Here is a 1,153,433-nt window from a genome sequence, read left to right as displayed (position 1 = left end):
CCTGTTTCGGGCTGATGAGAGTACTTCGCAAGATTTTCCCCCTCCTCCCGTTCCACTCAAGACGGATTATGGTCCAGGGACTAATCCTCTCTCGCCTGGACTGCGGAAACGCCCTATATCTTGGGGCCCCACAGTCCACACTTAACAAACTCCAGGTAATTCAAAATTGTGCGGCAAGAATTCTTCTGGACATTCCTCGACGAATTTCAGTCAAAGCCAGATTGAGGGACCTTCACTGGCTCCCAGTGAGATCCAGAATTGAATTCAAGAGCATGTGCATTGCACATCGCTGCTACTGGGGAACTGGCCCACCCATCAACTTCCCTTTGGTGAAAGCTTACCAACCTTCTCGCTCCCTCAGATCCGCGACCTACCATCTCATCTTAGTACCACGTATCAGAAGAACTAGATGTGGAGGCCGCTCGCTTTCTTACAATTTAGCCAAGATTTGGAATTCCCTCCCCCTCTTAATTAGAGCAGAATCCAATCTATCTACCTTCCGAAAACTTCTCAAAACCTGGCTCTTCAGTAAAACTTCGGTCTAATCTCCACTTACCCCCACTCACTTCAACCTCTCCGAGCCAACCCAATCTTCTCTACAGCGCTGGGACGCCCCTGGGTGGCCATCGCGCTTTATAAATCCTCTTTCCATTCCATTCCACTCAGGTGCTACCCATGCGCTTATCCATTCTCCAAGGCACTACCCATGCACTCATCCAATGACCCACGCACTAGAGTTGGAGTAATTCATTCAGTCACACACTACCCATGGACTCATCCATTCACTAAAGCACTACCTATACACTCATGCAAAGGTACTACTCTTGAACTCAACCATTCACTCAGACACTACCCATATACTCATCCATTCTTCCAGGCACTACCTATGCAATCATCCAATGACCGAGGCATTATCCTTGCACTCATCCTTTCACTCAGGCACTTCCCATGCACTGATCCAATCACACAGGCAGCCCACCTGTTGTCAGGCAATCACTCATGAACTACTCTTGCACTCCATTCACTTAGACACTACCCATGCACTCATTCAGTGCCCCTGCACTCATTCAGTCTCTCAGGCACTAAATTTACACTGAACCATTCACTCAGACACCACCCATGCACTCATCCATTTTTCCAGGCACTACCAATGCACTCATCCAATGACCCAGGCATTACCCTTGCACTCATCCTTTCACTCAGGCACTACCCATTCACTCATCCATTCACCAAGGCACTTCCCATGCACACATCAAAAATACCCAGTCACTACCTTTGCACTCATCCATTCAGTCAAACCCAATGCATATGGTCATCTATTCACTCAGGCAGTACCCATGCACTCATCCAAATACTCAGGTGCTACTCTTACACTCATTCAGTCACACAGGCAGTACCCATGCACTTATCCAATCACTCAGTCACTACTCATGTACTCATACATTCACTCAGGCACTACCCATGTACCCTTGAAATCACCCAGGCAGTACCTTGGCACTCATGCAATTATCCAGGCACTACCCATGGACGCATCCATTCTGCAAGGCACTACCCATTAACCCATCCAATGACCCAGGCACTAGAGTTGGACTAATCCATTCACTCACACACTACCCATGGACTCATCCATTCACTAAAGCACTACATATACACTCATGCAATGATACTACTCTTGAACTCAACCATTCACTCAGCCGCTACCCATTTACTCATCCATTCTCCAAGGCACTACCCATGCACTCATCCAATGACCCATGCACTAGTTGGACTTATTCATTCACTCACACACTACCCATATACTCATCTATTCACTAAGGCACTACCCATACACTCATGCAAAGGTATTACTCTTGAACTCAACCATTCACTCAGACACTACCCATACACTCATCCAGTCTTCCAGGCACTGCCTATGGAATCATCCAATGACCGAGGCATTATGCTTGCACTCATCATCCTTTCACCCAGGCATTACCCATGCACTGATCCAATCACCCAGGCAGTGCCCCTGTAGTCAGGCAATCACTCATGCACTACTCTTGCACTTCATTAACTCAGGCACTACCCATGCACTCATTCACTGCCCCTGCACTCATGCAGTCACTCAGGCACTACATTTACACTGAACCATTCACTCAGACATTACCCACACACTCATCCATTCTTCCAGGCACTGCCAATGCACTCATCCAATGACCCAGGCATTACCCTAGCACTCATCCTTTCACTCGGGCACTACCCATTTACTCATCCATTCACTGAGGCACTACCCAGCCACACATCCAAATACCCAGTCACTATCTTTGCACTCATCCATTCAGTCAAACCCAATGCATATGGTCATCTATTCACTCAGGCAGTACCCATGCACTCATCCAATCACTCAGGCCCTACTCATGCACTTATCCATGTACTCATAAAATCACCCAGGCAGTACCTTTGCACTCATGCAATTATTCAGGCACTACCCGTGCACTTATGCACTCACTCATGCACTACCCTTGCACTCAAACATTTAATTAGGCGCTACTCATGCACTCATCCAATCACTCAGGCACTACCCATGTACTCATCCATTCACTCAGGCACTACCCATATACTCATTAAATCACCCAGGCTGTACCTTTGCACTCATGCAATTATTCAGGCACTAGCCATGCACTTATGCACTCACTCATGCACTACCCTTGCACTCAACCATTCACTCAGGTGCTACCCATGCGCTTATCCATTCTCCAAGGCACTACCCATGCACTCATCCAATGACCCACACACTAGAGTTGGAGTAATTCATTCCCTCACACACTACCCATGGACTCATCCATTCACTAAAGCACTACCTATACACTCATGCAAAGGTACTACTCTTGAACTCAACCATTCACTCAGACACTACCCATATACTCATCCATTCTTCCAGGCACTACCTATGCAATCATCCAATGACCGAGGCATTATCCTTGCACTCATCCTTTCACTCAGGCACTTTCATGCACTGATCCAATCACACAGTAAGCCCCCCTGTTGTCAGGCAATCACTCATGCACTACTCTTGCACTCCATTCACTCAGGCACTACCCATGCACTCATTCAGTGCCCCTGCACTCATTCAGTCTCTCAGGCACTACATTTACACTGAACCATTCACTCAGACACCACCCATGCACTCATCCATTTTTCCAGGCACTACCAATGCACTCATCCAATGACCCAGGCATTACCCTTGCACTCATCCTTTCACTCAGGCACTACCCATTCACTCATCCATTCACCGAGGCACTTCCCATGCACACATCCAAATACCCAGTCACTACCTTTGCACTCATCCATTCAGTCAAACCCAATGCATATGGTCATCTATTCACTCAGGCAGTACCCATGCACTCATCCAAATACTCAGGTGCTACTCTTACACTCATTCAGTCACACAGGCAGTACCCATTCACTCATCCAATCACTCAGTTACTACCCATGTACTCATCCATTCACTCAGGCACTACCCATGTACCCATGAAATCACCCAGGCAGTACCTTGGCACTCATGCAATTATCTAGGCACTACCCATGGACGCATCCATTCTGCAAGGCACTACCCAGTAACCCATCCAATGACCCAGGCACTAGAGTTGGACTAATCCATTCACTCACACACTACCCATGGACTCATCCATTCACTAAAGCACTACACATACACTCATGCAATCGTACTACTCTTGAACTCAACCATTCACTCAGACACTACCCATATACTCATCCATTCATCCAGGCACTACCTATGCAATCATCCGATGACCGAGGCATTATTCTTGCACTCATCCTTTCACTCAGGCACTTCCCATGCACTGATCCAATCACACAGGCAGCCCACCTGTTGTCAGGCAATCACTCATGAACTACTCTTGCACTCCATTCACTTAGACACTACCCATGCACTCATTCAGTGCCCCTGCACTCATTCAGTCTCTCAGGCACTAAATTTACACTGAACCATTCACTCAGACACCACCCATGCACTCATCCATTTTTCCAGGCACTACCAATGCACTCATCCAATGACCCAGGCATTACCCTTGCACTCATCCTTTCACTCAGGCACTACCCATTCACTCATCCATTCACCAAGGCACTTCCCATGCACACATCAAAAATACCCAGTCACTACCTTTGCACTCATCCATTCAGTCAAACCCAATGCATATGGTCATCTATTCACTCAGGCAGTACCCATGCACTCATCCAAATACTCAGGTGCTACTCTTACACTCATTCAGTCACACAGGCAGTACCCATGCACTTATCCAATCACTCAGTCACTACTCATGTACTCATACATTCACTCAGGCACTACCCATGTACCCTTGAAATCACCCAGGCAGTACCTTGGCACTCATGCAATTATCCAGGCACTACCCATGGACGCATCCATTCTGCAAGGCACTACCCATTAACCCATCCAATGACCCAGGCACTAGAGTTGGACTAATCCATTCACTCACACACTACCCATGGACTCATCCATTCACTAAAGCACTACATATACACTCATGCAATGATACTACTCTTGAACTCAACCATTCACTCAGCCGCTACCCATTTACTCATCCATTCTCCAAGGCACTACCCATGCACTCATCCAATGACCCATGCACTAGTTGGACTTATTCATTCACTCACACACTACCCATATACTCATCTATTCACTAAGGCACTACCCATACACTCATGCAAAGGTATTACTCTTGAACTCAACCATTCACTCAGACACTACCCATACACTCATCCAGTCTTCCAGGCACTGCCTATGGAATCATCCAATGACCGAGGCATTATGCTTGCACTCATCATCCTTTCACCCAGGCATTACCCATGCACTGATCCAATCACCCAGGCAGTGCCCCTGTAGTCAGGCAATCACTCATGCACTACTCTTGCACTTCATTAACTCAGGCACTACCCATGCACTCATTCACTGCCCCTGCACTCATGCAGTCACTCAGGCACTACATTTACACTGAACCATTCACTCAGACATTACCCACACACTCATCCATTCTTCCAGGCACTGCCAATGCACTCATCCAATGACCCAGGCATTACCCTAGCACTCATCCTTTCACTCGGGCACTACCCATTTACTCATCCATTCACTGAGGCACTACCCAGCCACACATCCAAATACCCAGTCACTATCTTTGCACTCATCCATTCAGTCAAACCCAATGCATATGGTCATCTATTCACTCAGGCAGTACCCATGCACTCATCCAATCACTCAGGCCCTACTCATGCACTTATCCATGTACTCATAAAATCACCCAGGCAGTACCTTTGCACTCATGCAATTATTCAGGCACTACCCGTGCACTTATGCACTCACTCATGCACTACCCTTGCACTCAAACATTTAATTAGGCGCTACTCATGCACTCATCCAATCACTCAGGCACTACCCATGTACTCATCCATTCACTCAGGCACTACCCATATACTCATTAAATCACCCAGGCTGTACCTTTGCACTCATGCAATTATTCAGGCACTAGCCATGCACTTATGCACTCACTCATGCACTACCCTTGCACTCAACCATTCACTCAGGTGCTACCCATGCGCTTATCCATTCTCCAAGGCACTACCCATGCACTCATCCAATGACCCACACACTAGAGTTGGAGTAATTCATTCCCTCACACACTACCCATGGACTCATCCATTCACTAAAGCACTACCTATACACTCATGCAAAGGTACTACTCTTGAACTCAACCATTCACTCAGACACTACCCATATACTCATCCATTCTTCCAGGCACTACCTATGCAATCATCCAATGACCGAGGCATTATCCTTGCACTCATCCTTTCACTCAGGCACTTTCATGCACTGATCCAATCACACAGTAAGCCCCCCTGTTGTCAGGCAATCACTCATGCACTACTCTTGCACTCCATTCACTCAGGCACTACCCATGCACTCATTCAGTGCCCCTGCACTCATTCAGTCTCTCAGGCACTACATTTACACTGAACCATTCACTCAGACACCACCCATGCACTCATCCATTTTTCCAGGCACTACCAATGCACTCATCCAATGACCCAGGCATTACCCTTGCACTCATCCTTTCACTCAGGCACTACCCATTCACTCATCCATTCACCGAGGCACTTCCCATGCACACATCCAAATACCCAGTCACTACCTTTGCACTCATCCATTCAGTCAAACCCAATGCATATGGTCATCTATTCACTCAGGCAGTACCCATGCACTCATCCAAATACTCAGGTGCTACTCTTACACTCATTCAGTCACACAGGCAGTACCCATTCACTCATCCAATCACTCAGTTACTACCCATGTACTCATCCATTCACTCAGGCACTACCCATGTACCCATGAAATCACCCAGGCAGTACCTTGGCACTCATGCAATTATCTAGGCACTACCCATGGACGCATCCATTCTGCAAGGCACTACCCAGTAACCCATCCAATGACCCAGGCACTAGAGTTGGACTAATCCATTCACTCACACACTACCCATGGACTCATCCATTCACTAAAGCACTACACATACACTCATGCAATCGTACTACTCTTGAACTCAACCATTCACTCAGACACTACCCATATACTCATCCATTCATCCAGGCACTACCTATGCAATCATCCGATGACCGAGGCATTATTCTTGCACTCATCCTTTCACTCAGGCACTTCCCATGCACTGATCCAATCACACAGGCAGCCCACCTGTTGTCAGGCAATCACTCATGAACTACTCTTGCACTCCATTCACTTAGACACTACCCATGAACTCATTCAGTGCCCCTGCACTCATTCAGTCTCTCAGGCTCTACATTTACACTGAACCATTCACTCAGACACCACCCATGCACTCATCCATTTTTCCAGGCACTACCAATGCACTCATCCAATGACCCAGGCATTACCCTTGCACTCATCCTTTCACTCAGGCACTACCCATTCACTCATCCATTCACCGAGGCACTTCCCATGCACACATCCAAATACCCAGTCACTACCTTTGCACTCATCCATTCAGTCAAACCCAATGCATATGGTCATCTATTCACTCAGGCAGTACCCATGCACTCATCCAAATACTCAGGTGCTACTCTTACACTCATTCAGTCACACAGGCAGTACCCATGCACTTATCCAATCACTCAGTCACTACCCATGTACTCATCCGTTCACTCAGGCACTACCCATGTACCCATGAAATCACCCAGGCAGTACCTTGACACTCATGCAATTATTCAGGCACTAGCCATGGACTTATGCTCTCACTCATGTACTACCCTTGCACTCAACCATTCACTCAGGCGCTACCCATGCACTCATCCATTCTCCAAGGTACTGCCCATACACTCATGCAAAGGTACTACTCTTGAACTCAACCATTCACTCAGACACTACCCATATACTCATCCATTCTTCCAGGCACTACCTATGCAATCATCCAATGACAGAGGCATTATCCTTGCACTCATCCTTTCACTCAGGCACTACCCATGCACTGATCCAATCACCCAGGCAAACCCCCTGTTGTCAGGCAATTACTCATGCACTACTCGTGCACTCCATTCACTCAGGTACTACCCATGCACTCATTCAGTGCCCCTGCACTCATTCAGTCTCCCAGGCACTACATTTACACTGAACCATTCACTCAGACACTACCCATGCACTCATCCATTCTTCCAGGCACTACCAATGCACTCATCCAATGACCCAGGCATTACCCTTGCACTCATCCTTTCACTTGGGCACTACCCATTCACTCATCCATTCACTGAGGCACTACCCATCCACACATCCAAATACCCAGTCACTATCTTTGCACTCATCCATTCAGTCAAACCCAATGCATATGGTCATCTATTCACTCAGGCAGTACCCATGCACTCATCCAATCACTCAGGCCCTACTCATGCACTTATCCATTCACTCAGGCACTACCCATGTACTCAAGAAGTCACCCAGGCAGTACCTTTGCACTCAACCATTCAATCAGGCGCTACCCATGCACTCATCCAATGACTCAGGCAAAACCCATGCACTCATACATTCACTCACACACTACCCATGGACTCATCCATTCACTAAAGCACTACACATACACTCATGCAATCGTACTACTCTTGAACTCAACCATTCACTCAGACACTACCCATATACTCATCCATTCTTCCAGGCACTACCTATGCAATCATCCGATGACCGAGGCATTATCCTTGCACTCATCCTTTCACTCAGGCACTTCCCATGCACTGATCCAATCACACAGGCAGCCCACCTGTTGTCAGGCCATCACTCATGAACTACTCTTGCACTCCATTCACTTAGACACTACCCATGAACTCATTCAGTGCCCCTGCACTCATTCAGTCTCTCAGGCACTACATTTACACTGAACCATTCACTCAGACACCACCCATGCACTCATCCATTTTTCCAGGCACTACCAATGCACTCATCCAATGACCCAGGCATTACCCTTGCACTCATCCTTTCACTCAGGCACTACCCATTCACTCATCCATTCACCGAGGCACTTCCCATGCACACATCCAAATACCCAGTCACTACCTTTGCACTCATCCATTCAGTCAAACCCAATGCATATGGTCATCTATTCACTCAGGCAGTACCCATGCACTCATCCAAATACTCAGGTGCTACTCTTACACTCATTCAGTCACACAGGCAGTACCCATGCACTTATCCAATCACTCAGTCACTACCCATGTACTCATCCATTCACTCAGGCACTACCCATGTACCCATGAAATCACCCAGGCAGTACCTTGACACTCATGCAATTATTCAGGCACTAGCCATGGACTTATGCTCTCACTCATGCACTACCCTTGCACTCAACCATTCACTCAGGCGCTACCCATGCACTCATCCATTCTCCAAGGTACTGCCCATACACTCATGCAAAGGTACTACTCTTGAACTCAACCATTCACTCAGACACTACCCATATACTCATCCATTGTTCCAGGCACTACCTATGCAATCATCCAATGACAGAGGCATTATCCTTGCACTCATCCTTTCACTCAGGCACTACCCATGCACTGATCCAATCACCCAGGCACTTCCCATGCACACATCAAAAATACCCAGTCACTACCTTTGCACTCATCCATTCAGTCAAACCCAATGCATATGGTCATCTATTCACTCAGGCAGTACCCATGCACTCATCCAAATACTCAGGTGCTACTCTTACACTCATTCAGTCACACAGGCAGTACCCATGCACTTATCCAATCACTCAGTCACTACTCATGTACTCATACATTCACTCAGGCACTACCCATGTACCCTTGAAATCACCCAGGCAGTAACTTGGCACTCATGCAATTATCCAGGCACTACCCATGGACGCATCCATTCTGCAAGGCACTACCCATTAACCCATCCAATGACCCAGGCACTAGAGTTGGACTAATCCATTCACTCACACACTACCCATGGACTCATCCATTCACTAAAGCACTACACATACACTCATGCAATGGTACTACTCTTGAACTCAACCATTCACTCAGCCGCTACCCATTTACTCATCCATTCTCCAAGGCACTACCCATGCACTCATCCAATGACCCATGCACTAGTTGGACCTATTCATTCACTCACACACTACCCATGGACTCATCCATTCACTAAAGCACTACACATACACTCATGCAATGGTACTACTCTTGAACTCAACCATTCACTCAGCCGCTACCCATTTACTCATCCATTCTCCAAGGCACTACCCATGCACTCATCCAATGACCCATGCACTAGTTGGACTTATTCATTCACTCACACACTACCCATGGACTCATCCATTCACTAAGGCACTACCCATACACTCATGCAAAGGTATTACTCTTGAACTCAACCATTCACTCAGACACTACCCATACACTCATCCAGTCTTCCAGGCACTGCCTATGGAATCATCCAATGACCGAGGCATTATGCTTGCACTCATCATCCTTTCACCCAGGCATTACCCATGCACTGATCCAATCACCCAGGCAGTGCCCCTGTAGTCAGGCAATCACTCATGCACTACTCTTGCACTTCATTAACTCAGGCACTACCCATGCACTCATTCAGTTCCCTTGCACTCATGCAGTCACTCAGGCACTACATTTACACTGAACCATTCATTCAGACATTACCCACACACTCATCCATTCTTCCAGGCACTGCCAATGCACTCATCCAATGACCCAGGCATTACCCTAGCACTCATCCTTTCACTCGGGCACTACCCATTTACTCATCCATTCACTGAGGCACTACCCAGCCACACATCCAAATACCCAGTCACTATCTTTGCACTCATCCATTCAGTCAAACCCAATGCATATGGTCATCTATTCACTCAGGCAGTACCCATGCACTCATCCAATCACTCAGGCCCTACTCATGCACTTATCCATGTACTCATAAAATCACCCAGGCAGTACCTTTGCACTCATGCAATTATTCAGGCACTACCCGTGCACTTATGCACTCACTCATGCACTACCCTTGCACTCAAACATTTAATTAGGCGCTACTCATGCACTCATCCAATCACTCAGGCACTACCCATATACTCATGAAATCACCCAGGCTGTACCTTTGCACTCATGCAATTATTCAGGCACTACCCGTGCACTTATGCACTCACTCATGCACTACCCTTGCACTCAACCATTCACTCAGGTACTACCCATGCGCTTATCCATTCTCCAAGGCACTACCCATGCACTCATCCAATGACCCACGCACTAGAGTTGGAGTAATTCATTCCCTCACACACTACCCATGGACTCATCCATTCACTAAAGCACTACCTATACACTCATGCAAAGGTACTACTCTTGAACTCAACCATTCACTCAGACACTACCCATATACTCATCCATTCTTCCAGGCACTACCTATGCAATCATCCAATGACCGAGGCTTTATCCTTGCACTCATCCTTTCACTCAGGCACTTCCATGCACTGATCCAATCACACAGGCAGCCCCCCTGTTGTCAGGCAATCACTCATGCACTACTCTTGCACTCCATTCACTCAGGCACTACCCATGCACTCATTCAGTGCCCCTGCACTCATTCAGTCTCTCAGGCACTAAATTTACACTGAACCATTCACTCAGACACCACCCATGCACTCATCCATTTTTCCAGGCACTACCAATGCACTCATCCAATGACCCAGGCATTACCCTTGCACTCATCCTTTCACTCAGGCACTACCCATTCACTCATCCATTCACCGAGGCACTTCCCATGCACACATCCAAATACCCAGTCACTACCTTTGCACTCATCCATTCAGTCAAACCCAATGCATATGGTCATCTATTCACTCAGGCAGTACCCATGCACTCATCCAAATACTCAGGTGCTACTCTTACACTCATTCAGTCACACAGGCAGTACCCATTCACTCATCCAATCACTCAGTCACTACCCATGTACTCATCCATTCATTCAGGCACTACCCATGTACCCATGAAATCACCCAGGCAGTACCTTGGCACTCATGCAATTATCTAGGTACTACCCATGGACACATCCATTCTGCAAGGCACTACCCAGTAACCCATCCAATGACCCAGGCACTAGAGTTGGACTAATCCATTCACTCACACACTACCCATGGACTCATCCATTCACTAAATCACAACACATACACTCATGCAATCGTACTACTCTTGAACTCAACCATTCACTCAGACACTACCCATATACTCATCCATTCTTCCAGGCACTACCTATGCAATCATCCGATGACCGAGGCATTATCCTTGCACTCATCCTTTCACTCAGGCACTTCCCATGCACTGATCCAATCACACAGGCAGCCCACCTGTTGTCAGGCAATCACTCATGAACTACTCTTGCACTCCATTCACTTAGACACTACCCATGAACTCATTCAGTGCCCCTGCACTCATTCAGTCTCTCAGGCACTACATTTACACTGAACCATTCACTCAGACACCACCCATGCACTCATCCATTTTTCCAGGCACTACCAATGCACTCATCCAATGACCCAGGCATTACACTTGCACTCATCCTTTCACTCAGGCACTACCCATTCACTCATCCATTCACCGAGGCACTTCCCATGCACACATCCAAATACCCAGTCACTACCTTTGCACTCATCCATTCAGTCAAACCCAATGCATATGGTCATCTATTCACTCAGGCAGTACCCATGCACTCATCCAAATACTCAGGTGCTACTCTTACACTCATTCAGTCACACAGGCAGTACCCATGCACTTATCCAATCACTCAGTCACTACCCATGTACTCATACATTCACTCAGGCACTACCCATGTACCCATGAAATCACCCAGGCAGTACCTTGACACTCATGCAATTATTCAGGCACTAGCCATGGACTTATGCTCTCACTCATGCACTACCCTTGCACTCAACCATTCACTCAGGCGCTACCCATGCACTCATCCATTCTCCAAGGTACTGCCCATACACTCATGCAAAGGTACTACTCTTGAACTCAACCATTCACTCAGACACTACCCATATACTCATCCATTCTTCCAGGCACTACCTATGCAATCATCCAATGACAGAGGCATTATCCTTACACTCATCCTTTCACTCAGGCACTACCCATGCACTGATCCAATCACCCAGGCAAACCCCCTGTAGTCAGGCAATTACTCATGCACTACTCGTGCACTCCATTCACTCAGGTACTACCCATGCACTCATTCAGTGCCCCTGCACTCATTCAGTCTCCCAGGCACTACATTTACACTGAACCATTCACTCAGACACTACCCATGCACTCATCCATTCTTCCAGGCACTACCAATGCACTCATCCAATGACCCAGGCATTACCCTTGCACTCATCCTTTCACTTGGGCACTACCCATTCACTCATCCATTCACTGAGGCACTACCCATCCACACATCCAAATACCCAGTCACTATCTTTGCACTCATCCATTCAGTCAAACCCAATGCATATGGTCATCTATTCACTCAGGCAGTACCCATGCACTCATCCAATCACTCAGGCCCTACTCATGCACTTATCCATTCACTCAGGCACTACCCATGTACTCAAGAAGTCACCCAGGCAGTACCTTTGCACTCAACCATTCAATCAGGCGCTACCCATGCACTCATCCAATGACTCAGGCAAAACCCATGCACTCATACATTCACTGAGGCACTACCCATGTACTCATGAAATCACCCAGGTAGTACCTTTGCACTCAGCCAAATATTCAGGCACTCCCCATGCACTTATGCACTCACTCATGCACTACCCTTGCACTCAACCATTCACTCAGGTGCAACCCATGCACTTATCCATTCTCCAAGGCACTACCCATGCAATCATCCAATGACCCACGCACTAGAGTTGGACTAATTCATTCACTCACACACTACCCATGGACTTATCGATTCACTAAAGCACTACCCATACAATCATGCAAAGGTACTACTCTTGAACTCAACCACTCACTCAGACACTACCCATATACTCATCCATTCTTCCAGGCACTACCCATGCAATCATCCAATGACCAAGACATTATTCTTGCACTCATCCTTTCACTCAGGCACTACTCATTCACTCATCCATTCACTGAGGCACTTCCCATGCACACATCCAAATACCCAGTCACTACCTTTGCACTCATCCATTCTGTCAAACCCAATGCATATGGTCATCTATTCACTCAGGCAGTACCCATGCACTCATCCATATACTCAGGTGCTACTCTTGTACTCATTCAGTCACACAGGCAGTACCCATGCACTCATCCAATCGCTCAGGCACTACGCATGCACTCATCCATTCACTCAGGCACTACCCATGTACTAATGAAATCACCCAGGCAGTACCTTTGCACTCATGCAGTTATTCAGGCACTACCCATGCACTTATGCTCTCACTCATGCACTAGCCTTGCACTCAACCATTCAGTCAGGCGCTACCTATGCACTCATCTATTCTCCAAGGCACTACCCATACACTCATCCAATGACCCAGGCACTAGAGTTGGACTAATTTATTCACTCACACACTACCCATGGACTCATCCATTCACTAACGCACTACCTATATACTCTTTCAAAGGTACTACTCTTGAACTCAATCATTCACTCAGACACTACCCATACACTCAACCATTCTTCCAGGCACTACCTATGCAATTATCCAATGATTGAGGCATTATCCTTGCGCTCATCCTTTCACTCAGGCACTACCCATGCACTGATCCAATCACCCAGGCAGCCCCCTGTAGTCTGGCAATCACTCATGCACTACTCTTGCACTCCATTCACTCAGGCACTACCCATGCACTCATTCAATGCCCCTGCACTCATTCAATCTCTCAGGCACTACATTTACACTGAACCATTCACTCAGACACTACCCGTGCACTCATTCATCCTTCCAGGCTCTAGCAGTGTACTCATCCAATGACCCAGGCATTATCCTTACACTCATCCTTTCACTCAGGCACTACCCATTCACTCATCCATTCACTGAGGCACTTCCCATGCACACATTCAAATACCCAGTCACTAGCTTTGCACTCATCCATTCAGTCAAACCCAATGCATATGGTCATCTATTCACTCAGGCAGTACCCATGCACTCATCCAAATACTCAGGTGCTACTCTTGCACTCATTCAGTCACACAGGCAGTACCCATGCACTCATCCAATCAATCAGGCACTACCCATGCACTTATCCATTCACTCAGGCACTACCCATGCACTGATCCAATCACCCAGGTAGCCCCCCAGTAGTCAGGCAATCACTCATGCACTACTCTTGCACTCCATTCACTCAGGTACTACCCATGCACTCATTCAGTGCCCCTGCACTCATTCAGTCACTCAGGCACTACATTTACACTGAACCATTCACTCAGACACTACCCATGCACTCATCCATTCTTCCAGGCACTTCCCATGCACTCATCCAATGACCCAGGCATTACCATTGCACTCATCCTTTCACCCAGGCACTACCCATTCACTCATCCATTCACTGAGGCACTTCCCATGCACACATCCAAATACCCAGTCACTACCTTTGCACTCATCCATTCAGTCAAACCCAATGCATATGGTCATCTATTCACTCAGGCAGTACCCATGCACTCACCCATATACTCAGGTGCTACTCTTGCACTCATTCAGTCACACAGGCAGTACCCATACACTCATCCAATCGCTCAGGCACTACCCTTGCACTCATCTATTCACTCAGGCACTACCCATGTACTAATGAAATCACCCAGGCAGTACCTCTGCACTCATGCAGTTATTCAGGCACTACCCATGTGTTGGACCCGGCCTCGTAGGATGGCCCTCCGTGCCCCCGCACCACCGAAACCTGGTGCCTGCAGCCCTAGCCCGCGGCCCAGCCGACCTTTCCCACCAGGACACCTGCGCCAACTCCGGACATCCCCGTCCATGCCTCTCTCCTTTCGGCCACCCCGGGCCCGCGTGCCCACTCCCTGCAACAAGATGGCCGCCCGGCCCCAGCGCGACCCGGGCCTAGAGGCGCCACTCCGGCTGGAGGACATCACGCTTCCAGGGGATGAGAGAGGGAGGAGCAGTTTCTATCGCACCTCTGAACTCCCCTGGGACGATGGGTTTCGATCGGCCCTCCGGCCTCCCTGCGGGCTGGCTCCATGTCTGCTGGGTGTCTGGGACTCCTCCCGACCTGGCCCTGAAAGGATCAAAAGACAATAGCAGGAAACCCCGACAAGCGGCCCCCAGGTGACAAGACCCCTGCCTGCGCAGACTCCGGACATCAAATCAGGGTCGACCTATAACAAGGGGTGCTCTGAGACTGTCCGGCAGATTCGACGCTGGAACAACGAGAGCCTGCTGACGTGGTCGCGGCTCCTGGAACTGGAACTCACCTGAGCCCTGCTGAGTGACTCGCGGCTCCCTGAAGATCGTAAGACCTCCGAACTTGTACCTGAGCCCTGCTGAGTGACTCGCGGCTCCCTGAAGATCGTAAGACCTCCGAACTTGTACCTGAGCCCTGCTGAGTGACTCGCGGCTCCCTAAAGATCGTAAGACCTCCGAACTTGTACCTGAGCCCTGCTGAGTGACTCGCGGCTCCCTGAAGATCGTAAGACCTCCGAACTTGTACCTGAGCCCGCTGAGTGACTCGCGGCTCCGACAGACTCTCACGGTCCCGCCGGACCCCGACTACAACAACGTATCCCCCAGCTCGAGGATTGTGAGCTGTGCGCTGGATACGTCCCTGCTTTGAACCGTTACCAGAGACAGTCCCGCTACCCCCTACCTTTCCGAGACTCTTGAGCCCGTGCTCACCTTGTACATATTTGCAGTGATACCTATTTGATAAAGCTTGTTCTGAGAATACCCAGTGTGGTCTCTCTGTGTCGTGTGGTGCCAGAAGTACGATCCTAGTTGCGAGATTCCTCCCCCTGGGGGATCTCCCGCCAGTGCCCGGCTACAATACTACACAGGTGGGACTCAGGGAAGTCAGGACCCCTTTCCGGGCTCCTCTGAGGTCGCCGTCTAACATTGGTGGCAAGCGACGGGATTCGGGCCCATCACCTAGAGATCGTACAGTGAACAACGGACGCACGACCAACAAAGATGGCAGAAGGAAGCGCCACGAGCTCCGCAGAAACCAACGCCAACAGAGTGTTCCAGGTGGAGCATCTGGAAGAATACACACACAAAGAGCTAAAACAATTTTGCAAAGAACTTAAAATCGCTACCACTGGCCTCAACACTAAGGAAGACTTGCAGAAAGCACTGAAAACTTGGGTGGAGACCGGGGCCTCCCACCCGGAAGGCACGGGGGAGCGCCCCGACGAAGCCGAACCCCCCCAAAGTGAAAACAGTAGCAATCAGGTGCGAGGCATCGTACCAGACGGGGGCCTATCCCCGGAAGAGCTCGCGGACAGAGAGAGAAGCCGCAGTCATGAACTCGAGTTAGCCAAACTCAAAATCGAGGGCGAATTGAAGTTAGCGGAGAAAAAGCTAGCAGTAGAGCAAATGCGTGTACAAGGCGAACTGGAAGAAAAGAAGCTCCAACGGGAGCACGAAGGAAGAAAGCTCCAACTGGAGCACGAACGGAGCTTAAAGGAACTCGAGCTCAAGGCCCGAAATGAGGACGGGAGGCCCTCGGGGAACCGAGAGACGGCCCCCCCAGCGGAACAGAAGGTCCACATCCCCAAGGATGTGGTCAAAGAATATTATAAAAACGATGACATTCAGCAATGGTTTCGGGCCTACGAGGTCGCCATGACCTCCCATCGGATTCCACAGAAGGACTGGGGGGCGGGGTTGTGGGGACGGTTTCTGAGCGAAGGAAGGGACACCCTGCTCGACCTACCCCTCTCCCTGCAGACCTCCTACAGCCACATGAAAGAGGCTCTCCTCACAAGATACGGCCTCACCCCAGAAATGTACCGCCAACGGTTCCGGGACTGCAGGAAGATCCCGGGCACCACCTGGGTGGAGTATGTAAACTTTTTTAGTCGGGCCTTCGATGGGTGGGTCAAGGGCAGCAAGGTCACCACCCTTGCCGAACTCACTGACCTCATGTTATGGGAACATCTGGCTGCGAACTGCTTCGTAGAGCTACGTCAACATCTGCTGGATAGCAAGCTCACAGATCCCCGGAAGCTGGCCGTAGAGGCCGACCGCTGGACCAACACCCGGGTCTCCCGGGGCATGGTAGGAGAGTACCCCCGAACCAGTCAGGGACCACCCCGCCAGAGAGGGGGAGGGAACCAGGGAGGGCCAAGAGAGTCCCAGCCTAGCCCCCCGAAGACACCACCTCCACCTTTCCCGGCGCCCCCCCCACCAGTAACAGGGCCCCCTGGGAGACGAGGACACCGGGTGACCGTCGCATGTTTTCGTTGCCAGAAACCCGGGCACTACGCCAATGACCCAGAGTGCCCCATGGCCACCCAAGTCACCCCTGCGAGACAGATAGCCAACGTAGCCCTGGGGGAGGAGGTTGAGGAAGCTGAGGAGTGGGAACCCGCCGCTATGGCCCTAGTATCCCTGGGAGATAGGGAAATGATCCCTGGTAGCCTCCTACCGTCCAACACACAGAAATATGGGCAGCTCGTCAAGATCAATGGCCACCAGGTAGAGGCCCTGCGGGACACCGGGGCCAGTATCACCGGTGTCCTCAGGCACCTAGTTCCCGAGGAGCAGATCCTCCCCAATGTCTTTTGCCCCGTAATATCTGCAGACAATAGGGAAAGTATGTGTCAGGTAGCCCTGGTGCCATTTGAGTGGGGAGGGGTGATAGGTAAACTCAAGGTGGCCGTAAGAACCTCCCAGCCGGTCGACTGCCTCTTAGGGAACGACCTGGAGAGTTCTCCCTGGAAGCACGTAGAGCGCAAGGCCCACCTAGGAATGATGGGACTCCCCGAGTGGGTGTGTGCCACCACCCGATCTATGACAGCCCGACTCACTCCCCGGAGAGAAGTCGAGAGCACCCCGGCCGAAGTAGCCAGCACCGTCCCCGCCGAGGGTCCTCCCGTTCCCCCAGCGGAAGGGTCCGTCGCCAGCGACGAACCCGCACCATCTGACCCCGCCCCGGTCCCCGAGTTGGGGGATCTACCCGAGTTGGCCCATTGGCGCCACGAGGGCGGGCCCACCCGAGAAGAATTTTGCCGGGAGCAAGCCACCTGTCCTTCCCTGGTCGGGCTGCGGCGCCAGGCCGAGGGCCAAGCCGCAGGTGACCAGACCGGAACGCACCGAATCTATTGGGAGAATAACGTCCTGTATAGTGAGCAGAAATCAGTGGAGCTGGGATCCGGACGGGTACTGGTGGTACCCCTCCGCTTCCGGGATTTCCTCCTGGGATTTGCCCACGATGTCCCCCTCGCCGGTCACCTGGGTCAGGACAAGACCTACAGCCGTCTCGTGACCCATTTTTATTGGCCTAAGATGAAAGCAGCGGTAGAGGCACACTGCAAGTCCTGCCCCACGTGCCAAGCCAGTGGGAAGAGTGGGGGGAAGCGCAAGGCTCCCCTCCAACCCTTCCCGGTCGTCAGTACCCCCTTCGAACGAGTCGGGATCGGCATCGTGGGGCCACTGGACCCCCCCACCTCCCAAGGTCACCGTTTCATCTTGGTCCTAGTGGACCACGCCACCCGCTACTCAGAGGCTATTCCCCTGCGCACCATTACGGCCCCCGTGGTGGGCCGAGCCCTGATGGGGATCTTCTCCAGGGTGGGTTTCCCCCGCGAGGTCGTGAGCGATCGCGGCACTAATTTCATATCCAGGTATATGACGTCCCTGTGGCAACAATGTGGGGTGTCCTATAAGTTCACCACCCCGTACCATCCCCAAGGGAACGGCCTAGTAGAGAGGTTTAATAGGACTTTGAAAGGGATGATCGCTGGCCTAGAAGAGCCCCTCCGGCGTAAGTGGGACGTCCTGCTCCCCTGCCTCTTGTTCGCTTACCGGGAGGTCCCCCAGAAGTCCTTAGCGTTCAGCCCGTTTGAATTACTCTATGGGCACCCCGTCCGAGGTCCCCTCAGTTTGGTTAAGGAAGGGTGGGAGGCAGCACCCCAGACCACCCCCCGAGATGTGTTCCAATATGTCCTGGCCCTCCGGAACCAGACCAGGAGGTTCCGAGAACTGGCCGAGGCCAACCTGGAGGCGAGTCAAGAAGAAATGAAGCGCTGGTACGACCAGAATGCTACTCTGGTCGAGTTCCAGCCGGGCCAGCAGGTGTGGGTCATGGCCCCCGTGAAGCCTGGTGCTCTCCAGGACCGATGGACTGGGCCCTACAAAGTGGTCGAGAGGAAGAGCCCAGTCACCTACTTGGTGGACGTCCAGTCGCCTCGGGATCCCCTCCGGGTCCTGCACGTAAACCGCCTCAAGCCTCACTTCGTGCGGACAGAACTGAGCCTCCTGCTGGCCACCGATGACGGGGCCGAAGATGAGTCGGATCCCCTCCCGGACCTCCTGTGTGTCAAGGAGCAGGATGGCTCCGTGGAGGGGGTGAACCTCTCCCCAACCCTCACTGCCCAGCAACAAGCGGACTGCCGCCAGCTCCTCAGACAATTTTCTGACCTCTTCTCCCTGACCCCCCGGGTCACCAACTGGTGTGTTCACGATGTGGACACCGGGGACAGCCCGCCGGTGAGACACCGAGCCTACCGGGTTCCTGACCGGGTCCGGTCCTGTATTCAAGCCGAAGTCTCGAAGATGTTGACCCTGGGGGTGATCGAGCCCTCTGACAGTCCCTGGGCCAGCCCCGTGGTCCTGGTTCCGAAGGCAGCAGCCCCCGGTGTCGCCCCCGAGCTCCGGTTCTGCGTGGATTACCGGGGGCTCAATGACGTTACCCGAGCCGATGCCCACCCCATTCCACGAGCCGACGAGCTCATTGACCGACTAGGGGCCGCCCGGTTCCTCAGCACTTTCGACCTCACCTGCGGCTACTGGCAGATTGCGCTCACCGAAGGGGCCAAGGAGAGGTCTGCTTTCTCCACCCCCGATGGGCACTACCGCTTCCGCGTGATGCCCTTCGGGATGAAAAATGCCCCGGCCACTTTCCAGAGACTGGTAAATAGGGTCCTGGCCGGACTAGAACAGTTCAGCGCGGCCTACCTGGACGACATCGCTGTCTTCAGTTCAGAGTGGAGTGAGCACCTCCAACACCTCCGGAGAGTGCTAACCGCCCTGCGCCAGGCAGGCCTCACCGTAAAAAAGCCAGCAAGTGCCAGATCGGGCAAGGATCCGTAGTCTACCTGGGGCACCAAGTCGGGAGTGGCCAGGTCGCTCCTCTACAGCCAAAGATCGACGCCATCCTGGCCTGGGACCCACCCATCACCCAAACGGAAGTCCGAGCCTTTCTGGGACTCACGGGCTACTACCGCCGATTCATTCGGGGATATGGCAGCCTGGTCGGCCCTCTCACTGAACTCACGTCTAAAAAACAGCCAAAGAAGGTGCAATGGACAGCTGCCTGCCAGGAAGCTTTCGATGCTCTAAAAAAGGCCATGTGCACGGCCCCCGTCCTCCAGGCTCCCGACTACACCAAGGAGTTCGTAGTCCAGACCGATGCCTCCGAGCATGGCATTGGGGCCGTCCTGTCCCAAGTGAATGATCAAGGCCTAGACCAGCCCGTCGCCTTCCTCAGTCGGCGGCTGCTACCCCGAGAACAGAAATGGAGCACCATAGAGCGCAAAGCCTTTGCCGTGGTCTGGGCACTCAAAAAACTACGACCCTACCTGTTCGGCACTCATTTCAGGGTCCAAACTGACCATCGGCCCTTGCGATGGCTCATGCAGATGCGAGGAGAAAACCCCAAGCTACTGCGGTGGTCAATCTCCCTCCAGGGAATGGACTTCACCGTAGAACACCGCCCTGGTACGGACCACGCCAACGCGGACGGCCTCTCCCGGTTCTTCCGCCTCAGCGAAGAGAACCCCCCAAGGTGATGGGCAGTTCTCTCCGGCTTTCAGCTGGGGGGGACGCGTGTTGGACCCGGCCTCGTAGGATGGCCCTCCGTGCCCCCGCACCACCGAAACCTGGTGCCTGCAGCCCTAGCCCGCGGCCCAGCCGACCTTTACCACCAGGACACCTGCGCCAACTCCGGACATCCCCGTCCATGGCCTCTCTCCTTTCGGCCACCCCGGGCCCGCGTGCCCACTCCCTGCAACAAGATGGCCGCCCGGCCCCAGCGCGACCCGGGCCTAGAGGCGCCACTCCGGCTGGAGGACATCACGCTTCCAGGGGATGAGAGAGGGAGGAGCAGTTTCTATCGCACCTCTGATCTCCCCTGGGACGATGGGTTTCGATCGGCCCTCCGGCCTCCCTGCGGGCTGGCTCCGTGCCTGCTGGGTGTCTGGGACTCCTCCCGACCCGGCCCTGAAAGGATCAAAAGACAATAGCAGGAAACCCCGACAAGCGGCCCCCAGGTGACAAGACCCCTGCCTGCGCAGACTCCGGACATCAAAGCAGGGTCGACCTATAACAAGGGGTGCTCTGAGACTGTCCGGCAGATTCGACGCTGGAACAACGAGAGCCTGCTGACGTGGTCGCGGCTCCTGGAACTGGAACTCACCTGAGCCCTGCTGAGTGACTCGCGGCTCCCTGAAGATCGTAAGACCTCCGAACTTGTACCTGAGCCCTGCTGAGTGACTCGCGGCTCCCTGAAGATCGTAAGACCTCCGAACTTGTACCTGAGCCCTGCTGAGTGACTCGCGGCTCCCTGAAGATCGTAAGACCTCCGAACTTGTACCTGAGCCCTGCTGAGTGACTCGCGGCTCCCTGAAGATCGTAAGACCTCCGAACTTGTACCTGAGCCCGCTGAGTGACTCGCGGCTCCGACAGACTCTCACGGTCCCGCCGGACCCCGACTACAACAACGTATCCCCCAGCTCGAGGATTGTGAGCTGTGCGCTGGATACGTCCCTGCTTTGAACCGTTACCAGAGACAGTCCCGCTACCCCCTACCTTTCCGAGACTCTTGAGCCCGTGCTCACCTTGTACATATTTGCAGTGATACCTATTTGATAAAGCTTGTTCTGAGAATACCCAGTGTGGTCTCTCTGTGTCGTGTGGTGCCAGAAGTACGATCCTAGTTGCGAGATTCCTCCCCCTGGGGGATCTCCCGCCAGTGCCCGGCTACAATACTACACAGGTGGGACTCAGGGAAGTCAGGACCCCTTTCCGGGCTCCTCTGAGGTCGCCGTCTAACATTGGTGGCAAGCGACGGGATTCGGGCCCATCACCTAGAGATCGTACAGTGAACAACGGACGCACGACCAACAAAGATGGCAGAAGGAAGCGCCACGAGCTCCGCAGAAACCAACGCCAACAGAGTGTTCCAGGTGGAGCATCTGGAAGAATACACACACAAAGAGCTAAAACAATTTTGCAAAGAACTTAAAATCACTACCACTGGCCTCAACACTAAGGAAGACTTGCAGAAAGCACTGAAAACTTGGGTGGAGACCGGGGCCTCCCACCCGGAAGGCACGGGGGAGCGCCCCGACGAAGCCGAACCCCCCCAAAGTGAAAACAGTAGCAATCAGGTGCGAGGCATCGTACCAGACGGGGGCCTATCCCCGGAAGAGCTCGCGGACAGAGAGAGAAGCCGCAGTCATGAACTCGAGTTAGCCAAACTCAAAATCGAGGGCGAATTGAAGTTAGCGGAGAAAAAGCTAGCAGTAGAGCAAATGCGTGTACAAGGCGAACTGGAAGAAAAGAAGCTCCAACGGGAGCACGAAGGAAGAAAGCTCCAACTGGATCACGAACGGAGCTTAAAGGAACTCGAGCTCAAGGCCCGAAATGAGGACGGGAGGCCCTCGGGGAACCGAGAGACGGCCCCCCCAGCGGAACAGAAGGTCCACATCCCCAAGGATGTGGTCAAAGAATATTATAAAAACGATGACATTCAGCAATGGTTTCGGGCCTACGAGGTCGCCATGACCTCCCATCGGATTCCACAGAAGGACTGGGGGGCGGGGTTGTGGGGACGGTTTCTGAGCGAAGGAAGGGACACCCTGCTCGACCTACCCCTCTCCCTGCAGACCTCCTACAGCCACATGAAAGAGGCTCTCCTCACAAGATACGGCCTCACCCCAGAAATGTACCGCCAACGGTTCCGGGACTGCAGGAAGATCCCGGGCACCACCTGGGTGGAGTATGTAAACTTTTTTAGTCGGGCCTTCGATGGGTGGGTCAAGGGCAGCAAGGTCACCACCCTTGCCGAACTCACTGACCTCATGTTATGGGAACATCTGGCTGCGAACTGCTTCGTAGAGCTACGTCAACATCTGCTGGATAGCAAGCTCACAGATCCCCGGAAGCTGGCCGTAGAGGCCGACCGCTGGACCAACACCCGGGTCTCCCGGGGCATGGTAGGAGAGTACCCCCGAACCAGTCAGGGACCACCCCGCCAGAGAGGGGGAGGGAACCAGGGAGGGCCGAGAGAGTCCCAGCCTAGCCCCCCGAAGACACCACCTCCACCTTTCCCGGCGCCCCCCCCACCAGTAACAGGGCCCCCTGGGAGACGAGGACACCGGGTGACCGTCGCATGTTTTCGTTGCCAGAAACCCGGGCACTACGCCAATGACCCAGAGTGCCCCATGGCCACCCAAGTCACCCCTGCGAGACAGATAGCCAACGTAGCCCTGGGGGAGGAGGTTGAGGAAGCTGAGGAGTGGGAACCCGCCGCTATGGCCCTAGTATCCCTGGGAGATAGGGAAATGATCCCTGGTAGCCTCCTACCGTCCAACACACAGAAATATGGGCAGCTCGTCAAGATCAATGGCCACCAGGTAGAGGCCCTGCGGGACACCGGGGCCAGTATCACCGGTGTCCTCAGGCACCTAGTTCCCGAGGAGCAGATCCTCCCCAATGTCTTTTGCCCCGTAATATCTGCAGACAATAGGGAAAGTATGTGTCAGGTAGCCCTGGTGCCATTTGAGTGGGGAGGGGTGATAGGTAAACTCAAGGTGGCCGTAAGAACCTCCCAGCCGGTCGACTGCCTCTTAGGGAACGACCTGGAGAGTTCTCCCTGGAAGCACGTAGAGCGCAAGGCCCACCTAGGAATGATGGGACTCCCCGAGTGGGTGTGTGCCACCACCCGATCTATGACAGCCCGACTCACTCCCCGGAGAGAAGTCGAGAGCACCCCGGCCGAAGTAGCCAGCACCGTCCCCGCCGAGGGTCCTCCCGTTCCCCCAGCGGAAGGGTCCGTCGCCAGCGACGAACCCGCACCATCTGACCCCGCCCCGGTCCCCGAGTTGGGGGATCTACCCGAGTTGGCCCATTGGCGCCACGAGGGCGGGCCCACCCAAGAAGAATTTTGCCGGGAGCAAGCCACCTGTCCTTCCCTGGTCGGGCTGCGGCGCCAGGCCGAGGGCCAAGCCGCAGGTGACCAGACCGGAACGCACCGAATCTATTGGGAGAATAACGTCCTGTATAGTGAGCAGAAATCAGTGGAGCTGGGATCCGGACGGGTACTGGTGGTACCCCTCCGCTTCCGGGATTTCCTCCTGGGATTAGCCCACGATGTCCCCCTCGCCGGTCACCTGGGTCAGGACAAGACCTACAGCCGTCTCGTGACCCATTTTTATTGGCCTAAGATGAAAGCAGCGGTAGAGGCACACTGCAAGTCCTGCCCCACGTGCCAAGCCAGTGGGAAGAGTGGGGGGAAGCGCAAGGCTCCCCTCCAACCCTTCCCGGTCGTCAGTACCCCCTTCGAACGAGTCGGGATCGGCATCGTGGGGCCACTGGACCCCCCCACCTCCCAAGGTCACCGTTTCATCTTGGTCCTAGTGGACCACGCCACCCGCTACTCAGAGGCTATTCCCCTGCGCACCATTACGGCCCCCGTGGTGGGCCGAGCCCTGATGGGGATCTTCTCCAGGGTGGGTTTCCCCCGCGAGGTCGTGAGCGATCGCGGCACTAATTTCATATCCAGGTATATGACGTCCCTGTGGCAACAATGTGGGGTGTCCTATAAGTTCACCACCCCGTACCATCCCCAAGGGAACGGCCTAGTAGAGAGGTTTAATAGGACTTTGAAAGGGATGATCGCTGGCCTAGAAGAGCCCCTCCGGCGTAAGTGGGACGTCCTGCTCCCCTGCCTCTTGTTCGCTTACCGGGAGGTCCCCCAGAAGTCCTTAGCGTTCAGCCCGTTTGAATTACTCTATGGGCACCCCGTCCGAGGTCCCCTCAGTTTGGTTAAGGAAGGGTGGGAGGCAGCACCCCAGACCACCCCCCGAGATGTGTTCCAATATGTCCTGGCCCTCCGGAACCAGACCAGGAGGTTCCGAGAACTGGCCGAGGCCAACCTGGAGGCGAGTCAAGAAGAAATGAAGCGCTGGTACGACCAGAATGCTACTCTGGTCGAGTTCCAGCCGGGCCAGCAGGTGTGGGTCATGGCCCCCGTGAAGCCTGGCGCTCTCCAGGACCGATGGACTGGGCCCTACAAAGTGGTCGAGAGGAAGAGCCCAGTCACCTACTTGGTGGACGTCCAGTCGCCTCGGGATCCCCTCCGGGTCCTGCACGTAAACCGCCTCAAGCCTCACTTCGTGCGGACAGAACTGAGCCTCCTGCTGGCCACCGATGACGGGGCCGAAGATGAGTCGGATCCCCTCCCGGACCTCCTGTGTGTCAAGGAGCAGGATGGCTCCGTGGAGGGGGTGAACCTCTCCCCAACCCTCACTGCCCAGCAACAAGCGGACTGCCGCCAGCTCCTCAGACAATTTTCTGACCTCTTCTCCCTGACCCCCCGGGTCACCAACTGGTTTGTTCACGATGTGGACACCGGGGACAGCCCGCCGGTGAGACACCGAGCCTACCGGGTTCCTGACCGGGTCCGGTCCTGTATTCAAGCCGAAGTCTCGAAGATGTTGACCCTGGGGGTGATCGAGCCCTCTGACAGTCCCTGGGCCAGCCCCGTGGTCCTGGTTCCGAAGGCAGCAGCCCCCGGTGTCGCCCCCGAGCTCTGGTTCTGCGTGGATTACCGGGGGCTCAATGACGTTACCCGAGCCGATGCCCACCCCATTCCACGAGCCGACGAGCTCATTGACCGACTAGGGGCCGCCCGGTTCCTCAGCACTTTCGACCTCACCTGCGGCTACTGGCAGATTGCGCTCACCGAAGGGGCCAAGGAGAGGTCTGCTTTCTCCACCCCCGATGGGCACTACCGCTTCCGCGTGATGCCCTTCGGGATGAAAAATGCCCCGGCCACTTTCCAGAGACTGGTAAATAGGGTCCTGGCCGGACTAGAACAGTTCAGCGCGGCCTACCTGGACGACATCGCTGTCTTCAGTTCAGAGTGGAGTGAGCACCTCCAACACCTCCGGAGAGTGCTAACCGCCCTGCGCCAGGCAGGCCTCACCGTAAAAAAGCCAGCAAGTGCCAGATCGGGCAAGGATCCGTAGTCTACCTGGGGCACCAAGTCGGGAGTGGCCAGGTCGCTCCTCTACAGCCAAAGATCGACGCCATCCTGGCCTGGGACCCACCCATCACCCAAACGGAAGTCCGGGCCTTTCTGGGACTCACGGGCTACTACCGCCGATTCATTCGGGGATATGGCAGCCTGGTCGGCCCTCTCACTGAACTCACGTCTAAAAAACAGCCAAAGAAGGTGCAATGGACAGCTGCCTGCCAGGAAGCTTTCGATGCTCTAAAAAAGGCCATGTGCACGGCCCCCGTCCTCCAGGCTCCCGACTACACCAAGGAGTTCGTAGTCCAGACCGATGCCTCCGAGCATGGCATTGGGGCCGTCCTGTCCCAAGTGAATGATCAAGGCCTAGACCAGCCAGTCGCCTTCCTCAGTCGGCGGCTGCTACCCCGAGAACAGAAATGGAGCACCATAGAGCGCAAAGCCTTTGCCGTGGTCTGGGCACTCAAAAAACTACGACCCTACCTGTTCGGCACTCATTTCAGGATCCAAACTGACCATCGGCCCTTGCGATGGCTCATGCAGATGCGAGGAGAAAACCCCAAGCTACTGCGGTGGTCAATCTCCCTCCAGGGAATGGACTTCACCGTAGAACACCGCCCTGGTACGGACCACGCCAACGCGGACGGCCTCTCCCGGTTCTTCCGCCTCAGCGAAGAGAACCCCCCAAGGTGATGGGCAGTTCTCTCCGGCTTTCAGCTGGGGGGGACACGTGTTGGACCCGGCCTCGTAGGATGGCCCTCCGTGCCCCCGCACCACCGAAACCTGGTGCCTGCAGCCCTAGCCCGCGGCCCAGCCGACCTTTCCCACCAGGACACCTGCGCCAACTCCGGACATCCCCGTCCATGGCCTCTCTCCTTTCGGCCACCCCGGGCCCGCGTGCCCACTCCCTGCAACAAGATGGCCGCCCGGCCCCAGCGCGACCCGGGCCTAGAGGCGCCACTCCGGCTGGAGGACATCACGCTTCCAGGGGATGAGAGAGGGAGGAGCAGTTTCTATCGCACCTCTGATCTCCCCTGGGACGATGGGTTTCGATCGGCCCTCCGGCCTCCCTGCGGGCTGGCTCCGTGCCTGCTGGGTGTCTGGGACTCCTCCCGACCCGGCCCTGAAAGGATCAAAAGACAATAGCAGGAAACCCCGACAAGCGGCCCCCAGGTGACAAGACCCCTGCCTGCGCAGACTCCGGACATCAAAGCAGGGTCGACCTATAACAAGGGGTGCTCTGAGACTGTCCGGCAGATTCGACGCTGGAACAACGAGAGCCTGCTGACGTGGTCGCGGCTCCTGGAACTGGAACTCACCTGAGCCCTGCTGAGTGACTCGCGGCTCCCTGAAGATCGTAAGACCTCCGAACTTGTACCTGAGCCCTGCTGAGTGACTCGCGGCTCCCTGAAGATCGTAAGACCTCCGAACTTGTACCTGAGCCCTGCTGAGTGACTCGCGGCTCCCTGAAGATCGTAAGACCTCCGAACTTGTACCTGAGCCCTGCTGAGTGACTCGCGGCTCCCTGAAGATCGTAAGACCTCCGAACTTGTACCTGAGCCCGCTGAGTGACTCGCGGCTCCGACAGACTCTCACGGTCCCGCCGGACCCCGACTACAACAACGTATCCCCCAGCTCGAGGATTGTGAGCTGTGCGCTGGATACGTCCCTGCTTTGAACCGTTACCAGAGACAGTCCCGCTACCCCCTACCTTTCCGAGACTCTTGAGCCCGTGCTCACCTTGTACATATTTGCAGTGATACCTATTTGATAAAGCTTGTTCTGAGAATACCCAGTGTGGTCTCTCTGTGTCGTGTGGTGCCAGAAGTACGATCCTAGTTGCGAGATTCCTCCCCCTGGGGGATCTCCCGCCAGTGCCCGGCTACAATACTACACAGGTGGGACTCAGGGAAGTCAGGACCCCTTTCCGGGCTCCTCTGAGGTCGCCGTCTAACATTGGTGGCAAGCGACGGGATTCGGGCCCATCACCTAGAGATCGTACAGTGAACAACGGACGCACGACCAACAAAGATGGCAGAAGGAAGCGCCACGAGCTCCGCAGAAACCAACGCCAACAGAGTGTTCCAGGTGGAGCATCTGGAAGAATACACACACAAAGAGCTAAAACAATTTTGCAAAGAACTTAAAATCGCTACCACTGGCCTCAACACTAAGGAAGACTTGCAGAAAGCACTGAAAACTTGGGTGGAGACCGGGGCCTCCCACCCGGAAGGCACGGGGGAGCGCCCTGACGAAGCCGAACCCCCCCAAAGTGAAAACAGTAGCAATCAGGTGCGAGGCATCGTACCAGACGGGGGCCTATCCCCGGAAGAGCTCGCGGACAGAGAGAGAAGCCGCAGTCATGAACTCGAGTTAGCCAAACTCAAAATCGAGGGCGAATTGAAGTTAGCGGAGAAAAAGCTAGCAGTAGAGCAAATGCGTGTACAAGGCGAACTGGAAGAAAAGAAGCTCCAACGGGAGCACGAAGGAAGAAAGCTCCAACTGGAGCACGAACGGAGCTTAAAGGAACTCGAGCTCAAGGCCCGAAATGAGGACGGGAGGCCCTCGGGGAACCGAGAGACGGCCCCCCCAGCGGAACAGAAGGTCCACATCCCCAAGGATGTGGTCAAAGAATATTATAAAAACGATGACATTCAGCAATGGTTTCGGGCCTACGAGGTCGCCATGACCTCCCATCGGATTCCACAGAAGGACTGGGGGGCGGGGTTGTGGGGACGGTTTCTGAGCGAAGGAAGGGACACCCTGCTCGACCTACCCCTCTCCCTGCAGACCTCCTACAGCCACATGAAAGAGGCTCTCCTCACAAGATACGGCCTCACCCCAGAAATGTACCGCCAACGGTTCCGGGACTGCAGGAAGATCCCGGGCACCACCTGGGTGGAGTATGTAAACTTTTTTAGTCGGGCCTTCGATGGGTGGGTCAAGGGCAGCAAGGTCACCACCCTTGCCGAACTCACTGACCTCATGTTATGGGAACATCTGGCTGCGAACTGCTTCGTAGAGCTACGTCAACATCTGCTGGATAGCAAGCTCACAGATCCCCGGAAGCTGGCCGTAGAGGCCGACCGCTGGACCAACACCCGGGTCTCCCGGGGCATGGTAGGAGAGTACCCCCGAACCAGTCAGGGACCACCCCGCCAGAGAGGGGGAGGGAACCAGGGAGGGCCGAGAGAGTCCCAGCCTAGCCCCCCGAAGACACCACCTCCACCTTCCCCGGCGCCCCCCCCACCAGTAACAGGGCCCCCTGGGAGACGAGGACACCGGGTGACCATCGCATGTTTTCGTTGCCAGAAACCCGGGCACTACGCCAATGACCCAGAGTGCCCCATGGCCACCCAAGTCACCCCTGCGAGACAGATAGCCAACGTAGCCCTGGGGGAGGAGGTTGAGGAAGCTGAGGAGTGGGAACCCGCCGCTATGGCCCTAGTATCCCTGGGAGATAGGGAAATGATCCCTGGTAGCCTCCTACCGTCCAACACACAGAAATATGGGCAGCTCGTCAAGATCAATGGCCACCAGGTAGAGGCCCTGCGGGACACCGGGGCCAGTATCACCGGTGTCCTCAGGCACCTAGTTCCCGAGGAGCAGATCCTCCCCAATGTCTTTTGCCCCGTAATATCTGCAGACAATAGGGAAAGTATGTGTCAGGTAGCCCTGGTGCCATTTGAGTGGGGAGGGGTGATAGGTAAACTCAAGGTGGCCGTAAGAACCTCCCAGCCGGTCGACTGCCTCTTAGGGAACGACCTGGAGAGTTCTCCCTGGAAGCACGTAGAGCGCAAGGCCCACCTAGGAATGATGGGACTCCCCGAGTGGGTGTGTGCCACCACCCGATCTATGACAGCCCGACTCACTCCCCGGAGAGAAGTCGAGAGCACCCCGGCCGAAGTAGCCAGCACCGTCCCCGCCGAGGGTCCTCCCGTTCCCCCAGCGGAAGGGTCCGTCGCCAGCGACGAACCCGCACCATCTGACCCCGCCCCGGTCCCCGAGTTGGGGGATCTACCCGAGTTGGCCCATTGGCGCCACGAGGGCGGGCCCACCCGAGAAGAATTTTGCCGGGAGCAAGCCACCTGTCCTTCCCTGGTCGGGCTGCGGCGCCAGGCCGAGGGCCAAGCCGCAGGTGACCAGACCGGAACGCACCGAATCTATTGGGAGAATAACGTCCTGTATAGTGAGCAGAAATCAGTGGAGCTGGGATCCGGACGGGTACTGGTGGTACCCCTCCGCTTCCGGGATTTCCTCCTGGGATTAGCCCACGATGTCCCCCTCGCCGGTCACCTGGGTCAGGACAAGACCTACAGCCGTCTCGTGACCCATTTTTATTGGCCTAAGATGAAAGCAGCGGTAGAGGCACACTGCAAGTCCTGCCCCACGTGCCAAGCCAGTGGGAAGAGTGGGGGGAAGCGCAAGGCTCCCCTCCAACCCTTCCCGGTCATCAGTACCCCCTTCGAACGAGTCGGGATCGGCATCGTGGGGCCACTGGACCCCCCCACCTCCCAAGGTCACCGTTTCATCTTGGTCCTAGTGGACCACGCCACCCGCTACTCAGAGGCTATTCCCCTGCGCACCATTACGGCCCCCGTGGTGGGCCGAGCCCTGATGGGGATCTTCTCCAGGGTGGGTTTCCCCCGCGAGGTCGTGAGCGATCGCGGAACTAATTTCATATCCAGGTATATGACGTCCCTGTGGCAACAATGTGGGGTGTCCTATAAGTTCACCACCCCGTACCATCCCCAAGGGAACGGCCTAGTAGAGAGGTTTAATAGGACTTTGAAAGGGATGATCGCTGGCCTAGAAGAGCCCCTCCGGCGTAAGTGGGACGTCCTGCTCCCCTGCCTCTTGTTCGCTTACCGGGAGGTCCCCCAGAAGTCCTTAGCGTTCAGCCCGTTTGAATTACTCTATGGGCACCCCGTCCGAGGTCCCCTCAGTTTGGTTAAGGAAGGGTGGGAGGCAGCACCCCAGACCACCCCCCGAGATGTGTTCCAATATGTCCTGGCCCTCCGGAACCAGACCAGGAGGTTCCGAGAACTGGCCGAGGCCAACCTGGAGGCGAGTCAAGAAGAAATGAAGCGCTGGTACGACCAGAATGCTACTCTGGTCGAGTTCCAGCCGGGCCAGCAGGTGTGGGTCATGGCCCCCGTGAAGCCTGGCGCTCTCCAGGACCGATGGACTGGGCCCTACAAAGTGGTCGAGAGGAAGAGCCCAGTCACCTACTTGGTGGACGTCCAGTCGCCTCGGGATCCCCTCCGGGTCCTGCACGTAAACCGCCTCAAGCCTCACTTCGTGCGGACAGAACTGAGCCTCCTGCTGGCCACCGATGACGGGGCCGAAGATGAGTCGGATCCCCTCCCGGACCTCCTGTGTGTCAAGGAGCAGGATGGCTCCGTGGAGGGGGTGAACCTCTCCCCAACCCTCACTGCCCAGCAACAAGCGGACTGCCGCCAGCTCCTCAGACAATTTTCTGACCTCTTCTCCCTGACCCCCCGGGTCACCAACTGGTGTGTTCACGATGTGGACACCGGGGACAGCCCGCCGGTGAGACACCGAGCCTACCGGGTTCCTGACCGGGTCCGGTCCTGTATTCAAGCCGAAGTCTCGAAGATGTTGACCCTGGGGGTGATCGAGCCCTCTGACAGTCCCTGGGCCAGCCCCGTGGTCCTGGTTCCGAAGGCAGCAGCCCCCGGTGTCGCCCCCGAGCTCCGGTTCTGCGTGGATTACCGGGGGCTCAATGACGTTACCCGAGCCGATGCCCACCCCATTCCACGAGCCGACGAGCTCATTGACCGACTAGGGGCCGCCCGGTTCCTCAGCACTTTCGACCTCACCTGCGGCTACTGGCAGATTGCGCTCACCGAAGGGGCCAAGGAGAGGTCTGCTTTCTCCACCCCCGATGGGCACTACCGCTTCCGCGTGATGCCCTTCGGGATGAAAAATGCCCCGGCCACTTTCCAGAGACTGGTAAATAGGGTCCTGGCCGGACTAGAACAGTTCAGCGCGGCCTACCTGGACGACATCGCTGTCTTCAGTTCAGAGTGGAGTGAGCACCTCCAACACCTCCGGAGAGTGCTAACCGCCCTGCGCCAGGCAGGCCTCACCGTAAAAAAGCCAGCAAGTGCCAGATCGGGCAAGGATCCGTAGTCTACCTGGGGCACCAAGTCGGGAGTGGCCAGGTCGCTCCTCTACAGCCAAAGATCGACGCCATCCTGGCCTGGGACCCACCCATCACCCAAACGGAAGTCCGGGCCTTTCTGGGACTCACGGGCTACTACCGCCGATTCATTCGGGGATATGGCAGCCTGGTCGGCCCTCTCACTGAACTCACGTCTAAAAAACAGCCAAAGAAGGTGCAATGGACAGCTGCCTGCCAGGAAGCTTTCGATGCTCTAAAAAAGGCCATGTGCACGGCCCCCGTCCTCCAGGCTCCCGACTACACCAAGGAGTTCGTAGTCCAGACCGATGCCTCCGAGCATGGCATTGGGGCCGTCCTGTCCCAAGTGAATGATCAAGGCCTAGACCAGCCCGTCGCCTTCCTCAGTCGGCGGCTGCTACCCCGAGAACAGAAATGGAGCACCATAGAGCGCAAAGCCTTTGCCGTGGTCTGGGCACTCAAAAAACTACGACCCTACCTGTTCGGCACTCATTTCAGGGTCCAAACTGACCATCGGCCCTTGCGATGGCTCATGCAGATGCGAGGAGAAAACCCCAAGCTACTGCGGTGGTCAATCTCCCTCCAGGGAATGGACTTCACCGTAGAACACCGCCCTGGTACGGACCACGCCAACGCGGACGGCCTCTCCCGGTTCTTCCGCCTCAGCGAAGAGAACCCCCCAAGGTGATGGGCAGTTCTCTCCGGCTTTCAGCTGGGGGGGACGCGTGTTGGACCCGGCCTCGTAGGATGGCCCTCCGTGCCCCCGCACCACCGAAACCTGGTGCCTGCAGCCCTAGCCCGCGGCCCAGCCGACCTTTCCCACCAGGACACCTGCGCCAACTCCGGACATCCCCGTCCATGGCCTCTCTCCTTTCGGCCACCCCGGGCCCGCGTGCCCACTCCCTGCAACAAGATGGCCGCCCGGCCCCAGCGCGACCCGGGCCTAGAGGCGCCACTCCGGCTGGAGGACATCACGCTTCCAGGGGATGAGAGAGGGAGGAGCAGTTTCTATCGCACCTCTGATCTCCCCTGGGACGATGGGTTTCGATCGGCCCTCCGGCCTCCCTGCGGGCTGGCTCCGTGCCTGCTGGGTGTCTGGGACTCCTCCCGACCCGGCCCTGAAAGGATCAAAAGACAATAGCAGGAAACCCCGACAAGCGGCCCCCAGGTGACAAGACCCCTGCCTGCGCAGACTCCGGACATCAAAGCAGGGTCGACCTATAACAAGGGGTGCTCTGAGACTGTCCGGCAGATTCGACGCTGGAACAACGAGAGCCTGCTGACGTGGTCGCGGCTCCTGGAACTGGAACTCACCTGAGCCCTGCTGAGTGACTCGCGGCTCCCTGAAGATCGTAAGACCTCCGAACTTGTACCTGAGCCCTGCTGAGTGACTCGCGGCTCCCTGAAGATCGTAAGACCTCCGAACTTGTACCTGAGCCCTGCTGAGTGACTCGCGGCTCCCTGAAGATCGTAAGACCTCCGAACTTGTACCTGAGCCCTGCTGAGTGACTCGCGGCTCCCTGAAGATCGTAAGACCTCCGAACTTGTACCTGAGCCCGCTGAGTGACTCGCGGCTCCGACAGACTCTCACGGTCCCGCCGGACCCCGACTACAACAACGTATCCCCCAGCTCGAGGATTGTGAGCTGTGCGCTGGATACGTCCCTGCTTTGAACCGTTACCAGAGACAGTCCCGCTACCCCCTACCTTTCCGAGACTCTTGAGCCCGTGCTCACCTTGTACATATTTGCAGTGATACCTATTTGATAAAGCTTGTTCTGAGAATACCCAGTGTGGTCTCTCTGTGTCGTGTGGTGCCAGAAGTACGATCCTAGTTGCGAGATTCCTCCCCCTGGGGGATCTCCCGCCAGTGCCCGGCTACAATACTACACAGGTGGGACTCAGGGAAGTCAGGACCCCTTTCCGGGCTCCTCTGAGGTCGCCGTCTAACATTGGTGGCAAGCGACGGGATTCGGGCCCATCACCTAGAGATCGTACAGTGAACAACGGACGCACGACCAACAAAGATGGCAGAAGGAAGCGCCACGAGCTCCGCAGAAACCAACGCCAACAGAGTGTTCCAGGTGGAGCATCTGGAAGAATACACACACAAAGAGCTAAAACAATTTTGCAAAGAACTTAAAATCGCTACCACTGGCCTCAACACTAAGGAAGACTTGCAGAAAGCACTGAAAACTTGGGTGGAGACCGGGGCCTCCCACCCGGAAGGCACGGGGGAGCGCCCCGACGAAGCCGAACCCCCCCAAAGTGAAAACAGTAGCAATCAGGTGCGAGGCATCGTACCAGACGGGGGCCTATCCCCGGAAGAGCTCGCGGACAGAGAGAGAAGCCGCAGTCATGAACTCGAGTTAGCCAAACTCAAAATCGAGGGCGAATTGAAGTTAGCGGAGAAAAAGCTAGCAGTAGAGCAAATGCGTGTACAAGGCGAACTGGAAGAAAAGAAGCTCCAACGGGAGCACGAAGGAAGAAAGCTCCAACTGGAGCACGAACGGAGCTTAAAGGAACTCGAGCTCAAGGCCCGATATGAGGACGGGAGGCCCTCGGGGAACCGAGAGACGGCCCCCCCAGCGGAACAGAAGGTCCACATCCCCAAGGATGTGGTCAAAGAATATTATAAAAACGATGACATTCAGCAATGGTTTCGGGCCTACGAGGTCGCCATGACCTCCCATCGGATTCCACAGAAGGACTGGGGGGCGGGGTTGTGGGGACGGTTTCTGAGCGAAGGAAGGGACACCCTGCTCGACCTACCCCTCTCCCTGCAGACCTCCTACAGCCACATGAAAGAGGCTCTCCTCACAAGATACGGCCTCACCCCAGAAATGTACCGCCAACGGTTCCGGGACTGCAGGAAGATCCCGGGCACCACCTGGGTGGAGTATGTAAACTTTTTTAGTCGGGCCTTCGATGGGTGGGTCAAGGGCAGCAAGGTCACCACCCTTGCCGAACTCACTGACCTCATGTTATGGGAACATCTGGCTGCGAACTGCTTCGTAGAGCTACGTCAACATCTGCTGGATAGCAAGCTCACAGATCCCCGGAAGCTGGCCGTAGAGGCCGACCGCTGGACCAACACCCGGGTCTCCCGGGGCATGGTAGGAGAGTACCCCCGAACCAGTCAGGGACCACCCCGCCAGAGAGGGGGAGGGAACCAGGGAGGGCCGAGAGAGTCCCAGCCTAGCCCCCCGAAGACACCACCTCCACCTTTCCCGGCGCCCCCCCCACCAGTAACAGGGCCCCCTGGGAGACGAGGACACCGGGTGACCGTCGCATGTTTTCGTTGCCAGAAAGCCGGGCACTACGCCAATGACCCAGAGTGCCCCATGGCCACCCAAGTCACCCCTGCGAGACAGATAGCCAACGTAGCCCTGGGGGAGGAGGTTGAGGAAGCTGAGGAGTGGGAACCCGCCGCTATGGCCCTAGTATCCCTGGGAGATAGGGAAATGATCCCTGGTAGCCTCCTACCGTCCAACACACAGAAATATGGGCAGCTCGTCAAGATCAATGGCCACCAGGTAGAGGCCCTGCGGGACACCGGGGCCAGTATCACCGGTGTCCTCAGGCACCTAGTTCCCGAGGAGCAGATCCTCCCCAATGTCTTTTGCCCCGTAATATCTGCAGACAATAGGGAAAGTATGTGTCAGGTAGCCCTGGTGCCATTTGAGCGGGGAGGGGTGATAGGTAAACTCAAGGTGGCCGTAAGAACCTCCCAGCCGGTCGACTGCCTCTTAGGGAACGACCTGGAGAGTTCTCCCTGGAAGCACGTAGAGCGCAAGGCCCACCTAGGAATGATGGGACTCCCCGAGTGGGTGTGTGCCACCACCCGATCTATGACAGCCCGACTCACTCCCCGGAGAGAAGTCGAGAGCACCCCGGCCGAAGTAGCCAGCACCGTCCCCGCCGAGGGTCCTCCCGTTCCCCCAGCGGAAGGGTCCGTCGCCAGCGACGAACCCGCACCATCTGACCCCGCCCCGGTCCCCGAGTTGGGGGATCTACCCGAGTTGGCCCATTGGCGCCACGAGGGCGGGCCCACCCGAGAAGAATTTTGCCGGGAGCAAGCCACCTGTCCTTCCCTGGTCGGGCTGAGGCGCCAGGCCGAGGGCCAAGCCGCAGGTGACCAGACCGGAACGCACCGAATCTATTGGGAGAATAACGTCCTGTATAGTGAGCAGAAATCAGTGGAGCTGGGATCCGGACGGGTACTGGTGGTACCCCTCCGCTTCCGGGATTTCCTCCTGGGATTAGCCCACGATGTCCCCCTCGCCGGTCACCTGGGTCAGGACAAGACCTACAGCCGTCTCGTGACCCATTTTTATTGGCCTAAGATGAAAGCAGCGGTAGAGGCACACTGCAAGTCCTGCCCCACGTGCCAAGCCAGTGGGAAGAGTGGGGGGAAGCGCAAGGCTCCCCTCCAACCCTTCCCGGTCGTCAGTACCCCCTTCGAACGAGTCGGGATCGGCATCGTGGGGCCACTGGACCCCCCCACCTCCCAAGGTCACCGTTTCATCTTGGTCCTAGTGGACCACGCCACCCGCTACTCAGAGGCTATTCCCCTGCGCACCATTACGGCCCCCGTGGTGGGCCGAGCCCTGATGGGGATCTTCTCCAGGGTGGGTTTCCCCCGCGAGGTCGTGAGCGATCGCGGCACTAATTTCATATCCAGGTATATGACGTCCCTGTGGCAACAATGTGGGGTGTCCTATAAGTTCACCACCCCGTACCATCCCCAAGGGAACGGCCTAGTAGAGAGGTTTAATAGGACTTTGAAAGGGATGATCGCTGGCCTAGAAGAGCCCCTCCGGCGTAAGTGGGACGTCCTGCTCCCCTGCCTCTTGTTCGCTTACCGGGAGGTCCCCCAGAAGTCCTTAGCGTTCAGCCCGTTTGAATTACTCTATGGGCACCCCGTCCGAGGTCCCCTCAGTTTGGTTAAGGAAGGGTGGGAGGCAGCACCCCAGACCACCCCCCGAGATGTGTTCCAATATGTCCTGGCCCTCCGGAACCAGACCAGGAGGTTCCGAGAACTGGCCGAGGCCAACCTGGAGGCGAGTCAAGAAGAAATGAAGCGCTGGTACGACCAGAATGCTACTCTGGTCGAGTTCCAGCCGGGCCAGCAGGTGTGGGTCATGGCCCCCGTGAAGCCTGGCGCTCTCCAGGACCGATGGACTGGGCCCTACAAAGTGGTCGAGAGGAAGAGCCCAGTCACCTACTTGGTGGACGTCCAGTCGCCTCGGGATCCCCTCCGGGTCCTGCACGTAAACCGCCTCAAGCCTCACTTCGTGCGGACAGAACTGAGCCTCCTGCTGGCCACCGATGACGGGGCCGAAGATGAGTCGGATCCCCTCCCGGACCTCCTGTGTGTCAAGGAGCAGGATGGCTCCGTGGAGGGGGTGAACCTCTCCCCAACCCTCACTGCCCAGCAACAAGCGGACTGCCGCCAGCTCCTCAGACAATTTTCTGACCTCTTCTCCCTGACCCCCCGGGTCACCAACTGGTGTGTTCACGATGTGGACACCGGGGACAGCCCACTGGTGAGACACCGAGCCTACCGGGTTCCTGACCGGGTCCGGTCCTGTATTCAAGCCGAAGTCTCGAAGATGTTGACCCTGGGGGTGATCGAGCCCTCTGACAGTCCCTGGGCCAGCCCCGTGGTCCTGGTTCCGAAGGCAGCAGCCCCCGGTGTCGCCCCCGAGCTCCGGTTCTGCGTGGATTACCGGGGGCTCAATGACGTTACCCGAGCCGATGCCCACCCCATTCCACGAGCCGACGAGCTCATTGACCGACTAGGGGCCGCCCGGTTCCTCAGCACTTTCGACCTCACCTGCGGCTACTGGCAGATTGCGCTCACCGAAGGGGCCAAGGAGAGGTCTGCTTTCTCCACCCCCGATGGGCACTACCGCTTCCGCGTGATGCCCTTCGGGATGAAAAATGCCCCGGCCACTTTCCAGAGACTGGTAAATAGGGTCCTGGCCGGACTAGAACAGTTCAGCGCGGCCTACCTGGACGACATCGCTGTCTTCAGTTCAGAGTGGAGTGAGCACCTCCAACACCTCCGGAGAGTGCTAACCGCCCTGCGCCAGGCAGGCCTCACCGTAAAAAAGCCAGCAAGTGCCAGATCGGGCAAGGATCCGTAGTCTACCTGGGGCACCAAGTCGGGAGTGGCCAGGTCGCTCCTCTACAGCCAAAGATCGACGCCATCCTGGCCTGGGACCCACCCATCACCCAAACGGAAGTCCGGGCCTTTCTGGGACTCACGGGCTACTACCGCCGATTCATTCGGGGATATGGCAGCCTGGTCGGCCCTCTCACTGAACTCACGTCTAAAAAACAGCCAAAGAAGGTGCAATGGACAGCTGCCTGCCAGGAAGCTTTCGATGCTCTAAAAAAGGCCATGTGCACGGCCCCCGTCCTCCAGGCTCCCGACTACACCAAGGAGTTCGTAGTCCAGACCGATGCCTCCGAGCATGGCATTGGGGCCGTCCTGTCCCAAGTGAATGATCAAGGCCTAGACCAGCCCGTCGCCTTCCTCAGTCGGCGGCTGCTACCCCGAGAACAGAAATGGAGCACCATAGAGCGCGAAGCCTTTGCCGTGGTCTGGGCACTCAAAAAACTACGACCCTACCTGTTCGGCACTCATTTCAGGGTCCAAACTGACCATCGGCCCTTGCGATGGCTCATGCAGATGCGAGGAGAAAACCCCAAGCTACTGCGGTGGTCAATCTCCCTCCAGGGAATGGACTTCACCGTAGAACACCGCCCTGGTACGGACCACGCCAACGCGGACGGCCTCTCCCGGTTCTTCCGCCTCAGCGAAGAGAACCCCCCAAGGTGATGGGCAGTTCTCTCCGGCTTTCAGCTGGGGGGGACGCGTGTTGGACCCGGCCTCGTAGGATGGCCCTCCGTGCCCCCGCACCACCGAAACCTGGTGCCTGCAGCCCTAGCCCGCGGCCCAGCCGACCTTTCCCACCAGGACACCTGCGCTAACTCCGGACATCCCCGTCCATGGCCTCTCTCCTTTCGGCCACCCCGGGCCCGCGTGCCCACTCCCTGCAACAAGATGGCCGCCCGGCCCCAGCGCGACCCGGGCCTAGAGGCGCCACTCCGGCTGGAGGACATCACGCTTCCAGGGGATGAGAGAGGGAGGAGCAGTTTCTATCGCACCTCTGATCTCCCCTGGGACGATGGGTTTCGATCGGCCCTCCGGCCTCCCTGCGGGCTGGCTCCGTGCCTGCTGGGTGTCTGGGACTCCTCCCGACCCGGCCCTGAAAATATCAAAAGACAATAGCAGGAAACCCCGACAAGCGGCCCCCAGGTGACAAGACCCCTGCCTGCGCAGACTCCGGACATCAAAGCAGGGTCGACCTATAACAAGGGGTGCTCTGAGACTGTCCGGCAGATTCGACGCTGGAACAACGAGAGCCTGCTGACGTGGTCGCGGCTCCTGGAACTGGAACTCACCTGAGCCCTGCTGAGTGACTCGCGGCTCCCTGAAGATCGTAAGACCTCCGAACTTGTACCTGAGCCCTGCTGAGTGACTCGCGGCTCCCTGAAGATCGTAAGACCTCCGAACTTGTACCTGAGCCCTGCTGAGTGACTCGCGGCTCCCTGAAGATCGTAAGACCTCCGAACTTGTACCTGAGCCCTGCTGAGTGACTCGCGGCTCCCTGAAGATCGTAAGACCTCCGAACTTGTACCTGAGCCCGCTGAGTGACTCGCGGCTCCGACAGACTCTCACGGTCCCGCCGGACCCCGACTACAACAACGTATCCCCCAGCTCGAGGATTGTGAGCTGTGCGCTGGATACGTCCCTGCTTTGAACCGTTACCAGAGACAGTCCCGCTACCCCCTACCTTTCCGAGACTCTTGAGCCCGTGCTCACCTTGTACATATTTGCAGTGATACCTATTTGATAAAGCTTGTTCTGAGAATACCCAGTGTGGTCTCTCTGTGTCGTGTGGTGCCAGAAGTACGATCCTAGTTGCGAGATTCCTCCCCCTGGGGGATCTCCCGCCAGTGCCCGGCTACAATACTACACAGGTGGGACTCAGGGAAGTCAGGACCCCTTTCCGGGCTCCTCTGAGGTCGCCGTCTAACACCATGCACTTATGCTTTCACTAATGCACTACCCTTGCACTCAACCATTCAGTCAGGCGCTACCTATGCACTCATCTATTCTCCAAGGCACTACCCATACACTCATCCAATGACCCAGGCACTAGAGTAGGACTAATTTATTCATTCACACACTACCCATGGACTCATCCATTCACTAACGCACTACCTATACAATCTTTCAAAGGTACTACTCTTGAACTCAACCATTCACTCAGACACTACCCATACACTCATCCATTCTTCCAGCCACTACCTATGCAATTATCCAATGATTGAGGCATTATCCTTGCACTCATCCTTTCACTCAGGCACTACCCATGCACTGATCCAATCACCCAGGCAGTACCCCTGCAGCCAGGCAATCACTCATGCACTACTCTTGCATTCCATTCATTCAGGCACTAACCATGCACTCATTCATTCTCTCAGGCACTACTGATGTGCTCATCCAATGACACAGGCACTAACCATGCACTCATCCTTTCACTCAGGCACTACTCATGTACCCATCCATTCACTGAGGCACTACCCATGTACTCATGCAATCACCCAGGCAGTATTTCTGCATGCATGCAAGTACCCAGGCACTACCCATTCAGTCATGCAATCACTCAGGCACTACTCTTTCACTAAACCATTTACTCAGGCACTACTCATGCACTCATCCATTCTCAACGGCACTACCCATGCAGTCTTCCAATGTCCCAGGCATTATATTTGCACTACCCATGCACTCATCCATTTACTGAGGCACTACCCATGCACACATCCAATTACCCAGTCACTACCTTTGCACTCATCCATTCAGTCAGACCCTTTGCATATGGTTATCCATTCACTCAGGCAGTACCCACTGGCTCATCCAACTACCCAGGTGCTACTCTTGTACTCATTCAGTCACCCAGGAAGTACCCATGCACTCATTCAGTCACTTAGGCACTACTCATGCACTCATTCAATCACCCGGGTGCTACCCTTGCACTCAACCATTCACTAAGGCACTACCCATGCATTCATCCATTGTCCAGGGCACTGCCCATGCTTTCATCCAATGACTCAGGCACTAGTGTTGGACTAATCCATTCACTCACACACTACCCATGGACTCATTCATTCACTAAAACACTACCCATACACTCATACAAAGGTACTACTCTTACACTCAACCATTCACTCAGACACTACCTATACACTCATGTACTCTTCCAGGCACTACCTATGCAATCATCCAATGACCGAGGCATTATCCTTGCACTCATCCTTTCACTCAGGCACTACCCATACACTCATCCAATCACCCAACCACTACACGTACACTCATGCAATCACTCAAACACTACTCTTGTACACATCCAATCTCCCAGGCACTGCCCCTGCACTCATGCAATCACTCAGGCACTACCTATGCTCTCATCCAATTGCCCAGGCATTACCCTTGCATCCATTCTTCCACTCAGGCAGTAACCATACACTCATCAAATCACCCAGGCACTACCCCTGCTCTCAAGCAATCACTCAGGCACTATCCATGCTCTCATGCAATCACTCAGGCATTACTGTTGCACCAATCCATTCCTTCAAATACTACCTATGCACTCATCCATTCACTCAGGCACTACACATGAACTCTTTCACTTATCCAGGCAGTGCCCCTGCATTTATGTAATCACTTAGGCACTCCCCATGCACTCATGTAATCACTCAGGGACTACTCTTGCACCACTCATCCTTTCACTCAGGCATTATCCATGCACTCATGCATTCACTCAGGCACTACCTATACACTCATTCAATGAACCAGGCATTTCCGTTGCACCCATCATTTAACTCAGGCGCTACTCATATACTCATCGAATCACCCAGGCACTACTTCTCCAGTTATGCAATCACCTAGGCAGTACCAATGCACTTATCCATTCTCTGAGGCACAAGTTTTGCACTAATAGGAAGACACAGTCATTACCCTTGCATTCTTTATTTCACACAGGCAATAGCCATGCACTCATCCAATAACCCAGGCAGTACCCCTGCACTTATGCAATTTCTCAGGCACTACCCACGCAGTCATGCAATCACTTAGGCACTACCCATACAGTTATGCAATCACTCAGCAACTACTCTTGCACTCAACCATTCACTCAGGCAGTACCCATGCACCCATCCATTCCCCCAGGCACTACTCATGCACTTTTCAAATGACCCAGGCATTACTTTTAGTCATCCTTTTACACATGCAGTACCCATGCACTCATGAAGTCACCCAGGTACTGCCTATGTATTCATGCAATCACTCAGACACTACGCTTGTACTCTACGATTCACTCAGGCACGTCCCATCCACTCATCTATTCACTCAGGCACTACCTATGCACTCATTCAATTACCCAGGCATTATCATTGCATCCATCCTTTCACTGAGGCAGTACCAATACATTCACCCATTCCCTCAAACACTACCCATGCACTCATACCCTCACTAAGGCACTACCCAAGCACTCTTCCAATCACCCAGACATTACCCCCACACTTGTGCAATCAACCAGGCACTATCCATGCACTCATGCAATTACTCAGGCACTCCTGTTGCACTCATCCATTCCCTCAAACACTACCCATGCAGCCATCCATGCACTCAGGTACTACCTATGCACTCCTCAAATCACCCAGGCAGTACCCCTGCACTCATGCAATTCCCCAAGCACTATCCATGCATTCATGCAATCACTCAGGCACTACTGTTGCACTCATCCATTCTCTGAAACACTACCCATGCACTCATCCATTCACTCAGGCACTACTCATGCACTCCTCCACTCACTTAGGCATCACCCCTGCATTCATGCAATCACCCAGGCACTATCCATGCACTCATGCAATCACTCAGGCACTACTGTTGAACTCAGCCATTCCCTCAAACACTACCCATGCACTCATCCACTCACTGAGACACTACTCATATACAATTATAACATTAATCATGCACACATTCATGCATGCAATCACTTTTATTACATACAAACTTTTCTATTTTTTACCAGTTTAGATGGTTCCATTAGAACCTTTTTTTTGGAACAATTTTATATTTTTTTGTATTTTCAGAATTTTTTATTTTTTTGGGGTGTTTTATATTTTTTAAAGAAAAAAGAAAAGACATAAAAAGAAAAAACAGTCCAACTCTGTTGATTCTGTTCAACGTAGAAACATAAGCAACAAAACAAAAAAAACAAAGTAACAATCAATTACACTGCCATTTACTATTACTATTACTATGCAGTTATACACACACCACCTCACTTATTCATACAGATATTATCACATACTTACTGTCTTATACAATCACTGACACAAGCACACACTCATCCATATGGCCACTCTCACAATCACTCACTGTAACATATAGTCACTTATATACTGCAACACTTGCATATACTGCCTTTCACATATGAAGTCACTAACACTTATACCACTGAGATATAGATTCAGTCACCAACACAGCCATACATACACTCACTCACCCATACACCCCCTTGCAGATGCACTCATGAACCCATACACCCAGTGAATCACCCACTCACACATCCATGCAGAGAGTCACACACCCTCCCATCCACCCACACAGACAGTCAGGCACCCATACAGGTACTCAGACAACCAATCATTAACCCATATAGATACTCATCTAGCTACTCACCAACCCATGAAGCCACTTACACACCAACTGACAGACTGATAAAGACATACTCATTGGAGACCTGAACTTCCACCTTGACAACCCCAGCAACCCCAACTCCGCTATCCTATGTGACAACCTCACCAGCATCAGACTTAAACAACTCGTCAACACACCGACCCACAGAGCAGGACACACCCTCAACCCCATCTTCGTGGCAGGAAACAGTGTCCAATTCAGCCACACATTGCAGCCACCATGGACCGACCACCACTGTGTACAGTTTGCCATCAGCAAACCCAAGGCACGCAAACCAGCCCCACGCCCACCCCGAGCGAACTGAAGCAAGGTTACCGACGAGCAACTTAACTCCACCCTCTCCCGAGACAACCACACCTGGGCACCCGACGCAAACGATGCAGCCAAAGAACTCCACACCTGGATCTCCAACTGCGCAGGCGAGCTCGCCCTACTATGCAAACCCCACAGACAACACCCCGGGAAAGTCGCCTGGTTCACCACCGCTCTCCAAGAAGCTAGACACAGCTGCAGACACCTGTTGAAGAACTGGAGAAACACCACGACAACCGAAAACCACACCACCTACAAGGACGCCATGACGAACTGCCACAACCAGATCAGAGCCAACAAGAGGAACTTCATCCACAACAAATTCCTGGCCAACTCCACCAACTCCAAGGAACTTTTCAGTGTCATTCAAGGATTCACCAACCCACGCAGCGAAGCCACAGACATCACCCCATCCCAAGACCTCTGCAACAAGCTTGGAACCTATTTCCACCTCAAGATCAAAAACCTCTATGAAAACTTCATCGACCATCCACCAGGCGCCACAGATGGCCCCCGCCCCCCAGAAACACCAGCCAGCTCACCATCTCCAACTGGACACCGATCACGGCCAAAGACACCACCTCGACCATAAAGAGCATCCACTCGGGGTCTCCCACCAACCCCTGCCCCCCTCACATCTACCACAGAGCCACAACCGCCATCGCAACCTAACTACAACGCACCATCAACACCACTTTCAAAACAGACACCTTCACAGATGACTGGAAGCGCGCAGAAGTCAGACCCCCTGCTCAAGAAGCCCACAGCTGAACCCACCGACCTAAAGAACTATTGGCCCATCTCACTCCTCCCCTTCGCAGCCAAAGTTGCAGAGAAAACAGTCAACAGGGAACTGAATTGAAGAGAACGCTGTCCTCGATCCGTCCCAATCCAGATTCGATGCAACCACAGCACAGAGACCGCCCTACTTGCCGCCACAGACGACATCTGCACCGTCCTGGACCAAGGCCACTCTGCAGCCCTCATCCTACTCGTCCTATCAGCGGCCTTCAACACCGTCTCCCAACGCACACTAGTCACCAGACTACACGACAGAGGCATACAAGGAACAGCCCTGGACTGGATCCTATCATTTCTCTCTGGAAGAAGCCAAAGGATCAGACTCACACCCTTCCTCTCTGACCCACAAAAATCACCTGCGGAGTCCCACAGGGTTCATCCCTGAGCCCCACCCTCTTCAACATCTACATGGCCCCCCTCGCAACCATCGTCCGACAACATGGTCTCAACATCGTATCCTACACAGATGACACCCAGCTCATCCTCTCCCTCACCAAAGACCCCACCACTGCCAAACTCAACTTCCAGAAAGGAATGCAAGACGTTGCAGTCTGGATACCCAACAGCTGCCTGAAGGTCAACGCTGAGAAGACAGAAGTCCTCGTCCTCGGTACCACCCCTTCTGCATGGGACAGCACCTGGTGGCCGACCGCCCTCGGAAGTCCACCTACCCCCTCAGACCACACCAAAAACCTCGGCATCGTACTCGACTCATCACTCACCATGAAACGACAGGTCAATGCCGTCACCTCCAGCTGCTTCAACACCCTCCACATCTACCGCAAGGCCTTCAAGTGGATCCCCCCTGAGTCATGGAAGACAGTCACCCACGCACTCATCACTAGCAGACTGGACTATGGAAACGCACTCTACGCCGACATCAACAAGTCCCTACCCCGCAAACTCCAGACAATACAGAACACCGCCGCCAGACTCGTCCTCTGCATTTCCTGACACGAACACATCAGCCAACACCTACGAAGTATCCACTGGCTCCCTGTGGAGAAAAGAGTCACTTTCAAAATCCTCACTCACGCCTACAAATGCCTACACAACAACGGACCCAAATACCTCAACGACAGAATCAGCTTCCACATACCCGATCTTCCAACCTCGCACTGGCTGAAACCCCACGCATCCACAGAGCCAGAGCAGGTGGAAGATCCTTCTATCAGATTGCAGCCAAGACCTGGAACGAGCTACCGGCAGACATCAGACGCGCCCCCTCCCTGAACACCTTCAGGAAGACCCTCAACACCTGGCTCTTTGGCTAAACAAAACTGGGTACCCCCCTCAGCGCCTTGAGGCCCTCACGGGTGAGTAGCGTGCTTACAATTCCCTGATTGATATGCACAGATTAGTCATGCACCCATTCATTTACTAAGACATGTTAATCAATCACTTATACAGTCAGTCACACACCCACTAAATCATCCATTCCGACACTCATACACCCCTTCATTCTTCAATACACCTTGGTGTATATATATATGACATTCTTAAACTTTAAAAAAAACTCAGAAACTGGATGCTGTCATCAGTGATGTCACTGACCATGTCATTAGTGATGTAATATGTGACGACACCAGCAGTGCATTGCGGGGTGAGAGTTATAGTTAGCTCAGCTAATTATAACGGCTGAATTTCTCTGGTTTTGTACGAGTGAAATGTCAGCCTAACTATAACGTCCCTGAAGCCTGTCGTTTTTAAACTTTAAATTTCCAACCGCGACATTGCCCATAGAAGATAACGGAACCCGTGGCTGTGTTCACACAATGCACACGGCCCCCGTGGGTCCCCTGTGTTACTACCTTGGGTGGTTCCTTGGGGTCCCAGCGATTCTACAGGCTCTAGGCCTTGTGTCTAGTTCAGTCGTGGTTCTTATAGTACTTTATTGGTATATGGTTTGGTACACCCCTAGGGCCCAAACGTGTATTTGTGCTATTACTGTTGATTGTTAACTTGTAACTTAAGTACTTCGAACTCCAGTCTCATAAAGAGACTAGAGGGGTGTTTTTTATCTTAAATACATATATTTTAAATATATACCTGGTGTGGTTGTCCTTTCATTTGGTCATTCAAGAGATTATAGACTGGTAAAACAAGCTGCTTTACATTCCTTCAAGACCTAGGTGCCGATCACGATCCGGCAAAAAATTCCCCCGTGCGACTCGTATCGGGTCTTTTTACCGTACGAATCGTACAAGTGCCGTACGAACTGGCAATCACGATTCGCATGGTAAAAAGTCCATACGAACCGCACTGGGAATCATTCCCCACACGTCCTCGGGTCGGAAAATGTGTCCGACACGTCCTCGGACGATTTACCTTACAAACGTGAAAATCCAAGTCCGACCGAGGAATCACGATCCATCCCGTGCGTCCGAGCGAACAACCGTATGGAAAAAACACCGTCCGCACCGAACACCTATAGCAACCATGGAGACATGTGCCCGCATACGCGCCCAACACTCCCCCCAGCCCCCGTACGTCCGACACGTACCCCCCGTATATGTATACCCCCACCCGTCTAGGTACACCCCAGTACGTTCCAGTCGTACCCCCACCCCAGTACGTGTCGTACCACCGTCAATGTACACCCCCCCACCCCTGTACGTGTCGTACCACCGTCTATGTACACCCCAGTACATTCCAGTCGTACCCCCACCCCAGTACGTGTCATACCCCCGTGTACCTACACCCCAGTACGTTCCAGTCGTACCCCCACCCCAGTACGTGTCGTACCCCCCGTGTACCTACACCCCAGTACGTTCGAGCCACACCCCCACCCCAGTACGTGTCATAGCCCCGTCTACCTACACCCCAGTACGTTCCAGTCGTACCCCCACCCCAGTACGTGTCATACCCCCCGTGTACCTACACCCCAGTACGTTCCAGTCGTACCCCCACCCCTGGACGTGTCATACCCCCCGTGTACCTACACCCCAGTACGTTCGAGTCCTACCCCCACCCCAGTACGTGTCGTACCACCGTCAATGTACACCCCCCACGCCTGTACGTGTCGTACCACCATCTATGTACACCCCAGTACGTTTGAGCCCCACCCCCACCCCAGTATGTGTCATACCCCCCGTCTACCTACACCCCAGTACGTTCCAGTCGTACCCCCACCCCAGTACGTGTCGTACCACCGTGAACCTACACCCCAGTACGTTCGAGCCCCACCCCCACCCCAGTACGTGTCATACCCCCCGTGTACCTACACCCCAGTACGTTCCAGTCGTACCCCCACCCCAGTACGTGTCGTACCACCGTGAACCTACACCCCAGTACGTTCGAGCCCCACCCCCACCCCAGTACGTGTCATACCCCCCGTGTACCTACACCCCAGTACGTTCCAGTCGTACCCCCACCCCAGTACGTGTCGTACCACCGTGAACCTACACCCCAGTACGTTCGAGCCCCACCCCCACCCCAGTACGTGTCATACCCCCCGTGTACCTACACCCCAGTACGTTCCAGTCGTACCCCCACCCCAGTACGTGTCGTACCACCGTGAACCTACACCCCAGTACGTTCGAGCCCCACCCCCACCCCAGTACGTGTCATACCCCCCGTGTACCTACACCCCAGTACGTTCCAGTCGTACCCCCACCCCAGTACGTGTCGTACCACCGAGAACCTACACCCCAGTACGTTCGAGCCCCACCCCCACCCCAGTACGTGTCATACCCCCGTGTACCTACACCCCAGTACGTTCCAGTCGTACCCCCACCCCAGTACGTGTCGTACCACCGTGAACCTACACCCCAGTACGTTCGAGCCCCACCCCCACCCCAGTACGTGTCATACCCCCGTGTACCTACACCCCAGTACGTTCCAGTCGTACCCCCACCCCAGTACGTGTCGTACCACCGTGAACCTACACCCCAGTACGTTCGAGCCCCACCCCCACCCCAGTACGTGTCATACCCCCCGTGTACCTACACCCCAGTACGTTCCAGTCGTACCCCCACCCCAGTACGTGTCGTACCACCGTCAATGTACACCCCCCCACCCCTGTACGTGTCGTACCACCGTCAATGTACACCCCCCCACCCCTGTACGTGTCGTACCACCGTCTATGTACACCCCAGTACGTTCCAGTCGTACCCCCACCCCAGTACGTGTCGTACCACCGTGAACCTACACCCCAGTACGTTCGAGCCCCACCCCCACCCCAGTACGTGTCATACCCCCCGTGTACCTACACCCCAGTACGTTCCAGTCGTACCCCCACCCCAGTACGTGTCGTACCACCGTGAACCTACACCCCAGTACGTTCGAGCCCCACCCCCACCCCAGTACGTGTCATAGCCCCCGTGTACCTACACCCCAGTACGTTCCAGTCGTACCCCCACCCCAGTACGTGTCGTACCACCGTCTATGTACACCCCAGTACGTTCGAGTCCTACCCCCACCCCTGTACGTGTCATACCCCCGTGTACCTACACCCCAGTACGTTCCAGTCATACCCCCACCCCAGTACGTGTCGTACCACCGTCTATGTACACCCCCCCACCCCTGTACGTGTAGTACCACCGTCCATGTACACCCCAGTAGTTCCTGGCACACCCCCAACACAACCTCCTAAGTACGGAGCGCACCCCATGCCCCAACATCACAACCGCATGTACGAGTCGTACAAAGCCACACACAAGGACATAATCGTACAACCAAATGGCCCATGTACACACCGTACACACGCTCAAAACGCACGTACACAACCAGGACAAAACAAAACAACACAAGAATACACCATTCGAAAGGCACAAAGCCACTAAACATGGCCAACAACCACTAAAATAACACAATCACTGACCTGCAACTGCCAAAAACAAACAGAGGCCCAATACACCACCACTCCTTATAACACACCCACCCAAACTTCAAACACTGCCACACCCACCCATGGACCAATAAAAAGGGCCCACACACACAAACCATGAGCCTTTGCAACAGACTCACTGCTGCCAGACACCACAGAACCAGACTACAAGCTACACCACACCTTACACTTGCACACCTTCACACGACCACCCTCACAAACACCCTCTCATCACATTCACACACACACAACCATCCACACCCCCCCCAACATCCACACACCCCCCACACCCACACCATCCCCACCCACACCCCTCACCATGCCCACTACCAAGAATCCAAAGTTCAGTCACCGAGAGTTGGAGGTCCTTGTTGATCAAATCCTCAGTCGAGCCACAGATCTTTGGAACATTGGTCAGAAGCACCAGCCAGGCAGCCAAAACAGCCATGTGGCAGACCATCGTCGATGCTGTGAATGCTGTTGCGGACACCAGGAGGACCAAGCAGGATTGCCAGAACAGGTGGTACGATCTGCGGAGGAGGGTCAGAGCCAAGAGGCAGGAGGAACACGACCAGGCCAACGCCACCGGAGGAGGACCCTCCCGCAGAGCCGTACAGTACCATCCCTGGGAGGAGAGGGTGATGGCCATACTGCCGGTGGAGGCAGTTGAAGGAGTAGAAGGACTCCGAGACCCGGGTGAGTACACAAACAACGCACCTCACATGGGGGGAACTGCAACCACAACCAAAATTACTAACAGGCACGCAACCACCACAAGCCATCGCATGACTCAACCACACTCCATGAGCAGGCACATGCCACTGCTGCCACCATGCCCCATGCACCCAGCTGGACAATGTCAAGTCACAGGCCACAGAAGACAACAACACATGACACGGTAACCCGGATGGCGGGAGGCTGGGCACCAAAAATCACATAGTGCGACTCCAAAGCAGACAACAATGCCCTCTGCCCATATGGCCTAGGTCACAGCCAGACAAACAGTGTGTCCCAACACAGGAATGACTTGCCAGCAAATGGCGGACGCCTTGCATCAACACATGGGGGTGAAGGCACTGTTTTGCACATGACAGCAGCTAATGAACAGCCAACATTGTGAAAGAGTGGCAGCACACACCACCACAGCAGCAGCGCACAGACACACAGCAGACAAAATGGGTGCCTGGAGATCAGAAACAAACTCACATCAACAGGCCAAGGGCCACTCAAAGATCTGCTAACAGTGTGTGCCCAGGAAGCTGGGCCAAGGTGACAGAGGGTGACACACGGAGGGAGGGAGAGGGGGACACAGAGGGAGGGAGAGGGGGACTGAGAGGGAGGGAGACGGACAGAGGGAGGAGGCTGACACACGGAGGGAGGGAGGAGGCTGACACACAGAGGGAGGGAGAGGGGGACAGAGAGGGAGGGAGAGGGGGACAGAGAGGGAGGGAGACACAGGAAGACGGACAGAGGGAGGAGGCTGACACACAGAGGGAGGGAGAGGGGGACAGAGAGGGAGGGAGAGGGGGACAGAGAGGGAGGGAGACACAGGAAGACGGACAGAGGGAGGAGGCTGACACACAGAGGGAGGGAGAGGGGGACAGAGAGGGAGGGAGAGGGGGACTGAGAGGGAGGGAGACACAGGAAGACGGACAGAGGGAGGAGGCTGACACACAGAGGGAGGGAGAGGGGGACAGAGAGGGAGGGAGAGGGGGACAGAGAGGGAGGGAGAGGGGGACAGAGAGGGAGGGAGAGGGGGACAGAGAGGGAGGGAGAGGGGGACAGAGAAGGAGGGAGACACAGGGAGAGCAAATCAGTCCTTTGGTGTGTGGGAATGTCTGCTCGTCAGCAGGTGGACTGCGTGCATGTAGACAAGGGTGGCCAGTGCCAGAACCCCCCCTCTTCATCATGGCAAAACGCAGGGCCATGTCACAACCTGTACACGAGCACAAGGACAGCTACCTGCATCATATAAGTGTGTGGATCCACTCCATGTGCACATGTACAGTGCTACAAGGAAGGCGCAAATGCATGGCTCGCCACACCTGCACACTCCACTGCTGACTGCAGTCACACTTGACGCAGCAAGTAAGACTGTGCCACACATAGTTAAAGGGGCCAAATTGGTGCCCAAGGGACACACCCATGCACAAGTGCACTGTGAGTGGAATGCAAGACAGATCCTAATTCCAAGAGGAAATGTGCCAACTTTGAAACGGATGAAACATGGATGTTGCATGGACCAAAATTAACATTGTCTCTCTCACACACAGGTCAACGTCGTGCTGCACCCCCCAACACTGGGGGGGAACACTCACAGGACCCGGATCTGCAGGAGACCGGTCCCACCGGCAGCGACCACTCTCACCACTCAGTGGACGACCCCGACCGACCTGGCCCCTCTGGTGTCCAACCACCTGCAGCACCTGCGCCAGGTACAACCGTGCCAACCACCACCCCCACTCCTGCCACATCCCAGGAGACACCCAGGATCCCTGCCCCAACACCACAATGCAGCCAGGCTCGCCAGGAGGGACACGGTGTCCCGGGCACCCAGGAGGAGGCAGGCGACAACGCCAATGCCACCCCTCAGGGGTCCCGGAGACCCGATGTGCCCACAAGTGCAGGCCAGACGCAAGTGGGCAGGGGTGGTGGGAGTGGAGGACGGCGGAGGCGCGAGCCTGACCAGTTGGCTGGGGATCCGGTATTTTCCCATGTCCGTAACATCCTGGACTCATACCGGCAGGACACCACGGGCATGGCCCAGGTTGTGTCCGTCCTCGAGGGGATCAAGGTCCAGCAGGCCCAGCAACATGCGGAGCTAATAGCCTGTCTACTGGTACACCAACGGAGGATGGAGGACAGACAGGCTGAGCAAGTGACGGCGTTCCAGGGGATTCACGCTACACTCCGTCGGATGGCCGACACCATGGCCGACCCTCCCTGTGCCAGAAGGCGGAGAACATCACCACCCACAGGGAGGGATCAGGAGGAGGAGGAGGAAACATCCGACGGAGCATCCCAGACGTCGTCACGGCCTGCTGCTGAGGTTCCCCGCAGGAAGCCGGGTCGTCCACGGAAAGGACCGTGAGGGTGGCTGCTACATCACCATCTCCCAGGACACCTGGCCTGGCACCTGGCCCACTGGAGCAACAGCATCACAGCATCAAGAGACATTCTCTGCCACATGGCCCTGCTGGTCACTGGCTGACCAATGTTGACAAAGACTGTGGCATGGACTCTGAGGATTTCCAATGGCAAGGACACCAACTCCCCTACTGAACTTTGGATTCCCTAATCCCGGAAAGCCCCTCACTTTGTCCCCCACCCCCCCCCAATAATAAATCACACTATTAAGAGTAGATGCCTGCTGGTAGCATTATTACCTAACATGTGTCTTGTACAGTCTAAACATGCCTGAGTCATCTGTTCACTTCAACCATCCACACCCTGGGGCCTGAGTCTGGCACAGGACACATGGGTCACAGTTTATTAGGCAAGACAGACATGGAGCACCATACACACCCGTGATGGGCAGAACCAGCTGAGGGGGTGGCCGAACAACCGTGCTGACAGACACATTGAGTACAGCAACAGTCATGCGCAGAGGTCAGGGATCCTGGCCAGTGTCCTGGGGGGCACCCAGGTATGTGTAGACAGGTGGCAGAACCATGTCCTGCAAGCTTGAGTCCGGTGGATGCAGAGAATGGGGTCATGGACAACATTGGATGCATGGGGATGGCACATGTCACAATACCCACACAGTCATGGACATCATGCCCAATACACAGTCTCAGCACACACACACAGCTTGCATCTTGCCACTCGACACATTGACACATAGCCACAATCAGGGAATACCATGCCAGACATGCAGGATGCACCGTGCCAACACACCAGCATTGACTGAGAAGAGGCACCTTGGAGGCATAGGGACACCTTTATTAGTCATGTTTTTGGGATTGCAGAGGCAACTTGAAGTACACATGAACACATCATGTGGAGTAACATGTGGGTCCAACACTGGCACCCCCCTTCTGCAGCACAAATGCGTGATAGCCATGGAACTGGCACACAAGTGTCGGCTAACAGCTAAATACCCACAGCTGCACACGGAGAGCCTGACATACACCATAGATCCGCTGATGTGGAAGTCCCACGCCATGTCAAGACAATGTTAACCGTATGTGTCCGAGGGCAGTGTCACACACATTGATGCCATCATCACAATCCACTATCCCATCACTGATGACTGACAACCAGGCAGCCCATCTATTCAGGTGTACCCAGCTGCATGTCGTGTCCCATGGGGATGCCACATGTCTGCAGAGGAACCAAACCCCGACCGGGGCAGTGTGCACACATCGTGAACAACTGCCACACCCAATACACCCCAGATGCATCCCTTACCCCATGGAGACTTCCAAACGTGTCCGTGCCTGTAACGCTGAGTCAGCCCACGATGTCATGTCCATGAGGAATAGCAGTGCCACAACAATGCAACCAGCAAACGGCATGCGCAGGTACCTGGGGAAGAGAGACACATAAGAAGTCAGCCACAAAAAGCACAGCCACTTGCATGTGCATTTACTCGACACATGTATGGATGACAACATGCTAGGTCACAATTATGACTGGGGAAATACTACCATCACTGCCACCATCACTCCAGTGACACACCCACACACACCTCTGACCCACGTGCCATACATGCAGGTGGAGACACACATCACAACGCATGCCACACGGGGACCAATGCGTGCACACTCAGACACTGGTACTCACCACTAAGCAAAGAAGTCGCGTATGAGCCGAGTCCGGATGTCCTCTTGCGGCTCCACATCCTCCACATCACTAGCCCCATTGCCAAGCCCTTCGTCCTCCACGGGTGGATGGTCCTCGTCATGTTGATTCAGGATGAGTGGCACAGCTCTTTCAACTGCCATGTTGTGCAGCATGCAGCAGACCATGAAGATCTTGCAGACCTTCGCCGGGGCATAAGGGAGTGCACCGCCGGTCTTGTGGAGGCACCGGAATCGGCTCTTCAGCATGCCAAACGTCCTCTCTATCACTCGCCTTGTCCGGCCATGGGCGGTGTTATAGCGGAGCTGGGCCGGCGTGATGGGGTTGCGGAGAGGTGTCAGCAGCCAAGGCATGTTGGGATAGCCAGCGTCCCCTACATGGGAAGCACATGGACATCGTTAGAACTGGTGAAGCGGTCGTGCTGGTCGGCTATACAGAATACAGGACAGACAGACTGTACCCACCAACAACACATGCCCGTTCGTTGCGCAGCTGCATCATCATATCAGGCATCCCGCTACGCCTCATGATGTAGGCATCGTGTGCTGATCCTGGGAAACGAGCACAGACATGTGAAATCACCATATTGGACAGACACACCACAAGGGCATTGATGGAGTGGTAGTGCTTCCGATTGCGGTACGCCACCTCCCGTGCGTGTGGTGGTACCAAACCTACATGTGTCCCATCTATGGACCCAATGACATGGGGCATCCCTCCCAGGGCATAGAATCCACGCTTGACCTCAGTCATCTGTTCAGGGGTTGGGAACTTGATGAAGTCATCCAGGTGAATCAACATGGCCTCCAAGAAATCATGCAGCACACCGCTGAACATGCTCTGGGACATGCCACCAACATGAGCTATGGTATTTTGGAAGGTACCCGTGGCAAGAAAATGTAGGGCAGCCATTACCTTCAGCTGAGGTGTCAGTGCCGTAGGATACCTGTGCTGCGGTTGCAGGTGTGGTGCCATCTCGCCGTCAGCTCCAGAATCAACGGTTGGGTGAAGCGGTAGAGCCGGATCCTGTCATTCTCCTGCATGGCAGCCAAGTCTGGAATTCTTCGGGCAAGAGGCGGCGCTCTGCAGTAATTTGGAAGTGACAAGGAAGAGTGAGTGCACTACGAGAACAACTCATGTCTACTGAGCACATGTAAATCTGGCAATACACACATGCTACATAGGGAGTCAGGTATGTGCTACATGCCCAGGACACGTATGGATGCAAGGTGACACTCCTTCCAAGACCCAGCTACACACGGTGATTGAGAACCTCCCCATGCCACGCCATGGAAATAGCTGTGTCCCAGTGCAAGTGAACAGCCCGACGCAAGACAGGAGTGACATACACCCACACATCAGCAGAAGTGGGATGCCGATTGCAGAGACTGGTAGCGGAACACTGGAGCCACAGGTCACATGACATTACACTAGTCCAGCCCACACACCTTGCCATGAAGGTGCACATGTCATGACTCACCACACATTCCTTGTGAGGATGCTGACATGGCCTTGTCACGCTACTCCGTGTCCCATGCATACATGTGCACCTCACATCCGATAACACATGTGGCATGGTGTGCGGAACAGTGTGCAATGACAATCTACACACAGCCACATGTTGGTTGCTGCAACGGCTGCAGCTTTTGAGGGTGCTACAACATCAACCTGATGTAAATCCCGGACACATATATGACATAGTCACATTGTGCACTGTGGGTAGTGACAAGTCATGTGTCATGACCCCTGTACCGGGCATCATGGGACACTTCCGTGTGTTGGTGTCCGTGCCATGCCAGTGACGCTCACCCCAAGTGCGCAGTCCCACATGCACACATGTCACAGGAGTCAAGTGCATGCCTGGCACACATTGCACCCTCACACAGTACACCTGTACACATCTCATCATACATCTGGTGCCTTCTCCACTCAGGAGGCATGTTCCACATCACAGCCTGTGACACCTGTGCCCCACACATGTAGTAATGCACAGACGATGCCTTGATGTCCATTCCTGGACAAGTATGTCCATCCATGGACAAGTATGTCCGCCCTATTCCTACCTGTGTGTCGCCTATCACCACAGTGATGTGTAAAAACCGCCGTACTGCTGCTGAGAGGGCCTGTGTATGTTCCCAAATCACTGTGGGAGTGCTGCCGTATGTGTACCCATCGTGATGGTGAGCGTACAGGCATTTGTACGGTCCGTAGCACTACGAGTACGCATACGCGTGCAGACCCATAGTGATAGGGCCGTACACACGCATGTACGCTCACTATCACTATGGGTCTGCACGCGTATGCGTACCCGTAGTGGTACGGACCGTACACACGCATGTACGCTCACTATCACTATGGGTCTGCACGCGTATGCGTACCCGTAGTGGTACGGACCGTACACTCGCATGTACGCTCACTATCACTACGAGTACGCATACGCGTGCAGACCCATAGTGATAGTGAGCGTACATGCGTGTGTACGGTCCGTACCACTACGAGTACGCATACGCGTGCAGACCCATAGTGATAGTGAGCGTACATGCGTGTGTACGGTCCGTACCACTACGGGTACGCATACGCGTGCAGACCCATAGTGATAGTGAGCGTACATGCGTGTGTACGGCCCTATCACTATGGGTCTGCACGCGTATGCGTACCCGTAGTGGTACGGACCGTGCACACACATCTACGCTCACTATCACTATGGGTCTGCACGCGTATGCGTACTCGTAGTGATAGTGAGCGTACATGCGAGTGTACGGCCCGTACCACTACGAGTACGCATACGCGTGCAGACCCATAGTGATAGTCAACGTAGGCATGCATGTACGGGCCGTTGCCATGCATTTGGGGTGCCCTAGGGCCCCGAAACGCACCGTACCTGTGTGTGATGCTCCAAATTACATAGGGGACAAGTATAAAGGCCTACATGCATGCTGGTTGTCATGGAGACCAAGTTCAAATTTCGAAATTGTTCTGGAAGGTGCACAGCAGAAGTCAGTTGGAATTCTTCTACTTTGTTGCAATGTGTTTGTGGGGCTGACATCATGCAGGAGAATGAAACCGATAGAGAACCCACAGACTGCTAGGTTTGAAGGGATTGGTGGAAACATAGGATGCAAATGTGAGTGACCAATCACTCTGTACTCCTGTGCATGAGACTGGGCAGAAGGGCACATATAAGGCAGCCAGGTCCCATGAGGGAGCACTTGCCTGCACATCTTTGCATTCGTCGACCCAGCTGCTGCTACTGATTCCCTGGAACCATGTCAAGGGCTGTGGAGAGGACACAGCCATTCACCCTGGAGGAGAACATGGCTCTGCTGGATGTGATCCTCCCACAGTACTCCATGCTGTATGGGCGACCAGGGTATCAGGTGAGTGCATAGGCCACTGCCACAGACTGTCCCTATGTTGTGACTGTGACTTCTGCCATTGTGTCCAGGTGTAACACACATGCCATGTACTGTCGGGGGGGTCCCAGGGGGGGGGTGCCTGATGTCTCCCAGCAGTGCCCTGAGACAGGAGGGGTGGGGGCCTATCACTCACAGCAGTGCCCTGAGACAGGAGGGGTGGGTGTGATGCACAGTGTGAGCCTTGATCATTGATTGTGACATTGCCATCATTCCACCTGTGTACCCACTGTGGCACGTACTGCTTTTTCCCTCACCAGGGGATGATGTCCCTATGACAAAGGTGCAATGCGTTGGCTGCATGACATGCCTTGTTGTAACCAGCTAATTTGTACCCATATGTCTCTCTGTGACATGTGGCTGGTGTATTGATGTGGTGTCACTTGTTCCTCCTCACAGGTAGGCGCCACTGCCAAGGAGCAGATCTGGCTGACCGCCGTCAGTGCCGTGAGGGGTGTGGATGGTCGGAGGCGGAGCCTGCCCCAGGTGAGGAAACGCTGGCAGGATATCCGGTGCTGGACGCGGAGGATTGCACGGCTCCTGCTGGGGGACTCACCTGAGAGCCACAAGAACCGCGGCGGCCGCCGTCTGAGCCACCTCCACAGGCGTGTGCTGCCGGTGGTCTTTCCAGACCTGGAGAGGCGCTTACAGGCGATGCAGCAGCCGGAAGGGGGTAGGTACATGTGTGTTTGTTGTGTGTCACCGGCATTTGTAAGGGCACAGTAGCATGAATTCACTGGCAGGGTTTAAAGGTGCTGTGCAGATCCTGTTTGCCCCAGTATAGCGCTGTGCCCCTGCCACCCTTCCCCTCCTTGCAATGTGTTCCCTGGTCTGTGTGTAGTCACTCCTTCACAAGGTAATGTAGGCTGGCGCTTTGTCCACGAGAACAATGACTGTAGCATCATGTGTGGGGGTGGTGTGTAACAGGTTGTGGGACCTTGCCTGTGCACTGTCAAGTTCACTGCATGTGGGTTCCATGTCAGTTGGCACTGATGCTGACTCCAGACATGGGAGTTGGTCTCTCATGTGTCATGCCTTACAGCGCGCATGTCCTATGTAGTGGCCTGTGACATGATGTGCATGAGTGTGCGATACACATAGTGCAGGGATGGTGACGTGTGTTGGACAGGCCACACGAAGGGCTTGCTCCCTCCCCGCACGACAGGGCCCGAGCTCCGGCCCACCAGGCATAACCCACGAAAAGCACCTGTACCCCGTCTCCCGACGGATCTTCTGCCCTCGGACCTCTACTCATCACGGGGCCCAGCCCCACCGGCTCCCCCGGCCGGTTCAAGCCGCCATCTTGGGCCCTGCACCACGAGGCCGCGTGGCCTCGCCCCGACCCTAACCCCGGGCCTGGCCGGCCCTGACATCCCGGCACCACCATCCACCCAGGAGGTGAGCGGACCACTTGGCAGGTCAATGGGAGAACGAAGTGTCAAGAGCTCTTCCCCCGCCAGGTGCCGATCGCCTCCAGCTCCCCCAGGCGCTGGCTCCACCCCCTGCTGGGTGTCTGGACACCTTCATCCCGGGCCCTCCGACCTCCAAGTGCGAGGGTCCGGACATCAAAGGGCGCCTGCCCTATAACTGGGGCAACTCCGGAGCAGGAAGGCAGTTGTATCCTGGAGTCGAGAGACACCGAGAGAACTCAGCCTTGACGGACTACTGGCGCTGCCGTAGCCCGCTCTTGTGAACCATCGTCCTGCCTGCTGGCGCTGCCGCGGCCTTCTGCAATATCCATCCTCGTCGGGACCTGCTGGCGCTGCCGCGGCCCGTTGTAACGACCATCCTCACCGGGACCTGCTGGCGCTGCCGCGGACCGTACATCGACCATCTTTCCGGGACCTGCTGGCGCTGCCGCGGACCGTGTACCGACCATCTCGACCGGGACCTGCTGGCGCTGCCGCGGCCCGTACCAACTAAACCACCAAGCTCGAGGATTGTGAGCTAGTCATCATCTCAATAAACAATAAAGCCAGTGTACAATAAGGGGGCACTCTAATCAATGTGGTACATCAATCAATCGAGCCACAAGCCTCAGATTCCCTGTGAACCGTTATGTTCATAGGAAGTAAGCTTGGCAAAATCAGAACAATACCCAGTTGGTATGAAAAGCCCTCACTCACCAACCTGGTTGGTGACATGCTTCATCATTGGGCTTCCACTGGGACGACCGAATGTCATCCCAGTGTGCTGCGACGCCAGGTTACTGCGGAGCTGGGTTGGTTGTGTGGGGAAAGTGAATTTAAAATAACCAATCAAGTCAAAAAAGAAACTTTATTAATTTTGCTTAAAAGGCAAGAAAATAAAAAGGAGTGAGGGTCAAAAAAATAAAAGACCTGGTTCACTCCGTGGCGGTCAACATGTTTCTGCCTCAGAGATTGTTAATCGGGCATTCGTCAGGACCAGAGGGGGATGTGCGTAGACCCGGTGGTGTGCACGCTCTAAGGTACACCCAGCCGTGGGCTAATGTGTGAAAAAATAAAAAAAAACACACTGAATAGTGTGACCTCCGCCAGAAAAGTTAATATGGGGAGAGGAACGAGTTTACTTAGCGAGGCCTGTCCGTTGGAAGCCTCATGGGTCCCGGTAGGGGAGGTAGGAGCAAAATGGCACACCGCCCTTGCTGCTCTCAACCCGCGTTATGCCTAAACAGCCTCTTGCTGCCGGGCCCGTTCCTCTCCCCATATTAACTTTTCTGGCGGAGGGCACACCACCGGGTCTACGCACATCCCCCTCTGGTCCTGACGAATGCCCGATTAACAATCTCTGAGGCAGAAACATGTTGACCGCCACGGAGTGAACCAGGTCTTTTATTTGTTTGACCCTCACTCCTTTTTATTTTCTTGCCTTTTAAGCAAAATTAATAAAGTTTCTTTTTTGACTTGATTGGTTATTTTAAATTCACTTTCCCCACACAACCAACCCAGCTCCGCAGTAACCTGGCGTCGCAGCACACTGGGATGACATTCGGTCGTCCCAGTGGAAGCCCAATGATGAAGCATGTCACCAACCAGGTTGGTGAGTGAGGGCTTTTCATACCAACTGGGTATTGTTCTGATTTTGCCAAGCTTACTTCCTATGAACATAACGGTTCACAGGGAATCTGAGGCTTGTGGCTCGATTGATTGATGTACCACATTGATTAGAGTGCCCCCTTATTGTACACTGGCTTTATTGTTTATTGATATTCAACCGAGGGGACTAGCCGTGTTGATCCCTTCCTCTCCTGTTGTTTTTGCTAGTCATCATCTCATCCGAACTACCTGACTGGTAAACAGACTGTCCCGCTACCCCTTACCCTGCTTTGAGAGACTTGAATCGAGGGGACCCCTGAGTCCAGACCTCCTTGTACCGTTCAACCGTACCTTAAGAAGTGCTTATAAAGAACACTGAACCTTATCCGTGTGTGGTATCTGTCTGTGGGGGGGGGGAAGTTACTTGTCTGTACGATCGCTGGAGACGGCTCTCCCCGGAGACCTCTCCTCCTGACCCCGGCCGACCCTCCCGGTCCGTCTACCCTTTCTAACATTGGTGGCCAGCGGCGCGATCCGAATCAACGCGTAATCGTACAGAGAGTAGCTCACCCCACGACAAAAACACAATGTCAGCCAAAGATAGCAGCTCCACCGAGAAATTCCAAATGGATAAGTTAGAAGAATACAACCACCGCGAACTGAGACAATTCTGCATAGAACTTGGCATTGCTACCACCGGCCTGAGTACCAAGGATGATCTAAAGCACGCCCTAGAGTCGTGGACAGAAACTGGGGTCGCCGGACCCTCCGACCAAAGCAGCATCACACCAGAGGGGAACGCCACGGCTCCCGAGGAGCGGGGAACGGGCCTCTCGCAGGAGGAGATCCGAGAAAGAGAAAGAACCAGATTGCACGAGTTGGAAATGGCACGACTCAAGATGGATGGGGAACTCAAGTTAGCTGAACAGAAACTCAACCTCGAGCATATGCGGCTCCGAGAAGAACGAGAAGAGAAGCAGAGACAGAGAGAGCTGGAGGAGAAAAAAATAACGCTCGAGCACGAGCGCCAACTAGCGGAAATAGAACTTCGGAAACAGAATAAAGAACTGGGGGTGCCTGAGCGACCACACACCCCGGGGCCAATCGAGAAAAAAGTCCACATCCCCAAGGATGTTGTCCGCGAGTATGTCCGAGAAGACGACATACAACAGTGGTTTAAAGCCTACGAGATCGCCATGACCTCCCACCGGATCGACCGGAGTGATTGGGGAGCCGGACTTTGGGGGAGGTTTATCAACGAGGGTCGCGATGCCCTACTGCAGCTCCCAGATCACCAAATGTCGTCCTACGACCACATGAAGGCTGCCCTCCTCACCCGCTACGGCCTCACACCCGAGATGTACCGCCAGAGGTTCAGAGATTGCACCCGGATCCCAGGTACAACTTGGGTAGAATACGTGAACTATTTCAGCCGTGCCTTCGAGGGTTGGATCAAGGGGAGCCATGTCACCACCTACGAACAACTCTTTAACCTTATGGTATGGGAGCACCTGTCGAACAACTGTTTCGTCGAGCTCAGGCAGCACCTCCTCGACAGTAAGCTGACTGACCCCCGGCAGCTCGCCGCCGAAGCTGACCGATGGAAAAGCACCCGAGTGGGCCGGAGGGGGCCACACGAACAGAACAGAAGCAACCAAGGCCAGCACCGTCCTCGGGGAGGAGGAGGGGGCCAGGGGCGAGGGAGAGACGCCTTGCCAGCAACACCCGTGGCCAGCACCCCGCCTCCGGGCGGCCGGGGTAACCCCCCGTGGCGTCCTGGGTTCCGAGCCAACGTCACGTGCCACCGATGCCAGCGAGTCGGCCACTACGCCAATGACCCGAGCTGCCCGCAGAACCAAACACCCAAGCCCCGCCAGGTAGCTGCCGCCGCCCTGGGGGAAGAGCGATTATCGGAGGAACCAGAAGAGTATGATCCGGCCCAGCAAGAGTGGGAACCGGCCGCCATGGTCCTGGCGTGCTTAGGGGGAAGAGACATGGTCCCGCGGGCTCCCCTACCCGCTAACACCAGGAAATACGGTCAGTGGGTGACCATTAATGGACAGCGAGCCGAGGCCTTGCGTGACACAGGCGCCAGTGTGACGGCCGTCCGCTGTCACCTGGTGAAGCCCGAGCAGATCCTGCCGAACATTCTCTGCCCCGTCCGCTCGGCAGACAACTCTGAGAGTATGTGTCAAATGGCCTGCGTCCCATTCGAATGGGGAGGGGTCTCCGGCCTGTTGAAGGTGACGGTCCGGGACGATGCCCCCATGGACTGCCTCCTGGGGAATGACCTCGAGAGTTCCCCGTGGGCCACCGTTGAGAGAAGAGAGCACCTGGGGATGCTGGGCCTCCCGGACTGGGCCTGCATAACCACCCGGTCCATGGCCGCCCGTGCCGTCCCCCGATCAGAAGAACCGGAATGGCCAGCACCTCCGCCCCCGGTCGCCCCAGTAGAAGACAACGACGAGGCCAGCCTCCCAGACCCGACGACCGAAGGGGACGCGCAACCCCAGGACCTTCCTGACCTGGCTCAGTGGCGTCAAGAAGGGGGGCCCACCCAAGAACAGTTCCGCCAGGAACAAAAGACCTGTCCCTCCCTCGAGGGACTCCGCCAACAAGCCAGCGCCCAGAACGCAGGGGACTCCACCGGAACTCACTGGGTCTACTGGGATAACGACCTGCTATACAGCGAGCAAAGAATCGCCGAGCTGGGGGCCGGTCGAGTACTGGTGGTACCTCTCCGCTTCAGAGACTTTCTGCTCAACCTGGCCCACGATGTCCCACTGGCTGGACACCTGGGCCAGGACAAAACGTACAGCCGCCTAGTGACCCACTTTTTCTGGCCGAAAATGAGGAACGACGTCCTGAACCACTGCCGATCTTGCCCCACATGCCAAGCCAGCGGGAAGAGTGGTCGGAAGCTGAAAGCCCCTCTGCAACCCTTCCCTGTGGTCACCACCCCGTTCGAGAGGGTGGGGATAGACATTGTGGGGCCTCTGGACCCCCACACGGCACAAGGACACAGGTTCATCTTAGTACTGGTGGACCATGCCACCCGCTACCCCGAGGCGGTGCCCCTACGGACCGTGACAGCTCCGGTGGTTGGCCGGGCCCTAATGGGGATCTTCTCCCGGGTAGGCTTCCCCCGAGAAGTCGTCAGCGACCGAGGCACGAACTTTATATCCAAATACATGAAGTCCCTCTGGCAACAATGCGGGGTCATCTACAGATTCACGACCCCCTATCACCCCCAAGGGAACGGACTAGTGGAGCGTTTTAACCGCACTCTCAAGGGGATGATTGGGGGATTGGAAGAGCCCCTCCGTCGCCAGTGGGATGTACTACTCCCGTGCCTCCTCTTCGCCTACCGAGAAGTTCCCCAGAAGTCCCTCGGTTTTAGCCCTTTCGAACTCCTGTACGGGCACCCTGTGCGAGGGCCCCTCAGCCTAGTAAAAGAAGGTTGGGAGATGGCCCCCCTAAAGACCCCTCCAGACGTCTTCAAATACATCCTGGCCCTACGCAATCAGACCCGGCGCTTCAGAGAAATGGCCAAGGCGAACCTCGAGGCCAGCCAGGAGGACATGAAGAGGTGGTATGATCACAATGCCTCCTCCGTTGAGTTCGAGCCTGGACAACAAGTATGGGTGATGTCCCCCACCGAACCATGTGCCTTGCAAGATAAGTGGACGGGGCCCTTCAAAGTGGTCGAGCGCAAAAGCCCCGTCACTTACCTCATCGACCTGGGGACCTCCCGGAACCCCCTTCGGGTCCTCCACACCAACCGACTCAAACCACACTTTGTGCGCTCAGAACTCAGCCTCCTGATGGCTACGGACAGTGGGGCAGAGGAAGACTCCGAACCCCTCCCGGATCTTCCGAAGACTCAGGAGAATGACGGCTCCGTGGACGGGGTCCGGCTCTCTGACGCCCTCACTTCGGAGCAACGCCAGGGCTGCCGGAACCTCCTGCTGCAGTTCGCTACCCTGTTCTCCCTCACCCCCGGGGTCACCCCTTGGTGTTTGCACGACGTGGACACCGGGGACAGTCCCCCTGTCCGACACCGGGCCTACCGCGTACCAGATCGGGTACGGGCCTGCATACAGGAGGAAGTGGCCAAGATGCTCACAATCGGGGTCATCGAGCCCTCGGACAGTCCCGGGGCCAGTCCGGTTGTATTGGTTCCCAAAGCCGCTGCCCCCGGCACCGCACCTGAACTGAGATTCTGCGTCGACTACCGGGGCTTGAACGCTGTCACCCGGACCGACGCTCATCCGATCCCCCGAGCAGACGAGCTGATCGACCGGCTGGGGGCCGCCCGCTACCTTAGTATCTTCGACCTAACAGCGGGCTACTGGCAGATCGGCCTCACACCCAGGGCTCAGGAACGGTCAGCCTTCTCTACCCCCGATGGCCACTACCAATTCAAGGTCATGCCCTTCGGCATGAAGAATGCCCCCGCCACGTTTCAACGCCTCGTGAACCAGGTCTTGGCGGGGCTCGAAGAGTTCAGCGCTGCCTACCTGGACGATATCGCTGTATACAGCCGCCACTGGCCCGACCACCTCCGTCACCTCCAAGAGGTCCTACAGGCCCTCCAGCGGGCCGGCCTCACAATTAAGGCCGGCAAGTGCCAAATTGGCCAAGGGTCTGTGACCTACCTTGGGCACCAAGTGGGAAGCGGGCTGGTGGCCCCGCTACAACTTAAGATTGCTGCCATCCAGTCCTGGCAGCCCCCCGTCACCCAGACCGAGGTCCGAGCCTTCTTGGGGCTCACCGGCTACTACCGGCGGTTCGTGAAGGACTACGGCAGCATCGTGGGGCCCCTCACGGGTCTCACGTCCAAGAACCAACCGAAGCGGATTAACTGGACCCCCGATTGTCAAGCGGCCTTCGAGAAGCTGAAGGCCGCCCTGTGCACCGCCCCTGTGCTCCAGGCCCCCGATTACAGTCGGGAATTCGTGGTACAGACCGACGCCTCCGACCACGGCATTGGAGCCGTCCTTTCTCAGTTAAACCCCGAAGGTCATGACCAGCCGGTGGCCTTCATCAGTCGACGTCTCCTGGCCCGAGAACAGCGCTGGAGCACCATCGAGAGGGAGGCCTTCGCAGTGGTGTGGGCCCTCAAAAAGCTCCGGCCCTATCTCTTCGGTACCCACTTCCGGGTACAAACCGACCATCGACCCCTGCAGTGGCTGATGCAGATGCGGGGGGAGAACCCAAAACTCTTGCGCTGGTCCATTTCCCTGCAGGGAATGGACTTCACTGTGGAGCACCGACCAGGCCAAGAACACGCCAACGCGGATGGCCTGTCCCGCTTTTTCCGCCTCGACGAAGAGAGTCCCCAAGGAGATGGGTGACTCTCCCCGCCTTCAGCTGGGGGGGACGCATGTTGGACAGGCCACACGAAGGGCTTGCTCCCTCCCCGCACGACAGGGCCCGAGCTCCGGCCCACCAGGCATAACCCCCGAAAAGCACCTGTACCCCGTCTCCCGACGGATCTTCTGCCCTCGGACCTCTACTCATCACGGGGCCCAGCCCCACCGGCTCCCCCGGCCGGTTCAAGCCGCCATCTTGGGCCCTGCACCACGAGGCCGCGTGGCCTCGCCCCGACCCTAACCCCGGGCCTGGCCGGCCCCGACATCCCGGCACCACCATCCACCCAGGAGGTGAGCGGACCACTTGGCAGGTCAATGGGAGAACGAAGTGTCAAGAGCTCTTCCCCCGCCAGGTGCCGATCGCCTCCAGCTCCCCCAGGCGCTGGCTCCACCCCCTGCTGGGTGTCTGGACACCTTCATCCCGGGCCCTCCGACCTCCAAGTGCGAGGGTCCGGACATCAAAGGGCGCCTGCCCTATAACTGGGGCAACTCCGGAGCAGGAAGGCAGTTGTATCCTGGAGTCGAGAGACACCGAGAGAACTCAGCCTTGACGGACTACTGGCGCTGCCGTAGCCCGCTCTTGTGAACCATCGTCCTGCCTGCTGGCGCTGCCGCGGCCTTCTGCAATATCCATCCTCGTCGGGACCTGCTGGCGCTGCCGCGGCCCGTTGTAACGACCATCCTCACCGGGACCTGCTGGCGCTGCCGCGGACCGTACATCGACCATCTTTCCGGGACCTGCTGGCGCTGCCGCGGACCGTGTACCGACCATCTCGACCGGGACCTGCTGGCGCTGCCGCGGCCCGTACCAACTAAACCACCAAGCTCGAGGATTGTGAGCTAGTCATCATCTCATCCGAACTACCTGACTGGTAAACAGACTGTCCCGCTACCCCTTACCCTGCTTTGAGAGACTTGAATCGAGGGGACCCCTGAGTCCAGACCTCCTTGTACCGTTCAACCGTACCTTAAGAAGTGCTTATAAAGAACACTGAACCTTATCCGTGTGTGGTATCTGTCTGTGGGGGGGGGGGGAAGTTACTTGTCTGTACGATCGCTGGAGACGGCTCTCCCCGGAGACCTCTCCTCCTGACCCCGGCCGACCCTCCCGGTCCGTCTACCCTTTCTAACAACGTGTGTTGCAGTCATTACCATTCAGTAGCATGTAGTTGCGTGCCCACTACTGTCCCCTGGGGCACCTTTTCCTCAGTGGTGTATGTGTCATCATAAACGTGGCCAATCTCAGTGTCTACAGCGTAGGTTGTGCTCTGTGCCATTGTCCCCTGTCACCATGTATATAGACGTGCTATTTTGTACAGGTGTCCACTGTGCAGCCTGACCTGATTGTCCTTCTTCATACTCACAGTTGCCAGTGCCTGTGTGTCTTGTTATACTCATCTGAGGATGGGCACTGGTACCTCATTATTTGTACAGGCGCACCTTGGCTGTTTGGCGTCCACTCTTGCTTTTTGCCTGCCCCTGTGTGTATCACCCAGACTATGAGATGTTGGTGCCACCTGTGTCTCAACAATTTGCCTCGTGTAGGGTCTTGTTGGGGCGGGCAATGCCTATGTGTCAAATCCTGATTTCTACTTGCTGGGTCTGGGCAGTGTGTGATGTGTCTGGACACACACGCAATGTGCAGTGACCGAGTCATGTTGGGCATGTTTTCAGCATTACCTATGCAGCATGTGTCTCAAGTTCATGGATATGGTCCCTGGTCATCGGTATTTTCGCCAACGCTGTGTGGTGCAGATGCAGTGCTGGATTGTCCCCAGGGCCTGGGTGCTATGTCAGACTCCGTTTCCTGTGTTTAGCTATTGTCTCATGCTCTCCATGGTATTTCAGTGGCATGGTGGCTCAACCAACTGTGTGTTTCATGCCCTACATCGGTACCTTGTTCAGTAGATGTTAGGGATCTTCCTTTTCAGGCTATGCAATGTTACCTATGTAGATTGGACTCATGTGACAGATGTGTACAGGTGTCTGATTAATTTCTGTCTCTCCACCCTGCCCACAGCATCGTCGGGGGACACAGAGGGAGACATGGACACAGACCAGGCGGAGGGACCGAGCACCAGTGCCAGCCGTGACATCGGGTCTGGCACATCGAGTGGGACAGAGGCGGAGGAGAGTGTGGCCGAGGACCTGTCGACTGGCACATCAGACTACGAAGCTGACAGGTCCGAGGAGGATGTCTCCGAGTGGGCGGAGGCTGCACCAGCAGCTGACAGCGGAACAACACCTCGCACCGCCCCCTCAGTTTCCATCAGCCGCCTCCCACTTGCTCGTGTCCCTTCCCAACGTGCCCGGTCACAGCATGTCTCCTTCCTGCCAGGCACCGCACCCCCTGCCCCTGTCTCCACTGCTGCCGCCAATGCAGAGTCTGTGGACATCCAGCGGCAACTGCAGGTTGGTCAGGCTGCGATCCTTAATGTCCTCCATGCCCACGGCAAAACCCTCACCAACATCGAGGCTTTCTTGGAGGGCATTCATTCATCGCAGGCTGACCAACGCAACTTGCTGAGGTCCATAGACTCCACACTGACTGCAGCAGTGGGTCTCCTGCAGCGCGACCTCCCCCCACCTACCCCTGCCCCATCCACACTTCCCACTCCCATGCCTGTCCCACGTACACCCAGACGTCGGCATGCACCCACATCAACGGACACTGGCACCACACCAGCAGGGAAGGTCCACCGCACTCCTCCTGAAAAGCACACACAGGGTGAGGTAGGCACACCCACTGGGTCGGGGGGCAAACGTGTGACACGCAGCCATAGTGGGAGTCCGCATTCCACCCAGTTCACTCCCTCCAAATCCCCTCCCCTCAGCTCTCCTGGCCACATCTCCCCCAAGGACTCCTTCATGGCCGCTCTGTCCCTGAGCCCCACAGTTACACCACCACGCAAGCGGTCAAGGAGGTCCCCGGTCAGGGTGGTTGAGTCTCCCCCCTGTCTCCACCCTCCCCCGGTGGCGCTGCGACCCATCCCTCTGACCCCCCCCCTCCTTGGGGCCTGAGGTCCCTTCGGGTGCAGGGGACTCCCTGGAGGACCTTGCAAAGGTGTGTAGTGCCATCCTGGCCTCCGCCTTTGGCACTGACCCACCCCCTGTGGTGGATTCCTCCATCCCTGCACCCACAATGCCGCCCCTTTGCCCTGATGTCCCTGCGGTGCCTGTTGCTTCTCCCCCCCTGATGCCCTCACCAGTGTGGAAGACAATGCCATTTGACTGTGCAGGCAAGGTAGGGGACACGCATCCCACTGTGTCCCCCATCCAGCTGAGAATCATTGACTGCCCTATGGGCTTTGTGAATATTGAACTGCCTGCGATCCACGGACATTGTGCTCATGCTGAATAAAGCTTAATTTTGTTTTCATTATCACACTACTGCTATGCTGGTATTGGTGTTGGTGGGGCTGCTACATTGTTTTGGGTGGTGTGTAAGGGTTTGGGTGTGTGGGATATGTAGTAGTGTACTGCTCATTGGTGGGACCCTGGGATCTGTGTGCCATCACAAGGTGTTGGCTAACTTTCTTTGTTCATGTAAGCAGTTACTGCATGGTGCACTTGTCCCAGGGTGTATTCCTTCCTCTGTGTACCCAGCTTTCTTCCCTGCAGGGTGTTCCCAATGTTTAGCGCAGAGCTGTGTCTACATGAGCTGTGTGTGTGACGGAGCCCTTCTACTTTGGCCATGCATGCAGGGCCATGTCTCCACCTGCAACAATCGTGGCATCCTTGGTGATCACTGTACTTGTGTGTGGAGTCTGTTGACATGAGTTCATGGGGACATGTTCCCTTGTAGCCAGTATGCATGTGGATAATTCTGGCCTCACACACATGTGTTACACCCCTCCTGTCTCAGGGCACTGCTGTTAGTGATAGGCACCCACCCCTCCTGTCTCAGGGCACTGCTGGGAGGACTCTGCACACACCCCTCCTGTCTCAGGGCACTGCTGGGAGGACTCCACACCCACCCCTCCTGTCTCTGGGCACTGCTGGGAGGACTCTGCACCCACCCCTCCTGTCTCAGGGCACTGCTGGGAGGACTCCACACCCACCCCTCCTGTCTCAGGACACTGCTGGGAGGACTCCACACCCACCCCTCCTGTCTCAGGGCACTGCTGGGAGTGATAGGCACCCACCCCTCCTGTCTCAGGGCACTGCTGGGAGGACTCTGCACACACCCCTCCTGTCTCAGGGCACTGCTGGGAGGACTCCACACCCACCCCTCCTGTCTCAGGGCACTGCTGGGAGGACTCTGCACACACCCCTCCTGTCTCAGGGCACTGCTGGGAGTGATAGGCACCCACCCCTCCTGTCTCAGGGCACTGCTGGGAGGACTCTGCACACACCCCTCCTGTCTCAGGGCACTGCTGGGAGTGATAGGCACCCACCCCTCCTGTCTCAGGGCACTGCTGGGAGGACTCTGCACACACCCCTCCTGTCTCAGGGAACTGCTGGGAGGACTCCACACCCACCCCTCCTGTCTCAGGGCACTGCTGGGAGGACTCTGCACACACCCCTCCTGTCTCAGGGCACTGCTGGGAGGACTCCACACCCACCCCTCCTGTCTCAGGGCACTGCTGGGAGGACTCCACACCCACCCCTCCTGTCTCAGGGCACTGCTGGGTGGACTCTGCACACACACCTCCGATTTCAGGATATGTACGCTTGGAACATACACGGTGGGGTACGCTCAATGCATTCGAGGTGAGGGTACGAGTCTACTTACACTGGTGTGGTGGGGGTACGCTCCATGCATATGCGGGTGAGGGTACGGGTCGTACTTACACTGTTGGGCTGGGGGGTACGCTCCTTGCATACGCGGGTGGGGGTACGGGTCGTACTTACACTGTTGGGCTGGGGGGTACGCTCCATGCATACGCGGGTGGGGGTACGGGTCGTACTTACACTGTTGGGGTGGGGGTACGGTCCGTGAGTCCGCGGGTGGGGGTAGGAGTCGTACTTACACTGTTGGCATGGGGGGTACGCTCCATGCATACGCGGGTGGGGGTACGGGTCGTACTTACACTGTTGGGCTGGGGGGTACGCTCCATGCATACGCGGGTGAGGGTACGGGTCGTACTTACACTGTTGGGCTGGGGGGTACGCTCCTTGCATACGCGGGTGGGGGTACGGGTCGTACTTACACTGTTGGGCTGGGGGGTACGCTCCATGCATACGCGGGTGGGGGTACGGGTCGTACTTACACTGTTGGGGTGGGGGTACGGTCCGTGAGTCCGCGGGTGGGGGTAGGAGTCGTACTTACACTGGTGGGGGTGGGGGTACGCTCCGTACGTCCGCGGGTGAGGGTTCGAGTCGTACTTACACTGTTGGCATGGAGGGTACGCTCCATGCATACGCGGGTGAGGGTTCGAGTCGTACTTACACTGTTGGCATGGGGGGTACGCTCCATGCATACGCGGGTGGGGGTACGGGTCGTAATTACACTGTTGGGCTGGGGGGTACGCTCCATGCATACGCGGGTGGGGGTACGGGTCGTACTTACACTGTTGGGCTGGGGGGTACGCTCCTTGCATACGCGGGTGAGGGTTCGAGTCGTACTTACACTGTTGGCATGGGGGGTACGCTCCATGCATACGCGGGTAAGGGTACGGGTCGTACTTACACTGTTGGGCTGGGGGGTACGCTCCATGCATACGCGGGTGGGGGTACGGGTCGTACTTACACTGTTGGGCTGGGGGGTACGCTCCATGCATACGCGGGTGAGGGTACGGGTCGTACTTACACTGTTGGGCTGGGGGGTACACTCCTTGCATATGCGGGTGAGGGTACGGGTCGTACTTACACTGTTGGGGTGGGGGGTACGCTCCATGCATACGCGGGTGAGGGTACGGGTCGTACTTACACTGTTGGGGTGGGGGTACGCTCCATGCATACGCGGGTGGGGGTACGGGTCGTACTTTCACTGTTGGGGTGGGGGGTGCGCTCCTTGCATACGGGGTGGGGGTAGGGTCCGTACATATCCGTCCCCACGCTATGTGATGTTTGTGCGGCCCGTACCCAGGCCTTTGCCACGTGGGTGCGATCCGTCCCGCCATTGTTGGGGTGACGTGTGTGGGCGTGGTCCGACTCGTACCCACGCTCTTCAGGCGGGGGTACGGGACGTACCTGTCTGGTTGTGTTGCCGGTTCGCGTGGTGACGGACTTCCGTTGTGGCGGTCGCTGGCTTATCAGGACACGCCCCCACCCCCTCGTGGTGACCAGGGCATGGGAGTCAGGTATGTCCAGGCCATGTGTGGTGTGTGACTTATGTGGTTGTTTTGTGGCCTGCCCTGGTCCTGCCACCCCCACCCCACCCCACTTTCCCCCCTCCCTTAGTTATTCTGACCTTCTGCGGCGTCTGCGTCGTAACCTGTAGAGGAGGTGGACTGCTATGAGGGCAGGGATGACTCGTAGGTTCGGGTCCATGTCTGTCCGTCGCGTACTGGTACTCCTTGATCGCGTCGTCCTGTCGCGTACGGGTCCTCCTTGATCGCGTCGTCCTGTCGCGTACGGGTCCTCCTTGGTGGCGTCGTCCTGTGTGTCCGTCACGTACTGGTCCTCCTTGTTCGCGTCGTCGTCTGTCCGTCGCGTACTGGTGGTCCTTGTTCGCGTCGTCCTGATTTCCCGGCAGTTTTTGGCTGCCGCAAAATATTCACCGTGCGGGGTGACGTCGGTGCGAATCGTGATTCCTGGGTCGTGAATGGCTGGCTGCGAGCGTCCCGACGTCAGGTCGGCGCTTTCCCGGATCGCATTGGTAGGTGTTTTTTTGTTCGGTCGGGCTTTTTTACGATTCGTACGGTAATGGTGTACCCGTGCGAATCGTAATTCCTTGTTTGTAAAAATTGACGACCGGGTACGCGTCGGGCGGAGATTGTGCTCCGTCCGACGGTTCGTACCCGGTTTTTGCCGGATCGTGATCGGCACCTTAGCCTGAAGGCTGCTCTCCATAGCTACCACTAGGATAGCTTTCAATAAAGGTTGTCTTTAACCTATCACCATAAGGGGTTGTTTGGACTGATACGGGGTGCCCACTATAACTAGTGGACAGCATATATCAGGCCAACTTCTCACACCATTCACGAGCTGTCCCACATTGGATGTTGAGAGCCAAGGGGTCAGTGTCCGGCAGGGGCACCAACAAGCCTTGGCAGCGGCAAAAAACAAAGTTGTTGAAAAAGGTACAGTGTTGGGACCAGCAAGTGACTCAGCACGAGTAGGCAAGTCACAGCAGGTATCAAGCAAGCAGAGGATACCACTGGAGTTGAAGAAGACTCTCAAGAGGACCCACAGCTGAAGGTATAGGAGTCACAAGAGGACTTCAAGAAATCACCAAAGGATGAAGGTCCACGGTGCAAAGGATGTGGTGCAGGTGAAAATCTTGGCTGTAGGAGATGATTGAGGCTGGAGCTTCTTGGAGCCCAAAGATCTCTGGAGGAGAGAGTCAACAAGGCTTGGCAACGGCAAGTTAAAGCGGTGCACAGGGGTACTGCTCCAGCGGTTCAGACGAGGGATACTGACTTCATCCTTGCTGGGAAGACAGTAAATGCCTCGAGGGAGTTGTAGAACCTCAATCTGTGTTGCTGAACCTTACGGAGTCCGGAGAAGCTCAGGAACAGCAGACTGATCAGCTTCATTGTGTTGCCTGCAGATACAGGAAAGTGACTCCTTCATCCCAAAGGAGATTCCTTCGGGGGACTTGGATGTCCACAGGCCTTGTGAAGAACCTGCATGGAGCACAGGCACAGACGTTGTAGCAGACTTGCAGGATAACGAGACCAGGAGCAGCAGGAGTCTTCCCAGTTGCAGTCTTGGTTCCCAAAATGAAGTCCCGTGAAGTCCAGAGTGCCCAGATGGTTGAAGTTGAAGTGGTGTTGGATCTGAATCTTGTCCCACGATGAATCAAGGAACCCACCCGCAGGTAAGCTCTTAAGTACCCCAAGGAAAGGGTTGGGACAATTCATGGGTCCTTTCCACAGGAGTGGCTGGACAGTGGGGAGGAGCCTCCCATGTCATTTGTCCAGTTTTGTGCATGAACAGGAGCAAATGGCTCCCTGAACTGGTTTCAATGGAGTATGCAAGGAGGGCACAAAATGTGCTCTTCAGTGGCGCTGGCAAGGGCCCCCACCCTGTCCCAATACACTAAGTGCTGTCTGTGACAGAATACCTATTGTCCTGTATTCCCCTGATTGAGCTTGACTCAGCCGCAGGAGGGCAGAATTGTGTCTCTGGTCGGCCACAGCCATAGTTTGGTGTTCGAGTCTAGAAGACTAGTAATGGAAGCACTAAGGGCCTCCCAGAGGCACTTCACAGTGCATGAAATCATACCTCCCATGGTGTGGGAGTATGATTCCAACATATTGATACCAAACACAACACGGTTTATTACAGCCAGTTTACAGATGTTCATCATGCAACAATGCATGGCCACTCTATATATAGTAACGGCTGATGCATTTACAACTTGTGAAAATGTACTCCGTGGATTGTAGGTGCGTCCTGCTCATGCAGGGGCTCCCTCACACTTATAACTAAGCACCCAGTCTTCAGGATTGACAGGCCTGACTTAGGGGTGACTTATAGGTTTTAAGTGGAGTGACCTCAGATATAAGTACACTTGTATCTTTTGTAAATGGTGCTAGCACCAGCTTACACAGGCTGCAATAGCAGGCCTCTAATCACAATTTAAGTGGTCTCCCATGGGTGGCATAATTCATGCTTCAGCCCATGGGTGACCCCTGGTGTACCTATGCCCTGGTACACCAGGGGTCACCCATGGGCTGAAGCATGTACTAAGCCCATGGGTGACACCATGGGTACACCAGGGGTCACCCATGGGCTTAGTACCGTATTCTAGGGACTTACAAGGGTACACCCGTACCCAATCCGGAGTGTACCTAAGTACACACCATATCCAATTTAGGAGAGAAGCACAGAGACTGGGTCCTGATTAGCAGGATCCCTGTCAGACTAGTCAGTAAAAGATATTGACACCAGCAAAAATTGGGGGTGACCATGAAAGCAGATCTTACTTTCCTACAATTGGTCTGCTCTGGGTAGTAACTTCTGAAAAAGTTGCATGTTAACATGGTGTGAAAAGCTAGGTGACACTGACCAAACCATAGAAATTATTTTACCTGGTTCAGTCTTAAAGTAAGAAATAATCTTCTGATAAGAGGACAACAGATGTGCAACGGGTATATTTCCATGAGTGCCAGCCCCATTTATTATTATGTTATCTAATTCGTAAAGCATAGCTATTCACTCGTTAGAGTATCCAGTCGCTGAAATATATTGGTTTATTGGTTGTGTGAAGATAGAGCACATAGAGATTTAGCTGATTAGCGTACTTCAATTTGCCTCCTGTCTAATAATTGCTGTAAGGTGCAATTTCCATTTGGAAGAATCAATTTCTTGCCAAGATACTCAGACTTAATTATCATCACATGGGGTTAGATGGCAACTGATAATTTAGGACAGAGAAGTTGGCTACAAGTTTCCTTTCAGGAAAATATTTAGACCACAATCTATTTTGGGCACTGAATGTCTACTGTTTAGTGTTCAGTCCATATGGAGAAAGTGGGCTTTAATACTTATAGGAAGTAATTCCAGTTGGATCATAATTTCATGGGGTGGGGTTCCAGGCCCTCCAGTAAGGGCAGCTTGAGCATGAAGTTAATAGGAAGTAACTAAATATAATAAATATTTAGAAAGCATCTTTCAAAATTTGTCATAATGTGATTTGGTATAAATCCATTCAGTAGTTTTTGAGAAATTAGGGGTATCAAATATTTGTATATCTGTAGTACTGGGTTCGCGAGAGACTCTTGCGAGAACACCAATTCAAAAATGGACCATTGTGATTGGCTCAGGGAGCTTTATTTCCCTTGGGCCCTCTCACTTCACGGAAGTTCGACTCACACGGGAGCGGGCACTTTGGCTGGCTGCCAGCAACCCCAGAAAAATGTTGCTGGCAACCATTACAAGACTTGGGGACTTAGACCCTGTCCTGAACATGTAACAAACAACTGATATAAAGTGCAGGGTAGATATACCCTGCTCCCCTAGGCCCCATGGTAATGATCCAGAGGGACCTGCCCAGTGCCAAAAACCCCAAAAAAACAACAACAAAAAAAGACATAAATTGCCATGATTCCCTTAGAATTTTTTTTTAGAAATGGAGGATGGGGCCACGTTGTTTAATTAAGAGCCCCTGGGCGCACACCCCTTGGGCAGTATTTTTTTTTTTGCTAAGCAAATTTTTATTTTTTTGAGAAAGCAAAATCAAGGATGACACACAACAGTTCGATTAACTTGCCATCAATAAAACCTATCATGGAAGCATTGACAAGCAATTGCAAGACCCACCCCTCCTCCCCAGCCCTCCGCCCCCACCCCCGCACTCCCCACCCCTTAAAACAGGCCCCCAAGCCATTTCCCCCATATTTTACGGAATTATTTGGGGCAGCCCCGGGCTGCGTACAGCGACCGCTCCTGGGCGGCACACCAGTCCACACCTCTTCTCCAGGTAGCACCTCTGGGTGGGTCCGGTTGCTTCCACGCGGCCGCAATATCTATTTTGGCCACCATTAGGGCAGTAGTTAGAAAGTACTTTTCATTACGGGACCCGTCTAGCCCATCCGTTATGCCCAGCAGAGCCATTCTAGGGTCATGGGGGACCTCCCATCCCAGGACTTCAGTTAACTCAGTTTCAATCGCGGCCCAATAACTCTCCAGGCGGGAACAAGACCATACCATGTGGAAGAAGTCTGCCGGATCTACCCCACAGCGAGCACATGAAGCGTCCAGGCGGAGGCCTGCACGATATAAGCGGTCCGGGGTCAGATAAGCGGTGTGGAGGTAGTAAAGTTGGATGAGCCGCAGCCTAGCGGAAGTGGTAAGCGATCTGGGTGCCATAAGGGCGTCCCTCCAGTCAGCATCATCCAAGGGGCCCACCCAGGTCTCCCATCTCTGTTTTATTCCGCTCCAATCTACCGGGGTATTGTTGATCAGGGATTTATAGATGCGGGATATTCCCCCCCTCCCCAGACACCCCAACATCACCTGGGCCTCGGGCGGGCTTTGGGCAGGCAATCTGGAATCTAGAGGGACATGGGCCTGGACCGCATGGCGCAGCTGAAGATACTTGTAAAATTGCGAAGACTGTAACGAGAAGCGGGTCTGAAGCTCCTGGAAGGAACACATGTGGCTCCCCCGCCAGACATCACCCAAGCTGGAGATCCCTAGAAGATCCCACTGTCGAAATCCCTCAAGTCACGCCACCTCCCGCAGCCAAGTCCCGTGCCAAAGTGATGTGATCAAGGTCTTCGTTCCCAACCAGCGGGTATGCCGCAAGGTGGCGCGCCACGCCAGAAAGGGGGCCCGCACAACACCTGGAAGCGACCGGGAAACCGTCGCCCCATAGAGCATACTCTGGATAGATGAGAACCCGGTAAGTTGCACCTCGAGTCTATAGGCCGGATCGTCCCACCCGTTCGAGAACCAGTCATGAATCACCAGCAGCTGGGTGGCCAAATAATACAAGTAAAGATTAGTCATGCTCAGGCCTCCGTTGTATGAGGGGACCCGGCAGCGATCCAAAGCCAAACGGGGTCTGCCGCCGCCCCAAAGAAATTTAGTCGCCATCTTATCCAGTTCCCGGAACCACGGGCGTGGGAAGGGGCACGGAGTATTTTGTAACATGTACAGGAACTTGGGAAGGATCATCATCTTATAGAGGGCGACCCTCCCCAACGGGTTCAACGGGAGCGACTGCCATCGAATCATATCTGATCTGGTCTTGTTGACCACAGGGGCCACGTTGTGGGCCCAACAGAGTTCTGGAAGGAGGGTGACCCAGATCCCCAGGTATTTAAATGAGAGCCTCCGGAGGGGAATGTCAGATTGCCAGTCGAAACACTCCCTTGACGGGTGCGGCAGGACCAGCACGGATTTCTTAGGGTTCAGATGAAGACCCGACGCCTGGCCAAACCGGCAGAGAATCCGGCGGACCCGGGGCCCCGAGATCGCCGGATCAGAAAGATATAGAAGGACGTCGTCCGCGTATAGGGCAATTTTGTCAGGGATCATACCTGGCCAATCCCACCCGCGGAGAGTGGGATCCGACCGGATCAGCACGACCAGGGGCTCCATGGCCAGAGCGAACAGGAGGGGCGAGAGCGGACAACCCTGTCGCGTCCCCCGTCCTATGGGAAACGGGTGGGATAGAGCCCCATTGACCAACACACGGGCACGTGGGCTCGCATACAGGACACCGACCATAGCGCGGAACCGGGGACCAAAGCCCATTCGCTCCAAGATATCACCCAGGTAGGCCCACCCCACTGAATCAAAGGCCTTTTCGAAGGCGACCAGCAGAAGGGCCAGATAGGGGGAAAGGCGCTCTCGGTGTGCCAGGGCGAGGTGCAAGCGCCGCAGGCAGTGTCTGGTCCCCCGGTTTGGCATAGATCCACATTGGTCCGGGTGGACCAGGGAGATAAGAGACGGGCGTAGCTGCTGCGCGAGGACCGTGGCATATATCTTGAGCTCGGTATTAATAAGGGATATCGGCCGGTAGTCGGAGCAGGACTGTGATGGGGGATGCGTCTTGGGAAGGACAACTATGGTGGCTGTGTCTGTTTCCGACAGGAACGAGCCCTTCTCCACCACTTCTGCAAACAGGTCCCGAAGCCTCGGGGCCAGGGTCTCACGGTAGTGAGCGTAGTATTCCTGTGGGAACCCATCTGGTCCCGGGGTCTTCCCAGGCGCCAGGCGGCTAATCGCCTCCTCAATTTCTTGCAGCATGAGGGGCAAGTCGAGGGTCTCACACACCTCCTGTCCCAGCCGCCCGAGCACCGCCCCATTCGCCCCCAGCAGCTCCGCAAGGGAGATCTCTGACACCCGGGTTCGGTATAACTGGGAATAATAATCAGCAACGGTTTGGGCCATTGCCACCGAGACCATGTGGGTCCCGCCTGCGGAATCTTTGATGGCAGGAATGAGCCTGCCTGCCCAGGGGTAAGTGGCCAGCCGGTGGAGGAGTGTACCATTCTTATCTCCCCATCCGTAGATCCGGGCCACTGAGGAGCGCCATAGAGTCTTCGCCGCCTCCAGAGAGTGTAGACGGATCTCCTCCCGCAGAAAGGCCTGGCGGCGTGCCCGCGTGGCGTCTCCCAACGTCCCCTGGTTCCGCTCTAGCTCCAAAGCTTGAGCTTCGCAAGCCGCGAGTTGCTGGGTTTGTCTACGTCTCTGCTGTTGCACATGCCCCTTTGCAGCCCCCCTAATAGTCGCCTTGCTGGCCTCCCAAAGGATGGCAGAGGAGGAGATGGAGCCCGCATTGTGAGAGTAATAGTCAGCTATCTCGCCGCCGACCACTTTTCGAAAAGGTTTGTCGTGAAGGAACCAAGCGTTAAGACGCCATATCGGGCGGGCAGAAAGGGGAGGTGAGCCAAGAGCGAGGAGCACCGGCGAGTGGTCCAATAGGCCCCTCGGAAGGATGTGTGCATCCTGCACCCCCGCGCATTCGGTAGACGGAACGAAGATGAGATCGATCCGGGCGTGGGAGTGGTGCGCCGCCGACGTGTGGGTGTACTGGCGAGCCTGTGGGTGCCAAATCCTCCAGACATCACACAGGCCTTGAGATTCAGCCCAGTTCGACAGCTGCTTCGCGCAAGCGGCTCGGGCAAGGGAGATCAGTCCTGTCGAGTCCAGATGGGGCACGTAAACAGCATTAAAGTCTCCTCCTAGAACGAGTGAGCCCGCCGGAAGCGTCGAGAGGAGGCCCGCAGTGTATGAAAGGGCCGTCGGTAAGAGGGATGGTGCCGCATAAAGGGACAGCAAGGTGAGGGGTCACCCCTCAAGAGTACCACAGACCGCCGCCACCATGCCCTGGGGGTCCAAATGCACCTGGGCCAAGACAAAGGGAAAGGACCTGCGAAGCAAGATAGCCACCCCCCGGGATCCCCTCGCAAAACCTGAGTGCCACACCCTGTCATAGCCGTAACGGGTGAGAAAGGGACATTTATTGCCAAGAAGATGGGTCTCCTGAAGGAGGAGCACATCAATCTCCGCACGCTGTGCATATTTAAGGAATGCCATGCGTTTAAAGCGATCTAGAAGACCATTAACATTCCAGGACAACACGCGCATGGCGGCCTTAGGAACGGGCGCATCAGCCATGGTTGTGGACAGAAGAAGGGGTCAATGGAGGCGCGGCTGCGCGAGTTCCCAGAGAGGAGGGACAGCGGGACATCGAGCAGGAGAGCAGGTCAAAGGTTACATGATGCCTTGGAACAACAACAGAGAAGGAGTCACCCTCTACCAACAAAACCCTCCCTAGGAGGAAGAAACAACCCCAAACCAACCCCAATCCCCCACCCCCCACCCTATACTTCGAAAACAGAAGCATCTGTCGCCCTAACGAAATGGAACAACCACCAAGCTAAAACGCTCGGGCTTGAGCACTAGTGGACCCCTGATACAGCAGAAAACAAGCCTGATTTACCTGCCCTGGCCGAGAGCAACAAGCACAGCGGAGCACTCCAGCCCAGCCCAGAGTGCCAGCAACATGGTGGGGAGACCCCCCCCTCCCCGCGACAAAAACACAGACAGCAGAAGAAAGTCAAATGGTAGGGCTGCGAGAAAGGTCCGAGGTGTCCATAGGCACGGCATGCCGGTCTGCGGAGTCCGCCAGCCGGGGTGACACAGCCCGCCGCCTGACAGCCGCGGGACTGGCGGGTGCAGCCGAGGAGGCAGAAGAGGCCCCCGACCCCCGGCGCGTCCGTCCCCTGGAGCGTGTGATGACCGCCTCTCCCGCTGTGCGCTCCCAGGGCAGCGTGCGGCGCCGCCGATGGGGTCTCGATGACCGGGGCATCCCCCGCCCGCCCACAGGTGATCCGTGTCCAGAGCGGTGCAGGGAGTGCTCCTCCGTTAACCAGGACCAGGCCGCTCATGGCGTGTCAAAAAATATTGTCTTGTGCTGGAAGATGACCCGAAGGCGGGCTGGTAACTGAAGCTGGTATTGAAGGCCCAGGGATTGCATCTTCTGTTACACCTCAGTATAGGATCGTCGCAGTTCCTGGACTTCTCGAGTGTAGTCCGGGAAGATCATGATCGTGTGGTTTTGGTACTTGAGGGTGTCCGTGCGCGGGGCTTCGCGAAGAATGGCATCCCTGTCCCGGAAATTAAGGATCTTGAGGATGAAGGGCCGGGGGGGCGGCCGGGGGGCCTAGGGGCCAGGGAGCAATGGGCCCTCTCCACCACGAACGAGGCAGACAGGCTGTCCGCCGGCATCCAGGATCTGAACCAGCGCTCCATAAAGTCATCCGCACGGCCCGATTCGACCCCCTCCGGGAATCCCACCAGGTGGAGGTTACTGCTCCGGGCGCGGTTTTCTGCATCTTCGACCCGGCGGTGTAATTCCTTGGAATGGGTGGTCAGTTCTCGAACTTGGTCCTGCAGGTGACGGATATCATCCTCAGCGGTGGATATTCTGGATTCGGCTTCCGAGATGCGGGCGGTAGCGTTCCGCAGGTCCTGCCGGAGAAGAGCGACGTCTACCTCAACCTCTCCCACCTTGCCCTCCAGGGAGGCGCGAGACGAATTTATGGCCTGCAGGATGGCAGCAAGGTCCGTGGCGGGGGCCGGAACCAGCTCGCCGGTAGGGCCTGACCCCCTCTCGGAGGTTGTGAATTGGTCCATCCTGGTTTGGGTGGCCACGGGCGTCTGCCTGGCTGTCTTGTCTTTACCCATGGTGAGGGCACCCTGGGCGCGGAGGTCGGCGAGTCCGGACAACGGGCGGAGAGTGCACCTCGAGTACGTCCACGGAAGCCGACGAGGTGAAATGTAGGCGGAAGGAGGCACGGTCGGGGCACCCCGCGTAGGGAGAAGGCCAAGCACCACCAGAACCACAGTTCGTTCCCCAGCGAGCCTCCCAGCAGGACAGCCGGTCACCTCCCGGAGCTCGTCACCACAGCAGCGCCCACAACCATCCACAGGCAAGGCGAGGCTTCGCAACTCAATTCAGGGCCCCGGGCCAAAACAGCTCCCACCGACTCTCTCGCAGGCGACAGGCATCCAAGGCACAGACAAATGCACTTCCTCACGCAAATGACCCCTCTCAGTGAGCCCCTCACCAGCACGGTTGTCGTCCAGCTCCAAAGGGGGCGTCGACACAGTTCAGACTTCTCCCCCCAGGGATCCCGAGCACTGTGCCCCTAGCAAGGCCAACCTCGGAGCAGTGAATGGGGGGGGGGGGGGGAAGGCCACACACCCTCTGACCGCCGGTCCACGGCCCGAACACAGAAGGGGACCCCGCGGTGTCCGGATCACCCCAGGTAGCCTCGGCAAAACGGGTCCAGCGCCAGCGCCGCAGGCGGGAGGAGGAGGGGGGGCCGGCCCCCGGCCCGATTGGGGGGGTGTCCTGACCTCACCCGGCCCCCAAAGCAGCTCAGGCAGGCTCCGTCGATGTCTCCCCTGCAGCCGCACTCACCGCCTGCCCCACCGCACCTTCCTGCCTCCAGGGGCCAGCCTCACGTCTCCTGGGCACCCACGGGCTGCCACCAGACCGGAGCCTTGCTTCTCTTTCCATGGCGGGGCCTGCGGCGGCCGCGCGTCAGTCTCCTCCCCTCCGCCGGCAGGATCGGGCCTACACCACTCGTGGGCGCCGCGGGCTCAGGTAGTAGCCCGCTCGCGCCGCAGCTCCAGGGCCGCCCCCGTCCACCGCCGGTCAGATTCCGAGGCTGCCAGACAAGCCCCGCGGGAACAACGGCACTCCAGATCCGGGCCCGGGACAGCGGGACAACTCCGCACTTCGCAGCGCCCGGAGCGGGCCGGCCAGGGCAGTCCAGAACGGAGCCAGAAGGACTCGAGGGGTCCGGCGCCGGGAGCCTCACTGGAAGGCAGCCATGCCGGTCAGGCGCCACCTAGCGCTCCCCCTTGGGCAGCATTTAATAAGGGAAGGTGAAGCCCACCACCATAGCCCTTATAAGCCTGACCCTGGGGTCAAAATTTGCATAAAATGGTTGGGAGCTTCTCGCAGCACCCCCAGAGGTCACAGAGACCCCACCCATTTTCATTAAAGCAGGGGATGGAGGGCTGCTGGGACCTCCTCCCCAAGCCTTTAAAGGGCCCCGGGAGCCTACCCCTAGGGCCAAACTGTTTAGATAAGGGGAGGAGGACTGCAAGGCCCCCCACCCCAGCATTTAAAGGTGCCGGGGAGCCTACCCCCGGGGTTGATTACTTTAATTAAAGTAAGGGGGTCCCCCTCCAGGAGCCTTCTATAGCCTCGGGCACCCTCCTGGACTCGGCTTAGATGCTTTGTCCCGGGGAGTTCACCCCCGGGACACAGAAGTTTCTCTGCCTGTACCAGCATGGGCAGAGAAAGCTGTATTTGTTCCTGCTTAGAGGGAGCATCCCACGTCATGCAGGACCAAACACAAAGTCTGCTTCCAGTGGGTGGGAGCTTTGAAAATGCTCCTGCCAGCTATGAGCAAACTTTTGATCTATTTATCTGCCGCAGGAATGTGGGCAGGGAAACAGATCAAAATATTGCTCCATCCTGAAAGGAACAGCATGAGTAGCTGCTCCCTATGGACAGGGGCAATGTCAGCTCATGATGCATGCGGGGAGCCAGCTGGGGCGGCGGGGAAGGGGGTTACGTGACGCCACTCTTCTTTATTTTAAGTAGTGGCCCTGTAGAAAGGGTCCCCAGGGCCTAATAAGGCTCGGGGAAGGGTTCAGGCGGCCCCCTCTACCTTTTAATTAAATAAAAACCCTGAGGGTGGGGTCCCCAGGGCCTAAAGAGACTCAGGGAGGGGGGCTGTGCGTCTCATCTTGTCTGTGGCCTCGGTGACAGAGGCCACACGGCACCCCTCCCCTCTAAAAGAAATATGGCTCTGGAGGATGGGGCCATCAATTATGTCATTTGAGATGTCAGCAGTGATGTCATAAATGATGTCATAGAGCATGTCATCAGTGATGTAATATGTGAGGTCATAAGCAGTGCATGGCGGGGCGAAAGGTATAGTTAGCTCTCGAACTATACCTGGTGAATTTCTGTGTTTTTTTAGTTCAAAATGTTAATTTTGTCCCTGACCTATTCACCTAACTATAACATTAGTTTAATGTTGGAAGGCGGACCCCGAGGAGTCGGTGAGACCACCAAGGGGGGCCCTCTCACTGCACGAAGTAGCCGAGCACTGCCGAGAAGTCTCCTGAGAGATCCTTCTCCTATCACGTACTAGCACAGTAACACCACCACACCGGACTCAGGGAGGTTGTCTCAAGACAAGCAATTCTTTATCATCAATAAAAGGTTACGAGTTCAATATTTACAAGGAGGGATCGAGGGATCCACCAAAAGTCTCAATGTCTCTTTGGAAGGGTAGGGGTAGCGGGACAGTCTTTGGCAGGAGTGCGGTACGAGGGTACCTGGGGCCCAGTTCTTATCCTCAAGCTGGAGGACCTCCGATCTCGGAGGGGTCGAGCCGCGACGGCGTCAGCAGGGCTCTGGCGTACAGTTCGTGGAGAGCCGCGATTCAATCAGCAGGGCTCTCAAGATGGTTTCTGCTCAGCTCGAGCCGCGACGTCGTCAGCAGGGCTCCGAGGAAGGTTTCAGCGAGGTTGGGCCGCGACAGCGTCAGCAGGGCTCCGATGTTCCAGGTGGCTTTAAAGTGTTCACAAGAAGGAGCCGCGACGCAGTCCGCAGGGCTCGTGATGGTTCCGGCAAGAGTTCTTCTCCGTAGGGTCGGCCGCGATTCAATCAGCAGGGCTCTCGACTCCGGGATACAACTGCCGAGCTGTGGTGGGGCCGCCCCAGATATAGGTCTGGAGCCCTTTGATGTCCGGACCTATGCGCCCGAGGGGGCGGAGTGGCCGGGTGGAGGTGGCCAGACGCCCAGCAGGAGAGGCGCCAGGCCCATGGGAGTTGCAGGGCGATCACACCTCGAGAGGGGAGGACAGTTGGGGGTCCCATCGATACTGTCCTCCGCCGGGGCGATGAATGGTTCCTGCGGCACCCCCTGGCTAGTTCGTGGTGCCTCGATGTCGGGGCCGGGTTGAGCGGGGTCGCGCCGGCTGGTGCACGGTGTGACGTGGAGGCCAACAAGATGGCGGAGCCACGAGGAGTATGCGGCCACGTGCAGCTCCGGGTGAAGGGCCTTGGTGCAGTTCAGACGGGTGGCCCGTGAAGGCCGGGGCGGGGAACGGCCACAATCCAGGAGGTTAAGGACCACGCCACGAGGCCGGGTCCAACAGGCGTCCCCCCCAGCCGAAGGCATGGAGAGTCACCCATCTCCTTGGGGATTCTCCTCGTCAAGGCGGAAGAAGCGGGACAGGCCGTCGGCGTTGGCGTGGTCATTGCCGGGCCGGTGTTCGACGTCAAAGTCCATCCCTTGTAGCGAGATGGACCATCGCAGCAGCTTGGGGTTCTCGCCCCGCATTCGCATTAACCATTGCAAGGGCCGGTGGTCGGTCTGGACCCGGAAGTGGGCGCCAAAGAGGTAGGGCCGGAGCTTCTTGAGGGCCCACACCACAGCGAAGGCCTCGCGCTCAATAGTGCTCCAGCGTTGCTCTCGGGGCAGTAGTCGTCGGCTGATGAAGGCCACTGGTCGGTCGAGCCCCTTTTCGTCGGCTTGGGATAGGACGGCCCCGATCCCATACTCGGAGGCGTCCGTCTGTACCACGAACTCCTTCTGGTAGTCCGGGGCCTGCAGCACCGGAGCAGTACACATGGCTGTTTTTAGGGTGTCGAAGGCGGTTTGGCAGCGGGGTGTCCAGTGTACCTTCTTGGGCTGCTTTTTGGACGTTAACTCCGTGAGGGGGCCAACAATGCTCCCATAGTCCCGGATAAACCGCCGGTAGTATCCGGTGAGGCCCAGGAAGGCCCGGACAGCGGTCTGGGTAGTGGGGGGTTCCCAGGTCTTGATGGCCTCTATCTTCGCTTGGAGGGGGGCCACCTGCCCGCTCCCCACTTGATGGCCCAGGTAGGTCACGGATCCGTGGCCGATTTGACATTTGCTGGCCTTGATTGTGAGCCCGGCCCGCTGGAGGGCGGCCAGGACGGCCTTCAGGTGACGGAGGTGCTCGGCCCAGTGGTTGCTGTACACGGCAATGTCATCTAAGTAGGCCGCGCTGAAGGCCTCAAGCCCGGCCAAAACCTTGTTCACCAGTCTCTGGAAGGTGGCCGGGGCGTTCTTCATTCCGAAGGGCATCACCCGAAAGTGGTAATGCCCATCCGGGGTCGAAAAGGCGGATCTTTCTTGTGCGCCGGGGGTGAGCTGGATTTGCCAGTACCCGGCGGTGAGGTCCAGCGTGCTCAAGTAGCGAGCGGCCCCTAGGCGGTCGATGAGTTCGTCGGCCCGGGGTATCGGGTGTGCGTCCGTCTTGGTTACTGCATTCAGGGCTCGGAAGTCCACGCAGAATCGCAACTCCGGGGGGTGCCCGGGAGCTGCGGCCTTGGGCACCAGGACGACAGGGCTGGCCCACGGGCTGTCGGAAGGCTCGATGACCCCCAGGGCCAGCATCTTCGCTACTTCGGCCTGGATGCAGGCCCGCACTCGGTCAGGCACCCGGTAGGCTCTGTGTCGTATGGGGGAGCTCTCCCCGGTGTCGACGTCGTGGACGCACCAGTGGGTCACCCCCGGGGTGAGAGAGAAGAGGGCTGTGTAGTCCCGCAGTAATTGCTGGCAGTCGTCGCGCTGTTCCGGGGTCAGGGACGAGGCGAGTTGGACCCCTTCGATCGATCCATCGTGAAGGTCGGATTGCAAGAGGTCGGGCAAGGGCTCGGAGTCGTCCTCGCCCCCCTCGTCGGTCGCCAGCAGCAGGCTCAGTTCGGTCCGGGCGAAGTGGGGTTTCAGCCTGTTAGCATGTAGGACCCGGAGGGGGTTCCGGGGGGACTCCAGATCGACCAGATAGGTGACGGGACTTTTCTTCTCCACCACCTTGAAGGGCCCGGTCCACTTGTCCTGGAGAGCGCCGGGTTCGACCGGAGCCATGACCCATACTTTCTGACCTGGCTCGAATTCTACAGTAGAGGTGTTGCGATCGTACCACCGCTTCATGTCCTCCTGGCTGGCCTCGAGGTTGGCTTCGGCCATGGCTCGGAACTTGCGGGTCTGGTTTCGGAGGGTCAGGAGGTATCGGTAGACGTCAGGAGGGGCGCCTCGGGGTTCCATCTCCCAGCCCTCCTTGACCAGGCTGAGCGGTCCGCGGACAGGGTGTCCATACAATAGTTCAAACGGGCTGAACCCCAAGGACTTCTGCGGGACCTCCCGATAGGCAAACAGGAGGCAGGGCAGCAGGACATCCCATTTCCGCCTGAGGGGTTCTTCCAGGCCCTGGATCATCCCTTTTAATGTTCGGTTGAACCGCTCAACCAGTCCGTTCCCCTGAGGGTGATAGGGGGTCGTGAATTTGTAGGTGACCCCGCACTGTTGCCACAGGGACCGCATGTACCTGGAGATAAAGTTCGTGCCGCGGTCGCTCACCACTTCGCTGGGGAATCCCACTCGGGAGAAGATCCCCATCAAGGCCCGGCCTACCACAGGGGCCGTTATAGTTCTTAGCGGGACCGCCTCCGGGTACCTGGTGGCGTGGTCCACGAGGACCAGGATGAAGCGGTGGCCCAGGGCGGTTGGGGGGTCCAGGGGTCCCACAATATCGATTCCGACCCGTTCGAACAGGGTGCTGACGGCGGGAAAGGGCTGGAGGGGGGCCTTGACCCGACCCCCCGTCTTTCCGCTGGCTTGGCAGGTCTGGCAGGACCGGCAGTGGTGGTCCACATCTCTCCGCATCCGGGGCCAGTAGAAGTGGGTCACCAGACGACTGTACGTTTTGTCTTGCCCCAAGTGTCCGGCGAGGGGCACATCATGGGCCAGGTTGAGAAGGAACTCCCGGAAGCGGAGGGGGACCACCAACACGCGGCTGGCCCCGAGTTCTGCTACTTTCTGTTCACTGTACAACAGGCCCTCGGCCCAGTAGATCCAGTGGGTGCCGGTCTGGTCACCGTTGGCTTGCGCGGTCGCCTGTTGTCGGACCCCTTCGAGAGAGGGACAGGACTGTTGCTCTTGCTGGAACTGCTCTCGGGTGGGGCCCCCTTCGTGTTGCCATTGCGTCAGCTCTGGTAGGACGCTCAGAGAAGCCATCTCTTCGGGGGAGGATTCGCTGGGCCCAGGGTCGGTGTCCGCCTCCTCCTCGCTGCTGGTGGGAGGGGGTGTGAGCCCCTCGGGTTGGGCGGTCCCGGAGGTCGAGGATGAGCGGGGGGCCTGGGCGGCCATGGACCGGGTGATGGCGCAGGCCCAATCAGCCAGCCCCAACATTCGGAGGTGCTCTCGTCGCTCTACTTGAGCCCAGGGGGAACTTTCCAAGTCGTTCCCCAGGAGACAGTCGACCGGGGCGTCGTCGCGCACTGTCACCTTCAGCAGGCCCGTCACCCCACCCCACTCGAAGGGGACCAGGGCCATCTGGCATAGGCTTTCACTGTTGTCGGCCGTCCGTACGGGGCACAGCACATTCGGTAGAATCTGTTCAGGGGTCACCAGGTGGCAGCGGACAGCGGTGATACTGGCGCCCGTGTCGCGAAGGGCTTCGGCCCGTTGTCCGTTGACCGTGACCTGCTGCCGGTACTTCTGGGTGTTGGTTGGGATGGGGGCACAGGGTACCATCTCTCGGCTACCCAGGCAGACCAGGGACATGGCTGCCGGCTCCCACTCAGTGTTCTCTCGGTCGAGGGCCTCCTCTTCCTCTTCTCCTCCCCCCAAGGCGGCGGCTGTCAGCTGCCGGGGCGGGGGCCCGCCGGCCCCGTTTCTTCGGTTCAGAGGGCAGGCCGGATCGCTGGCAAAGTGTCCGGTTTGTTGGCAGCCATAGCAGGTCACTGGTGGTCGTGGTCCGGGTCGAGCCGGGCCCACCCTTCGGGCTAGGCTCGGGGAGAGATGTGGCTGCGGTGGCCCTCGAGGGGGGCTCCTGGGGGCCCCGGCGGGAGGGTCTCGGTTCCTGTTCGGCCCTCCCCCCCCACCGCGCTGGCGTGGGGGTCCGTTGGGGTTCCTCTGGTACTCTCCCATTGAGCTCCGGGGGACCCGGGAGTTGACCCATCGATCGGCCTCGACAGCAAGTTTTCTCGGGTCGGTCATTTTGCTGTCGAGGAGGTGTTGTCTCAGTTCCACGAAGCAATTGTTGGAAAGATGTTCCCACACGATGAGGTCGACCAGCTGCCCGTAGGTGGTTACTTTGCTTCCTTTGATCCACCCTTCTAGGGCCCGACTGAAAAAGTCCACATATTCCACCCATGTGGTACCCGGGATTTTCTTGCAGTCTCTGAACCGCTGGCGGTACATTTCCGCTGTTAGCCCGTAGCGGGTGAGCAGGGCCTCCTTCATGTGATCGTAGGAGGTCATCACCTCCTCCGGTAGCTGGAGCAGCGTGTCCCGTCCTTCACTCAGGAATCGCCCCCACAGGCCTGCGCCCCAGTCTTTTCGGGGCACCCGATGGGAGGTCATGGCCACCTCGTAGGCCTTAAACCATTGTTGGATGTCGTCATTCTTGTAATACTCCTTGACGACCTCTTTTGGGATATGTACCTTGGCCTCGGAAGGCGGTAGAGTGTCTCTAGTACTGGGGGCGTTGGTCCCTCCGTTCTTGGCCTTGATTTCGAGCTCCTTGAGACTGCGCTCGTGTTCAAGAGTTAGTTTCTTTTCCTCCAACTCCCGGTGTCGTCTCTTCTCTTCTATCTCTTCTTGAAGGCGTAGCTGCTCGAGGGCCAGTTTCTTTTCTGCCAGCTGGAGTTCGCCGTCCAGCCGCAGTCGGGCGAGCTCTAGCTCGTGGCTCCGGACCTTTTCCCGCTCTCGTATTTCTTCTTCGGAGAGGCCGGTTTCTAGGCTTTTTCTTCCTCCGGTTGCCGGAGTCAGTGCGGTTGCTGCGGTCTCCGTCAGGGGCAAGGGCCCTTCTTCCTGGGAGGGGCCTGCCCCGGCCTCCAACCATGCCCTCAGAGCTTTCTGCATCTCTTCTTTGGTACCTAGGCTGGTGGTTGCAATGCCTTTGTCTTTGCAGAACTGTTTTAGTTCTTTGTGCGTATATTCTTCCAGCCGTTCGGGCTGGAACTCCATTGTCGCGTTGTTTTCCTGGCTGCTCATGATGCTATTCGTTTGGATGGGTAGCTAGTGGGTACTGGCTGGTACGTACTGCGTTCGGCTCGGATCCCGTCGCTGGCCACCAAATGTTGGAAGGCGGACCCCGAGGAGTCGGTGAGACCACCAAGGGGGGCCCTCTCACTGCACGAAGTAGCCGAGCACTGCCGAGAAGTCTCCTGAGAGATCCTTCTCCTATCACGTACTAGCACAGTAACACCACCACACCGGACTCAGGGAGGTTGTCTCAAGACAAGCAATTCTTTATCATCAATAAAAGGTTACGAGTTCAATATTTACAAGGAGGGATCGAGGGATCCACCAAAAGTCTCAATGTCTCTTTGGAAGGGTAGGGGTAGCGGGACAGTCTTTGGCAGGAGTGCGGTACGAGGGTACCTGGGGCCCAGTTCTTATCCTCAAGCTGGAGGACCTCCGATCTCGGAGGGGTCGAGCCGCGACGGCGTCAGCAGGGCTCTGGCGTACAGTTCGTGGAGAGCCGCGATTCAATCAGCAGGGCTCTCAAGATGGTTTCTGCTCAGCTCGAGCCGCGACGTCGTCAGCAGGGCTCCGAGGAAGGTTTCAGCGAGGTTGGGCCGCGACAGCGTCAGCAGGGCTCCGATGTTCCAGGTGGCTTTAAAGTGTTCACAAGAAGGAGCCGCGACGCAGTCCGCAGGGCTCGTGATGGTTCCGGCAAGAGTTCTTCTCCGTAGGGTCGGCCGCGATTCAATCAGCAGGGCTCTAGACTCCGGGATACAACTGCCGAGCTGTGGTGGGGCCGCCCCAGATATAGGTCTGGAGCCCTTTGATGTCCGGACCTATGCGCCCGAGGGGGCGGAGTGGCCGGGTGGAGGTGGCCAGACGCCCAGCAGGAGAGGCGCCAGGCCCATGGGAGTTGCAGGGCAATCACACCTCGAGAGGGGAGGACAGTTGGGGGTCCCATCGATGCTGTCCTCCGCCGGGGCGATGAATGGTTCCTGTGGCACCCCCTGGCTAGTTCGTGGTGCCTCGATGTCGGGGCCGGGTTGAGCGGGGTCGCGCCGGCTGGTGCACGGTGTGACGTGGAGGCCAACAAGATGGCGGAGCCACGAGGAGTATGCGGCCACGTGCAGCCCCGGGTGAAGGGCCTTGGTGCAGTTCAGACGGGTGGCCCGTGAAGGCCGGGGCGGGGAACGGCCACAATCCAGGGGGTTAAGGACCACGCCACGAGGCCGGGTCCAACATTTAACTTTTGTTTTTTCAGCAAATTATAAGTTTTTTTAAAAGACAAAAACAGATTTTTAGAACACCTAACTATAAATTTACCCTAACCTTTGTTTTTTTATTTTATAAATATATATATATATATTTATACACATATATACACACATACATACTTACTTACCTTAAATATACTTACCTTGCATTGTAAAGGCATGTGTGGTAAAGGTAAATGCGTGGTGAAGGAATACATGGTAAAGGCATTACGTTGTAAAGGCAATACGTGGTAAAGGCACTGTGTGGTAATACCTGCGTTGTAAAGACTGTTTCCCTTCCTAATTTGGTTCTCAAAGTCCTACCTTGCTGGCCAGACACCTAAAACCGACATATGCTCTCCACTCTTGGCTTTTAAAACTCTTTGCCACTCTTGTTTCATATTCTATGATGTGTGTCTAGAGCACAATGCATCTTCAGCAGATGTGCTATGGTTCCCCATCACTAGGTTGTGCAAAGCAGTATCCTGCCACCTTCTAATCATTATATGCGCCCAAACCACCAAACGTTCTGAGACCACCAGTGTGTGGTTAGCTGCACTCTAGAAAAGATAAATTACAAATAAATATTCAAAGAGCAAAAGGCAGTCACAACATCACCAGTCAGAAACACTGAGAACCAACAAGTAAAAAAACACATGGAAACAGGCATTCACTTACAGCACAACCTCCACATCCAAGACGGCATTTATCACACTTTCAGTTCAGAAATAAACTAAAAACATTCCTGTTCAGTTTCTACCCCATCACAACCTACAAGTGCTTGCAGCTTTAACACACTTGTAACTTTCATACATGAAATGTGTACCTTTAGCTCACTCTCTAATAATTTTTTTTTATTATGGGCTTAGGGATGAGTACATGCAACTGGAATGTGCCCTGTGTGTTTTATGTAATGCTTATTACTTAAGGTAATATACAGATCATTAGACCTCTTCGAACTTCATTACTAAGCGAGTTTAAAGTAACCCAGAATGGCCACCTCACAATACTTACTTTATACGAGGTAGACTGCGAGTGACGAGGACGAGCAACTGAAAGTAATGAGGTTCTATACATGATTAGGATTCAGGTTTTTAAGGACAATTTTCAATGGAAATCGTTTAAAAAACACATGCCCGTTTCTCTTTTCGATGCGAACTCGTGCTAATGGTCTCTTTTTATAATCAGGATAAGCTCTTAAACTTTAAATTGGGTTACATGCAAACACCACTTGTAGACTTTATGACTAATCCTCAGGAAATATTATTTTAAAGGCCCCTGTAGTGGAACGACGAGGTGTTGGATACATGATAACTCACACGCAGCTTTCTTACTGAAATATAGCACCCCAGGGGCAGCTGGAAGTTTCATGTTCAGAGTACAGAATTTACGAAACCTTTTAAAAGGAGATTTAAGCTTTCCTTGTCAGGGGGTTCTGTATTTTACCAAGAGTGTAATCCCCCAAACCCTGGAGATCAAAAACACTAGTCACCCATAGCTTTAGGGCTGCGATTATTTAACTACTTCACTGATGATACCCATTGAGGCTTTTTTTAACTCAATTTTTTTCATTTTAACTTCCTTTGGTAACTTTGCTCTACACTACAGCAAAACACGCTGAATAGAATTACACAACACATGGCATTGAATTAGAACTTTACCACAAGGTGTGCCAATGCTTGGTTTAGTGTAAATTCCTTCAGTATTGTTTGGGAAATTAGCATTACAGATCATTTGAGGATCAGGATTCTCAATTCTTCACTGGATAGTAAATTTAAAAGCTAAACAAATACAATTGTAAGAGGGAGCAATTTTACCTTTCGTACAATGCCCGTTTACCGGATCTTTTAAGGAATTCAAGATTTTGATCAGTTTGATTGGCTGACTGCCACTACATGCTGTGGCCGGCATTACAGGACGCCAGACACTGAAGCCTCCGCTTTGAAGAAGTGATAGATAGAATAAAAGGGCACCACAGGAAGACTGAGAGGAGGGACTTTAAGAGAGCTACTCACAGGATTTGGATATCCAAATTTGCACTGCAGAACTGAAAATGTATGGGTAGACTTTTTTCAGAAATTTGATTCTCTTTTTTTGGCAAACCCCGAAAATAGTTAAAACAACAAACAAATCATCACAATGCAAATATGTATGCAAAAGGTCATGTACAATGTGCACTGTGAACCCTAGTGCTTGTCCAGGGCCTGACTACAGGCTGAGTTGGCTGACTGTGAAGGGTTTGGCACAGGACCTGACAATTGGCCAGGCCCAGAGCGCAATTTCCCTTGTGCATGGCTGGCAGTCTTGTTCATACTGATTTGGCTACCCCCTGAGTGTGAGAAGTTGGCCTGGTATATGCTGCCCACTAGTTATATTGGGCACCTTGCACCGGTCCAAACGACCCTTATTGATGATCAGGTTAAAGACAACCTTTATTGAAAGCTATCCTAGTGGCAGCTATGGAGAGCAGCCTTCAGGCTAAGTCTCGAAGGAATGTAAAGCAGCTTGGTTTACCAGATTATAACCTCCTGAATGACCAAATAAAAGGAGAACCACACAAGGTATATATAAAATATATGTATTTATTTCTAAACACTCTCTACTAACCACTTTATGAAATTAGAGAACAAGATCAACAATATTAAAGCACTAGAACGACAGTAAATAGCACAATACACAGTGGGCCCCAGGGGGAGACCAAACCATATATTAAGAAAGTGGTATAACAACCACGACTTGACTAGACACAGTGTCTAGAGCACGTGGAATTGCTGGGACCCCAAGGAACCACCCAAGGTAGTGACACAGGGGACCCACGGGGGACACGTACAGTGTGAGAACACAGCTGCGAGCTCCATACAATCCTATGGGAGAGTCGCAGTTGGAATTTTAAAGATTAAGAACACTTAGGAGAGGACTTTGAGCAAACCCTTTCAAACTTAGAAGGTTCTAAGGCCAGCACCCATGTGAGTACTAGAGTACTCGTGTTACCTAACCCAGGGAAGCCGGGTGCATAGGTGTCAAATGGTGTTGGGAATCTTTGTCGTTATCAATGACGTGATGCTGAAAAGTGCTGCTGCCGGGAAGATGAGAAGTGCCTGGTGTGATCCAAGGCTGGATGGGAGCTGAGAAGAACCTGAAAGCAGAGGGGACAGAGTCTGGGTCACTTCACAGTGACCAGGGGCTCAGTAGACGAATTCCCACCCATGTCGGGTGTCTCAGGTGCGAAGAGGTGAAGCTTGACTCTGCAGCCACGGCGACCAGGAGACGTCAATGACAACCAAAGTCAGCAGGCGAGCTGTCCCACGAAGGATGTCAAGTGCTGGGGGGTCAGTGTCCGGATTGGAGATCAACAAGCCTTGGCAACTGCAACCCATGCGGTCAGAGAAAAGATGCTTTGGTGAGGACCAGCAAGGCCCTGGGGACTCCCCAAGTAATGGAGAGTCAGGGCACGTCTGGAGCAATCAGGAAATCCCACTGAAAGTTAAAGTTCCCTTCTCAGGGACCCACAGGTCGATGGACCAGGGATCATGAAGGGACCTCAAGAGGAATCACAAAATACCAGCCCACGGAACACTCGTGGCGTGTAGGCTGGTAATCTTTGTTGAAATCACTACTCGGGTCTGGACTACAAGTAGCCCAAAGCACAGCCTCAGGGATTGCCGAAAATCATATGCTGCTGCAAATGTGCGCGGTGTCCAGGGGTACGGGTTGCACGGTCCCCACCAGGGCTACAGGTCTCAGGTTTGCTGAGAGCACTAGTCAACCTCGGGGAAGTTTGGGAACCCACCTCCTGTGTTGCAAAATCTTCGAAGTCCTTCAGGAGCTGCATAGATTCAAACAGGTCAGATGCCTTTCAGATGCCTGCCTTGCAGGAGAGTAACTCCTTTACTCCAGGGGAGATTCTTCGGTCATCCAACGTAGTGTAGATAGTTGAAGTACTTGGTTTCTGTAGCAGAGTTTCATCCAGGTAAATCCAAAGTCCTGTAGCCAGGGGTTCCTACTTCATACCCAAGGAAGGGGTGGGACAAGCTCTGGGGACCCCACCTATGGGAGGGTCAGGACAGAGGGGTGGCTACACTCATGTCCTTTGTCCAGTTTCATACCAGAGCAGGGGCTGATAGCCCCTGCAACCGGTTTGAGCTGGACTATGCACAGGGACACCAAATGTGCCTCCAGTGCAGACATCAACGCACTCCCAGAGTGCACCCACCCAGCCCCAATACACTAAAGCCTGTCTGGGAGGTGGTCACACCTCCCTGTGACAGGAAACCAATTGTCCAGCCATCCCCTGCCAGAGTTTCGTCCAGCAGCAGGAGGGCAGACTCGTGTCTGTGGCTGGCAGCATCCATTTTGTGATGACAGGGTCTGTGAAGTTGGTACCGGGTGTACTGGTGATGTCATATTTTTCCCTCTAGTAGGGTGGAATCATACCTCCCACACCAGTTACTGGTGTGGAGGTATGATTCCAAGGTGTTTGACACCAAACACCACAGGTTTCCATGCAGCCGTTTTAAAGTTAGCATTTACCGCACGGTTATAATGCACTTAAGTATATATGGTTGGCTGCATCACAAACAACCCCGTAATATAGGTTCCAAAGGCTGCAGAGGGGCTCTGCTCATGCATGGGCACCCTTTCACATAAAACCCAGCACCCTGCCTTCAGGATTGATAAGGCCTGCCATAGGGGTGACTGATAAGTTTATATGTGCAGTGATAAGTATAGATATAGTGAACCTATATCTAAGTAAGGGGTGCATGCACCACCTTACACAGGCTGCTGTAGCAGACCTGTTGTGTCATTTGGAATGGCCTCCCAGGGGTGGCATAATACATGCTGCAGCCCCTGAGAGGCTTCTGGGGTACCTATGCCCTATACCAGATACTAGGGACTGATAAGGGTACCCCAGAATCCAATGTGGAGTGTACCTAAAGTACATGAACAACCAATTTAGGCAGAAAGCAGATAGACTGGGGTCCTGATTAGCAGGATCCCAGTCAAACTAAGTCGAAAACCATCAAAACACCAGACAAAAAGTGAGGGTAACCATGCAATCAGATTCCACCTTCCTACACTGGCTGTCAAAAGGCTGTGCTCATCGGTGTTGGCCACCTTTGGAGGTTTGGACATAATGTCTGGTCACAGGCAATGTCCTGTGGCCAACTCCAGTGTGCACAGCCAAGCACTGCACAACAGGAAGAAACGCCCGTGGGGAGTAGGCTTGAGTGGTTCTCAAGGCCCTTCCTCAGTAATGGAAATAAATAGCACATTAAACTCAACTGATCTGCCTATAGGGTTTATACAAAGCTTGTTTTAAATGTTCAGTACTTATAAACAAAAGTACTTACCTCTAACCAGAACACAAACAATTACATTTGTGCTCTGAGTTAGAATTACAATAGCTAGAAATCCCAGTTTTTTTATTTGTAAAGTGATTCTAGAGTGGAATTTATGAGGCATTATATATTGTTTTATCAACTGACTTATTCTATCCTTCCAGATTTATAGAGCACATGGCTACCCAGGAGGGCTTCCCAGCACTAACTATCCACAGGACAACTATCATGCAGTACCTACTCGAACAGTCTAGTCTTTAGTAGTTACTTACACTTTACTGTTGTAATAACATGGAATTAGACCTTTACACTATCGTAATAAAAGTGTGAATAGTAGTAAATACTTTATTGCGGTCCTGAGACCATAAAAGTGCAATTGCAATAAAGACATCATAATGATAAAAATACACATAATAAAGACACTCCTGAGCTGAGCGGGGGCATTGAACTACAGCCCCCAGCGGCGAACGCACGCCACATCACCTCTCCCGCGCCCAGAGGCCCTTAAAGGTCGCAGCGAGGTCCCGTTGCTGGGGACACTCCTGAGCTGAGCCAGCGGAGCCAGGGCATCAAACTACAGCCTCCAGGCCCCAACGCATGCTGCATCACCTTTCCCACGGCCGGAGGCGCACAAATAGTGCAGCGAGGTCCCGCTGTGGGGGACACTCTTGAGCTGAGCCAGACTAGTAATCTACTATTAATCTACAGTCCCCAGGCTCCAATGCACGCAGCATCACCTCTCCTGTGCCCGAAGAAGCTTAAAGGTCACAGTAAGGTCCCATGCCAAGGGTGTGCCCGTCCAGCCATTGGGAGGCTGCCACCCCCCCCCCCAGCATCTTCGCTCCAAATCTCCTGATCCATCTTGGAAAAGAAAAATTCGCCAGTGACAGAGAAGGTAACTGCAACTTCTTTAGATACTTTTCTGGCCAAGGCAATATTGGCCCTAGAGAAGGAAGTCGCCTTCATGGAAAAGAGACTCTAATTGGGGGCGGCGGCAGGACAGCCACTTAACTCTCCTGTCTCTCCACCTCAGGGGGGGCAATGGTGCAATATGGGGATCCTCTCCCCGAACTTTGCTGCTTCCCGAAAACTCACCCGCTGCTTCTAGATCCAGTGGGATACCAAGAGACACAACAGACCCAATTACCTCTAACTGAAAAAAAGGAAAAGAGGCCCTGTGATACCGCCTCCTAATTGCCCTACCATGAAGCCCAGAAAGGCCGCCGCGCCAGCAACACCCACATGTAGATCTAGCCAATTTCATCCTGAAATTATATCTCCTCCAAATTGGTGCAATCTCCTTGATAACTTTAAACTAATCCTACAACCGACCTATGCTTGTTTAGAATCCATAGATCGCACTCTACAAGGTTTGTTATCAACCAATCTAGCTCAACATATGGCAGGAGACTCCAATAGCAGCTTTGCTAATCCTAGTCCCCGAGCCCAAACTATGGACAACCCCACTGTTGCCTGTAAAACAATTGTAATTCTAGTTATCCTAATTTGTGTTTGAGTTGTAAAAATAGGTCCCTTGGCTGTGACCTAGACAAATAGGTGCCTATTACGATCCTGTAAAAACCGGGTACGAACCGTCGGACGGAGCAAATTCTCCGTCCGACGCGTACCCGGTCGTCAAAATCTACCAACATGGAATTACGATTCGCACGGAAACACCATTTCCGTACGAATCGTACAAAACCCCGACCGACGAAAATAAACATACAAATGCGATCCGGGAAAGCGCCGAGCTGACGTCGGGACGCTCGCAGCCTGCCATTCACGAACCAGGAATTACGATTCGCACCGACGTCATCCCGCACGGTGAATATTTTCCGGCAGCCAAAAACTGCCGGGAAATCAGGACGACGCGAACAAGGAGTACCAGTACGCGACGGACAGACAGGACGACGCGAACAAGGAGTACCCGTACGCGACGGACAGACATGGACCCGAACCTACGTGTCATCCCGGCCCTCATAGCAGTCCACCTCCTCTACAGGTTACGACGCAGACGCCGCAGAAGGTCAGAACAACAAAGGGAGGGGGGAAAGGGGGGGGCAGGACCAGGGGCAGGCCACAAAACCCCCACCATAGTCACACAGCACACATGCCCTATACATACCTGACCCTCAGGCCCTGGTCACTACGAGGGGGTGGGGGCGTGTCCAGCTAAGCCAGCGACCGCCACAACGGAAGTTCATGACGACGCGAACCGGCAACACAACCAGACAGGTACGTCCCGTACCCACGCCTTAAGAGCGTGGGTACGAGTTGTACCACGCCCACACCTACGTCACCCCAAGAATGGCGGGACGGCTCGTACCCACGTGGCAAAGGCCTGGGTACGCATGGAGCGTACCCCCAACCCCAACAGTGTAAGTACGACACGTACCCCCACCCGCGTATGCAAGGAGCGCACCCCCATGCCAACAGTGTAAGTACGACACGTACCTCCACCCGCGTATGCATGGAGCGTACCCCCCATGCCAACAGTGTAACTACGACCCGTACCCCACCCGCGTACGTATGGAGCCGACTCCCACCCCAACAGTGTAAGTACGACACGTACCTCCACCCGCGTATGCATGGAGCGTACCCCCATGCCAACAGTGTAAGTATGACACGTACCTCCACCCGCGTATGCAAGGAGCGTACCCCCCATGCCAACAGTGTAAGTACGACCCGTACCCTCACCCGCGGACGTATGGAGCGAACCCCCACCCCAACAGTGTAAGTACGACCCGTACCCTCACACGCGGACGCATGGAGCGTACCCCCACCCCAACCGTGTATGTACGACACGTACCCCCACCTCGTATGCATGGAGCGTACCCCCCATGCCAACAGTGTTAGTACGACCCGTACCCTCACCCGCGTACATATAAGTCCCACCCCAACAGTGTAAGTACGACCCGTACCCCCACCTCGTATGCATGGAGGGTACCCCAACCCCAACAGTGCATGTATGTACCGTACCACCATCCCAACAGTGTAAGTACGACCCATACCCCACCCGCGTACGTATGGAGCGTACTCCCACCCCAACAGTGTAAGTACGACCCGTACCCCACCTGCGTACGTATGGAGCGTACTCCCACCCCAACAGTGTAAGTACGACCCGTACCCCACCCGCGTACGTATGGAGCGTACTCCCACCCCAACAGTGTAAGTACGACCCGTACCCCACCCGCGTATGCATGGAGCGTACCCCCACCCCAACAGTGTAAGTACGAACCGTACCCCCATGGAGCGAACCCACACACGTGTATGTACTAAGCGTACAGATTGTTAAATAGGAGGGGTGTGTGCCTATCACTCCCAGCAGTGCCCAGACACAGGAGGGGTGGGTGCAGAGTCCTCCCAGCAGTGCCCAGACACAGGAGGGGTGGGTGTAGAGTCCCCCCAGCAGTGCCCAGACATAGGAGGGGTGGGTGCCTATCACTTCCAGCAGTGCCCAGAGGCAGGAGGGGTGTGTGCAGAGTCCTCCCAGCAGAGCCCAGACACAGGAGGGGTGTGTGCAGTGTCCTCCCAGCAGAGCCCAGAGTCAGGAGGGGTGTGTGCCTATCACTCCCGGCAGTGCCCAGAGACAGGAGGGGTGTGTGCAGAGTCCTCCCAGCAGTGCCCAGAGACAGGAGGGGTGTGTGCAGAGTCCTCCCAGCAGAGCCCAGAGACAGGAGGGGTGGGTGCCTATCACTCCCAGCAGTGCCCAGAGACAGGAGGGGTGGGTGCCTATCACTCCCAGCAGTGCCCAGAGTCAGGAGGGGTGTGTGCAGAGTCCTCCCAGCAGTGCCCAGACACAGGAGGGGTGTGTGCAGAGTCCTCCCAGCAGAGCCCAGACACAGGAGGGGTGTGTGCAGAGTCCTCCCAGCAGAGCCCAGAGTCAGGAGGGGTGTGTGCCTATCACTCCCGGCAGTGCCCAGAGACAGGAGGGGTGTGTGCAGAGTCCTCCCAGCAGTGCCCAGAGACAGGAGGGGTGGGTGCCTATCACTCCCAGCAGAGCCCAGAGACAGGAGGGGTGTGTGCAGAGTCCTCCCAGCAGTGCCCAGACATAGGAGGGGTGGGTGCCTATCACTCCCAGCAGTGCCCAGAGTCAGGAGGGGTGTGTGCAGAGTCCTCCCAGCAGTGCCCAGACATAGGAGGGGTGGGTGCCTAACACTCACAGCAGTGCCCATGAAACGCAAAGGGTGGAGTAGCCACAGATACCATGGCCACAAATGTCAGTCAGGTGTACAAAGACCCTGCAGTACATGTACCACATGTGTGCGAGGCTGGGAGTATACGCATGCATAGCGCAGAAAAGAAAACATGTCCACATGAAGTCATGTCAATAGTCCACACACACAAGTACTATGACTACCAAGGATGCCACGAATGATGCAGGTGGAGACATCGCTCAGCATGCATGTGCAAAGTAGAAGGAGTCCGTCACACACCCAGCTGATGTAGACACAGCTCAGCACCACATATTGGGAACACACTGCAGGGAAGATGTCAGGGTACACAGAGGAAGGAATACACCGTGGTACAATTCCACCATGCAGCAACTGCGTACATGGACAGAGAAACCTAGCTAACACCGTGTGATGGCACACAGATACCAGGGTCCCCCCTATGACCAGCACACTACTACATTTCCCACACACCCAACACATGATCACCACCCATATTCATGTAGCAGCCCCACCAACAGCAATATCAGTAAAGCAGTAGTGTTCAAAGGAAACAAAAATGGCTTTAATCAGCATTATCTTAAATTGTTTGTTCTTAGAAAGTTCAATAGTAACAAAGCCCATAGGGCAGTCCAGAAGTCACAGCTGGATGGGGGACACAGTGGGATGCGTGTCCCCTAGCTTGCCTGCACAGTTACAAGTCGTCGTCTTCCACAGGGGTGAGGGCATCATGTGGGGGGGAAGGAACAGGCACCGCAGGGACAGGAGGGCAAAGGGTAGGCAAATTGGGTGCAGGGATGGAGGACTCCACCACAGGGGGTGGGGCAGGGCCAAAGGTGGATTCTAGGAGCGCGCTGCACACCTTGGCAAGGTCCTCCAGGGACTCCCCTGCACCCGAAGGAACCACAGGCCCCAAGGAGGGGGGGGGGTCAGAGGGATGGGTCGCAGCGCCACTGGGGGTGGGTGTGGACAGGGGGGGACTCAAGCACCCTGACCGTGGACTTCCTTGACCGCTTGCGGGGTGGTGTCAATGTGGGGCTCAGGGACAGAGCGGCCATGAACGAGTCTTTGGGGGAGATGTGGCCAGGAGAGCTGAGGGGAGGGGATTTGGAGGGAGTGGATTGGGTGGAATGCGGACTCCCACTCTGGCTGCGTGTCACACGTTTGCCCCCCGACCCAGTGGGTGTGCCTACTACACCCTGTGTGTGCGTGTCAGGAGGTGTGCGGCGGACCTTCCCTGCTGGTGTGGTGCCTGTGTCTGTTGTGGTGGGTGCATGCTGACGTCTGGGTGTATGTGGGACAGGTATTGGAGTGGGAAGTGTGGAAGGGGCAGGGTAGGGGGTGGGATGTAGCGCTGCAGGAGACCCACTGCTGCAGTCAGTGTCGAGTCTATCGACCTCAGCAAGTTGCGTTGGTCAGCCTGCGATTAATGAATGCCCTCCAAGTATGCCTCCATGTTGTTGAGGACCTGGCTGTGGGCATGGAGGACATTAAGGATCGCAGTCTGACCAACCTGCAACTGCCGCTGGATGTCCACAGACTCGGCATTGGCGGCAGCAGTGGAGACAGGGGCAGGGGTGCGGTGCCTGGCAGGAAGGAGACATGCGGTGACTGGGGACGCTGGGAAGGGACACGAGCATGTGGGAGGCGGCTGATGCCAATGGAGGGGGCGGTGCGAGATGTAGGGCTGCTGTCAGATGGTGGTGCAGCCACCGCCCACTCGGAGAGATCATCCTCGGACCCGTCAGCTTCATACTCTGTTGTGCCAGTCGACAGGTCCCCGGGTTCACTCTCCTCCGCCTCAGGCCCACTCGATGTGCCAGCCGCGATTTCACCGCTGGCACTGGTGCTCGGTCCCTCTGCGCCGTCTGTGTCCATGTCTCCCTCCGTGTCCCCCGACGATGCTGTGGGCAGGGTGAAGAGACAGAAATTAATCATACACCTGTATACATATGTCACATGAGTCCAATCTACTTAGGTTACAGTGCATAGCCTGAAACAAAAGAAGAGTTACAACTACTAAACAAGGTACATATGTAGGCCCTGCAAGACACAGTTGTTTGACCCACCATGCCACCGAAAAACTATGGAGAGCATGACACAATAGCAAATGAGATGACATGGAATTTTGACTGAGGAGCAAGGCCCTGGGGACAATCCAGCACTGCATCTGCACCACACAGCGTGGCAGGAAATAGGGATGAGCAGGGACCATAGGCAGGTACTAGAGGCACATGCAGCATAGGTAATACTGAGAACATGCCCACCCTGACTGGCACACTGCACCTTGAGTGTATGTCCAGGCAAACATCACACACTGGCCAGTCCTAGCAAGGAGATTTCAGGTCTTGACATGTCGGCCATGCCCGCACCACCCACCCCCTACATGAGACAAATCTATGGAGACACAGGAAGCACGTACATCTCTTAGTCTGGGTGAAATACACATGGGATGCGAAAATTCTATATTGCACACAAAATACCCAAGGTGCGCCTGTCCAAATAAGCATGTACAAATGGGCATCATGAGATGATTGTAACAAGACACACAGGCAATGGCCACCGTGAGTATGTACTGGGAAAATCAGGTCAGGCTGGACAGTGGACACTTGTACTACATTTCACGTCAATATACATGGTGCCAGGGGACACTGGCACAGAGCACAACCTATGCTGTAGACACAGAGATTGTCGACATTTTCGGATTACACACATGAGACCTAGGAAAATATGCCCCTGGGACAGTAGTGGCCACACAACTCCATGCTCCAGAACGGGAATGACTGCAACACACGCTAACATCCCTGCACTATGCGTACCGCACACTCATGTACATCATGTCACAGGCCACCACATAGGACATGCGTGCTGGAAGGCCTCGCACTTGAGAGATTAACTCCCATGTCTGGACTCAGCATTAGTGCCAACTGACATGGAACCCACAAGTCCAGAACGGGACAGGGCACAGGCAAGGTCCCAATACCTGTTACACACCACCCCCACACATGATGCTGCAGGCATAGTACACTTTGAGAAGGTGCCAGGCTACATAACCTTGTGACCGAGTGACTACACACAGACCAGGGAACACATTGCAAGGAGGGGAAGGGAGGCAGGAGAGCACTGCAACACTGTGGGTAACAGGATCCGCACAGCACCATAAAACCCTGGCAGTGTACCCATGGAACAGTGCACGTACAAATGCTGGTGAAACACAACAAACACACATGTACCTACCCCCTTGCTGCTGCTGCATCTCCTGTAGGCGCCTGTCCAAGTCGGGAAAGACCACCGCAGCACACGCTTGTGGATGTGGGAGAGACGGCGGCGCCCGCGGTTCTTGCGGCTCTCAGGTGAGTCCCCCAGCAGGACCCGTGCGATCCTCCGCGTCCAGCACCGGATATCCTGCCAGCGTTTCCTCACCTGGGACAGGCTCCGCCTCCGACCATCCGCACCCCTCACGGCACTGACGGCGGTCAGCCAGATCTGCTCCTTGGCAGTGGCGCCTACCTGTGAGGATGAAAAAGTGACACTACATCAATACACCTGCAACATGTCACAGAGACACATATGGGAACAAATTAGCTGGTTACAACAAGGCATGTCATGCAGCCAACGCATTACACCTTTGCCATAGGGACATACTCCTCTGGGGAAGGGCAAAAGCAGTACGTGCCAGTGAAAGTACACAGGTGGAATGAGGGCAAAGACACAATCAATTATCAAGGCTCACACTGTGCATCACACCCACCCCTCCTGTCTCTGGGCACTGCTGGGAGTGATAGGCACCCACCCCTCCTGTCTCTGGGCACTGCTGGGAGGACTCTGCACCCACCCCTCCTGTCTCTGGGCACTGCTGGGAGGACTCTGCACACACCCTTCCTGTCTCTGGGCACTGCTGGGAGTGATAGGCACCCACCCCTCCTGTCTCTGGGCACTGCTGGGAGGACTCTGCACACACCCCTCCTGTCTCTGGGCACTGCTGGGAGGACTCTGCACACACCCCTCCTGTCTCTGGGCTCTGCTGGGAGTGATAGGCACCCACCCCTCCTGTCTCTGGGCACTGCTTGGAGGACTCTGCACCCACCCCTCCTGTCTCTGGGCACTGCTGGGAGGACTCTGCACACACCCCTCCTGTCTCTGGGCACTGCTGGGAGGACTCTGCACACACCCCTCCTGTCTCTGGGCACTGCTGGGAGGACTCTGCACACACACCAGCACTCTGCTCACACCCCTCCTGTCTCTGGGCTCTGCTGGGAGTGATAGGCACCCACCCCTCCTGTCTCTGGGCACTGCTGAGAGGACTCTGCACCCACCCCTCCTGTCTCTGGGCACTGCTGGGAGGACTCTGCACACACCCCTCCTGTCTCTGGGCACTGCTGGGATGACTCTGCACCCACCCCTCCTGTCTCTGGGCACTGCTGGGAGACATCAGGCATTCCCACCCCTGGGACCCCCCCTACAGTACATAGCATGTGGGTCACACCTGGACACAATGCCAGGTGTCACAGTCACGAAAAAGGGGCACAGTCTGTGCCAGTGGACACTCCACTCACCTGATAACCTGGTCGCCCATACAGCATGGGGTACTGTGGGAGGATCACATCCACCAAAGCCATGTTCTCCTCCAGGGTGAATGGCTGTGACCTCTCCACAGCCCTTGACATGGTTCCAGGGAATCAGTAGCAGCAGCTGGGTCGTGGAATACAGAGATGTGCAGGCAAGTGCTCCCTCATGGGACCTGGCTGCCTTATATCTGCCTTGCTGGCCCATTTCATTCACAGGAGTGCAGAGTGATTGGTCACTCACATTTGCATCCTATGTTTCCTCCAATCCCTTCAAACCTAGCAGTCAGTGGGTTCTTATTCTGTTTTTTTCGTCAGCATGATGTCAACCCCACAAACACATTGCAACAATGTAGATTCATTCCAACTGACTTCTGCTGTGCACCTTCCAGAACAAATTCAAACTTAAAACTTGGTCTCCATGACAACCAGCATGCACGTAGGCCTTAATACTTGTCCCCCATGTGTCCCCTATGTAATTTGGAGCTTCACACACAGGTACGGTGTGTTCCGGGGCCCTACGGCACCCCAAATGCATAGTAACGGCCCGTACACACGCCTGTACGCTCCCTATCACTATGGGTGTCCTCGCGTATGCGTACTCGTAGTGGTACGGCTCGTACACACGCCTGTACGCTCCCTATCACTATGGTTGTTCTCGCGTATGCGTACTCGTAGTGGTACGGCCCGTACACACGCCTGTACGCTCACTATCACTATGGGTGTTCTAGCGTATGCGTACCCATAGTGATAGTGAGCGTACAGGCGTGTGTACGGGCCGTACCACTACGAGTACGCATACGCGAGAACAACCATAGTGATAGTGAACGTACGCACGCGTGTACGGTCCGTACCACTATGGGTGTTCTTGCGTATGTGTACTCATAGTGGTACGGCCCGTACACACGCCTGTACGCTCACTATCACTATGGGTGTTCTCGCGTATGCGTACTCGTAGTGATACTGAGTGTACAGGCGTGTGTACGAGCCGTACCACTACGAGTACGCATACGCGAGGACACCCATAGTGATAGGGAGCGTACAGGCGTGTGTACGGTCCGTACCACTACGAGTACGCATACGCGAGGACACCCATAGTGATGGGGACCGTACAGGCATGTGTACGAGTGGTACCACTATGGGTGTCCTCGCGTATGCGTACTCGTAGTGGTACGGACCGTACACACGCCTGTACGCTCCCTATCACTATGGGTGTCCTCGCGTATGCGTACTCGTAGTGGTACGGACCATACACACGCCTGTACGCTCACCATCACGATGGGTTCACATATGGCAGCACTCCCATAGTGATACGGGAAGGTACACAGGCCCTCTTAGCAGTAGTACGGTGTTTTTCACACATCACAGTGGTGACAGGCAGCACACAGGAAGGGATAGGGCTGACATACTTGTCCATGGATGGACATCAAGGCATTGTCTGGGCAGTACTACATGTGTGGGGCACAGGTGTGAAAGGGTGTGATGTGGCACAATACTCCTGAGTGGAGAAGGCACCAGATGTATGATGAGATGTGTACATATGTAATGTGTGACGGTGCAATGTGTGCCAGGCATGCCCTTGACTCCTTTGACATGTGTGCATGTCGTACTGCACACTTGGCATGAGCGTCACTGGCATGGCACGGACACCAACTCACGGAAGTGTCCCCTGAGGCCCGGTACAGGGGTTACCACACCTGACATGTCACTACCCACGGTGCACGATGTGACTATGTCATGTATGTGTGGGGGGTTCACATTAGGTAGATGTTTGAGCTCCCTCAAAAGCTGCAGCCGTTGCAGCAACCAACATGTGTCTGTGTGTAGATGGCCATGGCACACTGTTACGCACACCAGGCCACATGTGGTCTCGGATGTGAGGTGCGTATGTATGCATGGGACACGGATTAGCGTAACAAGGACATGTCTGCATCCTCTCTATGAATGTGTGGTGAGTCATCACATGTGCACCTTCATGGCAAGGTGTGTGGCCTGTCCTAGTGTAATGTCATGTGACCTGTGGCTCTAGTGTTCTGCTACCAGTCTCTGCAATCGACATCCTACTTCTGCTGATGTGTGGGTGTATGTCACTCCTTAATACAAGAAAAACCCTACACAAAGAGGGAAAGTGTGGGTAGGGAGGGTCCAAGGGATATGTTTAGAGACCAGCTACAGTATGAATCCCCAGTCAACAAACATCATACCAAAAAATACTGTGGGTCTAAAAGTTCTGTGTGAAGACCTGATATATTCAATAGAGTGAAAACCATCTGGGGTATACCCAAAAAGGTTGAATTCCCATCACCCACAAAGGTGGCTATTCATCATCTGGGAACTCTGAACTAAACCATAACAACCAACCACTTAGGTAATTATGGCGGTTATATGGTAGTCCCAGTCGTGGGTGACCAAGGGTAGGGTGATGGTTTGCAGTGCCAAGAATATAAAAGGAAAAAGTGCTATTAAAAATGGCTATCAAAACACAAACAATTTTATTCTGGTGCTGTCTTGATGCCACTTTAAAAACAGTGCGTGGACAGCGTAACAAATAACTGTCAGGGTGTCGGTCTACATGTTTCGGCTATTGGACTAAGGAGTCCAAGCTCTCATCAGGACCAAATGCGCTACTGCAAAAACGTGTAAAAAGGAAACTTATGTAAACTAATAATTGGGATGAATTCCCAATACGACCTGTTTGTTCTAGTCCGTTTCCCTGGAGTTTTGGGGGAAAGGAACCTAGTTACAATGGAGAAAAGAAAATCTATTCATTTCTGAACAATATCAGTATCAAACACAGAACACGGCTAGATGTGATGTACTAGCGGTCATTTGCACAATACTAGTAGATGTATTGTTTAAACAAAGTGATAGTCATATCAAAAAAAGCTGCTTATGTACTTACCCGTCAGTTTTCGGGTATGTACCTCGCCTCGCCTGGCATCCGCTCAGGACTGGAGGCACCGCTCTATGAAGAAGAGAGTATCAAGGAGTAAAGTAAGTAGCCCCTGGGTAGTTTATCCTGTTTTGTTACAGTGGGGGGAGGGAGAAAAAACTTCCACAAAGTGTCGTTTGAAATTGCAATTATGAGGAAATGGCAGAATCAAGCAGTCTAGTCAAATCTAATCAGACAATAAAAACACAAATGTGTGTGTATGCTGACATATTTAAAAGTGCACTTTGATGATTGCACACGATTGGAAGCGGGTCTAAAATGCAAAAAGGGTCTTGCAAGTCCGCATTAAGTCCCTTGTTAGTGCAGCCATAGTGCTCGGTCACTTAAGTGGTGGAGACTCGGGCTTAATCTAGAAAAACGTAAAGCTGCGTGCAGTATCGCGTTTAAAAACTCACGCCTAACCTACGGCTCGTGTATATAGAGTTAGTAAAGTTTCAAAGTCAAAAATGGGATTACAGAAAAAGAGAGGATAGGACTCACCTCTCCGTCGGTACCCCGCGCTAGCAACTGAGCTGGAAGGGGAGGTGGCGGACCGGCCGGGGGAGTATCCTAATAATCACCAATGAGCGTCCAGCCTCGTCAGTTTCTACGGAGCGCTCAAAGGGACGAAAAAGCTTGTATGGTGTTTCCGCATTGGGAAACTTGGGTAATGTAGTTGTTAGTGTAGTTCCTCTATAGGACGTATTTAGGCGACATGTTGAAGTGTCTGCCGAAGAGGTGCAGTCAAGGTACTTTGTTCAGCGAACTGGTGCGCAACAAAGCGCCAGTCATGTGAAGGGCCCCTTAACATAAATTATTATTGTATATGCTATCATTGTGTCACACTCTGAATGTAAACAGTGCGATGTCACCTGATAAACGATGGTATAGATTAGTAATGCCATAGGTGGTGTCAGTCTGAAACGGGTGCCATAGAGTGAATACTCATGTGTTATCACCTATTCGTCAGAACTAGAGGTTTGAAAAATTAACGTATTTGAAGAATTGAGATGCCATATGTAGTACTCAGAGATCCCTTTGGAGGGGTTACTGACAAATTAATCATAGTAGACACTCCAATTAGAGTGAGTAGTGTCCTGTGTGCAAGAATGATGAAGGTCAAAGCGTTTGGGGGTGCATCAAATGTTGATGTCTCACAGAATTACAGGGATGACCATGGGATATCGTCGTTCAGACCCATTAGATCGCTCTTGAGTTTGAACACCCATTTTTGTTCTTTTATGAACAGGAATCTGCTGATGTCTGTGACATGTGTGGGGATGAAAGGTTGTTCTAAGATCACCCATCTCAGATCCTCCGGTTTATGTCCCAAAGACAGAAAATGGTTGGTAAGTTTGGTGGCTTGTTTATTCCGTCTAATGGTGCTCTTATGTTCGTTGATGCGAGTTTTGATCTTTCGTGTGGTCATGCCCACATATCGCAATGAACAAGGGCAGGTTATGAGATAGATCACCCTTTCTGTATTGCAATTTGTATGCTTTTTCAGGATCCATGGTGTGTTGGTACCAATATCAATGGTTTTGGTGGACTGAGTTTGAGGACAAACAGAGCACTGGCCACATGGGAAATGTCCCTGTACTGGTGGCAAGCTCCACAGGGTATTGGTAGTTGTAGGGGGTTTCACCCGTGGTCTTGTGTGAACTAGATTATCTCTAAGGTTGGTACCTCTTTTGAAAGAGAAGAGGGGAGGTGGTAAAGCCTCATTCCCTATGTTTAATATCCGCCAGTGTCTCCTGATCGTTTTTTGTACATGGTTGGACCACGTGCTGAATGTATTGACACAGGTCATTCTCGACAACGGTGGTTTTGGTACTGGAGGTTCTAGAAGTGCCCCACGATGATTGTTGGTGGCTCTTTTCCAAGCACGTCTGACCAAATTCTTTGGGTATTGTCTATCTTGTAGCTGACTAGATAGATCTTCTGCATGACGGTTGAAAGAGGTTAGATCAGAACAGTTCCTGCGGATGCGCAGGAACTGTCCTATGGGTAGATTTTCCCGGAGAGATCTTGGATGGTAGCTTTGAAAACTCAAAAGAGAGTTCTTTGAGGAAGGTTTTCTGTATAGCTCACTCCCCAGTCTGCCCTGGTCAGGGCATATCATAATGTCTAGAAAAGGCAGTCGAGTTTTGTCATAGGCTACCGTGAAACGTAAAAAATCGTTCTGCTCATTTAGCCATGCATGGAAATCTAACAGAGAGGCAACAGACCCATGCCACACTACCAGAATATCATCAATGTACCTTCTCCATATCTTTATCTGCTCTCTAAATGGATTGGACTGTGTAAGTACATTGTGCTGTTCGAAGAGATGGACATACAGGTTGGCTAAGCTCGGCTACGTTTCACGGTAGCCTATGACAAAACTCGACTGCCTTTTCTAGACATTATGATATGCCCTGACCAGGGCAGACTGGGGAGTGAGCTATACAGAAAACCTTCCTCAAAGAACTCTCTTTTGAGTTTTCAAAGCTACCATCCAAGATCTCTCCGGGAAAATCTACCCATAGGACAGTTCCTGCGCATCCGCAGGAACTGTTCTGATCTAACCTCTTTCAACCGTCATGCAGAAGATCTATCTAGTCAGCTACAAGATAGACAATACCCAAAGAATTTGGTCAGACGTGCTTGGAAAAGAGCCACCAACAATCATCGTGGGGCACTTCTAGAACCTCCAGTACCAAAACCACCGTTGTCGAGAATGACCTGTGTCAATACATTCAGCACGTGGTCCAACCATGTACAAAAAACGATCAGGAGACACTGGCGGATATTAAACATAGGGAATGAGGCTTTACCACCTCCCCTCTTCTCTTTCAAAAGAGGTACCAACCTTAGAGATAATCTAGTTCACACAAGACCACGGGTGAAACCCCCTACAACTACCAATACCCTGTGGAGCTTGCCACCAGTACAGGGACATTTCCCATGTGGCCAGTGCTCTGTTTGTCCTCAAACTCAGTCCACCAAAACCATTGATATTGGTACCAACACACCATGGATCCTGAAAAAGTATACAAATTGCAATACAGAAAGGGTGATCTATCTCATAACCTGCCCTTGTTCATTGCGATATGTGGGCATGACCACACGAAAGATCAAAACTCGCATCAACGAACATAAGAGCACCATTAGACGGAATAAACAAGCCACCAAACTTACCAACCATTTTCTGTCTTTGGGACATAAACCGGAGGATCTGAGATGGGTGATCTTAGAACAACCTTTCATCCCCACACATGTCACAGACATCAGCAGATTCCTGTTCATAAAAGAACAAAAATGGGTGTTCAAACTCAAGAGCGATCTAATGGGTCTGAACGACGATATCCCATGGTCATCCCTGTAATTCTGTGAGACATCAACATTTGATGCACCCCCAAACGCTTTGACCTTCATCATTCTTGCACACAGGACACTACTCACTCTAATTGGAGTGTCTACTATGATTAATTTGTCAGTAACCCCTCCAAAGGGATCTCTGAGTACTACATATGGCATCTCAATTCTTCAAATACGTTAATTTTTCAAACCTCTAGTTCTGACGAATAGGTGATAACACATGAGTATTCACTCTATGGCACCCGTTTCAGACTGACACCACCTATGGCATTACTAATCTATACCATCGTTTATCAGGTGACATCGCACTGTTTACATTCAGAGTGTGACACAATGATAGCATATACAATAATAATTTATGTTAAGGGGCCCTTCACATGACTGGCGCTTTGTTGCGCACCAGTTCGCTGAACAAAGTACCTTGACTGCACCTCTTCGGCAGACACTTCAACATGTCGCCTAAATACGTCCTATAGAGGAACTACACTAACAACTACATTACCCAAGTTTCCCAATGCGGAAACACCATACAAGCTTTTTCGTCCCTTTGAGCGCTCCGTAGAAACTGACGAGGCTGGACGCTCATTGGTGTTTATTAGGATACTCCCCCGGCCGGTCCGCCACCTCCCCTTCCAGCTCAGTTGCTAGCGCGGGGTACCGACGGAGAGGTGAGTCCTATCCTCTCTTTTTCTGTAATCCCATTTTTGACTTTGAAACTTTACTAACTCTATATACACGAGCCGTAGGTTAGGCGTGAGTTTTTAAACGCGATACTGCACGCAGCTTTACGTTTTTCTAGATTAAGCCCGAGTCTCCACCACTTAAGTGACCGAGCACTATGGCTGCACTAACAAGGGACTTAATGCGGACTTGCAAGACCCTTTTTGCATTTTAGACCCGCTTCCAATCATGTGCAATCATCAAAGTGCACTTTTAAATATGTCAGCATACACACACATTTGTGTTTTTATTGTCTGATTAGATTTGACTAGACTGCTTGATTCTGCCATTTCCTCATAATTGCAATTTCAAACGACACTTTGTGGAAGTTTTTTCTCCCTCCCCCCACTGTAACAAAACAGGATAAACTACCCAGGGGCTACTTACTTTACTCCTTGATACTCTCTTCTTCATAGAGCGGTGCCTCCAGTCCTGAGCGGATGCCAGGCGAGGCGAGGTACATACCCGAAAACTGACGGGTAAGTACATAAGCAGCTTTTTTTGATATGACTATCACTTTGTTTAAACAATACATCTACTAGTATTGTGCAAATGACCGCTAGTACATCACATCTAGCCGTGTTCTGTGTTTGATACTGATATTGTTCAGAAATGAATAGATTTTCTTTTCTCCATTGTAACTAGGTTCCTTTCCCCCAAAACTCCAGGGAAACGGACTAGAACAAACAGGTCGTATTGGGAATTCATCCCAATTATTAGTTTACATAAGTTTCCTTTTTACACGTTTTTGCAGTAGCGCATTTGGTCCTGATGAGAGCTTGGACTCCTTAGTCCAATAGCCGAAACATGTAGACCGACACCCTGACAGTTATTTGTTACGCTGTCCACGCACTGTTTTTAAAGTGGCATCAAGACAGCACCAGAATAAAATTGTTTGTGTTTTGATAGCCATTTTTAATAGCACTTTTTCCTTTTATATTCTTGGCACTGCAAACCATCACCCTACCCTTGGTCACCCACGACTGGGACTACCATATAACCGCCATAATTACCTAAGTGGTTGGTTGTTATGGTTTAGTTCAGAGTTCCCAGATGATGAATAGCCACCTTTGTGGGTGATGGGAATTCAACCTTTTTGGGTATACCCCAGATGGTTTTCACTCTATTGAATATATCAGGTCTTCACACAGAACTTTTAGACCCACAGTATTTTTTGGTATGATGTATGTCACTCCTGTCTTGCGTCTGGCTGTTCACTTGCACTGGGACACAGCTAATCCCATGCCATGGCATGTGGAGGTTCTCAATCTGCGTGTGTCGCTGGGTCTTGGGAGGAGTGTCACCTGCCAGCCATACGTGTCCAGGGCATGTGGCACATACCTCACTCCGTATGTAGCATATGTGTATAGACAGATTAACATGTGCTCAGGGCAAATTATTAGTTGTTGTGGTGCACTCACTCCTCCTTGTCATTTCCAATTTCCTGCAGAGCGCCGCCTCTTCCCCGAGCAATTCCGGACTTGGCTGCCATGCGGGAGAATGATTATATCCGGTGCTACCGCTTCCCCCAACGGTTGATTCTGGATTTGACAGCGAGACTGGCACCACACCTGCAACCGCTGCACAGGTATCCTACGGCACTGACACCCAAGCTGAAGGTAATGGCAGCCCTACATTTTCTAGCCACGGGTACCTTTCAAAATACCATAGCTCATGTTGGTGGCATGTCCCAGAGCATGTTCTGCCGTGTGCTGCATGATTTCTTAGAGGCCATGTTGATTCACCTGGATGAGTTTATCCATTTCCCAACCCCTGAAATGTTGACTGTGGTCAAGCGTGGATTCTATGCCCTGGGAGGGATGCCCCATGTCATTGGGTCCATAGATGGGACACATGTAGCTTTGGTACCACCACACGCACAGGAGGTAGCGTTCCGCAATCGCAAGCACTACCACTCCATCAATGCCCTAGTGGTGTGTCTGTCCAACATGGTGATTTCACATGTCTGTGCTCGTTTCCCAGGATCAGCACACGATGCCTATATCATGAGGCGTAGCAGGATGCCTGAAATGATGACGCAGCTGCACAACGAACAAGCATGTGTTGTTGGTGGGTACACTCTGTCTGTCCTGTATTTAGCGTTGACTTCCAGCACGACCGCTTCTCCTGTTCTAACGATGTCCATGTGCTTCCCATGTAGGGGACGCTGGCTATCCCAACATGCCATGGCTGATCACACCTCTCCGCAACCCCATCACGCCGGCCCAGCTCCGCTACAACACCGCCCATGGCCGGACAAGGCGAGTGATAGAGAGGATGTTTGGCCTGCTGAAGAGCCGATTCAGGTGCCTACACAAGACCGGCGGCGCACTCCCATATGCCCCGGCGAAGGTCTGCAAAATCTTCATGGTCTGCTGCATGCTGCACAACATGACAGTTGAGAAAGCTGTGCCACTCATCCTGGATCAAGATGACGAGGACCATCCACCCGTGGAGGACGAAGGGCTTGGCAATGGGGCTAGTGATGTGGAGGATGTGGAGCCGCAAGAGGACATCCGGACTCGGCTCATACGCGACTTCTTTGCTTAGTGGTGAGTACCAGTGTCTGAGTGTGCACGCATTGGTCCCCGTGTGGCATGTGTTGTGATGTGTGTCTCCACCTGCATGTATGGCACGTGAGTCAGAGGTGTGTGTGGGTGTGTCACTGGAGTGATGGTGCCAGTGATGGTTGTATTTCCCCAGTCATAATTGTGACCTAGCATGTTGTCATCCATACATGTGTCGAGTAAATGCACATGCAAGTGGCTGTGCTTCTTGTGTCTGACTGCTTGTGTGTCTCTCTTCCCCAGGTACTTGCGCATGCCGTCTGCTGGTTGCATTGTTGTGGCACTGCTATTCCTCATGGACACGTCATTGTGTGCTGACTCAGCGTTACAGGCACGGACAAGTTTGGAAGTCTCCTTAGGGTAAGGGATGCATCAGGGGTGTATTGGGTGTGGCAGTTGTTCACGATGTATGCACACTGCCCCTGTCCATGTTTGGTTCCTCTGCAGACATGTCGCATCACCATGGTGCACATGACATGCAGCTGGGTACACCTGAATAGATGGTCAGACTTGTTGACAGTCGTCAGTGATGGGATGGTGGATTGTGATGATGGTATCAATGTGTGTAACACTGCCCTCGGACACATACGGTTTGCATTGGGTTGACATGCTGTGGGACTTCCACATCAGCTGATCAATGGTGTATGGCAGGCTCTCCGTAAGCAGCTGTGGGTGTTTAGCTGTTAGCCGACGCTTGTGTGCCAGTTCCATGGCTATCACGCATTTGTGCTGCAGAAGGGGGGTGCCAGTGTTGGACCCACATGTTACTCCATATGAAGTGTTCATGTGTACTTCAAGTTGCCTCTGCAATCCCGAAAACATGACTAATAAAGGTGTCCCTAGGCCTCCAAGGTGCCTCTTCTCAGTCAATGCTGGTGTGTTGCCACGGTGCATCCAGCATGTCTGGCATGGTTTTCCCTGATAGTGGCTATGTGTCTATGTGTCGAGTAGCAAGATGCAAGCTGTGTGTGTGGGAAGTGACTGTGTATCGTGCATGATGTCCATGACTGTGTGGGTATTGTGACATGTGCCATCCCCATGCATCCAACGTTGGCCAGGCCCCCATTAGGTGCATCCACCGGACTCAAGCTTGCAGGACATGGTTCTGCCACCTGTCTACACATACCTGGGTGCTCCCCAGGACACTGGACATGATCCCTGACCTCTGCGCATGACTGTTGCTGTACTCAATATGTCTGTCAGCACGGTTGTGCGGCCACCCCCTCAGCTGGTTGGGCCCATCACGGGTGTGTATGGTGCTCCATGTCTGTTTTGCCTAATACACTGTGACCCGTGTGTCCTGTGCCAGACTCATGCCGCAGGGTGTGGATGGTTGAAGTCAATAGAGAACTCAGGCATGGTTAGACTTTATAAGACACATGTAAGGTAATAATGCAACCAGCAGGCATCTTCTCATCATGGTGTGACTTTTTATTTTAGTGGGGGGGTGGGGGTATGACATGAGGGGCTTTCCGGGTGTTTGGAATCCAAAGTTCAGTAGGGGAGTTGGTGTCCTTGCCATTGGAAATCCTCAGAGTCCATGCCACAGTCTTTGTCAACATTGGTCAGACAGTGACCAGCAAGGCCATGTGGCAGAGAATGTCTTTTGATGCTTTGATGCTATTGCTCCAGTGGGCCAGGTGCCAGGCCAGGTGTCCTGGGAGATGGTGATGTAGCGCCGACCCTCGCGGTCTTTTCCGTGGACGACCCGCCCTCCTGCGGGGACCCTCAGAAGCAGGCCGTGACGACGTCTGGGATGCTCCATCGGATGTTTCCTCCTCCTCCTGATCCCTCCCTGTGGGTGGTGATGTTCTCCGCCTTCTGGCACAGGGAGGGTTGCCCATGTTGTCGGCCATCCGACGGAGTGTATTGTGAATTCCCGTGTACGCCATCACGAGCTCAGCCTGTCCGTCCTCCATCCTCCGTTGGTGTTGCAGTAGACAGGCATGTAGCTCCGCATGTTGCTGGGCCTGCTGGGTCTTGATCCCCTCGAGGACGGACACAACCTGGGCCAGGCCCGTGGTGTCCTACCGGTATGTGTCCAGGATGTTTCGGACATGGGAAAATACCGGGTCCCCAGCCAACTGGTCAGGCTGGCGCCTCCGCCGTCCTCCACTCCCACCACCCCTGCCCACTTGCACCTGGCCTGCCCTTGTGGGCACATCGGGTCTCCGGGACCCCTGAGGGGTGGCATTGGCGTTGTCGCCTGCCTCCTCCTGGGTGCCCGGGACACCGTGTCCCTCCTGGCCAGCCTGGCTGCTTTGTGGTGGTGGGGCAGGGATCCTGGGTGTCTCCTGAGATGTGGCAGGAGTGGGGGTGGTGGTTGGCCCCGTTGTACCTGACGCAGGTGCTGCAGGTCGTTGGACACCAGAGGGGCCAGGTTGGTCGGGCTCGTCCACAGAGTGGTGAGAGTCGTCGCTGCCGGTGGGATCGGCCTCCCGCAGAGCCGGGTCCTGTGTTGGGGGTGAACCACGAGGTTGACCTGTGTGTGAGAGAGACAATGTTAATTTAGGTCCATGCAACATCCATGTTTCATCAGTTTCAAACTTGGAACATTTCCTCTGGGAATTTGGATCTGTCTGGCATTCCACTCACAGTGCACTTGTGCATGGGTGTGTCCCTTGGGCACAGGTTTGGCGCCTTTAACTATGTGTGGCACAGTCTTACTTGCTGCGTCAAGTGTGACTGCAGTCAGCAGTGGAGTGGGCAGGTGTGGCGAGCCGTGCATTGGCGCCTTCCATGTTGCACTGTACGTGGGCACATGAAGTAGTTACACACACTTCAATGATGCAGGTAGCTGTCGTTGTGCTCGTGCACAGGTTGTGACATGGCCCTGTGTTTAGCCATGGAGGAGAGGGGAGGTGCTGGCACTGGCCACCCTTGTCTACATGCACGCAGTCCACCTGCTGACGAGCAGACATTCCCACACACCAAAGGACTGATTTGCTCTCCCTGTGTCTCCCTCCCTCTCTGTCCCCCTCTCCCTCCCTCTCTGTCCCCCTCTCCCTCCCTCTGTGTGTCAGCCTCCTCCCTCTGTCCATCTTCCTGTGTCTCCCTCCCTCTCTGTCCCCCTCTCCCTCCCTCTCTGTCCCCCTCTCCCTCCTTCTCTGTCCCCCTTTCCCTTCCTCTGTGTGTCAGCCTCCTCCCTCTGTCCGTCTCCCTGTGTCTCCCTCCCTCTCTGTCCCCCTCTCCCTCCCTCTCTGTCCCCCTCTCCCTCCCTCTGTGTCCCCCTCTCCCTCCCTCTCTGTCCCCCTCTCCCTCCTTCTCTGTTCCCCTTTCCCTCCCTCTGTGTGTCAGCCTCTGTCACCTCAGCCCAGCTTCCTGGGCACACACTGTTAGCAGATCTTTGAATGGCCCTTGGCTTGTTGATGTGAGTTTGTTTCTGATCTCCAGGCACCCATTGGGTGTAGTGTGTGTCTCTGCGCTGCTGCTGTGGTGGTGTGTGCTGCCACTCTTTCACAGTGTTGGCTGTTCATTAGCTGCTGTCATGTGCAAAAACGTGCCTTCACCCCCATGTGTTAATGCAAGGCGTCCGCCATTTGCTGGCAAGTCTTTCCTGTGTGGGCACACACTGTTTGTCTGGCTGTGACCTAGGCCATATGGGCAGAGGGCATTGATGTCTGCTTCTGAGTTGCACTATGTGAATTTTGGGGCCCACCCTCCCGCCATCCGGGTTACCGTGTTATGTGTTGGTGTCTTCTGTGGCCTGTGACTTGACATTGTCCAGCTGGGTGCATGGGGCATGGTGGCGGCAGTGGCATGTGCGTGTTCATGGAGTGTGGTTGAGTCATGCGATAGCTTGGGGTGGTTGCGTGCCTGTTTGTGATTTTGGTTGTGGATGAAGTTCCCCCCATGTGAGGTGCGTTGTTTGTGTACTCACCCGGGTCTCGGAGTCCTCCTAATCCTTTGACTGCCTCCACCGGCAGTATGGCCATCACCCTCTCCTCCCAGGGATGGTAGTGTACGGGTCTGCGGGACGGCCCTCCTCCAGTGGCGTTGGCCTGGTTGTGTTCATCCAGCATCTTGGCTCGGACCCTCATCCGCAGATCGTACCACCTGGCTTGGCATTCCTGCTTGTTCCTTCTGGTGTCCGCAACAGCATTCACAGCATCGATGATGGTCTGCCACATGGCTGTTTTTTCTGACATGCTGGTCTGTCTGACCAAGGTTCCAAAGAGCTGTGGCTCGACTCTGAGGATTTCATCGACAAGGACCTCCAACTCTCGGTTACTGAACTTTGGATTCTTGTTAGTGGGCATGGTGAGGGGTGTGGGTGTGGATGGTGGGGGGGGTGTGTGGATGGTTGTGGGTGTGTGTGTGTGGTTGTGCAGGTGTGTGTGTGAATGTGATGAGGGTGTGTTTGAGAAGGTGTTTGTGTAAAGTTGTGCAAGTGTAATGTGTGGTGAAGCTTCTAGTTTGGTGCTGTAGGTTGTCTGTGGGGTCTGGCAGCAGTGAGTCTGTTGCAAAGGCTCATGGTTTGTGTGTGTGGGCCCTTTTTATTGGTCCATTGGTGGGTGTGGCTGTGTTTGAACTTTGGGTGGGTGTGTTATCAGGAGTGGGGGGGTTTTGGGCCTCTGTTTGTTTTTGGCTATTGCAGGTCCGTGAGTGTGTTGTTTTGGTAGTTGTTGGACATGTTTTGTGGCTTTGTGCCATTCGAATGGTGTATTATTGTGTCGTTTTGGTTTGTCCTGGTTGTTTACGTGCGTTTTTTGGCGTGTATACGGTGTGTACATGGGCCTTTTTGTTGTACAGTGCTGTGCTTGTGTGTGGCTTGGTACGAGTCGTACTATCGGTTGTGATGTTGGGGCCTGGGGTGCGCTCCGTCCTTAGGATGTTGTGGTGTGGGTACGCTCCATGCATACGCGGGTGGGGGTAGGACTCGAACGTACTGGGGTGTACATACACGGTGGTACGACACGTACAGGGGTGGGGGTACGACTCGAACGTACAGGGGTGTACATACACGGTGGTACGACACGTACAGGGGTGGGGGTACGACTCGAACGTACAGGGGTGTACATACACGGTGGTACGACATGTACACGGGTGGGGGTAGGACTCAAACGTACTGGGGTGTACATACACGGTGGTACGACACGTACAGGGGTGGGGGTACGACTCGAACGTACAGGGGTGTACATACACGGTGGTACGACACGTACAGGGGTGGGGGTATGACTCGAACGTACAGGGGTGTACATACACGGTGGTACGACATGTACACGGGTGGGGGTAGGACTCGAACGTACTGGGGTATACATACACGGTGGTACGACACATACAGGGGTGGGGGTACGACTCGAACGTACAGGGGTGTACATACACGGTGGTACGACACGTACAGGGGTGGGGGTACGACTCGAACATACAGGGGTGTACATACACGGTGGTACGACATGTACACGGGTGGGGGTAGGACTCGAACGTACTGGGGTGTACATACACGGTGGTACGACACGTACAGGGGTGGGGGTACGACTCGAACATACAGGGGTGTACATACACAGTGGTACGACACGTACAGGGGTGGGGGTACGACTCGAACGTACAGGGGTGTACATACACGGTGGTACGACATGTACACGGGTGGGGGTAGGACTCGAACATACTGGGGTGTACATACACGGTGGTACGACACGTACAGGGGTGGGGGTACGACTCGAACATACAGGGGTGTACATACACGGTGGTATGACACGTACAGGGGTGGGGGTACGACTCGAACATACAGGGGTGTACATACACTGTGGTACGACATGTACACGGGTGGGGGTAGGACTCGAACGTACTGGGGTGTACATACACGGTGGTACGACACGTACAGGGGTGGGGGTACGACTCGAACGTACAGGGGTGTACATACACGGTGGTATGACACGTACAGGGGTGGGGGTACGACTCGAACGTACAGGGGTGTACATACACGGTGGTACGACATGTACATGGGTGGGGGTAGGACTCGAAGTACTGGGGTGTACATACACGGTGGTACGACATGTACAGGGGTGGGGGTATGACTCGAACGTACAGGGGTGTACATACACGGTGGTACGACACGTACAGGGGTGGGGGTACGACTCGAACGTACAGGGGTGTACATACACGGTGGTACGACATGTACAGAGGTGGGGGTAGGACTCGAACGTACTGGGGTGTACATACACGGTGGTACGACACGTACAGGGGTGGGGGTATGACTCGAACGTACAGGGGTGTACATACATGGTGGTACGACACATATAGGGGTGGGGGTACGACTCGAACATACAGGGGTGTACATACACGGTGGTACGACATGTACACGGGTGGGGGTAGGACTCGAATGTACTGGGGTGTACATACACGATGGTACGACACGTACAGGGGTGGGGGTACGACTCGAACGTACAGGAGTGTACATACACGGTGGTACGACACGTACAGGGGTGGGGGTACGACTCGAACGTACAGGGGTGTACATACACGGGTGGGGGTTCGACACGTACACGGGTGTACATACAGGGGGGGGTGTACATTCACGGGGAGTTCGACTCGAACGTATGGGTGCTAGGGGGAGTGTTGGGCGCATATGCGGGCACATGTCTCCATGGTTGCAATGGGAGTTCGGTGTGGACGGTGTTTTTACCATACGGTTGTGAGATCGGACGCACGGGTTGGATCGTGATTCCTCGGTCGGACTTCACTTTTCACATTTGTACGGTAAATCGTCCGAGGACGTGTCGGACACATTTTCCGACCCGAGGACGTGTGGGGAATGGCTAAAGGAGCAAGTTTTACGTTTCCAAAGTCATCGGTGTGGAAAATACTGTCGACGGAAATACAAGAGCAAAGATAAATACTACACTAAATGTCGATTTGGATTTCCTAGACCTGTTCTTTCAAATGGAAGAGTAAACAGTTTTATGTCATCTGTGAGACATACTATCACAAGAAAATCACCTAAGAATACCTACAACCTTAAAAGAAAAGAAGAATCAAAAAATATAAATGACTACAACCCAGTCATTTTATCCATGTGGAATGCTAACATGGATATACAGTATGTAGCTGACAATTCCATTGCTGTTGCTCGATATGTAACGTCTTACATTACTAAATCTGAAAAAACTGAATTGAAAGAAATGTGGGAAGAGATTTCTCACGAGAAGACTGTCAGTAAGAAGCTGTACAGTTTCAGTTTAAAGATGTTATCGCATCGAGAAATTGGATCCTACGAATGTTCAGATAGGTTATCTTCTGCAAGTCTCTACTCGAAATCAAGAAGAATAATTTGGGCAAGTTTAGGCCTTGCAGCAATGAGAAATCGGGTACTGAAATCTGTTGGAGAAATTGAATATTTGGCCGAGAATGACCCAGAAAGTACAGATATTTTGAAATCAAACATGTTGGACACATATTATCCCAAGAGAAGTCATCATCTGGAGAACATGTGTCTCTATGAAGTGCTGCAGAACTACATTTATTCACGGAAAGCTGCAGAAGACATCAACAATGGAAAATATAAAGTCATTGGTGAGGAAGGATGTTTGGTGAAGCAAACAAAAGGAAGTTTGATAAATCACAGGAAGCTGAGTTGTGACACTACTGACAAAAAGGAATTTTACTACTTGGCTCTTTTACAGCTATTTAAACCATGGCGTACAGAGGATGAACTACTGGGAGAATTTCAAAGCTATGAAGATTCATTTAATGCTTGCAAAGACAGCATACAATGCAGTACATTCACAACTTATGTGCAAATGTTAAATGAAGAAATTGAACAGGAAACTACAATTGCAGCTGAAGTAGCTAGAGACAGTTCTCAAGACAGCCAAAGTTCAGGAACACTCAGTCAAGATCCCCTAGGACAACCAATCGTTGAAAATGAAGCTGCAATAGCCATGAATGAAGTGGAAACGGCTATGAATCAAGCTCAAGAAGAATTTATAGACTTACCAAATTTGGAAAGACAACTGAATGAAGAGCAGCAACAAATTTATGAAGAAATCAGAAACAAAATTGATCACGGATTACTACATGAAAAAAAAGAGTGCTCATGCACATCATTTCATCCAATCAGGATGTATGTAAGCGGACAAGCTGGAACTGGAAAAAGTTTCCTAATAAAAGTCATCAGAAGCTACCTACAGCAAAAAACGGATTCTACTTTGTCTTGTGTGGTTACTGCTCCAACTGGGTTAGCAGCATATAACATAAAAGGAATCACCTTACATCGTTTGCTAATGTTACCAGTGGAGCATGAGAACAAAATACAATACCACAAGCTAACTGGAGAAGCATGCTTGGAAGTTTCAAGAGTATTGAAGAAGATACAAGTTCTCATTATTGATGAGGTGAGCATGGTATCAAACTTAATGCTTGCCTTTGCACATTTAAGAATGCAGCAAACTCTAAGGACAGACTATGACGTGTTATTTGGTGGAAAACATGTCATAGTTTTTGGGGATCTTCTACAGCTTACTCCAGTTAAAGGACAACCAGTGTTTAATACTGTGACACATGAAGACACAAAGAAGTCATTGGGAAGCATCGGTAATGCAAATATTTGGTCCTTCTTTGAGTACAAGGAACTTACTACTAATATGAGACAAGCAAACGATGAAGAATATGGAAGTATTCTGAAAGATATCAGAATTGGACTACTCACTGAAGCTGGCACAAAAGCATTACAGAGTCGGTTGCTACATAATTTATTTCCAAAGGAAGAAATAGTTGCAGAGAAGATATACAAGAACATTGCAGAAAAGAAAAGTGTCATCTGCTTAATGCAAACTCTACGTGAATGCTCAATATTCAATGAGGAGCTTTTGAAATTGGAAAAGGAAGATATCAGGAAATTGGAAGCAGTGGACAAAATTCAGGATGGAAGAATTACTATCACATTAACAGGCAAACTGAAAAATAAATTGGATTCACTAGAGAAGAACATTTCCAAAACTGCTGGATTAGAAAAAAATCTATATGTTTGCATGAACTGTAGAGTATTTTTAAGGAGAAATTTGGATGTTGAAAAAGGTTTAGTTAATGGAGCAATGGGAAGAGTTGTGGGTTTTATTAATTATCAGAAAAAAGATGGAATTGAATGTTTAAAAATAAAATTTGATCAGATAGAAGAAGTTATAGACATTTGTCGTTGTACAGTTCGTTTTATGCTTGTGAAAGACTTATATGTACAAAGGAAACAGTTTCCGTTTTCTCTAGCATATGCTGTAACTATTCACAAGTCTCAAGGATTGACTGTAGATTGTGCATTTGTAAACATTGGTTCAACTGTGTTCAAAGAAGGTATGGCTTATGTAGCTTTGTCACGAGTGAAAACATTATCTGGTTTATTCATGATAGACTTTGATGATTCAAAAGTTAGTGCTGATGCAAATTGTGTAAAGGAGTACAATAGATTAAGAAGAACCTATGCTCCTCATTTAGGTCAGTATCCTGTGTTAGAGAAACGTGTAGTTTCTCGTAAAAGGAGAAATGAGAATATCTGTAATGAGGATGTAGAGAGGAGGAAAAAAAAGAGGAGTGATGTAATTGCAAGCAAAAAGAAAAAGGAAAATGAAGAAGAGGTTGTAGGATGTCATTTTGAAAATAGCTCTGGTGTCAACTGCTACGCTAATGTAGTGCTGAATGTTGCATTTTAACTGGAAAGTTTGCAAGAGCAGATAATAGTAAATCAGATAAAAAGATTCTGTTCTGAGTTGAGTCTCCTTTTTCAAAAGCTGAGTAATGATAAAACTCAAATAGAAAGTGCTACTGAAATTAGAAAACTTTTAGATGTATGTTCAGGATGTACACAGTTTTCTCAAAATGTACAGCAAGACGCATAGGAATTCTTGTTGTATTTTCTTCAGGTACTGGAAGAAGAAGGTGTACACATTGAAAATTTGTTTGGTTTGTCATATAAATGGGAACATAGTTGTGAAAACTGTTTCAATACATGTGGCTCTAATGTTGATTCTGAAAGGTTTATTTATTTAACATTGCCAGAGAGTAAAACAGTCACTTTTGCTAAATTAGTTAAAGATGCTAATCATAGCATGCAATGCGGTGAGTGTAAATCTGACATGTTTTCAACGTTAATTTTAAAGGAATACGGACAGTATGTAATTTTAATGATGCAACGATGTAGAGCTGATGGTTCAAAATTGGATACTTTAATAAAGAAGTTTACAGGACAGCAATTATCAATTTCAGGAAAAACTTTTGTAACAGTTGCAATAATTTTCCATGAAGGACCTACTGTTACTTCTGGACATTACACAGTTTATCTTAAATGTGAAAAAGGCTGGACACTGTGTAATGATTCAAAATTGATTTTCAAGCAACGTTTGCCTTTTGATTTAGCAAATTCCTATCTAATCTTTCTGAAACCTAAATTTTAGAGAGACTTGGCAAGATCTGTACAAAACAATTTTACCATTTTTTTGGATTACCATTGGAATTTTCAAATTTAAAGATTTTTAAAATTATCATTTGGCCTAAAGGAAAGGTATCCAATTGTATTGTGGACTTAATTAAATCCTAATTAATCTTTCGGAAACCAAAATTTAAGAGAGAATCGGTAACATCTGTACAATTTAAATTTTGAAATTTTATTGGATTATCGTTGGAAATTTAGTCAAAAAATAATTTCAAAAATTAACATTTGGCCTAAAAGAAAGGAAACTAGATGTATTGTGGATTTATTTGAGATATATTTTTTTTGAGATTATGCTTCTGTAAGAAAATTGTCAGACGGTATTTTTTAGAAATAGTTTTTGTTATTAGATGATATTTTTAATGAATAATATTTTGCATTTCGATAATGTTATGTTTAACTGAGAAGAGATTCTGGGCTTTTTTTAAACAATCTTTGAGATTGTCATTTTTTTTTTGCCCGCTGTTAAGTGATGAATGCAATTGCTTTCACGATTTATAGTGAAATGCAATATATTCTGAAAACAGCAAAAAAAAGGCAAAAAATTGTTTTTGGAAAATATGTAAATATGTGTACTGTATTATAAAATGTTTTATTAAATATTAATACTTTTTTCGTTTTTTTCAGATTCAGAATGAAAATTTTCGAAAACTTGAACCATTTTTATAGCAATTTAAATTAAATTTTAATTAATAAATAATTTTTTGAGTGGGTATGGTAAGTCAGAAATTTCATGGTCCCTTTTTTCCACTTCTCCACAATCACATTTTCAGTTTTTCATTGTAATCTCTCAAGGACCTTGTAATGTGATAATTGATTTTTAGTGTTTTTTAAAGAAAAAAAAAAAATTACGCGTACCGTACGCGTACGGTAAAAAAAAAATCAAAAAAAAGTTAAAAAAATATATAAAAAAAAGTTGAAAGGTAAGGTTGGCTCTTAAAAGAGCCGTTGTGTTCGTTCAGGGACAGAGGAAAGAAAGAATGGGAATATTAGTCGGTAGGACAAATGTGCTGGTCTATTTTATTGTTAACTAGGGCAACACTGGTCTCCCTATGACAAATTAGACCATAACAAGTGGCGCACCGCATTGTAACCCTCGCAAACCGATGGTTAGTTTCCAGAGGACCAGAAAAAGGAGATGCTCCCCCCACAGATGAAGGGCTCAGCTGACCTGCCGAAGATGGACTCGGCCCTGCAGATGATGGACCAGGCTGAGCTGCTGTGGATGTGCTTGGTTGACTTACTGAAGGGTTTCCTCCAGTATGTCGAGCATATGTCCTACCGTGTATATCATGAAGGTGTCTCAACATAGTGTGATTCCCGAAGGAATACTTCTTGTTAGGATTCCCTCTTGAAAGTACACGGTCACAAAGCTTACAAGTCACTAAAGGTGCATTTACCTTTTTCTTGCCCTCTGGAAAAGAAAAATACTCCCATATGAAAGAGCTCTTTGGTTTCCTCCTTCTCTGCCTCAAGGTAGTGCTGCTAGCCTCACTCTCTGAAGAGGTCTGCTGTTCTGCCATCGTATCACAAAGACAACTCAGCTCCTTCTCCAAAGGGATCACAAGCAGAAATGAGGGGAATGGGTGTGGTGTAGGAGAGTTCTAGAACTGAAAGTAGTAAAAACCAATCAAAAGTGTTGTTTCTTGATCACATGACCCAACGTGCGCGTACGTTACGCTTACGGTGCGCTTACGGAGCGCTTACGGTAAAAGTACGCATGCGCGTAAAAAAGACACGCGCACGCGCGCATGCGCAAAACAGGCACGCCCCTTCACTTCCGCGTAACATGCGCGTGCAGGGTACGCGTTACGCGCCGCGTGCGCGTGACGCACGTCTACGCAAATTGCGTAACTGTACGCAAACAGCGTAGAAATCTAACGTACTAAAAGCAAGACGTGCGCGTACGGTAAGCGCACGTTCAAAAAATACTAAATAAAAAAAAAGAAAAGGGAAAAAAAGATTCACTATGTTATACTACTAAATCTTACCTGTTTAGTTTAAAAAAAAGGTAAAAATAAAAAATATATTGTAGAATTTTTAAAATTTAACCATAGTCTTTAAAGAGGATATAAATTTAAAATAAAAATATGTAAAAAACATTGCAAAAAAAAAACAAAAAAAAAAAAGAAAAATATAAGAATTAGCATTTAAAAAACCTTTCAAATTAACTGAAAAAACCATGGGTTTCACACACGTTATAGTTAGGAATTAGCATTTAAAAAACCTTAGAAATTCAATGAAAAAACCAAAGGTTTCACACATGTTATAGTTAGCTGGACATTTCACTCGTAAAAAACCAATGAAATTCCCCCGTTATAGTTAGTTCAGCTAACTATAACTCGCGCGCCCGCAATGCACTGCTGATGACGTCACATATTACATCACTCATGACATGGTCAGTGACATCACTCATGACATCACTGATGACATCTCAAATGACATCACTGATGACATCACTGATGACATTATCCAGTGAATGTGTGTTTTTCTGACAATTAAGTATGTTTTATATATGTATATCTCAAGGTCGATGGAAGAATAAATGGGTATATAAGTGTCTAAATGGATGATTTGTTTTTGAAAAATTGATTGTGTAACTGACTGATTAAGTGTATCATAGTGAATACATGGCTTAGTGAGTAATGTTTTAATATGTAAATATCTGTATCAGTCTCTCACTTTGTGTATAAGTGGCTGCATGGGTTGGTGAGTAGCTACATGGGTGTCTATATAGGTTATTAGTTGGTTTTATGAGTATCAGTCTGAGTGTCTGCATGGTTCGGTGGGGGGTATTACGTAGTGCATAGGTGCATGAATGAGTGACTCACTCTTTGTATGTGTTGAAGACAGCATGTGTGCAGGACTCTATGGGTGGATGAGTGAGTGTATGGGTGTGTTAGTGAGTGAATGACTGTCTCAATAGTGTCTTTATGAGTAACTACATATGTTTTATACTAGTATATGTGACTATTGGTGTATATAAGTGAGTATATGTGAGAGTGAGAGATTGAAAGAGTTCCTGTATGAATAAGTATGTGTTTCTATAAGTGATTGTTTAAAAGACTAAGTATGTGTAAGTTTCCGTAGAAGTAAGTGTGGTGGTGTGTGTATAACTGTATATGCAAGTAAATGTATGTTCATGATATACACGGTAGGACATATGATATACACGGTAGGACATATGCTCGACATACTGGAGGAAACCCTTCAGTAAGTCAACCAAGCACATCCACAGCAGCTCAGCCTGGTCCATCATCTGCAGGGCCGAGTCCATCTTCGGCAGGTCAGCTGAGCCCTTCATCTGTGGGGGGAGCATCTCCTTTTTCTGGTCCTCTGGAAACTAACCATCGGTTTGCGAGGGTTACAATGCGGTGCGCCACTTGTTATGGTCTAATTTGTCATAGGGAGACCAGTGTTGCCCTAGTTAACAATAAAATAGACCAGCACATTTGTCCTACCGACTAATATTCCCATTCTTTCTTTCCTCTGTCCCTGAACGAACACAACGGCTCTTTTAAGAGCCAACCTTACCTTTCAACTTTTTTTTATATATTTTTTTTAACTTTTTTTTGATTTTTTTTTTACCGTACGCGTACGGTACGCGTAATTTTTTTTTTTTTCTTTAAAAAACACTAAAAATCAATTATCACATTACAAGGTCCTTGAGAGATTACAATGAAAAACTGAAAATGTGATTGTGGAGAAGTGGAAAAAAGGGACCATGAAATTTCTGACTTACCATACCCACTCAAAAAATTATTTAATAATTAAAATTTAATTTAAATTGCTATAAAAATGGTTCAAGTTTTCGAAAATTTTCATTCTGAATCTGAAAAAAACGAAAAAAGTATTAATATTTAATAAAACATTTTATAATACAGTACACATATTTACATATTTTCCAAAAACAATTTTTTGCCTTTTTTTTGCTGTTTTCAGAATATATTGCATTTCACTATAAATCGTGAAAGCAATTGCATTCATCACTTAACAGCGGGCAAAAAAAAAATGACAATCTCAAAGATTGTTTAAAAAAAGCCCAGAATCTCTTCTCAGTTAAACACTGATGTGCTGTACTTAAATATGTAGATTGTGTGCAGTACCGTTAACTCTTCCAGACTAGTGAATGAGTTTTGGTAAACTCCTAGGAAAGTGTTGCTTGTCTAAAATCACACTGTGAGTCTGTTTGCATTTGGGTAAGGATTGTGAGAGAAGCATTTGGTAACATCGTGTATTTGCTGACAGATAACTGTTTTAAAACCTGTCATGTTGTCAAGTTTTAGTAGCATTAGAAGACAGTTATGGCTCATGCTTTCATTATATGAGTCAGGCATTGACAGTAAATTGCAGTCGTGAAATATGTAGATTGTGTGCAGTTCCCTTATCACTTCCAGTGTAGTGAATGAGTTTTGGTAAACTCCTAGGGATACTGGTGCTTGTCTAAAATCACACTGTGAGTCTTTGTGCATTTGGGAACCACTGTGAAAGAAGCGTTTGGTAACATCGTGTATTTGCTGACAGAAAACTGTTTTAAAATTTGTCATGTTGTCAAGCTTTAGTAGCATTAAAAGCCAGTCTTTGCACATGTGTTGATTAAATGAGTCAGGCATTGACACTAAAGTGCAGTCGTGAAATATGTAGATTGTGTGCAGTTCCCTTATCACTTCCAGTGTAGTGAATGAGTTTTGGTAAACTCCTAGGAATACTGGTGCTTGTCTAGAATCACACTGTGAGTCTGTGTGCATTTGGGAACCACTGTCAGAGAAGCGTTTGGTAACATTGTGTATTTGCTGAGAGAAAACTGTTTTAAAACCTGTCATGTTGTCAAGTTTTAGTGGCATTAGAAGCCAGTCTTTGCTTATGTGTTGATTAAATGAGTCAGGCATTGACACTAAAGAGCAGTCGTGAAATATGTAGATTGGGTGCAGTTCCCTTATCACTTCCAGTGTAGTGAATGAGTTTTGGTAAACTCCTAGGGATACTGGTGCTTGTCTAGAATCACACTGTGAGTCTTTGTGCATTTGGGAACCACTGTGAAAGAAGCGTTTGGTAACATTGTGTATTTGCTGACAGAAAACTGTTTTAAAACTTGTCATGTTGTCAAGTTTTAGTAGCATTAGAAGCCAGTCATTGCTGATGCGTTGATTAAATCAGTCAGGCATTGACACTAAAGTGCAGTCGTGAACTATGTAGATTGTGTGCAGTTCCCTTACCACTTCCACTGTAGTGAATGAGTTTTGGTAAGCTGCTCAGGATAGTGCTGTTTGTCTAGAATCAGACTGTGAGTCTGTGTGTATTTGGGAACCACTGTGAGAGAAGTGTTTGGTAACATCGTGTATTTGCTGACAGAAAAGTGTTGTAAAACATGTCATGTTGTCAAGTTTTAGTGGCATTAGAAGACAGTTATGGCTTATGCTTTCATTATATGAGTCAGGCATCGACAGTAAATTGCAGTCGTGAAATATGTAGATTGTGTGCAGTTCCCTTACCACTTGCACTGTGGTGAATGAGTTTTGGTAAACTCATAGGGATAGTGGTGCTTGTCTAGAATCACACTGTGAGTTAGTGTGTATTTGGGATCACTGTGAGAGAAGCATTTGGTAACATCATGTATTTGCTGACAGATAACTGTTTTAAAACCTGTCATGTTGTCAAGTTTTAGTAGGATTAGAATCCAGTCTTTGCTTATGCGTTGATTAAATGAGTCATGCTTTGACACTGATGTGCTGTACTTAAATATGTAGATTGTGTGCAGTACCGTTAACTCTTCCAGACTAGTGAATGAGTTTTGGTAAACTCCTAGGAAAGTGTTGCTTGTCTAAAATCACACTGTGAGTCTGTTTGCATTTGGGTAAGGATTGTGAGAGAAGCATTTGGTAACATCGTGTATTTGCTGACAGATAACTATTTTAAAACCTGTCATGTTGTCAAGTTTTAGTAGCATTAGAAGACAGTTATGGCTCATGCTTTCATTATATGAGTCAGGCATTGACAGTAAATTGCAGTCGTGAAATATGTAGATTGTGTGCAGTTCCCTTATCACTTCCAGTGTAGTGAATGAGTTTTGGTAAACTCCTAGGGATACTGGTGCTTGTCTAAAATCACACTGTGAGTCTTTGTGCATTTGGGAACCACTGTGAAAGAAGCGTTTGGTAACATCGTGTATTTGCTGACAGAAAACTGTTTTAAAATTTGTCATGTTGTCAAGCTTTAGTAGCATTAAAAGCCAGTCTTTGCACATGTGTTGATTAAATGAGTCAGGCATTGACACTAAAGTGCAGTCGTGAAATATGTAGATTGTGTGCAGTTCCCTTATCACTTCCAGTGTAGTGAATGAGTTTTGGTAAACTCCTAGGAATACTGGTGCTTGTCTAGAATCACACTGTGAGTCTGTGTGCATTTGGGAACCACTGTCAGAGAAGCGTTTGGTAACATTGTGTATTTGCTGAGAGAAAACTGTTTTAAAACCTGTCATGTTGTCAAGTTTTAGTGGCATTAGAAGCCAGTCTTTGCTTATGTGTTGATTAAATGAGTCAGGCATTGACACTAAAGAGCAGTCGTGAAATATGTAGATTGGGTGCAGTTCCCTTATCACTTCCAGTGTAGTGAATGAGTTTTGGTAAACTCCTAGGGATACTGGTGCTTGTCTAGAATCACACTGTGAGTCTTTGTGCATTTGGGAACCACTGTGAAAGAAGCGTTTGGTAACATTGTGTATTTGCTGACAGAAAACTGTTTTAAAACTTGTCATGTTGTCAAGTTTTAGTAGCATTAGAAGCCAGTCATTGCTGATGCGTTGATTAAATCAGTCAGGCATTGACACTAAAGTGCAGTCGTGAACTATGTAGATTGTGTGCAGTTCCCTTACCACTTCCACTGTAGTGAATGAGTTTTGGTAAGCTGCTCAGGATAGTGCTGTTTGTCTAGAATCAGACTGTGAGTCTGTGTGTATTTGGGAACCACTGTGAGAGAAGTGTTTGGTAACATCGTGTATTTGCTGACAGAAAAGTGTTGTAAAACATGTCATGTTGTCAAGTTTTAGTGGCATTAGAAGACAGTTATGGCTTATGCTTTCATTATATGAGTCAGGCATCGACAGTAAATTGCAGTCGTGAAATATGTAGATTGTGTGCAGTTCCCTTACCACTTGCACTGTGGTGAATGAGTTTTGGTAAACTCATAGGGATAGTGGTGCTTGTCTAGAATCACACTGTGAGTTAGTGTGCGTTTGGGATCACTGTGAGAGAAGCATTTGGTAACATCATGTATTTGCTGACAGATAACTGTTTTAAAACCTGTCATGTTGTGAAGTTTTAGTAGGATTAGAATCCAGTCTTTGCTTATGCGTTGATTAAATGAGTCATGCTTTGACACTGATGTGGTGTACTTAAATATGTAGATTGTGTGCAGTACCATTAACTCTTCCAGAGTAGTGAATGAGTTTTGGTAAACTCCTAGGATAGTGTTGCTTGTCTAAAATCACACTGTGAGTCTGTGTGCATTTGGGTAAGGATTGTGAGAGAAGCATTTGGTAACATTGTGTATTTGCTGACATATACCTGTTTTAAAACCGGTCATGTTGTGAAGTTTTAGTAGCATTAGAAGCCAGTCTTTGCTTATGCTTTGATTAAATGAGTCAGGCTTTGACACAAAAGTGCAGTCCTGAAATATGAAGATTGTGTGCAGTTCGCTTACCACTTCCACAGTAGTGAATGATTTTTGGTAAACTCCTAGGTATAGTGGTTGTTGTCTAGAATTACACTGTGAGTCTGTGTGCATTTGAGAACCACTGTGAGAGAAGCATTTGGTAACATCGTGTATTTGCTGACAGATAACTAATTTAAAACCTCTCATGTTGTCAAGTTTTAGTAGAACTAGTCTTTGCTTATGCATTGATAACATGAGTCAGGGGTTGACACTAAGGTGCAGTACCATGTACTATTCTGTTCACTGTGGCAGAACTGAAAATTTAAAAGTTTTACCTAAGCACTGTCCTAGAAGTAGTCTGATTATTTAGTCAGTTTCTAAGTACCAAATAGATTGCTTCAAATAAAAGTGTTCTGACATACTATACACTTGTCATCATCACTTGTCTTTTACACCTTCAACTCCCTAGTCAGTATCCATACACTTCCAGGAAACATCCTTTCACTTCCTTTGCAGTCCTCTAGAGACCCATTCAACAGCATGTACTAATCCATTGACTGTGCCAAAACTCAAACACTTATAAATTCACCTAGACACTCTCTTTCCAGTACTCTAATGATTCAGTCACTGCCTAAGTATTCATGCACTGAGCCAGGTCTTAGCACATGGACTACGTCAAACCCATATCCACTATGCATGCAGTCCTCTAACCACCTACACACTGTCTTTCACACCTTCAATTCCCCAGTCAGTATCCGTTCACTTACAGCAAACACCCTGTCACTGCCGTTGCACTCCTCTAGTGACCCATTCAGCATCATGTACTAATCCATTCACAGCGCCAAACCCTAATAAATTCACCCAGGCACTCTCCTTGCAGTACTCTAATCATTCAGTCAGTACCCAAGTACTCATCCAGTGACCCAGGTCTTAGTATATGGACTGCTTCAAACCCTTATCCTCTATGTATGCAGTCCTCTAACCACCTACACAATTGCCTTTCACACCTTCAATTCCCTAGTCAGTATCCATACACTTCCAGGAAATACCCTGTCCCTCTCTTTGCAGTCCTCTAGTGACCCATTCAGCACCATGTACTAATACATTCACTGTGCTAAAACCCAAGCACTTATAAATTCACCAAGATACTATCTTTGCAGTACTCTAATCATTCAGTCATACACTGAGCCAGGCCTTAGCACATGGACTGCTGCAAACCCCTATGCACTATGCATGCAGTCGTCTAACCACCTAGACACTTGTCTTTCACACTTTCAATTTCCTAGTCAGTATCCATACAGTCCAGCACTTGTCACTGCCTTTGCACTCCTCTAGTGACCCATTCAGTACCAAGTACTAATCTATTCCCTGTGTGAAAAGCCTAGCACTTTTAAATTCACCTAGGCACTCTCCTTGCTGTACGATAATCATTCAGTCAGTACCCAAGTAGTCATTCAGTGAGCCAGGCCTTAGCACATGGACTGCTTTAAATGCCTATGCAGTATGGATGCAGTCCTCTAATCACCTACACAGTTGTGTTTCACACCTTCTATTCCCTAGTTAGTATTCATACTCTTCTAGCAAACACCCTGTGAGTCACCCAGTGTATCTCCTTATAGTACTGTAATCATTTAGTCAGTTAGCATGTAGTCTTTTAGTGAGGTAGGCTTTAGGGCATGAACTGCTTCAAAGTAGTATACACCATGCATGTAGTGTTTTAATCATCGTCACATTTGTGGTTCAGGGCTATAGTTTCATAGTCAGTTTTTATATAAAATGTGTTTGTACAGTAATGGAATAGTATACATTTGAAAGTTATTAATATACATTTATTTGTGATTCTTTTTTACAGATACAGAACAGGAGTGTTTCTCATCTGTTTGCACTCTTCTCGTGCAAGATTGCTTGGATGAAGGGTCCTTAGGTGTTTCATCATACTTGCTGTGTCGCACAAGTATTTTTTGTTAGGATCTCCTCGTAACAGAACTCTTTGGCAAATCTTGCGAGTGACGAAGGTGGCATTGGTATTTGTTTGCTCCTTGGAAAAAGTAAAAAATTTCCTCACCACTGAAGAAAAACTTTGTTGGTGTGGTGCCTTCTGCAAAACATTTTCTTCAGATTCGGTAAATATTTTAAAGCGGCAACATTTACAGTTTTTGTAAGTTAAACTTATAAAATTTTGTTAGCCGTATGCATTTTATATATCTGTGATTTGTTTCTTGTGGTATTTTGTTGAGAATACCATGTTGTTGTTTTTTTAACAATCTTTCTTATTTTCCAGGTCTGTCGTCGACATCCATTGTCCCCACAGTAGTGTTCCGCCTTGTTGTTTTTTATTATTGTTGTTACATTTTGTTTATTAGTTTATTGTTCATATATATGTTAATAAAAAATAAAGTTTGAAAATAGTTTTTCGTTTATATATTTATTATTATAAAAAATAAAGTTTGAAAAAAATAATAATAATGTTTTGGGTTGTTCTCTTAACTGCTGTGTGACTCTTTCTTGTTCTTATTACTGTTATTTGATGGAGTCCACCATGGTGTTAAATTTTGGGGCACTTATCGCTGGAATACTGGTGATATCTGCAGTTTGCACCAACTTCTGAATAGTGTGTTAGATTTATCTCAACTTTACTTCCGTTAAAGTGCTGATAATGAAATGGAGAGTAGCTGTTCCCGTGCAAAAAGAACTAGGTGCACCTTTCCGATTTATTCTAAATACTAAAATCCTGTATTGAATTGCACTGAGGTATTGGCTGCACTTACAGTGTACACACAAAATCTAGTAAGAAATCTCATTGTATTTATATTGATTGGGAATAGTGCGTCAGGTGCTGGATCTTGATGAGATACACTGCTCAGTTCGTATATTGTTCTGCACACGAAAAAAATCACATCACAACTTTCACACCAATTGCAATGCGAAACAAATTCCGGCGATAAGACACGTTAGCACCAGGGATTTTACACCTGCTTTCTGCTGGTGTTAAGCTGGACAACTACCTGCACCATGAAAGGGAACACAGCCAAGAGCCACACCAGAACACCCACAGGTACCATAGAGTCAATGAGCATGATACAGGGATACCCATGAGGGCCAGAAGACTCATCTCAACAACTCCAGGACCGCCAATGCCCCCCAAACCCACATCTTAGTGAGTGTGTCCCTGTGGTCATTGTCTTAGCATGATAGGCACGAGCCCTGCAACATCACGGTGTGCTGTCACCTCAGCGTTGGCAGTGAGCCTGGATGTGTAGCTACGCACGCATCCTCCTGCATGCACAACTGGCGTGTGCTGGTCTGGGGTTCACAGGTCAGTGCAGGGGTGTGCCTATCCGGCAAGGGGAACGGGGTGTCTCGGACATGTCCGTGGACAGGAAGTGCTGTAAGTGTGTCTCTGTGTTCTGGTGTGGCCTGCTACAAGAGCCGCAGCAGTTGATGTTGTAAACTGGCATGCACCACCTCCAAACTGCACTGTGATGTTGTAGTTGGAATGTAGCAGGACATGCGCAAATAGGCATTACAATGGTGTGCCGTTCAAGTGCACGAGATACAACAGCGCACCGTACAAAAGTGTGGGGGCTCGTGGGAGGGAGGTGCATCCGTTTGGCAACATAACACACAGTGAACTCGACCATGTGCCACATGCTGGGCATCTCATCCATGATGACCACGGTCGCAGACATCCCACAACACCAACGACTGGCCTTTGTACACATCCTGTATGAATGCAGCGTGTTTTTCACTTCTATGCTCGTTCAGTGGTGTGATGTTGGCGGGTTGTGTGACTTGTGCTGCTTGTTGGTGTGCTTCATTTTGGCCATTGTTAGTCTATATGTGTGTTGTACTTAATTGTGCATGTGTGGCATTCTGCCCATCTCCCCCCTCCCCCCACTCCCTGCTTCTTCCTCTTCCTAGTGCTATTGTGTCTATAATTTTGTTGCTGCACACATAAATACATGTAAAGAATAAATTAGAATAGTTCCTTGATTCTTTTAGGTTTCAAAACTTCTCTATTGGTTTCTTTTTAATTTTCCATATGAACCATTTTTTTAATATTCAACAACACATAGAAGTCAGAAGTGCAACGTATTCTATCAACACACTTTCTAGAACATTCTACAACACGTGCAGGTTAAAAGTTAATAAATTTTTTAAAACTTAACGATATTTTTTTGTAACATTTTCTTGAATATTTAACGACACGTGCAGGTTAAAAGTTGACGATTGTTTTAAGTTCGAACAGTGCCTTCCAAATGCAAGTAGCAGGTGTGGTTGATCTGAGCAAATTTTATCCTTTGATATGTACTCCACGTTGAAACTGCTTTTTCTTAACCAATCACAAAGATGCTTTTCCACAAAACTAATGTGCACCCTACTTTTAAAAAAGAATGCTTTTCATGATATCTTCTGAGATAAGTTATAGATAGGAATTAGCATTTAAAAAACCTTTGAAATTCACTGAAAAACCAAAGGTTTCAGGGGTGTTATAGTTAGGAATTGGCATTTAAAAAACCTTAGAAATTCACTGAAAAAACCATAGGTTTCAGGGGCGTTATAGTTAGCTGGACATTTCCCTCGTACAAAACCCTAGAAATTCCCCTGTTATAGTTAGTTCAGCTAACTATAACTCGCGTCCCCGCAATGCACTGCTGATGACGTCACATATTACATCACTCATGACATGGTCAGTGACATCACTGATGACATCACTGATGACATCTCAAATAACATCACTGATGACATCACCGATGACGTCATCTATGTGATAAATTAGTACACCTTCTCACACCCTAATATAACTTTTGATACACCAACTCAAAATTTCAGACGGCCATTTTGAAGACCATAGATACTCCAATACCAATAACTACATACCCACTCATTGACTCTTAGGTCTACATGCACCTCCACTCACTCACCTGTACAGTCACTCATACTTACAGTCACTCCGTACAAGACTATCATATGCATTTATACAGATATAGAGACATTCACACACTGCCAATCATCCATTGAGGTACTGACACACCTAGTCAGTTGTGCAAATAATTAAACAGTCCAATTGACTCACCTATACAGTTAAACACACTCAAGTTCACTTACTCATAAAAATACTAAAATATTTTGACACTCTTATTCAATTACTAGTACAAACACACACTCATCCATACAGCCAGTCCCGCAATCACACACTGTAGGAGAGTGGAATCTGGCTAATGGTTGCCCCCAACTTTTTGCCTGGTATTTGAGTGGTTTTTTACTAGTCTGGCTGGGATCCTGCTATCCTGGATCCCAGCCTATCTGCTTTCTCCCTAAAACTGATGTGAGTACTCTAGGTAGAAACCTAATTGGATGCTGGGCATGCCCTACCAGTCCATTGCAGAGGGTACCCTAGGTACCCAGGGCATGGGTCCCCCAGTAGGCCTACCAGGGCTGCAGCACTTATTGTGCCACCCTGGGACAGCCATACAAACTGACACCACCAGACCACTACTGTAGTCTGGGTAAGGTGGTGCTAGCACCCCTTACAGGGATATAGGTACCCTATATCCCACCCCATTACAACACATATACTCTCATGGGTCACCCCTATAGCAGGCCCTGGTAATCCTACAGGGCAGGGTGCTGAGGTATGTGTGAGGGGGGACCCCTACATGAGTAGGGCCTCTCTGCAACCTTCGTAAAATCGTTACTGGGTTGTTTGTAGTGTAGCCATACCATATACTCTTAACCGCATTATAAGTCTATTGCGATATCGCGATAACTTGAGAATGGCTACACAGAACCATATCGTGTTTGGTGTCAAACATGTAGGAATCATACCCCCAGTCCAGCCATGGGCATGAGGGTACAATTCCCCCTTGCTAGAAGGGCGATATGGGAAAAGCGGTAGAATTTAGACACCAATTTAAAAGTGCACAAGTTACACAAAATGGCTACTGCCCGCCACCTACACGACCCTGGCTGGCTGTTGCTGGGGAAAACCCCAGCCTCGCCAGCTGGACAAAAGGGCTCCTGTGACAGGGAGGTGCTAGCATCTCCCCAGACAGGATAATGTGGATTGGAACAGGGTGGGTGCACCAAATGTCCTTTCAGAGTTGCACAAAGGCAGCTGCAGAGACCTAATTCTGCATACACCGCTTGGAACTGGTTCAGGGGCATTCTGCCCCTCGCCCAGGCGGGAAACACACAAAGGGGAGAGGGTGTAGCCACCCTTTCCCGCCTCACCAGCCATTGGTGGACACTACTCTGGACACTCCTCTAATCTTGGGGATAAAGGTGAATAACGTGGCCCCAGAGCCTCAGATTAATTTGGAACTTTACAGAACCGACCTTCGACAAGCTGCTGCCCAGCTGACGGAATAAATCTCCCTTGGGATAAAGGAGTTATCCCCCTGCTTGGCAGGCACCTGAAACACTGCAAGTGACCCAGTTGGAACTTCGCTGCTCTCATGAACTTCGGCGACTTCCAGAACCCTTGAGGTGGGTTTTCAGCACATCCCAGAGGCCAGTCAGTGTGCTCAACGAGTTTGGGCACCGTGGACCACGTGGGTGCCGAGATCCCCAATACCCCGAGACCCCAGCCTCTCCTTGCATAGCACATGACCCTGACCAGTGGGGAAGTTGTGCTTTGGCCCGTCCACGAGCCAACCACTCTACAGCAATTGTGCTTAAGACCAGCACCCTAGCCCCCTCCGGTGGCCCGTGGGTGCCTTTTTACGCACTCCAAATTGCCGCCTCCCGCGGTCCCTTGTCTCTCAACTTGTGGGCCCTAGCGGAGGTCTATCTTTGAAAACAAGAGTTCCCCTGGTTGCTCCAGGCCTTCTCTACAGTCTCCTTGAAGGAGACCTCTCCCAGACTTTGTGGGTCTGCACTGTAGCTGATTTGTTTATTCTTCGTGGGTTGCGGTTGCCAAGGCTTAGTGGATCCAATCCGGACACTGACACTGCAGCAACCCTCATCCGATGTGGGACAGTCGCCGTCCGGAAGCTGGCGTTCCTTGAAGCCTCCCGAAGCCCGTGGCTACAGATCCAAGCAACAGCACCTCTCACCTGAAGCACCCGACATCGAAGGGCTCCTTGCTTTGAGCCTCCTGGTCACTTTGCCATGACCCAGACTCTGTCCCCTCTGCTTTCAGGTTCTTCTCTACATTCCTCACATCTTTGATCTTCACGGCATCATCGACGCTTTTCGCTAGCAGAACTTTTGACTATTTTCCCATTGAAAATCAGCCCGCGACCCGACAGCAGAAACGACCTATGCACCCGGCTTCCCTGGGGCAGGTAACAATGGTACCTCGGTACTCTCGGGGTTGTGGGCATCTCAAAAGCTTAAGTCTAAAGTTTTAACTTTGTACTCCTGCTAGAAGTATTTTTAATCTGTTTATTTCAAACCGCGACATTCTCCATAGGCTAACATTGCGATCCCGATAGCAGCTCTTTGCACTGCACGCGTCTCCCGTGGGTCCCCTTCCTCATAACTGTGGGTGGATTCTGAAGGGGCAAGCGATCCTGAATGCCCTAGGCATTGCCTGTAGAATTGTCGTGGTTCTTATACCACTATTTTAGTATATGGTTTGGTCCCCCCCTGGGGCCCATTGATTTATGTGCTATTTATTGTGTTTATAAATGCTTGTTTGAAGTTTAACTTTGCCACTAGCCACATAAAGTGACTGTGTAGAATAAATACATATATTTTATATATATACCTGTGTGGGCTACTCTTTCATTTGGTTATTGAAGAGGTTATTATGGTAAAACAATAAGCTTAACACTCCTTCAAGACTTAGCCTGAAGGCTGCTCTCCACAGCTACCACTAGGATAGCTTTCTTTAAAGGTTGTCTTAAACCTATCATCAATAAGAGTCGAATTGGACTGGTGCAAGGTGTCCCTATAACTAGGAACAGCATATGCCAGGCCAACTTCTCACACACACTCTCACATATAGATAGTTATTTACTCTTATACACATATACACTGTGTTTCACATATGTAGTTACTGTCACATGTACAACTGAGATATACATTCAATCACTAACACACCCTTACATACACTCACCCAACCATACAGTCCATCACAGTTGCAATCTTAAAACCATGCACCCATAGAATCACCCACTCACACATCTATGCACAGAGTCACACACACCCCACCCACACATACACTCAGGCACCCATACAGATACTCAGACAACCAATCAATAACCCATAGAGACACTCATATTGCTATTCACAAAACCATGCAGCCGTATATACACCAACAGATAGACAGATACAGACATTCACACACTTGTACACCCACTCATTCTTCCACAGGCCTTTCTCTATATATATTAAACATATTAAAACTGTTCAGAAACACATACTCAATGGATGACGTCATCAGTGATGTAATCAGTGATGTCATTTGAGATGTCATCAGTGAGCAAAATCGAGCTGGAAGCTATCTACCAACTATCTAACAACAAAGACCTAACTATCAAACCAGCCGACAAAGGCGGAGCTATTGTTTTACAGAACACGACTGACTACCAACGAGAATGCCTACGACTACTAGGTGACGAACGTAACTACCTAGTAATACAACAGGATCCCACTGAACGCCTGCGGAGAGAGATCGCGAGCTTAGTGGAAGAATCTCTGACCAATGACTGGATCAGCAAAAAAGAAGCGGATTTCCTAGAAAATAAGAAACCAATAACCCCTTATTTCTACACGATTCCCAAAATACATAAATCTATGGAAACACCCCCAGGAAGACCCATAGTATCAGGAATCGGTTCGATTTTGGAACCCTTGTCTAAGTTTGCTGACGCTTTTTTAAGACCCTTGGTTCAGGCTACTGAAACCTATCTACAAGACACCAAAGCAGTCCTTTGCTTAATCCAGGACCTTGAATTCAACCCCATAACTAACATTCTGATTAGTTTAGATGTAGAGAGTTTGTACACCAGTCTCCCACATAAGGATACCTTAGACATCCTAGAGGAGGTACTCTATCTAAACGATTGGGGCTACCACACACCTAGACATGTGGTCCTGGAATGTTGCCGTCTGGCTTTGACCGAGAATTTTTTCCAATTCAATGATGTCCTGTACAAACAAACCCACGGTACCAGCATGGGAAGCACATTTGCGCCGAGTGTGGCGGGGTTGTATGTGCACCATTTGGAGAAGCAGAATATTCTCCACCAACACAATCCTCACATCAAACATATTAAACTATGGAAAAGGTACATAGACGATGTGCTGTTGATTTGGGAAGGTAATGAACAAGAAGCGGAAAATTTCCTAGTCTGGCTGAACCAACAAGACCCCTTCCTGAAATTCACCTTTTCGATGAGCCGATCCAGTATGGTCTTTTTAGACCTTAACATATCAGCACAAGACGGATGTCTCATCAGTACTACACATTTTAAACCCACAGCAAGGAATTGCCTACTTGTATACGATAGTTTCCATCCTCGCAGCCTTAAAGACAACCTTCCGTTTGGCCAATTTTTGCGCCTTAGAAGGAATTGTACGACGAGACAAGACTACAGCATTCAAGCCAAAGAACTATCAGAAAAACTGATACAACGCAAATACCCACAACATCTTGTGTCCAGATCCAGAAAAAGAGCCTTAAATAACAACAGGGAGGCCCTTTTAGAGACAAAAACCGTAGCCACACAGGATGAGCCACGAAGACAAATTTGTATCACTACATACAATATTGCATCTAACTTGGTTAGTAAAATAATCAAGAAACACTGGCGCATCCTGAACAGTGGGGGATTAGACCTACAGAAACCTATGTTCAGCCATCGCAAAGCCCGCAATCTGAGGGATCATCTTGTCCATACACGTCCTACCACGACGAAAACGTAAAAAAGTCTTTGTATTGTATGCCATTTCAGCCCTGAAGAAGCCCGTGTTTGGGCGAAACGCGTTGGCTGACTGTTTTGTGCGAAGTGCAACAAGAACAATAAAAGACGGAAGAAATAACACATCTCTCTTTCATGATTTGTTCTGTGTTGTATTGAAACTGTTTGTATCATTATATTGCCTCTCATCCAGTTTATTTTTCAAGTATTTATTTACGCTCTACAGGCAGCAGAGCGTTTGAGGTGGGCAATATCTTAAGTTACTGGTGACTGATTCTGGTGGTGCAGTCTTCTGTGACCCGGCTGCTTCTCCTTTCCATGTATATACCCTGGAGCCAGTTCACTTGACCAACCCTCTCAGGTGTATCAGCATAATAAGCCATTAACATCTATCCTGTTGGGTCTTGTGAAAACTTTCACATTAGACTTGTTTAGTGATTTTCAATATTGAAGTAACAACATCGCTTCATCAGCCAATATCTCGCCTTCATTTTTCACTTCTGCATTTTTGGTCATTCAAAGCTGAGAGTGATTGTTATCTCTCCACTGCCCCATCGCTACTTAAAATATTTTTATTTTAAACCAGCATTACATTCCTTAACAGTATTTACTTCCTCCCCATCCCACTCTAAGATGGCGGCTCCCATTACAGCAGGTCTAACTAATCTATCGCCGAGCTGCACCTGCCGGCCATCTCAATAAAGTTTTAGATTTTCCTTACACGAAAATCATTGTAACAACATCGCTCCATATCTCGCCCTCATTACTCATTCAAAGCTGAGAGTGATTGCACATCTCTACTGGAGTAATGCTACGTAAAATTACTTTATTAAATACCAACATTACAATACTTTACAGTATTTACTTCCTGTTTCATCCCATTCTAAGATGGCGGCTCCACTCGCGTACCAGCACCGGAGCCTTCTTCTCTCTCTCTCCCCTTGACAGGCTCGCCAGTACATAAAAACAGTGCAGCAACGAGGACACGCCAGAATGCGGTCCGCGAGGTTTGGCTTCGAGTAGGTGTCATAGTATGCGGGGTTCAACGTACAAGTAAGTGCTACCAATCTCCATACCTGTACGGTACGAGGAGCCCTTCCTTCGTCTCCCTCTCACCCCGTAGGGCGATCCTTCATTACGGAACACGCCTTTATCCTAATGATCTCGATTCCTATCCTCCATTAGATGTACGAGATCGCCGCATCCCCTCCAGTGACCATGAAGCACAGTGTTGCTTTTTCTTAAGTATGTTACATGTTCTGTGTTGTACGTTTATGTGTGTGTTAAGTCAGACTTAATAATTTTATGAATTTCAGCACACTTTTTTCAGCACCTCGCCGGCATGGAGTGAATAATTGCATCTCTTCTCTTCTTCACATAGCGGCACATCAGATAAGAAAGTGTGCATACACTTGGGTGTAGTGTGCTCACAATTTTTAGTGACAGTAATACGTATTATTATATATATATATTTTTCTCCCTAATTAACTGTTGTTTTGTACCTTACAGACCATTGTGCTGACGTACATTACGTATGTATTTTAAAACGCATGCCTTACTACTGTGGCATCACACTTATTGCACCTAATTCAGGTTAACTAGGAGTGGCAAGTTTATCGACACTGGGCTGGTCCCAGTGTAGTCCTGACGAAGAGCTGGGGAAGCTCGAAACTAGTTGACCAGAACATATGCTAGGCACACCTTTCCATTACAGTTAGGTTTCCTTGTCATATTACCCCGTTTTAATTTTTTCAGCTTAGAGCACTAATAAAGTTTATTTTTAGCCCACTAGCTGATTATTTTAATTATTCCACTCCACCACTACTTCACTTTCACTACACATAGTCCACAATTTTCTAGTGCTCCTACGTAACACCGCAAGTCGTAGCACGCCTCAGTCCGTAGAGGACTGGGAGGACCCCTATGATGAAGCATGTCACCGTGGGGAAACCCTGGTGAGTGAGGGGACTATAGAAAGAGATAATCCTTCCCTTTCTTTCTAAATCGGTGTCCTTTAGGATCAAATTGTTTCCGACACCATTTGTTCTTCCTGGTTAGGTTCCTGTCTACTTGACTTGTTCAGGTAGTTTTTTGGTAAATGTCATCAGTGATGTCACTGACCATGTCATGGGTGATGTAATATGTGACGTCATCAGCAGTGCATTGCGGGGGCGCGAGTTATAGTTAGCTGAACTAACTATAACAGGGGAATTTCTAGGGTTTTGTATGAGGGAAATGTCCAACTAACTATAACGCCCCTGAAACCTTTGGTTTTTTCAGTATATATATATATATATATATATATATATATATATATATATATATATATATATATATATATATATATATATATATATATATATATTATATATAATGCTCACACAGGGCTCAAGCTTACCAAAAACAAAAGATTATTGAGCAAAATAGTTTAGTGTATTGCACACTAAACTCTTGTTTTGGTAAACTGGAGCCCCATATGAGTATGATCTACTTGGTAGTGGTATCGGATGCAGCTGTCCGCACACTCCGCCAACTAGACGCTCTGCCCCTCATGGTCTGGGAGCCTCCGTGGAGAGGGATATATCTCCACCACCACGTCCCTGAGGCTTATTTGTTTTTAAATGGGGGGGCCTCTCAGCCCCTCCCAGCCCCGTGGACAGCCACCACCTTGGGGCTCTATTTTAAAACAATGCTGGGGGAATATAGAGCATCCTGCAGCCCGAGGGCCACCACCTTCCCAGGCCTTTAATGTGAATGAATGGGGGGTCTGTGGGGACCCCCTACAGTCCCAGAAGCTCCACCTCCCTGGGTTTGTTTTCAAATTGAATGTGGGGGTGTGTGGACTCCCCTTACAGCCCCAGTGTCCGGCAAATTCTAAGAAAGGGGGGGGCGCCCTTCTGGAGCCATACATGGCCCTGGGGACCGCCACCCCCTAGGGCTAGCTCCTGCTATGTACCGGGGTACCCACCCTTGGGACATAATTGTTAGCTATAGCTTGGCGGGAACTTTACCACTCCCGCCAAGCAATAGCAAACTGTGCTCCACTTCTAGCCAGTGAGTGCATGGAAAATGCTTTTAAAACAGAGGGAGCCCCATGTTCCGCAGCTCCTTCTGTGTGCTCAGCCCTTAGCAAGCAAGAGCATAAAAAATGCTCTTGCTTGCTAGAAAAAGAGCAAAATAACTTTTACACAGAGGGAGCTGCATGTGCAGCAGCTCCCTATGTGTAAAAATAATGCCGGGGGAGGCGGCAGGGACCGCGGGGGCCTTAAGGCTCCCCTGCGGTCCCCAACAGATTTGGGTGGGTGCTCTGGGGGCACCCACAATAGAGGCCGAACCCTGGGGGATTGGGACCCTGGGGCCGAAATCGGCGCAGCCCCCCTCCACAATTTCAGAGAGGCCGGGCCTTGGGGATGGAGTTCCCAGAGCAGAAATTTACCTGAGGAGGGGGGCCACGTTGCTCCCTCCCTTAAACGGATAAAAAAAAATTTAAAAAAATCCAGGCCCTAGGGGATGGGATCACTGGGGCCAAAATCAGCCCAGGGAGGGTAGTCATATGGCCCCCAATTTAAAAAAGACCTGGCCTCTGGGGATGGGGTCCCCGGAGCCTAAATTGGCCCAAGGGAGTAGGGCCATGCGGCTGCTCTCCATTAATAAAAGGAAAAATTAAAAATTAAAAAAACTATTTGAATGTTGCTGGGGGCCTGCCCTCTTTCACCACTACTCTTTAAACTGCCTTCTGGTGCACTACTAGTTGGGGAATGAAGTCCTTTTGATTCCAGGGGGTCCTGGGGGGGGCCTACTACTCCCCCTGTTACCTCCAGTACATCCCACACAGCTGGATGCCCCGATACTCCACCACTCTGCAAATGCACCTCCTGGTGCACAACTGGTGGGGGGATGAAGTCCCCTTTGGCAGCTGAGGGTCCTTGGGGGCCACCTACCCCGCCTATTACCTCCAAAAAGTCCCATACAGTGGCATACCTGAGAGCTGGTCAGAGCCCCCCCATTTCTCCACCACTCTGCAAACACGACTGCTAGTTAAAAAACCATAGAAATTTAAAAACCCAAGCATTAGTGGAACATTATAGTTAGGAAATGGAATTAAATAAACCTTAGGAATTCAATGAAAAAAACAAAGGTTACAGGGACGTTATAGTTAGGCTCGGGTTTCACTCATATAAAACCAGTGAAATTCAGCAGTTATAGAGCTAACTATAATCACATATTACATCACTGATGATATGGTCAGTGACATAACTGATGACATCATTGATGATATCACTGATGGCATCATCCACAGAACCACTCACTCACCCACTCACACCCCCTTTGAGCAGCAATTATGTTGGCTGCTCCTGTCCCCCTTCAGGGGCAGATTAGCGTTTCTTTTTAACATTTGTATTACCCACTAGGCCAACAGGGATTGCCATATTGTTTTGGATGTTGGGGATGTTGGGGTAATAATATATATTTTTTAAAACCGATCTTCCCCCGAGGGGTGCTGAAACAGCCAAAATACTTAGTGCCCAAAGGGGGTCAACCCTTCCCCAAGGAGCCACTCCCAAACATTAAACAAATATGCCAATCCCTGGTGCATATTGGGGAATAATATATATATTTTTTAAAACTGATCTGCCCCCAAGAAACCACTAGACACCAGGAATGTGTTTATGATTCATTTTAGCAATGTGGGGAAGTGGCTCTTGGTTAAGGGTCGCTCCCTTATAGGAGATGATTATTTTTAGCTGTTTCTGCTCCCCTTGGGGGCAGATCAGCCATATGCTTTTAGGCCCACCTGCCCCCTAGCTTGGCTGGTGGATTGTGTGTGGGCTGATGCATTATTTGCATACGTTATTGTAATGTTTTATTTCTCCTTTTTATTCTAGTGCAAAGCTTTTGATTCCTGTTTGTGGTTTCGGCAGTGGTTGATCTGCAGTTTGCGTAGTTACAGGTGTTTAGTAAGAAAAACATTTTTGTTGTATTTACTCTAATTGATAATTATTGTTATGCATGAATGAATTTTTTGTAAGTGGTGTGATAATATCAGCATATTTAGTTTGTATTTTGAGTGTGAAATTCTTTTTGGATATGTGCACAATGGGTATTGCATTGTCTCGTGTAATTTTCTTTCCTTTTTTTTTCTTTTTAGTGGGATATTGTTTGTCCTTGCTGTGTCTGTGCAGAGTGGGTGGTGGTGTGTCTAGATGTTTCTGGCAAGTGAATGGTATAGTTCTGGAGTAAATAGGTCTTTGTGATGAAGCCACATTTTGTTTATTACCTATTTTACAAAGTGTTTGTTGTTGTTGACTTGTTTGCCAAGTTACCTTTATTAGTAAGGATTATGGCTAGCCACATGATTACTGCTCAGCAGGTGGTTGGTATGATTTTTTAATCTTTCTCTGACCGTGATTGTGAGACTGGCAGTGCATCTGTGACAGAGGAAGAAGTGCAAGATTCTGGCAGTGAGTTTTCTTTCCACAAGGACTTATCTGCTGATGAACCTATTCTCAGTGTGGATGAAGCTACTCTCAGTGCCGATGAAGTACCTGTTTTAGAGGAGGACACTGATGTGTCAATGGTGCAGCAAGAGGTATCTGGATTGCAGCCTGGGACTTTAAGGCTTCCCATTGGAAGTGCTAGACTCTGGGTTGATCCAAACATAATGCAGCCGGTGTTGCCTGCCTTTAGTGGTGATACAGGGTGTAGAGTGAACTATGAAAGAATTTTGCCCATACCGTTTTTTCAGTTGTTTATGTATGATATATTTTTGGCTGAGATTGTTGAGCAGACTATATGCTGAACAGTATTTGAGGGGCAACAGTGTCAGACTTAGGCTCCGCTCTAGAGCTACCCGGTGGACTCCCACAAATCTGGATGAAACGAAGAAGTTTTTGGGTTTGACTTTTTTGATGGTATTGATAAGGAAGCATTCCCTGGCTTCATATTGGTCTACCAGTCTCTTGATGGCAACGGCCATATTTCTTGCAATTATGAGTTGAGATCAGTATTTACTTTTGCTTCGGATGGTGCATTTTGTTTATAATGCTTTTGCGTTGCCACAAGATCACCATGACTGTGACCGTCTTTTTAATATTCGACTTGTTCTTGATCACTTTGTAGATTGATTTTCAGAGATCCATACTACAGGGAAAGAAATAGCTGTTGATGAGTTGCCATATTTCCTGCAATTATGAGTTATAATAGATATTTACTTTTGATTTGTATGCTACATTTTGTTGATAATGCTTTGCCATTGCCACAAGATCACCCTGATTGTGACGGTCTTTTTAAGATTCAGCCTGTCCTTGATCACTTTGTAGATGGATTTTCAGAGATGTACTATACTCCAGGGAAATAAATAGCTGTTGATGAGTCTTTGGTCATGTTCAAGGGCTATTTGTTTTTTAGGCAGTACATTCCTAGCAAGAGGACACATTATGGAATTAAGATGTATATGTTGTCTGAGAGTAGGACATGATATGTCTATATTTTCCGGGTGTACACTGATAGGCATTTCACTACTGTCCCCCCTGGTTGTCGGCCCCCTTTAGGAGTTTCAGAGAAAATTGTGTGGGAACTTGGTAGAGGATCTTTTAACAAAGGTCACCATTTGTACCTAGATAACTGCTACACTGCTGTGCAATTGTTTAAGGAATTGTTCAAAGTGGACACTCTTGCTTGTGGCACAATCCGCTCTAACCATAAAGGTTACCCAAAAGAGCTTGTCTCTCAAAGCTTCAGAGGGGACAGTGCAGTGCCTTGCGTAGTGAGGAACTGGAGGCTGTGAATTTTGTGGACAGGAGGGATGTCTACATTCTGACTCCCATCCATGATAAAAGTACTTCACCTTTGACTGTTTGGGGTCAGGTTGCTGAAGTGGCAAACCCATGTGCATTGTAGACTACAATACACACATGGGTGGTGTAGATAGAGTAGATCAGAGGTTGGAACCTTACACTGCTGTTTGTAAGGCTTACATTTGGTATAAGAAGTTGGCCATCCATCTCTTCAACTTAGCAACTTTTAATGCTTTTGTTGTGTTCAAGGAGTGTTCTCCAGCATCAACGATGACTTTTATTCCGTTTCAGGAGTCTGTGCTGGGCTCCCTTTCTGTAGTGGAAAAGCCAAGCATTCCTAGAGTTGGAGTGGTGGAGGATGTGACTAGATTAAAAGATTGCCACTTTCCCGAATGAATTCTCCCTACACCCCCATAAAAAACAATCCCTGTATCCTGAAATTTCTAAACATCAAAGAAGCAAGAAACATCCCTTAAGGAACGAAGTTGATTATAAATTCCTTGAAAAAATTAAAGGCCTCACTAAATATAACCTTCTACAAAAATAGCACAGTACTCATCCAAGCAGCCAAGAGGGATCTTGAGTTATTTGACAATTACTTTACCAAACTAAAAGACCAGGTCCATAACATCCCTATTTCAGAGCTCCAACAAGACAACAGCCTAGACACCTCCATACATACTCCCCTGAGGGTAAGTGAAAAGAGAGATCACAGTTCAGACCTGGAGAATCGACACTCTAGATCCTCTACTACTAGACAATATACAAAGGCACACTTTACAGCAAACAACCCAAGAGTAGACATACTCAATACGATCAGCAAAAATCCCAAAGAAGCAACCCAAGTAAAATCAAACAAGCCGCCCCACAGGCACATATCAGATGCAACTGCCTCCACAACCTAACAAATCACTGATCTATAGGACACAGCAACCAACAATCAGTACCCGGAGACGACAAATCACACGGCTAATTTAAATGCAGGACATGCCCTTCAGAGCAAAAAATAATTACTGAAAGTGCGAAAGAGATAAACAAAATGCCAGAAGATGAACCTTCCAACCCAACAAGCCACATGTCAGAAGTCCAGCTACAAAAACACCAACTTTCACCATCAGGAAAGGAATTAGAAACGCTCATTGCCCAGACAGATAGGATAGCTACAGTCATGTGAAACGCTATTAGGAACATGAAGAATAGGCTACTGTTCTCAGAAAGTTATCTATCAAAAATTATCCAGAGTCAAAAATCGGCACACAATCTCCACAATAAGCTCAATACAACCACACTACCTCTTTCCAATAGGATTTACCGTCCACCTAGCTTCCTTAGATATTTGTTGGACATAGAAACCCAAAACCTACTACTTTCTTATGATACGACTTCCAAACGACCTGAAAAAATAAGCGACCAGAAGATCCAGGTGGTCCAAATTAATGTCAACAGAATATCACATACAAATCAAAGAAAACCAAACTCTAATAACCTGAAAGAAATAACACTAAGCCCAGAGGGGCCCGACTCCAATTCTGACCTAGAGAACCTCACAAAAAAGATCTCATGCAAAATTATCAACTGTCGCTCAACGATGAAACATGCCGCTGACATTGCCGACCTAATCATGAATCAAGAAAGTGACGTGGCTATTTTATCAGAATCATCCTCCCCATGCCTAGATGTGCTGGTGCCACCAAATTATAACATTATAAGACTAGATAGGCTAAACAAAATGGGAGGAGGAGTGGCCTGCATCCACAAATCAAACATCACCATCACCAACGTTCTCTCAGACCCTATTGACTCATGTGAATACCTGGGGCTCCCAGCACGATTCACAGATAACCAAGTGTACAAACTACACGCATTCTATCCCTCCAGGCAAAAACCTTACTTTCATTGACCATCTAATGAAAATTATTACTACCAACTCAGAACCCCACTCCAATGATATTTTCCTGGGAGACTTCAATCTTCACTGGAACGACATCCAAGATAATCAGGTCAACATTCTGAAAGAATTCCTAGCAGACCACGCACTTGTACAAGCATGTGCCCTTCCAACACACTCCAAAGGAGCCACACTAGACTGGATCATCTCCACAGAAAATACGATCCAAGTAATCTCAATCGTATCTTGTGACTGGTCCGATCACCATCTCATAACCTTCCAAATACCAGCCCAAAAAAAGAAAACAATATCGCAACCTATCAAACCCAAACAGTGGGTAAGAGACACTAGAGACCTGAACGAGGAGACTCTAACATTGCAAGGCGAGAAAGAATTGTAACCCCCTCCTGACCTAACGGACGTTAGAGAGCTTACAGAGCACTACAATCGTATGATATCTAAAATAATCGACAACATTGCACCCCTAAAACTGAAAAGAATTCAGATCAAAGATAAAAAACCCTTGTTAAACGGATCACTTAATGCAGAAAGTCATAAACTCAGAACAACTGAACAAATATGGAGACAAACTCCGTCATCCCCCAACTTAAAACAACTAAGAATGACCAGAAAAACCTACAACAAAAGCGTACTTAAATCAAAAAAAGAATTCTTCAGAAAGGAACTTGAAAATGCAAAGAACAGACCGAGGAAACTCTTTGATCTGCTAAAAGGACAATGCAACAAATTAGCCAAATCCTCCCTAATAACATTGATAAAGCCAGCTCATTGGAGAGAGACTCAAAAATAACGCTGAAAAAGCATCAATCCTAAGGAAAGAACAAGGGAGGATCCATGCCCCACCGACACAAATAATGCCCAAAAATAAAGCCCATTGGTCCTGATCAGTAGGACATTGCCAAAATATTACTATCTTTGAAACCAAATAATCACTACAATGACCCTCTACTGGCAAAATGCTGGCCCTCATGCAACCTCATGGTCATCACCTTCTGGAAAGGATAATTAATTAATCGCTTGCCAAAGAAGCAATTACAGACTGCCTAAAAACAGGACAGGTCATCCCTCTTATAAAGAAACCTATGGAGAACCCATTGGACCCAAACAACTTTCGACCAGTAACAACCATCCCCCTACTAGCCAAAGCACTAGAAAAATTTGCTCACAATCAATTAAGTCAACACATTACTGAATTTGAACTACTAAGTGACTGCCAATCAGGGTTCAGACCAAACCACAGTACGGAGACAGCAATCCTACACATAGTAGATGACGCTCTGCTAGCCCTCGACCGTAATGAAACCTGTCTCCTAATCTTTCTAGACCTATCATCTGCATTTGATACAGTAAACCATCCCAAGTTACTAGAACGACTGGAAAATAGGATGGGCTTATCGGGTACTGTGCTGAAATGGTTCTACTCCTTCCTGGAGAACAGATCACAAAGGTTCATGGTGGATAACAAGCTATCCCCACCATCTCCGATCCAAATTGGGGTGCCACAAGGATCAACACTATCCTCTTCACTATTTAACCTATACATCGAACCACTTACTGAAGTACTGTATCAAGCTAACATTTCCTTTCACATGTATGCTGACGACACCCAGCTCTATATGAAGATATCATCTCTGGAAGAGATCAACACTATGAACCAAGCTCTCAAGAAAACTGTTGAATGGTTAGCTGACAATCATCTTAAGCTAAACTCACAGAAAACCGAATTCCTTGTGATCTCCCCTCCTAAAAGTTCAGCCAAGATTAAAAAATGGACACAGATGATCACAGCGCTGAACGGTACCCCAACGATATTTGACTCAACAAAATCACTGGGTATCACACTGGATAAAGAACTAAACATGCAAGCAGACATCAACACAATGGCAAAAAACGCTCGCTTTCATCTGAATTACCTCAGAAAAATGAAGCCACTTATTGATTCCATGGACCTGAAAATGGCAGCGCAACACTATCTGGACAATATCAACAGCTCCCCTAAAAGCCTGCCTCAATGCAGCAACTAGACTTATAACGGGAACCAAAAAATACGACCACATCCCTCCACATCTGAAAGCACTCAACTGGCTACCATGCGAAGCAAGAATAGAGCTAAAAATTGCATGTATTACACACAAGGCAATACATCACAAAACTCCTCACTACCTAGCCCATAACGTTATGCTGTCAAGAGGCACTAGACCCTCAATGGGATTGGAGGATATTTTACTGAAACCAGCATTCTTCCCTAAGAAAAAGACTTACGATAGAGCATTCACGGGAGCTGCACCAAGGATCTGGAATTCGCTCTCACCGAACATAAGATGAATCACCTATAATCCACGGTTCAAAAAGGAGACCAAGGCCTTTCTGATGGGTACATTTTTACCATAACGAACAATGTGGTGAGCATAACAATTCTATAACCAGCTTGGATATAGAAGAATTCAGGAATGGCCTTATCTTAAATCTAAGGTATGACACGACAATCTGGACTGTAATCTTGATTTTGTTTTTTTAATCCTCATCACGTTTGTTTTAGGCATGGATAAATATATGCCAATGTTAATGTAATACATAGTCATGCTCTTGATGTGAAATAATTGATATCTACTGACATCTAAGGTAGTTGAAATGTAAAGCTCTCTGACACCCAAACCCTGGGTCTGGTTTGCGCTATAGAAAACACAAAATAAATAAAATGAATAAAAATAGATATAGAGTCTATTTGGAAAGAGTTGAGCAGTGTGCTGATTGTTGTTCTAATCCTGGGCTGTGTGTACCCACATGTTTCAGATTGTATCACACTCAAGAGAGTTTTTGGGAACAACCCTCAGTCTAATAGTGAACTGCCTGGTCTGTATTGTTTTATAATTGTAGTTCTGTTTCATGGTTGACATTAGAATGATGTATTTAGTTACAGCTGTTGTGTTTGTAGTTATAGTTTTGTATCTAGCTCCAATTGGTTTATGTTTTCTTTCTTGTTAAGAAAAACAAAATTTGATGACTATGTGTGTGGACTGGCATTTGGCTGGCGGTGTGCAAGGGCTGGTGCTTGGCTGGCAGTGTGCGTGGAGGGGTCTTTGGCTGATGGTGTGCGTATACTAGCACTTGTCTGGCGGTGTGTGTGGACTGGCACTTGATTGACAGTGTGCGTGGGCTGGTGCTTGGCTGGTGGTGTGCGTGGACTGGAGTTTGGCTGGTGGGTGCAGTGACTTGCTGCTGGTCATTACATACACTGATAGCCAAACGCAACTGCACACACTACGTCAACCACCAGCTGGTGTGATTGTAAGTGAGGTATCATTTCACTCGGGAGACTGAGGGGAACGCTTAATGGTAGGACATTTGTGGCGGCATGGTGAGCCGATTCAGAAATGTGAGGAAAATTTGATTTTTTTCAGCTAAATTTGAGGTTTGCAGGGAGTTCTGGGTTGGAAAACGTTGGGGATCCATGCAAGCCACAAATCCCTAGACTTCCCCAGGCGTCTTGCTTTCGGAAATGTGTGGGTTTGGTAGGATTCCCTAGATGGCCGCCAAAAACGCAGTTACTCCCCTTACAAAACGAGTTCATTTTGTGATAGATATTTTTGATGTCTCCACAATACATTTGGGACCTTCCCTGCCGCGGCTACTTGGCCCTCCCACACTAGTGAGGTGCCATTTTATTGGGAGACCTGGGGGAAAGTTGGGTAGTGGGAAATTTGTGTCAGCTCGGTAATCCCACAACTTTCCCACACAGAAACGTGAGACAAATTGGATATTTTCAGCTAAATTTGAGGTTTGCAGTGGATTCTGGGTAGAAAAACGTTGGGGGAGCCATGCAAGCCACAAATCCCTGACTCCCGTGGTGTCTAGTTCTCTGAAATGTCTGGGTTTGGTAAATTTCCCTAGATGGCCGCTGGGGCCAAACACTCATGTGACCCCTCCTTGCAAAACCAGGCTGTTTTATGAAAGTCAATTTTGATGTATCCACAATACATTTTGGGCCCTTCCCTGCTGCGGGCACTTGGCCCACCCACACAAGTGAGGTACCATTTTATCAGCATACTTTGGGGAACGCTGGGTGTGTGAAAGTTTGTGGATCCACATAGATTCCAGGACTTTCCATTACAGAAATGGGAGGTTATTTTTTTTTTACAAAGTTTGAGGTTTGCAAGGGATTCTGGAAACCAGAACCTGGTAAGAGCCACCACACAAGTCACCCCATCTTGGATTCCCCTGGGTGTCTAGTTTTCAAAAATGTATAGGCTTGCTAGGTTTCCCCAGGTGCAGGCTGAGCTAGGGTTCAAAATCCACAGCTTGGCACATTTAAAAAAAAGGGTCAGTTTTCATTGGAAAAATGTAACGTGTCCATGTTGCATTTTGGACCGCTTTCTGTCACAGGCACTAGGCCTTCCAACACAACTGAGGTACTATTTTTTTTTGGGAGACTTTGTGGAATGCTGTGTTGTGTGTAGATTTAGATTCCGTATACAGGTTTTCCGATTTATGCCCTTATATAGGTACTATTCATATTGCCCTTATTTAGGCATCGAAAATCCAGCCCTTATTTAGGCATTGTCCATGCTAACCAAATACAGGCATGGTCTCCTACATCCGTCAATACAGATCACAACGAGTTCTTGGAAAACCAGACTCTTAAGCCTTTAGGAATTTCCCTTGCTTGGATATTGATTTCTCCAAGAACTCATTTATTATGCATGAACATCTATTCCTTAAGGGTTCATTCATGACGTTCCGATGCCCGACTTTTACATCAATACAGGCATTCCTAAACACCTTCAAGGTATAAATATACCTGCACTTGCCCTGGCAAACCACGGTTCAGGTACGGTCCAGTCCGACTGCCTACTTACGGTAGAACTATTTAGAATCAATCATTTTTATTACGTGATACTCATTCAAATTACACAGCTCAACTGCCTACAACCATCGGCCGGCAGAGTGTAACGGGAAGGTCAGTACACAGCGCACAGGTCTACAGCCCGGAGGGTGACCCCGCAAGAGAACGGTTTAGTGTAGAACAGACCTGCAGGGCAACTGCTCATGTTCCACTTTTATAAAAATTGAAAAACAAGACAAATAGACAAACCCCCAACCCTCAACCCCCCCAAAATCCCCACCCCACTCTGCATCAGTCTCGAACCTCCAAGCCTAGTCCCCCCGAGGTCAGTGGTCGTAGCCCAGAATGATTCAAACTGCCCCAGCGGCCCCAGCCGGTTCCAAAGGGATGAGCTGAAGAATTTGTAAGTATTTTGGGCACGTGATTTCCCTCAATTCCTTAGACAGGAGCTGCGAGAAAGGACCCCAGAGCTTTGCATATTCTGACCCCTTACCGTCCACGCTGAGCGACAGGCGCTCCATCGCGAGAAGGTGCCAGAGTCTCCGTATCCATTCCTTCGGGTCCGGTGCAATCGGAGAGCCCCACTGCGCCAGAAGAACCTGCAGTGCTGCAAGCAACTCTAATGCGAGTTGTCTGCCCCGCAGCGAGCGAGACTCAACAGCGTGTACGCAGGATCCCAGGGGAACGTGATCTGGAACGCCCCATCAAGGTCATCAAGAATCGCCGCACAATACTGCACCAGCTTCGGGCAGTGCCACAGCAAATGGACTAGGGTGCCAGGATGACCACACCCCTGCCAGCAGAGGCCTGTCTTAGTGTTGTCCCAAGACTGAATACTCGCTGGAGTATAGTACCAATACGCCACCACCTTGTAAGCAGATTCCACGCCCGCTGTGTCAGAAGCTGTATGATGGGCTCGGTAGAAAATATTCTCCCATTCCTTGCGCGTCAGAGGGTGCCCCAACTCAGTCTCCCACCTAACCTGCGCCTTCGACCGCTGCTGCTTAGGACGCGCCAATATCATTGCGTACAATTCCGATATGAGTTTCCGGTCATCTTTTTTACAAACCAACCAGCGCTCAAAAGTGGTCAGGGGACACGACATCAAAGCGAAATTAGAAGGTTGGGTTATTCAGTGCGCCAATTGCAAGTAATGAAAAGCGTCAGACTTTGGTAAGTCAAAATAGTCTTTGCGCAGTTGGGCGAAGGGGATCATGCCATCTAAGTCAAAGATGGAGCCCACCCTCTTACACCCCTCCTCCCTCCATCGCTGAAACACAGGAGACGCGCAGCCCGGCGGAAAGTCAGGGTTGTCCACTATAGGTGTCATAGGGGATGGAAACGTGGTCCAACCCCTATGGCCAGCTAACTGATCCCACGCTCTGAGAGTCGGTGAAGTCACTGGCGACGAATAGAGGCCCCATGCACTCTGCTTCCGAGGAATCCAGAGTTCGCGCCATATATTACACCCAGCGCCCGTCTGATCCATAAAGTTCCAGTGTTTGCTGGATAGCGGTCTATTCCACTCCGTGACATAGCGCAGACAAGATGCTTGGTAATAGGCACCCAAGAGCGGAAAACCCAGCCCCCCCACGGCCTTCGGCGAGGTAACAAGGGATAATGCGAGCCACGGTCTCTTATTATTCCACAGAAACTTATTAAGAAGCCCCTGCAATTTCCAGAGAGAACCTGGTGGAGGCCGCGCAGGGAGCATCTGAGACAAATAAAGGACATGTGGGAGCACAGTCATTTTTATCGCCGCAAATCTCCCATACCAGGCCAGATTAAGGCAAGACCAGTCGGATAGCGACTTGGAAGTGTGATCCACCAATAGGTTATAGTTGAGGGTAACAGTTTTAGCAATGGAAGAGGTCAAACGGATACCCAGATAAGGAATGTCGGAATGCACCCACTGGAAGTCAAAGTCACGCTGCAGGTCGCGAACCTCTTCTTCAGGGATAGAGAGATTAAGAATCTGTGATTTCGAGAAGTTCACCTTAAACCCTGCCACTGTTCCAAAATCATGAAGCTCCCTCGCCAAATACCGCAGGGTGGTGCAGGGATGGATAAGTGAAAGAATAACATCGTCCGCATACAGACTAATTTTGTGTATGTCGGCGCCAAACTTGATTCCCTCTATATCTGGGTTCGAGCGTATGCGCTGGGCACAAGGCTCCATATAGAGCGCAAAAAGTAGCGGGGACAAGGGACACCCCTGCCTCGTCCCCCTGGAGATAGGGAAGAGGGAAGACTTACACCCATTCACTCTCACCGACACCTTAGGGGCTGCGTAAAGGAACTGCACCCAGCAGACAAAATTTGCACCAAGCCCATAGGCCTGCAAAACAGCAAACAGGTAGCCCCAATCCACTCGATCAAAGGCCTTCTCGGTGTTGATGGAAAGAGGACAAGCCTGAGCTCAAGATCGATGAACCAGGTCTATGAGATGCAGAATGCACTTGGTGTTATCCCCACCCTGCCGTGTAGGAATAAAGCCTGATTGGTCTGGGTCTATGATACCATCCATCAGGGAGATAAGACGCGCCACAAGGATATTCGCAAACAACTTTGCATCTATATTTAAGAGGGAAATTGGCCGATACGAGCCACGATCCCTCGGATCCTTCACGGGCTTAAGGATGACCGTAATAGCGACCTCCGACATGGAGGGTGTTACTTCCCCAGTATCCAGGAAAGAGTTGAAAAGACGCGTTAAAAGCAGAGCCAACTCAATGCAAAAGGTTTTAAAAAACAACGCGGAAAAGCCATCCGGCCCAGGCGATTTGGCTATCTTGAGGCGGGCTATTGCAGAGATGACTTCCTGAATGCGAATAGCGGACTCCAACGCGTCGGTCAAGGATGCAAACAACGGCGTAATGCGGCAGGATGCAAGATAGACCTACCTGCTATACAAGCGCTGATAGTAATGGCGGAAAGAATCCACAATAAGGGCGTCAGTGGTATGCTCGACCGCTGGGGAGTCCCTAATGGACTGGAACGCTGTCCGCTGTGCGCGCGCTCGCAACCTATGGGCTAACAGTTTCCCCGCTTTATCCCCACTCAGGTAAAATTTATGACGCAGGCGCCGGAGTGCATGCTCGGCCCTATCGAGGTCTAAGTGCTTCAGCATGCTCTGCTTCGTTTCAAGCTCCCTCCACACCCTAGGAGCACCTGTTCTTTTGTGGACGAACTCTAAAGCTCCTACCTCATTCTCCAGCTCTGCTCGTTTAGCCTTATGCAAACGCGTGAACGCGGCAGTCAGCAGCGATGAATTCTCCCCGCACTACCAACTTTAGGCCCTCCCAGACAGCTGCTAGAGTTGTACTCCCTTGGTCATTATCTGCCAGGGAAGTGATGATCGTGTCCCGTATACGAGTAACTACCGATTCTGAGTGTAGCAAAGAATCGTGCCGACGCCAACCGGGAGGCGGGGGCCCCGTACCATGAGAGGTGAGCTGCATCGAAATGAGGGCATGGTCGGAGAGTGAGCGGGGGGGTGATAATCGCATCAGATAAGCAGGGCAGGAGTGAGGTTGAGGCGAAGAAGTGGTCGAGGTGAGCATAGGTTTTATGCGCTGCTGAATAGTAAGTGTAATCTCACTCAGTGGGGTGTTGTACACGCCAGACATCATGCAGACCGCCATCACTCAGCCACTGCCTCCCCCCCTGCGACATCACGCCCGTACGATGGGTCCGCTACTCAGACCTATCCATACACGGATCCATCACCACGTTCAGGTCCCCACCCACCAAAATCAGGGCATCTGGGGAAGCCAGAATCTCAGAGAAGGCTGTCCGCAGGAAGGGTTCCTGATGCTCGTTCGGGGCATACAATGACCCTACAGTGAAGTGCATATCCCCCCACTGCACATGGACCGCAAGGAATCTCCCCTTAAAATCGCCGACCTGGGAGAGAACTTTACACTGAGCGCACGCTAAAAAGAATTGCAACCCCATGCTTTTTAGCTGAGCCTGAAGACCACAACTGTAAAAGGAAGCGCTTGTCCCTCAACCGCTTCGTGTCATTAGAGAGGAGGTGAGTCTCCTGCAGCAGACACACATCACTCCCCGCGCTTTCCAGGAGGGACAGGATAGCAGTGCGTTTAACAGGACTATTCAAGTCCCTAACATTCAGACTCACCGCCTTTAGGCTCCTACCCATAATAGTCGGGGAAGGAAGAGCCGTGACCTAGCCGCAGAACACCAGAGTGATAAGGCGGGCAAAATGACAGTGACCCCAGGCCATACATCTCCCAAACCCAAAGGAGAACTGATGTGGAGCCCCAAAACATCCCCAAAGCAACCCCGTCCCCCAAACAAACCCCCCCAACCCATAGGACACAAAAAACACAGAAAATACAGATACAGAAAAAAAGGGACACAGGAGCCCCGTAAAGGGACAACAGTCTGTCACAAAGATCAAACGATGAGGGGAACATGGCACCATGGAAAATTGCACCGCTCACTGGAGGCAATATACATCCAACACCCAAGGGGCAGTTGATGGTAAGAACACTCAACCAAGGTCCTCTCTCCTCTGGCGCCGAGAAAGAGCCCACCTGATGCCAGCCATGCGTAGCTCATGGAACGCCGGTGTTGTCCATCACCTGTGCCACCGATGTGACAGCCGCCTCCCTCTCCATGAGACTAGTGGACCTGTTGGGTCTCGAAGACTGAGGGGATTTCCCAACCCGCTGCCAGCCATCTGAGTGCCTGCGCCGCCGCGGGAGAGTGCTAGCCATCCCAGACGGAGAAGAGGGCCGATCCAACCCTAGGACTTCGTAAGCAGCGTCCAAAGAACGCATCTGTAGGAGTTTGACCTGGTATTTGAAGATAAGACGAAATGGGTGGCCCCACGAATAGGGGGTGCCTTTCTCACGAAGGTGACCAGTGATGGGCTTGAACTCCCTATGTTTAACCAGGGTGGAAGCAGCTAAGTCTTGAAAGAGTGCTGGCTGATGACCCCGAAATTGCACAGGGTTGAGATCGCGGGCCTTCCGAAGGATTTGCTCCTTAAGTTGGAAATCGTGCACACACACACCAGAATGTCCGGCGGGGGGGCTTTAGCACCCCTCGGCAAGCCAACACGGTGTACGTGATCCATCTGTATTTCCCGCTCTGCACCCTCCCCCAAGATCTGTCGAAAAAGCTGGGGAACATATTCGTGGAGGTCATCCCCTTCCCCTTTCCATGGCACAGCCCGGATTCTAATATTATTCCGTCGAGAATGGTTTTCCAGGTCCTCGACGTGGGCTTGCAGATCAAGATTTTGCTCTGTGAGGCGAATGACATCATGCTGGAGCTGATGCAAATCGTCCTCCCGCCCCAAGTCGTGCTCCTCCACAGTAGCGACGCGCTCTCCAAGGGCGTCCACGTCGCGCCGGACCTCACGGAGATCGGAGGAGAGCTGGGAGCAAAGCTCCAGAATATCTTCCTTAATGGCTGAGTCAAGCATAAAAGCCTTAGTGGCCGGCTGATCACTATCCTCAGACTGCGGCGAGTGTGGGCCCGATTGGGATGGGGACAGGCCCGCTGATTTCTGCAAGGCGTCCTTTAGGGTCTTATCTCGCCTTTGCTTGGCGGACGACATGACAGTCAAGTGAAGCGCCCAAGGAGTCACAATTCCAGGAGAGCCTGTAACCCAGGAGGGAGGGAAGGGAGGGGGACAGCGCTATGCCACCTCCAAAACCCGCTCCACAGCTCACAGCGGGGCCCGCACCACAACACCGACCGTCGACATACGGCCCGAGCACCACCTCCACGAGAACAGCTACGCCTCTGCCGTCGCAGGCCAGAGCGCATGGACCTCGTGCTGAGAACGGGACACCCTCGCCCCACAGGCCCCAGGAGACTTTGCCGATGGTCCCCCAGACCTCTCTGCCAGCAGACAGGCACCGGCCGCCGACTCATGGCCGAGTGAAGGCCCCAGGAAGCCAACAACACAGGACTCCCAGGCCCGAAGCCACCACCAGGCCCAGCGAATGCCCATGCAGGGGGGGAGCCCACAATCACAGCCCGCGCCCCTATGCGACCACATAAAGGGGGGGCACGGACCGTCCCTCACAGCAACACTCTGTGAGGGCCTGAAGAGAGGCCCCGCGTGCGCTCTGCAGTCACGTAACCCTCCGTCCGCCGAAGCGCGGACCGAGAATCTCCACCTTGCAGCGAGCACCCTCTCTCTCAGCAGCACCGCTGTACCGGGCCGCACTCACCGCCAAGTCACTGCCATGACTCCGCTGTCCGCTGGGGTATCAAGCTGCGCGGGCCCATGCCCAGAGACCTCAATGCCGGATGTCGCAGGACCAGGCCCTCCAGAGATGGAAATGGCGGCCTCAGAGCGGGCCCCACCGCCGTCACCGCCCCAACTCCGGGTTAACCAGGAGGCGAGCCCCAATCCACGCTGCCACCGCAACGCCACTAGATGCCCCGCTGTCGCCAACGCCTCTCCAGGCCACCGATCGCGGCAAAGCTGGGGCCAGATTGCCCCGCGGAATCCACAGATCGCCATCCCTTGCCAAAATAAGGACAGCCGCAGATGCAGGGCGAGCCACACACACAGCGGGGCACCACGGCCAGCTCAGATGGGCACCAGGGGCCAGATAATCAAGGCGAAAGTCGGGCGGTGCCGGAGAGACAGGAAAACGCGCCTCACTCTACCGTCATCTTAGCCACGCCCCAGGGCAGAAGTATTTGGAAGCATCAGATGAGTATTGACATTTTAGCCTTTGTTATTTGTGTATGTATTTTATGAATATATGTCATAGCTACAAACCATGCTATTGCAGTATTATTTTATCTTACTGCTATCTCTGTACGTATTGTACTTCGCATCCTGTCTTACGATTGTAGCAGTTTATATTTCTTGCATGAGAAATAAGACTGTTCAATAAACCCCTTTTTATTGAAGAGTCCGTCTCTCTATTACTATGCAACTCTCAAGAAACGAAGCATGCACGATTGACTGAGTGAAACTGTTATCTATTGTTTCCACGGTTCTGTGATTGTTCCCGCTCTAAGGGAAACAAAGTTGTCATGTTTATGCGGCTGTCAGAAACGTATCCCTTCTTGTATGTTCGAGAAGTTTCTAGTGACCTCTGAGTTAGCTGGCACACACAAGTAATTAAGTTTAATGTACTCGATAGAGACATACTGACCTCAGTCCTATTTCAAAACTATAGTGTATATTATTCCAATGCGCAGAGCCTATCAGGGATATAGGAACTACACTACAGCTGGGTGTGTGGAAGTTTATGGAAACACGCAGATTCCAGAACTTTCCATCACAGAAATGTGAGGAAAACGCATTTTTTTCTGCAAAGTTTAAGGTTTGAAAGGGATTCTGTGTAACAGAACCTCATGAAGGCCACACAAGTCACCCCATCTGGTCTCCCCTGGGTATCTAATTTTTGAAAATGTTTGGGTTTGCTAGGTTTCCCGAGGTGCTGGCTGAGCTAGGGTTCAAAATTCACAGCTTTGCACATTGCAAAAAAGGGTCAGTTTTCACTGGAAAACTTTGATGTATCCACGTTGCCTTTTTGGCAGTTTCCTGTCGAGGGCACTAGGCCTACCCACACAAGTGAGGTACCATTTTTATCGGGAGACATTGGGAATGCTAGAAGGGTCAAAATTTGTGGATCCAGAACTTTTTATCACAGAAATGTGAGCGAAATGAGGATTTTGTGATGAAATTTGAGGTTTGCAAAGGATTTGGGGTAATAGAACTTGGTGAGATGTAATCAGTGATGTCATTAATGATGTCATTTAAGATGGCATGAGTGATGTCACTGATCATGTCATGATTGATGTAATATGTGACATCATCAGCAGTGCATTGCGGGGGCGCGAAGTATAGTTAACTCAGCTAACTATAACTGCAGAATTTCTGTGGTTTTGTATGAGTGAAATGTCAGCCTAACTATAACATCTCTGTAACCTTTGTTTTTTTTCTGTGAATTTGTAAGGTTTTTAAATGTGTATATATATATATATATATATATATATATATATATATATATATATATATATATATATATATACACAACAATTTACAAAAGGAGCACTTGCACTTTGGCACTGAACAGCAGTGGCAAAGTGCCCAAAGCATCTAGGCCAGCAAAATGGAGACCAACATGCAGCAAATAACAGGAGGCAAAAGCAAAAAATGCAGGGAACACCCACGCCAATGGTGCCAGGTCTAACACTCCTTTTCTCACAAGTCAGTATTGAGAACAGGTTAACTGCCAAACATCCCAGACTTTAAAAATTCAATGAGCGGTGTAGCGAAAGTTCTTGTAAAAAGGTGTGTTGGCACAATGTGCGTGAGACATGAAAGCATAACACAAGATATCCACATAATAAAGCAAGATAACAACACCAATACATAGCTCTAAATGTACCATTGTCATGTGTGACACAATCAGCTGACCCTAGCTTTTTAGCCTACTATGCTTCATAGCTGAGATATCTAGCCCATAATTACAATGGTAACATTAAACTGTAAGACCCAGAATACTATGTGATGTTGGTTGAATAGTCAGAAATGACAAAGCATGACACTTAGCATGGAAACCCTGAGAATCCTTGAATCTCCACTTCGATCCAGATCAAGAAAGAGAAAATCAAAAAAGGGAGAAAGAAGAAGGAAGTGAAAGAGAGGGAAACAGTGTAAGAGAGCGAGAAGTATATATGTATGTGTATATATATTATCTACTGGCGGTCGCCAGTAGATAGTTATAGTTAGGACCGTGTTTCCATAGGAAATCTGCAACATTCTATTTGGAATATCTTTGGCGCCGATTGACGAATCCTCGCGAAATTTTGAAAATAGGTGGGGCGCTCCGCCCCGCTCCTTCCCTGAAAGTGTCGGGGAGATTCGTCAAGCGGGGTCTGAGAAAAAGGGGGGTCCCAAAACGCGTTTTCCCCATGCATTTTTCCATAGGACCTTTAGTCCAAGCTACAGCCCGAACGGCTGAACAGAATTACTTGAAATTTGGCAGAGAGGTAGTCCTCAGGTCAGGGATGTGCCTTTTGCAGGTCTGGTGTAAATCTGTTCAGTATTTCCTGAGAAAATAGCATTTAAAAGCATATATATATCTATAGGCGCGCTCCGTGCGCGTATGGTAAAACTTACCGTACGCGCACGCTGCCGTGCGCGAGCGCGATTCTGATAGGTTGTTAGATCTTAGTAAACATTCGAATCGGTCGAAACCAGGAAGTGTCGGCCGCCATTTTGTCTCTCGCAGTCTGAGGGGTTGAAAAACAAAGGTGTAGAACGTTTAAAGGGGGGCATGGTGGACAGTTCCTGACCCCCTAGCCTTTGTCAGGGGGTCCCAGAAGGACCCCCAAGGGCCAAAATTTCCTTTAATTTTTTTGCGAAAAATCGCGGAGTACGCGTAGCGTGCGCGTACGGTAGAAACAGAAAAATTCCGCGAACTGCGTAACGTGGGCGCGCGGTGCACGAAGCGCACCGCTCGCCCACAGCGCGCGCACGGGGCGCTAAGCGCACCGTGCGCGTACGGTACGCACATGGTGAAAAACCTTAAAAAAAAAAAAAAAAAATACATAACTTAGCATTTAAAAAACCGTACAAATTCACTGAAAAAATCTTAGGTTTCACACACGTTATCGTTAGGAATTAGAATTTAAAAAACCTTGCAAATTCACTTAAAAAACCATAGGTTTCACACATGTTATAGTTAGCTGGACATTTCACTCGTGAAAAACCATTGAAATTCCCCCAGCTATAACTCACGCGACCGCAATCCTCTGCTGATGACATCAGATATTACATCACTGATGACATATGTGTCTTTCTGAAAAAAAAATATTTGTAATATATGTATAGCAAAAAATTAATGGAAGAAGACATGGGTAAATAAGTGTCTAAATACAGTGATGTAATATCTGACGTCATCAGCAGAGGATTGCGGTCGCGTGAGTTATAGTTGCCTGCACTAACTATAACGGGGGAATTTCAATGGTTTTTCACGAGTGAAATGTCCAGCTAACTATAACATGTGTGAAACCTATGGTTTTTGAAGTGAATATATATATATATATATATATATATATATATATATATATATATTACCTACTGGCAGTCGCCGCCAGTAGATAGTTATAGTGAGGACCTATTTTCCATACAACATTCTATTCCCAATAACTTTGGCGCCGGTTGACGAATCTTCGCGAAATGTTCAAAACTTTTGGCCAGCTCCGGTCTGCTCATATCCTGAAAGTCTTGGCAAGCGGGGGCCGAGAAAAAGGGGGGTTCCAAAACGTGTTTTCCCCATTCAATTTTTCATAGGAACCTTTAGTCGCAGCTACAGCCCGAACTGCTGAACGGAATTACACCAAATTTGGCAAAAAGTCGTGCCTTTTGGTTAAATGGTGTAAATCCGTTCAGTAGTTCGTGAGAAAATCAAAAGTAAAATCACATATATATCTGGGCGGAGCCTAACCACACATCTCATCGTGAGATCTGATTGGCTATCAGCACTTCATCCAAGAAGTATTGGCAGCCATCTTGGGACCAATATACATGATAGCACCTCATTAAAAAGCATTGCAGTTAATAGAAGGTTTTAAGACTTTAGTTATATTATAAATCATTTGTTGATGGTACCATACTCGTTTTAGGAATTGTTGTGTGTTCTAAGGTGATTTTACCATGTGAAAAAGCCTTCTGCTGGGATATCATGATTCATGTTTGAGAGAAAACTATTTTCTCATGCTTTTCCCACAGAGGTTTGGATGGTGATCTATAAGCTAAACTGAGAGCATATTTTCTGTAAATTCACATTATCTTTCTCAGTCTTGTGAGAATGAAGTCTGACATTCTCAGTAAAACATGTACGTCCAACAAGGGCAGAGACTGTCAGTTGATTCCTTTGTGTTCTACTGCAGCTTCCCAGAGTGTTCTTAAGAACAACTAGAGCGCTTACTGTCTTACTTATGACAAAAGTATGGCACCTCTGAAGCCATCTTGATTGGAATAAACTGGTAACACTTAAAACATTTTAATTTAAAAAGGAATACAATGAGGGGGTTCATTTTGCCATGGAAATTATGATTAGTGCTGAAGAAAGAAAAATTAGGGCACATTTTGAGTGACTTCTCAAATCCTCTTCTATTTCATTAAAAAATTCTAACATGCAGACTGAAACATGCACTTTTAATACCAGCAGCAGACTTCCGTGGTGAGCAGTAGCTTTACTACAGTGATCTAATGAGCAACTAGAGTGCTAACATTCAAAATTTATGGCAAATGTGTGACATATCTGAATACCTTCTTGATGGAATCAAAGTAAAAATCTGAAAGCATTTCCTACTGAGGAGACTGCAGTAAATGAGGAAATTAGGAAACTTCATAACAAATACATCTCCCAAGATGGCCACCAGAGACAAAAGAGCCCAAATCACCCAGATGTAGCCCACATGTAGCCCAATGACAGAAGTGTGCAAAACACTTTTTATTTTTTGTGTTTTTGCAATTGTATATAGTTCAGACTTGTCAGGTATTGGAGTGCTTTACATGAGCATTGGTTACATCACACAAGAACAAATTCATTTTGGTTGTAAACATGGGGAGATTAAGTGATTTGACCAGAATCACAGAATGTCGAGCTGAAGCAGAAACTCCAACTTGATTCCCCAGTTGCAAAGTCTGCAGCTCTGGAAGTAACACCACATCCTCTCCCCTAAGTACAACATTTAATCAAGTGGTCAACTGGATACAAAAACATAAAGATAACAAATAATTTAAAAGTGCTTTGTCGCTATTTGAAAACTCATAAAATATGTCCTCATTTTAGTTTTTTAGCGCACTAACCATAATTTTGATGCAAATAAGACCCTCTCATATATGTAACTTCAAAAGGAAATGGTCTAGGTATTACAGTTTTGATTACATCAAGATGACGTCAGGCGTTCCACACTTTTGTAATAAATATAGAATGTTAGCAATCTAGTTGTTCATTAGGATACTGTTGAGAGGCAGAGGCCGGGGGCACGGACTCTGAAAATTGAAGGCAGGTAGGAGGGTGCAGAGGCAACAATTTGACCACACTGGGCAGGCAGGAAGGGCAGTGGCAGCACAACAGACTATGGAGGGCAGTGGAAAGGGGGGCAGGGGCAACAAACCAACAATACAGGACTGGCAAGAGAGGCTGTGGCAATATAATAGACCATTGTGGGCAGAAGGAAGAGGCAGTGGTAGTACAAACATACATGCCAACAGACCCGATTCAGCCAGGAAACGTCCAATGTTTTTAAGCTCAAATGGGCGTTATTTGATCTGTCTCCTGTCTACAATCTCCTCTTTTTCAATGTAACTCAAAGGGTAAAATCAATACCACAGTTTTCTTCAAAATCTCCCTCTTACCAAGTTCAAAATATTCGCAAGTATGGTACATGGAAGGCAGGAGGAATTGGGGTAGGGACATGGACTCGGATAACAGAGGACAGGAGGGACATGGAGATGTGCACCAAACTGACCCTACAGGGCAGGCATCAGGGTTTGCAGCAGCACAATACACCACACAGGCCATGCGGGACGGGAGTGCAGCACGACAATCCATTGAAAGCAATAGGGAGGGGACAGAACCATGCACATGGACAACAGAGAACAGAGGGGAAAGAGGCAATGGTAGCTAGTTGACCATAATGGACAGACAGGAGAGAAAGTTACAGCATAACAGACCATAAAGGGCAGGAGGGACGGATCAGGGGCATTACAATGGAACAGACATGCCAGGAGGGAGGGAATAGAGGTCTGCACATGGAAACAGAGGGCTGGGGGCAAGGGGGCAGGGCAGGAGCTGCAAGATGACCATGGAGGTCAGGCAGGTTGGGCACTAGAAGCAAGACACACCATGGAGAGCAACAGTGAGACTATGATGGCATACACACAGACCATGGAAGAAAGGTGGTAGGGGGTCAGGGGCAGCTAGCTAAAAAGTTATAAGAAGGGGCATGGCCTCTGAACACTTCTCTGCAACGCAGCTCTCTGGCACATACTGGAGGTACCTGGTGGGCTAGTTGGCCCCCAGGGACCCTCAGGATTGAGGAGCAATTCATTCTCCGACTTAAAACACACCACAGGGCGTGTTTGCAGACATGTCACCTCAGGCCACGCCCCCTTCCTTCACCATTGTGCATTAGTGATGCCATGAGTGATGTCACTGACCATGTCATGAGTGATGTAATATGTGATGTCATCAGCAGTGCATTGCGGGCGCGCGCGTGATAGTTAGCTGAACTAACTATAAAGGGGGAATTTCAATGGTTTTGTATGAGAGAAATGTCCAGCTAACTATTACGCCCCTAAAAACCTATGGTTTTTTCAGTGAAAAAAAAATATATATATATATACACACATACATATATATGTGTGTATATATATATATATATATATATATATATATATATATATATATATATATATATATATATATATATTACCTACTGGCGGTCGCCAGTAGGTAGTTATAGTTACAACCTAGTTTCCATAGGAAAAGCATTTTTTGATTTGCTAATAATCAAATCAAATCAAATCAAATCATCTTTATTCTGTGTGAAAAAATCACATCATAAAAGAGTACACTCACAGCATATTTATACATCATTAATTCATGTGAATATATTAAATTATTTTTTTTTAAAATACATAAAAAAGATACAGTAGGGGACTCATAATGTCCCATGTAGACTCAGGGTGCAGTATGGCGTGTAAGATTAGTCCAAGGAGCAATACATTTATCTTTTGGGGGGCAAAGTGCTAGTGCTTGAATGTGCAGAGTTGAATCAAAGTAGTGCAAAACATTACATCTCTACATTTGCTAATAACTTTGGCTTCATTTAAGGAATCTTTGCGAAATTCTCCAAAACAAAAGTCTATCCAGGTCAGCTCCTATCCTGAAAAGTTTGGGGGTGTTAATTTTTCTAGGAAAGTTTGCGACGAGCTACAGCCCGAACTGCTGAACAGAATTACCCCAAATTTGTCAGAGAGGTAGAGCTTGGTTCAGTAAGCGACCTTTTTTTTAAATTTTGTAAATCCGTTCAGTAGTTGCTGAGAAATTAGAAAAATAAAAGTTTCGATATCTGGGCAGAGCCTAAGTCCCGAGCACAAGCGTCACTGTGATTGGCTGCCAACACTCCAAGCCAGGAAGTGTTGGCAGCCATCTTGTGACTCTGTAGAAGCGAGTCACCAGAAAACAGAGAATCAAAGGTATAAAACAAGAAAGGGGGCAGGGTAGAAACACCCTGATCCCCTGGGCCTGCTAAAAATCTCCGCAATTCGCGCTGGGGTTGCGGGTTACCGCGTTTTATTTAAATGAGACCCCAGGGTGGGATAGGTCTCGGGGCATTTCTTAAAAAATAATAGCGGGGGCTCGCTGGGGCTGCGTCTAGATTTTTCCATGGCAGAGGACATACTAGTGCACCTATCATCATTGCAGGTTGCACACACTCTCAGTCCTTGCGGTGCCACTAACTCAGTGACCAGTAAGGCCACGCACGTGGCAGTAGACCCCCCTGTTCGATGGCTCAGGCCTACATGAGGTGTCCGGACCAACGAGACTGGCCATCACAGTGCATGCGGTGGGAGAAACTCTAAAATGGCGTAAAGCATGTGCGCCCGGTCTTTTTTATTGGTAGGTTCACGTGTCCTGTGATGCCTGTGCTGGATGGGTGTGGTGTGGGTGTATACCAGCCATGAGGGAGTGGCTGTGGCATACTGACAACTAGACCTGTGACCAGCAGATCACTACAATGAAAATCTGTGCCATATAGCGTTGTTGTTCTTCCCTGTAAGCGTAAGCAGAGTGGGCTGGCCTGGCATATGCCAGTCCTGCGTGAGGCTGTGAATAATGACTTCGGAGCTATGGGCATGACTCCATTGTGAGCTGTATGAGGAATCAACTGCCCCAGCCCCGCCCGCCGCCGCCCCGGCCTGCGGGTGTTCTTGTTGTAGTGCTGCCGAAACCCGGGTTGCATGCGTCAATGTGTCACTCTGTGAGCCAAGTCCCACAACATGGCCAACATGGAAGGTACGGGGAATCACTGACCCTACGTTGATCCATAGTTCCACACAAGAAAGATGATGGACATGACACATCTGTGTGGATGTGAATGTTTATTGCAAATTCAGCGGAGTATTGCAGCTGTAGCAATACAGGGCCATGCAAAGTCCAAATTTCAGTTTTTGGGACATGGAGGGCAAGCAATTAGAGACAAGCTCATTGTCGGAGCTAGGCTGCGCCAACATATGTACCTATACGATCACTCCGCAAATCCCCACACACTTATAAATTCACTATACACTCTCCTTGCAGTACTCTAATCATCCAGTATCTACGTACGTACTTGTACAATGACTGAGACAAAGTTACATAACCAAAGTTTTCTTCCACTGTCAAAGGTAAGTTGGTTGCATACGCTGTCCAGAGCACAATGTAATGTGGTAGGGCCCAGGGGCAGCATGTTTCATACATAATGAACACAAGGACACAGATAGATAGTGGAACTGGGTACGGGCATGTGCGCTCGATTCCTTTTTATTACCAGGGTCACATGTCCAGTGACGTCTGTGCTGGATGCATGTGGGGTGAGTGCAAGCCAGCCCTCTGGGAATGGTTGGTGCTGGCAACAAGTACAACAGTAATCATTGGATCAGACACAGAGATTCAATCATAAAGGGTCAATGATTTGTGCTGCTCTAAGGTAGGGGCACCAGATGTGAAATAATACACAAAAGATTCTATCGTAAAGGGTCCATGACTTGTGGTACACTGAGGTAAGGGCACCAGATGTGAAATTATACACAAAATATTGTATCATAAAGGGTCCATGAGTTGTGCTGCATTGAGATGGGGCATTAGAAGCATTCAGCGTGTGCGCAGCCAGTGATGATGCGTGGTCCGGACGGGCCGTACTGGGAGCAATGCGTCATCAGCAATTGCGACTCGATCTGAATCGTGAGCCCTGCAGTCCGCAATGTAGATGGAAGGCAGTAGTCAGCACAGACATCGAGGAATGCTTTTTGTCACTTCCTCTTGACAAAATCCGAGGACATAGAGTACAATTCTGTCTGCAATTAATGAATCATGTCTCAATGTAAATTGTGAGCTCTTCTGACCGCAGTGTAGGTAACAAAAGATGAAATATGTATGGAATACATTGTCGAAATGTGTAGGTTTCGGGAGCGTTATAGTTAGGTGTCTACTGGACTCTGAAATTAATTAATCAAGACTGAATTCGAACTGTGAGCTCTGTTGGCCGCAGTGTAGACTGCCATTCAGTGTTCCTTTGGACTTGCAAGATGAATTTGGTCATTGTACTTAAGCTATAATGATATCAAAAAAGTTCTTGAAGCAAGGATGCTAAAAGGATATTGTGTAGGTTTCAGGGACGTTGTAGTTAATTGCCTACTGGACCCTGTAATTAATGAATCAAGACTCAATTTTAATTGTGAGCCATGCTGACCGCAGTGTAGGCCAGAGGCAGCGGTTAGCAAGGGCCCACAGCCAAGTGGCGTTGAGTTAAGCTGCACAGTTAGTGGCATCAGAAGCATTCAGCGTGTGCTGAGCCTGTGATGATGCGTGGTGCGGGCAGGCCACACTGGTAGCAATGTCTTTTGTCTAATGAATTCTGCCCTAATAAGGCTACGTGGCAATGACTTGTGGTGCAGTGAGCTAGGGGCACCTGAAGCAACCAGCGTGTGCGCACCCTGCGATGATGCGTGGTCTGCACTGGTAGCAATGTCTTTTGTCTAATGAATTCTGCCTCAGTGAGGCCACTTGGTGGTGACTTGTGGTGCACTGAGTTAGTGGCACCTGAAGCAACCAGCGTGTGCGCACCCTGCGATGATGCGAGGTCCGAGCAGGCCGCACTGGTAGCAATGTCTTGTGTCTAATGATTTCTACCTTAATAAGGCCATGTGGTGTTGACTTGTGGTGCACTGAGTTAGTGGTACCTCTGGCGCTCAGCGTGTACGCAACGTGCGATGATGCGTGGTCCGTATGGGCCACACTGGGAGCAATGTGTTTTGCCTACTAGAATGCATCATCTGGAATCGTAACTCCATCTAAATTGTGAGCCTTGCTGTCCGCAGTGTAGATCAAAGCCAGTAGTGTGTACAGATGTAACTCTGAGGTGCTGTGCCGCTGTGTTCACAGGGGACCTGTTTCGAGGAAGTCAGCGGTCATGGAGGCAGCTACATGACAGGGTAAGGGCCGCCGCTCTGGCAGACGCATTGACCTTCAAACAAGTGAACCACGCTCTGAGCCCCGGCCTATTTATTCACACTTCTATGCTGGATTGGCGTACGTTGGACCAGCCCACTGCGCTTCCTCTTACAGGGGACGACGACACAGGTACATGACGGAGATCTTCCCCACTGCCTGAGGTAACATGGTTGCATCCACTGTGCAAAACACTACAAGCACCAGCAGTATATGTACACATGGAGAGGTTTGGCTCTGCATAGTGAGGTCTGTCCAGCACATCACCGCTACACTTGGTATTGTGTGCATTAATATTGGTGGGTGACGTGCGTCCCTCACACATGTTTGGTTGCCACATCTCGCAACATTCAGCTTTTGTGTGGCTGAGGGCCATGCCCTTTTTGGAAGGTTTGCTGTCCTGCTGTGTGCTTCCTCAGTGGTAGTAGGGGGGGTGGTCCAGGGGAGAGGTCCTGAGGGTGGTGGCAGTGGATTATGTGGCCTTCTTGGGTGTGGGAGGTGCATGATCAGTAGCTCTATGACATGAGTTGGTCTTCAGATGTGATTCTGGGCTGGGCTCCCTTTCACACTGTAGGTAGTCGTCCTACTTTACACCCGTAAAAGGCAGATATTACATTCTAACTGCTAACACAGCTTATCTCCTGTTTTATTATTATTATTAGCGTTAGTTGTTGCTCTCATTCGTGGCGATTTGTTTTTGCGGAAGTTATTGCTGGAAAACTGGCGATATCGGCTGTTTTCACCAGGTTGAGAATGGAATGATAATTTAAAATCACAGAAAAAAACAGAGGTTTAATGAACATTATAATTAGAAATTAGCATTTAAAAAACCTTTGAAATTCACACAAAAAACATCGGTTTCAAGGATGTTGTAGTTACAAATTATCATTTTAAAAACATTTGAAATTCACTGAAAAAACCATAGGTTTCAAGGATGTTATAGTTACAAATTAGCATTTAAAAAACCGTTGAAATTCACTGAAAAAACCATAGGTTTCAGGGACATTATAGTTAGTTGCACAATTCACTCGTACAAAACCATAGAAATTCGGCCGTTATAGTTAGTTGAGCAAACTATAACTCACTCCCCCGCAATGCACTCCTGATGACGTCACATATTACATCATACATGACATGGTCAGTGACATTACTGAGTGTATGAGTGAAATGTGCAACAAACTATAACGTCCCTGAAACCTATGGTTTTTTCAGTGAAAAAAAAATAATATATAGATATATATATATATTCACAGAAAAAATCATAGGTTTCAGGGGTGTTATAGTTAGCTGGCCATTTCACTCGTACAAAACCATAGAAATTCCTCCGTTAGAGTTAGTTCTGCTAACTTTAACTCGCGTGCCCGCAATGCACTGCTGATGATGTCACATATTGCGTCATTCATGTCATGGTCAGTGACATCACTGATGACATCACTGATGACATCTCAAATGACATCACTGATGACATCATCCAGTGACTGTAGTTTAGTTTGAAATTTAAATATGTAATATATATATATATATATATACACACCAATCTGTATTGAAGATTGAGTTGATATATAACTGTCTGGATGGAGGATTTAGTAGCTGTCTGACTGACTGTTTAAGTGAGTAATTAAAAGTGTCTCACTTAATACATGGATTAGTAACTAAACTATGTCAATGTGTGCATCACTGTCTCTGTTGTTGTATAACATGCTGCATCAGTTGGTCACTAACTACATGAGTATGTATATTAGTTATTGATTATTTGGGTGAGTATTTGTATGGGACACTGAGTTTGTGTGTGGTTGGATGGGGTGTGTGTAACTCAATGCATAGATGTGTGAATGGTTGATTGACTAGGTGTATAGGTTTAAGAGTGCATGTAGAAACAGTTGTTTGGGTGACTGAGTGTATTCATTTGTGTGTTGGTGAGCGAATATATGTTTTAGTTGTACATCTTCAACAAAGTAAAAAAATAAAAGGCATTGTATGTGATAGTTGGTGTATATAAATAAGTATGTGTAAGAGTCAGGGATTGTGAGACTAACTATATGAATGAGTGTATAATTGTAATGGTGATTTTTTAACATATTAATTATGAGTTACTATGTGTTTGAATAAATGAGGTGTTGTTGGATTAATGTGTAAGTGAGTAAATGTAAGTGTGATTAATTTTTTTCATGAGTAAGTAGGATGACTGCATAACCGACTAAGATGACTGCTGATGTGTCAATGTCTATATATGTGTATAAGTATATTTGATAGTGTTCTATTAATTAGTGACTGCATGTATAAATGATTCTGTTGTTGAATGGGTAGTTGTGTATGTAGACTTAGGAATCAGTGAGTGGGTATGTAGTAACTGGTATTGGTGTGTCAATGGTTTCAAATATAGTACTCTGTATTTTACAGTGAGTGATGAAAGGTTATACTAGTGTATGATGAGGTGTATCAGATTGTCACGTGGATGATGTCATCAGTGATGTCATTTGAGATGTCATCAGTGATGTCACTGACCATGTCATGAATGATGCAATATGTGACATCATCAGCAGTGCATTGCGGGCGCGCGATTTATAGTTAGCAGAACTAACAATAACGGAGGAATTTCTATGGTTTTGTATGAGTGAAATGGCCAGCTAACTATAACACCCCTGAAACCTATGGTTTTTTCTGTGAATTTCTAAGGTTTTTTTAAATGCTAATTTCTAACTCTAACGTCTCTGAAACCTATGGTTTTTTTCTGTGAATTTCAAAGCTTTTTTAAATGCTAATTTCTATCTATAACGTCTCTGAAACCTATGGTTTTTTTTAGTGAATTTCAAAGGTTTTTTAAATGCTAATTTTTAAGTGTGATAGTAGTTATACCTATTTTTTTGTACTGATTTTCTACTGTTCATTTATAAATATTTTATTCATTATATAACATTATATATTTTTCTGAAAATTGCAAAAAAAAACTTACGAAAATTCACACTGAAATATTGATAATTTTTTTTGTTTTCATTTTTTATTTTAATATATTTATATTATTTCCTTTAAAAAAGTCGCGCACTCAAAGCGTACACATCACGGTGGGTGCGCGGATTCTAGCCGCTATTTTAGAAAAGTCGTGAAGGATCTGAATACGGAGTGCGACGGCTGCGTGCTTTTCAGTGACATCATATACATTTAATATTGCGCGATTGGTATGCGACCAGTACGCGACTCCTGTTCCCGCGCATTTGCGATACATGTGCATTACGGTACGAGATGCTTGCGCGATGGCGGGTCCCGCATGATGTCATATACGTGCTGGGGCAAAATGATATGTATGTGTCTTTAATACACATATTAGGGCACAAGATTATCTAAGATAGTCATAAAAATAACATATAAACAAAAAACCGTACGGCTGACCAATGTTAAGCACACCAAATCCAAAATCAGTATACAATTTTTCCTATGGAAAGCTCTTGTTACTCGCGCTTTTCTTTTTGATTTCAATCTTCCATGCCCACAAGAGGCTATAACAATTTTTTTTTAAATTCCTTCTTACTAGGTTACATACCATTTTGTATGAACAAGTATACCATTTGGAAGCCGACCACTTTTGAAATTCGTGGAGGTCGTTTCTTAAAAACAATCTATGGTAAGAATTGGCATATGAACAAAAGAATTTTCCTTTATTAGGGTGGTAGTCATATAAATCACTGCTATTTGGTACCTATAAAGACCCATTTCTTTATCATAAACCTATTAGCTCACTTACAGATGAGGTTCCTAGACATATAAACATTAAATGGAACCTTCTGTCTAGAACATTGGACTACATACATACTTAGGTAGGATATATATGTGTTTTTTGTGAAAGTTTTAACTCTGGTTTTGTATGTATATCTGACTAATATGTCATAATTTTTAAAAAAATTGTGTGTAATGTATTTATATGTGGAATTTATTTTGTATGTTCTCTGTTGCTTCTCCATTATTTGTATGGAAACATATAGTAATGTCACTTTTTTATGTATTAGTAGTAATGTAGTTTGTTGTGTTTCATGTTGTATATGATGTGTTTTATGCATATGTATGTTTTTATTTGTATTTTTTCACAGCCCTGACGAAGTTCGCAAAGAACGAAACGCGTTGGCTGAGTCTGATTTTTCTAAGAGTTGAATAAGAATAAAAGAACAACAATTGGAATATTTGAAAAGACTTTTCTTTGGTGCACCGTTCCTTTGTAAAAAAGTTTGTATATCTGGTTTTCCAGTAGAGCATAAGTACGGCTCGCTCTGGACGTGTCTTTGCACCTACTAAAAAATTGTATACTGATTTTGGATTTGGTGTGCTTAACATTGGTCAGCCGTACGTTTTTTTGTTTATATTCTATTTAATTGACCGCTCTGCACTCTTTTCCATTTGTTATCTTATAAATATCAATCAAAGTTGAGGGCTTTATACCCTCAGATACCATGCCTAGATTTCAGGATGGACGCGAGGAATTGGCTATGGATCTTTTTGGGACTAGTGTCTCTAAAAACACAACAACTGTAACTAATACAGCCACTGTGAGCCTTAAAACATTGTTTGTTAAACTAGAAAAATTGCGTAAACAAGAGTTAAGCAGATGGTGGGACGGAGTCACCTTGGAACAGTACATGAAGCATGGCAAAATTCCAAGGGGACTCCGTATCCTAATCTTCCCAACTTTTGAAGATCTAAGCGGGGATCTACTTAAGGAATGGGAATGTAATCTGGAGGGTGCATCTACAACGATGATGAAAATATTGGTGAGACACGCTGCAGAGAAAGGGGAGAAGCTACAGGCAGAGATTGAGACTCTGGAAAAGGAAATCAATAGTATAACTGAGAAAGATCTGATTGAGAAAAATTATTTGATACTAAAACAGGTGATGGATGATCATCAATTATATTTGAAGAACAAAAAACTGAGCAAAATAAGAAGGGATGATAGGGACTACCAAAATGGCAGAATATACACCTTTGCCAAGAAATTTGATGGGTTACAGGGAACTGAGGATGTGACCAAGAAAAGAACAAGGGATGATAGAGACATAAGTGAAGAAACAGGTTCTAACAGCAACTTATCTCTTTCTTCACTGGGTAGTTCCACATCAAGCCATGTATTACCTGACGTCCCTTTAGAAGAGGGGGCCTCGTCCTTCCAAAAAGAATTAGCCAACCTCAGGATAAGCAACCGCCTCCAACAAAAAAGAGATCAAACAAAAAGAGGCGGGGAGGGAGGCGATCAAAGAATAGTCAAAAGGGGAGGCTTGACAAACAAATCAGGTGCAGTGCCCAAATTGAAGAAGTAGCTATGGGTGGACTTGGAACGACAGGGGACCCCATGACCAGTCAAAATGTGAATACTGATTTGAAAATCATAAATCTTTCAAATAAAATTTTGGATAATGATGAAAAAAACTTATTGAGTAAGGGTCTTAATTTCTGCCCCACACAAGGTGGTGACTTTGCAAACCTACACATTGATCTTTTTAAATTCACTAGGACATTAAAACTTAAGGATTTCTTTGCGACCAGACCTCATGAGCCAGGGGGTGATAAGGGTATTCAAAGTAGTGGTACACATACCATACGGGAAGTTCGTGACATACACTGTCTCCTTTCCCTGAACCCAGACGACGAGGTAAATATCACCACGGTCCTTGAAGATCTTGACATCAATCACAGTGCGAGCATTGATAGTGGATTACGCCCCAAATCGAAATTCATACCTACACACTCCTATCATCACAACATCGATGATTTTCATGATAAGGTCACAGAGGAGCTCTACAACATGGAAACCCCCCAAAGATTTACTCCCAAGTCAGCTAACAATATCACAGTGGCAGAGAGATCAGCCCTGATGAGGTTGAACAAGGATACGAGTATTGTTATAAGGGAAGCCGATAAAGGCGGGAACATTGTTCTAATGAATCATGAAGATTACATGCAGGAGATATCCAGACAACTTAGCAATGAGGCACACTATCGAAAGATCAATGAAAACCCCATTCCCCATAGTACAATGAAGATCAATGCTAAACTATTGGAATGGAGGGAATCTGGTCTTCTCAGTGAAGATGAATGCCGATTCATGTGGGTGAATTGCCCAAATTTTCCATGCATTTATGTATTGCCAAAGGTGCATAAGGGTGGGAAATTTCCTCCAGGTAGACCAATCATCTCCGGGGTGGGTTCACCCACGGAGAAAATGTCAGAATTTGTTGACCTGAAGCTCCAGAAATATGTCCCTAATCTACCTTCATATGTAAGGGACAGCAAAGATATTTTAATGAAATTCAAAGATTTTGACTGGTCTGAGGACCTGATGTTTGTAACTCTAGATGTAGAGAGTCTTTATACCTGCATTAACAAGACCTTTGGTATTAAAGCAATTCAATCCTTCCTGGATAGAGAAGATGCAAGTTTCTATGACTACAATGAGATGATTGTCTCAATGATTAACATCATCCTGGATAATAACTTTTTTCTTTTTGACGGTGAATGGTTTCAGCAGATACACGGTACTGCAATGGGTTCCAGGTTTGCTCCCTCTTACGCTTGCCTATTTATGGGTTGGTTCGAGAGGGAGCATGCCTGGAACAGAGATGCCTCCCCCTGGACCAACTACATCGTGTACTGGGGGAGGTATATTGATGACGTGATCTGCCTCTGGTCTGGGTCTATTGACCAACTTGATCAATATGTATCTTTTCTGAATACCAACATGTACAATGTCAAATTTACTATGATGTATCACAAAGAACACATCAATTTCCTAGATATTCAATTCTATATTAAACAAGGACAAATACACAGTACATTATACAGGAAGGAGACTGCGTGTAACGCTGTGCTACACGCGACTAGTGCACACCCCCATTCTGTAAAGAAAAATATCCCCTTTGGCGAAATGGTAAGGGTTAGACGGAATTGCAGCGAGGAAGACATGTTCCATACACATATCAGTGACACTAAGAATAGATTCTCTAAAAGGGGATACGATCAGACTACTTTGGACAAAGCTGAACTTAGGGTCAATAAGATGAATAGGAACATGACACTACAGGATAAACAAAAAAGGCCTGTTATCAACACCAAAGCCAGGTTTATAACTCAGTACACCTCCCATAGTAATACTATTTTTAACATCTTTAGAAAACATTGGCACCTTTTGATGGGAGTTCCTGGCTTAAGGGATGTGATTAATAACAAACCATCTATTACATATAGAAAGGGTACCTCTTTAAAAAGAACACTATGTCCTAGCTATATAACCACTCCCCAAAAAACGCAAACTTGGTTACCAAACAAACCTAAAGGATTTTTCACCTGCGGAATGTGTAATGTCTGCCCGTTGGGCAAGAACAAAACTCTTGTTTTTTGCTACAACAGTTCGAGACAGTTTGTGATTGAGAATTTCATAAACTGTAATACGACCTATGTGGTGTATGTTCTGGGATGTAGATGCGGCATAATCTATGTCGGGAGTACTATCCGTAGCTTAAAACTTAGGATTCAGGAACACAGAAGGGCAATAAAGACCAATGACATCAGATACCCGATTACCAACCATTATGCCAGGGAACATCCTGAGGATATGAACTTTTGGTTTCACGCCATAGAACATGTTCCGAAACCTAAGAGAGGCGGCAACAGGGACCTGTTGCTAAGACAAAAAGAATCCAAATGGATCTGCCGTTTGAGAGCAACCAGCCTGGGGCATAACACGGATGGGGAAATGCATTATTTCCTATAGGTGAAGATACCTGGGGGTTACAACATTCAATACACTAGGTCCTCTCAAAAGTTATCTGGATTTCCTGCTTACCCTTGGAATTTTTAACACCTTTGCCGGCAATGCCCTATATATTTAGGGCAATGCGATCCATATGATTTACGTGTTTCTGATACCACATTGCAATATACGTTGGCCAATATGAGTTCTTTCACACCCACTGGTACCATTAGACTAGTCTGCTCTCTTTGGCTGCATTTTCCTTATTTCAAATCTGAGCAAATCCTAAACACTCACTAGCGGTCATCATATTACAAGTCCTTTTGGGTATAGCAACTCGCCTATTCTGTTCATAAGGCCTGTCCAAAGGAGACTTTGAATGAATGACCATGTGCCCTTACATTTCTCACGGTCTTTTATATCTTTTGGCTGATATTTGGCTTCATTCTGTCTGTCTCGTCTTTCCCCTTCCTTTTAAGTGGTGTTCTTCCACTGTTTGAAAATATATCGAAATATAAAGTACTATATACCGAGCCCGGTTGGGAATGGTAGTAATGTTTTTAGATGTTACATGTCCAATTGGACAAGCGACACACTCCATCCCTCTTGAATTCGAATCCATAATGAACAATTATCATATTGAATATACAATTACTATTTATGAAATTGATTATGTAATTTAAAACCGAGTTGAACCAGGTATTCAATCATATAGACATCATTGACTGTTACATGGTGTTCTCGTTTGCAAACATCGTGTATTTATTATGAGAGGCTTTAACGTTATTCCTCTCAAATTAATTCTAGCTCATACACTGTTTGTACAAAATAAAAAATGGCCTTCGTATTTAGCCTAGATTCTAACGCCATGCTCACTTGGTTATTACCAATGTACTATTATTCCTAATGGCTTTACAAACCGTTATGTCATTTCAATATGTCGCGTATATGTTTGGGAACTTTTTCTTGATATCTTAATGTCATTTTAAATGCTACCGAGACGTTTGCATTATTCCTGCCAATATAATCTTACTTCATACATCTCTATAAACAATATAAACAAACGGACTTCGCGTATAGTTTAGATCAGACGTTGTGCTCATTTGGTTCTCCCAAATTCCTTTCGGCTCATTACACTCGCACACTATTCCAAAATGGCGCCCATAGGTTGGAAATTTTGCTCGAGTATCGCAATAGCTATTCAGATACTTCCGGGTTCCGTCACGCGACATGAGGGTTGGGCCTATTTAAGACGCTCGACCAATGAGGCATAGTTTCGCCGGTAACCTGAGGAAGCGCCCGTTTCAAAGGTAAGACGGGAATCGTGTAGTGTATTTAGAAAATAACAAACTGATGTGATACCTTTGGGGCTTTGGATAGAAAATTAACGTGATGTTTCCACGTCAAATGGTTGATATTGGTGTTGTTTGTAATATTATCGGGGGCATCACCTCAACACAATATTCCTATTCCAAACGATTGAGATAGGTATTCTTTGTAGTTTTGGGGTAATGTGTTTTTAGGCGACAAGAACCGCTGAATATCGATTTACAAAGACAGTTTGTTTGTTTTTTGTTTTTTATGGCGGAAATTAGGTGACGGCTTTGTCACTTTAAGTATAATTACGGAGGAATTGTATAAAGATGGTCAATGTGAAATAGGAATACTTACGGTTTATAATTTGTTGTATACTACCGATGTGTCAAAAGTATTAGAAACCTGGTTTAGGTTTTTGTTGTTTCTAATAGACATATATGTTATACGATAGTATCGGGTTTTTAGGCTATGGATAAATATATAATGGGAGATATAGGCTGTCGCATCCATTAATACTGGGTCAGAATATCAATATTAGGAGATGTGATTAAGAATGGGTGTTTGTGATATAATATGAGATTAAGAATGGGTATCTATGATATTTTCCGTTTCGTTTTTTTAGAAAAATGGAGCCTACACATTGGGCCTAAATATACAACAACAGGGTTGATCTAATTTTACTTATGCTACCTATGGACTGAACTAAGAGTCCGACCGCTATTTGAACTATCCGGTGACGCACATAGGATCTTATTTGTACATACACCTTTCAGCTACTTGGAGAGGTAAGGTGTCTTTCGCTTTCCTATGGAAAGCTCTTGTTACTCGCGCTTTTCTTTTTGATTTCAATCTTCCATGCCCACAAGAGGCTATAACTATTTTTTTTTAAATTCCTTCTTACTAGGTTACATACCATTTTGTATGAACAAGTATACCAGTTGGAAGCCGACCACTTTTGAAATTCGTGGAGGTTGTTTCTTAAAAACAATCTATGGTAAGAATTGGCATATGAACAAAAGAATTTTACTTTATTAGGGTGGTAGTCATATAAATCACTGCTATTTGGTACCTATAAAGACCCATTTCTTTATCATAAACCTATTAGCTCACTTACAGATGAGGTTCCTAGACATATAAACATTAAATGGAACCTTCTGTCTAGAACATTGGACTACATACATACTTAGGTAGGATATATATGTGTTTTTTGTGAAAGTTTTAACTCTGGTTTTGTATGTATATCTGACTAATATGTCATAATTTTTTTAAAAATTGTGTGTAATGTATTTATATGTGGAATTTATTTTGTATGTTCTCTGTTGCTTCTCCATTATTTGTATGGAAACATATAGTAATGTCACTTTTTTATGTATTAGTAGTAATGTAGTTTGTTGTGTTTCATGTTGTATATGATGTGTTTTATACATATGTATGTTTTTATTTGTATTTTTTCACAGCCCTGACGAAGTTCGTAAAGAAAGAAACGCGTTGGCTGAGTCTGATTTTTCTAAGAGTTGAATAAGAATAAAAGAACAACAATTGGAATATTTGAAAAGACTTTTCTTTGGTGCACCGTCCCTTTGTAAAAAAGTTTGTATATCTGGTTTTCCAGTAGAGCATAAGTACGGCTCGCTCTGGACGTGTCTTTGCACCTACTAAAAAATTGTATACTGATTTTGGATTTGGTGTGCTTAACATTGGTCAGCCGTACGGTTTTTTGTTTATATTCTATTTAATTGACCGTTCTGCACTCTTTTCCATTTGTTATCTTATAAATATCAATCAAAGTTGAGGGCTTTATACCCTCAGATATCATGCCTAGATTTCAGGATGGACGCGAGGAATTGGCTATGGATCTTTTTGGGACTAGTGTCTCTAAAAACACAACAACTGTAACTAATACAGCCACTGTGAGCCTTAAAACATTGTTTGTTAAACTAGAAAAATTGCGTAAACAAGAGTTAAGCAGATGGTGGGACGGAGTCACCTTGGAACAGTACATGAAGAATGGCAAAATTCCAAGGGGACTCCGTATCCTAATCTTCCCAACTTTTGAAGATCTAAGCGGGGATCTACTTAAGGAATGGGAATGTAATCTGGAGGGTGCATCTACAACAATGATGAAAATATTGGTGAGACACGCTGCAGAGAAAGGGGAGAAGCTACAGGCAGAGATTGAGACTCTGGAAAAGGAAATCAATAGTATAACTGAGAAATATCTGATTGAGAAAAATTATTTGATACTAAAACAGGTGATGGATGATCATCAATTATATTTGAAGAACAAAAAACTGAGCAAAATAAGAAGGGATGATAGGGACTACCAAAATGGCAGAATATACACCTTTGCCAAGAAATTTGATGGGTTACAGGGAACTGAGGATGTGACCAAGAAAAGAACTAGGGATGATAGAGACATAAGTGAAGAAACAGGTTCTAACAGCAACTTATCTCTTTCTTCACTGGGTAGTTCCACATCAAGCCATGTATTACCTGACGTCCCTTTAGAAGAGGGGGCCTCGTCCTTCCAAAAAGAATTAGCCAACCTCAGGATAAGCAACCGCCTCCAACAAAAAAGAGATCAAACAAAAAGAGGCGGGGAGGGAGGCGATCAAAGAATAGTCAAAAGGGGAGGCTTGACAAACAAATCAGGTGCAGTGCCCAAATTGAAGAAGTAGCTATGGGTGGACTTGGAACGACAGGGGACCCCATGACCAGTCCAAATGTGAATACTGATTTGAAAATCATAAATCTTTCAAATAAAATTTTGGATAATGATGAAAAAAACTTATTGAGTAAGGGTCTTAATTTCTGCCCCACACAAGGTGGTGACTTTGCAAACCTACACATTGATCTTTTTAAATTCACTAGGACATTAAAACTTAAGGATTTCTTTGCGACCAGACCTCATGAGCCAGGGGGTGATAAGGGTATTCAAAGTAGTGGTACACATACCATACGGGAAGTTCGTGACATACACTGTCTCCTTTCCCTGAACCCAGACGACGAGGTAAATATCACCACGGTCCTTGAAGAGCTTGACATCAGTCACAGTGCGAGCATTGATAGTGGATTACGCCCCAATTCGAAATTCATACCTACACACTCCTATCATCACAACATCGATGATTTTCATGATAAGGTCACAGAGGAGCTCTACAACATGGAAACCCCCCAAAGATTTACTCCCAAGTCAGCTAACAATATCACAGTGGCAGAGAGATCAGCCCTGATGAGGTTGAACAAGGATACGAGTATTGTTATAAGGGAAGCCGATAAAGGCGGGAACATTGTTCTAATGAATCATGAAGATTACATGCAGGAGATATCCAGACAACTTAGCAATGAGGCACACTATCGAAAGATCAATGAAAACCCCATTCCCCATAGTACAATGAAGATCAATGCTAAACTATTGGAATGGAGGGAATCTGGTCTTCTCAGTGAAGATGAATGCCGATTCATGTGGGTGAATTGCCCAAATTTTCCATGCATTTATGTATTGCCAAAGGTGAATAAGGGTGGGAAATTTCCTCTAGGTAGACCAATCATCTCCGGGGTGGGTTCACCCACGGAGAAAATGTCAGAATTTGTTGACCTGAAGCTCCAGAAATATGTCCCTAATCTACCTTCATATGTAAGGGACAGCAAAGATATTTTAATGAAATTCAAAGATTTTGACTGGTCTGAGGACCTGATGTTTGTAACTCTAGATGTAGAGAGTCTTTATACCTGCATTAACAAGACCTTTGGTATTAAAGAAATTAAATCCTTCCTGGATAGAGAAGATGCAAGTTTCTATGACTACAATGAGATGATTGTCTCAATGATTAACATCATCCTGGATAATAACTTTTTTCTTTTTGACGGTGAATGGTTTCAGCAGATACACGGTACTGCAATGGGTTCCAGGTTTGCTCCCTCTTACGCTTGCCTATTTATGGGTTGGTTCGAGAGGGAGCATGCCTGGAACAGAGATGCCTCCCCCTGGACCAACTACATCGTGTACTGGGGGAGGTATATTGATGACGTGATCTGCCTCTGGTCTGGGTCTATTGACCAACTTGATCAATATGTATCTTTTCTGAATACCAACATGTACAATGTCAAATTTACTATGATGTATCACAAAGAACACATCAATTTCCTAGATATTCAATTCTATATTAAACAAGGACAAATACACAGTACATTATACAGGAAGGAGACTGCGTGTAACGCTGTGCTACACGCGACTAGTGCACACCCCCATTCTGTAAAGAAAAATATCCCCTTTGGCGAAATGGTAAGGGTTAGACGGAATTGCAGCGAGGAAGACATGTTCCATACACATATCAGTGACACTAAGAATAGATTCTCTAAAAGGGGATACGATCAGACTACTTTGGACAAAGCTGAACTTAGGGTCAATAAGATGAATAGGAACATGACACTACAGGATAAACAAAAAAGGCCTGTTATCAACACCAAAGCCAGGTTTATAACTCAGTACACCTCCCATAGTAATACTATTTTTAACATCTTTAGAAAACATTGGCACCTTTTGATGGGAGTTCCTGGCTTAAGGGATGTGATTAATAACAAACCATCTATTACATATAGAAAGGGTACCTCTTTAAAAAGAACACTTTGTCCTAGCTATGTAACCACTCCCCAAAAAACGCAAACTTGGTTACCAAACAAACCTAAAGGATTTTTCACCTGCGGAATGTGTAATGTCTGCCCGTTGGGCAAGAACAAAACTCTTGTTTTTTGCTACAACAGTTCGAGACAGTTTGTGATTGAGAATTTCATAAACTGTAATACGACCTATGTGGTGTATGTTCTGGGATGTAGATGCGGCATAATCTATGTCGGGAGTACTATCCGTAGCTTAAAACTTAGGATTCAGGAACACAGAAGGGCAATAAAGACCAATGACATCAGATACCCGATTACCAACCATTATGCCAGGGAACATCCTGAGGATATGAACTTTTGGTTTCACGCCATAGAACATGTTCCGAAACCTAAGAGAGGCGGCAACAGGGACCTGTTGCTAAGACAAAAAGAATCCAAATGGATCTGCCGTTTGAGAGCAACCAGCCTGGGGCATAACACGGATGGGGAAATGCATTATTTCCTATAGGTGAAGATACCTGGGGGTTACAACATTCAATACACTAGGTCCTCTCAAAAGTTATCTGGATTTCCTGCTTACCCTTGGAATGTTTAACACCTTTGCCGGCAATGCCCTATATATTTAGGGCAATGCGATCCATATGATTTACGTGTTTCTGATACCACATTGTTATGTTATGTTATGTTATGTTATGTTATGTTAATGATTTTTATACCGCGCACAGCTGCCCCAGCAAAGGGGCGTCCTGGCGCCAAGAAAGGTAAACACAACATCACAAAATGCAGCAGAGTCAGTTGATTTTATTAAAAAGAAACGTTTTGATGACACGTCTGAACCTGGTTAAGTCTTCCAAAGCACGGATGTCAATAGGGAGAGCGTTCCAGAGCTTAGCGGCTACTACTCGGAAGGAGCGGCCTCCAATCCTGCTCAGCAAAAAGCGAGGAACAACAGCTAAATTCTGGCCCATCGATCTCAAAGAGCGAGATGGGACGTATGGAGTCAGAAGGTTCATGAGAATAGGTGGAGCCAAGCCTTTCAAAATTTTAAAGGCCAGGCAAAGCACCTTAAACTCAATCCGCCGAGCCACAGGCAACCAATGGAGTGTTTGCAATGCTCCGGACACTGAGCAACGTTTGCAATATACGTTGGCCAATATGAGTTCTTTCACACCCACTGGTACCATTAGACAAGTCTGCTCTCTTTGGCTGCATTTTCCTTATTTCAAATCTGAGCAAATCCTAAACACTTACTAGCGGTCATCATATTACAAGTCCTTTTGGGTATACCAACTCGCCTATTCTGTTCATAAGGCCTGTCCAAAGGAGACTTTGAATGAATGACCATGTGCCCTTACATTTCTCACGGTCTTTTATATCTTTTGGCTGATATTTGGCTTCATTCTGTCTGTCGCGTCTTTCCCCTTCCTTTTAAGTGGTGTTCTTCCACTGTTTGAAAATATATCGAAATATAAAGTACTATATACCGAGACCGGTTGGGCATGGTAGTAATGTTTTTAGATGTTACATGTCCAATTGGACAAGCGACACACTCCATCCCTCTTGAATTCGAATCCATAGTGAACAATTATCATATTGAATATACAATTACTATTTATGAAATTGATTATGTAATTTAAAACCGAGTTGAACCAGGTATTCAATCATATAGACATCATTGACTGTTACATGGTGTTCTCGTTTGCAAACATCGTGTATTTATTATGAGAGGCTTTAACGTTATTCCTCTCAAATTAATTCTAGCTCATACACTGTTTGTACAAAATAAAAAATGGCCTTCGTATTTAGCCTAGATTCGAACGCCATGCTCACTTGGTTATTACCAATGTACTATTATTCCTAATGGCTTTACAAACCGTTATGTCATTTCAATATGTCGCGTATATGTTCGGGAACTTTTTCTTGATATCTTAATGTCATTTTAAATGCTACCGAGACGTTTGCATTATTCCTGCCAATATAATCTTACTTCATACATCTCTATAAACAATATAAACAAACGGACTTCGCGTATAGTTTAGATCAGACGTTGTGCTCATTTGGTTCTCCCAAATTCCTTTCGGCTCATTACACTCGCACACTATTCCAAAATGGCGCCCATAGGTTGGAAATTTTGCTCGAGTATCGCAATAGCTATTCAGATACTTCCGGGTTCCGTCACGCGACATGAGGGTTGGGCCTATTTAAGACGCTCGACCAATGAGGCATGGTTTCGCCGGTAACCTGAGGAAGCGCCCGTTTCAAAGGTAAGACGGGAATCGTGTAGTGTATTTAGAAAATAACAAACTGATGTGATACCTTTGGGGCTTTGGATAGAAAATTAACGTGATGTTTCCACGTCAAATGGTTGATATTGGTGTTGTTTGTAATATTATCGGGGGCATCACCTCAACACAATATTCCTATTCCAAACGATTGAGATAGGTATTCTTTGTAGTTTTGGGGTAATGTGTTTTTAGGCGACAAGAACCGCTGAATATCGATTTACAAAGACAGTTTGTTTGTTTTTTGTTTTTTATGGCGGAAATTAGGTGACGGCTTTGTCACTTTAAGTATAATTACGGAGGAATTGTATAAAGATGGTCAATGTGAAATAGGAATACTTACGGTTTATAATTTGTTGTATACTACCGATGTGTCAAAAGTATTAGAAACCTGGTTTTGGTTTTTGTTGTTTCTAATAGACATATATGTTATACGATAGTATCGGGTTTTTAGGCTATGGATAAATATATAATGGGAGATTTAGGCTGTCGCATCCATTAATACTGGGTCAGAATATCAATATTAGGAGATGTGATTAAGAATGGGTGTTTGTGATATAATATGAGATTAAGAATGGGTATCTATGATATTTTCCGTTTCGTTTTTTTAGAAAAATGGAGCCTACACATTGGGCCTAAATATACAACAACAGGGTTGATCTAATTTTACTTATGCTACCTATGGACTGAACTAAGAGTCCGACCGCTATTTGAACTATCCGGTGACGCACATAGGATCTTATTTGTACATACACCTTTCAGCTACTTGGAGAGGTAAGGTGTCTTTCGCTTTCCTATGGAAAGCTCTTGTTACTCGCGCTTTTCTTTTTGATTTCAATCTTCCATGCCCACAAGAGGCTATAACAATTTTTTTTTAAATTCCTTTTTACTAGGTTACATACCATTTTGTATGAACAAGTATACCATTTGGAAGCCGACCACTTTTGAAATTCGTGGAGGTCGTTTCTTAAAAACAATCTATGGTAAGAATTGGCATATGAACAAAAGAATTTTCCTTTATTAGGGTGGTAGTCATATAAATCACTGCTATTTGGTACCTATAAAGACCCATTTCTTTATCATAAACCTATTAGCTCACTTACAGATGAGGTTCCTAGACATATAAACATTAAATGGAACCTTCTGTCTAGAACATTGGACTACATACATAGTTAGGTAGGATATATATGTGTTTTTTGTGAAAGTTTTAACTCTGGTTTTGTATGTATATCTGACTAATATGTCATAATTTTTTTAAAAATTGTGTGTAATGTATTTATATGTGGAATTTATTTTGTATGTTCTCTGTTGCTTCTCCATTATTTGTATGGAAACATATAGTAATGTCACTTTTTATGTATTAGTAGTAATGTAGTTTGTTGTGTTTCATGTTGTATATGATGTGTTTTATACATATGTATGTTTTTATTTGTATTTTTTCACAGCCCTGACGAAGTTCGTAAAGAACGAAACGCGTTGGCTGAGTCTGATTTTTCTAAGAGTTGAATAAGAATAAAAGAACAACAATTGGAATATTTGAAAAGACTTTTCTTTGGTGCACCGTCCCTTTGGAAAAAAGTTTGTATATCTGGTTTTCCAGTAGAGCATAAGTACGGCTCGCTCTGGACGTGTCTTTGCACCTATTAAAAAATTGTATACTGATTTTGGATTTGGTGTGCTTAACATTGGTCAGCTGTACGGTTTTTTGTTTATATTCTATTTAATTGACCGTTCTGCACTCTTTTCCATTTGTTATCTTATAAATATCAATCAAAGTTGAGGGCTTTATACCCTCAGATACCATGCCTAGATTTCAGGATGGACGCGAGGAATTGGCTATGGATCTTTTTGGGACTAGTGTCTCTAAAAACACAACAACTGTAACTAATATAGCCACTGTGAGCCTTAAAACATTGTTTGTTAAACTAGAAAAATTGCGTAAACAAGAGTTAAGCAGATGGTGGGACGGAGTCACCTTGGAACAGTACATGAAGAATGGCAAAATTCCAAGGGGACTCCGTATCCTAATCTTCCCAACTTTTGAAGATCTAAGCGGGGATCTACTTAAGGAATGGGAATGTAATCTGGAGGGTGCATCTACAATGATGATGAAAATATTGGTGAGACACGCTGCAGAGAAAGGGGAGAAGCTACAGGCAGAGATTGAGACTCTGGAAAAGGAAATCAATAGTATAACTGAGAAAGATCTGATTGAGAAAAATTATTTGATACTAAAACAGGTGATGGATGATCATCAATTATATTTGAAGAACAAAAAACTGAGCAAAATAAGAAGGGATGATAGGGACTACCAAAATGGCAGAATATACACCTTTGCCAAGAAATTTGATGGGTTACAGGGAACTGAGGATGTGACCAAGAAAAGAACAAGGGATGATAGAGACATAAGTGAAGAAACAGGTTCTAACAGCAACTTATCTCTTTCTTCACTGGGTAGTTCCACATCAAGCCATGTATTACCTGACGTCCCTTTAGAAGAGGGGGCCTCGTCCTTCCAAAAAGAATTAGCCAACCTCAGGATAAGCAACCGCCTCCAACAAAAAAGAGATCAAACAAAAAGAGGCGGGGAGGGAGGCGATCAAAGAATAGTCAAAAGGGGTGGCTTGACAAACAAATCAGGTGCAGTGCCCAAATTGAAGAAGTAGCTATGGGTGGACTTGGAACGACAGGGGACCCCATGACCAGTCAAAATGTGAATACTGATTTGAAAATCATAAATCTTTCAAATAAAATTTTGGATAATGATGAAAAAAACTTATTGAGTAAGGGTCTTAATTTCTGCCCCACACAAGGTGGTGACTTTGCAAACCTACACATTGATCTTTTTAAATTCACTAGGACATTAAAACTTAAGGATTTCTTTGCGACTAGACCTCATGAGCCAGGGGGTGATAAGGGTATTCAAAGTAGTGGTACACATACCATACGGGAAGTTCGTGACATACACTGTCTCCTTTCCCTGAACCCAGATGACGAGGTAAATATCACCACGGTCCTTGAAGATCTTGACATCAATCACAGTGCGAGCATTGATAGTGGATTACGCCCCAATTCGAAATTCATACCTACACACTCCTATCATCACAACATCGATGATTTTCATGATAAGGTCACAGAGGAGCTCTACAACATGGAAACCCCCCAAAGATTTACTCCCAAGTCAGCTAACAATATCACAGTGGCAGAGAGATCAGCCCTGATGAGGTTGAACAAGGATACGAGTATTGTTATAAGGGAAGCCAATAAAGGCGGGAACATTGTTCTAATGAATCATGAAGATTACATGCAGGAGATATCCAGACAACTTAGCAATGAGGCACACTATCGAAAGATCAATGAAAACCCCATTCCCCATAGTACAATGAGGATCAATGCTAAACTATTGGAATGGAGGGAATCTGGTCTTCTCAGTGAAGATGAATGCCGATTCATGTGGGTGAATTGCCCAAATTTTCCATGCATTTATGTATTGCCAAAGGTGCATAAGGGTGGGAAATTTCCTCCAGGTAGACCAATCATCTCCGGGGTGGGTTCACCCACGGAGAAAATGTCAGAATTTGTTGACCTGAAGCTCCAGAAATATGTCCCTAATCTACCTTCATATGTAAGGGACAGCAAAGATATTTTAATGAAATTCAAAGATTTTGACTGGTCTGAGGACCTGATGTTTGTAACTCTAGATGTAGAGAGTCTTTATACCTGCATTAACAAGACCTTTGGTATTAAAGCAATTCAATCCTTCCTGGATAGAGAAGATGCAAGTTTCTATGACTACAATGAGATGATTGTCTCAATGATTAACATCATCCTGGATAATAACTTTTTTCTTTTTGACGGTGAATGGTTTCAGCAGATACACGGTACTGCAATGGGTTCCAGGTTTGCTCCCTCTTACGCTTGCCTATTTATGGGTTGGTTCGAGAGGGAGCATGCCTGGAACAGAGATGCCTCCCCCTGGACCAACTACATCGTGTACTGGGGGAGGTATATTGATGACGTGATCTGCCTCTGGTCTGGGTCTATTGACCAACTTGATCAATATGTATCTTTTCTGAATACCAACATGTACAATGTCAAATTTACTATGATGTATCACAAAGAACACATCAATTTCCTAGATATTCAATTCTATATTAAACAAGGACAAATACACAGTACATTATACAGGAAGGAGACTGCGTGTAACGCTGTGCTACACGCGACTAGTGCACACCCCCATTCTGTAAAGAAAAATATCCCCTTTGGCGAAATGGTAAGGGTTAGACGGAATTGCAGCGAGGAAGACATGTTCCATACACATATCAGTGACACTAAGAATAGATTCTCTAAAAGGGGATACGATCAGACTACTTTGGACAAAGCTGAACTTAGGGTCAATAAGATGAATAGGAACATGACACTACAGGATAAACAAAAAAGGCCTGTTATCAACACCAAAGCCAGGTTTATAACTCAGTACACCTCCCATAGTAATACTATTTTTAACATCTTTAGAAAACATTGGCACCTTTTGATGGGAGTTCCTGGCTTAAGGGATGTGATTAATAACAAACCATCTATTACATATAGAAAGGGTACCTCTTTAAAAAGAACACTATGTCCTAGCTATATAACCACTCCCCAAAAAACGCAAACTTGGTTACCAAACAAACCTAAAGGATTTATCACCTGCGGAATGTGTAATGTCTGCCCGTTGGGCAAGAACAAAACTCTTGTTTTTTGCTACAACAGTTCGAGACAGTTTGTGATTGAGAATTTCATAAACTGTAATACGACCTATGTGGTGTATGTTCTGGGATGTAGATGCGGCATAATCTATGTCGGGAGTACTATCCGTAGCTTAAAACTTAGGATTCAGGAACACAGAAGGGCAATAAAGACCAATGACATCAGATACCCGATTACCAACCATTATGCCAGGGAACATCCTGAGGATATGAACTTTTGGTTTCACGCCATAGAACATGTTCCGAAACCTAAGAGAGGCGGCAACAGGGACCTGTTGCTAAGACAAAAAGAATCCAAATGGATCTGCCGTTTGAGAGCAACCAGCCTGGGGCATAACACGGATGGGGAAATGCATTATTTCCTATAGGTGAAGATACCTGGGGGTTACAACATTCAATACACTAGGTCCTCTCAAAAGTTATCTGGATTTCCTGCTTACCCTTGGAATGTTTAACACCTTTGCCGGCAATGCCCTATATATTTAGGGCAATGCGATCCATATGATTTACGTGTTTCTGATACCACATTGCAATATACGTTGGCCAATATGAGTTCTTTCACACCCACTGGTACCATTAGACTAGTCTGCTCTCTTTGGCTGCATTTTCCTTATTTCAAATCTGAGCAAATCCTAAACACTCACTAGCGGTCATCATATTACAAGTCCTTTTGGGTATACCAACTCGCCTATTCTGTTCATAAGGCCTGTCCAAAGGAGACTTTGAATGAATGACCATGTGCCCTTACATTTCTCACGGTCTTTTATATCTTTTGGCTGATATTTGGCTTCATTCTGTCTGTCTCGTCTTTCCCCTTCCTTTTAAGTGGTGTTCTTCCACTGTTTGAAAATATATCGAAATATAAAGTACTATATACCGAGCCCGGTTGGGCATGGTAGTAATGTTTTTAGATGTTACATGTCCAATTGGAGAAGCGACACACTCCATCCCTCTTGAATTCGAATCCATAATGAACAATTATCATATTGAATATACAATTACTATTTATGAAATTGATTATGTAATTTAAAACCGAGTTGAACCAGGTATTCAATCATATAGACATCATTGACTGTTACATGGTGTTCTCGTTTGCAAACATCGTGTATTTATTATGAGAGGCTTTAACGTTATTCCTCTCAAATTAAATTCTAGCTCATACACTGTTTGTACAAAATAAAAAATGGCCTTCGTATTTAGCCTAGATTCTAACGCCATGCTCACTTGGTTATTACCAATGTACTATTATTCCTAATGGCTTTACAAACCGTTATGTCATTTCAATATGTCGCGTATATGTTCGGGAACTTTTTCTTGATATCTTAATGTCATTTTAAATGCTACCGAGACGTTTGCATTATTCCTGCCAATATAATCTTACTTCATACATCTCTATAAACAATATAAACAAACGGACTTCGCGTATAGTTTAGATCAGACGTTGTGCTCATTTGGTTCTCCCAAATTCCTTTCGGCTCATTACACTCGCACACTATTCCAAAATGGCGCCCATAGGTTGGAAATTTTGCTCGAGTATCGCAATAGCTATTCAGATACTTCCGGGTTCCGTCACGCGACATGAGGGTTGGGCCTATTTAAGACGCTCGACCAATGAGGCATGGTTTCGCCGGTAACCTGAGGAAGCGCCCGTTTCAAAGGTAAGACGGGAATCGTGTAGTGTATTTAGAAAATAACAAACTAATTTGATACCTTTGGGGCTTTGGATAAAAAATTAACGTGATGTTTCCACGTCAAATGGTTGATATTGGTGTTGTTTGTAATATTATCGGGGGCATCACCTCAACACAATATTCCTATTCCAAACGATTGAGATAGGTATTCTTTGTAGTTTTGGGGTAATGTGTTTTTAGGCGACAAGAACCGCTGAATATCGATTTACAAAGACAGTTTGTTTGTTTTTTGTTTTTTATGGCGGAAATTAGGTGACGGCTTTGTCACTTTAAGTATAATTACGGAGGAATTGTATAAAGATGGTCAATGTGAAATAGGAATACTTACGGTTTATAATTTGTTGTATACTACCGATATGTCAAAAGTATTAGAAACCTGGTTTTGGTTTTTGTTGTTTCTAATAGACATATATGTTATACGATAGTATCGGGTTTTTAGGCTATGGATAAATATATAATGGGAGATATAGGCTGTCGCATCCATTAATACTGGGTCAGAATATCAATATTAGGAGATGTGATTAAGAATGGGTGTTTGTGATATAATATGAGAATAAGAATGGGTATCTATGATATTTTCCGTTTCGTTTTTTTAGAAAAATGGAGCCTACACATTGGGCCTAAATATGCAACAACAGGGTTGATCTAATTTTACTTATGCTACCTATGGACTGAACTAAGAGTCCGACCGCTATTTGAACTGTCCGGTGACGCACATAGGATCTTATTTATACATACACCTTTCAGCTACTTGGAGAGGTAAGGTGTCTTTCGCTTTCCTATGGAAAGCTCTTGTTACTCGCGCTTTTCTTTTTGATTTCAATCTTTCATGCCCACAAGAGGCTATAACAATTTTTAAAAAAATTCCTTCTTACTAGGTTACATACCATTTTGTATGAACAAGTATACCATTTGGAAGCCGACCACTTTTGAAATTCGTGGAGGTCGTTTCTTAAAAACAATCTATGGTAAGAATTGGCATATGAACAAAAGAATTTTCCTTTATTAGGGTGGTAGTCATATAAATCACTGCTATTTGGTACCTATAAAGACCCATTTCTTTATCATAAACCTATTAGCTCACTTACAGATGAGGTTCCTAGACATATAAACATTAAATGGAACCTTCTGTCTAGAACATTGGACTACATACATAGTTAGGTAGGATATATATGTGTTTTTTGTGAAAGTTTTAACTCTGGTTTTGTATGTATATCTGACTAATATGTCATAATTTTTTTAAAAATTGTGTGTAATGTATTTATATGTGGAATTTATTTTGTATGTTCTCTGTTGCTTCTCCATTATTTGTATGGAAACATATAGTAATGTCACTTTTTAATGTATTAGTAGTAATGTAGTTTGTTGTGTTTCATGTTGTATATGATGTGTTTTATACATATGTATGTTTTTATTTGTATTTTTTCACAGCCCTGACGAAGTTCGTAAAGAACGAAACGCGTTGGCTGAGTCTGATTTTTCTAAGAGTTGAATAAGAATAAAAGAACAACAATTGGAATATTTGAAAAGACTTTTCTTTGGTGCACCGTCCCTTTGTAAAAAAAGTTCATAAAAATAACATATTTGTACTTATAATAAACTTATATTATTTTTAAATATATACAGGTCAGCAGAGCCGTTGTAGAGCCAGAGAACCAGTTCAGCAGAGTTGCTCTAGAGCCTAAGAAGCAGGTCAGCAGAGCTGCTGTAGAACCAGAGACCCAGGTCAGCAAAGCTGCTCTAGAGCCAGAGACCCAGGTCAACAGAGCTGCTCCAGAGGCCGAGAACCAGGTCAGCAGAGATGCTGTAGAGCCAGAGAAACCAGGTCAGCAGAGCTGCTTTAGAGGGAGAGAACCAGGTCAGAAGAACTGCTTTAGAGCCAGAGAACCAGGCCAGCAGAGCTGCTCTAGAGCCAGAGAACCAGGAAGCAGAGCTGCCTTAGAGCCATAGAACCAAGTCAGCAGAGCTGCTCTAGAGGCAGAGAGCCAGGTCAGCAGAGCTGCTCTAGAGCCAGAGAACCAGGCCAGCAGAGCTGCTCTAGAGCCAGAGAACCAGGTCAGCAGAGCTGATTTAGAGCCATAGAACCAGGTCAGCAGAGCTGCTTTAGAGCCAGAGAACCAGGTCAGCAGAGCTGCTCTAGAGCCAGAGAACCAGGTCAGCAGAGCTGCTTTAGAGCCATAGAACCAGGTCAGCAGAGCTGCTCTAGAGGCAGAGAACCAGGTCAGCAGAGCTCTTTAGAGGGAGAGAACCAGGTTAGAAGAGCTGCTTTAGAGCCAGAGAACCAGGTCAGCAGAGCTGCTCTAGAGCCAGAGAACCAGGAAGCAGAGCTGCCTTAGAGCCATAGAACCAAGTCAGCAGAGCTGCTCTAGAGGCAGAGAGCCAGGTCAGCAGAGCTGCTCTAGAGCCAGAGAACCAGGCCAGCAGAGCTGCTCTAGAGCCAGAGAACCAGGTCAGCAGAGCTGATTTAGAGCCATAGAACCAGGTCAGCAGAGCTGCTTTAGAGCCAGAGAACCAGGTCAGCAGAGCTGCTCTAGAGCCAGAGAACCAGGTCAGCAGAGCTGCTGTAGAGCCAGAGACCCAGGTCAGCAGGGCTGCTCTAGAGGCCGAGAACCAGGTCAGCAGAGCTGCTGTAGAGCCAGAGAAACCAGGTCAGCAGCGCTGCTCTAGAACCAGAGAACCAGGTAAGCAGAGCTGCTGTAGAGCCAGAGAAACCAGGTCAGTAGAGCTGCTTTAGAGTGAGAGAACCAGGTCAGCAGAGCTGCTTTAGAGCCAAGGGACCAGGTCAGCAGAGCTGCTCTAGAGCCAGAGAACCAGGTCAGCAGAAATGCTTTAGAGCAATAGAACCGGGTCAGCAGAGCTGCTTTAGAGCCAGAGAACCAGGTCAGCAGAGCTGTTGTAGAGCCAGAGAACCAGGTCAGTAGAGCTGCTCTAGAGCCTAAGAACTAGGTCAGCAGAGCTGCTCTAGAGCCAGAGAACCGGGTCAGCAGAGCTGCTGTAGAGCCAGAGAAACCAGGTCAGCAGAGCTGCTTTAGGGGGAGAGAACCAGGTCAGCAGAGCTTCTTTAGAGCCAGAGAACTAGACTGACACTGATTGACTGACACTGACTGACTAACACTGACTGACTGACTGACACTGACCAACACTGATTGACTGACACTGACACTGATTGACTGACACTGACTGAATGACACTGACTGACTGACTGACTGACACTGACTGACACTGACTGACACTGACTGACTACTCTCCACTACTCTACTACTCACTCTCCACTGCTCACTCTCTACTACTCACTCTTTATTACTCACTCTCTACTACTCTCTACTACTCACTCTACTACTTTCTACTACTCACTCTCTACTACTCACTCTCTACTACTCTCTCTCTACTACTCTCTCTCTACTACTCACTCTCTACTACTCACTCGCTACTACTCTCTAGTATTCACTCGCTACTACTCACTCTCTACTACTCTCTACTACTCACTACTACTCTCTACTATTACTCTCTACTACTCACTCTCTACTACTCACTCTCTAATACTCTCTACTGCTCACTCTACTACTCTCTACTACTTTCTGCCATTCACTCTCTACTACTCTACCTCTCACTCTCTACTACTCACTCACTACTACTCACTCTCTACTACTCTCTATCTACTACTCACTCTCTACTACTCACTCTACTACTCTCTACTACTCACTCTCTACTACTCACTCTCTACTATTCACTCTCTACTACTCACTCTCTACTACTCGCTCTCTACTACTCTCTACTACTCACTCTCTACTACTCGCTCTCTGTTACTCTCTACTACTCACTCACTACTACTCACTCTCTACTACTTACTCTCTACTACTCACTCTCTACTACTCTACTACTCTCTACTACTCTCTCTACTACTCACTCTCTACTACTCTCTACTACTCACTCTACTACTCTCTATTACTCTTTACCACTCACTCTCTACTACTCTACTACTCACTCTCTACTACTCTCTACTACTCACTCTACTACTCACTATTACTCTTTACCACTTACTCTCTACTTCTCTACTACTCACTCTCTACTACTCTCTACGACTCACTCTCTACTATTCACTCTCTACTACTCACTCTCTACTACTCGCTCTCTACTACTCTCTACTACTCACTCTCTACTACTCGCTCTCTGTTACTCTCTACTAGTCACTCTCTACTACTCACTCTCTACTACTTACTCTCTACTACTCACTCTCTACTACTCTACTACTCTCTACTACTCTCTTTACTACTCACTCTCTACTACTCTCTACTACTCACTCTACTACTCTCTATTACTCTTTACCACTCACTCTCTACTACTCTACTACTCACTCTCTACTACTCGCTCTCAATTACTCTCTACTACTCACTCTATTACTCATTCTCTACTAATCTACTACTCTCTACTACTCTCTCTACTTCTCACTCTCTACTACTCTCTCTACTACTCACTATGTACTACTCTCTACTACTCACTATCTACTACACACTCTCTACTACTTGCTCTCTACTACTCGCTCTCTTCTACTCTCTACTACTCACTCTACTACTCTCTAATACTCACTCTACTACTCACTCCCAACTACTCTCTACTACTCACTCTCTCTACTCTAATACTCTCTACTACTCACTCACTACTACTCACTCTCTACTACTCTACTACTCTCTCTCTACTACTCACTCTCTACTACTCTCTACTACTCACTCTCTACTACTCTCTACTACTCACTCTCTACTACTCTCTCTCTACTACTCACTCTCTACTACTCACTCTCTACTACTCACTCTCTACTACTCTACTACTCTCTACTACTCTCTCTACTACTCACTCTCTACTACTCACTCTCTACTACTTACTCTCTACTACTCACTCTCTACTACTCCACTACTCTCTACTACTCTCTCTACTACTCACTCTCTACTACTCTCTACTACTCACTCTACTACTCTCTATTACTCTTTACCACTCACTCTCTACTACTCTACTACTCACTCTCTACTACTCTCTCTCTACTACTCACTCTCTACTACTCACTCTCTACTACTCTACTACTCTCTACTACTCCCTCTACTACTCACTCTCTACTACTCTCTACTACTCACTCTACTACTCACTATTACTCTTTACCACTTACTCTCTACTACTCTACTACTCACTCTCTACTACTCTCTACGACTCACTCTCTACTATTCACTCTCTACTACTCACTCTCTACTACTCGCTCTCTACTACTCTCTACTACTCACTCTCTACTACTCGCTCTCTGTTACTCTCTACTAGTCACTCTCTACTACTCACTCTCTACTACTTACTCTCTACTACTCACTCTCTACTACTCTACTACTCTCTACTACTCTCTCTACTACTCACTCTCTACTACTCTCTACTACTCACTCTACTACTCTCTATTACTCTTTACCACTCACTCTCTACTATTCTACTACTCACTCTCTACTACTCGCTCTCAATTACTCTCTACTACTCACTCTATTACTCATTCTCTACTAATCTACTACTCTCTACTACTCTCTCTACTTCTCACTCTCTACTACTCACTCTACTACTCACTATGTACTACTGTCTACTACTCACTATCTACTACACACTCTCTACTACTTGCTCTCTACTACTCGCTCTCTACTACTCACTCTCTACTACTCGCTCTCTACTACTCACTCTCTACTACTCGCTCTCTGTTACTCTCTACTACTCAATCTCTACTACTCACTCTCTACTACTTACTCTCTACTACTCACTCTCTACTACTCTACTACTCTCTACTACTCTCTCTACTACTCACTCTCTACTACTCTCTACTACTCACTCTACTACTCTCTATTACTCTTTACCACTCACTCTCTACTATTCTACTACTCACTCTCTACTACTCGCTCTCAATTACTCTCTACTACTCACTCTATTACTCATTCTCTACTAATCTACTACTCTCTACTACTCTCTCTACTTCTCACTCTCTACTACTCACTCTACTACTCACTATGTACTACTGTCTACTACTCACTATCTACTACACACTCTCTACTACTTGCTCTCTACTACTCGCTCTCTTCTACTCTCTACTACTCACTCTACTACTCTCTAATACTCACTCTACTACTCACTCCCAACTACTCTCTACTACTCACTCTCTCTACTCTAATACTCTCTACTACTCACTCACTACTACTCACTCTCTACTACTCTACTACTCTCTCTCTACTACTCACTCTCTACTACTCTCTACTACTCACTCTACTACTCTCTATTACTCTTTACCACTCACTCTCTACTACTCTACTACTCACTCTCTACTACTCGCTCTCAATTACTCTCTACTACTCACTCTATTACTCATTCTCTACTAATCTACTACTCTCTACTACTCTCTCTACTTCTCACTCTCTACTACTCTCTCTACTACTCACTATGTACTACTCTCTACTACTCACTATCTACTACACACTCTCTACTACTTGCTCTCTACTACTCGCTCTCTTCTACTCTCTACTACTCACTCTACTACTCTCTAATACTCACTCTACTACTCACTCCCAACTACTCTCTACTACTCACTCTCTCTACTCTAATACTCTCTACTACTCACTCACTACTACTCACTCTCTACTACTCTACTACTCTCTCTCTACTCTACTACTCACTCTCTACTACTCTCTACTACTCACTCTCTACTACTCTCTCTCTACTACTCACTCTCTACTACTCACTCTCTACTACTCACTTTCTACTACTCTACTACTCTCTACTACTCTCTCCACTACTCACTCTCTACAACTCTCTACTACTCACTCTACTACTCTCTATTACTCTTTACCACTCACTCTCTACTACTGTACTACTCACTCTCTACCACTCTCTCTCTACTACTCACTCTCTACTACTCACTCTATTACTCTCTACTACTCACTCTACTACTCTCTAATACTCACTCTACTACTCACTCCCAACTACTCTCTACTACTCACTCTCTCTACTCTAATACTCTCTACTACTCACTCACTACTACTCACTCTCTACTACTCTCTCTCTACTACTCACTCTCTACTACTCTCTACTACTCACTCTCTACTACTCTCTACTACTCACTCTCTACTACTCTCTCTCTACTACTCACTCTCTACTACTCACTCTCTACTACTCACTCTCTACTACTCTACTACTCTCTACTACTCTCTCTACTACTCACTCTCTACTACTTACTCTCTACTACTCACTCTCTACTACTCCACTACTCTCTACTACTCTCTCTACTACTCACTCTCTGCTACTCTCTACTACTCACTCCATTACTCTCTATTACTCTTTACCACTCACTCTCTACTACTCTACTACTCACTCTCTACTACTCTCTCTCTACTACTCACTCTCTACTACTCACTCTCTACTACTCTACTACTCTCTACTACTCCCTCTACTACTCACTCTCTACTACTCTCTACTACTCACTCTACTACTCACTATTACTCTTTACCACTTACTCTCTACTACTCTACTACTCACTCTCTACTACTCTCTACGACTCACTCTCTACTATTCACTCTCTACTACTCACTCTCTACTACTCGCTCTCTACTACTCTCTACTACTCACTCTCTACTACTCGCTCTCTGTTACTCTCTACTAGTCACTCTCTACTACTCACTCTCTACTACTTACTCTCTACTACTCACTCTCTACTACTCTACTACTCTCTACTACTCTCTCTACTACTCACTCTCTACTACTCTCTACTACTCACTCTACTACTCTCTATTACTCTTTACCACTCACTCTCTACTACTCTACTACTCACTCTCTACTACTCGCTCTCAATTACTCTCTACTACTCACTCTATTACTCATTCTCTACTAATCTACTACTCTCTACTACTCTCTCTACTTCTCACTCTCTACTACTCTCTCTACTACTCACTATGTACTACTTTCTACTACTCACTATCTACTACACACTCTCTACTACTTGCTCTCTACTACTCGCTCTCTTCTACTCTCTACTACTCACTCTACTACTTTCTAATACTCACTCTACTACTCACTCCCAACTACTCTCTACTACTCACTCTCTCTACTCTAATACTCTCTACTACTCACTCACTACTACTCACTCTCTACTACTCTACTACTCTCTCTCTACTACTCACTCTCTACTACTCTCTACTACTCACTCTACTACTCTATATTACTCTTTACCACTCACTCTCTACTACTCTACTACTCACTCTCTACTACTCGCTCTCAATTACTCTCTACTACTCACTCTATTACTCATTCTCTACTAATCTACTACTCTCTACTACTCTCTCTACTTCTCACTCTCTACTACTCTCTCTACTACTCACTATGTACTACTCTCTACTACTCACTATCTACTACACACTCTCTACTACTTGCTCTCTACTACTCGCTTTCTTCTACTCTCTACTACTCACTCTACTACTCTCTAATACTCACTCTACTACTCACTCCCAACTACTCTCTACTACTCACTCTCTCTACTCTAATACTCTCTACTACTCACTCACTACTACTCACTCTCTACTACTTTACTACTCTCTCTCTACTACTCACTCTCTACTACTCTCTACTACTCACTCTCTACTACTCTCTACTACTCACTCTCTACTACTCTCTCTCTACTACTCACTCTCTACTACTCACTCTCTACTACTCACTCTCTACTACTCTACTACTCTCTACTACTCTCTCCACTACTCACTCTCTACAACTCTCTACTACTCACTCTACTACTCTCTATTACTCTTTACCACTCTCTCTCCACTACTGTACTACTCACTCTCTACCACTCTCTCTCTACTACTCACTCTCTACTACTCACTCTATTACTCTCTACTACTCACTCTACTACTCTCTATTACTCTTTACCACTCACTCTCTACTACTCTACTACTCACTCTCTACTACTCACTCTCTACTATTCACTCTCTACTACTCACTCTCTACTACTCGCTCTCTACTACTCACTCTCTACTACTCGCTCTCTGTTACTCTCTACTACTCAATCTCTACTACTCACTCTCTACTACTCACTCTCTACTACTCTACTACTCTCTACTACTCTCTCCACTACTCACTCTCTACAACTCTCTACTACTCACTCTACTACTCTCTATTACTCTTTACCACTCACTCTCTACTACTCTACTACTCACTCTCTACCACTCTCTCTCTACTACTCACTCTCTACTACTCACTCTATTCCTCTCTACTACTCACTCTCTACTACTCTCTCTCTACAACTCACTCCCTACTACTCGCTCTCTACTACTCTCTACTTCTCACTCTCCACTACTCACTCTCTACTACTCGCTCTCAATTACTCTCTACTACTCACTCTATTACTCATTCTCTACTAATCTACTATTCTCTACTACTCTCTCTACTTCTCACTCTCTACTACTCTCTCTACTACTCACTATGTACTACTCTCTACTACTCACTATCTACTACACACTCTCTACTACTTGCTCTCTACTACTCGCTCTCTTCTACTCTCTACTACTCACTCTACTACTCTCTAATACTCACTCTACTACTCACTCTCAACTACTCTCTCTCTCTACTACTCTCTCTCTACTACTCTCTACTACTCTCTCTCTACTACTCTCTCTCTACTACTCACTCTCTACTACTCACTCTCTACTACTCTCTACTACTCACTCTCTACTCTCTCTGCTACTACTCTCTACTACTCCCTCTCTACTACTCACTCTACTACTCACTCTCTACTACTCCCTCTCTACTACTCTCAACTACTCACTCTCTACTACTCTCTCTCTCTACTACGCTCTACTACTCACTCTACTACTCACTCTCTTCTACTCTCTACTACTCTCTTTCTCTGCTACTCACTCTCTACTACTCTCTACTACTCACTCTACTACTCACTCTCTACTACTCTCTACTACTCACTGTGTACTACTCACTCTACTACTCTCTACTACTCACTCTCTGCTACTCTCTCTACTACTCTCTACTACTCTCTACTACTCACTCTCTACTCTCTATTACTCACTCTCCACTCTCTACCTCTCTACCTCACTCTACCTCTCTCTCTACTACTCTCTACCTCTCTACCTCTCTACCTCTCCCTCTCTACCTCTACCTCTCTACCTCTCTACCTCTACACCTCTACCTCTACACCTCTACCTCTCTACCTCTCTCTACCTCTCTCCACACGCACACATATGCACATATATATGCATATATATGCATATGCATTTATATATCTATGACCAAGGGCGGACGCCCGAAACGCGTCAGATTTGGTGAACTTGCCTTTTTAAATAAACTTGCCGAAAGAAGACTGGGACTTGCGTGGTTTTTCCTCGTTGCTGCCTGCCTGGTGGTTCTGTGGTGAAAGACTTCTGTTTGCGCATGCATTTATATATATATAAACATATATATAATCGGTATATCTATACAAATACAAATATAAATGCATGCATACATATACATATACATATATGCATACATATGCATGTTATGTACATCAAAGTTTGAAAAACACTAATAAAAGCAAAGCTAAAAAGCCACCTAACTACAAACAGAATTGCTTTAACTTAAACATGGGCGAGACCTATTGCATTTTCAATGCTTGTTTACTTTGGTGCCATCAAGAAGGCAGATGTGTCACACATTTGCCATGAATTCTGAATGTTAGCACTCTAGTTGCTCATTAGATCACTGTAGTAAAGCTACTGCTCACCAGGGAAGTCTGCTGCTGGTATTCAAAGTGCATGTTTCAGTCTGCACGTCAGCATTTTTTCATGAAATAGAAGAGGATTTGAGAAGTCAAAATGTTCCCTAATTTTTCTTTCTGCAGCCCTAATCATAATTTCTATTGGCAAAATGAACCCCCTCATTTTGTTCCTTTGCAAATTAAATGTTTTAAGTGTTACCACTTTATTCCAATCAAGGTGGCTTCAGGTGTGCCATACTTTTGTCATAAGTAAAACTGTTAGTGCTCTAGTTGTTATTTAGAACACTCTGGGACATTTTGTCATTGGGCTATACTTGGGCTACATTTGGGTGATATTTGTGCTACATTTGGGCTCTTTTGTCTCTGATGGCCATCTTGGGAGACTTATTTGTTATGAAGTTTCCTAATTTCTTCATTTACTACAGTCTCCTCAGTAGGAAATACTTTCAGTGTTTTACTTTGATTCCATCAAGAAGACATTCAGTTGTGTCACACATTTGCCATAAATGTGGAATGTTTGCACTCTAGTTGCTTATTATACCACTGTAGTAAAGCTACTGCTCACCAGGGAAATCTGCTGCTGGTATTGAAAGTGCATGTTTCAGTCTGCATGTCAGAGGATTTGAGAAGTCAATCAAAATGTGCCCTAATTTATCTTTCTTCAGCACTAATCATAATTTCTATGGCAAAATGAACCCCCTCATTGTAAATCTACTGACTCTCTACTACTCACGCGCTACTACTCTCTACTACTCACTCTCTACTACTCACTCTCTACTACTCTCTGCTACTACTCTCTGCTACTCACTCTCTACTACTCACTCTCTACTACTCTCTACTACTCCCTCTCTACAACTCACTCTACTACTCTCTACTAATCACTCTCTACTACTCCCTCTCTACTACTCACTCTCTACTATTGACTCTCTACTACTTACTCTCTACTTCTCACTCTCTACTACTCACTCTCTACTACTCTCTACTACTCACTCTACTACTCTCCACTACTCTCTACTGCTCTACTACTCACTCTCTACTATTGACTCTCTACTACTTACTCTCTACTACTCACTCTCTACTACTCTCTACTGCTCACTCTCCACCACTCACTCTCTACTACTTGCTCTCTACTACTCTCTACTACTCACTCTCTACTACTCACTCTATACTACTCTACTACTCTCTACTACTCTCTCTACTACTCACTCTCTACTGCTCACTCTCTACTACTCACTCTCTACTACTCTACTACTCTCTACTACTCTCTCTACCACTCACTCTCTACTACTCTCTACTACTCACTCTACTACTCTCTACTACTCTCTACCACTCACTCTCTACTACTCTATTACTCACTCTCTACTACTCTCTACTACTCACTCTCTACTACTCACTCTACTACCTCTAGTACTCACTCTACTATTCTCTCTCTACTACTCACTCTCTATTACTCTCTACTACTCGCTCTCTACTACTCTACTACTCATTGTCCACTACTCAGTCTCTACTACTCGCTCTGTACTACTCTCTACTACTCACTCTACTACTCACTGTCTACTACTCTAGTACTCTCTACTCTCTCTACTACTCACTCTCTACTACTCTCTCTACTACTCACTATCTGCTACTCTCTACTACTCACTCTACTACTCACTCTGTACTACTCTCTACTACTCAGTCTCCACTACTCCACTAGCCTCTACTACTCACTCTCTACTACTCACTCTCTACTACTCTACTACTCCCTACTACTACTCACTCTCTACTACTCACTCTCTACTACTCCCTACTACTCACTCTCTACTACTCTCTACTACTCACTCTCTACTACTCTACTACTCCCTACTACTCTCTCTCTACTACTCACTCTCTACTACTCACTCTCTACTACTCTACTACTCCCTACTACTCTCTCTCTACTACTCACTCTCTACTACTTCCTACTACTCACTCTACTACTGACTCTCTACTACTCACTCTCCACTACTCCACTACCCTCTACTACTCACTCTCCACTACTCCCTACTACTCTCTCTCTACTACTCACTCTCTACTGCTCACTCTCTACTACTCACTCTTGACTACTGTCTTACTACTACTCACTCTCTACTACTCTCTACTACTCTCTCTCTGCTACTCACTGTCTACTACTCTCTCTCTACTACTCTACTACTCTCTACTACTCTCTCTACTACTCACTCTCTACTGCTCACTCTCTACTACTCACTCTCTACTACTCTACTACTCTCTACTACTCTCTCTACCACTCACTCTCTACTACTCTCTACTACTCACTCTACTACTCTCTACTACTCTCTACCACTCACTCTCTACTACTCTATTACTCACTCTCTACTACTCTCTACTACTCACTCTCTACTACTCACTCTACTACCTCTAGTACTCACTCTACTATTCTCTCTCTACTACTCACTCTCTACTACTCTACTACTCATTGTCCACTACTCAGTCTCTACTACTCGCTCTGTACTACTCTCTACTACTCACTCTACTACTCACTGTCTACTACTCTACTACTCTCTACTCTCTCTACTACTCACTCTCTACTACTCTCTCTACTACTCACTATCTTCTACTCTCTACTACTCACTCTACTACTCACTCTGTACTACTCTCTACTACTCAGTCTCCACTACTCCACTAGCCTCTACTACTCACTCTCTACTACTCACTCTCTACTACTCTACTACTCCCTACTACTACTCACTCTCTACTACTCTCTACTACTCACTCTCTACTACTCCCTACTACTCACTCTCTACTACTCCCTACTACTCACTCTCTACTACTCTACTACTCCCTACTACTCTCTCTCTACTACTCACTCTCTACTACTCACTCTCTACTACTCTACTACTCCCTACTACTCTCTCTCTACTACGCACTCTCTACTACTCCCTACTACTCACTCTACTACTGACTCTCTACTACTCACTCTCCACTACTCCACTACCCTCTACTACTCACTCTCCACTACTCCCTACTACTCTCTCTCTACTACTCACTCTCTACTGCTCACTCTCTACTACTCACTCTCGACTACTGTCTTACTACTACTCACTCTCTACTACTCTCTACTACTCTCTCTCTGCTACTCACTGTCTACTACTCTCTCTCTACTACTTTCTACTACTCTCCACTACTTACTCTACTATTCACTCTCTATTACTCACTCTCTACTACTCTCTACTACTCACTCCACTACTCATTCTCTACTACTCTCTACTACTCTCTCTCTGCTACTCACTCTCTACTAGTCACTCTCTGCTACTCTCTACTACTCACTCTACTACTCACTCTCTACTACTCTCAACTACTCACTCTACTACTCACTCTCTACTACTCTCTACTCCTCTCTACTACTCACTCTCTTCTACCTACTCTCTACTACTCTACTACTCACTCTCTACTACTCTCTCTCTACTACTCAGTCTCTACTACTCACTCTACTACTCTCTACTACTCACTCTCTACTACTCACTCTCTACTACTCACTCTACTACTCTCTACTACTCACTCTCTACTACTCACTCTACTACTCTCTACTACTCACTCTCTGCTACTCTCTCTACTACTCACTCTCTACTCTCTATTACTCATCCTCTACTCTCTACCTCTCTACCTCTCTCTACCTCTCTCTCTACTACTCTCTACCTCTCTACCTCTACCTCTCTACCTCTACACCTCTACCTCGCTACCTCTCTCTACACGCACACATATGCACATATATATATGCATATATATATGCATATGCATTTATATATATATGTATATATATATTATCTACTGGCGGTCGCCAGTAGATAGTTATAGTTAGGACCGTGTTTCCATAGGAAATCCGCAACATTCTATTTGGAATAACTTTGGCGCCGGTTGACGAATCCTCGCAAAATTTTCAAAATAGGCGGGGCGCTCCGCTCCTACCCTGAAAGTCTCGGGGGGATTCGTCAAGCGGGGGCTGAGAAAAAAGGAGGGTCCCAAAACACGTTTTCCCCATGCAATTTTCCATAGGGACCTTTAGTCCAAGGTACAGCCCGAACGGCTGAACAGAATTACTTGAAATTTGGCAGAGAGGTAGTCCGCAGCTCAGGGAAGTGCCTGTTGCAGGTCTGGTGTCAATCTGTTCAGTAGTTCCTGAGAAAATCAAAAGTAAAATCATATATATATGTGGGCGGAGCCTAACCACACATCTCATCCTGAGATCTGATTGGCTGTCAGCACTTCATCCAAGAAGTGTTGGCAGCCATCTTGGGACCAATATACATGATAGCACCTCATTAAAAAGCATTGCAGTTAATAGAAGGTTTTAAGACTTTAGTTACATTATAAATCATTTGTTGATGGTACCATACTCATTTTAGGAATTGTGGTATGTTCTAAGGTGATTTCACCATGTGAAAAAGCCTTCTGCTGGGATATCATGATTGAGAGAAAAATATTTTCTCATGCTTTTCCCACAGAGGTTTGGAAGGTGATCTATAAGCTAAACTGAGAGCTTATTTTCTGTAAATTCACATTATCTTTCTCAGTCATGTGAGAATGAAGTCTGACATTCTCAGTAAAACATGTACATCCAACAAGGGCAGAGACTGTCAGTTGATTCCTTTGTGTTCTACTGCAGCTTCCCAGAGTGTTCCAAAGAACAACTAGAGCACTAACAGTCCTACTTATGATAAACGTATGGCACACCTGAAGCCATCTTGCTTGGATTAAAGTGGTAACTCTTAAAACATTTAATTTAAAAAGGAACAAAATGAGGGGGTTCATTTTTCCATAACAAGTATGATTAGTGCTGCAGAAAGAAAAACTAGGGCACATTTTGACTTCTGAAATCCTCTTTTATTTCATTAAAAAATTCTGACATGCAGACTGAAACATGCACTTTCAATACCAGCAGCAGTTTTCCCTGGTGAGCAGTAGCTTTACTACAGTGATCTAATGAGCAAAACGAGTGCTAACATTCTGAATTTATGGCAAATGTGTGACACATCTGAATGCCTTCTTGATGGAATCAAAGTAAAAAACTGAAAGTATTTCCTACTGAGGAGACTGCAATAAATGAGGAAATTAGGAAACTTCATAACAAATAAGTCTCCCAAGATGGCCACCAGAGACAAAAGAGCCCAAATGTAGCCCAAATATCACCCAGATGTAGCCCAAGTATAGCCCAATGACAGAATGTCCCAGAGTGTTCTTAAAAACAACTAGAGCGCTTACTGTCTTCATTATGACAAAAGTATGGCACACCTGAAGCCATCTTGATTGGAATAAACTGGTAACACTTAAAACATTTAATTTAAAAAGGAACACAATGAGGGGGTTCATTTTGCCATAGAAATTATGATTAATGCTGAAGAAAAAAATTGAGGGCACATTTTGAGTGACTTCTCAAATCCTCTTCTATTTCATTAAAGAATTCTGACATGCAGACTGAAACATGCACTTTTAATACCAGGAGCAGACTTCCATGGTGAACAGTAGTTTTACTACAGTGATCTAATGAGCAACTAGAGTGCTAACTTTCAGAATTTATGGCAAATGTGTGACATATCTGAATACCAAGTCAAGTCAAAAAGCTTTATTTCGATAAGAATTATCATAAAAGCATATACAAGAAAAGCATGATAAAAATAGGAGTTCTTTAGGGAACACATTTTACAGCAGATTCCTGATGGTAGCTTAATGACTGGTTTAAAAGGACATATTAAAAATACAAATTTAAAACTGTGATTTAAAAAGACATATAAAAAGAACAATTTATTATATCAACTAGTGCAGTTATTAAGTTTGTTTCTGATAATCCAGGACCAGCCCAGGAATTTTGCCACAGCACAAACTAACACCAAACTTGTGTCAGAACGAAGAATACGTAAGGCAACTCGATAGTTCGAAATGCCCAGGAGACGACAGGCAGGGGCTAACCATCGTTTTCTTGGATTACTATACACTGGGCATTCAAACATAATGTGCGCTGTACTTTCTACTTTTTCGGGGCATATCGGGCAAGTGGCAGGGGTCTGATAGGGAGGCTTCCATTTGCTAGTAAATTCGCGAGTAGGGAGGGTCTCAAGTCTGAATTGAAAATACAATGCTCTGTCCCTAGGTTTTGATATAAACTCAAGGAAGGGCTCAAAGTTAACTGTCTGCTTGAAGGTATAATAAGCTTCAGTTAGTCTTCCAGGATTTGAGCTACTAAGATCCCGATTGTCAATCCAGGCCCAATAAGCTTTTTTGAGATCGACCTTGCTCACAGGGGCTCCGTGTTCCCAAAGGTCGTTGAGACCAAGCTGGGTAAGAGATTTTTTAATATTACGTAGCCAGCTTATTTTTTGGGAGCCAGATGTATTCTTTATTTCTCGCAGGCCCTCAGTATATTTTTTCAACTCCGGGGTACGCCATAAGCGAGCCCAAAATAACAGGGGGCATAGCCTAGCAATGTCTTTAAATGAACGCCTACCCAAGTCACTAAAAAAAGGTTTCAAAGGAGTACCCCTAGGCATTGATACTAGTTCTCTTAGGAATTTATTCTCGGACAAAGTAAGTTCATCTGTGTTTTCGAACCCCCACAGTTCGGCTCCATACATAGCCGAACCTAATGCTTTCGCCTGATAGATCATTAATGCGGGAGTAATTGGCTTGCTCCTCGAGGAGCGATGTTCTTTGGCAATTACCCCCGCAGCCCGCTTATGATTAAGCAGCATTTTATGGATGTGGGGCTTCCAGCTCATATTGTCCGAGATCCTAATACCTAGATAGTCGAATAATTTGACATATTCTAGGGGGACTCCATCAGAAAAAATAGATACACTAGATGATTTACGAGATTTAAAAGAGAGGAGCTTAGTTTTTGATGTATTAATGACCAAACCTCTCATTGAGCAAAACAAGTAAAATCTGTCTAAAAGCTTCTGTAACCCTGCTGGTGTCTTAGACAATAGCAGGGTATTGTCGGCAAATAAAAGAGTGGGGACTTTTTCCCCCGCCAAAACAGGTGCGTCCGCCGGGACTTCTAGCAGAAATTTCACCACTCCATTCACAAAAAGGGAAAAAAGAGTGGGCGCTAGTACACAGCCCTGGCGGACTCCTCTACTGACTGGGATCTTATCAGTACGCTGTGCTTGACTACCCCATCTCACCCTGGCAAAATTCCCCTCATGAAGGCGTACCAGGAGGTCGAGGATATAAGGCGGAAGACCCAAATCATAAAGGACAGACCATAGACGGTCACGGGGGACCAGGTCGAAGGCCGACTTCAGATCGATAAAGGCTAGGTGGAGATTGCCCTTACCAATCTGAACAGTTTTCCAGTATAACAATAGGAGCCTAAAGACCTGGTCAATCGTGCCCGTGAACGGCCTGAACCCAGCCTGATAGTGTGATAAGATGTCATTGTCAGTGACCCATGATAGAATTCGCTCCAGCAGGACCCTGCCAACCACCTTCTGACCAACGTCAATAAGGCTTATTGGCCGGTAGTTAGCAGGGTCCTCCCTGGAGCCCTTCTTAAATATGGGTATAACCTCCGCCCCCCTCCAAGACTCGGGGATAGGTAGTCCCTTAAGAAGGGCATTAAGTAGGATGGTAAAATAGACAGCCCAAGATTTGGGGTCAGAGCGGAACAAGTCTCCAGGTAGGCCATCTGGGCCTGCAGCTTTAGCTGGGACCAATCTATTAATAGCAGACATGACTTCTGTTTCAGTAAAAGGATCATTGTCAGGCGGGGTTAGGTCTGTGGAAACAATAGCAGAAAAAGCACCGGTACTTTGTGCACTGTCATCCGAGTAAAGTGTCGAAAAATGGATAAACCACTCGTGGTTGGTAATATGGTTAGGAATTGTATCAGGTTCTTGACCTTGGGAGAATCTACAAAGGTTCCAAAATGTGGTCCCATCCCTTGCTAGGCTGGCATCTTTTAAGGCCAGCCAGTGAGATTCTTCCCATGTACGCTTTGCGTTGTCTACAGCCTTCCTATATGTAGACCTAGCATTCTTGATTAGGATGCAATCCTTAGTTTTAATAGCAGATACAAGCGTTTTTCTGCTGGATCTGCACTCAGAATTGAACCAAGAACCGGGTGTTTTGTGTTTGTGGGAGTTGTTAGAGGAAAGAGATATAAAAAGAGACCCAATTGACTCAATGGTGTCTGCATGGATAGACACGGCCCTTGATTTCTCGTTAGCATCTTCACAAGCTTGCCTAAGTTCAGCCGTTTTTAATAGCAGTATTTCTTTAATAGTGGACAGTTTTTGGGTGTCAACTGCAACTTTGGGCCATTTGAGATATCTTTTACAATTAGATGGAATAACATCTCTTGTAAGCAATGTCGGACGATGATCAGAGGTTGATTGATCAGGGGTCCATGGGCTCTTTAGAGTCAGGCAAAGGGGGTTATGGTCACTGTCGATGGTAGGGACAATCACCATATCCACTGCATAATGCCAGAATCTTCGGTCAATTAGGATGTAGTCGATTCTTGATGGGCTAGAGATTCTATTAAATGTAGAAGCTGCATGAAGGTCGGAAGGAAGTCGACCATTAGCAGCTCTCAGCCCATATTCCATAACCAGAGCATTCAATTGAATTACCACTGGTGACCATCTCGTAACTGGGGGGACAGAAAGGGAGGGTATACCCCACCTAGTGTCTTCCTCTGCAACATCCATGATGTCTTCGGTGGCAAGGGGTTCAAAAGTACAATTCAGGTCTCCGGCAGCCAGAATAAATGAATTCGGAGGGCAAGAGGAAAATTCCTCTTCTAAGATAGTAACAGTAGGGGACTTGGATCCTCCTTGGGTACCCCTAATGTAGATGTTAAAAAGCTCAATAGTTGGCCCCCCTTTCAACCCATTCAGGGTTAAGTGCAGCACGTCTGGAGACGGACATTGTACATGTCTAACTCTACAGGAAAGGGCTATATTAATCCATATTATGAGTCCCCCCGAGGGGCGTCCACGGCCAATAGTGACCGCAGGGACGCAATAGCATGAAAAACCTGATTTAAATAAGGGTATGACACTCCAGGTCTCTTGAAATATACAGACATCGAACGTGGCTATAAACCTATTCCATTCGGGGAGTGAAAGTTTAGCTTTCAGACCCGCAATGTTCCACGAAATAATTTTAAGAGTCGTATTTGGTGCTAAAGAGGGGGAAATGGCGGGGTCCAATGAGATCAAAGTTGGAACAACCCTTGTTAGTGCGCCTTCCCCCCTGTCCCCATTGAGAATGGTGGAGGATGATGTTAAGGGGGTCAATCTATGGTTGGGGATAAGAGCAACTTGAGTTGCTTCAGTAGCAGGTGGGGACGTGTGGGACACAGTTGTTAGTCAGTCAATTTGTCCAAGTAAGGATGTTCCCTCAAGCCTTTGATAGGGCAACCCGCTTCTCCGCCCCACAGGGGCATGGCTCAATGTAGAAGGATGTTTAAACTGAATGGAAGAAGAGTCAGAGGAGGAATATCTATACTCTAGTGCAATAAGGCCCTCAGCTAAATAGTGGTTAGCTAAAGTCAATTCAATCGTGTCCGTTGGGGAATTATTGGATCTTAGTCTGCGAGCCCTCAGGAGGTCATCTCTGATAACAGATCGACAACCTCTAGTGTGGCGGATCCAATGCGTAACTTTGTTCTTTAAGGATTCTTCACACTCATACCTATTACTCTTGGGGACTCCCACCATATGGACAATGGGCTGGGAATTGGCCCTATGATTTTGCACTACGGAGGGTTTACAGAGTGAGTTGGGGGCTGCAGATTTTGAAGAAAGATGACACTGATTAATTGTAACATTGTCATGCAACGTTGAGTGCATTCTTTTGTTAGAGGTGGATAAGCCAGTCCCAGCTCTGGTAGATGGTATAGAGTTTAATCTGGCTTGGTAAGGTGGGACTGGCGGTTGAATGGGCGTGGTTATACTAGAGTCAGTAATGGTAAGGGAAGAAGTGCATGGTGAATGGGGGTAATGAGCAATGCTTGTTGGTACAATTGATGGTTGCGAAGGCTGTATAAGGGGTCTTTTCACTTCTAATAATAATTCCTTAACTAGCACTTTTAGGTCACTAATTTCGAGTTTCAGTGCATTAATGGTTTCCATAAGTAGGCCCGGCGCTGGGTCTGCAACTGTCACCCATTGGTGGCTGTCCATATGCGGAGGCGGTCCAGGAGCAAGAACTCCATCGCCGGGAAGGTCTAAAACGGCAGGTATTGGTAAACTAGAAGCAATGTCACAACAGTCTGCAGAGTCATTGCCCAAGTCAGATAAGACCTCAAAGCGGTTTTTGCACAGAATGACAGTGGGTTCAAGAGGTACCCTGTTATCCACAGAGACACAAGGGCTTAAAACTTCGATAGTTGATCCAAGGATAGTAGAATGGTTTTGGGTATTATCCAGAGCTGTTGCTGTTTGTAAAATAGAGGAAGGTGGGGCAGTTTTCTTTGTAAACATTTGGGGGATAGTAACAAGGCCTGGGCAGGGATTGCTTGCAGGTAAAGGAGACGGAGGCAAAGACATAATAGTTAAATCAGGATCCAGGAGCGTAGTACAATCATCGACTAAGGATTCAATACGTTGGAAGGTAGAAGATGGAATAGTTTTCTTAGTGGATTTACGGGCCTTGTTTCTTTTGGCCACGCTGCCATTAGCATCCATCATTTTCCTTTTACCCATTATGGCTCTGGATCTGTCCCGCTGGATGGTATATCAGCAGAGTACACTACAAGCGTGGCAAAAATCCCCACAAACACAGCACAAAATTGTACCTTCAGATGATGTAGCACCCGATGTTATTGATGGAACACGCTGGCCTCGAAGCTCGGATGATAGGGACGTGGCCCTGCCCTGCCTCCTCCTGCCCCGGACGGCCACAGACGGCCCGCCCTCTGCCCGGGCTCAGCCCGGCGCCGTCCGCGCGCGTCCCGCGACGCGGAGGGAGCCTCTGATTAAATAGCGCCTCCGGGCGCGCTGGTGTCCGGCAGGAAGTCCGGTCCGGAACAGAGAATGCCGGGAGCTGTAGTTCCCCCCCAGCTGCGGCCAACGGTGGAGAGTGGCGGCAAGGGGAACAAACAGCGTCGGTGTCCCGGGTTCGGTGCTGCCTGGAGGTAGGTCCGCTGTCCTTGGGCCAAGTGAAGTGCCCCCCCGCTCCACCGAGGGAGCCTCTGATTAAATAGCACCTCCGGGCACGCTGGTGTCCGGCAGGAAGTCCGGTCCGGAACAGAGAATGCCGGGAGCTGTAGTTCCCCCCCAGCTGCGGCCAACGGTGGACAGTGGCGGCAAGGGGAACAAACAGCGTCGGTGTCCCGGGTTCGGTGCTACCTGGAGGTAGGTCCGCTGTCCTTGGGCCAAGTGAAGTGCCCCCCCGCTCCACCGAGGGAGCCTCTGATTAAATAGCGCCTCCGGGCGCGCTGGTGTCCGGCAGGAAGTCCGGTCCGGAACAGAGAATGCCGGGAGCTGTAGTTCCCCCCCAGCTGCGGCCAACGGTGGAGAGTGGCGGCAAGGGGAACAAACAGCGTCGGTGTCCCGGGTTCGGTGCTGCCTGGAGGTAGGTCCGCTGTCCTTGGGCCAAGTGAAGTGCCCCCCCGCTCCACCGAGGGAGCCTATGATTAAATAGCACCTCCGGGCGCGCTGGTGTCCGGCAGGAAGTCCGGTCCGGAACAGAGAATGCCGGGAGCTGTAGTTCCCCCCCAGCTGCGGCCAACGGTGGAGAGTGGCGGCAAGGGGAACAAACAGCGTCGGTGTCCCGGGTTCGGTGCTGCCTGGAGGTAGGTCCGCTGTCCTTGGGCCAAGTGAAGTGCCCCCCCGCTCCACCGAGGGAGCCTCTGATTAAATAGCGCCTCCGGGCGCGCTGGTGTCCGGCAGGAAGTCCGGTCCGGAACAGAGAATGCCGGGAGCTGTAGTTCCCCCCCAGCTGCGGCCAACGGTGGAGAGTGGCGGCAAGGGGAACAAACAGCGTCGGTGTCCCGGGTTCGGTGCTGCCTGGAGGTAGGTCCGCTGTCCTTGGGCCAAGTGAAGTGCCCCCCCGCTCCACCGAGGGAGCCTCTGATTAAATAGCGCCTCCGGGCGCGCTGGTGTCCGGCAGGAAGTCCGGTCCGGAACAGAGAATGCCGGGAGCTGTAGTTCCCCCCCAGCTGCGGCCAACGGTGGAGAGTGGCGACAAGGGGAACAAACAGCGTCGGTTTCCCGGGTTCGGTGCTGCCTGGAGGTAGGTCCGCTGTCCTTGGGCCAAGTGAAGTGCCCCCCCGCTCCACCGAGGGAGCCTCTGATTAAATAGCGCCTCCGGGCGCGCTGGTGTCCGGCAGGAAGTCCGGTCCGGAACAGAGAATGCCGGGAGCTGTAGTTCCCCCCCAGCTGCGGCCAACGGTGGAGAGTGGCGGCAAGGGGAACAAACAGCGTCGGTGTCCCGGGTTCGGTGCTGCCTGGAGGTAGGTCCGCTGTCCTTGGGCCAAGTGAAGTGCCCCACCGCTCCACCGAGGGAGCCTCTGATTAAATAGCACCTCCGGGCACGCTGGTGTCCGGCAGGAAGTCCGGTCCGGAACAGAGAATGCCGGGAGCTGTAGTTCCCCCCCAGCTGCGGCCAACGGTGGAGAGTGGCGGCAAGGGGAACAAACAGCGTCGGTGTCCCGGGTTCGGTGCTGCCTGGAGGTAGGTCCGCTGTCCTTGGGCCAAGTGAAGTGCCCCCCCGCTCCACCGAGGGAGCCTATGATTAAATAGCGCCTCCGGGCGCGCTGGTGTCCGGCAGGAAGTCCGGTCCGGAACAGAGAATGCCGGGAGCTGTAGTTCCCCCCCAGCTGCGGCCAACGGTGGAGAGTGGCGGCAAGGGGAACAAACAGCGTCGGTGTCCCGGGTTCGGTGCTGCCTGGAGGTAGGTCCGCTGTCCTTGGGCCAAGTGAAGTGCCCCCCCGCTCCACCGAGGGAGCCTCTGATTAAATAGCGCCACCGGGCGCGCTGGTGTCCGGCAGGAAGTCCGGTCCGGAACAGAGAATGCCGGGAGCTGTAGTTCCCCCCCAGCTGCGGCCAACGGTGGAGAGTGGCGGCAAGGGGAACAAACAGCGTCGGTGTCCCGGGTTCGGTGCTGCCTTGAGGTAGGTCCGCTGTCCTTGGGCCAAGTGAAGTGCCCCCCCGCTCCACCGAGGGAGCCTATGATTAAATAGCGCCTCCGGGCGCGCTGGTGTCCGGCAGGAAGTCCGGTCCGGAACAGAGAATGCCGGGAGCTGTAGTTCCCCCCCAGCTGCGGCCAACGGTGGAGAGTGGCGGCAAGGGGAACAAACAGCGTCGGTGTCCCGGGTTCGGTGCTGCCTGGAGGTAGGTCCGCTGTCCTTGGGCCAAGTGAAGTGCCCCCCCGCTCCACCGAGGGAGCCTCTGATTAAATAGCGCCTCCGGGCGCGCTGGTGTCCGGCAGGAAGTCCGGTCCGGAACAGAGAATGCCGGGAGCTGTAGTTCCCCCCCAGCTGCGGCCAACGGTGGAGAGTGGCGGCAAGGGGAACAAACAGCGTCGGTGTCCCGGGTTCGGTGCTGCCTGGAGGTAGGTCCGCTGTCCTTGGGCCAAGTGAAGTGCCCCCCCGCTCCACCGAGGGAGCCTCTGATTAAATAGCGCCTCCGGGCGCGCTGGTGTCCGGCAGGAAGTCCGGTCCGGAACAGAGAATGCCGGGAGCTGTAGTTCCCCCCCAGCTGCGGCCAACGGTGGAGAGTGGCGGCGAGGGGAACAAACAGCGTCGGTGTCCCGGGTTCGGTGCTGCCTGGAGGTAGGTCCGCTGTCCTTGGGCCAAGTGAAGTGCCCCCCCGCTCCACCGAGGGAGCCTCTGATTAAATAGCGCCTCCGGGCGCGCTGGTGTCCGTCAGGAAGTCCGGTCCGGAACAGAGAATGCCGGGAGCTGTAGTTCCCCCCCAGCTGCGGCCAACGGTGGAGAGTGGCGGCAAGGGGAACAAACAGCGTCGGTGTCCCGGGTTCGGTGCTGCCAGGAGGTAGGTCCGCTGTCCTTGGGTCAAGTGAAGTGCCCCCCCGCTCCACCGAGGGAGCCTCTGATTAAATAGCGCCTCCGGGCGTGCTGGTGTCCGGCAGGAAGTCTGGTCCGGAACAGAGAATGCCGGGAGCTGTAGTTCCCCCCCAGCTGCGGCCAACGGTGGAGAGTGGCGGCGAGGGGAACAAACAGCGTCGGTGTCCCGGGTTCGGTGCTGCCTGGAGGTAGGTCCGCTGTCCTTGGGCCAAGTGAAGTGCCCCCCCGCTCCACCGAGGGAGCCTCTGATTAAATAGCGCCTCCGGGCGCGCTGGTGTCCGGCAGGAAGTCCGGTCCGGAACAGAGAATGCCGGGAGCTGTAGTTCCCCCCCAGCTGCGGCCAACGGTGGAGAGTGGCGGCGAGGGGAACAAACAGCGTCGGTGTCCCGGGTTCGGTGCTGCCTGGAGGTAGGTCCGCTGTCCTTGGGCCAAGTGAAGTGCCTTCATGATGGAATCAAAGTAAAAAACTGAAAGCATTTCCTACTGAGGAGACTGCAGTACATGAGGAAATTAGGAAACTTCATAACAAATAAATCTCCCAAGATGGCCACCGGAGACAAAAGAGCCCAAATGTAGCCCAAAATCACCCAGATGTAGCCCAAATATAGCCCAATGACAGAAGTGTGCAAAACACTTATTATTTTGTGTTTTTGCAGTGTTATATAGTGCAGACTTGTCAGGTATTGGAGTGCTTTACATGAGCATTGGTTACATCACACAAGAACAAATTCATTTTAATTGTAGACATGGGGAGACTAAGTGATTTGACCAGAATCACAGAATGTCGAGCTGAAGCAGAAACTCCAACCTGGTTTCCCAGTTGCAAAGTCTGCAGTTCTGGAAGTAACACCACATCCTCTCCCCTAAGTGCAACATTTAATCAAGTGGTCAACTGGATAAAAAAACATATAAGTAACAAATAATTTAAAAGTGCTTTGTCGCTATTTGAAAATATGTCCTTATTTTAGTCTTTTAGAGCACTAACCATAATTTTGATGCCAATAAGACCCTCTCATATATGTAATTTTTAAAGGAAATGCTCTAGGTATTATAGTTTTGATTACATCAAGATGACGTCAGGCGTTCCACACTTTTGTAATAAATATAGAATGTTAGCAATCTAGTTGTTCATTAGGATACTGTTGAGAGGCAGAGGCCAGGGGCACGGACTCTGAAAATTGAAGGCAGGTAGGAGGGTGCAAAGGCAACAATTTAACCACACTGAGCAGGCAGGAAGGGCCGTGGCAGCACAACAGACTATGGAGGGCAGTAGAAAGGGGGGCAGGGGCAACAAACCAACAATACAGGACTTGCAAGAGAGGCTGTGGCAATGTAATAGACCATTGTGGGCATAAGGAAGAGGCAATGGTAGTACAACCATACATGCCAACAGACCCGATTCAGCCAGGAAATGTCCAATGTTTTTAAGCTCAAATGGGCTTTATTTGATCTGTCTCCTGTCTACAATCTCCTCTTTTTCAATGTAACTCAAAGGGGAAAATCAATACCCCAGTTTTTTTTTCAAAATCTCCCTCTTACCAAGTTCAAAATGTTCGCAAGTATGGTACATTGGATCATGGAAGGAAATGGGGTAGGGACATGGACTTGGATAACAGAGGGACATGGAGAGGTGCACCAAACTGACCCTGCAGGGCAGGCATCAGGGTTTGCAGCAGCACAATACACCACACAGGGAATGCGGGACGGGAGTGCAGCACAACAAGCCATAGAAAGCAAGAGGGAGGGGACAGGACCATGCACATGGACAACAGAGAACAGAGGGGCAAGAGGCAATGGTAGCTAGCTGACCATAATGGACAGACAGGAGAGAAAGCTGCAGCATAACAGACCATAAAGGGCAGGAGGGACGGATCAGGGGCATTACAATGGAACAGACAAGCCAGGAGGGAGGGAGTAGGGGTCTGCACATGTAAACAGAGGGCTGGGGGCAAGGGGGCAGGGCAGGAGCAGCAAGATAGCCATGGAGGTCAGACAGAATGGGCACTAGAAGCAAGACACACCATGAAGAGCAACAGTGAAACTGTGATGGCATACACACAGACCATGGAGGGAAGGTGGGAGAGGGTCATGGGCAGCTAACTGACCACACAGGGAAGGTGGGAGGGGCCATGGCAGCACAGAAGACCATGCATGGCAAGTGGGAGGGTTAGTGGCAGCCACAATTGCTATGATGGGCAAGAAGGAGGGTGCAGGGGCATGCACAAAGGACGATGGAGAATAGAAGGGAGGGTCAGGACCTGTGCACAGATAAGAAAGTTCAGGGGAAGGAGCCTCACAACAGACCGCATGGGGTAGGCAGGAGGAGCAGTTGCAGCACAACAGACCAGGGAGGGCAGAAGGGTGTGGCAGTACAATGGACCATGTAGGACAGGAGGAAGAGGATAGGGGCATGGCATGTGTACAGGCAGGGTGGAGGTGGCAGGGACAGGTTACAGTCATCTGACAATGCTAGGCAGGTGGGAGGGGAGTGGCAGCTCAACAGAACACTCAGAGTAGATAGGAGTGGCAGGTCCATGGAACATGGTGGGCAAAAAGGATGGAGCAGGGGCATGCACAAAGACATCGGAGGGCAGGGGGAAGGAGAATAGGGGCAGTAAGCTAAGCACAGAGTTTAAGCAGGAGGTCAATGATGGGGCATAGAATTGGGCAATGGAGGGCAGGAGGAGGGGACTGGTACATCATACTAAATTGAGGGCAGTGGCAGCACATCAGACCATGCATGGCAGGAGGGAGGCTAGTCCATTGATTCACACAACAGAGGATAGGGAGGAGGGGGATGGGGCAGCAAGCTAACTGTTCAGAGAAGGCGGGTATTAGGAACTTTATTGTTTTTAAAACGTGTGTCTGTGCGAACTACTTAAAATATGAACAAGTATGCAGCATAATCCCACTTTTATTCAGGAAGAAGAGGACGTTTGTGACTGTGACTCCGGGCTCACTTGGCAGAAACACCCCCTGACCCTCCACCCCCTATCGCAAAATGTAATGCCCGTGAAAAGGGTAGGTGAACACAGTGTTATATAGAACATAGTCCTGAGAGCACGATTGAAAATGAAAACTAGATATAGTGTATGGTATAAACTATGCACCAAAAAGTGTGATATAAGATGAACCGGCGTGAAATATAATATGCAATACATTGTGCGCAATGACAGATTCATTGGAGAGCGCGAGATAGCACAGGCACTAGCGCGTGCTATGAGATGTGCGCCTTGGAGTGTAATATGCACAGGGCAGTGTTGTGTAACCTAACTATTCTCTAAAGTTGTAATATAAAATATGTGCTGGGGAGTGCAACGTTGCATATGCACTGTGACAAAGATATGGATCCCAGATTGTAATATGTATGGCATAGCACTGTGCGTTATAACATAGGCATCGAGGAAGGCACGTTAGATGGGGCAATATAACCCGTGCGAAGATAAGTGTGGCATGACATATTCATGGGGTGGTGTTACAGTGCACATGGGCTAGAGAGTGTCATAGCATATGCACTAGCTGGTGGAATACAACACAGAGGTGTGTGGCACTCGGCAGGCAATGGTGGGTGTAACACAGCATTGGGCTCTGCCAGGAGCGCGCTGTGACTCTCAAGTGATGTTCGTCCCCTTTCCAGAGAGTAAAATAAAAAGTATTACACATTCGGCAGTGGATGTGTGTTTTATTAATCGTGTGAGGGGTTTCTTACATAGTTTTGGTCGAATGTTTGTCGAATCCCCTTTGAATGGCTTGGTGTGCATGTGTATTAAATGTGCCCGTCAATAGCTACCCATGTTTGTATAAATAAACGACAAGGGTGTCTACCGGGATTAGGCACGGTAGGGCATCAGACATGTCAGAGCTTCACTAGTGGTGTAAATACATTCCACGTGGATTCATTGTATGCATTGTCGCCTTTTAATGAATATCACTCAAATCGTCATGGTGATAGGTACATACGGTTTGTCCAGCATGTCCTAGGTGTGTCTATAAATATATATATTTTTTAAATAATAAAAAACAGTGGCCGGCCCTGGGGATTGGGGTCAAAAAAATATAATTAGGAGACAGGCCCTGGGGGATGGGGTCATCAGGGCCAATAAATTAGAATAAGAAGGGGAACCACACAGCTCCCCTTCTTAAAAAATTTAAATAAATAAAAGACTGGCATCATGCCGGAGGCCACGCCCCCTCCTTGCAGCACTCTGCAAACGCGCCCCCTGGCGAGTTGTAAGTTGGGGAATTAATTCCTATTCAATACTGAGGGTCCCTGAGGGCCAACTAGCCCAACAGGCATCTCCAGTATGCGCCAGGGAGCTGCGCTGCAGACAGGTGTTCTGAGGCCAAGCCCATTTTTACACCTCTCTGCAACGCAGCTCTGTGGTGCTTACTGGAGGTACCTAGTGGTCTAGTTTTACCCTAGGGACCCTTAGGATTCAAGGGGACTTAATCTCTCAACTTAGAACATTCACAGGGCGCGTTTACACAGTGGTGAAGGGAGGGGACGGGGCCTGAGGTGACGTGTCCAAACACGCACTAGGGCACGTTTTAAATTGGGGATATAATTTCCCTTCAATACTGAGGGCCCCTGGGGGCTAACTAGCCCACCAAGTGCTTCCAGTAAGCGCCACTGAGCTGCATTGCAGAGAGGTGGTCCAGGCTGTGCCACTTTTTATACCTCTCTGCAATGCAGCTCTGTGGCACTTACTGGAGGTACCTAGTGGGCTAGTTGGAACCTAGGGACCCTCAGGATTCAAATGAACTTAATCTCCCAACTAAAAACGGACACAGGGCGTGTTTACACAGTGGTGAAGGGAAGGGACGGGGCCTGAGTTAACGTGTGCAAAAACTCCCTGTGGCCTGTTTTAAGAGGTAGTTTTAATCCCCCTGCTCTATTATATACTAGGGGCTTACAGAGGAGGTCATGCTAATCACAGGGGGACCCCAACGCATAATGTTCCCTAGTGTATGTAGGTGTTTTCACTGTATTCTAAGTGTCTTTTAACATAGCACTGGCTCTAGGACTGGTTAGTCAGACTCAGTTACCACCAGTATCCGTCTGAAAAAGTTGAGGGTACAGGATGATTTTGCGACAAGGATTCTTTCTGCTCTTCTTTTTGTTCTTTCTGCACGTTATCCTTCTTCCTGCACTTTTCTTCGTCTTTGAGGACTTCTGTTGCTTCTTTCTGCACTTCTTTTTTTTCTTTCTGTGCATATTTTCTTCTTTCTTCACATGTCCTATCTCTGTAGGCATAGTTAGAAATTAGCATTTAAAAAACCTTTGAAATTCACAGAAAAAACCATAGGTTTCAGGCACGTTATAGTTAGGAATTAGCATTTAAAAAACCTCAGAAATTCACTGAAAAAACCATAGGTTTCAGGGGTGTTATAGTTAGCTGGACTTTTCACTTGTACAAAACCATTGAAATTCCCCCGTTATAGTTAGTTCAGCTAACTATAACTCGCGCGCCCGCAATGCACTGCTGATGACGTCACATATTACATCACTCATGACATGGTCAGTGACTTCACTCATGACATCACTGATGACATCTCAAATGACATCACTGATGACATCACTGATGACATCATCCTTGTGATAGAGTGGCAGACCTCCTCTCACCCTAATATAACCTTTGATACACACATTCAAAAATAGAGACTAAAATTTTCAAAACAATGGACATACCAATACCAGTTACAACAACCTCTTCAGTAATTCTAAGATCCACATACACATCCACTCATTCACCAACAGTCCTATACAGTCACTCATACATGTACTCACTCATCATATGTACTCATACACCTATACATCCTGTTACACAATGCCACTCATCCATAGAGTTACTCACACACATAGTCACTCATGCTAATAAAGAATCAAACATACATTTACTTGCATATACAGTTATACACACACCACCACACTTACTTCTACGGAAACTTACACATACTTAGTCTTTTAAACAATCACTTATAGAAACACATACTTATTCATACAGGAACTCTTTCAATCTCTCACTCTCACATATACTCACTTATATACACCAATAGTCACATATACAAGTTTAAAACATATGTAGTTACTCATAAAGACACTATTGAGACAGTCATTCACTCACTAACACACCCATACACACACTCATCCACCCATACAATCCTGCACACATGCTGTCTTTAACACATACAAACAGTGAGTCACTCATTCATGCACCTATGCACTACGTAATACCCCCACCGAACCATGCAGACACTCAGACTGATAATCAAAAAACCAATTAATAACCTATATAGACACCCATTTAGCTACTCACCAACCCATGCAGCCACTTATACACAAAGTGAGAGACTGATACAGATATTTACATATTTAAACATTACTCACTAAGCCATGTATTCACTATGATACACTTAATCAGTCAGTTACACAATCAATTTTTCAAAAACAAATCATCCATTTAGACACTTATATACCCATTTATTCTTCCATCGACCTTGAGATATACATATATTAAACATATTTAATTTTCAGAAAAATAGACATTCACTGGATGATGTCATCAGTGATGTCATCAGTGATGCCATTTGAGATGTCATCAGTGATGTCATGAGTGATGTCACTGACCATGTCATGAGTGATGTAATATGTGACGTCATCAGCAGTGCATTGCGGGCGCGCGAGTTATAGTTAGCTGAACTAACTATAACGGGGGAATTTCAATGGTTTTGTACAAGTGAAAAGTCCAGCTAACTATAACACCCCTGAAACCTATGGTTTTTTCAGTGAATATATATATACATACATATATAAACATATATATAATCTGCATATCATAGTAAAGCTACTGCTCACCGGGGAAGTCTGCTGCTGGTATTCAAAGTGCATGTTTGTCTGCATGTCAGAATTTTTTAATGAAATAGAAGAGGATTTGAGAAGTCAAAACGTGCCCTAATTTTTCTTTCTGCAGCACTAATCATAATTTCTATGGCAAAATGAACCCCCTCATTCTGTTCCTTTGCAAATTAAATGTTTTAAGTGTTACCACTTTATTCCAATCAAGATGGCTTCAGGTGTGCCAAACTTTTGTAATAAGTAAGACTGTTAGCGCTCTAGTTGTTCTTTAGAACACTCTGGGACATTCTGTCATTGGGCTATACTTGGGCAACATCTGGGTGATATTTATGCTACATTTGGGCTCTTTTGTCTCTGGTGGCCATCTTGGGAGACTTATTTGTCATGAAGTTTCCTAATTTCCTCATTTACTACAGTCTCCTCAGTAGCAATTCTTTCAGTTTTTTACTTTAATTCCATCAAGAAGGCATTCAGATGTGTCACACATCTGCCATAAATTCAGAATGTTAGCACTCTAGTTGCTCATTAGATCATTGTAGTAAAGCTACTGCTCACCAGGGAAGTCTGCTGTTGGTATTGAAAGTGCATGTTTCAGTCTGCATGTCAGAATTTTTTAATGAAATAGAAGAGGATTTGAGAAGTCACTCAAAGTGTGCCCTAATTTTTCTTTCTGCAGCACTAATCATACTTTCTATGGCAAAATGAACCCCCTCATTTTGTTCCTTTTTAAACTAAATGTTTTAAGAGTTACCACTTTATTCCAATCAAGATGGCTTCAGGTGTGCCATACGTTTGTTATAAGTAGGACTGTTAGCGCTCTAGTTGTTCTTTAGAACACTCTGGAAAGCTGCAGTAGCACACAAAGAAATCAACTGACAGTCTCTGCCTTTGTTGGAAGTACATGTTTTATTGAGATTGTCAGACTTCATTCTCACATGACTGAGAAAGATAATGTAAATTTACAGAAAATATGCTCTCAGGTTAGCTTATAGATCACCTTCCAAACCTCTGTGGGAAAAGCATGAGAAAATATTTTTCTCTCAAACATGATTCATGATATCCCAGCAGAAGGCTTTTTCACATGGTAAAATCACCTTAGAACACACCAGAAATACTAAAATGAGTATGATACCATCAGCAAATTATTTATAATGTAACTAAAGTCTTAAAACCTTCTATTAACTGCAATGCTTTTTAATGAGGTGCTATCATGTATATTGGTCCCAAGATGGCTGCCAACACTTCTTGGATGAAGTGCTGACAGCCAATCAGATCTCACGATAAGATGTGTGGTTAGGCTCTGCCCAGATATATATGTGAATTTGATTTAGATTTTCTCAGGAACTACTGAACAGATTGACACCATTTAAGCAAAAGTCATGAGTCTGAACTGAGGACTACCTCTTTGCCAAATTTGGTGTAATTCCGTTCAGCAGTTCGGGCTGTAGCTGCGGCTAAAGGTCCTATGGGAAATTGCATGGGGAAACCACGTTTTGGGACCCCCCTTTTTTCTCGGCCCCCGCTACACGAATCATCCCGAGACTCTCAGGATAGGAGCAGACTGAAGCTAGCGAAAAGTTTTGAAAATTTCGCGAAGATTCGTCAATCGGCGCCAAAGTTATTGGGAATAGAATGTTGCGGATTTCCAATGGAAAATAGATCCTAACTATAACTACCTACTGGCGACCGCCAGTAGGTAATATATATATATACATACATATTCACTGAAAAAACTATAGGTTTCAAGGACGTTATAGTTACAAATAAGCATTTAAAAAACCTTTGAAATTCACTGAAAAATCCATAGGTTTCAGTGACGTTATAGTTAGTTGCACAATTCACTCGCACAAAACCATAGAAATTCTGCCGTTATAGTTAGTTGAGTAAACTACAACTCACGGCCCCGCAATGCACTGCTGATGACATCACATATTACATTATTCATGACATGGTCAGTGACATCCGTGATGACATCACTGATGACATCTCAAATTACATCACTGATGACATCACTGATAACGTCACATATTACATCACTCATGGCACGGTCAGTGACATCACTCATGTGATCACTGATGACATCTCAAATGACATCACTGATGACATCATCCAGTGAATGTGTGATTTTCTGAAAATAAAATATGTTTTATATGTGTTATATATGTATATCTCAAGGTTGATGGAAGAATAAATGTGTATATAAGCACCCTGCGCTGATTTTGCCGATTTTGTTTTTTAAAAAAACATTTTTTTTGGGCCCTAGGGGGTCAGGGTGTTTCTACCCTGCCCCCTTTTTGCATTTTGCGCACTTTTTTTACTGATTTCAGTGATGACATCATCCAGTGACTGTGTGTTTCTGTAAAGTTTAAATTTGTTTTATATCTATGCCATGCTGTATTGAGGAATGAGTGGGTGCATAAGTGTCTGTATGGAGGATTTAGTAGGTACGTGACTGACTGTATAAGCGAGTGATTAAATGTGTCTTACTAAATGCATGGGTTAGTGACTAAACTGTGTGAATGTTTGTAGCAGTCTGTCTATTGCTGTGTAAGGTGCTGCATTGGTTGGTGAGTAGCTGCATGAGAGTCTGTATGGGTTATTGAATGCTTGCCTGAGTATTTGTATGGCTGCCTGAGTGTGTGTGTGGGTAGGTGGGAGGTGTGTGACTCTGTGCATAGATGTGTGAGTGGTTGATTCACTGGGTGTATGGGTTCAAGAGTACATGTGGAAACAGCTGTATGGGTGGATGAGTGTGTGTATGGGTGTGTTGGTGAGTGAATGAATGTCTCAGTGGTACATGTGCAAGTAACTACATATTTAAAAGGCAGTATATGTGAGTGATGGTGTATACAAATAACTATATGGGAGAGTCAGTAATTGTGAGTGTGGCTGCATGGATGAGCGTGTATTTGCATTAGTGATTCTATAAGAGAGTAATTATGTGTTAGTATCCGTATGAAAAAGTGAGGTGGTGTCTGTATAACTGTATAGGTGAATGAATGGAAGTATGATTGATTCTTTGCATGTCTGACTAAGTGTGTGAGTAACTCTGGATATGTGGCAGTGTGTGAGTGTCTGTCTAGGTGTATGAGTGCTTATGTTGTATTGATGAGTGACTGCATGTATGAGTGACTGTAAGGGTGAATGAGTGGATATGTGTGTAGACCTAGGAATCAGTCAGTGCGTATTTAGTAACTGGTATTGATGTGTCTATTTTTTTGAAAATGGTAGTCTGTATTTTAGAGTGGGTGTATCAAAGGTTATATTCAGGTGTGAGGAGGTGCATCAGATTTTCACGTGGATGATGTCATCAGTGATGTCATCGGTGATGTCATTTGAGATGTCATCAGTGATGTTACTGACCATGTCATGAATGATGTAATATGTGACGTCATCAGCAGTGCATTGCGGGGTCGCGAGTTATAGTTAGTTGAACTAACTATAACGCCGGAATTTCCATGGTTTTGTACGAGTGAAATGTCCAACTAACTATAACGTTACTGAAACCTATGGTTTTTTCAGTTAATTTCTATGGTTTTTTAAATGCTAATTTCTAACTATAACATGTCTGAAACCTATGTTTTTTTCAGTGAATTTCTATGGTTTTTGAAATGCTAATTTCTAACTATAACGTGCCTGAAACCTATGGTTTTTCCAGTCAATTTCAAAGGATTTTTAAATGAAAATTTGTAAGTCTAATGTACCTCATATATATATATATTCGCTGAAAAAACCATAGGTTTCAGGGGTGTTATAGTTAGCTGGACATTTCCATCGTACAAAACCCTAGAAATTCCCCTGTTATAGTTAGTTCAGCTAACTATAACTCACGCCCCCGCAATGCACTGCTGATGACGTCACATATTACATCACTCATGACATGGTCAGTGACATCACTGATGACATCACTGATGACATCTCAAATGACATCACTGATGACATCACTGATGACATTATCCATTGAGTATGTGTTTCTGAACAGTTTTAATATGTTTAATATATATAGGGAAAGGCCTGTTGAAGAATAAGTGGGTGTACAAGTGTGTGAATGGATGATTTTCTAGGTGCGTAACTGACTCTATAAGTGAGTCATTAAATGTATCTTACTGCAGACTAGTGACTAAACTGTGTGAATGTCTGTATGTGTCTGTGTGTTGGTGTATAAGTGGCTGCATGGTTTTGTGAATAGCTATATGAGTGTCTATATGGGTTATTCATTGGTTGTCTGAGTATCTGTATGGGTGCCTGAGTGTTTGTGTGGGTAGGGTGTGTGTGACTCTGTGACTAGATGTGTGAGTGGGTGATTCACTGGGTGCATGGTTTTAAAAGTGCATCTGTGATGGACTGTATGGTTGGGTGAGTGTATCTATGGGTGTGTTAGTGATTGAATGTATATCTCAGTTATACATGTGTCACTAACTACATATGTGAAACGCAGTGTATATATGTGTAAGAGTATATAACTATCTATATGTGAGAGTGTGTGATTTTGGGAGTGGCTGTATGCGCCATAGTGCAAGGATATCTGTATCATGTGCTGTTTGTTTTTTCTGCAGGAAGACACAGAATTTGTTAGTATTTTTATGAGTAAGTGAACTTGAGTGTGTTTAACTGTATAGGTGAGTAAATTGGACTGTGATTAATTATTTGCATGACTGACTAGATGTGTCAGTACCTCAATGGATGATTGGCGGTGTGTGAGTGGCTATATACGTGTATAAATGTACAGAGTGACTGTAAGTATGAGTGACTGTAGAGGTGAGTGAGTGGACTTGTATGTAGACCTAAAAGTCAATGAGTGGTTGAGTAGTTATTGGTATTGGATTATCTATGGGTGTCAAAATGGCCATCTGAAATTTTGAGTCGGTGTATCATAGGTTATATTAGGGTGTGAGAAGATGCACTAATTTATCACATGGATGACGTCATCAGTGATGTCATCAGTGATGTCATTTGAGATGTCATCAGTGATGTCATCAGTGATGTCACTGACCATGTCATGAGTGATGTAATATGTGACATCATCAGCAGTGCATTGCGGGGGCGCGAGTTATAGTTAGCTGAACTAACTATAACAGGGGAATTTCTAGGGTTTTGTACGAGGGAAATGTCCAGCTAACTATAACACCCCTGAAACCTATGGTTTTTTCAGTGAATTTCTAAGGTTTTTTAAATGCCAATTCCTAACTATAACGTGCCTGAAACCTATGGTTTTTTCAGTGAATTTCAAAGGTTTTTTAAATGCCAATTCCTAACTATAACGTGCATGAAACCTATGGTTTTTTCAGTGAATTTCAAAGGTTTTTTAAATGCTAATTCCTATCTATAACTTATCTCTGAAGATGTCATGTTTAATGATTTTGATTGGATTTCTATATTTTTCAAATTCAGTGTGTCATTTCATTAATTAAATTTTTTTTAAATACATTTTTATCACCATTTTTAAATGTATTTTTTCAATTAATTCTTTTAAAAATTAAAAAATGTTATTTGAACTTAATGGGTTTTTCAAACATATTCGTTTATATTTTTCAAGCGCACCCTAAGCGCACCGTTCTCAATCCCTACGCGATAGCATCCGCACATGGTTTGCGTCGGGTACGTGGTTAGTGCGCGATTTCAATGCGACCGGTACGCGACTCTCAGCCTATACGCGACACGTTCGATGTACGTAACGCGACGTTTACGCGCTTCCGCGATGCGTCATTTGCATCTATGACGCGGTGGGTGCGCGGATCCCGCGAAGTATTTAACATTTAAAAAAACATATTTATGTATTTCATGTGAATATTAATTGAAGACAAACTCTAAACTAGTCTTAAAAGTAATATATTTTGACATCTAATCCTATATTTCTTTTTAATTCAATTTCGTGGATGCGCGCTGGGTGCGTGCTGTGTACGCGCAGGGTGCGTGGATCCCATGTGACCTGCAAAAAAAGAGATTTGATTGGTTCATTACACTTCCTGTTCTAACTACTGAAAGACCCCACCCATTTCAATCATTCTTCTTTGAGCTTCTTTGGAGAACCACCTCTTTGGAGAGAAGAAGATTTTTTAGACTAAGTTTACACTTAGCTCTAACTTTTTTCAACCAAAAATGGCTTCAGGGCAGCAGGCATCACCTCATACTTCTGAGGATGAATTTTTGCCGGAGTTACCACGCAAAGAACGTTTCTCTTCAGTGGTGTGGACATTTTTTACTTTTCCCGAGGGGCAGAATAAAACCAATGCCACCTTGGTCACATGCAAGATTTGCAAAAGAGTCCTATCGAGAGGGGATCCTAACAAGAAATACTCTTGCGGCATGGCAAGTATGATGAAGCACACGAGGACCCTTCATCCAAACAATCTTGCAAAAGAAGAGTGCCGACGGATGAGAAACACTCCTGCTCCTGCGACATCCACCTCATCGCAGCCGAGCACATCAAGAGTGCATCCATCACACCAAACCTTGGACATCCGTCCTCAATTTCAATTTTTAAAAAAGTGCTCTGCACTTAGTGCAATAAGACTTTGTGCTATGGCGAGCAGACGATCGATCTGATCTGCCACCGCCAAGAAAGTCATATTTGCTAGTTTTTTTTTTTTTATTGTTCCCTGAAGTTCATTCTTTGGTTTCTCCTGTTTGTTTTTTTTTTTTTCAGAAAAACCAAATAAATCACAAAATTGTTAGAACCCCCCCAAAAAAATATAAAAGAAGAAAGAAAAAAAAAAAAGTTCTTGTAAGAACTAACTTTCCTGGTTTAAAAAAAGAGCTGCATTTCTTTGTTAGTGTGTGAAAGTTTAGATGAATGTATGTGTAGTACATAATTGACTGAATTAATGCATTGGTAGCGTATGGTGAATGTATAAGTGCAAAACTATAAGGAAGTGCTGCAGCATCATACAGGAACCTCTTTAAATGCAGTGTGCTGTAGTACTTCCGAAGCACAGGGATGCAACATATGTACATAAATATGTTGCAAATCTATGCTTCTGTCTGCACGGCTGCTTAAACTGCAGCCATGTGGTGACACAGGCACCCTTGCACCATAGTGCAAGGATATCTGTGTCATGTGCTGTTTGTTTTTCTACAGGAAGACACACCTTCCTGCACAAAAACAATGAGAAAATGCATTTTTCTCCATCAATGTATGCTGAACATTTCAGCATGCATTGAAGATATAAAAATGTGGAGAAATTAAAACAATTCTCTTTGTTGTGGTTTCCTACACCAATTGTAGAATGATGCACCATTCACACACATATCGAGATTTATGATTTCTGATAAATCTAGACATATGTCTTGTTCTATGAGTATTAAGTGCAATCATGCACAACAACACTTATAGAACACGCTTTCAACACAAAGTGGTCTAAATGATGAGGTTGTATTTACATGGAGTATAAAAAGTGCACAGAGTGCCTTTTTCTCTCTTTGTAAATATAAAAGAGTATCTTGCACAATAACTATGTTACAAAAAGTGACATATTTCCCTTTTTAAATTTCCTTGCGAATGATAGAAGGTAAGCATAGAGTTTTGTCTGCAAAGATGTTCAAAGAAGAATGATTGAAATGATTGCGGTCCTTCAACAGCTAAAAAGGTGAAATATTATGAACCCCTCAAATCTCTTTTTTTGCAGGTCACATGATATCTGATTATGGTCAGTTTTCAAAACTACATAAACAGAGTGTTCTTAGAAACGTGTTTAAACTTTGTAGCTTCTTGCAGGCCTCTTCATTCTGCATATTGAGACTTAGTTAAACTTACCTTCACAGTAATAGGAATAAAAAATGGTATTCATTTTTTTCTGTTTTTCATTCAAATATAAATTCTTAAAAATTGCTTATTTTAAAATTTGGATCCGTGAAACAAAAGAAAAAAAATTATAACATAAAATAATACATTTTTTACAACACAACATAATTTCCACAAAGTAATTTGTTTGCCTTTTTTGCTGTTCTCAGAATATATTGAATTTCACTCGAAATAGTGATTTCAATGGTACTCATCACTTAACAGCGGGCAATAAAAAAACAATCAGAAAGATTGTTAAAAAAAACCAACATACTATTCTCAGTAAAATACCAGAAAATACAAATCATACATATATGAAATGCTTACAGATTACAAAATGTTATAACTTTAACTTATAAAAACTGTAAATGTTGCCGCATTAAAATAATCACCGAATAAATGACCACCAAAAAGTCCATAATTCAAAAATATACCTTTCCTTGAGGCCAAATGGTATTTTTGCACTTCTTCTTTATGTAAATTGTCCAATGGTAGTCCTATTAAATTATAATAATAAATTCCTCAGAGAGTGAATTATCTTCCTAAAACTTTGGCTTTAAAAATATTAGGTAGGAATTTTGTAATTCCCTAGGCAAACGTTGTTTGAAAACCAACTGGGCATCATTACAAAGTGTCCAGCCTTTGTCACATTTTAGATAGGCAGTGTAATGTCCAGATGTGGTGGAAGGACCATCATGGAAAATTATTGCAATTGCTACAAAAGTCCTTCCTGATATTGATAGTTGAACTGCTACAAATTGTTTTATTAAAGTATCCAATTTTCTTCCGTCAGCTGTACAACGTTGCATCATGCAAATTATGTATTTTCCATATTTTGTTAAGAATAATGTGGATAACATTTCTGATTTACATTGGCTACACTCCATGTTTTGAATTGCACCTTTCACTAATTTATTGAAAGACGCTGATTTACAGTCTGGTAATGTTAAATACAGAAATCTCTCAGTGTCTACATTGGTGCTACATGTATACATGCTATTTTCACAATAATGTTCCCATTTGTAAGAAAGGCCAAAAATATTTTCTATTTCTACACCTTCATTTTCAAAAATTGTAAGCATATACATTAAAAATTCCTGAGCATCTTGTTGGATATTTTGTGTAAATTGTGTAGAACCAGAACACACATCCAAAAGATTACGAACCTCTGAAACAGATTGTATTTTACTTGTATCTGTTGTCAATTTTTCATAACCAGAATGCACCAGAGAACAAAATCTTTTTTCCCGATTCTGCATAATTTGTGCTTGCAAACCTTCCAGATAAAAAACAACATTGACCACTACATTAGCATAGCAGTTGACACCAGAACTATTTTCAAACTGATAACCAACAATCTCTTCAACAGTGTCCAATTTCTTTTTACCTGCAATCACAACATTATCTTGTTCTTTTCCCTTCTTGACATCTTCAGTACAGATATTCTCTAACCTTCTTTTTCGACCAACCACACGCTTTTCAAATACAGGATATTGACCTAAATTTGGAGCATACACCCTTCTTAACCTCTTTTACACAGTTTGCATCTGCAGTAACCTTTGTCTCATCAAAATCAATCAAAAACAAACCAGATAATGTTCTGACTCGCGACAAAGCAACATATGCCATACCCTCTTTAAATACAGTAGATCCAATGTTCACCAATGCACTGTCTACACTTAATCCTTGAGATTTATGAATAGTCACTGCATATGCCAGAGAAAATGGAAATTGTATCCTACGGACATATAAATCTTTAACAAGCAAAGAATAAACTGAAGAACGACCAATTTCTTTAACTTCATCAATCTGATCAAATTTAATTTTTAAAAATGCAATTCCTTCTTTTTTCTGATAATTCACAAAATCCATCACTTTACCCATTGCACCATTAACTAAACCTTTCTCTACATCCAAATTACGCCTTAAAATTACCCGACAGTTTACACACATATACAGTGTCTTTTCCAAACCAGCAGTTTTAGATATTTTTTTTTCTAAACAATCTAGTTTTGATCTCAACTTACCCGTCAAAATAATAGTGATTCCTTCATGTAGTATTTTATCGATGGCTTCCATTTTTACAATTTCTTCATTTTCCAATTTTAATAATTCTTCGTTGAATATTGAACACTCACGCACTGTCAGCATTAAGCAAATCACTGACTTATTTTTAGCAATTTCCACGTACACTTTTGCAGCAACTGCATTTTCATTTGGAAAGACATTGCAAAGTAATCGACTCTCCAAAGCTTCTTTCCCTTTTTTTGAAAGAATTCCAATTCTTATATCTTGAAGAATACTTCCATATTCAGCATCATTTGCCTGTCACATATTTGTTGTCAGTTCTTTGTATTCAAAATTACTCCAAATGTTCACATTACCAACACTGCCAAGAAACTTTCTGGTATCTTCATGGGCAAGTGTTTTAAATATCGGTTGTCCTTTTACCGGTGTCAGTTGCAGTAGATCTCCAAAAACTTTGACGTGTTTTCCTCCAAATAACACGTCATACTCTGTTTTAAGAATTTGCTGCATTCTTAAATACACAAAGGCAAGCATCAAGTTTGAAACCATGCTCACCTCATCAATAATGAGAAGTTTCATTTTCTTCAGCACTCTTGAAACCTCACAACAGGCTTCTCCAGATAGCTTGTGGTATTCCAATTTGTTCTCATGCTCTACTGGCAGCATTAGTAAACAATGTAAAGTAATTCCTTTAATGTTATGTGCTGCCAACCCAGTTGGAGCAGTGACAACACAAGACAAATGCGACTCAGTTGTTTTTTGCAGATAACTTGTAATTACTTTAATTAAGAAACTCTTTCCTGTTCCAGCTTGACCACTCACATACATTTGGATAGGTTGAAATGATGTACATGAGCACACTCTCTTTTCATGAAGTAATCCATGGCCAATCTGCTCTTTCACTTGCTGATATATTTTTTTCTGTTCAACATTTAGTTGCTCTTCCAAGTTTCCTAACTGTATTGCATCTTCTTGTGCTTGATACATTGCTGTTTCCACCTCATTCATTGCAATCGCTGCTTCATTTTCAACAATTGGTTGTCCTAGTGGATCTTGACTCAGTGCAGCAGAACTTTGACTGTCTTGAGAACTGTCTCTAGCAATCTCAGCTGCAATTGTAGCTTCTTGATCAATTTCATCATTCAACATTTTCACATAATTTGTGAAAGCACTGCATTGTATGCTATCTTTACAAGCATTAAATGAATCTTCATAGCTGGGAAAATCTCCAAATAATTCCAGTTCAGAACGCCATGGTTTGAACATTTGCAAAAGGGCTAAATAGTAAAATTCCCTTTTGTCAGCAGTGTCGCAACTCAGTTTTCTGTGATTAATTAAATTTCCTTTCCTTTGTTTCACCAGACATCCTTCAGAACCACACGAAAACAACGGGAGAGGAAGGGAACACAACACGACTACTCCCCTCAAGGGAAAATCTCAGAAAACAACAGAGTACGTGTGCTTTGGGCACAACCTCTTAGGGTCATAGGAGCACGAGTCTGCTGACTCAAAACAACACTTTATGTTATTTAAGGAAAACTAAGCCATAGAAGGTTTAGTAGAAAGCCCTCACTCACCAACCTGGCTGGTGACATGCTTCATCATCGGGCTCCACTGGGTATGGCCGAATGCTATCCCAGTGTGCTACAACGCCAGGTTACTGCGGAGCGGGGTTCGTGTGAGGTGACAGTGAATTTAAAAAAAAAATTCCCAATTGAGTCAAAAAAGTAGTTTATTTGTTTTGCTAATTGGAAAGGTTAAAACAAAGAGTGAGGGTCAAAAATTAGAAGACCGGGTTCACTCTGTGGCGGTCAACATGTTTCTGCCTCGGTGTATGGTATACAGGCTTTCGTCAGGACCAGAGTGGGGGTGCAAAGTCCCGGCGGTATGAGCGCGCTAAGGCTCACCCTGCCGAGGACTGTGAGTGTAAAAAATGTAAATTGGTGAGTATCCGCCAGCAATTATGGTGGTGGAGAGGAACGAGTTTATTCTTATAATTGACAGACAAACAACAGAAGACAAAACAAAACAAAGATTGTAAGTATTGATGTCCAAGCTTAAAATAAGTCGCTGCTGGGTCAGTCAAGCAGCAAATCAGGTGCTCATTCGATGAAGTGCCATTAGATTGTACCACTGGTGCACTAATTGTGAGATCGGTGCACCTAAAAAGTACCAGGACTCAGGTGTCAGGCAAGTAAAGTGAAACTTGTCCTGAATAGCGTGTCTAGTTGGATAGATCGAGACACACGTGACAGCTGTACAACGTGCTAAACAATATCTAGCATATGGGCGAGGGGGGCGAAGAAACGTACCCCTGTGAGGGTCATGGAAAGAGACCTTACTTAGAAATAAAATCAATTACAACAACCCGGTCTTACTCGGAGGCATATCGATATGAAGCCTCACGGATCCCGGGAGAAGGGTGGGAGCTTATGGCACACCCTGGAATAGAAAGGAGATGAAAGAAAGTTGAAGTACCAAGTGTGCGATGTCTCACTGGGGAGCGCTTACCGTGAAACTGGTAGGAAAGGGGACGGGGTTCTACTCACGCCCTCGTGGCTCGGCACCCGTTTGGTACTTAGGGAACGCCTCTGTAGCCCCGGTCCAGGATATCCGGGATCCGGAAGAGAATCGAATAAGTAGCGGAGGGGGAACCTGAGTCTCGTTGCTCGTTAGCTCAAAGGAAAGAAACGGCCATCCTGATTGGGCAAGCTACGCGCCTACTGCTACCTGATAGGGTAACCTGAGGACTAGGGAGCCAATCAGATCTCGGTTGAAGGAGGATGCCATAAGGGTCAAGTGCCAGATCGCGAAGGGGAAGGGTTATCGGTGTTACAAAGAAACGGGGTATTTAAGTTGATGCTGATTGGGGGCGTCAGTGTAGTACTGTAGTCCAAGGTATATTGTCATTGAGCCCACAATGATTGGTCCCCAGACGGTGGACCCATCTCTGTTCCTTTTCAAAAAGGGTTTTTTGAATGTTCCGCCGTGCAGTGATCTCCTCAATGACGGTCCATGTTAAGTCATTGGTGGTATGATTGAGAGTCAGGAAATGTTCACTCAGTTTGGTTGTGATGCGTTTACACCTGATGTTACTCCGGTGCTCACAAATTCTGAGTTTCACTTTTCTGGAAGTCATTCCCACGTAGCGTAGACCACAGGGGCATGCGATTAAATAGATCACATTAGAAGTATTACAGTTCGTGTGTCCTCTTTGCGTCCAGGTCTTGCTTGGTTCCAGATTTAAGGTTGTTGTATGCGAGGTCAAATGGCAGATGCTGCAGTCAGAGCAGGGATGATGTCCTGTAATTTTAGGCAGACCCCAGACCTCTGTGATAGTCCTTTGAGTGATGTTTGGTTGCACCAACAGGCTTGTTTGTACCAGACTGTTACGTAAGCTGTGAGCCCGTTTGAAAGAGAAAAGTGTTTTTTCCCATTTACGGTTGTTAATGTTAATAATACTCCAGTGTTTGTTGATGACTTTTTTCATTTTGTTTGATAGAGTACTATAAGTGGTTACGCAAGTTAGTGGTGTAGGCCTAGTTTCGTTGATGTGATCTTCCAACAGTGCTTCCCTAGGTTGGTTCCTAGCGCGTTTGTAGCTCTTAGAGAGTATGGGTTGAGGGTACCCTCTTGCTAACAGTTTGGAAGTAAGATCGTCAGATTGGTTTTTAAAATCGCCCAGTGCGGTGCAATTACTCCGAAGGCGGAGGTATTGGCCGTACGGTAAATTCTCCCTCAAGGTGCGGGGGTGGAAACTGGTGAATTCAAGTAGATTGTTTCTGGAGGTTGGTTTGTAATATGTCTTGGTATGTAGTGCTCCCTGTTTTTTTGTAATTATGACATCGAGGAAGACTACTTCTGAGTGGTCATAGGTATAAGTAAATCTCAGATTGGGATCCAGAGTATTGACCCATTCAAAAAAAGCAAGCAGGGCATTCTTGCTACCCTGCCAGATTAGCAGCACATCATCTATATATCTTCTCCATAAGCCTATGGAGGATATATATGGGTTAGTACTAGGTAGGATGAATTTGCGTTCAAAGTCATACACATAAAGACCTGCCACACTTGGAGCGAAGGTATTCCCATGGAAGTACCTGTAGTTTGTAAATACAGGTGTCCCTGGTATTCAAAGAAGTTTTCTTTGAGAGCCAAAGTAGCACATTGGATGATAAAGTCCTTGGAAGTTCTATATTCCCATGGGTGGGAATTCAAGGACTCCTCCAGGACTCTGATTGTTTCGACCTGGGGGATGCTAGTATATAGGCTTTCGATGTCCATTGTCACCAGGATGGTATCATCAGAGCATATCATGTTGTTCAACAGCTTCAATAAATCCTTAGTGTCCTTAAGGTACGTGGATGATTGTTGTACCAAGGGTTTGAGAAAGTGATCACAAAAGCGTGATAATGGTTCCAAAAGTGAGTCGATCCCCGAGACTATGGGGCGGCCCGGGGGAGGGAGTCTGTCCTTATGAATTTTGGGGAGGGTATAGAAGTACGGAATAATTCCTTGACTTCCTGTAAGGAAACGCGCTTCTGAGGTAGTGATAACCCCTTTGGTCAAGGCTCCTTCGACTAATCTCTTGATCTGATCTCTTAGGTCGTTGGAGGGATCAGAGGGGAGTGGCGTGTAATTCTTGCGTTCACCAAGAAGCCGCAGGCATTCTTGGTCATAATCAATGGTGTTTAGCAGGACTACTGCGCCACCCTTGTCCACTGGTTTTATTGTGACATTTGTGTCCTGGCGCAGAGAGTCAATGGCTTTGAACTCCTCTGCACTAAGATTTTTAAAAGTGGAGGGTATATCCAAATTCTCAATCTCTGCAAAGATAGCACGTTCAAAGGTAGCAATCTCCACCGGGATGGTATGTGGGGGAGGGATAAATGTGGATTTTGGTCGGAGGGGTGTATCACCCTTGTCGGATTCTGCAAGCTCAGGGGTCACTCCATATTTGCAAGAACCAATCACTCCATATTTTCCATCGTTGATGTTCTCTGTAATATTCCGTTTAAAAGTGTAGTTTTGCAGCACTTCATAGAGACACATGTTCTCAAGATGATGACTTCTCTTTGGATAGTATGGGGCCGATTCCGATCCTGGAAAAACCGGGTACGAATCGTCAGACGGAGCGTTTTCTCCGTCCGACTCGTACCCGGGAAAAATACCTTACAAACATGCAAGTACGATTCGTATGGAAACACCATTTCCGTACGAATCGTAAAAAACACTGACCAGCTAAAACATACCCACAATTCCGATCCGGGACACCGCGTACGCGACATTCGCACGGAGTCAGGCAGCGTTTTACGGATCAGCAAGTACGATTCGTACCCACAGCACTTCGGACGGCAATATTTTTACGGGACCCAAAAAGTGCCAGAAAAGCTAAGTGCGCCACGATGCATGACGAAAAGGGGGCTCGGTACGCACCGTACCCCCATCACTACACGTCCGCACCGTACCCCCAGCCCCCCCATGTACACACCGTACCCCAGCACACATACATGTACGCACCGTACCCCCACCCCCGTAGGTACGGAGCGTACCCCCACCCCACCCCGTGTAGGTACGGTGCGTAACCCCACCCTGTAGGTACGGTGCGTACCCCCACCCCGTAGGTACGGTGCGCTGGGGGTACGCACCGTACCTACGGGGGTGGGGGTACGCACCGTACCTACACGGGGTAGGGTGGGGGTACGCTCCGTACCTACGGGGGTGAGGGTACGCACCGTGCCTACACAGGGTGGGGTAGGGGTACGCTCCGCACCCATGGGGGTGGGGTGGGGGTATGCTCCGTACCTACACGGGGTGGGGTGGGGGTATGCACCGTACCTATGGGGGTGGGGGTACGCACCGTACCTACACGGGGTGGGGTGGGGGTACGTTCCGTACCTACGGGGGTGGGGTGGGGGTACACTCCGTACCTACACGGGGTGGGGTGGGGGTACGGCACGTACTTGGAGGGGTGGGCTGGGGGGGTGCCGGTGCGTATGCAGGCACATGTTTGGACGTCTCCATGCTTGCTATGGGAGTTTGCTCCGTACGGTGTTTTTCCATACGGTTGTGCATTCGGGCTGACGAGACGGATCGTACTTGCGCACTCGGACTTCAGTTTCCCGATTTGTACGTAAAACTGTCCGGGGACGTGTCGGACACTTTTTCCGACCGAGGACGTGTCGGGGAATTTTCCCAATGCGATTCGTATGGATTTTTTAACATACGAATCGTACTTGCCAGTTTGTACGGGACTTGTACGATTCGTACGTAAAAAAATACGGATACGATTCGTACGGGGAATATTTTTAACAGATCGGAATCGGCACTTATGTGTCCAACATATTGGTTTTCAAAATATCTGTACTTTCAGGGTCATTTTCTGCTAAATATTCAATTTCTTGAACAGATTTCAGTACCCGATTTCGCATTCCTGCAAGACCTCGACTCACCCAAATGATTCTTCTACTTTTGGAATATAGACTTGCAGATGATAACCGATCTGAACATTCATATGCTCCAATTTCACGATGCGATAACATCTTCAAACTGAAACTGTATAATTTCTTACTTAGAGTCTTCTCGTGAGAAATCTCTTCCCACATTTCTTTCAATTCAGTCTTTTCTGATTTAGTAATGTAAGAAGTTACATATCGAGCAACAGCAATGGAATTGTCCACAACATACTGAATATCCATGTTAGCGTTCTACATGGATAAAATAACTGGATTGTTGTCATTTATGTATTTTGATTCTTTGCTTCTTCTTAAGTTGTAGGTGTTTTTCGGAGACTTTCTTGTGATGGTATGTCGTACAGCTGACATAAAACTGTTCACTCTTCCTTTGGCTAATACAGGACGTGGAAATCCAAAACGACATTTGGTATAGAACTTATCCTTTGACTTGTACTTTCGTCAACAGTATTTTCCACACCTATGGCTTTGAAATCGTAAGACTTGTTGTTTTACGTTTTTCTCTTCTCTGCTATTTGGAAGAGCACATGTAGCATAATCTTCAATGAAAGACTAAACAGTTTCATCTGAATCTGTTCCAAATTTGGGGGCGTCCTTGACCCATAACAACATATGTATGTGAGGAGCACCTCTTGCTTGATACTCCTTTCTCCAAAAGAAATCCACAACTTCTCCAAGAGGAGGATTCTTTTTATTGCAGATGAAAGACATCATAGCTTCAAATCTATGATTGAAATATCTGCATACATTGACAGGATCCAAAGAGCACAATTCTCCAGGTGTCTTGTATTCAATACTTTTTATATTGGAATTTGCCTCTCGAAGAAATTCAAGTAAATCATCCCAAACATACTCAGCACAGGAGTTCCCAAGTTCCGTAGCATACATTTCAGTTCTCCATGTCGACGGTACCAATATTCATTAGTCCCACGCTGACATGCCATCAAATTAATCAACTGAGATTCTAAATGATCATCTCTCTGATGCACTTTATCCATAAAATCCTTTGCAGTTACATTTTGAAGATGTATTCCAGTTTTTAAAATGTGATTTACTGAATATGAAATTCCAGACAAGTCACTTTCAAACAGAAGATGAAACATATAAGGGATACATTGTCGAAATCTTGGATCTTCTGCATATAATCTTGTTGTCCGATATTCAGATGCAGGAATCTGCACAGGACGTTCATCATATCATCCACCTTTTCCTGTTGGAAACAACTGCGGGAAACAACGAGCTTCCAAGCTCTCTTCCCATACACTCATGGGACTTCCTGTTGCTTTTTTCATTTGAAACAACTCAATTGTATTCCCCATCACCTCTTTGGAATGAAGTGGATGTACACTGTAATGTTCATAGATCTCTTCACATCTGGGCATGTCCACTTAATGTTTCACTATCTTCTGCTAAATCTATTTCTTCTTTTCCAACAACCACATTTCTATAGTACTCATTATTTTTTAACAGATACAATGATGCCTTTTGCACTTTTCTAACATCCACTAACTCTTGCCAGATTTTCTTATTCTTAGTAGGAACACCATTAACTAGAATGACTAGTGGCTCATTTTCTGCATGATCTACACCAAGAGTTTCAACATTTTTCCTTAAATCTAATGGTAAATACACAACTCTTCCTTTCAATCCTCTTTGCAACTCTGATGGAGGTAATTTACTTGTTTTGGGCTCCATACGAACAATAGCCTGAAACGGGTGAACACATTGTATCAGAATAGACTCATACGTATTTAAATCTATCAGCTCTGTAGGAATAGCAACCAACTCTAGATTATTATGAACAGCTCTAGCAGGCATTTTATTCTCATCTAATTTATTATAACAATATTTGCAAATACGCTGCTCACATCCCAAATCAAAACAATCCTCTACCAACAAATAAGTTGCAAATTCCATCCACTTATCATTATCTTCTATTTCACTTTTTAAATACAGATTGACACCCCTAGTCTGATTTTTATAGTGACTTCGCCGACAACAAATACAAGAAGCATTTGGTCTTTCACCTGAAATTACCTTAAACTTTGTGATTTCATCCTCAAATTTTTCTGTAATTACAGGTTCTACATTGTCTTCAACATTTTGTTCTACTAATGTGTCAGTTTCTTCACTCTCTTGCTGAGGCCCAAAGTAACAAAACTCAATATCCTCACAGATCTGCTTCACATCTGAAACTGACCCACATAAAAGAGCACTGTTCAACTCACTTAACTTTAGTGCTGGACTTTTTGCATAATACAACCTTCTAACTAACTTCCGCATTTGAGTATGATGTACTGCCAGCATTCTGAAATGGTGAAAAACACTTTCACAAACTTTCCTAGAAAGACAAGCCAGAGAATGACCTTGCACACCAGTATGTTTTCTCCCTCTGCAAGGGTCTAGTCCTTGCAACAGCTTAATCTTTTGTTTTACACTTTTTTTAGTATAGAATCGTAAAAAACTACATAATTTTTCAATAGATTCCTGTCGTACACTACAAACACTACTGCAATCCCAAGTGTACACAGGGTTTTTAGCACGTCTCCCTAAAACTTCCTCAGCTATCACTTCTGCATTTCTTTCAACCATTTTCTCTTTCTCCATTGGACAACCATCACTAACCTCATAACCTCTACCACTGGTGTCAACTGCATACAAATATTTTTCACTTAGTGAATAACTCTCTTCATTAAAAAAAAGGCTCTGAACTAGAACTGTGTTTCCATTCTCCCAAAAAACATCACAACATTTTTTTTAATTAATAACTCTTTTCCTCCTACTTTTGGCCTTCATTACATATATTGGTTTATCTAGTGATCGAATTCTGTTTAACAGTAAAATAAACAGTTTCCTTTTTACTTCAAAAGCCTTCTCCACAATGCTTTCAATATGCTTCTTCTTTTTATAAAATAAAGCTCTCTTTTTATATTTCTTCACATCTTTCAGCAAATTATGCACTACTCTCTTGTAAAATATTTTTTTGCGTAATTCCTCCTACTGATTTTGTCTTCTTTTACCATACTTTATCTCCTTTGACTGAACATTTGCTTTTTTACTTTTCCTCTTATTTTGATTTTTTTTCTTACTTAAAAAATGTTCTGAAGTTGCAGCATTCTCTACATTCTGTTTGCTCCTACAAACATTTTTAATAAATTGCTTTGTGATCTTACCAGAAATATTTTCTTTTTAGCCACATTATCTTGTTCATTCAATACTTGTGGTTGATGTTTCTTCAAATAATCCTCCTGTCTCTCTTTTTTTCTTTTTCTGGCATAATTTCTCGATTTTAACGTTGAAAAACAGTATCTGCAAAAAAGAATCACAAATAAATGTATATTAATAACTTTCAAATGTATAGTATCCCATTAGTGTACAAACACATTTGATATAAAAACAGACTAAGAATCTATAGCCCTGAACCACAAGTGTGACGATGATTAAAACACTACATACATAGTGCATACTACTTTGAAGCAGTTCATGCCCTAAAGCCTACCTCACTAAAAGACTACATGCTAAGTGACTGAATGATTACAGTACTAAAAGGAGACACACTGGGTGAGTAACAGGGTGTTTGCTAGGAGTATATGAATACTAACTGGGGAATTGAAGGTGCAAAAGACAACTGTGTAGCTGATTCGAGAACTGAATGCATACTGGATAGGCATTTAAAGCAGTCCATGTGCTAAGGCCCGGCTCACTGCATGAGTACTTGGGTACTGACTGAATGATTAGACTACAGCAAGGAGACTACCTGGATGAATTTATAAGTGGTAGGCTTTTCGCACAGGGAATGGATTAGTACTTGGTACTGAATGGGTCACTAGAAGAGTGCAAAGGTAGTGACAGGATGTTTGCTGGACTATATGGATACTGACTAGGGAATTGAAAGTGTAAAAGACAAGTCTGTAGGTGGTTAGAAGACTGCATGCATAGTGCATAGGAGTTTGAAGCAGTCCATGTGCTAAGGCCTGGCTCAGTGCATGAATACTTAGACAGTGACTGAATCATTCGAGTACTGTAAAGAGAGTGTCTTAGTGAATTTATTGGTGTTTGGGTTTTGGCACAGTGAAGGGATTACTACATGGTGCTGAATGGGTCACTAGAAGACTGCAAAGGGACTGACAGGGTGTTTCCTAGAAGTGTATGGATACTGACTAGGGAATTGAAGGTGTGAAAACAACTGTGTAGGTGGTTAGAGAACTACATGCATACTGCATAGACATTTGAAGCAGTCTATTTGGTAATGAATGGTTCACACCATAAGTACTTAGAAACTGACTAAATCATCAGACTACTTCTAGGACAGCGCCTGGGTAAAAATTTTAAATTTTCAGTTCTGGTGCAGTGAAGATAATACTACATGGTACTGCACTTTCGTGTCAAAGCATGACTCATTTTATCAATGCATAAGCAAACACTGGCTTCTAATGCTACTAAAACTTGACAACATGACATGTTTTAAAACAGTTATCTGTCAGCAAATACACGATGTTACCAAACGCTTCTCTCACAGTGGTTCCCAAATGTACACAGACTCACAGTGTGATTCTAGACAAGCATCACTATCCCTAGGAGTTTACCAAAACTCAGTCACTACAGTGGAAGAGGTAAGGGAACTGAACACAATCTACATATTTCACGACTGCACTTTAGTACCAATGCTTGACTCATTTAATCAACACATAAGCAAAGACTGGCTTCTAATGCTACTAAACGTTGACAACATGACAGGTTTTAAAACAGTTATCTGTCAGCAAATACACAATGTTACCAAACGCTTCTCTCACAGTGGTTCCCAAATGCACATAGGCTCACAGTGTGATTCTACACAAGCACCACTATCCCTAGGAGTTTACCAAAACTCATTCACTACAGTGCAAGTGGTAAGGGAACTGCACACAATCTACATATTTCACGACTGCACTTTAGTGTCAATGCCTGACTCATTTAATCAACGCATAAGCAATGACTGGCTTCTAATGCTACTAAAACTTGACAACATGACATGTTTTAAAACAGTTATCTGTCAGCAAATACTCAATGTTACCAAACGCTTCTATCACAGTGGTTCCCAAATGTACACAGACTCACAGTGTGATTCTAGACAAGCACCACTATCCCTAGGAGTTTACCAAAACTCATTCACTACAGTGGAAGAGGTAAGGGAACTGCACACAATCTACATATTTCACGACTGCACTTTAGTGTCAATGCCTGACTCATTTAATCAACGCATAATTAATGACTGGCTTCTAATGCTACTAAAACTTGACAACATGACAGGATTTAAAATAGTTATCGGTCAGCAAATAAACAATGTTACCATATGCTTCTCTCACATTGGTTCCCAAAAGCACACAGACTCACAGTGTGATTCTAGACAACAACCACTATCCCTACGAGTTTACCAAACCTTATTTACTACTATGGAAGTGGTAAGAGAACTGCACGCAATGTGCATATTTCACGACTACACTTTACTGTCAATACCTAACTCATTTAATGGAAGCATAAGCCATAACTGTCTTCTAATGCTACTAAAACTTGACAACATGACAGGTTTTATAACAGTTATCTGTCAGCAAATACACAATGTTACCAAACGCTTCTCTCACAGTGGTTCCCAAATGCACACAGACTCGCAGTGTGATTCTAGACAAGCACCACTATCCCTAGGAATTTACCAAAACTCATTCACTACACTGGAAGTGGTAAGGGAACTGCACACAATCTACATATTTCACGACTACACTTTACTGTCAATACCTAACTCATTTAATCAACACATAAGCAATGACTGGCTTCTAATGCTACTAAAACTTCACAACATGGCATGTTTTAAAACAGTTATCTGTCAGCAAATACACGATGTTACCAAACGCTTCTCTCACAGTGGTTCCCAAATGTACACAGACTCACAGTATGATTCTAGACAAGAACCACTATCCCTAGGAGTTTACCAAAACTCATTCACTACAGTGGAAGAGGTAAGGGAACTGAACACAATCTACATATTTCACGACTGCACTTTAGTGTCAATGCCTGACTCATTTAATCAACGCATAAGCAATGACTGGCTTCTAATGCTACTAAAACTTGACAACATGACATGTTTTAAAACAGTTATCTGTCAGCAAATACTCAATGTTACCAAACGCTTCTCTCACAGTGGTTCCCAAATGTACACAGACTCACAGTGTGATTCTAGACAAGCACCACTATCCCTAGGAGTTTACCAAAACTCATTCCCTACAGTGCAAGTGGTAAAGGAACTGCACTCAATCTACATATTTCACGACTGCACTTTAGTGTCAATGCCTAACTCATTTAATCAACACATAAGCAAAGACTGGCTTCTAATGCTACTAAAACTTCACAACATGACATGTTTTAAAACAGTTATCTATCAGCAAATACACAATGTTACCAAACACTTCTCTCAAAGTGGTTCCCAAATGTACACAGACTCACAGTGTGATTCTAGACAAGCACCACTATCCCTAGGAATTTACCAAAACTCATTCACTACAGTGGAAGAGGTAAGGGAACTGCACACAATCTACATATTTACACTTTAGTGTCAATGCCTGACTCATTTAATCAACGCATAAGCAATGACTGGCTTCTAATGCTACTAAAACTTGACAACATGACAGGATTTAAAATAGTTATCTGTCAGCAAATAAACAATATTACCATATGCTTTCTCTCACATTGGTTCCCAAATGCACACAGACTCACAGTGTGATTCTAGACAACAACCACTATCCCTACGAGTTTACCAAACGGTATTTACTACTATGGAAGTGGTAAGAGAACTACACACAATGTGCATATTTCACGACTACACTTTACTGTCAATACCTAACTCATTTAATGGAAGCATAAGCCATAACTGTCTTCTAATGCTACTAAAACTTCACTACATGACATGTTTTAAAACAGTTATCTGTCAGCAAATACACGATGTTACCAAACGCTTCTCTCACAGTGGTTCCCAAATGTACACAGACTCACAGTGTGATTCTAGACAAGCACCACTATCCCTAGGAGTTTACCAAAACTCATTCACTACAGTGGAGAGGTAAGGGAACTGCACACAATCTACACATTTCACGACTGCACTTTAGTGTCAATGCCTGACTCTTTTAATCAAGGCATAAGCAAAGACTGGCTTCTAATGCTACTAAAACTTGACAACATGACAGGATTTAAAATAGTTATCTGTCAGCAAATAAACAATGTTACCATATGCTTCTCTCACATTGGTTCCCAAATGCACACAGACTCACAGTGTGATTCTAGACAACAACCACTATCCCTATGAGTTTACCAAAACTCATTCACTACAGTGCAAGTGGTAAGGGAACTGCACACAATCTACATATTTCACGACTGCACTTTAGTGTCAATGCCTGACTCTTTTAATCAACGCATAAGCAAAGACTGGCTTCTAATGCTACTAAAACTTGACAACATGACAGGTTTTAAAACAGTTATCTGTCAGCAAATACACAATGTTACCAAACGCTTCTCTCACAGTGGTTCCCAAATGCACACAGGCTCACAGTGTGATTCTACACAAGCACCACTATCCCTAGGAGTTTACCAAAACTCATTCACTACAGTGCAAGTGGTAAGGTCACCCCCCGAGCACACTCCCCGTGAGTGAGCCCGTCCCCTGGTGCCACCTCTGCCCTGAGCTGTGCCCTGTGCATCTCTGCTGTGCCCCGCCCGCCAGATCCGCTTGGTCCGCGGATCTCCTGCGCCTCCTGCCACCAGCTGTGCCCTCTGCTGTGCTCCGACCGCCGGATCCGCTTGGTCTGCGGATCTCCTGTGCCCCCTCCCACCAGCTTGCTTCGCCGCCTTTTCGTCTTTCCCGCTGTTTTGCCCTAGCCCCCTGTGCTCCCCCCCTCCCGCGCCCAGCCCCGGCCACGTTTCCCGCCACCTCCCCGCCGCTGCCCCCCTGCGGCCCCGCCCCCTTCCCTCACTCGCCCTCCCCATTCGCCACCCCGCTCCCCCTCCCAGCTGCCCCTCCCTCCCACGAGACTATTTAGAGTCCGTTGCTGCCAGTGAGGTGCAGTGACCTCTGTCCCTCCGGACAGGTCACCCCCCGAGCACACTCCCCGTGAGTGAGCCCGTCCCCTGGTGCCACATTTGCCCTGAGCTGTGCCCTGTGCATCTCTGCTGTGCCCCGCCCGCCGGATCCGCTTGGTCCACGGATCTCCTGCGCCTCCTGCCACCAGCTGTGCCCTCTGCTGTTCCCCGACCGCCGGATCCGCTTGGTCTGCGGATCTCCTGTGCCCCCTGCCACCAGCTTGCTTCGCCGCCTTTTCGTTTTTCCCGCCGTTTTGCCCTAGCCCCTTGTGCTCCCCCCTCCCTCGCCCAGCCCCAGCCGCGTTTCCCACCACCTCCTTGCCGCTGCCCCCCTGCGGCCCCGCCCTCTTCCCTCGCTCGCCCTCCCCATTCGCCACCCCGCTCCTCTCCCAGCTGCCCCTCCCTCCCACGAGACTATTTAGAGTCCGTTGCTGCCAGTGAGGTGCAGTGACCTCTGTCCCTCCGGACAGGTCACCCCCCGAGCACACTCCCCGTGAGTGAGCCCGTCCCCTGGTGCCACCTCTGCCCTGAGCTGTGCCCTGTGCATCTCTGCTGTGCCCCGCCCGCCGGATCCGCTTGGTCTGCGGATCTCCTGCGCCTCCTGCCTCCAGCTGTGCCCCGACCGCCAGATCCGCTTGGTCTGCAGATCTCCTGTGCCCCCTGCCACCAGCTTGCTTCGCTGCCTTTTCGTCTTTCCCGCCGTTTTGCCCTAGCCCCCTGTGCTCCCCCCCTCCCTCGCCCAGCCCCGGCCGCGTTTCCCGCCACCTCCCCGCTGCTGCCCCCCTGCGGCCCCGCCCCCTTCCCTCGCTCGCCCTCCCCATTCGCCACCCCGCTCCCCCTCCTAGCTGCCCCTCCCTCGCTCCGCCCCCCCCACTCTCCTCGTATGGCAGAGTGGCCAACGCGCAGCGTGCTCGCGCAGCGGGCGCGCCGATTGAGCGCCGAAGGTGCGCCAAAGGTAAGCCCGTCTGCGCCCGTCCGTGCCTGGCCCGCGCCCAGCGCCCGAACCCCTGGCCCCCGAGGATCCCAGCCCACCCGCCAGACGTACGACGCCGCCACCCTCAACGCACTCAACACCGGCCGAATCCCGGGATGCTACCAAGCCACCCCGAGACGCACCCACGGACCCTTCAGCTGCCACGCCTGCAAGTTCACCTGCACCCGGACCTGCACCGCACCAGCACCCGCCAAGCCGAACACCAGCAGCAACCACCTCAAGTGCATCCTGCTCAACACCCGCTCCGTCCACAGACACGCCATCGAACTCTGGAACCTCCTCGACACCACATCTCCAGACGTTGCCTTCCTCACGGAAACCTGGATGAACGACTCCTCAGCGCCAGACATCGCCATCGCCATCCCAGAGGGATACAAGATCACCCAGAGAGATCGCGACAACCAGACTGGAGGAGGCATCGCCATCATCCACAGGGACACCATCCGCATCACGACCAACACCGACGACACCCTGACTACCGCCGAACACCTACACTTCCAGATCCACACCGACCCTAAAACCACCCTCAGAGGCACCCTGATCTACCGACCCCCGGGACCACGCACACCATTCAGCGAAGACATCGCCGACTTCATCAGCCCGCACGCCCTCCCCTCCGCTGACTACATCCTCCTGGGGGACATCAACTTCCACCTGGAGAACAACAACGACCGCAACACCACCACCCTGCTTGACAACCTCGCCAACCTCGGACTCAAGCAGCTGGTGTCCACCCCCACCCACCTCACCGGACACACGCTCGACGCCGTCTTCTCATCCAGCAAAAACATCGCCTTCAGCCACGCCACTGGACTCCACTGGACGGACCACAGCTGCATCCACTTCACCTTCAGAAGAACCACGATCCACCACCACCAGCAACAGGATGCTCGAAGAAGCTGGAACAAGATCACAGCCGACCAGCTCGCCGCTTCCCTGAGCCAGCACCCTCCAGCCAGCTCAGCGAACCCTAGCCAGGCCTCCGACAACCTCACGAAGTGGATCAGCACCTGCGCGGACGAACTCGCCCCACTGAGGACCCCGCCCAGCAGACCCGGCAGCAAGAAGGCCCCATGGTTCACCGACGAACTCAAGAGCTCCAAGAAGAACTGCCGAGCCCTCGAGAAAGCCTGGAGAAGGGAGCCAACACCGGACAACATGACCACCCTCAAGCTCGCCACCCGGAAGCACCATCAACTAATCCACGCCACCAAGAAAACAGCATTCAAGGACCGGCTGGACAACAACGCACACAACTGCAAGGAACTCTTCAACATCGTGAAAGAACTCTCCAACCCCAACGCCGGAAACAACGACATCACCCCTTCGCAAGACCTCTGCAACTCCCTCGCCTCCTACTTCCACAACAAGATCACGGACATACACAACAGCTTCATCCCACAAACAACGCCCCCCATGACCGCACCAACGCCCCCCACCACCACCCTCAGCGCCTGGACCCCGATCAACACAGAAGACACCATCCGCACGATGAACTCTATTCACTCCGGATCTCCGACCGACCCCTGCCCTCACCACGTATTCAACAAGGCCAACGCCGTCATCGCACCCCACCTGCGGGACATCATCAACGCCTCCTTCGACACCGCCACCTTCCCTGAGAGCTGGAAGCACACCGAACTCAGCGCTCTACTAAAGAAACCAACAGCGGACCCCACCGAACTCAAGAATTACCGCCCCATCTCGCTCCTCCCGTTTCCAGCCAAAGTCATCGAGAAGACTGTCAACAAGCAGCTGACCGCCTTCCTCGAGACGAATGGATCCCTCGACCCCCCACAGTCTGGCTTCCGAGCCAACCACAGCACCGAGACCGCCCTCATCGCTGCCATGGATGACATCCGAGCCCTGCTGGACAATGGAGAAACAGCGGCCCTCATCCTCCTAGACCTCTCCGCAGCATTCGACACTGTCTGCCACCGCACCCTAGTGCAGCGCCTCAGCAACGTCGGAATCCAGGAGAAGGCACTGGAATGGATCATCTCCTTCCTCGACGGAAGGACACTGAGAGTCCGCCTACCACCGTACAAGTCAGAGGCCACCGAAGTCATCTGCGGCGTCCCTCAAGGATCCTCGCTCAGCCCCACCCTCTTCAACGTCTACATGAGCCCCCTTGCGGCCATCGCACGCCAACACAACCTCAACATCATCTCCTACGCCCACGACACCCAGCTGATCCTCTCCCTGACCAACGACCCCGCCGCCGCCAGAGCCAACCTCCACGAAGGGATGAAAGACGTAGCTGAGTGGATGACGACCAGCCGCCTGAAACTGAACTCAGACAAGACGGAAGTCCTCATCCTGGGCTCCTCGCCCTCCGCCTGGGATGACTCCTGGTGGCCCCCCGCCCTGGGCACCGCACCCAAACTGACAGACCACGCACGAAACCTGGGCTTCATCCTGGAATCCTCCCTCTCCATGACCAGACAAGTCAACGCCGTCTCCTCGTCCTGTTTCAACACCCTGCGCATGCTACGGAAGATCTTCCGGTGGATCCCCACTGAGACCAGGAAGACGGTCACCCAGGCCCTCGTCACCAGCCGACTGGACTACGGCAACGCCCTCTACGCCGGAACCACCGCCAAGCTCCAGAAGAGACTCCAGCGGATACAGAACGCCTCAGCCAGACTCATCCTCGACATCCCCGAAGCAGCCACATCTCCGGACATCTGAGAGACCTGCACTGGCTCCCCGTCAACAAGAGAATCACCTTCCGTCTCCTCACCCACGCACACAAAGCCCTACACGACCAAGGCCCGAGCTACCTCAACAACCGTCTCAACTTCTACGCTCCCAAACGCCATCTCCGATCAACCAGCCACGCCCTCGCCACCGTCCCCCGCATCCGAAGAGCGACAACAGGAGGAAGGTCCTTCTCCTACCTGGCCGCCAAGACCTGGAACTCCCTCCCGACCGACCTGCGCCTGACCAAAGACCACCTCTCCTTCAGGAAGAAGCTCAAGACCTGGCTGTTCGAGCAGTAGCGGCACCCCCCCCCCCCCCCCCCCCCAAGCGCCTTGAGACCCTCCGGGTGAGTAGTGCGCTTTATAAATGTCTTTGATTGATTGATTGAAGGGAACTGCACACAATCTACATATTTCACGACTGCACTTTAGTGTCAATGCCTGACTCATTTAATCAACGCATAAGCAATAACTGGCTTCTAATGCTACTAAAACTTGACAACATGACAGGATTTAAAATAGTTATCTGTCAGCAAATAAACAATGTTACCATATGCTTCTCTCACATTGGTTCCCAAATGCACACAGACTCACAGTGTGATTCTAGACAACAACCACTATCCCTACGAGTTTACCAAACCTTATTTACTACTATGGAAGTGGTAAGAGAACTGCACACAATGTGCATATTTCAAAAGTGCACTTTTGTATCATTGCCTGACTCATTTAATCAACGCATAAGCAAAGACTGACTTCTAATGCTACTAAAACTTGACAACATGACAGGTTTTAAAAGAATTATATGTCAGCAAATACAAGATATTACTAAATGCTTCTCTCACAGTGATTCCCAAATGCACACAGGCTCTCTGTGTGATTCTAGACAAATAACACTATCCCTTGCACTATACCAAAACACATTTCTTCATCTACAAGGAGTACTACATTTTACTGCACAAACATAACTCATTTCACAAATTCATAAACAATGACTGGTTTCTAATTCTGCCAAAATATAAAAACTGCACAGTTATCTGTCTACAAACACATGAAAAAAACAAATCCTTATCACAAAATGGTTTCTACATGCACACACACTGTCAATAAGATTGTGGAGAAAAAAAGTACTCCCTACACTTTAGCAGAAGAAATACATTAGTCTGATTAAAATAACAATAGTCTACATACATCCCCATACAATTAAATAACTCACCTTTCAAGATGTTTTGTAGATTAAGAAGTATATCAGTCACACACCAGATATCAGTCATACACCAGATTTTCTTATACAGAATCTCTGCACTGTGCACCTGTCAGCAGAACCAAAGAATGGCAAAGTTTTCCTCTCATTTTCCACACATATACATGTAAACATCAAATCACATTCCTTCCCACATAAATTCAAAAGCAAACACACATTTCTATTGGTTAAACATTTCAACCCTTTCCAAATGACATAAACTTCAACCCTTCCCCCAATCTGCCTTCTGCCCGTTATCATAGAAACAGATCATGGAACACCGGACTGAGCACACAGGTCACAAGTTCAGCACACACAATGTTGCTAATCAAAACAGCAAGTGTGCTTGACTTCTCAACATATCAGCTGATCATATATAATGTTCCTTACAATCAGTTTTTGTTAACCAATAAGAATCATGCGTTTAAAAAACAAAACAGAAATATGCACCCTACCTTTCAGTGTAGAAGGTTGTTAAACAACCAATGATTTCTTGTCTTTTTTCAAAATTGCATCTTAGCCACCATTTTAGAAACATCTTACTTTCCAAACTGCCATTTCATTTACAGAGACCATCTGAGTGCATCCAGACCTCCTTACAAGATGCTTACAGTGTGGATTGTGGGACACAGCTACATTTTCTGGAGCCAAAGGTATGCAGAAAACAAAGGCATTCACAAAGACCTAGGTTTGCCAAATGTAGACATTAAATGGATTGGCCAGAGAGGGTTAAAGTGGCACCAATTGATGCCATTGGTGAAATCCTTCATGCAAATTCAACACCCTGACCTCATAATAGTGCACTGTGGTGGCAATGTCCTAGGCACTTTTACTGGGGTAGGTCTGGAAATGCTTATGAAGGACACCTTTGCAGAACTGATTTCACTTTTCCCTAAAACTGCCTTTGTGTACTCTAACATATGCCAAAGGCAGAAATGGGACTGGTCCGATCATTTTTGTCCACAGATTGAGAAAGCTAGGAAACATGTGAATAAATCTGTTTCTGCTTTTCTCCGAGACTACAGAATGGGGTCCATTTACAATAACAATCTGCGCTTTCATATGCAAGAGATGTATAGGAGAGATGGAGTACACTTTACTGATGAAGGAAACAGAGTCTTCCTCAACAACTGTATAGGTACTTACTTATAAGTACCAAAAACTCTCGATGAACACAACAGCTCTTTTTAGAGCCACTCAAGAACAAAACACTTAAGCTTAATCTTTATCTCCCAACAATTTCATTTTTTTTCCCTTGGATCCGCGAACCCACCACGAGAGGATCCGTGCATCCAACGCGATAGGATGCGCGCACCATGCGCGCATTTCACCATTTTTTTTTTTTTAAAAGGGGGGCCCCAGGGTGTCCTTTTGGGACCCCCTAAGAACCTCTAGAGGGTCAGGGTATTTCCACTCTGCCCCCTTTATATGTTTTACACACTTATTCCCCTTGCTTCTTCAGCCTCGCTTCTACCGAGGCAGAAAATGGCCGCCAACAGTTCCTGGTTTCGAATGTAGAGAGACACTCGACGGCCAATTAGCATTCAGTGCGCAATCGGGAGGGTGCGCGCTCGGTTCGAGGAGTGTGCGCGTATGGTGGGTGTACGGTCCGCGGATCCTCCGCGGCCATAGATATCACTAACTTTTTTACCCTAATTTTCTCAGGAACTACTGAATGGATTCACACCATATATGCAAAAGGCACGAGTCCGAACTGAGGACTACCTCTTTGCCAAATTTGGTGTCATTCCGTTCAGCGGTTCGGGCTGTAGCTGCGACAACAGATCCTATGGGAAATTGCATGGGGAAAACGTGTTTTGGGACCCCCCTTTTTTCTCGGCCCCCGCTTGACGGATCACCGCAAAACTTTCAGGGTAGGAGCGGAGCAGAGCTGGCCAAAAGTTTGGAAAATTTTGCGAGGATTCATCAACCAGCGCCAACGTTATTCCAAATAGAATGTTGCGGATTTCCTATGGAAAATAGGTCCTAACTATAACTATCTACTGGCGACCGCCAGTAGATAATATATTTAAAAAATTGTGAATACTTTTTAGTTAGAAAGACTATATTCATTCTTTTTTTTTTATATTATACAGAAGTCGTGCACCCTTTGCGCACCCTACACGATGGCTGCGCGCATTTCGGTAGCCATTTTGAAAAGTCGCGTTGGGGTCACGACTTCGGTGTAATTTGTAAAGTATGAAATATCTTTAAATTAATTATAAATATAAGTTTTCCTTTAAGTGTTTGTCTACATGTATTAATAAAAGTATTTTTAAAGTATTATTTTCAATATAAGTTCGACAAAAAATTAATTGATTATTATTGGATTCGGAGGTTAGGAGGGATGGCCAATTTGCTTGATCTTTTTTGCAAGATTTTTTGGTCTAGTCAGGTGGACACCCTCCTGCGGGTGAGGTACGGCTTGAGGATTCTATTCAAAAGGTGAGGAATCCACAGGCAGAAGTATCCGTCAGAAGAGCAAGTTACTTACCTTCAGTAACGCTTTTTCTGGTGGATACAGTATCTGCCTGTGGATTCCTCACTGTCCCACTCGCCTCCCCTTTGTCCACCTGTTTCTACCAAAAAGATGCTTTTACTGTTTGGCATGAATGTTTTTAATATGTCCTAATCATGCTTATTTTTTAATAGTGAGAAATGGTTGATCTGTTGCTATTTCTTTATGCCTTTATTGGTTATGCATTTGTATATATGTAAATATATTTAGTATTTGTTCGCCATAAGTTGGCAGGGTATGCTCAGACGTGAGTCCTTTGCTCACTTTGCCACTGGATTCAAGCAAGCCTGGCTGAAGACGGCTGAAATGCCAGAAACCGGTCTTAGGAAGCTTGTTTCCGGTCCAGGGAAGGCATGGCTTGGCAGTTCGGGCTGGGCTGTTCCCATGAGGCACAGGGTCAGACTGATTTGCATATGGCCATGTCTGAACTGGGGTGGCAGAGTGGGCTTAAAGAACAGTGATGGCTCAAACCCAGATCTGTTGACTGGGTGTGAGTGTTTGATTGGTTCTGATGCTCCGTCCATCACCACCCCCTTTTGTACCACTTTGTTCGCCATAAGTTGGCAGGGTATGCTCAGACGTGAGTCCCTTGCTCACTTTGCCACTGGATTCAAGCAAGCCTGGCTGAAGACGGCTGAAATGCCAGAAACCGGTCTTAGGAAGCTTGTTTCCGGTCCAGGGAAGGCATGGCTTGGCAGTTCGGGCTGGACTGTTCCCATGAGGCACAGAGTCAGACTGATTTGCATATGGCCATGTCTGAACTGGGGTGGCAGAGTGGGCTAAAGAACGGTGATGGATCAAACCCAGATCTTTTGACTGGGTGTGAGTGTTTGATTGGTTCTGATGCTCCGTCCATCACCACCCCCTTTTGTACCGCTTTGTTCGCCATAAGTTGGCAGGGTATGCTCAGATGTGAGTCCCTTGCTCACTTTGCCACTGGATTCAAGCAAGCCTGGCTGAAGACTGCTGACATGCCAGAAACCGGTCTTAGGAAGCTTGTTTCCGGTCCATTGAAGGCATGGCTTGGCAGTTCGGGCTGGGCTGTTCCCATGAGGCACAGGGTCAGACTGATTTGCATATGGCCATGTCTGAACTGGGGTGGCAGAGTGGGCTTAAAGAACAGTGATGGCTCAAACCCAGATCTGTTGACTGGGTGTGAGTGTTTGATTGGTTCTGATGCTCCGTCCATCACCACCCCCTTTTGTACCACTTTGTTCGCCATAAGTTGGCAGGGTATGCTCAGACGTGAGTCCCTTGCTCACTTTGCCACTGGATTCAAGCAAGCCTGGCTGAAGACGGCTGAAATGCCAGAAACCGGTCTTAGGAAGCTTGTTTCCGGTCCAGGGAAGGCATGGCTTGGCAGTTCGGGCTGGACTGTTCCCATGAGGCACAGAGTCAGACTGATTTGCATATGGCCATGTCTGAACTGGGGTGGCAGAGTGGGCTAAAGAACGGTGATGGATCAAACCCAGATCTTTTGACTGGGTGTGAGTGTTTGATTGGTTCTGATGCTCCGTCCATCACCACCCCCTTTTGTACCGCTTTGTTCGCCATAAGTTGGCAGGGTATGCTCAGATGTGAGTCCCTTGCTCACTTTGCCACTGGATTCAAGCAAGCCTGGCTGAAGACTGCTGTCATGCCAGAAACCGGTCTTAGGAAGCTTGTTTCCGGTCCATTGAAGGCATGGCTTGGCAGTTCGGGCTGGACTGTTCCCATCAGGCACAGGGTCAGACTGATTTGCATATGGCCATGTCTGAACTGGGGTGGCAGAGTGGGCTAAAGAACGGTGATGGATCAAACCCAGATCTGTTGACTGGGTGTGAGTGTTTGATTGGTTCTGATGCTCCGTCCATCACCACCCCCTTTTATACCGCTTTGTTCGCCATAAGTTGGAAGGGTATGCTCAGACGTGAGTCCCTTGCTCACTTTGCCACTGGATTCAAGCAAGCCTGGCTGAAGGCGGCTGAAATGCCAGAAACCGGTCTTAGGAAGCTTGTTTCTGGTCCAGGGAAGGCATGGCTTGGCAGTTCAGGCTGGACTGTTCCCATGAGGCACAGGGTCAGACTGACTTGCCTATGGCCATGTCTGAACTGGGGTGGCAGTGTGGGCTAATGAACGGTGATGGATCAAACCCAGATCTGTTGACTGGGTGTGAGTGTTTGATTGGTTTTGTTGATGCTCCGTCCATCACCACCCCCTTTTGTACCGCTTTGTTCACCATAAGTTTGCAGGGTATGCTCAGACGTGAGTCCCTTGCTCACTTTGCCACTGGATTCAAGCAAGCCTGGCTGAAGACAGCTGAAATGCCAGAAACCGGTCTTAGGAAGCTTGTTTCCGGTCCAGGGAAGGCATGGCTTGGCAGTTCGGGCTGGACTGTTTCCATGAGGCACAGGGTCAGACTGATTTGCATATGGCCATGTCTGAACTGGGGTGGCAGAGTGGGCTTAAAAACGGTGATGGATCAAAACCAGATCTGTTGACTGGGTGTGAGTGTTTGATTGGTTCTGATGCTCCGTTCATCACCACCCTCTTTTGTACCGCTTTCTTCGCCATAAGTTGGCAGGGTATGCTCAGACGTGAGTCCCTTGCTCACTTTGCCACTGGATTCAAGCAAGCCTGGCTGAAGACAGCTGAAATGCCAGAAACCGGTCTTAGGAAGCTTGTTTCCGGTCCAGGGAAGGTATGGCTTGGCAGTTCGGGCTGGACTGTTCCCATGAGGCACAGGGTCAGACTGATTTGCATATGGTCATGTCTGAACTGGGGTGGCAGAGTGGGCTAAAGAACGGTGATGGATCAAACCCAGATCTGTTGACTGGGTGTGAGTGTTTGATTGGTTCTGATGTTCCGTCCATCATCACCCCCTTTTGTACCGCTTTGTTCGCCATAAGTTGGCAGGGTATGCTCAGACGTGAGTCCCTTGCTCACTTTGCCACTGGATTCAAGCAAGCCTGGCTGAAGACAGCTGAAATGCCAGAAACCGGTCTTAGGAATCTTGTTTCCGGTCCAGGGAAGGCATGGCTTGGCAGTTCGGGCTGGACTGTTCCCATGAGGCACAGGGTCAGACTGATTTGCATATGGCCATGTCTGAACTGGGGTGGCAGAGTGGGCTAAAGAACGGTGATGGATCAAACCCAGATCTGTTGACTGGGTGTGAGTGTTTGATTGGTTCTGATGCTCCGTCCATCACCACCCCCTTTTGTACCGCTTTGTTTGCCATAAGTTGGCAGGGTATGCTCAGACGTGAGTCCCTTGCTCACTTTGCCACTGGATTCAAGCAAGCCTGGCTGAAGACGGCTGAAATGCCAGAAACCGGTCTTAGGAAGCTTGTTTACGGTCCAGGGAAGGCATGGCTTGGCAGTTCGGGCTGGACTGTTCCCATGAGGCACAGGGTCAGACTGATTTGCATATGGCCATGTCTGAACTGGGGTGGCAGAGTGGGCTAAAGAACGGTGATGGATCAAACCCAGATCTGTTGACTGGGTGTGAGTGTTTGATTGGTTCTGATGATCCGTCCATCACCACCCCCTTTTGTACCGCTTTGTTCGCCATAAGTTGGCAGGGTATGCTCAGACGCGAGTCCCTTGCTCACTTTGCCACTGGATTCAAGCAAGCCTGGCTGAAGACGGCTGAAATGCCAGAAACCGGTCTTAGGAAGCTTGTTTCCGGTCCAGGGAAGGCATGGCTTGGCAGTTCGGGCTGGACTTTTCCCATGAGGCACAGAGTCAGACTGATTTGCATATGGCCATGTCTGAACTGGGGTGGCAGAGTGGGCTAAAGAACGGTGATGGATCAAACCCAGATCTGTTGACTGGGTGTGAGTGTTTGATTGGTTCTGATGCTCCGTCCATCACCACCCCCTTTTGTACCGCTTTGTTTGCCATAAGTTGGCAGGGTATGCTCAGACGTGAGTCCCTTGCTCACTTTGCCACTGGATTCAAGCAAGCCTGGCTGAAGACGGCTGAAATGCCAGAAACCGGTCTTAGGAAGCTTGTTTACGGTCCAGGGAAGGCATGGCTTGGCAGTTCGGGCTGGACTGTTCCCATGAGGCACAGGGTCAGACTGATTTGAATATGGCCATGTCTGAACTGGGGTGGCAGAGTGGGCTAAAGAACGGTGATGGATCAAACCCAGATCTGTTGACTGGGTGTGAGTGTTTGATTGGTTCTGATGATCCGTCCATCACCACCCCTTTTTGTACCGCTTTGTTCGCCATAAGTTGGCAGGGTCTGCTCAGACGCGAGTCCCTTGCTCACTTTGCCACTGGATTCAAGCAAGCCTGGCTGAAGACGGCTGAAATGCCAGAAACCGGTCTTAGGAAGCTTGTTTCCGGTCCAGCGAAGTCATGGCTTGGCAGTTCGGGCTGGACTGTTCCCATGAGGCACAGGGTCAGACTGATTTGCATATGGCCATATCTGAACTGGGGTGGCAGAGTGGCCTAAAGAACGGTGATGGATCAAACCCAGATCTGTTGACTGGGTGTGAGTGTTTGATTGGTTCTGATGCTCCGTCCATCACCACCCCCTTTTGTACCGCTTTGTTTGACATAAGTTGGCAGGGTATGCTCAGACGTGAGTCCCTTGCTCACTTTGCCACTGGATTCAAGCAAGCCTGGCTGAAGACGGCTGAAATGCCAGAAACCGGTCTTAGGAAGCTTGTTTCCAGTCCAGGGAAGGCATGGCTTGGCAGTTCGGGCTGGACTGTTCCCATGAGGCACAGGGTCAGACTGATTTGCATATGGCCATGTCTGAACTGGGGTGGCAGAGTGGGCTAAAGAACGGTGATGGATCAAACCCAGATCTGTTGACTGGGTGTGAGTGTTTGATTGGTTCTGATGCTCCGTCCATCACCACCCCCTGTTGTACCGCTTTGTTTGCCATAAGTTGGCAGGGTATGCTCAGACGTGAGTCCCTTGCTCACTTTGCCACTGGATTCAAGCAAGCCTGGCTGAAGACAGCTGAAATGCCAGAAACCGGTCTTAGGAAGCTTGTTTACGGTCCAGGGAAGGCATGGCTTGGCAGTTCGGGCTGGACTGTTCCCATGAGGCACAGGGTCAGACTGATTTGCATATGGCCATGTCTGAACTGGGGTGGCAGAGTGGGCTAAAGAACGGTGATGGATCAAACCCAGATCTGTTGACTGGGTGTGAGTGTTTGATTGGTTCTGATGATCCGTCCATCACCACCCCCTTTTGTACCGCTTTGTTCGCCATAAGTTGGCAGGGTATGCTCAGACGCGAGTCCCTTGCTCACTTTGCCACTGGATTCAAGCAAGCCTGGCTGAAGACGGCTGAAATGCCAGAAACCGGTCTTAGGAAGCTTGTTTCCGGTCCAGGGAAGGCATGGCTTGGCAGTTCGGGCTGGACTTTTCCCATGAGGCACAGAGTCAGACTGATTTGCATATGGCCATGTCTGAACTGGGGTGGCAGAGTGGGCTAAAGAACGGTGATGGATCAAACCCAGATCTGTTGACTGGGTGTGAGTGTTTGATTGGTTCTGATGCTCCGTCCATCACCACCCCCTTTTGTACCGCTTCGTTTGCCATAAGTTGGCAGGGTATGCTCAGACGTGAGTCCCTTGCTCACTTTGCCACTGGATTCAAGCAAGCCTGGCTGAAGACGGCTGAAATGCCAGAAACCGGTCTTAGGAAGCTTGTTTACGGTCCAGGGAAGGCATGGCTTGGCAGTTCGGGCTGGACTGTTCCCATGAGGCACAGGGTCAGACTGATTTGAATATGGCCATGTCTGAACTGGGGTGGCAGAGTGGGCTAAAGAACGGTGATGGATCAAACCCAGATCTGTTGACTGGGTGTGAGTGTTTGATTGGTTCTGATGATCCGTCCATCACCACCCCTTTTTGTACCGCTTTGTTCGCCATAAGTTGGCAGGGTATGCTCAGACGCGAGTCCCTTGCTCACTTTGCCACTGGATTCAAGCAAGCCTGGCTGAAGACGGCTGAAATGCCAGAAACCGGTCTTAGGAAGCTTGTTTCCGGTCCAGCGAAGTCATGGCTTGGCAGTTCGGGCTGGACTGTTCCCATGAGGCACAGGGTCAGACTGATTTGCATATGGCCATATCTGAACTGGGGTGGCAGAGTGGCCTAAAGAACGGTGATGGATCAAACCCAGATCTGTTGACTGGGTGTGAGTGTTTGATTGGTTCTGATGCTCCGTCCATCACCACCCCCTTTTGTACCGCTTTGCTTGCCATAAGTTGGCAGGGTATGCTCAGACGTGAGTCCCTTGCTCACTTTGCCACTGGATTCAAGCAAGCCTGGCTGAAGACGGCTGAAATGCCAGAAACCGGTCTTAGGAAGCTTGTTTCCAGTCCAGGGAAGGCATGGCTTGGCAATTCAGGCTGGACTGTTCCCATGAGGCACAGGGTCAGACTGATTTGCATATGGCCATGTCTGAACTGGGGTGGCAGAGTGGGCTAAAGAGCGGTGATGGATCAAACCCAGATCTGTTGACTGGGTGTGAGTGTTTGATTGGTGCTGATGCTGTGGAGAAGTGTGGCTCAATGATTAGAGCGGCAGACCCTGATGCAGAGGTCTAGCCCGGGACCAGGGTTCAATTCCCCGCCTCGGCGCGTCTTGGACTCAAAAATTCCACGGACCTGATAATTCTCGCCTCGGTGCCATTCCAATCATGGAGTGCAACTCTGGGCAATAGCTTGCTTAATCTCCACAACGGCCCCCCACAACGCTAAGGATGCCTGGCCTCCACCTTGGGGGTGCCCAGGAGTGGACGCCTCACAGGGAAAGCCAGGATGGGTTCCACAGCGGGATTCGTACAAGCGCCTTGAGACCCTTGCGGGTGAGTAGTGCGCTATACAAGTATCAATTTCAATTCAAATTCATTCATGCTCCGTCCATCACCACCCCCTTTTGTACCGCTATATATTTAGTATACTATGTATACATGTGAAAATGTGTCAGTCCACCTGTTTACCTCGGTAGCACGGAAAAAAATGTGTGGAACTGATGTCAGCACGCCGACGACGTCCTCTTATGGCTCCTATGTTATCATACAGTGTCGCGAGCGGAGCCGTGCTATTATGACATCGTCATCGACGTGGGAGAGCTCGGAAAGAATGTGCGCGGAATGTTGGCGCAGGGGATATTCACCTAAGTGTTCAGGCTAGTCATTTGGGAGCAACTGTTTATGTTACCACTCCAGAAACCGAAACCAGTGATCCGAGGGCAGATGGCACACGAGGTGGGGAGCCCAGTCGTGTGCACCGGCGGGGCAGCGAAGTGACAAGCACCAATATCCACAAAAAAGGTACTGAATAACACATGATCTTCTCTTTGTATCTGGCAGGAACAACAAGGTTAAAATGCCCTAGTTCCAAAATGTAGAATTAGTGCTACAACAGTCTTCAAGAGGACCTGCGATGAATGCCGCTTCTGCCTTCCGTACCCTGGAGGCGGCACATGGGTCACGCGGTATGGTCATACTGCGGTGGGACACACACTCGTTGACCTCTCATGGCACTGCTCCACACTTCGGGGACAATGCTTTCCATTAGCTGTGTTTTCTGATGACGTGTCGCACAGGTCCCGTCCAACAGCAGAACCCCTTTAGATCCAAACAGACTCTTCCACTCTCTCATCGGAAGTGAAACCAGGCCACGTGGATACTTTCACAATACAACAGCCGGGAATGTACTTTTCGATTAAAAAAACACATTCCTTACTCCTAATTTATCAAATAAACAACTCACTGAAGAACAGGTGCCAGCTTCGATCGATAAACAGCCGATACAATGACTTTTTTACTTCACGATACCATTACAACGCATGCATTACCACGCATGCGTTTTACATCACAAAGTCATTACTATGCATTTTTTTAGAACACATGGTCATTTACCACGCATGCCTCTACAATAAATTTTTTTGTAAAGGTATGTATGGTAAATGACCATGAGTTCTAAAAAAATGTAGGTGATCCACGCCGTTGTAAGGAAACAATGGCTGTTCCGTTTCCTCACAATGATGTGCACCGCCCCTCAGAGACGATATGAAGCAGGAACCACGAGGAGAGAGGAACCACGAGGAGTGAGATGTAAGGGGGATTGGGCATGGGGTGGTGGTTACTTTTCTAGGGTTTAGGGTAGTGCAGTGGTGTTTGGGTAGTGTAGGGGGTCATGCTGGGGATAGTATTTTAGGGTTTAGGGTAGTGCAGTGGTGTTTGGGTAGTATAGGGGGTTGTGCTGGGGTAGTGGTTTAGGAGTTTAGGGTAGTGCTGTGGTGTTTGGGTAGTGTAGGAGGTACTGCTGGGGGTAGTGTTTTAGGGTTTAGGATAGTGCAGTAGTGTTTGGGTAGTGTAGGGGGTACTGCTGGGGGTAGTGTTTTAGGGTTTAGGGTAGTGCAGTGGTGTTTGTGTAGTGTCGGGGGTCGTGCTTTGGGTAGTGTTTTAGGGTTTAGGGTAGTGCAGTGATGTTTGTGTAGTGTAGGGGTTCATGCTGTGGTAGTGTTTTAGGGTTTAGGGTAGTGCAGTGGTCTTTGTGTAGTATGTGTAGTCGTGCTGTGGTAGTGTTTTAGGGTTTAGGGTAGTGAAGTGGTGTTTGTGTAGTGTAGGGGTCGTGCTGGGGTTAGTGTTTTAGGGTTTAGGGTAGTACAGCGGTGTTTGTGTAGTATAGGGGTCGTGTTTTAGGGTTTAGGGTAGTGCAGTGGTCTTTGGGTAGTGTAGGGGGCCATGTGGGGGGTCGTGTTTTAGGGTTTAGGGTAGTGCAGTGGTCTTTGGGTAGTGTAGGGGGTCGTGCTGGGGGTCGTGTTTTAGGGTTTAGGGTAGTGCAGTGGTGTTTGGGTAGTGTAGGGGTCGTGCTGGTGGTAGTGTTTTAGGGTTTAGGGTAGTGCAGTGGTGTTTGGGTAGTGTAGGGGGTCGTGCTGTGGTAGTGTTTTAGGGTTTAGGGTAGTGCAGTGGTGTTTGGGTAGTGTAGGGGGACATGCTGGGGTAGTGTTTTAGGGTTTAGGGTAGTGCAGTGGTGTTTGGGTAGTGTAGGGGGTCATGCTGGGGGTAGTGTTTTAGGGTTTAGGGTAGTGCAATGGTGTTTGTATAGAGAAGGGCATCATGCTGGGCTTAGTGTTTTAGGGTGCAGGGTAGTGCAGTGGTGTTTGGGTAGTGTAGCGGGTCGTGCTGGGGTAGTGCTCTAGGATTTAGGGTAGTGCAGTGGTGTTTGGGTAGTGTAGGGGGTTGTGCTGGGGTAGTGTTTTGGGGGTTTAGGGCAGTGCAGTGGTGTTTATGTAGTGTAGGGGGACCTACTGGGGGTAGTGTTTTAGGGTTTAGGGCAGTGCAGTGGTGTTTGTGTAGTGTAGGGGGTCATGCTGGGGGTAGTTCAATAGTAGAGACATCCAGATTGAAGGACTCCCAGTTATTTGGGCACTTACTTGCAAAAGTGGTAAAATAGCCAGTCAGTGAAACTTACAACCTCAAGTCTGGGAAGAGTATTTCCAAAACTTATACTCAGGAAAGGTTCCCGATGGTGAGTAAAGTAGTACTGTCAGGCAGTGACCGCAATATAGAGCATCCAGTAGAGGCTGAAATTAATTTCTCTTTAGAGGAAACTGTGAATGTGACTAATTCATTGCAGTTTGGAAAGGCACCGGGGCTAGATGGATTACCAGATGACCTGTATCAATCTGAGCTCAATATATGGGGTCCTTTGCTTCATACGGTTTTCACAGCTATCACACAAGGTGGGAACAACCGCCATCATGGAAGGGTACTGAAATAATACCCAAATGTAAAAAAGGAGATAAGGGAGACCCATCAAACTACAGGCCAATCAGTCTTATAGATGTATCACAGAAAATATTCAGCAAAATGATTTTAATATCAATCAATCAATCAATCGCATTTATAAAGCGCGCTACTCACCCATCAAGGGTCTCAAGGCGCTGGGAGGGGGGGAGGTCAGTGCTCGAAGAGCCAGGTCTTGAGCTGCCTTCTGAAGGATAGGTGGTCAGGTATGGCGCGAAGGTGGCTGGGCAGAGAGTTCCAGGTCTTCGCTGCTAGAAAAGAGAAGGATCTTCCTCCGGCGGTGGCTTTGCGGATGCGGGGTACGGCTGCCAGGGCCTGTCCGGTGGAGCACAGAGTGCGCGGGGGAGTGTAGAAGGAGACGCGGTTGTTGATGAGTTTGGGTCCGAGGTTGTGAAGGGCTTTGTGTGCGTGGGTGAGTAGTCGGAAGGTGATCCGCTTGTTGACGGGTAGCCAATGGAGTTTTTTCAGGTGTCCGGAGATGTGGTGGTGGCGAGGGATGTCCAGGATGAGTCTTACGGCAGCGTTCTGGATCCGTTGGAGTTTCCTCTGCAGCTTGGTGGTGATGCCGGCGTACAGGGTGTTCCCATAGTCCAAGCGGCTGGTGACGAGGGCGTGGGTGACGGTCTTCCTGGTGTCGGTGGGGATCCAGCGGAAGATCTTGCGGAGCATGCGGAGGGTGTTGAAACATGCCGAGGTCACCGAGTTCACCTGTCTGGTCATGGTGAGGGAAGAGTCCAGGATGAAGCCGAGGTTGCACGCGTGGTCGGTGGGTTGGGGAGTGCTGCCTAGGGCGGGGGGCCACCAGGAGTCATCCCATGCGGTGGGAGTGGGGCCGAGGATGAGGACCTCCGTTTTGTCTGTGTTCAGTTTCAGACGGCTGTCTGTCATCCAGTTCGCCACTTCCTTCATTCCTTCATGTAGTCTGGTCCTAGCTGATGTGGGGTTGTTAGTGAGGGATAAGATGAGCTGGGTGTCGTCGGCGTATGATATAAGGTCGAGTCCGTGTTTGCGTGCGATGTTCGCCAGGGGTGTCATGTAGACGTTGAAGAGAGTGGGGCTGAGGGAGGATCCTTGAGGTACGCCGCAGATGATCTCCGTGGCTGTGGATCTGAAGGGGGGAAGGCGGACTCTCTGAGTCCTTCCGGAGAGGAAGGAGACGATCCATTCCAGGGCCTTGCTTCTGATGCCGGCGTTGCTGAGGCGGCGTATCAGGGTGCGGTGGCAGACCATGTCGAAGGCTGCAGAGAGGTCCAGGAGTATGAGGGCCACGGTCTCTCCCTTGTCGGTCAGGGCTCTGATGTCGTCTGTTGCTGCGATCAGGGCAGTTTCGGTGCTGTGGTTGGCCCTGAAACCGAACTGTGTGGGGTCGAGGGAGTCGTTGGTTTCCAGGGCGTTGGTGAGTTGAGCGTTGACGATTTTCTCAATCACTTTGGCGGGGAACGGCAGGAGAGAGATGGGCCGGAAGTTTTTGAGTTCGGTGGGGTCTGCTGTAGGTTTCTTTAAGAGGGCGTTGAGCTCTGCGTGTTTCCAGCTCTCCGGGAAGGTGGCGGCGGTGAGGGAGGCGTTGATGACGTCTCGGAGGTGCGGTGCGATGATGTCGTCGGCCTTGTTGTAGATGTGTTGCGGGCAGGGGTCCGATGGGGATCCGGAGTGGATCGAGTTCATTATGCGGGTGGTCTCCTCGGTGGTGGTAGGGTTCCAGGTGAGGATGGTGGTGGTGTCGGTGGCGGGTTCCGGAGGGGGGCTCGTGTCGGCGGTCGGGAAGCTGTTGTATATGTCGGTGATCTTGTGGTGGAAGAAGGTTGCGAGGGAGTCGCAGAGGTCCTGTGAGGGAGGGATGGAGTTGTTTTCTGCTTCCGGGTTGGAGAGCTCTTTGACGATGCCAAATAGTTCCTTGCTGTTGTGGGCGTTGTTGTCAAGTCTGTTCCGGTAGGCTGTTTTTCGTGCGGCGCGGAGGTGTTGGTGGTGTTGGCGGGTGGCGTCCTTGGGAGCTGACATGTTCTCTTCGGTCTGGTTAAGGCGCCACGTCTTCTCGCGGGCGCCGCATTCTTTCTTGGAGTTCTTGAGGTCGGGGGTGAACCAGGAGTTTTTCTTGTGGTTGTTGGTGCTGGCTTGAGTCTTCAGGGGGGCCAGGAGGTTGGCGCAGTCGGAGATCCAGTTTGTGAGGTTGTTGGCGGCTACGTTGGGGTCGGTGGTGCTGGTGGGTTGGTTCTGGGAGAGGGTTGATGCGAGCTGTTCCGTGGTGATACGATTCCAGTGTCTTCTTGGTGGTTGCTGGATGTGGTGGGGCATGGTGGTCTTCTTGAAGATGAAGTGGACGCAGCTGTGGTTCGACCAGGTGAGTTCGGTGGTGTGGCTGAAGGTGATGCGTTTGCTGGAGGAGAAGATGGGGTCGAGCGTGTGTCCGGCGTCGTGGGTGGGGGATGTTGACTAGCTGATTCAGTCCCAGGTTGGCGAGGTTGTCCAGTAAGGCGGTGGTGTTGTTGTCGGTGAGGTTCTCCAGGTGAAAGTTGAGGTCTCCTAGGAGGATGTAGTCGGTGGATGAGAGTGCGTGAGGGTTGACGAAGTCTGCGATGTCTTCGCTGAACTTGGTGCGAGGTCCTGGTGGTCTGTACAACAGGGTGCCTCTGAGGGTGGTTTTGGGGTCGCTGTGGATCATGAAGTGGAGGTGTTCGGCGTCGGGGAGTGAGTTGTCGGTCGAGATGCGGATGGAGTTTTTGTGTGCGATGGCGATGCCTCCTCCGATGCGGTTGGTGCGGTCTTTCCGGATGATTTTGTAGCCGTCGGGGATGGCTATGGTGATGTCGGGTGCCGTGGAGGGGTTCATCCAGGTCTCGGTGAGGAAGGCGATGTCCGGGTTCGTAGAGTTGATGAGGTTCCACAGTTCAATGGCGTGCCTGTGGATGGATCGGCTGTTGACCAGGATGCAGTGGAGGTTGTTTCCGGGGGAGTAGTTCTTGGCGGGAGCGGAGTGGGTTCAGAGGCAGGTGAAGCGGCAGTTGCTGCAGGTGAAGGGTCCGTGGGTACGTTTCGGGGTGGCGCAGTAGCAGCCCGGCGTGCGGCCGGGGTTGAGGTTGGCGAGGAAGGCGGAGTCGTAGGTCAGGCGGGGGGCGCGGGGGCCAGAGGTTCGAGTGCTGGGCGCGGTCCAGGCGCGGATGGGCGCAGACGGGCTTGCCTTAGGCGCGCCTTTGGCGCGCCAGCGGCGTGCCCGCTGCGCGGCCTCGCAGCGGCCGCCATATAAGGGGTAGCCGGGGAGGCGGGGACAGCTGGGAGGCGGGAGGAGGGTGGGTAGGGGGGAAAAAGAGCGGGAAAAGCGGCGAAGGGCCTCGGGGAGGCGAGGAGGCCCGAAAAAGCGGAAAAGTACCTAGAAGGGGTACAAAAGCCGGAAAAGCGAGAAAAAAACCGACAAAAAGCGGCGAAAGGACGGAGGGGGACGGCGGGGGCACGAGGGGCAGCAGGCACTCAGGGATACAAAAAGCAAGGGGAGCGCGATCACAACGGGGAAAGCAGGCACTCAGGGATACAGAAGGCAAGGGGAGCGCGATCACACGGGGAAAGCAGGCACTCTGGGATACAAAAAAGCAAAAGGGGACGCTGTTGGACCCGGCCTCGTGGCGTGGTCCTTAACCCCCTGGATTGTGCCCGTTCCCCGCCCCGGCCGTCACGGGCCACCCGTCTGAACTGCACCAAGGCCCTTCACCCGGAGCTGCACGTGGTCGCATACTCCTCGTGGCTCCGCCATCTTGTTGGCATCCACGTCACACCGTGCACCAGCCGGCGCGACCCCGCTCAACCCGGCCTCGACCCCAGCGAAGCCCCGACATCGAGGCACCACGAACTGGCCAGGGGGTGCCGCAGGAACCATTCATCGCCCCCGGCGGAGGACAGTATTGATGGGACCCCCAACTGTCCTCCCCTCTCGAGGTGTGATCGCCCTGCAACTCCCATGGGCCTGGCGCCTCTCCTGCTGGGCGTCTGGCCACCTCCACCCGGCCACTCCGCCCCCTCGGGCGCATAGGTCCGGACATCAGAGGGCTCCAGACCTATATCTGGGGCGACCCCACCACAGCTCGGCAGTTGTATCCCGGAGTCGAGAGCCCTGCTGATTGAATCGCGGCTGACCCTACGGAGAAGAACTCTTGTCGGAACCATCACGAGCCCTGCTGACTGCGTCGCGGCTCCTTCTTGTGAACCCTTTCTGAACCACCTGGAACATCGGAGCCCTGCTGACGCTGTCGCGGCCCAACCTCGCTGAAACCTTCCTCGGAGCCCTGCTGACGACGTCGCGGCTCGAGCTGAGCAGAAACCATCTTGAGAGCCCTGCTGATTGAATCGCGGCTCTCCACGAACTGTACGCCAGAGCCCCGCTGACGCCGTCGCGGCTCGACCCCTCCGAGATCGGAGGTCCTCCAGCTTGAGGATAAGAACTGGGCCCCAGGTACCCTCGTACCGCATTCCTGCCAAAGACTGTCCCGCTACCCCTACCCTTCCAAAGAGACATTGAGACTTTTGGTGGATCCCTCGATCCCTTCGTGTAAATATTGAACTCGTAACCTTTTATTGCTGATAAAGAATTGCTTGTCGTAAAGACAACCCCCTTGAGTCCTGTGTGGTGGTGTTACTGTGCTAGTACGTGATAGGAGAAGGATCTCTCAGGAGACTTCTCGGCAGCGCTCGGCTACTTCGTGCAGTGAGAGGGCCCCCCCCTTGGTGGTCTCACCGACTCCTCGGGGTCCGCCTTCCAACATTTGGTGGCCAGCGACGGGATCCGAGCCGAACGCAGTACGTACCAGCCAGTACCCACTAGCTACCCATCCAAACGAATAGCATCATGAGCAGCCAGGAAAACAACGCGACAATGGAGTTCCAGCCCGAACGGCTGGAAGAATATACGCACAAAGAATTAAAATAGTTCTGCAAAGACAAAGGCATTGCAACCACCAGCCTAGGTACCAAAGAAGAGATGCAGAAAGCTCTGAGGGCATGGTTGGAGGCCGGGGCAGGCCCCTCCCAGGAAGAAGGGCCCTTGCCCCTGACGGAGACCACAGCAACCGCACTGACCCCGGCAACCGGAGGCAGGAAGAGCCTAGAAACCGGCCTCTCCGAAGAAGAAATACGAGAGCGGGAAAAGGTCCGGAGCCACGAGCTAGAGCTCGCCCGACTGCGGCTGGACGGCGAACTCCAGCTGGCAGAAAAGAAACTGGCCCTCGAGCAGCTATGCCTTCAAGAAGAGATAGAAGAGAAGAGACGACACCGGGAGTTGGAGGAAAAGAAACTAACCCTTGAGCCCGAGCGTAGTCTCAAGGAGCTCGAGATCAAGGCCAAGAACGGAGGGACCGATACCCCCAGTACTAGAGACACTCTACCGCCTCCCGAGGCCAAGGTACATATCCCGAAGGAGGTCGTCAAGGAGTATTACAAGAATGACGACATCCAACAATGGTTCAAGGCCTACGAGGTGGCCATGACCTCCCATCGGGTGCCCCGAAAAGACTGGGGCGCAGGCCTGTGGGGGCGATTCCTGAGTGAAGGGCGGGACACGCTGCTCCAGCTACCGGAGGAGGTGATGACCTCCTACGATCACATGAAGGAGGCCCTGCTCACCCGCTACGGGCTAACAGCGGAAATGTACCGCCAGCGGTTCAGAGACTGCAAGAAAATCCCGGGTACCACATGGGTGGAATATGTGGACTTTTTCAGTCGGGCCCTAGAAGGGTGGATCAAAGGAAGCAAAGTAACCACCTACGGGCAGCTGGTCGACCTCATCGTGTGGGAACATCTTTCCAACAATTGCTTCGTGGAACTGAGACAGCACCTCCTCGACAGCAAAATGACCGACCCGCGAAAACTTGCCGTCGAGGCCGATCGATGGGTCAACTCCCGGGTCCCCCGGAGCTCAATGGGGGAGTACCAGAGGAACCCCAACGGACCCCCACGCCAGCACGGTGGGGGGGGAGGGCCGAACAGGAACCGAGACCCTCCCGCTGGGGCCCCCAGGAGCCCCCCTCGAGGGCCACCTCAGCCACATCTCTCCCCGAGCCTAGCTCGAAGGGTGGGCCCGGCCCGACCCGGACCACGGCCACCAGTGACCTGCTATGGCTGCCAACAAACCGGACACTTTGCCAGCGACCCGGCCTGCCCTCTGAACCGAAGAAACGGGGCTGGCGGGCCCCCGCCCCGGCAGCTGACAGCCGCCGCCTTGGGGGGAGGAGAAGAGGAAGAGGAGGCCCTCGACCGAGAGAACACTGAGTGGGAGCCGGCAGCCATGTCCCTGGTCTGCCTGGGTAGCCGAGAGATGGTACCCTGCACCCCCATCCCAACCAACACCCAGAAGTACCGGCAGCAGGTCACGGTCAACGGACAACGGGCCGAAGCCCTTCGCGACACAGGCGCCAGTATCACCGCTGTCCGCTGCCACCTGGTGACCCCTGAACAGATTCTACCGAATGTGCTGTGCCCCGTACGGACGGCCGACAACAGTGAAAGCCTATGCCAGATGGCCCTGGTCCCCTTCGAGTGGGGAGGGGTGACGGGCCTGCTGAAGGTGACAGTGCGCGACGACGCCCCGGTCGACTGTCTCCTGGGGAACGACTTGGAAAGTTCCCCCTGGGCTCAAGTAGAGCGACGAGAGCACCTCCGAATGTTGGGGCTGGCTGATTGGGCCTGCGCCATCACCCGGTCCATGGCCGCCCAGGCCCCCCGCTCATCCTCGACCTCCGGGACCGCCCAACCCGAGGGGCTCACACCCCCTCCCACCAGCAGCGAGGAGGAGGCGGACACCGACCCTGGGCCCAGCGAATCCTCCCCCGAAGAGATGGCTTCTCCGAGCGTCCTACCAGAGCTGACGCAATGGCAACACGAAGGGGGCCCCACCCGAGAGCAGTTCCAGCAAGAGCAACAGTCCTGTCCCTCTCTCGAAGGGGTCCGACAACAGGCGACCGCGCAAGCCAACGGTGACCAGACCGGCACCCACTGGATCTACTGGGCCGAGGGCCTGTTGTACAGTGAACAGAAAGTAGCAGAACTCGGGGCCAGCCGCGTGTTGGTGGTCCCCCTCCGCTTCCGGGAGTTCCTTCTCAACCTGGCCCATGATGTGCCCCTCGCCGGACACTTGGGGCAAGACAAATCGTACAGTCGTCTGGTGACCCACTTCTACTGGCCCCGGATGCGGAGAGATGTGGACAACCACTGCCGGTCCTGCCAGACCTGCCAAGCCAGCGGAAAGACGGGGGGTCGGGTCAAGGCCCCCCTCCAGCCCTTTCCCGCCGTCAGCACCCCGTTCGAACGGGTCGGAATCGACATTGTGGGACCCCTGGACCCCCAAACCGCCCTGGGCCACCGCTTCATCCTGGTCCTCGTGGACCACGCCACCAGGTACCCGGAGGCGGTCCCGCTAAGAACTATAACGGCCCCTGTGGTAGGCCGGGCCTTGATGGGGATCTTCTCCCGAGTGGGATTCCCCAGCGAAGTGGTGAGCGACCGCGGCACGAACTTTATCTCCAGGTACATGCGGTCCCTGTGGCAACAGTGCGGGGTCACATACAAGTTCACGACCCCCTATCACCCTCAGGGGAACGGACTGGTTGAGCGGTTCAACCGAACATTAAAAGGGATGATCCAGGGCCTGGAAGAACCCCTCAGGCGGAAATGGGATGTCCTGCTGCCCTGCCTCCTGTTTGCCTATCGGGAGGTCCCGCAGAAGTCCCTGGGGTTCAGCCCGTTTGAACTATTGTATGGACACCCGGTCCGCGGACCGCTCAGCCTGGTCAAGGAGGGCTGGGAGATGAAGCCCCAAGGCGCCCCTCCTGACGTCTACCGATACCTCCTGACCCTCCGAAACCAGACCCGCAAGTTCCGAGCCATGGCCGAAGCCAACCTCGAGGCCAGCCAGGAGGGCATGAAGCGGTGGTACGATCGCAACACCTCTACTGTAGAATTCGAGCCAGGTCAGAAAGTATGGGTCATGGCCCCGGTCGAACCCGGCGCCCTCCAAGACAAGTGGACCGGGCCCTTCAAGGTGGTGGAGAAGAAAAGTCCCGTCACCTACCTGGTCGATCTGGAGTCCCCCCGGAACCCCCTCCGGGTCCTACATGCTAACAGGCTAAAGCCCCACTTCGCCCGGACCGAACTGAGCCTGCTGCTGGTGACCGACGAGGGGGGCGAGGACGACTCCGAGCCCTTGCCCGACCTCTTGCACTCCGACATTCACGATGGATCGATCGAAGGGGTCCAACTCGCCTCGTCCCTGACCCCGGAACAGCGCAACGACTACCAGCAATTACTGCGGGACTACGCAGCCCTCTTCTCTCTCACCCCGGGGGTGACCCACTGGTGCGTCCACGACGTCGACACCGGGGAGAGCCCCCCCATAAGACACAGAGCCTACCGGGTGCCTGACCGAGTGCGGGCCTGCATCCAGGCCGAAGTAGCGAAGATGCTGGCCCTGGGGGTCATCGAGCCTTCCGACAGCCCGTGGGCCAGCCCTGTCGTCCTGGTGCCCAAGGCCGCAGCTCCCGGTCACCCCCCGGAGTTGCGATTCTGCGTGGACTACCGAGCCCTGAATGCGGTAACCAAGACAGACGCACACCCGATACCCCGGGCCGACGAACTCATCGACCGCCTAGGGGCCGCTCGCTACTTGAGCACGCTGGACCTCACCGCCGGGTACTGGCAAATCCAGCTCACCCCCGGCGCCCAAGAAATATCAGCCTTTTCGACTCCGGATGGGCATTACCACTTTCGGGTGATGCCCTTCGGAATGAAGAACGCCCCGGCCACCTTCCAAAGACTGGTGAACAAGGTTTTGGCCGGGCTTGAGGCCTTCAGCGCGGCCTACTTAGATGACATTGCCGTGTACAGCAACCACTGGGCCGAGCACCTCCTCCACCTGAAGGCCGTCCTGGCCGCCCTCCAGCGGGCCGGGCTCACAATCAAGGCCAGCAAATGTCAAATCGGCCACGGATCCGTGACCTACCTGGGCCATCAAGTGGGGAGCGGGCAGGTGGCCCCCCTCCAAGCGAAGATAGATGCCATCCAGACCTGGGAACCCCCCACTACCCAGACCGCTGTCCGGGCCTTCCTGGGCCTCACCGGATACTACCGGCGGTTTATCCGGGACTATGGGAGCATTGTTGGCCCCCTCACAGAGTTAACGTCCAAAAAGCAGCCCAAGAAGGTACACTGGACACCCCGCTGCCAAACAGCCTTCGACACCCTAAAAACAGCCATGTGTACTGCTCCGGTGCTGCAGGCCCCGGACTACCAGAAGGAGTTCGTGGTACAGACGGACGCCTCCGAGTATGGGATCGGGGCCGTCCTCTCCCAAGCCGACGAAAAGGGGCTCGACCGACCAGTGGCCTTCATCAGCCGACGACTACTGCCCCGAGAGCAACGCTGGAGCACGATTGAGCGCGAGGCCTTCGCTGTGGTGTGGGCCCTCAAGAAGCTCCGGCCCTACCTCTTTGGCGCCCACTTCCGGGTCCAGACCGACCACCGGCCCTTGCAATGGTTAATGCGAATGCGGGGCGAGAACCCCAAGCTGCTGCGATGGTCCATCTCGCTACAAGGGATGGACTTTGACGTCGAACACCGGCCCGGCAATGACCACGCCAACGCCGACGGCCTGTCCCGCTTCTTCCGCCTTGACGAGGAGAATCCCCAAGGAGATGGGTGACTCTTCATGCCTTCGGCTGGGGGGGACGCCTGTTGGACCCGGCCTCGTGGCGTGGTCCTTAACCCCCTGGATTGTGCCCGTTCCCCGCCCCGGCCGTCACGGGCCACCCGTCTGAACTGCACCAAGGCCCTTCACCCGGAGCTGCACGTGGTCGCATACTCCTCGTGGCTCCGCCATCTTGTTGGCATCCACGTCACACCGTGCACCAGCCGGCGCGACCCCGCTCAACCCGGCCTCGACCCCAGCGAAGCCCCGACATCGAGGCACCACGAACTGGCCAGGGGGTGCCGCAGGAACCATTCATCGCCCCCGGCGGAGGACAGTATCGATGGGACCCCCAACTGTCCTCCCCTCTCGAGGTGTGATCGCCCTGCAACTCCCATGGGCCTGGCGCCTCTCCTGCTGGGCGTCTGGCCACTTCCACCCGGCCACTCCGCCCCCTCGGGCGCATAGGTCCGGACATCAGAGGGCTCCAGACCTATATCTGGGGCGACCCCACCACAGCTCGGCAGTTGTATCCCGGAGTCGAGAGCCCTGCTGATTGAATCGCGGCTGACCCTACGGAGAAGAACTCTTGTCGGAACCATCACGAGCCCTGCTGACTGCGTCGCGGCTCCTTCTTGTGAACCCTTTCTGAACCACCTGGAACATCGGAGCCCTGCTGACGCTGTCGCGGCCCAACCTCGCTGAAACCTTCCTCGGAGCCCTGCTGACGACGTCGCGGCTCGAGCTGAGCAGAAACCATCTTGAGAGCCCTGCTGATTGAATCGCGGCTCTCCACGAACTGTACGCCAGAGCCCCGCTGACGCCGTCGCGGCTCGACCCCTCCGAGATCGGAGGTCCTCCAGCTTGAGGATAAGAACTGGGCCCCAGGTACCCTCGTACCGCATTCCTGCCAAAGACTGTCCCGCTACCCCTACCCTTCCAAAGAGACATTGAGACTTTTGGTGGATCCCTCGATCCCTTCGTGTAAATATTGAACTCGTAACCTTTTATTGCTGATAAAGAATTGCTTGTCGTAAAGACAACCCCCTTGAGTCCTGTGTGGTGGTGTTACTGTGCTAGTACGTGATAGGAGAAGGATCTCTCAGGAGACTTCTCGGCAGCGCTCGGCTACTTCGTGCAGTGAGAGGGCCCCCCCCTTGGTGGTCTCACCGACTCCTCGGGGTCCGCCTTCCAACAGACGCGATCATACACAGGGGAAAAAGGCAGACACTCTGGGGGACAGTCGGCACAACAACAGAGCAGAAGGCAGGCACAGAGGATCTGGTGGCGCCGCGAGGGCAGGGGAGCGACCTACCCTGGGGTCAAAGGTCGCTACCACTGCCTCGCAGCGGCCGCCATATAAGGGGTAGCCGGGGAGGCGGGGACAGCTGAGAGGCGGGAGGAGGGCGGGTAGGGGGGAAAAAGAGCGGGAAAAGCGGCGAAGGGCCTCGGGGAGGCGAGGAGGCCCGAAAAAGCGGAAAAGTACCTAGAAGGGGTACAAAAGCCGGAAAAGCGAGAAAAAAAACGGCAAAAAGCGGCAGAAGGACGGAGGGGGACGGCGGGGGCACGAGGGGCAGCAGGCACTCAGGGATACAAAAAGCAAGGGGAGCGCGATCACAACGGGGAAAGCAGGCACTCAGGGATACAGAAGGCAAGGGGAGCGCGATCACACGGGGAAAGCAGGCACTCTGGGATACAAAAAAGCAAAAGGGGACGCGATCATACACAGGGGAAAAAGGCAGACACTCTGGGGGACAGTCGGCACAACAACAGAGCAGAAGGCAGGCACAGAGGATCTGGTGGCGCCGCGAGGGCAGGGGAGCGACCTACCCTGGGGTCAAACTACAGAGCTGGACAGAAGAATTTGATATACTCTCCCATCTGCAGGCTTGTTTCAGAGTCTCTACGAGTACCTTAGACCAGGTGTTTTGGTTCCTATTGCTCATCTGGAAGAAAGTTACCATCAAGAAGGGCCACCTGTATGTCGTGTTTGTCGATCTCAAAACAGCATTCGATTCTATAGATCGTACTAGGCTTTGGGCTGCCCTCGGGAAACTAGGTCTTCCAGGTGGGCTACGCAATCTCCTGGTCTGTTTACATCATGGCAACTATGCCAAAGTCAGGTGGAATTCTGATGGCAGCCTAACTAAGAATATTCCTGTTTCTAAGGGGGTACAGCAGGGATGCGTATTATAGACAACTTTATATACCCTGTATATGAATGAGCTCATCAATGACCTTTATGATTTTGGAGGTAACCTCCCAAAATTAGCTGGTAAACAAAACCATTCCGACCGCCATGGTAGCGGAAAGTAACCGTCCGCATGTACCGCGGGAAAACTGGTGGTCAGATTAGGATGAACCCTCAGAAAATCCAACCGTGGCGGATGGGCCCCACGAAACTCCGCCGGGCCATCCTGAGCAGGTGAAAATCTGTCCATGGCGGTCGGATTTGCTGCCGAAAGACCCAAACCGCCACACGACCAGCGGACTGACTGCACTTGAAATTAGGATACGATTGCAGTGACAGTGGACCGATCAGTTGGTCCCGACCACTGCAATCGCAACAATTGATGAATGAGAGAGCCGGCAGAAGGGCTGTTGTACCACAGTAACTCCAGAAGAGTAATGGCGGTTGAAAGCAACCCCACAACAAAGCTACCAAGTGTGGCCATTAATCTGGCTCAGCCCCAAAAAACATCTAACACACCCCAATGACACATCCCCATGGCAAGTAAAAAATACAAATCCCAGGTCAACCCACACAACACACCTGACATGAATACTCCATGTTGACCCACCCATATAGCTGAGTATAAAACCAGCCCCTTCCCTGACCAGAAACCTTTCACAACTCCACAGCTGAAGGGCCCAACCCCACAGCACAAAGGAGACGCAAATCAGCACACATCACACCCTCACAACCACACACACACCAAACATATCACCACCACCTTCACAACCTCACTTTTACCACATTTGCATATCACACACCATGTCACAGAAGAAGATACCCAAATTCACTAACAATGAGTTGTCAGTGATGGTAGAGGTGATCAGAGTAGAACCACATTTGCTTGGAAGCATGGTCCAACAGACACCAGTAGCTACAAAAAATCAAATGTGGGCAAGGATAGTCAACAAAGGCAATGCCGTAGGGATCACTCCACACACCCTGAGTGACACCAGGAAGAGGTGACCTGATCTCAAAACCAGGGTAAAAAAGCGTGCCAAGAACCATGAGCTGGCTCAGGGGACTGGTGGTGGCCCTCCCATTCCACCACTAACATTCACCGAATGGGAGGAGAAGGTGCTTGCCACACTGCATCCATAGAGTCTCCCAGGAAAAGCCAGAGGAGTGGAGGCTGGTAAGTTACAAAAAAATGTCTCCTATTACACTGCTATGTACTGTCCTGCACAACTACAAAGCTACACTTCCTAGCCCCAAATGCACTTATGTGCAACACACACTTCTCAACACATGTCTCACAGATCTAACATTTACTCCCCCTGAATCACCCCGAAGGTAGATAGGAACATTCCAAGGGGGGCATGTGTACAGGCAGACAGCACTACAATTCCTACCAGGCTCCTTGTCCCACAGCTCAGCAGGATGGAGCACTCCCTACACCCACAACCATGTGGCAGCTATTGCATTGCTCTCTTCAAACTCACAGGTAGGTAATCATCTTAACAGGGAGGGGTGTTTGTGGGTGGGAAGCTAGCACTACAACTCCCACCAGGCCCCCTTGTCCCACATCTTAGCAGGATGTAGCACTCCCCACACCAACAACCATGTGGCGGCTATTGCATTGCTCTCTTCAAACTTACAGGTAGGTAGCCATCTTAACAGGGAAGGGTGTTTGTGGGTGGGAATCCAGCACTACAAGTTCCACCAGGCTCCCTTGTCCCACAGCTCAGCAGGATGGAGCACTCCCAACACCCACAACTATGTGACAGCCTTTGCATTGCACACCTTCACCTAACAGGTAGGTAGCCATCTTAACAGGGAGGGGTGTTTGTGGGTGGGAAGCCAGCACTACAACTCCCACCAGGCCCCTTGTCCCACAGCTCAGCAGGATGGAGCACTCCCCACACCCACAACCATGTGGCGGCCATTGCATTGCTCACCTTCACCTAACAGGTAGGTAGCCATCTTAACAGAGAGGGGTATTTGTGGGTGGAAAGCCAGCACTACAACTCCCATCAGGCCCCCTTGTCCCACAGCTCAGCAGGATGGAGCCCTCCCCACACCCACAACCACGTGGAAGCTATTGCATTGCTTTCTTTAAACTCACAGATAGGTAGCCATCTTAACAGGGAGGGGTGTTTGTGGGTGGGAAGCCAGCAATACAACTCCCATAAGGCCCCCTTGTCCCATAGCTCAGCAGGATGGAGCACTCCCCACACCCACAAACATGTGGCAGCTATTGCATTATTCTCTTCAAAATTACAGGTAGGTTGCCATCTTAATAGGGAGGGGTGTTTGTGGGTGGGAACCCAGCACTACAAGTCCCACCAGGCTCCCTTGTCCCACAGCTCAGCAGGATGGAGCACTCCCCACACCCACAACCATGTGGCAGCCATTGTATTGCTCACCTTCACCTAACAGGTAGGTAGCCTTCGTAACAGAGAGGGGTGTTTGTGGGTAGAAATCCAGCACTACAACTCCCACCAGGCAACCGTATCCCACATCCCAGCAGGAAGGTACACCCCTCCTACTCATAACCATGTGGCAGCAATTTCTCTACACGGTGTCACAGAACGGGTAGGTAGACAGTGCAGGCACCCTGCCATCCTTCTAAAAAAGCTTGGAGCCATATGACCACACCAGCCCACACATGTCATCCACTTAGCATAGATCCAAAAGCCACATCCAGTGTGCAGACAGCTAAGTGAATGTAGCTAACACTGAAATTAAACTTTGACTCACCAAGTCACATGTTGAAGAAATTCAGATCCCAATCATGCACAGTACTGAATGCTATGTGTAAGTGCCATGTTGTCAGAGCATGAAGGCCCATATGAATACAAAACATGCATGGTCAATTGGAAAAACAAAGTAAAGTACATGATATGAAAAAGGTATGCATAATATTACAATGGCTAGTTCTTGCTCAGATGAAACGTCTTCCATGCAGAGCAAACCAAAAAGACGCATCACATAAAGTTGATGTGCCGCAAGTCGTTAGATGACGACATGTCCTTGTAATCACACAATCTGTATGTGACACATGGTTTCTTTTCACATGTTACACCATGGATAAGTAATATATGTACCTCCACATCATGTCATGATGCTCAGTACCTTGCAGCCATATAAAGTGATTTCAATGCAAACTGTGTGGTGTATCACATGTAACATCCAAACGTCTAACACCAAGCTTGTGGAGTGCACTTCAATGACCATTTCACCTCTGTTCAACAGGAGATCCACAAGCAACTGCTGCAGCACACAACACCAACCTGCAGAGCCAGTCTGCCCCCAGAACATAAACTCTCGGATGCAGACACCCTACGTTTCTCGGATGAGGAGCAACAACCTGGCCCATCCGGACTGCCAGGGCACACCACGTCCCAGGCCCCCATTGTTCCCATCAGTGCTACCACCACAGCAACAACAACAGCGCTGACCTCTGTTGCAACTACCTGTGTGGCCTCAACCACCACCACCACCACTGCTGCCTGCAACACTCTCCCTGCCTCAGTGGTTAACAACACCACCACACAATCAGAGAAGGGCAGGGAGAGTCTGCTGGTGCGTCGAGTGCCAACGCCAAAGGTCTGGGACAGCATGGCAGGTGGGAGGGCAACTGGGGGACAAATTCCATAGAACACTGTGACCGAAGCCCTGACCAAGATCGCCAGAGTGCTTGGGGCATATGAGCAGACCCAGGGACACATGGGCCAGGTTGTGGAAGAAGCGCAGGAGCTCCTCCTGCTGCTGAGGTCTATAGACACTCGTATAGGCAAAATTGTGGACCCCATGGGCCAGCTAGTGGGTGTTCTGAGGGACAGACATGCGGCCCAAAGGACAGCTCAACCCCCCTCTAGTGGCCCGCAGGATGATACTCCCACCACCTCAGCTGCGGCAACAGGGAGGGGTGAGCTGTGACAAAATTACTCCTCAGACAGCACTGAGCCCGCAGAAGTGGCCCCCCCCGCCAAATGCGCAAGGAGCCATTCGAGAAACATCAGGGGAGGATCACGTGGCAATGCACCATCCAAACACTAGTGGCTGAGCCAGCCATGATGGCACCTCTGTTCCCCTCGACATTAACTTTGTTGACTATCCTTAACCACACTGCCATGTTGATGGCAGGTGTCTGTTGGACTGTGTGACTACATCAATGGGGTGACTAGTTTATTGTCTCATTTACCATCACTGACAACTCATAAATTCACTTAGCACCATTTTGTAAATAATCAATTTTCTGTCACAAATACTCATTGTAAATAAACACTCTTTACATGTCTTTGTGTCAGCTCCATGTTTATCACAGTATGTACAATGTCTACGCAGATTCCAATGTACCACAAGCTCTAATTGTGACAAGGCATTGAGAGGGTAAAGGGACCTAGAAAGACACAAGAGAATGACATTTACTGGTCAGGTGATGGCATCACAGCTAGAACACACCACTAGTCATCAAGGTACACAAACCAGCACACATTACAATGAGCAACAATATCAACATAGACATTATGTAGCTGGTCATAACTACCCTGTGCCACACACATCAGCCATTAGCACATAGACAACAACAGCCAGCAGTCAAAAAGATCTTCTAAGTCTTGTCACTACCATCAAAGACAACAGACAATGTCACTGTTGTACAATGTCACTCACACTCAAGGGAAGCAGTTGTTGATGAGCTGTTGACGCAGGTCGACACCTTCGTCCTCTCCACTATCGTCGTCACTGGACATGTGTGGGTTTGCAGGGGGGTATCTCCTGCTCATCATCGTCCAGGAGCAGAGGATCTCTTTGTGCAAGGCCAGGTTGTGGAGCATGCAGCATTCAACTACGATCTGACACACCTTTTGGGGAGAGTAGAGTAGTGCACCTCCGCTCTGACTTCACCTGAATCTAGACTTCAGAAGCCCAAAAGTACACTCCACCACACAACTTGTCCTCCTATGTGCATCATTGTAGTGGACTTTCCCCGGGGTCCTGGGATTCCTCAGTGGACTCCGCAACCAAGGCCGGTTGACATACGCAGAGTCACCTAGATGTGAGATACATAGACCAATTTTGTAATAAAACCAGTAGCTGATGACAGCATGTCACACATACAGCACTCTACTTGATGTACTCACCAACAAGCCACACATGCTCTGGATGCAGATTTGCCATCAGCTGTGGTATGATGCTGTTACGCAGTATGTAGGGGTCATGTGCTGATCCTGGAAATCTGGCACAGACATGGGAGATAATCATATCCGCTTGGCATACCACTTGCACATTAATGGACTGGAAATGCTTCCTGTTCCTGTATATGTGCTTATGTGCCTGTGGTAGAACCAGGCCAACATGTGTGCAGTCAATGGCACCAACAACATTTGGTATGTTGCCAAGGTCATAAAAATCACCCTTCACAGCTGCCAATTTATGTCTCCTGGGAAAATGGATGTAGCGGTCCTTGTATGTCATCATTGCAGACAGGACATCACGTAGCACCATGCTGAACATTGGTTGAGACATCCCACCTGTGCTGGCCACTGTGTACTGGAACAAACCAGTTGCAAAGGAATGCAGGGCCGCCATCACCTTAACTGTGGGTGTCAAAGCAGTCGGATAGGTTCTGTGAGGCCTCAGATGGGGATCCAACTGACCACATAGGTCTTGAAGGGTAAGTCAATCCAAACAGAATTTCCTCATGATGTCCTCATCCTCGATGTCTGCCAGCAATGTGAACGGACGATGCACATTTGGTCGTCTCCTATATAAAATGAAAGTGGACAGATGTCAATTCAATTCCCTTATGAGATGTGTCCATCATCTTACGTCTTGACTGACAGCGCCAACAATGACTGGACTGAAACAACAGTTTAAAGCACAAGTCACATGCAAAGACACCTTGATCTGAAGTAGTTGTACATGTTTTCAGAATGTACATACTGAGTACCCCCAAAACAGATTCTGACTATGTGAATGGAAAATGGTACATTCTGACATCTTGTGTCACCAGCCCTGAGAGTAATTGACACAGCACATGTTTGAAACAGCAACACTGCTGGCTTCTACGTAGCTGCTGTACCTGCCACAACTTCTTGTGTAAGTCGGACAGAGCACACATTTTCAACACAATGAGCACAGTGTGTGTAAGCAGATCCACTATCAAAATGATTTCAGCAATCTACACAGTAAAATAGGCACATTATGTAGTCAGTCCATCATTACTGTGGGTTGATTAGCCATTTCAAACAAGGAAGGGGGACTGGTAGGGCTAGTTAATGGTGTCCAGCATACGTGCCCAGTCAGTTCAGAACATGAAGAGTATGCCGTTCCCTAAGGTGGACCAAGTGTTACAGAGGCAAAAGGAGGGGGGTCCTCCTTGTCGGAAAGTGGAGTGCTCACACACCCAGCAAGCTAGGTGCCATGCTTCATCCTCGTCGGGTCGGTGCTGCAATACCCAATGGACAACCATAAAGGGGCTCTTTAGCTGAGATCTTTTGTTTTTTGCCGTATGGTGCTGTGGGTGTGAGGGCCCTAGGAAAATAGTGTAGTTGTGAGGTTTGACCGGCTTTGAGGCTCGGCGCGCTGTAGGTGTACTGGCGCTCGTCCTTGGTGGACAGGACACCAGGATACTGGTGTCTGGAGCCCAATAGACCGAATGGAGTGAGCTTTGCCCTCCGGTTAGGTTATCACTAAGATTGGCGGGACCTTAAGCTCGCTTCAATGAAATGTGGTAGGTAGGAGTTCCTTCACCCACCACAACGTGTAGATAGTGCATACACTAGGTCCTGATGAAATGCAAAAGATCAGAATTGACCACAATGCATTAAACATGTCGGCCACACTATGAGAGAAGAGCTAAGCTCCACTGGACCATAGAGTCAGATAGCGGCCACTGTGTTTGTTTTTCAGAAGGTGGATAACCATCCTACAAATAAAGAATCTATTTTGGATTATTCAACCTTTTTTAACGTCACTCACTCACCTCACATCTACACTATTTTCCTAGGGCCCTCACACTCACAGCACTATACGGCAAGGAACAAAAAATATCCTTTATGGGTGCCCGTCGGGTATTGCAGCGCTGACCCAACGAAGAGCAAGTCCATATGATGAAGCATGACACCTTGGTTAGCCATCTCACACATTGACATGTTCACAAATATGAGAGTCCATTACACAACAGATTTGTATACATGCACACAAATATCATATGTGACATGTGAAGAAGTACATACCAATGCATGTAATCCTGTGCACTGACATGGCATTTGTAGTCATCAGTGAGTTCAATGTAACACTAGCATTGAATTTACCAATCAGGTGGCATTATTCATTGTAAGTGTCTAGTGTTCAATTATGAGAAGTGACCATTGCCATTGCTACAGCATGATGTGTCCATAGGTGCCGTATGCATGTACCACCACTACAAGCAAGGTCATTGGCCCCAATTGAAAAATGCCAATGCCCATGCCCTACCAGCCAATGGTAACCGCGATCGTGATAGTGGATTACACATTTGAAAACCCGCGGTAGGCGTGCACCGCCACCGTGTGCCTGGTAATTGGGTACTATCAAAAGATGCACGATTGCGGTAGCGACCGCCTGGGCCCCGCGGTGTGAAATCGCCAATGCCCATGCCCTACCAGCCAATGGGAACCGCGATCATGGTAGTGAATTACATGTTTGAAAATTGAAGTACGCGTGCACCCCCACCGTGGTCCCGGTCATTGGTTAAATTTGAAAAAAGCTGACCAGGAACACCAATTGCAGCAGCTGAGTACCACTGAAACAATCCCAGGGGGCTATATATGTCTGTGAGAGAGACACCCATTTCCATTGCATCCAGACACTGCTGCTTGTCATTCTTCATCCCCAACTGCTGCTGTTCTTGTCTCTTGGACTCAGTGATGGTGAGAACTGAGAACATCAGGGCCCGTCCCTACACCTCAGAGGAGCTGGAGGTCCTGGTGGACGAGGTGCTTTCACAGTATGGGAGGCTATTTGGTGCTCCAGATGTACTGGTAAGTGTTTCAGAGTGACAGTTTGAGAGTGCTCACAGTGCTCACATGATCTTACTCTGCAGTAGTATGTGCCTGTGTGTGCAAGTTAATGGGCATGCATCCTCATTTTTGATGTACCATTCTCCATACCTGGCCTAGTAAATATTGCACTTGACTATTTGTGGAGGATGGCAACATGGATATTTCTACAACCCTTCTCCAGCAAGTAAAATACAAATGTAGGTCCGAGACTGGATAATGTAAATGAGTGATACGCTGCCTGGCATGCTGACTTCATGTTAATGGGGTGCGTAGCCTTATTTCCACAGATCCATGGCTGCATTGAAGGATGGGAGGGACATGCAGTGATTTTGCAGCCTTACTGTCACACTGCTGGTTTGCATAGTTGAAGTCTGAAAAAACATTGCCTGGGCTATGTGATGACATAGTCCACGAGGTTTTCACATGCTCATTTGTGACATTGCAAAGGTATGTCTTCCAGAGGGTAATGAAGAATGGGCGTACAGTTTTCATATTGCCCCCATGGAAAATGCCTGAGTGCAACACTTTTGGTGGTAATTAACCTATGACACATCAGATAAATGTAATTTGGAGATATCAGCCTTCCATTGTTTTCATTATGTGTACTGACTCGCATGTGTAGGCACTGTTTGCCCTCTCATACTGTACATGCAAGTGAATGTTCTGATGGCCCACGTTTATCCTCAGTGTGAGTTCCCGTGGCCTGCACCGAAAATGCCCAATTTGACAAGGACCCATCAGTAAATGGACAGAGTGAGACATATGTGTTGTCTGCCACCCTATTTCTCAATGAGCTATCTTAGGCCTGAGGATTGCACAAGACAGGCCTACACCTTGTGAGAAGAGCGTGAGAATGTAAGATCATGGCCCTGAATGTGACCTCCATGACACATGTAGCCATTCACTGGCCAAGGACATTGTGGTATGTGTAGTGTTGGAAACAGTGAGTGTGCCCCAACACATCATTTCAAAATGTATTGTATGTCTTGCTCACTCACATACTGCATCACAGATGAGGATCTTCTTCACATTGGTTTCTGTGCTGACACTGTATGAGATGGCCATATACTATGTCCATCCTCATACATGTATACATTTATTGTGAAATTATTTGATGCAAGTATACTACTTGTCATGCTGTATGGCCTCTGCTCAACATTTATGTCTTGGTGTGCTCCTGTACTGACACACAGTGGTACATAAAACAGGGTCACTGAAATGTCCTCTTCATGTCTCCCATGCCTGCAGCTTAAGGTCCACCAGCGTAAGGCCATATGGAGGGCAAATGCACGCAAGGAGCGGGCTATGGGTGTCTCCAACGAACAGCAACACACACTGTCACAAGAGGTGGATGACATCTGATGGCTGAGCAAAAACGTGGCAGAGATGACGCTGGGGGTGCTCCCTCGGAGTGGCAGGTTGGTGCGCATGAGTATGACACCACTGATGGTCCACATCTTGGCAGTGACACAGCCAGAGCTGGATGGATGTTTGAGGGCTGATCAGCAGCAAGTTCGGGGAGAGTATTCTGCGAAGTGTGACTTTGGTTGTGAGTGACTGCATGAATCCCAACCCTGAGCCAGTACGGAACTCTGTGAGGTTTCTAGTGTGATGCAATGGCTTCTAAGTGGACTCTGTGTTGAGTGCAGCCGTCATGCATTTTCACAACATGTAGTTTCTCATGTGTTTAATATAATGACCCTTGACATTGCAAGATGAGATGTGGCCTTGTGACATATGCTGCATTATGGGTGTCATAGACATCACCTGGCAGTGAACAGCAGTGAGCATCATCTTAGTGTGCTTTGTGAGAACTACACATCTGACACCAATGTGCAACTGTAGACGTGCTTCAAAGCACAACATGGTGGATATCAAGAGCGTATGGCCATTGCAGAAGGACATTTGGGAGTCTGTATCTGTGGTGTTCCCTTAAAGTGACTTCATACGTGATAGAGACAACATGTTGAGATGTATATCATCTCACCTATAGGCACGTAGGTATGCTTACAGAGATTAGTATGTTAGGTTACAAGGAGGCACGGGCCAGCTATTTGGCTGTGTCAATGTCACATGGGTCATTAATTATAACTATGCATGTTTCCATGCATCTTCTGATGATTGCATAAAGGTTGCACATGGTGGTGGGCAACATTGGGGGATCATTTTCTGTTTTTGTGCTTTGCTTGCATATGATGTTTGTGAGTATGGCACTATACTGAACCTATGTCTCTGTCTCTTGCAGCATCTACAGAGGGCATGGAAGGACAGGGGACGGACGCCAGTGGTGAAGCTTCTGGCACGAGTGCTACACATGAGCTTACTGACACTGATGTGACCAGCGCCTCGGAGGGGAACAGGGGTGCCCTGGATGAATCACGCCTGGAAACACCAACCTCAATATCATCAGACTCCAGCGGTGACTCCTCGATGTTGGCGGGCACAGGGAGATCAAAATCTGCCTCTTCTTCCACCACACATCGTCCAAGGCCCATCCTCCTGGATGCTCCCACAAGTGCTGTCAGTGCCCACAGCCCTAGCAAGGGTAGAGTCTCCTTCTCCCAGGCCTCGCTGCCCCTGCCCCTGTTTCCCCTACTGTGTGTGGGTCAGGCTTCTCTCCTGAATGCCTTCCAGGATCATGACAAAAGGTTGGCACAGGTAATTGCCTTTATGGAGGGCATTCATTCTGACGTGGGTGGGCTACATCGAACTGTCCACTCTTTGTCCTCCACAGCGACAGCAGCCATTCAGCTGTCACAGACTCACAGTCCAGCTCCTGTCACTTCAGCAACCACCATGCCAGTGGCACCACATGACAAGAGTGCCCACACACCACAGCCCTTGGGCACCAAGTCCTTCACACGCAGCACACAACAGCAGCACTCCAAGTGCCCCAGAGCACAGACACCATCCCCAAAACTCAAAACAGGTACACAGGAGCGCAAACGCCAAAGCCCATCATGTGACACTCAGGGGCATCAGGCCAAGAAGCAGGCCTCAACCTCACATTCATTAAAATTACCTCCATCCAAGGGCAATCCCATCCCCACACCTGCTCCCACAGTCAAACAAACAGTTGCCCTGTCTGCTGTGAACCTGGTGCCTGCAACGACTCAGCACAAACACGTCTCTAAGGCACATTCACCCACAACCTCAACTCCCACCCACACCCCTGTGAAGCTGGGACAGAAGAACAAAGTGGGTGGTTCACCTGGACAACAGGGAATGGAGGGGAAAAGGCAAGGCCACCCCAAGTGTACACCCAGATCCAGCAAATACCCTCTGTGAGAGCCACCTGCACCTTATATACCTTTGGTGGAGAGTCAGGCTGTTATGCCCACCTCACTTCCCACTCCAGCCAAGACAATTGTGGGCTATCGAATCCCCAAGAAGTTGAGACCCAGCCCTCAACATTCATCCTCACATACTGTGTCTCATGGCAGCATGTCTCTGCCTCCCCGTGCCACCACACCACCCAGTCCAAGCAGCCCTCAGGCTCCCACAGCCACTGATGCTTCTTCCTCAGCTGGTCTTCTTTCTCCCAGGTCCAGTCCTTCAACTGGCCCCGACAATCAGCCACCTACCAGTTGAACTGACAGCCAAATCTGAGGCAAAGACCCCCTCCCAACACCATCTCCCCTACAGCGGTGCCCGGACTGCCCATTTGTATCCTTGGAACTGTGGTGATTCTCATGGCAGTGGACACTGTTACCCATTCCCTGTGCATTTTCTCATGCATACATGTGCACACCAGAACTATGGACTGGCCAATGGCCTTGCTGTTTTTCACTTTGGATGTCCATTCCCTGTGCAGTTTCTCATGCACACATGTACATACTTTGAATTTGTAAAGGCCAATGGCCTTGCTGTTGTGTACCTTTAATGTCTATCTGGGTATTATGTAATAAAGACAGTTACTTCTGTTGTCTGCTTTGTCAATCTCCTTGCTAAATAAAAGGTTTTATGTATGGGTATCGGTTCATGTGACACATGTTCTGTATGCCACTTTAACATTGTAAATTGCTTGTTTTACTATTTTCAGAGGTTTCCAGAGGTAACAGGCACTTTTGTTCTTCTTGACTCTGAGGCTTGAGGGTGCAATGATGGTTGTTTGTGATGGTCTACTCTTCTCCTAATCATTCTGTGCTCAGGTTTTCTAAATCGTACACATGTCATGTCAGGATGCAATTCCAGTACAGAGGTGAATGCTATCCACAGGATTACTTGCGGGGTGGACAGGGTCCGGCATTTCTGTGGGCTCATTCTTGATGTGTGTAGTCATCTTGTGTGTGCCTGTGTTCATAGTTACATGGGTACATTTGAATGACCAATGGGTGGGTGGGAGGGTGGGGAAGGGGGAGTTTTCGGGGTGTTGTATTAATATATTGACGGACAGCTGGGGACTGCGGCGGATGGGAGAAAAGCAGATGTTGCCGTGGGAGATTTATCTGCTCTATTGTGCCAGAATGGTTATGATACTTAGGGGCCGGTAATGTTGTGCCGCCCAGCCTCCGGGATGTGGGCTGAATGGCTGTGTAAAGAGTTACAATGATGCGAGCCTATGAGACACATTGTGGGCATGGGACGCTATTGTGGAGTTCTCATACATAATTCGGCAATAAAAATACGTTTAATAAAAAAAAATGGGTACATTTGAATGAGTGCACTTGAGTAGTCATACAGTGTGCATGGTCTGTCATTGTCAGTAGTGTTGATGGGTATGTGCCCCTGCAATGCCAACTACATGCATGTATGATCCAGGTAATGAGTGCCTGTTTGTTTAAATTGTCAGCCATATGCTTCAGATTGTGGGCACATGCAGGAGATGTAGGTTGAGCACTGTGCAGTGTGTCGGTGTTTCCCTGCAGTACTAGGGGACACCTACTTGTTGTTGCTGCCAGTTGTGAGTATGCAGAGTGTGTGACTGCAAAGTCTGTGTTTTGTTTTGCTGATCAGCCATGTGTCTTGTTTATGTTTGTACTTACTGTGCTGACCTGCTCAGCCACACTGACATTTGTGATTTTTCTCATGCATTGATGTCACTTGACCCATTTTTGGCTCCAGTATGGTATGTGGTATGAGGAGACATACCATCCCCTATAGGTGCTTCTAATGCCTACACATTGTGAGTTACTTAGTCCTGTTTGTGGACTGTACACTCCTCACCTGTCCAATACTGATGTACACACCACTTCCGTTTCATGTCTTCCACCTCATGCCTTGCCAGTGAGTGAGCCTCCCCACCACTTCATAGTGTGACACTATACTGTGTGAGGATGATCTGTATACAGGACCAATGTGCCACTCAGGACAGTTTCACAATTAGTTTCATGTTATTTTCTTCTACTAGTTTGAAATCATGGTTGCTCATGTGCAGTGCATGTGTTTGCGCAGCACAGTCCTCTAGTCATGTTGTTTGCATCTGGGTTTCCTGAGTTGTGCATCTGTGGGTGAAGGCTAAGCTGTCTGTGTGTTTGCTGAGGTACTGCTAGCCTTCCTGAGTGTGATGTTATCTGTGTGCTGTGATGATTTGTGTTGTGGAAGTTCATGGTGTGGCACTCAGATATGTGTGCTACTGGTTTTGTAGTTGTGCACACACTGCTTGGTGTGCATGCAATGCTGTCAGTGTATGTTGCCTTGTACTTGCTTGGTGTGCATCCCCCTGATGTCCAGCTGAGTTTGATATATGTGATGGATTGGTATGTGCCTCTATTGTGTTGTTCTTGTGGATGTATGCAGTGTTTGGCCTGTGTTGGCTCTTTCCACTGACAGGTGCAATGTGTGTGTGATGTTCTATTTGAATTCCATTGTGTGTGAGTAGTTTGTGCATTGTGATACATTCAGATGTGTGTTGCATGTGTAGTGTGCATTTCTTGTGTGTATGTCACATGCAGCAATGTGGATTCATGTTCATGAACTTGTTTTGAGTGCACAATAATGGGTTGTCCTCCTATTTTTGGCCTGTCACTTGTCAGGTTTGTGCATGTGCATGCTTGTGGTACACTATGACACACTGTTCACTTGATGACTGGTGTGGTGTGTATGTGTGTGTTAGCTGATTTGTCCCCTTGATCCCAGTTATTGTTCATGATTGTTTTTTGATGATGCAATTCTTGTTTGTTTTGGGGTATGGTGTCTTTGCATTTGTCCAGATTGACAATATTGTGTATTCTTGTTATGTCTAGGGTCACATTGCGTTTCCACTGTTTGGCCGAACAAGGCTGGGCTTGTTGGACTAATATTGATGTTGTTTGTGAGATGTGTGTTTGGCTATTGGTTTTGTGTCAGCATTGGTTCAGGCATCCCTGAGTGTGAGTCTGATATTTGTGAATGCATCACAGGGTGTGTGATTGGTTGTCATTGAACTCACAGGACACCATTTGAACCATTATCTGTGTTTCTCACAGGTGTTGAATGTTTCAGGTGTGAGGTGGGTAGATGAGGGGCATGTGTGAAGGTCCTACTTGGGTTTGACAGTCAGGGAGTGTGACAATGAGCCATGTGTGTTGTGCTGACACAGATGTGTGGCTGGTCATCTGTATGACTTCTGATACTTCCTATCATTCCTGTGCCTATGCATGACTTGCATTGATGTATCCCTGAGTTGTTGCACAAAGGTCCCTGTGGTTTAATTTCACTCACTGTGCCACCCATGTCTGATTTGAGGTCCTAAGGGTGGTGTGATATGTTCCTCCTCTTGCATGTGATGTACACATGCTATGTGGCTTGCTACATGGCTTTCCAGCACTGTCCACTTCACTTTGGGCTAGCTCATTTATTGTCCTCCATTGCTGCTGGCCTATGGTATGTGTATGTGGCAGAGTGTCAGTGAGGGATCTTTCTGAGATACTTGACAAGCAGTGTGAACAGTTCAGTGGATGTTCATATGCAGTGTGAGTCTTCATTTTTTAATTATAGTCTGTTTGATTCACATGATTGGAAGGTAGGTGCGAGGAGGAGGGTTGTCCAGCCCCTGACCTTCTGTGCAGGGTGTTCATCTTCAACCCCACCTTCCCAGTCAATCTATCTTGTCCTTTGATGTGTGAGGTGCGAGGTCTGGCTACACCTGGCTGATAAATTGTACAGGGGGCACAGGAGGGGCACAAAGCATGTGCCCAAATGGGTGTGAGAAGCATACCGTAGGTATTTCATATTTTTCAACTTGAGGAAAAAATTGATTATTCCAGCCTGTCCGGTGTTGTCCTTTTTACGCCCCAAAGATGCATTACGTGTTTTTATATCAGATTCGACAAGATGGCTTGTTTTTACATAATCAAGTTATTTGCTCTATGCGTGATGGCATAGGTCCAAATCTGAAACAGGACCATGATATAAGAGTCTGATACAAATGGAGCAGCAAGATTTAAAATCTTCTTAATTAATTTTGACTATACTCTGAAATTTAAAGTGTTTGTTTTAAGTAACTTAATCATATTTCAACCTAGAATGATGTGAAGGAGTAAGAATTGATGGTTATTTACTTTTTATCCATGGAAATAGGAAATATGTATGTCCAGTGATATTTTTATATGTATATGATCATGTTTTTGATCGAATAAACAACTACTATTTAAGTTGTACATATAAATAAAATTATTAGGGTAAGAAAACATTTTGAAAAAGAAAAATATTTTTTAACTGACACATTTTTTCATATTTTTAGAAAGCATAATGTTTTTAAATCACATTGGTAAGTTTACATATTATATTTAACCCCTTGTATGCCCATGACGAGCTGGACTCGTCATGGAGCACAGTCGCGCTGTGCCCATGACGAGTCCAGCTCGTCATGAGGCAAACCCTGGGGAATCCCTCTGGTGCGGGCACCAGAGGGATTCCCTTTCATGCAAAATAGCCTCGGGAGCTGGGGAAGAGCTTCCCCAGCTCCCGAGGCCCCCCCCCCTTTCACTATAATGACGATCGGTGCGCACGTCGCGCCGACGTCATTACAGTGAAAGTGAAACTGAAATGAGCCAAGAGCACGTAGAAAGACGGGAGAGGTATCGTTGGAAAGGGGAGAATCTCCCCTTTCCAATGGTACCCTCCCCAGTGGATCCTTGCTTGGGGATCGCCACAGGAGGGCGATCCCCAAGCAAGGATCCACCCACCAGACATCAGGGAGGGGGGAGCGGCCCCTTGGGCAAGGGCCTTTGCTCCCCCCAAATATTTTGGGCATTATTTAGTCTTTTTGCCCCCCCTGGGGGGCAGATGGGGGCAGTAGCCCCCAATCTGCCCCCGGGGGGCAAAAAGCCCACTAGCCACCAGGGAATTTTATAAAAAATACCAATAGGGGTGGGGGCTGCCCAAAACGGGCAGGCCCATGCCCCCACCCCACCCCCCAATAATCACAGTCTTTCTGTCCCCCCCGGGGGCAGATGGGACATTGGTCCCTAATCTGCCCCTTCGGGGTGGGGCAGAAAGCCCACTATACACCAGGAAATTTTTTTTCATTTTTTTTTAGGGTGGGGGCTGCCCGCAACGGGCACGCCAATGCCCCCACCCACCCACCACCATTACAGCCTTTCTGCCCCCCCTGGGGGGCAGATGGGGCATTGGCCCCCAATCTGCCCCCCCCCGGGGGGGGCAAAAAGACCACAGGACACCAGGGAATTTACAAAAAAAATGAAAATAGGGGTGGGGGCTGCCCAAAACGGGCAGGCCCATGCCCCCACCCACCCCCCAATTATTACAGTCTTTCTGCCCCCCCGGGGGGCAGATGGGGCATTGGCCCCTAATCTGCCCCTTCGGGGGGGCAGAAAGCCCACTAAACACCAGGGATTTTTTTTAGCGCAATTGTTTTTAGGGTGTGGGCTGCCCGAAACGGGCAAGCCAATGCTCCCACCCTCCCCCCCACAAAAATGACAGTCTTCCTGCCCCCCAGGAGGCAGATGGGAGGTGTAGACCCCTGGGGGCGCAGAATGCCCACTAGAAACCATGGATTTTTTTGTTTTATTAGTGTAGGGGTAGGGGCTCCCCAAAATGGGCATGACAATACCCCACCCCGCCCCCAGAGAAATTCCAGTCTTTCTTCCCCCCCGGGAGGGCAGATGGTGGCAGTGGCCCCTGATCTGCCCCCTGGGGGGGCAGAAAGCCCACTAGGCGCCAGCGAGTACGCAGGCTTTTTATATGCGTGGGGGTCGGGGCTGCCCAAAATGGTCATACCAATGCCCCTACCCCCACAAAAAATGGCCACAGTCTTTCTGCCCCTTTTGGGGCATATCAGGATGAAACCCCCTTCCCCGATTCCCCCCCAGTGCGGCAGAAAGCCCACTGGGCTCCGAATTTATTTTAGCAATGTGCGTACCTGTGGATTTTGGGCCCTAGCGCAGTTGGCACGTAGGCAAACCTAGCAAACCTGTACATTCTTTAAAACTAGACACCGAGGGGAATCCTGGATGGGGTGACTTCACTGGCTCTCACCAGTTTCTGTTACCCAGAATCCATTGCAAACCTAAAAATGTGTCCAAAATAACACATTTTCCTCACATTTCTGTGGTGGAAAGTTCTGAAATCTGCGTGGGTCCACAAAATTCCACCCACCCTGCGTTCCCCAAAGTCTTCAGAGAAAAATGGTACCTCAATTGCGTGAGTAGGGCTAGTGCCCGCGTCAGGCAAGGGCCCAAAACCTACTGAGGAGACATCAAAATTACGTATCACAAAACAACCTGGTTTTGCAAAGGGGTTCCTATGAGTTTTTGGCCGCGGGCATGGCGGCCAAAACCTACCAATCCCACACATTTCTGAAAACTAGACACCGGGGGGATTCCAGGGAGGTATGGCTTGCGTGGATCCCCCAACATTTCCTTACCCAGAATGCCCTGCAAACCTCAAATTTAGCTGAAAAAATCACCTTTTTCACACATTTTGTGTGGGAAAGTTGTGGCATCACCGGGCTGACACAAATTTCCTACCACCCAGCATTCCCCCGGGTCTCCCGATAAAAACGGTGCCTCACTCGTGCGGGAGGCCCAAGTACCCGCGACAGGCAAGGGCCCAAAACGTATTGAGGCGACATGAAAATTGCCTACCTCAAAATGACCTGGTTTTGCAAGGGGGGTCACCTGGGTTTTTTGCCCGGTGCTCGGCTGCCACCTAGGGGAACCTACCAAACCCACACATTTCTGAAAACTAGACATCCGGGGGATTTCAGGGAGGTATGGCTTGCGTGGATCCCCCAACGTTTCCTTACCCAGAATGCCATGCAAACCTTAAATTTAGCTGAAAAAAATCACGTTTTTCACACATTTTTGTGTGGGAAAGTTGTGGCATCACCGGGCTGACACAAATTTCCTACCACCCAGTGTTCCCCTGGGTCTCCCGATAAAAACGGTGCCTCACTTGTGTGGGAGGCCCAAGTACCCGCGACAGGCAAGGGCCCAAAACGTATTGAGGCGACATGAAAATTGCCTACCTCAAAACGACCTGGTTTTGCAAGGGGGGTCACCTGGGTTTTTGGCCCGGTGCTCGGCGGCCACCTAGGGGAACCTACCAAACCCACACATTTCTGAAAACTAGACACCCGGGGATTCCAGGGAGGTATGGCTTGCGTGGATCCCCCAACGTTTCCTTACCCAGAATGCCCTGCAAACCTCAAATTTAGCTGAAAAAATCACCTTTTTCACACATTTTTGTGTGGGAAAGTTGTGGCATCACCGGGCTGACACAAATTTCCTACCACCCAGCGTTTCCCCGGGTCTCCCGATAAAAATGGTGCCTCACTCATGTGGGAGGCCCAAGTACCCGCGACAGGCAAGGGCCCAAAACGTATTGAGGAGACATAAAAATTGCCTACCTCAAAACGACCTGGTTTTGCAAGGGGGGTCACCTGGCTTTTTGGCCCGGTGCTCGGCGGCCACCTAGGGGAACCTACCAAACCCACACATTTCTGAAAACTAGATACCGGGGGGATTCCAGGGAGGTATGGCTTGCGTGGATCCCCCAACGTTTCCTTACCCAGAAGGCCCTGCAAACCTCAAATTTAGCTGAAAAAATCACCTTTTTCACACATTTTTGTGTGGGAAAGTTGTGGCATCACCGGGCTGACACAAATTTCCTAGCACCCAGCGTTCCCCCGGGTCTCCCGATAAAAACGGTGCCTCACTCGTGTGGGAGGCCCAAGTACCCGCGAAGGGTAAGGAAACATTGGGGGATCCACGCAAGCCATACCTCCCTGGAATCCCCCGGGTGTCTAGTTTTCAGAAATGTGTGGGTTTAGTAGGGTCCCCTAGGTGGCCGCCGAGCACCGGGCCAAAAACCCAGGTGACCCCCCTTGCAAAACCAGGTCATTTTGAGGTAGGCAATTTTCATGTCGCCTCAATACGTTTTGGGCAATTGCCTGTCGCGGGTACTTGGGCCTCCCACACGAGTGAGGCACCGTTTTTATCGGGAGACCCGGGGGAACGCTGGGTGGTAGGAAATTTGTGTCAGCCCGGTGATGCCACAACTTTCCCACACAAAAATGTGTGAAAAAGGCGAGTTTTTCAGCAAAATTTTAGATTTGCAGGGCATTCTGGGTAAGGAAACGTTGGGGGATCCACGCAAGCCATACCTCCCTGGAATCCCCCGGGTGTCTAGTTTTCAGAAATGTGTGGGTTTGGTAGGTTCCCCTAGGTGGCCGCCGAGCACCGGGCCAAAAACACAGGTGACCCCCCTTGCAAAACCAGGTCGTTTTGAGGTAGGCAATTTTCATGTCGCCTCAATAGGTTTTGGGCCCTTGCCTGTCGTGGGTACTTGGGCCTCCCACACGACTGAGGCACCGTTTTTATCGGGAGACCCGGGTGAACGCTGGGTGGTAGGAAATTTGTGTCAGCCCGGTGATGCCACAAATTTACCACACAGAAATGTGTGAAAAAGGTGATTTTTTCAGCTAAATTTGATGTTTGCAGGGCATTCTGGGTAAGGAAACATTGGGGGATCCACGCAAGCCATACCTCCCTGGAATCCCCCGGGTGTTTAGTTTTCAGAAATGTGTGGGTTTGGTAGGTTTCCCGAGGTGCCGGCAGAGCTAGGGTTCAAAAACTACAGCTAGGCACTTTGCCAAAAAAGGTTCATTTTTCACTGCGAAATTGAGGTTTGTCCACGATGCGTTTTGCGCCGTTTCCTGTCGCGGGCACTAGGCCGACCCACACACGTGAGGTACCATTTTTATCGGAAGACTTTGGGGAACACTGGGTGGGTGGAAATTTATGGATCCACGCAGGTTCCAGAACTTTCCATCACAGAAATGTGGGGAAAATGTGTTTTTTTTGGCAATTTTTTAGGTTTACAAGGGATTCTGGGTAACAGAACCTGGTGGGAGGCAGTCAAGTCACCCCATCCTGGATTCCCCTGGATGTCTGGTTTTCAAAAATGTATAGGTTTGCTAGGTTTCCCTAGGTTCCTGCAGAGCTATGGTTCAAAAACTACAGCTAGGCACTTTGCCAAAAAAGGGTCATTTTTCGCTGTGAAATTGAGGTGTGTCCACGTTACGTTTTGCGCCGTTTCCTGTCGCGGGAACTAGGCTGACCAACACAAGTGAGGTACCATTTTTCTCGGAAGACTTTGGGGAATGCGGGGTGGGTGGAAATTTGTGGATCCACGCAGATTCCAGTACTTTCCACCAGAGAAATGTGGGGAAAATGTGTTGTTTTTGGCAATTTTTTAGGTTTGCAAGGGCTTCTGGGTAACAGAACCTGGTGGGAGGCAGTCAAGTCACCCCATCCTGGATTCCCCTGGGTTTCTAGTTTTCAAAAATATATAGGTTTTCTAGGTTTCCCTAGGTGCCGGCAGAGCTATGGTTCAAAAACTACAGCTAGGCACTTTGCCTAAAAAGGGTCATTTTTCGCTACAAAATTGAGGTGGGTCCACTTTACGTTTTGTGCCGTTTCCTGTCGCGGGCAGTAGGCTGACCCACACAAGTGAGGTACCATTTTTCTCGGAAGACTTTGGGGAACGCGGGGTGGGTAGAAATTTGTGGATCCACGCAGATTCCAGAACTTTCCACCAGAGAAATGTGGGGAAAATGCGTTTTTTGGGAAATATTTTAGGTTTGCAAGGGATTCTGGGTAACAGAACCTGGTGGGAGGCAGTCAAGTCACCCCATCCTGGATTCCCCTGGGTGTCTGGTTTTCAAAAATTTATAGGTTTGCTAGGTTTCCCTAGGTTCCGGCAGAGCTATGGTTCAAAAACTACAGCTAGGCACTTTGCCAAAAAAGGGTCATTTTTCGCTGTGAAATTGAGGTGTATCCACGTTATGTTTTGCGCCGTTTCCTGTCGCGGGCACTAGGCCGACCCACACAAGTGAGGTACCATTTTTCTCGGAAGACTTTGGGGAATGCGGGGTGGGTGGAAATTTGTGGATCCACGCAGATTCCAGAACTTTCCACCAGAGAAATGTGGGGAAAATGTGTTATTTTTGGCAATTTCTTAGGTTTGCAAGGGATTCTGGGTAGCAGAACCTGGCGGGAGGCAGTCAAGTCACCCCATCCTGGATTCCCCTGGGTGTCTAGTTTTCAAAAATGTATAGGTTTGCTAGGTTTCCCTAGGTGCCGGTAGAGCTATGGTTCAAAAACTACAGCTAGGCACTTTGCTAAAAAAGGGTAATTTTGCATTGTGAAAATGTGGTGTATTCACGTTTGGTTCTGAGCCATTTCCTGTCGTGGGCACTATGCCTACCCATACAAGTGAGGTACCATTTTTATCTGGAGACTTAGGGTAATTCAGATTTGTAAAGGAACTGTTATTACCTATTGACTTTCAATGCATTTCTGCCTTCCAAATGAAAGACATTGTGTAAAAAAAAGTCATTCTAAAAAATGACTGATAATTCTCATGCTAGTATGAGTATTCCCAATTTCGGAAATGTTCAAATATCTACTGTTTCTAAACTCTATATTTGGTTCCCATTTCAGAAATACATAGGTGTCTTTCATACCGATTTTTGCATGTACACATTTTTACAGAATAATTACTATATACCTGGTACATAATAAAAAACCATTGCAAGTTGCTGCTCAGTTTTTGGCTCTGGGTTCGTCGGGTTCTTGGTGAACCTACAAGTCCTATATATCCCCACAACCAGAAATGTCCAGCGGATGTAACGGTATATTGCTTTCAAAGAGCAGTCAAAATTAGAAGAAGTTACAGGTGAAAACGTTGACACAAAAGGCGCTTTTTTTCAACAAATTTTCAATTTATCCTATATTTAACTGTTAGTTTCTATAAAGAAACCTTGATGGATCTACACAAATGACCCCTTGCTGAATTCAGAATTGTGTCTACTTCTCCACAATGTATAGATTTCCAGGATCCATTATTGCTTTCGTACCCATTTCTACCATTAACTGGAAGGAGGTCGAAAGCACAAAAAATAGCAAAAATAGGCTATGTCCCAGAAAAATGCCAAAACTGTGTAAAAAACTGTTGGGTTTCTGACAAAAGTCTGGTATCCCCTAAAAGCTGGGAAAATGGTGATTACAGCCCCACAAACCCTTTTTTGATAACACTTGCAGGGAAAACCCCAGATGCTTTAATTTGCAGCCCGTTTTTCCCATTTTCCCCCAAAAAACTGAATTTTGCTGTATTTTGGCTAATTTCTGTGACCCCCCCAGGGGAATCCACAAACCCTGAGTACCCTCAGAATCCCCATGATGTTGGAAGAAAAGGACGCAAATTTGGCGTGGATACCTTATGTGGTCAAAAAGTTACAGGGGCCTCAGCGCTCACTACCCCGAATAGCCAAAAAAGGGCGTGGCACAGGAGGGGGAAAAGGCCTGGCAGCGAAGGGGTTAAATGTATAATAATAAATATTATTCATGTACTAATATTTATTATTATAGTTTAACATTTTTAACAGTAATGAAAAAACATATAGTACATTAGTAATATTATTTATAATGTTTTCAAAAAAGTTTTGTATTGCATTTGTAATGTACTTTGATTTTAATGTAAAAAAGTATTTTTGTTATTTCATTCAGGTAGCCATTTTCTAAACTAAGTTGTATTTTGTAGGCTATCTGTGTTGTTTTAGGTCATTTCTGAGGGGAGAAGCTCGCGGTTGGAAGCTGTGTAGCTTCGGTCAAGGTAAGTTTAATTGTATTACTTTTAGGCTTAATTTAGGTGTAGTTTGAAGGTAGTTAAGTATTTTATAGTATAGGTGTAGTTTGGATATTGTGTTTTTTGTGTGGTTTAGTTAGTTGTTTTGCGTTTGAAATGCAGTAAGTTTGTTGATAGGTAGGTAGTATGATATGTATTATCTGTTTAAATATGTTTAGAATATGGCATTATTAGTGTGTTTATGTGTGTTTTTAATGATTTTATTGTGTATTTGTGCAAGAGGGATTGTGTTGTTTTTTTTTTTACAGGTTTTTGTCATTTGGATGGTGCCGTTGGGAGAAGCATGCTTTTTTTCGGGTTTTTCTGGAGCATTTCTTTTTAAATTAAATTTTTGTGGTTTTTGATGGATTAGAGTTTATGGATACGTTGTCGCCGGATTATATTTTTTACAGTTATAGTTTTTTTGGGAGCTGTAAATATGTTTTGGGAGCTTTACACGTTTGGATTTATTAATGGCAGTTTGAATTCAATTCTTCAGTGACAAAAAAGTAAGTAATTTAAATTATTTATAATGGGAGGGAAATGTAATTTTTGTAAATTTTATTGATGTTTGTAAATATATAAAAAATATTTATTATGTCAAATAATTTTTCAAAGTAAGTTAAATTAAATTGACATAATTTCATATTTTATATGTTTGTAGAGAAATGTTTATTTAGGAATTTAATGCACAATTACGGTATTGCTATGTTTTTGTAGTGCTGTTCTAAAGTAGGGATTTAGCTATTGTTTCTGGTATTCGAGCCCTGTAGTGTTTGGGTAGAACCTTACTTTGTATTGAATTGTATTGTATTGTACGTCCTCGAACATTGTCTGTTTAGTTAGTTTTTTACCTAGCTTTGTGACAGACTGTTCAAGTCTTAGTTGTTGGTAGCGTTGTTCCTTTTGGGAGGATTGTAGTAATTTCTGTAGGGTTGGTTGGGTTCTGCCTGCCTTGGCTTGGAAAGCATTATGCCATCCTTCCACAGCGCTATTAGTTTTGGCTTCTTTGTTTAGGGAACTGTTATATACATTCCACCATGGTATGTGGTATTTGGGCTGTCTCCTGTGTCCCAATCTGTGTAGCCCCCCACCCAGGTTTTCTCGAAATAGTTGAGTAGGGGAGTTTTTGTTCATTTGTTTGGTAGTAGGGGCTTTCTATTAAGAGATTGTAGTGTTCTGCTACATTAGTTATTGGGACAAATGCTAGTGCAATTAGTTTGTTTCTATTTCATATGCAAAATTGCTATTAGTTTCATATTCTACACTGAGCGTAGATTTTTGAAGGTGTCTCCAAATGCATTGGTTAAAGTGGTAATAGCAACCTTGGATTGCTGTGTGAGGGTAGTTTTTCAGGATGTCTTGTATCATTGACTGTTCAAAGTCTATGATAATGTTTGGAGGGTAGTTTATTGTTTTACTTTTGTTAAAGGTCCGACATAGGTAGTGGTTTGTTTGTTTGTAAACAGGGCATATATAAAGGGGATGTTGGCATTGTGATACAGTCCATGGATTGTATGTAATTGGTAAAAGGGTTTGGGACATATTTTAACTGTTCAGTCCATCATTCATGTCTTACAATTCTGTAGTTTCAGTAAGTTTGTGGGATTTTTATATATATTAGTTCTTTTGTCATTAGATTTATTGTCATAAAGTAGAAATTGCTCTTCTTTATGACTTACAGTAAGTTCAATCAATCAATCAATCAATCAATCAATCAATCAATCAATCAGGGGTTTATAAAGCACACTACTCACCTGTGAGGGTTTCGAGGTGCTGTGGGGGGGGTTGCAGCTCCCGGTCAGTCGAAGAGCCAGTTCCTGAGGCTCTTCCTGATGGTGTGCAGAGTGGGGGAGCTTCTGATGTTGACTGGGAGCTCGTTCCAGGTCTTTGCTGCGACGTAGAAGAAGGCGCTCTGCCCACTCTGCGCATGTGTGGAGTCTTTGCCAGGGCGAGGTCAGCGGAGCAGAGGTTCCTTTTGGGTACGTGGCAGGAGACTCTTTCATTGAGTTATTTGGGTTCGATGTTGTGGAGGGATTTGTAGGCGTGGGTGAGTAGCTTGGAGGTTACTCTCTTCTCGGTGGGGAGTTCAGGTGGTATTTGTATTTCACTGAAAGTTTTAGAGTTAGGTGGGGTGGTAGCAGTTTCTTTTTTGTCCTAGCTATTAGCCTTTTCAACATTGAGACAGAGGGTAATTGATCAGCTACATGTTCTGGAATTCTGAGGAGTACATCTTTTAATAATACAGTAGTAGGTCTTGGAGAGCTAGTGCTAGCTTCTTTCAGAGTGTCTAAAGCGTCTCTCACTTCTATTTCAGCTATGTTAGGGGGGTGGTTATGTTCCTTAACATGTAACACAGTATTTTCTTTAGTTGTCGTCCTCCCATAACATGCATTTGAATAATATTTGCTGCCTTTCCAATTAATTTTGCCCCCTGTTCATTTCTCCTGGGTGTAGACATATCCCATATAACATAATAAAAATGTTCCTTTCTGGGAAGTTATGAATTTGGCACCTTCAGTCATTCTGATGTTTCAAATTCCATGAGAAATGTATATAAAAATATTAAATGTATTCTAATTGTTTTAATTTAAATACAGGTTATTATATACAACATTATACTTACATGTTTGAATATGTTGACCTTTTTATGACGCTGAGGTGTTTCTGTTGGTGCTTGCCTTTAGTGTTTATTTTAATTTGTAAATGTAAATGTTAATAAATGTGTTTAACGGCATTTATTTCATTTTGGGGTTTGTGTGGTTAGTGGGCGTTTTGGGTTGGGAGTTTTACTTCTTTTAATATTTTAATTGAGATTTATACTTACTTTTTTGGCAAGGTGGGTTTTGGATGATGTTTGAAGGTAGTTGAGTATGTGTTGAAGTATCTATAGAGGACATATATATTAGAAAAAATATACATTAATTATTTAGTTATTATAAAAAGTGCTTTACGATTATTTTATGCAGTTGTAACGTTAGATAGATATTTTGCTTGCTTTTTGAAGTTGCATTCAGAGTTTTCAATCATGAAGTCCAGTGTTGCAGCAGCAATTCAGCAGAGATTCCCCTTATTCTTGGTTTTTTGTTGGAGCATACAATAATGTTACATTTTCTTTTGTTTATATAGTGTTTGTTCAATTGTGCTTTCAATCTTATTGGACTATTTTAGTTGTAACTTTGTTCAATGGTTGTTACTAATGTTTTCAATTAATTTGGCAGTTTTTGCTAATTAATGTTCAGTTTAACTTTTTTTATTCTTTGTTTATTTGAAAGTGTAATAGTACAATATTTGTAATTTATTTTGTAGTCATGTATATTATTATTTTTTTATTATATATATAGTATGTGTAAGTTTAATATATTTTTTGAGTTTAAATATGTTAAAATTATTTTTTTAATTTAAATGTATCTTAGTGTTAAATTTACTTATTTCATGAGTTGTGTATCTTTATGATATTGTTATATTTGGTGTTATAAAAAATATTTTTAAGGTGTCGATATTTTTTATTGGACGATATTAGTGTGATCTATATTTTTGTTTTCGATATTAGGGTGTCATTTTGTATGTTTATTTAATGATTTCGATATTAGTTATTAAAAAAATTAGATTGATATTAGTTATATCGATGTTAATGTTTGTCAGTAATTTTGTGTCAATATTTGTGTATTTTTTTAAAAATAAGTATAAAATATCAATATTTACGTTATCGATATTTATGTGTCGATAATTTTGTAGATCGATATTTTGAGGGTCGATGTTATGTCAATGATCCATAGTGAGTTTTGAAAAAGGCGCATGCGATTTGGCGTTTTTGTTCAGGTGGTCTCTGCGGTGTGTTCGGGGTGGGGGTGGTTGGTATGCTGGTGTGTGCTGTGGTAGGTGAAGTGGAAGTGGGTGCAGGTGAAAAGCCCTACCATGGAACGTGGGTCGGCACAGTGGTCATGTTTTTTGCGGCATCCAGGGTTGAGTATGTAGAGTTCAATGGTTTATCTGTGGGGGCAGGAGGGTCAGAGGTTGTGGCACTGGGTGTGGTCCAAGTTTGGACAGGCCCAGGCAGGCTTGCCTTTGAGGCACGTTCAGCAAACCAGCAGTGCACCTGCTGTGTGAATGCTCTGCAGCCTGTGCTAAGTAGGTCCGGGGTGGGCAGGGCTTCTGTTGGCAGGAAGAATGGTGAGCGGGAGAACTCAGGCAGCAGCATTGTCACTTGTCAAACAGTGGCTACTGGATCAGGCTGGAAATTAGTGATTGGTAACTCTCAGAAAATATTTCTGAATATAAATACTGCATCCTACATCCTTGCACAGGGTATTCTGTTCTCGTTTTTTGCAAAAGACTTCTATATCCAGGCGAACTATGTTAGTGCTACAGAAAAACAAGTAAACAACAAACACTGGCAAAATCAATAGGCCGTGTTTGCACAAGTTATTGGCTTTGTCAATTTTTTTTAGCCAAGCTGCACAGCAAGGCTAAAAGAAAAACACTGACAAAGTCAATACTTCGCATAGGCAAGACCTATTGGCTTTGCTAATGCTTGTTAATAAATGGAGTTTACTGACCCAATCCAAAAGCAGAATATTGGAGTATCTCCAGTTTCTGAAAATTGGAAATAATGAATTATTAAATAATTTATTAAGGGCAATATTAGATATGAATTTTTCCAGGTTGTCAAGTGCTTCTATGCTTGCTAGAGTGGAAATCGAATAGTGAGGACAACGTTTACACATCCACCAACATAATATCTCAGGTTGTAATACCATGTGCCTCTGAGATTTAGTAATGCAAGAGTTCTCTTACAAAAAAAGAGAAAAAAGGTATTCACGAGTCGTAATTCCAATGCCCCTCCTCTGAGGCACGATTAGTTAATTTTCTGTATGTACTAAATTAGTCAGGTTTAATGAATGTGACTCTGTGAAGTCCAAACAATTGAAAGTCCATCAAGAGTCCAGTTGTTTTGGTGTTTTTAATTTTGAATGGCAATAACATATCACAATAGGGTTAATCATGTATTTGTGAATGTGTGCTTCAAAATAAACAAAAAGACAATGAATTACTCCTTCCCTTACTGAAGTATAGAATAAGCTAATTGGGTACAGTCACTATGAATAGAAGTTGCATTTTTCACAGCTTCTATGACTTGTGGGATGACATTGGCGGCCAAGCATACCCACTCTGAAAATTATTTTAACACCACTGCTGCATACTCCTTTTTATCCTTCAGTTCGGCATCAGAAAATAACCTTGTCTATATGCATCTGAACCCTTCTCGACCGAAGAGAAACAGCAGCTTTGATCCCATTTAACATCTCAGCAGGCTTCAACACTGTATCCAACCACATCCAAATTTATCGGTGAAAAACTAGGCATTAAATTTGATGGACAACAATTGTTTTTCACCCAAGTCAATTCAGTGGTGGGCACTCGCTTTGCCCTACTACGTATGTTGCATACGGTTTTGTATCTTTTGTCCTTTGCGGCTAGACAACAAGTGATCCAAGCCCTGATCATAGCACGTTTGGAAAATGGGTATGGACTCTACCTGGGCCTACCCTAATACCTGATTGATAGGTCGCAGCTGGTTCGGAACGCAGCTACTAGAACAATATTCGGGATACCATATAATTCCCATGTATCACAACCTCAAATGGATCTTCACTGGCTCCCGGTCTGGAAAAGATTCAGTTTTAAGATGTTGCTTCTTACCCAAAAGCTTTATACAGAACTGGCCTGGGCTATTTACGAGCTAGAATTACACCCCCCAGAGAAATCTGCGCTCTGCCAACCTCTCTCTTGCCTGAGTTCCGCAGGTTACAAGGGCAAGGTCCAGAGACAGATCCGCGAGCTCAGAAGGCACTGTCAGGGGGCAGATCCTTCTCCCACCTGGGCCCCTCTCTGTGAAATAAACTTCCTCTGGAAATCAGATGCATCAAGGCTACCTCCTTGTTTCGGAAAAAGCTCAAGACTTGGCTCTTTTCCAGTTCCTAAGTCCTCCCCTTCATTTTTCCTTTGGTTGACCTTCCTCTGCATTAATGCCAGGACACTCCTTGGAGTAACAGTTGCACTCTGGAAACACCGTACATACACACATACACACATACATACATATATACATACATACATACATACATACATACATACATACATACATGCTGATTGAAAGACTCCACCACATCGGCATCCAAGGGGACGCACTCAGAAGGATCACCTCCTTCCTCACTGGAAGAACCAAGAGGATCCATCTCCCATCTTTCACCTCTGAACCTAAGGAATCACTTGTGGTGTCAACCAGGGCTCATCCCTCAGCCCCACGCTCTTCAATGCATCTATGAGCTCCTGGACACCATTATCAGATCCCACGGTCTCAACACAATTTCCTATGCAGATGACACCCAACATATTCTCTCACTCACAAAGACCCCACTGCCACCAGAACCAACTTCCACAGATGCATGACAAACGTCGCTGTTAGACCTGGCATCATTGACGTGGGTCTCCCTTCCTCTTTTCACTTCCTATCTTTTATGTTGGCTGGATTTAGATGCTCTGGGCACAGTGCCACTGCTAATCAGTGCCACAGCGTGAATGCTTCCCGTGTAAAGATGACTGTATGAATTAGGATAATCATAATGCCTAGGTCTGTGTAGCATGTTCTAATAGCGAGTTACCCTCCATTTCACTGTTAATATTGTGAAGCTATCCGTTCTCATAGGCCAGAATGGGCAGGGTGAGGATTACCTTCTATAATCCTATCTGACCCCCAGAACCTGATAGGAATTTCGAGTTTGATATGATTATGCTCAGGACATTGAGATACACCTTTTAGTAAGAACCATTTATATATCCCATGTTCGAAAATACATCTTCTGGAAACGCAGTATTTTCTTGCCTGAGCTTTCCTGTGGGTTTTGCTAGTATGTGTATTGGCCGTCTGGTTTTGGAGCAGCAGGGCCAGCTGGGTCAGACCTGGCTGGAGAGAGAGATCGGTATTCAGAGCATGGGGAGGGGTGACTCTTTGATCTGAGCAAGGCTGTGCCTGGTAAGGTGAATGATGGCTCCACCCACCCCACTGGGCATCTGATAGCAGACCCCCGCATTCTGAAAGGGCAGGATGTCGCCTCATAAACCAAGTGCTCCCCGACCCCACCAAACTGGTTCTGACTGGATTTAGTGATTTATGGCTTTAGAGAACATAGACTTTTTAGGTATAAAACGCTGCGCTGGAACCTTGTCCAAGTGTGTGTGTTCCTTCTGGATGTCAAGACGAAACTCTGTGAATAGAGGAAAGGACTTTGAAACTTTCACCAAGCTTGCTGAAGAAACTACCCGAGGGCCTGAATCGAGAGCACCTCCTGCTGAAGTCTCAGGGACATTAGACTTCACCCCGTCAGCCGTCGGAATTCCTATGCGAGGAATTCTGCTTGCAGGTGAGGCCTCCGTCCTGTCCTGTGGGCTGCCGCAGCTAAGAGAGAGCTGCAGCCGCTGAGCGCCCGCACCTTTACCAACGTTGCCTCATCGTGATTTGTCCTGGGGGCCACCGCAGCTAAGAGAGAGCTGCTGCCGCTGAGTGCCTGCACCGTTGCCAACTTTGCATCATCGTGATTCATCCTGTGGGCCGCCGCAGCTACAAGAGAGCTGCTGCCGCTGAGTGCCCGCACTTTTGCCAACTTTGCATCATTGGGATCTGTCCTGTGGGCCGCCGCAGCTAAGAGAGAGCTGCTGCCGCTGAGCGCCCGCACCTTTACCAATGTTGCCTCATCGTGATTTGTCCTGTGGGCCGTCCCAGCTAAGAGAGAGCTGCCGCCGCTGTGTGCCCGCATCTTGTTCACCATTGTCGAGGATTGTCTCTATCCGCTGCAGCTAAGAGAGAGCTACTGCCGCTGTGGGCCCACCACGGAGCTGCAAGACGAGAGACATCGCCACCGCAGCCGCGTGCTGCTGACGCTGAGAGCCCGCCTGTCCCTGAGTGCCCGAATCATTGTGAATGCAAGCTGTAGACTCCTGCAGCCAAGACTTGTGGTCGCTGGGAGTCCGCCTGTCACTGTCTCCGCTTCTTCGAAAAGCAGCGTGCTGTGTCCCCTTTCAACTGCAGGTATCTGGTGCGCAACGGGTCGCGTAGACCCCGGCCTTGAACTCAGTCAGTGTCACTTTCTGGTGAATACACCAGTGCCTTTTTGAGTCCCTACTGGTTTAGGTGCATTGTAGCTTGTTAAAACACTTTGAGAGCCTTGAGTTAAACCGTAGATAAAGATATTATTTTTCTATACCTACTTGAGTTGTGTTCCTTTGTGATGTCGTTACTGCCATATTGTGCATGGTCATATATGCTGCCTCTGAGATAGGCCTAACTGCTCGTGCTACGTTACCACAGGGTTGAGCAGGGGTTGTCAAAGGGGGTACCCCACTTGCCCTGGCTTAGGAAGAAGGGTCCCTATTTGGACATTGGCGCCAGCCATTGCCAACTTGAGACCCCCATTTCTAACAGTTGCCGACTGGATCACGAACAACTGCGTGCAGCTGAACACAGACAAGACAAAAACATTCATCTTTGGCAACAGCAGCAACACATGGAACAACTCCCAGTGACCATCAGACCTACAACCTGCACCCATTCTCTCCGACCACGCCAGAATCCTCGGAATCATCATTGACAACAAGCTCATTTGAAATCACAGATCAACACCGTCTCCTCAACCTGCTTACTCACTCTGCACATGCTAGGTAAGATCTTCAAGTGGCTTTCCCTACACATGATACGCATCGTGATACAGACCTTCATCACCAGCCAACTGAACTACAGCAACACCCTCTACGCATGAATTACCATACACCTCCTGCAGAGACTTCAAAGCAAACAGAACACCTTCCTCGATTAACCCACATCACACACCACCTTAGGCAACTTCACAGGCTCCCTGTACAGAAGAAATGCCAATTCAAGCTGCTGATCCATGCACACAAGGCTCTACTCAACCAAGGACCTGCATCCATAAACCACCACAGGAACATCCACCAACTGTTGAGAAGACTACGCTCCACCTTCCTTTCACTTGCCCATGCTCCTGCATCTACTGAAGCAGAAGTGGAGGACGCTCCTTCTCCCACATCGCAGCAAAGACCTGGAACAGCCTCTCCATCAATCTCCGTCCACTAACTCACTTCTGGAATTCCGAATGGCCCTCAAGACCTGGCTGTTCAAATAATCCTCCGGGACCTGCAAGCACCTGGAAACCCTATTGGGTGATTAGCCGTGCTTTCTAAATCCTGATTGATTGATTGATTGATTGATTGGTTGAAGGCTGATGTGCGAACACTCAGAGCAACTTGTGATTCAACGAGTAAGTGACCAATGTGCTCCATGAGGCATGGGCAAAAAAAGGAAACATCAAGCCACAGCATGCACTTATTCTGATGTGTTTAAAGAATAATTTACCAAGCATGTTCATTACAATATAAGAAACATGCAGTTGAGAGGCTGAGGGTACACAGTGGCAAGTGCACAAAGTAACTATCCCTGAAATATGCCAGAAATGGTGCATAACGCTCAAAGACATACAAATAAAGCTGTGTGGAATGAGGACCAAACGAGTGGAATCCCTACCAGTCAAATAAAATATGCTGTAAAAATTTGCAGTGACAGATATGAAGGTTACAAAATACTAGCACCCAGATGAAAAAACAAAAAGCATATACCTGAAAGAATATGTAATTGGCTGAAGCCCCAAATAACCAAACGGTTCCAAAACAGTGGCTCTGGAAATCAAAGAAAAGTAAATTTAAATGAAGTAACCATGACTCTGGAATTATGAACGTGTAAACAGAAAAGATATGAGCATACCAGTACATTAACAAGACTCCTGAGCTGCCGGCACCAACATGATGCTGAAACAGGAACGTGTGCCCCGAGGAACTGAGTGAAGATGGGTTTGAAGCTAATGGGCAGTGACGTCAACTTAAGCTCAGCTTCCCCCGAAATGGACGACATACCGAACACTCGAAAGGGAAGAAATAATAAGGCAATTGACCCCGCAACCATAAAGTGCACGTTGCTACATAAATCATGCAAAAGCTTTATATACGCAGTGGTAATGACAGGCTAAAAATCTCATCATAACACAAATAGGGCCTCATTAACACCTTTCAGCAGAGAGTTGCACCGCCATGCAACCGCTCTGTTGAAGGTCACCACTGCCCACCAACCACACCACTAATTTTCAGTGGTCTGGCAGGTAGGCGGTGTGGCGGTTCCCCCTGCGATGCACTTTCAAAGGCGGCGGTTCCTTTTAAAAAGGCACCGCAATGGGAACGCCTCACAAGGTCCCTGAATAGCATGGCCCCGAATGTTCATGCCGTGTAGAAACCTATGTGCATGCCCACAGGGGGGCACATGTTATGCCCCCCTGTGTGCATCCGCATCTGTTTGAGGCACAGGGGGGCCCTGCGGGCCCCTTTGTTTCCTCTCTGCCAGGGTGGAACCGCCATGAAAAGCCTTGCTAAGAGGAAACTCGTAATATGATTGGCAGACCATGGCAATCCGCTGAAGCATATTGCGGCCTGTGACTGCCACTCCTATGCCAGGTAACGGTTCCCTAGAGCGGTCTGACTACCAGAGTCGTAATTGGGCGTTCGGAGCCCTGGTGTGGTGGTGGCTGGATCTTCCACTGTCATGCCACCATGAGTCTGCCAGTCCTCGGACTGTCAGGCACGCAATAGGGCCCATAATACAATGATTGAAAGAAACATTTTCTAAATGCATATAGCCTGTGCTGTTCATTCATCTTAGTCAATAAAGGGGATTATTGCCCCTGAAACAGTATAAATGGCACAGCCAAAACGATCAAGTCACATGTTGTTGTCCACAATGAAGGTAGTTACACTTGCTAGACAGGAAGTGTATGTCTGCCATATATGACTGTCCAATCAATAACATGAACAGAAAATAGTATGAACACTCTGCAAAATTTTAAGCGTGTACATAAGGTATTCAAAATAAAAAATGTTTCTTATCAAATGCATAGGATACCTGACAATAGGTTTACAATAGCATGTGTGTAACATATCATGCACAGTAATGATAGTTGCATTTACCGAATGAGAAGAATATATGTGACATACACAATTGGTTGCCGGTGAATACTATGCAAGGAAAAAAAACAACAAAGAATACACAGCTTGTGTAGTGTGTGCATAAAGTATTGCACAGTGCCAAGTGTCTAGGATATCTGACAGTAAGTTTTCTCTGGCAGATGGAAATTATGTGGATGTAACAAAGGCATGTGTTGTACAAGGGGAACAAAAACCTTGAACAAGGATGGCAGAGATGTCTACAGGAAGAAACACTTAAGAGGAAACAGGCAAGTTCCAACTTGTCCTTGAGTCCCGAGCGGCTGAGACAATTCTGTTCTTATGTCTGATCATACTTTATGTTCAGTGATGCGCACCTTGACACGCCTTTATGTTTTGCCAACATAAATGAATCCGCACGAACACTTAAAGGCATAAACTACTAGTTAGGAATTACATTCTGCAGAGTGTCTGAGTTGGATCAGTTTTCCAGTTTTTAGGTGAGAAATGTTCTTAACTACAACAACATTACCACAATGTTAGCAATTGTGGCACCTCTTCATCCCCTTGGGTGGAGTGTCTTGCTTTTGTGGCAGTGATGACGGCATTTCTTTCAGATTCCGGGTGCGTGTGTACTCACATAGGGATTTGTTCAAGAAAAGGCCCTTAAAGTCTGATTCCGTTTGCTGGAGCTAACAACGGTGAGAAATGGTCTGTTTGATGCTATTAGATTGGCTGGAGAATCTAGATTAAAAAAACTCCTGTACTGGTTTCACAATGTGTTTCTTTTGTAAAAATGTTGAATGATCCAAGGTGAACGTGCAAAGTAGTGTAGACTTTAACACATATTCAGAGTTCCCAAGTTTACTAAATTGATTTTTAAACTGGGTGAGTGTTTGTGTGCTCACATCATCATCAGATGTAATCCGTTTCACATGTCTGAATTGTGAGAATGGTAACTGCCACCCCCAGGCTACCACTTATGATAAATCTGGGATGTGTTAAAACCCATAGGTGTTGTGTGGATACACCCACAAACCACCCATCCAAAGCCGATCAGGAACAGAGTAATGCAAGGCAGTGATTTGCGCTGTGTTACTCGGGATTTATCAAGCCACTCAGGGCAGAGGCACAACTAGAGCCACATTTCAGGGGGGGGGGGGGGGCTGATTCTTCCAGCAATATGCAGAGTGGAGATGCAGGGGCTCTAAGAAGGGGTGAAAACACAACAAAGCCTCGTTAGGAAGTAAATAGTCTTTTAAAGACCTGTGAAGTACTCAGGTGCGGATGTGTGTGTGTCCGGGAGGCTGTCTCAGCCGGGCTGACACACATGAAGGGGGGGGGGGCTGAAGCCCTTTGAGCCCAATGGGCGTTGCGTGCCTGACTCAGGGCCAGACAAGGTGATAGATCCCACTTGAGGGTTGCATCGTGTGGTGAAAAAGTGACAAAACCCATTGAAAAAATATAGCCCTTAGTCTGAAAATACTGATCTTAAATAAAGCGCAGCTGAGCTGTCAACTGACAAGTTTATTAATTGAGAAAAACGTTCAAATACAGTTTAATCAAAGCTGCCAGAGGCACAACATTCAACTGCTGCTTTGTCTCTCATGTAAACACCAAGCCCAACAAACCTTCTGATAGCTAACCTGCAGGCAGCATGCCCTGCTGTGTGTTACATCTAACTGAGGACAAAGAAATACTGCACTATGTTATGTTGGAATTATATTAATTGGACTACCTATAAAATAATTCAGACATTTACAGGTAGTGAACTGGCTAATGTTATGTGGGGAAGTGATAGTAAGTTCAGCAGAGACTTTACACTCAAAAGCCTTTGCCTGAAGACAGATTTGCCCACATGTGGTAATGTTAAAGGGAGGTTTGTCAGGTCACTCCATTCCATCTTCTACCAAATCTCTACATTCTGTGACTTTTATTCTTCGGTTGCTTCAATAACATTCAATGGAACCAGTTGGAATAATTAATGCATCTGACAACAAAGGATTGAAGAAGGAAATAACTGTAGATAAGACACCCAGCTGACTAGCAACTTGGCAACCTTAGGCATATAGCACACAATGGCAGTGTGCAACCTGCCATTTATCTGAATGCAGGCGAGAATTATTTGTATTACGTGGACAGCAATTCTGATGGCAGTATACATCTTGTGTCTTTTTCATCAACACAATATTTTCGTTTGGCACTTTTCTCAAGGCACAGTGTTTCAGGGCCTACAAAGGTAATCTTACACGTTTGTGTTAGTTTACGCTTTTTCAGTAATCACAGAACGGCATTTTTATAATACGTTTATGAGTGTGGAGAAACTAGAGGCGAGGCAGAGAATTCTGCACATAAAAAGATGTGCCTGTCCTATCTTTTTATGTGCGGAATTCTGCGCCCCAACTGCGGATTCTCAGCACTCCTAAACGAACTATTAAAATGTTAAAATTCAGTTTTGTGAATACTGAAAAAGTTTAAGCTTACAGAAACGTGTACGTTTACCACTATGAATCTGGCCTCAAGTGTTTCACTGTTTCAAAATGACAATTTCTGAAATGACACAAAATGGGCCCAGAGCATTCCTAACAGACACATAAACGATTGTGGAGGAGAGAGGTGTCACGTTTCCTAAAGACGTTGATGATACATATGAAGTAATAAATCACTTTTTTCAGTTTATTAGGCTTTATTTGTGCATTGCTTTCATCCAGCGTGTGCCAACTGTGGAAAAACACAACACATTGGCCAACAAAATTTTGCAAACCTATTACCACAATCCTAGTGGCAATAACAAGTGAATTCAACATATTAAATCCACCCCCAGAGAGAGACCGAAATAGAGAGGAAGTGTGAAAGTGATATAGAGTGACAGAGACAGCGAGAGAGAGAGATGGTAAACTCTTTCTTCTGTCACAGTATTCCCTAGCCACACCGCTGTGACACAATTAATTTAACTGGTGTGCTAAACTGACGTGGAGGTTTTTGTGGTCAGGTGAACCAATATCCATGTAACCAATACCCATGTAACCAATACCCATGTAACCAATACCCATGTAACCAATACCCATGTAACCAATACCCATGTAGGCAAAGCACATCAACCAGAAGTCGGGCTAAGAATACTAGACTCGATTTATACAGATCACTTACCAGCGGAGATTGGGATGTAACCTAATTTATGTTTCTTTATACCAAGATAATTCTGTTTGTATATCTTTCATCCCTAGGTAAAAAGAACTTGACTTCCGGATGGGATACTGTACAGTTAATTTAAGGTGTAACATTTACTTTATATAACGTGCCTTTTAAATTCCGTTAACACCAACTCTTCAACATACATTGACAAGGATTTTATTTTTGTATTTGAACATATTGCCCTTGCGAGTGCCTTGTACATGCAACCAGGCTAAAATGGCAAGAACGTGTTGAAAGAAAACAGGCAGGGTTATAAACAGCCATGTAGATTTATTTTGTAATCTATGGAGTAGGTGGGTATAAATAAACTAAGACTTTACCCGCCCACTAAATAGTTTTAAATACAGGCACCATTGGGAAGTCTTCGGGTAGATCCAGTGACACAGAAGACTAATGTATGACATATAGACAGGCCACAAGAGCATGAAGGAGTTTTTTGTTCTTTACCATGAACGGCCCTAGGATGAAGCAAACAACCTTGTAGCGGTGATTGCACGATATCTTTCTACAACAAACAACAGATGGTGTACAGTTCCACATCATTTTACAAACTCCTCAGAGAATTTTTTCTTTTATTGCAGCAATCTACAATGGGTGTTGCGGTCATTATACGTGAATAACCACAGGTAATATAGCTCTGATTAATGCCCTATTACGTACCTGTAATCTTTATTACTAGTGGTCCCGTTGATCTCGTCCAATTCATGACATGGAGATAGTCATCTCCCAGACAGAAAGAAGAATTGAAGAATGCTATGACCCCTACCCTACCCCCTCCGACTGGGAGTACTTAACCGGTACTTGCCCAGCATTCTTCATGAATTACCAAGCCACCAATAGGAAGGGAGGGAGGGAGGGAGGGAGGGAGGGTGTGAGATAAGTGCCATCTTTCTTGCATGGTATGCCCCCACTTTTTGCTGAATTGCTGATGTTATTTGACTGAGTGTGCCCTTGGCTCCTGGTAATCTGGGTACCTATGTTCCTTCCCTAAAACTGCATTGAAGCCTAAACCCAATTGGCATCCCTGGCCACACGTCAGCCCCTGGTAAATGGTACCACAGGTACCCAGGGCACTGTGACCAGAGAAGGCATCTAAGGGCTGCAGCACTTATTGTGCCACCCTCAGAGGCCCTGTACCCTGACTCTAACACATTGCCTTTGCAGACTGAGTGCCTTGATGCAGAACAAAGTGAAGAGTCGACATGGCACACATCCCTGTGTGCCATGCCCACAAACCACTGCCCTGGCATACATCAGTCACCCTTCTAGCTGGGTGCCCTATGCCAGTGATAAGGGGACAGGTGCATGAGCCCTGTACCCCTACAGTGCCTAAGTCCATTCCTGGGCACTGTAAGTGCAGTGCTGCCATTAAGAGTATATGGTGCTGGGAGTTTCTCATTACGAACTCCACAGCACCATGATGGCTACACTGAAGACTGGGAAGTTTGGCCTCAAACTTCTCAGCACATCAAACCCACACTGATGCCAGTGTGGGATATAATGTAAAATGCACAACAGAGGGCATCTTAGAGATGCCCCCTGAAATTCGACCAACTACTAGTGACCTGACTGAGTGGCTGCTTAGGCTGCCACCACCAGACATGTTTCTGGACCCGTGGGTCGAGAGCTCGCTGCTCTCGGGGGCCTGAAACAATGCCCATCCTGGGACGAGGTGCCAAGCCTCCTCCCCCAGGATGGGCAGGGTTCACGGAGGAGAGACTTCAAAGGCCTGCCGCCTTTGTGAGCCTCTCCAGACCATTTGCTACTTCCAGCAACTGGTCCCCACTGGTTCTACCCCCCACTTTGGGTGGGAGAACCAACGGGAAAAACAAGTTAGGAAAAGAGGTGTGCCCACCTCTGCCAACTCCACCCCTCAGGGGGGTGCGAGGTGAAGCACAACCTCGATTCCCCACCATCTTGAGGATGGGGGGACTCAGCCAACCAGGGACAGGCTCCTGGCACCCTCCCACTGGAGAGTGGCAGAATAGGGGGTGTACCCACCCCAGGGAAGGGACCCACTGGTCCCTGCCCTTTACCTACCTGTAACGCCCCTAAATTTAGTTTTTAGGGAGCACCCTGAACCTTCCTTCCTCAGATCCAGCCTACCTACAAGAAGAAAAGAAAAAGAAGGACGAAGAGCCGTGCAGAGCTAACAAGAGGACGACGCCCACTGACTTGGCCCCAGCCCTACAGGCCTGTCTCCCCTCGAACCTGCTCCTGCAAAATCCCGGCGTGTCCAGCAGCCAGCAACCTAACAAACCCCAGAGGACCTGCCTGCCTTCACTTTCCAGACTGTTTCTCCCGTGAACAGTGGACGTGTTTAAACTGCAGCATCTGGTGCCAGCCAGGAACCGTGAATCCAGCACACTCTGCACCCACCGAACCCGGCCCGAGCTCGAATAGAAACACACCATGAGGAGGTCCCCCCGGCGATCCAGACCCAAGATCTAGCGACCCCTGACCTGCCTCAAGCCTCCTGCACCTGCAGCCTCAATCTAAAGGACCCCCCCTACCGCGACCAGAGCAGGTAAGAAAATCCGACGTCCCAAGACACCCCTGCACCCGACGCCCCACGGTCTTGTGTGCCCAAACCAATGGTACCTAACCAATCCTCAACATCCCAACTTACCCCTCAAAGTGGTAGTCGCTCCTGGAAGATCCTCGTCCCCGAGCCTGCAGTGTTTCTTTGTCCCGGAGAATCTCCATTGAAATCAACAGGGCACCTGACCTCAAAACAGCACCCTGCACCCAGGGGCGTAACACAGGCCCCCGCAGCCCCCGGGATGCGGGGAGGCCCCCGAGATTCAGGGGGCCCCCTCATCACTGTACTCATTCCCGAGAACTCCGGACTATATCCGGAGTGGGGGCCCCTCCGTGTACCTTGCAGGGGGGCCCCCTCAACTTTCGTTACGCCACTGCCTGCACCCGGCCACCCTAGTGCCACAGAGGGTGCACCTTTGGTGCTACTTTGGTCCCCAACTTGCCCTGAGCTAAACCCTAGGAGCTTTGCTCCCACAACCCCGTGGCCTGCTTGCAAGCAGCCACCAACCGGAGCCCCCCTATCCTCCATAGGATAACATTGGGCCTCAACACTCTGCACCCGGCCGCCCTAGTGCCGCTTAGGGTACAACAACAGTGCAACACTGACCCTGGGAGACCCCTGAGTCTAACCCCAGAATCCCAACTCCAAAGACCGAGTACTTGCCTCGAAACCGATAACCTGTTTTTCCTCATAGGATAACATTGACACTTTTCCTGCCAAGTGTCGACTTTTGAAAACTAAGAATATTCTTTAAAAACCGCACAAATAACCAAAACGCATTTTCTTAACTGTTTTCAGGAAATGTCCCAGTGCTGAATCTAGGTATCCAGCACTGAGTAGGAAAAGTAACGTAAAAGTAACTTACCTGTGAATTGAATTTCCTTCCTTAGGATAACATTGGTGGTTCTCTGTGAAAAAGTTTCTGTCAACTTTTGAAATACAAGAATAGTCTTTAAAAATCGTACATCTAACTAAAACGCATTTTCTCAACTGTTTTCAGGAAATGTCCCAGTGCTGAATCTAGGATCCAGCACTGTATTAGAAAAAGTAATCCGAAAATTAACTTACCTGCAATTTATTGAAAAAGCCTATCCATTCCAATGTATTGTATTTGCTAAGTGTTGCATACTACTGCTCCCATGTAAATCAAACAAAGTACTATTCCTATTGCATTTTCAAACAGTTCTATATCCAGTAACTTATTACTACAATGTATTTAATGCTTACCTGTACCAGGCTTGCTTGGTTCTGAAAATATTCAACAGTATATTTTTCATACAAAATCAATTGTCCTAGAGTTCAGTTCTTGAGTGTGTGAATTCATTTGCTGACTGAGTGGGTACATCAAATGCTTAACACTGTCCTCTGATACTGCCTTACTGCTCGACCAAGCTACCACTTTAGAGAGTAAGGTACTATCTAACTGTAAGCGCTGCCTACCTCTGGAGACTCTTGGACTCTATACACACTGTACCTCACTTTGGTGCAGTATATATAGAGCCAGTTTCTTACAGAGGGGAGTTATGAATGGGACGAGGACAACAGGACCAGGAGTAATGAAGGTTACCGGTAAGTATTAGGGCATTACCCCCAAGTCCTTTCAGTCCTCGTCCCAATCATGACATGTGGAGCATACCAAAGCCAGGAACCCAGCCTCCCGCACCCTCAAAGAACACAAAGGACACCACACTGAAAGCAGAATCCCAAGTGAAGCAATGGGAGAACCATACAAAAACAGGTAGGAGCACACAGCCTGCAATGCTCCCAACTAAAAAAGGACAGCGCCACCCAGAACAAGCATGAGACCACACAGGTGAACAAAAAGAAGACCAGCAACCCAACAGTGCGGCCACACAATCCAGCAAAGGACAACCAATACCACACAACCCAGAGGGCAGCCAATCCACACCGGGAATGCCCCAGATTCGTCACCGGATAGGAGCCCCCACCAAGGAAGCACCAGAGACAGCCGTCAATAGAAGGACAGAGATGAGGCCACAGATGGAAGAAGACCCAAAGAGGCAAGACACACCAGCAAATCCAGGGACAGACCAACAGGGGCACAAACAAGGCCTGGAAGAACCAGTACCCAACACTACAGCCAGAAACAATAGCCCCACAGATAAACAGAAAGGAGAAGCCACCACAGGCACAAATGAGGCATCCCAACACAGAAAAATGTTAAGCAGGCAAACCAGCCCCAGAGCCCCCAACTTCCAAAACCACGGAGCAGAAGGGAGCCAGCCCAGAATATCACCACAAAGGTGACCAGGCAAGGACAACAAAACCAAGGCCAAAAAGGAGGCACACCACAGAGACCCTAGGCCCAAAGGCCAAACCCCAGAAGGGAAACGGTGATTGAAGCAACCACATCACCAGACCCACAGGCACAAGGAGTACCAGAACATACCAAGCAACCCATAGGGCATGAAAGGCCAGAAAGGGCTCCCACACAGTCACAAGGCCACTGGCACACAGCACCACTCATGCCGACCAAGAGACACAGCAGCAGAACCAACAGAGAGCGGTCAAAAGCAGACAAGTGAAAGAACACCAAACAAGGGTAAAATCGCCCACAACCAAACCCAGAAGAGAGGCGAGGGTAACCAGTGGAACAACCAAAATTCAACTGCCTCAAGCAGGGAACGAAGAGCAACATGGTCAATAACGGGACCAACCCCACCACAACCTGGTAGACCCACTGCAAATCAGCCAAACAAAAGGCAGGAAGCGCCCGCCATCGTGGCCAAGGCACACCCCCAGAGGACCAGCCAAGGACAGGACCACAAAGCCACAGGCCAGATACCTGCACCCAAACACCAGACAGAAATTCGGGGAGCAATTTCACGAGAAGGCAAAACAAAGCCTGAAAATATCAAACCAGGAAGGGAGGAAGCACCGACCAAGAAGCAAGCCCCCATCAACCTGATGGAGCCGGCCACCTGAGAGTGCAGAGGACACCACCGCCATCAAAAACCCCAGAGGAGGACCAGGTCCCACTGCAAGAACATCCAGCACCAACCACTAGCACCGACACAGGATGACACCAAGGCCCCCAGACCACGAGCCGGAGCCATGTCACAGGGACAGGACAACAGGCAAAGACCGAGGCACATACAAAGAACGCAGTGGAAACTGGGACACAAGAACTGGAACTCTGCACAATAAAGCCACAGCCAAAACCATGCGACAGAACTCCAGCAGCCCGAAAACCAACCAGGAGGACCAGGCAGCCACAAACTCACACCCCACCAGGACAGGAGAGTACAGTGGGAGATCCAGAGGCCAGAACCCAGTGAATCACAACACCCCATCAGGAAAAGAGGCCAACAACAGGGACTCAACTGAACCAAGGAAAGACACCCCAAGACCTGGAAGCAGACCGCACCAGACCAGGACCCAAAAACCAGAGAGGACCAAGGGTGAAGCAAGGAAAACCATCAAGGCCATGAGACCAGGGGAACCCAAAGACCAAACAGGCACTCCAAGAAAGACCTCGCCCCAAACAACACACACCGAGGACGACACCCCCAACCATAAACCTGGGGGGCTGACCCAAGGTGGACAAAACAGCTCTGGAGAAGACAGACCCACCAGAGACGAGCCTCACACTGAACAACACAAACAGCGACCAGCCACTGCACACCCCAGACCCAACAGCTGGGATAAGGGCAACAGAAAACTGGGTCAACCAGCTCAAACCAGGAAGGAGGAAACCCACAACTGAACAACTATCTGAATAACCATCCCAAAGGGCAAAGGACAACAACCAGGAACCACCCTGTGGAGAAGTGTGGCTCAATGATTAGAGCGGCAGACCCAGATGCAGAGGTCTAGCCCGGGACCAGGGTTCAATTCCCCGCATCGGCGGGTCTTGGGCTCAAAAATTCCACGGACCTGATAATTCTCGCCTCGGTGCCATTCCAATCATGGAGTCCCACTCTGCAACTCTGGGCAATAGCTTGCTTAATCTCCACAACGGCCCCCACAACGCTAAGGATGCCTGGCCTCCACCTTGGGGGTGCCCAGGAGTGGACACCTCACAGGGAAAGCCAGGATGGGTTCCACAGCGGTATTCGTACAAGCGCCTTGAGACCCTTGTGGGTGAGTAGTGCGCTATACAAGTATCAATTTACATTTTACATTTACCCCAAGCAAGCCCCAACACCACCTGTGTAAGGGCCAAGACAAAGGCAGGACGGCCCCAGAAAAACCGGAGATGCAGACAGCCACATGCCCCAGAGCCCCAAGCCAACACATTTACACAAAAATCCCCCAGCTCACGACCACAGGAACCAGGGAGCCAGAAAGCAAACCAGACAAGTGGGTGGCCAACAGCTCAACACCACCGATGGCCGCAGAGGCATCAGATAAGCCAGCGGACAGAAACACTGACCAGACAGCAGAGACAGGAGGAGGAACCCCTCCTCAGCCACCAAAGGGGCCGGACACCCCCCAACCGATCAACCAGGTCACCACAAACCATCCCAGGAAACAAGGACCCGACGTAGAAGATGCCGGCACAGTCCAAAATGCGACAGTAGAAGAACTGCCACCAAAATGCCAGACACAACCACCCCAGGACAGGAGCAAGGAGGCCACCCACTCGGGGCTCCCACAGGCCCGGAAAGAGAGACACAGGGAACCAAATAGCCATCCCCAGAACCACTTACCCCGAGGGCAGAGAGAACGCCCATCAAAACCAGCCACAACTAAGGCCACAGCTGCAACACACTGCAAGAAGAGGCCAGGAAGCCAGGGCAGAAGTGAACAAACATGTGCAGGGATGCCACACCCATGACCTTGTCCACCCCCGGGGAGGGAATACATGGATGGCAGGCCCATTGAGACGGAAGTGGAGGACAGCCCGGACCCCCGCATTGCCTGGCACAGACTCCGGACCCCAAGGGGGGCCAAAGCATCCAGTCACACACAAGACACCAAGAAGAGAATGGCAAGTCAGAACATCCCACGGGCAGATACCCAAAAGGTGGCCCCCAAAGCTCACAACCGGACCCCCCTTGAGGCCAGCCCCCTGAAACCAGGGAGTACCCAAACCAGGAGACACGCAGAGCCACAACAAGACAGTGATGTCCCAGAAAACAGATGCCATAGCCAAAGCCCCACAAAAACAGACCAGAAGGGCTGCCTAAGGAAGACCAGGGCTGCGCAACCCATAGAGCAAACAGAGGCCGGAAGAGGCATAGCACACAAACCGAACCCACACAACCACAGCAGGGCAATGAAACACCTGGGAAGAGCACCATGCTGCCAAGCCCCACCAGTTCCAGCACACAGATGCCACAACCAAGTTCTGACTCCATGCAGAGACTAACAATCAGCACCCAACCAAAAGACAACCCCACCCTGCTGGGAAGCCAGCAGAAAGACTGGCACACAGACAAATAAGAAGCATGGCAAAGGAGCAAGAAAATATGGTGCAAGCAGCATACATACTTCAGGCTGCAATGGAAATCAAACAGAAGATTGCACATGCAGCGGACAGAAGTCTGATTACAAAATAGCCACAAAAGGGCATTTGCAAAGCAAGTCCAGGGTTGAGGCAGTGCACATTCTATGAGAAGATCAAGGGCACACTGATAAAATGCTCCAATAAAAGACAGAGAAAAATCACTACGCGGTACCCAGGCATGCACCAACATCCACAGCACCTTGGCAGCAGTCAATCGACCACACCGGCAGCGAGATATTCCAGGGGCATCTCCAGCACACCCCCAGAGTCGCCATATAGCCTCCTCAGCGCATCTTCCATCCGGCCCAACCACCAGAAAGACACGACCCCGCAACCCGGAACCAGGATTACCGGCGCACCAGCGACAAACGGCCAGCCGGTAACATCCATGCCTCCAGGCAAGTCCAGCAGGCTGGAAGACCCACAAACAAAACCCAGTTTGGGGCAGCCAAGCGTGGACTCCACCAAAGATCATCCACTTCAATCCAGAGGACTCTGCACCTCATCCCATTCTCTACGTAGACAGAAAAAAGAACAGGAAGAATGCTGGGCAAGTGCTGTTTAAGTGCCTCCAGTGGGAGGGGGTGGGGTAGGGGTCTCAGCATTCCTCTGTTCTTTTTTGTGTCTGGGAGATGGTTATCTCCATATGTCATGAATGGGACGAGCACTGAAGGGACCTGGGGTTAATTCTACATTTTTACTGTATTAAGTCAGTGTAGCATGTTAAAATGTCCAATTATTAATAACACATTGTATTTCTCTACTTGCTTTACAAATGAGACATAATGTTTGAATTTAAATTGCACTAGCACTCAATCTTCTTATTCATTGCAGTAAAAGTTCCCCTTTCTTGACTAATTAACCATCAAGCCATAACTTTCAAGACTGCTTCTATTTTAGGTGTTAACTCACCGTGCTTCTGTTCATATAATGAACAGGTGATCATGATCAAGGGGAAGCCGCTTGACTGCCTTTCCCTCCAGAGGTCGTCTCCCCTCCAATTGCTGCCGCCGCACCATGCACCACAGCGCCTCTGACCGCCTCCCACCACGGTGTCAGGATTCCTGCCACAGCTCACCTCTCTTCACTATTAAAATATACCGGCATGACTCATATCATTCCTCCCCAACACTTATGAATAAACACATGTCTTGTACCCTGACGTTTGACCATATTACATCATGTTGGTAATAGCTAGCTGCAGCTGGTTCTCCCTATGTTTGAAAAGACTTAACAGCTTTTGCAAATGTTTTACCATGCATATGAAAGTTCAGGTTTCAGGCGCCACGGAAACATCCAGAAAATCCACCAGAAAAAGCATCAAGCAACCGGCATAGATGATCTCAATGTGAACCTTCCAGAAGACAGCCCTCATCAATATAATCCCCTGCAAATGTTCCTTGTTCTAAGTAATAAGAATGCAATCTTTGTTAACATTCTAAAACAACTACTAGAAGACAGCCTCATCCAATTAATCATCTGCACCTGTTCCTTGCAATAAGCAATTAGAATGTGACCTTTGTGAACACTGTAAAACACCTTCTAGAAGACCTCCTCATCAAATTCATCATCTACACCTGTTCCTTGCTATAAGCAATTAGAACATGACCTTCGTGAACATTCTAAAGCACCTTCTAGAAGGCAGCCTCATCAAGTTATTTATCTGCACCTGTTTTTTGTTACAAACAATTAGAATGTGACCTTAATGAACATTCTAAAGCAGTCTTATTTAAAGACCGTCCACACGCCTCCCCTTTGCTTAGACTCTTCGCCTGCAACTTACCTGTTTCCCAGCATGCAGGACTCTGTCTGGCCAGCTCCTTTGATTCTCCCGCTTCGATCTCACCGCAAAGATCATTCTGCATTAGTCTTGCATCTGGATCGGAAAAAAAACAAGAAGAAAAGGAGAGATGCATTAACAGACTTGGTTTCACTACGCGCTGAGCTCAGTTGCAACATTGTACTGTGAACCAAGGTAACCAGTGTTTTTGTTCAACTTGTACATACTGTTGGCAGGGCTCTGCCAGAGAGGACATGGGTGAAGCTAACCCCATCCGAATTTGCTTGTGAGGTTGATACTGAAATCATGCTCACTACAGTTTCAAAAATGTTGATAAAGGAGCCTTTATTGATAACCTTAATGAAAGGTTCACAGCGCTTCGCAGTCAGAGCGCTGGTAGTGGGTTTCAGGTGTCAGTTGTAGGGGAAGGGAATATGGCAGTCCTGGGCAGGCACACTGGGGCTGGTATCCCTGGTTCCCCTCTCACAGGGCAAGGTCAGCAGGCAGGCAGGGTAACTGATCTAACTTGGGGCAGCAGGTCCTAGGATCAGTCAGCCTCAGTAGTGTAGCAATCCCCCTAGCTCAGCAGCCTTCACTCCAGCGGAGGGTTCCCAGGTTCAGTGGTGCAACTGACTTATCAGGTTCCCTCCTTTACTTTTATACCCCTAGGTCAGGTGACCCTTCAAAAAGGCGGCACGATGGGGGGTTTGGAAGGTTCCAGAAAAATCTGGGGACTCTGTGGTGGCTGTCTATGGTGACAAGAGGCGGGACGGTCAAGGTTACAGTAGCATTAAGTCCCAGCCTTATTCCAAGTACTAGTGCGCAGATAGGACAGTGGCCTCACCGCAGTAGCAGGGGCCTGTGGCAACCATGTTGTTAGGAGAGAGCACCTGCACCTCAGCGCTGATTAGCAGCAGTAAGGCGCCCAGAGTTCTATGTCCAGCAAAAATGGCAGTCAATAGCGAGGCAAAGAGGGAAAAAAATGTAGGTGAAGACCACCCTAGGGCTGACAGGTCTAACACAGAGGCATTGCCATCATCTTCAAGGAAATGATCAGATGCACCATCACCAATGCTGACCCCATGCCTCTCATGGAACACCTCAGATTCCTACTACAAACTGATGTGAACACCACGATAAGAGGCACCCTCAACAACAGACCCCCAGGACTCCAAACTACATTTTGCGACACCATACCTAATCTTATCACCCGTCTAGCAATCAACTCTCACCACTATGTCCCACTCGGTGATTTCAACTTCCACATCGACGATCGACGACCCCAATGATGCCAACTCTGTTGCCCTCCTGGAGAACCTGAACAACATCAGCCTCACCCAACCAGGACACCGAACACACGCACCCAGCCAGACACACAATCGGCCCCATTTTCACCTTCAGTGACAAAATCAAACCATTGTGAGGAGGTGGCCTGATATATGCTGTCCACTAGTTCTAGTGGGCACCTTGTATCAGTCCAAATAACCCATTATGGTGAATTGGTTAAAGACAACCTTTATTGAAAGCTATCCTAGTGGTAGCTATGGAGAGCAGCCTTCAGGCTAAGTCTTGAAGGAATGTAAAGCAGCTTGTTTTACCAGTCTATAATCTCTTGAATGATCAAATGAAAATACAACCACACCAGGTATATTTTTAATATATATGTATTTAAGATAAAACACATCCTTCTAGTCTCTTTATGAGACTGGAGTTTGAAGTACTTACGTTACAAGTGAGCAATCATCAGTAATTGCACAAATACACGTTTGGGCCCTAGGGGCGTACCAAACCATATACCAAAAAAGTGGTATAAGAACCACGACTGAACTAGACACAAGGCCTAGAGCCTGTAGAATCGCTGGGACCCCAAGGAACCATCCAAGGTAGTTACACAGGGGACCCATGGGGACTGTATGCAGTGTGAGAACACAACTGCTGGTTCCCGTTATCTTCTATGGGCAATGTCGCGGTTGGAAATTTAAAGATTAGGGACACTTCTAATCAAGTCAGGACCAAACCCTTTTGGACTTAAGAAGTTCTAGGGCTAGCACCCAGGGGAGCACCAGAGTACTCGAGTTACCTCACCCAGGGAAGCCGGGTGCATAGGTGTCTTTTGGTGTCGGGTCGCGTCGTCGATTTCAATGGGAGCCTGCAAAGAACTGCTGCTGCTGTGAAGAGGAGAAGTGTCCGAAGAGATCCAAGCCTGGATCTAGGATAGAAGGAAGCTGAAAGCAGAGGGGACAGAGTCTGGGTCACTAGCCAGTAACCGAGGGCAGGATGGACCAATGCCCACAGATGTTGGGTGCGTCAGGTGAGTTGATGGGTGTCTTGACTCTTCAGTCACGAGGTCCAGGAGGTGTCGATGAAGTCCACGAGCCAGATTCGAGCTGTCCCATGAAGTTTGTCGAGTGCTGCGGTGTCGGCGACCAGAATGGACCCAACAAGCCTTGGCAACGGCAAGTCACTGGAATTCAGAGAAAGGACTGTGGTGCAGACCAGCAAGGTCTGAGGGACTCACCCAGTGAGGGTAAGTCAGGACACATCTGGAGCAACCAGAAAAGCCCAAGCAGAAAAGGAGTTACCTGCCAGCCGACGGGCTAGTGATCGTGAAGGAGCCTCGAGTGGTCGCACTTGAAATTGGCCCACGGGTCACTCGTGGAGTGGAGGCCAGCAATCTTCGGTGCAGGAGGTGCTCAAGGCTGGGGCTACTTGGAGCCCAAAGCACAACTTCGAAGAAGCCCAGGAAGATGCTGTTGCTCCAAAAGATCACGGTGTTCAGGGGTCAAGGTTCCACGTCACCCACAATAGCCACGGGCCTCAGCTTTGCTGTGGACTCAGGGTAGCCTCGGGGAAGTCTGGAAATCCACCTCTGGTGATGCAAAGACTTTGGCGTCCAGCGGGAGCTTCAGCGATGCAGACCGGTCAGTTGCTTCTTCGGGGCCTGCCAAGCAGGGGAGTCACTCCTTGACCCCAAGGGAGACTTCTTACATCTTCTAGTCGTGATAGAAAGTCGAAGGTCCAGGATATATCATACAGAGTTTCGTCCAGGGTAATCTAAAGTCACAAGGACTGGGTTCCCATACTTATACTAAGTTTGGGAGTTGGACATACTCTAGGGACCCACCTATGGGAGGGTTTGGAAAGAGGGGTGGTTACACCCATTTCCTTTGTCCAGTTTTGCACCAGAGCAGGGGCAGGTAGCCCCTACAACCGGTTTGAACTGGACTATGCACAGGGACACCAAGTGTGCCCCCAGTGCAGGACATCAAAGCACCAGAGAGTGCTCCTGCCCAGCCCCTATACACATCTGCCTGTCTGGGGAGGTGGTTACACCATCCTTCGCCAGGAAACCTATTGTCCAGGCCTCAATATGGGCCTCCCCTGCAGGAGTTTCAGTCAGCAGCAGGAGGCCAGACCCGTGTCTGTGGCAGAGGCATCCATGTTGTGATGCCAGGGCTCAGGAAAGTCCTACCGGGTTAAACCCTTGTGAACATGTCTCTCCCTCTAGAAGGGTGGAATGCTATCCCTGCCGCCAGAATTGGCGGGGGTAGTATTCCAAAGTGTTTGACACCAAACACAACATGTTTTGATGCAGCCATTCCAAAGTTAGCATTTACCTCGAGGTTATAATGCACTTAAGAGTAAATGGTATGGCTGTATCACAGAACAGCCATAAGGAAGGATTTCCGAAAGCTGCAGAGGGGCTCAGCTCATGCTTGGGCACCCTCTCACACAAAACCAAGCACTCTGCCTTCAGGATTGTCAAGGCCTGCCATAGGAGTGACTTATAGGTTTATATGTGTCTGTACATATATGTGGATATAGGTAGCCTATACCACGATAAGGGGTGCAAGCACACCCTTACCCAGGCTGCAGTAGCAGACCTGTGGTGCCATTTTGGAGTGCTTCCCAGGGGTGGTATAATACATGCTTCAGCCCCTGGTAGGCCTCTGAGGTACCCATGCCCTAGGTACATAGTATACCATATACTAGGGGCTTATAAGGCACTCCAGAATCCAATTAGATATGTACCTAATGTACATGCAATCCATTTTTAGAGAGGAAGCAGCTAGGCTGTGGTCCTGATTAGCAGGGCCACAGCCAGACTAAGGTCGAAAAACAGTGAAACACCAATAAAAAGTGGGGGTACCCATGTGAAGCAGATCCTACTCTCCTACAACCATCATACACTTCACCATCACCGACGCCCAGCACAACATAACCTGTGTCAGATCCCCTCCATCACAGCTGTAGCAAGGTCACTGAAACCCAGTGGTCACAGGCCTTAACCACCTCCCAACCAGAGGCCTCAACAGACCTAGACCAGGCAGTCCAGAACTTCACCGCCTTGATAACCAACAGTGCCGACAGAGTCGCCCCTCTGAAACCTACAAAATCCAACAAGACCTCCAAACAGGCCAGCTGGAACACTGCAGAACTCAGGACCACCAAGTGAAAACGCCTCATACTGGAGAAACAATGGCATGCCACTAAGAACCCCATTGACAGGGAAGCTCACAAAACAGTCACTTCGAGGAAGCCAAGAAAGCAGCCATCACCATTGTTGGAGGGAGGACCACCGGGGGGTCGGGGAGACTACTCCGGGGCACCTTCCTACCGCAAAGTTATAGCCGAGCGCCGCTGAGAAGCCCCCTAGGGGAGGTCCTTCTCCTATGATCGTACTAGGCCAGTAATACCACCACACAGGACTCCGTATCAGTTGCTTAACTTGGTTCTTTATCAATAGTAGTACGTTCAATATTTACAGTGGGATCGAGGGATCCAGTAAGAGTCGCAATGTCTTTGGAGGGATAGGGTAGCGGGACAGTCTCAGTACCAGCCACGTACGGGAAGGTTCGGCACCAGACCTTGAGTGCTGGTCTCAGAGCGGCTCGGACGTGGAGAGCCGCGACGGCGTCTGCAGGGCTCGGGTGGTAGTTCCGCTTGGGTCGAGCCGCGACACAGTCAGCAGGGCTCCGGTGGTAGGTCCGCTTCGGTCGAGCCGCGACGAGGTCAGCTGGGCTCTGATGGTAGTTTCAACAAGGTCGGGCCGCGACAGCGTCAGCAGGGCCCCAAAGGTTCGTGAAGGTCTTTAAGCACGGTGGAGCCGCGACGTCGTCAGCAGGGCTCAGAGTGTGGGTTCAGGATGAGTCTTCTTCCGTAGGGTCAGCCGCGATCCGATCAGCAGGGCTCTTGACTCCAGGATACAACTACTGTCTTGTTGTTGGGTCGCCCCAGATATAGGACTGGAGCCCTTTGATGTCCGGACCCTTGCGCCCGGGGGGGCGGAGAGGCCGGGTAGGGAGCGGCCAGACGCCCAGCAGGAGAGGCGCCAGGCCCCAGAGAGCTGTGGGGCGATCGCACCTAGGTGTGGAAGGACGGTTGGGGGTCCCATCGATACTGCCCTCCGCCGGGAGTGGGAAGGGTTCACGTGGTATCCCCCGGGCCAGGGGTTGACACCTCAATGTCGGGCCTCGCTAGGACCGAGGCCGGGTGGAGCGGGGTCACGTAGGTGGTTACGTAGAGTCACGTACAATCCAAAATGGAGGGGCCCCGAGGTGCATGGGACCTCGTGCGGCTTAGCGAGGGGGAACAGGACCACGCCACGAGGCCGGCTCCAACAACCATCCACATCAATACTAAGGCTAACCACATAAAGGAATTATTTAAAATAGTCAAAGAATTTGCCAACAGCCACAGAGAACACCATCCATTCCTCCCAAGAACTCTGCGACAACCTCTCAGACTACTTCCACAGCAAGATCACCAACATCTACAAGGATTTCACCCTTTAACCTGCCACCCTCAAACCCAATGACCTCAACAAACCAGTGAACATCAGCCAAACCATTACCACTTGGTTTCCGCTCTCCTCCCTAACCACCTCAGCTATCATTTCTTCCATCCACTACAGGGCACCCACCGACCCAGCCCTCACCACCTCTACAACCTAGCATCAAACCCAATCAGCACACAACTCACCAGCATCCTCAACACCCCCATCTCCACAGCAACCTACTGGTACAGAGAGAAACACACAGAGGTCAGACCCCTCATAAAGAAAGCCTCCGCCAACCCCAGCAATATAAAAAAGTTTTGTCCGATCTCCATGTTCCCCTACCCACAAAAAGTACTCAAGAAAGTCATCAACCAGCAGTTCACTTATTTCCTGGAACAAAACCACCTACTGACTGCTCTGATTGCCACCACAGATATCAGAACATACCTGGAACACAGAGAAACTGTACCCATGATCCTCCTTGATCGCTCTATCTTGTTTGCCACCGTCTCCCTGAATAACATCACCAACAGACTCTATAGCATCGGCGTACAGCAATACTCCCTCAAGTGGCTTGTCTCCTTCATTACAGGACGCACACAGAACATTCAGCGGCCTCCCTTCACCTCCACCCAAAAGACATCATATGCGGTGTACCTCAAGGATCATCCCTCAGCCCACCCTGGTCAACATCTACATGATTCCCCCTTGCATACTTCGACAGATCCTATGGACTCAACATAATCTCCTATGCAGATGGCACTCAACTGATTCTCTCGCTCACCAAGGATCAATCCAACACCAAAACCAACTTTTGCAACGCCATGACCAATGTAGCCAAACGAATGAGAGATAACTGCCTCCAACTCACCTATGACATAACTGAAGTATTGATCTTCGGGAAAAACACCTCCACATGGGACACCAGCCGGTGGCCTGCAGAACTAGGGCCTACACCCACACCGATACACTATGGGTGCAACCTCAGCATTATCCTCAACAGCCAACTGACTATGAAACAACAGTTCAACGCAGACACCTTCTCTCGCTTCCACACACTTTGCATGCTGCAGAGAATCTTCAAGTGGATCCCAACCAACACCAGACAGGACATCACTCAGGTCCCAGTCATCACCTAGATTACGGCAATGCTCTCTACGCTGGCATCTCCACCCAGCTCTTCAGAATTCTCCAGACCATACAGAATGCTGCAGACAGACTCATACTGGACCTCCCTTAACGAACCCACATCACCCCCACCTGAGAGACCTCCACTGGCTCCCCATCCAGAAGAGATGCCAATTCAAGATCCACACACATTCATACAAGTCCTCCATGGCCTTGAACCTGACTACATCAATCATCGACTGAACTTCCATCAACCCTCTGGATACCTGGGTTCCTTCTCACTCACACCCACCACATCTGTCTGTAACCGCTCGTTTCCCTACATCACTGCCTTAACCTGGAACGACCTTCCCTTCCAGCTCCGTACACCCACCTTGCTGGTAGACTTCAGAAAGAGACTCTAGACCTGGCACTTTGATGGAGACATAGTGCCTAGATACCCCTAGGGGTGACAGTGTTGCACTTTACAAATGCTGTTGATTGATTGTTTGATTGAAGAATTCAGTTACAACAGACATAACATAAATATTAAACCTTCCACACAAAGAATGGTGCTGGAGTTCTATTTGCATATTAGTAAGGTATCATTTTCCCACATTCAACTAGTCATTTTTAGAATAACCCTTCCTACCTAACCCAGTAACTGACCCTTTCAGGTGGAAACAGACCCTCCAAAATTACGAGCACTTCACTTATGAAGCCACTAAAATAAAACTAAATAAAAAACCTACTACCAATCCTTCTCTGGTATGGCCAGCAATATCTGGAACTCCCTATTGAGATAAGATGGAACCCACCCACATCCCTCTTCTGGAAAGTAATTAATACTTTTCTTTCCTATAAACTCCTCCTTTCCAAAGGACCTGGCCTTGCCCCTTCTCCCTGTAGAGACCCTGCCTGTCATCTGTCCACTGCCCCCTGCCCCCAGTCACACCATAACTTGCCTCAGTCTTCTTAGACCTACGGTACTTTACACCCCTCGCATAAATCTATGCATCACTACCTCTGGGAAAACTGTGCATAGACTCTCCCCAACCGTGCATCCCCACCACAACTACCTCAGAACTCTTTGGAAAATATCTTTCGTCCTTCTTTATCTATTGTTGATATGTATTTTTATATACACTTTATGTAACTTGGGTTCTGGCTACTACTTTGTTTACACATCTCACCTTAGGCCAGTTACTCTTTTTTACCATTATTATATAATTTTATTTACTTCTTATGTATCTCCTCTTATTGCTGTTTCTGTAAAGTGCCAAGTTGCCTTGAACTTGAGTGCTATGCTGCCTTGTTCGCTCACCACATCTGGAAGAACTATGCACCTACTCTCACCACTCTGGCAACTCCTCACCTTAACTACCTCAGTTCCTTACATCTACACATGCTCTACGTATTTATTTACGCTTTGTATAACTTATTTTCCGATATTTGCTCACATATCCCACTGTATACCGTTCACTATTTTCACCGTTACTATATTTTTTATCTATTCTATATATCTCATACCATGTTCCTATGCTTACTCTGTGAGGTGCTATGGTACCTTCTGGTTAAGTACCCTATATAATTGTTTGCTGTGGTGCTCACTCTTGTAAAGTGTTCTGATACCATTATACCAAGTTCACACTATCTAAAACTCATAAATAAATAAATAAAACTTCATATTAAATTCTGGGTAAAAGAAAATCTGATCTTCTGATACTCTACTCCTACACAAAATATACAACCTAGCACATATTTTGTTTTCCCGTTAGCACCTGATATTGTTTATCTTTATATAAAAAGCTGGATTGGGATTATATATTTATTTACTAACTGTTGTGTTAGAAACATTCCTTTGTCCTAGGTAACTTGTTAGCCCCAGAATATATTTCTTAACAGTGATGACAACAATGCATTATGATATAATAAAGATAATACATAGAATTGGGGACAAAGGAAGAGTTCCTGATTCTACATTTTCTGCATTTCTATTGATATACTCTAACAAAAAGAGTAAATAACTCATACTTTGATTCTCTGTATAAAAATGCCTCTTTTTGCACAATCACACACATTTATTTTGGACTGATTGTGTTGGGTTTTGTACTCTAGACAAGGGAACACTGCTAACCAGGCCCCAGTGCATGTGCTCTGACCCCTAAAATCTTGTTGAATTAGTTAAGATACCTGATTGACACATTTAACTTACCTATTAGCCCTTATTAGATGGTACCCCATGCACCCAGATCATCTAATTTAAATGGCTCTAGTGAACCAGACCTAAACTTTCCTTTTAAATAGTAGTCAATCACCTGTAAAGGTAGCCTTACAAGCTCCAAGGCAGGGTGCATAGTTGACCACCATTTGAAGGGTTACTTTATTACACTTAATTGAACTAACTGCAGATTGGCACTAGCTAGAAAAATACTTCAAACACTTATTTTCCTAGGTAAATAAAGTCCAATTTAATTTTAAAGTCGAATTTTGTCTAACCATTTCATAAATAATGACTTCTGGCAGTCATTATTTTTATGTTTAAAACCTCTAGTAGCCTTTTTGGAGTCAATCAATCAATTAATTAGGGGTTGGTAGAGTGCGCTACTCCCCCGTGAGGGTCTCAAGGCGCTTGGGGAGGAAAAGCGGGGCTGCTCCAGTCAGAGAGCTGAGCTTGAGAGCCCGTCTGAAGGTGTTCAGGGTTGGAGAGCATCTCAGTTCTACTGGAAGAGTGTTCCATGCTGTGGCTGCGGTGTATGAGAAAGCTCTCCCTCCAGCCCTGCTTCTGTGGATGCGGGGGACCTCTGCCAGGGCGAGGTCAGCTGAGCGGAGGTTCCTCTTGGGTGCGTGGAAACTCATTTGGTTGTTCAGGTATTGTGGTCCGATGTTGTTGAGGGATTTGTAGGTGTGTATGAGTAGTTTGTAGGTGACCCTCTTATCGATGGGGAGCCAGTGGAGTTCTCGCAGGTGCGGAGTCATATGTTCGTGGTGCGGTAAACCTAGGATGAGCCTGGCAGCCGCGTTTTGGATGGTTTGGAGCTTGCGTAGTAGGGATTTCTTGATTCTAGCGTAGAGAGCGTTGCCGTAGTCGAGCCTGCTGGTGATGAGTGTGTGGGTGACGGTCCTTCTGCAGTCTGGGGGGATCCACTTGAAGGTTTTTCGTAGGATCCGGAGGCAGTTGAAACTGGCGGAGTAGATAGCGTTGATTTGGCGGTTCATGGAGAGGGAGGAGTCAAGGATTATGCCGAGGTTCCGAGCGTGGTCTGTCGGGGTGGGTGGGGCCCCGAGGGCGGGAAGCCACCAGGAGTTGCACGCAGGGTCCAAAGATGAGAACCTCGGTCTTTTCGGAGATGAGTTTGAGGCAGCTGTCCTTCATCCAGGTGACCACGTTTCTCATTCCTTCCTGGAAGCTGAGTCTAGTGTCTTCCGGGTTCTTGGTGAGGGAGAGGATGAGCTGGGTGTCGTTGGCGTAGGATATGATGCTGAGCCCGTGCTGCCTGACGATGGCGGCGATGGGGGCCATGTAGATGTTGAATAGAGTCAGGCTCAGAGAAGATCCTTGGGGAACTCCGCAGATGATGTCGGTGGGTTTGGAGAGGAAAGGGCAGAGCAGGACCCTCTGTGTTCTGCCGGAGAGGAAGGATCGGATCCAGTTGAGTGCGCCCCCCTGAATTCCCGCTTTGTGCAGCCTGGTGGTTAGTGTGCAGTGTGAGACGGTGTTGAAGGCTGCGGAGAGGTCCAGGAGGATGAGGGCTGCGGTGTGGCCCTGGTCGAGCAGCATGCAGATGTCGTCGGTGGCGGCGAGCAGGGCTGTCTCGGTGATATGGTTGCTGCGGAAACCGGATTGGGAGGGGTCCAGGATGCAGTTATCTTCGATGAAGGTGGTCAGTTGAGTTAATTCCCAACTGTCACTGAACAGCCTGCTGACCCCCTGCTAGGAGGTGTGAATGGCACCCAGGAAAGGAAACAAAAAGGGAATTGGGTGGGAGGAGATGTAACCTCATATCGACAAGAGATGGCCTGGGGGATGTGCCTACCAACTGCACAAGGTTCATAGGTGCATCCCCGGTCACAGGCAGATGTAACTCACACCTGGCCCTTCTGTAGTCCAGGTAGTCAGGATGGCACTAATCGAAGTGGAGTTGAAAACCTGTTTCCAAACGAGTCAACAACTGAAGTTTCTTATTTTCCTAGATTAATCTCAGGGATCCTCCCAAAGCTGTGCCCAGGGGAAGAAAGGTTCTGTCAGGTTGGACTTTGGCAGAATAGTTGACTGTGGTACTGTTTAGGGTCACATTCTTAGGAAATTATGTCAAAATGGACGGGGTTACACCTGGGACCTTTTTCCCTATTGGTCACGGATTTTCCCTTTCCCACCAGCTAGTGCCAGGCAGAAATGAAGCACCACTGGAAACCTTCTGCAGAACATGTTTGGACCTGTGGAAGACAGATGACGAACTGGGCCTTCTATTGAATCAGTGGAGAGAGACCCCAAGAGCTTGTCTTGCTCCTACGTGCACACAGGACAAAGAAGTGGACTCCAAGGGTCAGTTGGCTGACCTCCTGTTAAGCTTCTGGGCCACAAAAGCTGCAGGAAGCCTATGTTTTCCAAGAGCACAGCTGACTAGCTCTAACTGGATTTGCCCTGGCACCTGTTGGCTTCTGGGAGAGTATGTACTAACTCCAAGTGGTGCTCACAAGGTCCTGGACTCTTGGCTGGTGTTACAGTGTTCTTCTCTGACTCTAACACCTGCAAAACTGGACACTTTAAAACTTTTTCAGAACTTTTCCTCCAGAGAACCAGTGGAGACTGGGACCAAAAACGAAGCAGCAGCCAATGACATGGAATAGCCAATCAGATTTCACTCTTTGGTTTCCCCTGCTGAAAGAATTTTACATTGCAGAAAATGTTCTAAGTCCAAACATAGAAGGATTTTACTACAGTCAGTGTTGAGCACCATCTGACTGCTGACTAGAACTCTCTGGATACAGATTCTGGGCTTCACCCGCTAGGAGCTTCACACCTTTGGCGACAACTGCACCTAGTTTCCAACCAGAGCAGAGGCTCACACTGAAGACCCACACTTCACTAGTCTGCCCTTGTTTAGCCCTCATTCAGCCCCAACTTGCTGTTGGACCCCGATGACCAGTTGACAAGGACTTTCCTCCAGAAAAGTCAGAAGGTAAACTTTCTACTGGGACATCCTGGTCCCTGCACCCGATGGGCAGTAGCTCACAGTCAACATTAACTTTTGACTTGAAACCCAGTCTAGTGCAACCAGTTAGCTGCATTTTTCAGTTTGTGGTTTTAGGCTCTATTTTGACTTCTAAAAATTATATCTCTGGTTCCCTATATCAGATTTTTTTGTTTAGCATCTATTTGTTCATTAAATGTTACTCCACTTTTATAAACTAGAGTGAGTTTTTCTGGTGCAATGTTTTCTACTTAACTGTTTTGGCACTGATAAATGCTTTACACATTTCTTCTAAGCTAAGCCTGCCAACTGTGTTCTTCCACTACCAAGGGTTGAGCTCAAGTTTAAATTATTGAGACCTAACTAGACCTCGTGCAGAATTGTAACATTATTACTTGGAGATGACTCACATTTCCTCCAATAATCCACTTTCTCACATTTCCCAATTAAAAAAATGTTATTTTATTGTCACTTCTGTCTCCTGAGTATGGCAGACTTGCACAACACCTCTGACGACACATGTATTGATTTTATCTATAATCGTGTAAATTCTGAACAGCATTGAAATGTATAAAACCTCATGGCACTTTACCATATAATATTGTCAACCCTGATGTATCTGTCCGTATCAAATTTAAATACAGTTTTATGGTGACATACTTTAGAATGTTGAACTTGAGCCAATTGGTATGCAAGCTGTTTTTGTCATTTGGGTTATCAAAAGCCAACACAAACAGATGTCATCCTGGGTAGAAACCAGGCACATATCCAAATCATTTTATGTCATCGTTTTATATTGAGGACTACACATCATTCAAGGAGATTAGACTAGTTGGTGGGCAGATGCAAAGGAGGGCCAAAATAGCAAGCATTTGAGATACGGGCCAACCTTCTGATTTCAAAAAGCTTCCTTATGCTCTGTATTCACAAGACAGGGGAAGGGTTGCAGCCTATTAGCTTATGATATTTATATCGAAATAAAGCTATTTGACCTGACCTATTAGCTATGTTGCTGTTCTTGGGACCTGGAGACCAGGGTTTCTAATGCCCCTTTCGGTATGTACCATCGACGATTTACCCTTCTAGAAAATCACTTTATCCTACTATGTCTCTAATTACAAAAATTGTATAATGTCAAGAAGTGAAACCGACAATAAAATATACTGCCCACGTCAGATTTGCAAATCACATCTTGGTTTTTATGGTTCTTTATAAAGCATTCTGCTGCTGCTTGAAGTTTAGTATATTCTATGTCAAACTATTAAAAAAAGCTTCAGCAGAATTGTGTAGCCTGTTGTATTCTTATTTACACACATGAAATGCATTTTTCTTTCAGGGGAGAAATTGTAAAGATGATTATTTGATAGACCTCCTAATACGCTGTAATCTCTTTCAGATTTGTTTGGTTTATAAAGCATTAAGTGCCCAGTCTGTTATTGCATGGCGATCATCCAGATAGGGACAAGGGTCTCAGGGAAGCCATCTTGTTTCTGTTCACTGAGAATGGTGAAGCCAGCCTTGTATATGATGCTTCGGAGAATGAATATGTCTCTAATCAGGCAGTTGTCTATGGGGTCCAGTCTGCAGCCATCCCGGGCCACGTTGTCTTTGAGGATGATGACTCCATTCTGTCGTAAGCCGCTTTTGCATCTGCGAAGGAACTCCAGAAAGTCCTTATCCGTCAAGTAGCCTGGAGGAAACGAAGTGCATTTCATCAGCATTTTACAAAGAGCACAATTTAAATCTGGTTTATGCGATTCTGTACATTAACACACATTGTATTTCACTTAAAATATATTTTACAAGGCCAGTGAAAGGGCACCTGCATTTGATAAAATAAAACAGCTACATGACAGAAGTGTCAGTTAGAAATTTAAATACACAGTAATAGGTGTGGAATTAGAGCACAGAAAACGTACTTTAAAAAGGCCAGTTATGCTACAGGGTTTTTGTTGAGTGTGTGAACTTGCAAAAGGGGTTCACGGCGCTAATGAAATCCAAGGAATTTCAATGTATTTTACCAAAAGTTGGAACTGTGGAACTCATTACCAAAAAACAACATATGCACCAACGACTTGCTTTGCATTACGAAAAGGCTGAAAACTCACAAATTGCAGCTTTCCCTATATTAACTTGTCAAAAAAACAGAAAAATCTCAAATAGAACATTACAACAATCGACCAATTCTCTTTATTCACCACTGCGGAACATGATTACTGCTGCTAATGTCCTATCTCTCTTCGAATTTTCACACATCCACTTTTTAATTTACTCCGATGTCGTCCTACCTATATTCCAATTAACTCTTGCCTTTATTCTCTTTTTCGAATCCTTTACTTTTCAAATGAAACGCTGTTCGCTCATGGGTTTCTCAAAGTTGCTGCTGCGAGAGCTTGGGCCCAAACCTTCCGTTGCTCCCACAGCAACAGTCTTTTGGTAGCAAGAGAGGCAAAGGGCGATACTATTACCAGTTAACACATCATTTCAGTGCAACCAGAATGGCCACACAGGAATCCACTCCACAACTGTGTAGTATCTTGTTCAGGTTCGTTTCTTGTCATTATCTCCCTACCTGTTAAACCAGATTGGTCGCACACTGCTACACCTACCAGTCGTGTTCCCCAAATGAAAATGGTCCCTGAAGGTCAGCGTCGGCGAATACACCTATACTCGAGTGTGAATGCAAGTATGCGTGGCGTATGCCATCCCTGGACACGTGTTTCGAGGTAGTTGCCTCTCGTCAGCAGGGAGTAGGAAAATGTGTGGGGTTGCTGTGTAAGCTGCTAAAATCGTTATCAGGTCTAGTACCTCTCGTAGCGCGCAGGTGCGTAACCATGAGTCCGTCGACTCCACCGGCTCAAGGGAGCCTGAATATAAAGTTAAACCAGATTGGTCGCACACTGCTACACCTACCAGTCGTGTTCCCCCAATGAAAATGGTCCCTGAAGGTCAGCGTCGGCGAATACACCTATGCTCGAGTGTGAATGCAAGTATGCGTGGCGTGTGCCATCCCTACCTGCTCAGCCCAGTGTGAATGTGCTGTGTGCTGCGTGGTGTGGTGAGATGATGTGGAATGGAATGTTTGGGTGCCTGTGAGGTGAAGTGTGACAGTTGGAACATGGGCTGAGCAGCAGGCAGGCTGCTCCAGGTGGGCTGCTTCACAAGAACTCATCAACCTGTAACTGAACTTAATAAATCTACTGAAACTATATCTCGCTTGCTGGACTTTATTACTACATATTTTTGCCAACGAGTTGGATAAAGACTCATGCTTTACAACTGGTCTTAATGAAGATAAAGATGACATGGCAAAGAAGTCTTAAAGCTGAAGGAACCTACAGAAACGACAGTTGCAGAAAAAAGAATGTACATTTCCAGGAGGAAGTGGTTCACAGAAGACAAGACAGATAGCCCAAAGTTCACAGATAAGAAGTATCCAGAAGAAATAAGACAAACTGGAGCATCACGCCTTGTAGCCCCCCCATTGTCCTTCCATCGGACAGCCCCAGCCTAGGCGTGCTGTGCTTATGAACATTATTTGGACGTTTGGTCATCAAGGAAAGCTACACCAATCTGGTGTACGCTTACTACAATGGTAATTCAAAGCTATTTGGCTTAACAAGATGCAATTTGACCTGTCATAGGGCCTAACATGGTGCAAAGGACAATTTCTGCGTGATTGACACATTGAGGTGATGTTTTGGTGCTTTTGGAAGTCACTGAGCCTTGAGACTGTGTCAACTTGTGTGAGCTCAAGTACTTCAACCCATCTGAGCTAAAGAACATTCTCTTTCACAGTTTTTGTCTCCACCTGAGAATGATAAAATTAAAAAATAAAGAAGTTTCACGAGTGAGGCATTTTACAAGATGTTCAGATGTCTACGCGTTTTCACAAGAAGGGAACTTGCTCAAAATGTTGCCAACGTACTGTCTTAAATGTAGTCTGTCACCGAAGGAAAAGTAGTGACTGACTTTTTGTCTGGCAAGCAAGGAAGTCATGGCTATTTATTATGCTGTCTACATTGTGTGCATTACGATCACTGGAACTTGCTCAATATTTACGTTTTGCTATGCAGTGTCTGTACTGGCACCTGGATGGGGCCGTAAGTAGATGACGGACACTGTGGTGAGTTCCCTAATATTTTTTTTACCAACCACAATTACTTGCCTGCAGTTAAGCCAGTTAAACTATTACTCTGCGGTTCAAATTGTGAACGGAGCTCGTGCTCCTTACCTTGTTTATGGAGTCGGGCAGTGTCGCAGAGGGATCTTCTGTGACGTCATGGTCTGTGTTCAGCCTTTGCTGCTCTGGGACGCATTGCAGCACAGAGGTGCCAAGAGCCATTCGGCTTAGCATCATGTACTTGCCGCCATCTTGGATTGCAGTGTATTAACTACAATATGAGCAGAGTCTCATCTTCCTCAGGAATGGCTACACAGCGTTTTTACTTTGAGAGAATTTTCTACTCCTTCAGTGTGCACCGAAATGGATCTCCTCGGGTGAACTTCGTTATGGTAACAGCATGCCGGCAACCCCATTACCTGCAGCTGTTACTTCTTCAACACATTGTTGACAGCATGGTAGTACTGTAGCGCTTTAAGTGTCTCTATTATGAGTCCAGCTTTACCATTGTACAACCTTTCCATCTGATTTGTGTGAGTATACACTCGCAGGTGTTCTTGTCTGTCGACATTTGGGATGATGCAGTTGCTGCTCGACATATTTCTTTGTTTCAGTCTACAGAACATAATACCAGTTTGTAGGAATTTACATATTGTTTGGGCATTCCATCTACATCTTGAATTTTGGCAGGAACTATACAGGTCACATCATATCTCTTATGGTTGTGACATTTGGCACTAATGGTTTTTGTGTTTAGTGACATTCTCTGTTTAACGTGCAATACTCTGTTTTTCTCTTTTTCTGCTTTGGCAAATGTTTTACATATCTAATATTGGGATACATAGCACCAGATTTGTCCACATATCCTGCATTGTATTTTTCGGTGGGATTTGATTGCACATTATCTTACATTTTTGGTCGTTGGGTACACACCTTTTCATCAGGGAATGACTCTATGGTTCATTTTGCCTGTTTTTACATTACAATTTACTCTCCCTTACATGAGGGACAGGAATGGGTACTAGCCCCATTTTCACACAGTACATTTTTCTAAATGGGTGTTTTTTCCCATTTACAAGGGTTTACGTTGTTAAACGTTACACTGGGTATCTCTTTATGGGTCATAGTGCCATTTACATTAGCTTCTCACCCTTATGTCAGGGGTAGGTTATGGGTGTTACTCCCTTTTACACGTACTAGTTGTACATTACAATCCTTACACAGGGTGTGTCTTTATGGGTTCCAGTCCCATTTTTGCTAGTTTTGATCCTCATATGAGGGTTGGGTCAATGGGTGTCAGTCCCATTTACATGGTTCACGTCACTAACCTTTACACGAGGGAGGAATTTATGGGTTTCAATCCCATTTCTCCATGTTTTTTACCCTCACATGTGGGGTGTCTTAATGGGCTGTTGTCCCATTTTCTCGGCACAGATTTTTATTCATCTAATCAGGTATTCCTGTATGTGGTACAGTTTTCTGTGTCTACACTTATTACTTGTTTCTTTTTGCAAATAATGTTTTACATCTTAACATAAAAATGGGGGAGGATGAGTGATACTTTTTGTATTTTTATTAATCTTCTCTGTTTTCTTGCTTGTTCAGCTCTCCTTGTAATGTTATATTTTCTTTGCATCAGTACCTATGGTACTTTGTATGTCGGGTGTAAGGCAACTAGTTAGTTCTTGTCGTGCTGTGTCATGCCTCCTTCTATGCCTGTCTGGCCAGTGGGTGTGTTTGAGGGTAGCCATAGGTGCGTTTATGTCAATCTGCTAACCTGTTCTCTGCTCCATCTGCAACGCAGCACATACCATTGTTAGGACCTCATTATTAAAATGAGTTCCTTGGTCTGACTCCAAAGAGGATGGAAATCCGAATCTTGGAATGAGCTCTCTCAATAACAGCTTGGCTACTGTAATGCTATAATTTCCCCTATTTGGATAGGCTTCCACCCAACATGAAAAGGTGTATTCCACCACTAAAATGTACCACAGCCAAATGCATACTGGCATCTCAACAAAGTCCACTCACATTCTGTTGAAAGGACTACCAGATCGCCCTATGTGAATCAAGGTAATAGCAGTTTGCTTTCCCATATTCATTTGCTGACAAATCACGCATCGATAACACAGTGCCTCAGCCATCGCTCACAACCTCGGATTGAACCAGGTCTGTTTAACAATCTCACCATCGCATCTCTCCCTACCTGCATTGGTTCATGGAAATAACCTTTTGTAGGGGCAAAAAAGTATTAGGCAATACTAGCCTCCCACCTCCTGAAACCCAAATTTCATCATCTCATTTCACACAACCTGCTTTTATCTAACTTTCTTGTTCCTTCTCAGTAACTTCCTTTTGTACCTCTTCACTTCTTCCAATGTATCAGCAATTGTCATCCAAAGGTTGAAATTGGTTTAAGTTTTTTCCTCATTTTTATATTCGCCATTGAAAGTACACACATTCAGTGCACAGTAACACACAACTTCATTGGCATAACGATTGCCAAGTGTCAAAAATTAATTTCCTTTGAAATGAGCAGTACATTTTATGGCTGCAACTTGTGCTGGCATTTGAAGGGCCTCTTTTGTCTCACATTTTCTCCATTGCGGATGGGGGACCTTGAAGAGATCATAAAAACCCTCTGAGACCACACTGTTCAAAATTGTGAACCACAGAGAACCCATGCAGGTTATAGGTAAATATTGTCCATTCCATTTCAAAACTTTATTCGATTGTTTAAAAACAGTCATAAAAGCACATGGCATCAGTAATACAATACAATACATAAAATGATAAAATAACAATACATTCGGTTAACGATAAGAAAAATGGAGCAGGAAGGGGGGGTGAGCCAGATGGACAACATCTACGAGTATCATTTCACATGTAATTTCAGTAAATCATACTTTTCATGACGGACACAGATTGCAAAATAAAGGTCGCTGTAAAAAAGCATACATCCGGTTCATCAAGTGCAAAAAGAAGGCTCATCGCAGATCCGACATTAGACGCTGAATATTTTTTAAAAAGTGGTTTGAGGTAGGCAATTCGGAGATATAAATACAGAGGGCAAAGAAGCAAAAAGTGCTCGGTACTCTGCTTCGAAGTCCCATCACAGGGACAGGGCATTGCCGTGTAATTATTAATCAACGGAAAGGCCACTAAAATGTGGGCAATACCTAGACGTAGTCTGGTGAGGACAAACTGATGAGATTGTTTGGTGACCACTTTTAGGTACTTGGCGAAACCTAAACTTGCCTGGTTAAGGGAGTAGTGAAATTGGTGAGTAGCCATCGGGCGGGTTATGTCTCTACGCACTTTGGATTTAATCCCCAAGTAAATAAGTTGTAGCTCCTTTTCTGAGGAATCTACAGCCCTGGCAGGGTCCACCAAAACATTCATATCGAATATCTCTCTATAGGATAAGATCACGTAATTAAGCCATGGGATCTGGTTATGTTTATCCAAACGGAGGCAGTCTTGGATAATTTTCCTAGTGAAGCCAGTTTCCTCCTTTGCCCAAATCGATCTCCAGGTCATTAGTGGGCCTAGCCCCGTAAGGTCAGTCAGGTATTCCAGCCCAACCTTAAGGTGGGACAGTCCAGTGGAGGCTGAAGTTGGAAGGCAAAGAAGCCTCTTTAAAAAGCTATTTTCCTCCACCTGGAGGTCTCCATGGCGACAATGACCCCAAACCCCTGATCCATAGAGGGCCGCAGAAGCACATCTAAGGCGGTAAATGTGCAACATATCACAAAGACGCCGGCTTCCTAATTTTGAGGCGAATTTAAAAACACCAGAAATGGCTTTGCCCATCTTGGCCTTAACGTTACAAATCTCCTGTGCCCACTTGCCATTACTACTGAGAGTGATGCCTAAATAGCAAAATGTATCCACCACTTGTATCTTTTGGTCCACAAACTGGAAAGATCTCAGGTTTTTTATTTTCTTGCCACAAGCCATAATAAATGTCTTGGAGTTATTAATTTTTAATTTCCTCCCCTGGATAAAACTAAAAAAACTATCCATTAATCTCTGCAGACCCACTGGAGTTCTAGACAATAAAACAGTATCGTCTGCGTAGAGCAGTACAGGAATGGCTTGGCCCTCGGCTTGTGGTGCATCAGCGGAGACCAATCTCAATTCAGAGTCCATGTCATTAATAAAAAGAGAGAAGAGCAGTGGGGCAAGGACGCAGCCTTGTCTGATACCTGATTTGACCTCAATATCATCAGTGCATTCACCCGCTTGGCCATAACGAATCCTGGCCGATAGTTTACTGTATAGTCTGGCCAGAAAATAAATAATTGCGGGTGGGGCGCCCATATTTAATAACGTGGTCCACAGAAGGGCATGGTTCACCAAATCGAAAGCGCTGGACAAATCAGCAAAGCAGAGGAATAAGGAGCCCTGGTTGGCTCGGGTGTATTTACCTATGATAAGATCTAAATTAACACACTGCTCAACGGTACCAAGGCCCCTACGGAACCCAAATTGGGAGTCAGCCAAGATACCATTGACCTCTGCCCATTCCTCCAGACGCTGTAGGAGCACCCTACTCATAATTTTTAGGGAGGAGTCCAGAAGGGAGATAGGGCGGTAGTTCTTTGCCTCGCTCCTATCGCCCTTCTTGTAGATTGGTATAATAATTGATTCACCCCATGTAAGAGGGGTGCTTACCATAACTGCCGCGTTGAAGACTTTGGTCAGAAGGGGGCCCCACAAAAGAGTGTTAGCTTTGTAAAGGTCTATCGGCACCCCATCAGGCCCTGGGGCCTTTCCTCCCTTGCTGTTTTGGATGGCAGTAACTACCTCGTCAGTTGTAATATTTAGGGGAAGGTTTGGACCAAGGGCTGCTGCTCTAGGGCACGTACTAGTTTCCCCCCTGGATTAACAAGCATTTGCAATGCAATAGGTCTCGCATTTGCAAAAGTTTGAGTTATTGGCATTGTAAATGACAAAACTTTTATCTATGTGTTGGTTTTGAAAACAGATAAATAAACGGCATTGTCATTTACAATGCCAATAGCTTAAACTCTCGCATTGTAAATGACAATGCCTTTTTTTTGTTTTTAATAAAAATACATAAATAAAACGCAGTCATTTATAATAGCAATAGCTGAAACTTGTGTCAATGTGAGACCTATTGCATTGCAAATGCTTTTTTTTTACTTTGCTCATGTGATGGCAATAAATATCCAGCATAGTGAAATACTAACTTAAACGCTGACCCTTCTTCCAAAGACCAGTTCCTGCCGAGTCTCCCAAATAATTAGTGGCTCTTATTTGCATTGGATAATTCCCGTTCACTTTACACCCTTTTGTGGGACACTCGGAGTCAGAGGCGCAAATAGACACAAATTTTGGGGTGGTGGGGCACCAAATGTTAATACATCTTTATTTTTTGCTGGACTTTTGTTAACCAACAAAAACCAGCTTGCAACCCACCAGTGGGCCGCGACTCACAGTTTGGGAAACAGTGGCATAAATGGTACACAACTGCACAAATACAGCACCTGCACTTGTGTGTACAAGTCATGAAGGTGTTAGGGTTGATACTATTACTTTTAAGTTGAGGCTGGCACAACTGTTCTTTTAGGCAGCAAACACCACCAACCATGCGGGCAACTAGAGCCACATTTCGGGGGGGGGGGGGCTGGACAAGATTTCGGGGGGGGGGGGGGCTAAGTCTTCCAGCCATAGGCAGAGTGGCTGTAAGAAGGGGTGAAAACACAAAAGCCTCATTAACGAGTAAATGGTCTTTTAAAGACCTGTGAAGTACTCGGATCCGGCTGCAATTAGACGGGCGCCAGCCCGCGAGGCTGTCTCAGCTGGGCTGACACACATGACAGGGGGGGGGTGGGGTGCTGAAGCCCGGTAAGCCCAATGGGTGTTGCGCGCCTGCCACCAACAGAACACATTAGACAGAACACTGAATACATATCAAACTCAGATGCAATATACCACAAAGCTAGGTATCACTGGACAGGGCGCCTCCTTCTCTCCCTCTCAGCTGCTTAACTTCATTTAACTTTGGCCTGGGTAAAATGGGCCCTGGTACGTGCAATCTGGTCCGCTTGCCGCAAGTATTTCCAGAACTACCGGCAAAATGTTTAGTTTGCCACTTGGGCGCTCACTCTTCCAAAGACGTAGGGCAATTTTTAAAATTCTTCATTGCAGTCTGGCGCTCTGCATTTGCCCTTTGAGGTGGTACCCTGAGGCAGCTGCCTACAGAGGTTTTTATGGAGCACTGGCACCGAGTCTATTGGGCTAAATGACCTTTTTTAGAAGTTGAAAAGCTTTAAGTAAAACATGCACAGAGTGCAAAATACTCATGTATTACTGTTGTTGGGTGTGGGGGTCCTTGAACTGTGAGAGGCAAGCCTCCAGAGGGGCAGCTGGACACTGATGGGGGAAGCAGCGCTGCTGAAACATGATCTGATATTACAGCCTCCCTCAGATAAGAAGAAGAAAAACACACAGACACCCAAGATCAAGGAGCAAGCAGGATGTCCCTCACATACATATGAACCACCTTCTTTGATAGACACAGGCAAATCCCTCTCACATTACCAAGAGCAAGCAGAGCATCCCGACAGTATTACATACAGCAAATAAGCCCATGTTCTCACACATACAGCAGCACTTTTCCACAATTGAGAGCAGTTATAACTCAGCAGACACCATTAAGTAATGACACGCCTCCGCTAACCCCACAAAAGTTAGAAAAGACAAAAAAACACAGCCCCTGGCAAGAGTGGTTTGGAGGCAGCGATAAGTTTGGAAAAATTAATATTTTTGGACACACCGTCCGATATGGGAAAGCCGGAAACGGGGGGGGGGGAAGGGAGAAGAGAGAGCAGAGAGCAAGGACCTGGGCAGAGCAGGGGAACGGGGCACTGGGAGTAGGGAATGGACAGTAGGCACGAGAGGGCATAGAAAGGAAGGTGGGGGCGGGAACGGCAGGAAGCTGGTTTTGGCTTTTGCTGTTGGTGTTAGGGCAAACACAAATCATTAAAACTGAAAGCTACTGTTAATTTGAAAGCCTAAAGGTATGGGCTAGAATGGAATAAATCCCTAAATGAAACAGGCAGGCAGGTTTAAAGACAACGTCCTTTCCAGACCCGCCCAGAAAACAAATTAACATTATGATTTACTTCGATTTGTTTAGACTTTGGGTATCGGAGGTACTCACAATTGACACTGAAAGATGTACACCACTACACAAATGGCAAAACGACAAACTTACCGACCACGTGCCAGAATTTTCGGCGGCAGTACCGGCTGCACCCGGGGAAACTCTCTGCCTCGTAGCCCACGAGAGGGGTGCAGATGCCGGCGGCCACCTGGCCCAGGAGGAGGAGGACCCACGCGTAGGTGGTGTTGAAGCCCAGCACCAAGTGGTAGTAGAGCAGAAAGTAGGTGAACCACATGGAAGGGCACAGGTTATTCAGGAAGTGGCCGGTGGAGTAACTCAGCCTCTGCCGGAGCGGCATGGAGTCCCTAACCTAAAACAGCCGCAATACGCTGAGGCCATAAAAAAACAAGCGCGCGCCTCCATGACTGCCACAAGCTGCCAAACAACGGACAGCGGGAGGGGGGCGGGAACAAAGGGAACGGGGAAACAGACAGCGGGAGGGGGCGGGAACAAAGGGAACGGGGGCACTGACAATGGGAAAGGGACGGGAGGATGGAGAACACACTCAACGGGAGGGGGGGCGGAACAAAGTGAACGGAGAAACGGAAAGCGGGAGGGGGCGGGAACAAAGGGAACGGGGAAACAGACAGCGGGAGGGGGCGGGAACAAAGGGAACGGGGGCACTGACAATGGGAAAGGGGCGGGAGGATGGAGAACACACTCAACGGGAGGGGGGCGGAACAAAGTGAACAGGGAAACGGACAGCGGGAGGGGGGCGGGAACAAAGGGAACGGTGACACTGACAACGGGAAAGAGGGCGGGAGGATGGATAACACGACCAACGGGAGGGGGGCGGAACAGGAAAAGTAAATGCCAACACTTCCAAACTCAGCAGCTAGTGGTGAACGGCGGTTGAAAATAAACAAGGAAGTAGTCCCAAATTGAGTAGATAATGCGGAGCAGCGGAACTAAACTGTAGTTGGTCAGTGCTGCTTCCTGCACAAGGGAAGCAAAACGGAAGTGACGTTTCGGACCTCCAGCCAATGAATGAGCTACATAAAAAGAGCAATGCCAGATGTAACCAATGGCAAGTGACAAAACAAAGTGAGATGCAATGGGTGGAGTTTCAGTAGTAATACTTATTACTTGATGCCTCGCAGAGGCAGCGCATGCGCTGCTTTATGCGAGACCTAAAAATGCTATTATAAAACACAACCCAGTTTTCTTCACTAACCTGGGCTGACAATACTGGGTAAGCCTCCTTCCAATGCAAAAAAGGACTATTCACAGTGCTCCAGAAGAGTTTGCTGTCCCGCAATTCGGCTGCTTTGGAGAAATTATCCCAGGCTTCCTCCTGTAATTCATGCTTCCTACGGGACAACTGGTCCTTATAGTTTGCTCTGAGGGATTTAACAACACACTTGTCCCTGGGGTGATTACATAGGGCTTTCTTTAGTTCCTGCAAGGACTTCGTACAAGCCTTATCAAACCATCCCACGTTAGCCCTGGGCCTATTGGGGGCAGTCAGTATTTTTTTAGTTATGGCATTAATTTCCTCGAAGTCAACGATAATGCTTGCCGCACTTGTATTATCATCTAAACAGCGCTGCAGCTCAGGGAGACTTACAGACACAATTTTTGACATCAGCTTCTCAGAATTGTCACTGCACCATTTTATTCTACATTCATTAGGCCTATGAGGGATTAATTCAGCAACTGTCCTATGGGCAACTTGGACCTTCCTCCCCCAAATCAAGGTGGTAAAAGTAATTCCGTTATGATCACTAAGGGACAGGTCTACAATTTGCGGGACAGAACAGGGGGAGCTGATGTTCTCCGAAACCAACAGGTGATCAATAACAGAGGCTGAGTTCCTCCCTACGAAAGTTGGGACCGGGTTGCCCTCCCTATCATTAGCGGGCACATGAACAAGTAGATCCAATTTTAACAATAAGGCATTTAATGACTCTCCGTAAGGTGTATGTACAAAATGAGCCCGGTCGGCCCCTCGGACCCCGTCAAATCCGCAGGCATTAGAAAAAGAGAAAGTACATGTGGGAATATTAAAATCACCCCCCCAGATAATAACAAATGGAACAGGGTTAGCCCTACATAGTTTATCAATTACAGTTGCAAGTTCATTGACTACAAATGAGCTCGAGAAATCAAACATTTTGTTATAGTGGTTAATCAGCAGGACATCACGGCCCCCACTTTGCTGCAGCCAGAGGACCTGTGAGTGGGATCCTACAATGGTATGAGATTTAACTTGCACCGGTAAGCTTACGGACAAAAGGATCACAAGACCGCCCTTGGCCCTACCCATGGTTGATGCCTGCGCCGGGCAGTTAAAAGAGACAAAGCCATCAAAGAGAATCTCTTCTGTGGACCAGGTCTCTTGGAGGCAGAGTATGTCCTGGCCGTTAACAGTCTCCCTCCACCCTAGGGCCTCCTCCTTTTTACGCCAGCCTGCGATGTTCCAACTCAAGATTTTAAACCCTGTACCATAATCCACAGCATCAGATCCAGGGATGTCCCCCACGGGACTACTGAGGGATGTGAAATCCTTAGTGGCCGCGAAGCTACTAAGTTGACTGGCACACACGGAGGGAAATTGGGACTGGGTGTTTGGCCCTAGCCGAGCACCAGCCGTTGGCAGATACTCCGCACGGGCCAATTCTAACTGATCGGTACTTCCTATTAAAGCTTCTACACTCAGGGGTGTGCTCCCCTCCCCAAGAGATGGCTGTGTTTCCTGGGGTAGTCAGTCGACTGCATCAAGGCAGCTAAAACGGTTGTAATCGCAAAACGTGGCTCTAGATGGCATAGGGCCTGGAACGCCATGATATCTCCTATTTCTGCCCCTATAGTTGACCCTGGTCCACTCGTTACTGCCACTCCCATAGGTCGTCGGGGATGGGGGGGTAAAAGAAAGAAAGCGGCAGGGTCTGGATAGTGGAGTCAAAAGACCTATTAAAACCGGCACAAATATGGTGGACTGTTCTGGGGTCCCTAAAATTAATTGTTATACAGTCCCCATTTATAGTTTTTGCCAGCTTTCCCACCCAAGGTACCCTTCTTAGCATTACAATCTCACTAGACAGCTGGGTTGGCAGGGGTCTGTTCCAATTAAGCCATTTGACAACCTTGCTTTTAAGTGAAGCAAATGATTCATCTTCCCCTTCTTCTAGAGCTGGGACACCGGCCAAGACCACCATAAAGCGGTTAGCTTCAGGGGGAAGGTCCGGGGTTCGGGGTTTACTAGCCCTGATATCTTTCACTGACGTTGGAGGTGCACTATTACCCCTGTCTGTAACCAGTAAATATTGTCACCTTTAGCTGGTCTGATAAGGACAATAATTTCTGCCTCCTGCAGAAGTATACTCCAGTACAGACAGCATAATCAGCCCTCATAATTCCCTCCTTGTCTCTACGAAAAGAGCCATCCACAAATAGGGTGTAATCAGAATCTGGTAATGACTCATCAGAAATGTCAGGAGAGGGCTTGGTGCATAGTTCAGTGCATAGTTCAGTGACATCGAGACAGTCATGGTATACTTCAATCTCATCCGTATCACAATCAGGTAAGGGAAGCAATGTAGCAGGATTCAAAGTTGTTAATCTTTTCAGAGTTATGTTTTCTGCAGCTTAAATCACCTGCTCATATTTTGTGAGCCTTCTACTGGTCAAATGCTGAGTACGATTTCTAGTTAACAAAATCTCCACTGAATGAGAAACATACACAGTCAAGGGGTGACCCATTCTTATGCTTTCACAACTCTCTATGCTGACACCTGTTGCAGCAATGGATTTGAGAGATCCAGACAACGACGATACTACTGGAACTAAGGTAGCAGAAATATGAGCCACTGGTCTGAGGTCGCTTCCATGAGTCTGTGTCAGTACTGAAAGCACACAACCTTCTCATTCACAGCAAAAGAGTGAAAATGCTTCCTGTCAGGTCTAGGAAGGCAGACTAGCAATCATTGTTTCAAGGCACCGAATCAGGCACATCCTTGTCTGTCAGCATCTGTAAATGCTTTGCCATTAGGGAAAAGTTGGGTATGACATTAGCCTACCATTCACAGAATCATACTAACTTCTCTCTGTGTATGAGGCAGATTCATTTGCATGATCACCAAGATTCTTCCTTGTGACACATTTCTCGCACCCTTCACATTGTGATGTCCTAAGTAAAGAACCTTTGTCATACAGTACTGCAACTTGCTTGGGGAAACTTTGTATCCATACTCAGCCTGATGGTTCAGCAGGTCTATTGTATCAGTTTTGCAGGCCTCTCAAGTATTCAACTCGATCAGTAGTCTTCGATATATTGAACCAGGACAGAATTGCAGGGCGTGACCAATGACTCCATATTCTTTGTCAAGATGAGCTTGAAGATAGGACTCTGTATACTCTTGTGGTACATCGCACCATGTTAAAACATGATTTCCCATCCAGAAAGTGAATAAAAATTGCTTCCTCATGGAGAGGAAAGTAGAAGAATGCTGGGCAAAGATCAACAGCAGTGAACCATTCAGCCTCACATAGAATCTGAAACAATATTACAGATGGATTTGATACCACAGGACAGATCATGTACAATGCGATACTTACTGCTCTGTTTCTGTAAGCCCATTATGAGTGAGTTACATGGACTCTCCGGGATCTCTTTCAAAATGCCTTGTTCCATCATTGTTTCAATGACGGGAAATTCCAGAAACTGTATCAGGCGTTAGATTAAACTGTGATGTTCTCAGATACTCTGCATTTAATTAAATCTAGATGCAAACTGGATCAACCCCTCAGATGAGTCTGAAGTCCTCTCTGGAAAAATCCCAGACTAGATCTTTCACTGTATCTCTGAGTTCTGATGGTATGTCTTCCACTGTGAACATGGGGAACAGTGTGATACACACACATCATTTGTTTGGAGTTCTATTCCTTTTGGTGTACAGTAGATGGTGCAATTTAATTTGCACAGCAAGTCACGTTCTAAAATACATACAAGACTGAAATCACACACCACAAATTGATGATTATCTTTGAATGTCTCTATATTTACAGGTACACCTTCAGTAAGGGAATTTGACAACCGTATATTCACAAATCCCACAACTTAGATTGTTTTTTCCCGAGATGGTAGGTTTGGAATCTCTGCTGTTCTCACAGTAGAGCGGATAGCACCAGCATCAATCAAGAATGTGGTATTGTGGCCATCTACATCAGGTTCGACATACAGTCCACTATGGTCTACCTCTAAGACTGCACCAAGTGTACAGTCTTCCTCCCCAATCAAGGACAATCATAAGGACTAATGTGAGCCTTACTCATTTGATGCATTAAATATGGGAAACTGTTGGTACAGACCATTCTGGTCGGACATGTTTTGATTATCACTCATGTGTGTATTTTGATTAAATCGGGCATTATTTGCAGCTTACTGTAGCATCGGGGGCTGGGGCACTTGCATCATAGGACCTTGTGGAACAGCCCGATTTTGTAATCTCGACCTGGGCACATTCTGAGTTTGAGTAATATTACCCTGGGACTGATTTAATCCTCCATCTGTTCTTGATTTGCAGGATTAAAGTTACATTCACACTTCTAATGCCCCAACCTATTAAAGTAGTGGAATTGATTTGATTTCTTTAACACTGGAAATATCTGCTTCTGTCTTGGGATCTATAGGACCACATCTTCCCTTTCCATGTCCCTGAAATCCTCAATTTTTCTGCATCTTAGTCCCAGATGATGGACTCCCTGCATAAAGTTAGTTTTCCCTATATAAAGCTGCCCCTGACCCGTTTGAGCCAATTTAATCTTTAATTTTATGCTTCATTTCAATTTCCTCACAACATTACTTTGCGTACCACAGGATTTTGCCTACAGATTTCTTCTGCCAACAGATCAAATGGTGCTGTGTCATCATACTAATTTCAGGTCTCATCCCAGTCACTAATCAGGATACAAACTGTCTCATATTCTTTGATTCTTGAGTGTCCATCCTGCGATACTGCTTAAATGCCTGCAACAACCTTTCATAAAATGCATGAATCATTTGTTTTGGTTCTTGGGTCATCCTGTCTACCTTTACCCAATCAATATCCTGCTGTTACACCTTTGCTTTCAACCCAGTCACAAACCGGGATACAATTTCCTATATCCTTAGGTTCTAGAGTGCCCATCTCACTATACAGCCTAAATGCCTGTAACAACATTTCATAAAACACATGAATCATTTATTTAGGTTCTTGGGTCATCCTGTCAATCTTTACCCAATCAGTATCCTGCTGTGGCACCTTTGCTTTCAACCACGTCATCACCTGCTCGTACTTTTTCATTAATACAGGTGATGGACCATTAGTCACTGGATCTCTTTCAGGCTCTCCTTCGGGCCATTCTATAGCTATTGTACATTTTGACTATGAAGCGCTAGGAAGCACAATTTCAAACACTGTGTTCAAGTCAATCCACTGCACTTTCAAAATTTTCACAAATCGATCACCCTGCTTGTACCACTCTACAGGTTTCTCTCTTAGTTTTGGGAAGTCACTTGCCCCAAGATCACCTCTACTCCAAGGTATTGGGCCTTGTGAACCAAGGGGTTCAAATAGAGGCCAATCCTTTTTGCCCTGTGGCTGCGATGGTTCATCTGCGCAGGACATGGTTCAAATGGGATTCTGCTTGCACCAAGGCACTGAAACTGCCTTGTTGGCTGTGGTGGAAGAATCTAGAAAGATTCTTGATTCAGGAGGGTCCTCAGCCATAATCCTCCTCGACCTTAGCGTGGCCTTCGATACGGTGAACCATCGTATTCTGGTTCACCATCTTAGGAGCGCAGGAGTAACTGGTACAGCTTAACTATGGCTGCAATCTTTTCTAGAAGAAAGATTCTTCCAGGTATTTGAAGGCGATACCACAACAAAACCCAGTTCTCCAGGGCTCATCGCTGAACCCCACTCTTTTTAATGTCTATATGTCCCTGTTGGCAGATATTGTAGCTCCCTTCGGGATCCACATAGTGACATACGCTGATGACACATAGCTGGTTGTAGCGCAGACCAGATGTCCAATGGCCTCCACTCCTGTCTCGAGGAAGTTACCAAGTGGATGAGTCTGTCATATTTATAACTTAACAGTGAGAAAACCGAGCTCATGATTCTCGGCAACCCTTTAAGCTTCAAATCAAGCACTATGTGGCCAGCGTGCAAGGGCCCCGTGCCGCCCCAAAAAACCGAGATAAAAATCCTGGGCATCTGGCTAGACTAGGTCCTCACCTTCAAAGCTCAGGCCAGGAAGACTGCTGCTTCATGCTATGGCTTGCTTAGAATGTCCCGCAAAGTGCTTCCCCTCCTACCCTTTCAAGCAAATAAACTGCTAATTCAAGCACTAATCCTCTCAAGGATAGACTATGGCAACGCTCTATGTTTAGGTGCCCCAAACTCAGTGGTCGCGAAAGGCCAGCGCTACACTATCTCCATTGGCTTCCAGTGCAGGAGAGAATTATCTTTAAGGCCCTCTGCGTTGTCCATAAGTCTCTGCAAGGGAGCGGGTCACCGATGAACACAGCCATGATTCACCCCTATAAGGCAAATGGAAAATTGCGCTCTGATAAGCTCCACCTAGTAGTGGTCCCCAGTATCAAGAAAGCCAGAAGTGGAGGCCGGCTTTTTTCGATTAATGCCGCCAAGCTCTGGAACACCCTACCGCTGTAACAGCTAAAGACCTGGCTCTTTCCTTAGAGTGTCTGTCTGCTCTAGTTACTGCTTCAGCGCTGGGATGCCCTGGGGCCTTTCCTCCCTTGCTGTTTTGGATGGCAGTAACTACCTCGTCAGTTGTAATATTTAGGGGAAGGTTTGGACCAAGGGCTGCTGCTCTAGGGCACGTACTAGTTTCCCCCCCTGGATTAAAAATGCTATTATAAAATACAACCCAGTTTTCTTCACTAACCTGGGCTGACAATACTGGGTAAGCCTCCTTCTGATGCAAAAAAGGACTATTCACAGTGCTCCAGAAGAGTTTGCTGTCCCGCAATTTGGCTGCTTTGGAGAAATTATCCCAGGCTTCCTCCTGTAATTCATGCTTCCTACGGGACAACTGGTCCTTATAGTTTGCTCTGAGGGATTTAACAACACACTTGTCCCTGGGGTGATTACATAGGGCTTTCTTTAGTTCCTGCAAGGACTTCGTACAAGCCCTATCAAACCATCCCACGTTAGCTCTGGGCCTATTGGGGGCAGTAAGTATTTTTTTAGTTATGGCATTAATTTCCTCGAAGTCAACGATAATGCTTGCCGCACTTGTATTATCATCTAAACAGCGCTGCAGCTCAGGGAGACTTACAGACACAATTTTTGACATCAGCTTCTCAGAATTGTCACTGCACCATTTTATTCTACATCCATTAGGCCTATGAGGGATTAATTCAGCAACTGTCCTACGGGCAACTTGGACCTTCCTCCCCCAAATCAAGGTGGTAAAAGTAATTCCGTTATGATCACTAAGGGACAGGTCTACAATTTGCGGGACAGAACAGAGAGAGCTGATGTTCTCCGAAACCAACAGGTGATCAATAACAGAGGCTGAGTTCCTCCCTACGAAAGTTGGGACCGGGTTGCCCTCCCTATCATTAGCGGGCACATGAACAAGTAGATCCAATTTTAACAATAAGGCATTTAATGACTCTCCGTAAGGTGTATGTACAAAATGAGCCCGGTCGGCCACTCGGACCCCGTCAAATCCACAGGCATTAGAAAAAGAGAAAGTACATGTGGGAATATTAAAATCACCCCCCCAGATAATAACAAATGGAACCGGGTTAGCCCTACATAGTTTATCAATTACAGTTGCAAGTTCATTGACTACAAATGAGCTCGAGGAATCAAACATTTTGTTATAGTGGTTAATCAGCAGGACATCACGGCCCCCACTTTGCTGCAGCCAGAGGACCTGTGGGTGGGATCCTACAATGGTATGAGATTTAACTTGCACCGGTAAGCTTACGGACAAAAGGATCACAAGACCGCCCTTGGCCCTACCCATGGTTGATGCCTGCGCCGGGCAGTTAAAAGAGACAAAGCCATCAAAGAGAATCTCTTCTGTGGACCAGGTCTCTTGGAGGCAGAGTATGTCCTGGCCGTTAACAGTCTCCCTCCACCCTAGGGCCTCCTCCTTTTTACGCCAGCCTGCGATGTTCCAACTCAAGATTTTAAACCCTGTACCATAATCCACAGCATCAGATCCAGGGATGTCCCCCACGGGACTACTGAGGCATGTCAAATCCTTAGTGGCCGCCAAGCTACTAAGTTGACTGGCACACACGGAGGGAAATTGGGACTGGGTGTTTGGCCCTAGCCGAGCACCAGCCGTTGGCAGATACTCCGCACGGGCCAATTCTAACTGATCGGTACTTCCTATTAAAGCTTCTACACTCAGGGGTGTGCTCCCCTCCCCAAGAGATGGCTGTGTTTCCTGGGGTAGTCAGTCGACTGCATCAAGGCAGCTAAAACGGTTGTAATCGCAAAACGTGGCTCTAGATGGCATAGGGCCTGGAACGCCGTGATATCTCCTATTTCTGCCCCTATAGTTGACCCTGGTCCACTCGTTACTGCCACTCCCATAGGTCGTCGGGGATGGGGGGTAAAAGAAAGAAAGCGGCAGGGTCTGGATAGTGGAGTCAAAAGACCTATTAAAACCGGCACAAATATGGTGGACTGTTCTGGGGTCCCTTAAAATTAATTGTTATACAGTCCCCATTTATAGTTTTTGCCAGCTTTCCCACCCAAGGTACCCTTCTTAGCATTACAATCTCACTAGACAGCTGGGTTGGCAGGGGTCTGTTCCAATTAAGCCATTTGACAACCTTGCTTTTAAGTGAGGCAAATGATTCATCTTCCCCTTCTTCTAGAGCTGGGACACCGGCCAAGACCACCATCAAGCGGTTAGCTTCAGGGGGAAGGTCCGGGGTTCGGGGTTTACTAGCCCTGATATCTTTCACTGACGTTGGAGGTGCACTATTACCCCTGTCTGTAACCAGTAAATATTGTCACCTTTAGCTGGTCTGATAAGGACAATAATTTATGCCACCTGCAGAAGTATACTCCAGTACAGACAGCATAATCAGCCCTCATAATTCCCTCCTTGTCTCTACGAAAAGAGCCATCCACAAATAGGGTGTAATCAGAATCTGGTAATGACTCATCAGAAATGTCAGGAGAGGGCTTGGTGCATAGTTCAGTGCATAGTTCAGTGACATCGAGACAGTCATGGTATACTTCAATCTCATCCGTATCACAATCAGGTAAGGGAAGCAATGTAGCAGGATTCAAAGTTGTTAATCTTTTCAGAGTTATGTTTTCTGCAGCTTAAATCACCTGCTCATATTTTGTGAGCCTTCTACTGGTCAAATGCTGAGTACGATTTCTAGTTAACAAAATCTCCACTGAATGAGAAACATACACAGTCAAGGGGTGACCCATTCTTATGCTTTCACAACTCTCTATGCTGACACCTGTTGCAGCAATGGATTTGAGAGATCCAGACAACGACGATGCTACTGGAACTAAGGTAGCAGAAATATGAGCCACTGGTCTGAGGTCGCTTCCATGAGTCTGTGTCAGTACTGAAAGCACACAACCTTCTCATTCACAGCAAAATAGTGAAAATGCTTCCTGTCAGGTCTAGGAAGGCAGACTAGCAATCATTGTTTCAAGGCACCGAATCAGGCACATCCTTGTCTGTCAGCATCTGTAAATGCTTTGCCATTAGGGAAAAGTTGGGTATGACATTAGCCTACCATTCACAGAATCATACTAACTTCTCTCTGTGTATGAGGCAGATTCATTTGCATGATCACCAAGATTCTTCCTTGTGACACATTTCTCGCACCCTTCACATTGTGATGTCCTAAGTAAAGAACCTTTGTCATACAGTACTGCAACTTGCTTGGGGAAACTTTATATCCATACTCAGCCTGATGGTTCAGCAGGTCTATTGTATCAGTTTTGCAGGCCTCTCAAGTATTCAACTCGATCAGTAGTCTTCGATATATTGAACCAGGACAGAATTGCAGGGCGTGACCAATGACTCCATATTCTTTGTCAAGATGAGCTTGAAGATAGGACTCTGTATACTCTTGTGGTACATCGCACCATGTTAAAACATGATTTCCCATCCAGAAAGTGAATAAAAATTGCTTTCCTCATGGAGAGGAAAGTAGAAGAATGCTGGGCAAAGATCAACAGCAGTGAACCATTCAGCCTCACATAGAATCTGAAACAATATTACAGATGGATTTGATACCACAGGACAGATCATGTACAATGCGATACTTACTGCTCTGTTTCTGTAAGCCCATTATGAGTGAGTTACATGGACTCTCCGGGATCTCTTTCAAAATGCCTTGTTCCATCATTGTTTCAATGACGGGAAATTCCAGAAACTGTATCAGGCGTTAGATTAAACTGTGATGTTCTCAGATACTCTGCATTTAATTAAATCTAGATGCAAACAGGATCAACCCCTCAGATGAGTCTGAAGTCCTCTCTGGAAAAATCCCAGACTAGATCTTTCACTGTATCTCTGAGTTCTGATGGTATGTCTTCCACTGTGAACATGGGGAACAGTGTGATACACACACATCATTTGTTTGGAGTTCTATTCCTTTTGGTGTACAGTAGATGGTGCAATTTAATTTGCACAGCAAGTCACGTTCTAAAATACATACAAGACTGAAATCACACACCACAAATTGATGATTATCTTTGAATGTCTCTATATTTACAGGTACACCTTCAGTAAGGGAATTTGACAACCGTATATTCACAAATCCCACAACTTAGATTGTTTTTTCCCGAGAGGGTAGGTTTGGAATCTCTGCTGTTCTCACAGTAGAGCGGATAGCACCAGCATCAATCAGGAATGTGGTATTGTGGCCATCTACATCAGGTTCGACATATAGTCCACTATGGTCTACCTCTAAGACTGCACCAAGTGTACAGTCTTCCTCCCCAATCAAGGACAATCATGAGGACTAATGTGAGCCTTACTCATTTGATGCATTAAATATGGGAAACTGTTGGTACAGACCATTCTGGTCGGACATGTTTTGATTATCACTCATGTGTGTATTTTGATTAAATCGGGCATTATTTGCAGCTTACTGTAGCATCGGGGGCTGGGGCACTTGCATCATAGGATCTTGTGGAACAGCCCGATTTTGTAATCTCGACCTGGGCACATTCTGAGTTTGAGTAATATTACCCTGGGACTGATTTAATCCTCCATCAGTTATTGATTTGCAGGATTAAAGTTACATTCACACTTCTAATGCCCCAACCTATTAAAGTAGTGGAATTGATTTGATTTCTTTAACACTGGAAATATCTGCTTCTGTCTTGGGATCTATAGGACCACATCTTCCCTTTCCATGTCCCTGAAATCCTCAATTTTTCTGAATCTTAGTCCCAGATGATGGACTCCCTGCATAAAGTTAGTTTTCCCTATATAAAGCTGCCCCTGACCCGTTTGAGCCAATTTAATCTTTAATTTCATGCTTCATTTCAATTTCCTCAAAACATTACTTTGCGTACCACAGGATTTTGTCTACAGATTTCTTCTGCCAACAGATCAAATGGTGCTGTGTCATCATACTAATTTCAGGTCTCATCCCAGTCACTAATCAGGATACAAACTGTCTCATATTCTTTGATTCTTGAGTGTCCATCCTGCGATACTGCTTAAATGCCTGCAACAACCTTTCATAAAATGCATGAATCATTTGTTTTGGTTCTTGGGTCATCCTGTTTACCTTTACCCAATCAATATCCTGCTGTTACACCTTTGCTTTCAACCCAGTCACAAACCGGGATACAATTTCCTATATCCTTAGGTTCTAGAGTGCCCATCTCACTATACAGCCTAAATGCCTGTAACAACATTTCATAAAACACATGAATCATTTATTTAGGTTCTTGGGTCATCCTGTCAATCTTTACCCAATCAGTATCCTGCTGTGGCACCTTTGCTTTCAACCACGTCATCACTTGCTCGTACTTTTTCATTAATACAGGTGATGGACCATTAGTCACTGGATCTCTTTCAGGCTCTCCTTCGGGCCATTCTATAGCTATTGTACATTTTGACTATGAAGCGCTAGGAAGCACAATTTCAAACACTGTGTTCAAATCAATCCACTGCACTTTCGAAATTTTCACAAATCGATCACCCTGCTTGTACCACTCTACAGGTTTCTCTCTTAGTCTTGGGAAGTCAATTGTAAATGCCCCAAGATCACCTCTACTCCAAGGTACTGGGCCTTGTGAACCAAGGGGGTCAAATAGAGGACAATCCTTTTTGCCCTGCCGCTGCGATGGTTCATCCGCACAGGACATGGTTCAAATGGGATTCTGCTTGCACCAAGGCACTGAAACTGCCTTGTTGGCTGTGGTGGAAGAATCTAGAAAGATTCTTGATTCAGGAGGGTCCTCAGCCATAATCCTCCTCGACCTTAGCGTGGCCTTCGATACGGTGAACCATCGTATTCTGGTTCACCGTCTTAGGAGCGCAGGAGTAACTGGTACAGCTTAACTATGGCTGCAATCTTTTCTAGAAGAAAGATTCTTCCAGGTATTTGAAGGCGATACCACCTCAAAACCCATCCCCCTACGGCGTGGAGTTCTCCAGGGCTCATCGCTGAACCCCACTCTTTTTAATGTCTATATGTCCCTGTTGACAGATATTGTAGCTCCCTTCGGGATCCACATAGTGACATACGCTGATGACAAATAGTTGGTTGTAGCGCAGACCAGATGTCCAATGGCCTCCACGCCTGTCTCGAGGAAGTTGCCAAGTGGATGAAACTGTCATATTTATAACATAACAGTGAGAAAACCGAGCTCATGATTCTCGGCAACCCTTTAAGCTTCAAATCAAGAATTATGTGGCCAGCGTGCATGGGCCCGGTGCCGCCCCAAAAAACCGAGATAAAAAGCCTGGGCATCTGGCTAGACTAGGTCCTCACCTTCAAAGCTCAGGCCAGGAAGACTGCTGCTTCATGCTATGGCTTGCTTAGAATGTCCCGCAAAGTGCTTCCCCTCCTACCCTTTCAAGCAAATGAACTGCTAATTTAAGCACTAATCCTCTCAAGGATAGACTATGGCAACGCTCTATGTTTAGGTGCCCCAAACTCAGTGGTCGCGAAAGGCCCGCGCTACACTATCTCCATTGGCTTCCAGTGCAGGAGAGAATCATCTTTAAGGCCCTCTGCGTTGTCCATAAGTCTCTGCAAGGGAGCGGGTCACCGATGAACACAGCCATGATTCACCCCTATAAGGCAAATGGAAAATTGCGCTCTCATGAGCTCCACCTAGTAGTGGTCCCCAGGATCAAGAAAGCCAGAAGTGGAGGCCGGCTTGTTTCGTATAATGCCGCCAAGCTCTGGAACACCCTACCGCTGTATCTTCGCAGGGCATCCAACCATCTTGTCTTCCGAAAACAGCTAAAGACCTGGCTCTTTCCTTAGAGTGTCTGTCCGCTCTAGTTACTGCTTCAGCGCTGGGATGCTCCCGGGTAGCAATGCGCTATATAAATGCCATTTCATTTAATCCATTTCATTTCATTTTACAATGTTTTGCCCATTTTATGACACCCCTAGAAAATCTTTTTTAATTCCCATTCTGAAACATGCCAATTTTAACCAAGTACGGCCTGCTTATATATTCCTCCAGATGTTGACGGGAAATGTCGTATTCCATGTATTAAGTTTTCTAAAATACGCCATTGGGCTCAGGGCGAGTTGCGACTAATTGGCTGGTTTTTCATAACTACCCCTGGTTTCACGTATTTGGTTAGCTAATAGTTTGTAGATTAATGTAATGGTTTTATTGCACTATCTATAATGTTTTACCTAGTACTCTTAACAGATGTGAGTTGTAGTTGTATGTATTCTGGACCTGTGCTGTCTATGAACATTTGAGAATAAATTGCCAATTTGTCCACATTTGGTCGGTTTTGCGATTGTCTATATTGTACTATACCAATTTTTATGACACATTATATATTGTGCTTTTATGGTTTTATCAACATGAAATCGAACAAAGATATTTAGATTTGATTTGATACATGGACATAACTTCCACTCTGCAGTTCCCTCAAAGGAAAAGCTTTGACACCCATTCCTGTTTCCCCCAACGGAGGAAGTTCTCCCGTTGTTCTTTTAGACCCCTTTCTTTTTGCCCATTGTTCTTCTCATTTGTCTAATGTGCTCCAAATTTGATTGTTCAGAATTAACCCACAAATTTGGTTCTTCAATCCTGCTAAACTCAGGTTCTCTATAGAAAGTTCATAAATGTGAGTCTATTTTTCTGTAAAGCCTTCTTTCATCTAAAACAACAACATATCTCTAAACCAATTCAGATATTTTCTTGTGAGCCTGTCTCGCACTCCTTGTGACATCTTTACTCATGAATAACAGTTCATTCTGTTGATAGGTATCTATCCGATTAAGCTCCAAACTCCCAGTAACCGATTCATCCAACTGAGTTTTCAATTTAACCACATGTATTAAATCTTCTTTCACTGCTGATTTTATTGTTCCCTGGCTCACCATTGTACTTCGATTTCCATTTGGATCATTATTGTCATGCTCCTTAACCTATTGTTCTAAATCCTGAACATCAAACAGAAGTTGACTCTCAGAGGTTTCTTTCTGTGCAGTGCTGTCCTGTGGCGTACTATTTCATGCATTTGGAAGGGTTTCCCATACAGGGGAATCCATGACTGCTAGTCCATAAAATACTTTATGGGTCTAAATCCACTCTGTGGTACAGAAGGATCTGCACTTGCTGCACAAGGTGAACTCACATTAATTGGGACCAATGATAAAAATTGTTTTCTCCGATTATCTGCTGACTTTCTGGTACCTTAGCCTCTGTAGAAGCAGGCATTCTGATTCTCATTTCCTGCAGGACTAGGTTTGTACATAGGGACTGTAGGTCCAATGGAAACCGGTACAGTAAAAGCATCCAGGAGTATCAGTTCCACATTAGTTCTACCATTTCCCAAAGAGCCTGAAACCCCCACTCTCATACGTTCTTCAGCTATGGTCTGTGTCACACCAGTTGATATAACCCCTACAACACCAGGGCTAGAAGTAACTAGTCCTGAAGCATTTCCAAAGATACCAGTGAGACTCGTATTTCCCCTGCTTTCCATTTGCGTCTGATTATATTGAGGTTGACGTTCAGACAACTGTCACTTGCATAGCTATAACTATCTGCATTTCCCTATCCCTCCTTTTTCTAATCCTTTCTCTCAGCATCATTTCCCTCATGTATCATGCCAAGGTATAATCTTGCTCCCTCAATCATGTTCACTCTCCATCTCTTCTGCTGTTCATCCCATCTTGCATCTACGAATGCACTCATTGTATTTTTCATCTTCACTTGATATCTATCTCTTTGCTTTGCATGCGCTTCACATGAGCATGCATTAAGCGCTCCAAAGTGTATAGGTCTAGGTAAGGGTTTCATTGCAAATATTATCCCTCTCAAATGATCAATTATTCTCAAATTGAAAGTACCGTAGTGGGGAAAATTCAATGCACCTTCTTTCTCTGTGACTTTGTACCAATTCTTAAGCCAATTAATAGTTTAGAGCCCTACATTTGTTACCATATAAAATGCTGGTGTATCTTCAGGTGGTGCTTCCTCACATATTCTAGTAGGTACCCCAACATCTTCTCGAATCATATCTCTGATTTCTCTAAAGCTTCTTATTGTCAATCTGCTATGTCAACATTTTCAACTCAATTCTAAATTAAACAAGCTTTCAGGTTCCGTGGTTATACAATTTCCAATAACAGCTCTGTATCCAAGAAACATTTTCAACCAATCCTAATGAAGCATTAAACCTACCGACCTATCATAGCACCGCACACTCCGACGTTTCTCTCACTTTTCACAGCAGTCAGCCTACTTCACAATCGTTATTACACTCACTCTCTTTTTTACTTCTTTTTTTACTAATAACACTTTAACTAGCAACTGCCTGCTCCTTTAAGAGAATCAATAGAATCACTCAAAGAACACACACATTCTCAAAGGAAACCTTGACTAGTGAGGAATCACTTCAAACAGTATGGTTTCCCTTCTGCGCAAAAAGTTTGACCGCACTAATTACAACTTTCTCTTAGAAACGAAAGTTCCCTATCTCAATTGGGCCATCGACGATGTCTCACAACAAGCCCCACCAAACACTAGCTGAAATTTGCAACACAGTGTCTTCCACACCTTATTATATATCCTGGGATTTTAGGCCACGTCGGAACCATTAACAACTTCCACACCACATTCACACGACTCTCACAACATATCTCCCAGACATCACACAATTGATACTTACTATACCGCAATCTAGGCATACTTTTTCACACACATCATCCCTATTAATTCTCACTCCTCCCCCATCACCGTTTCAATGCACACCACTGGAACTCCATCTATTCTCCATTTCTCAATCCTAGATTCCAGAAATAGGGCCACTTGGGTTGGGGTCTAGACTGTCCTAGGCCAGGTATTACTTTCTCTGCTTCAAGAACCAACAATCCTCTACTACCAACTGTGAGAGCTTGGGCCCAAACCTTCAATCACTACCAGAGCAACAATATTTTGGCAGCATGAGAGGCAGAGCGAGAAACTATTACCAGTTGACATATCATTTCAGGGCACCATAATGGCCACACAGGAATCCACTTGACAACTGTATATGAGTTTAGTACGTTTTCATTATAAGCTTAGAAATAGGTCAATGTAAATCAATCCCAGCATAATCATGTAGAAATACAGAAATCTCAAAATAAGTCCAAATCTCCTGAAGAAATGTACCCTATATAGTACAAAGCAAATAGCTAGCTCTAAAGTGATGAGGCAAACCACCACGAAAAGGAATTGTCCATTATATGTCATCAGGCGATTATCTTTAAGAAGCATAAGCAACCTATCTTTCCCTATACTATCCTCAAGTGGCAACCCTACGCTAAGGAGCATCCATTAAGGGTAAGTCTAAGAAAGGTGTCAGCCGTCACAATCTTCAGCAGAAGTACTCCAACAATGAGTCTAGTATCATAAAGCTAGCAGATGCATAGGTCTGCTCTATGTGAAAACCTAAAATGGAGACTCACCCCCACTAAGTACAGCACATAATATCAACTGCAGTCGAGTTGACACTCCCAAGTGACTGCTTCTTTTGTAATTTTCGATAGCTCTGGCACAACTGGATACTTTCACCACCTTTCCCACTTCCACAAGCCATAATCTTCCTTCATCATTGGTCATTCCTCTCCTCTCCCACGAGAGCTCCTCTCCTCGTTCGTTACCGCGATTGCCTAGGCTGACTCCTTCTTCTCATGCCTATCTATTAGACAAAACTTCTTTATTCTAACTAATTAGGGTCATCCACACCTGCAGTGGAAACAGAATTAGACAATGCATTCTGCAGCGAAGGATAAACACAGACAAAACATTGGACTAAAATGAGATGACACATGAAGTTAGGCTAATATACACATTAGGCCTCAATTAAACTGTTGATTTTGGCTAGTGCGCTAGATTGCAAATTTGTGCCCTTTTCTACAAAAAATAAAATTAATGCAGCTTCTAATACCCAAGAATATTATGCAATGAATTATGAAAGTGTCATTGGAATTATGCCTATACATGATTAATTTGTGTTATACATATCAATGTCAAATAATAGTTGCACACATCCTAGTTAATAACCTCACAATAAGACATTTCATTATAATCCCTCCAGTCATATCAAAATATGTAAGGGTTACATAATTTTATTAATGACATTCTATGCACTAATATTTATTTGTGGGATACTTTAAAAATGCAATATCCCACTCCCGTTAGTATTAATAATTACTCTAGTACTGACTGCATATGATTATAACGCATTCCTAAGTTATCTCAGATGAGATCAAGATTACACTTCCTCACTACTTATTTGGTTCTGCACTAATTCATGGCCTCTGATTTCTTTCTGCAGATAATTTTTTTTTAGTGTAAAAAAAGTTCCTCTCTAATTGTTTATTTTGTGTAAAGCGGGCTGATACCTCCTCGTCCTGCAGAGCTATATAAAATGTCAACTTAAATAAATAAGGAAATTAATATTTATTACTGGCACAAAACAAACAGTACTTGTCTCATTTAAATGACAATGCACTCATCAACGGAGTAGGGAGCATTCATCTGTCAGCAATGTAACTTATTTTTGTTTGTGAGAGTTCCTAGCTAGAGGTAGATGAAAAACTGGATAAAGATTTGATGCTGTGTTTACAGAACTTCGACAACACATTGGCCTGGACTTTCATGAACAGAAGATGGTAAAATCTCTCTAAGGGACCCTTTGTGATCTATTTTGATTGCGTGTTCAAGATTAAAGTTTAAACTTGGAAGAGGGCTACAGATGCTAAGATTGTGCCAGTGTCTACACATTGACACAATACATAAAGCACCAAAGTCAGCAGTAACCACAGTTCCCGACGTCGTAAAGCATCCTATCCAGGCCAATATTCACAATGGCCAACTATGTAAAGAATCCTAGCCAGTCCAGCAATTACGTTGCCCTGATGCATATATAACTATGTACAATGTCCACATTTCACATACATACAGCACCATAGCCAAGCCCATAGCCACACTGATGCATTAAAAAGCAACACAACCGTACCATTATCCATAATGCTGTGGTTCTTAAAGTACAACAGCAAGCCCTGTATCCATGCTGATTGAAGATGTAAATATGGGCCATAGCCAGGCCAGTATCAAAATGGCCAAGTATGTATAAATCTATAGTCAGGCCGGTATTCGCAAACAACTAGTATGTAAAGCACCATAACCAGGCTGGTATCCACACAACCAAGAAAGCAATGCTCTATAGTCAGACCTTTCCAATGACCTACAATGTAGAGTGCAGCATTTGATCAATTAAGAATACACTGTCCCAATTTGTAAAGCATCATAGCAAGGACAATATCCAAAAAGACTCAGGGCCAGGTTTATCATTCTTTCATGCAGCCCAACACAACAAGCCACCTTGCTGCGCTGTACTGCATGAAAGGGAAAGGGCAGCAATGTGCTGTAATGACCATTATACGGTGCATTCCTGTCCTTTCTTAGTGCTGGCTAACTTTTGGCTGCAGAGCACCAACGCAGGCACCCTTGCGTCAAGGTGAATGGGTACCTGTGTTGTAGGCAGGATTGTGTTTGTGCAGGAAGGGACACTTTTCTGTATAAAAACAATCCTGAGAGGAATTTTCCTCTTTCTGAGTGCTGCAGAATGCACCACGCCTAGAAAATGGAGATAACAAAGACAAATAAAGATATTTCCCCTTGTTGCAGCTCACCTGGGGAGGCGTAATATTTTGCGCATTCCCAGGTCTACCATTATTGATAAATCTGGTAATGTGCCAAAATCCAACCATGTATGCATGGGAACACCCACACTCCACCAATGGAACGCCTTCCCAGGGCAGACTTGAGATTTATGAAGCTACACAGGGCCATGCAAGGTGAACTTGCGCGGTTTAATAAATCTCATTTTGCATTGTCCTTGTGCCGGCCTGCATGGCAAGAACGACGCAAAACCTTGATAAATCAGGCCCCCAGTCTCTAAAACATTTAAGACATACCTGCATCCAACCTTCCCACACACACAAAGCAGGGCTAGTAACTACAGTGCACCTCTTCAAATGACATGTGTTTGTAAAGTGCATGTTCACAACTTGGGTCACTTGGTGCTGAAATACCAGCTGTTTAGTGCTACCCTACCCAATGGTACTCATGTTATCACCCTCAGAAGGATGAAAGGCTGTGTGGGATTTAAACCTGTGACCATGCGTTTCAAGTGCAGAACCTTTGGTGGAGTGGCTGCATGAGTTCCCTGAGGCACCGGACCCAACTGGTTCATCGCTTTGTATGTAAAGTAGCAATTCCTGTGTGAATGCTCACAATATCCCCCATCGAATAAAGCAACATTGCTATGCCTTGCAGCTTACTATGCAGCACGAGTTTAAATGTATGGGACTGCCAAGTATGGGGGCTCATGCTGGGGTGAGTTGTCCCATTGAACCCCCTCCTCAATGATAGTCTGAATCCCAATACGTTACTGCGCCTCACTGCACGGTGTGGCATTCATGCAGTAAGTGCATGTCTGCACGCGCGCTGTGGCAGAAGGGGACTGATTCCACTGATCTTCCCGTGAAAGTGTGCCGCTTCCAGTGACTATCACCCACTATCCTTAATCTTAACATTTGTGCTTCAAACAGAGGAGAGCCCTTCTTCCTTGTATGACCATAGTAATAGAAGCCTGCCAGGAGGGTGTGTGGGGTGTGGACCGCTGCTCCCTCAAGGATGTTTTCAGAGCTGGTTGTGCAGCACATACAGTCCTGCAAGTCGCCCCAAATTCCTCTCCTTGGTGGAATTCCGAATGGTGGGTCAGTCCTCGACTGAATACTGCCTGACCACAAACTAATGGTGCTTCCCTTATTTGTACAATGATAAATTGAATTTGCTGACTTTCTCAACTAGACAAGTGACGTGAGGGCATATTTCAGAATAGTGTTTTGAATATGAGTTAGATCAGAGGTCTTTTAGAGTGGGTAAATACCTTAATCCAAGTTTACCTCAGAAATTGTTGTGGAATTTGGGGTTTTCTGCACTAAATTCTGCATGTATCATAATTTACTAAATGTTTTCACGCAGTAAATTGTGGCAGATTTGACCTGCAAAAAATCATCAGAAGAAAATGCATGGGTAGGGGATTATAATTGACCTACATCGTAGATTTCTAGTCTTTGTGTAAAGAGGGGTTTATGCAGCGCACTTGGGATCAGAGCTTGAGTTCGTAGATGAGCTCTCTCGGTTAAAGGGGCTTTTGAAGCTCCAAACGCCTTAGCACACGTCTCCCAAAGGGGACTGACACCTAATGGAATAACAATGATGCTCTATTCAGTTTGGTGAAACTGGCTCCTGTGGTCTGATAAATCTTCATTGGGATCAGCCACCTCAGGAACCACCTCACCTCCAATCATTGAGTAGAACTACCGGCACGCCCAGCTGATCAGGATAGGAGAGATAAGCATACCAGTGAGTGGAAAGCAGCCACTGCCTCCAAAACTGCAAAATATAACACTTGAAAAACGTCACCTTTAGCTTTGGAATCGTTTTACAGAACTGCTAGTAGAATGAAAGATGCACTATTGATTTAAACAGTTGTAGTTTTGCTGACACTGTAGGAGAGTAGGATCTGCTTCTTATGGTTACCCCCACTTGTTGCTGATGTTTCACTGTTTTTCGACTTTAGTCTGGCTGGGGCCCTGCTATCCAGGACCCCAGCATAGCTGCTTCCTCTCTAAATTGATTCCCTGTACCTTAGGTACACTCCAGATTGGATTCTGGGGTACCCTTTTAAGTCACTAGTATATGGTATACTATGTACATAGGACATAGGTACCCCAGTGGCCTACCAGGGGCTGCAGCATGTATTATGCCACCCCTGGGAAGACTTCCAAAATGACACCACAGGACTGCTACTGCAGCCTGAGTGAGGTGGTGCATGCACCCCTTACTGAGATATAGGTTCACTATATTTCACTCTATCACTGCACCTATAAACCTATCAGTCGCCCCTATGGCAGGCCTTATCAATCCTGAAGGCAGGGTGCTTGGTTTTATGTGAGAGGGTGCCCATGAATGAGCAGAGCCCCTCTGCAGCCTTCGGAATCTATTCTCTGGGGTTGTGTGTGATGCAGCCTGACCATATACTCTTAAGTGCATTATAACCTCGCTGTAAATGCTAACTTTGGGATGGCAGCACGGAAACATGTTGTGTTTGGTGCCAAACACCTTGGAATCATACCTCCACACCAGTAACTTGTGTGGGAGTATGATCCCACCCTTCTAGAGAGAGAGACGTGACAGCACTGGTATCCCCGGTACCAGCTAACAGAGTCCTGGCATCACAAAATGGATGCTGCCAGCCACAGACACAAGTCTGGCCTCCTGCTGCTGACCGAAACTCCGGCAGGGGAGGCCTGGACAATAGGTTTCCTGTCCCCGGGAGGTGTTATCACCTCCCAGACAGGCTTTAGTGGATTGGGGCTGGGTGGGTGCACTCCAAGAGTGCTTTGAAGTCTGCACTGGGGGCACATTTGGTGTCCCTTTGCATAGTCCAGCTCAAACCAGTTGCAGGGGCTACCAGCCCCTGCTCTTGCGTGAAACTGGACAAAGGAAATGGGTGTAGCCACCCCTCTTTCCAAACCCTCCCATAGGAGGGGCCCCTGAGTTAGTCCAACCCCTTCCTTGGGTATAAAGTAGGAACTGTAACAAAATACGGTTCAAAGCCGGAGGGTCCTAGGGAAAGTTTAAAGACCACACATGATTTATTCCCCAATGTCAGAACAATAAACAGTACAAAATCCTGAGGTCTACAAAAATGCTAAGAAAGTGTGGAAAAACCACTACTGGTAGCTTAATCAAAGTGAAAAGTGAAACAAAACCAGTGAATAAGCCCAACAGACCTATCTTTGGGCATATCCCTTTTTAGGACGAAATCCCTCACTCACCATAGGTGACATGCTTCATCATTTGGGATTTTCCTCCCAGAGGAAAAACCTAGTTCCTCTGGGGGCTACAACCCCCTCTCTGAGAGGGAGGAGCTCAGGGATGTTTTAAGTATGGTATTGGATGTACTAAATCCACAAATGAAGAGCTAATAGTATGAGTGAGGGTGCAGCGCAACAAAGTTATTCTCAAAACTGTGAGATAAGGTGAGGTTAAAACTAGCTCAAGGACGTCAAAAACCTTTATTATGAGACGTTCTTCGCCAGGATTAAAATAACAGTGCACCAGCAGTCTAAATTTCAAACCGCGATGGTGGAACGAAACTAATCAGTCAACATGTTTCAGCCATGTGGCCTATAAGTAGGCTAGGCTTTCGTCAGGACCTATGATGCTGCTGCAAATAAGTGCAAAAGTGATATAACACAAAAGGATACAGGGACACGAAATATCTTGATGTGCCCGTTAATGAAGAACATTACCTACAATCAAACAAAACAATCAGCATCAATGTAAGGATTGTGGGTATATCAGAAGCTGGTTGTGTTTCACATAAAAATCAAAAAGTAAAGTAAACTCACCCGTAACTACTGGATAAGTCACCACACCTCTACCTGGCAACCGCTCAGGAAAGGGGCATCACTCTGAAAAAAATGGTGGCAACCAATTGTGAACAACGACATGTCTTATCAGAAAAAAGGAGTGTACCAAATGTGTCAATACCCCTGATAAGCATGTATAAAAGGAGCCAAACTAACAAAGGGAGACTATAGCCGGAGGGGTTTTGGGCAAGGGGAGAGAGAACAGAGGACTCATTTAGCCCCAGTGCTTTGCAGAGTGGTTTGATCTTAAATGGAAATGTGCTATCTTAATCACAGTTCCAATATCATGATACAACGACATTAAGATGAATAAAGGCATCAAGTAACACCCAGTCACATCATCAATGGTCATGCGCCCAGCATAAATAGTGACAGATTGCAAACATCACCTATTACAATCAAACCAAAATCATAACTCAAAAGAAACTCGTACAACCGGTATAACTAACCTACGGTGTACAGTCAATTACTGAATAACCAAGTTTTTTATACGACTTCTCACAGAAGGTTAAAAGTCGCTAGTACCACGCCAACCAATTAGCAAAAAATGGAAGGATAAATACCGGGTCAGCTATAGAAACCTAACCAGTCTTTCTGGGAGGTCCTCAGGGGGCTTACCTGTCCGTCGGTACGCCGGCATAGTACAGAGCCTGAAGCCGGAGGTACCGGGACACTGAATCTGCCTCCTTATGAGCCACTCCTTGCACGATAGGTAACCAATCACGGCAAAGATAGACGCCCATGTGTCACAATCTGATGGAAAGTCTATAGCACTTGTCTAGTGAAGAGGACGCTATGCCTTCAAACAAGCGCATGTCACCCAGTTCCAAAATGCGCGCTGGCGCGTGATGTTAATCACATAGTGAAAGTTTTCGTTCGTTCCCGATGTCTCACAGTAAGGAGACTGAAACAAAATAGATGAATGAAACATGTGCTCTCAAAAAAGAAGATCTATAGCGGGCAGCTAACCACAAGTAGATGCAATCAAAGAAATACTCAGCATGTTTGTAATGACCCACGATGTTGGCCATAGGTTGCAGATGTATATACATTTAAAGAGTATATGTCGGGGAAGCAAAGCAGCAGATAAACTGAAGTATTGGTTAAGAGAACAGTTTGGTCAAAGAAGGACTTAACCGGATACCTACAGTAGCAGCCAGGGGATATTATCATTCAGGCCTCTGATGTCTGTCTGTAACTTGTGTACCCACCATTGTTCTCGCCTAAACAAAAACGTGGTTAAATCAGTTATGTGAAGCGGAATAAATGGTTTTTCCAAAACAGTCCACTTCAAGTCACTGAGACTGTGTTTTACTGTAAGAAAGTGGTTAGTCAACTTTGTTGATGACTTGCCGCAACGAATGGTACTCTTATGTTCAAGGATACAGGTTTTCACCCGCCGAGTAGTCATCCCCACAAACTGCAACGGGCATGGACAAGTAATCCTTCAGGTTTCTGGCACTTCAATGGGGAACATTTTTACTCCAAGCCTGGCCAATTTGTATGTTCACGTATTCGAGCAAGAACACATTTTCAATATTAACAATCCATACAAAGATCACATACGTATATGGACACCGCAACAATTTGAAGAAGCATCAGCTTTGAGGCGACCTCTGCAGCTGAGCTTTGGGTATCTTGTAGCCCTGACCATGAGCAGCATTTGCACTGAAGATTGCCTGCCTACACTCCACGAGTGTTCCGTGAGCTGGCCCTTTGTGTTTTCTCTCGAGGTCCCTTCGTGATCCCTGGTCCATTGACTGGGGGGTCCCTGTGAAGGCAACTCTAACTTTAATTGGGCTTCCCTGGTTGCTCCCAATGTGCCCTGACTCTCCATTGCTTGGGGAGTCCCCAGGACCTTGCTAGTTCGCACCGAAGCATCTTTCCTCTTCCTGCGTGGGTTGCTGTTGCCAAGGCTTGTTGTGTCCAATCCGGGCACCGATGCTGCAGCACTCGACATCCTTTCTGGGACACCACAAATCCAGCTCCTGGTCATCATCGACACCTCCTGGTACTCGTGGCTGAAGAGTCAAGCTTCCCCTCTTCTCACCTGAAGCACCCGACATCAGTGGGCATTCATCTATCGTGCCCCTGGTCACTGGCTAGTGACACAGACTCTGTCCCCTCTTCTTTCAGGTTCTTCACATCTTCGATCCCGGCTTGGATCTCTTCGGACACTTTTCCTATTCCCGGCAGCAGCACTTTTTAGCATATTGCCATTGAAATCGACGTAGACGCCCGACACCATTTGACTCCTATGCACCCGGCTTCCCTGGGTGAGGTAACATGAGTACTCCGGTGCTCCCGTGGGTGTTGGCCCTAGAACCATCTAAGTCCAAAAGGGTTTGTTCTTAGTCCACCTCTAAGTGTCCTTAACCTTTAAAATTCCAACCGCGACCATCCCTATAGAAGCTAACGGAGCTCGCGGCTGTGATCTCACACTGCACACATCCCCCGTGGGTCCCCTGTGTCACTTCCTTTGGTGGTTCCTTGGGGTCCCAGAGATTCTACAGGCTCTAGGCCTTGTGTCTTGTCAGGTTGTGGTTCTTATACCACTTTCTTAATATATTGTTTGGTTCGCCCCTAGGGCCTATCGTATATTGTGCTAATTTACTGTGATATTTTAATTGTAACATATGTGCTTTGACCTCAAGCCTCATAAAGAGACTAGCAGGGTGTGTTTAGTAATAAATACATATATTTTATATTTATACCTGGTGTGGTTCTCCTTTCATTTGGTCATTCAAGAGATTATAGACTGGTAAAACAAGCTGCTTTACATTCCTCCAAGACTTAGCCTGAAGCCTGCTCTCCATAGCTACCACTAGGATAGCTTTCAAATAAGGTTGTCTTTAACCTATCGTTACTAAGGGGTTGTTTGGACTGGTGCAAGGTGCCCACTATCACTAGTGGACAGCATATACCAGGCCAACTTCTCACAGAGACCTTAAAATATTTGTATGTGGCTGGAATCTGGTGTTTATTAATAAACTTGTCTGTAGGCATATATCAAATTACAAAAATCTGCCTTCCTTTTACAGAAGAAGGCAAACAAAACAGGAGGTGGACTTTCATAAATAAGGTTCAAGAAATTTGAATAATGTGGTCACACAGAATACATGGGATAGGATTACTCTTTTTCGATTTTCAAACAGTTTCACAACAGAAGACAAACGCCTACTTTTCAGAAATGTCCCTCTGTGTGAGTCTAGGAGGCCCACTTGGAAGCAACCGTCCAACCGTCAGTAGCGGCCATCCTGCACTGACAGCCATGTTTTAGATTAGTCCCTCTCCTTTCTCCTTTAAGAGGGTTGTGCATGAAAATAAATACTTATCTGGCATAATTATCTAATAGTCTTGTTCTTTTAATATGGTCAAATGCCTCAGTTTTCCCGTCACCACACAAACGACGTTTTATCTCCATATATTTTATACTCAGCTTGCTTGTGAAACTCTTCCCGAAATCCAGAATCAATTGGCCCGATTCACAAAGGTATTGTTAGTCTTAAAGTGGCAAAGTTCAACTTTCGGTATTCACAAAGGGCATTTCTGAGTAGTAAATGCCCTTTGCGAATACCGAAAGTCGTAAAGTTAGACTTTCGTCTAACTTTACCTTTGTGAATCGGGCCTTTCATATTTAATATCACCTATCCTCTGAATCTCTCAAAATCGTGTTGTGTAGTTCCTATCAATCCGTAGGATCTGCACATTGTGTGGACGACATAAACTAGAAACTTGGTGTTGACACTGATTCAGGACACCTCCGCAGGACATGTTGCTAGCTCACAGTGCCACTGTAAGCCCTTCTAACTTACCAGGGAGCATATGGTTTTCTGGCAACCACTGAACGTGACAACCCTTGCCCCTCAGAGATCGTGGAAACAGTACAGAACGTTTCGCTCAGTCACTTGTGCTCTTATTCTCAGAGAAATATATAGAGAATCCACAGTGGGACGTTTTCAATAATATTTATTAACCAATGTTATTCTTGCATAAATGATGAGCAGACAAAAGCAGATAAACGTGATTACAAGCACCAAAAGTGTAAACAGTAGATATAGTTCGACCATGGTGCTAAGATAATATAGATAATATATATATGCAGGAATATAAAACCAGTCAGTAATCTAGCGCACTCCTACTATGCGAACAGCGGTGGCCTCCGTAAGCAAACGCAGCATTGCACTGCTTCTCCTCCTCTTCCTAGGTCCCAGCAGCCCTTGGGATGGATTGCCATCCAATCCTCCTGCTGCAGAGCAGCGCAGGGGTTGGTCTGAGCAGGCAAGAAAGACATCCTGCTCCGACCAGGGAGTCTGTGGTGTTTCTCCAGCCCGGCTGCTCAATGCAGCTGGGCTCGAGAAAACCTAAGTGCGCATGTGTGTTTTGGTTGGCCTGAGACGGACGGCCAAAACACTTATGTGCACTTAGGGCGTGGAGTGCAGGTAGCACTCTTCCTCCCCCCTCCTTGGCCTTGGCCCCGCCCCTCCCAACACCGCTGGCTAAGAGCCAGCAAATGTAAATTAAAATGCTTCAAGAAATTTGTTTTTAATTTACATTTGCTGGATCTGAGCAAGGCAGTGAGGCGACACTCCTCACCCATTGCGGAGGAGCCACCACTGTATGCAAACCCTACTCTAAGTATTCCTAGAGTGTGTATAGGTGTAGGGCAAAGAATCCCCCCAAGGAAGGCACCAACCCCATTACCTGGCAGGTTAGATGGGGCTTACGGTGGCACTGTGAGCTAGCTGGTCTATAGGCCAACATATCCTTCGTGGGTGTCCGGAATCAGTCTTGACACCAAGCCCCTAGTTTATGTTGTCCATACAATGTGCAGATCCTGTGGATTGGTAGGAACTACATGACAACATTCAATGAGAAACTTGAAACACAAGATATTGAGAGAGTTCCCTAAAACCCTACGTTGGAAAGGAACCCTCAAAACCGACCTCCTCTTCGTCACACAGAAGCACCGACCTAAGACCCAGCTCTTTACAAAATAATCTGCATGTCTCCTCATTGGCAAACAGTCCCTTTGGAAGTAAACCTAAATATGCATCATCTCTCCACTGAAATGGTAACCATTTGATTTCCATCTTTAACAAAGGGAAAATCATGTTCCAAATAAATGACAAGGATTGGGCATAAGTCGTCTAATATGCAGCAGTGCCGCAAAGTTATACAGGATTACGCTGAATTATGAGAGATGCATAACTCAGCATTTAGCATTATTTTCTTAGCACAAAATGTAACCTTGTGTCTAAAATGGACCTGAGGATGCATTTTGTGTAAAAAAAATGCATTAAATGAAACAGAACATGAAAAGCAGCAAGCAGATGCTGGCCACGTTTGCTAAGTTTGTTTTTCCTGTGCTCCTGAAGTATGATTTTTGTGCTAAACTACTCATAATTATGCTAACTGGAGTAATCTTGTAATTTTTGGTAATTTAAATTTTGCATCAAAAGAGGACTGCAAAATTAACGAACTTGCTCTAAATACTCCACCGTAATTAAAAGTTTACCTAGACCTACAAATAACACAACCTTGGCCATTGTCGGCCAACCCTTCCCTACACTTTGACCTCTCTTCAGACTCACAACCATCCCCCTCTAGTCAATATCCCTCAAAATATGCTCACACCCCTGCAGTCCCTACTCAGGGGGGAGTGCAAAGGTTACCCTAGTGCCCCTTGGTGACAGAAAGATGGTACCCAGGATTCACATGCCTAGCAACACTAAAAAGTATAGGCAAGGAATCACCATCAGTGGATAGAGGATGAAGGGTCTTTGAGTCACAAGAGTCAGCATGACTACTGTGAGGTGCCATCTTGTGTCCTCAGAGCAGGTGATTCTCAATGTAGTCCACCAAGTTATGATAGCTGACAACCACGAGAACCACTATTGTGTGGCACTGGTGCATTTTGAATGGGGGGGGGTGAGGGGTCTTAGGTTCCTTAAGAGTAGCTGTGAGTCTAGTCATGTAGATTGTCTGATTGGACTTGGAGCACACCCTCTGGAAATTTGTGGATCTCTGGTATCACTTGGAGATGTTTGGGTTAACTGAATGAGTTAGCCTGACCACACGGTTCATGGCAAGATGAGAAGGGAGTCAAAAGAACCTGAAGTCTGGAAAAGTGGCCCAGATACCTTCCAATAAGAGAAGGGGGTTAGGAGACATACCACTGAGATTCCCATCGTCCAGGAGGAGGCTGAGGGTGAAGCCCCAGAAACAAATAGGGAAGACATTGTTATATCGTGAGCCCTACCCGAGTTGGCTGGATGGCAACAGAAGTGGAGCAGTTCTGAGAATAGCTATGCAAAGTGCATTGACGGTGCTCTACTCACAAGGGCTTGCAGCAGCAGGCCGAGGCCCAGGCAGCTGGCAATACCTCTTGTCATCACCTTATCTACTGGAGGAATGATCTCTCGTATAGCGAGCCTAAAGTTCCTGAGCCTGGTGCAAACCATGTGTTGGTGGTCTTCCAGTAGTACCTGGACATTCTACTGGGTTTGTCAAGTTTCAAGTTTCAAAAGACCTTTATTCGAATTTGTTAAAATTCATAAAAGTACCGACACATCAAAAAACATATGCATACACATAATACAAAACAATTAAATAATTTACATTTCATAATAACAAAACAATTCATACAGAGGATAGACAATAAATTCCATTAGCTTATAAGGTTTTAGCAGTAGTATTTTTTGACTGAATCTGATTACAAGGACTTTCCATAGTCTTGCGTGCACGTATGGCTAGTCTTAGAAAAGTGCTAGTGCGAAATGTCAATTCATCATTGTCCAGGGTGAGCAGCAGCATGTAGGATTCCTGAAGTGTAAGAGGTCTGAGTTTTCTAAAATATGGGGTTAAAAGCCATTTGGTATATCTCACATAATATTTACAGAAAAACAGAAAGTGCAAATCGTCTTGAGTGCTTGTACCGTCACAGGGGCAGGGGGTAAGGACAGTATGGTGTTGATACCCCAGAGGAAAAGAAAGCAGAAATTTAACAGTTCCTGCCCTTAAACGAAACAGTAGAGATCGTTCCCAATTTGACATGGGCAGTGATAGGTAGGGTGGCATGATTTGCATACAGAGACCATTACTAATGTATTTTTTGACCCCTGATTTCTGTAGTTCAATTCCAAGCCGTTCATTACGATAAAGTGCATAGAGTGCCTTTTGAACCTCATGTTTGTCCTTTGGTTCGATAGCCATTGGCTCAGTAAACAAAATACCTCTTCCAATTTCATTAAATATTTTAGAGACTTCTTTAAACCAGGGGATCTGTAAGCCATTATCACTATTGAGGCAGTCCCTAATGATGTTTTGCGTAAGGGCAGCAGCCTCATTCCTCCAGATTCTGATCCAGAAGAGTGCTGGTCTTGCTTTAATAAAGTCGTTTATAAATGGGAGGTTAAGTTCGTTATGACAGATGAAATTGGAAGACTGGGTTTGTCTCATGATGTACCTGGACAGAACATCTGATGCAGGCCAAAACCTTTGCAAGGCAGGTCACCCACTTTTATTGGCTCAGATGAAAACAACCTCAGATATATTTTGTAGGTCCTATGCAACCTGCCAAGTCAGTGAGAACTCAGGAGGAGAGCAGAAGGCTCTCTTGGTTCCCCTTCTTGTCATAGGTGCCACCTTTGAGAAAGTGGGCATGAACATTGTTGGGCCCCTGGACCCCAAGACTGCCCCCGGAAACAGGTTCATCCTGGTCTTGGTTTACCACACAAATCGGTACCCAGAGGCCATACCTCTAAGGCCAGTGACTGCACCTGCAGTGGCCAGGGCACTGATAGGGATCTTTACCCAGGCCGGTTTACTCAAACAGGTGGTGTCTGATCGGGGTACCAACTTCATGTCAGAGCACATGAAATCAATGTGGGATGAGTGTGGGGTAATGAGGTAACCAAAAGGTTCTCCACACCCTACCATCCTCAGACTAGAGGGCTTGTTGAAAGGTTCAACAAGTGCCTCATAGGCATGATCATATGCCTATCTGAGCCCTTTGAGGTGTAAGTTTGAAGTCCTCTTTCTATGCCTCTTGTTTGTATACTGTACAGTGCTGCAGAAGGGAATTGGATTCAGCCCCTTTGAGCTTCTGTGTGGCACCTGTCAGAGGTCTCCTCAGCCTAGTGAAAAGGAGGAAGTTGGAGCAAGCTGCCAAGAAACACTACCAGGTTTTAGTTAGCTGCATGTTGGCTCTCAGGACTCAGATGAACCGTTTTTGGAATAGAACCAATTAGAGCCTGGAAGCCAGCCAGGAAGTCATTAGGCCTTTCTGGTAGAATTCCAACCTGGTGATGGAGCATGTGAAATTTTCGGCCTTGCAGGACTGGTAGACTGCACCCTATGAGGTAAAGGAGCGCAAGGGTGATGTCACTTATCTGATGGACCTCTAGAAAGCCAGAAACACTTCAAGGGGTACTACATGTCAACCACCTCAAACCCCACTTCGAGAGGACTGAAGTCATCATGCTCCTGGTGACGGATGATGGGGTGGAAGAGGAGAGTGAGCCTCTCTCCAACCTCTTGTTTCCGGGGAGGTGGATGGGTCAGTAGAAGGAGTTGTTCTCTCCCCTACCCTGACCCCTGAGTTACAAAAAGACCATTGCCACTTGCAGGGTTAGTTTGCCTTACCTATGCTCACTTCCCCCACGGCTCAACACTTGGTGCATCCTTGATATTGGCACCAGAGACAGCATGCCTGTCAAAACAAAATTTACAGGCAGTCTAACTAACTAAGGGCCTGTATTAAGGACGAGGTATCGAAAATGCTGGAGTTAGGGGTCATTAAACACTTCAACAGACCTAATCCACTTCAGTGGTTCTGGTACCCAAGGCCTCCTCCACAGTAATCAGGATCCGTTTGGACTATAGTGGCATCAATTCAGTCATGAAAACTGATGCTCACCCCATTCCTGAGCTGATGAACTCATTGATTGGTTAGGAGCTGCCAAGGTGCTGAGTATGTTTGACATTAGGGTATTGACAGGGGTCTTGATGGAGGGGTCTAAGGAGAGGTCTGCATTCTCCATCCTGGAGGGCTACTTCGAGTTTTGAGTGATGATCTTTGGGTTGAAAAATAGTGCAGCCTATAGAGGTGGGGGGTGATTTGGGTCCTTTTGGGCCAGTCCAGAATGATTCTGGCAGGTGCATTCTGGATGGTTGGGAGGTGATTGAAAAGGTGGGTGGTGGTTCCGGTGTCGAGGGCATTCCTGTAGTCGAGTTGACTGGTAATGAGGGCGTGGGTGACTGTTCTCCTGATGTCGGTAGGGATCCATCTAATGACTTTCCGGAGCGTTCTCAAGGTGTTGAAAGAGGTGGAGGTAGTTTAGTTGACTCTCATGGAGAGTTCGCTAGCGATAATGATTCCGAGGTTGCGGGCGTGGGTGGTGGGGTGGGTGAGGGTCTGAGGGCAGAGCTCCACCAGGAGTCATCCCACATTGAGGAGTCTTCTGAAAAAGAGAACTTCCATTTTGTTGGTGTTAAGTTGGAGGCAATTGGCTCTCATCCAGCCAGCGATGTCGGTCATGGCGCTCTGGAATCTCGATCTGATGGAGTCAGTGTCTTCGGTGAGGGAGTGTATGAGCTGGGTGTCATCAGCATAGGAGACTGTGCTGAGGCCGTGGCTACGGGTGATGGGGCCAGTAGGGTCATGCAGATGTTAAAAAGTGTTGGGCTGAGTGAGGAGCCCTGGGGCACACCACAGATGATGATTTTAGGGTCAGAGGTGTACTGCGGGAGGCAGGTTCTTTGGGTGCATCAGGTGAGAAAACAGATAACAGCTTGAGGGCGTTGCCTTGGGTGCCAATGTGGTGGAGTCTTTGGATAAGGAGATGGTGGGAGAAAGTGTTGAAGGCCGCTCACAGATCGAGGAGGAACAGGGCTGCTGATTCACCATGGTTGAGGATGGCTCTGATGTCGTCCGTGGCAGCTATGAGGGTGGTTTCTGTGCTGTGGTTCGGGTAGAAGCCAGGTTGAGAGGGGTCAAGCAGGTGGTTGGACTCCAGGTAGTCAATGAGTTGGTGGTTGATGGCTTTCTCCAGTAGCTTGGATGGAAAGAGGAGAAGGCAGATGGGGCGTAAGTTCTTGAGGTCGGATGGGTCTGCAGTAGGCTTCTTTAGAAGGGGTTTTACTTAGGTATGCTTCCAGGATTTCGGGAAAGTCACGGTGCTGAGCGCTGCCTTGATGATGCAGGTGAGCGGGGGTCAAATTGTTTTGCGTCCAAGGTTAAAGACGCAGTGGGGGCAGTGGGCAGCGGGGGATCTGGAGTGGATGGAGGGCATGATGAAAGTCATTGTTTTGGAGAACTGAGGGGTGTTCAGTTGGTCAGGAGGTGGGGCCAAGGGATCAGTGGGAGAAGCAGGGAGGACTGGTCTTGGCAGTTGGGATTCAAAGGTTTTGTAGATGTTGGCGATCTTGGAGTGGAAGAAGTCAGTGAACGTTTTGCAGAGGAACTGGGTGGGCTGGGTAGTGTTTTCAATGGCATCTGGGGAGGAGAATTCTCTTCAAAGGGGTTTGCCTACAGGACACAGAAAGAACATCAGAACAGACCTTCCCTACCTTTTGTCACCCCAGAAAGATTGAAGCCTTGACCAGAGTGGGAGAAGAACTTTACAGACCCTGTAGTGGGGTAGGGCAGGGAGTACCCAACGCAAAGGTTGGCACCAAGTTGGACCTCCAGAGCCCCTTATCAGTACACTCCTGGACCACAGGAAGATTCAGAAGAAGGACTGCTCTGCTACCAAAAGGTCTGTCCTGCTGCCTTGCTGCTAGAAGGGCTGCCTTGCAGCCCTGCTGTCTGAGGAAGGGAATTGAATCCAGGACCACCAGAGTGACTACAAGGACTAGTGGGCTAGTTCCTGTCTTATAAACAGAGACATAGCAAGCTTCCTGCAAATGTCCACCTGATCTGCTGCATCTGGACCTGCCTGAGCCCTGCTGCTGAACTCTGCTGGAGTGAACCCTCATCCATTGGAGGTGCCCCCAGGTCCTGGACCGTTGGCTGGCATCAGTAGTAGCTCCTTTTGCATGGAAATGTGAAAAAACCCGAAGTTTGAGCCCCTTACAACTGCAAACATCTCTGCTGTCCATGACGACCACCAACGCGTGGCTCCAGTGAAGCCTGCTATAAGCGCCAACTGATTGTGGGGACTGTCAACGCACGGCCCACACTTCACACTAATGCAACAACAGCCTGTGACAACCTCTAATGCAAAGCAACAGCAACGACCATCCATGACGCTCATCTGACTCTTTATGCAACAGTGATGACCTCTGCTGGAGCTGGGTAAAATATAAAACTTTTTGTACCCCCTTCGAAGTTAATGACCTCATAACCTTAATTTTACTAATTGTTTGAATGAATGTACTAATCAATCAATGAACCTTTAATAAGACACTACAAGCGGGAAAACTAACTGGCATATGCAAAATCTAATTTACTTACAGATGTGAAATTAAACTAACATTGCTTTATGCTTCATGTAGAAAATAGAAGTAAAATTGCATGTATTACATGTGTAGTTAAATATATTGTGGCAAAGAATGCAGATGGTAAGTAACATTGCTTTAAATGTCGCTTATGCTAGGTAACACCTTACATGGGTCATTAGAATGGTGGGTGGTAAACAGAAGCGTTTCCACGTCTAATTTCTGCTATGTTGTTTTCACATTAGTTCCATTCAGGCCTGCTAGGCCTCACTGAGAAAATGGCCGCTGTCGAGAGATGTGATCACGTGTGATCAAGATGGTCCCTGCGCATGAGCAGAATGGAAGTTACAGTCACGGGTGTGGCGTGAGAGATGTCAAGGCCGCACTGGCCTAGGACAAGAGTGCATGCCAAGATTCTTTATACAAGAGCATGGGAACGGATGGAAGAATTTGGACTGCAGCATTTATTAATAATAACAGTTGTTACAAATGGTGGAACATGACAAGTCACAAGGATGCATGAATATGTAATTTCCGGAACCGGTTTAGGCAAGGAGGACAATGAGGTGGCCATCACCACCCCTCTAATGGACCAATGGAAATTAATCACAGCCCCCAAAAAGTTTCAATTCAGGGTATAGCAAGTTAGTAAAAGGGTATACATTTTCGTGCTTATGATGACGTTGTGGCACTTGCTTGTTTTCTATTCAACACGACACGCTGTCTGTTGAGAGAATTTATCTCCCTGATGCTGAAAAGACTTTGACAAATTCTGAACTTCAAACTTTGATGGGAGAAAGGAACGAGACCGTCGCGGGATTCAATCCTGGGAGGGAATACGTCCGAGGAGGTTAGAGGGACAGTCAGTCAGTTTGCGAACCTATCCTATGATCTGCGGCTCATGCTCCGGTGAACCATTCTCGTCATCGCCCTAAGGCCAAGGGTAGTGAGTATTTTCTGTTTCTGAATCTTTACTTGAAAAACTGAAATTAATGATTATAGATTGTCTCATAAATTTTACTTATTCAATTTATTCAATGAATCTAGATAAAATTTCATGCTAACTCAAACTAAGTCTCTGGTTATTAGAATTTAAGTTATGGTCTATAAAAGTTAAAGGTTTAATTGTGATTGAGCTGGACTTAATCGCTTTCAACTGATTCCTACTAGTTGGTCCATCGACCCAAAATATCTGAGTACCATGATGTTTAAACCGGGAAAATTCTGGAGTTAAATGTATATAATGTATATAGATATTATTTAGAGAAATAATAGTAATAAGGTACCCCGTGTTGTCTTACAGCTCGTCAGCTTGTCACTTATCTGGAAAACTGAATGAATGTGTGTTTTCGGTGTTATGGGCCCCACCGATGAATAAGTGGTGAGTGAGTTTTCCTGGGTTGGGTGACGTTTGTAAAGGGTTTGTTTTAGTCGCGCTGCATCACCCACCTGCAACGCCTTATCTTCTCTTCAAACTACAGCGAAAACTGCCCACAACAATCAGCCTCCTCTTTGCGGCCTCCTCCAACGAAAAGGGAACTCTCTGCACCGAATTTGAGAAGTTATCTTTTCAGCAGGACTAATCTGGCCCCGTTATCCAACTCACTTTCCATCGTGGTCAGTTAGAACTTGGGATTTTACCCCAGTCTAGCATGACCATATGCCTGTGAGAGGTGCTTTGTGCTTTTAGGCACTGTTTGCACTAAAAACGTTCAAACTGAATATCTCTGGTTCTATGGAATGTAATATTGTGGTACCTGTTTATATATTAAAATTGACTCTGTTTCTCAATTGGTTTGGGATTTTTCTTGTGTTGTGTGTTAACTGTATTATTGTTTGTAAATTAAGCCTGTCTGCTTTTGTTCCAAGCTACCAGAGGGTTCAGCACAGGTTAATTTAGTGACTTTTCACCTGACAAGGGGTGTGGGTTGTAGACTGTATAGGGCTCCCCTTAACCAGTAACCAAAGTTCCTACAGGGTCTAAGTGAGAACAGCCATGATGGATAGGGCATAGTTCCCAAACTGTATGAGAAAGTCTACTGGAAGGAAGTGCAGGAACTGGAAGACAGTTAGAGCTCAGGAAAATGTGTGAAAACTGAAAGGCAAACTTGCCACTACAAAATACATTTTATGAAGTGGAGTAACAATGTGCTTCAGGAAATAATCCAGGTACACCATGGGAAGTCCAGAAGACACACATTGGTGAAAATACAAGAGTTTAAAGATATTACGTACAGTTTTTATTAAAAAAAAATGGCACATATATATATTATGTGGCTAGTATGATAAGAACATATAGAGCACTGTAAAGTAAAAATTCATGGTTGATGGGTATATCAGGAAGGACTAGACAAGATCCCAAGGTTGAGGACATGTAATGGTTCAACTAAAGGTAAACATTGGCCTACCACAGTCACCTGAGGATGTTGTACGTTGTGAGGAGTTCTAGACCAAATAAAGGCAGACGGAGTTCCTTCACAAGCTCTCCAAACTGTGAGGTGTTTTGCAACATCTTTAGGTAGAGGGTATTGTATTCTATAGTAAATTGTGAAACCATTATCCTCAATCCTTGTTCTCTTACTCCTTATGATAAAAGATTACTTTAAGTTGAAGATAAAAAGACAGAAGAAAAACATATGTAAGCTGTACTCAAAATACAGATTGTTACACGTAAATGTTTGATGCAGTTTAGTGTAAGTTACTTTCTAAACAGTTTTTGAGGTTTAGGGTGGGGTGCAACATGTACATAAGTTTCAACTTCCTACTCAAATAAGTTAATTAAATAAGCAGGGGCCCTAAATGTATCCTAGTTAGATAACAAAAGTGGCATAATGGCTGAGCAGGGAAAGAAAGATAACGACAAATGGTATGCTGAAAAGTCATTCACCCCTTTAACCATTTCAGTTTCAGTGTGCACTGAGGGAGCTGTATATGGTCTGGCTTGTCTCCAAACAATTGTGTGAGAATCACCAGGAGAAGGCCTTTGGCTCTACCCACATGTTAGGAGCCAGAAGAACACGTTTTGATTGATCAGCCATTGTGTGCTTCCTCATAAAAGTGCTTGCCTTCCACGCAGCTCTGATAATTGTGTTTATTTATCCAGCTTCCTGAGCCTGAACTTTCAAGGACACGCACATGGCACTAGAAAATTTACTGTGCTTTTCTCTGGCATCAGCACTGATGTGAGTAGTGCAGACACTAACCCACATGGAATTGTAGGCCTGGCTTGACAGTGCAACTGTTACCTGTCCTTATGCAATCAAGGAAAAATAACTTTCAGAGACCCAATGAGAGGGGGACTTAGGCTCCATCCACATGTTGGTCACCCTGAGTACAGAATTTGATTGGGCCGAATTAGTGGGCTTTTACTAAAAAGACTGCATATATTGCACTTTTTGATTTGTGGCAAAGTTTATATACGATGCATCAGGATTGAGTGGGGACATTTCCTGGCCAAACTTCACCGCTAAAGGGACTAGGCAAGTCCTTGCAGGAACGCGGATATTTCCTTCCCATCTCCCGCTGCCGCAGCTCCAACTACACGGTTGCCGAGCAGGGAAGGATAAAGAGGACTACACCTCCCAGCGTCCCCTGGGACGGGGACGCCGACTGCCACCTCCCACTTCCTGCCTGGAGGCAGTTAAGAACAAGCAGCCGCTCCGGCTGAGTGGGGGACATTTCCTGGCCAAAATTCACCGCTAAAGGGACTAGGCAAGTCCTTGCAGGAACGTGGATATTTCCTTCCCTTCCCCCGCTGCCGCAGCTCCAACTACGCGGTCGCCGAGCAGGGAAGGATAAAGAGGACTACACCTCCCAGCGTCCCCTGGGACGGGGACGCCGACTGCCACCTCCCACTTCCTGCCTGGAGGCAGTTAAGAACAAGCAGCCGCTCCCGCCTCGTGGGACGCGCGCGGGCAGTGCCCGGGCAGAGGGCGGGCCGTCTGTGGCCGTCCGGGGCAGACCGAGGCAGGGCAGGGCCACATCTCTAACATCGCCACCTCTATGCCCATGGTAAGATAGACTTAAACATAAGTTTTGTGTGCAGGTCTACATTGACTATAGGTGCACGTATACCTGGGCCTTGGGGAAACGAAAGTCTATGGAGGCCGGGGGAGGAGACGGAAAACCCCCTAAAAAAAGGAAGGGTAAGAAATCTAGAAAAGTGGCCAGCCATGCATCCGAGGATGTTCTGGAGCGAATTAATGTTCTTGTCAATGAGTGTAGGGAGATCATCGACTTCGATCAGCATCAGTGTAGCGGGGAGGTCCCAAGTGAGAAGGGGGACACACAAGAACCCCAAGAAGCCAATAACATTTTACCAATAATACCAGCAATGTTTCGGGCCAAAAGAAAACCTAAAACATTGGCCAATAATGACATTGAAAATAGTGACCAGGAACATGCAGATAAGGATCAACTGGAAGGCGCGACCAGTGATATTTTACCAGCGGTTGTTGTCCCTTTAATACCCTGTCATAATAGGTTCACAGTCCTGGCTGATATTCATAATGTGCCCCCCGCCGATCAATTAATGTCACTAGAAACATATATTACCCCAGCTGAAGGCGAGATGGCTATCTTGGACGCTGTCCTCAATCACAGCGTTAGAAAGGGAGTAGCTGTGAGCGAAGAAGTATCCAACTTAACAAATCTTGTCATCCTTCTCCGAGATGAAATAGAGTCACTAAAATTATTAGTGAAGAACCTAAGCATATTAGTAAGGGGTGAGGGCGAGGGAGGAAGAAAAATCCAAGCTAATGCAATAAAAAGTCTGCAAGATAGCTTCCCCCTGAAACGAAAAAACAATCAAGCCTCAGCTAAGGGTAATGGTAATGACTTAATCGTACCACACTCGATTGATCCGAGTGAGAATAGATCTGCCATACAGACAAGACCACAAGAAGCACTTATATCTAATGCTCCTAGAGTCAAAACGAATGCCCAAAATACCCAACAGAAGTTAAGAAATTCGAAAGAAGGAACAACCGTAATGCCTAGAGCCTGTGTAAAGAATAAAATACCAGCTGCTAGCATCCAGGGGAAAAGAGGGACTAGCGATACTAACAAAGGACACCCTTCAAATAAAATCTACATGACCAGTGTCCCCAAACTTGCTAAAGGCAATAGGGAGTTACCCGACTCTCTCACAAACAAAGCCATTCATTGGTTGCGTCATGTGAGAGGTTGTCGGTCAGTGATAAGAGAAGATATCCTGCAGGCAAAACGGATTAGTGCCCCTAATCACAAATATGACTCCATAGAACTTACAATGAAGCATGCCTCCCTTGCTGAAAACCTCTTTGCCCTAGAATTCAGGACTAGTGCCCCTGCACAATCTAAGATCCAGTTAAGAAAATCTTGCCCCCAGCTCCAAGAGCTCTCCTCTCGAGTCATGGGTGGAGTTCACGAGAGAAGCTGCTCAGGACTGGATTGCAATGATTGACATCAAATATACCAAACTGATGGGATTTGGATCACTGAGGAGCTCGTGGACCAAATAGAAATAATAGGGACCTTAGAAATAGAGAACACCACAGATGTGAATGAAGTTTACCCCCCAAAACCTAATATCGAACTGGGTGTAACCTTCGGGGATACTTCTGAGACTAGTCCAATAGTAAGACCTGTCAATGTAGAAGAGCTGGGTCTGTTTGCAATCCCGGTTGTATCTTCCGTTAATGGAATCTCAGAAGATTTATGGGGAGATAATGGTACGCTAGTCTCCTGGAACATAGCGGGGTTAGGCTCTAAGCATGACTCACAGGAATGGAGAAGTTTTGTAAACTCATACGATGTGTGTATCTTCCAGGAGACCTGGCTCTGTGAGCCATGCTTTAATGAAGGCTTCCTGAAATATTACATCCCAGCAATAAAAGGTGTCAAGGGGCGTTCAATGGGTGACCTTACTATTTGGGTACGCCAATGTTTAGCGCTTACTGTTAAAGTAATTGACACTAGAAGTAGAGACATTCAACTTATTAGAATCGACTCGGGTCCTAAAGGGTTGCATTGACATCTATAATGTCTATGCCAGGGGCAATAGGGGAGGAAGGTCAGAAGTTTGTGCAGCTTTGGTTTCCCTCCTAGAAATTCACTCGCTTGATAACAGAATTGTGGTAGCGGGTGATTTAAACAGAACTTTTGAACCCTTGGCTATTCAAGATGAGTGGGCTGGAGATGAGGAAGATAGGCAATGGGGTGTCCCCAAATTGCATCTGAAACCTGTCACCCGATGGTCTGAGGATATCATTTCCTTAAATGCAATTTGCTATGAAAATAGCTTGAGGGCATTAAATGGAAGGACAAGAAGTGACAGGTTGGGGGCTTGCACTTTTGACAACGGGAGACATAGTAGCCGAATAGACTACGTTCTATGTAGTCTAAAGCTTTGGGGACAAGTGATCGATATGGAGGTTAAAACTAGAATAGAAAGCGATCACAATCCGTTATGTGTTAAACACAAATGGTGGGCTCCATATAGTATGGGTGAGGCATGTGAGGTAGTTAATGCCCCTTTGATTGTCCCAACCAATGATATGCGCAGGCTGAAATGGTTGCATGTTAAGGCTAACCAGCAAACTATAAACAGCATTAATTCCCAGGTTGATGAAGCGGTAACACTTCTTGAACAATTAAACCCTAAATATCCAGGGAGTGATAAAGCAACCAAAATCCATGAGAACCTCTTCATAGCTATTAAGGACTATTGCCAGAAACCAGCAAAGAAAGGTGACATAAGAAATACCAAACCAGTGAAGTGGTATAATGCTGAGTGTAGGCAGACTAGAGTAGCCTTAGGAGTTGCGCTCAGGGAGAGGGATATGGTGTCTATTCGTCTTGCCAGAACTGCATACAGAAAAAGCATAGCCAATGCGAAGAAACTGTGGGATGAGCAGCATTGGCGAGAGCTAAAGGAAGCAAGCGACAAAAATGACTCTAGACTATTCTGGAACATTGTCAAATGGGGCAAGGAGGGTTCACCAGAGCCCCCTGATAATAATGTATCCCATGAGGACTGGATCAACTACTTCAAGCCGCAGTATGCAGACACTCAGTCCAATAACTTGATGACTGAACATAGACCTTCTTTTTATAAAGACAATTTATTCTGCAGTAATGAGGTTATGATGGCCTTGAGTACAGTTTCAAATGGTAGAGCCCCGGGTCTTGATGGGGTGCCGGTGGACCTTTTCCTCAACGACAAGGAGCGCTGGTGTAAATACATCCTTCTCATATTGAATGCGGTTGCTCAGGGCGCTAATATACCGGCGTCATGGCAATGTGCAATTATAATTCCTATCTATAAGAAAGGAGACAAATCACAACCAGGTAATTATAGGCTCATAAGCCTAATTGACACCATCCAAAAGGTGATAGGTAGGGTGGTTGTCAACAGACTTTTGGCCTGGGGCGAGGAAAATAACGCCTTATCACCATTTCAAGCACAATGGATCAGGTCTTTCGTTTTTCCCTTCTACAATGGAAAACTGTGCTACTAAGGAAGGGTAGCCTGTACGCAGTCTTTGTAGATTTGCGGGCCGCCTTCGACCTCGTTCTAAGGCCCAAATTGTGGCAAGTGTTGAAGAACCTGGGCATCCCTGAAGAACTTTTAACGATGTTAATGAGGCTCCATGAGGCAAATTATGCGAAGATTCAGTGGGGAGGGCATGGTAAGGTAACCTCTGACTTTCCAGTGAAGCGTGGGGTACGACAAGGATGCTCTATGGCCCCCACACTGTTTACACTGTATATTAATGGAGTTGTTTCCCGCATGTTGGCAGAGAATGTCGATGCCCCGTTACTGGCTGGTACCAAGATACCGATTTTAATGTTCGCCGACGACACTCTAATTTAATCCAAGACCCCAAGTGGTCTACAACATGCTCTAACAATCTTTGATCAATTTTGCAAGGACCACGGACTAGAAATTAATGTGTCTAAGACTAAGTCAATAGTTTTTAACCCTTCTCGTGGCCGTAAACCCCATATTGTTATGAATGACCGCCCATTAGAGATTGTCAATGCTTTTACATATTTGGGAATCCACATATCAAACGATTTAAGTTGGACCAAACATATAGATACTGCAAGTATAAAGCATAGGCAAATAGTTGGTGCACTTGGTTCTGCGCACAGAAAATCCCTAACAAAACCAGTAAAACCTGTGCTCCAGGTATATGAGGCCAAAGCTTTAGGATCATCACTTTATGGTGCAGAGTTATGGGGCTATGAGAACCTAGGGAAACTACAAACTTGAGGAAAAAACGTTTTTTCGACTTATCACAAGTCTTCCCAAGAGCACCCCCCTGCTGCCATTAAGGTATGATCTAGGCAGAAAGGCATTAATTGACTTAGCAAGATTAAGACCTATTATATATTGGCGTAGACTTTGGACTACACCCGAACTCTTACACTATGCGGAAGGATTTAAGGATATAATCAATGCAGATGAGTACCACAAAATAGGATGGCTAAATGAACTAAGGAAAATGCTGGGCAAACTAGGCCTCTACATGTTATGGGAAAATCCGGAGGTGGTCACTTTTCCAACAAAGTCTAAACTTAAAGAGATCTATTGGGAGAAGGTGGCAGAACGGACTTGGAATGAAATCAACCAAGAGATTATGGCTGGAAAATTTCTGCAAGCAAAGTTCCTCCCAAGTCTAGAACCATACTGGGACACTATCACTAGCCCAAGGGATAGGAAGTTGCTTTTCCTGATTAGAGCAGGTTCTCTCCCTCTTAAATCCCTAACAGGTAGGTGGGGAGGCCCCTCAAACAGTTCTTGCCCATCCTGTGGAGCACATGACGAAACAATCGGTCACTTTTTATTTGCATGTAAATCCTATGTAGAGCCCAGACGTATCTGGCTTACTCACATGTGTAAGAACTTAGGTACGACCAGCAGTGTAGTGGCATTAAGAATTATTTGTACTAGTTCTTCATTGTTTATACTAATAGCCACTTCTAAATTTCTTGGCTGGTCATGGTCCATTAGTCAAAAGTTTTTAGATAAATGAATGAACTGGAGGTCATTAATCAGAGTGTACATATTTTATCTGTAAATTTTATGTGACAATGCATGTGATACATTTTTTATGACATTTTTCCTAACTCTTTTTTAACCGATTTAAATGTTTTATAACAGTTTTTTTATGTTGTTTGTAAAGCTTTTATGAGTTTATTCTCGAATAAAGCAATTTTAAATTTGAAAATTTGAAAAAATTTGAGTTGGTTATGGTGGCAAGCCAATGATAATGTCCATAGACCTGATCTTTTATGTCACTTCACCTTGCATATTTATTGCGAAAAGCATATATTATGTGTTTCTGTGTGGATTGTTATTACTCTACATTAAAGCCTACAAAGAGGTGTTTTGCTGCATGGAATCTCAGGGATTACCATAGTAGGTAAGGGTTTTGACAATGGCCACCCACTGTGAAAAACCCTGGAGAGATTCACTGTGGTGATTTTTGTTAGGCCATGTTGAGAGGGATTGTATATTGTTTTCCAAGCTCTATTTCTGTAAATATATGAAATGTTATAACTGCATGCATGATGGTTGCAGTTTAAGTGCACTTGAAAAGCCAGTGTTAGATCAAGTTTAAAGCTAATTGCAATGGGTAAAAGCTTCATCAGTTAATTGGGAAAAGCATGTCAGATTTCATAGGCTTGATCTGTTTTATATGAAATAATATGACAAAGCCATTAAACTTGACCAACTTATTTTGAAAAGCATGCATTAAAGACAATAAAAGCTTTTAGCAGGTACTTTGTTACGTGACATTTAACAGACTACTGCACTAAGCAAGGGTTTTGGAGTTGGTGACCTATTCGAACACTCTGTGGGGATAGAGGATATCCACTATAATATCCTTAATAGGCTCTTAGGAGAGACAGTATTTTGCTTTGCCAGCTAATTTTTTATACTTTTGTACTTTTATGACTGTATGATGGATGGTTGCCAGTGGAAATCATATGCTCAGTACTGTAGTGTAGTTCCTATTTCCCTAATAGGCTCGGCGCATTGGAATAATATACCCTATAGATTTGGCAAAGGACTGAGGTCAGTATGCCCCTATCGAGTATATTAAAATTAATACATTTGTACCAGCTAACTCAGAGGCCACTAGAAACTCCTTGTAAACAAGAAGAGATTAGTTTCTGGCAACAGCATAAACATGACAACTTTGTTTGCCTTTAGAATCGGAACACTCTAAGAATCGTGGAAACAACAGATAACAGTTTCACTCAGCTAATCGTGCATGGTTAGTTTCTTCAGAGTTAAACAGAAAGAATAGACGGGTGTTTCAATAAAAGGATTTGTTGAACAGTCTTGTTTCTCGTGTATGAGATATGAGCTGTTACAATCACAAGACAGTATGCGAGATATATTATGTAGAGCGTACACAGTAGAAAGAAATAATACTGCGCTAGCATTATCTTTTAGCTATGACCCATATATTCATATACATAAATAACATAAGCTAAAAATGTAAGTACTCATAAGGTGCTTCTCTAACTAGTTCTACCCCAGTGTACCTAACCTAAGTGTAGTACAAGGTAAGAAGTAGGTGATGTATTCTATAGTATGGTAGTATGGTATGCTAAGTTTAGTATTCCAAGAGTCCCTCTAGGTTCTAGTCAGCTCCGTACCGTGAGAATGAGAGAGGTGGGAATCTCTTTCTGGGTCTCAAACTCTAACACCCCGCGAAGGGAGTCAGAACACTGGAAGCTGGATTCTCTGCGAGCAGGGATGACAGTGTCTCTTGTCAGTGCGTCAGGCCGGGACACGGGCTCCTCTAAAGTCGAGGTCTCCTCCTACTTGTTTGGGCAAGGGAAGGTATATTTATACCCGGTAGGTGCCTTGGAATGTTAGCATTGACGTAAAGTCGGGCAGAGGAAGACGTCAGGAATGAACCCTTGAGGAATAGCAGTTCATGCATAATAAATAAGTTCTTGGAGAAATCAATAATCCTGTGCTAGGGGAACTCCCAAGAGCTTAAGGGTCTGGTTTCTAAGAACTCGTTGTGACGTTGGGGTGGACGGATGTAGGTGACCATGAATGTATTTGGATAGCATGGCTAATGCCTAAATAAGGACTGGGATCTTATGCCTATATAAGTGCAATGCAAATTAAACCCATATAAGGACATGTATCATGAAAACCTATATACGGACACCTAAAGCGGAATACAACACCCACACCACTTTCGAATGAACGATAATACTAAATGCTAAACATGAAAATGCTGAACATTAAACTGAGTACCACATGTTGCTAAAAACATTTGTAAAAGCATACTAAAATAAGTTTAAAAAACATTTTTAAAGCAGTTTTTCATTCTAAGCATATATCGGAAATAAATGCAATAGGAATGAATAGAAATATATACATATGATGAAATGGTTGACAATTATTCAAAAAACAAAGCCATTTCATAACATGGTACTAAATGAAATAGCGGTAAATAAGGTGACAATGTGGCTCTGGAAGTATTCAAAGAAATCGTTTCCATATGAATAGTTCTACTGTACGCAGATTGATTTGCCATGTATTTTCAAATTTAGAAAAAAGTCAATTTTAGGAAGAGTTCCAAGTTCTGTTCTGTTATGAAAATATGGAGGCCAAATTCATTGCATCCCAGGTACACTGTGAGCCGAATCAAAGTCAGTGTATGGGTCTGGAGAAAACATGAAATCATCAACTATTGTAGACAAAAGATCGTCTGCCGATGTCGGTGACAGTTGGAACACATCGTTTAGAAGGTTAACTGCACAGAGATGTGAAGCATCGCCTTCAGCATGGGATGCCGCAGCAATGTTCACGTCCGTTATTACCTGTGTGCCTGTTGAACCATCTCATACCTCAGCAGCAGCAGGAAGCGTCTGTGAGATCTCAACGAATGCCATCATCAGGTTTGGTAGCCTCTGGGGACAACACAGAGCATGGTCCATTATCGGGTCCAGCAGAGTATCGATATCCGTTGGCATGACTAATGGGAGTGTTAGACATATGTTTAGCACACATTCTTCACCGCAAAGCAGGCAGTGTAGAACAGGTAAGATGCAATCTTGCCAGATTGGTCTAAATGACAGAAACCATGTTGCATTAAGTTCCCGTAGACGAGGTGTGCCAAAAAGTCGCACTATGCGCTCACGGCACTTCCGTTCTAGGAGAGCTTTCTCCAAGTTGCTGGGAGTGACGCCGGTGGATAGGCTTGCCATAGCGTAGCAGTAGGAATAGAAACAGGATTCCTGCAATGAGTGCTAGAACTAATGGCAGCCCACCAAACACCGAATGCATGAAGTTTGGAATGATTCCGGGGACTGACTGAAAAGGTTTTAAGAGTCCACACATGGTCTTAAATACATGTAAAATCCAGCTCGTATCATACATGTTTAAGATACGTCCCATCATTGCTACGAAATGTATAGGGCAGTTTGTATGTATTATAGCCTGTATCTCAGCCGAAGTCCTTGCAATTTGTAGATCAAAGGTTTCTTTGGCCGAGGTCAAAGGCACGGTCTGTTGCAAAAGCATGGCTTTCATTCTGCTTAAAGTATCAAAACGTATAAAAGAAATATTCAATGAAGGCCATAGAGGCGACTCCCTGACTGTGTCTATTTGGGGGAACAATACTTGCACACAACAAGTAACCAGGGAGCTAACCGTTACCAGATATGGGATTCCTAGCAACATGCCACAGCAACTTTGATCATTTAACATGAGGTAACTCCTGTTAGAAAGTTTGCCAAACGTTGGATTGATCACAGCAGCTGGTGATCCCTGCAGGTGGCAGGACAAGTTTGCCACAGAACCATTACAAGCCCCGTGTAAAGAAATGTCCTGACATATGAGAGATCCGCTCAGTGCATTTCACAGTGTGTACCGCTTAGAAACACTTCACGACCCCCACTCTAACATCTGTATTCGTAAAGTAAAACCCAGGATGTCTTAATGTATTCTTTACCCAAACTTTCATATTCGCCTGCTTGCATTTGTTTGAGGCAATACTGAAAATGAAAAGTAGTGACAGGCAGAGTTATTTTGCCATGGATAAGCCATTCTGTAGCTGTTTTTTCTGCTACAGAAAATGGTAATTTTTCCAGTTTTTCAATGCTCAGCACTGTATACTTTGCTCCCCTTTGTGCCAGTTCAATCTGTTTATCCTTGAGATTGTATTCTGAAAATAGAGACGACGTGTTGATTAAAACACCAAGGCACATAGCCTGCACGCAAGGATTGCAGCGTCCAGCCTAATTACAAAATAGAACGTAACTGAGATTGGCCTTGTTGTAACATGGCTAAATCTTGTTCTAGTATGTCAATAGCAGAGGATACAATGTTGTCCAGTGAATATATTCTGGTTGACAAAGTTGTTAACTCATTGTCGACCACAGAGAGAGAGAGATTTCTCTAAGTTAATACGATCAAGCTCACGTATTCTTTCTGCGGCCTCTGCCTGTGAAACCTTCCATATTTCATTATAAGAAGCATAAATGCCGGCATATATGAAACGTTTTTGACGCGGTTTTCTTGGTCCTAGCAAGAAATCCCTAAGGTCTGCGTCTTCTTTAAGTAAAGATAAGTGTTGTTTCACATCCTCGAGTGTAGATTTTTGTAACCATTTGAGGCACAATTTTGTATGTTGTTACTACCCCTGGATGCTGTCATTGAACATAACGTGGGTTTGGCCTGTGGATAGTAAAGCCCTGTATTCTCTTCAGGAATCTTTCTTGATAGATACTTGTGTCTGTGGGCCAGAGCAACCATTTTTCCCAATCAGGTTCTGATCTGTTGTTTTGTAGTATTGTGTCTACTGTGACCACTCCCTGTGTAGTGCTATTACTTGCAGGTGTTGGTACAGAAGGTATGTTCATGTCTTTGATCTTGGCTAATCCAAGGCAAGACATTTGTTGCACAGTGTCATTCAAAAACATTATTTGCTGAGGGATGATACATGCTCTAAACAAAGCTTCTATCCCCTGTACTTGCCAATCTTTAGAACCTCAGACAGATTTTGTGTCGATTTGTCTTTCCAAAAGTCAAATCCTTGTCTAGACAGTTGGGCAATAAAGGCTGCAGAATAAATCTGTTTTGTAGTGGTTGACATATGTTTCTGTCCTGATTTGTTTACATTTCAACATAAAAATGTTTCCGTATCCCGATGTATCGTACCCTGAAAAATATGGAAACTTATTTGCAAACATTTGTGAACTACCCTTTGGTGGTGTAGGACAATGTTCCCATTGGTTAAACATAAATACATTTCTAGGTGTTGCAGATCTATGCAAGAAATGATGACTATAGTGGGTGTAGCAATAAAGCTGTTCGTAGTCTGATGAACCCTCATCATTTTCTAACATTTCATTGTTAGAAAAACTCAGCAGACCTTTCTAGATCAGACATCATGTTATTAATAGTCTCAAAGTCCCAATCATCAGAATAGGTACTGGAGGTAATAAAGTCACTTAATGAAATTTTAAATAAATGTGGAATCTTAAAAAGTTCTGTCGGGCCAAATATGTCAAAATTGGTTTTGTCCCAAACTATACCACCCTGTATAGGAACGGCGGTGATGTTCACTGCTGACAAATCTCTTGTTTCACGATGGGAAGATTGGTGTGGTTTTAAAAGTAAGTTCACATTTTTACTTTCAGTGTCCAAACGAATGAATATGCCATTCATAAGCATGCTAAGAGTCATTACCAAAGATAGCCAAAGCAGAAAGAAAAATATTCCAGAAATAATCCATAGTTCAATCCATGGTGAAACCAGATAAGTGTCTTTCAGAAAATGAAAAAATTCTTGTACTTGTTGTTTGAAAGTTTTTAGGGCTGGCGGCGTTTCAGGCTCACATGGATCCTCAGAAAACGTATCAAAGTTAATGAAGTATCCAGAAGCAGTTTGGTTAATTGTTGGAATTGCATCAGGATTCGTCGAAATCGCTGGAACCAGTTTATCACATGTTACGTTTGTGTAGATAGGTGTATCTGGACGAACTGTTACTTGAGTTTCAAGAGGGATGAGTTCCATAGCATTGTTACTTAGTCCTTCATCTCTTACTGCTGAATTCTCGATGGTTATGAGTCTTTTAGTCTGAACCTCTTGGATAGTAGCGAGAGGAGGGAATCTGCTACTAGGTCGGAGTCCACGAGGCCTACTATTTAGTATCGGCAACATAGTGTGGTTTGATGAGGTCGATTGACACAAATCTTTTCTCCTTTTTTCCAGTAAGGGGTGGCAGAAGTACTGTTCTTGTTCCGTGGACGGCTAGGACAGGTACTGATTGTCTGTAAGAAGGTCCAAATTCCTTCTTGTCCACAATCTTCTCTCTGACTAGATCCACAACTTTTGGGATCCAGATAGGCCTTGCTGGGACTGACGGTTTTGGTTGGCTAAAGGAACACATTGCTTTGTTTCGATCTTAGTTCATTTAGATCCTGTAAAACAGCCAAACAATCGTTGATATCAAGGGGTTTATTTTCCACCACTGTGACTTTACATTCCAGATCAGGAACCCACATTGTTGTCCCAAATAGGACCTCATATGGAGTGACCCCCCCAGAGAACTTCTTGGCAAAATATTTAATGAGCGTTGGACCCCATAAAGATGTTTGATCCACCCATCACCCAAACCTAATACTCTAGCTGTTATAGACTGCTTTATGTCTCGGTTTTTGCTTTCCACAACAGAATTTCCCTCAGGATGAAACGGAGAGGAGTACCTCAATGCTACGCCCAAACTGACCATGGCTTCTTTGTAAGCCTGAGAGCTAATCGCAGGGCCCTGGTCAGAATGTATTGTGCCAATTGCATATGTGCTGATAAAGACTCGCAAATCTTTTATAAAAGTTTGAGTGTCAGCCGAGCGCTGAGGCCACATCCATAGGAACCTTGAGTTAGTGTTTGTGGGATTGCATTTGTCATAAAGGACGCCTGAGCGTAGATAGTCTAATGCTGTCTAACAATGGTGTCTGCAGTGGGCAGGCTACTTCGTAGTCTGGTGTCTGATGGCGTTCTGCACTAGGCTGTCTATTGCAGGCTCTACAGTCATCGATGAAGATGTGAATCAGTGTATTCATTCCAGGCCACCAGTACATCTCTTTTTATGTTAATATAGTTTTAGAGATCCCCTGATGTGACAGACCCTCCCCAAGATGTGCTTCATAAATCAAAGCTGCTCTACGTTTTATGTTTGGAATTACCCCATTCCCCACTCCAGGGATTTGAGCAAAAGGAACGTTGTTCGCATCAATTACATATGAGTACTTGAGTGGAAATTTCTTTGGTAACGCTGCACCACTGCCTTTGCTTGAAGCATTGACAGCCAACAATATCTCACTGTCTATTCTCATTTTTGAACGAGTGATCGCAGCTATGGAAGCCGTCTGAACAGCCCCCTTTGCGGCTTCATCAGCCAATGAATTCCCTCCAATGTGAACGCCATCACGTTGATGACTCAGCGTGTGTATCACGTGAGCTTTTGGTAGTTCGTTTCTCATCTGAACTACTTGTTCCCAAAGCGTTTTATGCCTTATTGTGACACCTTTTGCATCTTTGAATCCGTTTTGAAACCAATTCTGTAAATATTCATTATATGACTGGACACAGTAAAGCACACTATAAGTGTGGGGAATTCGCGATCTGTATTCTCAAGTGCCAGTTTGAATGCTTGTAGTTCAGCTTGCTGAGCTGTACAATCTCCTAGAGATTGAGTTTTAGTGACCATTGAGCAGAAATTACCATCGCGCATGCGACCTTTAACGATTGCGCAAGCTGTACTGTAAGCTTGCTTACTCCCTGTAGCAGGTTGTGCTGATCCGTCAGTATAAATGATAAATTTATACTGATCGAGACGCAGAATTTCAGTGGGCAGAGGACATTCATGTTCATATTGCAGGAACGCTTGTGTTTTTAAATCAGGATCAGAAACATATTCAACATCTGTTGCAGCAAGATTTCTGCGTCTCGATCAGTATAAATTTACTGCCAGCCTTAGAGGTGGTTACAAAAGTGAGCATTCCAAATGCAAAAGCTTTACATCCTAGATGGATACAATGGGCTCGCTTTTGTAACCACCTCTAAGGCTGGTACTGGAGTCACGACAATAATGCGTTTCCCCTGGGCTAGAGCTCTTTCTTTTCCTACAGCGGTTTGAACTGCTGTCAGTATCTTTTCTGTTGAAGTGAAGCGCATTTCTGGTGTGTGATAAAAAATTTGATTTGTATGCTATTGGTACTTTTTCACCCTCATTAAATGTTAAATAGGTGAATCCGCATTGACCCGAAATTATTCGGATAACTAAATTGCGTTTATTTACTCGTGTTTGTAAGTGATTTGTTGCTAACATGTTAGCTTGGAGTGAATGCAGGATATCTGTCTGTTCCTGTTTCCAATGTTTTGTTGAAAAATCAGGTTTGATTAATTTGTATGTTATGTTATGTTATGTTAAAATTATTTGTAAAGCGCTCTTACACCAAGCGGTTTCATGGCGCTAGTGGAGGGGATACAGCAGAGGTGTGGTGACAGGGGCTTACTCGTATGCCTGAGAGAATAGAAGGGTTTTAAGGAGAGTTCTGAATCGGGGATATGAGGTTACTGACCTGAGCTCAGTAGGAAGGGAATTCCAGAGTTGAGGGGCCAAGAGAGAAAATCTGAGGCCACCATGTTTTTTTCGCTTGAAGGAAGGGACGACGAGCAGATTCAAGTTTGAGGAGCGAAGTGCACGTGACGGAGTATAGCAGAGTATCAAGGATGAAATAAAGGCCGGGCCTTGACCGGCCAGGGCTTTAAAAATAGTGCAACCCAATTTGAATGTGCAGCGGTTTGCAACCGGAAGCCAATGGAGGCTCTTCATCAGGGGGCGGACATGTTGGTGTCTAGGTTGGTGGAAGATGAGTCTAGCTGCTTGGTTCTGGGCCAATTGTAGGCGGCGAAGCTGGTAAACCGGGATGCCAACATAGAGTGAATTGGCGTAGTCAATATGGGAGATGACCAAAGCCAGAAGAACCAAGGTGAGGGCCTCGGTGGTAAGAAATCTAGAGATCTTTCGGATTCTGCGTAGATGGAAGAAGCAGGATGATACTACTGCGCCAATTTGGGCTTTCATGGACAGATCTTTACTTATGACGACCCCTAGGCTTTTCACAGAGTCAGCTGGTTGAGGAGGGTTGCCTAAGAGAGGGGGCCAGAAGTTGGAGTTCCAGGGGTTGGAGATACCGCCAGTCAGAACTAGCTTAGTCTTGTCAGGATTAAGTTTCAGTTGACTGACGTTCATCCAATTACTGATGAGGTACGAGGTGGACTGAAAATTTGAGACAGAAGTGGTAGAGGAGTCGATTTTAAACACTAATTGAAGGTCGTCAGCGTAATTAATGGTGGCAACCTCACAGTTACTTAGGGAGCGAATCAGGGGGAGCATGTATAGGTTGAAAAGAAGGGGGGAAGAGAGGACCCCTGAGGGACCCCGCATGTCAGTCTTACCCTCTCAGCTGAGAAGGTGGCCAGGCGGACTGCCTAGGAACGATAATCCAGGAAGGAGGAGATCCATTTCAGGGCAGTTCCCTGGATGCCGGCGCTGCCAACACGGTCGATCAGAAGATCGTGGTCGACCGTGTCAAAAGCTGCCGAAAGATCCGGGAGGATGAGGGCCTGAGGGATGTTATGGTCGGCCCCCTTTCTGAGTTCGTCCATGACTGCAAGTATGACCAGCTCTGTGGAATGAGCTGTCTAAAGCCAGCCTGCTGGGGATCAAGAAACAGCAAGAGTTCAATGAAGAATCTGAGACATTTAGCAACATGAGCTTCTAGGATCTTGCTAAGGTAAGGGAGTAAGGAAATCAGGCGAAAGTTAGTGAGTGTCGAGGGATCGGCGTTGGGCTTCTTTAGGATGGGGACAACTTCGGCAATTTTAAAAGATTCGGGAACCAAGCCTAGTTTCAGAGAGTTGTTGAGAAGTGCTAAGGGGGGATCAGGGCATGTGGAGAAAGCTTCTTGTAGAATGTACGGGGGACAGGGGTCTGTAGGGGAGCCTGATCCGGCTTTTTTTAACAGGTCAAGGAATTCCTCTTTCGATATCAGAGGTATTTGATCTAGCACCTGAGGATTATTAAACATGATCGGGGAATTCGTAGGAAGAGCGGACGAGGGGATACTCTTTTTGATAGTGGCGATTTTCTCCATGAAATAGACGTTAAGGGAATCGCATAGCAGTTGGGAGGGGAGTGGTTTACCAATTACTCTGTCTGGCAGTGACAGTTCGTTGACTTTTGTGAAAATGTCTTTGGTTTTGGTAGCTGAGTTGGTGATTTTCAGGGAGAAGTACGTGGTTTTGGCCTGAATGATAGATTTTTTGCAGTCTTTTAAGAGACTCACGTAGGTAGCTTTTCTTTCCAGGGAATAATCGCGTCTCCAGCTGCGCTCGGCCTGTCTGAGTGCTAATTTCTTAGTTTTCAGTTCGTTGGAAAACCAGCGTTGTGCGTCATGAGGACGTTTAAGTTTAGATTGTCTAAAGGGAACGACGGCGTTGCTGGCTGAGTCGAGCCAGTACTTGATGGCGGCAGCTTGATTGCTAAGGGAGTCCAAATCAGCAGGGATGGAAGTCTTTAATAAGGTGCAGAATTCGTCCATGTTGGCCCGGTTCCAATTTCTAGCCATGTGCTTGCCCAGGGGCAGGGGTTTTGTGAGGGGAGTGCAGTCCAAGGAAAAGTAGATAATATGGTGGTCTGACCACGGACATGGGGAGATGGAGGGTGGTGTAATATCCAGGTTGGAAGTCCATACTTAATCCAGGATGTGTCCCTTGATGTGAGTAGCGGTGTGTACATGCTGGATACAGTTTAGCCCGGAAAGGAGGTCTGTAAATTCTAAAGAACTAGTGCTCTCCTTTGTGTCAGAGGGCCAATAGTTGAAGTCACCTATAATAATGATTTTAGCATTATTGATGACTAGTTGGGAGATCAGTTCACCTACCAACTGAGGAAAAGAGGGCATGTATTGGGGGGGTCTGTAGAAGAGAGCGCAGATGAAAGGGAAATAAGGAGAGTCGAATTTTAAAATGAGGCTGTCGACAGACGGTATGCCAGTAACTGTTAAGGTAGTAAATCTTAGTTTGTGGTGGATAATGGCGGCAGCTCCGCCGCCAGGTTTCCCCAGGGTTCTGTTGGCCTGAAGTATGTAGTACCCCGTAGGAATTGCTGCCAGGATGTCAGGTATGGAGTCGGCGGTGAGCAAAGTCTCTGAAAGAAGGAGTATGTCGGGTTTATTGGAATCGAGTAACTGGAAAATTTCTAATTGGTGTTTGACCAGCGAGCGAGTGTTTAAATAATTAAACACCATGCTCGTATTTTTTTGGGGCGGGGGTAAGATGGGGTCCGGTGTTTCTTCTGATTTGGCAGGTGGGCACTCTTTGGGCGGTAAGGTAGGGGGTTCAAGTGACCAATACCTGGGATTGAGGATCCCTGTTGCAAGTAGGTAGGAAATCATGCGAGGGTTAATGGGCCAGTTTGCCTGTAAGTTTCTCAGCTCAGTAGCTGAGTAAGATGTGAATTGGGCATAGTGGGCTGCCCCTAGCCCCTGCCGGCCGTGGACGGGCATAGACGGGCTTGCCTTTGGCGCGCCCGCTGCGCGCGTCTGCTGCGCGTGCGTTGGATCGTACGACTAAGTAGAGAGGTTTAATCCTTTCTGCGTAATTTAGAATGGAAGTTCTTCCAAAATGTAAGAAACCCAAGTTGGAGTGAAAGGTTTTCAGCGTTTTTAGAGGTTGGAGCAGCGCACATTTTTTTCTAAAAAGTTAGCTGCCAGGCTCTTGCCTTCACTTGAAAGCTCATATCCTAGGAAAAGGACATTGAGATGGGCAATTCTGGATTTTTTAAAGTTGAATTTATAGCCCTCAGAGGCGAAGCCCAGTATAGTGGTATTCACCCTTTTTAAGTGCCTATCTAGGTCATCGTTTGTTAGATAGATGTCATCGATGTATGACAATGTCTCGTTATCATAAATTTGTAGTAACTCTGTTACCCTTGCTGAGAATAACCCTGGGCTGTTTTTGATCCCTTGTGGGAGGCGACAAAATTGATGTTGTGTCCCCATTATTGAGAAAGCTGTTAAGTACCTGCTTTCAGGTGCTATGTTTTGACAAAATAAACTATTTGAAATGTCCAATGTGGTTGTATATTTTTTACTCACAATGTTATTCATTAATGCTGTACTATGTGCATTTTGCACTGCAAATGTTTTGGAACAAGTGTTCAAGTGTCTGTAATCCAAAACTAGACAATATGTATTGTCTGGTTTGGATACAGGAAACAAAGAATTGTTCATTGAGGAGGTGAATGTTTCAATCACCCCTTGGTATTCAAGTTGATCTAAGCTCTCCCAGACTTGTTTTTTAGCTTCTTGCTTTATTGGGTACTGCCTTGGTGTAGTAGGTTTTGTTTTAGCTGTATTTTGTGGTGAGGTGAGTCCTCATTCAATCCTACATGATTTTTGTATAATGCTGGAGCCTGGGCTACTGCCCATTGCCTGGCATAAGTATATTTTAAATGAATTGGAATATGGTTGGAGAAGGCTGGCATAATGATGTCCTCGCCATGTGGGCACTTCCTGACAAATGTTGTTGCCAGTCCTGTTCTGCTAGAAGTATATCATAACCCCTTGAAAGTTTCTCCCAAAAGAGTGCTTTCACTTTTCTTGGTATGTCTCTCTCTATCCGGAGTGTTATTTCATGTAACTTTTGTGGAGTACTAACCCTGGTGTCTAGAGTCTCTACTGTGATGTACGCATTCAAGTCCACTATCTCCAGAAGTTCCTTCAGGTTCTGGCGAGCTGTTGTTACATCTGCTGCACTGTCCAGCATTCTCCGTTCTTGAGCTGTGTTCTCAGTATTCTCTGCATGTCTGATCTTCAGACCTGCTACCTTCTTTTTGGTGAATTAAGGTTTTGATTTATTTTTTTAAACGTGTTGATCGACTTTTGACTTCACGCGTTCTTCTTTGTGATCTGACCGTCCTCTTCTTTTTGATGTCTGTGACGATATCTTAAAGGTACGAGAGGATTGTGTATCAGTATCTTGATATCTGTCAGGTTTTCTGAAAGTATCCCTATTCCTGAGGTTATACCTCCTTTCAGAGGGCTCTTTTTGAGGAGACCTACCTTGGGATTGAGAATGGGTCTCTTTTGGATTTTGTTTATTAGTTTCCCACTTCTTTTTAGAAGATGTAGGATTTTTAATATTAGAGTCCTTCTCAGGACCTTCAGACAGTTTTGGCTTCAAAGGTTTTCCACCCAAACTGTCTCTGCCTCATTCTGCATAAGATTTTTCTATTATTCTGGCTAGTTCATCTTGATGTTATGTTACATCAAATTCCCTTAAGCGTTGACGGATCGCCACTGATGCTGCCTCCCCTTTAATATTAGATAATATTATTGTTGAGACCTGGTCGAAGTTTTTCAGTAATTTCATACCTAAATTCAGAGCAGGCTCTGCCACGTATTTGTTTTGAATTTGTTTCAGGACATCTGGTATTATTGCAATTGACGGAATACCATGTGTTTTAGTATAGATGGCAGCTCAGACTGTGCCCCAAGTGGTGCAGTCTTCCAGTTGTGGTATGATACTCATTGGCAAACAGATTGTTAGGATTCTGTGTTTCTCATAAGGGCTAGTATTTGGAAATACTGCTTCGATTTGAGTAATTTTTTGAGCTATCCAGAATGGAATTTGTTCACTTTTTGTGGGCATTTTACCCATGACTGCGTGTAAAGTCTGTGGAGTAATTTTTAGTGTATACCCTTGTTGAGAGGTTTGATTTGGAATGGTTATTGGTGGTTGTACTGTGAAAGTCTGCATGACATATTGACTAATTGTCTGTAAATTTTTATTAACTCTTGTAGTTGAGTAAGTAATTCTTCGTCTGACATTTATTCGATGTCAGGATGAGGTGTGTAGCCTGCTAGAATCGGCCATGTTGCTCCTGGTCTACCTAGTGGACTGAGCCTTGTAATGTTTTTGTGATGTTTTAGGGTGCCTTTAAACCAGAGATTATGCTCCTGGTATGTGAGTGGGATTTCAATATCCTTGAAAGGAATATATTCCTCAGGTGGTTCATCTTCTTTAGGTTTAACTTTGTTTTTATTGGCATTTGCGTCAAAATTGTAGAAACAATGTTCAATAAGACATATGTAAGGCACTTGCACATCAGATCTGAACCATGTCCCCTCCTGCTAGCAGTGTTCTTCTAGTAACATGGCTACAACAAGGCCCCTCCTGTGCCGCCAGAGTAGCACCTTTATGGCAATCCATTATTGAGAACTAGTGATGTACTGCCTTTTAATGAAAGAAAAGAACCCCTCCCACCATCCCAATTCCCCTCTCCCTCCCCGAACTGGTATGCCATTGCGCTGTGTTAAGGTGCAGCTTGACAAAGGTGAAATCAGTGGTCATCGGCCGTTTGTTGTGTTGTGGAGGCTAAGATTGAGAGACGGGGAAGGCGGAGATATGTAGGACATGTGATCTCGTTCATCTCCATGGACAAGAGAGAAAGCAAAGGTTGCCAAGCATCAATCAATCAATCAATCAATCAATCAAAGCATTAATATAGCGCACTACTCACCCAGAGGGTCTCAAGGCGCTGGGGGAGGGGGGTCCGCTACTGCTCGAACAGCCAGGTCTTGAGTTGCTTCCTGAAGGCGAGGTGGTCCTGGGTCAGGCGGAGGTGGGTCGGGAGGGAGTTCCATGTCTTGGCAGCGAGGTAGGAGAAGGACCGTCCCCCTGTGGTGGCTCTACGGATGCGGGGGACGGCGGCGAGGGCGTGGCCGGTCGATCGAAGCTGGCGTTTGGGAGCGTAGAAGTTGAGGCGGCTGTTGAGGTATCCTGGGCCTTGCTTGTGTAGGGCTTTGTGTGCGTGGGTGAGGAGTCGGAAGGTGATTCTCTTGTTGACCGGGAGCCAGTGCAGGTCTCTCAGGTGTCCGGAGATGTGGCTGCGACGGGGGATGTCCAGGATGAGTCGTGCTGAGGCGTTCTGGATCCGCTGGAGTCTCTTCTGGAGTTTGGTGGTGGTTCCGGCGTAGAGGGAGTTGCCGTAGTCCAGACGGCTGGTGACGAGGGCCTGGGTGACCGTCTTCCTGGTCTCGGTGAGGATCCACCGGAAGATCTTACGTAGCATGCGCAGGATGTTGAATCACGACGAGGAGACGGCGTTGACTTGTCTGGTCATGGAGAGGGAGGAGTCCAGGATGAAGCCCAGGTTGCGTGCGTGGTCTGTTGGTTTGGGTGCGCTGCCTAGGGCGGGGGGCCACCAGGAGTCGTCCCAGGCGGAGGGTGAGGATCCCAGGATGAGGACTTCCGTCTTGTCCGAGTTCAGTTTCAGGCGGCTGTTCTTCATCCATTCGGCTACCTCTTTCATCCCTTCGTGAAGGTTGGCTCTGGCGGTGGCGGGGTCGTTGGTGAGGGAGAGAATCAGCTGGGTGTCGTCGGCGTAGGAGATGATGTTGAGGTTGTGCTGGCGTGCGATGTCTGCGAGGGGGCTCATGTAGACGTTGAAGAGGGTTGGACTGAGCGAGGAGCCTTGAGGAACGCCGCAGATGACTTCGGTGGCTTCAGATCTGAACGGGGGGAGGCGGACTCTCTGTGTCCTTCCGGCGAGGAAGGAGATGATCCACTCCAGTGCCTTCTCCTGGATTCCGACGTTGCTGAGTCGCTGCACTAGTGTACGGTGGCAGACAGTGTCGAAGGCCGCGGAGAGGTCTAGGAGGATGAGGGCTGCTGTTTCTCCGTTGTCAAGCAGTGCTCGGATGTCATCGGTGGCTGCGATCAGGGCGGTCTCGGTGCTGTGGTTGGCCCGGAAGCCAGACTGCGAGAGGTCGAGGGAACCGTTCGTCTCGAGGAAGGCGGCCAGCTGCTTGTTGACGGTCTTCTCGATGACTTTTGCAGGAAACGGGAGCAGCGAGATGGGGCGGTAGTTCTTGAGGTCGGTAGTGTCGGCTGATGGCTTCTTTAGTAGAGCGCTGAGTTCGGCGTGCTTCCAGCTCTCCGGGAAGGTAGTGGTGTCGAAGGAGGTGTTGATGATGTCCCGCAGGTGGGGTGCGATGACAGCGTCGGCCTTGTTGAAGACGTGGTGAGGGCAGGGGTCGGTAGGAGATCCGGAGTGGATGGAGTTCATCGTGCGGACGGTGTCTTCGGTGCTGATCGGGGTCCAGGTGCGGAGGGTGGTGGTGGGGGGCGGTGGTTCGGTCGTGGCGTGCGTCGGTTGAGTGCTGAAGCTGTTGTGTATGTCCGCGATCTTGTTGTGGAAGTAGGAGGCGAGGGAGTTGCAGAGGTCTTGCGAAGGGGTGATGTTGTTGTTTCCGGCGTTGGGGTTGGAGAGCTCTTTAACGATGTTGAAGAGTTCCTTGCTATTGTGTGCGTTGTTGTCCAGTCGTTCCTTGAATGCGGTTTTCTTGGTGGCGTGGATGAGTTGGTGGTGTTTTCGGGTGGCGAGCTTGAGGGCAGTCATGTTGTCCGGTGTTGGGTCTCTGCGCCATGTTCTCTCGAGGGCTCGGCAGTTCTTCTTGGAGCTCTTGAGTTCGTCGGTGAACCATGGGGCTTTCTTGCTACCGGGTCTGCTAGGTGGGGTCTTCAGAGGGGCGAGGTCGTATGCGCAGTTGCTGATCCACTTCGCGAGGTTGGTGGCCGCCTGGCTTGGGTTCGTTGCGCTGGTGGGAGGGTTCATGCTCAGGGAGGTCGCGAGCTGGTCGGCTGTGATCTTGTTCCAGCTTCTGCGTGCAACCTGTTGCTGGTGGTGGTGGATCGTGGTCCTTCTGAAGCTGAAGTGGACGCAGCTGTGGTCCGTCCAGTGGAGTCCGGTGGCGTGGCTGAAGGCGATGTCCTTGCTGGATGAGAAGACGGGGTCGAGTGTGTGTCCGGCATAGTGGGTGGGGGTGGTGACCAGCTGCTTGAGTCCCAGGTTTGCGAGGTTGTCCAGCAGGGTGGTGGTGTTGCGGTCGTTGTTGTTCTCCAGGTGGAAGTTGAGGTCCCCGAGGAGGATGTAGTCAGCGGAGAGGAGGGCGTGCGGGCTGATGAAGTCGGCGATGTCTTCGCTGAATTGTGTGCGTGGTCCCGGGGGTCTGTAGATGAGGGTGCCTCTGAGGGTGGTCGTGGGGTTGATGTGGACCTGGAAGTGCAGGTGCTCGGCGGGTGCGAGGGTGTCGTCGGTGTTGGTCGTGATGCGGATGGTGTTCCTGTGGATGATGGCGATGCCTCCTCCGGTCTGGTTGATGCGGTCCCTTCGGATGATCTTGTAGCCGTCTGGGATGGCGATGGCGATGTCGGGCGCTGAAGAGGCGTTTATCCAGGTTTCCGTGAGGAAGGCGACGTCTGGTGAGGTTGTGTCGAGCAGGTTCCAGAGCTCGATGGCGTGTCTGTGGACGGAGCGGGTGTTGAGCAGGATGCATTTCAGGTGGCTGCTGCTGTTGCTCGTCTTGGTCTTGGTTGGTGCTGGAGTAGTGCTGGTCCGGATGCAGGTGAACTTGCAGGCGTTGCAGCAGAAGGGTCCGTGGGTGCGTCTCGGGGTGGCTCGGTAGCATCCTGGGATTCGGCCGGCGTTGAGTGCGTTGAGGGTGGCAGCATCGTACGTCTGGCGGGTGGGCTGGGGTCTGCGGGGGCCAGGGGTCCTGGCGCTCGGCACGGGCCAGGCGCGGATGGGCTCAGACGGGCTTACCTTCGGCGCTCAGTCGGCGCTCCCGCTGCGCGCGTCCGCTGCGCGGTCGCTCTGGGGGCGTCATAAGAAGGGGGACGAGAGGGCGGGTCAGCTGGGTGGCGGCAGCGGCTCGGCCAATGGTCCGGTGGTGGGCGGGGCCTGTGGTGAGCTGCGGCGGGAAACTGGCGAGCGGGCGGCTCTGCTGAGGCTGGGCCGCTCGGGGGGCCAGGGGGGCGTCTGCGTCGGAGAAAGGCGGCAAGGCTGGCAGGCAGGAGCAGGAGGAGCAAGGGGGTGACCCGGCCTGGTGAGAGGCGCAGCGGTCACTCCCGAGCACTCCTTGCTGTCCCCTTAAGAAGGGGGACGAGAGGGCGGGTCAGCTGGGTGGCGGGAGCGGCTCGGCCAATGGGCCGGTGGTGGGCGGGGCCTGTTGCGAGCTGCGGCGGGAACCTGGTGAGCGGGCGGCTCTGCTGAGGCTGGGCCGTTCGGGGGGCCAGGGGGGCGTCTGCGTCGGAGAAAGACGGCAAGGCTGGCAGGCAGGAGCAGGAGGCGGCAGGAGGAGCAAGGGGGTGACCCGGCCTGGTGAGAGGCGCAGCGGTCACTCCCGAGCACTCCTTGCTGTCCCCTTAAGAAGGGGGACGAGAGGGCGGGTCAGCTGGGCGGCGGGAGCGGCTCGGCCAATGGGCCGGTGGTGGGCGGGGCATAGCGTTCGATAGGGAGGTCTGTATGCGTTCCATTCCTATAATATACCATAGTTTATGTAGGCACCCCAACCATGTCGGTCTAATGGGGGAGCCCCAGTGTGATAGGATGTTCTGTGTAGCGGCTCCTAAAGCTTTCCCTAAAGTTATTGGATTTAAGTGGGTATGTTATGAGGTTGGGCAGCCCCAAAATCACATAAACAGGAAGCAGCGGTATCTCAGTATCGAATTGGCGGTCCATGTCATCCAAAACATCTTTCCAGTAATTCTGTAGCTCTCTACAGTCCCATAATATATGTATCAGAGTGCCATCCTCACCGCAGCCATGCCAGCACAGCGAACTTCGTGTTGGATTCCCTTTATGCAAGCGGGCCGGGGTCAGATGCCAATACATGGCCACCTTAACCGCTGACTCCCTACTAGCTATGTTACGTGCTGTATGATTCACGCGGTAATTGATGTCTATCCATTCTTTACTCGTCAGTTCTCTCCCTAATTCTCTCTCCCATCTCCGCTGACCTGCATTGTGCTTCACGGGGGTCCCACCTCTAAGCATATCGTAAAGCTCAGAAATCATTGCCCTATCAGTATTCTTGGTGTACAACCACTTCTCGAACTTAGTGAGTTTCCTAGCTACTCCTGGGTGAACATCGGCGTGGAGGAGCCAGTGTCGGAGGCAGAAGTAGCGAAAGCGCTCTGTTTCCGGGAGCCCGTCGTCCGCTTTGAGGTCTTGAAAAGGGATGATGCCCTCTAGATTAAAGAGATGGCCCGCTGACCGCCAATTGGATGCTCTCCAGAATGAAAATGCCCTCTCATCCATGCCTGGGGAGAACTCCTTATTATCAAAAAGGGGTGTCATGGGAGAAGGAAATGTCGTCAGACCCCTGTTTACTGCCACTCTATCCCATGCCTTTGGAAGTGACCTGGTGCTAGGGGAGCCCAAGAGGCTGGGAGGTCTGTGTATCCGTTTAAGAAAGGGGACCTTCCACAGGTCCAGTTGAGCTAACGCCCTATCCTGGAAAAGCCAACTCTTTCGGATTCGGGACGTGTCCATTTCGACAATGTACTGCAGCTGAGCTGCGCGGAAATATTCTAGAAAGTTGGGAATACCCAATCCTCCATCGTCCGGTCTCATATAGCTCAGGTCCTTACGTATTAGGGGTCTCTTCACTCCCCATATGAAATGATTGATGGCTCGCTGTAGAGCCTGTAGAATGCCCGGGGGTGGCCAGATCTGAATAGTCTGGAAGAGGTACAGTGCTCTGGGTAGGAGAGACATTTTAACTGCTGCTACCCTGCCCAGCCAGGAGAGAGAGTGGCATTTCCAGTCATTCAGGTCTTTTGTGGTTCGCTGGAGGAATTTATAATAATTGAGGTGTAGTGTCTGGGACACAGACGCTGCCAGTTCTATGCCCAGGTAGGGGATAGAAGAATAAGTCGGTAAACCTGCATAAGTCGAACTATCGGGAGGAAGCGTTTGGCCGTCCGCCTGAAACCTAAGGATCGAGGACTTCCCCATATTGACTCGCAAACCCGAGACCTGACCATAGTCCTCCAATTCTTTCAAGAAAGCGGGGACCGATCGGGCTGGGGACTCTAGGGAAGCAATGATATCATCAGCGTATAAACTAACGGTGTGTCTTTCTCCCACAAAAGGGATGCCCACTATCTCCGGATTGTCCCTGATCCTCTGAGCCAAGGGTTCAACATAGAGGGCGAAGAGGAGAGGCGACAGTGGGCAGCCCTGTCGGATTCCCCGTTGTATCTCAAAGGGCGTGGAAGTTGCCCCGTTCACCTTAACCGAAGCCTTGGGGTTAGCATAGCAGCTCGATACCCATGCTCTAAACCTGTCCCCAAAATGTACCAGGGTCCTATCTAAGAAGCGTCAATCCACAAGATCGAACACTTTTTCAGCGTCCACTGACAGGAGGAGAGCGTCCATCTTGGTGCTGTGAGCTTTGTCTATGAAATATGCGCTTAGTATTATCACTACTCTGCCGGGACTGTATAAAGCCAGATTGATCCGGGTCGATTATACCCAGCATAAGGGGGCCCAGGCATTTCGCTAGTATACCTGTGAACAGTTTTAAGTTGACATTAAATAACGAGATTGGCCGATAGGAGCCGCATATAGAGGAATCCTTGCCCGGTTTGGGTAGCACCACTATCGAAGCCAGTAACATCTCCTGGGGCATTGTGCCCGGGTCAGTGAAGGAATTAAAAAGTCTTGCAAGTATTGGAGCTATTGCTGGACAAAACATCTTATAAAACTCAGCCGAAAATCCATCCGGTCCCGGAGATTTCATGGGTTTAAGGCAGGAGATGGCTCCTACCACTTCCTCTATGCAAATGGGGCAGTTGAGCGTCTCTCTGTTATGTTGGTTCATTGATGTTGTGTGTGCGTTTCGGAGGTAGGCATCTGTATGTGGAATGGACGATGAGTCACCCGCATATAGAGTAGCATAAAAGTCTTAAAAACTCTGTGCTATTTCCATGTCATCAGTAAGCGTAACAACCTTAGGGCTTGTAATCTCCTTTACTTTACTCTGCTGCGTCTTTACCCTCAGTCTACTAGCCAGCATCCGCCCTGTCTTATCCACCCTATATAATATGAGTGTTTAAGGAGAAGGGCTGCATATTCTCCCTGCCCAAGTCGAGCCCCGCCAGCAGGGCTCGCGCATTCTTCAATTGCCGCCAAATCCTAGGAGCTCCCATTCGGCTATGCACCTTCTCCAGCTCCAGCACTTGAGCGGTAATTTCCTCCCGTTTGGCCTTGCGCTCCCTATTCTCTGCCGCTGATATAGCAATCAGTACGCCCCGTAAAACTGCTTTAAGTGTCCCCACAGAGTATCAATAAATGTGTCTGGGGTGTCGTTGACCTCTAGATAATCTGTAATGCACGTGAGGATTTGCTCCTGCACCGCCTGTTTATGAAGCATAGTCTCCCTCAACCTCCAACTTCCCTCTGGCCGAGCTATATGGGGGACCCTCATGGTTACCATCACCACATCATGATCTGACAGGGCCGCTGCTGTAATATAGACGTCTTTGATTGTCGCCTGAACCTCTGTTGAGCCAAGAAAGTAATCTAATCTAGCATAGGTGTGGTGCACATGTGAGTAGTAGGAGAATTGGGAGGCCTGAGGGTGAGACTTCCTCCACAGATATATGAATCCCCTTTCCACCAACCATCGTTTGCCCTCTTCAGAGGCCTCCCCCACTTGGGAACTCCGACTGCCAGATCTGCCTGAGGTGCTGTCCATAACTAAATTCAGGTCGCCTCCCACCAGTATGAAGCGGTCCTGTGACTCCAAGACTGCTGATAAGGCAGTTCTAAGGAACGTCTCCTGGCCTGTGTTTGGTGTGTATATAGTCCCCATCGTTAAGGCTAGGCTGTTAATCCAAAAGCGGTATGCTAATAACCGCCCTTTTATCTTCGTTATACTGTCCTCCACGACCCTCTAAATTTCCGTTACACTAGAATTGCTACCCCGCCTTCCTGTCTTGCGTAGAGGAAAAATATTGAAAGGGGAATGCCCTGGATTTCAATCTATGCCAGTCTCATGCTAGCAGGTGAGTTTCCTGCAGCAGAAAGATATCCGCTCCTGAATTCTCTAGGTAGGACAGTATGGAGCTTCTCTTGTTGGGACTGTTGAGACCCTTAACGTTAAGCGTGAGGACGGTTAATTCTGAGTCCCGCATGATTGGGGAAGGTGAGCAGCGGACTCCCAGGCACGTGTTGCTAACTTACGGAATGGGCCCCAGAACCTTCCTACCCGGCGACACCTCTTAAAATCGCAAGTGGCTAAGGTCAGTATCCCCGCATTAGCACACCAGTTCCCCTCCCTTCCCTCCCTAACCCCAACCAAAATAACTGTCCCCCCCATATAGTCCCACACACACTGAACCAAGCAGTGTGCTCGTGGTGAGTCAAATCAGTCCGGGGCATCTTGTGGCTCGGGCGATGCAGCAAGACCCTCCGTCTCCCCCCCGCGACCCGCCAGCCCCCACATCTCAAGAACATGCAGAATCCCCCTGAACTCTCTTATGGTTCTTCCTGGGGGGACATATCGTTGGTAACAGCTACAAGCGCCGCTTTTCTTTCCTGTGCCAGCGTCTCTGGGTCAGGCCCTCCTGTAACTCCCACTGAGCGTTTACTCCCAGCCATCTGCCAACTTGCTGGGGACTGGCGTTGACTAGATGAGTTCTCCGCCGCTGGACTCTGGTGTGGTAGACCCAAAAGTTTGCATGCTTCGAGAAGGGAATGGATTTGATGCAGTCTGCCATGCCACTTAAATATTATATGGAAGGGGTGCCCCCAGGAGTATGCCACCCCGTTCTCCCGCAAGTGTGATGTGACATCTTTAAATTCTCTTCTTTTCTGCAGAGTGCAAGCTGCTAGGTCTTAATATAGGGTGATGTTCAGGCCTTGATATTGCACAGGGTGTTTAAGTCTGGCTTCCCTGATGATGCGCTCCTTCAGCGGATGGTCCGGGAGGAAGGCCAGTATGTCCGGGGATGGTGCATGAGACCGTCGACGCAAGCCCACCCTGTGAGCTCTGTTGATGCGGATCTCCATCTCCGGAGGGGCAGCCAGAATGTCACGGAACAGGCCCTGCAAAAACTTGGTGATATCAGTCCCTTCAGCATCCGATGGTACCCCCCGGACTCGAATGTTGTTGCTCCGAGAGTGGTTCTCGAGATCCTCGGCATGGGCCTGCAGGTCGAGCTGTTGGTTTTTCAAACGGATCACCTCCTGCTGTAGTTGCGTAACTTCCTCCTCCTTGGACCGCTCCTGGTCCTCGATATCCACCACCCTGTCTCCAAGGGTATCTACCTCTCTCCGAAGTTCGCGCACCTCTCCCGCTACTTCACTTTTCAAGGTGTGAAAGTCTTCGCGAAGCGTATTAAATAATGTCTCTAGGAAGGATTTGGTTTTGGGGGTGTCCTCATCTTCATGTCCAGCACTGGCCTGGGGGACCTTGGCGAGCATCTCCTTTAATGTGCCCTCCTTCCTACCCCGTTGGTTGGATATGATGTCTCTTGGGCCTGTGGACCTCGAGTCACATGTCTACAATCCTTCACAAGCTGCAAGTAACATCTCTTTCCAGCACGTCACAGTTGACAAGTTGGGAGTGGGTGTCGCTTGCATTCTGTGAAATTGTTGGGCATGCATTCCTGGGAATACAGGCATTATGCCCTAGATGTCCGGCACTGCTTGTAAATATGACGTTGCTAGCGCCATGAAATGGAAGTTTCTTCAGACCCCCAAACATTGCAGGCCAGGGCTGGCACTAGGTTAGCCTTAGCCTGCAAAGGAATATTTAGCCAAATGGGGGTATTATTTCACACTGCCAGGTTAATAATGAGCGCTCTCTTTTAAGCGTTCTTGTCTCAAGTTGAAATAAATCAGAAACGGTGCAACAGAAGAGGGAAAACAACCCCTAAACCCTCTACAAGTGGGCCTAAGCCCGCTATACGAACATAAAGCAAGACTTTGCACACGTTAATTTCACAGTATTTAAGGTATGTTACCATTTGTATCAAACAAAATTCATACAATACAATAATTGGATAATGAGGGATCACAGGACGATCAAGTAGATTCAGTTTTCGGTTTTATGGTGAAATTCAGAAAAATCCAGCCAGCCAACACGTGTTTCGTCATGGGGTACACACACCCCCCGACTTCTTCAGGGCTGGTAAGAAAACATATACAGGGTATATATCACAGGCAAGTATCTGAATGTAATGACATACAGAAATCTATTTAAAAATCTAACTCGGAAGGTGGGAAAAGCCGACACTGGTCAAATGCACCATGGATTTCAGAAAGGTAACCAGGTGTTAAGGGTTAATCACCCATAAATACGTAGAGATGAAAGTTGTAATTTAAGTATTCTTGACCAAAACAGAGAGATAGAAAATAATATATAGGTATACGTCGTCCTTAGTGCGTGAAAATACTATGAAGACCCCTTCACAGCAGGTGCCGCGTGAACGGATGTGTCCTCTATTTTTAAACAGTGTTACATGTGCGAATCTCGTGTATTCTAACATCATGGTTAAGACTGTATGAAACCGAGTGAACCAAGTGAATGTGGAAAATTATATCATTAGCCCCGCTCAGGGAGAAAGTTAATACACGTGCGAGCCGATATCGAAGTACCCCTACCTTATCGTAGTACGGCCAATGATTCAGACCTATAAGCAAGTAAAGATAATCCACAACTATCACGATCCATTTCTTGATTATTAAGTAGCCATAAACAAACACTGAAGAGTCCTTTAGATACACTATTTCACCACATGTGGTGGAGTAAGTACTTCGAATCCAGGCTTACCTTCCACCTGGTGATAATTCCGACCCAGGGGGTCTTATATTTCAAAACAACCGGTGTAATTAAGCGTCGTCAGCAGTTGTTTAAAAGATCCAACCAAGTCTGTGAGTTTGTCACACTGTTCAATTTCGACACTCAGGCTCTGTAAAGAGTAATATGAATCGGTCACTCGCACGCTCTAAAAAATCGAATGGGGCCACCAATTGAACAGGAATCCCCAGGTTCTGGAGTGATTCTTACCCGTTGACGAGTACGTCTATCCGTAGGTGCTCGGTGTTCTCCGCGTGTATTTCCGTGTCTTTAGTGCGCATACCCGGAAGTGTTTATATTGGGAAACTAAGTCAAACACTAGAACGTGTGTATGTGAATGCGTTTAGTGGTGCGCATGCGTTGGATTGAGTTTGTGTTTATCGCAAAGTTTGTCAAGAAACGTGAAGCTCGAAAGAAGAATTAAGACAATTCTTACATGAGAATACATGGCCAGAAATCAATATATAATCCCAACGAAAAATTCACCTGACGGATTACAATGGAGAAGCGGTACAAATTGCAGCAAAGTATCGGTTAGTATAGAAAACACATCGTAGTGAAAAGCAGAACGTTCAAGTGCACATAGGAGAAGAAAATAATCCACAATAATTTGTCGATGCATAAAATTTCATAACAAAGTCTACATTAGACATTACTAACCATCTGATATCGTTCTTAGTCTAGCCTCATTCAATAGTTATGGTGACATTTGTTTCTTAGAGAATACATTGTGATGTGATTGTTGGTACATGATGTTACTACCCTTTATTAATACGGTTTATGGTTCAATTGTGGTCATTCCCGTATGTATACATTGTGGAGATGATCACATGCTGAGGACCATATTCCAAAGCCAATAACCCTTCAGACTCCAAAATGAAAAGGAACCTATCAGTCTCCTAGGAAATAGTGCATCTCATTGTCACTATTAAAACCTAGGTCGTAGGTTCGTAAGCGCATGATCCAAAAGGCTTCCAGTCTCCTCAGGGTAAGCTCCCTATTACCTCCTCTAGGGTTCTGTTTGCAAAAATCTATACCATAGAATTTAAACTTCTTGGTCTGGCCTTGTGTGGGACACTCCCAAATGTGTAATGCCATGGGGTATCTTGAATCTTTCTGTTTCAAGGCTCTTACGTGTTCTGCAATCCTTTCCTTCAGGCACCTTATAGTGCTGCCTACATATTTACCTCCACATGTACATTCTAGTACATACACTACAAATTTGGTGTTGCAATTAATGTTCACCCTGATCTCATATTCTTTACTTGGGCCTTGAAACGTCCTTTTCTTGTCATCAGCCCATCTACAAATGCCACAACAGCCACATTTGAAAAAACCTTTGGATCTTACGCTAAGCCATGTATCTGGGAATGCGTTGTGTGTATAGCTCGGACTCAGGCGTGCGCGTAAAGTTTTGCCCCTTCGGTAAGTAATCTGTGGTCTTTTTTTAATGAACTTTGATAAAGAGGGGTCATTTGTGAGGATGTGCCAATGTTTCTGTAGGCTTTTGGATAGGGCCCTACTGTGATCATCGTAATTGGTGATCAGCCTGACTGATGTGTCTGCGGGTTTCTTCTCCTTGTCTGTGATTGTTTTGATTCTGTCAGTGTTTCTGATTTTGTTCCCTGCTTTCTGGATTACAGATTTGTTGTATCCCCTTTTGATGAATCTGTTTTCCATGTCCCGTAAGCAAAGTCGAAAATCTGTGTCAATACTGCAGTTCCGTCTGGCCCTGGTGTATTCGCCTAGTGGAATGGCATTGATTTGGTGCGGTGGATGTGCACTTTTAGCGTGTAAGATCGCATTACATGCGGTGTCTTTCCTATGTAGTCTGGTGTGCAGTTGGTTGTTTTTAATGAATATTTCAATATCCAAAAATTTGATACACATGCTACTTGATTCTTGTGTAAATTTCATATGTGAAGTGTTTAAATTTAGGTATATGCAGAATTCCGTGAGTTTTTCAGGGCTGCCCGTCCAAATCATTAGACAATCATCGATGTAGCGCCCCCAGTATAGAATAGAGTCATGGAATCTGCCTCCTCCTGGTCCCCATATCCAGTCCTCTTCCAATTTACCCATGAACAGATTGGCGAAACTGGGGAAAATTTGGATCCCATCGCCACTCCCTTCTTCTGTTTGTACCATTGGGAATTGAATAAAAATACATTGTTATGGAGAATAATGCGCATCATATCGATCAGCATCTCTGTGTGTTTCCATTGGGAAGCAGCTCTTTTAAACAGAATGTTTTCTATGGATTTTATTCCCAGTTCCAGTTCAATGCTGGTGTACAGAGACACCACGTCCATCGTCACCAAGATCATGCCCTCCTCCCATCGTAGATCTGACAAAATGTTCAATATGTGCTTCGTGTCCCTTATATATGAAGGAAGGTTCTTTACCAGTGGTGACAGAAACACGTCTACATATTCAGCTAATCTCTCCGTGGGACCCCCAATTCCTGCTACTATTGGTCTACCCGGAGGGAAAGTGAAATGTTTGTGTACTTTCGGAAGTGTGTAAATGCAAGGGTAGTTGGGTTTAAACACTTTGAGATAATGCATTTCTTCCAGGGTGAGCAGACTGTCATTATACCACTCAGTAAGTTTATGATTAATCGTTTGTGAAAGTGGACCTATTGGATTGTGGTGTATTAGTTCGTAGCATGATGTATCATTGAGTTGTGAAAGTATTTCTGCATTGTAATCCTGCTTATTCATTATCACTACGTTGCCTCCTTTGTCCGCTTCTCTAATTATAACATCTTTGTTACTTGCAAGTTCTTTAAGGGCCACTCGTTCCCCCTTGGACAGGTTGTCCGAGTATCTTGATTTCTTTTTATCCCTTTTGTCTTCAAATTTGTTAAGGTCAGCCAGTACTAATTTGTGAAAAATGTCTATTGAGTTCCCGCTAGTTAGTATGGGTGTCCACTTCGATTTTGATCGAAGCCCACTGGTCAATGTGTAATCTGTCTGGATGTCAAGTTCTTGTAATAGTGAGTCTATTCGTTGAGGTGTTTCCTCTGTGTCTGCTAAAGATAAGAGTAATTGTGTATTTAGCGCGTCTTGGATACTATAACTGATGTTCGAAGAATCAGTAGGAATATGCATAGAAATTTTATTGGGTACAGGGTTCATTTCAAAAAAACTTTTCAATTTCAAATTTCTTGTAAATTTGTATAGATCCACTTTGGTATTACACACATCACCCTCATTAGTGGGGTTAAAACTCAAACCTTTTTTTAACAAATTGACCATTTCATCATTCAAAGATATAGAAGACAGGTTCATAATCTCAATAACACCTGTCAACCCTGCCTTTATTTCTTGTTCTGACCTGACCTCAGTTTGGTGCGGTAATCCTCTTTTTCTCCCTGCCCTCTGACCTCTGCGGGTTTTGCGTTTGTGGGATCGCGGATAGGTGGAAGTCTGTTCCCTTTCCTGATTCTCAGTACCTCTCGTAAAAAAGAGGAAGAGGAAGGTGTCCCTGCATTCTCTAATTCGCTGTCGCTAGTGATTGGTGCATTTAAAGAAGAGGTACTGGAAGAGACTGAGCTCAGCTGGATTTTTCTGAATTTCACCATAAAACCGAAAACTGAATCTACTTGATCGTCCTGTGATCCCTCATTATCCAATTATTGTATTGTATGAATTTTGTTTGATACAAATGGTAACATACCTTAAATACTGTGAAATTAACGTGTGCACAGTCTTGCTTTATGCAAAGGAATATTGTTTAGAGGGAAATGCTGAGGGACATGCTCCCAAAAGCATGTGTCCTACTCGCAAGTGCCTGGCTGCCTGAGTCTCATCACAGCAAGTGCAAGAGGCAGCCAGGCACTTAAGCAGCACCCAGCACAGACTTAAAAAATAAATAAATCTTTATTGGAATGTCTTAAACAAAATAAACAACCAACAACAATAGATTGGTCAGCCCCCCCCATACACACACAATATGGTAGCATTTTACAATGCATAGAACAATTTGCTGTATCAGAATTCTCCAGCTCCTGGTCTCAATAACGTTATACAACATGGTTTACAGTATACATCCACTTGGATATTTGTATTGGCTACAACCTTGATAACTTATACATGCCTTAACCCTCTGTTGCAGTTATTCTTTACTACAGTGGAATGGCCTGTGTTCTTGAGCTGCCTCCTCTATTATTCATTTATACACAGTAAATGACCTGTTCACACGGTGATGTCACAGCTCGTACTCCTAACATAGTTGTAATATATTTAGACAATCTATTGAGTCAGTGGTTACACCATCTGTACTCCTATAGGAACGGATCACCAACAAAGAAAGAGAAAGAAATTACTGAAAATTAGAGGCTATCTTTGTAACCAGTGACCTGTGTCTCTAAAAAACCTTAATGTGGTGAAAAAGATGTGAAAATGGAATGGTGGTGCTTCACGGTAGCAACACCAGGGAGGATAAAGCAGGAAGGTACTCGCCTGCTACCTCAAGGTCTCATCATCAGCTACCACCACTCCGAAAGGAAAATGTGAAGAAGAGTAGAGGTGGGTAGAGACCCAAAAAGACAAGGTGCTAGGGTGTGAGATGAAGAATAACTGTGCAATAATTCGTGCACCGGATACAACCCCACAATTAGGACCTGGGGATCAGGAAGTCACTCCCCATGTCCCTATATACAAACTGAGCTAGATCACACTTGCTATCAACTTTTATTCTGTGCTGTGTGTCTGCTCATTTAAAAAGGCTTTGATGTTTGATCGTGATCGCGATCACGATCGCTTTCACTTTCGCGGCCGCTTGGCGTAGCCAATAGGTCTCGCTTTTTGGACCTTATGAGTATTTAGTTATGCAACTGTTGCATGGCTAAACACTTATAAGGTCCCAAAGGCGAGACCTATTGGCTATGCCAATGCTTGTTAGCGTTGACGTCCTGCTCGTACTCTCGCTCATTTTGAAAAGCATGGGGTTATGTGCCAATGGAATAGAAGGAGCATATAAAATGTTTAAGTGTGCTCTTTCCCTTAGCTTTTTTCATGCCCAGCGTGGCGTTTCCACCATGACAATTGTCCCCACGAGGGCATTTATACGGTTGATATAAGGCCACCTGAAGAGGGATCAGCCACATCCATCTCCACAGCCGTATGGGGCTGGAAAGGGGTCGGTGCACCCAGAAGTGCAAGTACTGTGCCTGCGTGCTATAGGCGTATAGTGGGATATCTGGGGCGCCCATGCCGCCCTGAGACGGAGGCAACGTTAACAAGTCCCATAAAACCCGCGCTTGACGACCTGCCCATACCATGGAAATGAGCAAAGCACGCACTGTAGCGAATAAGGCCTGCGTGAGAGGGATGAGTATGTTCACCAAAAGATATAGCAGTTTTGGCAGAACCACCATCTTGGCAATCGCAATTCTCCCTGCCAGCGACAATGGGAGCTTTGCCCACGTCGCTACTTTATCCTCTAACCACGACACCGTACGTCCGTAATTTATGTCCCCAATTTCTTGTGTTTTTCGACTAAGCCTTATACCAAGGTATTTCACTGGGCCAGATGCCCACTGCAATGGGTAGTCTAAAGGAAATGGCGTTGTAGCATCTGTTAAGGGGAATATTGTAGATTTCGACCAGTTAATAGAAATCCCCGAAAGCCCGCCAAACTTAATCAATTGCCAGAGAATGGGAGCCGTGTTCATTTCCGGGTCACATAGATATGGGGTGACATTGTCTGCATATAGTGAAAGTAAGAGGCTCCTAGAACTGAAACCCAGGCCCGAGCCATGTGGTGATGTCTAATGCGGGCTGCCAATGGCTCCATCGCAATCGCAAATAGCAAAGGCGACAGCGGGCATCCCTGTCTGGCACCTTGCGAGATCCGGAGCGGGTCAGACAACAGTCCGTTCACCCTGACTCTGGCAGATGGCTCAGTATAGAGAAGTTGTATTAAACTCAGAAATAGAGGACTGAAGCCCATTCGCTCCAAAATCGCAAAAAGATATGACCACTCAAGTGAATCAAATGCTTTCGTAGCATCTAAAAATATAGCAATGGCCATCAAGTCAGGATGGAGGTAATGTACAACAGAAACGAAGGTCCGAAGATTATGCGAGGTCGAGCTCCCAGGGATGAACCCTGATTGGTCCGGGCGAGCGATTACCGGGAGGGGAGGTTCAAGTCGGTTGGCCACCAATTTGGCCAAGATTTTGACATCAGCATTTATGAGCGACAGTGGGCGATAAGAGCCGAGTTTGTTCTCGGGTTTCCCCGACTTTAGCAGGGTAATTATAATTGCCCCACGCAATGTAGGTGGTATAATACCTGTGGTTTGGGCCTCTTCGTAGAGTGCTACAAGCTGTGGGGCTAATTCCTCCTCGTACGTTTTATAAAAAGCCGTAGTCAGCCCATCCGACCCCGGTGCCTTATCTAGAGGGAGGCTTCTGATAACTTGGAGTACATCCTTCACTTCAAAGGGGACGTCCAGATACGATCGTATACAGTGATGTGTAAAATTGTGTAAAATGATCGAGTATTGTTTGGGGATCCATCGCCACCTGCAAGGGAGCTGTCCCTATCTCAGTGACGTATGTGGCCAAGCGCGGGGCACACAGCATCGCCGGCAGCATCCTCTCGGGCCTGTCCCCCTCACCGTATCTCCTGGCCTGCGCATTAGCCTAAGAATTTAACTTCACGTTGGGCTTCTTCTTCAAATTCTAACAGGGACTCCTTCAATTTAGCCATCAGTGTGTGATTTTCAGTGGAATAAAATTGTGTTTCTAAATCTTTAATTTTCCTCTCCAAGGAATCTAATGTTCCCTTAATGGCATTCAAAACACCTGCCTGATGAGCTATGCATTGACCTCTGATGATCACTTTGAACGCTTCCCAAAGGGATGACTGAGTGGATACTGACCCGGTATTGTTAGTGAAGTAATCTGTAATATCCCCTCTTATCTCCTCCTTAAATTCCTCATCTAGTAGCGCATTCTGAGGGAGTCACCAGCTAAACATACGTGTGGGAGAGTTTGGTAGCGTAAGGCGTAATAAGCTAGGTGCATGATCTGACAGGAATCGGAGAAGGTGTGCGATGTCTTTGGTCCAAGTCACTACATCTCTGGACACCAGCCAAAAGTCTAACCTAGACCATGCTTTGTGATGTTCTGATATACAGGTGCCCTCCCGAGTCTGCCGGTGTCTGTGGCGCCATATGCCAATTAGATTACCATCAGATATAATGGCTTGGAGAGCTGCCATCGTGTTAGGGTGAAGGAAACGGGACTGTCCTTTCCTGTCCAACGTGTCGTCCAGTACTGCATTGAAGTCCCCCCCAAATGATGGTATTGCATTCAGTCGCCCTCACCCTGGCCTACACACTCTGAAAAAATCTAGAGGTATCTACATTCGGCCCATATACGGCCACAATAACCACCTGGATCCCGCCCAGAAGTCTCCGGGTCCGAATAGCATTCACTCTACTTCCAGTCTATTTCCCTGCGTTATAACACCACTACTCCGCGGGCATAGTTTGAGTATATAGCGGAATATGCATGACCCCAATGTCTGTGGTGCAACCTAGTGGACGGGGATGCACTCAGGTGTGTGTCCTGCAGTAGGCATACGTCTATATGATGTCTTACCAGATAGGAATGAACCAGTCCAGTTTTCCTATGGTCATTGAGACCACGGGTGTTCCAGGTAAGGAAATTTAAACTGGTCATCTCGGCAAGTGTGCAGAATCAACAATTACTAATGAAAGCCACTCAGGCTAAAGTTGTAGCTGTATCAGAACCAGGAACCATAAATATAGATCTAGGTGCATTGTGTTTAAAAGCTTAAAGCTGACCAATCGCAAAACAAAACCCCCACCCCCCAAAACCCCCCACCCACTGCAACCCCCTATCAGGTTGTGTGAAACGCTCCCCCCAAAATATTACCCAAAGAAGGTTAAGGCCCCAAAGAGGGCAGGTGAACAAATGGGACATCTCCCTGGGGGGAGCGGTGCGGCCGGCATACACCCCCCACTGAAAGTAGGGTGGCCAAGGGTAGTAGGAAGGGACATTACCATAAAACATAACATTACTACCCATCACCCCTGTTTTCTTGCAATACACATTAAAGAAGGTGCAGAGAGCCGCCACCAATAAACAAAAGAGGAATAGGTTTGACAGCTCAAATACTCATCTGATACATCGAGATACCTCAATATACCTAAACAAATGTTAATCATTGTCACTTAGCCTGCCATCCGCTGCTTCTTTAGTGCTCGGGCTCTGTGCCTTTTTCTTCTTGCCCCCGATATGCTTAGCAAATTTCAGAGCCGATTTGGCATCCATAAAAAAATGTGCCGTGCCATCATAAGACACCTTGAGCTTTGCGGGATATGGCAGCGAGGTAAAGGTTGCGGTCCTGATAATTCAGAATACGGGCCAGAATGGGCCAGGGAGTGGCACCCACCGGGGGCCGAGGGCCCAAAGTCCAATGGGCTCTCTCAACCGCAAACACTGCAGACAAAGCCAGATCAAACAGTTTGTGAAGTAGATCAGTCACGTAGGTCTCCATTTTTGCAATAGCCGGCGTCTCTGGTACCCCGGTAATGCGCAGATTGTTCCGGCGAGAACGGGCCACCAAATATTTGTTTTTGGATCTCAGCAGGCCGAGGACTTTGTCCATGTTCAACAGCTGCTCCTTCGTCTCGACCTGAAACTCGTAAAAATCTGTGTTGCGGTTTTCTGAAATGTCCAGCCTTGTCTCATGCGACTCGACCTGTTTCTTAACAGTATTTAGCTGGGCCGTAAGGCCGTTTAAGTTATAGTCAATGGTGCGGAGGCTAGAGCGCATTTCCAACAGCAGTGTGCGCCAATCTTTGCCATGATCCTCAATCTGTGACCCGGCCGGCTGATCTGAACTCCCTTCTGGGTCATGAACTGTTGTTCTTGTAGCCCACCTGTTTTCGAAAGTTAACTTGGGTTGCTTCACATCCTTCTTCTCCATGGTGCCTCAGTGGCACAGCACAGCCTCCCCCTGGAATGTCTGGGGCAGCAAGCGCACTGCTGAGGAAATGTAGGTAGGACTCCCACAAGGCTCACCCATCTGGGAGTCATGCCCACGCCGGTCTCAGCCTCAAGCCGCGCCTGTATACTTTAGCTGCCGAGGGGCCACTGCAGTGCTGACCATGAGGCGTCCTCTGGTGATAGTCTGTACAGCTTGAGCAAACACCACCCCACAATGACACCACACAATGCCAGCATGGCCCAGGATCCGCCTCCGTTGACCAGGGGGAACCCCAACCGGGGTGCAGACCTCAAGATCGGGTAGGAAACATGGCTAGGAATAATCAGCCTTTGACCCTATGTAACGTGGCATATGCAGGCAGCCTCCCTCCAAAGCATGGACATACGGTACTACTCTCCGGTACTTAGCATCCGGGCCCACTGGACGCACGCAGTAATGCGCCGGTGCGCCCAACCTTAAAATGGCATCTTCGCGGCAGGAAGCGCAGCAAAAGCCCAATGGAGTCCGTAGCCTCTGGCACTTTGAAGAGATCAAAGCCACAACGACATTCAATGCCCCAGTGCCTCGCCGGGGAAGTCACAGGCACAGGCAGGATGTTGGAGATGCGGTAGTATATGCAAGGGGCAGCAGGACCCAGAGATCCACACAGGCCCAGAGGGAGTCAGCGAGGATGCACGCCGCCGCGTCCAGGGCCCCGGTCACAATCCCCAACAGGCGGGACTCCGGCACGGGACTGACTGTCCCAGCACAAGCCAACAGCAATTCCGCCGTGTAATGCACAGCGGTGCGATCCTCTCCCCCTTCCCAGGGGCCGCCGCTTCAGGATCGTGCAGTCACCAGGATTGGCAGCACCGGGCAGACGTCCGATCCAACAGGCCACTGCGAGATGAGCAGGGCATCACCCAGCAGCCCCCGGCGTCGACCTCAAGAACCGGAGCAGGAGGGGGCCGAAATTAGGAGCAAGCCACAGCGCGGCCGACGCTTTCCTCACAAGCGGACACGAGCCTCTCCGCCGGGCCTTACCAGGCCCAGGCCGCAGACAGTAGCGGGTGGCTCGTGTTGCCAGCTTCGGCGAGTCTCTGCAGCACCCACCAAGGTAGGCGAGACACAGGGTCACTACTGCGTAATGGATGACCCTTCGTAGGTACGGATATTAATAGGATTAATTGCCCGGCCGGCAGGCAGAGCTCGCTCTTCAAGCGGCCATCTTGCCGCAGGGCCAGACTACGCCCCATCACCCAGCACAGACTTAAAGCCCTAGTTAATAAAAAAAAACACTAAATTATGTGGTTGTAATTACTCTTTGTAATTACCATCCACATAACTTGAAAAACGAGGTGGGCGGTGGGCTGTGCCCTGGCATCCCCTAGGGGCAGCGGCTGCTGCTGTGAAGATTCTTATTAGGCGCTATTGAGAAGGCCTATATATTGTTTTCCCAACTGTAATTTTGAACATGTTTGTAATTTTATAAATGTATGCCTGATGGTTGCCAGTATTTGCACATTTCTTTACGCCTGGCTTGTATATAGTGTCAAGCCATCGGTAAAAGGTTGAAGCCACATCAGTTCACTGGGAAACGTTATGTAAGAATCCTTAGGTGTGATCTTTTTATAATGAAAAGTTATGACAAAGCAAGTAGGCCGCACCTATTGAGAGAAGTATGTGTTGAAGGCAAACAGCTTTTAAGGATGGATTGTTTTTTCACTGTGCTAGATTGTAGCCAAGCATTTTGTTACATGGAATCTCTCAGATTATTGTAGTAGGTAAGGGTTTTGGTGCTGGTGACCCACTAGAACAAACCATTGGGATAGACAATTTGCACTATGGTAATCCTTATTCTACTCTCTTAGTTTATTTTTTTTATGGGAGTTTTATACAGCGCAAACTTGACCCGAAGGTATCAGAGTGCTTCACATAGCACCAGTTGCGTTACATGAGGACACATTCATTTTTGTTAGGCACAGGGAGATTAAGCGAATTGCCCAGATTCACAGGATGGTCAGCGTCATTGCCGAGACTCGAACCCAGTTCCCCAGATTCGAGGTCGACCGCCCTAGCCATTAGGCCAACTACTCTCCCTTCTTTGTAGGGAATTTCTATTGTTTTGACAACTGTATTATGAACATATTTGTAATTTTATTACGATATTCGTGAAGGTTGTCTTGTGAGAAGACTTATGAACCCACAAAGAAGGTCAAAATTTCTCATAGTGACAAGCCAATAATGGAGGCTATAGGCTTAATTTATAATTAAAAAGTATGACAAACCCAGTAGCCCTGAAATATTGATTATGAAAATCATATGTTAAAGTCAAAAGGCATTTAAGGGTAGATTGCTATTGCTCTGGATGAAAGCTAACATATATGTATTTTGCTACATGGGTTCTTACAAATTACCGTATTAGGCAAGCATTTTAGTCCTGGTTACGCCCTCTGCCAACAGTGTCTCTAAGATTTGTACTTTCACTATTTTTGTTAGACCCGCTTATGAGAGACAGTATTTTGCTTTGCCAACTGTCATTTTGTATACTATGTAATTATATGACTGTATACATGATGGTTGGCTTGTGGGAAAGTTTGTGCTCAGTACAGAAGGCCTCAGTTGGTTATGGCGGTTAACCATTTATAACAGCTACAGGCCTATGGGTTTATTAAGAAAGATATTTCTCCTGCCATAGGTCTGATTATTTATTATCAACAAGTATGATAAACACATTAAGCTTGACATATTGATTTTGAAAAGCAAATGTTAAGGTAGATTGTTATTTATCTGCTGGTAAAGCCTACAGATAGGTATTTTGTTATACAAAATGTTAAATTACCTTTGTAGGAAATGACTTTGATGTTGGTTACTGCATCTGACAAAAACCTAAGGGGTGATGTTATAATCGTTGCTAGAATCTCTCCTTAGATGTTTGCCAGGATCATGTAAAAAATATATATTTAAATAATACATCCATCCTTATATAAAATATAACTATTTAGATACAAACAGGGCCTTTGAGTCCACTCTGTTTTGCCAATGGTCTGTCAGAGTTTCATTTAAACTAGGGTTCCATTCATAACAGCTAACTGCATGGGGAAATCATTCAGTCTGCATCAGTCATTGGCTCTTTTGCAGATTGAATGATGGCATTTTCTGATCATGTGTGTATATGCGCCTGAAAATGAGTGTGCTTCAGTATCAGGACTGGTTAGCCAGTCCTTTAGTTTTGAATTTTATCATTGTATAGTTCTCCTTGTAATTCTTTGCTTCTTCTGTTTTTATTGTAATGTTTCTTAAGAGTTTTATTCGAACCCCTTTCAGAGGGCCATGGGGCACACAAGTTGTACTTGGCTCAACCATGGTGGTTGTAGTCTTTTTCTCCTGATGTCCTTGAGGCTAACCTACTATGGATCCTGGGCAACTGGGCCAAGTACCCTTTCTGCACTTGACTATCGTGGTAGCTGTGGACTCCTTCGGGTGGGGGGAAGCGTAGATGCAGTTTAGTGAACATAATTTTTAACTCAAAATATTCACAGCAACATCAATAAATCTATGTCCTGTCGAAAACGTATTTTTATGCTAAAAGGAAGTATTCTATTTCCAACTCTACCCAGTCAAAGAAGTATTATGATATTTTTAAGCAATAATACAATCTGCTTGAGGTCGGGCTATAATGTTTCACTGGCAAATCCATGTCTTACCTGATCTTTGTAATGTGGTTGGGGTTATTCCCCATTCACTGGTGGCCGCATCCAGGAAATGCTCACTAGATAGCCTTACCCAAGAGACCTCTCTGACTCTTAGGGAACAGTCAAATGCAGTAGCACCTTTAACAGAAAATGCCCCAGGACCCGGAAGGCAGTAACAAGTCTTACCCACTCCAGCAGCAAGGAAGAGTTCAGTATCGTAGCATGTGTCCTGACAGCAGGCACTTGCATTGCTGCAGTCCTGCTTGGTTGAGTTGGTCTGCCTACTGGATGCGCTGTAGTCCCTGACAGGTGCAGCCTCTTCCTGAGCTGTTCAGCTGGCTGACATGACTAAAGGAGGTGGGGAACAACATTTACAACGCAACTTTTACAACGCACTACACTTACAACGCATTTTTTACCACGCAACATCCATTACAACGCATTCCATTACATAGCATGACACTACAACGCATTTTTAAAAACTACCTTTACAACGCATTCCATTACATCGCATACTACCTTTACAACGCATACCATTACAACGCATAATATTACACTACACTATCCAACACTTACCCTACTGTTGCACCCCCTGGAGTTAGAATAGTAATTTTTACCCCTATACTATCCAACACTTACCCTACTGTTGCACCCCCTGGAGTTAGAATAGTAATTTTTACCCCTATACTATCCAACACTTACCCTACTGTTGCACCCCCTGGAGTTAGAATAGTAATTTTTACCCCTATACTATCCAACACTTTCCCTACTGTTGCACCCCCTGGAGTTAGAATAGTAATTTTTACCCCTATACTATCCAACACTTACCCTACTGTTGCACCCCCTGGAGTTAGAATAGCAATTTTTACCCCTATACTATCCAACACTTACCCTACTGTTGCACCCCCTGGAGTTAGAATAGTAATTTTTAACCCTATACTATCCAACACTTACCCTACTGTTGCACCTCCTGGAGTTAGAATAGTAATTTTTACCCCTATACTATCCAACACTTACCCTACTGTTGCACCCCCTGGAGTTAGAAAAGTAATTTTTACCCCTATACTATCTAATACTTACCTTAAATGCAATTTAATATTATGCGTTGTAATGGTATGCGTTGTAAAGGTAGTATGCGATGTAATGGAATGCGTTGTAAAGGTAGTTTTTAAAAATGCGTTGTAGTGTCATGCTATGTAATGGAATGCGTTGTAATGGATGTTGCGTTGTAAAAAATGCGTTGTAAGTGCATGCGTTGTAAAAGTGTGCGTTGTAACGACATACATCCATAGGAGGTGCTCCTGGGCTTCCTTCGGCACGGTAAGTTCAGCGCTTCCCATGCTAGGAGGAGGGGGATTGATCCTGGTGCTCCTGATCTGGTCCCAGTAATGTGGTGATGTCCTTTTGGTGTCCTCATGAGCACATGGAACAGGTCAGGGCAGGTCTTGATGCTGGTTTCGAATAATGGGTTGACCATTCAGCTCTCACGAGGCGTCAACCCGAACTTCTCAGTACCTGGTCCAGGAAGCCCCTCTTGGCATACAGGGTCCTCACAGTACCTACTGGCAAGGCATCGGTCTTTACTTCTTAGCCACCTATACCACTGCAGACCTTCCTTGCATACGGGGTTGTTCTAAAGGCCTGCACAGATCTCGGTATTGTGTCTGCAGCAATTACTTTCACGGCGGCCCCTCCTGGCATAAGGGCTGCTGCAACAAGGTAGTATGGCTTCACGCTTCCTGTACGGTACGCAGTTCATGGTTGACTTCACAGGAACCCTCTCCTGGCTACCTGGGGTCACTGACCTGGCCCTACACATGGGCAATGACCTGTTCAGTGCAAAGTCATCTTCTCACACCTGGAACCAGAAGTCCTGTCAGCAGGGCCTCACAATGGACCACGCTCCCTCCAGCACGCTCTTCCTCACAGGGCACACTGGTCTTGGCAAGCAGGCAGGCGCTGGTGTTTCAAGTACCAAAGAAGCTGGTCTTGGTTAACCTGTGTGATGTTCCCTCACCCAGCAGGGAGACTAGTAGGCCTTGTCCCCCAGTCCTGGTCACAGGCAGACATCTTGCAGAGCTTTCCCGCCTCACATAGCCTGTCTGGCTACTTAGAAGATGGCAACTTTTGGGGTCTCAAAACTCCCCTTTTAGTCCGTTTTCAGACACCAAATGTGTTTTAGGGTCTGGGTCTTTGAAGTTGTATGTTGGGTCTCTGCTTCTTTTGAAGTGCACCCTTCTCTTCTCTCTTTTCCTCTTGAAAGGTTGTCTGTCACAGCAGGTAAGACTCCAAAGTCTTACCTGCTGATAGACACACAACACAGGCCGCAGGAGTGACTAGAGTTTACACCTGGATGTCAATCTGATTGATATGTGCTGCAAAAGGTTAATCCTGGGATCCCAGCCCTACTCTTTATGATTCCCATAGCAGCCCCATCTCCTTCCTGAGATGTGTCCATACCCCTTCCTTTTGATATCTCCCTAAATAAAGAGCACCCTTTGAAGAGTATAGGGGTAGTCCATCTCTCTCTCTCGCTCTCTCTCTCTTCTTCAATGTGTCCAACCCAGCTCACAGGAATGCAGCAATATACAAATCTGTCTGGAGGGAGGCATACATACATTCAGCACACAAAGTCACTCTGCACTCACTGCTCAGTAAAGCCCTTCTGTACTGTGCCATGGTAAGCTACATAAAAAACACCACACTGCTAGTACACACATTCCCCATGCACACCACAAGCACTACACCCTTCATGTTTTGTACTTTTTGCAAGCACATATACACCCAACACATGCTTTCATTGCACACTCATTGTACAGCACTACATTGCTCATGTAATGTAACCTTTTCTGGTCTACATACAACCAGTGCATGTGCTCACCATTCATGCACTGCACAGCACTGTTGTATCCCTGTACAGTACCCTACCCAGGCACATATGCATCCAGTGCAGTCACCAATTTGGTACTGTAAATCTAACTGATGTAGGCCAAGGGTGAGTAAGCGAAAGAATTTAAAGAATTAAGAAAAGGTGAGTGGGTAGGCCTCACTCCAGCGATACAGTGTTAAAAAGGACCTGTTCACGTCTACTGATCACTGCATGTTATGCTGCCACCCCCACACTCATGCTGCTTTACTCCTGGTGAAGGCAGTATCCTTTCACCATTATGAACTTAGCACTTTGGGTTCCCCTCCCAGTTCAACAAGACTGTAATTCATAAGACTGGCCTATGTCAAGACACAGACATATAATACATGTTTGCCTATGACAACAACAATCATCATAAGGGATCCAGACAACAGTACAGTTGGGCACCCATAGCAGGGGTACACCTCCATTACCATGCACAGGACGCTTCTGTCCCAACTGACACCCTTCCCTCTCATTTCTTTTGGTGGCCCCTTCAGGAAATAGACCAATTGCTATTTCAAGAGGTGAAACACCCTGTGCCACCACTTCCAGGACTGTATCATTCAAGACTCTGTTACATAAAGTAAGAGTTTTTAAATGGATATAACCCTAACAAAATCATCTAATGAAACAAAGTTGATAGACTATGTCCTATTAGAAATGTCTCTCCCCGTTTCATTGAGTTCCTGCAAAGATTGTAAGCTTCCCTCTCTTTATGTACATCAAATATTCTGGACATGAGCCCGTTGAGATGATTGCTGCCCTTTAAGTTATTTTCTGAGGATTTTAAACTTTGGTCAAGTCGGCTGATAGTGACAGTGACAGAAACAAATAGGATTGCTGCTGATACTAATACTTTCCCTGCAATTCCACTGCATAAATTCATTTCCACAATTTTTTCTGCACTTCAATCTTGCTTATAATGGTTTCTCTTTGCAGTAGGTTAGGGACAACGATGGGTACATATAGCTCACAAGTAGGCCGTGCAGATTATTGCTTAGTTCAGTGGCTGCTATTCTAATTGCGCCTCAACTAGGGTGCCCTGTCAGGAGGAAACACCCTTTTCCAGTAAACCTTTAATTCAAAACAAAATAATGCAAAATCCAATTGCTTGAAACTCTCTGACATCTGAATGCCTAGGCATGTGTCCAGGGTGGGTAATTCTCATAAAGTCTTCTATAAGTCAGGATATTACAACATTGTTTTTACAATCAATGGGGCAGAGCCTAGGTCAAATAAATCGGAATAGTTCCTCAGTGTTTCTCAGAGGTCACTGCCATCATTATTAACATATGACTACAGGAAAAATGGTGACTTGCGAGGTGCACCAATTACTCACCATCCCCTCTACAAGAAAAGCAATGTTAAAAGGACCAGGACCACCAGCTGCCAGGAGCCCTAATAACTGGCTTACATTAGTGTATCAGGGAAGGGGCAGCAGGAATTGTAATTAGGACCAGGCAGAGTTCGAGTCGTCGTGCTACGCGGAACTCTGCAAAGTGATTAAAGAAAACTCTGCAGCACTACGTGAACTTCTGCAAGCAGGCAGAGTTCCTTGCTGCACCTGTAAGCACCATATACACACATAGTGCATTCTCCTGCCAGAAAACACCTGCAAACCGCCACAGGCAGTCCGCATGGCCGCAGCCATCTTGATTTTGCTCTATTTATGGTGCTGGGGCCTACTTTTTAAATCCTTCTTAATCTATCTAATCCTAACCTTCTGAAACGTATGAACCCCTCATTTGTATTTATTACCTTACCCCATATCTTTGTATTTTTGTATTTTATGTTTTTTATTTTGTTTTGGAGCGACTTTTGTACTTTTTTATTTTTCACTTTACTTTCTCATTTCATTCCTTCCTTTCTTCATTTTCTTTCCTGTTTCTACTTTTTTCTGTTCCCCCTACCTATCGCCATGACAGAGCAGGAGAGCTGCAGCGCCAGGCTGCCCAAACCAGAACCACAAGCCACCACCTCGCCTCCACCCTGGAAGCAGGCGGCAGGCCTGGCAGCGGGTAGACCCTCAAGGAGCTTAAGCAGCGCTGGGAGAGGGTGCTCCAGGCTCTGCACCACTGCTCTGGGGTCCGGCGCATCCAACAACAGCTTACACATCGATGGGCTGACATCCGAGATAGGGACCAGGACCTGCTCGACCTGCTGGGTGTGGAGCATGCGGGGCTTGGTGAGTAATAATTATTTATTTGTTATGTTCTATCTATGCGAATATTTTTTTCCCCAACAGCAAACATGCTGCTCACACTCAGGTAAGCTAAGTTTATGTGACAAATATTATGTGATGATAAAGTAGACAGGTGTTTGGCGGTGCTACCTAATCCTACTTCTTGGCGCTTGCACAAGCTGTTTATTTAAAAAATCATGCAGAGACTCCTTTGTCCTGTAAATAAGATAGTGGTATTAGTGAGTTAGTTTGTTTCCCAGTGATGTGTAGTATGCATGCATCTATGCATTGGAAAAAAAAATAATGCGGACTGATTGGCACGTCAAAGGGGGAAACCTGAGACTGAGAGATTGAGAATGACATGAGAAGCAAAGATCATTTGTTGCAATATATTAGTAGTTCAAAAATGTAGTTTAAGAAATTTGGAATAAGGTTAGGTTTAGGAAATTAGGAACAGGTCCACAATACTACTAATACTATTGGAAATCTGATTTAAAAAAGTTCAATGTTACTGTGTTTGACTTTCCATGTCATTATATTTTGTGGAGATTATTATTAACTGTAGTACTAATCTTATTGTATGTATTTCTTACATTAGCATCCAGGGGCAAGAAGAGGGATGAGCCTGGAGGATCCAGTGAGGCCAGTGAGTGAGCTGGAGGAGCCACTGCCTCCCAGAAAAAACAATTAGTTATAGGGTCTCAGGGAATTTAAAGACCTGCGCGGACAAATCCCCAAATCACTCAGACTTAAACAACAAATGGAGTCCGTGGGTCTACACCAGTCTAACAGAGAAACAAAAACAGCAAACCAGCACATTCAGACATAGAGGAGTCCTTTTATAAGGGACCAAGTACCATCACCCACCGAAGTGGCATGCTTCATCATCTAGGACCTCCCATAACCACACCTGGTGCAGTTAGAGAGCTACAACTCCTTTAATTACTGTAAAAAGGAGGAGCTCAGGAATGTTTTGATTGATGTAACAAGGAGGATAAATATCTCCGGGTGAAAAAGCCTGCCAAAAGTGTAGTGAAGCTAAATGCAGTGTGTGAACTAGAAAAAGTGGTTTAAAATTGATTACCATTGGAAAAATATTTTTATTCAGTATCCAATGGTGTCAAACTAAAAAAAGCAGGAATCTTGGAGGAGACCATGTCCACAAATGTTATAGGAACACGTCCTCATAGGTCTACATGTTTCAGCCAACCTGTGTCTAAACAAATGACAGCGGCTTTCGTCAGGACCGTATGATAACACTACTGCGATATGTGAATATGTGATAAACAAGTTGAAAAAGGAACAATACAACCTACCAATGTACCTACTTATCTGAAGATATGCGGCACCGTAGGAATGTAAATTAATCACCTGTTGATACAAACATAAATATAATAGGAGAAAAAATGAATGATATGTGCTGATTGATGTCATTTAAGTTCTTTGACCTGGTACAAATGTGTCATAAATAAACATTTGTCATACAAGCAAACTATATTGCCTTCTTACCCGTAAAGAATCGGGGATGCGTCCTACACTCCTGGTTACAACTCAGGGTGCAGTTAGTATGTTTCACCTGCCTCCAGGGTTTACTTGTCCCAATGTCAATTTCTGTAGTATGTTGCGTGTGTGTACATACCACACAATTACCACAGGTAATCAATTTTAAACCACTTTTTCTAGTTCACACACTGCATTTAGCTTCACAACACTTTTGGCAGTCTTTTTCACCCGGAGATATTTATCCTCCTTGTTACATCAATCAAAACATCCCTGAGCTCCTCCTTTTTACAGTAATTAAAGGAGTTGTAGCTCTCTAACTGCACCAGGTGTGGTTATGGGAGGTCCCAGATGATGAAGCATGCCACTTCGGTGGGTGATGGGACTTGGTCCCTTATAAAAGGACTCCTCTATGTCTGAATGTGCTGGTTTGCTGTTTTTGTTTCTCTGTTAGACTGGTGCCATTGCCTCCACAAGTGACTCGGCAGATGGCTCTGCTGGCTTGAGTACGTCCTCCTGTTGTTAATATTATTATTTCCTTAACTTTTACCACTCCACATTTAGATTTTTTTAATCTGTTTCCTAATTTTTCCCCAACTCTTCTTCGTTCTATTTGTTTCCTAAATTCTTCTTATCCCTGCATTATCCTATTTACTTATTTTCTATAGTTCATGCTACTGTACTTTACATCAAACTGTCTGTACTAGTCTGTCTGTCCTGTAGCTTTCTTTCTTCTGCTTTGTCAGTAAGCTTTCCCTCTCGCCTTATGTATCTTGTGGACTAGTGGTACAGTAAGACTCCAGGAACCCATTTTAGGTCAGGTACTACTACTCTACTGTGAAGATTGCATGCCAAAGTTAGGTATTGTACGCATGTTTGGCGAGATGACTTTCTTTTTCTTGCTCATGCTCAAACAGTAAAACAAGAGAGCAGCCATGGTCATGGTGGACCCCACAATGGTGTGCATTTATGTATTGTTAATATAGTTTACCAGCAGTTGATGACAGTGCAGCATGGCTCAAAGTAGGAGAATGGCCGCATTGCATTTTTCAACCAAGACCATATGTCTCTCGTTGATCAATTATTTCACCCCCTCATTGCACTTCATTGACTAGGATTTATCTTAGTAACTTCTGCCCCTCCATTACAAAATGAACTGTAACCAAACTGTAGTGATGTATTGTGGTTGTATTTTGACAAAAAAAAGAAATCAGGTGAGTGGTGTATCAGGCATCTAAAATCAAATGTGTAATGTTTTTTCTAGCCACACAGAACACCAGTGCCAGAGCTGGCAGCGAGGGCGCGGCCAGTAGAGCAGATGTGGCAGCAGCAGATGAAGAGGGAGTCCCAGCAGTGGGAGGGACAGGTGGTGTAAGTCACATTGCTTGCTGATTGATAATTAGTAATATATACTCACTGCATGGGTGTTTACTCGTAAACACCCCGCTTTAGCAGATATACAGTGACTTGAGTAGTTAATGGCCTCTTCTATCTGGAACTCAGCAGACAAAGGCTGATAAGAAATAAAGTTGAACAGCAATGGGGTGATAGAAAAGAGAAAAATGATGGAAGGAGAAAGGATGGGTGGAATATAATATGAGTGAAAGGATGCATGTGTGAATAGGTGGGTGAAAGGATGCATAAAGGTTGGTGATATGACACATGGGTGGGTGAAGGATGGATGAAAGGATATATACCGTGAAAGGATCCCTGCCAGGTTGGGTGAAAGGGTACGAGTGAAAGAATGCTTGCCTGAGTGGGTGAATGGAATACTCGGGTGGGTTAAAGCAGGATGGTTGAAAGGATGCATGGGTGGGAATATGGATGTTGGTGAAAGGTGCATTGAGAGCACTGTTTGGATGATTAGATATATGTGGGTGGATGTTTTTCAGTGGTGAAATACTGGATGACAGAATGTATGTAAAGCTCAAATGGTGTGTATCCAGGCCAAGGGTGAGGAATACTAGAACAATGAAATGATAAATGGATAATTGCTTGGATGAACAAACAAGAACGTCTTCTGGATGGGGCCCTCCTCACCTACTTCACTTGCTTAGAATGGTTTTATCAAAGCTTTGTTTCAAAGGGTTGGGGTGGTATTTATGTCTACTTCATTGACTCGCAGTATTTTTTAAGCGCAGAAGATATTTGTGTCCCACCTATCAAGGCAAGGCAAATGGCTTTATTTCGACAGAAAAACATGTCTTAAAAAGCAATACAAGTACACAAACAATTTTTAAAAGCAATAAAAAGAGCCAATTCGTAACAAAAATGCATTCAATTCACAAAACGAAGAGGCCAATAAATTACGTAAAAAGAGTATATATTAAAACCAGAATTAAACAAGGTTCAAAAGCCTATTTGATCTAATCGACCATGCCCAGCTTAGAAACTTCGCCAGGCCGCAGGCATATAGGGGCCGCGGGTCCGATTTCAAAATTCGCAAGGCTTCCCTATGGTGTCTGGTGCCTAACTCTCTACAGAGAGGTTTCAACCACCTGCGACGTGGAGCTTCATAAGCGGGGCATTTGAAGAAAAAATGAGGAACAGTCTCTATCTTTGACAAACAATACGGGCACACAGAAGTAGTCTGGGAAGGGACCCTCCACCTAGCAGTCAGTTCACCCACAGGAAGTAAACCAAGTCTAAATTTAAAATACAATGCCCTGTCTCTGGATTTTGTTATAATATCGAGATAGGGCTCGCGGAATGAGATCTCCTTCACTAGTAAAAATTCAGCAGTGGACCTACAATGCTTGGAATTGGTGTTTCGCCCGTCTATCACCCAACACCAATAAAATTTCTTCAAAACAGATTTAGGGGGAGCAGTTCTTGTCTGCCAAGCTTCTTCTAAACCCAAATCTGACATTAATCTTTTTACTTCCCTCAGCCAACTAATTTTGGACCAGCCAGGCATCGATAAGATCTCTTTTAAACTGTCTGCATAGCTGGCCAATACGGGGACTCTCCAAATACGGGCCCAGAGAACGAGAGGACGCAACCTTACCAGGTCACTAATGGGACAACGGCCCATATCAAGCAGTAGTGAAAGGGTAGGCGTGCTATAAGGAAGCCCCATTAGGTCCTTAAGAAATTTATTTTCAGAACACGACAACTGATCCACCTTTTGCACACCCCAAAGTTCCGCCCCGTAGAGCGCCGCACTCACGCCTCTTGCCCTGTATATATCAAGTACCGGGGCGATTGGCTTGAGGGAGGAGGCCCGATGTTCTTTAAGTAATGCCCCCGCCACCCTCTTGTGGTTCAGTAACATCTTATGGAGGTGGCCATTCCATCTCATGGTATCACAGATGCGAATTCCTAAATAATCAAATTCTTTGACCCTTTCTAGGGGAACTGAGTTTAGTGTCGGTGGCCTACCAAGCTTCTATGGGGGATTCAAGACCAAATACTTAGTCTTATCAGTATTAATTTCCAATCCCCGCAAGTCACAGAAAGACTGGAAATTGGTTAAAAGGTTCTGCAAACCTACCGGGGTCTTCGAGATCAGTAAAGTGTCGTCTGCAAACAGAAGGGTAGGTACCCTCCTGCCTGCCAACGAAGGGGCATCTGAAGGGGTCTGTAGGAGGAAAACCACCACACCGTTAACATACAATGAGAACAGAGTGGGGGCTAATACACATCGCTGACGGACGCCTCTGTTTACAGGTATTCGTGAAGTCTTTTGGCCCTGATTTCCCCACCTAATCTGAGCATAAGTTCCTGTATGCAACTTAATTAACAAAGACAGTAAATATGGGGGCAAGCCCAACCCAGATAACACCCTCCAGAGATGGTTACGGGGAACCAGGTCAAAAGCAGTCCGCAGGTCTATAAATGCCAAATACAGACTGCCTTTGCCCAGAACAACCACTTTCCAAAAAAGCATCAACAACCGGAAAGTTTGCTCAATAGTTCCAGTACCTGTTCTAAATCCTGCCTGAAAATCAGACAGAATACCCTTCTCTTCTGCCCACTGTAAGACCCTCCCCAGAACCACCTTTACCGCCACCTTCTGTGAAGAGTCTAGAAGGCTTATGGGGCGATAATTAGCAGGGTCCTCCCGACACCCTTTCTTAAAAATCGGGACGACCTCAGCGCCCCTCCAAGATTCTGGGAAAACTGCATCAGAAAAGCTAGCATTTAGTAATGGGGCAATAAGTTTCCCCCAAACTACCGGGTTAACGCGTAGCAGATCCCCAGGTAGGCCATCCGGCCCCGCAGCTTTATTAGGAACAAGACGTAAATTCTAGGCTCAGCTCATGAGGATCTAGTAGGGGGGCATCAATGAAAGTTTCCCCATTATCTATTGCTACATTATATAAGTGGGAAAAGTGGGTGAACCACGAGGCCTCAAGAATATTACACCTATCATCAATCATCACCTCCCTCCCTACCCTTGGTATTTTGCCAGTGCCACCCATGATGACCTAACTGCTGCAAGGTTCAATTTGTCACTGCAGTGTTGGCTCTTCAATGTGCTTCTGCTTGAGTTAATGTGGCATTTACAAAGTTTTCAATGCATGGCAATCTGAAAAAAACTAAGAGGGTGTGTTTCCATTCCCTCCCAGTGCCCACTCAGTCTCTTCCTACCAGTACTTCACTCCTTTATTTTTCCCCAAATTCTGTCCCCCCAGCCTTCCCAAAAATATAAAAAATCCATTCTTTGCTTGTGCCACATTTTTCAAGTCAAGTGATATATTTCTTTCTGGCTTCTATAACAGATTTAAGCCTGTTCAAATTCTTCCCTTTCAACAGTGTCATCCACAATGACTAAGAAGCCAAAGCGTTGGCACATGATAATGATCAGTAAAACGTCAATAAATTATGGAGGGGAGGCCAGGGACAAAAGTGAGACTAAGTAACTGCCTTGACGATTGCAGATGGGATAGTCTGTGTTGAATGTGTCAAATGCAATCCATATCCCATTTTTTAAACCCTTCCCTGTACTGCAGTGCATCGCTTTTCCCACTGTCCACTTACGGCAGACAAGATGTCCACATGATTGATACGTGACGTGTTTCAAAATTCATCTGCCTTGTAGTCAGGTTAAGATTAATTTAAATGGAATATTTGAGAAGAGCAGCACCGTTGGAATAAGATAATGGCTGTTACTCTAATCATGTCAAATCAAATGATCCTAGGGGATGAGCAATGCAATGTGCCTCCCACTACATAATTTTGAACAAGTATTTTGCAGAGATCATTGTTTATAATTTCTCTTTCTCCTTTCTAGCTACTTGTTGTGTCAGTATTCACCCAACTCGGAAGTATGTAGCAGTCTGGCTGTGGCAGCAAGGCTGGAGTCGATACAGGATGCATACTGATGGCTGGTGGCCTAGGAGGAGGAGGCCGCTGCCCAGGGCCCCAGCAATCCACCTGCGCCTCCAGCCTCTCAACACCTACGCTGCAGTCCTCTGGAAGCCATCCAACAGCGTTCCATCACTGCTGCCCCACCCCTCGATTTCTTACCCCAACTTCTACCACATCATGCTGAAGCTGGACCAGATGGAAGCCAGGCAAATTATGATGGAGGGGCACTTTAAAAAGCTCCTAGCCCGCTGTTAGTACCCTCTTCTGCTCCTTTTTTAAGCTTTTTTTTTGTGGGTGGGACTTGTTGTGGGTGGGATGGGATTTAAGAATGGGACAGCTGGAGTTTAGTTTGACTTTTTTTGACATTTTGGACATTGGTTGGAGATGGGGAGAATTGTTGACAGAGAGGGATGGGCCAGTTTAGGATTGAAGGGGTGGGTTTATGTAATATTGTTGTAGTGTAATAGATATAAATATTGTTATTAATGCTTCAAATAATTTTCAGGTGTTTTACTGTGCACTGCTGCCTTTTAAATCAGCAGCAGTCTATTTTTAAAATTAGCTGATAGCAAATAACAATTAGTTATTTGGTACCCTTGTCCTACTACTACTCTCCTAGTCTCTACAGTCTATAATATTGACCAATAAGGGGAGGTGGGGGAGGGGTGCCCAACTTTTGGCTTTCCATTGCCTATATTGTCTAACAACTCTCCATAGTTCTCTTCCTTGAATACATGAAGCGAGGGCTGCATGGTTTTCCAAGGTGACATGGTGGTGGTAGTGGCTAGTGCACTAACAGTGAAGGAGAAGCGAGGTCCCACTCCCACCTAGGTGAACTCCAACTGTAGGATTAATCGGAAGGATTATTCATCACAACTAAATTGAAATAACAAGCATTTGCAATGCAATAGGTCGCGCATTTACGTGAGTTTGAACTATTTGCATTGCATATGACAATGCCTTTTATTTATGTTTTGGTTTTTAAAACATAAATAAAATGCATTTTCATTTACAATACTAATAGCTTAAACTCTCGCAAATGCGAGACCTATTGCATTCCAAATGCTTGTTTAACTATGGATGTCCTCTCGATTACCACAAACATTGCCTGCAGCAAACAGAAATGCATATCGTCTCCCATACCTTAGAAAACATCCATAGAACGTGCATTTACAAGTTCAAAACTGACTGATATGCAGATGCGACCACTTCTGCTAGCTATCTTTGTCTAATGGGGGCATTTTTATTATGGTGCCTGGGCTTCTTTTCTGGCCCGGTCCTCCCCTGAGAGTGATAATAGTAATTGCTTCATTGCTTCATAGTGCTGTAAATAACAGGCTTTGCTATTACCCACAGTTTAATGATACCCCATTTGTCAACAGCAGAAGGATGCTGGGAGGAGTCAGCCATGATGTGAATCAAATTTATGGGCCTCAGGCCAGGCTAATGTTCAAATGGAGAGGGTTTTGCAAAGGTTTTCCCACTTGGTCCGCTCCCTTTCCAAAATCTTCATGTAATTTTTTAAGAGTACCAAATGACCTACACACATGAAGTGACTTGAACAATCACAGAACCATTTATTTCTTTGTAGTAATCAGGATATTTGAGATATTGTAAATTTATTTTGGTTATATTTAATCCATTTCGCTTGTGATGGTTACAATGAAGTCTCCTCCCATGAAGCCTTTTCCTGCAGTGTGAATAATTTTGATGCATGTGCCAAGTGATGATATCCGGGTTAGAGGTCACGTGATAGCATTTCCAGTGATGCCATCAGGAATGCCAAGTCCAAGTTTAATTTATTTTGGTATGGAACTCCAACCGAGGCCCACAAAAATACACACACAGATTAAACAAGAAATACTTTACATACAATACATAATTCTTCCTTTGTACATGGCTGCATCCTAAAAAATACTTTTATCAAACATACTATGCGGTGTGCAAGAAAGATAAATAAATAAGTGTGTCAAAACATTCCTATGGAACAAGAGGAGAAATATTAAAACATGTATACAATCAAATATTCAGCCATCAAAGTATTACAACATACAAAATAGAGTTAAAAATGACCCAATAAATAGCCAAAAAAGTTTTAAAAAAGGATATATCCTATAACAGACTATTTCATTTGGTGTGGACAAAACAAATAAACGGGCCTCATGGGCAGAATTAATATTACATTTGATAAATAATGGTCTTAAAAACATTTGCCTAGCCCTTTGTAACTCTGAGCACGCAAATAGCACATGGTTAAAATCTTGAATTTGTAAATGACACATTTCACAAATTCTCTCCTCTCTCTGTATTTTATGCCAAATGCCGGTAGCTTCTCTTAGGGGCAACAAGTGGATTCTCAATAAGAGTATCAGCCTTCTAATCCCGTGAGGTAGGTTCCAAGTTCAACAGGGCTGTGGTTTGTTCCCCAGTGCGCTCCCACAGACGACCTCATTACGAGACTTGGGCTGATTTAAAGCGATATCTCTGACCAGACTGATAGAGGTTACAGACTTCTTTATAAACAACTTCAATACAGACTTTGGCACGGGGGAGTAAGTGTTCCAGCTAAACCCAAATGAATCATCTGCTTGTGCAAGGGACCTAAAGAATGTTGATTGTTCTTTCAGCTTATCAAAGATTTTCATTCTCAAGGCAGCTCTAAGAGTACCCTCATCCCCCCAGTAGAGGGATTTACCCCACCTGAGAACCGCTGCCAGGGCTAAGGTATATGAGGATAATAAGTAAAGTTCGAGACGTAAAACATGAAGGGCAGCCAGAGAGTTTAAGTTACAAATTTGGCGCAGAATTCGACCTTCGGCCTTATCAAAGGAAAGCCAATGGTTCATATCCAGCACCTCAGCAGCGTATGCCAATGAAGGGGGGATGTTAACCTTGCGAACTGTCAAAACATGGCCAAAAAGGCATCTCCCACAAGTCTTGTAAAATCCGTCTAATGCACTAGCCTGGGAAACAACCCTACTTACACAAAGTTTAAAATGCTCTATATCTCGCCCCGTTTTTGAAAAAACCTTTCCGAGATATAAATAGGAATCAACCAATTCCAATTGGAGTGTTATAGTCCCTTTGTATAAAAAGGGTCTGAAAACTTCATAGTCCAGTTTCAGACAGAATGCATTGCTGGATGCTTCTGGCAAATTATTTGCTAAAGGCATATTATGTCATCTGCAACAATGGGCCGATGACCAGAATATCATACTGCCAGAACAAGCTGGTTTCAGAAAGAAACATAGTACCTTGGACAACATTGCGGTCCTCCAGACCATCGTAGAGAAATATGTTTGTTTGCAATGCATGCCAGTCTATACTGCATTCATTGATTTCTCCATAGCGTTTGACAAAGTGGATCACCAAATGCTGTGGAGAAAGCTCCTTCATCTTGGAATACCACATCACCGTCTGTGTCTTATTATAGGATTCTATACAGATACCTGCTGCCAAGTTCTGATTGGAGGTTCGCTGGGATTATTTTGTAATATTAGAACATATAATGGGCTTAAGCAGGGCTGCCTGCTGGCCCCTCTTTTGTTTTCTCTCTATATATCCGATCTCCCCGGCGTCTTGAACTCAGTGAGCAGGGTTACCTCCAGAATCGGTTCAATGTCCATTGGCTCTCTATTATATGTGGATGACGTGGCCATCTTTGATTTAACGCCTATTGGTTTGCAAAGTCAACTGGCTGCCCTGACTAAATATGCAGAAGCCCACTTCTTGAAAATGAACATTGCCAAAATAAAGATCTTGGTTTTCTTCAATAAAGGACCCATCAGAAATGCAACCACATTTCTTGGCCCATGGCTAGAGAAACTGTCAGTAAGGAATAAATGTGCTTCTGGTCACTTAAAACCTGTAATTTGGTTTCTCGGGTGCCAAGAAATAATCCAGACCCACGCATCATTAGGAACCAGAACAAGAAGTGACCATGTCTCTAGATCTACTTCACTGCACTCACTGGTCCCCTGCGATGCCTGCATCCAAACATCTCACTGGCCCTTCAGTTTGCCTCACTGACTGATGGCTCTTTCGCTTGCACTGTCCCCCAGACTCTCCCCTGCATCTTTACTCCCTGAACGGGGAGAGAATGTGGTCTCACACCTAGACTGTCGACATTGGAGCTGGGAAACCAAGGTTCCGTTTCGAGCCTCGGGCTCAACTCCAAAACCTGTGATTCTGGACAAATCACTTAATCTCCCCGTGCCTACCAAAAATATGAATGTGTCCTTGTGTAACATAACTGGTGCTCATGTAAAGCGCTCCAATACCTTTGGGTCGAGTTCGCGCTATATAAATCTGCAAAAAAAACGACCTCTCTTTCACAAGCCTCTCTGTCTCTCCTCTCACTGACCAACCTGTTGCGATGTCACTGCCCTCTGCTCTATCCCTAGCCTTAAAACTCTGTCTCCCCTTCTGTCTTCAAATTCTTTCTCTCACTTTTTACTGCACTACCCGGCCCATCTCTCCCTGCCGCTTTGTTCTCTACTCTCGTGGTGTATACTACCTCAACTTTGACTACAGTTCTAAATCCCCAAAGTGGGGGCAGTGCCAGGCCGCGGTGAGGGGAGGAGGGCTGATGCTGCCTGCCGAAAGGAAGAGATGGGGAGGAAGCCTGCCCTCCCATTGCTACTGCTGACCTCATGCCTCCCTTTCCTTCCAGCAGAAATAATGCAATTAGCAAGAAAAACTCCTATTAAAAGCATGTCATCATTAGCAGCCGGCACAGAGCGGCGCTTACAGAGGCGGTGGAGAAGTTTACAGAGGAGATCGAACAGTTTATAAACGCCCTGAGGTGAAACAGGAGTGCCGCTAACAACAGGGGAATGTGCGAGGTTGGGCGCCAAATACGAGTGCTAGGCCAGCTCTGTAAGAAATTGGGTATATTAGTTGAGAAGTTTAAGCCCCTCTCAAATAATAACAAGCATTTGCAATGCAATAGGACTCGCATTTATGCAAGACCTATTGCATTGCATCATGGACAATGGGAGGGGGGAAGCACGGACAACGGGAGTGCGGGCGGGGCTAGGGGGAAGAAGGGGGCGAGAAGGCACAAAGTAGTGCTCACAGTCTAAATAACACATACCCTACCATGTAACACACGAAGTAAAAGGGGCCAGTAGCCGTGGGAGGGTACAAATGAGGACATGGCCATAATAAGGAGGGACTAAGAAGCCTCATAATCAATCAGAAGGCAGCATTTACGAAAGACAATGACACAAGCCAATTAAAAACATGGGTGGAGAGTGGGTAGAGCTTCCACTGCATACTCCAATACTGCATGCCTCACAAAAAAAAAAAGAGTGATGTTCTATATCTAAAACATCAATCACTTTTATGTGTGGATGGGTAAATGGGGCTAGTGTGGGCTATTGTTTCAGTAATATAAGTGAAGTTGGTGTTGCTTTCACCACATATGCCCCGCCAAGCGTGTGATCAATTAAAGGTTACATGATAAAGTTACACCTCAATAAATCACACAGCCTGGGGGAAGATGGTTGGGGTTTGATGAACGGATGGGAAAGGGAATTAGGGGAAAGGTGTGACAAAGACAAACAGACAACTTTCATCTGGGCAATGAGCATCCAACCATCATCAATCTGTAGTGGGAGGAAAAGGAAACAAAGGAATGATTATGACACAGTTAACTTAAATGCTGTGCAGCCCAAACAGTCTCTCAACCCCAGAGAGAACCAAGTTATATATATTATGGTGCCGATCACGATCCTGTAAAAACCGGGTACGAACCGTCGGACGGAGCATATTCTCCGTCCGACGCGTACCCGGTCGTCAAAATATACAAACATGGAATTACGATTCGCACGGAAACACCATTTCCGTACGAATCGTACAAAACCCCGACCGACGAAAATAAACGTACAAATGCGATCCGGGAAAGCGCCGACGTGACGTCGGGACGCACGCAGCCTGCCATTCACGAACCAGGAATTACGATTCGCACTGACGTCATCCCGCATGGTGAATATTTTCCGGCTGCCAAAAACTGCCGGGAAATCAGGACGACGCGAACAAGGAGTACCGGTACGCGACGGACAGACAGGACGACGCGAACAAGGAGTACCCGTACGCGACGGACAGACATGGAACCGAACCTACGTGTCATCCCGGCCCTCATAGCAGTCGACCTCCTCTACAGGTTCTGACGCAGACGCCGCAGAAGGTCAGAACAACAAAGGGAGGGGGGAAAGGGGGGGGTGGCAGGACCAGGGCAGGCCACAAAACCCCCACCAAAGTCACACAGCACACATGCCCTGGACATACCTGACCCTCAGGCCCTGGTCACTACGAGGGGGTGGGGGCGTGTCCAGCTAAGCCAGCGACCGCCACAACGGAAGTACTTGACGACGCGAACCGGCAACACAACCAGACAGGTACGTCCCGTACCCACGCCTTAAGAGCGTGGGTACGAGTCGTACCACGCCCACACCTACGTCACCCCAACAATGGCGGGACGGCTCGTACCCACGTGGCAAAGGCCTGGGTACGGCCCGCACAAGCATCACATAGCGTGGGGACGGATATGTACGGACCGTACCCCCACCCCGTATGCATGGAACGTACCCCCAACCCCAACAGTGTAAGTACGACACGTACCCCCACCCGCGTATGCAAGGAGCGTACCCCCCACCCCAACAGTGTAAGTACGACACGTACCCCCACCCGCGTATGCAAGGAGCGTTCCCCCCATGCCAACAGTGTAAGTACGACACGTACCCCCACCCGCGTATGCAAGGAGCGCACCCCCCATGCCAACAGTGTAAGTACGACACGTACCCCCACCCGCGTATGCAAGGAGCGTACCCCCCACCCCAACAGTGTAAGTACGACACGTACCCCCACCCGCGTATGCAAGGAGCGCACCCCCCACCCCAACAGTCTAAGTACGACATGTACCCCCACCCGCGTATGCAAGGAGCGTACCCCCATGCCAATAGTGTAAGTACGACACGTACCCCCACCCGCGTATGCAAGGAGCGTGCCCCCCACCCCAACAGTGTAAGTACGACACGTACCCCCACCCACGTATGCAAGGAGCGTTCCCCCCATGCCAACAGTGTAAGTACGACACGTACCCCTACCCGCGTACGTATGGAGCGTACCCCCTACCCCAACAGTGTAAGTACAACACGTACCCCCACCCGCGTATGCAAGGAGCGCACCCCCCACCCCAACAGTGTAAGTACGACACGTACCCCCACCCGCGTATGCAAGGAGTGTACCCCCCATGCCAACAGTGTAAGTACGACATGTACCCCCACCCGCGTATGCAAGGAGCGTTCCCCCCATGCCAACAGTGTAAGTATGACACGTACCCCCACCCGCGTACGTATGGAGCGTACCCCCCACCCCAACAGTGTAAGTACGACACGTACCCCCACCCGCGTATGCAAGGAGCGTACCCCCATGCCAACAGTGTACGTACAACACATCCCCCCACCCGCGTATGCATGGAGCGTACCCCCCACCCCAACAGTGTAAGTACGACCCGTACCCTCACCCGCGGACGTATGGAGCGTACCCCCCACCCCAACAGTGTAAGTACGACCCGTACCCCTACCCGCGTACGTATGGAGCGTACCTCCACCCCAACAGTGTAAGTACGACCCGTACCCTCACCCACGGACGTATGGAGCGTACCTCCCACCCCAACAGTGTAAGTACGACCCGTACCCTCACCCGCGGACGTATGGAGCGTACCCCCCACCCCAACAGTGTAAGTACGACCCGTACCCCCATGGAGCGAACCCACACACGTGTATGGACTAAGCGTACATATTGTTAAATAGGAGGGGTGTGTGCCAATCGCTCCCAGCAGTGCCCAGAGTCATGAGTGGTGGGTGCCTATCACTCCCAGCAGTGCCCAGAGACAGGAGGGGTGTGTGCAGAGTCCTCCCAGCAGTGCCCAGAGACAGGAGGGGTGTGTGCAGAGTCCTCCCAGCAGTGCCCAGACGCAGGAGGGGTGGGTGCCTATCACTCCCAGCAGTGCCCAGAGACAGGAGGGGTGTGTGCAGAGTTCTCCCAGCAGCGCCCAGAGACAGGAGGGGTGTGTGCAGAGTCCTCCCAGCAGTGCCCAGAGGCAGGAGGGGTGTGTGCAGAGTCCTCCCAGCAGTGCCCAGAGGCTGGAGGGGTGGGTGCCTATCACTCCCAGCAGTGCCCAGAGACAGGAGGGGTGTGTGCAGAGTCCTCCCAGCAGTGCCCAGAGGCAGGAGGGGTGGGTGCCTATCACTCCCAGCAGTGCCCAGAGACAGGAGGGGTGGGTGCCTATCACTCCCAGCAGTGCCCAGAGACAGGAGGGGTGTGTGCAGAGTCCTCCCAGCAGTGCCCAGAGGCAGGAGGGGTGTGTGCAGAGTCCTCCCAGCAGTGCCCAGACGCAGGAGGGGTGGGTGCCTATCACTCCCAGCAGTGCCCAGAGACAGGAGGGGTGTGTGCAGAGTTCTCCCAGCAGTGCCCAGAAGCAGGAGGGGTGGGTGCCTATCACTCCCAGCAGTGCCCAGAGACAGGAGGGGTGTGTGCAGAGTCCTCCCAGCAGTGCCCAGAGACAGGAGGGGTGTGTGCAGAGTTCTCCCAGCAGTGCCCAGAGGCAGGAGAGGTGGGTGCCTATCACTCCCAGCAGTGCCCAGAGGCAGGAGGGGTGTGTGCAGAGTCCTCCCAGCAGTGCCCAGAGACAGGAGGGGTGTGTGCAGAGTTCTCCCAGCAGTGCCCAGAGGCAGGAGAGGTGGGTGCCTATCACTCCCAGCAGTGCCCAGAGGCAGGAGGGGTGTGTGCAGAGTCCTCCCAGCAGTGCCCAGAGACAGGAGGGGTGTGTGCAGAGTCCTCCCAGCAGTGCCCAGAGACAGGAGGGGTGTGTGCAGAGTTCTCCCAGCAGTGCCCAGAGACAGGAGGGGTGTGTGCAGAGTCCTCCCAGCAGTGCCCAGAGACAGGAGGGGTGTGTGCAGAGTCCTCCCAGCAGTGCCCAGAGGCAGGAGGGGTGTGTGCAGAGTCCTCCCAGCAGTGCCCAGACACAGGAGGGGTGTGTGCAGAGTCCTCCCAGCAGTGCCCAGAGGCAGGAGGGGTGGGTGCCTATCACTCCCAGCAGTGCCCAGAGACAGGAGGGGTGTGTGCAGAGTCCTCCCAGCAGTGCCCAGAGGCAGGAGGGGTGGGTGCCTATCACTCCCAACAGTGCCCAGAGACAGGAGGGGTGTGTGCAGAGTCCTCCCAGCAGTGCCCAGAGACAGGAGGGGTGTGTGCCTAACACTCACAGCAGTGCCCATGAAACGCAAAGGGTGGAGTAGCCACAGATACCATGCCCACAAATTTCAGTCAGGTGCACAAAGACCCTGCAGTACATGTACCACATGTGTGCGAGGCTGGGAGTATACGCATGCATAGCGCAGAAAAGAATACATGTACACATGAAGTCATGTCAATAGTCCACATACACAAGTACAATGACTACCAAGAATGCCACGAATGATGCAGGTGGAGACATCGCTCAGCATGCATGTGCAAAGTAGAAGGAGTCCGTCACACACCCAGCTAATGTACACCCTCCTGTCTCTGGGCACTGCTGGGAGGACTCTGCACCCACCCCTCCTGTCTCTGGGCACTGCTGGGAGACATCAGGCATTCCCCCCTGGGACCCCCCCTACAGTACATAGCATGTGTGTCACACCTGGACACAATGGCAGAAGTCACAGTCACAAAAAAAGGGACACAGTCTGTGCTAGTAGCTCTGCACTCACCTGATACCCTGGTCGCCCATACAGCAGGGGGTACTGTGGGAGGATCACATCCAGCAATGCCAGGTTCTCCTCCAGGGTGAATGGCTGTGACCTCTCCACAGACCTTGACATGGTTCCAGGGAATCAGGAGCAGCAGCAGTGTGGTAGAATCGAAATATGTGCAGGCAAGTGCTCCCTCATGGGACCTGGCTGCCTTATATCTGCCTTGCTGGCCTGTTTCATGCACAGGAGTACAGAGTGATTGGTCACTCACATTTGCATCCTATGTTTCCTCCAATCAGTGGGTTCTTATTGTGTTTTTTTCTTCAGCATGATGTCAACCCCACAAACACATTGCAACAAAGTAGATTCATTCCAACTGACTTCTGCTGTGCACCTTCCAGAACAAATTCAAACTTAAAAATTGGTCTCCATGACAACCAGCATGCATGTAGGCCTTAATACTTGTCCCTCATGTGTCCCCTATGTAAAATTGAGCTTCACCCACAGGTACGATGCGTTCCGGGCCCCTAGGGCACCCCAAATGCATAGCAACGGCCCGTACACGCGTGCGTACGTTCACTATCACCATGGGTGTCCTCGCGCATGCGTACTCGTACTGGTACGGCCCGTACACATGCCTGTACACTCACTATCACTACGAGTACGCATACGCGAGGACACCCATAGTGATAGTGAACGTACAGGCGTGTGTACGGTCCGTACCACTATGGGTGTTCTCGCGTATGCGTACTCGTACTGGTACGGCCCGTACACACGCCTGTACGTGCACTATCACCATGGGTGTCCTCGCGTATGCGTACTCGTACTGGTACGGCCCGTACACACGCCTGTACGCTCACTATCACTACGAGTATGCATACGCGAGGACACCCATAGTGATAGTGAACGTACAGGCGTGTGTACGGTCCGTAACACTATGGGTGTTCTCGCGTATGCGTACTCGTACTGGTACGGCCCGTACACACGCCTGTACGTGCACTATCACCATGGGTGTCCTCACGTATGCGTACTCATACTGGTACGGCCCGTACACACGCCTGTACGTTCACTATCACTACGAGTACGCATACGCGAGAACACCCATAGTGGTACGGACCGTACACACGCCTGTACGTTCACTATCACTACGAGTACGCATAGGCGAGGACACCCATAGTGATAGTGAACGTACAGGCGTGTGTACGGGCCGTACCAGTATGAGTACGCATACGCGAGGACACCCATGGTGATAGTGAACGTACAGGCGTGTGTACGGTCCGTACCACTATGGGTGTTCTCGCGTATGCGTACTTACTGACCGTACACATGCCTGTACGCTCACCATCACTATGGGTACACATACGGCAGCACTCCCATAGTGATATGGGAACGTACACAGGCACTCTTAGCAGCAGTACGGCGGTTTTCACACATCACAGTGGTGACAGGCAGCACACAGGAAGGAATAGGGCGGACATACTTGTCCATGGATGGACATCAAGGCATTGTCTGGGCAGTACTACATGTGTGGGGCACAGGTGTGACAGACTGTGATGTGGCACATTACTCCTGAGTCGAGAAGGCACCAGATGTATGATGAGATGTGTGCAGATGTAATGTGTGACAGTGCAATGTGTGCCAGGCATGCCCTTGACTCCTTTGACATGTGTGCATGTCGTACTGCACACTTGGGATGACCGACACTGGCATGGCACGGACACCAACACACGGAAGTGTCCCCTGATGCCCGGTACAGGGGTTACCACACCTGACTTGTCACTACCCACGGTGCACGATGTGACTATGTCATGTATGTGTGGGGGTTTCCCATTAGGTTGATGTTGGAGCACCCTCAAAAGCTGCAGCTGTTGCAGCAACCAACATGTGTCTGTGTGTAGATTGACATTGCACACTGTTCCGCACACCGTGCCACATGTGGTATCGGATGTGAGGTGCGTATGTATGCATGGGACACGGAGTAGCGTAACAAGGACATGTCTGCATCCTCTCTATGAATGTGTGGTGAGTCATGACATGTGCACCTTCATGGCAAGGTGTGTGGGCTGTCCTAGTGTAATGTCATGTGACCTGTGGCTCTAGTGTTCCGCTACCAGTCTCTGCAATCGACATCCTACTTCTGCTGATGTGTGGGTGTATGTCACTCCTGTCTTGCGTCTGGCTGTTCAGTTGCACTGGGACACAGCTAATCCCATGCCATGGCATGTGGAGGTTCTCAATCTCCGTGTGTAGCTGGGTCTTGGTAGGAGTGTCACCTGCCAGCCATACGTGTCCAGGGCATGTGGCACATACCTGACTCCGTATGTCGCATATGTGTATAGACAGATTAACATGTGCTCAGGACAAATTATTTGTTGTTGTGGTGCACTCACTCTTCCTTGTCACTTCCAAATTACTGCAGAGCGCCGCCTCTTCCCCGACCAATTCCGGACTTGGCTGCCATGCGGGAGAATGATTGTATCCGGTGCTACCGCTTCCCCCAACGGTTGATTCTGGATTTAACAGCGAGACTGGTACCACACCTGCAACCGCTGCACAGGTATCCTACGGCACTGACACCCAAGCTGAAGGTAATGGCAGCCCTACATTTTCTAGCCACGGGTACCTTTCAAAATACCATAGCTCATGTTGGTGGCATGTCCCAGAGCATGTTCTGCTGTGTGCTGCATGATTTCTTAGAGGCCATGTTGATTCATCTGGATGACTTCATACATTTTCCTACCCCTGAAATGTTGACTGGGGTCAAGCGTGGATTCTATGCCCTGGGAGGGATGCCCCATGTCATTGGGTCCATAGATGGGACACATGTTGCTTTGGTACCACCACAGGCACAGGAGGTAGCGTACCGGAATCGCAAGCACTACCACTCCATCAATGCCCTTGTGGTGTGTCTGTCCAACATGGTGATTTCACATGTCTGTGCTCGTTTTCCAGGATCAGCACACGATGCCTACATCATGAGGCGTAGCAGGGTGCCTGAAATGATGACGCAGCTGCGCAACGAATGAGCATGTGTTGTTGGTGGGTACAGTCTGTCTGTCCTGTATTTTGCGTAGACTTCCAGCACGACCGCTTCTCCTATTCTAACGATGTCCATGTGCTTCCCATGTAGGGGACGCTGGCTATCCCAACATGCCATGGCTGATCACACCTCTCCGCAACCCCATCACGCCGGCCCAGCTCCGCTACAACACCGCCCATGGCCGGACAAGGCGAGTGATAGAGAGGACGTTTGGCCTGCTGAAGAGCCGATTCAGGTGCCTACACAAGACCGGCGGCACACTCCCATATGCCCCGGCGAAGGTCTGCAAAATCTTCATGGTCTGCTGCATGCTGCACAACATGGCAGTTGAGAAAGCTGTGCCACTCATCCTGGATCAAGATGACGAGGACCATCCACCCGTGGAGGACGAAGGGCTTGGCAATGGGGCTAGTGATGTGGAGGATGTGGAGCCGCAAGAGGACATCCGGACTCGGCTCATACGCGACTTCTTTGCTTAGTGGTGAGTACCAGTGTCTGAGTGTGCATGCATTGGTCCCCGTGTGGCATGTGTTGTGATGTGTGTCTCCACCTGCATGTATGGCACGTGAGTCAGAGGTGTGTGTGGGTGTGTCACTGGAGTGATGGTGCCAGTGATGGTTGTATTTCCCCAGTCATAATTGTGACCTAGCATGTTGTCATCCATACATGTGTCGAGTAAATGCACATGCAAGTGGCTGTGCTTTTTGTGGCTGACTTCTTGTGTGTCTCTATTCCCCAGGTACTTGCGCATGCCGTCTGCTGCTTGCATTGTTGTGGCACTGCTATTCCTCATGGACACGTCATCGTGTGCTGACTCAGCGTTACAGGCACGGACACGTTTGGAAGTCTCCTTAGGGTAAGGGATGCATCAGGGGTGTATTGGGTGTGGCAGTTGTTCACGATGTATGCACACTGCCCCTGTCGATGTTTGGTTCCTCTGCAGCCATGTTGCATCACCATGGTACACATGACATGCAGCTGGGTACACCTGAATAGATGGTCAGACTTGTTGACAGTCATCAGTGATGGGATAGTGGATTGAGATGATGGCATCAATGTGTGTAACACTGCCCTCGGACACATACGGTTTGCATTGGCTTGACATGCTGTGGGACTTCCACATCAGCGGATCAATGGTGTATGGCAGGCTCTCCGTGAGCAGCTGTGGGTGTTTAGCTGTTAGCCGACACTTGTGTGCCAGTTCCATGGCTATCACGCATTTGTGCTGCAGAAGGGGGGTGCCAGTGTTGGACCCACATGTTACTCCACATGAAGTGTTCATGTGTACTTCAAGTTGCCTCTGCAATCCCGAAAACATGACTAATAAAGGTGTCCCTATGCCTCCAAGGTGCCTCTTCTCAGTCAATGCTGGTGTGTTGCCACGGTGCATCCAGCATGTCTGGCATGGTTTTCCCTGATAGTGGCTATGTGTCTATGTGTCGAGTAGCAAGATGCAAGCTGTGTGTGTGGGATGAGACTGTGTATTGTGCATGATGTCCATGACTGTGTGGGTATTGTGACATGTGCCATCCCCATGCATCCAACGTTGGCCAGGCCCCCATTATGTGCATCCACCGGACTCAAGCTTGCAGGACATGGTTCTGCCACCTGTCTACACATACCTGGGTGCCCCCCAGGACACTGGACATGATCCCTGACCTCTGCGCATGACTGTTGCTGTACTCAATATGTCTGTCAGGACGGTTGTGCAGCCACCCCCTCAGCTGGTTGGGCCCATCACGGGTGTGTATGGTGCTCCATGTCTGTCTTGCCTAATACACTATGACCCGTGTGTCCTGTGCCAGACTCAGGCCCCAGGGTGTGGATGGTTGAAGTCAAAAGAGAACTCAGGCATGTTAAGACTTTACAAGACAGATGTAAGGTAATAATGCAACCAGCAGGCATCTTCTCTTCATGGTGTGACTTTTTATTTTAGTGGGGGGGGGTATGACATGAGGGGCTTTCCGGGTGTTTGGAATCCAAAGTTCAGTAGGGGAGTTGGTGTCCTTGCCATTTGAAATCCTCAGAGTCCATGCCACAGTCTTTGTCAACATTGGTCAGACAGTGACCAGCAAGGCCATGTGGCAGAGAATGTCTTTTGATGCTGTGCTGCTGTTGCTCCAGTGGGCCAGGTGCCAGGCCAGGTGTCCTGGGAGATGGTGCTGTAGCGCCGACCCTCACGGTCTTTTCCGTGGACGACCCGCCCTCCTGCGGGGACCCTCAGAAGCAGGCCGTGACGATGTTTGGGATGCTCCATCGGATGTTTCCTCCTCCTCCTCCTGATCCCTCCCTGTGGGTGGTGATGTTCTACGCCTTCTGGCACAGGGAGGGTTGCCCATGTTGTCGGCCATCCGACGGAGTGTATCGTGAATTCCCGTGTACACCGTCAAAAGATCAGCCTGTCCGTCCTCCATCCTCCGTTGGTGTTGCAGTAGACAGGCATGTAGCTCCGCATGTTGCTGGGCCTGCTGGGTCTTGATCCCCTCGAGGACGGATACAACCTGGGCCAGGCCCGTGGTGTCCTGCCGGTATGTGTCCAGGATGTTTCGGACATGGGAATATACCAGATCCCCAGCCAACTGGTCAGGCTGGCGCCTCCGCCGTCCTCCACTCCCACCACCCCTGCCCACTTGCACCTGGCCTGCCCTTGTGGGCACATCGGGTCTCCGGGACCCCTGAGGGGTGGCATTGGCGTTGTCGCCTGCCTCCTCCTGGGTGCCCGGGACACCGTGTCCCTCCTGGCCAGCCTGGCTGCTTTGTGGTGGTGGGGCAGGGATCCTGGGTGTCTCCTGGGAATTGGCAGGAGTGGGGGTGGTAGTTGGCCCCGTTGTACCTGACGCAGGTGCTGCAGGTCGTTGGACACCAGAGGGGCCAGGTTGGTCGGGGTCGTCCACAGAGTGGTGAGAGTCGTCGCTGCCGGTGGGATCGGCCTCCCGCAGAGCCGGGTCCTGTGAATCTTCCCCCCCAGTGTTGGGGGATGAACCACGAGGTTGACCTGTGTGTGAGAGAGACAATGTTAATTTTGGTCCATGCAACATCCATGTTTCATCAGTTTCAAAGTTGGAACATTTCCTCTGGGAATTTGGATCTGTCTTGCATTCCACTCACAGTGCACTTGTGCATGGGTGTGTCCCTTGGGCACAGCTTTGGCGCCTTTAACTATGTGTGGCACAGTCTTACTTGCTGCGTCAAGTGTGACTGCAGTCAGCAGTGGAGTGGGCAGGTGTGGCGAGCCGTGCATTGGCGCCTTCCGTGTTGCACTGTACGTGGGCACATGAAGTAGTTCCACACACTTATATGATGCAGGTAGCTGTCGTTGTGCTCATGCACAGATTGTGACATGGCCCTGTGTTTTGCCATGGAGGAGAGGGGGGTGCTGGCACTGGCCACCCTTGTCTACATGCACGCAGTCCACCTGCTGACGAGCAGACATTCCCACACACCACATGTCTGATTTGCTCTCCCTGTGTCTCCCTCCCTCTCTGTCCCCCTCTCCCTCCCTCTGTGTGTCAGCCTCCTCCCTCTGTCCGTCTCCCTGTGTCTCCCTCCCTCTCTGTCCCCCTCTCCCTCCCTCTCTGTCCCCCTCTCCCTCCCTCTGTGTGTCAGCCTCCTCCCTCTGTCCGTCTCCCTGTGTCTCCCTCCCTCTCTGTCCCCCTCTCCCTCCCTCTGTGTGTCAGCCTCCTCCCTCTGTCCGTCTCCCTGTGTCTCCCTCCCTCTCTGTCCCCCTCTCCCTCCCTCTCTGTCCCCCTCTCCCTCCCTCTGTGTGTCAGCCTCCTCCCTCTGTCTGTCTCCCTTTGTCTCCCTCCCTCTCTGTCCCCCTCTCCCTCCCTCTCTGTCCCCCTCTCCCTCCCTCTGTGTGTCAGCCTACTCCCTCTGTCCGTCTCCCTGTGTCTCCCTCCCTCTCTGTCCCCCTCTCCCTCCCTCTCTGTCCCCCTCTCCCTCCCTCTGTGTGTCACCCTCTGTCACCTCAGCCCAGCTTCCTGGGCACACACTGTTAGCAGATCTTTGAATGGCCCTTGGCTTGTTGATGTGAGTTTGTTTCTGATCTCCAGGCACCCATTGGGTGTAGTGTGTGTCTCTGCGCTGCTGCTGTGGTGGTGTGTGCTGCCACTCTTTCACAATGTTGGCTGTTCATTAGCTGCTGTGATGTGCAAAACAGTGCCTTCACCCCCATGTGTTAATGCAAGGCGTCCGCCATTTGCTGGCGAGTCTTTCCTGTGTGGGGACACACTGTTTGTCTGGCTGTGACCTAGGCCATATGGGCAGAGGGCATTGTTGTCTGCTTCTGAGTTTCACTATGTGTTGGTGTCTTCTGTGGCCTGTGACTTGACATTGTCCAGCTGGGTGCATGGGGCATGGTGGCGCCAGTGGCATGTGCGTGTTCATGGAGTGTGGTTGAGTCATGCGATAGCTTGGGGTGGTTGTGTGCCTGTTTGTGAGTTTGGTTGTGGATGACGTTCCCCCCATGTGAGGTGCGTTGTTTGTGTACTCACCCGGGTCTCGGAGTCCTCCTAATCCTGCGACTGCCTCCACCGGCAGTATGGCCATCACCCTCTCCTCCCAGGGATGGTAGTGTACGGGTCTGCGGGACAGCCCTCCTCCAGTGACGTTGGCCTGGTTGTGTTCATCCGTCATCTTGGCTCGGACCCTCCTCCGCAGATCGTACCACCTGGCTTCGCATTCCTGCTTGTTCCTTCTGGTGTCCGCAACAGCATTCACAGCATCGACGATGGTCTGCCACATGGCTGTTTTTTCTGAAATGCTGGTCTGTCTGACCAATGTTCCAAAGAGCTGTGGCTCGACTCTGAGGATTTCATCGACAAGGACCTCCAACTCTCGGTTACTGAACTTTGGATTCTTGTTAGTGGGCATGGTGAGGGGTGTGGGTGTGGACGGTGGGGGGGGGGTGGGTGTGGATGGTTGTGGGTGTGTGGGTGTGGTTGTGCAGGAGTGTGTGTGAATGTGATGAGGGGGTGTTTGTGAAGGTGGTTGTGTGAAGGTGTGCAAGTGTAAGGTGTGGTGAAGCTTCTAGTTTGGTGCTGTAGGTTGTCTGTGGGGTCTGGCAGCAGTGAGTCTGTTGCAAAGGCTCATGGTTTGTGTGTGTGTGCCCTTTTTATTGGTCCATTGGTGGGTGTGGCTGTGTTTGAAGTTTGGGTGGGTGTGTTATAAGGAGTGGTGGTGTTTGGGGCCTCTGTTTGTTTTTGGCAGTTGCAGGTCAGTGAATGTGTTGTTTTAGTGGTTGTTGGACATGTTTAGTGGCTTTGTGCCATTCGAATGGTGTATTCTTGTGTTGTTTTGGTTTTTCCTGGTTGTGTACGTGCGTTTTTAGCGTGTGTATGGGGTGTACATGGGCCATTTTGTTGTACAGTGCTGTCCTTGTGTGTGGCTTGGTACGACTCGTACATGCGGTTGTGATGTTGGGGCCTGGGGTGCGCTCCGTACTTAGGAGGTTGTGGTGGGGGTACGACTCTGACGTACACGGTTGTACATACACGGGTGGGGGTATGACTCTAATGTACACGGGTGCACACACACGGGTGGGGGTACGACACGTACAGGGGTGTACATACAGGGGGGGTAGGACACGTACAGGGGTGTACATACAGGGGGGGTAGGACATGTACAGGGGTGTACATACACGGGGGTACGACACGTACAGGGGTGTACATACATGGGGGTATGACACGTACAGGGGTGTACATACACGGGGGTACGACACGTACAGGGGTGTACATACACGGGTGGGGGTACGACACGTACAGGGGTGTACATACACGGGGGGTACGACACGTACAGGGGTGTACATACACGGGGGGTACGACACGTACAGGGGTGTACATACACGGGGGTACGACATGTACAGGGGTGTACATACACGGGGGTACGACATGTACAGGGGTGTACATACACGGGTGGGGGTACGACACATACAGGGGTGTACATACACTGGGGGTACGACACGTACACGGGGGTACATACACGGGGGGTACGACACGTACACGGGTGTACATACACGGGGGGTACGACACGTACACGGGTGTACATACACGGAGGGGTATGACACGAACAGGGGTGTACATACACGGGGGGTATGACACGTACAGGGGTGTACATACACGGGGGTAGGACACGTACACGGGTGTACATACACGGGGGTACGACACGTACAGGGGTGTACATACACGGGGGTACGACACGTACAGGGGTGTACATACATGGGGGTACGACACGTACAGGGGTGTACATACACGGGTGGGGGTACGACACGTACAGGGGTGTACATACACGGGGGTACGACACGTACACGGGGGTACATACACGGGGGGTAGGACACGTACACGGGTGTACATACACAGGGGTACGACACGTACAGGGGTGTACATACACGGGGGTACGACACGTACAGGGGTGTACATACATGGGTGGGGGTACGACACGTACAGGGGTGTACATACACGGGGGGTACGACACGTACACGGGGGTACATACACGGGGGGTACGACACGTACACGGGTGTACATACAGGGGGGTAGGACACGTACAGGGGTGTACATACACGGGGGTACGACACGTACAGGGGTGTACATACACGGGGGTATGACACGTACAGGGGTGTACATACACGGGGGTATGACACGTACAGGGGTGTACATACACGGGGGTACGACACGTACACGGGTGTACATACAGGGGGGGTAGGACACGTACAGGGGTGAACATACACGGGGGTACGACACGTACAGGGGTGTACATACACAGGGGTATGACACGTACAGGGGTGTACATACACGGGGGTACGACACGTACACGGGTGTACATACACAGGGGGTACGACACGTACACGGGTGTACATACACGGGTGGGGGTGTACATACACGGGGGGTACGTCTCGAACGTTAGGAGGCTAGGGGGAGTGTTGTGCACGTATGCGGGCACATGTCTCCATGGTTGCTATGGGAGTTCGGTGCGGACGGTGTTTTTTCCATACGGTTGTAACATCGGACCCACGGGATGGATCGTGATTCCTCGGTCGGACTTCACTTTTCACATTTGTACGGTAAATCGTCCGAGGACGTGTCGGACACATTTTCCGACCCGGGGACGTGTGGGGAATAATTCCCAATGCGATTCGTATGGACTTTTTACCATGCGAATCGTGATTGGCAGTTTGTACGGCACTTGTACGATTCGTACGGTAAAAAGACCGGATACGAGTCGTACGGGGAATTTTTTTAACGGATCGTGATCGGCACCTTTATGTCTAAATGCCTTCCACTTAGGTTTGGAAAATAGTAAATATAAATTAGTTGAAGTAGAAGTGAGGCGAACAACACACACAGTTCTAAACAATTATTATTAAAGGAAAAAGGATGCTGTATTGCTAAATTAGGAAGTGCATCTGCATTCTTCTTGGATTGTACGTCAATCTTGGGTGCCTCTCTGGTTGATGCGGTCCGGTAAAGTAAGCGTGAGTGTTATGGTGCTTTTGTCGTTTTAAGCGGGAGAAGAGAAGGCCTGCGTATTATAAAGTAAAAATGATGTATAATCAAGGAGAAGGACAGAGTTAAACTTCATAAGGAGTGCACCAAGAAGACTCAGAAGCAGCGCAAGAGATAATAGTATGTTTTGCAATCGTTCATTTTTTGACTGATGTGTGATGAATTAGATGAGAGCAATTACAACAACCAACAATCACAGTCAAGTGGCCGCATGTATTATCGTGCTTATCAAACTCGCAAATGTCACGATCAATCATCATAATAATAATAATAATAATATGTAGCCTAGCACGTGCATAATGTGCTGATCACCAAATGTCTATCTTCAGTTATCTACAACAACAGGCCCCGCCACTGAACCATCACATAGTTTCGAATTTGAGCCAGCCAGCATAAATGTGGAGAGGTGTGGCTCACTGGTTAGAGGCGGCAGACCCGTAAGCAGAGGACGGCCCGGGACCAGGGTTCGATTCCCAACGCGGCAGGGTCGTGGACCAGGGTCAGCGGGCTCGATAATTCTCGCCTCGGTGCCTACTCCAGTCAGGGACCACACTCGGCAACTCTGGGCATTAGCTTGCCTCATCTTCACAACGCCCCCCCCAGACTGCCGGGGATGCTTGGTCGCACCTTAGAGATACCCATTAGGGACCATCTCTCAGGGTGAGCCAGGACGGGTTCCCCAGCGGTCGAAGCGTGGAGATACTCCTCCGGGAGTCGATTCTAGCGCTATATAAACCCACAATTAAATTAAATTATAAATACTCAGCAACACTGCATTTCCGAAATCAAGTAAAACCAACGCACCTCTCTCTCCACCACTCCACATAGTTGAGTAGGCCTCTTAGACTCATCACCAAATGTTGGTTTTCATAAAGTCAATAACTTAATTCTTCTGGTGGCAGTTTTTGAAGTAGTCATGTCCTGAGTCCTTCCATCATCCTCCTGACTAACGAGTCCAACTCCGTACCGATTGAGTCCCAACTCAAATGCAATAGATCGACCTGTAGTGCAATGCTGTTCATGAACACCAAGAAAAACTATGAGTCATTTTTGTGAAGAGTAGTTTTGTCTTTTTTAGCTAAAGGGACTAGTTTCAGTTGGTCTTTGAGGAGTGTGAAGCAGAAAACAAAGCAGTGTGGACCCGGCAAACAAATCTCCCTAAGTATCAAAGGAGAAGGAAAAAATCACAAAATGATGACCTGTTGTTAGGCCACCAACATTGTAAATCAATCATCAAAAACACAATCATGCTTAATAGCTAAAGGTTAAACACTAAACACCTAGTCTCACTGCCTGGCACCACATGAATCATCTCAGCACACTCACAAACAACAATCACTTTTAATATATACATCAACATTTGGTACGTGCATGCTATTTACTTGTTCTAATTCAGGCACTGTGATGGTGGTACATTGCAGATCCATCGTTTCAGGAAACACACATTCGTCAGTCGTTTAAATCAAATAACGTGGGGCAGTCCAGCTAGGGGAATAAGCGAATGATTAAGCTCTCCACCAACTCATGCGCATCTTTGTTTTCATCCAAACCTGCATACATTTCAGACATCTCTTTTCGCTGTTCCAGTAGCATGTGCAACAGAGGGAAGGTTTGGTCCATGGTACTGTCCTCCTTAACCTCAAAAGGAAGCAACATATCTGTCAGGCATTTGGCTAGGCCACATCAGTCCATCTCAATGATCAGGCCTTTCACAGCTGCATCCCCTCTTTGCATGACATATTGATTGATCGGTTTGTACTGCTCAAACTGATGTTTCAACATGTAATAAGTCTTAGTGTTGGTACCACCTGTGTGAGTGCTTTAAGTTATCACACTGAATGACCCTCAGCTGCTTCTGATCTTTAAAAGAATGGATGAAATGAGTGCAGATCTTTAAGTTGCTAATTAAGTCTTTTTTTTTTTTAGAAACTACTGTACAATGATGCTGATGCAGTGCGCCAAATACAGGACCTTGAAATAGCCACAATCTGCCATGGCTTTAACTATATTAGTGCCATTGTCCATGGAACCAAATCCAATGTTAAGTCCTCTTTGTCGCAGCTATTCAAAGACCTTATTGTCAAAGTCTTCCAAGATATTTGCAGGGGTATGGGGTTTCACCATAGTGAACACGGCTACTGTTGCATGGTTCCGAGTGCCAATAAAGATCTCAGCAGTGTCAACAGCTGCAGATATCATTTCTCTAACCCCCATAAAGAAATCCAGTTTGCAGTGATGCACATGTAATTAGTGGCTTGGCAACCGGTCCACATGTCTGTCATTAGGTGGATAGTGTGAACAGCACTCTGCTGCAAAGCTTGTCCAAGCAATTCCAGGACATCGTAATCAAGTGCTGGAACAGCAATTCTGGCAAAATAGGACTGACTGGGAACATTCCATTTTGGGCTGATGGCTGGTACAAATTCTAGAAAACCCATGCCTTCCACAAAAGAAAAAAGGGAGGAGGTCCAGCGCTAACATTTTAGCGAGCTTCTCGTTGTACAAACGTGTTGTTGCGTAGTTGCATTCATACTGCCCCTCCTGCCTAAACATGTCAGGAATAGTAGTCTGGATTTTTTTCTTTTCTGGTGCCACTGATGCAGGTGACTTCAATGAGAGCAGACGGGAGGTAGGCACAATGTGCGTCTCAATGGGGCAGTCACTGTATGCTCTTGCCTTGGTGTCTCAACCTGAATCTTGTGCCACTGCGATGTTGCTGATGTGGGTAATACTACTACACTGCTGGGAGAAGGGCTGATTTTCGTGATGAAAATGTCTTCCTTTTCTTCACCTTCCACTGTGATCGGATCCGATTCCATGCTCAGTCTTTCACCCACTTCACTTGCAGTTTTTTGGCCGCTAATGTGCTCCTCCCGCTGGATTATGTAGTGTTATCTCAAATGGGTTATTTTGCCTCCGGGACCCTAGTTTGCACCAAGCTTACCCCGACTAACACTTGCTCTGCAAATAGAGCATAAGGCAATGGTCTGCTTCTTCTTGCTAACTGTAAAGTAGTCCCACATGGGGGAGATCCACCTTCTGATGCTGGTTGTACTGCCAATGTCGAATGAACTGGCAGTAGGTGGGCATTTTGACATTTGCCTCTCTGCAGTGCCTACTTCTACTGAGGTGGTTGTGGATGTAGGTCTCTGGCAGGACCTTGCAAATATGGCCGCTGGTGGTGGTGGTTGTATCTGTGCCACATCCCTCAGAGCAGGTTTAGATGGGATAATGTCAGTCTCCACGGGGGCTGGGCTAACATCCATGATGATGGCTCGTCGTCATTCTCCTCTTCTACATCCATAACTCTAAGGCTTTCAGGAACCTTCCTTTTCCCTAGCCTCTCCCAGCGTGTCTCTCTCTTAAGACTGAGGCAGTCCAAGTGGAGTCTTGGTCATCAGAAAGGGGGCTTGGAGAAGAAGATGGTAGAGTAACCCCTCTTTTTCTTGCTGGAGATCTGGAAGACAATGGATCTTCTGAAAGAGTGACATCTTCTAATTCCTCAGCATGAAGCTCAATCTCCGAAACTGCTCCTACTTCAGGAGGAACTACTATTGCTGGCCATGGCTGTTGTCCACTTATGTGAGTTTCCTGCAATGATTGGGTACTACTGTGCAAAAGAGATGAGTCCATTTCAATGTCAATGCTCGTTGGCGTTGCCGTGATTAGACTGGCTGACTCCGTGCCAGACATGTGCTTGAGCCTAGGTTGGGGTGGGTCCGCTGATGCGGGGATGCTGCTCCCAGCTTGCTTTCTGGAGGCAGGTGTGGCAGGCACAAGTTTGCAGAAAATGTCCTGCCCTGCACATCAGTGGTAGAAATCAGCTTCTTCTTCTCTTCCCCATTGTCCACTTTCTTGACAGCACCTTTCTTTGGGGCCATTTTGAAGCTGCCAGTTGTCAGAGGCACTTAGCTTCACAAGATGAAGAGATGTTCGTGTTGTGTGGTCACACATCACATTGTGCACTGTGGGTGATGTTGTCTCTTATGCACCTAAAATCAAACAAGCAAGTAGAATATCAGTGAAACGTGGGATTGTTTCAGTTCAATTAGTAGTACAAACGAACAATATCATTTAGTGTGGTCACTGGTTACTTAAGTTAGTATAAATAATTAACAATATAGTGTATCCATTCGTAAAACCATATCAACATAAACTTTCATGGTATACATTCAGGAAGGATAAGAAAGAGCAACAACATACAGATGTAACTGTTTACTTTATGTGCTTCAAGTTGGGATGTGCCACTTAGTGGGGTGCAGGTGACAATGGAGTAATCCTAGGACAGTAAAGGCTATTGTGCACCTATAGCAGACATGGGGTTGATGCCGGATGTTAGGGGAATAGGGAAAAAAATAGAATGAAAAATTAAAAAATAGAAAAGTAAGTTAAGAGAAAATTACAATTCTAAAAACCTAAAATAAAAAAATGTAAATACATTTTTTATAGCTAAATTATATTATCCTCAAGCACATCATTTATTTAACTGCTATCTCAACTACCCATGCAGGCCTATGGCAAAGAAGCACACTGGTTGGATGCACAAAATGGCCCCAGCCACATGGTGAACAGCAACAAGCTAGCAAGAAGGCTTGGGTAACAATGAAGATTTGCCGGCCCTATTGCAAAAGCACACTGGCTGCCTACACAAAATGGTCACCGGCCACATGGTCCAACAGCATGCAAGAAGGCAAATCCACAACAAAGTAAACATGCAGGCCTATGGCAAAAGCACACTGCCTGCCTGGCAAAATGGCCACCAGCCACATGGTTACAACAACAACAAACAGCAAGAAGGTATGGCCACAACTAAGATGAGATGCAGGCCTATGGCAAAAACACACTAGCTGACAGCACAAAATAGCCACCAGCCACATGGTCACAACAACAAGCAGGAGGCCTGGAAAACAAAGACCACATGCAGGCCTATGGACACTGACTATACAAAATAGACCCTGGCCACATGGCATGGGAAACAAAGACAAATGGTTGCCTATGGCAAACACTCTCCCACACTGGCCGGACAAAGGAGGCATGGTAACACAGAGAACACTGCATTAATTCAGCAATGTCAAAAACAAAAATGAACAGGTCTAATTTTTTTTTACAACAACACCGTTCTCCAAAGGCATTATCTCACTCTATACACTGTTTGCTGGGGACAAAAATCTGAAATATCACAAACACATTTTGTATTTTAATCCAATGCTCTCCATGACCTAAATGATGTTTCAATTCAAAAGACACCACAGAAACAGTTGTTTCATGCGCCCATGACTAGAACTGGGCATACTGGCTGAAAGGCCCATTGGCAAACTAGGTCACGAAGAGAATTAAAAGAATATTGCAAATGTATTAAAAACATGAAGAAAATTTACCAAACTGTGCTACATTTTTCCTTTACAAAATAAAAAAAATTACATGCAAAAAAATATAGGCCTCTGCTAAAACTGCAGGCCAACCCCACCACTGTAAATTTTAAGAATCAAATGAAAATAAATCCTGGTGCATGCCCTCTATCAAACAAAAAAAATCCTTATACAATAGTTTTGTGAAATCTCAAATACAAAATTCTTAAATCCAATGGTATATGCAGTAGACACAAAGAGTGTTTCCAGCTCAAAATCCAAATGAAAAGTGACCAGGAGATGGACAAAGTACTGGGAGGAGCCTGCTGGACAGGAACAGGAATTTGGAGACTCTGGGGCATTTCCTTTATGTTTGAAAAAAAAGTTTGAAAAAGGAGTCCTCGCACAAAACACAATGCCAACAGTCCTTTTAAGTAGGTGTTTTACTCCAAATTGTCATTTGGGGAAGATTTAGGCGCTTCTCGGGGAGAGAATCTTTACCAGGTTGCAGCCATAGTAGATCATGCATGTTCTCAATCACAAACATCACAAAACATCTGCCGGAGGTTGCTGGCATGCCCAAAGCTGTGTTAGTGGCTGAAAAATCTCACAGGAGCTTGCGGGCAGCTATCAAATCTCGTGGCACTCGCAAATGGCTAGGAAATCTCGTGTGCACTCGGGAGCACCTGGAAAGTTGCTCTCATGCAAAATTTCATTTCAAGAGCACCAACAAAAAAAAAATGAGCTCCATTGCGGAGTGTAGAGTTTATTGGTAACTTTGCGTTCTTCGCAGAACGCAGAGATGCCGAATTCGGCAAACTCCACTAGCAGAGTAGAGTTTTCCACCCAGACTTAATTATAATATTCCAATGTGCACCACAGAACGGCAGTGTGAAGACTGTGTCTTATGTTTGAAGCTCTCTACAATTACAGATGAACAATAAAATTATAGAGGTCTGTGCATTACCTAGGTGTGAGCAGGACAATCGATCTAATTTGGCCCCATTTTGGTATTGCCCTGATAACTCATCTATCCAGCCCCTAGAGTACTATCCCTGAAAGTGGCAGGGTTAGTCTCCATATTAACCTATCCTGTATGGTCGAAATTTCTTGCCAGGTATCAAGCAATTAGCTTAGTGGAAAGTATATTCAACCATGATTATAATACACTTGCTCTGATGTTTCATATGGTTAACAAATCTGTGAACCGAGTTAATGTACAGGGAGAAGGGAACTCAAATGTTTTTAGACACACCTAATTGGGCAGAAGTCGCCTCTGCAGAATTTAGAGGTTTTTTTTAACTGATCTAATTGAGAGTGGAGACCAAAAGTTCTATCGTATTCGAGGGCTTTGGTGAACTAAATAAATGAATTACTAGTTTGCGTACAGTAAGGAGTAAGGTTAGGGCTTCAGGTCACAATGCTGTGCCCAAAATAGTTTTTATAATCCAAACTGTATCAATACTAGACGTGAGCTATGTACTGAGGATCATTCCTTACCCTGTGACCACAAATAAATACAAAAGCATCAAGTATAGAGAATACCTATCAAAAGGCAAATGTGATGGTGCTAGGGTAGCCTGGGATGAACTGGATGCTGTATATTTTTGGGGAAACTAAAGGATGGTTAAGATAAACAAAGAACTGTATATACCTGAGTTGAGGCTGTTCCGAGGAGAAAAGGCTTGAACATTTTTTCCAGAATCTATAGTGAGAGTGCCTCTCACAAAGATACACTCTGCCACCTTACAATAACAATCTGTGCAGGGAGTATCTAACTCACCTTGAAGGAAGTGAGCATATCAACAAAGAAGAGTAAGAGTTCTGCTTTAACTAAAGTCCAGAAAGAGAAATAAGCGTACCCACTTGACCTGTATTTCTTCAATTTAGCTATTGTGAGCTGTTGGCTCTGTTCCAATTATAATGAGATATTATGAGCTGTTGGTTCTGTTCCAATTATAATGAGATATTTACATATGTAAAGTTTTTCATATGATCATATTTATTGTGTCATTATCATATCTTTTTCAAAAGAATTCATTTACAAATAGCAAAATATCTTGTGCGGTCTACAAATATATTTCAACAGTTTCTTCTATGTATTACGACATTGCTGTTATACCGAAGATCATGCTTTTTATTACCTAAAAAAAACTAAAAATCACCATTGCAAAGAACGGAACTTCCCTCATAACTCATCCTCTCATTCTAACATACACTCTGACTCAAACACTAACATACTAGACACTATTACTAACAACCCAGCATACTACACATACATGAAAGCAAGGCTCAACAGTGGTACAAAATACATTATTTTTCCGCTGTGGTGTTGTGGGCTGGGATCTTTTGTCCAACAAAGGGTCGATGTACGTTTCGGTGTGGGCATAAAAATGCCACCTATCATCTTCTTCAGGACCACACAACAATGATATAGTTACTTCCAGGGGTGGGTATGGATGGAAGAATTATTATTGGCACAGCAACGCCCCAAATCACTAGGTGCGTATGTCTCTATAGGTCATGTCCAGACTCTGAGGCATAGTCACTTTATTTTAATGTGATGATTCACTTGAATGTGCCTCCGCACTATAGTTCCTTAGTTAGGTTCTACATGAGCTGTAGTCATATACATATAGGTACCATGATTCTTGAATTTCAACTCAACTATATAGGCTCCTGTTTAAATAATGTCCTGTTAACGTGTGTAGAAAAATGTCTCTTTCACCAGCAGAGGTCCGCAAAGATAATGGCCTGGAAGGAGTCCCTATAGAGATTTATAAGGCAAAATATGAACTTTTGTAGTTTGGGCACCATCCCCGAGCAGGGTACTTAACCCCTTTTGTCACTCAACAAAGTTCTCCGAGTCACAGCACCTTTCAACAACTGTGACGATTTTCTTGAAAGTGACTTTTGAAGATCCATGCTGTTTTTCTTTTTTTTTTTTATCTGTTTAAGCTGTTTATTGTATTTTGTATTTATCATCATTTCAATAGTTATACAAGAAAACAAATACAGCATAAGTAATACAATACATAACATCTCTAGTGACAATTATTACTGTTGCATAATGTTGGAGACTGAGTGAAAAACTTGACTTCCCAGCTATTGTACTCCACGAACAGGGCTGCAGGTCTGCAGGTCTGCAACCGGCAGGGGGCGGCCCATGACTTGTCATTGATCGCTATAAGGAAGTTCGCCTATTGATGGAGTGTGCATGTATTGCTATTCTATAATAATTAATAGTGGGTTGGGGCAAGAAAAAACGGGGGTAACTGAGACTAACTGGGTTGGGGTGTAGGTTCGTGGGGCACTTCCAAACAACCAAAAGGACAGTCGTTGGACTGTGATGTTTGTTGGGGCTGGTGTGTTCTCTTTGCGTGGCGCGTAGGCTCTGCACGTCCCATGTTTAGTATTTTCCTTCATAGGCGCGGTGTATGGGTATCATGCATGTGATAGGCTGTCTCAAGGCTTGCTATTTGCTCTCGCTCCTACCCAGAAGTTCCTGCAGAATTGGATTCCAACATTCTGCAATTGGAATTTTAGTTAGGCCCAATATGTCGTCCCTGCGTAGTGCTACACTCTGTGCCGTGGCCCACACCTGCAGGGAGCACTCCCAGGCACGCACGGCTGGGGTCTCGGGTGAGCGCCATCTTTTTGTGATCAGCCTCTTTGTAACAATCAGCCCTAGCATCATAAATCGGGAGGAGACCCTCAGTGTTTTGGTGTTTGTGTAGAGATGTATAATGCAGGTCTCCCAATTCAGAGGCATTGTTTGATCTGTACAGCGACTTAGTGTGGACAGTACCGACCCCCAATACTCTCCAAATCTCGGCCCGGCAGCACAAACAGGTAGCACCTTCGCCATCATAAAACTTGTTGATTTTCGCTGGGGTGAGGTATGCCCTCTGGGTGATAAAATACTGTATGAGATGGAATCACATGGGGCACGATTCACAAAACTAACTTGAGACAAAATCCCAAACTTACTACCATTTCCGTATTCACAGAAGGCACTTACTCATTTTGGTATTCACAGAAGACACTTACTCACTTCGGTATTCACAGAAGTTAGGAGTCCTAACTTTAGGACTCCTAAATGCCTTCTGTGAATACCGAAAGTCTAAAAATTAGGATTTTTCTCAGTTTAGGAGTCCTAAAGTTAGGAGTCCTAACTTTACTACTACTAAACTGAGAAAAATCCTAATTTTAAGGCTTTCGGTATTCACAGAAGGTATTTAGGAGTCCTAAAGTTAGGAGTCCTAACTATACTACTACTAAACTGCGAAAAATCCTAATTTTAAGACTTTCGGTATTCACAGAAGGCATTTAGGAGTCCTAAAGTTAAGACTCCTAACTTCTGTGAATACCGAAATGAGTAAGTGCCTTCTGTGAATACCAAAATGAGTAAGTGCCTTCTGTGAATACCAAAATGGTAGTAAGTTTAGGCTTTTGTCTTAAGTTAGTTCTGTGAATCGGGCCCATGATTTGCGGGATATTAGTCGGTCCTTCCAACACCCTGTTCCATTCCACGTCCATTAAAAGGTGCTGTAGGTCCTCCTTCCAGCGCTCCCGCAGAGAGAGTAGCGGTGTCGCTGTGTGAGTCCTAAGCGAGGAGGTTAACCACTTAATAGGATACCTACCCTGGCCCATTACATGCAAGTATTGGATGGTTAATTGTGTTCAGGCTTCTATTGTCATGTCTCCCCAGTGTTTGTGTAGCATATCTATGATTGCTTGGTGCATGAGGAAATGCCCTGGTGCTACCCCAGAGCTGTCTGCAAGTGCGGTGAAGGGCATTAAGTTTTCTTCTTGGTAAGGATCTCCCACATCTTGTATTCTGCTTTCAATTAGGCAACATATCTCTCGGGCCATGATGAGGCCATTGCCCCTCGACTTGCGGGTTAGCTGGCGCACAGGGGCATATGGCTTAACGCTACGCGTCAGGAGCAAACTTCTGTGATAGCATCTAAATGCTAGTTGTGAAGGTGGCTTCTGTTTGCTACACATGTGAAATAGGCAAAGAAGACCTTGGTGGGTCAGGGCCGGGAGATCCGTTGCCGTATCTGGCCAGCGCCGCTCTGAGAGCTATCCAGCCACCCATTGTAGTTGGGATTCTAGGTAGTAGTGCTCTAGGTTGGGTAGTGCATGCCTCCCCTGGTTTGTTGGTAGGCAGAGCTTCCGGAGAGCTACTCTATTGCGGGAGGACGCTCAGATGTGCCCTCTCACCATCTCCTCTAAGGTTTTGAAAAGGGCAGGTGGGAGATGTATTGGAAGATTAGCGAAGTAGTATAGTAGTCGTGGCAAGAATACCATTTTTGTCAAAGCCACATGGCCCATATTCATTAGGGGGAGCGTCCCCCAGAATGCAATTTGTGATCGGATGGTGGCCATTGCCCTGCTTAGGTTGGCCTCAATCATATCCTTTGGGTGATGGTATACTTGGATCCCCAGGTACCGTAAGGTTTGTGTTTGCCACTCCATGTTAGTGCCGTTGAGTACACAATGGGGGTTGAGAGATGCCTCATCAAATGGATAAAGGCAAGACTTAGTTGCATTGACGACAAGCACAGACAACACAGCATATTCCCCTAGAATGTGTTCTACCTCCCTTGGGATTGAATGCACATCTCTTAGATATAGGAGGAGATCATCTGCATATAATGAGATAATGTGTGTGTTATCTCCCAGAGGGATCCCCCAACCCGTGCCCTTTACCTGAAACATCGCTGCTAGTGTTTCCATAGCGAGTGAGAACAGCAATGGGGATACTGGGCATCCCTGCCAGTACCTCTTTATACTTTGATCGGGGCAAACATGTACAGGTCTGTTCGTACCCATATTACTGGATCACTGAATAAAAGCCAGACCATCCTAATGAACGCCTCCCCGAGCCCGTATAGTAGCAGCACCGAAAAAACGAAGTCTCTGCCTCGAGTGTTAAATGCCTTTTCTAGGCCTAAAATCAGACATCCAGTGTGGGGCCATTTTTCGGGAGCATATTTGGCAACCCTAAAAAACCCAATGACGAATCGAAGAGGTGCTTCGTGTTGGGACAAACCCGTTCTGGCCTTCGTGTACAAGCAATTGCACCAATGGCACCAGCCGGTCAGATAACAGCTTCGCCATAATTTTGTAATCAGTGTTTAATAGAGCCAGAGGTCTATACAAGCCCAGCTCCTTGAGATCTCTATCTGGTTTGGGTAGTGAGACCAATTTTGCTTCATTCAGTGTTTGTGCGAGTGTGGAATCGTCTATTGCGGTGACATAGACTGCCTGGAGCTGCGGCGCCAATACTGTTGCTTATGCCTTATAAAATTCATACGGGAGACCATCTGGGCCAGAGGTTTTCCCCGTTGCTAATGCTGCTATCATACCTCTTATTCCTTCCTGTTCAATTGGGGTACGTAGTGTCTCACTTTGTTCTGGCGTTATAGTATGCAAGAGCACTGTGGACAGAAACATTCTCGTTCTGTCCCAGTGCAATGTGGTGGTGGGCTTAAAGAGGTCTGTGTAATGTTTGGTCATCTCCGCGTGTATTTCGTGCTGAGCATATACCATGGGTCTTCCTGCAGGGCGTATAGCATGTATGGAGTTTCTGGGTTGTTCCGGGTACAATAGCCAGGCCAATAGCCTACCAGGCCTGTCTGATAATGCATGTGTGAGGGCTGAGTGTGCTTTGTAGTTGAGGCATCGCAGCCATTCTAACATACTGATATGCTTACTTTGTTTCTTTTATAGTTGCCGTGGGTCTCTCGTGCCTGATGCCATTTGGGTTTCGTGGGTAGGAGATCCCTATTTCCCGGGTAAGTTGCTTGCGCATATTCCAGACCAACCGTTTGTTCTGTGCTCTAATTACTAACTTGAATGCTTCCCACTGGATGGATGCACTGTGTGTGGAAGCAGCGTTGTCTTCAAAGTATTGCACTGTGACTACTTCTAGTTAGGTGCAAAATGGGGGGTCTTACAGGGCCGCCGGTTGGAGACGCCAAGTAGGGACCACTGGCGGGCCAGCCTCCCAGCTTAGCTGCAGTATTTAGGGGTTTGTGATCAGAATGTGTGTGATCTAGGTAGACAATAGTCTTAATAAGTGGCAGTAGTGAGAGGGAGCCTACAATCAGGTCCAGCCGCACATGCAGGCTGTGTACATGGGAGTAGAATGAGTATATGCGGGCGTCTGGGTTTCGGGCGCACCAAATATCTGTCAGAGACCAATTTGTAAGCCAGTCACGCAGGACCAAAGCATTTGAGGAGTCAGAGGTGAATGTCAATGGGAGGAAGAAGCAGTTAAAAAAGTGTCAAGCACTGAGTTGAAGTCTCCTCCCAGTAACCAAGGGATATCGGCAAAGGGTGCAAGCATACGAGTAAGGTGGGATAGGAAGGCTGGCTGTTCTACATTTGGGGCATATAGAGACCCTATAAGAATAGACTGACCATTTCGGCAGCCTCGTACAAGGACATATCTGCCACCTAGATCTGTCTCTACCTTCTGCAACGAAAGAGGTTCTGACCCTGATTCATATTAGCGATCCTCTTTCTTGAGTGGAAAAATTGGTATGGAACATCTGTCCTCAGCAATGCCTGCGGAGTCTAGAAGCCTCAAGATGCGTGATGTGGGTTTCTTGTAGTAGCGCTATGTAGAGGCCCTACGCTGCAAATACGAATTTATGAAGTAGCACCTAGCTGGAGTGTGAATGCCTCTAACATTCCATGTAATTACATTAGTTTACGCCATTTGCAGTTGTGTGTGTCCATGTGCTGTGATCTGCTTGCCATTCAGTCGCTGACCTATTAGTGATAGAATTGTGTAAGTGCGCAAGCTCTAGGTAGTGTGTGCTTTGGTGTGGGGTGCGCGAGAAGATGTGAAGGGAATAGACAGTAAAACTTGAAGAACATTTTCAAAGTGGAATTCAAATGAGGGTACTCCCAAACCTTGACACAGATGCATTCTGCTTCAAACAGCATTAGTTCAAGATGGGGTAAATACATGCGGTGGTGGCAATTTTGTTACGCCCTTGTATTTTGTCCCTGGTACAGTTCTTTGCAGAGGACAGTAGGCTTCAGCAAGTTCTTTATGCATCTGTGATACTGCAACATGGCAGCACAGATTAGTGGTCACAAGACGATGTGCGGCTCTGCCTGTCTGTTTTGCTGTGTCCGCGAAGACAATAGAGCAAAAAGGAGGGGCGCCGCTTTTGAACCGCATGCCTTAGAAGATGTCATCAGAGGTATGCGGCATTACTTTGGGGAGGCATGGTGAGCCTAGTCACTCAGGCCATGAGTGGTTCAGTTCTTCTTCATTCATGGATTGTATAGACTCAGTGTCTGGATCTGGACTGTGAGGCTGGTACCCTGTCACTGCTGAGATTTGTAAGGCCCTCCGGTGCTCTGTGACGATGTGTTCCCTGTTGGAAAGTGTGACCTGTGTGGTTGATTGTGTTATAGCTTTATGTTTGTTTTGTTTCCGGTGGTTTTTGTCTTGTTGCACCCTCGCTTTGTCTCCGGGATCCGGATGTCCTAAGGATAGCCCCAGCTCCTCCAACCATTTCCAAGCTTCTGTGGAAGAGTCAAAAAATCGTGTGGATCTTTCTGCCACCACACAAAACTGGGCTGGGAACAGGGATGAGTGATGCACAATCAGCTCCTGGAGACATTTCTCCATCAAATGGAAGGAGCTTCTGCCTCTTTGGACTTGTACAGTGTAGTCCAGGAAGAACATGACATGGGCGTTGCATACTGTAATTCCGGGGGATTTCTGAGTCTCCTTTTGTACAGTGTCCCTGTCTATAAAGTTTAACATCTGGATCAGGAAGGGTCTGGATCTTGTTCCAGGGGGAGGCCTACAGGTCGGCCCTCTGTGTATGCGCTCCATGACAAATTGGAGGGAGAGCGCATCCTCGAGTAAAAGGCCCTGTATCCACTGTTCTGCATAGGACACTGGGTCTTGGCCTTCCACATCTTCTGATAGTCCCACCACCCGTACATTATTGTACCATGACCAGCCTTCCGCGTCCTCCGGCCTCTCCTCCAGAGTCTAAATCTTGGTTGCAAGATTGAGCATTGTAGTTGTGTTCGAGCTAGTGGTGGGGGCGAAGCTCAGTGATCGCCGTTTCATGGGCCTGTACCCTGTTTGCTAGTTTCCTGTGATATGCGTGAAGTAACGTGAAGTCTGTGGTCACTTTGTCAATTTCTGCTTCTAAGGAGGAGCACGTTTGTTCCATCGCTGCACCCAGCTTCTCAACTGCGTTTAAGACCGTATCCATTTTTGCCAACAGCGACTGATGTTGGAGCTCTGTATCTTGTGTAGCCCGTGTTTGTTGTGGCCCCTCTGAATCTGAGCAGGTGGATGTCTGGGGGTGGTGGACCACAGTCCACCCATGAATAGCTGTTGGGCAGAAGGCATATACCTGTCTGGTCTGGATTCACTATCTTGGCCCCGCACCACAGGCGTACTAGCAGTGTATGGGTCCAACTCATGCCCCGCCTCACCAGTCCCAGGAAGGCTGAGCAGTTCTTGTGCATATTGGCACCACTGGCACCAACTGAGAGAGGGGGCCTTTAGTAAAGTTTGCATCTAGGCCTCCTGGTGCCAGCTCTCATGCAGGTGGGATGAGTCAGTGCACTTCATGCGCTCCGGTGCAGGACCACTGTGACTTTGCAGCTTCCCATTGAAAGGAGAGGAGTAGAGTGGGCCTGATGTGGAGCCTCGCCCATGTGATGAGCTTCAATGTTGCCAATGGATCGGTATCGCCAGTCGCTTCTCTGGCCACACGTTCCCCCCCCTCTGCCAGCCATCCCCACATGAACATTTATGGCCTGATGGGGGATGACACGGCACACAGAGTGTCTTTTTGCCAGTGTCTTTGAAGGGTATAGTCCCTGTGATGGTGCGGGCTGCCGACCACAACGTATGAGCGAGCCCAGCCACTACAGGGGGAGGGTTTGTGTCTTGTGTGCTCCAGGCGGTGTTCGCTGGACTCAGCCACATGGGTGCTGTCATCTAGGCCCGTAGGATCACACCACCTGTATTGACCAGCCGGGGGAGGAAAAGGGGGGGTGGAGCAGACCTCGCCATGTCTCCTGTGCTCCTTTGGACCTGGGCCTGACATGACCCCCGGTCCTGTCCAGTGTTTCTCCCCACTCTCCGCTCCTCACCCCACACACCTGTCATGTTTTAAGTCATCACACAAAGCCTCAGGTGGCCCCCTGCACCGTGGTCTTTTTTGGGTCAACCCCCAGAGACAACTCAGCCAGGGAGGCGCAGGTTATCGCACCTTTCGAAGAGGTGTCTGTTGTTTTTCTGAGGGACCTCCTCGCCGGGCACTATCTTGTCTCAATCTCTGTAGGGGGAGGGTGTGCACGTCTTGCGCAGCCCAAACCGCACCCGCGGGCCCCCAACCATGTGGATGCTGCAGTGAAAGCCAGTGGGTTCCCACAGCATTTATGTTGACCAGTAAGGAGGGAAAGGGAGGACTGAGTGGGCCTCTCTGCGTTCCTTTGGACCTGGGCCCGACACAACCCCCGAGTCATGCCCAACGTTTCTCCCCACTCTCCGCTCCTCACCTCCATGTATTTGTTGTGTGCCGGATTCACCTGTAGCACCCCAGGAGTCCACCTGTCCCACCATCCCAGACCAACCCTCCGGGAGCCACACAGTCAGGTAGGCACCAGTTACCGCAGCCTCCAATGAGGGGCCTGATGCCTTCCTGGGATACCGTCCCACCGGGCACCGTGTTGTCTCACTGCGGTGCCCTGGATCTTCACTGCACTGCTCTGCACATACCCTTGCCACAATGGGTGTTGTTTCTACGCCTCTCCTTGCACCAGCCCTCACTTTTCTCGGCATTGGCAGCGGGATTCAAGGGCTTGAGAAGGCCAGAGAGTCACGCGTCAGCCACAAGACTGTAGTAGGTGCCCGCCTCCACACCACTCATTTTTTTTCTGCCTTGCTCCGCCTTGTCATGACCACCCCACCCCCTGGCATCGATACCAGCTGTGCCTCTAGCTGGTGGGAGTGGATTTGCTCAATTGCTGTGCATGGATGCTGCCTCTGCTTGGAGGATTTGGCAGGATAATCAGGGCAGACAGCGGAGCGATGTTAATGTGTGTCCGCCGTCTTAGCCACTTGGCCATGCCCCCCTTGAAGATCCATTCTGTTATAGACCCGTCTCTTTGCTTGGCCCTTTCCTAAAGTTGCTGGGTAGGGCCCCTTTAAAGCAGATTAAGATATTGGGACAGTAATGGTAAAGTCATCTCTAATGTACAGTTTGGGTTTTGGGAATGCCTGTGTATCCAGGAACAACCTTTCAGTCTTTCTGTGCTCATTAGGGAATATATGACACTAAGGATCAGAATAGTTCCTTTGAGTTTTATCTACTTATCCTCGAGTTCTGATATGGGAACTGATCAAAACTGGGGGGGGCTAGAATCAGAATGGGTGTTTAATATACAGTGGTGGGCCTCTTACAATCAGTACATGATCAGCTAAAGGGCTTTGGTAGGAAAGGGTGCAAGGAGAGGTGCAGCACTTGTTTTTTATTCAGACAAAGTGTCTGGAAGGAATGTCTTATGACCTCATTCATGCTCCTGTTTGTGCCTTAATGATCTAAATAAGGCTTTAACATTCCATAGCCTTAGACTCCCCTGAAGTTTACGATAGATCCCCTCCAGTACTATTTTATGTGAATTTAACATTTCCCCTTGTGTGTGGCTAATAGTTTGGGGAAACTAGCTTCTAGTCTTGTTGATTTCACCACCACATTGACAACAAATGCTGAGCACATTTGCGGATCTATTTACCAGCTGGTGCTTTTTACCTGCAGGTGGCAACATGGTCAGGGGCCTTGTTATAGGTCCTGGCAGCGGCGCTTCCTTGCTTGGTAGAGAAAAATGGAACACTAAGGGGCATATTCTCAAGGATTTATCGCCGAGTTAACTGGACTTTATCACAGCCAAAGTCGTGATAAATGTATCGCCCCATTCACAAGCTGGTGCTAACAGCTAATACTACCAGTTTACCTGCGATAGCATCCGCAAAAAACATCACCACAGATGACCCCGGCAGCTATCGCTAATGAGATGCAGAGTAGGCGTTCCCGAACAAAAAGCCACGACAACCCCACATCTCCACATTCTCAACGACCAGCCAGATCGGCGATAAGACCACAAAACAGGCGATAAGGCGCGTTAGCAGCAGGAAATTAACACCTGCTCTGACCTGGTGTAAAGTCGGACGACAACCTGCACCATCAAAGAGAGCCCAGCCCAGAGCCACACATGAAGAACAACAGATGCCATGGAGCCACCGACCATGCATCCCGGAGTCCCGAGAGGGCAACAACACCCACTGCCACCACCCCAAGGACCGCTAGCCCCCCCGGGACCACCACAGAGGCAGTGCAGACAAAAACAGCGGACCTTCAGGAAACGCACCAGCCTCACAGACCTAACACCAGACAATGTCAATGCCCACTATAGACTCAAAAGGACAACCACCCTCCGCATCCTGACCATCACTGCCCACAGGCTGACGGTACCAACACAGCAGACAATTAACATCCCACCTTGGACAAAGCTGCTGGCTGTGCTGCACCTGTTGGCCTCTGGTACCTCCCAACCAACAACCGCCAGAGTCGGAGGAGTCTCACAGCCAGCCCCATCCAAGTTCCTCACACCGGTCCTGGATGCCATCATCAGCTAGGTACCCCAGTACCTATACGTCCTCCACAATGCACAGGAACAGCTGGAGACCAAGCAAGGACTATACGCCATAGCTGGATTCCAGGACGTGTTGGGGGCAATCGACACTGCACAAAAATACCGCAACAGAAAGCACACGCATTCCATCAATATGCAGGCAATAGTGGACCACCGGGGACTCCTCACCAATGTCGTCGCCAGCTACCCAGGCCATGTGCATGGTTCCTTCATCTTCCGACAGTCCATCATCAACCAGCACTTCCAGGATGGCACCTATGGGAATGCACTGCTCGTTGGTAAGTACCAAATATACACACCACACACCTCAACTCCACAATCATGCAACTCACAACTCTGGTAATGCACATGTTACAAAATCACATACAACATGCCAAACAACATGCCCACCCACCAGACACGACAGCACAACTTACTGTGGCAACCTGGGCTAGACATGTACATGAGCCAGCAACGGCATGGCACCTCAGCCACACAATAGTGGAATGTGGGGAAAGGTAGGAACCAGGCATGTGAGAAGGAGGCAAGTGACCTATGAATCAGAATGTACACAATGCCCAGTGTGACAGAGATGTGCTGGACAGACTGCAGTATGCAGACCACAGACACATCCATGTCTACATGCACCACTGGTGTTTGGAGTGTAGTGGACAGTGGACGCAACCATGTCACCCCCAGCCAGTGGGGAAGTTTGCGGAAATGTAGCTTCTGACGTCCCCCCGTAAGTGTGTGCAGAGTGGGCTAGCCCAGCATACGCCAGGCATGAGTAGGGGTGTGAATAAAAAGCCCGTAGCTCTGGGCGTGGTTCTCTTCTGGAATGCCCAACGTGTCTGCCAGGGCGAAGCCTCCTACCCCTCCACGAGGCCGACGCCGTGAGCGGTGTTGCCTGCGATCCTGTACGCCTGCTGCACTCCGGGCCACTGGTCCCAGAACCAGTCATACCTGCCCCTGCACAGCCAGTCCCCGTTGCTCACCTGCCGACACCGGCGTGTGTCACAGGGGGCCAACCACGTGCCGGCACAAACTCCAAGCCCGAGGCCCGTGACCTTGGCAGCCTCCTCAGACTACTCTATCGCTGCCTCCGGCCTACACTACGGTCAAGTAGGTCACACATTAGGAACTGAGTCTTGATTATGCAATGGCAGACTACACAATTTATTGGCTGATTTGATATCACTGTACTCCCTTCGATGTGGTGCCACCAACTCGGTGCATAGCATTTGAACAACACCTGTCTGTGGTCCCTTGCTGACTACTGCCTTCGGCCTACACTGCGGTTAAGTATGTCACACATTTGGAACTGAGTCTTGATTTCTGCATGGCGGAGTTCATAGCATTGTACACAGGGAGACGAGTAAGAGGAAGACGTGGTTCAGTCCGGAGGAAAAAAGGATCACCGTGACGGTGGTGATCGAACACTGCCAACAACTGCTCTGGTGTCACTAACTCTGTATCGCGAGCCAACGACACGTGGCTGTGGGCCCCTGCTGACCGCTGCCTCAGGCCTACACTGCAGTCGAGTGGGTCATACATTGGGAACTCAGTCTTGATTTATTTATGGCAGATTTGATCACATTCTACTGGCCTCATCGCAGACTGCATCTCCTTTCAGCACCGGTGCCACTAAATCTGTTCCCTGACATCCATGGACACTTTCTGGTTGAACTTTGGTGGTGACTGAGTCTATGGACTGGGGGTTGTCTTCATCATCATGTCGGTGATACTGACTTTGTGGCAAAAACAAGGCTGTAGCATTCCACTCCTCCATTTGCCGCTTCCGGACAGCTTCTGCCCTCTGCATCATGCCCTGGACGACACCTTCCACTGTCCCCTGCAAACCTCCACTACATACACCTTCGACATCGACAAGGACCCTCTCAGCTTGCGCGGCCCGATCTCACTGCACCGGAAATTATTGTCCTGTGGCGCGGTGCGTGGGCTGGCTAGAAAGTCCATCTGGGCCACTAACTCTGTGCAGCTCAAGTCATGGACCCTGTCTGATAGCATATTGGATGGCCTCTGGGTCGATGGACTGGGGGGTCATTAAGGCCATATGTCTGTGGCCCTGCGCTGTCCGCTGCCTCCGGCCTCAACTGCGGTCCACCTGCGCTCACACATCAAATCGAGCCATGACCTGCCCGGACATCGCATCACCGCAGGACGCACACGCCAGCACTGCCAGGACCAACTCCAGACAACAGGTGCCAGAGTCGGAAGTGTCTTACTGTCAGACTATCAGAGTTGCTCACACCTGTCGTGGTTGCATATTGGGTGAACATTGTACTTTCTCTGGCTACCACCATCATGCTTCACAGTTGGCTCTGTTATGCTGGTGTTTTCTGTTTCCGCTTTCATTGTGATCACTGTTCAAGTTGTTGCCAGCACCAATGACTCCAAGAGGGCTGGCTTACACTCACCCCACACACATCCAGCACATGCGTCACTGTACATGTGACCCTGGCAATAAAGGTGTCGAGCGCACGTGCCCGTAGCCATTTCAACAAAATATCTGAGTGTGTCTGTGTGCTCATTATGTATGCATTAGTGCCCCGGACCCTACAACATTACATTGTGCCATGTACAGCGGATGCAGCCATGTCACCGCAGGCAGCGGGTGAGATCTTGTACATGTAGCTTTGTCATCCCCCACTCAATACGTAACAGGAATGAACTGGGCCGGTGTATGCCAGTCGAGCTTGGGGGTGTGGATGATTATCCCGTGGCTCTGGGTGTGGGTCAGTACTAGAAATGTGCAAAGGCATGTATCTCTGTCGCAGTGTGGGTCTCCGTTGGGGAGTGTAGGTGGTCCCTGATGGGACTTTTCACCCACGTATGTGATCTAGTTCGGCTTCCATGAGGTAGATCACCACTTGCACCTGTTCGGCCACCCCCTTCTGTCAGTCTGACACCTGGCCTTGGAATGCGATGTGTGCTTCGGTGGGCTGCTGGGAGCCTGCCGTGGTGGTGGGGGTGTCAAACTGTGTTGTCTGTGCAGGGGGTGGGGTATCCTCGATGCAGCTGGGCTGCCCTGCTCCAGGAGGTTGAGTGCCAACGATGTCCATGAACTGTTGTAAGGTGACGGTATCGGAAGTGTGGAGGTCCTCTTCACCATCACTGTGGAGTTGTCTGGTCTGCTCTGCTGGAGGTGTTCTTTGTCCTTCTGCAATGTGAAAGGGAGATGCTTGTTGACATTGTGTTGGCATGTATGTTGACACATAGTTCAATTTTACATACAGACGGCATGACAATGTACATGGTGACTGTTTGGGAGGAGCGGACTATTTGATGCGGGACAGTGGAAATTTGGACTACATGACGAAGGTGAGGTTATACACGTACATTTTCATCTCACGGTTTTCTGCTATGTCAGATGTGATTAGCCATTTTCTACGCACAAGCAGACCCAGTTGTGTCCTCTGTTATGCACTGTGTACCACATCGTCATCCATGTGGATGTGCTGTCATTGCTATATGTGTGTGCTGCATTGTGGGAGAGTCGTACCTGCGGTGATTTTGCTGCCCCATATCCCTTGGAGGCGGTGTGCCTTTGACTTTTGTGCTTTTAAGGTACTGTGATGTTGGCGACTTGGGTCATTTGTGCTCTTGGACGGTTTTTCTACTTTTGTGCATTGTTTGTCTGCAGATGTAATGTTGATGTCAGTGGTTGTTTGAGCACGTGGATGTGTCAGAGTGTGACCTGCTCCTTTTCGGATGTGGTCCACACTCAGCCAGCTCAGTCTCGTGGCATGCACAATGTCATGGTGGGTGTACTCCAGCCATGATGCTCGTCATGTGGTGTCACTTGCATTGTCGGTGTGGCTCACAAATACGCATCTTTGCTGTGTTTTGTACTGGTGCATGTGTGTGTTGTGGAATTGGTGATGTGTGGGGTGGGACCCCTTTAGGCACATGGTGGACGGGGGCATACTTGATGTTTGTATGCGTGCTGCAGTATGCCACGGGGATCGTGGACATGACCCAGGATCATTGTGGGTGTGCGGTGTGCTACACGTCATTGTGCATGTGTGCCATTGTGCCATTCAGCCCCTGTCCCCCTAGTCCCTGTTCGTTACTCACCCAGTTAATGTTGTGTCAGGTCATGTCGAGCAGTGTCCGGACTCCCGACTCCTTGCACCGTCTCCACATTGATGGCTGTGGCCACGATTTGCTCCAGCTCCTCCTGTGGCGCAGGACTCCCACCTCCATTCGCTGTTGCAGCCTTACTTTTGGCAGCGGGTTTCTGCTTGGTTTGGCTTTTCACATCGTGCTAGCGCATCTTGCCTTCCTTGACACTCCGACTGCAATCTCAATGGCATGCCATTTTTCAGACTGTGTTGCCAATGACACGGTGGAGGTGACGGACAGTTGTTGTTAGTGTTCTGTCACCTCCGTGACGACGATCCGGTTGTCATGTGGACTGTACCCAGTCTTCCTCTTCCTCTTCCTCTGCTCCTTGGCATTCCCTGACCCCAAGGTTCCTTGCTGGTGGTCTGTGGGGCTTGTGGGGTTCGCGTTGACCTCGGCACTTGTTCCAGGTGCATCCATGTTGCTACGCAGTTTATTGTGTTATTTTGTTTTTGGTGTGTTTTATTTGTTCTGCTTTTATAGTGCATTTTCCCGCATGATGCGTGGGATTTGCAGGCCTGTCGCTGGTTATTGCTGATTTTTGTATTGCGTTTGCCTCATCGCAACTTTATTCGCGTTTGTGTTTTGCATTTTTGCAGTGTCGCGTTAATTTTAACACGTCATTTGATGCGTAATTGTGGGACTATCGCATGGTGCTGCCAGGTTGAGAATACTACGTTGACAAGGCGTTGTTTTCCCGCGATCGACTGCGATATGCTATCTCCCATTGTTGAGACTATGCCCCTAAGTTGACAGTGTGACCAGAGGAGGTGAACTCCATTGTCCACAATGTCACAGCTATAACACCTTCACTCCCTGAGAGTGATACTTGTCTCCTTTACCTCCGCACTAATCCGTCTTGACTCGCTTTTTATTACCCAAAACTCAAAATTTGAGTTTGATACTTAGGCAGAATGTGGGTATTGGGCTCGGGTCATCGTTCACAGGAGGGTTTTGTTATAATTCCATCATGATATTGTTTGATGACGAAACAGGAGGGTTAGGCACCATTGACATCGATGTGTTTTTGATGATACACGCAGTGTATTATTGGACCCGTAGGAGAAAAGGCGGTGGTAGGGGTTGGTAGTGGGTGACTCGGTGGAGTAAGGTTTTGCCTATACGAACACACGACTAGGGACCATAGGTACAGAAGGCTTTTGATACGGTGGATACAATTACACTTACGGGGAAAATGTACATTTGGAAGAGGGTGAGTATATATACAGGGGATATGATCAACAAGGATCTAATAAGCGATAGTAGTGTTAAAAACAAAGGAAGGACAAAACAAAGCATGTTTGAGCAAAGAATACGGTTTGGTTAAAAACTACTTTGAGGTGCACGCGATCTTAGACGCAGTGCGTGACCCCATTTGCAGGTTTTTAGAAAAAAAAAAACAATAGTGGAAGTTAATTGCCAGAAAATGATATGGAGGGGCTGGGATATGTCACAGGTGCCTTAAAAGTAGAATGAGGAGTGGGTGGACCATGTTTGATGGTCGTGAACATGGCGGGAAGGTGATTCACAGAACTGAGTATGAAGGTATGGGGCAGCGTTTATTATGTGTTCTTGTGGGGTTACAATTAGATGGGAATAGGTTTTTTGCATGCTTGCTGACGGATGCTGATCAGCGAGGGGTTAGAAGGTGGAAGGTAGATAGTAGGTAGTATGAGAGAAGTTTAGGCAGGGTGGGTGAGTTTGGTATCTATTCAGCGGTAGCGTTTGGCTACTTATTTAGCGGGAACACGTTGATTTTGGGGTGAGCTGGAATTTAAGACATGTATTTCTACAGGAATGTGCAATTATGTTTAAACTGTCCTAAACACACAGTCTAATACGCTGTTTTGAACTTGTAGAGAACCCCTGACAAAGGGCCAGGTAAGGCCCAAAATGCTTTGGGTTGTAAGGATCAACTTTTGAGGAGAACTTATGTACACTCAGTGCTTCAGGATAAGGCCTGAATTGGCATTTCTGCTGCATGTAGGACAAAGCGAAAACATTAGTGCCTCTCATGTGACAAGAGGACAAGCATTAAAATATTGAGAAGTTCTGGATGAAATTGGAATAAAATATTGGTGAAACTGGATTAAACTTGTGGCATCCATAATATGCATGACGAATCAAGCTGTGCATCTGACACTATTGTGCTACCTTGCTCCATATCTGAAGTCCTCCAGGCTCTGCCAGACACGCAAAATGAATGTCCCAGATCTACCCTTCCATCGAACGATCACGGTAGGGTAGAGGGGTCCTGTCATCTTCACCTCCTATGAACAAAATCAGTCACATGCTTACCCACCAAACTTTCACCCTCACCTCAGAAAATAACCACCTAAAGCCACAAGACAGACAACGACCATGCACAGAGAGTACTGAGTACCGGCCACCAGACACCCAGTGTAAGAAATTGGGATGCTAGTTAAGGGGGATGAAACCTTACCCGAGTAGAAACCACAATCCTTGTCTGGGTGAAGTCACAAGCAAACCCCAAATTAACTGGTGCTCAATCCTCTGGTTAGCTTGGCACAGAGCAGCCAGGCTTAACTTAGAGGCAATGTGTAGGGCATTTATACATCACTTCTTACAGTAATAAAGTGAAAAGGCAAGAGAAGCAACATCCCACACCAATTTAGAAAAATAGAGTGCATTTTAATAAATAATGAAGACCAAAACATCAAAAACCCAACTAATAGAACCTGAGATAGGTCATTTTGAAGATTTAAGTGTATATAGAGCAAAAAAGCATAAAGTGCCAAATGTGGATATCTGATTGCGCTCCACTTGGAAAAAGTCACAAGCTCAGGCCAACTGCGATAGAGTGCGGGTCAGTTACAGAGACCCAGTTAGTGGTGTGGTACAAGTATACCTTATATCCTGGTTGTGAAGAGTTGCAGACTCCAGTTTCAAAGATGCGTCATGCAGCCAAGGCGATGCAAGGTATTGGTTGGAGATGCGTCGCGGAGCGTTAGTTCTGAGGAGCTGCAAGCCTTTGATATGAGGTCCTGCATCATCTTCTAAGAGGTTTTCAGCGAACAGGGCTTGCGATGTGTAGTCCTGCATCGAGGATGCATCCCACACCGGCTGGTTCTGAAGAAGCTACAGGGCTTGGAATGCAGAGTCCTGTCTCATTGCCAAGGCTGCCATTGATGAGAGGCTTACGATGTGAGGGCCTGCATTGTGGGGGTGTCACAGGTCAGATGGGGCAGCGGGCTACGATGCAAAGTCCTTGTGTTTGGATAGTCCACGCAGCAGAGACTAAGTGTCTTTTTGTGCTGTATCTCCGGGTAGGAGATAATACATTGTGTTAGTGAGTGTCAATGATAAATACCTATTTTTATAACTACACTGTGTGGTTCTTTTTCACTTAACCTTAAGATTAAGTACTGGTAAACCAAGCTGCTTTACACTCCTTCTGGACTAAGCCTGAGTGCTACTCTCCACAGCTACCACTTAGAGAGCTTTCTAAGGTTGTCTAAGACCACTAAAATTACCAGAAGGGTTGTCTGGATTAGTGCAGGGTGCTACCCTTACATAAGTGGTCACCATATACTAAGCCAGCCTCCCACACACACCCATACCAAAACGCATGCATTGCCTATAGGGGGCACCTTCAACAACAGCACCATAGAACACACAAAGACTCACATTCAGACCAGGTATATAGGACAAAAGTAGGCTAAGCGGGAGTTCCTATTTGAATTAAGGACCCTCTTCGAGGTGGCCTCAGTCCACAAAACAATCATGGAACCCATGAGTAAGTCATCTACACCTCCCTCACCATACACTGGCAGGGATGTGCTCTTACTAATGCTGGCCATCCCAGTTTCCACCGCACTAGGTTACACCAATCCATCGGACGAGAAGGCTGCTAGAACTCCCCCGGGGCAGCAAGCCACCGGGCGTGGAAGAGGATCCCACATCCTGCCAGCCGGGTGCCATCAGCCCCAACCCAGACTAGTACCAGGCCCTTTCGGGGTAAGGCCCCTCACACATCGGCCACAACCTAGCCAGTCCAGACCGAACAAAGAGTGCATACTCCTGAGTGCCCCACCGGGCACCATAAGGTTAGAGGGAGGTTTGTGGCCCTTCAAGAAAGTGATTCCAGCAGTGTAGGGGAAGAAAGAAGAGTCAGCCCTGGATTATCCATCTCTGAAGGGGAAGCCACAGGCTACACTCCAGCAAGGCAGCCCTATGGCACAGAGGACCAATCAGTGAGCGAGGTAGAGGCCAAAACATTGCCTAGAAAAACAACACCTAGTACTGAGAGGGAAGCAGCTCAGGTGGGAGTTAGAGGAAAAGTGAGAATTAAGGATGGAAAGAGAGAGAGATCTTACCTGGGAAGCCAAGCAGGGAGGGGGAACACTGTTCCCTCACATGGAGTGATCAAGAGCCCGGCCTCGGGCCCCATATAGAGATGAAATCAGGGATGAGTCAGGAGGAAGGCCCCAAAGGTGGCCCATACATCGCCGGCCCGTCGACGTAAGAAAGGGGCTAACCTGGAGATATGTAGCCAGGAAAGTCTGACCGAGACACAGTTGAGACATAGAAGAAGAAGCATGGCCCTTTATGTGTGCGCAAGGAGAGTGACAATGAAAGTGTCTTCTGCTCCCCCCAGACATGCTGGTTGGAAAGGCTGACCATTATTGAAATAATATCCAAAGAAGAGGTTAAGGCCTTTGCACTGCCTTTTTGTCATCTACTGGACTGCTGGACCAAAAGAAAGTGCCACCAGTATGACCACCCTAGGCCAGAGGAGGGTTCCTTCAAACCCGAGAATATGGCCTTTGTGGAAGACTACAATCGGCATGGAGGGGTGATAGGAAATGGAATTACCTCTACACGCAGGAATATCTGATGCATTGGGAAAGTTACTTCGAGAGCACACCAATGGAGCTGCCCTGAACCAGGTTTTGCCCGCTACTCCAGAAAGGCACGGCAGAAACCATCTGGGTCCCTTGGGCACAGATGGACAAAGAAGGGCTTAGGAATAACCTGCCCCCATCGATGGGAGGGGCAGAACAGTGAATCTCATGTTTTGAACAGAACACTGCAGGCATAAACTTAGCCATAGGTGACGTTAAAAGTCTGCTCAGTAGCCTCATTGGGGAGCAGTCCGATACACTGTTCTGAGCCCTCATCCCCTCTGTCATGCTCACCAACACCGAGCATGATGGGGCTATATCTAATTCATTCAGAAACCGGATCTGGATGGACCTGAAGGAGCTGTTACCTGACCACTCCCAGATGTAGGAGGACTGATGGGAGAAAGAATGAAGCCTGGGTAAACTATGAATAAATTCCTAGACAGAATGAGAGAACGATGGGGGAAGGAGCTAGGACAGCCTTGGACTGACATGGGTCTCCAGGTTGCAATCTTCTACAACATCCTCAAGAGGGGATTACACATGGAGATCTAGGCCAGATTGGATAGTGTAGTCTGGTTAAACACTAAACTTTGGTGGGAAATACAAGCACACACACTACACTATTACCAAAAGAGAAGGAAAAGGACAGGGAAAAGCAGGAGCAGGCACCGAATTGGTCCGACATAAGTTGAAAAGGACCGCTCTTGAGGGGGCCGGGCTAGCTGCAAGCATCCGGGCAGCCCAGTCTCAAGGACAGCTCCGCTCATGTACCCCAGAGGGTATCCGCCAAGTCCTAGTAGCCAAGACCTAGGAGGCTAGGCCCAAACCGGCCCAATAGAATGCCACTACAGTCACAGAATGGCCCACATGACCAACCAATGCCACCTAAAAATATACCATGATCAAATGGAATAGTACAGAGACAGCCTCCACCATGCGTCCACTCCCACAACCAAGCACAGAACAACACGAATACATCACGAGATTAGCCCCAAGGATACAAGCGACAGTCGCTGCAGCAAGCAGGGAATACATTTGGAATATATTCCAGCAGGGGTCCGACCCGCAATCACTGCAAACTGGGGTGACTGCTTGGGGTGGTAATGGAACCCCAGAACACAAATTCACCATAGCCCACAATTATTCCTGGAGATAATGCACTAGGCCTGGGCGGTAAATTCCGTTCCACTCGCGGAATTTGGGTAATTTTGCGTTCCGCGGAGAACGCGGAATTGCCAAAAATTCCGCAACCCGCGGCTTTGCAAAATTTTTTGCTTGTTCGCGCTTTAAAAATACGTGTTCGTGACATATTTCCCCCTGAGCACGCAAACAGCATTCGCGAACAGGAAAAAAGCATCGCGAACGAGCGGAACAAACAATTCCGCGTGTTCGCGGAACTCAGCGTGCTCCCGGAGATTTTTTACCGTTTTGCGGAGCTTTGCGTAACGTGACTACGCAAATTTCACCCACCCCTAAAATGCACCCCCTTCATATCACTCCCAGTTACACTCCCTTACGTGCCACACTAGAATCGGTCATCTGGGAGCCCGCAGGGGACCCTGGGCCCCCTCTGCTGCTGATTTCCCAGGGTTGGGTTAGCTGACCAGGCCACCGGGGTAAGGTCATTCTGACAAGGAAGCAGTGCGGGCCACCACCGGCTGCATAAAAACAGGCAACCAGGCCTTTCACCCAAAGACGCTGTGGTGCACCCCTGATCAAAAGAACCTCATTCTCCTATATTTTTCTGCCCCGCCTTTAGTTCCAAAACAAGGCAACTGCCCCAGTGGCTGATGCCGGACTTACCTTTACGCTTGGGGAAGGGAGCTTAGGAAAGAACTCAGCTCACGGGCCCTAATGCATTTGAAAGTCCCACTAAGCTCATTTGCACCACCTCCATCAGGGCGAAAACCTAGACTCCCTCCCTATGGGACCCCTGACTCGTGCTGAGAAGACACTGCAAGTAAACTTAGTCCCAGACATTATTTCCTCTGCAGCTCCCCAACAAAGGATCCATACACAACCTTCCAACCACCACCTGTATCCTTTGTTTGAAGTGGCAGCGCCCAAGAATAGGAAACAGCCCACCAGGGCCAACATAAAAGAGCCCAAAGGTTCTCGACCATTCCAGAAGAAGGGCGGGATTTAGAAATTCAGCCAAATTAGAGAAACCTCATTCCACGACATGTACAAAGACCTAAGGGGCACGCACCTGTCAACTGAAACTTTAAATTTAAAAAGTAAACATCCACCTCTCCTCAGAATTGCACGCAGCCCAGATAGGTCATGTGAGAAGTTGGCCTGGCATATGCTGGTCACTAGTTAAAGTGGCCACCTTGCACCAGTCCAATTCGACTCTTATGGTAGAGAGGTTTAAGACAACCTTTTAAAGAAAGCTATCCTAGTGGTAGCTGTGGAGAGCAGTCTTCAGGCTAAGTCTCAGAGGAATGTAAAGCAGCTTGTTTTACCTTATAATCTCTTGAATTACCAAATAAAAGGACACCACTTAGGTATATATATAAAATATATATGTATTTATTTCTAGACACACTCTACTAATCTCTTTCTAAGATTAGAAGTCAGGAACATATGCACAAATCAATGTTTTACAACAAATTAAGCACTTATATGGCTGGGGCCCTAGGGGCGTACCCGACCATATACTAAAAAAGAGGTTTAGAGATGTCGACTTGCAAGGGGACAAGGCCTAGGGCCTTTAGAATCGCTGGGGCCTCACTAATCCACCCAAGGCAGGTAAGTAAAGGACCCACGGGAGACGCGTGCAGTGTGAGAACACAGCCGCGGGTTCCCTATTGATTTCAATGGAGCAAGTCGCGGTTGGATTTTTAAAGTTTTAGGGTACTTTGGAAGAGTCTACAAGCAAGCCACTTAAAAGGTAAGTACTTCGAGGGCCAACACACACAGGAGCACCGGAGAGCACAAGTTACCTCACCCAGGGAAGCCGGGTGCATAGATATCTTTTGGTGTCGGGTCGCGGCGTTGTTTTCAATGGGAGCCGAAGAAGATTTGCTGCTTGTGAAGACTGGAAAAGTGTCCGGTGGAATCCAAGGCTGGATTCAGAAGAAGGAAGACCTGAAAGCAGAAGGGACAGTGTTCACAGTCACTTGCCAGTGACCCGGGGCCAGGAAGATGGATGCCCACGGTAGTTGGGTGATTTCAGGTGATTCATGGGTGTCTTGACTCTTCAGCCAGGAGGTCCAGTAGGCGTTGACGACAACCAGGAGCTGGATTCGGAGTGCGCCACAAACTCTGCAGCTTACTGAGGTGTCAGCAACCGGATTGGAGCCAACAAGCCTTGGCAACAGCAAGTCTCGTGGAATGTGAAGAAAGTCAGCGGTGCAGACCAGCAAGGTCTAAGGGACTCACCCAGCAAGGGTAAGTCAGGGCAGGCCTGGAGCAACCAGGGGAGCCCTTTGGTTTGATGAAGAAGTCTTCAGGGGACCCACAAGCCAGCCGGCAAGAGATCACAAAGACGCCTCAGGAGGATTCACTTCACAAGAGCCCACCGTCACTTGGAACAAGGTAGGCCTCTGATTTTCGAGGGAAATCCTGCTGGAGGTTTGGACCACACGTGGTCCAATGCACAAGTTCGTAGAACGCCGCGAAGGGGTTGCACTTGACAATAGTGCATGGTACCTGGGTATTGCTGTTCCTCGTCAATCGTGGGGTCCACTTGCCTCGTGGGGTCCACTTGCCTCAGGTTTGCTGGGGACTCACAATGGCTGTTGAGAAGTCAGGAAATCCACTTCCGGGGCTGCAGGGAAAGTTTGCGACCGTTGATTCAAAGTTTTGGTGCCTGCCAAGCAGGGGAGTCACTCCTTGACTCCAAGGGAGATTCTTCAGTCTTCCAAAGGTAGAAGGTCCAGGATTCTTCTTGTAGAGTGTCGTCCAGGGATATCTAGTTTGCAATGGCAAGGTTTCCCTATCTTATACTAAAGGAAAGGGAGGGACTAGCTCTATGACCACTCCTATGGGAGGGTCAAGGGAGTTACACCCACTTCCCTTTGTCCAGTTTCACACCAGAGCAGGGGCTGGTAGCCCCTGAACCGGTTTGAGCTGGCATATGCACAGAAGAGCCTACTGCTCCCCCAGTGCAGAAATTCAAAGCACTCTAGGAGTGCACCCACACAGCCCCAATAACTAAATCCTGTCTGGAAGGTGGTGACACCTCCCTTTGACAGGATGCCTATTGTTGGGCCTCCTCCACTGCGAGTTTCAGTCAGCAGCCGGAGGGCAGCCCAGTGTCTGTGCTGGTGGCATCCATTTTGTGATGCCAGGCTCTTTCAGATTTCTACCGTGTTTACACAGTAGGTACATATCTATCCCTCTAGAAGGGTGGGATTATACTCCCACACCAATTGCTGGTGTGAGGGTATGATTCCAAGGCGTTTGACACCAAACACGACATGTTTTGATGCAGCCATCCCAAAGTTAGCATTTACCGCTAGGTTATAATGCACTTAAGAGTATATGGTTTAACCGCATCTACAAACAGCTACAGAGAATAGACTCTGAGAGCTGCAGAGGGACCCTGCTCAGGCAGAAGCACCCCCTCACATGGAAACCAAGCACTCTGCCCTCAGAATTGATAGGGCCTGCCTTAGGGGTGACTGATAGGTTTATATGTGTGTGTAAGGTGAGATATAGGGAACCTATACCAAGTTCAAGTTTCAAGTTCAAAGGCTTTATTTCGATAAATCAAATCATAAAAGCATCACATTAATACAAAAAGACATTTATACAAAACCAAATTTAAATTAACCATTAGTTCCAAACATTATTTCCAAAACATTTTTAGAATTTTCTTTTTTTTTTTTTTCTATAAAAATCTTTAAATATCAAGGAGAATAAAAAACAGGGTTAAAAATTTAAGATTTGAGGTTAATCCTTCAATTAAAAAGCAGATTAAACATTAGATGCTAGCCTTTTGACTCTAATGGACCATGTCCACGATAAAAATTTTGAAGGACCACAAACATACAGTGGTCGGGTGTCCGATGTTAGAATACGGAGTGCCTCACTTGAGTGCCTAGTGCCCATACACCGACATATAGGTTTAAGCCACGCTTGCCTTGGGCGCACATAGACTGGACAAACAAACAAGATGTGCGGTACAGTCTCTACACTAGTTTGACAAAAGGGGCAAAAAGGAGTTGTCTGGAACGGGGGCTTCCAATGGGCAGTTAAGGCGAGCACTGGAAGAGACCCTACCCTAAACCTAAAGTATAAGGCCCTATCATAAGATTTCCATACCAAATCTAGGTAGAGTTCCCGAAATGGAACATCCTTATGTCTTAGGAACTCTTCCGTTAGCCTGCCAAGAGTTGGGTCAGTACTAACCCTATTGGTAACCCAATTCCAATAGAGGGTCTTTATAGTCGCTTTCGGGGGAGAGGACCGACTAGCCCAGGCTTCGCTAAGACCTAGCTTACCAAGGAGATGTTTAACATCTTTAAGCCATTTAAATTTTTGGCATTCCCACCATTGACATTACTTCCGCTAGGCCCTTCACATACTTAGCAAGTTCTGGGACTCGCCACAGTCTAGCCCATAGAAGCAACAGGCGGAGTTTTGCCAGATCATTGATGGGTTGGCAACCTAGGTCAAGCAACAAGGGTATCATTGGGGTACTCTGCGGAAGTGACATAATGCCCCTCAAAAATTTATTCTCAGACCTTGTCAGTGAATCTATGTTGGATGTGCCCCAAAGCTCTGCACCGTAGAGGGCAGAACTAACACCCTTAGCCTTATAAATGTCAATAACAGGTGCAATAGGTCGAGTCGTGGCAGATCGCTGTTCCTTATACAGTGCCCCTGTAAGCCTCTTAGCAGCATTTTATGGAGATGTGGGGTCCACTGCATGGTATCAGAGATACGGATACCTAAATAATCGAATACAGTGACCCTCTCCAGGGATACATTGTTAAGTACGGGGGATCGCCCAAGTTTTTTCGGGGGATTTAGCACTAAAAACTTAGTCTTGTCTGTATTAATAACAAGGCCACGTTGGTCGCAAAAGGCCCGAAAATTATCTAGGAGGCCTTGAAGGCCTACCGGGGTCTTTGATATTAGGAGCGTATCATCGGCGAATAAAAGGGTGGGGATTCGCTCCCCTGCCAGGGACGGTGCATCTGATGGTTTTTCGAGTAGATGCTCAACAACCCCATTCACATATAGTGAGAAAAGGGTTGGAGCAGGAACACATCCCTGGTGGACCCCTCTCCCCACCGGTATCCTATTCGTTTTCTGGCCCTCGGTGCCCCACCTCACTTGCGCGAAGTTACCTTCATGTAGCCTCACTAGAATAGACAAGATATTAGGCGGGATCCCCATATCTGCCAACACACTCCATAGTTGTCCTCTGGGCACAAGGTCAAAGGCAGTCTTTAAGTCGATGAATGTAAGATAAAGACTGCCTTTGCCTATGACAACCACTTTCCAGTAAATCAACAATAGCCTGAAAGCCTGCTCTATAGTGCCAGCCCTAAAACCCGCTTGATAATCAGAGAGAACCTCATTATCTTTAGCCCATTGAAGGATTCTCTCAAGCAGCACCTTCCCCAAAACCTTCTGGGTCGAGTCTAATAAACTTATAGGGCGATAATTGGCTGGGTCCTCCCTCTGGCCCTTTTTAAAAATGGGGACGACCTCAGCCCCCTTCCAGGATTCGGGGATAGCAGCACCTTTATCAAATGCAGTAAGTAGGATATGAATAAGCTTCCCCCATTGCGGCAGATTAAATCGAAGCAAGTCCCCAGGGATGCCATCAGGGCCAGCTGCCTTTTGGGGCACAATACAGCTAATCGCGTATTCAACCTCCTTAGCTGTAAATGGGAATAAGATGTTTTCTCCAGGTAGTATTAGGGAGCTGCAAGGAGCAGAAGTAATAGCGGGTCCTAGCTGGCAAGAATACAGGCTTGAAAAATGGTCAAACCAGGTCTGCCCAGTAATGTTACAAGTAATAAGTTCGCTATCGGGCCTGTTCCTTGCCCTTATAGCGCTCCAAAAACTACCTGCATCCCGCCCAGCACTGGCCTCTCTAAGTGTATGCCAATATGCATCCTCCCACTCTTTTTTGGCTTTTGCAACCACCCAATTATATTCTTTCCTGGCTTGCTGGATCAGGGGTTGTAACTTCGCCTTGACAGCCTCAATTAGGGCAGATTTCTTCTGTCTACATTTGAGTGTGTACCATCCCTGCTTCACATTGGGCCTCTGGCGCCCTGTTGCCCTACCCCCATATGTATGCGCCACGAATAGATTACCTACCGATTTTAGTGTCTCCTGGAACAGTGACGTAACTCTAGAGAGATCAGAATGTTCTAAAGAGTACATCTCCATCTCACTTAGCGAGGCATCCACAAGCTGTCCTATAGCCTGAACTTTTGCCTCATCTAGGGCAACTTTGCGCCATATAAGGCGCCTACCACAATTAGATGGAATAATTATAGATTTGAACTTTAGGTTGCACGGTGAAGCTAAGCTATTATGGTTTACCCATAGATGCTTTATGGTTAAAGATAGGAAGTTGTGATCGTTGTCTACTACCATATCTAGGACAAATCGCCAAAGAGATAAATCAAGGAGAATATTGTCAATCCTAGACGTGTGATTCGCCCTATTGTACGTGTGGGCGCCCAAAGGATCTGAAGTAGTTCTGCCATTAAGTGCTCGTAAGCCATACTCCAGGGTCATAGCGTTCAACTGAATCGCCCTCTGTGTCCATCTTTTAATTGGTTGGATCACTAATATGGGTATACCCCTCTTGGAATCATCCTCAGTGACATCTAGAATGTCTTCAGCCGCAAGGGGCTCAAACGTACAGTTAAAGTCCCCCGCGATCAATACTTGTATGCCATCACAGGTATCACTAAGAGCTTTTTCCAACAGTGCTACTGTGGGGGATAAAGAGCTACCTTTGGTGCCCCTGGCATATACATTAAATATGTCAAGAGACTTCCCGCTGCCTGATCCTCTCAGTGAAATCCTAAGGATATCAGGTGAAATACTATGTTTTTGGATGATGCTGAAGCCCAGGGAAATGCTCACCCATATGAGGAGGCCCCCCGAAGGCCGACCCCTCCCAGATGGTGGCAAAACTGCAGGTAAAAAATATGTTGAATAGCCGACCTTATAGTTAGGTTCAAGGCTCCATGTTTCCTGAAAAATACATATGGTGTAGGGCTCCACCTGAGTATTCCAGTCTGGAAGAGCTATTTTCCTGGCAATTCCTGCTATGTTCCAGCTCATAATCCTCAGATCTGGCCCAACAGCCTCCACCTTATCCTGCAGACAGATAAAGTGATCACTAAGTGGTGCTGGTGATTCACCTCCAGAATCAATTGCCATAAGTAATGGCGGAAGAGCATGCGATGGAGAAGCCTTGCTCTTCCGGACAAAAGTAGCTGCTGGAAAGATGGAAGTCCCTAGGGGGGTAACAGATATATTGTTACAGTGCGATAAACCAAATCCGGAGGGAGAATTATTAACACACTCCCCCACAATTGCTATGCAATTACTGGTTGCCTCCACTCGAGATGCTGACTCGAGTCTATCCCCCCTATAAATTGCCTCAGGTTGAACTGAAAACGGGGGTTTAGGAGAAATCCCAGGAGAAGTAATTGAGGACCTGCACTCTTTGGGCCTTCTGCTATCATCTGGGGCTGACTAGGGATTCAAAGGCAAGTAGCCTCTACGTCAATACCTGGTATTGTTTCCGAGGTGAATATCTCCTCTGACAAAAGCAGGGTTTGAGTAGAATCCAAAGTTATCAACTTGCCCTCCCCACAGTTGGTTGCCAATGTTCTGTCGCTGATACCAGCTTAATGGCCGCGGGTAAAAGTACCCCAGGTCCCGGGTGCTAATTCCACCCTCACCATGCATGTTCTGCTGGCTACAAATAGTCCTTGCTACTCTACTGTCTTTAAAGTTAACTAGGATACAATCCCCTTGGATGTCCTTGGTCCTTCTTCCCACCCAGCCAACTCGTCTAACAAGAGTAATCCTGCCATCTAAGCCCCTCGGAAGTGGCCTGTTATTATTTAGCCAAAATGTACCTTGATTTTTAAGTTCAGTGTGTGATTCTGTTTTTCCCTGCTTTAAGCAAGGGACTCCTACAAATACAGCTACATAGAGCATACAAGCTGGAGGCAAATTAATACATGGAGGGTTAATTTCTCTACTATGAGCTAAGTCAAGATTTGAAGATGGATCATTGCCTTGTCTCTCTATATTGCTACAATTCTGTTTGTCCTTCTGTACCTGGGTAGGTTCACTATCACGTGTCCCCTTATCCCCTTTAGATGGTAATTGGAGCGTTAGATTACTAGCCTTATTTGATTTTGTGGCTATCGCTGGAACTTTGCTCATTGGCGCCGTTCTCTCCGGGGGATTAGTTCCTCTCGGGGTCTCTAAGGCGCCATCCAGCTTTATGGATGAGCATTTGGCCACTTCAGAAGGGGCTACCAGTGAAGATTGTTTCTGAGCATCTACTCCTGGGCTATTTTTAGAATGTAGCTTGATTAGGGCCTTTATGGAAAAAAAGTTATCCAAAGTTCCCTGCTCGAAACGGTCAAGTCTTGCTGTTATCTCTTTCAACCTCTCAGTCAAAGGCAAGATAAAAGACTTCAGGATATGCTCAATACAAGCAATCGGGGGCATGTCCCTCTCAGAAATGGGGGGGCACGGCAAGGTGGTATTACCACTAGCAGGATCGTTGCATTCCTGGATATCAAGGAATTTATCCAGGGGAGTCTCTATTCTTTCCTGAGGATATGCATCAAGAAATAGACCTTGGGCCTCAGTAACAACCGCAGCATCCCTAGCTGCATTGTTCTCAGTAATCTTGCCCCTTATTGCACAATTTCTAACGGGCACTTTCTTTTTCTTGGTTCCCTCTGCTAGCCCCTTGCAGGTTCTTACAGTTGGACAATCTTTAGCAGCATATTTGGACTTACGCCTAGCCATCTGCCCTCTAGTTCTCACACTAGGACATTCAATGCTTACGCTTAAGTGCGAATCAGAAGCTGAACTAGTGTTAACAGGCGTATTACAACTCCCATTATCGATAAGAACCCCAACCTGAGACGAAGAATCAATAGTAGCCTGGATTTGAAAAATGGGAGGGGTCAACGATAATCTAACAAAGGAAGGGGGAATCTCTGGGGGTGAGTTGACCGCCATAGAGGTTAAATTCTGTAGCATCAGGGGATAACCACCACCTGGAAGAGCAACAAAGGACGGTGCCAGTAACGAGTCCTGGGAATTGGTAGAGAACAACAATACATTTGCAGGGAGTAAGGGGGGCACGGAGCCAACAGGAAACGAGAGACGAAGCTCAGTGCTTTCAATGGCATTGACCACCACCCCTATAGTTTTTTGGAGCATGCGATCTATTGCGGTTAAACTAGGGAGCTGAGGTTTTATAACTTCTTTTTGTTTTGGGACTGGAGCAAGGACAGGTATTACAGGGTTGCGCTTCCCCATTCCTTATCCTTATAATATCAGACTGCATGTAACACTATAGACAATAAATATGTAACTTTTATAACCTTTAACCGCTGATATTACACGAGCAAAAACCCTAATTTAAAATAACAGAATGCAAATAGCCAAAATACGAATACAAATACAAAGAGCCAAGAGGGGTGGCCCGGCCCAGCCTCACACGGCCACTAACGGCCAGAAACGATCCCGCCCTTGTCCCGGGCTTCTCCTTCTCAGTGAGGAGTGCTAACACTACCTCACTCAGGCTGCAGTAGCAGGCCTGTGGTGTCAGATTTAGTCTGCTTCCCAGGGGTGGCATAATACATGCTTCAGCCCCTGGTAGGCCTGTGAAGTACCTATGCCCTTGGTACCTAAGGTACCACATACTAGGGGCTCATAAGGTACCACAGTATCCAATCACTAGTGCATCTAATATGCACTCCAAGTTGTTTAGAGAGAACAGAGAGACTGGGGCCCTGATTAGCAGGGACCAAGGCAGACTATAGCCAGAAACCAGTGTAAACATCAGAAAAAAAGTGGGGGCAACATAAGTGCACATCCTACTCTCCTACACAGCCCCCTAAACGCAGGGACATTAAACTAACCTTGACCAGTTGAGTTTTCTTGTTCTAAGTGGAAATACCTTGAGAGTCCATCTTCATTGGCATGTTGGGTCCCAGGTCTATGGTCCACTGTATAGTCCATCCCCTGTAGGGAAATGGACCACCTTAGCAGTTTGGGGTTTTCACCTTTCATCTGTTTAAGCCCTAGGAGGGGCTTGTGGTCAGTCTGAACTATGAAGTGAGTGTCAAACAAGTATGGCCTCAGCTTCTTCAAGGGCCCACACCACAGCAAAGGCTTCCCTCTCTATAGCTGACCAACTTTTCTCTCTAGGGGTCAGCCTTCTGCTTATAAAAGCTACTGGCTAGTCTTGACCTTCATCATTCAGTTGAGACAGTACAGCTCCCACACCCAGCTCAGAAGCATCTGTTTGGACAATGAACTTGTTGGTGTAGTCTGGACTCTGTAAGATGGGGGCAGTGCACACGGCCTGCTTCAGGTCTTCAAATGCCTTTTGACAGCTAGCTGTCCACTGAACCTTTTTTGGCATCTTCTTGGAGGTAAGATCATTTAAGGGGGTCGCTATAGATCCATATACCTTAACAAACCTCCTATAGTACCCAGTCAGGCCTAAAAAGGCTCTCACCTGTGTCTGGGTAGTTGGAGCTACCCATTCCATTATGGTCTGGATTTTGCTCTGCAATGGTTGAACCTGGCCTCCACCTACAAGGTGGCCCAGGTACACAACCTGGCTCTGCCCCATCTGGCACTTACTGGCCTTGATAGTGAGGCCTGCTTTTTGCAGGGCCTCCAAAACATTTCTGAGGTGGACCAGGTGATCCTGCCAGGTGGAACTAAAGACAGCAATATCATCTAGATAAGCTGAGCAATACGTTTCCATACCTGTCAGAACTTTGTTCACCAACCTCTGAAAAGTGGCAGGTGCATTTTTCAAACCAAAGGGCATCACCACAAAGTGGTAGTGCCCACCAGGGGTTGAGAATGCAGTTTTGGCCTTGGCATCCTCAGCTAACCTGATCTGCCAGTAGCCAGCTGTTAGGTCAAATGTACTCAGATACTTGGCTGAGGCCAAAGTATCAATCAGTTCATCTGCCCTGGGAATTGGATAGGCATCAGTCCTGGTGACTGCATTGAGGCCTCCGTAGTCTACACAAAACCTCATTTCTTTCTTACCACCCTGGGTATGAGGTTTAGGCACAAGGACTACTGGACTAGCCCATGGGCTATCTGAAGGTTAAATCACACCTAGTTCCAAAATTTTCTGGACTTCAGTCCTGATACAGTCCCTGACATGGTCAGGTTGCCTGTAGATTTTACTCTTGACAGGCAGACCGTCTCCACTGTCCACCTCATGGGTGCACCAGGAAGTCTGACTTGGGGTCAGGCTAAACATATGTCTAACCTGTTGCAGAACTTGTCTGCATTCAGTTTGCTGATGATCAGTGAGGCTGCTTGCCAAAGCAACACCATCTACTGACCCATCATCAGGGTTCTGTGAGAGCAGGGAGCAGGTCAGGGAGAGGGTCACTCTCCTCCTCCTGTTCCTCATCAGTTGCCATGAGCAAACCCATGTCAGCCCTGTCAAAATATGGTTTCAATCTGTTGACATGGAGCACCCTAAGGGGGCTCCTGGGAGTTCCAAGGTCCACCAGATAGGTGACTTCTCCCTTTTTCTCAACAATTGTATGGGGGCCACTCCATTTGTCTTGGAGAGCTGCTGGGGCCACAGGCTCCAACACCCACACTTTCTGTCCTGGCTGGTATACAGCCTTTTGGTCATGCCAAGTTTTTTGTAGTTCTTGGCTAGCCTCCGGTTTTTAGTTGCCTTCTTCATGTATGCAGCCACCCTGGAGCGGAGACCAAGTACATAGTCCATCACATCCTGTTTGGGAGGTTTGAGAGGTAACTCCCAGCCCTCCTTCACCAAACATAATAGACCTCTTACAGAAGTTCAAAAGGGCTGTAGCCAACCCCCCTTCTGTGGAACCTCCCTGTATGCAAACAGAAGGCAGGGAAGTAAAAGGTCCCATTTTCACCTAAGCTTTTCTGGGAGGCCTTTAATCATTCCCTTTAGGGTTTTGTTGAACCTTTCAACTAACCCATTGCATTGTGGGTGATAGGGAGTAGTGAATTCATAATTGACACCACACTCCTTCCACATTGCTTTTAGATACCCTGACATGAAGTTGGTACTCTGTCAGATATAACCTCCTTAGGGAAACCCACTCTGGAGAAAACTCCAATGAGGGCTCTTGCCACCACAGGGGCTGTGGTGGTCCTAAGGGGAACTGCTTCTGGGTACCTGTTGGCATGATCCACTACCACCAGGATAAACCTGTGCCCAGATGCTGTTGGAGGGTCAAGGGGACCAACAATGTCAATCCCTTCCCTTTCAAAGGGTACCCCTACCACAGGTAGTGGTATTATGGGGGCCTTTGTTGTGCCACCTGAGTTGCCACTGGCTTGGCAAGTGACACAGGAGCGGCAACACTCCTTGGTGTCCTCTGACATATGTGGCCAATGAAAATGTGGAACAAGCCTGTCCCAGGTCTTGTTTTGGCCCAAGTGTCCTGCTAAAGGGATGTCATGTGCTGGGGTCAAGAGGAACGCCCTAAACTTCTGGGGTATTACCAACCTCCTGGTGGCTCCAGGGGTAGGATCTCTAGCCTCAGAATATAGGAGTCCCTCATCCCAAAAAAATGTATGGGACCCACTAGCACTCCCAGCAGCCTCAGCAGCAGCCCACTGTCTGAGGGGTTCAAGAGAGGGGCAGCACTGTTGCTCTTTGCTCAGATCTTCCCTAGAAGGGTCCCCTGCCCTCAAGAACTCAACCTGATCAGGCTCAAGTCCCTCTGGGGCAGTTCCTTCTTCAGGATCTGCTTCTCCTCCCTCAGGAGGGGAATCTGTGATCTGAGACAGAGGGGAAGGCACTGCCTTAACCCTACTGCTCCTCCTCTTGGGTAGCATCTGGTCCATAGTTTCAGGATCCAGAGCTGGTTCAGCTTTATGCATTTTGGCCTGTGACCTGGTCACAGCAAATACCTCTACAGGTATGCCCAACATCTCAGCATGAGTCCATAACTCTACTTCAGACCAGGCTGAAGTTTCTAGATCATTGCCCAATAGACATTCGACAGGGAGGTCTGCCCTGACTACTACCTTCTTGAGGCCAGTTACCCCTCCCCAGGAGAAATTCACAACTGCCAGACTATGGTTGGTCCTGACATTGCTTGCATTGGTAACCTGGTACATTTCACCCAGGATGATCAGTCCAGGGTCCACAAGATCCTCTGCCACCATGGTGACACTAGCACCTGTGTCCCTGAATGCCAAAGCCTGTTTGCATTTATTACAGGCTGCTGTTTGTATTTGCCCAGGTTACTGGGGCTCACTAGGAAGGACATATCAATGTCTCCATCACAAATCAGCAATGCCTGAGTGGGTACTCTGACTAGGCCAGAGTCCACTTCAGAACCCAGGGTCAACCCTACTACACCCTAATTCTGATTACCACCTCCACCAGTAGCTGTACTAGGGGGAACAGTTGCCTTAGGGGCAGGAGTGGGGGTGGTTTGGTCTTTGGACTTGTTACAGTCAGAAGTCCAGTGCCCTTTCTGTTTACAGAATTTGCACCAGGGCTTCATTTGGCCTTTCCCTTTGTTAGACTGTAAATCCCCACCAGATGCAGATTTTTGGGGCCCTTGTGAAGACTTCTGGTCTTTTGACTTATCCCCACCTTTCTCAGAGCCTTTAGGATCCTGCTTCTTAGTGTCACTCCCTTGGTTCTGGGTTTTCTGCCTCACCCTGGTTCTGACCCATTTGTCTGCCTTCTTTCCTAATTCTTGGGGAGAGGTCGGATCAGAGTCCACCAAGTATTGATGCAACAACAGGTTTAGGCAATTATTAAGGATCTGTTCTCTCATCATAGGATTATACAATCCCTTAAAATCAGTAACTCTACTACCAACCAGCCAACCCTCCAGAGCCTTGGTTGCACAATCAACAAAGTCAGTCCAGTCCTGTGTCTGTGCTTTCTGGGTATCCCTGAACTTCAACCTGTACTGTTCAGTAGTTAAGCCAAACCCATCTATCAGTGCACTCTTCAGGACTTCATAATCATCAGCATCCTCTTCTCTAACAGCTTGTCTCTACATTTATCAGAAAAGGAGAGCCACAAGATTGCTGCCCACTGTTTCTGGGGAACCTGTTGTACTTTACAGGCCCTCTCCATAGCAGTTATCCACTTGTGGAAATCATCCCCACTCTGGTAGGAAGGAACAACCTTGGACAGGTTCCTATGGTCTGGAATGTAATCTCTGACTCTAGGGACACTGTTGCTGCCACCAGGGGTATCTAAACCCTCTCTTCTAGAAGCTCTTTGGAGCTCACAGACTTCTTTGTCTAATGCCAACTGCTTGGCCTTAAGGGCAACTCTTGCTTCCTCACACTGTAGCAGTTTGTACATTCTTTCAGAGGAGGTCTCTTTTCTATTAAAGTATGAGTTCCTCTGCTGGACAGATTCCCTGCCAGAGTGACATGAGTGCTCAGATTCCTTAGAAAGGGATTTAGGCCTCTCCTCCACTCTGTCAGTTCTCTTAGGGAGAATTCCCCTGTCCTTGTCAGACCCATGTGGGTCTGGCCCTTCAATTACAGAGTCCAGGACATCTTGATTTTCATCATCTGACCCAGAGACTATAGCTGACCCATCCCCTGATCCAGATCCATTAGCTCCTAGAGCTAATCTAAGATCAACTGCTGTCAGCAGATCTATCAGGTGTAGTGTGGAGGGACTCTGTCGTAGCTTCAGGTGCCTTGCAAAACACATGGCCTTCAAGTCAAAGAAGGTCATGTCCTTATATTGAAGCTGGGTGGACCCACTGGCTCCATCCCTTGAGGACATTCTAGTGTTGTGCAGTGTTGTACTACCTACACTTGTTTGTGGCCTACTGATCCTAGCTTGAGCTGTAGCAAGAGTGTGCTATCCCTTCACAAACAGCTCTAAGTTCAGAAGAACTTGTTGATACTAGCTTGATTTTATATGTACCTTGAGTACCTTTAGTGGTTTTCAGTTAGTAATTCAAATAGAGATTTTCTGGTGAAAGAATGGCAAGCTGGAATCTCACACGCTGCCCACCAATGTGAGAAGTTGGCCTGGCATATGCTGGTCACTAGTTAAAGTGGCCACCTTGCACCAGTCCAATTCGACTCTTATGGTAGATAGGTTTAAGACAACGTTTTAAAGAAAGCTATCCTAGTGGTAGCTGTGGAGAGCAGCCTTCAGGCTAGGTCTCAGAGGAATGTAAAGCAGCTTATTTTACCTTATAATCTCTTGAATTACCAAATGAAAGGACACCACACAGGTATATATATAAAATATGTATGTATTTATTTCTAGACACACTCTACTAATCTCTTTCTAAGATTAGAAGTCAGGAACATATGCACAAATCAATGTTTCACAACAAATTAAGCACTTATATGGCTGGGGCCCTAGGGGCGTACCAGACCATATACTAAAAAAGAGGTTTAGGAATGTCGACTTGCAAAGGGGCAAGGCCTAGGGCCTTTAGAATCGCTGGGGCCTCACTAATCCACCCAAGGCAGATAAGTAAAGGACCCACGGGAGACGCGTACAGTGTGAGAACACAGCCGCAGGTTCCCTATTGATTTCAAAGGAGCAAGTCGCGGTTGGATTTTTAAAGTTTTAGGGTACTTCGGAAGAGTCTACAAGCAAGCCACTTACAAGGTAAGTACTTCGAGGGCCAACACACACAGGAGCACTGGAGTGCACGAGTTACCTCACCCAGGGAAGCCGGGTGCATAGGTGTATTTTGGTGTCGGGTCGCGGCGTCGTTTTCAATGGTAGCCGAAGAAGATTTGCTGCTTGTGAAGACTGGAGAAGTGTCCGGTGGAATCCAAGGCTGGATTCAGAAGAAGGAAGACCTGAAAGCAGAAGGGACAGTGTTCACAGTCACTTGCCAGTGTCCCGTGGCCAGGAAAATGGATGCCCACGTTAGTCGGGTGATTTCAGGTGATTCATGGGTGTCTTGACTCTTCAGCCAAGAGGTCCAGGACGCATAGACGACAACCAGGAGCTGGATTCGGTATGTTCCACAAAGTCTGCAGCTTACTGATGTGTTGGCAACCGGATTGGAGCCAACAAGCCTTGGCAACAGCAAGTCTTGTAGATTGTGAAGAAAGTCAGCACTGCAGACCAGCAACGTCTGAGGGACTCACCCAGCAAAGATAAGTCAGGGCAGGCCTGGATCAACCAGAGGAACCCTTTGGTTTGATGAAGAAGTCTTCAGGGGACCCACAAGCCAGCCGGCAAGGGATCGCAAAGACACCTTGGGAGTATTCACTTCACAGGAGCCCACAGTCACTCAGGACGAGGTAGGCCTCTGATTTTCAAGGGAAATCCTGCTGGAGGCTTGGATCTTACGTGGTCCAATGCACAACTTTGTAGAACGTCGTGAAGGGGTTGCACTCGACAATAGTGCACAGTACCCAGGTATTGCTGTTCCTCTTCACTCGTGGGGTCCACTCGCCTCAGGTTTGCTGGAGACTCACAATGGCCATCGAGAAGTCAGGAAATCTACTACTGGGGCTGCAGGGACTTCGGACTCCGGCAGGACCGGGAAATTTTGCAACCATTTATTCAAAATTTTGGTGCTTGCCAAGAAGGCGAGTCACTCCTTGACTCCAAGGGAGATTCTTCAGTCTTCCAAAGGTAGTGGAATGTCGAAGGTTCAAGATTCTTCTTGTAAAGCGTCGTCCAGGGATATCTAGTTTGCAATGGCAAGGTTTCCCTATCTTATACTAATGGAAAGGGAGGGACTAGTTCTATGACCACTCCTATGGGAGGGTCAGGGGAGTGGGTGGTTACACCCACTTCCCTTTGTCCAGTTTTGCACCAGAGCAGGGGCTGGTAGCCCCTGAACCGGTTTGAGCTGGCATATGCACAGAGGAGCCTACTGCTTCCCCAGTGCAGGACTTCAAAGCACTCTAGGAGTGCACCCACCCAGCCCCAATACACTAAATCCTGTCTGGAAGGTGGTGACACCTCCCTGTGACAGGATGCCTATTGTTGGGCCTCCTCCACTGCGAGTTTCAGTCAGCAGCAGGAGGGCAGCCCAGTGTCTGTGCTGGTGGCATCCATTTTGTGAGGCCAGGCTCTTTCAGATTTCTACCGTGTTTCCACAGTAGGTACATGTCTATCCTTCTAGAAGGGTGGGATCATACTCCCACACCAGTTTCTGGTGTGGGGGTATCATTCCAAGGCGTTTGACACCAAACACGACATGTTTTGATCCAGCCATCCCAAAGTTAGCATTTACCGCTAAGTTATAATGCACTTAAGAGTATATGGTTTAAACGCATCCACAAACAGAGAATAGACTCTGAGAGCTGCAGAGGGACCCTGCTCAGGCAGAGGCACCCCCTCACATGGAAACCAAGCACTCTGCCCTCAGGATTGATAGGGCCTGCCTTAGGGGTGACTGATAGGTTTATATGTGTGTGTGAGGAGAGATATAGGGAACCTATACCTCAGTGAGGAGTGCTAACACTACCTCACTCAGGCTGCAGTAGCAGGCCTGTGGTGTCAGATTTAGTCTGCTTCCCTGGGGTGGCATAATACATGCTTCAGTCCCTGGTAGGCCTGTGAAGTACCTATGCCCTTGGTACCTAAGGTACCATATACTAGGGGCTCATAAGGTACCACAGTATCCAATCACTAGTGCATCTAATATGCACTCCAAGTTGTTTAGAGCGAACAGAGAGACTGGGGCCCTGATTAGCAGGGACCCAGCCAGACTATAGCCAGAAACCAGTGTAAACATCAGAAAAAAAGTGGGGGCAACTTAAGTGCAGATCCTACTCTCCTACAGGTCAGAAGGACACCTTAGCACCTGCTAAAATATTGCAGGCTGAGCATAATAGCCTACGGAAAAAACACTGTCCCTGCTGCAGCGAGGAGAGGGGGAAGAAACCCAGATTTTTAAACGCATTTAAATTAATTTAAATATTCCCAAATTTCTAAACAAATTAAAATTAGTTTAAGAATCCCCAGTCCTTCCGCAAATGTTAACACTCACTAAAATTAGTCTTAGAGGAGTATATCTGCTATACTTAAGGAAGTTCATAACTTTACATACTTTACTCCATATCTTCCAGGCACAAAATACAACCTTAAATTGCACTTTTTTATATTAAGTTGTCTCCAGTTGCCGTAGCAATAGTCCACCAACCCTTCTTCCCAGGGCAAGTTCTTATATTGTTGGGAGTCTTTTATGGCTATGCTGATCTGTCCCTTCCTTATTATCCAACAGGAATAAGATACACAACTGCTGCATAACGGCCGCCCAATAATAAAATTAAATATTAGGCATTTCAACCCCCCTCACCTTTGCAGGAGAGATAGATACTTTATTGAGCGCCTCACCTTACCATAATGGCAAATCAAGTTAATAAATATGGCTTCCAAGATCTTCAGTATTATTTCGTCAATAATCACTGCCAATGATCGAAAGAAATATAACACCTTAGGTTGCATGGTCATTTTTAGGACATTAGTCCTACTAATAATTGACAAGTGCAACCCATTTATACGTCTTAGATCAGCTGATATTTTCTCAATTGAAGGATCAAAATGTATTTTGGCAATCATAATTACTTTGGGACTGATACGGACTCCAAGATACCCGGCCGAGCTAACACATAAGGGGTCTTGAAAGGTAAGATTATCTGTACAGATAATATATGTTTTGCTTTTGTTCAGAGAATAGCCTGAGATTTTACCGCAATCTTTAGCCATAGTTTCTATTTCCCTGATTGCCCCTTTGGGGTCAATGGTAAATACAGCAATGTCGTCAGCATATGCGAGGACCATGGTTTCATACCATTTATTAATTATTGGTCTTATCCCATAGTTCTTTATCATCTTTTTAACAAGAGGGTTTATATAGAGCCCAAATAGAATTGGGGAACATAGACATCCCTGCCTAGTCCCCCTCGAGACCCTTATGACATTAGATTCCTCTCCCATTAGTTGAAGTTGAAGTTGAAGTTGAAGCGTGTACATGCAGAGGAGTACATAGCTTTAATAGCTGTAAATATTTGGGGACCAATCCCCCTTGGTACTAAAATCCCCCATAAGAACCTCCAATCCACCCGATCAAAGGCCTTCTCGATATCGAGTAGAACCATAGCCATAAATACGCCTGTCCCATCTGCAATGTCAAACATTGGGGAGATGAGTCGGCCTAACGGCTAGGGTGGTCGACCTCGAATCTCAGCAATGACGCCGACCATCCTGTGATTCTGGGCATATCATGCCTAACAAAAAATGAATGTGTCCTCATGTAACACAGCTGGTGCTATGTAAAGCACTCTGATACCAGATTCAGGTCAAGTTCGCGCTATATAAAACTCCATAAACAAAAAAAAAATCCAAACAGAGTAATTGCCGCCGTATATGGTCCGTGGTTCCCCTACCAGGAATAAACCCATGCTGCCATGATAATAGATGAGCTATGACCCTACCGAGCAAAGTTGCCAAGATTTTAGAGTAGATCTTTGCATCTGTATTTATCAATGAGATTGGCCTATACGAGGCTGGGTTGTCTGGGTCTTTACCTTTCTTGAGGAATATCACTATATCAGTACCCCTCCACGATTCTGGGAGGATGCCAGCATATTGCACCCCCAGAAATAGATCTAATAGAATGGAGGCTAGTTGGGGTTGAAATACTTTATAAAATTCGATAGGTATTTTGTCAGGCCCGGCAGATTTCCCCGACGAAAGATGTTGCATGACTGCCATGATCTCTTCTAGTGTTATATCTGCCTCTAACTCAGCTCTAGCGGATTGGTCTAGAGCTGCCCCAAGATCCCCTTCTGAGATAGTATGAGAGATATTTGGAGGTGGTCCATCGCCCTTCTTATATAGGTCCTGATAAAATTCCTGAAATATCCCAAGTATATCCCTAATCTCTGTGTAAGCTCTTCCATCCTTCCGTATTGAGGCTATCCTACTTCTGGGTTCCCTTTGCCCTATTCGTAGCGCTAATACTCTGCCAACTGACTCTCCAAACTACTATGCTTTGGACCTATGTGTTTGATATTCCTCAGCCGTTCTTTGGTTTATCCAACTATTCATTTTTGCCTTCAAATTGATGATTTTCAGTTGAGTTTGAACCGCCCCCTGCCCTTGTGATATCTGCAGCACATGTTCTTGCTCTTTCTCTGCCAGTGCCCCGAGTAATCTTTCTTTTTCAGCCCAGAGTTGTCTCCTTTAATTGACAACAAACCTAATAATTTCCCCCCTCAAAGCGATCTTGAAGGTGTCCCATACTATAGCACGTGAAGCACTATATCTGTTAACAACAAAAAACCCTCTAACCAATTACTAATATGTTCCATAAACGTAGTTCTTGCAAGTAACTTTCTATCAAAAGTCCACTTTCTACCGTGCTTGACAGTTGTTTGGGCTTCAATCTCTAACACTAGAGGACTGTGATCTGAAACTGCATTCGGAAGTTTCCTAATTCTGCTTTTCCTTACTAATTTTGTTGGGATTAAAAAATAATCGAGGTGTACATATTTCTTGTGGGGGCAAAAGTAATGTGTACCCTTGGGCGCCAGACTGTTGTTGATTCTAGGTATCTACTAGACCATGGCTATCCATAAGGGGCATTAGTGCCCTATGTACATGAGGTTTCCTCCCTTGATATCGTTGCCCTCGCTGGTGCCCAGTAGCTTGGTGTATATTGAGGTCCCTGCATATGACCAACAGCTGTGGCCAAAGTGCTAGCTCCACTTCGAGATCCTCAAATATCTTTGGATCATCTTTGTTTGAATCGTAGATTACATAAATTAGAAGCCCTAGCTCAAGCTCGACTAGCTCCCACCTGCCCTGGTTATCCATACTTTTACGCTCAGCCATCCCTATCTGTGGTTTGGCTAGAATGGCCACCCCTGAATATTAGTTCTCTGTGAAGAACATACCAGTTGATTATATACTCTCATTGTCATCAGCTCCCTTTTCTCCCAAGCAATATGCGTCTCTTATACATATAAGATCAGGGGCCATTACCCGCATAAACTCTGCCACCCTTGTCCGTTTTGATCCATCATTCAACCCCCCAATATTTTCCGAACATATAGTCATTTTAGCCATATAAATTGTATTCAGGAAAAACCTTGCTGTTCTTCATTATTTCTTCATTCAATGTATTGCAAAGATAGATGCATCGAATCAGTTTAATACCTGCTCTGAGTGTTTTTTTAATTTTGGGACTTCTTCCCTCCCTGCGCCACCCCCCTGAGCTCCCCTAGCCCAGAGCCCCCCACCCTCCCCTGAAACATCCCCACCCTCCTGCCCTAAGAAGCTAACAGACCGCTAAGCAGTCTGAGAGAGATGGAAGCAGTGCAAGTGACCCGTGGACTATGGTAACATTTAAAAAACAATAGTGTAACAATTGTGAGTCACAGAGAGACATACATACAACATGCTTATAAAGATGTAAGATGCCTCATTTTCAATAGTAAATTAGTGCAAAATAAAAAGTGAATTCCTATGTCCCCCCCAAGCCAGATCCTACTCCTAACATCGGTGCCCTTATTATCTAAATCCACCATATAGGCGTATAGCCTTATTCTTTTATTTCATCTCTTTTTTGTTTGTTAGATACCGCTTAACAACTCCTTTGCCTTAATCTCTGAGTCAAAAAAATGCGTAATGCCCTACCAGATCACTTTAAGGCAGGCTGGGTTGATCACATAAGCCTGCGCATTTAGATCTTGGAAATGTTTTACCATCTGCCTCAGGCGCCAGCGTCTCTGGACCGTAGCATGACAAAAGTCTGGTCAGACAAAGAATGATATATCACTGCTAAGGTGTTTCGCTTCAGGTCTTGCTTTCTCTTAGATGGCTTGCCTAAGGAGAACGTTCCTGAAGTAGATGAGAATAGCCCTGGGCCTTGCTCCTTCCCTAGGAGGTTGTCCTAACATGAAGGGTACCCTATGGGCTCACTGGACTTCTTGCGTCCAATTCCAACCTGATATTTCGGGAAAGACTGTCCGTAAGAGTTCTGTAATAAAGATCCGAACATCTGAGCACTCAGCCCCCTCCGGAATCCTAAGTAAGCGAAGGTTGTTGCACCTCTGGCGATTTTCTTGGTCTTCTAGCTTCCATTGTATGTCCACTAGTCATGCTACATGATCCACAGCTTGTGCCTTGGTAGCAGCAAGATCTGTCTCAGTCGCGGCAGTTCTTGTCTCGAGATCTGTGAGGCGGTCCCCAATGTTATGAAATACTTTTGTCAGCTTCCTGTAGATTTGCATAGGGAGGGCCTGCCAAATGCTCCATAGACGTATAATCCCAGGATATATCTATGCCCTTTGAGGTTCTCTGGCTTGACTTTTTGTGAGCGGTCGTAATGCTGCTTTTCCTGCCCTCTTCAGGATCACTATCGCTAAGGTTGGAGGAGGTATCTGTCCCCTCCATAGACCACTGAGTTGCATTGGATGATGAAAAGAAGCAAACACTAATTTCAGATTTGGCAGCCTCAATCCCCCCCCTGTTGTAATCCACGCGCCGCTGCAGAGCCAACAGTAAATTCCTTTTTCTAGTCTAATGGTGTACCAGTAGCTAAGTCAGGCAGGTTAAGATCAAGCCTATTGTGTGTAGTTTCTAGTGATTGTACGCTCTATGGAGCTGGGTTTATTCCCCCCTTGGTGCAGGTCCTAGTAGCACCTTCACCCCCCTCCATATATTCCAGAGCAATAGTCTTTATACTTGGTCCCTCTGCCATGTTGAGAGAGGTAATAGTTGTTGCAGTTTGTTAGACTTGACATCTTTTGGCATGTTTCCCCCGAGTTTTTGCTTTCTGACCTCCCGGTTTTGACCTTGTTTTTGTTGACTTAGTGTCTCTGCGCACTTTTCCCACTGATGACCAGAGGTAAAGTGCAAGTGCTCCTGTTGTAAATTGTGTTATGGATTGGTGTTTCCATGATTGGCATATTTGATTTACTTGTCAGTCCCTAGTAAAGTGATCTGAGACAGAGGGGAAGGCACTGCCTTAACCCTACTGCTCCTCCTCTTGGGTAGCATCTGGTCCATAGTTTCAGGATCCAGAGCTGGTTCAGCTTTATGCATTTTGGCCTGTGACCTGGTCACAGCAAATACCTCTACAGGTATGCCCAACATCTCAGCATGAGTCCATAACTCTACTTCAGACCAGGCTGAAGTTTCTAGATCATTGCCCAATAGACATTCGACAGGGAGGTCTGCCCTGACTACTACCTTCTTGAGGCCAGTTACCCCTCCCCAGGAGAAATTCACAACTGCCAGACTATGGTTGGTCCTGACATTGCTTGCATTGGTAACCTGGTACATTTCACCCAGGATGATCTGTCCAGGGTCCACAAGATCCTCTGCCACCATGGTGACACTAGCACCTGTGTCCCTGAATGCCAAAGCCTGTTTGCCATTTATTACAGGCTGCTGTTTGTATTTGCCCAGGTTACTGGGGCTCACTAGGAAGGACATATCAATGTCTCCATCACAAATCAGCAATGCCTGAGTGGGTACTCTGACTAGGCCAGAGTCCACTTCAGAACCCAGGGTCAACCCTACTACACCCTAATTATGATTACCACCTCCACCAGTAGCTGTACTAGGGGGAACAGTTGCCTTAGGGGCAGGAGTGGGAGTGGTTTGGTCTTTGGACTTGTTACAGTCAGAAGTCCAGTGCCCTTTCTGTTTACAGAATTTGCACCAGGGCTTCATTTGGCCTTTCCCTTTGTTAGACTGTGAATCCCCACCAGATGCAGATTTTTGGGGCCCTTGTGAAGACTTTTGGTCTTTTGACTTATCCCCACCTTTCTCAGAGCCTTTAGGATCCTGCTTCTTAGTGTCACTCCCTTGGTTCTGGGTTTTCTGCCTCACCCTGGTTCTGACCCATTTGTCTGCCTTCTTTCCTAATTCTTGGGGAGAGGTCGGATCAGAGTCCACCAAGTATTGATGCAACAACTGGTTTAGGCAATTATTAAGGATCTGTTCTCTCATCATAGGATTATACAATCCCTTAAAATCAGTAACTCTACTACCAACCAGCCAACCCTCCAGAGCCTTGGTTGCACAATCAACAAGGTCAGTCCAGTCCTGAGTCTGTGCTTTCTGGGTATCCCTGAACTTCAACCTGTACTGTTCAGTAGTTAAGCCAAACCCATCTATCAGTGCACTCTTCAGGACTTCATAATCATCAGCATCCTCTTCTCTAACAGTGAGGAGCTTGTCTCTACATTTATCAGAAAAGGAGAGCCACAAGATTGCTGCCCACTGTTTCTGGTGAACCTGTTGTACTTTACAGGCCCTCTCCATAGCAGTTATCCACTTGTGGAAATCATCCCCACTCTGGTAGGAAGGAACAACCTTGTACAGGTTCCTATGGTCTGGAATGTAATCTCTGACTCTAGGGACACTGTTGCTGCCACCAGGGGTATCTAAACCCTCTCTTCTAGAAGCTCTTTGGAGCTCAAAGACTTCTTTGTCTAATGCCAACTTCTTGGCCTTAAGGGCAACTCTTGCTTCCTCACACTGTAGCAGTTTGTACATTCTTTCAGAGGTCTCTCTTCTATTAAAGTATGAGTTCCTCTGCTGGACAGATTCCCTGCCAGAGTGACATGAGTGCTCAGATTCCTTTGAAAGGGATTTAGGCCTCTCCTCCACTCTGTCAGTTCTCTTAGGGAGAATTCCCCTGTCCTTGTCATACCCATGTGGGTCTGGCCCTTCAATTACAGAGTCCAGGACATCTTGATTTTCATCATCTGACCCAGAAACTATAGCTGACCCATCCCCTGATCCAGATCCATTAGCTCCTAGAGCTAATCTAAGATCAACTGCTGTCAGCAGATCTATCAGGTGTAGTGTGGAGGGACTCTGTCGTAGCTTCAGGTGCCTTGCAAAACACATGGCCTTCAAGTCAAAGAAGGTCATGTCCTTATATTGAAGCTGGGTGGACCCACTGGCTCCATCCCTTGAGGACATTCTAGTGTTGTGCAGTGTTGTACTACCTACACTTGTTTGTGGCCTACTGATCCTAGCTTGAGCTGTAGCAAGAGTGTGCTATCCCTTCACAAACAGCTCTAAGTTCAGAAGAACTTGTTGATACTAGCTTGACTTTATATGTACCTTGAGTACCTTTAGTGGTTTTCAGTTAGTAATTCAAATAGAGATTTTCTGGTAAAAGAATGGCAAGCTGGAATCTCACACGCTGCCCACCAATGTGAGAAGTTGGCCTGGCATATGCTGGTCACTAGTTAAAGTGGCCACCTTGCACCAGTCCAATTCGACTCTTATGGTAGATAGGTTTAAGACAACCTTTTAAAGAAAGCTATCCTAGTGGTAGCTGTGGAGAGCAGCCTTCAGGCTAGGTCTCAGAGGAATGTAAAGTAGCTTATTTTACCTTATAATCTCTTGAATTACCAAATGAAAGGACACCACACAGGTATATATATAAAATATGTATGTATTTATTTCTAGACACACTCTACTAATCTCTTTCTAAGATTAGAAGTCAGGAACATATGCACAAATCAATGTTTCACAACAAATTAAGCACTTATATGGCTGGGGCCCTAGGGGCGTACCAGACCATATACTAAAAAAGAGGTTTAGGAATGTCGACTTGCAAAGGGGCAAGGCCTAGGGCCTTTAGAATCGCTGGGGCCTCACTAATCCACCCAAGGCAGATAAGTAAAGGACCCACGGGAGACGCGTACAGTGTGAGAACACAGCCGCAGGTTCCCTATTGATTTCAAAGGAGCAAGTCGCGGTTGGATTTTTAAAGTTTTAGGGTACTTCGGAAGAGTCTACAAGCAAGCCACTTACAAGGTAAGTACTTCGAGGGCCAACACACACAGGAGCACCGGAGTGCACGAGCTACCTCACCCAGGGAAGCCGGGTGCATAGGTGTATTTTGGTGTCGGGTCGCGGCGTCGTTTTCAATGGTAGCCGAAGAAGATTTGCTGCTTGTGAAGACTGTAGATGTGTCCGGTGGAATCCAAGGCTGGATTCAGAAGAAGGAAGACCTGAAAGCAGAAGGGACAGTGTTCACAGTCACTTGCCAGTGTCCCGTGGCCAGGAAAATGGATGCCCACGTTAGTCGGGTGATTTCAGGTGATTCATGGGTGTCTTGACTCTTCAGCCACGAGGTCCAGGACGCATCGACGACAACCAGGAGCTGGATTCGGTATGTTCCACAAAGTCTGCAGCTTACTGATGTGTTGGCAACCGGATTGGAGCCAACAAGCCTTGGCAACAGCAAGTCTTGTAGATTGTGAAGAAAGTCAGCGGTGCAGACCAGCAAAGTCTGAGGGACTCACCCAGCAAAGATAAGTCAGGGCAGGCCTGGAGCAACCAGGGGAACTCTTTGGTTTGATGTAGAAGTCTTCAGGGGACCCACAAGCCAGCCGGCAAGGGATCGCAAAGACACCTTGGGAGTATTCACTTCACAGGAGCCCACAGTCACTCAGGACGAGGTAGGCCTCTGATTTTCAAGGGAAATCTTGCTGGAGGCTTGGATCTTACATGGTCCAATGCACAAGTTTGTAGAACGTCGTGAAGGGGTTGCACTCGACAATAGTGCACAGTACCCAGGTATTGCTGTTCCTCTTCACTCGTGGGGTCCACTCGCCTCAGGTTTGCTGGAGACTCACAATGGCCATCGAGAAGTCAGGAAATCTACTACTGGGGCTGCAGGGACTTCGGACTCCGGCAGGACCGGGAAATTTTGCAATCATTGATTCAAAATTTTGGTGCCTGCCAAGCAGGCGAGTCACTCCTTGACTCCAAGGGAGATTCTTCAGTCTTCCAAAGGTAGTGGAATGTCGAAGGTTCAAGATTCTTCTTGTAAAGCGTCGTCCAGGGATATCTAGTTTGCAATGGCAAGGTTTCCCTATCTTATACTAATGGAAAGGGAGGGACTAGTTCTATGACCACTCCTATGGGAGGGTCAGGGGAGTGGGTGGTTACACCCACTTCCCTTTGTCCAGTTTCGCACCAGAGCAGGGGCTGGTAGCCCCTGAACCGGTTTGAGCTGGCATATGCACAGAGGAGCCTACTGCTTCCCCAGTGCAGGACTTCAAAGCACTCTAGGAGTGCACCCACCCAGCCCCAATACACTAAATCCTGTCTGGAAGGTGGTGACACCTCCCTGTGACAGGATGCCTATTGTTGGGCCTCCTCCACTGCGAGTTTCAGTCAGCAGCAGGAGGGCAGCCCAGTGTCTGTGCTGGTGGCATCCATTTTGTGAGGCCAGGCTCTTTCAGATTTCTACCGTGTTTCCACAGTAGGTACATGTCTATCCTTCTAGAAGGGTGGGATCATACTCCCACACCAGTTTCTGGTGTGGGGGTATCATTCCAAGGCGTTTGACACCAAACACGACATGTTTTGATCCAGCCATCCCAAAGTTAGCATTTACCGCTAAGTTATAATGCACTTAAGAGTATATGGTTTAAACGCATCCACAAACAGAGAATAGACTCTGAGAGCTGCAGAGGGACCCTGCTCAGGCAGAGGCACCCCCTCACATGGAAACCAAGCACTCTGCCCTCAGGATTGATAGGGCCTGCCTTAGGGGTGACTGATAGGTTTATATGTGTGTGTGAGGAGAGATATAGGGAACCTATACCTCAGTGAGGAGTGCTAACACTACCTCACTCAGGCTGCAGTAGCAGGCCTGTGGTGTCAGATTTAGTCTGCTTACCTGGGGTGGCATAATACATGCTTCAGTCCCTGGTAGGCCTGTGAAGTACCTATGCCCTTGGTACCTAAGGTACCATATACTAGGGGCTCATAAGGTACCACAGTATCCAATCACTAGTGCATCTAATATGCACTCCAAGTTGTTTAGAGAGAACAGAGAGACTGGGGCCCTGATTAGCAGGGACCCAGCCAGACTATAGCCAGAAACCAGTGTAAACATCAGAAAAAAAGTGGGGGCAACTTAAGTGCAGATCCTACTCTCCAACAGGTCAGAAGGACACCTTAGCACCTGCTAAAATATTGCAGGCTGAGCATAATAGCCTACGGAAAAAACACTGTCCCTGCTGCAGCGAGGAGAGGGGGAAGAAACCCAGATTTTTAAACACATTTAAATTAATTTAAATATTCCCAAATTTCTAAACAAATTAAAATTAGTTTAAGAATCCCCAGTCCTTCCGCAAATGTTAACACTCACTAAAATTAGTCTTAGAGGAGTATATCTGCTATACTTAAGGAAGTTCATAACTTTACATACTTTACTCCATATCTTCCATGCACAAAATACAACCTTAAATTGCACTTTTTTATAATAAGTTGTCTCCAGTTGCCGTAGCAATAGTCCACCAACCCTTCTTCCCAGGGCAAGTTCATATATTGTTGGGAGTCTTTTATGGCTGTGCTTATCTGTCCCTTCCTTATTATCCAACAGGAATAAGATACACAACTGCTGCATAACGGCCGCCCAATAATAAAATTAAATATTAGGTATTTCAACCCCCCTCACCTTTGCAGGAGAGATAGATACTTTATTGAGCGCCTCAGCTTACCATAATGGCAAATCAAGTTAATAAATATGGCTTCCAAGATCTTCAGTATTATTTCGTCAATAACCACTGCCAATGATCGAAAGAGATATAACACCTTAGGTTGCATGGTCATTTTTAGGACATTAGTCCTACTAATAATTGACAAGTGCAACCCATTTAGACGTCTTAGATCAGCTGATATTTTCTCAATTGAAGGATCAAAATGTATTTTGGCAATCATAATTACTTTGGGACTGATACGGACTCCAAGATACCCGGCCGAGCTAACACATAAGGGGTCTTGAAAGGTAAGATTATCTGTAGAGGTAATATATGTTTTGCTTTTGTTCAGAGAATAGCCTGAGATTTTACCGCAATCTTTAGCCATAGTTTCTATTTCCCTGATTGCCCCTTTGGGGTCAATGGTAAATACAGCAATGTCGTCAGCATATGCGAGGACCTTGGTTTCATACCATTTATTAATTATTGGTCTTATCCCATAGTTCTTTATCATCTTTTCAACAAGAGGGTTTATATAGAGCCCAAATAGAATTGGGGAACATAGACATCCCTGCCTAGTCCCCCTCGAGACCCATATGACATTAGATTCCTCTCCCATTAGTTGAAGTTGAAGTTGAAGTTGAAGTGTGTACATGCAGAGGAGTACATAGCTTTAATAGCTGTAAATATTTGGGGACTAATCCCCCTTGGTACTAAAATCCCCCATAAGAACCTCCAATCCACCCGATCAAAGGCCTTCTCGATATCTAGTAGAACCATAGCCATAAATACGCCTGTCCCATCTGTAATGTCAAACATTGGGGAGATGAGTTGGCCTAACGGCTAGGGTGGTCGACCTCGAATCTCAGCAATGACGCTGACCATCCTGTGATTCTGGGCATATCATGCCTAACAAAAAATGAATGTGTCCTCATGTAACACAACTGGTGCTATGTAAAGCCCTCTGATACCAGATTCAGGTCAAGTTCGCGCTATATAAAACTCCATAAACAAACAAAAAAATCCAAACAGAGTAATTGCCGCCGTATATGGTCCGTGGTTCCCCTACCAGGAATAAACCCATGCTGCCATGATAATAGATGAGCTATGACCCTACCGAGCAAAGTTGCCAAGATTTTAGAGTAGATCTTTGCATCTGTATTTATCAATGAGATTGGCCCATACGAGGCTGGGTTGTCTGGGTCTTTACCTTTCTTGAGGAATATCACTATATCAGTACCCCTCCACGATTCTGGGAGGATGCCAGCATATTGCACCCCCAGAAATAGTTCTAATAGAATGGAGGCTAGTTGGGGTTGAAATACTTTATAAAATTCGATAGGTATTTTGTCAGGCCCGGCAGATTTCCCCGACGAAAGATGTTGCATGACTGCCATGATCTCTTCTAGTGTTATATCTGCCTCTAACTCAGCTCTAGCGGATTGGTCTAGAGCTGCCCCAAGATCCCCTTCTGAGATAGTATGAGAGATATCTGGAGGTGGTCCATCGCCCTTCTTATATAGGTCCTGATAAAATTCCTGAAATATCCCAAGTATATCCCTAATCTCTGTGTAAGCTCTTCCATCCTTCCGTATTGAGGCTATCCTACTTCTGGGTTCCCTTTGCCCTATTCGTAGCGCTAATACTCTGCCAACTGACTCTCCAAACTACTATGCTTTGGACCTATGTGTTTGATATTCCTCAGCCGTTCTTTGGTTTATCCAACTATTCATTTTTGCCTTCAAATTGATGATTTTCAGTTGAGTTTGAACCGCCCCCTGCCCTTGTGATATCTGCAGCACATGTTCTTGCTCTTTCTCTGCCAGTGCCCCGAGTAATCTTTCTTTTTCAGCCCAGAGTTGTCTCCTTTAATTGACGACAAACCTAATAATTTCCCCCCTCAAAGCGATCTTGAAGGTGTCTTATACTATAGCACGTGAAGCACTATATCTGTTAACAACAAAAAACCCTCTAACCAATTACTAATATGTTCAATAAACGTAGTTCTTGCAAGTAACTTTCTATCAAAAGTCCACTTTCTACCGTGCTTGACAGTTGTTTGGGCTTCAATCTCTAACACTAGAGGACTGTGATCTGAAACTGCATTCGGAAGTTTCCTAATTCTGCTTTTCCTTACTAATTTTGTTGGGATTAAAAAATAATCGAGGTGTACATATTTCATGTGGGGGCAAAAGTAATGTGTACCCTTGGGCGGCAGACTGTTGTTGATTCTAGGTATCTACTAGACCATGGCTATCCATAAGGGACATTAGTGCCCTATGTACATGAGGTTTCCTCCCTTGATATCGTTGCCCTCGCTGGTGCCCAGTAGCTTGGTGTATATTGAGGTCCCTGCATATGACCAACAGCTGTGGCCAAAGTGCTAGCTCCACTTCGAGATCCTCAAATATCTTTGGATCATCTTTGTTTGAATCGTAGATTACATAAATTAGAAGCCCTAGCTCAAGCTCGACTAGCTCCCACCTGCCCTGGTTATCCATACTTTTACGCTCAGCCATCCCTATCTGTGGTTTGGCTAGAATGGCCACCCCTGAATATTAGTTCTCTGTGAAGAACATACCAGTTGATTATATACTCTCATTGTCATCAGCTCCCTTTTCTCCCAAGGAATATGCGTCTCTTATACATATAAGATCAGGGGCCATTACCCGCATAAACTCTGCCACCCTTGTCCGTTTTGATCCATCATTCAACCCCCCAATATTTTCCGAACATATAGTCATTTTAGCCATATAAATTGTATTCAGGAAAAACCTTGCTGTTATTCATTATTTCTTCATTCAATGTATTGCAAAGATAGATGCATCAAATCAGTTTAATACCTGCTCTAAGTGTTTTTTTAAGTTTGGGACTTCTTCCCTCCCTGCGCCACCCCCCTGAGCTCTCCTAGCCCAGAGCCCCCCACCCTCCCCTGAACCATCCCCACCCTCCTGCCCTAAGAAGCTAACAGACCGCTAAGCAGTCTGAGAGAGATGGAAGCAGTGCAAGTGACCCGTGGACTATGGTAACATTTAAAAAACAATAGTGTAACAATTGTGAAAGTCACAGAGAGACATACATACAACATGCTTATAAAGATGTAAGATGCCTCATTTTCAATAGTAAATTAGTGCAAAATAAAAAGTGAATTCCTATGTCCCCCCCAAGCCAGATCCTCCTCCTAACATCGGTGCCCTTATTATCTAAATCCACCATATAGGCTTATAGCCTTATTCTTTTATTTCATCTCTTTTTTGTTTGTTAGATACCGCATAACAACTCCTTTGCCTTAATCTCTGAGTCAAAAAAATGCGTATTGCCCTACCAGATCACTTTAAGGCAGGCTGGGTTGATCACATAAGCCTGCGCATTTAGATCTTGGAAATGTTTTACCATCTGCCTCAGGCGCCAGCGTCTCTGGACCGTAGCATGACAAAAGTCTGGTCAGACAAAGAATGATATATCACTGCTAAGGTGTTTCGCTTCAGGTCTTGCTTTCTCTGAGATGGCTTGCCTAAGGAGAACGTTCCTGAAGTAGATGAGAACAGCCCTGGGCCTTGCTCCTTCCCTAGGAGGTTGTCCTAACATGAAGGGTACCCTATGGGCTCACTGGACTTCTTGCGTCCAATTCCAACCTGATATTTCGGGAAAGACTGTCCGTAAGAGTTCTGTAAGAAAGATCCGAACATCTGAGCACTCAGCCCCCTCCGGAATCCTAAGTAAGCGAAGGTTGTTGCACCTCTGGCGATTTTCTTGGTCTTCTAGCTTCCATTGTATGTCCGCTAGTCATGCTACATGATCCACAGCTTGTGCCTTGGTAGCAGTAAGATCTGTCTCAGTCGCGGCAGTTCTTGTCTCGAGATCTGTGAGGCGGTCGCCAATGTTATGAAAGACTTTTGTCAGCTTCCTGTAGATTTGCATAGGGAGGGCCTGCCAAATGCTCCATAGATGTATAATCCCAGGATATATCTATGCCCTTTGAGGTTCTCTGGCTTGACTTCTTGTGAGCGGTCGTAATGCTGCTTTTCCTGCCCTCTTCAGGATCACTATCGCTAAGGTTGGAGGAGGTATCTGTCCCCTCCATAGACCACTGAGTTGCATTGGATGATGAAAAGAAGCACACACTAATTTCAGATTTGGCAGCCTCAATCCCCCCCCTGTTGTAATCCACGCGCCGCTGCAGAGCCAACAGTAAATTCCTTTTTCTAGTCTAATGGTGTACCAGTAGCTAAGTCAGGCAGGTTAAGATCAAGCCTATTGTGTGTAGTTTCTAGTGATTGTACGCTCTATGCAGCTGGGTTTATTCCCCCCTTGGTGCAGGTCCTAGTAGCACCTTCACCCCCTCCATATATTCCAGAGCAATAGTCTTTATACTTGGTCCCTCTGCCATGTTGAGAGAGTTAATAGTTGTTGCAGTTTGTTAGACTTGACATCTTTTGGCATGTTTCCCCCGAGTTTTTGCTTTCTGACCTCCCGGTTTTGACCTTGTTTTTGTTGACTTAGTGTCTCTGCGCACTTTTCCCACTGATGACCAGAGGTAAAGTGCAAGTGCTCCTGTTGTAAATTGTGTTATGGATTGGTGTTTCCATGATTGGCATATTTGATTTACTTGTCAGTCCCTAGTAAAGTGCACTGAGCGTGCCAGGGCCTGTAAATCAAATGCTGTTAGGGGACTGCAGCACTGGATTGTGCCACCCACACAAACAACCTGTAAATGTAACCATTGCAGAGCCTGTGTGCAGTCTGGGACTGCCATGTTGACTTGGCAAGTGCACCCTCTTGCCAGGCCCTAACCTTCCCTTTTCTTACATGTCAGTCACCCCTAAGGTAGGCCCGGGGTACCCCTGTGGGCAGGGTGCAGTGTATGTGAAAGGTAGGACATGCCCTGGTGTGTGTGGCATGTCCTGATAGTGAATTATTGCCAATTTCATTCTTCACTATTGCAAGGCTACCTGTTCTCATAGGACAGAATGGGGAGTTTGTTTGTAACATCTTATAAACATAACTGGCCCTGGGAACTAGGTAGAGGAATGAAGATTAGTATGCCTGAACTCAGAATCTAAAGATGCATCTTTTAGTGAAGGTGATTTTTACATTCTGTGTTTGAAAATACCACTTTTAGATAGAGAAGCTATAAGGAGGAACTACCACTTTGCTGAGTGCTTTGCTGTGTTGGCCTGCAGTGGCTGATTCTGTCTTGGGCAGTGAAAGGACTGGACTTTCTGCAATCTATTCTTGTGAGTTTCTCCAAGGGCTTGAGGTTGAGCTTGCCCCCTGTTCAAGAAGTCTCAGGAACAGCAAATACTTCAAGTTCTTCTGCCCTCAGGACTGGGAACTGTGTGTTTTGTGCTGCAACAGAAGAAAAAGCAAGCCAATACCGTCTACGATGCCGCTGCCGACTCTGTGTCCTGAAGGCACCGTAGAGGCACTGCCGCAATGCTGCACTGCAACCCTGGTCTCACTGATGGCGCCTGCTGATGCCATCACAGAGCCAGTGCTCGCACCGCGACCTGTGGGCACCGCCTCGCTTCACGACGATGCCTTGGTATCCCTGACATCACCGCTCCACGCCGAAATTGACTCCGCTGCTTGCACCATGGTTCGAGGGCACCACTCGTAAAATTACACTGCCCTCATCCCGCACCGCAGCCGTGGCCTACTGACACTGGCACCATCGACTCTAGTTTGTCAGCCGACAACAGGTCTTCAGCAACAACGATGCCACTGCTTGCACCGTGATCTGCCAGCACCATGACGAGCACCGCCTTCATCTCACACCGCGAGCACCACCTTCATCTCACACCGCGACCCTGGTCTCACCGACGACGCCATCTGACGCTGCCACCGAGCTGCTGCTCACACCGTGACCTGAGGGCACCGCACGCCGCACCGCTTCACTTTGCACCGCAGCACCTGAGGCCTGCCGACACCAGTGCTCCTGACTTCAACCGCGAGGAGTTCGATCTGCAACACGTGTGACTTCAAGGGCCCACCGACTCCTGCACCGACCGCCGGAACCAACGCCTGCGGACGCCGTGCTTTCGAAAGCTTAACGAGTGGTCACCGATGCCCTGCATTCCTAAATGTACTGTTTTGTGTGTCTTCCCGACAGCATAGCTGGCCTGCGACGCGACCGTCAGCCAGAACTGTTTGGATTTGTTTGTCCACGACGCCATGATAGCCCCGATCTATCGAATTCAAGGAACTGTTTTTCAAGGTTATTTTGATAACTGAAGATTTCTAAGACTGTATTGTCGATTTTTATTGGTTTTGGTCTTGTCTTAAGTATATAAAAATATTGGATATTTTTCTAAACTGCTGTGGTGTCCTTTTGTAGTGCTTACACTGTTTTACTGTTGGTTAAGCCTGACTGCTCGTTCCAAGCTACCAAGGGGGTGAGCAGGGGTTATTTTAGGAGTGTAACTCCCTTATTCTGACTAGGAAGAAGGGTCCCTATTTGGACAAAGATACCTACCTCTGCCAACTAGATATCCCCATTTCTAACACAGTTACATTACTTTTAGCTGGGGTAAGGGGCTGGATAAAGAGGGGCTCCTGCATGCCTTTATTATGTTCGGTAGTGGTGAGTCCTGGCGCCAAAGTTTTGTCCCCAATAGATGGGTACAAGTGCTGGATCCATCTGGTGGTGTCGAAGTGGTTTTCTCTGCAGGCCTCTGCATTTTCCGTGCATTCCCAGCAGTCTCTTCCTGCTCCTGCAGTTAATGTTTCAGAGCTTACCCCCGCAGGAGCTCAACAACAGTAGGGCCGGCCGTACGTGTACCACTGGAAGCCCCGCCTTTTCCCTTCTGCTCGTTTTCCAACTCCCGAGGAGCGCATTGTCCGGTCAACATGCTGCTGCTAACAACCACTACATGACCACCATCTTTCTTTTCCCCGCTTGTAAGATGTTTTAATAAAGTAATTCCAATGTTATTTCATGGGAGAAAGCTTAAAAGTACCTGTCCTATTTTTAAATGCACTACACCCTGCCCTGTGGGTGTTCAGGGCCTACAAATGCAGGCCTTGAGATATGGTTGAAGGTTACTTAAGCGGGTGGCTCAATCAGTGCTGCTGTCCCACTAGTAGCATTTAATCTATAGGTCCAGGATACAGGCAGTACCACTTTTCTAGGGACTTACATGTAAATTGTGGTATGTTTTAAGGAGAGAGCACAAGTACTTTATCAGTGTTCAGAAATGGGTAAGTGCACAGAGTCATGAACCCAGCAAAAACAAAGTCAGCAGAAATTGAGATTTTAAGGCAACAAAGGTAAAGGCAGAACCATGCCAAGGACGCCAGGTCTAACATGTCTACCCCCCAGCTGAAATTGGGGTGAACTACCCAACCACTCTGAGAGTTCTGATCACTAAGGTGGAAAAACCTGAAGAGACCATCAGCATTGGCGTGGTCTGTTCCAGGGCGGTGTACCCTAGGAAGTAACCTCCTATTGATGAAGGTTACAGATTGATCCAAACCCTCTTTGTTTAGCTGTGAGAGCACGGCCTCTGTACCATTCTCTGAGGCATCTGACTGCACAATTAATGCCTTAGAGAGGCCAGGAGTCTTGAGCACAGTTGCTGTGTACATAGCCTACTTCAGGATGTCCAGATCACCTCTCTGGCCTGTTTTGTGGAGGTCAGTTCAGTCAAGGGGGTAACAATGGTTCCATACCCCTTGATTACTCTCCTCTAGTAACCAATGAGACCCAAGAATGCCCTCACCGCTGTCTGGGTCATGTGGGGTACCTTAAGCCAGAATCATTTGGATTTTGGCCTCTCAACAAGCCAGTTTGTTTGGGGATGATAAGGTTTGGAAAACGTATTGGCTACCACACACTCCTTCCGCATGCAATTCATGTATGCAGACATAAAGTTGGTTTCCTGGTCAGATACTACCTGCTTGGGGAATCTCACATGGGTAAATCCTGATCATTGTGCTGCCCACTGCGGGCACAGTCACTGTCCTTAGAGGAAAAGCCTCTGTATACCAGGTGGCATGGTCCACCAAGACCACAATTAACCTGTTGCCCAGAGCTGTCTTGGGGTCCAAAGGTCCACTCCTTCAAAGGAAATGGCAATGACAAGATATGGCTGCAGGGGAGCCTCATGCTTACCTTCTGACTTGCCACTGGCCTGGCAGGCATTGCATGATCTACAGAACACATCTGAGACCATCCTCATCTGGGGCCAATAGAAGTGGTTGTCAAGCCTCTCAGAGTTCTTGTCTTACAGTAGATGACCTGCCAGTGAATCATCATAAAGCAGCTCCAATAGGAAGGTACTGTAGCACTGGGGGACCATCAACACATGGGTTGCACTAGGCTCAGGAATATTAGGCTCGCAAAACAGGAGACCATTCTCCCAATAGATCAGGTGCTAACCAGAGATGCCACCAGCTGCCTAGTCTTTGGTCTACCGCTTTAGACTCTACAGAGTAGGGCACGCCTTCAGCTCTCTGAGGAATTCCTTCTTGGTGGGATCCCCTTCCTTCAGCTAATTGGTCAGTTCAGGTGGGTGTCCCAGGGCGGCAATGTCCTCCCCTGTAGTCACTGGGGTGTTGCCCTCAGAATCAGCCTCCTCCCAGACCATGGGAGTTTTAGGAGCAGGTTTCCCACACCTCTTGCCCTTCTTCTTTTTGGCAGGCACCTGAACCATTATTGGTCCTCCTGCCTACCCTCTCAGGACCATGTGGTCAGGCATACTCACTGAGGCAACCCTAACATCTCCAAGTGTGACCTGAGCTCCACCTCTTTCCAGATGGTGTGCTCTAGGTCATTGCCACGCAGACAACTCACAGGCATGGATGGACTCAAAGCTACCCTTAAGGAACCTGAGCCCCCTCCACACACCCCACCACTCAAAGGGAACCAGAGTCATTGGGTTGTGACTCTCATGGTTGTCAGCAGCAATAAACTGGTGGAATGCATTAGCGGCTACCTGCTCTGAGTTACCCAGATGACATATGACAGTTTTTACGCTGGCTTCAGTGTCTCTCAGAGCCTTCACCCTCTGACCATTTATAATAACCCTCTGCCTATACATTTCAGACTTACTTGGCATGTGGGCCCTTGGCATCATCTCTCCATTACTTAGGGACACTTGGATAAACTCTGTACTACCCCCACACTATCTCTGGTAATCTCCTTGGCAAGTCCTATACTCGTTAGGCCTGGTGTCTGCCCACCAGTGAGGGGCTATGCCCACTTGGAACACTTAACATATACCAAAAAACAAGGGTAAGCCCAACCTGCAACATCAGTAACCTGGGGCAATACAAAATATCAGAAAACAATAGTTCACTGTCATCTCATTTTAAAGGGAAACTATTGTTTTGTGGATGTCAGTGCTATCCACATGTGAATATATAAATCACAACACAATATATACACACAATAGTAATTTTCATTGTAAAGAAGTTTTTCAATATAAATATTTTTTTAAGCCCAACCATTAGCAAAAACATAAAATAATTTATTTTTCAAAGTTACATTAGCAGGCCTCAAAAAATCATAAAAATGTCACTAAACCTGCTGGTCTAGTGACTTGAATATTCTACTCAACCTAATTATAATGCTCATGAACCATAAACTGATTTTAAATTATGTAATCCTGGGCAAATATTTTATTTCATTGAGCCGCCATCACAGACAATAGCACCTTACAATGTGTGAGTTCAGCATGTCTGCAGTACAAAAAACACATTTGTTTGACTTAACCCTTTCAGTGCGTCGGATGGCCGGGAGCTGTTTGATGTCAAGGTGCGCATGTGTGTCGGATGGCTCCCAGCTGTCCTAGCATCAACCCACAGGGGGAGCACTGGTGCTAACCCCATGGGCCGCCCTTCATGCTGTCACCATGGGGGAGGGCAGTGGAATCCCTTCCAGTGCTCCCCGCCCCCCAACTCCATGTCATTTAATGACGCCAGCACGCCCCGCGCGCTGATGTCATCAAATGAAACTGGACGTGCTGGAACCCATTTCTTCCAGTGTGTCCTAGTGAGAGGAGGTGAGTTTCTCCTCGGGGAGGGGGGATTTAAACAAAAGAGCCATCGGGGAAAGGAAATAATTTTATTTTCCTCTGAATCCTCTTCTGAACATTCCGGCTGCACGATCATGCATGGGGTGCGATCATGCAGCAGGAATGCCCATTAGACACCAGGTATTTAAAAATATATATATATTCTTCTGTTTGTGGGGAGTGGCCCCTTGAGCAAGGGTCACTCTCCTTGGGAGAGCATTGTTTTTGGCTGTTTCTGCCCCCATGGGGGGCAGATTGGGCTATTTTATTTAAAAATCTACCCACTAGACTACCCGGAATATTTTTGCGGGAAGTGGTCCCTTTGGGCAAGGGTCGCTTCCCTTTGGGAAGCATTATTTTGGCCATTTCTGCCCCCCTGGGGGACAGATCGGACCATATTTTTTCAAATTGTGCACCACTAGACCACCAGGGATATGTTGCTGGGAGCAGCCCCTTCGGCAAGGGTTGCTCCCCCTTGGGGAGCATTATTTTGGCCGTTTCTGGAGATTGGACCATTTATTGAAAAAATTATGACCCACTAGACCACCAGGGATATGTTTGTGGGGAGCAGCCCCTTGGGCAAGTGTTGCTCCCCTTTGGGGAGCATTATTATGGCTGTTTCTGCCCCCCTGGGGAGCAAGATGGATGATTTTCTTTCTAGTTTTGTGTGCCTCACTAGCCACGAGGGATTTCTGTTTGTTTATATGATGGGGAGCAGCCCCTTGGGCAAGGGTCGCTCCCCTTTATGAGGTGATTATTGTGGCCATTTCTGCCTTCTTTGGGGGCAGATCAACCATATGTTTTTAGATACAATGAATCGTTCCCGAGCAAGAACAAATCAGTATTCAAACCGAAGATATCAATATTTCAAAGACAAAGTCCAATCCATATGTATAAGAAAATATTCTTCTTTATTGTCTTAGTTGTCAGGATCTCCCCTTATGGATTTGACATAGTAGATCATGTTTGCAAGAAGACAAAGATGTTTGCAGCCAACATGTGTTTCGTCTTAGGGTAAATGGCCCAGACGACTTCCTCACAGCTACAAATAATGATAAAAAATCTATTCAAACAATGTATTGTTGCTAATGACATATATTCCAAATTAGCAATGGCATTAGATAGGTCGAACATTAAGTTGTTATAGGGAAGCGACCCAGATTGTCTGAAATAAGTAATTAGAACTGACACCCAGTGATTACAACTATAGATTTAATAGTGCATTCAAATAAAGCCAAAGAAAGAGAAGAAATAAATAGAAAAGAAGTGTAGAAGGAAGAATAATCGGGAAAAATGTGTATAACAAAGAAAGAGGAAATATCACAAATAAGTCAGAAAAAGCCAAGTCGAGCATTGCAACCAAACATTCTGTCCAGACTGACTGCGCATCTGTATAATTAAACACCAATGCCAACATGTAGTCAGTAGTTCTAGATAAGGCGACTCGAAATTACCATATTCGTATATGATATAAGGCCTTCCAGGGTTTACAGTCTGAGTGTAATAAGTAACACTCACCATAAAAAATCCGTACTCTGCTTGATAGCGTAAATTACAAGTAGTATTCATCCCAAGTGAGGTAAGTATTTCAGTCGGTATCCCTCAAGAATAATATATTAAAAGCAAGTATCTGAAAATAAAATATAAAGTGACATTAGCAAATAATTTGTAGCTAGAGGATCAGGGTGAAGAAATCTTAGAATTGTATAAGCACGTCTCAAATCATAATAAGCACTCCATGAGGTATAATGTATCCTGATTATGTATCTAAATAGGACGTATCTCTGCACTGAGTATGCCAAACAGTAATCCAAAAATAAAAACAGAAAGTGAATAGCCAAGGCGACAAAATATGTTAATAGAGTACCTCGAAGATGACTCGGAGGAGTATATCCCGGTCAGCAAATCAGGTAGGTGAAGCAGTAAGAGGTCTAGAATCAAAGAAGTGCCATATGTTTTTAGGCCCATCTGTCTCCAAGGGGGGCAGAAGCCACTAGAATGAATGAAGTAAATAATTTGGAAAGCGCGCAATACCCGAGGGCGTCTTAGCACTATGTGATTCAAGATCCAGGGGGGCCATCAGCCGGGGGGGATCTAAGGTGTCGCACAGTTGAGTGGGAATAGCCAAGTCTTCAGATCCTTACTGAATTACTGCAGGATGGGTTGTGAGCGTGGTAAAAGAGGAAGGGAATTCCATGGCTTCCCACCGTAGTATGCTAGCGTTCTTCCACCCTATTTTGCTCTGTTCATTCTTGGGACCATGACCATGTGCGCAGAGCTTAATCTAAGGTTCCTGCGGGGCGAGTACCAGGAGAACCCATCTTGAAAAAAAGTTGGACCAGCTCTATAAAGGGCCTTGTGGATTAGACACACAGCCTTGAAGGAGATCTTCTTCTCCGCCGGCAACCAGTGAAGGCCATACAGTAGGTGAGAAATTGGTTTGGGCTTGGGGACCTTCAGTAGTGTTCTTGCTACAGCATTCTGTAAGGACTACAGTTTTTTTATCAGGTATTTGGAGGAACTTAAATAGAGGGCATTACAATAGTCTATTTTCAAGGCGATGAGAGCCATCATCACCGTTTTTTGTATTTCAAATGTAACGAACCGGAGAATTTATTTTAGAACCCTCAGCATAATAAAAAACTGCTGAGGTCACCGCATTAATTTGAGCAGAGAAACATAGTTTGGTGTCAAAGATAACTCCCAAGTTTCTTGCCTTCTCCAATGGCTGAGGTAATGCGCCCAACTCCGAGGGCCACCAGGATGCATCCCAAAAGGAGGTCTCTTTCGCAAAAGGCAGAACCTCTGTTTTGCCCGAGTTTAGCTTTAGACAGTTTCTCTGCATCCAACCTGCAACTGCGGCCATGCACTTGCAAAAATTGTTTGCATCTTTTTCCACCTGTGATGAGATGGATACCACTATCTGTGTGAAATCTGCATAGGATAATACGGCCAGGCCAAAACTGTGAATAAGCTTTGCAAAGGGAGTGACATACACATTGAAAAGGGTGGGAATGAGCGCAGAGCCCTGAGGCACCCCACAGGGGAGAGACAATGGTCTAGACATTGCATCTCCAACCTCAACCCTCTGTTTTCTACCTTCAAGGGACAAGCTCAACAATGTTAATGCTGTATTCCTAAAGCCAAGAGAATTAAGACGTTTGATAAGAAGTGCGTGGTGAACCGTGTTAAAGGCAGCGGATGGATCCAATAGGATTAATGCAGCTCTGTCGCCCTTGTCCACTATGTCTTTTATTTCCTAAGATGCAGCCATCGGTGTTGACTCCGTACAATGGCTTGCTCTAAAACCGTATTGAGAGGGGTCAAGCAACTAATTGGTGTCCAGAAAAGTTAGCATTTCCTCATACATTGCCTTCTCTAAAATCTTTGCAGGAAACGGAAGACGGGAGATGCGTCTGTATCTTTCCACCAACTTGGGGTCCAGGAAACGTTTTTTCACCAAGGGCAGAATGGTGGCTATTTCCAAATATTTGGGTAATGCCCTGAGCTCAGTGCCACATTTCGTAATTCCTTGTGTGCACCGGCCACCTGGCTGGCTTCCAGATTGATGACCCGTGGAGGTCAGGGGTCCAAAAACATCTAAAAAATGGGAGATTCACAGGGCTCTGGGACTGATCCAGGAAACAGATCCTCTTCCTGATATGGAGTAGAGTCAATGCTCGGTGTATTCAAAGAGAACACTTGAAAAATAGAGTTGGCCTTGAATTGGAAAAAAAACCACCAACTTATTGCAGTAGGATTCATCAGGAACAAAGATGTTAATATTGTTCCATTTAGACAAATCTTTGACTATTTTAAAAAGTTCCCTGGTGGAGTGTGCAGCTAGTTTGATTTTCCCCGAGAAATATTTGGTCTTTTCTGCTTTGATTAGCTCTTTATGTACAGAAAGCACTTTTTTATATTTAATTTTTTTATCTGGAAGATAATCTTTCCTCCATTTGCGCTCTGGATGTCTGCAATTAAACTGCGCAGCTTTTAGACACTAGACACCAGTGGGTTTTAAATGTCGGCAGTGGGTAGTGGCCCCTTGGGCAAGGGTCGCTCCCCTATTACGGGGGTGAATATTTTGGCTGTTTCTGCCCCCTTTGGGAGCAGATCGACCTTATGCTTTTAGGCCCACCTGCCCCTTAGCTTGGCTGGTGGATTGTGTGTTAACTGGTGCATTATTTGCAGATGTGATTGTAATGTTTTATTTCTCCTTTTTATTCTAGTGCAAAGCTATTGATTCTTGTTTGCAGTTTCGGCAGAGGTTGATCTGCAGTTTTGCATAGTTGCATTTATTTAGTAAGAATTTCTTTTGTGTTGTGTTTGTTCCAAATGAATATTATTCTCATTTATGAATGAATTTCTTGTAAATGGTGTCATATTAGCAGAATATTTAGTTAGTGTTTTGAGTATGAAATTCTTTGAAATGTGTTTTGCTTTGTCTTAAATGTAATTTATTTTCTTTTTCTTTTTTAGTGGTATATTGTTGGTCCTTGCTGTGTCTGTGCAGAGTAGATGGTGGTGAGTCTAGCTGCTTCTGGCAAGTGAGTGGTATAGTTTTGGAGTATATAGGTCTTTGTGATAAAGCCACATTTTGTTTATTACTTATTTTACAAAGTGTTTATTGTTGATGACTTGTTTGACCAGTTAGCTTTAGTAATAAGGATTATGGTTAGCCACAGAATTACTGCTCAGCAGGTGGTTGGTGTGCTTTTTGAATCTTCCTCTGACCATGATTTTGAGACTGACAGTGTGTCTGAGGTAGAGGAGGGAGTGCAAGATTCTAGCAGTGAGTTTTCTGTCCAAAAGGAATCATCTGATGATGAAGCTACTCTCAGTGCGGATGAAGTGCCTGTTTTAGAGGAGGACACTAATGTGTTGAAAATGCAGCAAGAGGCATCTGGATTGCAGACTGGGGATGCAAGGCTTCCCATTGGAAGTGCTGGACTCTGAGTTGATCCAAACATAGTGCAGCTGGTGTTGCCTGCCTTTAGTGGTGATGCAGGGTGTAGAGTGAATTGTGAAAATGATTTGCCTATACAGTTTTTTCAGTTGTTTATGGATAATGTATTTTTAGCTGAGATTGTTGAGCAGACTAATATGTATCCTGAACAGTTTTTGAGGGACAACAGTGCCAGACTCAGGCCCCGCTATAGAGCTATCCAGTGGACTCCCACATATCTGAATGAGATGAAGAAGTTTTTGGGTTTGACAAGAAAGCCGTCCCTGTCTTCATATTGGTCTACCAGTCCATTTATTGTAACTGCCATATTTCCTGCAATTATGAGCCGTGATCGGTTTTTACTTTTGCTTCAGATGCTGCCTTTTGTTGATAATGCTTTGGTGTTGCAACAAGATCACCCTGACTGTGACCGTCTTTTTAAGATTCAGCCTGTTCTTGATCACTTTTTAGATCAATTTTGGGAAATCTATACTTCAGGGAAAGAAATTGCTGTTGATGAGTCTTTGGTCCTGTTCAAGGGCCGTTTGTTTTTTAGGCAGTACATTCCTAGCAAGAGGGCAAGTTATGAATTGGGATGTCTGAGAGTAGAACAGGATATGTCTATAATTTCTGAGTGTACACTAGTAGGGATTCCACTATTGACCCCCTGGTTGTCTGTCTACTTTAGGAGTTTCTGAGAAAGTTGTATGGGAACTTGCTAGAGGACTGTTTAACAAAGGTCACCATTTGTACCTTGATAACTTCTACACTGGTGAGCAATTGTTTAAGGAATGGTTCAAAGTGGACATTCTTGCTTGTGGCACAATCCCCTCTAACCGTAAATGTTACCCAAAAGAGCTTGTTTGCAAAAAGCTTCAGATGGGACAGTACAGTGCCTTGCGTAGTGAGGAACTGCTAGCTGTTAAATTTGTGGACAATAGGGATGTGTACATGCTGACTCACCATCCATGATGACAGTACGTCACTTGTGGCTGTTTGGGGTCAGGTTGCTGAAGTGCTCAAACCTGTGTGCATTGTAGACTACAATAAGCACAAGGGTGGTGTTGATAGAGTAGATCAGAGGTTGAACCTTACACTGCGGTTCATAAGGCTTACATTTGGTATAAGAAGTTGACAATCTATCTTTTCAATTTAGCAACTTTTAATGCTTTTGTTGTGTTCAAGGAGTGTTCTTCTGCGTCAAAGATGACTTTTGTTCAGTTTTTGGAGTCTGTGATAAGCAGCCTTGTTATAGTGGGACAGGCAAGTGTTCCTAGAGTTGGAGTGGTGGAGGATGTGGCTAGATTGATAGATCACCACTTTCCCTATTTAATTCATCCTACGTCCCAAAAAAATAATCCCTGTAAGAGATGTAGAGTCTGTTTGCGAAGAGGTATGTGGGAGGAGAGTCGTATGCACTGTGCTGATTGTCCTTCTAATTCTGAGCTGTATGTGCTCACATGTTTCAGATTCTATCACACTCAAAAGAGTTTTTGGGAGCAGCCGTGAGACTAACAGTGTACTACCTGGATTGTGTGGTTTTATATCTGTTGTTCAGTTTCATAGTAGCCATTAGAATTATGTCTTTAGTTATCACTGTTGTGTTTGTAGTTTTAGTTTTGTATCTAGTTCCAATTAGTTTGTGTTTTCTTGTTAAAAAAAAATGTGATGATGGTGTGGATGGACTAGTGTTAGGCTGGCAGTGTGGGTGGACTGGTGCTTGGCTGGCAGTGTGTGTGAACTGGTGCTTGGCTGGTGGTGTGCATGGACTGGCACTTGGCTGAGGGTGTGCGTGGACTGTCTCTGGCTGGTTGTTTGTGTGAGCTGGTGCTTGGCTGGTGATATGTGTGGGCTGATGCTTGGCTGGTGGTGTGCGTGGGTTGGCACGTAGCTGGCTGTATGTGTGGGCTGGCGCTTGGCTGGTAGTGTGTGTGGGCTGGCACTTGGCTGGTGGTGTGGTTGGACTGATGTGTGAGTAGTGACTTGTTGCTGGTCATTTCACACTCTGCTAGCCAAACGCCACTGCACACACTATGTCAACCATCAGCCGGTATGATTTCTCTGTCAGTCATGTGGGCATATGAAAGTGATGGGCCCTTGAATGGTGCTGTCTGTTGGTGTGAATGTTGCAATGTGCTGGGCCCCTGGCTGGCAGTGTGAATGGTCTTGTGGGTCACGTATCAAAGGTGTGTAAAAGACCTGTAAAGAGGCTGTTTCTTTGCCTCTCCTTTACAGCTTACGAGCTGTGAGTCATTGGTTCAGGTTTTTATACTTTCAATTATTAAGAGTGCATTTCCTTTTTGTGAAATATCTTGTTAATAAACTGTTACGCTCTGAACCATCAGTCACCCTCGTGCCAAATCCAACCCGTATGTGTGTGCACTTAAGGAATAGTTATTTTAAAGTAATATTTGTCTTTTCTGTCTATCTCTGCCAGGGTGTATATTGTCTCTACATTGTCTGTTGATGTGAGTGTCGTAATGTGCTGTGGCAGCAGCTGGTGGTGTGAACGTGTGTTTCAAGTATGAAAGGTGTGTGAATGGCCTGTAAAGAGGTTGGTGCCTTGTCGAGACTTTACAGCACACGAGCTGTGAGTCATTGGTTCAGGTTTTTAACCTTTTAATTATTAAAAGCGCATTTCCTTTCTGTGACATCTCTTGTTAATAATATATCAAAAATTAAGATGGCTGTTGGACAGTGAGCTCCTCCAAGTGAGCTCCGGGTTGGGGATAACCAAATCGGTGATATCCCCATCTAACCCTGCCATCCCCCGCCCTACTGCCCCTCTATCATTCCATAACAACACCCGGGACCCGCAGATTATACTCATGGACCTCACTCACCTTCCCTCGGACCATCGGGCATTGGAGGTGATGGCAGCTTGAGGAGAACATCGGGTGCCCAGCTGATTGACGGATGACTATCGGGAGCTACCATCAACCGCTGCTCTCTAGACTGTGGTCTCTGACCGTACGACACCGCCTCCGGCTTGGGCTGCTGCTGGCCAGTCACAGTTCCGCCTGTAGCTTGGACCCAGGTGTGTCCCCTGGTGCTGCGAATTCGGCACCGTTGGCTCCCACGCCTGCTGCCTGCATGGGGCTGATCCCCTGAGATGGGACCCCTGTGTGTGGGAACCAGGAATCAAGACACTGGGAACCTGGAACCAAGACCCCGGTGAGTTCCCCGGTCACTGCCCACTCAACGCCTTGCGCTCTTATGCCTGCATGGGGCTGACTCCCGGAACCCTTGTAACGGGTCTCCTGGGATCAGCGGTGGTTCCTGGCTCTGGCCGAGCCCCTGGAGCAGCCACTTGCCTCCAGGTGCTTCCCTGCTACGGACCGAGCACAGGCCATGGTGAAAGGAGGCTCACCCCTGCAGACAACGTAGTATTGCACCGGTCTGGACTGGTGCAGCATTCTTCTCGACTCCTCTGGGGTGTCCTGAGGTCTCCTGCTGATGTTGTGGAGAGAAGGGACCTAGTTGAGGCCTCCGGTCGTCTGCTTCGGCTGCTCTGTTTTGCCATGTCAAAAAGGGGGGGGGGGAGCGAGTCCCCTGTTGTTCAGGGATTCGGTTCCCCATTTTGGGCAGTTATCGCCTCGAGGGCACTCAGCTCTCAGTGGGAAGATGGTGCCTACCTCCCTCAATAATGGCCCCGATACCCACTCTAGGTCTGATTAGCATCGACTTCTACTGGGTCCGGCCTACCCTGTCTTCACCTAGGACCGAGGAGTTGCAACTGGCACGGCCTTTCAGCCCCTACCGCTGCCCTACCCTCAAAGACAGCTGCTTCCGACCATCTCAAGTACACTTGGGCCCCTGCCCAACGCTCCGACAGCCTGCTCTTTCAAGAACAGCTTCGCCATGAAACCCGTAACGCTGCTGTGATGGGGTTACCCTACCTCTCCACCTTTAAGATGCCATGTCAGCCACTATAGTCCCCCACGCCTGTAGAGACCCACCCCCTCTGCTACGTGACTGACCCTTATCGTTACTTGAGTGACCCACCGAGCCAGCATGGCAAGTCCTGGCCTGACTGCTACTGGGGAAAATTCATACGCTCTGGTTTACCCCCCCAACCTCTCCAAAAACGCCGCAAAATCCTTCAAGCACTCCATCCTGAAAAGTCACCCTGAAACACTGATCTCTGACCTGCGTTACAGCAAGGACAATGGCACAGTCATTAATGACCTCATTTTCTACTCCAGAAAAACCTCCTCTTGGCGCAAAACCTTTGGTCACCTCTTCAACATACGCGCAATCAAGAACATTCCATACAGCACAAAGCTTTCAATAGCACCCTCCCCAACCCTGCGAGCTGACCTCACCATCACTCTCTACAAAAACGGCATTGTCTTGATCTAAGCCTCAACCAAAAACCTGAATAAATTTGCGGACCTTTTTACCCTCCTCAGAACCCATGTGCACGACAATGGCAGGGTAACCAACACCAACCCCGACTAGCCTCCGCCCAGCCTTTCTAGCGTGACTAGCCACTCACAAACCACCCATCTAAGGATTACCAACACAGATCATCCTAACCACTCCAGCACGCCTCCCGGCCCTGCCAACACAATCATCCCTAGGCCTTTGGTCTCCTCCCAGCTAGCTCCCCAATATGACTGTGTAACTGGTACGCCTCCAAAGACCAACGATACAGGTGGAGCTAGCCCTTCCAGCCCACAAACCACCCCTTTTAGGGGTCCCAACACAGATCATCCTAACCCCCCTAGCACACCTCCTGGCCGTACCATCAGAAACTTCCCAAGACTGTTGGTCCCCTCCCCGCTAGTGCCCCACTCTGACTATGAGACTAGTATGCCTCCAATGACCTACGAGACAGGTCGAGCTAGCCCTTCCACCCTATCACCGATACATGCCGAAAGAACTGCACTTGAACCACTTCCCCCAGCCCTTTAGCACCTCCCTCGTATATGGATTTTGAATCCCTACATTTGAGAGCTGCTAAACTAACCCAGAGCATCCACAATTCCATTTGGGATCTAATGAGCCTCCTCCACCTCGCAGAACTCTCCTGCGCTAACCTCATGTCCCTGCCAAACTCCACCCCCGCATATCGAGGAGTTCCCTAAACACCCTTTCCGCTATGCTTGAGACATCTTCGCCCTCGCAAGCAACCAAGCCACCTCTCAGAGGAGGAAACCCTTGCTCTTGTCCTCTCCTACAACTCTACTCTTTCCACTCCAAGTCCGCTAGACCTCACGGAAATGGAAATCCTTGCCATCCTCCGGAACTACAACGCTGCCCCAGCTACCCCTTATCCACTTGAAGTGAGTGCCGAACATGCTATCTGCACGGTCACTATAAACCCCAACAGACCAGCTACACTCCATAACAGAATTGTGGTCAAAAGTAATCTAGCGCCTGTTCACCTGTCCGCCCAGACCCACACTCCTTCCGACCCCTCTATGTCTGGTCTCTTAATCAACTACCGATCTGCAGCTAAGCATGCCGCTGATATTGCTGATCTCATCCTAAACAACAATTTCGACTTAGCAATCCTAACAGAATCATGACTCAACGATTCCTCATCTCCATTCTTGGACCTCCTAGTCCCTCCCAACTATAACATTGCAAGGCTGGACAGGCAATCTAACAAGAAAGGAGGAGGCATCGCCTGCATCTACCGCTCTACCCTTCTTGTCATGGAACTCCTGGCGGAAACCACTGAATCCTGCAAATACCTTACCCTCGCTTTTTACAGCAATTCCACCCAACTGTGCAACCTGCACATCTTTTACCACCCCCCAGGCATGAACAACTCCTTCACTCACCACCTCATGGAAATCATCACAGCTAAGATTTCCTCCAACACTAAAGATATTTTCCTTGGTGATTTTAACCTGCACTGGAATGATCCCAAGGATCCACATGTCAACGCCATCAAAGACCTCCTGGCCGATCAAGCCCTGACCCAAACCTGTTCACTTCCAACTCACTCTTGATTGGATCATCTCAAAAGAATCAGCAGTCAAGCTTATCTCTATAGACCCATGTTACTGGTCTGACCACCACGCCATCATCTTCCAACTACCTGGAACCCACAAGACAAGGGCACCGCAACTGGTGATTACCAAAGGCTGGATCAGGGACACCAAGAACCTGGACCATAGTGAACTTGAGGCTCGCTGTAAATCTGAACCCACCCCCTCGCATATCACAACGGTCAGTGACCTCAACGATCACTACTCTGTGACTATATCGAACATTCTGGATGATCTAGCCCCACAAAAACTGAAAAGAATACAAATCAAAGACAGAAACCCCTGGTTCACGGGATCCCTCAACAATGGTAGGAGATCCGTCCGACAACCTGAAAGAACCTGGAGGCAGCACCCCTCTGCTGCACATCTAAATCTTCTCCGCCAGGCCAGAAATGCCTACAACAGGAACATCCTCAACTCAAAAAAAGAATTCTTCAGACCTGAAGCTCTTCGAACTGGTCAAACACCAATCTAATAAATTTGACAAAACATTGAAAGAAACCCCCAAGTCCCTAATATCCTCCGAGGAATTCTCCTCCTCCTTTTCTCTGAAAATCATAGCCTTAGGAAACGAACTCATTCCTGCCACATACTCTCAGCCCCTTCCGGACCTGCCTCCTCCTGCCGCAACGCCCCCACAGATTTCACCAAAAAATCAAACTCACCGGACTGATTTCAAAGTCTATGACGAAGACTCCATCTCTAAAATCCTATCTACTTTAAACCCGAACAACCATTTTAATGACCCGCTCCCCTCCAACTGCCTAGCTGCCATTGCCCAATCCATTATTCCTAGCTGGACTGCAATAATTAACACCTCTCTACGGCAGGGATCGATGCCTGACTCTCTGAAAGCCGGCCAAGTCCTCCCCATTTTGAAAAAGCCGTCACTTGATCCTGCTTCCATCGACAACTTCAGACCCATCTCCAACATCCCCCTCTTAGCCAAAGTGCTGGAAAAGTGTGTGCAACAACAGCTAAGTCAACACATCAACAACTTCCACCTACTTGATGACTTCCAATCCGGATTTAGACCTGGGCACAGCACTGAAACCACCATGCTCCACATCGTTGATGATGCCCTCCAAGCCCTTGACCAAGGTAAAACCTGTCTCTTAATCCTCCTAGATCTACACTACTCGAGCGCCTCAAACTCAGGATGGCATTGGAAGGCTGTGTTCTAAAATGGTTTAGGTCCTACCTCCATAACCGATCGCAGAGATTCCTAATCAACAGCACCTAACTGCTCCCTCCCCGGTCACGGTTGGAGTCCCCCAAGGATCAACCCTGTCCCCCACCCTCTTTAACCTTTACCTAGAACCGCTTGCCGAAGTACTACGCACTGCCATATGTATGCTGAAGACACTCAGATCTACATCAAAACCTCATCTCTCGAGGAGATCCTCTCCCTAAACGAAGCCCTGAAACTGACTGTCCAATGGCTTGCCTCCAATCAACTCAAACTCAACACAAAGAAGACAGAATTTCTCCTAATTTCCCCTGAGATGCAGATATGGATCAAGGTTATCTCAGCCCTAAATTGCCCACCGGCCTTCGTGGACTCGGCCAAATCCCTGGGAATCACCCTGGACAGCAACTTGAACATGCGGGACTATATCAACTCGTTGGCCAAATCAGCCAGATTCCACCTGAGCTACCTAAGGAAATTGAAACCCCTCCTCGATGCTCCCAACCTAAAAATGGCAGTCCAAGCACTAGTCATCTCTAGACTGGAGTATGGCTGTTCTACCCTCTCTGGTTTACCCAAGATCTCCCTGGCACCTTTAAAAGCTTGCCTCAATGCGGCCGCCAGGCTTCTTACCAGCACAAGGAAATTTGACCACATTTCCCCACACCTGAAAGCTCTGAACTGGCTTCCTCTGGAGGCAAGAATACAGCTTAAACTAGCTTGCGTTACACACAAGGCTTTATACTCAAACTCCCCTGCATATCTTGCACAGAAACTTGTGATATCTTGAGGAATCAGAAACTCCCGGTCCGCCAGGGACCTCCTGCTGCAAACTGCTCGCTTTCGGGAAAAAAAAACTTACAATCCTGCTTTCCCTGAGGCCAGTCCTAGAATATTGAACTCTCTCCCACCCGCCATCAGAAGAATCCCTTCTCTGTCTTGTTTCAAAAAGGATACCAAAACCTTCCTTATGGGTAAATTCCTCCTTTAAATTTTGCCTTCAAGCACCACTATGACCATGATATATGTCTGGCTATTGCCTCCCTTCGGATTACCTAGTCACCCCACGAAGAAACCCGTGGTCTCGTCTTGAGTAATTGTAAATGTAATCTGTAAATACATGTCCTATCTCTTATGTATTCTGCACCCCGCCACCTCCTAATTGATTTTTTACTCTTGTGATTCTAAGTCTTTTTGTACAATCCTATGATTCCTGTAAAGCGCTCTGATACCGTAACGGGTCAAATTCACGCTCTATACAACACAAAAATAAAATAAATATAATAAATATATCCATTTTGAACTTTTTACCCACCCTCGTGGCAAATCCATCCCGTATGCCTGTGTACTTGAGGAACAGATTGATAGGCAGACATATTTGTCTTATCTGTCTTTCTGTGCTAAGGTGTAGTTTGTCTCTAGGGAAAATTTACCAACTTTAGATATTTTTATAAACTCAAAAAAATGGGGAGTACTTGGTGGTGTGCCTCTCATGGATCCCAACAAGTTTATTTTACTCACAATGACATGCAAACCTCAAAATGTGACTATAGTCACACATTTTTCTCGCATTACTTTGTCATAATCTTCTGGTATCAGAAAAACCACAATTTTCCTACCATCTAGCATTCCCCTCAGGTCTTATGATAAAAAAAGGTACCTCTCTTTTGTGGGTGGGTCAAGTACCCACGGCAGGCAAGGGCCCAAAAAATATTGTGGAGACATCAAAACGACCTATCACAAAACTACCTGGTTTTGTAAGGGGGGTCACCTGGGTTTTTGGCCCCAGGCTCGGCAGCCATCTAGGGAAACCTACCAGACCCATACATTTTTGAAAGCTTGACACCCAGCGGAGTCCAGGGAGTTATGTCTAGCGTAGACCTCCCAACGTTTTCCTAACTAGAATCCCCTGCAAACCTCATATTTAGCCCCAAAAATCATATTTTTCTAAAATTCTCTGTGGGAAAGTTGTGGGATCACTGGGCTGACACAAATTTCCTACAACCCTGCGTTCCCCCAGGTCTCGCGATAAAAATGGTACCTCACTCACGTGGGTTGTCCAAGTACTTGCGACAGGCAAGAGCCTGAAACATATTGTGGAGACATCAAAATTACCTATCACAAAACTACCTGGTTTTGCAAGGAGGCCACATGAGTTGTTGGTCCTGGGCTCAGCGGCCATCTAGGGAAACCTACCAAACCCCCACATTTCTGAAAACTAGACACCCGGGGGGAGTCCAGCGAGGTATGGCTTGCATGGAGCCCCCAACGTTTTCCTACCCAAAATCCCCTGCAAACCTCAAATGTAGGTGAAAAAATCAAATGTTTCTCAAATGTCTGTGTGGAAAAATTGTGGGATCACTGGGCTGCCACAAATGTCCTACCACCCAGCGTTCCCCCAGGTCTCCCTATAAAAAAGGTTCCTCACTCGCATTGGGTGGGCCAAGTACCCGCGACAAGCAAGGGCCCAAAACGTATTGACGAGACATCAAAATGATCTATCACAAAAAGACCTGGCTTTGCAAGGGGGGCAGCTGGGTTTTTGGCCCCATGATCAGCAGCCATCAAGGGAAACCTACCAAACCCACACATTTTTAAGAGCTTGACACCCGGGGAAGTACAGGGAGGTATGGATTGCATGGATCCTCCAATGTTTTCATACCCAGTATCCCCTGCAAACCTCAAATTTAGCTGAAAAATTCAAATGATTCGAATATTTTAACATGGGATCACCATGCTGGCACAAATGTCCTACCGCACAGCATTCCCCTCAGTCTCCCAAGTAAAATAATACCTCACTTGTGTGAGTGTCAATGCAGAATTGGCTAAAAACCTGTTTTTTGTAAAATGTAGTGCTTAGAATTTACTGCGCTATACCCATTATGCCTATGTTTTTGGCCCTACCCAGTCACAGGCCCTTGCCCCACCCACACAAGTGAGGTATCATTTTGCTGGATAAATAAATTCTTATTAAAAACATTCTAACATTTATTCTGTGCATCTTTCTGAGACTAAGGGGTCTATTAGTATGTCGGGCGGATCGCGGACCGAACATAATCCCCCGCCCACCTCCCATTTCCCCACCTGCCATATTATGATTGCGGGGGTACCGCGGCAGACGGGAAGACCGTCCACCGCTTTTCCGCCCGGCTGGAGAGTCGACCGGGCGGAAAAGGTTTGCATATGGTGGCGGTGTCTGCTAGACACCGCCATCCATATTACTATGGCAGCGGGAAACAGCCTTGAAAGGCATGCGGTCTGCTCAGTCGGGGCCTGTTGCGTGCCACCATGGTGTTGGGGGGGTGGCGGGTGCACATGGAGGGTACTTATGGTACCCCCCTGCATTTTCATGCACAAGGTGGCAGGCATTGCACGGTGCCTGCCACGTTGTGCATGCAAATGCGCGACATGCATATATTGCATTGTGGTGGGTGCTGCTTCCAGTACCGCCCACCACAATGCAATGTATGCAGGATGCCACCGCCACCGTGGTGGTGGCATCCTAATTGCCGGTACGTGACAGCCGCACTACTGGCGGCTTGTCCAAGCACCGCTAGGGTGGCGGGCATAAGTGAGCATGATTGACTAAGTGAAAACTAGTGTACTGTTTCCACAATCCCTGAAGGATCAAGGGTTGACATGTTCGATGGTTGTCAGAAACTATAAACTCCTTGGTAAGATTAGTGGACTTATGGTGGCACTGTGAGCTAGCTGGTCTATCAGCTGACATATCCTGTCGGGGTGTCCGGAATCAGTCTAGACACCAAACCCTTAGTTTATGTTGTCCAACAAACATGTAGATGCTATGTATTTTTAGGTACTACACACCAGAACTCTCTCTAACATTACAGTGTCCCAGCCTGTTTGACATGTGTACTAGGTTTACATACACCATTTGGTGCACACTTCAAAGTAGGAACACAGAATGGCAAAACACTTTGGATGTATCCACTGTCTAGTTGCTGAAAGCTCAGATTTGCTTTTTACCAGAATTCTGTCTCTGAGTTTGTTGGAGGTACAGTGACTGCCTAAAACTGGATTTTAGTGTTAGATATGGGAGGACACTAGGATTAGCATAGTACACTCCCCACACACCACCAGTGTTCAGAGCCCAGGTTTACAATTGAAGAAGGGTTTGACTGTCTTGAAAATGCCCTAAGTAGATAGGGTTAGCCCCGTGTAAGTTGCCCCTAGGAGTCATTCCTACTTACTAGGTAACTGAGGTACGCACCGGGCTTATGAGCTCGCATCCCCCTCACAAATGTGAGGGGGATGCCTCCCCCGTTCTGATCCGAAGCCTCCGAGATCATGTGCGGCGTCCCGCAGGGATCCTCCCTCAGCCCGACACTGTTCAACGTCTACATGGCGCCTCTCGCACGCAGTGCCTGACATCACGACCTCAACATAATCTCCTACGCCGACGACACGCAACTGATCCTCTCCTCCACCGCTTCAACACCCTCCGTATGCTCCGCAAGATCTACAGATGGATCCCGACAGACAGAAGGAAAACAGTCACCCAGGCGCTAGTCAGCAGCAGACTCGACTACGGAAACACCCTATATGCCAGAGCCCCGACCAAGCTCATCAACAGACTGCAAAGAATCCAGAATGCCTCTGCACGCCTGATCCTCGATGTCCCACGCCGCGACCACATCACCCCCCACCTGAGGAACCTGCACTGGCTCCCTGTCGACAAAAGAATCTCCTTCAAGCTCCTGATCCATGCACACAAGGCACTCCACAAGACCGGCCCAGCCTATCTCAACAGTCGACTCTCCTTCTACATACCCAACAGGAAACTCCGCTCCGCAGACCTCTCCCTGGCTACCGTCCCACGCATCCGTAGAACCACAGCCGGAGGCAAATCCTTCTTCCACCGCGCCGCCAAGACCTGGAACACCCTCCCCCTCATCCTACGACAAACCGAAGACCTTCTAACCTTCAGGAGACAACTCAAGACCTGGCTGTTCGACCAGTAGCAACAGCACCCCCTCTCCCCACCCTCAGCACCTTGAAACCCTTGCGGGTATGTAGTGCGCTTTACAAATTATTTGATTGATTGATTGATCGAATGTAAGTGTGAAAGGAACTGATTGCACAGAGGGGTAAGGCCGAATAGAGTATAGCTTGCATGATTGTAAACTGAGCTGGAACCGAACACTGTTGCCTGCCTGGAACCATTTCTAATGCACTGAAAAAAGGTGTGTTTGGATCAGATAGTTTATACTACAAGGCTTTTTGTGAATTCATATTTCCAGCCCACAGCAGACCGCCCGGTGGCAAGAGGGTTGTTACACCAGATTGCTCTACATAAACACAGGATTATTACTTTTGCCCAAGAAAGTCACAGATATTAAAGGAGGACTCTGAGCCATTTGACAATTCAAGAAAAGAAAGGTAGGACTTTAGCCCAGGAAAGTCACAGGAGTCAAAGGCGGACTCCGAGCCATTTGACTTTGCATGAAAGTAAAGTAAGATTTAATTCCAGCTATGTACGGGGAACAGCCATTTTAGGAGGGTGTCATATTGGCAAGCCTTAATCAGATCTCACATCACATCTTTCTTTCAGGCATGGTTGAACTTATCACTATTTAGTCACTTCTAATTTTAGCTATTTTACGTCCTTATAAATTAAACTCTAGAAGCTGGATGCCTGTTATTCCAAGACTCCATAAATAAAGGAGCAACTTGAATAGTGCCCATAATTTGCCTAGTTTTTAACTTTCTCCGTGGTCTCCCTTCCCACCATGGCTCTAAATAGCCCTATTGAGCACCTACTGTCATGGGTGGGTCACAATGCTTTTAAGATTACATACCCTCCAAACCTATCAAAAGACTTTGCAAAGAACTTCAAACATAGTCTACCCAAATGGCACACAGAAATACTTATCTCAGATGCATACTTTTGTACATCTAAAGGCATCGTCTTTAATGACCTAATCTTCTTCACGAACAGAAGAGCCTTAACGTCCATGCTCTGTGCCAAATCAATACAGAAAACATCTCACGGTTTTAGACAATTCATTATTCCCTCTCCAATCTTCAAAGCTTATCTCGCCTTTTCCTTATGCAACAATGGGATCATTCTTATGCAATCATCGGATCAAAACCTAGAACAGTTTGACAAATTCTTTGAGGATTAAAAATTCAATGGCTAACAATGTAACTCTTTTGCTACAAGATCAATCTCTAACAACTACAGTGAAACCCCAATGCATTGTCACCAACGCTACCTCCTAAACGCCATCTTCATCTTCTACCACAGTTAGGTGAACCTATCTTCGTGCACCATCGGTGTATCCTCTGGGGTCAAACCAAGGCCACATATAGCTTCTAGAGTATGCCTTTTCCCCAACACATTGAATCTCCCTGTTCCCTGTAAACATATGGCAGTGAGACACCCCACTATAGTTTGTAATAACAGCAATCTAGGGAACTTGCGGGCTACTACCCTCTCCCCTTCTAATTCAAACTCGCTCATAGGTGAGTCCCTTTCCTGCAACTCCCCCACCAACCACGAGTCTCATCGGACTTACAACCCAAGTCATCCAGTGAAGGTATCAATTTAACACCTCTTACTACCCATGTCTCACTCCCCATCCCAAATACACAATCCTTGATCCAGCACCTGCATGTCAACTCCCAAAATGTTCCTCCTCCCTTATAAGAAATCCTCTCTCCCTTTGGACGGATCTCATTCTCAGCCTACCACCATACCTCCCATGCATACGATAAACCATCCCTACAGTGAGGATAAGCTGGCTGACATCAAGAATGATCTTAAACTAGTTAAAGTGAGCCTCCAGATTTTATTAAACTTCTTTTTAAAAATAGAAAAGTTGGAGGATCTCAGCACGACTTTGAAGATTAATCAATCTAACCTTTCCACAATGCTCAAATACTTCCGAAGGAAAATCTTGGCCAGTGATAACATGGGGAATCCTCACTGGAACCCTTGGCCATATCCTAAGAATCACTCCAGGTGCAATAGGGTTACCAATCACCTGACTAATGTGGGCATTCATTCCCTATTTCTATCCTACAAATCAGATCACATTGAATCTGCTCCCTCTACATTCAATATACAAACCATTCCCTTCTATCCATTTAGGGAACCCAGTGTCATCCTCAGTTCCATGAGCAAGGAAAACTTACTATCTGTCCAAACATCATACCTCAAAAATGTTGTGATCAATTCTCACATCAAATCGATGCTTATTAATTGCAGATCAGCTGTAAGACATGCAGCTGATATTGCAGACATCATACTCTCACATGAACTGGACCTCCTGATCCTAATGGAAACTTGGCTCAAGGAGACTTCAACATTAATCCCGGACATTCTAGCTCTCCCAGACTAGGACATAATTCGAATGGACAAACTAGTTCAAACTGAGGTGGCATTGCCTGCATCCATCGATGAGGTCTCTGCTAAGACAGATACACTCGGCACCGATGTCCTCCTATAAACACCTGAAACTCGAAATCTAGAACAATGATAACATAATATGTGCACTTCACACTATCTGCCAACCCCCTAGAGATAATCCTCAGTTCATTGAACATATGATGGAGACCATATCAGTGAACTCTGACCAATTTCACAACCATATCTTCCTTGGGTATTTCTCCTTACATTGGAACAATGAAAATGATCCATTAGTATGCACCCTCAAGACCTTCCTATCCAACCTGAATCTCACCCAATTTTGCAACAAGCCTACACATAAAGGTTCCACCATAAATCTTATCATAGCCAAAGATAACATCATGCAAATTGATGATATAGCACCTTGTGACGGGTCAGAACACCTCCTAATCTCATTTTGCATCATGGGAAAATATTGATCAGACAAGGACAACCTCGCAAAAATAAACAATGGTATGGAGATCTGAGAAACATCAATGTAAATGATCTTACCAATATGAGCAATAATCTTCTTCCACCACCCCCACTACATTCACTTCATGACCAATATTTTCGATACACTTGCTCCTCTGCATCTCAAAAGAATCCCTTGCAAACATTCAAAAAGGTAGTTCCTTTAACGAGGAACGATGTAAACTTAGGTTTGCTGAAAGATCTTGGAGAACTTCTCTTTCCCTAGCTAACCTCAAACATGTAAGGAAGACAAGAAATACGTATAACAAACGTATACGCAGTGCTAAATCTGATCACTTTAGATCGCAGCTTGACAAGGCCAAAAACAGACCTAAAAAACTTTCTAGATATCATCAATCAACAAGCGAACCAACCTTCTAATCAACTCTTGACACTTAAAGACTCAATCCCAAGCAGTGAGAAGTACTCAGTCCCCTTTAATAAAAAAAAAGAAAGATAAAATTAGATCTGCAACTCTCCTTACCAGACTTGCAGAATCAAGCCCACTGCACCTCCACTTTAGGTTCACCTTGGATGAGCTCATCCTCTGGACGTTTTGGTTGCCTATACTCCAAAAAATGATGCTTCTTCATCATAACTACATTAAAACCATCAAATCACTTCAAGAATCCAATGCCCATTAAATTCTTTAAAGAGCTTACTTCATCCATTTTCCCTCTCTGGTCAAAGGTTGCTAATGAATCCCTCACACAAGGCTTCATTCCAGATTTCCTCAAGATTGGACAAGTCATCCCCATACCAAAGAAACCTAAGGCAGACTTATCTGATCCCAACAACTTCCGACCAATTACAAATATCATTACTCTATCCATACTACTTAAGAAATACGTACATACACAATTCTGTAAGCACATTGAACATTTCAACTCCTAGACCAATACCGGTCTGGCTTCAGATCTGGACACAGTACTGAAACCGCTTTAACACACATTGTGGACGATGCCCTAAGACTACATGACCAGAATGAACCATGTCTACTTATACTGCTGAATCCTTCTTCAGCGTTTGACAAGGTCAAACACAACAAATTAATTGACCTCCCGGAAACAAGGATGAGGTTATGAGGACCAGTCTCAGATTGCCTTGTCTTGTTCGTTCAAGAACTCAAAGAATTAAAGTCAACCACGACCTTTCTAACAGTAAACCGGTCTCAATTGGAGTTCCACAAGGATCTGCACTCTCACCAACTCTTTTTAATGCGTATCTGGAACCTCTCACCGAAATTCTGAAACGGACTAACATACAATATCAAATGTAAAAATGTAAGCAGATGATACTCAACTGTATATGAAAATTTGTTCAGCAGACAACATCACTACTCTCAATTATGCTCTTTTAAAAATGCAACAATGGTTATCTCACAACCACCTTTTGCTAAATATACTGAAAACTGAATTCCTCTTGGTTTGCCCCTCACAATCATACTGCGCCCTTCATGACTGGCTCAAACAACTAACAGCCCTCAACTGCAACCAACATGTTGTTAGCTCTACTAGGTCACTTGGCCTAATCCTGGACAAATGCCTGAATATGCAGGATCACATCAGTGCTACAACATTTGGAGCCAATCACCAGCTGTGCACGTTATGGAAAATCAAACCGTTCCTACCCCCCCCCACTGACCTGCAAAAAGCAGTCCTATCCCTTGTTATCTCCCGTTTAGACTACGGAATGGCGACCCTGGCTGGGCTGCCCCAAGCTAAATTGGCCCCTTTAAAGGCTACTCTGAGCTCTGCTGCCAAGCTCATCACGGGTTCAAGAAAGCATGACCACATCACACCTGACCTAATCCAACTAAACTGGCTTTCCCTCCATGCAAGGCTCAGGTATAAGATAGCCTGTTTGACACACAAATCACTGCATCGGAACACACCCACTTACTTGGCAAATAAACTTGAATTAACAGGTGAGAATTGCTACCTAAGAAGTTCAAAAACGATACTGCTGAAACCACTAAAGTTCAAAAAGAAGAGAACATGCCACCGCACCTTCTCTGCTTTTGCTCTAAGAATATGGAACACTCTCTTGCCAGAAATCAAAACAATTCCCTCAACCTCTACATTTTAAAAAAGAAGGCAAAGGCCTGTACATAAATAGCTACATGCAACAATAGTACTGTAGCCTCACAAACTATTTGAATTGACCGTACAACCCTGCCCTGAGTTATCTAGGGTGCAATTTGCATCATGTTAGCTGTTTATATGTCTTCAATGTGCTTTTACTGTGTATGCATAGTTACCTATTATGTTTTCCATTAATTAGTCAGAATATCGAGTATTAAATATCGTTTTGCCATAATATCGAGTGAAAAATATTGTTAGTTTAAAATAGCGATGTAAAAAACTATATATGTAAATTATATTGAATTTGTGTGTTGGGGATGTTGGGTTAATAGGGGACAAGGGTTAATTTGAAATTTAAATTTTAATACATGTTCTAATTTAGTTTAATAATTTGAAATATTTTTTTATGAGCCGAATGTTGAGTTCATAGGGGATAAGGGTGGGGAGTATTGTAAAAATTTGAAATTTAAAAATTCAAAACATTTGAAAAACTTTTAATAAAATGTTCAGTTTTTTTAGGAGCGGGATGTTGGGTTTATAGGGCATAAGAGTGGGGAGTGTTTTAAAAATGTTATGGGAATAAAACTTTTTGATCTACTTTTTAAATTTAATTAAAAAAATGTATTTATGAGAGGTATTTTTTGTTATTAGGGAAAAAGGGTTGATATTGTTTTTTTTAATTAATGAAAAAAATAACTTACAAGTTGAAATGGATATAAAAAAATTATCAGTGTAATATTGCATTCATTGTGTTTAAGGTGGGTTAGTTTTTGATCGAAATATAATTAGTTTTTACATTTATAATTAAAATTTCATTGTTTGAGTTCTGGAATGTGGTATTTATAGTGGGTATAATTGAGTTTCTTTTAAGTTTATTAAACATTAAAATTAAAAGATTTTTTTTTAGAATTAATCATAAACTTTTAAATATATTAATAAGAGTCATTATTTTGGATTTATTTGGATATAATTTTGAATTTTGAAAAAAAAAGAATTATTTTGGAATTGTTTGGTAAAAATGTTGTCTATTAATATTTATATGTATTCTATATTTTTACATATATGTCTATAAAAAGTATATTTTAAAATACAATGTGTATTTATGTATAGTAAAATACAAATTAAGTTGTGTGTAGTATTTTACAAGAGTTCATATAATTAATAATATGAATAGTATATTATATTTGTTTAGTGTGCAGTATATTCCAATTTTTTATATATGTTTTGGAGTGGGAATAGTAATTCTCATATGTTTAGCGTCCGGCACCTTCCTTTATTTAATGTACTTTGGAGTGATAATATTAAATTATATATGGTTAGTGGCCAAAGCCTTCCCCAACTTAATATACATTGGAGTGTGAATAGTAAATAATATATGTTTAGTGTCCAGCACCTTCCCTGACTTATTATTAATTGGAGAGGGAATAGTAAATTATGTATGGTTAGTGTCCAGTGCTTTACCTGAATTAGTACAAATTGGAGGGGGAATAATAAATTATTGATGTATAGAGGTCCATTAGGATGTAGGGCGGAAAAACACCCCGACCGCCATGGAAGCAGAAAACAACAAATTAGCATTAACTGCCAAAAGAATCCGACCGCGGCGGTACGAGACCCAGAATAACCGCCCGTAGCGGGCAGAGATGGCCAAAATCCGTCCACGCCGGTCGGAATCGCGGCAGAAAAACAACAACCCGCCGCAAGTATAGCGGAGACACTCCCCCGGAAATTAGTATATCCCCAACGGTCCCGCGGTACGTACCGCCGTCTCCGACCGCCCCGGTCGCACAATGGGATGAATGGGAGAGCCTGCGGAAGAGCTGAAGCACAGCCACCATGGCGGACGAACCATCAGAAATATGGCGGACGAAGCCAAATCCCCACAAGAAGGCCAAAAAGTGCACACAGAAAACTAGACATGCCTCCTAAATACACAAAACACACCCCAATGACACAACCACATGGCAAAACGAAAAATACAAATCCCAGGACTACACACCTGTCAGCAACACCCCAATTGGACACACCCACATAGCTGTGTATAAAACCAGCCCCTTCACTGACCACAATCCCTTGCAAAACTCCAGGAGAGAAGGGACACATACCCCAGCTGACATGAGAAGCAAAGGACACATCACCAGCCACACCACACACAGCACCACCGCCACCTCCAAACCAGCACAACTAACCCCCTGCACAACACACACTATACACAGCACAACCACAACCACCACTCACACCCCTGCACCCACAATCACTTTGCACACCACACACCATGGCCACACAGAGAATGCCCAAATTCACTGAGAGTAAGTTGAAGGTCATGGTAGATGAGATAGTCAGAGTGGAACCACAGCTTTTTGGTACCCTGGTCCAACAGACACCATTAGCCACAAGGACACAAATGTGGGCTAGGATAGTCCAAAGGGTCAATGCAGTAGGGACCACCCCAAGATCAAAAAAGGAGATCATGAAGCGGTGGCATGACCTGAAGAGGGTGGTCAAGGAGAGGAGGAGCAAGAACCGTGAGCTGGCTCAGAGGACTGGCGGTGGCCCTCCCATTCCACAAAAAACATTCACACAATGGGAGGAGAAGGTGCTTGCCATACTGCATCCAGAGAGTCTCACAGGAGTAGCCGGGGGAGTGGAGGCTGGTAAGTACAAACAAATGACTACCACCACTCTGCCATGTACTGCCTTGCACAACTACAAAGCTACACCACCTTGGACACACACCATCCATCTGCACCACACACTCACAAAACATGTCTCACAGATCCAACATTCACCCACTCCCATTCACCACAAACATAGCTAACAACATAACCCTGGGGGCATGTGTACAGGCAGACAGCACTACAACAACCACCAGGCCCCCTGGCCCACACCTGAGCAGGATGGATCCCTCCCCCACCCAGGAGCAGTTGGAAGCCATTGCAGTACACCAAACAAATGTACAGGTAGGCAGCCATCTTCACAATGAGGGTGTTTGTGTTAGGGAGGGCTGCACTACTACTCCCACCATGCCACCTGTCCCACACTTGAGCAGGATGGATCCCTCCCCCACCCCACCCAGGAGCAGTTGGAAGCCATTGCAGTACAACAAACAAACTTACAGGTAGGTAGCCATCTTCACAATGAGGGTGTCTGGGGGTGGGGGGCCTGCACCACTACTCCCACCATGCTCCCTGTCCCACAGCCTAGCAAGATGGATCCTTCCCACCACCCCACCCAGAAGCATGTGTCAGCCATTACACAACCCTCATCAAACTTACAGGTAGGTAGCCATCTTCCTGGGAGGGTGTTTGTGGCTGGGAGTGCAGCACTACTCCCAACATTCCCTGTGTCCCACACCTGACCAGGACACAACATCACCATCCACACCACACACAGCACCACCACCACCTCCAAACCAGCACAACTAACCCCCTGCACAACCACAACCACCACTCACACCCCTGCACCCACAATCACTTGGCACACCACACACCATGGCCACACAGAGAATGCCCAAATTCACTGAGAGTGAGTTGAAGGTCATGGTAGATGAGATAGTCAGAGTGGAACCACAGCTTTTTGGTACCCTGGTCCAACAGACACCATTAGCCACAAGGACACAAATGTGGGCTAGGATAGTCCAAAGGGTCAATGCAGTAGGGACCACCCAAAGATCAAAAAAGGAGATCATGAAGCGGTGGCATGACCTGAAGAGGGTGGTCAAGGAGAGGAGGAGCAAGAACCGTGAGCTGGCTCAGAGGACTGGCGGTGGCCCTCCCATTCCACCAAAAAAATTCACACAATGGGAGGAGAAGGTGCTTGCCATACTGCATCCAGAGAGTCTCACAGGAGTAGCCGGGGGAGTGGAGGCTGGTAAGTACAAACAAATGACTACCGCCACTCTGCTATGTACTGCCTTGCACAACTACAAAGCTACACCACCTAGGACACACACCATCCATCTGCACCACACACTCACAAAACATGGCTCACAGATCCAACATTCACCAACTCCCATTCACCACAAACATAGCTAACAACATAACCATGGGGGCATGTGTACAGGCAGACAGCACTACAACAACCACCAGGCCCCCTGGCCCACACCTGAGCAGGATGGATCCCTCCCCCACCCAGGAGCAGTTGGAAGCCATTGCAGTACAACAAACAAATTTACAGGTAGGCAGCCATCTTCACAACGAGGGCGTTTGTGTCAGGGAGGGCTGCACTACTACTATCCACCATGCCCCCTGTCCCGCACTTGAGCAGGATGGATCCCTCCCCCAACCCAACCAGGAGCAGTTGGAAGCCATTGCAGTACAACAAACAAACTTACAGGTAGGTAGCCATCTTCACAATGAGGGTGTCTGGGGGTGGGGGGCCTGCACCACTACTCCCACCATGCCCTCTGTCCCACAGCCTAGCAAGATGGATCCTTCCCACCACCCCACCCAGAAGCATGTGTCAGCCATTACACAACCCTCATCAAACTTACAGGTACGGAGCCATCTTCACAATGAGGGTGTTTGTGTCAGGGAGGGCTGCACTACTACTCCCACCATGCCCCCTGTCCCACATCTGAGCAGGATGGATCCCTTCCCCACCCCACCCAGGAGCACTTGGAAGCCATTGCAGTTAGGCCTGGGCGAAAATGTCATTCCGTTCGCGGAAATTGCGATAATTTGACATTTTCGCGTTCCGCGGAGAGCGCGAAAATGTCAAAATTTCCGCATTCCGCAGCTTGGCGATAATTTGTTTCTTGCTCGCGCTGTAAAATAATACATTCTCGCGCGCGGGCGATCGCCTTACCTGAATCCCTGCGTTCGCCGACAAGTTTTCTTGATCCGGTCGCGTTCTCCATGAGATGTTGTATTGTTTTTAGCCATTTGCGCTGTCTCGCGACAGTTCGCGCCCGCAGTGACGTCATGCGTCGCGCGATCACGTCTTTCTTCTCGCGATCATGCACCACGAGACAACTGAAAACAAGATGGCCACGCCCGCGAGCAACCACATGGGTAAGTTGGCGAGCCGCAACCATGCAGAAAATCTCGCGAACATGCGGGAAATACACTTCCGCATCTTCGCGATATTACCGCGTGTTTGCGATAATTTTAACATTTTCGCGATAATTTGCGAAAGTGGATTTCGCAATTCCGCCCACCCCTAATTGCAGTACAACAAACAAACTTACAGGTAGGTAGCCATCTTCACAATGAGGGTGTCTGGGGGTGGGGGGCCTGTACCACTACTCCCACCATGCCCCCTGTCCCACAGCCTAGCAAGATGGATCCCTCCCACCACCCCACCCAGAAGCATGTGTCAGCCATTACACAACCCTCATCAAACTTACAGGTAGGTAGCCATCTTCCTGGGAGGGTGTTTGTGGCTGGGAGTGCTGCACTACTCCCAACATTCCCTGTGTCCCACACCTGACCAGGATGGATCCCTCACCTATCCCACCCAGGAGCAGTTGGAAGCCATTGCAGTACAACAAACAAACTTACTGGTAGGTAGCCATCTTCACAATGAGGGTGTCTGGGGGTGGGGGGCCTGCACCACTACTCCCACCATGCCCCCTGTCCCACAGCCAAGCAAGATGGATCCCTCCCACCACCCCACCCAGAAGCATGTGTCAGCCATTACACAACCCTCATCGAACTTACAGGTAGGTAGCCATCTTCCTGGGAGGGTGTTTGTGGCTGGGAGTGCTGCACTACTCCCAACATTCCCTGTGTCCCACACCTGACCAGGATGGATCCCTCACCTACCCCACCCAGGAGCAGTTGGAAGCCATTGCAGTACAATAAACAAACTTACAGGTAGGTAGCCATCTTTCTAATGAGGGTGTCTGGGGGTGGGGGGCCTGTACCACTACTCCCACCATGCCCCCTGTCCCACAGCCTAGCAAGATGGATCCCTCCCACCACCCCACCCAGAAGCATGTGTAAGCCATTACACAACCCTCATCAAACTTACAGGTAGGTAGCCATCTTCCTGGGAGGGTGTTTGTGGCTGGGAGTGCTGCACTACTCCCAACATTCCCTGTGTCCCACACCTGACCAGGATGGATCCCTCACCTATCCCACCCAGGAGCAGTTGGAAGCCATTGCAGTACAACAAACAAACTTACTGGTAGGTAGCCATCTTCACAATGAGGGTGTTTGTGTCTGGGAGGGCTGCACTACTACTCCCACTATGCCCCCTGTCCCACACCTGAGCAGGATGGATCCCCACCACCACCCCACCCAGAAGCATGTGTCAGCCATTACACAACCCTCATCAAACTTACAGGTAGGTTGCCATCTTCACAATGAGGGTGTCTGGGGGTGGGGGGCCTGCACCACTACTCCCACCATGCCCCCTTCCCCACAGCCTAGCAAGATGGAGCCCTCCCCCACCCCACCTAGGAGCAGTTGGAAGCCATTGCATTACAATAAACAAACTTATAGGTAGGTAGCCATCTTTCTAATGAGGGTGTCTGGGGGTGGGGGGCGTGTAGTACTACTCCCACCATGCCCCCTGTCCCACCCCTGAGCAGGATGGATCCCTCCCCCACCCCACCCAGGAGCAGTTGGAAGCCATTGCAGTACACCAAACAAACTTACAGGTAGGTAGCCAGTACGTGCACCCACCCATTTTTCCCAAATTAAATGGTGCCATATGACAACACCAGCCCTCACATTGCACAAAGAGCCATACCTACCCCATTGCCAAGCACACGGGTAAGCCAAGGAAACTGCCACAACCACCAAAGTGTGACACACCAATGCACAAGTAGAAGAAAGCCTGGGCACATTCATGCACAGCAACTAGTTACGTGTGCATCACCATGGGGCAACTGCAACAAGGACCATTCTCAAAATATGAAAGCATGTGTGGTGGCACAAATCAAGATATGCACATGACAGGACAAAGGGATACAGGAGATGACAATGGCCAGTCCATGGCCAGGTGTGACGTCTGCTAGGTCAGACAACTAAACCATGAGTCCACAATTAAAAACATGTTGTGCCAGGCCCTAGATGGCAACAAGTCCCAGTAAACCTTAATTGGGCACGGTTCGCATGGTATGCCCTGACACCTCGCACCATGGACAAGTAATGCTTGCACCACTGTATCATGTCAGGGAGCACAGTACTGCACACAGTCAACAATGTGATGATATGTCAATTGTGCAGTGTACAAAATGTGAATGACACACAGCTAACCCAAAGCTTGCCGGGTGCACTGCAATCATCATTTCCCATCTGACCCACAGGTGACCAAGAACTCACTGCAGAGGACAACACCAGCAACCTGCAGGGCCAGTCTCCACCCCGATATAAGGACTCTTGGATATTGACTCCCAGGATTCCGTGGACGATGAGTTTGAGGCCGGCCCATCTGGTGTGCCAGGGAGCAACAGGTCCCAAGACCCCAGCGTCCCCCCACCACATCTGTGGCAACAACAACTCCACAGCAGACCCCTGCTGTCACGGCCTGTACGGCCACCGCCACCACCACCACCACCAGTGCTGCCGGCAACACCCTCCTTGTCCCAGAGGATGCCCCGCACACACCACCCATGGAGAAGGGCAGGGAGAGGATGCGGGTGCCCACAGTGGTGAGGCAACAGGTCCGTGGCAGCAGGGCAGGTGGGAGGGGCAGGGTCACCCAGGGACACCAGGAGGCTGGGACCCACTCCCTGGAACACATCACCAGAGTCCTAGGTGCATACGAACAGGCCCAGGGACGAACGGGCTGGTCGGACGATCTGTTGCACAAGCTCATCCTGCTGATGAGGTCCATCGACAGACGCATGGGACAAATCGTGGACCTCTTGGGCCAGCAAGGGGCGGTACAGGGACAGGCATGCGCCCCAGACAACACCTCCGCCTCCCTCTGGTGGGCTGCACAATGGCAGTTCACCATCCTCCCCTGTGCCCATAGAGAGGGGTGAGCCCTCAGAGCCCACTGGCTCTGCAGCAGGGCCCCCCTGTCAAACACCAAAGGGGCCGTCCCAAGAAGACCCAGGGAGTATCTGGAAGCAAAGCACCTGCCAGAAGCAAGTCACAGAGCCAGCCATGATGGCAACCCTCTCCACCACTGCATTGACTCTTTGGACTGTCCTACCCCACACTGCCTTGTGAATGGCATCTGCCTGTTGGACTGGGTCACCACAGCAATGTGGTGACTACTCGACCATCTCATCTACCACGACTGTCAACTCACTCCCCCAATGGAAATGTATACCCCCCCTTGCATCTCACCATAGTAAATAAAATATCCTCACACACATGTTGTTGTGTCTGCTCCGTCTTTATTGCAGGGTGTACAGTCTTCAACATGATCACAATGTACCAGGACCATGGGCTGTATGTAGGCAAGGAGAAGTCGAAGACATCTAGGGAAAGGAACAGAACAACTGTCACTGGTCTGGGTGTAGCATCACATACATCACACAAGCCCTAACACCAGGATAACCCAACATGCACATGTCACAATGGCCCCCAAGTGTCAACATACACGTCCTGTTGATATTCCCAAATTACATGTCCTAGAAACATTTCCAACCACCACTGAGTCTACAATTGGCTGATGCTACAATTCTCACATGCCCCTTCACGACAACAGCAATCTCATCAGACAATGGGTATGTTGCATATTGCCACCCACCGTCAAGTGAAGTGGCGGGTGATGAGCTGTTCACACAGGTCAACACCTTCCTCCTCTCCACTGTCCTCATCACTGGACACGGCTTGGTTTGCAGGCTGGGGCCTAGGGTCCTCACCATCATCCAGGAGCAGGGGAATCTCTGTGAATGGCTAGGTTGTGGAGCATGCAGCATGCAACAACAATCTAGCACACCTTCCCGGGTGAGTATGCCAGTGCACCTCTGGTCTTGTCAAGGCACCGGAAACGTGACTTGAGCAGGCCAAAAGTGTGCTCCACCACACGACGTGTCATCCCATGGGCCTCATTGTAGCGGTCTTCAGCCGGGGACCTGGGATTCCGCAGTGGGCTCAGCAACCAGGGACGGTTGGGATATGCAGAGTCACCTAGGTATGACAAACACAAATAGACATTGCAATGTCGTAGAGTCTCAGGGGAGCAGGTCACACACACAGAACGCCACACGACTAGGCATACTCACCCACAATCCATGCATGCTCTGGAAGAAGATTAGCCATCAGCTGGGGCACTATGCTGTTCCTCAGGATGTAGGAGTCGTAGGCCAAGCCTGGGAATGTGGCACACACCTGTGAGATGGTCATATCTGCCAGGCACACCACCTGCACATTGATGGAGTGGTAATGCTTGCGATTGTGGTAAATGTGCTCACTTGCCTGTGGTGGCACAAGAGCGACATGGGTGCAATCAATGGCCCCAACAACACTGGGGATATGTCCAAGGGGATAGAAGTCTCCCTTCACAGCCGGCAATTCAGCATCCCTGGGGAAATGGATGTCCTGTCCTTGTATAGCATCATGGCGGACAGGACATCACGCAGCACCATGCTGAACATCGGTTGTGACATCCCACCAGTGCTGGCCACAGTCTCCTGGAACGATCCTGTGGCAAAAAAATGCAGGGCTGCCATCACCTTATAAGTAGGGGTGAAAGCTGTTGGATATGACCTGCGTGGCTGCAGGTGGGGCTCCAACAGATCACAAAGAGTCTTCAGGGTGGCTCTGTCCAGGCGGCATTTGCGTATGATCGCAACATCCTCCATGTCCTCCAGCAACATCAAGTGACAAATCAAATTTGGCCTCCTCCTATTGGAGTTGATAGTGGACACATGTCGATACAGTACACCAAGAGATGTGCACAGCATATCACGTTCTGGATGACACAACGACAACAATGACTGACATCTAGAGTGAGTAACAGATCAGCTTACATGGAGGGACACCTTCAGCTACACAAAGGGCACACGTGTCAACTTATACAAGACAAGTACCTCAAACACCACCTTTGGCTATGTATATGCACATAGGGATATGGCCACAGTACACATGTGCACGCCTGGGAGTCGAGCATCCAGCATATGTGTAACTAATCAAAACCACTGTCTCCTACCTAGCTGCTGTACCGGTCACACCTTGATGCGTCATTACAATCTGGCACACATCCACCACACAATGACCACAGTCGGCGCTAGAATGATGATTGTGTTCATGAGCAGACATGAGAGGCAATGCTAATTAGATCAACATTCATCGAAACGAGCATTGCTGTGAGTGTCAATGGACCTCAACACATTGACATGTGTACACATTGTACTGTCCAGGACTACACTGTCCTGCCTACACCAATATCAAATCCTCAAGTGACATGTGAGTGGGTACAGACAAATGTACGTTACACACACACAAACATGGCATGTGTAGCCATCAGTGGAGTAAATTGAACATTGGCATCGTGTGCACAATGATGTGCCATTGAACATGTTGGCACTATGCACTGTTGATGTGTGACAGATGGCCATCGCCATTGCATGGCACCCATATCGCGGTAGCTACCGCCTGGCATCTGCGGTGTGTCCCCAGCACCCCCATTCACACCAGTGCAGTAGTCATAGGCATGGAGACATGTGGAAATGGTGGTTGGCATGCTCCGCCTCCAGAATGGCGGTGCCTCCTGTCAATGCATGGCACCCATATCGTGGTAGCTACCGCCTGGCACCGGTGGTGTGTCACCAGTACCCCATTCACACCATTGCAGTAGTCATAGGCATGGAGACATGTGGAAATGGTGGTTGGCATGCTCCGCCACCACGGAGGCGGCCATTGGCTGCATTTGAAAGATGCACTATCATGGTAGCGCACCCCGGGCCCCAGTGGTGTTACACCGCCATGGAGCTCGCCCTAGAGCCAATGCGAAGCTCGATAGCGGTAGCATGATGTAATTTTGAAGGTCGCAGTAGGCATGCTCCGCCACCGCGCAGGCGGTCATTGGATGCATTTGAAAGAGGCAGACATGGACCACCAATTGCTGCAGCTTGGCACCTTTGAAACAACCCCAGTGGGCTATATATGTGGGAGTGAGCCTCACATTGCCACTGCTCACAGAGCCTGCTGCCTGAGACCCATCACCTGCTGCTGCCTCCAGGGACTGCTGCCTGACACCCCTCACCTGCTGCTGCCTCCAGGGACTGCTGCCTGACACCCCTCACCTGCTGTTGCCTCCAGGGACTGCTGCCTGGGAACCCTCACCACCAAAATCACCTGCTGTTGTCTCACGTCCACAGTGATGGCAAGGACAGAGAAGATCCGTGCCAGTCCCTTCACGAGCGAGGAGCTGGAGGTCCTGGTGGACGAGGTGCTCACACAGTACCCAAGGCTATATGGTGCCCCAAATGTTGTGGTGAGTCTTAAACAGTGTTGTGGTAAGGCAGGGGGCCACACATGTAGTGGACTGATGCAGTATGTGCCTTGAAGTGATGGGGTAGTGTAATGCACTGCCTGACATGCTGTCTCCAGTGGGAGGGTGTGTGTACCCAATGCCACAGCTTTGCCTCCCTGCACATGTAAGTATGAGTGACCTGTGTTGTGTTGTCAGCCATACAGTGACACAGAAGATTGTTCATGCTGTAGTCAGGACAGTATTTGCTTGGCTGGATGGCTGTGTGTGCCCCTGTAGTCCATCTCAGTGTGAGCCCAGCTGGACAGCCAGTCCCCGTCTACAAAGACAAGGACACATCACTTTACTTACAGAGTATGGCATCAGTCTTTTCACATTGCACTCCAGCTGTGGCTCATCTCAGTACTGTAGATTGCACACAACCGCCCTTGTGAAGGGCATTTTGTATTTGTGAGATCATGTCCCTCAATGTGACATCCATGACACAGTTATCTATTCACAGGGCAGGGACATTGAGGGCTGCGCAGTCTTGGACACAGTGGGTCAGCCCCCAAACACAGGTTGATATGTGATGTATGTGTTGCTCAACCCAACAATTGACTGGAGATGTATTCAGGCAAGTTTCAGTGCTGGCATCCTGCATGTGTGTGAGATGTGCAGGGACTGTGTTCCCCCTCACACCTGCATGCTTTTCCCATGCAGAGGTCACACGTGGGCTGTACTATAGTCTCTGATTAATCTATCGTTGGATATGTGATTTGGTTATATCTTGCTGCTATACTGATAGATGTCGGTACATGGCACTGTGTACCTGATCATTTCTCCCTCTTGTCTCCCATGCCTGCAGCTCAAGGTACAACAGCGTAGGGCTGTGTGGAGAGCCATTGTAGCGAAGGTGCAAGCCCTGGGGGTCTCAAACCGACAGCGCACCCACTGCCACAAAAGATGGGATGACATCAGCCGGCTGGCAAAGAATGTGGCGGAGATGACCTTGGGGCTGCATCCTCGCACTGGGCGTCTGGCACGGCGCAGCATGACACCACTAATGGGGTGCATCTTGGCGGTGACACAGCCTGAGTTGGATGCACGTTTGAAGGAGCATCAGCAGCGAGCCAGGGGTGAGCATTTGGGGAGTCTGACTTTGAATGGGAGTGGCTGCATGTGTACAGAGCCTGTGCCAGCGCTGGCCTCTGTGATGTTGGTAGTGTGATGCTGTGGCATGTAAGTGGCTGCTGGCCTAGGTGCCTGTGGCATGCATTTGCCCTACCTGTACTTACAAAGTTGATTTGGAAGCTGTGTCTTCACATTACATTCTGAGTTGTGCTGTTCAGGTTTCTTCTGCATTGGTGTAGTCTTGGGAATCCCATGGGAGGGAACTGCAGTGTGCCCAATCTGACTGTGCGTATATCTATGCGTCCATTGCATGCACCCATATTGGGGAGGGCTAGATATCTTACAGCAATGTGCATCATTCTATTGTCCCCAAGGTACGACATGGTGGGTGGCATGGGCTAATGTCCATTGTGGACGGTCATGTTGTAGTCTGGGTCTGTGTTGTCCCCTCCTGTTACATCCATTTCTGTCATTGGCAACAAGTTGTGTGCCCCCATCATGTCCCTAGGTGTGCTCAGAACTAGTTGTGTGTCTGTTTGAACAGAGCCACATGCAGGGCGTTGTGCTGAGTGGTCATCACATGGCTCACTCATGCCTGATCTTCCAGTTTCCATGCACTGCTTGAGTCTATGTAGTGAGTTGGCATGATGTGATTGCACAGGGTGGTGTGCAACATGTAGATTTGCTCAACTTTTGTCATGCATTGCTTGCATATGTTTGTTCTGTTTTTGCCACTGACCTGACCCTACATATCTCTCTGCCATGCAGCATCACCTGTGGTTACAGAGGGACAGGAGACGGACACCAGTGGGGGTGAAACTAAAACCACAGCTGCCCAGGAGCCCAGTGACACAGATGTCACCAGCGCATCAGAGGGGGACAGGAGTCTGCTGGAGGAGTCCCAGCCTGAGACGCAAAGCACGACATCATCCGATGCCAGCAGGGATGTATCCATGTTGGAGGGCACAGGGAATTGGGACTCTGCATCGACTTCCACCACACAGCGGCCATTGCCCACCCTACCAGCCACTTTCTCTGGTGCTGCCTGTGTCCGCCTCAGTAAGAGGGGAAGAGTGTCCTTCACCCCTGGCACCGCTGCCCCTGCCCCCCCTGCAGCCATCAGTGCTGAGTCTGTGGACCTTTTGCACCAGCTGTGTCTAAGCCAGACAGCTCTCCTAAATGCCTTCATTGACCACGACAAGAAATTGGCCCAGGTGGTTGCTTTCATGGAGAGTATACATTCCAACGTGGGTGGGCTGCACTGGACAGTCCAGGCTTTGTCATCAACAGTGACGTCTGCCCTGCAACAGGCACATTCTCACAGTCCAGCTCCAGTCCCTTTGTCCACCGCCCAGGCAGTGGCCACGTCTGACGATAGTGACCACGGTCCACATACATCAAAGTCACGATGCAGCATACGGAGCACACAGCAGCAACAACCCAAGTGGTCCCGTGCACAGACACCATCCCCACAGAAGACCAAAGGCACCCCAGAGTGCAGGGAGAAAAGCCCGTCAGGCGACACAGGGGGACAATTAGCAAAGCAGCAGACCTCAGGCACAAATGCCTCAGTGGCATCCCCATCCAAGGACTCTCCTGCGCCTAAGGCATCGCACAAAGATAATCGTACAGTGTCTGTGCCCACCAAGGAGGTGCATGCCAAGGGTACACCTGGGAACGGCTCAAAGGCAGTATCACCAACCACCTCGACTCCCATTCCAAGCCCAGTGAGGCAGGGGCCGGAGGGGACTGTAGGGGCGACACCTAGTAAACAGGGGAAGGGGGCAGAGGCGAAGAAAGGCAAAGCGTTCAGCTGGGTCCAGCACATCACCAGAGGGGCTGCCATCGCCTGCACCTGCTGCAGCAGTGGTGGTGAGTGTGCCTGTTGTGCCCATTCCACTTCCCATTGATCCACAGTCAGTCAAGCCATTTAGGATCCCCAAGAAGTGGAAGGGCACCCCTCCACAATCTCCCAGACACACCGTGACTCCCGTCTGCATGACTCCACCTCCACGTGCCACTCAACCACCTGGTCCAAGCAGCCCTCCAGCCTGCCAAGACACTGATCGCTCTACCTCAGCTGTTCCACACTCACCCCCTTTAAGTGCCCCGACAGTCCCCGAGGAATAGCCAGCTCCCAGTCTGCCTGACAGCCAAGTCTGAGTGGTAGTCACCCTCACACACCTGTGTCTCGCACAGGAGGGCCTGTACTGCACCCTGACTGTGTTGCTGGCCATGGAAAGGTACAGTCGCACACATTCCCTGTGCAGCTTCTCATGGACATACTCTGCACTCTGCCCTGGCCACTGGCCTTGTTGTTCACTGCTATTTTGCCCTTGCCTGTGCAGCTTCTCATAGACATGCTCTGCACTCTGCCCTGCCCACTGGCATTGGTGTTCACTGCTCTTTTGCCCTTGCCTGTGCAGCTTCTCATGGACATACTCTGCCCTGGCCACTGGCCTTGTTGTTCACTGCTGTGTTGGAACCTTGCCTGTGCAGCTTCTCATGGACATACTCTGCACTCTGCCCTGGCCACTGGCCTAGCTGTTTTGCCCTTGCCTGTGCAGCTTCTCATGGACATACTCTGCACTCTGCCCTGGCCACTGGCCTCGTTGTTCACTGCTGTGTTGGACCCTTGCCTGTGCAGCTTCTCATGGACATACTCTGCACTCGGCCCTGGCCACTGGCCTTGTTGTTCACTGCTGTTTTGCCCTTGCCTATGCAGCTTCTCATGGACATGCTCTGCACTCTGCCCTGCCCACTGGCCTTGTTGTTCACTGCTCTTTTGCCCATGCCTGTGCAGCTTCTCATGGACATACTCTGCACTCTGCCCTGGCCACTGGCCTTGTTGTTCACTGCTGTGTTGGACCATTGCCTGTGCAGCTTCTCATGGACATACTCTGCACTCTGCCCTGGCCACTGGCCTTGTTCCTTGTTGTTCACTGCTGTTTTGCCCTTGCCTGTGCAGCTTCTCATGGACATGCTCTGCACTCTGCCCTGCCCACTGGCCTTGTTGTTCAATGCTGTTTTGCCCTTGTCTGTGCAGCTTTTCATGGACATACTCTGCACTCTGCCCTGGCCACTGGCCTTGCTGTTTTGCCCTTGCCTGTGCAGCTTCTCATGGACATACTCTGCACTCTGCCCTGGCCACTGGCCTTGTTGTTCACTGCTATTTTGCCCTTGCCTGTGCATCTTCTCTTGGACATGCTCTGCATTTTGTGCCTTAGTCTTCTCTTCTCATGGTGCCTATCTGTGCAATTTGTGAATAAAAACAGTTGTTCCAGTTGTCTATTTTGTCAGTGTCCTTACTGAATAAAGTTATTTTGCTGTGTGTAAATGGTTTACTGTGCCACATGGTCTGTGTGGCACTTCAACATGTTAAATGTTTGGGCTCACTTGCTCTCTTTTTTTCAGGGGTGACAGGGTCTTCAGTTCTTTTTGGCCCAGATACTTTGGTGGCAATGGTGTCAATTTTGAATGTTTAGCAGAAGTCATTTACTTGATTAGTTCATGTTGGCTCTATTGTACACATGTTAGGTTGGGGGCACTGCCAGCACAGGGTGAGTTTCTGCACACAGTATTGCAGGCAGGCTGTCCAGGGTCATCATGTGTGTGTTCTTCCTATATGTGTGCCCAGTGGTGTATGGGTGTGGTCATCTTGTGATGGCCAGTCATCCTAGTCCCATGGCTTACTTTCCATGTGTGCTCTTGGATGGCCAGGTATTGTGCAGTGTGAAGGGGGTGAGTTTGTGGGGAGTGTTGATGTGTGCATGCCTCTGCAATGTCAACTACACACATGTGTCACCCAGGAGTTGTGTGCCTGTTGTTTTGATTGTTCATCCCTGTGGGTGTGATTGTATGCTCATGTGTGAGTTGTATTTTGTGCACTGTGCAGTGTGTTGGTGTGTCCTTGCAGTTCTGTCTGACTCCTACTTGTTGTTTCTGTCACTTGTGAGTATGCAGAGGGTGTTACTGGCAATTCAGTGTTGTGTTCTTTTGCACATCCCTGTGTCTGGTGGCTGTTTGTGGGGTCTGTGCAGACCTGCTGCTCCACACTGCCATTGTGGTTGTGTTTTCTCATGCCTTGCTGTCCCATGGTGCCTTCTTGCCTCCAGTGTGGCATGTTGTGTGTGTTGTCATGCCATCCCCTATCTGTGCTTCAGCTGCCTACCCATTGTGGGTCTGTGCTCCCTCTCTTTGTGTATGGTACATTCCTGCCATGTCCCCTACTGACATGCAGTACACTTCACGTTGGTGTGAACTGTCCCCTTGGTATGTATGTGTGTATGCCTCCCCATGACTTCATTTGTGCCACTGTGCTTTGTGGTGCAGTTCTTTGTCCAGGGTCAATGTGTCACTCAGTGCATTTCCCCAATGGGTCATGTGTGATGTTCTGGTGCTGTTTGTCAGTCATGGTTGCTGCTATGCAGTTCAACTGTGTGTGCTGCCCAGTCCTGTGGTCAAGTTGTTTCCACCTTTTTGTCCCAGACTTCATCTCTGTGGCACCATCGGGATTCAAGATCCTGGCGTGTTAGCGGTATTGTTGCGGGCTGGTTACAAGTCTGACAGCCAAACTTGTAATCAGGCGGTCGGACCGCAACCATGAGATACAGCGGTCCTGTTACTGGTGTACTCTTTTTAAGGCCCCAAGGATATTTGAAAGAGGTTTTAGACACTAAAGAGGTTCATTCTACAAAAGGTACTTCTATATAAATAGATTTAAGCCAGGCAATACATATCAAACAACTTTAAAGCACAGTTAATACTATAAAAAAGTTTAAATATTTATAAACTTTAACATTTTTTTTAACATTCCTAAATTTTTAACCATAAAATAATAAACTATAACTCCAAATTTAAGGCCCCATTATGATAGTCCGTTACGGTAAACGGGACCGACCGCCAGAGGTGCAGCGGTCCCGCGGGGGCAATCAGGGTGGCGGTCGCATCCCGCATCTTTTGCATTGCGGCAGGCAATGCTGTAAGCAGCATCCGCCGCAATGTAAAAGTGGCATGTTGTGCATTAACAAGCACAGCGTGACAGGCAACGCGTGGTGCCTGCCACTGTGTACATGCCAATGTAGGGGGTACCATGGGTACCCCCCAAGTGCACCCCCACCACCCCGGGGGCCCGCAACGGGCACCCAATGCATAAGAACGTATGCCTTTCCAAGAAGCCCTAATCCACCTACATCATAATATGGCGGGCGGTGCCTGCTAGGCACCGCCACCATATAATGGGCCAGGACTGCACGGCAGGCAATCGTAACGATTGCCTGCCTGCGGAAAAGCGGTGGATGGTCTTTCCGTCCGCCGCTGTCCCCCCCACCATTGTAATTTGGTGGGGGTAATTGAAGGGCAGGCGAGGAAAGATGTCGGGCGGATCGCCACTGCCGGTCGACCGACATCATAATGGCCCCCTTAGAAATCATAAAATATAATAACATAATTTTATAAATATAAAATATAATTTTATAATAAAGTAAAAAAGAAACATTTCAACAATGTAAAATTATTTTTGCAAAATGTTAAAAGTGTAAAGGTTACAAAACAATCAACATATTTTATTTTAATTAGAAGTTTGATATATATTTCTATTTTTTTATTTTCAGAAATATTGTTTTACTATTAATATATATAAATGATAATTGAAATTATGTTTTTAAAACAAATAATATAAAAAAATAAATTACAAAAATAAAAATGATGAATTTGCATGTCTTGAAAATTATAACATTCATTTAATTTTAAATACATATTTGTTAACAACTCTCTTTACCCTTATCCCCTAAAAGCCCAGAGTCAAATTTGAACAACCCCTCTCCAATCTAAGGGCCTTATTATGATGTTGGCGGTGTGGGAACGGGGCCAACACGCTGCTGCCCTCTTGCACATCTCAAAGCCAAAACAGACCACCGGACAGATTATGACTTTTTAAGTTGCTGGTGCGCAGTTATTCAGCATCCCTACAGCGGCGCCTTTAAAATAGGAACTGCTATGGGAATGTCAGAGCATGTTCCTGCACAGACCAAAATGCACCATGTTGTGCATTTCATTCTGTGCAGGAACATGGGGGTGCATGCATACAGGGCATGCATTCAATGGCGCAGAAGGCAAAAGAGTCCTGTAGAGTCCCTTTGTTTTCTTCAGCATACTGTGGCCTCAAAACCACCATGCCACCATCCCTGGCAATTGCGGTGGTCCCAGGGCGGCCTGACCACCTTGGTCATAATAGGGTGGTCAGAAGACCACAACTGTCGCACTCCCACAAAGACTCGTAATAAGCCCCGATGGTTTTTTGAAACAGGTGTTGAACACTAAAGAGGCAGATTTTACAATTGGCACTGCAATATAAATATTTTAAACAAGGTATTACATACTAAACAACTTAAATTCACAACTAATACTAAATACTCATACACATTTTGTTTACTACACAATACATTTTTTAAATGAACAAAAACAATACCCTAAACTACAAATCTATATATACAAATTCAAATATTAAAATAAAAAATATGTTTATTACTATTAATAGTCTAAATATTAGTTCATTTTTTTTAACGTTCCTAAACTTTAAACCATAAATTAATAAACTATTATTGCAAATGCACAAATAATAACATATAAAACATGAAATATTTTTTATTAAAGTTTTAAGTAAAAAATAAACATTTTGACAATGTCAACTTCTTTTTGCAAAACATTAAACATTACAAAAATTTACAAAAACAATAATATATTATATTTGAATAAGAAGTTTGCTATCTATTTTTATTTTTTATTTTTAAAAATAATGTTTTACTATTAATATGTTTATATTACTTTTATTCGAAATTATATTTTTTAAATATGTTTATTACCATTAATAATTAAACAAATTCTAAAAATATTTCTAACATTCCTGAACCTTAAACAATATGGGGTCTATTAGGATGGCAGTCAGAAAATTACCCCGACCGCCACGGTTGTGGAAATCAACCAAAAAAACTGGCGGTCCGATTAGGATCAACTGCCAAAAAAATCTGACCGCGACGGAACGAGGACCCCAAAGACCGCCTTTAGCGGGCGGAGCAGGTGGTAATCCATCCGCGGTGGTTGGATTCGCGGCCAGCAGAGAGACCGCGTGGAAAATTAGGATTCCCCCGATGTGACAGCAGGACATTCCATTGTTTCCGACCGCCGCGGGTGCAAACTGTGATGAATGGGAGAGTCGGCGGAAGGGCTGTAGCATAGCCATCGCTGCGGACGCTCCGGGAAATATATGGTGGTCGACAAAAAAAACTCACAACAAGGCCACCAAGTGCACACAGCAAACTAGCCCTGCCCCCAAAAACACCTAACACAACCCAATGACACACCCCGATGGCAACTTCAAAAATACAAATCCCAGGACAACCCACACGACACACCTGACAGCAATACTCCATTTTGACACACCCACATAGCTGAGCATAAAACCAGCCCCTTCCCTGACCAGAATCTTTTGCCATACTCCACAACTGAAGGACCCAACACCAGAGCACAAAGGAGAGGCAAATAGGCACACATCACACCAGCACAACAACACACACACACACCACCTACACCACCCCACCACCCTCACAACTGCACCTCAAAACATTGGCATATCACCCACCATGGCACCACAGAAAATGCCCAAATTCACAGAGAGTGAGTTGTCAGTCATGGTAGATGAGATAATCAGAGTAGAGCCACAAGTGTTTGGTACCCTGGTCCAACAAACACCATTAGCCACAAGAGCACAAATGTGGGCAAAGATAGTCGACAAGGTCAATGTAGTAGGGACCACCCTGCGTTCCAAGCAGGAAATCATGAAGCGGTGGCATGACCTGAGGAGGGTTGTGATAGAAAAGAGAAACAAGAACCGTGAGCTGGCTCAGAGGACTGGCGGTGGCCATTCTATCCCACAAAAAACATTTACTGCATGGGAGGAGAAGGTGCTTGCCATACTGCATCCAGAGAGTCTCACAGGAATAGCCAGGGGAGTGCAGGCTGGTAAGCACAAACAAATGTAACCATTACACTGCCATGTACTGCCTTGCACAACTACAAAGCTACACCTCCTAGGCCCAAGTTCATTCATATGTACCACAATACCCAACACAGGTCCCACAGATGTAACATTCACTCCATCTAAATCACCCCAAAGGTAGCCTGCAACATTACCAGAGTTGCATGTGTACAGGCAGCCAGCACCACAACTCCCACCAGGCAGCCCTGTCCCACCCCTGAGCAGCATGGAGCAGTTCCTCCTACCTAGGAGCATGTGTCAGCAATTGCAGTACACCAACCAAATTTACTAGTAGGTAGCCATCTTCACAGGGAGGGATGTTTGGGGGTGGGAGGCCTACACTACTACTACTACCACCATGCCCCCCTGTCCCATCCCTGAGCAGGATGTGGCCCTCCCCCCCACCATGAAGCATGTGGCAGCCATTGCAGTACACCAACCAAACTTACAAATAGGTAGCCATCTTCACAGGGAGGGATGTTTGGGGTGGGAGGCCTGCACTACTACTACCACCATGCCTCATTGTTCCCCATCTTAGCAAGATGGAGCACTCCCCACCCACCCAGATGCATGTGGCAACCATTGCATTGTTTACTTCAAACAAACAGGTAGGTAGTCATCTTCCCAGGTTGTTCTGTTTGGGGGTGGGAGGCATGCACTACTACTCCCACCATACCCCCTTGTTCCCTGGCTTAGCAGAGTGGAGCACTCCCCACCCACCCAGAAGCATGTGGCAGCCATTGTATTGTTCACCTTCACCTAACAGGTAGCCAGCCATCTTAACAGGGAGGAGGGTGTGTCTGTGGGAGGTCAGCGCTACAACTCCCAACAGTCCTCCTTGTCCCACCCCTGAGCAGGATGGAACACTCCCTCCCACCCAGAAGCATGTGGCAGCCATTGCATTGTTCACCTTCATCTAACAGGTAGGTAGCCATCTTCCTGGGGAGGGCTGTTTGGGGGTGGGAGGCCTGCACCACGTCTCCCACCAGGCACCACCTGTCCCACCCCTGAGCAGGATGGAGCACTCTCCCACCCAGAAGCATGTGACAGCCATTGTAGTACACCAACAAAACTTACAGGTAGGTAGCCATCTTCCCAGGGAGGGGTGTTTGGGAATGAGAGGCCTGCACTACAACTCCGACCAGGCCCACTTGTCCCACCCCTGAGCAGGATGTAGCACTCCCCCTACCCAGAAGCATGTGGCCTCCATTGCATTGATCACTTAAAACTAACAGGTAGATAGCCATCTTATGCTCTCTTGTCCCACCCCTGAGCAGGATGGCGCACTCCACCATACACCCAAAGAGATGTGTCACAAATTCCACCCCAATGTGACAACAGAACAGGTAAGTAGACAGTGCATGCACCCTGCCATTCCTCTCAAAAAGCATGGAGCCAAATGACAACACCAGCCCTCACATCCCCCCAAAATTGACACAGATACAATTGTCACTTACAGTGTGCAGATAGCTAAGCGTATGGAACTTTGGGGAGAGGATGTAGCCTTGCAGCTAGAGCGGTCGACGTTGAAGCTGGGGAACCGGGTTCGAGTCTCGTCCACGACGCTCAACATCCTGTGATTCTGGCCAAATCCCTTAATCTCCCCGTGCCTAAGAAAAAATGAATGCGTCCTTGTGTAACAAAACTGGTGCTATGTAAAGCGCTCTGATATCCGATTTATCGGGTCTAGTTAGCGCTATATAAAACTTCCCCAAAAAAAAAACCTGTCACAGAAACAGAAGTGGGACTCACCAAATCCCATCTCAAAGCAAATCAGGGCCCAAACATGCACATCACTGAATGCTATCTGTAAGTTACATGGGGGCAGAGCTTGAAGGACCATATGAAAACAAACAAAGCATGGGCTGTCGAACCTAAAAATCTAAGCCTAGGACATGACAAAGGTATTCATGAGATGACAATGCCTAGTACATGCGCAGATGTAACGCCTGACAGGCCGATTGATCAGCAAAGATGTTTCACATCAAGTTGTATTGCCACCAGTTGAAAGATGACAACATATCCTCGTAAGCACAGAATCTACATGTGGGGCATGGTATCCATCGACATGTCACACCATGGAAATTTAATGTATGTACCTCCAAATCATGTCATGATGCACATTACTGTGCAGACATACAATGTGTGAAATAGCTAACTGTGTGCTGCATAGCCAGTAATATAAGATACATCGAACACAAAGCTTGAGGGGTGTACTTCAATGACCATTTCCCCTCTGTCCCGTAGTTGACCAACAACTGACTGCAGAGGACGACAACATCAACCTGCAGACCCAGTCTCCATCCCTGGAACATGGACTCTCGGATGAGGAGTCCCTGGATTTGGAGGACGCGGAGCTCGAAGCCGGTCCATCCGGTGTGCCAAGGCGCAACAGATCCCAGGACCCCACTGTCCCCCCACCACATCTGCAGCAACAACAACAATAACGCTGATCCCTGCTGGAATGACTTGTGCGGCCTCCACCACCACCACCAGTGCTGCCTGCAACACTCTCCCTGCCCCAGAGGATGACCACCCCACCCCACCAACTGAGAAGGGAAGGGAGAGGAGGCGGGTGCCTACAGTGGTGAGGCAACAGGGCCCTGACAGCAGGACAGGGGGGGAGCAAGGGTGAATTGAAGCCAACAGGACACTGGGACCAAAGCCCTGGACAACATCACCAGAGTCCCTGGGGCATATGAACGGGCCCAGGGACGAATGGGACAGGCTGTAGAAGATTCACGTGAGCTCCACCTGCTGCTGAGGTCCATAGACACCCACATGGGCCAAATTGTGGACCTCTTGGGCCAGCTAGTGGCGTTCCTGAGGGACAGGCCTGCGGCAAAACCAACACCTTCACCTCCCTCCAGAGTCCCGCATGATGACAGTTTCACATCCTCCTCTGCGGGCACGGAGTGGGGGGACTCCTCAGACCCCACTGGCCCTGCAGCAGAGACCCCTCCTGCCAAACAACCAAGGGGCCATCCGAAGAAATCCACGGGAGGAACCCGTGGCAAAGCACCTGCCAAACACCAGCCAAGGAGCCAGCCATGATGGCAACCCTCTTCACTATTGCATTGACTTTGTTGACTGTCCTTCCCCGCACTTCAATGTTAATGGCATCCATCTGTTGGACTGGGTCACCACATCAATGTGGTGACTACTCGATTGTCTCATCTACCATCACTGACAACTCACTGCTTCATTATTCACCTTTTTGTACATATTCACTCCCCTGTCACATGTACCCATTGTAAATAAACACTTTTTACACACACGTCTTTGTGTCTGCTCCGTGTTTATTACAGGATGTGCAGTTTTCACCATGATTACAATGTACCTGGAGTGCGGATTGTTTGTAGGCAAGAAGAGGATGAAGGGACCTAGGTAAACACAACAGAACAATATTCACTAGTGAGGTGGTGGCATCACAGCCATCACACAACATTTATCATCAGGGTACTCCAATCTGCACACATTACAATGAGCAATAGTACCGACATAAACATCCTGTATCTGTGCCACACTACCCTGTCCCCGAAACATTGGCAGCCAGCACTGAGTGAACAACAGGCTGCAGTCACAAAGCTCACATACACCTTTCCACCAACAACGACATCAGCAGACAATGACTCAGTTGTACATTGTCACTCACCTTCAAGTGAAGTAGTGGTTGATGAGCTTTTGACGCAGGTAGACACCTTCCTCCTCTCCACTATCCTTGTCACTGGACATGGGTTGGTTTGCAGGCGGGGGCCTCGGCTGCTCATCAGCATCCAGGAGCAGGGGGATCTCCTTGCGCAATGCCAGGTTGTGGAGCATGCAGCATGCAACTTCAATCTGACACACCTTTTTGGGTGAGTACATCAGTGCACCTCCGGTCTTGTCCAGGCAGCAGAATCGTAACTTCAGGAGACCGAAAGTACGCTCCAGCGCACGACGTGTCCTCCCATGGGCATCATTGTAGCGGACTTCAGCTGGGGTCCTGGGATTCCGCAGAGGGCTCAGCAACCAAGGACAGTTGGGATATGCAGAATCACCTAGGTGTGGGATACACAGAGCAACTTTTTAATTTAACTGTGGCAGAGGACAGCATGTCACACACACAGCACGCTACCTGACTCTTCGTACTCACTCACAATCCATGCATGCTCCGGAAGCAGATTATCCATCAGTTGTGGCACAATGCTGTTATGCATGATGTACGAGTCATGGGCCGAGCAAGGGAATTTAGCACAGACATGTGAGATGATCATATTCGCCTGGCACACCACTTGCACATTGATGGATTGGAAATGCTTCCTGTTCCTGTAGATGTGCTCTCGTGCCTGTGGTAAAACCAGGCCAACATGTGTGCAGTCAATGGCACCAACAACATTGGAGATGTGCCCAAGTGCATAAAAATCTCCCTTCACAGCCGCCAATTCATGCCTCTTGGGGAAATGGATATATCTGTCCTTGTAGATCATCATAGCGGACAGGATATCACATAGCACCATGCTGAACATAGGTTGCAACATCCCACCTGCGCTGGACACCGTGTACTGGAATGATCCAGAAGCAAAAAAATGCAGGGCTGCCATCACCTTAGACGCTGGTGTGATAGCACCCGGATATGTCCTGCGAGGCTGCAGGTGGGGCTCCAACAGAGCACATAGGTCTTGTAGGGTGGGTCGATCCAGATGGAATTTCCGTATGACCTCCTCATCCTCCATGTCTGCCAGCACTGTGAAGGGACGATGCACATTTGTTCTCCTCCTAGGTAAGATGAAAGCGGACACATGTCAATGCAATCCACCATGAGATGTGTCCGACATCTTACGTTTTGACTGACACAACGCCAACAATGACTAGCATCACAGTTCAGCTTACAGCACAACTTACATGTAGGGACACCTTCAGCTACACCTTCCGTACACCTGTCCACTTTTCACACAGCTAGCACCTCCCAAACAATATCCGACTATGTGAATGCCCAAGGGGTTATGGACACATCTTGCATGAGCAGCCCTAAGAGTATTTCCGACAGCATATGTGTGAAACAGTAGCACTACTGTCTCCTACCTAGCTGCTGTACCTGCCACACCTTCTTGCGTAAGTTGAACAGGGCACACATCAACCACACAATGAGCCCAGTCTGTGTGTAAAAAACAAGTATGTGCATGAACCAAAAGTAGACCGTCAAATCTGCACATTGTGTAGTAAGATATTCATAACTGTGAGTTGCTCAGCCCTTTCACACATTGACATGAATACCCATTGGAGAGTCCATTACAACACTGTTCTGTGTACATGCCCAGCAAAATCACAAGTGACATGTGAAGGAGTACATGCCAATGTTTTCAATCATATACAACAACATGGCATGTGTAGGCAGCAGTGGGCTAAATGTTACATTGTCATTGAGTGCACAGTCTTGTGCCATGAATCATGTGTCTACTGTGCACTGTTGAGAACTGGCCATTGGCCATTCACACAGCATGACGTGTCCATAGGTGCTGTCAAAGTGATCTGCAACACAAATCACGGTCACTGGCTCAAATGTATGGCAGCCATATCGCAGTAGCGACTGCCTGGCCCCAGCGGTGTGTCACTGTCAATGGCAGAGCCACACTTGAGGTAGTGATACATATTGTGCAATGGTGGTTGGCATGCTCCGCCACCCAAATCACAGTCACTGGCTCAGATGTATAGCAGCCATGTCGCGGTAGCGACCGCCTAGCCCTTGCGGTGTGTCACTGCCAATGCCCAAGCCCTTACAGCCTATGGGAACCGCAATCACGGTAGCCCAGTGCATTTTTGAAAATAGCGGTAGGTGTGCTCCGCCATTGTGGGGCCGGTCATTGGATGCATTTGAAAGATGCACGACCTCGGTAGCAACCGCCTGGCCCCTGCGGTGTGTCACCGCCAGTGCCCAAGCCCTTACAGCCAATGAAAACTGCAATCGCGGTAGCCCAATGCATTTTTGAAAATAGCAGTAAGCATGCTCCACCACCGCGGGGCCGGTCATTGGATATATTTGAAAGATGCACGACCGTGGTAGCGACCGCCTGGCCCCTGTGGTGTGTCACCGCCAATGCCTAAGCCCTTACAGCCATTGGGAATCGTAATCGCGGTAGCCTACTGCATTTTTGAAAATAGCGGTAGGCATGGTCTGCCACCGCAGGGCCGGTCATTGGATGCATTTGAAAAAAGCTGACATGTAACACCAATTGCAGCAGTCCAGAACCACTGAAACTACCCCAGGGGGCTATATATGTGTGGGAGAGAACCTCACATTTCCACTGCTTCCAGAGCCTGCTGCCTGACACCCCTCACCACCAACTGCTGCTGCTCCTGTCTCCAGAGCCTGCTGCCTGACACCCCTCACCACCAACTGCTGCTGCTCCTGTCTTCAGAGCCTGCTGCCTGACACCCCTCACCACCAACTGCTGCTGCTCCTGTCTCCTGGACCCAGTGATGGCAAGGACTGAGAAGATCAGGGCCCGTCTCTTCACCACCGAGGAGTTGGAAGTCCTGGTGGACGAGGTGCTCACACAGTATGCAAGGCTATATGGTGCGCCAGATGTCATGGTAAGTGTTTCAGAGTGGAAGTGAGAGTGCAGGAAGTGCACACATGAAGTTGTTCTGCTGCAGTATGTGCCTGAGAGTGTGGGTTGGTGTCATACACTGCCTAGCATGCTGTCTCCAGGGGAAAGGGGTGTTAAGCCTATTTTACATGTTTCCCTGCATGCACATCAAAATTGAAGGGAAATGTATTGTTTTGTCAGTCATACAGTGACGCAGCAAGTCGGTTATGCAGGAGTCAGGACAGAAATTGCCTGTGTGAATGGATGTGTGGGTCCCTGATGTTCTTCACAGGCTCATCTGTGGCCTTACCAAGAGTTTACTTCCAGAGGGTACTGATGGAAGTGTGTCTGACTCAAAATTGACATCATGTATATGTCAGCACTATGCTCAGGACTTAAATGCCAGAGGGTGACACTCTTGGTGGTAATTCACCTATGACACAGCAGATTGTTGAACTTTTGTACAGAGCCCCTTCCATTTCCACCAGCATGTGTACTGACTCGCATGTGTAGGCACTGTTTACGCTCTCAATTTGTCCCTTCATGTGACATTTCGGATGCCCCACGTTGGACCTCAGTGTGAACCCACCTGTCCTGCAAAGTCACTGCCCAATCTGACAAGGACACATCACTAAATGTACAGAGTGAAACATATGGGTTGTCTGCTAGACTATCCATCAAAGAGCCATCTCAGCCCTGTACATTGCATACGACAGGCCTTGTGAGAAGGGTGTGAGATTGTGAGCTCATGTCCCTAAATGTGACCTCCATGACACAGTGAGCCATTCGCAGGGCAAGGACATTGAGGGCTGTGCATTGTTGGACATAGTGAGTCTGCCCTGAAACATACTCTCCTAGGTAATGTATGTCTTGCTCACCCATAAACTGGATAGTAGATGTGGGCAGCCTACACATAGCTTTCTGTGTTGGCATCCTGATTGTGTATGAGATGGGCAGGTACTGTGTCCAGCCTCATACCTGCATGCATTTTTGTATGATTCTCCCATGCTAATGTACTATGTGAGATGCTGTGTTGTCTCTGCTAGACATATCTGTGAAGTTGTACTGAGTTAGTATCATGCCCCTGTACTGAGAGATAGTGGAACATAACACTGTGTCACTGATTTTCCCCCCTCTTATCTCCCATGCCTGCAGCTCAAAGTCCACCAGCGTAAGGCTGTGTGGAGGGCCATTGCACGCAAGGTGTGGGCTCTGGGTGTCTCCAACCGATGGCGCACACACTGTCACAAGAGGTGGGATGACATCTGCCGGCTGAGAAAAACGTGTCGGAGATTACACTGGGGTTGCTTTCTCAGACTGGCAGGTTGGCTCACAGGAGCATGACACCACTAATGGCCCGCATCTTAGCTGTGACACAGCCTGAGCTGGATGCACGTTTGAAGGAGCATCAGCAGCAAGCTGGGGGTGAGTATTCTGGGAAGGGTGACTTTGGTTGTGAGTGGCTGCATGTGTTCCAAGTCTGGGCCAGTGCTGGGCTCTGTGGTGTTGCTATTGTGATGAAATGGTTTGTAAGTGGCCTCTGTGTTGGGTACAGCTGTCATGCATTTTCCATACCTGTACTTTCTCATGTCATTGAAGTAATGGCCCTTGACACTGCATTTGGAGTTGTGGCCTTCCGGCATCGTCTAAATTGGGGTAGTCAGGGACATCCCATGGAAGTGAACAGCAGTGTGCATCATCTGAGTGTGCCTTCATCAATGTGTGCATTGTCTGATGTCAGAATTGTGAGGACTACACCTCTGAAACCAATGTGCAACTGTAGTTGTGCCCCAAAGTAAGACATGGTGGATGGCATGAACTCATGGCCATTGTGGACTGATATGTTGGAGACTGTATCTGTGTTCTCCACTTCTGCTGCCTCCAGATGTGTCAGTAGCAACATGTTGGGAGGTACATCTTTTCACCCTCTCAGGGCCCTAGGTGTGCTTAGAGGGATCTGTGTGTCTGCTTACACAGAGCCACCGGCAGGCTATTTGGCTGTGTGGTCATCACTTGGGTCACTTATGCCAAGTTTGCATGGTCACTCGCAAAATTCGAGTTTGGAAATGAGGTCGCACAATGTTACTGCACAGGGTGGTGTGCAACATAGGAATGTCATCATCTTGTTTAGTGCTTTGCTTGTATATGTTGTTTGTGTTAATGTCAATGAACTGACCCTACGTCTCTGTCTCTTGCAGCATCTACCATGGGAACAGAAGTACAGGGGACGGACACCAGTGGTGAGGCATCAAGCATGACTGCTGCACACGAGCACAGTGACACTGATGTGACCAGTGCCTCGGAGGGGGACAGGAGTCTGCTTGAGGAATCACAGCCAGAGACACCAACCTCAACGTCATCTGATGCCAGTGGTGACACATCTATGTTGACGGGCACAGGGAGCAGGAACTCTGCCTCTTCTTCCACCACACAGCATCCAGTGCCCACCCTCCCAGCTACTTCCACTAGTGCTGCCCGTGTTCGCACCAGTAGGAAGGGAAGAGTGTCCTTCACCCCAGGCACCACTGCTCCTGCCCCTGTTTCCCCTGCTGCCCTCAGTGTTGAGTCTGTGGACTATTTGCGCCAGCTGTGTGTGGGCCAGACAACTCTCATCAACGCCCTACTAGACCACGACAGAAAGTTGGCACAGGTAGTTGCTTTCATGGAGGGCATTCATTCAGACGTGGGTGGGCTACACCAGACTGTCCAGTCATTGTTCTCCGCAGTGATGGCAGCCATTCAGCTGTCACATTCTCAGAGTCCAGCTCCAGTCCCTTTGGCCACCCCCCTGCCAGTGGCTACATCTGATGATCGTGACCACACACCACAGACCTCAGGCTCAAGATACAGCACACGCAAAGCACAACAGCAGCAGCCCAAGCGGGCCAGAGAGCAGACACCATCCCCCCAAAAAACCAAAGCCACCCCAGAGCACAAAGGCAAAAGTCCTTCAGGTGACACTCAGGGGCATAAAGCCAAGAAGCAGGATGAGGGATAAAAAAAGGTAGATTCTCCGTATATAAGGGGTATTGGACCTATATTATGTTAGGATGATGCATCTATACGTATACTACGTTTGATATATATGCTTTTGTTGGAGAAAATTAATTTATTTCCTCTCCGTATATCTATTGCTAAAAGAATAGGCCGAGGACCATACAGACGGCTTCTTCTGATTATATGCTCGAGCACGGGCTGTGGTCACGTGTCGATCATGTGCAGTTGTCAGGCCCCAGTTCATCTGAGTTATTGGTAGCAGCTGAAGGTAGGCTGTTTTACCCGACTGTTTTAAGATGCAAGGTCGCATCTGGCTTTGGGAGCGATAAGCGCATTCCTGGAGGCGCCGTGCCTACACTCCCAGGCACCAAGACGAAAGGGAGTCACCCCTTCTGACCTCCTGAGTAATAGATAATCAAGCTCGAGGGACAATTGGTATTTTTCCTTTTACAGTGATTGTATGTGTTGAACCGAAAAGTATATAACCTCATGTTTGAATACAAGCCAACAGTCTTCTCAGCGCACCTGATGGGTGAGGTTCGGAGAGGCTCCTCTATAGAGTATTCTGTTTAATAAACAATTGAACCTTCTTTACTGCCAACTGACTGATTATTTGGTAATGGTATTGGGACTATTGGTAGGTATAGTCTGTTAGTTTATTTTTATGGTACATCAGTTGGCGACTCCGCCGGGACTCCGTGACTGGGTCGTCCTCCCTGTAAACGGATGGTAAGAACAAGGGGTAATTCTGGTCGAGTGGGTGGACGGAAAAAGGATCCTTTGAAATGTAGCCATCTTTGGTATGAACTTACTCCGCACTCACGATCAGGGTATCCCCTGCTGCTAGTGACCCTTCACCGGAGTCCTACGGGCCTAACCCAGGAGCTGACCGTGTTGGTCTTCAGGAGTTGGCAGTGGAGAACACGCGATTGTACCTGTGTGCACCAGGTGAGTGGTATTGATTTGATGTTCTTAACATGCACTGTTGAGCAGTGCTTTTGAAGCAGTTAACTGTGTAAGTATTTGGTGGTCAGTGTACCATGGAGAATCTTGGGGGTCTGACGGGGCAGCATTGTGGTGGCTAAACATACAGATGCTTCACGGACCTTTTTTGAATAATAGAGACGCCGATCGGACGCCCGGTGTGGCATGTGTGGTGTGCACCCGGCCGGACTGCTCTCGGACAAAGCCTGTGGCTGTACCTGGGTAGCCTTGGGAACACATCTGAAGCGGTGCTAATAAAGCGGGCTTAGTCAGAATAGTCCCAAGAGTGAACCAGGAAGGCTGCAGGATGGTCTGTAGGTCGGTCTGTGGTTATACCTGTCCGACGGTCTCCTGGTAGTCTTTGGACTGCTTGATTTTGGTATCTGTTGGTCTTGGAATCTGAATTTGATTGATTCTCCTCGAACAGGAGTCGACGGACTCTGTTCTTTGTTTGGAAAAGACGTCATTTTGAATATTTGTGTATGTGTACGTATATTATCGTCTTGTGTATGTTTGAATGAGCGTAAGGTTGTATGTTTTGCGAATGTTTGAACATGGCCATGTTTGGAAGTTTATTTTTATGATCGAATGAGGAATGTGTGACGACAATAACCATGCCGTGTTTTAACAAATTGAGTTGTTTTGGATGTTGTTGTCGCCCTAATGATACGCGTTTGGCTGAAAGTCAACCTGCCCCGCCTGAGGGCAGCCCAAGTTATGATATGTATGTAAAGCATGGTATTACACCTCTCTTGTTTAATACACTATGGCACAAATATACTAAAGATAATGTGGAATTACAATGGTCCATAACCGGGTCTTTTGATGAGAAAAAGATGCATTTTCTGCAAGATCGAATATTTTCTAAACATAGTCGAGAGTCAATGTTTGACTCCCTAAACCTGTGGCAGAAGGAAGCAAAGCGTAGACGTATGCAGGAGGAGAAAGTATGTAGGATGAAAGGGAATGAGACGATTACGCACAAAGCTATAGCTTATGATAAAGCGCGAACTGAACAAGGGATTGATTGTGCAGACAGACAACTTAGATTGCAAGTGGATAAGACCTATGTGGCTAGGACTGAAGCGGAAGATGAGATAGAGGATTTATTAGATACTCGTCCACCTCCGCCTTATGCCACGCAGCGTGTATATCCTGTTGTTCCCCCAACTTTAGTACAGGCCCCTTCAGCTTCCGCCCCTGTTGATCCCTTTTCCCTTGCCTCTCCGGGAACGTCCTCTGTTTTGTTTCCTTCAGTGTCTGAGACGGCTACTTTATTGCCTGTTACGCTGCCGTCTTCCGTTATGGCTGTTTTGTCTCCCCCCACCCTGTGTGGACCTCCCTTTCTGTGAGCACAACCCCATCTCCAGCTGTTTCGACTCCATTTCGTGCTCTGGGAGATCTAGACGCAAAAAAATTGTTTACCCGTTCGGCTGTAGGACCAACCGAGAAACAGATGATTGCGGATCAGTCATCCCAGTGGATGCGACAGCCTATTTACACTATAACTGACATATGGAACACGCTTCGAGACTATGAGCCTGTTATGCAGCAACATGCCTTGAAACACATAGCTGCACGTATCATTACTCTCTGGGAACAGGGTTTTCGAGGAGGGATGGCCCCCCAAGTGATGTATGACATCCGGGACAGGGCTCATAAGTCTGAGCTTAGCCCGGAGGAAGTGTATAGAAATGTGGAGTTTTTATTAAACTTTCGCGAACGGATGCATCAAAAGTGCCCCTCGTGGGACTCTCAGCATCCTATGCGAGAAGTTCACCCTATCTTTCATCCTGAAATACCGGAATTAAAGGATGACCATGGCGTGGTGACTAGACCTCATGTAGAGGCCTGAGTGCAGGAGCAATGGGTTTATACCCCCTGGAAGAGGAGTGAAGTCCTCTCGCTAAAATCACAATTACCCGATCCCTGTAAGAAACCCACGGCTTATTATAAAGAACTCACCGAAGAGACTTCTTCGGCTGTCATGACCTTAGCTGATATAGAGCTATTTTTTGCATTGTTAGTTCCCATGGACATATGGCGTCAGGTGCATGATCAGGACCATGCTCAAGAATTTGGCGGAACATGGGATCAGATAAAAGATTGGGATAAGGATCGTAAGCCTGGGGATAAGCCGAGACCTGAATTATTGGCATTACATGGCCGTATTATCACTTACATGCATTCCTTAATTCCGCCTCGTAAGGTGGATTGGGACAAATTGACCGCATGTAAACAGAAGAAAGATGAAAGTGTTTCTGATTTTTTAACTAGATTTGAGGGCGTATTCATTGATTTTAGTGGACAGGATTTATCGTTGGAGGGCGGTATACGATTATTCGTTAATCGTTTTGTGACCAATTTGTTACCGAAGCCTCTGCACGGCTACAAGCTGCTGAAAGTACCTGGACCCCTTCCACGCCCTCGGTAATATTGAGTATGGCCCAATATCACGAACATAGAGAAAATGAGAGTAAGGATAAGACGGAAAAGAAAGCGAAGGATCTTAAAACACGGGTGTTGTTGCAACAAGTTGCTCAAGGACGAGGCAGAGAGAGAGGCGGTAGAGGGTCCGTCCTGAGGGGGGCGGGAACTGGACGAGGCAGAGGGCAGGCTGTCGTTTTGGGAATAAACCAGTGTGCTTATTGTAAGGAGGAAGGGCATTGGCGATTTCAGTGTCTGTTGTTGCTGGCCCTGAACGGGGCTATGAGAAGTAGAGGAAGAGGTCGGGGAAGTGTGTATCGCAGTGATATGCGACGAGAAGAGGCGACGCAAGTTGGACAAGAAAATAATTATTTTGAAAATCCAAGAGGTAGGCAGTATTATAATGAGGAGTGTGAAATGGACGCGACGGAAGGGTATGCGTATACCTAGGATAGCCATGGACAGAGTGAGGGCCAGGTGTCAGTACCCATTGATCAGCAAGGACCTTATGTAGAGGCGCGTTAGATGGGGACATCTGAAACGTTTTTAGTTGATACGGGTGCAATGAATAGTTCTCTTTCTCGTTCCCTGGTCCCAGGGGCTGCTCTGTCCAGGCATAATAATGTTTCGGTAGGATTCTCGGGAATTCCGGTGGTGAGCCCCATCTCCAAACCTATTCCTTTTACAATTGGTCCTGTTACGATAGACTCTCTGTTTCTTTTAACTTCCCATTGTGGTGAAAATTTGTTGGGCTTGGATTTGTTGAAGAAATTACATGCTAAGATTCATTGTTCACCTGATGGTGTTTACTTGACTATTAATTCCCTTGGGAAGCATACTTTGCAGTGTTTCACTAAAAATTAACCTCTCCCTCCTTAGTTTGCTGCTTTTCCAGCAACATTGTGGGCCACTGGTGACACAGATGTAGGATTATTAAAGATTCTGCCCGTTTCTATTACTTTGAAGCAAAATGCTCGGCTTCCTCGTATACCTCAGTCAAAATTTCTCCGGCAGGCGAGAAGGCTTTGCTCTCCATTATACAAGATTTGGTAAAAAGGGATGTGGTAGAAGAGACAGCTGCTAATGTGTGTAACAGCCCCATTTTGCCTATCTTAAAAAGAGCCCCTGTTGGAAGCGATCCTGACTATGCTGATACCTATCGTTTTGTGATTGATTTGCGTGAAATTAATAAAATAGTGGTGCCTCAATACCCCGTGGTTTCAGACATCACTACTATTCTTACTATGATTCCTTCTACTGCTAAATATTTCTCTGTGATTGATTTAAAGAATGCTTTCTTTAGCATTCCGATTCATCCTGATAGCCGTCATATTTTTGGCTTCTCATTATTTGGTCGCAGCTTCCGGTTCTGCCTCGCTCCCCAGGGGTACACAGAGAGTCCTAGGGCCCGATTCACAGAACTAACTTAAGACAAAATCCTAAACTTACTACCATTTTGGTATTCACAGAAGGCACTTACTCATTTTGGTATTCACAGAAGGCACTTACTCATTTCGGTATTCACAGAAGTTAGGAGTCCTAACTTTAGGACTCCTAAATGCCTTCTGTGAATACCGAAAGTCTTAAAATTAGGATTTTTCTCAGTTTAGTAGTAGTATAGTTAGGACTCCTAACTTTAGGACTCCTAAATGCCTTCTGTGAATACCGAGTCTTAAAATTAGGATTTTTCTCAATTTAGTAGTCCTAAGTCTAAATTTAGGACTACTAAATTGAGAAAAATCCTAATTTTAAGACTTTCGGTATTCACAGAAGGCATTTAGGAGTCCTAAAGTTAGGAGTCCTAACTATACTACTACTAAACTGAGAAAAATCCTAATTTTAAGGCTTTCGGTAGTCACAGAAGGCATTTAGGAGTCCTAAAGTTAGGAGTCCTAAATTTAGGACTACTAAATTGAGAAAAATCCTAATTTTAAGACTTCCGGTATTCACAGAAGGCATTTAGGAGTCCTAAAGTTAGGAGTCCTAACTATACTACTACTAAACTGAGAAAAAACCTAATTTTAAGACTTTCGGTATTCACAGAAGGCATTTAGGAGTCCTAAAGTTAGGACTCCTAACTTCTGTGAATACCAAAATGAGTAAGTGCCTTCTGTGAATACCAAAATGGTAGTAAGTTTAGGATTTTGTCTTAAGTTAGTTCTGTGAATCGGGCCCCTAGTATTTATAGTCAAGCTTTGAAATCATTGTTGGATGATTTGGTCTTGCCCCCCGGTAATGTGCTTTTGCAATACGTGGAGGATTTGTTAGTGGCTTCTGATACCGAGGAAGGTTGTAAGAAGGCCACCGTACTATTATTGTCTCAATTGGCTGCTAACGGCAATAAAGTCTCCCTTTCTAAATTTTAATATTGTCGACAGGAGGTGACCTATCTCGGTCATCTACTGTCGAAGGAGGGGAGGAGACTAACCCCTGAGCGTGTGACTACCATTTTTAATATGTCTGTACCTCGTACTCAGTGTGATGTTCGTGCATTTCTCGGCATAACTTCTTACTGTCGCCAATGGATCCCTAATTTTTCCATTCTTACTAAACCCCTTCTGTATCTAACCACTAAAGATGTGCATGAACCTTTACCCTGGACTGATGCTTGTCAAGATGCTTTTGACTCTTTGAAATCTGTGCTGTGTTCTGCACCTGTTCTTGGTACTCCTGACTACCGAAAACCTTTTGTGCTTTACGTACACGAGGTGGACGGTTGCTCGCTTTCTGTGCTAACACAAGGATTTGGTGGTAAGCAGAGACCTTGTGCCTATTACTCGGCGGTGTTAGATAACGTCGCCAGAGCACTTCCTAGCTGTTTAAGAGCTACTGCTGCGGTTGCAGGGGCTATTCGGAAGTCGGAAGGGCTCGTTTTGAACACTGACCTCACAGTGATGGTACCACACGCTGTGGATACATTATTGAACAAAACAAAGACCCAGCACCTTACGAGTGCGCGTCTTACTGGATACTAATTGACTTTGTTTGCTCCACATATTACGATTAATCGATGTGCCACTCTGAACCCTGCTACGTTACTACCCCTCCCTTCGAATGCAAAGAACAATGATATTCATGATTGTATATTTCGGACTGAGGAAGAAACGAAGGGACGGGTAGACCTGACTAACATTCCTCTATCTGACCCTCAAGGGGAGTTGTACGTCGATGGCTCTTGGTTCAAGTTACCAGATGGCATGACAACTGCTGCATATGCGATAACTACTCTTCATACTATAGTTGAGGCTTCTCGAGTACCCTATCAGTCAGCACAAGCGGCTGAATTAGTGGCATTGTTTCGGCCTGTGAGTTAAGTGAAGGATTGAGAGTAAATATTTACACCGATAGCCAGTACGAACTTGGCGTGGCTCATAGTTTTGGCCGACTGTGGGCAGAGAGAGGTTTTCTTACTTCTCATGGTCAGCGAATACAGCATGGCCCTTTGTTTTTACGATTACTGACAGCATTGACGTTACCTAAAATAGTGGCTGTAGTCAAATGTAGTGCACATAAGGCAGTGGTTGATGCAGTGGGGAAGGGTAATGCCTTTGCCGATCAAGTCGCTAAGGAAACTGTGAAATCTAAATTGACCCCAATGTTTGTGACCAGCTCTGCTAGGTGGGTGGCTGAAACAGAGATGTTTGATAACACCATGGAGAGTGTCCGAGAAATACAGAAAGAAGCTACCCCTATTGAACTGGCTCACTGGAAAGAGCGAATTGGGAGATTAGATGCAGATGGTTGTTGGATTGATCTGACAGAAAAGCAGCGGTGGCTATTGCCTAATGCATTAGTGAATGTGGTGGTGACAATGGCACATGGTTCAGCTCATATTGGGGTGAAAGGTATTTTTGCATTACTAGATCCTGTATGGTACAATCCCAATATTTCTAGGACCGCTGCTCATTTGGTACAATATTGCATGGTTTGTTTACGACATAATCCAGGGGGCAAGGAGCCTGTTCTGAGTGGAAACTTTGCACCCCCATCTTTGCCTTTTGAGGTGCTTCAAATGGATTATATCCAGCTGGAGCGCGTTAACAATTTGAACTATGTCCTGGTCGTGGTATGCGCTTTCAGTAAATGGGTGGAAGCCTACCCGACAAAAGAAAACACTGCTTTGGCAACGGCAAAAGCGTTGGTAAAGAAGTATTTCCCTCGCAACGGATTGCCTCGTGTGATCTGGAGTGATAACGGAAGACATTTTAATGCAGAACTCATCACACATATATGTAATGGACAACAGATTAAACAGAAATTCCATGCGGCTCGACACCCCCAGTCCACTGGGTTGGTCGAGAAGTATAATGGGATATTAAAACTTAAATTATCTAAAGTTCAAGAAAGTACTGGATTAAGGTGGCCAGATGCTCTGCCGTTGGCATTAATGTGAATATGAGTTACCCCACATTCTCGTTCTGGTTTGTTTCCGTATGAGGTCATTTTTTGGCACCCTGCTAATGTTTGTGGCGTCCCGAGACCCAGAACATTTCGTGATATAGAGTATCCTATGCTGACAGACTATTTGTATGCTTTGACTAAAGATCTTCGTTCCATTCATCGACAGGTCTCAGCAGTTTTGCAGTCCCTGCCGGAGGGTCCTGGACATCGCTTGGAACCGGGACAGTGGGTTCTGGTCCGTAACTATCAGAGAAAATCCAGCTTGGATCCTCGTTGGTCTGAACCGTTTCAAGTCTTGTTGGCCACGCGGACGGCGGTAAAGGTGAGCGGCAAGCGACACTGCATTCATGTGTCACATCTGAAAAAACTACCCCTCCCGTTTCCATATGATTAGCGAATCCAGGACGGGGTTCTGACTCAGGAAAGTGAGCGAGTTCCTCGATTCATCCCTTTTTCTGACGCCCAGGTAATTTGAGAAAGGCAAGGAGAAGGTGCACCGGGCTCGGAAGGGGCTCTGTCATCAGCACAATTGATCGCCCCAAATTCTGTTGTTCCTACAGCTAATCCAGAGGCTCGCAGTGCCCCCGTTTTGCTGGATTCGTCATCCTCTGTTTTGTTCTCTGATCAAGAAGTGCCTGGCCATACTCGGTACAACCTGTGGCCCAGAAAACAACACGGTACACCAGGTGAACATGGTAGGAGATAGGGAGAGACTTGAGTGATAGGGTACAGACCTGTGCTATGAATGTCTGTGAAATACACTTCTGGTGTACTGAACGAGACACTGGACTGAACGCGCTGAGAGCCTTGAACATTTGTTTGCTCTGTTCAGAAAGAAAGACTGAATTTCATGTTCGAAGGGGCCCAGGTTGTGTTTTCTTCAAGGGTTGTGTGAGAACATAACTCCAACGTAAGAAGTTTGTTTTGGTATTTTCTGTGATGAACGATCGGAGCCTGCCTGTGAGGCTCTAAACGGACACAGAAAAGAAGCACCCTCTGGCAGGTTGGACTGCATTGCCCTAGTTTATTGTTGGACTTTTAGTTAGCTTGTATCCCTTTGCTCGTTTTGTTCCCGAAGAGGAACGTCCTTTTGTAGCACGCTATTTTCCTACATATATGCCTGTTTTTTCTAGTTGGACCAATCGTGTTAAAATTGCATTTGTAGCTACTATAGCAATATTGCTAATTATATTACTGGGAGTGTTCATATATTTGGAATTTCGCCACCCTATGCATACTGTGTTAGGAACAACTACCCCACCTCTGGAGCATGTGTTTCATACTTCAGCCCCCCCATAAGGAAAGGCATCGTCAAACCTATGTGAAAAATGCATTTATTAAAATGCTTCATCAAGCACACAGTGCCACCAATACTACAAATTGCTGGGTTTGGGGTCTTCTACCATCTGTTATTCACAAGCACGACTTATTTATATCCTTACCTTTGTCTCATTTGGGGAGTTGCGAGGCTTGGTTCATGATGTATATGCATTACACTGTGGACACTCAAAGGTTTTCAGAGAGGGATTATGAAATGATTTTAGCATATATTGAGGCTCATCAAGGATTTAACCCCGAAGGGAACAATGGAGAGGGAACTTTAGATCCGAATGCTTGTATGAATATGTATAAAACGTATGAAAATACCACTTGGTTGAAAAATGAAATTATGGACTTTGTCGAATTCAATTTCACTCAATATTATCGACACTTTCTGGACCGTAATGTTACTGAAGATAGGGCTATTCCAGTGCCTGTATTAAATAGTACCTCTACGTTTTGTGTTCAAGGAGCAGGGTACATATCAGTAGGAGCAAGCCGATGTAATTACACTTATCGGTTGCGTACCTTTAGCAACCCTCCGTTGTTAACCCCTCCTAATGTATATTTTGTCTGTGGAGAAAGTGCCTATACTTGGCTTCCGCGAGGTTGGACTGGATGTTGCTGCCTGTCCTTACTGTACCCTCCAGTCTATATTGCCTCTTCTAATTATCACAAGGATCACCGACTAGATAAACGTAGTGTGCTTAGTAGGGGCAATAAAAGGGAGATAGATACCACCGATATAGATCAGACCGATACTCCCCTGCAGCATTTTACCGACATTATGAAGGGAGTGTTACCCTCTTGGGGGCCTATGCTTACTAGCCGAGAAGTACGACGTTTGTCTAGAGTAGTTGAAGGGGTAATTAACACTACAGCAGGAATACTGACTAATATAACATTAGAGCTACAGGCGACCAGACTTGTTTCGCTTCAAAACCGTATGGTTTTGGAAGTTATCTTGGCAGATCGAGGAGGAGCATGGCGTGTGATTGGCAATTCTTGCTGTGTTTATATTCCTGACTCCGCCCCCTCCGTTCATTTGGCTATACAGAAGTTACATCGTTTAGCTTCCGATATACATGTAGAAACTGGTACGTGGTCTCTCTCTGGTTGGTTCAGGGGTTTGCTGTCTACTTGGGGATGGAACATTTTGATGGTGCTGGCATGTATAGCCGGTATCATATTCACGTGTTGTGTTTGTGTACAATGTTGACCTGCATGTTGCTCTTATTGCGCGGCAAAACTTACTTCTTCTGTGTCTGGTCCATCCCCAACAGTGGTAAAAACCCAGCTAGTTCAACAGGAGCTCAAAGACTTAATGCAGATTGATGAGGGAATATTTGAAGATTGAACGGTTTTTTGTTAGCTACATCATGCTAAAAGGGCCGTTCTGAGGGATAAAAAAAAGTAGATTCTCCGTATATAAGGGGTATCGGACCTACATTATGTTAGCATGATGCATCTATACGTATACTCCCTGTTTGATATATATGCTTTTGTTGGAGGAAATTCATTTATTTCCTCTCCGTATATCTATTGCTAAAAGAGTAGGCCGAGAACCATACAGACGCCATCTTCTGATTATATGCTCGAGCACGGGCTGTGGTCACGTGTCGATCATGTGCAGTTGTCAGGCTCCAGTTCATCTGAGTTAGTGGTAGCAGCTGAAGGTAGGCTGTTTTACCCGACTGTTTTAAGACTCAAGGTCGAATCTGGCTTTGGGGGTGATAAGCGCATTCCTGGAGGCGCCGTGCCTACACTCCCAGGCACCAAGACGAAAGGGAGTCACCCCTTCTGACCTCCTGAGTAATAGATAATCAAGCCTTTGTACTGATCTGATGTGCGCCATATATGGTCCTTCCCTGGAGCTCGAGGGCCAACTGGTATTTTTCCTTTTACAGTGATTGTATGTGTTGAACCGAAAAGTATATAACCTCATGTTTGAATACGAGCCAACAGTCTTCTCGGCGAACCTGATGGGTGAGGTTCGGAGAGGCTCCTCTATAGAGTATTCTGTTTAATAAATGATTGAACCTTCTTCACTGCCAACTGACTGATTATTTGGTAATGGTATTGGGACTATTGGTAGGTATAGTCCGTTAGTTTATTTTTATGGTACATCAAGGCCTCAGGCCCACATGCCTCAGAGGCATCCACAGCCAAGGACTCTCCTGTCCCAAAAGCGTCTCGCAAAGAAAAGCAGTCAGTTCCCGTTCCTGCAGTGAAGCTGGTGGCAGCTAAGGGTCCACAGAAAAAGCCTGCTAAGGCAGATTCAGCCACAACCTCAACTCCCATCCCATGTGAAGCAGGGAAGATGGTCAGTGTAGGGGGTTCACCTGTTTAACAGGTGATGGGGAGAAAAGGTAAGGCCAGGCCAAGCGTACCTCCGGATCCAGCAGGTCCCCAGAGGGAGAGCCACTGGCTGCACCTGGTGCAGCTTTGGTGGAAAGTGTGCCTGTTGTGGCCACAACACCGACCCCTCCTCCCAAGAACAAGCCTCCATTTAGACTCCCCAAGAAGTGGAAAGGCACCCCTCCACATTCTCCCTCCCACACTGTGTCTCACGGCAGCATGACTCCACCTCCATGTGCCACCACACCACCTGGTCCAAGCAGCCCTCCGGATTCCAAAGGCACTGATGCCTCTACCTCAGATGGGCCTCTCTATCCCCAGTCCAGACCTCCAACTGGCTCCGACACTCAGCCACCTCCCAGTCTGACTGACAGCCAAGTCTGAGTCAAAGTCCCCCTCACACACCTGTCTCTCCCACAGCAGTGCCTGGACTGCACATTGTTATCCCCCTAACTGCGTTGGTGACCATGGCAGGGTACAGTCTCACCCATTCCCTGTGCAGGCTCTGATGCACACATGTGCTTTCTCTGCACTTTGTATTGGCCACTGGCCTTGCTGTGTTTGCCCATTCCCTGTGCAGCTTCTCATGTACCTACTCTGCACTTTGGCATGGCCTTGATGTTCCTTGCTGTTTTTGCCCATTTCCTGTGCAGCCTCTCATGTACCTACTCTGCACTTTGGACTGGCCACTGGCCGTGATGTTCTTTGCTGTGTTTGCCCATTCCCAGTGCAGCCTCTCATGTATATACTCTGCACTTTTGACTGGCCTTGATGTTCCTTGCTGTGTTTGCCCATTCCCTGTGCAGCTTCTCATGTACCTACTCTGCACTTTGGACTGGCCCTGATGTTCCTTGCTGTGTTTGCCCTTTCCCTGTGCAGCTCCTCATATACCTACCCTGCACTTTGGACTGTCCTTGATGTTCCTTGCTGTGTTTGTCCATTCCCTGAGCAGCGTCTCATGTTCCTACTCTGCACTTTGGACTGGCCACTGGCCTTGATGTTCCTTGCTGTGTTTGCCCATTTCCTGTGCAGCCTCTCATGTACCTACTCTGCACATTGGGCTGGCCTTGATGTTCCTTGCTATGTTTGCCCATTCCCAGTGCAGCTCCTCGTGTACCTACTCTGCACTTTGGACTGGCCTTGATGTTCCTTGCTGTGTTTGCCCATTCCCTGTGCAGCTCCTCATGCACCTACTCTGCACTTTGGACTTGCCTTGATGTTCCTTGCTGTGTTTGCCCATTCCGTGTGCAGCCTCTTATGTACCTACTCTGCAATTTGGACTGGCCACTGGCCTTGATGTTCCTTGCTGTGTTTGCCCATTTCCTGTGCAGCCTCTCATGTACCTACTCTGCACTTTGGACTGGCCACTGGCCTTGATGTTCCTTACTGTGTTTACCCATTCCCTGTGCAGCTCCTCATGTACCCACTCTGCACTTTGGACTGGCCTTGATGTTCCTTGCTGTGTTTGCTTATTCCCTGGCAGCCTCTCATGTACCTACTCTGAACTTTGTACTGGCCACTGGCCTTGATGTTCCTTGCTGTGTTTGCTCATTCCCTGTGCAGCTCTTCATGTAGCAACTCTGCACTTTGGACTGGCTTTGATGTTCCTTGCTGTGTTTGCCCATTCCTTGTACAGCCTCTCATGTACCTACTCTGCACTTTGGACTGGCCACTGGCCTTGATGTTCCTTGCTGTGTTTGTTCATTCCCTGTGCAGCTTCTTTTGTACCTACTCTGTACTTTGGACTGGCCACTGGCCTTGATGTTCCGTTGCTGTATTTGCCCATTCCCTATGCAGCCTCTCATGATACTACTCTGCACTTTGCACTGGCCACTGGTTTTGCTCTAGTCTACTTTCGATCCCTATCTGTGTAATATGTGAATAAAGACAGTTACTCCTGTTGTCTGCTTTGTCAGTGTCCTTGCTAAATAAAGGGTTGTATGTGTGGGTATGCTTTAATGTGACACATGCTCTGTATGCCACTTTAACATTGCCAAAGGCTGTTTTTACTTTTTCAGGGTTTTGCAGAGGTGAAAGGTACTTCAGTTCCTATTGACTCTGAGGCTTGGGGGTGCAAATATGGTTGTTTGTGATGAGCTACTGTTATCCTAATCAATCTATGGTGATGTTAGCTAAATTGTACACATGGCATGTTTGGATGCACTGCCAGCACAGAGTGGGATTCCATCCACAGTATTGCAGGCAGGCGGGCCAGGGTCCATCATGTCTGTGTGATCTTTCTTGATGTGTGACCAGCAGTGTTGGTGTATGATCGTCTTGTGATGGTCAGTCATCACAGTCACATGGTTAGATTTAAATGTGTGCACTTGTGTGGTCATTAACAGTACAGTGTGAAGGGGGTGACTTTGTCAGTAGTGTTGATGTGTGTGTGCCCCTGCGATGGAAACTGCACACATGTGTCAACCTGGAATGGAGTGCCTGTTAGTTTGATTGGTCAGCCATGTTCTTGTGATTGTGTGCACATGTGGGAGTTGTAGGTTGTGCACTGTGAGGTGTGTCGGTGTGTCCTTGCACTTCTGGGGGACACCTACTTGTTGATGGTGCCAATTGTGAGTGTGCAAAGTACGTGACTGGCACGTTAGTGTTGTGTTTTGTTGATCAGCCATGTGTCTTGTTCCTGTTTGTGCTCACTGTGGAGACCTGCTCATCCACACTGACATTGTGGGTGTGTTTTCTCATGCATTGCTGTCACTGGAGGTATTGTTGGCTCCAGTATGGCATGTGGGATGTGGAGTTATAACATCCACTATCTGTGCTTCTGATGCCTATTCATTGTGAGTGAGCACTCTATCTATTTGTGTATGGTGCACTCCAGACATGTCCACTACTGATGTACACAACACTTCACTCTCATGTCAACTGTCCCCTTGGGTTGCCAGTGTGTGTGCCTCCCCACCACTTCATTTGTTACACTATGCTTTGTGGTCTGATCTGTGCACCGATCCAATGTTGCACTCAGGACAGTTTCCCAATTGGTTATATTTGAACTTCTTGTACTGTTTTGCAGTCATGGTTGCTCATATGCAGTTCAACTGTTTGTGCTGCACAGTCCTCTGGTCATATTGTTTTCACCTGGGTGTCCCAGACTTGTGCATCTGTGGGTGATGGGTGAGCTGTATGTGTGTTTGCTGAGGTACCTCTTCCCTTCCTGGGTGTGATGTTGTCTGTGTGCTCTGGTGATTTGTGTTGTGGGTGTTCATGGTGTGGCACTCATGTCTGTGTGGAACTGGTATGTTTGGTGTGCTCACGCCGCTTGTCGTGCATGCAGTGCTGTGAGTGTATGTTGCCTTGTCCTTGCCTGGTGTGCATCCGCTGATGTCCAGCTGTGTTTGCAATGTGATGGATTGGCATGTGCATCTGTAATGTGATTGAGGTGGATATGTGCAGTGTGTGGCCTGTGTTGTCTTTTGCAGCTGACAGATGCTCTGTGTGTGATGTTCTATTTGCATGTCATTGCGGGTGATTTGTTTGTGCATTGTGATACATTCATATGTGTGTTGCAAGTGTAGTGTGTATTACTTGTGTGTCTGTCACATGCACTTAGGGCTATTCTTGTTCCTGGGCTTGTTTTGGATGCATCCTCTTATATTTGACCTGTCACTTGTCAGGATTGTGCATGTGCAAGCATGTGGTACACTTTGACACTATGTTGACTTGATGGGTGGTGTGGTATGTCTGTCTGTGTTTTCTTATTGGCCCATTGCCCCAAGTTTTTGTCCATGATTGTTTTGAGATGATGCCGTTATTGTCAGTGTTGTGGTGTGTTGTCTGTGCATTGTTCCTGAGTGATCACTGTTTGACTTCAGAGACTTCCTATCATCCCTGTGCCTATGCATGGGTTGCCTTGCTGTCTCCCTGAGTTGTTGCACAGAGGTGACTGTGGTTTAATTTCATTCACTGTGCCAGCAATGTGTGATTTGATGGGCTAAGGGTGTTGTGATATGTTCCTTCTCTTGCATGTGATGTACACATGCTTTGTGGCTAGCTCAATGGCTTTCCATCGGTGTCCACCTCAGTTTGGTCTTGCCCATTTGTTGTCCTCCAATGCTGCTGACATCTGGTCTGTGTATGTGGCTGAGTGTCAGTGTGGGGTGTGTCTGTGTGACTTGACAGGCAGTGTGCCCAGTTGAGTGATTGTTCATATTCAGTGTGAGTGTTCATTTTGTGATTAAACTCAGTTTGCTTCACATGAGTGTAGTGTAGGTTTGGTGTTAGGGTTGCCCTGGCCCTGAGCTTATGTGCTGTGTGTTCCTCTGCAGCGTCACCTCATGAGACTATCTCCCTGGTTGTTTGGGGTGTGTTGCAGGGTGTGGGTTCACCTGGCTGGTTATTGTGCATGGGGGAGCATAGCATGTTCCTTAATTGGTGAGGGGTGCCTAGTGTGTGGAGGGTGGAGGTGTGGCCCTATTATCTTTGTGCACTGCCCAAGCCTGGCTCTGGCCCTGCCTTCTACATTGTGTGCATGTTTTCCAGTGTCTTCACCGCTGCGGTGACGTTACCGGGACATTGCATTGATATCTTGGTGGATGTGTTCCTGTCCCCACCAGTGTGTCTGGTGTGGACAGGAACCGTTTATCAGCCCTGGAGTTGTGTGTTTGGGTTATGTGCGGAGTTGTGTGATTGTGTACCAGCGGCATTGTCCGTGACGGTGCATAACTTTCTGGTAGTGTATCAGGTACAGCACCGGGAAGACGTGTAGAGCTGGATCCATTGCGGTTGGGACCGGGTGGAGGGGACCGGAAATCTGGATTCGCGCTCCACAGACGTGCTTCCGCCGTCTCTGGTTGGGTGGTTTCTCCACTGCGGTGTGACGGGCTGTTTGGGGCATCCTGATTTGTACGGCGTTCAGGGCACCATTCCGCACGGTGGTGGGTCTCCATTGGCTGCCACCGTCGTGGTGGCGAGCGCATTTTTATGGCGGTTCACGTCGCACCGCTGCGGATGGGAAATGGGCTATGTTTGACCATACTAATATGGTGGGCGTGAAGACCGCTGCTGGCGTGTGGAAAATTGCATTTTCCGCCAGCACCATGGTGGTGCCTCCGCCTGCCATCATAATGGGCCCCTAAGTTTCAAGTTTCAAGTTTAATTTATTTGATTTAGTTCTCTACTGAGAACTACACATTTCAAGCGTGACATCTGTCATAAAAATATACATAAAAACATTCAATACAAGTTTAGAAAAGTTTTTAAAAATGTAAACAGGTTATAACACACAAATTCATCTGGGGAAATTTGAAAAGCAAGATCAGACTCTGCACGGATGCACTGTTATATCTAAACTGGATTATTTTTAAATTGCGCTTTCTGGCCTCAACCAATGTCGAGTTCGGGCACACCGACAGAACACGCTTCACAACTTGCACTCCTCCATTGCAGACATCGTATACACTGGTAGCATTTTCTTTATGGGTCCCTTTAAAAGTCAATGATTTAAAAGGGAGTATTCCGAGCTGCAATAAAATTATACATCGCCGGATTCCATGCCTTAAAGAAAAACGGATATAATGTTGCACCTATTTATATTCAATTGATTCTGCGTAGGGCTCATAATGATGCAATTTAGAACAGTGCGTAATGTCCAATTCAAAACTAATCCTCGGCGTTAGATGTTTTAAGAAAAGCTTCAGTTGGGCGGCTGGAGTCCATGATTTCAAGAGTGCACTTGTACAGTTTGATAATTTAAAAGCGATAATCAGTTTTTGGCTGAAAATGTACTTTGTAGATTCGGGCTTGAATGTCTCCATTTTTAGTAAAAATCTTAAGGTGCCTTGATCTGCATGTAAAAGATGATAGGCCCATCTTAAAATATTGGTGATGGCTCTGGCAAAGGATCTAACTAGAAAAAATTCCAAACGCAGTGCTTGTGCGGGGACAGCTTGTTGGACCTTAATCAATTTACGAAGAATTTTCCCTTCTTTAGTTTGAATTTGATGCCACTGGCTAATTGGAATGTATTTCAGAGCATGCGATAAGATAGGGGGAATGTTAGAACTATAGACCTGTAATAAGGAAAAGAAGTGCCTTTGCCCGGAAGAGGAATATAAACGTTGAAGCGCCCCCACGTGAACATCTGCTTTACGACTAAAGTGCTGCAGGTGAGGGGAGTTTTGTAATGATTGAGTGAATATTCACCCCAAATAAGTATATTCTTTTACCACTTCTAGCGATTCTCCTCTCAATGTCCAATTGAATTTTGTATAATCGGTTTTTCCTCTGAATGGTACTACTTTCATTTTTGTTGTGTTTGGAACCAAAAATAAAACAAATTAAAATTCTTTGGTATTTCTTGTAAGACCATTTAAGTTCCTTTGTAATCCGAATGGGGTGAGATCGAGTATTACCACATCATCGGCATACATCATTATGTGAATTTTACACAATGAAGTCTTTGGAGGGAAATTAACAACCTGCAAAAAACTAACCGGGAGGTCAGTGAGGTATAATGAGAAGAGGAAGGGAGCCAGCAGGCAACCTTGCCTAAGACCATTTGGTGTGGCTATTGGGCGAGTAAGTCCATTTTCTTTTCCCATTTGTACTTAAAGTTTCTGAATGTAATGAAATAATTAAATGTAGAAGAGTTTCCGGAATTCCCTGACATCTGAGCTTGTTCTAGAGTGTAGGTATGTCCACTCTATCGAAAGCCATCGTGAAATCAACAAAGATGGTATAAACGACCTGCGATTTAAAAACGATGTATTTGTCGATAATTGTCGTAACCCTGCTATGATATCCGTTACAGAGTGTTTCTGTCAGAAGCCGGCCTGATTAAAAGGGATCACTCCTGTACCAAAGGCCCAGTCTTTAAGGTGATCCAGGACACTTGCCACAAAGATCTTCCCATATTACGTCCAGCAATGCGATCTATCGATAGTTACATGGATGCAACCGAGATCCCTTCCTGTAGATTGGGATCACAATACTCCCCTTCCATGATTTTGGGATTTTCCCAGTAAAGTAGCAATGAGAGTAAAGTGGTGCTTGAAACATACTCCATTACTCAGGATTACTTTGAAGTACCTTCATCGGAATTTGGTTCGGGCCCCTTGCAGCAGATGATCTTGCTTTCTTTTATATGATGCTCTATTTGGCGAGCTGCAGGAGGAGAATTATTTTGAATATTTTCCCTGTGAATACTTGGTGCTTGACTCTAAGTTTCAAATTTAGTTTATATAAATTATGTAGATATATATCCCATTCAATTGGGGGAACTGGTGAAACTTTCAGAGATGTCTTAGTACCTCTTTGTTTTTCTATTAAGCTCCAATATGCCTGAGTATTATTTTGTTTTGCTGCAGTTTGAATTTCGACCAAAATTTGATCCTGTTGCATTTTTCTTCCTGTTTCATTTTTCTTAAACAATAAAATAATAAAATAATAAACTATCATTCTAAATTGAAGTCATGAAATATAAAAACATAAATATGTTTCATAATTTTCTAAATATAAAATATAAATTTGGAGTAAAATTATAAATAAACAATGTTAACTTAATTTTTCAAAATGTAAGAAATTTTGTTTTACAAAAAATATCGAAATATTTTATTTAAATAAAAAATGTGCATTATATTTTGATTTGTTTTTATTAAAACAAATTCTATTAATATACTATGGGGCTGATTATGATGTCTGGTGGGCTTCCGTCTGCCTGACACCGTGTCGACCGGGAACCGCCCAGCCTTAGGTTAGCAGTTCCAACCACATAATTTGACTATGAGTGCCCATAGGGCGGTCGGAAAACACCAATTCTACAATGAAAGGTTGTGTGGCAGACAGAAAAGCCTGCAGCTTAAGCCTCCATTGCAGAATGGATGTTTAGGGGGGCATCATCGGTGCGCTCCTGGACTTATAGCGGTGGCCGCTGAGGGAAGGGAGCCCTGCTAGGGGCCCACAAAGACACTTTTTGATAGAATTTCCGGTCGCAAAGGCGAACATGAAAAGGCAGTTGGAAAGTGCCATAATAAACCCGTCATTGGGGATTATGGTAGCTTCCGATGCTCTGACGGACTCAAGGAGTCCATCAGAACAGCAGTGGACGGTACCTCCACCCGTTGCCTCCGGGGGTCAGTTTTGGCACTTCCAACATCTTAATCAGTCCCTAAGTATTAATTAAAATTAAAATAAAAATGTATAAAAAAAAATTATTACAAAAAAAAAAAAAAAATAAGAATGATTAATTAGCATGTCTTCAAAATTATCAACATGTATTGTAACTAAAAATATACATATTTTACAAATCTATGCACCCATATCTCCTAAAAACCTAAAATCCTTCTGTTAAAAAATTAAACAATGACCTCTATACATAAAAAGAAAATATAAAAATTTCAATAATTTCATAACTAATAAAAACCTTTCTAAAAATACAAGTATAAGAAACTAATAAAATAAAACACAGTACAATAAATTACATTCTAATTAACACTTACAAACGATATCACATACAATGATATTTACTACTATTTTTACGATATTGATAAGAACAACATTCAAAATAAGTTATTTACCCTTTGATATTTCTGTCAATGATATTCTGATGTGCCGATATTCTTTTTCTTTTAAATTCTGTTTATTCAAGAGTTACTCAGTTAAATTATACATATTCAACAGTACAACCTTTGACACTCTGATATGTCACCCACTCTACTGTCTTGGTTTACCGATGTTTGGTACAGGGATCTATTAACAACACAATACAGGTAAACAAAAAGGTCTCAAACATGTTGCGTCCGAATATACCAGGCACCTTGTTAATACCCCTACATGCCTCCCCCATGCACCATGCTTTTTCCCACTTTTTTGGACAGCCTCTGCTTTGGGATACAATTTTCTCAGCTTGACTACAACAGTCCAAGTTCTTTTTCCAATCAGACACTATCAGCGGGAGGTTCGCTCCCCAGGCGATGTCCCGATATCCTTGACACAATATTTTTGTATCACAATATTTTTTCCATATTCTGTCCAAACATCTTGCTGTTTATGTCATCAATATTCTAGAAGGCCAGTCTAAACACACTCTTTCTCGTTCTGATCTGTGTTTTCCATTAACAGGTACTTCCAGAGTGCCCAGTTGAGCCATACAATTGATGCCATTATCTTGCAGAGACATGGTTAAACCGTTTATGGAACATAATGTCAGTCGATTTCCTTGAATGATGCAAGCAGCTCAAACAACTTGTGAGAGTCAATATTCCTAAAAATCCTTTTATAAAAATAAGCAAAGAAAAATGCTAAGATTTAAGAAAAAGGATTTGTGATTTATTGTATGGTAGAAGCACTAAAACCCATACACACAGGTGTGATATATCAGAGTATATACCCTGCGCGAAAGATTGAAAAAATAACAGGTCAAATCAAATACAATAGAAGGAACAATACTTTGGTTCCTTCCCGCAAAGAGTTTTTTGATCAATGGTCTGGGAGGCACCACCCCCACTTAGATCTTGTGTAAAGACGTGTAACTTCCAGGTTTGTAATCCCGCTGTCTGCAGTGCAGTAAATCTCAGCATCTGATATCATATTAAAATCCCCTCCCAGTATGGTTAGCATGTGGGGCATTTCCATGATCAGACTGCTTAGTGTCGTCAGTATCTCCAGTTGTAGCCATGGCGGGATGTATGCATTTATCAGTTTCCCCTCCCATTCTTCCAGTGTTGCTCAGGTCGCCTGCCCACGTACTGGTAAGATGGAAGTGTGTTGCTTTCCTGATCAGGATTGTAATCCCCTAGATCCCATGGTATAACCGGCATGGCTTGCCACGTCATACTTGTTTCTGGTCACTGCTGCACACTTGGAGCCTTTCATGTGTGTTTCTTCAAGGAAGACAATGTCTACACATATCCGTTTGACGCTTTCGTTACAAGGCACCTTTTAATTTTACTGCTCAGCTTGTTGATATGCTATATCACTAGTTTTAGTGTACATGTCATCGTAATTATTAATTTTAGTCCCATTTCCCCCCTCGGTCCTCCTCCCTGGTCATGCTCCCCCCGATTCCTGTGCATTGTGTCATGTATAGTAATGTAGTAACATGCCCCCAACACCCCTCACCCTTCCTTACTGTTCTGCAGTTTCAGAACGTATCACTTCCCCAATTCATGGTATGTCCATCGCCCCAACATATTTGGTTGCTGCCACATTAGTATGATTTCCATCAGCAGTTGGAGCCAAGTCCCTCGACGGAAAGGCTCCCAGTAAGTAAGCCCCTCTCACAGCGCTCAACTGGAACCTGTGTTAATATTCGTGCGTCCCTTCACTCTTCTCAGACTGGCTCAGTGGCTGGACCCCGGGCACATGCAACCTTTCTGACTGGCCCCTCCCCGCACCCTCTCTTGCCAGCTGGGTCTCACCCCTCCACTTCACCTCTATCAAGATAGTTCACCATGCTATGCACTATGTCTGATGTTGTGGCTCTTCATCGCTCTGTCTTTCCTGTCCATTCCTGTTTTCGCTTGTGTCCTCTCCCTGTGCCTCACCTTTTTTGGCCACAGTACCCCCCTATTACTACCGGATCCACTTCAGTCCACCTCACCTCCGCAGCCTCACCACAAGTTGTCCCATAGCACTACTCTCCTGTGCCCCTGTGGCTGATTGCGTCCTCCTACTACACAGCCATGTTCACTCCGTCATGGAGGAGAGAGGTGGATGTGTTTGCAGGCACTGGGGGGGGGGTAGGGGGTGTCCTCTTTGAGCCAGATTCCTTGGCTCACTACCTCAGAGGCCAGAAGGGCAGGTGCATTTCCAACATAAATGCTGTAATGGGCACGTGTCCAAATGAGAACCAAGGCATTCACTTTTACATCTAGCATATGATGTTGATGTGATATATCCACACAAAATCCGTTATGAAAATTGCTGTTTCCTAAATTTGTGCCTTGCTATGGAGAAGGTGTTCCCTGAAACACAGATTATAGGCTGCAGGCATATATTTGCAAACATGCATATTGCCATACATGTTACACAATTTCTTGAATAAAAAAAATATGAAACTAAATGCCAAGTATCTTGATATGCAATTGATCGGTAACTATTAATATTTTCTGAAGTTACTCTAAGTAACATAAAATGTGGTGCACCCATTCTACTGATTAGACAGTGACTTGTGGTGTGAGAATGAAAGGAGACAGATTGCCCACATAAATATCACAGGTCTACACTTCCACCAGGAGAGACTCCGTGGGTACCTAAGTGTCCAAGTCTCAGCTTAAGCCAAAACTAGAAATGGATGGACCTTGGAAAGACAACGGCCAGGGCCAGAAGAAATCCCAGAAAGAATCAGAGAGGATATTGAAATACCAAATAAGGCTGAGTCTATGAAGTTTTCCCCTTAAGTGATCACAAAACTCCGGAAAGGTATAGCTATTCCGAGGAGCACTATTCCAGATGCACACACCCATCAAGGACGTAGAGGACACTCAGCCAGGTACTATAAAACTGAAGGAATGACCAAAATTACTCTCAGAAAACTGATCATACTTCTGTAAGAATAACTGCAGACAACAGACAAGCCCAACATTGGGGCCAGGAATTCACTGGTCAACAAGAAAAGAAGGTTTCAGATCAACAAGTCTACTTTTGCCAGTCTGGCATCTGAAACTATACGGTAAACACTTACCATTGGGTGACTCTTTGTTTGTTATCAATTTGTGGAACCTTGTAATATTTTTTATTATTTTCCTCATATCATTACTAATAAGCACCAACCGAGTTTCTAGCACCCCTCGAGCTCAAAATTGGGCTCATATTTAACCGGGTTTACTGAGCTACCACGAGTGTTCACAGCCTCCCCAGCCCTACTGGTTTGAGAGGGTGTAATCCTTGGACAGAATAACATGTCACATCTTTAACAATTTCCAAAAACCTCCATCTTCACTCCCGTTACTCCTTCAACTATCAATTTCTTTGAAGAAAACCACTGATCTCTTCCAGGCTTGCAAGGAAAGGGCATATGCTTGGGTATATAACTTATACATATTTCCCTTCTTGCGAACAAAATTAAATAAAAGATCAGATTTCTGTGCTTTACATTAGAAAATGGTTCTCCTATGTCCTGCTGCATTATCCCAAACATGATTAAAACATTGTTTATCTCTTTGGTGGTACCCAGAGAGTGAGAGATGGTCTTACTCACGGCTATCTGAAATTTTTCCAACTTTGGGCAGGTAGCAAACATATGCACATCGTAAGTCTCACTGATACCACACAGCTTACATTTTGAGTCTCCTTGTCCCCTTATTTTTGTAAATTTTTCCAGGGTCTAGTAGACTCTATGGAGGGTAAAGAAGTATTTTTTCCTTAGTGCAGCAGGATTAGCTACCAAGTAAATTATGAAGATACTTGCCATAACTATCCTAGGCCCACGTCCGGCAAGTATCTGTCCCATGCAGAATATGTCACTTTCATATTATCGTTCGCTGCCATAAGTAGATGCTGGTGCCCGCATGCCACTTTTGTCTTCAAGACCCAGTGATCTTGGAGATCTATTTCCATTTGCCCTGATTCAGCACCTAACCAACCGTGACTTTTGGGCCACACATTAAGGTGCCGATTCCGATCCGGTAAAACCCGTGTACGAATCGTCGTACGGAGCGTTTTCTCCGTCCGACTCGTACCCGGGAAAAACACCTTACAAACTCGCAAGTACGATTCGTACAGAAATACAATTTCCGTACGAGTTGTACAAAAGACCGAACGGCTAAAAAATACATACAAATCTGAATCTGGACGGCGCATACGCGACGTCCGGACGGAGTCAGGCAGCGTTTTATGGAACAGCAAGTATGAATCGTGCCAACGTCACTCCGCACGTAGCAATTTTTACAGGAGCCAAAAACTGCCGGGAAATCGAGGACGACGCGAACAAGGAGCACCGGTACGCGATGGACAGCCATGGACCCCAACCTACGCGTCATCCCGGCCCTCATAGCCTACGACCTCGTGTTCCGAAACCGACGCAGACGCCGCAGAAGGTCAGAACAACACCCAGGGGCAAAGGGGGGGTGTGCAAGGGGCAGGAAACATGACCCACACCCCACACAAAACAAATATATGCTGCACAACAAGTACCTCCATGGTCTGGTCACTTCGGGGGGCGTGTCCACCAATCCCATGTCCCGCCACAACGGAAGGGGACGTGGAAGCGTACCCGTCACCACCACAATGGTGGTACGGGATGTACCCACGCCCCTCAGAGCGTGGGTATGGGCTGTACCACGCCCACCCCTACGTCACACCAACAATGGCGGTACGGCCCGTACCCACGTCCCAAAGGCATGGGTACGGCCCGCACCCCCAAAGTTGGGGTGCCATAGGGGTACGGCCCGTACCCAGGCCTACAGCGCGTGGGTACAGCTCGTACCACGCCAGTGGACAGACACATAGGGGTGTGTGCCTATCACTCCCAGCAGTGCCCAGACAAATGAGGGGTGGGTGCCTATCACTACCAGCAGTGCCAAGACAAATGAGGGGTGGGTGCAGAGGACTCCCAGCAGTGGACAGAGACATGGGGGTGTGTACATCATCCTCCGATGAGCAAAACTCCATGGGTGCATGAAGGCATCCACAATGTGCGACTATGTTGAGAGTACCATGACAACACATCACTGACAGCAGTGTCCCACTCCCATGAGGATGGAAGTCCTTCCTCCACAGCATGACACACCACATGTGGGTGTGATGACAAATTACACATGCATACCCACCCCTGGCGGTGGCAGCACAATACACACACTGAGATCATGCAACAAGACTGTATCCTCATGTTAAACCCCACTACACTAAGAGAGCCTAAGGGAACACACACTGTCACGCACATTCCAGGACTGATAGGAATGTACAGGTGCTGGGGCAGCCAACAAGTCGTTGCCTCCCATGGAAGGAAAAGGGTGGAGTACCCACAGATACAATGCCCACAATTGTCAGTCAGGTGACCAAATACCCTGCAGAACAAGTAACACATGTGTGCTAGGCTGGGAGTACACACATGCATAGTGCGGAAAAGGGACCATGTCCACAAGAAGCCATGGCACCATACTCCATACACAAGTACAGTGACTACCAAGGATGGCACAGACGATGCAGGCGGAGACAGTGATCAGCAGGCATGGGCAAAGTTGAAGGGATCCCTCACACAGCAAGGAAATGTAGGCACATGTCAGCACAACAATTGGGAAACATCCTGCAGGGAAGAAGTCAGGTGCCACAGAGGAAGGAACACTCCTTGGGACAATGTCACCATACAGTAAGAGCTTACATGACCAGAGATTATTGGCAGAGACCTTGTGATGGCACGCAGATACTAGGGTCCTCCCCATGAGCAGCACACTACAACATTTCCCAGACACCTAACACATCATCACCACCCCAACTCAGGGAGCAGCAGCACCAACAGCAATACCAGAAAAGCATTTGTGTGCAAATGAAAAACTAAATGCTTTATTCAGCATGAAAAATGATTGGATTAGAAATGTACACTATATACAAGGCCCATAGGCCAGTCCATATGCTAATTCCTGGGGGGGGGACACATTGGGACGCGTCTCCCCTAGCTTGCCTGCACAGTTCACTGTTCCATATCATCCACACAAGGGGAGGCCTCATGTGGGGGGGAAGGACCAGGCACCGCAGGGACAGGAGGGGCACGGGTAGGTGTCGTGGGTGCAGGGACGGACGACTCCACCACAGGGGGTGGGGCAGCGCCAAAGGAGGAGGTCAGTATGGCGCTGCACATGCCCGCAAGCTCTTCCAGTGTTTCCCCTGCACCCGAAGGAACCACAGGCCCCAAGGAGGGTGGGGGGCGGAGGGATGGGTTGCAGCACCACTGGGGGAGGGTGTGGACAGCGGGGGGGACTCAACTACCCTGCCCGGGGAATCCTTCAAACGCTTGCGGGGTGGTGTCACACTGGGGCTGAGGGACAGACTGGCCATGAAGGACTCATTGTCCGACTGTTGGGCAGGAGAGCCAAGTGGAGTGGTTTTGGAGGTAGTGGGTCGTGAGGACTGCAGACTCCTACTGTGACAGCGTGGCTGCTGTTTGCCCCCCGACCCTGTGGCTGTGCCTACTCCCCCCTGTGTGTGCATGACAGGAGGTGTGCGCTTGGCCTTCCCTGGTGGTGTGCTGCCTGTGTCTGGTGGGGTGCGTGCATGAGGACGTCTGGGTGTGTTTGGGACAGGCATGGGAGTGAGAAGTGTGGATGGTGCAGGGGTAGGGGGGACGGAGCGCTGCAGGAGACCCACTGCTGCCGTCAGTGACGAGTCCATAGACCTCAGCAACATCCGTTGGTCAGACATCGCTGATGACATGCCCTCCATGTGCGACACCATCTGTGTCAGCAGTCTGGTGTGGCCATGGAGGACACGCAGCAGCGATGTCTGACCAACCTGCAGCTGGCGCAGAATGTCCACAGACTCTGCATTGAGGGCAGCAGGGGAGACAGGGGCAGGGGGTGCGGTGCCTGGCACGAAGGAGACATGTTTGGTGTACCAAAAACTCCCCTCAGATCCCAGAACCCCTTATCCGACTAGCTTAGTGTCCCATTCGTTAGCCGAGGTTTAGCTCGGCGGTCCCAATGTATAGACAACCCAGAACAAGCGACTTAGAATATTCTCAAGAATGGTGGGAATCAGAAATACCTGTTCGTCATTATTCTCAGATCAGTCCACAACAGAATAAACAAAGACACGGTAAAGTTGAAAGAGTTCATTCAATGAACCTCGCGTCCTAAGATGCAGTACTTTGGCTAACATGAGCAGACAAATGGTTAAATTCTGAAGCATCTGCATTGTTACAATATCATAGAAAATGAAAGGAGCAATCATAAGAAATTGACAGTGGAAACGGCAACCTTCCTGTCGCTAGTAAACTAATAGTATTATCATTAGACTAATAGAAGGTCTCTAGGCTTGAATGGGGGACCCCCCACCGTACAGATCAGCTCAGTGTAATCACATCACAGGATCAGCTAGTCTCTTCTCCTGCGAAAGCTCACCTTCACAATGAAACTAAAACGTGCTGCACTGCTATATTAAAAGCACTTGTCTGTCAGGTATCTTCAGCTGCGTGCATGTAATGGCTAAATAGTGGGACGATCAACCTGCACACAACAACATGCACCGTGTAGTGACCCAGACTGTTTGTGTACACAATGTACAGAACAAGCTCGCTGCTCACTGTGAAGGATGTCAAACAACAGACAGTTCTCATGTGAAGCAAAGTCGAGTAAGCATTTTTCAATTAATAACACGCAACTACAGTGTTGCGTGCAAAAGCAGCAAAATTGGCAAGATGGCTGTCTAACAACTAATGCGGTTGTGCTAACTTAGCATTGTACATAAGGAGATAGTAATCATCGCTACACCCCCCCTTGTTCGTACCACTAACCACTAGGGGCGCAAATTCAAGAACGCAGAGTTCAAGTTTGATAGAACGGAACCAAGGGCATGAACTGTAAGTCCATAGAAGGCAAGTGAAAAAGTCAGAAAAGATACATCAATTATAAACGATGTGTCAGGGAAATTAACCATGTAAAAGGGGAAAAAAGATAACATCGATGGATGCACCATGAAATGAGCAGGGCAAAAGTCAATCCATCAAGGTATAAGCACAATAAGTTGCAACAGCTTCCAACAGGAAATCATTGGAACGTTCCGCAAAATTATCTGCCATCCAGTTCAGCAAGGGGAAAGAACAGACGTGTTCCTCAACAATCGGGGCATCCAGCACCATTTGTGGACAACAGGTGGGTACATCAAGATAACTTCTGGATAAGAATTCTGTTGCATCCGTTCCGATGTCCCAATTCCCTAGGACTCCATGTGCTGCACCACAGGCCATGAACCTGACGCCGGAACAGTCCAACTCATGAGCCACTAAGGGGCTCATCAGTCGATCATAATCCGGGGCAGGAGACACCGAGTTAGACAGGCACAAATCCAGAGCCCATTCGAATGGACAATCTAGGCAATGAAAGACAGGTTGCACGCAGGGAAAGAAGGGAAACCGGAAGGACAATCCATAGGCAATGCTTAAGGTCGCCAGCGGCAGAGTGCCGTAGTATTCAAGCATCTGGTTACGAAGATGGAGCAGCCGGGGCATGCTGTCTTGTGACGCAAGTTGTGCAGCCATAGCGTAGTACGCAGATCAATAATAGCACCCCAGCTACGAGGGCGAGAAGCAAAGGGAGACCTCCGAAGAAGCTGGAAAAAATCGAATGAATAAATGCGGTGATCACACCAAACATAGTTTGGAAGGAGGTCACGAGGCCAGAGCCCACAATTTAGAAAACAACAGCCAGGCCACTTGTTGATGAGGCATTAAAGATAGTCTGAATCAGAGTCACAAAATGCACCTCTGTGCGCGTGTTAGCTACGTGAAGGACAAATGTTTCTCGGAATGAAGTCAACGCGACTTGTTTTTGAGACAATAGAGCCCTTATTCTGCTCATCTTGTTGAACTCTGGTTTCAAGGTTGGAATGGAAGGCCAGATGGATACATCGAGCCGGCCATGCGGGGGTGGGAAACGGACGTTATTACAGAAAACAACTCATTGTGATACAGTCACGATGTGAGGAATTCCCACCAGCATCCCACAGCAAGCTTCATTATTTAATAGCACATAACTACCATTAGCAAGCAGCGTAAAAGACGGTGTTATAACTGGCACACGAATCCCTTTCAGAATACAAGCTAAATAAGGAGCGTGTATATTACAAGCACCATGCTATTGAATGTGCCTACACACTACAGAATGATCCGGAGTGGAAGTGCACTCTTCACCTTTTAAATACACCTCCTTGCCGTCTCTCACGCACCTGTTGTCGCCTAGCACGGACACAAGGGACCCGAGCAAGTGGGAGGCCGGTGATGGGAATGGAGGGTGCGGCGAGAGATGGAGTGCTGCTGTCAGCTCTGGGAGCAGCCTCCGCCCCCTCTGGGAGCTCAGACTCGGACCCGTCAGCGTCATAGTCGGTGGTGGGACTGGACAGGTCCTCCGCCTCACTCCCCTCGGCCTCCGTGCCACTTGCTGCGCCAGACTCCCCAGCACTGGTGGCCCCGGTGCTGGATCCCTCCCCCACGTCCGTACCAGTGTCTCCCTCGGTTTCCCCTGACGATGCTGTGGGCAAGGAGAAGAGACAGGAAATGATCAGACACCTGTATACATATGACACATGAGTCCAAACTACATAGGTCACAGTGCATAGCAAGAACAGCAACATGAGTAACATCTACAATACTACGCACATATGTAGGCCCTGCACCACACAGTTGGTTGGCCCACCATGCCACTGGGAAACAATGGAGAGCATGACACAACAGCAAATTAGTTGATATCAATTTATCCAGAGGTGCTAGTCTGTGGGGACAGTCGAGCACTGCATCACTGGCATGGCACAGTCACCAACACCCGCAACTGTCCCCTGATGCTAGGTACACGGATGATTACACCTGAGATGTAACTACCGGCATTGCACGATGTGACTATGTCATGTGTGTGTCATGTGTTCCCATGAGCTTGCTGTTGTTGTTCCGTCACATGCATCTGCAGTTGCTGCATCCAACATGTGTCTGCGTGTTGATGGGCATGGCACACTATTACGCACACCAGGCCACATGTGGAATCAGACGTAACGTGTGTATGTATGCATCGAACATGGACTTGCGAGACAAGGACATATCTGCGTAGTCTCAATGTATGTGTGATCAGTCTTGACATGTACCCCTTCATGGCAAGGTGTGTGGTATGTCCTTTTTCAAGGACATGTGACCTGTGCCTCTAGTGTTCCGCAACCTATCTGTATGATAAAACATCCTTCTTCTGCACATATGTGGATGTCTGTCACTCCTGTAATGCGTCTGCCTGTTCACTTACACTGGCCCACAGCTAGTTTCATGGTATTTCATGTTGACCTTGAGCACCCACGTGTGTAGCTGGCTCTTGGTAGGAGTATCACCTGGCTGGCATACGTGTCCAGGATATATTGCGCAGACCAGACTCTGTATGTAGCATATGTATATTAGCTGTTGAACATGTGCTCAGTTCATTGACATTGTTGTTGTAATGTATTCACGCTTCGTTATCCCTTCCAAATTACTGCAGGGCACCGCCTCTCCCCCGACCAATGCCAGACTTGGCTGCCATGAGGGAACGTGACTGTATATGCCGCTACCGCTTCGCCCAACCGTTGATTGACAACTTGACCGCAAGGCTGGCACCACACCTCCAACCGCTACACAGGTATCCAACTGCACTGACACCCAAGATGAAGGTGATGGCAGCTCTACATTTCTTTGCCACGGGTATGTTTCAATTGACCATAGCTGATGTAGGTGGGATGTCCCAGACCATGTTCAGCCGTGTCCTGCATGATGTGTTAGAGGCCATGTTGGTTCACCTGGATGAATTTATACATTTTCCAACTCGTGAGCAGTTGACAGGTGTCAAGGGTGGGTTCTATGCCCCGGGAGGGATGCCCCATGTCATTGGGGCCATTGATGGGACCCATGTGGCGTTGGTACCACCACAGGCACAGGAGGTAGCCTTTCGTAACCGCAAACATTACCACTCCATCAATGCCCTTGTGGTATGTCTTGCTAACATGCTGATTTCCCATGTCTGTGCTCGTTTTCCAGGATCAGCACACGATGCCTACATCATGAGGCGTAGCAGGGTGCCTGAAATGATGCTGCAGCTGCGCAACGAACGAGCATGTCTTGTTGGTGGGTATACTCTGTTAGTCCTGTATTTAGCGCTATCTTTATATCTTACTGCTTCTCCTGACCCACTTCTTCACATGATGTTTCCATGTAGGGGACTCTGGCTATCCCAACATGCCATGGCTGATGACGCCTCTCCGCAACCCCAGAACAGCCGCAGAACACCGGTACGACGACACCCATGGGCAGACGAGGCGCGTGATTGAGAGGATGTTTGGACTCCTGAAGAGCAGATTCCGGTGCCTGCACAAGACCGGCGGCGCACTCCCATATGCCCCGGTGAAGGTCTGCAAAATCTTCATTGTGTGCTGCATGCTGCACAACATGGCAGTGGAGAAGGCCGTGCCACTCATCCTGGATTCCGATGAGGAAGATCATCCACCCGTGGAGGATGAAGGGCTTGAGCACAGGGCAAGTGAGGATGAGGAGGAGGATGAGGATGAGGACATCCGGAATCAGCTTATCCGCAACTTCTTCTCATGATGGTGAGTCCCTGTGTCTGAGTGTGCACGCTTTGAGCCTTGTGTGGCATGTGTTGCAATGTGTGTGTCCAGCTGACTGTGTGCTAAGTGACTTGGAGTTGTGTTCTGATGTGTCATTGAAGTGATGATGTCATACCACATATTTTAGCTGGGACAATAAATTCACTAAGAGCATGGTGACAACATCATTCCTGTAGAGTACATGTACATGTCTGCGGATTACTAGCTCTTCGCTGACTTGTTGTGTGTCTGTCCTCCCCAGGTTCTTGCGGCTGTCGTCTGCTCATGTCATCATTGCCCTCCTGCTATTCCCCATGAGTATTGCTACGTGTGCTGGATCAGAGTTACATGCACAGACATGGTGAAAAGTCATTTTTGGTAAGGAGTGCAGCAAGGCATTTTGTGGGTGGTACGTGTTTGTGATATGTGGGGACTGCTCCTGTGCATATTGTGTTACCATGCATACATGTCGACTCACAATGGGCCACATGACGTGTTGCATGGCTCCCATGAATTGATAGTCACCCTTCCTGACAGTCATCTGTAATGGTTTGTGGATTCTGATGAAGGCATCAATGTGTGTATAACGTCCCTCAGGAACATACGGGATGCTAATGGTGGACATGGTGTGGGACATCCCCATGACAGGCTCAATGGGGAATTGCAGCCTCTCCGTGTGCAGCAAGGGGTGTTAGGCTCAACCCCTTCACTTGTGTGCCAGCTCAGTAGGATTTACCACATCTGTGTGTTGAAGGGGGTGTCCAGTGTAGGTCACACATGTTCTGCCAAATGACCTGTGAGTCTGTTCCAATTGATGCATTTCCCTTAGTGTGCGTCACACTCCAAGGTGCCTCATCTCTGTCAATGCAGGTCTCTTGCCACTTAGCATGCGGCATATCTGGCATAGTTGTTGTAGATTATGCATAGGAGTCCATGTGTAGTTTAGCAGCATGCATGCAGTTGCTCATGGATTAGGCTCCCTCTTGGGCATGAAGTACATGGTCGTGTATGTTTTTTTGCAAGGTGGTCCACACAATGGGCCATCAACAGCTGCTGAGGGTGTGTCTCCTGTGCGCAGGTCGGCCTTCAGTGTCCTGATCCGGTGTCATGCCTCTTTGGTGATTGTGCATGCATTGTCTCTGGGTGTGCCATGTGACACTGGATACTCCTTACTTTACACACGTGCCTGTTGCAGTTGTCCTTCTGACATCCTAGTGTTTGTGTGCAAAATGGGGCATTTTGCAAGGAGATGGCGCGTGCTTCTGCGGGCCCTGCACAAGCACAGAGTGGCCACACACACAAGATGGTGTGCATCATGTTTGGCTCGCTAACATTTGCCATGCTAGCCCACAGCATCTGTACCTCATGCCGCAACGCACTCTGCATTATGCACATGACCCACAGATATATCCACTCCAAGAACAGACAGAACATCCCCCAGGTCCATGACATCATCCGTGTCAAATACTGCCCTGCCCTATACGGCGCAAGTACATCCAAACTCACAGGTAATTTGTCCACATCCAGGGTGCATCTGCACACCTCAGCTCCAACACCCTGCGGCCCAGCCACCTCACCGTCCACCATAGATAGCTGCAATGGATCACTGTCTGCTGCAGGATGACCTCCACACTCCCCACCCACACTCAGGAGGCAGTCCACTAGCCCGACCCCAAAACAACCTTGTACGTCTGTCATCCTAGCTCCCGTTAGGCCATCTCCATGCATCCAACCTTGCCCTGGCCACCGTTCTTCACATCCACCGTACTCCAGCATACAGGACATTGTTCTCCCACCTGGCCACACATACCTGGGACTCCCTCCCCGGGAACCTCCACATGAGCCATGACCTCTACGCCTTGATGGTACTCTCCCAAATAGGTGTGTCCGCACAGTTTGGCAAGCCCCCCTCAGCAGCCAGAGGCCATCACAGGTGAGTGTTGTGCTCCATGCCTACATTGAATGATACCTTGTGACCCATGTGTGTCCTGTACCAGACTCTGATCCCAGGGTATGGATGGCTGGAGTTAGTTCAACACTCAGGCATAGTTTGACATTTCCACACACATATGTGGTTGAATAATGCTAAATGACAGGAACGTCTCATGGCCAAAGGAATATATCTATTTGCGGTGGGGTACGTGTATTGGTAGATGAAATTAGGTGCTATACCGGGGGAATAGAATCCAAAGTTCACAGGGGGATATGGTATCCTTGGCATTAGAAGTCATCAGAGTCCAGGGCACAGTGTTGGGGATCATTGGTCAGACTGTGACCAGCAAGTCCATGTGGCAGAGAATGTCATTGGATAAGGTGCTGCTGTTGCGCCAGAGGGCCAGGTGCCAGGCCAGGTGACCTGGGAGATGTGGATGTTCCGCTGACTCTCACGGTCTTTTCCGTGGACGACCCACCTTCCTCCGGGGACCCTCAGATGCAGGCCTTGAAGATGCTTGGGACGCTCCATCAGACGAATCCTCCTCCTCCTCATCCCTCCCTGTGTCTGGTGCTGGTCTACGCCTGGTGACACAGGGAGGGTTGCCCATGCTTTGGGCGATCTGACGGAGTGATTGGCTCATGTCCCTGTGCACCGCCAGGAGCTGAGCCAGTCTTGCCTCCATCCGTCCTTGGTGTTGTTGATGACTGGCATGATGCTCGACCTGCAGGTTCTTTATCTCATCGAGGGTCCCCTGCATCGCTGAGAGTCTGGACACGACCTGGTTGATGCCTCTGGTGTCACGCCGGTATGAGTCCAGGATGTTGCGTATGTGTGAAAAACCGGTGTCCTGAGCTGGCTGGTCAGGTTCTCGCCTCCGCCTGCCTCCACTCCCACCACCCCTGCCCACTTGATCCTGGCCTGCCATTGTGGGCACATCAGGTCTACGGGACCCGTGAGGGATGGCATTTGCAGGGTTGCCTGCCTCCTCCTGGGTGCCCGGAGAACCTTGTCCCTCCTGGTCAGACTGGCTGTGTTGTTCAGTGCGAGCAGGGCTCCTGGGTGTGTCCTGGGATGTGGCAGGAATGGGGGTGGTGGTTGGCACAGATGTACCTGATGCAGGTGCTGCAGGGGCTTGGGCACCAGAGGGGCCAGGTTGGTCGGGGTCATCCACGGAGTGGTGAGAGTTGTCGCTGCCGGTGGGACATCTTCACGCCTAGCCGGGGACTGTGATTGTTCCGCCTCAGTGTTGGGGGGAGATCGGCGACGTTGCCCTGTGTGTGAGAGTGAGACAATGTTAATGGTGTTTCATGCGACATCTATGTTTCATACATTTTCAAGTTGACACAGTTCCTCCAGGTAGTTGTATGTGCCTAGCATTCCTCTCAATGTCCACTTGGGGATGGGTATGTTGCGGGGGACAGATTGGGATGTTCTCCTGAGTGTTTGACCTATAGATTGTTTGTTGTGTCACATGTCCATTGTGGGAGTGTGTCAATCCGTTGCCTGCCCCGGGTGTGTGTGCTTGTGTTAGGGGGAGGGGTTGTGACCGGGCCTGCTGTTGTGTGTAGTGTGAGGTGTCATTGGGTCTCCCAGGTGATGTGTCTGTCCCCTCATGGTGCATGCTGGCATGACAGTGAGTGTGAGTTCCTGTGCTAGATACCTGTGCTGGTGGAGTTGTTGTTTGAGTGTACAGTGGTTCCAGGAGGGCCTTGTGCTGCATACAGCAGGGCCAAGTGTCAGCTACCTTGTCAGTACTTTGCCAGTCCCTGTGCATTGTGCATGGGTATGTACCTATGCCATATGGGCTGAGAGCATTGGTGTCTGCGTCTCATTTTCACAATGTGTTGTGTGGGGCCCACCCTCCCAGCCTCCCGGACATCCAGTCTTGTGTTTGTGGTTGTTGTAGCCTTGGGCATGGCTTTGCCTTGATTTGTGAAGGGTGCATGGTGTCGTTAGTGGAATGTGCTTGGTTTTTGAGTGTGGTTGTGTGCGGTGAGTGCTTGGGGGAAGTTGCGTGCATTTGGTGTATATGTGGTGTGGACCCCATTGCCCCCATGTTACGTAAGTTGTTTGTGTACTCACTAGGCTCTGCGACTCCTTCGACTCCGCGTACTCCCACCGGCGGTAGCAGGGCCATCACCTTCTCCTCCCAGGGATGGTAGTGTACGGGTCTGCGGGGCGGCCCACCTCCAGTGATGTTACTCTGGGCATGTTCTTCGTTCATTTTCCTCTTGACCGCCCTGCGCCGATCGTACCACCTGGCTTGGCATTCGTGCCTGGTCCTTCGGATGGGCGCAAGAGCATTCACCTTATCGACAATCCTCTGCCACATGGCAGATTTTTCAGCTATGCTGGTCTGTCTGACCAATGTTCCAAAGAGCTGTGGCTTGACTCTGATGACTTCGTTGACAAGGAGGTCCAGCTCCGCCATTGTGAACTTTGGATTCTTGTCTGTGGGCATGGTGTGGGGTGTGGGTGTGGATGGTTGTGGGTGTGTGGATGTGAATGTGGTGGTGTGTGTGTGAATGTGAATAGGGGGATGTTTGTGGAGGAGGTTGTGTGAAGGTGTGTGAGTGAAGGTGTAGTGAAGGTATGACTAATGTAGAGGTGTTTCTCTGTGGGGTCTGGCAGCAGTGGGTCTGTTGCAAAGGATCATGGGTTGTGTGTGTGGGCCCTTTTTATTGGTCCATTTTTGGGTGTGGCTGTGTTTGAATTTTGGTGGGTGTGTTATAAGAGGTGGTTTTGATTTAGGGCCTCTGTTTGCCTGTTTGGATGTGACAGGTCAGTCATTGAGATGTATTTTGTCATGTAGACGTGTTTTGTGGTGTTGTGCGAGTTGTATTGACCCTCCTTGTGCTGGTTTACAGTGTCCTGGTTCTGTATGTGTCTTTTTTGCGTCGGTTCGATCCGTACATACGCGATGCTGGGTGAGGGTGCTGGGGTACGGTGTTGGAGTGCGGCGCGTACATGGGGGGGAAGGCACGTACATGGGGGTACGGCACATACAGTAGCGGGGCTGGGGTACAGTGCGGACAGGGTGGTGTACGGTGCTGACATATTTGGGGGTGGGGGGGCTGTACGGCTCGTACACGGGCATGAGTTTACCTGTGTACATGTGTGCTACAGCGTTGGCTCCGTACGGGCCTTTTTCCGTGCGATTGTGTATTCGGACGGACGGTCAGGATCGTACTTGCGCACTCGGACTTGTGTTTTACGATTTGCACGTAAAAATGTCCGGCTCACTCTCATACACTTTTCCCGAGGGGATTCGGACGTAAAAACTATCCGACGCACTGTCGTACAATTTTCCCGACGCTATTCGTAGTTATTTCTCAAGTACGAATCGTACTTGGCCATTTGTACGGTACTTGTACGACTCATACGTAAAATACTACGGATACGGGTCGTACGCAAATTCTTTTTACCGGATCGGAATCAACACCTAAATTTGTAGATTTTAAATGTAGAAATGTATTCCTCTGTCTCATTACTCAAGTACCCAAGTTAGCCTCTGCCCATCATCCACCAGCTGCCCCATCTGTTAATACCACTCTGCTTCAAAGGCTTCACAAGTCTGTTCAGCAGACACCAAAACACACAAGATGATGGACGGAATATTGCACGTTGGCAAAACATTCACCCCCAGTCACAGATCTGGGTTTAATCCATCGTTATTTTGCTCACCACGCCACCCTAGTTCAGACATGGCCATATGCAAATCAGTCCTGACCCTGTGCCTCATGGGAACAGTCCAGCCTGAACTGCCAAGGCATGTCTTCCCTGGATCGGAATCAAGCATCCCAGGACCGGTTTCGGGGTTTCACCCCTTTTCAGCCAGGATAGCTTGACTCCAGTGGCGTAGTGAGCACGGTACCAACGTCTGGGCATACCCTTCCCACATAGTCCGAACAGTAAAACACAAAAGATGATGGACGGAATGTTGCACATTGGCACTCCAGAGTTCCTGGGCAGTCCCATATGGGGGACGACCTGCTGTAATCGGCAATATCCAGAAATTATCTGACCTCAAACCAAGGTCTTGCTGCTGCCTGTAGACATTTCAGTCTAACCTTCTTGAAAACGTTTTGTGCATAAGAGAAGCCTTCTTCTTGCAAGCCCGATAGCATTCCTCTAACCAATGCCCCAAACAAGGTCTCATTGTAGATGCATTCTATTATTTTCAGGTTAGAAAGCCCAGAAATAAAGTTGTAGGTCTGGGAGCCCTAGCCCTCCTGCCCCTGTTTTTCTTCTCAATTTCTTCCAAGAAAGATGTATTCCCTTGCTAGCCCAATAAATGATGTTAATTTCCCTTGCTAATTCAGGTGAGCCTATTTGTCGAAACCTAACGGAATATTATCGAGCAATATGGTGACTTTGAGTAAAATAGTCATTTTCATTAAAGTAATCCACCCATAATTAAAGGATGGACGGTTCTGCTTTTGTTTTAGTAACTCTTCTATATCACCACCCATCTTTTCAAGATTGACTGCCGCAATGTTTCCTATATCTTGAGTTATTTTTACCCCCAGGTATCTCATTTCAGCAACACCTATTATTTCCTCACCACTCTGGTACCAGGTCATTATTTCTCATTAATCTCATATCCAGTGAACATCCTACCAAAGTTCTTTGCTTCTGTCATGAGATGCAGCAAAGCTGATGTTACATCTGAGATAAATATAATTAAATCGTCGGCATATAAAGAGATCTTCCTGGAGTATTCACCTATTTCAATTGGTTTTATCTCTTCATTCAACCTTAAAGTTTGGGCAAAAGGTTCAATGTAAAGATTAAAAAGCAGAGGGGAGAGAGGACAGCCTTGCCTTGTCCCCATTTCTATTCTCATTGGCGACGATAGATTATCATTCAACAGGATCCGCACAATTGGAGCACTATAGATCTTGAACAGTGTATCTATCAAAGCCTTACCTATACCAAAGTGATATAAAATAGCAATATCACCAATTACTGCGATCAAATGCCAAGGTCACAACCACAAGTGGGATCCCTAAAGTTGTGGCTAAAGCTATTGAGCCTATCAAGATATGATTAAGTTCTCTCATGTTTTTCCCCGGCAGAAAGTCCTTTTGATCCTGGTGTATCAGGTGGCTAACCACTTTATTCAAATGGGCTGCTAGTATACTAGTAAAAGCTTTATAGTAATATTGCTCCTTCATTCCACGATTCCGGAATTGGCATGCCATCTATCAATATTGAGATAAACAACCTAAACCAGACTGGGATAATCCCATCTGCAATTGTGGAATAAAGTTCACTGGGGATCCCATCTGACCCTGCAGCCTTTCCTCTTTTTAACTTTCTAATTTTTTAATTTTGTTTTTATTTTAAAAGTTTTATATAAAACTCGCTTAACCCGTAGGTATCAGAGCGCTTTACATACACACTGTAAAAAATCAGACGGAAATTGCAATACATAGGGGCCGATTCCAATCCTGGAAAAAGGCTGTACAAATCGTTGTATGGAGCGTTTTTCCCGTACAACTCGTACCCGGTAAACATTTCTTACAACCTAGGAAGTACGATTTGTACGGAAAGCCTCTTTCAATACAAATCGTACAAAAGACCATACAACTAAAATAAACCGACGATTCTGATCCGGAACAGCTTGCACGCGACGTCTGTATGTATTTAAGCAGCGGTTTCCAGCCCAGAAAGTACGATTCGTCCCTACGGCACTCCGTACGGCTCTTTTCTTGCGGGAGCCAAAAACAGCTGTAAAAGCCCAGGGGTACGAGTCGTACAGGCATACACCCCCATGCGTTGTATATGTACGGTGTACCCCAACATCACGTATGTACTGTGCGTACCCCCAACCTCACGTACCCCAACATCACGTACCCCAACATCGCATACCCCAACATCGCATACCCCAACATCGCGTATGTACTGTGCGTACCCCCAACATCGTGTCCCCCAACATCGCGTCCCCCAACATCGCGTACCCCAACATCATGTACCCCAACATCACATATGTACGCACCATACATACGCGATGTTGGGGTATGCGATGTTGGGGTACGCGATGTTGGGGTACGCTCCGTACATACACAACGCACAGGGGTGTATGCCTGTACGACTCGCACCCCGGGAACAACTTTTCCCGGGATATGAGTCGTACAAAGTTCGCTTCGTAGCGGGCAATGGCATTTCCCGTGTACGGGACGCTTTCCGTACAAATCGTAAATCGGAAAGCCGGTCCGGATCGTACTAGTACGGTTGGACTGCATTTTTACAATTTGTATGGAGAAGTGTCCGGGTCCGTCTGGTACAACTTTTCCCGATCCGATTTTTAAGGATCGGTCCGATCCGTACATATCGGATCGGGAGAAGTTGTATTTTTCCCGTACGAATCCTACTTCACGGTTCTTACGGGACTTGTACGATTTGTATGGAAAAATTTACCGATACCAATCGGGCGGGAAAAAAAAATACAGGATCGGAATCGGCCCCATAGTAGGCAGGCAAATACAGCATGAAAAATAGGTTCAGTGACTAAATATCGAGGGACATAATACAGAATGCCCAAAATATCGACACCAAAATATAGAAGGACAGAATATCGACTCTCTATCTAGAAACAGGTAAGTACTAAAATATCGATTCCAAAATATAGAGGTGCCGATTCCGATCCGTTAAAAAAATTACCGTACGACTCGTATCTGTAGTATTTTACGTACGAATCGTACAAGTCCTGTTCAAACAGCCAAGTACGATTCGTACCGTAAAAATACATACGAATGACCTCGGGAAAAGTGTACGACACGTCCCCGGACAGTTTTACATACAAATCGTAAAACTGAAGTCCGAGCGCACAAGTACGTTCCGTACCGGCGTTCTGAAGACACATTCGTATGTAAAACGTCCCGTACGGAGCGAACTGTGTGCCACCACTACCCCGGGTACACCTGGGCGAGGGGTACAAGTCATACGGCCGCCCCCAGCCTCCCACCCCTCCTGCGTACGTCCGCACTGTACCCCCAGCCCCCCACCGCATGTACGCACCGTACCCCAGCACCGCATGTACGCACCGTACCCCAGCACCGCATGTACGCACCATACCCCCCACCGCATGTACGCACCGTACCCCCCACCGCATGTATGCACCGTACCCCAGCACCGCATGTACGCACCGTACCCCCAGCGCGTAGGTACGTACATGCGGTGGGGGATATGGTGCGTACATGTGGTGGGGGGGGTATGGTGTGTACATGCGGTGGGGGTACGGTGCGTACATGCGGTGCTGGGGTACGGTACGTACATGCGGTGGGGGTACGGTGTGTACATGTGGTGGGCGAGTATGGTGCGTACATGCGGTGCTGGGGTACGGTGCGTACATGCGGTGGGGGGTACGGTGCGTACATGCGGTGGGGGGGTACGGTGCGTACATGTGGTGGGGGGGTACGGTGCATACATGCGGTGGGGGTACGGTGCATACATGCGTGCTGGGGTATGGTCCGTACATGCGGTGGGGGGGTACGGTGCGTACATGCGGTGGGGGAGTATGGTGCGTACATGCGGTGCTGGGGTATGGTGCGTACATGCGGTGGGGGGTACGGTGCGTACATGCGGTGGGGGGTACGGTGCATACATGCGGTGCTGGGGTACGGTGCGTACATGCAGTGGGGTGGTACGGTGCATACATGCGTGGGGGGTACGGTGTGGACATGCGATGGGGGGGTACGGTGCGTACATGCAGTGGGGGGTACGGTGCGTACATGCGGTGCTGGGGTATGGTGCGTACATGCGGTGGGGGTACGGTGTGTACATGCGGTGGGGGTACGGTGCGTACATGTCGTGGGGGGGTGCGGTGCGTACCAGGCCCCCTTTTCCTCACGCATCGCGCCATACTTAGCTTTTCCAGCACTTTTTGGCTCCCGTAAAAATATTGCCGTGCGGAGTGCTGTGGGTACGAATCGTAGTTGCTGGTCCGTAAAACGCTGCCTGACTTTGTGCGAATGTCGCGTTCGCGCTGTCCCGGATCACATTTGTATGTGTTTTTTAGCCGTACGGTCTTTTATACGAATCGTACGGAAACAGGTTTGCATACGAATCGTACTTGCTAGTTTGTACGGGTTATTTACTGGGTATGAGTCGTACGGAGAAAACGCTCCGTACGACGATTTGTACCCGGGTTTTACCGGATCGGAATCAGCACCAGAATGTTAAAATATAGATAGCTAAAATATCGAATTTTTAAAATGTTTTAAAAATAATATAAAAGTAATTAAATATTAAGAACAATTAAATAAAACATACATAATATAATATAAAAAAGCTTAAAATGTAAACATAATAAAAGTAATGTAAAAAAAGTAGAGCTTTTGTTGGATAGTGAGAGCGTAAAAATTACTATTCCCACTCCAGTGAGTGCAACAGTAGGGAAAACGTTGGATAGCATAGGGGTAAAAATTACTATTCCCACTCCAGTGAGTGCAACAGTAGGGGAAGCGTTGGATAGCGTAGGTAAAAATTACTATTCCCACTCCAGAGAGTGCAACAGTAGGGAAAGCGTTGGATAGCGGGAAGGTAAAAATTACTATTCACACTCCAGAGAGTGCAACAGTAGGGAAAGCGTTGGATAGCGGGAATGGAAAAATTACTATTCCCACTCCAGTGAGTGCAACAGTAGGGAAAGCGTTGGATAGTGTAGGGGTAAAAATTACTATTCCCACTCCAGTGAGTGCAACAGTAGGGAAAACGTTGGATAGCGTAGGGGTAAAAATTGCTATTCCCACTCCAAAGAGTGCAACAGTAGGGAAAGCATTGGATAGCGGGAGAGTTAAAATTACTAATCCCACTCCAGAGAGTGCAACAGTAGGGAAATCGTTGGATAGCGGGAAGGGAAAAATTACTATTCCCACTCCAGTAACTCCAACAGTAGGGAAAGCATTGGATAGCGTAGGGGTAAAAATTACTATTCCCACTCCAGATAGTGCAACAGTACAGAAAGCATTGGATGGCAGGAAGAGAAAAATTACTATTCCCACTCCAATGAGTGCAACAGTAGGGGAAGCGTTGGATAGCATAGGGGTAAATATTACTATTCCCACTCCAGTGAGTGCAACAGTAAGGAAAACGTTGGATAGCGTAGTGGTAAAAATTACTATTCCCACTCCAAAGAGTGCAACAGTAGGGAAAGCGTTGGATAGCGGGAGGATAAAATTTACTATTCCCACTCCAGAGAGTGCAACAGTAGGGAAAGCGTTGGATAGCGGGAAGGGAAAAATTACTATTCCCACTCCAGTGAGTGCAACAGTAGGGAAAGCGCTGGATAGCGTAGGGGTACAAATTACTATTCCCACTCCAGTGAATGCAACAGTAGGGAAAACGCTGGATAGTGTAGGGGTAAAAATTACTATTCCCACTCCAAAGAGTGTAACAGGAGGGAAAGCGTTGGATAGCAGGAGGGTAAAAATTACTATTCCCACTCCAGTGAGTGCAACAGTAGGGAAAGAGTTGGATAGCAGAGGGTAAAAAATACTATTCCCAATCCTGAGAGTGCAAAAGTAGGGAAAGTAATGATTTAAATTTAAAATAAGATTACATTAATTAACAATACCAATAAAAAGTTAATTAAAAATAATTACCAATTAATAACAATTAATTACCATTGAAAAATATTAATTAGCAATTAATAAAAATTAATTACCAATTAATAGCCAATTAATAATTAATTATCAATTATCAATACACATAAATAAAATTAAAAATATTTACTTTATTACAATTAATTTACTTCTCACCCAATTCCCCTATAAACCCACAACCCACTCCCAATAATAAAAAATACACTTAACATTATTATCAATTAGCCAATTAATAAAAATAATTTTGCAATTAATAAAAATTAATTAGCAATTCATACAAATAATTTACCCATTAATACAAATTAATTACCAATTAATAATTAATGATCAATTAATTATCAATACACATAAATAAAAAAATAATGATTTACTTTATTACAATTAAATTACTTCCCACCCAATTCCCCTACAAGCCCACAACCCGCTCCAAATAATAAAAAATACAATTAACATAATTATCAATTAATCAATTAATATAAATTAATTACCAATTAATAAAAAATAATTACCAATTAATAATTAATTATCAATCAATTAATTATCAATACATATAAATATAATTAATATTTAATTAACCATAATTAAATTACTTCCCACCCTATTCCCCTATAAACCCACAACCCACTACGGAATTAAATTACGCAAAAATTAAATTACATAACATTCATTAGTTTAAATAAATTAAACATACATTACAAAACTAATACATAATTTTAACACATATACTACCATACATAACACTAAAAAAAATCGAAATTATAGATATCTATATTTTTAAACTCGATATTATGGTAATCTATATTTAAAAATTCGATATTATGGAATTCTATATTTTTAAATTCTATATTATGGAAATCGATATTTCGTACCCCAATTTCGATATTCTGTCCACTCTATATTTTAACTTCGATATTCTGGGCAGTCGATATTTTGGAATCGATATTTAGGGTGTTCACCGAAAAATAAGGTGGTTTACACAGTCCGGTCACCAACTATCCTTGAATGTCAAGAGAGAGGAGTAAACTTGGATATTGAAGTCTAGGTTAGTTGATGTTGGTCAGGAAAGTATTTGTTAAGGAGATGGAGTTTCAGGTCCCTTTTGAAGCAGGAGAAGGAGGGGTTGCATCTGAGGACTCTCGGGAGAGCGTTCCATATCCTGCTAGATTTGCCAGAAAACGATCGGTATTGAGTGGTTTTCTTTTTCAGTTTCGGAGGAATAAGAAGGAGCGAGTTGGAGCTTCTCAGAGTTCTGGATTGACCTCCTCTTACCAGTTTGTTGTTCAGGTAGTTGGGGGCCGGAGAGTGAAGTGTTTTGTGTGTGATGCAGGCCAGCTTGTAAATACACCTCCCTTCCAAGTGAAGCTAGTTGAGGGAGTTGAGAGCTGGAGTGATGTGTTCAAATCTTTTTACTCCAGATACGAGTCGAGCGGCCATGTTCAGCACTGCCCTTAGAGGGGCTAGGTGAGCTTTTGGAGTCCCTGTTAGGATGGTGTTCCCGTAGTCGATTTTAGAGAGAACTAGGGATTGGACTACTGTCTTGAGGTCATCATGGGGAAGAAAAGGTTTCAATTGCTTGAGTTGTTTTAGAGAGAAAAGAGCACTTTTTGCAGAGTTTTTGATGTGGGCCTCCAAAGATAAGTTCTTGCCAAGGGTGATGCCTAGAGACTTAACTGAGTCGGATAGGACGATAGGGCAGTTTAGTGCAACCAGATTCTTGAGCCACTCTTGGATTGGACGATGGTTGCTTTTCGGAGAGAATAGGATTAGTTCCGTTTTATCTAGGTTGAGCTTTAAGTGGTTAGCGTTGAACCAAGTTTGGATCTCGCTTAGAGTGGCATTGAGGTGACAGATGTCGCTGGGAGACTTGCTTTTGAAATAGATTTGGGTGTCATCAGCATAAAGGTGGTAATTCACTCCAGCTTTTTTTAAGATGATTGTGAGGGGCTCCATGAAGAGATTGAAGAGGGACGGGGAGAGGATCGAGTCTTGCGGGACTCCAAGTGTGACTTTTGTTGACTTCGAGAGACAGGAGTTTATTTTAGTTTGTTGCGAGCGGTGTTGCAGGAAGGAGGTGAACCATTTTAGTACTGTGCCATTGATGCCGGAGTGCTTCGACAAGGTCTCCAAGCGCTGGATGATTTACTGAGTCGAATGCAGCAGATAGGTCAGTAAGGATGAGTAGGCAGGCATCACCTTCATCTAAATCTTTGTGAATATCGTCAGTAACATTGAGCATAGCTGTTTCCGTGCTACAGCCTTTCCTGAATCCTGATTGAAAGGTGTCAATGAGGTTGAGAATGGGTGTGATTTGTCCTAGTTGAAGGGAGTCTGGGACACAGCCTGAGGTGAAAGATGCGTTGATGATTTTAGTCCAGAAAGCGGAAATGGTGTGGTTGAGTTCTTTTATAATTGTGGATGGGATGGGGTCCATAGTGTGGGAGGAAGGTTTTAGGTTAGAAATTATACTAAAGACCTCATTTTCTGGCATTAGCTCAAAGTCGGACCAATGCTCATTGTTTTTAGCTGGAGGCAGGCCTGATTGTCCTTGTTAATAACTCTTTCTGAATGGTCAAGGGTGGTTAAAGGGGGGCAGGTTAAGAGGGAAGGAGGGTTAGCAGTTTGGATGAAGGATTGGTCAATTTTTCAGACTTTGTTAGTGAAGAAGGTGGCAATTTTTTCATATCGCTCATTGGTGGCTTTGAATTCTTGAGAGGGATTGCCGTTTTCTTTGGCTTTTGACAATGTTGAAGAGTTCTCTCGGTCTGTTTTTTGCCAGATCTAGTTGGCTGTGGAAGAAATACGCCTTTTCACTCAAAATGTGCTTTTTGTATGCCTGCTGAGCAGATCTAAGTTGCGCTAGGTGTACGGTCGAGGGGTTTAGTCTCCAAGACCTTTACGTTTGTCTGAGTTGACGCCTTTCCTCATTCAGATCCACGTTAAACCAGGGTTTAGATTTGGTTCGCCTCAATTGTTTGAGTTTGAGTGGAGCTACTTGGTCTAAAACCTCTGTCATTTCATGTCATGACGTCTATGACCGAATCAACAACCGGAACTGACGCGTATGTCACAGACAGTAAGTCAGACACCTACCACACACAAAAATGTCACAAACCCGTGAAAAGAAACATACACATAGGGGGTGGATATCTGTCCAAAAAAAAAAAAGGAGGGTGGACCGGGAGCTCGTTATGGTCCAGTGTCCGTGCTCCTCAAATGTTAGCTAGATCTTAAAGGACACTGTTCCTGGTGTAGGGTGCGGTATGTCACCCAATCTGAAAGAGGAGGTAAAGACTAGAATAGGGGAGAGGTAGAAAAAAGGCGGTGAAAAAGGGGAGAGAGGCAGAGGTTCATCCCCAGTATCAAGGATCCAGTCCCGAAGGGGAGGACCAAGTCTTGCCTCTTAGTTGCCCTCACACACCCCGAAGGATGTCATGCTTCATCATCGGGCTTTTTGTTGCTCCTCGTCGGGCCGGTGCTGCAATGCCCGACGGGCCAGTGCGGGTGTGTGGGGGAGGGATCCAGTGAGAAGTGGTGGTGAGGTGCGTGCGGAGGTGGATAAAATTACCTAGGGGTTTCCACTAGTGGGTTATTTATTTGTGTGGTACCCCTGGTAGGTTAAACAACCAAAGGGTTAGTGAGTCACAATAAGGCATAATGTGCCAGTGTAACTAAACACAAGGTCGACATGTTTCACGCTATGTATGTCCTAGTGATCAGTAGCGTTTCTTCAGGACCTAAAAAGGAAAGTGAAAGTGCACGTCAGAAAGAAAAGGGGTTCCGTAGTGGTAACCCCATTACTGTGTGAGGTAGCTCAGGGTGAACTCTAGGAGGTTATACCTAGAGGGGTCCACAATCTCTGTAAGTAGATGTGTCCAAGCGGTACCTAAAAAGGGAATGAATCAAAGGGAAGAGAAAAGGAAACTCTTGCGTCAGGTGCCTGTTGGCCCAGTGATGCTGCAGAAAAGATCACTGGAGGGCGGACCCGACAGCGTGACCAGACCCAAATATATTTGAACACAAACACGTACATAACAATAATTACAACGTTACAGGCAAAAACAAGTGCTCAAATGGCGGGGCGATCAGGTCACGTTCTGTCATAGTATGGCGTGGTGAAGAAATGACAGTAGCACCCCTGATCCACTGCCTGTGCACCTGTAAATGTTGTTAATTTGCCTAATCCCTTTGCAGTAAGGGGTGCAAAGTGAGCGAGGGCGCAGGGCGCCTTGCGTGTCCCCTGCCACAGTGGAATGGTGGATATCTATCTCCAATAGCATTGCCCACCCCATAAGGGGTGGATGGCCATCACAACAAGCAGTCTCTACCCATAGGGGGGTGGATGGCTATCACTACCAGCAGTCTCTACCCATAGGGGGGTGGATGGCTATCATTCCCAGCACTGTCCAGCCCATAGGGGGATGGCTGGCTATCCCAATCAGCAGTCTCTACCCACATGGGGGTGGATGGCTATCTCTACCAGCAGTCTCTACCCATAGGGGGGTGGATGACTATCACTCCCAGCATTGTCCAGCCCATAGGGGGATGGTCGGCTATCACTATCAGCAGTCTCTACCCATAGGGGGGTGGGTGGCTATCACTCCCAGTATTGTCCAGCCCATAGGGGGGTGGATGGCTAGCACTCCCAGAAGTCTCTACTCATAGGGGGGTGGATGGTTATCAATACCAGCAGTCTCTACCCATAGGGGGGTGGATGGCTATCACTCCCAGCATTGTCCATACCATAAGGGGGTGGATGGCTAGCACTACCAGCAGTCTCTACCAATAGGGGGGTTGACAACTATCACTCCCAGCATAGTCCAGCCCATATAGGGGTGTATGGCTATCACTCCCAGCATTATCCAGCCCATAGGGGGATGGCTGGCTATCACTCCCAGCAGTCTCAACCCATAGGGGGTCGATGGCCATCACCACCAGCAGTCGCTGCCCATAGGCGGATAGGTGGCTGTCACTCCCAGCATTGTCCAGCACTTAGAGGGGTGTATGGCTATCACTCCCAGCACTGTCCAGCCCATAGGGGGATGGCTGGCTATCACTCCCAGCAGTCTCTACCCATAGGGGGGTGGATGGCTACCCCTACCAGCAGTCTCTACCCATAGGGGGGTGGGTGGCTATCACTCCCAGCATTGTCCAGCCTATAGGGGGGGTGGATTGCTATCCCTGCCAGCCCTGTCCATCCCATAGAGGGTGGAGGTTAAACACCCCCCTACTATCATGCCAGGATAGTGTCATGTGTCCACAATGCTTACATTTCATCTACCATGGAAATTTTCGAAAAATATAAAGAACTTCTTATTCCCAAATTTAAAGAAAGAAAATACCCCAACAATGTCATCACCAAAGCCATTGACAGAGCCAAATCTGTCGGACGACCACAACTACTACGGACCGGTATTTGTTTCTAAATTCTCTACCAAGAGCCAACAAATCAAAAGAGTGATTTTGAAATACTGGCCCATGATTCGAAATAAAAGCGATTTTAACGGGATATTTAACTCTCAACCACTCTTTGCATATCAACGCACTTGCAACCTGAAAGAACTGTTATCTCATCCAACCAAACCCTTTGACGGCACGTACAGGGGTACAATCCCATGCCTGAATTGCTGGCATTGCAACAATGTCATTAAAGGCACACAGATCTTGCATCCTACCAAAGGTACACCTATCCGGTTACGTACAACTGCTACTTGCGATTCCAAAAATGTGATTTACTTACTTAAATGCCCCTGTGGCCCACCCTATGTTGGAAAGACAGAGAGAAAAATCAAAGTCCGACTAACTGAACACAAAAGCAATATTAGAACCAAGTCTGACAAATCATTCGTCGCCATACACTTCAATAAAGAGAGAAATAATATCAGTCAACTCAGATTTATGGTGCTAGAAGTTGTCATCACCCCACAAGGCCCCGATAACACCCAAAAACTTTTAAGAAAAGAACTCACTTGGATCAAAAGACTCGATTCCTGTCACCCCAATGGGTTGAATGATCATTTGGAATATAGTTGTTTCCTGTAATCTTTGTATCTCAATGTACTGTGAACTTTTGCTACCTTATTGTTGTTCACCTCTAATTGTTGTTCACAGTTGCCATGTTACAGTAGTCATATTTACCGTTTGTATGTTTGCACACCCCAGGTGAATTCTGAATTTTTCACGCATCTATTATCCACACCCTGACCTTTCCTCGCTAGTCTCGACTTCTCTACCCTTTCCGTCATTCGATTTGTTTTCTCGATCCGTTTCTCGACTTAATTTGCGCATACGCGCTTATCTGTTTACTCATACATCTTTATATACTCACTAGTTCTTTTTGACCCCTTCTTGATTTTTTCGTTTCTATTTGATCCAGTTTATAGACCCTTTATTATTAATAGATGGTCACTTAACCCCTTCTGTGCCCATGACAAGATGGTCTCGTCATGGAGCACAGTCGCGCTGTGCCCATGACGAGACCATCTCGTCATGGGACCCACCCTTGGGGGAAGCGCTGGCGCTCCCCCCGTGATTGGTCGATCTTTTTTTTTTTACTGGGGAGGCAGGGGAAGACCTTACCCTGCCTCCCCCCGCCCCCCCGCCCGCGTCATCAATGACGTCAGCGCGCGAGGCGCGCTGACGTCATCGGAGGCTTCCCCTTTGCTCTCTGAGGCGCAGGAAGCCATTTGCTTCCTGCCCGTCGGAGAGTAAAGGTCAGTTTTGGGTCTGGGGAGGGGGGCTATATTACGATCGGTGGGTGCTGCTAGCGTAGGCAGGTGGGGGGTGAAATGGAATAAGACAGAGGGGTTGCAAAGTGCCCTGATTTTTTTTTTGTATAGAAATACACCAGCATCACAGAGTTTGCCAGTGAAGTGCTACTTTCATTTTCTCGTCTAACTTTAACCAGCATTGTTGTTCCCAGGGGGGGGCGAAATAAAGTAAGACAGAGGAGTTGCAAAGAGGCCAGATTGATTTTATTTGCATCCAAGTACACCAGCATCAAAGTTTGCCAGTGAAGTGCTACTTTCGTTTTCTCATCTTCCTTTGAACAGTATTGTTGTTCCCAGGGGGGGCGAAATAAAGTAAGACAGAGGGGTTGCAAAGTGGCTAGATTGATTTTATTTGCTTCCAAGTACACCAGCATCAGAGTTTGCCAGTGAAGTGCTACTTTCGTTTTTTCGTTTTCCTTTGAACAGTATTGTTGTTCCCAGGGGGGGCGAAATAAAGTAAGACAGAGGGGTTGCAAAGTGGCCAGATTGATTTTATTTGCATCCAAGTACACCAGCATAAGAGTTTGCCAGTGAAGTGCTACTTTCGTTTTCTCGTCTTCCTTTGAACAGCATAGTTGTTTCCAGGGGGGGCGAAATAAAGTAAGACAGAGGGTTTGCAAAGTGGCTAGATTGATTTTATTTGCATCCAAGTACACCAGCATCAGAGTTTGCCAGTGAAGTGCTACTTTCGTTTTCTCGTCTAACTTTGAACTGCATTGTTGTTCCCAGGGGGAGCGAAATAAAGTAAGACTGAGGGTTGCAAAGTGGCCAGATTGATTTTATTTGCATCCAAGTACACCAGCATCAGAGTTTGCCAGTGAAGTGCTACTTTCGTTTTCTCGTCTTCCTTTGAACAGTATTGTTGTTCCCAGGGGGGGCGAAATAAAGAAAGACAGAGGGGTTGCAAAGTGGCCAGATTGATTTTATTTGCATCCAAGTACACCAGCATCAGAGTTTGCCATTGAAGTGCTACTTTCGTTTTATCGTCTTCCTTTGAACAGTATTGTTGTTCCCAGGGGGGGGGCGAAATAAAGTAAGACAGAGGGGTTGCAAAGTGGCCAGATTGATTTTATTTGCATCCAAGTACACCAGCATCAGAGTTTGCCAGTGAAGTGCTACTTTCGTTTTCTCGTCTTCCTTTGAACAGTATTGTTGTTCCCGGGGGGGCGAAATAAAGTAAGACAGAGGGGTTGCAAAGTGGCCAGATTGATTTTATTTGCATCCAAGTACACCAGCATCAGAGTTTGCCAGTGAAGTGCTACTTTCGTTTTCTCGTCTTCCTTTGAACAGTATTGTTGTTCCCAGGGGGGGCGAAATAAAGTAAGACAGAGGGGTTGCAAAGTGGCCAGATTGATTTTATTTGCATCCAAGTACACCAGCATCAGAGTTTGCCAGTGAAGTGCTCCTTTCGTTTTCTCATCTTCCTTTGAACAGTATTGTTGTTCCCAGGGGGGGCGAAATAAAGTAAGACAGAGGGGTTGCAAAGTGGCCAGATTGATTTTATTTGCATCTAAGTACACCAGCATCAGAGTTTGCCAGTGAAGTGCTACTTTCGTTTTCTCATCTAATTTTGAACAGCATTGTTGTTCCCAGGGGGGGCGAAATAAAGTAAGACAGAGGGGTTGCAAAGTGGCCAGATTGATTTTATTTGCATCCAAGTACACCAGCATCAGAGTTTGCCAGTGAAGTGCTACTTTCGTTTTCTCGTCTTCCTTTGAACAGTATTGTTGTTCCCAGGGGGGGGGGGGCGAAATAAAGTAAGACAGAGGAGTTGCAAAGTGGCCAGATTGATTTTATTTGCATCCAAGTACACCAGCATCAGAGTTTGCCAGTGAAGTGCTACTTTCGTTTTCTCGTCTAACTTTGAACAGCATTGTTGTTCCCAGGGAGGGGCGAAATAAAGTAAGACAGATGGGTTGCAAAGTGGCCAGATTGATTTTATTTGCATCCAAGTACACCAGCATCAGAGTTTGCCAGTGAAGTGCTACTTTTGTTTTCTCATCTTCCTTTGAACAGTATTGTTGTTCCCAGGGGGGGCGTAATAAAGTAAGACAGAGGGGTTGCAAAGTGGCCAGATTGATTTTATTTGCATCCAAGTACACCAGCATCAGAGTTTGCCAGTGAAGTGCTACTTTTGTTTTCTCGTCTTCCTTTGAACAGTATTGTTGTTCCCAGGGGGGGCGAAATAAAGTAAGACAGAGGGGTTGCAAAGTGGCCAGATTGATTTTATTTGAATCCAAGTACACCAGCATCAGAGTTTGCCAGTGAAGTGCTACTTTCGTTTTCTCGTCTAACTTTGAACAGCATTTTTATTCCCAGGGGGGGAGCGAAATAAAGTAAGACAGAAGGGTTGCAAAGTGGCCAGATTGATTTTATTTGCATCCAAGTACACCAGCATCAGAGTTTGCCAGTGAAGTGCTACTTTTGTTTTCTCGTCTTCCTTTGAACAGTATTGTTGTTCCCAGGGGGGGGCGTAATAAAGTAAGACAGAGGGGTTGCAAAGTGGCCAGATTGATTTTATTTGCATCCAAGTACACCAGCATCAGAGTTTGCCAGTGAAGTGCTACTTTCATTTTCTCGTCTTCCTTTGAACAGTATTGTTGTTCCCGGGGGGGGGGGGGGCGAAATAAAGTAAGACAGAGGAGTTGCAAAGTGGCCAGATTGATTTTATTTGCATCCAAGTACACCAGCATCAGAGTTTGCCAGTGAAGTGCTACTTTTGTTTTCTCGTCTAACTTTGAACAGCATTGTTGTTCCCAGGGAGGGGCGAAATAAAGTAAGACAGAGGGGTTGCAAAGTGGCCAGATTGATTTTATTTACATCCAAGTACACCAGCATCAGAGTTTGCCAGTGAAGTGCTACTTTTGTTTTCTCATCTTCCTTTGAACAGTATTGTTGTTCCAAGGGGGGGCGTAATAAAGTAAGACAGAGGGGTTGCAAAGTGGCCAGATTGATTTTATTTGCATCCAAGTACACCAGCATCAGAGTTTGCCAGTGAAGTGCTACTTTCGATTTCTCGTCTAACTTTGAACAGCATTGTTGTTCCCAGGGAGGGGCGAAATAAAGTAAGACAGAGGGGTTGCAAAGTGGCCAGATTGATTTTATTTGCATCCAAGTACACCAGCATCAGAGTTTGCCAGTGAAGTGCTACTTTTGTTTTCTCATCTTCCTTTGAACAGTATTGTTGTTCCCAGGGGGTGCGTAATAAAGTAAGACAGAGGGGCTGCAAAGTGGCCAGATTGATTTTATTTGCATCCAAGTACACCAGCATCAGAGTTTGCCAGTGAAGTGCTACTTTTGTTTTCTCGTCTTACTTTGAACAGTATTGTTGTTCCCAGGGGGGGCGAAATAAAGTAAGACAGAGGGGATGCAAAGTGGCCAGATTGATTTTATTTGCATCCAAGTACACCAGCATCAAAGTTTGCCAGTGAAGTGCTACTTTCGTTTTCTCGTCTAACTTTGAACAGCATTGTTGTTCCCAGGGGGGGGCGAAATAAAGTAAGACAGAGGGGTTGCAAAGTGGCCAGATTGTTTTTATTTGCATCCAAGTAAACCAGCATCAGAGTTTGCCAGTGAAGTGCTACTTTCGTTTTCTCGTCTAACTTTGAACAGCATTGTTGTTCCCAGGGGGGGGTGAAATAAAGTAAGACAGAGGGGTTGTAAAGTGGCCAGATTGGTTTTATTTGCTTCCAAGTACACCAGCATCAGAGTTTGCCAGTGTAGTTCTACTTTCGTTTTCTCGTCTTCCTTTGAACAGCATTGTTGTTTCCAGGGTGGGAGAGTGTACCATTTCTGGAGGTACTGCAATACCTGGTTGATGGGTGAATTGGAAAACACAATGTGCACCATGGTTCTGTGTTTATGGATGTGGTCTACCATACTGCTTATGTTTTGTAAGGATGTAAGCAATGAACAGTGAAACGGTTCCCTTCAGGGCCCTCTAGTCATGTCCATAACTTTTCAGGTGAAACCACTCGCTGATTTCTGAATAGTTAGTGAGAGATCGTTTAGGTAACCATGTTGTTTCTGCTTACATTTCACATGCTTTGCATTCCCTAGGAGTGGTTTTTTTTTTTTAGGCAGCGTATTACTCTTATCAAGTGCATAATTTGAATTGAGCCACATCCAAGTGTTTATAGCGGGCACAATTAGGTTATAGCTGAAGGCAGTGCGAGTTTCTCTCAGTGGGCAAGTATCGCGTTCAGTGGGGATGTGGCACTATGGCCGGAGCTGTTGAATTTGGAAATGGGGAACCGGGTTCAGCATTCATGACCAGTCCACCACACCACTGTACTGAGGGAGCACATTCCCATGCTAGACCGTAGAAGGCCCCACTAGACCTTAGAAGGCTTGATGTCTTAGCACAAGCAGGTGTACTGTAGTGGTGTCAACTTACAAAAGAGTACAAAGTACAAGTAGAGGTATAAAAGTGCAATAAATGGCAGACACTCAAAACACAGGAATACACTGGGTAGGCACTTCTACGGGCATGGAGAACAGAATTTCCTATAATGTAAAGACTTCCTTCACACAATAGAGAGGGTGTGAATTAAGTTTGGAAGTGTCTTTGCAGGAGGAGAACTTTGAGGTTAGTTTTGAAGGACTGGGAAGAGGGAGGGGGTGGTCCGGAGCTGAGGCTCAGTTCCAGATTCTCGCCGCGTTGCTTGTAAAGGATTGGGCCATCGATCTTTGCTTTTTGAAAGTGGGAGGTTCAAGCAGTACATTTTGCGCAGTACGTGATGGTCTAGAGCATTATATGCATATGTTACAATAAAGTTTTTTTTCTTCTTTTTATTCTAGTCTAAAGCTTTTCGACGGTGGCTGTTCTGCAGTTTTGTGTAGTTGCATTGTGTTGGTAAGAATTTTTTTGTTGTTGTATTTACACCAAATGAGTAATAATATAATGTCTGAATGAATTTTTTTGTAAGTGATGTCATAATGGCGGCATATTTAGTTAGTGGTTTGAGCATGAAATTCTTTGCGATGTGTTTTGCATAGTCTTATGTGTAATTGCTTTTCTCTTTCTTTTTTAGTGGGATATTGTTCATCCATACTGTGTCTGTACAGAGTTGGTGGTGGTTAGTAGTTTAGCTGCCTCTGGCAAGTGAGTGGTATTGTTTTGGAGTATATTTGAGTTTTTGATAAAGGTGCTTTTTGTTTATTACTTATTTTACAAAGAGTTTGTTGTTGTTGACTTGTTTGACTAGTTACCTTTATTAGTAAGCAATATGGCTAGCCGTAGAATGACTGCTCAACAGGTGGTCGGTATGCTTCTTGAATCTTCCTCTGAGCATGATTATGAGACTGACAGTGCGTCTGAGGGAGAGGAGGGAGGGGAAGATTCTGGCAGTGAGTTTTCACTCAACATGGAATCATCGGATGATGAAGGTACTCTCAGTGCAGATGAAGGTACTCTTGGTGTGGATGAAGCAACTCTCAGTGCGGATGAAGTGCCTGTCTTAGAGGAGGAAACTGCTGTGCCGATGGTGCAAGAGGCATCTGGATTGCAGTCTGAGGCTGCTAGGCTTCCTACTGGAAGTGCTGGACTTTGGGTTGATCCAAACATGGTGCAGCCGGTGTTGCCTGCCTTTAGTGGTGATGCAGGGTGTACAGTGAATTGTGAAAACTTTTTGCCTATACAGTTTTTTCAGTTGTTTATGGATGATGTATTTTTGGGTGAGATTGTTGAGCAGACGAATTTGTATGCTGAACAGTTTTTGAGGAACAACAGCGACAAACTTAGGCCCCAGTCTAGAGCTACCCGGTGGACTCCCACATATATGGAAGAGATTAAGAAGTTTTTGGGTTTGACTTTATTGATGGGTGTGGTAAGGAAGCCAACCTTGGCTTCATATTGATCTACTAGCCCCTTGTTGGCAACTGCCATATTTCCTGCAGTTATGACTCGTAATCGGTATTTACTTTTGCTACGTATGCTGCATTTTGTTGATAATTCTATGGCGTTGCCACGAGATCACCCTGACTGTGACTGTCTTTTTAAGATTCGGCCCGTTCTTGATCACTTTGTGGATCGATTTTCTGAGATCTATACTCCAGGGAGAGAAATATCTATTGATGAGTCTTTGGTCTTGTTTAAGGGCCGTTTGGTTTTTAGGTAGTACATCCCTAGCAAGAGGGCACGCTATGGAATTAAGCTGTATATGTTGTCTGAGAGTAGGACAGGATATGTTTTTAATTTTCGTGTGTACACTGGTAGAGATTCTACTATTGACCCCCCAGGTTGTCCGTCCACTTTTGGAGTTGCAGAGAAAATTGTGTGGGATCTTGCTAGGAGACTGTTTAACAGAGGCCACCATTTGTACCTTGATAACTTCTATACTGCTGTGCAATTATTTAAGGAATTGTATAAAGTGGACACTTTTGCATGTGGCACAATCCGCTCTAACCGTAAAGCTTATCCGAAAGAGCTTGTTTGCAAAAAACTTCAGAGGGGGCAGTGCAGTTCCTTGCGCAGTGATGAACTACTAGCTGTAAAATTTGTGGACAGGAGGGATGTGTACATGCTGACTACCATCCATGATGAGAGTACTTCACCTGTGGCTGTTTGGGGTCAGGTTGCTGAAGTGCGCAAACCTGTGTGCATTCTAGACTACAATAAGCACATGGGTGGTGTTGACAGAGTAGATCAGAGGTTGGAACCTTACTCTGCTATTCGGAAGGCTTATGTTTGGTACAAGAAGTTGTCCATCCATTTCTTCGAATTAGCAATGTTCAATGCTTTTATTGTGTTCAAGGAGTGTTCTCCTGCGTCAAAGTTGACATTTCTTCAGTTTCAGCACTCTGTGATAGCTAGCCTTGTTGTTGTGGAACAGACAAGTGTTCCTAGATTTGAAGTGGTGGAGGATGTGGTTCGATTGAAAGATCGCCACTTTCCTGATTTCATCCCTCCCACACCGGCAAAAGATTTTCCCACTAGGAGATGCAGAGTCTGTTGGCGAAGAGGTACGCGGAAGGAGATTCGTATGTACTGCCCCGACTGTCCATCTAAACCTGGGCTGTGTGTCCCTGCTTGTTTTAGAGCGTACCATACGCAAAAGAATTTTTGGGAGCATTCATGAGTGGTAAAGTTAACTGATTGGTTTGTATTCTTTGAAAAATTTGATTCTGTTTCAAGGTTGGCGTTAGTGCAATGTGTTTAGTTTCTGATTTTGTGTTTGTACATTTGTATCTATTTGTGATTTGTTTGTGTTTTTATTTTTGTCTAAAAAAATCCTAAATGTGTTGGCGGTGTGTGTGGACTGGCACTTCTTTGGTGGTGTACGTGGAATGGTGCTTGGCTGGCGGTGTGCATGGACTGGTGCTTGGCTGGTGGTGTGCGTGGACTGGTGCTTGGCTGGCGGTGTGCGTGGACTGGTGCTTGGCTGGCGGTGTGCGTGGACTGGCGATTGGCTGGTGGTGTGCCTGGACTGGCGCTTGGCTAGCGGTGTGCGTGGACTGGTGTTTAGCTAGCGGTGTGCGTGGACTGGCGCTCGGCTAGCGGCGTGCGTGGACTGGTGCTCGGCTGGCTGTGTGTGAGTAGTGACTTGCCGCTGGTCACTACACACACTGCTAGCTGAGTGCCACTCCACGCAATCCATCTGCTTGTGTAGTTGCTGGGTCAGGAATGTGGGCGTGTGAAAGTGATGGGCCCTTGAATGGCGCTGTGTGCTGGTGTGAGTTTTGTTATGTGATGGGCCCGCGGCTGGCGGTGTGAATGGTTTTGTATGTCTCACGCGTATGAAAGGTGTATGAATGGCCTGTAAAGAGGTTGGTGCCTTGTCGTGGCTTTACAGCTCACGAGCTGTGAGTCAATGGTTCAGTTTCTCGCCCTTTCAATTATTAACAGTGCATTTCATTTTTGTGAAATCACTTGCTAATACAATTGTATATTCTGAACCATCACTCACCCTCGTGCCAAATCCAACCAGTATGTGTGTGTGCTTGAGGATTAGATGGCTGTGCAGTAATATTTGCCTTTCTGAAGCAGGGTGTACCTTGTCCCTTTTGTGAATTTTGTAATGTGTTGTTTTTGTGCCTGGTGGTGCGAATGGTCTTGTGTGTATCACGTATGAAAGGTGTGTGAATGGCCTGTAAAGCGGTTGGTGCCTTGCCGTGGCTTTACAGCTCACGAGCTGCGAGTCATTGGTTCAGTTTTTTCTCCATTGAATTATTGACAGTGAATTTCATTTTTGTGAAATCTCTTGTTAATAAAATTTAATATACTGAACCATCACTCGCCCTCGTGCCAAATCCAACCAGTATGTGTGTGCGTTTGAGGAATAGGTGGCTGTGCAGGATTCTTTGTCTTTTTAGTTTCTCTGCCAAGGGGTATGTTCCATGTAAAAATAACCCACCAACTGTAGATATTGTCGTAAACCCATGGGAGTTTCTCAAAATATCTGTCACATTGTCCATGCAATATTGTGCCGAAATTCTCACGTTGTAGAAACAATGTCAAAACGTTCTGGTTTTGCAAGTGGGTCAACTGTCTTTTTGGCCCGTGCTCGGCGGCCATCTAGGGAAACCTACCAAACCCATACATTTCTGAAATCTAGACACCCGGGGGCTTCCAGGGAGGTGTGGCTTGCGTGGATCCCCCAACGTTTCCTTACCCAGAATCCCCTGCAAACCTCAATTTTAGCTGAAAAAAACCCTTTTTTCACACTTTTTTGTGTGGGAAAGTTGTGGCATCACGGGGTCACTCAAATTTCCCACCTCCCAGTGTTCCCCTGGGTCTCCCGGTAAAAATGGTGCCTCACTTGTGTGGGAGGCCCAAGTACCCGCGACAGGCAAGGGCCCAAAACGTAGTTATGCAACATCAACATTGCCTATCTCAAAACCACCTGGTTTTGCAAGGGGGGTCTCTTGGGTTTTTGGCCCGGTGCACAGCGGCCATCTAGGGAAACCTACCAAACCCATACATTTCTGAAAACTAGACACCCGGGGGCTTCCAGGGACATATGGCTTGCGTGGATCCCCCAACGTTTCCTTACCCAGAATCCCCTGCAAACCTCAATTTTAGCTGAGAAAATCACTTTTTTCACACTTTTTTGTGTGGGAAAGTTGTGGCATCACTGGGCTCACTCAAATTTCCCACCTCTCAGCGTTCCCCTGGGTCTCCCGGTAAAAATGGTGCCTCACTTGTGTGGGAGGCCCAAGTACCCGCGACAGGCAAGGGCCCAAAACGTAGTGATGCGACATTTGGGATAGGCAATGTTGATGTCGCATCACTACGTTTTGGGCCCTTGCCTGTCGCAGGTACTTGGGCCTCCCACACAAGTGAGGCACCATTTTTACCGGGAGACCCAGGGGAACGCTGGGAGGTGGGAAATTTGAGTGAGCCCGGTTATGCCACAACTTTCCCACACAAAAATTGTGAAAAAAGTGATTTTTTCAGCTAAAATTGAGGTTTGCAGGGGATTCTGGGTAAGGAAATGTTGGGGGATCCACGCAAGCCATACCTCCCTGGAAGCCCCCGGGTGTCTAGTTTTCAGAAATGTATGGGTTTGGTAGTTTCCCTAGATGGCCGCCGTGCACCGGGCCAAAAACCCAAGAGACCCCCCTTGCAAAACCAGGTGGTTTTGAGATAGGCAATGTTGATGTCGCATCACTACGTTTTGGGCCCTTGCCTGTCGCGGGTACTTGGGCCTCCCACACAAGTGAGGCACCATTTTTACCGGAAGACCCAGGGGAACGCTGAGAGGTGGGAAATTTGAATGAGCCCGGTGATGCCACAACTTTCCCACACAAAAAAATGTGAAAAAAGTGATATTTTTTCAGCAAAAATTGTGGTTTGCAGGGGATTCTGGGTAAGGAAACGTTGGGGGATCCATGCAAGCCATACCTCCCTGGAAGCCCCAGGGTGTCTAGTTTTCAGAAATGTATGGGTTTGGTAGGTTTCCCTAGATGGCCGCCGTGCACCGGGCCAAAAACCCAAGAGACCCCCCTTGCAAAACCAGGTGGTTTTGAGATAGGCAATGTTGATGTCGCATCACTACGTTTTGGGCCCTTGCCTGTCGCGGGTACTTGGGCCTCCCACACAAGTGAGGCACCATTTTTACTGGGAGACCCAGGGGAATGCTGGGAGGTGTGAAATTTGAGTGAGCCCGGTGATGCCACAACTTTCCCACACAAAAAAGTGTGAAAAAAGTGATTTTTTCAGCTAAAATTGAGGTTTGCAGGGGATTCTGGGTAAGGAAACGTAGGGGGATCCACGTAAGCCATACCTCCCTGGAAGCCCCCGGGTGTCTAGTTTTCAGAAATGTATGGGTTTGGTAGGTTTCCCTAGATGGCCGCCGTGCACCGGGCCAAAAACCCAAGAGACCCCCCTTGCAAAACCAGGTGGTTTTGAGATAGGCAATGTTGATGTCGCATCACTACGTTTTGGGCCCTTGCCTGTTGCGGGTACTTGGGCCTCCCACACAAGTGAGGCACCATTTTTACCGGGAGACCCTGGGGAACGCTGGGAGGTGGGAAATTTGAGTGAGCCCGGTGATGCCACAACTTTCCCACACAAAAAAGTGTAAAAAAAGTTATTTTTTCAGCTGAAATTGAGGTTTGCAGGGGATTCTGGGTAAGGAAACGTTGGGGGATCCACGCAAGCAATACCTCCCTGGAAGCCCCTGGCTGTCTAGTTTTCAGAAATGTATGGGTTTGGTAGGTTTCCCTAGATGGCCGCCGTGCACCGGGCCAAAAACCCAAGAGACCCCCCTTGCAAAACCAGGTGGTTATGAGATAGGCAATGTTGATGTCGCATCACTACGTTTTGGGCCCTTGCCTGTCGCGGGTACTTGGGCCTCCGACACAAGTGAGGCACCATTTTTACCGGGAGACCCAGGGGAACGCTGGGAGGTGTGAAATTTGAGTGAGCCCGGTGATGCCACAACTTTCCCACACAAAAAAGTGTGAAAAAAGTGATTTGTTTAGCTAAAATTGAGGTTTGCAGGGGATTCTGGGTAAGGAAACGTTGGGGGATCCACGCAAGCCATACCTCCCTGGAAGCCCCCGGGTGTCTAGTTTTCAGAAATGTATGGGTTTGGTAGGCTTCCCTAGATGGCCGCCGTGCACCGGGCCAAAAACCCAAGTGACCCCCCTTGCAAAATCAGGTGGTTTTGAGATAGGCAATTTTGATGTTACCTCACTATGTTTTGCGCCGTTTCCTGTCGCGGGCACTAGGCCAACACACACAAGTAAGGTACCGCTTTTCTCGTAAGACTTTGGGGGACGTAGAGTGGGTGGAAATTTGTGGACCCACGCAGATTCTGGAACTTTCCACAACAGAAATGTGGGGAAAATTTGTTTTTTTTGACACTTTTTTAGGTTTGCAAGGGATTCTGGGTAACAGACCCTGGTGGGAGGCAGCCAAGTCACCCCATCCTGGATTCCCCTGGGTGTCTAGTTTTCAAAAATGTATAGGTTTGCTAGGTTTCCCACTGTGCCCACAGAGCTAGGGTTAAAAAACTACAGCTAGTCTTTTTGCCAAAAAAGGGTCATTTTTCACTGCGAAATTGAGGTGTGACCACGTTGCGTTTTGCGCCGTTTCCTGTCGCGGGCACTAGGCCGACCCACACAAGTGAGGTACCGTTTTCCTCGTAAGACGTTGGGGAACGCGGGGTGGGCAGAAATTTGTGTATCCACGCAGATTCCTGAACTTTCCACGACAGAAATGTGGGGAAAATGTTTTTTTTTTGACAATTGTTTAGGTGTGCAAGGGATTCTGGGTAACAGACCCTGGTGGGAGGCAGTCAAATCACCCCATCCTGGATTCCCCTGGGTGTCTAGTTTTCAAAAATGTATAGGTTTGCTAGGTTTCCCAAGGTGCCCGCAGAGCTAGGGTTCAAAAACTACAGCTAGTCATTTTGCCGAAAAAGGGTCATTTTTCACTGCGAAATTGAGGTGTGACCAGGTTGCGTTTTGCACCGTTTCCTGTCGCGGGCACTAGGCCGACCCACACAAGTGAGGTACTGTTTTTCTTGTAAGACTTTGGGGAATGCGGGGTGGGTGGAAATTTGTGGACCCACGCAGATTCCGGAACTTTCCAGGACAGAAATGTGGGGAAAATGTGTTTTTTTTGACAATTCTTTAGGTTTGCAAGGGATTCTGGGTAACAGACCCTGGTGGGAGGCAGTCAAGTCACCCCATCCTGGATTCCCCTGGGTGTCTAGTTTTCAAAAACGTATAGGTTTGCTAGGTTTCCCAAGGTGCCCGCAGAGCTAGGGTTCAAAAACTACGGCTAGTCATTTTTCCAAAAAAGGGTCATTTTTCACTGCGAAATTGAGGTGTGACCAGGTTGCGTTTTGCGCCGTTTCCTGTCGCGGGCACTAGGCCGACCCACACAAGTGAGGTACCATTTTTCTCGTAAGACTTTGGGGAACGCGGGGTGGGTGGAAATTTGTGGACCCACGCAGATTCCGGAACTTTCCACGACAGAAATGTGGGGAAAATGTGGTTTTTTTTACAATTTTTTAGGTTTGCAAGGGATTCTGGGTAACAGACCCTGGTGGGAAGTAGTCAAGTCACCCCATCCTGGATTCCCCTGGGTGTCTAGTTTTCAAAAATGTATAGGTTTGCTAGGTTTCCCAAGGTGCCCGCAGAGCTAGGGTTCAAAAACTACAGCTAGTCATTTTTCCAAAAAAGGGTCATTTTTCACTGCGAAATTGAGGTGTGACCAGGTTGCGTTTTGCGCCGTTTCCTGTCGCGGGCACTAGGCCGGCCCACACAAGTGAGGTACCGTTTTTCTTGTAAGACTTTGGGGAACGCGGGGTGGGTGGAAATTTGTGGATCCACGCAGATTCCGGAACTTTCCACGACAGAAATGTGGGGAAAATGTGTTTTTTTTGACAAGTTTTTAGGTTTGCAAGGGATTCTGGGTAAGAGACCCTGGTGGGAGGCAGTCAAGTCACCCCATCCTGGATTCCCCTGGGTGTCTAGTTTTCAAAAATGTATAGGTTTGTTAGGTTTCCCATGGTGCCCGCAGAGCTAGGGTTCAAAAACTACAGCTAGTCATTTTTCCAAAAAAGGGTCATTTTTCACTGCGAAATTGAGGTGTGACCAGGTTGCGTTTTGCGCCGTTTCCTGTCGCGGGCACTAGGCCGACCCACACAAGTAAGGTACCGTTTTTCTCGTAAGGCTTTGGGGAACGCGGGGTGGGTGGAAATTTGTGGACCCACGCAGATTCCGGAACTTTCCACGACAGAAATGTGGGGAAAATGTGGTTTTTTTTACAATTTTTTAGGTTTGCAAGGGATTCTGGGTAACAGACCCTGGTGGGAAGCAGTCAAGTCACCCCATCCTGGATTCCCCTGGGTGTCTAGTTTTCAAAAATGTATAGGTTTGCTAGGTTTCCCAAGGTGCCCGCAGAGCTAGGGTTCAAAAACTACAGCTAGTCATTTTTCCAAAAAAGGGTCATTTTTCACTGCGAAATTGAGGTGTGACCAGGTTGCGTTTTGCGCCGTTTCCTGTCGCGGGCACTAGGCCGGCCCACACAAGTGAGGTACCGTTTTTCTCGTAAGACTTTGGGGAACGCGGGGTGGGTGGAAATTTGTGGATCCACGCAGATTCCGGAACTTTCCACGACAGAAATGTGGGGAAAGTGTGTTTTTTTTTACAAGTTTTTAGGTTTGCAAGGGATTCTGGGTAACAGACCCTGGTGGGAGGCAGTCAAGTCACCCCATCCTGGATTCCCCTGGGTGTCTAGTTTTCAAAAATGTATAGGTTTGTTAGGTTTCCCATGGTGCCCGCAGAGCTAGGGTTCAAAAACTACAGCTAGTCATTTTTCCAAAAAAGGGTCATTTTTCACTGCGAAATTGAGGTGTGACCAGGTTGCGTTTTGCGCCGTTTCCTGTCGCGGGCACTAGGCCGACCCACACAAGTGAGGTATCGTTTTTCTCGTAAGACTTTGGGGAACGCGGGGTGCATGGAAATTTGTGGATCCACGCAGATTCCGGAACTTTCCACGACAGAAATGTGGGGAAAATGTGTTTTTTTGACAATTTTTTAGGTTTGCAAGGGATTCTGGGTAACAGACCCTGGTGGGAGGCACTCAAGTCACCCCATCCTGGATTACCCTGGGTGTCTAATTTTCAAAAATGTATAGGTTTGCTAGGTTTCCCAAGGTGCCCGCAGAGGTAGGGTTCAAAAACTACAGCTAGTCATTTTGCCAAAAAAGGGTCATTTTTCACTGCGAAATTGAGGTGTGACCAGGTTGCGTTTTGCGCCATTTCCTGTCGCGGGCACTAGGCCGACCCACACAAGTGAGGTACCGTTTTTCTCGTAAGACTTTGGGGAACGCGGGGTGGGTAGAAATTTGTGGATCCACGCAGAGTCCGGAACTTTCCACGACAGAAATGTGTGGAAAATGTGGTTTTTTTGACAATTTTTTAGGTTTGCAAGGGATTCTGGGTAACAGACCCTGGTGGGAGGCAGTCAAGTCACCCCATCCTGGATTCCCCTGGGTGTCTAGTATAGGTTTGCTAGGTTTCCCAAGGTGCCCGCAGAGCTAGGGTTCAAAAACTAAAGCTAGGCACTTTGCAAAAAAAGGGTAAATTTTCACTGCGATATTGAGTTGTGACCACGTTGCGTGTTGCGCCGTTTTCTGTCGTGGGCACTATGCCTACCCACACAAGTGAGGTACCATTTTTATCAGGAGACTTAGGGTAATTGAGATTTGTAAAGGAACTGTTATTATCTATTGACTTTCCATGCATTTCTGCTTTCCAAATGAAAGATATTGTGTAAAAAAAGAAGTCATTCTAAAAAATGACTGATAATTCTCATGCTAGTATGAGTATTCCCAATTTCAGAAATGTGCAAATATCTACTGTTTCTAAACTCTATATTTTGTTCCCATTTCAGAAATACATAGGTGTCTTTCATACCGATTTTTCCATGTACACTTTTTTACAGAATAATTACTATATACCCGGTACATAATAAAAAACCATTGCAAGTTACTACTCAGTTTTTGGCTCTGGGTTCATCGGGTTCTTGGTGAACCTACAAGTCCTATATATCCCCACAACCAGTAATGTCCAGCGGATGCAACGGTATATTGCTTTCAAAGAGCTGTCATAATTAGAAGAAGTTGCAGGTGAAAACGTTGACACAAAAGGCTGTTTTTTTCAACTAAATTTCAATATATCCTACATTTAACTGTTTGTTTCTATAAAAAAACCTTGATGGATCTACACAAATGACCCCTTGCTGAATTCAGAATGTTGTCTTCTTTTCGAAAATGTATAGCTTTCCAGGATCCATTATTGCTTTTGCACCCATTTCTGCCATTAACTGGAAGGAGGTCAAAAGCACAAAAAATAGCAAAAATAGGCTATGTCCCAGAAAAATGCCAAAACTGTGTAAAAAATGTTGGGTTTCTGACAAAAGTCAGGTATCCCCGAAAAGCTGGGAAAATGGTGATTTCAACCCTACAAACCCTTTTTTGATAACATTTGCAGGGAAAAACCCAGATGCTTTCATTTGCAGCCCGTTTTTCCAATTTTTCCAAAAAAAAACAAAATTTTGCTGTATTTTGGCTCTTTTCTGTGACCCCTCCAGGGGAATCCACAAACCCTGAGTACCTTTAGAATCCCCATGATGTTGGAAGAAAAGTACGCAAATTTGGCGTGGCTACCTAATGCGGGCAAAAAGTTACAGGGGCCTAAGCGCGCACTACCCCAAATAGCCAAAAAAAGGCCTGGCACAGGAGGGGGAAAAGGCCTGGCAGCGAAGGGGTTAAACATGACGCCCAATTTTTCTTTTTTCAGTCCCATTTCTATTTCCTGCCTCCATTACGTATTTTTACCAGACGAATAGTAGTCCTTTGACACTTTCTACTCTTCATGGTGCATCGGAAGACTGCACCACACTCGGCAAGAGGTATTCTTGTATTCTTTTTACCTTCCGTTTCCTCAACTCATTTATTTTTTCATTTCGAAATCCTTCATCTTGGTCTTGACCTTTTGGTTTTACCTCGACAGACCTGAACATTGAAAATACTGCGTATAGCTTTGTATATCGCCGCTTTCGATTTAAGGTAGTCCCGCATATCGTGTTTTTGCCTCATGTTCTATCAGTCTCCCTTCACCTTTTACGTGCACCACCCCCACCCTTTACTATTTTTGACACACCGTTATCTCGCCTCTTTCTTCCTTGGATTTCTGCACTTGGTATTCCTTTCTTACGGATTTTGTTTATTACATTAGCATCGCACCTTTTGTTGCTCCGGTCTCCACTGCATTTTCTATTCATACGGGACACCCTTTGTTCACCCATTTTTTACCTGCTGTGCACTCACCGGCCAGGCTTGATTTTCATTTTTGTGTTCAACAATATTGACCTAATATACCATATATGCTCCTGACACATTTTTCTTGGGCTTGCACACATTTTCAGCTGTATCACTTAACACACTTTTTTGCAATGATTATGTCTAGTGTCTTGTTCATTGATGCTTACGTTAATTTTTTAGGACATTTATCCCCTGACGAAGAGTCATCAAGACTCAAAATGCATCGGGATTACCATGTTACCTTAAAGAACTGATTTATTATTCCACTAAGAATGGAATCTGTTTTGAAGTTACTTTGAATAAAAGATTTTCGTTACTCATTTGAACATACTGTGGAGTTCATCTTTGGAAGAATTTATCAAACTCACATTAGATAACCTTTTGACTCCTAACAGATTTAATTGGAGTGCACTCGAGGGACGCCAGGCAATCCTACCCTGGCGCTTCATTATTATACAGTTTCAATCCTTTCCGGACAGAGGGACACACCTCAGTAGCACCTTTAACCATATCACCACTGGTGACACCATTGAACTTAATCTCCTAACCACTAGTGTGGCTCACTCCTCTAAATTACAAATCTGGATGGTGCCCAAACTACGGAGCACATTCACCTGTGCGCACTGTGTCATGTTTCTTGACAGATTAACTTACATCACACATACCCAAACACAACTCACTGGGCATGGCCTGTAATGTACGGCCACTATGTAGGAAGTGGCCTAGCCATGACACAACTCACATTTGGCCAGTCTAAATGCCACACACCTTGATCTGCAACAATTTGCAGCAGCTATGTCCACATTTACTGTTGACATTGCACATGCACCCATGACAATCCCAGGCATGGTGGTGGGATCTGAGGTGTACAAACACATCACACATGGCCAGTCATCAAACACTGTGAATGTCTGTCACACTGCATAGTATGAGGTACATGTGCATGACGTGAAATTAATCAGACACATTGGGATCTTCATCACAGTCCTAGACCAATAAAAAACCCAAGGAGACACACAAAGTACACATGTTGACATCATCCAAACTTGAAGGTTAGAATCTGATGAGTGTGAGCAGTCATACACACATGCAAGTGACAAAGTCACAGAAAGAGATCACATAGTGAAAACAAGCTGATGTTGGAAACACAAATGTGACTCGGGGAATCCTGAATATGTCAAATGTGCTTTTGCACACAGTGCAGGCCCTTACATAAACCACACACAGGGATGACACCCTAATGACTAGCAGTGTTCCATGTCATAGTCATGCTCATAGACCACACACCATGGGCTCAGGCAATGTCAATGAATAATACACTGCCATGAGGTGACTTCACTCATGTGGAAGGTCAGCTGTGTCAAACGTTGGCTTTGCACAGCTCTGTCATGTCAGAGAAAAACTCAGACATAGAACCAACAATTACAACACACAGAAACCTCTGGTCACGTCAGCCTGTGTACTCTCAAGTCATCTGCACATACCCAAAACACTTGTTTAGCAAGTTGCACTGATGACACAGATGACTTGTTCATCATTAAAGCGCTAATCTGCATGTCCAGTGGAGACGGGCCTACAGTCAGAAAAATATACAACGTGCACAGATGTCAGCCCAACATATGTGCAACAGTGAATGTCAAAGATGTGAAGTGGTGAAAAGAATGTCACACTCCCTACAAATGCCTACATAACAACGGACCCAAATACCTCAACTACAGAATCAACTTCCACGTACCCAAAAGAAACCTCCGATCTTCCAACCTCGCACTGGCCGAAACTCCGCGCACCCACAGAGCCAGAGCAGGCGGAAGATCCTTCTCTCGCATTGCAGCCAAGACCTGGAACGAGCTACCGGCAGACATCAGTTGCGCCCCCTCCCTGAACACCTTCAGGAAGACCTTCAAGACCTGGCTCTTCGGCTAAACAGATCTGCGCCCCCCCCCCGAGCGCCTTAAGACCCTCACGGGTGAGAGGTGCCCTTCCAATTCCCTGATTGACCTTCCCTGTGCCAAATGATTGGGATCATGACAACCTCACATTACAGTCAATGATGACATGGCTACACACTGTAATGGGACACATATACCATGGACCACATGCAGTCCATCACATCACCATGTCACTTTTTGTCAACAAACACTATTACAACAGCAACTTCAGGACACTCATCAGCAACATCATGTACATTAAATGCAAATCTACAAAATAACAAAAATAAGCTTTATTCAGCTGGACACAAACAAAATTGAGATATCCTGATTAATCAAAAGGCCAATATCCAGTCCATATCAACAGTCCTACATGGTTGATACATGACAAGTTGTCACACATTGCTTGCCTGCACTGGCATGACTAGGGGACATCTCGCCTTAAAGGGACATCCATCGGGGCAGGCCAGGCACTGCAGTGACAAGTTTAGACGATACCAGTATGGGGCAGGGGAGGGGTGGTGGGAACAGGAGTCTCTGTGGCAACTGCAGTGGACCTGTCGGATTGAGTGGGCAGGCTCTCTACTGCAGTGGCCATGTCCAATGGAGTGGGCGGGATCTCCACTACAGTACCAAAGTCTGAAGGAGTGGGCGTGGGCTCAAATGCAGTAGGCAGGACGGGGATACGGTCTCCACTGCAGTTGTAGGAACAGACTGAGGGTGCGATGTTGTGGGAGTGGAAGTGCTTGTGGTAGGGGGAGGGCCTAATCATCTTGGAGATGGTGTAACGGTGTGGGGGAACCTGGGACAGGGTGTGGCGGGAAACATTTTGGAGTGTTGGCCAGGATGCTGTAGGACGGAGACTGTGTGGTAGGAGTGTGGGATTGTGGTGGGATTTTGTTTTTTCTGGTCCTGGATGATTTTCGTGTGGGGGCCTCAGTATTCCTGCTCCTGGGGGAGAGTGTGTGTGTGGTAGGGGATCTCTTCTCTGTGTGTGGTGACCTCCTCTTCCCCTTTTGAGTTGGGTCAGATGGATCTGTGGGGAAGAGGCCAAGGTCACAAAGAAATACCTTCTAAGAAGGGGGGGTTGCAGGTGAGTCAAGGGAAGGGTTTTTTGAGGGCGAGGTATCTAAGGAATGCAGAGTGCTTGTGGATGGCTGTGTGTGCTTTTGTACCCTATTCCCTGTGTGTGTGCCATCAGTCCCCTGAGTGTGCGTGCGTGTTAGTTTTAGCTTTGACTGATGTTGCTGTGTGCTGCTTGTGTCTGTAGTGGTGCATGCATGTGCCTGTGTGAATGTGTGTTTGGCAGGTAGGGTAGTGGGGAGTGTGGATGGGGCAGAGGGGTGAGGAACTGTTGGAGGAGGGACAATGCTGCCATCAGTGAGGAGGGCATGGTCTGATTGTTTCGCTGTAGGGCAGACATGTGTGATGACATGCCCTTTGTGTATGACACCAATTGCATCAAAAGACTGGTGTGGGCATAGAGGACACTCAGCATCGATGTCTGGCCCACAATGACCTGCTTTAGCAAGTCCACAGACTCCACACTCAGGGCAGCAGGAGAGACAGAGGTGGGGGGTGTGGTGCCTGGACCAAAGGAGACATGCTCCCTTACACGGGAGGCTCCACGGACATCTGGGATGAGAGCAGCTGGGAGGGTGGAGATGGTGGTGGTGGCAGGGACAGACTTGCTAGTTGTGGTCTGTGGTCTAGTCACACCCGCCTCCACAAGGGAGTCGTCACTGGAGCTGGAGTGTTCCTTAGCTGACATCGATGTTGCTGAGCGTCCCTCAGTGTGGCTCCCTTCACCCTCCGTGCCAATGGGTCCCTTCACTTCCTCCACAGCGGACCCAGTCTGGCTCTCCATCTCCTCTTAGTCCGTGGAGCTGTCTCCTCCAGTAGCCTTAGATGATGCTGTGAACAAGGAGGAGAAACAAAATCACACTAGTCACCTGTATTGACTTGACACATGAGTTAAATTGCAACACATCACAGAGCAAGCCCTTGCATAATTCAAAAGCCACTGCTAACTTGACAGACACATATGTGAACCAGGTACTTGCCAGTCTGCCAGTGAACCATGCTTCTCGTACACATGCTGGCAATGGACCCATCTGTCAGATGTATGTATGATTTTACTTATTACATGGGTAAGCATGCATTTCTTTGCCTCTTGTTTGATCTGAAATGATTGTGAGTATCATTTGTCATTCACACGTGTCTCATCTCATGCAAGTGACTCTGTAACTGACACAGAAAATGGGATGGCCAAAGTCATTGTTAACATGATGAACATACTTCCATCCCCAGATACCATGATGGGCTCATGTCTTGAAAGTCAATGCGAGAATGGTGTGACAAGTGACAAATCCAATTTTCATGGGGCACACCACGCCACAGGCCTGTCGGGCCAATCAGTCAGTACTGACTTCTGTCACAGGGGTAGTACATCCGGACTTAACAGTCAGCACTGTGTCACACTCATGCATTCACTGTAAAAGCAACCTTTGTAGTGGTCCAGTATACATGTCCACCACATGCTACACACACTTGAAAACATCTGATAATCCCACGTTAACCTCATGAGACATTTGAGTTTGTGGTTCAACAAATATGTATACATGAACATATTGCATGCTCCCAAGAATAAAGTAAAGCTGCATACACATATATGTTGAATCCACCATTAGGCACAGTCAAGGTTTAACACACATATGTTTAGTCCTGTGTGCAGAGACAATTTCCACATATTAGATGTCTGTCCATAAGAAGCATATTTGTCACTGATGTAATCCAAAAAGCTATGGCAGTCCACACTGACACAGAGTCAGACACATGATTACTAATTTCACAATGGGCAAACTGCTGGCTGACACCCAAGGTTAGGAGGCAATAGTGTCTCAGGTTGCTGGAGTTGGCATACCTGTCCTTGGTCCATGTGAAACATGGGATTACCCAGGACACTAGGCAGGTGAATTTGCATTTGTTACGCTCATACATTTAATTTGTCTGAGGCCTCAACATGGGTCTTACCTGCTGCATGGGTGTGTAGTAAATACCTCAGACACCTATGATGGCCCAGATCAGCGATTCTCACATAAATGTATGGGACACACAGAGTACAGGTCATATGTGTCAGTCAATGTTGTGACACATGTCAGACAATTGCCTCACTCATTATGCTCAAATAAACGCACCTGTTGCAGATGTTGTTCTCAACATCAACCCTGGTCGACAGCAAATACACACAACCCAAGTGACACATGTCACTGACCGAAAGGGACACGCCTGGTCATCATGGGTTATCACCTCATTTAGCCACATGAGTCTTGTCTCAGCATACAGATGAACTGTGGGAGTGTTACCAGGCTGCAGGAGTGCAAATTGCATGTTAGACATAGTTCACCAAAAAGGAATGAACTTACCCCCTCCTTCCTGCTGTCAGACCTTCAACTGCCTATCCAGGTCAGGGAAGATCGCTGTCAGTATCCGGAGAATAAGGGGGGTCAGTGTCCGTCGTCCACCCCTTCTGCAAGGAGGCAACAGCTTGAGCTGGACTCTGGCAGTCCTCTGGGCCTAGCCACGAAGTTCCTGCCACCTCTTCTGGCAGTGGCGGATCCAGCGTCTGAAGACCCCCACAGATCTCACTTCCCGGGCGATGGTCTGCCAAATCTTCTGCTTCTGATAGGCATCAACCTGTAAGGATGACAAAGTCAGATCCCATTGCTACACATGCAACATGTTTGTTCATCACACCGTTGGGCATACGTGTCATTGCCAGAAGGGCATATGATGTATACAGGTAGTGCAATTATGGTCATGGGTGGATGTCCTGTGTGCAAGGCTGCTTTAACAACATGGGAATCCTAACCATGAAAAAACACACTTTTGCATCACTGTACTTGTACAGTACATGTGTCTGCACACTTGAAGACGTACAATTACTCTGTGTTCATGCTTGCCCTTGGTGATCAGAATGCCAGTAGTGCCAGTCAGATAACATGTACAAATGAAAGGGCAGTGTACTCAACACTCAACTGCTCCCATGGTGTCCCATACAGCTTGCAGTACTGTGGAAGTCCAGCAGGGTCTTGTTCTCCTCAGTGAATGCTGGGGCCCTCTCCACAGTCCGTGCCATTGCAGAACACAGAAGATGCAGAGACAGCATTATATCTGTCTTGCAGAGGCAGAATCTGTTCCATGTGTCCAAAGAGATAGGTCCGAGACGTTCGCATCATCTGAAATTGGCCAATCCATGACATTGCACGCATCGTACACGCCTTCTGCATTGTTCAAATATTCCGCATCATGACACCATTGACTTTGACACATTGTTGTTGTGAGCCAACAGAATCTGTTTGCACGTGATTTGTACACTTAGCAAAACCTCATCCGTCTCCATGACAGTCAATAGCCAATGCGTGCGCCCGGCTTTGTCGCTAACTGTACGACGCGTCTTTTGAATACTCACCCACGTCAGTCTCCATGACAGTCAATAGCCAATGCGTGCGCACGGCCTGGTCCCTAGGTGTACGACGTGTCTTAATGAATACTCACCCGCGTCTGTCTCCATGACAGTCAATAGCCAATACGTGCACCCGGCTTGGTCCCTAAGTGTACAATGTGTCTTTTGAATACTCACCCGCGTCAGTCTCCATGACAGTCAATAGCCAATGCGTGTGCCTGGCTTGGTCCCTAAGTGTACGACGTGTCTTTTGTATATTTACTCGCATCTGTCACCATGACAGTCAATAGCCAATGCATGCGCCCGGCTTGGTCCCGAAGTGTACGACACATCTTTAGAAAACTCACCCGCGTCTGTCACTATGACAGTCAATAGCCAATGTGTGCGCCCGGCTTGGTCCCTAAGTGTACGACGGGTCTTTAGAAAGCTCACCCGCGTCTGTCACCATGACAGTCAATAGCCAATGCGTGAGCCCGGCTTGGTCCCTAAGTGTACAACACATCTTTAGAAAACTCACCTGCGTCTGTCACCATTACAAAAAATGCCAAAGGATGCCACCCACAATATTTTGTCAGGGACTCAGGTGCTTTACAACAGACAAGCAGCCTGTCATACAGTATATAAAATCACATTTCACGCTTCATAACATGTGTGTGTGCATGGCTTCCCATTTCATATTGTAGGGAGTTCATTGTGGCACACACTCCCTGGATATGCCATGTTTAATGGGGACAAAAACGATTGTGTGTGATGCACATCACTACTGTGAGTGACAACTTTGTAGCTCACCACCCAAGGCCTGTACACAGTTCCAGGTGCCCATTGTGTGTTCACATGTTACATACACCCTGAATTACAGCTGAAATGGACTGTGTGTAACAAAGTGTTTCTGGGCTACCATTGTGAGGTTAATCCATAGTATTTGCGTATTGTGCTACTAACATGTGTCTTTTGGTATGTGGAAGATGTAAATCGTTTATAACATCCATCTGATTATGGCATGTGAGTTGCTGTTTTGATGTTGATGTTTGCCATGTAAACTAATCTGGGAGCACATCATGTGTGTTTCATGGGTGTGATGTTACGTGTACATCAGGCGTTACATTAATGACACTGTCCATGTGGCATTACAAGATCCCTGTGTGTGGACCTTACACACACCTGTCATTTGGACAACACATCTATTCTCAAAAGTTACTGAGGTGTGTGTTTGGTTTGTGACATTTGCTGAGATGTACTGTGACAGACCCCATAGATTGTTCACAGCACAGTATCGCACTTGTTGTATAACCATCAGGAGCTGAAATGTTCGGTGAGGGGCATATAGCTAGCATAAGTGTCCATTCTCAACAGCACACACCTGACTTCATTGGTTCTTGCTATGATGTAGCATGGGAATTATTGCATGTTCATTGCCCCATATGAAAGCAAAATGATAATCTTTCTTTGCTCACCTATGTACCACAGGAGACCAGCTGTCCACAGACCCTTCCCAGACCTAGCAACCATGGCTGAACGTGACAGCATCTGACGTTACTGCTTCACCAGACCACTAATTGAGGATTTGGCAGAGCAGTTGGCACCACCTTTGCAACCTGGATGGCCATATCCATCAGTGCTGAACCCCAAGGTGAAAATGATGGCAGCCCTACATTTCGTTGCCACTGGGACCTTCCAGTATACTATGGCTACTACTGGTGGGATGTCCCAGACAATGTTTAGCTGTGTGCTACGTGATGTTTTGGAGGCTATGTTGATTTTGCTGAACCAGTACATCAAATTTCCAGTACCACGACAATTCACTGATATCAAGTGTGACTTTTATGCTCTGGTAAGGATGCCAAATGTCATTGGCTCCATAGATGAGACACATGTGGCTTTGGTACCTCCACAAGCAAATAAACAGACATAAAGGAATCGTAAACATTTTCACTCCATCAATGCCCTGGTGGTATGTCTGCCTGACATGACAATCTCACATGTCTGTGCACGTTTCCCTAGATCCGCACACAACACATATATCATGAGGAATAGTAGGATCCCACAGATGATGTCGCAGCTGCAAAACCAGCGTGCCTGGCTGTTTGGTGTGTAATGTCTGTTTACCTGTTGTGCTTTTTGTATCTCTGGTTTTAAACCTCTTCTCAGAACCATGATAAGTTTGTTTGTTTGTATGTAGGTGACTCCGGATACCCCAACATGCTGTGGTTGCTGACACCACTCAGGAACCTTGTTACCCCTGCTGAGATACGTTTTAACGAGGCACATGGGCGGACCAGGCGAGTGATAGAGCGGACATTCGGACTACTGAAAAGCAGATTCCGCTGCCTGGACCGGACAGGAGGGGCCCTCCAATATGCACCTGAAAAGGTGTGTAAGATGATCATTGTGTGCTGCACGCTACACAACCTGGCAGTGAGGGAAGAGCTACTCATCCAAGATGATGACGACCAGCAGCCTCCAGCAAGGGAGGATCCAGCCCTGGGTCATGTTGCCAGTGATCATGAGGGTGAGGGTAATGTTCGGGACAGCTCATCAACAACTTTTTCTCATGATTGTGAGTATACAGTGATGAGTTGACTAAGCTTGTTTCTTTGCCTGACATGTGTATGTAGTGCAATGTCTCTGCATACGTGTGGTTGCATGCTACTTGACCTGATCCTTGCAGTTATGTGTCCATTGAGTTAGTATGTTCTCCATTACAGTCCTAGGTTGTTGCCACGAATAATGAGACTTGTTTGTGGAATGTCTATTGGAGAGGTATGCAGATATTTAGGTATTTCAATACTGTTCTCTGTCTGTCCTTCACAGGGTCCTTTGGCTGTTGCCTGGTGTTATGTGACCTCCAGAACACACAATGCTGTTACAGAGTGCAACTTTTCTTTGAAACCGGATGTGGTGCCACACACCCCAGTGCTGACATTTCTGACCCTCTTGGTTACTTTGTGCTCATTGTCACGTTGAGGTTACCTTGCATCTGTTGTTGAGGCAACATGGTGTTATTGTGTAATAAACCTGTACTCCACATTGGGATGTGCCTCTTCTGTATACACACATTTTCCTTGGCATACTGTACCTGTTGCACGATTGCCACTTTCTCTGAATGAGTTTAGTGTGTGTGCATTTCAGTGTCTTTTCAGTTAACAATAGTGGAGGCAATGAGTATGTGTGGCCTGGAAATGTTGTCTTGCGTTGACCTTGCAGTGTGTATCTCTCATATGTGTCACATCTCCATGACTCACAAGACTGTGTTTTAATTTCTGTAGTTGTTTTCCTGAACAGTATTTGTTTAGCAGGTCATCATCACTATGTCACAAACCAAGTTTAATTCACCACAGAGGCACGTAAAGTGTGACCATGATTTAATTTATATGCATGTGTGAAATAGTACACAAAATTCATAGTGCTGAACAGTGTGATATAAATCCAAAGTTCACAGAGGAGGTGTTGGTGTTGGTAGATGAAATTTTTAGAGCCAAGTCCACAGTCATTTGAATCATTGTTCCAACTTAGACCCTCCATCCCATGCTGGAGTTACAGCTGCTGGTGGTGCATGCTGATCCACACCGGAGGGACCAGGTCATTCATCGTCGTCCGAAGAGGACTGAGAAACATCCACACCGGAGAGCTCAGGGTCAACCAGAGTCTGTGACTGAGATTCTTGTTCTGTTCCTGCAGTGTCCCCAACAGGTAAGACAAACACACAATGTATGTTGTGGTTTTGCACACATCAACTGAGCACACACATTACAGTTGCTATTGTACTTCATGATGAGTGTATGCACATTGCATTGTCCTCAACTGTCACAGGCAGATGCCTATATTGGTTAAAGACGTAATTACAACATGAAGCGTTTTGATCAGCACGTAGAGCTTTGTGCATGAGAAACTCATGTATTGATTAATTGACTGTACATAGCCATTGAAACTCAAGTTCCACCCTGTGCCAGACACAGGTGTGTAGTTTTTTTCTACATTTGTGCATTAACAATGACATATGTGCACTTCTTCTACAAAGTGTGTGTGTGTGCTGGCATTTGTGCATGTCTTTTTCAGTCACATTGGTGTGTCTCACATCATAGTCACAGTCCGAGATGTATGTGATGAATTGAGATATACTATTTTGTTGTATGTGTTCCTAGTTCTCATCTTATAGCACTCATGCGATTATGTGTCCATTTCAAATGAGGTTGCTGCTGAGCTTTGTACGCGATGAGGTCATTTATATTGTCCATGTCCTCCATGGAAAGAGGAGTTAAGCAAGGCTGCTTTCTTGCTTTTCCATGCTGATAACTGAGTTCCTGAGGTTTGGGTGTTTGTGTTAGGCTGCTGTAAGTTGTACGCCTCCTCCAACCCAGTCCAGATTACTCCTTGTGTGGAAAGTGTCAATGACAGTGCGGGGAGTGTAGTGGCATGGATGCTGAGAATGCTGCATGATGTAGGAGTTGAAAGCAGCTCACTACAGCGCTTTGTGTAAATGACACTATGCAACAGTGTCCGCTATCTTTCTGTGGCCATTCTATTCACTGTCAGGTATCACTCTTCAATGATGTATATGTACCTTTGTGTGTGTATTGATGTGTGCTATGTCTGCATCTCACCACTTGTCCTGTACTCCACGCACCTTCACAGCCAGTCCAGGGGGCACCCCTGGGACAATGCATCCCCAAACAGTGAGGTGAAATTTACAGTTAAGATGGCCTAGGTGTGACTTGTGGCCAATTCATACATCAGCCCCATGTGTCAGCCATCTTGCCAGGGCATTTACTTTCACTGTCATGGACTGACTGTTCCCAAGAGTGCAATTTGTTCTGGCTGCGAAGGTGTGTGTAGAGCAGGCCTTGATAGCAGTTGGAGTCATTGCAGAACCTCCTCCTCCCCCAGAACCCAGAGAATCCCCCATGAACCATGCTTCTATTACAGGGAGTCAAAGTTTACGTTCAAGATGTCTGACAGTTGTGTCCTGGTGTTTGTTTCTGCACAACTCCCAACAGGGCCTTGTGCTCCCTACACCAGAGCCCAGTGTCTGCCATCTTGGCAGTACTTTTCCACTCCCTGTGAGATGGGCATAATTTAAAGGTGGGCTTGATGGGCCATGTTGGAGGAGGATTGTTAGCTGTGACTACGACACCCATCATGCTTTTGGCTCCACCCACCTTCCCAGCAAACAATACTTTCCTTCCTGTGACTCAGCTTCCCTGTGAGTGAGTGATGCCCTGCTGGCAAGATGTCTGACAGTTGTGTCCTGGTGTTTGTTTGAGCACTACTCCCAACAGGGCCTTGTGCTTCCCACACCAGAAGCCAGTGTCAGCCATCTTGGCAGTACTTTTCCACTCCCTGTGAGATGGGCATAGTTTAAAGATAGGCTTGATGGGCCATGTGGGAGGAGGATTGTTGACTGTGACTATGACTCCCATCATGCTTTTGGCTACACCCGCCTTCCTAGCAAACCATACTTTCATTCCTGTGACTCGGCTTTCCTGTGAGTGAGTGATGCAGTGGTGGCAAGATGTCTGAGAGTAGTGTCCTGGTGTTGATTTGAGCACTACTGCCAGCAGGGCCTTGTGCACCCCACACCACAGGCCAGTGTCAGCCATCTTGACAGTACTTTTCCACTCACTGTGAGGTGAGCATGGTGCAAGGTGGTATTCCTGGGCCATGTGGGAGGTGGACTGTTGACTGTGACTATGACTACCTTCATGCTTTTGGCTACACCCACCTTCCCAGCCATCCCAGCCTTCATTGCTGTGCCTCAGCTGCCCTGGGAGTGAGTGGAACTGTGCTGGCAAGATGTTTGTTGGTGTTTTGAGTCAAAGCCTTGCTGCATTAGTTAATAAGTTTATACATGTTATGACATGGTTACATGTTATTCTGAGTTTGCAGGTGTTGTGTTTATCTAACTGGCATACAGATCACAGGATATTTAGCTTTGTGTTGATATGGCTTTGCTAACAGTGAATGGTTTCACTGACCCCCTGATAGTGATGTCTGTGGGTGTGTATTGCCTCACAATTTTTACTATTTGTTTAGTACTGACCAGGCTCTGGTATTCCTGATAATCCATGGATGCCCTCCGGTGGAAGGATGGCCCGTTCCTTCTCCTCCCAGGAAGTGAAGTGCGTAGGTTTTGCAGGAGGGCCACCACCGGTATGTTGGCTCAGGGCATGGTCTCTGCCAATCAGCTTCTTGATCCTCCTTCGCACGTCATAGTACCTGTTCCTGATATCGTCCATTGTGCGTAGGCAAGGTGCTTGTGCGTTTACCTTGTTAACAATCCTCTCCCACATCTTGGTTTTCTGGGACATGGGGGCCTGTTGGACCAATGTGCCAAATAACTGTGGCTCTACTCTGAGAATTTCATCTACCATGACTTCCAACTCACTATATGTGAAATTTTGATTCTTCTTTGGGGGCATGGTGATGAGTGGTGGTGGAGATGGATGTGTGGGTGTGTGTGAAAGTGAGGGTGAGTGAGTATAAGTTAAGCTGTGTGTTTGTGAGTGTGCTTTTTGAGGGGTGCTGTGGTGTAAAGGCTGTGTGGTGGGTGAGTTGTGAGTGTATTTCTCCGTGCAGTGTAGTGGTGTTCTCTGATGGCAGTTCTGTTGAATTTGCAAAGGATCATGGCTAGGATTTTGGCCCTTTATGTAGGTGGAGTTGTGGGTGTGTCTTAAATGGCTTGATTTTTCTTTTTTGTCTTTGACAATGCTTGTTTGGTCTGTTTCAGTCTGTTTCTGTTGGCTTCAGTTGAACATGACGGAGACGTTCAGTTGACCGTGACTGATGCTTTTCTCAGCATTTGCGGGGTTGTCCGAGTCTGTCACACTCATGTTATGCTATATTGCAGCTTTCGCGTACAAGTCGGTCGCATTTGGCTCTTTTACTGCCGATTCACTGGTTTCCATATGTATTGGTCAAATGTTTGGTGCTCTGTGCGAGTCGGTTGTGTCTCACACACATTGCATCGTACTACATGTGTACGTGCCGGCTGGAATACAGTTCCGGTCGTGTTGGTCGGAACGGTTTCCGACCCGGATCGGAAACAGGCCCATTGTGTCGAATAGAAAGTTCACCAGAATCTTTCACGTTTCTTTACAAACAGGAAGTATTTAGAAGGGGTCCCTATGCACTCACTTAATTTCTACCTCAAGATTAACATAAGTGTCCTCTTGTGGGAAAGTACTTTTCAATAAATCTATTACAAAGGATTTAATATCCATCCCCTCCATGCCTTCAGCCACCCCCAAGAATCCCATGTTATTTCTCACAGCATTATTCTCAATTTTTTCAGGTTTCCAAATAATACCTTCTCTCTCTGCTTTAATCGTACCACCTCTTGGGTCTTCTCTTAAAGCGCCGTATGAAGGTATTAGATCCCACATTCCAAATCTTGTGTGTGCTGGACCAAGCTATCTATCTTCGCCTATAGGCTGGAAAAGGTAACCTGTATCTCTTTTTGGTTTGCCTCAGAGATTGAAAAGCGGTCTTTGATTTCCTGCGTTAATTGACCAAACCTTTCCTGGACTGCATTCCAACCTTTAGGGTGTTCACCCCCTGTGCCTAAACCCCCAGGTATTGAAGTCCAACCTAAGCCATTACTCTGCTCAGTTATGGTTTCAGACATGAAAACGTATTTTGTGTTTGAATGGCTGGGTGTACTACGGAGGTACCTAGATCCCCTAATTCAATACTTATTGTTTCACTCATTGGCCCTGCCCCATGCACCCGACTCTTCAGTCCCAGAGTGGTGCTTTTTCCTCCCTCATCTTCCTGTGAGCCTTTCCTTAAATCTGAACTGACTCTAAAGTAAAATGTTATCGAAGGTGTGATTTTGTGATGTTTATTGCCTAGGGAACACTGTTTCTCTCCTGGTAGTCCTGAGGTTTCCATCTTTGTTAATGATTTTCTAAGATGGGGTTCTTTAACTGAGCAGGTATTACCTCAAGATCTTAACTGTCTTACTTGTACCTTAACCGATACTGGAAAACTTCTTCTTCCACTCTCCAAATTGTCCTCATCAACTACCCAGGTGTTATGGGATCTCGATGTGTACCCATTACCAGTCCCCTGTTGCTCTTCAGCCTTAACTGTGTTTTTCTATCCCAGTTGTCTATGCCCCCCACATCTGTTCTACTGAGACAATTGAATGCCAGCTGAGACGTATTTTCAAATGTGAACTTACTACCAGTATCCATCAGGGTATCAGGACTCTGGTTTCTTCCCCTGTTTGCGTTCCAGTTTCTACTGAGGGTAGGAGCAGGTTCTTTCTTCAGCTTCCCACATTGCACCTGCCTACACTAGTCACATTGACTTGTGCTGGACTGTTTCACAGCAGCGCTGAGGCAGAACATGCTGCTCATGGCTCCTGAAGGGCTCCCGCGAGCCAGGGCGGCATTCCCAGAACTACCATTGGGCTGCGATATCCAAAAACAGACCCCACAAACGTTTTTCAGAAGGAGAGGGGCTTCCTTATTAGCCCTATACCACGTTCGAGGTAAGTGCTACCATCAGTTGGTCACCTGAGACAGACAGCCAAACACACATGCACACTGATACCAGAGCAAAACACTTCCTGTCTTGCCTGACCCCCACTCTCGCGATGTCTCCACTCCCAAAACTCAGACACTAGAAAAAAACCCGATAAAAATCCTGGTTTCTTATCATTTTATTTTCCATGTTTTAAGGATGCAGACAGGGTTAGGGATGCTCCTTCGCTCCTTCGCCATAGCGGAGGAGTCGCTGCTGTGATATAATATTAGCAGATGACAGGCCCCCACATGTCATTATAGAAGTGGGCAGCATGAAAGCAGCACCAGGTTTGGCCTGAGCGACGTAAATCTCCAACCCAGTAATGTAGCTCGGGATAGAGACAGCTTCAGTGAGCATGTCGGTTTGGCCACAAGAGACAGATGGCCAAACACACATGCATACTGATACCAGAACAAAACACTTCTTCTGATGCCTGACCCCCACCCCGCGATGGCTCCACCCACAAAACTAAGCTGCTAGAAAAAACAAGATAATAAACATGGTTTATTATCATTTTATTTTTCATGTTTTAACACTGCTGGCGGGGAGACGCTCCTTCGCCGTAGCCGAGGAGTTGCTGCAGTAATATATTATTAGCAGACAACAGGCTCTTACATGTCATGATAGAAGCGGTCAGAGGAGAGGAATTTGTATTTACACTCCTAAACAAAACTTGTGAATTTCAGCATATTTTAATTATAATGCATGCTTTAACTGTGCTTTTTTACACAGGGCTAAAAGAGAATCACGTTGTATTTGTACCTATTGTAAAATGAGTGCCCAATGGAAGTTTAGTGCATATTGTGCTCTGTTCCATTTTGCCAACAAGTAGAAATATGATTGCCCATGATACTCCATATATTTTTTTCACATTTAATTTATTTTAGGAATATGCCATAATGTGCAATTACAAAATCATTGTCCATGTATCGTTCCACATCAAACATATAGGGTCAATTTGCAAATAATGCGTTACAACTTTCAAGCATGCAGCTTTCACCGTCTGGGGTAGAATGTGTGCCACCCAGAAACCAATTATGCAAACTATTGTGATCCTAATCAACATTTGTGGGCTAGTTTTAATCCCCCCTAAATCTTACTTTATCACATGCTCCCTCCACCTCTCCTAATTCCTTTCCCACCAAATACTGCTGAAACAAAGCCCAAAAGTTCTTCGATCAATTCTGCGGTGGGAGCAGCTTGCTGTAGAGCTCCGATTGTGTATTGCAATATATAATGTCTCTGGACCAAATAGCAACAGTTGGAATTGGTCCCCGTGCCCACTTAATGGCAATTCTCTGTTTAGCTAGCAGTAATCCTATATCAATCAATCTTCGGACACCCTTGGGTAGCTCCCCTGTAGATCCCAGTAAAGCTATTAACGGGTTAAACGTGAGTTCTAGGCCACAGATTTCACTCAATGATTGAAAGATTTGTTCCCAATATTTAGCTATACAGGGGCACCCACAGGCCAAGTGCATAAAACCAGCAGGGTCTGTGCCACACCTTTCGCAGGCCACGAAATCACGCAGTCCATATTTAAGTAGTCGCTCAGGCGTATAATAAACTCTTTGAAGAAATTTAAAATGGATTAATCGGTGTTTGCCATTCAAAGATACTTTTTTAGTGATTTCGGAACAATATCCCCACACGCTGTCCTCTAGCGCAGTTCCTAGATCAGTTTGACATTCTAATTTAGTTTTAGTGTATTGGTGCCGCCTTTCATTTTGTGTAGAAGAATATATAATAGAGACCATTTTTCAGAGAGTTTGATAGTGTATAACATGGGAAAAAGCCCTTAACTCAGGGGTCTCTTGTAGCCCTGCACCCGGCAGTTCTCCCGGCTCATTTCTGACTCTATAATACTGAAAGCGGACCAACTGCGAGGGAGGTTCCTCTCCCATAGCCAGCTCGTCCCAGCTACAGGCCCTACCATCCACAAACAAGTCCTCAATCTTGGAGGCTCCTACTTGTTCAAGCACTTGTACCACCCCTTTCTCGCACCACTTAATTAGGGTAAAAGGGGAATATAAAATGGCGCCTGCCTGTCTTTTAATCAAGCTATGCCAAGCGTGCACTACAGAGTTTATGGAGTCCAGGACCGACGTTCTTCTTATCAGGGCCCGGAACAGCATCACTGGCAGTTGCTCCGGCGCCACCACCGCATTTTCAATAAATACGTTTCCTTTTGTAACCAATAATAGGCGGGGGAGCCTTGGGCTGCCTATAATACAGCTCCCGGTCCAGGGCACCCAGACCGCCAATTAAGAATGAGAGTGTAAGTATTTTCCAGCTAACTCTTGGTTGTTTCCCAGCCCAAGCCAGCCTTATGAGGAACATGTGAAGAACTTTAAAAATGTGGATAGGTAGAACAATGGGTATATTTAAAAAAAGGAACAGAAACCTGGGCAGTACAACCATCTTCATAAGGGATATATGTCCTAAAAGTGACAGGGGCAGTCGTATCCAGCGCTCAATATCTTCCTCCAATGTAGAAATAAGCCTGCCGTAGTCCTCCCTGATCACCAGGGCAGAGTCCGTATGAACTCTGATTCCAAGGTATCTGACAGCTTCTGCTGACCACTGCAAAGGATAACCCAACTCAATTTGTAGCATGGCAGAAGTTAGGGGAAAGATGGTCGACTTCACCCAGTTGATTTTCAACCACGATCTATACCCTACCTTACCACCTCCTGAAGAATAGGAGTGAGATTAACCTCACAATGTGTTAAATACAGCATCGTGTCATCTGCATAAGCTGACACGATGAGGTTCTTTTCGGGGAATTTGATACCCCTATGGCTACGGTATTCTCTGAGGGTGCAGGCAAATGGTTCAGTTATTAGGGCATATAGCAGCGGGGATAGGGGGGAAACCCTGCCGTGTACCTCTCAACATATTTAAGGGAGATGTGACAATATCCCCGACTAGTATGCGGGCATACAAAGAACCATAGAGGACCCCCAACAGTCACAAAAAGACATCACCCACACCCATGCATCTCAAAACCGCATACATGAATGACCACTCTACCGAATCGAAGGCCTTTTCGGCATCTAAGTAGACCGCCGCCACCTTGAACTCAGGCCTAAAGTGTTGCACTGCTCTGAAAAGATCGTTCTATGGATGTACGACAAGTTACGTTCTGGGACAAACCCAGCCTGTTCAGGACCAACCAGCATGGGGACCAGAGGGGCAAGGCGGTCGGGAAGGACTTTTGCAAATAGATTTGTATCAACGTTGAGAAGCGATAAGGGATGAAATGACGAGCATTCGTCTGCCGGTTTACCAGGCTTTAGGATCGTTACTATAAGCGCTTCTCTCATAGAGGCTGGCATCATACCCTCCTCCCCATCTCTTCAAAAAGAGTGCACAAGTGCGGCATTAGTAGATCTTTAAATTATTTATAGAACGTGACAGTGAGTCCATCAATCCCAGGTGCACTCTCCGATCTCTTCGAGCTCAATGCCACCACAATCTCATGAGCATCAAAAGGCCTCATAAGTTACTCTCTGTGTTCATCAGAGAGCCAGGGCAACCAAACTTGTTCTAGATAATCTATGATGGCTGCTTCGTCCGTGGGAACTTTTTAATATATTTATCAGCGTAGAATTGATTAAATCCATTTGCAATGCTTGTAGTTTCAGTAAGCACACTTCCACCGGCATTGTGTATTTCTGTTACTTTCTCAGCCTCCCTTCTGCCACGCAATAGAGAAGCGAGTACCACACCAAGTCAGTCTCGTTGCCCATACATTCTGGCCACTGCATACTTTCCCATATATTTAATTTCGCCATCAGCGATTTCATGATTTTCAATGAATATCTCTTTTAAGCTATCAGTAACACTAGGGCAGTCATTCAATGAGGCTTCCTTTTCCAACTCAGCTAGTCCCTTCCCCAGGTAAGCCAGCTGCCAGCGAATAGAGCGCAATACACCAGAATGCTTGGACACGGCAATCCCCCTGATATATACTTTAAATGTCTCCCATACCGTGACAAACTTCTGGACAGACCCTATGTTCGTCTCAAAGAAGCACTCTATCACTTCAGCAAGCTCAGTACAAAATGCACTATCCAATGATGAAAATGGTGGAAAACACCATGTAAAGGGTGCAGGCCTTTTCCTAAGATTGCCTACTTCCAACATTACCGGAGAATGGTCTGAAAAAGAACGGGGAAGCACCTTGCAGTCCTGTACCTGTGGCATCAAACTTTGTGCTACAAACCAATAATCGATACTGGTATGTGTGTGATGTGAGGTAGAATAGTGGGTAAAGCCACCCGCACCTGGGGAACGTTCCCTCCATACATCTAATAGCTCCAACTGCACAGCTATATCAGTAACTACCCTGGCTGATGACGAAGGACGCCTCACCGGCCCTCCAGATCTATCCAGCATGGGATCCATCACACAATTAAAATCCCCACCCCAGATGATAGGGATATCTTCCTCCACTCTCACATGTTCCAGCAAGTCCTGATAGAACTGCGGGCAATCATAATTTGGCCCATAAACATTAATCACAAGCCAGTCTATTCCCTTACCAGTGCACCTGGACATGAATGATCTACCAGCTGCATCCGTTAAAATTGCCTGTAGTTTTAAATCCTGATTTGGGGTTGACCCATGTAATGACACCTCTAGCATGTGTAGTGAAGCCAGCTTTGTGAGTATAGCCTTGCAATGCTCTATGATTTAGCATATTGCTGCCTACAGGCAGCTGAGACTCCTACAGCAGCTCAATAGCAACCTCATGCCTTACAAGGCATGCCATCACCTTACACAGCTTCCTATGTTCATTTAGACACCTGATATTCCAAGTAAGTAATCTAGTTTTGACCCCCTTACCTTCCATCAAAGATCAGCACAGTAGTAATCCCAGAGACCATCATATATACAAAGTGAAACAGATCCCTCCTTGAAGACATCATTAATTGTGAAACATTGATAGCACATTTCCTATATCTAGCACTGCAGTACCAAACGGGAAACAGAATACCCCCCTCCCCCCACCCACGCCATGCCAGCCCCAACAGGGCATGATAGAGACAAATCAACCCACCCCATGTCACATAACAATGCCATTTCAATTTGAAAAATGGACAGAACCTTAATTCTAATTGCGTAGTGGGTAACAGACAGGGGCGAATGTTACTGGATTCGAGCCTATAAGCAATTATTTGCTTCTGAACAAAAAGCTTAGCCATCAACTTCTATTATGCATTTCCCACCTAGTTCCAAATGTATAGACCCTATAGAGCAAGCCGCCCAACAGTACGTGTGAAAATTATCGTCTCAGGTCTATTCAGATCTATTACCCTCAATATCGCAAACATAAACAGGATTACGCTTGGTCTTTCAATGTCCTAGCATCAGTACGGGCAATGGCCCTTCCCAGTCTCACCGAGGATAGTATAAAAAGACCCCCAGAAGACACAGGGGGGAGAGAGAAAGGCCCAAATCTCCAATCACCCCTGAGCGATCACCATGTCATTGATTTCAACAATTGACAGTGACATACCTTGTACGAATGTTCAAAATTATTCCTTACAGCCCCGACCCCTCTATTCTCCTGGATCACCTGCTGCTGTCTCCGTCAGATCCTGAGACGAGTTCCCTCGCCTTTCTGATTTCCTGCACTCCTTGAGTGCCTTTTGTAGAGACTTAGGGTCAACAAATATTTTCAATGTACCATCCATGGTGACCCTTAGTCTAGCCGGGTGGCGCATAGCATAATCAAGCCCCAGGTCTCTTCTAGCTTCCTGAACTTTAGCAGTAAAATCCGGGAAAAGCGAGAGGGTGGAGCCTTCATACTACAAGTCTTTCAACTCCCTGGCTCGTTTCAGAACGGCATCTCTATCCCTGTAGTTCAATAGCTTTGTGATAACTGGACAAGGCGCAGTCCCCGGTGGAGGCCGAGGCCCCAGGGATCGATGTGCCCGCTCGACGATAAACATGTCAGAGAACGTGTCTCAGCCCAGCATAGTGACCAATAGCTTTTCAATGACGACCTCCATGTTTCCCATTGACGAGGTCTCAGGAAGACCAGTAATTCGAATATTGCTGCGTCTAGACCTTGCTTCTAAATCTTCGGCTTTTTCTTGGAGGGTCGTTAGTAATTTTCCCATCTGCTTTTGGGCAGCATCAGTTTCCATTTGCGCCTCTTCGATGACCGCCACTCTCCTCTCCGCCATGTCGATTCGTTCTGCCTGCTTGTTTATTTGCTCTGACATCCTGTCCATCCTGTAAGCCAGAGTCGATCTTGTCGTCGATAGTGGTCAGACTCTTTTGCATGGCTGACAAGATCTGTCGCGAGTCTCCCTCTGATTCTTTCGAGGCCATTTGCTGGTCTTCTCTCGATGGCCCTGCTTCCTCCTCTCTATGCCGCGACTTGCACTGCTCAAACTGCAGTTTCTGTTGTGTTTTATCCACCTTACCCATCTCTCAAGGTGGCTGGGTCAAATGCCCTAAGTCCGACTTTACTTCTAGATCACCATAGGGGCTCTCAACAATGTCAAAAACAGGTCAGGCACTAACCTGCGTCAGCGCTATCTTCACTCCCCTGCAAGGCAATCCATCTGCGTCACAGCAATCCCCTGCATGCTAGTCTGGCCTCAAGCGCTCTCCAGCAGCTCACTTTATGTGCCCCAGTTTCAGTCCTGTATTGTGTGTGTTATAAGAGGGGGCACAGCAGAAGGAGCAGCTGTAAGACCTAAGTAGTGCAGGGAGGTACTATGAAGTTACCACTCCTCATGTATAATAGCCCAGCCACTTTCAAATTCCAGGACCCAAGTAGCAGACCTGCCAGCAAAACACACCAGGCACTGCTCCAGAGCGCAAGAGTGTGGTCTCAACTTAATTTGCTCTGTCTCTTCACCTGCGTCTGAACCCGTGAGGCCTCCCACCAGGCTCTATTAAAATTGTCCCAAGGGAGGTGCCGCGGGGTCACAACAATCCCAAATCTAGTGCTGGCTCCATTTTCTCTCCCCCCAGCTGCCAGACCGCTATGTCCGTTATCCCAAGTGTCGCCTGGATTTTATTCCGCAGGCCTGCCGTCCCGAGAAGCTTCACCGAGCAGTAGCAGCACGAGACTGCAGCTGGTCTATCTCTCAGCCACGTTCTGTTGTAATTGTTGGCAGCCACACGGCCTTGCTAGCCCGGGGCACGCCGTCACCGCAGCACAATGCTCCCCCTCGGATCTTCTCATGCTGAACGCTCACCTCTTCTTGTTTGGTAGGTATATTGTTGCCAGCAACTTTTTCTTCCCGGACACTACACCGCCCCGCAGATGCCAACCCTTTGCGCCACAAGGGAGGACCCACGGCTCCAGGGGAAACAAGCGACACAGCCGGGCTCCGTAGTAGGCCTTGGCCCTAGCGTCCCATAGGCCGCATGGCCTCACTCTTCATACCCGTAGTCAGGAGTGTCCGTTTTCTGCAATGCTGGGCTCTATCGATAGCCCGCGGGCACAGCCTTGGCAGCAGCAGTAACCATAAAATCCAGGGAAGTAAGGATATTTGGAGGATTGTTGAAATGGCTAGCAGAGCGTTCTTACATCGCGGCCATCTTGGAGCCAGGCAAGCTGCGCCCCTCGCCCATGATACTCCATATTGCTCATAATGATCTCCGTTTTGTTACCACAATATATTAATATAACACACATACATCCTACACTCTGTGAACGCATTATTTGGGTGATAGCATTTGCCCCCACAGTTAAAATATAGGTGTAAATAACCTTATTAATAATGTGCATAATATGTGTGAACTATATTAACTATGAGTCATTTGGAGACCTTCAAATAAAATCTTTCTCATAAGGAAGAAAGGGGAATTACCTAAAAATGGATAATGGCTGATATATAATACAATGCTATCTTTGGGTCTAAAAATACTAACACCAGTTGTATCCAAGATGGCCCACTCACAAATGATACTGAAAGACTTTATAAGGGCTCTTAACATTTTGTATAAATGCTTTGCAAGCCAATTCTGGGGATCAGTTCTTACTTCCCTTTAGTTTAACCCTACCATATGTATAGATGGGAAGAAAGTTATCTGGGAAGACTGGACAAGAAAAGGCATTCGGTTGGTGAATGAATGTTCTTGAAAATGTAACTAGGGATCAGCTTTCTTTTGCATTTGAATGTAGCAGGGAAATACAAGCTCACAACTATGGATTTCTACGAATTTCTTAGGCTCAAAGTTGCCTTGAGGAGAAACAAAAAGCTACATGAATCAGACATTAAAACTTTTCTCACTAAAGTGGCATCTCGTAGTCACAAAGCAGTGAGAATACACCAAATACTCAATAAAACAAAACCCTAAGATACCTCCTATGTTCAAAATAAATCCAAAGCACTGTTGACTGTTTTATTGCCACTCCATTGACAATCAAAAGTGCTCTATATCCTTGAAAATTCAAAAAACATAAGATCTCCCCCCTACTATACCAAGGTAAACCATGGATCCTTCATAAATCTTTTTTAACCCTTAAGATATTTAATAAGCGGGCCTAATTGATTTCTCCAAATGCTGGAAATGCTCAGCACATATGGCTGTTCTAGAACACATGTTCTTCTACTGTGATGATATTAGGAACCTCTTGAGTCAAATTAAACATGCTATTTCCTGAATCGGCTTCACCACTGGTCCCTACACTTTGATTCTGGGACCATGGCATATAAACCTTCCTGGTGATCCAGATAAATATGTCTGATCCTTATTGAACATACTGTTACCAATTGGTGTAAAACTGAAATTTTCAAAAAAATATCACTTTCCAAACCTTTTTCGATGGCGATTTCAATTACAGAACTCCTACTAAATCTCTATCTCCAATAAATAAAACCACCTTGAAAATTAACAGGATCTTGCAAAATTTCTGCATCTGTATTCCCATATTAAAACTGAACAGTTACACACCGGAGTGCCTACAGCTTCAGTAGAGTTGGGCCCCCGAGCCTCTTTCCTGCCTCCATTCCTGGCTTTTTATCCCCTATCCCTTGATCGTTCTCCTCTGTCTTCTCCTTCCTATCTTCCTTGTCTCTCTTCCTAATTCTTTTTCAATTCTTATCTCTCCTCTTTTTCTTCTCTCCCTCTTCTTTCTCTCTTCTATCCCTCTTAGCAACGTCAGCACAGTTGCTATTCTATATCAACAACCTTGTCTCACTTGCTATGATACATCCCTTATTTAATTGTAACAAACAATTTACACTTTACAGATACTGTGCAATGCTACAATGCAATGGAGTGAATTCCGGAATTATTTTTTACACGTGTTCCAATGCTTAATGTTGTTTTGCCTTTCTATTATAAATAAATAAAAACCTTTTTGAAGAAATAAATGCAACCTTAGGCAAAAGGAGTGTGGTATACTAAGGGCCTGATTACGAGTTTGGCGTTCTTGGAACGGGTCGCCACGCCAGAGCCCCACTCCATGACCGCCAAACATGTAGTCAGACCACCCACCAAATTATGAGTTTTCTCCTGGTCTGGTAGGTGGTCCTGTGGTGTTCCCACTGCTGTGCCCTTTAAAAAGGCCCCACAATGGAAAGTTAAGGCCTGTTTCTGCACGTCATGGACTGTAAAGCCCATGCCGTGCAGGAAAGCGGTGCATGCAGACAGGGGGGCACAACATGTTCCCCCCTTCATGCATCCCATGGCCTTGATGCAACAGGGGGCCCTATAGGGCCCCGTAAGTTTACTCACCCCCACACCTTTAATGGTGGGCTCACCGCCATTGAAAGTGAGGTAATCAGTAAACTCCTAAAATGCTTGTGGGTGCCACAGCGGCCCCGCCAAGCATATTTTGGCCTTTGACTGCCACTCCAACAATACGAAATCCATGATCCCCGGCAGTTGCTGCAGTCCTGTGGTGGTCCCACTGCCAGATCCGTAATACGGTAGACAGACCACCAGTCTGGCGGTCCAGGGACCACCACCACGGGTTCAGCGGTTTGATGGACCAACAAACTCATAATCAGGCCCTTAATATCTATTATTCTACAATGACAATTAGTCCAAAAACAGAAACTTATGGGACAAACCATTTAATATGCCTAGCCTTCTTTTGTTGAAATATGGACTGTCCAATAGATATGTTCAAACATGGTAACCTTACTGGCTATACCTAAGACTCTAGCTAAACTTTGGATTTGTTTACTTTCCAGTGCAGAGAAGAGTTTTCATAGCAGTTTCGAAAGAACACCCCCTTTGTAGTCAGGATTAGACAGATTTAAACATGCCACATTTTGTTAAACAGAAATGGCAGAGACATACTGAAAAAAACAATGAAATACTGCTCTAAGTTTAAAATTGTTAAACTGATTACAGAAGAAGAAAATACAAAAACATTTTCTTAGCATTTCTATTCACCATACAAAATACATCTATTCAAATGAGGAAATATACTGGCTGCATAAATGTACATATGGTGAATTTAGAAACAGCTATGTTACATGCAAGATACCAATTCAGCACTGACCTGAAACCCACTGAATCCAGATGACATCATACTTTTTCATAACCGGAGTAAATTCTTGCAGGTTATAGCAGTAGAGAGCTTCAACTTTATCCACTCCCTCTTCAAGGTAGTTTTGGGCCTCTTCAAGAAAGGGCTCCATCATGTCAACTAGTTCAATATTGTCGAAGAATGGCAAGAGAACATTCTTGGTGACCCTTCCAATCCCTGATCCACAGTCCAGAGCATATCCAGTGCAAGCCTTTCCTGGGCCCTGTCAAACAAATTATTTAAAAAAGGCAGTAGATGTTTGTTAAACTCAAAAGAAATACAGGATCTATTTAGCAAACTTAACTCATTGACTCATCTACCACTGATCATAAAATAGATGATATGCTCCAAAATATGTTAGAAATGCACATGGTTTAAAGAATTTGGGAGCCAAAGACATTTTCCAGCTAGGGAGCACTAGTGATTGTTATGCATTACACCAGGACATACTGACCGAAATGTAGATTAATTTGGAAGTAGTTACATGCAGTAGCTAAATGTGGGAAGGGAAGGATTTAGTTATATCGAGCTTAGTTTGTTAATTTCTACAACTGTGCAAAACCTATTAGCAAATAATGCTGGACTGCATTAACTTGGACAATTATTTAAGGGATAAAGTGCACTTGACGTACTATTATATTCCTAAGTTAGGTCCATGTATCGAAGCAGCTTATTTCTTATATTGTACTCACACATAACAGTTTCAGCTGTGATCTTTTGCAAATATTCGCATGCACGACAATGTTGGATTAGTTTCTCAGAAACTAACTTGTTTTCACATCTAGCTTCGCACAACATTATCACAACGCAACAAAGTGATGGGAACAACGGCTCTGCGGAAAACTTGTGGGATACGATGCCTCCGCCAGCGGCTGCTGTGGGAGCCGGATGGAACCACCTTTGCTCCATAAACATGCTACGAGGTGCACCTCTGGGAACGTCTGCTGAAGTGGGCAACATAAATGCTGGGTCTACCACTTGGAACACATAAACATATGGTGTTTTCTGTGTGGGAACAATTTAGCCTCTTTTAAAAGAAAAAAATTAACCAAAACAGCATTTTCTTTTTCTAGGCACCATGGCTTTCTAAGTGCTTGAGATCTCAAATGATAGAATGACTTAAAGACTTTTAAATCGATTTTTTAATGGGAAGCCCTCTTTTATATGATTTTAAGAGCAGCTTTAACATTATTGACTTGTCTGTTGAAGCCGCGGCCGCATGCAGGTAAGAGCGGTGGGGCAGTGAGGCCGGCTGGGGGGTATTTCGAGAGACGACCACAAGGGAAAATGTATTATATTTTTAATTTTCCTGTATGGTCTTCTCTCGAAATAACCCCTCAGCCGAACCCACTGCCCCACCGCTCTTACCTGCAGCTGCTGCGGCTGGTCTGTCGGCTTTTTTAGATAGCTTTTAGGATATTGACCCTTAGTATGAGGAGTGGGTGTTATATTACTGGGATAGGCCCATGTAGCGAAGCAGCTTATTTCTTAAATTGTCCTCACAAATAACATTTTAGCTGTGACCTTTTTACACATATTTGCATGCACAATAATGTTGGATTAGTTTCTCTGAAACGAAACTTGCTTTCGCATATTGCTTGCAACAACATTGTCAAATGCCCTGAGCATCATTTACAAGGTCTGCTTTTGCACTACGTACAAATGTCATCACTATCTTCATCCACAGGCGACAGGGCTATTTACATATCTATAACATCACTAACCTATGCACACATCGCAAGGCTGTTTCTGTTATAAAAAAGAGCATCCTGATAGATTAGCAGAGGAGGCACTTACGCTAACACCGAGGGTCCATGCATGCTGAGAAATTAACAGGCAGCGGACTGACATCTCGTTAGGGGTGTCCAGTTTGTGCCCAAGACAGGGTCCTTCAATTTATTCCATCAGGTTAAAGGGCTTGGACCGTCCCTTGGGGGAATTCTTGAATCTACACCTACACACTTAGAGTAGGGTTCACATAGTAGAATAAGCCAAGATTACTGCCTGTTTTATATGCCAAAACCAACAGTTGATGGACAGAAGGCAGAACAATGTCATGCATTCACCCCAGTACAGAGAACTGGGCCTAAATCCATCGTTGTTTTGCTCACCCTGCCATTCCAGTTTGAACCCAGCCATATGCAAATCAGTCTTGACCCTGTGCCTCATGGGAAAGTCCAGTCCGAACTGCCAAGCCAGGTCCTCCCTGGACTTGAAACAAGCATCCTAGGACCGGTTTTGGGGTTTCATCCCTCTTCAGCCAGGATAGCTTGATTCCAGTGGCATGGAGAGCAAGGGAGCCACGTCTGGGCATACCCGTCCTACTCGGGGTGACAAATACAAAAACAACAGTTGATGGACAGAATGCAGAACACTGTCATGCATTCACACCAGTACAGAGATCTGGGACTAAATCCATTGTTTTTTTGCTCACCCTGCTATTCCAGTTTGAACCCAGTCATATGCAAATCAGTCTTGAACTTGTGCCTCATGGGAACAGTATAGCCCGAACTGCCAAGGCAGGTCCTCCCTGCACTGGAAACAAGCATTCTAGGACCAGTTTCAGGGTTTCACCCCTCTTCAGCCAGGATAGCTTGATTCCAGTGGCATGGAGAGCACGAGACCCACGTCTGGACATACCCGTCCTACTCGGGGTGACAAATGCAAAAACAAAAGTTGATGGACAGAATGCAGAACAATGTCATGCATTCACCCCAGTACAGAGATCTGGGCCTAAATCCATTGTTTCTTTGCTCACCATGCCATTCCAGTTTGAACCCAGCCATATGCAAATCAGTCTTGACCCTGTGCCTCATGGGAACAGTCCAGCCTGAACTGCCAAGCCAGGTCCTCCCTGGACTGGAAACAGGCATCCTAGGACCAGTTATGGGGTTTCACCCCTCTTCAGCCAGGATAGCTTGATTCCAGTGGCATGGAGAGCACAGGACCCACATCTGGGCATACCCGTCCCACTCGGGGTGCCAAATGCAAAAAGAACAGTTGATGGACAGAATGCAGAACAATGTCATGCATTCACCCCAGTACAGAGATCTGGGCCTAAATCCATCGTTTCTTTGCTCACCATGCCATTCCAGTTTGAACCCAGCCATATGCAAATCAGTCTTGACCCTGTGCCTCATGGGAACAGTCCAGCCCGTACTGCCAAGCCAGGTCCTCCCTGGACTGGAAACAGGCATCCTAGGACCGGTTTCAGGGTTTCACCCCTCTTCAGCCAGGATAGCTTGATTCCAGTGCAATGGAGAGCACGGGACACACGTCTCGGAATACCCATCCCACTCGGGGTGCCAAATGCAAAAACAACAGTTGATAGACAGAATGCAGAAAAATGTCATGCATTCACCCCAGTACAGAGACCTGGGCCTAAATCCATCGTTTTTTTGCTCACCATGCCATTCCAGTTTGAACCCAGCCAAATGCAAATAAGTCTTGGCCCTGTGCCTATGGGAACAGTCCAGCCCGAACTGCCAAGCCAGGTCCTCCCTGCACTGGAAACAAGCATCCTAGGACCAGTTTCAGGGTTTCACCCCTCTTCAGCCAGGATAGCTTGATTCCAGTGGCATGGAGAGCAAGGGAGCCACGTCTGGGCATACCCGTCCTACTCGGGGTGACAAATACAAAAACAACAGTTGATGGACAGAATGCAGAACACTGTCATGCATTCACACCAGTACAGAGATCTGGGACTAAATCCATTGTTTTTTTGCTCACCCTGCTATTCCAGTTTGAACCCAGTCATATGCAAATCAGTCTTGAACTTGTGCCTCATGGGAACAGTATAGCCCGAACTGCCAAGGCAGGTCCTCCCTGCACTGGAAACAAGCATTCTAGGACCAGTTTCAGGGTTTCACCCCTCTTCAGCCAGGATAGCTTGATTCCAGTGGCATGGAGAGCACGAGACCCACGTCTGGACATACCCGTCCTACTCGGGGTGACAAATGCAAAAACAAAAGTTGATGGACAGAATGCAGAACAATGTCATGGGTTCACCCCAGTACAGAGATCTGGGCCTAAATCCATTGTTTCTTTGCTCACCATGCCATTCCAGTTTGAACCCAGCCATATGCAAATCAGTCTTGACCCTGTGCCTCATGGGAACAGTCCAGCCTGAACTGCCAAGCCAGGTCCTCCCTGGACTGGAAACAGGCATCCTAGGACCAGTTATGGGGTTTCACCCCTCTTCAGCCAGGATAGCTTGATTCCAGTGGCATGGAGAGCACAGGACCCACATCTGGGCATACCCGTCCCACTCGGGGTGCCAAATGCAAAAACAACAGTTGATGGACAGAATGCAGAACAATGTCATGCATTCACCCCAGTACAGAGATCTGGGCCTAAATCCATCGTTTCTTTGCTCACCATGCCATTCCAGTTTGAACCCAGCCATATGCAAATCAGTCTTGACCCTGTGCGTCATGGGAACAGTCCAGCCCGTACTGCCAAGCCAGGTCCTCCCTGGACTGGAAACAGGCATCCTAGGACCGGTTTCAGGGTTTCACCCCTCTTCAGCCAGGATAGCTTGATTCCAGTGCAATGGAGAGCACGGGACACACGTCTCGGAATACCCATCCCACTCGGGGTGCCAAATGCAAAAACAACAGTTGATAGACAGAATGCAGAAAAATGTCATGCATTCACCCCAGTACAGAGACCTGGGCCTAAATCCATCGTTGTTTTGCTCACCATGCCATTCCAGTTTGAACCCAGCCAAATGCAAATAAGTCTTGGCCCTGTGCCTATGGGAACAGTCCAGCCCGAACTGCCAAGCCAGGTCCTCCCTGCACTGGAAACAAGCATCCTAGGACCAGTTTCAGGGTTTCACCCCTCTTCAGCCAGGATAGCTTGATTCCAGTGGCATGGAGAGCACGAGACCCACGTCTGGACATACCCGTACTACTCGGGGTGAGAAATGCAAAAACAAAAGTTGATGGACAGAATGCAGAACAATGTCATGCATTCACCCCAGTATAGAGATCTGGGCCTCAATCCATCTTTTTTTTGCTCACCATGCCATTCCAGTTTGAACCCAGCCATATGCAAATCAGTCTTGACCCTGTGTCTCATGGGAACAGTCCAGCCCAAACTGCCATGCCAGGTATTCCCTTGACTGGAAACAAGCATCCTAGGACCGGTTTTGGGGTTTCACCCCTCTTCAGCCAGAATAGCCTGATTCCAGTGGCATGGAGAGCACAGGACCAACGTCTGGGCATACGTGTCCCACTCAGGGTGATAAATGCAAAAACAACAGTTGATGGACAGAATGCAGAACAATGTCCTGCATTCACCCCAGTACAGAGATCTGGGCATAAATCCATCGTTGTTTTGCTCAAAATGCCATTCTAGTTTGAACCCAGCCTAAAGCAAGTCAGTCATGACCCTGTGCCTCATGGGAGCAGCCCAGCCCGAACTGCCAAGCCAGGTCTACCCTGGACTGGAAAAAAGCATCCTAAAACCAGTTTCGGGGTTTCACCCCTCTTCAGCCAGGATAGGTGGATTCCATTGGCATCGTGAGCACGGGAACCACGTCTGGACATACCCGTCCTACTCGGGGTGACAAATGCAAAAACAACTGTTGATGGACAGAATGTAGAACAATGTCATGCATTCACCCCAGTACAGAGATCTGGGCCTAAATCCATTGTTTTTTTGCTCACCCTGCCATTCCAGTTTGAACCCAGCCATATGCAAATCAGTCTTGACCTTGTGCTTCATGGGAACAGTACAGCCCGAACTGCCAATCCAGGTCCTCCCTGGACTGGAAACAGGCATCCTAGGACCGGTTTCAGGGTTTCACCCCTCTTCAGCCCGGATAGCTTGATTCCAGTGGCATGGAGAGCACAAGACCTACGTCTGGGCATACCCGTCCCACTCGGGGTGCAAATGCAAAAACAACAGTTGATGGACAGAATGCAGAACAATGTCATGTATGCACCCCAGTACAGAGATCTGGGCCTAAATCCATCGTTTTTTTGCTCGCCATGCCATTCCAGTTTGAACCCAGCCATATACAAATCAGTCTTGACCCTGTGCCTATGGGAACAGTCCAGCCGGAACTGCCAAGCCAGGTCCTCCCTGCACTGGAAACAAGCATCCTAGGACCAGTTTCGGGGTTTCACCCCTCTTCAGCCAGGATAGCTTGATTCCAGTGGGATAGAGAGCACGGGACCCACGTCTGGGCATACCCGTCCCACTCAGGGTGCCAAATGCAAAAACAACAGTTGATGGACAGAATGCAGAACAATGTCATGCATTCACCCCAGTACAGAGACATGGGCCTAAATCCATCGTTTTTTTGCTCACCATGCCATTCCAGTTTGAACCCAGCCATATGCAAATCAGTCTTGACCCTGTGCCTATGGGAACAGTCCAGCCGGAACTGCCAAGCCAGGTCCTCCCTGCACTGGAAACAAGCATCCTAGGACCAGTTTCAGGGTTTCCCCCCTCTTCAGCCAGGATAGCTTGATTCCAGTGGCATGGAGAGCACGAGACCCACGTCTGGACATACCCGTCCTACTCGGGGTGACAAATGCAAAAACAAAAGTTGATGGACAGAATGCAGAACAATGTCACGCATTCACCCCAGTACAGAGATCTGGGCCTAAATCCATTGTTTCTTTGCTCACCATGCCATTCCAGTTTGAACCCAGCCATATGCAAATCAGTTTGACCCTGTGCCTCATGGGAACAGTCCAGCTCGAACTGCCAAGCCAGGTCCTCCCTGGACTGGAAACAGGCATCCTAGGACCAGGTTTGGGGTTTCAACCCTCTTCAGCCAGGATAGCTTGATTCCAGTGGCATGGAGAGCACGGGACCCATGTCTGGGCAGACCCGTCCTACTCGGGGTGACAAATACAAAAACAACAGTTGATGGACAGAATGCAGAACAATGTCATGCATTCACCCTAGTACAGAGATCTGGGCCTAAATCCATTGTTTTTTTGCTCAGCGTGCCATTCCAGTGTGAACCCAGCCATATGCAAATCAGTCTTGACCATATGTCTATGGGAACAGTCCAGCCAGAACTGCCAAGCCAGGTCTACCCTGGACTGGAAAAAAGCATCCTAGGACCAGTTTCGGGGTTTAAACCCACTTCAGCCAGAATAGCTTGATTCCATTGGCATGGAGAGCACGGGAACCACGTCTGGACATACCCGTCCTACTCGGGGTGACAAATGCAAAAACAACAGTTGATGGACAGAATGTAGAACAATGTCATGCATTCACCCCAGTACAGATATCTGGGCCTAAATCCATTGTTTTTTTGCTCACCCTGCCATTCCAGTTTGAACCCAGCCATATGCAAATCAGTCTTGACCTTGTGCTTCATGGGAACAGTCCAGCCCGAACTGCCAAGCCAAATCTTCCCTGCACTGGAAACAAGCATCCTAGGACCAGTTTCAGGGTTTCACCCCTCTTCAGCCAGGATAGCTTGATTCCAGTGGCATGGAGAGCACAAGACCCACGTCTGGACATACCCGTCGTACTCGGGGTGACAAATGCAAAAACAAAAGTTGATGGACAGAATGCAGAACAATGTCATGCATTCACCCCAGTATAGAGATCTGGGCCTAAATCCATCGTTTTTTTGCTCACCATGCCATTCAAGTTTGAACCCAGCCATATGCAAATCAGTCTTGACCCTGTGCCTCATGGGAACAGTCCAGCCCGAACTGCCAATCCAGGTCCTCCCTGGACTGCAAACAGGCATCCTAGGACCAGTTTCGGGGTTTCACCCCTCTTCAGCCAGGATAGCTTGATTCCAGTGGCATGGAGAGCACGGGACCCACGTCTGGGCATATCCGTCCCACTCGGGGTGCCAAATGCAAAAACAACAGTTGATGGACAGAATGCAGAACAATGTCATGCATTCACCCAAGTACAGAGATCTGGGCCTAAATCCATTGTTTTTTTGCTCACCGTGCCATTCCCGTTTGAACCCAGCCATATGCAAATCAGTCTTGACCCTGTGCCTCATGGGAACAGTCCAGCCCAAACTGCCAAGCCAGGTCCTCCCTGCACTGGAAACAAGCATCCTAGGACCGGTTTTGGGGTTCACCCCTCTTCAGCCAGAATAGCTTGATTCCAGTGGCATGGAGGGCACAGGACCCACGTCTGGGCATACCTGTCCCACTCAGGGTGACAAATGCAAAAACAACAGTTGATGGACAGAATGCAGAACAATGTCCTGCATTCACCCCAGTACAGAGATCTGGGCATAAATCCATCGTTGTTTTGCTCAAAATGCCATTCCAGTTTGAACCCAGCCATATGCAAGTCAGTCATGACCCTGTGCCTCATGGGAAAAGTCCAGCCCGAACTGCCAAGCCAGGTCCTCCCTGCACTGGAAACAAGCATCCTAGGACCAGTTTCGGGGTTTCACCCCTCTAGCAGCCAGGATAGCTTGATGCCAGTGGCATGGAGAGCACGGGACCCACGTCTGGGCATACCTGTCCCACTCAGGGTGCCAAATGCAAAAACAAAAGTTGATGGACAGAATGCAGAAAAATGTCATTCATTCACCCCAGTACAGAAACATAGGCCTAAATCCATCATTTTTTTGTCTCACCATGCCATTCCAGTTTGAACCCAGCCATATGCAAATCAGTCTTGACCCTGTGCCTCATGGGAACAGTCCAGCCCGTACTGCCAAGCCAGGTCCTCCCTGGACTGGAAACAGGCATCCTAGGACCGGTTTCAGGGTTTCACCCCTCTTCAGCCAGGATAGCTTGATTCCAGTGCAATGGAGAGCACGGGACACACGTCTCGGAATACCCGTCCCACTCGGGGTGCCAAATGCAAAAACAACAGTTGATAGACAGAATGCAGAAAAATGTCATGCATTCACCCCAGTACAGAGACCTGGGCCTAAATCCATCGTTTTTTTGCTCACCATGCCATTCCAGTTTGAACCCAGCCAAATGCAAATAAGTCTTGGCCCTGTGCCTATGGGAACAGTCCAGCCCGAACTGCCAAGCCAGGTCCTCCCTGCACTGGAAACAAGCATCCTAGGACCAGTTTCAGGGTTTCACCCCTCTTCAGCCAGGATAGCTTGATTCCAGTGGCATGGAGAGCACGAGACCCACGTCTGGACATACCCGTACTACTCGGGGTGAGAAATGCAAAAACAAAAGTTGATGGACAGAATGCAGAACAATGTCATGCATTCACCCCAGTATAGAGATCTGGGCCTCAAACCATCTTTTTTTTGCTCACCATGCCATTCCAGTTTGAACCCAGCCATATGCAAATCAGTCTTGACCCTGTGTCTCATGGGAACAGTCCAGCCCAAACTGCCATGCCAGGTATTCCCTTGACTGGAAACAAGCATCCTAGGACCGGTTTTGGGGTTTCACCCCTCTTCAGCCAGAATAGCCTGATTCCAGTGGCATGGAGAGCACAGGACCAACGTCTGGGCATACGCGTCCCACTCAGGGTGACAAATGCAAAAACAACAGTTGATGGACAGAATGCAGAACAATGTCCTGCATTCACCCCAGTACAGAGATCTGGGCATAAATCCATCGTTGTTTTGCTCAAAATGCCATTCTAGTTTGAACCCAGCCTAAAGCAAGTCAGTCATGACCCTGTGCCTCATGGGAGCAGCCCAGCCCGAACTGCCAAGCCAGGTCTACCCTGGACTGGAAAAAAGCATCCTAGAACCAGTTTCGGGGTTTCACCCCTCTTCAGCCAGGATAGGTGGATTCCATTGGCATCGTGAGCACGGGAACCACGTCTGGACATACCCGTCCTACTCGGGGTGACAAATGCAAAAACAACTGTTGATGGACAGAATGTAGAACAATGTCATGCATTCACCCCAGTACAGAGATCTGGGCCTAAATCCATTGTTTTTTTGCTCACCCTGCCATTCCAGTTTGAACCCAGCCATATGCAAATCAATCTTGACCTTGTGCTTCATGGGAACAGTACAGCCCGAACTGCCAATCCAGGTCCTCCCTGGACTGGAAACAGGCATCCTAGGACCGGTTTCAGGGTTTCACCCCTCTTCAGCCCGGATAGCTTGATTCCAGTGGCATGGAGAGCACAAGACCTACGTCTGGGCATACCCGTCCCACTCGGGGTGCCAAATGCAAAAACAACAGTTGATGGACAGAATGCAGAACAATGTCATGTATGCACCCCAGTACAGAGATCTGGGCCTAAATCCATCGTTTTTTTGCTCGCCATGCCATTCCAGTTTGAACCCAGCCATATGCAAATCAGTCTTGACCCTGTGCCTATGGGAACAGTCCAGCCGGAACTGCCAAGCCAGGTCCTCCCTGCACTGGAAACAAGCATCCTAGGACCAGTTTCGGGGTTTCACCCCTCTTCAGCCAGGATAGCTTGATTCCAGTGGGATGGAGAGCACGGGACCCACGTCTGGGCATACCCGTCCCACTCAGAGTGCCAAATGCAAAAACAACAGTTGATGGACAGAATGCAGAACAATGTCATGCATTCATCCCAGTACAGAGACATGGGCCTAAATCCATCCTTTTTTTGCTCACCATGCCATTCCAGTTTGAACCCAGCCATATGCAAATCAGTCTTGACCCTGTGCCTATGGGAACAGTCCAGCCGGAACTGCCAAGCCAGGTCCTCCCTGCACTGGAAACAAGCATCCTAGGACCAGTTTCAGGGTTTCCCCCCTCTTCAGCCAGGATAGCTTGATTCCAGTGGCATGGAGAGCACGAGACCCACGTCTGGGCAGACCCGTCCCACTCGGGGTGAGAAATGCAAAAACATTAGTTGATGGACAGAATGCAGAACAATGTCATGCATTCACCTTAGTACAGAGATCTGGGCCTAAATCCATTGTTTTTTTGCTCAGCGTGCCATTCCAGTGTGAACCCAGCCATATGCAAATCAGTCTTGACCCTGTGCCTATGGGAACAGTCCAGCCCAAACTGCCAAGCCAGGTCCTCCCTGCACTGGAAACAAGCATCCTAGGACCGGTTTTGGGGTTCATCCCTCTTCAGCCAGAATAGCTTGATTCCAGTGGGATGGAGGGCACAGGACCCACGTCTGGGCATACCCGGCGTACTCGGGGTGACAAATGCAAAAACAAAAGTTGATGGACAGAATGCAGAACAATGTCATGCATTCACCCCAGTATAGAGATCTGGGCCTAAATCCATCGTTTTTTTGCTCACCATGCCATTCAAGTTTGAACCCAGCCATATGCAAATCAGTCTTGACCCCGTGCCTCATGGGAACAGTCCAGCCCGAACTGCCAATCCAGGTCCTCCCTGGACTGGAAACAGGCATCCTAGGACCAGTTTCGGGGTTTCACCCCTCTTCAGCCAGGATAGCTTGATTCCAGTGGCATGGAGAGCACGGGACCCACGTCTGGGCATATCCGTCCCACTCGGGGTGCCAAATGCAAAAACAACAGTTGATGGACAGAATGCAGAACAATGTCATGCATTCACCCAAGTACAGAGATCTGGGCCTAAATCCATTGTTTTTTTGCTCACCGTGCCATTCCCGTTTGAACCCAGCCATATGCAAATCAGTCTTGACCCTGTGCCTCATGGGAACAGTCCAGCCCAAACTGCCAAGCCAGGTCCTCCCTGCACCGGAAACAAGCATCCTAGGACCGGTTTTGGGGTTCACCCCTCTTCAGCCAGAATAGCTTGATTCCAGTGGCATGGAGGGCACAGGACCCACGTCTGGGCATACCTGTCCCACTCAGGGTGACAAATGCAAAAAGAGCAGTTGATGGACAGAATGCAGAACAATGTCCTGCATTCACCCCAGTACAGGGATCTGGGCATAAATCCATCGTTGTTTTGCTCAAAATGCCATTCCAGTGTGAACCCAGCCATATGCAAGTCAGTCATGACCCTGTGCCTCATGGGAAAAGTCCAGCCCGAACTGCCAAGCCAGGTCCTCCCTGCACTGGAAACAAGCATCCTAGGACCAGTTTCGGGGTTTCACCCCTCTTCAGCCAGGATAGCTTGATGCCAGTGGCATGGAGAGCACGGGACCCACGTCTGGGCATACCTGTCCCACTCAGGGTGCCAAATGCAAAAACAAAAGTTGATGGACAGAATGCAGAAAAATGTCATTCATTCACCCCAGTACAGAAACATAGGCCTAAATCCATCGTTGTTTTGCTCAAAATGCCATTCCAGTTTGAACCCAGCCATATGCAAATCAGTCTTGACCCTATGTCTATGGGAACAGTCCAGCCAGAACTGAGAAGCCAGGTGTACCCTGGACTGGAAAAAAGCATCTTAGGACCAGTTTCGGGGTTTAACCCCACTTCAGCCAGGATAGCTTGATTCCATTGGCATGGAGAGCACGGGAACCACGTCTGGACATACCCGTCCTACTCGGGGTGACAAATGCAAAAACAACAGTTGATGGACAGAATGTAGAACAATGTCATGCATTCACCCCAGTACAGATATCTGGGCCTAAATCCATTGTTTTTTTGCTCACCCTGCCATTCCAGTTTGAACCCAGCCATATGCAATTCAGTCTTGACCTTGTGCTTCATGGGAACAGTCCAGCCCGAACTGCCAAGCCAAGTCCTCCCTGCACTGGAAACAAGCATCCTAGGACCAGTTTCAGGGTTTCACCCCTCTTCAGCCAGGATAGGTTGATTCCAGTGGCATGGAGAGCACAAGACCCATGTCTGGACATACCCGTCGTACTCGGGGTGACAAATGCAAAAACAAAAGTTGATGGACAGAATGCAGAACAATGTCATGCATTCACCCCAGTATAGAGATCTGGGCCTAAATCCATCGTTTTTTTGCTCACCATGCCATTCAAGTTTGAACCCAGCCATATGCAAATCAGTCTTGACCCTGTGCCTCATGGGAACAGTCCAGCCCGAACTGCCAATCCAGGTCCTCCCTGGACTGGAAACAGGCATCCTAGGACCAGTGTCGGGGTTTAACCCTCTTCAGCCAGGATAGCTTGATTCCAGTGGCATGGAGAGCACGGGACCCACGTCTGGGCATATCCGTCCCACTCGGGGTGCCAAATGCAAAAACAACAGTTGATGGACAGAATGCAGAACAATGTCATGCATTCACCGCAGTACAGAGATCTGGGCCTAAATCCATTGTTTTTTTGCTCACCGTGCCATTCCCGTTTGAACCCAGCCATATGCAAATCAGTCTTGACCCTGTGCCTCATGGGAAAAGTCCAGTCCGAACTGCCAAGCCAGGTCCTCCCTGGACTTGAAACAAGCATCCTAGTACCGGTTTCGGGGTTTCATCCCTCTTCAGCCAGGATAGCTTGATTCCAGTGGCATGGAGAGCATGGGACCCACGTCTGGGCATACCCGTCCTACTCAGGGTGACAAATACAAAAACAACAGTTGATGGACAGAATGCAGAACAATGTCATGCATTCACCCCAGTACAGAGATCTGGGCCTAAACCCATGGTTTTTTTGCTCACCGTGCCATTCCTGTTTGAACCCAGCCATATGCAAATCAGTCTTGACCCTGTGTCTATGGGAACAGTCCAGCCCAAACTGCCAAGCCAGGTCCTCCCTGCACTGGAAACAAGCATCCTAGGACCAGTTTCGGGGTTTCACCCCTCTTCAGCCAGGATAGCTTGATTCCAGTGCGATGGAGAGCACGGGACCCACGTCTCGGCATACCCGTACCACTCGGGGTGCCAAATGCAAAAACAACAATTGATAGACAGAATGCAGAACAATGTCATGCATTCACCCCAGTACAGAGATCTGGGTCTAAATCCATTGTTTTTTTGCTCACCGTGCCATTCCAGTTTGAACCCAGCCATATGCAAATCAGTCTTGACCCTGTGCCTATGGGAACAGTCCAGCCCAAACTGCCAAGCCATGTCCTCCCTGCACTGGAAACAAGCATCCTAGGACCAGTTTCGGGGTTTCACCCGTCTTCAGCCACGATAGCTTGGTTCCAGTGCAATGGAGAGCACGGGACCCACGTCTCGGCATACCCGTACCACTCGGGGTGCCAAATGCAAAAACAACAGTTGATAGACAAAATGCAGAAAAATGTCATGCATTCACCCCAGTATAGAGACCTGGGCCTAAATCCATCCTTTTTTTGCTCACCATGCCATTCCAGTTTGAACCCAGCCACATGCAAATAAGTCGTGGCCCTATGCCTATGGGAACAGTCCAGCCCGAACTGCCAAGCCAGGTCCTCCCTGTACTGTAAACAAGCATCCTAGGACCAGTTTCAGGGTTTCTCCCCTCTTCAGCCAGGATAGCTTGATTCCAGTGGCATGGAGAGCACGAGACCCATGTCTGGACATACCCGTACTACTCGGGGTGAGAAATGCAAAAACAAAAGTTGATGGACAGAATGCAGAACAATGTCATGCATTCACCCCAGTATAGAGATCTGGGCCTAAATCCATCGTTTTTTTGCTCACCATGCCATTCCAGTTTGAACCCAGCCATATGCAAATCAGTCTTGACCCTGTGCCTCATGGGAACAGTCCAGCCCAAACTGCCAAGCCAGGTATTCCCTTGACTGCAAACAAGCATCCTAGGACCGGTTTTGGGGTTTCACCCCTCTTCAGCCAGAATAGCTTGATTCCAGTGGCATGGAGAGCACGAGACCCACATCTGGACATACCCGTCCTACTCTGGGTGAGGAATGCAAAAACAAAAGTTGATGGACAAAATGCAGAAAAATGTCATGCATTCACCCCAGTATAGAGACCTGGGCCTAAATCCATCGGTTTTTTGCTCACCATGCCATTCCAGTTTGAACCCAGCCATATGCAAATAAGTCATGGCCCTGTGCCTATGGGAACAGTCCAGCCCGAACTGCCAAGCCAGGTCCTCCCTGCACTGGAAACAAGCATCCTAGGACCAGTTTCAGGGTTTCCCCCCTCTTCAGCCAGGATTGCTTGATTCCAGTGGCATGGAGAGCACGAGACCCAGGTCTGGACATACCCGTCCTACTCGGGGTGACAAATGCAAAAACAAAAGTTGATGGACAGAATGCAGAACAATGTCACACATTCACCCCAGTACAGAGATCTGGGCCTAAATCCATTGTTTCTTTGCTCACCATGCCATTCCAGTTTGAACCCAGCCATATGCAAATCAGTCTTGACCCTGTGCCTCATGGGAACAGTCCAGCTCGAACTGCCAAGCCAGGTCCTCCCTGGACTGGAAACAGGCATCCTAGGACCAGTTTTGGGGTTTCAACCCTCTTCAGCCAGGATAGCTTGATTCCAGTGGCATGGAGAGCACGGGACCCACGTCTGGGCAGACCCGTCCCACTCGGGGTGAGAAATGCAAAAACATTAGTTGATAGACAGAATGCAGAACAATGTCATGCATTCACCCTAGTACAGAGATCTGGGCCTAAATCCATTGTTTTTTTGCTCAGCGTGCCATTCCAGTGTGAACCCAGCCATATGCAAATCAGTCTTGACCCTGTGCCTATGGGAACAGTCCAGCCCAAACTGCCAAGCCAGGTCCTCACTGCACTGGAAACAAGCATCCTAGGACCGGTTTTGGGGTTCACCCCTCTTCAGCCAGAATAGCTTGATTCCAGTGGCATGGAGGGCACAGGACCCACGTCTGGGCGTTCCTGTCCCACTCAGGGTGACAAATGCAAAAACAACAGTTGATGGACAGAATGCAGAACAATGTCCTGCATTCACCCCAGTACAGAGATCTGGGCATAAATCCATCGTTGTTTTGCTCAAAATGCCATTCCAGTTTGAACCCAGCCATATGCAAGTCAGTCATGACCCTGTGCCTCATGGGAAAAGTCCAGCCCGAACTGCCAAGCCAGGTCCTCCTTGCACTGGAAACAAGCATCCTAGGACCAGTTTCGGGGTTTCATCCCTCTTCAGCCAGGATAGCTTGATGCCAGTGGCATGGAGAGCACGGGACCCACGTCTGGGCATACCTGTCCCACTCAGGGTGCCAAATGCAAAAACAAAAGTTGATGGACAGAATGCTGAAAAATGTCATTCATTAACCCCAGTACAGAAACATAGGCCTAAATCCATCGTTTTTTTGTCTCACCATGCCATTCCAGTTTGAACCCAGCCATATGTAAATCAGTCTTGACCCTATGTCTATGGGAACAGTCCAGCCAGAACTGCCAAGCCAGGTCTACCCTGGACTGGAAAAAAGCATCCTAGGACCAGTTTCGGGGTTTAACCCCACTTCAGCCAGGATAGCTTGATTCCATTGGCATGGAGAGCACGGGAACCACGTCTGGACATACCCGTCCTACTCGGGGTGACAAATGCAAAAACAACAGTTGATGGACAGAATGTAGAACAATGTCATGCATTCACCCCAGTACAGATATCTGGGCCTAAATCCATTGTTTTTTTGCTCACCCTGCCATTCCAGTTTGAACCCAGCCATATGCAAATTAGTCTTGACCTTGTGCTTCATGGGAACAGTCCAGCCCGAACTGCCAAGCCGAATCCTTCCTGCACTGGAAACAAGCTTCCTAGGACCAGTTTCAGGGTTTCACCCCTCTTCAGCCAGGATAGCTTGATTCCAGTGGCATGGAGAGCACAAGACCCACGTCTGGACATACCTGTCGTACTCGGGGTGACAAATGCAAAAACAAAAGTTGATGGACAGAATGCAGAACAATGTCATGCATTCACCCCAGTATAGAGATCTGGGCCTAAATCCATCGTTTTTTTGCTCACCATGCCATTCAAGTTTGAACCCAGCCATATGCAAATCAGTCTTGACCCTGTGCCTCATGGGAACAGTCCAGCCCGAACTGCCAATCCAGGTCCTCCCTAGACTGGAAACAGGCATCCTAGGACCAGTTTCGGGGTTTCACCCCTCTTCAGCCAGGATAGCTTGATTCCAGTGGCATGGAGAGCACGGGACCCACGTCTGGGCTTATCCGTCCCACTCGGGGTGCCAAATGCAAAAACAACAGTTGATGGACAGAATGCAGAACAATGTCATGCATTCACCCCAGTACAGAGATTTGGGCCTAAATCCATTGTTTCTTTGCTCACCGTGCCATTCCCGTTTGAACCCAGCCATATGCAAATCAGTCTTGACCCTGTGCCTCATGGGAAAAGTCCAGTCCAAACTGCCAAGCCAGGTCCTCCCTGGACTTGAAACAAGCATCCTAGGACCGGTTTCGGGGTTTCATCCCTCTTCAGCCAGGATAGCTTGATTCCAGTGGCATGGAGAGCATGGGACCCACGTCTGGGCATACCCATCCTACTCGGGGTGACAAATACAAAAACAACAGTTGATGGACAGAATGCAGAACAATGTCATGCATTCACCCCAGTAAAGAGATCTGGGCCTAAATCCATTGTTTTTTTGCTCACCGTGCCATTCCTGTTTGAACCCAGCCATATGCAAATCAGTCTTGACCCTGTGTCTATGGGAACAGTCCAGCCCAAACTGCCAAGCCAGGTCCTCCCTGCACTGGAAACAAGCATCCTAGGACCAGTTTCGGGGTTTCACCCCTCTTCAGCCAGGATAGCTTGATTCCAGTGCAATGGAGAGCATGGGACCCACGTCTCGGCATACCCGTCCCACTCGGGGTGCCAAATGCAAAAACAACAATTGATAGACAGAATGCAGAACAATGTCATGCATTCACCCCAATACAGAGATCTGGGTCTAAATCCATTGTTTTTTTGCTCACCGTGCCATTCCAGTTTGAACCCAGCCATATGCAAATCAGTCTTGACCCTGTGCCTATGGGAACAGTCCAGCCCAAACTGCCAAGCCAGGTCCTCCCTGCACTGGAAACAAGCATCCTAGGACCAGTTTCGGGGTTTCACCCCTGTTCAGCCACGATAGCTTGATTCCAGTGCAATGGAGAGCACGGGACCCACGTCTCGGCATACCCGTCCCACTCGGGATGCCAAATGCAAATACAACAGTTGATAGACAAAATGCAGAAAAATGTCATGCATTCACCCCAGTATAGAGACCTGGGCCTAAATCCATCGTTTTTTTGCTCACCATGCCATTCCAGTTTGAACCCAGCCACATGCAAATAAGTCTTGGCCCTGTGCCTATGGGAACCGTCCAGCCCGAACTGCCAAGCCAGGTCCTCCCAGTACTGGAAACAAGCATCCTAGGACCAGTTTCAGGGTTTCTCCCCTCTTCAGCCAGGATAGCTTGATTCCAGTGGCATGGAGCGCACGAGACCCACGTCTGGACATACCCGTACTACTCGGGGTGAGAAATGCAAAAACAAAAGTTGATGGACAGAATGCAGAACAATGTCATGCATTCACCCCAGTATAGAGATCTGGGCCTAAATCCATCGTTTTTTTGCTCACCATGCCATTCCAGTTTGAACCCAGCCATATGCAAATCAGTCTTGACCCTGTGCCTCATGGGAACAGTCCAGCCCAAACTGCCAAGCCAGGTATTCCCTTGACTGCAAACAAGCATACTAGGACCGGTTTTGGGGTTTCACCCCTCTTCAGCCAGAATAGCTTGATTCCAGTGGCATGGAGAGCACGAGACCCACATCTGGACATACCCGTCCTACTCTGGGTGAGAAATGCAAAAACAAAAGTTGATGGACAAAATGCAGAAAAATGTCATGCATTCACCCCAGTATAGAGACCTGGGCCTAAATCCATTGTTTTTTTGCTCACCATGCCATTCCAGTTTGAACCCAGCCATATGCAAATAAGTCATGGCCCTGTGCCAATGGGAACAGTCCAACCCGAACTGCCAAGCCAGGTCCTCCCTGTACTGGAAACAAGCATCCTAGGACCAGTTTCAGGGTTTCACCCCTCTTCAGCCAGGATAGCTTGATTCCAGTGGCATGGAGAGCACGAGACCCACGTCTGGGCATACCCATCCCACTCAGGGTGCCAAATGCAAAAACAACAGTTGATGGACAGAATGCAGAACAATGTCATGCATTCACCCCAGTACAGAGACCTGGGCCTAAATCCATTGTTTTTTTGCTCACAATGCCATTCCAGTTTGAACCCAGCCATATGCAAATCAGTCTTGAGCCTGTGTCTATGGGAACAGTCCAGCCCGAACTGCCAAGCCAAGTCCTCCCTGCACTGGAAACAAGGATCCTAGGACCAGTTTCAGGGTTTCACCCCTCTTCAGTCAGGATAGCTTGATTCCAGTGGCATGGAGAGCACGAGTCCCACATCTGGACATACCCGTCCTACTCGGGGTGAGAAATGCAAAAACAAAAGTTGATGGACAAAATGCAGAACAATGTCATGCATTTACCCCAGTATAGAGATCTGGGCCTAAATCTATCGTTTTTTTGCTCACCTTGCCATTCCAGTTTGAATCCAGCCATATGCAAATCAGTCTTGACCCTCTGCCTCATGGTGACATTCCAGCCCGAACTGCCAAGCCAGGTCTTCCCTGGACTGGAAACAAGCATCCTAGGACCGGTTTTGGGGTTTCACCCCTATTCAGCCAAGATAGCTTGATTCCAGTGGCATGGAGAGCACGGGAATCACGTCTGGACATACCGGTCCTACTCGGGGTGACAAATGCAAAAACAAAAGTTGATGGACAGAATGCAGATCAATGTCATGCATTCAACCCAGTATAGAGATCTAGGCATAAATCCATCAGTTTTTTGCTCACCATGCTATTCCAGTTTGAACCCGCCATATGTAAATCAGTCTTGACCCTGTGCCTCATGGGAACAGTCCAGCCCAAACTGCCAAGCCAGGTCCTCGCTGGACTGGAAAGAGGCATCCTAGGACCAGTTTCAGGGTTTCACCCCTCTTCAGCCAGGATAGCTTGATTCCATTGGCATGGAGAGCACGGGAACCACGTCTGGACATATCCGTCCTACTCGGGGTGACAAATGCAAAAACAACAGTTGATGGACAAAATGCAGAACAATGTCATGCATTCACCCCAGTATAGAGATCTGGGCCTAAATCCATTGTTTCTTTGCTCACCATGCCGTTCCAGTTTGAATCCAGCCATATGCAAATCAGTCTTGACCCTGTGCCTCATGGGAACAGTCCAGCCCGAACTGCCAAGCCAGGTCTTCCCTGTACTGGAAACAAGCATCCTAGGACCGGTTTAGTTGATGGACCGAATGCAGAACAATGTCCTGCATTCAGCCCAGTACAGAGATCTGGGCATAAATCCATCATTGTTTTGCTCAAAATGCCATTCCAGTTTGAACCCAGCCATATGCAAGTCAGTCATGACCCTGTGCCTCATGGGAACAGTCCAGCCCAAACTGCCAAGCCAGGTCTACCCTGGACTGGAAAAAAGCATCCTAGGACCAGTTTCGGGGTTTCACCCCTCTTCAGCCAGGATAGCTTGATTCCAGTGGCATGGAGAGCACGGGAATCACGTGTGGACATACCCGTCCTACTCGGGGTGCCAAGTGCAAAAACAACAGTTGATGGACAGAATGCAGATCAATGTCATGCATTCAACCCAGTATAGAGATCTAGGCCTAAATCCTTCGTTTTTTGGCTCGCCATGCCATTACAGTTTGAACCCAGCCATATGCAAATCAGTCTTGACCCTGTGCCTCATTGGAAAAGTCCAGCCCGAACTGCCAAGCCAGGTCCTCCCTGGACTGGAAACAGGCATCCTAGGACCAGTTTCGGGGTTTCACCCCTCTTCAGCCAGGATAGCGTGATTCCAGTGGCATGGAGAGCACGGGACCCACGTCTGGGCATACCCGTCCCACTCAGGGTGCCAAGTGCAAAAACAACAGTTGATGGACAGAATGCAGAAAAACGTCATTCATTCACCACAGTGCAGAGATCTGGGCCTAAATCCATCGTTTTTTCGCTCGCCATTCCAGTTTGAACCCAGCCATATGCAAATCAGTCTTGACCCTGTGCCTATGGGAACAGTCCAGACCAAACTGCCAAGCCAGGTCCTCCCTGCACTGGATACAAGCATCCTAGGACCAGTTTCAGGGTTTCACCCCTCTTCAGCCAGGATAGCTTGATTCCAGTGGCATGGAGAGCACGGGACCCACGTCTGGACATACCCGTCCTACTCTGGGTGACAAATGCAAAAACAAAAGTTGACGGACAGAGTGCAGAACAATGTCATGCATTCACCCCAGTATAGAGATCTGGGCCAAAATCCATCTTTTTTTTGCTCACCATGCCATTCCAGTTTGAACCCAGCCATATGCAAATCAGTCTTGACCCTGTGCCTATGGGAACAGTCCAGCCCGAACTGCCAAGCCAAGTCCTCCCTGCACTGGAAACAAGCATCCAAGTACCAGTTTCAGGGTTTCACCCCCCTTCAGCCGGGATAGCTTGATTCCATTGGCATGGAGAGCACGGGAACCACGTCTGGACATACCCGTCCTACTCGGGGTGAGAAATGCAAAAACAAAAGTTGATGGACAAAATGCAGAACAATGTAAGGCATTCACCCCAGTATAGAGATCTGGGCCTAAATCCATTGTTTTTTTGCTCACCATGCCGTTCCAGTTTGAATCCAGCCATATGCAAATCAGTCTTGACCCTGTGCCTCATGGGAACAGTCCAGCCCGAACTGCCATGTCAGGTCTTCCATGGACTGAAAACAAGTATCCTAGGACCGGTTTTGGGGTTTCACCCCTCTTCAGCCAGAATAGCTTGATTCCAGTGGCATGGTGAGCATAGCACCCAAGTCTGGGCATACCCGTCCCACTCAGGGTGACAAATGCAAAAACAACAGTTGATGGACCGAATGCAGAACAATGTCCTGCATTCAGCCCAGTACAGAGATCTGGGCATAAATCCATCATTGTTTTGCTCAAAATGCCATTCCAGTTTGAACCCAGCCATATGCAAGTCAGTCATGACCCTGTGCCTCATGGGAACAGTCCAGCCCAAACTGCCAAGCCAGGTCTACCCTGGACTGAAAAAAAGCATCCTAGTACCAGTTTCGGGGTTTCACCCCTCTTCAGCCAGGATAGCTTGATTCCAGTGGCATGGAGAGCACGGGAATCACGTCTGGACATACCCGTCCTACTCGGGGTGACAAATGCAAAAACAAAAGTTGATGGACAGAATGCAGATCAATGTCATGTATTCAGCCCAGTATAGAGATCTAGGCCTAAATCCATCGTTTTTTTGCTCAACATGCCATTCAAGTTTGAACCCAGCCATATGCAAATCAGTCTTGACCCTTTGCCTCATGGAAACAGTCCAGCCCGAACTGCCAAGCCAGGTCTGCCCTGGACTGGAAACAGGCATCCTAGGACCAGTTTCGGGGTTCACCCCTCTTCAGCCAGGATAGTGTGATTCCAGTGGCATGGAGAGCACGGGACCCACGTCTGGGCATACCCATCCCACTCGGGGTGCCAAGTGCAAAAACAACAGTTGATGGACAGAATGCAGAACAATGTCATGCATTCACCACAGTACAGACATCTGGGCCTAAATCCATCGTTTTTTTGCTCACCATGCCATTCCAGTTTGAACCCAGCCATAGGCAAATCAGTCTTGACCCTGTGCCTATGGGAACAGTCCAGCCCGAACTGCCAAGCCAGGTCCTCCCTGCACTGAAAACAAGCATCCTAGGACCAGTTTCAGGGTTTCACCCCTCTTCAGCCAGGATAGCTTGATTCCAGTGGCATGGAGAGCACGGGACCCACGTCTGGACATACCCGTCCTACTCGGGGTGACAAATGCAAAAACAAAAGTTGATGGACAGAATGCAGAACAATGTCATGCATTCACCCCAGTATAGAGATCTGGGCCTAAATCCATCTTTTTTTTGCTCACCATGCCATTCCAGTTTGAACCCAGCCATATGCAAATCAGTCTTGACCCTGTGTCTCATGGGAACAGTCCAGCCCGAACTGCCAAGCCAGGTCTTCCGTGGACTGGAAACAAGCATCCTAGGACCGGTTTTGGGGTTTCACCCCTCTTCAGGCAGAATAGCTTGATTCCAGTGGCTTGGAGAACACAGGACCCAAGTCTGGGCATACCCGTCCCACTCAGGGTGACAAATGCAAAAACAACAGTTGATGAACAGAATGCAGAACAATGTCATGCATTCACCCCAGTACAGAGAGCTGGGCATAAATCCATCATTGTTTTGCTCAAAATGCCATTCCAGTTTGAACCCAGCCATCTGCAAGTCAGTCATGACCCTGTGCCTCATGGGAACAGTCCAGCCCGAACTGCCAAGCCAGGTCTACCCTGGACTGTAAAAAAGCATCCTAGGGCCAGTTTCAGGGTTTCACCCCTCTTCAGCCAGAATAGCTTGATTCCAGTGGCATGGAGAGCACGGGACCCACGTCTGGGCATACCCGTCCCACTCAGGGTGACAAATGTAAAAACAAAAGGTGATGGACAGAACGCAGAACAATGTTATGCATTCACCCCAGTACAGAGATCTGGGCATAAATCCATCGTTGTTTTGCTCAAAATGCCATTACAGTTTGAACCCAGCCATATGCAAGTCAGTCATGACCCTGTGCCTCATGGGAACAGTCCAGCTCGAACTGCCAAGCCAGGTCTACCCTGGACTGGAAAAAAGCATCCTAGGACCAGTTTCGGGGTTTCACCCCTCTTCAGCCAGGATAGCTTGATTCCATTGGCATGGAGAGCACGGGAACCACGTCTGGACATACCCGTCCTACTCGGGGTGACAAATGCAAAAATAACAGTTGATGGACAGAATGCAGAACAATGTAATGCATTCACCACAGTACAGAGATCTGGGACTAAATCCGTAGCTCGTTTGCATTGTCAGCATTCCATCCATCATTTGTTTGCTGTAACACTTTTCACCCTAAGTGTGATGGGTATGCCAAGACGTGGGTCCCTTGCTCACTGTGGCACTGGATTCAAGCTAGCCTGGCTGAAGAAGGGTGACATACCCTGAATAAGTAATATCCACATTCAGTAGCGGTCCATGGAGGGAGTTCGGTGGGGCGGTGAGGCGGGGCGGGGGAAGGGCAGGGTGGGGAAATGTAAACAGCGGAATATGGATGAACGGAGGTAAGTACACATTTAAATAAATAAAATAAATTTAGTTGCGTGCGCTACATCACATTTAGCGATGCAGCGCGCGCAAAGGAATTCGTTTTATTTATTTAAATGTGTACTTACCTCCGTTCATCCATATTCCGGTGTTTACATTTCCCCACCCTGCCCTTCCCCCGCCCCGCCCCGCCTCACCGGCCCACCGAACTCCCTCCACGGACCGCTACTGTCCACCTTTGTAAAGTGCGAGCAATCACCCGTAAGGATCTCTAGGCGCTGGGGGCCGTCAGGAAGATTTAGCAAGCTATTGCCCAGAGTCACATGGTGCTGGGCTACTCTGCCGCCGGCGCCGGAGATCGAACCGTGATCCCCTGATACCAGCGTCATGTTCAGTGGTTGCCAGAAAACCATACGCTCCCTGGTAGGTTAGGGGGTTTTACGGTGGCACTGTGAGCTAGCTGGTCTATGGGCCAACATATCCTGCTGGGGTGTCCGGAATCAGTCTTGGCACCAAGTCCCTCGTTTATGTTGTCCAAACAATGCGCAGATTCAATGGATTAGTAGAAACTACACAACAGTAAATTACATGGATATTGGAAGCCATGAGAGAGTACAAATAGAGAAACGAGGCCGAAGACAGAGTTCCTTTAGAAGGTTATGGAACACCGAGGTGACTTGTATCCTTATCATGTATGCCAGGGGTTACTTTATTCCATATAATGCATTGTCACACCATTACCTTTCCCACAAATTACCTTTCTGCCTAGCTCTTTTATATGAAGCTTGTTTGCAAACATAAATAATAAAAAATAAAACCTCTATTGCAAAATTAAACCCATCAAAAAGCGGTTAGATATTTGTTGCAGACAGGTATTAGACACAGTTCAATACAATTCATTTTTTTTTTTTTAAAGCAGCAGTTGCTCGAAATGTGTCGAAACATTCAGAAAGAATATAGCATTTCTTTAATAAAGGAGTGCAAAAATAAACATATTCTTTTTGCTTGCTATTATAGCCATTAAAATAGAGCAGAAGAAAGAAAAGCAACCTTCCGTTTTCGTTGCTTTAAACAGTTGCTTCAATTATGCTCCGTGACCTAACCTGTCTTACAGCTCGGCTGCTGGATGTGCATTTATACAAGAATTATAGAATCCCATATATATTCGTTGTAGGCAGAAGGTGGGGCCAATCAGCAGGAGTAGAGTGTTAGAGGCAGTGAAAAGAGAGTGCTTAGTGGAAGGCTGGTCAAGAACCTCTCTGCCCTTATGAAAGGTGGACTCCGATCTAGTAATGGCAATCAAACGCAGCTGGGCAACAGACCCAACATAGCTGCATAGGTAAACTCCCCTCTTTCCCATCGGCGAACAAGGGTACAAACAGCTGCACAACCTTTGATGTATCATTGGTCTGAATAATCTGGTACAGTAGGCATCTTCTCATTACCACGAACAGTATAAATAACAACCAGCTGTCAATTAGTACTATCTGCTCTACCATTTTCTAAAAGCAAACAATGAACTACTGTTCTAACTAGCACATGTTATCTTGCGCCTGTAACATGAAGGACAACTTGAAAACATTCTGCAAGAGACATTGATTTAGTTAACAGTAAAAGGCATTTGAGGCCTCCTCTCACTCAAGCTAAGTTTATGTAAATACATTTTGTTGAATGTAAATGCACTGTCAAAATAATTAATATCCTTTGGTCATACAAACTGCAGCTTTAGTGTGCATTAATAGCCACACATTAACACACGATCAGTCTAAATTATAAGCATAACGTTTTTGCCGCATCAGTCCCCTCTCTGATGGCTAGAATAGCCATCACATAATGCATACAATCATCCCCATATTTGTAACCCCACTTTGTTGATGTCCACTGATGCCTACGCTTGGAGTTCTCAAATGCTCTCAACTCGTCATAAATCTTACATTGGTCCTCTTCCAACTCTACCTCTTCCCTTTACCTCTTCTTCTTTGTACCCTTGCTCTCCTCTTTTGTCTCCTTATTCTTCATCATTCTGAATCCCTTCACCATTGCAGACAAACAAATCACACAAGCACCAATAATCATAAAAGGCCTTAATATGGCATCTAGAAGACCACTACCAATGCTACTAAGCCAACTTCCTATTTTAGAAAAACATTTCTACTTGCTTCCCAGGTTCATGTAGCCTCCAATTCTTTCAATTCATTTGACACCCAAGTGATATTTCTCACATACTTCTTAATCGCCTTACCTTTGTCGGTAATATAAAAGAAGCATTGTTGAACTGTTAGCATCTTGTAGACTCCACCATCTTTTGTGAGCAAAATATCTAAAGAAAGCTGTTTTTTAAAAAGCATAGACCTAATAGTTATTAATTCAGTTTGAATAGCTAACGAAGCTCTGGCAGTGTTTGTGGCAAGCCTTTTAAATCTTCAGATCCTTCAAATCTAGTCCTCCAGAAGGTATCATAGCACCCAAAATATCTCCTACTATCTGTGAAGCACTACAAAGTTTGACTTTTCCTGGGAGTATACGTTCCTGCCTATCTAAATTAGTTTCATGGTACACCTTAGGAAACACTCAAATGAAATCGCAAATTCCCTACTCAATTTGCAGGCCGCTTGAAGCATTCTTTCCACACACAAGATAAACTCCAGGAATAAAAGGGTAATTTCCTGCAGATATCTGATCCATGTAACCCAAGACCTCAAATCTGTAAGGAAATTCCCTCAAACCCATTATTTGAGAATTCTACACATTTTCCTCATTCCTTGTAAAACACACTTTCCCTTGCTGCTGCCAGTCTAAGCTCAACTTAGGCTGTATTCAAAGTGTCCTGTATTATTCCTTTTCCTTTTCCCATCACCCTTTAAATCAGTTTTCACACCTTTCACCTTCAAATCAAACTCTTCTCTCCTGTCCTCTAAATCATCAATAACATTGAATTGACTCAACTTGTAAGTTATATTCTGTCTATGGGCCCGGACCGTATCAAGCTTAACTGGGGATCTGAAAAAGTACCACACAGTACCAATGTACTTGACATTAAAATGAGGATTCAAATGTTTATACATAGGAATTTCCAAACAAAATCATAATTTGAGAAATAATATTCAAAGTGACCTTGATAATACAACTGACTAAGGATTTTGCTGAAGGAAATGCCACTCGTAAGGGGAATGTGGTGTTAGGTCTAAACCTCTGCCACCGTTGCAGGCAAATGAGTACATAAATAATGGTTTTTGGCCTTCATTAAACTAGTGTACTTATGTTACAAGCTGAAAAATACAATAGTTGTGAAATTCCCCTCTGCAGCATCCGTATGTAAAAACTTGAGGTCAAAGTTATGCTGGTCTGCTAGGCGTGGGTTTGGAATTAACAGCAGCTACTTCTTCAGGGGAACTTAGACCTAATAATAAACTAATCAGAAGAATGATAATGACAACCAACACTATGGCCACCATTGCTCTAAATTGATTTTTCAAAAGGATCAACATTGTTTCTATACAATACAAAGCGTAAACCAAAAATGATTTCTGCTTGTTGTTTCTACTTGTGCAAAATGCAAAACATTTGTTGTTTCAAATGAATGTATTCACACAGTTGTCTTTATTATCCCTAACCCTATCAATCTTCTTCTAAAGTGTCTACCCTACTCTTCCACAGGATCGTCCTTGTCCCTAGGGAAAAGCTCAGAAATTCAGTAATACTGAGTTCATGTGTACTGTTTACTTTGGGATAGAATGATCAAAATAAAAAATAGGGGTGCCAGAGAGTCAGCTAGCAAGATGGCCTCACTTTAGTGGGGCTACTGCTGTCGAAGGTAAAATGTGTGCAGAGTGGGCTGCCTCTGCGCTGATTAGTGCCAGTGCATGCTTGGGCCGGATAACTGGTTAACCTCACATGGATATCTGAATGCAGCCTGTGTGCTGAGCTGGTCTGCTCGTGCCCCCCACCCAGCCACGTGGAGGACAGGGGGTGTGGCAGGGCCAGCTTGGGGACATAATGTGGCACCATGTGGAAGCCTATGCAAATGTGAAAACATCGGCTCCTTTGATCTTCTCCAAATAGAGTTTCTGTCAAATAACGATCCACAATGCTTGGAAACAACTAAAGAAACCTGGAACTCCATAGAGATAGCAAAAAAAATCCTGGAGGAAGAGGCTACGTTTAAACAATGGGGGATAAAACTGGAAATTGAAAAGCAACCTCCCTATCCAACACCTTTTTTTACCCCCTGTCAGGACATCCTCGCGAAAAAACACCAATTCAGTAATAAAAGGAGCAAGGAGCACTTCTCCAAGAGTGCACCTCCAAGATACAAACACTTTCTTCTCAGGACAAGAACCAAGGAACCCATGTCATGCTTTGACAGTCATTCCACAAACCTGGAGGTCAATTCAGCGTACCATCAACACAGTAGACCACACAAATTGACAAAGGGAAAGCAACTCTGATCATCCCTTGGATAAGACCAAACAAATTAGTATATGTACTTGGAACGGATGTATGACGTTACAACGCACACTTTTACAACGCATGCACTTACAACGCATTTTTTACAACGCATAATCCATTACAACGCATGACATTACAACGCAGGACACTACAACGCATTTTTAAAAAATACCTTTACAACGCATTACCATTACAACGCATACTACCTTTACAACGCATACCATTACAACGCATAATATTAAATTACATTTAAGGTAAGTATTAGATAGTATAGGGGTAAAAATTACTATTCTAACTCCAGGGGGTGCAACAGTAGGGTAAGTGTTGGATAGTGTAGGGGTAAAAATTACTATTCTAACTCCAGGGGGTGCAACAGTAGGGTAAGTGTTGGATAGTGTAGGGGTACAAATTACTATTCTAACTCCAGGGGGTGCAACAGTAGGGTAAGTGTTGGATAGTGTAGGGGTAAAAATTACTATTCTAACTCCAGGGGGTGCATCAGTAGGGTAAGTGTTGGATAGTATAGGGGTAAAAATTACTATTCTAACTCCAGGGGGTGCATCAGTAGGGTAAGTGTTGGATAGTATAGGGGTAAAAATTACTATTCTAACTCCAGGGGGTGCATCAGTAGGGTAAGTGTTGGATAGTATAGGGGTAAAAATTACTATTCTAACTCCAGGGGGTGCATCAGTAGGGTAAGTGTTGGATAGTATAGGGGTAAAAATTACTATTCTAACTCCAGGGGGTGCATCAGTAGGGTAAGTGTTGGATAGTATAGGGGTAAAAATTACTATTCTAACTCCAGGGGGTGCATCAGTAGGGTAAGTGTTGGATAGTATAGGGGTAAAAATTACTATTCTAACTCCAGGGGGTGCAACAGTAGGGTAAGTGTTGGATAGTGTAGGGGTAAAAATTACTATTCTAACTCCAGGGGGTGCAACAGTAGGGTAAGTGTTGGATAGTGTAGGGGTAAAAATTACTATTCTAACTCCAGGGGGTGCAACAGTAGGGTAAGTGTTGGATAGTGTAGGGGTAAAAATTACTATTCTAACTCCAGGGGGTGCATCAGTAGGGTAAGTGTTGGATAGTATAGTGTAATATTATGCGTTGTAATGGTATGCGTTGTAATGGTAGTATGCGTTGTAATGGAATGCGTTGTAAAGGTAGTTTTTAAAAATGCGTTGTAGTGTCATGCGTTGTAATGTCATGCGTTGTAATGGATTATGCGTTGTAAAAAATGCGTTGTAATGGTAGTGCGTTGTAAAAGTTGCGTTGTAAAGGTTGTTCCCCACTTGGAACATCAACGGTTTAGCCAGCAAAAGCGACAATCCAGAGTTTTTGCAATATTTAAAATCATTTGATTTGTTACTGCTTCAAGAAACCTGGGAGGAAAAGGCATTTGAACTGCAAGGGTATACATCTTGTTGTATCACAGCAAATAAAAGCTCCATTTTTGGCCGCAGATCAGGGGGCCAAATGATCTTTGCCTCTATAGCAACAATAGGTGAGGTTACAACAATAGAATCTCAAATAGCACCTCCAAGCGTAATGCAGGCAGCAAAGATCACACAGCCAACTTCAAGAAGTTATAATAATCAACACTTACATCCACCCCAAATGGAAATGGCAAGCTGCCAAGGAACTGATAAAAGCCATGGAAAAAGTAATGGACGAAGAGGATTCCGATTTTATCATCCTGGCAGGTGACTTTAACATGTATCTTATTAGCTCGGGTCCAGGTGATGGCCTTGACCAAAAACTTAGCGCCGCATGGGGAGTGCCAAGACAGGGCTCCCCAAAAATAAAAAAAAACACAAACTGCTTAAAAACGTATTATGGCAATTAGAACAACTTAATCTAAGCCCCTTGAATGGGTGCTACCCAGAAGACAATCCACCAGTCGCAACATTTCATTCCGAAAGGCAATCTTCCCACTTGGATTACACATTTACATCCTTAAATATGCTCAGCAAGGTAACAGCGTTTAAGATAGGGAACAACGACCTCAGCGACCACTTGCCTCAAGAAGCTACAATAAAAATCAACTCACTTCTCAAGACTGAACCATTTACAGACATTAACATTGAAGTGACTTCAAACCTAAAGCGGCTTCGGTGCAATCCCAGCAACATCAGCTCCACAAGTCTTACAGCAAAAACTCTTTATACTCAAGTGGCAAGTTCCACGATAAAACTGTCAGAAGTATTTCAAAATTTCATCCTAGCTATCAGCGAGAAACTATTAAAAGGGCCATAAAACAGGGTAATTCATGAAAAGGGAGCATTAACCTAACTACAACTTACTCCAGAAATGAAAACGCAAAAACAGATAATAAACCGAACACTGAGACAGATGCGAAAAGATCCCAAAAATCATGACTTACTAATTTTCCTACGGAAAGCAAAAAAACTGCTAAAAAGGAAGAAATGGGAAAAAAAGAAACAAAAAAACGACGAGTTATGGGCCAAACACCTCCACGAAGTTAAACAGAAAAACAGCTCATGGTTTTGGCAAATGATCAAAAGAATAAAGAATCCAGATCATCTTGGCCGAAACTCTAACATAACGGAGGAAGCATGGACAAAATAACTCTTTAAGCACATTAACAACACGAGCGCTGACAACGAGGATAGCCTTGAAGAAATGGGGATAAAGGAGTCCAGCAAAGAAACCCAGAGGGAAAAAATAGGCAACTGCCACATAATGGCCCCGAACCAAGAAACAGGCGCAAGAGGAACCGTGCTACCATCTTCTATGGGTAAATTAATGCCCGACTCAAGTTCTTCTCCCTTCGTCGAGTCTGGATATCTGGCTTCCACACCAGCTGACGTTAAAAGGCAAATAGCCAGGGGCAGACCAACAGGTGCCCCTGGACCAAATGGCATTCCACCAATGCTATATAAATCAGATGCGGAATTTTGGAGCGCAGAAACATAAAAGATACCCTGACTCTTCCGGAATCCTGGCATGGATCAGTAATAAGCCCAATTTTTAAACATGGCAACAGGAAACTCCCAAATCATTATCGGCTTATTGCCCTCATAGATGTGGAGGCTAAGTATTTTGCAGGAACCATGCTGGAGGAGCTAACATAATGGGCATCTGAAAACTCCGTAATCCCAATCAATCAAACTGGTTTCTGCCGGGGTCAAGGGACCACAAGCAACATCTTGGCACTGAACCTGCTGATGGATGCAGTAAAAGAGACCAAATCTCCCCTATTCCTCTGTTTTATTGATTACACTGCTGTATTCGACCACGTGGATCGTAACAAACGCTGGCGGAAAATGGATAACTGGGGAATACCTAAACATCTTCTAGACGTGCTGATATTACTCCACTCAAACACCTGGATTAAGGTTAAACTAGGAGCAGGAACACACCTTTCCAACAACATTCCGACAGCAAAAGGGTTAAAACAGGGTTGCGTATTAGCTCCGCTTTTATTTAACCTTTTTCTCGCAGATTTGCCAGGGGAACTCGATAAATGCCTTTGTCATGCACCGAAACTAGGGAAAATTCCGCTGTCCAATCTGCTATACACGGATGACTTGGTGCTGATAAGCCAGACTCCGATTGGCCTCCAACACCTTCTAAATGTAGCTCACTCCTTTTCAGAAAGGAACGCCTTGCAAATAAGTTTTAACAAATCCAAGGTTATGGCAGTGAACCACTGGAAAAAGAGGAAAATCAATTGGCATCTAAACGGACAAGGGTTGGACTTGGTAACTACCTATAAATACTTGGGAGTAATATTGAACCATAAGAATTCGTTTAAACCCCAAGGGGAGTCCTTGCGAGGTAAGGGAACCGTGACTCACCTGGCGATAAAATCCTTAAAAGCCAAACTTCCTGACCTAACACTTAACCCTCTGCTTCAGGTTTTGTGCGCAAAGCTACAGCCGACTCTCACATATGAAAGTGCACCCCTTCAAGGGAAGGACGCAGCATTACTGGACACAGTGGTAGCTAACTCATATAGGGCAATCTTTAACCTGCCAAGATACGTCTCCCCTGCACAAATCCGGTTAGAATTTGGTCTTCTAAAACAAACACTGGAAAGGCGGAGCGCGTATGTTACCAGCTGGCACAAGATTCGCAGCGCTGAGGCTGGTTCTTTAAATTCCAAACTATGGGAAGAGTTGCTCCGACATCGCAAATCCTCAGCCAGAGATTATCTATTTGATTCACTTCAAGGAGTGACTCAGCAGCAGGCTGGCTCGGTGAAGGTTTACTGTGAAGGTTGCCACCGCTGTTCCCCATGCCGCAAACCTGACTCCTGTCTCTGCCTTGGGATGCCCTGCCGTCCGAGGTTACTCGGCTGCCTCACATTTACTCGACCGGATTCCTCGTGTTAGCGGGAGTCGGGCTAACACTAGAGACTGCCTGCCGTTGTTGTTGTTTAAGGCTTAGCGAGCTCTAATTAGAGACCGCGGCAAAAGAGAATTCACCATAGCGTTATTATATGCTGGACTCTTTGTTTCTATTGTTTCTATTGTTTCTATTGTTTCCTTTTTTATTTTTTTATTTTTGTTGTTGTTGAAACTTTATTGGTCTCATCCCAGTAACAGGACTGATATCAAGAACGCTCTACTCATGATTCGTGCTACATATTTGTTGGCTCCTAGGGAATCAAAATCTCCTGCTCACCAGAAGGCAGACGCATGCCTCTGAAGGTACTATTGAGGAGCATCGGGGAGACTTTAGCTGCCTTGTTGTTTACTGGCTGCCCGGGACGCCACTAACTACTATCTAGAGGAACCCCTGGTGGACGAGGGTCCCAGGGCCACGCTGCTACTTTCACTCTGGGGAGGACTGGAACCCCCAGGGTGCACCATTTTCTGCCGCAGCTGCCGCGAGTGAGGGGGAGGCATGATTATTGCGCTTATAGCGCTGCTTCTCCCCCCGTGGTGTGGGATGACGCCCGGACGATGGCCAGACGACGCCCGGACCAAGGGCGGGCCCGTCTGAGCCCTTTAGAGACTGGGAGAGGCTGGGCAGGGCCATGGTACCGCTCATATTACTTCCCAATTGTTTTGATTTAGCTGTCAGTTCCCTCTGCCTTTCTCCCATCTAGGTAAAACGGGCTAGTAGAGACTTGGTAATTCACTTATTGACTCTTGGTATGCGTTACAGAAGGGGGGCAGGATGAATAAGCGGAAATCTTTAACAGGGCAGGGGGTGGTTGGGACCCTGGATGCCTTCATATTGAGGGCAGGGTCAGCATTGATGCAGGCAATTGCCCTAACAGAGCGTAGATTGTCACTCTAGCCACAAGTCGAACTACCAATAATGACCGACAGTGGTATACTTATTAGGGAAACGGCGCTACAAAGGTGAAGTCACCCACTATCTATATATATATACAAGTATTTGCTCAAAGGTGCTGTAAGGTAGAGAGAACCACCAGCCTCCCCAAACTTGTGCAGCCTGTGCCACACTTGTAATACAAAAAAACAACTGCCCCAGCACACAATATGTATAAGGGTTTGACAGCTGTAGCTACAGTAGATCAAGACAGTGCAACAAGTATTTAGAACACATTTCTTAAGTTCTTTTATTCTTCTTATTTGCTTCTTTTTTTCTCAGTCTTTATATACAGGTTTACATGCCAACACGTGTTTCGTCGCTAACATGGAGATTAACCCCGCAAAACAAATCCAGAGTAATGGTCTGTCACCTTATTTTGTGCGGCGGTATCGCATCTAGTTTTCCTATCGCGTTCTCGAGGACGTGATAGGAAAACTAGATGCGATAACGCCGCTTCAAAATATGGTGACAGACCATTACTCTAGATTTGTTTTTCATTTGGAACGCATCACATTACTGCCCTCACCTGCATACCGTGTGGGTTGGAATTATCACCACACTATAATAATTTATCAACACAGGACTCAGGAGCCTTGAAAAAGTCGCGGGGTTAATCTCCATGTTGGCCAATATAATAATTTATCAACACAGGACTCAGGAGCCTTGAAAAAGTCATTGTTTGGGCATCTAAACTATGTAAATTCCACCACAAATTGTCTTTTTGTTGCGCCCCCTTGTTTCGCTGTACATACTACCTAAATTGTCACTTGCGTCATCACCATTTCATGAGCACTTGTACACAGTATCCCACAGGTTACATGCCATTTAATGTAATGCAGTGCTGTTCTCACACATGTCTAAATTCACAGAAAAAACCATAGGTTTCAGGCACGTTATAGTTAGGAATTAGCATTTAAAAAACCTCAGAAATTCACTGAAAAAAACATAGGTTTCAGGGGTGTTATAGTTAGCTGGACTTTTCACTTGTACATAACCATTGAAATTCCCCCGTTATAGTTAGTTCAGCTAACTATAACTCGCGCGCCCGCAATGCACTGCTGATGACGTCACATATTACATCACTCATGACATGGTCAGTGACATCACTCATGACATCACTGATGACATCTCAAATGACATCACTGATGACATCACTGATGACATCATCCAGTGAATGTGTGTTTTTCTGAAAATTAAATATGTTTTATATATGTATATCTCAAGGTCGATGGAAGAATAAATGGGTATATAAGTGTCTAAATGGATGATTTGTTTTTGAAAAATTGATTGTGTAACTGACTGATTAAGTGTATCATAGTGAATACATGGCTTAGTGAGTAATGTTTAAATATGTAAATATCTGTATCAGTCTCTCACTTTGTGTATAAGTGGCTGCAGGGGTTGGTGAGTAGCTACATGGGTGTCTATATAGGTTATTAGTTGGTTTTTTGAGTATCAGTCTGAGTGTCTGCATGGTTCAGTGGGGGGTATTACGTAGTGCATAGGTGCATGAATGAGTGACTCACTGTTTGTATGTGTTGAAGACAGAATGTGTGCAGGACTGTATGGGTGGATGAGTGTGTGTATGGGTGTGTTAGTGAGTGAATGACTGTCTCAATAGTGTCTTTATGAGTAACTACATATGTTTTAAACTAGTATATGTGACTATTGGTGTATATAAGTGAGTATATGTGAGAGTGAGAGATTGAAAGAGTTCCTGTATGAATAAGTATGTGTTTCTATAAGTGATTGTTTAAAAGACTAAGTATGTGTAAGTTTCTGTAGAAGTAAGTGTGGTGGTGTGTGTATAACTGTATATGCAAGTAAATGTATGTTTGATTCTTTATAAGCATGAGTGACTATGTGTGTGAGTAACTCTATGGATGAGTGGCATTGTGTAACAGGATGTATAGGTGTATGAGTACATATGATGAGTGAGTACATGTATGAGTGACTGTATAGGACTGTTGGTGAATGAGTGGATGTGTATGTGGATCTTAGAATTACTGAAGAGGTTGTTGTAACTGGTATTGGTATGTCCATTGTTTTGAAAATTTTAGTCTCTATTTTTGAATGTGTGTATCAAAGGTTATATTAGGGTGAGAGGAGGTCTGCCACTCTATCACAAGGATGATGTCATCAGTGATGTCATCAGTGATGTCATTTGAGATGTCATCAGTGATGTCATGAGTGACGTCACTGACCATGTCATGAGTGATGTAAAATGTGACGTCATCAGCAGTGCATTGCGGGCGCGTGAGTTATAGTTAGCTGAACTAACTATAACGGGGGAATTTCAATGGTTATGTACAAGTGAAAAGTCCAGCTAACTATAACACCCCTGAAACCTATGGTTTTTTCAGTGAATTTCTGAGGTTTTTTAAATGCTAATTCCTAACTATAACGTGCCTGAAACCTATGGTTTTTTCTGTGAATTTCAAAGGTTTTTTAAATGCTAATTTCTAACTATGCCTACAGAGATAGGACATGTGAAGAAAGAAGAACAAATGCACAGAAATAAAAAAAAGAAGTGCAGAAAGAAGCAACAGAAGTCCTCAAAGATGAAGGAAAGTGCAGGAAGAAGGATAACGTGCAGAAAGAACAAAAAGAAGAGCAGAAAGAAGCCTTGTTGAAAAATCATCCTGTACCCTCAACTTTTTCAGACGGATACTGGTGGTAACTGAGTCTGACTAACCAGTTCTAGAGCCAGTGCTACGTTAAAAGACACTTAGAATACAGTGAAAACACCTACATACACTAGGGAACATTACGCGTTGGGGTCCCCCTGTGATTAGCATGACCTCCTCTGTAAGCCCCTAGTTTATAATAGGGCAGGGGGATTAAAACTACCTCTTAAAACAGGCCACAGGGCGTTTTTGCACACGTTAACTCAGGCCCCGTCCCCTCCCTTCACCACTGTGTAAACACGCCCTGTGTCCGTTTTTAGTTGGGAGATTAAGTTCATTTGAATTCTGAGGGTCCCTCGGGTCCAACTAGCCCACTAGGTACCTCCAGTAAGTGCCACAGAGCTGCGTTGCAGAGAGGTGTAAAAAGTGGCACGACCTGGACCACCTCTCTGCAATGCAGCTCAGTGGCGCTTCCTGGAAGCACTTGGTGGGCTAGTTAGCCCCCAGGGGCCCTCAGTATTGAAGGGAAATTATATCCCCAATTTAAAACGTGCCATAGTGCGTGTTTGCACACGTCACCTCAGGCCCCGTCCCCTCCCTTCACCACTGTGTAAACGCGCCCTGTGGCTGTTCTAAGTTGAGAGATTAAGTCCCCTTGAATCCTAAGGGTGCCTAGGGTCAAACTAGACCACTAGGTACCTCCAGTAAGCGCCACAGAGCTGTGTTGCAGAGAGGTGTAAAAAGGGGCTTGGCCTCAGAACACCTGTCTGCAGCGCAGCTCCCTGGCGCATACTGGAGATGCCTGTTGGGCTAGTTGGCCCTCAGGGACCCTCAGTATTGAAGAGGAATTAATTCCCCAACTTACAACTCGCCAGGGGGCGCGTTTGCAGAGTGCTGCAAGGAGGGGGCGTGGCCTCCGGCACGATGCCAGTCTTTTATTTATTTTAATTTTTTAAGAAGGGGGCTATGTGGTTCCCCTTCTTATTATAATTTATTGGCCCTGATGACCCCATCCCCAAGGGCCTGTCTCCTAATTATATTTTTTTGACCCCAATCCCCAGGGCCGGCCACTGTTTTTTATTATTTTTAAAAAATATATATTTATAGACACACCTAGGACATGCTGGACAAACCGTACGTACCTATCACCATGACGATTTGCGTGATATTCATTAAAAGGCGACTATGCATACAATGAATCCACGTGGAATGTATTTACACCACTAGTGAAGCTCTGACATGTCTGATGCCCTACAGTGCCTAATCCCGGTAGACACCCTTGTCGTTTATTTATACAAACATGGGTAGCTATTGACGGGCACATTTAATACACATGCACACCAAGCCATTCAAAGGGGATTCGACAAAAATTCGACCAAAACTATGCAAGAAACCCCCATCACGGTTAATAAAACACACATCCACTGCCGGATGTGTAATACTTTTTATTTTACTCTCTGGAAAGGGGACGAACATCACTTGAGAGTCACAGCGCGCTCCTGGCAGAGCCCAATGCTGTGTTACACCCACCATTGCCTGCTGAGTGCCACACACCTCTGTGTTGTATTCCACTAGCTAGTGCATATGCTATGACATTCTCTAGCCCATGTGCACTGTAACACCACCCCGTGAATATGTCATGCCACACTTCGCACGGGTTATATTGCCCTATCTAACGTGCCTTCCTCGATGCCTATGTTATAACGCACAGTGCTATGCCATACATATTACAATCTGGGATCCATATCTTTGTCACAGTGCATATGCAACGTTACACTCCCCAGCACATATTTTATATTACAACTTTAGAGACTAGCTAGGTTACACAACACTGCCCTGTGCATATTACACTCCAAGGCGCATATCGCATAGCACGCGCTAGTGCCTGTGCTATCTCGCGCTCTCCAATGAATCTGTCATTGCGCACAATGTATTGCATATTATATTTCACGCCCGGTTCATCTTATATCACACTTTTTGGTGCATAGTTTATACCATACACTATATCTAGTTTTCATTTTCAATCGTGCTCTCAGGACTATGTTCTATATAACACTGTGTTCACCTACCCTTTTCACGGGCATTACATTTTGCGATAGGGGGTGGAGGGTCAGGGGGTGTTTCTGCCAAGTGAGCCCGGAGTCACAGTCACAAACGTCCTCTTCTTCCTGAATAAAAGTGAGATTATGCTGCATACTTGTTCATATTTTAAGTAGTTCGCACAGACACACGTTTTAAAAACAATAAAGTTCCTAATACCCGCCTTCTCTGAACAGTTAGCTTGCTGCCCCATCCCCCTCCTCCCTATCCTCTGTTGTGTGAATCCATAGACTAGCTTCCTCCCTCCTGCCATGCATGGTCTGATGTGCTGCCACTGCCCTCAATTTAGTATGATGTACCAGTCCACTCCTCCTGCCCTCCATTGCCCAATTCTATGCCCCATCATTGACCTCCTGCTTAAACTCTGTGCTTAGCTTGCTGCCCCTATTCTCCTTCCCCCTGCCCTCCGATGTCTTTGTGCATGCCCCTGCTCCATCCTTTTTGCCCACCATGTTCCATGGACCTGCCACTCCTATCTACTCTGAGTGTTCTGTTGAGCTGCCACTCCCCTCCCACCTGCCTAGCATTGTCAGATGACTGTAACCTGTCCCTGCCACCTCCACCCTGCCTGTCCACATGCCATACCCCTATCCTCTTCCTCCTGTCCTACATGGTCCATTGTACTGCCACACTCTTCTGCCCTCCCTGGTCTGTTGTGCTGCAACTGCTCCTCCTGCCTGCCCCGTGCGGTCTGTTGTGAGGCCCCTTCCCCTGAACTTTCTTGTCTGTGCACAGGTCCTGACCCTCCCTTCTATCCTCCATCGTCCTTTGTGCATGCCCCTGCACCCTCCTTCTTGCCCATCATAGCCATTGTGCTGCCACTAACCCTCCCACTTGCCATGCATGGTCTTCTGTGCTGCCATGGCCCCTCCCACCTTCCCTGTGTGGTCAGTTATCTGCCCCTGACCCCCTCCCACCTTCCCTCCATGGTCTGTGTGTATGCCATCACAGTCTCACTGTTGCTCATCATGGTGTGTCTTGCTTCTAGTGCCCATCCTGCCTGACCTCCATGGCTATCTTGCTGCTCCTGCCCTGCCCCCTTGCCCCCAGCCCTCTGTTTACATGTGCAGACCCCTACTCCCTCCCTCCTGGCTTGTCTGTTCCATTGTAATGCCCCTGATCCGTCCCTCCTGCCCTTTATGGTCTGTTATGCTGTAGCTTTCTCTCCTGTCTGTCCATTATGGTCAGCTAGCTACCATTGCCTCTTGCCCCTCTGTTCTCTGTTGTCCATGTGCATGGTCATGTTCCCTCCCTCTTGCTTTCTATGGATTGTTGTGCTGCACTCCCGTCCTGCATGCCCTGTGTGGTGTATTGTGCTGCTGCAAACCCTGATGCCTGCCCTGCAGGGTCAGTTTGGTGCACCTCTCCATGTCCCTCCTGTCCTCTGTTATCCAAGTCCATGTCCCTACCCCATTTCCTTCCATGATCCAATGTACCATACTTGCGAACATTTTGAACTTGGTAAGAGGGAGATTTTGAAAAAAAACTGGGGTATTGATTTTCCCCTTTGAGTTACATTGAAAAAGAGGAGATTGTAGACAGGAGACAGATCAAATAAAGCCCATTTGAGCTTAAAAACATTGGACGTTTCCTGGCTGAATCGGGTCTGTTGGCATGTATGGTTGTACTACCATTGCCTCTTCCTTCTGCCCACAATGGTCTATTACATTGCCACAGCCTCTCTTGCAAGTCCTGTATTGTTGGTTTGTTGCCCCTGTCCCCCTTTCCACTGCCCTCCATAGTCTGTTGTGCTGCCACGGCCCTTCCTGCCTGCTCAGTGTGGTTAAATTGTTGCCTTTGCACCCTCCTACCTGCCTTCAATTTTCAGAGTCCGTGCCCCTGGCCTCTGCCTCTCAACAGTATCCTAATGAACAACTAGATTGCTAACATTCTATATTTATTACAAAAGAGTGGAACGCCTGACGTCATCTTGATGTAATCAAAACTGTAATACCTAGAGCATTTCCTTTAGAAATTACATATATGAGAGGGTCTTATTGGCATCAAAATTATGGTTAGTGCTCTAAAAGACTAAAATAAGGACATATTTTCTGAGTTTTCAAATAGCGACAAAGCACTTTTAAATTATTTGTTATCTTTATGTTTTTTTATCCAGTTGACCACTTGATTAAATGTTGCACTTAGGGGAGAGGATGTGGTGTTACTTCCAGAACTGCAGACTTTGCAACTGGGGAACCAGGTTGGAGTTTCTGCTTCAGCTCGACATTCTGTGATTCTGGTCAAATCACTTAGTCTCCCCATGTCTACAACCAAAATGAATTTGTTCTTGTGTGATGTAACCAATGCTCATGTAAAGCACTCCAATACCTGACAAGTCTGCACTATATAACACTGCAAAAACACAAAATAATAAGTGTTTTGCACACTTCTGTCATTGGGCTATATTTGGGCTACATCTGGGTGATTTTGGGCTACATTTGGGCTCTTTTGTATCCGGTGGCCATCTTGGGAGATTTATTTGTTATGAAGTTTCCTAATTTCCTCATGTACTGCAGTCTCCTCAGTAGGAAATGCTTTCAGTTTTTTACTCTGATTCCATCATGAAGGTATTCAGATATGTCACACATTTGCCATAAATTCTGAATGTTAGCACTCTAGTTGCTCATTAGATCACTGTAGTAAAGCTACTGTTCACCATGGAAGTCTGCTCCTGGTATTAAAAGTGCATGTTTCAGTCTGCATGTCAGAATTTTTTAATGAAATAGAAGAGGATTTGAGAAGTCACTCAAAATGTGCCCTCATTTTCTTTCTTCAGCATTAATCATAATTTCTATGGCAAAATGAACCCCCTCATTGTGTTCCTTTTTAAATTAAATGTTTTAAGTGTTACCAGTTTATTCCAATCAAGATGGCTTCGGGTGTGCCATACTTTTGTCATAATGAAGACAGTAAGCGCTCTAGTTGTTTTTAAGAATACTCTGGGACATTCTGTCATTGGGCTATACTTGGGCTACATCTGGGTGATATTTGGGCTACATTTGGGCTCTTTTGTCTCTGGTGGCCATCTTGGGAGACTTATTTGTTATGAAGTTTCCTAATTTCCTCATTTACTGCAGTCTCCTCAGTAGGAAATACTTTCAGTTTTTTACTTTGATTCCATCAAGAAGGCATTCAGATGTGTCACACATTTGCCATAAATTCAGAATGTTAGCACTCTTTTTGCTCATTAGATCACTGTAGTAAAGCTACTGCTCACCAGGGAAAACTGCTGCTGGTATTGAAAGTGCATGTTTCAGTCTGCATGTCAGAATGTTTTAATGAAATAGAAGAGGATTTGAGAAGTCACTCAAAGTGTGCCCTAATTTTTCTTTCTGCAGCACTAATCATACTTTTTATGGAAAAATGAACCCCCTCATTTTGTTCCTTTTTAAATTAAATGTTTTAAGAGTTACCACTTTAATCCAAGCAAGATGGCTTCAGGTGTGCCATACGTTTATCATAAGTAGGACTGTTAGCACTCTAGTTGTTCTTTGGAACACTCTGGGAAGCTGCAGTAGAACACAAAGGAATCAACTGACAGTCTCTGCCCTTGTTGGATGTACATGTTTTACTGAGAATGTCAGACTTCATTCTCACATGACTGAAAAAGATAATGTGAATTTACAGAAAATAAGCTCTCAGTTTAGCTTATAGATCACCTTCCAAACCTCTGTGGGAAAAGCATGAGAAAATATTTTTCTCTCAAACATGATATCCCAGCAGAAGGCTTTTTCACATGGTGAAATCACCTTAGAACATACCACAATTCCTAAAATGAGTATGGTACCATCAACAAATGATTTATAATGTAACTAAAGTCTTAAAACCTTCTATTAACTGCAATGCTTTTTAATGAGGTGCTATCATGTATATTGGTCCCAAGATGGTTGCCAACACTTCTTGGATGAAGTGCTGACAGCCAATCAGATCTCAGGATGACATGTGTGGTTAGGCTCCGCCCACATATATATATGATTTTACTTTTGATTTTCTCAGGAACTACTGAACAGATTGACACCAGACCTGCAAAAGGCACTTCCCTGAGCTGAGGCCTACCTCTCTGCCAAATTTCAAGTAATTCTGTTCAGCCGTTCGGGCTGTACCTTGGACTAAAGGTCCCTATGGAAAATTGCATGGGGAAAACGCGTTTTGGGACCCCCCTTTTTTCTCGGCCTCCGCTTGACGAATCCCCCCGAGACTTTCAGGGTAGGAGCGGAGCGGAGCGCCCCACTTATTTTGAAAATTTCACGAGGATTCGTCAACCGGCGCCAAAGTTATTCCAAATAGAATGTTGCGGATTTCCTATGGAAACACGGTCCTAACTATAACTATCTACTGGCGACCGCCAGTAGATAATACATGAAGTTATTTATGACAAATATATACGACTACCAAAAAACTGTATTTTGTTGAATTGTGTTTTGTCTCCTTGGTCTCTCCCTTTGCTCCCAGCAATTAATTGTGCTATTGTTAAATCTGTCTACTAACTGATACCCTTAGAGACATTGTTATATGTTATAAATGCTTGCCCTGGTCTCAATAGGGTGTATGGGCTACCTCCTGTAGTCTGATATTGTTTTCAAGAACAGAACTATGTGTAGGATTATGGGACCTTAGTAAGTAGGGACTGAGACATCCTACCACCTGAGTACCCATAAGCCTAGGACCGACTAGCTATAGTGTCTGACTTGCTCTCCTACTCACTCACAGAGAAACACGTGATTAGACACCCCAGAACACAACACCCCAAGATCATTCGTGCTAACAAGACACACCCTTTCTCTCCCCGCGATCCGTATTTTAAAGAAAGCGGAGCGAACGGAACGCTGAGTCGGGGAGGAAGTCATTACATTGATCCCTACCGGGGCTGGTTGAGAGAGGCTGCTGCACTGAGGACTGCGGTAGACCAATGCAGACCACTGGCGGCGGATCCTGATCAAGCGCCCTGCGAGCTGGGCGGGCCTTGCAGCGATCAGTGAGTCTGTAGACCAAGTGGGGAAGCGAGTGGGGCTCCCCTATTCCCCCGAAGGCCAGCGAGGTGTTGCAGCAAGAAGGGGGGCAGCAACGAGCCCCCTCCATGCCGCCTGACCCCAAGATGGCGGACGAAGAGCCCCAACAAATAGAACACCCACACAGCAGATGGGGGAGGGCAACAGATGAAAGAGCAGTCACAAGTAGGAGTACCCCAAGACCTCTGAGGAAGCACCATGGAGACCAGGCACAAGGGAATTACAGGTCCCTAACCAATGCCTGACCCTAAGATGGCAGCCTCCGCGGACATCTGAAATGTATAGCTGCCACTCTCTTTCGACAGTGAAGCCCTAATGTACACAGCAAAGAGCCCGGCGAGGTAGCGCCATTAGTCATAGATGCCTGGCCTGGCCTAAACTGCAATGTCCCTATATCAGAGCATTCATCCTAAATTTTAAAAAGCATAGAAACTTCATCAAGAAGCTCAATAATAAATGCACGTCTCTAATTTCCCCCCAAAAATGAGTGAGACTGTAAGGAGAGTTTAATGGCTATTTGCTGGGAATAGTGATTCATTTAATCACCAACCTATTAAACCCAAACTAACTGATGGAGTTTGCCCAAAAGATCTACTTGGTACCGCAATGCCAGCTAGAGCAGTTGGGGGCACATGAGAGTGATGAATGGGACAGTAGGAAAAATGAAACATAGCACCTGGATGCAGAGATTAAAGACATTTTTAATCACACAGGCCTAAACCTTAAGACAAAGCCAACCTGTACTCAAACACACTTCAAAACTCTTTAAAATGTTACTGGTAAGGTCTGGATGAAAGAAAGCGGTTGGCTCTGTACACCCCAGAATCTGACAATTCCCCGCTGCCAGATCCTCAAGAAGCTTGCCTGACCACAGAACCACTTGTTGAAGATCTTTTACAAAATAGAAGTCAAAGGTACAGAGGCGCTGCCCCAATGTTGTAAACTGACTACCTCTAAAGACATTATCTCCTTGAACGAGATAGAGTAATTACTTTACAGGGTCGCCCATTTGTGGAGTCCCATATGTGTGCCTCAAAAACACAGTAGTATCCCCTCTGGAACCGGGAAGGTTCCTGTAGAAGAGGTAAAGAGATGGGGGATGTCAGTAAGCCAGAAGGTAGCACACCCACTATTGTGGGTGAGAAGGGAAAGAGACCCTTTTCTTTATATAACCCTCGCTCACTCTAGTAGTGAGATGCTTCATCATCGGGTTCACCCCAACTCCTAAGGGTCGGGTGGGCTCAACTATGTTTCAGGGAGCACTTATGAAGCTGTGCAGCCTCAGGATACATGAAATATGAATGTTTTATTTTAGCACCTTAAATATTAATTCTGTTTACATGAGATAGTTGTGCACTTCGGTGTAAGTGTGAGCAACCCTACGTTGAGGGTCTGTATGTGCAAATGAGATCACATGTGCGAGTTTTCTTTCTTCAGCATTAATCATAATTTCTATGGCAAAATGAACCCCCTCATTGTGTTCCTTTTTAAATTAAATGTTTTAAGTGTTACCAGTTTATTCCAATCAAGATGGCTTCGGGTGTGCCATACTTTTGTCATAATGAAGACAGTAAGCGCTCTAGTTGTTTTTAAGAATACTCTGGGACATTCTGTCATTGGGCTATACTTGGGCTACATCTGGGTGATATTTGGGCTACATTTGGGCTCTTTTGTCTCTGGTGGCCATCTTGGGAGACTTATTTGTTATGAAGTTTCCTAATTTCCTCATTTACTGCAGTCTCCTCAGTAGGAAATACTTTCAGTTTTTTACTTTGATTCCATCAAGAAGGCATTCAGATGTGTCACACATTTGCCATAAATTCAGAATGTTAGCACTCTTTTTGCTCATTAGATCACTGTAGTAAAGCTACTGCTCACCAGGGAAAACTGCTGCTGGTATTGAAAGTGCATGTTTCAGTCTGCATGTCAGAATGTTTTAATGAAATAGAAGAGGATTTGAGAAGTCACTCAAAGTGTGCCCTAATTTTTCTTTCTGCAGCACTAATCATACTTTTTATGGAAAAATGAACCCCCTCATTTTGTTCCTTTTTAAATTAAATGTTTTAAGAGTTACCACTTTAATCCAAGCAAGATGGCTTCAGGTGTGCCATACGTTTATCATAAGTAGGACTGTTAGCACTCTAGTTGTTCTTTGGAACACTCTGGGAAGCTGCAGTAGAACACAAAGGAATCAACTGACAGTCTCTGCCCTTGTTGGATGTACATGTTTTACTGAGAATGTCAGACTTCATTCTCACATGACTGAAAAAGATAATGTGAATTTACAGAAAATAAGCTCTCAGTTTAGCTTATAGATCACCTTCCAAACCTCTGTGGGAAAAGCATGAGAAAATATTTTTCTCTCAAACATGATATCCCAGCAGAAGGCTTTTTCACATGGTGAAATCACCTTAGAACATACCACAATTCCTAAAATGAGTATGGTACCATCAACAAATGATTTATAATGTAACTAAAGTCTTAAAACCTTCTATTAACTGCAATGCTTTTTAATGAGGTGCTATCATGTATATTGGTCCCAAGATGGTTGCCAACACTTCTTGGATGAAGTGCTGACAGCCAATCAGATCTCAGGATGACATGTGTGGTTAGGCTCCGCCCACATATATATATGATTTTACTTTTGATTTTCTCAGGAACTACTGAACAGATTGACACCAGACCTGCAAAAGGCACTTCCCTGAGCTGAGGCCTACCTCTCTCCCAAATTTCAAGTAATTCTGTTCAGCCGTTCGGGCTGTACCTTGGACTAAAGGTCCCTATGGAAAATTGCATGGGGAAAACGCGTTTTGGGACCCCCCTTTTTTCTCGGCCTCCGCTTGACGAATCCCCCCGAGACTTTCAGGGTAGGAGCGGAGCGGAGCGCCCCACTTATTTTGAAAATTTCACGAGGATTCGTCAACCGGCGCCAAAGTTATTCCAAATAGAATGTTGCGGATTTCCTATGGAAACACGGTCCTAACTATAACTATCTACTGGCGACCGCCAGTAGATAATACATGAAGTTATTTATGACAAATATATACGACTACCAAAAAACTGTATTTTGTTGAATTGTGTTTTGTCTCCTTGGTCTCTCCCTTTGCTCCCAGCAATTAATTGTGCTATTGTTAAATCTGTCTACTAACTGATACCCTTAGAGACATTGTTATATGTTATAAATGCTTGCCCTGGTCTCAATAGGGTGTATGGGCTACCTCCTGTAGTCTGATATTGTTTTCAAGAACAGAACTATGTGTAGGATTATGGGACCTTAGTAAGTAGGGACTGAGACATCCTACCACCTGAGTACCCATAAGCCTAGGACCGACTAGCTATAGTGTCTGACTTGCTCTCCTACTCACTCACAGAGAAACACGTGATTAGACACCCCAGAACACAACACCCCAAGATCATTCGTGCTAACAAGACACACCCTTTCTCTCCCCGCGATCCGTATTTTAAAGAAAGCGGAGCGAACGGAACGCTGAGTCGGGGAGGAAGTCATTACATTGATCCCTACCGGGGCTGGTTGAGAGAGGCTGCTGCACTGAGGACTGCGGTAGACCAATGCAGACCACTGGCGGCGGATCCTGATCAAGCGCCCTGCGAGCTGGGCGGGCCTTGCAGCGATCAGTGAGTCTGTAGACCAAGTGGGGAAGCGAGTGGGGCTCCCCTATTCCCCCGAAGGCCAGCGAGGTGTTGCAGCAAGAAGGGGGGCAGCAACGAGCCCCCTCCATGCCGCCTGACCCCAAGATGGCGGACGAAGAGCCCCAACAAATAGAACACCCACACAGCAGATGGGGGAGGGCAACAGATGAAAGAGCAGTCACAAGTAGGAGTACCCCAAGACCTCTGAGGAAGCACCATGGAGACCAGGCACAAGGGAATTACAGGTCCCTAACCAATGCCTGACCCTAAGATGGCAGCCTCCGCGGACATCTGAAATGTATAGCTGCCACTCTCTTTCGACAGTGAAGCCCTAATGTACACAGCAAAGAGCCCGGCGAGGTAGCGCCATTAGTCATAGATGCCTGGCCTGGCCTAAACTGCAATGTCCCTATATCAGAGCATTCATCCTAAATTTTAAAAAGCATAGAAACTTCATCAAGAAGCTCAATAATAAATGCACGTCTCTAATTTCCCCCCAAAAATGAGTGAGACTGTAAGGAGAGTTTAATGGCTATTTGCTGGGAATAGTGATTCATTTAATCACCAACCTATTAAACCCAAACTAACTGATGGAGTTTGCCCAAAAGATCTACTTGGTACCGCAATGCCAGCTAGAGCAGTTGGGGGCACATGAGAGTGATGAATGGGACAGTAGGAAAAATGAAACATAGCACCTGGATGCAGAGATTAAAGACATTTTTAATCACACAGGCCTAAACCTTAAGACAAAGCCAACCTGTACTCAAACACACTTCAAAACTCTTTAAAATGTTACTGGTAAGGTCTGGATGAAAGAAAGCGGTTGGCTCTGTACACCCCAGAATCTGACAATTCCCCGCTGCCAGATCCTCAAGAAGCTTGCCTGACCACAGAACCACTTGTTGAAGATCTTTTACAAAATAGAAGTCAAAGGTACAGAGGCGCTGCCCCAATGTTGTAAACTGACTACCTCTAAAGACATTATCTCCTTGAACGAGATAGAGTAATTACTTTACAGGGTCGCCCATTTGTGGAGTCCCATATGTGTGCCTCAAAAACACAGTAGTATCCCCTCTGGAACCGGGAAGGTTCCTGTAGAAGAGGTAAAGAGATGGGGGATGTCAGTAAGCCAGAAGGTAGCACACCCACTATTGTGGGTGAGAAGGGAAAGAGACCCTTTTCTTTATATAACCCTCGCTCACTCTAGTAGTGAGATGCTTCATCATCGGGTTCACCCCAACTCCTAAGGGTCGGGTGGGCTCAACTATGTTTCAGGGAGCACTTATGAAGCTGTGCAGCCTCAGGATACATGAAATATGAATGTTTTATTTTAGCACCTTAAATATTAATTCTGTTTACATGAGATAGTTGTGCACTTCGGTGTAAGTGTGAGCAACCCTACGTTGAGGGTCTGTATGTGCAAATGAGATCACATGTGCGAGTTTTCTTTCTTCAGCATTAATCATAATTTCTATGGCAAAATGAACCCCCTCATTGTGTTCCTTTTTAAATTAAATGTTTTAAGTGTTACCAGTTTATTCCAATCAAGATGGCTTCGGGTGTGCCATACTTTTGTCATAATGAAGACAGTAAGCGCTCTAGTTGTTTTTAAGAATACTCTGGGACATTCTGTCATTGGGCTATACTTGGGCTACATCTGGGTGATATTTGGGCTACATTTGGGCTCTTTTGTCTCTGGTGGCCATCTTGGGAGACTTATTTGTTATGAAGTTTCCTAATTTCCTCATTTACTGCAGTCTCCTCAGTAGGAAATACTTTCAGTTTTTTACTTTGATTCCATCAAGAAGGCATTCAGATGTGTCACACATTTGCCATAAATTCAGAATGTTAGCACTCTTTTTGCTCATTAGATCACTGTAGTAAAGCTACTGCTCACCAGGGAAAACTGCTGCTGGTATTGAAAGTGCATGTTTCAGTCTGCATGTCAGAATGTTTTAATGAAATAGAAGAGGATTTGAGAAGTCACTCAAAGTGTGCCCTAATTTTTCTTTCTGCAGCACTAATCATACTTTTTATGGAAAAATGAACCCCCTCATTTTGTTCCTTTTTAAATTAAATGTTTTAAGAGTTACCACTTTAATCCAAGCAAGATGGCTTCAGGTGTGCCATACGTTTATCATAAGTAGGACTGTTAGCACTCTAGTTGTTCTTTGGAACACTCTGGGAAGCTGCAGTAGAACACAAAGGAATCAACTGACAGTCTCTGCCCTTGTTGGATGTACATGTTTTACTGAGAATGTCAGACTTCATTCTCACATGACTGAAAAAGATAATGTGAATTTACAGAAAATAAGCTCTCAGTTTAGCTTATAGATCACCTTCCAAACCTCTGTGGGAAAAGCATGAGAAAATATTTTTCTCTCAAACATGATATCCCAGCAGAAGGCTTTTTCACATGGTGAAATCACCTTAGAACATACCACAATTCCTAAAATGAGTATGGTACCATCAACAAATGATTTATAATGTAACTAAAGTCTTAAAACCTTCTATTAACTGCAATGCTTTTTAATGAGGTGCTATCATGTATATTGGTCCCAAGATGGTTGCCAACACTTCTTGGATGAAGTGCTGACAGCCAATCAGATCTCAGGATGACATGTGTGGTTAGGCTCCGCCCACATATATATATGATTTTACTTTTGATTTTCTCAGGAACTACTGAACAGATTGACACCAGACCTGCAAAAGGCACTTACCTGAGCTGAGGCCTACCTCTCTGCCAAATTTCAAGTAATTCTGTTCAGCCGTTCGGGCTGTACCTTGGACTAAAGGTCCCTATGGAAAATTGCATGGGGAAAACGCGTTTTGGGACCCCCCTTTTTTCTCGGCCTCCGCTTGACGAATCCCCCCGAGACTTTCAGGGTAGGAGCGGAGCGGAGCGCCCCACTTATTTTGAAAATTTCACGAGGATTCGTCAACCGGCGCCAAAGTTATTCCAAATAGAATGTTGCGGATTTCCTATGGAAACACGGTCCTAACTATAACTATCTACTGGCGACCGCCAGTAGATAATACATGAAGTTATTTATGACAAATATATACGACTACCAAAAAACTGTATTTTGTTGAATTGTGTTTTGTCTCCTTGGTCTCTCCCTTTGCTCCCAGCAATTAATTGTGCTATTGTTAAATCTGTCTACTAACTGATACCCTTAGAGACATTGTTATATGTTATAAATGCTTGCCCTGGTCTCAATAGGGTGTATGGGCTACCTCCTGTAGTCTGATATTGTTTTCAAGAACAGAACTATGTGTAGGATTATGGGACCTTAGTAAGTAGGGACTGAGACATCCTACCACCTGAGTACCCATAAGCCTAGGACCGACTAGCTATAGTGTCTGACTTGCTCTCCTACTCACTCACAGAGAAACACGTGATTAGACACCCCAGAACACAACACCCCAAGATCATTCGTGCTAACAAGACACACCCTTTCTCTCCCCGCGATCCGTATTTTAAAGAAAGTGGAGCGAACGGAACGCTGAGTCGGGGAGGAAGTCATTACATTGATCTCTACCGGGGCTGGTTGAGAGAGGCTGCTGCACTGAGGACTGCGGTAGACCAATGCAGACCACTGGCGGCGGATCCTGATCAAGCGCCCTGCGAGCTGGGCGGGCCTTGCAGCGATCAGTGAGTCTGTAGACCAAGTGGGGAAGCGAGTGGGGCTCCCCTATTCCCCCGAAGGCCAGCGAGGTGTTGCAGCAAGAAGGGGGGCAGCAACGAGCCCCCTCCATGCCGCCTGACCCCAAGATGGCGGACGAAGAGCCCCAACAAATAGAACACCCACACAGCAGATGGGGGAGTGCAACAGATGAAAGAGCAGTCACAAGTAGGAGTACCCCAAGACCTCTGAGGAAGCACCATGGAGACCAGGCACAAGGGAATTACAGGTCCCTAACCAATGCCTGACCCTAAGATGGCAGCCTCCGCGGACATCTGAAATGTATAGCTGCCACTCTCTTTCGACAGTGAAGCCCTAATGTACACAGCAAAGAGCCCGGCGAGGTAGCGCCATTAGTCATAGATGCCTGGCCTGGCCTAAACTGCAATGTCCCTATATCAGAGCATTCATCCTAAATTTTAAAAAGCATAGAAACTTCATCAAGAAGCTCAATAATAAATGCACGTCTCTAATTTCCCCCCAAAAATGAGTGAGACTGTAAGGAGAGTTTAATGGCTATTTGCTGGGAATAGTGATTCATTTAATCACCAACCTATTAAACCCAAACTAACTGATGGAGTTTGCCCAAAAGATCTACTTGGTACCGCAATGCCAGCTAGAGCAGTTGGGGGCACATGAGAGTGATGAATGGGACAGTAGGAAAAATGAAACATAGCACCTGGATGCAGAGATTAAAGACATTTTTAATCACACAGGCCTAAACCTTAAGACAAAGCCAACCTGTACTCAAACACACTTCAAAACTCTTTAAAATGTTACTGGTAAGGTCTGGATGAAAGAAAGCGGTTGGCTCTGTACACCCCAGAATCTGACAATTCCCCGCTGCCAGATCCTCAAGAAGCTTGCCTGACCACAGAACCACTTGTTGAAGATCTTTTACAAAATAGAAGTCAAAGGTACAGAGGCGCTGCCCCAATGTTGTAAACTGACTACCTCTAAAGACATTATCTCCTTGAACGAGATAGAGTAATTACTTTACAGGGTCGCCCATTTGTGGAGTCCCATATGTGTGCCTCAAAAACACAGTAGTATCCCCTCTGGAACCGGGAAGGTTCCTGTAGAAGAGGTAAAGAGATGGGGGATGTCAGTAAGCCAGAAGGTAGCACACCCACTATTGTGGGTGAGAAGGGAAAGAGACCCTTTTCTTTATATAACCCTCGCTCACTCTAGTAGTGAGATGCTTCATCATCGGGTTCACCCCAACTCCTAAGGGTCGGGTGGGCTCAACTATGTTTCAGGGAGCACTTATGAAGCTGTGCAGCCTCAGGATACAGCCGGAGGCATACCTGTAGGCAATTTTTGTTTCCCCTGTTTAAGGATCACTTGCTTAGTAATATTTAGGCATTTTTTTCTTCCTTGTACTCAGTCTCAGTTTGTGACTGCAAGGCTTCCCTCTCATGCCCCCATAGGTGCAGGTGCCCCCTTTAAATTTGGGTTAGTAACCTTATCACCCCAAATATGAATGTTTTATTTTAGCACCTTAAATATTAATTCTGTTTACATGAGATAGTTGTGCACTTCGGTGTAAGTGTGAGCAACCCTACGTTGAGGGTCTGTATGTGCAAATGAGATCACATGTGCGAGTTCCTGTTCAATTCACTCACCTTGACTTGTAACAACGCAAAAAGATTTATGAGTGAGTGCATCTGGTTTGATATCACTGAACGACGTGCTTTCCTAATGGTAATACCTTGATTGTCACAGCACTTATTTACTTGGGGACTGCACTGTGAAGTTTCACAGCAACAGTATGCCAACAATTGTTTTTACAGCACAAATTACAGCTTGTACTCTTGTTCTATTTCTTTCCTACAGATAATTCCCTCAAAAAGCAGTGGCAAGTATATGCCTTTAAAAAAAATAAATGTGCATTCAGATTACATGTGCATGTCATTCACTTCTAAGGGGGAAGTAGCTTCATCGCTACCCACCCTGACGAAAGCCCAGGACCTCATATAGGCCGTTAGGAAAGGGCTGAAACATGTTGATGTTTTAGGGTCATAGGACCTTCACATCCTTTAACCCTAAATCCTTTTTTGAACCCTCTCTCCCACCCCACGAATAAAGGATACTTTTGGGGTGGGAGAGGAATTTTATCTTTAAAGTTATGCCCCCATACACCCAGTCTTCAGAAGTGTTCCCTGAAACATGGATGAGCCAACCCTGAGTTTTAGGAGTTGGGGTGAACCCGATGATGAAGCATGTCACTACTAGAGCGAGTGAGGGTTATATTGATACACGCATTTTCAATGCAATTGGTCTTGCCCTTGCGAGAGTTTGAGCTATTGGTTTTGTAAATTATATCGTTTTTACTTATATGTTTTGTTTGGATTGGAGAGGATGCATGTTGGTTGTAGCGGAATTATGTAGTTTGAATTGAAATTGTTGTGAAATTGTGTGGGGTGGAATTGTGTGGCATGTAGTGTATTTGTGTAGTGGAATTATGTGGTATGGTGAATAGATAGGGGTGAGATTTGTATATAATAGATAGAAAGTAAGATTGAGAGGAATAGGTAGTTTGTGTATGAAGTAGTTAATGAAGTCTAGATAGAGTAGTAGAAGGAGTATGCAAGAAAGAAAATGAAGGGGAGAAAAGGTAACAGACGCATAAAGAGGCTGCGATTGTGTATGTCAAAGACAGCGAATGAAATAGAGGCGAGTGTGTGTTTGCGGTTTGGTTTTTTGATAATTTTTGGTAAAGAAACTGTGCTGAAAGACCTGAAGTAAACCAATATAAGAAATGTAGGTTCAGTGAGTGCTTGTGCAATGGAATTATGTGGATAGTAATTATGTGATATTAAGTGTAGGGGACTTATGTGCACTGGTTTTTGTGTGGAGTGGCATGTATTGAGTGGAAGTATGTGGCGTGGTGTCAAATTATATGGAGTGGTGTCGAATGATATGGTATGATGTTGAATTTTATGGTGTTAATTGGATGTGTGTGCTGTGTGTAGTGGAATTATGTATTGTGGAGTGGAATGTTGTGCAGTGAATGGGGACTTGGGCTCATTCTCCATGGAGGCTGCAATGCAGCCTGCATGGAGAATCGGATAGTGCACATGACTGGTTTGGATGGCCCAAGAGGGACGACCAAACAGTCATTGCTCACTTGAGTGGGCATACCACTCTGTTCCTGCCCTGCTCAAAGAGCAGAGTAGGCCCGCCCACTCACCCGCCCGCAAAGCAGCAGAAGCAGCCTAAAATGATAATAAATCAAAGTTATTATCATTTTAGGTTTCTACTTCCCACTGCTTAAAAGAACCTGGGAGTTGAATTGTGTGGTGTGGAATCATGGGCTTGTGAAATGTGTTGTGCAGTGGAATTATACTGTGTGCATATGTGTGGAATTGTGTTGCACTTAATTGTGTGGTGCTGCAGGGAGAGAGTTCCGCGACTGAACCAAGCTCTAGTAAGTCAAATTACAGGTCTGTACCACATTATACCATACAACACAACACAACACAATACTTCATCAAATCATACCAGACTATGCAACACACCACGTCACACATTACAAAACCTCATCATATTATGCCACCCATACAACATACAATTCTACAATAGGCCATACTAAACATCCAAAACCGCAAACTGTTTCTTTCTCACCACACCAGTTTCAGTATTGAACACAAGAACATACATAATACTTCATGCAATAGATCATGCCACATTATCTCATACACCACTCCATCATGTCATTGTACATTGCAACACATAATACCATACAGCAACATACCCCATCACAGCACATAATACTTACCCAGCAAACCTATACCTTACACATGGAATACCTGGAATACCGTTCAATGAATAAGAAACCATTCAAAAGAACATGACATCGCAACACTTAATATCACCTCATTCTATACCTGAGCATTAGACATGAAAGCATCTAAGACACACAACACAAAACCACACTCTCTCTCTCATCATAGAACGACATGCCCCTATCCAAAATCAAATCATCCTGCTTAGCAAAACACTCTACATCACACTATTCTACTGCATATACCACTTTGTACCATACGGCATAATACGATAACGCACCATAGAAAACCATGCCAAATCACACTTTATCATGCCGAACTCCACATCATACCATACTGCACCACATAACATTACACCACATCATATAACACCAGATAGTAAAACAACAACATGCACACCACATCGTGTCACACAAAGTCACAGCATATTATCCCAAAGAATCCAACATTCCAGCCACATCACACCATCATAGTAAAATCACAACATTCAGCAATACATCACATTATTCAGTGGCCCTTCAACCATAAAACATTATGAATGGCCTCCGGTTCCCACCAAACCTTACCCACCACACAAAGCGGTAAACAGATACCTGGAAGATGAGAACAAGAAAAACAGAACTGAGCGCTTATGCAAGTGTGCTAATGGAAAGCAGAATTGTTATCCATTAGTAAATTAAATTTAGAGTATCCCAGGATAAACGGTTTATGTCTCCTTTTTGTGAAGCCTCTACAATTTATAAATCAAGGTCAGTTTTGTGGCCATGGGAGCAAACATATATTTAAAAAAAGGTAATACCACAAGTATCAGGGGCGACCCGTCCATCATCCCCTTTGGTATCGCTTTGTCCACCCTAAGTTGGCAGGGTATGCCCAGACGTGGGTCCCTTGCTCACTTTGCCACTGGATTCAAGATAGCTTGGCTGATGAGGGTTAGGAACCCGAAACCGTTCCCAGGATGCTTGTTTCCGGTACAGGGAAGACATGGCTTGGCAGTTCGGGCTGGACTGTTCCCATGAGGCACAGGATCAGACTGATTTGCATATGGCCATGTCTGAACTGGGGTGGTGGAGTGAGCTAAAGAATGATGATGGATTAAACCCAGATCAGTTAACTGGGGGTGAGTGTTTGATTTGCTCAAACACTCCGTCCATCATCCCCTTTGGGATCGCCTGGGAGTGTCCAAAACGCCAAAAGGCATATTTACCAAATTAAAGTGGGCATTTAAGAAGGGCACTAACAACAGCCTATAGAAAAGATGGGAGGTCCTTGCACTACATATACCAGCTACACCATGCCTCGCAGGGCAGCGCATGCGTGTTGCGCTAGGCTCAACCTAAACAACTATGGGTGTGGCGTTGGCCACCACCATTTTGGCTTTGTCAAATTTTGTTTTGTCATGGTTATTGCTAAATATTATTGCTGCATAAGCTACTGTGAATATTTTTGGGTCTCAAAAAACACACATTGGCACACAGTGAAGTTAACCAATGGCGCAAGTGGACGGACCCACCGTCCTATTTAGTCATGTAGTGAAAGGAAGAAAAATGTGCATGACACACTAATAGGCCAATGGTTGAAGAGTCTAGGCAGGAAGCCATTATAAGTTTATAAGCAGGAACATTATTCATATAATTTTAGTAAAATCAAAAGGTCTCAACTATCGCCAGACATAAAAATAATTTAATAAAAAACTATTTTTTGCCTCAAAAGCACATGTTGGTATGGTAATTTCTAACACTGAAGGGAATTATTTTGTGTGTGAATGTGCTCCTAGTGAAAAGGATGGATGAAGTGGGCAGATCCAATGCCACATGCTGTAAGCTGTAAGGAAGGGAAAAAAACTATGAATGAGATAACAAAAGACCAATGAATGAAGTGGCCTTGCTTATGCATACATTTATGAATCAACAGGTCAAGAAGATTATCGCTCCACTTTTTTCTCTAAATACTTAAAAGTGCAGGAAGAGATGAATTCGCCAGCAGCCCGTGTGCGGGTCTGCCGTGTATTTCTGTGCATGTCTTTAGATTGGGCTATTAGTTTAAACATGAAGCACAGGCCCCATGATCTCGGCAGGGAACAGGCAGCATCTGGCTGCATAAAGACGAGTTTTGTTCTTTGCAGCCCGGATCACTGACATCACCCCATGAAAACAAATGCTGTAGAATGCACTTGGTGATGAACAAATGCATGTGCTGTAACCGACACAGGGCTGTATCTGTCCCTGTCTCCTCTGTGGGGACTCTCTGATCCGGTGATGTGAAAGCAGCCCCTCCTGGCAGGTCTGAGCTATCAGCCTGGCGTCCCTAGATGGCATCGGGGAGGAGGGTGAGACAGGGGAGGGGGGTGGGGCTGCCAGGTCTAACTGTGCATGCAGCATTCTCAGGAAGGGGCCTGGAGCGCAGTGGGGACAGGCGCCAGAACAGGGGTAACTCTATTCCGTGCTGTGGCACTCTAGAAAAGAAGCGTGTTAATGCATCTTCAAGCAGCTGTATTGTGTGCTGGCTGTATTTAGAGGGAGGTGAGGCAGAAGGGCAAAGGGCCTAATGTGATGGGCAAAATGTGGACACAGTTGCCTTCTCGCTAGTACACTCATGTTAGTAGGTCAAATAATAACAATGGTATGCTTAGTATCTATGAATAATACTGACAATATTAATAATAATACAAATTATAATATTGACAATACTATTACTAATCACAATTATAATATTGACAATAGTCATATTAATAACAATTATAAAGACTATATTGCGATATTATTGCTCTTATTAAAAATGTGATTCTTATCATTATTGACAGTATTATTATGAATGTTGTTACTGAACCTTTATAATATTATTAATATTCTAATAATTTAGTAACAACAACAGTCATTAAAATGGTATTATATCATGATTACAGTATTAACAATAATAGTGAAAATAACAGTGATATATTCATAGTATTATTATTTGTATTACTATCATTAATAGTAGCAGTAGTAGTATTAATATACTGCTTCATCCAAAGTGCTTAATTCAGAAAGTTTGTGTCTACAGTTATTATTAACCCATAGAACATGACACTAGTCCCACTCATTGGGTCCTTAAATGTCATTTAGCGCTAGGAACCAACAAATCTGGAAACCAAAGGCGATTTGCAGCACCAATTGCTTGCAACATCTTGAAGTATATCAAGGGCATATATCCCATGTTTCTGAGTAAAAGATGGATGCCGGGCTCCCAAAAATCGTCCATTTCCAATCAGGCACAAAAAGATGACAGGCTCAGAAAGGTGTAAACAAAGTGGGTATCCATCCACCTGAGATGGGTGTACCCTCCAATAAGAGATGTCTTTAGACAGAGGTTACAGATGCAGGCAAACCACACGATGAGACAGAAGATAAGGATACGGGATGCGCAAGTGTGGTCTGTTTAATGTAATTCATTTATAGCGAACCCTGTAAAGCTATTCTGCTTCACAGCGCTTGCTGGAGGAAGATGAAGGATGAGTGTAAACCAACCGAATACTGCACTAGGTGTTAAGCGCATGTTTTGCTTTCACCTATCAGATAATACCAGCTCCCACACGAAGCAAAAGACAATAACACAAAACAAACATCACCTTTAGAAAAGGGATTTATTTTACAAAATGCAAAGACTCCCTCTTTTAGAATAAGACTTCGGGTTTTATTTTATACAATGCTCTCTAACAGAAAGGCTTTCCCAGATGCCAAATGCACAAAATTCAAATATATTTAGAGATATATATGTTTATATGCAAGCAATAATAACACACTTGATAGACGCAGCAGTTAAATGCATGAATAATACCATGAATAAACAAGCCGCAAATAATATGAGATAACACTGATGAAAATATAATATGCTGGACGTCCTGCAAGAGATCAGAAAGATATATATACACTAAATACATCAAATGATTACATTGAATGTGCACCTTAACTCACTCACACATCACAAAGAAAACACCTCAAATGATCAAAGCCACTGGCCAAACACCACAATGGCAATAATCAAAGCTCAACACTTCAAGTGACCACACCCACTGAAACCACGCATCACAATGGCACAAGTCAAAACTCAATACTTCACTTGGTGCAAACACTGCATCTTAGCCCATTCCTGACCGGGAGATTGATTAACAGACGGGGATAAAAGTATCAGCAACCAGAGTACCAAAGTGGACGCGTCTGTCCCCGTTCAGATTCCAAAATCCCGGTTTCTAAATCAACAACCCTCAGCTTTATAATCTCAAAACACACTAGAAAGTTCAAGAGAAACCTCCCCCCGCGCCAAAGGAATCTTACCAGAACTGGCCAGCTTCCAAGCAAGCATTTCCTGGTTGGAAGGAGTTCCCACGTTCCCTTCTCCAATCTCGCATGTTCCAGCCTTTATCTTGATGAAGTTCTCAAAGCCTTCCGGGTACATTAAACAATCTCTCACAAAAACAATCCTTCAACGTGATTAACCCAAACAACTTGCAAAAGCTGCTGTGCACTCAGAAGAGCTGAAGCCAAGCAGAGTCAGAAAACAGGATGACATGAGGCCATGTCAAAGCCAATAGTAAGAACTTCATAATTCTCATCGATGTACAACACAATTCCCATTTGTGCACAACTGCTTATAGATTCACATACGTCATCTTTCAATGTCCTATAGCATCACATACTTAATCTCTCAACGTACAACACCGAGCACATTTGTGCATCACTGCTCACAACACTGCACTTTGAGACCATAAAAGTACATTCCACACCTCTCTCTCCCTCTCATGCTTTCAAATGCACATCCCACACCTGCTGTTCTTGGCAAGGCTGTCCTACTCCATGACAACTCCCACTGAAAGACAGCAAGATTACAAGAAATAAACTTTTAAGAGAAACAGGCATATGCAGGACATCGTACATTCAGGCTAGGATAAAATAACACACCAAAGTCAATTAAAATAATGGTAGTCAAAGGTCATCACAGGGTGTCAGACCACAAGAGTGCCTCTAGCACTACAGCACACCATGAAGGGGCCATGTAGAGAGGGAGTCCTCTTCTTCCAAGAGAACAAGCGCTTCACTTAACAGTACGAATTGGGTGCTTTTAGAATTTGTAGCCCTGGGTGTCACCACAAGAGTCGTTTTAATAATCTGAGACCAGAGAGTGTCTCTGTCAATAAGCAAGACTTTGGAATACCTCTTTGCGTTAGCCTGGAGCGCAGGCAAAAACACCACCCATTACCAGCTGTTGCCCAACAATTACACAGTAGCAGTGAACAAATTATCTTTACTCTGAGTCAGTGTGTGCTGCTCTGGGAGGAAGGGGTGGACTCCCGTCTCCCTGCCAGCCTTTGCACCGAGCCCAGTGCTGGCCCTTTTCTGTGCCAGCTGTTGGGCAGGCTGTTCATCATTACTTGCAGCCTCAATGAAATCGAAATCCCCAGCACTTCTCACAAATACCTCAATCAATGTAATGTAGTAGTCCCTTCCAGCCGGTTTGCATTCACTGAAAAGCTCGTCCAGTTCCAGCCCGGTGTCTTTGTCCAGTCCGCTAATAACAAAATAATCGGCGAAGCGCCCAGGAGCAACATTGCCACCACCACCCCCCCTCTCCGCTGCTCAGGGTGGTTCTGGGAGAGGGCAGCTCCTTGCTCCGCAGCCTAATAGTGCAGATCTATGTTAAACACAAGAGTGCTAGGCCTTTCTATCCCAATTTCAATGGACAATCTATCAATTGAAAATAGCCCTACAAATATTTCTTGGCATAGCTATGTTTCCTTAAGAAATCACAACTCAGAAAAGTGTCCATTTTACAATATTTTAAAGATGAGCAAACAAAATCTGACATGGATTTGGATGGCGTTGCCAAATAAGGAAAATACAACCATATTCAAATTTGCCACATTCGTTAGCAGGGGTAGCTTAAAACGTGCTTCAACTATTAGATTTCCATTCTTTGATAAGTTGTAGTGGTCGCTGTCTTCCATATCGGGGCTCATATCAAATGCAAACAGCATGTACACCTGCCCATAACCTTCTCTCGACACCACAACTCCAGCATCCCTCAGGTAATTTCCTGTTATTAAAACCAGTCCTAGATGTTCCATGACAAAAATATTTTCTTTAAAGCTTGGTGTATACGGTTTTGCAGGAATGACAGCGCCCGCATGGAGCAACTCCGCATAGGTGGTGTCTTAGTTTTTGAAACCGAAAGACTTTGCATTGTATAGACCACCAACAGAGCTGTGTTATCGACAAATGCGATGACAAAGAGTTTCGGTAACTGTTGTTCTAAGAATCCATTTTGAGTTAACCTTGTTCCTGTTGAACATCTTCAAAGCTACTCTTTCAACCATGTACTTGACGTTCAATAGTTGTAAAGCTTCGGAGCGTGCCAATCTGACGCTGGTTGACGCTTTCACTCTCTTTATAAATAAACTAGCGGGCAGTATAACAAGTTTATACCAATCTGCATCACCGTTCGTGAGACATAATGAGTCTTTGGTGTGGGTAAGTTAGATCTTAAGATCAATACCATTGATGAGCAGCTTATCTTGGAAAAATAGGTCGGAATTGTATTCACCGAGGAGGTCAAACTGTTTTCTTCCGGATACAAAGCTAGCTATATTTTCAAAACAGTGTTGGGTCCATCTTGCTCCATGTTTTCGAGATGTGCATATGTGTTCTTGAAGAAGAGCCTGGCTGAAAGCTAGTTGTCCAGGATGTTGATGCTGTAATTAAGAATACTCTCGATGTAGGCTCTGTAGACATACTTTATCACTTTATGTGATGAGACAGTCACTGAGGTTAATAACTGCTTGGTAAAACATGGTTGCTGCAGGGTAAGCTGTAGTCACTACTTTAGGATCATCGTCTGTGTTGGCACTGTTCCCTTAAGTGATTTTACAGGCCAGATGTAGTAGAGTATTGTTGAGATCCAAATGCATGTAAGTAGACCCTGACACAAAAACACTGTAGGAGAGAGTGGAGTTAAAGCAGCTAAAGATGAGACTTCCATAAAAAAGGGACTTTCAATGCTGGCTGCATTGTATCGAGAGAAAATAGGTCTATTTCAAATTTGGCACATTCTCTTGAGATGCAAATCATGAAGGATTTGGCTGCTGTTTTTGATTTTTAAAAATATTTACTCGCACTGTTGTTTTGTTGTTCTTTGAGACTCTTTTCTGGCTTACGGACCTTCTTTTGTGTGAGACTTTTGAAGCACATATCCTTTTCCATACGGAGCAGACAGACTCTTTTTAACACCTGTATTACATGTGTCCACAAGACCAGATCCTTCTTGGGGTTGTTTGTTTATTCGCTCTGCTACTGCTGGAGTCACTGACCCTACCAGATCCTGGGCAATATTTGCAGCGAATGCTTTAACATTAGGTTTTGCAATTTCATAACTACTTTTCAAGAAAGACATAGCTCTTCTAAACAAACTACAAACAAATATTCCCAGCCCCACGTCATACATATCCAAGGCACCTTGAAAGAATGGGGGTCTGCCATATCCAGCCTAGTGTCGGTAATAGTCCCTGTCCAGAGCAGGATTGTTGTATGTTTTCATGAACACTATGTTGACTTCTTTAATATTCACTGTCACGTCTCAGCCTTAAATGAAGCTTGACAATCACTTTCTCATAATTAAAGGACACCGGTTCAGACAGGTCTTCGAATATCATGATGGAGATAGTTTAAATTGTTTTTTAGAAATCAGTACCTCGTACCTAGTCGAGCTTGATATTGAATATTTACCAGCGTACTGTTTTCACCCTTCACCTATACCCACCTTAACAAAGGGGAATAACTATCTCCAACTCTGCAGGTCTATATATCAGTATATACAAAGAGCCTATTTAACCCTCTGAACACGTTCGGTTAATCTCCACCGTGCTTTTATATGTTGTACTGTCCCTAAAACCTTGTTTAATTTGCCAATGCAAATAAACTCTGTATCGAGTCTGGGTGTTCTAAAAACACCTTCCTTTTGACGTTATCTAAATGTAACTGACTATCCCAATATGCTTTTATGCAGGCTAAGGATTTGTTGATGGGCTCGACCACCACGGCAACCGTCGGGTAGTATTTGGGAGGAAACGCATCATGGAAGTATACAAATTTCTGGTCTCGCTTTATAGTAAACTTGGCATCTGCCTTGGTAAATGTATTCCATGTTCAAGGGTATTGGATTTCACTTAGGGCAGCCCCCAGTCCCTTTTAGATTCATTGGTTTCAAAGTAAAATGAGAAATGTGTGTTTTCTGGAAACATGTCCTTCAGCGCGTTAGAAGGTAAGGTGATATAAAAATAACTCTGTCTTTATATTTTTGTTTCACCTTCTTGTGTAAAGAACTCTATAGCAACACTGCCTTCAGAGAGTTAGCCTGCACCCAACTGTTCAATTTCCCAGACCAACCCCTCAATTTGACTAAGGCTTGCTTCTTAGTCCCTCTGCCTTTTCATTTCAGGACTTTTTCAGCTTTGTAGACTGGCTGCGGATCGTCCAGCACTTTTTGTAACTCTTCGTTGTAAAACCTCTTTGCCATCGTAATATTTTAAGCAGTAAATAAATATATATATAAACATATATATATATAAATATAATATAAAAAAAGACAAAAATATATATATATATATATATATATATATATATATATATATATATATATATATATATATATATATATATATATATATATATATATATTACCTACTGGCAGTCGCCAGTAGGTAGTTATAGTTATAACCTAGTTTCCAAAGGAAAATCATTTTTTGATTTGCTAACAACTTTGGCGTCGTTTAACGAATCATCCTGAAATTCTCCAAAACAAAAGTCTATTTAGGTCAGCTCCTATCCTGAAAGTTTGGGGGTGAACTGTCAAGGGAGGGCTGAGAAAAAAGGGGGGTCCCAAAATGCATTTTCCCCATGTTAATTTCCATAGGAAATTTTGTGACGAGCTACAGCCCGAACGGCAGAACGGAATTACCTTAAATGTGGCAGAAAGGTAGAGCTTGGTTCAGGAATCAACCTTTTTTTTCAAATGGTGTAAATCCGTTCAGTAGTTTTTGAGAAATTCAAAAAATAAGAGTCAAAAGATCAATTTCCCATAGGAAACTTTGTGCAAGGCTACAGCTGAAACTACTTAACGGAATTACCCCAAATTTTGGCACAAAGGTAGTGGGTGGGTCAGAAAGCGACCTTTTTGAAAATGGTGCAAATCCGTTCAGTAGTTGCTGAGAAATTTGAAAATAAAAGTTTCGATATCTGGGTGGAGCCTAAGGCCCATGCGCGAGCTTCACTCTGATTGGCTGCTAGTACTCCAAACCAGGAAGTGTTGGCAGCCATTTTGTGGCTTGGTAGAAGAGAGAAACAAAGGAATAAAACAAGAGAAGGGGGCAGGTTAGAAACTCCCTGACCCCCTAGGCACGCTCAGGGGGTTCTAGAAGGACCCCCAGGGCCCGAAAAAGTATTTGGGTGGGCTACGTTCCGGGGGCATTTCTTGAAAAATAATAGCAGGGGCTCGCAGGGGCTCGCTGGGGTTCGTGCAGCCCCGGGGCTTCACTGATGTTGCGAGGGGGGTTGCACGGCCCCCCTCCCGGAGCCCTGTATGTGCTTATAACTTTGGCGTCGTTCGATGAATCTTTACGAAATTATTCAAAAAGTTTGTCATTTTTTAATTAGGTCCTATATTGTAAGTTTGGGGGTGAATGGTGTAGGAGGGACTGAGAAAAAAGGGGGTTCAAAAATGTGTTTTATCCATGCAATTTCGATACGAAAGTTTACAGAAGACTACAGGTAAAACTGCTGAACGGAATTATGCCAAATTTTGCAGGGAGAAAGGTGATGGTGCAGAAAGCAGGCTTTTGTTTAAATGGTGTAAATCTGTTCAGTAGTTTTTAAGAAATATCAAATTTTACGATATCGATATTTGAGAATTTTGACATCTGATTGGCTGAGGGGTTACGAGCAGGAGCTTGCGGCTCATTGGCGGTGAACTGTTGAAACCAGGAGGTGTTGGCAGCCATTTTGTGACTTAGTCCGTCAGCTCGCATCTCTCCGTGTAGAAGCCATCAGGTCCGCAGTTTTACCTCTGGTATTTGTGTCTGTGTGAGATATGCGTTTCACGCTGCCTCTCCTCATATCACCAGGTCGCGGCTATGCCTTTAGAAACAGGTTTGTCGGCTCGGAGCTCTGTGAGTCAGTCTGTCGGTACGAGCCGCTACACTACCCAAACACTACCCAAACACCACTGCAGTGTCCAAAACCCTAAAACACTACCCCCAACACGATCCCCTACACTAACCAAATATCACTGCATTGTGGTAAACCCTAAAACACTACCCCTAGCAGGACCCCCTACACTACGCAGACACCACTGTACTACACTAAAACACTACCCCCAGCATGACCCTCTAGAATACCCAAACACCACTGCACTACCCTAAAACATGACCCTCCACACTACCGAAACACCACTGCACTACCCTAAACTGTACAACACTGCCCCCAGCATGACCCCCTACACTACCTAAACACCACTGTACTACCCTAAACCCTAAAACACAACTCCCTACACTACACAAACACCACTGCACTACTCTAAACCCTAAATCTACCCCTAGCAGGACCCCCTAAAACTACGCAAACACCACTGCGCTACCCTAAACCCTAAAACACTACCCCCAGCAGGACCCCCTACACTACCCAAATACCACTGCACTACCCTAAATCCTAAAACAGTACTCTCAGCACTTCTTGCACTACTCAAACACCAGTGGATTGTCATAAACCCTAAAACACTACCCCCAAAAGGACCCTCTACACTACCCAAACACCAGTGCAGTACTGTAAACCCTAACACACTACCCTCACTATGGCCCCCTAAAGTACACAAACACCACTGAGCTATCCTAAATCCTAAAAGGCTACCCACAGCACAACCACCACTGCACTCCCCTAAACCTTAAAACACAACCCCCAGCATGATCTCCTACAATACCCAAATACCACTGCACTACCGTAAACTACAACCCTCCACACTACCCAAACACCACTGTACTACCCTAAACCCTAGAACACTGCCCCTAAGACGACCCCCTACACTACCTAAACACCACTGTACTACCGTAAACCCTAAAACACGACCCCCCTGCACTACACAAATACCACTGCACTACTCTAAACCCTAAATCTACCCCTAGCATGACTCCGTACAGTACCCAAACATCAGTATACTATTGTAAACTCTAAATCTACCCCCAGCACGACCCCCTATACTATCCAAACACCATTGCACTACCCTACATCCTAAAACACTACCGCTAGTACGACTCCCTACACTACCGAAACAGCACTGCACTACCCTAAAGAATTACCCCAGCACGAACTCCTACACTACCCAAACACCACTGCACTTCTGTAAACTGTAAAACACTACCCTCAGCAGGACCCAATACAGTACCCAAACACCACTGTACTACCGTAAACCATAAAACACTACCAGTCCGTTGGCTCACAGCTCTGCGTTTGTGAGATGACAGCCCATAGCTCTCTCTGTGCGAGCCGAGCCCACGGGCCGCAGCTTTACCTTTGGGAGGCTGCTCGATGGCCCGCAGGTCTGCCTGCGCTAGTCGGATCACAGATGTCAGTCTGTGAACCGATATTGGGAATATAAGGCGGCTCTAAAAAGAGCCTTTGTGTTTATTAGTTTGAGTTAAATATAAGTGCGGATGCACAGCTTCATGTTATTCAGAAAAACTCGATTTCCCTGATCTGTGAAGTGTACTCCATCACTTTTGTAGATATCAGCCACATCAAAACGTATGTTGTTGTTGTAGATCGACCCCATTCTATGGTCTCCGAGTTATGCAGACACAGCTTTATTGACATTTTTCCTAGATTTTTCAATCTGAGGACAAAATTGGTTTGACCATTTCCATTTCTGTCTTTGGCATATATTAGAATATACAAAGACAGTTTGAGACAAAAGCAACATCAATTGTCTAAAGGTGTCCTTCATTAGCACTTCCAAACCTACCCCAGTCAATGTGCCTAGGTCGTTACCACCACAGTGCACAATCATGAGGTCAGGGTGTTGGAGATGCAAATAGGCTTTAACCAAAGGGAGCAATTGGTGCCACTTCAATCCTCTCTGTCCAAACCATTTAATGTCCACATTTTGTAAACCTAGGTCTAAGTCAATACGTCTCTGTTCTGCATACCTCTTGCACCAGAAAATATAGCTATGTCCTACGATCCACACTAGCATTTTGAAGGTATGGCTGGGAGGTATGGATAGATGTCTGTAGCTCATGCAGTCCGCTTGTAGAATAAGAGATATGTTTAAAGATGCGGAACTACTTTTTTTTCTCATTCAAAACGATAACTGATTGGGAGATGAAAAGCATTGTTTTCTAAAAAGTAGGGTGCACATTAGCTTGTGGAAAAGCATCTTTGTCATTGGCTAATAAAAAGCAGTTTGAACTTGGAGTTCATATGATAGGATACAATTTGTTTAGTTCAAGCCCACCTGCTAGTTGTATATGAAAAGCAGTGTTTGAACTTAAAGCAATGGTGAACTTGTAACCCGCAGGTGCTGTCAAATGTTCGAGAAAATGTTGTAAAAAAAATATTGCTAGGTTTTAATAATGATGAACTTTTAACCTGTACGTGTTGTAGAATGTTCTAGAAAGTGTGTTGATAGAATACGTTGAACGTCTCACCTGTATGTGCCCTTAGATTTAAAAAAAAAAAAAGAATAGATGGAAAGGTCAAAAATAACCAATAGAGAGAAGTTTTGCAATTTGAAAAAATCAAGGAACTATTCTGATTTATTCTTTACATGTATTTATGTGTGGAGCAACAGGGAAATTGTGCCATTACTGGTTCCATTCTCGATGAGAGTGGTACATTACATGTACTGTGTGATAGAGAAAGAACTGCATACATTTGGAATCTGCATACGAACTACGAACGTAAGTTAGAAATTAAGAAGGTGTGTTATTTGTTGTGTAGTAGTAGTTAAGTATTTCAGGCGTTATTTTTACCTTTGAAAGTATTTTTTATTTCTAAGTAACAGGGTTAGTGAAGTGGGGTGTTTTACATTGGTTCTAAAACATGGATAAAGTGTGACTAATTGTTAAAGAAGTACTTTATATATGTTTAGGAGTTTTTCAGATAAAAAAGATGTAACTTGTCAACTGTAAAAGACTGTATGGTTTTGAAAATTATATGTAGCATTTATTTTGATTTTTATATGTATTGCGATGAGATAAACAGAATGTGACACGTTTCCAAATTATTTTTAGTCAGAAAATAGTGGGGAAGGGGTAAGAGTAGAAAATGTATATGCTATTAACTTAACAGAGATGGAACAAAAATGTTATGTGGACAATTTGTGGTCTCATTTTTTACATAAAATGGTAGATTTCAATATCAGACAAGACTGGTGTGTTACTGGGAGGCTTTGAATTTTGATGTTGTTATAAAATGTAAGTTGTTGGGGAGCGTTTCTTTAGAAGACATTTTTCATAAATATGTGAGAGATAAATAAATGAAAATGTTTTATGTATATTTTATGCATGATTTTGTGCACAGTGGTCAAGTAAATGTCATTATTAGTGAAGGTAATTGTCAGGGTGTGTTTGTCTCCTGAATATCCGCAGGCCTTTAAGTGTTCCGGGTCTTGTCGGTACTGAGCTCTTTCACATATTTAAGACAGTTGCCAATTTCTTTTTTTCACTTAAAGCTGTTAATATACGAATAGTTGCAATCAGTTTCAATGGTATAAAACTGTACTGTGTTATGTTAGAAATATTACATATGCATAGGTTGTGATGTTATATTTTACGCTGTGAGGTACATTTGAATATAATTGATGACAGGTGTTATACTGCAAACCTGTTCATAATGTGCACAGATTACATGGAGAGTAAATGGAGAAAGTAAACATACATGTTGCTTTCTGTATGTATGCATGGTTAGAATAATTTGATGATCCTTTAAGATATAATCTGAATAGTGTTGTGCTTTACACTTGGGTATACTGCACTGTGTTAGTAGTCAGCGACTAGATGCTGCTATAGGGATTATTTATTGCTCGTTGTTACGAAATAAAGGTGGAGAGGGGCGTTTCTTTAGAAGAGATATTTTATAAATGTGTGAGAGATAAAAAAGAAAAAAATGCTTTAATACATTTTCTGTACGGTTTATTCACACTAGTAAAGAAACTGTGATTATAAGTGATGAAAATTGGTAGGGTTGTGTCTCTGTACTGAATATACGCAGGTGTTTAAGTGGGCCGGGTCTTAGCTGTGCTGTACATTACTGCGCCTTTGAGATATCCGCAATTTTTTTACCACACTGAAAGCCGTGAATATACGTATGTTAAATGAATCGTAGAAAAGAAGTTTAGGAATTACACCTCTATTTACTCTCCTCATCTCACATTCTCCATTTTGTGCACCCAACAGTAGTGTTTATAAAAATTATAAAAATTAAATTACAGATCTTCTTTCAGTACAAACATAGCAGTTATACTTTTATTGGTATGTTGGTGGGATCTATAGTGTACAGAGAAGGTCGTAATGAGTTTGAATGGTACAAAAGGGACATGACATATGTTTAAAAGATTACATGGTTTTAGGAATAAGCTGTCCTTCGGCGAGTCCTCGGGCCCGCAATTGTACCTCTGTAAGGCAACAGTGGAAATATACCGGAGCTCTCTCTCTACGAGATGCCTCCTTCACGTTCCCTCTGCCCACATCACCGTCCCGCACCTATCCCATTAGAAGTGGACAGCTCACACCTCTTCCTATACTAGTCGGTGTCCAGCTGTTCCTGTGGGAGCCGGCCCGCAGCTCTCCTTGTTTGAGCCGATGGACCGCAGCTGTTTCTCTATGAGACAGCCAGTCGGCTCGCAGGTTTTCCTCTACGAGCCAGCCCACCGGCCCGTACCTGTCCCTCTGCAAACTACCGGTTGGCTTGCAGTTGTTCGTCTGCGAGCCAGGTCGCTGTTGTATCTTTCCAAGGGAACACTAGAAATATACCGGAGCTCTCTCTCTCTCTACAAGATACCCACTTCACAAGCCCTCTCCCAACATTACCGTCCCGCACCTATCCTTTTACAAGTGAACGTCCCGCACTTCTCCCTATACTAGTTGGCCCACAGCTGTTCCTCTGTGATCCGTCCCCTAGCTCTCCCTCTACGAGCCAGCCAGTCGGTTCGCAGGTCTTCCTCTACGTGCCTATTCGCTGGCCCACTACTATTCCTCTGTGAGCTAGCCCACAGCTCTCTCTCTATGAGCTAGGGAGTCGGCTCGCAGGTCTTCCTGTACAAGACAGCCGACCGACTTGCAGCTGTTCCTCTGTGAGCCGGCCCGCAGCTCTCTCTGCACGAGCTAGTTAGTGGGCTCGCAGGTGTTCCTCTATGAGCCAGGCCACTGGCTCGCAGGTGTACCTCTGCGATCCACTGTGGGCTCGCAGCTCATTGTCTGTGAGCCAGCTCGCAGTTGTATCTCTACAAGCCAAAACTAGAAGCATATCGCAGCTGTTTCTCTAGGAGATACCCCCTTTGCGCTCCCTCTCTTTACATCACTGTCCCGCAGCTTTGCTTTTGCAAGCCGACGGCCCGCACCTTTCCCTCTAGTAGTCGGCCCACAGCTGTTCCTGTGAAAGCCGGCCTGCAGCTCTCCCTGTTTAGGGCAACGGACCGCAGCTGTTCCTCTACGAGCCAGCCAGTCAGCTTGCAGGTCTTTCTCTACGAGCCACCCCGCCGGCTCGCAGCTGTCGCTTCGCAAACTACCGGCTGGCTTGCAGTTGTTCATCTGCGAGCTAGGTCGCTGTTGTATCTCTCCAAGCGAACACTAGAAATATACCGGAGGTCTCTCTCTACAACATACCCACTTCACGTTCCCTCTCTCAACATCACCGTCTTGCACCTATCCTTTTACAAGTGGACCTCTCCCTATACTAGTCGGCCCACAGCTGTTCCTCTGTGATCCGGCCGTCAGGTCTCCCTCTACGATCCTGCCAGTCGGTTTGCAAGTCTTCTATGTGCCAGCTTGTTGGCCCACTACTATTTCTCTGTGAGCTTGCGCAGAGCTCTCTCTCTACGAGCCAGGCAGTCAGCTCGCAGGTCTTCCTGTACGAGCCAGCCGGCTGACTCGCAACTGTTCCTCTGTGAACCGGCCCGCAGCTCTCTCTCTACGAGCCAGTGAGTTGGCTTGCACTTTTTCCTGTACGAGCCAGCCTGTCCGCCCGCAACTGTTCCTCTGTGAGCCGGGCCGTAGCTCTCTGTCTACGAGTGAGATAGTCGACTTGCAGGTCTTCCTCTAGGAGCCAGCCCGCTGGCTCGCAGCTCTCCCTCTGGGAACCACTGGATGGTCTCAACTCTTTCTCTGCGAGCCAGTCTGCAGTGGTACCTCTGCAAAGCAATACTGGAAATATAGCGCCGCTGTCTCTCTACGAGATACCCGCTTCACGGTCTCTCTCCCCATATTACTTTCCTGCACCTATCCCTTTGTAAGCTGATGGCCCGCACTTTTCCCTATAGTAGTCGGCCCGCAGCTGTTCCTATGCGAGCCGGTCTGCAGCTCTTTTTCTGCGAGCCGACAGGCCGCAGATGATGCTCTATGAGCCAGCCCGCCGGCCCACAACTGTTCCTCTGAGCCGGCCCACAGTTCTCCCTGTACGACCGAGTTACTCGACTCGCAGGTCTTCCTCTACGAGCTAGCATGCCAGCTTGCAGCTCTCCCTCTACAAACCATCGTTCGGCTCGCAGCTGTTCGTCTGCGAGCCGTTGGGCCTGTAAGTGTACCTGTGCAAGTCAACAGTGGAAATATACCGCACTTGTTTTTGCAAGATATCACGCTCATGCTCTCTGTTTCGACATCACCGGTCTCCGCTGTCCGTTTGCAAGGTGACGGTCCGCACTTATAAATGCACTCAGGCAGTCTCCATGTAGTATTGTAATGTTTTAGTCACTAGCCATGTATTTATGGAATGATACAGGTTCTAATCATGCAGTTAGACAATCAGATGTGTACTACTAATGCTGTGCTCTAGTATCTTTCACAGTACTCATAACCTACCACAATTATGCAGGTAGCACTGTTCCATTGCGGAAATTATGATGTAGTTTCTTTGTATGTATTTTTATAATTATACATGTCAATATTTAAATATAAATATTTTGATTATATGAACCTGTTTTGAAAACTTTTATTTTTTTGCAGATATATTGCATCATTATTAAGAAAGAGATACAATGACGAGGAAACAGCTAACAAAAAGAAAAGAAAGAAAGGAGCTTTATTTAAAAAAAAGAAAGGAAAAGAGCAATTAGATAACGTACAACATGGATCTTCAAAGAAAAAGTCTTCTGGTAAGAAAAGTTAACTTTTTTTTAAAAACTTGCAAAGACTGTTTTGAATAGTAAAAATATAGAAGAGACACACAGAACAAGAACAGTGAAACAAAAGAAAAAGAAAATGTTGGAAAAAGTGGAAAATTGGATTATCAGAAAAAGAATTATGTTGGAATACGGAACAAACAATTTTCAGAAATTCGAAAAAGAATATATAAAAGTAGAGTACTTCAGAATATACTAAAAAAATGTAAAATATACAAAAGGAGATCAGCATTTTACAGACAAAAAAAATGAGATTCAAAGTGTTATCGCAGAAGCTTTTGAATTAAAAAGAAGATTGTTTATCTTAAGTTTAAAAAGATTGAAGAGTTTAAATGCAATAATGCATCGTATGAAGCAGAAATGTAAAAGAAAAAAGAATTGTAAATAGAACAAATTTTGGTAAAATATTTTCCGGGGAATGGAAGCATACTTCTAGTACAGAACCCTTTTTTAATGAAGAAAGTTATTTTCAAGAAAATAGTTTAGTGCATGCAATTGATACATGTGGTCATTCTTATGAGGTGCGAGATATTTGTCCAATCGAAAAAGAATGTATAGTTCCTAGAAATGTTGAAGAAGTAATAGCTGAGGAAGTTCAAGGGAGATGTACCCAGGCTCCAGTGTTTACATGGGATTGTAGTGGTATTTGTAGTATACGTCAACAATCTATTGATATTTTATTAAATTTCTTAAGAGAATATGGAAGTAAGACTGTGAAACAGAAGATTAAGATATTACAAGGACAGGATCCTTGCAAAGTGAGAAAAGATACAGGGTTGGAAGGTCATTCTCTGGCTTGTCTTTCTAGGAAAGTGTGTCAAAGTCGCTTTCATCATTTGAGAATGTTAGGAGTACATCATTCCGAAATGCGGAAGTTAGTTAGAAGATTATACTACGTGAAAAGTCCTGTATTATGTCTAAATGAAATTAATACAGCTCTCTTGCATGGTTCAGTGTTGGATGTAAAAAAAGTCTGTGATGATATAGAGTTACGTTTCTTTGCTGGTCAAGAGGAGTGTAGAGAAAGTGAGAGTTTGATAAGTGTAGGTGTTGAAGAAGAGGTGGAAGATACTACTTATGTGAAGTTTGAAAAGAAATAACAAAGTTTAAAGCAGTTTCTGGTGAAAATCCCAACTATGTTTGTATTTGTTGCCGACGTACTCATTATAAAATTCAAACTAGGAATGTAGATGCGTTTTTAAAAGGTGAAAAGGAAAACAATGATAAATGGAGAGAATTTGCTGCTTATCTGTTTGTGGAAGGTCGTTTTGAGTTAGGTACTGTACAATGTATTTGTAAATATTGTTACAATAAATTAGACTAGGATGAGTGCATGACTGACTAGGATGAGTGGTGGTGTATGAGGTTCTGTATAGGTGTATGAGTGCATATGATAGTGTTGTATTGATCAGTGACTACATGTATGAATGGTTGTATGGATGAATGAGTGCATGTGTCTGTAGACCAAGGAATTAGTGAGTGCGTTTGTAGAAACTGGTAATGGTGTGTCGATAGTTTTGAAAATGGTAGTCTGTATTTTACAGGGGGTGTATCAAAGGTTATATTAGGGTGTGAGGAGGTGCATCAGATTGTCACGTGGATGATGTCATGAGTGATGTCATTTGAGATGTCATCAGTGATGTCATCAGTGATGTCACTGACCATGTCATGAATGATGTAATATGTGATGTCATCAGCAGTGCATTGCAGGGGAGCGAGTTATAGTTAGCTCAACTAACTATAACGGCGGAATTTCTATGGTTTTGTATGAGGAAAATGTCCAATTAACTATAGCGTCCCTGAAACCTATGGTTTTTTCAGTGAATTTAAAAGGTTTTTTAAATGCTAATTTGTAACTGTAACTCTCCTGAAACCTATGGTTGTTTCAGGGAATTTCAAAGGTTTTTAAAATGCTAATTTGTAACTATAACGTCCCTGAAACCTATGTTTTTTTCAGTGAATATATATATATATATATGTATATGTATGTATATATATATATACCATCTTTGAGCTCTACTTGGACAACTATTAATATTTCATTGCTAAAAGTCCAATGATTGCCTTTTGTAACAACCCCTTTCAACTTAGACACACCTAACATGATCACCTTCTTTTAGAAGAGGTTTCTTTCCTTTGATTCTGAACCGATTGCTGTGCATGGTTTTCCACATCACTCATTTCTTTTACTGTTTATGACACTATTGACACTGTGTTGATGGGTCTGTGGTAGCAGGCACAATAAACATCTGTAAACATCTGGAATACATCCACATAACAGTACGTATTGTAAATAGTGAAATATCTCCACACATGAACACCATTTGGATGTAGTCAGGGGTCGTAGCTGTGACCTCTAGCTTGCTCTCTGCTACTCCTGCCACTTCCTTTGCGACCCCTAGCCTGAGAGGGGGCAAAACCTTTGCCTCCACTGAGGCCAGGGGTCGCAAAGGAAGTGCCAGCAGTAGCAGGGAGCAGGCTAGAGGTCAGAGTTGTGACCCTGAATACTCCCAAATGATGTACGCTTGCCACATCTTAGAATTTAAAATTCTATTAAAATGTTCTACCGCTGCAACTTTGACCTCCGTGTGAATTATAGAATTATGAATTGAGTGTTGTTTTGATAAGTTCTGAAAAGGTTTGTTTGAAAATTATCTTCCCACATTTGTCTGCAGTTCCTGAAGGGTTCAGCCTTTGTTGAATATGGCTTTGAAGGCACCCATGACTGTAGTTCCTGTTTTATCGTGTATCGCTTCTGCAAAGGCGTACTTGGACAATACAATATGATCGTTAATATGTTGGGCGCTCCATTAGTGTGTCCAGGTGAACCCTGAAGAATGATATGTGTGCCTGCCGTTGATATTCTATTGGCTCATTACCGATGGTCGGCCTCCTCTTAACATGCTTCCTAGCTGTCTTATGGAGCGAATATGCTTCTTCCCTAGACAGCCACTCCTTCACCAGCTTTTTATTTACCAGCTTTTTTTCAACTCGCACCCTTCTATGCATAGGTTCTGCACTTCCAAAACTTCAGACCCCACTTTTATTGTAATACATTTTCCTTAGCACATAATCAGCCATGTTATCAGCTCCTGCAGCCTGTGAATTAAACAACACTTGTTTTGCAACAGGTCATTTTAATAAAGAGAAAGAACCTTCTGAACCCCAAAACACTTGCCTAATTTACAGCGTATTGATATAAGTATTGCGGCCTTTGTTGTAAAGAATTTTTTAATTTACTATATATACATAATATAGAATACATTACAGACATCATTCAGGTGAAGGTTGAAGCATTGTCACAGAGTCAAAAGTTTTGATAGTTGCAGCTACAAAGGCAACTGCTTTAAATAGGACTTCTCTGTTGCCCCTCTTATAACTTTGTACACATAGGATACCAGTGGTATTCAGAAGATCATGCAATTCACTGTCGTACAGTACATAACCTTTAATACAGAAATTAAGGGTGCTTTGCAAGCTGACCGTGTGCGATAGTAATAAACCCCTTGTATAGTACTTGTACACTTTCCTATTTCATACCCTGCAGGGATAAATACTATCATCTTATATATTTTCTCTGTTAGTGTTTGAATTTTCTTTAGTAAGAGAATCCATTCTGTTACTTCCCACATCATTAGTATTATTTTGTGATTAGTCACCATTAGAACAGGCACATTAACAATCAGTGTTAACCACACCAACATTAGTAATAAAACACTACATAAGCAAGCATTAATACATCTATGTTTAAAACTATGATTTTTATGTCCAGTCTCTGTTTCCTTTGCCATTTTAGACACTGTATAAAAAAAACAAATCTAAGAAACATTCCTAAAACTTTCAAAACTTGAAAAACGTATCCAAAAATCATCTAGAGTAGTGTATCCTTTTTGTAAATCTTCTTCTTCTTCAAAGCTTTTGTAACTTACAAAATATTTTTCATTGAAATTGTTGCACCTTAAATTTCCAAAGTTCTTTTTAAGGTGGTTTTAGTTTGTTTTGATCACTCTGATCAGTACCAGCTTTTTCTTTGTTTTTACTTGTGTTTTCAATTTCTTCTAACACCACATATGTCCAATCTGAAGCTGTGTATTTCTTATTCGGAATTCCTATTCTTTTTATTTTTTGTACTGAATCTTCTTCTGAGTAACTTTGTTCAGTCTGAATTGATATTTCAATTATTGGATCTGGTTTTTTTCTTTTCAAGACTGTATTTCAGTCTTTTCACTCCTTTTGACCACACATCACCTTTTCTTATTTTCTTAACATGAACTGCTTTTTCACTTTCGTTGTCAAATTCGCAAGTTCTTTTATTCAGTTCTTTTACTTGCTCTTGATTTTCATCAATCACTTTCCTTTTTTCTTTCTCAACAGCAGTCTTTTGAGTAGCTGGTGCCCACTTTATTCAACTTGTGTTTGGTTCTTCTTCATGTTCAGCCTTTTCAGAATCTGTAACACCAGATTCTACAGCTTAATGTTCTTCAGCTTCTGGTTCTTTTCTTTACCAGTTGCTGCGCTTCTTCTTGTCTTTCAAGTGGACTTGGGACTCTTTTTGTATGACTTGCATGAATCCAATTCGGCAAGCCACCACACTTCACTGCTGTCGTTGTTACCAAAATTATTTGGTAAGGTCCATTCTATCTGTGTTCCAAACACGACTTCCTCATGTGTTTCTCTACCAGAACCCACTCTACTGGACTCAAATCATGTGCTTGATCCGGCTGCGTTGTGGTTGCAATTTCTCCAACCTGATGAGACACAAAACGCACCAGATCAGCCAATCTTTTGCAATAATCAATCACTAGATCATCAGTAATATTCATCAGTTTGTTTAGTGGTACAATTGCTTGTCTCATTGCTCTTCTCATTAAAACTTCATGAGGACTTAATCCAGTCTTTTTATCAGGAATGCTTCTAAGACTCATCAATACCAGGGGTAAAGCATCTGGCCATTTCAATGTTGTAGACACACACACTTTTGATTGTCTAGACTTAATAGTGCCATTAATTTGTTCGACCACTTCTGATACTTCAGGTCGATTGGCACAAGTTTTTGCTCAATTTATAATGCTGCACAAATTATTCAAATTATTTCATTATTGAAATGAGTTCCTCTATCTGTTTCTAAATAGACTGGAAATCCAAATCTAGGGATGATCTCCCTTAAAAGCAATTTAGTAATGGTTAAGCTATCATTCCTTCTTCTTGGATATGCTTCTACCCAACGAGAAAACAAACAAACAATCACCAACATATATTTTAGTCCATTACAAGGGGGAAGTTCAATGAAGTCTAGCTGTAGTCTAGTAAATGGTCCGGCTGCTTTTTCAATTCGACCCCAACTAACAACTGTTTTTCTACCTGGATTTTGCTGCTGGCAGACTATACACCTCTGGCATAGACTCTCTGCAATGACCCTAAACTTTGGATTTTACCATGACTGCTTGAAGAGTCTGATCATAGCATCTCTTCCAACATTCACAACTCCATAGTACATCCTTGCCGTCTGTGAGAGCAAACAATCTGGCATTACTGGTCTTTCATCAACATACACCCATACTTCATCTTCTGCTCTCTTTTTACAGCCTGATTTTATCCAAATATCTTTTTCTTCCTCATTTGCTTCTTCCGGCAACTCTCTAATTTCTTCCCATGTTTCAAAAGAAGGAAACTTCAAGTGGCAATTTGTATCTTTTTTCTCCAGCCCTCTATTGATTGAAATTGAATTTTGTGTACAGAAACGAGCCACTTGGTCTGCGTTTCTGTTTCCGTTTGTCATATAGTCATTTCCAGACTTATGTGCTGAACATTTAACCACGGCAATCTTTTTGGGCATTTGTAATGCATGCAATAAATCCTTCACATTTTTACTGTTCTGCATTGGGGACCCTGAAGAAGTCAAAAATCCTTGTTGCATCCACAACTGACCAAAATCATGCACCACCCCAAAACCATATTGACTATGAGTGAATATGATTACTCTCAGATTTTTGCCAATTATACATGCTCTAGTCAGAGCAATTAGTTCAGAAATTTGAGCAGAATTTATCCCCTTTAGACACGATGCTTCAAGAACCATAGCCCCTGTACATACAGCATAAGCAGCACTCAATACAATTTTTCATTTCTCAGGCAAGATCCATCCACAAACATCACACAATCTGACTCTTCGAGTGGTGTATCTTTTATGTCAGGTCTTGGTTTCATGCACAATTCTGTCACATCCAAACAATCATGGTCTGCTTCATCCTTCACTTCTTCACAACTTGAACTAGGAAATAAAGTTGCTGGATTTAATGTTGTACATCTCGTTACTGTCACATTTTCAGCACCCAAAATCACTCTTTTATATCTAGTCAGCTGACTGTATGTCATATGCTGAGTCTGGGTTCTTGTTAATAGGATCACAACAGAAATGTGGCACATATACTTTCACTGGATGTCCCATAACAATTGCTTCACTCTGCTCTAGACTCACACAAGTAGCATCCACTGCTTTTAAACAGCCTGGCAATGCTGCAGCCACTGAATCCAAAGTAGCAGAAAAATATGCCACTGGACGACGTGCCATTCTGTTTTTGTGTTAAGACTGAAAGTGCACATCCATCTCTCTCACAACAGAACAATGCAAAATCTTTTGTATAATCTGGAATTCCCAATACAGGTGCTCGGCAAAGACTATCTCGCAATTCAATAAAAGCTTTCATACATTCTTCATCCAACTCAATCGGATCAACCACATCTTTATGAGTCAACCTCTGCATAGGTTTTGCAATCAGTGAAAACCCACTGATCCACTGTCTACAGTATACAATAATTCCCAAAAATATTCAAACTTCTTTTTGAGTCTTAGGAGACCCATTTGCAAAATCACAGTAATTCGGTCTTGTGTTACTTTTCTAACTCCTTTCTCAATTTTGTGTGCCACATATTGAACCTCTTTTTGTCAAAACTGTAATTTTTGCTGGTGAAACTTTATGCCCCCTGTTAGAAATGGGATTTCTGGTTGGCTAGGGCTTGCGCCTAAGCCAGGCAGAAACCACCACTCTAGTCAGGGCAAGGAAGTTACACACCAAAGATAACCCCTGCTCACCCCCTTGGCAGCTTGGCACGAGGAGTCAGGCTTATCCCAGAGGCAATGTGTAAAGTGTTTGTGCAACACACACACAGCAGCAACACACTAGGCACACTACAAAAGGAACTCCACACAAGGTTATATCAAAAATAGCCTTTGTATTATCATAAACACATTAGAATAGTAATCACACCATATACACTGTGCCAACTGGCACTAGGCAGTATTTACAGGGGATTATATACACATGGCAGGGCCAATTGGGCCACTGTCAGAACTATCACAAGCACAAATAGTAAATGTAGAACACAACCAGTAATTACTGGCAAAACACTGTACTCAGCATTATATCCTGTAACAAAAATCATATTATGCAATCACCATCACATTGGGCGTGCAATACATTCTACGCCAACCTCATAAGCATAAACACATTATGTCATAACCTCACCAGCATAAAAACAGTATGCAATAACCTCACCAGCATAAACACATTATTCAATAACCTCATAAGCCTAAACGCATTAGACAATAACCTCAGAAGCATAAACCAAGTATGCCATAACCTCACCAGCATAATGCCCTATCAACCTCACACTGTCCCCCTGGCCAACTGGCCTTCTCAGAGGGCTCAAATGCCCTATGTCCAAAATGTAAGGGCTGGCTGCCAAGGCAGCAGAATCCACAAGTGCGCATTTGCGCTGGGGCATTCTAGTGTATCTCACACTTGTCTCATCCACTATGCCCCCAAAGAAATGATCGCCTAAACGTTGCAGCTGCCGCTAATTGCCGTGCAGCTGTGAAGCAAAATAGTCCTGGCACCACTGTGCCCTCTCCTGTCTCACTCAGGGACTTCTATATAACTCTGCACAAAACGTTGCAGCTGCCATCTATCAGGCGGGGTAGCTGGGAGCAAATAAAGAGCAGGTACGGGCACCTCGGTGCCCTCTGGACCCCCACTGGGGCCCTAGTAACAAATATGCCCACGTTGCAGCTGCCCGCTATGGCAGCGCAGCTGTGACAACATCCATGAAGGGGGGCCCGGCACCACTGTATGCCCATCGCTGTAGCGGCCCGCTCTCTTGCGGGACCACCCAGACCCTAGAACTCAATGGGCACACACTCTGGACCAGGGAGAAGCCCCACTCACCCCCTCTCTGCTGGGGGGAAGTCTCCTCTCTAGTAGGAAACTAGAATATAGCACGCACAAGGCGCTTAGGAGTCACAGCTCAAATAGGAAAAAGTCCTGAGAGATCAAGGGGGCAAGGCTGGTCCCAGGGAGGCAAGCCCTCATGGCGGTTCCTCCTGGCCCCAGCAGCAAGGTTCAGGAACAGCACCAAAGCACGGAACAAATTCATGGGGTCACAGCCCCTCTACTTACACCCAGATTCTCTTTGTCTGCAGCGCAGGGCTTGGGGGATCCAGATGCAGCTGGTTCAGGGGGGAATTGCAGCATTTTTTTTCTCCAAGCTCCTCTTGCCCTTTGTCAGGTGGGGGCTAGGTGAGCAGACACACCACAGGGGGCGGAGCCAGCATTATACAGGGTTGGCACAATCCTATTCAGGGACAGGGGACTACTCCTCCCACCACTCCAAATATAGATGTCCTATTCAGCCTAGTGCTGACTCACCCAGCCCCTCCTGGAGCCACACACACCTCCCAGCCCCTGTCACATAAAAGCCAGACATGCAATTCACATCAGGCAGGCAGACACATAGCACAAATAAATAGCAACTTCTTAAAGTGGCATTTCTATAATAGTCATAATAAATCTACGCACACCATTGCGCAGCATTTATTATTACAATTACAACTATACTAAATTCGACCACGCTGCTCCTCTCATATCAGGGATTACCACCGAGACACTTATCTGGGAATCCCAAATGCATTCCTATGGCAAGGCAGGCCAATCTTACCATATACACCACAGAGAGCACACGCAATTTACACTGGACAGCAGTGCTAAAGTGCCCAGAGGCCTAAAACCACCAACACCATGTCAGAAATAAGGCGGGGAGAAAGGCAAAAAGTTTAGGGATGACCCTGCAAAAAGGGCCAACACCCTCCTTCTGCCAAATGATTCAGTAAGGCTGTCACACATGCTTCTCGTGTTTTTGATGCCACCAATAGGTCATCAATATACTGCACTAACACAGAATTTTCTGGCATGATCAATGACTCCAAACATTTCTTTAAAATCTGTTAAAAAATCGAAGGACTCTCTGTATACCATTGAGGAACTCGACACCATGCCAAAACACGGTCTCCGAACCGGAAAGCAAAAAGATATTGGCTATCCGGATGTAAAGGTATCTAGAAAAATGCTTGACACAGGTCAATAACTGTGTACCATTCCGCATCACAAGAAATTTGTTAAGAATCACTGCTGGGTTTGGCACTATTGAACAACAATCTTATTAATTTTTCTCAAATCCTGCACTATTCTATATTTTCCACTTCGTTTCCTAATCCCCATAATTGGTGATTTACAAGGACTTCCTAGTATCTCTTTCAGAATACCTTGCTCAATCATTTGATCAATTACAGGAATCACTCCTGCTCTGATCTCTGGACTCATCCTGTACTGAGGTGTGTTTGGATATTCTGCACCTGATTTAGCTGTAACCTGAATAATATCCACACCCTTTATCAAACCAATATCCTTTCCTGTAAAATCCCATACATCAGATCTTACTGTATTTCTCAACTCTGCAGGTAAATCCTCTTCTGTATGCAATGAATACCAGTCATTCTCTTTTGTCCCTTGCTTTGATGACATCATTTTAAAGGCAACATCCTCATCTGGTGTTTGAAAAACAAAACCATCTGTCATACAATAGATGGTGCAATTCATCTTGCATAACAAGTCTCTGCCTAAAAGGTTCACTGGACTAGTATCATATACCACAAACCAATGCATGTCTCTGAATTTTCCAATATGAACCTCTATTGGTTTTGTTATTGGAGTCTTAATATATTTATTTGAGACTCCCACAACTTCGATTATTTCTCTCGAGAGGGGTAGGTTTGGAATTTGTGCTGCTCTCACAGTAGATCAGGTAGCACCAGTGTCCACAAGGAATGCAACATCATTACCTTTCACTTTTCCATCAACAAAAGGACCTGCTTGATCTACCTCTAGAGATGCACCAAGCACGCACTCTTCCTCCCCCTCAGGCACCGTCATTGAGATGAGTCTGAATCACTTTCAGGACATTGCAACAAATATTGTGAAACCACTTGTACATTTTGATTCTTACCAACTTGTTCACTTGCGTGAAGTCTGCATTCGCACTGTATCTTTGTACTTGAGCATTCACATTATTTGGCATAGGAGCTTGTGGCACCTGTACTTTTTGTACCTGTGTCGTAACTACCTGTTGTTGCTGTTGTTGATTTACAACTACCTCATTCTGCATCTGCGGATTGAAATTTTGATTCATTCCATTACTTCTTAACAAAGATTTACACTCATTCCTCAAATGTCCAAACTTTCCGCACGCATGACAAGGACATTTCTTTTTCAATTCTTCTCTATTCATCCTTCCTCTACCTCTACCGCCATTTGGTACCTGATCATTCTGAGAATTTTGATTTTGTCCTCTCATCTGAAAACCTGCTTGAGAACCATTCTTTCCATCTTTCTGTTCTGCCACGTTCACCTGTGCCCACATCATTTTCTCTTTCAGATTTTTATGCCTTGATTCAATATCATCACTACAATATTTAGCATATCTCAGAATCTCATTGACTGTTTTACTCTGCCAAGAAATCAAATGTTGCTTAATCATGTTACTAATTTCAGGTTTTAATCCAAAAACAAACCTATACACAAAATGTCCCATATCTGTGTCACCTATACTCTCAAAACCACTATATTGTTTAAACATCTGTAACATCCTCTCATAATAAGCATGTACTGATTCTTTGGGTTCCTGTGTTGTCCTGTCAAATCAAAATAACTTTATTTGGTTACTATACAAAGTAAACCATAAAAGCACAATTCATAAAAATCTCATTAAAACAGTACCTGCGCATCTTTTGTACATAATATTACATCACAATTGATTTCCGTAGTGTAAAAACATTTTTTTTAAAAGCAATAATAGAGGCAATGGTGAATTCATTGTCAAGATATTGTAGTGCCAGAAATGCTGGATGGCATTGTCTCAGTCCCTGTCGTTTTAACACTTGCATAATCCATCTCTTTCTAGGAGTAAGGCAAATTTTACAAAAAAACAGGATATGTAAGGAGGATTGTGAAGAAACATCGTCACACGGGCATTTACATAAGATTCTGGACCAATTGTTACGTTCAGGAAAACTTAGCGCTCTATAAATTATGTTCAATCTGAAGTGCGTTAACAGAAATCTCTCGTAATCGCTGGTGACTAATAAGATATATAGTTGAATGCTTTCAAAGGTTAGAGTAAGATGGTGTGACTGGACCGTTGATTTCTTCATTTGAGACATAGATCTCATTTCACTCAAGTACCTCATACAGCTAGCCTTAAGATTGTTTCTATTCAAATTACGCATGGTGTATGGGCCCTTATAGTATTCTTGATATCCCAGGCAGCCTAAAATGTTTTAACATATTCCAGCCATCTGATGTGTTTTACACCCTCTAGCCCCAATATATCTTTTAAAATTTGATGATTAAAAGCAGTCTCTTCTGTGGTCCACACCCTATGCCAGAGAAGGACTGGATGGATCTTAATCACATCCTCCAAATAGGGCAGACCAAGTTCAGCATGACAGTAAAAGTTAGATGTACTGTCGGGTAATGATAAAAGAAATTTAAGGAATGTGTTTTCTACCGTCTGTAATCATTTTACATTGGTGAAGCCCCATATGCCCACCCTGTAAGTGGCAATCGCAACACATTTCGCTTTATAAATGTGGAGTAATACCCCTGGTGATCGTTTTCCTAATTTACGGCTAAAATTGGATAACACCACTGATTTGCTGAACAAAAGCCTTCTTAATCTAACTGCCCTAGTCCAAGTACCTGCTTGATCAAATAAAATCCCTATATAAGAAAAAGTTTTGGTACACTCTATAGTTGTAGAGAAAAATACTATTACTCTTTTTAGAAGACCCATTGCCGCAGTTCATTGTAAAAGTTTTTGAACAGTTTATAGTCAGCCACAGGTTAGACATAAAATTAGTAAAAGAAGTAACTAACCTTTGAAGTCCTATAGGCGTGTGGGTCATAAGGACCGCATCGTCTGCATATAAGAGTGCAGGGATAGGGAGGTTAGCTATTAATGGTAAATCCCTGCACTCCTTAATCAGGCAGGTCTCTAGATCGTTTATATACAAAGTGAATAAAAAAGGAGCAAGGACGCAACCTTGCCTAACACCTTTCTTCACACTAAAATTTTTTGTACAATCCCCGTCCTGTCCATAGCGTACCCTAGCCCTTGCCCCTAAATACAATTGCCTTAAAAAGGAGATCAATATCTACCCCCTGTCCCTCTAAAATCTGCCATAATTTTTCATGAACGACGCAATCGAATGCAGCCGTTAAATCGACAAAAGTTAAAAACAACCTTTCTTTTCTAGCAGGGGTGTATTTCTCTAATAAAATATGTAGGTTCAATAGTCCCCCGACCCTTACGTAAACCGTATTGTAAATCACTAATAACTCCTTTCTGCTCTGCCCATCCCTGCAGTCTTTCTAATATTATCCGTCCTATAATTTTTACGGTTGAATTCAATAAAGAAATCGGACGATAACATGTTGGATTTGCTCTATCTCTCTTCTTAAAAATGGGGACAATTATAGAGTCATGCCAGGTCATTAAAAATCCCTTGGTACAACCTGCATTAAAAATTTGAGTTAAAAGTGGTCCCATAAATCCAGATTGGATTTAAATAGGTCCACCGGGGTCCTGTCCGGCCCGGGGGCTTTACCGCTACAGCTTGCGTTTATGGCGGCATTGACCTCACTCAGAGTAATATCTAGGGATAATTTTTTTAAAGGAGGGGGAGGTCCAGGGCCAGTCCCTTTCTCCAATCTACTCTGTTCATCACTAGTTTGATTAATATATAACTTTGAGTAGTGCGTGATCCACTCTGATTTGCTTATTGCAATTTCTATAGTTGCTTTTTTGTGCTCAGACAAGAAAGGCGCATTAACCACCTTCCAGAAGGCAGAAGGATCTCGATTGATTGAGGCCTCACGCAGGGCACTCCAAGCCTCCTCTTTCAACTTTTTTTTCCTATCCTTCACAGCTCTCTTGTAGATCCTCCTTGATTCCCTAATAAGCTCCTGATCTTTCACACCAGCATTTAGAGCATGTTTAAGTTTAGTGTGAGCTTTTGTAAAATGGGAGTCAAACCAACCCTCACTAAGTATGTTATTCCTTCTTGCTTTAATATATAGTGCATCCTTTATTTCCCTATAATTGCTTGCTGAGAGGACATTTCGTCAAGGCACAGATAGATCATGTGCTTACACTTTGAGACAATTTTTGTGACAAATACTTCGGGGTCCACTTTCCCCCATCTCAAAGCATACCCATTTTGTCTGTTTAAGGTGATGTTTGTCAAATACTGAGTACAATTACCCCTCAGATTAACGTCTTTTTTGTTTAATAACACATTTATGCTTTGTGGAAAATGGTCACTAACAGCAATGTCATAGGTGATAAAAGCAGTAATGCGTGATGAATGCCTACATGTGACCAATAAATAATCAATTGTAGAGAAGGTACCTCGACCGTTAAATGTTGGTTGGAAGGGGGCCACAGGAGAACATAGATTATTTGCGAAACCCATATTGTGACGAAAAAAATGTCATTCAAAAGGTCTCCATAGAGTGTGTGAGGGAAGTGGGTGAGACCAGAACCTTTTTCATACATCCTACCACAAACCCCTTAGTCTCCCTTAGACAGATGGGGGAATTAAAATCTCCACCACATAAAATCAAAACATCATTAGCTGTATAGGAAAATTAATTATGCAGTTCACTATTTAATTTACGCAGCGTGTTCGCCAGTGTTTCCGGTCGGACTTTATTATACAAATTTATCAATACTATACAAAAACCCTGATCCACATATAAATTAATCACTTGATAATACCAACATGAGATGATCAATTCGATTTTGCTCAAATTCAGGTAGTTGGAAACATATGTACAAAGGCCCCCTTTGGCTCTACCATAAGGCAATCTTTTCGCTGGAGTCTGAAAAGTTTTATAACCGCTAATGTGGATAGGATCCTCTAACCACGTTTCCTGAAAACTGAGGACCTCATATTTGTTGACAAAGTCACCCCAGGCATTATTACTCACTTTAGACTTAAGACCTGCCACATTCCAAAAAAGGAACTGACAATTATTTTTCTTCGCAATACCCTTGTTCCTGTATCCCCCCGGCCCATCCACCCCCAACGGGTAGTTAGGTTGTGTTTTTATTGGCAGGGGTAGGGTTTGCACTACCAAAGTGTCTGGGGCTATGTCCATGGTTACCAGTGTTTTTTTCCGGTGGGTCTCTCACTTGTATTCCCACCTGATCTGTACCCTCTGTGCTCAGTCAGTCCACTGCTTCTAAGTGGTTAAGTGTCTCAAAACGGTTATGTGTTTCGATGTTATACTGATTTCTATGTGTCAAAGTATGAGGTTCCCAGTTTCTTCTTACGTTATTACTCCTAATGGGTCGATAGAAATAACCTAAGGGAAAAACTTTCATTCCTTGTCCTAGCTCAGTTTGGTCTCCTACTCTGCTCAATAATAATTTTACAAGGCGAGGGGTATTAAAAGTCAAAACGACACAGTCACCTGGAAAGGTTGTTTTGCCTCTGCCAACCCAACTTATTCTCCTCACCATCTTGAACTCCTCAAATCACTCCGTTCCAAGGCCTGTCCTGGTGCTAAGCCATCTTAGTGATTTATTCCTTAGGACCTCCCATGATTCTTCTTTCTCATTTTCTAATATTGGGACGTTAGCCATTACCACTATGAATGGTGTGGCCGCTGGTGGTAAGTCCAAGTATGATGTGTGCCTTCCATTTACTTTGTCATAGACATTATCAGTAATAGGGCTGCGCAAAGATGGGATCTTAGCTGATGGAATAGTAGTTGGGGGCACCCCAACGTTGATTCTAGGGGGCTGTGAGAGTGCATTCGTTTTTCCAAGTCCTGTGTCTGTAGAATAAGAGTGTTAATTTTTGGCTTTGGACAACCCAACTCACCGACCTGTTCACTCGGTTTGTGGGGGGCACTGCCCTGCCCATTAAGTTTATCCATGCATTTCTCTAGGGTTGCTTCCATTACGCCGAGTCTAGATGTCAAATTACTCAAACTTTCTCTAAGGTATGAGTCTAATGCCTCCAGCATAGCTTTTAGCTTACCCACCTCACTTTGAGTGCGCATTTCAGCTAAGTATTGATTTTTCCCAGTTCTCAAATTTTTGGGACGTGACCTTTTTAGCGCTTTTGTTATTTCTTATAGGGAGGGATTTACTAGCATTTAAACTTGCTACCTCGAGCGATGGGGGACAAATATCGGGGTTCCTTGGTCTCTTAGTCGACGGTTGTGATTCATAATCATGTTCGCTACACGATATGTGTTCTGAGATGTTTACCACACAGCCATTTGTGACCAAATTACTACTGTGGGCTTTAGTTGAGTCAATAAAAATACCGCCCCCTGAGATGCCACCCTCCAGGCCTAGATTCAATGCTTCTTCTACAGTTGAAATTTGCTGTTCAATAGGTCCCATGGAGCCTGTCAGGTAATTTAAAAGGGACTGGCGAGATTGCTCCCCAGGTTTTACCAACTTTTTGTTCTGGGCACTTGTTATTTTCCTCTTCCCCATGATTTATTAAAAATATCAATCAAGAACACAAATAAGAAATTATACAGAGAACAGATTAGGTGTGCAACAAAAATGAATATAAATATAAATATTAATTGTCCAAGATAGACCATGTATCAGGAAGTCAAGTTATCCGAAGTCTATATAATACTTTCGTGTGTCTTTCTTCGCAGGAATAATGATAAAGGCTTGAGTGAGTCAAATAAAGATTAATAAAAATCAATCAGGCCCCCGTAAAGTTCAGACACGGTGCACAATACCTTTCCAGCAGTAGATGACAGATGACAGAGATGTGGCCCAGCCTGGCCTCTGTGGGTCTATGACGGGCTAAGAAGGGCCCGTCTTGGCCTGGGCCGAGCCCGGGCATGTCCCGCGCGCATCCCGCGCTGCGGGGCCGCGTCCGAGGTTTTCAAGCCCCTCCAGGGACCGGGAACAAAGTGTGGTGTGTGTTTGGGCCAGGGACAGGGGCGAAAGTCTGCTGTTCTCATTTGCGGTCTCCCGCCGTCGCGGGGCCTTGTCCGAGGTTTTCAAGCCCCTCCAGGGGCCGGGAACAAAGTGCGGTGTGCGTTTGGGCCAGGGACAGGGGCGAAAGTCTGCTGTTCTCCTCTGCAGTGTTGTCCTGTCAATTTTAACCCAATCTGTTTCTTTTGGAGAACTCTTACTTTTCAAGAAAGTAATTACTTGATTATATTTTCTCATCACTTCTTCCAAAGGTGCTCCTGTTTTCACATCTCTAGGATATTCTTCTTTTGGCCAATCAACAGCAATTGTACACTAAGTCCATAAATATGCTAGAACTACCATTTCAAACAAACCATCTAAATCTTTCAACAAAACTTTTGAAACTTTTACAAACCTCTCTACCTGTTTGCACCACTCGACAGGTTTTTCTCTCAACCTGGTAAAATCATTAGTAAAGGATAATATATCCTGTCTTGTCCAAGGAACGAGAACATAACCACCACCTGGAACTTCTCTCATTGGGTATACCATTTTAGACTGTTCTGTTTCACTTAATGGAAATAAAGACACATTTTTACTTGCAAGCATTTCTTCCTTCTTTTTTGCTCATCTACCTTTCCAACGTTCTAAATCACCCCATTTCTTCAAAGTATACATGAATTGTTTTATTTGCAATCATTTGCCAGACGTATTCATACTCTCCAAATCTTAATCAGTAAAATCCAGTCTATATGTTTTTTGCAAAACTTTAGCTTTCTCTATATCCACTCCATATTCTTGTGCAGCTTCTGCCAATTTCTCATGTAGATTCTTTGCTTTCCATATAATATTCTTACACAAAAATAACAACTCTTCATCTCGGTACTTACTCAATCTCTCTGGACTTATTGTACCAATAATCATTTCTTCCAGATCCACTCCTAGTCTACCTACATCTATACTTAATTGAGACTTATTATTTTCCATTCCTCTTATCCAGTCATCTAACTCCTCTGGCAAAGGACCCACTGAACTCCCTGACACGGGAGTTGTTCCTCTGACATTCTGCACTATTTTTCTTGGATCCATCTGTACACTTCTCTTTGGTGCTTCAGTCACATTTTAACTTACTGGAAGATCAATCAATGAAGTACTCATCTCAATTTCTTCCGATCCACTAAAATTCCTGACATTATTCACAAATTGTCAATGCATGTACTCTCAATATATTTTGATTCTCACTCTACAATGGAACTTTAGAACCAATTGTTACTTGTACCGATAACGCTTCTGCATTCTGACTCATCTGACTAATTCTCTGACTTAACTCCTCTCTCGCCTTATTCAACATGTCAATCTCACTTTCCTGCAACAATCAAGTACCTAATGAAACTTGTGAAGCTACCGGAACTTGTGTAACCTGTGAAACTTGTGGAGCTTGTGGAACCTGAGAAACTTGTATTCCAATTAGTGGTGCATTCGGAATTGATTCCCCTGAACTTTTCTGATATGGTAGAAGTCTCTTTAATAGTATTTAATCCATTAACTCATCATCAATTTTATTCGGGTCTATTTCTAGTTCTGAAGTCTCTAGGTTATTCTTTTTCTCTTTACATTTGCTTCCAGTCTGATCTCCAACAATTATTACTGGATATAATCCGTCTGCTATTACATTTCTCCTCCATCTTTTCATTTGATCATCCCATCTAGCCTCAGAATACCTTGATATTATATTCCTGTATTTTATTCAATTCCTGTCTCTTTCCAGTTTATATGCCTCATGTTCCCATTCCTCAAGCGCTTCATACTGCATAGGTGTAGGATTTGGCTTTCATGAATTGATCCGTTCCCTCAAGTTCTCCAAAATCCTTACTTTAAATGTACCATGCTCTGGAAAAGCTAAAACTCCATCATCTTCCATATATCTCATCCAATTCTCTAACCATGTACACGTATGATACCCACGTTTCAACATCATAAAAGAAGCAGGCGATCTTTGAAGAGGTACACGAAGTCCCTCTCTAGTAATAATCGACTTGTCTTTATTAAAGAAATCTTTTATTCTTTTTAAAAGAAATCTTTTATTCTTTTTACCATCTTCATTTTTTGACTCTTTTTACGTTAAATATCTCAGCAAAAAAAGACAATATCCTTCCGTAATTCTGCTAATTCTAGTTGCTAGCGCTCGTCCAATACCAGTGCGACTCACACCAACCAATCAGTCACGGCTCACTACATATCCACTATTCTAACAGATACCAGTACAGCTCACAGCAATCAACCAATCACGGCTCTCTATGCGCCCTCTGCCTGACCAAGGTCAGCGCGGCTTTTTGTGACATCAGTATTACTCCTGCTACTGACCCTCCCTTTACAAATCGTACGGCAATGTATTTCTAGGTTTTCTTTACAAAATTCTTGTTAGAAACAACACAAAACATAGCTACTTTTTCTGCTCCGCAACTAAAAGAGATAGTTTCATTATTCAAAAAGATACTTTCACTTCTAGTAAAATAACGACCAGCGCTACTCTACTCTCAATCAAGTTAAAGGAGGTCTTGATACACCTCTGGGGATGTAAGGCCACATTTTCAGTAGCGGACCTTTCACTATTTCATGCAATCTTCTTTCAATCAAATAAATCCATAAAATAACATCAACAGCCTTTCACTGTTCGATATTACGGCAACAGACACAGTACTTCTGCAGTGTGATACATCTCAACACTATTCCTCCGCCACTTAGGCTAAAATAACATTATCAACATAACGGGATCTTAGGTAACTCCGTACCCGTACTTCCAGACAACATAAAACAAATATACTAACTTTTCATATTAATTAAAAATAAATCAATAATCAATAACTATTGCCAAACTAATCAATAAGTAACCATCCTCTGCTACCATAACTGATCCAACGATCAGGGATCAATAATTTTACACAAACAAAGGCCCATTTACTTTACTCAATTAATCCCTTCACACTGGGTTAAGTGTGATGCAAGATTTATACCCAACTTACCAAATACACAATAAAATCTGGATTTATCCTTACAATATATATATATGTGGGGATAGACCTTTGGGGGTTGATTAATTGATTACAATAATATGCACTTATCAACACTATTAAATAATAACAGACTCAGTATGTAGTTTATATAGTTTATCGTAAATAATGTGAAATAAATGCTCGTCAAGTACCATCAAACAATGCAAATCATAGATTATCATGGAGGAAAGTATTAACAATGTATCGATCAAACTCAAATCAAATAAACAATGCATTGAAGGAGTGGATAGGCAAAGAGAGAAAAGTTTTAGAGACAAAATACTTTTGCAAATGATTATGCAAATTCAGGATATTATCTATACTAACCAAAGTAAGAATCAGGGGAATCTACCCTCTAGCCAATGAGTAGCAAGGCCCCTCAAGAAGAGTTGAGTGGCAAAGAATAAGTCAGGAATCAGGAAACAGGTAGGCCTCTATCTGGAAACAGCAAACCGATGACAGCAACGATCTCCCGCTACCTAAGCAACCAGTACCTTTTAAACCCGACCCACCGGGCACCTCAATTATACCCTAAAACCCAAATGTCCAACCCACATTTGTTTTAATATGAGAGAGAACTCTGTCTCTCATTGGTTCAGGATAGGGGTGTACTGTCACACCACTCTCAGCATGACTATTTTATTCAATGATCTTTTGTCTTAAACTTTCAGCATTACAACAGATTCTTCTCAGGAAACAATATCGAACCACAATCATAGTACTTGTTTCCTGTAGCACATTTCATGTTGCAAGTCTTTGCGCTTCCATTGTTTGCCTCTGCCATCTTGAGAAGGAACTTGCTTGCTTCCACTGGTTATCTCATCTTCCCCCGTAGCTTGGCAGTCACACAAATTATTATGAAGGACACACAGCCTTAGAGTTTCATCTTCTCTCTCTCAACTCTTTTATGCTCATTTTATTTTGCCACCAATTTTCAACCCTGGACTGGCATGCAGAAGAGTAGACCCATGCTTGCTTTTCTTACAGAAAACAAACACAAACATTATTATTTTCATGAAAAGTAATTTCATTGCACACCATCCCAGTATTGCACTAACCCATACACAATCCATGTTATTATTTTCTAGGAAACATTATTAACGTGCACAAAAGCAGCATTAGTCTTTTATTTTTTCCTTTAGCCTAAAGCATTTGCGGTCTAGTTCCATGCGTTAGAATATGTATGCGCAAAAGCACTTTCCCTTATTTTAGCTTTCTTTAATAAAAATTTCCACAGCACACTGTTAATGAATGTTACTGAGGATTTCATCCAAGCAGGTTTTATTTTCACAAAACCCTGCTCCATCAACACATATATCAATTCCATGGTGTATATGTATCCAGGCCTTATAAAAGTATCAGTCTGCAGATGGTCATTCTGTAATTTGTTCTAGGAGTAAGTATGTACATTAAGTAACACGATAATGCCCCGATAATGAGGTATCAAATATTTTAAAACAGCTTCCGCTGGACTAAAGCGCCTCCCTACTGCCTATTTTAAAAATATACATCACACACATGTTTTTCTACAGCTCTTTCAACCATCTTTCAGACAAATGTCAGACTGCCCTCACATGCAACTCAAGTTTTGTACATGGCTCACACGCGCATTGGATCTCTCTCAATGTACTCAATACGATCCTGATCATATCTGGATGGACACATTTTTTCACCTGTCGAATGATACAGCAGCTCTAGCAGATTATATACTCTGAGTGTCATAACAAAAAATGTATGACAGATAGTTCTTGACGTGTACGAGGTGAGCATACACTCTTGAGCCTCCTGCTGTGGGTCATTGATGTTATTCCCATGACAAAGAGTATTAAAGTCACGTTTGAGACATACATTCACAACACATGCTGCAAAACTTTTGACCAGCCATATGTCCTTGAAGGGTAAGGTCGAGCTTCCTTTTTAAAATAAGCAATATTATGGATACAGACACATTTCTTACGCAGTTTTCTATTTTGACTTTGGAACCTTCAGTCTGTTTTGAGCAGCATAAGCAGTAAACATTAATGGCATTAACTGGCAGCGGTTGTGGCATACCCTCTACCCCTGCTCTTTTTGGTGATGCTTTCTGCAGTTCAAAATAGAAAGACACTCTATTAGTTAAGATTAAATATGTATGTGCCTACAGTTTAAATACATACAATAAAATCGTTTCCTCACTTAAGGCACGCTGCTTGTTCAAAAACTCCTTCAAGAGAGTTATTCAGATACACCGACTCACAACTGCCATCAGAGCTTGTCCTATGACATCATAGGACGTCTGAGACACCATATCTTCATATGGGAGTCTATCATGGTGTTCACAACAGTTGGCCGTTATGGATCCTTCTGTTTCGTTCATCTTGGCAAAATTGCTTTGATCCAATGCCCCGTTACTGTAGGCCACAGTGCTGTTGGGTCCCTTAACAGGGGATACCAGCTGCGACAAGTCGTTGAGGCTAAGCTCTGAAAATTACGACCAAGGTAGTGGCAGCATACTATGTTTTTGTAACAAGGATCAGTAGTATGAACAGGCCTTTTTAGCTTTGTCACTGGAGTGATACCCACTCATGTAAGGTTCTGCACTTGTGTTCTTAAGTCTCCCTTGGCCAACTGTTGTGAACACCATGATAGACTCCATTTTAGTTAAGATAAGATAGCCTGTTTGGACATATGGAGAGAGTTGTTCCAAATCTCAGAGCCTCGTTTTATTTTGGAACAGGATACAATCAGTGGTCAAACCCTATTGAAAGATTTGGAGAGATCTTTGCACTAAGATTATCTGATTGTGGGTTTGGCAGGCTGTCCCGCCCCAAACCACAGGGGTTGCAGGGGTCTATGTTAAGCCATGTTGACACACCCAGATAGCCGGAAATAGGTTGTTTGTGTTCCTGTTCACGGGGGACCTATCTGAACTGTTTGGCCTGAAGTTGTCCTATTGGAGAAGGATCAAAGCTGATTTTCATGTAATTCTTGTTTGATGTGGCATGGTGGGCAGAAAATGGACTGGGATGCAGCCCCTAGTAATTACCAGAGGCTGCAAAAACCTCATAGGCTGGGAATAATTTAGGAATTACATTCATCACTTTGTTCGTATTCCTCAATGTTTTTCCTAATATACTATTTAGGTCTCGCCTGACCCAGCGCATGCGCTGGTCTGGCGAGACTAATTGAGAGGGCTCCAAAAAAGTGCTACCAGGCCAGCCTAGAGCTACAGTGCATGTGCGCGGGCGCGCGCGCCGCGTTTTACCGCAATTACTTTCACTTTCGGCCGCACGGCCGCTGCTTTGATGTTTGATCGTGATCGGATAGCGAACACTTTCACTTTCGCGGCCGCACAGTCGCTTTGTATAGCCAATAGGTCTCGCTTTTGGAACCTTATAAGTATTTAGTTACGCAACTGTTGCATGGCTAAACACTTATAAGGTCCCAAAGGCGAGACCTATTGGCTATGCCAATGCTTGTTTTTATTGTTTCAAAGTATTTTCTTTTTGAATAAAGTTTGCATAATAGTAACTCATTTCCATTGTACTTCAGCACAATTATTATCCTTCTAATAGTGTGTAAAGAAAAAGTTTCTATTATTATCCAGCATAAAGGTGCTCAATTTATTGAACTCAGAAAGATGAATATTTATGTTGGCCACACTAACCCTGAAACTCATGACGTGTTACCCACACATACATTGAAAACAAGAATGTTTAACTCTGTACGATCTTTCCAATTTAGTGAGTTTGTACTCTTACAAAATGAGAATTGGGAAAAAACTTGATCACATTCTAATGTATCAATTAAAATACAATTTAAACACTACTCTAGTGCTCAAGCAATGAAATGTAATAACCAAGCATGTGGAAGTCTTAGTCTCCAGGTGACAAGAGAAGTCATTTCTCTACCCTGTGGCTCAGAAAAGTGTGGTAGAAATATGTTGCTAAAGAACCACCAGTTGCTACTTGCATGGTCATATAATGATGGGAAGAGGCTATACAGGGAACTGTCTTAAAGTAGTGCATTACTGTCATTGATGATTTAACATATCTATCGAGAAATCTTAGCTTGACCTCAAAGAATAATGCAAGCATGGGAATCATATGAAATATCCAATGTATGTGAAACTTTCTATGATTATTAAGAAAACATTAGGATCACTATTTCATAAACTATGTTTTATGCACTTCATATTTGTGGAGAAAATGCATTAAAGGGGTGAATCACTTTCACTGATAATATTCGGTCTGGTTCAGGAGCAGTTTGGGGTGGGCTGTTACCATTGGAGCAGGGAGGGTCAAGATTGGTTTCCATATAGCTGGGTCCAAACTGAGGAGGCATGATGTGCAAAATAACGATGGACTCGGATGCAGCCCTAAGTAATTTCCTCTGGTTGAGATTAATTCAAGCATTCCATCCATCAGTTTTTGTATACTTTAGTAAAATGACAACATCGGTTTCAAAACAAATTGTCACATGGCAATAGTTTTTATCCATTACATACCTGGCTTCAATTTCACTTAGTAGATGTCAACACCATTAAGAAACCCCCCACTCTCTAAGGTGCTGTTAACATGCTCTCATGGAGTTGAAACAATCAAGGGACCTCTTGTGGAACTACAGCAGACAGGATGCATTGATTTCAGCCATGTTTAACTTATGTCTATTTTCTACTTTTGCTGGAGTTCTGGACACTGGTAGTAGCTGTTCCGGAAACTGGTATACATGCATAAGTGAACTGAACATCCCAGCAGTATACTATTGAATCAGTTGCCTCCTGCCAAATTACATCCCCTATCCATACATTTATCAAATTGTGGGGCATATTTTCAAGAACTTAACAATACCGTAGCATCAAATGTTTCACGTTACGGTTGTTTATTTTTATTGTCTTATTTACAAGTTGTGTAAACGTTCATTTTCAAGATCGCCACTTTTGTAAGCGGGACTTAACGAAAATAAGATGCAACGTAGGCGTTCCTGTGATAAAACTGCCGCTAAACACACTTCACGGTATTTACAATAAACTTTCTGTACACTGATAACTCCCCAAAACTGCTGCTAAGTCCAGGTAGCTGTAGTTTTCTCATGTCAAGACTTACCTTGTCTTACAAATGGTGCAAACACCCCTGTATATGGGGAAGACAATCTCAGACCCTCATTGGCAATCCCGATGACGCCATGGAGGTGCTACTCTTGCAACTTGGAGCTGCAAGAAGACCACTACCACCACAGAGAGCAGGTCTACCACCAAAGGATCACCCTCATACACCTCTGGCCAGAGGAGGTGATAGCCCATTACAGGCTAAAAAGGTTCTCCATTCTGCGCATACTCAACCAGATAGTGCCAAGGATGAAGGCCCCATCACAGAGCAGCACTAACATCCCTCCGCAGACCAAACTACTTGCTGTGTTGCACATGTTGGCCTCAGGCACCTTTTAACCCACCACAGCCAGGCATCCTTCTCAAGGATCCTTCCCACTGTTTTGGATGCCATCATCAGCCTGACACCGCAGCATCTACAGATACCAACACTGCGCAAGAACTACTCGCCAACGAAGAAGGCTTCTGTGCCATTGCTGGTTTCCCGCTTGTGTTGGAGGCATTGGATTGCACCCATGTGCAACATGTGCCTCCTGCAGACACTGCACACATATACAGGAAGCACACATACTTGATAGTGTCCAGGCAATTGTTGACCATCCTGGAGTGTTTATCAATGCCGTCGCCACGTATCCAGGCAGTGTGCATGACTCCTACATCTTTTGCCAATCTATCATCAACCAGCGGTTCCAGAATTGCACCTGTGGAAATGGACTGCTCGTTGGTAAGTACAAACTGAACACACCACACACCTCATGTCACCAATCATGAATCTCAACTACGTAAGAATAGAATCCTGCATACATTGTAACGGGGCCAACTACTAAACACAAACACCTAATGTTAAAGAACAAGATATATGTAAGTAGTCCCAACAAGCGAGTTGGTTAGAAATACTCTCATAAACCACTAAGTAACTTTAGGAATACAGCTCTTGCAGAACTCATAAGGCAAAAACTGCAAGGAATCAATGCAGCAGGTGCCACAAGACATATGCTTACGCTGTGTTACATTAACTCTGATACAAAGACATGTTTCATATGTACAACAAGATGACAGTTCACACTTGCACCATGCTGTAAGTGTGCCGGCGTATTGTGGAGGAAGGTTTCTTTGCATGTAGGGACACCTAAATGCACACAACCAATCACAAACATGGAATTACCCTTACTCTGGGTTGTGTCAGAATGTAGCATGCATAGAAACAGCATACAAATAAGAGGAATGCAAACTTCACTTCATGCTGCGCATCCCTACTCCTGCCTTGGTGAGGTGTATCAATCTGATGCATTTCCAGGTGTACAAATAATGCCAGATGCACAAATGTAGCCAAATAAATGTGTGTTGTGAGGGAACACACACTGCAATATCCATAGCCTGCCTCCAACATGCATTCAAGCAGATTCAAAGTTGCCATATGCCCAAGGACATTAATAGACATGTGTGTTGTCTTGACATGAGAGTGCACCAGGTAGCAGTGTTTTTGCGTCTAAAACAGTGACCCACCTGGGGTGCAAGGGGGATGTAAATAACCCACCATGAGTACAACATTTAGCATTCAAGTACTTCCAGTGCCAGCTACCCTCATTACAATAATTCACAATGATGGAAATTGCTGATGCACATACATAGTAATGTGCAAAAAGTCAAGGGAGCTACTTTACAAGCCCCTTGTGCCACCCTGTGCTTCATTTTCCATATGTGCAAAAGTGACGTACCGGTGGCACAAGGGGCTTGTAAATGACCATCAAGGTGTACAGAGGTACCCATACATCTTGACAAGTACAACATGGAGGTATAACACAAGACCTGGCCAGTGACCTTATAGTGATGTGTAGGCTGTTGGGCAATTCAATGTCAGCAATGCAGGTCATTGCATGTACCACAACATGATGAAGCAGAAAGTACAAAACTGTACAATGGTCAAAAAATTAAAATGCCTACTCTTCAAGCACATGAGGCCAAAATACGAATGGACACCTCTCTCCATTTTCTGTTTCAGCTGATCAAGGATATGCACTGTCACAATGGGCGATGACCCCCATCAAAGTGACCCACACACAGGCACAGAAGGACTACAATGTGGCACTGGGATGCAAAAGGACCATCATGGAACGGACCTTCGGAGTCCTTAAATCAAGGTTCCGGTGCCTTGACGTTTCAGGGGGAAGACTCCTGTACAGGCCTGAACTGGTCTGCAAAATCATACTAGTGTGTGCGTTTTGCACAACATCTGTGTAAGGACCAACACACCACTGCCAGAAGACCCGGAGGAGCAGGACAATCCAGAGGATGGCCAGGTGGAAGAAGGCGATGCAAGACACACCACAGCTCCTGCAGCTGGACCAGCAAGGAGGGATGCCGTCATCCAGAACGTTTTTTCCTAATCCCCATTAGCAAAGGTCTTGTTACAAACATTACTTTTGACAAAAGGTGCCACCTTATGATTTTGCAAAATAAAATATCACTACAACAATGTCGTGTATGCTTGGTTTGTGACTTCAGAAGGGGAACAATCATGTAAAGTCACTTTAACAAAACAACAGTGTCACACAGATCACTCACCTAGCAGAGGATATAACACCAATTAAAGAAAGAGTGGGAATGGGACAATGTATTGGGCATTTGCACTTATGACTGTGTATGGTTTCTCATTGAGAAATAAAAAGTGCATGTTGTGTGTTCTCAGGAGCACAATCAAGTCAGTTTACACACAAGACCATAGTACAACATACAATGTGTGTCTGATGCATCTTTGCAGCTGGGGCCGCACAGCTCTAAACCATAATAAAAAGTAAAACACAACATCTCTGTGCATTCTGTGCCACAGGAAAAAAGGTAACTGACTAAAGTCAAAAAGATACATGACAATTGTGGACTGAATCAACATAAGGGTGTGGGGGATGAAGATTCAAAGGATAGTAGAGCCAGACCAGTGGATGTATCAATACAGTGCAGGGAATGCTTCTAACACCAATCATACACACTCATTCAACATTAGGAAGTGACACCGCCTGCCTAGCTGACACATGTGTCACTGCAATGACAAACAGGTACATGTCTTGCATCACTAACACTGTACATGATTCATCATTCAACATTGCACTGATCTCACATTGCTATAGTTTCATACGCACAAACAATGACACATAGGTCAGCCATGGAACAACTGATAAGGCATCAGCAATCAACAACGTGTATGTAGGATTATAGACATGGCAATGCAATGGCAAAAAAGTATTGAAGTAACATGCACAACAACATGAGTGTGGCATGGCAATGAAGGTGGAAAATTGGCTATATCCTCATCTAATAACACTTACTCTGTGTTGACAACCCCAAGAAAGAGAACAGACATGCACATGAGTGAAGTGCAACAGGGAAATCAATAAGTACATCCAAAACATGCAAGCAACATAAAACCAATTACATTAGGAATGGGCATTGTATTGGGTTGGACGGACCTGAAAAAACACATGGTAGCATGATGAAGTTGCACCACATATCTCTGGATGGTCACTCCAAGTTTACAAATGCCAATTGCATGATGTGTGTAATCTAGGAATTAATCACAACTCCACCATGTCAAATATCCCTACATCTGCAGGCACAGTTGAACACAGATACGAACATGCATCTAAAATGAAATTGGCATGTCACATACAGCTGTATCTTTCAAGGAATGGATAAAATACTCCTGAAAACACATAGTTGCTCTAGAAGGACAGGCACCATGTCTGGCATGTGTTGCTGTCCAGTGTGGCCAACCAGCCCCTCTCCTCCAGTCGGGTGTATGCCAGACAGAAATCTCAGTCCGGATAGCACCAATAGAAATGCACCATAAAATCAATAGCTCAATAACATGTGCTGAGGAAAAGCAGCACCACCTGGTTGCCTCCTGGATGCCAACTTTGGCTAGCAGATTACATGTTCAACATTCCCTCTGTAAATCTGGTTTGTACAAGCAGTGTGCCCATGGCTTTCTGGTAAATACCACCCCTGGGCCTCCTCCGCTTTACACCCATCTCACAACACCAGGCCTCAAACGGCACCGCCCTCTCAAATCAGTGACACAGCCAGCGGAATACTCTGTCAGTCTGGATCACACAAGCCTGGGTAAAACAGTGTACTCTGAGTATGCAGGGGAACGTACTGGTGCAGGAGATGTAAATGGCCCCTCTAAGTCACCTAGTCGCATGTCCTCTGTCACACAATATTTGTCCAGGTCAGGGGCCTCACCCTCCACAGCTAACGGTTAGCCCAAACTCCTCCAGCAGGATGATGTTGAGAGGAGCAGCTCAAAATAGGATGTCTCTACTGTCACCCCAGTGTAGTGTTGGCACGTGTCATGAAATGCAGACTACCTTTTGTTCCTGATCAGGAGCACCTTGATTGTTCACCACTACAAGGTGCACCATGCGGGCTTCTCATGTCAGCAATGTGTCCACATCTGACATGGCATACTTTGCCACCAGGCAAGGGTCATTGCTGATGCATCAATGCCTGCAATCAGGTCCCAGAGGCTTGACCATGATGCAGGCACCGCCTTCAGCGTCATTCTGCAGTAACACTGCGGTACCTGTGTCTCCCACTCTGGGTCTCATACAAAAGCACAGTGTGGTCCCAAGTCCATGGGGACTGTTGCAAGGAGTGCACAGAATAAAGTGCTACATTGCTGTCACCAGCCAACACTGTCCTGTCCACCTGGGACTCTGGGTCATCAACATGTTTGTACATGATTTTGTGTGGCTTGTTGACCTCTGCATATTTTGTTCATGGCTGCTCCATTCTGCATTCTCATGCATACATTTCTTAAAACATCATCAGTGGTGTCTCTATAAGCTCTTGTACCCTTCAGAGGCTCTAAACTGATGCAGTGCTTACTCACAATCAATTATTTTGTCCACTACCTGTCCAGCCATCATATAATTTTCTCACCTAGATTCAAGCTGTGTATCGCTGTCACGCTAGACTGATGGGAAATTGTGTCTGACACAAGCTGATCCTTACGCCATGTAACGACGTATTGTACTTACTATGCTAACATGACGATGGATCTGGTTGATAGACACAGTCCAAAAATAATTTCAGATTGCAACCTTTCAAATGAGTACCACAACATCTTAAAATCTTGCCCATGAGTGCTTTTGCACAACCCGCTGTAAATGTGTACATCTTTACGTACAGCTAAGTACTCAAATGTGAATCTGTGGTCAAGCCTTCGCATTGTATGCTGCATTATCAATCTGCAATTAAAGTAGTGAATGCCTGTTGTTCATGTGTGTTGCAAGCCCATTAAACGGGTACAGACATCACAGCAATGTGTAATGTGACAGTCACATATGTAGTCACACATACAACCTATGATAACCATTATGAGTACCACTGATGCATGCATTTACAAGAACACATGACTAGATGTGGATAGGCATCAATGTGAGGAACAAGTGCATGTTGACAGCTCTGGATTAATGATATCAAGACATATCAGATTGGCTGGAGCCACCTACACAACACAGATCACATCCCATAAACATATGGTGTAATTAGTCATGCAATATCATGAAATATGGTATATCTGATGATAAACTAGCACTTAGCGTTATACATGTTGCTGCGTTAACACGTAAGCGATAATTTGTTTCATAATCACCATTGAAAACACTCACAAAATACATGTTACAGCAATGAAAATTCCTGCTTAGCCCTTAGCAGGTAAAATATTCTTGCTGAGTCCGAAAAAGTGCGGCAAATGCCCAGGAAGTGATGTCAGTCTGCATCCTGTGTCATGGAGGAGTATTGTACACTTTCACTTTCTCTTTTAACCACACTGTTAGTGTCTGTGGAGAGTGTTGGAGGTGTTTGGAGTTGTGTGCTGGTGTTGTTGTGCAAAAGAATCGGTTTGTGTCCAATTTACTGTCTCCAGTGTCTCTGTTAAGTCCTGCGTCTTAGTCCTTACGGGTTTTTTGCGTCTTGTTGTTTATCTTGTTGGGTATCTGTCCAATGGTTATATTTGTATTTCTTAAGTTTTTGGGCAATTTGCTTAGGTTTTATTTTACTATAGTGGGTTTAATTCTGTGTCTGGAAATGTTGGGTGTGGGTAGGGAGGGAAGGATTTCAGAGGGGGCATTGGGGGCTTCATCTGGCTTGGAATGTTTTTTCTACCATTGATGGTGAAGAGCTGGGGACGGATCCTGCAGGTCTATGGTGTCCAGGTCCGGAAGGTGAGATGGGAGCACATATTCAACCACATGATGTGGATCTTCGGGGTGGGCAGGACTGTCCAACAATGGAAACACAGATGTCAGGATTATGTGGGATGTGAGGGAGACGTCTTGGATCACCTGGGAATCATCGTTGTCAGGCAAGGCAGTAAGTACATGACACATGTTTCATGAAATCACAGTGTGTTTTCTCTGTCAACAACTGTAGTCAGTGGATCAATGTAATAATGCTACAGGATAATGCCATCTATTTTTTACTAAAGCAAAGCTACCTAGCTTCAACCCAATCACACTTGAAAGTGTGCCTGTGTTGATGTTAATGACTGACCATGTGCACATAAGGAATCTTGAAGTGCTGTATCACGTTTCTATGTGTGCTGTGTTATGCAGCATACAAATATAGTGGATAAGGTATGTGAGGACTCCCAATGTGCATTAAGTGCCTATGTGAGCTGAAAAATGCAGCACACATGTCAAAACACACAACATGATGGACTAGTTTGTCTAGCCCTGTTGCGTAAGGGTCTAAACATTTATCAACAGTTCCCACTGTAGGCGCAGGACCACACGCTTGCTTCACTTTTAAGTCTGCTCCATTGCTATATGACATGGGTGTTGTTGTGTAATGCCCTTGGCAAAACCTATTCCCATAGGAACACTTGTCACAATGTTATGTGTGAAAGGCTGACATATACACAATCCAGGATCAAACCACGCCAATTGACTGAACACACCTTTGTGAAATATGCTAAGCACATATTGACTACCAAACGTATTGAAAAATTATACTGTGGATGGACATGCTGCCTTGTGAATGTGCCACTCAACTTGCAGGAGCAATCTGATCACGTATAACTGCAGGATTGTCTTGCAATCCACAGGGCTGCAATGGTCATGTGTTGTGTGTCAGACAGCCAAAGCAGACCCCTTCATGTATGCAACATGAACAGTGACAGAACTGTTACAGGCCATCATATTAAAAGCAGATGAATTCAATAATGAAAATGACAGATGTAAAAAGTCACGTCTAATACAAATTTATGTTTTTTACATGTCTTACAGCTGGGAGACCATTGATAACTCAGTGGGACGTTGATGCCTTCATTGGACCACACGCCACGGGTGAGTGCAGTCCTCATGTATGTTGATTTTTGTGAGATGTGAAGATTATATGGAAATGCTCCTGTATGTAGTTGAACACAATCTGGGTGTGTATTACAAAGAGCTCACCTCTAGTGTGATGAGGCAGCAGTTTAATTGATATGTATGCACATATTCATGATGTTGTGATGGAGAACAGCATTAGCCTTCTTGGCTTTACGTTGCACATCCCCAGTTTGTTCAATTAATCACTGCACCGTATTAGCAAATATCTGTATTATTTCTGTGTCTCACCCTGTCATTGAGCATTTTTTAAAGCATCCCAAACATGTAGGCACTCTGCCAAAAATGTGCAAGGGGGCCTGCTTTGGTGCGAGCCATAGCAAATGGACCCTGTTTTTTATGCATATTAGTGTTTGCCCGTTATCATGGCACCTTTTTGCCAACATGCATTAGCAACATGTTAGAGCCAATTTGCAAAGATTTTGGTATGACAATACACTACAACATCCTTTTCAAAGAGTTCCCATCTTAAATATGTTTCATCAGATGTTTGATCCTATGGTATCCATCATGTCCACATTTTCTTCTTCTGTGGATGATGTGGCTGTGGGTGCTCATGCCAAGATAAATGCTGTATGCAAATGTCACACAATGTGCCAGCAATTTCCACAATATCATGATTTCAGGTGTGAATTTATGTCCAATTCACTAAGGGGCACATGAATCAAGCAAAGTAATTGCAATTCCTTAATAGTGATTATTAGGGAATCGCTATTAAGGAATCACAATTGCTTATGCATGTAGGTTTCGCTAAAATATTAGCGATTCCTACGCATTCCCTAATGGCTAATCACAAATTGTGATTTCCTTTTAAGGAATGCTTTCCCTTTCATTCCTATGGCCCCAGAGTTCCATAGGAATGAATTGGAACTTATCCGCAATTTGCGATTACCAAAAAGGTAATCACAAATTGCAAATGCAATTTCAAGGGTGCGAGGGAGCCCAAAGGCCACCCTGAGGCACCCCCAAAATTGGTAGGTGTGCACATGTGGAGCACACACATGCCCTAAGGGCATGTGTGTGCGCTACATGGCACTTCGAAAAATGCTATTTTGTGCATTTTTCTAAGGAATTGCAAATTACCATCAACTTGAAGTTGATGGTAATTTGTGATTCCTTAATGCAAAGTTGCATTCTGCGAATACTTCTTGCATTGCATTTTCTAATGCCATTCACAAATTAGGTAATCGCAAAATTTGCAATTACCTATTTTGCGAATGGCTTTGGGGTTGATGCATTCTAAAAGGCTATTTTTTGTTCGCAAAGGGGCCGATTCTGCAAATCGGCCCGTTTGTGACTGGTAAATAGACTAATGCATGCGTCCCTAAGTGTAGATGCCTTTTTGGTATTGCATCATGTGTATGTGGCAGCTTAGGCTCACGTTGCATGGCTGCAGCGAAATGACATAACATTTTGTCAGTCTGTACTGACTAATTTAGTATTGAAACCTGTGAAGCAACACTAACACTTTTACTGAGGCCATAACATCAAAAGGGTTATGTCACTCCAGGCGATGCATGTGGATTCCACAGTGTACATACAGGAGAGGAAACATGTGATTGATGTTGGTGATGGGTCTGACTAGACGTGGAATACATGTACACCCTGGACTGAGATAGCTGTCACTAATGATCAGTTCATTGAAGTACCAGTTGTCAGTGACAGGAATTAGTCCACAGAGTCAGTCTCATACACTAGATGAGAGCTGGTGTACGTGAGAAATTAGGATGACTGGCATGACCCAGAGTCACACCTTCTTTGGATCAGTCGATAACACTGTATGAGATAGTTAGGTGCCGACATTCGGTTAATGACTATAGTCACTGACTTGCTTCTAACCTAGTGTATCATTGACATGTTAGTGCCTATTACAAGGACACAAATGTGTCTGCTCCGTCACTTGGCACAACACTGTGATAGCAAGAGTGGCTTAGCCTTAGTCACAAGGCAGCGTAAAGCCACCTACCTCTGATTAAGGCACAATTGTACTTTAAGCCCCCTTTTCACACCATATTTTGGGTGTAAGCAGTGGGAAATGTCACCCTGCAAAGCCAAAATAGTGGTAGTCTGGCCTCAATTTTTAAGCCCAGCGTGAATATGGTGGAGTGCGTAATGTGTTAGACCCTGGCAAAAATGTACTCAAATGTGTGAAAATATCTCATCATCCTTGCAGTTCCTATGTGTGGCACACATGGAAACAATAAAAGGCCATTGATTGTTTATGCACATAAACAATCTTCCCCTAAATGCAGATACCCTTGCACCATGGTGAAAGCGTGCCTGCGTTGGTGCTATGCTGCTAAATTTAGCGCCAGCGCAGGGGTAAAGGCAGGGCGGCACCATACTGTTGAAAAAAAGGTGCAGACCTTCATTTCAGAAGTGGTGGAGGGTGGCATTTAGCCAATAAGGCTAACGCCACGCTCTGCCACTTCATTGTAAATATGTCCCTATATATTTTTGGAATGGCATGGCCTGACTCTGCAATGGGCCTTTCAAGCTTTCTCCTTGAGGTCATTCCCCTGGTAGACGTTGAAGTCTGTGTCTGTACCATCATTTAACTCTGCTAACCTGCAAATGTTCTGACTCAACTCTGCCCTTGTCATGTCCCGTGCCGTACATGGACATGTTGGTATCAATTTCAGGTTGTAATTGGTCCATTCATTCACATTGGATTGTTCAGGTCATGTTGTAAGTACCGAACATTTGAAGAGATTGTAGGGCCAATGTTTTCATGCACTGTTTCTGAATTACCTGGTAAACGTTGTTATTTATCTTGGATCTTACATATTTTCATATGTATTTTTTTCAGACACATGTCACCTGAGGAGGTACGTGAATTCCATATTTGGAAGGAACGGTACCTACATATCCGTTGTGTAACCAAGGGATACCATAACATGGTTGGGAGGTACCGAGAGGAGAGGGCAGCCGGAAGTCACTCCGAATTTGCTAAGAAAAGTGAAGAGAGACGTGCTGCCCTGCCAGCTTCTTTAATTCATCAAAGGGACACTGAATCAATGCCCTTCAGGTGTCAGATGTGGTTCCAAACATTGTCACCAAGCTGCTTCTCCCAGACAAACACCATCGGTCCATCCTGCTGCACCAGCCTCAGGCCCGCAACCAGGTGCCCCCTCACAACCTGGTCCCCAAGGTACTATATCCCTGCCAGCTACACCACGGACACACCTCGTTGGGTACACCAACAGGGACCATCGATGTATTTTGGAGCTCAATATTCAAATGGCCCACGTTGAGAGAGACATTTTGGAGATGAGCACCCACCTCCCGGCCATCAAGGGTGCCCTAGGGCTCCCCTTCTGAGGCCCCAACTTTATGATCCTTACCCCTTGTACAGTACCCCTATTCATTTCTGCATACTTTTATTTTACTTACTGTAGGATTTTAGGTGTTCTTAAGTGTAGTTTTAGAATAGTTATTAGTTAGTGTTAGGTGTAGTTTAGGTTTTAGATATTTAATTCAATTTATATAGTGTTATGCTAAGTTTCCGTTGCTTTTCGGTGGGGTTGATGTCTTTTTTACTTGTTATGAAAAAAATAGTGTATAGTATTATAGGAAAGTAGGATCTGCTCTCATAGGTTCCCCCTCTTTCTGCTGGTGTTCAACTGCTTTCTGACTAGTCTGACTGGGATGCTGCTAATCAGGGCCACAGTCACTGTGCTGGCTCCCTAAATTGGTTATGGTAAGTACCTTGGTACATTCCTATGTGGTCCTGGGGCACCTGGTAAGTCCCTAAAATATGGTACTAAGGTACCTAGGGCATGGGTTCCCCAGGGTCCCCTATGGGCTGCAGCATGTATAATGCTATCCATGAGGGACACTCCAAACTATCACTGCAGGCCTGCCATTGCCGCCTATTTGAGTTGGTGCATGCACCACTCACAAGAGATATAAGTTTCCTTATATCTCAAACTCACTGCACTTGAGACCTTTAAGTCACTCCTATAACAAGCCTTTCAGTCCCAAAGGCAGGGTGCTCTGTTTCCAGTGTGAGGGTGGCCCTGCATGAGCACACCACCCCTACAAACCCCAGAGTCCATTGTCCAGACTTTGTAAGTGAATCAGCTATTACGATATAGAGAGGTCATGCGTCATTATCGAGGACCATCTCTAAACTGGCTGGAACGTACCTGGGCATGTTTGGTATCAAACATGTTGGAATCATATCCTAACACCGTATCCGGAGTTGGAGGTATGATTCCATTCATGGTAAGGCCCCTCCAGGAGGCCCTACATGCTCCCTGGACTGATTTTACAGAGCCTGACAGCAACCTAGGGCTTCTACCGACTACAGACACGATTCTGCCCTCCTGCTGCTGGGCCGAGCCCGAGCAGAGAAAGATAGTACAATAGGTTTCCTGTCGCAGGGAGGTGTAACCACCTCACAGATAGGATTTAGTGTATTAGGCCGGGGTGGGGGCGCTTGCCAGCACCAAATAGTCTGCTCGAAGGTCACATTTGGTGCACTCCTTGCATACTCCAGTTCAAACCAGCTCAAGGAGCTGTTGCTCCCCCTCTGGTGCAAAACTGGACAACGGAAGGACCCCTGAATCTTCCCAACCCTCTCCTGAGGGTACTTAAGGGCTTACTTGTGGGTGGGACCGTAGATTCGTCTTGGGATTTGATTTAGATCCAACTCCACTTCTTCTTTGACCATCTGGCCATCTTGACCGAGTCGTGATGACAGTGCCGAACTGATCGCATCGTTTTTTCTTGTGTGACCAAGACTGCAACTGAGGAGACTCTGCTGACTCCTGACCTCGTCATCCTGCAGATCTGCTTCACCATCAGTGTCCTTGCTCCATACAGGTTTCGTCCTGGGCATGTGGTCATCTAAAGATATCCAAAGGAATCTCCCTTGGAGTGAAGGAGTCACTCCACTGTATCTGCAGACACTGCAGCACGATCGACCAGTTTGCTGAAACTGGGCTCCAACAGACTCCACAGGGCTCAGCAACACAGATGGTGGATTTGTGTTCCCTTGCGGCCTGAGCTGTCCTCTTGTCGAGTTGAGGCCAGCATCCTTTGTGGAACACCCTGCAACCAAACCCCTGTGCACCGTGTTGCTGCATCGCTTCATCACTGGGTGACCGCAACTGTTGCAATGACCGGCTCATGCCAACAGAGTCCAATGCACGTCTGGGTTCCAACAAACTCTTTCATCCTTCTACAACAGCGGGCTCATCCAGAAGTCCCTGAATGTGCTTGACAGTGGTTGTAGGTTTCTTGAATCTGAGCGTTTCCACAGGTGGGGTAGCTTTTCAACCTGTCTTCCACGGGGTCTCTTCGGGGTCTACTTGGAAGGGTCTTTCCTCTTCAAGACTGCAACCGCAACATACCCTGAGTAGTATTGAATACTCAGTCGTGTATCATCTTGGCCTACGACTATCACGGAGCACCTAGACTGTGTGGTTCTTTTTTACTGAGCCTATACTAAACATTGGATACTGGTAAACCGAGTTGCTTTACACTCCTCCTAGACTAAGCCTGAGTGCTGCTCTCCCCAGCTACCACTTAGAGAGCCTTTCTAAGGTTGTCTAAACCAATAAAATCACCATAAAGGTAGTCTGGATTAGTGCAGGGTGCTATATTTTCATAAGTGAGCATAATATACTAAGCCAGCCTCTCACAATTATTAGGTAACATAGTTAGTTTAGTGTATCATTTTATTAGCATACGTTAGTTTAGAGTATGTTAGGATAGGTAATTATAGTAGTTTCAGTTTAGGTAGTATTTTTTATATGGAACAAATTGTTAATGGTTTGTGTTTTGGGGGAACAACCTTTACAACGCAACTTTTACAACGCACTACCATTACAACGCATTTTTTACAACGCATAATCCATTACAACGCATGATATTACAACGCATGACACTACAACGCATTTTTAAAAACTACCATTACAACGCATTCCATTACAACGCATACTACCATTACAACGCATACCATTACAACGCATAATATTACACTATACTATCCAACACTTACCCTACTGATGCACCCCCTGGAGTTAGAATAGTAATTTTTACCCCTATACTATCCAACACTTACCCTACTGATGCACCCCCTGGAGTTAGAATAGTAATTTTTACCCCTATACTATCCAACACTTACCCTACTGATGCACCCCCTGGAGTTAGAACAGTAATTTTTACCCCTATACTATCCAACACTTACCCTACTGATGCACCCCCTGGAGTTAGAATAGTAATTTTTACCCCTATACTATCCAACACTTACCCTACTGATGCACCCCCTGGAGTTAGAATAGTAATTTTTACCCCTATACTATCCAACACTTTCCCTACTGATGCACCCCCTGGAGTTAGAATAGTAATTTTTACCCCTATACTATCCAACACTTACCCTACTGATGCACCCCCTGGAGTTAGAATAGTAATTTTTACCCCTATACTATCCAACACTTTCCCTACTGTTGCACCCCCTGGAGTTAGAATAGTAATTTTTACCCCTACACTATCCAACACTTTCCCTACTGTTGCACCCCCTGGAGTTAGAATAGTAATTTTTACCCCTACACTATCCAACACTTACCCTACTGTTGCACCCCCTGGAGTTAGAATAGTAATTTTTACCCCTACACTATCCAACACTTACCCCACTGTTGCACCCCCTGGAGTTAGAATAGTAATTTTTACCCCTACACTATCCAACACTTACCCTACTGTTGCACCCCCTGGAGTTAGAATAGTAATTTTTACCCCTATACTATCTAATACTTACCTTAAATGTAATTTAATATTATGCGTTGTAATGGTATGCGTTGTAAAGGTAGTATGCGTTGTAATGGTAGTGCGTTGTAAAGGTATTTTTTTAAAATGCGTTGTAGTGTCATGCGTTGTAATGTCATGCGTTGTAATGGATTATGCGTTGTAAAAAATGCGTTGTAAGTGCATGCGTTGTAATAGTGTGCGTTGTAACGTCATACATCCGTGTTTTGTGGTGTTACTTATGTTTGAAGTGATTCGATGAACTGGAGTTGGATACAACAGATTCATTCCCAAAACAATCTTTTGAATGTCTAAGTATGGTCATGACGTCCTCTTCTAGGGAAAAACTACTGTCATACTGCGGTTTGATTGTGATTAGAAAACATGCATAATATTTAGGCTGGCAAAGTTAACTTCCGACATTGAATAGGGACAGTCTGCTGATTAAATTAGCATCTTATGAGGAACTGACAGAGTTGTAAAACACATTATGCTTCAACATCTTTGTGAATATGGTGAGGGATCATTTTTGAGATGTGGCATGGCATGACACCCATCACAACAACCATTGTCCACACTATTGACTATGAGTTAATCTGCCAAGTATGACTTGTTAGCAATGCAAGGTAAAGCCACTTCTTGTGGCAGGACACTGACTTGAATATTGAGCCAAGTCCCTATCCCCATCCTGAACGTAGGATAATGTGAATTTGCAGCAACAATGTTGTCTTTGAGATTTGAAAGATTGGATGGTTCACACATATCAGCAGAATCCCTTTTTCAAATGGCCCTCTGGATTAGTTGTGCTGCCTAAACTGCTCATGCATTTTTGACACATCAGTACTTGAATGGCCACAGGGAACACACATCTTTGTAACTTTAAGTGCTTTTATTTACAAGTGATTTTCAGGAGTTAACAGACTGGCCCAGTTCTTTGGACAACAACCCACACATTGTTTGCATGGCCAGTGGAGGGCCAGGCAGAGTCCTTTGGGGGGAACATGTCCAGAGACATGTTGAGGAATGAGTAAACTTCAGTCAGAAGGCTGATTGTAGAGTCATTGGGGATCAATGGCCACATTGGTAGTCCATTAAAAGTCCAAGGTGAATGTAGCTGAGTCAATCTGAGGGCACTGACAGATGATGTTCCGAGACATGATGGTGAGCACAAGGTCAAGCAGAAACTAGCCATTTGACACAGATGAATGCTACCGCTGCCTTCTCCGTATGGCTGATGTTTCATCCACATCTTCCTCCTCTGATGTGTCATGTGCCTCCCTTAAGGGTGATGGTGGATTGGCAGCAGCATTGGGAGGCAGATGCACATCGGGGGAGAAGAAGTGGATGCTGAAGGCGGCAGAGTATTCATCTGTACCAACAAATGAGGCATCACTGCAGTGATGATGAGCTCATGGGCTTGCAAGACTCCATCAACATCTCTGTGGTAGTTAGCCATAGCAGCCAAGTGGGAATCCTACTTCCCCTCCATGTTCTCCATGATCTTACACATTTCCCCCAACTGTTTGGCAACATAACTGGTGCCACTTTGACAGGACAGTTGTTCTTGTCTCTGAGTAAGGACACCAGTGATGTCACCCATGGAATGCTGGGGAGCATGGAGCGGATTATGAATGCCTCTGATGGCTTCTAGGTGATCCCTAATGGGACTGAGGCACCCACGGATCCCTTCCAGTGTGGCCACCAGGCTGTCCAACCCCACCCGCACCTGACCAGCCATCTCACGCTGGACTTCTACCACACTCCGTTGGAAATTTAAGAGTGGGTCCTCAGAGTCCAGGTTGACAGCTGTGGTGTTAGGTGATTCCTGCTGGATGTTTTGGGCGACAGGTGGAGAGGCAACGACGCTGCTGGATGGCCCTGCTTCCAGAGATGGGCTGCCTATGGAGTCGAGCAGCTCTTGGAGGATATCCTAGTCGATGGTTTGGAGCTCTTCTTCAACTTCCTCATTGAAGAGTGGGACAGGCTGCTGACCAGGAGGTGATGTTTCTTCCTCTGCAATGTAAACGGCAGATACTGTTGTATGTGTATGTCCACTTTGGGCAAGTATTTTAGCAGTTGACAATCAGAGTGCATTACAATTTCCATTCTCTATTCTTACATGCTACACCTATTACACGCAGCTTTGTGATTCATTTTACAACGTCACTTATGTAACATTTAGTTTGATCATAGTTCTAGACAGTGTCCATTCATGCCAACAGTGAGGGGCCTATTTATAGGCCCCTGCTGCACCTGTTACATTATCTGTTCAAAAGTTCTTGTGGTGCTGGTTGATTCACCTTATTGGTAATGCAGATTTGATCTACTTCATGTGTCTTGACACTGCATTGTGGATAAGTCAAACTCAATCAAGTTTGTGTATGGGTTAGTCACTAGGTTTAGAGGCAGAGATTTCACTGCACCACCCATTGATGTTGGCACTGCCACCTACTATTTTGTAGTGTGGCATGATGAGGAGGACACTCATGCACTTGATCTCCACGTTGAGATGACAAGTAGGTGGGCTTGAATTCCTCTACTCTGAGGAGTAGCTATGTGTTTCAAGATGGTCTATTCACATTGACACAGGTCAGTACAATTCATGGATGTTGATGAGCAGGGAGGACCACCTTCCTGTTCAGTGAATAGCATTCCCTCTACCCAGACAACCTTGCACTTTGGTGCAGTGGCAATGGTAAAATTATGCAATCAGCAGGACATAGGACTTTGAGGCAGATTGGTGCATTATTGCATTGTAGACCTTTTTTGAACCTCACAGCGATGGGCACATGGATGATACATACTGTTGTGCTCAGGGTAATTGGATGCATTTGATACTAGAAGGGTGTTTAAAGACATCAATAGCTATGTATTGTAAGTAAGTAAGTAAGTAATTCTTTATTGTATGATTACCTAAAATCATTTACAAATACAATACATGTCACATCATCAATAAATACATTTGATTAATTAAAAGGTCTAAAAACATTTAAAGAACGTCTAAAAAGAAAAAAGGAAAGAAAATGCAGCAGAGAAGTGGAGCAAAAATAAAATGCATGGGGGAGTGGAAGTGAGAAAAGATGTCATGCAGGCATAAGTGTAATTAATTTGTGCGTAGGCAGATGATTGGAATGGAAAATATGTGAGCTGTGAAAGAACGATAAAAGAACATAAAATGAAGACGGAGCAACGTCACCGAAATAGGACTCAGAGGCATGGGTACGAGAGCATGCGGGAAAGTGCCGTAGAGCCATGCATATGATTTTTATGTGCATAGGCATGTGGGATAAATCTGTGGCTCATGTATTAGTTTGCTATCATCATCAGTTCTTGCGTTGATCGTAGAGCCATTCCAGCTACCGCATAGAACATCTCAATTCATGCTAGCTCCATCGGCACTGTAGTGGTGTAGATGAACATTAGAGCCTCCTTGCATGATCGTATGCCATTTTGAATAAACATAGTTCTTAAATATAGGCGCCTCGGGCTTAACAGAACTGAACAGCAGCAGATAACGTGCTCAGCAGGTTCTATGTGGTATTGGCACAAACTACATCCACTGCTTCTTGAAGGTATATGTTTTCAGTGAGCGCTGTAATCCTGTATTGGTAATGTTAGGAGCCTAGTCCTCAGAATATTCTGTATGGCTTGCCTTCCCAATCCTGCTTTCAGGTATGCTTGACATGAGGTAGATTCGTGTGAGTAGACAAGTGTAGTGTCCTGTTATACTTATTGTTTATACATGTTCTCTATGGTTAGGACTATCTGTCATATCCAATGTTTCTATGGTTTGCTGTAATCAGAAATGGAATGTATATAGGTCATAAGGGATGTAGTGACAGTTGACTGGGAGCTGAGGCTGTACTGGTGTAACTTGTGTGGATGGGATCTTTTCTTGAAGATTAAACTTCATCTTCAAATCATCTTATGACTGGATCTTGAATTCTTTGAAATATTACACTGGCGTAGTCGGCAGCCTTCAAGAAGATCTCAACAACAAGGATTTGTAAACTGAATTTGGTGAGATACATGTTTTCTCCTGTCTTAATATTACTTTGAGGGTTGGGAGCATTTCGCCACATTCCCATGGTGATTTATGGGATTAACTCGATGTGGGCTCACTCTTATTTGTGACAAATGGAGAAATAATACATTTGATGCTCTCAATTTTGACTCTTCCTTTGGATTTACAGGATTATTAGGGTCTGAATTACTCGACTTTGTTTTGGGAACGCTTTTTCACTTGTGAACTAGAGACTATTTTGGTTGTTATGAGCTTGAAGTTGTATTTTGAATTTGCTCGGACAGAGGGGTTCGTAAAAATGCCAAGTTCGAGGTGATTCAAAACAACATTGAATTCAGATGTGGGGAGTATACTTCAAAGTTTTTATTCTTCGTATTTGATGGAGTTTTGGTAAAACGACATTGTGTCATATTGAGCTGTACGTTATACCGGAGTGCGTTTAGAAGGAGCCTCGCGCTTTGTTTTAAATGGTAACATCTACAACGTGAGAATTCCCTTACCTTCACGCTCCGTTTTCGATTATTCATCTCATTTGGTTCTATCTGGTGTTCGTTCCTCAACCGAATCTTCAAGCATTCCTTCATCGTCGACCTCTTCATTTCGAGGCTTCCATCAGGCTCTGACTGCGGTGCTGCATTCTGGGATAGCGTCATTACGTTCTGGCGGCCATTTTGGATTGGGAAGATTTCTTTTAAACTGATTCCATATGTTGCAACCTTTTTCTATTTGAATTCCTCATCGGTGGCTCGCACACCAGATACGCAAAGTGAGTCTCGATTCCAGCTGTGGGTGGTACACCGGTAAATCATTTCCTCATGTCAGTCAGGATCTGCTTTCGACAGCGATACACACGCTGGTGAGTGTGTATTTAAAGGATTCCGATCTCCAAGAAAGCAATTACAAACTGTTTTCAACAGCGATATACACGCTGATGTACTTGTGTATTATAGTGTGAACTTCATTTTTATTTATTTTTTATTTTGTGCATGTGCATTTTTTTTAACTTTATGACATGTAATGTAAATGTCATTATACAGATGCTAAATGTATTTACCAAAAAGTTTGAATTGATATTGTGAATTTGGCAGGAGTATCATTTAGGTTATAACGCTCTGATTATTGTTCTTAAACCTACTAAGATTTCTTATAATTTATTACCTTATTAAGAAGTTCACTTTATGTTTGGTGCAATGCAGAATATTACGGCAGCACCTTTCTTTCTTTCCCAACCTGGCAAACCTCCTAACAAATGGGAAAAATGGAAGAGTGTGTTCGAAAGATATCCTAGGGTTTGTGGTGCTTCGTTGAGTGCTGAAAGAAAAACATCTCTTTTGCTTCATTGCCTGGGTTCAGAAGGACAGGATGTATTCGATCATCTCCCTGAATTGGCAAGCTCTGAGTCAGATGGTTTAAATGATTATGAAATATGCATATCTAAGTTAGATAAACATTATCTTCCAAAAGTAAGCACAATATTGGAGAGGTATCATTTTGGTAAGAGAGTTCAAAATGAGGGCGAGACTATTGAAAATTATTTAACAAGTTTAAGGAAACTTGCTTCATCTTGTAAATTTGAAAACTTGACAGATGAACATGTGCGTGATCAATTCATGTTGGGGTGTAATATGGATAAAGTAAGAGAGGAATTATGGTTACGAGATGATCCTACCCTTGATGAGCTCATCGTTGTAGCTAAAAAAATAGAACATTCTTTAAAGTGTGTTGCCATCATAAAAAAGGATAACGTTAAAGAAGTCAAGGTACAAGTAGTTAAACAACAAAGTGAGGATGTCAAGTTTAAAACAAAAGACAGAAGTCAAGCAAGATAACTAATACTTCATCTGATAAGTCAAAGTCCTTTAAATGTTACAGATGTGACAAGTTAGGGCATCTTGCTAATGATAAAAGGTGTCCTGCTCTTAGTCATATGTGTTTAAGGTGTAAAAAGAAGGGTCATTTTGAATTTGTGTGTAAGAGTAAGCTTGATTCAAAAGTTAAAACGGTAGAAGTTTATGAAGAAGAACATTCGGAAGATATACACAAAGATTTTGAATGTGGCCAAATTATTTTAGAGATAGGAAGTCATAATAACAAAAAATTGTGTCCTACAGATGAAAGTTTGGTTGATGGAGAATTGACTCGTGTCTTTTTTGATTCAGGAGTGAAATTTACTATAATTTCAAATGATTTTTTCAATAAGAAATTGAAGCATAAAGTTGTCTTGTTCAAAGCTGACATAATTCCATTGACTTATGGGGGAGAACCCATTAAATTGCATGGGTACTTTCTAGGATTGATTGAATATAAAGGGAGATTAGTATCTGGAAAAATGTATGTTTCAAAAAAGGGAGACAGTATAATTAGTTGGATCCATCAGGGAGATTTAGGGGTTTATCTTGATCCAAATTCTAATCCACCTATTTTGTTAAGAGATGTATGTACAGTAAAATCTGTAGAAGATGAGAAATTGGTCAACGAATTGATGTGTGATTTTCCAAAAGTGTTTAGAAAAGATTTGGGTTGCATGAAAGGTTATCAGCATAAGATAATTTTAAAGGAAAATTCTGTACCAGTTGCCTGTAAGGTTAGGAATGTCCCGTTAGCTGTTAGGTGCGACATGGAAAAAGAGATCATCAAGCTTAAGAATGGTGGTATCATTGAAGAGGTTGAGGGAACGGAGTGGATGGCTCCGGTCGTCGCTGCGCGCAAACCTAACGGTGATTTACGTCTTTGCATAGACTTGCGCCAATTAAACAAAAGTGTAGTTGTGGATAGATACCCACTTCCTAATATTTCTGAACTCCTTGTTCTTCTGGGTGGTGCTAAGGTTTTTAGCACCCTTGATTTAACTTCAGCTTATCATCAAATTGAATTGGAGCAATAGTGCAGGGATCTGACTGCATTCATCACGCCGTTTGGTACATTTAGATTCAAAAGAATGCCATTCGGTTTGGTATCAGCTTCTTCTGTGTTCCAGCGGGCAATGGAAAAGGTTTTGAAAGGTTTACCTGGCGTGTGCATCTATCAAGATGACATACTAATTTTTGGTGACAATGATAATGAACATGATGAACGCCTCAGATCTGTTCTGTCTAAGTTGTCCGATGCTAATCTCACTATTAAAATAGAGAAGTGTAAGTTTCGATCGAATGCTATTGATTATCTTGAGTACAATATTTCTGGTAGTGGTGTTAAACCCAAAGATGATTTATTGTCTACTATACGTAGTATGCATTCCCGTTCTTCAAAGGAAGAATTAATGAGTTTTTTTGGTCTAATAGAATACTATGGGAAGTTCATCAGGTATTTTTCAGAGTTAACTGTCAATATGAGAAGTTTGTTAAAGAAGGGTGTTAGTTTTCAATGGACAGATCTATGTGAAAGAGAATTTTCTGATGTTAAGAAGAGATTATGTGATGCACCAGTTTTGCAAAGTTTTGATACCAAGCTTAAGTCAATTCTTACAACTGATGCTAGCGAAAAGGGGTTAGGTGCAGTTTTACAACAGGAGAGTCCACAAGGAATCAAAACCATCATGTTTCTTTCTAGAGGTCTGAAAGACCATGAAACAAGGTATTCTGTTGTTGAACGAGAATCTCTTGCAGTATTTTGGGCGATTAAAAAACTGAAGAAATTTTTGTGGGGAGTAGATTTTGAAGTGAGGACTGATCATAAACCTTTAATAGAAATCTTTGAGAAGAAAGGTTTGGATGCTATTTCTAGTCGTATAACAAAATGGATTATAAGCTTGCAAGAATATTCTTTTTCTATCAAGTATATTCCAGGAGTTAACAATAGAATAGCTGATGTATTTTCACGTTTGGTGTCAAGTGACACTTATGATGGGGATAGTAATGATCTAGTTTATGAGTGGGTGTGTGCTTTGGATGCGGATCACATATGTGAAGAGAAGTGGCGCAAAGAAATGGATCTGGATGTAACTCTTAAAGAGGTTGCGTCTCTTTTGTTGGGAAATTGGTCAAGTATTAAAAATGGATCAGAAGGTACAAGACCTTTTTGGTATGTGAAAGATGAACTTTCTGTGGATAAGGATATTTTGTTTTGTGGTACTAAATTAGTCCCTCCAGTGAGTCTTAGAAAAGATTTGGTAGATTTGGCTCATGCTACTCATTCTGGTATCTCTAAGACAAAAGAGAGATTGCGATTGTCTTATTGGTGGCCAGGAATGGATAAGTTGGTGGAGCGAGAAATTCGTGAGTGTTTTGCTTGTAATTTGAGTGATAAATCTAAAACTACTAGAGTACAACCTATGATTTTGAGAAGAAGGCCCAAACACCCTTGGGAAGATATCGCTTTAGATATTTTGGGTCCTGTATATAGTAATGGTTCTCATGTATATTTATTGGTTGTCATTGACATGTATTCTCGCTGGCCTGAGGCTTTCTTTTTATCCACTGTGGATTCAGTTAGTGTCATCAAATGTCTGACACAGTTGTTTGCAACGGAAGGATTTCCTAAGAGTATTTTGACGGACAATGGCGTACAACTAGTTTCTAAAGAAATGGAACAATATTTGTCATCTAGTGGAATCATTCATAAAACATGTTGTCTCTATCATCCCGAGGCAAATGGGATGGTAGAGAGACTCAACAGGGTTTTGAAAGAAACTATTACTTTGGCTAAATCTCTGTCTCTTGGATGGAAGGAGGAAGAACTTAAGAAATTAGAGGATTATAGATTGACTCCTCATTCTACTACTGGGAAATCTCCTTTTCTCTTATTTCGTGGTAGGGTTCCGAATACAGACTTGGAACCGTTTTGGGTGAATGATCATTGTTTTAATAGAGCAAAAGAGCGAGTCTGTGATGAAAAACAAGTTGTAAAAAGGGAAAATGAGAAAGCATTGTTAAGAAAAGATTATTTTGACAAAAAGAATTCAGTCAAGAAGTTGGAAGTGAATGTTAGGGACGCGCATCAGAGGCACCAGAGCTTTACCGTTTTGCCACGAGTCCAACGGCAGGCTGCATTTCGGGTCTTGTGGCTCCCACCTGGGTCTTGGCACTTACCAGCAGTAGCGAAGCCGTGAGGGGAACGGCAGTCGCTCCTAAACAACTACAGCCTCCAGAGGTCTCAGCGCGGGTGACATGACAGATGACTGCACCTGGAAGCACTTAAATTACCGGAGGGCCTCCCGCAGCGCGGGACGCGCATCAGAGGCACCAGAGCTTTACCGTTTTGCCACGAGTCCAACGGCAGGCTGCATTTCGGGTCTTGTGGCTCCTACCTGGGTCTTGGCACTTACCAGCAGTAGCGAAGCCGTGAGGGGAACGGCAGTCGCTCCTAAACAACTACAGCCTCCAGAGGTCTCAGCGCGGGTGACGTGACGGATGACTGCACCTGGAAGCACTTAAATTACCGGAGCGCCTCCCGCAGCGCGGGACGCGCATCAGAGGCACCAGAGCTTTACCGTTTTGCCACGAGTCCAACGGCAGGCTGCATTTCGGGTCTTGTGGCTCCCACCTGGGTCTTGGCACTTACCAGCAGTAGCGAAGCCGTGAGGGGAACGGCAGTCGCTCCTAAACAACTACAGCCTCCAGAGGTCTCAGCGCGGGTGACGTGACGGATGACTGCACCTAGAAGCACTTAAATTACCGGAGCACCTCCCGCAGCGCGGGACGCGCGTGGGCAGCGCCCGGGCAAAGCCCGGGCCAAGGGCGGGCCCGTCCTTGCCCGTCAGAGCCTGGAGGAGTCTGGTCTGGGCCACATCCCTGACAACTGAAGGCACCCAGTGGTAATTCCGTAAGTGAGCGCCGCCCATTCTCACTATTTTAATCTTATTGACATTTTTACCCCCTTGTATCACTGCCGCTTTGTTACTCTGAAAACTATGGGGAAGCGCACTAACGCCCCGGTTATGAAATCAACCACTACATGCATAGAAAATATGCTGGAGAGGGCAGTCAGTATTGTAAGCAACGAAATTGAGCTTACAGAGAGGCGGTTATCTCTTGGTCTGGGACAATCGGTTCCACTCATTGCATCACTCATCGGATCTACTGGTGGATTAACTGATGTAACCTGTGACTCGTCTGTTAACAACTCTGAAGCCCCTGTAGTGGTTAGCGAAGTGGTTTGTGACGCCACAATATCTGATCCATCTGCATCAAACCCAGATGCTAGGAACACATCGATATCTATTCCTGGGGCCAAACGTAAAAGAAAAGTTGGAAAGACTGCAAGCGTGAAGAGGAAGCAACCTAGCCGTCCTTGCTCCACACGCTCTACTCTAACTTCATGGTTTCACCCATCTACCAACCAAATACCCGAGGAAGTTCTTCTGGCTGATATGACTTCCCATACGATCGGAACTCAAACAGACAATAAATATTCACTTTCTCCCATTGATAATGATTTTGAAAATAGCGTAATTGACACCAGTCATTTAGCTACTGTTATTATTGATCATATTAAGCCAGTTCTTGATAACTTCCTCTCCTTATTGCAAGACCGCATTAACAGCCTTTTGCCTGTTCAACTCTCAAATTCGGCATTACAGTCCGAGAATGTGGTACCTCAAGCTGCTGCTAAGATACGTATCCCTGCCATTACTGGTGGGCGAACCGTAAATACTTTCTCAAGTAGTGCACCTATTCTCCAGCAAAATATCGAAGTAATGCATAATCCAATCCCGGGACCTAGCAATTGTGTGACTTGCAATAAGATCCGCACCTGCTTTGATGTGAGAAATACTAGGGATGATAATAGATCTCTGAACCATATTATCGAAACTTCTGATAGTAATATGCTAAACAATAAGACACCCACCACAAATGCACCTGCGAACCCAATAATCAAAACCATACAAGAGGCCAATATTAATCTTAAGCCAACAAACCACACCGTGGGCAATAAGGAGGTGTTAAATCTGCCCCCCGAGGCATGCCCATACGTCGTAATCCTAGCAGGCGTCCCTCCCTTAAGAGAAGATCAGACTGAGTCTTGGGAGCAATTACGCTGTAAGTGTGTGGATTGGCTCACCAAACACAAGAGATTTAGGCCCTCATTGATTGGGAACATAATTATGGTACGACGAGTAGGTTGGTTGGGGACATCACCCAAAGCTATTAATGGCGACTGCATTATTATCAATTTTCGGAGACAATCAGTGGCTAAAACTATCTTGACACCCCAGATGGAACAGAATGGCCTTGATACCAATATATGGGCCTTACCCCTAGGTTATTTCTACAAACCTGTATTTGAAGCATCATCCCGCAATATGCATAATCACACCCCAACCTATAATAGATTCATTCCGCTGTCGGATTTGGACTGTCAAGATTGACTGCCCACCCAGGCAGCGAATGGATCAAAAACTGAAGCCTTAAGCCCAGTATTAACCCAAGTAAGTCTCCACGTTCCCATAATGGACATATCACCCATCAGGGAAGATAATCAGACACTCAAAATATTGAGCTGGAACATAGCTGGTTTGGCATCCAAGTTAAATTTAATGGACTGGCAAGAATTAATCAATCAGCAGGATGTTGTCATGTTCCAGGAAACTTGGGCAACTCAGGAGTTGTTTATGGAGGGGTTTGAATGTTTCAATATTCTGTCCCCCATCCCCACAACAGGTAGAACAGCTGGAGGTCTCTCAATTTGGATTAACATAAAGGCAGGTGGCCGCTTTAGAATCATACCTACGAATAGTGAGAAATTCCAAGCAGTCCTTTATACCAGGGGAGCTTCAATATATCTGATTAATTTTTATAATGATGATTTTAAAACTGTGCCCAATATGAACTTCTCATCTCTGTTTAATTTTATTTTTAAATTACAATCTAACAATTGTGGTGACCAAACTATGGGTATATTTTTGGGTGGCGACTTTAATGTTAAGATTCAAAAAGATATTCTTTCTGTTATCCGACTTGTTACTCAAGTATCTTTGAGCTAAAGAGGGGAACAATTAGTGAATCTCTTAAGCTCACATAATTTTGTGAATGTTATGCAGATTGCTGATGCCTCCCCCCCCCGATAGCAACACAATCCCAACCTATAGAAGTAGAGGCTCCATCTCTATTATTGATTATATATTTGTAACTGCCTCCTTAGAAAGCTATGTATTAAAGGCAGAGGTAATTCAAACTATGCAAAGTGATCACAATCCTATTAGTACTACTCTAAGTTTTTCACGTCGCCCGGCGCACGATTGTGCGCTTGGTGCACGTGATCTGGTGACATCGAATGATAAACTTAGAGTTGTTTGGCGTAACATTGACAACAATGCATTATTTGAAAAAATGATAAAATACCACTTAAATCTGGTCGATATCTGTTTAACGCCTTGTCTTTTTAATACAAAAGTAGTGAATGCCTTCTCAGGGTTATGCTCTGGTATTAAAAATATACTGTCTAAACCGACAAGGGAGCCGAATTCTGAGCACGGTTGGTTTAATGTTCTGCAGCCAACAGAGCGCTAAGAAAGACCCTAGTAAGCAAACCCAGAGTGGCGTCCTCCATATCATCACTCAGGGTAAACTATAAAAAAGTTATTAAAAGCAGAAAGGAAGAGCTTACTAACAATTACTGGGCAAACCTTATGCAGGCAAATGTGTCAAAAAATAGCAAGAATTTTTGGAAGGCAGTTAAAGACATGAAATCCATGGGTAACACTCTCTCACCAATTGCTTGTAACATTCTGAGTGAATCTTGGGAGGCCCACTTTAGTAGGATTTATGCTGCCCCAATCCGCAACATCTCCATAAAAGAATATATATATACCGGTGGGATACAGATCGAATTATATGAGGTCGAAGAAGCAATAACCCAAAGCCTGGGGGGCAAAGCCCCCGGACCAGATGGTCTTCCCATCGACCTTATCAAAAGTAAACCTGATTTTTGGGCGCCACTTCTTACGAATGTTTTTAATAATCTTACCAATTCATCCATCCCAGACACTTGGTCACTTAGTACAATTGTTCCAATTTTTAAGAAAGGGGACCGATCTAATCCGAGTTGTTATAGGCCAATTTCTTTGATTGACAACACCTTAAAAATCCTGGGCCGGGTGATATTTAATAGGATTAATCTATGGGCCGAGGATAATAAGGTCTTGCATCCATCCCAACTGGGTTTCAGGAGTAAGGTCGGTACAGTGGAACAATGTCTGAACCTTCATTTGATTGTCAGTAAATACACTATAGCTAAGAAAACACCAATGTATCTGGCATTCATGGACCTTACCTCAGCCTTTGATTTTGTCAATAGATCACGGCTATGGCAAACCCTTCTAAATCTTGGCCTTGACGACTCTTTAGTCTCCTTCTTGGCATACCTACACAGAGACCTGAGAGCCAGGGTACGCATAGGAAGGAACGGGGAGATCTCCAGGCCAATTGAAATTGGGAGGGGGGTCAGACAGGGTTGTGTCTTGGCCCCCCTCCTATTTATATTATACATCAATGACCTATCCAAATCTCTACTGCCCCTAGCTGAGGACGTCCCAAGCATCGGTGGCAACAAGATCCCTGCGCTGCTTTATGCAGATGATGCCGTGTTAATGGGGCGTACCCCTAATGCTTTGCGAGCTTTGGTTCACGGCTTTGTGGAATTTATGGCAACATTGGATCTGTGTACTAATTTTAAGAAATCGTTTTTAATGTCATGTGGGACTAAGAAGTATTTTAACCTTTCTATCATATCCAACTCTACCAGATTGTCTAGCACCTGCACTTTTCCGTACCTTGGTTTGGTTTTCGCGTCTAACGGTCTATGGAATGATCACATTGTTCACTGTAAAAGGAAATTTGTTAACTCCATTAATACAATTCTCAGGCTACCCAGACCCAAAAATATAGAGGTAGTGCCTGCTATTGTTAAAATCTATAGAACACAATGTATTCCAACCGTTACATACGGGGCAGAGGTATGGGGGAACACTGTAAGCACACCCATTCAACGAGAAGAGAACAGGTTCTGCCGTAAAACACTGGGCGCCCCATTCTTTTCATCTACATATGCTTGTCATAGCGAGCTTTATTTATCTTATGTAGAGGATTTTATTAAGGCCCGCCCGACATTGTTCTGGCTTAGAATCTGGAAGAACTCGGCTGCGCAACTGACTAGGGAAATTATTTTGGATTGTCTAAAATGTGACAGAGGGCTGGCTATACCATGGTTGGCCGAAGTCCACAAAAGTTTAGTTAGCCTGAACTTGGAATATATTTTTTTAAACCCCCTAGCCCACAACCTTTTAAGCGTTAAAACTGTGGAAAAACTACTCTATGCATCCTATAAAGAAATAAGGCTAGCAGCAGAACGCAACAAAACCTCAGTTGCTAGATACATGCAAATCGAGGATGTAACCACAGTTACGCCTAAATATCTTTTAAAACCTGTTGGCTGTTGGGAAAGGGGTTTATTTTTCAGGCTAAGGACAGATACCATGAAATACTTATTGTCATTTCCTATCGGTTATTTTCCTAACCTTGATTTTACCCTCTGTCCATGTACTCACAATCTGAAACAATCAATGCTACACTTTTTATTCTTTTGTTCTTTTATTCACCACTTACGAAAAGATTTCTGATCCCGTATTTTAAATCCCAAGGCATAACTGACTACAAAACAGCCTATGAGTTGGTGCTTGCAATTGATAATGATGAATTATGTTTTCGAGTTGGATCTTTATTTAAAATGGCTGTACGTATTCGAAATTCAATGCACTTGGATTAACTTCTTCTATGTGATATTTGTATATATTGTATTTTTTTTTTTTTTTTTTATTGTACTTGTATGGATATGTTATTTTTATCCGAATAAAGTTCATATTGATTGATTGATTGATTGAATGTTGGTGATGTGGTTGTAGTAAAACGTCCTGATCACGTGAAGAGTGGTAGTTCAAAATATTTTGATCCAATGGTGGTTATTAAGTTATTAAAGAATGCGGTTAAAACGGATGACCACCGGGTATGGAATGTTAATAGAGTGGTTGTTGTAAGGAGAAAAGGGGTCAGTAAGACTATAAAAGAAAATGCTCAAACAAGTGATTGTTCTACACGTCAGTCTTCAAGATTGGTGAAGAGACCAGGTTATCTTGATGATTATGTGTAGTGTGCAGTTAAAAATACAGTTGTAATTAATTTGTTGGGGAAGGGAGATGGTGTAGTGTCCTGTTATACTTATTGTTTATACATGTTCTCTATGGTTAGGACTATCTGTCATATCCAATGTTTCTATGGTTTGCTGTAATCAGAAATGGAATGTAAATAGGTCATAAGGGATGTAGTGGCAGTTGCCTGGGAGCTGAGGCTGTACTGGTGTAACTTGTATGGATGGGATCTTTTCTTGAAGATTAAACTTCATCTTCAAATCATCTTATGACTGGATCTTGAATTCTTTGAAATATTACAACAAGGCCCTCTGCGCTCGTTCGAGATCCTGTTGCTTTGAAGTGATCTTTCCCTGCTTTTTTAGCAGGCTTTTTAGGTCGGCCATTGTTAGTGGTATGTCCGTTAGGAGATCAGCTGGCAGATCCAATGTCTTGTTGGCCGTCAAGAGATACCTTGCCCAGCGACAAGTGTTATGGGTGAAAACTATTTGTAATGCTTCCCTGATTGTACCAGGGCCGGCTTTAATCACTTGATAATAGAATTTAACGATGTCTTTTTTACATTCTATATCCTTTGCTGGAATATTGAACTCAAAGCGAATCAGTGTGCGTCTTGTTGTGTATTCTGTTCAGGAATATTTCTTGACAGATGTTTGTGTGTATGGGCCAGAGCAACCATTTTTCCCATTCAGGATCTGATCTGTTGTTTTGTAAAATAGTGTGTACGTCGACCTCCCCCTGTGTAGTGCTATTACTTGCAGGTGTAGGTATGGACAGTGTGTTCATGTCTTTGATCTTGGCTAACCCAAGGCAAGACATTTGTTGGACAGTGTCATTCAAAAACATTACTTGCTGTGGGATGATGCAGGCTCTAAACAAATCTTCTATCCCCCGCACTTGCCAATCTTTTGTACCCCAGACAGATTTTGTGTCAATTGTGTCTTCCCAAAAGTCGAAACCCTGTCTAGACAGTTGGGCAATAAAAGCTGCAGAATAAATCTGTTTTGTATTAGTTAACATATTTTTCGTTCCTGTTTTGTTCATATTTTTAAAGAAAAATGTTTCCGGATTGGATGTATTGTAACCTGAAAAATATGGAAACTTCATTGCAAATGTTTTTGAGCTACCCCTTGGAAGTGTAGGACAATGTTCCCATTGGTTATACATAAATACATTTCTAGGTGTTGCAGATCTATGCAAGAAATGATGACCATAGTGGTTGTAACAATAAAGCTGTTCATAGTCTGTTGAACCCTCTAAGTATTCATGGTTAGAGAATGCAGCAGACCTTTCTAGATCAGACATCATGTTATTAACAGTCTCAAAGTCCCAATCATTAGAATAGGTACTGGAGGTAATAAAGTCACTTAATGAAATTTTAAATAAGTGTGAAATCTTCAAAAGTTCCGACAGGCAGAATATATATCATAATCCGTTTTGTCCCAAACTATACCATCTTTTATAGGACCGGCTGTGATGTTCACTGCTGACAAGTTTCTTGCATCACAATAGGATGATTTGTGTGGTTTCAAAAGTAAGTTCACATTTTTACTTTCTGTGTCCAAGTGAATATATCTTCCATTTATCAACATGCTGAGAGTCATTACTAAAGCTAGCCAAAGCAGAAAGAAAAGTATTCCAGAAATAATCCATAGTTCAATCCATGGTGAAACCAGATAAGTCTTTTTCAGGAGATGAAAAAAGTCTTGTGCTCGTTCTTTGAAAGTTCTTTTGGCTGGCGTCGTTTCCGGTTCGCTTGGACCCTCAGAAAACGTATCAAAGTTAATGAAATAGCCAGAGGAAGTTTTGTCAATGGTTGAAATTGCATCAGGGTTCGTTGAAATTGCTGGTACCGGTTGATCACGTGTTACATTGGTGTAAACAGGTATATCAGGACAAACTGTTATTTGGGTTTCAAGAGGGATGAGTTCCATAGCATTGTTGCTTAGTCCTTCATTTCTTACTGCTGAATTCTCAATGGTGATGAGTCTTTCAGATTGAACCTCGTGAATAGTAGCTAGAGGAGTGCGTCTGCTACTTGGTCGGAGTCCACAAGGCCTACTGCTTAGTATTTGCCACATAGTGTTGTTTGATGAGGTCGATTGACACAAATCTTTTCCCCTTTTTTCCAGCAAGGGGTGGCAGATGTACTGTTCTTGTTCCGTGGATGGCTAGGACAGGTACTGGTTGTCTGTAAGAAGGCCCAAAATCCTTCTTGTCCGCGATCTTATCTCTGACTAGATCCCCAAGCTTTAGGATCCAGACAACCTTGCTGGGATGGCTGGAATTTCCCCAGTGGTGGTTGGCTTCAGGAACACGTTGCTTTGTTTCGATCTTAGTTTATTTAAGTCCTGTAAAACAGCAAAACGATCTTTGATGTCAAATGGTTTATTTTCCACCACTGTGCCTTTACATTTGAGATCTGGAACCCCCATTCTTGTCCCAAATAGGATTTAATATGGAGTGACACCCCTAGAAAACTTCTTGGCAAATAATTTAATGAGCGTTGGACCCTGGTCAGAATGTAGCGTGCCAATTGCGTATGTGCCAATAAAGACTCGCAAATCTTTTATAACAGTTCGAGCGTCAGCTGAGCGCTGAGGCCACATCTATAGGAACCTTGAACACAAATCCACTGCGACCATGATATATTTATAGTTTCCATCCCTTTGCATGGGACAGCAGTGATCCATGTAAACACAAGCTAATGGTTTATCTGAAATTAACAGGGGTGTCTGCGCAGGACGTTTCACTGTAGAGACTTTCATCTGTTGGCATATTTCACATTCCAAAACATAGTTTTTGGTCTGTTTCCTAATACCGGGCCAACAGTATCTTTGTTTTAATAACGATACTGTGGCAAAAACACCTGCATGGGCAGAGGCTATCCCTTCATGTGCTGCTAGGATTAGTCCTAATCTATGTTCCATGTTTGGAATTACCCTATCCCCCACTCTAGGGATTTGAGCAAACGGTACGTTGTTCGCATCAATTATATACAAGTATTTGAGTGGAAATATTTTAGGTAACGCTGTACCACTGTCTTTGCTTGATGCATTGACAGCCAACAATATCTCACTGTCTATTCTCGTTTTTGAACGAGTGATCGCAGCTACGGAAGCCGTTTGCACAGCCCCCTTCGCGGCTTCGTCAGCCAATGAATTCCCTGCAACGTGAACGCCATCACGTTGATGACTCAGCGTGTGTATCACGTGAGTGTTTTGTAGTCCGTTTCGCAACTGAACCACTTGTTCCCAAAGCGTTTTATGCTTGATTGTGCCACCTTTTGCATCTTTGAAACCATTTTGAAGCCAATTCTGTAAATATTCATTGTATGATTGAACACAGTAAAAAGAATCGCACACTCTAAGTGTGCTGAATTTGCAAAACATATTTTCAAGTGCCAATTTGAATGCTTGTAGCTCAGCTCGCTGAGCTGTACATTCTTCTAGGGATTGTGTTTTAGTGACCATTGGTCAGAATTACCATCGCGCAAGCGACCTTTAACGATTGCGCACGCTGCACTGTAAGCTTGCTTAATCTCCGTAGCGGGTTGTGCTGATCCGTCAGTATAAATTATAAATTCGTATTGATCAAGAGGGTGAATCTCAATAGGCAGAGTACATTCATGGTCATATTGCAGGAATGCTTGTGTTTTCAAATAAGCATCAAAAACGTATTCAACATCCGTTGCAGCAAGAGAATTAACACATTGTATCCATCTTGGATGTAAAGCTTTTGCATTTGGAATGGTCGCTTTTGTAACTGCCTCTAAGGCTGGTACTGGAGTTACTACAATAATGTGTTTCCCCTGAGCTAGAGCTCTTTCTTTTGCTACAGCGGTTTGAACTGCTGTCAGAATTTTTTCTGTCGAAGTGAAGCGCATTTCCGCTTGTGTATACAAATGTGATTTGTATGCAATTGGTACTTTTTCACCTTCATTAAAAGTTAAGTAAGTGAATCTGCATTGACCCGAAATTATTCGGATCACTAAATTGCGTGTATTGACACATGTTTGTAAGTGATTTTTTGCTAACATGTCAGCTTGAAGTGATGGCAGGATATCTGTGTGTTCCTGTGTCCAATTTTTGATTTTGAAATCAGGTTTGATTAATTCGTAGAGAGGTTTAACCCTTTCGGCATAATTTAGAATTTAAGCTGTTCCAAAATTCAGGAAACCTAGAATCGACTAAGTTTTTCAGTATTTTGGGAGGTTGGAGCAGCGCAAATTTTTCTAAAAAGTTAGCTGCCAGGCTTTTGTCTTCACTCGAAAGCTCATATCCTAGGAAAAGGACATTGAGATGGACAATTCTGGATTTTTTAAAGTTGAATTTATAGCCCTCAGAGGCGAAGCCCAGTATAATGGTGTTCACCTAGTCCAAGTGCCTATCCAGGTCATCGTCTGTCAGATAGATGTCATCGACATATGACAATGCCTCGTCATCATAAATTTGTAGTAACTCTGTTACCCTTGCTGAGAATAACCCGGGCTGTTTTTGAACCCTTGTGGGAGTCGACAAAAGTGACGATGGGTCCCCATTATTGAGAAAGCTGTCAAGTACCTACTTTTAGGTGCTATGTTGTGACAAAAGAAACCATTTGAAATGTCTATGTGGTTTTATATTTTTTACGCACAATGTTATTCATTAATGCTGTACTGTGCGCATTTTGCACTGCAAATGTCTTAGAACAAGTGTTCAGGTGTCCGTAATCCAAACCTAGATGATATGTATTGTCTGGTTTGGATACAGGAAACAAAGGATTGTTCATTGATGAGGTGCATGTTTCAATCACCCCTTGGTATTCAAGTTGATCTAAGATCTCCCTGACCTGTTTTTTTTAGCTTCTTACTTAATTGGATACTGCGTTTGTGCAGTAGGTTGATTTTTTTAATTTATTCAGCAAATGACAGATTTCAATATTACAAACAAATCATTCTGCAATACAAAAACAAACACAGAAAGGACGAGCCAGCAAACAAAACAAGAAGAACAATTCATCAGTGGTAAAAAAAACAAAAAAAACAAAAAAAAACCCTAAACAAGTCATTAAAGTGCAGTTATTTAGCTATAGCCTTTGATCACAGCCAACCTGTTATTGGGGCCCATAATTGCACACCGAGTATCTTTCTCCTATGGTCTTTCAATTTATAAAGGGACATTTCCATATTATACAGAGCGAGAATCCTAGCCCTCCATACAGAGAAAAGAGGTGGATCCGGGCTCAGCCACAGCGAAGTTATACAGAGACGTATCACAGCCATACATAAAAATAAAAATCCCTTATGTGATGCTGCCCGTTTACTAGGTGTTATACCAAATTCAGTGCCAAACAGAGCAAGACCCACATTGAGAACTACCGGTATTTCTAAAGAAAAATTCAAAAAATGCTGTAGATCGTACAGGAAGGGGGCTAAGGACGGACATAAAAAAAACATATGTGCAGCATCCACTGCCACCAATCCACACCGAGAGCATTTATCCCCCCTTCCGGTCTTCCATCTAGCGATCTTGGCAGGAGTGTAATACAGATCAAAAATCGCCATATAGCACTGACTCTTGAGGCTTCCAGTCATCAGTATAGAATTAGCCATTTCAAGAGGCTCCTGCAAGTCTATATTCGGGATCCCTAACCTGTTTTCCCATTTTTGTTCCTGGATTAAAAGGTTGTCGTGCTGCCCCCGAGTAAATTAACGATACAATTGCGCTAGCTTGCATCTGCCCCTTATTATCTCGAGAATAAGTATCACCTCGAATGAGCAGGTACCCCTTGGAATAGCTTTATCTAAGAAGCTCCGCAGCTGTAGATATTTAAAAAAGTCACCCCTGTCAAGATCGAATTTCTCCCTCAGTAAAGCATACGGCATAATTTGGCTATGTTCACAGAGATCCCCAATAGTCCTAATACCGGCCGCACACCACTTTCGCGTGACAGAATCCTGAAGGACTGGGGAAAGTGCCCCCATTAAGCCAATAGGGGTATATCGATTGAAATCCCTTATCTTAAACAACACACAGATCTTTTTCCAAACCAAATATGCAGCCATCAGGATTTTGAATCTGGTTTTCTTGTAATAGCTCGGCTCTATAATCCTAACAAATAAATACCGAGCTTCTAGACCCAAAATTAATTCATAAATAGAGGGGAATATGGCCGGGTCCTGAGCAGCTCTTTTTCCCAAAAATAAAACACCCATGTGCTGAAACAATGATATCCAATAATAAAGATGAAAATTAGGGATAGACCACTCCCCACGGATTCTAGGTAAATAGAGCCACTTCAAGGCTCTTCTCGACCTTTTATAGCCCCATAAGAACCGAGAGCACATCCTTTCTATTCTTAAAAATAAAGTATTAGGAAACAATAACGGAATAGCTCGAAACAAATATAACAATTTAGGGAAGATTAGCATTTTAATAACATTGCTTCTTCCATAAAGGGACAGATGCAGATGATCTAATTTCTCCAAAGTTTTATTGGAGGCTGTAATAATAGGATCAGCATTTAAAACAGGAATATCTTGTACTTTCGCAGAGATATTTATACCCAAATATACAGCCTCAGCAACTATTTTAACATCAGCCGGACAGCCCCTCTCCGAATGTAGGATCTGAGTTTTAGCTAGGTTCAGTTTATAGCCTGAAACCCCAGCAAATTCCTTAGTCAAGATCTCTATTCTTCCTAGGGCCCTGGTCACATCCCTTGTGAGAACTGCTAAATCATCAGCATACGCCAATACTTTAACATCATGTAACTGAGGTTTTACTGGAATAATCAATGGGTCATGTTCCAATTTAAAAATTAGCGGCTCGATATAAAGAGCAAAAAGGAGAGGTGAGCAGGGGCAGCCCTGTCGGGTACCCCTGAACACCCTAAGCTCCACCCCCGAGACCCGAACGGTAGCAGCTGGTTTCCTGTATAGAGCCTGAACAGCCTTCAAAAAATCAAGAGGGAATCTCTTCCAAATAAGTACCGACCATAAGTAATCCCAGGAGACCCTGTCGAATGCCTTCTCGGCATCCAACAGGGCCAACCCCATCTGAGAGTCTGTTACCTGTGCTCAATCGAATAAGGATATCACACGTCTTATGTGGTCAGTAGTGCCTCTACCAGCAATTAAGCCGTGCTGACGTATTGAGACTATTGGGATAATAACTTTGGCAATTCTCCTAGCAAGTAATTTTGAATAGATCTTGCTATCGGAGTTAATTAACGATATCGGTCGGTATGACCCAAGCTGCGTCCCATCCTTCCCCTTCTTCTTAAAGACCACTATCGTGGTTTTAGACCAGGAATCCGGGGGCATACCTTCAAAAGCATGCTGAAGTAGAGACAATAGTTCTGCCCCCCAGCTCCGCTCTAAATGTAATATAAAACTCCAATGGGATCTTATCAGGACCCATCGCCTTACCTCACGGAAGTGAGAGGAGAGCCATCTCCACTTCTTCCCATGTAATAGTCTCCGATAAAAGATCTTTTTGAGCTTCTGATAGAGAAGAGGCCGCAATCCCTGCTAAATAGCTATCCACCTTATCTGTTTCCTCGTTAGAGTACAAATCCTCATAGAGGCCTTAAAGGCATTCCGCACCCCTTGAGGAGACTCCTGAACTATTCCCTGAATATCTTTGATTTTAATAATTTTACTTTGTGTCGCTTTTTGGCGCAGTCGATTAGCAAGAACTCTGCCAGCCTGCTCACCATACTCATAACACTCTTTCTTATGGAGCTGAAATTTAGCAGCAACCTCATCCGCAAACTGCTGATAAGCTAAAGACCTTTTAATAGCAAGCTTTCTCAAAATCAGAGTCAAATCCACTCCCTCTTTTATTTTTTATACAACTCACATTCCACAGTACTAAGGTCCAAGATACGCTTTTCCATGATCTTCTTCGTACCTTTGCGTTTTTGCGCCGCAAAGCTCAGGGTCTCCCCCTGAGTCTTGCCTTAAACGCATCCCATACCACCCCTTCTGGGGCAGACTTCCTATTACTCTGGAAAAATCCGGGCAGCCAGTCCCTAATATGAGTACAGTACTCCAAATCTAGCAATAATTTCCTATCAAAAGTCCAGTTAAAAACGTGAGGAGTAAACCTTTCACACTCGATCTCTAAAACTAAGGGATTATGGTCAGAAATGAACCTCGGCAGAGTAAATGTGGACACCCTTTCCAGAATAGAATAAGAAACAAGAAAATAATCCAATTGAACCAGTTTTTTATGGGGAGCTGGAAAAAACGTATAACCTGCCTGACCTGCGTTGAGCCTGCTCCAAACATCAAAAAGTCCTTGATCCAGAACCATTCTATGGACACTTTTATAAACTCGTGGCTTCCTGCCATAATAAGCCTGACTAGAGGTGACATCAAAATCCCCGTCAAGATGTATGTTTAAATCCCCACAAATTATAAGAGGTTGAGGCCAAAGAGACAATTCCAAATTAATCATATCAAAAAGTTCTGAGACATCCAAATTTGGACCGTACAGAGTGCAAATAGTAAACGCCTTTTTATTATTTCAAATGGCTTCTATAATGGCCCACCGTCCCCACTTATCCTCCTTACATTTCCTAGATGTTATTACTCCCTTCTTGCAGAGAATAGCAACACCCCTAGTATTAGCCGACTGACGTGAGCAAGCAAGCAAATCCATACCCAGCGCTTTAAGCCAGCCCCTATTCGACCACGAGATATGTGTCTCTTGCAGACAGAGAAGATCCCAAGATAGAGCCTGAATTACCTTAGCCAAAACCCGTTTTTTGGGGGGTTATTTAAGCCTCTTATATTAAGAGTACAGACTACCAACTTGTTCATTTATAAAGATAAGTTTATCATTTCGAGTAAACCCCCACCCCTCATTAAGTGCTTTCCCCCACTTGTGCTTGCCATTCCTCGCAGAATTGAAATCACATAGAAAAATAGGATACTACAGCTGAATTTCAAATTACCACTGTAAACAAAGAAACCTCTGCCCCAACCCATAAAGAAATCATACAGTGCTGAGTTTTTCACCCCCAACACCCCCCTTTGCCTCCCCACCCAAAGCAACCAACCCCCACCCCGAACAGCCCCCCCTCCCCCACCCAACCCCACCCAACCCCACCCTACCAACTCCATGAAGCAATGGGACAATCGTCCCTTACGATGTAGAGTCAGGTACCCAACCCCCCCTCCCCTCGTCTCCAAAAAGATCATACTACCTATGTTATCAGCAGTACTCTTGCAGATTTAGAGACGCTGCAGTTAAGTCAGGTGGTCACCCTCCCTACGCATGTGGGTGGTCACATCCTGGACACATTTTTACAAATCTGTCTGCGGCTAATGTTCTGCCACCCTCTCCGGTAGCCTGGTCAGAACATTTTTTAGTGGAATTGAACCTTGTGATCAGAAACCCTCCCTTTACAAACTTAGACAGGTCTGTCTTTAAACGTCCTTGGAAGAAATTTAAGCTCGAGGACTTTCATCGGGTACTCAGTGAATATCCACTTGACCCTTTTTTTTTATGTCGAGTCTGGCTATGATCTCTTCTGTGACTGGGTTTCCAGGGCACTTGATTCTTTGATTCCTGCTACGTGGAGTAAATGTCGCTCTTTTGAACCCAGCCCATGGTATGATAACGCTTTATTGCTTTTAAAAAAATCATGTAAACAAGCGGAAAGAGACTGGCGTAAAACCTATGATGCTGAGAAAAAAACACTGTACCTCGTAAAAACTAAAATATACCATAGAGCCATATGTAGAGCTTGTGCGGCTTATTACTCCCAGGAGTTCAAACGTAGCCCTAATACTGCAAAGCTGATTTTTAAAGTTCTTAAAGATCTGACTGCTAAATGAGCTTCAGCAGTTGAGATATGCTCTGCATCCCACTGTGAGGAGCTCGCCAACTTTTTTTGGGAAAAGGTGCATACCATCTATCGCTCCTTTCCTTGTACCATCCCTCAGTGTGAAGGCCAGAGGCCTACTTCTACTTCTAATGTGGCTCTATCCACAATTCCGGGAATCTCAGAGGTAGAGTTCAATAGGTTGGCAGCTAAAGTTAAATCCGGGTCCCCTGCAGACCCGCGCGGTTCAGAGATTCGGCTGCTCTATGTTTCCCCCCTGTGCGCCAACTCATTAATCTTTCGTTGTGTTCAGGGACAGTACCAACTAAGTGGAAACAAGCCTATGTCACCCCTATTTTGAAGAAACCCGCCTTGGATCCCCTTAAACTGGAGAACTATCGCCCAATCTCTCATCTCCCTTGGGCTGCCAAGGTTGCGGAGGCTTATGTTAATGGAATCCTGACTCAACATCTTCAGACTGCTAATATCTTGGATTCCTCCCAGAACGGTTTTCGAGCAGGTCACAGCACGGAGACTGCTCTCCTTGCGATGACGGAACATCTGTGCTCCGTGCTTGATTCCGGTCAAACTGCGGCACTGGTGTTACCTTGACCGCAGTGCGGCGTTTGACACGGTCTCACATGTGATACTTCTGCAGCGTTTGGGTGAAGCAGGTATCTCTGGCTTGGCTCTTGACTGGTTTCGGTCTTTTCTAGCAGGTCGCTCATTTCGTGTCGCCACACCTCCTTTTGAATCCAAACCCTATTTCATCGAGCAGGGAGTCCCTCAGGGGTCGGCACTTAGCCCCACGCTGTTCAACCTGTATGTGCAGCCGCTGTCTGCGGTCGCCAAGCAGTGGGGCCTGACTATGGTTTCCTATGCTGACGACACGCAGTTGGCGGTTGCACTTAATGGGGACTCCGACTCTGAGGCCCCTAGGTTCAGGGAGGGCTTAACAGCAGTGGCTGGCTGGATGAAGGCTAACTGCTTGCAACTCAATGCTAAAGAAACGGAAGTCCTCATTGTTGGTAAGCGGTGCAACCTCTGGGGCGCTCAGTGGTGGCCCCCAGAGTTGGGCTCAGCCCCTATTCCGGTCCCCGAGGTTAAAAACCTGGGTGTCTGGTTGGATTCCGCCCTTAGTTTCTGCGGACACACAAAAAGAGTGGCTGCTGCTTGCTTTGGGGTTCTGCGGGGGCTTAGGCCAACCTTGAAATTTTTTGACGCCCCACTACACAGTTGATAATTCAGGCCACCATACTCTCGCGGCTTGATTACGTGAGTTCGCTCTTGTTGGGGGCCAATCAGGTGGAAGTTATCCGAATGCAGCGAGTACAGAATGCGGCGGCCAGAGCCCTGGTGGGTCTACCTAGGTTCTGCTCTGCGAAGGAAACTATCCGGAAACTTCATTGGCTGCCCATGGCTCAAAGGATTGAGTTTAAGACTTTATGTCTCTCCTTCAAGATCCTTAAGCTGTCCTCCCCCCTGATCTTGGAGCATCTTCTTACCCCTTATGTTCCCTCTCGCTGTCTGAGGTCATTGGGCCAAAATCTAGCAGTAGTTCCATGGTTCAAACGCTGCAGAGCGGGAGGGGGTTCCTTCCGCTTTCTGGCGGCTAGGCTTTGGAACTCATTACCTGCTCACATTCGTGCCCTTGATGATCTGCTTATGTTCAGGAGGGCTATTAAAACTTATCTTTTTCCCCCTGGATGTTATTTTACTACATAGGATTTCATTCCCTTGCCCCGCTTCTCCATCTCTCTGTTTGCCTCTCCGTTCTATGTATTTTTCATTCTGCCTGTCAGAGCGCCGGGACGCCCCTTTGCTGGGGCAGCTGTGCGCTATAGAAGAACGGATAACATAACATAACATAAATACAACTTACTATAAAGACTCAAAAAAAAAACATATTACTAATTTTTCCAATAGATTACCTAAATAAACATCAGGGCCCAAAAAAGAGAAAAAGAAAAAAAAACTACTTAACAACTCGTAAATACATTTGCTAGTTACATAAGAGATTCAAGACTCAAATCCAGTCTATGCGTCAGCGAATAAGATTATGGAGTCATAAAGTCTGCAAAAATTCCTTGGCTGACGCTTCGGCAAAAAGCATCTGGGTCCGACCTTTTGCGATAATCTTCAAATTGGCCGGATTCTGAAGATAAACCTGTGCCCCTTTTGCCTGGAACGGAGGGATTAACTGCCGTAGTCTCCAATGAAGATCGACAGTGGCCTGACAAAAGTCCGGTCTAACAAAAAAATCACAATCCTTCGCGTGCCCTTTCTTAGTGGGGCGTGCCAGATCAAAAAGTGCCTCTCGAGCCAGAAAATTATTTAATGAAATAAGAATTGCCCGTGGAAGAGGAGCAGTCTGTCCCACAGTCTTTCTCTGATTAGCTGAAAAGCGATGAGCCCTCTGTACCTCTGTCTGCCAATCCCACTGTGAGAGCTCCGGAAAAGCCTCGCCCAACAGTTCCACTACAAACTTGCGGGGGTCAGAGCCCTCTTTGCCTTCAGGAATCCCCAAAATTCTGAGATTATTACGTCTTGAACGATTCTCTAAGTCAGATAATTTCCACTGCAAGTCATCATGATGTGCTTTTAGAGAGGCAATGGTTTATTTCTGTGTGACAAGATCGTCCTCCAGAACAGAGATCAGGGTCTCTGCTTCATTAATTCTATTAAAAATATCAACACACGTCTTCACCACCCTCCGTATTGAGTTTTGCAATTTTTTGGATGCATTCTGTGTACGTATGCTCTCAGCCTGAGTTTCTGGCTTGATTTTTTAACTGTATTTTGTGGTGAGGTGAGTCCTCACCCCATCCTACATGATTTTTGTATAATGCTGGGGCCTGGGCAACTGCCCATTTCCTGGCATATGTATATTTTAGGTGTATTGGAACATGGTTGGAGAAAGCTGGCATAATGATGTCTTCTCCATGTGGGCACTCCCTGACAAATTCTGGTGGCCAGTCCTGTTCTGCTAGAAGTATATTATAACCCCTTGAAAGCGTTCTTCTTTGTGATCTGACCGTCCTCTTCTTTCGGATGTCTGTGACGATATCTGAAAGGTACGAGAGGAGCGTGTATCAGTATCCTGATGTCTGTCAGGTTTTCTCAAATTATCCCTATTCCTGAGGTTATACCTCCTTTCAGAGGGCTCCTTTTGAGGAGACCTACCTCGGGATTGAGAACGTTTCTCTTTTGAATGTTGTTTGTTATTTTCCCACTTCTTTTTAGAAGATGTAGGATTGTGTTTGCTAGAGTCCTTCTAAGGACCTTCAGACAGTTGTGGTTTAACTGGTTTTCCACCCAAACTATCTCGGCCTAATTCTTCATAGGATTTTTCTATTACTCTGGGTGGTTCTTGTTGATGTTCTGTTACATCAAATTCCCTTAAGCGTTGGTGGATCGCCATTGATGTTGCCTCCCCTTTAATATTAGATAATATTATTGTTAAGACCTGGTCAAAGTTTTTTAGTAATTTCATACCTAAATTCAGAGCAGTTTCTGCCCCGTATTCATTTTGAATTTGTTTCAGGACATCAGGTATTACCGCAATAGACGGAACACCATGTGCTTTAGTATAGATGGCAGCAAAGACTGTGCCCCAAGTGGTGCAGTCTTCCAGATGTGGTGTGATCCCCATTGGTAAACATATTGTTAGGATTCTGGGCTAGTATTAGGAAATACTGCTTAGAAATGTGTCATTTGTTTAGCTATCAAGAATGGAATTTGTGGGCATTTTACCCATGACTGCGTGTAAAGTCTATGGAGTAATTTTTAGTGTATTCCCCTGGTGAGGGGTTTGATTTGGAATAGTTAATGGTGGTTGGACTGTGAAAGTCTGCATGACATATTGGGCTAACTGTCTGTAAATGTTTATTAACTCTTTGAGTTCAGCGAGTAATTCATCGTCTGACAGCTCTTCGAAATCAGGATGAGGTGTGTAGCCGGCTAACATTGTCCTTGTTGCTCCTGGTCTACCTAGTGGACCGAGCCTGGTAATGTGATTGTAATGTTTTAGGGTGCCTTTAAACCAGAGATTATGCTCCTGGTATGTGAGTGGAATTTCAACATCCTCGAAGGGAATATATTCCTCAGGTGGTTCATCTTCTTTATAGAAGTGAAACACTTTTGTTACTGGATTTGATTCTGGGAATTCTATCCTTGAATAGAATACTTCTGTCTGAAAAGATTCATGTGCCTCTATCACGAAAACTGCTCTACCACCGCTTGGTGTTAGGTCATGTTTTATAAGTTTTAGAGTGATGGCTCTCCTTAAATTTGGATGGATGTTTATAACACCCTCATCGTTTTCATTTAAACCTGTAAGATTAAAAGCTGTTACGACTTGGTCAGTCGCAGCCTCACCGGTCACGGTATTATTATCCCCATTTTGGGACATTGTTTTTTAAAAATGTAGAACAAGTTTCAAGGAAACAAAGATGAGGTGCACAATATTTTGGAACACTGTATCCTTCAACGTTGAACAAACCAAACAGCTAATACATAGGATTTTCGTCCTACTCAGCTATGGCGGATATTAACCTTACCCACTCCAGACGTCTTACGGAGTATTATGAGTAGGGGTCTCTGAGAAAAGCACGTCTGAGTTACTTCAGTATCTGGCGTTAAATTACTGCCTTACCAAACAAGTTGGCTGCCATGTAGTGTAGTTTCTCTTTCCCTTATAGGCTCTGCGCATTGGAATAATATACACTATAGTTGTGGCATAGGACTGAGGTCAGTATGCCTCTATCGAGTACATTAAACTTAATTACTTTGTGTGCCAGCTAACTCAGAGGCCACTAGAAACTCCTTGCAAGCAGAGATGACAGCGTCTGGTCAGTGCGTCAGGCGGGGACTCGAATTCCTTCCGAACTTGCCGTGGCGAGCCGTATCGAGCTGTGCAGCCGAGCCGTCGTTTGCCATGGTAAGGGAAGGTAGATTTATACCTGGAAAGTGCTTAGGAATGTTAGCATTGACGTAAAGTCGGGCAGAGGAAGACGTCATGAATGAACCCCTAAGGAATAGTAGATCATGCATAATAGATGAGTTTTTGGAGAAATCAATAATCCTAGCTAGGGAAAGTTCCAAAGGCTTAAGGGTCTGGTTTCTAAGAACTCATGGCGTTAGGATGGACAGATGTAGGTGACCATCCCTATATTTGGATAGCACTGTTATGCCTAAATATGGGCAATGCGAATTGTGCCTATATAAGGATATGATTTAGGAATACCTATATACGGACATCTAAATCGAAACACAACACTACTTTAATAAGTGCTCTCAAACAGTTTTAGATGTGATTATGTGTGCTTCATTTAGCTGCACAGATGAAAGAAGCAGGTAAGCCATTATAATTGCTTGTGGCATATTTCCAAGGCACTGTTGCAACAGGATCATCCTCAATTTTAGGTTTAATGCGGAAAAGCACGATTCACAATATTTACAAGGCAGTGTTGACCCACTTGATGTGGATTGGTCAAACTTGGTTAAGGTGGTAAACTTTCGTTATGGACCTGGGGTCATATGTACTAACCTGTAACGTTACGCAGCTCTAGTCTTCTTGGACCGCCACAGTGCTCAGCCACATCTGTGAAGCGGTTCTCAGACTTATTTACTCCATTACTTTGAGGCATGGATTTTCAGCATGCACATGCAATAAATGTAGCTGGCTTGTCCCAATGCAGACACTCTTGAACCATTGTGCATGAGTACTTACTTTTGCGCTAGGCAATTACATTGATCAGCAGTGCATGTTGTGGCACAGGACTGAGCCATATATTTGTACATACAGTGCAGTGCTGTGTTTGGAAATTGGCTGAGGGCTGTGTTGAGCCAAGTGGGCTGACCCAATGCTCAGTGGCTTTTGGGTATAATTACAGGCCCATATCACCACAAGAGTGTCACTTTGAGTGGCTTTCCTGTGGCAATATGTGCTTCGCCTTATTTACAATGCAGCATTAAGCACTGTACGTAGCTTAACACTGCCTTGTTTATGAGGCATCCTTTCATGCTTTACTTAGCGTGGAAGGGGAGGGCAATGGGTTTGGCAGTGGGCGTTCCACCTTAGAACCCTTTTTTTACAATGTCTCCTATTTACAAGGGCAGACCTTCCTCCACATGAATATCTCCCCCTCAATGCAGACACCCTTACACTATGGTGCAAGGGTGCCTGTGTTGGGGCTTGGCTGATAACTTTTGCGCCAGTGCAGGGTGAAATGCAGGCCTACTTCATATTGTTGTAAATATGGTGCATCCCTGGGTTTCAGACGTGGCAGAGCGTGGTTTTAGGCCAAGGAGGCCAATGCCATGCTCTGTCGCTTCTCTGGTGAATATGCCTCTTTGCTTGATAATATTGCCCAGAGTTAGAAGACACATGTGTGGTCAATTGTCATTATATATATGCATATGTGCTGGATTACAAGTCCCTTACAGCACCATCATGTGTCTTTCTATGTATTTGTTAATGATGCAACAGCTCAAGGGACATGTGAATATACCCCCAAGTACCTATGTATATGGAATTTGATTTGCCCACAGTGTGGGTGGGCACTGAGACATAGTTGATGTATGCATGCAACATTACTCCCCACCCCCACCCCCCATGTCCCCGGCTGTTGCTTACCCTGTTGCTGATGTAGCTGGTCATAATCAGCACTGTCCTGTCCCTCAACTCCAAACACTGACTTCTCGCATATGACCGCGGACACCTGTTCCTCCAATGCGTCAAGCTGCTCCTGCGGCACTGGACTCCCACCTCTGGGCTGCAGTGCTGCCTGTCGATTGCCAGTTTCTGCTTAGTCTTGTGCCTGGCATCATAATAGCGCTTCTTACAGCCAGTCACCATCCTCTTGATTTCTGTTACTGCATTCAACTTGGTCACAATGGACTGGCACGTGGCATTTTTGGTTGACACCCTGGAGCTGACGAAGAGCTTGTGTTGGTTCTCCGTCACCTCAGCAATCAGGATCTAATTTTCCTCCTGACTGAATCTTGTTTTCCTCTTCCCCCGGGACTCTGGCTGGTCATCCTGGCTGTTAGGGGGGTTAGAGGGGTTGTTTTGTCCTGCTAAACTGGGTCCAGCCTGCTTCATTTTGCTTCCATGTAGTTTAATTTTTATTTTTTTATTTCGTGAGTTTTTTTGGTTATTTTTCCCATGAATCATGAAAAAAGTGATGTGAGGCTAACTAGCATGAGTTTTCCGGCTGCTAAATGGTAGGCAGTTACTTTTTAAACGTTAGCGGCAAGATTTTTTATTGCTGCAACACTAATGTTTACCACAACAATTGCCACAGCGATCTGTTCCGATCGCCATGTAGCGATGTACTGTAAATATGTCAGTACCATGGTAATAGTTTGACAATACACGGCGGTAAGAAAGTTGCCGCTAAGCAACGCTAACTTTGCTCAGTGCCAATTCTTGAAATTTTACCCCTCTGTTTTCTATGGCATTGCTGTCAGTTTATTAAACATTTGCTAAAATAGGCCAGAACAGAAACAAGAATTTCCAATGCACTAGGTCTCGCATTTAGAGCCATAGAACCAGGTCAGCAGAGTCGTTGTAAAGCCAGAGTTTAAGCTATTGGCATTGTAAATGACAATGCCTTTTATTTATGTTTTAAAAACGAAAACAAAAATAAAAGGCATTGTTATTTGCAATATCAATAGCTTAAAGTTACGTAAATGCGAGACCAATTGCACTGCAAGTCAAGGGCAAGGCAACTCAGAACTGAACTCAGGCAGAATAAATTGGAAAATATGTGAGTGTTTAGAAGTCAGGTTCCACTGCTGCGAATTCTTGCTCAATACAGTCAAAAAATGAACCTGGCACATGAGTGGCGGGCAGGTTAGACGTTCGGGTCAGTAACAGGCTTACATGCCCTCATGATAACCCTCATCACATACCTCTATTCCCCATCTCTTAAACAAAGATATACATACACTTTATAAAGATATCTTGTTACATTCAGACTCGTAGTAGTATTTGAAGCTAACATCCAAATATGTACGCTAATTTCTGCAGCGGAGTCAACCTACAAAGCAGTCGTATCAGCATTCGACTGCCAACATACAGCACTGCCTAAAGCAGAGGCAGCAAGCAGTTGTAACTTAAGTCTCACAGGTATGCCCATGCAGGGAGTTAGGGGCGGTAGGCAGTTTGGAGGGCCAGTACCTACAGCTTTAAATGACATTTAGAAACAAAGCAGCGTCAGGCGCCTCCCTTAAGAATGTTCCCTTGTCTTGAGACGAGTGCTGATGTCTGTACCCAACCGGGAGACCTGAATGATCTGCCGCTGACCGCGGCCCCCGCAGGGGGCCACTCGGCGGTCGGCGCCTTAGTGGCCCCGGGGCCCCGGTCACCCCTCCCCACTCCCTCCTTCGGGGGGGGGGGGCAGGGACACAGACTGGTGCCCCCCTCCGTGTCAGGGCCGGAAGTGACGCGCAATGCGCGTCACTTCCGGGCCCAGGTGTGAGGGGGAGGCTATTTAGCCTTCCCCCACCCTCACTGGCGACCTCTTTTGTCGCCCACCTCGCCTTTTATCGGTCGTCTCCCGTTGATCGTCGACCGTCAGCTGCTCGAATAAATTGGTGGTGAGTTTGCCGGTTTGACCCCCTCGCCCCGGCCCTGTCCCTGGGCAGTACCAGGAGACGGGGCCCTGTGGTCGGAGTACCACGGGCGGGGGGGGGGCCGTGCTCGGAGCAAAGCTCGTGGGGTTGTTCATGAAATTATTCCGCCGCGGCTTTCCTTTCTCCCCGGCCTGGATGGTAGTAGCGTGGGTGGTGGGGGTCGTGGGTGCTCGGTTTGGGGGCCCTGCTCTTGCTTGCCCTGGGTGTTGTGTGCGACCCTGCCCCCCCTCCCTCCCCAGCGTGGGTGCATGGCTGGGGACGTTGCTTCGTGCGCGAATGTTTGTGTTTTTGCGTCTCGGGGCCTAACGCGCGGTGTTGCGCGGACACCCCGCCTCACCTGGTGCTCACGGCTGGTCCGTGGGGACCCGCGCCCGTCTCTGGAGCTTCGGGAACCGGGGTCGAACCTCGGAGTCCTGGGATTATAGATGTATGTTTGGGGTGCTTTCAGTGCTCCGGCGGCTGACCACTGGGTCGTGCACCCGGTGCCCTGGTCCGGGGGAACCGCGCCCGGCTCGATTTTCGAACCGGCGGCCTGCTATGCTCGATGTGGCTCTGCCGGCAGAGCGTTAGAATATAAAGTAAGTCTCTGCTTTGGTTGGCAGTCTTCCTGTGTTGGTTCATGGGAAGTACCGGACCGGGCACGGTTGTATGAGTATGGAGGGCTTAGCCCTCTGAACCGATGGGCTGCGATTCTGGGCAATTCTCTCAACCGCACAGTGCCTGAATGTGTAACGTAAATACGGGCTATGTTAAAGCGCCCCAATAACTTTGGGTCGGGTTCGCGCTATATAAATACAACAGGCGGCATGCTATGCTACACACGGGGGCGGGGCTCGCGAGATCGGGGACGGTAGAGCATGCGAAGATTAGGATAAGCCCCCCCGGCCCCGGGGGTATGTTGGACGGTGATCAGGACCGGGGACAGTCGGGCAGGAGACACGGTACTAAGCACCCAGTGCCGGACCGTGTGATTTAAATGCGGCGCTCATGTAAAACGCTCCAAGACCTTCAGGTTGGTCTTGCGCTATGTAAACCGGCAGCATGTAGTGGCTGGCGGCCTAGAAGGCCGATGCTTGGTGCAGAGACAGCATGGTGCAGGAGAATTTTGCGCCCATACCTTCTGGTTGAGAGTGCGCTACATAAATATGCACGCTGCAACTGCTGGCTGCCTTTAGGGCCTTAAGTGACATATATGGGGATCCAAGTGCAGTTAGCATGGGATTTGAACGAGCAGGTCAGGTAGAAAGCGGAAGGGATGGGCCTCGGCTGGACTGCTGATTTGGGTGCTGGTAACCAGAGTTCGATCATTTTGGGTCGCGTCCACATCCTGTGATTCTGGCCGAATCACTTAATCACCCCGTGCCTGAATGCGTAATGTAAATACGGTGCTCATGTTAAGTCCTCCAATACCTTCCGGTCGAGTTCGCGCTATATAAATATGCAACATGTAATTGCTGGCTTCCTATAAGCCAGATACATGACACAAGTACAAGCATTATTCACATCACGCGCTTACGGGCATTACTAAACCCCCCGCACCTCAACGGTTAATCTGGTGCGGTACTCGCGTGATTTGGCACGGGGTTCGTGTTATATGGTACGAATCTCTCACGCTCCCCGTGCCTGCTTGTCTGATGTAAATACGGTGCTCATGTAAAGCGCTCCAATACCTCGGGTCGATTTCGTATTGGAACATCTAATACGGTACTGAGCTCCCAGTGCCTTGTGATGCTCATGCAAAGCGCTCAATACCTCGGGTCGATTTCGGGCTATATAGTAGGCAACAGGTATTGGTTGGTTGCCTACATGGGCAGATGCGCGATGCATAGATTGCTTGGCCACAAGAATTTGGCGCCAATTCCTTCGGGTCGTGTTGGCGCTAGATGAATATGCAAGCTACGATTGCTGGAGGCCGATGAGCTCATGTGCAGGCAGTGTTCGCAAGATCTCGATCGTGCCTATATGCGCGCGCATTGGGCGATTCAGGACATTACTCGTTGGCGCGTATTACTGTTTTAAGGAACTTCGTCGTTCCCCGCGCAGGCATGTGTAGCATGTAGCGGGCGTCCAGCGCTCCAGTACATGCGCCCTCACCTGACCTGAGTTAGGTGGTACGGTGCTCGCGTCCAGGCTCAGTTGCCTTGGCGCGCGGTGGCGTTAGCGACAGAGGCTTCGCGTAAACGGGTTGTTTGGCCTCGCGTATATTGGGGCCGGTAGATTGACGTGGTGGCCTATCGCTCCATACGCTGAGCTGGGGGAAGCGCCCCCGCTACTGTCGCGTGATGTAAAGGGGACAGTTGTGCGAGTCACGAACGAAGCCAATAGTGCGGACTTGTGGTAGGTATGATGTTACGCGTATCATACAGCTAGGAGCTAGGTCAGAAACAGCGAAATTACAAGTCGGCCCGCACAGTATGCTGAGCACATAGTTGTGCTTTGGGCCCCCCACACCTCAAGGGTTAATCTGGGGCGGTGCTCGCGTGCTCTGTATGTGTAACGTAAATACGGTGCTCATGTAAAGCGGTGCAATACCTTTGGCGGCGAGTTCGCGCCATACAAATATGCAACATGTATGTGCTGGCTTCCTATATGGCAGATAAATGACACAAGTGCGTGCATTGTTCACATACGCGATTACGGGCATTAATAAACACCCCGCACCTCAATGGAAAATCTGGTGCGGTGCTCGCGTGATCCGGTTTGGGGAGCGGGTAATATGGTACGAATTTCTTAAGCACCCCCGTGTGAAGATGTAATGTAAATACGGTGCTCATGTAAAGTGCTCCAATGCCTTCCGGTCGAGTTCGCACTATATAAATATGCATCATGTAATTGCAGGCTTCCTATAAGGCAGATACATGATACCAGTACATGCACTGTTCACATCATGCGATTACGGGTATTACTAATCCCCCCCGCACCTCAAGGGTTAATCTGGTGCGGTGCTCGCGTGACCTGGAACGGGGTTCGTGTTCTATGGTACGAATCTCTCACGCTCCCCGTGCCTGTATGTGTAACGTAAATACAGTGCTCATGTAAAGCGGTGCAATACCTTTGGCGTAGAGTTTGCGCTATACAATATGCAACATGTATGTGCCGGCTTGCTATAATGCAGACACATGATACAAGTGTACGTATTATTCACAAGAATTGTTTGTGCCCACATTCGCCCGCATTAGATGATTCCGGGCATTACGACACCCCCTGCACCCGAATGGGTTATTCGGTCGGTGCTTGTGTCCGGCGCTCGAATAATTTCACGCACATTACGGTTTGAGCTAATCACTAATCGACCGTGCCCGAATAGGTATGTGAATACGGGGCTCATGTACTGCACTCGAACACCTTCGGGCAGGTCACGCTGTGACTCTGGGCAGATAATTTAATATCCACGTGCCCGATGATGCATGTATATACGGTACTCATGAATGGCGCGCCATTACCTTCGGATCGAGTTCGCGCTGGGTTGCGACGCTGGGTAAATCAATGAATATCGCTGCGCCCGAATATGTATGCGAGCTGCTGGACCTGGTATGCCTGGGTTCCCGAGGGTCACGGACCTGGCGGCTCATGATCTCACTCCCGTGCCCGAATATGTGTGTAAATATGTTGCTCATGCACAGCGCTGCCATACCATTCGGGTCGAGTTCGCGCAATATGAGAGTGCTAATTACAGCAAGGGTCGCGCGGTACGATCCTGACCACACGTGACCACGTGTAGCTCGTCTCCAACCTTTTTGCTGAAAGGGGGCTTGGGTCGTTTGTCATTGTTGTTGTTGTCTCGACACCCACCCCCATTGCTTACGGCCTCGCGCTCCCAAGTGCATCAGTCCTTGGGTAGGACGGACCAGAGTCGGGATAGTCCTAACGTAGAACGGTCATTGCCATATTAGTAACAGTTAAACACGGGTCGCTGCCGACAGTCTATAAGAGGTATGCTTATGCCCGCAACTCTGCCCCGCCAACATGCTTATGTGGGCCGCCTTCAACTGTCACTCATAGTGGCACTGATATGGGGGAAACCACACATAACTAACTGTAACCTAGACACCCAGGTGGGTGCCTAGTCGGGCAGGGCAACGCAACCGAGATAGAATGGTAGTTATTATCTAATGTTAAAGGAAGTCTGGTTTGAGCCACTAGATGAGTGTAGATATGGGTGTAGCTCAGTGCCCCAATCGCATTGAATACGGGGACGCACTGACTTAGCACCACATAGGTTACCGGCGTGATTGACCAGGGGGTTGCGGGTGCGCCGCTCGCGAGCAGATTTTAACCCGTGGTTGTTCGGTGTCTTGGACCACTGCAACCAAAGACAGATTTGGGTTGCTTCAGTAAAGACCTTCCACCCGCGCTTTAGCCAGAGCGGCTTGTGGGTGATATAGTTGTTATATAGCAAGGGTGCGGTCGTTCAAAAAGTTTGGTAAACACCACGTAGAGCCTCATGGCGTCAGGGCATTATGGACCATGCAGCATTCGCAACATTCAGAATAGGGCCGGTATTTGCACCAAAGTTTCCGGTTGGTTCCCACAGACTTGTCCGCCCCCGAGGTTACCCTTTAGGGGTGGAACCTGAGACTAAGGGGGCATCTCCTGCTCGGGCGTCACAAATAAGCGTTAGCTACGCGGGGATGGAGTACCATGCAGGTCCTGCCACCACTGGGTTCCCTCCAGTCGATGGGATCATTTTAGGTGGGCCCACGAAGTCTACGGTTCCTGGGAAGCTTCCAGCCGTGGGCAGGTAGCAACAGATGAAAGTATCAGCGTGTGGGTATAGGACATCTGCTTTCTGGGAGCACCGTGCCCTGGGAGCACGCGCGTTGCCCTAATTCTGAGACCTACCCATAAAGGGGCAGAGTAGCAAAACAAGTAAATAGGCTCCATAGGCGGGCCTCGGGCCTCACAGCTGGGCCCAGGGAAAATAGGGCTTTTCTTAATGTCTAGAGGACCATTGCGGTTGGGGGTATCCCCCACCGGATTCCCTGGTCGCGTACCACAGCTGCGGGAGACTGGGATCCGGGTTTACGGACACGTTACCGCGCCAGGGGCGCTGCCAGCAAACATACGGTGCTGCTGTCCCAGTAATTGGGGTGTCGGCGGGGCAATCGCAAGGGGACAGTATGTCAATAGTACATTTGACACGCCCAGGGTGCACTAAATCTCCACTTCAACGGAGCAGGAATTTGGCACCGCTGGGGATGCTCTGGGTTTGCGGTGGGGGGCCCCCCGCCACCCTCCTTCTGAGGAGCATGATGGGAGGGGCGTAGTAGGACTTAGTCAATCCTCAATGCTTGAACTTTACTGACGGCGCGCAATGTTAAGCCAGACAGATTCCCGAAGCTGGTATACCTAGGGGGTTACATCACTGAGGGATCTGTAGGGGCATAATTCCCATAAGGAATAGGGGATGGTGGGCAGGGGCAGGAGTCGCCCCTTGCCCACGGTCACGCGCTGGCAGCTAGGAGCACTCCTGTGCTCCAGGTTTAGCAATCAGAGGGGGCTGGCCAAAGGTTAAGTGAACCCCCTCTCGCCTTCATAGCCTAAGAGGGCAGGCCCAGAATTGTGAAGAGGGTAACCTGCCCGCATGGGGGGCGAATAGTTCTTGGCACATCTCCCCAGGCCCAACTGGTCCTTTATTTCAGCAGACCCTATTCCGATTAGGATAGCGTCTCGGGCCTTGGGGGCTTAGATGGGGCCATCTACAACACCAGGAGCTATAGCTCAATGGTAAGTCTTGGGTTCGAGTCCCGCAAACGCTGTCAAAGTGTCATAAGTTGGCAAAATTTCAAACTCTTCTTTAACCAGGAGCCATAGCTCAATAAGTCTTGTGCCTACGGTTGTAATGGTCTCACAGGACAAGGGTTCGAGTCCCGCGAGCACTGTCAAACTGTCATGAGGTGGCAGAATGTCAAACTCTTCTGTCTGCAGGGATGGTTCCCTTGCAGCTAGTTGCAGGAAGCCCTAGATAGGAGAGGTGCAGGTAAGACTATAGCGGGTTGGTGGGGGGCCCTGGCTGCGACGGTTAGCCGCCTCCAGGGCTGTGGCGGAGTTACAGGGCGATCTGGAAGCAGGCCGGTACAAAGGGTACCTCTGCGCGGCACCACGTGGTGCCTGAGCCAAAACGAGGAGCCTCCAGAGAGGTCCCGGAAGCCGGTCGGCGCCCCGCTAGGCCTGCGGGCGGTTGTGGGCCTGAACAACCGGGGGCTTGCTATGCGACGCTCCGCCCCGAGAGGGGGGGTGTGAGTAGAATTTCAACGGCACGTGATCGTAAAAAAGAATCACTTGGGGGGCAGCACTTGCGGGTCGTTCCCGTGCTGCCCGGCTCATCAGGCGGGCAGGTGAAGTAGATGGCCACCTGCCCTTGGATCGCCCGTAAGATAACCCACCTATTACATATACTGGAATTATGTAATAAACCTGCAGCATTTGTTACCCACTTACAACTGTTTCTTGTGTTTTCATTGGGTAACCTAATTTGGGGGAGGGGGGAAAGCGGGGTGCCCCTGGGGGTACTATGCCGCTGACCGCGGCCCCCGCAGGGGGCCACTCGGCGGTCGGCGCCTTAGTGGCCCCGGTCACCCCTCCCCACTCCCTCCTTCGGGGGGGGCAGGGACACAGACTGGTTCCCCCCCTCCGTGTCAGGGCCGGAAGTGACGCGCAATGCGCGTCACTTCCGGGCCCAGGTGTGAGGGGGAGGCTATTTAGCCTTCCCCCACCCTCACTGGCGACCTCTTTTGTCGCCCACCTCGCCTTTTCCCTCCCTACCGCTTACCCGGCGTAGGCATGGTTGGGGGGGGGTTTTCTGAGCGTTGTAATGTTTTCCTTTTCGTTGCAGGCGGAGTTACAGGGCGATCTGGAAGCAGGCCGGTACAAAGGGTACCTCTGCGCGGCACCACGTGGTGCCTGAGCCAAAACGAGGAGCCTCCAGAGAGGTCCCGGAAGCCGGTCGGCGCCCCGCTAGGCCTGCGGGCAGTTGTGGGCCTGAACAACCGGGGACTTGCTATGCGACGCTCCGCCCCGAGAGGGGGGGTGTGAGTAGAATTTCAACGGCACGTGATCGTAAAAAAGAATCACTTGGGGGGCAGCACTTGCGGGTCGTTCCCGTGCTGCCCGGCTCGTCAGGCGGGCAGGTGAAGTAGATGGCCACCTGCCCTTGGATCGCCCGTAAGATAACCCACCTATTACATATACTGGAATTATGTAATAAACCTGCAGCATTTGTTACCCACTTACAACTGTTTCTTGTGTTTTCATTGGGTAACCTAATTTGGGGGAGGGGGGAAAGCGGGGTGCCCCTGGGGGTACTAACGTTACATACCAACTGCAAGAGGAAGGAGCACTGCAACCAGACATTTACAACATCTCCATAGGACAGCGATACTAGAAGAAGCAGCATATGGGAAATTGCATCCGTTAGGGGTACGACTCCCTACTCACAGAAGAATGTGACCATGATGTGCATGCTGTCCTTCAAAGTGATGCCTCCTGGACAAAATGCTGGTGCAACATCTTTCCGATCTACTTCTTTACATAGGCTGAAGAAAATGCGCCGTACTGTCCAAATAAAATCTCGAAATTCCGCCTCCTAAACCAGCTAAGCCACATGACTTTAGAAACAAAAATGGGACGTGAGACAGCCGTGCTTCAAGCATTGCCATCATCTAAATATAAGAAAGATAAACATGCATTGTGTGGTATGGCTACACAGAGATAAGGCCGGAAGATTTATGCAGTTTTTAAGGTGTTTATGAAACTTAAGGATTTACAATATCTTCCTGCGTTCCGTATACTGACTCATTTTAAAAAGGGTAAACATTTCTAAACTGAAAGGATTTAGCATTCTAAAGGTGCCTCTTCGCAAATGGCAAGCGGCAAAGCCAATAGTTTCAAAGGCGAGACGGCCAATGGCTTTGTTTATGCACCAAACTTAATCATGCGCATAAGTTTAGTATTCACGGGCGCCGCACTTCATCATGCGAATAAGTTTAATATTCATGAATGCGCGCCGCACTTCATGTTGTATGTAGCACGGTGCCCGCTTGTGTAATTAGGTTTGTATTAATAAAAGGTTAACATGGCCTTTGCATTTAAGCTTAACAATTTATCACCATACATACATTAATTAGTGAGAAATCGAGCCTCGGAGTGTGCAATACTGCGTCAGTCACAACCCATTAGGGAAACAAAGGCCAAAAAATGCTGTTTATGCGCATGATGAAGTGCGGCACCCGTGAATATGGGCATGGCGGCGCCCGTGAATATTAAACTTATTCGCATGGTGAAGTGCGGCGCCCGTGAATACTAAACTTATCTCGACTGTGGATGGTTAAGAAAGACCCTCTCGGACAAACATTAACCAGAAGAGTGGAGGGAAACTGTACTTAGGCGGTGCTGCTTCCCGAATATCCGGAAGTGACGCATCGGATCAACAGCCAATTATAAGCCCTATAAAGAAAAGCAATGGCATTGTTTACAAATGGCTAGCGGCAGGAGAAATTCCCCGGTAAAAGAATGAGTTTCTCCCCATTAACAGATTACTTGATGTCGCGGAGAGACAGCGAATGCGCGCTGCCTAGCCGGGACCTAAAAAGTCAGCACGTTCTTCACATTGTAAACGGACATGAACAGATCCAGCACGTCAGTGTTTACATTTCTGTTGAAGGAAAAGTGAATTGTGTCATTGTGTATTAGTCTATGCTGATCCTAGGAAAATGTTTGCAAGCTTCCAGTAACTTGCTTTTTATTGATATGCAAAGAATTTTGGTTCATATTTACAAGACCCTATCGCTTCCACAACAAATATATGACGTTACACCGCGAGCAAATACCACGCGGTAGGTTACAACGCGGACATTACATCGTCCGCGTTACCACGCATGGCATTACATCGCAAGTCGTTTCTACGACTTGCACTAGATGGCACGCTGGACTTAGGAATAGTATAAATTACTATTCCTACTCCAGTTAGTGCAACAGCAGGGAATGTGTTGGATTTATAATCCAACACATTCCCTGGTGTTGCATGCCATCTAGCGACTTGCGATGTAATGCCATGCGTGGTAACAACGCGGACGATGTAACGTCTGCGTTGTTATCAACGCGCGTGGTAAACGCTGTCTCCCACCACAACGTCACTAAAAGTGACGTTATGGTGGTGATTGGAGGTTCGCTATATTAACAAGACAGCGTTAAGACACTTAACATGGCTTAAACCTGCCTTGTAAATAAGGCCCCCTTTCACTCTACTCTTAGCATGAAAGAGGCTTTCAATGGGTGTCATGGTGGGCTTTCCACCCCAATACCCATTGATTTTGACGCTGCCCCATATTTACAAGAGTCGTGTAAATAGGAGGCAGCCCCAAAATTAAGACCAGGGAAAACCTAGTCTTAAACTGGCGAAACGAGGAGAAATGCTATATTTCTCTTTGTTTTTGTTGTTTCCATGTGTGCAGCGCACATAGAAACAACAGGTTGGCGACATAGTGCAAGGGTGTCTGTGTCAATGCCAATTATTGTTTATATGCAAGAAGGTCCCCCTTCCTGCACATAAACAATCATTTTGAAAAAATTGCATTTTGCAACTTCTATGTGTGCTGCATTCAGTAGCACACATAGAAGTTACAAAATGGCATTTAAAGATTATTTATGTGCAGGAAGGGTTACCTTCCTGCACATAAACAATCATTGGAGTTAACACAGGCACCCTTGCACTATGTCGCAAACCTGTTGTTTCTATGTGAACAACATAAAGTTAGCACCTGCGCAGGGGGAAACGCAGAGCTGCACATTATTCTGTTAAATATGGTGCAGCCCTGTGTTTCTAAAGTGACGAAGTGTGTTGTTAGCCTTCTGGGCTTCACAACACGCTTCGCCACTTTATTGTAAATATGCCCCTCTGTGTGAGTCAAAAATCTGGTTACTTTCACTGTTCTTGAGATCACCAGAATTGTGAACACTGAAATCTTATAATGCCACACAAGACACTGTCCAGTTTCAAATTAGCTTATAAGGCGACTGCTGAATGTGTGCCCACCAAACATACCAATTCAATAGGGCAAGAATGTTTTTTTCTTACCCCGATAAACTTTCTTAGAAATTGCCGGGACGATGCAATATCAGTATCTGATAGCTCAAGGAAGTCACCCATCATACCCTCCTCTGTCGCTGGCACATCCTTATAGAAATTTCTTGATATGGCATAAAACTGTATCTCGCCATCAATAACTTGGCTCGTCAAGGCATAAAGCTTCACTGAAAAAGATTAATACAGAGTCATTACTGAGTTGTTATAACAACAATCCAAATATCACCAGTAGTACTACTATACTACTACTAATAATACTAATACTAATAATATATACAATATTAATACATAATAAGATGAATACATGTTGTTTGAAATTCACTAAAACAGGCAAATCTCTAAGGGAAGTATTTGGTGATGTGTGGATATTTATAATTACTGACCTTTTGTTGAAGTGCAAATTTTGTTTTTGGCTTCTTATTAGAGACTTTTAACCGCAGATTCTTCACCCTTTGAATACTCCTCAGGTGTCAGTCTGTACCCAGAAAAAAACAACACCCCTGTGCCACACAGCTCCACAATGATGTCACTCCACTCTGAAAGGGGCACGCAAGGCCCCATTTAGGCATCACTCATTTATGCTGACATCAGTTACTTTCTATCTGTGCCAACAGTCACAGACCCAGAGCCTACCCTCATCTCATTGAGACAATTTCTCAAAAAATTCTGGGAAATTCTAAAGTGTTCAAGGGACTATGTCACCACCCAAATCTACAGCGTTCAATCCCTGTAGCAAATGACAAAAAAAAAGGTCTGTGACAGATTAGCAAGTGGTTTGTCTATGGTTCCTAGGGTCAGACCACAACTCCAAGGCCTGCAGTGACAGTGCCTTGATGCACCCGAAGATCCTCCGGGATTGGAAAGCAGAGCTGTTTATTTTGAACCACTGCAAGATTCTGCGTCTTGTTGTAGTCCAAGGAGAGGTTCCGGTACTGCTTCTGCGTTCGATTACTTAACAGATTATCATTTTGGTCCAAATATTTGTGTAAGTCAGAGAAAAAATACAAAAAGTCTAAGCAGGACTTTGCCCCTTCTTGTCACGTTCAATGAACCCAAAAGGCGCGAGGGCATCAATGTGCCTCCCAATGACACACTGGAAGCTGTTTCCCCTCAGAGGTGACACTAACCTTGTACTGAGGCAGCCTGAGCTCCCAGGGCAGTTGGCTACGTCGGACCAAATCAAAGAATTCTGTGATGCTGTGCTGCAGCTTTATGGCATGCTACCGGCACCCTCTGGCTCACCTTTGGACCCCAAGAAACCGAGGTGTCTGACAACTGGGCTTTCGCCGGTGGGTTCAACCTTGGCGCCAGTCAGGTCCCCTGATATAATTCTGTGCTCCAGGCAGACCTCAGTTGTGGCTCCCTCTCTGATACCACATTCCCAATGCAGATCATGATCTTCTGATTCCGATGCCAACACCATTGACTCTTGACAACAGCGGCCATCACATTTTGCTGTCAAATGGCGAAATGGCAGCACCTCAACCTCGACCAAGATCGCAGGCCTCTCTCTTGGACCCACAGTCTACTGACCACCTCTCTGATTCTGATATGGTGCCCCTGCCTCTCAGAAGAGCTTATGACCTACATGAATTGTTTAGCACTGATTCAAATAATGCTGGATATGATGCTGTGGATGAATTTGCCCAACCTTATCAGGAGGACAATTGGTTTGAAGACTTCCAGAATACCAGTGGTCAGGATACTTCCCTGGATACTTTATTGGTTTCACCTCTGAGCCTTGCCACAGAGGAAAGCGTCTCCTCTCTAATGGTTGTGCAGCAGGTGGGAGAGGTCCATAATCTTCATCTCCCTACTCAGGAAATTATGACCAATGCTATAACCTAGGTGCTTCAGCCCTGTCAAATAAGCTCTGATCCCCTACTTTCCATCAACAAGGCTCCTACAGACACGCTTTTGGGGACCTGGCCTAAACCCTTTTCAGGCCCCACTCTCAATCAGCAGGTCACCAGGCGCCATCGCCATGCTTCGGTTGACCCAGATTTCCTCACCCAGCTCCCCACACGTGAGAGCCTTGTGGTACATACTTTGGCTAGAAAGGTCAACCAGAATGAGTTCCCTTCTACTTCCTCCAACAGAATCAAACAGAATCGAGATTTTTAAAAGGCGTGCTTTCTCATCTACAAGTTTGGCCCTTCACTCTATCAATGTCAACTGTATTTTAGGATGCTACACTCACGCTTGGTGGAACTTGGTGGCCGAGGTGTTGCCTGTTCTACCTGAGGAATCGATAGTCATATTCCCATACAAGACAGTCAAGATGTGGGTGAATTTACCCTCTGCTGTGGGCTCCATACCACGGACTCTACTGGTAGAAAAATAGGCACCAGTGTGGCCATTCGCAGGCGTGCTTTGATATGGTCCACTGGTTTTTCGGGTGATATTCAGGCTGTGTCATGGACATGCTCTTCAATGGTTCCTATTTTTTCAGGGATAAAGCCAACTCGGCCCTGGGATTTTATCAAGATAGCAGGGCCACAGCATACTCTCCATGCCATTTATTCACCTCCACATAAGCTTCGTGACCTGGTTTGACTCCTCCTTGGCTATGGTTGGGGTTTCCAATACTGCCAGCAGATACAACCAGTTCAATACCCCCAGCCCATATGTGGCCATGGCGCTGAACCCACAGACTATGTGGACAACAGGGGCAGTGTGCAGCTCAGTCTTCAGCCACTCCTGCTGCTGCAGCCCCCAAACCTTTTTAGCATACCCTTGTTTGCACTCAGCAACCCTGTCGGAGGCAGGGTACCAACATTTCCTGCCAGCATGACAGACAACAACTTCAGGTGATTGGTTTTATAATTCGGTCCTTTTACGCCTGCATTTCCCGTTCTCCAGGCAGTCAACCTTTCTCCACCTGGAGGGAGACCATCTGGTTCTATGACGGTTGTGATTTTAATAGTGTTAGCGGAAAAAAGTGATAAATTAAAAATACCTCCTATCCTGTACTTTTGTTTCATTCGTCAGGATGGGGTAAGATTCAACAGTGTGTGGTGCTCTGATGGATGTGTGAATGGTCCACCGCACCTATATAATGATGATTTCAGTGGTCGACATATTTCAGTCCTCGGGTGTCTCTAAAGATCGGTGGACTTTCATCAGGCCCGTAGTCATAGCGATAACGTGGGTAAGTTAATGTCACTTACCCATCTTTGTCATTATTTAATGTAATCAATGCGTTTATAGGTTATGGTTCTACCTATAACTTCGGCCAGGAATATAAACCCCTTGACTCCTTTTATTTTCTCACCTATGACTAGCCATTCACCGGCAGAAATCGACCTGTCGCTTTAAAAATTGTCTCCTCACTCCAGGCCACGCCCACTAGTCATGTGACCAGGAAGTGAGGAGTATTTAGTTGAAGCCTTGCTGCCCATTCAGTAACATCCGGGCGCCTGGGGGAAGCACCGCAGGTTTGTGGCAGGCAGTCGGTGAGCTGAGGTAAGAATATGAAGGGAAGAGCTGGTGGCCACGCACACGTGAGGCACTTAGAGTTAAGTGTTCTGACCATTGCCGCCCGTGTTTTGTGTTTCTTGTCCAACAGTAATGCAGCACCGTCTGTCTCCCTTATGAGCCCATGACACGATTCGAGTAAGAATCGCGAGTGAGTCTTGAGTCGTTTCCTTTTTCCACCGTGTTCTGTTTTTAAATAATTTCCTTAGCGCACGCATGTCACAAATAGAGTTTTTTTCACGTGCGTCTTTGTCCGCTCTATAGAATCACACATCAAGTATACTCACAATTGCTGTGTAGCCGTAAGACACCCACGATTTCCACAATGATTTAGTGGGTTGATGCTAATTTCGCATAATATGGAACGAATGCTCGGTTCCAACAACCAATGGTAATTACATGGGGCGCATAACTCAGAATGGGGTGATTATATGCGCACAAATGAGAGTTCACACGGAAATGGGCACTGTTCATTCTAATTCTAAATAGATCATTTTCTGATTGCCCAGAACTGTATGTGCTTTTTTCAGGTTCATCTGTACACAGAGGACTCCTTGAACCCTTTTTACCACCTTCGCAAGTATATGTAGGTGGCACACAGACGCTCCAGGGTTGGATGCACCTTAGTGCGTGTAGACCGCCCGGTGTGTTGATAGGTCCTGACGAAAACCTGTGATTACACTCAAAGGTTGAAACATGTAGACTGTCAATATTTGGATAATACTTTAGGTCAAATTAAACCTACATTAGTATTACACTTTACCACTTTTTTAATCATGACCCTGCTGCTCCATATTAAATTTGTTAGTGAGTACAGTAGGATTACTTTTAACTTTATTTCACTCACTCACACACGTCACTTACACGTACTGATGTAATAACAAACCTGCTACGCTGTAATCAGGCGTGGAAGCACACCCGAGTGGTATTCGACTGCTCGGGTGGACCCCGATGATGAAGCATGTCACCAACCAGGTTGGTGAGTGAGGGGTTTCATAAAAAAGAAATAATTTCTCTTTTTGCTTCTCTGAGAACTCTCTAACAGACAGAAGGTCTTTACCTTCTCTCATTTAAGGATACCCCCTTCTTTGTTTATTTTGTGTCCCCCTGACAAAGCCTGGAGGTCTTCTATAATTATAATAAACTAGCTTCGAGCATGTGGAGGGTAAAAAGGCGCTATAGTCCTGCTTCCACCATTATTATAATATGAGTTCCCCTTTTGTTCTATATGGAATTGTAACAATGCTGATTTGTTTGATCTTATGCATATTGCTGCTAGTTTTGGCTCGTGTACTGCATTATAGAGCCCGGTAGTTAAAACAGACATTTTAAACTATTCCTTGACTCTATTTACTCATGTTGTGGACAAGTACGAGAGTTTGAACTATAGAGTGTTCTTGTTCCCACGTATCCTGAGAGGGACCGAGTAGCATGTTCTAGGATGTCTAATCATTGGTAGCTTCGCTGCAGCACGGAGAACGAATGAGAACTCTATAGCTAATCGGATTGGGGTTCTGGGCACCGAGGTGGGTATTTTGGTACACCTCTACACACTGAGGTCCTGGTTTACTGCGCACAGTTCTGTGTATGTGCAGAATCCCTGCAACATGGCGCACCTAACGTTTGGTTTGGTTCTTATTTACGAGGCACTTTAGAAGTACTTGTGCTTGTCCATGATACCCTCGAATCTGTTTTCCGGTAAACAGCAGTGACGGCATAACCTACCTACATTGAAGTTTTTTTTATAGGTTTTATTTCAAGCTTGATACATTAAATGGTTTTATGTTTCTTTTGAATTACTACCCTATTGCGCTGCCATGCTATAAGTTGTCCTTCTTTTCTACTCGATTTGACTGAGGTAGGTATTGCGGCGCATAGCCACGGGGCGCTCTGTTGTCATTTGACTACTTTTAGGGTGCCCGACGCAGGTATCTCACTCATTTTTGTGGTAGGGGCTAATCCAGCTCACCACTTTGAAGTGTTTTATTCTTGGGTGACCTTTCCGGCAGTGGATGGAGATGATAACTTGTTCCAAATATACACTCGCACTGCAATACCTGTAGCGTATCGGCCACATACCACACTTGAGGTTCCGATTTGAGCATGTCAACACCGTATTTGGTTTAATGGTGCCCTACCCCAAACCGTGACCCCGGTCCGGTTAGGCACTTTATCGATTCCAGGGGCCACTTGGCCAGTTTTGACCAGGTACTCACCACATCTACGTTATCTAGTAGTCACTGTAGATGAGTTACGCATCCTCTATTTACAGTAGCAAAACCCGATGGGTCGTACCACTTAGTTTTGTTTTAACAACATTTGAACTCACATTGTTGGACTTGTGCGGTGCAGAATACCCATAGTTCTGCGTTAGTTGACAGTCTTGTTCGTAAAAAATACAAAACTACACTAGACATTTCCAAAGGCTTTTTTACACACAATCTATCACCTGAAAGCAGTCAATGGACCGACAGTGGGCGGGAAACAAAAAAAAATGACTCGTTTGGCAATTGGCTGGTGTTTTCTCTGCCCGTATCGTCTCTTTGTTAGACAGCATAGACGAAGATGCATACTCGTACGTTGATGATATATATATCTGACAGACAACGAGTTATGTCCACATCTTTGTCGCGTGGATCGCATCATAGTTTTGTTTGCTGACCACGGTTACAAATTTAACTTTGCTAAATCACACATTGCGGAGTACACAGTGTTGTTTTTGGGCTATGAGCTCAACAATAAAGGAAGATGCTTGGCTCCTCACTTCTTGGAAAAATGTGCACGTTTGCGCCTTCTGACTACACTGAAAAAAATAGTCTTTGCTGGGTTTTTTGAATTTTTGTCGAACATACATTCCCGATTATGCCCAGCGTATCAAGCCTCTGTATGCTTTGATATAACCTACTTTTTCAAAAGCCTGCCGGCTTCCGGAACATTCTACTATACTGCAGTCTTTGCAGTCTGATCATATTGCATTAAAATTCTTGTTGAGTCGTGATAACCATACCAACCTGGTGATACTAATCGTCCCAGGCCATGTGGGTTTCACTTACTTGACGTTTAATGAAGGAGACACAGTACCTATTGCTTACAAATCACATTTGTACAATTCAGCAGAATTGCAGTTTTCCTCTGTTGAAAAAGTTTTGACAGCAGTCCAGATTGCGATCCTAAAGGAACGCGCACTGGCACAAGGGAGACGGATTTTGGTTGTAACACCTTGTCCAGCTCTGGAAGTTGTGACAAAGGCAAGTGTACAAAACTCTAAGGCTTTGCATCCCGTTGGATACAATGGGCTACATCGTTGACCTCTCCGGATGTCACGTTTATTTTTGATCTTCATTGCGTACACAGGAGTTCTTGCAGTTTGAATTTGTTCATCCTCCACCTCTGTCAATGCGCCCCCTTGAGCAGTACCATTGTATCATTTACACTGATGGTTCAGCGCAGCCGGCAACCGGGTCGAAGCAGTATTACTCGACGGCCTGTTCTATAGTGGCAGGTACCATAGTGAACGGGGAGTTCAAGTCCAATGTGGTCCATACACAGGCACTAGGAGACTGTACAGCCGAATTATCAGAGCTGCACACTTTGGTACTAGCTCTGGAGTTTGCAGATCCAAATGTGACTACTTTAATTGTAAGCGATTCCTACTACTGTGTTCAGTCTTTCAATGACAACTTATTCTTTTGGTCTCAAAATGACTATCGGGATTCTAAAGGCAGCGCAATTAAACATAAAATGATTTGAGTTTGAGTCGCAGATCTTAAAGACCGTCTGCCTCCCACACAGGTAATTCATACTCTTGGCCATCAGCGTGTAGGAGTGCACGCAGTTGGCAACAGTTTGGCAGATGAAGCTGCAAAATCAGCAGTAGCCACGAGTTCAGTTGCAGCAGTTACAAGATCCATGAATAAGATTGATAATTACATTTTGGCAGCAATAGCTGCTACAGAGAGGGGTGATAATTACCCGCCGGGTTGACCTTCCAAACACTCTTATCATTTAAGTCGCGATAATGTTCCATACGTGAGAATTAACGATGTTGGTGACAGGTTGATTCCCAACGCAGACCGCAGACCTTCACGGATAATAGCCGCACACAAGCCACACACAAGCCCTTAATTACGTACTTTCATGTGACAATTGTCAGCATATTAAACCGTCTACAGCAACGCACCCACCTTAAACACAGCTATGCATTTCTAATTGTGTTAATTTAGATCACTGCGGTCCTTTTCAGGTCTCACCTGGCATAGGCTGCGCACATGTGCGGACTTGCTGGCGACATTTAATGATTTCGGGTATTTCTGTAAAGGGCATTAAGCCCCGCCCCTCTTTTCCATTGGCTGGCGTCACCGTTTATGCTAAACGGTGGCCAGCCATTGGAAAAGAGCTGTTTGTGACGTTTTTGTTCGGCTTTTTGAGCCGTGCCATTTGGATGGGCTCGTCTGCCTTCCGTGCGTCGTGAAAGCTTTCTTATCTTTATGGGGCCATGTGTTTCAAACACATGGCCCCATAAAGACAAGAAAGCTTTCACAACGGACGAAAGTGAAAGGGGACCGTGCTTGTTTTTTTAAGTTGAGACATGCGCTGTTCAGCGAGGCATGTTTGTGGACTCCTGTGTCAATGAGAGTTCGCCACTTGCATTTCACTGCCGCGGTATTCATCTCACAACTGTGAGAAAGCTTCGAGTTTTCTAAGAGCAACATGTCCTCTATTAGCCGGTTGTTAATTCAGGGAGCGGAGCCTGCGCATAAAATCGGCGTTGGCGGGGGTGGTTGGACCCGGGCCGGAGGGGTAGCAAGTATCGAGGGACTCACACTCTCAGTATGGGATGGCCGCCATGCATCAGGTCGCATCGCCGGCGCTGTGGGAGGGAGAGGCAGTGGCTGCATGCAGTCTTCTATGGGCAATGTCGCGGTTGGAAATTTAAAGATTAGGGACACTTCTAATCGGGTCAGGACCAAACCTTTTTGGACTTAAGAAGTTCTAGCGATAGCACCCACGTGAGCACCGGAGTACTTGAGTTACCTCACCCAGGGAAGCCGGGTGCATAGGTGCATTTTGATGTCGGGTCGCGTCTTCGATTTCAATGGGAGTCTGCAAAGAACTGCTGCTGCTGTGAAGAGGAGAAGTGTCCGGAGAGATCCAAGCCTGGATCTGGGATGGAAGGAACCTGAAAGCCTAGGCGACAGAGTCTGGGTCACTTGCCAGTGACCAAGGAAAGGATGGACCAATGCCCACAGATGTTGGGTGCTTCAGGTGAGTTGATGGGTGTCTTGACTCTTCAGCCACGAGGTCCAGGAGGTGTCAACGAAGTCCATGAGCCAGATTTGAGCTGTCCCACAAAGTTTGTTGAGTGCTGCAGTGTCGGTGACCAGAATGGACCCAACAAGCCTTGGCAACGACAAGTCACTGGAATTCAGAGAAAGGACTGCGGTGCAGACCAGCAAGGTCTGGGGGACTCACCCAGCAAGAGTAAGTCAGGGCACGTCTGGAGCAACCAGGAAAGGCCAAGCAGAAAAGGAGTTGCCTTCGTGGGGACCTGCTAGCTAAAGGGCTAGTGATCGCAAAGGAGCCTCAAAGCGGTCGCACTTGAAGCTAGCCCATGAGTGGAGGCCAACAATCTTTGGTGCAGGAGGTGCTCAAGGCTGGGGCTACTCGAAGCCCAAAGCACAACTTTGAGGAGTACCAGGAAGATAGTGTTGCTGCAAAAGTTCACGGTGTCCAGGGGTCACGGTTCCACGTCACCCACGATAGCCACGGGCCTCAGCTTTGCTGTGGACTCAGGGTAGCATCGGCAAAGTCTGGAAATCCACCTCTGGTGATGCAAAGACTTCGGCATCCGGCGGGAACTTCAGCGATGCAGACCAGTCTGTGGCTTCTTTGGTGCCTGCCAAGCAGGGGAGTCACTCCTTGACCCCAAGGGAGATTTCTTCAGTCTTCTAGTCAGGATAGAACGTCGAAGGTCCAGGATGTACATTGCAGAGTTTCGTCCAGGGTAATCTAAAGTCCTAGGGACTGGATTCCTATACTTATAGTAAGTTTAGGGGATGGACTAACTCTAAGGCCCCACCTATGGGTGGGCCTGGAAAGAGGGGTGGTTACACCCATTTCCTTTGTCCAGTTTCGCGCCAGAGCAGGGGCAGTTAGCCCCTGCAATCGGTTTGAACTGGGCTATGCACAGGGACAGCAAACGTGCCCCCAGTGCAGGACTTCAAAGCACCAGAGAGTGCTCCCGCCCAGCCCCAATACACATCAGCCTGTCTGGGGAGGTGGTCACACCTCCCTTCGACAGGAAACCTATTGTTCAGGCCTCCCCTGCCGGAGTTTCGGTCAGCAGCAGGAGGCCAGACCCGTGTCTGAGGCAGAGGCATCCATTTTGTGATGCAAGGGCTCAGGAAAGTCCTACCGGGTTTAGCCAGTGTGAACACGTCTCTCCCTCTAAAAGGGTGGAATGCTATCCCCGCCGCCAGAACTGACGGGGCAGTATTATTCCAAAGCGGTTGACACCAAACACGACATGTTTGGATGCAGCCATTCCAAAGTTAGCATTTACCGCGAGGTTATAATGCACTTAAGAGTATATGGTATGGGTGTATCACAGAACAGCCATAAGGAAGTATTTCCGAAAGCTACAGAGGGGCTCAGCTCATGCTTGGGCACCCTCTCACATAAAACCAAGCACTCTGTCTTCAGGATTGTCAAGGCCTGCCATAGGAGTGGCTTATAGGTTTATATGTGTCTGTATAGCGTAGTGATATAGGTAGCCTATACCACTGTAAGGGGTGCAAGCACACCCTTACCCAGGCTGCAGTAGCAGACCTGTGGTGCCATTTTGGAGTGCTTCCCAGGGGTGGCATAATATATGCTGCAGCCCCTGGTAGGCCTCTGAGGTATCTATGCCCTAGGTACATAGTATACCATATACTAGGGGCTTATAAGGCACTCCAGAATCCAATTAGATATGTACCTAAGGTACATGGAAACCATTTTAGAGAGGAAGCAGCTACGCTGTGGTCCTGATTAGCAGGGCCACAGCCAGACTAAGGTCGAAAAACAGTGAAACACCAGCAAAAAGCGGGGGTACCCATGTGAAGCAGATCCTACTCTCCTACAATCAGCACTATGGTCATCATTATCTGCATAAAGCTAACGCGTTTAGAATTTTTTTAAATTATACACAATGGGAACATTGCCCGGCACCTTTGGAAGGCAGCTCTAAAATGTTTTTGAAAAAATTCACATATTTTACCGACTTTAATAAATCTAACCCCGGGTCGTTTTATTTTAAATTATATGCTTCTTCTAATTCTAAAATAATGCTCACCCACACTAAATTATTATATTCTAAATCCTTTATTGATAAATTGTCAGTGGGTGGCTATGATCTGTGGAAGTCCACAATTGATCTTAAATCAGTTTGACGTTCTAAATCCTGGCAAGTGCAAGGCACAGAAGCATTACACCGCGCATGCCTCATCCCATCACAGATTCTATTTTTAAATGAATCGATTTATCAAACTACTTGTTTTGGATTGGCAACTTCTAAGCAAATGAATGCCCCTGCTATTCCTGCACTTGCGGCATATCAGAACTGGAACAATTGTACTAATTATTCCATGGCTGAGTTACAATTACTTTTTAACAATGACACCTTTAATTTTTTAAGTTTGGACCCCCTAGGTTGGTTGATTTGGCAAACTAGTTCGGATACTTGCCAACTTCGTTTCCATGACAAGGCTCCTGGTTACACACAGGATAGGTCTGATCCTCGTTTTGCTAACTCACATTCAGTTACTACATATTCCGTTGGAAAGTTATGTCAAAATTGGTTGCAACACTCTACTCTAGCTTCAGTGAAACAACATTTGTCGGTATTAGCAGGTGACATTGATTTGCCATATTTTATTAAAGGACCTGCTGGTGCTGGTCCAAGATCAAAAAGATTTATTCATGCAACTTACAATGAAATCTGGAAGGTATCCCAAATTGAAGCAGCTTCACGTTTTAGGGCAATTGATCAGGATAATCTTGAAAAAGTGCTTGCTGTTGTTGATAATAGTATTAACACACTTTCTTCCCGCATTTAAACATTGGACAATATTGTTTCATCTGTTGTTGACATCGTGCAAGAGGATGTTTCTGTTTTGTATCATGGTCAAAATCAATTGCGTTCAGTAATTTGCATGGACTCTACAGACTCTTAAGATGGGGAAAGTTCCATAGGATTACTTGAACGCCTCACCGTTATTTTTGCCCTTTAACTTGACAACAAAACAGCAGTTCATGTCCATGAAAGATGCTACGTATTCTCTTTTACATATTGAAAAGTTAGATCCATTACCATTCTCTGTGGCAGAAACAGACTCAGCTGTCTGGCTCATCCATGGGGTGATAACACTCCCATTTTCCTTGTTTAAATTTACCTCATGCATGAAACATTATCCACTGGGTCGCTTCGAACCCTTAGGTAGTGCTTTTCTACACGAAGTTTGGTCATTACCATTCACATACAGATGCCTACGGGATGAAAAAGAAGTATACCTAACTGGGGAATTGTGTGATACCACAATAGGTCATTCTCTTGTTTGTAAGAACATCCAGTTGCATGGCGCCTGTAACCTTATGAACCGAATCTTGCATGTGTTTTAAAAGGTATACCCGTGCCAGCTTTTACACCCACTTTCACTCCGCTTGCAAACAGTAGTTATTTGCTTTTAAATAATGAGAAATGCTGTGGCATGCTGGCCTGCATCCCTTACATTGTAACAGCTTCACAGCATGTGGTTTGCTGTAAAAATGTGCTTTTCCCACCCCCACACGGGAGGCTCGATAACTAGATTTGGCCTTCCATTCCGACCTTGAAGGCAGACTTCAACAAGTTGAGCAGCATAAGAGCATTGTTGTCCCAAAAAGAAGTTTCACTTACATCTGCCTGTGAGACATTTTTCCTTCACGTGGCTAACACCTGTACAGAGGTACAAACGCTTCTTAATACTGACCTCCAACTACTTTTCAGTGCGTTGATTCACACTATCTTCAATGCTTCTAACACTACAGGCATTGCCCATTTTTTTAAAGCTCTGGGCTCTGGCCTTGTGACCTCTTTTCCAAACTATATTTGGTGTGATACCAGCATTTACCCATTCTATTTTTTCCAGCGTCTTCGGTGGCTTGCCACTATTACTTGCCTTAGCTGCTGGGATTTTGCTGTTTCTTTGCCTGCTACGAAAAGAATGCTCTTCCTGTGGTCCTGAACAGCCAAGACCGGCTGCAGATGCTCTGTAGCAGTATGCTTGAATGCTACGGTACTCTGCCCCTGGTCACACTCAGCATGGCTTATGGATTATCTTTTCGCTTTGCCTATTACACTTGTGTGCAACCTGTCTTCAACTGCTTGGATTGTTCCTTTCAATGGGCATTGGATCTTTGCCTCTCCAATACGGCATTTCCTCCACCTGATTTTGAACTGCTAATGAGTCCCTTAGCGGCCCATGAGCAAGAATGTTCCGGTGTTGGAATTATGGACTGCGCAGCTGCGCTGGGAGTTCTGGCTGAATGGGATATCTGTGCAGCGGCACAGGATTTCCTACAACGGAGTTATATCGAGTATCAACCAAGTTGTCCTTTGGTGGTGCTTGAAGCACCCATTGTTGAGGAACATATATGTACATTCACTCTGCTTGATTGGGTGGCATAACTTTTTTTCTGATGATAACAATGACTTCCTCTTGGAGGCTATTGCAACATACTGTTCAAACACCTTACTGGATTGACTCAGCCACCTTATCCTTGCTGGATTTATTATTTTACTTTTTTGTGTGCCCCTTTTGACACAAACAATTTTTGGGTTATTCTTTCCCCGCAAATCTGAGGTATCATTGACACATATGCTCTTGATTCTTGCTCAGACTTTTTTTGAAAGCTGTGTTCTCTTTAAGACCACTGTCCGATGGACTGACCAAGGGGAGGGTGTAGTGAGGATAAGGACACACCGGCAGACATTGCAAAGTTAGCATAAGTTAGTATATGCTTGGCCGCCATTTTGCCGCTTCTGCTCACGTTACTACATGCCACATTTCTCGTAAATACTTTGCTTGTTCGTTTTCACATGAGAACTGTCTGCATTTCACATATTTAGTTGAACACTCTGCTCCTCGTCTGTACAGCGTGTTCAAGGTAAAAAAACAATGAGCTCTGTTGATTTGCTTTGGTCAGTCTCACGTCCCTAGCCATAACATAAAACACAGCTGCAAACCTGGAAATCTGGTGCTTTTAATATTGCCTTGCATGCATGTTAACACACTCGGGGAACCGCTTTCCAAGATAGAAGAGCTGGGCTCGTCCGGTGATGTAAATTCCTGCATCTGAACTCGGAGGTATGGGGTCCCCCTGACAATCCCTGGAGGTCTTCTATAATTATAATAAACTAGCTTCAAGCACGGGGAGGGTTACAAGGCGCTATACACCTGTTTCCACCATCATTATAATATGATTTCCCCTTTTTGTTCTATATGGAATTGTAACAATGCTGATTTGTTTGCTCTTATGCATATTGCTGCAAATATTGGCTAGTGTACTGCATTACAGAGCCCGTTAGTTAAAATAAACATTTTAAACTATTTCTTGACTCTATTTACTCATGTTGTGGACAAGAACGAGAGTTTGAACGAAAGAGTGTTCTTGTTCCCACGTATCCTGAGAGGGATGGAGTAGCATGTTCTAGGATGTCTAATCATTGGTAGCTTCGCTGTAGCACGGAGAACGAATGAGACACTATAGCTAGTCGGATTGGGGCTCTGGGCACCGAGGTGGGTATTTTGGTACACCACTACACACTGAGGTCCTGGTTTCCTGCGCATAGTTCTGCTGCTAGAAGTTTGTTGTGGTTACTCTCGCTGCTTCTTGGTGCTGAACGAAAACGGATGCCTCCATCCCATCTTGCACATTGACCCTGTCAATGTCTTCCTCCAGAAGGACAAGTTCAAGATGCTCACCCTGGCAAGGTCTTGTCTGCCCTTGACTCAGAGACTGGATGGTAGCATTTGACCTGTAGGATGCTTATTTCCACATCCCCATTCTGCAGGCCCACTGACGTAAGCTACCATTTGTTGTGGGCCAGGAGCATTTTCAGTTCACTGTGCTCCCCTTTGACCTTACCAGTGCCCCTCGGGTATTCATGAAAGTAATGGCGGTGGTCACAGCACATCTTCAGAGGTCCCAGTCTTCACCTACCTTGACGGCTGGCTGCTGACGTTGACTTGTCCCATGCAGTCATCACCTACCTCCAGGGTACAGAGAACATACTGACATAGTTGGGGTTCACTATCAACATGCTGAAGTCACACCTGACTCCTTTGCAGATGCTCCCTTTTACCAAAGCCGTTCTGGATGCAGACATTTGGGCAATGATACTAGTGTTTCAGCCTTGGTCCTGGATCTCAGTAATGATGACTCTGAGATTGCTGGAACTGATGTTCTCCTTTATCCTGCTTGTTAAGCACACCAGATGGACCACCATTTGGTCAATGGCAGATTCCTCTTCCTACCCCACCCAGAGTTAACAGTGATAACCTATGCATCGCTTCTGGGTTGTGCTGCCACCTGTGAAAGTTGGAGATCAGAGCCACTGGTCTCCGGCAGAGGCTTAACTCCATATCAATCTTATTGAGCTCCAAACCATCCACTTAGCATTGAAAGCTTCCTTCCCTACCATCAAAGGGAAACGGGTGCATGTGCTCATGGTCAACACTACCTACATGGGCTTCTGCAACAAGCAGGGTGGGGTGGGGTCATGTACTCTGTGACCGGAGGCCCTGGACTTCTGGACATGGCTGAAACACAAGGAGATATTGTGGCGGTATGCAACCTGGCAGGATCTCTGAATGCCAGGGTGGACGGACTCAGCCGTTGGCACCTCCCAGATCACAAATAGTAACTACATCCGAAGGTGACACAAGGACAAGGACAATGGAGTCCACCTTGGTTTGATCTTTTTGCCACTGCTGAGGATGTCTATTCTCAGCACTTTTGCACGCCTAAGTCATCTTAGTGGCTCCAAATTGAGCACGGAGACTTTGTTATCCCGTACTCCTGGGTATGATCATCTGTCCTCAGATCAGGCTGCCCCTTCAGGAGAACCTCTTGTTGCAGCGTTCAGGCAGGGTCTTGCATAAAAACTTGTACAATTTCCAACTCTAAGATTGGAGACTGAGCTGCAACAGTTGAGGGCTTTTGACATCCCCTCTGAGGTTGTTGATGTGATTGTGATTGTGACAGCCAGGCGCCCCTCAACTAATTCTGTATTTGTTCTGCCATTGAGACAAGTTTGAGAAATGTTTGTGGCTTGGTTTATCACCAGGGAGATTGGCCCACTTTATTCCAGGCTGTACAAAGTGTTGTTGTTTGTGTTATTTCAAATCCAGAAAGGACTTGCTGTGGGCACTGTTAGGGGCATCCGTCAACTCTTTCACCCTTTTTACAATAGCCAGACCAGCCTTCATTGTTTAAACCACCTGTTGTGGTGCACTTTCTCAAGTTTTTACAATACATTTTCCCCCCCTTGTCTGTTCATGATGACCCAATGGGATTTGAATTCGATTCTTAGGTTCCTCATGTGTGCGACCTTCAAACCTCTGCACAGCTGTTATCTCCAGCTGTTTACCCTCAAGACTGTCTTTCAAGCTGTCTCCATTAACCCACCATACACCACTTTCTACCTAGACAAGTTAGTTCTATTGACTCGAGCCTCCTATCTTCCAAAATTAGGAACTCAATTTCATGTCAGTCAGAACATCACCCTCCCAGCATTCTTTGCTTCACGTGTCCCTATAAGGAGGAGCAGAGACTCTATCGGTTGGATCGAAAAAGGCTTCTTAGTTTCCATATTATTCATACCAGAGAACACAGGGAGGACAATCAGCTCTTGATCTGATTCACCGGAGTAAAGAAAGGCAATGCAGAAGAGGACTATCTCTCACTTAAACATGCTCTGCATTAAGATCTGCAAAGCATTTTCCTAGAAGCAGTTTCTAGAAGTTGTGCAGGCTCACTGTACCAGAGCCAAAAGTACAACTGCTATTGCATTTGCACATAGGGTACCTGTCCTGGACATTTGCCAGGTGGCTGCATGTGCGAAGGTCCATACATTCAAGAAGCACTACTGTCTGGAAAGCCAGGCCCATTGAGAGGGGCACTTTGCCCCTCAACACTGCAGGACTTTTGGGTTTGAGCCAGCCTACATGGTCAGGCAAGAGTGGTGGGGTGGGAGGGAGAAGTCAACAGATGATGGAATGGGGAAAAACAAAACAAAAAAAAACTACTTACCTTGCGCTCGCCGCATTGCCAACGATGAGTGCAAGGTAAGTGGTTTTATTTTTTTATTTTATTTCTCCATTCCATTGTCTGACGACTCACCTCTCCACTCCCACCCTGCCCCACCACTCTTACCTGAACTGCCCACGCCTTCTGCTTTAGCATCTATTCAAGGGTGAGGAATCTGCAGTTGCAAGTCTCTACCAGACGCACAAGGTACTTATCTTCAGGAATGCTCTGTCAGTCCCATCAAGAAAGCTGCCAGGTCTGCCCCAAAACAGAGAATGACAATAAGTGCAATACTAAATTCAGTTCAATCAAAAACAGCACAAGAACACTATGGTGACACAAATCAAACCCTCAGATAGTTTCAGATCACAGTTAATACCACTGTATTAGGTCATATTTGCTGGTGGTTACAAAGGTGGGAGGTATCATGGTGCATAACCTCGACTGTCTGTAGTACATTATGTATAGCATACAATTGAATACCCTTTGTTATGCCTTTATACCCTAGTACAGTGGTTCTCAAACTTTTGACTTCTGGGGACCCCCACTTAATCATTACTGGAACCCGGGGACCCCAACTGAAACATTATTCGAATCCAGGGATCCCCACGAGTCATTACTGGAAGTCGGGGACCCCGGCCTAAGCAATGTTGATGATTTGAACCACAAAACAATACACAAAAATACAAAAAAGCATTCAAACAAATACACGAATAACACATTTTATTTAATTAGAAAACATATAAATAAAGAAGAAATCAAAATGTAATTTTAATAGAATGGTTGGAGCTTTTCTAAATTCAATTGAGGCCGTTCATCATCCATACTATATTCAGTTTGATGCACTTGCACTGCTCCCGCAAATCAATCTGAGGATACTAATGAAGGGGCATATTAACAACGGCCAGCAATAATGATCGCTGGCCGTGCTTAGCGATAATTATATTATCGCTGGCTATCTCTGGTACCTATCGCCCTGGTAGCGCGTTATTAACAACGTGTTACTACAGGGCGATAAAAATTCCAGAGATAGCGAGGTTATCACCCTTTTGCAGGGAACATCGCTGGTTTTTCAGCGATGTTCCCTGCAAAAGGGCGATAACCTTGCTGATTCGACCCATAGGGTCGTATCAGCATAATCCACCCCCTATGTTAGGGATGGCTAAATCAGGATTTTAGCAGACGTTAGGTTTTGGCGAAAACTGCAGTTTTCGCCAAAATCTAATGTGTGCTAAAATCATGTGGGCTGCCTTGTAAATATCGCAATGTAAACATCAGCGATATTTGCAAGGTAGTCCATCTTGGGTACGCCCAGTAACGCCCACTTTGCATCTCATTGGAGATGCAAAGTGAGGCGTTGGGAAAAAGGGTGCTAACATGCGATTATGCATGTTAGCACCCTCTTGTAAATAGGGTGCTGGTTTTATCTCCACTTTTTTGGCTTTGTAAGCCAAAAAAGCGGAGATAAAACCCTTGTAAATATGCCCCTTAATTTTTAGCCTCCAGTTTCAAATTCCTTCACATTTACAGTATGTTTTAAAATGTTCAACTGTACATTTAGCCTCTTTATATATCTACACTTTATTGATCTGTTAATATTATTCAATTTTCAAAGTAGTCGCGGACCCCCTGAGGAGGCTTTGGGGACCCCCAGGGGTTCCCGGACCCCAGTTTGGGAACCACTGCCCTAGTATGCAGAAATTACATTGTGAAGGGCGCGCAATGCTGCAGGGACTACATGTACCATGATCATGAGGGCGTACAGCAAGAGCCGGCCATGGCCATGGCAGGGTGGAGCCCGAGTATAAAGAGCGGCCAACCTATTTGTCGTGTAGGTTCTAGGTCGCCCCCTCCAGGACCTGCGCATTTTTGATTACTTAAACTGAGGGTTTGGTGTGCAGACAGACTCTGGACACACCCACAGGCTGAGTCAGCTGTTAGACCAGCTAGCTATATGGTACCACTACCATCCCCCTGTATTCTACAGTGGTGTGTGTAGTTTCTGGCAACCACTGAACATGACAACCCAGATTCCTCAGGTATCGTGGAAACAATACGGTATCTTTGCCTCAGTCACTCCTGCTTGTTTTCTCAGAATACACATAAAATGAAGATTGGAATGGTTTCAATAGTTATTTATTGGTCAAGCATCAGTCTAGTGTGAAACATATTAGCTACGATAATAAAAAGACAGGAGCAGACAAATGTGATAGCTAGTACCAATATCGTAAATAGCAGATACATTTGTACCACAGTGCTAATAAAATGAATAAAAGCAGAATATATATAACAATAGCATTGGTGTACTCTTACAATTCGTAGACTACCTTAATGTACCTAGCCTATGTGGAGGAAGCCTGTGTATGTAAATGGCAAGATTGATCCTAATAGATCTGAATGGAGCCAATAAATCCCCGGGGAAGTGCTAACCCCTCACCTGATGGTTCTGAATGAAGGACCCTCTACCTGTGTTGAGGATAGCACCCCGCAAGTGATGTCAGGTCTCTATCAGTCTAAGGATCAGTCTGCAGAGTCTCGGTCCAGCCTGGAAAGAATTCTCATCTGTCTTGTATGGGGGAGTGAGGGTCTTTTATACTAAAGTGGTCACTCCGGGGTTTTTCTAGAATCGATATGTTTTGAAAACATTTGCTAATCCCCTGCTAATCCTTTTCTAAACAAACATGATCATGCACACCTGGCTGTTGGCCATGGATGAAAAAAAAGTGGGGACCCTTATACAGAATAAATCTACCATGACTGGGGACAGGTTTATGTACATCAGGTACAAGGATTAAGATATGGCACCAAGAGCCTGATGTTGGAAGAAGTAAGCTGCTTGGTAAAAGGTCACCTATGTAAGACCGTTATGTTGTGTGGATGGGACAAAATGTATGTAATCGTTATGTACATGATGGGACTAACCTAAAGGACATGTCACCCACTCCTCATCAAAAGGTCAACAAGGTCAGCTACGTAATGATAGTAAATGCTAAAAAAGGCATAAAAAATCCTTTACATTAAAAACATACTATAAAGTACTTAAAAGGTCTTAAAAAGCGTCCATAAAAGCAAGGTCTATATGAAACATATTCTTCCCCAAAAAGCGTTCATAAAAAGTCCTCTATATTTTGAATATAATGTCATTGTTTTTCTGAGCACCTTGAAAGCCACTATGTTCATATAGAGCAGAGAAGATCTTCAATTTGGTACATGTTTAAACATTTCCCAACGGTTCCCAGCACAGGAAAGGCCAGATTGTTTAAGAATCCTGCGCTGAAGGCTCAACATCACTGTACATGCCATCCACAGGAGGCAGTCCTTCTAGTACCTCCAATATGCGATCCAATGAGCAGAGGTGGTCAGCACTAGTTCCTACGGCATCCGTCGGGGAAGAATTAGATGCCTGTGTGCCTGAGACTGATGCCTGCACATCTTTAGGAGAGCCGATCTCCGTTCCAACAGGTGCTGAAGCATCCTGTGGAGGCTCTAGGAATGCCATCATCAACATGGGAATAAGCTGTGGACAACTGTGCAAATGGGCCTATTATGGTGCCAGGAGCATGTTCATGTCCGGTGACCCAACCGATGGAAGTGTCAGATAGAGATCCAACGTGCACTGAATATGTAAAAGAGACAGCAGAATACTGGTAGAATGCAGTCAAGCAAGCCCGGTCTAAAAGACAGGAACCAATGCTCGCTCAGCTCTCGAAGCCGAGGTATACCCAGGAAGAATACCAATCGCTCAGGACAGCGTCGCTCCAGTATTGTTCTCTCCATGTCTTGAGTGATATTGACATCCATTGCGAAGCAATAGAATTAAAATCACGATACCTGCCACTGAAAGCAGGACCAAAGGAAGCCCTCAAAAAATGCTTCCTAGTAAGGAGTGTATAAATGATGGAATCACTCCAAAATTGGTTTGAAACGTGGTTAACAGACCTGATCCAATGCTCTTAAATAAGTGTACTATCCCCCTCGTATCAGACATGTTAAAGATACAATGGACTATTTCTCCAAAATGGAGCGGGAAGTTTGTACGCCCCAGAGCCCGTATTTCTGCCGAAGACCTTACCACTTGGAGATCAAAAGTCTCTCGGGCTGAAGCTAAGGCCACATTTTGCTGAAACAGCATGGATTTCATTCTGCTCACAGAATCAAACCCTATGTTGGTTACATTCAGTGAAGGTCACAGTGGTGCCTCCCTAACTATACGGGCTGGGGGAAACAATATTTGCTTACAACAAATAACCCTGGAGTTGAGGGTCACTAGATAAGCAATGCCGGACGTCATACCACAACAGGCTTGGTCATTCAGCATCAAGTAACTCCCATTAGAAAGTAACTCAAAAACCGGATGAATTACGGCAGCTGGAGAACCCTTCAGGTAGCAGCACAAGTTCAGAATTGACGGATTACATGGGCCATGCAGCAACGCTTTCTTACACACTAAAGACCAACTTAAGAACTTTTCGCAGTTTGAACCACTCAAGAAAACCTCCTTGTCCTTGTTCCTGCTCCTATATGTGTATGACAACTCCCAGGTTTCTCTTACGTACCCTTCGGCCAATGCTTCATACCTGCCTACTGGGTAATATTTCAGACAGTATTGGAATTGGAACGTTGTGATTGGCAGTGTGATATAGCCATGAATTAACCATTCTGTAGACCGTGACTCTGCTACAGTAAAAGTTAATTTCTCTAGTTTTTCAATGAGCAGAATGGTGTACATCGCATCTCTGCATGCCATGGTCAATTGTCTTTCGGTCAGATTGTAAGCCGAAAACAGATTTGTGTCTTTAATGTATCGCCATGGAACGTGTCCAGAATGCAATGATTGAAGCGTCCAGCGGAAAAGCATAATAGCGCGTAGCTGACATTGCCCATGTTGTAGAATAGACAAATCTTGTTCCAATATGTTGATAGCTGAGTACACAATGTTGCCCAATAAATAAATACAAGACAAGAGTGTGGTAATGCCAATGTCTACTACAGCTAGGCCTTTTCTAGGTTAATTATATCGATTTCACAAAGTCTCTCTGCAGCTTCTTGTTGGGAAACTGTCCAAACCTCATTATAGATGGTATATAAGAAGCGTTTCCTACGTGGTTTCTTGGGACATGACAAGAAATCCCTAAGATTTATGTTGTCTGACAGAAGGGACAAGTGATGTTTCACTGTGAAAGTGTCAATTTCTTTAGCCAGTCTGGGCACAACTTTCCGACACTATAAGAAGTCACTACCCCTGGGTCGTCTGTGTGTACATAACATGAGTCGGGCCTATGGATACTAGACCCTTTGGTGGTACCCTTGAATCTTCCATTACACATATTTATGTCGACAGGTCAAACCAACCAACCCTTCCAATCGGGAGATGATGAATTGTACTTATTTGTACCGTGTGTCCCTTCACTCGTTAGCGTGTTATTTGAAATACCCTTAATAGGTGTGGATGAAGAGATGCTCGGTGTTTTCATGTCTTTGACTTTTGCAAACCCATAACAGGTAGTCTGTTGTACTGATATGTTCCGAAAAATCATCTGTAATGGTATGAGGCAAGCGCTGAATAAAGACTCAGTTCCCTGAACCTACCACTCTCTTGTCCCCCAGATAGATTTTATATCTATGGATATTCTCCAGTAGTCGAAACCCTGTATAGACAGTTGGGAGATAAAAGGTGATGAATATATCAGCTTTGTGTTTGTTAGCATAATTTTCTTCGCTGTTGCATTAGATTGTGCAAGTTTGTAGTAAAACGATTAAGAATCAGATGTATTGAACCCCGAAAAGTATGCAAACTTCTCTGCGAATGTGTCAGAACTACCTTTTGGTGTTGTTGCAAACCCAAGGAGATGATGGACGGAGCAATGAAACTTTTCAGACAATCACTCCTATTCACAGATCTGGGTTAAATCCATCATCATTCTTTAGCTCACTTCACCACATCAGTTCAGACCCAGTTATATGCAAATCAGCCTTGACCCTGTGCCTCATGGGAACAGTCCAGCCCAAACTGCAAAGCCAGGTCCTCCCTGACCCGGAAACAAGCATCCTGGAACCAGTTTCTGGGTAACACCCTTCATCAGCCAGGCTAGCTTGAATCCAGTGGCAAGGTGAGCAAAGCACCCACGTCTGGGCATACTCTGCCAGCTTAGGGTGAACAAAGCAAACACAAGGAGATGATGGACAGAGCGCTGCAACGTTTCATGACACTCACCCCCAGTCACAGATCTGGGTTGAATCCATCATCATTCTTTAGGTCACTTCGCCATCTCAGTTCAGACCCAGCTATTTGCAAATCAGTCTTGACCCTATGCCTCATGGGAAATGTCCAGCCCAAACTGCCAAGCCAGGTCTTCCCTGAACTGGAAACGAGCATCCTGGGACCGGTTTCTGGGTAACACCCTTCATCAGAGAGGGTAGCTTGAACCCAGTGGCAAAGTTAGCAAGGGACCCACGTCTGGGCGTAGACTGCCAACTTAGGGCCAGCAAAGCAAACACAAGGAGATGATGGACGGAGTGCTGAAACTTTTCAGACACTCACGCCCAGTCACAGATCTGGGTTGAATCAATCATCATTCTTTAGCTCACTTCGCCACCTCAGTTCAGACCCAGCTATATGCAAATCAGTCTTGACCCTGTGCCTGATGGGAACAGCCCAGTCCAAACTGCCAAGCCAGGTCCTCCCTGACCCGGAAACAAGCATCCTGGAACCAGTTTCTGGGTAACACCCTTCATCAGCCAGGCTAGCTTGAATCCAGTGGCAAAGTGAGCAAGGCACCCACGTCTGGGCATACTCTGCCAGCTTAGGGTGAACAAAGCAAACACAAGGAGTTTATGGACAGAGCGCTGCAATGTTTCATGACACTCACCCCCAGTCACAGATCTGGGTAGAATCCATCATCATTCTTTAGATCACTTCGCCATCTCAGTTCAGACCCAGCTATTTGCAAATCAGTCTTGACCCGATGCCTCATGGGAAATGTCCAGCCCAAACTGCCAAGCCAGGTCTTCCCTGAACCGTAAACAAGCATCCTGGGACCGTTTTCTGGGTAACACCCTTCATCAGCAGGCTAGCTTGAATCAAGTGGCAAAGTGAGCAAGGGATCCACGTCTGGGCCTACTCTGCCAACTTAGGGCGAACAAAGTAAACACAAGGAGATGATGGTCGGAGCTTTGAAACATTTCAGACACTCACCCCCAGTCACAGATCTGGGTTAAATCCATCATCATTCTTTAGCTCACTTCGCCACCTCAGTGCAGATCCAGCTATGTGCAAATCAGTCTTGACCCTGTCCTTATGGGAACAGTCCAGCCCCAACTGCCAAGCCAAGTCTACCCTGAACTGGAAACAAGCATCCTGGGACTGGTTTTTGGCTAACTGAAATGGCATGGTGAGCAAAAAAATGATGGATTTAGGCCCAGATCTCTGTACTAGGGTGAATGTACAATTGTGTTCTGCATTCTGTCCATCAATAGTTCTTTTGGCATATGTCACCCCGAGTGGGACGGGTATCCCCAGACGTGGGTCCTGTGCTCTCCAGTCCACTGGAGTCAAGCTATCCTGGCTGCGAAGAGCTGAAAGCCCAAAACTGATCCTAGGATGCTTGTTTCCAGTCCAGGGGAGCACCTGGCCTGGCAGTTCGGTCTAGACTGTTCCCATTGGGTGCAGGGTCAAGACCGATTTGCATATGGCTGGGTCCAAACTGGAATGGCATGGTGAGCAAGAAACAATGGATTTTGGCCCAGATCTCTGAACTGGGGTGAATGTATGACTTTGTTCTGCATTCTGTCCATTAATAGTTATTTTTGCATTTGACACCTCGAGTGGGATGGGTATGTACTGACGTGTGTCCCGTGCTCTCCATGCCACTGGAGTCAAGCTATCCTGGTTGATGAGGGCTGAAAGCACGAAACCGGTCCTAGGATGCTTGTTTCCAGTCCAGGGAGGACCTGGCCTGGCAGTTCGGGCTGGACTGTTCCCATTGGGTGCAGGGTCAAGACTGATTTGCATATGGCTGGGTCCAAACTGGAATGCCATGGTGAGCAAAAAAAGATGGATTTAGGCCCATATCTCTGTACTGGGGTGAATGTATATCATTGTTCTGCATTCTGTCCATCAATTGTTCTTTTTGCATTTGTCACCCCGAGTGGGACGGGTATGCCCAGATGTGCGTCCTGTGCTCTCCATGCCATTGGAGTCAAGCTATCCTGGCTGATGAGAGCTGAAAGCCTAAAACCGGTCCTAGGATGCTTGTTTCCAGTCCAGGGAGGACCTGGCCTGGCAGTTCAGGCTGGACTGTTCCCAATGGGCGCAGGGTCAAGACTGATTTGCATATGGCTGGGTCCAAACTGGAATGGCATGGTGTTATGTTATGTTATGTTATAGTAATTTTGTAGAGACCACAGCTACCCAACTAGGGTTTCCCAGCGCTAAGACTGACAGAATACTAGAGCAATCAGACAATGTAGGGAGTTACGGAAACTGACTATTGGTCAAATAACCAAGTTTTAAAAAGTTTTCGGAAGACCAGAAATGACGACTCAATGCGGAGTGCTATTGGGAGGGAATTCCAAAGCACTGGTCCGAGATAGGCAAAAGAGCGGCCACCCATTCTTTTAAGTTTGATGATAGGCACCATATATTTATCTTGGGTAGCTGATCGAAGCATACGAGAGGGTAAATAGGGGTGCACCAAAGTTTGTAGATACTTAGGAGAAGAACCCGTTTTAATTTTGTGCATATAGCACATGGTTTTAAACTTCACTCTATTTCCAATCTTAAGCCAGTGCAGATTATACAAAGCACTTGAAGTAGGGGAGTTTTTAGAAAGCAGACAAAGCAGCCTGGCAGCCGAGTTTTGCACCACTTGTAATTTCCGTGTGATCTCCTTGTTAACACCCAGATACAGGATATTACAATAGTCCAGTCTCGAAGTCACGAGAGCTTGGACTACGGTTTTCTGGGTGGACACAGAGAGCATCCAAATGATTTTTTTTAACCATTTTAGGATGGTAAAACAAGTGGCAGCTACTTTTACAACCTGTTGTTTCATGGATAAATCAACATCGATCAAAACTCCTAAGTTACGGACACAATCAGAGGGCTGAGGAGGAGCTCCCATCTCACATGGCCAATGTTGAGTGCCCCAAAGATCTTTGTTCTTCCCTAAAATAAGGAGCTCGGTCTTATCGCCATTGAGCTTAAGGAGATTACTCTGCATCCACGATGCAATATTCCTTAAGCCTGTCTGGAGCATAGATGATCTGCATCGCTGTCCTGAAGACAGGGAGAAGATGATCTGAGTGTCATCGGCGTAGGAGAACGGGCTAAGTCCTGCTTCCTCTGCTATAGTTGCCAGAGGTTTAATATACAGATTGAAAAGAATGGGACTCAAAATAGAGCCCTGAGGTACTCCATAAGGAGAGGGGTACATTTTAGAAGTAGCTCTAGAAGAAAAAACTTGAAAGGTCCACTTGGTAAGAAAGGATGCGAGCCAATCAAGAGCTGTGCCGGTGATACCAGAGGCCTGTAAGAATTTTAGGAGCACAGTGTGGGACACCGTATCAAACGCAGCACTCAAATCGAGCAAGATAAGAGCTACGGTGTCCCCAACATCCAAATGCTGCAAAAATGAGCAAAAAAACTATGGATTTAGGCCCAGATCTCTGTACTGGGGTGAATGTATGACATTGTTCTGCATTCTGTCCATTAATTGCTCTTTTTGCATTTGTCACCCGGAGTGGGATGGGTATGCTCAGACGTGTGTCCCTTGCTCTCCATGCCACTGGAGTCAAGCTATCCTGGTTGATGAGGGCTGAAAGCCCAAAACCGGTCCTAGGATGCTTGTTTCCAGTCCAGGGAGGACCTGGCCTGGCAGTTCGGGCTGGACTGTTCCCATTGGGTGCAGGGTCAATACTGATTTGCATATGGCTGGGTCCAAACTGGAATGCCATGGTGAGCAAAAAAAGATGGATTTAGGCCCAGATCTCTGTACTGGGGTGAATGTATATCATTGTTCTGCATTCTGTCCATCAATTGTTCTTTTTGCATTTGTCACCCCGAGTGGGACAGGTATGCCCAGATGTGGGTCCTGTGCTCTCCATGCCACTGGAGTCAAGCTGTCCTGGCTGACGAGAGCTGAAAGCCCAAAACCGGTCCTAGGATGCTTGTTTCCAGTCCAGGGAGGACCTGGCCTGGCAGTTCAGGCTGGACTGTTCCCAATGGGCGCAAGGTCAAGACTGATTTGCATATGGCTGGGTCCAAACTGGAATGGCATGGTGAGCAAAAAAAACTATGGATTTAGGCCCAGATCTCTGTACTGGGGTGAATGTATGACATTGTTCTGCATTCTGTCCATTAATGGCTCTTTTTGCATTTGTCACCCGGAGTGGGATGGGTATGCTCAGACGTGTGTCCCGTACTCTCCATGCCACTGGAGTCAAGCTATCCTGGTTGATGAGGGCTGAAAGCCCGAAACCGGTCCTAGGATGCTTGTTTTCAGTCCATCGAGGACATGGCCTGGCAGTTCGGGCTAGACTGTTCCCATTGGGCACAGGGTCAAGACTGATTTGCATATGGCTGGGTCCAAGCTGGAATGGCATGGTGAGCAAAAAAGATGGATTTAGTCCCAGATATCTGTACTGGGGTGAATGTATGACATTGTTCTGCATTCTGTCCATTAATTGCTCTTTTTGCATTTGTCACCCGGAGTGAGACGGGTATGCCCAGACGTGGGTCCCGTGCTCTCCATTCCACTGGAGTCAAGCTATCCTGGTTGATGAGGGCTGAAATCCCAAAACCGGTCCTAGGATGCTTGTTTCCAGTCCAGCGAGGACCTGGCCTGGCAGTTCAGGCTTGACTGTTTCCATTGGGCGCAGGGTCAAGACTGATTTGCATATGGCTGGATCCAAACTGGAATGGCATGGTGAGCAAAAAAAAAAATGGATTTAGGCCCATATCTCCGTACTGGGGTGAACGTATGACATTGTTCTGCAATCTGTCCATCAATTGTTCTTTTTGCACTTCTCACCCCGAGTGGGATGGGTATGCCCAGACGTAGGTCCCGTGCTCTCCATGCCACCGGAGTAAAGGTATCCTGGCTGATGAGGGATGAAAGCCCAAAACCGGTCCTAGGATGCTTGTTTCAAGTCCAGGGGAGGACCTGGCCTGGCAGTTCAGGCTGGACTGTTCCCATTGGGCGCAGGGTGAAGACTGATTTGCAGATGGCTGGGTCCAAACTGGAATGGCATGGTGAGCAAAAAAACTATGGATTTAGGCCCAGATCTCTGTACTGGGAAAAATTTATGACATTGTTCTGCATTCTGTCCATCAATAGTTCTTTTTGCATTTGTCACCCCTAGTGGGACAGGTATGCCCAGACGTGGGTCCCGTGCTCTCCATGCCACTGGAGTAAAGGTATCCTGGCTGATGAGGGATGAAAGCCTGAAACTGGTCCGAGGATGCTTGTTTCCAGTCCAGGGAGGACCTGGTCTGGCAGCTCGGGCTTGACTGTTCCCATTGGGCACAGGGTCAAGACTGATTTGCATATGGCTGGGTCCAAACTGGAATGGCATGGTGAGCAAAAAAACAATGGATTTAGGCCCATATCTCTGTACTGGGGTAAATGTATGAAATTGTTCTGCATTCTGTCTATCAATTGTTCTTTTTGCTTTTGGTGTTGTTGGGTAATAATCCCATTGATGATACACATTAGCAGTGTGTGGTACACTTGCTCTATGCAAAAAATATTACCATAATGTTGGTAACAAAACATGGTATTGTAATCGGTTGTATCGTCATACAATTCCCTGTAAGAAAATGCAGCAGATTGTTTTAAATCTGTGAGAATAATATTAACAGTCTTAATGTTGCAATCATCAGAGAGTGTACTGGGGTAATTAAATCATTTAAATACATTTTAAACAAATGTGGTATTTTTAAATGTTCAGTAGGGCCAAAAACATCATATGAAACTTTATCCCAAACTATACCATCAGGTATTGGAACTGCTTCAATGTTCACCAGGGACAAGTCTCTTTGGTCACGGTGTGGTGATGCATGTGGTTTCAGGACCAAGTTCAAAGATTGTACTGCGGAGCATTCTGGGAGGTAATGTCCATTCACAAGTAGAAAAAAGACAGTCACTGAGTCGATTCAAATTGACAGGTATACAACCCCTATTGCAAACTAAATATGCAACCAAGGTGGCATTAAGTAAGTCAATTAAATTCAATCAGCTTTCTTCGATTATAAAATGATAATCATAAAAGCACATTAAAAGAAGAAATAAATCGCAATTTATACAAACTCCAATTTGTAAAATTGCTATAAAAACAAATGCACATCAAGGACCTCTAGAATTGAAAAATGTGATTACATCATGATTGCATTTCTACAAACTTTAAAACTATTAGAACTGAAACAATCAACTGTTCTTCTCCTAATATTTGTATGAACAGGAAAGTGGGGCGGCATTGTCTTAAAGCACTATTTTTTTTAAGTTGGAGAATCCACCTTTTCCTATTACAGGAATACAATTTACAAAAGAACAGAACATGTATAGTCGATTGAATGCACACATCATCACATGGACATTTAAACAGCTCATTTGACCAGTCGTTCTGGGCCGGGAAAGTAACAAGCCTATGAAAAATGCCCAATCTCAGACGGGTCAACAAAAATCTATTGTGTTCTCTTGTTAGCATCCCTAAATAAGGCTGAATTCTGACTGGTGTGCTTGAACCGATATTTTTTGCAATTCAATAAATCTTCTCTTTCCAAGTAATTCAGACAACTAGTTTTACGATCTTTCCTCTGTACGTCTTGTAAACTAAGGAGCTCCAAATAGTATTCAGGGTGGCCGAGATTACAGTTTTTGATATACTTAAGCCATTTAATATGCATAGCCCCATCCAGACTGCCACAGTCCCTAAGTATCTGTCTGTTTAGCTCCAACTGTTCCGAGGTCCAGATCCTGTGCCACAAAAGTACCGGTTGGATTTTGCTTATGTCGGAAATGTAAGACATACGTAATTTAGTGTGGCAAATAAAAGTGGAAGTGCTATCAGGGACTATCAATAAAAAATCTTAAAAATCTTTTCTCAATACTTCGTAGTGGATTAACGTTCTCGTAGCCCCAAATGCCTGCCCCGTAAATAGCTATGGAGATGCATTTAGCCTTGTAAATCTGTAGTACGACCTCTGGTGCCCATTTTCCCAATTTCCTACTAAAATTTAACAGTGCAGCTACGGCTTTTGAAATCAGCAACCTCCTGGTCTTAATCGCCTGGGTCTAAGTCCCCCTCTTATAAAATAGGATCCCCAGGTAAGAGAAGGTATTGCAACATTCGATGTGTTTCGTTCCTAATGAGACAGGTCTACATTTCGCGCTACCTAATCCACATTTCATCACAAATATTTTTGAAATGTTAACATTTAACCCCAGTTTGGCCATATATTTAGAAAAGCTGCAAACTAACCTCTGCATGCCTACTGGAGTGCGCGACATGAGAACCGCATCATCGGCGTATATTAATGCGGGTATAGATCTCTTACCAACTTGTGGGAGGTCCGGGCACTCTTTCTCCAGGGTTCTTCCCAGATCATTAATATATAATATAAACAGGAAGGGTGCCAGGACACACCCTTGTCTCACGTCCCTCCTCACCTTAAAGTGCTTAGTGCATTCCCCTCCCACCGCATATCGAATTCTAGCGTTAGCCCCCGCATATAATTGTCTCAGAAATTATACTATAGAACTTTCCACCCCCAGGTTCGTTAAAATTCTCCATAGCTTCTCGTGAATTACGCAAACGCTACCGTTAAGTGTACAAGCGTTAGAAACAGCCTTCCCCTTTTTGCCTTGGTGTATTTACTGACCATAATATTCAAATGTAAGCCCTGGTCGATTGTGCCCATGCCCTTGCAGGAGCCAAACTGTAAATCACTAGGAATCAAGTGATCTTCCGCCCAGTCCTGTAGTCTTAGCAGTAAGACTCTACCAATAATTTTAATTGTCGAGTCAAGTAAAGATATCGGCCTGTAGCAGGCTGGGTCCAACCTGTCCCCTTTTTTAAAAATGGGGACCAATATTGTGGGAGGTCCGGGCACTCTTTCTCCAGGGTTCTTCCCAGATCATTAATATATAATATAAACAGGAAGGGTGCCAGGACACACCCTTGTCTCACGTCCCTCCTCACCTTAAAGTGCTTAGTGCATTCCCCTCCCACCGCATATCGAATTCTAGCGTTAGCCCCCGCATATAATTGTCTCAGAAATTATACTATAGAACTTTCCACCCCCAGGTTCGTTAAAATTCTCCATAGCTTCTTGTGAATTACGCAAACGCTACCGTTTAGTCTACAAGCGTTAGAAACAGCCTTCCCCTTTTTGCCTTGGTGTATTTACTGACCATAATATTCAAATGTAAGCCCTGGTCGATTGTGCCCATGCCCTTGCAGGAGCCAAACTGTAAATCACTAGGAATCAAGTGATCTTCCGCCCAGTCCTGTAGTCTTAGCAGTAAGACTCTACCAATAATTTTAATTGTCGAGTCAAGTAAAGATATCGGCCTGTAGCAGGCTGGGTCCGACCTGTCCCCTTTTTTAAAAATGGGGACCAATATTGATTCATACCAAGAGGGTAAAAGGCCAATTGTGCTGCAGGCATTTAAAACTTGAGTTAAAAGAGGACCCCACAATGGAATATTATGTTTAAAAAGATCAACTGGAATACCATCCGGTCCAGGTGCCTTACCTCCCAGGCTTGATTCAATGGCTAAATTGACATCACTCAGCTCAAATCTCAAGTTGACCTCAGTGCATTGTATAGTTACCAAGGGCTCTTCGGGTCCTGACTCTCTCACTGCTGTGAGGATGGAATTGCTATACAACTTTTCGAAATGCACCATCCACTCTGCTTCGCTGATGGCTATCTCAATCAACGCCCTGTCTCCCTCCATCAGAAAGGGCGCATTGACTGCCTTCCAGAAGGCGGAGGAGTCCTTTGACTTTGATGCTACGTAAAACTCCTGCCAGGCTTCATTTTTAAGAGTTGTTTTCCTTAATTTTAATGCTGCGTTATACTCTCTGCGCACTTTTCTGATCTCTTCCGCAACTCTGGGCTCTGTGTGTAGAGTTTTTTTAAGTTTGGCATGGGCCTTGGAGCATTTTGCATCAAACCATCCTAACTTGGGCTTGTTAGTTTTTATTACATTTCCTTAATAAATCCTGCTTAATGTAATTTGTAATTGCCATAAACCCATCGATAATATATTTATGCAAGGGACATTTGTCTAAACAGACCTTAAACGCCTCGTTACAGTTTGTAATGACCTTCCCTGTGAACGTATCTGGGTTCATTTTGTCCCATTTTAAGGCGGAACCATTTTGCCTAGATAAAGTGATATGGTCGCTAATTCGCTCTAAGTTTCTTTTTATCCATATTGAAATGCTCAAGGGGAAATGGTCACTCACTGATATTTCGTGGGTGTAAAAGTCCTCAACTCTAGAGGTATACCTACAAGACATCAAAATAAAATCTATTGTTGAGGATTGCCCATTAAAGGTAGGATTAAAAGGCACAGGGTTAGAACATAACTTATTTGCAAATCCCAAATCTGAATAGAACATCATTTCATTTAAAATGTGCCCATATTTGTTATGTACAAAATGCTGAAAGGACTGATCTTTATCACAAAAAATACCACAGCACCCGCTATCTGCAAAATTACATATGTAAGTCTTTTTGAGCAAAAGATAGAATTAGCTAAATTGTACTTTCTTTGAAGTGGGTGGCGTTTGAACAGGTTCACTTGGATCTGAAGAGAAATCATCGAAGTTGATGAAGTAGCCAGACACAGTTTGATCTATCTTTGGTAGCTCCGCAGGTTTTGTAGAACTGGCAGATGTGTTGTTTGAAGACACATTAATGTAATCATCATTGTTGGGCCAAATTACAACTTGCATTGTTGTTTATTCTTAATGTTTTTTAACTTTCAACTGGTGTGATTTGTACTCCATTATTCGTTACTCTTTCACATTGTGTAATCCTTAAAGGTAATTAGTCTTTCCATCTGATCTTCCTGTATAGTAGCAAGAGGATATCTGCGGCTACTCAGGACCCCATGTAGCCTACTATTGAGAATCAGCCACATGATGTGGTTTGATCAGGTCAATGGAGACAAATATGTTCTCTTTTTTGCCGGCAAGAAATGGATGAAGTACTAATTTTGTTCCCACAACTGCCAGGACAGGTTCAGCTGTTCTGTAAGATGGCCCAAACTCTCTTATGTCCATGATCTTTTCCCTGACCAGGTCCCCAATCTGCGGGACCCAGGCAGGTCTTGCCAGTACTGGTTTCACTTCCCCATTGGTGGTGCGTTTGACTTGCACATTGCTTTGTGACTCTCGGAATTCATTGAGTTTCTGTAAAACAGCCAAGCGGTCATTCAGTTCAAATGGTTTTGCATCCTCCACTGTGCTGGCACAATCAAGATCAGGTACCCACATTCTTGTCCCAAACAGGATTTCATAGGGGGTATTATTTAGTGCCCTCAGGACCCCATATAGGTGATTAACCCATGTACCACCCACACCTAATACCTGAGCTGTTATGGATTGCATTAGGTCCCGGTTTTTCCTCTCCACCACCAAATTTCCCTTGGGATGGTAGGGGGAGGAGTACCACAAGGCCCCGCCCATACCTTCCATGGCTTCCTTGTAAGCCCTAGAGGTAGACCCAGGACATCGGTTGGAATGTAACGTGCCAATTGCATATGTACCGATGAAGACTCGCAAATCCTTTATAAAAGTTTGAGCGGCAGCCGAGCACTGGGGCCAGACCCACAGGAATCTAGAGCATGATTCCACTGCCACCAAGATGTACTTGTAAGCCCCGTCTGAATGTAGGGGGCCGCAGTGGCCCAAATAGACACATGTGAGAGGTCTGTCTTAAATCAGTAATGGTGTTTGTGTCGGCTTGTGAAAGGTGGAGCCCGTCATCTCCTGGCAAATATCGTACGTCAGGACATAGGGCCCGATGTAGGTCGCCAAATACCGGTTGGAAATGGTGAAAATCAGTAAATTTCACCGTTATCGACCGGTATATAGGCATGCGCGATGTAGTGAAGGAATCGGTAATAAGGAATCGGTAAATACCGATTCCTTATTACCAAGTCCGAATTTATTGAATCGGAATTACCGATTCCTAATTTACCGAAGCGGTAAATAAGAAACTGTAAAAACGATAAAATAGATGTAGGGAAAGTTGGTAATACTGAATTCCATGAAATTCGTGATTTAGGAGTCTGTAATTAACACTGAATGAAAGCAGGTGGTAATCAGGTGAAGAGTATATAAGCAATCCCAAATGTGATCACTATGGCGGCCTTCTATGTAATTGCAAGGCGGCTTCGGCTACAGGCAGCAGGAGTGAGGATCTGGAGACGGGAGGAGCGCGTTTACAGACAGCGCATCACACTCTTCCAACTGACTGAGGCTGAGATTCATGAAAGGTACAGGCTACACCCTCAAACCATCCTGGACCTGATAAGGGACTTGCACCCACTCCTGGACCATCCAACAAGGGCGCACGCCATACCACCACATGTGCAGCTGCTCTGTAGCCTACACCTACTTGCATCTGGCAGTTACCAGGGGGTGATAGTTGCGGTAGGTGGGGTGTCACAAAGTTGCCTGTCCCGTTTCTTCAAGAAGTTCCTAGAAGCCATGATGCAGAGAATGCATCACTACATACACTTCCCAAAACACACAGGCGGAACTGCTGAAAACCAAGACAGACTTTAACCAAATGGCACAGTTCCCGCCTGTCATAGTGTGCATTGATGGGACACACATTTCAATCTGCCCACCTGCAGCCACTAAGTATATCTACAGTAACCGAAAATCCACCCAAATGTGCAGGTAATCTGCGATGCAGCCAACATAATCACCGACATTGTGGCCAAATTTACTGGGAGCACCCACGACTCCTACATGTTCCAGAACAGTGGGATCTACACACGCCTGGCTGCAGGAGAATTTGGAGAAGGATACCTGCTAGGTAAATCATTGTGAAACACCCTGATGGATACAGCAGATCAATGTGTCGGTGTTTGTGATTAATGGCACTCTCTTTCTCACCTAGGTGATAGCGCTTATGCTGTGCGGTCATTCATCTTCACTCCCCACCTAAACCCATCAACCCCGAGTGAGAGAAGATACAATGTGGCACACAAGACAACACGCAACGTAGTGGAGCGCACGTTTGGACTATTGAAAAGCAGGTTCCGCTGCCTCCACAAAAGCGGAGGCGCCCGTAAGTACACACCCATCATCTGCTGCAAAATCCTTGCAACTTGTGCTATGCTGCACAACCTTGCCACTAAGAAAGGCACAGAAGTTGAATTAACGGACTCAGAGGACGATGATGATGAAATTGCTGAGCCAGAGCCCAACGCAGCAGGGGTGGCGCCAGCACCAGATGGGAGACAAAGACATGCAGAGATCACACACAACTACTTCTGAGTAAGTAAGGAGACACAGCCAGTTGTTGCATTCGAATGATATAGTTTTATTTCTGGGCACTACACCACTACACAAAGGGCTAAACTTGCCAGTCCGATTTGTGACAACGCTAAGAGCTTGTCATGGGTTAAGTCACCCAATAGAGTACACAAAGTGTGGGCTGCATCAACGCCTGTGGCCACGCATAACACTGCTGGGTTCACTCAGCAGAATGTCCTCACTTGCAATGCTCCGGCGGCCATCCCCATGTCGCCTGCTACTCCTTCTGGTCTCAGTTGCAGGGGGCATTATGCTGCTGCAACTGGTAGTCTCCTCGGCGTCCCCCACATCATATGCACCAGTATTGGCGGCCTGAGTTGTTAGTAGCACTTATAGTGCAGTTGTGACCTTGACCAGCCCCCTAGAGACATCATGGCTGCACTGTTGCATCCCTTCTTGCATGGCCACGGAGCGCCTGCAGAGTAGAGATGTGGCAGTTGATGGTATGGTTTTCCTGCTTCTGCCTCTCCCTGCGCCGTGCCACCCTGTCCCCATCAAGTTTGCTGCACAGCAGCATCAAGCCTGGGACATGTCCCTCATGCCCTCAGCCATCCCTTTCATGCCATCCGCCATTTCTTTCATGCCCTCAGACAGCGAGTTCATAGTGCTGATGCCCCTTTCAATGTCATGCATGCTACAATTAAGATGTTGCATTTGCCGCTGTACAGACTGTATTGCCTTCCCTTGCAGGCGCTGAACCTTGATCATGTTTACCTCCAGCCCTGCAAATACACCATTGTCCTCACCCTGCAAAGGTGGACTTTGTTCCCTGGGCCTGCGGAGTCTGGCACCTGTATGCGATCTCCCTGAGGTGGACTGCGACCCTGCATTACTGCCATCCACTGGCACAGTCGAGATTTCGCCACCCCTGGTGTCCTCCAAGGACGAGTCCATCTCTTGTAGAGTGGCAACAGCATGCCTCCTGGGTCTTGCCACTGGCGATGGGGTTGCTGCTGGTGATGCTAGCAGTGTTGGTGATGCTAGCAGTGTTGGTGATGCTGGTGGTGGTGGTGATGCTGGCGGTGGTGGTGATGCTGGCGGTAGTGGTGATGCTGGCTGTGGTGGTGTGGTGTGCCCTGTACTTGCACTGGCCCCCTCTGCTCTCTCCTTACCGGGTGCCCTTCCTCCCTTGTCTTGTGTAACCCTGCGCGATGTCTCGCCTGTGGACAGAAATTGTACATTAGCTCACTAGTCTGGCAGCCCTACGTAGCAATAATAAATTGTCATTCCCGGAACACTATCTTTCTGTCCTCTGCTTGCTTATCACTGATGTGTGTCACATGTCTTGGTTTTAGTGGGATGACTGTCATGATACGTGTTCCACTGACTACATCTCCCAGAATGCACTGCTGGTGATTAGTAAAACCTGTACTGGAGTTGGATTCACACAGCCTCATTGGGGAATGGGGATAGGGAATGGGGGGCGCAGATTGCTGTACATGCGCCCGGTTCCTTCCTCCTCCTGTCTGGCTGGCTTGTTTTTTTAGCTCTGCCATCTTCTTTTTGGTGATGCCCCTGATGTCATACCACGTCTTTTTCAGCTCATCTATTTCCCGGGTGGTCACTTCTATGGCATTCACTTGTGCCTGTATCCCCAGCCAGATCTTCCTTTTTGCTGATTCAGCCACTTGCAGGAACTGTTTGCCAAACAGCTTGGAATGTTGTTTGGCCACCTCCTCAATTAGGACCTGGAGCTCCCTTTCGCTGAACTTTAACTTTCGCTTCCTCTCAGCAACTTCTTTGTCTGTCTCCTTGTCAGACATTGTGCAGGCTTCACTGATAGAGTTCTCCTAGTGGCTCCTCTGTCCTCCTCCGCACTCCCAGCCTCTCCAGAAGGTTCAGATTCAGTGCACCTGCATGGGTGTGGCCACTTCCTGTTTGGGAGGTGGGGTGGATGCACATGATTGGCTGATTCCTCAATTGCTGGTGTTTTGAATCACCGAATTGGTATTTACCGAATAGATTCGGTAATACCGATCGGTATTAAGGATTCGGTATAATTTTTCCAATTTTTACCGAATCGGTAAAAGTGACCGATTTTTCACCTACATCGGAAATACTGAATTCTTAATACCGAATCGGTAAAATTCGGTATTAAGAAATCGGTATTTCTGATTTACCTACATATGGCCCATAGTCCTTTGTTTGTTTTGTCAGCCCCAACCATCGGTAACGTTGCTTTAATAATGAAATTGTTGCAGTGACTCCTGCATGTGCAGACCCCAGACCTTCGTGTGCAGCTAAAATTAAACCTGTCTGCAATCTTTGTTTGGTATTAATCTATCCCCTACTCCTGGAATTTGAGCATGCGGTGTATTATGCGCATCTAACTTGTAGGAGTACTTGAGTGGAAAGCCTTTTGGCAGGACAGCAAAGCCGTTCTTTGTGGCATTTATAGCTACTAGTGTATCTACGTCTATTCTTGTGGGTGAACAAGGGCAACGGCAGCAGTTGGCACTGTCGACTTGGTGGCTTCATCAGCCAGTGAATTCCCTTCAACGTGTATGCCAACGCGATGATCACTCAAAGTGTGAATAACTTGAGCCTGTGGCAGGCATGCTTTCAGCTTTGCCACTTGTTCCCATAACAATTGATGTTTTATTGTGCAATCCTTGGAGTCTCTGAACCCATTCCGGCCCCAGTATTGAAGATATTCATTGTGGGATTGCACGCAGTAAAATGAATCGCACACAATCAGTGTGGGGAATTCCCGATCCGTATACTGTAGTGCTAGTATCTGGATTTTCAGTTCCGCCAGCTGCTCTGTACAATCTCCTAGAGATTGCGTAGTCATGTCGCTGGGATTGAACTTACCATCATGCATCCAACCTTTCATGATAGCACATGCTGTGCTCTATTGCTCTTTACTTCCAAGAGCCAGTTGGGCAGAACCATCAGTGTAAGTGATGTATTCATACTTATCTAGAGGCAAGATTTCATCCCGGAGAGGTAATTCTTGTTCGTACAGCAGGAATGCAAGTGTTTTCAGTGTATGGAATATATCTGTATTCTACATCTGTTGCAGTGAGAGAATTAGCCCAATGTATCCATCGTGGATGCAGTGCCTTCGCCAATGGAGTGCCGGCTTTGGTTACCACTTCTAAAGTCGGTATCGAGGTCACAACGATAATGTGTTTCCCCTGTGCTAGTGCTCTTTCTCTCCCTACAGCAGTCTGTACTGCCGTCAGTATTTTTTCTGTAGCTGCTGATCGATTTTCAGCATTCGTGTACAAATGAGAATTTGTACGCAATTTGAACTGTCTCATCTTCATTGAACATGATATAAGTATATCCCGACAACCCGGGAAGACCCGTAATACCAGGTTGCAGACGTTTACTCGTGTCTCCAAGTGTTTTGAAGCTATCATGTCAGCTTGAACTGAACATAGAGTGTATGTTTTTGAGTCCACTTGTTTGCAGTGAAATCTGGTCTGATTAAGTCATAGAAAGGTTTGACTATTTCTGCGTAGTCTTGAATATATGTTCTGCCGAAATTTAGAAATCCTAAAATGGATTGTAAATCCTTCAGAGTTTTAGGAGGCTATATTACTGCACATTTTTCAAAAACGTCCACAGCCAGGCTTTTTCCGTCACTTGACAGCTCATATCCCAAAAAGAGGATGCTGAGATGCGCAAGTGTTCAAGTAATTACTCGTCCGTCTGATAAATATCATCTACGTAGGACACTGCCTCTTCATCGCAAGTTTGTAATAGCTCTGACACTCTTGCCGAAAATAATCCGAGGCTGTTCTTATAGCCTTGGGGCAGGTGGCAAAATTGACGCTAAGTACTGAGGGCAGAAAATCCTGTCAAATATCTGCTTTGGAGGAGCTACATTTTGACCGAAGAATCCATTCGAGATATCTAGAATTTTTTTGTATTTTTTCTGCACAATGTTATTCATTAATGCAGCACTATGTGCATCCTGAACTGCAATTTTTTTGTGTATGTGTTCAACTGTAATCTAAAACCAAACAATATGTGTTGTCAGGTTTCATTACGGGAAACAAAAGGTTATTCATTGGTGAGGTACAAGATTCAATCACTCCTTGGTGTTCTAGTTGGTCTAAGATTTCTTTGACTTGTTTCTTCACTTCGTTTTTAATGGGGCACTGTCTCTGTGGAATTGGAGCAGTTTTTAATGGGATTTCGTGGTGCTTGGACTACATGTCCCACCCTACATGCTTGCAGTATAATGCCGGAGCTAGCGCTTGCGCTCACTCCTGCGAATATGAGTGTTTTAAGGAAACAGGAACGAGGTCAGAAAAAACAGGCAAAATACGCTTTCACCTTTTGATAAATCCATTATAAATTCAGGTGGCCAATCTTTTTCTGTTAGCAGGATGTTGTATCCAAATGTCAATTCATCCCAAAAGAAACCCTTTAATTTTCCTTGCGATGTCCCCCTTTATTTGGAGATTAATATCGTGTAGACGGTGTGAGGCACTCACTCTTGTATCAGGTGTTTCCACCGTGATATATTCATTCAATACTGCTGTCACCAGAAACTACTTCAAATTCTGGCAAACTATTGTTACTTTTGCCACTCTGTCTAGCATCGTCATAGCCCATTCCCCGTTCAGAAGCCGAGTCCTCAGTAACCTGGGCATTTCTAATTTTTAGGCCAGCTACTTTCTTCTTTTTGAATTGAGTCTTAGCTTCAGGTTGCTCTTCCTGTTTGATAATGAAATCTAAAATGAGATGTGTTTCCCTTACTCCCTTTGATCGGTCTTCAATTTTTTGTTCTTACCGTCCTTGCCTGTCCAAGCTTTTTGATGAACCCTGAAAGGAATGAAAGGAACATGTATCAGTATCCTGATACCTGTCAGGTTTCCTAATGTTATCACGATTCCTAAGGTTGTACCTCTTTTCAGAGGACTCCTGTTGGGGAGACCCACCCCTTGATCGTGAAGTGTTTCTGTTATTATTATTTTTGGATTGAGTATTATTATCCCATTTCTTTTTTAGAAGAACTGGGTGCTTGCTTTGAGTTATCCTTGTCAGAATTACCCACCACTTGTGGTTTCCCTCGTTTGGCTCCCAAGCTATATCTACCTAATGTAGCAAAGGTTTCTTCGGTACTTTTTGGTAATGCACGCTCCTGATTTGCAGGAGTTGTTTCCCTTAAGTGTTGGCATATGGCCATCGCTGCTGCTTCCCCCTTGATGTTGCTCTACATAATTACCAAGACTGGGTCAAAATGACCCATTATTTTCATTCCCAAGTCCAGGGTAGGTCCTGCCCCTAACTCATTCTGTATCTGTTTCAATTCTTCAGGATAAACTGATGTGGTCGGGGTACCGTGTATTCTAATGTGTACAGCAGCAAATATTGCTCCTCATGTGGTAAAATCCTCCAGTGAGGGAACCCTTCCCATTGGCAAGCAAATTGTTAACATTTTGTGTTTTTCCTGTGGACCGATATGGGGAAATATTGCTTCCAACTGTGCTATTTTTTAGCAATCCAGAATGGTACTTGATCTCTCTTTGATGGGAACGCACCCATTATTGCTTTTGGTGTCTGTGGACTAATTATTTGTTGTAATGTGAGTGTTCGCATGGTAAACTGAACAATATGTCTGATTAGCCTGACTATTTCTTTGTATAGTGTTTGCACTTCCCCTACTGGGAGCATGTCTATCTCAGGATGTGGAGTGGAAGTCGCTAAGACCGGCCATGTTGCTTCTCCTATGCTGAGCAGACCAAGTCTCAAGACTGAGGTTGTGTGTTTGAGGGCGTCTTTAAACCAGTTGTTATGTTACTGGTATGTTAACAGGACTTCAATGTCCTCGTATGGGATGTATTCTTCCAGTGGATCCACTTCTATGTATTCGTGGAATAATAGAGTCTGTGGATCTGCAGGTAGGAATTTCACCCAGGAATAGAATACCTCTGATCCGAACACCTCGTGTGCCTCAATCACGAAGGTGACATAACCACCAGTTGCAGGTAATCCATGGTATAACAATTTCAGATTTACTGCCTGTTTTCAGTTTTCTGTAATGTTAAGAGTGTTAGCGAACTCCTCCTCCCCTGAACTATTTGAAGGCTCAGTCATTTTTAAAGGAGGAGAGTAGAAGAGAATAGAAAAAGGTTTTAAATGATAGGGTTTGCACGATGTATGGAACTTTTAATCCTTACCAGCTTGTCTAAACCTTCAGCCAATACGCAGGATGTACCTGCTCAGCTGAGGCTTATTATCCCTCCCACTTCAAGCGTCTCTGAAGAAATGTGAGTAGGACTGTCTGAGAAAGCATGACTAAACTACTCAGATTTAACTGTTAATATAAGAACCAAACCAACATTGGCGGCGCCATGTTGTGTAGTTCCTAGGACCCCTCCAGGACCTGGGTGTTTTGGATTACCTAAACTGAGGGCTTGGTGTGCAGACAGACTCTGGACACCCCCACAGGATGAGTCAGCCATTAGTGCCACTACCATCCCCCTGTTTTCTACAGTGGTGTGCGTAGTTTCTGGCAACCACTGAACATTACAACCCTGATTCCTCAGGTATCGTGAAACAATGCGGTATCTTTCGCTCAGTCACTCATGCTTGCTTTTCTCAGAATACACATAGGATGACGATTGGAACGGTTTCAATAATTATTTATTGGTTGAGTGTCAGACTAGTGTGAAACATATTAGCTACGACAATCAAAAGACAGGAGCAGACAAATGTGGTCACTAGTACCAATATCGTAAATAGCAGATACATTTCTACCACAGTGCTAATAAGATTAATAAAAGTCGATTATATAAAACAATAGCATTGGCGTACTCCTACGATGCATAGCCTACCTAAATGTACCTAGCCTATGTATGTGGGTGAAGCCTGTGTATGTAAATGTCAAGATAGATCCTAATAGAACTGAATGGAGCCAAGAAACCCCCAGGGAAGTGCTAACCCCTCACCTGATGGTTCTGAATGAAGGCCCCCCCTCTACATCGAGGATGGCACCCACAAGGGATGTCAGGTCTCTGCTGGTCGAAGGATCAGCCTGCAGAGTCTCAGTCCAGCCTGGAAGGTTTTCTCCTCTGTCTTATAAGGGGAAGTGAGGGTCTTTCATACTAAAGTGGTCACTCCGGGGGTTTTCTAGAATCAATATGTTTTGAAAACATTTGCTAATCCCCTGCTAATCCTTTTCTAAACAAACATGATCATGCACAGCTGGCTGTTGGCCATGGATGAAAAAAAGTGGTGACCCTTATACAGAAGAAATCTACCGTGCCTGGGGACATCTTTATGTATGTCAGTACAAGGATTAGGATATGGTACCAAGAGCCTGATGTCGGAGAGACAGAAGTAAGCTACTAGGTAAAAGGTCACTTATTTAAGACCGTTATGTCGTGTGGATGGGACAAAATGTATGTAGTCAGTATGTACATGATGGGACTAACCTAAAGGACATGACACAGTCTTCTCTGCTCAGTATTTCCAGGAGATCAGCAGTCAGGAGTCCGAGTCAGGCTTGCAGTGACCTACTGGTCACTGTTCTAGTTGTTAATTTATACCAGCCACTTCCTGTGGGCTGGCTTACACCCCAAACGACGCCCATCCAACACAGGCGTCACAGGAGATGTGACCCGCTTAATAAAAAGGGGCCAAGCGTTCACGCGCCATGGGCCAGTTCTACCCACTATAATACTGGGTCCATGTTGTTTCTTTAAATGTATGGGGGCCTAGGGCCCCACTACATTACAAGGCTAAACACAGCGGTTTGAATTACGGAGAGATAAGCATGCAATTGAACCGGTATTGTATTCACTGTCTCTACTGTGTCAGCTGTTGATTAGGGAGATGCCGCAGAGCGATGTTGAATGCTTCATTCGATTGTGTGGCAATAGTCATGTGGGTTTTGAGAAACCCAATCTGAGGTAAAACTAGTTATTTGGTGCACGCACATTTATTTCTGCAACTTACAATTGCAATTAGATGACTTGGGTATTGATTATGCTTGTATGAGATTTCAGAATAAAGAACATTGGTGATTCAGCATTACTGTGGTGCCAGAGAGCACATGAGAAGCACCGATAAATAAAGTTTAAAGAATGTTTTCTGGGACTGGAAACTGTGCAAGGTGAAAACCAAGAGACTGGTCGAAAATATAGCAATAAATGAGTGAGGTGATAATTGCAGATTCCTTTATTGCCTAAAACAGGTGTGGCGAATCACCGAGAAATGGTAAAGGACCCCTGTGAGACACAGTGAAAGAAGGGCATGGTGGGTATACTATTGATGGTGACATGTTAGTATCAATGCATGAATAAAGACAGTACAGTTGATGGAGAATGAGATAATGACCCTTGTTATTGGTTATATTTCACACGTAATGCCACATCCACTATGTTCACAGCAGATTGAGGGAAAAGATTCAAAGTACTTTATTTTTTCAGGTAGTTTGAGGGAGATAAGAATTAGCTCGTAGATTCTTTGTATGTCTCATTTCTTAGGTCTACCTCCCAGATGTACCCAAACCCCCCTTTCCTTTGCCTTTCCCTCACTTGATCACCTCAATATTCGGCGCTATAATAGTACACAGAATTAGAGCTGTAGAGAGGTGAACCCTCTTGAGAATCGATCCGATCCTGAGGACTCATCTGGCTGACAGAATAAGAAGCCCACTAACTTTTTGTCCTCCTGGTCAGTTCAATATCCATGATGGTGACCTAAGAAGATGTATTAAGGCATAAGCGCTAGTTCAGCAGGATACAGTAGAATCACAGGCTGAAACTGATACCTTACAAGACAAGGTAGAGAGAATGCAACAGAATCCCTTTGATGTTAGTTCAGGGCGGTTTACAGGGGGACAAACCTGACAGCCAGGTAGAGGGGTTTTACCCTCGTCCACTTAGATTCTACCCATCTCACTAGAAATCCCCACACCCATTCCTCTGGCAGCAATTTCACGGAGATGTAAACAAGGTGCAAGTATTTCTAACCCAAGTTCTACTTCATTTCACTTGTCTGCCATGATTCGTCCCTACTGCTCAATACAGAGTGGCGTTCATAATTTTGTATTTGACTGGTGATGTTGACGAGTGGGCTGTCCCTTTAGTTCATAGAGATAACCCTATGTTGCATAATTGGGACAACTTTCGTTCAGAGTTTGTGAAGGTATTTGATCATAGAGTCGCAACTTTCTCAGCAGATTGGAGCTTATACAAAGGAATAAGGATTTTAGTAATTTATTTGAGCACATTTCAACATTTAGTTGTGAAAACAGATTGGCCTGAGGTGAAAAAAGTGGCATTATTTCATCAAGGCTTAAAAGTTGAGTTGAAAGATGGTTATAGCTCAAATGGATATGCAACTACAAATCTTGTTAATCTTATTCTTCATTTGGACTACCAATTCATGGAGCATAAAGATGAGATGAGATCGTCCATCCATATGTTTTGACAAGAATAGACCCGTTACCACAGGAACCAAAGTCTCAACAGAATCCATGGAATTAGGAGCTGTAAGAACAAAGGACAAAAATGGTTTATCCTTATATTGCAGATGGAAGGGGAATTTTGTAAAAGAGTACTTATTCAAGCCAAAAGGTAAGTCTGTTCCCTTAAAAGCTTTTATTTATAAAGGTCCCCAATTGAGTTCTGGACACAGGCAACTACTAATTTGGATTGGATTCTGCATCCACAGGCATGTACAGTTCAGAAAGCCACTGATGTCAGTGCACATGAATAGTGCCTATATAGGACACTGCACATCACTTCCAAAGCGCAGCGACATTGGTACAGAGGAACTGCTTAAGATTTTCCAGATTTAGTGTGACATCTAGAGCAGGAGAATATTTAAAAGGTGAGAAATCTGTGGTTAGATAAAGTCCTTACCAGAAAGAGCATTACTGTAGGTAAGTAACTTGTTCATCTGGGTTCACAATTAGAAGTGGTCATATTTGAAGAATATGGGATTTATCATTGTTCAGATTTCACATGATAGAATCTTTACTTGGTGAATGTTTTTTTATACCTATAACGAAATATGTTTGTCTTAAAATGACTTTCCAATCTAATATGAAAGAAACTAAGTTAGTAAAAGGGGATGATGCCCCCACCTTAAGCAATAAACACAATCCTTGACAGTGTGAGGCACTAAAGTCACTAATTTAACCTGATCTCAACTCCCCAGGTAGCCATGGCACACAGCAGTCAGGCTTAACTTAGAGGCAATGTGTACAGTATTTATGCAGTACAAAAGAGTAATAAAGTAAAAACACCACAAAATAAAAATCCCAAATCAATCCAGAAAAAAGGAATACATTTTAATAAATTAAATTATACAAAAATAACAAAAATACAACTATGGGGACCAGAGATAGGAATGGTTATAGTTTTAAATAAAAATAGCGCAATGAAAATTTAGCACCAACTGTGATTAAATGGTAACAGTAGATCAGGACCTAGGTGTGATTTGAAGACCATCATGATGGAGCGTGGATCAGATACAGGAACTAGTTACAACCTGGTCGGAAGGTTTACCTTGGGCGTCAGACTCAAGCATGGAAGTTAAAAAGCTTCAGCATGGCAAGGCAGCAGACTATAGCCCAAAAGTACTTCACAAGGTTGGATAGATGAGGTCCAGGGAAGCTGCTGGTTTTTGGCAGGAAAGCTCCAAGCTAGAGAAATTAAAATGTCACTCCTAAACAAGGTCCCTAACCAGCAACATAATGTTGTTGCCTTCTCCTGGTCAAGATTTCTTCGTTCCCATTTAGTAACTTTTCTACAGCTCGAATTCTTCCAGTGGGGAAAGGCTGCAGCATGTAGCTGAGAAGGGCTCTCTGAGTCCAGAGACTCTCTCTTTGAATTCCTGCTAGTTTGGATCTGGTGCTGCAGAAAAGCTCTGAGCGGAAGAAATTGGACTTTCTAACCCAGTAGCAAATGACCACTGCCGGATCAGCTTAGGAGGTTTGTCCCCATCCTCCAGAGGTCTTTGGAGCAAAAACATTTCTAAATTCCAGGAGTTAAGGATTCATAGAAGAAGTATAGCCTGACACAACCAAGGTTTCCATGACCCAAGGACAGCACTCCAGTAGAGGTCAACAGCAGGGTCCACAGGCAGTTCACTTGGAACTAGTCAGCTGGCTGGGAATTTGTAGGAAAGGCCTCTTGCAGCTTGTTATGTATCCTGCTAGAGGAACAGAAACACCAGCCCACACCCAGGCCTTTGTCTCTGCTCTGGAAACAGTTTTCACACCTCATTCAAGCTTGAGCAATTCAGAGGGCTGCAGGCAAAATGTAACTTTCTAAAAGTACTTAGTTCTTTAATATTTCTGACTTTAATAATGAATTGGGCCTTTAGTAAATATTAAAAAGAGTCCAAGAATGAAATTTCTATTTGTTTCCTAGCCAAATATAGCATTATTACATATAATATTGCAATCTAGTTTTTTCTTATTGAATAGCTAGCCTTTCAACAGTGAAAATAGCTTTTAGGAGCTAGTCATTGTAACAACATGTCTAATAATACAATTCTATATGTCCTGCTTTTAAATACCATGCACCCCGCCTTATGGGCTATATGACCTACTTAGGGATAATTTATTAATATGTTAAAGAGTTTTTCTTGACCGGCTAAATTGAAAGCTGTGCAGTCAGGCTAGAATGTTAGGCCTAGGTCTTGTTTGCACTGCCTCTGTAGTTGATTGCACTAGTAGCTTTTAACTTGTAGGCCCTGAGTACACTTTGTAATATATATATAATAAGGACTTATAGCCAGGTTTTACGGTTACACCAGTTCAACCATGTTTAAAGGGGGAGCACAGGCACTTTACCACTGGTTAACAAGACTAAAGTGCACAGAGTTCTGCAGCCATCAAAAACAGATAGGGTCAAAAAGTGGGGATGTGGGGGTACACTACGCAAAAGATGGTAATTTCCTACATAATGCGTTTTTTTTGGTTTGTCATTTGAAGTTGTCTTTGATTTTGTATCTCATAAACCAGAATGATTAAAGCTTTTGGCCAATTAGTAAGCAAAATACTTTCTTGATTGAACATTTATTTTATCTCTCTCTCTCTCTCTTTAAACTTTATTGCGGTTGAATTAACCATAAAAGTACATAAAAAATACACAACAATGCAACAAATCAGATAATCCATTCCATACATATAATCTCAAGAAATTAGTTTGTTGTTTGACATTTTTTTTCTTTAAAAAATTTAAATATTTTCCAATACTCTAAAAATTAATAAAAACAGTGATCATTCTAAAAAGATAAAACGTTTTCTATTCTCTCTGTGTTCATGTGGCTTGATATTATTGTGAAGCGGCATTAATTATCAGGTTCCTTCGAGTTAACCACATTGTGTGTAAGTACTTGGCTACTGCAGAGACAATCACTGCATCAGTGTCAGTTTTTAATATCCTAAAAAAGGCCAGATATTGCTTTATACCCAAATTTTTACACAGCTGGATTATCCATTTCTTCCTAATGTGGGCATAGACTGGGCAGAAAAGGATAACATGTACAGGAGTTTCTTCCTCTGTTCGACAGCCTGGACAGGGGCGTACTGGTCCCCCTTTCCACCTATCAATATTATAAAAAAGAGGCAACGTGCCACATCTAAATTGTAGGTAAAGCTTCTTTGCTAAGGTAGGTTGTATTGTGTCAATCTCAGGCTCAAAGCTATAAGAGGACTTAACGTCCAAAAAAGTGTCAGTTAAGCTTGGAGTTTTTATTGTACGAAAGAGATTCCTTAGGTTGGTTTCTTTAACAGTACTTGTCATAGTTTTCTTTGAAATGGCTGGGCAGGAAACTTCAGGATTTAGCCAGAGTTCCTCAAGCCCAGTCGATATAAGTGACTGTTTTACGAATACCAACCAAGGGATCCTACCAGATCCTAATGAAGCCATAACAACTTTAAGCTCCTCCTTATAGTTTGCCAGCTCGTAAGTGCTCCACAGGCGCTTCCAATAAAGTAAAGGCCGAACAGCAATGACTTCTGCAATTGGGCAAATATTTAGGTCGAGTCTTAGCGGAACTAACGGAGTGCTTTTTGGCAAGTCCAGTAGTTGTCTTATAAAATTATTTTCCGTTATTGGTAGGTTGCTTACTGGTGTGTGTCCCCAGAGTTCTGCCCCGTACAGGGATGATGCCCTAGCTTGAACTTTCAAAATTTCAAGGGGGGCACTTATTAATTTATGAGTGCAATTCTTTCGTACTTTTAAAATTCCCCCAGCTGCTTGGGTTAATCTTAAATTGGCCTTGGCCACTTGGGGACCCCAACCCATTTTGTCATTAAGGGTCAAACCCAAATATTCAAAGGTTGGGACCCTTTCAAGGGGTCTGCCATCCATCATTGGGTGGGGTCAGTTAACAGTATTTGCATTGAAGACCATGTACTTAGTCTTATTTATATTAACCACCAGATTCCTTTTTATACAGAATTTAGAAAATTGGTCTAGCACACGCTGCATCCCCATAGGGGATTTTGAAAACAAAAGCGTGTCGTCCGCAAACATTAAGGCAGGAAATCTTCGGGTGCCCAATTTGGGGGAGTCAATGTCATTTTTAGCTAAGAGATCTTCGATAAGTCCGTTGAGGAAAAGAGAGAATAGGGTCGGAGCAAGGACACAGCCCTGCCTAACACCTTTCTCAATCGGGAAGGCTCCAGTTAGTTGGCCTTGCTTACCAAAGCGTACTCTCGCAAATGTACCCTCGTGTAGGATTTTAAGCTGGTAGCATAGGTATGGTGGAACACCCATTGTTAATAGAATGGTCCATAGCTGGTTCCGATCCACCATATCAAATGCCGACTTTAGGTCGACAAATGTAAGATAAAGACTACCCCCATCCAAGACCACATGCTTCCAGTAGAGCACTTGCAGCCGGAATAGTTGGTCAATTGTTGATGTTTTGGCCCTGAATCCTGCCTGGAGCGGCGTCAGAATATTGTTATCGCTAGACCAAGTCTGTAAACGTTGTAACAATACCCTGGCGTAGATTTTTTGGGTTACATCGATAAGGCTAATTGGCCTGTAATTAGAAGGTTGGAGCGGAGAGCCCTTCTTATATATTGGAATTATCTCCGCCCCTAACCAGGTACTAGGCAATGGTAGCCCCTGCAGTATCGTATTAAACAAAACCAAAAGATAAGGGCCCCAAACTACTGGTTCGTCTCTGTATAAATCACCCGGGATCCTATCGAGTCCTGGCGCTTTATTAGGCTGGATACTTAAAATGGCCAACTTTACTTCCTCCAATGAGAACGGTTGTACTGGCCACATAGGATTCGGAGCCAAAAGGCTCAAAGGAGCTTCACTAATGCATGAAGGAGAGAGAGAATAAAGATCTTTAAAATAGGTAGACCAGGCTTCTTCGGATATGTTTGGAACAATTGCGGACCTTCCTTCTGATTTTCCAGTGTGGACAAGGTTCCAAAAGGTCCTTGAGTCCTTTGCCACGAGTGCAGATGTAATAGCAACCCAACGGTCTGCCTCCCATTCTAATTTTGCATTTTTTAGCAACTTCTTATATACTTGTCTGGCTTCAATAATACAGTGTCTATTATCTTGGCTTAAAGCCAGTAATAGCGCAATTTTCGCGTTCCTACAACCTCTGTTAAACCATGGGTTGTCACCATGACATAATCTAGGTTTAACCGGGCCTTTCTTATAGAAGGTATCCTTTAATAAAGCGACCATTTCACTATGGAAATCAGCAATTATATTCATATCTGTATTTAAAACATGGTTAAGGGTAAGATTAGCCCTTTCGAGCAGGGGGGTAACATCTCGGTATAAATTAGCCATTGTTTCGATAGATAATTTCGCCGCCGCCCATCGAATTCTTCTCCCACCTTGCTCTAGTCTTAAATCGCTACTTGGGGTGCTGGCTATGGTACAATCCCCACTGATTAATTGGAAATCCATCTCGATTATCAAAGGATTGTGGTCGCTTTCTATACGAGTGGGAACGCTAAAGTCTAAAATTTTTGGCCAAGATACCAAACTCACCAAAAAATAGTCTATCACAGATGTGTGCCCCATACCATTAGAGGTGAACTGAGCTGGGGTATCACTCTTGAATCGACCGTTGCAGGCTCTAACAGAGAATGTATAGGTGAGGGAGGTCAGCTGAAGGACTAATGCTGACCAATTTTTTGCGGGATAAGCCTTGGGGGGTGGGACTGACCAGATTTCGTCTTCAGCCTTTGTGATTGGAGGCACCCCTTGTAGTGGTTCGAAGTGGCAGTTGAAATCACCTCCAATCAACAAGACAACATCACCCCCGAGCGAATGCAGTAGGGCGGTTAGCATATCCAAGGTAGTAGATGTTCCTCCAGATTGTACTGGCCGTGAATAGATGTTAATCAGAGCCAGTTTAGGTGTTTTTTTATGGGATAACATGATGCACGTAAGGTCAGGACTATTTGTCTCTATCCTTTTTAACGTGAATCCAAGATGGATGCCTACCCAAATACACAAACCCCCTGACGGCCTGCCTCCTGCGCCTTTTACTGCACTTTCCGCAAAGGTTACATATCCCACTCTATGAGTAGGACCTGGCGCCCACGTTTCCTGAAATAAACAGATCCCATGGGAATCTATAAATGTACACCAATCCGGGCTGTCTAGATTGGATGTAAGGCCCGCTATATTCCAAGATAAAATTTTTAGGGACCCTGTAGGCAATATCTGCTTGTTTCCCAGGCTTCCCTTGTGGCAGGGCCCAACAGGGCCTTGCATCCCAGGGCCAACTAGCTCATGATCTATATGTACATCGGCAGTCTGGGGTTGTAACTCCAAAGTGCATTTGTCAATCATAGTGGTGAGTAAATCATCCCCTAACTCCCCATTAGATACATGGGTTTTTTCCTTGTATGTCATTCCTGCTTCTATAGGGGACAGATGATTGGTTACAGCTTTTACCACCCCCATATACTTCCTTCTAGTAGTCTTCAAAACTCCTTCCCTTTTATTAGCAGCTATTCGATGAACCGAAAAGGGACTAGGGGGCACCGGGAGTCAGTCCACTTGATCAAGTAGGCTGTACCTATTACTTAATAGAACTCCCATCGCTTCTCCCCTAAGTTGGCCCCCCCTGCTACTATGTACATAGTGCCAAGGGTCCTCTTGCTGTGGCCTCAAGTCATACCTCCTATAATCTAAAAAGGAATAAACGTGATCTGTTGGATAAAAATAGTCTAACCTCAAAGATTTAATTGTTGTGTTAGGACTTGTCTGTTGCCAACTACATACATGGTCTACTGCCCTATGATCCTCAAAATTTATGATTACACAATCACCACCCACATTTTTCGGTTTACAACCCACCCACCCCACCCTTCTGACAAACAGAATTTTACTATGAATAGATCGAGGCAGGGGTCTGTGGGTATTCAACCAATGCATTGTCTTATTTTTCAGTTCCTCATATGATTCCAATTTCGTACTCAGCAACTCAGGGACCTCCGTTAAGATAACCACGTATGGGGCACATTCTGGAGGTAAGTTAATACATGGCAGGTCTCGAGAGGTATATTTTTCTCCAAGTTGATCTGGAAGTTCCTTCCCTGAAGTTGCGGTATTTACGGGATTTGCCAATTGCAAGGGTTGCACCTTATCTACACGGGGTGGGTTATTTTTTGTGCCCATTGTTCTGGAGGCCAGGGTCGATCCCAGTGTAGAGGTCAATGTGGTTTGATCATTGCAATTGTATGTGTTGACTTGTGTTGTGGCTGTGGGGCATTAACTGGTTTGGCTAAGGCTTTAACTTGGGTCTGGATAGCTAGAAAATCCTTTCTAAGGCCCATATTTTCCATAAGCAGAGCCTCCATATTTCCCAGTCTATCGTCTAGGTGTTTCAGCTTTTGCTCCACAGGCTGGATAAAAGAGGATATAACCAAACTCAATTTCCTTATCAACAAATCTAAATCAAGGGAACATAAGTCTGTGGATTGTCTACCAGTCTTGGCAGGGCTGTCTGTTAAGGTCACAGGAGGGGAAGGCTCTACTTGTTCCATAGTCCGGGGTACCAATTTAGTAGTAGATTTAGACAGTTTGGACTGTTTGGGTTTTCTACCCCGTGACAAGGTGTCGACCTTCTTCTTCTTCGGAATTGCACCCTCCTTGGGTCTTGTCTCATTCTGGGCATTTGGGCTCACCTCAATTGGGGTCACAGAAGTGTTTGTGGACTGACCACATAATAATTGAATTGGGCCATCCACCTGAGCACCTTTGTTAGACCCAGTATTATGAGAGTTTGTTGGAGGGTCCACAAGCGCTGTAATCGGCTGGGTAGAGACTGGTGAACTTACATGAGCAACAGGGCCCAGAGAAGATCTCCTTAAGAAGACCGGATCTTGGGACAAACGGCGTTGCGTCATTTCTATTTCACGTTCCAACACCGATGACACTCTCGTGATGAATTGATCTAATGTCCCAGCAACCATCCCTATTGGTGTAGTTTTAGCACCCCTTCTGGCAGCCATTTTAATCGACAGTTAAATTTTAGAGGAGCACTATAAATACTCACTGTTTGCAATAGACGGTCCCGCCCTTGTCCCGGGCTTCTCCCAGCGCGTCCCGCGCGCGTCCCGCGACGCGGAGGAAGCCGCGTCCTTTTGTACGCCTCCGGGCGCGTGAGTGTCGTCACCAGCCGCTGCGTAGCCTGGGAGCTGTAGTCTCTCCCCACTCTCAGCCGTGAGATTAAACAGCGGCGGCAGGGGAGACACCAGCGTGTGGAGCCCAGGAGCAGTGATGAAATTGCAGGTAAGGCAGGTAAGGTGACAGCGGTGAGCCCCAGCAAGTAGATTCGGCCTCAAATTCCGTTCCCCGCTCCACCGAGGGAGCCGCGTCCTTTTGTGCGCCTCCGGGAGCGTGAGTGTCGTCACCAGCCGCTGCGTAGCCTGGGAGCTGTAGTCTCCCCCCGCTCTCAGCCGCGAGATTAAACAGCGGCGGCAGGGGAGACACCAGCGTGTGGAGCCCAGGAGCAGTGACGAAATTGCAGGCAAGGCAGGTAAGGTGACAGCGGTGAGCCCCAGCAAGTAGATTTGGCCTCAATTTCCGTTCCCCGCTCCACCGAGGGAGCCGCGTCCTTTTGTGCGCCTCCGGGCGCGTGAGTGTCGTCACCAGCCGCTGCATAGCCTGGGAGCTGTAGTCTCCCCCCGCTCTCAGCCGCGAGATTAAACAGCGGCAGCAGGGGAGACACCAGCGTGTGGAGCCCAGGAGCAGTGACGAAATTTCAGGCAAGGCAGGTAAGGTGACAGCGGTGAGCCCCAGCAAGTATATTCGGCCTCAAATTCCGTTCCCCACTCCACCGAGGGAGCCGCGTCCTTTTGTGCGCCTCCGGGCGCGTGAGTGTCGTCACCAGCCGCTGCGTAGCCTGGGAGCTGTAGTCTCCCCCCGCTCTCAGCCGCGAGATTAAACAGCGGCGGCAGGGGAGACACCAGCGTGTGGAGCCCAGGAGCAGTGACGAAATTGCAGGCAAGGCAGGTAAGGTGACAGCGGTGAGCCCCAGCAAGTAGATTCGGCCTCAAATTCCGTTCCCCGCTCCACCGAGGGAGCCGCGTCCTTTTGTGCGCCTCCGGGCACGTGAGTGTCGTCACCAGCCGCTGCGTAGCCTGGGAGCTGTAGTCTCCCCCCGCTCTCAGCCGCGAGATTAAACAGCGGCGGCAGGGGAGACACCAGCGTGTGGAGCCCAGGAGCAGTGACGAAATTGCAGGCAAGGCAGGTAAGGTGACAGCGGTGAGCCCCAGCAAGTAGATTCGGCCTCAAAATCCGTTTATATAATTATTTATTCTTGTTGTAAAAAAGTTGATTGGCATTTATATCAAGCAACATCTAATAAATAATTTGAAGAACACAATTATGTGTTCTACCACCATCTTCACAGTTCAAGGTGCAGCATGTTAAATGTGTACTAATTAAAATACTATACTTGAACATGTGCAGTGCTGTTTTCTTATTCTTTTTTTAAGGTACAAGATGCTATTTGGACTGTCGTCCCAATAATAAGACTATAAAAAAGACAGAGATGCTGGGAAATTTTTCAGAGTGGGAATGCTGCAATCAAAATGACGTCACTAAACTCAGAAGGATTGCGAAAAATCGATACGTCACACAAAGAACAAGTATAGCTAATGAGCCATGCCCATTCAGCAAGAGAGCAGTAAGGGTGTGGTATGTAGCTTCGTGTGCATTTTGGACCACACTGTTACAAAAATATTACAAAACCATTGTGTAGTAGAGCACTGTCTTCACAGACAGCAAATTGTTCAAGGAAAGTGACACTAAATTTGCCTACACACAGTTTTGCTGATGGAAATATAAAGAGCACAAACAATAGTTTGTGGAAATCAGGTTTCAGCAAATATTTGTCATTTGTACATCACCAAGTAAAGTGTCATGATTTGTTCTGCTCCTATTAAAATCTTTGGTTTTATTACACTTCAGATTTACAAAAATAAAGTGCTTCATTAATGCTTTCCTAACTGTTGATATATTTGAAATACTTGTGCAGTTAATTCATAGGTTTTTAGCTTTTGATGTGTTTTTGAAAAATAAGATATCCTGCAGTCTTCCTTTTCACACCAGTAAGATAGTGGTATAGTTCATTTTACAAAATTCTCAGTAAGATAGTGGTATAGTTCACATTAAAAAACCCTCTCACTTTACAGTCAGGGAAAGAAAACACCAATCTCCATGTTAAAAGAGTAAGCAATTTTGTCAGAGGACATAGCCTGACATTTGAACTCTGACTTTGAATGCACAGCAAATGTAACAAAATAAAAATAAAACTTGATGGCATCTTCATTACTCATTAACCTTCCAAACTCCAGCATGGTTATTTTGTAGATGTAGTGGTCTGCCCCTGCTCACCTCTACTTCGAGTGCCTATAAAAAAAAAGACCCAGACTAAATCAGATTCACAGCTCTACAGGCATATCCAACAGACACCTGTAGGATTCAGATTCCGTTATCCTTTCAAAGATATTGCACTTTGAATCCATAAACAGTAAAGTAGCATACATCTTTCAATTTCCTATTAAACTTCAAACACTTAGATGATTAATACTCCAACAATTTTTAGGATTTGCCGATAACTTCTTGGGAAAGACGCATACTCTTTCTATACTATGTATTTTTTTTTTTTTGCAGAGTTTTATATAGCGCGAACTTGACCCGATTCCAATCAGGTATCAGAGCGCTTTACATAGCACCAGTTACGTTATGTTACATGAGGACACACAATTAAGTGATTTGCCCAGAATCACAGGATGTTTAGCATCATTACCGAGACTCGAACCCAGTTCCCCAGTCCGAGGTCAAGCGCCCTAGCCGTTAGGCCAACTCCTCTCCCCTGTTTGTAGATTGTAAATTTATTCTGAAGTTCCAAAATTTAACGCAGAAACAAGATGACTATAATTATATCCACCATAAATATATCCTTTATAAACAGCCCCACTCAGAGTTCTCCAACGAGCATTCACCTATGGCATGAGAGATATGGTATGGCAATGGACAGTTAGGAGTTTATTCAAATGGAGAAGCCCCTATTATATGTGGCACACAAGGCACACATGAGTTTGTGAGGATTTTCTGCACCCCTCGCATAGTGATATTACCAACATTAGTCGCTCAAATTTGCACAGACTCTATCTAAGAACGAACTGTTTCTTCTTTATTGTGGTATATCTACAGCTTGAATGGATACCTTGAAAGTGTGTGTACTGGAAAGAGGCAGACAAGAACAGCTTTTTGTCCTTTGATAGCCTTCACTCCTAGGAGCTATAAGAAAATTCACCTTTGGCTCATTCTTGCGATTATGGCACAATTGTTCCTCCATCTCTAACTTTAACACCCTAACATGAAAGCTCATTATGATGAGGCTCAGAAAGCTTCCGATAGCAGTTCGGAGGCTTTCCGAGACCCATTGTGGTGTCAAAAACAAAAGGCTCATTACAATGGAGGCTATGGAGTTTATACCCGGCCAGACATTCCAGCTGGCTTCCAATGGACTCAAGGAGCCCATTTGCCAGTCGAAACCGGCAATTAATCTCTGTGGAAGGCATTTTATGCCGGCCTGATTACAATGTCAGTTTCCAGCAGGGTTTCCATTCCAGGCTTTCCGACATGAAATGCCTGTCAGAAAGTGACTTTGGTTCAGCCAGCCGCTTCCGGATGGGGGCTGAGGGGGCACCTATGGTGCTCCCCTGTTCATCCCTGCACCATGTGCTCAGCCCCCTCCTTTTAAAATGAAAAAAATGGACAACCCCAAGGGATGGGGTCCCCTCATTTTGCTGGTAATTTTATTTTTAAAAAATGGGTCAGGCCCTGAGGGATGGTGTCACTGGACCCAAAATAATCAAGAGAAGTGGGGGCCGCACAGCCCACCTTTTCTTTAAAAAAAAGAGGAAGCTGGCATCTCACTGGAGACCCCACCCCCTCAATGCACTACTCTGGAAACGAGCCTCCTGGTGAGCTCTTGGTTGGGGGATGAAGTCCCCTTCAATGCGTAGAATCCTTAGGGGCCAATTAGCCCTCCTGTTACCTCCAGTAAGCCCCACACAGTGGGATTGCTGAGAGGTGGTCGGAGACCACGTCCCTTTTTACAGCTCTGTGCAAACGCACGTCTTGGTGCACTGCTGGTGGGGCAATGAGGTCACCTTGTGTCCTGAGGACCTCAGGACTAAAGTGGACTTCATCTCCCAAGCAGCAGTGCACCAGGAGGCACGTTTGCAGAGTGCTGTAAAAAGGGGTGTGGTCTCTGAAAAGGGGCATTGTCTCTGACCACCTCTCAAAAATCCAGCTGTGTGGGGCTTACTGGAGGTAACAGGAGGGTTCGTTCACCCCAAGGGACCCTCAAGAGCCAAGGGGACTTCATCCCCCAACCAAGAGCACACCAGGAGGTGCGTTTGCAGGGTGGTGGAGAAAGAGGGTGTGGCCTGCAACAACCATATCAGCAATCCCACTGTGTGGGGCTTACTGGAGGTAACAGGTAGGCTAGATGGCCCCTAAGGACCCCCAGCAGAGAACTGGTTGAGGGATGAAGTCCACTCAACTCGTGAGGGACCCTGGGGCCAAGAAGCCCTCCTGGTACCTCCTGTAAGTCCTATGCAGCGAAATTCCTGAGCGCTGGTTGGAGGTCCAGCCCCCTTTATCCACCACTCTTCAAACACAACTGCTAGTTAAAAAACCATAGAAGTTACTGAAAAAAACACAGGTTTCAGGGATGTTATAGTAAGAAATTTGCATTTAAAAAACCTTAGATATCCACTGACAAAATCACAGGTTTCAGGGATTTAGTATTTTATTTAAACTTCGAAATTCACGGAAAAAAACACATCAGTGATGTGATGTCACTGACCATCAAGAATCACAAAATTTGAGTATATGTCGTTCCTCTGTGATAGAGTCGGTGAAGTCAAAGAGGAAGCTGGATCCAACTAAATCGACAATGTGTCTAAGGTTGGGAATCCATCTGTTGCATTATGGTGCCCTCACACACCCTTTCAGGTGTCATGCTTCATCATATGGGCTGCTCCTCGCCGGGTCGGCAGTGCAATACCCAACGGGCTCCCTGAAAAAGGGGCGCTTTGTCGGAGATCTTTTATCCAACTGCCGTATGATGAAGTGCGGGTGTGGGGCCAGAGTAGTGTAGATGTGTAGTGGTGATTTATAACAGGGTTGGGAGTGCCTGGTACGAATTAACTTTTTATTCTGGAGGTCTCCTACCCTGATTAAAAACGCGTGAGCATGGCACTCGCCCGAGTATAATGTCTCGTGTTAGAGTGTCCTATGCTAAAAGATATGGGTCAACATGTTTCTTGCAAAGAGTGGATGTACTCGCGATTCTTCAGGACCAAAAAACAGGTTAAGGGAACCCATCAGTGAACAGTGATGTCATCAGTGATGTCACTGACCATGTCATGAGTGATGTAATATGTGACATCATCAGCAGTGCATTGCAAGCGCACGAGTTATAGTTAGCTCAACTAACTATAACAGGTGAATTTTTCTGGTTTTATATGAGTCAAATGTCCAACTAACTATAAGGTCCCTGAAACCTATGGTTTTTTTGTGAATTTCAAAGATTTTTTAAATGCTAATTCCTAACTATAATGTCTGTAAAACTTATAGTTTTTTCAGTGAATTTCGAAGGTTTTTTAAATGTTAATTTCATATTTTAATGTTTATAAAACCTATATTTTTTCAAGTTTTTTTGTAATATTTTGGAACTCTATCATACTTTTTCTTTTTAACATTAAAAATTAAGTAATTTTTTATATCTTCCCCCAAAAATATGTATTTTTTTGGGGGGGAGACAACTGCACTCCCATACCTGTAGTGTACCAAGCTCCATCTCCACCCGAATCCTATCCGCCATATTGCTAAACTCGTAAAGGATGCGCATTTCATATCCTACGGGTTCGTGGCACCACGTCCCGTGTAACATCATACACATATGAGTTCACGCCAGCTGTTACATAGGTATCCGATAGGTATGCAGTACCAAGCCACGCGTTGCATCATGTACGTATGGGGTCGCGCCCGCTGTGCGTTGTGTATGCGACAAGTGCACGCTGCCAGGCCCTGTGTTACGTCATAGACGTATGGTGTCGTGCCGGGTACACCATTCCCTCTTTTTTTTTTATGTCTCCAAGCTATATCTAAAGAACTTTAAACTGTATATGAGAGCAAGCGATAATCTAAAATATTTTAAACATGTATATACTTCTAACTGTAACAAACTTATATTATGATAAATATATTTTCTCAAAATCTTGTTGGGTGCGGCCTCCTTGCGCCCTCGATGCGTGATTGCCATGTGAACTTAAAAAAAAGCATTTGATTAGTTCATAACATTTCCCATTCTAACAGTTGGAGGACCCCACCCATTTTAGTCATTCTCTCTACAGCGTTTGATTAGACACACCCCTTCTACTTAGAGAGCTTTTTTGAAAAGTTTTTTTCTGTGTACACATATCTTCTACTACACACAACATGCAACGATCATCTTGATCAATATTCATGTTCTGTACATTAGCCATCCAGGTGTGATGGCCATGCAGCTCAAACGTTACATCAAAAATCAAATGTGTGTTACACGATTCCCCTGGTGTGTGTGTGTGCACATTATTGTGCTGCCTTTCGGCCTGGGTATTGCTGGCCTGAAGGGGTATCATCAGCCACGGGCAGAGTGCACATCCTAGATCACATGTGACAAACAGTAAACAGTAATGTGTACATTTGTATTTCTGTTTGTCATATGTGAAACTTTCAGATTCACGTTTGGCATGCATTGCTTGACTATAATGAACGTTATCACTATTTATGACGTAGCCTCACTGCTGATCCTCCCTCCATCCGAGCACATTCACATGTATGCGCTTCGAGATAGCAACACTTTCAATAATACCGCACACCATTGACATGAGTGTCTGCGCATATCCACAACCTTGACAACGACATGTGATGTTGGCCATTCAATGTTTTTGAACAGCATCTCATTAGCGATAGTTGCCGCCCTCCCGGTACATGCTACATTAATGTAAATTGTGCATTCTGCGATGACAAAACTGCAACAGAAACACACATAAGTACACTTCCTGGCCAGGCAGGAACTGAACAACGCCCAGGTCCCTGGAACTATTATTCACACCCCTACGCTCGCCTGGTGTATGCAAGCCCAGCCCACTTTGCGTACGTATAAATAGGATAACGACGACACCACATGTCCCAGTTCTTCTACACTGCCTCAGGTGATATGGCCTCATCCACCTCGCATATCACAATGCGCAATAAAAAAAGGGATCAATAAGGTGTTCACCATCGTCGCAATCAACACTGCACCTGAATTGTGAATCCTGCTGTTTGGACACACAACAATGACAGCAGGTGAGCAGTGGGGCCTGGGTGCACAGGGGCTGCAATTGAGCGCGATGCTGCGGAAGGGGTGGGGTGCATCAGCCTGGGTGTGCAGGTACAAACAAGTGATATTGCCCTTCTTAATAATGTGTTCTCTGACCTCATTCAGTCACATATCTGTCTCATTTTAAGGACCTGCTGGACCATACTGTAGGCCTGAGCCAGCGGGCAGCGCTGCCCTACCGACACGTGTTGAGCGCAGTGCTGCGGGAGGGGTGGGGTGCATCAGCCTGTGTGCAAAGGTGCGAACGACCGATGTTACCCAGCGTACCGATGTGATCTCTGACCTCGTTCAGTCACATCTCTGTCTCATTTTATGGACCTGCTGGACCGTACTGTAGGCCTGAGCCAGTGGGCAGCGCTGCCCTACAGACACGTGGTGGTGGCTTTTGGGGTACTGTAGTGAGTTTATTACTAGGTGTACATGCACACAGGCTTGTGCCACTGCATTACACGCCCACATTACGCTTCTACCATGCGCTCTGTTCCTTTGTATGTGAACGTTGGCATAACGTATTATTATTTAACCTTGTGTATTCTCGTGCACTCCAACTTCTCTTTGAACCATGATTACCACTAACAGTTCGAAGATCGTACTTCAAGAAGGAAGGATGCACTCAACTGGTGTTCTCTATTAACGTTGAAAGAAACCTTCATTTACCTCAAGACGTTTCCAAAATTATATTTTTTCTCCCTTTTCAGACACTGGGTTAGTGGATCCAAAATGGGCGGAGCGGGTGCTCAACCCGTGAAGATGCCCTGGGCATTCTGACGCCTTCCACCGTGGTATCAAGACACCGTCCCCGACCGGAGACCTGCTGGGCCACCCTGATAGCGGCACCCCGGAGTTGGAGCTCGCACCGGCACGTTCTTGGACACACCTTTTGTGGCAGGTGAGCAGTCAAGCCTCGGCGCGCAGGAGCTGCAATTGAGAACAGTGCGGAGAAAGGGGCTGGGGTGCAGCAGCCTGAGTGCACAGGTGCAGGCAAGCGATGTTGCCATAGATAATAATGTAATCTCTGGCCCCATTCATATCTCTGTTTCATTTTAAGGACTTGCTGGACCGCACTCTTTCTTGCGGACCCCAGCGTCCCAGACACACGGGTGCCGGGAGGTGAACAGTGAGGGCTGGGTGCAGTAGGCCGGCGCTCTGTCTCCTCCTCCCTCTGTTCTTTTCACTCTCCCTCCCCTTCCCCCTTCCACCCACTCACTCTCTGTCCCATTCTCACTTTCCTCCGTTCATTCTCACTACCTTTATTTTTCTTTTAGACATTGCACACATACTTATGTTTCTTTTTTGTCTTGCAGGTTTTGTACGCTGCTTCCGGAGGAGTCCCACCCACTTCTTTCATGTTTTACTGTTGTTCTAATAAACTTAAATTTCCATTTATTTGTGTTGTGTTAATAAAAGTTATTTTTTTTACCAATAAATAACTGAGTGTATGGGTCTTCTTTTTCTGACAACACTTGGCTGTAGTTTACTGTGAAAATCGGCGGTTGATAGTAGGTATAAGGGAAGTTTTGTTTAATTTTCCAGTGCACCAACCAAATATAAACCAACAGACTATTACATAAATGAAGCCTGGGTAATTGTACAACGGCAAGAGTTCTATGAGTGTATCACTTTATAATACCATGAGTAATGCCCGTGTGATTGCTGAACCAATGACGCACTGCCTAGGGCCACCGAGGCTTCAAGGACTGGCGAGGCCCACACTGCATATTTAAATAAAGCCCCGGAGGTTGCCGATCCCCGGTCTTGAGTTGGCCTTGAAGCCCCCCGAACAATTCGTAAACAATACCCGGGGATGTGTCGATCCCCTAGTCTGCGAAACGTCTCTGTGCCCTCCCGCGCCTAATTTACATGTGAGATTAAGATCCCCAGTGCTGCAGAGACCCCGCAATACAATAATAAGATTGGCCCCGGAACATTACCCACCAGTGGGCTCATTTAAATGAACAGCTGAGACCCCGCTTAATTTTGTTTTCTCCATTTTTACCATCCGGTTCTGCTTTATTGAAACGATACGAGGTTTTCCTCCTCTTGCTTCAACGAGGCAAACAAGAATTTACTATCACAGGGTGCAAGCAATGCTCCCACCCTGTAATAGCAAACATAAATGTCCCGTGATTGCACACGCCGGGACATTGTATGATCTGCGCCTGGGAGGTGGCGCTCCATGGGACCATGATGCTTTGTTTAATGCATAACTACAGAATTAGTATAAACGCATAGTAACACTACTTGCACATGTGTGGTACAGCACCCAGAGTGTAGTGAAGAGGCAGAGGAAGCCCAAAATCAAAAAATATAAATCCTACCAGAGGTAGGATCACATTGTTCGATCAGCCGACGACCCTGGGATGAGTAGAAACAGATTTACCAAGAAAACGGGTCTTCAATACATGACCCTGGGATGAGTAGAAACAGATTCACCAAGAAAATGGGTCTTCAGCCCAATGCAAGCAAGTGCAAAATCTTGGTGACTGCTGCCTTCTTTTCACCGTCTCCCGCTCGTCAACAAATTTATGTAGTGAACAGGAAGACAGCAGTGGATCCTATAAGTAGATTTATTGCAGGAAAAGAAGACAGCTTAAAGAGCCACCAACAGGACCAGACACCAAGGTATCCGTCTTCTCCAGCACCGTGTGCAAACTCCCCAAGATTCCCCTCATGATAGCCCTACATTCTAACATTACATACTTACATTATAGTATCATTACATACTAATATTGTACTAGGACTTACATTGAAATAGTACACAGAGCACATCACTTTACCGCAATGAGCTCACGGTTTAATCCCTGAGTCTTCAGACCAGTAGGGGTGAGTAGTTCGCTTCCCACTCCCTGTATAGTATAAAGGCATACTAACACTACTTACAGTTATACCACAACGGCCAGTATGCTACAGTGCCCACAGCCCATCACTTTACAACAATCAGCTCGGTTTGATCCCTCTTCACACCGGTAGGCGTAGTACTTCACTTCCCACTTCCGGTATAGTATAAACACACGGTAGAGCTCAGTAGTTCGCTTCCCCCTTCCTGTGTGGTATAAACGCCTACTAACACTACTTCCACAGGTATCCTACAAACACCAGAGCACAGCACTTTACAGCAATGACCTCCCGGTTTAGGCTCTAGGTTTCATACCCGACTGTAGCAGCATCTCATCTCACCACCATGTCAATCTGAGCAACAGCAAACTTTCAGTCCGGTAGGAGTGACTACTTTGCTTCGCACTCCCCCACAGAGGTTACAGTGCTCCTATCCTCCTGTTTCCTAATCTTTTCGCCCTTTTTCCCCCTTACTCGCTTCAATGGAATCACAAAATGGTGGCCAACACTTCCTAGTTGCAACCGCTCGCAGCGCTCACAACCAATAAGCAGCAAGCTCGTGCTCGTAACACCTCAGCCAATCAGATGGCAGAATTCCCAAATATCGATATCTGTAAATTTCGATATTTCTCCAAAACTACTGAACAGATTTACACCAAATAAACAAAAGCATGCTTTCTAGACCAAGACCCTTCTCCCTGCCAAATTGGGGCAATTCCGTTCACCCGTTCGACCTGTAGCCTTGTCTAAAGTTTCCTAAGGAAATTAACATGGAGAAAACACGTTTTGGAACCGCCTTTTCTCTCCGCCCCCCCTTGACAAATCACCCCCAAACTTCCCACATAGGAGCTGATATGAACAAAGAATTAGTTTGGAAGATTCCATGAAGATTCATCAAACGACGCCAAAGTTATAAGCAAAACAAAAAATGCTCTTACTATGGAAACTTGGTCCTAACTATAACTACCTACTGGTGACCGCCAGTAGGTAATATATATATACACATATATATATTATCTACTGGCGGTCGCCAGTAGATAGTTATAGTTAGGACCGTGTTTCCATAGGAAATCCGCAACATTCTATTTGGAATAACTTTGGCGCCGGTTGACGAATCCTCGCGAAATTTTCAAAATAGGTGGGGCGCTCCGCTCCGCTCCTACCCTGAATGTCTCGGGGGGATTCATCAAGCGGGGGCTGAGAAAAAAGGGGGGTCCCAAAACGCATTTTCCCCATGCAATTTTCCATAGGGACCTTTAGTCCAAGGTACAGCCTGAACGGCTGAACAGAATTACTTGAAAATTGGCAGAGAGGTAGTCCTCAGCTCAGGGATGTGTCTTTTGCAGGTCTGGTGTCAATCTGTTCAGTAGTTCCTGAGAAAATCAAAAGTAAAATCATATATATATGTGGGCGGAGCCTAACCACACATCTCATCCTGAGATCTGATTGGCTGTCAGCACTTCATCCAAGAAGTGTTGGCAGCCATCTTGGGACCAATATACATGATAGCACCTCATTAAAAAGCTTTGCAGTTAATAGAAGGTTTTAAGACTTTAGTTACATTATAAATCATTTGTTGATGGTACCATACTCATTTTAGGAACTGTGGTATGTTCTAAGGTGATTTCACCATGTGAAAAAGCCTTCTGCTGGGATATCATGATTGAGAGAAAAATATTTTCTCATGCTTTTCCCACAGAGGTTTGGAAGGTGATCTATAAGCTAAACTGAGAGCTTATTTTCTGTAAATTCACATTATCTTTCTCAGTCATGTGAGAATGAAGTCTGACATTCTCAGTAAAACATGTACATCCAACAAGGGTAGAGACTGTCAGTTGATTCCTTTGTGTTCTACTGCAGCTTCCCAGAGTGTTCCAAAGAACAACTAGAGCGCTAACAGTCCTACTTATGATAAACGTATGGCACACCTGAAGCCATCTTGCTTGGATTAAAGTGGTAACTCTTAAAACATTTAGTTTAAAAAGGAACAAAATGAGGGGGTTCATTTTTCCATAAAAAGTATGATTAGTGCTGCAGAAAGAAAAATTAGGGTACATTTTGAGTGACTTCTCAAATCCTCTTCTAATTCATTAAAAAATTCTGACATGCAGACTGAAACATGCACTTTCAATACCAGCAGCAGTTTTCCCTGGTGAGCAGTAGCTTTACTACAGTGATCTAATGAGCAAAACGAGTGCTAACATTCTGAATTTATGGCAAATGTGTGACACATCTGAATGCCTTCTTGATGGAATCAAAGTAAAAAACTGAAAGTATTTCCTACTGAGGAGACTGCAGTAAATGAGGAAATTAGGAAACTTCATAACAAATAAGTCTCCCAAGATGACCACCAGAGACAAAAGAGCCCAAATGTAGCCCAAATATCACCCAGATGTAGCCCAAGTATAGCCCAATGACAGAATGTCCCAGAGTGTTCTTAAAAACAACTAGAGCGCTTACTGTCTTCATTATGACAAAAGTATGGCACACCTGAAGCCATCTTGATTGGAATAAACTGGTAACACTTAAAACATTTAATTTAAAAAGGAACACAATGAGGGGGTTCATTTTGCCATAGAAATTATGATTAATGCTGAAGAAAGAAAATGAGGGCACATTTTGAGTGACTTCTCAAATCCTCTTCTATTTCATAAAAATATTCTGACATGCAGACTGAAACATGCACTTTTAATACCAGGAGCAGACTTCCATGGTGAACAGTAGCTTTACTACAGTGATCTAATGAGCAACTAGAGTGCTAACATTCAGAATTTATGGCAAATGTGTGACATATCTGAATACCTTCATGATGGAATGAAAGTAAAAAACTGAAAGCATTTCCTACTGAGGAGACTGCAGTACATGAGGAAATTAGGAAACTGCATAACAAATAAATTTCCCAAGATGGCCACCGGAGACAAAAGAGCCCAAATGTAGCCCAAAATCACCCAGATGTAGCCCAAATATAGCCCAATGACAGAAGTGTGCAAAATACTTATTATTTTGTGTTTTTGCAGTGTTATATAGTGCAGACTTGTCAGGTATTGGAGTGCTTTACATGAGCATTGGTTACATCACACAAGAACAAATTCATTTTGGTTGTAGACATGGGGAGACTAAGTGATTTGACCAGAATCACAGAATGTCGAGCTGAAGCAGAAACTCCAACCTGGTTCCCCAGTTGCAAAGTCTGCAGTTCTGGAAGTAACACCACATCCTCTCCCCTAAGTGCAACATTTAATCAAGTGGTCAACTGGATAAAAAAACATAAAGATAACAAATAATTTTAAAAAGTGCTTTGTCGCTATTTGAAAACTCAGAAAATATGTCCTTATTTTAGTCTTTTAGAGCACTAACCATAATTTTGATGCCAATAAGACCCTCTCATATATGTAATTTCTAAAGGAAATGCTCTAGGTATTACAGTTTTGATTACATCAAGATGACGTCAGGCGTTCCACACTTTTGTAATAAATATAGAATGTTAGCAATCTAGTTGTTCATTAGGATACTGTTGAGAGGCAGAGGCCAGGGGCATGGACTCTGAAAATTGAAGGCAGGTAGGAGGGTGCAAATGCAACAATTTAACCACACTGAGCAGGCAGGAAGAGCCGTGGCAGCACAACAGACTATGGAGGGCAGTGGAAAGGGGGGCAGGGGCAACAAACCAACAATACAGGACTTGCAAGAGAGGCTGTGGCAATGTAGTAGACCATTGTGGGCAGAAGGAAGAGGCAATGGTAGCACAACCATACATGCCAACAGACCCGATTCAGCCAGGAAACGTCCAATGTTTTTAAGCTCAAATGGGCTTTATTTGATCTGTCTGCTGTCTACAATCTCCTCTTTTTCAATGTAACTCAAAGGGGAAAATCAATACCCCAGTTTTTTTTCAAAATCTCCCTCTTACCAAGTTCAAAATGTTCACAAGTATGGTACATTGGATCATGGAAGGAAATGGGGTAGGGACATGGACTTGGATAACAGAGGACAAGAGGGACATGGAGAGGTGCACCAAACTGACCCTGCAGGGCAGGCATCAGGGTTTGCAGCAGCACAATACACCACACAGGGCATGCGGGATGGGAGTGCAGCACAAAAATCCATAGAAAGTAAGAGGTAGGGGACAGGACCATGCACATGGACAACAGAGAACAGAGGGGCAAGAGGCAATGGTAGCTAGCTGACCATAATGGACAGACAGGAGAGAAAGCTGCAGCATAACAGACCATAAAGGGCAGGAGGGACAGATCAAGGGCATTACAATGGAACAGACAAGCCAGGAGGGAGGGAGTGGGGGTCTGCACATGTAAACAGAGGGCTGGGGGCAAGGGGGCAGGGCAGGAGCAGCAAGATAGCCATGGAAGTCAGGCAGGATGGGCACTAGAGCAAGACACACCATGAAGAGCAACAGTGAGACTGTGATGGCATACACACAGACTATGGAGGGAAGGTGGGAGGGGGTCAGGGGCAGCTAACTGACCACACAGGGAAGGTGGGAGGGGCCATGGCAGCACAGAAGACCATGCATGGCAAGTGGGAGGGTTAGTGGCAGCACAATGGCTATGATGGGCAAGAAGGAGGGTGCAGGAGCATGCACAAAGGATGATGGAGGATAGAAGAGAGGGTCAGGACCGGTGCACAGACAAGAAAGTTCAGGGGAAGGGGCCTCACAACAGACCGCACGGGGCAGGCAGGAGGAGCAGTTGCAGCACAACAGACCAGGGAGGGCAGAAGGGTGTGGCAGTACAATGGACCATGTAGGACAGGAGGAAGAGGATAGGGGCATGGCATGTGGACAGGCAGGGTGGAGGTGGCAGGGACAGGTTACAGTCAACTGACAATGCTAGGCAGGTGGGAGGAGAGTGGCAGCTCAACAGAACACTCAGAGTAGATAGGAGTGGCAGGTCCATGGAACATGGTGGGCATAAATGATGGAGCAGGGGCATGCACAAAGACATCGGAGGGCAGGGGGAAGGAGAATAGGGGCAGCAAGCTAAGCACAGAGTTTAAGCAGGAGGTCAATGATGGGGCATAGAATTGGGCAATGGAGGGCAGGAGGAGTGGACTGGTACATCATACTAAATTGAGGGCAGTGGCAGCACATCAGACCATGCATGGCAGGAGGGAGGAGGCTAGTCCATGGATTCACACAACAGAGGATAGGGAGGAGGGGGATGGGGCAGCAAGCTAACTGTTCAGAGAAGGCGGGTATTAGGAACTTTATTGTTTTTAAAACGTGTGTCTGTGCGAACTACTTAAAATATGAACAAGTATGCAGCATAATCTCACTTTTATTCAGGAAGAAGAGGACGTTTGTGACTGTGACTCCGGGCTCACTTGGCAGAAACACCCTCTGACCCTCCACCCCCTATCGCAAAATGTAATGCCCGTGAAAAGGGTAGGTGAACACAGTGTTATATAGAACATAGTCCTGAGAGCACGATTGAAAATGAAAACTAGATATAGTGTATGGTATAAACTATGCACCAAAAAGTGTGATATAAGATGAACCGGGCGTGAAATATAATATGCAATACATTGTGCGCAATGACAGATTCATTGGAGAGCGCGAGATAGCACAGGCACTAGCGCGTGCTATGCGATATGCGCCTTGGAGTGTAATATGCACAGGGCAGTGTTGTGTAACCTAGCTAGTCTCTAAAGTTGTAATATAAAATATGTGCTGGGGAGTGTAACGTTGCATATGCACTGTGACAAAGATATGGATCCCAGATTGTTATATGTATGGCATAGCACTGTGCGTTATAACATAGGCATCGAGGAAGGCACGTTAGATGGGGCAATATAACCCGTGCGAAGACAAGTGTGGCATGACATATTCACGGGGTGGTGTTACAGTGCACATGGGCTAGAGAGTGTCATAGCATATGCACTAGCTAGTGGAATACAACACAGAGGTGTGTGGCACTCAGCAGGCAATGGTGGGTGTAAAACAGCATTGGGCTCTGCCAGGAGCGCGCTGTGACTCTCAAGTGATGTTCGTCCCCTTTCCAGAGAGTAAAATAAAAAGTATTACACATCCGGCAGTGGATGTGTGTTTTATTAACCGTGAGGGGGGTTTCTTGCATAGTTTTGGTCGAATTTTTGCCGAATCCCCTTTAAATAGCTTGGTGTGCATGTGTATTAAATGTGCCCGTCAATAGCTACCCATGTTTGTATAAATAAACGACAAGGGTGTCTACCGGGACTAGGCACGGTAGGGCATCAGACATGTCAGAGCTTCACTAGTGGTGTAATTACACATTGTATGCATAGTCGCCTTTTAATGAATATCACGCAAATCGTCATGGTGATAGGTACGTACGGTTTGTCCAGCATGTCCTAGGTGTGTCTATAAATATATATTTTTTTAAAATATTAAAAACAGTGGCCGGCCCTGGGGATTGGGGTCAAAAAAATATAATTAGGAGAAAGGCCCTGGGGGATGGGGTCATCAGGGCCAATAAATTAGAATAAGAAGGGGAACCACACAGCCCCAATCTTAAAAAATTAAAATAAATAAAAGACTGGCATCGTGCCGGAGGCCGCGCCCCCTCCTTGCAGCACTCTGCAAACGCGCCCCCTGGCGAGTTGTAAGTTGGGGAATTAATTCCTCTTCAATACTGAGGGCCAACTAGCCCAACAGGCATCTCCAGTATGCGCCAGGGAGCTGCGCTGCAGACAGGTGTTCTGAGGCCAAGCCCCTTTTTACACCTCTCTGCAACGCAGCTCTGTGGCGCTTACTGGAGGTACCTAGTGGTCTAGTTTGACCCTAGGGACCCTTAGGATTCAAGGGGACTTAATCTCTCAACTTAGAACAGCCACAGGGCGCGTTTACACAGTGGTGAAGGGAGGGGACAGGGCCTGAGGTGACGTGTGCAAACACGCACTATGGCACGTTTTAAATTGGGGATATAATTTCCCTTCAATACTGAGGGCCCCTGGGGGCTAACTAGCCCACCAAGTGCTTCCAGTAAGCGCCACTGAGCTGCATTGCAGAGAGGTGGTCCAGGCCGTGCCACTTTTTACACCTCTCTGCAACGCAGCTCTGTGGCACTAACTGGAGGTACCTAGTGGGCTAGTTGGACCCTAGGGACCCTCAGGATTCAAATGAACTTAATCTCCCAACTAAAAACGGACACAGGGCGCGTTTACACAGTGGTGAAGGGAGGGGACGGGGCCTGAGTTAACATGTGCAAAAACGCCCTGTGGCCTGTTTTAAGAGGTAGTTTTAATCCCCCTGCCCTATTATATACTAGGGGCTTACAGAGGAGGTCATGCTAATCACAGGGGGACCCCAACGCATAGTGTTCCCTAGTGTATGTAAGTGTTTTCACTGTATTCTAAGTGTCTTTTAACATAGCACTGGCTCTAGGACTGGTTAGTCAGACTCAGTTACCACCAGTATCCGTCTGAAAAAGTTGAGGGTACAGGATGATTTTGCAACAAGGCTTCTTTCTGCTCTTCTTTTTGTTCTTTCTGCACGTTATCCTTCTTCCTGCACTTTTCTTCATCTTTGAGGACTTCTGTTGCTTCTTTCTGCACTTCTTTTTTTTCTTTCTGTGCATTTTTTCTTCTTTCTTCACATGTCCTATCTCTGTAGGCATAGTTAGAAATTAGCATTTAAAAAACCATTGAAATTCACAGAAAAAACCATAGGTTTCAGGCACGTTATAGTTAGGAATTAGCATTTAAAAAACCTCAGAAATTCACTGAAAAAAACCATAGGTTTCAGGGGTGTTATAGTTAGCTGGACTTTTCACTTGTACAAAACCATTGAAATTCCCCCGTTATAGTTAGTTCAGCTAACTATAACTCGCGCGCCCGCAATGCACTGCTGATGACGTCACATATTACATCACTCATGACATGGTCAGTGACATCACTCATGACATCACTGATGACATCTCAAATGACATCACTGATCGCCATTTTAGAACAGTCATCGCACCATTGGCGAATGCCCCAGAAACAGATGAAATTCATTCAATGGTGCAATGACTGTTCTAAAATGGCGCTTACAAACACAAATGTGTTGGTCGTAAAACACAGATTAACGATAAGACAATTTGAAAACTATTAAGAACTCTTGAAGACTCATGAGCGATATTCACATAGAAAGAGCATGAACTGAAATGTTTTTATTAAGAAACGTATGACTTACACTGATTTCTATTTGTCTCTGTAGCATTTGCTATTGATGTCATAATCGCTCCAAAATGGCGCACGCAATACGGCGGTACGCCAGCCCTTGTCTGTTTTCATTGACGAAGGATTTTTTCCGAAACGCGTCTGTTTGGCTAAGAATAAATCACTGCTGTGAAAAGGTCCCGCGAGTGCTGTTTTTCCTTCGACAAACTGAGGGAATTGTGGAGCAGACATATTATGCGGAGCATCGCCGCATTTCAGCACCCGCCCGCGGAGTGACTCGTTCATCGCTGCACGGGAGCGGGATATATATATATATATATATATATATATATATATATATATCCAATTGTGCGTGACGCCGGGGAAGCCTCTGCCTCTCGGGTCGGGCCTGTACGGGTGCGTCTGCCCCTAATACATTCCTAACGAAAGCATGTACTGTTCCAGTCACATGCAAATAGGTCCACCGAACATGCTTCTTTGAAGAATGCTTTATTTTCGACAAGTATTGCAGCATTACGCGTTTCAACTCTAAGGAGTCTTAATCATATGTGACACATGAGTGAGCAGCCATCTGATCTTGTTTCCGGTCAGCTTCAAGAAAGTGATGAAGGACTGCAGAGTATGAGTATATAACGTTGAGTTATAAAGTGGCAGTGTGTCAGTCACTTGAATATTCAATATCAATCCACGCATTGAACAGTGTACACTTTCAAATTTCAGTGTGATCGTCAGTATTTAAAAAATAAATTAGTTCACATATGCAGGTCTTTCCACTCATTCCATTTGGTGCGTTGTTTCAGATCTTAAGAACCAGAACTACCATCATGCTTCGTATTCTCCTCTACATTCTATCCCAATCCTTCAATCACTTTCATTTTGTTCCATTAATCACTTTGGAAGTACATATGCCAAAAGTCCTCATCACGCCTTCATAGGAAAATTACGTGCATGGCAGAGTCATTTGGCATCATTATATAATAACGTAATGCTGCCATACTGGATGTATGTCGTTACAACGCACACTTTTACAACGCATGCACTTACAACGCATTTTTTACAACGCAAAATCCATTACAACGCATGACATTACAACGCATGACACTACAACGCATTTTTAAAAACTACCTTTACAACGCATTTCCATTACAACGCATACTACCTTTACAACACATACCATTACAACGCATAATATTAAATTGCATTTAAGGTAAGTATTAGATAGTATAGGGTTAAAAATTACTATTCTAACTCCAGGGGGTGCAACAGTAGGGTAAGTGTTGGATAGTATAGGGTTAAAAATTACTATTCTAACTGCAGGGGGTGCAACAGTAGGGTAAGTGTTGGATAGTATAGGGGTAAAAATTACTATTCTAACTCCAGGGGGTGCAACAGTAGGGTAAGTGTTGGATAGTATAGGGGTAAAAATTACTATTCTAACTCCAGGGGGTGCAACAGTAGGGTAAGTGTTGGATAGTGTAGTGTAATATTATGCGTTGTAATGGTATGCGTTGTAATGGTAGTATGCGTTGTAATGGAATGCGTTGTAAAGGTAGTTTTTAAAAATGCGTTGTAGTGTCATGCGTTGTAATGTCATGCGTTGTAATGGATTTTGCGTTGTAAAAAATGTGTTGTAAGTGCAGTGCGTTGTAAAAGTTGCGTTGTAAAGGTTGTTCCCCTGCCATACTTGTCTGGAAAAAATAATTCTTCAAGAAGCACACCTCGTGGGCTTGTTTGCATGTGACTGGAACAGTACCTCCTTTCGTTTGAAATGTACTAGGGGCAGATGCACCGATACAGGCCCCGACCTGAGAGGCTGAAGCGTCCCTAGAGTCACGCGCATTTGGATGAATATTTCATTTTTTTTATTTTGGAGGGGGTCTGCATGGCTCCCCTCCTGAGACCTATTATGGCCCCGGGGAGCCTATACCCCAGGGCCTGGCCAGCCTTCTGTTTTTTTTTAGGTCTCGCTGAGACGCGCTTCTCTGCCACCCCCCCCCCCCATCGCGTCTCGCGCGTCCAATGCTTGTTTTAGGAGAGATTATACAAACATGAACTGCAGTTGTTACTATGGTGCGTTTTTTCATCTTTGTTCTTTTAAATCTATTCTTAATTCATTTCACTTGGGAGGTTGAACCTGAACCAATATTACTTTATCTAACCTTCAGTGTTGTTAAGATGTGTGTTTGCATCAAGAAAGTGACTACCCTAATAATAAGAGGATTTCTATTATCTGAATAATCTGATGAATGCAGCAAAGTACTGTGTGAACGAATGCCTCCATAAGAAACCAAACAAATGCGCCGCCGTTTAGCGCATTACAAATATTCATGGTTTTTATTTCAGCAGCTGATTATTCCTACCATTAACAGCACATACATCACCCCTCTCCCTTTCACCCAATATTATTCGCTGTGTTTCGGGATGCAGTAGAAGGGTAAATGTGCACACAGCAGCATGGCAGTTGTAGTCTGCGCAGGAATCATGGGTCTTGCAGTCACGAGACGTGGTCAAGCTGATGGCTGCTTCCCGTAAGGTAATGAGCACAACATCCGGTTTGCATTGCAAGCATCATGGGAATTGTAGTCACAAGACGTGGTGGCTGCCTCCTGGAAGGTAATGTGCACAATTTCAAGGTTTGCATTGCAATCGTTAGCGAGGTTTTTCAGTATAATTTCTTTATAAAACTGTTAATGTGATTGTCGATTCTAGGATTATTTAGCAGTAATGTGAGTAGTGAACGCGGAAAAGGCTGGGCTTGGAAACACCTTTTACACAAGCTGGAGGAGGCTTGTGATGTTTATTATATTGGGTGTATCAACTCTTATTATGCTTTCTCATCGCAGTTATTTATATAAGCTTGCTCACCACGGCACTTTTAGTCTACTAGCTGTCTGGCACACTGGTCTCTCTTTGTATTTTCAAAGTCCTTATTTTACAGAAAATATGAACGTACATTTTATCTGTACGTTATTGGGACGTTTTTACTTATACTTTGTTTGTAACTAGTCATGCTAACACAATATAACATTCTCTTCAGCTGAATGAAGTGCTCATCATTAAGCAAACCTATTTCATTTATTGGAAAGGCTTTTCATTAAACTGCTAAATTGTCATTGAATTGCTACCGTGTGTTGCTGTCAATAATGTGGCTTCATGGGTTTCCTGTTTTATCCTCCGGTGCATGCAGACATGCATGAAAAAAGGGTTAGATGTTTCAAACTATCTGTAATAAGACGTGTTGGGAGAATACTGTAGATTTTCCTCTTGTGTATTAGTAAGGAGTGTTAAAGCATAATTAACAGTTGCATGTGTTAGAGGCTGTGTGGGGAGTGATGAAGAGGTTGGTGGTGCATATGTGCTGTATAGATGGGGGAAGGCGTATGCAGGACCACTGGTATTGATTTAGGCCAGCGAGTAGTAGCTATTTTGTATGAATTATGTCTTGTGATCATATGTGTGCCCTGGGTGAAGCATTTCCTATGTATAGATGTGTTATGTGATTAATAATTATGTTTCCTCCAGATAAGTACACTGAATGATTTGTTCTGTATTTATTTTAAGAGAATTCACAAGTTTGTGACATATGACACACAGCTCTGCTGTAAGGCAGGTCTATCTTGAGAATGGTCTGATTTCTGACAAATACCTGGAAAAAAAGCTGCAAAGAATGTGTGCTAATCTAGAAATAATGACCAACCTTGTCAAAATGAGCATGGTCAGGTTGGCTGAGTGGCCCGTGGCCAAAGCAAGCTGTGGGACACTTTGCCTACTTTGTGCATGTTCAGGTCAGCTTGTTCCGGTCCCGCACAGCCCAAAAGCTACCGCAGATGGCTCATTGTCATATAAAGAATGACCAAAGGCTGGCCCAGGGGAACACTGAGCATAGAGTGTGCCTTGAATATCCACCCTTCCCATTTGACCTCCTGCCCGAATTTAGGCTTTGTATGAGGCATAGCTGTAGTTTCAGTACAGCACCAATAAGCCTCCAGAGGATGAGGTTTAGGGAGATGTCTGCCAGCGGCAACATTTAGCAGTGGCTGCTATTTTTACTTCCGCAGTCCTGCAAAGACGATTGCAACCTCACCGCCCCAGGAAGGTTGACCGCGTCTTCATTTACAGTATGCAAGGTGAAGGTGAGGCATGCCAAGATCAATAATCTAGTGACTTCCATTGCTGGTAAAGTAATTCCACCAATTTACTCTAGTCCACAGACTCACATGTTGCAAATTTTATGTATTTTATATAGCACATAATAGAAAATATACCTATTGGTGTTAAGGTATATTCAGTTGGTAAAGAGTTGATTGACTAAGAATTGAAAGTTTCCAGTTGATGTAATAACTTTGTTTTTTAATGTGTCCTAATTCTTGAGGTCATGCAATCACAACAGTAATTGATTATATTAATGTTATTTTATGCAATCAATGAGGGCAGGCCCAATTAAACTTTTATATGCCACTGTGGAATAGATGATCTTGGGTTTAAAATACTCTAAATATTCTTAAACAACCATTGGCATAGCCAATAGGTCTCGCCGTTGGGACCTTATAAGTATTTAGCCATGCAACACCTGATGTTGTTGCACCAAGGATTTTGTGCTGGGTAACTAAACACTTCTAAGGTCCCAAAGGCAAGACCTATTGGCTATGCCAATGCTTGTTTTGATTGGTGCCTCGTTGCCCCCCTCCTTAGGCCAATTATGGCCCCTGGGACCCCATCCCCTGGAGCCGGCCTTCCTTTTACACATTATTTTTTTTAATTATTTTTACTGGCCCCGGGGACCCTATCCCCCAAGGCCTGGCCTCATGTTGGGGACCGTGGGGGTAGCCCAAATGCCCCAACAGTCCCAGAGGGCTCCCTGACTCCTGTGGGAGCCAGTATTGCTTTTGGGCAACGGGAGCTGCTAACATGCTGCTCCCGTTGCCCAAAAGCAATTCTGCCCTGCTTCCTGGAAGCGAGAGCAGGTTGCCTGCTCTCGCTTCCAACAACAACATTTACCCATCGCTACTTTCGAAACTCACCATCCGCCACTGCCTATTATGAGTGTATACCAATGGTGTGCATACTGGCATGTATCTCCGAGCGCGAAATATTGTCCATATACCACTCAGGCCTGCATGCTGTGTCTGTATGAGTCACGCATACTGTGAACATCTATGTGAAGATTGCAAACTGTGCATTTAGCTCTCGAATAGGCTAATAAAAACACTTAACCAATTTTTGAAGTTCAGATTGCTCTTTCAAACCTTCTACGACAATTCTCAGTTTCAAAATTACCAATCCGAATATGTCAAGGCTGTATCTACCCAGATTTTGGTGGAACACTTGGAATACTGTCCCTTTCAAATACTCCTCAGTTTGTCCTTTTGTGGAAGTTGTTCACCAACGGGGCTTTCGACATGTTATTTGGTTATTTCCAATTGCAACGAATGCAATGCTATTTGTGTTTCATCTTGGTACTGGCGTTTTGTTCATACCAACAACTAACTGAATAAGCGCCACAACTGTGGAATTGGTTGTATTAAGTATTTCAACTAAATAACGGTAAAAAATAGAAGTAGAGAAACTAAGCTTCGCTGTAGAAACTGGTTTGTGCTGCTCGTCACTGCCAGGACTGCCTGGATTCTTACCCCAGCCTTTTGATCTTCCATCGCGCCTCGCGGCCCCCGCTGCGCGGGCGCCGCTCGAGGGACCGGGACTTCGCTGTTCACTGCCTGGGTCATTGTGGACGCCCTGTTGATGCCCTGACTCTACGCTCTACGCTGTTGGCCCCCCTGTGCTGTGCTGTGCTCTGCTGTGGTGAGGGGACGTTGCTGGTTGCTTGTTTTACGGTGAGCGACCGGCGTAACCGGGACTGCGAGGACCAGGGTGCTGTGCGGGAAGCTGATCATCCGCACCTGGTCCTCTTCCCGACTCCTCCCCCAACACCTTCATCAGGCGGTGCAGCCCTTGCATTACGGGCTTCGCTGGAGAAACTGGTTTGTGCTGCTCGTCACTGCCAGGACTGCCTGGATTCTTACCCCAGCCTTTTGATCTTCCATCGCGCCTCGCGGCCCCCGCTGCGCGGGCGCCGCTCGAGGGACCGGGACTTCGCTGTTCACTGCCTGGGTCATTGTGGACGCCCTGTTGATGCCCTGACTCTACGCTCTACGCTGTTGGCCCCCCTGTGCTGTGCTGTGCTCTGCTGTGGTGAGGGGACGTTGCTGGTTGCTTGTTTTACGGTGAGCGACCGGCGTAACCGGGACTGCGAGGACCAGGGTGCTGTGCGGGAAGCTGATCATCCGCACCTGGTCCTCTTCCCGACTCCTCCCCCAACACCTTCATCAGGCGGTGCAGCCCTTGCATTACGGGCTTCGCTGGAGAAACTGGTTTGTGCTGCTCGTCACTGCCAGGACTGCCTGGATTCTTACCCCAGCCTTTTGATCTTCCATCGCGCCTCGCGGCCCCCGCTGCGCGGGCGCCGCTCGAGGGACCGGGACTTCGCTGTTCACTGCCTGGGTCATTGTGGACGCCCTGTTGATGCCCTGACTCTACGCTCTACGCTGTTGGCCCCCCTGTGCTGTGCTGTGCTCTGCTGTGGTGAGGGGACGTTGCTGGTTGCTTGTTTTACGGTGAGCGACCGGCGTAACCGGGACTGCGAGGACCAGGGTGCTGTGCGGGAAGCTGATCATCCGCACCTGGTCCTCTTCCCGACTCCTCCCCCAACACCTTCATCAGGCGGTGCAGCCCTTGCATTACGGGCTTCGCTGGAGAAACTGGTTTGTGCTGCTCGTCACTGCCAGGACTGCCTGGATTCTTACCCCAGCCTTTTGATCTTCCATCGCGCCTCGCGGCCCCCGCTGCGCGGGCGCCGCTCGAGGGACCGGGACTTCGCTGTTCACTGCCTGGGTCATTGTGGACGCCCTGTTGATGCCCTGACTCTACGCTCTACGCTGTTGGCCCCCCTGTGCTGTGCTGTGCTCTGCTGTGGTGAGGGGACGTTGCTGGTTGCTTGTTTTACGGTGAGCGACCGGCGTAACCGGGACTGCGAGGACCAGGGTGCTGTGCGGGAAGCTGATCATCCGCACCTGGTCCTCTTCCCGACTCCTCCCCCAACACCTTCATCAGGCGGTGCAGCCCTTGCATTACGGGCTTCGCTGGAGAAACTGGTTTGTGCTGCTCGTCACTGCCAGGACTGCCTGGATTCTTACCCCAGCCTTTTGATCTTCCATCGCGCCTCGCGGCCCCCGCTGCGCGGGCGCCGCTCGAGGGACCGGGACTTCGCTGTTCACTGCCTGGGTCATTGTGGACGCCCTGTTGATGCCCTGACTCTACGCTCTACGCTGTTGGCCCCCCTGTGCTGTGCTGTGCTCTGCTGTGGTGAGGGGACGTTGCTGGTTGCTTGTTTTACGGTGAGCGACCGGCGTAACCGGGACTGCGAGGACCAGGGTGCTGTGCGGGAAGCTGATCATCCGCACCTGGTCCTCTTCCCGACTCCTCCCCCAACACCTTCATCAGGCGGTGCAGCCCTTGCATTACGGGCTTCGCTGGAGAAACTGGTTTGTGCTGCTCGTCACTGCCAGGACTGCCTGGATTCTTACCCCAGCCTTTTGATCTTCCATCGCGCCTCGCGGCCCCCGCTGCGCGGGCGCCGCTCGAGGGACCGGGACTTCGCTGTTCACTGCCTGGGTCATTGTGGACGCCCTGTTGATGCCCTGACTCTACGCTCTACGCTGTTGGCCCCCCTGTGCTGTGCTGTGCTCTGCTGTGGTGAGGGGACGTTGCTGGTTGCTTGTTTTACGGTGAGCGACCGGCGTAACCGGGACTGCGAGGACCAGGGTGCTGTGCGGGAAGCTGATCATCCGCACCTGGTCCTCTTCCCGACTCCTCCCCCAACACCGTTTCCTTTCTCTTCATAAACATAATTTTGCCCTCACGCGCTAGCGGGACGCGCGCGGGTCTTAGCACGGGGCTAAGACCGGGCAAAGAGCGGGCCGTTTGAGGCCGTTCGAGACTGGAGACACTGGGCTGGGCCACCCCCCCTGCAACTCGGCCTTCTTAGTGAGAGAGATATATATATCAGAACTTGCAGAAAGAATGCCTAGGGCTAAGGGCACCGCTACCAATACTACTCTGGCTGGAACTCTGGACAATTTCATTGTTAGGGCAGCCAACATTTTAGAACGTGAAATTGATTTAACAGAGCGTCGTCTCTCGTTGGACTCGCTTACTGCCAAACGTTCTTCTTTGGGGACTATTGCCACAGTTGTTTCACCTGCGCCTTATAATACTATTTCTGGCACAAATAATGGTACGATTAGCGAGGGGGGTAGTATTGACTTAACTATGGACTCTAGCTTGGAAAGGATAAGGGCTAATACTGCTAGAAATACCAACAGATCTGACATCTTGTCTGATGCTGTGAATGTTCAATCTGACGGTGTTTCGACTCGAGCTCAATCACATGCCATCTCTGATGTCACCTCCCCCCTTCCTGCTTCAACCCTAGGGGCCAAACCAAAACAAAAGGCTGCCCCGCGTGGTAAAAAGGGGAATAAATCTATACCGAACAAATCCAAAAACGATAAATTCCCGTCTAATCTTTCTCGGGGGACTAACGAACAAACTCTGTCTGAAGTAACCCCAAACAAATCCACGCAAATAGATGAGGGTTTCTTCGCAAAAATAAGGGAAATTTTTGATAACTCTACGCGACCGTTTTTAGACAGGCTCATCAAGATAGAAGAGCGCCTTAAAAAAATAGAACAAACTGCTCTAACAAATCTTGAAATTAATCAACTAATGAAGATAGATTTACATAGAGAGCATAATAAATCCCTCGCACCAGCTAATATTGCAAGTAACTCTATGGAGAAAACCTCTCCTCTCCTGACTATTCCTCATTTGGCTCTGCCATTAGATACATCCCGGAGAACCGGTGAGGTTATTGCTTGCACTGTAAAATCTACCAGCATTAGTGCCACTAAAGATCAACTTATAGCAGAAATACCTCAGCAGAAATCCCCAGATGCTAATATAATAGTTACTAACGACACGGTACATAATAATAATGCGAAAGTTAGCAGTAGGGTTTTGCCCAATGAAAACGTACATAACCTACCCATTCTAGATCTTCCACCAGAATCCGATCCATATGTTATTGTTTTGACGGGTGTACCTTGTATTGGAGCTAATGATACTGAGTCATATCACGAGCTAAAGAACAAAACAATGCATTGGCTCAACAACAACCGATCACTCCCTCTTGGCACCCACGCAAAGATTCTGTTTGTGCGGAGAGTTAGTTGGGTGGGCAGAAGAAATAAGGATACAACAGGGGACTGTATTGTGATCAATTTTAGCAACCCTCATGTGGTTAAACACATCCAACAGACACGATCCTCCTTACATTTTACCAGCATTACCCCTTTCCCACTTGCTTATTTCTATCCTCCCCAAGCTAATAACAACTGGTGGGTTCAGGTTGGGCGAGGTAAAGCTAACGGCAGCTTTGAAAGAGGCGGGATGGCTATAACCGACCAGGACTGGTTGGAGTCTTTTTCATGCGCAAATAGGTACAGTTGCCTAGATGCGGTTGATTGACTGCCCCCTAATGACACCCCAGCCTCAGAACTTGTAGGGAGGGCTGTAAATAAGGATGAGTTAAAACCATTTGATCCACAGACAGCACAATTGATAGTCCCCCCTCGGGTTAATCCTGATACTACTTTTAGCAACTTTATGACGGTAGAGACTCCGAATTATCCCTTAAGTCCAAACAGTGGTCCGGTTGTCAATGTTGTTTCCTGTGAAATTTCTATTCCTCCTTCCTTGCAAGAGGCTGACACATGCTCTGACCTCTCCCTTTTGTCTTGGAATATTGCAGGTCTGTCCTCCAGACTAGGAGACACAAATTGTATCACTTTTTTGAAAACGTTTTCGTTCATTTGCCTCCAGGAATGTTGGACGGTTGATCCCATTCATATGATGGGCTACCGAACTTATCACACTCCTGCAATACCCACCACTAGAGGGAGAAACAAAGGGGGTCTATGCACTTATGTCTCCAACTGTGTAAAAGACATAAAAATCTCCTTTGCTCCAGCCTCTGCTTTTTACCAAATTCTGCACATCACGCTTGGGGGAAAGTTACATATAGATCTGATAAATTTTTATAACAACATACCGAAAGATCTGTGGGCCTCAACACTTAAGGAACTAATTGAATCCTTAAAAAACTTGGACGCCAAGGATTCCTCTGATACCTGTGTTATTTGGACTGGCGATTTTAATCACACGTTATGTCCACTCAGTGATCAAAACATATGTGACCTGGGGGAAAGGGAGGGCGTTCCTTCTGCACATTTTTCCCACACCCCTTTAGGAAAAAATCTAAACGACATACTCTTCTCCTTAGATTTGGGTTTTGCTAACGAACTTTGTTCTCCTTCAGTCCCATTCAGCCCCACTTTTATAGGCAGAGGATGTAACTCCACCATTGACTTCCTGCTTATATCTAAATGCTATTCTGACTATATTTGCTCGTTTGAATTACGCGAGGTAGCAATGAGTGATCATCTACCCCTCAGTTTGTCCCTGGCCATTCCGAAGGCTAAAAGCAACACTGATTCTACGGTTCAGAATCTATACAACCATAGATTGCGGCTTGCCAGGAGGAATGGTTATACCTTAAAATGGGACAAAGTAGAACCAGCGGCCTTTCTTGGTACTTTAATCCGCTCCAGGGTAGATGAATTCAATACTTGTCTAATTGAGAGCGCCGATCCTTTAAAAGTGACCGATGCTTTCCTTAGTATCTCTGCGGAAATTGGGAATCTACTTACAAAACCTCTTCATCATGGGGCTAACAAAACCAAGAGGTGGTTCGACAGAGAGTGTAGTAGGACTCACGCCTACTTATTGACCCAACTAAAGAGAGACCCCAGAGTAATGGTGGATGTCAGATCGGCCAGATCCGCTTATCAAAAGGCAGTTAAAAAAAGGAAGAAACAAATTAAACAGGATGCGTGGTTCACCCTCCGAGAAGCCTGTCAATCTAAAAACAATACTGCCTTTTGGAAAGCAGTGAACGCTCCTTTTTTTACTAATAATGAAACAGACTCTATTGAAATAGCAATCACTGAAGAGACCTGGGTGACTTACTTTCGGGAACTCTATCAAGAAGACCCCACGGTAGTTACAGAAGGGGGGAAAAATTTAAGATCACAGGATAGATTGCACTTTCCAATTAACGTTGCCTTTTCTATTGATGAAGTTCTGATAGCCATTGATAAGAGCCCAGCGGGAAAGGCTCCGGGCCCGGACGGAATACCCGTGGATATATATAAGGCAAACAATAAGTTATGGGCTCCTCTTTTAACCAATGTTCTTAACAGCTTTACTAAAGTGGGTTTCCCACGGACTTGGCAGGAAGCCATCGTGGTCCCCATTTTTAAGAAAGGAGATCGTAACACACCGAAGTGTTATAGACCGATCTCCTTACTTGATTCTCTCATGAAGATCGCGGGGAGAGTTATACTTAATAAACTGCAAACATGGGCCGACGAAAAAGGTATTCTCTCCCAGTTCCAATATGGTTTTAGGGAAGGTTTGGGAACTATTGAGCAAGGATTGAATCTAGCTCTGCTAGTAGCCAAATATGTTGAGGCAAAAAACGAAAATATATTCCTCACATTTGTGGACTTAAGCTCGGCTTTTGACTGCATCAACCACAACAAACTCTGGCTAACCATGCAGGACATGGGTGTGGACCCAAACCTTCTAATTTTTATCAGAGAATTATATCGAGATGCGGGTGCTAGGGTTCGTTTCGGAGATAAGGGGGAGTGCTCTTCCAAATTCCTTATAGGAAAGGGCGTGAGACAAGGCTGCATTTTAGCTCCTTTTTTGTTTAACCTATATATTAACTCAGTCGCATCTCACCTCCTGGAAGATAAGCAGGACTATCCAAAAATCGGCAACTCCCACATCCCCATTCTTTTATATGCAGACGATGCTGTAATTATGGCCCGGACTCAAATCGGCCTACAAAGATCGATTAGCAAATTCTCAGAGTACATGGGCAATAGGGGTTTAAAGATCAACATCAGCAAAACTTTTACTATGTGCTGCACAAAAAAGAAGAACCTTCGCTGCAATTCTTTTTTATCCAACACAAAACTTGCGATTGTCAACACTTTCTCCTATCTGGGTATTAATTTTGATAAAAAGGGCACTTGGCTAGCAGCAAGGGAATCAAGAAAATTAGCCTTCTCACGAGCTATAGGAGCCGTCAAACATTTCTCTAACAAGGTTGGGGGTCGTCCTGTATCAGTGCTGTTGGACATTTATAGAGCCAAATGTGTATCCACCGCACTGTATGGTGCAGGAATTTGGGGTATAGGAAACGCCTCGACCATCCAGATCTGTCAAAATGTTTTTCTTCGTTTTTTACTGGCAGTACCTGGGTCCACTTGCTCTTACGTTTGTCATCAAGAGCTGGGCGTACCGTATATATCTGACCTCATTAACCTAGAGCCCATTCTGTTGTGGCACAAAGTTTGGTCGGGTACCGAGACGGGCTTGAACAGGGATATAATCAAGGACTGTCTTGGCTTAGATGGGTCTCCAAAAATCTCCTGGTTCAAATATCTAAAAAATTTCTTTGTTGAGATGGGCCATCCGGAATTCTTTGAATCCCCAGACACCATGGCAGAACTGTCAAGAAAAAAACTTAAGAAATTATGCCTGGTCTTTCTGTCAGAGAAACGCTGGTTTCTGGAGAAATGTAAGAGCTCCGTTATGGCTAACCATTTACTTATTCAGAAGCAAGGCATACAGCCATACTTGAATCTTGTCCCTAGCTGCTATTCTCGAATGCTTTTAACCCGATTTAGGGTTGATGCCTTTTTTAGATTAGTGACTTTTCCTGTGATGAATTGTTGGTCTAAGGAACTTATTCCCTGTCCTTGTGACGAGGTTTCCGTTCAATCTTCTCTGCATTGTATCCTTTTTTGCAAATATTACTCAGAACCTAGGAAAAGGTTGCTCCGACCCGTTTTAAAAAAACTAGGGCTGAGGCAATGTAGAGTGGCTTTGGTTAAACTGCAATTGCTGGATGACGAATTCCTTATTTTCTCTGTTTCAACATTTCTTAAAACCATTATAAGATTTAGGATCTCCATGAATTAGGATATGTTTTTAACTGTTATTAATTTGTACTGCTTCTTGTAAATAATGAACTATTTTATATGTATGCTTTTATGGTTTTTCTTTTAAAAATCGAATAAAGCTGTTTTGACTTGACTTGAAGCCCCACTCCGACTTCTGGTTAGCATGACTAGTAATAAATAAGTTTCTAATCCTGTTAATTAAACTAAACCACGTACGTTCTTCGCTGCTGCTTCGGATAACACCCCGCCTTTTTCTCCCCTTCGCATTTAAGCTGCTGCAACAACTGGCATAGAACGTCACTTTAGTGTTCCTTACTCACCAGTCACCGCTTGACCCTCTCCGGTCCGGGTTTGACCTTCCCATTCCATAAATATCTTTAAAATATATCTAATAACATACCAGTTGCCAAATCCAAATTAAGGTTATGTTCTCGTTTTACAAGACACTCCTCTAGCCTTCAGCAGAGTCATTCATCACCTCCTCTCCAAAAGCGTGACTTTCATAAACCGTGCTGGAGCTGCATTTTCCTTGCACGCGTCCTGCTTTCATAAGGGAGTGCGAGCCACGGAGGAGTTGTGTGACCCTATAGACTGGGAACGAAGCTGAATGTATTACAGTTCAGCAGCTGTGTCATTGTCTATTAAACGCACATTAGAGATATCGGCCGGTAATGCGTCAATTAGACAAACTTTCATACAGGGATCTTATGTGTCAGAGTTGAACAAATTCCTATCTGAGGAGGTAACTTGGTATACGTACGATATATCATTACAAGGTTTTAGTGAAGTTTTTAGCCAGGTAAAAGCAGTGGGCGGTGGGGCCGTGTGGGGAAGGGGGGGGGGGGGGCGGATTTCAAGGGACAGTGGAGAGCGAAAATTAAATAAATAAATAATTGTATGTGAATGTGATAGCAACGAAAGAACCCTGGGACTCCTAAACAGCTGTTCAATCTTTGCAGCTGCATTTTGCTACATTGTCGAAATTCTTGGCTGCACCCCACACTTTAAATAAATGTGAGCCCTTTCACTCCAGAGTTTGTTTATGATTGTGTATGTAACATTAGTGTGAACTAACCAGTTGCTAATTACATTCTGCTATTGATTAAGGGGATTGTGCAATAATATTACTATCTTGGGGTTCAATTGGCATTACAGTTGGAGTGAACGATTTTGTCGAACTTTTGTTATGACCCTAGCCACTCCGTGAGAATGGTTAAGTGCAAGGCAACGGAGGCAGCACCTAGTAAAGGCAAAACTCCTCAAATCAGGAGTGCTGCGGGAAACTGCACTATCATGGAGATTGAACATTTAACAGAAGAGGTTGACAACATGCTTGGGGATGTTAGAAAACCAGAGGGCGCAAAACAGTTTTATGAGAAATATAATGACAGTCTACACTCTCCAATATGCATAATACCTTCCCCCAGCCAAGAGGAGCGTCAAGATGAATACCCCTCCCCCCCTGTAAGACTAGCGTTGAGCCACACTCTCTCCTACACCGTTCAGGTATTAACTAACTCATCTAAAGAGACAATACATTTGGCTGGTGGAACCTCCTCTGTATTTGCTGAAGTAGGCCCCTCAATTCTATGCACCAATAGGTACTCGCCTCTGGCATTCCCTGAGTGAAGTGGAATTGTCAAAATAGAAAGTTAAGCCCAGAAAGAGCCCTCTTTGAGGGAGCTTAGTTTAAGAATTGATTCCCTGACAAAAGAGCTAGAAGAATTAAAATAATTAGTGAGAACATATTGAAGGCCAGGGGGGCAGAATCCAGCAGTAGCTTACAACCAAAACACCCAGCGACAGATGAACCTTCTAAACGCACTGGCAAGATTCAAAACCTTGAGAAACAATGGGGCAGATTTATGTTCTCTGGCGCATCCCTGCAAATCAGCAGGGATGCGCCAGGGAAGATGCGTCACGCAAGTTTGCCCTTGCGCCACCGCAGATGCGCCGCATTTACAATGCGGTGCATCGTGGTGCAAGGACAAGCAGATGTGTGACGCATCTGCCGGCGTAAGGTTGGCGCATTGCTGGAGTTGCGTCGCAACCGCGACACAGCTCCAGCAAGGCTCGGGGTGCCCCTATCCCTAACATGCTGCGTCAATCCTTACGCCTGCTTCAAGCAGGCGCAGGGATTTGACGCAGCATGGCCGGAAAAGTGACTGAGTGAAATCTTGTAGATTTCACTCAGCCACTTTTCGGAGGCGTTCCTGCGCCGGAACGCCCCCCCCCCCCTGTGCAGGTACGCCCACATGTGGCACAAGCTTTACAACGTGACGCATCTTCCTAGATACGTCACGTTGTAAATCTGCCGTAGCATGGCGCTGGCTGTGCGTCGCCGCTGCGTCACAAAAGTGACGCAACGGCGGCACAAAAGTGACGCACAGGGCTTATAAATCTGCCCCAATATGTATCAAAGGGAGAGAGAGGAAACAGAGTACTAGTTGACTTCCCCTGTTGATATGTGTAAAAGATCAATGGGAACTAGCTAAGAGGAGAAGCTCCATGTTTATGCCTTGGGGAAAAAAACATTTGTTTTTTTTGGAAGACCCTCACCCACCAACCTAGTTGGTGGCATGCTTCATCATCGGGTCTCAACCAAGACCCTGAGTGCTCCTTGGGTGTGCTTCAACGCCTGATTACAGTGGAGTGGGTTGTGTGCAGTGAGTGTGCAGTGACAGTGGAAAGTGTGTGGTTTAAAAACTGTCTGAATGGTCCGTGGTATGTGGAAATTTAATGGTTGGGCCCTTGCAGTAAAACAAGGGGGATATTAGTGGAGATAGACTATGTCTCCAAAATCCAGTGCGGTCTAAAATGTTTCAGCCAGGACTTTATAATATGCCGGCTTTCGTCAGGACCTATTGTTGTGACGACATGGGATTAACTGCGGACATTGCAGTTAGCATACGTTAGTATGTGCTTGGCTGCCATTTTGCCGCTTTTTGCACGCGTTCCTACATAGCTCTGTTCTCGTAAATATTATGCTTGCGCTTTTTCACATGAGAAATGTCTGCCTTTCACACATCTAGCTGCACACTGTGCTCCTCATCTGCACAGCATGTTCAAGGTCGAAAAACAATGTATGCTGTTGATTCACTTTGGTCAGTCCCACGCCCATAGACATAACAGGGAACACAGCTGCACTACTGAAACTCGGTGCTTTTAATATGGCATTACATGCACGAAAAAGCCCTTGGAGAAAAGCATTCCAACGAAGAAGAGCTGTGCTTGTCCTGAGATGTAAATCCTTGTATCTACACTTGGAGGTACGGGGTCCCCCTGACAAAGCCCAGAGGTCTTCTATTATTATAAAAAACTAGATCATAGCATGGGGAGGGTGGTAAGGCGCTGTAGTCATGTTTCCCCTGGCATTATAATATGGCTTCCCCTTTTGTAATTTATGGAATTGTAACAATGCTGATTATATTGTTCTTATACATTTTGCTGCCAGTATTGGCTTGTGTACTGCATTATAGTGCACGTTAGTTAAAATAAACATTTTAAACTATACCGTGTCTCTGTTTACTCACGTTGTGGACAAGTATGAGTGTTTGAACAAAAGAGTGTTCTTATTCCCGCAATTTCTGAAAGAGGGTCGAAGTGACATGTTCTAGGATGTCTAATCATTGGTAGCTTTGCTGTAGTACGGAGAACGAATGACACACTATAGCTAGTCAGATTGGGGTTCTGGGCACTGAGGTGGGTTTTCTGGTACACCACTACACACCGAGGTCCTGGTTTCCTGTGCATAGTTCTGTGTATGCAACAATTCCAGGGGCCACTTGGCCAGTTTTGGCCAGGTACACACCACATCCACGTTATCTAGCAGTCCCGATTGACGACCTGCGTGTCTTGCACACCTCCTTAATTGAGGTGCATAGGGCTCTAGTACAATTCGTCTTGCACAATCTCCAGGTGGGAGCACCTGGGGTTGCTGCACAACCAGCTGGACCATGCGGACTGACTATTAGTCCCGTCATGGTTAATTCAGTTATGGGCAAGCATCCTCAGAATAAGGATGATTTACCTTACTGGCTTGCTGAGAAATTTGACCAGCTTGAAGCGGCATTTCCAAATACCACTCCTGTGGAAAAGCACAGGATTTTGACTATTAGTTTGCAGAAAGACTTAATACCGAAGTAACCGATTGTGAAAATTGGGGTAAAGTGTTCGCGGCGGTGTATGCGAATTGTTTTGGCACACCTTCTATGACAGTGCGTTGCTCCATGATTAAGCGTGTTCAAGATAAGCACGGACCGGAGGCGGCTGTGGAGTTGGGGATGAGGTTGGTTGGAGTGTTCGATGTAGTTGCTGATCTAATCCTTGCTAATGTCAAGGGAGATGCAGTTACGTTTCAAGTGTCTATTGCCTTGCGCCTTGTCCCGGAGGAGGAGAAACCCCACAAATTACCAAAAAGTATTGCAAAAGCTTATAAGACCATTGGACACAATAGTTTGGGTGTTAAGCCTTTTGCTAGAATACCAGCACAACAGCAAACACAGATGGCGCAGTCTACTAAAGACGACCATCTAATCTTTCCTAAAAAGAATTGGAAAATAATAAGCATGGGAAGCAACAACAGAAACAAGGGTCACGTGCAGCGTCACCGGTACCCGAGTCTTCTGAGCGCACTTATGATTTGCGCGACGGCGCAAGTATTAGGTCTCCTGACAGGTTTCAGGTTCCTGACCAACGTTCTCCTCGTTCTTCACAGGGAACATCAGCCTCACAGGCCGGTGGAGGGGAACGCCAGGAGTGCAGCAGAGGTCTAGGTGCCCCGCAAGGACGCTAGCATCCTCGTCAGACTGACGGAAAGGGTAAACAAGACGATTTTCCTCGTCAGCGCCCACAGTTTCCGGCTCCGGAACCTATCATGGGCAGTAACGCTGCTAGACAGAGCAGTGGAGGTTACTATAGTGGGGCAAGCATTGCGTCCATTTCTGGAGGCGACAGCAACTGAAACATTCATCACAGTTGAAATGGCTGACACCCGAGTAGCTCCCCCTGACAGATTATATGATATAGTTCTTCTGTTTGAAGGTGACATACAACGTGTAATTAAAGAAATTTTTGGGGAAAATCTGACTTCTTCCTATGACATTTTGTTGGCAGAGGCAGATTGGCCCCTGCCTTTTGTTCTGGCAGCTCCGCAGGTAGAGGAGGTTATACTCCCAAGTTTTTCACATAACGTCTCCAGGGAGCAGGCAAAGGCTTTTGCAGAAGAGTGGGTTTTGGTGCTTGCACCGGCTCTATACCATACTCAGGTGGGCTGGGATAAAGATTCTCCCCCGCATGAGATACCATTACTGTCTATGCCACAGCCACAACCCCAGTATCCCCTCCGGCGGGAAGCGAAAGTTCCTGTTTCTGAGATTCTCAATCAATTAGAGTATCAAGGAATGATTGAGACATGTGCGTCACCAATGAATAACCCTATTTTTACTGTAACCAAACCCGATGGGTCGTACCGCTTAGTTTTGGATTAATGGCATTTGAACTCTCATTGTCACACCTATGCCGTTCACATTACCCATAGTTCTGCTCTGGTAGACAGTCTTATTCGTAAAAAATATAAAACTACACTTGATATTTCCAACGTTTTTTTCAGTCACAACTTGTCCTCTGAAAGCAGTCAATGGACAGCCTTTACCGCCGGCGGAAAACAAAAACAATTTTGGCATTTGGCCATGGGCTACAAAAACAGCCCGGGTATATTCGCCGCCCGTGTCGTCTCTTTGTTAGACGGCATAGACCCTGATGCATACTCGTGAGCTGATGATATTTATCTCACGGACGACAAATTATGGCTGCATCTTTGTCACGTGGACCTCATCATAGTTTTGTTTGCCGACTACGACTATAAATGTAACTTTGCAAAATCACACATTGCAGAGTACACAGTGTTGTTCTTGGGTTACGAGCTCAATAATGAAAGTAGAGGCTTGGCGCCTCACTTTTTGGAGAAATGCGCACAGTTGCGATCTCCTACAACTCTGAAAAAAACTACAGTCTTTGCTGGGATTTTTAAATTTCGGTTGAACTTACATTCCCGAATATGCCCAGCGTATCAAGCCAATGTATGCTTTGATACAACCTTCCTTTTCAAAGGCCTGCTGGCTTCCGGAACATTCATCTATCCTACAATCTTTGCAGTCTGATCTTCTTGAATCTAAATACTTGTTGACGCATGATAACCACACAAACCTGGTGATACGTATCATGCCAGGCACGGTGGGTTTCATTTACTTGACGTTTAATGAAGGTGACACAGTGCCTACTGCTTACGAATCACATTTGTAAACTTTGGCTGAACTGCGGTTTTCCACTGTTGAAAAAGTCTTGACAGCTGTCCAGATGACGATTCTGAAGGAATGCGCACTGGCGCAGGGGAAACGCATTTTGGTTGTGACACCATATCCTGCTCTGGAAGCAGTGACGAAAGCAAGTGTACCAATCTCAAATGCTTTATATCCGTGTTGGATACAATGGGCTGCTTCGTTGACATCTCCGGATGTCACCGTTATCTTTGACTCCTCCCTGCAAACACAGGAGTTTTTACAGTATTAATTTGTTCATCCTGTTCCTCTGTCTATGCGTCCGTTGGAGGAGTACCATTGTATCATTTGCACCGACGGTTTAGCACAACCGGCGACAGGTTCAAAGCATTTGTACTCAGCGGCCTGCGCTATTGTGGCTGGTACCATGGTGAACGGAGAGTTCACAAGTCCAGTGTTATTCACACACAGGCATTAGGTGACTGTACCACCCAATTAGCTGAGCTGCGAGCGCTGGTTCTTGCGCTGGAGTTTGCAGATCCAAATGTGACTACTCTCATTGTAAGTGATTCTTACTACTGTGTTCAGTCTTTCAATAACAACTTATTCTTTTGGTCACAAAATGAGTATCGTGACTCAAAAGGCAGCGCAATTAAGCATAAGATGCTTTGGGTTCGCGTTGCAGATCTTAAAGAACGTCAGTTAAATCTGTAGTAGCCACGTGTTCAGTTGCAGCAGTTACAAGATCCATGAATAAGATTGATAATGACATCTTGGCAGCAATAGCTACTACAGAGAAGGGTGGCAATTACCCGCAGAGTTTCCCTTCAAATTACTCTTATCATTTAAGTCCCGATAAGGTTCCTTATGTGAGAATTCATGACGTTGGTGACAGGTTGATTCCCAACGCAGACCGCAGATCTTCTCTGATAACAGCCGCATACGAAGGCATGGCTTCTTCACACACTGGCGTGTCAGCGACTGTTTCCATCTTGCAGCAGCGTTACTGGTGGCGTGGTTTATATAAACAAACCCGTAATTATGTGCTTTCTTGTGACATTTGTCAGCAGATTAAAACGCCTACGGTAACACGCCCACCACAAACACAGCTGTGCATTTCTAATAGACCTTTTGGATGTGTTTATCTGGATCAATGCGGTCCGTTTTCTTCAGATACTGCCTATAAATTCATCTTAGTTGCAGTTGATTCGTGCACATGTTTTCTTTGGGTGTGGCTACAACGCAGTGCTGACGCACAAACTGTCATCAGGGATTTGCGTGTCATTGTGGGAATTTTTGCATGTGGCACCTTACATTCAGACCAGGTGTGAGAAGTTGGCCTGGAATATGCTGGTCACTAGTTATAGTGGCCACCTCGCACCAGTCCAATTCGACTCTTATGATAGATAGGTTTAAGACAACCTTTTAAAGAAAGCTATCCTAGTGGTAGCTGTGGAGAGCAGCCTTCAGGCTAAGTCTCAGAGGAATGTAAAGCAGCTTGTTTTACCTTATAATCTCTTGAATTACCAAATGAAAGGACACCACACAGGTATGTATATCAAATATATATGTATTTATTACTAGACACACTCTACTAATCTCTTTATGAGATTAGAAACCAGGAACACATTCAAATGTCAACGTTTCACAATAAATTAAGCACAAATATGGCTGGAGCCCTAGGGGCGTACCAGACCATATACTAAGAAAGTGGTATAAGGATGTCGACTTGCAAAATAACAAGGCCTAGGGCCTGGGGAATCGCTGGGGCTTCACTACTGCAGTGTTAGCAGGTAAATAACAGGCCCACGGGAGACGTGTGCATTGTGTGAACACAGTCGCGGGTTCCCTATTGGTTATAATGGTGCAAGTCGCGGTCAGATTTTTAAAGTTCTAGGGTACTTCGAGGAAGACTACAAGCAAGCCACTTACAAGGTAAGTACTTTGAGGGCCAACACACACTTGGGCACCGGAGTACACGAGTTACCTCACCCAGGGAAGCCGGGTGCATAGGTGTCTTTTGGTGTCGGGTCGCGTCGCTGTTTTCTATGGAGACCCAAGAAGACTTGCTGCTTGTGTTGTCTGAAGAAGTGTCCGGTGGAATCCAAGCCTGGATTCAAGATGGAGAAGACCTGAAAATTGAAGGGACAGTGTTCAAAGTCACTTGCCAGTGACCGATGGCCAGGAAGATGGATGTTTAATTAGTTAAATCAATGAGGACATTGTTCCCTGTTGGCGGTGAAACAAAAATAACGATCACCTGCTCAACACAAGTAGAAAGAGAAGAGAGAGTATAGGGGGGGGAGGGGGGTAGAAGGGAGATGAAAAGAGGCAGAGAGAAATTTCCCCAGTCTCAAGGATCCAATCCCGAAGGGGAGGACTCTATGTAGCCTCTAGTTAGCCCTCACACACCCCGAGGGATGTCTTGCTTCATCATTGGGCTTGTTGTTGCTCCTCGTCGGGCCGGCACTGCAATGCCCGACGGTCCCCCGAAGGGTCTCTTTATCGGAGGTCTTTTAAAGAGAAAAGCCGTAAGGTGAATGCGGGTATGTGGGCAAAAAAACAGTAAAGGTGGATCCGAGAGGTAAGTGATTGCGTGCGTGCAGGGTGTGTGAAATAAAAATGCCTAGGGGTGTCCAAAAAGTGAGTTTTAATATTATGGAGCCTCTGGCAAAGTAAAAAGACCACAAGGTCGCAGAGTCACTAATAAGCGCAAGGTGCTAATGTGACTTTAATAAAAGGTCTACATGTTTCACGCCTTAAATGCCCGAACGGGTCAGTGGCGTTTCATCAGGACCAAATAAGAGTGAAAGGTTGTGCACGGTGAAGACGAGGGTGCCAGAGATTGGAAGGGTAACCCACGTCTAAAGGAGGTTAAGAGAGGTACGGGGCTGCGGGGTACAGTGACCTAGTCAGCAAAGATAGAAAGAGCGTACCAAGCTAGTGTAACCTGTGGGGGAAATAAACGGGAAGGGAAAAAGGGGAGGAGAAGGGGAAGGTAGGGGTTTGGAAGGAAGGGGAATAGAGGGAGGAGGGAGTAGTAGTAGTGCGGTCACCGCACTACTACTATGCAAATGGTATTCGGGGTCACAGACAGTCCCTCGCTGTGTTCTCTCGTTAAACTGTGACTGATTTTATGTACCAGTTCTGTCTAAACCCTTCATGTGTGTCTGTCACCCCTCCCTACTCCCTCTATTCCCCTTCCTTCCAAACCCCTACCTTCCCCTTCTCCTCCCCTTTTTCCCTTCCCGTTTATTTCCCCCACAGGTTACACTAGCTTGGTACGCTCTTTCTGTCTTTGCTGACTAGGTCACTGTAACCCCGCAGTCCCGTACCTCTCTTAACCTCCTTTAGACGTGGGTTACCCTTCCAATCTCTGGCACCCTCGTCTTCACCGTGCACAACCTTTCACTCTTATTTGGTCCTGATGAAACGCCACTGACCCGTTCGGGCATTTAAGGCGTGAAACATGTCGACCTTTTATTAAAGTCACATTAGCACCTTGCGCTTATTAGTGACTCTGCGACCTTGTGGTCTTTTTACTTTGCCAGAGGCTCCATAATATTAAAACTCACTTTTTGGACACCCCTAGGCATTTTTATTTCACACACCCTGCACGCACGCAATCACTTACCTCTCGGATCCACCTTTACTGTTTTTTTGCCCACATACCCGCATTCACCTTACGGCTTTTCTCTTTAAAAGACCTCCGATAAAGAGACCCTTCGGGGGACCGTCGGGCATTGCAGCGCCGGCCCGACGAGGAGCAACAACAAGCCCAATGATGAAGCAAGACATCCCTCGGGGTGTGTGAGGGCTAACTAGAGGCTACATAGAGTCCTCCCCTTCGGGATTGGATCCTTGAGACTGGGGAAATTTCTCTCTGCCTCTTTTCATCTCCCTTCTACCCCCCTCCCCCCCTCTATACTCTCTCTTCTCTTTCTACTTGTGTTGAGCAGGTGATCGTTATTTTTGTTTCACCGCCAACAGGGAACAATGTCCTCATTGATTTAACTGTCATGAGTGGAGCACGGACATTGGACCATAACCAGCTCCTGGTCCCCCTCTTCTCTTTTTTTTCAGGAAGATGGATGACCACGGATGTTGGGTGATTTCAGGTCATCGATGATGTTTTGACTCTTCACTCACGAGGTCCAGGAGAGATTGATGATGACCAGCAGCTGGATTTGGAGTGTCCCACAACGTCTGCAGCTGATGGCAGTGTCGGCAACTGGATTGGAGCAAACAAGCTTTGGCAACTACAAGTCTTGTGCAGACTGAAGAAGGTTGATGGTGCGGACAAGCAAGGTCTGAGGGACTCACCCAGCAAGGGTAAGTGAGGACAGGTCTGGAGCAACCAGGAGAGCCCTTTGAGTTGATAGAAAAGTCTTCGGGGGACCCACTAGCCAATGGGCAAGTGATCGCAAAGATGCCTCTTCAGGAAATGCTTCACAGGAGCCCACGGTCACTCGGGATGGGGTAGGCTGCTGATTTTTGATGCAAGACCTGCTGGAGGCTTGGGCCACAAATGGTCCAATGCACAAGTTTGTAGAATGTTGTATAGGGTTTGCACTTGACAATAGTGAATGGTCCCCGGGTATTGCTGTTCCTCATCACTCGTGGGGTCCACTCACCACAGCTTCGCTGGGGACTCACAATGGCCATCGAGAAGTCAGGAAATTTACTTCTGGGGCAGCAGGGACTTCGAACTCTGGCGGGAGCGGGAAAGTTTGCAACCGTTGATTAAGGTTTTTGGTGCCTGCCAAGCAGGGGAGTCACTCCTTGACTCCAAGGGAGATTCTTCTGTCTTCCAAAGGTAGTGGAACATTGAAGGGCCAGGATTCTTCTTTGTGGAGCATCATCCAGGGTTATCTGATTTGTAAAGGCAAGGCTTGCTATCTCATAGTGAAGATAGGGGAGGGACTAGCTCTATGACCACTCCTCTAGGAGGGTCAGGGTAGGGGGTGGTTACACCCACTTCCCTTTGTCCAGTTTTGCGCCAGAGCAGGGGCAGGTAGCCCCTGAACCGGTTTGAGCTGGCATATGCACAGAGGAGCCTACTGCTCCCCCAGTGCAGGACTTCAAAGCACTCTAGGAGTGCACTCACCCAGCTCCAATACACTAAATCCTGTCTGGAAGGTGGTGACACCTCCCTGTGACAGCATGCCTTTTGTTGGGCCTCTTCCACTGCAAGTTTCAGTCAGCAGCAGGAAGGCAGCCCAGTGTCTGTGCTGGTGGCATCCATTTTGTGATGCCAGGGCGCTATAGGATTTCTGTCATTTAGTACAGTGGGTACATGTCATTCCCTCTAGAAGGGTGGGATCATACTCCCACACCAGTTACTGGTGTGGAGGTATGATTCCAAGTTATTTGACACCAAACACGACATGTTTTGATGCAGTCATTCCAAAGTTTGCACTTACCGCTAGGTTATAATGCACTTAAGAGTATATGGTTTAACCGCATCCACAAACAGCCTCGGGGAATAGACCCTGCCAGCTGCAGAGGGGCCCTGCTCAGGCAGAGGAACCCCCTCACATAGTAAAACAAGCACCCTGCCCTCAGGATTGATAGGGCCTGCCATCGGGGTGGCTGATAGGTTTATATGTGTGTGTATGGTGAGATATAGGAACCTATACCTCGGGAAGGGAATTAAGCGCGGGGGGAGGAACATGGCTGCCGGCAGATAACGGTCGTGGCCGCACTCACCTCGGGTCTTTTCGCGGGATGAGGGGGGAATGAAGGGAGGTAGGAGAGGCATTCCCGGGGCCCTTTAAGTAGATTTTTCTTTTGTTCGCTGGTCTCCCTGCCCGGTGAAGTGCACGCAGCTTTGGAGGGCTAGCCTCCGTTTCAAGTGCCCGGACTTGATGGGCTTCAGCGTTCAGTTTCTCGGCTGGAGGTGGGAGGAGGCAGCGAGGCTCCACAGGCACCGGGTCTCTGCCTGTTTTTGGTTCCGGGTCTCGGGGGCAGTGTCAGCACTTGCAGCGGTGACTGCAGCTGAGCTAGCGATACCAGAGCAGCAGGGGGATCCCTATCGAGAGCATTGGGAGCAGGCAGCTGGGATATCAAAAGGACGAACTGCACGCCATCCCGCAGGAGAAGACAAAGGTGGCATTCAAGCCTCAGAGGGGGTCAAATCTCCGGTAAGGTGTAACGACAATTTTTTAAGCTTGGTTGGATTGGTCCCGACGTCTTGGGGAGGCGGCATTGATACACTTAGTAACTGTATGGAGGTGAATGAAGGTGGCTATACAAAAGGAATTGTCTCTCCTCCTAGAGCGGGCCGCTATACCCTAAGAGCAAGAGCTGCTTACTCACTGCAGAATTCAGAGGCCACCCACGTCTCTGAGACCCAAAAGAAGACATCTATTGTTAACTTAACTAAAGCAAAGTTAAGGAGGTCCGGAGCTAGATTTGGGGAGAGCGAAGAAGAGGAGGAGGAACTGAAACAGAGAGGGGTTTCTAAAACTAAAATTAGAGTAAAAAAGAAACCCGTACTTATTTAAAAAATCACCCCCTCATTAAAAACCTACTATAGAGTCATGGCCGCCACAGTGGAGCCTAATCAAGCTACGGAAGGGACCCTTGAAGATCCGGAGGGGTTTTTCTCCAAAGTAAAATCAAAGTCTAAACAGAAACCAGCTGTAAGTGATGGGGGTGCCCCCTCCCCTGTGACCCCGTTTTCTCAATGTAAACAAAGGGGGGCTAAGCAATTTACTAAGCGACCCATTGGGTCTCTAACTGACTCCCCAGTGCCTAAGGCCTCACAACAAGGTGTAACCCTCTCGAATAGGTTCAATGTCTTGGAATCACGGGACGAGGAAGGACCTGCATCGTCTAAAGATTCCTCCAGAGACTTATCAACAGGAGCGCCTTCTGGGTGTCTCATAGCAGGAAGCTTGGAAGCAGCAGAGGGCTCCGAAGTGCGATCTCTGTCTGATATATTGATCGCCATGAAAAAGGAGATGTCAAGTGGGTTTAAGGTTTCAGAACTAAATCAAGCAGAACTCGCTGGAAGGTTCTCTGTTTCTGAAGCCAATCAGGCAGCGATCAAGGCTTCCTGTGAAGTTCTGTCTCAGAGGCTCGATGAGGTGGTAGTAAGGATGGGTCTTCTCGAAGCAGAAATACCTGCCATTAAAGAAACCATAAGTGAGGCCACAAGGGAAGTAGGGAAGCTAACCTTACAACAAAAGGCTCTGAAAGACGACATCGAAAGGCTGGAAAACCATTCAAGGAAGAATAATCTAAGGCTCCTTAATATCCCCGAGAACTTGGAAGGTTCGGACCTAAAGGGGTTTGTTATTTCTATTTTTAAGGGGTCTGTTTTGAAGGATCAGTCTGACATCGATTTGTTGACAGAAATTCAAAGAATTCATCGAGATCCCTATAGGAAAAACCCGAAAAAACAGAAACCCCGAAAGATTCTGGTCAACTTCCTTTCATATTCAGTAAAAGAGCTAGTTCTATCACTCGGTCTTAAGGAGGGCTCTTTAACTTTTCCCCCCAATGGTTCGGATCTTTTTACCTTTCAAATTAGGTCGGACATTTCCCACATAACGGCCACAAGGCAGTGGGAAATGGGCAGCAGAAGGGAGGAAATGAGGTCTCTGGGTGTTAAGGTACAACTAAAATTTCCGGCTCAGTTGCGTGCCATGCATAATAATCAGATGCACTTATTCCATACAGTTGAAGAAGTAGACCACTTCATGGCTGGACTAAGGAGGGCAGAGCAGGTAAAGTGAGGTTTGTCAAGTAAACAAGCAAGGGCCTCTTCACAGGATAATATACCTTTTGTTGCACTTTCTTTTCCTAACCTGCCTCCACTCTTTTCCCCTAGTATATTACTTTTCTTTTTCTTTAAACCCGAGGTGAGCGTGACCTAATGGGTTCACCCATCTTCAAGGGAGGGTTCCTCAAGGGATTAGGGGTACGCACGGGGATGTGGGAGGGGGGGTCTTGGGGGGGGTCACCATGGGTGGGCAAGGAATAAATATAAAAATAAAATAAAAATAATAAAACTAAAATAACCTCATCTTACTTTCGGGATTTAACTTTCGGAATGACACCAAGGTGGGAGGGTGATGTACACGGATGGCAAATGTAACTATTGATCTGGCCGGTTTGGGCCTTCTCTCCTGGAACGTAAATGGGTTACGATGTATTAGGAGGCAAAGGCTGATTATGAAATACCTGGAACTCGCAAAAGCTCGGGTTTGCCTCCTACAGGAGACCCATCTGACCACAGGGGAGTCGAATACATTATTTTCAGGAGTACCCTGGATAAAAGCTTATGGTGTCTCGGACCAATGTATGAATAGTCGTGGGGTGGCTGTCCTGGTCAAACGGGGGCTAACTTGTTCAATTAAATCCATCCAGACCGACCAATCAGGGAGATGGGTGATAGTGCAGTTGGACTTTGGGGGGACTGTTTTAACGTGCGCTTCATTCTATGGTCCGAACATCGATGACCCTTCTTATATTGTTAAGCTGCAATCCAAGCTTATGTTGGTGGCTCCCCCAATAATTGTTGGAGGAGATTTCAATGCCTTATTAGATCCCATTTTGGATAGGTCGAATCAGGTGCGTTCCATTTCCACTCCCCTTGTCAGACGGGCAATGAAGAATCTGATTCATGATCTCGGCTTGGTCGATGTGTGGAGGTTCACAAAAGGTGACAGGGCTGGATATACCTTCTACAGTAAGAGATTCCATCATTCCTCCAGGATCGACTACCTACTAGCCAGCAAGCTTCTACTTGGGAAGGACTCCGATATATCTATTCTCCCCAGTCATCTCTCGGACCATTCCCCTGTTTTCTGTTCCATCAAAAAATTATCAATAAAATCTCAATCGAGATGGACACTCAGCAGGGGAAGGTTAGACGATTTAGATCTAATTCTGGCAGTTAAAACATCGTCTTTGGAGTTTTTCGACACCAACATAGGTTCAGCTGCCATTGAGGTAGTGTGGGACGCCTTTAAGGCTACCCTGAGAGGCCGATTCCACAGTCTTATATGTCTTAAAAATCGTTCCGAAGGGTATGCTTTAAAATTGGGTGAAGAGAAGATCAGACTGCTAGAAGCCGAGCATTTGAGGCTATTAAAATTCCCAGACGGACAGGGGATGGCACAGGTAGAACTTGAACTTGAACAAGCAAGACAAAGTTATAGAAGTATTTTAGAAGAGAAATGCAAGAAGCAATGGGAAAGGAGTAAGATGGAGAATTATGAGTATGGGGAGAGGGCTGGGGCTCTCTTGGCGTGGAAAGCGAGATCTGATCGCTCGAAGAATGACATAGTCGAGCTGGTGATAAATAATCAAGGGGATAGATCCACAGATACAGGTGACATCCAAAATATTATACTTACCTTATTTGCGGATCTTTATAGGGAGAATTTATTCCCCTCTAAACAACAAATCCGCGGGTGGTTGAGCTCAAAATCCCTCTCCACGTTAACACAGGCCAATAAAGATCTCCTCGATTCCCCAATTACGTTGCAGGAAATAAGAACTCAAATAAAGATCTCTAAAAACGGTAAAGCCTCCGGTAATGACGCCCTCCCAAACGAAGTGCACAAATCCCTTTCCGAGGAAGTCATTCCTGTCTTGGGTTCCCTGTTTCACTCAATCTACAGCCCAACAGGCCTTGTTCCTAATTCATGGAGGGAGGCTATTATTGTCCTGATTCTTAAGCCAGGGAAGGACCCAGCTAAAGCGAATTCCTATCGCCCAATCTCCCTGCTAAACGCAGACTATAAGATCTTTATGGGCATTTTGGCAGGGAGATTGGGCAAATTAGCCCCTGGATTGGTTAATACAGACCAGAAAGGGTTTATTACTGGGAGACACATTCAGGAACAAACCCAGTTACTTATCGGTAACATTGATCTGGCGATTTCTAGACTCGAACCCCTGGCAGTGGTCGCGCTAGATGCTGCCAAGGCTTTTGACAGGGTGTGTTGGGTCTATCTTTGGGAGGTGCTGGAGGAGATGGGATTTGGTCCAATTTTTATTCATACTTTGAAAGGGTGCTATCAGGATGCCTCAGCTAAAATTCTCATCAATGGTGTACTCACTCCCAGTTTTAATATCCAAAGAGGGACTAGGCACGGTTGCCCCATCTCCCCTTTACTGTTCAATCTCTACATTGAGCCTCTCGCTCAGGCTATAAGACTAGATGAGTCCATAACCCCGTTCAAGACTCAGCAATATCGTTCTAAAATTGCACTATATGCGGACGATATAATTATCTACACAGACAACCCCGAGATAACACTGCCAAAGGTCGGGGCTCTGTTGGAAGATTTTGGGGCAATCTCCGGATATTTGGCTAACTCCACGGAGACGGATGTTATGTGCTGGAACATAGATCAGTGGAGTGGGGCCACCAGCAATACATTTAAATATCTTGGTATTGTCATTGTTAAAGATCTTGCAAAAATTCCATCTATCAATGTAGGGAAAATAATAAAGGAAATTGATCAGCTGTTCGCAAGGTGGAGGAATCTCCCTCTGACCATCTTCGGGAGGGTGAATTTAGTTAAAATGACCATCCTCCCGAAATTAACTCACCAGTTCAACGCGGTGCCTTTAGGTTTTCCTAAACACTCTATTTCAAAGGCGCAAAGTAAAATCGGGAGCTTCATTTGGGGTGAGAAGGGTGTTAGGCTTTTGAAAAGAAGTGAAGACTTCGTAAGGTGAGTTACTTCTTTATTAGGCAGCAGGACACACGGACATACACAATGCCAGCTCCCTCCTTCTCTCTCCTTCTCAACCGTTCTCTCCCTAAGCTTCTCGAACTCCCGTCGAACCTCCACACGAAGGTTCCACGTGGAACTCCACAACCAGAACCTAACACATCTTTCCCCTATACAGTTTAAAACAAATTACATACATCCATGTTTCCCTAAAACAGCATAACAAACCAAACTCTAACATGTCACATTGTTCATTAATACATTTCATAATCACGAAATTTGCAAGGCAATTTTGTTGACCTGGACGAACGCTCCCGAAGATGGGAATCTAGAGATGTACTAGTTTGGCTAGAATCAGTAACAGGCCAATTGATACAAGATGAGTTGCAGTGGTTAGAAACAGAAATCTTGCCCTTATTCCACCACCTTCCATCATCCAATTGTACTGCACTCTTATTCGTTCTCACCACAAGTTGAGGTTGAGAAAACTTAGATGATCCTTTGGGTAAAATTCTAGAACATTTAACACGCACCCAATCCCCCTCTTTAACATTTAGCTGTCTGGTGCTAGATTGAATGTACTTCTTTTGAGCATCATGTCTTTTCTTATCAACCTCTTGCAATTTTGTTATAGGCACGCTAAACACCCCCATCCATCCCCTCAACATTTTATAAGAGGGAATTCGACCCCTGAGTAAAACAAAAGGAGAAACTCCTGTATCGGAGTTTGGAGTAGTGCGTACAGCCCATAACAGATTCTTAAGTTCTTTTTCACAATCAAGACCGCTAGCCTTAGAGAGTTGAATGTTGTCCTTAATCACCCTATTAAACCTTTCTACCAGGCCATTACTCCTAGGGTGATAAAGAGAACTCTTGGTATGTTTTATGTCAATGAATTTTAAAAACTCCCCAAACTCCGAGGAGGTAAACTGGCCGCCATTGTCAGAAACAATTTCATCAGGAACACCGTCTCTTGCAAAAAGGAACTCTAAGAACTCTATAATACAAGAAGATGTGGGAACCTTCACAAACTTTAAATCTGGCCAACGGCTGTAATAGTCCATGACCACGATACCATACTCTGACACACCATGATCCGACAATTTTAAGGGACCTATGAGATCAATGGCCAATTTGGACCATGGTTTTGAAGGAACTTCTACAGCCTGAACCGGACTGGGGACAGTAATTTGAGTTTTGTTGCTGACAACACACTGCATACAATCCCTGACAAAATGTTCAACATCTTTGTCAAGACCCGGCCACCAGAATTGCTCCCTAATCCTTCTCTTCACAGCACGTATCCCTATATGTCCTTCATGAGCCAGGGTAAGAACCTTATTCCTCATGGCTGTTGGAGCTACCAGAGAAGTGGAACGAAATAACCAACCATTAATGATTGATAGCTCATCAAAAACATGTTTGAATTTACCAATAGAATCACCAAGAGATAATCCATTATTCCACCCAGTGTGAATCGTGTTCATTACCTCCTTGATGTCCACATCACTGGCATAAGCCTCTCTCCATTCTTCTTGTGAAATTGCACTACATGGATTAAAAATGGCAAAGCAAAATACATCACCTTCTTCCACCTCCTCTACTTCTTTTATGTTCTCACTATTTGGCAACCTAGACAGGCAATCCGCCACTATGTTCCTTTTTCCTGGAACGTACTCCACATCAAAATTATGTTCCAACAATCTATATTGCCATTTTGCAATACGGGGTGTTGCCCTCTCCCCTCCTTTCGTGGTGAAGAGTTGTACTAGGGGTTTGTGATCAACCCTCACCGTAAATTTAGAGCCCCACAAATAGTGCTTAAAGTGAACAATTCACCACCAACAAGCTAAAGCTTTGCGCTCTATTACCGAGTATGTTCCTTCTGCACCCTTAAGGCTTCTAGAAGCAAAGGCTACAACATCCTCCCTTCCATCCCTGCGTTGCATCAACACAGCGCCAAGACCTTTCTGACTGGCATCTGTCATTAATATGGTCCTATCATTAATGTCAAAAGGTTTCAGAGGAATAGCATGAGCAACCTCATGTTTAATCATCTGAAATTCCTTGTTGCATTCCTCACACCATTTGAAAATTACACTTTTCTTAAGAAGATTCCTCATATGAAAAGTTTTGGATGAGCAATTAGGAACGAACCTAGCATAAAACTCGATGAGTCCCATGAAAGATCTTAATTGATCCTTGTCAATTGGAATACTGAAGTTTTCTATGGCTTTGATTAGGCTATCCTTTGGTTCAATCCCTTTATCAGATAACCTATACCCCAAATAATCCACAGAAGCTACGTCCATTTTACATTTGCTCACACTTAAGGTAACACCTTTTTCTTTTAGAGTGTTGAGTACTTTAGACAATGTCTCATCATGTTTGACTTTGATCAGAACCATAAACCAAAACGTCATCCTGAAACGCCATCACCCCAGGAATGTTCTTGAACATACTTTCGACGATTCTTTCGAAAACCGCCGAAGCGGATGCAAGACCGAATGGCATACGTTTAAATTGGAACAATCCTTCAGGGGTGATGAAAGCAGTGTAATGCCACGAATCATGATGCAATTCAACTTGGTGGTAGGCTGAGGTCATGTCTAACAAACTGAACTTTTTCCCATTCTTGAGGGTGCTGGTCATTTCGGTAATGTTTGGTAAGGGATGCTGATCTATCCAAATGTTTCGGTTTAATTCTCGAAGGTCCACACACATGCGAAGAGAACCATTGGCCTTACGCGCCAAAACTATGGGGGAAACCCAATCCGAAGATTCTATGGGCTCGATGACATCACTGGCGCAGAGTTTGTCAAGTTCTTTTTTGAGAGCTTCACGTAGGGCCAATGGTACTCTCCGAACTTTATGCACCACAGGTCTGCTTCCCTCAATTAGCTTAATTCTGTGTTTGAAACCTTTAATTAACCCTAGTTTATCATAAAAAATCTCAGGATGAGTATTCACCCATGTTTCATCCGTGAGTGCATGTACCAGAACTAAGTCTTTTTTTAATATTACTTGTTCAGGGTCATTTGGATCTAACACAATTCCCAGATTACCTTGGTCTTTCCAACTCAAAAGACACGTGTCATCTTTAGCAACATACACGATTGTACTAGCGTTATTACCCTTAAAACATAAGTTAGCATCAAATTCACCTATAACATTAATGTTTTTACCACCATACGCTATAGGTTTTACTAACGAATGTCTCAAAACATGGCCTTTAGCTTCAAACAGTTCTTCCCAAATTTTGACTGAAATTAAAGTAGATGGAGATCCAGAATCGGCTAGTACTTTGATGTTGACACCATTTACAGTTAGCATACATGTGGGTCGTTTAGCCTCTGACTCAATTATAGCAATGACATCAGCATTTTGGGCATCAAACAGTGTACAAATCTGTTCTTCTTCACTAGAAGACGATGTGTCCGAGGATTGTTCAATGTTCATGACTTTTTTAGTGGATGACGTGTTGGGTAGGCTCAAAGACGTCTTACTATTGGATCTGCAAGCACTTGCAAAATGTCCCTTCTTTTGACATTTGCTGCAGATTTTATTGAGAGCAGGACAAAACTTGGCATTGCCCAGGTGGGAACTGCTCCCGCAACGGTAACACTCCCAACGTTTATTAGCTCTGGAATTTTTCTCAGTGTTGCGTTGTCCATCCTTTTTCTCTTTGCGTCTATCTTTTGAGAAGGAATTTGGTTTGTTTTTTAGTGAAGAGACTGCTTGCGCTTGACCCTCTGAACTGGTTATGGACATTTGTTCTAAATGAGAAGAAGTACTTTCAATCCTTGTGGCAATTTCGAGCGCCTTCTGTAGGGACAAATTAGGTTTATTTAAAATGGCTTCTTGAACCATTTTACTGTTGGTCTTTTCTACCAACTGGTCCCTAATCATCTCTTCTTCAACATTTTTGTAATCACACGATTCTGCTAAAATACGCAATGCGCCAACATAAGTAGTAGCAGATTCACCAGAAAGTTGAGCTCTTTTCCTGAATTTATGTCTTTCTAGTGTTATGTTCTTGCATGCCTTGAACCTATTATCTAAAGATTTAATAGCAGTAGAATAAGGATCTTCCGCACCATGAGCTTCATCTCCGCTTCCTTCGTCTGCGCTTAAAAAAACTACCACCTTTGTAGTATGTTTAAGAATGGTGCGACCTTCAGATCCAAGACAGTGCCTTAAAATCGAAAATTTCCTCTTTTGTGTAAAGGAATCGCCATCAAGAGCGTCAAGATATGCCTCAAAGCTTTCTTTCCATTTCTCCCAATCTAATTCAGGAGAAGATGAGCTTGGAGAAAACGCTGGAGGAGCAGATATAGATTGTTGCATTTTAGTGGCAGCTGTTTGCGTGAGCAATTAAAATGGTTAAAACGATAAGAGAAAATGGTTGGGAACTAAACTTGGTAGTTTTGTTGGCAATACTGTTTATTTATTCTTCTCCTTCCTTATTTTATTGTTGCAAATTAAAGCGTAGATAGACTCTTCAATGGGGGAACAACCTTTACAACGCAACTGTTACAACGCACTACACTTACAACGCATTTTTTACAACGCATAATCCATTACAACGCACTACACTTACAACGCATGACACTACAACTTATTTTAAAAAAATACCTTTACAACGCATACTATTACAACGCCTACCATTACAACGCATAATATTACACTACACTATCCAACACTTACCCTACTGTTGCACCCCCTGGAGTTAGAATAGTAATTTTTACCCCTATGCTATCCAACACTTACCCTACTGTTGCACCCCCTGGAGTTAGAATAGTAATTTTTACCCCTATACTATCCAACACTTACCCTACTGTTGCACCCCCTGGAGTTAGAATAGTAATTTTTACCCCTATACTATCCAACACTTACCCTACTGTTGCACCCCCTGGAGTTAGAATAGTAATTTTTACCCCTATACTATCCAACACTTACCCTACTGTTGCACCCCCTGGAGTTAGAATAGTAATTTTTACCCCTATACTATCCAACACTTACCCTACTGTTGCACCCCCTGGAGTTAGAATAGTAATTTTTACCCCTATACTATCCAACACTTACCCTACTGTTGCACCCCCTGGAGTTAGAATAGCAATTTTTACCCCTATACTATCCAACACTTACCCTACTGTTGCACCCCCTGGAGTTAGAATAGTAATTTTTACCCCTATACTATCCAACACTTACCCTACTGTTGCACCCCCTGGAGTTAGAATAGCAATTTTTACCCCTATACTATCCAACACTTACCCTACTGTTGCACCCCCTGGAGTTAGAATAGCAATTTTTACCCCTATACTATCCAACACTTACCCTACTGTTGCACCCCCTGGAGTTAGAATAGCAATTTTTACCCCTATACTATCCAACACTTGCCCTACTGTTGCACCCCCTGGAGTTAGAATAGTAATTTTTACCCCTATACTATCCAACACTTACCCTACTGTTGCACCCCCTGGAGTTAGAATAGTAATTTTTACCCCTATACTATCCAACACTTACCCTACTGTTGCACCCCCTGGAGTTAGAAAAGTAATTTTTACCCCTATACTATCTAATACTTACCTTAAATGCAATTAAATATTATGCGTTGTAATGGTATGCGTTGTAATGGTAGTTTTTAAAAATGCGTTGTAGTGTCATGCGTTGTAAGTGTAGTGCGTTGTAATGGATTATGCGTTGTAAAAAATGCGTTGTAAGTGCATGCGTTGTAAAAGTGTGCGTTGTAACGTCATACATCCTCTTCAATGTGTTAGCGTGCGCATCGCTGTGTTACAAATGCGCTATTGCCCGTATACAGTCTAAGAGATTGGCTTCAGCGCGCGTTGCTAAGCAACGAGTAAACGCGCTGGAAGCTCCGGTTGAAGCGTGTGCGTCATACGCAGAGATCGAGGAGGGGCGGGCGGCGCTGCACGCGATGATTCGCTCGCTTCCTTTATTGCCGCCACATACCTCAAAGTTGTGGAAATACACACACCGCTACTGTGGGATCAATGTTGTCCGGATGCTTCAGGACGTCGTGGGACACTCGGATACCACTTATCTTAAAGATCTCCAGGGCTCCGTCGTCCAAAGCTCTCTCGTTGCACGCCTGGACGTCCTGCTGGCCAATCGTCGCCAGTGAAAAGAAGTGAAGACTTCGTAAGGTGAGTTACTTCTTTATTAGGCAGCATGACACACGGACATACACAATGCCAGCTCCCTCCTTCTCTTTCCTTCTCAACCGTCTCTCCCTAAGCTTCTCGAACTCCCGTCGAACCTCCACACGAAGGTTCCACGTGGAACTCCACAACCAGAACCTAACAGCTTTCTTGGAAAAAACTGAGGCGCCGCCTAGCTAAAGGGGGATTGGCCCTCCCAGATATTCGGTGCTATCTGGTCGCCTTTCAATTTAAGGCTATTAGGATGCTTTTAGGGGATCCGACTGCATGTTCCTGGGGTAAGCTGTTGGGGGAGATGGTCAACTCTGAAGGTCGGGGGAATAAAGTAGGGTTCTCTACAAGTTTGGCTCACCAAAATTCTTCAAACGGGTAAGGTTGAAGGTGATCAAAAATGCTTTGGAGGTCTGGTATTTCATCCGCTCCAGATGTGGGATAGGCTACTACTCCGATCAGGCACCGATTTGGGACTCCCCGGGGACCCCCCCCCTGCCTCCAGGACAGTATGGCACTTCCAATTAAAAGAGCTGGGGTCGTGACTTGGTCTGAGTTGGGGGACGAAAATGGCATACATCCTTGGGAGGTATTGAAGGCAAGAATTGGCCCGGGGTTCTCAAGATTCAAGTTTATCCAACTAAAATCCTGGTTTGAAACAGAAAAGGAGAATTTAAGGGGTAATGGAGAGGTGGAAGCCGCTCTAAAAAACATTCAACATCTGAAGAAGGAAATCTCCATTTGGTATAGGCTCCTGATTAACGCAGATGATGTTGGCATCCCCCATCAGGTGTCAGCCTGGAACGATTCTCCCTTCGAAGCGGATATCGGGAATCTCTTGGAACCCTCCATGATCCTGCTTTATAAATACACCAAATCTGCCAGTCTGAAGAAAAACCATTTTTTTGTCACCAATCGAATCTATTACACTCCGAAGAAGATCTCGAAATTCGCCCCTAACCCCGAACCGAGCTGTCCCAGGTGCTCGCTCCCTAAAGCCAATGACATACATATCTTTTTTGAATGTCCCAAACTAGGATCATATTGGGAAGGGGTGTGTAGATATCTAAGTATGTCCTTTGGAATCGATATTGTGTTGAACGGCTCTCTGATTTTCTTTGCTAATGATCAGGTGTCCACTGCCTGTATGGCTCAACCTTACAGAGGGCTGTTACTACGTCTGATTTTGTTGGCCCGAAGGGAGATCTGTCTTAGATGGAAAGACCCCCTCCCCCCAAAACTCGAAGACTGGCTAAAATCCGCACTTGCTATGGCCCGGCTAGAAATCTTGAGCACTAGCCCTAGCCTCCCTACATTCTGGGCACCCTTTATACGTTTGGGTCAGGAATTGAGACTCTGCTGATTCCATTCTGCAGATGTTAAGGGTTGATAAATATCACGGTCCTATGATTAACACCTAAATCCCGGACGACATAAGGGGATTGGTTGGATAACCTAAACAAGTGCAGGTGGTCGGAGGGCGCCCCATTATTAACTGACCGGTTATGTCCTGCAAGCAGTTTATGGGTGAGATGAGGACAAAAGAAGAAAAAAAAAAAAAAAGGAACGAGTGCTAACACTACCTCACACAGGCTGCAGTAGCAGGCCTGTGGTGTCAGACTGCTTGCCAGGGGTGGCATAATACATGCTTCAGCCCCTGGTAGGCCTGTGAAGTACCAATGCCCTAGGTACCTAAGGTACCATATACTAGGGGCTCATAAGGTACCACAGTATCCAATCACTAGTGCATCTAATATGCACACCAAGTCGTTTAGAGAGAACAGAGACTGGGGCCCTGATTAGCAGGGACCCAGCCAGACTGTAGCCAGAAACCAGTGTATACATCAGAAAAAAATTGGGGGCAACATAAGTGCAGATCCTACTCTCCTACACCAGGGTTCAGCGTTCGTCTCTAAGGCATACAAGGATGCCATGAGGTCTTTAGGGGTGCAGTTCAATCAATTCCAATCAATTCAACTTTATTCGGTTTTACATCCAAAAACCATAAAAGTTATACAAATAAGAGTGCATAAAAACATAAAACAAATACAAAAACAGTGATACATAAAAAAATATTGAAGTCAGATCTCTTTTACAGGTTATAAATAAGGCCCGGAGCCCCCCCTAATTTTTTCGGGGCCTTTATATATAAATGCTGCAAGAACATGACCTCCAATTAAAAGAATAAACAGAATCAGCTAAGCCGTTAAAACCTTAAACTTCCACGATCTACATATCCATACAGGCCCTTGATTTCCCATAAACTTTTAAAAATCCTACTATGAAAATAATGCAGTCCTCTTTTAGCAATTGAAGGTACATAAGGGCAGGACGGGCCTGACTAAAATTCAATCTTTTTAAAATGGGAACCAAAAAGTGCCTAGGGGAATTTCATACAACTTGCATAAAAACATAAAATGTTGCAAATCCTAGGGAGACTCTCCGTCGCAGCCGCAGGGAGCTAACACTTGCCCTCTGTTGTATCCCTTAGGCCCAGCTAGCAAAAAGTGAAAAAGGTTCAACCGGAAACTAGTTAATAAAAATTTCTCATGTGTTGATAAAAACCCCATTAGGTAAGGCTCCGCGTCGGAGTTGATTTAAGTAGTAAAAATGTGCGGACACTAGGTTTCAGTAACTTCCGCGCTTCCCTGTCCACTTCCCTAAGGGCCAGGAAGGCTGCTCTAATAAGTTCCACCTCCTTTTTGACAATCGATTCTGGCTTACAAAATAGATCACCGCACCCTACCTTTTACAGGCTACTTTTAATATACTTGAGCCACGGGATTCGGATTGCATTGTCAAGGGACATGCACTCTCTTAGGATTATGTGGTTGAGGGTTAAGTCTTTATTTAACCAACACTTCAACCAGAAAATCAGAGGGCGCAGAGCAAGAACATCACTTACGTAAGAGACCCCCAATTCCTCATGTGCCACTTAGTTGGGGGTTCCGTGCGGGAGACACAGGAGGTGTTTCAAAAAGTCGTTCTCCATCACCTGAAGCGAGTCCACATCAGTGTATCCCCATATTTCACTACCATAGGTAGCTATAGCCAGGCTTTTGGCTTGGTAAACCTTTAGCATAGCTCCTATTGGTTTCCTCCCTGTTTTAGAGGCAAAATTAAAGATTGACGCATTTACCCGAACCACGTCCACCCTTTTCCTCAAGATTAAAGTACCCCAATTTAATTTATCATCAAAAAGAACTCCTAAATAGGAGAATACATTAGCACGGGGGATCTTGGCAGGGCCAACACTGAATTGAAAACTCTTTTTGTATCGTTGCCCCACTTCCATTACATAAGATTTGGAATTATTAATTAATAGGTCCCGGTCAGACATGAAACTAGAAAAGGCTGTTAGAAGGGATTGTAGACCCATTGCCGTCCTCGATATAAGGATGGCATCGTCCGCATATAGCAGAACGGGAATACCACGCCGCCCTACATATGAGCAATCCACTTCTGTTGCTCTTAATTCAGTCTCCAGGTCATTAATATAAATATTAAACAAAAATGGGGCCAAAATACAGCCTTGCCGTACACCCCTCTTAATATCAAGGTCCCTAGTAACCCGAAGGTCCTGGGAGAACCTGACATTAGCCTTAGTTGATTTGTGCAGGTCCACTGACAATATTGTTATCCACACCCTTTGCCCTCATGGACTGCCACAATTTAGCTCTGTTAACGTAATCAAATGCGGAGGACAAGTCCATGAAGGCAAGGTAGATGGTACCAGAACGTGCCACAGTATATTTGCTCACTGAGCTATGGTAGAACGACCCGACCGGAACCATACTGGACCTCCTACAGAATCTCCTCCTCCTCTGCCCAGATTGACAATCTCTGCAAGAGGATACGTCCTACCACTTTCACCACTGAATGAATAAGAGATATGGGCCTGTAACAGTGGGTGCTATTTCTGTCTCTCTTCTTAAAAACAGGGACAATGGTGGAAGAAGACCATGATTGAGGGCACCCAATTTTTGCCGCTGCGTTAAACAGAGCCGCTAGAATTGGTGCCCAAAACAGGGGGTTGGACTTAAATAAGTCCGGAGGAATCCCATGTGGCCCGGTGCTTTGTTAATGGATAACCCTTCAATACCAACTATAACCTCGTCCTTTTCGAAGGTTATTGGCGGGTTATTTACAACCCGACTCCCTTGGCAGCTGTGTTCCGTGGGACAATCAAACATGGATTGGAAATGAAGCACACACTCCCCCTCAGTGATGTGTGAGTCTAAGGCCCCCCCCCCCCACTTCCTGGCAGAGGAATGGCTGGTTCACAACGTTCCAAAACCTGGAGCTATTTCTAAGTGTACTAACGGCAATCAATTCCCTCCATGCCTCCTCCTTCAACTGACCCTTTCGTTTAGCCAGAGTTAACTTATATTCTTTACGACAAGCGCGTACATCAGATTGGCTCCTTGGTTTGGCTGACAGAGCTTCCCTCAGATACTTAGCTGCCTTGGAACAATGAAAGTCAAACCATCTAGGGCCATAGGTGACAGTTCTATTAGCGGGAAAACTTAAAATTTCACCAGCCTTATGCGCTATTAGTTCGTATGCGCCCATAATCTCTTTAGGAGAGGAGCCAGCAGCTGTACAACATGCTAGCTCAGTGGCACAAGAAACTTTTACTTTATTGTAAAATTTATGTGGGGAGATCTGAGACCATTTAAGTCTTCGCTTGCCATCAGTCGGCCTTAGTATACCCCTCGGTAAAACATTACTGATTTGTACAGATAATGGGCCCAACATGTGAACACAGAGTGGATTGTGGTCACTAAATTCACTCTCCATGATAATAAAACCATGAAATAAAGATTGCAGAGAGGAGGAGATTTAAACAAAATCTATGAACAAACCCTTCCCGTGCCCTTTAAAAGTTGGCACGTAGAATTTGGTTTGCGGGGCGGTTAAAGACATCAGGACCACCATATCTAATTCATTTATCATGTTATTCATTGATTCCCCCTGAGCATGATGTTCAAAATGAAACCCCCTGATACGGGGAATTCTTAACTCAGAGATACTAGATAACGTAGGGTTGCCACAAGGGTGTATATTAAAATCACCAGAAACCAAAAGATTGTGTAGGATAGAGCCAAAAGATCGTCTTATAAAAGTTCCCAAGATAATGATATTACAAATGCCCTGAGAACAGGCCACCGAATTGTAGACGTTAATGAGGCCCCATCTAGTATCTCCCCATTTTACTAATAGTGCAAGGGTTCCTGGGTTAGAGTTTGGCACGACCTGGATCTGGCAGTCAATAGCTACAGAGATATATACGGCTAGACCACCCTTGGGTCTTCCACTCACAGAAGGAGTGGCTGGAACAAAGAAAGCCTTATACCCTTCCAAGAGCAAGTCGCAATCCACTGCCCATGTTTCTTGCAAGCTGATTACCAAGGATTGTTTCACAAAATGCACCCAAAGAGGGTCTTGGAGCTTGTTTGCCAGCCCTGCAATGTTCCAAGATAAAACATTGTTCAATCTATCCCCTGTGGGCCTCTCAGCAACCTCAGATGGGGACTGGATAAGTACAGCAGGTTCGATCTCGGAAGGTCTTGGACACCCTAGTCAGTCGCTCTTCTCCAACCCAGTTAATACTGTAAACCTGTTATTCAAGTCTACTGTGGGGTCAACACCAAACTGGCCAACTGATACAAGGGATGGATGGGCCATAGAGATGAACTGCTGCTTAGGAGCCGATCTGTTTTGCCACCCTCCTCGGGGAGATGCCCTCGGAATGTTATCATACATCTCCCTAGTTGAGACTGGTTTGTAAAAAAAAACAAGGGGAGAGCCCTGATTACAGATCCAGAAGAAGGAGCACAACTAGTATCCCTAGATAAGATCCTGCCCGCAATATGGGGGTTGTCAAAGTTTACTATGACACAATCCCCCGAACCCATTTTCCGCGAGCTCCCAATCCAACTCACCCTGCGGGCCATAAGAATATTTTTTGCCACAGGGGCACCCAGGGTGGTGTTATGTGTAAATCAGTGTGTAAGTTTATTTAACAGCTGCCCATAGTTTTCGCCAACCCCTTGTGAGAGAGATGGAACATTCCCCAAGACTACTAAGTAGGAAATAGATTCCGGTGGAAGATTTATGACCGGGAGGCTCGTTAGCTGTGATTCCCTGCTATCTGTCCTCCCCGTTCTAGAAGCCACAGAAGGCCCTACACTTGTAGGGGGCTGACGGGTATAAACTGTGTTATCTGTATTACTGGGCATAAGGGTATTAGAGCTACTCTTATCTGTCGCCTCTCTATGTGGAGCAGAGCTTATAAATGGACCTGCCCCTCTACCTGTACCCTCAGTGGCTGGATGGTCACTTCTGATATTAACATTGGCTGCCTGGGTGACCGGTGGGTTGCAGCTAGCCAACCCTTCTAATTTTAATAATCTAGCTTCAACTGTACTTAGTTTTTGCAAGATGGGATCTAGTAAAGTGGACATCATGGTTTCCAACCTGCACCAAAAATTCTCCTCCAGAGGACTATCGTCAGGTTGGCCTGTAGGTGACTGAAACGTTGAGGTAGTAGAGCCCTTTATAGTGCCACTTAAAGGATTATTTGTTAATGATTCCTTACTATTTATTCTCTGGGCAGGTTTGCTGGCTTTGGATGGTCCTCGACTCTTCCTTGTTTTGGGCGGGGAGACAACAATACGGGGTAACCTCAATTTAGCTTTCTGCCCTCTGGTCAGAACTTTGAGCTTAACAGGGCTAGTTTCTTGGTCAGACGGCAATGAACAAGGAACAAAGTTAGTCACTGGGTCCAAAATAGTATTAAAAGACTGACTAAGCCGGATTGGGGATGTATCATGGTTAGAAACCACCAAAGATTCGGGGATTACAGGAGTTAAGGAAAGTCTGCCTTGCGGGTGTTGGGGCTCAAGAGATAACCTACGTTCCGTTAACTTAATCTCATTAATGAGGACTGATTCTGCCCTCAATATGAAGGCATACAGGCTTCCCACCACACTCCTGCCTACACTCGGCATACGCTTACTCATGTTTGACAGGTATATGGGCGCAGATATGTTAACAGATCCCTGCAAAAGTCCTTCGCAACTGACAGCACAGGGTATACTATACAATGTGCAAAAATACAATACAGTTCTAGATTACTGGCCATACAGTACCTAAATAATTGATGGTAATCAGACAACCCTATGTTGTCAGTAAAAATGCAGCGTGGAAAACAAGATTAAAACAACAATAACAGAAACAATGTGCAATATATATAGTGCGATACAGTACTAAAGCGTAGACCTTAAAATTACCCGAAAAAGACTATCATAAGGTCATTTGTTGACCAATAAAGTGACACGTGCATGCAGCTTTTAAGCAGTCAGGATATTGTCAGCATTTTGGACACAATGATATCAATAAAGTGCAAAGTAAAAAGCAAGGTCCTGATTCGAAGAAAATACTAACCAAAAAACAGACAGTTAAAACTCATAACCCCTTGCCATGGGGACTGAGGTGCAACATGCAGCGTGCAGTTACAACAATGAATAGCGGTATCTCCCCTTATTCAGCCACTAGCAGAACATAGGTCATCTATATAATGAGTAGGTTTCCATAACCAGTGTACCAAGGACCCTTCAGTATTACCAAGCGGAGAGAGACTCGCCAACGCTAATGAAACACAGACAAACAAATTCAAATAGTCCCGGTTAACTCACGAGTCACAAAATGGGCAAAACCAAGAGACCTGGCCCAGCCCGGCCTCCTCCGGGCATTGACGGGCTAGGATGGGCCCGCCCTTGGCCCGGGCTTTGCCCAGGCACGGCCCGCACGCGTCCCGCGCCGCGTGTGCTACGCTTTTGAGCGTGTTGATGCCGGTGATTACGCCTCCCTCGCAACTGTGGGAACCAGTAAACACACGTTGCACTCTGGGACTTAGAGTTCCACCAGAGTGTGAAGGCGCACAATGGTGCGTGAAGAAGAAGAAGAAAACGTCTCACCCTGGGCTCAGCAAACAGCGGGAACGGGGATCTAGACAAAGTTCAGCCCCTGAGGTGAATCAAAACTGACCAAGACAGTATGCGGGGTGCAGGTCAAATTTTCACCTCCATACAGGCCTGAGGGCAACTCAGTTGTGGAGCGAATGTTCCGTGACTTAAAGCAATCCTTGTCAGCTAGAGTCTTAGGTACTGGCAAGAACTGGTTCACCCATTTGTATAGGGTACAACTTGCACTTAATAATCTCCCTAGAAGATCTCTGGGTGGGCGGACCCCATACGAAATGCTCTTTAGCATGAAAATGTTTGTGCCAGACCTTGATGGTCTAGACATGGCGGCGGCTGCCACATCCTTTGATGTAGATAATCATTCTGCTATATTACAGAAACTGTAAGAGACCCGAGACAGTCTTGCAAAGGAACATTTACCCTCTGCCACTGATGCAGCACTGCAGATTCCGGTAGTCGGCTGGCTACCCAAAGTCGGAGACCTGGTCCAAGAGAAGGTGAAGAACAAAAAAGAGTTTGGCCCCTCTTATTATGCACCTGTCCCAGTGCTTGGCGTGAAGGGAACACGTACAGTCATTTTACCACCACTTCCTGGTTGCAAAGACAACAGATACATCTTAGTGGACAATGTCAAGTTACAACATCTGGCCGATCCTGAATAATATAACACCAGCGGCTTCTTGGCCAGCAATATCCAGAAATCCGATGTTGGGTGCTTCTGACAACACACAGCATGATACTGCCATAGAGATGGACTCTGTTACTAATCCTTTGCTAAACCCACCTGCTTCCAGTCAAATTGAAGAAACTTAATATGGTTATCCCACTACCGAGTCATTGCCAGATTTTCAACCTGATACCCTTAACCAGTCACGTTTTTCTTTTGACTCACACTCCACATCATCATTGACCCCCTACCACAATCTCTATTTTTGTCACCTGGTTTAAACAGACTTATTTGGTTCCAATTTGGACATACATCTGGTTGGTGCTCATCGCCACTTTTTTGTTCATGTCAATTGGATTTGTGACATTTTTTTTCCTTCTAATCAATGGACACTACCTATCTGAATGCTCTGCTGTAAAACTGGTTGATGGAACTTTGGCTCTGCACTCTTCTTCTCACATCATAAAAAGAGGCCAGACTTTTGTCAACATCTCTGCCTTGACAGTTGCGGATGGAATAGTTTGGGATGCAGTGGAGTTCCAAATTCATGGCCCTACCGAGATAATTAATTTACCAAATATACTTTGTGTGTTGATGGGTGATGTAGTGAAACATAACATACGGTCTGATGATTGGGACGTACAAGCCATGCAATCGTTATTTCTAGATTTGAAGTATTATGCTGCTTTTGATGCTGAAGATTTGTATTTGAATACTGCAAATTATGCTGATTTGTTTTGCTGCCAGCATTATGGACATCACTACCTGCATAAAATTAGTACATTTAGAAATGTGTTTAACTACACACTGTGGGAACATTGCCCGACTCCTTTGGAAGGCAGCTCAAAAACACTTTTGAAAAAGTTTACATATTTTACAGATTTTGATAAGTCAAAACCAGAGTCATTCTACTTTAGATTAAATACTTCGTCCAATCCTAAGGTAATGCTCACCCACACTAAATTATTATATTCCAAATCCTTTATTGATAAATTGTCAGTGGGTGGCTAAGATCTGTGGAAGGCGACAGTGGATCTTAAACCTATTTGGGGTTCTAGATCATTGCAAGTGAGGGGCACAGAAGCTTTACATCGCACGTGCCTCATGATTCGGCCTATCAGACTACTTGTTTTGGATTGGCTACTTCAAAGCAAATGAATGCCCCTACCATTCCTACTCTAGCTACATATCAGAACTGGAGCAGTCATATGGATTATTCCATGGAAGACTTGCGATCAGGGTTTACAAATGATGCCTTTAATATTTCGTCTAGTCCCCCTAGGTTGGTTGGTTTGGCAGACCAATTCGGATGCTTGCCAACTCAATTACATGACAAGGCCCCTGACTACACAAAGGATAGGCCGGATCCACGTTTTTCTAACTCCCATTCGGTTACCACCTATTCAGTGGGAAAGTGATGCAAAATTGGTTTCAACATTCAACACTAGCATCAGTAAAACAAAATTTGTCATTATTATCAGGTGCCATTGATTTGACAGATTTTATAAAAGGGCCTGCTGGTCCTAGATCAAAAAGATTTATATACGCAGCTTACAATGAAATCTGGAAGCTGTCTCAAATTGAAGCTGCTTCATGTTTGAGGGAATAGACCAGGTTAATTTAGAAAAAGTACTTGCTGTTGTTGATAATAGTATTAACACACTTTCTTTCCGCATTTACACTTTGGATAATATTGTTTCATCTGTTGTTGATATTGTACAAGATGTGTCAGTTTTGTATCATGGTCAAAATCAATTGCGTTCAGTAATAATGCAGTTTGCATGTACATTACAAACTCTGAAGATGTTGAAAAATCCTTGGGATTATTTGAACGTGTCATCTTTATTTTTGCCTTTTAACTTGCCAGACAAACAGTGATTTCTGTCCATGAAAGATGCTACATATAAGCTTTTACATATTGAAAGGTTAGATCCTTTACCATTTTCTGTTGCCGAAACTGACTCTGCTGGCTGGCTCATCCATGGGGTAATAACCTTACTATTTCCTTTGTTTAAGTTTAGCTACTGCATGAAGCATTACCCCCTAAACCGCTATGAACCCTTAGGCAGCGCTTTCCTTCATGAGGTATGGTTGTTACCATTCGCTTACAGATGCTTGCGGGATGACAAAGAAGGTTACCTTATTGGGGAATCATGCGACTCAACCATAGGTCATTCTCTTATTTGCAAGACTATACAGTTGCACGGAGCTTGTAACCTTACAGGCCCGAATCTTGCATGTGTTCTGAAAGGTATTCCAGTCCCAGCTATTACCACTACTTTCACTCTGCTTGCAAGCGGTAGTTATCTGCTTTTAAATAATGAGGAATGCTGCGGCATGCTTGCCGGCACCCCTTACATTGTGACTGTCTCACAACGTGTGGTTTGCTGTAAAAATGTACTATTTCCACCCCCACACGGGAGACTCAATAACTCGGTCTGGCCTTCCATTCTGACCTTGAGGGCAGACTTCAATAAGTTGAGCAGAATAAGAAAAAAAAAAAAGAAGTTTCTCTCACATCTGCAGGTGAGACATTCGTCCTTCATGTAGCTAACACTCGGACAGAGGTCCAAGCCCTTCTTAATAATTTCGGTGCTTTAATTCATACCATTTTCAATGCCTCTCATATTACAGGCTTGGCCCATTTTTTTGAAGTTGTGGGCTCTGGCCTTGTGACTTCTTTACAAACTATATGTGATGTGATACCGACATTTATTCATTCTATTTTTTCCAGCGTCTTTGTAGGGTTGCCACTATTACTTACCTTAGCTGCTGGAGTTCTGCCGTTGATTTGCCTGTTATGGTACTCTGCCCCTGCTCACACTCAGCGTGGTTTATGGATTATCCTTTAGGTTTGCCTACTACACTTGCGTGCAACCAGTCTGCACCTGATTGGAATGTTCATTTGAATGGGCCTTGGATCTTTGCCTCTCCAATACGGTATCTCCTGCACCGGATTTTGATCTGCTAATGAGTCCCTTTGTGTTCCATGAGCAAGAGTGTTCCGGTGTTGGAATTATGGTCTGCGCGGCTGCTCTTGGAGTTTTGGCGCAATGGGATATCTGTGCAGCGGCACAGGATTTCCTACAACGAAGTTACATCGAGTATCACGCAAGTTGTCTTATAATGGTGCTGGATGCACCCATTATTGAGGAGCATTCTGTTTACTTGACTGGATGGCGTCTCTTTTTTCTGACAATAATAATGACTTCCTCTTGGAAGCTGTTGCAACTTACTGCTCATACACTCTGATGGTTTAACTTGGCTAGCGCCCATCAATTGCCATATTTTTTGTTTTTGTTTTGTATGTGTTACCTTTTTACAAGATACATTTAAAAAAAAATGTTTTTATTATTTGTGCAAGATTTTATATTAGCTCTCTTGGCCTGAATTTATATTCACCTAAAGATAGATGCTCTTAATTCTTGCTCTGACTTCTAGAACTCTGTGTTCTCCATAAACCTCTGTCCGATGGTCTGACCAGGGGAGGGTGTAGTAAGGACATGAGATTAACTGCGGACATTGCTAAATTAGCATAAGTTAGTATGTGCTTGGCCGCCATTTTGCCGCTTTTTGCACGCGTTCCTACATGGCTCTGTTCTCGTAAATATTCTGCTTGCGCTTTTTCACATGAGAACTGTCTGCCTTTCACACATCTAGCTGTGCACTGTGCTCTTAGTCTGCACAATGTGTTCAAGGTCTAAAAACAATGTATGCTGTTGATTCACTTTGGTCAGTCCCACGCCCATAGACATAACAGGGAACACAGCTGCACTAATGAAACTTGGGTGCTTTTAATATGGCATTACATGCATGAAAAGGCACTTGGAGAAAATCATTCCAAAGAAGAAGAGCTGTGCTTCTCCTGAGATGTAAATCCTTGCATCTACACTTGGAGGTACAGGGTCCCCCTGACAAAGCCAAGAGGTCTTCTATTATAATAATAAACTAGCTCATAGCACGGGGAGGGTGGTAAGGCACTGTAGTCATGTTTCCCCTGGCATTATAATATGGTTTCCCCTTTTGTGCTTTATGGATTTGTAACAATGCTGATCATATTTTTCTTATGCAATTTCCTGCTAGTATTGGCTTGCGTACTGCATTATAGAGCACGTTAGTTAAAATAAACATTTTAAACTATACTGTGTCTCTGTTTACTCACGTTGTGGACAAGTATGAGTGTTTGAACAAAAGAGTGTTCTTATTCCCGCGATTCCTGAGAGGGTCGAAGTGACATGTTCTAGGATGTCTAATCATTGGTAGCTTCACTGAAGTACGGAGAGCGAAAGAGACACTATAGTTAGTCGGATTGGGGTTCTGGGCACCGAGGTGGGTTTTCTGGTACACCACTACACACCGAGGTCCTGGTTTCCTGCGCATTGTTCTGTGTATGTGCAGAATCCCTGCAACACTATGTGAAAGATAAATACGTGATGGTCTAAAACCAATGTGTCTTGAAGACCAAAGATGTGTTGCACATGCTAAGGTGCGTTATCTGGAAGAGGAGGTATGCCTCTGATGACTCAGTATCTGTTTCGAAAGAAAGTAGGACAGACAAAAGACATACAAACATAAACATTTAGGCAGTGCTGGCTTTAATTTGCACAATAATTCATGTGACTGAGTAATCGTCGTGCTCGTACACTATTGGGTAAATAGGAGAAAGTGAAACTGGAAAGTGACGTTTGTGGAGAAAGTGGCTTTATGATCATGCCGGTTTATGCGCTACTGTGCAATAGTTCAAGCAGCGTCAGAGCGAAAAACTGTATATGTTTGTGGTGGTAAATATTGCTTAAAAGGATGGTATGCTTCCTCTGAGTTTTTCAGAATGAGCCCTATGAATCCCATTGGGGGGCCGGACCTGTAGTCACACTTTGAGTGTGAAGGAAGAGAAATAAAGAAATTGCAGCGAGAAGCCTTGCCGCGTGTGGGCATATGTCCACTGGCCGGCTAAGTGAAGAGAAACCCCCCCATTGGCACCTCACTTACTTCGTCAAGGTCACTGGCCCTCATCCATACCTACTGCGGCCTGCATCGGGATTACGTCGATGTGAGCTGGTGATCGGGACAGCCTTTAAATACCTTGTGTTTGTCTGAGGTGGTCGGCATCAGCGCAGGTGTGTCACGACAGCCAACTGGTGCTGAGAGTAGCATCTGGAGCCGGTGAAAGTGTTGGAGGACTGAATTTGGTGTGCGTGTCTCGCGCTGTAGTTGTCAAATGAATAAAATTACAATTGTGTGTAAGGAGTGTTTTTTTTAACTAGTACGGATTTAAAATGTAGCCCCATAGTTGCGAAAAAAGCTCAGCGATGAGTATTGCTCCCTAAAGAATGTAAAAGACATAGAAAAAAGACTAATCCTATATCGATGGTATCTCTACTGATTGTCTGTGACAAGCGGGTGGTTGAGAGGTAAAGAGCATGTATATGTAGCCTTTACCATCATCCTTTATCTGTACTGGCTTGCAAAATAACTGGAGCTTGTGTTTATGCCCGGGGAAATCAAGGCTGTGTGGGTTAATGCGTACATGCCCAGTAGTAGTTTCGGACAGTTACCTATTGCCTAGGTGTTGGCTGGCAGGGATTGAGTGAACCAGTGTGTTCGCAGGTCTGGGTGTACCTGCTATTTTAATGATGGACGGAGGCCTTGAACAGAGGCCCATGATAGTGTATTGACTAGGTCAAGGACTGTACCTTCAGGTAACGGTTTCTTCAGGGGTAAGAGTTGCGTTGTTAGTCAAGTAACTGGACTGGTATTCAGAAGGTCACAATGGCCCATTAAGCCTGGTTTGGTTGTGCTGTAGTGGGTCCAAGTTCGCTAAGCGGATGTGCAGCATCTCTGGTGGGGTATCATGGGAGTGCAAGAGAAATATTACCAAATTGACAGACCACTTTATTCAAAGTAGACACACCCCCAACGATATGAGGTGGACAGTAATCGACCAGATTGAGTGTAACAATCAGACTGATGAAAAGACCTTACTCCAGAAGGAACAACGGTGGATCTACCGCCTTTCCACGCATATAGGGGGCTCAACGATAACATTCCTTGGAACAGCTTAAATAATCGTTGACACTCCCATGATACTCCACCAGAGATGCTGCACATCCGCTTAGCGAACTTGGACCCACTACAGCACAACCAAACCGGGCTTAATGGGCCATTGTGACCTTCTGAATACCAGTCCAGTTACTTGTCTGACCACGCAACTCTTAACCCTGATAAACCGTTACCTGAAGGTACAGTCCTTGAACTAGTCAATACACTATCATGGTCCTCTGTTCAAGGCCTCCGTCCATCATTAAAACAGCAGGCACACCCAGACCTGTGAACACACTGGTTCACTCAATCCCCGCCAGCCAACACCTAGGCACTAGGTAACTGCCTGAAACCACTCCTGGGCATGCATGCATTAACCCGCGCAGCCTTGATTTCCCCGGGCATAAACACAAGCTCCCATTATTTTGCCAGTCAGTACAGATAAAGGATGATGGTACAGGCTACATACGCATGCTCTTTACTTCTCAACCACCCACTTGTCACAGACAATCAGTAGAGATACCAGCGATATAGGACGTGTCTTTTTTCTATGTCTTTTACATGCTTTAGGCAGCGATACTCATCGCTGAGCTTTTTCTATTGGCTACATTTTAAATCCCTACTAGTCCAAAAAAACACTCCTTACACACAATTGTAAATTTCTTCATTTCACAACTACAGCACGAGACAAGCGCACCACAATCGCCGGCTCCAGATGCCACTCTCAGCAACAGCTGTCTGACGTGACACACCCGCGCTGATGCCGAGCTCCTGAGACAAACACAAGGTATTTAAAGGCTCTCCCGACCATCGGCTCACATCGATGGACCCCTATGCAGGCCGCAGTAGGTATGGATGAGTGCCAGTGACCTTGATGAAGTAAGTGGGGTGCCAACGGGGGGGTTTCTCTTCACTTTGCCGGCCGGTGGACATATGCCCACACGCAGGCAGGCTTCCCTCTACAATTTCTTTATTTCTCTTCTTTCACACCCAGAGTGTGACTACAGGTCAGGCTCCCCAATGGGATTCATGGGGCTCATTCTGAAAAACTCAGAGTAAGCATACCTTCCTTTTAAGCAATATTTACCACCACAAACATATACAGTTTGCCACCCTGACGCTATTTCAACTATTACACAGTAGCGCATAAACCGGCATGATCATAAAGCCACTTTCTCCACAAACGTCACGTTCCGGTTTCACTTTTGCCTATTTACCGAATAGTGTACGGGCACGACGTATACTCAGTCACATGAATTATTGTGCAAATTGAAGCTAGCACTGCCTAAATGTTTATGTTTGTATGTCTTTTGTCTGTACTTCTGTCTTTCCAAACAGGTACTGAGTCATTAGAGGAATACCTCCTCTTCCAGATAACGCACCTTAGTGTGTGCGACACATCTTTGGTCTTCAATACACATTGGTTTTAGACCATCGCATATTTATCTTTCACATAGGTCCTGATGAAAGCCAGCATATTATAAAGTCCTGGCTGAAACATGTAGACCGCACTGGATATTGGAGACGTAGTTTATCTCCACTAATATCCACCTTGCTTTAATACTGCCACAGGCCCAACCATTAAATTTGCACATACCAGGGACCCATCAGACAGTTTTTAACCCACACACTTTCCACTTTCCACTGTCACTACACACTCACTGCACACAACCCGCTCTGCTTTAATCACACGTTGAGGCACACCCAAGGCACACTCGGGGCCTTAGATGGGACCCGATGATGAAGCATGCCACCAACTAGGTTGGTGGGTGAGGGTATTTCTAAAAAACATTTTTTTTCCCCAAAGACATAAACATGGAGCTTCTACCTCTAAGCTAGTTCCCACTGATCTATCTTGAGAAAAAAACAGTCGCCTGAACAATAAAAGAAAAGGATCCTACAGGCCTGGGTGGGGAGGCTTGAGGAATACTGTTCCCTACGTTAAATCTGGCCCATGGGTAAATAATAATCCTAGGCATCATCTTATCACCCCCCCATTCTAAAGTACACTTTGTGGTCCACTCTTAATGGGAACATGGAAAATAATTTTCCTGCAAACTCCTCACTGTACAGTGGACCTGGAAGTTATGCCCTTGCAACGATCTAATGTATATACCAAAACAGGTATTTATAAACTGACCAAGAACATAGTGTACATGATTTACCTGAGGACTGGAAACAGGCTGTGGTGCTTCCTCTTCGGAAGAAGCCCAATATCGGCTTCGACAAGCTGGATAACCTACGCCCCATCTCTCTCCTGCCTTATTTTTCGAAGGTAGCAGAGAAGGTGGTAAATAAGCAGCTAATGAAATATGTGGAGGACAGCAACCTCCTTCATCCGACTCAATTCGGGTTTCGGCCACGCCATTCCACGGAGTCCGCCCTTCTCAGGGCTTCCGAAACCCTCAGGCAGGGCGCTGACGAGGGTCAAACCATGGCTCTCATCCTTTTAGATCTGAGCGCGGCGTTCGACACTGTGGCACATTCCATCTTGCTACAGTGTCTGAGCAAAGGTGGGGTGAGAGGGGCAGCGTTGAAATGGATTTATTCATTTCTTGTTGGCCGTGGCTTCCAAGTAAGGCAGGGGGACTACTACTCTGAGCGAATCGCTCTGGACCAGGGGGTGCCGCAGGGCTCGTCCCTGAGCCCAACACTTTTTAACCTTTATGTAGCCCCGATTGCCTCCTTGGTAGAGAGCTACGGCCTCCGAATGGTATCCTATGCCGACGACACGCAGCTGGTCATCTCCCTATCGCGCGCACCCAATCTTTCGGCGGGCACCTTTAGAGCCTGTATGCAAGATCTAGCTGCCTGGATGTCCGCTAATTGCCTGAAGCTTAACGGAAATAAGACCGAGGTGCTTGTCGTAGGGGGAGATCGCTCGGCGTGGACGTCGGCATGGTGGCCTCCTTGCTTAGGTTCAACACCTATTCCGTGTCTGAAAGCGAAGAATTTAGGCATCTGGTACGACTCCGACTTAACCTTCGGCCCTCAGATCAACCGGGTGGTCGGATCATGCTTTGGGACCCTCAAAAGTCTCAGGAAGGCACTGAAGTTTCTACCGGTAAAGGCCCGTCAAACCCTTGTGCACGCATTGGTCACCTCTAAGATGGATTATGGCAACCTCCTCTATCTAGGGACTCTGAAAAAGAATTTGAGCCGTCTACAGGTCCTACAGAATGCCGCTGCTAGGCTGGTACTTAGACTACCCAGAAGAGCCGCATCTTCGATGGCCCTTCGGTCCTTGCACTGGCTCCCAATCAGAAGTAGGGTTGATTTCAAAGCACTCTGCATGTGCCATCGGATCATCAACGGGAGGTCTCCTCTCCCTTTGAAAGGACTGCTGTCGCCTTATGAACCGCCCTGCTCCCTCAGATCTTCTGGCTCAGGACGCCTTGTTGTCCCCAAGGTATCAAGAGCACGGATGGGCGGAAGATCCTTCAGGTACCTTGCAGCCGTCAGATGCAATACATTACCCTTAACACTGCGTCTCGAACCTTCTGAACTAATCTTTAGAGCTAAGCTCAAAACTGCACTATTTGAACAGTAAGTATGCACATCTGTAGGTTCCAGTTAGCAGCCGCTCCTTAGCGCGGGGACACGCCGCTGTGCGTCACCAAGCGCTTTACAAAACTCCCTAAATAGAAATAGAAAATAATTGTCCCTAAATTTAGCAAAAATGGTCGGGAGGATGGTGAATCTCTAATAAACAAAATAACACACTGGATTAGGCATAAACATCACTGTTTGTCATTACTGCGTTCTGCCATACTATGTACTGAGCAAATTTTAAGTGACACAGGAGTATTTGATAATGCCAGACTCACTCTGAGAGCCCTCAAATGGATGGTTGATGGATTGCTAACAGTGGAGCTTAGGTTTCTTCACCTGAGTATTCCTCAATACAGTTCAAATTAAATATCGCCACACCATGTTCACTCCGTGATTTGACACAAGCAGGCAAACCTCCATCTCTACTTTCTGTAGACATTGCACAGACCTTCTAAGAGTTTAACACTGCTTGTGAGGAAAATAAAGCTTCTATCAGATGCAGATTGTGCCTCATTCAACTTGGAGTCCATCAATGACTCCTTCCTTTTGCGATGACTACTTGCTATGCAGGCTCAACTAACATGAAACTCTCCCACGCCTAAATACAGACTTCAAGGCTTAATACTTATATGCAGGTTACAAGGCGTAAAAGAAGCAGTGGGCTGATTAACCTAGTTAGGCAATATGCAAGTGACATCAACGAGCGTGACATCATGGCACGTGACATCATGGCACTTGACATCAGGGCACATGACATTGCACATGACATCACAGGCATTGACACCAGAGGGAAGTGGCATCACAAGAAGTGACATCAGAGCTTAAGCCCTCACATATATGTTTACAGGTCTATCATGAGGACATTTGAGGGCATTTCGAGGATACAAGCAAACCCTCCTGATTTAGGCAGAAGATTCACACTTTTGTAACATGCACATAAAACGATGTTGCCTTTTGTCAGAGTAAAGCATCCTTTACCTGAGGACAGAACAAACTAACTCTACTGCCAGCCTATTCAACAAGGCATAATATTCCATATGCAGCACATTTCCATGTAGATGTGATTGCTTTAGCTGCCTGTGCTTTCCGGAAGTGAGACCACTCTCCAATGTGAAGAATTCTTACACAGCCGTATCCATCTGCACTAAATTTAGGAGTCTGGGGTTCATTTTTTGCCGCCAGACCATGACCCAAACCATAAGAGAAAGACAGAAAGGGAAGAAAAGAAAGAGATAAGAAAACAATGATGAAGGTAGAAAAGGGGATGAAAAAACAACCTGCAAGATTAGGGTAGTGAAAGAAATAGGTTGTGGCAACCTTGGCATTCAGCAATAGGACCCTAAGAAAACGTTTGGGTCTCTGCATTTATGTTTTTACAAATACACACTGCCCCCAAAAATGTCATCTAATTTAGCAGCAGACATCTATCATGTTCTTATTGTTGGCATAACTATATCTATACCACCCTCACATTAACCAGACAGCTCACCTGGAATCAGTACCACCAGAATGCCCACACCAAGAATGGACCATAAATTTCAAAGTAAGAGGTATCAGCTCCACATCAAAATAAGTGGAAGCTGCACAGTATCCAAGGATGAAATGGTAATGGTGATAAAGGTAACTCACAAGAAAAGTGCACCTGCAATTCCAGTCCCAGCTAGCAATTTCAAGAAAATATTGGACTTCTGAAGGAATCATGACATGTTTGCATACAAATCTACTAGATGTAGGAACAGCAAGAGACACCACAAACTAATGCCAATAATCAGAATCTATAGTAGACTTTGCTCACTAGTAAGACCTTTGCATATTCTAGACATGTTACACTTCCAACATGGTACACCAGAGATGGCCTAATTGACCTCCTTGTTTACAGAAACACTGACATGTGGATCACCTATTCACTGTGGTCTCATCCTGAAGTAGCCAGCCCTTGGTAAGCACACATGATCTTTCATTTCATAGATAGCATAACTCTGAATTAAGTTATTCTCCCAGACCTAAGATCATCATAACAAAAAACGCTAACCTGTGCTATTGTGTTTTAATACACTACCTTGCAACTTTGCTGCAGTATGTGGGTGTGAGAAGGGCAGACTACTTGTCAAAATTTAACTCAGCCATATTTCCAGAATTAACAAAATGCAACTTGTCTTCTTTTGAAGGAAAACAGCTCTTCAACATTTAGTGATTGGAGCTGGTAAATAAAGCACACAGTTTGAAATGTTTGGAAATCATTTTTTGTTGTGGTGTGACAGATTTAGATACTTCTGCACAAAACTTAAATAATTGGGTCATAGAGGAGCAGGCAGGATTATGCAGGGCAGTCCTTATTTAGAGTGAAAAGCGCACACTTGCACGATCTGCCTGCCACCCATGCTTCAACTTAATTTGCCAAGAATTAAAGACAAAGCATTAACCTTTGATGCAAATCAGGAGAAATAAAGATATGTCCATCAAATTGCTGAAATGAACAATGTCAAAGCAGAAAACCTGGGATCAATCCCGGCTTCCCAGCTTGACCAAATTCTGTGATCCAAGGCAAATCTCTTGTGCGTTTGATTTAATAGGCTGTAAAGTTGTATCATGTATAATAAGAATCAAAGATGCGGGCAGTGCTTAATTTGTAAAATGTTAAGTGCCAGTGCTCTGACCTGGATGCCACTGCAGCTTGCACCACCCATCGCCCTTGTCATTGCTGCCAAAACAACTACTAACCATCTCTCTTGCATGTAAATGCGACAGCTCAGATTATTCCAGGTCCCCAAAGCTAAAGGAATGGCTGGGGAGGCAGGTTATTAGCACGATTGTAATGTATATTGTATTCCTAAACAACTGTTGTTCTGCTCATCTCTAAATTAGATGAGCAGCGCCACCATGTGGTAGACTGTTCTAAGTATGGTGATGACGATTAGGTGCCAATGCCAGGCACCAGACACCAATTAAGAAAATACCGGCTCAAATTAAGCACTGGATGTGGGGAAAGAAGGAACCAAATAGGTTCACAGCTGGCAAGAGACATTTGATGAAAGCTTGACTACAAGGTCCACCTGCTTTCCTACCCTCATCGAGCTCTCAATAAGATGCTACTAAAGAAATACTAACATAGTGACCAAACGGGTCAGTATGTATGACATGTATGAGTATGGCGAATGAAAGTTTCACAACTGAATGCAAACTATAGAATATTAATGGAATCCTTGTGAGGTCCTGATGAAAGCCAAATAGCCTGTGAGGCATTGGTGGGATTGCTGAAACATGTTGACCCAGGGTTACAGAGGATACTAGTTTCCTTAATGCATACACACCTATTTTTAACTCCGTCAGGGTGCCCGTTAAAAATAAAATTAACCCTCAGGATACCCTAGACTATTTTATAGCTAGGATTCCACCCAATAACCAAAGAGCTTCCTTGGATACCAAGGTTGAGCCCACCCTGATACACCTGCTATTTGGACGAGGACTCTATGATGAAGCATGCCACTTACAATGCCAATTGGTGAGAGCCCTTTTAATACCATAGGGCGATCCCCTTGGGCTGGCATGGAGAGAGAGGCTAAGCATGGTAGAGGTTGGCAACTGTTGTTTTTCTATGTTTAGGTTTTTGGGAAGGTGAGCAAACCCTGTCTCCCTCACTCCTTCTTGGAATATAGTAATAAGAATCTAACCCACATATATAATTCATTCGACACTTGACTGTCATGTGGCTTCTACCTGCTAGCCACACTCTTACCTCATGAATGAAGAATAAAAGACAAAAATTGACCTTTGATGTGAAATAGGAGAAATAAAGGGATGTTTATTTAGTGGTTGAATTGCACAAAGTGAATGCAGAAAACTGGTCGTATTATAGAAGCACAAATTGTTTTACCACTTGTGCCTCTACCATGCAGCCCAACCACAAATTCATCTTAACCACGCATTCCTTTATCACAATATTTTGTGGTATAGGCATGTGGTAAAGAGGTATGTGTGGCTACGTTCACCTCTACTACACCTCGCTCCTGACCACCCCCACTCCTGCGCTGTCTCTCAAACTACCCCAACCTCTTCCACTGCCCTAAAACCTACCCCACCATTAAAAACAACCCCAACTACCCATTACCCTTCCACGGCTCTAAGGCCTAAACCCTACACTACCACGACTCCCCTTCCCCTAACCATCCTTTAAACTACCCCAACCCCTTCACTGCCCTAAAACCTACAAGATGCCTGTGCCTTAAAAACTAGCCTAACTGCCCATTCCCCTCCAATGGCCCTAAGGCCTAAAGCCCTGCACCCACACTTATACTACCCCAAACCCCCCACCCCACCTTGTGCTGTCCCTTAAACTACCCCAACCTCTTCCACTGCCCAAAAACCTACCCCGACCCCCAGCCCTAAACCTTGCATGCCTTTACCGCAAAACTTTGGGGTATAGGTATAAATGGTAAAGGGGTATGTGAGGCTAAGTTCACCTCAACTTCACCTTCCTCCCGACCACCTCCACTCCTGACCCCTGCACTGTCCCTCAAACAACCCCAACCCCTTCCACTGCCCTAAAACCTACCCCAACACTAAAAACTACCCTAACTACCCATTACCCTCCCACTGCCTTAAAGCCTAAAACCCTACACTACCCGACCACCCTGCCCCCACCATCCCTTAAACTAGCCCAACCCCTTCCACTGCCCTGAAACCTACCTGACCCCTGTGCCTTAGAAACTAGCCCAACTACCCATTCCCCTCCCATAGCCCTAAGGCCTAAAGCTCTGCACCGTAACTTACACTACCCCAAATCCCCCACTCCCCTGTGCTTTCCCTTAAACTACACCAACCCCTTCCACTGCACTAAAACCTACCCCACCCCCAGCCCAAAAAACTACCCCAACTACCCATTCCATAAGGCCTGAAACCCTACACTAGCCCGCCCCCACGCTGTCTCTTAAACTACTGCAACTCCCTCCACTGTCCCAAAACCTACCCGCCCTAAAAACTAACCCAACTACCCATTCCCCTCCCACTGACTTAAGGCCTAAAACCCTGCACCCTAACCTACACTACCCAACCCCTGTGCCCTCCCTACACTTTCCCTTAAACTACCCCAACCCCTTCCACTGCCCTAAAACCTACCCAACCCCCATTCCTAAAAATGAACCCAACTATCCATTCCCCTCCCACTGCCCTAAGGCCTAAAACTCTGCACCCTACCTTACACTACCCCAACCCCCCTGCTGTGCTTTAAACTACTCCAACCCCTTCTACTGTCATAAAACCTACACTGACCCCCCTTGCAGCTCTAAAAAAAACAGCCCCACTTTCCTCACCACAGTGTCTTCCTGCTTCCGTCTTCCAGCAGTTAGAGCACACACTGCCTTAACCACACATATGCGTGGTTACGGCACATGTGTGTTTAAGGCAAACATGGTAGAGCTTGCATAGTCGGAAAACGTGTGCTGCAGACTGCAGTTTTCCGACTGTTTCCCCAGAAAACCTGTGTGCTTCCCATGACCTCCCTATGCCTGGTCAGGGCCGCGGTGATGATTGAGGGCTGTTGCCCTTGTGCATTGCTCTATCAAGAATAGGGCCCTCACACTGTGCAATGCTGTGACCTTAAGGGGTTGTTTTCCTGTGTGCGCTGTTGCAATCCCCATATGCCAGGAGGGGGACCATTGTGAAGTGAGAGGGCTGTCGCCTTGGAACAGGTGCAACAATATCGAAGAAGCAAGTCATTACTCCCGGAGGAAGAACAATGATTGAAATACTCAACAATCTAGGAGGGCCCAAGACCTGCTGCCGGATTCAGGGAGGCTTAGTAAATAGATGTAGGAGCCTGTGAGCGCCTGCCGCCTCCACCATAGCATCCAATGTTCTGCTCACCACCTGGCCACAGATTGGAGGCAGGGCACTCCGACCCTCCACTCCAGCGTAAGCGGGTAAGACTGAATACAGTACTACCAATACATGGCTTGCACGGACTGACATCCTACAGTACTGAGGCACTTTGACTTTCTTAAAGCCATCATGGAATTTATAAGACAAACTCACTAGCAGGCCTAGCTGGAATGCCGCCTCGCATAAATAGGGAATAACCTTGATCCTTTTACAGGGAATTGAAATTCAAGCACCGATTTAAGGAAAGTTAGTGTGCCTGCCTTTAGAAGTCTACGTATATTATTTGCACACAAAATACGTGGGTGGGTGTACAGGAACGCCAATGCACCACCAATGTAAAACCTACCTGACGTACACTAACGCAAGGCAGCCCAATTGACTGCCTTACATATGGTTTCCCAAAGCCATGCAAAAACTATCATATGAAGCTATTTCCTCTTTGTATGTGTGCTGCGGAATGCAGCATGCATGCAAAGAGGAAGTAAGAAGGAGAAATTGATATATTTCTCCTTGTTACGCCAGACTCAGGTACACTCACCAGATTGGTGCAAACCTAGGTTTACAAGTCTTTGTAAATATGTGTTTGCATTAAAATACATTGATGGATGCACAGGAACGCACTAGCACCACCCATGTAATGCCTACCTAACATAAGGTAACGCACAACAATGTGCTGCCTTGCGCTAGTTTCTTTTTTTTCTCCAAACCCACATAAATAAGATTTTTGTGGCACTGTAAATCCCAAAATAGATTTTATGTCAGGGGTGTGCCAGAAAAGTGACTGAACCCTGATGCATAATCTGGGCCTCAACTCATACATTTTTTTTTTTAACTCTGCCTCAAAGAAAGCTGCAACACGGAGAAAACTGACAGTAAATATGTTCTACTTAATTGGTTGAAAAAGACTGTAATTTAAAATATCTTATGGGGTTAAGGCACCTGCTGCAGAGGTATGTGTGTTCCAAGTAAATCCGAGCTAATAATAAAGGTAAGATAACTATGGAGGTTAAGGCACTTGCAGGAAAGAATTGTGTATTGTCTAGCCTCTGTTTTGACTCACAGTAGCATAGAGGATTAATGTGTCTCCTGCAAAGCACACTACGTAACATGCAAATGATAAATTTTATTTTATGTAGATAGGTATGTGGGTTACTGCTTTCAACACAGAGATCCTTATGTTACTTGCAGTTGCATTGTAATCCTTCTAATACAGCACAGTGAGCTATGAAAGATATGTGACATCTACACCTTGTAACTCCCCACTGTTTTATGTAACACATCCGGTACATTGATGTAAAAACTTAATGAAAAAATAGTGGTATTTAAATTATTTCAACGCTCCTCAGAGGTAATAAAGCGGTACAAAAGGAGGTGGTGATGGACCGAGTATCAGAACCAATCAAACACTCACACCCAGTCAACAGATCTGGGTTTGATCCATCACCGTTCTTTAGCCCACTCTGCCACCCCAGTTCAGACATGGCCATATGCAAATCAGTCTGACCCTGTGCCTCATGGGAACAGTCCAGCCCGAACTGTCAAGCCATGCCTTCCCTGGACCGGAAACAAGCTTCCTAGGACCGGTGTCTGGCATTTCAGCCGTCTTCAGCCAGGCTTGCTTGAATCCAGTAGCAAAGTGAGCAAGAGACTCACGTCTGACCATACCCTGCCAACTTATGGCGAACAAAGCGGTACAAAAGGGGGTGGTGATGGACGGAGTATCAGAACCAATCAAACACTCACACCCAGTCAACAGATCTGGGTTTGATCCATCACCGTTCTTTAGCCCACTCTGCCACCCCAGTTCAGACGTGGCCATATGCAAATCAGTCTGACCCTGTGCCTCATGGGAACAGTCCAGCCCGAACTGCCAAGCCATGCCTTCCCAGGACCGGAAACAAGCTTCCTAGGACCGGTTTCTGGCATTTCAGCCATCTTCAGCCAGGCTTGCTTGAATCCAGTGGCAAAGTGAGCAAGGGACTCACGTCTGAGCATACCCTGCCACCTTATGGTGAACAAAGCGGTACAAAAGGGGGTGGTGATGGACGGAGTATAAGAACCAATCAAACACTCACACCCAGTCAACAGATCTGGGTTTGATCCATCACCGTTCTTTAGCCCACTCTGTCACCCCAGTTCAGACATGGCCATATGCAAATCAGTCTGACCCTGTGCCTCATGGGAACAGTCCAGCCCGAACTGCCAAGCCATGCCTTCCCTGGACCGGAAACAAGCTTCCTAGGACCGGTTTCTGGCATTTCAGCCATCTTCAGCCAGGCTTGCTTGAATCCAGTGGCAAAGTGAGCAAGGGACTCACGTCTGAGCATACCCTGCCAACTTATGGCGAACAAAGCGGTACAAAAGGGGGTGGTGATGGACGGAGTATCAGAACCAATCAAACACTCACACCCAGTCAACAGATCTGGGTTTGATCCATCACCGTTCTTTAGCTCACTCTGCCACCCCAGTTCAGACATGGCCATATGCAAATCAGTCTGACCCTGTGCCTCATGGGAACAGTCCAGCCCGAACTGCCAAGCCATGCCTTCCCTGGACCGGAAACAAGCTTCCTAGGACCGGTTTCTGGCATTTCAGCCATCTTCAGACCCTTGCTCGCTTTGCCACTGGATTCAAGCAAGCCTGGCTGAAGACGGCTGAAATGCCAGAAACCGGTCCTAGGAAGCTTGTTTCCGGTCCAGGGAAGGCATGGCTTGGCAGTTCGGGCTGGACTGTTCCCATGAGGCACAGGGTCAGACTGATTTGCATATGGCCATGTCTGAACTGGGGTGGCAGAGTGGGCTAAAGAACGGTGATGGATCAAACCCAGATCTGTTGACTGGGTGTGCGTGTTTGATTGGTTCTGATACTCCGTCCATCACCACCCCCTTTTGTACTGCTTTGTTCGTCATAAGTTGGCATGGTATGCTCAGACGTGTGTCCCTTGCTCACTTTGCCACTGGATTCAAGCAAGCCTGGCTAAAGACGGCTGAAATGCCAGAAACCGGTCCTAGGAAGCTTGTTTCCAGTCCAGGGAAGGCATGGCTTGGCAGTTCGTGCTGGACTGTTCCCATGAGGCACAGGGTCAGACTGATTTGCATATGGCCATGTCTGAACTGGGGTGGCAGAGTGGGCTAAAGAACGGTGATGGGTCAAACCCAGATCTGTTGACTGGGTGTGAATGTTTGATTTGTTCTGATACTCCGTCCATCACCACCCCCTTTTGTACCGCTTTGTTCGCCATAAGTTGGCAGGGTATGCTCAGACGTGAGTCCCTTGCTCACTTTGCCACTGGATTCAAGCAAGCCTGGCTGAAGACGGCTGAAATGCCAGAAACCGGTCCTAGGAAGCTTGTTTCCGGTCCAGGGAAGGCATGGCTTGGCAGTTCGAGCTGGACTGTTCCCATGAGGTACAGGGTCAGACTGATTTGCATATAGCCATGTCTGAACTGGGGTGGCAGAGTGGGCTAAAGAACGGTGATGGGTCAAACCCAGATCTGTTGACTGGGTGTGAGTGTTTGATTGGTTCTGATACTCCGTCCATCACCACCCCCTTTTGTACCGCTTTGTTCGCCATAAGTTGGCAGGGTATGCTCAGACGTGAGTCCCTTGCTCACTTTGCCACTGGATTCAAGCAAGCCTGGCTGAAGACGACTGAAATGCCAGAAACCGGTCCTAGGAAGCTTGTTTCCGGTCCAGGGAAGGCATGGCTTGGAAGTTCGGGCTGGACTGTTCCCATGAGGCACAGGGTCAGACTGATTTGCATATGGCCATGTCTGAACTGGGGTGGCAGAGTGGGCTAAAGAACGGTGATGGATCAAACCCAGATCTGTTGACTGGGTGTGAGTGTTTGATTGGTTCTGATACTCCGTCCACAATCATCTCCAGGCACCAGCACTTTACTTGGACTCTGTTTACCAGGAGGCATAGCTCCCAGGAGGGAGGCGGCAACAACCAGCATCGCGCATAAAAGCGCCAGTAAACCTCGTGGCGCGGGACGCGCGCGGGCCATGCCCGGGCAAAGCCCGGGCCAAGGGCGGGCCCATCCTTGCCCGTCATCGCCAGTTGGAGCCAGGTCACGGCCAGCCCTCTAACTTCTGGGCTCCTGTGCTTACACTTGGACTGCTGATTAAGGTACTGTGACCATCCCTGTTGCTTCTCATTGTGGGAGTGTATTTCACCTTCCTGCACCCCATTTCGGATTGCTGATATTTCTTGGACAGGTGGGACTATTTGGCATTTAGCACAACCAGCATCTCTGTTGCTAACACCTCTGGACATTCCTCTCCCTGGGTGCTTGTGTGTTTATTTGTTCTCCTAAAATTGCCTCTAGTCACAAATGATATTTTAAGCAAAACGGAGGTTAATTGAAAGAGAATTTAGGGGCATATCCGTGGAGCTCTAGTTTTGTTTCTACCTGGAGTGTCGATATTCGCCCCAAGGGTACAAAATCTGCAAATCGCGCTTTTGTAGTGCTGTTTGAGTGTTTAATTTGTCTATTTCCGTGAGATCACAGGCGACCTAAACGTTTGCAATGGGGAAAAGAAAACAGACAGCGAATCATTCGCCTAAAGTACCAAGCAAACATAGGAAGGTCAATATGACCCTATTAAATTACCTAACAGGGGCCGTCGGGTATATAAAAAGACAGATCAACTCAGTGGAAGAGACCCTAAATATTGACACTGTAGACCCTCTATCATTTCAAGCGAAGAAAATGGACAGTAACAGATGAAGGGACAAAGGGTTGGGAACGAGGGATCTCCCTGGTACCTTTAATCACGCCCAACAGCTCAACGGGTGTATTCAGGAGAACAATGATGCTGTCCTTGTAGGAATAGCAGTTTGTGATCCCCTCTCCTCACCAAACAAAGTAGGTACCTTACTAATTCTAAAGCCAGCAAATAACATTCCTGATGAGGATGTGGTTGCAATCCATCCAACCCCCACCCCCACCCCTATACAAATTAAGATTCATCCAAAAAAGTGCCAGGGGAAATTGAAAAGTGTAAAACACAATGTACAACAGAATATGAGCTACCCCCAAGGGGAAAAAGCCTTGTAGTGAATCCATATGTGAATCAGCTAATTTATACAAAATCATTAAAGATTTAAAGGAGTTCGTCACGCAATCAATGAACACTTTCTCTACTAGGCTAGAAAAAATGGAAAAAGGCATGGAAAAAATGCTAGCGGCCCAGATCAATGCCGTTCAAGGGACAGGCATGGCGACTCAGAGGCCAACGGGAGGCTGCGGACAAGCAGAGAGGGCGGTCTTAAGTGGAGCTGTCCCGCGGCCCGATAGGGGTGCATTAGCAGCTAAGGGGCAGGATGGTTGTCTGGACTCGCTTAAACATGGGCCCATGGCTACTATCAGAAGTCCCCCAGTAGACGGCAAGCCTTCTAGGTACAAAGAGATGAGCACGGCAGGCTATAAATCCTTTGACAAATGTAAGGGGGGAGAAGATATTAACAAGATGGTGGACAATAGAGCCCAAACACTTAACCTCCCTCCGGCTGCTACACCATATACAATCATCTTAGCAAATGTACCTATATTGGATCCGGCAACAACCGAAACCTGGCCTGCCCTAAGAAATAAAACCGTAAACTGGTTGGGAAATAGGACTGGCCTAACAAATGAACTTTTTAGGGAATTCAAGATGGTGAGGAGAGTCGACTGGGTTGGAACTAGCAGTAAACTTTATAAAGGAGACTGTATAGTGCTATCGTTAGGTTCACCAGCTTTTGTTAGCGAAATCCTGTCAAGAATTTACCATTCGAACCTTTCCAATACCAGTATCCAAGTCCGTCAGCTGGACTTTTTTTATCGCCTGCCATTTAAAAATCCTGTGGAAAATCAAGGCCAGTACTGTGGGAATAAGGAGGGCTCCCATTACAATTTAGCAGTGTCAAATAGATTCGGCCCTTTATCTGCTCTACACGAGAATGAATGACCATCAATTAACAGTTCACAACCCCGGAGGGCACCTTCCCCTCCCACTAGTATAATACGGGGCGTACCAACCTTGCAGGACCAGATCGTGGTTGAACAAGTGGACGAGGAAGATAGTACCCAAATTAGGAAAAATATTACTTTGGGGATTACTGTGTATCCAACAGACCACCAGGCAGGGGCTTGTAGCATCTGTTTTTGGAATGTGGCAGGCCTAAAGCATAAAGTGAACGACCCGGCCTGCTTGGATTTTGTTAGTAATTTTGATGTCTTATGTTTACAAGAGACATGGGTTATCGACAGAGTCCACATTAATGGTTTTAAAACATACTATACACCTGCAATTCGATCACCTTTCGGAAGACCAAAAGGGGGATTATGTGTATATGTATCTAACCTGTTGGGGGCATGTAATTTAGAGATGGTGTGTGCAGAAACTTTTTACCAAATTGTCTTAATACATATGGATTTGTCCACTGTCCTGGTTTTGATCAATTTTTATAATAATGTTGAAAAGGATCAGTTGGGGACTGTATTAGAAAAGCTTATCAGGGATATTAACAATTTAAAACTAAGAGGTGATATAACCTTAATCCCCATTTGGGGTGGTGATTTTAATACCAGCTTGTGCCCACTTGGGGATTTGGGAAAATGTGGCCTAACCCTGAATAAGAATGATCCTCCGGCCCACTTCCACCATACAACCAAAGGCGAGCTCTTAAATGAGCTCACGTTTAAATACGACTGTGGTTTTTCTAATCGCTTATGTACGCCCAAGGTGGATTTTGGCCATACATTTATAGGCAGAGGTGCCAAATCAACTATTGATTTTATCCTCACCCCAAATCATTACGCTAGTTACGTGAAAGGTTATAAAATCCATCATAACATCATGAGTGACCACCTGGCAATCAGTGTGAACATAGCGGCCTCTAATAGTGTATCTCGGAAACCATGTAATAGAATTGCATGGGTGCAGAAAATAGAGCTGGGTAGGAAGAACGGCTATGCCATTCGATGGGCTAGCCGGGACCCCGCTGAGCTAAATAAAGAAATAGTCTCCAAGGCAATAGATCCTATTTCAACATCTTTAAGCGATAATCCATCGCACGATGATGTTTTAAAAGCCTTTGACCGTATCACTGAGGTAGTGAAAAGCACGTTGTCCAGGGAACGTAGAGGCACAGGTAATTCCAGGAAGGGATGGTTCGACCAAAATTGCACCAGATGCTACTCAAACTTGAAGAGAGCATTGCATAGCTCCGAAAGAGATAGTAGCAAGATCAGGGCTTGCAGGAAACTGTACAATGCCGCAAGAAAATCTAGGGTGAACGAGCTGAAAGATAATGTATGGAAAAATCTTTGCGAGGCAGCCGAGAGCAAAGACAGCTCGAAATTTTAGTCGGCTGTGAACGCCCCATTTTTAAATAATAACCTGGATGCACCATCCATCGAAGTGGCAATCGATGAGAGAACCTGGATAGACTTTTTTACTAATGTGTACTCATCACAGGGCGATGTGGAGATCACTGATGAGGAACAAGATATCGTTAGAGGAAAACAGAAATTTAGGCCAATCCATCTTTACGCCTCACTTCAAGACGTGAATGCAGCAGTGAAGGCCAGTAGTGGAGGTAAGGCCGCGGGCCCGGATGGGATACCTATAGACCTCTATAAGTCAAACCTGGAGGTATGGGGCTCCATCCTGACAAGGGTCCTACAAGCCTGTTGTGAAAAAGGTTTTATAGACACCTGGTCAGAATCGATTGTAGTTCCCATTTTTAAAAAGGGTGAGCGGGGGAACTCTGCCTGTTACCGTCGAATATCCTTGTTGGATTCCCTTATGAAGATTGCTGGTAGAATCGTCCTAGATCACTTACAAGCATGGACAGAAGAAAACGATATTTTAAGCGACGTGCAATATGGCTTTAGAGCTGGGCTAGGCACCAATGAGCAGATCTTGAATCTTAGCATATTAATCGGTAAATATACACAGGCAAAGCCAGGGAAACTCTACCTGGCTTTCGTCGATCTCACAGCCGCTTTCGACTATGTAATACATAACAAGTTGTGGGAAGTCCTCAATGAGTTAAAAGTCAACCCTGTTTTATTACTTTTTTTGAGACAGCTGTATTCAGGCGCGAGGGCAAAAGTTCGTTACGGATTGAAGGGAGAGTGCAAGGCACCATTCAGGGTGGAGAGGGATGTTAGGCAAGGCTGCGTTTTGGTACCACTCCTGTTCTCACTTTATACCAACGCCCTGGAGCAGGAGTTGGTGTCACATACTAGGGATCACCCTATAGTAAACGCACGCCCGATAGCTTCCCTCCTTACGCCGATGATGCGGTGCTCATGGCTCGCACACAGGTTGGCTTACAGAGGGCGCTTTCCTTTTATAAGTGTTTTATGGACAGGCTTGGCCTAAAGCTGAATGCAAAGAAAAGTTTTGTCATGACTTGTGGGGGGGGAACAACCTTTACAACGCAACTTTTACAACGCACTACCTTTACAACGCATTTTTTACAACGCATAATCCATTACAACGCATGACATTACAACGCATACCATTACAACGCATTTTTAAAAACTACCTTTACAACGCATTCCATTACAACGCATACTACCATTACAACGCATACCATTACAACGCATAATATTACACTACACTATCCAACACTTACCCTACTGTTGCACCCCCTGGAGTTAGAATAGTAATTTTTACCCCTATACTATCCAACACTTACCCTACTGTTGCACCCCCTGAAGTTAGAATAGTAATTTGTACCCCTATACTATCCAACACTTACCCTACTGATGCACCCCCTGGAGTTAGAATAGTAATTTTTACCCCTATACTATCCAACACTTACCCTACTGATGCACCCCCTGGAGTTAGAATAGTAATTTTTACCCCTATACTATCCAACACTTACCCTACTGATGCACCCCCTGGAGTTAGAATAGTAATTTTTACCCCTATACTATCCAACACTTACCCTACTGATGCACCCCCTGGAGTTAGAATAGTAATTTTTACCCCTATACTATCCAACACTTACCCTACTGATGCACCCCCTGGAGTTAGAATAGTAATTGTTACCCCTATACTATCCAACACTTACCCTACTGATGCACCCCCTGGAGTTAGAATAGTAATTTTTACCCCTATACTATCCAACACTTACCCTACTGATGCACCCCCTGGAGTTAGAATAGTAATTTTTACCCCTACACTATCCAACACTTACCCTACTGTTGCACCCCCTGGAGTTAGAATAGTAATTTTTACCCCTACACTATCCAACACTTACCCTACTGTTGCACCCCCTGGAGTTAGAATAGTAATTTTTACCCCTATACTATCCAACACTTACCCTACTGATGCACCCCCTGGAGTTAGAATAGTAATTTTTACCCCTATACTATCCAACACTTACCCTACTGTTGCACCCCCTGGAGTTAGAATAGTAATTTTTACCCCTATACTATCTAATACTTACCTTAAATGTAATTTAATATAATGCGTTGTAATGGTATGCGTTGTAAAGGTAGTATGCGTTGTAATGGCAATGCGTTGTAAAGGTATTTTTTAAAAATGCGTTGTAGTGTCATGCGTTGTAATGGATTATGCGTTGTAAAAAATGCGTTGTAAGTGCATGCGTTGTAAAAGTGTGCGTTGTAACGTCATACATCCCTTGTGGGGGGATGAAAAATAAAGTTAGAAGCTACCGGGCGAGTGGGAATCGGGTGGAAACCACCAACCTGTTTAGCTACCTGGGCGTCCTTTTTAATAGAACCGGCTCATGGATTGCTAGGAGCCTACTTTTTATGAAGTCTATTGCCGCTCTAAAAAACTTCTCGATAAAACTGGGGAAACGGCCGCCCGTAATGCTACTAAAAATTTACCAAGCTAAATGCGTAAGTATAGCTATCTACGGGGCAGCCATATGGGGTTTCCAGGATTGTACATCAATACAATGTATTGAAAATGGGTTCTTAAGGTACATCCTGGGAGTTCCAGCTAGCACCTCAGTTTTTAACTGCCATAGTGAACTAGGAGTCGTCTATTTTTCTGACCTAATTAAAATTCAACCAATCTTGCTATGGCACAGAATCTGGACATCAGCTAGCACCGGTCTTAATAGGGAAGTATTAACGGACTGATTGGTTAATGTGGATAAAATATCCTGGCTCAGATATGTCAAAAAGTTCATGCAGGATATTGGACGCCCAGATTTTTACTTTTCACCTGATAATATGAATTTTATTAATCGAAAGGATCTTAAAAAAACTTGCATGACTCATTTAGAAGAAATTAGGCTAGCCCTGGAACTGAACAAAATCACGGTGATTAATCACCAAATTATTACTGTAACATGTGAGATTCAACCATATTTATCATGTGTCGCAGGAGGATATGACAGATACCTGTTATCCAGATTTAGATTTGGGTCTTTTCATCGCCTTATCACCCACCCTAATATTAATGACTGGTCGAGGGAACTTTGCTGCTGCCCATGTGATAATATTTCACCGCAATCCACATTACATGTAATTTTATTCTGTAAATTTTATGTTAACGAAAGGCGCAGATGGTTGATTCCTTTCTTAAAACAAGGTGGATGGAGGCAATGCCGCCCAGCCCTTGTGTACTTACAGAAGCTGGAAAATTGTTACTGTACAGGTTCAGTGATGGGTTTTTTAAAGGGCGTGCTACGAGTCAGAAAATGTTTAAATAACTAAACTGTTAAATCCGTTACAGGTTGGAACTAGTCAGGGCGGCACCATTTGCCTAAGAAATTTTTTATGGCTTACAGGCATTTTATGAATTTATTTTTATTACCTTGAACATATTTCCACTTGATGCGTAACGACGTATTTTATATGTAATCTATGTTTTGATTTTTAATTGTTGTTTCTGTTAATATGTCTGCTTTTATGATTTTAATTCCTAAAATCGAATAAAGCCTGGTTTTGATATGATTTGATTTGACTGGGTGTGAGTGTTTGATTGGTTCTGATGCTCCATCCATCACCACCCCCTTTTGTACCGCTTTGTTCGCCATAAGTTGGCAGGGTATGCTCAGACGTTGAGTCCTTTGCTCACTTTGCCATGGGATTCAAGCAAGCCTGGCTGAAGACGGCTGAAATGCCAGAAACCGGTCGTAGGAAGCTTGTTTCCGGTCCAGGGAAGACATGGCTTGGCAGTTCGGGCTGGACTGTTCCCATGAGGCACAGGATCAGACTGATTTGCATATGGCCATGTCTGAACTGGGGTGGCAGAGTGGGCTAAAGAACGGTAATGTATCAAACCCAGATCTGTTGACTGGGTGTGAGTGTTTGATTGGTTCTGATGCTCCATCCGTCACCACCCCCTTTTGTACCCCTCAGAGGTAATAAGCACTATATAAATGCAATTTATTTTATATAAATACTGGGAAAGACCAACACATCTCACATTCTTACAGTGCATGCAGATCTCGCTGCCCCGTTCTCGGCGAAGGTCATCGAGAAGACCGTCAACAGACTACTGACCCGCTACCTCGAGGAGAATGGCATCCTGGACCGGTCCCAGTCCGGGTTCCGCAGCAACCACAGCACCGAAACAGCTCTCATCGCCACCACCCTGCTGGACAACTGCGAAACCGCGGCCCTCATCCTCCTGGACCTGTCAGCCGCCTTCGACACTGTCTGCCACCGCACCCTACGTACACGCCTCCACAACACAGGGATCCAAGACAAAGCACTGGAATGGACCACCTCCTTCCTCTTCGGCAGAACAAAGAGCATCCACCTCACCCCTTTCCGATCCGAAGCCATCGAGATCATCTGCGGCGTACCCCAAGGGTCATCCCTCAGCCCGACATTGTTCAACGTCTCCAAATCAAACCCTGGCACACATTCACAATTATATAACAAGTCAATAACTTAGGTTTCACAGCAAATACATATTCACACTTGATTGGTGATAATGAGTTGCACTATTTTCTTTCTATTTACTATTGGCCATTCCTTTTTATCGGGTGATCATCAATATTGGTTTGCTTGGCACATTGGATACTATAATTAACTGATATATCAATATGATTATGTATAATACAAGGATACAAGATAATTCATTTCACTGTCCTTTTTTGGATGCACCTGTACAGATTTAGAGATACACAATGTGATTTGAGGGGTACAGTTGGGACCACATATAATTCACATGTAAAATATTTGACTACTGATGCCCGAATGTTTTGGGCTTACACTCTGTTTTATATATGTTTTCCAGCCCTGAGGAAGTCGCGGGTGTCTTGTCCCGAGCGACGACACACATGTTGGCTGGAGTCACAACAAGACAACTATTAAATGATTCATATTTTCTATGTATTTGCTGTGAAACCTAAGTTATTGACTTGTTATATCATTGTGAATGTGTGCTAGAGTTTGATTTGAATTTTGTACAGATCTGTTGATCTGAATGTTGAGGTGTTGGATGATTACCTCCTCCCTAGGCACCTAAAGTGATAATCGAGCTACCAAATATTCACCGCAAATAGTGAGCGCCATTTCCATCCAGGGCATAATGATCCCAACAAGTATTTATTGTTCAACGTCTACATGGCACCGCTTGCTCACGTCGCCCGACTGCACGACCTCAACATTATCTCCTACGCCTACGACACCCAGCTGGTCCTCTCCCACACCAAGGACCCCCTCACCGCCAAAACCAACCTCCACAAAGGAATGAAAGCCGTCGCCGAGTAGATGAAGAACAGCTGTCTGAAGCTCAACTCAGACAAGATGGAAGTCCTCATCCTTGGCCCCACCCCCTCAGCCTGGGACTGCTGGTGGCCGACTGCACTGGAAGCAGCACCAACACCCACCGACCACGCACGCAACCTAGGATTCATCCTCGACTTCAACCTCTCCATGACCAAGCAGGTCAACGCCGTCTCATCCTCCGCATGCTCCACAGGATCTACAAGTGGATCCCCACCGAAACAAGAACGGTCACCCAGGTCCTAGTCACCAGCAGGTTGGACTACGGAAACGCCCTCTATGCAGGAGTCGCGGACAAACTCCTAAAACAACAACAACGCATACAGAACGCCTCTGCATGTCTGATCCCTGACATCCCTCGCCGCAGCCACATCACACCCCACCTGAGAGATCTGCACTGGCTTCCCGTCAAAAAGAGGATCACCTTCAAGCTCCTCACCCACGCACACAAGGCACTCCACAACACCGGACCGGCATACCTCAACAGACGACTCACCTTCTACACCCCGAACCGCCAGCTCCGCGCCACCGACCTCACTCTTGCCACCGTCCCCCGCATCCGAAGAGCGACCACCGGTGGCAGATCGTTCTCCCACCCCGCCGCCAAGACCTGGAACACCCTCCCCATCCTCCTACGGCAGACCCAGGACCTACTAACTTTCAGGAGGCTACTCAAGACCTGGCTATTCGAGCAGTAGCAGCACCCCTCCCCCTTCCCCCCTAGCGCCTTGAGACCCTCACGGGTGAGTAGGGCGCTTTACAAATGTTCTGATTGATTGATTGATCTCCTAAACAGGGACTGAACGAAGTGAAAAGCAGCCTCTCTTAAGTATGTGTGAAGTGTTAACAAGGTGTGAACCTTTGTGTACCCTCTGCTGCATTTGTGAGGTGTGAGGCACCTGACCCCTCCCAGCCAGGAGACTCGAACAAAACAAGGCCTGATGACCCCTCAAATTCGGCCTTTGTCATGTGCTCAGCTAGAGTATGAAATAAGAGAGCCCCCCCTCCCGCCTTCACGTTCTTGCGGATCAAAAGCAGGCAACCTGCAGGCGCTACAGAATGTTTCTATGGAACTAAGATCAGTAGCTCACGCTTCCAATGACATTTCGTTAGACCACCATAGGTATGTAATGATCAGCACCTCTCCCACTATCCAAGTAGATACCCAATGTACTGAGTCTATAAATATAATATCTTAGAATACTGTGGGACTAAGGCAAAAACTCTCCGACAGGCAGGAATATATTGATCAATGTCATCTATGCATGCTACAGGAAACCTGGTTAACAAATTCACCCTAAAAACCAGGATATACCTTTTTTGTATGAACACTGTTCCTTCTGCCTGTGGTAGAGTGTCGGGGGCCTTGCTGTTTGGGTAATAATAATGCTGAGTATCCATATTGAGGTTTTGAGTACTGATTCGCTCGATGTTTTAGAGCCAAAAACATATACTCCAAAGCGACCCATTTTGTACTTCTTCAATGTCTACATCAGGCTGAGACAGAGAAATATGGAATCCCTTACCTTAGCATTATTGGAAAACTATCTAAATTCAATAAAAACGAGGGGTATGAATATTACGGGGGCTTTAATATCAAGTACAAACCTATTTGTGGCTCTGATTTGGTAACAGAGGTGAAGATGAGATGTGGGGTATTCTCTCCCTTGGAACTAGCTCCTATGTTCCCTGCACGGTGGCTGACATGCAGATGGCACTTTTAACTGTCGCTAATGGCCCGCGGGCCTGGAATGGCAGATCCAAATCAGATAAACTAGGTTCATACACTTTTAAAAGAGATTTGATTAGATCGAAAATTGATTATTTTATGACATGAGTTCCCTTAGGGCAAAAATGGTTGATGTTAGGATAGACGCTAGGGATGACAGTGATCGTAACCTGCTACAACTAATGCTGTCTGTATCCTTGATTGACGAATTGGGCACTTCTTCCGGGATTCCTGGTGTAATGTCAACCATGGGAAATGATGGTAGGTCCATAAAGTGGCCAATGATATTGAGTAATACGGTGGTATTAAATGAATTTTATAGGGCTTATTTGAATGCTCTGACTCCATTCGCAACCTTTTACCTCTCTTGATTTTCTGATGGTTCATATTCATAATAGTTTGGTTGTAACTTTTAACTAAAGCACCAACCAAACGTCTAGCCACAGTTTCAATAAAGAATAATCCAAGAAATCATTGGAATACGAAAAGCTGTAGTATAGTGGAAAAGTCCCTAGTTAAGGCTCTAAAATCTAAACTTTCGTCGGAGGGTCATGTGGCCAGGACACAGTGCATGAGAGCACTTGCATTAGCGAAACGTAACTAGGATGATACCAATTGGTCAGACTTGGTTGAGGCAGCAAAGATCAGTCATAAATAGGACATTCTGGAACATCATAGCAAATGCGAGAAAAAGGTCCGATTCACAGATTGAATGCTTTCTAAACCCAAATGAATGGGTAGAACGCTTTGCTAATCTTTATTCAAAGGGCAGTAAAGATGTTAACTCACTCCCCATAGTCCCTCATCCCTCTCTTAGTAATCCTTCATTAAAGGGCAAGCTAACACAATCTTATTTTACTATGGAAGAGACAAAATTGGTTATAGAGGCTATCAAGTTGTCCAAGGCTCTGGGGCCAGATAAAATTCCAGGGAAGTTATTACGCATGATCTGTAAACTAGAGCCCCTTATGTCAACTAGGGCCCCTTATGTCAACTTGTTATGTACTTCCATAGCCTCAGGAGCCCCAGTACCTGATTTCTGGAAAAGGGTCAAGATTATTCCTACCTATGAAAAAGCGACCATAGTGATCCAGACAATTATAGACCAATCAGTCTCCTGGATACTCTTCTGAGGGTCTATATCAGGCAGATTTGTTAGTAAGCTCACAGAATGGATAGAGTACAATACGATCATGTTACCATTTCAGGCAGGTTTTAGGTCCAGAGTGAGTACAATAGATCATGTGTTCAGGCTTATTCTCATTATTTGGAAGTACATAAAGCTGAGGGTTGGTCACTTATATATTGCTTTTGTCAACTTAAGGGCAGCATTTGATCTAGTCCCAAGGGGTTTATTATGGGCCACACTTGACAAAGACCTGCTTATCCAAATAATAAGACTTCAACATGAGAACTATGCTCAAGTCCGAAAGGGCCCTCAGGGGCAATGTACTGTTCACATTCCAAACATAGGGCTGTGAGACAAGGCTGCTGTTAGCGCCTACACTCTTTTCACTGTTTGTGAGCGATGTTATGAAAGCACTCCTAGAGTGTAAGAATGACTCCCCCATGTTAGAAGGAACCCCGGTCCTCTTTCTCCTGTTTGCAGATAAAGCCTGTTTGGAGTACAAACACTAAAAGGCTTGCAACTGTTATTGGATAAATATATCCAATTAATGATACAGAAATATAAACACCAAAAAACGAAAAAATAGTTTTTAGGCTGAGATTAAATAAAGTGATAAGTAATTGTTTAATTTAAAAATGTGGTCATTGTATTATATTATTGCATTTTTGGGGATAAGAAGTTTTGATAACTTTTTTTTGGTTACAGATTCTCAGTCGTAAAAGATTACAGAAAGCATGGAGTGTACAAGTTGCAGAAGATGGGGAAGTGGCTTCACAGTTTTGCATTTAAAATCACTCAATCAATCAATCATAGCATTTATAAAGCGCACTACATACCCGTGAGGGTCTCAAGGTGCTGGGGGGGGGGGGAGCTGCTACTGTTCAAAGAGCCAGGTCTTGAGAAGTCTCCTGAAGGTTAGGAGGTCTTCGGTCTGCCGCAGCGGATAGGGAGGGTGTTCCATGGAGACGAGGATGACCTCTAGGTTGCATGCGTGGTCAGTGGGTGTAGGGGGTGCTCCTAGTGCAGTCAGCCACCAGGAGTCGTCCCAGGCCGAGGGGGTGGATCCGAGGATGAGGACCTCACTCTTGTCGAAGTTCAGCTTCAGTCGGCTGTTTCTCATCCTGTCGGCGACGGCCTTCATTCCTTCGTGGAGGTTGGTTTTGGTGGTGTGGGGGTCTTTGGTGAGGGATAGGATCAGCTGGGTATCGTCGACATAGGAGATGATGTTGAGGTCGTGCTGTCATGCGACGTGGGCGAGCGGTGCCATGTACATGTTGAACAACGTTGGGCTGAGGGATGAGCCTTAGGGTATGCCGCAGATGATCTTGGTGGCTTCGGAGCAGAAGGGGGAGAGTCTCTGTGTTCTGCCGGAGAGGAAGGAGGTGGTCCAGTCCAGGGCCTTCTCTTAGATTCTGGCGTCGTGGAGGCATGTTCGTAGTGTGCGGTGGCAGACAGTGTCAAAGGCAGCTGACAGGTCCAGAAGGATGAGGGCCACGGTTTCTCCTTTGCCAAGCAGGGTCCTGATGTCATCGGTGGTGGCGATGAGGGCAGTTTCGGTGCTGTGGTTGCTGCGGAACCCGGACTGGGACGGGTCCAGGATGCTGATCTCCTCGAGGAAGTTGGTCAGTTGCTTGATGATGGCCTTTTCGATGACCTTCGACGGGAACGGGAGCAGGGAGATGGGTCGGAAGTTCTTGAGGTCCTTGGGGTCTGCCTTGGGTTTCTTGAGTAGGGCGTTGATCTCTGTGTGCTTCCAGCTCTCCGGGAAGGTCACTGTCTCGAAGGAGATGTTGATGGTTTTCCGGAGATGGGGTGCGATGGTGCTGCTGGCTTTGTTGAAGATGTAGTGTGGGCAGGGGTCGTCCGGGGATCCGGCGTGGATGGTGTTCATGATCTTGACGGTGTTGTCGTTGTTGATGTTGGTCCAGGTGAGCAGGCGGTTGGTGCGGGTGGTGGTCGTGGGAGCGGGGTCTCAGTGGTTGCCGGGGTGGTGACGGCGTTGAAGCTGTCGTGGATGTCTGCGGTCTTGCGATGGAAGAAGGTGGCCAGTGAGTTGCACAGGTCTTGTGATGGTGGGATGTCGTTGGTGTTGGAGCTGAGGTTCGAGAGTTCCTTCACGATGTTGAAGAGCTCTTTGCTGTTGTGTGCGTTGTTGTCTAGGTGGTCTCTGAAGGAGGTCCTTTTGGCGGATCTGATGAGGTGGCGCTGTGTGCGGGTGGCGTTCTTGTGGGCTCTGTAGCTTTCCGGTGTTCGTTCATGAATCCAGTTTTTTTTTAGTTTTCGTCTGCTTCGCTTGGAGGCCTGGAGGTCTTCGGTGAACCAGCTGGCTTTCTTGCTGGTGTGGATGTTGGAGGGCGCAGTCGTCGATCCACTGTCTGAGGGTACGGGCTGCGGCGTCGGGGTCGGTCAGGTCTGTGGGTGGGCTCTGGGCGAGGGCGGTGGTTAGCTGGTCCTTGGTGACTTTGCTCTAGTGGCGACGAGGCATCTGCTGGGTGCGGTGGTGTGTGGTGGGTTTCCGGAAGGTGAAGTGGATACAGCGGTCGTCGGTCCAGTAGAGTTTGGTGGTGTGGTTGAAGAAGATGTGGGAGCTTGCTGAGAAGATGGGGTCAAGCGTGTGGCCGGCGGAGTGGGTAGGTGGGTAGGTGTCATGACGAGTTGTCTGAGTCCGAGGTTGGCGTGGATGTCGATAAGGGTGGAAGAGTTGGAGTTGTTGTTGTTCTCGAGGTGGAAGTTCATGTTCCCGAGGAGGATGTAGTCCGTGGAGGCAAGGGTGTGTTTGCTGATGAAGTCGGCGATGGAGTCGCTGAACTGCAGTCGGGGTTTTGTAGACGACGGTACCTCTGAGTGTGGTGTTGGGGGCGGTGTGGATCTGGAAGTGCAGGTGTTCGGCAGTGCTGAGGGTGTTGTGGGTGTCTGTCGAGATTTTGAGAGTGTTTCTGTGGACGATGGCAATTCCTCCTCCTACTCCATTGGTGCGGTCCTTGCGGGTGATCTTGTAGCCTTCCGGGATGGCTATGGTGATGTCGGGTGCCGAGGAGGGGTTCAGCCAGGTCTCCGTCAGGAAGGCGACGTCTGGGGCATTGGTGTCAAGTAGGTCCCAGAGTTCGATGGCGTGTTTGCGCGTGGAGCGGGTGTTGAGCAGGATGCATCTGAGGAAGTTGGGTTCTTCGGTGGGTGGGTTGGCGGGCCGGATGCTGGTGAAGCTGCAGTTCCGTCACGAGAAGGGTCCTTGGGTGCACTTCGGGACGGCCAGGCAGCAGGTGCGTGATCGTCCGGCGTTGAGTGTGTGAAGGGTGCTGGAATCGTAGCAGAGGCTGTCATCGTGGTGTTCACGGGGGCATGGGGTCCTGGTGCTTGGCGCAGTCCAGGCACGGACGGGTGCATACGGGCTTGCCTTAGGCACACCTTTGGCGCGCCAGCAGCATGCCCGCTGCGCGCGTCCGTTGCACGGCCTCCATATAAGGGGGCAGGGAGGGAGGAGCAGCTGGGAGGTGGGAGCGGGATGGGGAATGGGCGCTGAGGGGGCAGGGCCGCAGGGGAGACAGCGGCGGGAAAAAGCAGCGGGAGCGGACACAGCGGGAAACGGGGGGAAAAATGGAGAAGAAGCACGTTAAACAGAAGACAAAGTTTACAGAGGTGTGGAAATGTGGATTTTCCTGGTCAGTTATGTCCCCTATCTTGGACCCCAACGGTTCTATGTGCATGTCACAAGTACATGTATGTTCCCTCCAGTTCCAGTTATGAAGACGCAAATACATGTGCGTCCACCGTCAACATGTCCTTTGACAGATCCGCCATGTATAGGCCGGATATCCCATTCCTAAATATGAAAGGCCATCGGCTTTATATGGTTCACTTATGCCACTTTACAGTCCAGGCAAGTAGGCCCTGATTCTGTCATCAAAACTCCTTTTGCCTTCTGCCTCTGAAAGCTCCAACCCGAGCCTGCATCTGTGACCATGAACTCTGTCTCATTCTCTGCGCGGCCCACGAAGCCTGACATCAGCCTATTCTCTGCCAAGAGCTGTATTTCACCTTCGAATTATCTGCTTCCCCCTCAGCCGATGCATTCCTGCCTAGTAGTTTAAGTAAACATTCTTCCAGTTACCAAGCAAAAAGGCCCGGCTTCTCTGCCCTCATGCAAGTAATTCATAGCCCTGTTACCATGGAATATTCCTACCCCCTCGCATTCAGTGTAGACACTTAGACGCTTGTACACACACGCACAGTCAGTATAGAATAGATTCTGTCCGAGAGTCCTTCTTTATGGATAACATAGTTCTTTAAACATAGGATGTTAGATATGATTTGGGATTAGGTTGATCTGACCCCCAGACTTTTCGTCTCCACATGTAGAGCTAACGTCAAGTTCCCGTCACCCCCTAGTTACACGTCAATTACACGTCATACTGCTGCGCGCGCATCAATGCCAAGTATTATCTTATAGATCCACCTATGTATTACGTCATAACCAATCATGTTCCTTTTTACTCATTATTACACCCATTTTTCGGTTACGCAGACCAAACGTCAATGTCCTTATCAATTGTTACGCCTACTGTATTCACTTCATTATAATGTATGTACTATAAAAGTTACTTCTTGTCAATAAAGTATGTACTTCACTTCCTGAACCCCCGTGGTGATGGAACTTGAGGCATCCGATTATAATCGATTATTGGAATAAAGCCCATTCTCGAAACTCTAATATCACGGATTCTGCCTCTCATTTTACTGAGCTATTTTATTATGATTATGTATCAAATTCAGTCCCGGTAAAGGAATTTTTATTTACCACATGATGGCGCCCGAACAGGGACACTTTCTCATCTCACGCGCCGGCGGTGCGTTGCAGGCCCGGTCTCCTGCCACAGCTGGACGGACAATAACGCGTACCAGCAGGATTTCCTGTATCTCCCTCCGGTCAAGCGGGGGCGACTGAGACTGCGATCAACACCCAGACGAGGCGGTGAGAAGTGCGAAGTATCCCGACCAGAGCCTAGCTGAGAGAGCAAGATCCGAGGTATACAGAGACCCACCAGTCCGAAGTCAAGCCCAGTGTCCGACGAGTCGAGTCGAGTCGAGTCCAGTCCGGTTCAAGTTCAAGTTACTGAGGCCTTCCGTTTCCGAAGCTACCCGGTGAGTACCATTGCTGGGGAGGCATCTCTGACGTGCACATAGGTTGTGCCGGTCAAGACGGGTTTGGGTACACAAATCCGGTCTGCACTGTTTTAGCAGTGTATCTGTACTGTTTAGCAGTATATCAAGTATTCCGAAGTATTCCGAAGTATCTAGTTATTGTCCAGTTATTGTCGAGAATTAAGCTTGGTGATTAGTTATGCAGACGATCATCATTGTTGTTTCAGTTAAAGGTTTAATGTTAAATGTTTAAAGTGTTTAAGTATGTTCTGTATATCGTGGTATGAATGACTGTTCATTATCGTGTTTATTGTATTAAGTCTGTTCAAATTCAAGTATCAGGTCAAAATCAAGTATAAGGTCAGTTCTCAATATGCCGCTCTTTTCGAAATTAAGACAGATCACTACCAGAAAAGGGGTTCTCGAAGAAGCCGTCCCTATTCCTCCTAGGGACACTCCAGGGCACTTTATGTATCACAAACATGGCTTAGACGCTATATTATTTCTTGATTTATGGGTAGACTATACCAAGGGATTACCAGAAAGTCAGAGGTGGCCCACAGCGGGGACCTGGGATGCAGAATGCATCATGAAAGTCGAGGAAGAGTTATGGAAAAGAAAAGTCAGACAGTCACAGAAAGACGCCGTTGAATTATGGCGTAAAGAATCACATAGACGAACAGAAAAAGCACGTAGACAGGAAGAGAAGAGTAAAGAGAATTCCAATAAAGTTCGAGAGAATCTATTAATTGAGGAAGGTATCCGAGTGAAATCAGAACAAGTAGACAGACAAAGAAATGCCCTTATGAATGGTATGTATCCCCTTCTGGCCGAAGGATTACCTAAGGCTACTCCAGAGATACCGAAAGACTTGCCACCCCCATTATTCCCAATCAAGGTACATCCTAAGGGGCATCCTAGAACCGCAGAAGATGTTTTTCTTTCCTCATATTTAGATGACGCAGCTCCCGAGTATGCTAATTCCGCCCCACGTAGACCGCATACCAGGGAGGTCCAACGCCAAGATCCAGCACCCGTATCCCTGCAGCAACAAATCGAGTCACAAGTTCCGGCAAGCACATCTGTTTCTGCATCTGTTCCTACAAATACTTCTATAGCTGATTCCACACCTATAGTTGCTGTGTCACGTTCGACGAATCCTTTCACACCCGACGCCCCAGACGGGGCCACGGGAGGTGCTACCAATATTTTTTCTACGCCACCTAGAATAAATAAACTTATTTTCCAAGAGTCAGCGCATTCACGTACACCCAAATTCGTAAGTGATCGTACGCTTAAGGAACTTCTTATAGATTGTAGATATGACCCGGTGCTCGGTAAAGAGGACGAAATGATCCTGGCATCATTACGTATCAGACGAGCCGCAGGGTATTTAGCGAGGCTACCAGGAATGACTGCGCATCTAGATAAAATATATCATTTTGTTCAAACAGGGCGAGATCCAGAATGTATTAACAGAGCTATGGAATACCAGAAAGTAGAGATACAGGGGGAACTGTTGCGTTTCCTCATAAACTGTATGATCAGAAATCAAGACCGACCGGGGGTAGATCCGGAAGCAATGAAAATTCTTACAAAATGGAGCCAGAATATATCAGAAGGGAGACACGATAAGCAAAATTGTATAATAGCCATGTGCCGAAAGATCCGTAAAGAAATAGAACGCCTACACGAAGAGAGATTAGAGACAGACGAGTTCGAGCAGAGCGAGGAAGAAGGGTCAGGACTGCCCGCCGGACAGTCAGACACCATAGCCTATGTAGGTAGAGGAAGATCTTGTAATAGGAATCAGACTAGATGTCATACTGACCCAATACGTCCAATATGTCCAGATAATGACAGGAATCTCCAAATACCTATAATTAACATAAGGTCTAACGAGCATTCGTTCCAAACCGCCGACAAACTACTCCGAGAAGGAAGAGGTTATCATTTTCTCGATTCTATGGATGAACAAGATTTAGCGAGGGCAGCTGTTCATTGGGTGGACAGTCCCGGAAAATATAGTGATGAGACAGTAGTACGCACATTTTTGAATCTCACCCCAGATGAGCAGAGGTTAGCTGGGATTTATATGATTCAACAACTCATTATACTATATCAGAGTCAGCATTCGGACCCTGGTCCCTTACCTGACATATTGACTGAATTGCTTATGAATAAATGGAGAGGTCCAGGTACCAAATTAATTAAAGAAATTCTAGTATCTAGAAAGCAGTATATTCTTTTTGTATGCTCAGAACATGTCTCATTGCCTGTCAAGGAAAGAACGACGTATCACCTGGATAGACAGAATCCTTTACGAGAAGTACACCCAATAAAAGGCGAGGACAATCAGTTTAAACGTGTATTTGTATATACGCCTATATCGAAAATAGAATTGTTAGAAATGAAGAAAGTAGTACCCAGTCATGACAAGGACCCAGCGGGTTTTCACCGAGAAATTAAAGACATGTTACTCATGGGAGAGTATACCTACCCCGACATTATGACAATATTAAAGGTGTTGATGCCTGCTGGCATTTATGAGAAACTCAAGGAAAAAGAGTGGGAGGTAGGTGATCAAAAGATAGAATGGTCAGCATTAGAAGCAGAAGAAAGGGCCCGAGGTCCAGGTTCGGGGCTTGGGGACAAAACTAAAGCACTACCAGGTCTACTAGTACAAGTACTGCCACGTTTATTAACTACGAAAAAGGAAGATTGGGGTACAATTTCAGCCTGTAAACAGAAGCAAGATGAAGACACTAGCGATTACTATGCCCGATTCGAGAAATGTTTTGGTATAAATAGTGGCATAAAAGCAAGTAGCGAATCATACCCGCATCTGTTTGTAACAAAATTAGTGGAAAATGCCCTGCCCCCAGTAAAGAATAGAGTATTAAAATTCGAGAGTACCTGGCAAGGTAACACTCCAACACAAATGTTACAAATGTTACAGTACCACCACAATAGAATTAAAGAGGAACAAGAACATGAACACAGACGCATGAAAGACACGAAAATGAAAATGCTAGTTTCCCAGACAGTTCCAGCTGAAGGACACAAAAAGGGTATGACACATTCCGATTCAGCAGGACCTGTAAAAGGGACATGCAATTATTGTAAAAAGCCAGGTCATTACGTACACGATTGTCCAGTGCTAAAACATAATATCGCCATAGGCAAAACACAAGAAAGATCACGGCCACTAAGACAAGATCAGAATGAACAAGGAGCTACGCAGCATGCCCAGGCCATGCCAGCCGCACAACAGCCAATACAGTTTGTGCCAGCTGCACCACCGTTGCCTGTTGCTGCTACACAGACAACAACACGACAAATGTATCAGACTGCACAGTATGAATATCCGGAGTATCAACGTTACGCATGAACTAGCCTAGAGAGGGAAGTTGACTTACCCCTTATCGAGATTCCTGTAGATCAAGAAGGACCTTATGTACATAGTGAATTATTAGGTCAAGATAGAAAATTTTTACTCGATACAGGGGCAAGTCGAACAACTATAAAACGAAGTGAAGTCCCAGGGGCACCCCTCTCAGGCTCACAGAATATTTCCCTTGGTTTTTCAGGAAAACCTATTGTTAATGAAGTGTCACAGCCTCTGCCACTTACGATAGGACCTCTGACCCGAACTACAGATTTATTGCTTACTAAATCATGTCCAGAAAACTTGTTAGGAATAAAAACGTTGAAAGCACTAGGAGCCATAATATGTTGTTCTCCGGAAGGAGTAAGGTTGTTTTTACGTGATTTTAAAGGTCACTATGTATCTAGAGACATGGATCCCCGACTGCAGACTTTACCTACACATCTATGGGCACAAGGCCCTACTGATGTTGGTTGCATGAATATTACACCATATCGAGTCACACTAAAGGCAGGAGTGGTGCTACCACGAATGCGACAATACAAGTTACCACCAGATGCTGTAACGGCTTTACTACAAATCATTGACGAGCTCATTACCCAAGGAGTGGTTGTAGAAACCGACTCCAATATATGTAATTCACCGATAATTCCGATTCTTAAACGAACAGATCCTACAGCTCCGCCAGTATATCGATTGGTTATTGATCTGCGCGAGTTAAACAAACGTATTGTGCCACAATTTCCTGTGGTCCCAGATATCTCGTCATTATTGACAGCTATTGATTCCGAAGCAACATTGTTTACTGTAATTGATCTCAAAAATGCCTTTTTCAGCGTCCCAATAGATCCGGAAAGCCAATATTTGTTCGGATTTAGTTTAAATGGGCGTAGCTTTAAATTCACCCGCGCACCTCAAGGATTTACAGAAAGCCCCAGCATCTATAGCCAAGCACTGAAACGAGAACTCGACAGTATCCACATGCCAGTTAACACTGCTCTGCTTCAATATGTCGATGATCTGCTGATCACCGCGAGAAGCGAACCGGAATGTGAAAAAGCATCGCTGACAGTTTTACAATTCCTAGCCGAAAAGGGGCACAAGGTGTCCCCTTCTAAGCTGCAATTCTGTGTCCAGCGAGTTGTTTACCTTGGACACTCGCTGTCCAAGGAGGGAAGGCAGCTTACACCCGACCGCATTCAGTTAATAGCTAACATGTCAATACCCAAGACACAGAAGGAGGTGCGGGCTTTTATAGGCCTCACTTCATATTGTAGACAGTGGATCCCTCAGTATGCATTTCTAGCAAAACCACTCATTCAATTGACAACACAGGAGGCAGCCACACCGACTGTTCTCCCTTGGACTCAGGAACACACACAAGCTTTTGAAAGCTTAAAGAAAGCTCTATGTCAAGCACCCGTTTTAGCAACGCCATGTTACAGAAAACAGTTTACACTCTTTGTTACAGAACGCGAAGGTACGGCCTTGTCAGTACTCACACAGGAACAAGCAGGAGCACACAAACCATGTGCTTATTTTTCTAGTACATTAGATCCCGTAGCTCAGGCTTTGCCTGCATGCCTAAAATCAGTAGCAGCAACAGCTTTAGCAATCAGACAAAGCGATGCCATAGTGTTAGGACATCCATTGACAGTTCAAGTACCACATGCAGTAGAGGTTCTTGTAAATAGAACGCAAACACAACACTTGACTGTAGCGCGACTTACAGGATACGAGCTTACATTGTTTCAGCCACATATAGAAATCAGACGCTGTAACACATTGAATCCTGCCACACTTTTACCAGTAGTCGGAACAGACCCACTAGCCCATGACTGTATTGAAGTTATTACAATAACAACGAAACCCAGACAAGACTTAACCGATGTCCCATTATCAGACCCAGACCTGACATTGTATGTAGACGGTTCGTGCATGAGAACAAGTACAGGAGAGTTAGTAGCCGCCTACGCAGTCACAACAGATACTGAGGTCATTGAAACTAATCGTATAACTACTTTGTCAGCTCAAGCCGCAGAACTTATCGCTCTGACACAAGCCTGTATTCAAGCCACGAATAAAAAAGTCAACATATACACTGACTCACGTTATGCATTCGGAGTTGTACATGACTTCGGCGTGCTGTGGCGAGAGAGAGGTTATTTAACTTCCCACGGTGCCCACATTCAGCACGGACCCCTCATTCATGCATTATTAGATGCAATACATCTGCCCACTGAAATATCAATTATGAAATGTAAGGCTCATACGAAGGTTACTGATATCATTTCCCAAGGCAATGATCTAGCCGACAGAACAGCTAAACTGATTGCTCAAACTCAAACCCCCGATATGACAAAGACAATAGTCCCGACACATTGCATGACAGTTAAAGATCCTACTCTTGACGTAATTGACATACAGACACATGCTACACCAGATGAAATAAAGAAATGGACTGAATTAGGGGGGATCCAAACGGACCAAGGATGGATGATGAAGGAAAAGTCTGTATGGTTCCTTCCTGACTCAATGGTCCAAGTTATAATAAACACTATACATAGTCCAGCACATCTAGGAGAAAAAGCTATGCTAGACAGCATTCAACGCATTTGGTTCAATAAACATTTACGAGCAGCAGCAAAACAAAAAGTCCGTACCTGTATGATCTGTTGTCAGTTCAATCCAGGAAAAAGCGTTCCCGTAGAACAGGGTGGATTTCATACTCCTAATCATCCTTTTGAAGTACTCCAGATGGACTATATCCAGATGGAACGATGTCGAGGATTCAAATATGTTCTCGTAGTTGTCTGCGCTCTGTCCCGTTGGACGGAGGCATACCCGGTTTCAGATTACACTGCCCCGACTACTGCCAAACAGTTGGTTCGAGAATTCTTCCCACGATACGGTTTACCACGTGCTGTTTACTCAGATAACGGCCAGCCGTTCTCATCCGAATTAATGAAACACGTTTCACTTCTGTTAGGATATCAGTGGAAATTCCACTGTGTCCGACATCCCGAGGCAGCAGGTCTCGTAGAAAGACATAACCAGATACTGAAAATTAGAATGTCCAAAATATGCAGAGAGAAAGGTGTCGACTGGGTAGTAGCGTTACCAGTTGCACTCTTTTACATGAGAATGGTAGCACACTCTCGAACAGGGCTATCCCCGTATGAGGTGATCTTCGGTAGACCACCGAATATGTGGGGGACGCCCATACCACGCAAAATAACTGATATTGACTGTAATATGCTGACAGATTACTTGGCTTCCTTGATGTCTGCACTACAATCTTCTCGTTCACAGGTAGCTGCAGCCTTTCCCGACAACACTGAGGTGAAACCCCATGACGTTGTTCCGGGTAATCTTGTCTTTGTGAGGAATTTCGACCGAAAGACTCAGCTGGAGCCCAGGTGGAAAGCACCCAAGTTGGTCCTGTTGACCACAAGAACAGCCGTGAAGATCGAGGGCCGCAAGGGCTGGATTCATTCAAGCCACATCAAGAAATTTCATGGACTATCTTCGGATATAGACATTGTGCCCTGCACTCCCTCACAGACTGATTCAAAACTTCCTTTGGTGGAAAAAACTGAAAGCGAACTTTAAAAAGTTAAGTTAAGGCCTAGGACGTCAGACGGTTTGATTGTTTAAGTCCTCCCCTAGGTGAAGCGGTTGAATCTGTCTCTGACATGTATCCTCTAGACCTGAATCATGAACAGTCGCGAAAAATGATGAAACGACAGGCGTATTGTAAATCACTGCGTAGCCACTGCATAGTGACATTATTAATTTTGTTTTTTATTGAGTCTTTTAATAATTATTACAAGTATGTTGTTGCACATATATTACCCTATTTCTAGACATGTTTATAATGTTGCTGCCGAACATTCTTTTAGTGACTTACCTCCGCATGAATTATCTTATAGACTTGCGCTGCGCAATAACACATTCATTAGTATGTTACATCATTCCCATCAGACTAGTAATGCCACCAATTGTTGGGTGTGTGGCCGACTCCCTCCCTATCAGAATTATGAAGGAGTCCTGCCTTTCTTTCCACATCCATTCACACATAATGGCTCCTGTGGAGCATGGTTTAGTTTAATCAATTCCATAGACTCAGACACAGCAGTTTACCAAGATCATTGGATATGGGGAAACCTGAACCTAGTCTTACTCAAGGTCTGCTACCCTGACAAGGAGGGTCGCCCCAAAAGAACAGGAACTGATCTAGAAAATGAAGTATATGGATTAGGTAATTTTACACCTAATCTCATGATTCTAAATGTCGTATCCGAAGTTGAACTAGTCTTGCCCACCATGTCAGTATTCCCAGCGAAGGGTGAATTGTGTGTAAGAAAGGTTGGTTCCATACCTATGGGCCATAGTAAATGCAATACTATAGTAGAATTCCGTGATCAAGGCAAATCTTCATTTAGAGCTTCTCGCCACTCCTACTTCATATGTGGTCAGACTGCATATATGCGTCTACCTCCAGATTGGGATGGTACCTGCTACATTGCATTCCTTTTGCCACCTGTTTTCCTAGCTCCTCCTGATTATTACAGAAATATTCATTTAGTACACAACAGAGAACAGAGAGATCTCCCCATTGTCGATTACACTGAGACGGCATGGAACAAGTATGTAGATTTTAATAAAGGCATCTTTCCCTATATAGGTACTGTTACTAATAGTAAGCTGATACGTAGATTAACTAGAACCCTTGAAGCAGTAGTGAATGAGACTATTTCCGCCTTAGGCAATTTAACGGAAGAGCAGTCTGCTATGCGGATTGTTGTGCTTCAAAATCGTCTTGTCCTTGACGTCATCCTGGCTGATAGGGGCGGAGCTTGTAGGGTCATCGGATCAAGCTGCTGCGTATTCATACCAGAAAATTCGCCATCTGTATATAAAGCCATCACTCGCCTTCATAAGATTGTAAGCCAGATACACCAGAACACAGGCACTTGGACTTGGTCCAGTTGGTTTTGGAATGCGGTATCAGCCTGGGGATGGAGAGTTTTATCCTTCCTAGGTATTGGCCTTCTCATACTATTCAGTTGCTGTCTATGTCTACAATGTGGACCAGCAATTTGTGGTCTGTGTGCCACATCGTGTATTCCACCACCAAGATTTCATTCAAGATCCCGGAAGAAGAAAGAAGAACAAATGATGCTATATGAACAGATCGATGGATTGATGAAGATCGATATCTCTTGAAGGGCAAGTAGGGGGACAAGGAGGGAATGTGGAAATGTGGATTTTCCTGGTCAGTTATGTCCCCTATCTTGGACCCCAACGGTTCTATGTGCATGTCACAAGTACATGTATGTTCCCTCCAGTTCCAGTTATGAAGACGCAAATACATGTGCGTCCACCGTCAACATGTCCTTTGACAGATCCGCCATGTATAGGCCGGATATCCCATTCCTAAATATGAAAGGCCATCGGCTTTATATGGTTCACTTATGCCACTTTACAGTCCAGGCAAGTAGGCCCTGATTCTGTCATCAAAACTCCTTTTGCCTTCTGCCTCTGAAAGCTCCAACCCGAGCCTGCATCTGTGACCATGAACTCTGTCTCATTCTCTGCGCGGCCCACGAAGCCTGACATCAGCCTATTCTCTGCCAAGAGCTGTATTTCACCTTCGAATTATCTGCTTCCCCCTCAGCCGATGCATTCCTGCCTAGTAGTTTAAGTAAACATTCTTCCAGTTACCAAGCAAAAAGGCCCGGCTTCTCTGCCCTCATGCAAGTAATTCATAGCCCTGTTACCATGGAATATTCCTACCCCCTCGCATTCAGTGTAGACACTTAGACGCTTGTACACACACGCACAGTCAGTATAGAATAGATTCTGTCCGAGAGTCCTTCTTTATGGATAACATGGTTCTTTAAACATAGGATGTTAGATATGATTTGGGATTAGGTTGATCTGACCCCCAGACTTTTCGTCTCCACATGTAGAGCTAACGTCAAGTTCCCGTCACCCCCTAGTTACACGTCAATTACACGTCATACTGCTGCGCGCGCATCAATGCCAAGTATTATCTTATAGATCCACCTATGTATTACGTCATAACCAATCATGTTCCTTTTTACTCATTATTACACCCATTTTTCGGTTACGCAGACCAAACGTCAATGTCCTTATCAATTGTTACGCCTACTGTATTCACTTCATTATAATGTATGTACTATAAAAGTTACTTCTTGTCAATAAAGTATGTACTTCACTTCCTGAACCCCCGTGGTGATGGAACTTGAGGCATCCGATTATAATCGATTATTGGAATAAAGCCCATTCTCGAAACTCTAATATCACGGATTCTGCCTCTCATTTTACTGAGCTATTTTATTATGATTATGTATCAAATTCAGTCCCGGTAAAGGAATTTTTATTTACCACAGAGGATTACCAGGGGGAGGCAAAACAGCAGGGTAAGATAACAGCGGTGGCACAAGATAGGCAGCGGGAAAAAAGAAAAGGAGCACATTAACAGCAGGCAAGTTACAACAGTTTACCAGGGGTATAGAATGACAGCGGGGCAAGCTAGCAGCGGTGGCAAAGGGTGAGCAGCGGTGAGAGGTGTGGGGAGCGGCCTACCCAGATTGGAGGATGATAGTTCTATGCAAGAGACATTTATTGTTTATTAACGTTCCAGTTATGGATTGTTCTTTGTTGGAATTTATGTGAAGGTGCTGCTGTGCAGTAGTGGCAATAAAAGGTTATGCATAATGGTAGCCTCCGCGTCTTTCAATTAAATGCTGATTCTCTTGTCATGTTAATCTGAGACTCGTCATTCTCTCAATGGGAGTAAAGCACTCATCTGCTGTTATGCATAAATCTGAATTTTATGGAAGAGCTGATTTTTTTGTACTCTATGTTTTCGAAGCCTAAAAAACTTGTAACCCCCCTTAGCCCCAATAACTCTTAGGTAAGTAAACAAAGGCAACAATGTTCTTCCTTACCTCTCTTCAAATGTAAATGTTTCCTCCAGCCCAGTATTTCTCCTTGGAGATGAGTTATTAATCGGTAGAATGACTTAAATCTTTCAGCATAGTGTGGAAGATATGTGCAACCAAAAGCTAAGAATCCTAATAATGCCGGTAATGCTTTTTGGAGGTTCAGGTGCAGCACAGATCTCGGAGAAGTCTTTGGCTAATCCTTTTTCCTCAGCAGACAAATAATACCCCAGAAAATGTCACATTAGTAAAACAACCCTTTCATTAGCTAACATTTATTTTGCATCCTGACCTCACTAGTAATTATTGAGCACATATGTTGTGAGTGCCCACCTAAATGATCAAACACATATATATCATTAACATCCAACACCACATTCATATTCTCTTGATGCAGTTCAATAATCAGAACTGAAAATCCCAGGATTATTCTGTACCTTCAAGGTAAACAAGTGAACCTGTGTATTGTCCATCCCCAAGTCTGTTAAATATTATGACTAAGCTGCTATGCTTTGTGTGAAGAAACCAGAAGCTATATCAATTATACTTCTGTACTTTTTGCGTGCAAGTTGTATCAGTAACCCTGGTCCATGATCATTTTGTACTGTATATGTCTGACAGTGTTGGTTCAGGTGTTGATAGTCCAAAACTAGTCACCAGGATCCACTGAGCTTCAAAACAAGATAAATTGTTATAAATTGAGGATGAACATGGGTTAATTATTCATAATATTGTAACTCATATAAAGTATTTTTCAAAACCCTCAGAGTCCTAGGCGTCATAGGTGAGTACAGCTGGATTTGTGAGTCTTCAAGTAAAGGTATTAACTGTGGAACCTTGTAAAAGTATCCGACTTCACCATATGTTAGGATTTTAAATTAGGATACCAGAGACACCAGACTAAAAAGATTTATATGTTCCCAACTGGAAATAACACCTATAAAATGTAATACAGTAATCCCAATGTTATCCTATGAGAGATATAGGCCTTGCAGTAGTGAAAATTGAATTTGAGTGTTTTTTACTACCAGCACATGTAAAACTTAACAATACATGCCTTCCCTTTTAAATACATTGTACCCTGCCCTCTGGGTTGTCCAAGGTCTACCTTAGGAGGGACTTCCATGTATAAAAAAGGAAGGTTTTGGAATGGGAAACAGTTCAATTTGCCAAGTTGACATGCAGTGTAAACTGCACACGTCTCAGGCCTGCAAAGGCAGGCCTGAAACATTGTTAAAAAGGCTACTAAAGTGGGTGACACAATCGGTGCTGTAGGCTCACTAGTTATATTACAAAAACAATGGTCCTTGTGGACAATGTGTGAATAACTGCATGTAGCATATCCAAACCAGAAAACAGGATGTCCAAGGGAAAAAAAGATCATACACAGAACAATAAGAGTCCAATTCTTATCTTACACTGGTAATGTTTGTATTGAAAGTTTTCAAATTGCTTGGTGTCCCGTGTTAAAAAAGAACCAAAAAAGAAGAAATGTGACATGATACATTTTGGGAAGGGTTTCTCAATTATACATCAATGACCATACTTAAATGTGCATGATCCTACAAGGGCCACTTTTGAGATTCAAAGGACCAGAAATGGTTCATTATAAGTTGACGACATTTCAACCCTGTGAAGGATAATGGGTCTCATCAGCACCTTAAAATAATGGACATCTAGAATAAAGACAAAAACAAAAGGACAGGTATTCAAATAAAAGGGAAAGACTACAGTGATATCAGAAATATAAGGAGATGAAATGAACATGTACCTGGAGTTTCAATAAGTAACTTGACCCAATAGGAAAGTGTACACCATAGAAAGTGAGCATTAAGGAAGTGTTACTCACATAGGGCCAAGCCAGGTGCTTATTGGAGAGATAGAGGCGAGAAGAAAAAGAACCAAAGAATTGGATGAATAAAATGTAAAAGACCGCAAGCAGAATAGCAGGAAGAATGCCGTCAGAGAATTACCCTAGTGAGGGTTAAGGGGGAAAAAAGTGAGACGAAAGGATGAGCCGCATGATGTAGGCTTCCAAAATGGTATGATACCCCAGCGACTGTTGTTGCAGAGTGTTTGGGCCAGCTTTTATAGTGGAATGTGTATGTAAGAAAAACATGGTATTATAAGCTTGGAGTGGCAGCTTCATAAAAAGGATGGATTACTTATTGGGTGCGTGTGTACGCAAGCCGGAATCGGTAGCAGACGAGGTCGACTATCAAGGTAAGCCCAATAATGTAAATCGGACCGGAGACAATAATCCCTGTCCACATTTAAGAATAATGAAAGTGAGCAGCCAAGGTCAGCCTCACGGCATCGATACTTCTGGTTGGGGGCGCACAGGTCCGTTGGGTACAGGGCGGGTGTTGGCCTGGTATATGCTGTGCACTAGTTATAGTGGGCACCTTTTACCAGTCCAAACAACCCCTTATTGATGATAGGTTAAAGACAACCTTTATTGAAAGCTATCCTAGTGGTAGCTATGGAGAGCAGCCTTCAGGCTAAGTCTTGAAGGAATGTAAAGCAGCTTGTTTTACCAGTCTATAATCTCTTGAGTGGCTAAATGAAAGGAGACCACACCAGGATATATATAAAATATATGTATTTATTACTAAACACACCCCTCTAGTCTCTTTATGAGGCTAGAGGCAAAAGCACATAAGTTACACTTCAAATAGACAGTAAAGTAGCACAAAATACACGTTAGGCCCTAGGGGTGAGCCAAACCATATACTAAAATAGTGGTATAAGAACCACGACTTAACTAGACACAAGGCTTAGAGCCTTTAGAATCGCTGGGACCCGAAGGAACCACCCAAGGTAGTGACACAGGGGACCCACAGGGGCCGTGTGCAGTGTGAGAACACAGCCGCGAGCTCCCATTAGCTTCTTTTGGGAAAGTCGCGGGTAGATTTGTAAAGATAAAGGACACTCAGAGATGGACTAGGACCAAACCCTCTTGGACTTAGACTGTTCTAGGGTCAACACCCACGTGTGTCCAGTTTCGCACCAGAGCAGGGGCTGGTAGCAGCAGGAGGCCAGACTTGTGTCTGTGGCTGCAGCATCCATTTTGTGATGTCAGGGCTCTTTTAAGTTGGCATCGGGTATACCGGTACTGTCATGTCTCTCTCTCTAGAAGGGTGGGATTACACTCCCACACCAGTTACTGGTGTGAGGGTATGATTTCAAGGTGTTTGACACCAAACACGACATGTTTCCGTGCTTCAAGTCCAAAGTTAGCATTTACTGTTTGGTTATAATGCACTTAAGAGTATATGGTCAGGCTGCATCACAGACAACCCCAGAGAAGAGATTCTGAAGGCTGCAGAGGGGCTCTGCTCATGCATGAGCACCCCCTCACACAAAACCAAGCACCCTGCCTTCAGAATTGATAAGGCCTGCCATAGGGGTGACTGAGGTTTCTATGTGCAGTGATAGGTGAGATATAGTGAACCTATATCTCAGTAAGGGGTGCATGCACCACCTTACCCAGACTGTAGTAGCAGACCTGTAGTGTCATTTTGGAGGACTTCCCAGGGGTGGCATAATACATGCTTCAGCCCCTGGTAGGCCTCTGGGGTACCTATGCCCTGGGTATATAGTATTACATATACTAGGGACTTATAAGGGCACTTCAGAATCCAATCTGTTATGTACCTAAGTTACTAGGAATCAATTTAGAGAGGAAGCAGCTAGGCTGGGGTCCTGAATAGCAGGGCCCCAGCCAGACTAAATTCGAAAAACTCTGTTACAGCAGCAAAAAGTGGGGGTAACCATAAGAAGCAGACCCTACTCTCCTACAGCGGGACTGGGAACAAAAACCGGCCCTGGCAAACACCTCAGCCCCCCCCCCCCCCCGGGAGCCGGTTTCGGATGATTTTGTTACAGGGAGCCGATATTGCTGACTCCTGTTAACAAAAACGGCCCCCCAGGGGCCCAAAACCGGCGCCCACCATAGCGGCCTACCAGGAAAACACCCGGTGCCAGCTATGGCCAGTCCGGCCCTGGTTGGGTATTTAACATCATAGGAACGGCCGGCTAATGAAATGCACGCTGTTCCATCTCTAGCGATGTGAGTCGAGATCTGCCAGGTCAACCACATTGTGTCAACGAATAGAAATAATTTAGCTGTCAAATCCATTTATTATGTGGAGGACCGCTATGCAGACAGGAATGTGTTTATAGGAGTTTAAATAGAGACAATATTTGGAGAGGAAAATATCGTGACCAACATGTGCATTATAGCTTTATTCTGACCGGAAAGAGCATATTTTGGAAGGAATATTTTAGAGCCAAAGTGGATCACACATTTGAGATAAAACAGGAATGATAGCAAAAAAGAAAGAAGGGATGTTCCAACAATAGACAATATAAATTATGAAAATTCAAAGTTAATAGCTGTTACATTTTTCGATATCTGTCCTACTAGTGCATATCTGTAGACTGTCTATTTCCATGGTAGGAAAATGTTTTCAAGAGAACAGATTGAAAATATTATCGATCAAACACTGGTACATGTAGAAATTACGATCCTGGAGATACAGATTTGTGAAGCCAGAGGTAAAAACATTTTGGTATTTACACACCTAACGCACATCTTATAAATCATCATTTGTCATATCTTTTTTTTCCTTGGACATCCTATTTTCTGGGTTGAATTTGCTACATAGAGTTATATATCGTTTATTCGCACATTGTCCACACGAACCATTGTTTTTGTAATATAATATATACCCTGGTTCCATGTGAGTAGGGTTAACATTATTTGCGCTTACAAAAAATAGGCCCACTATTAGCATTTAATCTACAGGCCCTAGGTACAGGTAGTACCAATTTACTAGGGACTTATAAGTAAATGAAAGAAGCCAATAGAGGAAGAACCAATAGTGGTATGTTTAGGGGAGAATGCACAAGCAATTTAGCACTGGTTACCAGTGATAAAGTGTGCAAAGTCCAAATACAAGCAAAAGCAAGGTTAGAAAAGTGGAGGAGGAAGGCAAAAGGTTAGAGGGAAGACCACCCTAAGGCTGTCATGTCTAACATGTTTCCCCTCCAGCTAAAAGTGGGGAGAGCTACCCATCCCTTGGGAGTTCTCTTCACTAAGGCAGAAGAACCTGTTGAGACTATCAACATTGGCATGTCCTGACCCCGGAAGGTGCTCCATCATAAAGTCCTACCCTGTTGGGAGATGGACCACCTCAACAGTTTGGGATTTGCACCCTTCATCCACATGAATCATCTGAGGGGCTTGTGGTCAGTCTGAACCAGCAAGTAAGTCCCAAACAGAATTGTCTCAACTTCTTTAGTGCCCAGACCACAGCAAAAGTTTCCCTCTCAATCACACTCCCCCTTTGCTCCCTTGGAAGTACCCTGCTGCTAAATAAGGCTACAAAGAGGTCTAGGCCCTCTTCATTCAACTGTGCTAAGACTGCCCCTGTGCCATGCCCTGAAAGCATCTGTCTGCTCTATGAATTCTTTGGATAAGTCAGGAGCCTTGAGTACAGGTGCTATACACATGGCTTTCGGGGTGGTATAAAAGTCTTTCTGACAGGCCTCTGTCATGATCACCATACTAGGCTGCTTCTTTGAAGTCAGCGCTGCTATGGGGGCAACAATGGTGCCATATCCCTTAACAAACCTCCTGTAGTATCCTGTGAGGCCCAGGAAGGCCCAAATCTCAGTCTGAGTTTTAGGTGGTTGCCAGAACTTTATAGTCTCAAACTTGGACTGGAGGAGCTACACCATGCACTCAACCACCAGGTGGCCCAGATACACCCCAGAACCCTGCCCTATCTGGCACTTTACTGGCCTTGATAGTCGGACCAGCCTGCTGTAATTCCTGAAGCACCTCCTGGAGGTGGTGCAGGTATTCCTCCTAGCTGGAGCTGTAGACAGCGATGTTGTCCAGATAGGCGGCACAGAAGCCCTCCATTCCAGCTAGGACCCTGTTAACCAACCTCTGGAAGGTGGCAGAGTCATTCTTTAAGCAAGAGAACATCACTCAAAATTGGAAGTGGCCCTCTGGGGTTGAGAATGCTGATCTATCTTTTGCCCCCTCAATCCAACAGAGCTATTAATTGATAGTTAGCTGAATCACTGTTGTTACCTTTTTTGTGTAGCGGAAGTAGATTAACCCTCTTGAAGAATTCGGAACTTGGGCATTCATAAATGGTAAGGAGTAGAGGGCAGTAAGCCACTGTGCCTAGAACTTGATATCTGCTACAAAGTGCAAGCCCGGGAGACCATGTGGCTCAGGTGCACCATCTTGTCAGATTGATTGTAGAGCCCTCTTTAGTAGAGATAGTTGAGCTTCCTTTAAGCACTCCAGAAAGTTGTCTTCAGTTGCCTCTTTTTGCCACTTACCCAGCAGGTTCCTAAAATGGCTGGTCCATTTTAGCCTATTAGCTGGTGTAATAAGCTCAGTTCTACTTGACATTCCTAGCATTTTAATTTCATCTGCGGTTTGAAAAGTCAGCAAGAAACTGGAGATCCTTGGTGATTGCTCTCGGTACATTGAGCATGACTTAACTGATCACATACTCTCATTAGTAATTAGGTGGTCAATCTTTAATCAATTGTTGTAATGCTTGTGAAAGAGCATGGGTGCCTTTATTTGACCTTTTTGTGTAAATTCCCGGTTTGTAGAGCGATCAAGTACACAGTTGAAAGTAAGGCGTTAAGTTGCTTTATGAGTGGATCCAGGCCAGATGGATTTAGTGTTTGTGGCTGCAATATATGACTGGCAGCTTTAAAGAGAGAAGAGGCATACACACAATTAAACCTTTGAGTTGTGCATGTTCTTTGGAAGTTCACTCTTCATACATAAAACCCCAAAGTATTAGGTTTGGGAACAATCTTTACATAATTACCATTTTAGTACAGCTTCTATTGCAATAGTTTTTACAATGTACAATTTCTCACAGTTTCAACATGTTCTGTGCTTAGATGGTACCTAATCAATTAACATACTGGAGAACGACCCTGACGCAGAAACCATTCAATATTATAATCTGTGATCCATAGAAACAGTCCAAGCTACCACAAAGAAACCACATATATCAGCATAATATTTAATTTTGACCTCCCAAAACTAGATCAACAACATTGTCTCCACTCCTACACATTGTTGGATGGAATCTAAAAGAGCACTTTTCATTCCTTGGCTTCCACAGAAGCAAAAGGTGAGTTTCTTTGGGCGCTGAACAAGCAGAGTTTCTAGGTTTTACACTCCATGCAGCCTGTGTTTGAGAATTTTGGGGAGAAGACTACAGACTACAAAATACTACAATAATGTAGGTGAGAAAAGAAAAAAGTGAGAGAGAAATTCATGGAGTACATCATATTTTTGAAAAGGTTCCCAAAATGTGGCCAGATATCTCCAGAGCTCTGGGATACCACAGTTACTGTCAGTCTTTTATTTAGCAAATGAATGCATTCTGGGAGTTGTAAGCCTGTTCTGTTTAATTAAATCAGGGGAATTCTTTGTCTCCATGGACTAATAGGAGGCATGACACAGGTGGAGGACTACGTGGAAGAAATTCTGTGGTCCTTATATGGATATTCACTGCAGATGATTTGTATTGTGGAAAGGGCGCACAGGACATTGGGTCTGAGACCCCCACCAGACTGATAATTGCCTGCCTGTTAAACTAAAGGGACAGAGACACTGTGCTTCGGGTGCTGAGAGATCAGCAAACAATAGTTTACCAAGGGAACATTGCGTCTTTCTACCCGGACTTCACTCTTGCAGTGCAGGGAGCTAAACGAGAGTTTGTGCCAGTGAAGAGGCTTCTTCAGAAACAGAACATTAAGTACTCCTTACACTACCCCACAAAACTGCGTATTTTTCATGTGGGCAAGACCGAGTATTTCACTGATCCAAAGACTGGCACCAAATTTATGTGGGACCTCTGCTCAGCTAGACAGTCCCCATAACCAGAGAGGAAAATTGGAGAAGATAGCCACATCAGTGACAATGATTAAAAGGACTGGATGTGACAGCCCTAACAGGACTGGGGACTGGGTGTGGCCTGAAGAGCAACTACTCTTAATGTACAGGTAGGTAACTGTTCACCTTTTTACTTATATGGTATGCATTGCATGCTGATGGCTGCTTTAGCAGCAGCGGGAATACCCCCCTGTGATGTTAACTATGTCCAGCCACCTGGCTACCCACAGCTGGGATGAGTCGGGTGCCTAATGCTTTCCCGTCAGGGATGATTCCTATTTTTTGTCCTTTGTTGGCCACAGATGGCTGCATTGTGGTTGGGGGGCATTACTCAGCCAGGTTGGGCGGCTGCAGTGGGAGTGGGTTGATTTATTCTGTGTTCAGTTGGGAGGGTAATAGGTTTTAATGCTCCTCTTTCCCTTTCCCTGTCCCACCAGCCTCCTCTTACTATAGTGCACTTAGTGATTGGCCTTTAGGTGTGAGAGAGAGTCTGCTGCTGGGCAATTGGATGCACAAGGTGAGAGAATGACCCAACTAAAAGTAATAACCTGGAATGTCTGAGTCCTGAACGACAGATGGAAATTGAGACTGGTAGCTTCATACTTGCACCGCCATGAAGCGGACATCTGCTTTTTGCAGGAACTACACCTGACGAAGCACACTTGGGCGTGCCTGCACGAGGGGTGGCCATTCTCATCAGGAAGGAGAAGCTGTGGCACACGCAAAAGGCCCTATGCAATACAAAGGGAAGATACGAGATGCTGGCAGGCACGCTTGGGGGACACTCAATCAGGTTGGTCGTGATATACGACCCCAATGTAGATGACCCAGACTTCTTCGGAGATGTCTGGAGGCTGGCAGATACCCTAGGCCCAGGAACGATTCTGTGGGGAGATAACTTCATAGTTTTGGATACTTGTAGAGACAGGTCAGCCAGCGCCCTGCGCCCACACCCAAGAGCAGCGGCACAATTGCACACTATCATAGCTGACAACGAACCGGTAGATATATGGCAGAGTAGGAATGTAAACAGGGAGGATGGTTCATGTGTATCCTCATCTGGCCTCTCTTGGTCAAAAATCAACTTCTGGCTATTCTCGAGAGACGCACTCACCTGGGTTTCCTCGGTTACTCATTTAGCTAGAACCTTCTCTGACCAATCCCCGGTACTTGTCTAAATGGCGCAGCCGGAGTACCCAAGAAGAGCATTCAGTTAGCGATTTTTGCTGGGAGCATTATGTGATCAGGTGTACCAAGACACCATCGGGTTAGTGATAATAGAGTATTTCATGTTAAATGAGGGCATGGTCCAGTCCCCCTCTACACTTTAGGAGGCATTTAAATCTGTGTTTTGGGGAGAATGCATTGCAGAACAGGCAGGAGTGCTGCCCCAGCTGCAAGGGGACCTTAAGAGTCTTGCAAAGGAGATACAATGTCTAGAGAGTGAACTTTTGCCACCAACAAATCTGTAATCCTTGGTAGCATTATGGGCGAGTTGGGGAGTTTGAAGAGGTAGCCGTGCATGAGAATCACTATCTTGGAAAGGAGGCGTGTGCTAGGAGATACACAGAGGGTGATAGGGCTGGTAGGACACTAGCCGGACTGCTCTAAAAGCCTTGGGCTTGCAATTATATTAGTGAATTATGCACCTCAGACAATGTAGCAGCGATGAGTCAGATGGCCGTCCAGACTGAAATGATGTCCTTCTACTCCTCACTTTATGAGGCGAGGTAAGGCAGCACCCCCCTGGATCTGGGCGATTTCTTTGACTCCATCCAGCTGCTATGGCTTGAGAGGGGGCACTGCAGCTATCTTGATGAGCCGTTTTCTGGGGAGGAGGTAATCAGGGTTATTCATGCTTAGTCCGGAGACAAGGCACCAGGACTGGATGGCCTGATGGCCACCTTTTACAAGGAATATTCAGCACTGCTAGCATCGCATCTTATAAACATGTGTGATGATTCGCTGGAAAGAGGCGAACTTCCCCCATCGCTTCGAGAAGCGCTTATTATCACAATTCTAAAACCTGACAAAGGTCCATTGCAGTGTGACTCCTATAAGCTGCTGTCTATGATTAATCTGGACAACAAAATCCTGGCTTAACTCATTGCAATGGGACTTGTACCACTGCTGCCTCTCGTAATGCTCCCTGCACCTTTTTTGCTACAATACAAGAAATCGACCCCTCACTCCAAGCGGCCGCAATATTTTTGGATGCCAGTAAGGAGTTTGATTCCTTAGAATGGCCATATTTATTTGTACTTCTTTACCTCTTAGGCATTAGCTCGAAATTCATTAAACTTACTGCTCTCTTATACTCTTCCCTCACAGCGAGGCTTCGGATTAACGGGATGATATCCCCCCCTTCCCCCATATCCCAGGGCACAAGACAGGGATGCCCACTGCCTCCCCTTCTGTTTGACATCGCCATGGAGCCCCTGGCGGCCCGATTGCAGCAGTATAATGCACACCGAGGTCTGACATTTGTTCGGCAGGTAAAACTAGTTTCTTTGAACCAGGACGATATGACTCTGTATGTCAAACGCCAAGCTGAAAATTAAGATTTGATCAGGGAAATCATGAGATTCGGAGGACTCTCAGGTAAAAAAATGAACTGGAGAAAATCGGTGATCTTTCCACTAATGGCAGTCATGGAATGGTTCCAATCAGAGTACCCACTCTGCTGGGCTGAAGGCCCAGTGAAATACCTAGGAATCTGTCCTAGTTATGATGTTGAAGAACTTTGGCGATGCAATTCTATGTCAGGACCGGAGGTGAGGATTATGCTATTCTTTCTCCACTTTTATTAACAGCAGCCATTTTAAAGCAAACAAGAAAAAAAAAACATTCCCATGAACCCTAGGGAATATGACAACAGACAACATCATAGAGTCCAGGATAAAGAATGTCCACTGCAGCTCCACCAATCAGGGCAGCCCAGCCTGGTCATAGTCCTTCATCCCTAGCTATTCTTTCTCCTCTTTCTTCGCTGCTTGCAGCCAAGATAAGTGCTTTTTCTGTATGGATTGTGGCCTTGTTTTTATTTGATTAGCTGTTGCCTAATCCTTGTTTTATCATGTGATGGTATGCTGTAGCGTTAATTTATGCTAATTGTCCTAATTTAGCCTGCCGCAAATTAGGTTTTTCTTGATAGATATCATTTCTTGTGGGTCGCCCTCCACTCACTAAATTGCAAAAACAACAAAAGACCTGACACAAACAGGGGTCAATGCTATCCTATTTCCTTTTATGTACTTCAATCCTCTGTTAAATATACAGACGGTCTTCATCCAGTATCACCCACCCCCATGAATTAGTAAAATTGTTTATCAGTTCTCACTCAACAAACATCCCCCTATATAGAGAAGTATGTGAAAAAATTGTGTGACGGTGAGAGAGTCCCTCACATGCGCACCACCAGAGGGGCTACTGGTTGGTTCTCACCGGCTTTCCCACGTTTGTCATCATCGGGATCCCTCTCACCAATGAAAAAAAGTAAACAGAAAAGTGTCCAGTGTGTAGGAAGAAGGTGCAGAACAAAGATGTGTATGCCATAGCTAGACCAAAAAAAGCGCAAAATGAGAAGAAATCTTTCCTCCCAAATAAAATTGAGTTAGGGTTCACACACACCAAGTTTCAATTTTAATCACGATCGTGAACCTCACTCAACATTAATATCAATATTGCACATTACAGACCATTCAAGGATGGGCCAACATGTTTCATTGCCTTCTATTATTTTATGGCAAATTCATCAGGGCTTTAGGTCATCCTCCACCTCCCTGGACATCAATTTTCATTAGAGGAGTGACATGTGGTTGCCCAAGTCAATCGTACCGGCATCACACCTTGTAAGGTCAATCCCTTACATTGGATTAAACCCCTTTTCCGGCATTCCTATTTACCGGAATCCTACCGCGTCCCAGTGGACCGTTAACCTTAACTCATTCCTACCCCTCCCAGTAACTTTTTTCCCTTAGAATACAGGGTGGCAGGGTCCCGGCATGAGCCATGTTAGGTGTTCTGCACCACAGTACTGGCTGACACCCAGCCACCCCTTATCTAGGCCTACCCGGCCCAGGACTGCACAACACAGGGGTAATACCTTCCCCTACCATTAAACTTGCCATTGGAGTGGCCAAACTCACTGCTCCCTACACTACCAGACTTTTACCCAGGGGTACTTACCTGTGACATGGAGCACTACAGTGAGGGCCTTGGCGAGGAGGATCTCCTAGCTGCCCCACAAAGGGATGACAAATTTTATGATGCAGTGGACGTATCATTTCACAGGGCAGTTTCGGAGGCCATGACTCCTCTGGAGGAGCGCCTTTCCCGCCAAATTGCACAGGCATGGGAGAAGTTGGTTCGGGCCATGCCAGGCCTCCCGGCCTCACCCCTCCCTCCTCTGGACACTCAACTACCTTCAACGAAGTACACCCGCGAGGCGGGAGTAGATCCCGATGCTTTCACCTGCCTTAAACATCATTTCTGGACAGTACCACCCGACAACCCCCCTCCTGACCCTGCTGACGGAGACCATAGGGATACAGGCGACTACGCAGGCCCCCCACGTCCCTGGCTCCCCTCCCATCAGCCACCTGCCCACGCGGACCAGGGTCTCTGTGCAGATATGCTGGACCCGGATGACATCCTTCACCCGAGGTCTTCGAGCCGCATCCGAAGTCCCCTGGAGAAGGAGGCCCACAATTGCCACATGGCGGAGGTGGGAGCCACGCTGGATATCGATCCACGCATGGCTACCTTCCTCCAGAAGTTCATCAAAGATCCCAAAAAAGGGATAGACAGGTCCTGGCGAGCATGCCCTGGGCCCCTCACGAAGATCCTGGACATGGCGGAGGAAGCAAAGTCCTCAGGATCCCTCATCTCACCAGCTACTTTGTCTTCTTAGGCGCAACGGGCTATGGTATTCCTTGGCAACGCAAGGTTCTCCCAGTGGGAGAACATCCCTTTGATTGTCGCCTCATGCGGGGAGTACGCCTCTCTCTTCCCCCAGAGTCCAGGTACTCAGCGATCTGGGACGTCAACCATGTGCTGAACCTTTTTCTCTCCTGGCAACCGAATAGGTTCCTCTCCAGGAAGGAGCTGTTGGCTAAGTTAGCCATGTTGCTCTGTCTAATCTCCTGCAGACGAGTGTCAGATGTTCGTGCCTTGGACATCTCCGGCAGGATTTTTTCCCCCTCTGGGGTTACTTTCACAATTTGAAGAAGAACGAAATGTGAGACAAAGGCAATCTCATATCAGGCCTTCCCGGATTGTCCCAAATTGTGCGTGGTGTCATGCCTCAAGGCCTACGAGGAAATGTCAGAGGACTTTCGCCCCCAGGGGAGCAGCAACTTCTAATTGCCTTACAGAAGCCACACAGAGCTGTCTTCTCACCCACGAACACCCGCTGGGTGAGATGGGTCATGCAAGAAGCCGGGATAAACCTTCGAGCCTTTGGGGCTCACTCGACTAGGGGGACGATGGCCTCAAAAGCGTTTTCCTCTAGGGGTCCGTCTGGAGGACATACTCAACACGGCAGACTGGTCCTCGGACTCTACTTTCAAACGGTTTTACTTCAAAACGGTTCTACAGATGGCCCACCTGGTGGTCAGTAAGCTTTAAACAAGCATAATCCTTGACTCTGGTCCTGACATAGAATTAAAATTTCCTAGCTATCTTAACGGAAAGTTTCAATTCTATTAAGAACTCAGAGGCAAGGATTATCCCTCCCAGAGTACAGCAATGGGCTGGATGCTCCACCATCGTTCTGGAGTAAGTGAGCTCTACCTTCATGTTCTTATGATCTTCTAATGTTCCTTGCTGGCACGTATTGGTTCTTGTGATGCTTTGCATATATTCTTCCATTTCAGGGCTAAACCTTAGCCATGATTGCACCTCAAACGTGTTATCTAATTAAAGTTTCTGACACAACTAAACACGATGCAGTAGAGGTCAAGAACGGCTGATCTCGCGCGATGAACGAGGAGAAATAGCCAGGGAAGAAGGACTATGACCAGGTTGGGCTGCCCTGATTGGTGGAACTGCAGGGGACATTCTTTATCCTGGACTCTATGATGTTGTCTGTTGTCATAATCCCTAGGGTTCATGGGAATAGTAGTTTGTTCTTGTTTGCTTTAAAATGGCTGCTCTTAAATAAAATGGGGAAAGAATAGCATAATCCTTGCCTCCGACTCCTTAATAGAATTGAAACTTTCCCTTATGATAGCTAGGACATTTTTCATTCATTACGGGCGACTCATGGAATGGCTGGAGAGCCAACTGAAGTGGAAGATGGACTTGTCACTGTCCCTGGCTGAGCGACTGGCCCTAGCTGAAATGTATGTTCTCCCCAAGTTCCTCTATGTGTTCATTAGCCTTCTGCTCCCTCTCAGCAGCAGCTTCAGATGCAGATTGCGATTGAACCTGATATCCTTTGCCTAGGCCTGAAAACAACCCAGAATCTCTTGGGAAACCTTAACCCTACCATTTGAACTGGGCAGACTGGGCACCCTTGACATGGATCTTTACTATAACTGCGCTCAAGCACAATTTGGCTTTCATTGAATATTCCCAATGCTATTTATGGTACATACAGCGCTGGAGCATGACCATGTGGCCTCACTACCACTGAACTCGGACCTCTACAGATGACAGACTAGACCGCAGCCAAGGGTGGATACAGTGGGTGTAACATTCCATAAAATAAAAGATGACTCCTTGGTTGCTGCGTCCAGATGTAGGTTTATTCTTAGTAATCAAGATTTAATGTACAGGATACAAGCAAGAATGTAATTCAGTAAAAGCCCCAGTCAAGGCCCCACCGGGAGCAGCTGCCCTGCTACTCAGCCTCAGATATAACTGACAGTGGAATCAAACACAGCGGTGGCCCGTGGAGGGAGTTCCGTGGGGCGGTAAGGTGGGGCGGGGACGGGGCAGGGTGGGGGGTTCCAAAAACCGGAATATGGATAATTGCAGGTAAGTAAACAATTAAATAAATAAAACGAATTTCGTAGCGCGCGCTGCATCGCATTTTGCGATGCAGCGCGCGCTACGAAATTCGTTTTATTTATTTAATTGTTTTTAGAACCCCCCACCCTGCCCCTCCCCCGCCCCGCCTTACCGCCCCACGGAACTCCCTCCACGGGCCGCGGCTGATCAAACATACACAAAGGAACTCTAAATGACATCATAGATACAGGCTGCGCAGCTTAGAACAAACACTAAAGAAGGACAGAGAAGGGGGAAAAGCAGGATGTAACACATCTCCCTCCTTGACCGAAAAAAGAGCCGATGAGAAATAGAACATACAGCACATATGAATGTAACACATCTCTCCCCTTGACAGAAATAAGAGACGTACGGAAACGATGGAAAGATGAAAAGTAGATGATAGAACATACAGCACATACAAAGTAAACCCTCTTCGTAAAGTAAGTGGAAGAGGATAAAACATCAAATGGTGAAAGTACGAATGGCAGTACTGCTGGAGCAGAATTTTCTGATGAAAATCTATTGGGTTTTTAAGCTCCGGTTTGTCTATTTGTCATAATTAAAAATATTAATTATTAAATACTAATTATTTGTTTTGTGTAAGTGTTTTTAACTTACTAATATGTACTAATGAGAAGAAAAACGACACGTGGGAATGCTTTCGTATTGCTTTAATAATGTGCATGTTTATTAAATAAACGTTGCTGTGTGCTGTTTATTTTAAAGCACAAAACGCTTGTGGATTAGTGCTTTTCTGTGTTGCAAAGGCTAGATAATTACATACACATAAGGGTATTAGTGGGGTTAACACTGTTTAATCACTATGCTGTGGTAACGTTGTTTTTGTCTCTTTTAATTAAGATGGTCTATTTTGGCCTAAAATAAAATGGCCGCCGTTTGAAGCCTGGCCTCGAGTGAGTGATTTGTGATGAGAGGGTCTTGCTGAATATGGTCGAGTCATCTGACCACAGTCTTCGCCTGGTTAAAATTTTCCGTGAGGACAGCAGCAGTTCTGGGCAAGCCTCCAGATGCATCTGAACAACCTTGGAAGACAAAGGAGCCATAATGAATAAACTCTGAGCTCATCATGTTAGTTCCGAGGAAATGTGGATGCTGAAAGTTACTTTTATTTTTTGGTTCCTGTTCTGTCTTTTTATTTTTGTGATTTTCCTGAGCGGAGATTTTCCAAATGTAGCGATGCTACATCCTTTCCTTCTCGCTCTGCTCAGCGGTTCAGCGGACGTAAAGAACACTTTTTGTTGCTTTCTTTTGTTTAAAATACTATAAATATTGTTAGCTTAGGGAGGGACTTTGCCACTTGCCACTTTGCCACTTCTTCCCAAATCTGCGTTGGTGAGGATCGATGCTGTGAGGACGGTGATTCGGGAGACTTCTACTGAGAGACCTGTCCTGACCCATTCTGACATTTAGCTAGAATAGGTAATTATGAGAATGATGATTTATTCTGATTGATTTACTTTGACTAATTTTAGATAAAGTACCATAATTTTAAATTACAGTGTCGGTGGTTATTTCTTGTCAATTATTGAGTACTCTATTTTGAATATTGTTGTATAGATTGTTTAGATCATGATTCAGGACAGTTACAATAACTAGGTCTTATCGACCTCAGTGTAGATGCAGGGTGTTTAGGAGTTTTCTTTCCACAGGTTCAGTGCTGGTAGAGTATTTGAGCGTATGTTAGTGAAATGGGCCCTAGTGTATGATGAGTGTATGTGCGTGTAACTGTGAGATTACTCTATCCGTGGGAGCTGGGAGAATTTGTACGCCCCAATCTGCACCAATTTCCTGGTAGCAGAATTTGATGGTTATTGATGATTGTCTTGATCTGATTAGATTGCTTGTATATTGGCTTATTGATTATTGATTATTGATTGATGTTGGTATATGTACTAATACTAAATGTTGCAGTCGTTATGTTGAGTTATATGTAGTGCTTCTGGAACTTGGGAGCTGGCAGCAGTTCCGTAGTAGGGCAGAGGGAAGCATATGCTGCTCTCGGGAAAGACGGGATTGTAGGGAAAAACGTGTGACAATTGAAGTTGCGCGTCACATTGTCTGGGTTCGGAATCAGTGACATTGTTGTATGTTACTATTAGAATATATTTCTGGTATATAAGGAGTGCGTATGATAGTGAAGGTTATCTGTGAAACTCTGGTCTTAAGTCCCAGGGATCCGTAAGGTTCACCGTTAAAGCTTATCGCGGGAGAAGTAATAGGTATTCTCTGAGCTTGTTTGAAGGACTGGGCAGAGGTAAGCTGCTTAGTTAACGTGTGTTATTGTACTATATTTTTCTTGTATGAATGTGCGTGAATGTAAGAGCATTTAGTTGATTGTAAGACTCTTTGGATAAGTCCTGGAGGAAGCAGTTAATGAATGCATGATAGAAGGGCAGAGTAATGTGCTACTGTGTCAACGGGATTCTTATGAAATAGATTTTCTTTACTATTCTGTGGTTAGCGAAGCAGACAATGGAGATGTTTATATGTTGTAACTAATAGATTTTGTAGAAATTTGACACGAAGTCTACTGAGGAGTTTTGTAAAGGAGGGGTAGACGAGTGACAGGAGACAGAGTAGAGACTGCAGCGGCTGCTGACGTCATAGAGACCGCGCTCTGATTGGATATTGGATCAGAATAGTGTTCGCGCTAGGATTGGTGCGTTGGTGTGAGCCGCGCAAGGATTGGAAGAGCTATTCTAGTGACGTAGGCGCTCCAGGATTGGTGCGTTAGTGTGAGTCGCGCTGTTATTGGTTGAAAAATCGTATTGTGCAGTTGTAATACGGAAGGGATTAGAAAGTTTTGGTAAACGTTAAAATGTATTACCAAGAAGAGAAAAAGAAAAAATCTTTGTTCGGAAAGATAAAGCGCTGGTTTGACAAGGATAAAGATGTTAAAACAAGAGAGGGTGAATTGTTACCTCCAGCGAAAACACCTGCATCCTTCATGGCTGCGAGATATGGGTATCATACCTGCATATGGTTGGACAATTGGGTTAGGTATACCAAGGAAGATGGTGTTCTAGCATTTCCAGAACATGGTTCATTTAATCTGGCCGTGTTGAGAAATTTACGGGAAAAGATGTTATGTCTTGACCCAAAACCAAGGCCGACACAGTTTGAGGCTTTAGTGGAATGGGAAGAGGAAGTACATGAGCGAGAAAAGCAGAGGTCTGGAGGACATTACAGGCACATGTTTGGAAGGAAACATGATCGTGAAACTCATAATGATCGAATGAAAAGATGGCGAGATGCTAGTATGTCGGAGGGATTATATCCTATGAGGACAGTTGAAGAGGGAGCAGAAAGGGTTCCTGAGGCTGAAGTGAGAAGATATGGAGTTAATGAGTATGAGGATGAGGTCTTGAATGACATGATTTACAAGAGACCACCTCCATATAGACCAGAACCAGAAGAGAGCACACCAATTGTTTCTCCGATAAGAGATACAGTGCGTATCATTGAGACAGAAAATGTGACACCTGAGTTAAGAAGTGGTAATCCTTTCAGGGAGAGAGAGAATCGATGTGGTGACGAGAATACAAGAGAATTAGCCAGGACTACAACAGAGCTGACTGAAAAGATTAGAGAGTTAACAAAGAATCTGGAAGCTGTTACGGTACCTGTAACCATAGGTCCGGTTATGCCTGTGTTTGATAAACAGAGGACAGGTGAAAATGGTTTGGTGATTCCATATGTTGGGAATAGGATAACAAGTTTTGCTGGTCCCTCAGGAGATTCAGAAAGAAGGACAGAAAGTAGTGGTCTGAGACAGTCCGGACATGAACAGTCAAATTCAAGACTGGATGCTAGTGAAGCTAGTTGTTCAGGGATGCCGATTTTAGAACCGCAGAAGAAAGTGGTTCCAGTGAGAAAAACTACTGAAATTACAGCTGAAGATTTGAATGATTGGATGAAAGTTCTTCAAAAGAGGGATAAAGATTCACAAGCTATTGATGTGGCTAGGTTACGTGTAGAACTAGAAGAGCTTGTTGCAGGGACAGTTCCTACAGAAATTCTAAAAAACCATCATGAAGGTGAGCTGTTGTTTATGTGTAAAAATATCACCTGGAGAGCGAGAAATACACATGACAGGTTAAGAGCAATAGCGAATGAACAGGGAGTTGACATCGATAAAGTGAAAGCTTTGCAGAAGTCTTACAGGATGGATTTCACAGACAAAGACATTGAAAATCTGAATGGTGCTGGTAGAACAGGACAGATTAAAGAAATGGTCGCATTATTGTGAAGATGGGGTGATGTAGAGAAGTGGAAGGATAGGTGGTACAAGAAAAGAGAAGAATCAGGAGATAGGACTTATTCAGCATTTCCTGTGAGAGAAAAGGAGAAACCAGTGGATAATTATCCTATGAGAGAAATACCTGGAGGAGGATATGTACATGTTCCATGGACCAGACAGGATATTTTATCATTTACGAATGATTTCCCTCGACTGAGAGAAAAGCCCGTCGAGTGGTATAGGCAGGTAGACAGGTTTGTGAAATTGTCAAAAGTGCTGTGGATTGACCTGAATAGTCTGTTTGATATAATTGTTCCAGCAGACTTGTGGACTGAGTGTAAAATAGTTGTGAGTTGGCCTACTGAGGAATATCCAAGAGATCAGAGAACAGGAGCACCAGATCCAGAGGTAATGAGAAAGTATGAACAGGTGATGGTATACCTGAAGAGTAAGGTACCTCCAAAAGAGACAGACTGGGTTAAAATAGATCGAACACAACAGGAAGCAAAGGAATCAGTTCATGCTTTTTACGAGAGGCTGATACTGGCTTTTAAACAATTCAGTGGAGATGAACACCTGGGTGACAAAGATTTGAGTCATTTTGTATACAGGTTTGTATATGGCCTGAGACCTGAGATTAGTGAGAGAATTCGTGAACACACAGTGGACTGGCAGAGTAAGAAAATAGATGAGATTTTGAGACATGCAAAATACTTCAGTGATGAAATTGAAGCAAAACAGAGAAAGCTGAAAGAAAAAGCAATGTGGGCACAAGTGAAAGTTGCGGAAAGACAGGAAGCACAGTTGGTGGAACAGGCGAATAGTGCAGGAAATAATGCAGGGAATAGACCTAGGTATGCAGGGAAAGGAAAGGGGAATCTTGAGGAAGCTAAAAAGAAGTTCCCATGTCACAACTGTGGCCAACTGGGACATTGGAGATCTGAGTGTACCAATCCACCATTAGTGAATAATGAAGGAAAACCCTTAAATCAACAGGTGCAGAACGAGGGAAATAATCAACAGCAGCAACAACAGAAAGTTGCAAGACAGCAGAGTCAAGAGCCAAAACCCCCCTTGCCGCAGAATAGAGGGTCGCAAAAGTACAATCAGGATTCAGGATTCTACAATGATGAACAGGTAAACAAACCAAGGCGTTCTAACCAGGTACAACAGTACTTGTTAAAGAATGAAGGGAGTGAGTCTGAAGGTGATTATTGACGGTGCCGAAGAGAGGAAGAAGAGTGCATACTTGGTGCAACTCTAGAAATAGACCAGGCAGGACCATTTGTAGATGGGAAAATAAATGAAGAAAGTGTTAATTTTAGTAGACACAGGTGCGACAAGATCAACTGTCAGGTCAACAGATATTAGAAATCTTCCTCTCTCGGATGAAGCAATCCAAGTAGTTGGTGTAGCCAATACACAAATCAGGACACGTCTTACTGAACCAGTAAGAGTACAAATAGGGAAATTTTCAGACATGCACAGGTTTATTGTTTGTGACACTAGTCCAGTGAACTTGTTAGGTAGGGACTTATTATGTAAGATGAATTGTACAATTTTCTGTACACCGGATGGAATAGCTTTTGAGACACCAGATGAGGATGTTTTGTACCGAATGACTCTAGGAAATAGAGAGAGTGAAATGGTTGGTGCATTTGCTGTGTTTAATCCGGAGGATTTGCCTCGAGAGCTGAGAGACACAGTGAAAAGGACAGTTTGGGATTTTACTGGAGAGGATGTGGGATTGATGAATAATGTAGATCCTGTGAAAATTTCAGTGAAAGAGGGAATTACTTATCCTAACATTCCTCAGTATAAAATGACACCAGAAATAATTGAAGGAATAACTCCTATAATTGAGAAAATGATTCAGCAGGGAGTTCTGAGAGAACTACTGAGTAGCCCGTGTAATTCACCGATAATGGGGCTAAAGAAGCCAAATGGGAAGTTCAGGATTGTACAAGATTTGAGAAAAGTTAACCAAATTGTGGTGGCATGTTGTCCTATTGTGCCAAATCCGTCGGTGATTTTGTATCAGATTCCACATGATGCTGAGTGGTACACAGTGATTGATTTGTGTCATGCTTTCTTTTCAATTCCATTGCATCATGACAGCCAGCCGATTTTTGCATTTAGATTTGGCCAGCGTATTTTAGCATGGTGTCGTATCCCACAGGGGTATACAGAGAGTCCTTCGATATTCAATCAGTTATTGAAAAAGTCATTGGAGAGCTTGATTATGCCTGAAAACTCAGTACTAGTGCAGTATATTGATGACCTGCTTGTGGCATCAAAGACACGTGAAGCTTGTGAAGTAGATACCATAGCTTTACTGAATCATCTGGCAGATGGAGGGTTGAAGGTATCTCCAGCCAAATTGCAATTTTGCAAGAAAGAGGTGCATTATCTTGGACACAATATTGAAAAAGGTCTGAGAAAAGTGACTGATGACAGGATCAAAATCATCAGGGGAATGAAGGCCCCAAAGACCCAGAGGGAAGTGAGAATGTTCCTGGGTATGGTGGGTTATTGTCGTCAGTGGATAATTAATTTTTCTCTGATAGCAAAGCCACTGATTAAGCTGACAAAAAGTGAGATGACAGACCCATTGGAACTAAATGGAGAACAAATGGCAGCATTTGAAGAGCTGAAGAGCAGAATGTGTGAAGCCCCTGCTTTGGGTATGCCAGACTACGAAAAGGAGTTTGAATTGTACTGCAGTGAGAGGAATGGATGTGCACTTTCAGTGTTAATTCAGAAGCATGGACAGCTGAGAAGGCCTATTGCGTACTTCTCATCGACACTTGACCCTGTAGCTGTAGGTTTACCAGGTTGTTTAAAATCTGTGGCTGCAACATGCAGAAGCCTGGAACAGAGTGAGGGAATCATAATGGGATATCCTGTAAGGGTATTCGTACCTCATAATGTGGCAATTCTTTTGACAAGAAGCAGAACCCAGTACATGTCACATAGTCGGCTGACTAAATATGAGAAAGTGATTCTGGGAGCATCAAATGTGACTCTTGAGAGATGTGTGAATGTGAATCCAGCGACATTGTTGCCGGATATTGAAAATGTGGGTGTGAAAACAGAAGATGATCATAATTGTTTGGATGTGCTTGATTACTGTACAAAACCGAGACCAGACATAAGGGATCTTCCCTTGCATGAGAGTGATCATGTGTTGTTTGTGGATGGATCATGCCTGAGGAATGATGAGGGTGTGTTATGTGCAGCATATGCAGTGTGCAAGGTTTCAGAGGTTATGGAAGCATCACCATTGAAAGGAGTGAAATCTGCACAAGTTGCGGAATTAGTGGCATTGACAAAAGCTTGTGAAATTGGGAAAGATTTGAGAACGACTGTGATGACTGATAGTCAGTATGGATTTGGAGTTGTGCATGATTTTGGCCAGCTTTGGCTACAAAGAGGTTTCTTGACATCGAGTGGGACTCCAATAAAGAATGCTGAAGTGATTGGAAAATTACTTGAGGCGATACAGTTGCCTAAAGAGTTAGCAGTTGTGAAGTGTGCTGCTCATGGACAAGGAGATGATTTTGTGACAGTTGGCAATCGATACGCAAATTACATTGCTCAATATTGCGCTAAAAACAACCAGTCAATTAATCGGGAACGAGAAAGTGAAATGTCTTTTTGTTCTGTGATGTTTACTAATGTCCTAGAGACGTGGGATGAAGTGAAACAGTTGCAGGATGAGGCAGGAAAGGAAGAGAAGAAAGACTGGATTAAGGCAGGTTGTGCCCCAAGAGAGACAGACCATGTTTGGGTCTATAGAGATGGCAGACCAGCAATGCCGAACTCCATACTGTCGTCAATGGCAAGGATGTATCATGGACAGGGACATTTGGGAAGGGATGCGATGATCAGGTCGTTTAAGCAAACCTGGTACAATGCAAAGTTCAGGAAAATTGCAGAGAGCATCTGTCAAAGATGTTTGATTTGCCAGCAATTTAACACTGGGAAAAAGACAGTGGTGAGTCTGGGAACAATAGGCAGAGAAGGTGGTCCTTTCACGAGAATGCAGATTGATTTCATTGAAATGCCCCAAGTGAACAGACTGAGGTATGTTCTAGTGGTAGTCTGCTTGTTTTCAAGATGGGTGGAGGCCTATCCGACTAGGAGAAATGATGGAATAACAGTGGCAAAGTTACTGTTGAGAGAGTTGATTCCTAGGTACGGGTTTCCAGTGACGATTGAGTCTGATAGAGGTGGACACTTCTATAATGAACTCATGAATTTGATTTGTGAAGCATTGAGCATACAGCAGAAGCTACATTGTGCATACAGACCAGAGGCTTCTGGCGTTGTTGAGCAGATAAACGGCACAATCAAGAACAGGATTGGTAAGATGTGTTTAGCCACTGGTATGAAATGGCCAGATGTCTTGCCTCTAGTGCTAATGACTATTAGATCTACTCCAGATAGAACTACTGGTTTAAGTCCGCACGAAATCATAATGGGACGTGCAATGCGACATGCATATGTACCTGCAAATAAGTTGATGACAATAACTGATGACGTGATTTTGGATTACTGTAAAGGCCTGGCTGACGCAGTTCATTCTGTGTTTCACCAGGTTGGAGAAGAAGCTACCACACTTGAGAAGAAGCAAGCTCATGATCTGAGTCCAGGGGACTGGGTGAGGATTAAAGTGCACAGAAGAAGAAATTGCTTGGTTCCAAGGTGGGGAAGGCCGAGACAAGTTATTCTGACTACAACAACTGCAGTAAAGTGTGCTGGTGTGAAAAACTGGGTGCATGCGAGTCATACTCTGAGAGTTCCAAACCCAAAAGACGGAACTGGTAAGGAGTATTTTGAAGAGTCAGATTCCAGTGATGATGAAGACACAGAACCAGTGAGAAAAGAAGCAGAAAAGGCTTCAAGAGAACCATTGAGGGTCTCAGAAAAAAGATCAGATTCTGCGAAAGAGCCTGAAGTTCCAAAAAGCAGTGAAGAGAAAAGAAGAGAAAAGAGCAATTCCACAGAGACTCCTGAATCAGAAGAGGAGATTGAAGAACCACTTGAGATTACACTTAACGAAGCAGGGTCAGAAGAAGATAGAGAGGGACAGATTGCGGAAGACCCCCGAGGAGGTGTAGGGAACATTCCTGATAAGCTAGGTAAAGGGACAAATAGACAGCAAGAAGATTGCGTGTCGGAGACCCGAGGAGGGAAAGAGTTAGGGAAGTCTCAAACAGTGGTGAAAAAGGCTGTGGAGCAAAAGAAAGCTGCTGAAGAACAAGAGGCATTTGAAACAGAATCGGATGAAAGTGAGAATGAGAAATCAGAAGGTCGAGTTCTGAGAAAGAGAACTTGGATTGGAGAGAGAAATAATACAGAAACAAGACCGAAAAAGGTTGTGAGAGGAGATCTTTGGCCTAACAACAGAATAAAGAGGCTAAGATATAGACTGATACGAGCAAGTACCTCGAAAGCTGAACAAGTGAATGAAGTATCGAGTCAGAATCCAGTAAAAGGTGAAAAGAGAAAAGAGTCGAAAGAACAAGAACCAGAGGGGATCAAGAGAATAAGAAAACCTAACCAGAAGTATAGGTCGCCGGAATGGACGTACGTGGCACTGTCTGAAGGTGAAGAGGCAGAAAGTCAAGGAAATCCAGAGGAGACCGTACGAGAAGTGGTTGAGGAAGATACAGGTGAAATCCTGAAAGTTATCTTGACTGACATTGATGAAAAGTCGGATACTGAGGATATTGTTGGAGATTTAATACAATTTGATGTCGAAGAAATTGGAGTAAAGAGTGATGAATATCCAAATTGAGTGAACAGAAGAAATTACTTGGAGAAAGTGAAAAGAAGGAGAAACTGAAATTGATTGTTTGGAATAATCCAGAATTTTAGAGTCTCAAGTAGTGGAGTAGTAGAGGCTAAGTCAAAAGACACGGTCAAAGTAGTAAAATGGCTAACATAGAGAATAACCAAAGTAGATGTGCCTTCTTAAGAAGATGGTGTAAAATGTGCTGCTGCTGTACTGGATTATTAATGCTATTGTGGGGTGTTTTAGCTTTATTAGTTACCTTTAGGGTTACATTAGACACTTTAGGAATACACACTGAGAATGTGACTGTTGCAGAGAAAAGTTCACAAAAAGTAGTTCCGACTAGAATTAGTAACACTTACGTACATAAAGATAGGTCAATTAATGATTTTTCTAGTAATGTTTTTTTAAAGTTGTTATACGAATATGTGAAGACAATGGAAGTTAGGGATTGCTACGTTTGTATGCAATTACCTGCATCCGTTTCAGAGGGTGTTACTTATCATCATTTACCAGCTACGTATGGAATTTCTTGTAGTGTATTAAGTAGTGTCTTTTATTTGTTAGGGAAAATAGATTATGAGATGTCTAACAAGGATAGTATTTTTGGGCACTTGCCAATAAACAAAGAGCTGAATCCAGCTAAAGAAGCTAATATTTTTGGTGAGATTTTTATTGAAAAAGAAGAATTAACATTAGATTACATTTTTAAGAATAATTTAACTTGCAGTCTGAAAGAAGAGGAGAAAGCTTTCCTAAATATGGTGGAGGAAAGGAGATTGAGCATGCATGAGAAAGCAGGGAAATATAAAGTGAGTGAGACAATTTGGGACATTGAGATGGGAAAAGAATTGAGAAATGGGGCTAGTCCAACTTTAGCTCTAGATGCACCACAGAAGGGTAAGCTGTGCATTACAAGAAGGAAATCCCAGTATGATACATATTTTGTTGGGACTAGTGAATGTCATGATACATACTTCATTGCAACAGGATGGGGTTTCAAGGGAGGAGAGGATACAATTTTTCCAGGAGTGTATTATGTTTGTGGGAACAAGGCTTATTACAGGTTGCCTGACCATTGGTATGGCATGTGTTATGTGGGCCTGGTCTTTCCAAAGATCTTTCATATAGATAGAATAGAAGATGTAGAACATATTAATTTACTAACGCGTTTTAAGAGAGAAACTTGGTCTGAAATAGTGGGTGACATTTTTGGAGCTTTAATTCCTGCAGTGGGAATTTCTTTGAATACTTATGGGATTCGGAAACTGTCAACAGTGGTGGATCGCTTGTCGACAAACACCGCTGGAGGGTTTCTTTTGGTGAATACGGAATTGATTGCCGTACGTGCCATGTCAATGCAAAATCGACTTGCCCTTGATATTCTATTAGCCAAGGAGGGTGGAGTTTGTGGAATGCTGAAAGTTCAACATTGTTGCACTTACATTCCTGACGAAAGCAAAGACCTGAAGGTCTATCTAAAAAATATTACTGATTTACATGAAGAATTAGTACCACTTGAAGCTGAGAGTATTTGGACTAAATTAGTTAATAAGGTGATAGCTGTTAAGAGTTTTATTGCAAAAATAGGTAGTACTATTATAGGTAGAATATTGTTTCCTTTAACCTGTATAATTGTTGCTTTGTTGATACTAAGATTAGTGTGTTTGTGTTGTAAAAACAGGGGAGGGAGAAAGAAATTAATTAAAAGAAACAGTGAAAAGAGAAATAAAAGGTTGAAAAGAGAACCACAAGAAATTGAATTAGAAGAATTGAGGGAGAGTGTCTACTTAGAAACAAAGAGGGATGATGAAAGAGTGTCTGGTGTGTAGTATTGTGTAAGGAGAAAAAGACATTTCCAATTTCTCCTAAAATGGGACTAAATTTCACTACATTTTTTTTTTTTTGGGGTTATTTGGTGATAAAATCACCAAAGGGGGGATTGCTGGAGCAGAATTTTCTGATGAAAATCTATTGGGTTTTTAAGCTCCAGTTTGTCTATTTGTCATAATTAAAAATATTAATTATTAAATACTAATTATTTGTTTTGTGTAAGTGTTTTTAACTTACTAATATGTACTAATGAGAAGAAAAACGACACGTGGGAATGCTTTCGTATTGCTTTAATAATGTGCATGTTTATTAAATAAACGTTGCTGTGTGCTGTTTATTTTAAAGCACAAAACGCTTGTGGATTAGTGCTTTTCTGTGTTGCAAAGGCTAGATAATTACATACACATAAGGGTATTAGTGGGGTTAACACTGTTTAATCACTATGCTGTGGTAACGTTGTTTTTGTCTCTTTTAATTAAGATGGTCTATTTTGGCCTAAAATAAAATGGCCGCCGTTTGAAGCCTGGCCTCGAGTGAGTGATTTGTGATGAGAGGGTCTTGCTGAATATGGTCGAGTCATCTGACCACAGTCTTCGCCTGGTTAAAATTTTCCGTGAGGACAGCAGCAGTTCTGGGCAAGCCTCCAGATGCATCTGAACAACCTTGGAAGACAAAGGAGCCATAATGAATAAACTCTGAGCTCTTCATGTTAGTTCCGAGGAAATGTGGATGCTGAAAGTTACTTTTATTTTTTGGTTCCTGTTCTGTCTTTTTATTTTTGTGATTTTCCTGAGCGGAGATTTTCCAAATGTAGCGATGCTACATCCTTTCCTTCTCGCTCTGCTCAGCGGTTCAGCGGACGTAAAGAACACTTTTTGTTGCTTTCTTTTGTTTAAAATACTATAAATATTGTTAGCTTAGGGAGGGACTTTGCCACTTGCCACTTTGCCACTTCTTCCCAAATCTGCGTTGGTGAGGATCGATGCTGTGAGGACGGTGATTCGGGAGACTTCTACTGAGAGACCTGTCCTGACCCATTCTGACATTTAGCTAGAATAGGTAATTATGAGAATGATGATTTATTCTGATTGATTTACTTTGACTAATTTTAGATAAAGTACCATAATTTTAAATTACAGTGTCGGTGGTTATTTCTTGTCAATTATTGAGTACTCTATTTTGAATATTGTTGTATAGATTGTTTAGATCATGATTCAGGACAGTTACAATAACTAGGTCTTATCGACCTCAGTGTAGATGCAGGGTGTTTAGGAGTTTTCTTTCCACAGGTTCAGTGCTGGTAGAGTATTTGAGCGTATGTTAGTGAAATGGGCCCTAGTGTATGATGAGTGTATGTGCGTGTAACTGTGAGATTACTCTATCCGTGGGAGCTGGGAGAATTTGTACGCCCCAATCTGCACCAGTACCATCACCTGAAAATGGTGGAAATGGAAAATAAATAAATATGGTAAAGGCCAACACATAACAAAATCCACAAGAATAGAAGTGGATGGGTTCATCACCAGCAAACAAAAGAAATTGAACACTCCAAAAGATATAGGGCAATAAAGTTTCAGATACAAGAATTAATAAATGAAATATGAACTCCTCTAAGAGCACTTACGTGGTTCATATCAACAAATTTTGAGCAACCTGCAGAGCTTCATAACATTTGAACTCCTCTAAAATAAGAGTGAGCACCTATACGCCCATCAACAGCAAGTATAAAGAACACTGAGCACCTCTTTGGCTCATCATCATTAAACTTGAAAAGAATGGAGCACTTCAGAGTTGAACACTAATGTGGCTCCGCATAAGTACGCATTAAATAAGTCCAAACACTGGAACAACCAATCTTCAGTATCAGTCACAAAAGGAATGGAGCATTTCAACAAAGTTGAACACTATTGTTACTCCGCATAAATACACATTAAATAAGTCCAAACACTGGAACAACCAATCTTCAGAAATAAAACTGAGCGCCCCTATGGCTCATCATAAACACTGAGCCCTAAACGGTCCATCACCAATAAGCATAACCAGAATGGAGCACCTCAATAGATATTGAGCATGAAACTCGCTCCGCACAAATACACATTAATAAAATATCTCAAAACACATCACCAGAATGAAAGCAAATGAGCACCTCAACGAAGGTTGAGCACAATTGTGGCTCCAGAAATGCACGCAATAATAGAATCAATTACTTCAAAACCTATCACTCGCAAATCCACACAGAAAAGAACACGGAATAGCATACATCTATAACCTAAAATCAGAAAGCATATAAAACGATATTGAGCACATCACAGTACTTCAAAGAAACGTAATGACTGACACACGCTGTAAATTCAAAGTATAATAATAAGGCAGGCAAATCCTTCACGCAAAATAATTGAAGAATGTACTCAAAGGTAAATTGCAACGCAAACAACACACTGCATAACTTAGCAAATATGCAAAATGTAGATCACAACATTTTAAACATAACAAATTAAAATAATAAATGTAGTCACCATTGTCTGATTTTTGGATGCAGCTTTCTGAAAACGCCGGTAACCTTTTCCATATAGAGACTGTCACCAACTGCAGGAAGATTGTAAACACGACATAGTCTACACTGAAGAAGATATGGTGACCGACATCTAACCCGAACCCAAAGCTGACCACCGCAAAAATCCACCAAACAATCCAGGCGGAAAAGAAAACAGCCACCAGATCCTTCTCTGAAACTGCCTTGATGCAGTTGTCAAAGGAGAACGCACGCAACGAACCTGGTTGGCATACTGAGGACTTGCACCAACCTGCAGACTGAGCCACGACCAAACACAAAATGGGGGCACGCTTTTGACGCGGCGCCGAGTGGCTCATGGCACGCTTTTGCAGCATAGCGTCTGTCGGCAGTTAGAGGGATTCGACAATGCCAGAACGTCACAGGAGAAGCTACGAAAGAACTTAAGGAGTCCGTCGTGACAGGGAAGAGCGCGCGTGCAGGCGCGGGTGTGGAGATATTTTGAAAAGTCAGCTTGTGCTCAGTTTAAAAGTTAACACAGTTAAACGGCATCGCAACAACGAAACTGCCGATGGCCATGGTAAAGCGCACCAAAAGTCCACAAAAGTCACCTTTTTCCCAAAGTAGTGCGGAGGACGGTACCATAGGGGAGACAGGAATTTCCTTTAAAATGCAGCAAGTAATCTCAGCAGGGTTCCCAGACTCAGATGCACAGCCAAAATTGCTAACTGTTCACAGCACACCAACGTTAGATTATTTCACAACTCTGATGGCAGCACATTCTGATCAGAATAAACTATCTACTCATTTTCAGTCACATGAAAGTTGGTAGAAGGCAGCATAAAGCATCCGTAGGCTGTGCAGAGTTCAGACATTCAATGTTTTTGTAGACACAATGTAGGCAGGTTCCAAATCATTCAAAAGTATTCAAAAGTACGTTCAGTATGGTGTCTGTGAGTTGGTCAGTTTCAAACATCAAGCTGCACAAAGAAATTTAGTGACAGATTTCAGGCAGACCAGATGCAACGCCCTGAACTTACTTCTGTAGGCTGTCTGATGTTGTAGACACCGATGGGGCATCCAAGGCGTAGGGCATCAGGCTCAGCTAGTTTCTCTTAGTTTCTTTTGCAGTTTCTTCTCTTAAGTTTTGTCACGCGTGGTTTCTTTTCTCCAATCGTCGCCAGTGTAACATTCCATAAAATAAAAGATGACTCCTTGGTTGCTGCGTCCAGATGTAGGTTTATTCTTAGTAATCAAGAATTATTGTACATGATTCAAGCAAGAATGTAATTCAGTAAAGGCCCCAGTCAAGGCCCCACCGGGAGCAGCTGCCCTGCTACTCAGCCTCAGATATAACTGACAGTAGAATCAAACATACACAAAGGAACTCTAAATGACATCATAGATACAGGCTGAGCAGCTTAGAACAAACACTAAAGAAGGACAGAGAAGGAGGAAAAGCAGGATGTAACAGTGGGCTGTACAGTATGGGCATGGCAGGGATTGCAATGCAGGGAACAGCTGTAGGTGTTATATGCCCCTTTGCTACCACTACAGTGAATACAGGGGCCTGCAGTAGATTTAGGAAACTCCAACTTCATACAATGGGGAGCGCATTCCCTGAAGGAACTTTCTTAGAGCCATTCAAGGCGCTGGCAGGAGAGGACCTGGGGCTGCTTGACAGAATGACGTGCTACCAGCTCTGAGTGGCACTGCGCACTAGTTGCTCCTCCTTCCCGGTGGAGCCGCCCAGGTTCCAGGTGCAGGAGGAATTCCTGACTAATCCATTGCCCCTCAAACTGATCACTCGATTACACACATGCATGCAGCGCACAGTGCCGATATGCATTCCTAGGGAATGGCAGGAATGGGAGGAGCAGCTGGGCTTAACTATAGTAGAGAAAATCACCCGTGGGGCAGGTGGTCAATAAAGAAGGCATGTCGGCGCATAGCACGAGGAGGCCAACTCCCCCCTTCCTTCATCCCCTCTTTTTCCCCTTTAATCCTCTTCCTCTAAGTTCTGTTCTGTATTGCTGATATGATAGAGCACCCTTGATACTGATGTCGGATATACTGAAAAAAAGTAAAACTGACATTTATACTGGTGGTCGCTATGTATAATACTGGACCATGTCATGCAATGAAACAAATGCTATACTGTATGAAAATAGTCTAACCATTGGCCTTTACACGCAGCTGTTTAAAAAAAAAAAAAAAAAAAAAAAATTTAAAAAAGTCAATGAAACTTAGGTGGACTAAGTGGTTATTTGTGTTTGCGGAATCAGCAAACAATGAAAGCGCCATGATAATTGCTGTGGTCCCAGTTTGTTTTGTAAAGCCGGTTTGATTCATAGGGATAATTGAGTGTTCCTCTGCCCAGTGTTGTTGTTCCTCCAATAAGACTCCTGCTAAATATTTTATATCATTATCAATTAAGACTATTAATCAGTAAATTTCAGGGTCACCCTTATCCCCTCCCTTGTATATTGGGGTAATAATTGAGCCCCTCCAGGAGGAAGGAATGCTGTGAAGCTGCGTTGCAGTGTTAACAACCGGGGCAAGTTGAAATGCCCAGATCAGTGGATCCTCCTTATTGAAGACTGGTGGAATGCCGTTGGGGCCCAGTTCCCAGTCTCTATGTCCCCTTGCAATTTGCCTCTGTATGAAGCAAGTACTGATTGTTCACCAGACTGGTGTTTGGACCCTCTCCCTGCACAGTCTTTTCTATCTCCAAGTCATCTTGTTTGCACCTATGTTGTTCCCCTTGGCGATAGGGACTGCTCAGAAAGTGTTACCAGGTGGCCTCAGAGAGGTTGGAAGCAGCCACCCTTGGGAGGGGTCTATTTATCCCATTTAATTTTCTCCAGGAGATGGTGTTATGTTTCTTTGTGTTATGCAGCAGCTTAGCCCATAAAGCATCTTGGGACTCCATTTGTGCCTGCCATTTTGCCCTTTTCAATTGTTTCATTGTAGTCCTGAGGTCATTCGTTATAACAGAGTCATCCGGAGACCTTTTGAGGAGGGCCCACCAGAGATGATTTACTTCCTTTGTGACTGTCCTGGTCATAGGGTTGTGCACCCTCCTCTCCAGGAGGTTGACCTTGTGCTCTTGTAGTTGCCTATTTGTCATAATTGAGTTGACTGGTTTTGCAGTTTGGTCAACGAGATTGGTTGTAAACCTTTCCCAGCTATTCAATGGGTCTATGTCAGTTATTTTGTAATTAACCACCAGTGATTTCACTGTTTGTATCAGTGCTGGCAGGAAGGCAGATGTGCATTTTACCTGTGGGCGTAGTTCGCAGAGTTTCGCTGTGCGGAACTCCGCTAAGTGACAAAAAAACACCACTCAGTTCCGCAAGTAATGGAGTGCTGTGCAAACTGCTGTTCGCACTGAGATTCCTGCAGCTCGGGTAGAAATTCTACCTGAGCAGCAGCTCATGCTCGCCAACTTACAGATTGTGAGCTCTAGCGGGAAAAATACTCTGATGCACTACACAAAGTGGAGTTGTCAGGCTCTCCTTGTGCTCCACAGAGTGCAGAAAACTCCGCGAACGGAGCCGAGTTCCCCACCAAGGCCTACAATTGATGCGTTTTAGATTGATTGTATAACCTGGGAATCCCAGATCTGTTGCAGCTGTATGTGTTTGTACACCTAGGTCCAGGGTTATTTCTTGTGGCCTATGGTCGCTATCTAATTTCTCACTAAGCCCATAAGGGATAACAGCCTGCAGTAATGGGAGGCTTACAAAGCTGTAGCCAATGAGTGATGCAACAAAACTGGTTAAAAACGATAGCCCAAGTGGTTTATGAGGGTTATATCAGCCATTTAGATCTCTGAGGCCTAGACGTTCTAGATTTCCTTGCAAGCATTGGCCTCTACTGTGTTCTTTTTTCCATTGGGGTGCTTGCTGGGTTGGTCTCGACCAAAAGGCATCTTGGGCTTCTGTGACCTCGTTTTTGGGCAGCTTACTCATTAGCCACATGTTGAAGCCGCCAATAACTATCAATTCATAGTTGATTTCTTTTAGTCTTAATGCTAAGATCGTCTCAGTCAGCTTAACTTTTATCTTAGCCCTGGTTGCAGCATTAAGGTGAATATAGACATTTACCAATATAGTTTTCTTGAACGGACTGGATGATGTCTTGACATTCATTAACACAATTTGTAAACTGACGTCATCAGTTTCTAGCTCTTGGCGTTCAATGTTTCTGGTATATTGCCAGACTGCCCTTGCTGCAACCGTGTTTATGTACTTTAACTGCTTGTTTCTAAAAGTTTGTGAAGCCCTCCAGGTGGGATGCCTCCAGAGCCCAGGTTTCTTGGAGAAGGATTACATGAAAGGTGTGTAGGTATTGGGAAACCTCTGGATTTTCAAACTTGTTTGCCAGGTCTTTTTTATTCCAACCAATCACAATGCTGCCATTGCAGCGGTGTGATTGGCTTAGGGGAGGGAGCCTGGCTGCCTGCTTCCTGTTCCTGTGGAGGCAGGAGTGCAGGAGCAGAGAAGACACAGTACCCGGCGGGAAGGTAAATTTAATTAAATTTTTTTATTCACCCACGATCCCCACCGTGACACCACTACAAATTACCCCCTCGACTCTTCGCACCCGCCCTCACCTACATGCAATGCCGCCCGCTACTGCCAACAAACAGCCCCACTCCATGGCCACTTCTGATTCTGTGGCAGACCCACCGCTGTGCCGTATTGCCCCTTCATTTTGGGGGCCTGGGGATTTTCTCTGTGCATTCCTCAGAATGTAGTAGACCATTTTTGGTCGGGCCACTAATAGATCATCCTTTTATTGTGTCTCTTTTTGTGAAGCTGGTGCCTGAGGGTATCCTATTCCTTTGATAGGTGTTACTGTGATCCCCCAGCCCTGGAATATTTCAGCCACACTCAAGATCTTTTCAGCCCCACACCACTTTAGTTGATTCAATTTGCTGGCTGGGCTTGATGAACTCAATTGATACTAGTCATGTGAGATGGCCTCCCCCATTCCGTCTAATGTCCGAGTAATCTTGAGGATGTTAACCCTGTTTAGGATGTCATGAGGTCCTCTGGAAGTGTATTCAGGATAAAATAGTGTGCAGGGCAGTTTTTGTGAGCGCCTAAAGTCCTCATTTGATATGTCCTGTGACACATACTTTAGTTGCACTTTGCTTTCCCAGCCAGTCATTGCTACTTTTTCTCTTGCCCTGTGAGTAACCCTGCCCAGGTGTGTGTGAGGCCTGTGCCAGTCAAGTGGGGTGGACCCAGCCCAGTGCAAGTGGCTACACCAACTTCTTCCTTGCAGTGTTCCACCCTATTGTTTGGAGGAGGCCCTGCTGTGGTGCTGTCCTGGGTGGATTTTGTTTCATGGACACAGGAGGCTTGTGGTAATATGTCTTGTGGTACGGGGTGTTTGGAGCTAAGGGTGACTGGTGCATTGGCCTCCAAGGCCTACTGAGCCTACCATTCACAGGCTTGTTTGTCTAGGGGTGATCATCTGTACTGGGATGTCATCGCTATCCAGAGCATTGGATGTCTCATAGGGGTCTACGTCCCTGGGGAGGAGGGGTGACCTAGGTCTGGTGTTGTGCCAGCCTACTTGATCGTGGCAGTTTTTTGTTGCATACCTTTCTCTTTCTTGCTCTCTTCTGTTTCTGTGCCCCCGCCCCCTCTTGTTGTTTTGAGTCCTGTCAAGTAGTGGTGAATCTGCAGTTAGTGATGACGCTACCCCAGGGTCAAAACACGCAACCCAGCGGCGTTCGTTTTACCAGCCATTAGGATTTTCCCATTTTGGCCCCTTTTTAGGTCTCGCCTGAGGCAACGCATGCGCTGCTCTGGCGCGACTCTTAGAAAGGGCTTCAGAAAATGCTACCACACGCATTTGGTGGTGGCCTAGAGCTTGCGGTTACGCGTGCGGGCGCGTGCTTACGAGCACAGGCGCCATCTCGCGAGCACCCTTACAGCCGCGATCCCTTTCATTTTCGCGGCCGCGCAGCCACGTCACTTTTGCGGCCGCGTGGCCAATGCTTTTTTTTAATTTTAACTTTTAGCGTGCCTGACTCTTCTCAGCAGCTTGGTGAGATGCATTCAGCACTTAATCAGGCATCCACGTATCTTGGCGTCGGTTTCATGGTCCAGACCCCTAATTCAACCAACGTGGAGTAGAGCAAGAGCCATTGATCAATTTGTGCTTCTTCCGCACCTTTCTCGCCATCTCAGTCACACAAACAAACCCAGGACAGACATCACATATTCGCCAAAGCCTTTAGGGTTAAATCCAACATCGCCATTAAAGGCTCAGACCGGTGGGTTCCGGAGTTCACTCTAGGGATTGATTAGTGATTTCTTAGTACACACATAACTCCCCAGGACAGACATTTGAGATTACGAGCCTCTCGGAATCCTAGTTAAAGCAGACAAAGCAGGGGGCGGGGCAATCACACAGGAAGTGCTCAAGGAAGCCAGAAAAACACCGTGCCATAAAGTGCCTCCTTTGCAAATGAACTATCTTGAAATCACGCTTGCAGATTACGGGAGGAGGCGGCGCGCGCCTTGTTTTCAGGCCGTTTACTTAACCATGTGCTTGTTAAATTTAGAATATGGCTCAGTGGGGAACATTCCTTAGTTCCTGGGGGCTCAGAGCACTGGAGAGCGAGGTCTTCAGAAGCGAAAGCTTCCCCCACACTGCCCATCACCCCTGCGCCAGAAGACCGGAGGAGCATGTACTGTGGAGTCTTGTTTAACCTTTGACCTCTCGAGCTATATTTTTGACACAGTTGGCGAAACAAACCACCCTGGACAATGCATGCTCTGACAGTCAGTGAGGAGATCCTTTCTAGTGGTTGTGTTCTTGGCCTGGGAATCACGAATCCATGATTCCATCAACAAATGGTGTGATTCTAGGCACCTCACTGTAGGTCTCTGGTCCTAAAATGTGTGCATTGTAATAAGCATTTATTTGCAAATGTGTGTAATGTCAATTTGTATAGGACAACTAGATTGTATTCCGTCCGAGTTAAATGCCCCATCCTTCACACCCTGATTTCAGTAATCCTCCTATCTGGATCCATACACACCAGCAGACATATATTGTTTCCGCCCTCTGTTTGCGATGTCCCCTGCTACAACAACAAGCATTGGCATAGGCAATAGGTCTCGCCTTTGGGACCTTATAAGTGTTTAGCCATGCAACGGTTGATGTTGTTGCACCAAGGATATTGTGCTGCATAACTAAATACTTATAAGTTTCCAAAAGCGAAACCTATTGCCTATGCCAATGCTTGTTCTCAATTGCAGGTAGTGACTCTGAATGGCCGGCTTCAGCGTTTGTGAGTTCCGGCTCCAATTGAGACTTGACTTTAATCATGTCCTTAAGATCAAGAAATAAGGATGACATTGTCACCGGCAGTGTTGACAGCTTTTCTAGGACAGGGGAGCATCCGCATGTCTGACCTACCCCCTGTGTGTCAGTCTGCGCTCTCTTTATTAAATTTTTTAAATTTGTAATTTTCTCATTGATGCCCTCATCGTACATACCAAGAGGGTTCAGAAGGCTAATTTGAACGTCCATTTTGTTAGCCTGAAAGTTAAGTGCCTCTACTGAGCTCTGCAAAATTCTAATCGTGGTTTACCTTAGGGCTCCTTGTGCGTTCTTTTTTCCTTATGGGTTTGGGCTGGGGTTTGTGGGTGCTACATTGCCGTATGATGTGAAATTATAGGAAAACATTGTTTTCCTGGTGGGGTGACCATACGATTAAGACATTACTCCCCCTTTGCCTGTCCAGCTCCCATTGCCCTGCTGTCCATAACCTTCCCCTCCAAGCCAGGACTTGCTTGTTTAGTTCCCGTATGCACTACAGTGGGTCCCCTTCATCTCTCCATAGCCACTCTCTCATATGCATTTTATTTGTTGTATAGCACTACTCATATCAGTGTAGTGTGTCACAGCACTTTACACCACCCACACATTATACAGAGACAATGAATTATACAAGTATGTAAGTCAGTCTATAGGGAATGCCACATAAGCCAATGGGGATTACTAGGTGAAGGAATAACATGCCATCCATACTGGTGGGCAGTATATTTTAAGAGGGTTTGGGCTGGGGAAGAACAAACTCAGGATTTAAAGCATACCCCAGTGGTTGGGAGTTGGCTTTACTAATAAAAATATATATCAGCCCAACCTCTTTTTAGCAACATTAAAATAATGAAAGACTGGGGAAGTTCTTACTATATAGTAACACAAAAAAAGTGAATTTCTAACTGTACCATCCATGTTTGTATGCAGCTCTTTGATGACAGTTCATAGGTCACTGTCCTACGTTAGGATTGTAACTTCTGAACTGCAAGTAACACAAGAATCTCTGAGAGAAAGGCAGTCACCCTCTGAGCTATCAATATAAAATACAGTTTATCTGCATTACAAAACTACCAACAGCCAAAGGATTGCTCTCCAGCAGGATCATTAATCACCAATTATCTGGACATTTTTATTGTTGTCTTGCATCCATGGCCATGATAATGATAAAACAAGCATTGGCAATGCCAATAGGTCTCGCCGTATAGTGGAGTTTAGTGTGTAAAGTGAGCCAGGGTGCAGCTATTGTTGGTGCAGTAGGTGCAGTAGCACCGGGCCATGAGCAGCCCAGTGCGTGCCAATTACTGTAGAGTTTTACAGTGGAACTACAGGTCATGGGGTCCATTTGCTGCAACTTTGCTATTAAAGTTCAGTAAGTCAAGGTTTTTGTCCTAATAACGCTAATATTAGTGGGATCGCACATTTGTGTGGTGGGCAAAAGTGAAAGTGCAAGTCCCTGAACACAACGTACGGTTGACTGAAAGACGGCATGAATAGAAAGGCGGGGCCGGCATCAGCCACGCTGAAGGTATGCCCCGATGACCATACCGGGGCGGGCCTGTCGCGCGCTTTGATGACGCGACAGGTGCGCCACCCGCCATTAATTGGTTAAGATGTGGGGGCGTGACCCGGAAGTGATTGAAAGCACTTCCGGGTTCGCACTGTGGGTAACGCCAGGCCAGTTAGAACTGGTTTGGCTGGAACAATAAAAGGCTGGGGAGCGGCGGAGTCTGCCTCTTTGTTCGCCGCTCCCTCAGCCTGCCACTAGTCATACCAGCCTCGCTAGGAGGCTGCAATTTAATTTCCCCACCCACCGTCCCCTAAAAGCAGGGTTTACAGGGTGTATTGTTAGGAATTTTTAAGTTCAGGTTGAAATGATTATGTTATCATATGTAGGATGAATTTTTGTTCACATTGTATTATGAGGTTTTTTCCTTACACAGGTTGCGTATTGTCGTATTTTAGTGCTATTCCTTGGTCAGGCGGTAAGGTCATGATTGGTGAGCAGTAAATTGAAGGTCCTTAGGGGGGCGGCGCCATTCTTGAATGGGGTCGCCCAAGGGGGAGGGACAAGTGGTCTCTCCTAGAACTCCTGGGGCCGTTACAGCCGATTGGCTGGATGGGTGCAGGGGAGGGGAGTTACGCTTTCCGGTAGGATGCTTGGCCACCCCACACGTGCACAATGCCGCAAATAAACGGCGCATAACTGCAAGGGCCCCATTATGGAGATAATCTACAGGGCGTACGGGGGTGACCTGGGGGGGAAGTACCCTCACGGGAACAGGCCCTCTGCGCATGCGCACTCCGGTTGGAGGGCAGGCATAAGGGCGTATGGGGGTGACCTGGGGGGGGAAGTACCGCTCATGGTGAACGGGCCCCCTGCGCATGCGCACTGCGGTTGGAGTGCGTGCATAATAGGATAAGGATCTGGCGCCAGTTATTGACCTTGCCGTAGGCTCACAATAGGGATACGCAGAAAATAAAAGAATTAAATATTGTTATTATGATTATTGATGATGGTATGTTTAGATTCGGATAGAAAAACCTTGTATTAGAGTTATGTTAGGGTTAGCCATCTGACATCTGCACCTACCAATGTAATCAATGTAATGTAATGGTTTTCTGCGTATTTTGTAAATATTGTATATTAAATTGGTTTTAAAAAATGTTTATGTACGTCCGGGGGTTTACGATCCCCTAATCCGAAAATTCTTCTCATGTGATCTTGATATTGACAGGGGAAGAGGGGGTCTAGGTAGTCCCTGGCCATATGTGTCACAAGCTACTTGGCAGTTATGTGAATCCTGGTTAATCCAAACAGAGATTTCAAACTCGCTTACTGTCCATATAAGCGAAGACTGTTTGCTTCACTGCCCATACCTGTGTAACAGAACATTCAAGTTAACTACCACTACTCCAAATGAAAGCCCGTAAAAAGACATACAACTTTGGGTCATTTACGTGTTTGGTTGTTGCGAAGGTTTTGTGTTTAACCCCTTGTGTGCGCATGACGGAACCATGCCGTCATGAGTCACGGCGAGTTGTGCTCATGACGGCGTGGTTCCGTCATGCTGCGGCTGCTCCGCCTACGCAGCACTAATTCCCCGCCTGTGCGGGCGAAATGAAGAGTGGGCGGAGTCGTGACGGAACCACGCCGTCATGAGCACAGCTCGCCCGTGACACATGACGGCGTGGTTCCGTCACGAGCATGGCGGCGCCGCGCTCACCCCACACCCCCCCTAGCGCCGCGGCGGAATTTGCGCCACGGCGAAGGGGTTAAGTAAGAAAAAGGATATAAGAAGAAATAGAAGGGGATGTGGAACAAATAAGGAAGGAGGTGTTTTTTATTGTAACGTAATTGTCAGAAAGCAAAAACTAAATAAGACTACTTACGTACGTGTTACTTTTGTAAATTATACTGTTTTGTTGTATTGAAGCTATGCACGAGGACGCATTCATTTGTAGTAGGCACGGGGAGATGAAGTGATTTGCCCAGAATCACAGGTTGCTGAGCTGACGCCGAGATTGGAATCCGGTTCCCCAGTTCTAAAGTTCGCTGCTCTGCCCTTTACGCCTCCTGGGTGACAGACTGTTAAGGGGCGCACCACTGCCTTTTCCACCTTAGGGAGCTGTATGTTTTTGGCACTGCGGCACGACAGAAGGGCATAAATAAACGGCTCCAACAGACAAACAATTTTGCGCTCATTTCAAATGGTGACAAGCAGTTCATCCAGAGACAGCTGAAGCTTGATCAGCTGACATCATAGACAACATACCTGTGCATGTTCCATGCCATGGCATATGTGACGTCACCAGTCAGCCAGGGTGTAGGTATTGTTAGTGCGGCAGGTGCAGTGGCACCGGGTCCTGATTAGCACACAGCCGGGTGCTAAAATGAAAGCCCTGCGCCGTTTTTGGTAAGAATGAGGTTTTATTTTGTAGTGAACATCAGTATAATTGTGGGTAACAGTTTCCATCAAGCTGTTCTTATCTTGGAAGCTCTTTCAAATGCGTGCACATGTAGTTGCTAAAGAAAGAAGGATGTGTGCGCCAAGGAGTCTGGGGCAGTGTGAGCAGTTCCTTTTAGTTTAAATGTGCATTTAATTGGCGAGGAAAGTAACAGTTTCCATCAGGCTGCCCTTATCTAGGAAAGTCTTTGAAATGCACCCACACATAAATGCTTAAAGAAATAAGGGTGTATGTGATGGAGCAGGGTTTTTACTTTAAAACCGAATACCTGTTTCATTTTCGCATGTTATAACTAAAAGTACTACTGATTAATTATTAAGTATTCAAAGTTTGTCAAATGTTGTCTAATCAACCTTACTAACAAGAGAATTACACGTGGGAATGCTATTGCATGGCTACAATAATAAGTGAACTAAGTTGGTGAGCAAACTGACAGAAATCAATGTTGCTTATGTGATGTTATGGTGTTTGTGCTTTTAATTAATATGCATTAATGGCTTTTGATGTCGCAAATGGCTAGATAAATACACACACATAAGGGTATTAGCAGGGGAATAACACTGTATAATCATTTCCGTGCAGTAATTCTGTTTTATGATTATTTTTGCTTAAGTTGTCCAATGTGGCCTACCCGAAAATGGCTACCATCTACAGCCTACACTCGAGTAGATGGAAATTTACTAAAGGCTTCGCTCTGCCTGTGACATTGCACCTCCGATGAACTGAAAAGCCATAAGCATGATGACAAGTCCGGGACATCTGCCAAGAGCCCCTGGAAGACGGAGAAGTTGCAAAAGTTGAAATATTGACTACACGAACTTGTTATGACCCCATCATTTGAAACAAATTTTATTCAGTAGAGACATCCGTAAATGTATCAAAACTAGTCATGAACATTCAATTTTCTATTCATTAGTTGGGACAATCTATGCGTGAGAAAATCTTGCATAATATCGAAAAAGTACCAAGATGACATTATTTCCGACATTCATCCGTTCTGAACAAAGAAATGTAACTTTATAGAATGTAAATTTAGTATAAATATGAGTAGACTAGAGAGGTCTAGCGCCACTTCTTCCCGAGCTGATGATCCGAGGTCCCTATGCTGACGGAGAGGACGATGACTCTACATGACGGCAGAAAACTCTAATGCTTCTACAGAGGACCGGTTCTGACTTAGGATCTGACATTTAGACAGAATAGGTAAATATGAGAGAAATGAATTTTGCATTTAATTGGCTTTTCCTACAATTTTAGATAAAATGTACAATCTGTTTGAATTTCTGTCTCGGGTGGTTATTTCTTGTCATGTTTATTGAATTTATTTGTGTATTCTATGAAATGTTCTTGGCTAGATTTACAAGCAACTAAGCAGATGGCATTGACCTCAAAGTACAGGCAGATTGGATAGAGTTCAGAAAAAGGGGTTTCTCTTTTACAGGGCACGGATAGAGTGATTTAGGGTGAATGTTGGTGTAATGGGCCCCACCAGCGTGTGATGTGTGTATGCGTGTGTGACTGTGAAATCATTCCGTCTGTGGAAGTAGAGGGGATTCGGAAGCTCTGATCTGCACCAGTTTCTTGGTAGCAGAATGACGGTTTGCTATTGTCTTGATCTGGCGAAAGTGCGTGTATATAGGCTTGTTGATTATTGATTGATGTTTGTACTAACACTATATGTTGAGTGGTGTTTAGTTTTATGTATTGTGAACGGCTTCTGGGACGTAGGGAGTCGATGACAGTTCCGTAGCAGAGCAGAGGGAGTGTTGCTCTCGGAAAAAGGCGGGATTGTTGGCCCTGTATGCAGACAGGGGAAAACGTGTGACAATTGAGGTTGCGCGTCGCATTGTCTGGGTTCGACAAGGTAGCATCGCCGTGTGTTGCCATTAGAAAACTTATTTTCTGTGTGAGAGAAGTGTATATGATAGCAACAAAGGACGGGCGAAAGTGGTTTGACAGTGCCATATGTGAGCAATAGATTGATTGTACCTCCGGAGCAGGCAGAAATGAGAGCGGGAGAAACACAGTGGAGAACAGGAGAAAATCAGTGGAGACATACCATATGTGGAGGGGAATTGAGTGTGCAGACTAACTCAAGTTTGAATTCTGGATGTGTGGAAGGGAACAGAGGATCAATTTTAGAACCACAAAGAGTGACAGAACCAGGGGGTGCAGAAAAATCTGTGATAACTGCTGAAGATTTGAATGATTGGCTGAAGACCTTGCAGAAGAAAGAAAGAGAATCACAGGGAATTGATGTAGCTAGGCTACGTATGGAAATGGAAGAGATGATTGTAGGTACACTTCCTACAGAAACACTGAAGAATTATCAGGAAGGGGAGATTCTTTTCCTTTGCAAGAGTGTCACATGGAGAGCAAAGAACATACATGACAGGTTGAAAGGAATAGCCAGTGAATTGGGAATTGACATGGACAAGGTGAAAGCTTTACAAAAGCCTTACCGAGTGGATTTTTCAGACAAAGATATTGAGAATCCAAAGAATGCAGGCCGAACAGGACAGATTAAGGAAATGATTGCTTTGCTGAAAAAATGGGGAGATGTAGAGAAATTGAAAGACAGATGGTATCGAAAGCGAGAGGATGGGGCAGATAGAACTTACTCAGCATTTCCCCTGAAAGAAAAAGAGAAGGCAGTGACAGCTTACCCCATGAGAGAGATTCCAGGAGGTGGGTACGTACATGTCCCATGGACCAGACAGGATATTTTATCATTTACAAATGATTTCCCTCGACTAAGGGAGAAGCCCGTTGAGTGGTACAGACAAGTCAACAGATTTGTAAAGCTGTCAAAAGTACTGTGGATTGACCTGAATAGTCTGTTTGATATAATTGTACCAGCAGACCTGTGGGCAGAATGTAAAATAGTCATAGACTGGCCCACTAAGGAATACCCGAGAGATCCAAAAACAGGAGCTCCAGACCCGGAGGTCATGAAGAAGTACGAGCAGGTTATGGCCTTTTTGAAAAATAAAGTACCCCCCAAGGAGACAGACTGGGTTAAAATAGATCGAACACATCAGAAATTGAAAGAATCAGTACATGCTTACTATGAAAGACTGATACTAGCTTTTAAGCAGTTCAGTGGAGATGAACACCTGGGTGACAAAGATCTGAGTCATTTTGTATATAGATTTGTGTACGGTTTGCGGCCGGAAATCAGTGACATGATAAGGCAGCACACCGTAGACTGGCTGAGTAAGAAAATTGATGAGATTCTGAGACATGCGAAATACTTCAGTGATGAGATTGAGGCAAACCAGAGGAAGTTAAAAGAAAAGGCAATGTGGGCACAGGTGAAAGTCGCAGAAAGACAGGAAGCTCAATTGATTGAACAAGCAAACAACCCAGGAAATAAACCCAAGTTTGGTCCAGGAAAAGGGAAAGGGAACATAGAAGAGGCCAAAAAGAAGTTCCTGTGTCACAACTGTGGAAAATTAGGGCACTGGAAATCCGAGTGTAAGAATCCACCGTCTACTAATGACGATAATTCATCATTGAATTCACAGGTGCAGAGTGAGGGGTGTGGTCAGCATCGGCAACAGCAGAAAGCTGATAAGCAGCAGAATGAGGTGCCAAAACCACCCTTGCCACAGAGAAAAGGATCCCAGAAGTACAGCCAAGAATCGGGGTTCTACGATGAAGAGCAGGTAATCAAACCAAAACGCGCAAGCGCTGTTTCTCAGTACTGGCTGAAAAATGAGGGAAGTGACTCTGAGGGAGACTTCTGACGGTGCCAAAGAGAGGAGGAGGAGTGCATACTTGGCGCAACTCTGGAAATAGACCAGGCAGGGCCTTTTGTAGATGGGAAAATTAATGGTGAAAGTATCACTTTCCTAGTTGACACTGGGGCCACGAGATCAACTGTCAGGTCAGCTGATTTAAAGAATCTTCCTCTCTCGGGTGAAGCAATCCAAGTGGTTGGTGTGTCCAACACACAGATCAAAACACTACTTACTGAACCAGTAAGGGTTAGAATAGGGAAATTTTCAGACATGCACCGATTCGTAGTGTGTGACACAAGTCCTGTGAACTTGTTAGGCAGGGATCTGCTGTGCAAGATGAATTGCACTATTTTCTGTACACCAGATGGAATAACCTTTGAGACACCTGATGAGGATGTTCTATACAGAATGACCATGGATAACAGAGAATGTGAGGCTTTGGGAACATATGCAATATTTAATCCAGATGCATTACCCCCAGAACTGAAACAGACAGTGAAAGCAGCAGTTTGGGATTTTACTGGAGAAGATGTGGGCCTGATGAGAAATATAGATCCAGTAAAGATTACTGTAAAAGAGGGAGTGGTTTACCCAAACATACCGCAATACAGATTGACACCTGAAATAATTAAAGGAATAACACCCTTAATTGAAAAAATGATCTAGCAAGGGGTGTTAAGAGACATATTGAGCAGCTCATGTAATTCACCGATAATGGGACTGAAGAAACCTAATGGAAAGTTCAGAAAAGTACAGGATTTGAGAAAAATTAACAAGATTGTTGTGCCATGTTGTCCCATTGTGCCAAATCCATCAGTGATTTTGTATCAGATTCCCCATGATGCAGAATGGTATACGGTAATTGATTTGTGTCATGCTTTCTTTTCAATCTCATTGCATCATGACAGCTAGCCAATATTTTCTTTTAGATTTGGAGAACGGATTTTGGCATGGTGCCGAATTCCACAGGGGTATACAGAGAGCCCTTCAATATTTAATCAATTGCTAAAGAAATCTCTGGAAAATCTGACAATGCCTGAAAATTCAGTCTTGGTCCAATATATTGATGACCTACTTGTGGCATCAAAAACACGTGAAGCTTGTGAAGTAGACACCATTGCATTACTGAATCACTTGGCAGATGGAGGATTAAAGGTATCTCCAGCCAAATTGCAGTTCTGTAAGAAAGAAGTCCAGTATCTGGGACACAATATTGAGAAAGGCCTGAGAAAAGTGACTATTGACAGGATCAAAATCATTAGAGGAATGAGAGCACCAATGACACAAAGAGAGGTGAGAATGTTCCTGGGAATGGTGGGTTACTGTCGTCAGTGGATAAGTAACTTTTCCCTGATTGCAAAACCATTGATCAAATTGACCAAAAGTGAAGTGAAAGACCCATTAGAACTAAATCCAGAAGAAATGGCTGCATTCAGAGAGTTAAAAGACAGACTTTGTGAAGCTCCTGCCCTAGGAATGCCTGATTATGAAAAGGAATTTGAGCTGTACTGTAGTGAGAGAAATGGATGTGCACTTTCAGTGTTAATCCAGAAACATGGACGTCTGAGGAGGCCAATTGCCTATTTCTTAGCAACTCTTGACCCAGTAGCTGTGGGTTTACCAGGTTGCCTGAAAGCAGTAGCTGCTACCTGCAAAAGTCTGGAACAAAGTGAGGGAATCATAATGGAACACCCTGTACGGGTATTTGTACCTCATGATGTGGCAATCCTTTTAACAAGGAGCCGGACACAGTTCATGTCTCATAGTCGGTTGACTAAATTTGAGAAAGTCATTCTTGGCGCAACTAATGTAAGCCTGGAGAGATGTGTGAATGTGAATCCAGCGACACTGTTGCCTGATGCTGAATGTGTGGGTGTGAGAAATGATGTTGCCTGGATGTACTTGATTATTGCACAAAGCCAAGGCCAGACATAAGAGATCTGCCACTGCCTGAAAGTGATCATGTGTTGTTTGTGGATGGATCTTGTCTGAGAACAGAGGAAGGAGTGTTGAGTGCTGCATATGCTGTGTGCAAAGTCTCAGAAGTTATGGAAGCATCACCCCTGAAAGGAGTTAAATCCGCTCAGGTGGCAGAATTGGTGGCATTGACAAAAGCATGCAAGATTGGAAGGAGTGTGAGAGTGACTGTGATGACTGACAGCCAGTATGGCTTCGGAGTTGTCCATGATTTTGGCCAACTATGGCTACAAAGAGGTTTCCTGACCTCAAGTGGAACTCCCATAAAGAATGCTGAAGTGGTTGGAAAACTGCTAGAGGCGATACAGCTGCCTAAAGAGCTAGCAGTTGTAAAATGTGCTGCTCACGGTCATGGTGATGATTTTGTAACAGTGGGTAACAAGTTTGCCAATGACATTGCACAATATTGTGCAAGAAACAATCACTCAATTAACAGGAGTAAAGAACGGGAAATGTCTTCTTGTTCATTAATGTTTACTAATGAAGTAGGAACATGGGAGGAAGTAAAACAGCTGCAGGATGAGGCAGAAGATGAAGAAATGAGAGATTGGGTGAAAGCAGGTTGTGCACCTAGAGAAAAAGATCATGTGTGGGTCTATAGGGATGGAAGACCAGTCATGCCAAACAGCATGCTATCAACAATGGCAAGGATGTATCATGGCCAAGGACACCTGGGGAGGGATGCTATGATAAGAGCCTTTAAGCAAACCTGGTACAGTCCAAAGTTCAGACTGATAGCAGAAAGTCTCTGCCAGAGATGTCTGATATGCCAACAATTCAATCCTGGAAAGAAAACAGTGGTGAGCCTAGGAACAATAGGCAGGGAGGGAGGACCCTTCACAAGAATGCAGATAGACTTCATTGAAATGCCCCCAGTCAACAGATTGAGGTATGTCCTGGTGGCGGTCTGTTTGTTCTCCAGGTGGGTGGAGGCATACCCAACAAGAAGAAATGATGGGATAACAGTGGCCAAATTACTGTTAAGAGAGTTCATCCCAAGGTATGGGTTCCCAGTAACCATTGAATCAGACAGAGGAGGGCATTTTTATAATGAAATCATGGGTCTAATTTGTGAAGCATTGAGTGTACAGCAGAAGCTGCATTGTGCTTACCGACCAGAGGCTTCTGGTGTAGTTGAGCAGATGAATGGTACCATCAAAAACAGAATTGGCAAAATGTGCTTAGCCACAGGAATGAAATGGCCCGATGTCTTGCCTCTAGTCCTGATGACCATTAGGTCTACTCCAGACAGAACAACAGGTTTGAGTCCACATGAAATTATCTTGGGACATGCTATGAGGCATGCATATGTACCAGTGAACAAGCTGATGACTATAACTGATGACATGATTTTGTATTACTGCAAAGGCCTGGCTGACGCAGTTCATTCTGTGTTTCACCAGGTTGGAGAAGACGCCACCACACTTGAAAAGAAACCAGCCCATGATCTGAGCCCGGGGGACTGGGTAAGAATAAAAGTCCACAGAAGAAGGAATTGCCTGGTTCCAAGGTGGGGAAGGCCAAGACAAGTCATCTTGACCACAACGACAGCTGTGAAGTGTGCTGGTGTGAAAAATTGGATACATGCAAGTCACACACTGAGAGTTCCAAATCCAAGAGATGGTACTGGAAAATAATACTTTGAAGGATCAGATTCCAGTGATGATGCAGACAGTGAGGCAGTAAGAAGGAAAAAGAATCCTGAAAGTGGGGAAAATGAGTCAAGAGAAATTTTCATCCCACCAGAAGAGGTTCTGAGGAGAACAGTGCAAACTGCAGAAGCGAGTTCAGACTCAGAAGAATTGCCTGAGGTTCCAATTGACAGTGACCAACACAAAAAGAAAGAAAGAAAAGAAAAGAACATTCCAACAGAAGAGACACCTGAATCACATGAGGAATTTGGACAAGTTCCACTTGAGATAAATATTGAAGAAAAAGGGACAGACAAAGACAAAGAGGGACAGATTGCGTAAAAACCCCGAGGAGGTGTAGGGAACATCAACAACAAGCTAGGTGAAGGGACAAGTAGACAGCAAGAAGATTGCGTGTCGGAGACCCGAGGAGGGACAGAAGTAGGGAAATCTCAATTGGTGGAAAAAGAGACTGTTGGAGAAAAGGAAGTTGTTGGAGAAAAGAAAGCTGTTGATGAACAAGAGGCAACCGAAACAGAGTCTGATGGAAGTGACAATGAGATACATGGAGGACGAGTTCTGAGAAAGAGAACTTGGCTTGGAGAAAGAAACAATAAAGAAGGGAAACAAAAGAGAAATGCTAAAGGAGATCTTCGGCCAAATAAGATAAAGAGATTAAGGTGTAGACTGACACGAGTTAACTCTTCGAAAGCTGAACAAGTGAACGAAGTGTCGAGTCAAAACCCAACCAAAGAAGAAGAAACAAAGATACCTGAGAGAACTAAAAGAATAAGGAAACCAAACCAGAGGTACAAGTCACCGGAATGGACGTATGTGGCACTGCCTGAACAAGGAGAAGAGGCGGACAGCCAAGGAAGTCCAGAGGAGGCTTTACTGAAGGAGGTTGCTGAAGAAGAAGCTGTGGGATCCTGAGAGTTATCTTGTCCGACATTGGAGAAGAGACGGATGTTCAGGACCTGATACAGTTTGATGATGATGAAGAGACAGTAAAAAGTGATGAAAATCCAAATTGAGTAAATCCAAGGAAAAATCACTTGGAGAAGAGAAGAAGAAGAAATACTAAAAATTAGTAGATTGTAATAATTTGTTGGGTACTTGCTGCCCTTAAAAGTTCAATAAAGGAGTAGAAGAGGCTAAGTCAAAAGACACGGTCAAATTAACAAAATGGCTAACACTGAGAACAAAAGTAGATGTACCTTTCTGAAAAGATGGTGCAAGATGTGCTGCTGCTGTACAGGTTTATTAATGCTGTTTTGGAGCGTGCTTGCTCTACTGATTTCATTTAGAGTCACTATAGACACTTTAGAAGGTCATACTGAGAACAAAACTAATATAGGGAAAAGTCCACAGAAAATAGTACCGACTAGAACTAGCAATATACATATACATAGGATAGATCAATTAACGATTTTTCTAGCAATGTTTTTTCTAAATTGTTGTATGAGTACGTAAAGACAATGGAAGTAAGGGATTGCTACGTCTGCATGCAATTACCTGCATCTGTTTCGGAAGGAGTGACTTATCATCATCTTCCGGCTACGTATGGAATTTCCTGTAGTGTGTTGATTAGTATATTTTATCAGTTAGGGAAATTAGATTACAATATGTCTAATATAGATAATATTCTTGGGCAGTTGCCTATGAATAAAGCACTGAATCCTGCAAAGGATGCTAACAGTTTAGGTGAGATTTTTCTAGAAACCAAAGAATTAACCTTAGAATATGTGTTTAGAAATAATTTAACTTGCAGTTTGAAAGGACAAGAGAAGAATTTTCTAGACATGGTTGAGAGAAGAAGATTGAACATGCACAAGAAAGCAGAAGGGCATAAAATGAGTGATACAATGTGGGATATTGAGAAAGAAAAGGAGTTGAAAAATGGAGCCAGTCCAACTATGGCTATAGATGCCCCACAGAAAGGAAAATTGTGCATTACCAGAAAGAGATCCCAATATGATTATTATTTCATAGGGACTAGTGAGTGCCATGATACATACTTTATTGCAACCGGATGGGGATTTAGAGGAGGAGAAGATCCAGTTTTTCCGGGAGTGTATTATATTTGTGGGAACAAGGCTTATTACCGTTTGCCTGACCATTGGTTTGGTACATGTTATGTTGGCCTGGTCTTTCCAAAGATTTTTCACATGGATAGAGTAGATGATGCTGAACATTCTAACACATTAACACGTTATAGAAGAGAAACATGGACAGAAATTGTAGGAGATATTTTTGGAGCTTTAATTCCAGCAGTGGGAATTTCCTTGAATGCATTTGGCATTCGGAAGCTGTCAACAGTGGTGGATCGCTTGTCAACAAGCACCGCTGGAGGCTTTCTTTTGGTTAATACAGAAATGGTTGCTTTGCGTGCTATGGCGATGCAAAATCGACTTGCCCTTGACATTCTTTTGGCAAAAGAGGGTGGAGTCTGTGGAATGTTGAAAGTTCAACATTGTTGCACTTACATTCCTGACGAAAGTAAAGATCTAAAAGTCTATATCAAAAATATTACTGATTTGCATGAAGAATTAGTACCACGGGAAGCTGAAAGTATCTGGACTAAAATGGCTAACAAGATGATTGCTATAGGTAGTACCATATTTGGTAAGATATTATTTCCATTAACATGTGTAATTGTTGCATTATTGATCCTTAGATTAGGATGTATGTGTTGTAGATATAGAAGAAATAAAAAGAAAATCACAAAAGAAAATGTTAAAATGAGACAAAAGAAACCAGAAAGAGATCCACAAGAAATAGAACTAGAAGAGCTGAGAGAAAGCATGTATATAGAAACTAAAAAGGAAGATGAGATGGAAACTAGGGTTTAAAAACATGAACAAGAACAAGAAGATATTTCAAATTCTTCCAAAAGGGGAAACTAAATTGATTTTTTGGGTTTTGATTTTTGTGGTGATTATATATCACCAAAGGGGGGATTGATGGAGCAGGGTTTTTACTTTAAAACCGAATACCTGTTTCATTTTCGCATGTTATAACTAAAAGTACTACTGATTAATTATTAAGTATTAAAAGTTTGTCAAATGTTGTCTAATCAACCTTACTAACAAGAGAATTACATGTGGGAATGCTATTGCATGGCTACAATAATAAGTGAACTAAGTTGGTGAGCAAACTGACAGAAATCAATGTTGCTTATGTGATGTTATGGTGTTTGCGCTTTTAATTAATATGCATTAATGGCTTTTGATGTCGCAAATGGCTAGATAAATACACACACATAAGGGTATTAGCAGGGGAATAACACTGTATAATCATTTCCGTACAGTAATTCTGTTTTATGTTTATTTTTGCTTAAGTTGTCCAATGTGGCCTACCCGAAAATGGCTACCATCTACAGCCTGCACTCGAGTAGATGGAAATTTACTAAAGGCTTCGCTCTGCCTGTGACCTTGCACCTCCGATGAACTGAAAAGCCATAAGCATGATGACAAGTCCGGGACATCTGCCAAGAGCCCCTGGAAGACGGAGAAGTTGCAAAAGTTGAAATATTGACTACACGAACTTGTTATGACCCCATCATTTAAAACAAATTTTATTCAGTAGAGACATCCGTAAATGTATCAAAACTAGTCATGAACATTCAATTTTCTATTCATTATTTGGGACAATCTATGCGTGAGAAAATCTCGCATAATATCGAAAAAGTACCAAGATTACATTATTTCCGCCATTCATCCGTTCTGAACAAAGCAATGTAACTTTAGAAACAGGTTGGTGGAGTGGTGCACCGCTTATTAAAACCTCGAAAATAGTCAAAGAGTCAAATAAGCCTTAGTAGGTGATAAGTCCTTTTATTTTCAAAGAAGATTAGCCAGCCAATGCGTTTCGTTCATAGAATGAACTTCTTCAGGGCTGCAATTTACAATGAAAACACATAAATAGTGTGCACTAAACACATACCCCTATACACATTTGAGCGTGTGTACAGTATGGTGACACAGAAGTGAATATGGAAACAGATAAAAGCAATCCTAGATAGGAAGAGTAAGTGTTGGGAAGGGGAAGGCGTGAACTAGTGAACAAGTCACAAAAGACCAGAAAAACACAAACCACTGGCATGTTGTTGAACAAGTTTGTCAAACTTTTTTTCACGCAAGAAGGAAACGTGAAAAGTAGGGGTGGGCGGAATTTGCGGAATTAACCTTCGCAAATTATCGCGAGAATGTTTAAAATTATCGCAAACAAGCAGAAATATCGCGAAGATGCGGAAGTTTTTTTCCGGCATGTTCGCGAGATTTTCTGCATGGTTGCGGGTCGCCAACTTACCCATGTGGTTGCTTGCGGGCGCGGCCATCTTGTTTTGAGTTGTTCTCGCGGTGCATGATCGCGAGAAGAAAGACGTGATCGCGCGACGCATGACGTCACTGCGGGCGCGAACTGTCGCGAGACAGCGCAAATGGCTAAAAACAATACAACATCTCATGGAGAACGCGACCGGATCAAGAAAACTTGTCGGCGAACGCAGGGATTCAGGTAAGGCGATCGCGCGCGCGCGAGAATGTATTATTTTACAGCGCGAGCAAGAAACAAATTATCGCCAAGCTGCGGAAACCGGAATTTTTGACATTTTCGCGCTCTCCGCGGAACGCAAAAATGTCAAATTATCGCAATTTCCGCGAACGGAACGAAATTTTTGCCCAGGCCTAGTGAAAAGTGAACATCAAAAAGACAAGTCTAGATACATGTCTAATGTCAAGTCTATTTTCATTAAAGTTGTCACTACTTTGCTTATTAAAGCCATCTTTTTTGGTTATTTCCCTCATTTCCCTTCCTTTCCTACAAACCCCCCTCTCTTTTATCATACACTTGTGACTTGTTCACTAGTTCACGCCTTCCCCTTCCCAACACTTACTCTTCCTATCTAGGATTGCTTTTATCTGTTTCCATATTCACTTCTGTGTCACCATACTGTACACACGCTCAAATGTGTATACGGGTATGTGTTTAGTGCACATTATTTATGTGTTTTCATTGTAAATTGCAGCCCTGAAGAAGTTCATTCTATGAACGAAACGCGTTGGCTGGCTAATCTTCTTTGAAAATAAAAGGACTTATCACCTACTAAGGCTTATTTGACTCTTTGACTATTATCGAGGTTTTAATAAGCGGTGCACCACTCCACCAACCTGTTTCTTCAGTTGTCTGCATAAGCAGTTAGCACTCCTCAACGGCAAGTGCTGGAGTTTTGTTTTTGTGCACGCACTTTCCACTTCTGATGACTAAGTATTAACAAGGGAACAATAGAAGGTAGTGCGGTCTCTGTGTCCGCCGTTGCCCGGTACCATAAACTCAAAGAAATGTAACTTTATAGAATGTAAATTTAGTATAAATATGAGTAGACTAGAGAGGTCTAGCACCACTTCTTCCCGAGCTGATGATCCGAGGTCCCTATGCTGACGGAGAGGACGATAACTCTCCATGACGGCAGAAAACTCTAATTCTTCTACAGAGGACCGGTTCTGACTTAGGATCTGACATTTAGACAGAATAGGTAAATATGAGAGAAATGAATTTTGCATTTAATTGGCTTTTCCTACAATTTTAGATAAAATGAACAATCTGTTTGAATTTCTGTCTCGGGTGGTTATTTCTTGTCATGTTTATTGAATTTATTTGTGTATTCTATGAAATGTTCTTGGCTAGATTTACAAGCAACTAAGCAGATGCCATTGACCTTAAAGTACAGGCAGATTGGATAGAGTTCAGAAAAAGGGGTTTCTCCTTTACAGGGCAGGGATAGAGTGATTTAGGATGAATGTTGGTGTAATGGGCCCCACCAGCGTGTGATGTGTGTATGCATGTGTGACTGTGAAATCATTCCGTCTTTGGAAGTAGAGGGGATTCGGAAGCTCTGATCTGCACCATATGCACCAAGAAGTCTGTGGCAGCGAGATCAGTTTATATAGTTTCTGTTTTGTTGTCTTGAAGCTATACGCAAGGACACATTCATTTTTAGTAGGCACGGGAAGATTAAGTTATTTGCCCAGAATCACAGGATGCTGAGCCGACGCCGAGATTGGAATCCGGTTCCCCAGTTCTAAAGTTCGCTGCTCTGCCCTTTACGCCTCCTGGGTGACAGACTGTTAAGGGGCGCACCACTACCTTCCCATCCTAGGAGGCTGTATGTTTCCAGCACTGTGCCACAACAAAGGGACACACAGCCATAAAATAAAAAGCTCCAACAGACAAACAATCTTATGGTTATTTTAAATAAGGACAAACAGTCCATTCAGAGACATTGTCATTTTAGTGACACCATGTTGAAAAACACATAGAAATGCTCAAGTAGAAAATACTCTGCGGTGATTTTTCATTAACATACACCGTGTTTAAACTAACTACAAATAAAACATTTTGCAGGTTTTATTTCTCACCATACATGGTATTGAAATACAATAAATACAAACAAAGACTCAAGGCTTCTTTCCTACCATACACTGCTGAGAAAAGAAAATTACAGGAAAAAATGCAAAAGTCGCACTGTAATTGCGATCAAAATAACTGTTACCAAATGAACATCCCTATAATAGGAAAGGGAAAACAAACCCTGATTAGGTAAACAAAAGAGGAAACAAAAATGTAGAAGTCGCACTGTAGTTGCGATCGGGGTAATTGTTAACAGATGCTAGTCCCCGTAAACAGAAAACAAAGACAAAAGAGGGGCCCTCACCGTGTTAAAACTAATTTTAAAAAATTTGCAAGTTTTATTTCTCCTTATACATAATATTAAAATAAACTAAATACAAACAAAGGCTCAGGGCTTCCTTCTGTCGGGATGTTTGGGATAACTGTTACCACATGCACGTCCCTCTGATAAATAAAAAAAGGGGGGGGGAAAACCCGGACAAAGCCAACAAAGTTGGAAAAGAAATGCTTTTTGGGATTTTGAACTAACACACAATGTTTAAAATTATTACGTCAAAAATGCTCCAGGGTTGTTTGTTAGCGTTCTTAAGTTGAAAACAAAAAACAGGAATGTTTTTTTAGCATGGGCAAACAAAGCCTGACAAAGTAAACATTAAAAAAAGAAAAATGTACAAGTCGCCCTGTAGTTGCGATCCGATCGGGATAATTGTTACTGGATGCACGACCCCATCAATTGAAAGAAAAGATAAATACGGGCCATCACATGCTACACAATGTAATGGCCAAACAACATATTCACTAAGTGAAATCACCACAAGCACACAAGGGAGGGACAGTTGCTAAGCAACACAAATAAAAAGCCTGCATTTCTTAATGGCAAAAGCAACAGCCAATAGAAACCACTTAAAGTTTTAAAACATAGAATACAATACAACAGGTCTTGCAGACAGCGCAAGCAATGTTGAGGCTGGACCTAAACAGTTTAAATGAAGCATAGACAAAGTATGTGCTTTGCTGGGCCTGTACAGAAATAAAAAATGAACACAAATAGTAGCACATTCTCTTACCTACGCTGTCAGTCAAAGTTTGTGGCACAGCCTGATCTGATATGCAGCTGCAGGGGTCAGGAAGGTGAATAGGAATAAACAAACTTATTTTGCCCCCTTCACCTATTGTTCCTGCATGTCACAGCCCACCTTTCTAAAAGGAGTTGTGTGATTGGGGATGGCTTCGAGAAAGAGCCCAGGCCAAATCACTCAACTCCAAGAACAGGAAGGAAAACAAGGTTAGGACTACCGTTTTAAATTAAAGATGCCATTTTGTATTGGTGTTTGCGCCGTCAATGCGAGGGCCAAGGTTCATGTTTGGGTGGGCCAGGCTCATGCTTGGGTAGGCCTGGCCCACCTGCACCCCCACCCGCTAGAATCGAATCCGGCCTGCAGTGGGATAGCACTTGCGCCCTAAGTCTAGAATGAGCTCTTAACTCCTACCTTGGCCGGAGATTTAATTTTAATTAGGTGTCAATTATAACGTTCGGTGTCATAACTTTATCTGCTTCGTAGAAAGGTGAGAGGCAGGCTTTCAAGCGCTAAGTGAGTTATAAAAAGCAACACTTAACTACGAGTCAATCCAACTTTGTAAATAGCTGCTGCCAGGGAGAGTTGTGATCATACGTGAAAGACACCCGATTCTCGCATTACATGTTAATGAGCCAGCTGTTGAGTTGAGCTGGTCGTTAAGTTACTGATATCACACTCATATTTCGGCATAGCCATGTTAGAAAAAAAAGTGAAGCTAAATCTCTTAAGGCGTCATTTTCAACACAAAGTATGCAAAACTTAACAGAGGATTCACAGAGGAGTAAATGTGAATTACACCGTTGGAAGCACCTATAAACAATTGAACCTTGTTCCCAAAGTATGAAAAGGCACAAAAGCATGTCATTCATATGAATGCACAGCCTGCTCACTCATATCTAGACTATGGGCCAGGCGCGCAACACCCATTGGACTCACAGGGCTTCAGCCCCCCCCCCCCCCCCCCCCACCGTCGCGTGTGGCAGCCCGGGATGAGACACCTTCCCGGGCAAAAAAGCAGCCGCACCCGAGCACTTCGCAGGTCTTTAAAAGACCATTTGCATGTTAATGGTCCTCGCTGTTGTTTGTTTCCCCCCTTCTAAGAGCCCCTGCAGCTCCACTCTGCCAATTGCTTAAAGTTCAGCCCCCCCGAAAATTTTGCTCAGCCCCCCCCCCCCCCCCCCCCGAAATTTGGCTCTAGTTGCGCCTCTGCTATGGGCCCAATAAGAGCGGCCACTTGATTCATCAGAACTATTATGAAACCCCGGGAACCCACTGGATCGGTTTAGTTTCAGCCAGAGATTTCTGGGCTACAATGACGGTCTAAGTAGCTGTGCTTTTCATCTCCCAGGATTTGTGTCGGGGAGAGGGAAACTCAGGAAGATGTGATGAACACCCGCTTAATCTGCTCTTAGTGAAGACTCACAATCATTTGTCATGGCACTTCTCACACTTTTCAGCACATCGAGGTTACACCTAGAAACAGGTGTAAAAAATACTAAAATGTGGGCAACTGCACTATTTGCTACAGTTTTTACAATGGAGGTTTAATAACGGGAGAGACGTGAGGGGAACAGAAATGTAAAGAATTTACAAACCAAAAGGAAAATCAAAAAATGCTTCACATTTCCTAATTCTATGCATGTGAAATCTAAGCGCCTACACAATAGCACAAGCTGGCATAAGAGCATTTTCAAGGAATAACTCTCACTTGAACCTTAATCTTATGGCTGCATGAGTTGCTATCCAGAAGTCAAGTTTGTGAATCAGACAAATCTCTGTAGATGATGACAATGTGTACGTGTGACTGCCCTTGATATAACTTATACCTGTGTTCGTGAATCACAGTGTGTACAGGTCAGGAGCTCATATCACAAAGTCTTCTGGCTCAGGCAGCAAGCATTGTGATGTAGAGGTCACCCATAAACAAAATAGTACACAAGAGCAGTGATGTTAGTTTCGTATTAGTTGTGAGAAGTGACTTCAGTATAAGTAAGTCTGTCGCAGGTTTTACAGTGGAATGCATGCTTGTGATATATTATGTTATTATGCATCATAATACTAGATGCTCAAAATTACAGGTATAAAAAGAACAGTGTAGTGTGGTGAGGCTGAATAATTAATGAAATTCTAGCACCTGTTCAAAATCTAGTGAAGTGACACTCAAAGTAAGGCCCAGTGGCCGCATGCGGCCCTCCCGACCTTTGCATGGGCACCCGGGAAGCAACAGCCCAGTTTACTCGACTCAGCACTAACATGGGGAACGAATTTAAAGATACAGCAAACACTTATTTTAAGGTCAATTGCAGTTAGGGAAAGGAAATAACTAGGCAGTTAACTTTAGGAATTTAGGAACACCTTTACTTTTAAAAGACAGCTTCTACATATACATACTTTGTTTCCCCTATTCCCTCTTTACACCCCCCCCCCCTCCCACGGGCATCAGTGCGGCCCTCGGTCTCACCGTAGACTAAACTTTGAAAGTGTTAGCGAGTGCCCGTGATCTAGCGTATATACTATTTGAGGAAAGGCAGAGCTCACCTAATGGCACCCGTTCCAAAAGATATAGATAACTCTCAAAGAAGTCGTTCCTGAGCGCCTGGTGCAGGATGAAGGACATGCTGTGCCGGCAGAGCTTCTCGTCTGTCTTCTGCCAGCGAGACCTGAACGCCAAATGCGCCCCCAAAAACTCCATGTTTTGTAATCTGCTTGACAGGCACCAGAGGAGCTTCGAGGGTGAGCGCGGTGACCGACGGCGAGATTTTAAGAGCTGGGAGCACCGTCTAATCGCAGGGGAAGCTGCTGGCATTTGCTCAGAATATTCACAGGAGTATGATCTTTCAGGCACCACGTGCTGTGTGGGAGAACGCAAACTAGAACAACGTAGGCCGCCGAGAACTGCTTAGCAAGGGGAAACGTATATCTGCTCAAAGAGGATTTCATGTTATGAAAACTGCTCTATTTAAAGTTATAGTGGCAGGGAGAAGCAGGGAAATGAAACCCTGACATGCCCTTACTTACCTATAGGCGTTGGAAGTAGGTGTGCGGGGGTGCTGTAGCACCAACAAAATAACCACCGAAAGGTGAATGAGAATTAACGATGGCATCATTCTTTTTCTTTTCATATTTGCTAAGTACTCAAAGACAGATGTCAAATGTCAGTCTAGCCTTCTAAAAAGTTGCTGCTTATTAATTTCCCCCGTAGACTAGTATTTACATTGCTTTCTCTTCTTGCAAAGTGTGAGGTATTTGTAAGGTGAACTATGTGACAAAGTGTTTTTTTCTGATTCTGAAGTGTGACGGAAACAAACATTTAACAGGATCAAAACAAATCAAGAAACTTTACTCGGCAATGTACAAATGAAAAATATTAGCTGAAAACACAATTTCCACACATCATCATTTTTACTCTATATGGTTCTATCAGTAAAACTGTAGGTCCGTGCAGATGTATTGGTCATTTCAGTGGAAAATGTCCTGGCTATAAATGACAGTGTGCTACCACACCATGCTTTATTAGTATATTTGTAGCAGTGTACTTCTAAATGCAACACCCGCTACGCAAATGAGGCACACTCTTTCCGCAGGAGAGTAGTAAGCCCCTACTCTACTTCTGAATGGGTTTGGCTCATTTACGAAACTTGTTGTTTGTGTGATGGGTCATGTGTATGAAGGTATTTTGCATTTCCTAACAGTGCAAATCATAATTTTGGGCCATTAGGAAATGTAAAATGCCATTTCGGTATGTACGAAAGCCATTTGTGGTGGTGCAAAATGCAATTTCTATCTAATAGAAATCACATTTTGGAAATTGCTAAATAGGAAATCATTAATAGGGATTTCCAAATAGCGAATTGCTGACCGCATGTACAAAGGAATTCCTAATTGAGACTAGTCGCTAAATGGCCATTTAGGAAACGCAGTTACCATCAATCTGGTGGTAATCAGGTGCAAACTATATCAAGCATTGAAAATTCAATAGGTCTCGCCTTTTATTAAGTTAAAGCAATTTGCTTTGCTATAAAATACCATTAGCAAAGCGAATGGCTTTAACTTGATTAAAGGCGAGACCTATTGCATTTTCAATGCTTGTTATTTACGGCAGCCCTCGCACTCCACAGCACACATACTGCGCTGCTTCTCCTCCGTTCAGACAGTGCTGTTGCAGCTGCACAACACCGCCTTCATTTTTTTTGTCTGGGAGCATTATTATTGACTTTCTCTTACTGCATGCAGGATGTGTTTGAATGTAAGCAAAACACGTCATGCCTGCAACAAGCAGCCGGGACAATGGCGGCCAGCATTCCAGTGCCATAGGTCTCGCATTGAAATGCGAAACTATAGCATTGCAAATATTTTTTTTTTACAGATGCGCGACCTGACGGACAGGGGAGACGGTGTAGTTTGCCCAAGATCACACATCGCTATAAATCCTGGTTCCACACAGTCGACATGGCAGACACAAGAGAGCCTCTCACCCAGACTATGGATTTCACAGTTTGAAAAACAATTTCCTTTCGCCCACAGATGTTTATTTTGGTATGTTATTCTCCCCAGGATATTCGTATTTTCATGCTGAAGCTCTGAGAGGCGGTGTGGCAGGAGTATGGTGGGTGAGAGGGGTCAGCATAAGTAGGTCGTTTGTTTCTCGTGTCCAGGGTGGGGGGGGTCTTGCTCGTCTGTGTGGTGGGATGTTTTAGTAAAGTTGGGGGGGGTAAGTCAGGGGGCGTGGGGGGGCAGGGGGTATGAGTCGCTAGTGCTACCCAGGCAGGGTTGGGCGGCAGAGAGAATGTCACTTCCATGACAATGTTTGGTGGTTGTTGATCTTCGTCTTTTTTTATTTAAACTTGCTTGTTAAATTTAGTTATGATGAAATTAAGTGATCTGCGCACAATCAAAGGATGTTGAGCCTCCCGTGGAGACATGCACTGTCTCCAGCTTCAAAGTCGGCTGCTGTCTCTGTTATGGCACATCCTCTTTCCTTGCATGCATCAATTGCCCCAGCCCCTCCTGCCTCGGAGTAGTACTACAGGCTGCCCTTGGGTTAGTTTTGGTAGCGTCCGGGCGTGGCTACCATGCAGCAGCGGTCCCTGGTTGTAAAGGAAGCGGAAGCAGAGTTCTACTGAGGCCGAGTGAGGAGATTACCGTACTGCTGCACCAGAGTGTGTGCATACGTATCGGGCTGAGAGGGGAAAAAGAACAAGCATTTGCAATGCAATAGGTCCGATTGCATTGCAAATGCTTAAGTTTAAAGCTGACCATCAATATAAATGGGGTGACCCAGAAAAACGTCAAAGGACCTGGGTATCAATTGATACAGAAAACAATAGGACCTAGACAATATTATTAAATGTTAGATTCAATGTTGATATTTTTTCATAAACGATTAGATCCTGAAATAGAAAAGAAAAACAGCCAAAATACATTCCTTGTTAAATGAAACAGTACCCACTGGTATAGTTATGCCGAAAAACAACATTAATTTATTCGTAGGCAAGTATCCATGGTTCAATTCAAAACATACAATTTTCTTGAGAAAAGGGGGGGGGGGTTCTACCAAGAGATGAAAAGAAAATTGAAGAGTTGGTGCTCACGTGAAAGAAGAGAATCTGAAAATTTAGAAGACAATATTTTATACAATGTATAGTATCAGTTAAGGTCAAAATCCTTAAATTGGAAGGCCTGCCCCTAATGTCATTGAAGTCTTAGTCGTTATTTTGCTTATTCGAAGCACAGTGATACTTCATCTGCGACCGGGGTAGGGGGATGGGGTACATAGAGTACAGGCCCAATGGGGGGAGTTCGCCGACGTTTTGACCCAGACGAACAAGGGTAAGTAATCTCCTCAGCTACGGGTCTTCCTCAGGACAGGCATGAAAGGAACCTGGGGGGTAACCATAGGATCAATGTCTGTATCTGTAAATAATCATGAACTCAACAAAGAACGACCAAAACGCTCAGGGTACTGACCTAAGTTCAAAGATGTAGGGCCCTAACTCTTCACTTTTCTTTTCACCTCTTGGTAGAAACCCCCCACCCTTTCTCAAGATAATTGTATGTTTTGAATTGAACCATGGATACTTGCCTACGAATAAATTAATGTTGTTTTTCGGCATAACTATACCAGTGGGTACTGTTTCATTTAACAAGTGATGTATTTTGGCTTTGTTTTTCTTTTCTATTTCAGGATCTAATCGTTTATGAAAAATTATCAACATTGAATCTAGCATTTGATAATATTGTCTAGGACCTAAGTTCAAAGCTGAGCGCGGCACCGCTTCATGGACACCGCGCTCGGTTTCTATATATATTTCTTAACTTTAACACTGAGCGCGGTGTCCTTGAAGCAGGCGCTGAGCTCAGTGTTAAAGTTAAGAAATATTTAAATAATCCGAGCGCGGAGTCCGTGAAGTGGCGCCGCGCTCAGTTTCAAAGTTAAATAAAAAAAAAAAACACAAACAGAGCGCGGTGTCCCTGAAGTGGACGCCGCAAAAAATAACAAACAAAGCAGAAGAAGAGTTCTACTGAGGCCGAGTGAGATTACCGTGCTGCTGCACCAGAGTGTGTGCACACGGATCGGGCTGAGAGGGGAAAAAGAACAAGCATTTGCAATGCAATAGGCCAGATTGCAAATTGGACCTACTGCATTGCAAATGCTTAAGTTTAAAGCTTAGCGCGGCGCCGCTTCACGGACACCGCGCTCGGTTTCTTTAAATATTTCTTAACTTTAACACTGAGCGCGATGTCCTTGAAGCGGTTGCTGCGCTCAGTGTTAAAGTTAAGAAATATATCAATAAACCGAGCGCGGTGTTCGTGAGGCGGCGCCGCGCTCAGCTTCAAAATTAAATAAAAATTAAAAAACACAGCGTGGTGTCCCTGAAGTGGACGCCGCGAAAAAGAACACAAAAAAGTACGGCCAGTGATTATAAAACCCTCAGTTTCATGCCACCAGTGAAAGATCCAATCCCGGTGGGCGTGGTTAAAAGAGGACAAGGCTGTAACCAGGAGGGACTGAAAAGCCTCCGGTACAATGAGGACACTCTGTTCGGGCATAATTAATGACAGTCCAATGAAATGTAGGGATGGAGCAGAAACTGAACTTCTCAAATCGTATTGATTACAAGAAGCCCTCGCATGGCGAGAGTTGCGCACGCACGCTGCTAACTCTGTTCGGCATAATTAATGACGGTAAATGACCCTCGCCAATAAAATTTAGGGATGGAGCAGAAACTGAACTTTTAGAATCGTATTGATTTCAAGAAGCCCTCGCATGGCGAAAGCAGCGCATGCGCGCTGCTAACGCCAGGCGAAACCTAACAAGCATTAAAAATGCAATAGGTCTTGCCTTTTATTAAGTTAAAGCCATTTACTTTACTATACAATACCATTAGCAAAGCAAATGGCTTTAACTTAATCAAAAGCAAGACCTATTGCATTTTCAGTGCTTGTTACTTGTGTCTTACTACATATAGCCCCATGTTTTCCAGGTGCAGTATTACAAACTTTTTGCATGCATATGAATTGGGCAATATTCATGATTAGATGAATCACATTAATGCTTGAGATTATAAAAACTGTTGAACTACATTTTGTTCTTAATTACCCATAAAAAGCTGTCCCACACTAATCAATTACATTCACTCTACAAGTACTTCCTACACGTTTTGCAAAAACTCGCTTCATAAAGGACAGGCTTAGATAATTTAACACAGCTATTATTATAATCATCATCATTTGATCTTTATTTCGACATTTTTTCAGTCATAAAAGATTACAGTTAAAACAGTTAAACCATGTATAAAACCACAGGAAATAAATAAACATTTCATAAAATCAAATTATCAAGCAGGGTATGCAATCATGATATACAATCACCCCTGGATGCCGCTGTAATGAGAGAACATCTCTTGGACCACATAGCTAGCAGGAACTTTGAGAGTGCGAAAACTATGTGCGGTGAAGTATCAGTTTTAAGGACTCTCATTGCAACAAGAGATTTATCAAAGCCCATGTTCTTGCACAAGGGTACCAACCAGTACTTTCTGGCTTTACTGTAAGCAGGGCAAAAAAAGAGCATGTGTAGTTCATCCTCCTTGATCGCACCGCATCCAGGGCAAGAGGTGCAATTTGGTGTAGACCACTTGCTTGTGAATGCCCTTAGTGGTAGTGTTGCGAATCTCCATTGGATATATAACTTCCTAGCTCCAACTGGGTAAATTAAATTCAAAAACTCCTCAAAAACATATGAGTGTTTAAGTGTTAAAAAGGTCGTTGTCAAAGGGCCAGCTTTGGAGTCATGCAGCCATGTGTTTTGTTTGTAGTCCATGAAGGACTTTGCAAGCATTTTGCATGAAACCCCCCTGCATGCCTGTTCTGGCTCATACCAAAGGTCAGATAATCCCATTTTCCCCAGTTCCTTTTTCACAAATGCAAGCCAGGGGATTTTCACTGCACTACCATGATTCAACACATCCTTTAATTCAAGCCTATAATTGGACAGTTCTGGAGTTATCCATAGCCTGCGCCAAAAACTAAGAGGTTTCAGAGCTAGCTCATCCTGGATAAAACTCAGTCCTAAATCCAATCTCAGCAGAAGGAGGGGTGTGCTTTGGGGGAGTACAAGTAGCTGCCTCATAAACTTATTCTCCACGTTAAGAATTTCGGGCCTACAGGTATACCCCCAGAGTTCCCCACCATAAAGAGCCGATGCCCTCGCCTTCACTTTGTAAATCTCCAGTGCGGGGCTCACTGGCTTGATTGTAGATGTATTAGACATTTTGAGGATGCCGCCCACTAATTAGGAGAGTTTAAGTTGTGATTTCGCCTGTTGGGGGCCCCAGGAAAGATTTTCATTGATCTTTACCCCTAGATATTGAAAAGTCTGTACCCTCACCAGTCTAACCGAACCCAGGATCGGTGATGGGCGGGTCGATGCCGGGGGGCTGAAAATCATAAATTTGGTCTTATCAGCATTGATTTCCAGTCCATGGCATCGGCAAAAGTCTGTAAAGCCGTCCAACACTCGTTGGATCCCCATGGGGGACTTGGAAAGCAGGAGGGTGTCATCGGCAAACATTATCGCTGGCACCCTCCTGCCTGCCAATCTGGGTGCATCGTTATTGGGAACCGCGTCCAGATGCAATATAATACCATTCACATAGAGGCAGAACAGGGTTGGTGCCAGAACGCACCCCTGCCTGACCCCCCTGCAAACTGGAAACCGGGACGACAGCACCCCCTCCCTCCCACATCTGACCTGTGCATAGTTTTGTGCATGCAACCTAATCAGCACCGTCAGTATTGCGTTGGCGACTCCCATTTCCAAGAGCACCGCCCACAGTTTGGCCCTGGGTACTAAATCGAACGCGGACCGGAGGTCCACAAAGACCATGTAGAGGCTGCCACCCTCTAGTGTTACCGTCTACCAGAATAACATTATAAGACGGAATATCTGGTCCATGGTCGACGTGTTCCTCCTAAATCCGGCCTGATAAGGACTGAGGATATCATACTCCTTAATCCACTCCTGTAAGCGGTCCAGGATTAGACGGGAGAAGATTTTTTGGGGAATGTCAATGAGGCTAATGGGCCTGTAGTTCGTTGGAAGCAGAGGAGAGCCCTTCTTGAATATTGGGACAATCTCTGCTCCCAACCAAGTACCTGGTACCTCCATACCTCGCAGAATTGCGTTGAAGAGGGCACATAGGTAGGGGGCCCAGATCGCCGGTTGATCCCTAAATAAATCACCGGAGAGTCTATCTAGGCCGGGAGCCTTACCCGTGGGCAACTTCCCTATGGCAATGTAGACCTCCTCCACTGTACACTCATGGTCGTTTTGTACCCCCAGTCTAGGTGTAAGTGCCAGTGGACTTTCTAGACCTGTGTCTGCCGCATATAAGGTCCTAAAATGGAGCTCCCAGACCCCCGCCTCAATATTGGGTTCTCTTGCAGATCTAGGCTCTCCTGACCCCGTACTAACTATTGCCCAAAATCTGCGTGCATCTCTCGTGTCCAATGAGGAGGAAAGGTTGGACCATTTCTCCAAATCCCACTCCTCCCTAGCGAGGTTCATTGTTTCTTTATATTGTGATCTTAGGGTGCGAATTTTTGGTTTGTCTCTCCCATCTTTAAGGGCCACAATAAGCTCTGATTTTGCCTTCCTGCATGAGGCATTATACCATGTGGATACAGGCACCCTGCGCCTCCTATTAGAGCCAGGAAGGTTAAAAAATTCTGCTAAACAGGCTACTAGGTCCTGATGCACACACTGCATGTTATCATTAAAGTCAAGTGCCAGAGGCTGGGAGATTAGAGAGCCCACCTTCGTAAAATAGGGTAAAATTGCGCTATATAATTTAGTCAGAGCATCTTGTGATATCACCAGTTTCTCCCACTTGACTCTGCGTCTATTATTCGTTATGGTCAGCCCTTCGACCACGTCCGGGCCAAATTCTTTTTCATTCGCTATAGGCCGTGGGCACTCTATCCTCAGGCTTAGAGCATTATGGTCGCTGTCCACCCTAGGCATTACCTCGAAGTCAACCACCTTCGACCATAAGCATGTCTCCACCATAATATAATCTAGTCTTGATTCGTGTCCCCTCTTATTGAAGGTACACTTTATTTATTTATTTATTTATTTATTTTATTTAATTTGTATGGCGTGTTATAACCGCAGGGGTCTCTAAGCGCAGTCTGACCAAATTAGCGTGAAAGATGTTACATTCACTTGAAAAACCAACTATGTACCTAAGATCTGCTCCATGCTTGTTTGAACAGTACCGTTTTTAGTTTTTTTCTGAAGGAAAGTAGATTACTTTCCTTCCTGAGCTTTGGGTCCAATTTGTTCCATATAGCTGGGAGCGTATTGGAGAAAGCGCGGCCGCCCACCGTGGACAATTTGAAACGGGACTGAGACAGAAGAGTGGCGTCCGACGAACGCAGAGTCCTACCCGGTATGTAGGGGGATAGTCGGGATTTAAGGTATCTTGGTGCTTTGCCATACCGAGCCTTGTGAGCGATACACAGTCCTTTAAAGACAATTCTCTGCCGAGTTGGCAACCAATGCAACTCCTGCATCAGGGGAGAAGCATGGGCAGTCCTAGGTTTTTTTAATATTAACCTAGCCGCATCATTCATAACTCCCTGTAGTTTGTCCAGCAACCGCTGTGGCAAACCTAAGTAAAGGGAGTTACCGTAGTCCAGCCTAGCCAGAATTGTGGCCGAGACCACTTGTCTCAGAGTAGGGAAAGAAAGTAGGGCAGAGATCTTCCTTAGTTGCCTTAAAAGGCATATACTGGTGCCTACTACAGTGGCAACTTGTTTTTCCATGGATAGTTTATTATCCACATATAGGCCTAAGCTTTTAACCGCAGCTGCCGGCTTAGGTGGTGCACCCAACTCCCTAGGCCAAAATTTCTCACTCCAAGGGTTACCCGAGATGGAAATGGGCAGTACTTCCATCTTATCCGGATTGACTTTCAAGGAGTTCTCGGACATCCAATTGACTGTGGTTTTCAATATGTCCTGTAGCCTAGTGGATGCTCCTGGACCATCATCCAGCCGGATGATTATCTGGGTGTCATCAGCATAGTTGTACACTAGGCAGTCCATCCTGTTCAGGAGAGCAATTAATGGCTGCAGGTAGATGTTGAAGAGTAGGGGGGACAAGGCAGAGCCCTGTGGGACCCCACAGGTAATCGGAGCAGGGGTGGAAAGTAGATCCCCCAGCTGCACTCGTTGTGTCCTACCTTGCAAAAATGATGTGAGCCATGCATGTGCTGTACCCACGACGCCAAAGGTTCTCAACCGCGACAGAAGCTGTTTATGACACACGGTGTCAAACGCCGCGGAGAGATCCAGTAGTACCAGGGCGCTCGGTGTTTTTTCATCAGCTCGCATCCTTAGCTCATCTAGAATGGATAGCATGACTAGTTCCGTGCTATGATTAGCACGGAACCCTGCCTGATTGGTCTCCAGCAGGTTGTTACTCTCTAGATGGCCCGATAATAGAGCTAGCACATGCTGCTCAATCACCTTAGCAAGGAAAGGCAGCTGGGAGATGGGCCGGAAGTTTTTCAGACATTTTGTATCTGCTCCAGGTTTCTTCAACAAGGGGATCAAGCGGGCCTCTTTAAAGGCTGAGGGGATCTGTCCTGTATGAAGAGAGGTATTCAATAGATGCAGAACCTCTTCCTCTATTCCTGGCATTGCCATCTTAAATATGTCTGGAGGGCATGGGTCCACCAAGGAACCTGATTTAACTCGGCCTATGATTTTAAATAGTTCCTGTATGGAGATAGGAGATAGCTCAATTAATGGTGGAATGTTTAGCGAGGCGATAGGGTCCGGTAGCCGCGGACATTCGAAGGGTGCAGTTTCTGCAATTTCGTCCAAGATATCAGATATCTTCTTTACGAAGAAATCCTGGAACCTCTGGCAGTCCTCCTGGGTGAACTCGGGACTTTGCTCCTTGTTCACCCTAAGCTCCGCCAGGACCCGAAAAATTTCTTTTTGCGGATTTCTTGCCGTGGTTATTCTTTCCTCAAAGAAAGCAGCCTTCCTTGATTGTATAGCTAGTTTGTACTGGGCTAAGGATGAAACATATTCTTGTTTGGGGATGGCGTCGTATTTTTTACGCCAAGCCCGTTCTTTCTTCCTCACCCCGCGTTTCATCTCCCTGAGAGAGTCATTGTACCAAGGCGCCCCGGCTCCTCTCGCCACCTTCTTCATCCTGCGAAGAGGTGCCACCACATCAATGGCACTTCCCAATTTGTGCTGGAGGTGTACACATAGAGCATCTACGTTGGTATCCTGCTCTTTGGCTGAGGGGTGGTGTTCTAAGAGGTGGACCAGTTTTTCCCCATCAAGGTTTCTCCATTTTCGGGCCATTTTCCAGCCTTCCCCAGGTTTGGACAGGGGGCCCTTCAATAGAAGTCTACCCTTTATTAGAAAGTGGTCAGACCAAGCACAGGGGAGAATTTCCGTGGTACCCTGGGCTGGCATGGTGGTCCAGACTAAATCGAGCACATGACCTTTCTCATGTGTCGGTCCCTTGACCTGTTGGGTAAAACCTAAAGAGGAGACCGCCTCCTCGATCTGTAATGCTTGTCCCTCTTTCGGTGATTTTTCCCAATGATAGTTAAAGTCCCCAACGATCACCATTTTATCATATCTTGTACACAGGTCCTGAACCAGTCTTACAAAGAGAGTGGGGAAGTCAGACGACGTCCAAGGTGGCCGATAAACCACCAAGAACACCACACAGACCGCTCCCCTCCTGATCTTAACCCCCATAACCTCAGCTCCTCCAAGGGTTTCAGAGAGGAACCTATTGGCACGGAGGCATGACTGATACACAAGGGCTACTCCTCCTCCTCTCTTGGCTCCCTCCCTGTTAAAATAGATAGCCAAGTAGTTATCTGGAAGGGCCGCCACTAGATCAGGCACTGAGCAATCCTCCAGCCATGTTTCGGTAAGCGCAAGGACGTCTAACTCCCTGTCTTCCAAAAGTGTGAAGACCTCTAACCTATGGCTCTGCAAAGAGCGAGTATTCAGTAGACCGTAGCTCAGGGTATGTGCGTTGGGGCTGGGAGTGCAATGACGCCCTCTGATACTCCTAGGTGATATTAGCAGACCCTCGCAACCCAGCCGGTGTAAGGTAGCCGGCTCCAGGAGGAACTTACCCGAGTTGAGCTGTAGTAGGTCGCCCCTTGCATAAACCACGATCTTGCCAGGGGTTCTGGCCCCGTGCCCCGTCCTGACACGGACGGGCACAGACGGGCTAGTCTTTGGCGTGTCTTCGGCGTGCCGAGGAAGTGCCCGCTGCGCTCGTCCGCTGCGCTTCCGAACAGTAAGCATAGTAAAGGGGAAGAGGCGGGGGGCGTGGCTAAAAAGGGGCGTGGCTTCGGGTCACGTGGGGGTAGTGATGACGATCCCCAGCAGTGCGCGAAGCAGGTAGGCAAGTAATTGCGTCGCAAATCAAAGCAAAACAGTGCAAATAATACATAAGGTTTTAAAAAGCTAGTAGGCAACCCCCGGCTTCCGCCTCAGGGGTGAAACGCTAGTCAGCACCGGCCGCTACACAGCACAGCGTTTTTCAAGCCTCCGGGAGGGGGCGTGGCTAAAAAGGGGCGTGGCTTCGGGTCACGTGGGGGTAGTGATGACGATCCCCAGCAGTGCGCGAAGCAGGTAGGCAAGTAATTGCGTCGCAAATCAAAGCAAAACAGTGCAAATAATACATAAGGTTTTAAAAAGCTAGTAGGCAACCCCCGGCTTCCGCCTCAGGGGTGAAACGCTAGTCACCCTTGACGGGGTATCAGATGGCGTCCGACCATTACAGGCCCTAATAGAGTTGTTCAAAGTTAGGGTCGTGATCTGGATGGCCAGTGGGGACCAGGACTTCGGATATGGGGACTGGCATGGCGGGATTCCCCAGTATTCGTCCTCGCCCGTCAGGACTCCTTCATTTAAGCCACGAAGTGGCTCATAGTGACAGTTTAGGTCCCCTGTGACCAAATAATGTATATCCCTGCTAAGGGAACCAAGGAAGGATGACAACTCTTCAATTGTTTTGGACTCATTTGCCACACTTGTCGGCCGTGAGTAGACATTCACGATGGCAAGTTTGTAGGGGGTTGGCCAGGACAAGAGAACGCACTGAATGTCATCAGAGTAAGTCGGGATGATCTCGCCCGAGCAGACCAGATGTAGCCCAGCCCAGATTGTAAGACCCCCTGATGGGTGTCCCTTTCCTCCCCACCGTGCGGCGATATTAAATGCCGCAAAGCCCACTCTATGTTGGTCCTCCCTGGCCCAGGTTTCTTGGAATACACATAGATCACTATTGTCCACAAAAGTGCCCCACTCCGGACAAGCTAATTTATTTGGTAAGCCTGCCACATTCCATGGCAATATAGACATGCATTTTGTGTTCCCCACACTAGGACATGTACTGTCGGGCAAAATATCGTCTCTCCCTAGGGAATTATCGTAACTGGTGGTAGCTAAGGATGATACTGGTAGGTGATCATCGACTACCCTGCCCAAAACAGGCATAACACCTCTCCTGATGCTACCTATTAGGGGGTTCTGAGCTCCTGGCGGCTCGCATGCCTGGTCTCTCTCCACCACAACCGGGCCATCCCCGGCAGCCTCATCATGAGTCAGGACCTCATCCTGCGTATCCTGCCCAGCCAAAGACAGTCAGTCGACCTGGTCCAGGACGCTGAACCTATTGTAACATGGGATCTGATTCTGGGCAGATGGGTGGTGGCCATGCCAATTCACCCCTCCCCTCCCCACTCGACAGTGTGATGCGAGCGACCAGGCTTCGTCTGAGTCACTCGGTTGATTGCTAGAATAGAAATAGGAAAGAGGCCTAACTTCAATGTTTGTGTCTGTGCTAGCTGAGCTCCATTTACATATGTGGTCTACAGTATTTGGATCCCTAAAATTGACCAGTACACAATCGCCGGTTAAAGTTTTGGGTGTGCGCCCTACCCATCCCACCCTTCGGACCATAGATATTTCAGTAGTCATGTGTGGGGGAAGGGGTCTATGCACGTTAAGCCAATGTATGGCTTTGTTTTTCAGAGAAATGTAAGATTCAACATTCGGCATACTAATTTCTGGCACCCCTGTTAAAACAATTAGATAGGGACTCACTTCTGGTGGCAGTTCCACTGTGGGCTCAATACGAGGTCCCTTGCTTATACCTGTGTCTATACCTGTATCTACAGTGACCCGCCCTTCGTGTGAGGTAGTGCTAAACTGTGACCCTCCTGCTCTACTGGGCACTGTATGCTGGGCAGCCCTGGGTCCCACTCCCAGTTTATAAGACAATACATTTGTTCCCCCCGTAGATGCAGTGTGATTAGCAACAACTTGTTGTGTCACAGAGGTGGCAGGATTGTCGTGCGTCACAGCCCCCCAGCTAGGATCGACAAGTTCGATTTGCCCTGAGCCAATGCATTATTAGCCAGGCTATTTAGGGTGCCCACTGTTACTTGTTAAAAGTTAGATAGTCGGCTTTCAATATTGGCAAGGCTCTCTTCTAGTGGACGTAGTGTGGCACTCAGGAGTGCAGTGATTTTCATGCATAAGAAATCCTCCCATGTCGGTGATTCTTCCCTGGATAGACCTGCGCCTGATGGAGTATCACCTCCAGAGCTTCCCAAATACAGGAGTGATTTCAGTGCAACAGCTGACATTTGTGTCTCAGCATCCTTTGAACTTGGGCTTGGGCTTGATGGAATTACAATTTTGCTATGGCCTTTGGCTAATTTGGCTGCCCTAGCTCCCGCCTTATTTGTAGATGGCTGTTTCTTCTTAGGAATAGCACCCTGTTTCTTCTTAGGACTGGCACCCGTGCAATTACCCTGATGCTGGCAGGCATTAGGTCTTTCTGGGGTTTTAATCGAGGTGTGGGCATCCAATTGCACTGAAAAGGCCTGCTGGATCAAATGAGTAGGGGGGGAAGTTTCGACCAGACCCCATGTAGGTAATTGGTTTTGGACAGTCAATAAGGCGTTGTCAATATTCACATTCCTTGCAACCTCGGGTGTGCGAGCGATCGCAAGATGCCCCAGTGAGGATCTTTTAGCCATAGCAAGATCCTGCGACACCCTTCGTTCCATTAGCACAATACCCTGATCAATCACTGAATTGGCTCTCAAAATAAAATTGTCCAAAGTTCCTGTAAGTTTGCTGTTGTGGGCTTTGCTTCCAGACTCCCGTGCAGCCATGTTACAAACGTAGGTTAAAATGTAGAAACTGTATTCCTCCACCAAAGGTACTTACTAGTAGCTACAGCTGGCTCCAAGGATGGCAAGGTAGGGGTGGCCCGGTCCGGTCTCCACCGGGCTACAGCATTGCCCGGCGCGCATCCGTGCAGGACAACCCCAGTAGCGTAGAATAGTGGGGGGTGGGCGGGAAGAGGACGCAACGCAATGTCGCCGCGGACTGCTGGTCCTCGCAGTCCCACCGGTGTCTCAATACCAGTGCTTTTTGCCCCACAAAACCCTCCTGCCTCCTTAACCCGCAAAGTCTCCTGCTGCCTTCCCTTGCCTCCGAGCGGAGCAGTAGTTCTGCAATGATTCTGCACTTCCCTCCTCGGGCCCCGTTCTCTGCCAGGGTCCCTCCACTCCAGGGCTCCCTGCTCCCGGGCTCGGCTGCCCTCAAACGCGCCGCTGCTCTTGTGCGGCTCCGCAGTGCAAATAAAGTTTAGAACATTCAGGAACAATGTGAGCGAAGTAAGTTTTCCCACCGGGCACACACTGCCTGCTCTGAACGTCTCTTGGTGCTCCCTCCTCGGTGCGGGGTTTAGATCTTGAACAAAGATTGCCCTCCTCGTTGGAGTCCCGCTCGAGGGACTCGTTATCAGCCAATTTGCCCCGCTGTTTCAGGGCTCTAAAGGAACAATGCCCCCAGGGTTGGAGCCTGTCAGGGCTCTAGACAAATATGGCCCATTGGAGTCCCTCTGGGCTCTACAACGTACTCTAAAATACACAATGCCCCCGGGGTTAGAGCGCACCAGCGCTCAAAACGAACAATCCGGGCCCGTTCACCAGGCAGGCAAGAGCCCCCCACTCACCGGACTCTTCAGGCGCTCTTCCGGACTCTTCACGGCAGGGAAGGCTCCCGCCTGCAGGTCGATTTCCGCTGGGCCGACGTCGGGAGCGGAGCATACAGCGCTCCGAGTTCTCTGGGCTGCGGGGCTCTCTCAGCTCACGAGAGCCCCAGGCAGACTTGCCGGTTTCTTTCCTGGGCTGGCCTCGGGGTGGCTGCAGGGCTCTCTAACACGCCGGGAGCTCCGCTGATAGTCGACGCACCTCTCTGCCTCCCTCAGCTTCCTCAGGGCTGTCTGGAATGGATTTGAAAAACCAGCGTGACACCAACTGAGCCGTGGTTAGAGGGTCTCGCTGTGCTGCCCGAGGACTTATACACCCATGTACAATGTTTTCCCCGTCACATCCGTACACGTCTGTATAACGTTACAAATATTTATAATTTTAAGCACTAGAGAAACAGTGTTTCAGTACGTTCGCCTTGGAGGGAAGGCCACAGACTATATTGGTACCAATCATCGATAGGAGCCTGTGTACGGATCAACCTTTTAAACTATATCAAGGGAAAATAATAGTTAAAAATGCTAGAACAGTCTCATCTTCGCACATCAAAGTAGACCAATCCCAGACCCGATTGTAAGCATTGGTCGTTGGTGAAAGTCACGCCTGTATATAAAATAAAAGAACTAACTATAATCACAAAGCTATCTTGTGGTCATTCTAAATATCTAATACTTGAATTATTGTACATTAAACTAATGTAGCATTAGCCCCAGAGGACTTTGAGATTTATAATATGTGATTATCTCAGGAATGTTTTGCACTTCAAATGGAAGTTCATCTGATGGATATCAAACCAACAGCTAGCAGTGGTGTGATAGTGACAGCCAATCCCACAATTAAGACGAGGCATATATACTGCTCTACAGTGTTGCGAGGTAGTGGAGACTGGTTCAAGCCTTACTAGATGGCAAGGCCAAAGGACTTCTTGCCCCTGGAAAATGAACACTGTTTAACCTCTCTGCCCAGATTTCTAACACAGCAATTATTACAAGAACATTTTTGTAAATGGATGAAGGCGTGATTAGATGTCGGGCAAACTGTTTACATGGCTAAAATGAACTTGTAGGCTAAATTTAGCATAGGGGAGATGATAATGATTTTTTTTAACAGCACTAACTACCTAATTCATGAACCTGATCGTAAGTACCCCTGATGATGGCATGGTTTTGAAGGGGCGTTCGACCTGCAATAGGGGAGGAAACTGTGGAATGAAAACCCAAAAAATGTGATCCATCACTCATAACCCCTAACCCCTAGGTAAATGTCTTCTGATGGCTCTGGGTGTACAAGTGTTCAAGGAAGGGCTAATGTAAAATTGTGCAGCTACGCATCTCTCTTCAGTATGATCTAACACAACACAATGGACCGTGTGTCGTATTATAGTCCCTGTGCTGCGCCGAGGAAAAAGGGGTCTGGGCATTTCTTTTTCATGTCTTCAGGGCACATCTTCACATGAAAAGTCTTTGAGCGGAAGACAGCAGACACACAAGGCAGGGAATGCCTTTTTGTGTTTCTGAAATCTGTTGTCAGCAAACATGGACTAACTCACAAGATTTTTCGAATTAACGTATGGGCAATAAGCACCATCAAGAAATGTCTGTCCCAGCACAGGGCAGAAAATGGGATCACGAGATGCTGACTTGACTTCAAAAACAGAAGATTTAGATAGAAATTTCTACAAAAACGAATGCAGTTCACAGAAAACCCAACCTGCGCATATTTAAAGAGTGTTTTTTCTGTTATTTGAAGAAGTTCTTTTACACGTCAAATCTTAAGGGGCAGTTGTAAGCGGGATACACTGAGAACATGACATCTCTTAGGCAACACTTAGACAGAAATCACGCCATGCTTCTCAGTGCACAGTGGTGAGCCTGCCCATACTTAAGGACATCCTTCTAAACAAGCATCGCGGCACCGGCGCTTTACTTTTAATGTTAAAAGTAAAGCGCGGGTGCCGTGATTATATCAAAAGTAAAGAAATAGATGTTTTTTCTATTTCTTTACTTTTGGTATAATCGCGGCACCCGTGCTTTACTTATAACATTAAAAGTAAAGCGCGGGTGCCGCGAATATATCAAAAGTAAAGACATAGAAAAAACCATCTATTTCTTTACTTTTGCTATAATCGCAGCAGCCGCACTTTACTTTTAATGTTAAATGTAAAGAGCGGGTGCTGTGATTATAGCAAAAGTAAAGAAATAGATGTTTGTTTCTATTTCTTTACTTTTGGTATAATTGCCGCACCCGTGCTTTACTTATAACATTAAAAGTAAAGCACGGGTGCCGCGATTATACCAAAAGTAAAGAAATAGAAAAAAAATCTATTTCTTTACTTTTGCTATAATCGAGGCACCCGCACTTTCCTTTTAATGTTAAATGTAAAGCGCGGGGTTCCGTGATTATAGCAAAAGAAAAGAAATACATGTTTGTTTCTATTTCTTTACTTTTGGTATAATCCCAGCACCCGCGCTTTACTTATAACATTAAAAGTAAAGTGTGGGTGCCGTGATTATACCAAAAGTAAAGAAAACACGCTACAAGACATGCTTTAGTAGGTGAGTTTTCAAAGAGCTGCTGAAGGCTGGCGGTTCGCGCGTGCACGCTCGCGGTGAACAGAAGCTTGTCGCCAGCCAGCAGCACTTTGAAAACTCACCTACTAAAGTCTCTCCGAGCAGCGCATGCGCGCTGACTCAGCGAGACCTAAAAAGGAGGCCCTCTATGTTTTGGCGAGGAGGATGAGAATTTTGACTGGCAGGCAGAAAAGAGGAGAAGACAGGCAAGGATATTTAGGATGATGGTATCATGCATGCCATGATATGTATTCAGGATGTGGCAGGGGCGGGGCACATTTGGGTCTAACAAGAGGTGAAAGACAGGAAGCTGGTGGACAGGCGTTTAAGTTGTTCCCTGCGTGCAGCTTTCTGCCGTTGGTTTCCTTACCTGCTTTTGCGTCCTCCTAATGGTTGCAGTGCTCTTGGCATCTCCTCGTCGGGTGTCCCTCACAATTCGAATTCTCTTCATCCCCCGCATCGGATCCACTCTCATTCACTCCTGCACTATTGCATTTGGAATTCCTGCAACTAAAAAGAGGGAAAAATCATATTAAAGAATCGATGCTCTTCAAGTTCCAGTCTGGGTAACGTGCTCTGCACGCTCACACGTTTTATGTGTACATTTAGAAACGTATCTGATTTTGCATCTTGCTGTTGGATTCAGCATAAGACTCTTGTCTGATGAAAAACCTTATGAACAGAAAATACAGTTGGTGATATGATTTATTTTCTAAAGACTGCAATAATTCGCACCTATTTTTTCCATTATTGTTTTTCCTACAACTATTTGTTAACGCTATATATTTTTGCTTTTCGATTTTGGGTTTATGACTAGTAATGAAATACATGTAGGAATGTATGATCTTTGTTGAGTCTGTTTTACTTTCATTCTATTTTTGACCTTCTAGTCAACCCCTTTGAGCCTTCCTTTGTGTTAACTACAGTAAAATATAAAATGTATAAAATGTCACTAGCTGCCATTTTCCCTTTGGATAGACAGAAGAGGGGAATTTCTCAGGAGGAGTTTTACACGGCCGAGATAGACACTTGCGCCACAGCACAGTCTTCGTGGGACATTCTTGCTTTTCTCTTCCTTTTCCCTCTTCCCCTTTGACCTGCGGTGGCTTTGACAATGTTGAGTTACCTTACCATGGCCGTTAGGGAAGCTGGGATCTAGCATCCTCTCACTCCTGCAGAAAATATGGTGAGATTATGACAGAACACTAAGACCACATCAAAGCGATATGGACGCACAAGATATTATCTTAGCAGGCCTAGCCCACATGGCAGGTAACTTGCAAACGGAAACATAGGTCCTTAAACAGAGTTGACACATTACAGAGTAGGGGGACTGCTAATTCAACACCAGGGACCAGCACAAGGGCTTCGGTTGGCACGTTTCCCTCATCCACTACCACAGGAGTTGAAATGAGTTCGGAGGCACCAATAACACATGTTACTTCCCCTCCCTGTATTCTGTTGGCATGTCCTGAAAGATTCACAGGGATCATGTGAAATTCGCTACGTATATCAACCAATGTCAACTACACTTTATGTACAAGGCAACTGCTTACCTACAGAGCCATCACAGGCAGTTTTTGTATTATATTTAGGGGGCACTGCAGCCAGCTGGTCCATTCCATTTGTAGAACGTAGTGATACTGAGATATTGAATTGAGGCAAGGTAACATATCCAATTTCAATAGACTAGTAGCAGAGATGGGTTGGCCTGAAGCCAAGCACAGTTCTTTGTTTTTATACGGGGTTAACAGATTAATTGGAGGATCTTTTAGCCCAAGAAGTTGTTCTCTCAGAATCCTGCAGTGATGTAGTAGTGACATTGGATCATAGACTTACTGAAAGGCATAGAGATAGGGGACTTTTATTCCTGGCATCATTTGGCGTGTTTCCCGTCTTTTTTGCTTTCTGACCTCCCAGTTTTGACTATGTTTTTGCTGGTTTAGTGTCTCTGAGCAATGTCTCACTGCTGTTCAGTGTTAAAGTGCAAGTGCTCCTTTTTTAAATTGTGATATGGACTGGTGTTTCCAAGATTGGCATATTTGATTTACTAGTACGTCCCTAGTACAGTACACTGAGAGTGCCAGGGCTTGTAAATAAAATGCTACTACTGGGCCTGCAGCATTGATTGTGCCACCCACAGAAGTAGCCCTGTAAAGGTATCTCAGACCTGCCACTGCAGAGTCTGTACACAGTTTGTAACTGCCATGTCGACCTGGCAAGTGCACCCACTTGCCAGGCCATAGTCTTCCCTTTTTTTACATATAAGTCACCCCTACGGTAGGCCCAAGGTATCTCTGTGGGAAGGGTGCTGTGAACGTTAAAGGTAGGGCATGTACTGGCGTGTGTGGAATATCCTGGTAGTGAATTACAGTGCATTTCGTTTTTCACTATGGAAAGGCTATCTGTCCCAGAGGATAGAATGGGAGTTTTACTTGTAACATCTTAGATGCATAACTTCTCATTGGGACAAAATAGGGAAATAGAGTTTAGTATGCCTGGACTCAGAATGTAAAAATGCTTCTTTTAGTAAATATGATTTTTATGTTCTATGTTTAAAAAGACCACTTTTAGACAGTAGGTAGTTAGCAGCTGGCCTCCCCCATTACGTTTTTACTCCGGTACACACACAGGAGGGTACACTTTCCTCGGGAGTGATTCCCTCACCCAAGGCGCTTCATTGACATCCTGCAAATCCTGTTCTTGTGATTATTGTATGTAACGCTGACCATTTATGTACCCATTATGTTTTACTTGCACTTCAGTATGGCACGTATATTAATTTCTTTTTTTCTTTTGAACATTGAAATCAATAAAATGGTTCAACAGAAAAAATTGTATGCCACATATGAGGTCATCGACCTATACAGGCACAGCCATTGGCCCTCTACCATCACAACCACCAATGTTAAACTATGGCTGTGTCCGTTGTGGATGAAAATGCCCAACATGCAGTCGATTTCCACCACCGGCGGCAGGTTCTGAATGTCCAGTATACGAGGTCAGGCATCTGCCATTATATCGGTCATTAGTACAGTTTTGGTGATTATTAAGTGTGTCACCACCACTCCAAATGAAGGGTTACATTGTTACATATGTACTACTCCATTGCCATGTAAATCCCATTACACAAACATCTATGTACTGTTTTACTGTGCATAAAAGGTATATTAGAGTGTTGCACTGTACATTGCCGGTGACAGTATTTTTACAGAAGATTAAAAAAATTCAAATATTAAGGTGCTCATAGTTCATTTTTGCATGTATAATGTGCACATTTAGGTTACAGACACATGTGAAGAACACAATGAGAATTATAGGTGGATGGTGGACAGTAGAAAATTATTATGTGTATAATGTGTAATGCTTTCAGAACCAGTTATATTTTGTCACATGACTTTTGACTTACTCTTCATATATGTTACTCTGGACACTGTGACCAATGTTCAAAATTGGTTTCACTTAACATAGGTACTCTGGTGGAGGGAGGATATGACATTCTCTAGTGTGCTGTCCATTTCCAGACCTTCAGACCATGGAAGAAAGGGATAGCATCAAGACGTTTCATTTGAATAGGCAAACCATACTGGAATTATGTCATCAGTTGGAGCCTGATCTCTTCCTCAAAACACTAATCCCACATGTATCCCATCAATTGTGAAACTTATGGCAGAATTGCATTTTCTGGCCACAAGCTCCTTTCAATACACTGTGCCTATGTTTGGTGGTATGTCACAACCAGTGTTGAGTGTCATACTACAAGACGTTCTTTCAGCAATGATGAGACACATTGACAGCTACATCCAGTTCCCCACACGTGAGGATTTAGCCACTGTGAAGGTTGACTTCTATGATTTGGTCACCTCCCACATGTTGTTTGAGCCACTGATGGCACTCATTTTGCCTTTGCACCAACTACAAGCCAGGGAACAAGTTTGCCATAACAGGAAGTACTTTCATTCTATCAATGTGCAAGTTGTCTGCCTACTGGATTTGTATATCTCAAACATCTGAGCGCGGTTCCTTGGATCAGCCCATGATTCTTTCGTACTGCAGAACAGCACCATACCCCAGCTGATGTCATGACTACTACCGGAGAGGGCCTGGCATGTTGGTAAGCATGATCTGTCCTAACTTTGTGTGGGTAATGTCAGATAGTAGAATCAGAAAGTGTGCAACTTATTGTTGCACTTTTATCTGTCTTCCATCTAGGAGACTCAGCGTATCCCAACTATTCATAGTTGTTGGTACCGCTGAGGAATCCAACAATGCTAGGGGAAAGGACAAGACAGCAAGGGGATTGGTCTTTTGGGTTCCTGAAGGCCAGATTTGGATGTCTGGACAAGATTGGGGGAGCCCTCCTCTCCTCTGTCAAATCACCATGGTCTGCTGCATGCTTCACAACATTGCCCTGCAATATCGCAGAGGATGGAGACCATGAAGTGCCACTGGGTAAGAATCCTGTAATGCTAAAAGATGATGATAGCGGTGAAGAGGAAGGAGCTAACTTGCATCAAAATCTCAACAACTTCTCATGAGTGTAAGTATTTTGTGAAATGTCATGAGTTTGACGGTTACAGCAACTCTTGTTGTGATGATATGAGGAGTATGTAAAGGTAAAATATTAGGAAGGTCATGCTCTGAAACATCCAACTGAAAGGTGTTTGTTTAGGAAGGTTTTGACACATAGCCATTTTGTTTGTGTTGCTTTGTTTATCTTTCACTTTTTGTCATGGACTGTGTTCTCCAAAAGTTGACTGTGAATTGTCTTATATGTATGGTTTGATAGCTGATGTCTTTCGTTTGGTCTGTTTTAGGTACCTTCAAAATGTAGGTGAACAGATCAGATAAATGTGAGAATGAAAAAAGGGACAAAAATATATGCTCAACAGCTGTACATGATTTGGAGGGGAAGGTGGGGGGGGGCTACATGGATACTTTGACATCTGGATGTAACCAAATGTCTATTTGTTACAAATGCCAATAAAGTTTATGTAAAAAGAAAAAACATTGCTAGATGTGACATATGCTACAGCCGGCAATGAGTTTCAGACTAGCGTATTTACTGCAGTGAAAAAGGAGAAAATAAACATTTTGCAAAACCAAACACCGACCACCAAAAGTGAAGAAATCAGTCATGGTGAATGAAACTATAGTTGTAGATGGCAAATTGTTTGAAGTCCAATGTCTAAAAAACTACTCCAACAGAAAGGCAAATGTGTCCGAAAATAGTCCACAGAGTGAATGTGTTACACACACTGGAGGAAATTAGGTGCAAGGTTTCTTGCTGGGGGTGGTCGAGGTATTGACATCTGCACCTCCTGAAAATATGCTTGGATGTCCCCACTTGGCAGTGCCAGAAGGATCCTCAGCTGCGGGGACAGGGGTGTTTGCAGGTGTGTTGCTGGGCCTGATGTTGTAAGACCACCGGAAGAGGTATATGGTGCTGGAAAAGCCCTGTACAGGTGAATGGGAATCTCCTGCAGCACCCCTATGAGGGAGCCCATGTTGGTGGCATGGGCCTGCATGTCATGGTGTATGTCCTTCCATAGCTGCTACATCTCCTGGATTTCAGTTAGTACCTGGCTATCACGCCTTGGGAGTCCTGATAGGCTCCCAAGACTTGGTCGATGGTGGACTGGGTATGAGTAGCCCCAGTGGCCTCACTCAGCTAGCCCACAGAACACCTCCCACGTCCCCTATCCCCATGAGCTTGTGCCCTTGACGCAGAGTTCCCTCTCCCACTGGATCCTGGTTCCTCTCTAGCTAGACTGGCGATTGTCTCTTCAGGATACAGGACTGAGTGGCACACAGTGGATGTAACTGTGCTAGGTGCACAAGTTGGAAGGGACTGATGTTAGCCGAGGTGCTGCCACTGGAGAGGGAGGCGTTGGTATGGGCACAGTGAGACTCACTGTTGCTGTATGCCCAGGCTCACCAGATGGAGCAGCACCGTCTTTCACGTCCAGATCTCCAGGAGTATTGTCATCACTAGGGGCTTGATCCTGGGGTGGACTGGGAGTTTCTTTGGTGGCCAAACCCTGACCAGGTGCTCTGCCAGATAGACCTGTTGTGAAATAGAGAACATTGTTATTGGTAAGGTTGAAGCGTGGTATTGCCATCCAAATGTTTTGTGACACAGTAAGTAGAAACCTAGGAAAAACAAAATTGGTGAATATATTTCAGTGGTACTGAACTTGTTAACAAGACATTTGGAGACATTAAATAAATGTACTTGATGTAAGTAGCTCATTAGATGTCCAGAGATGTTGCATTTTGTATTCAGAAATAAAAATGACACCTCCCAAACATTTAGGGCAACACAGTTTAGAGGTAAGGTGTATTTGACCATTGCAAGGCCTAGGGGTGTGCAAAACAGGCAATCACACAACTTGATTGTATATGTAGCATTAGTCTTCATGTGGGCAGTGGAGAGCCAATAGGCCACCTGCCACTTCTAATCTGCTGAGGTACCTTCATGCCTCACAAATATTTGAGCTACACACTTGGTATGGTGTAACTCATGACATCAATAGTTTCAGTTGAGGAGACCAGGACAACATAAAGCTAGGTAGGTAGACATGTCTGTGAGTACAGCATTGTATGCAGATTGCTCAGTCCACGAGAATTAGACATCATAGTTAATATGTTACACAAGCAAAAATGGGCAACATCACAATTTCATCTAGTTTTAAGTCACAGAAATAGGGCCTCATGGTAGTTGTCATCATTTCAATCTCTACTTGTGAAGACTTGCAAAATGGTTCACTCCATGAGAAATGTACACCAGTTGTAACATTTCAGACAAATTAGTATGGGCAAAATCACAATTGCATCTTGTTTTGAGTTACAGAAACAGGGCCTCACAGTAGTTGTTGTCATTTCAGTTTCTATTTGCCAACACTTGCAAAATGGACAACTCCATGAGAAATGAACATCAGTTGTAATATGTCAGACAAGTGAGGATCGGCAAAATCATAATTTCAATGTGTTTTAAGTTGCTAAATCAGTGGCTCATGGTAGGTGTAGCTATTTTAATCTCTACTTGCCAACATGTGCAAAATGGTTAGTGTTACATACCTGTTGCAAAATGCATTTGGGATGGACCATAAATATACATATTTACACATATCATGAGTCCTGGAATGATATTTTTATAGTAATACACTTACAGACACCATTCCAACATCCGGCATGTAATAGAGATTGATACATGTGATCGTATATGGAACAATACACATTAACAAAGACAAACCTACATCTCTGAAACTTTGAGGCTTGCATGGAAACTAGGTACAGAACACAATGGCAAAAGCTAAGTTGAGAGCAAACTGGACATTGAGGTATTGGGACAGTTAGTGAGGAGTAACTTACCAGACTCCACTCCCCAGGTATTCCTGTCAAGCCCTCAGAATGTATGAAGGCCAAGACCATCTCCTCCCAGGAAAACAGATATATTGGGGTTCTGGGAGGACCACCCCCAGTCTTCTGGGCCTCCAGTGTTGCTTGGAGGCCAGGGAAGGCGCCTTCCCCCTCAGGTCACTCCACCTCTTGCCAATTTCCTCCTGTGTGCGCAGGCTAGTACCTGCAGCATTCACTTTGTCGGCTTTTCTTGACCAGGGAAAATGGTCAAACCACCAGATTAAGTTACCGGCGGTCGGAGCGCTGCAGGCAGGTGGGAAAGACCTTTTCTATAACTGACTAATTGAATTCCAAATGATATGCGAAACAAATGCAATACCGCTCTTATATTTCTGTTTGATCAGTTTTTTATACTGCAATGACTGGGTGGTTTAGAGTTGTCAGCCACTTGAGAAAAAGCAGTACAGCACCAGAAGTTCTACAGAAGGTACATGGCTGCCTGATGGGGATATTTGAAATTGGTGGGTGGTTCTCCACCAGGAAAGCAGAGGCCAAGGTGTCGACTGACTGGTCAGGTGGGCAGGACTCCCAGCAAGTGCTAAATCCCCCTCGAAGTTCATAAGCTATAGCATTATTTAAAATCCAAATTGTATCTTTGGTATCAAATGTGTTCCATGTAAGAGCAGCTACAGTTTCCTTCTTGCAGTTTTCCGACCACTCCTATTTCACATCTTCCTTGATCAAACCACATCCTTCAACTGGTTCCAATCAACTTCAAATACATTGCTAAACACTCCCTTATATCTTTCCTATATTTTATTTAACTCACCATTCAAGCCTTACCTACTTTGCATCCTGCACCTCATCAGGATAGTTTGGGTCTAATCTCTTTCTAAAATTATTCTGCTCTACCACCCTAGCAGATGCCTTTCCTTTTCCACTACTTCCACTATAAACCTACTATCATGTCCCTTAAACTTCATGTGGACATTTATACATGATGGGTATTCAAATCTCACAATATCCCCGGCTATACTTCAGGTGGTAACAATATCACACAAGGGAATGTCTAGAAGCTTTTAACATTCATGTTTACAGTGATCTTGAGACCATCAACAAGCTCAAGTGAATCTCCTACAGTTTTAACTGTGCAATGTGAGGGTCTTCTGGAGACTTATCACTGCCATCCTTATCAACCTTCATTCTAACGCAGACTCGTCTTCACTTTCACTGTTACCAAAGTCACATTACTTTACACATAGAGGGCCAGATGTATCAACATTGCATTTTGTGATTCTAAAATAGCGAATGTTAGCGATTGCTATTTTAGAATCGCAAAATGCAATGTATGTAGATTTCGCAAAAGAAATAGCGATTTCCACATATTTCTTAATAGCGAATCGTATATCGCAATTTGCTCTTAACCGCTTCGACGCGCATGACGGAACCGTTCCGTCATGGCCCCGCCCGCGCACGGAATCTTCAGCGTGGCGCGGAAATCCGCGCCGCGCTGAAGAGGTTAAGGAATGCACTCCCATTTATTCTTATGTGCCTGGAGGCCCATAGGAATAAACGGGAAGGCATTCACAATTTGCGATTATCAAGTAGGTAATTGCAAATTGCAAATGTAATTGCAAGGGTGCCAGGGGGCCATAATACCCCCCTGATGCACCCCCAAAAAATGGAAGTGAGCACATGTGGTGCACACACATGCCCTAAGGGCATGTGTATGTGCCACGTGGCACTAAGAAAAACGAAATGTTGTGCATTTTTCTAAGGATTTGCAAATTACCACCAAGTTGAAGTTGGTGGTAACTTGTGATTACTTAAAGCAAAGTAGCATTCTGAGAATGCTTTTTGCATTGCATTTAGGGAATCGCAAATTGAGATTCCCTAACTGCATTCGCAAAATAGGTAATCGCAAAAATTGTTATTACCTATTTTGCCAATGCATTTTGGGTTGATACATCCCAAAAAGGCTTTTTACTGTTTGCAAATGGGCTGATTCTGCAAATCGGCCCGTTTGTGACTGGTAAAACTCTTGATACATCTGGCCCATAGTTGCTTTCCTTGAAACATGATCCACACTGTACTATGTGCCAATACCTATGAGAAAGAGCTGGGTAAGGGTGTTTGGAAAGAATAATGAAAAAAAAACTGTGATACAAAAACATCGTGCCAAGGATATTGAGATAGCAAAAATGTCACTGTCAGGAATGTCAAATGTAAAAATATTGTTTTTAGTGTTGTTTTTAATATTGTTGTAAGAAATATCGATGTTGAAAATATTGTTGTATGTTATCTCATTTGTAGCTATTAATTAGTGTGTTATGATTGTAATGTGTGTTATTGTTTGTTTGACATTTTTTAAAATTTATTTTTAGTATTGTATTATTTCTTTATAAAAATGCTGAAGTTTGTGTTTTTAGTTGTAATACCGTATACAATTTTTTTTTTTTTTAGTAGCATGATATTGGGTTTCTAGGGGATAAGAGTAAGAGATTTTGAAAGAATTTAGATTTCAATTTAAATTTTAGTATAGAATATTAATGATATGCATATTAATAATTTAGAATGTATAAATGTATTTTATAATAATATTTTAATAACTTTTAATTTGTTAAGTAAGATATATATTGATGGTTTGATTGATATATATATTCACTGAAAAAACCATAGGTTTCAGACATGTTATAGTTAGGAATTAGCATTTAAAAAACCTTGGAAATTCACTGAAAAGACCATAGGTTTCAGGGGCGTTATAGTTAGCTAGACATTTCACTCGTACAAAGCCATTGAAATTCCCCCGTTATAGTTAGTTCAGCTAACTATAACTCGCACGCCCCCAATGCACTGCTGATGATGTCACATATTACATCACTCATGACATGGTCAGTTACATCACTGATGACATCTCAAATGACATCACTGATGACATCATCCTTGTGATAAAGTGGCATACCTCCTCTCACCCTAAAATAACCTTTGATACACACTCAAAACTAGAAACTAACATTTTCTAAACAATGGCCATACCAATACCAGTTACAAAAACCTATTCAGTAATTCTATGATCTACATACACATCCACTCATACACCAACAGTCCTATATAGTCACTCATACATATACTCACTCATCATATGTACTCATACACCTATACATCCTGTTACACACCGCCACTCATCCATAGTTACTCACACACATAGTCACTCATGCTAATAAAGAATCAAACATCCATTTACTTGCATATACAGTTATACACACACCAGCACACTTACTTCTACAGAAAGTTACACATACTTACTCTTTTAAAAAATCACTTAAAGAAACACATACTTATTCATACAGGTACTCTTCCAATCTCTCGCTCTCAGATATACTCACTTGTATACAGCAATACTCACATATACTAGTTTAAAACACATGTAGTTACTTATAAAGACACTATTGAGACAGTCATTCACTCACTAACACACCCATACACACACTCACCCACCCATACAGTCCTGCACACATACTGTCTTCAACACATACAAACAGTGACACACTCATTCATGCATCTATGCACTAATTAATACCCTCCACTGAACCATACAGACACTCAGACACTCATACTGATACTCAAAAAACCAAGAAATAACCCATATAAACACTCATGTAGCTACTCACCAACCCATGCAGTCACTTATACACAAAGTGAGAGACTGATACAGATATTTACATATTTAAACATTACTCAGTAACCCATGTATTCACTAAGATACACTTAATCAGTCCGTTATACAATCAATTTTACAAAACAAAATCATCCATTTAGACACTTATATTCCCATCTATTCTTCCATCGACCTTGAGATCTACATATATAAAAAAAAAAAATTCAGAAAGACACACATTCACTGGATGATGTCATCAGTGATGTCATTTGAGATGTCATCAGTGATGTCATGAGTGATGTCACTGACCATGTCATGAGTGATGTAATATGTGACGTCATCAGCAGTGCATTGCGGGCGCGCGAGTTATAGTTAGCTGAACTAACTATAACGGGGGAATTTCAATGGTTTTGTACGAGTGAAATGTCCAGCTAACTATAATGCCCCTGAAACCTATGGTTTTTTCAGTGAATTTCTAAGGTTTTGTAAATGCTAATCCCTAACTATAACATGTCTGAAACCAATGGTTTTTTCAGTAAATTTCAAAGGTTTTGTAAATGACAATTTTTAAATGTATTAATTGTTATATTTATTTTTTTGATACTGATTTAGTAAATTTTTTAAACTATTTATTTTAAGATATTTTATTTTTTAAATTACATTATAATTACATTATACATTACATTACAAAATATACTTTCTCAGAATGAATTACTTTCGTTTAAATACTTTGCAAATAGGCAATAGACTTTTAAGTACAGTAGTTACAGTTGTTGCAATGGGCTACACCATTTCAAACCCAATGCAACATTGAGCTCAATGGGAATTTCTAGTTAAATGCAATTAGTTACTTTATGGATTACATTTCTAACCACAGGACTGGATCCTAGATTCAGTCCTGGGACATCTCCTGTAAACAGTTGAGTAAAAGTGTTTTGGTTACACTAGTGATTTTTAAGGAATATTATTGTATTTTAAAAGTTGACACTTAGAAACTTTTTCACATAGAATCACCAATGTTATCCTATGGGAGGAAATTCAGTTAGCAGGTAAATAGTGTTATCGTTACTTTTTCTTACTCAGTGGTGGATCCTGGATCCAGCACTGGTGCATCCCCTGTAAACAGTTGAAAGAATGCGTTTAAGTCATACAGGCGATTTTTAAGGAATATTTGTAGTTTGTGAAAATCGACAGAAAATGTTGCTGGTGAAAACCAGACAATGGATTCCTATGGAAGGAAATACAAGTTACTGGTAAGTACGGTTAGAATTACTTTTCAGGGTCAGTGCTGGGCTAAAAGATGCAGCACTGGGTTCTCTCCTGATAACAGGTGAGTAAATCGGATTTTGTTGTTCGGATGATTTTAGGTGAATATTTTAAAGTTCCAAAACTCCAAACTTAAAAGAATTTCCAAGTGAAACCAGTCAATATTAGCCTATAGAAGGAAATTCAAGTTACTGGTAAGTACGGTTAGAATTACTTTTCAGGATCAGTACTGGGCTCAAAGATGCAGCACTGATGTCTCTCCAGATAACAGGTGAGTAAATCGGAATTCGTAGTTCGGCTGATTTTAGAGGAATATTTTAAAGTTCCAAAACTCCACACAGAAGAATTTCCAAGTAAAACAAATCAATGTTAGCCTATGGAAGGAAATTTGTAGTTCGGCTGATTTTACTTCGGTCCAGTATATATAGAGCCACTTTCCTACACCATCCCCTCCCTTCTCCACTGTGCAAACACGCCCTGTGGCGCGTTTTAAGTTGGGGAAATTATCCTCCTTCAATCCTGAGGGTCCCTAGAGTCCAACTAGCCCACTAGGTACATCCAGTAAGCGCCACAGAGCTGCGTTGCAGAGAGGTGTAAAAAGGGGCGTGGTCTCTGAACACCTGTCTGCAACGCAGCTCCGTGGCGCATACTGGAGATACCTGTTGGGCTATTTGGCCCTCAGGGACCCTCAGTATTGAAAGAGAATTAATTCCCCAACTTAAAACGCGCCACAGGGCGTGTTTGCACAGTGGTGAAGGAAGGGGGCGTGGCCTGAGGTGACATGTCTGCAAACATGCCCAGTGGCGCGTTTTAAGTTAGAGAATTAATTCCTCCTCAATCCTTTGGGTCCCTGGTGGCCAACTAGCCCACCAGGTAGCTCCAGTATGTGCCAGAGGGCTGCGTTGCAGAGAGGTGTTCAGAGGCCACGCCCCTTTTTACAACACTCTGCAACGCAGCTCCGTGGCGTTTACTGGAGGTACCTGGTAGGCTACTTGGCCCACAGGGACCCTCAGGATTGACAAGGAATTAATTCCCCAACTTAAACCGTGTACACATGTGAACTCATGCCCCACCCCCTCCCTTCACCACTGTGCAAACGAGCCCTGTGGTGCGTTTTAAGTTGGGGGATTAACTTCCCTTGTATACTGAGGGTCCCTGGGGTGCAACTAGCCCACCAGCTACCTCCAGTAAGCGCCACAGAGCTGCGTTGCAGAGAGGAGTAAAAAGGGGCATAGCCTCAGACCACCTCTCTGCAACGCAGCCCCCTGGCGCATACTGGAGGTTTCTGGTGGGCTAGTTGGCCCCCAGGGACCCTCAGTATTCAAGGGAAATTCGTTCCCCCTCTGCAAACGTGCCAGGGGGCGCGTTTGCCGAGTGCTACAAGAAGGGGGCGTGGCCTCCGGCGCGATGCTGGTCTTTTTCTTTTTTTGTTTAAGAAGGGGGGCTGTGTGGCCCCCTTCTTTTCCTAATTTTTGGCCCTCTGGACCCCATCTCCCAGGGCCTGCCCCTAATTATTTTTTTTTAAATAAAATTTTGGGAAGGGGCCGGGTGGCCCCTCTCCTGAGGCCATGTATGGCCCCGGGGACCCCATCCCCCGGGGCCAGCCTTTTATTAATATTATTTTTTTTTAATTTCCATTTTGGGGAGGGGGCGCTTGGCCCCCCACCCGGGACACTTGTAGTCCCGGGGACGACAGCCCCCAGGGCTGACCCTCTCCGTTGGGGACCGTGGGGGGGTCCCCAATCCCCCCACGGTCCCTCCGGCTCCCCGTCTCCTGCAGGAGCCGGCATTGCTTTTCCACACAGGGAGCTGCTAAGATGCAGCTCCCCCTGTGGAAAAGCAATTTGCTTTGCTATTTGGAAGAGAGAGCAGGTTTCCTGCTCTCTCTTCCAAATAGCAAAGCAGTTTGCTATGACAGGGTGGGAGCCGCGAGGCTCCCGCCCTGCCATAGCAAACTACAGTGTCCCGGGGTGGGCACCCCCGGGACACTGCAGGAGCTGGCCCACCACACCCATGGCCACAACAAGACTCCAGGAGAGGGGCCGCATGGCCCCCCTCCCATATTTTACAAAGCCCCTGGGGGTGGTGGTCCCCGGGGCTGCGGGGTCTGTCCACGGACTTCCCAATTTGAATCTTTAGCACCCCGGGGAGGTGGCGGTCCCTGGGGCGTGTGGGAGGCTTGAGCCCCCCACACAGGGTATTTATTTATTTTAAAAAAGCCCCGGGTTGGCGGTCCCCGGGGTTGTGGGGGGGCTGTGTTCCCCCCCGCAATATTAATAAAGTTGAGCCCGGGGGTGGCGGTCCCCGGGGCTTGGGGGGCCTTAGAGGCCCCCCCACATTAAACTATTAAGCCCCAGGGGTGGCGGTCCCCGGGGCTGCGGGGGGCCATGTGCCCCCCGCAATTATTCATACTTTGCCCCGGGGGTGGCGGTCCCCGGAGCAGTGTGGAGGGCATTGGGCCCCCCACACTTTATGTTTAACATGCCTCCAGGATTTGGCCCTCCCAGGGGCTAATTAGCATTGAAGCGCGGAAGCCCGCGCTTCGTTTTTTTTTTGATCGGCAGGATCCGCGCACCCAGCGCGGATTTTGCCAATTTAAAAAAAATAATAATTTTTGGGGGGGCCTTGGCGGTCCTTGTCGGACCCCCTGAGCAGGCCTAGGGAGTCAGGGTGTTTCTACCCTGCCCCCTTTTTGCGTTTTTTGTGCGTTTTTTTATTAGGGTTCTTGATGGCTGCCAACACTTCCTGATTTGGAGTGTTGACAGCCAATTAGAATACAGCTCGTGCACGGCAGGGTGCGCGGATTCAGTGCTGCCATAGATATGTATGTGATTTTGATTTTGATTTTCTCAGGAACTACTGAACGGATTTACACCATTTAAGCAAAAGGCACGACTCTGAACCAAGGTCTACCTTTCTGCCAAATTTGGTGTAATTCTGTTCAGCAGTTCGGGCTGTAGCTGTGACTAACGGTCCCTATGGAAAATTGCATGGGGAAAACATGTTTTGGGACCTCCCTTTTTTCTCGGCCCCCCGCTTGACGAATCAACCCAAGACTTTCGGGATAGGAGCGGAGCGGAGCGGGCCACGAGTTTTGAAAATTTCGCGAAGATTCGTCAACCGGCGCTAAAGTAGAAAATTAGAATAGAATGATGCGGATTTCCTATGGATAATAGGTCCTAACTATAACTACCTACTGGCAACTGCCAGTAGGTAATATATATATATATATATATATTCACTGAAAAAAACCATAGGTTTCACACACGTTATGGTTAGGAAATAGCATTTAAAAAGCCTTACAAATTCACTGAAAAAACCATAGGATTCACACATGTTATAGTTAGCTGGACATTTTACTCGTAAAAAACCAATGAAATTCCCCCGTTATAGTTAGTTCAGCTAACTACAACTCGCGCGCCCGCAATCCACTGCTGATGACGTCACATATTACATCACTCATGACATGGTCAGTGACATCACTCATGACATCACTGATGACATCTCAAATGACATCACTGATGACATCACTGATGACATCATACATTGAGTATGTGTTTCTGTAAAGTTTAAATATGTTTAATATATATAGGGAAAGGCCTGTTGAAGAATGAGTGGGTGTACAAGTGTCTAATTGGATGATTTTCTGTGGTGCGTAACTGACTCTATAAGTGAGTCATTAAATGTATCTTACTGCAGACTAGTGACTAAACTGTGTAAATGTTTGTATGTGTCTGTATGTTGGTGTATAAGTGGCTGCATGGTTTTGTAAATACCTATATAAGTGTGTATATGAGTTATTGATTGCTTGTCTCAGTATCTGTATGGGTTCCTGAGTGTTTGTGTGGGTAGGGTGTGTGTGACTCTATGCATAAATGTGTGAGTGGGTGATTCTATGGGTGCATGGTTTTAAGAGTGCATCTGTGATGGACTATATGGTTGAGTGAGTGTATGTATGGGTGTGTTAGGGATTGAATGTATATCTCAGTGGTACATTTGTGACTAACTACATATGTGAAAGGCAGTATATATGCATGTAAGAGTATATAAGTGGGTAGATGTGAGAGTGTGTGATTGCGAAAGTGACTGTATGGATGAGTGTGTGCTTGTATGAATGATTCTATAAGAGCGTAAGAATGTGGTACTATTTTTATGACTAAGTGAACTTGAGTGTGTATAACCGCATAGGTGAGTAAATGGGAGTGTGATTAGTTACATGACTGACTAGGTGTGAGTGAACCTCTATGGATGATTGGTGGTGTGTGAGTGTCTATATAGGTGTATAAATGCATAAGATAGTTTTGTATGGAGTGACTGTAAGTATGAGTGACTGTACAGCTGAATGATTGGAGGTGTATGTAGACCTAAGAGTTAATAAGTGGGTATGTAGTTATTGGTATTGCAGTATGTATAGTTTTGACAATTGAACTCTTAAATTTTGAGTTGGTGTATCAAAGGTTATATTAGGGTGTGAGAAGATGTGCTAATTTTTCACATGGATGACATCATCAGTGATGTCATCAGTGATGTCATTTGAGATGTCATCAGTGATGTCATGAGTGATGTCACTGGCCATGTCATGAGTGATGTAATATGTGACGTCATCAGCAGTGGATTGCGGGCGCGCGAGTTATAGTTAGCTGAACTAACTATAACGGGGGAATTTCATTGGTTTTTTACAAGTAAAATGTCCAGCTAACTATAACATGTGTGAAACCTATGGTTTTTTCAGTGAATTTGTAAGATTTTTAAATGCTATTTCCTAACTATAACGTGTGTGAAACCTATGGTTTTTTCAGTGAATTTCAAAGGTTTTTTAAATGCTAATTTTAGAATTTTTTAATATATTTTTTATATATTTCTTTTACAAAAATGTCCCTATGTATACATTTATAAATTATCTGTATCCTTTAATTTGGTGTGGGTCATTTTTTTTTTACTTTGAATTTGGATAAAGTTGAACAGCATAGTTAATATCTTCTATTAACTTATGTCCACTTTATTTCTTTTTTTTTAAATTCTATAAATTTTAAGGGTGCGCGCACAGAGCGCGCACCTAGTATGTTTGCGTACGGTTTTCATGTATGCAGGCGTACGTTATCTACGTATGCATACATACGTTTTAGTGCGTGCTCGCGGCGCGCCCTAGTACGCATGCGTACGTTTTTTGTGTACGCATGCGTACGTTATATACGTACGCATACGTATTAGTACGCGCTTGCAGCGCGCACCCAGTACGCATGCGTACGTACGCTTGCGTGCGTCGTACGTGCTCCGCGCGCTACACTCGCGTATACGCGCAGAGTCCGCGCGCTGACGTTTGCGCATGCGCGTGTGCTGCGTATGCGCGTTACGTACGAGCATAATACTTATGCGCATGCGAGCGTACATGTTTGCGCATGCGCAATGGCACCGTGCGCGCTCTGAGCTTGCTCCGTGCGCGCACCTCGGATTATGGGATTAATAAAACAACACTTATAATTGGTTTTCATTACTTTCAGTTTCAGATTGTTTCAACACCACACCCAATCGCCTCATGGCAAGTCATGTGATCAAGAAACATCACTTTTCATTGGTTCAAAGTACTTTCAGTTCCAGATTCTTCCAAAACCACACCCACTCCCCTAATTGTTAGTTCTGATTCCCTTGGAGAAGGAGCTACTCTGTTTTTGTGAGACAATGGCAGAGCACCAGCCATCTTCTGAGAGTGAACAGGACACTCTTGAGAGACAGAGGCAGAGGAAGCAGAAAGACTCCTTTATATGGCAGTTTTTCACTTTTCCTGAGGGACAAAAGAAGGTGAATGCACCAAAAGTCACCTGCATACTTTGTCACCGCACCTTATCACGTGGGAATCCTAATAAGAAGTACTCTTTTAGTATTCACACAATGTTGAGGCACGTTGAGAAAATGCATCCTGTGACTTTTCGTCAAGCTTCTGGAGCAAACCCTCCACCTGCTCAGCCGACGACATCTGCAGCAGCTCAGCCGAGCACATCTTTGGCAGCTCAGCCGAGCACTTCTTCTGCGATGGTGCCTTCACCTTCTTACACACCTCTGGATATTCGTCCTTGTTTTGGGAGGATGAGTACACGCTGCATGGTTTGTGGTACTCTTATTACTATGGGTGAGAGCAGTGTTGATCTAATTCAGAGAAAATATGAGGAGCACTATTGCAGTAGGCTATGGGTTTTTTTTTCCGTTTTTCTCTTCCTCTGTCCCTACATTAACTCAAGGGCTCTTTTTAGAGCCACCTAAAATCTAAACACAAAAACTTGTTTTTTTTAATCTATTTGTCAATTATTTTTTTTGGGGTGCGCGTGCGCGCACCCAATGATGTTTTTTAAAAAAAAAAATCATTTTTTTCACCTTTAGTAAACCTTCAGGGACTCCCTGACAAAGAGAGGGGAGTGGCAAAGTAATTAAAAAAGAGATGGTGTACATTTTACAGATGAACGGAAGAGAGTCTTCCTATTAAACTTTAAACTCTGCATCAGTACTTACGTATAGGTACCCTAAACCTATAAAAAAAGATAATAGCTCATTTTAGTGCTGCGTTTGAATTGGCTGTATTTACAAGGAGAAGAAAAGACACACAGAGTGGCTTATTCTCTCCTTGTAAATATGAAAGAGCACCCTGCGCCACTAGTACGCCAAGAAAAGTGACGTAGTGGTGGTGCAGGTGGCTTGTATATCTGCCCCAGAGATGTTAAGGAAGTTAAGGGTAAAACAGACAAACAGAGAGTGACAGATACAGAGACAGAAAGCAAACAACTGAGAAGGAGTAAGGCAGTTAAAAAGACTAAGACATATGGATACAGAGAAAGAAACATGGATGAAAAATTAGTGATGGAGGTAGTAAAGGTAGGGGAGTAGTAGAGAAGGAGTGAGGGAGTTACAAATGAGTAGTAAAGCAGGAAGAGAGAGTGAGAAGAGAAATGAGAAAAGCAGAATAAAGAGAGGTGAAGAAAAGGAAGCATGAAACTAAAGCAGTGACACATACAGATATTTTAAACTTACCTGACCATCAAAGTAACTTATTTAGAAATAAATGTTTTTATTTAATTGCAAGGAAACTGAATTACATTTTCTAAATTTTCTTTCTAGTTCTGAAAAAAAAAGAAAAAAAGTATTAATATTCAACAATACATTTTATTAAACAGTACATGTTTTTTCATATTTAGCAAAGCAATTTTTTGCCCTTTTTTTGCTGTTTTCAGAATGTTTTGATTTTCACTGAAAATAGTGAAATCAATTGTATTCATCATTTAACAGCGGGCAAAAAAAAAACAATCTGAAAGATTGTTTAAAAAAGCCCCAAATGTATCCTCACTAAAACATACCTTAATAGAAATGTCAAAAATACCTTTTAAGTATAATAACAATTTTCAAGAAATAACGTCTGTAAACCTTGTTGCAAAAGAACATTTTCCAAAATAATATCTGTCAAAGAAATCCACAACTGTTTCTTTTACCTTTCCTTGAGGCCAAATGGTAAGTTTAAAATCCTTTTTGAGTGAAATATTCCATTTTAATCCTTTAAAATTTAAATAATGCTTTGTTCAGATGCTGAATTTAGTATTTAAAATTTGGGTTTCAGAAAAATTAAGTAACAATTGGGTAAATCATAAGGCAAACGTTGCTTGAAAATCAATTGAGAATCATTACACAGTGTCCATCCTTTTTCACATTTAAGATAAACTGTGTAATGACCAGAAGTTATAGAAGGACCGTCATGAAAAATTATTGCAACTGCTACAAAAGTTTTTCCAGATATTTGATTACCAACAAACTTCTTTAGTAAAGTTTCCAATTTTGTTCCATCAGCTCTACAACGTTGTACCATTAAAATTACATACTGTCTATATTTCTTTAAAAATAACGTTGACAACATTTCAGATTTACATTCAGATCATTCCATGTTGTGATTAGCATCTTTAACTAATTTACTAAAAGTCACTGTTTTACTTTCTGGTAATGGTAAATATATGAACCTTTCAGAATCAACATTACTACTGCTTGTGTTCATACAGTTATCACAACAATGTTCCCATTTATAAGAGACACCAAATACATTTTCTACTTCTACTCCTTCATCTTCCAGTACCATCAGGATATACATCAAGAATTCCTGTGCATCTTGCTGGACATTTTGTGTAAACTGTGTACATCCAGAACATACATCTAAAAGATTTCTAACATCAGAAGCACTTTCTATTTTATTTTTATCATTACTCAGCTTCTCATAAAGGAGACTCAGCAAAGAACAGAATCTTTTTTCATGATTTAGTATTATCTGCTCTTGCAAACTTTCAAGATAAAATACAACATTCAGCACTACATTTTCGTAGCAGTTGACACCAGAGCTATTTTCAAAATGACAACCAACAACCTCTTCCACACTGTCCTTTTTCTTTTTGCTTGCAGTCACATCACTGTCTTTTTGTTTTCTCTTCTGTACATCCTCATTACAGATATTCTCAAATCAGGATACTGACCTAAATGAGGAGCATAGCTTCTTCCTAATCTATTATACTCCTTTACACAGTTTGCATCAGCACTTACTTTTGAGTCATCAAAGTCTATCATGAATAAACCAGATAATTTTTTCACGCGTGACAAAGCAACATATGCCATACCTTCTTTAACCCCTTCGGTGCTCATGACGGAACGGTTCCGTCATGAGCCACGGTTGAGCTGTGCTCATGACGGAACCGTTCCGTCATGACCACGCCCGCGCAGGAAAAGATCAGCACAGCAGGGGAATCCGCCCAGCATGGAAGGGGTTAAACACAGTAGATCCAATGTTTACAAAAGCACTATCAACAGTTAATCCTTGAGACTTGTGAATAGTTACAGCATATGCTAGAGAAATCGGAAACTGCTTCCTACGTACATATAAGTCTTTCACTAGCAAAAAACGAACTGAACAACGACTAATGACTTTAACCTCTTCAATCTGATCAAATTTTATTTTTAAGAATTCAATTCCATCTTTTTTCTGGTACTTTACAAAACCCACAACTTTACCCATAGCTCCATTCATTAAACCTTTTTCTACATCCAAATTACGTCTTAAAATTACTCTACAGTTCATACACACATAAAGATTCTTTTCCAAACCAGCTGTTTTTGAAATGTTTTTCTCCAGAGAATCCAATTTAGTAGCCAATTTGCCTGTCAATATAATAGTTATTCGTTCATGTTGAATTTTATCCACAGCTTCCAGTTTTATGATCTCTTCATTTTCCAATTTCAAAAGTTCTTGATTGAATACAGAGCATTCATGTAGTGTTGGCATTAAGCAGATTACAGTATGTTTTTCAGCAATTTTCTTGTATATTTTCTCTGAAACTATTTCTTCTGTTGTAAACAAATTACTCAGCAAACGACTCTGTAATACTTTTCTGCCATGTTCTGTGAGTAGTCCAATTCTTATATCTTTCAGAATACTTGCATAGTCCTCATCATTGGCTTGCCTCATATTGGTAATGAGTTCCTTATACTCAAAATATGTCCAAATATTTACATTGCCTATACTTCCTAACAATTTTTTCGTTTCTTCATGTGTAAGTGTATGGAATACCGGTTGTCCTTTAACTGGAGGAAGTTGCAAAAGATCCCCAAAAACTATGACGTGTTTTCCTCCAAATAACACGTCATACTCTGTCTTCAGAATTTGCTGCATTCTTAAATGCACAAAGACAAGCATTAAGTTTGATACCATGCTTACCTCATCAATAATGAGTACTTTCAATTTCTTCAATACTCTTGAAACTTCCAAGCATGCTTCTCCTGCTAGTTTGTGGTACTGTATTTTGTTCTCATGCTCTACTGGTAACATTAGTAAACGATGTAAGGTAACTCCTTTTATGTTATACGCTGCTAACCCAGTTGGAGCAGTAACAACACAAGACAAAATGGAATCCATTTTCTTCTGTAGGTAGCTTCTAATTACATTAATTAGGAAACTTTTTCCAGTTCCTGCTTGTCCACTTACATACATTCTCATTGGTTCAAAAGATGTGCATGAGCACTCTTTATTTTCATGTAGTAATCCATGATCAATTTTTTTCCTGACTTCTTCATAAATTTGTTTTTGTTCTTCATTCAGTTGCTGCTCCAAATATGTTAAGTCTACTAAATCTTCCTGAGCTTGATTCATAGCTGTTTCCACTTCATTCATGGCTATTGCTGCTTCATTTTCTACGATTGGTTGTCCTAGAGGATCTTGACTGAATGTCCCAGAACTTTGACTGTCTTGAGAACTGTCTCTAGCTACTTCAGCTGCAATTGTTGCTTCTTGTTCAATTTCTTCATTTAACATTTGAACATAAGTTGTGAAAGTACTGCATTCTATGCTGTCTTTGCTAGCATTGAAGGAATCTTCATAACTCTGGAATTCTCCAAGTAGTTCGTCCTCTGAATGGTTTAAACAGCTGCAAAAGTGCCAAGTAGTAAAATTCCTTTTTGTCAGGAGTGTCGCAACTCAGCTTCCGGTGATTTATCAAACTTCCTTTTGTTTGCTTCACCAAACATCCTTCCTCACCACTGACTTTATATTTTCCATTGTTGATATCTTCTGTGGCATTCCGTTTAAAAATGAAGTTCTGCAGCACTTCATAGAGACACATGTTCTCAAGGTGATGACTTCTTTGTGGGTAATATGTATCCAACATGTTTGTTCTTAAAATGTCTGTACTTTCTGGTTCGAACTCTGCTAAATATTCAATTTCTCGAATAGATTTCAGTACCCGATTTCGCATTCCTGCAAGGCCTAAACTTACCCAAATTATTCTTCTGGATTTCGAGTACAGACTTGCAGATGATAACCTATCTGAGCATTCGTAGGATCCAATTTCTCGATGCGATAACATCTTTAAACTGAAACTGTATAGCTTCTTACTGACAGTCTTCTCATGAGAAATCTCTTCCCACATTTCCTTCAATTCCGTTTCTCAGATTTAGTGATGTAAGATGTGACATACCGAGCAACAGCAATAGAATTGTCAGCCACATAGGTGCCGATCACGATCCGGTAAAAAATGTCCCCGTACGACTCGTATCGGGTCTTTTTACCGTACGAATCGTACAAGTGCCGTACGAACTGGCAATCACGATTCGCATGGTAAAAAGTCCATACGAACCGCACTGGGAATCATTCCCCACACGTCCTCGGTTCGGAAAATGTGTCCGACACGTCCTCGGACGATTTACCTTACAAACGTAAAAATCCAAGACCGACCGAGGAATCACGATCCATCCCGTGCGTCCGAGCCTACAACCGTATGGAAAAAACACCGTCCGCACCAAACACCTATAGCAACCATGGAGACATGTGCCCGCATACGCGCCCAACACTCCCCCCAGCCCCCGTACGTCCGACACGTACCCCCCGTATATGTATACCCCCACCCGTCTAGGTACACCCCAGTACGTTCCAGTCGTACCCCCACCCCAGTACGTGTCGTACCACCGTCAATGTACACCCCAGTACGTTCCAGTCGTACCCCCACCCCAGTACGTGTCATACCCCCGTGTACCTACACCCCAGTACGTTCCAGTCGTACCCCCACCCCAGTACGTGTCGTACCACCGTCTATGTACACCCCAGTACATTCCAGTCCTACCCCCACCCCAGTACGTGTCATACCCCCGTGTACCTACACCCCAGTACGTTCCAGTCGTACCCCCACCCCAGTACGTGTCGTACCACCGTCAATGTACACCCCCCCTGTACGTGTCGTACCACCGTCAATGTACACCCCCCCACCCCTGTACGTGTCGTACCACCGTCAATGTACACCCCCCCACCCCTGTACGTGTCGTACCACCGTCTATGTACACCCCAGTACGTTCGAGCCCCACCCCCACCCCAGTACGTGTCATACCCCCCGTGTACCTACACCCCAGTACGTTCCAGTCGTACCCCCACCCCAGTACGTGTCATACCCCGTGTACCTACACCCCAGTATGTTCCAGTCGTACCCCCACCCCAGTACGTGTCGTACCACCGTCAATGTACACCCCCCCCCTGTACGTGTCGTACCACCGTCTATGTACACCCCAGTACGTTCGAGCCCCACCCCCACCCCAGTACGTGTCATACCCCCGTGTACCTACACCCCAGTACGTTCCAGTCGTACCCCCACCCCAGTACGTGTCGTACCACCGTCAATGTACACCCCCCCCTGTACGTGTCGTACCACCGTCAATGTACACCCCCCCACCCCTGTACGTGTCGTACCACCGTCAATGTACACCCCCCCACCCCTGTACATGTCATACCACCGTCTATGTACACCCCAGTACGTTCGAGCCCCACCCCCACCCCAGTACGTGTCATACCCCCCGTGTACCTACACCCCAGTACGTTCCAGTCGTACCCCCACCCCAGTACATGTCATACCCCCGTGTACCTACACCCCAGTACGTTCCAGTCGTACCCCCACCCCAGTACGTGTCGTACCACCGTCTATGTACACCCCAGTACGTTCCAGTCCTACCCCCACCCCAGTACGTGTCATACCCCCGTGTACCTACACCCCAGTACGTTCCAGTCGTACCCCCACCCCAGTACGTGTCGTACCACCGTCAATGTACACCCCCCCCCCTGTACGTGTCGTACCACCGTCAATGTACACCCCCCACCCCTGTACGTGTCGTACCACCGTCAATGTACACCCCCCCACCCCTGTACGTGTCGTACCACCGTCTATGTACACCCCAGTACGTTCGAGCCCCACCCCCACCCCAGTACGTGTCATACCCCCCGTGTACCTACACCCCAGTACGTTCCAGTCGTACCCCCACCCCAGTACGTGTCATACCCCCGTGTACCTACACCCCAGTACGTTCCAGTCGTACCCCCACCCCAGTACGTGTCGTACCACCGTCTATGTACACCCCAGTACGTTCCAGTCTCACCCCCACCCCAGTACGTGTCGTACCACCGTGAACCTACACCCCAGTAGTTCCTGGCGCACCCCCAACACAACCTCCTAAGTACGGAGTGCACCCCATGCCCCAACATCACAACCGCATGTACGAGTCGTACAAAGCCACACACAAGGACATAATCGTACAACCAAATGGCCCATGTACACACCGTACACACGCTCAAAACGCACGTACACAACCAGGACAAAATAAAACAACACAAGAATACACCATTCGAAAGGCACACAGCCACTAAACATGGCCAACAACCACTAAAATAACACAATCACTGACCTGCAACTGCCAAAAACAAACAGAGGCCCAATACACCACCACTCCTTATAACACACCCACCCAAAATTCAAAAACTGCCACACCCTCCCATGGACCAATAAAAAGGGCCCACACACACAAACCATGAGCCTTTGCAACAGACTCACTGCTGCCAGACACCACAGAACCAGACTACAAGCTACACCACACCTTACACTTGCACACCTTCACACGACCACCCTCACAAACACCCTCTCATCACATTCACACACACACACAACCATCCACACCCCCCCCCAACATCCACACCCCCCCCACACCCACACCATCCCCACCCACACCCCTCACCATGCCCACTACCAAGAATCCAAAGTTCAGTCACCGAGAGTTGGAGGTCCTTGTTGATCAAATCCTCAGAGTCGAGCCACAGATCTTTGGAACATTGGTCAGAAGCACCAGCCAGGCAGCCAAAACAGCCATGTGGCAGACCATCGTCGATGCTGTGAATGCTGTTGCGGACACCAGGAGGACCAAGCAGGATTGCCAGAACAGGTGGTACGATCTGCGGAGGAGGGTCAGAGCCAAGAGGCAGGAGGAACACGACCAGGCCAACGCCACCGGAGGAGGGCCCTCCCGCAGAGCCGTACAGTACCATCCCTGGGAGGAGAGGGTGATGGCCATACTGCCGGTGGAGGCAGTTGAAGGAGTAGAAGGACTCCGAGACCCGGGTGAGTACACAAACAACGCACCTCACATGGGGGGAACTGCAACCACAACCAAAATTACTAACAGGCACGCAACCACCACAAGCCATCGCATGACTCAACCACACTCCATGAGCAGGCACATGCCACTGCTGCCACCATGCCCCATGCACCCAGCTGGACAATGTCAAGTCACAGGCCACAGAAGACAACAACACATGACACGGTAACCCGGATGGCGGGAGGCTGGGCACCAAAAATCACATAGTGCGACTCCAAAGCAGACAACAATGCCCTCTGCCCATATGGCCTAGGTCACAGCCAGACAAACACTGTGTCCCAACACAGGAATGACTTGCCAGCAAATGGCGGACGCCTTGCATCAACACATGGGGGTGAAGGCACTGTTTTGCACATGACAGCAGCTAATGAACAGCCAACATTGTGAAATAGTGGCAGCACACGCCACCACAGCAGCAGCGCACAGACACACAGCAGACAAAATGGGTGCCTGGAGATCAGAAACAAACTCACATCAACAGGCCAAGGGCCACTCAAAGATCTGCTAACAGTGTGTGCCCAGGAAGCTGGGCCAAGGTGACAGAGGGTGACACACGGAGGGAGGGAGAGGGGGACACAGAGGGAGGGAGAGGGGGACTGAGAGGGAGGGAGACGGACAGAGGGAGGAGGCTGACACACGGAGGGAGGGAGGAGGCTGACACACAGAGGGAGGGAGAGGGGGACAGAGAGGGAGGGAGAGGGGGACAGAGAGGGAGGGAGACACAGGAAGACGCACAGAGGGAGGAGGCTGACACACAGAGGGAGGGAGAGGGGGACAGAGAGGGAGGGAGAGGGGGACAGAGAGGGAGGGAGAGGGGGAGAGAGAGGGAGGGAGAGGGGGACAGAGAAGGAGGGAGACACAGGGATAGCAAATCAGTCCTTTGGTGTGTGGGAATGTCTGCTCGTCAGCAGGTCGACTGCGTGCATGTAGACAAGGGTGGCCAGTGCCAGAACCCCCACTCTTCATCATGGCAAAACGCAGGGCCATGTCACAACCTGTACACGAGCACAAGGACAGCCACCTGCATCATATAAGTGTGTGGATCCACTCCATGTGCACATGTACAGTGCTACAAGGAAGGCGCAAATGCATGGCTCGCCACACCTGCACACTCCACTGCTGACTGCAGTCACACTTGACGCAGCAAGTAAGACTGTGCCACACATAGTTAAAGGGGCCAAATTGGTGCCCAAGGGACACACCCATGCACAAGTGCACTGTGAGTGGAATGCAAGACAGATCCTAATTCCAAGAGGAAATGTGCCAACTTTGAAACGGATGAAACATGGATGTTGCATGGACCAAAATTAACATTTTCTCTCTCACACACAGGTCAACGTCGTGCTGCACCCCCCAACACTGGGGGGGAACACTCACAGGACCCGGATCTACAGGAGACCGATCCCACCGGCAGCGACCACTCTCACCACTCTGCGGACGACCCCGACCGACCTGGCCCCTCTGGTGTCCAACCACCTGCAGCACCTGCGTCAGGTACAACCGTGCCAACCACCACCCCCACTCCTGCCACATCCCAGGAGACACCCAGGATCCCTGCCCCAACACCACAATGCAGCCAGGCTCGCCAGGAGGGACACGGTGTCCCGGGCACCCAGGAGGAGGCAGGCGACAACGCCAATGCCACCCCTCAGGGGTCCCGGAGACCCCATGTGCCCACAAGTGCAGGCCAGACGCAAGTGGGCAGGGGTGGTGGGAGTGGAGGACGGCGGAGGCGCGAGCCTGACCAGTTGGCTGGGGATCCGGTATTTTCCCATGTCCGTAACATCCTGGACTCATACCGGCAGGACACCACGGGCATGGCCCAGGTTGTGTCCGTCCTCGAGGGGATCAAGGTCCAGCAGGCCCAGCAACATGCGGAGCTAATAGCCTGTCTACAGGTACACCAACGGAGGATGGAGGACAGACAGGCTGAGCAAGTGACGGCGTTCCAGGGGATTCACGCTACACTCCGTCGGATGGCCGACACCATGGCCGACCCTCCCTGTGCCAGAAGGCGGAGAACATCACCACCCACAGGGAGGGATCAGGAGGAGGAGGAGGAAACATCCGACGGAGCATCCCAGATGTCGTCACGGCCTGCTGCTGAGGTTCCCCGCAGGAAGCCGGGTCGTCCACGGAAAGGACCGTGAGGGTGGCTGCTACATCACCATCTCCCAGGACACCTGGCCTGGCACCTGGCCCACTGGAGCAACAGCATCACAGCATCAAGAGACATTCTCTGCCACATGGCCCTGCTGGTCACTGGCTGACCAATGTTGACAAAGACTGTGGCATGGACTCTGAGGATTTCCAATGGCAAGGACACCAACTCCCCTACTGAACTTTGGATTCCCTAATCCCGGAAAGCCCCTCACTTTGTCCCCCCCCCCAATAATAAATCACACTATTAAGAGTAGATGCCTGCTGGTAGCATTATTACCTAACATGTGTCTTGTACAGTCTAAACATGCCTGAGTCATCTGTTCACTTCAACCATCCACACCCTGGGGCCTGAGTCTGGCACAGGACACATGGGTCACAGTTTATTAGGCAAGACAGACATGGAGCACCATACACACCCGTGATGGGCACAACCAGCTGAGGGGGTGGCCGAACAACCGTGCTGACAGACACATTGAGTACAGCAACAGTCATGCGCAGAGGTCAGGGATCCTGGCCAGTGTCCTGGGGGGCACCCAGGTATGTGTAGACAGGTGGCAGAACCATGTCCTGCAAGCTTGAGTCCGGTGGATGCAGAGAATGGGGTCATGGACAACGTTGGATGCATGGGGATGGCACATGTCACAATACCCACACAGTCATGGACATCATGCCCAATACACAGTCTCAGCACACACACACAGCTTGCATCTTGCCACTCGACACATTGACACATAGCCACAATCAGGGAATACCATGCCAGACATGCAGGATGCACCGTGCCAACACACCAGCATTGACTGAGAAGAGGCACCTTGGAGGCATAGGGACACCTTTATTAGTCATGTTTTTGGGATTGCAGAGGCAACTTGAAGTACACATGAACACATCATGTGGAGTAACATGTGGGTCCAACACTGGCACCCCCCTTCTGCAGCACAAATGCGTGATAGCCATGGAACTGGCACACAAGTGTCGGCTAACAGCTAAAACCCACAGCTGCACACGGAGAGCCTGACATACACCATAGATCCGCTGATGTGGAAGTCCCACGCCATGTCAAGACAATGTCAACCGTATGTGTCCGAGGGCAGTGTCACACACATTGATGCCATCATCACAATCCACTATCCCATCACTGATGACTGACAACCAGGCAGCCCATCTATTCAGGTGTACCCAGCTGCATGTCGTGTCCCATGGGGATGCCACATGACTGCAGAGGAACCAAACCCCGACCGGGGCAGTGTGCACACATCGTGAACAACTGCCACACCCAATACACCCCAGATGCATCCCTTACCCCATGGAGACTTCCAAACGTGTCCGTGCCTGTAACGCTGAGTCAGCCCACGATGTCATGTCCATGAGGAATAGCAGTGCCACAACAATGCAACCAGCAAACGGCATGCGCAGGTACCTGGGGAAGAGAGACACACAAGAAGTCAGCCACAAAAAGCACAGCCACTTGCATGTGCATTTACTCGACACATGTATGGATGACAACATGCTAGGTCACAATTATGATTGGGGAAATACTACCATCACTGCCACCATCACTCCAGTGACACACCCACACACACCTCTGACCCACATGCCATACATGCAGGTGGAGACACACATCACAACGCATGCCACACGGGGGACCAATGCGTGCACACTCAGACCCTGGTACTCACCACTAAGCAAAGAAGTCGCGTATGAGCCGAGTCCGAATGTCCTCTTGCGGCTCCACATCCTCCACATCACTAGCCCCATTGCCAAGCCCTTCGTCCTCCACGGGTGGATGGTCCTCGTCATGTTGATTCAGGATGAGTGGCACAGCTCTTTCAACTGCCATGTTGTGCAGCATGCAGCAGACCATGAAGATCTTGCAGACCTTCGCCGGGGCATAAGGGAGTGCACCGCCGGTCTTGTGGAGGCACCGGAATCGGCTCTTCAGCATGCCAAACGTCCTCTCTATCACTCGCCTTGTCCGGCCATGGGCGGTGTTATAGCGGAGCTGGGCCGGCGTGATGGGGTTGCAGAGAGGTGTCAGCAGCCAAGGCATGTTGGGATAGCCAGCGTCCCCTACATGGGAAGCACATGGACATCGTTAGAACTGGTGAAGCGGTCGTGCTGGTCGGCTATACAGAATACAGGACAGACAGACTGTACCCACCAACAACACATGCCCGTTCGTTGCGCAGCTGCATCATCATATCAGGCATCCCGCTACTCCTCATGATGTAGGCATCGTGTGCTGACCCTGGGAAACGAGCACAGACATGTGAAATCACCATATTGGACAGACACACCACAAGGGCATTGATGGAGTGGTAGTGCTTCCGATTGCGGTACGCCACCTCCCGTGCGTGTGGTGGTACCAAACCTACATGTGTCCCATCTATGGACCCAATGACATGGGGCATCCCTCCCAGGGCATAGAATCCACGCTTGACCTCAGTCATCTGTTCAGGGGTTGGGAACTTGATGAAGTCATCCAGGTGAATCAACATGGCCTCCAAGAAATCATGCAGCACACCGCTGAACATGCTCTGGGACATGCCACCAACATGAGCTATGGTATTTTGGAAGGTACCCGTGGCAAGAAAATGTAGGGCAGCCATTACCTTCAGCTGGGGTGTCAGTGCCGTAGGATACCTGTGCTGCGGTTGCAGGTGTGGTGCCAGTCTCGCCGTCAGCTCCAGAATCAACGGTTGGGTGAAGCGGTAGAGCCGGATCCTGTCATTCTCCTGCATGGTAGCCAAGTCTGGAATTCTTCGGGCAAGAGGCGGCGCTCTGCAGTAATTTGGAAGTGACAACGAAGAGTGAGTGCACTACGAGAACAACTCATGTCTACTGAGCACATGTAAATCTGGCAATACACACATGCTACATAGGGAGTCAGGTATGTGCTACATGCCCAGGACACGTATGGATGCAAGGTGACACTCCTTCCAAGACCCAGCTACACACGGTGATTGAGAACCTCCCCATGCCACGCCATGGAAATAGCTGTGTCCCAGTGCAAGTGCACAGCCCGACGCAAGACAGGAGTGACATACACCCACACATCAGCAGAAGTGGGATGCCGATTGCAGAGACTGGTAGCGGAACACTGGAGCCACAGGTCACATGACATTACACTAGTCCAGCCCACACACCTTGCCATGAAGGTGCACATGTCATGACTCACCACACATTCCTTGTGAGAATGCTGACATGGCCTTGTCACGCTACTCCGTGTCCCATGCATACATGTGCACCTCACATCCGATAACACATGTGGCATGGTGTGCGGAACAGTGTGCAATGACAATCTACACACAGCCACATGTTGGTTGCTGCAACGGCTGCAGCTTTTGAGGGTGCTACAACATCAACCTGATGTAAATCCCGGACACATATATGACATAGTCACATTGTGCACTGTGGGTAGTGACAAGTCATGTGTCATGACCCCTGTACCGGGCATCATGGGACACTTCCGTGTGTTGGTGTCCGTGCCATGCCAGTGACGCTCACCCCAAGTGCGCAGTCCCACATGCACACATGTCAAAGGAGTCAAGGGCATGCCTGGCACACATTGCACCCTCACACAGTACACCTGTACACATCTCATCATACATCTGGTGCCTTCTCCACTCAGGAGGCATGTTCCACATCACAGCCTGTGACACCTGTGCCCCACACATGTAGTAATGCACAGACGATGCCTTGATGTCCATTCCTGGACAAGTATGTCCATCCATGGACAAGTATGTCCATCCATGGACAAGTATGTCCGCCCTATTCCTGCCTGTGTGTCGCCTATCACCACAGTGATGTGTAAAAACCGCCGTACTGCTGCTGAGAGGGCCTGTGCATGTTCCAAAATCACTGTGGGAGTGCTGCCGTATGTGTACCCATCGTGATGGCGAGCGTACAGGCATTTGTACGGTCCGTAGCACTACGAGTACGCATACGCGTGCAGACCCATAGTGATAGGGCCGTACACACGCATCTACGCTCACTATCACTATGGGTCGGCACGCGTATGCGTACTCGTAGTGATAGTGAGCGTAGATGCGAGTGTACGGTCCATACCACTACGGGTACGCATACGCGTGCAGACCCATAGTGATAGTGAGCGTAGATGCGAGTGTACGGTCCGTACCACTACGAGTACGCATACGCGTGCAGACCCATAGTGATAGTGAACGTAGGCATGCATGTACGGGCCGTTGCCATGCATTTGGGGTGCCCTAGGGCCCCGAAACGCACCGTACCTGTGTGTGATGCTCCAAATTACATAGGGGACAAGTATTAAGGCCTACATGCATGCTGGTTGTCATGGAGACCAAGTTCAAATTTCGAAATTGTTCTGGAAGGTGCACAGCAGAAGTCAGTTGGAATTCTTCTACTTTGTTGCAATGTGTTTGTGGGGCTGACATCATGCAGGAGAATGAAACCGATAGAGAACCCACAGACTGCTAGGTTTGAAGGGATTGGTGGAAACATAGGATGCAAATGTGAGTGACCAATCACTCTGTACTCCTGTGCATGAGACTGGGCAGAAGGGCACATATAAGGCAGCCAGGTCCCATGAGGGAGCACTTGCCTGCACATCTTTGCATTCGTCGACCCAGCTGCTGCTACTGATTCCCTGGAACCATGTCAAGGGCTGTGGAGAGGACACAGCCATTCACCCTGGAGGAGAACATGGCTCTGCTGGATGTGATCCTCCCACAGTACTCCATGCTGTATGGGCGACCAGGGTATCAGGTGAGTGCATAGGCCACTGCCACAGACTGTCCCTATGTTGTGACTGTGACTTCTGCCATTGCGTCCAGGTGTAACACACATGCCATGTACTGTCGGGGAGGTCCCAGGGGGGGGGTGCCTGATGTCTCCCAGCAGTGCCCTGAGACAGGAGGGGTGTGTGCAGAGTCCTCCCAGCAGTGCCCTGAGACAGGAGGGGTGGGGGCCTATCACTCACAGCAGTGCCCTGAGACAGGAGGGGGGGGGCCTATCACTCACAGCAGTGCCCTGAGACAGGAGGGGTGTGTGCAGAGTCCTCCCAGCAGTGCCCTGAGACAGGAGGGGTGGGGGCCTATCACTCACAGCAGTGCCCTGAGACAGGAGGGGTGGGGGCCTATCACTCACAGCAGTGCCCTGAGACAGGAGGGGTGGGTGTGATGCACAGTGTGAGCCTTGATCATTGATTGTGACATTGCCATCATTCCACCTGTGTACCCACTGTGGCACGTACTGCTTTTGCCCTCACCAGGGGATGATGTCCCTATGACAAAGGTGCAATGCGTTGGCTGCATGACATGCCTTGTTGTAACCAGCTAATTTGTACCCATATGTCTCTCTGTGACATGTGGCTGGTGTATTGATGTGGTGTCACTTGTTCCTCCTCACAGGTAGGCGCCACTGCCAAGGAGCAGATCTGGCTGACCGCCGCCAGTGCCGTGAGGGGTGTGGATGGTCGGAGGCGGAGCCTGCCTCAGGTGAGGAAACGCTGGCAGGATATCCGGTGCTGGACGCGGAGGATTGCACGGCTCCTGCTGGGGGACTCACCTGAGAGCCACAAGAACCGCGGCCGCCGCCGTCTGAGCCACCTCCACAGGCGTGTGCTGCCGGTGGTCTTTCCAGACCTGGAGAGGCGCTTACAGGCGATGCAGCAGCCGGAAGGGGGTAGGTACCTGTGTGTTTGTTGTGTGTCACCGGCATTTGTAAGGGCACAGTAGCATGAATTCACTGGCAGGGTTTAAAGGTGCTGTGCAGATCCTGTTTGCCCCAGTATAGCGCTGTGCCCCTGCCACCCTTCCCCTCCTTGCAATGTGTTCCCTGGTCTGTGTGTAGTCACTCCTTCACAAGGTAATGTAGGCTGGCGCTTTGTCCACGAGAACAATGACTGTAGCATCATGTGTGGGGGTGGTGTGTAACAGGTTGTGGGACCTTGCCTGTGCACTGTCAAGTTCACTGCATGTGGGTTCCATGTCAGTTGCCACTGATGCTGACTCCAGACATGGGAGTTGGTCTCTCATGTGTCATGCCTTACAGCGCGCATGTCCTATGTAGTGGCCTGTGACATGATGTGCATGAGTGTGCGATACACATAGTGCAGGGATGGTGACGTGTGTTGCAGTCATTACCATTCAGTAGCATGTAGTTGCGTGCCCACTACTGTCCCCTGGGGCACCTTTTCCTCAGTGGTGTATGTGTCATCATAAACGTGGCCAATCTCAGTGTCTACAGCGTAGGTTGTGCTCTGTGCCATTGTCCCCTGTCACCATGTATATAGACGTGCTATTTTGTACAGGTGTCCACTGTGCAGCCTGACCTGATTGTCCTTCTTCATACTCACAGTTGCCAGTGCCTGTGTGTCTTTTTATACTCATCTGAGGATGGGCACTGGTACCTCATTATTTGTACAGGCGCACCTTGGCTGTTTGGCGTCCAATCTTGCTTTTTGCCTGCCCCTGTGTGTATCACCCAGACTATGAGATGTTGGTGCCACCTGTGTCTCAACAATTTGCCTCGTGTAGGGTCTTGTTGGGGCGGGCAATGCCTATGTGTTAACTCCTGATTTCCACTTGCTGGGTCTGGGCAGTGTGTGATGTGTCTGGACACACACGCAAGGTGCAGTGACCGAGTCATGTTGTGCATGTTTTCAGCATTACCTATGCAGCATGTGTCTCAAGTTCATGGATATGCTCCCTGGTCATCGGTATTTTCGCCAACGCTGTGTGGTGCAGATGCAGTGCTGGATTGTCCCCAGGGCCTGGGTGCTATGTCAGACTTCGTTTCCTGTGTTTAGCTATTGTCTCATGCTCTCCATGGTATTTCAGTGGCATGGTGGCTCAACCAACTGTGTGTTTCATGCCCTACATCGGTACCCTGTTCAGTAGATGTTAGGGATCTTCCTTTTCAGGCCATGCAATGTTACCTATGTAGATTGGACTCATGTGACAGATGTGTACAGGTGTCTGATTAATTTCTGTCTCTCCACCCTGCCCACAGCATCGTCGGGGGACACAGAGGGAGACATGGACACAGACCAGGCGGAGGGACCGAGCACCAGTGCCAGCCGTGACATCGGGTCTGGCACATCGAGTGGGACAGAGGCGGAGGAGAGTGTGGCCGAGGACCTGTCGACTGGCACATCAGACTACGAAGCTGACAGGTCTGAGGAGGATGTCTCCGAGTGGGCGGAGGCTGCACCAGCAGCTGACAGCGGAACAACACCTCGCACCGCCCCCTCAGTTTCCACCAGCCGCCTCCCACTTGCTCGTGTCCCTTCCCAGCGTGCCCGGTCACAGCATGTCTCCTTCCTGCCAGGCACCGCACCCCCTGCCCCGTCTCCACTGCTGCCGCCAATGCAGAGTCTGTGGACATCCAGCGGCAACTGCAGGTTGGTCAGGCTGCGATCCTTAATGTCCTCCATGCCCACGGCAAAACCCTCACCAACATCGAGGCTTTCTTGGAGGGCATTCATTCATCGCAGGCTGACCAACGCAACTTGCTGAGGTCCATAGACTCCACACTGACTGCAGCAGTGGGTCTCCTGCAGCGCGACCTCCCCCCACCTACCCCTGCCCCATCCACACTTCCCACTCCCAAGCCTGTCCCACGTACACCCAGACGTCGGCATGCACCCACATCAACGGACACGGGCACCACACCAGCAGGGAAGGTCCACCGCACTCCTCCTGACACGCACACACAGGGTGAGGTAGGCACACCCACTGGGTCGGGGGGCAAACGTGTGACACGCAGCCATAGTGGGAGTCCGCATTCCACCCAGTCCACTCCCTCCAAATCCCCTCCCCTCAGCTCTCCTGGCCACATCTCCCCCAAGGACTCCTTCATGGCCGCTCTGTCCCTGAGCCCCACAGTTACACCACCACGCAAGCGGTCAAGGAGGTCCCCGGTCAGGGTGGTTGAGTCTCCCCCCCTGTCTCCACCCTCCCCCGGTGGCGCTGCGACCCATCCCTCTGACCCCCCCCCCTCCTTGGGGCCTGAGGTCCCTTCGGGTGCAGGGGACTCCCTGGAGGACCTTGCAAAGGTGTGTAGTGCCATCCTGGCCTCCGCCTTTGGCACTGACCCACCCCCTGTGGTGGAGTCCTCCATCCCTGCACCCACAACGCCGCCCCTTTGCCCTGATGTCCCTGCGGTGCCTGTTGCTTCCCCCCCCCCTGATGCCCTCACCAGTGTGGAAGACGATGCCATTTGACTGTGCAGGCAAGGTAGGGGACACGCATCCCACTGTGTCCCCCATCCAGCTGAGAATCATTGACTGCCCTATGGGCTTTGTGAAGATTGTACTGCCTGCGATCCACGGACATTGTGCTCATGCTGAATAAAGCTTAATTTTGTTTTCATTATCACACTACTGCTATGCTGGTATTGGTGTTGGTGGGGCTGCTACATGGTTTTGGGTGGTGTGTAAGGGTTTGGGTGTGTGGGATATGTAGTAGTGTACTGCTCATTGGTGGGACCCTGTGATCTGTGTGCCATCACAAGGTGTTGGCTAACTGTCTTTGTTCATGTAAGCAGTTACTGCATGGTGCACTTGTCCCAGGGTGTATTCCTTCCTCTGTGGACCCAGCTTTCTTCCCTGCAGGGTGTTCCCAATGTTTAGCGCAGAGCTGTGTCTACATGAGCTGTGTGTGTGACGGAGCCCTTCTACTTTGGCCATGCATGCAGGGCCATGTCTCCACCTGCAACAATCGTGGCATCCTTGGTGATCACTGTACTTGTGTGTGGAGTCTGTTGACATGAGTTCATGGGGACATGTTCCCTTGTAGCCAGTATGCATGTGGATAATTCTGGCCTCACACACATGTGTTACACCCCTCCTGTCTCAGGGCACTGCTGGGAGGACTCCACACCCACCCCTCCTGTCTCAGGGCACTGCTGTGAGTGATAGGCCCCCACCCCTCCTGTCTCAGGGCACTGCTGGGAGGACTCTGCACACACCCCTCCTGTCTCAGGGCACTGCTGGGAGGACTCTGCACCCACCCCTCCTGTCTCAGGGCACTGCTGGGAGGACTCTGCACACACCCCTCCTGTCTCAGGGCACTGCTGGGAGTGATAGGCACCCACCCCTCCTGTCTCAGGGCACTGCTGGGAGGACTCCACACCCACCCCTCCTGTCTCAGGGCACTGCTGGGAGGACTCCACACCCACCCCTCCTGTCTCAGGGCACTGCTGTGAGTGATAGGCCCCCACCCCTCCTGTCTCAGGGCACTGCTGGGAGGACTCTGCACCCACCCCTCCTGTCTCAGGGCACTGCTGGGAGGACTCTGCACACACCCCTCCTGTCTCAGGGCACTGCTGGGAGTGATAGGCCCCCACCCCTCCTGTCTCAGGGCACTGCTGGGAGGACTCTGCACCCACCCCTCCTGTCTCAGGGCACTGCTGGGAGGACTCCACACCCACCCCTCCTGTCTCAGGGCACTGCTGGGAGTGATAGGCACCCACCCCTCCTGTCTCAGGGCACTGCTGGGAGGACTCTGCACCCACCCCGCCTGTCTCAGGGCACTGCTGGGAGGACTCTGCACCCACCCCTCCTGTCTCAGGGCACTGCTGGGAGGACTCTGCACACACCCCTCCTGTCTCAGGGCACTGCTGGGAGTGATAGGCACCCACCCCTCCTGTCTCAGGGCACTGCTGGGAGGACTCCACACCCACCCCTCCTGTCTCAGGGCACTGCTGGGAGGACTCCACACCCACCCCTCCTGTCTCAGGGCACTGCTGTGAGTGATAGGCCCCCACCCCTCCTGTCTCAGGGCACTGCTGGGAGGACTCTGCACCCACCCCTCCTGTCTCAGGGCACTGCTGGGAGGACTCTGCACCCACCCCTCCTGTCTCAGGGCACTGCTGGGAGGACTCTGCACACACCCCTCCTGTCTCAGGGCAATGCTGGGAGTGATAGGCACCCACCCCTCCTGTCTCAGGGCACTGCTGGGTGGACTCTGCACACACACCTCCGATTTCAGGATATGTACGCTTGGAACATACACGGTGGGGGTACGCTCAATGCATTCGAGGTGAGGGTACGAGTCTACTTACACTGGTGTGGTGGGGGTACGCTCCATGCATACGCGGGTGAGGGTACGGGTCGAACTTACACTGTTGGGCCGGGGGGTACGCTCCTTGCATACGCGGGTGGGGGTACGGGTCGTACTTACACTGTTGGGCTGGGGGGTACGCTCCTTGCATACGCGGGTGGGGGTACGGGTCGTACTTACACTGTTGGGCTGGGGGGTACGCTCCATGCATACGCGGGTGGGGGTACGGGTCGTACTTACACTGTTGGGCTGGGGGGTACGCTCCTTGCATACGCGGGTGGGGGTACGGGTCGTACTTACACTGTTGGGGTGGGGGGTACGCTCCATGCATACGCGGGTGGGGGTACGGGTTGTACTTACACTGTTGGCATGGGGGGTACGCTCCATGCATACGCGGGTGGGGGTACGGGTCGTACTTACACTGTTGGGGTGGGGGGTACGCTCCATGCATACGCGGGTGGGGGTACGGGTCGTACTTACACTGTTGGGCCGGGGGGTACGCTCCTTGCATACGCGGGTGAGGGTACGGGTCGTACTTACACTGTTGGGCTGGGGGGTACGCTCCTTGCATACGCGGGTGGGGGTACGGGTCGTACTTACACTGTTGGGGTGGGGGGTACGCTCCATGCATACGCGGGTGGGGGTACGGGTCGTACTTACACTGTTGGGCTGGGGGGTACGCTCCTTGCATACGCGGGTGAGGGTTCGAGTCGTACTTACACTGTTGGGGTGGGGGGTACGCTCCATGCATACGTGGGTGGGGGTACGGGTCATACTTACACTGTTGGGCTGGGGGGTATGCTCCTTGCATACGCGGGTGAGGGTTCGAGTCGTACTTACACTGTTGGCATGGGGTGTGCGCTCCATGCATACGCGGGTGGGGGTACGGGTCGTACTTTCACTGTTGGGGTGGGGGGTACGCTCCTTGCATACGCGGGTGAGGGTTCGAGTCGTACTTACACTGTTGGCATGGGGGGTGTGCTCCATGCATACGCGGGTGGGGGTATGGGTCGTACTTTCACTGTTGGGGTGGGGGGTACGCTCCTTGCATACGGGGTGGGGGTAGGGTCCGTACATATCCGTCCCCACGCTATGTGATGTTTGTGCGGCCCGTACCCAGGCCTTTGCCACGTGGGTGCGATCCGTCCCGCCATTGTTGGGGTGACGTGTGTGGGCGTGGTCCGACTCGTACCCACGCTCTTCAGGCGTGGGTACGGGACGTACCTGTCTGGTTGTGTTGCCGGTTCGCGTGGTGACGGACTTCCGTTGTGGCGGTCGCTGGCTTATCAGGACACGCCCCCACCCCCTCGTGGTGACCAGGGCATGGGAGTCAGGTATGTCCAGGCCATGTGTGGTGTGTGACTTATGTGGTTGTTTTGTGGCCTGCCCTGGTCCTGCCACCCCCACCCCACCCCACTTTCCCCCCTCCCTTAGTTATTCTGACCTTCTGCGGCATCTGCGTCGTAACCTGTAGAGGAGGTGGACTGCTATGAGGGCAGGGATGACTCGTAGGTTCGGGTCCATGTCTGTCCGTCGCGTACTGGTACTCCTTGCTCGCGTCGTCCTGTCGCGTACGGGTCCTCCTTGATCGCGTCGTCCTGTCGCGTACGGGTCCTCCTTGGTGGCGTCGTCCTGTGTGTCCGTCACGTACTGGTCCTCCTTGTTCGCGTCGTCGTCTGTCCGTCGCGTACTGGTGGTCCTTGTTCGCGTCGTCCTGATTTCCCGGCAGTTTTTGGCTGCCGCAAAATATTCACCGTGCGGGGTGACGTCGGTGCGAATCGTGATTCCTGGGTCGTGAATGGCTGGCTGCGAGCGTCCCGACGTCAGGTCGGCGCTTTCCCGGATCGCATTGGTAGGTGTTTTTTTGTTCGGTCGGGCTTTTTTACGATTCGTACGGTAATGGTGTACCCGTGCGAATCGTGATTCCTTGTTTGTAAAAATTGACGACCGGGTATGCGTCGGACGGAGATTATGCTCCGTCCGATGGTTCGTACCCGGTTTTTACTGGATCGTGATTGGCACCATACTGTATATCCATGTTAGCATTCCACATGGATAAAATGACTGGATTGTAGTCATTTATATATTTTGACTCTTCTTTTCTTCTTAGGTTGTAGGTATTCTTAGGCGATTTTCTTGTAATAGTATGTCGCACAGCTGACATAAAACTGTTTACTCTTCCTTTTGAAAGAACAGGTCATGGAAATCCAAATCGACATTTTGTGTAGAATTTATCTTTACTCTTGTACTTTCGTCGACAGTATTTTCCACATCGATGACTTTGGAAACGTAAAACTTTCTCTTTTAAGTTTTTGTCTTCTGTGCTTTTAGGTATAGCACATATTGCATATCCTTCAATGAAAGATAAAACTGCTTCATCAGCATCTGTTCCAAATTTTGGGGCATCCTTGATCCACAACAGCATATGAATGTGAGGAGCACCTCTTGCTTGGTACTCTTTTCTCCAAAAGAAATCCACAACTTCTCCAAGAGGTGGATTTTTTTTATTGCAGATGAAGGACATCATAGCCTCAAATCAATGATTAAAATATCTGCAAACATTAACCGGATCCAATGAGCACAATTCTCCTGCTGTCTTGTATTGTATGTTTTTAATGTTTTAATTTGCCTCTCGAAGAAAATCCAGAAGATCATCCCAAGCGTACTCAGCACAGCTTAGGGTAAGGAACCATGTAGGAGTTCCTAAATTCCGTAACATACACTTCAATTCTCCATGGCGTCGGTACCAATATTCATTAGTCCCACGCTGACAAGCCATCAAATTGATCAATTGAGATTCCAAATGATCATCTCGCTGTTGCACTTTGTTGATACAGTCCTTTGCTGACACATTATGTAGATGTACTCCAGTTTTCAAAATGTGATTTACTGCATAAGATAGTGCAGACAAGTCACTTTCAAATAAAAGATGAAACAAATAAGGAATACTTTGACGAAATCTGGGATCTTCTGCATATAATCTTGTAGTCCGATACTCCGAAGCAGGAATCTGTACTGGGCGTTCATCATATCGTCCACCTTCTCCTGTAGGAAACAGTTGGGGAAAACAACAAGCTTCCAAGCTCTCCTCCCATACACTCACAGGAGTTCCTTTTCCTTTCTTCATCTGAAACAGATCAATAGCGTTTCCCATAACTTCTTTAGAATGAAGAGGATGTATGCTGAAATGTTCATAAATTTCTTCTTCTTTTGACTTATCCACTTTTTCAATTTGCCCAGTTGGTATTCCTGTGTCTTCTAGTATTTCTTCTTCATCTTCATCCATATAAATGGCTTCATACCATTTATTATTTTTTTTCAAATACAAATTTGCTCTTTGTACTTTTTGTACATCCACCAGCTCCTGCCAAATTTTCTTATTCTTTGTAGGTACATCATTAACCAGAATAACTAATGGTTCAGTTTCCAAAGTATCTGCATCAATTGTTTCCATATTTTTTTTCAAATCCAACGGCAAATAGACAACTCTTCCTTTTAAACCTCTTTGTAAATCCGAAGGAGGTAATTTACTTGTTTTTGGCTCCATACGCACTATGGTCTGAAACGGATGGACACATTGAATGAGTATAGACTCATACGTATTTAAATCAGAAAGTTCTGGAGGAATATCGACCAATTCTAATTTATTATGTACAGCTCTTGCTGGCATTCTATTTTCTTCTAACTTGTTATAACAGTATTTACAAATACGCTGATCTTCACCCAATTCAAAACAATTTTCCAGAAATATATATGTTGCAAAATCTTTCCACTTATAATTATCTTCATTTTCACTTTTTTTACACAGATCAACATTCCTTGTTTGAATTTTATAATGGCTTCTCCGGCAACAAATACAAGTAATATTTGGTCTTTCATTAGAGATGATAGTAAATTTTGTCATTTCATCTTCAAAATTTTTACTAACAGTAAGTTCTACATTCTCTTCCACATTTTCATCAATAACTGTGTCATTTTCTGCACTTTCTTGTTCTGGACCAAAGTAACAAAACTGAATCTCTTCAGTAACCTTCACTACATCTGATACAGATCCACGGAACAGAGCATTATTCAACTCATTTAACTTTAGTGCTGGACTTTTAGCAAAATACAATGTTCTCACAAACTTTCTCATTTCAGTATGATGAACAGCCAGCATCCTAAAATGGTGAAAAACACTTTGACACACTTTCCTAGATAGACAAGCCAGAGAATGTCCTTGCAAACCAGTATTCTCTCTCACTCTGCATGGATCTAGTCTTTGAAGCACCTTAATTTTCTGTTAAACACTCTTTTTACTATATTCTCTTAGAAAGTCACGTAATTTATCAATAGATTCCTGACGCACAGTACAAATACTACTACAATTCCAAGTGTACACTGGGGCTTTAGGACGTCTCCGCATAACCTCATCAGCCATCACTTCTTCCTCATTTCTTGGAACCATTTTCTCCTTTTCCATTACACAACCATCCTTAACTTCATATGCTCTACCATTGGTGTCAACTGCATGCAACAAACTATTACTTTGAAGATATCTCTTCATTAAAAAATGGTTCAGTACTTGAACTATGCTTCCATTCTCCTAAGAACACTTTACAAAAGTTATTTTTTTTCACTTCTCTTTTCCTTTTGCTTAGTGACTTCATTGCATTGACTAATTTATCTAATCTACGCATCCTGTTCAAAATTAAAATAAATAGTTTTTTTTTATTTCTAATGCCTTGGTAACAATACTTTCAATAAATTTCTTTTTCTTATAAAATTTGGTTTTCTTCTTATATTTTTTCACATCCTTTAGCAAATTTAACATCACTCTTCTCTGAAACATTTTTCGACGAATGTTTTTAAAATCTATTTTTCGTGTTAAGTCACTCTTTCTTACTTCTGAGTCTACATTAGCATTTTGTTTTTGCTGTCGACTCTGTTGTTGTTTTGTACTTGAAACACTGTTTGAATTTATCTTTCGATCATTTTTTTTGAAGATATTTTTTAAAAATTCTTTAGTCTGCTTACCAGAAGACTTTTTCTGTTTTCCAACACGAGCTTCTCCTCCTTTTTTTTTTTTACCAGTTGTCTTCAAATATAGTTGTTGTTGCTTTTCTTTTCTCTTTCTTGACTTTATAGGCATCTTTAATTTTTTTCACTGTTTCTCAGCAATACCTGCAAAAAACTAAAAAAAAATACCTTTATGTTAGTTTAATTCATTACAATTTTTTTTGAGCTTTTCAAATCCTATCACATGAGCTGATCCTTTCCTACGAGTCCAAGTCTTACAAAACAAGAGAAACATGAATTAAATCTCTGATAACAATTTCTGTGTGCACACAGACTCATGGTGTGATTCTAGGCAGAAAACGATATTTGATTGGCAATTTGAAAGCACATTTACTACTGTTGAGGAGCAAATGATAATTACTGTGACAGCCTGACACATTTTTCTTATATTTTAGAGAAGCAGAAAAGAGTACATGTCCTTACACCTATTTGAGACCATGACCATGTGTTACAGGGTGAGTGATTAGACTAGAGCAAAGGAAATGAGCCTTGGTGACATTGAATCTGTTTGCGTTACACACTGCTATCTGAAACACCACATACAGCTGAGTAGTACGCACAGGAGTGTACGAGAAGCTGCTGCGTGTGTGCAAAAAGTGTGTTTCTGGAGACTGTGTATTGTCAGTTGCAAGAGAGATCTACATGGAAATTTTCACAACTGCATGAAGAGTGCAGACATGTGTATAAGTGTAGATGTGTGGTAAGGGTTAATTTGAGTTTTGAACATGTAGGAACTACCTCAGCCACTGCAAGATTTGATGGAAAATCTACCTTGTTGATTTGAAATGTGTTACCATTTGCCTCTCATTTTTTTTATAGTGATTTCTGCTGAGTGCTAACCAACACATTTGAAGAAAACAAGCTGGCCCTTTCCTGAAAGTGCAAGTTTTACAGAACAACAGCAACACAAATTAAATCTCTGACAACAATTCCTGTGTGCATGTTGTCTCATGGTGTGATTCTAGGCAGAAAACAGTATTCCTGGGTCATACCAGTACACCTTAACTTATGATGAAGACATACTCCATAATATCTTTCAAGTTCAAGGTACTTAATATCTTCCTTAACATAAAATGTAAAACACAACTTTTAAAGTGGTTGGAAAATGTACCATGCTATATTCAAATGTGTTTGCATTTGCCTCTCATTTTTGAGATAGTGATTTCTGCTGAGTGCTAACCAACACAGTTGAAGAAAAGAAACTGCCCTTTCTTAAAAGTGCAAGTTTTACAAAACAACAGCAATACAAATTAAATCTCTGACAACAATTCCTGTGTGCACACAGACTCATGGTGTGATTCTAACCACAAACCGATATTTTCTTTGGCAATTTGAAAGCACATTTAGTACTGTGGTGGAGTAAGTGATAATTACTGTGACAGCCTGACACATTCTTCTTATATTTTAGACAAGCAGAAAAGAGCACATGTCCTAACAGCTCCTTGAGACCATGACCATGTGTTACAAAAAACAAGCTGCCCCTTTCCTGCGAGTGCAAGGGTAATAGAGCAAGACCAACACAAATTAAATCTCTGATAACAATTCCTGTGTGCACACTGTCTCATGGTGTGATTCTAGGCAGAAAACAGTATTCCTGGGTGATACCAGTACACCTTAACGTATAGTGAAGACATACTCCATAATATCTAACATGTTCAAGGCACTTAAATATCTTCCTTAACATAAAATGTAAAACACAACTTTTAAAGTGGTAGGAAAATGTACCATGCTATTTTCAAATGTGCTTGCATTTGCCTCTCATTTGTGAGTAACTGATTTCTGCTGAATGCTAACCATCACACTTTAAGAAAACAAACTGCCCCTTTTCTGCGAGTGCAAGGCTAACAGAACAAGAGCAACACAAATTAAATCTCTGACAACTAATCCTGTGTGCAGACAGACTCATGATGTGATTCTAGGCACAAAACAGTATTCCTCAGTGATATCACTACACCTTAACTTACAGTGAAGACATACTCCATAATATCTTACAAGTTCAAGACAGTTAAATATCTCCTAAAACACAAAATGTAAAACACAACTTTAAAAGAAGAATGACAATTCTAATATTTATATAAAAAATCACCACATACATCCCCTCTCAAACTCATAACTCACCTTTAAAATTAGTTAGTTGAGAAAGAAATGTGGCACTCAAACAGCAGATTATCAGAGCCAGAATCTCAGAGCTGTACACCTCTCTCCTCTCACCACAACCAGTAAATGGCAATGTTTCCCTCTCTTTTTTCACACATATACATGTTAATGTAAAATCACAGTCCTTCCCACATTTTTTCAAATGGAATCACACATTTCTATTGGTTGCAACTTTCAACCCCTTTCCAAATCATCCCTTCCCCCAACATGACTTCTGCCTGCTACCATAGCAACAGGTCATGGAACACTGGTGTGAGCAGAGAGGTCAGAAGTTCAGCACACAATGTTTCAAATACAAACAGCAAGAGTGCTTGACTTTTCAAACCTAACAGCAAATCCAAAGTAATGTTCTGTGGGAACACATTTTTCTGAAGCAATCTGAAACATGCTTTTAAAAATGTAAACATACAGCCTAGTTTTAACTGTAAAATGGTTTGAATCAGCCAATCAGTTCTTTTTATTAAAAAAAAGTATGTATGCCTCCATTTTTCAACTGTCTTTCTTTTCATATTGCCATTCTACTGAAAGACACAACCTGAGTGCATCCTGTTCTCCTTGAAAGATGTTCACAGTGTGGATTGTAGGTCATAGCTATGTCTTCTGGAGTGAAAAATTTGCAGAAAAAAGAGGTATTGTAAAAGACCTTGCTTTGCCAAATGTAGACATTAAATGGATTGGTCAGAGATGATTAAAGTGGCACCAATTAATGCCTTTGGTGAAAACCTTTCTACATCTCCCACAGCCTAACCTTATTATTGTGCACTGTGGTGGAAATGACCTAGGCACTTTAACTGGGGTAGGTCTGGAAATGCTTATTAAGGACACCTTTGTGCAATTGATGTCACTTTTTCCACAAACTGCCTTTGTATATTCTAATATATGCCAAAGGCAAAAGTGGAACTGGTCCAACCAATTTTGTCCGCAGATTGACAAAGCAAGAAAGCACGTCAATAAGTCTGTTTCTGCTTTCCTCAGAGACTATGGTATGGGTTCTATATACCACAACAACTTGCGTTACAACATGCAAGACATTTATAGAGGAGACGGTGTACATTTCAATGATGAAGGGAACATAGTCTTCCTCTTGAACTTTAGACTCTGCATCGGTACTTACTTGTAGGTACCGAAAAACAATCAATAAACACAAGGGCTCTTTTTAGAGCCACCTAATATCTAAACACTTAAACTTGATTTTTATTTCTATCTTTTTAAATGTTTTTTTTCGGGTGCGCGCAGAGTGCGCGCACCTCGCGACGTTTTAAAAAAAAATTAAAATCTTTTTTATGGCCCTTCGTGGTCCTACTGTGACCCCCTGACAATGGCTAGGGGGTCAAGAACTCCCTACTCTGCCCCCTATTCACGTTCTCCACCTTTCCTTTTCAGTGCGACAGACAAAATGGCGGCCGACACTTCCTGATTTCGACCGATTCGAATGTTTACTGACATCTAACAACCAATCAGAATTACGCTCGTGCACGGCAGGGTGCGCGCACAGGGCTTGCACAGTGCGCGCACCCTGCGCGCGTATAGATATTGATCTGCTTTTAAATGCTATTTTCTCAGGAAATACTGAACAGATTTACACCAGACCTGCGAAAGGCACTTCCTTGACCTTATGGCTACCTCTCTGCCAAATTTCACGTAATTCTGTTCAGCCGTTCGGGCTGTAGCTGCGACTAAAGGTCCTATAAAAATGCATGGGGAAAACGCATTTTGGGACCCCCCCTTTTTCTCGGCCCCCGCTTGACGAATCACCCCGAGACTTTCAGGGTAGGAGCTGAACGGAGCGCCCCATTAGTTTTGAAAAATTCGCGAGGATTCGTCAACCGGCGCCAAAGTTATTCAAAATAGAATTTTCAGATTTCCTATGGAAACTCGGTCCTAACTGTAACTATCTACTGGCGACCGCCAGTAGATTATATATATATATATATATATATATATATATATATATATATGGTAGCCAGAATCCTGGAGCGATCCTTCTCTAGATCCAAAGCAGGTACAGACCACAGCATGGAAAAAAAGTATTTTTTTATTTTTGCAGATTTAAAAGTGCAAGTGCATATTTCATTATAAGCAAGTGCCCAGCCTGACGCGTTTCGACTGCCCAACTGCAGTCTTGATCACATGACGAGCTGGACCAATCAGTGCGTATATATAGTGCCAAATCAACAGGTCACAAGATACCATTTAAATTAACCTGAGACGGAGTGCAAACATAGAAATAGGACTGTTTGTTCAACATACGGACATACCTATAACAATAGTTCCCGCATAATGCTTATCGTGTTTTGTTGTTGTTTGTATACCAATATAACAATATATATATATATACAAATCAGATGATTAAATCATATATCTTGAGGCACTTAAAAACAATCATAAACAAATTAAAAGAACACACACTGAATTCTATACTCATGAGATTGAATCACCTAAGGGTCCACCTATGGAGATCTTTCACATTGTCAAATGCCTCACCTCTCTTAAGTGGGTATCAGTTACCACTCCTCCCTCTACTGAATATTGCAATTAGTGGCTTGATACTTCTCTGAGAAGATAGATACTATCTATGTTTCCTTTACCGAATCCATCAGTAATTTTAAATTTACTCTGCCTGAGAATCTTCACCCCACTGAGGGTTTTTCCAACCTCAAGACTTTAATTGTATTGGAGACTAGTAGTCTTCTCTCCAAAGTGAAATCTGGTTCTCCTCTTGACCTTATCTCACCAACCATGCTGGCACGAGGGGAGGACGCCATTGCCCCACTGCTCTGTAATCTATTGAACCTTTCCTTTTCCTCTGGCTGAGTCCTCTCAACTGGAAACATGAGATGGTGGTTTCTTTGCTATAGAAGACTTCCTTAAACCCTGCTCTGCTGGAAAATTTGAGACCGATCTCACTACTTTCATTCTTTGCTAAGGCAGCTGAAAAATATTTTAACTCTCAGCTGACGAAGTTTATTGCAGAAAGCAGTGTTCTACATCAGACCCAATCAGGGTTTAGATCTATGTCCAGCACTAAATCTGCTCTTTTTCTAGCTGCTGAATCCCTTAGATTACCTGCCGATGCGGGCAAGACCATGGCCCTGATTATGCTAGACCTGAGCGCTGCCTTCAATACCGCATCCGATAGCCTTCTACATGAACAACTCTGGGGCCTCGGGGTGGGGGGTTGCGCACTTGGTTGGATTATGGATTTTCTGCAGGGCCACACCTTTCAGGTCTTTCAGCAGTCATACACCTCTGAGATCCACCCGCTGCAGCAAAGGGTGCCTCAGGGATCGGCTTTTAACCTAACCCTATTTAATGTCTACATGCGCTCTCTGGCGGACGTAGTTGAGTGTCAAAAGGTGAAGATGTATCCTATGCTGATGACTCAGCTGATTATCACCTTGACACAGGATGATGATGATGCTCCCTACAATTTTAAATTATGACTGGTTGATTTGGCAAAATGGTGGGCTCCAGCAGCATTAGACTCAAAGCTGGTCATCGTGGTTGACACGCAACCGTCTATTTGGTCCTCTATTTGGTGGCCATCTGAATTAGGGTCAGTTCTTGCTCCATAACCTAAGATAAAAATCTTAGGATCTGGTTTGACTTGTCAATGACCATCGATTACCAGATCTCCACTCTGGCTGTCTCCTGCTTTGGCATCTTGAAGATGCTTTGTAAGATTTTAGAGCTCCTGCCAGATCCGGCAAAGAACACAGTCATCCAGGCTCTTGTAGTGTCACGCCTGGATTACAGCAATGTTCTTTATCTTGATATTTCCAAAGGCAGAATACGAATGTTGCAGAGGGACGAAACCCTGCGGCTAGAATGCTTCTGAATATCCCTAGACATTCCTCTTTAGGCCCTGCCCTTGCCAAGCTCCATTGGCTTCCCATTAAGGTCAGAGTAGCTTTTAAAGCTCTATGTTACTGTCACAGATTTTAAAATCAAGGCCCTCGATATCTATTTCCCCCGATCAAACTCCATCTGCCAAATCGCTGCCTTAGATTCTCTGGAACGGCCAGGCTTATGATACCTAAAACACACAGAGTTGGGTAGTAGCCCTTTTAGTCTCCTGTCGGCAAAGATGTGGAATCTCCTTCCTTAGAATGCAACCTTCAGAAATGTTGTTTTGTCAAAAGATAAAGAGCTGGTTCTTCTGGTAATCAATGGTAATCTAATTGCCATGGCCCACTCTCAGAATAGATTGAATCGATTGCCATTAGGTGAAAAACTAGCGCAGGGACACTCCGTATTGGAGTAACCAGGCACTTTACAAATCTCTAACATAACATAACAAAACATGACATAACATAACATATATTCACTGAAAAAAACAAAGGTTACAGGGATGTTATAGTTAGGCTCAGATTTCACTCATATAAAACCAGTGTAACAGGAGGTCTGGCTGGCCCCTAAGGACCCTCAGCAGCCAAGGGGACTTCACCCCACAACCAGCAGCAAGCCAGGAGGTGCGTTTGCAGAGTGGTGCCTCTGGCAAGTTTCTGATTTTGTTTTGTTTTGTTAAGGAAGGAGGGGATTTGGGGCCCCCCTTACCTTGGCCTATTTCGGCCCCGTGGACCTCATCCCCTAGGCTCAAGCATTTTAAGAATGGGGAGGGGGGGCCATGGTGTCAATTTTTTCATGTTTTTGATTTTTTTAAACATGGGAGGAGAGCCGTGCAGCCCCCCTCCCGATGCGAATTTATGCCCCAAGGACCCTATTCCCTGGGGCCTTGGCTCAGTACCCACCCAGGGTACCCAGTTTTTTATGCTGGGGGCCACAGGGGTAGCCTGAAGGCCCCAGTGGTCCCTTCTGGCTCCCTGCCTCCTTCTGGAGCCATCATTGCTTTTGGACAGAGGGAGCTGCTAACATGCAAAAAGCAGTTCTACTGCACTTGAAGCAAGCAAGAGCATTTTACATGCTCCCGCTTTCTGAAACTGTAGCAGTGTTTGCTATGGCTTTGCGGGAGCGGTGTTCCCACCAAGCCACAGCAAATAGTAATATCCCGGGGTTGGGCACCCCATGACATTGCAGGAGCTGGCCCTGGGAGGTGGCGGTGCCCAGGGCCATACAAGGCTCCTCAAGGGTGGCAGTGTGGCCCTCCTTCAATGTTACTTAAGCCCCGGGGAGGTGGTGATCCCTGGGGCTGCATATAATTTAAAAGATTGCCTCCGGGGAGGTAGTAGTCCCCGGGGATGTGTGGGTGGGCCGAAGCATCCCACGCATTTATATTTCATTTAGCCTTAGGGAATTGGCAGTCGCCAGGGCAGTGGGGGGCTGCACAGGTCCCCCCTCATAATTAAAGTATTTAGTTTGCCCTGGAGGGGTGGTGGTCCCCAGCGCGCATGAGTTGTAGCAAGGCCAACCCCGCATAAATATTGAAACATTCCCCGGGGAGGTGGCAGTCCCTGGGATTTAGGGATTGTAGGATGGGGGCCTGTGCACCCCTCTCCTACATATTCACACATGCCCCTCAGACCAGGGGCACCCGGGGACCTATATTAAATGAAGCACAGGAGCCCACACTTCATATTTTTATAAAAACTTTGGCAGGAGCCACTGATCGAGTGCAACTCCCTCTGAATATTTTGAATGCTGTTTTGGCCCTGGGGGTTCCTGTGGGGCCCTCCCCCAAAGAGGCCTAGGGGGTCATGGTGTTTCTACAATGCCACCTTTTCTTTTTTAAATCTTTTTCCTGTGAGTGAGTGCTACTGAGTCACAAGATGGCTATCAACACTTCCTGGTTTGAATTGTTGGCAGCCGATCGGAGCTCAGCACGAGATTGAGAGGGGTTGCAGATCCACTGTGTCTCCTTATATACAACTGGGAATTAATTTAAATTTCTCCGCAACTACTGAACCAATTAACAGCAAATCACAAAAAGGTACATCCCTGAACCAACATCTACCTTTCTTTCAAATTTGGTGTAATTCCATCAGCATTTCATTCTGTAGTCGTGACTGAAGGTCCTATGGGAATTAACATAGGGAAAACGCGCTTTGAAGCACCCCCTGGTTCTCAGCCCCCACTTGACGGGTCACCTGGAAAATTTCAAGATAGCAGCTGAAGTGAGCATTGTATTAGTTTTGAAGATTCCTCTAACGGCGCCAACGTTATTGGCAACACAAAAAATGTTGGTCCTAACAATAAATACCAACTAGTGATATATACATATATAAGTATTAAAAACATACATAGATTTTCGAATAATTAGAATATTAGAACTTTTTGTATATTAAATAAATATTTAATTACACATAAAAATACAGATAGTGTAATTTCTTCAATAACAATTAATTACATTTTTAAAAATGTGCATAAATGTTAACAAATATCACATTTATTCAGATTTTTTCAAAATATAATATTGTTAAATCCATTTTTTTAAAATTTAAGTTTATAAATTTTAATAAATATTTCGTATTTTTATTTTTTGATTGTAATTAAAATAGTCCTTTATACTTTAAAAATATCACTATGAATATGAATGTTTGTAGTGTGTTTTTACATAATATTTTACTAACTTTTATACTGCACAAAAAATGTGAGAATATATAGTATTGATTGTCTTTGTAATATTTATATTTTGTAATATGTTATGTAAAAGGTTTGATTTTAATTTTGAAGTAGATCTTGTAATTTTAAATTATTTAGGGGTCGATTCCGATCCGACACGTACCTGTAGCCAGTCCGTCCTGTTGATGAAGTACGATGTGCATAACTGCCAAAAACCCGACTGACACGTAGGCTGTGATTCAAGCTCCATTCTCCGTCCGAGCCGTAACGCCGAACCGAGTCGCCCGGAAGCAGTATCCATAGCAGTTTCCGCCCTGACAAGTACGATGCGTACTTCCTACGCGCCGGACGGATCGCCACATATGGCACGTCACAGCATCCGGAAAAGAAGCATATCAGCTACGATTCGCGCCACAACTCAATCCACGGCTACGAGACGGACCACCTTGCAACTGGTCCGAGACAGAGCAACAAGCAGTGTGTACGAGACGAACACATCATGAATCCCATCACGCAGGTCATACCAGTACTCTACATCTATGACCGGATCAGGAACAGACGCGGATGGCGCAGACGGTAAGTCAGACACCTACCACACAAACAAATGACACGTACCTGCAAAATGGCAAACACACACAGGGGATCCACATCCTGGCCACTAACAACAGGCCACCATAGGGGTTGTATGGCCAGCACCACTACCAACCCCACCCATAGGGCTTATGTTGCCCATCACCCCTACCAACCCACTCATAGGGGACCTGTTGCCCATCACCCCTGCCACCCCCACCCATAGGGGACCTGTTGCCCAGCACTACTGGCACCCCCACCCATAGGGGACCTGTTGCCCAGCACTACTGCCACCCCCACTCATAGGGCTCATGTTGCCTGTCACTACTGCTACTCCCACCCATAGGGCTTATGTTGCCCATCACCCCTGCCACCCCCACTCATAGGGGACCTGTTGCCCATAGCCCCTGCCACCCCCACTCACAGGGGACCTATTGCCCAGCACTACTGCCACCCCCACTCATAGGGCTCATGTTGCCCATCACCCCTGCCACCCCCACTCATAGGGGACCTGCTGCCCATCACCCTGCCACCCACACCCATAGGGGACCTGTTGCCCAGCACTACTGCCACCACCACCCATAGGGGACCTGTTGCCCATCACCCCTGCCATCCCCACCCATAGGGGACCTGTTGCCCATCACCCCTGCCACCCCCACTCATAGGGGACCTGTTGCCCAGCACTACTGCCACCCCCACTCATAGGGGACCTGTTGCCCAGCACTACTGTCACCCCCACCCATAGGGGACCTGTTGCCCAGCACTACTGCCACCCCCACTCATAGGGCTCATGTTGCCCATCACTACTGCTACCCCCTCCCATAGGGCTAATGTTGCCCATCACCCCTGCCACCCCCACTCATAGGGCTTATGTTGCCCATCACCCCTGCCACCCCCACCCATAGGGGACCTGTTGCCCATCACCCCTGCCACCCCACCCATAGGGGACCTGTTGCCCATAGCCCCTGCCACCCCCACTCACAGGGGACCTATTGCCAGCACTACTGCCACCCCCACTCATAGGGCTCATGTTGCCCATCACCCCTGACACCCCCACTCATAGGGGACCTGTTGCCCATCACCCTGCCACCCACACCCATAGGGGACCTGTTGCCCAGCACTACTGCCACCACCACCCATAGGGGACCTGTTGCCCATCACCCCTGCCATCCCCACCCATAGGGGACCTGTTGCCCAGCACTACTGCCACCCCCACTCATAGGGGACCTGTTGCACAGCACTACTGTCACCCCCACCCATAGGGGACCTGTTGCCCAGCACTACTGCCACCCCCACTCATAGGGCTCATGTTGCCCATCACTACTGCCACCCCCTCCCATAGGGCTAATGTTGCCCATCACCCCTGCCACCCCCACTCATAGGGCTTATGTTGCCCATCACCCCTGCCACCCCACCCATAGGAGACCTGTTGCCCTTCACCCCTGCCACCCCCACTCATAGGGCTTATGTTGCCCATCACCCCTGCCAGCCCCACTCATAGGGCTTATGTTGCCCATCACCCCTGCCATCCCCACCCATAGGGGACCTGTTGCCCATCACCCCTGCCACCCCCACTCATAGGGGACCTGTTGCTCAGCACTACTGCCACCCCCACTCATAGGGCTTATGTTGCCCATCACCCCTGCCACCCCCACTCATAGGGCTTATGTTGCCCATCACCCCTGCCAGCCCCACTCATAGGTGACCTGTTGCCCATCACCCCAGCCACCTCCACCCATAGGGCACCTGTTGCCCAGCACTACTGCCACCCCCACCCATAGGATGGGGGATGCGCCACACATCCATCGTACACCAACATTAGGTATGTCAGCAAAATATATCCCCCCTAACATCATGACAACAGTGTGTAGTCTGTGACAAATGCCCACAACAGTGATTATGACTTCGAACATACAATGTAACTACCAGCACGTGTGACCAAAAAATGAGTGTGGCCTACACAAGGCAAGCATCACTATAGCACTGTGGCAATGTAAAAATAACACCTCCTCACTGTGTAGAACAAAAGTTAAATGTGGGGTTTTGTACAATTACAATCCCTCTGCTAGGACACAATGGTACAATACTAATACAACACATCAAACAATTATATTCAACTACAAAAATCACCAAATGTTAATCACATTTATTATATAAAAAATATACATATATTTCATTAAAATCAATTTCCATAGACATTTTAAAACACATTAATCACACCATTCAAGAGTTATCAATTATCAACTCATGTACATTTAACAACCTGTTATGAGCCCGCATAACAGAAAACAACAGAAGACAGTGCACTTTGTCATATGTTACACATCCTATTGGGTCATAAATGTATATCCGTGGTTTGTGATATATCGAGCACAATTATATCTACAACAGAAAACCACGGTTTTCCCTCAGATTGTGTTTTCCAAAAGCGTCGACGCGTTTCGATGGTATTTCTTATAAGGCCATCTTTGTCAAGACAGATTATAGGCTTTTGGTCCTCATCTATTGTACTGGGACCTATTAAGAGAAAAAACATTTTTAGTGAACTAATCTAAAGTTCTACTAATACTCAAATGAGCGACTCTCACTTGATTGTATTTTCTCTTTCTGTATATGTGTTTGTTCTATTCTTTACATATATCCCATTATATTACAAGTATATCAATCTATCCATTGCCCGACAGTATACCCTTCTCTATTGCTACCGGAATCCCTTTATAACCTGCTCAATGTGCATCACAGTTATATCCATAATAGGTTTAAACTTCACCTGTATATCTCTATTTTCTCGAACCTTGCTCCGTGTTCTTTTATTGAATCACGTTGTTTGGGTTCCAAACTGCAGCAAATGTCGAGCATTGTGGTGATGGGGTCTAAACCCCCCCTCATCACAGTGACCAAAAGGTAAGTGTCATCATGGTCAAAGCTGCAAATGCCAAACAGCATGTATGATTCCCGGTCCCAACACATGAAACACTTTTGGGGCAAACTAGTGGTTGTGTCCCATACCCACAGAGATGTGGTCAGGCTAACAGTGCTGTGAAAACAAAACATACTCTCGGCCATGTGCAGAAAAGCACCACACATGGGGGCTGACAATGCATACAGTGTACAATGACACAAAAGCAAAAGTAACAATCGCAAAGCATACACTCATCTCAAAAATAGACACACTAATCAAAACAACCTGTGGAGACTGTAGGTGTCAGGTCACAAACACTCATTCCATGCCAGCAATTGGACCTAACAACCAGGATGAATGTGCACAATGATGTGATATGACTCACATGAACAGCAGGGTAAATCACAAAAACAGCATCAAGGCAATGGCCCAGAACATCAATACCAATGCACTGAGGCAGATGCACAAACACAAACAGGCAACCTCACACTGTACATCTGACACAACATGTGTGTGTGTGTCTCAGTATCCCCAGGCAACCACACAACACATGAGGAGGGCTGAACCACAGTGACACAGATGTGGACACAGTGCCATACAAAAGTAAACCATCATTGGGACCCCCTTAGTGGGCAATCAGGCATTGTGAGATGAGAGGGAGCACAAAAGACACATGTGACACAAGCTGGAATGCACACAAACTAATACATCAAGAGACTGACACGCAACAGCACTACCCCCAGGGACCAGACATTGGTGTGACACAAGAATGCATGACACCTCCACTGTGATGACAAAGGTAGATGTCGTACAAAGTGTGAAAACCAGACATGTGTCCTGTGCCACAAATGTACATCACATCTACACAAACACAAATCCCTCAGCATGGCCCGTCATCCATGGAGAAACGGGAGCTAGGGGCCCATCCATGCAAACATTTACATCAGTCTACCCTCAACACCACACACCCTGAACTGCAACAATGTGCATCTGTGAAGCCCACATGGACAGGTGACATTGCACATGCACCCATGACAAACACAGGAATGTTGGGAGGAACTAATGTGCACAGACTCATCACACAAGGACAGTTTACAACCCTGGTGAATGACAGACATACTGCACAGTATGCGGTACCTGGCCATGATGTCAAAGCTCACGTAACCTTCTGAATACCTGCCACAGTCCCAGGACAATGCAGAAGCCAAGGCGAACCACAAGGCACACATGCTGACACCTGCAAACATTGCAACCCTGAACCGGACAAGTGGGAGCAGTCACACACACATACACATGTCTCAATCACTGAAAGGTATCACCTATGGACAACTAAATGATATTGCGAACAAACAAGTGCCTTGGGGAACCCTGACTGTGTCCCATCTGCATCTGACAACATCATCACCACTCAGAACTGACAAATCCCAATGATGAAACACCAATTAACAGTAGTGTGTCATGCACCCACACATCTGGTAGCCCATGGCAAGGTTGTGGGATGAACACAGTACCACTCAGCAAGCATAAACAACAAGAACATATCAAGGGAACACTGCCTGTGTATCAAAAGGGATGTGGACACACACACACATGCTCACACAACCATGGGCCCAGGCTATGTCAAGGAACAACACACTTACTTGAGGGGACCCAACTCCTGTGGAAGCCCAGCTGTGCCAAACATAGTCACAGCACGTCTCACTCATGTCAGCAGAACACTTGGTCAGTCAGCCATCAGATACCACACAATGAAGGCTCTGGTCACAACAGCCTGGGTACGGAAGTCTCCCCTAAGTCAGCTGCACATACTAAACACATATGTACAGCAAGTTGCTCCTATACCAATGATGCCCACACCTGTAGGTCCATTGGTGATGCGCCCAAAGTCAGGGAAATAGACAAATTGGACAATGGGAAGCACATCATATGTGCATGGGTGCAAGCCACAGATGTGACCATGCAAATGAAATGTTCACAGAGATGTCCACAAATTGTTGATCATGACACACCCAGTTAGCTGCAAAGGATTACATGGATACCGACCAGAATAAGATACATATCTCATGGACCACATGGAGTACCTCACATCAACACCTCAGTATTCAACATTGGAAACCAAGCATTACAGGTGCAAGGGCATGCTAAACATCATCAACCTTATGTACAGCTAAATCAAGTTCACAAGGATAAAGAAAAAAGCTTTATTCAGCATATGAAAATTTAAACGTCCGTTCAAACAAAAGGCCAATGGCCAGTCCATTATCAAATGACAAGGAGTGAACTTGAGTGACAACTGTCACACGTTGCTTGCCTGCACTGGTAAGGACAGGGGCCATCCCCTCGGAGGAGCATACATGGGGGCAGACCAGGCACTGCAGGGACATGATCAGGGCGCAACAGAAGGAGGCAGTGAAGGGGTGGTGGATGCAGGAGAGCCACTTGCAACTGCAGTGGAGCTGACTGAAGTGGTGGGTGCAGTCACAACTGTGAGGCACAAGTCAGATGTGGTGGGTGCTGGCACAAGTTTAGTGGGCAGGTCAGATGGAGTGGATTGGGTCCCCACTGCAGTGCCCAAGTCAGACAGGGTGGTCGTGGACTCCACTGCAGTGCCTATAGCCATGTGAGCGGAATGGGGTGCAGGTGAGGTCGGCAGGACAGGGGGGGGACACGGTCCCCACATCAGTGGCACTAACCGTCTGACCAGGTGTGGAGGAGCAAGTGGTAGGGGGGAGGGCCTCAACATTTTATGGATGGTGTATCTGTGGGTGGGGGAACCCGGGGCAGGGTGTGGCGAGGGAACCTCTGTAGTGGTGGCCTGGGGTATGGAGGACGGAGACTTCGTCTTGGAGCTGCGTGGCAGGGGTAGGGTCATGCTCTTCCCGCTCCGGGGGGACTTGCGGGCCGGGGCCTCAGTCTGACTGCGCCTGGGGGAGGGCATCCAGGTGTGAGGGGCACTCCCCTCTGTGTGTGGGGACTTCCTCTTTCCCTTGTAATATGGATCTGCTGGGGCGGTGGGAAAGAGGCCAAGGTCACAGAGGAAGAGCTTCTGTGGAGATGGGGTTGCAGGTGAGGCAAGGGAAGGGGGCTGGGAGGGAGAGGTATCGGAGGACTGCGGAGTGGTTGTGGATGACTGTGTGTGTGTCTACAAACCATTCCCTGTGAGTGTGGTATTAGTCCCATACGCTTGCTTGTGTGCACGTCTAGACCTTGGTTTGGGTGTTTGTTTGCTGCCTGTGTCTGTGGCTTTGTGAGAATGTGCAGGTGTGTGTGTGCTTGGGACAGGTAGGCTGCTAGGAATCGTGGGTGGTGCAGGGGTAGGAGGGGTGCGGGACTGTTGGAGGAGGGACACTGCTGCCATCAGGGAGGAGGCCACAGACTGATTGGTCCTCTGCAGAGCAGACATGCCCGATGAAATGTCCTCCATGAACGACACCAGTTGCGTCAACAGACTGGTGTGTGCATGGAGGACACTCAGCATTGATGTCTGCCCTACATGGATCTGTCTAAGTAAGTCCACAGACTCCTCACTCAGGGCAGCAGGGGACACAGGGGCAGGGGGTGCGGGCCTGGCACAAAGGAGACATGCTCCCAAACACGGGAGCCTCCACGGACCTCTGGGATGGGAGCCAATGGGAGGGTGGTGATGGTGGTGGTGGGGGCGGTGGCGGGGACAGCCTCACTAGCTGGGGTTTGGTATCTGCTGACACCCACCTCCACAAGGGAGTCATCCTCAGAGCTGCTGTGGCCCTCAGCTGGGGTGGGTGGTGCTGAGGACTCCTTGGTGTGGCTCCACTCACCCTCTGTGCCACTGGTTCCCCCCCGACTACTCTCCTTCTGTCCCTGTCAGGCTCTGTGGCTCCTCCTGGTCTGTGGAGCTGTCCCCTCCTGTGGCCGTGGATGTATCTGGATAGAATTAGGAAGAAAGAGAACAACATCAGTCACATGCACTGACTGCACACACCACAGTGAGTACATCACATCACAGGGCAAGGCCTGGCATCATCAGCTGAACACTGCTCAAAGTGCCAACACTGTTTAGAATAAGCCAGTTGTCATTCTCACCATCAACCATGGCACACATATCCCTCCTTCACTGGCACCCGTATGTCTGGTGCATGTTGGATGCTAATACCCCAATGTGCCGACATGCACCACCCACACATTTGTTGGACATGCAAGTGAACAAGTAGGAGTATGTCACTATACACAGAGCACATCTCTTGCCACTGACTCAGTACAGGTGTTCGGATGAAGGGATGGGCAGAGCCTTATTTCACATGCTTGTGATGTATGCCAGCAACACACACTATGATGCTCTCATGTCCTGATAGTCAATGCCACACTGGGGTGCATGGTGCACACTTGAACACAATGCAGGATCACTCATAGCAAGTTAAATGCCATGGCACTGGCATGCCCGGAAAGTCAGTCAACACGGTCTCCTGTCACAGGGGCAGGGCATCCAGACAACAACTGTATTCACTGTGTCACAATCATAGCTCAGGGGTAAAGCAAACTCTGCAGATGATAAGTGCACTTACCCATCCCCTGCACACAACATATCCAGGACCCAGAAGACCCCACATCATGCAAATCAGACATATGAGTCTTTGCGAACACAACTCCCTGTACATTAGCACATCACAGTCTGCTGTGCATGTAACTCAGCTGCCTGAAGTACACAGTTGCATACACCATTGTGCGCTGTCAGATGATCACACACCTATATGTCACACAGGTCTTGTCTCTCACAGTCACATTTCAGATGTCCTCCTGACCCTCAAAATCATGGACACCCCAGTTGTACTTAACAGGAAGCCACATCATAATGACACAGAGGCAGACACCTGAAGGCACATTTGACTAAGCACAACCTGTAAGTTGATACACAGGAGTGGGATAACAGAGTGTTTGTAAATGCCCTTGAGTAGGCATGACTGTCCAGGTCTACGTGAAACAGTGTTTGGCCCTGGACAGTAGTCAGGTGGCTAAGCAAGTGTGACATACTTTATATACATACTCCTGAGGCCCACAAATTGGAGTCCTCTGCTGCATGGTTTTGTTTGAAATACCCCAGCCACATGTGGCGAGTCAGACCAGCAATTGTAACACATATCAAGGGCACACACAGATCACATGTCAGATCCCAGGCATTGGATAAACAATTGAACCACCCATGAAACACACAACAGAGTCACGGGAACAGATGCTGTCCGGAAGCTGAAGCATAGCTGACTGCAGGGACACAAGTAGGGGCCACACCTATGGAACAGATGAGGAGGGTGCATCACACAATTGAGGGACCTGAGTATTGGACTACAAGACCTACGTAATGTGGAAGTGTGACCAGGCCAAAAGACTGCAATTAGCATGTCAGACATAGTACACAGATTAGGCATGGACTTCCTTGCTGCTGTCTGGCCTTCAGCTGCCTATCCAGGTCCGAGAAGACCACCACCAGGATCCGGAGCATGTGGGGGGTCAGGGTCCGGTGTCCGCCCCTCCTGTGAGGAGGTAAGCGCTTCAGCTGGACTCTTGCCCCGAAGGTCCTGCCACCTCTTCTGGCAGTTGCGGATCTGGCGCTTGTAGACCCCCACCGAACGAACTACCCGGGCGATGGTCAGCCATATCTCCTGCTTCTGGTGGGCATCAACCTGTGAGGATGACAAAGTTAAAACTATATTAACACACATGCCCCATATTTGTGCTGCACACATTTGGATATACATGTCATTATCACAAAGTGAAATGAGTTACACAGGTAGTGCAACCATTGAAAAGGACAAATAACCTGCATGTCTGACATGTTAACAATGCCTGGGAAGTTTAAGCTAGCACAAATGCACTTTAGCAGCAGAACACCTGTTCATTACAAGTACCTACACACTTTGGGGGATGAAAGTACTCAGTGAGAATGCTTGCCACTGGTGTACACACTGATAGTACTGCTAGTCAGACAACATGCATAATTAGGAAGGCAGTGGACTGCACACTCACCTGCTCCACTGGTTTCCCATACAGCTTGCTGTACTGTGGAAGGAGCCCGTCCATTAGGGCCTGGTTCTCCTCCTCAGTGAAGGCTGGGGCCCTCTCCAAAGTACGTGCCATAGCAGGAGCCAGAGGATGCAGAGACAGCAGCAGTGGTAACAGGGATGTGGTCCAGTAGCATGTAGTGCAGGCAAGTGAGCTCCCTGGGGGCCAGCCAGCCTTATATCTGTGCTGCAGAGGCAGACTCTGTGCCATGTGTTCCCAGTGATAGGTCCAACACGGTTGCATTCTACGAATTTGGCCAATCCAGGGAAATGTACGACTCATACACGTCTTCCGCATCGCTCAAATCTTCACCTTCATAAAACCCTAGGAATTGTAACATTGTTGTAGGCATCCAACTGAATTTCTAGCGCACAACTCGTACAAGTTTTGAATCCGCATCAGTCTCCATGACAGTCCAGAGCCAATGGGTGCGCCCAGCTCGGTCAACTGACTGTACAACGCGTAGTTTGAAAATACACATGTGCCCGTCTCCATACAATTCAATGGCCAAGGCGTACGCCTGTCTTGGACCATGCCTGCCCGACACGCATGCATGATAGTCACCCGTGTCGAACCTCATTGCAGTCAATGGCAAAGCGTACGCACGGCTTGGTCATGAACCGTGCAATGCATACGCATTGCCACCCGCGTCGGACCTCATTGCAAGTCAATGGTAAAGCGTACGCACGGCTCGGTCATGAACTGTGCAATGCGTACACATTGTGTGCTATCCTGGTAAGCATCTATGATGCGTGCCAGTTGGGGGTCATCATGCAGTCCAGACCCCTCTGCAAGGTGCGCCCTCTGCCACCACCCCTCCCAGCACCCCTATCCACATGGGCAGGACCAGCGGCGTGCCACACATGTGACACTGGGACCCCTTGGGTGGTGTTGCTGGTGGTGTTTGCTGTAGCTTCCGGGGAGTCCTGTGTCTCTGTGCTGTGGGTGTTCAGTGACCTTGGTCTGTCCGTGTTGGCAGGGGTGCCCTGTCGGTTTCCAGATGCTGGAGGCATGGGTACAGGGGGTGCAGATGTTGATGCTGCTGGTGCTGCATGATGACTCACACCGGAGGGGCCAGGTTGGTAGTCTTCATCCAAAGAGGACAGAGACAGAGTCAAGCCAGAGAGCTCAGTGTCCACCAGAGTCTGGGACTGGGAATCCTCTTCATTTGGTGCTGGGTCCCCAGCACCACCTGTGTTTGGAAGAGACACACAAAGTAAGTTATGTTCTACAGGCATCGATGGTTCACATACATGACATATTCTACTGTACGAATGGATGCCTGCCTATACACTGCTTTTTTCCGGCTTGTCATAGACAGAGATTGATATTGTTGTTGCACATTGCCCAGCCATAAGGAAACATTTCAATGTGCATGTCGAAGTGTGTGCATGCCCACCTCATGGATAGATTTGTCTATACATGACCATTGCTACTCAAGGGCCATCACGTCGCTGACACAGGTGTGTCATCCCTGTACACATGTGAGTTTTAACAAGGACTTACGTGCTATTCCACTGGGGATATGTTGTACTATTGGGGCATATGTGGTAGCAGAGTTTGCTAGTCTCTGTGTGCCACATTGGTGTATTGGTACGACATGGTCACAGTCCGGTATGCCTGTGATCTCTCTGGAGGAAGTGTTTTCTTCCAGTGTTCCTAGTTCCCATCTCATTTCATACAAGTGATGATGTCACCATCGTTAATGAGTCTGGTGCTGAGTTTTGCACATGCATATGTGGTTTGACTTGTCAATATTCCACATGTTGACATGGATTGGGTAAGGTAGCACTCTGGCTTTTCAATGTTCATGACAGTGAGGGCCGGTGGTGTGTGTGTTTTGCAGTTTGGCTGCTGTGAGTAGCATGCCTCCTCCAATGCTGTCCATGTTTGACCTTGTGTCTACAGTGTCTTTATCAGTGAATGGTGTGTTGTGTGAAGGATGCCTATGTTTCAGCACGATGTAGGGGTGGAATGCAGCTCAGAACAGCCCCAAGTGTGAATGTGGCCATGCTATGGTGTCGGCTATATTGGTGTGTCCATTCCATTCATTGTCAGATGTTCCCTGTCAATGATGTATATGTGAGTTCCTATGTGTTTTGTACAATGTACCATATATATGGCTCTCCACATTTGTCATCTGCAAGACACACCTACCCTGCCCGGCCAGGGAGCACCCCTGGACACAGCATCGCCAGACAATGATTTCGAACATATGGTTGCAATGGCTGTGTGTGCGACTGGGTTTTGTTTGGGCAGTGTGATTGTCAGCCACATCATTTCTCAGGCCCAGTGTCAGACATCTTGACAGTCCCTTCCTGTGGGGCGAGCATGTGTCAGTGTGAGCTTGCTGGGCCATGTGGGTGGGTGTGGATTGGCTGTGACTGCAACTCCCATCATGCTCTTGGCTACACCCCCCTTCCCAGCATGCCCATACTTCCTCCCTCTTGACTCAGCTTCCCTGTGAGGGGGTGTGACAGCAATGGCAAGATGGCTGACTGTGAAGTCCTTGTGTTTGTTGATGCCCAGTTCCCAGCATGGCCTTGTGCTCCCCACAACAGAGCCCAGTGTCAGACATCTTGACAGTCCCTTCCCACTCCCTGTGGGGCGAGCATGTTTCAGTGTGAGCTTGCTGGGCCATGTGGGGGGGTGTGGATTGGCTGTGACTGCAACTCCCATCATGCTCTTGGCTTCAACCCCTTCCCAGCATACCCATACTTCCTTCCTCTTGACTGTGCTTCCCTGTGAGGGAGTGTGACAGCAATGGCAGATGGCTGACTGTGAAATCCTGGTGTTTGTTTGGCTACAAGTCCAAAGAGAGCCCCTGTGCTTCACACAGCAGCACGCAGTACGGGGTATCTTTTGCTTATATTTCACTGAGGTGTGGGTCAATGCATTCTACCCAGTGAGTTGTGTGGAGTTTGTGTTGAGGGGGGGTGTCTCCACATGCTGGTAATTATGGTCAGAGCTGTCAGTCCTCTTTCCCACCCGACCAGACATCCCACCATGAAACGTGCTACCATTGGAGGGCGTGCAAGTTGTCTTTCAGGATGTCAGTCAGTGGTGTCCTGCTTCTGATTTGCACACAACCCCTACCAGGGCCTTGTGCTCCCCACAGCAGGACCCAGTGTCAGCCATCGTGTCACTCCCTGTGATGTGGGCATGTTCAGAGAGGTCTTGATGGGCCAATTTGGATGGGGAACATTATCTGTGACTAGAAACCTCATCATGCTTTTGGATACACTCACTTCACCTGCATCCCCACTATTCCTTCCTGTCAGTCAGCTGCACTGTGAGGTAGTGTGTTTGTGGTGGCAAACTGTCTGGCAGTGTTTATTTGGCTTTGTGCCACAGCCTTGCTCTATTTGTTTGTAGGTTGGTACATGTCATGACACTGTTCCAAGTCACTATGAGATGGCAGGTATGGTGTTTGTCTGACTAGCATACACTTATTGAGATGATTATCTATTGGTTACTGTGGCTTTGCTGGCGGTGCATGGCTTCACTGTCCCCTTGCCACAAAATATTGGGTATGTTGTTTGTGTACTCACCAGGCTCTGGTATGTCTGTTAGACCATGGACGCTCTCTGGTGGTAGAATGTCCCGCACCTTGACTGGTTTGGCAGGAAGGCCACCGCCAGTGCACTGACTCAAGGCGTGATCTGTCTCGACGAGTTTCTTGACCCTCCTACGCACGTCATACCACCTGTTCTGGATATTGTCCTTTGTGCGCCTTGCTGGTGCTTGTGTGTTCACCTTGTCCACAATACTCGCCCACATCTTGGTTTTCTGTGACATGGGGGTCCTTTGGACCAATGTACCAAACAAATGTGGCTCTACTCTGATGATCTCGTCTACTAGCACTTCTAACTCACTATCTGTGAACTTTGGATTCTTCTTGGGGCCATGGTGATGGGTGGTGGTGGTGAGTGATGTGTGTGTGAGGGTGCAAGAGAGGGTGGGTTAGTGTTGGTTTAGCTAGCTGTATGTGTGAGTGCTTTTGGTGAGGTGCTGATGGTGTGTGAGTTGTGTGATGGGTGAGTTGTGAGTGTGTCTGTGGTTGCTGTGTGATGGTGTTTGCTGCTGTCTGTGTCTCCTATTTGTAAGGGATCATGGTAGTGATTGATGTCCTTTATATAGGTGGAGTTGTGGGTGTCTTTTTCCCAGGTTTTAAAAAAAAATATTTATTGGCTTTGTCATTGCTTGTTTAGTCCTTTTTTGTCTTTTTTCCTTTGGGTTTTCTAGGCATGAAGGAGACGTTCTTCTGACCGAGACGGATGCTGATGTTGGCTCGTGCGGCCTTCTCTGCCTTGTTCACACTGATCATTTTCTGTGTTTCATACGCGTCGGTCACGGAGATCTCTATTACTTGTGGTCCCGGTTTTCTGTGCGTCTCGGTCGTGCGGCTTGGTCTCCATGCGAGTCGGTCTGGTTTTACATGCATTGCATCGTACTGCGCGGGTCGGACATCGCGGGTACGTGTCGGTTGGGTTCATTCCGGGTTCGTGTCGGTCGGTATAACTCACGTCGTTTTCCGGCCGCATCACTATTTTCCCTACGGCTTAGCCGTACGGCTTGTATTCCGTACGTGTCGGTTGTAATTCACATGCGTTGCATCGTACTGCACGGGTCGTACGGCACTGGTCCGTGCTGGTCGGTCTCCGGTCCGGGTCCATGTCGGTCGGTACGTTTTGCAACCGGAATCGGAATAGGCCCCTTAGTGTCCAACACCTTTCCCAATATGGTTTAGATTGAAGTGGGAATAATAATCTTACCCCTTTAGTGTCCAACACCTTCCCCAAAATGTTTAGATTGGAGTGGGAATAATACATGTCACCCCTTTAGGGCCAACACCTACCACAAATTGGTTTTGATTGGAGTGGGAATAGTAAATGTCACCTCTTTAGTGTGCAGCACCTTCCTCAATAGGGTTCGATTGGAGTGGTAATAGTAAGTGTTCCCCCTTTAGTGTCCACCACCTTCCCAAATTGGTTTAGATTGTTGTGGCAATAGAAAAATGTTAACCCTGGAGTGTCCAACAATCAATTATTTAACACCTTCCCTGATATAGTTAGATTTTAATGGGAATAGTAAATATTACCTGTATAGTGACCAACACCTTTCACACATTTTTTACAATTAAAACATCCACATTTTTCAGTTTTTGTATGCATTTTTTCTTACTGTATAGTTTTACAATTTTCATTATATATACTTTATGTGAAAAAAATACATTTTAAGTAATTTGAACATTGTTAGACTTGGCATCTTTTGGTGTGTTTTCCCTGTCTTATTGCGTTCTGACCTCCTGGTTTTGACTGTTTTTGCTAGTTTAGTGTCTCTGCACACTTTCTCACTGCTGTTCAGTGTTAAAGTGCAAGTGCTCCTGTTGTAAATTGTGATTATGGATTGGTGTTTCCATGATTGGCATATTTGATTAACTAGTCAGTCCCCAGTAAAGTGTGCCAGGGCCTGTAAATCAAATACTACTAGTGGGCATGCAGCACTGATTGTGCCACCCGCATATGTAGCCCTGAAAAGGTAACTCAGATCAGCCACTACAGTATCTGTGTGCAGTTTAGTACTGCCATGTCGACTTGGCAAGTGTACCCACTTGCCAGGCCCTACACTTCCCTTTTATTACATAATAGTCACCCTTAAGGTAGGCCCAAGATAACCCGGTGGGCAGGGTGCAGTATCTGAAAGGAAGGACATGCCCTGGTGTGTGTGGCATGTCCTGATAGTGAACCACTGCCAATTTTGTTTTTCACTATTGCAAGGCAACTGTTCTCATAGACAGAATGGGGAGTTTGCTTATAACATTTTATAAGCATAACCACCCCTGGGAACAAGGTTGGAAAATAAAGTTTAGTATGCCTGAACTCAGAATGTTAAAATGCATCTTTTAGTTAGTGAGGGGGATTTTTACATTCTGTGTTTGAAAATACCACTTTCTAGAAAATAGGTATTTTCTTGCATAACCATCCAGTGTGCCTCTGCTAGGTTTGTGTATTGCATGTCTGGCTTTTGGATGACAGGGGCTGGGGAGAGCAGTGGTTCCAGAGAGCATTGTGACTCTGGGCTGGGCTAAATAGACATGGGCTGCATTTGGAGTAGGGGGAGGAGATTTCCTTTCACCTGATTGGGTCTGGTCAGCCTCTGACAATGCCATCTCCACCTCCTTCCAGGAAGCTGCACCAGGGAGGACAGAACTGGTTCTGGCTGGTCAAAGACACTCTCCCCCTCCAGGAAAGGAGTTTCTGGTATAAATATTGGGGCCCAGACCCCAAAACTTGAGAACTCTTTTGGACCAAGAAGACTGCCAAGAGGAAGAGCTGGAGAATCTACCACTTTGCTGAGTGCTTTGCTGTGTTGGCCTGCAGTGGCTGCTTCTGTCTTGGACAGTGAAAGGACTGGACAGAACTTTCTGCAACTTCTTTATTGAGTTATTGAGTATCTCCAAGTGCCTGAAATAGAGCTTGCCTCCTGTTCTGAAGTCTCAAGGACTACAAAGACGTCACCAACCTCTGGTACCGCCTCTGGAACTGTTGTTTCTGCTGCCACAGAGAAGGGAAACACAACCAACTCCGTCGCTGGCTCTGTGTCCTGATTGCACCACAGACCGTACTGTCCACATCGTGCACAGCAACCCTTGTCTCACCAAAGAGGACGACCGACGTTGACGCCACCAAGCCGCTGCTTGCACCGTGACCTGTGGGCACCGCACTCCGAACCGCCTCACTTCACTTTGCAATCCTGGTCTCACCAATGCCGTCGTAGCTGCTGACTTCGACACCAATGACCGCATCATGGCTGGGGGCACCGCTCATAAGTTTCACGATGCACCGCCTCGTCCCACACAGCCGTCTGAACCTACTGCCGCCAGCCGCCGCTAACCGGCTCTGTACTGTGCACCGCAACCTGCCAGCACCGTATCCAGCACCGTCACGCCCTGCACCGTAGGCCTTGGTCTCACCGATGCTGTCTCGATGCCTGCACCGTATCGAGAGGGCACCGCACTCTGCACCCCTTCTGTTTATGCAACGTAACCGCAACGGTTGCCACGACCGGCTTGCACCAATATGCCAGTCGCAACAAAAAAGGTACTGTTACCGAGTCTGTTCACGCCTTCTCTGGTCTGTATCAACGACGTTGACTGGAACTGTTAGGCTCTGTTGTTTTCAGCATCAAGGTAGCCCCAGATGGAGCTACCGGCTCGTAAGAACTGTGTTTTTAAAGTATTCTTGCAAAGTATACCTTTTTAAGTACTGTATTGTGGATTTTTATAGTTTTGGTATTGTGTTAAGTATGTCAAATATTGGATTTTTTTTACAACTGGTTGTGAGAAGTTGGCCTGGCATATGCTGGTCACTAGTTATAGTGGCCACCTTGCACCAGTCCAATTCGACTCTTATGGTAGATAGGTTTAAGACAACCTTTTAAAGAAAGCTATCCTAGTGGTAGCTGTGGAGAGAAGCCTTCAGGCTAAGTCTCAGAGGAATGTAAAGCAGCTTGTTTTACCTTATAATCTCTTGAATTACCAAATGAAAGGACACCACACAGGTATATATATCAAATATATATGTATTTATTACTAGACACACTCTACTAATATCTTTATGATATTAGAAGCCAGATACACATTCAAATGTCAACGTTTCACAATAAATTAAGCACAAATATGGCTGGAGCCCTAGGGGAGTACCAGACCATATACTAAACAAATGGTATAAGGATGTTGACTTGCAAAATGACAAGGCCTAGGGCCTGGGGAATCGCTGGGGCTTCACTACTGCAGTGTTTGCAGGTAAGTAACAGGCCCACGGGAGACGCGTGCAGTGTGTGAACACAGCCACGGGTTCCCTATTGATTATAATGGTGCAAGTCGCGGTTGGATTTTTAAAGTTCTAGGGTACTTCGAGGAAGTCTACAAGCAAGCCACTTACAAGGTAAGTACTTCGAGGGCCAACACACACTAGGGTACCGGAGTGCACGAGTTACCTCACCCAGGGAAGCCGGGTGCATTGGTGTCTTTTGGTGTCGGGTCGCGTCGCTGTTTTCTATGGAGACCAAAGAAGACTTGCTGCTTGCGTCGACTGAAGAAGTGTCCGGTGGAATCCAAAGGTGGATTCAAGATGGAGTCGACCTGAAAATTGAAGGGACAGTGTTCAAAGTCACTTGCCAGTGACCGGTGGCCAGGAAGATGGCTGACCACGGATGTCGGGTGATTTCAGGTCGTCGATGGTATTTTGACTCTTCGCTCATGAGGTCCAGGAGAGTATGATGATGACCAGCAGCTGGGTTCGGAGTGTCCCACGACGTCTGCGGCTGATGGCGGTGTCGGCAACCGGATTGGATCCAACAAGCCTTGGCAACTGCAAGTCTTGTGTAGACTGAAGAAAGTCAATGGTGCAGACCAGCAGGGTGAGTGAGGGCAAGCCTGGAGCAACCAGAGGAGCCCTTTTAGTTGATAAGAAAATCTCTGGGGGACCCACTAGCCAACAGGCAAGTGATCGCAAAGACGCCTCTTCAGGAAATGCTTCACAGGAGCCCACGGTCACTCGGGACGGGGTAGGCCTCTGATTTTCACTGCAATACCTGCTGGAGGCTTGGGCCACAAATGGTCCAATGCACAAGTCCGTAGGACGTCATGAAGGGTTTGCACTTGACAATAGTGCACGGTCCCTGGGTATTGCTGTTCCTCGTCACTCGTGGGGTCAACTTGCCACAGCTCTGCTGGGGACTCACAATGGCCATTGAGAAGTCAGGAAATGTACTTCTGGGGCAGCAGGGACTTCGAACTCCAGCGGGAGCGGGAAAGTTTGCAACTGTTGATTAAGGTTTTTGGTGCCTGCCAAGCAGGGGAGTCACTCCTTGACTCCAAGTGAGATTCTTCTGTCTTCCAAAGGTAGTGGAACGTCGAAGGGCCAAGATTCTTCTTTGTAGAGCGTCGTCCAGGGTTATCTGTTTTGCAATGGCAAAGCTTGCTATCTTATAGTGAAGATAGGGGAGGGACTAGCTCTATGACCACTCCTCTAGGAGGGTCAGGGGAGGGGGTGGTTACACCCACTTTCCTTTGTCCAGTTTCACGCCAGAGCAGGGGCAGGTAGCCCCTGAACCGGTTTGAGCTGGCATATGCACAGAGGAGCCTACTGCTCCCCCAGTGCAGGACTTCATAGCACTCTAGGAGTGCACCCACCCAGCCCCAATACACTAAATCCTGTCTGGAAGGTGGTGACACCTCCCTGTGACAGGATGCCTTTTGTTGGGCTTCCTCCACTGCGAGTTTCAGTCAGCAGCAGGAGGGCAGCCCAGTGTCTGTGCTGGTGGCATCCATTTTGTGATGCCAGGGCTCTATAGGATTTCTATTGTTATACATGCCGTCCCCTGTTGAAGGGTGGGATCATGCTGCCACATCATGGACTGATGTGGGGGTATGATTCCAAGTTGTTTGACACCTAACATGACATGTTTTGATGCAGTCATTCCAAAGTTAGCATTTTAAAGCACTTAAGAGTATATGGTTTAACCGCATCCACAAACAGCCATAGAGAATAGACTCTGGTAGCTGCAGAGGGGCCCTGCTCAGGCAGAGGCACCCCCTCACATTGTAAACCAAGCACCCTGCCCTCAGGATTGATAGGGCCTGCCATAGGGTTGGCTGATAGGTTTATATGTGTGTGTATGGTGAGATATAGAAACCTATATATCAGTGAGGAATGCTAACACTACCTCACACAGGCTGCAGTAGCAGGCCTGTAGTGTCAGATTGAGAATGCTTCCCAGGGGTGGCATAAGACATGCTTCAGCCCCTGGTAGGCCTGTTAAGTACCTATGCCCTAGGTACCTAAGGTACCATATACTAGGGGCTCATAAGGTACCACAGTATCCAATCACTAGTGCATCTAATATGCACACCAAGTCGTTTAGAGAGAACAGAGAGACTGGGGCTGAGGAAATTCGATTTTCGATCTCGATCGTATTGACACGCCATTTTGTAAACCGCCGCCATTTTGTGTTGCCCTCACTCAGGCAGCACGACGGACGAAGTCTTTTCTGCTTTTCCTGCAATATTGTGTCAAAATAGCCTTCTGCCTCTGTTTACGAAGCCGGTGTTAGAAACTGGCCGAGTACACTAATCCCTGTCTGGTTTTTCTAATCCCTGTCTCAACTATCTGTTGGTTCACACTATTCTCTCCTGACTTTATCTTATCTTCTGGCCTTCGCTGTCTTCTGCTTGTATTCTCTCGTTTCACAACTGTCCTCCAAAACACACGAACGTATCTCGCCACCTGCAAGTCAGCTACAGATACGTTAATACCTTAACCTGTGGGGAGGGGTGGCAAACACCGTTGGAGGAGAGGCTTCTTCGAGTTTCTCGATATCTTTGTTTTTCAACCTTTCCTATTGGACATGTTCTGTCTTTAACCTTACCTTATTGGTCATCCATGTATGTTTTAGGTGTGTTCTGTGTTAATGTATATGTTATCTATGTACTATATAAGATTGTACGCCACGGAGTGAAGTGGCAGTCTCCTGAGAACATACCGTGTGTACTTCTAGGACAACTGTACTAGCTGCAGCTAATAATATCTGATCTTTTACACCAACAGAGTGTCCCTGTGTCTCTGTTAACTGAAGCAGGAGAACCCAGGAGATTAAAGCGTACTCTGCGCCGCCGGACCCAAAAGGTTCTGGTTCTTCAACTGGCGCCCAACGTGGAGCGGTTTCAGAGGTAGTGGTTCTGCCTGAAGGTCGTGAGGAACCCCGCAAGAAAATTCTGGAGGAATCGCGAGCTACGTCAAGTGACCCCTGTATGTCAAAAGTGGTCCGAAAGTCTTTTGCAGCGTGGTTACTCCTTCCTGACGGCTACAGATGACTGCTTCCCTGACTACCGCCCTGCCTTGGCCCTCTTTCGATGATGTATGGTAAAGCGAGACGATAGACGGGGCCTCTGTTGGTGTAAGAAGACATCTTAGTTAAGTATTGGTGGGTCGCTCCCACATTGGTTCTTTGGTTCTTTGGTCCTTTGGTTCTTTGGTTCGGGTATTGCAATAACCGAAGCCGAGGGATAAGTACATTTGTGCTGTGTTAAACTGAATTTTAACCCCCTTGATGTTTGTGAACAGTCCAGTGAAATAACGATGCCTGGTCTAACTAAGTTTGAGAAACTTTGTTGTTTTGGTTGTAATAGGGATTCCCGGCTGGAGGACTCTTGTCCGATTCCTTCGGTTGGAACTCCCACTTATGAGCTCTATTCTAAACATGGTGTTGGCCCCATTGCCTTTAACGAGGCATGGATCCGATACACGAAGAATGATGGTGTTTTAAAATGGCCAGAAAATGGTAGCTTTGAGCCTGACATACTAGATAATTTGGAAGCTATTTTATTTAAAAGAAAAGCCCGGCCGGCAATGTTTGACTCTTTCCGCCTTTGACGTAAGGAAGCCAAACAGAGAAAAATTAAGCAAGAAAAACGAGATAGGAAAACACAGGGTATGACAATTATACAGGCTGCACAACAATTTAAAGATGATGAAGTCGATAATGCGATGGAAATTTCAGAGAGACAGCATCATATGGCGATAGATAAATGCTATCCGATGTTGCCCCTTCCGATAACAGAAAGGATTCAGAGGAAGATCCCTTGATGTCTCACTTATTGAGATTGCCTCCGCCCTATGTACAAGGTGCTAATGCACCCCCGTTGTTACAGCCTGTCCAGCCGCCAGCTGCGCCTCCGCTTGCTCCGGCTCTTCCACATTTGCCCCCTCAAGTATTGCCGCCTCTGCCGGCTTTGCCTTCGACTCCTTTGCCTTCATCTTCTTTGCCCACTGCTCCCCAGGTAATTACCGACTCCTCTTCAATTAGTTCGCCTAATACTTTGTCCCCTATCCTTATGTCCAATTTTCCATATATGCGTAAACGACTCACAGATATGGTTTCTGGTCTTTTATCACCTTCCTTTGAGGCCTTAAATGTGTCTCCGGCTTTTTCTCGAAGACAGTCTCGTAGTCAGTTCCCAGCTTTCGAAGAACGAGAAATGTTGGACTCTCTCGCTCGTAAATGGATTGAAAAGGGTCCTCGGTATAGTGTGCTCGACATTATGCCTACCTTCTCACAGTGGAATGCGCCTACGCAGAGATATGTTTTCAATGCTATGTGTGATACTCTCGTTAAAGGATGGGAGGATATGGATTTGGGTTCGGTTCCTCAGGGTCTGTTAGATATTCAGGCTGATTTTGATAAGGGACTCATTGTGGGTTCTAAGGTTGAGGACGCTGTAAAGACACGTGTTTCCTTTAGAACTTTATTTACCTCTCAGACTTTTCTAGATTCCGATCCCTCAGTTAGGTTGACACTGAAAAATTACCCAATGAGAGAGGTTCCTTCAGTGTGGAGAGAAGAGGTTGCGGGAGTAGGTGGTAATCAACCTATTCCTGCTCACTTCCAGCGAATATGGGTACATGTCCCCTGGAAAAGAGCTGAAGTTTTAGCTCTTAAACAGTCTTTACCGGATCCACGTAAGAATCCTTCAGGATATTATAAAGAATTGTCACAAACTGTTGAAGCCTGCATCATGAATTTAGCAGATATTGATATGTTGATGGGGAATGTAGTCCCACAAGCATTATGGGCTAGGATTCGTAAAGAGAATCATGCCCAAGAATTAGGAGGAGATTGGGATGCTATCATTGCCGCAGATAGAATCCAAGTGGGTGGTGCGAAGCCTGACGCTTTGATTTCAGAACTCCCTGGTAGGATTATTACATTAATGAAAACGATGATGCCTGCCTTGAGAGTTAACTGAGATAAACTAGCTGGGTGTAAACAAAAGAAAGATGAGAGTGTCTCCGATTTCTTTACTCGTTTCGAGGAGACATTCATTGATCACAGTGGTCAGGATATGACTAGAGGGTGGACAGCGATTATTTGTGGATAAGTTCGTATTTAATTTGCTTCCCGAGCTGTCACACAAGTTGAAAGACTCCGAGAGTTCATGGGCTGTTTCTTCTTCAGCCCAGATATTGGCTACTGCTCAGTATTATGAAAATAGAGATAAAGAAGAAAAAGATAAGCAAGAGAAAAAGACTAAAGAATTATAAACTAAGGTTCTCTTGCAACAGGCTTATCCACCTCGTTATGCTCAGTTCCAGTTTCAACAGCCTCCGCAGTTTCAGAGGGTGTATCAAAAGCCTGAGCCATATATTCCGCGACCTTTGTTAGGTCCTATTCAATGTGCCTATTGTAGAGAGGAAGGTCATTTTAAGAATAGTTGTCCGGTTTTATTGCAACGTAATGGCACACCATCTGCTTCACGAGGTCGTGCTGGCCTCCAGTCAGCAAACAGAGGTAGAGGTCGAGGTGTGTTGACTCAAGAACAGCGTTCCCTTCCTCCCTCTAATTCCGTGAACTACTTTGATCAGCAAAACGTTTGGTCTACACAGTACTACAATGAGGACTATTATGTTGAAGACAGGAATGAAAGTCTTCATGCTAACTAGGACAGCCATGGACAAAGTAAGGGAGTTGTGTCGATTCCAGTAGATCAGAATGGACCTTATGTTAATGTCACTACAATGGGTGTTTCAGAGCCATTTCTTTTAGATACTGGTGCGATGAGAAGTTCTATCATTCATTCAAAACTCCCTGGGGCACCTTTGTCTGGCTTAACAAATGTATCTGTAGGTTTTTCTGGCGCCCCAGTTTGTTATCCGGTTTCTTGCCCTTTGCCTATTTCAATTGGCCCCTATGATTTGGAAGCTCCGCTTCTCTTAATGAATGGTTGTGGTGAGAATCTATTGGTCTTGGATCTATTGAAAAGATTGCATGTAACGATATATTGTTCTCTTTCTGGTGTATATCTCACTTTAGGACAGAAACTGACTTCTCCAATGTACTTGTCGAAAGATCAATTTCCTCCTGAATTGCTGTCTCTTCCTACAACGCTTTGGGCTACGGGTCCAAATGATGTTGGTTGTCTTGAGATCCCACCGTATGTCGTTACTCTCAAGCCCAATGCTGAATTACCACGCGTTCCTCAATATAGAATTTCCACTGATGGTGAAAAAGCGCTTTTGGAAATCATTCATGATTTGATTCAGAAGGGAGTGGTTGAGGAAACGAGAGGAAACATATGTAATAACCCAATTCTTCCCGTTCTTAAACGCACTGATCCTTCGCAGCCTCCTGTTTATCGTTTTGTGATTGATCTTTGGGAGGTAAACAAAATTGTTGTACCACAGTTCCCAATTGTCCCAGATATCACTGCACTGTTGACGATGATACCTTCCACAGCGGTTTGGTTTTCTGTTATCGATCTGAAAAATGCTTTCTTTAGTATTCCCATTGCCGAAGAAAGTAGGGATATTTTTGGCTTCTCTGTTGGAGGCCGAAGCTTCCGGTTTAAGCGCGCACCCCAGGGCTATTGTGAAAGTCCTTCTATTTACAGTCAAGCTCTGAAATGTCATCTTGATGCTTTTTCTTTGCTGTCTGGTGCTGCTCTCATACAATACATGGAAGATTTGTTGATCGCTGCTGATTCAGAGGAAATATGTAAGAATGTGACGGTTGCATTGTTGCGACACTTGTCCGATCTTAATCATAAGGTTTCGACCTCTAAGCTACACTATGTTCGTCGAGAGGTTACCTACTTGGGTCATATCTTGTCAAAGGAGGGAAGATGATTAACCCCAGAACGTATCCAAGCTATTGAGCAAATGTCTGTGCCATCTACACAAAGAGAGGTACGTGCCTTCCTGGGCATTACTTCCTATTGTAGGCAGTGGATCCCTAACTTCTCTCTGTTGGCTAAACCTTTGTTGGCACTTACTTTGAAAGACACGCCTCAGCCCCTTCCATGGACTGACGAGTGTCAGAGGAGTTTTACTGACTTACGTACTGCTCCGTGTTCCGCTCCTGTGCTAGGAACTCCTGATTACAGTAAGCCTTTTACGCTCTACGTTCATGAAAGAGAAGGTTGTGCGTTGTCAGTTTTAACGCAGCAATTCGGAGATAAACAGCGGCCATGTGCCTATTTCTCAGCTACGTTAGATCCAGTAGCCAAAGCATTGCCTAGCTGTCTTAAAGCACAGCACCAGCAGCAATTTCTATTCGACAGTCTGCTGGAGTGGTGCTAGATAATACTCTCATTGTTATGGTGCCGCATGCAGTAGATACTTTGTTAAACAGAACAAAAACGCAGCATCTTACGAGTGCCCGTTTAACTGGATATGAGCTGACACTTTTGGCTAGTCACATGCACATCAAACGATGTAACACTTTAAATCCAGCTACTTTGTTGCCTCTTCCAGAAGAGAAAGGTGTTCAGGAGCAACATGATTGTTTCTTTCGTACTGAGGAAGAGACAAAATTTAGAATTGACTTGACAGATACGCCGTTAGTGAATCCGGATGGAACGCTATGGGTAGATGGTTCTTGTTTTAAGCTTCCTAATGGAGAAGCAACTTCAGCCTATGCTGTTACTACCTTGCATACAGTCGTGGAAACAGCACGCATCAGACATAACTCAGCCCAGGCAGCTGAACTGATAGCCCTAACCAGAGCGTGTGTGTTATCCAAGGGAAAAAGAGTGAACGTGTACACCGATAGCCAATACGCTTTTGGTGTGGCGTTCAATTTTGGACGTCTGTGGAAAGAAAGGGGATTCCTTACTTCCCATGGCACTAAGATACAACATGGTCAGTTGGTGACTGACCTTCTTGAGTCACTTGCTTTGCCTACCCAAATAGCAATTGTGAAGTGTAGTGCACACAGGAAGATTACTGACGATATTGGTCGTGGGAATGCATTTGCGGATGAGGTAGCGAAAAAGACAGCCAGAGATGCTACAAGTCGCATGTATGTTGCAGGCCCTGCAAATTGGGTCAGGGAAAGAGGAATGTATGAGGATACAGTAGAAAGTGTAAAATCAAATCAAGAAGAGGCTACAGAGAAAGAATTTAGTAAGTGGAAAGAAAGTACAGGAATGTTAGATGAGATGGGTTGTTGGGTGGAATTGTCCGAGCACCAACGTTGGCTGTTACCAGACGCTTATGTACTACCTGTAGTTACTATGGCGCATGGTCCAGCCCACCTAAGTGCGAAAGGAATATGCAAGCTTTTGTCTCCAGTGTGGCAGAATGAGGGAATACAGGGTGTGCAGATAATGTAGTGAAACATTGCATTGTTTGCTTAATGTACAATCCGGGAAAGAGAACCCCAACTCCAGCAGGTCACTTTGCTCCTCCGACCTATCCATTTGAGGTGTTGCAAATCGATTACATTCACATGGAACGATGCAACAATCTTCAGTATGTTCTAGTGGTGGTATGAGCCTTTTCCCGATGGATAGAGGCTTACCCCCTGAAAGACAATACTGCTTTATCTACAGCCAAAGCACTTCTAAAAGAGTTTTTCCCTAGATTCGGTTTGCCGCGCAATGTCTGGAGTGACAATGGGAGTGAATTTGTGGGCCAAGTTATGCAAAAGGTTTGTGCAGGTCTTGGCATCAAGCAAAAATTCCATGCGGCAAACCATCCACAATCAGCGGGTCTAGTGGAGTGCTATAATGGCACCCTTAAGCTCAAGCTCGCTAAAGTACAGGCTAGTACAGGTCTTAGTTGGCCCGATGCCCTACCTTTGGCTCTTCTATCTACCAGAACGGCTGTGCATTCTCGTTTGGGACTTAGCCCTTATGAGGTTGTTTTCGGATGCCCAGCTAACATATGGGGAGTCCCTCGCCCTAAAAAGTATTCAGACTTGCCATACCCAATGTTGATTGATTATTTGCATGACCTCACAACTAAATTGCGTGTTCTTCATCAACAGGTTCAGAGCGCTCTACCAGAGGCCTCCACAGACTCAGGTCATTCCATCCGACCAGGTGATTGGGTCTGCATGAAGAATTTTCAAAGGACGATGAATTTGGAGCCTCGCTAGAGGGAGCCCCGTCGGGTCCTCCTAGCAACCCGTACAGCAGTGAAGGTTGAAGGAAAGAAGAACTGGATTCACGGTGTACACTGCAAGAAGGTTCCTTTGCCTTTGCCCTTTGATCAGTGGGTCCACAAGGGTATAAGAGACTCTGAAAGCGAGAAGATCCCTCGTTTTGTACCCTTTAGTGATGCACGCTTGAATGGAACATTGACAGAGAAAGAAAGCGACGACATTCTCCAAGAAGCTGTACCACCACATCTTCGTCTGAACACCACAAATCCACGAACATTGTTTCAGGATCAGACTGTGCCTGATAAGACCCATTACGATTTAAGACCCAGACTGAAGAAGGAAATCTGAGAATCTCTCTTCTATGTAGTTTCTATCCCGGTTGCAGGGTCACGGTAGGAGTCTTGGTTGTGACCTGAGTAGTGGCAATAGGCCTGCAGGACTTGCAGTGTCATAGGACGGCAGACAATCGTGACCAAGTGATTAAGGAAGATTGCCGTGAGCATCCATTTAGAAGATGGAAACTACATTAGGCGAAAGAGAGAAAAGGAACAAAATGAAGACCCACTATAAAATAATATATAGTCGTTGTGGTATAACCTTATGTATTTTCATATTATTGTGTATTTTAATGGCGTGTATCGGTTGGATTGTTTATGCTATGCAGCAGAAAGTTGTCCCTTCTTCTACTACTGTACCTTCTTATTCTACTATCTCTCCGCATCTCTTTCATACACTTCATCAACATGAACTTGTAAGAAGAATCGAATATTACAATAACTCCTTTATCCAGTTATTACATCAACACCAATTAGTGATTAATACAACTGACTGTTGGGTATGTGGACTAATGCCCCATACCACAAAAAAAGGGATGCCATATTTAGTCCTTCCATTCTCTTATGAAGGTTCTGCTGGGGCTTATTTTGTAATTTTCTCTAACGCCTATCAAAGCCGATTTAAACGACCTGTCAGTTCCTATATTGGTGGACCAGATTTTAGTCATAGTTCGTTGATAAAGGGAATGGTAGCCATGGCTAAAATCATGGAAAATAGTAAAATTGCTGTAGATGAGAGAAAAGCATACACTAATTGGAATGTCACTCATTATATCACAAGCCTTAGTGATACGGTTAAACAAGGCAAATCTCCACCAATTTGGACTGTACCTCATCAAGGCAATTCCTGTTTGCAAATAAATGGTCAGACTGCTGACACCAAGCAGAGAAAAAGTTTTTGCTCCCATACGAACATCCATTCATCTCAGAATTCGCCGCCGTTAGTACCATCTCAGGGCACGTATTTCATCTGTCATGATAGAGCCTATACATGGTTGCCGACTGGTTTTTCTGGAACTTGCTATATAGCTTTTCTTCTTCCCCCTACATACACTGCTTCTTCAAATTTTCCTAAAAACAGATATGGCAGAGAAATTATTGATTCCAAAGACACAGCAGGTCAAGAGGGAGGAGACTTCCTAAAAGGATTTCTTCCTTTTTGGGTTCCTATGGCAAACAGTAGAAATATGAGACAACTGGTTCGTGTCGTAGAGACTACCATAGACATCACTGTAGGAGTTTTAAGTAATATTACAGCGGAACTACAGGCGGATCGTCTTATGACTTTGCAGAACCGAGTTGCCCTAGATGTTATTCTTGCAGATCGTGGTGGAGTCTGCAAATTGATCAAATCAAGTTGCTGTATTTATATACCTGATGATGCTCTGACAGTATACCAGGCCATCTCTAAATTACATATAATCTCTGAATCGATTCATCAGGACGAAGGAGATTGGTCGTTATTGGGATGGTTTTGGGGACTACTGTCCAAGTGGGGTTGGAAGGTATTAACATTCCTTGGTATGGTTTTAGCCATCGTATTCTCTTGTTGTCTTTGTATGCACCGTGGTCCCGCCATCTGCGACCTTTGTGCTACTATGTGCATCCCAAAACCCAAGGCACAAAGAACAGAGAATATCAGAATGATACAGCAACAGCTTGATGACCTCATGACCATTGACATTGACTCAGATTAACATGAGTCCATATACTATTGCCTGTGTTCTGGCAAAAGGAGGATCTGAGGAAATTCGATTTTCGATCTCGATCGTATTGACCCGCCATTTTGTAAACTGCCGCCATTTTGTGTTGCCCTCACTCAGGCAGCACGACGGACGAAGTCTTTTCTGCTTTTCCTGCAATATTGTGTCAAAATAGCCTTCTGCCTCTGTTTACGAAGCCGCCATTAGAAACTGGCAGAGTACACTAATCCCTGTCTGGTTTTTCTACTAATCCCTGTCTCAACTATCTGTTGGTTCACACTATTCTCTCCTGACTTTATCTTATCTTCTGGCCTTCGCTGTCTTCTGCTCGTATTCTCTCGTTTCACAACTGTCCTCCAAAACACACAAACGTATCTCGCCACCTGCAAGTCAGCTACAGACACGTTAATACCTTAACCTGTGGGGAGGGGTGGCAAACACCGTTGGAGGAGAGGCTTCTTCGAGTTACTCGATATCTTTGTTTTTCAACCTTTCCTATTGGACATGTTCTGTCTTGGACATTAAACTAACCTTGACCAGTTGAGTCTTCATGTTCTAAGTGGAAATACCTTGAGAGTCCATCTGCATTGGCATGTTGGGTCCCAGGTCTATGTTCCACTGTATAGTCCATCCCCTGTAGGGAAATGGACCACCTGAGCAGTTTAGGATGTTCACCTTTCATCTCTTTGAGCCATAGGAGGGGCTTGTGGTCAGTCTGAACAATGAAGTGCGTGCCAAACAAGTATGGCCTCAGCTTCTTCAGGGCCCACACCACAGCAAAGGCCTCCTTCTCTATAGCTGACCAACGTTTCTCTCTAGGGGTCAGCCTTCTGCTTATGAAACCTACTGGCTGGTCTTGACCTTCATCATTAAGTTGAGACAGTACAGATCCCACAACCAGCTCTGAAGCATCTGTTTGAACAATGAACTTCTTTTTGTAATCTGGACTCTGCAAGATGGGGGCAGTGCACACTGGCTGCTTGAGGTCATCAAATCCCTTCTGACAGCTAGCTGTCCACTGAACCTTTTTTGGCATTTTCTTAGAGGTAAGATCATTTAAGGAGGTCACTATAGATCCATATCCCTTAACAAACCTCCTATAGTACCCAGTCAGGCCTAAAAAGGCTCTAACCTGTCTCTGGGTTGTTGGAGCTACCCATTCCATGATGGTTTGGATTTTGCTCTGCAGGTTGAACCTGGCCTCCACCCACAAGGTGGCCCAGGTACACAACCTGACTCTGCCCTATCTGGCACTTAGTGGCCTTGATAGTGAGGCCTGCTTTTTGCAGGGCCTCCAAAACATTCCAGAGGTGGACCAGGTGATCCTGTCAGGTGGAACTAAAGACAGCAATATCATCAAGATAAGCTGAGCAATAGGTTTCCATACCAGTCAGAACTTTATTCACCAACCTCTGAAAAGTGGCAGGTGCATTCTTCAAACCAAAGGGCATTACCACAAAGTGATAGTGCCCATCAGGGGTTGAAAATGCTGTTTTGGCCTTGGCATCATCAGCTAACCTGATTTGCCAGTAGCCAGCTGTTAGGTCAAATGTACTAAGATACTTGGCTGAGGCCAAAGTGTCTATAAGTTCATCTGCCCTGGGAATTGGATAGGCACCAGTCCTGGTGACTGCATTGAGGCCTCTGTAGTCAACACAAAACCTCATTTCTTTCTTACCCCCTTGGGTATGAGGTTTAGGTACAAGGACTACTGGGCTAGTCCAAGGGCTATCTGAAGACTCAATAACACCTAGTTGCAAAATTTTCTGGACTTCAGTCCTGATACAATCCCTGACATGGTCAGGTTGCCTGTAGATTTTACTCTTTACAGGCAGACTGTCTCCAGTGTCCACCTCATGGGAGCACCAGGAAGTCTGACTTGGGGTCAGGCTAAACATATGTCTAAACTGGTGCAGAACTTGTCTGCATTCAGTTTGC

At 46.4% G+C, this 1,153,433-nt stretch overlaps 1 protein-coding gene across 1 annotated transcript; it reads right to left on the bottom strand.

The window, feature by feature from the left end:
- Window positions 1-343,169: 343,169 nt before the first annotated feature.
- On the bottom strand, window positions 343,170-1,053,420 carry NTMT2 (N-terminal Xaa-Pro-Lys N-methyltransferase 2). The gene is made up of 4 exons (XM_085654828.1): window positions 1,053,144-1,053,420; window positions 832,348-832,523; window positions 678,126-678,375; window positions 343,170-343,682 (listed from the first exon to the last, which is right to left on the bottom strand). Exons 1-4 carry the CDS (start codon window positions 1,053,409-1,053,411, stop codon window positions 343,426-343,428), a joined length of 951 nt encoding a protein of 316 aa, XP_085510954.1. The 5' UTR covers window positions 1,053,412-1,053,420; the 3' UTR covers window positions 343,170-343,425.
- Window positions 1,053,421-1,153,433: the final 100,013 nt, after the last annotated feature.

This window comes from Triturus cristatus, chromosome 4_1 (assembly GCF_964204655.1).
Source record: "Triturus cristatus chromosome 4_1, aTriCri1.1, whole genome shotgun sequence".
Lineage (NCBI taxonomy): Eukaryota > Metazoa > Chordata > Amphibia > Caudata > Salamandridae > Triturus > Triturus cristatus.
The sequence above is the reverse complement of the archived record's forward strand: the minus strand, read 5'-3'. Positions and strand labels throughout refer to the sequence as shown.

Excerpts from the sequence above, each read along its gene's own strand:
- NTMT2 (XM_085654828.1), bottom strand. The coding sequence starts at position 1,053,411 with ATGCCAGCAGCTTCCCCTGCGATTAGACGGTGCTCCCAGCTCTTAAAA. Across the intron at positions 832,524-1,053,143 it reads TTTGGAACGGGTGCCATTAG|TGAAGCTTTATGCCTTGACG; the intron begins GTGAGCTCTGCC and ends AATCTTTTTCAG. Across the intron at positions 343,683-678,125 it reads CTGGATTCAGTGGGTTTCAG|GCTACTTGACGGATAAGGAC; the intron begins GTCAGTGCTGAA and ends CGTTTCCTCCAG.